We start from the raw sequence: 1,153,433 nt of genomic DNA on the forward strand, positions 1-1,153,433 counted from the left end.
GCCAGGTCCCAGGGGATTGTGAATATATTAAAGTTGGGAAGGGTTGCACACGGCCCCCCTCCTTAGGCTCTTTTAATCCCCGGGGACCTCCACCTCCTTGTGTTGTGCCCCGTGGCTGTATGGGCGAGTGAGTTGGTGCATGAGTGGTTCTATGGATTAGTAAGTGGCTGTGTGATCGGTTATGTGGGTATGTGAGTGGGTGTATGAGTGGTTGTGTGGGTGTGTGAGTGAATGTATGAGTGGTTCTGTGGATGATGTTGTCGGTGATGTCATCAGATATATCATTTAAGATGTCATCAGTGAAGTCACTGACCATGCCATGGGTGATGTAAAATGTGAGGCCATAATCAGTGCATTGCAGGGGTGTAAGTTATACTTAGCTCTGGTAACGATAACTGCTGAATTTCAATGGTTTTGTACAAGTGAAATGGTAACCTAACTATAAAGTCCTGGTAACCTTTTGATTTTTTTTAATGTTATTTCCTAACCTTAACCTTTGCCTTATTCAGTGAATATGTATGTGTGTATATATATATATATATATATATATATATATATATATATATATTCACTGAAAAAACCATAGGTTTCACACATGTTATAGTTAGCGGAAATTTTACTGATAAAAAAACAGTGAAATTCCCCCGTTATAGTTAGTGCAGGCAACTATAACTCACGCGACCGCAATCCTCTGCTGATGCTAATACTGTATTTAGACACTTATTTGCCCATGTCTTCTTCCATACATTTTTAGCTATACATATATTACAAATATTTTTTTTTCATAAAGACACATATGTCATCAGCAGAAGATTGCGGTCGCGTGAGTTATAGTTGCCTGCACTAACTATAACGGGGGAATTTCACTGTTTTTTTATCAGTAAAATTTCCGCTAACTATAACATGTGTGAAACCTATGGTTTTTTCAGTGAATTTGCAAGGTTTTTTAAATGCTAATTCCTAACTATAACGTGTGTGAAACCTATGGTTTTTTCAGTGAATTTGTACGGTTTTTTAAATGCTAAGTTACTTTACGCCATTCGTGGCGTGCGCGCCCACTTAACGCAGTTCGTTCCGTGCGCGCACGGTGCGCTTCGCGCACCGTGCGCGCACAGTAAGCACGCGGTGCTTACTGTGCTTACGGTGCTTATAAGCCATGCACAAATGGTGCCCTTCGGGCACCATTTGCACACGGGGTGGAGAGAGTGTGGATAATTTTTTCTTTTATTATTTTTGTTAAAAATATTGTGGTTTTTCACACCACTAGTAAAGCCCTGCACATTTGGTGACATGCGGCCACCAAAAGCACAGGGGGTGGGGAGAGTGTGGATAGTGTTTTTTTTTTTACATTTTTTACCGTACGCGTACGGTAAGCGTAATCGGCGAAATTAGCGAAAAAATAAAAATGGTATTTTTGGCCTTGGGGGGTCTTGGGGGACTCCCTCATCATGGCTATGTGTGTGTGAGCTGTCAAAACAGCTCCTTTACATGTGTATTGGTTTTATTTAACAACCTAACTCTCAGTGCGAGAGAGAAAATGGCGGCCGCCGCTTCCTGGTTTCGGCCGATTCGAATGTTTACTAAGATCTAAGAGCCAATTAGAATCGCGCTCGCGCACGCCACCGTACGCGTACGGTAAGCTTACGGTAAGCGTACCGTAAGCTGGCTCAGATATATATATTGATTTAAAGGCTATTTTCTAAGAATCTACTGAACAGATTTACACCAAACCTACAAAAGGCACTTCCTTGACCTGAGGACTACCTCTCTGCCAAATTTCAAGTAATTCTGTTCAGCCGTTCGGGCTGTAGCCCTGTCTAAAGGTCCTATGGAAAAATGCATGGGAAAAACGCGTTTTGGGACCCCCCTTTTATCTCAGCCCCCGCTTGACGAATCCTCCCGAGACTTTCAGGGTAGGAGCGGAGCGTAGCGCCCCACCTATTTTGAGAAATTCGCGAGGATTCGTCGACCGGCGCCAAAGTTATTCAAAATAGAATGTTGCGGATTTCCTATGGAAAAGGGGTCCTAACTATAACTACCTACTGGCGACCGCCAGTAGGTAATATATATATATATATATATATATATATATATATATATATATATAGAGAGAGAGAGAGAGAGAGAGAGAGAGAGAGATGTAGATAGGTAGATAGATAGATAGATAGATAGATAGATAGATAGATAGATAGATAGATAGATAGATAGATAGATAGATAGATAGATAGATAGATAGAAAGACAGACAGACAGACAGACAGACAGACAGACAGACAGACAGACAGACAGACAGACAGACAGACAGACAGACAGACAGACAAGCAGGCAGGCTGACAGACAGACAGGATGGTTTAACAATTTCTTAGATGTGAACATTCAGATCACATTTTGATGGCCCCTGGTTTACCATGGTACAATATAGAGGATGATTATAGATTTCCTACACAGTGCAAGCATATTGCCTGCATTCCTGTGGTTGGGGGTGGAGTGAGGAATCATAGAAATAGTGCTCCTTTTTAAAATTGGTTGAGGGCCTAGTTAGCATGGGGATTGCTAATTAGTTCTTCCTTACCCCTACCGTTTGGTGTGTAGGACGGTTTGATGCTAGTCATGCAGTTTATGATGTTTAAGGTCAGGATATTTCTAGGCAGGGCCTTCACTTTTGTTTGGCTCTGATTACTGCTTCACAAAGACTGATGACCACCAGATACAGAGATCTCACACTCTGTCTTGTTCTTATTTCAGAAATTCCTGCCAGTAGCAGGCACCAAATCTTCTTGTTGTAAGAGCCATCAACTTGCACCAAGGCACTGTCTGAGAAACCAATCAGAAAATAGCATTTGAAAGAGAATCCACAGCCCTTATCTATAACATTAGTGTAAATATGATGTCCAAGCCCCTACTTTGCTCCAGATGTGAGTTCTTCTTGACCAGGGGAGGGAGCTATCCACAGAGTACTTCCAGGGCTACCGTGGCGCCAGGGCTGGTGTTTGCAAGACATCCAACCCCAGCGGGAAGAGAGAATCACCTGATTCCTGAAACTTTTAGAAGAAGCCTAAGGTATGCCTAAGTATCCTGAAACCTGCCTACTTGCTCAAAGAGAGGAGGAGAGTGACTTTGCCTTGCGAGAGAAGAGACTGTACAGAAGAAGACACAGCATGTTCTCTGAGTGTGCAACAGGTGGATGTAGCTGACTACTGGCAGGGAGCTAAACTGATACTGACCTGAAATGTGAGAGTTTTCCCGGTCCCCTGGGGCAGTTTCAGCCCCAAGCTGTTAAAAAGGCAAAGCATCAAATAATCATAGTGTAGCCAGGCATTTACGCCGCTGACCCTAATTGCCTAGTGTTGCTGCTTCCACCAGAGGTGCCCATCTATTCCATTTTGTTGTGGTGGTAATGTTTTGTGCTGTGTTTTTATGCTGCATTATAGCATCAAGGTTGTTTGTGTTTTACTGTGGCAGCTGTGTTGCTTTGCTTGCTTGTGTTGTGCCTGTTATGTTTTTTGCATTATCATTTTGCTTTGTACTTTACTGTGGTGTTGTCTTTTTGTTGTGTGCATGTTGAGGAGCCTGTTCAAAAAAGTGCTGCACTGTGTTGGAAGCTGTGAAGTCATTGCGTCTGCACCATGTTTTGGTTGGACTCTCTTAGCACGCATTACACCTTCTCATTTAGTTAGCATGCAACTTGCCTTTAATTATAAGAGACAACAGGCGCTAAGTAGACATGGCACACAGAGGGACAGTACTTAGGTGGTGGACACGACTACCACATCTCACACCCAAGCGAAGTTGCTGAAGTCACATGCCTCACCTCACCATGGTGCCAACGAGCTGGGAATTGGAACTTCTACGTGGTGGTGCGAGCTTCACCGCAACCTTTGGAGACCGCGGGGGCAACGACGCGGCCTTGCACCCTGCATCCTCTGGTAACCTCGCACCGTGCTGAAGAGGATGCCCCTGCTGCTGGTACAGCTCTTTCTGGGGGTCGAGCCAGGCGCCGGGGCCGGGCAGGGTATACCTCGGTAGCTGCTCATTTCTTCTAACCCCTCTCCTCACAGAGGCAGCTGCAGGACTGGAGCTGCTGGCTGCCTGAGTTTCGAGCTGTGCGCTGCTCCTGCTCCAGGTGCAGACCAGTGCAAGCTTGCAGACGGCCCCCGGAGAAGCGAGGCCGTGCATCAGCCGGACCCATTGGATAAACAAGAAACCGTAGAGGCTCTGTGACTCTGTGACTGTTGGTTGACCACAGGCAGTCCCAGCAAGGAATGGCAGCCCCAGGAGAGGCTGACAGGTAATGGGAGCTCTCCTCAGAGATGAGAGCTTGGTGCTTACTCCACCGCCCTCTTTGTGCCCAGCACACCCCAGAGGCCGGTGGCTGTGCTGCCGTGGTGCCTTGGCACATGGTCCCCTACTCCACAACGGGGCCACAGTACCTGCGGGAGGAGAAGGCAGGGAAAATTACCAGGAGGCAAAGGGGGGGTCCAACTGAGCCACAGCCGCCGCAAACCATCCAGCCTCCAGGCCTCTCTCCCTGTCACCCCACCTCATTTCCCCCTGGGCCCACCTGCCCCACATACCACTTAGGTACACACTCTTCAGTCCATCCCCAGCCCAACACTAGCCACGGTGGCCCCAGCAGTCAGAAGAGCCCCAGGAGCACGAGCAGAGCCAGGGAAGGCCACTGTAACTGCCTAACCATTCAGGCGTGTCTCGTCCAGCCTAAGGTTTGTAACTCATTAGGGTTCAGCCGAGAGGTGATCAAAGGGGTGTGGGTCCAGTAACCCGCAAGACTCTCCCGGCAAGCCTAGTGAAACTAACGAAACAGCTCCCACCGCCTCAAGACAAGCTGGATTTGGAATAGCAAAAGGCAACCATGTCAAATGAGTCAAATGATACCAAACACCTCGTGAAAAAATCCAGAGAGCAGAGCAGCTTGGAGGAAAGCGACCACTACCGTCAAAGAACGCAAAGACCGCAAACGCCTTGTATACACCTGGCAGCTGGCCTACTAGCTACCTTTCAAACTGGAGGACAGGCCTCAATAGGGAAAAATCAAACGAGCAAGCGGGACACAGGGCCACAAAATGACAAAAAGGGGGCTAGGGCACAAGACAGCCTCCGGCAAAATCAATAGCAGGAGAACGCTAGCTACGAAGAACTTGGAGGCTCAAGCCTGCTACGAGTCCACCCCCACTGCACATTCAAATGCCGACGCATGACAATCCGCAAGTACTTCACTCCAACATTGGCCACGCCAAGAACACTGGCAAAAGGGGAGCTACGCAGCAAGGCCACACCAATTGAACAACCCTCTGCAAACCAATGAAATCAAATGAAGCAACAGGCAGAGGATGGTCAGAGTCAGCCATGACACCCACAAACCTGCAAAAGGAAGGCAAATTAGAGCTTTTTCTGCCCCTTGAACAGTGGAGCAGATCGTCATCTGACTCAGGAACCCCGCAGGGGGAGACAGGGCATGAAAAACCAGCTGTCCTAAAAATATCATCAGCATTGGACTCCCCGAAGGGGGAATACAAGTCAACCCCTGAGAGAGAGACAGTGATCTCCATTAAAATCTCTCCCTCCCACTATGTTTGGTAGCAAGGAAGTCTTACACTTTCAATCAAAGCCTCAATCAAAGCTCACCTTGTTTTGGTTCTGGGAGACAACTCTCTCTCTGGGGGTCAGACCGCCCACCACTTACTGGGCGTAACAAAGCTCAAAACCCACTATGGGTGCCCACAGCAAAATTCTCCTTTATTTTCTATAAATTCAACATTGTCGACTGCAATCAACGCCCTCACATGGCAAACGCAAAAACTTGAAAATTCAAATGGACACTATGCAGGCAATAGCAACGGCCATAACAAATATAGCAGCTAAAATGGTTAATATAGAGGAGAACCTGGAAATGCTGAAGAATCGGCACTCTGGGAGGTGTTCCTGTCTCCCAATTGTTAAGAAACTCAGCTCTTTGCCGGAAGTTTTTACGTCGCTAGTCGCAGAGCTTAAACAAAGAAGAATAATGATCACAGACCACCCGGACCATGGCACAGAGAAAAGGGACCCAACTAAAGCAAAAAACAAGGAGCTTAGAGAGACAGCTGGAGCAGAAATGTTTACAAGACCGCCACCGCTGACTACAACAAAGAGCCTAAAACACGCGTCTACGAATCAACGTGCTGTAGCTGGGCCCTCCACCAACTCAAACAATCAAGTTACCAACCTGACTGCAGTCCCAGAAACTCCTCCAATGTCTTCTGAGCTCAAACAAAACCCCAAATGACTTGCCAACAACGGGTACAGCAGGGCCCTCGAGCCAAGGTCCAACTGAAAGCCCCAAAGTGAACTGTAAACTGCTTTCCAGAAGGGCAAAAAAACACCTCAAGAAACAAACAAAATCCATCAAACACCGGCGCAGCGCAAAAGAACTACAATTGTGCCTATCAGCATCAGACGGCAACCTAGGCTGCAAAATGGCAGACCAGCAATTGAAATCGCTCAGGCCATAGAAACTTTATCCAATTTTCCAAAAGGTGAAGTTCATCGTCAGCGAAGGGAACGCCAAGCTAACAACAGTAATGGCAGCACTTCCACTTATAAACTCGACCTGCAGGGCCAGGCAGGGCATACGAATGGTGAAAGCAAACCTCACAGGAGATTGCATTTCCTCCACAAATAGACAGCAAAGCACGAAAGCAAAACAGCCAGGAGCAAGTCAAGCCCCCATCCAAAATGGATAACACAAGATTGCCAAATAGAACAGGGGCACGAGAAAACACAGCAGCCCATACAGACAACAGAGCAATCAAAACAAATAGCCCTCACCTGGAAATAAGTCCGGGAATCATAAGGCCAAGGGACCTCGCTTAAAGGGAATTGGAAAACACCATCATAGTGCTCACGCCCAATTATACATCTAGAGGACGCTCAGACATACTAAATGGGGCCAACATTTTACAGATCTTCTATCACATTCCAGAGCTGTCTCATCTTACAACTGAAGATCTAATCTGAGTTCAATTCAAGGCCCTGAACACCAACACACCAAGAGAATCGACAATAACAACATGGAAAACCAGCACGACAGCCCAAAAGATCATGACAGAAAAGCCTCAATCCTCGAAATGGGGGATTAACGTACATGAACCCGAAGAGGAAAAATACCCACACATGCTAACAGTCACATATAGTAGCAGGCAAATACAGCCACACCAAAAGCCCATTCTAAGAGGCACTTCTGAAGCCATCCATCCTATATCATTCTCAGATTTGAGAATACATTTCTCATCTATTTCAACAGCTACTGTGTGCAAATTCACAGAAAGTGGGAAAGTCACGACGTACACACATGATCAGGATGGAACAGTAATAACCATGCCATGGCAACAACCAAACTGCTCCTAGCTCAAAAAGACTCAATGGACTTGCAAGTGGACCAAATAACACCATCAAAATAATCTCATGGAACGTGTTTGGGCTGAAAACTACCCCACAGAGCAGGGACGCCCTTGAATTCCTACAGAAGGGCGATCACTGTGTCTCCAGGAAACCTGGTTACTCGCCCCCTGGTCATACCAGGATTCAAGGAATTCCAATATCCAGCAAAAAAATACAATGTATTTGGAAGGCCATCAGGAGGCCTATCGATATACGTAAACTTGGGTATCTCTATAACATTGGTTAAATATCCATTAAGTAGGGGCATGGTTTAAGCATTATACTTGCAAGGCCTGAAACTGAACGGATCTCCCATAACAATCCTACTCTTGAACATCTACTTTAATTGCAAAGACAGCCCAAGACAAGGCAAGATGAGAGAACTGGTCAACACACTGGAGGCACAGCTCTTCAATCACCCAAACTGTGGGATAATAATGGCCGGCGACTACAATATGCATAATCTGGGACTAGAAACAGATGCCTCTTGTAATTTGGACCGCACAGGCAACTTGCTCAATAGATTTCTAAACACCCACAGTCTAAGGTCCGTACAAGAGGCACAACTAGCAAATTACGACATGCGCAGAGACCACCAGAGAAAAGCCAAATCGACCATAGACTATATTTTTTTGACCCATTGCCTCTATGAACAAGTGGTGGACTTTCCAAAGCTAGTGCAACTAACCAGTGACCACCATCTTCCATTGTTTACTGTTATATCATTGAAAACGGTTACTTTTAGGTACATTACACCTCTGGGTGCACCCAATGGGGAAGAAACCCACACGCTCCTAAGCCTGCTGAAATGGAACAAAATCAACACATCCGGCCTTTCAGCTTAGAAAAACAATTAGCCTGCACTCCCTGGACAACTGTTCAAAGAGGACACCGTATTCAGGGCAACAATTCTCACCCCATTATACAAATTCTGCATGATCAACTCAACAGTACCTGAAGCCTGGAAAAGATCCCTGCTCCAGCCAATACATAAAAAAGTCAAAACAAGAAATCCAACTAACCACAGGATGATAGCCCTCCTGGAGATTGAGGCCAATGCATATGCAATCTAGCATCTACAAGATCTTCAAAGCTGGGATAAAGAGGAAGGAATACTACCAGTCTATCAATCTGGCTTTAGGACAGGAGCATCAACACTGGACAACATTCTAGCCCTAGCCCATCTGGTAGATCAGTCCATTCGGGAGAACCAGCGCCCCCTTTTTGCCTGCTTTGTTGACTACTCGGTGATGTTTGACTGTGTCACACCCTGCTCCTGCCATGCCCCTGAGCCCTGCTGCCTGCCGGTTCGATCCCTGGTGGCCCAGTGGTGGGTCTCCTTCAGTGGTACCTGTTGTTTCTCTGTGCCTCTTCTCCCTAATTTCTGTCTTTCTTTTTGCTGTCTTGATTTCTATCTTTCTTTGCTTTTCCCACTGTTTTTATTTCCCAACTTATATTGCCTTGTCTGTGCCGTTTTTTTACCCACTGTTGTATCCCATTATTCTGTATTGCCTTGTCTGTGCCGCTCATTCCCCTCGCCCCATCCCGCGTCTGCCCCGCGTCTGTTTCCCGCCGCTGCCTCCCCTGCGGCCCCGCCCCCGAGCCCCGATTCGCTCCTGCTCCCCCCTCCCAGCTGCTCCTCCCTCCCTCGACCCCTCATAATGCAGGCCGCTGCGCAGCCGCGCGCAGCGGGCGCGCCGCTGGCGTGCCGAAGGCGTGCCTAAGGCAAGCCCGTCTGCGCCCGTCCGCGCCTGGTCCGCGCCCAGCGCAATAACGCCTGGCCCCCGCAGGAGCCATACAACCAGGCTGAGCTACGACACCGCCACCCTCCACGCACTCAACACCGGCCGATCATCCACCTGCTACCGAGCCACCCCAAAGCGCACACAAGGACCCTTCTCCTGCCGAACGTGCAACTTCACCTGCCTCCGCACCGCCACCCCGCCCCCCTGACCATGCAACAACATCCACCTCAAGTGCATCCTTCTCAACACCCGCTCCGTTAACAAACACGCCATCGAACTCTGGGACCTCCTCGACACAACTGCACCGGATGTCGCCTTCCTCACGGAAATCTGGATGAACGCCTCCTCAGCCCCCGAAATCACCATAGCCATCTCGGACGGCTACAAGATCACCCGGAAGGACCGCATCAACCAAACCGGAGGAGGAATCGCCATCATCCACAGGAACTCGATCAGCGTCACGACCAACACCGAGGACGCCCTCCCCTCTGCTGAACATCTACACTTCCAGATCCACACCGACCCCAAGACCACCCTCAGAGGAACCCTCGTCTACAGACCCCCGGGACCACGCACACAATTCAGCGAAGCTATCGCTGATTTCATCAGTGCGCATGCCCTCACCTCCGCAGACTACATTCTCCTGGGTGACCTGAACTTCCACCTGGAGACCAACAATGACAAGAACACCACCTCGCTTCTTGAAAACCTCGCCAACCTCGGACTCAAGCAACTGGTGACCACCCCCACCCACCTCACCGGTCACACGCTGGACCCCATTTTCTCCGCCAGCAACAACGTCTCCTTCAGCCACACTACCGGCCTGCACTGGACAGACCACAGCTGCGTCCACTTCACCTTCCAGAAGACCACATCCCAACCCCGCCCACAACAGATCCCCCGCAGATGCTGGAGCAAAGTCACCACTGACCAGCTGACCACATCACTGAGCCAGAACCCACCAAATGACACAACTGACGCCAACGCCGCCGCACGCAACCTCACACAGTGGATCAGTGACTGCGCCGACGCCCTCGCACCACTAAAAAACCCCTCCGGCAAGCCCAGCAACAAGAAAGCCACCTGGTTCACCCCTCGAGAAGACCTGGTGCCACAACCAAACAACAGAGAACCTCACAGCTCTCAAGAACGCCACCCACAAACACCACCAACTGATCCGCATCACCAAAGGGACCGCTTTCAAAGAAGGCCTAGACAACAACGTGCACAACAGCAAGGAGCTCTTCCGCATCGTGAAAAAACTCACCAACCCCAGCACCAACTCCAACGCCATCCCACCCTCGCAAGACCTCTGCGACTCCCTCGCCACCTACTTCCACCGCAAGATCGCCGACATACACGACAGCTTCGACGCCCAGACCCCACTACCAGCCACCGAGCCATCGCCCCCCACCGACACCCTCAGCACCTGGACCCCCGTCAGCATCGAGGACACCACCCACGTCATGAACACCATCCACTCCGGCTCACCATCAGACCCCTGCCCTCACCACTTATTCAACAAAGCTGACGCCGTCATCGCACCCCACCTCTGGAACGTCATGAACAACTCCTTCTTGTCCGCCACCTTCCCAGAGAGCTGGAAGGATGCCAAGATCAACGCCCTACTGAAGAAACCCACAGCGGACCCAAAGGATCTCAAGAACTTTCGGCCCATCTCCCTTCTTCCCTTCCCAGCGAAGGTCATCGAGAAGACCGTCAACAAACAGCTGACCACCTTCCTCGAGGCAAATGGCTCCCTCGACCCTTCCCAGTCAGGCTTCCGAGCCAACCACAGCACCAAGACCGCCCTCATTGCAGCCACCGACGACATCAGGACCATGCTCGACAACGGGGAAATTCATCCTTCCAGACCTCTCTGCCGCCTTCGATACCATCTGCCACCGAACTCTAAGATCCCGCCTCCACAACGCAGGGATCCAAGGAAAGGCCCTGGAATGGATCACCTCATTTCTCTCCGACAGACCCAGAAAGTCCGCCTCCCTCCCTTCCTGTCCGCGGCAACCAAAATCATCCGCAGCATACCCCAAGGCTCCTCACTCAGCCCGACCCTCTTCAATACCTACATGAGCCCCCTCGCCGCCATCGTACGTAAACACAACCTCAACATCATCACCTACGCCAACGACACCCAGCTGATCCTCTCCCTCACCAAAGCCCCAGCCACCGCCAGAATCAACCTCCAGGAAGGAATGAAAGACATTGTGGAATGGATGAAATACAGCCGCCTAAAGCTAAACTCAGACAAAACGGAGGTCATCATCCTGGGAACATCACAATCTGCCTGGAACGACTCCTGGTGGCCCACCGCGCTGAGCTCACAACCGACACCCATGGACCACGCACGCAACCTAGGATTCATCTTGGACTCCTCGTTCACCATGTCCAAACAAGTCAACGCCATCTCGTCCTCATGCTTCAACACCCTGCGCATGCTTCGAAAGATCTTGAGGTGGATCCCCACCGAAACGAGAAGGACGGTCACCCAGGCCCTCGTCACCAGCCGGTTGGACTATGGAAACGCCCTATACGCAGGAACCACAGCAAAACTTCAGAACAGACTCCAGCGCATACAGAACGCATCCGCACGCCTCATCCTGGACATCCCCCGACACAGCCACATAACCGCCCACCTGAGAGACCTGCACTGGCTCCCCGTCAACAAAAGAATCACGTTCAGGCTCCTCACCCAAGCACACAAAGCACTCCACAACGCCGGACCCGTATACCTCAACAGACGCCTCACGTTCTACACTCCAACCCGCCAGCTCCGCTTCGCCACCCTTGCCCTCACCGCCATCCCACGGATCCGCAGAACCACCACCGGAGGAAGATCGTTCTCCTACCTGGCCGCCAAGACATGGAACTCCCTCCCTGCCCACCTACGTCTGACCCAGGACCACATCACCTTCAGGAGACACCTCAAGACCTGGCTGTTCGAGCAGTAGCAGCACCGCCCCCCCTCCCCCCAGCGCCTTGAGACCCTCACGGGTGAGTAGCGCATGCTATAAATTTCTTGATTGATTGATTGATTGTCAACAGAAATCTACTTTGGCGAAAAGTGCAAAATTGGGGATTCCAAACAGGCTGCTGAACGCCATTACAGCTCTCTACACCAGAACCTGGGTGCACGTCAAACTCACTGGGAACAGTGCCACAAAGAAGATATACACGGACCGAGGGCTGAAACAAGGCTGCGTATTGGCTCGCTACTTTTTAATTTATACACTGCAGACCTTGGCAAAACAATATCAAAAGCCAACCTGTTAGCACCCAAAATTGGGTCGACCAGACTATTCCTAATGCAATACGCAGACAATATGGTCTTAATGGACCACACAAAAACAGGCCTGCAAAGAGCATTGGACGCACTCAGCATTTACAATGAAGAAAATGAATTGACAGCAAATGCCCGCAAAACAAAGGTAGTCATCTTTGGAAAACACTCCAACAAACTTAAACGTCTATGGAAAATGGGCAACCTGAAAATATTAACAACAACCAAATATAACTTCCTGGGGGCATTGATCATGAGCAATGGCAAGCCGACAGCCCACATCGCATTTATAGAAGCGAATGCCAAGGCAGTGACGTACTCCCTTTGCAAACTCAATTCAAAACTATGCAGTGAATCAACCGAGACTATGAGAAAGGTCATAAGAGCCAAGCTAATTCCTTCAATCTCCTACGGGCAACTAGAATTTCCCGGGGCCCTAACTAACATCATGGAGTCTGCCAACTGATGCACATGCAAACTGATTTTCCAGATACCGGCCTACGCCAAAAATGCCCTTGTAAGGCTGGAATTTGGATTAAGCAAACAATCTTATGAATATTGGGCATCGGTCATCCATTATTATCGAGGGACAAGCGCCCCCCCTCCCAGACACAAGGAAAGCTACCCTTAAAGAAATGTTTACGAAAGGGAAAAACCCATGGGCAGACGCTTTATCAACTGCCCTCACGGAGCTGCACCTCGTCTCATTTTATTAAAACCCTTGTTTTTAAAATACGGCAACCGTACTTGCATGGGCTCAATGAAGCTTCTTTTTAATTTAGTGATCCCCATGGAACTGGCCACATTAGCAAAACTTGTACGAAAACTTAAAGGGCTTTTAAGTAAAGATCGAGCCTTGACTTAAGATAAGACTCTAAGGGGAATATTCACAAGGACTTAGCTCCGGTTTATCTCCACCTTAATGCATCAAAAGTGGAGATAGATTTAACACTCCATTCGCAAGCTGGTGCAAACTGCAGACAATGCCCGTATTCCTGCAATAACTGCCCCAAAATGTATCTCCACGGTGGACACCACCAACTAACCCTAATGAGATGCAGAGTAGGCATTCCTGTGCAAAAACACACAAAAGAACCACAACACCACTTTCACAACGAACTGCCAGATCTGCGAAGCGAAGCAAAAACAGGCGATAAGCCACTGTAGCACCAGGATTTAACACCTGCTTTTTGCTGGTGTTAAGCAGGACGACTGCCCACAGCATGAAAGGGAGCCCAGCCAAGAGCCACACATGAAGACCCACAGATGCCATGGAGACAATGATCACGCAGCTCCGATACCCATGAGGTCACAACACCCACCGTCAGCACCACCAGTCCCCCCTGCACCCCCCCGGACATACACATACCATGCACGACACAAGAGCCACAAAAAACGTATGATGATGCACATTCCCCAAAAAAACACACGTGTGGCCAGAAGAACGAGAAACAGCACAGCACTGAAGTTACAACCAACCAAAAACGTTATTGAAAAACAACACAAAACACCAATGCGGAAGACTCCTGTTGGGTCCGTCAGGGACAATCTCGACGTCACAGCCTGGAAAATAAAGCACAAAATCAGGACGTGTGTCATGCGCATATCAAAGGAGCGAGACACAGAGAAACAGAGAAGGAAAGAAAGCCAGAGAGAGAAAGAGAGAGAGAGAGAGAGAGAGAGAGGGAAGGGGGAGAGAGAGAGACATCGCCGCTCCTGCGCACCCAGGCCCCACTGCTCACCTGCTGCCACCGGTGTGCCCACCAGTGGGCACACCACAAGCCAGTGCAAGCTCCAGGCCCCGGTCGTGCCACCAAAGCATGGTCCACATCATGTGGACCCGCCCTCGGTCCAGCAGTTCCCACACATGACGCTGAGTCCTGAGTCATCAATGGCAGAGACCACATCAGTGCACACGTCATCATCGCAGGCTGCACACCTGCTTAGCTATTTTGGTGCCACCAACCCTGTGCAACACCAGTCCTCGCCAGGTGGTGGTAGGCCCGTGACGGCCGCAAGGCTTCAGGTGCCACTAACCCTGTGCAACCGCAGTCAGTGCCACGTAGTGGTAGGCCTGTGACGGCCACAAGGCTTCAGGTGCCACTAAGCCTGTGCAACCCCTGTCACCGCCACATGGTGGTAGACCCGTGATGCCGCAAGGCTTCGGGTGCCACTAACCCTGTGCAACCCCAGTCAGCGTCACATGGTGGTAGGCCAGTGACGGCCGCAAGGCTTCGGGTGCCACTAACCCTGTGCGCAACAACTCATGGGCTCTTTATGATTGAGAACCGTGGAGTGTCCCTCATCCAGTCACCACCAGCAGTGGGGAATGTCACATTGTTGGCCCCTTATATTTTTGGCGTCACATGGCCTGTGACGCCTGTGCCGGATGGGTGTGGTGTGTGTGTAAACCTGCCCTCAGGGAGTGGCCGTGACATGCTGACAACTAGACCAGTGACCTGCACACCACCAGCGAGTACACCTGCGATAGGTAGCTATGTGGCCCCCCCCGGAGCATAAGTGGAGTGGTCTGGCCTGGCGTACACCGGACCAGCGCAGGGATGGCAACAATGACTCGGGGGCTCTGGACATGGTTCAGTCCATGTCCGGACAAGGAAGTGACTAATGCGTGTGTCCCTGCTGTAGTTTCCACGGCACCTGGAACATGATAGGCAATGTAGCACACTGTGATTGGCATCCCACTAGATGAGCATCATTGACGTAAGAGAAATCACTGTCCCTACATTCATCCACACATTCATACATGAATGATGAAAGACATGACACAGCAGTGCGTTACTGGATGTTTATTGCAGATCCAATGGAGTTTTGCAGCTGGAGCGGTACAGTGCCATGCCAAGCACACCACACAATATGGGCCCGTGGAGGGCCAGCCAGAGTCCATCCGGGGAGAACAAGTACTGTGGAAGAGGAAGGGTACAGTCCGCAGTCTGGTCGCCGTGTCATTGGTCATCAAACAGGATATGGAAGTCCATGTCGCGGTCCAAGGTGAGGGCTACGGAGTGTATCGGGGGTCAGTAGAAGGTCATGGGGCCATGTGCGGCACCAAGCAGAAACAGGACAGGTGGCCGAAATTAATGCTAGTGCCTACTTCTGAACACAAACCCATCCACATCCTCGGATGTGTGCTCTGCCCCACCTGTGGGTGTTGCAGTACCGGCTGCGACACTGTTTGCCACTGACACATCAGGGGCCGGAGGAGGATTGTCGGCCGCACTGTGTGGCAGTGACACATCAGATGCCGGAGTGGATACGCCTGCCAAACTGTGAGGTACTGACACACCAGGGGGCGGACATGTGGATGGTATGGAGGCAGCAGCATTTATCAGTGCCACGCCTTGTGGAAGCAATGCCATGATGAAGATCTGCAGGGCATGGTAGATCCCAGCTACATTTCGCTGATGTGCAGCGGTGGCTGCCATCCTTTCCGCCTCCATCCGCACCATGTCCTCCATGAGTCTCTGCATGTGTGCCAGCTCATGGCTGGGATCGCTGGAGCCACTCTGAATGGACAGGTGTTCTTCTCTCCGAGTCATGACTTCAGCGATGTCAGTCAGGGCTCGTTGGAGACCATGGAGTGGGCAGTGGGTGTCCGTTAGGGACTGGAGCTGGTCCCTGATGGGACCTAGACACCCATGGATGGCATCCAGTTTGGTAGCCATGATGTGGAACCCTACCTGCACCTGCTCAGCTGTCTCCCTCTGGCCCTCCAGCACACGGCGTTGGAAGACCATGTGCTGTTCCTGGGGGTCTTGGGAGACTGCAGGGGCTGTGGGTGCCTCCTGCTGGGTGGATTGGGTAGTGGGTGGGGTCTCCTCTATGCAAGTGGGCTGCCCTGATCCTGAAGGTGAGTTGCGGATGATGTCAATGATGTCTTGGAGGGCTTGGGGGTCGACGCTGAGGGTGTCCTCCTCGTCATCAGTGAGTGGCTGGGACTGTTCTGCAGGAGGTGTTGACGGTGCCCCTGCAATGTGAAGGGGAGATGGTGTATTACAATGTGTCCACATGTATGTATCCGCATAGTATATATTGACATTCAGTCAGCACAGCATTGTACATTGTGACATTGTGACAGTCTGCAGATCAGGGCCATGACCCAGAGTCATTGTGGGTGTGCACTGTGCTCTGCTTGATTGTGCGTGTGTGCCATTGTGGCCATCTCCACCCATCCCCCCAGTACCTGGTGGTCACTCACCCTGTTGCGGTTGTGTTGTGTCCTGTCGAGCAGTGTACGGTCCTCCGACTCCGGCTACAGTCTCCACACTGATGACTGTCGACACCAGCTCCTCCATGTCATTCAGCATGTGCTGTGGCGCTGGAACCCCACCTCCAGTCTGCATTGCTGCCTTCTGGTTGGCTGCGAGTTTCTCCTTGGTCTTCCGCTTGATGTCAATCCATCGCCTCTTGACCTCGTCCATTGACCTCTTGTGTTTCCGACGGTATTCACCTTGTCCACGATGTCCCGCCATATTCCATTTTTGTGTCCAATGACACGTTGGAGGTGACGAACAGTTGTTGATGGTGTTCCATTACCTCCGTTACTAGGATCCTGTTGTTCGGCGGACTGAACTTCGTCTTCGTCTTCTTCTTATCCTTGCTCTTCCCTGTCCCCGAGGTCCCAGGCTGGTCGTCTGGGGTGCTTGTGGGGTTATGCTCGTCCTCTGCGCCTGCTCCGGCTGCTTCCATTGTGCTTGGGCGTTGGTCAGTTTGTGTTTGAGTGTTTTTTCTACTTTTATTGTGATTTTTCCTGCCTGCCATGTATGTATTGCAGGCCTGGTGCTGCTTATCGCAGATTTCCTCATCGTGCTTTTGCCCATCGCATGCTTTTTTGCGCTATGGTTTGTGTTTTTATCTCCGTTGAGGTGGTTGTATCATGGACATTGGCCGCGGTTTCGGCAGACTATCGCATGTTACCGCTTTGTTGTGAATTTCACATTGACACGGGGTTATTTTCCCGCGATAGGCTGCGATGTGTAAAGTTGCGTTAGCATTTTTTGGTGATGTTTAGCACACGTTCTTGTGAGTATCCCCCATAGTCCAAAGCCGTGAGCATATATCAAGTATTCATGGGCCTCTATTTTTATTTTTGATATGGCTCTGAAATTTATTGAAATGGTGTTGTTTTATTAACTTTCGATATGGCTCTGAAATGCACGAAATCAATTAAAATAATATTGTTTTCATTAACGGTCGAAGAAGGATCTTGGAAGTACACATTACGCAAGGTCATTTGTAACAATTTTTATTAATTGAAACAATAAAATCATACTATACTCAGGTAGGTGTTGGCTATTTTCGATTCAGGAATTCTATGGTAAGCGATATAGTTACTGATATGTGGTATCTGGGAATCACATGGCAGTCTTGCTGTCAGCCTTTAACAGTAGTGTTGTAGGACCTGTGTTTGCAGAACCTGCCCTCTTTAAGAAGTGAGCCCTCTCAGGTGTAAGAGGTGTCTGATCTTTGGGGCGTTTCTCAACCACTCTAGATCCAAAAGAGGGATGACTTGGACTAATCCAATCACAGCTTTATTTACAAGATATTTGACCAATCGCTGCGCTGATCTGTGTTTGCCTGCGCAATGAACGACAAAAGAAACTGTAACCACTCTAGATCCAAAAGAGTGATGACTTGGACTAATCCAATCACAGCTTTATTTACTAGATATTTGACCAATCGCTGCGCTGATCTGTGTTCGCTTGCGCAATGAAAACTGTAGGGAAGCCAGGTTGCCGTGAAGCCTATCCTGATGCCGGGAGAGCCGTAGTGTGGGCCTTGCCAATTTGTTGGCATTGCCTCTACTTCTTAAAAATAGGGAGCACAATTTAGTCCACACCAATCACAAGTATGCAAAAGGCATGCGACTACTGCTTCTTTCTATCTTGGAATCTTGGCAAAACTAATACACATAATTGGTGAAATGTCTTTTTCAAAAAGCCATGACTCGTCTCCCGCTCGTTGATTTTATACAGTGATGTTTATTGTAAACGAAAGTGTTTATGTACACTCCCATGAAACTTGGGAGGCGTCCAGATTTATGCGTAGTCGAGTCAGACTCGTATGACCGGCAGAAGAGCTGGTTTGCTTTCCTCTGCTGCTCGCGGGGCCGGCATTTAATGCCACAGAAAGTGAGTATACATATTTCATCTGGGGTTAAACTTGCTTTAGCACGTCGTTTGGTGTACTTTTTCAACTCAATTTATGTATTATTGTTTGTAATTTATGAAGTCTGTAACCGACTAATCGCTTTGCAGATACACAATTGTATTTATGTACCACAGCACTTCTCTCTGACCTGTATTATCTATTTATTTATTGGCAGTCTTATACAGATTGAACCAGACCACGAGGGTTATCTAAGAGCTTTACACAGCTCATCCTCAAAAAACAATGACATTTATGAGTGTGGTAGAGAGTACACCTACCTATAAAAAATATATATTTGTACATTTTCATAAAATTGATAATACATTCTTTTGCTTGAACTAAATTACTCCTTACAATAATTTAAATATTGCTTTCCAGAGGACAAGCTTCTGCATTTTTTTCTATTTTGTGTTCTGGAAAGAATATAAACAACAAGAAGCACACTGTGGCCAATTCAAATGTTCGCCATCTTGGTGTATGCGGTTACCTAAATAAACATTCGCATTATAAGCTTGCAAAGCAGTGTACATGTATTTAGAAATGGAAGGAGTGTACACCCTAATACACCTGAAAATGAAGTCATGAACTAATTGCAAAGGTATTCCAACGATATAAATATTGGTTATTTTTTGATTTTGTATAAACATAATCCCAAAAGTTTCTTTTTGTCTCTTAATTGAAATTCCAACATACAAAAAGATAAAAGCACAAAAATAGAAAGGAAGGAGAGGAAGAGACAAAAGCTGTAAATTAGCTGGTGTCCTTGTTATTCCAGTCTTAATGTTTCTAATGTTTATTTTCAATTCACCAAAGCAGGAACTCCTCAGAACTATTTCAATGTCCAAAACATCCGAGATTTGAACTTTGGGATTGATGCACGAGAAAAAAACCACCCCGTATACATTTATAAGGCATTCTGGTATCCGAAAGTTTGGGTTCGACACATTTGTGTGAAAATTTAATCCCTTAAGGACTGTTTTATGAAAAAGCGTAATTTACTAGAGAATTGGTTTATCTGACTTATCTCTTAAGGTTGGCATATACAACTCATTTAAGGATCATGTCTAAAACTATGAACACAAATTACCTAGTTTAACCCTTTCTCTGGTCCTGTTTGAAATAACTTTTCCACCCTGGGCCTTAGAAGCAAAAGCAAGGACTGCTCAGAAATGTATTACCTCCTAGGTTAAATGATGCTTAGAAAAAGTCGTACATTTACAATTTTTGTTTGAAACAAATACTATTCCAATATTGGATCAGAGTAGAGTTCGACTAATCATCAGTTTATGAGTGATAGTCTGGATTACATATAGGAGGAGATGGTGGCCCAGAAGCCCTTGCATTGCCATTGAATCGCGCAAGGTGGCGCAAGGGAATGCATGGGCTTCAGTGAGATTTATTAAGCCATGCAAATACACCGTGCGTAGCCCTGTGTCACTTAGTAAATATGGAGAAACGCAAGGCAGGACAAGTTACTACCTGTCACGCAACGCAGTGCAGCACGTTGTCTTGTTGCGTTGCGTGTCATGTTAGTAGATCTGCTCCTAGGTGTCACAGTTTGATTAGGACTTATGTGGTCAGGCATAGATGCATGCTGAGAATGTGCCAGAATGGGGCGTAGAATTCTGGTTTGTAGAATCTGTTTTATCACATTGCTCATGGAAACTAACGATGGAGGATCCTGGACCTATTTGAGATGTGAGTAGGAGGTGTTAGTAGTCAATGAGAATCAATGACATGTTACCAAATCTGTACCTGTTGATAGATAAGTGTAAGCAGAATGATGGAACTGGAAGTACTGGTCTGTGGAAGTGAGCCCAATGAAAAGGAGGAAAACACAAGGTCAAACTAAATTAGGATACTGGAAAAGATACTGTTTCAAATCCAAGACTGCTTGGGCCTCTCAGAATAAATGCGTTGAAGAGCAAGGGCTCCATAAAAACGCATTGGCACTCATTCATATAGTTTATGGTGATCTCTGAGAATGTTTTAATGTGGAGTATTTTGAAATGACAAATCCGTAAAAAAGACTCTTTGGGAAATTGTCCTAATATAGATACTTGGGGGATATTTTCAATATTGTTATCCTTTAGATCAAGATAGAGTTTGCATCATTAAACATAGACATCGAAATAGCAACTGTGGCATATGTTTGTATTTTTAATGAATGAATGAGCAAAACTGACTTCAAGGAAAAGGAAGGTTGAAACTTGCTACGGTTGAATATAATTAAGATAAAATAAATTAGCTCCTGTATTTCTCCAAATATGCAGTGGATGTCAGTATGCAAAGAAAACTTTCTTTGTTCATGCACAAATGCCCTTTATTTTCTAATAAAAATCTTCGGTTGAACCAGAAAAGGATATTATAGAAAAAGAAGTGCATTACATGACATACAAGTTAGATTCATTGATTCATGGACTCCAAACCCCATACTACACAGGGCCAGGAGGCGCACTTCCTGAGGTGCTGAGACAGGAGCCCACTCATGCATGAAAGAGCAAAGGAGATTTCCCCCGAAGCACGGGACAACAGAGACGCTGCTTCTGCGTACTCCAATCCCCATACTACACGATGCCAGGAGGCGCTGGGAGAGGAGCCCCCTCACACTAGAAAGCGCCAACAGATCTCCTGCAGTGCAGGCACCAGAAGGATCCAGGCAAGGCCACTCTTCTTGGCTCCGTGTCTGGGTTTCGCCTGTTTTGGAAACATCATCTATCTAACCAAGTACACTCTTATTGTCTATCTATTCTGCTGTCTCCTGTTTCCTTATGCTGGAACTTTGCCAGGGTTGGACCGTGTTCCCCAGCCTCCTGGAACTCTGTGCAAGAACTGTGATGAGCACAGTTTCCGGGGGGCATGGCTCCTGAACAGCCACTTTTGAGAGCGGACCTATCTCCCCTGAAGTCATCACTCTCAAACACACGTGGGGCTAATTATCATCATGCCTTTAAGTGACTGCTCCCCTGGCTTGATTCCCTGTGCAGGGACCAGGTACGGTTCTTGCGCTGTTCTCGTCACCTCTCCCACATATTCCCTGACGTCCTGCCCGGTGTATTGGTCTTGTTTCCACAGTTGTGTAGTTCTAGTGGATCAAAAGGGAAAAGAAAGGCAGTTTCCTTAAAGACTTTGTCGACACAAGTAGTTTCATGAGTTACTAACATTGATGGCTTTTTGGCACGGGCGGTGGGAGTAGTTTAGAAGGGGATTGAGCTGGCAGAGAGATGTTTATCCCTGACGGGATGGTTCCTCCTTTGCACGTTTAAGTCTTTCTTGCCCTCCAGGTGATCGCATCGCACGTCTTTTGTGTCTATAATCCGGATGTGGCGTGTTCGACAGAGAGAAACCAGGTCTCAGTGCCCATAATTCCACCTATGAGTGTGGGCTTGCCAGTTGATTTAATTCACAAGTCTACACACTCAAGTCTAAGCTCTAAGATCAAGCGCAGGAGACAAGAGTCAGCACCCAAAAGTGGACGCAGCCATGTTAACTTGGGCACATAAACACAGTCAAAGCAACACTCCTCCTCCCAAGGAGGTATCTTGTCTGGTGCTTATTTGAGGGAGCTCAACTAGGCATTCAATGCCAAAATGGATCCAATTTTATCAAGGCTAAAGCCTATCAAACACAGACTGTCAGAGATTATGGATCTCTTCAGGAATTGCAGCAAACTCATGCCTGGACCGAGTTTGTTGAGACCTGTTCTGCCCAGCAACAATTTTTGGGAAATCACTACTAAAATCCCCCAGCCTTTTAGGGTGTCTAATAATGACCTCTCTGATCTTACTGGCCCTTTAGCTCTTACTCCAGGATCTTGTCCCCTGCACTTGACCCACCCTATTCACCCTAAGTCAGGGATTGTAATTAATTTACTGCCTGGAGCTACCCCTTATGTAGTGGTTTGGGAATACCCCTCCTTTCAATAGGCCCATGTTGGTATATTATGATGAGCTGAAAAACAAATTGGTTCACTGGCTAGACATGCATTCCAATCTGGGTACACAGATATATGGTTCTGTTAACATGGTGAGAAGGGTGGCATGGTTGGGGTCTCTTGCGAAGAGATGGGCCAGGGATTGTGTGGTCATAGATTTTAATAGGTCCACCATTGCTGCACGTGTCCTGACAACTTTAGGATCTTTTAGGTCCTCTGGACCATACAACATTCAGGCCCTTCCTCTTGGTTTCATTTACAAGCCGGAAATGGTCTGTTTAACCTAATGGAAACAGGTCCCACAGTGGCAGGATCTTCGGGCCACATCCCCACCAGTCCCTCCAGCAATCTCATCTTGCAGACTGCGAACAGATTTGATCCTTTGTGGAATCTGGATTCCTGTGATTGACTCATCCCTCCCATTTAATCTCTGTCCCCTGCTGTGTTTCCGTCCATTATTTCTAATATGTTGGTTAGTAACCCTCATGATTTCCTGTTGTTATCATGGAATATAGAGGGCCTGGCAGCATAGTTTAGTTACCATAAGTGGGTGTCTTTTGTTAGGAAATATCAGGTAATCTGTTTATAAGAGACATGGGACAAGTTAAATCACTTTTTTCTAGAAGGGTAAAAAACCTATCATACCCCTGCTGTGGAATTGGCACAAGGGAGGGCCAAAGGGGGGTGATTGTTTCTGTTTCCTTGGACTTGTGTGGAATAATTAAGGATCATGTCTGGGATTTGCATCTGATGCAAGTGCTGAAGCTAACTTTCTGGGTCTTTGGCTTTAAATTATTTCTACAACGCTAAGATATGGTCTGAGAAGACATCTAATTTTACCACTCAAAGCTCCGGTATTAATATCTTGCCTGGCAATAGGTTTGGGTTGGACAAGGTAATTTTGACTGGTAATTTTAACTGCCACCTTTGCGAGTGCCCTCTAGACTCAACTAATACCAAACCTAACTGTATGCTAGTAAAGGGGCTATACATGGCCAACACTAGGGAGGGGTCTGAGTTAAATGTCGTCCTTAGTAAACATAACCTTAACTTCTCATTGGAGAAACAAGTTAATTCCATCAACCCCTGTATTTTACCATCTTTCAGGTGTAGGGGTTGTGCCTCCATAATAGACTTTATCTTTGTATCAGCTCCATTGTTTTTGTTAATTGGCAACTTTAGTATAGTGCATATCCCATTTAGAGATCACAACCCTCTCTCTTTAGCAACTGCTGGAATAAGTGGTGGTGCCAGGACTTAGCTAGAGAGACAAGGAGTGTTGTCTCTAACAGATCAGGGCAGGCAGTTAAGGTGGTCCCAGGTAGAGCCCACTCTGTTTAAAAGGTTTCTTTTCTCAGGGTGCATGCTAGAGATTCTTACATGTCTGGATCATTCATGTTCGAGTGGGTCAATTCTATGGGCTTATGAGACTTGTTTTGACAAGGTGTTAGCTTTACTTAAGGCCCCCGCAAAGCCCACAAGCCACATTAACATAAATGGTTTCAGAGCAATTGTTCCAAGGGCCTTCATAGATTGAATGAAGCACTGAAGCAGGTGTCCAGAGATAAGGACAATGTTGTTGCTTGTCGCAGGGTGTGCAAATTGGTACTCACAAACTGTAAATCAATTTTAGGAGAGAGAGCCTGGGATGATCTAGCCATTGCTTACTCATCTGGGTGTGTCTTGGAAGGGCAGACCCAACCTCATTTTCATGTTACAGGAAGTGAGCCAGTGCATCTGGGCGTTATCATGCAATAAGGCCTCATGGCTTGATGGGATACCCCTGGATTGCTTTTTGGATGATATGGAGATTTGGGGGCAAGCCCTGATGATGGTCCTAAATTGTGCTATAAGTGAGGGTTCCTGTCCTCGTGGTCCACTGCTATAATTTTTCCTATATTGAAGAAGGAGGGACAAGGACAATCCCCAATGTTATCGGCTGATATCCCTGATTGGTGTAGTGAAGGTCACAGTTAGGGTTCTGTTAAATAGGCTGATGTTATGGGCAGGTGAGAATAATATCTCTGAGGTACAATACAGTTTCAGGCTAGGTAGATCTACGTCTGACAAATGCTTGAATATATATCTGATTATAAAGAAGTATACTGTTGCTTGGTCTGAGTCTGTCCAGCTGGCACTTATGGACACAATGTCCGCCTTTGACAGGGTCAATTGGAAGACACTGTGGTGTTTGCTTCGCGCGATGGGGTGGACCCTGATATAGTACTTCTCTTAAGTGATTTTACATGTCCACACTTCAGCATCTGTGAGTTACTCTCAGGGCTCGGCTCGCTCCAAACCTTTAAGAACCAGTAGAGGGTTTCATCAGGGGTGCATTCTTGCATCCACTTAGTTTACTCTTTTTGTAAAGGGTTTCGAGCAAACCCTTCTCTCTCTAGTTTCCCAAAAGTGGGGTTGAGACCGTTTGGGGTATTACTGTACGCCAATGATGTGGTCCTCATGGCCAGGACCGCCATTCGTCTACAGTTGTTACTGGAGAAATCTGTAGCTTTTATGGATAATATGGCCCTAGCGGTCAATTTCACCAAGTCTCATGTCATGTTAGTTGATCCACAGATGACTTGAGTAAAAATGTACAACGTAAATAACCACATTGTGACTAAAGTCCAGGCTTTTTCTTATCGTGGGGTCTTATTTGACTCCAAAATAAGTGGGAAGCCCCTGAGCTACAATAAGAAAGATTAGTTTTTAAGGTCAAATCGGCTGTAGCTACTTTAACTTAGAGGCTCAGATCCAGGTCCCCTATAATCCTAACTGAGGTTTATCAGGCTAAGTGTGTCTCTAAGATTTTATATGGCAGTAAAATTTGGGGATACACAAAAGTGGATAATATCCAGAACAAAGGCATGTGCTGTTCCATAAAGCACCCCGGCATTCTTTGTGCATGATAAGGTAGGGGTAACATATATAGAAGATATTATCACTCTCAGGCCACTGTTATGCTGGATCAAAGTGTGTACCAGGGACAAATCCCAGCTGAATAGGCTGATCCTGCTTGTCTCTTGCCCTTGTGATCAAGATCCCATGGATTGCATTTGTCAAGGAAACTTTTAACACTCTAGGTAGAGAGCATTTATTTCATAGCTCCTAGTTCTTGCATATCTCAGAAATGAAGTGGGTGAGGGGGTCATTTTTAGGAGCGAAAGTGGCTACATAGAGAACAGTCAGAACTAATGAAACCCATGGTGTGCGGGCACATGATGCTAAAAACTGTTCATGCCATTAACCTTATTTATTTATTTACTGTAAATAGGGATAAGGAGAGATTTCTATTGCCCAGGGTCAGTTTCAATATGCTGCACGATCTTCTGGCCTCTTGCATCAGTTGTAGACTGCCTGGTTCACTGGGTCTTTGCGGCTCGGAAATGGTACTCCATAGGATACCCTTCATTTTACTATATTTTGTAGCTATTTTAGGCTACCTAGGAAAATGTCTATCATACCTCTATTGAAATCCCTGAACTTTACAAAAGTATGGCCTGCAGTTATGTTCCTCCAGCTTCAATCCACTGAACATGCTATCTTTAAAGTCTCCTGCTTTTTTAAGAGCTGCAATGAGATTGAGGTACTCTATGCCTGATTAATTCTTTAGCTGCTATTGGTTGAAATTACTTATATGATCTTGTCATTACAATTTTCATGGGGTTTTATCTGTTGAGCCAATCATCATATTTGTAATATGTACTTTTTCTTGTGTGTATGATCATTCTTTTAAACAAATTATGTATGATATGTATATATTTTAATGTAATGTTCTTTTATGGTTATGATTATACCAAAATAAAGATTTTACTAGTCAACTAATTACAGAAATATGAATCAATCAATTGTTCTGTCCAATCTTCAAATACTCTTCAAATGTAAAAGAAAATATTTAGCAGCATGTCTTCCTACTGGAGTGGGTTAAAATGAGATTACGAATCCAGCAATTTTGTATGGTAAATTGAAAACTCACTGGTGGCTTAGTGACTTTCACAAACTAAGTCATTTATGTTACAAAATATGCTATTTCTTTTGATTTTCCAACTATGCTAATTGAACATTTATATAGTATTGCTACAAACTGTGTAGGGTGACAAAAGGCAAGGTCAGGCCTGGTGTTAGGTTTACTTGTGTGTGCTACCGGCAGAGTACTTTGAAGTGTAATTAGGGCAGGGTACAGCTCCTTCCCAGCTATCCTGTCAGGAAAACCACCTCCCCTCACTCCTAGGCTTCCCTTGTCACATGGTCTGGAAGTAAAAGACAACCCACACCATCAGAGCTATTCACAGTCAATTGAACCAGGGCACTGCTTGACAGGTACAGTTTGTTTGGGCAGAAAAATGGCAACTTTCTAAAAGTGGCTTTTTTAAAATTGTAAATTAAAATCTGACTTTACCATAAAAGAGGATTTTAAATTACAATTCATTTGAGTTGAAATAGCATTTCTCTCTTTGCTCCCAATCTGAAGTCAGCATTTAGTAAATGTAATAATGTAAACCACTGTTAGTCTGTAGGAAAATTAGCCTTACAATGGTGAAAGACGAAGACGACAAGAGTTGTTCACTGCCTGGACATGTAAAGCTTAAACCCACATGACCTATATTTAAAAACAATGCACGCTGGTATTGTCACGATTTGCTCCCTGTGCTCTCATGCCCACCACCAGGGGGATGAATTGTGGGACTTTCCACTGTCATGATATGCTTCTGGACCCTCTCCATGCATATACTGACTTCCAGCCATTTGGACACTATTTGTGAAATGACATCCATTCCCAATCCATGCCGGGTTTTGTGGAAGCCAGCCTGCTTGTGCCTGAAGCTCCAGTACCTAGAATTCCCTGCTCACTCCTTCATCTCCACCCCTGCAGGCCAAGGATGGGTGGAGGAATTCAGCTCACCTGTGGCTGGCTGCTGCTAGCCTGCTCACACCTGATGCATGTGATTACTGTGCCTCAGCCGTCTTCACTCCAGGGTTGGTCTTTGTAGCTGTGCACTGGTGAGACTGACCCTTGTTTTCAGTGTTTTCTGAGCTTTTGATATCCATTATCCAGGGTTTCCTGATATCCTTGATTCCAGGGTTTTAGTTATTTCTTGTTTTTGAGCTGCTGCTGTTTTCCTTGTTCTTCATTTAGCACTGCCTGCAGTGCTGCCTTGGCTTTTGAGCTTAGCTAAATTCTTGTTTCTTGCTCCAGCACAGCCTTCAGTGCTACTTTGTTTTATTGACTCCTGATCTAGCACTATTTTAGTATACCCCTGTCGTCTCCCCTTCTGTATATCATTTTCCAGTCCCTACCTTTCTTTCCATTTACTTGGTTTCAGTTCCTAGTGTGCTGTCTCTCTATTCTGCTGTCTTGCTTATATTACCTTGTATGTTTGTTACTTGCTTTCTGCCAAGTGTGCCCTGTGATTTACTCCCTTTCCTGTTAAGGACTCTTCCTTGCTAGCTCCTTGTCCATTGTAATTGTGTTTAGTTCTACACTCTTGCTGTTACTGTCTTGTGTGTTCCTATTTGATCCACAGGATCCATGAGCACAGCTGACTACCTAGGTGGTGTTTCTTGTTCACTGTGAGTACTGTCTTTTGAGTTATATTTATAACCTCACCCTAGATATCAGCTCCAAAGACCCTCCCTTTGCATGCATATACTATATATGGGTATTTGCAGTCAGTATCTGTAACAGCAATTGTGGGTGAGGAACTTACTGAGCTTCAGTCTTACCGTGTGGCGCTCCCAAGTGCTTTACCCCACATTCCGTTTATTGTTAATGTTGCTTTATTTATATATATATATAATATATATATATTGCACATCCGTCCTGGGTGTAGTTATTCTGAATACTAAATCACCTCTTGAGTGTCTATTCTTTCTGAGTTCTACCTATATTCTTCCTTTGTGCTGGCTTCCCCTTTGGATCCCTTTCCTCTGACTTCAAGTGTGATCCTGGGCAGTGCTGTGCTCCCCTGTCTGCTTATTTTTTCTACCCAGTCACCAGTACTTGACCAAGTCCCTAAATGTGTCCCAGACAGTCCAGGACAGTCCCTGACAGCTATATGCATAGCTAGGGTCTACCTTAGGGGACACTTTTAGGTAATTAAAGGAAGGACTAGGTCTGTAAAAAGGTTTATTTTACCAGATCAAAATCCAAGTTTTAACTGGATTTTAGGCGGGAGTGCCAGTCCTGAGACATGAGTTGCATTGCCTATTTAGTGGGTGGCACAATCATGGATATCATTAATGTGCCCCAGGTTAGCAGCTGTGAACTCTGGCTTTCCCCTTGCAACCCCAGGCACTGCCTTTGTGACTCCTGGCCTCGGAAGTTGCAAAATCATTGCCTGGAACATAAGGGAAGCTCGTCCTAATGGACATCGGTTGGGGCTACACGTACCTGATTTTCATATGTTTGTTACACAAATGGTGAATAATATTATTTACTATCGGTGTAATAAAAAATGAAGTACATTTAACTGGAATATGACGCTATCTGGCAGCTAAGGTAAATAAAAATGCTTTTAAAATGTATGTTGTATGCGTGCCTGTGGGTGAGAGTGTGCTTATATGAGGGAGAGTATGTGAATGTGTATGTATGTGGAAGCATGTGTATGTGAGTCAAATTAAAGGTCAAATGGCGTGTCATGTCACTTATAAAACCCTAGTATTTTGGTGAATTGACACCCAGGGTCACAATGAGTATGGCTGCCCATTAGTACCATTTATTTTACAGCCCTGGATACCTGGAGTTTCATTTACTGGAGACATAAAATGCCAATTAGGTGTAGGCCAATTTTACCAAGTTTTAGGGCGGCAGCACACGCACTTTACCACTGGGTACCAGGGATAAAGTGCACAGCACAGTGTCTTCATGCCAACAAAAACTAGTTTAGCAATGTAACTGGGTGAAGGCAAAATTTGGGAAGATACTGCACAAAGAATGGCAGATCTAACGGTGAACCAGTGCCTAGATGTTGTTGAAGATTTGTCTACCCACCACAAATCTTGAATGGCCTTCATGAGAAAGCGAGGGCCCTTACTGAGCAATATTTGGCCTAGCCTGCTAGCCAATTTTTCTGTGTAGATGTTCTCATGTACTGTAAGCATGTACTTTTAGTATAACTTTGAGATGGTGAGAGACACATTTTTGTGTCTTTTCCCATTCTAGTTTGGACACCCCCAGCCAACTAACTGCATCATCTGTGACTGTGTGACCACTTCTTTAAAGATGTATTGGTTAAATGTCTATATTTTTTTAGTTAAAGTCATATGAGAGCCAAGCTGGGCCAAGTGTGCTGTGGGATTGCATTCCCAAGAAATCTAGAATTATCTCATCTTGCATAGTGGATCTTTCTGATTTCTGCCTCATTCCCTTATCATTGATAGGAATAGCAAATTGTGTAAAACCTCTGGCTAGTCAATTTAACCTACAGCTCTTTCTGTGTACAATTTTCAGTAACTACCTTTAAAGAGTGCTACTTTGTTCCTGTTCTGTACTATTACCCTGTTAAGCTTCCTCAGGTTGCTAATTGTATTGTTATGGGTTTCTTTGCTTTGCTCTATAAGCAGACATTCTTTACAAGAACTTCAGTTCTTTAATGAGAGGTGCTTCATCATTAGCACATCTGTTATGTAGTCACATTTCTTACCTGTTGATTTGATGCCATTCTGCCTTTCTCCACTCATGAATGCATTTTTGCCATATAGTTTTGTTTTAGGCTTCACCTGTCTTATATGTCCTTTAACAGAGTTTTCTTACGAAAATAACTCTGCTTTCTGAGTGCAAAGAGCTTCCAACTTGCTTTTTAGCTCTGTGTGTGCTGTTTCCTTGCTTATCGTTGCCAGGTTTATTTTGCCCATTACTTTTTTTAAACCCCCATGCCTATCACTATTGGCATGCAGAAAACTGGAAGTTTTAATTATGAATGGAGTTATGATGAAGTGAGTTTCTCTTATAAGAATGTTGATGTCATTTTTAACAATGGATTCTCTTTGAAAGTGCACAGGCAGATGGCCCCCTAATAAAGCCATGTTAGGCATCAACGCTCAACTATTCAGCAGTTATTTGGTTATCATGCTGAAAGACTAGATTAAGAAAATAGCACCTTTAATTCTAGGTGGGTGGGCAAGCCTGGTTAACATAAAGATGACAGGAGTCTGGGTTCTGAAGACTTAGCCTTTATTATACGTCTCCTCTCCCCACCATTACCTCAACTATATAGTTTACTTGACAGAATAGAATTCTAGTCCTCAGCATTCTAAGGCAGGCTAGGCTGCATTACCAACTGTGGGAATGTACCACCAAGAACAATGGGAAAGGGAGAACATATAAGGAATAAACTATCATAAAAATAATGGAGGATCATCGATCCAGATTAAAAGAAAAATATTATAACATATCTTACCCTGAAAATTATGAGTAAAATTTCCCTACAAATGAGACTAATTATAGAAACATATGCAAAGAACTTATTGACACATTGTTATATTTTTTCCATGTTATAATCTTTATGCAACACTGGAGGTATGTTTGTCTTGCTTTTGGCTGTTTTGTTCAAGTCTCCTTGGTCGGGACTGGTGTTAGTGTCTGTTTGTGTTCCTAGATGGTGGAGTGTAGTTTGATAGTCTGTCCATATTCCACATTTTCCTATTGCCCATTACTGTTATGTTTGATTTTAACCATACACACGGGTTAAAACAAACTTGGAATTATGATCTTTTCTTACTAATGGTTTTTTGATATATGCCCAATCTCCCTCCTTCCACTGTTGTTGTTTTGCTCCATGTCCAATCACAGTTTTCTTAGCATGTCTTGTATGTTTTTTTCTACATGTATGTGTTCTGCACTCTTTTATCATTCTGTTTTCTCTCTCAACAAGACCATTAGCCCGAGGGCAGTATACTGCTGTTTTTAGATGTTTGATAGCTAACTGTGTCAAGAGCTCTGTCATAGCTGATGAAGTAAACTGTACTCCATTGTCAATAATAATGGTGGATGGTTCGAGTTCTGTAATAAATGCTTCTCTCAGGAAATGTAAGAGAGCATCTGTAGTGATTTGGTTAATCATCCTAGTGACTAGTGGGACTGATAATCAATTAAGACAAATGCAATACACTTCATCACACCTCTGCAGTGAATGGGCCAATTGTATCTAGAGCTAAAGTTTACCATGGTTTGTCAGGAAAAGTTACTGGGGACATGAGTGCTGCAAATTATTTTAGATTTGTTGCTATTGGTGCAAATAGCACAATCCTTCACTGTTACTCAACCATAGAATCCATGTTGGGAAACCAATAATGCTCCCTAACCGTAGATTTGGTTATGCACCTACTTAAGTGGCCTCCCCTGTGCAAGATTTATGCCTTTATTTCTTATGTCTATGCGAGGTATATTTGTATCATATTTCCATTGGTGTTTTTTATGTCTTCCCTCCCGAAATCATTTACTTCTTTGCAAGACTTGTGCCAGCCTTGTACAGTGAGTTTTAAGTTGATTCATAGTTTCATCTTTTGTAATAGTCATTCCATTCTTTAGAAGTATTAGCTGGGTTATTAATCTCTAGAATAGGATACTCAAGAGTTTCTCATTCTTCTTCCTTGTCCAATGGGGCATTGCATAGGAAATCGGCAGCTGTGTTCTGGTTACCAGGAATATATTTTACTGTAAAACACAAGCTTTCTAACCCTAGTACATATCTGTCCGTGCGGAGCATGTTGTTGGGTGAACCTTGGGAAGTGAACATGTATTTGAGGGGTTTGTGGTCCATACGTATATTAAAGTGTATACCCACACATAAAATTTGAAATGCTTCAGGGCCCAAAAGCATGTCAGGACTTCTTTATCCAAAACCGAACAATTTGTTTCTGACTTAGTGCAGGCACATGAAGCTAGTCTTTAATAGTTACCTGCAAGGATTTGGGATAATTTAGCTCCTGATCCCTTGCTGCTCGCATCTGTAGTAATATAGTCTTCCTTCTGGGGTTAGAATTGCATAAGTACAGAGTTGAGAGTATAGTCTGTTTGAGTTTTTCAAAGGATGAGTGGTGTTCTTCCACGTATGGTTCTTTATCATGTCCCTAAGCTTACTTGTAAGATTTGTAAAATTCTTGGTGTATTGTGACACAACTCAGCTAGTCCTAAGAGGGACTTGAGATTGTCTTTGGTTTTTGGAGCTGGACCTTTTTTGTTCACTTCTAGTAGGCACATTTTGGGTCTAAACCTCTTTGGAAATAGTGTGTCCGAAATATTCTAGTGCACTAACACCAATTTGGCACTTGTGTTTTTTTTGGCGGAGTTAGCTCTGCCTCTTTATATTTGTTTGGCACCATTCTTAAATTCTCGTTGTGTTCCTCAATAGTTGCACCGTATATTAGGACATCGTCTTGGAAGTAAAGTGTTTTGGGTATCCCCTCCAAGATGTGCTGCATAATCTTTTGAAAGACTGCGGAAGCACAAGCCAGTCCAAATGACATTCTGCAGAACATGAATGCGCTCATAGTTGTGGTGAATACAGTCAACCACAGATTCTGGGTGCACTTCTACCTGGTGGTATACCATAGATAGATCGAGAAGCATGTGCCTTCCCCCATAGTGCTTCGCATCTTGTGAATGTGGGGTAATGGATGTCATACAATCTATATATTGTTGTTTGAATTTCATTGATCATCGCATAACCTCATCCCATCTCTATGGCTGTTGTGCTATTATAATGGGGGGCTACCCAGTCAGAGCATTCAATGGGTTGTATAATGCCCAATTCTTTTAATTTGGTAAATTATTTTTATAATGGCTCTCTCATTAAAATGGGGTATAGGTCTGGTTTTGTGTTCTACGGGCTTTGTGTTAGCTTTCAATTTGATCCTGTGTCGGAAATCTTCCAGTATATCCTGTGATATATCCGAGTCAGGTAATGTCTGAAAAATGTTCCTGCCACACGTTTCTAAATTATGGAGTAATATATTTTGCTTCTTATAGAGCTAAATATTTCTCCCCCCTATAGCTATTAGGAAGACTCACACATTTTCGCCCATTCCTTTCAAGGTATATTGGGTTCTCCTAGTTCATTTAGAAATGGTTGGGGTTGTGACATGCTTGCAACAATCATTGTAAAAAGTTGTGATGAAGACTTGTGGGATACAGCAAATCACAACTATAGTTTACAATGCGATTGCACTGATAATGTTAATGTACATACATACAAAGCCCATAAGTAACTTTCATACCTATAATACAAAGAATTTCAGTATGTTCTGCTTGTATACAAAGATGTAGAGTAGGTGTTCAAGTAATCTAATATTTGTCAAAGAACAAATTACAGGGGCCTTAAGTACAACATAGTACTGGTACCTTGTGTTATGCAATCATAAGTAGGGGCTATAGGCAAATTATGCAGCAATCTAATGCATACTACATCTATGTTTATCACATGTCTTCTCTCTCTCCACCATTACCTCAACTGTCACACTCACGTGACAGAATAGAATTCTAGTCTTCAACATTCTAAGGCAGGCAGCATTACCAACTGTTGGAATGTACCACCAAGAACAATAAGAAGGGGAGAACATATAAGGAATGAACTATAATAATAGTAATAATAATAAAAATGGAGGATCATTGGTCCAGATTAAAAGAACAATATTAGAACACCAATTATATAGGACTATCAATACTTTAAACAGTTTGATGACAAGAACCTGAGGAAAGCCTTGACATGCCACCGTCTGTAGGTACATATGCCCTTTGCCTAAAGTTTTGCTTATGCTTCTTTCAGAATATTAACACAGTGCTCTCTGCAATTTGCTTTACATCAGTAACAAAACAAGAAGTAAACTGATAAACAAGTAATAGATTTGTTTAGAAGTGAATACAAAATTGCTGGTCTCCAGCTTTGGACATAGACCTATCTGTTTAACAAATATAATTTGAAGTTGGATTTTCCTGTAGATGTGTTTCAATCTCAATGTCTATGAAACTTTCAAAAAAGACAAATCTAGTGTCTCATCTTTCAACATTGACAAATAATTTATTAAAGTGAAATTTGTATTGTATTACTAAATATATAGACGTTATTTGATTCATACTCCTTTTCACATTCTTTCATGGCATTTACAGTTATTTCAGTTTGGCATGTCAACTAAATTGTAAGATTGTAATGATTCTGCCAGTTTGAAGGAGGTTAAGTATTTATCTAGACAACCGTGCAACCTGATTTAAACAATGACCTTCTATCCTGGCTATGCACTGAAATTTGAGGAGCAAAATTGCAAATTCCAGAGCTTACCTGGGCTTAAAAATCTCAATAATCATAGATTACACTACTTAAGCAGCTAAATAAATTCCCATTGTTAACCAATGGGACCAATTCAAGCAGCAGTAAAGTTCACAAGGTGGTTCACCTGAGGAATCTACATCAGTGCTGCACAGTTCCAGTAAAATGCAAAATATCAACCTACAAGCTAAAAGATCCCCAATGATACCATTAAAAAAAGCATTGGAAAAGGCAAAAGGTTTGGCTGAATTTTGAGTTCAGTTTAAAACATTTTAAGAAGCCTGCTGCAGTGTTTCTGTTGATAATGGATAAATAAGATAATAAAAATGTAGGGCCTGGTATAAAGTTTGGGGGTGGCCGTACGTCTCTAACCCTGGTGAACTACCACCCACTATATTGAGGGAGCAGCATCAGCCCAGCGGAAATTTCCATACCTTCAGTGATGCATCTGTCACTGTTGTTTTGCCATTATATTGAGGGGGCTCCATCTGCCCAGTGGTGATCGCTATACCTTCACAGATACCTCTGCCACTGTGGTTCGCTGAAGGCACTGAAAGTTTGGTTCATAGCTGCTGTGTATTTGGCAGCCACACACCAAACCTTTTTTGTTTTTCAATAACAAACTGGCAAAGTGGAAGTTTGTTATTGAAAAAGAAAAAAACTAGTAATACCCACACCCTGGGAATTTTCTCCTAGGGTGTGGGAATATTTTTTGTTTCGTATGGGAACACCTGGTTTTTCCACATGATGGACAGAAAAAAGAAACATCAGACTGTGAGCTCCAAAGTCCTGTACCCCATCTGTCCATCAGTTCAAGCTTTTCATTGTCTAGCTAGTGGGTACATCACCACTCAAAAGGCAAAGTCCACCCGACTCCAACTAGAGCGGGCAGACTGAGTGTTTTACACATTGAGTACTCCACCATAAGTTTGAGGAACTAACCGGTTCTCCATATTCTAAATCAAGTCCTTATTCTGAGATGATTCAGTGTACTTTAGTTCTTTCAAATGGTACCTCACACAGTGCAATTCAAGCACTCTATGAGAAGCGGGGGAATACACAAAACAACCAATGGCACAAGGTGAGAGTAAAATGCTCTCTGGGAGCGTTCAAATTCCACTTTATAAAGTATTGTAAACTAAAGACTGTAGAACAGCTATGCTATCAAGCCAGACCTAAAAATATTTTCTCGATTACTGAAATTACTGTGGAGCCATCATATGTTTATATGACAGAATGTTTCTAGTGTCGGTCAAATTTGATTGTTTATCATGCAGACACAACACAACAAGGCACTCACTGCCTGTTTATAACTTAATGTTAATCATACCTGGGACACCTATTAAGATCCAAATAAAAAGCCAGGAAAAGTAAGGGTTATATTTGCAGAAAAACGTTTATATGCAATAAAGTGTTGGTGATTATCCATCACAGTAGCTTTATTATGTGTGAGCAGGGAAGATAACTCTTCCATCAAGAAGAGTCTACAGGATGCTCAAATACATATTTAATGAAGCTAGGGAAAGTTGATCTATGTCAAATAATGTGTATACTCCAGCCTAGATACATCTTCATCATCTGGGTATTATCCATCACTCTGCGATATTCAAACAGATCAGAACAAACACACATGTCCCAGGGTCTAACCTTTATTTATAATGATAGTGAGGTTGCAAATATGTCTAAGAGGAAACTCACATCACTACAGCAGATTATTGAAGGAATTTTAGAAGCTCAAGGGCAGATGGATCTTCAATGAGCATGGGTTTTAAGGTGGCACAGCTTTAATTGAAATGTTTTAGAACAATATTGACCGAGTAGTTGAGTATTTCTTTCCCATCATCAATAAGTTTCTCCAAGCAATGTGAAGTGGGTCATCTTCACAAAAAGTTAGAGAAGATTTTACGGGGGTGCTAGAGGACGCACGTCAAGATGGCTGTGCATTGGTGCAGCTCTTCCGGCCGATCCACAATCCTGAACAAGGAGGCAAATGACAGCTGCACAGAGCAGCCCATCATGACACTAAGGGGTCCCATACCTGAATAAAACTGCTTGCAGTCCCGCAAAGGCTGTGGTTTGGCGACATTTTGCTGTAGAACGGAGTGGCCCTAGGCAAACAACATGGCAGCTGTCACTCTTGGCTGAGGGCTGTGCTCGTTCCTGATTGCTGTGGAGGCCTTGGTTTGGCTGCACGGGCTGCGTGAACAGCGGAGAGGGTACCTGCCCGCAGTGTGTGATTTGGAGCGATGGGAAAGCTGCGAGCGACTGGCGACCCGGGTGCCACCGACTGCCGCGTGGAGGCTTCTTGGGCCTGGACTGCCTGTATTGCACCTGATGTGAGGCGAGCTGAGAGGGCACCACCCAGCTCACAGACTGTACTGCAGAGATCCGTGGTGAAGCAGCGGATGGTGATGGAATACACTGCTCTACACACATGCTGAGTCCCCCCACCCCCGGGCGGCGGGGGCTGATATGTGGAGCCGGTGCAATAACCTATATGCACCACAAAGCTGAGGCCTGTGATAGTGGGTCTTCCCTGCTGGTCTTACTCTGGGAGCCGGGTGCTGTACCTGGGCCAGACGCCTGTTGCGCCTTGACTCCTGATAGTTGACTGTGCGAGTACACTCCAGGTTGGCACACTTTTCTGCTCGGTAAAAAGTGTTTACGGCAGTCTATATCTGGGCATGCTGACTGCTGCGGAGGCTGACGAGACTTTCGCTACTAGGCCAGTGGTAGTGTTCACATCCGAAGATACTGGAGATTAGCTAAGCACAATAAGAATTTACAGCCCCGAAGTTGTGCTTCGCGCTGCTGTGACTTGCGGTTGTGGATAAGGAGCTATGGTAGGGTGGCTGTGGTGTGGTGGCTATCAGTGCTATAGTTGATACACGCCAGTGCGGACTACACTATTTGCCTCAATAAGTGGTGTATACACGGTTGGTGTGGTGATGGTGAGCGTCGGCTGCCTGTGCCACACGTGTGCCAACAACGATGGGTAAAACTGATAAAACGCAGTCCCGTCTCATGTTTGAGATGCGCAAGCCAGGCAGATCACAATTCTGATGATGCAGCATAGCCTTCAGTCAATCGATGGAAATATTGACACTTTAAACCTGCAAATGTATCACATGGCTTGCGAAGCTGGATGAACAACACACCAGGATACGTGAAGTTGAGCATAGGGTCTCTACAATTGAAGATGATCTGCATACCATCTCCAATAAAACCTTGAATATGGAAGTTCTGGCGGTTATCCAGGCAAAGAACGAAGATTTGGAGGCAAGATCTAGGAGAAACAACCTTAGAATCACAGGGCAGCCGGAATCGACCAACACTGCAAAATGGAGGTCTACGTGGAGGGGATGCTGAAATATATTTGTTGCGGATAATTTATCTCAGGTGCAAATAGTGGAGCACATACACAACTTGCTTGTGGCCCACCCGGTCCCTGGGGCCCCACCGCTTCCCATTATTACATGTCTGTTAAACGATAAGGATTGGGAACTATATTCCGACTGGCCCAAGAAAGAGGTTCCATTAACTATCAAGGAAATGCGTTGGCGTTTTCCCCGGACTTCACAACGGCAGTCCAGGAGGCCAGGAGGGAGTTTTTTCCCAGTAAACAAGTTGCTGATAGCGGAAGAGATCCCATACCCAATGCTTTACTCTGCTCACCTGAGGATTGGCCCGTACTGTGCCTCCAAGATTTTCAGTAACCCGAAAGCTACAATGGATCACGCTAAAACATTGAAAAAGCATCGATGTGAAATCGTGAATGATCCTGAGAAAGAGGAACAGTAAGTGCGGGTATGTGTTTGTTAAATGTAAGTGAGGGGTGGTGGCCTGGAGGTCACTGCCTGCATGCTCAGGGGGTCACTTTGTGTTGGGTGTCACGCCAGATCTGATAAATCACAGGTGAATTGACTTTTACACCTAATTATCTGGGACTAGACCATAGGTGAGCGATGTGAAGTCTCCAGGTATCTGGAGGATATCGCTCTTGGGTGGCTATCTAATGGCCAGTGGGAATACTTGACTCAGCCCTTTGATGTGGAGGGTGTCAAGGAAGCTATAATGTCCCTCCCTACATGTAAAGCTTCGGGCTGGATGGGCTGCCCAGTGACTTTTATAAGGCATATACTGAGGATCTGGCCCGAGATTGCTAGATGTATTTGCCGAAGCATACTAGACAGGTATGCTACCTCCTACCCTCTGGGAGGCTCTTATTGTTACACTTTTAAAGCCAGAGAAAGCTGCAAATAAATGCGAGTCATATAGACCATTGTCCTGAAACATTGATACTAAAATTGTGGTGAAAATAATTGCGAATAGATTACAAACTCTGGCCCCAAATCTGATCCTTTCTGACCAGTCGGGATTAGTCCCTAAGCGGTCGACCGTTCATAATCCATGGAACATTTTTGCTGTCTTACATCACTTGGATCCGGAGCTTCCATCCGTAGTGGTGCTGCTGGATGCGGTGAAAGCCTTTGATTCGCTACAATGGGGATGCATGTTTGTTGTATTGCAGAGAATGGGTATGCAGCCACTTTTTCTGCAATGGGTGTGTCTTTTGTACTCTGGTCCGGTCGCAAGGCTGTGAGTTAATGGGTGGGTATCGGATACATTTTCAATATGTAGGGGCACCAGGCAGGGATGTCCCCTTTCCCCGATGATCTTCTCATTGGCGCTTGCGCCGTTTGCATGTAAGATCCAACAAAAACATGCAGATGCCTCTTTGGGGTTTCGACAGCGGCTGCTGGCTATTACTTTGCATGCGGATGATATTATGTTATACGTCCGTGAGCCGGCCACATATCTCCCAGCCCTGCTATGTGAATATGTTGTGTTTGAGAGGCACTAGGGGCTGGGAATAAATTGGGCAAAGTCCATGGTGTTCCCACTGACGGTCTGCACTCAGGAGACAGCCCTAGAATTCCCGCTCTCCTGGTTAACTGACCCGGTGAAGTATTTGGGGATCTGGGTGCATATGGACCCTGATATGGTTCTGACCACAAATTTTGGGTGTGTCATTATTAAAATCACTGAGCAGGTCTCTCGCTGGACTTGCCTGCCACTTTCACTTACAGATGGGATCGCTGCAGTAAAGATGACTATTTTTCCCCAAACTCCTTCACTCCTTCCTATTCCAGCGTGAGCGCTATACCTGGAGCGCTGCTTTTGGCAGTTCCTTGATTTTAAAATACCCGTTTTTTGCCTTTTATTTAGCTTGTTTCTGAACACTTATCCCTTGTTCTTAATCAGCCTGGCCTCGCATACCCCCACCTCTGTCACCATACTTGCACTATAATAGTGAAATCACCGCTCTTTGTGGGTCCTCCGCCCCTGTCCCGTGGCGGCCATCTTAGGTGAGTGGGTCCTAGCGCGTGTTGAAGTCCTCTCTCTACCTCGTTAGGAGAGTATTTAGGTAGGCAAATCCTGCAGCGCCGCCCTATTCCAGCGTGAGCGCTATACCTGGAGCGCTGCTTTTGGCAGTTCCTTGATTTTAAAATACCTGTTTTTTGCCTTTTATTTAGCTTGTTTCTGAACACTTATCCCTTGTTCTTAATCAGCCTGGCCTCGCATACCCCCACCTCTGTCACCATACTTGCACTATAATAGTGAAATCACCGCTCTTTGTGGGTCCTCCGCCCCTGTCCCGTGGCGGCCATCTTAGGTGAGTGGGTCCTAGCACGTGTTGAAGTCCTCTCCCTACCTCGCTAGGAGAGTATTTAGGTAGCCATGTTGACGCGCAGCGGGGACGCCAGACTGACGCCGGAGTTACGCCAGAGTTCAGCCCGTCTGGGCCCAGACGGGCTCAGGGCTGGTCCCCCTGCCTGTCTCACAGGAGCCACCTCCTACATGTATCAGGTATAGGAGGGATGACCTTCTTTCTTGGCGGTCCCCTATTGTATCTTCTTGTAGCTTTGCTCACGCGGACGGATACCCGTTCCTCCCTTGTGGGGCCTGCAATCCGGATTTGGATAACTCTGTGTTATCACTAGCTTTGCTGAACTGCCGCTCTTTACCCAATCACGCGACGGAAATTAACTCTCTCATCCTTGACCATAAATTGGATGTCTTGTTCCTAACGGAGACCTGGATTTCCTCATGCTCCGGCCCGGACATGGTTAGAGCACTTCCACCAGGCTTCCTCATATTCCATCTAGACAGACCGGTGGGCCGGGGCGGGGGAATTGCCATCCTTTACAGGGATACGTTAGTGTGTAAGGTTCAAGAGGGAGGGTTGAGCGACTGCGAGAGCTGTCAGTTCTCCCTACGTCTGTCGCCTACGGCGTCCCTGGCTGGCCTTTTGATTTACCGCCCCCCTGGGACTATGGGCAATTTTATCAACTCCTTTCTCAAAACGGTCGCGCTCCTTGCCTCCTCTACTGCCAACTTTGTGGCATTGGGTGATTTCAACATTCACTTTGACGACCCCTCTTGCTCTCTGGGTGCAGATCTGCAGTTCGACATCAAGGCGTTTGAGATCAGCCTGGCCAACTCGGGTGCAACACATGCAAAGGGACATCTGCTTGATCCCATATTTTCAAACTCGGATCGCCTCAAAATATTGCCCGCGCTGGCTCTGCCCTGGACAGACCATTTTATGGTCCCGGCCCAATGGCAGTTTGATGTCGCAGTGGCATCAACTCCCAGGGTATTTACGGTTGGAAGAGCCTGGTCTAGGCTTCCAGTGGACATCTGGGCAACACATTTGGAGTCGTCCCGGCCCCTTCTTGGGTCAGATCCGCTGGTAGCCGATGTGTACCTTAGCACCTGGTTGACCAATTCGCTCGATGCCATTCTACCTAAGAAAAGATTACTTACCAGGGGTAGAAGAGTGGGATCAGCCCCCTGGTATTCACCAGAGTTGAGAACACTCAGGAAGGGCTGCAAGAGGATGGAGCGGACTTGGAGGAAGGACTGGAGTAAAAACAGCTGGACAGAATATCGGGTGTCTCTCGGTACCTATAAATCTGCCATCAAGGCAGCGAAAGCTGTGTTTTTCGAGGAGAGAATAGGTCTCTCTTCCAACTCCTCGAAGGAATCCTTCAGGGTTATCAGAGAACTCCTGCAAACTCCTGAACCCCTGGTTACTCACGACAACCCACGTGAGAAATGTTCCGAACTTGCTTCTTTCTTCAAGACCAAAGTTGAAAACATCTTGGCATCCCTTCCTCAGCTAGCCCAGGAGACACACTCGGGTGGCAGCCAAGGGCTTTGCCCTGGGCCGCGGGCGGTGGAGCTGGATTCCTTTGGTCTAGTTACGGTGGAGGAAGCTCTCGGGGTTCTGGCAACTGTGAAGAGTGGGTCACCGAGAGACCCTGTACCGATGAAATACCTGAAGCAGGTCGCCTCTATCATCGGCGGCTCTGTGACTGACCTTATAAATCTTTCTTTCTCCAAAGGAGTGGTGCCCCCCAGTTGGAAGGGAGCGGTTGTCAAGGCCCTTTTGAAGAAGCCTAGCCTGGACCCCGCCGACCTTGCTAATTTTAGGCCTATCTCTTTGCTCCCCGGCATTAGCAAGGTGGCGGAGAAACTCGTGAACAGGCGTCTATCGGGTTTTTTGGAATCCAATTCCCTCCTGGGTGATTCCCAAACGGGTTTTCGCCCTGGTCAGGGGACGGACACTGCCCTGCTCGCAGTCGTGGAGAATGCCAGGAGCATTTTGGATTCAGGGGGATCGGTGGCAGTGATCCTCCTGGACCTTAGTGCGGCATTTGACACCGTAGACCACCAGGTGTTACTCCAACGGCTGGCGGGGGTGGGGGTCTCCGGGATGGCCCTGAAATGGTTCGCGTCATTTTTGGAGGGCCGGACGTTTGAGGTTTGGGAAGGCCAGGAGAAATCAACATCTGTCCCTCTCCAGTGTGGTGTGCCACAGGGCTCATCGTTGAGCCCTACATTGTTTAACATTTATATGGCCCCACTGGAGAGTGTGGTGCTGCCACTGGGTATCAAGATCATCAGCTACGCCGATGATACCCAGTTGGTGGTAGGGCTCCCCCAGTCGGCTAACCAACCCGACCGGCTGCACACCTGCTTATCTCAGATCTTTACGTGGATGTGCAGCTCAGCACTCAAACTTAACGGTTCGAAAACCGAATTGATGATGCTGGGGAATTCCCCTCCCTCCCTCTCACCGAGCAGCTGGCCCAGCTGCCTGGGAGTGGCACCCACCCCCAAACAGGAGATTAAGAGCTTGGGGGTGTGGCTGGAGCAGGACCTCTCTTTTAGGACACACGCTAAAATAACAGCAGGCGTGTGCTTTGGTCTGCTCCGGGCTGCCCGGAAGATCTTACCTCTTCTCCCGATGGCTTCGAGGAGGCTGCTAATCCAGGGACTCATCATCTCACGGTTGGATTTCAGCAACGCGCTGTTTCTGGGGGCCCCAGAAACAACCCTAAACAAACTGCAGCAAGTACAAAATGCTGCTGCTAGGCTCCTGACGGATCTTCCCAGGCGTCAATCTGCCCGCCCGGCGCTTAAGGCGCTTCACTGGCTTCCTATCAGAGAGAGGGTGAATTTTAAAGCACTCTGCATGGCCCACAAAATCCTGCAGGGTAAAGGGGCACCCATCCTACGGGAGATGGTTCAACCCTACAAGGCCCCTCGTACATTGCGCTCGGATCACCAACATCTGCTGCAAGTCACGAGAGTGAGGAAGGCCAGGACTGGCGGCAGAAGATTTTCCATAAACGTTGCAACTCTGTGGAACTCCCTTCCGTTATTTCTTCGCTCTGAAACGAGTACTTTACGTTTCCGAAAACTTTTAAAGACCTACCTGTTCCCTGCTTAATGCCGCTGTCTTGTGTTATGGTGCCTTTTTTTCTGGAAGAGCGCGGGGATGCCCAAGGGTAACCAGGCGCGATACAAAACTCAGTAATAATAATAATAATTATTTGTGAATATTCCAATAAGGCTGAATGTGGCTTTTTTAAAACATTGCAGTTCTGCCTGCTGTCGTTGGTGTGGGATGAAAAGCCGCATAGATGCAGCTGGCCTACTCTAACACTGCCATTTGAGCATGGCGGCTTTGAGGCGCCTGATCTGCTTTTGTATTATCTGTATGCTCAAGTGCAATTTGCACACTATTGGTATTTCCCAAAACGATATCTGCCACACATAGCTGTGGAGGCGGATACTGCACACCCAACCCCTTTAACCGCCATGATCCTGCTGGGTGGTGAGGGTGGCACAAGGAAGGAGATTAATCCGGTCAAATGTACTGTTTGGGCATAGAAGACCCTTGCTAAATGTGCAAGGATAGAGTGTGTGTGTGTGTATATATATATATATATCAGATATCCCGATTGTTGCACACCCTGGTATCTCTGTGGTGCAGGAATGTGGGGCCCTAACTCTACTACAGAATGCAGGGGTTACAAAGCTTGGTGACGTATTTGAATGGCTCCTTTTTGTCACTTACTGATTTTCAGGCTGGTCAAACCTACAATTCAATGCTTGATTTCATGTGTTCCATACTGCGCTTGGCAGTACGGTCCTTAAACCCCGAATTCCCTACAGAGTCCAAGATTCTGAAAGAACTACAGGCCATTTAAGCGGGAGGGCGAGCAGAGGGCTAATCACTGAACTATACAACTCTTCCCAAAGGAAAAATGACTGGTCGGACTCCTCATTTGATAAATGGAACAAAGAGCTTATGGTCCCCATGACATGGGAAAGTTGGGAGTCTTGCTGCAAATTGACGGGGCGCTTGACTGCTAAATGTAATCCTCGCATTATAAATTGTAAGTACCTATATTAGTTGTATTAGACCCCTGTGCAGCTGTTGAAATTTAGGCTGAGGGAGGATGCGGGATGCACTAGATGTGGGCAGGATGGGGCTAACTTCATGCACCTGGCATGGGACTGTGCTGTTATATTTGCTTTTTGGCAGCGTGTTGTAAGGGTGCTCACTGAAATGACACTTGAAAGGATTGAATGTACACCCGAACCGTGCCTGCTCGGACTGGTAAATAAGATCAAACCATGCAATAGAATTATTGTTGCTATATCTGCTCTGTTTGCTAAACGTGCTGTCACAATGCATTGGGCAGCCAATTCGGGCCCCAGTTTGATTAAGTGGATTCGAGATCTTGTGCATTGTAAAGAACACATGGAGATATATGCAGAGGAGCTACCTGCCACTTCCAGGCCTAAAGATGTTTGGGCGCCGCTCTCTGCGTATTTGTTGGACTTGCTATAATTGTTTTGATGGGCTGAAGGACTTGGATGTGGGACCTATTGAGCTACTGGAGGCTGCACTATATTGCACAAGTGTGATAATGTTACATATGCTCTGCCTGTTGGGCTTTTTTGGGATGGGTTGAAGACGGACTGGGAATTGTTCACTACAAAAGTAAAAATGTCTGCATTCGCTACTGTAAATTTCCTGTTATGCAGGGTGGGCCCTTAAGCACCATGCTGGATGTATCTTGCAATGTAATGAAAAGAAATAAAAAAAAGATTTTACACCCTCAGTTCAGAAAGGAGTTAAGGGAAGAGAAGATGAATAGCAATTGATATAATAATTGTGTTACTGACACTTGAAATAATTTGTCACTATTCTACTTGTGAGGAGCTATATTTATTTTTCACTGATATAGTGTGCAGTTCTAAACTAAATTATTTTGAATAACGGATCCAATGCAGAAAATAGGACTGTTGAGGAGATACATGTGTTTCATGTAAAACATACATTAATTGCTGAGTACAAGTAGGTGTCCGAATTAATACCAATAGTTCCTTAGACGACAAACTCAGGCATGTCACACTAGCTCCATTAACAAAGAATTACACTCTTTAGCTGCCACCAGTTCTTGCTGTAATGCAAAAAGGTAAACTTTGGGACAGCTTTCAGAAAACAATACACTATTAAAACATGTATGGACCACTAACAGCAGAGTAACATTTCTACAGAGCGATTTCAGAATGCAAGAAGTAAAAAAACATGTCTAATACTGATGTCCTGCACATTTGCTGCACGACATTTCAAAGCACAAAGCCTGGCACCCCATCATAACACACACTAAGATAGATATGACATACAGTTAAGGTAGACGGACCTGACTCTCAAAACGAAGACAGTCCTGGAGAAAGTAACAATTCAAATTTCTATCCAAGGGAATTTCATGAAAAGCAAAGTAAAGATCCTTGTGTACACAGTACTAAAGTTGCATACATATGTAACCAAGTCATCACAATAGTACTTTATGCCATGACATGCATTTGTTTAGGTCAAACAACTATATTTTATGTAATTGTAAAGTGTTGATAGTTATGTTCCATATGGATATCTTATTGACTTTCAGTCTGAATTCCGTGCATTGTCATTACACTGTGATTTTGTGGACCACTTGCCCTGATGCTCTAAAATATGTTCCACTATCAGTTTGATTTTCCCCAGAAGAGAACTAGATTCTGCTGCAATGTCTTAAAACCATGAGTCTAAAGCGCACAATGGCAGCAGTCTGATGGCTATGTGAAAGTTATTGCCGATGCATTGCAGTATGTAACATTGAGACCAAGACCCCCTTGTCCTGTAACCATAGAATAGGTGTCTACTGTCTCTCTATCTAAAATCTTTACGGTTTCCTCGAATTAGGAGTCCTCACATTACCATGAATCTATTTTGTGTGACTGTCCTTATGTATGGTATGCTCTGAGGCCTTGTGCACTATTACCACTGTAGAGTTTCGCAATTACTGGTTGCTAGCTCCAATAATCATTCAGCCCAAAGATCTGCATGAAAATAATAAGTGAAAAATAATTAGCCCACACTAATTTTGATTGCTTTGGATAGTATCCCCAGATCTACCCAGAAAGAGCCTACCTGTCCTTGGGATATCTACATTATACCACTTCTGTTTACCTGCTAGCTGTCTGGAAACAGTGAGACCTCACTAAGAAAGCTTATACTGTCTCTATTGATTTACACATATGTTTGACCATGTGTGCAGTTCTCTCTCCTGGGAGGAAGATGCATCTTACATGGTTGGTAAGAATCTCTATAAGAGCTTCTTCATTGGTGTTGGCATCCTACCAAATCCTGTCATACCTGCATAGGCACTACTTCTCCGAAAAGCCTTTCCTTCTATTTGCTTCGAGTGAGAAGATATTTGAAATCCTTCTAAAAAAATAACCAGAGCACAGTGTGTTTCTGATTCTCCTTAAGATTTGGCCGAACCCTACAATTTAACCAAGGATCTCCCTCCCATTCATTGTGTGGGGTGGGTTGGGGAGTCAATATCACTTTTGGATGATGAATTGTTTTTGGTCTTTCAGACTTTTGCATATTCCTTGGTACCTGGACTCAAATCTAATGAGTCAGTGGACCAATGCAAACATATCATATCACACAGTATCTTTATAGCATTTTTTTCTGTAGCTGCAGACATTGGAACACATTGGACTTACTAACAGTCTGAGCTTGAAAGTATTCAGAGAATATGCAGTGTCCCACCCAGCTATTTTATATTGCCAAAAGGTCATTACTTTTTTGTATTTTTTATTGTGCCTCACAGCCTAAGCACAGCTTAACTGTTTGTGTTTGAATATCAGAATCCTAAGGTTGTAGAGCCGCCTAGTTGTTTGTGTACAACATAACTTTTGCTAGTCTCCATTTTGAGTTTATAGATAAAGACTTCTGCTTTAGTTTATAGATTTGATCAGACTTTGGTCTACATTAGAATGTTATTTCTTAGTACAATACTGTATGGAGTTTCTGAGCCTTCAATTCCATGCAATGTAATTATTCTCCATGTAGGTTAGCACGTCCTTGTGACATTTCTGAATCAGTCTTGCAGTATGCTCAATCGTCCAGTAACAGACATGGTAGAGGAAACAACAGAGATGGGTTCTGTAAAATTTCACTAGACCCTATTCATTATTTATAGTTCCCTACTAATTTCTCAGAAGTTTGAATTCGTATTTTAGGTAAAGATCGAAACATAATATGATTTAAATTTTGTTCCTGGAGTCATAGGCCTCAATGTCTCCGGTTTAGAGTACACTTAGCTCATACAAAGCTGTGGCTAGGATAAAGATGTTGAAAACAAGGAAAAGCAGACCAGACATTATATAAACCTGATTAGAAGAAATGGAAAATAGGTGGGGTGAACCTCTAGATATTTGGGTATCCAGATCTTCCATGATCTGGAGGACCTGCATGAAGGGAATCTGGGGGGAGGGGCATTTAGTCACTGAAGTCCTGTGTCTTTTTGGCTGTACGCTCAAACTACCAATCATGGCATGCATCGCAATTTCTAAAATTATAATGCTTCCTACACTTTCTACTTTTTTGTAAATCTTCTTATGAAAGTTTTGGCGTATTACTGCACTCCTTTGGGTCCTTATTTGGAATGGTGAGCACCGGAGGGGTGCATTGACTACAATATGTTGCCACCAACTTGAGGGTGGCCTGGAAGTCCCAGACTTTGAATTGTACTCTCTAGCTGCTCAATTCCAGTGGATCGCGAGATGGCTAGATGGAGTGGGACTAGCACATCTTGGTCTGGTGGGCAATGAACATAACCAGGGGCGCCTGTTGGCAAAACTGTTACGTCCGGAAACCTGGATTCCATGCTCAGGTATCCTTTTTTTCTATTGCCTTGAACTGCTTGTGGGATGGGCTGTGTCGCACTGGTACAATGTCCCCTTATGCCCCTGAACTCACATTGGTGGGACTCCCTCATGGTGAGCCATTGTCTTTCTTTAATTCAAAGCAGATGGACTCCTGGATGTAGGTAGGGTTGGTGATCGTAGAAGACTATTTACAAATTAAGGCATTAAATCTCTGTGGTGAACTGGTAGAACAGTCTTGCCTACCAGTGGGACAATTCATTATTTGTGGATCCCTGATTTATGCTGTACAAGATTTGTGGGGAGGGCGTGAGTGTGAGAGAGGAACCTCCAATTCATGCAATCCTTCAGTTACTTCTAGCCCTGGGATCGGGATTCATTTGGTCTTGTGGTTTTATAAAGCTGCAAATGGGCTGGTAATGAAACCTTTGAGCGCCCTCCAGGCATCGTTGGTCTGCTGATCTAGGGAGGGATAAGACACATGCTGAATGGTGGAGGGTACCTACATATTCACAGAAGGTTTTTCACAACACATGCCTCAAATATGTTCAATTTAATTATATCTATAGGTCATATCAGTCAGGGAAAGGGGATTACACTACTGGATAATCTCTGCTCACCCCCTTGGTAGCTTGGCACGAGCAGACAGGCTTATCTCAGAGGCAGTGTGTTAAGCATTTGTGAACACATACAGTAATACAGTGAAAACACTACAGATGGACACCACACAGGTTTTACAAAAAGAAGTATTCTTTATATAGACTTAACACAAGACCACAAACGACAAAAATCCACAATACTGTACTCAAACTTGACTTAAAGATGGTAGAATTAACTAAGTTCAAGTTGATGGTAAATGCGACACAGTTCTCACAAAAGTACCTGGATGCATAACGCAAAATAAACAAAAGGCTCGCAGCGTTGGAGATGTGTCGTTTCCTTGCTTCGGGGGAGATGATGCATCGTGCCTCAATGCTTGCGCAGAGTAAGGGATGCGTCTTGATCCTTACTGGAGAGGAGGTGATGCGTAGATTCTCGTGCTGCGGCCCGTTTGCGATGCGGCAAGATGGCGCATCGATGCAATGCGATAATCCGATGCGATAAGATGGCGTCCTAGATGCGACGATGTGAAGGCGATGCGTGCACGCCCTGGCAGCCTTGCAGTGACACTGTACTTTGGAGCTGCGACAGAGCCTGCGACACGCTTCTCTGGTGATGCGACGGCAAAACTCGCGGTAGCGACACGCTTCTCCGGTGATGCGTCGGCAGACAACTGTGACCAAGACACACGCTTCTGGGGAGATGCGGCGGCAGCACACTTCTCCGGTGATGCGACAACTACAGCTGCGGCGGCCACACGCTTCTTCTTGTTGCATCATGCTTCCTGCTCCCAGCGACACGCAGGCTTCTGCAGATAGAATTCCCGGCAAGGAAATTAAGAGGGGAGCTGGTGGTGAAGTCTTTTGTCCCTGAGACATCAGCAGGAGGCAAGCACAAGTTCAAGCCCCTTGAAGTAATATTCTGCAAGATGATGAAAGTCCTTTGAAAGTTCCTTCTCCTCTCCTTGGCAGTGAAGGCACCACTGTAGGCCAACCCAGCAACACAGCACACTGGCAGGGTGGCAGTACAACTCCTACAGCTTCCTTTGGTTCTTCTCCTTGGCAGAGGTTTGACTTGTTGTTCCAGAAGTGATCTAACATCTTGAGGTCTGGGTCCCCATATTTATACTACTTTTCTCTTTGTTCTCTGAAGGCAGAGAGGCCTTTGTGTACTCCAAACCAGTTCTGTTCAGTTCTGGAGCACTTTGTTGACAAGACTCCTTCTTTCCTTTCACAGTGCAGGCCAGGTACATCAGACACACCCACGGAGGTGGAGCCAGCATTGTGGAGGGAAGGCACAGCTCTATTCAGGTCCCAGGTGCAGCTCCTCCCACCCATCTACATGCAGATCTCTCTATTCAGCCCTGTGTTGACTCACCCTCTCTCCTGGAATCTTCCAGCCCCTGTCACTCACAAAACCAGACACACAATACACAACCTAGCAGAGGCAGGCTTTGATAGTTAAGCAAGAAAATACCTACTTTCTAAAAGTGGTATTTTCAAACACAGAATGTTAAAACAACTTCACTAAAAGATGTACTTTATCATTCTGAGTTCAGGCATACTAAACTCGAATTTCTACCTAGCTCCCCGAGTCAGTTAGGATTATAAGGTGTAATAATCAAACTGTCCATTCTGACCTACGGGGAACAGGTAGCCTTGCAATAGTGAAAAACGAAAACGGCTGTAATTCACTATTAGGACAAGCCACACACACAAGGGCATGTCCTACCTTATGCTTACAATGCACCCTGCCCTTGGGCCTACCATAGGGGTGTCTGATATGAAGAAAAGGGAAGGTTTAGGAACTGGCAAGTGGGTGCACTTGGCCAGTCAACATGGCAGTCCTAGACTGCACACAGGCTCTGCAATGGCAGGCCTGAGACACACTTTACAGGCTGCTTCTGTGGGTGGCACAGCCAGTGCTGCAAGCCCACCAGCAGCATTTGATTTACAAGACCTGGTGCACTGTACTAGGGTTTGGCAAGTAAATCAAATAACCCAATTATGGAATCACTAATCAATACATCAATTTACAATAGAGAGTATATGCACTTTAGCACTGATCAGCAGTGGGAAAGTGCCCAGAGTAATAAAACCAACAAAAACAGGTCAGAGAAAATGCAGGAGGAAGGCAAAAAGTTCAGGGATGACCCTGCAAAAAGGGCCAAGTCCAACATTACTCCTCACAGGATCCAAGCAATATATGGCGGGGAGCCAAGTGGTTGTCCTTGCTGCTCAACTTAAGGAGCTGATTTTGGACACATGAACTGGGGGTGTCCTGAACTTCTACATTTTGCATCATAATAAGACCCTACCTAGATCACTCACTAAAATATCTGCTGGTTTTTAACTTAGTCTGTTCTGTAGGCCAGGCCCTACTTGGCCCTGGCCTTGGCAAGGCCGCATATAGTCATGGTCTAGAAATCACACAGGGGACCTTGTGTGGTGTCCAATGTAAAGTCGCTGTGTTCAGGCTGAAGAGAAGGCACTTCAAAGGGAGGAAGCTAGGGTTTACGTCGCAGACCTATTGCTCTTTTCTGGAGGGACGTTGTTGATAAATGGGAGTCCCCCGGGGATGAGGGAACAGTTGACTTTGAGGAAGGGTATGCTGTTCACAAATGGTGGATCTAAAAAAATTATTCTGTACTTATTTTGAACTGTATTACTGATAGCTGTAATCATAGAAATGTTACTCTGAGCTTATTCTGTATTGCATTGTAGTATGTTTTGAAAATGCCAATAAACAAAAGTGTTGAATAGGTGGGGTAGGGACAAGATTAATGTTCAGAGAGAGTTGAAGATGAGATATGTGTACAGAAATATTGAATCAACTGTCTTGGTGTCAATGAACATAGAATAAGGTAACAAAGTAAGAGAAAAGGATAGTATCTTCTTTAACAGCTACATGAACCTGAGAATGATATACTACAACATCATCAGAGACAGATTGTTGCACTGGGAAATCTCCCTTGATGAAAATCTGAAAGTTAGTTGTCTCCTCCCATCCCCAAACGGCTTCTAAATACAAGTGTTGAGGGCCAAACATATTACAACAGTGAGCATTAGTCACAATTTTGGAGAAAATAATCTGGGTTATTTTCCTGGTCATTCACAATAGTGAGCTTGCTCTGTTCCAGACAGGAATAATTTCCCAATGTGCAGTTTCTTGTTGAGAAAAATAATTAAAGTGCTTTCCTGGACATCCCAGCCGCAGTGCGGTTTTTAGATGTTGAAAAAACTTTTGATCAGGAACTTTATGAAGGAAATTGTGCATTTTACACCATTTTATTACCAGTTTGCAAGATTGATAGCTTCTATTAACTCTTTCGCCGTGGAATCTATTACAATATATGACACTGTAACAAAGATGTTTTTTTTCTGTACAGCATTAGAGAGAGGTCCGTTATCACCATAAGTCAACATTGGTTTATTGATCAAACAACACTTTAGAAAGGGCAACATAAAAATACTATGCACCTGTTGAGCAGTTTAATTGTAAAGCCCTCAAACATGGATGGTAAACAACCATTACTGGTCACTGCCCAGCAATTGGGAGAAAGCTGTTACACAGGAGTCTGTGTTTAATTGAAACATAGTAAACCGACTGTCTCCAATGCATGATTAATGTTGTGTGCATTCATTATTAAACACAGGCACCAACAGATGGTTCAAATTATTTTAGTAATATTTTGGTATTTAATATAAGCCAGTTCAGTCGGCATGCACAAAAATTGCAGAAATCCTATTTAATTAGCATATTCAGAACCACACAATGTCCAGACATCCATTAAACTTAAATCCAAAAGAAAAGAATTCGATTTTTAATCCAGTGACTGAAACGTACAAATTTAATTAGAGATGGAAAATCTTACATTGGAAAAAACTGACAAATTGAAAGTGGAGAGCAAGAGAAATATAACAGAGAAGGTCAAGGACCAAGACACAAATGTAAGTAAGACAGATCAAATGGAAATCCGCAATCTTTCTGATCTGCATGTCAAACACTATGTGGATTAATGATCTCATCTGAAACTAAGACAGGCAGGGTTCATTACTGGTATACAAGCTTTATGCACAGCATGTTTCTTAGAAAAAGTCTGGTTTACATTGTCATTATTAGCTCACGTCACAACCTTCTATATCTGTGTCATGTTCCATTAAGAACACACAATGGAGAAGATTGGAGATGTCTGTCACCTATACTCGCCAATGTCTTTTATAAATTAATTCTAAATTGAATTCTATTCCTTATATATTTTCAGGCCACATTGCTCTCAGTATATGGAAGAGAAGCTCCTCCTCTTTCTTTTATCATATACTTTCTTCAAGATCTTCCTTTAATTATTAGCTAGCTTAGAGAATTGAACTCCTGTATATATTTTGCTGTGTTTTATGCTGTAACCCATTGTCTGTGTGTAGGAAGGTGGAATCTGACTGCATGGTTGCCCCCATTTTTAGGTCTCGCTGAGCCCCAGCGCTTGCGCTGGCTCGAAGAGACATTTTGTATGTGGGATTTTCAAAGTGCTGCTGGCTGGCCGAACGCTTGCGTTCACGCGATCGTGCACGCACGCAGCCGTCCGCCAGCAGCACTTTGAAAACTCGTGTGCGTCATCGCGATCACTTTCGCTTTCAGAGCGATCGCGATGACGCACGCTTTCAATGCTTGTTGATGCTTGTCTTTCCTTCTTTCCCACCCGCCCCCACTTTCTTTCCTCCTCTGGGGCTGCAGCTTGTATCAATCACAATGCACCAGACACAGTAAAAGGAAGCAACGACCCGCCCGCGATCCACCGCGAGACCAGCCTTTATTGTTGTGTGCCCTCCCCTCCAGTTCTCTCCCACACAAACACACAGCTTTGGTACCCCCTCCAGCCGGCATAATCCAACTCCCAACCAACCTTTGTGCCGCTAGTCATAACAAACGTGCCAATCTGCCAAACGTTAACTTATAATGGAAATACTTAAGCTGCTTATCTACCCAGCGAATACATACCAAGTGTAATCCCTGCAGCCGCTCTGGAGGTGTTAGCCTACGGCACACATTGCTGTATACTCAGGGACAGGAGCGGCATGTGCTGGCGGGCCTGCGATGTGAGTCATAGTCCTAGTATCTACCAGCACTGGGAGTGCTTAGTAAACCTGCGTAAGCTGTATTAAACGCTAAAAAAGTTGAACGTTTACATTGTGTGTGAAGAGGTTTGCAGGGGAAGCCACACGGACATATGAGTGCCCCCTCCCCTTCCACTGCCTCCCGAGTGTCTGCAGAGTGCTTCACCGTCTAGCGCTCAGAGTCTGCCTTCACTGCGCTATATTCATGTACTTTTATCAGAGCCGTGAGGTGGGCGAGCAGCTCCGCCAAGTGATGTGGCAGCATTGCAGAGGCTGCCGGAGCCCGTGTGTTGTCTTTCCTTCCTTACCACCCGCCCCCACTTTCTTTCCTCCTCTGGGGCTGCAGCTTGTATCAATCACAATGCACTGGACAGTCAAAGGAAGCAACGACCCGCCCGCGATCCACTGCGAGACCAGCCTTCATTGCTGTGTCCTCCCCTTCCATTCTCCCCCACACATACACGCAGTTTTACTACCCCCTCCAGCCGGCATAATCCAACTCCCAACCAACATTTGGCCAACATGGACCCACAGAGCCACCATAGCTGAACTGTTAACCGGCGGCTTGCAGGGAAGCCTGTCAGCGCTGTGCCAGAGCTATCAGTAGACCTTCCTACGTCACAAACAAATTAAAAAAAATGCGGGCCACTCTTTTTTTTTTTTATTTCTTTACTTTGCAGCAATCGTGGCACCCAAGCTTTACCTTTAACCATGTTAAAGTAACGCTTGGTCCCGCGATTGCTGCAAAAGTAAAGAAATAGAAAAACAAGATTTCCTTACTTTTTCAACAATTGCGGCACTCACGCTTTAGTTTAACATGGCTAAAAGATAAGCGCGGGTGCCGCTAACTGCGCAAGTTACAAAAAAAATAACATCATAGCTACGACAGACACAAATGGTAACACTACAATAGACACAAATGGTAACAAGAACACAAACAGCTGTCGCCACGCCACTTGACTGTGAGAACACACGCAATAGTAACAAGCATTTGCAATGCAATAGGTCTCGCAGTTACACGAGTTAAAGCTATTGGCATTGTAAATGACCATGCCAATAGGCATTGTTATTTGCAATGTCAATAGCTCAAACTCGCGTAAATGCGAGACATAATGCATTGCAAATGCTTGTTTTTCCTGGTGTTTTGATGGTTTGACTTAGTTTGGCTGGGAACCTGCTATTCAGGTCCCCAGCCTATCTGCTTTCTCTTGTAAAATGATTCCATGTACTTTAGGTACATTTCAGATTGGATCTGGAGTGCCCTTATATGTGCCTAGTATATGGTATACTATGTACCCATGGCATAGGTATCCCAGAGGCCTATCAGGGGCTGAAGCATGCATTATGCCACCCCTGGGAAGCCACCCAAAATGACACCACAGGTCTGCTACTGCAGCCTGGGTAAGGTGGTGCATGCACCCCTTACTGTGATTTAGGTTACCTATATCACTATATATATATATGATCAAGACTGCCGTGGGGCAGTCAAAACGCGTCAGGCTGGGCACTCGCTTGATATAATTATGCACTATGCACTTGCACTTTAATCTACAATAAAATAAAAGAATCATCTTCTACGCTGTGGTCCGTACCTGCTTTTGGATCGTATCGAGGATCGTTCCAGGATTTTGGTTATCATATATATATATATATATATATATATATATATATATATATATATATATATATATAATTATTGAGACTGAAACGGAACTGCTCAAAAAAACAGGACTTCATCAAAAATAGCGAGATCGCCAGCAATCGTTTTCTAGCACGGAAATATCCCAAAAAGGTGGTCACAAAGTGCTTGGATAGAGTCGTAAACCAAGACAGAAACACGATCCTCCACCAAGCAAAAGCAAAAAGCAAAGACAGTGATCAAAAGATAAGACTAATAACAACATACAGTACAGAAAACAAAAAACTGAACAAAATCATCAGAAAACACTGGGGTATCTTACGCATGGACACGACACTATCGGAAATCATTGGAGACCATCCAGAAATCACATACAGAAGAGCAAAAAACATCGGGGATTACATTGTGCATAGCCACTTCCAAGACACAAAGAAACAGACATGGCTACAGAGGGAAGGGTTCTGGCCGTGCAAACAATGCAAGGTCTGCAAAATGGCCACACCCCTGAAGGAAGTCCAGACCCAGAAAGGCATGACCTGGAAGATAAAGCAACACTTCACATGTAAAAGCTCTTATGTGATATACATGATCGAATGCCCGTGTCACAAAAAATACATAGGCAGTACAATTTTTTAAGTGAAAAAACGCATTTTGGAACATGTGCGAGCTACAATTCACAAAGATCGAACCAATGCAGTCGCAAAGCATATGGAGAAACATCACAACAGCGACTGGGAAACCCTCCGATTCTGGGCTCTGGAACAAATACCTGTTTCTGAAAGAGGAGGAGACCGACTGAAAACCCTACGAAGAAAGGAATCGAAACACATCCTCACTTTCAGAACTCTAGACCCAAGAGGGTTGAATCAGAATGAAGAATTGTATACTCATCTGTAAATACATTACTGAACTGTCACCCCTGGCAAGCAACTGGAAACACAATGCTCACTAGAGAGCAATGAAAGAACTTAAACAAAATAACAATCTTTTCCTCCAAAAAACCACGAGGACTAAAGAGGTGGAAAGACATGCAAACATACCAGAATGACATCAAAAAATGCCGACAGGTATTGAGGACTGCCATAAGACCATCAAGTGTCCGCAAACACAAATGTTATGTAACATATTCACCTCGCAAAAGAGCACATTTATTATATACTAACTTTGTCACTGTATAAAAACTTCACTGACCACAATGCAATTGTCTAAAAACAAACAGGAAGTGACTGCATGCTAATCATAAAAGAGAGGCATGCCATGTAACCTCATCCCGTGATCAAGCCTTCTTGCAGAGGCGAAACGCGTTGGGTTTGGCAAGAATAAAGTCCTTTCCTTAAATACAACTACGAGTGAGTGCAATCCTTTCTTAGTTCACAGAATCAAAGGACTAAGAATCTGTTAAATAATTATCGGCTGGATCGTGCCGAATGGTTTATGCACCGCGCTGAAACCGGAGCGCCTACGTCACAAAGGGATCCGTCCTGGATATATATATATTACCTACTGGCGGTCGCCAGTAGGTAGTTATAGTTAGGACCCCTTTTCCATAGGAAATCCGCAACATTCTATTTTGAATAACTTTGGCGCCGGATGACGAATCCTCGCGAATTTTTCAAAATAGGTGGGGCGCTACGCTCCGCTCCTACCCTGAAAGTCTCGGGGGGATTCGTCAAGCGGGGGCTGAGATAAAAGGGGGGTCCCAAAACGCGTTTTCCCCATGCATTTTTCCATAGGACCTTTAGACACAGCTACAGCCCGAACGGCTGAACAGAATTACTTGAAATTTGGCAGAGAGGTAGCCATAAGGTCAAGGAAGTGCCTTTTGCAGGTCTGGTGTAAATCTGTTCACTATTTCCGGAGAAAATAGCATTTAAAAGCATATATATATATATATGCGCGCAGGGTGCGCACCGTGCGAGCACCGTGCGAGCACCCTAATGTGCGCGAGCGTAATTCTGATTGGTGGTTACATATTAGTCAACGTTCGAATCGGTCGAAATCAGGAAGTGTCGGCCGCCATTTTGTTTGTTTTCAGTGCGAGAGTGAAAAAGGAAGGTGGCGAACGTGAAAAGGGGGCAGGGTAGGGAGTTCCTGACCCCCTAGCCTTTGTCAGGGGGTCCCTGAAGGACCCCGAAGGCAAAAAAAATTTTTTTTTTTTTAAATCGCGGGGGTGCACTAAAAAAAAAATTTTTTTACAAAAAAAAAAAAATAATTCGCAGGGTGAAAACCAAAAAAAAAAAAAATAATAATTTTTAATACGTAGTTTATTGTAAAATAAATATATAAAAAATAATACATAAATAAATTAGCATTTAAAAAACCGTACAAATTCACTGAAAAAACCATAGGTTTCACACACGTTATAGTTAGGAATTAGCATTTAAAAAACCTTGCTAATTCACTGAAAAAACCATAGGTTTCACACATGTTATAGTTAGCTGGACATTTTACTGATAAAAAACCAATGAAATTCCCCCGTTATAGTTACTGTAGGCAACTATAACTCACGCGACCGTAATACTCTGCTGATGACATATGTGTCTTTATGAAAAAAAAATATTTGTAATATATGTATAGCTAAAATTTAATGGAAGAAGACATGGGCAAATAAGTGTCTAAATACAGTATTAGCATCAGCAGAGGATTACGGTCGCGTGAGTTATAGTTGCCTACAGTAACTATAACGGGGGAATTTCATTGGTTTTTTATCAGTAAAATGTCCAGCTAACTATAACATGTGTGAAACCTATGGTTTTTTCAGTGAATTATATATATATATATATATATATATATATATATATATATTCACTGAAAAAATCATAGGTTTCACACATGTTATAGTTAGCTGGACATTTCACTCGTAAAAAACCAATGAAATTCTCCCGTTATAGTTAGTGCAGGCAACTATAACTCACGCGACCGCAATCCTCTGTTGATGCTAATACTGTATCTTTAGCTATACATATATTACAAATATTTATTTTTCATAAAGACACATATGTCATCAGTGATGTAATATCTGACATCATCAGCAGAGGATTGCGGTCGCGTGAGTTATAGTTGCCTGCACTAACTATAACGGGGGAATTTCATTGGTTTTTTACGAGTGAAATGTCCAGCTAACTATAACATGTGTGAAACCTATGGTTTTTTCAGTGAATTTGCAAGGTTTTTTAAATGCTAATTCCTAACTATAACGTGTGTGAAACCTATGGTTTTTTCAGTGAATATATATTACCTACTGGCGGTTGCCAGTAGGTAGTTATAGTTAGGACCACGTTTCCATAGGAAATCCGCAACATTCTATTTTGAATAACTTTGGCGCCGGTCGACGAATCCTCGCGAATTTTTCAAAACAGGTGGGGCGCTACGCTCCGCTCCTACCCTGAAAGTCTCGGGGGGATTCGTCAAGCGGGGGCTGAGATAAAAGGGGGGTCCCAAAACACGTTTTTCCCATGCATTTTTCCATAGGACCTTTAGACACAGCTACCGCCCGAACGGCTGAACAGAATTACTTGAAATTTGGCAGAGAGGTAGCCATAAGGTCAAGGAAGTGCCTTTTGCAGGTCTGGTGTAAATCTGTTCAGTATTTCCGGAGAAAATAGCATTTAAAAGCATATATATATCTATATGCGCGCAGGGTGCGCGCACCGTGCGAGCACCCTAACGTGCGCGAGCGTAATTCTGATTGGTGTTACATGTTAGTCAACATTCGAATCGGTCGAAATCAGGAAGTGTCGGCCGCCATTTTGTTTGTTTTCAGTGCGAGAGTGAAAAAGGAAGGTGGCGAACGTGAAAAGGGGGCAGGGTAGAGAGTTCCTGACCCCCTAGCCTTTGTCAGGGGGTCCCTGAAGGACCCCGAAGGCAAAACATTTTTTTTTTTTTTTTTTAAATCGCGGGGGTAAGCGCACAGTGCGCGCACCCTGAAAAACACAAAAAAAAAAAAAATTTTTTACAAAAAAAAAAAAAATTCGCAGGGTGAAAACCAAAAAAAAAAAAAATTCACTTAAAAAACCATAGGTTTCACTCATGTTATAGTTAGCTGGACATTTCACTCATAAAAAACCAATGAAATTCCCCCGTTATAGTTACTGCAGGCAACTATAACTCACGCGACCGCAATCCTCTGCTGATGACGTCAGATATTACATCACTGATGACATATGTGTCTTTCTGAAAAATAAATATTTGTAATATATGTATAGCTAAAGATTAATGGAAGAAGACATGGGTAAATAAGTGTCTAAATACAGTATTAGCATCAGCAGAGGATTACGGTCGCGTGAGTTATAGTTGCCTGCAGTAACTATAACGGGGGAATTTCATTGGTTTTTTATGAGTGAAATGTCCAGCTAACTATAACATGTGTGAAACCTATGGTTTTTTAAGTGAATATATATATATATATATACACCCATATAAACCTATGTCACCCTATGGCAGGCCTTATCAATCCTGAAGGCAGAGTGCTTGGTTCTTATGTGAGAGGGTGCCCCTGCATGAGCAGTGCCCCTCTGAAGCGTTCGGAGTCCCTTCTCTGATGCTGTTTGTAGTGCAGCCTGACCATATACTCTTACGTGCATTATAACCAAACGGTAAATGCTAACTTTGGACTGGCTGCACGGAAACCTGTCGTGTTTGGTGTCAAACACCTTGGAATCATACCCCCACACCAGTAACTGGTGTAGGAGTATGATTCCCACCCTTCTAGAGGGAGAGACATGGCAGCGCTGGTATACCCCGGTAGATACTTAATAGAGCCCTGGCATCACAAAATGGATGCTGCAGCCACAGACACAAGTCTGGCCTCCTACTGCTGACCGAAACTCCGGTAGGGGAGTCCTGGACAATAGATTTCCTGTCACAGGGAGGTGTAATCACCTCCCAGACAGGATTATGTGTATTGGGGCTGGGTGGGAGCACTATCTGAGTGCTTTGAAGTCCTGCACGGGGGGCACATTTGGTGTCCCTGTGCATAGTCCAGCTCAAACCGGTTCAGGGGCTTCCAGCCCCTGCTCTGGCGCGAAATTGCACAAAGGAAATGGGTGTAGCCACCCCTCTTTCCAAACCCTCCCATAGGTGGGTCCCCAGAGCTAGTCCAACCCCTTCCTTAGGTATAAGTAAGGAACCTCTGTAACCAGAACCTTAGATTACCCTGGACGAAACTCTGAAGCCGAATCCTGGACCTTCGACGCTCTGCTCAAGACCAGAGGACTGGTCTCCCTTGGCAGGCACCAACGTAGCAATTTGCCGGTCTGCATTTCCGAAGCTCCCGCCGGACTCCGAAGTATTTGCAGCCCAGGAAGAGGAATTTCAGATATCTCAGAGGCCGACCCGAGTCCCCAGCAAAGCTGAGACCCGCAGCCCTCGTGAATAGCGTGGAACCAGAAGTCCTGGTCACTGTCCATTTCTGCAAGTGCATTGACTTCTCGATGTCTCTTGAAGTCGTGCTTGGGCTGACTTGTAGCCCCCACCTCAAGCACTTAATCCAAAGATTGTCGGCCTGAGTGACCCGTGGGCCGCCATTTTGTGTTTCGTCTCGAGGTCCCTTCGTGATCCCTGGTCCGTTGACTGGTGGGTAGGCCTGGCCGGTAAATTCAGTTCCGCTCGTGAAATTTCGGTAATTTCGCGTTCCGCGGAGAACGCGAAATTGCCCAAAATTCTGCTTTCCGCGACTTCGCGAAATTTTTTCTTGTTTGCGTTCTCAAAATGCGTGTTCGCAAGATATTTCTCCCCGAGCACGCAAACAGCAATTGTGAACAGGAAAAAAGCATCGCGAACATGCAATTCCGCGTGTTCGCGGAATTTCTGCATGTTCGCGGAGATTTTGTACCGTTTCGCGGAGATTTGCGTAACGCGATTACGCTAATTCCGCCCACCCCTACTGGTGGGTCCCTGAGGGGGTAACTTTGAATTTCCTTAGGCTTCCCTGGTTGCTCCAGACGTGCGCCAACTCCCCACCAAGTGGTGAGTCCCACAGACCTTGCTGGTCTGCACCGAAGCATCTTTCTCGTTTCGTTACCAACAACACATGCAGTATTTTGGCCGCTAAAGTGCGCCTTCCACTGGATTAAGTGGTGTTTTTTTCAGTTAGGTTGTTTGGCCTTTGATACCATAATTTATACCCAGCTTACCATGACTAACATCTTGTCCACAAATGAAGCATATAGCAATGTTCACCTCCTTCTTGCTAACCGAAAAAAACCTCCCAAACTGGAGTTGTAAATTTTCTGGCGCTGTTGGTGCCACTTGCAATGTCGGATGAACTGGTAGGTAGACATGAAGTTTGACTCTCTGCAGTATCTACTACTACTGAGGTGGTTGTGGTGGATGTAGGTCGCTGCTGTGCCTTTGTAAATATGGAAGCTGGAGGTGGTGTTGGTGGTATCTGTGTTGATGGTATCTGTGCCACATCCCTCACAGCAATTTAGGATGGGGTAATGTTGGTCTCCAATGGGGCGGGACTAATGTCCATGATGACTGGCTCGTCATCATCATCATCCTCTTCTACATCTACCTGCATGGCTCGCAGGTTTTCTGGAACCTTCCTTTTCCCTAGCCTTGTCTTGTGGCGTATCTCACTCTCGGAGTGAGGTGGCTTCCAAGTGGCATCTAGATCGTCAGAAGGGGGGCTTGCAGAAGAAGTTGATGGACTAACCCTCATTTTCCTTGCTGGGGATCTGAAAGACAATGGGCTTTCTCCTCTTCATCTGCAGGAAGCTGAATCTCCTGAACTGCCCCTACTTTGGGAGTAATAACTATTATTGGGGTGGTTTGGGCTGTTATTGGCCCCTTATTTGAGTTTCCTGCATTGATTGGATAAATGTGATAAGTCAATTTCAACATCACTGATCTTTGAATTGTACTCTGGATTAGACTGGCTGCCTCTACAACAGACTTAGACTTGGGCCTAGGTTGGTGGGGTGGGTCCACTGATGTGGGGGTGCTGCTCCCAGCTTGCTCACTGGATACTGCTGCTGCAGGCCCAATTATTGGTTTCCCAAAAAAGGTCTTGGGCGACATACTGGTCTTGGTAAGTGGCAGTGCCTTCTTCTCACTGGCAACTTTCTTTGTACTGACCTGGTACCTTTCTTTAGGGCCATCTTAAAGATGTCAGCAGCACGCAGTGGCACACGTTGAAGAGATGTCTGTGGTCACACATCACATGACGTCGTGCGCAGCAGGACTTCTGTCTGGCAGCACAATGGGTGATGTTGTCTCCTCCTCTGTGCACCTAACAGCAAAGAAGCAAGCTGAACATCAGTGAAACATGGCAATCATTGTTGTGGTTCAATGACTACTAGTACAAACAAATATAATATATAACTTAGTGTGTGGTCACACTTATTTGTGTTATTAATATTATTGAATTTATTACCTCCATTATTAAAAAACATAACAATAGTGTAGCCATTTGTGAGACTTTGACAGCAGCAAGGGCACTCATGGTGTACTGTGTACAGTACACTCAGGAAGGATAGGGAAGAAGAAGAACAACAAAAATACAAATGTAACAGTTTGGCATTGTGCATCATGTGAGGTGCAGCATTCAGGGAGCTGCAGCTGACAATGGATGGAAGCAATAAGACCAGAGGAACAAAGGAAAGACATGCAGGCCTATGGCTAAAGCAGCAAAGCACACTAACTGCTACCACAAAATGGCCACCAGCCACACGGTCACTAACAAGTCACAACAACTAGCAGGAGGGCTGGAAAACAATGAACTCAAGCAGGCCTATATGGAGTTTGACACAGACTTTAAAAAATGTCCCCTGGCCACATGGGGAAGCTCAGCCAAGGCTAATGCTGGCCCAATATTACAAACACCATTAAACACTGGTCAGACAAAGGAGGCATGCTAAACAAGACAGCTTTAATGCAACAAAGCCAAAAATGAAAATCCACAGGGCTAAAAAAGGTTTGCAAGTTACAAATACACCCAAACAACAAAGGCATTTATTTAACACACGTGAAATACCCCAAAAACACATTTTGCATTTCAATCCAATTGCATCCATGCCCTAAATGCTGTTTAAATTCAACAGACCCCACAGAATGCACCCATGAGTCACTCTGGGCCTACTGGGTGAAAGTACTATTAGCAGGCTACTGGGTTACATATAGTGAAAAAAAAAATATTGCAAATTGATTTCAAAAGTTGGAAAAAATGTAATGAACTGTGCACTAGTTTTCCTTTATAAAAGAAGAACAATTACTCACAAAGAAACAGCTAGGACCCTACTGAAACTACAGGCCACCCACCACAATAATATTTTTTAAAAATGATAAAAAGTACAAACCAATCTAGGTGCAAGGTCTCAATGAAACAAACAACACCAATTTTCCAACTTACTTGTGAAATCTCAAATTCAAAAGTCCTCAAATGCAATGATATATGATGAAGCAGACACAAAGAGTGATCCTTCCAGCTCTAAATCCAAATGAAAAGTGAACAGGAGATGGACAAAGCACTGAGAGGAGCCTGCTGGACAGAACAGGAAGTTTGAGACTCTGGGGCACTTCCTTTCTCCTAATAAAAATAAAAAAAGAAAAAGGACTCATTCACAAAAAAGTGCAGCCAAATGTCAATCTGAGGAGTTTTTTTTTTTAATTCAAGTCATCATCTCGAGAAGGTTTTGATGCTGCTCGGGGAGAACCTTCTCCAGATTGCAGATTCTGTGTGTTGAGGATTGCGTTCTTCACAAAACTTTTGCCGGAACTCCAATGGCGCATCCAAATGACATGTTTGTGATCGCAAACTCTTGAGGGACCGTGCGGCCGGCTAGCAAACCTTGTTGCACTCGCGAATGAATGGGATATCACGTCGGCGATCGCAGGCACCCAGTAAGTTGCTCCTGCATGCGCAAAAATGCATTTTGGGTGCGCGAACGCAAAAAAAACTTCACTCCGTTCCGGAGTGCAGAGTTTATCGGCAACTCCATGTTCTATGCGGAGTTGCCGAAACTCTGCACGGGGAGCAGAGTTTTATGCTCAGGGTTACTATGGTACTGTTGATCCCTGCACCCCGTGGCAGTCACCTGGTGCAGGGATGAACTGCACCTCTTTTCTTTGCAATGAAAACATGCATTCCGGTCAGAATGCATGCTCCCATAGTGAAGGATAGGAGTGCGACTGAACAGTGGGGCATATGTACAATCCTCACTTTCAGTGACATTGTGATGGTGATAGGGGCCTTGCCTTATTTATAAGTCAGCGTTAAGCCACTTGTAAATAAGGCCCCCTTTCACGCATCTCTTAGTATGAAAGGGGAGGGCAATGGGTGTTCCACCGCAACACCCATTGGTTTTCATGTGTGCTGTGTTGTGCAGCACACATGAAAACAGCAAAAGGCTCATTATTTTTATGTACAGGAAGGTCCCCCTTCTTGTACATAAACAATCAATTTTTTTTTAAATGCCATTGTCCAACTTCTGTGTGTGCTGCCTTAAGCACATACATAGATGTTACAAGGTGGCATTTCAATGATTGTTTATGTACAGGAAGGGGGACCTCCCTGCACAGCTAGGCTGTTAAGTGCAGCGCAAGGGAAAACACAGGGCAGCACCACATTCTTGTAAATATGGTGCAGACCTGCGTTTCTGAAGTGGCAGAGTGAGGCTTTAAGCCAGGAAGGCTAATGCCTCACTCCGCCACTTCCCTTGTACATATTCCCCAGTGTTTGGTCACATCCTAATTTCTAGGTTGGGACCACCGACAGGAGGTCGGTAGGTCGGTCAGTCACAGTTCTGAATTGATGTCGGACGGACTCGGATCTGTCCGACATCGAAATCGGGCCCATGGTGTGATATTTATGGTACCTGCTGTGAACTACAAAAGAAGAAGCGGGTTCTCTGGATATGCAGAGAGAAGGTAAAGGAAGGGGGGATAAAGGTGAGAAAAGTGAAAATGGAAATGTTGCAACAATTTAACACAAGTGATTAAATTGTATTAACTTGAAATATCATTTAACATCTCAGGCTTTATGTGTTGAGAAATAAAGTGTAGTATAGTGGTATTCTTAGTATAAAAGTAATATGTCTCAAAGTCATATTGACACAGTTGAGAGAAACTGCTTTGGATGTCACCATAACCACCTCCCCATTGTATATGAAACATTCTTTAATATCCAAGTCTCAGTGTAATAGATAATAGGTTTCCACTTTGGTAAATATTCCGGCATATTATGCATCCACCTCTGTGTTTTCTCCTATAAGTGCCCTTCTTTTCTCCAATTGTGAGAACCCAATACAATGATGGAGACCACTAGTTAACTAAACAAAATCACTGATCCCAGGCTCACTGTGGAAATAGTGGGCAGATCTGAATTTGACCTGCATTTGTGTCCTCTTATTCTACAGCGGACATATACCTGTTAACCATACAATAGCAAAAGTTCTACTGAACACACTGTATCGTTGTTCAACTAGCATATCTCAATCTCAAAACCCAGCTCTTTACATCTTCAAGTTAGTTGACAAGACAGTCTTCCACATGTAATGGAAGTGTTAGACAAATGCAACTAAGTGGGTTATTCAATCAATATTACTTATTTTAACTTCAACTGTCCAAACACAAAACATAACCTTAAACACTTAGTCCTACAAAGTAGCCTGCAGACAAAATAGTCTGTTTATGTATTGTAAAGAATACAGGTGTTCCCAGCATGCCTTCTTTAAGCCCCAAGGTTCTCAGCATAATGCTTGTCTCTCTGCTGATGGTTATGAGTTAAGCTGTTCTGCTATGATGGAAGCAAATGTATTCTTCGGTTAGCTAGCCACTTTTTCTCATATCTGCTAATATCATTTCCTCACAATACACTTGTCCTAGTTCAGAATATCACTCTTACTCCTCAAGGGCCAAAGAAATGCTGTACTCAGTATTGTTAAGCAAAATTGGGAAATGTTAGACATTAATTACACCATTCTTTAATTTTACCAACAACCACAAAAACAGTTGCAGCCTGTGCAGCTAAGAGCGGTGGGGCGGGCGGGGAGTCAACAGTTGACAGCGAGGGAAAATCAAATTTTATAAAAAGAATACGTCTTAACTCGCGCAGTCACGACTGCACAAAAACAAATGAAAGCAGTCATTGTAGAAATTTGGGTTACCGGTTGATGGGGGTGAAACCCTACCCAGGCAGCAGGCACAATTTATGTCAGGGTGAAGTCACACGCTACCCAAATTTAACCTGTGCTTAGCCCTCTAGTAGCTTTGCACAAAGCAGTGAGGCTTAACTTCGAGGTAATGTGTAACGTATTTATACAGCACTTCAAACAGTAACAAAGTGAAAACACAAGATAAGAAAAATATCACAACAATTTTGAAAAATAGAGATCAATTTAATAAATGATTTGCCACCAAAATGGCAATAGGACAATCAGCAGAGATATACAATTAAAACGTTTTAAGTAAAATGTTCTTAAAAGCACAAAGCCCCAACTATGGTCATCATGTTGTGCTAGATGAGACAAAGTCAAAAGTTCAGGCCGACCTCGATGGAGTGTGAGCAGGCTACAGGGACCCAGTTAGACTAGCTGAACAAAAGTACCTTAAACCCTGGTTTGTGGACCATTATCAGATCTTATGTTGAGGATGCATCATGCAGCAGCAGTTCCAAGAAGCTGCAGGGCTGCAATATGGAGCCCTGCATCAATGTCATGGATGACGTCGATGAAGGGCATGCGATGCAAAGTACTGTGTCGAAGATGCATTGCACACCGAAGATTCTGAACAGCTGTGTGGTTGTGGTGCAGAGTCATAGTTGACAAAGCCGTCGATAAGAGACTTGTGATGTGAAGGCCTGTGTCAAGGATGCTTATGGCAGCTGTTCTGAGGAGACTGTAAGCTGCAAAGCGAGCTCTGACGTCGGGGATGCGCAGGTGGTTCAGATGCAAAAGCGGGGAGACGCTTTATGCTGCATCAGTCCCGATTCTCAAGAATCGGGCTGGCAGAGCACCATCAGGCCCACTTGTAAGGGCCCAGGACTAGGTTCGAACCACTCTGGGTGTATGACTTACAGTAGACAGAGTCCAGGTGCTGGGTTCAAGGTGGTTGGAGCCTTTTATGTTTCCGAGGCACTGACCAGGAGGCCAGTCATCTAGCCCTTGGAGCCACTCTGGTAACCTTGAGTACAAGATGCAGGCTAAAGGGCAACAGGGCGACAGAGTAGCAGCACTTAATCCACCCCCAGAGGTGCTTGGAATTTCCTGCCTCCTTGCCCTGGCAATAGACTATTGGGAAACCCTTTGTTTGTGTGCTCAGGCAGAGTCTTAGGGATTTGCAAGTGTGGTAGATGACAGCTGCCCCCGTCATCAGGTCCAGGACAGCCCATCCTGCCAACTACTGTACTATTCACCTTTGTCTCACAGTCTGGGAGCCATACACAAAGACCTACTGCCAGGTACACCTAGTCATGTGACCCAGGAAACCGGTTGCAGGCTCCCAAAGGTTGGGACAAGAAAATTCAAACTTTCTAAAAATGTGATTTCCAGAACTGTGACTTAAAATCCAATTGTACCATTAAAGAAGGTTTTAAATTGCAATTCTTTAGACACCAAGCTATCGGCTCCCAATTGAAAGTTATCACTTACTAAATGTAGGAAATTAACTCAATGGTATCCTATGGGAGAGGTAGGCCTTGCAAAATGAAAAACAAATTTAAGAGTCTTTTACTACCAGAGACTAGCCATGATAGAGGCAGGAGTGGTCACATAATTGCAAGCTCCATCCCTATGCAGGGAAGATCCTGATATAATCAGCATTTCCCCACCCACCTGGCAAGGAAGAATGGTTCACAGTGTCACCTGGGGCACCAGCGGAGGACTGTAGCAGCTTGTGCATTCTTCCAGTGTGCATTTGGTGCTTCAATGGAGCACAGTGAACCACAGGCAGTGACGACTGGTGCTGGCGAGCCCGGGCCCATTGAGAGCCTGGGAGGAAGCTGAGCAGCAGGCTGACCCTGGAGAAAGCACCTAAGCTGCGATGGACCGAAGCAGGAGGCCCAGACCGTGAAGGGGCTGTGGAGTGGACAGCTGCAAAGAGGGTGGATGAGTTGGACCTTCCCCATCCTGTGACCCTGAGTGGTTTGGGCGTACACGAAGAACGGCGATCGACCGAACAGTGAGGGCATTATCTGAGAACTGGAAGTCCAGTTGGAGCCGCAAACTGCAGGACAACAGCGGTGGGGGCCCTCTAAATGGAAAGTTAAGGCTGATATAGGAGTAGGTGAGCCTCCCTTCTCCCACTTTATTTCTGGGAACACCCGAGTCTACGCGGGGCACGGGCGAGTGGACTAGAAGGGAGGAACAGCCTGAGAAGACGATGGGGCCCCCCTTTCCCCATTCAATGCAGAGGGATTGGTGATTGCATGAGGCCCATACAGACAACTGGAAAGGCCCCAAGCACAAACAGGTTAGTGCACTAGGGCAATATACTGGGGCCCAGGCAAACGTTAACCATCTGCTGAGATTTCTGGTCAGATTTAACCTATTGCCGGAGTGCAGTGATATAACCTCTTGTGCAATAAGAAGGTGCGGTACTAACATTGGACTGGTCGACATACCTCAAGGGAGCACCACTGCTTTGCTCCTGTTGAGTTCTGTACTGATAGGTGTTCCGCCTGGCTCACTGTGAGCCCATACAGGTTGGACCAAGGCAGGGAGTGTGCCTCATTTTGTGTGGGAAAAAACACTTCTTCCCTACCCTGGACAGGTTGGAGGCCTGAGAACACCCCTGAACAAAGGAGTGAGGGCCGAGCATACAGCAGGAGGTCCGCCCGTTGCAGATGTCGGTGTTGAATGGGACAGGGTTAGGTTAAAACCTCAATAACCCTTGTGATACCACAATGGTGAAACAGAAGGGTCTCAAGACAGGAGAGAGCCACAAGGCCCTCTCTTTTATTGACATGAGCTCTGCTCAGGCTGGGGCGCCCTTCAGTGCAGAACATGTGCTGCAGGACACTAACACAAAATTCTTGGAACTCCTTGCTGCTGTGCAAAAGCTGAAGACATCACTGGAGTTGAAGTTGGACACACTGATCATTAACATAGGTGTCAAGTTAGAGGAGCACAGTAAACTGAAGGCGATGGTTTCTATACATGAAACCACCACAGGGGAGCTGCAACCTACCAGGTGATGGTTGCCATACATGAAACCACCACAGGGGAGCTGCAATCCACCGTGTCGATGACGCAGGCACAGATTGTGGCATTATAATGAGAGGTGGTCTTTCTGCGGTGCAAAGCAGGGGATGCTCCACTTTCTTTTCGGTGGTTCCAGGCCCTTCGAGTATGGACTAGGCCCTCTCCACTCAGAGCTTCCTCACACCGTGTGGTGTGCTGTTATTCAATTACCATAACAGGGATAATATTCTACAAATTGCCCCCATCAAAGGCCCCTGGCAGGTAGAAAATCAAGCAGTCACCATCTTCACGGACTACACAGTGGATGTGCAGAAGCAGAGGGCTTCACATTACTTAGCAAAAGACAAATATAGGCAAGGGGCTCAAGAATGTTTTAATATTCCTGGCCAAACTCTGGGTCCTGGTGGAAAACAAATTGTTCATCTTTCAATTGCCATAGGTGACCTGGGAGTGACTAGAGACCAGAGAAAAGCATCTACCCTCAGATGAGACCGAGACCAAGGGAAGCTGGCAAAGAGCACTCGCAGACCACCTGTGGGCTCCAAACCTGACTGTCCAAGGAACAAGCAGCTCATGAGAGAGTGCAAGTGGTGACTGAACAGGAAAGAGTGGGGTCCTCCGGCACTGGATTTGGTAACTTGGATGCCACTGGGTCACCTTCATTGTTTGGCTCCCTCCCGGATCAAGTCCAAGGGGCATTATAGGCCCCCCCCCAGGTCATCACGATGACAGCAGAGTTCCTGTGATGACTTTTGCACTGCTGTATCCTTTTTACTGCCCAATGAGCAGAGAGACACTGACTACGTCCATGATCTTGAATATGGCACCGAGGCCTTGTTATGGTGAGATAATGGGGTGGAGAGGATATTTTACTGGAGGAGGTACTTGGGGACACATGCGATTCCTCATTGTACGTGGCAGTTGCCATGTAATACCCCACATCATCCACAGGACTTGTAATTCGGTTAATTAAATCTCATATGTTTGGTGGCCAGCTGCAGCACTGTTGTGCAATGGCCTGGGGAGGGGAGTTCAGGGGAATTCTTTCCTTTGAGTCCATGTGTGCCTTGTTGTATGTGATGTTCCTACCCCCTATACAGACTTAACATGGTTCTACAAAACTATAGACTGCTCACGAGGAATGTGAGAAACATGGGTTCATATGCTAAAAGGCACAGGATTTATTCTTACTTGAGGAGATGCCAGGCAGACTTCCAATGCCTACTGAAGCCACTTCTCACAGTGGTGGAACTCAACAAACTGCATAGGCGCTGGCAGGGTGGAGTATATGGCATTACCTATTCAGGCTATGCCACAGGAGTGTTGGTGTGGGTGTCTCCTAGTGTCAGTCATTGTCCTCCACACTAAGAAAGAGCCTGAGGGATGCTTTGTAACAGTAGGGGGAGCACTGGATGGGTTATCAGTGTCACTGGTGGCAGTTTATGCCCCAAAAGCAGGACTTGTGCCCTTTTTTGCGCCCCTGACAGCCACCCAGCTGGTGGATCCTGTGTAGCCCACGGTCTGATGTGGTGACTTAAATGGAGTCATGGATCTCATAGCAGATAGGGCCATACCCCCGTTACCAGGAGAGCAATCCTGTACAGTCTTCCAGCAGCTACACATCTGGGCACATAACATGCATGTGGGGGAGCTGTAAAGACTGCTACATCTGATGGTAGGGAATACTCCCATTATTTGGTGGCCCACGCTCTGCATTCCAGACTAGACATGGTTTTTGGCTTCCCTGACCTAGTTCAGCAATGTACACAAGCAGAATACTTGGGGTAAACCATCTCTCATCACCACCCATTGCTGATATCGCTCAAGTGAAGGAGGCCTAGGCAGAAAATCCCTATCTAACGTTTACCCACATCTGCCCTAAATGATGCAGGGTTCAATGCACAGATAGGTGAAGCCATGGAGCGATACTCTCAAGAAAATGAGGGGTCTGTTTTGGACACACTGACTGACCGAGATGCACTTAAAGTGGTTCTGACTAGGTTGTGTCTGCAAACAGTGTGTGGTGTGGGGAAGGGCCTGACAGCGGAAGTGCTTACTACAGAGGACAATACTGGGTGTCTCAAAAAAGAATGCGTGGCGTGCCCAGGCTGTTGTTTAGCAGTGGAATAACAGTGAAAGGAGTGTGGGGCACTTTTGTGGAGGTTGTCTAACTTTGACTATAAGACCTACCTTCAGTGTCAACAAAATCTGGGAGAAAATGCCAGCCTCTTACTGGCTTGGCTGTTGAGGTAGGGGTCCCCCAGTTGTCCCATAGCAGCTCTCTTCCACCAGTCGGGATGGGTGGTAAATTTGCAGCTTGTGATCAATGCGACATCTGAGGATTGTTATACTGGGCTATAAGAGGAGACCTTGGGGTGGCGACAGACATGGTTTCTGCATATCTGGCGAGAGTAGGAATTCCCACGTTCAACTTTCTACACTGGCATGTACTGTATAGCCCGTTAACCTTAGAGGAGGTGAAGGGGCGATAGCACAGATTGCATGTGAAAAGTACCAGAATTGGATTGGTTTACCCATTGAGTTCTACACTTCTTACTGGCCCCAATTAGCCCCTAGGTTACTAAAGGTTTATAAGGAGGCATTGTCTTGTGGGTTTCTCCTGAATTCTGAGGGAGGCAGTGATAGTGATGCTACCAAAGCTTGACCACGACTCATTGAATGTGACGTCCACCTGTCTCTTATCCCATCTTAATTTAGACTACAAGGAGCTCAGCAAGATCTTGGCTAATCACCTTGTAGAGGTGGTTGGCACATTAGGGCACTCGGACCAGAATGGTTTTATACCTGGATGTAACACATTCCTCAACCTGAGTTGGGAACTTCACACCAAGGACTGGGCGAGGCGACTGGGGACAGCTGATAGGGTCGCATCCTTAGAAAACGCATTAGACATCCTGGGTGGCCATACCTCATGGCGGTCATGCGCCAAATGGAGATCGGACCATCTTTTTTCAGATGGGTGGCTCTGTTATATACCAGGCCAGTTGCTTGTGTGTGTCCTGGAGGGAGTAACATCGGACCCATTGCCGATAGCCAGAGGGACAAGACAGTGGTGCCCCTTATCTCCTGTATTGTTTGCCCTAGGAATGGAACTACTGGCATGCCTACTATGCAATTGGGCACCACTGTGGGACCTCACGGTGCTCGGAAACCCACAGATCACATCATTATATGCAAACTATGAGTTTCTGTACTTCAGAGCAGACCCTGATGTCCCTCTGTCTGGCAGTAATGTCAGTACTAAATGATTTTAGAAGACTGTTGGAACTCTGCATCAATTGGGATTAATCCTGCCTGACCAGACTACCAGACTACCAGAGAAAGGAATTACAGCACACTAGTCTGGCTTGACAGTTTGACATCCTTAAATATCTGGGGGTTCAGGTATATTATGAGAAGGACACCTCAATGCAACGTAACCTGGGCAAGGACCTGACCTCCATTGGTTGCTTGCTCCCTTTCTAGACCATCTTACCATTGTCAAAGTTGGGTAAGGTCGCCATCTCTGGTGTTGCCCCGACTGTTGTACTTCTTCGTGGCCATTCCGATGGTCATAAGTAAGTCATTCTTCAGGGAACTGCAGGGGTTATTGACAACCCTGATATGGGGTAATGGTAGACAACATGCCCCCATTAGTAGGCTCTATGCCACTTCAGATGAGGGCGGACTGAGTTCCTCCAATAATGAACTATATTATGCTACGATCGAGCTGCAATGGCTCATGCGATGTTTGGTTCGAACCCCACAACTGGAATACTCAGAGTGATGGACAGATTTAGGTGATAGCCCTTTTTATTCAGGCTCGTTAATACTACTCCCCCCAGGGTTTCAGATGGTGTCTTGTTACTAATGGCTCTAGAATGCTTGGAGGCGGTATGCTTGTGGGGGTGCGAAATTCACACTTTATGCTCCCAGCCTTTCAATATGGGTGTTGCCAGAGTGTGCAGTCCTGAGAGGATGTATGTCGTTACAACGCACACTTTTACAACGCATGCACTTACAACGCATTTTTTACAACGCATAATCCATTACAACGCACTACACTTACAACGCATGACACTACAACGCATTTTTAAAAACTACCCTTACAACGCATACCATTACAACGCATAATATTAAATTGCATTTAAGGTAAGTATTAGATAGTATAGGGGTAAAAATTACTTTTCTAACTCCAGGGGGTGCAACAGTAGGGTAAATGTTGGATAGTATAGGGGTAAAAATTACTATTCTAACTCCAGGGGGTGGAACAGTAGGGTAAGTGTTGGATAGTATAGGGGTAAAAATTACTATTCTAACTCCAGGGGGTGCAACAGTAGTGTAAGTGTTGGATACTATAGGGGTAAAAATTACTATTCTAACTCCAGGGGGTGCAACAGTAGGGTAAGTGTTTTATAGTACAGGGGTAAAAATTACTATTCTAACTCCAGGGGGTGCAACAGTAGGGTAAATGTTGGATAGTATAGGGGTAAAAATTACTATTCTAACTCCAGGGGGTGGAACAGTAGGGTAAGTGTTGGATAGTATAGGGGTAAAAATTACTATTCTAACTCCAGGGGGTGCAACAGTAGTGTAAGTGTTGGATAGTATAGGGGTAAAAATTACTATTCTAACTCCAGGGGGTGCAACAGTAGGGTAAGTGTTGGATAGTATAGGGGTAAAAATTGCTATTGTAACTCCAGGGGGTGCAACAGTAGGGTAAGTGTTGGATAGTATAGGGGTAAAAATTGCTATTCTAACTCCAGGGGGTGCAACAGTAGGGTAAGTGTTGGATAGTATAGGGGTAAAAATTACTATTCTAACTCCAGGGGGTGCAACAGTAGGGTAAGTGTTGGATAGTATAGGGGTAAAAATTACTATTCTAACTCCAGGGGCTGCAACAGTAGGGTAAGTGTTGGATAGTATAGGGGTAAAAATTACTATTCTAACTCCAGGGGGTGCAACAGTAGGGTAAGTGTTGATTAGTATAGGGGTAAAAATTACTATTCTAACTCCAGGGGGTGCAACAGTAGGGTAAGTGTTGGATAGTATAGGGGTAAAAATTACTATTCTAACTCCAGGGGGTGCAACAGTAGGGTAAGTGTTGGATAGTATAGGGGTAAAAATTACTATTCTAACTCCAGGGGGTGCAACAGTAGGGTAAGTGTTGGATAGTGTAGTGTAATATTATGTGTTGTAATGGTAGGCGTTGTAATGGAATGCGTTGTAAAGGTAGTTTTTAAAAATGCGTTGTAGTGTCATGCGTTGTAAGTGTAGTGCGTTGTAATGGATTATGCGTTGTAAAAAATGCGTTGTAAGTGTAGTGCGTTGTAACAGTTGCGTTGTAAAGGTTGTTCCCCGTCCTGAGAGTGATGTATTTGACTAGATATTGAAAGGAGACCGGGATCCTAGCCTGGGTGGACATGATATTTGATGAGGGGTTGCACGCCTTCAAAGAACTGACGTTAGATTATGGATTGGGGTGGAACAATTTCTGCATTACTTAGCCCTCACAGGAGTGATGTGGGGGCACTGATTGGGGGATACAACCCATAGGTGTCCCACTGAAGGCGGCACTGACCAGGAGGGATTGCACCAAGGCTGTCACTTACTTACTTATACACTGTCTTGCAGTGGCACTCGCCCTGGGGGACTGAGATACTGCAGAATTGGTGGAAGACTGCACTGTCCACTGAGATATCAGACAAGGTATTGGCCTGTTGCCTTCAATTGGTTTGGTAGGTCACAAGCAATGCTTAGTTCGTCTTATGCAATCTCAATATCTTCACCAAACATATCTGACCTAAAAGGATTGAGAAGATGTACCCAGGGGTGAAGACCGAATACCCTCAGTGCGGGACGAATGAAGCAGACGTTTTACACATTGTATGGTCGTGTGTGGTGACATACCCCTTCTAGCTGCAAGTGACACAGAAAGTGGTGGAGGTAATGGGCAGTCGTTCCCACTGGACCCTGTCCAGTGTACACTAGACACTAGTTTAGTCTAGTCTAGTGTTTTTGTATCATGCATGGCTACGCAGAGTCCTTCAAGTGGTGAACAGGTACAGTAAAATTATAGGCTGCAAGAGAATTAGTCACAGGAAAGCCAAGTCTTCAGAACCTTATGAAAGAGGAGTTCGAGCTCTATTGAGCCCAGATCCAGCTGCAGGGCATTCTAAAGTTTAGGAGCCAGAAACAAAGTGGAATGCCTGCCCAATCGGGATCTTTTGATCCTAGAATCCCTAAGTGTGTGAGCGGAAGACAATCTGAGGGATTTCCCTGACACGTATGGGGAGGCTATTGGTCTCAACAAAGAGGGCCCTTTATTGATGAATGTCCTATTTAAAATGCAGATTGTCTTAAATTGTACTCAGCATTCCACTAGTCACAAGTAGAGAGAGATCTCTAAGAGCCATCCTAGCAGACTCTTACTTGGGGTTTTTCATTACTAGTCGGGCAGAAGCATTCTGCACAGTCTGCATCTTTCTTATGACATAGCAGGCGACAGGGCATTTCCATAATCAACGAGGGCCTGGGTGATCCATCTCCTAGCTATGAACAGGAGAAGGTTGAAAACATTTCTGAACAGTCTCAAGATGCAATAGCAAGGGCCAACCAGCTGTTTGCTTGATGGTCCATCATGAGACAGACATCCAGCCACATCCCATGGCTCTTTATTGCATTTTTTGGGGCTACCAACTTGCTCAAGACATCCGGTAGGGGATTAGAAAGGTTGCTAGTAAAGAGCAGCATCACTTCCGTTTTGCCCTCATTAAGCTTAAATTTGCAGCCAGCCATCCAATTGGCTACTGCGTGAAAGCAGGGGGGTAAGAGAAAGGTGACTGGATCTTGGATCAGGGGAGATTGAAATGACCAACTGAGTGCCATCATCATATGAGACCAATGACAGACCAAATGAATGGATGATCTGGGAAAGAGTGAGCATATAAAGGTTAAACAAAGCTGGACTCAAGGAGGAACCCTGAGGATCCTCACAGCTCAGGGGAAGAGTGGCTGACTAGAAAGGCTGATCCAATACCTTGAAAGGATGATTTTCCACCAAAAGAGGCGAACCACACTGGCCCTTGAAACTCTCTGAATACACTGAGTATTTCTAAGAAAACGAAGGGGCTGCAGCACTTTCAGAACCTGGCTTTGTTTTTTGCAAAGCGATGTATAGCCTTGGCATGGAAATCAGCCACAGATGATCCTTTGAGCAGGCCGCAAGCTCAAATGTGTAAATGGGCTGTAGCTGAGCTAGTGGTACATAGAATGTTGAGTACAAAGGGAGGGGGAGAGGCAACTGGGATATCTACTTGGAGAAGCTAGAGACAAATTCCGATGACCGCCCTCCATAAATTCACTGGCATTGTGCACAGAGAGCTGTGTAGAACGGAGGAGACAAGCAAGTCACCCAACTACTTGTTTCACAAAGGTGGCATGGAGGCAAGGTATCATGGGAGCCGAATATTGACTAATAAGCAATAGCAGGATCGTTTGACAGGAAAGACTCTTAGTGGATAGTCGAGAAACAGGCAGGGCACTGGAAGACACACGGGGGAGAGAAGGAGGGCTGGATATGCACACACATGGTCTATTTTATTGATTATTTTCTTATTTCTTTTTCCCATTGTTCTTGTTTAAACGAGCTGTTTTTGCCATTGCCTCTTCTCCTGGTTTTTCTCATATGCTGACATGTGTTCTTTCTGTTGTCTTTTTCAAGCATACTTGTTCCTCCATGGTGAATGGTACCTATGTAGGGGAGCAGGGGGCCCAATCATGGTCTGTTGGATATTGTGATGATCAAGCATGAACAATATGTATCTGACTTCCCTTCTCAGTCCAGGACTATTGATACTGTATGTGATTTGTGAGTTTTTCACTACCAGAGCATGTAAAAGTTGAAAGTACATGACATATGCTGTATCCTGCCCTATGGGCTGCTTAGTGCCTTCCCTGGAGGTGACTCAATATGTGGTAAAAAGGAAGGTTAAGACTTGGCAAAAGGTTTATCTTGTCAGGTCAAAATGGCAGTTTAAAACTACGCACACAAGCTGCAATGACAAGCTTGAGATAGGTTTAATGAGGCTAAGTGGGTAGAACAGTCAGTGCTGCAGGCCCACTAGTAGTGCTTATTTTACAGGCGCTAGGTACAGATAGTACCATTTTACTGGGGTCTTACAAGTAAATAAAATATGCCAATTTGACAAAAGCCAATATTAAGATGTTTAAAGGAGAGAGCACAAACACTTTAACACTGGCTATCAGTGGTAAAGTGTGCAGAGTCATAAAAGCTGACAAAAACGGTTTCAGAAAAGAGGAGGGTGCAGGCAAAAAGTTTGGGGATGACCCTGCAGGAAGGGCCAAGTTCAACAGTCATGAACCCATGTCAAAAGGAAAAGTGTTGATATATGGGTACCTTTTGCAGTAATGGAGAAATGTACTTTATTTCATTTTTTCATTACCCAACCTGGTACTAACGCATGCAAGCTGTAATCAGCAACACAGGTATAAAGCATATACTTTTCTGTCTTATAAGGGAGATTTTCTCCCTTTTCCAAAATTTAGAGTTGAGCAGCTAATGATCTAAGAGCTGGACTAAGTGAACATTCTCCAGCGTTGCCATAGTTATGTCTTTAAGCCTGTGTTTGTTCTTACAGTGAGCTAGTGTGTAACTTAACAGCATGACAAATCTGCAAACGATTAGTTATTTTCGCTGAAATGTTTTATTAACCCTGGAAATCAAATGAGGCTCAATGTCATCCACATTGCAGTTCTCCTTTTCAGATCTTATACACCTCTGAATGCACACAGGGTATCTAGTATGGATGATACATTAGAATCAATATAATGTGCATACAGTGACTTATCATCTGCATGTAGGAAAATGACATTGTTGGAATGGGTGAAAATGATGTCAATGAATGACATGATATGTGCAGGCCCAACAACAACAATATCAGTAAATGCAATGTGAACGTATACCATAGCCTGTGCTCACATAACCACATGAATGCCCATCAATGCAATGTCACTGTATAACGTAACTTGTGCCCGCACGACAGTGCCGACATCAGCAATAATGATACCAATGTATGTCATAATTCATTCTCGTACAATAATATCATTGTTGCCAATATGAGCAATGTCCATGTACATTCAAATCAAACATATCTTTGACAGTGCCAGTAAGAACAATGTTAATGTAGAAGACGACAACTGTGTGCTCCATGTTAATAATGTTGATAAAAATGATACCAGTTGCTGCCATATTATTTGTAGGAGTTCCAATGTACTCACATTATTGCTCTAAGACTCACCCAAGGTGACCTCCCCATCAACCTCAAGTCAGAAATACGTGGTATGGCTGATCCTGAGACCCGCGCCTATCGAGTAACAGATTTCAGGTGGAGTCCCCCATAAACTAAAGACAAACACGCACCCAGGATATCCCTGGTCAATTCCACAGATCGATAGTTGCACCACAAACAAGTCCGAGGTAATTGGCCCCAATAAAACATGTTTGGCCAAAGGCTGGCGTTTCCCAGACATACCACAAAGCTAGATGCCACATGTAGATTAGTGCACTGAACCAATTAATACACAACATGCACACTGTGAATAGTGATCACACGTTCCTCATGCTGGATATCTAGACACATACACACTGGCCCCGGTATTTCTCCCAGAGGTCGAGAGCCATCTGTGTCCTTATCAGATGCACTTATTCGATTGATTTACAACTAAAATGCTCTTTAGGAATGTAGAGATCATTTTATTGTACCCCATGAACTGTATAACTTGTCGTCAAAATGTTGTACACCAAGAGATTTTGAGCACATGCACTGTATCCAGGCTCTCCCGTCCTCAGTGTTTAATTAAACCAACTTGTTCCTGTTTTGCCAAGCGCCTCTAGTCTTCATTTATTTAAGGTAAATTCATATCCAAGAAACAACATGTAGGTCATTAGATATTCAAATTCTCCAGGTGACATCATGAGTTCACATTTTTACTGCCAGACTGCCAGGGGCTCAATTGCCTCGACAAACAGTAATCGGGATAGTGTGCATCCCTTCTCATTCCCCTGATAAGAATCAGATATATGATGGTCAATTTTGGCCCTAGCTGTTGGTCTGGTGTAAAGAATCCAGCAAACAGTCTGGGGGCCTATGCTGACTCCCTCAAAATCCTAATCATGTAGCTCCAACTTAGCCTGTTCTAAATCTAGTGACAATCACAGCAGATCATGGTCATAACCGTGAGGCACTCTCCAAAATATGATAAAATCTATTGATTTTTAGAGAGGTGCTGCAACACCGAATAAAGCCATTGGTCATCACAAATTAGTTCAAAGAGCTTGTGAAGCAGCTTTTCAGCAAGTATTTTGCTCAGAATTCTGAACTCTATTACTTAATTTCTAGTAGCTAGGAGATACCCTAAGTCTTTGGCCTTTCAAAATAATTTAGGGAGGCTTAGAATCAGTTGGGCCTGGCAAGCCACATTGATTTTAATGGGCAGGCTGTAGATCCCTCATTTTTCCCTCCGGGAGCATGAAGATAGATTTGCAGATCTCCTGTTCATAAACAGAAGCTTACATACCTTCCATGTGGTCCAGAGGCACCTAGGGCAATATCACACCTGACAGAAATTTGTTCAGGGCATCAGCACTGGGGTCACTTCTTACTGAGCATAATTCTGCATAGTAAAGCTCCAAAGGTGTCCTAAGAATAAAATTAGAAGGATTTACCTGCAAGCCATTATAAACTTCAGATCCCTTCCAAACCCTTACACTAAACATCAAAGACCTCTCTCAAAAAAGTGTAGTGAATCCACTCTGTAATATTAGAAGTGCCGGGCAGAGGATTCAATGTTTCAGCATGCCACGTGTCAGTGTGAGGGCGAGTCTTTTTTTAAAATAAGGACTATTATCTTGGAAGGAGGTTTCATTAACCAATTTGGTATGAAGGATCGCTCTATTCCGTCCTTCGCACCAGTCCTCACACCAGTCCAAATCAAGACAAAAATCAAACCATGGTCAATAAAAGTCGCTCCGTGAGACGCCCATTAACCTTGGTTTGATGCTGCCTGTCGCATGCACTAGGCTCAGCCACACAGGTGAAGTAGCATTTGTATTGTGACAAGCGAAAAAATACTGGGTGTAGGAATTTTGTGAAATCCTGCTGATAACCAGAAGTTTACGTCATAGAAATTCAAGGAATTGTGTGGTGACACCCATGCAACTCCCATGGAATGCTTTTCCAGGGCAGAGTAATGCAATGCAGTGATTTCCGCATTTTCATTACTCCAGATTTAAGAAGCCACTCAGGGCCTCGCAAGTTGGCCTTGCGTGGCTTCATAAATCTGGCTTTTGGGTTGCATTGCGCTTGCACCACAATGCGTGGTGCAAGCGCAACACAACAGGCTCATAAATATATCACTTAGTTTATTTGGGAAAGTTGTGGTGTCATTCCTTTTAATTCCCCCCCTCCCATCTTTTGGTTTGATGATCAGGAGTGCACAAATAACATAACATAGCCAAGCATAGCAAAGCATGTCATAACATTACATATTATCTCATAGCATAGCAGAGCACTATAGGACATAACATAGCACAGCATGAGAGGGCATGACAGAGCACAATAAAACAGAACGTGAAGTAATTTAACATAACCTAATTTAACATAACCTGAAATGACTTAACATAACATTTATAGTAGCAGTTTGCTATCCAGTAGAACTCATGATATTTTTCCCCTTTCCAGCCCCTTCAATTCCGTTCCAATCAACCCATTATGACTGCAGTACTGAATATCAACACCAACAATATCATGGCATACTAATATTGAGAACAGAATATCGAGGGAAAAAATATCAAAAGGAAAGTGCATATAGGGAAGTATAGATCAACATCTACGTACCTTGAAGATATTTGGACTGTGCAGGTAAATATATGTGGTTAATAGGTATGGAAAATACTTATCTGTCAATATTTTATTTTTGATATTCTGTCCTCTATATCCTCTCCCATCGATTTGATATTCAGGGGGCACACCACCCATTATTGTTGTTGATGTATAGCAAATGCACTAATAGGCCAACATTACCACTACCATGTTTCACACCTGTTAAGAATACATCATTTGTAAATACTAAACTAAAAAGTAAGCCCTTTCTTCTCTGAGAGTCTCCTAGAAAAAACGGATCTTGCTGGCACAAGAAAGTCACTGTTTCAATTGTTTGCCATTTGCTGTGCTCATGTAGCGTTGATATGTGACTAAATCTGCACAAAGTGGACTATATAATCCCTTTAATATTGGAGTCATACTCTGTGATGTTGTTTCTAGAGAATTTATGTGCCCAGTCCACCACCATGTAACACTCTGCCATTGCCTCTATGCCAGGATCCAAATTGCTTAAAATTCGTAATTGTTTAAAAAGTTGGATGCTTTTTGTGAAATAACTGTATTCTTGACTCATCTTTCAGTACTCAGCTATGATAAACTATGGCGTCTTGTTTGTGTGTTTTCCTTCCAGCATTAGATACCCCCTAATTTACATTTAACCTAAAGTAGTTGTTGACAAAACATAATTTGTGCAGTTGTGGCACCTCCAGCAACCTTAGCTTGTTGAAAAAAAATGGCAGGTTGTTGTTTTGTATTGATTGTGATTGCCCCCTATAGCTGAATCCAATGTCAATGGTACACTAATATAGGTGAGATTTTCAGTGTTCATTGTTTTATTGCTTATAGATTTGAGAGCACATTAAAGAAACAGAGCATCATCCATTCTAAAGGCACTTTATGGAGAAAATAGCTGAGGGAAAATGGCCAGACAAAAGGGCTCTGATAATGTTGAACTGGAGGAGCTGGGAGAGAAACTGACAGGCTCAACTAGCAGCATCAACAGCAACAACAAGGTAAGTAGTGCCAGCAGAATGAAAAAACAGTGGTCTAATAAATAGATGTTCTGTTCATGTACGAGTTTAAAATTAGATAAAAAGCTAACTAGTTGCTCTAAAACTGTCTAATGGCTATATGCAAACAACACACGCAAGGTTCATGGTCTCATTAAATCATTTTCATTCCAAACTTAAAGCCAGAAAAGTGAAGAGCCTATATAGATGTTCCAAGGAACATTTGGTATTTGTAATGGTTGTTGTTTTACTTTTATGACTGGTGAGAAAGGGGATTATTAGTTTAAGTGGATGGAAGTCCACTGCTAGGAATAATGTCTCTATTCTTGTTAGGTCCATTAAAGATTTAATATCACAATTCTTATTAGATCCAGTAAAGTTTTCAGTAACTTCCATGATCTCACTCCTTACTAGCACCAAAAAGAGCAAAGTATCAACTGCAGGCTACTGGATGTGCTAGATCAGAACAAAGGTAAGGTACAGGACCAACCACAATGGAGCGTGGGTCAGATACAAGGACAAGGCTGGTCCAGGTAAAAAAGTTACCTTTGGACTTGGACATTTTTGGAGAAGGAACAGTCCTCAGTGGGACAAGGCTGCAGGCTGGCTCTGTGAACAGGCTCGTCGATGATGGGTTAACAAAAGAGAAAAGAGAAAGTCTCAGAGAAGTCATCGACTCAGAGATTCTGAGTGGGAAAAGTCTGAAGTTATCGCCCAGGCATCAACGTCAATTGGATGCTTCTTGGCATTGAGTCCGGTGAAAATGTCTTCTTTTGTACTTTAACTCTTCTCTGGAAGTTGGATTCCTTTAGAGGGTCTCTCTGGAAGTTGGATTCCTTTAGAGGGTCAAGGCTGCAGGCTGCAGCCAGACAGCGTTTAGCACTGTCGGATGTCGGTCAGTGGCGGTACCGCTGAATCAGATTGCTGCTGCAGAAAAGAACAGAGCAAATTCAGGCCCACTGGCAATACATCCTCGGGGAATTGGTTGGCTGGTAAGTACCAGTATCATGACTTTCCTCCAGGCAAAAAGTCTAGAAAGAGTTTCTAAATCCCAATTTTTAGTGTTACACAGGAGTACACTATGCCTAGTTAAGGAATGTAGGACCTCAGGAACAGGATTTGGGGACTCACTCCAACAGGAGCCACTGGCAGGGTCCAGGGAAGGTCTACCTGTAAATGGTCAACTGAACTTTTCTAGGAAAGTGGGCATCTTACAGCTTTTGTGGCACTATGTGTTAGACCTGACAGCTTTATGATGGTCTTCTCCCCAACTTTCTGCCTTCCTCCTCCACTTTTCTGACCTTGTTTTTGCTGGTATGAGGACTCTACGCAATTAACACTGCTACACAGTGCTAACGTGCTTGTGCTCTCTCCCCTTAACATGGTAGCATTGGTTCATACCCAATTGGCAAATTTCCCTAGTAAAGTGCACTACATGTGCAAAGGGTCTGTTAATTAAATGTAGTGTGCCAGTAGCACTGATTGGGTCACCCATTTAAATAGCCCTCTAACCATGTCTAAGGCCTGCCATTGCAGAACTTGTGTATGCAGTTCACACTACCATGTCGACCTGGCAAATTAAACCTTTTGCCAGGCCCAAACATTTTCTTTTTATCTATATAAGTTAACCCTAAGGTAGGCCCTGGGCAACTGAGAGGGCATGGTGAATGTATCTAAAAGTCTGGACATGTAGTTTAAACTTTTATATATCCTGGCAGTGAACAACACTGAACTGGCACTTGGGGTCATTTTTGGTCAGAAATTCTTACCGTTGGTCCAGGCGTAGCCGTTGGTCTCTCCCCGCCGCCGCAGCCTCTCACCTCAGCGCGGCTGCAGTGAGGGAGGGACCACAAGTCCCACGAGCCTTCGCGGCAGGAAGCCGCCACCGCACATTTCGCGCCAGGAGGCGCTCAAATTTGAGGAGAGCCCCGGTGGAGCGGGCGCTGTGCTGAACTGACACTTGGGGTAATTTTTGGTCAGAAATTCTTACCGTTGGTCCAGGCGTAGCCGTTGGTCTCTCCCCGCCGCCGCAGCCTCTCACCTCAGCGCGGCCGCAGTGAGGGAGGGACCACAAGTCCCACAAGCCTTCGCAGCAGGAAGCTGCCACCGCACATTTCGCGCCAGGAGGCGCTCAAATTTGAGGAAAGCCCCCGCGTCGCGGCATCACGCGCGGGTGGCGCCGGGTTAAGCCCGGGACAAGGGCGGGACCGTCTGTGGCCGTCCGAGGCCGATTGAGGCTGGGCTGGGCCCCCTTATTAACATTTACACTCTTGCTATTGGACGCTTTAACTGTCCGGCAGTGTTCAGATAGGTTATCTTTTAATTTCTCCCTGACGTGTATGAGAACTTGCGACATAGTGGGATTTATCTGTCTTAATTTTGTGTTTTGTCTATCTGGACATTTAGACTCTTTGCATTTCGTGCATTACAATTGCAACATGGCCAAAGTTACTAGGGATACGAGAGGAGGTTCTGGTACCTTATATGCTTTCCTTAAACGGGCTGAAACAGCAGTTGCCAAAGAGATTGAACTGGTCGAGAGGAGATTATCCCTTAACCCTATGTGCAACATCATAACCACTTTGAATAGTGCCCCTCCAACTTCCTCCATGAGTAGTCCTAATGCTTTGCCAGATTTGTCTTATGGTTCAGCTGTCCTGTCAAATGAGGTTCTCCCCAGGGGAGCTACTCCCATTCATACTTCATGCCCATTTACCATCAGCCAGTCCCCTTCCCCTCCTAATACACGTACTAGGCAGGCACTTGGTGAGCAAGCTACTAGACCTAAACAGCCCCAAAGAAAGCGAAAGGCTGTTAGTGCTAGTAAGAGTAACAAACCTAAAGCTAAGCAAGCTAGGAGATGTCCTACAACCACTGTCCAAGGTCCACAAATAAGAAGCCAACTGCCTCAGGACAATCCTACTACCACCCTACCAGAAAGCCTTCAGATTATCCCCCCCGTTGACATATCTAGTGAGGGTGATTTTATGTCTAGATTTACGGTAATTTTGAAGGAGCGCATTAAGGCCTTGATCATTCCGGTTTTGGCCAAACTTGAGATAATTGATTCTAGACTACTAGACTTGGAGAAACAAATATTAACTCAACAGGGTTCCCTCCTAGGGTCTAAACAAATAACATCATGTCTTGATAGTGTTCCAGTGCAACTGCCTTTAGTAAATCGTTTGGATATTGGTGTACACGCATCTGGAGCACAGGCTGTACTTCAGACAACTATTGTCCCTACAAACCCTATCCAGCAAAGAGATTCTATCTCTGCCAGAGAGATCCCTAGGACCATTACAAAAGATACTCATTGTATCTCTATGAAACACCCCAAATTTCATCTCCCCCCAGAGGCGTGCCCGTATTCTATAATTCTCGCCAATGTCCCCAAAATACCAGATGGGAGGGAGGAACACTGGTCTTCACTAAAAAACAAAGTATTACATCACTTAAAGACCAGAACAGTGTTGGGTGGTGCTTTGTATTCAAATTTTAAGATGGTTCGTAGGGTGGAATGGATAGGAGATACCAAAAAGAGTTTGGAGGGAGACTGTGTAGTGGTTAATTTTGCATCCCCCCTATTGATTGAACACATCTTAAGACAGGCAGGCTCCCTGATTATTCACCATGATCGTATTAATATCCTTCCCCTAGGATATTTCTATCCTCCCTGTCCCAAGGTTCTAACAACTAGGAGAGATTTAGCCGCTTGTCCTGACCATTATGTTAGACCTACCCCAATTAGCAACAGATTGGAGGTATTGAGCTCATTAGACTGTAACGATTGACTTGGCCATAGCCCAGTTTCAGATTTACGAGGAACACATACTGTTGCTCCTCCCGGTGAGATTGTCTCTCCGCGAGCTGATCCACATTGTGATTCTTGTCCACTCCAATCTGGGGTTCAAGTTACTGGAGCTATACAGGAAGTCTTGTCAAGTGCTATCCAAGGTTATGATGTGCCCAAGGGCCTCTCGTCCCTAATTTCTTGGAATGTGGCAGGGCTTAGGAATAAGGTCGCATCCACTGATTGGTCCAATTTTCTTAATAATAGGGATTTTATACTATTACAGGAAACATGGTCGGCCAACTTGGATTATAGACCTGGTTATCTTAGTTTCTATGTTCCTGCTGTTCCCAGTCTACATGGAAGGGCTAAGGGGGGTCTCTTAATGTGGATCAAACAGGACAGTGGATACAATTTGACCCAGCTGGATTCCAAAAGTAATGATATTTTGCTTGTACTTGTCCAGTGCCCTGGTCAAAAAGATCTTTATGTTTTTAACGTTTATGCCAGAGGGTTACCCGGGGGTAAATCATCAAGGGTTGTGGAGGAGTTGGACCAGCTCCTGGACACGTATTGCAGAAATGGTTATGTCATAGTAGCGGGTGATTTTAATTGCTGCTTCGAGCCCCTGGACACCAATGACATTGACCTCACGTATGATGAGGATAGTGCTTGGAATATTCCCCACTTGACATTATCGCCAATTAAGAAGTGGACGGAGGCTGCATTACAGCTTAAGGTTCTTTGTATTGGTCATGGGCTCCGCGCAACAAATGGTAGATCAGTCTCTGATAAGCAAGGGGCCTTTACGTTTAACAATGGCCTTCGGAAAAGTCGCATTGATTATATACTCACTAACAAAGAACATTGGTTTAGAATTAGGGATATGGAAGTGGTGGCAAGAGTAGAGAGCGATCATGACCCTCTACTACTTTCCTTCCAACTATCAAAAAACAATTGTCAGGAGCCTCCTTCTAAGAAGGCTGAAGTTGCTATAACCAATGACTCAAGGCGTGTTAAATGGGTAAATTGTTTGGGGAATGAGAGGCAGATTTTAACCATTAGGAAATTAATTATCGAAGCTAATAATGCCTTACAAAATTCTATTGCTCAGGAGGAAGATTTGGGTAATATAAATATTATCCATACCCAATTCTTTAATCAACTCAGTGTCTTCTTTATAAAGCAGACCCATGCTAAACCCAATAGACCAACCAGAAAGGAGAATCAGTGGTATGGGAAATCCTGTAGGAGTGCATATCGGTCCTTGTCAGATGCTGTAAAAACTAAAGATATTGTCTTCATCAGGAATGCTTGTGCATTTTATAAAAAAGCACAATATGAAGCCAAATGAGCATGGGATCAGGAATACTGGAGGGACCTTCACTCTGCCAGCAAAGAACGTTCCATGTGTTCCTTCTGGGACCTGATTAGGTGGGGAAGGGGTTCAAAGAGAGAAGAACCCACTAACTTTGTGCCACCCAATTTGTGGGTTTCACATTACGCATCTCAGTTTGCGTCTAATGAAGTACCGGAGAATTGCTGCCCATCAATTACTGCCTTAACTAAGGATATAGCTCCTCTGGTTTTTACTCTAAATGAGGTGAATAATGTGTTGAAATCCCTCCCTAAAGGCAGAGCGCCTGGTTTAGACTCGGTCCCGGCTGACTTGTTTATGCATGACAAGGAATTATGGGCACCGTACATCTTGTGCCTAGCAAATTGCATATCCAAAGGCACACCCATACCTTATACCTGGAAGGGAGCTCAGATCATTCCGATCTTTAAGAAGGGTGAACGTTCTGACCCAGGTAACTACAGACCTATAAGCCTGATTGACTGCATACAGAAGGTGATAGCTAGGCTTGTTTTACTAAGGATTCAAGGTTGGATCGAAGAGGAGGAAGTCCTTTCACCTCTCCAGGCCGGTTTTCGCAGTCACACAAGTACCATAGACCAGGTACTTAGGTTTTTGTTAATTTACTGGCGGGTGGTCTTATTGGGTGAGGGTTTGCTTTTTGCAGCCTTTGTTGATCTTAAATCAGCCTTTGATTTAGTCCCCCGAGCAAAAATGTGGTCAGTTTTTATAGATCAAGGCATGCCTCTGGATATTTTAAACCTTTTAATGAAATTACATGAGGACAATTTTGCCCAAGTCAGATGGAATCAATCGGGTAATGTCACAGATAATTTTCCAATTGCTAGGGGTGTTCGCTAAGGGTGCGTTTTAGCCCCAACCTTATTTTCCTTATACATCAACGGGGTGATCAACTATTTTAAGGATACTCCTACTGATGCCCCCAAGTTGGATGGCAAGTTGATCCCCCTGTTGATGTTTGCAGATGATACTTTGTTAATTTCTAAAACTCAACAAGGCCTTCAAAAAGCTATTGATGTGTTTGAAGTTTTCTGCAAGGATCATGGGCTTATTGGAGGCAGGTGTTTGACCACGAACTTTGGAAGCTGCACGGCGGAGCCTTTTGCCGGTAAATACGGGTTGCTGACTCTTTTGGGAGCATCTGTGAACGGAGCCGGGACTGCGAGTACCAGCGGCCCCTCTGCTGACACACATTGGCCGCAGCTGTTGACTCTTCCCGGCCCCTCCCTCCATCTCCACAGCCCTACATAGCGCCTCACGGCCCCCGCTTCGCGGGCGCCGTTCGGAGGCAGGTGTTTGACCACGAACTTTGGAAGCTGCACGGCGGAGCCTTTTGCCGGTAAATACGGGTTGCTGACTGTTTTGGGAGCATCTGTGAACGGAGCCGGGACTGCGAGTACCAGCGGCCCCTCTGCTGACACACATTGGCCGCAGCTGTTGACTCTTCCCGGCCCCTCCCTCCATCTCCACAGCCCTACATAGCGCCTCACGGCCCCCGCTTCGCGGGAGCCGTTCCGAGGCAGGTGTTTGACCACGAACTTTGGAAGCTGCACGGCGGAGCCTTTTGCCGGTAAATACGGGTTGCTGACTGTTTTGGGAGCATCTGTGAACGGAGCCGGGACTGCGAGTACCAGCGGCACCTCTGCTGACACACATTGGCCGCAGCTGTTGACTCTTCCCGGCCCCTCCCCCCTTTTTTTTCCACTATAACTAACATCACAGTCACGCGTACGCGGGACGCGTCCGGGGCGTGTCCCGGGCGTGTCCCGGGCGAAGCCCGGGCCAAGGTCGGGCCCGTTTAAGCCCGTTCAAGCACGGTCAAGACCGGACCGGGCCACCCCTCTGTCATCCCAAATACCCCTTGCCGTACTGAGTATCGAGGAGGATTGTAAGTATTGTCATTTTTGCTGCTTGACTAACGTAGTATGGCTCCATCATCAACCAGAAGCAGGACTGCACTAACAGGAACTTTGGACAACTTCATTACAAGAGCAAATTCCGTAATTGATCAGGGGATAATACTAATGGAAAGAAGAGTCTCCCAAGATTTAGCTTTTGCAAAAAGATCCTCTATGGGTCATATCGCCAATGCTCGCACTCCGGATGCTCTTAGGAGAGAAATGTTAGACAATGGCCCCTCATGTAGTGATAATGTACCTTGTAGCATAGATCCACCGCAGTCTCTTTCACCTGAGCAAGCTCTAGATTCTACTCTAGCTTTAACAATGCTAAGCTCACCTGAGAGATTAAGTCTCCCCCAGCTGCGAGGAAGACGTGAGGGAGCGATGCCAAAAAGAAAAATAAATATGGCCCCTAGGGCGGGGGGCAAAAAAGCTAAACTTGCCAAAGGTCATACGGGTAGCCAGATGACAAGTAATTCAACTACAACAGCTCCACCTGTTGCTGCTCTAGTTCATGCCCCACCTACACCCTCAGAAATTGGGCTAGCAACTTCTATCAGCAGTGACACTCCACTAGAGACACATGACACCCCAGTAGAGACACATGCCACTGTAAGTGCTCTTTTGAGTGCTATTATCAAGCCCCTGGAATTGAGATTGTCTCGTATCGAGCAACAGCTTTTGCGGATGGAACAGGTGGCGCTGGATATACAGAGCAAGCTAAAGGTAGACACATCTAATCCATGTCCTGCTCCAGCCGAAAATGGGCGCTCCCAGCCTGACCTAGCTTTAACTAATAACACCACGCCTGTTCCTCCAACAATACCAATAGCAACAAGTCCAACTACTACGCTAACCACACCATTGCGGAGGGGGGATGCCAATGTAGATAAAGGGAAGGGTGGTCAGATGGAGAGCAAGGGTTATCCTCCCAAGGAACGTATTATAGATTTGCCACCTGAATGTAGCCCTTATGTGGCAATTTTGGTTGGAGTCCCTGAACTTCCAAATTCAACCATAGAACCATACCCTTCTCTTAAAAACAAAGTAAAAGATTGGCTCAATAAAAATCGACCACTTCCCCCCCGTATTACTAGTGAAATCCTCATGGCACGTAGAGTATCGTGGGTGGGTCATGGTCCTAAAACTAGCAAGGGCGATTGTATCTTAGTAAATTTTAAAGGTCCCCGAACTGCTGAATATATCTGCAATTGGAGGTATCAGGACCAGGGAGCATTGATCCAAACTTACCCGCTGTCTCACTTTGACCCACCGACTCGCTGGAACGCTATGGAGAATGGGTGGACATTAGTACAACACAGAGGAGGAGTTAGGTCATTAAGGGCTCCATATGATCATCCGCCAGCACCTCCCAAAATATCGATTCAAAACAGATATAGCTGTTTGGACCAAGTGGATTGACTTGATCGGGTAATGGGTGATGCCCAAATTCAGAACAATAGCAAAAGTTGGGCTGTTGGCGAGGCTGAGTGCCCGTCAAGAATAGATGGGACATTAACCACTGTTATAGAGAACCATACCCCCACCGCCGAACTCCCCCTTGAACTCCAAGAGGTTATATCTGATGCCAGGCGCCTAGAAGCCCAAGAGGTCATAGAGCAGCACCTGTGTGAAAGCACCGTTACAAACAGGAGTGAATGTAACTCCAGGGCAACCACGAATATTGAATCCCTGGTAATCGCGTCCTGGAATGTTGCGGGGCTACATAGTAAAATAGCGAGTGATGACTGTTGCACGTTTATTGATGGAATGGACATATGTCTATTCCAGGAGACATGGGCGAGAACAGAGGAAAGGAGAATGGGATTTGCGGGTTTTCATATACCTGCACGATGGGGGGGCAAGGGACGACCATCTGGGGGCCTTACCACATGGGTGGCAACTCATCTGGGTTGCACAGCTGAGTCTGTTTGTACCCACTCGGACGATATAATCAATCAATCAATCAGTGACACTTATAAAGCGCGCTACATACCCATAGGGTCTCAAGGCGCTGGGGGGGGGGGGGTGCCGCTACTGCTCGAACAGCCAGGTCTTCAGCTTCTTCCTGAAGGAGAGGTGGTCTTGGGTCAGGCGCAGGTCGGACGGGAGGCAGTTCCAGGTCTTGGCGGCCAGGTAGGAGAAGGACCTTCCTCCTGTAGTCGCTCTTCGGATGCGGGGGACGGCGGCGAGGGCGTGGTTGGCTGATCGGAGGTGGCGTTTGGGAGCGTAGAAGTTGACTCGGCTGTTGAGGTAGCTCGGGCCTTGGTCGTGTAGGGCTTTGTGTGCGTGGGTGAGGAGGCGGAAGGTGATTCTCTTGTTGATGGGGAGCCAGTGAAGGTCTCTCAGATGTCCGGAGATGTGGCTGGATCGTGGGATGTCGAGGATGAGTCTGGCTGAGGCGTTTTGGATCCGCTGGAGTCTCTTCTGGAGCTTGGCGGTGGTCCCGGCGTAGAGGGCGTTGCCGTAGTCCAGTCGGCTGGTGACGAGGGCCTGGGTGACGGTCTTCCTGGTCTCAGTGGGGATCCACCAGAAGATCTTCCGTAGCATGCGTAGGATGTTGAAGCACGCCGAGGAGACGCTGCTGACTTGCCTGGTCATGGAGAGGGAGGAGTCCAAGATGAAGCCCAGGTTTCGTGCATGGTCTGTCGGTTTGGGTGCGGTGCCCAGGGCGGGAGGCCACCAGGAGTCGTCCCAGGCGGAGGGAGAGGAGCCCAGGATGAGGACCTCCGTCTTGTCCGAGTTCAGTTTCAGGCGGCTGGTCGTCATCCACTCGGCTACCTCTTTCATCCCTTCGTGTAGGTTGGCTCTGGCGGCGGCGGGGTTGTTGGTCAGGGAGAGGATCAGCTGGGTGTCGTCGGCGTAGGAGATGATGCTGAGGTGGTGTTTGCGTACGATGGCCGCGAGGGGGCTCATGTAGACGTTGAAGAGGGTGGGGCTCAGGGATGATCCTTGGGGGACGCCGCAGATGACTTCGGAGGCCTCTGACTTGTACGGTGGTAGGCGGACTCGCGATATACAGTGTGTAATCCTGAAATGGCCTAATAGCTTTAAGCTGGCTGCTGTGAATGTCTATTCGAGACCTGTCAGTCTAGCTAGTGAGTCTACTACGGTTGACGAACTATCAAATTTTCTCTATTCCATCCCAACGGATGTGTTCCTACTAGTAGCAGGAGATTTTAATTGTCACTATGAACCCTTACCGGGGATGGATCATGGTGTACTTGCAACTGAGGATGATTACTGGTCCATTCCGCAAATTCAATCTCCACACACTAGGTCTTGGTCCCCCTTAGCGGTCCAAATAACGGCCCTTACACTAAGTCACTCAATTAGGGCCTGTAACGGACGCACCTATTCAGATACACCTTCTAGGTGCACATACAATAAAAAGGGCCACGAATCACGTTTAGACTACATCATGGTTCGGACACAGTTGTGGTCAAAGGTTATCGACCTCGAGGTCATTGTAAGGGATGACAGTGATCACAATCTGCTGAGGCTGGAGCTGGTTTCTCCGGTCACACAACCGAAGGAATTAGGACCCAGAGATGTTTGAGCAGATAGGTTAGTCCTAACGAATGATCGGCGCAGGGTCAAGTGGGATAAGGTGGAGGCGTCTTCTGAGGACCTGGCAAGATTGTATAATTCAATCTTGCCGTGTTTTATTGAACTAGATGTTCTAACATCTCAACAACCTCCTCCTGATTTTAATATCAAATTGCAGGCCCTGCATACGAACCTTGTTAGTACCTTGTTTGATGTGTTTAATCCAGTAGTAACTAAGAGAAAGAATAGGATTCCTCTCTCCTCCTGGTTTAATGATGCTTGTCGCCTGGCAAAAAAAGAGTTGATTCGGGCTGTAAAATATGGCAATGACAAGATCCTTATCGTCGCCAAGAGAACACACTATAAAGCTATGTTGAAGCTGGCCAAACAGGACTGGGACTATGCAAAATGGACCGATCTGTCCTGTGCTTTAGAACAGAAAGATGCCCGTAAATTTTGGTCTATAATTAACACAGGAAGCGGGGATCCAAACCTGCAACCGAACCTAATATAGAGGCTAACATTTGGGAAGACCACTTTAGAGCCCTGTACGCTATTGAAGTTGATATGGATTCACATCCGGTCTTACCAACATCGAATGATCCCTACGACTTTATAGAGTTTTCGCTCGAGGAAGTTGTTAATGCCATCTCGAAAATTCCATCCAGTAAGGCCCCAGGGCTAGACAAACTGCCGGGAGACCTCTTTAAACATCAAATGGAGATCTGGGGACCATATCTATGTATTTTATTTAATGCAATCTTGAGAGGAATGAATGTGCCCTGCACCTGGTTGGGTGCAGAAATCGTTCCCATTTTCAAGAAGGGTTCCCCTCTGTTACCGGCAAATTATAGGCCCATTAGCCTCATAGATGTCCCGCAAAAAATGTTTGCGCGGCTCATCCTTGAACGACTGCAGGACTGGATGGAGGAGCACGCTATACTGAGCCAATACCAAGCGGGGTTTAGGAGGAACACCTCTACCATGGATCAAATCTTTCGCCTGTTATTACTATTCTGGAAAACAGCAAAGATTGAGGGTGGCAGCCTCTACATGGTATTCGTGGACCTCCGCTCCGCTTTTGATCTAGTACCCCGAGGAAAACTTTGGGCTGTGTTGGTCAGTCTGGGGGTGCCACTACCAATCCTGGCAATACTGATTAGGTTGCATGAGGGCAATTTTGCCCAGGTGCGTCATGGGAAGAATGGGGCTTTAACTTCTAAGTTCCCCATTGGCAGAGGGGTGAGGCAGGGGTGCGTCCTAGCACCTACCCTGTTCTGCCTATACGTTAATGGTGTGATTTCCCATCTCAATAGTGCCCTTAATAATGATGCCCAAATTTTGGCAGGTAGCAGGGTGCCAGCAATTATGTTCGCGGATGACACTCTGCTACTTTCTAAATCACCAATGGGAATCCAGCGTGTGCTCGCCAGTTTCGAGGACTTTTGTAGGGGTCGTGGCCTGGAAATCAATGTGAATAAAACAAAGTATATGGTTTTTAATCCCTCACCTTCCACACGGCCGAACCCAAAATTAGATTCATCAAATTTGGAAAGGGTAAAAACCTTTGATTATCTAGGAGTAACTCTAAGTGAAAATCTTTCATGGGCTCCACAAATAGCCAAAGCGCAGCTGAAACTAGCTCAGTATGCAGGGGGTATTCTTAGGTTTTCTAATACGTCTACATATAAACCTATTAAACACCCGCTTGAAGTATATAAGAGCCAGGCCAGGGCAGCAATCTTATATGGAGCGGAACTTTGGGGGCATTCATCAGAGTTGGAACTCCTTAAAATTGAAAATAAGTTCATCAGACAGCTATTATCACTTCCACAAAGTACCCCGCTGCATCCTTTAAGGATGGATCTGGATCTGAGGCCGATGGATGATGAACTAGCTCTGAAGCCCCTTAGGTACTGGCACAGGTTGTGGACTACGCCGGAACTATTGCATTATAGACTAGAGCTGAAGGAAATTTTGGCTAGCAATAGTGTACTAAAAATCCCTTGGTTTATGTTTATAAAATCCCAGTGTATCAAACTTGGGCTAGGTGACATGTGGTATGAACCGGAAACAAGCTGCAAGGTGATCTCACGGAAGATGCTTACTAAGATCTACGTGGCTGAGCAACTAAACAGAGTGCAGACTGCCCCTAAGAATGGAGTTTTAACTAAATCTTTTTTAAGTGTCAAGGATTTTTATCAATTTGAGAATTTTATGGATATTATCTATCCTATAGCATCAAGAAAATTATATCTTCAATGGAGATACGGCACTTTACCCCTGAGAGCTTTCACCAGCAGTTGGGCACCAACCTCTACTGAGGCCTGCCCTGGCTGTAGCTGTGATAAAGAGGATGAGCTCCATGTATTACTTTTTTGCCCTGCATACTCAAAAGCTAGGAAGCATTGGATAGTGCCTATCTGCAAAAACATGGGTTTTCGGCAATGTAGCCATGCTTTTAGAATTCTTAAAACAGACACATCTGAATGTATAGTTTTTGCAGTTTCTAAATTTCTTTTAGCAATGTGGAATAGAAGAAGGGGACTGATCATCACTTAATGTATTGTTATGACTTATTTTATTCTGTGTCAGGTCTGTCTGTGTATATATTTATTTTTTGTACTTTTTAAGGCAAACCGCAGAAATAAAGATATCTTGATGAAATGTATCTAAAACTAAATTCATGGTCCTGCACAAATCTAAACACGTCAGAGGGACCGTGTTTATGAATAAAGTTAAATTAGATCAGACAGAGGTTTTTTCATATCTGGGTATCACTCTTGCGTCGAAGCTAAATTGGAAACCGCATTTAGATCAAGTATTAACTAAGCATGCCCAACTAACGGGCGCATTAACCAAAGAGCTCCACCTGTCTTACACTAGACCTATCCTACCAGCCCTCAAAATATATGATGCCAAGATAAGCTCGGCAATTCTTTATGGGGCAGAACTGTGGGGTCATAGTAATCTTACCCAATTAACTCGGGGCCCAAAGCAAGTTTTTGCGTATTACTGGCCTCCCAGCATCCACCCCCCTTATACCCCTTTACTATGATCTGGGGGGTCTTGTTTTTAGAGGATATTGCACGTTATCGTCCAGTGGCCTACTGGAGGCGGCTCTGGGTGACTAACGAACTCTCTGAGTATGGCCGTGCACTATTGGACGTTAGGGGGGTTGATAAGGCGCATAAGATTGCCTGGATGAGTGAAGTCAGGTTACTATACCGAGCTATGGGCCTATCAAGTTTATGGGATGAACCTACGTTACATATTTTCCCCCCCAAAAAATTCTAAAAGAATCTTATTGGTGAGTAGTTACGGAAAGTAGATTTGGCTCAAGTATTGGTCCGTCTCTAACCTCGTACTTTTTAGACCAAAAGGATAGTCCCTCTTTTGAGAACTACTGGGACTGCATTACTGTTGCAGAAGATAGGAAGCGATACCATCAATTTAGGGTGGGATCTCTTCCTATCAATTGCTTTGTAGCCAAATGGCGACTAGGCCTTAAACCGGATTGCCCTTTTTGTACTGCTCAAAGGGAAAGTATTGCGCATGTCCTATTTATCTGCCCGGAGTATAGAACTCCTAGGCGGGTTTGGTTGAAACCAATTTGTTTACTTTTAGATCTTAAGACGGGTGTTGAGGCTTTGCGCTGTCTTAAAACCAACACCTCACAATCTGTGATTATTGCTGTAGCAAAATTTCTCCACTGGTTTTGGATTATACGTGCATACAAATTACGCCTCATTTGATAATATGGATATCTTATTATTCATGAATTTTTAAATATGAAATATTTATTTATTATGTTGCTATTTTATTGATTATTGGCTATTTTAATCCAATATTTATTGTGACACCACTGCTGTGTATGTCATCTCTGCAAATCTGGTCCATTATTGTTTATTTTTTAATTTTCTTTTTTTTCTTTCATAATTGTTTTACTGTAATTGCTGTCTTTAATGATGAAAATCGCAATAAAGACTTGAAATTGAATTGAACAATTCATTTTGCATTACTGCAAGGCCAATATCTCCCATAGGATAACATTGGGATTACCCTATTACATTTTAAAAGTGTAATTTCCAAATGGGAAGAGTTAGACCTGTAATCCAAAAGTCCAACTTTTCGCCTGCTTTCTTTCACTTTTTGCTGTACCTTTTTGTTAGCATTATGACTAGTAAGTCCCTCCTAATGTGATGTGCCGTTTGCCCATGGCTGGTAATCTAAAAGCTACTAGGGGGTCTGCAGCACTGATTGTGCCGCCCATTCAAGTAGCCTTTCAACCTTGTGTTCAATTTACTGCCACTTCGACATGGCACTTAAAACAAACCACTTGCCAAGCATTAAAATCACCTTTTATTACACATATGTCATCCCAAGATATGCCCCAGGTAGCCCTATGGTCAGGGTGCTGTGTTACTGCAAGGTAGGGCATGAACCTTTCAGTTTTACATGCCCTGGTAGTGATAAACAGCTACATTTGTTTTTCAGTGCTGAGAGGCCTACTCCTTTCATAGGCTAGCATTTGGAATTCCCTAAAATACATTTAAGCTGTAATTCCTGATTAAAAAAGAGTAACTAAATCATGTTTCATATCTTTGGAATGGTAATGATAAATCCTCTTTAATGGTGACGTTGAATTTAGCATTACTAATTTGGAAATGCCACTTTTAGAAAGTGGACAATTCTCTGCTCTTAACTTTGCTGGTTGCCTGCAGTCTTCCTCCAATACACGTCTGGGCCGGGTGACAGCTACACATTGAGTATTCCTTCTATACAGGCAAAAACACAGATAAGGTGGGTGTGACAGAGGACTCCTCTACATTCATCTGCATTCTGATAGCCTTCTTGGGCAGAGCGGGGAGCTAACACTTACTCTTGAATAGGGAGTATCCTGTGCCCCACACTTAGGGCTAATGCCCCCACAGATAGCCTCGCAGACAGGGCTGGGATGAGAGGGGACCAGTGCACTACAATGAGCTGCTTTGAAGTCACCGTCCACTTCAAAGGCATATTTGGGTATAAGTATCGGGGCTCTGACCCTACTAAGATAGTACACTACTGGGCCTATGTTTCTGAAGTCTCAGGGTCATAAAACACTTCTAGCAAATCTGCTGGTGCTGCTGGCCTCTGCCATCTGTGAGTCCTACCTTTTGTCTGAGGTGCCCCCTTTAGTCCTGGGCCTCAGAAATGGGTTTCTGCAGCTTTTCCTGCATCGACATTGGAGCAGGGGTGACCTTGTGCGTGGGAACCAACACAGAGCCTTCAACGCCGACGCTCTGCCGCTAGATGACAGTGATTCTACATCCGGCATGGATCTATGCTTCCAGACAGCTTGGCTGAACATCGACTTAGATCCTGTATTGGAAAGAGGTTTGACACTGAAGATTACATCGACAGCACAAATCGGTACCCACCTCCATTTACGGATCAACGACGATGTGCCATCTCCTCTACTTCAGTCTTTGACATTGACGCTTTGCTCCATCCAAGGTATCTTGTTAGCGGAACCTGTCGCAATCCTGTAACCGGCTTTCTCTCCATCACGGTCAGCCTGAGCTTTGGATTTAACCTGGTCTGGCGTGACCTCAAGCAACATTTTAGTGCTATATACTTTCAAGGACTATTTTTGGTTTATTCTTTAATAAATTCATAACTCCGGTTCTAAACATCAGATTTTTGAAGTTTTGGTCTTAATATTCTTTATTTTTCTAAGCTTATGTGGGGTCTATGTGAAGTTTCATTGTGTTACTGTGTCTGTGTATGCATGTGTTGCACAAATACTTTACACTTTGCCTCTTTAGATAAGCCTGACTGCTCTGTGCCAAGCTACCTCAGGGTAAGTATAGGTTATCTTTTAGTGTGTATCTAGATTACCCTGACTAGAGTGGTGGTTCCTGCTTGGACAGGGTGCACACCTCTGCCAACCAGAAACCCCAATTCTAACAGGAAGATATAACTGCATCAATTTGGTCTCTCTGGAATTCTAATTTAAAAACAATATTTATGGTGAAGTTGGAATATAAATTACACAATTCTGAAAATGCCACTTTTAAAAAGCTGGCATGTTCTTGCTTTAGCCATTTGAAGCCAATTGCCTGTCTCTGATCACATGACTTGGTGTAATTGCCAGTTATGCTTTGTGTATTCCTCCTTGATAGCCAAACACAATGGGAGCTTAGGTGTGTCTCAATTGGCCAGTTCTGGCAGGATGGGAGGGAGAAGCTTGGCCCACCCTCTCTTACTTACACTTGAATAGACTGTGTCCTGTCCACACACAAAGGGCTGCATACCTTCCTGTAGTGAGTCTGGGGCTAGGGTAGGAAAGGAGGACCTCTATTTACTTCACAGGCATGTCTTTGAATTCTCCATCACTTCAAAGGCACCACTGAGTATTAGTACTGGACATCAGACGCCACCACATCAGTACACTTCTGGACCTGTGGATACTCTGCCAAGAAGAAGGACTGCTGAAAACAAGGCAGTACCTTTCCTCCCTTGTGAAGAGCTCCTGTGCCTGACCTAGAGGAAACACCCCATCCTCTTGTCACCCAAAACTGTCACTGGAGGCAGCTCCTCTTCCTCTAGGACTAGAGCCTGGCTAGCTAGGTTGACATTTAGAAGGCATGTGTTGATGTGATCTACATTTCCTAGTGAAAGGGTATGTATTGCCCCCAGGTCACACTGCCCAATGAAAAAAAACACCTCCCTGTACCAGCCCTTTGTCCACTTCTCACCACAGGGGTGCCGCGAGCAGCGATTTGACACTCTACATTTTCAGAAATGTCCTTTTGGCTTAGGAAGGAAAATGAACATTTTGTGAAAGTATAATTTCCAAAAGAGTAATTTAAAATCTGACTTGACCATTAAGTTGGAATTTAATTGAGTATTAAAATGAGTCCTTGTTTATTTTTTTGTAGGTGCTTCCAACGTGAAATCAAGCATTATAAATTGTTACAGTGTCACCCAGTGTTTTCCTATGGGAGAGACTGCCTAGACCCAACGAAAAGTAACTTTGGAGGTTGTTCCCTGTCACAACAGATAAGACATAAATAATACATGTCCCACTTTTAAATACAAAGCACCCCGCCCCATGGGCATTTGGAGCCTACTTTAGGGGTAACTTAAAAGTATTAAAACATAATTGTTAGGTCTGGCAGAAGGTTTATTTTATGAGGCCAAAATGGCAGTTTAAAATTGCATACCCAGGCTTTAGTGGCAGTCCTTGAGACAAGCTTTGCGTTGTCACTGTAATGGTGGCACAGTATGTGCTGCAGTCCACTGGTGACATTTACCTTACAGGCTCTGGATACACTTTGTACCATAGACTACGTGTAAATTAAGGAAAGCACCTAAATAAAGGTTTTTATAAGGACTTGCAAAATAAATCTAAGGGTGGTGGTAACTAGCAGCAAAGCCAAGGTAGAAAATGTCAGAAATGTGTTTAATAAGTCAAACTTTTAAAGATGTTTGTTATGTTGGAATGGAAGTAGAGAAATACTTTATTTAGAAAATTAAGTCAATTAAAGTACCAAGCAGAATAAAACATTTTTGTTAAGATCATACTGATTGATTGATATTAATCTTTATTTGGTTATACATGATAACCAGAAAAAATAAAAACACACGTTAAAAAGAAACACATGAACCATTAAAAAAAACATTATTAAACACTCACCAGATCGATTTGACAAGTTAAAAAAAAATCATGAACATTTAAAAACCAATTAAGGTCCAGTCCCAGGCCTATCATGTACATCGTTATTACTAGGCACACATTATTTTGTTCCAGTGTAAAGCACCTTTTAAGTAGCCGATGACTGCCGTCATCACCGCCTGGTCCGGCAATAGCTGTAAGAATAAAAAGGCCAGACGGAAATGAGTAAAACCCCTCTCTTTAAAAAGTGGTAAAAGGTATCTTCTACGGAGGAATTCATAATATTTACACAATAGAATCGGGTGTATTAGAGTCTGAGGGAAACAGTCATCACAAGGACAGGGTAAAAGGGCAAATCATCAAACGAATAGTACCCATTTGAAATTTAGAGAGTAAGGATCTGTCCCTAGGGTTCTTGACTGCAGTAAGATAATATTCTGGGCCACTATCCATTTTCAACAGCAAGAAAGATCTGATTGAATTTTTCTTTAGTGGCCGTGCTTTCCTTTCCTCTTTGGCCTTGATTAAAAAAGTTTCCATTGGGAGCCTGCGGTCACCCTTTTTAAGGGAGTTTGGCCTATCGAAGATGTCCATACGGTCGAGGGAATGAGCAACCGATTTTATATAGTGTATCCAAGGAATCTTCTGGTCATATGTGCATTCCATGCAATCTTCAATCACACTCCTGCTAAACCACAGGCTCTCATTCCCCCAGACAGAGATCCATAATAACAATGGAGCCAATGTGACCTGATCCTCTACAAAGTTTAACCTCAATTCCTCATGGGTGACAAATGAGGGGCTGTTTGGACCCACCCCCGGAGTTTCCTACAAAAACTTTCCTCTTCCGTCTCGATTCCCTTGGGCTTTCGATACCCCCATATCGCCGTTCCATACATCAAAACTGGGGTTCGCCTTATAAAGGTCCATGAGTAACCCTCAGGTCCCAGGGCTTTGTTGGAAGGGCTGCCTATGACTGCCTTTTATACCTCATCGAACTCAAACCTAATCTCCAAGGGGTACAGATTATTCCCATCACCCTGGGTAAGATCAAAGTATTTATCCAGCGCATATACCTTTTGATAATGTGTAACCCATGTAGCTGGAGGAATTGAGGAACCTATGTCATCTTGAGCGGCCACATTAGGTTGCCTTCCGCTGACCAGAGCCCAGAAACCCACTGGAGTCTCTGGAGGAGCATGCAGAGACCAGCCGGTCCCAAGAAGCTTCTTCGAGCTCCGCCTTCCTCTTCCCCAGGGCAAGTTTATATGCCATCCTGGCCTCCTTAATATTATCTTTGTTACAGGGCACGGTGTATAGGACCTCCCGCAAATAATTTCCCGGTGACCTATATGTTTTGTTGAACCCTGAGTTTATTTGCTAAATCTCTTATGGTAGTAAAAATGGATTTGTTTAGCTGGTACAAGGCTGCCACCACTAGGGGGCTGATGTTTTCAAAGCTAACAGCGGTTCAAGATGATGGCAATATTCCATTTCGCCACGTGTTTATTCACTTTGGCCATTGGGAGATTAGGCCACTTTACCCTGAAAGCCTTATCCTTGGTGGTTAGGCCAATCAGGCCAGGGGCAGGCGTTGCAGCCAGGCCAACGTTAACTTTTAAAACTATTTCTATGGGGTTATGGTCACTGAAGGTGGTTTCATGAACCACTCCGTGGCCAACCAGACTATCAAGAGAACCTGAAATAAAAACATAGTCTATAACGGTCCCCTTTCCGCAGCCCACAAAAAGTGGGCAGTTCCCTAGACAGAGTAGATCCCCCAGGCATCACATTTAAGATCATACTTGAAAACAAACATCCTTAAAAAATTTCTTGTCACATTTAGTTTCAACAAACTAGGCTTTAACCCCTTTGCGGTCAGGCCTCTACCCCCCTGTGCCACACCTTTTTGGGCTATTTGGGATAGTTTGCGCTTAGGGCCCCATAGCTTGTTATCCATATAAGGTATCCATGCCAATTTGTATCCTTTTCTTCCAACATCCTGGGGATTCTAAGGGTACTCAGGTTTTGTTGATTCCCCTGAAGGGCACTGAGAAATTAGCCAAAATGCAGCTAAATTTGGAGGAAAATTGGGAAAAAAGTTATGCAGTAGAGAGCATCTGTTTTTTGCCCTGCAAATGGTATCAACAAAGGGTTTATGGTGTTAAAATCACCATCTTCACAGCTTTCAGGAACAGGCAGTCTTTTGTCAGAAAACCAGTTTCTACACAGTTTTAGCACTGGGACTTAAACAATTTTTCCTGTTTTTTGTGCTATCAACCTCCCTTCCAGTTAGTGGTAGATATGGGTGTGAAACCAATAATGGATCCCAGGAAACGATACATTTCTGGAAAGAAAAATCTCAATTCTGCAAGGGGTCATTTGTAAAGACACTTCAAGATTTTCCTATAGAGAGTACCAGCTGACATATTGAAATTGAGTTAAAAAAAGCTATTTATGCCTACATTTTCACCTGTAACTTTTCTAACTATGCTAGACTTTTTAAAGCAATATACTGTTACATCCACAGGATCATTCTGATTGCTGGGATATATTAGGCTTGTAGGTTCACAAAGAAGCCGAGGTACCCAGAGCCAATAAGTGAGCTGCACCTTTCAATGCTTTTTCATTATGTACCGGGTATACAGCAAATCGTTTGGTAAAATATAAAGAGTGAAAAATAGGTATCAAGAAAACCTATGTATTTCTGAAATGGGAACAAGATATGGAGTTTAGAAGCAGTGGTTATTTGTACTTCTCTGAATTTGTGGGAAGCCAGACTAGCTTCTGAATTAGGGGCATTTTTCAAAATGTCTTCTTTTTTAGACATGGCCTTACATTTAGAAGGCAGAAATGCATGGAAAGACAACTGGTAATAGCACTCACATGTTCTACTATTCTGTGTTACCCTAAGTCTTCCAATAAAAATGGTACGTCACGTGTGTGGGTAGGCCTAGTGCCTGCGACAGGAAACAGGTCAAAACACAACATGGACACATCACGTTTCCACTGAAAACTGCCACTTTTTTTTAAATGTACTTAGCTGTGGATTTTGAGCCCTAGCTCAGCCGGTACCTAGAAACCTAGTGAACCTATACATGTTTTAAACTAAATACCCAGGGAAATCCAAAATGGGGTGACATGTGTGGCTCTTACCCAGAATCCCTTGCAAACCACAAACATTGTCAAAAAAACAATTTTCTTCACATTTTAGTGATGGAAAGTTCTGCAATCTGCGGGGGGCCACAAACTTCCACACACCCAGCATTCCTCCAAGTCTACTGATAAAAATTGTACCTCACTTGTGTGGGTGGGCCCAGTGCCTGTGACAGGAAATATCCCAAAATGCAACATGAACAATTCAAATTTTTCCAGAGAAAACTGACCCTTTTTTTGCAATGTGCCTAGCTGAGGATTTTGGGCCATAGATCAGCCTGCACCTAGGAAAACCTAGAAAACCTGTACAAACTAGACAACCGGGGAATCCAGGATGGGGTGACTTGTGTTAACCAGAATCCCTTGTAAACCTCACACTTTGTAAAAAAAACATTTTCCTGAGATTTCTGGGATGAAAAATTCTGGAATCTGAGGGGAGCTACGAACTTGTACACACCAAGCATCCCCCAAGTATCCCGATAAAACTTGTACCTCACTTGTGTGGGTAGGGCTCGTGCCCGCAACAGGAAACTGCCTAAAACTCGCTGTGGAGACTTCATAATTATAAATCACAAAACTTCCTGCGTTTTTAGTTCCAGGCCTGACGGCCATGTAGGGAAGCCTACCAAACTGAGATATTTATGAAAACTAGACACCCGGGAGTCCAAGGTTGTGTAGCTTTTGTGGATCCCCCTACATTTTCTTATCCAGAATCCCCTGCAAACCTCAGATTTAGCTAAAAAAAATCAAATTTTCCTCACATTTGTGTGTGGGAAAGTTGTGGAATCACTGGGCCAGCACAGCTTTCATACCACCAAGCATTCCCCTTGGTCTCCCAATACAAACCCTACCTCACTTGTGTGGGTGTCCAATGCATAGTCAACCTAAAAACGAATGTAAACAAAACTATAGTACTAAGAATTTGCTGTGCTATTCCCTCAATCTCTGTCTTTGTACCATACCCAGTCGAAGGCCATAAGCCCAACCACACAAGTGAGGTATCATTTTACTCGAGAGACCCAGGGAAATGCTGAGTGGTTGACAATTTGTGCCAGCATGGCGATTCCCCCACGGAAATGTTAGAAAAATGTGATTTTTGTTTTTTAGTCAAATTTGAGGTTTACAGGGGATTCTGGGTAAGCAAATGTTGGGGAATCCATGCAAGCCACACATCCTTGGATTCTCCTGGATGACTAGTTTACAGAAATATCTAGATTGGGTAGGTTTCTCTACATGGCTGTCGAGCCCGGAACCAAAAACTCAGGTGACCGACTTGCAAACCCAGGTCGTTTTGTGATTGATCATTTTTGATGCCTCCAAAATAAGTTTTGGGCCCTTCCCTGTGGCGGGCACTTGGCCGACCCACACAAGTGAGGTACCATTTTTATTGGGAGACCTGGGGGAACACAGGGTGGTAGGAAATTTGTGTCAGTCCGGTTATCCCAAACTTTACCACACAGAAATGTGAGGGAAATGTGATATTTTTGTAACAAAATCTGAGGTTTGCAGGGGATTCAGGGTAAGAAAAAAGTTGGGAGATCCACGCAAGCCACACATTCTTGGACTCCCCCGTGTGTCTAGTTTTCATGTCTGTTTTTGGTAGATTTCCGTAGATGGCCACCAAGCCCAGGACCAAAAATTCAGGTGACCCTCTTTCAAAATCAGGTAGTTTTGTGATTTATAATTTTTGATGCCCCCACAATAGGTTTTTGGCCCTTCCCTGATGCTGGCACTTGGCCCACCCACACAAGTGAGGTACCATTTTTATCGGGAGACCTGGGGGAGCATTGGGTGGTAGGAATTTTGTGGTTTCTTTCTGATTCTGGAAGAATAATGCACAGTAATGCTAGGAAAATGTGCGACTGTAGTCATATTTTGGAGTTTTCAGGGCATTTTGGATAAGAAAACTTGTTGGGATCCAAGAGAGGGGCACTACCCTGTACTCACCTGGTTTCTAGTTTATGAAAATATTTAGAATTGGTAGATTTCTCCAAAGTACATTTTGGCAGAGAAAGACAGAAAAGACTAATATCACCTCACAGTCAACTATTCCTCAAGTACACACACATACTGATTGGATTTGGCACAAGGGTGAGTGAAGGTTCAGAGCATCAAATTTTGTTACCAAGGGATTCCATAAAAAGGAAATGCACTTTTAATAATTAAAAGGTTAAAAGCTTGAACAAATGACTCACAGCCAGCCACTAACCTTTTTTACAGGCCATTCACACACCTTTCATTTGTGATGCATACAAGACCATTCACACTGCCAGTCACGAGCCCAGCACATTACAACACTGACATCAACAGACAGTGTAGAGACAATGTACACCCTGGTAGAGAAAGCCAGAAAATACAAATATTACTTCACAACCAACTACTCCTCAAGTACAAACACATACTGGTTGGATTTGGCACAAGGGTGACACAAGGGTGAGTAAAGGTTCAGGTGGTAAACTTTTATTAACCAGAGATTTCACAAAAAGGAAATGCACCATTAATAATTAAAAGGTTAAAACATGAACCAATGACTTACAGCTTGTGAGCTGGAAAGCCATGGCAAGGGACCATCCTCTTTACAGACCATTCACACATCTTTCATTCATGACACATACAAGAACATCCACACTGCCAGCCGCAGGCCCAGCACATTATAACACTCACATCAACAGGCAGCGCCATTCAAATGCCAATCACTTTCATATGCCCCCATGCCTGACACAGCAACCTCACTGGCTGATGGAGTGTGTGGACTGGCATTTGGCTAGCAGTGTGTGTAGTGACCAGCAGCAAGTCACTACTCACTTACCACCAGCCATGCGCCTGTCCATGCACACCGCCAGCCAAGCGCCAGTTGACAAACACCATCAGCCAAGTGCCAGTGCGCACACACACACACGCACACTGCCAGACAAGCGCCAGCCCACGCACACTGCCAGCCAAGCACCAGCCCACGCACACTGCCAGCCAAGTGCCAGCCCACGCACACCACCAAGTGCCAATCTATCCGCAGTGCGAGCAAGTGCTACTCCATGCACACTGCCAGCCAAACGCCAGTCCATACACAACGCAGCCAAGCACCTGTGCATGCACTCCACCAGGTAAGCGCCAGTCCACACACACTGCCATCATATTTTTTATGCAAAAAAAAACACAAACCAATCGGCAATAGATACAAATCTATAACTACAAACATAACAGCTCTAACTAAATACATCACACGAATGCAAACAGTGAATCTGAACAAAAAATGTAAAACAATACAGACCAATCAGTTTACTTTTAAGCTCACGGTTGCTACCAAAAACTCTGTTGTGTTTAGTACAATTTAAAACATGTGGGCACACACAGCCAATGATTAGAGGGACAATAGGGGAAGTACATACAACTCTCCTTCCATATACCTATTCGTGCACAAACTCTACATTTCTTAGCAGGAAAGACTTTTTTGGCTGCGGTAGGAAGGTGATCAGGAAAGTGCTGATCTTTCAGTCTTGCCACATCCTCCACAACTGCTTCTCTAGGTACTCCTGCCTGTTCCACAGAAATAAGGCTGCCTATTAGAGACTGCTGAAACTGGACAAATGTCATCTTTGACTCTGGAGACCAATCCTTAAATACAACAAAGGCATTGTAGCTTGCTAAATTGAATACATGAATAGCCAACTTCTTATACCAAACACATGCCTTGCGAATAACCGTGTAAGGTTCCAACCTCGGATCTACTCGATCTACACCACCTATGAGCTTATTGTTGTCTAAAATAAAATGCACACAGGTTTGCACACTTTACCAAACTGACCCCAAACAGTCACAGGTAAAGTACATTCATCATGGATGGTAGTCAGCATATAGATATCTCTCCTGTAAGAAAATTTCAGAGCTGGAAGATCATCAATACGCAAGGCACTGCACTGTCCCGTCTCAAGTTTTTTATAAACCAGCTCTTTCGGGTAACCTTTACAGTTGGAGCCGGATGTGCCACAATCAGCAGTGTCCCCTTTGAACAATTCCCTGAACAATGGCACGCCAGTGTAAAGGTCATCTACATCTAAATGGTGACCTTTGTTAAAATGTCCACTACCAAGTTCTCACACAATTTTCTCTGTAACTCCAAAAATGGACAGACAACTATTGGGGTCAATACTGGAATCCCTACCAGTGTACATAATATAAAACAATACGATTCACTTGCTAAAGACAGCTGACTCCCCAGCATCTACTCTGTACAGACACAGCAAGCACCAACGAAATCCCACTAGAAAAGAATAACAAAAGAAAATTACTCACAAGGAAACAAAATACACATTGTGTACAAATACAAGGAAGATTTTACACACATTCAAACAGAAGCTAAATAGGCTGCTATTATTACAGCATTCCCAAAAAACACATTTATGCAAGTCATTGATACTGGTTTGTAGTTAACAGTATAAAAATATTTTCCTTACCAAACACTTACAACTACACAAACTGCAGATCTACCAGTGCCAAAACCGCAACAACAAGAAAAAAAAAGCTTTGCACTAGAATAAAAAGGGAAACAAAATTGCAATCACCAATGATGAAAAAAAAACAGGTAACCTTATCAAACACTATGAAGTCTGCCCATCACCATCCAAATACCAGCTACACACACCGCCAAGCAAAGGCCCACCCACACACAGCCAGCCAAACGCCAAAACACTCATCAGCCTAACTACATTTCACACACAAACTTTCTCTGGTGGTCTAGTGGCTTTTGCCCCACTTGGGGGCAAATGGGCCTACAAATATGGTTAATCTACCCTGCTGCGGCTGAAAACAGACAAAATACTCACCTCAAAAAGGAGAGCGACCCTTGGCCAAGGGGCCTCTTCTCAATACATTACGTGCCATATATAATAAAATCCCTGGTGGTCTAGTGGCTTCTGCCCCCCTTGATAACAGTTGGGCCTAAAAATATAAGGCCGATCTTCCCCGAGGGGGGGCAGAAACAGTCAAATTGTCATGCTCCAAAAGGGAAGCAACCCTTGCCCAAGGGGTTGCTCCCAAGCATTTTGCATCAAGTGGCCTAGGGGCTTCTACCCTCCTTGGGGGCAAATGGGCCTAAATATATAAGGCCGATCTGCCCTCCAAGGGGGGCAGAAAAGACTAAATCCCCAAAAGAGGAGCAACCCTTGCTCAAGGGGTCACTCCCCCTAAACATGATGCACATAATCCCTGGCTTCTAGTGGGATTCAACCTCCTAGGGTGCTAGATAGGTTAAAAAAAACAACTGATCTAGCCCTGCGGGGGCAAAACACAGAAAACCCTGCTGCCCCAAAGGCGTCGCTCCCTTATAATTATATTTACAATGAATCCCTGGGGCCTAGTGGGTTTGGACCCCCTGGTGGGAATATATACCAAATACACAGCCGAATCAGCCCCCAAGGGGGGCCAAAATGCACATTACATATGCCCCCTGGGAGTGAACCTTGCCTTACGGGTCACTCCCCAATAAAACACATTAAAAATCCCTTCTGTCTAGTGGTGTGGATTCCTGCTCCACAATCATGGCCCCACCCACAATCATGGAGCAGGAATCCACTCTCTACAGATGCAGGGGAAAACTCCTGTTAAAAAAAAAAAAACCCAGGAGAAGGACTCACCAAAACAGGTCCTCTCCCTCGACCCGCTGTAAGCAGATGGCTTCCAGCACATCTCTTGCTGCACTTGATAACGTTATAACGTTCGCGCGCCGTGAGCAGGCCGACGTCATCAGATCACCGAGGGGGTGGGTCTGGGGCTTCCACTGCCATCCCAAGTGGGGTCATGTGGTGAGTGCCCCACTGGGAAAGTGCCAGCACTTCCCCAGTGGGCCAGTGCCAGAACGTAATGGTATGTCCTCGGCACATCAGCACCGCTGCCTAGGACGTAAACCTTACTTCCTTGGTACTGAAGGGGTTAAGACTCCATGACCCTTCAGCCCATACAAGTTAAAATACATCTGCTGTAAAGGGTATAGGCTAAGAGTGATTTTAAGCACGCCAGTGGCTGTCAATAACAATTCATACAAATGCACTACTGTAGAATTTTACAGAATTAATCGGGGTAAAGAGCTGCTAATGTGTAAATTGAAATAAAAATGAGTGAAGACTTCTCCCAAGTAAAGTGCTGCTAAGGTGCACGTTAAGGTGCAAGTGTAGGTTTATATAAGAGGGTCACTATGGCCTCGAGTTAGTCTGTACTTTCCGAATAAAATTTAGTCAAAAAGGCATCAGAACTTTCGCTAAAGTGATCTTCAAGAATTCTTATCGCAAGGTAACTATGAAACCGCACAACCTCAATTGGCCTGACCACAAGAAACCCATTTAAAGAAACTCAGTAGAAAGAGATGTCAGATGCCAGCAAGTATCAGGATCTACAACTATCAGTAGGTTTGTGATAGCAAGTAAAAAGAGTTACATCATAACTCAAACTTGGCTGAAGCAGATTTTAAAATTTTAATAAAATTAGAATTTTAAGGCAGTGTCTGATGCTATGAGGCAGGCGATAACTGCCTGTCTGCAGGATCATATGCCACAGTGATTAAACAAATGCCTTAAAAATCTCCTTCTTTCTGATAATAATCCAGGGCACAGGCATGGTATATGAATGATGTCCTCCTCGCCAAACGTACACAGTCTGCTGGATTTGTCACTTTGGGTTCTGAGCAAAGGCAGGACATGAGTAAGGTCTGGGAGTACTCCAAAATGATGTCAGAAAAATAGTCCTTTTAGATACGCTGACCACCCCTCTTCCAAGTTAGACGGAGGCATAAGAAACTTCTATTCACCCAAGTTTGTCCATGCATGAGATCTAGCAAATAGAGCCTCTTTATCTCTTACCAGGATTTTTATTCTATTGACACTGTTAACTGCTTTTAAAAAAGTTTCTAACAGCAATGTACTTTCCCACAGTCAATGAAGCGCAACATCGTCAATTGCCTGGTCCAGGTACAGTCGGGCAGGCATGCCTTTATTTGTCTGTACTTCATGCCACAAAGCTTAACATAGTTGGTTCTTTGACAGTGATTTAATTCTCTTCCAGACCTTAACATAGGCCACTTGTCTTGCTACTGTTTAATTTAATAGCCCAAATTCCAATCTAATCTAGGCAGCTGAGGTGTTACACTGGAGTTGAAAAAGAATTACCTATAGTAGAGGCATATAATTATGACTTTCAAGAGATCTCTGCAAAGTGCAAAAGGCTAAAAGTAAATTGTTACTCTTTATCTGCTGGTCCTGCTTATGTTGGAGGAAAGAGGCTTTATCATCAAAGAGGACCCTAAGATATCCGTAAATTGTAACTTTTTTCAATTGTCGGCCTTTGTAAAAAACAGATGTAAGGTATTTATTTCCTGTTGCTCACTTCCATCACCTTTGCTTTTTTCTCATTTATGGTCAGCCGGTTAGCTGATGAGTAATAAGATAGTGAGTCAATAAGTCGTTGCAGACCGATTTTTGTTTGACTCAATAAAATTACATTATCTGCATATAGCAGGTTCGAGAGGTGTGTGGCACCTATTCTTGGGGAGTGATAATTTACTTTATTCAAGACTACTGAAAGGTCAGATAAAAAGAGATTAAATAAGTACGGAGCCAACACACATCCTGGTTTCAACCTCTCTGTGGTATTTATTTTCCGAGACAGGGTAGAGCCATCACCTATTTTTACCCTCGCCCAGGTTCCTGAGCATAGCTTCTGTATTGCTTTCAGTAGGTTATCTGGAATCCACAATGTTCCAGTTTCCTTCAAAGAATGTTACTCTGCACACAGTCAAATGCACATTTAAAATCTACAAAACACAGGAAGATAGGTTGTTTGTTTAGCTTTTGTTTATCTATGATGAGCAAGAGTGGTTGAAGATTTGCTGCTGTGCCCACACCCTGCATAAACCTGCTTGATTATGGGGGATAATTTGATTTTCTTCTGCCCAGGAATTTAGCTCTGCTAACTGTAGGCCTGCAAAGTGTTTGGCCTCAATGTCTAATAATGCTATAAGATGATAGTTTTCCAGGTAATGGCGGTCACCCACCTGTAAATATGGGATTGATGACAGATCGCTTCAATGAATCTGGGATCACCTCTAATTGAAGGGTGTGGTTAAAGACGTTGGACAAATTGGAAGTCCAGAGGGCAGGATTTGTCTCATACAATGCTTGCAGAGTTCTCTTTGTGCTTCGGGCTCCATCCTGCCTGTGAATATTAATTACTATTTGAATTTGCTCTGGAGTAACCTGCAGAAAAGAGGCAGATGAGCTTGAAGATGGCAAAGCTACAATTCTATTTACTTTCTCTTGAGTAGTGGCTGCTGTTTTCACTGAGGGCTGAGTAACATGCTTAGATAAGAAGCCGACCCAGGTTGCTTCCATCATGTTTGAGCTCGACACGGCCTTCGGTCCCTGTTTAAGTTATTCACAAACCTCCAAAAGTCTCTTGAAGTTTACTTTTTGCTCAAGTACAAAGTCTTTGCCCAGAGGTTTGGTCTTGCTTTTCTTATCTCATCCGAGATCTCACACCGATATATTTTATTTATTACTTTGAAAGTTACCCACCGCTCTGGGTTCTTTGGGAGCCTTTTGTCCTGTCTTCGGACTCTCTTTCGATTTCTCCTTAAAATGCAAATCTAAAGTCTGCTGTTGCAGAATTATATGGTTAGTACTTGAACTGTTATTTGGAGAATACGTATCAAGTCATTTATAGGTAAAAAGCAATCACTTTACTACTGGAGTAAGCTCAGAATGTTAAAACATCAATTAAAAATGTCTATTGCAATTGTTCCAATAGATCCTATTGTTTTTTCTGTCCAACATAGTTTCTTATAATTTTTTGTGACCAGGCTCCCTGGCAACAAATAGCCTCTTGATGCCGACAGCTGTGGACTTTGATGGATGTTATTTGTCAGCCATGATCACTCTTGTCAGTTCTTTTAATCTGGTACACTGAAATCAAGCAGAATAAAGGAAATGATGCTTTAGTGTAATCAATTATGGAGTTTGAGGTGCTGAGTAAGAGGAGCATGCTGGTGGTATATCTTCCTGACACTTGCCATTCAGGATTCTTAGGCCAAGGGATTCCAGATCTTGTGACAGCGACCCAGCTGTAGGATCCCTTGGTCGGTTGGATATGAGTCATTGGACTGTGTGGGAACACCCTAGGCGAGGTCCTGCTGTATGGCAATCTCTTCGCGGATAAAGGTCTCCATTAAATTCACATTAAAATCCCCAGTGATGAAAAGATCTAAGGGCATCGGTTCCTGTAAACTTGTAGATATGATATTTACCCGTTATTTTGGAATAGTTAAGACCCTTAACTAGAGACAATGGGAACTCTGCCTGCCAGGAAAAGTCCTCTGTTAATGTATTAGCTTTCTTGGACTGTTACATGATATGCAACATGGAGGTTAAAGATGATCAGGAGCTCCAAATCAAACTTGGAACATGAGTTTTCCCAACAAATATAGGGTTAGAGGAATGCCTGCACCACAGTATTCCCAGGGTCAAGCAACTCATAATGTGGTCCGACGTTTTGAAAATTCTGGAATGCCTTACTCTGGTTCTAAGGCTAAAGGCATGGTTACAGTCAAAAAGAAAATTCATAGTGGAGTGCTGAACAAATGCTGAAGTTGTGAACCACAAGCAGACGCATACCCAAAAAAGTAAACATGGTGCAGTGTTGCACATCATGCTGTAAACATAGGAGGACCATATGTGCTATAATGGGGCCTTATGTCAATTTGGTTTAAGCCACTGCCTTTACTTTTTCTGGTCTTGTTATTACCAAACAAGGGTTTCTTGTTGATTTGGCATACTCTGTTTCAATGAAAGTCCCTGTCATCTCAGAATCAATTCCAATGACAACAACTAAAGAGTGCTGATCTGGGAATGTAAACGTCATGTTTAGAGTATTAGAGGATTCTCTAAGGTGTTCGCTAAGGGGAAACCAAAGTTTTCAGGTAGTAGGTCCAAGATCAAACCCCTGACCTTCTTTACGCTATTTAGTTTCACCATCAGGGACCGTTTTCTTTTGGGTCTGTCCAAACAGTCATTAAGAACAAATAATTGTGTTGTGTCTACCTTTCTTCTTTAGACAATGGACCCCCCCCATGCCACCCATTTCCAAGACTGATTGAGCACCACTTTTCTTGATGCTTACCAAAATACAACAGTGTTCTTATGTCATGGTGTTGTCTGCCCTGCTTCAATATACAATACTATAACTTGAGCAAAGGGAAGAATTTTGTAACTGAATACACCCTGCAAGATGGGGTTCTTTTTCAAACAACATGTTCTTTAGCATACATCAAAGGCCCTAGTATAAGAGTGTGGCTTATTGTTTCCTAAATCCAAGCAGTCATGGTCTTGAATTCGGTAGATCACTTGTGGTCCTGGTTGCCTTGCCTAAATTCTAATCGTTCCCTATCAGAAAGCAATGGGTTACCCTTTCTGTTGAAAATGTACTCAAACTTGCATTTAAACATGGCCTAGTCATGCAAGATGGATTTGTTTTCCTTTAACCCTTTGCTTTTAGGCCTTTCCCACCTCGTGCTAAGCCTTTTTTTGGGCTATTTGGGGAAGTTGAAACTTAGGCCCCCATACGTTTTTGTCCTCATAAGGTATCCAAAACAAATTTGCGCCCTTATTTCAACATCGTGGGGATACTAAAGGTATCCAGGGTTTGCAGATTCTTCTGGAGTGGACTGAGAAATTAGCCAAAATACAGCAAGAGTTTGGGTTTTTGGAAAAAATAGGTAAAAAGTGCTGCAGAAGAACGCATCTGTTTTTTACCTGCAAATGGCATCAATGAAGAGTTTGCAGAGCTAAAATCACCATCTTCCCAGCTTTCAGAAACGGGTAGACTTTTGTCAGAAACCCAAATGTTTCAACATCATTTTGGCATTTACTGGGAAATAGCCAATTTTTCTTATTATTTTATGTTTTCAACCTCCTTCCAGTTAGTGGTAGAATTGGGGGTGAAACCAATAGTGGATCCCAGAAAGCTATACATTTCCGAAAAGTAAACCACATTCTGAATTCACATCTATATTTGTGTAGTTCCTTCAAGGTTTTCCTATAGAAAGTAACAGTTGAAATAAAAAGATATTGAAATTGAGTTGAAAACACAAGCATTTGTGGCTCTGTTTTCATCGGTTCCTTCTAACTATGACAGATTTTTAAAAGCGCAATACTATTATGTGAGGAGATATAGGACTTGCAGGTTCACCACGAGCTAATCACTGTGCTGCACGTAGCAGTGGTTTTTCATTTTTAACTGGGTATACAGCAATTCATTTGATACACATAAAAAATAGGTATCAATGAAACCTATGTATTTCTGAAATGGGCACTAGACATGGAGTTTAGAAGCTCTAGTTATTTACACATCTCTGAATGTGTGGGTACCCATACTAGCATGTGAATTAAGAAGCTATTTCTCAACTTCTTTTTTCCACACTGTCTTACATTCGGAAAGTGCAAATTTAGAGAAAGACAATCGGTAATAACACTTGTGCTACGATTGTGCATTCCCCTACGTCTCCCTATAAAAATGGTACCTCACTTGTGTGGGTAGGCTTAGTGTCCATGGAAGCAAACATCCCAAAATGCAATGTGGGCACATCCCATTTTGGAAGGAAAACTGGCTTGTGTGGCTCTCACCAGATTCTGTTACCCAGGATCCCTTGAAAAACTCAGAATATGTCTAAATAAACACATTGTCCTCACATTTCTCTGATGGAAAGTTCTGGAATCTGAGAGGAGAGCAAAATTCTTTCCGCCCAGCATTTCCCTAATTCTCCCGATAAAAATGGTGCCTCACTTGTGTGAGTAGGCCTAGTGGTTGCAACAGGAAACTACCCAAAACGCAGCGTGAAAACTGACCCTTTTATTGCAATGTGCCTTGCTGTGGATTTTGGGCCCTAGGTCATCCGGCACCTAGAGAAATCTAGTAAACCTGTAACTTTTTTTAATCTAGACACCCAGGGAAATCCAGAATGGGGTGACTTATGTGGCTCTCACCAGGTTCTGTTACCCCAAATCCTTTGCAAATATCACATATTGTCTAAAAAACTATGCTTTCCTGAAATTTCTGTGATAAAGTCCTGGAATCTGAGGGTAGCCACAAACTTCCTCCCACTTGTCATTCCCCTAAGTCTCCAGATAGAAATGGCACTTCACTTGTGTGGGAGGCCTAGTGCCCGTGACAGAAAATGTCCCAAAACGCAACATGGACACATCACATTTTTCTGCTGAAAACTGACACTTTTGTCAGTGTCCCTAGCTGTGGATTTCGGGCCCTAGCTCAGCCGGCACCTAGACACACTATGCAAATCTGTACATTTTTTAAAACTATATATATAGAGGAATCCAGGAAGAGGTGACTTGTGTGGCTCTCACCAGATTCTGTTACTCAGAATCCCTTGAAAACCTCAGAATATGTCTAAATAAACACATTTCCCTCACATTTCTCAAATTAAAAGTTCTGGAATCTGAGCGGAGAGCAAACTTCTCTCCACCCAGCATTTCCCTAATCCTCCCGATAAAAATGGTACCTCACTTGTGTGAGTAGGCCTAGTGGTTGCAACAGGAAACTGCCCAAAATGCAGCGTGGGCACATCACATTTTTCCACTGAAAACTGACCCTTTTATTGCAATGTGCCTTGCCATGGATTTCGGGCCCTAGGTCAGCCGGCACCTAGAGAAATCTAGCAAACCTATACATTTTTTTGAAACTAGACACCCAGGAAAATCCAGAATGTGGTGACTTGTGTGGCTCTAACTAGGTTCTATTACACACGATCCCTTGCAAATATCAACATTTTTCTAAAAAACAATATTTTCCTCTCGTTTCTTTGATGGAAAATCCTGGAATCTGAGGTTAGACACAAATGTTCACCCACTTGCCATTCCCCAAAGTCTCCCAATAGAAATGGTACTTCAATCGTGTGGGAGGCCTAGTGCCTGTGATAGAAAATGGGCCAAATCGCAACATGGACATATCAAATGTTTCCACAAAAAACTGACACTTTTTTCAATGTGCCTAGATGTGGATTTTGGGTCCTAGCTCAGCGGCACATAGAGAAATGTAGGAAACCTGTACATTTAAAAAAAAATAAACACCTAGGGTAATCCAGGAAGAGGTTACTTTTGTGGCTCTCACCAGATTCTGTTATCCAGATACCCTTGCAAACCTCAGAATTTGTCTAAATGAACACATTTTCCTCACATTTCTCTGATGGAAAGTTCTGGAATCTGAGGGGAGCTGCAAAGGTCCTTCCACCCAGCATTTCCCCAAGTCCCCCAATAAAAATGGTACCTCAACTGCTTGAGTAGGCCTAGTGGTTGCAACAGGAAACTGCTCAAAACACAACATGAGCGCATAACATTTTTCCACTGAAAACTGACATTTTTTTGCAATGTGGATCGTTGTGGATGTTGGGCCCTATTTTGCCGGCATCTAGGGAAACCTAGCAAATCTGTAAAAAATTTTAAAACTAGACACCTGTGGGTATTCAGGGTGGGCTGACTTGAGTTGCATCACAACATTTTTTTTACCCAGATTCCCTTACATACCTCAAACTTTGAGAAAAAAAATACATTTTCCTTGTATTTCTTTGATGGAAAGTTTGGGGCACCAAAGTGTGTCCATATGTGCTTGGTTTTATCCGCCCATTTTTAGGTTGACTCTGCTTTGGGCACCCACACAAGTGAGGTATAATTTTTATTGGTAGACCGAGGGAAATGCTGAGTAATAGTACATTTGTGGTGGCACGGTGATCCCACACAGAATTGTCAGGAAAATGTGATTTCTTTAGCTAAATTTGATGTTTGCACGGGATTCTGGGCAAGAAAATATTAGGCAATCTATGCAAGTCACACCTCTCTGAACTCGCCCAGGTGTCTAGTTTTCAGAAATGTCTGGGATTGGTAGGTTTTTTTCTAGATGGTGCCAAGCCCGGAACCAAAACCCAGGTGACCCCCTTGCAAAACCAGGTTGTTTTATGATAGATAATTTGTTTTGGCACTTTTCCTGTTGCGGGAACTTGGCCCACCCACAAAAGTAAGGTAGCATTTGTATCAGGAGACCTGGGAGAACAGTGGGTGATAGGCAATTTGTGGTTTCGTTCTGATTCTGGAAGAATATAACATAGTACTGCAAGGAAAATTTAAGATCGTACTCACATTTTGAGGTTTGCAGGGCATTGTGGGTAAGAAAACTTGTTGGGCTCCAGAAGAGGCACACCACCCTGTATTCCCCTGGGTATCTAGTTTACAAAAATATCTAGAGTTGGTAGATTGTCCCTAGAGACAATGTACACCTTGGCAGAGAACGACAGAAAAGATCGATATTACTGCACAACCACCTCTTTCACAAGTACACACATACTGGTTTGATTTGGCACAAGGGTGAGTGAAAGGTTCAAAAAATATATTTTATTAACAAGAGATTTCACAAAAATGAAGTACACTGTTACTAATTGAAAGGTCAAAAAACCAATGACTGTGAGCTGTGAGCCAATGACTCACAGCTCGTGAGCTGTAGATCCGCGACAAGACACCAACCTCTTTACAGTCCATTCAAACACCTTTTATACATGACACAACACAAGACCATTCACACCGCCAGCCAGGGGCCCAGCACATTACAACACTTACATCAACAGACAATGTACACCCTGGCAGAGAAAGACAGAAAAGACAAATATTACTTCACAACCATCTATTTCTCAAGTAGACACACACAAACTGGTGGGATTTGGCATGAAGGTGATTGAAGGTTCAGAACGTAAAATTGTATTAACAAGGGATTTCCAAAAAATGAAATGTACTGTTAATAATTGAAAGGTCAACAAACTGAGCCAGTGACTCATAGCACGTGAGCTGTAAAGCAACAACAAGGCACCAACCGCTTTATAGGCCATTCACACACCCTTCATATGTGACACAAACAAAACCATTCACACTACCAGCCACGGACCCAGCACATTACAACACTCACATCAACAGACAGTGCCATTCAAGGCTATCACTTTCAAAGCCCACATGACTGACACAACAATCACGCCAGCTGGTGGCTGATGGAGTGAGTTGGCTGGCGTTTGGTCAGCAGTGTGTGCAGTGACCAGCACCAATTCACTACCCACACACTGCCCACCAAATGCCAGCTCACACCCACCTCAAGTCAAGCACCAGCTCACAGAACACCTCCAACCAAGCGCCATTCCAAGTACACTGCCAGCCAAGCACCAGTCCATGCACATCACTAGCCAAGAGCCAGTCCAACCACACCCCCATCACATTTTTTTAAACAAAAATGAAAAGACAAACCTTTTGGATGTATATACAAAGCTGTACCTAAAAACACAACAGCTCTAACTAAACATCACACTAAAGCCAACCATGAAATCTGAATAATAAATATAAAATGATACAGACTAGTGAGTTTACTTTTACACTCGCCATTGCTCCCAAATTCTCAGTTACATGTGGGCACACACAGCCCAGGTTTAGAAGGACAATCGGGGCAGTACATACAACTCTGCTTCTGCACACCTCTTTGGTTAAAGACTCCACATTTCCTACTGGGAAAGACTATGTGGGGAATGGGAGGAATGTGATCAGGAGAGTGGAGATCTTTCAATCTAACCACATCCTCCACTGCTGCAACTCAAGGGACTCTTGCCTGTTCCAGGGACTCTTGCCTGTTCCACTACAACAAGGCTGCCTATCAAAGACTGCTGAAACTGAACAAATGTCATCTTTGACTACGGAGAACAATCCTTTAATACAACAAAGCATTGAAGGTTGCTAAATGGAATAAATGGATAGCCAATGTCGTATACCAAAAATAAGCCTTACAAACATCAGTGTAAGTTTCCAACCTCTGAGTGACTCTATCTACACCACCCATGTGTTTATTGTAGTCTAAAATGCACACAGGTTAGAGCACTTCAGCAACCTGACCCCAAATAATCACAGGTGAAGTACTTTTATCATGGATGGTAGTCAGCATGTAGAAAGCTCTCCTGTCAGAAAACTTCACAGCTAGAAGTTCATCACTACGCAAGACACTGCAATGTCCGATCTCAAGTGTTTTACAAACAAGCTTTACAGATCACAGTGGATTGTGCCACAAGCCACAGTGTCCAAGTTGAACAATTCCCTGACAATTACACTCTAGTGTAGATGAAAAACGTTTTTTTTTTTTATTTGAGCATAACATAATTGATCGTTACAACATACAGTATCCTTCAATTCATTCAAACATCTGCCATCAGGACATATATTAAACTGCCATATATTTAGCATTAATTAAATAACACGATCTGCCCTTTTCCTCATAAATAATCAGGTTAAAATAGTAAGAGGTACGGTCTAAGTTCAATTTAGCATCCTTAAAAAGAAAATCAAGCATATCTACCTAGCTCAGATTCAACAGCTCCTGGGCCCGCCAGTCATACCCAAAGCACTCTATAATCCAGATTGTCAAGGGGAACACAATCTGTGCACCCTGTTTTCCAGCACTCCTCCCCTTACAATTTTACAGTGCTTTCTCCATATTGTACATGCTCATTATCTGAGAAAACCATTGTTGTATTGTAGGTGGATAATATTCTTCCACGCGGTTGCTATGAAAAGACATGCCATAACGGTAGAGATACACATAAAATAAATCTGCCCCATATCCCTCATATGAGAAGAGTCAACCCCAGCTAACATCAAAGATGATCTTAGATGTACCTACCTTCTAAAAATTATATTCCAACAATTCTCAATACCTTCTCTTATTGGGATTAACTTGACACAATTGAAAAAAATATGTTCCAAATCAGTGGGCCCATGCATTCCCAGTATAACCTTACTGCTCTTGAAGAATTCAGCGGATCCACAAAGCAACTCTCACATCAGTGGCAAAATGATCACATCCCTCCATTCATGCAAGCCTTTCTATTGGTGTCTGTAGAGCGGAACAATACTTTCAAGCATCTTTTCTTCATCCCACTGGCTGTTGATGTCATGAGAGCCACATTCTTCTGTCTAGAAGTACATCGCTATGTACAGAGAATGATTATGAATTCCAGACTGGCTAAATCCCTAAACATCCCTCCCTAGTGAGAAATGCATGTGTGTACATTTCCCTGTGCACAAACATCCAAACACCGGAACACATAATTGGCAAGACCACCAAGAATTCAAAAAAGCAAAAACCTGTTCCTAACTACATAAGTGCTCCTTGATTTGGGTGTCTATTAGAGGACTACACTTTCATTCTTTTTTTTTTTAAAGTTTAGAATGCTTTATTGAGATAATAAGCAAAGTAAAACACCGGTACATGAACATGTAGCATGAAGTAGAAGTAAAATATAAATATGATTACAATGCAGTAAAGCCCTCGAAAGGGTAAACTTGTACGCAGAGTAAATGCATTTAACATTTTGGAATTTTAAAAGAGAGGAAAGAAGAGAAAGAAAAGAGGAGGGGAAAAGAGGGGGAAGGGGAATGCATCAGAGGTTAAAACTGTTATGTAGAATAATGAGAAACAAACAATAAATTTTGATAAAAGAAAAGATAAAATGGTACAGTGGATACAAGAGAAATCAAGTAGCCGACCTGGAAACAAAAGAGGTTAGTGATGACCACAACAAGTCTTTTATAATGAAGTCTTTTTTTAATCCTTTCACTCTCTTTTTAACCGATGCAGCCTAAGCTTCTCAGCTGCACTCAAGGCATACGCAAAGTACCACGCAAAATCATCATAAAAGCACTATAACAAAAGCATTATAACAACTGACAAACGACTGAACCAACTCAAACATGACTCTATTTGTCCTTTGTCATTGTGCTTAAACACAGCTCAACTTCCACCCCAAACGCTTGGACCACTCCTTCAGACCTCACTCTTGAAACCCACACATATCCTACATACAATATTGCTCTATAAACTAGCACTTTACCACAGGTGATCACCAAATGGAGTTACCTCTTACCCAATTGCCGGGAAAGGCTTCAGTGCTTCGGCCAGCGTATAGGTGACTTATACTTGCTACTATTGAACCAAATACAATATTTAATTGATAAAATGGCCATATAAGAGAACAGTAGGCTCACTTTCCATTTCAGAGTGAACATCATTTAAACTCATGGACTGGAGCCTTCAGCTCTGCAGTGTAATTGTAATAATAACCTTGGGAATAACCCTAGCGTAAATGCTGTTGTACGTATTTCTGGTTCAATATTAGCTATGCGTTGTCCAGTACTGATCAGTTGCTTGCATTTGGAAAAGGCCTACACTAACTATTTCTAGATCTGAAAACATATGTGGCCATAATTCTATGAATTAGGGAAGTGCTGAGTCACAAAACATGTTTTTCTGGTGCTATTGTATGTATTTTTAGATATGAGGCATTACTGGGTGAAAAACACCCTTTTCGCACAGTATTTTGAAAGCACACATGTGGTGAGGGTGATGTATGGCAGGAATATTTGGGCATCTTTTCTGTCTTGAATTGTGCTCTGGTTGTGTGTATGTTTTATTGTTCCTCTTGTGCTGCATTATTGCATTGGTTTTCTGTTGCATTGTGCTGTGGCTATTGTTTTGCCTTCTGCTGTGCTCTTATTTTACGTTGTATCACATTGCGTGGTGCTTTGTTATTTACGGTAGAAAGTCAACACATTTAGCCACATTTCAAAACAAAAACAGCACATCGGTTTACAATCCCAGTGACAAACAACCATTTACCTCTGTCTCTGGCGGTTAAATAGCGCTGTCCAATTTCTAAACTATTTAAGGCACTAGCCAACACAAATTCGTGGCAGAGGCGTTTCTGAAGTATTCTTAGAGTACGTTCCTGAAATTCAAGTTACATTTTTACAAAAGTGGTAAGAATAAATACTGTTTTGCTGTTTTATTGAGCAATTTTGTCTGTAGCTAGTTACTGCCCCGTGGACCACGATTATAGATTAACATAAGCAAGCTAATTATTTCTGTAGGGTTGCACTTTACTACGGCAGTATCACTTCTTAATAGCCCAGGCAGCCGTAAAAGACACGCCCAATATAAAGCCTTTCTGCTAAAGTTGAAAGTCCTCTTCATAGTGCTGTGTGAGAGCATCGCAAGGGAAGAGGCAGGAGGCTGCAATCAAGGTGTGTAACCTATTATTTTTAAAATGTGATTAATCATTGCATCAAAGGCGTAGAATCTACAAACCCGTTTAGTCCATCTAAATGTTGTGCTGAAAGGGTCTCGTTTCTGTTATGCACACTTGCATTTACAGTAGGGTTCTGGTGTGACTAATATGCCACGTAAAAATTTGATATATATATATATATATGTGTGTGTGTGCGTGTGTGTATACATATATAGAGTGCAAGTACACTCTTAAAAACGAAGGTGGTGTTTGGTGAGTATAGATATATATATGAGTGTGTGTATACGTGTGTGTGTATATATATATGTTTTTTATGTATATGTGTATACATGTGTGTGTGTATATATGTATATGTGTGTATGTGTATACGTGTGTGTGTGTGTGTATATATATATATATATATATATATGTGTGTGTGCATATATATATCTTTAATCAATTGATGAAATCTTTTGCATGGCTGCAATTATTATATAAATACAAAAAAATTATGCTTTAGCAACCTGATCAGTATTTGTTATCATAATATGTATTTTATACTGGGTGCACTCAAATACATCCAAAGCTAAAAAAGAGATACAAAAATAAACATGCAATCTGTATTGTTTAAGATTTAAAATGTTAAAGTGATTGATGGATTAACTAATTGATTGTATGATGTGTTCTTAAATGGCATAAACTGATGGTACAAAAGACCTCTAGGGCCGGCAATTAGGATCTCCTTAGCAACATTGACATATGTATTTGTACATCCTGCTCAGCTGTTTTGCCGCATAGTTTAGCAACCTCTCACGCAACCTTTAAATTCTAATGAATATTGTAAAAATCACCATGGTATAATGTGTTTTTTGCAGGAGGCGAATGTTAAAGTAACAGTGGGGTTCTTTAACGTGCGCTGACACACACTAATATAGCATTTTCATCTGCGAATTCTGTATTTATTAATAGTGAAAAGATGTAGATGGTAATTTAAATACAGTTCTTTATATGTTTGCTGTTACATAGGTTATAATTGGGGCCTTCTTAAGAGTTTAATAGACAATCAGTGCTTAATTTGATCCGGTGGTATCAAGTGATTTTCCCAAAATCACAGGATGTCAAGCCGATGCCAAGACTTGAACCTAGTTACCCAGCTCCAAAGTCAACAGCTCTGGCCATTATGCCACATCCTATCCCCGCTTTGAGGGTTAGTAGTTTGTTCCATTTTGGCCGGCGGTAAAAGGGGAAATGGCCTGGTGCAAGATGCCTCTTGGCAAGAGCACCGACACTTATCTTTTTACAAATTAACAACTGTAGACAATGTCATACCAGTATAAATAATGTACTTGTAATACGGCAGACTGGTTATGCGCCATGTTTGTGACGGAGTATCCTGTCCCCTAAACTCTTAATAATGCCCTAAGTTTTAGTTTTAGAGCCTGCGAACTTCACCTCTTGGCGATAAAACTGAGGCGCAGTAGGGAGTTGGAGGTTGTGGACTGTAACTCTCCGTTTTATGACAGCAGAATTAGGAGTGTGTTGAGAGCATAACAAAAGTGGCCTCGTTTTGAAAAACCCACATGTTCGAGAGATAGTGCTCGGTATCTTTCAGTGATTGTGCTAGTTTGTACCAGCGTTAAGTGGCCTATATTAAAAAGGCAAGTCCACCATTTTGCACTGTTTTAGGTCACGGTGCACAGACGTCAATACTGGTCCCTAAATGTACATATCTAGAGGGAAAGATCCGCTTGTTTGTGTGAATCAAAAATGGTAAGCTTGTTTGTGTGAATCAAAAATGGTAAGCCTTGATTGTAAAAATTATGCATCGAGAGTTGCATTGCAGCAGAGGAATAATACTAGTTATGCACTGGACAAATAGTCTATTATTGGGAGTGGTGAGAAGAGGTACTCACAGCACAATCAGTGTAATGTATAAGTCCACATAGTGAGAATGGAATTGAGAGTGGACTAACGCATGCTGTATTGCATCAACGTTTTTACAACATTGAACTTTAGAATTGATCTGTAGCCTTCGTGAGAAAATTAAATAGTTGACGATAATGTGATGACAATATGGAACTTCTATCTTCACTTGGTGGATATACTACCATGATAATGTGAAGGTGTTATATATGCTGACGCCTTCTGGCTCAATGAAATACAATATCATACATTGCATGTTGCTGATAGAATCACAGTGCTAGCATTTTCATTGGTGGTGTGCTGATGTCAGCAAAAAGTGCTTTATCTAGATGAGTATTAAAAGTTCTCTGATATACATTACCTTTGACTGTACAAACTTGAAAGATCCCTATTGTTGCTTGCAACATTGAGCTCACTAAAACTTTAAATGTTCATAAAGTAAGACATGCTTTGTGCTTTCAAACATTATGGTGAAGATTTTTTTTAAATCCAATTATGCATTATACTTTACTCGCATAGACAATTTTGGTGCTTGGGATGTAAATCTCCCAAATGAGTTTTGTCCTTCATCAGAGTTCAGCAAATGGCATGTGAATAATTCAGTGATAAATAATATCACCATGCCTATTGTCACCTTAGTTATGCTATATATGTTATAAAGTACCCCCATGATATAATATAAGGATTTTGCAAGTCACAGAGGAGTTCTCTGACCATACAAAGGAAAGAGATCAAAGGCCATGTAAAGTCTCATGGAACTCTGAGGTGACTTGCAATATTCCTATAATGTACGTCAGGAGGTATTTTATTCCTTACAATACATGACCCTACTATAACACTTCCCACAAACCACTTATATCCTTGGTATAGGATGTTTGTAAACCTAAAGAATACAATTAAAACCTCTAGTGCAAAATTATACCTACTACAAATATTTCTTGCAAAAAATATTAGAATCCGTTTAGTGCAAATAAAATGTAAAAAAATACTGTGGCTCGGAATGCATAGAACCATACAGAGGGATTCTATCATTCCTATAATTGCCTAAAACAATTGCTGCCTTAAAAGTCTACTATCTGTTTATCACTGATCATCTAGAAAAACAGAGCAGAAGAAGGAAAAGCAGCAGTTTATTTTTGTTTTTGAAACAATAGCTTTAATCATGTCATGCCTTTCCCCTTGACTGCTGGCAGTAGGCATTGTGATGTCAGAACTTTACCTACTTATTACAGTTGAGTGCCTACATGATTCTGTTATTACAGGCAACTAGAGACACAACAAGTAACCTCTAAGAACGTAAATTACAGTCAGGCTTTTATACAGGTATTGCAGGTTTGCACGATTTACAATAACATTATTATAATGTCACTACTCACTTGTGCTATATTGTTTTGCTTCACCATTTAGCTCTTACCTTAACTGTAAGAACATTTTGTTTTATGCAAGCTGATGAGCCGTTTGGGATGACTTCGAGCTAATTTTCTGGTTCTGACATCAGAGCATCATGATTCTGTTCTGTGTATGCGCACAAAACAGACGCAGAAGCATGCAGCCTTTTTCAAGGAAGTTGCACACATATATTTTGGGCCTAGTTCACAAAGGTAAACTTACACTTTTGCATTAGTTAACCAATTGTTTTGTTATTCACAAACCCAATTGAATAGTACATTTATGACTCCCCAGTTGGAGCAGAGACCTTCACACATAAAAAGATACCCTTAGTTTAACTTTGTGAATCGGTCCCTATTTATGTAACTAACGACTTTGTGCACAAGCTTCTAACAACAATTTTGCATCCTGAAGTGAGGTAACAATAATGCATCACTGCAGCCAGCTCCTGGTGTTATCTCAGTCTTTTAACCAAGCCTGCCCTGTGACCTGAAGTGGTCTGTCCTTACTTTTGACTGTTTGCTGCCAGCCCCATTATCTGCATGCAATCATACTTCCTAGTTGTTTATGCTTTATCTGACCAGCACACAAACTGAGCAGTGATGGTAGATTTTTTATTTTAAAAGGCTGTGATGGATGGGTATAGTGTGTGTACTGAGGGGGAGACTATTTACTAAATCTGTCACTATCTGCTTCCTGCTCCCAGATTGCCCAAACTGAATCTGTCCAACTTGTCAAATAATCTGGACTGGGAAAGCCTTCACTTGTAAAGGTATGTGAGGTCAAATCAAGTGGGGCCCAGTCCAAACCTTGATGAGAATGGGTCGATCAGTCACCTGTCAGAGCCTGAAAGAGGCAAAGCTTGTTCCTGTGTTTTGGACTTTCATAAAGGATTTCATCTGAGGCTGTCGTTTAGCTGTAAGTTTCAGGGGTTACTGATCCAAGCAAATTTCTGTTTTTGTCCTTCAGTTTTCTTTTGGAAATGCATCCTTACTATACATTTAGAAAAAGCAATAAGGAAAGTTCATGTAAATTCTAAAATAAAAGGAAACAAAATGTTGAATCAATTTTGGAGTGCCTCTGGAGACAGTTGGGGCTCTCACCACTCAGATTAAACTAACTACATTTTCAATCAATACTTAGTTGAAAGACTGACTTTGCCACGTCTGTTCCTCAGTTCATGGATTTGCCTTGATACTGTCAAAGTTTGGTTGAAGCTTCAACCATGAACCTACCTACACTTCCTGCAACCAACTCTGCCATGCCTCTTTGTATTCAGGAGTCATGCGAAGTGGATCTTGCTAACTGTGCTCATGGTGAATTGAGCTGCTGTGATGAAGGCTAAATTAAAAGATAACAATGAACTATAGAGAAAAGTCCTAAAGTAGTGTTCTGTTTGAGTATGCAACATGATTTTGATTGTCTCTGATGAAACCAGCATTAAATGTACTGTTGTTGTGAAATCCTTTGAGAAATTGGAGTGAATTATTTTGCCAATTGATGAAATATTGTCAGTGCTAGAAATTGTCAGCCAGTGCCCCAGCATAATTAGGAAAAATACTACCCCAACTTGTTTTCGAATTTTCAAACTAAATGTTGTAAAACACATTGCAGAAACTCCGAATGATTCCAAAACCAATCTTTCTGGTGCCAGATCGTTATAGACCAAACTATTTCCCAACACCTTTAGAACTGCCCTCCTGGTAATATGGGTTCTCACCACCAAATATTTCATATGGAAAAGATAACAATACATGTGAGCATACAGGGGTTCACTATAGGTGGATTCGTGATTTTGCAATGGACAGTCTTTACACCAAACGCAATAGGCCTCAAAACCTAGTTCAAAATTCCAACGCGAGGACTGGACTACTGCAAGATACATCTACTTTATCCACAAATCACCATACCGGTTGAGGGCCACCAGGAATGTGCACCCTTTGAACTTTATGATGGCATGCTTGGTTGTTTGGTTGGATCTTCTCTCGAAGTCAGTGCAATATAGTTCTGTGAGATTCTTTAAAGATATGAACATTGGAGGCAGTATTTTAGCTTGTGGAAATGAATCGGTGCTTGATAGCACATACATAATTGTGTTACCATTAGGATTTTGATTCACAGCCAAGAAAACGTTGTTTGTGTATACTTTATGATATTTCTGTACATTTTCTATGCATCCAAGAATCCCATATAGTTCTATATATCTGAGAGCATTTCTAACTTTATCAAATTAGAAGAGAGGTTTTGCATGCTTTCAGAAGGGATTTTCTCTCACTTTAACAGCAATACTGAGCCACTAACATAGGCAGCAATAGGTTTGCGGTATTAACCGCCTAACGGATGATGATTGACTTAAAAGCTTTCAGGGCATGCAATATGTGTAGGTTATGTTGGAGGAAGCATGTCAGACCAAGCATTGAGAATAATCTCTTTAAGTGGAAAATGTGTGCACATCATATGGAACATTACTCTAAAATTGTATTTCTTGTTGGGTATTCTGTATGTGCATATTGCTCTCGGTGAATCTTTTACACTACAACTGATTTGAAACTATTGAGGCTTAACAAATGACACATTGCTTATATAAGGTCTGAGGTCAGTGCAATCAATCTTGAGACAAGGTAACTGAAAGTTAATAAATGGCTTGATGTCATAAATTATACAATACTTTCTTGCTTTCGAAAACTCAGTCTGTTGCATTATGTAAATTAGATAACATTCATTACTTTCATAAAGAGGCATGTGGGAGTTTAAGAATATGGATTTCCATGAAATTAGATTGTACTAGTAATCTCTTTCTCCCTCTCTCACACACACAAACACACGGACACTCACACACACACAACTTAGCTAATGTTTACAAAAAAAAAGAAATTCACTGAAAAGGTTAAAGAGATATTATAGATAGGTTCCACAGACAAATTGTGTGTAACAAGTAAAGAGTATTGCCCTTGACTTCCACCGGGTGGCGAGCTCTCTCCCCAACAGACAGCCAACCCCTTGACATGCAAGTTCTTCTGTAGAGTTCAGTGGGGGTTTGGCTACAGGGCCTTGCCGGAGACTCCCAATACCCCATGGACAGCCAACTGCTTACTGTGCACAGCATTCAGCCATTAGCAAGCAACCCACATTCTCTTTTCCTTTTAAAATTTTTTATACATTTTGGGTAGTGCAGTACTCCTGGTATACCCGACACATTTTGTAAACCCCATAGTACTGCAATAGCGTGTAAGTCCTCTGGGAAGCTGGCACTGGACCGCAGTATCTTGGGGTGGAATCTTGAATAGTGACTCCCACATAAGTACTGTGGTACCTCACAGGAAGGCTGTGCAGGGTCCAAGAGAGTACTGCAGTATCAGCAGCAGTAATAAAATAATTGTAATCTCTGTGGGTGACCATCTGGGCCCTCTCTGACCCCTTCAGCCCTTATTTCAAAGGTTTTTTTCAGGACACGAGGACCAAGTCCCCAAGTCCTGTAATGCCAGCCACAACATTTTGTTTACAATTGTTGCCAACCAATCAGATCACTCAGTACCCCAGTACCAGCACCATTACCATGGTAGTGAAATGGTCACTAGGAGTAAAAGATGCCTCGGCCAATCAGAAGGTATCATTTTATTTACTTTGTCGTTCCTGCAGGACTTCTGGTGTACCAAGCCAACCACTCCGCTATACCTAACTTTTTCCAAGCATTTACGCTTTAATTTCCAAACCGAGTCTCTCTTTAAATACTAATGCCTCAAAAACAGCTGAAAAGATTCACACATATTCTAAAAGCACACTTTTAAAGTAAAGTTCTACTTTCCTGCCAAATTTGGTGTAATTCCATTTAGCAGTATTTCTGTACTGGTGAGCAAAGTTTCCTATGGGACATTGCATGGAAAATCAATGTTTTGGAACCCTCTTTTTTCTTTGCTCCCTCTCTTTTTACTTTCCTTCTGCTTAACTGATCAGTGCAAAGCTTTCTGTGACAGAACCAAGGTGGGATGAATTTTATTTGCTCCTAGTTTGAGCTTATATCCTTTCCACAATATCTTGACTCTGAACATTATCTTTCATGGTTATTTGATAGTAGATGCAGTAAACTCTTACAGTCACTTTAGTATAGCTGATTCATCTCACCTGATCACACAAAACTGGTTAAAATGGGTTTTAGTTTCTGATAACCTTCTTTCTGATAACCACTGAGATAAAAAGTAAGGACAACACCTTAGACATTCCAGCATTGCACGCTGATGACCTTAAGTGAGCTGTATCCTGGTATTTCCTGTTAGATTTGATGGCCTCTAATAATCCAATGTGCACAAATCAATTCCACAAGTACAGCTTATTACATTGCTTCAGGGTTGTAGATGAAATCTAAATAGGTAAAGTTGTCAAGATTGCTTATCAAGTGTGTTGCATAATGCTGACATATTATGTGTCATATGCATGTGGTGAGATAGAAACCAGCAAAGTAAACTGTGTCCATATTTCAATGGAGACTGGCTGAGGGTTTTTCAAATTACATGGGACCACCTGGCATCTTTGGCAAGTGTTGTATTTATTTCCTGCTGCTTTTTATGCTGCCATCCTATCTTTATCTTTCTGTTTGCTCACTTGTTTCGTTCCTATAAAACCTATACAGGATCTGAACGTTTGGACAACATACACTGTGGGCTTAGTGTTCAAGCTGATTCCAGATACCCCCACTGGATATGTTGGCCTGTATACCAGCTAGCTCACAGTGCCACTAGAAACTCCTCTTACCAAGTAGAGAATAGTTCTTGGCAACTATCAAACATGACAACCCTGATTCCTCAGGACCATGGAAACAGTGTACTACTTTTCGCTCAGTCACTCGTGCTGACTTAGTCTCAGGGAGATACACAGAATAAACAGTTTAGACGTTTTTCAATAAGTATTTATTGAACAGTCGTTATTCTAGTGTAAAAGAGGTGTGCTGAAACAATCATTAGACAGTAACAGATATAAATGATTAGAAGCACTAGGAAAGTAAAAGGATGGTAGATTTTTACCATTTTGCTATAATCATAAATACAGGCAAGTACATAAAATACATGCCAATAAAATGCGTACTCCTGCAATACTACCCTAACTAGATGTACCTAAGTGTACCTAGCATGTATGTAGGTGTTAAGCCAAGAATCCCTCTAGGATAAAGTCAACCCCATTACCTGAAGTGAGAGACTGTGTGGGACCCAGTCTTGGTCTTGAGCTGGACACCCCGCAAGGGATGTTAGACCACTGCGAGATGGAGTATCTGCATGCAGGAACCTCAGCATCTCGTGTCAGGGTGTATTACAGGGAAATCCTGATATCCTCTGTCTATCTCAGCAAGATGTGCTGTTTATATACCCAAAGGTGTCCCCAGGGGTTCTGCCTTGCTGTGCCAGTGTCGGACTTAGGCTGAAGTCGGGAATTAACCTTGTACATAGTTATTATGCAGGAGATGGTAGTCCTGCTGAGTTTCCAAGAATCCAAGGATCCTCATGATAATGTATGAGGCTATTGTTCAGGGAAAACCCCATGTTCTGTTAGCAGTACTGTAACAAGGTGAAGGGTCAGCCCTAGCAGCCCGTTATGCATGTAATGTAGGTATACATATAGGTGAAAGTTTGGGATGTTACCCGAGCCTATGTTGGGGTACCTATATGGAATATAACATCATCCTATCGTTATCTATCCATTTGCTCACTTCCCCATCTGAACACTCATCTGAACAATAAGCCATCTATCCATCCATGCATCTATTCATCCATCCATCTGGTCACCCGTGTGCCCATCCATCAATACTTTCACCCACACACCTGTTCTTTAATGAACCCATTTACCCACATGCATCCCTTCAATCATCTATTCTCAATGTTACCAATCCTAAGTAACTCCATCAAACCCATCCACCCTCCATAGTTATCCACTCGTCCATCTCAAACTCGTCAATAAATAACAAAGCACTATTGCACATGTTTTGCACATGTTCACGTCAGACTTAGTTAGTAAAACATATAGAATATTACCTACAATAACAAAGCAGATAGATCTAGAATAGGCTTTTCTATTTCTAAACCAAACAAAACTATAATTACTGATTATATGCTTTAGAATGGCAATTCAAGTCCCTTAGAAATGAAAACAACTTGTTGGTGATGTTATCAATGAAATTTAGTATTGGACATGTAAATGGAGTATGCAATCATAAGGTGTTCTGATGCCAGTGGATGCTGCAGCCGATATGTTGATATTACTGCTTCTAATGCTTTATAAAAAAACAAATGAAAAGCATTATTAATATCATTCAATCCTTCTAAAGTCTTTTTATACATATAAATATGTCTAATGAGAAATTAGATAACAACTAAAGTCTGTTTATCCACTTCACCTACCACATACTAATGTGAATGAGTCATAATGCATATAATTTGAGGTGAAGTAGATGTTTATAGTTCAGCGTTCGCAAAATGCACAAGGTGGAAACAGTTATCTGAATTATTTTGCATTCTAATAGATCCAAATTTAGTTCTGACTCTCAAGGATTGAGAATAGCCATCACTGTTCTCTGCTTTTTTTCAGCTTGCCCTGCACCCTATATACCTTTTTTCCTCTTTGACATTCTCATACTAGCTCTATGACAACCACACTAAAATATACATTTTACATCTTTTTATCACCACTCCATTCATGCACAAATAACTTGTCTCCTTTCTGCCATGTAACACTATGTGGCCTTGCATTGAGTGGTTCTCAACAAAATCAGAACCAAGGTCGTAACACCTCAATAACCCAGGCAAACAATATTTCTTGAATCTCATTCTCACTAGAATGTTCAAAAATTCCTGGCTACCATAACATGTATTAATTTTGTATGATTTGAAAAAATGTACTTCTCATTCTTCATCATCTGATCAACAGCAGTGCATGCAACCTGCCAAACCTCTGAAAAATGTAATCTTTTCAAACTCCACACAGTCAAACCTAATCAATATAATAAATGTCGGCAAGATCTATTGCTCTTGTAGTCTAATGCTAAGTTTCCCACTGTGTACTTTCCCACCACTTTGTCAATCCCATACTGTCCAAGCTACTTCAAACACAGCCTGTTGTCCTGACAAAAATATGGCTAATATTTGAAAACTTAAAACTCCTCACTCCCATTTTCAGAATTGTCCATGACCATCTCCTGCCATACTTGTATATAAATGTCTCCAGCTATAGCCGAATCCATGCCATCCATTGCAAGAAATTAAATGACTCACTGCATCCATGTCTTGATGAGACCCATCCATATTTTATCACTAGAGGACAATCATTTGCATGGTGCAGCCCAGATTTTTTCTCATCTGTTTTTGCTAGCTGTAGAATTCTGTGAACTTTTCCCCTGCTAACCAGTACAATAGTGCCTGTGCGCTCCCTTTTAGAATGGTCAAATAGGCATATCTTTAAGTGGCATACTTAACTTACCACTAAGCCCCTAGTATATTCTAAAAGGGGTACCCATTGCCTGTAAGTTAAATGCCATTAGTGGACTGCAGCACCTATTGTGCCACCCACTACAGTGCAAACATATCGTCTGGCCTAGCACTGTAGCCTGCCTTGAGTTAAAAAATGCAAATTGACCTCTCCACATAAACCACTTTGACAGGTCTAAACCTTCCTTTAAAATATAAAGTCAATACAGAGTAGGCCTTATAGTCCACATGGTAGTGTGTTTGTTTTTAAAAGTAGAACATGCTGAGAGTTGCTGTTAAGCATGTCCTTACAGTGACTAGCTCCTAAAAGCTATTTGCACTGTAGCGAGTCTGGCTCTTCCATAGAGAAACACTGCAATGCAATATTATATTTAATAATGCTATATTTGGCTTGGAAATACCTCAAAATATCAATCAAACTCATTGTAATAGTTGGTCAATGGTGAAGTTGGATTTGTATTAAATATTATGGAAACAGTAATTTTAGAAAGTTGCCTTTTCTTTGCCTAGAGCCTTTGGAGGCTAATTTGGATTAGCTTCTAGCTGAAGATCTGAGTGCTCAAGCTCAGATGTGAATACTGCTTCCAAAGCAGAGAGAAGTGCCTGGGTGTGTAGAGATGTTTCTGTTTCTCTTGCAGGATGACTATTTGGGCAGTGACCTGAAACTTTATTTCAATTGGGCCTCCCCTGTCACAGGCAGATGTCAGATAACATCTGACCAGGTCCCTACATTTATGGTTACAGTCAAGATGGCACCAATCCTAGTGTCGAGAGAACTGCCCCAGAACAGGTTTGGAGTGACCACAGAGGAGAGGTTGCTCATTTTGCTGACCATACCTCAGGGGTGGGCACACAGTTTCTGCTTGTTTCCCTGGCCACATCTCTGAGGTGGACACACAGGACCTGGCTAGACTTCTACTGTATCCCCTGGTAACCTTGGAAATTCTTCCACTCCAGGCTTTCCTTCTAAACATCAATGGCTTCACCGGGACTGCATCTAAGAACTTACCGATGACATGAGCCCTCTTCAGCTGCAGCCTGGTTCTTTGCTCCACTGAAGACTTTGATCTTCAAATTTTAAATACCAAAGTAAATCCTTCAGTTAGGTTGAACCTGATCATTGTATTCGACCTGATCTCCATTGTGGTCGGCCTTACATTACGTCTGGGTCACAATCTACAGTGACCAGCTGAATGTGGTTGGCGCTTAAGCTTTTTGGCACTATTGTCCTTTACAATTTTAAAATGTATTTATCCATTTCCCCTTCTTGAATTGTTACCATTTGGGAGTCATTTTATTCATTACATTTCTCAAATTTTCTAATTTGATGTGAGATTTTTACAGTGCATTGTTTTGACTTTTTACTGTTTTGGTATTTCATAAAGGCCTTACACATTGCCCCTAGTTAAGCCTATCTGCTCTGTCCCCTAGCTACGAAGGGCTTGAGCTTAGGTTAATTTAGTGACTTTTAGGGATCACCCTGACAAGGATGGTTTTTGTTTTTTGAGGTGTGTACTAACCCTCCACAACTATCAACCCAGTTTCCTACAGTCATTTATACTTTGTGCTTCCCTAGAATGAAACAAACAACCAATGGACCATAAGATCATCGACTAATTAAACAAATTTAGAGCATTGCCCAAAAACTATGAGCTTCAATGGGATTGTGGTTTTGATCACCTATCTTCCCCTGAACCTAAACTTGATACTTGGACACTGCCACACTGTAGCTTTTTGAGGGATTGATATAAATGAAGATTTTCAGGTAAAATTGTAACCTAATAAACACAAAATACAAACGTACTGAGGGTACAGTTTGTTTCTGTGAGATTCCTTAAAAAAAATGAACCTTAAATAATTGGTTTCTGTCAGTGTGTGTGTGACCAAACTACAACCTCACACTCACATTTTTGCTCTGTTCGCATTTACTTAGCTGCACCTCTCCGATCTCTTTTACACTGTCCCTATCCCCCTGTTTGCTTTACATGGTCCTTCTCTCTGCAGTTCTGTGGGTTTCTAAACATGAACCTGAAACACTTAGTTTTGGTCAGTGTGTGTGACCTAACTATAACCTTGCACTCACGTTTTTGCTCTGTTTGTATTTACTTAGAGCACCTCTCAGATCTCTTTTACAATGTCCCTAGCCACCCTTTGCTATACATGGTCCTTCTCTCTGCAGTTCTATGGGTTTTTAAACAAAGAGTTTACATTATTGAATTTTGCCTTGCTCCATTTGCCCTCATGTTTGGAAAAATTGTAAAGAACAATGAATAAAAAGCTGATATCCATAAATGAATCATAGAAAATATCTTTGCCATTTGGACACACCAAACCCAATTCATAAAGTTTGTACCTTTGCTGACTTTAAATATTGTTGTGTGATTGTTATCTTGTAACTGTTCTAACAGTACAACACACTAGTTACATTATTACTCAATTGATACAAAATGTGCTTTTTGTTCTAAGGGTGTAGGGCCAATATTTCCACATACCCTCTTCCTTACCCTTTTTAATCATACCAGGAACACCAATAATAAAGGGATACTTAGGTGATACAAGGTATTTTTAATAGACACTGGCGGAATATTATCCAAAGTGCTCCCTATAATATGGCTGAGCCTATCCTGGTCTTTTGGTACCAGGATGAGATCCAGTGATGAAGCATGATACCAATAGGGTGTGTAAGGATCTAACAAACTAACAAAAGAAGATAGTGGACTTGTGACAACCGATCCTCTTTTTTTACTTAGGATACCTTGTTGTGATATTTGCTTAGGATGGGAGGAAACACCCTAAGCTTCCATCTCTCCCTCCATATAGCATTCAATCGACTTTTTGATCTCTCCTTTGCTATATTTTTTTGGTGCTACCAATTAATTTAATGCTCTGTTGTTTAGTTGGTGCGCCCATTGATTCAATTAAGTTTTATTGCTTGATTAATTAAAGCCATTGCAATACACATGTGTAGGGTGGCGCATACAACATTGCAATCATTCTTTTTATAAAATACATTGCCTATTTGCACATTCTATATTTAATCAAAATAAAATGTCTGCATTAAAACCATGTACAGTTTAAATAGGTCAAAATAGAAAAGGACCCTCCCTAAATGGGCATCTTTCCCCAGAACACAATGTTCTTTACTGCCCTGTATGTTTAATTGAGGTAAACCCTATATACATTTAAAGCGGATCAGAAGAGAACAAAAAACCTTCCATGCATGGCTGGCTAACCCCAGGCCCCTATGTTCTTTTAATTACCCTGTGCAGACCGGGGTGACAGGCTGCAAAGTGTAAAAGTGACCATCAACTAACAGTTAAATTGCATACAGTTTTAGAGTAGCTAAAATGTGAGTGTTCTTGCTGGCTCCGACACGTGGAGCGCTGGCGTTCCCCGAGTCCTCCCAACTACCAAAGAAGTCCTCATGCCTAGCTAATGAAATGTTAGAGCTTTAAGCCACTCCATACTGCCCATTACAAGCTAACAATTAAACTGCATGTGATTTTAGAAGGCTAAAGATCAGGTGCTCTTATCCCCTTTCAATCGGCTCTCAAGGCAGGCTGTGACATTTCTCCCAGCAAATGAGTGATCATTTTGCATCGTAATTATTGAAGTCCGTTCTCATGAGGTGTGCCCGCTAAAGAAAATAGCAAACATAAATACAGTGATGGGAACAATGAGTTTATTCATGTTGCTGCTGACATGCATACTGCCAAGCAGTGTACTAGCTGCAACTCTCTAGTGTTGATGAATACACTAGTCAATGATGACTAAGCATTTTACAGATCTCCCAAGTGATCCTGAACCTGGATGACTGCAGATAGATCAATGTGTGAGTTTAAACCCAGTAAAAAAGCTACAAGAAACCTTCTGTCAAGGGCCTAATGTCAGAGGTTATAGTATGCCCAATGTCACATGAGCATTGTAATGATGATGACAGATATTGTATGTGCAACATACTAATAACTTAGAGCCAGATGTACGACCCGTTTTTGCATGCAAAAAACTATTGTGCCATGTACATAGCCTATTTAGCGAGTCGCAATTTTATTTGCGACTCGCTAAATAGGTTTTGCTACTTGCTATTTGGAAGAGGCGTTCCCTTCCAAATAGCGAGTCTCAAAACTATTTACAAATGTTTTGTGACCGTAATTGCAGTCGCAAAACACTCGCATTTACCACCTACTTCAAGTAGGTGGTAATGCATTCGCAAATGGGAAGGGGTCCCCAAAATGTTATTTTAAGGGACCACCTGCCTGCCCTTTAATAAAATGGAACAAAAACACTTTTTTATTTAAATGCTTCCCGTTTTCCTTTACGGAACAGGCTAAATTTAAAAAAAAAAACTGCTTTATTTAAAAACAGTCCAAGACATGGTGGTCTGCTGAGCCCAACAGGTCACCATCCCTGGGAGGGCTGGCATTACCAATGGGCTCGCACATTGTGAGAGGCTAATTATTATTAATGAGCCTGGCAATTGGCAACCCCATTGGGACTTGCAAACAGTGTTAAACACACTGTTGTACATTTCATTTAGCGCCTCGCTATTTGCGACTCGCAATGTGTCGCAAATTGTGAGCCGCTAAATGAAATGGTCGTACATCTGGCCCTAAATCACTATTTTATCAAACTGTAGGATTAAAGTAAGGGTAGAGTCACATGACTATCCTTGAACACACTTTCACACTTTTTTGACATTCACAAAACATGTGTAATATTAGCCCAATAAAGCAACACAAGGCACACCCGTTGTGTGCCTTTTATAGTCTTAGCCCCTTGATGTACCGTCGTAAAAAGATTGTTGTCCAGTGATTTTATTTTTTGTATCATTATTAGGGAAGTCATTTAGCATGGGTGGACATTGGTAATCCGGGCCGAATGTTTCTGGATGACATTTTTAAAAATGGCTTATGTGCTGCATCGATGTCAAATTTCAGGTTCCATGAGACCTATATACTTTATTTTGGCACCAAAATATAGGTTTTGGGGGTCAAGTACTCTTATGAGGCTTGAGCCGGGAGATAGCTGTTAGGGATTGTTGGATTTTTAACTTAATTAACTGCTGTTCTATTTTACTCTGACTCACCTCCTTTTTAAAAACTGTGTTTTAAATCTTTGTTTGCTACTTTGCACTGACCACCGCACTGCCATACTGTCTTCCCCAAACCTGATGCATGCCGTGGGAGGGCGGGGCACACTCCCGAAGTAAGCCGTTCCCGAGAGGTAGAGCGGGCCGCCATTGACTGGTCAGCAGGCTAGTCTTTCTTCAGGGACACTTGCCACACTACAAATGTGTGCGCAGACGCGGACCCACAGCGGACGCGCCACTGGCGTGCCAGAGGCATCCCCAAGGCCAGCCCGTATGCACCAGTCTGCGCACCGGCCGCACTCAGCGCCAACCATGCTGCCTGTTTCATGCCGGATAATGGACTATTTATAAGGTATTCTAGAGATCAACTGCTGGATTTGAATGTGGGTAGAAGAGGGACGAAATGTAAGGGGATCTTCGTGTATTCAAAAACTGCCACCACACCTGACACTTGTCCCAACTGATGCAGATCACTTCCTTGGATTCTCTACCAGGGAGTTACACCCAGCAGACCTATTGAGCTATCCACTCGGACTGGTAATACAAAGCCAAAGGATTATGCGCTAAAGTGTGTAATGGCAAACACAAGATCCTTAGTAAAGCATAGCTTTGAGTGTGCAAGACTCCTAGTGGAGCAAGACATAAAATTGGCATTTATCACAGAAACCTGGATGGATGAGGCCTCGGGGACAGACCTAGTGAAGGCCACTCCGCCTGATTTTTTGTGTTTATCCTTAAATAGGCCAACTGGAAGAGAAGGGGTGCTAGCAATAATTTAACACAACACTCTTAAAATAGCGTTTCAGATAGCCAATAATACGGCCTGCGAAGTGCTTTCATTCAATGTTGGCCTATCGCCCCATCATTCCTTTAAGGGTGGAGGACGCCGCCAGATGGTACACTCAATGGGTTGTGACAGCCTGCAAAAAGTTAGCCCCGGCTAAACTTGTGCATCCCAAACGAGCCTTACCAAATGAACCCTGGTACTCAGATGATCTCAGAAATCAGACACTAACCTGTAAACAGCTAGAACACAACTGGCACAAAAAATACATTGCAGCCGAGAAAAAAGCCTACAAACAAACCCTTACAGTTTATAAACAGGCTGTATTTAAAGCAAAAAACTTTTTTTTTATAAATCAAATCAACTTAGCAAACCATTCCTCTAAAGAACTTTATAAAACCGTATCTAGGCTGGCTACCCCAAGCCTACCTAGGGTCGAATCAAGTCAAGAATTGAGTGAAGAAATTTCTAGGTTTTTCCAGAACAAGTTGGAAGCTATTTTCTCAGCCTTCAAACAACTCCCCAAGGAGGTATAGGAAATTCGATGACTGGAGCTAAGCAAGCCATGGGAACCTGTCCCATACTTGAGAAATTTGCTGCACTTTGTATCAACGATACAAAGATGCTTCTGGGCTCAATCACGTCGGGATCTCCCTATGACCACTGTCCAGTATCAGTGGCCAACCTAGCCCTGGAACCTATTGCCACCACACTTACATCAGTATTCAATGCCATGTTCGAATCAGGAAATTTCCCTAGCTCTTGGAAGATGGCCTCAATACTCCCACTACTGGAAAAAAACCAACTTGGATTCAATGGATCCAAATAACTATAGGCCTATATCTTGCCTCCCATTGGCAGCGAAAGTGGTTGAGAAAGAAATAAACTTTCAGCTGAGTGCCTTTCTCTACGAGAATAAGCTACTGGATCCCACAAAGTATGGTTTTAGAGAAGGGCACAGTACTGAGGCTGCCCTGATAAAATCAACAGAAGAAATTAGGAAAGCCCTGGACCAAGGAGGTGAGGCTGCCCTCATTATGCTGGACCGATCCGCAGCCTTCAACATGGTCCATCATGACCTCCTGATGGACCGTTTGTCGGAGTATGGAGTCAAAGGCGAGGCTTCTAAAAGCGTTTTTAACGGACAGAAAACAAATAGTGTCCTTAGGGAAGTTCTATTCTAAACCTTTTTCCTTACCATGTGGAGTGCCGCAGGGATCTTCCATTAGCCCTACCCTCTTTAATGTTTAAGTGGCACCTTTGGCCCCTCTGATCAGATCCTATGGATTCAGTCTTACCTCATATGCAGATGACACACAAATTGCAGTGTCACTGCTACCGGGACAAGAAGTAGGAATGAGCAAGAAGCTCCATGACTGCATGGGAGCAGTCAAAACAAGGCTTGTTGTGTCCAGACCAGACTCCATCCTCTAGAAAGACCAACCTGTACATTGAGGAACTTCGGGGACAGTGAGACCCACATAGAGAGTGGCCCAGCTGTCCTGTTTGCAACTTTTCTACAGAAACAAGACAAAAAGAGGGAGGTGATGGTACCAACGAGGTTCTGAGACCCACAAAAACTGAGCACACTTCTGCGTTTGCCTAGATTGGACTCCCAGTTGCCACATGCAGCCTCTTTGTGCAGGCCCCCTCAACCGCAAGTGTCTCCTGCAGCACGGACCCAATGCCTAAAGATAGCAGTACACTTGAGCCCTACTTCCTGAGGAGAAGTGGATCAACAGTGTCCCTACATGCTCGAGCATCTCCAGGACCAAGGGACCCTGAGGTTTTACCTGGACTGGCCCACAAGTCCAAACTTGCAGCCTCTTTTAAACCAGACCATTCCCTATTGAAGTGAACAGGACCCCTGAAGCTGAAACACACCTCTGCACCCGTCTGCCCAAGTGCTGCTGGAACCTTCTGCTAAGTCTACCAGAAGGGTCCCATAAGGAGCTGACAAGTGCCAGAATGCAGTATATGTATTTCCCACTTAGGATAACATACCCACTCCAGAAATTGTGCTGCGGGAACCTGAATAAAATTCATATCTCAAAAAGTACTGACCTGATTATTGAGTATGTGTCTCACTCACTGCGTTGGTGTGCACAATAAATGCTTCCCTCTGAGAATCCAAATTGTTCGCCCACACTACCACAAAAGAGAGCTTTTGGGTTATCATTTGTGCCTCTGTAAGACAACTGGGTTTGCATGGACTCTTTACACAGTGGCTCTCATTTTGGCACAGTCTATATAGAGCCAGCGTCCTACAATGTTGGTTCAGCGGTGGGATACAAGACATTGTATTTACTGTACCACTCAGTATCGTGATTCCACCAAAGAATCAACAATTAACTTTAATTGCCAAAAATATGTTTCATTTTTTTGATTTTTGCCAAATTTCTAATTTTAACTTCTAGGGCCTTGGTTACATCGCCCAGTCCTGTTTATTACACATTTGAAAAAGATTATTAGTTAGGTCTTAAAAGTGTTTAGAATTTTTTTTTTCTAAAAGGGTCCCAACTTCTTTAAAAACATGTCTGAGACAGAGGGTAATAGCCAGGTGCTCAACCTGGTTCCTTACAGAAAAGTTCAGTTAGCTCAACTTAAGGATCTCTGCAAAGCATGGAACCTTGCCATTGGGTCGAAACCTAACAAGGCTCATTTACAGACCCTGCTTGCTGAGCACGATAGAGCCATTGCAACGGAAGAAACTCCAGATGATACAGAGGATGTCAGTGAGGATGAGAATTCCTTAGATTCTACCTCTGACAATACCTTTACTGGGAGTACCTCAAACTGCATCTCAGAAAAAATAGATGAGGAACATCCAGATCTTCATAAATTAGCTAAGAGCGTGGCCCTTGAGGTTAAGATGTTAGCTTAGGCTTAGTACACATCTCTGGTGGCAGAAAAGACTTAAATTGGGAGAAAGAAGTAGCTTTTGACCATAAAACCCCCAAAGGGATTGTCCCTAAATGTACAGAAGGTGATGCTAGAAGGGGATGCTATCACTAAGTGGGTTGCAGACTTTGAGAGGGATTCTCGGGGAGCTGTTTTCAGGAAAGTGCAGGGATAGACTCCTGACATACACATGCTGTATTCTATGACCTCATGAAAGATACCTTGATTGAGGGCTTTGGACTCACCACTGAGGAATAAAGAATTAAGTTCAGGGAGACTCAGAAAACCTCGAGTTAGTCCTGGGTTGAGTTTGTAGACTCTTCAGTGAAAATACTAGTTGGTTGGTTGTAGGGAAGTCAGGTGAAAGATTATGATGTGTTTTATCTTTGCTTATGAAGGAACATCTGTTAAGTAACCATACTTCTGAAAAGTTGCATCAATACCTGGTGGACATCAGGAGGTGGGAAACAGGGCTGACCGTTCGGTCAGGACAAGAGTGTCCAAAAAGAGTCATGGAGGGGGTGATCAAAAGAAAGGTTTCGTTAGCCCCCTAGACAAAAAGGTAGATCACTCTAAAGATAAAGTTAATGAGTCCTCTGTAGGCCCCGAAAACCCTGTCTAGGAACGTGGGCCCTAAGACACCTCACAAAACACAAATGGGTACCAGGGTAAGAACTAGGACTCCAGAAAGGGTTGTTGCTTTGACTGGGGGTGGGTGGAACTCGTAGAGTTTTACTTCACAGAATTCTGTGAAGTCAATTAAAAACTCCTCAAGTTTCTGAAGAGTTCTGTCCCCTCTTACATGCTGACAAGTTATATTGAAATATGGGTACTGTGCTCAGATATAGAAAGATAACAGTGCACTTTTTATATCCTAGTTTCTCCTCATGTTGACAACTTGATTTTGTTTTGTTACTCCTTCATGCAAAGCAGAATCACGCACCCAGGACAGTAAAGCAACCAGGTCCTACACCCAATGTGAACTCTGCCTTGCTACTGTGCAAATGCCAAAGGTGAGACTCTAGTCTCAAATCTGCAGTATAGTAAAACGTCCTTGAGTCTCAAGCCCCTGTGCTTGCCGAAGCTTGAGCCATGGCCTCCTGCTCTTGCGCACCTGCCTGCACTGGGAAACCAAATTGCAGTCAACATGCAGATTATGCCATGGCCGTGGGCATAAAATCAAATGAAACCTCAAATGGTACGGCCACAGGAATTGCCCAAAAAACAGTGTCCTAGTCCGTGTGGATTTATTCCAGCAAGTGGCAGTAAATCTACATGTAGTTGCAGCTAAACCAATGGTTGTGAAATTACATGTGTTACGTTAATTGAACATGTGCATGGTGCACTACTGTAATTAAATTACATGCTATGTTTTTTTTCCTAATGAAAAATGTTTTGGATGAAGAAAAATTGCTCCCAGTGTGTTGTAGAATGTGATGTCCAACAGAACCTTGGCAGCAACCAAACACTTGTGTTGGTTAGGCAAGAAGTTGCGCACTCTGGTCTTGCACCTAACACAGCGCAACAGATATTTCCTCTCTGGCACACCCACATCATACTTCATGATCCCCATTTCCACCGAATGATAAGATCAAGTCGCCTGTACCACCCACGTTTTCCACCAACCAGCTTTAGAAATGGTAGGCCAACACCCAAATCTGAATGACAACTCAACAGGCAACACCACCAAAGCAAATCAGCGAGCCAGATCTTCTGCAGCACTTCCGCTTTCAATCTTTCTTTTCACTGTGAATCGAGCTTTTGTTTTGAAAGGTGAAAAATGTAAGAAATCCTACTGTGGTGGAAATTTATTTATCAGTGCTGATTAATTCAGCTAGTGGAGCCATGGAATTTATTAGTGATTCCATCTTACAAGAGTAAGGCACAATTACTAAATTGGTCGTATTCTGCCAGTGGAATAAAAAATTCTGCCTAACCCTAGCTTTGACAGTAAACAGATCGGTCACAGAGCCAAGGACTTTTCCTGTGCTAAAAGCAAACCCATCAGTACAAACCCATTAGTGTACCTACAATCGTACCCAGTGTTGCCTTTAAGGATGATTCCTTAGATGCAGATGTCCTAGCCTTGAACTGGGAAGTGGGGCCAGACAGTGAGTAGGCGTCTCCAGAAGGAAGCTGACACTTCTACCACCTACTGGTGAATGGAATCCCAACCACTGCGCTGAGGGATATCTGTGCCAGTCGCACCATTGCGCATGACAGGTTGGTATCCTCCGACCAGTATATCCCAGGTGAGACTAGAAGAGTAAGGGCTTTCCTAGGAAAGTTTACTCATAGGCCTGTGGCGTTAGTACCCCAAAAAATAACTGGACCCTTAATTGGAGAAGGTTGGTAGTCAGAACAAACCTCCCTCTTGATTGTCTCCTTGGAAATGACCTCCCAGAGGTTGGTCTGAGCCCAAAAGAGGTACTGGCCCAGTGCTATTCCTCTCTCAAGGATTCTGAAGTTGCTGAGCCTGCAGTTAGTGCATTAAGGCCCCAGAAGAAAAGAAAAAGGAGAAAGTGTTGAAAAGGTGAGACACTTTTAGCCTAAATTCCTGCAAGCCAAGGAGATCCTTCCCCAGTTGGAGAGAACTCTGAAGTTGACACTGTTAAAAACCTACCTGACTCACCAGATGTCCTGACTAGGCAGGCAGCTGTTAAGACTGGTGGCTCCTCAGCTAACAGAAGAGAGAGTGGAAGGAGAGTGTTTGCCACAGAATGTATTAACGCCCCACTCAAAAACAACAGACAGGCGCCCTAAACCCAAAGAAACCTCTACGTTAGCCCGTTTACCTGTCAGAGAAGAGTTAAAGGTGTGGTTCAGGGTACTGACAGCTGTTAGTGGCTTTTTCTGGGTGTTATCATTTATGTCTGCACTGTCATTGGCATGGTGGTCTGACCCCATGTCAGAAGTAAAGCTAAGTCCCCTGACCCTGTTGGTTGGTCATGGTGGGGTTACTCATGTTGTGGGTAACCTCATTTGGTGAGCTGGGGTTAACCTTTCCAAGGTATGGTTAGCGGAGGTGGGCACCTCTAATTCCAAAGAAAAGTGAACGGGGGAGGATACAAAAGAAGCAGACAAAGTTCCTTTTTGTATGGTGTCCTGACACTGTTGGGGTAGGTCAGCTTTCCAAAGGAAGCAACTTGGACAGGAGGATGTAAGGCAGAGTAGGTCCTGCAACAATCCACTGTTAAACAAAGAGGAGCATGGAGGGAAAAGACAAGCATCAAGTGTGCCCTCCAGTCAGAATCAACAACACAAAAAGAAGACCTTGTGGGGGGGGGGTTCTAGTGAATATTTATAAATCATCCTGTTATGTGTATTTTAATAAAAACAGAACAGGACTAATGCATATTGGGAACCCTACATATGCGAGGAACAAAAATGAAAAATTGCATCTATAGAAAGGGCCTCACGTAAGCTACCACGAGATTCTCGCCAACTTGATCACTCTTTCAACATTGGCAACTTTTAAAAAAACTCTCCATGGAAGGAAGGAGACCTTTTTGCTCACAAGTACAGAAGAGTTAAACATGAGTTGCAAATGCACGATGCACACGTCTTTAATTTATGACACCTGCAATCATGTTCAATCAATCAGGGTATTGTAAGCTCGCTACTCATTTCATTTCATTTAGTCTTTATTCGATTAAAAATCATAAAAGACACAGCATCAACAAATGTATAGGCCACATCAATAAATTACATAAAACAAGTATTAAATACACCAAGACTAGTATAATAACAGTAAATCAATAGAAACAATATTCACACGTAAAACCCAATAATGGCTTTTAGATTTGCAGATATTTCCTTCTTATAGCCCAACACGTGGACCAAAACTTTGCCACAGCAACTACAATGACCTCCTTAGTGTCACACTTGAGGATACGCAGAGCTGTTTGCGCGAAACTTATGCCTAACTGTTTGCACAGGGGCTTGATCCACTTCATACGGGGTGCTCTGTATGCTGGGCAGACAAATAACACATGTGGAATAGTCTCAGGGATCCCTGGGCAACAGTGACAGGAAGTATCCGTGTTTAAACCCTGATTTTTGTCCCAATTTTTAGTAAAAAATTTTAAGGGTAGACATCCAACTCTGAATTGATGGTACAACTTCCTATCACCGATTCCAATAATAATGTCCCAATAGGGTTCCAATGAATAATCGGCCTTATGGTACATAAAGAGATCAGTTAATGAATCCGTGGTAATCTGGGCGTGAGACTTAAATTGAAACATCTCAACATGCAGTCTCTTAAGCTCACTCTTCGATGGGAAGGGAGTCCCTTCTGGATCTAACCAAAGGTGACCTAGGTTCATAGCCATAAGGACTGCTCTGATGTTGTATAACCAAGGGATTTTACGGGACTTGTCCACCCCTATAAGATATTTAAGAGCCAAAGCGTAAGGTGCTAACTCTGGGGTGGTCCACAAGCGTCTCCAGTACGCCAATGGTCTAAACCCTGCTATCTCTTCAAAAGACACACACCCCAAATCCTGCAGCAATGGTTTTAGGGGTGTAGATTGGGGTAAACCAGTAAGAGCTCGCAAAAACTTATTTTGGGCAAGTACCAGGGGTCGCAGGTTTTCAAAACCCCAGAGTTCCGCACCGTAAAGTATTGACGCTCTAACCTTCCCATGATACAACTTCATTACTGGAGCTATGGGTTTAGTTAAAGAGGATCTGTGTTCTTTTAGAAGGACTCCCGCTAATTGATTATGTTTAATTATTAAGAGATCCAACTGATGATTCCAATTAAGTCTCCGTCCCAGAGTCACCCCTAGGTATGCAAAAAAATCAGTTTGATCAATAGGGGCATTATTCATTCTAAGTGTAGTACTGATTTTTTTCCTCTTATGTAGGACCATAAATTTTGTCTTCCCAACGTTTACCTCCAACTCATTATCGCTACAAAAGAGTTGGAAGCGATCCAGAGCACTTTGGAGGCCAGATTTAGTTTTGGACAATAAAAGAGTATCGTCCGCAAACATTAAAATCGGAATTCTTAACCCATCAAGTGTGGGGGCGTCCATGGGATAATCAGTGAAATAGGGGGCGACGTTGTTAATGAAGACGGAGAATAAGGTGGGGGGCTAGCACACACCCCTGCCGCACACCTTTAGCCACTTTGAAACTATTAGTAGTCTCCCCTTGCACTCCCCATCTCACACAAGCAGAGTTATTTCCATGGAGCCTTACAATAAATGATAAAATCTCTAATGGCTCGCTACTCACCCTTGAGGGTCTCAAGGCACTAAGTGGGGAGTGGTCAGCAGATCTGTTTAGCCGAAGAGCCAGGTCTTGAGAGTCTTCCTGAAGGTGTTCAGGGAGGAGGCGCATCTGATGTGTGCCAGGAGCTCGTTCCAGGTTTTGGCTGCAATGTGGGAGAAGGATCTTCTGCCTGCTCTGGCTTTGTGGATGTGTGGGGGGTGTTCAGATCATTTTAAACAAAACGGCTGACATGTTTCATTGCTAATTCACTTTCTGGCAAATACTTCAGGGCACGGGGACCCCATTCCACCTTTGAAGTACACTGGACTATGGGGCTACCAGGTGGGATACTATCAGTAGACCTCAGGCAGGAGACAGGAAACAGATTTAGGAACTAATACCCGATTGCTGTCAGGCTCAGCGTTGCCGCATCTGAGCAACCCTCAGACACGGAAATGCTCCAAGCAGGAAAATTCAAATTGTCCCCTCACCAGCTGGATACTGTTCCACTCATTGCCCAGGGATGATTCTTATGTTGGAACTTAGGGTCTGATGTGCAAAACACTGGTTGCAAATTGCAACCAGCATTTCTGCTGACCTGTGTATTAATAGGTTGGTTTATACAATTTCCAATCAGAAAGGGTGGCAATCCAACTTAGTTCATGAATATTGATAAAGTATGTCTCAAATTTCGACTTACGGCCTGATTATGAGTCTGGCGATACTCGGACCACCAGACTCACGGAGGCACGGCAGTGGCAGTCCAGCCACTGCCAGACAAGGAATCCAACCACCCCATTACAAGTTGGGCAGTCGAACCGCCATTGCACTGCTGCAACTGACATGGATTCGAAATCCCTGGCTGTGGCACGGCAGTGTGAGACTGCAATATGCTTGGCAGGGCCGCTGTGGCCCAGTCAAGTATATCTGGAGTTTCCTCACTGCCAGCTGTTTCATGGCAGTGAGCCCACCATGAAACAGTTGGCAGTGAAGAAACTTAGGGGGCCCTACACAGCCCGCTGGTGCCTCGATGCATGGGGGTGCATGCAGGGGGGCCATGTTCTGCCCTCCTGTGTGTATGAACCCCCAGTTCAAGCATTGCATGGACTTTACATTCCTGTAAAGACTATTACAGACTGTTACAGACTGTAAAGTCCATGATTTGCTGGAACGTGCGGTGGCTGACTCAAGGTGCTGCCTTTATAATGCTCTCCTATGAGCCTTTGGAAAAGCAGCGCCGTGGCGCAGCTGCCATTGGATCACCCACCCGGATTGCAACTTTTCATCTGGTGGGCAGTCGTCAGTGGAGTTTGGCGGGGTGGTGGCTTGCCGGCCCGCTCCCACACCACCATAATCCTAGTCAGGCCCTTAGATTGAATGCTGTCAAAGGGCTGTTGGCCTGATGGGGTCAGCAGACCACGATATCTGTCATTGCGTTTATTTAAAATGAAGTTTTTTTTAAAAATGAAGCCATTTTTCCTTAAAGGAAACAGGGCTGAGTTTTAAAAAAAAAGTTAACTTTCCCCAAAAAAGTTTTTGGAGGATTGCCACTAGTTCCTTGGACTACCTTTACTTTCTAGCATTGTGTTTTTTAAATTGTAAAGTGTGAATGGATTACCAACTTATTTTTGGGTTGTGGAACATGCTCAATGTTTTGTGACTAGATTTTGGTTGCAAAACATTGACACATATAAAGAATTGCTATTTGGGATGGGACACCTCCTTCACACTCCTACTGAAATGACAACCAATTTTAGGGGTTTTTAGGTGACTTTGGAGTCTGACTACCTCCAGATCATTTTAAGAATGGACTTAAATCAAGGAAACCTTAAGGGATCCTAATGAAAAATTCCATGTTTGTGTTGTTCCAGTCAAGTCTGATCCTCCCTAGGGCAATTAGGGCTTAAGCTTGCCACAAGGACCTCATAATGGTAGCAAAAAAGGGGCTTTTCAGAACCATTTCCCTGAGAGCTGGCTAAAGTGATATAGCTTCAGGGCTTTGTGTATGTCCTGTTCACTGAAGCTTCCGCTCTCCAGCTCTTAGGTTTGTCTCAGTTTATCCACACTCACGGTTTTCTCTCGGGCATGTGTGCACCACTGTTAACCATGAGCCTCGACGCACGTACTCCGAGGGACACCTGGGAGAGGTCACCGACCTATTCTTTCTAGTTTTTTTAGCACACCATCACATTTGTTTACTCTCACATTCGTCAGATTTTAATACATCTTTGCACTGGTACTGATAGCACCCACATTTTTAAGGTTTTACTTGGACATGTAGCCAGGGGCGTAACACAGGCCCCCGCATCCCCACGGTGCGGGGGGGCCCGTTCAGCACAGTACTCATACCTAAACGCTCCGGATTAAATCCAGAGTGGGGGCTCCTCTATGTACATTGCAGGGGGGACCCTTAAACTTTCGTTACGTCACTGCATGTAGCTCCTGTGGGTACCGTTGGGTATTGATGGCCCCAATATTTAATGTAGACTGGAAATATATTGATGCATAGTGCTCTGGATATTAGGGATATCTTCAGGACAAATGATTTCACTTTCATTCACAGTGGCCCCTGAGGAAGGGACAGGAGGTCCCGAAAGGCATCGAGCTGAAGGTCACCAATCGTCACTGCTTTTGTTCCGATCTTGACATTGTATCAATGTTTAGTTCATGTTGTATCGATAGTTAGGAAGTAATAACAAATTGAGTCATGAAGTAATGACAAATGAATTTGCACAGATTAAATGATGCGTAAAAATATGTTATCTGAAGTAAATGATAACCATTGAGATATCAATGTGAGATTATTATTTTTCTTGTTTGTGTTACTTTGCATGGAATTCGATACATTTCAGTAAAAAGCTTTGTATAGAGGAAGAAAAGTTTCTCACAGCTGTGCGCCCGGTTCATTCAAGACATTCAGCCTTGAATCACCAATTAGAATTTAGTCATCCCAGGGACTGGCAGCCCTTTGACACCGTGCAGCACGCACTAGTTTGATTAATTTTTATATTATCTGTTCTCACCACATTGAGGAGTAATCGTGTGTACCTGTAGGTGTGCAAGTGACTACCCCCCTTTTCTGAGTACACTTACAACAGTCTGCCATATGATTGCGCTGTTTGTCTAATTTTGAGGTGAGCACACTAACATTACATTACATTAATATACAATAAAATGACTAATACCTGCCCCCAACTATGCCTACAGCTTCGGGGGCCTGGAATAGTCTGAATTGCCACACTTGTAGGGTTTCATGGTTAGTAGTTGTGCTTGTTCTGTCATAGGTTGTGCTGGCAGGGGCTGGCAATGGGTGGTGCAAGCTGCAGTGGCCTCCTGATGAGGGAAGAATTAGGTGTGAAGTGAGTGACTCCTTTCAACTGAGGAAGGACAGCTGGAGATGGTTCAGAGACTTCATTAACTGAAAAGGGACTCGGTTGAGGCCTTTGCATTCATAGTTAATTGAATGGAGGGACCTGGGAAAGAGAATCATTTGCTCCCAAGAAAGACTACAGCCAGCTTGGCACTAGTCCAGTGACAGTGGGACCGGACTTATTTTTTATTTTATTTTTTTACAAATTAAACTCTGTAAATCAATGGGAACCACACCATTCAAATAACGGAAAGCCCACTTTGTTTTGAGCAAGTTGGAACTTTGCACCTGCACAATCCATGTTACAGTAGAGGCCAGGTAAAGAGTTTTAGATCCTACAGTGATTCAAACATGCTCCCAGTGTAAGAAGTTGATGGCATCCATTGAGCAGATGGGAGCAGCTGCTAATAGGGCCCCAATTCCACTAGAATATTAATGGACAAACTGTCTTCTGAACTCCAAGCTCACTGGTGACTCAACCAACTTTGTGAAATACCATTTGGGTTAGTGATAAAACAACTTTTATCAAACTTTGCACCATTAAAGAAGGGAATTTTAGGTTACAACCACTTGAAGCTGTCTAGTCCTAAAACTGTAGAGCTTTTAAATGCAGCATCGACCCACATTTGTGAATATTATTTTTAATTTTTAAAACAATCCAGCTATTTAAGCTCAGGTCAAATCGTACTTTAGTCGTAAGAATATTGAATCATGTATCTATCTAATGCAGGACTACGTTATTTTCCATGGTTCAAAACTGGTGTATTTTTTGTATTTAAAAAAGCTGGATTTTGTGTAATATCAAAAGATATTTTCACAAGGATCGTGAATTGCAGTGTTTATAACAATAGTAACTGAATGACCTATATGTTAACTGATTCTTGAAATGGGATTTAATGCGCCTTTTTTTTTGCTTCAACTAGATGGGGAAGAAACGAAAGTTCAGTGGATTGGAGATCGCTCTGATCGTCATGTTCATATTGGTGGTCATTGTGGCTGTTGTCCTCGTAGTGCTTCTGGCCACTGGAGAACCCGGAACGAAATCAGGTAAAAATAACTGAACATGTGGTTTCACTCCTGACAACAGAGGACGTAACCCCGATGTTCATTGATACACGGATATTAGGTGATTAATTAATTCTCTTAAGTGACAACGTGATACAAAAGTGTATATTTTCTTGCAGTTAAGACATTAGGTGCTGCATGCGGTGATGCTGGACAATGCATGGCTATTTGAATGTTCCCTTGTAAAATTTAGAGACCGACACAACTGTCAATGTTATTTTGATAAAAATACACTAAAGCATCGTTTACGAATTCTTCGTTAAATTGCGATTCTGGCCATAATGTACATTTGCTGCTCTTCTGCAAAAGCCTATACATTTGGGTGCCGATTACGATCGGGTAAAAAATGTCCCCGTATGACTCGTATCCGGTCTTTTTACTGTACGAATCGTACAAGTGCCGTACAAACTGGCAATCACGATTCGCATGGTAAAAAGTCCATACGAACCGCATTGGGAATCATTCCCCACACGTCCTCGGGTCGGAAAATGTGTCCGACACGTCCTCGGACGATTTACCGTACCAATGTGAAAAGTGAAGTCCGACCGAGGAATCACGATCCTATCCGTGCGTCCGATCTCACAACCGTATGGAAAAAACACCGTCCGCACCGAACTCCCATTGCAACCATGGAGACATGTGCCCGCATACGCGCCCAACACTCCCCCCAGCACCCATACGTTCGAGTCGTACTCCCCGTGAATGTACACCCCCCCTGTATGTACACCCGTGTACGTGTCGAACCCCCACCTGTGTACCCACACCCCTGTACGTTCGAGTCGTACCCCCACCCCTGTACGTGTCGTACCCCCATGTACCTACACCCCTGTACGTTCGAGTCATACCCCCACCCCTGTACGTGTCGTACCACCGTGTATGTATACCCCTGTACGTTCGAGTCCTACCCCTGTACGTGTCATACCCCCGTGTACCCACACCCCTGTACGTTCGAGTCCTACCCCCACCCCTGTACGCGTCGTACCCCCGTGTACCCACACCCCTGTACGTGTCGTAGCCTTGTGTACCCACACCCCTGTACGTTCGAGTCGTACCCCCACCCCTGTACGTGTCATACCCCCGTGTACCCACCCCCCTGTACGTTCGAGTCCTACCCCCACCCCTGTACGTGTCGTACCCCCGTGTACCCACACCCCTGTACGTTCGAGTCGTACCCCCACCCCTGTACGTGTCATACCCCCGTGTACCTACACCCCTGTACGTTCGAGTCGTACCCCCACCCCTGTACGTGTCGTACCCCCGTGTACCCACACCCCTGTACGTTCGAGTCCTACCCCCACCCCTGTACGTGTCGTACCCCCGTGTACCCACACCCCTGTACGTGTCGTACCCCCGTGTACCTACACCCCTGTACGTGTCGTACCCCCGTGTACCCACACCCCTGTACGTTCGAGTCATACCCCCACCCCTGTACGTGTCGTACCCCCGTGTACCCACACCCCTGTACGTTCGAGTCCTACCCCCACCCCTGTACGTGTCGTACCACCGTGTATGTACACCCCTGTACGTTCGAGTCCCACCCCCACCCCTGTACGTGTCGTACCCCCGTGTACCCACACCCCTGTACGTTTGAGTCCTACCCCCACCCCTGTACGTGTCGTACCCCCGTGTACCCACACCCCTGTACGTGTCATAGCCCCGTGTACCCACACCCCTGTACGTTCGAGTCGTACCCCCACCCCTGTACGTGTCGTACCCCCGTGTACCCACACCCCTTGTACGTTTGAGTCCTACCCCCACCCCTGTACGTGTCGTACCCCCGTGTACCCACACCCCTGTACGTTCGAGTCATACCCCCACCCCTGTACGTGTCATACCCCGTGTACCTACACCCCTGTACGTTCGAGTCGTACCCCCACCCCTGTACGTGTCGTACCCCCCTGTATGTACACCCGTGTACGTCAGAGTCGCACCCCCACCACAACCTCCTAAGTACGGAGCGCACCCCATGCCCCAACATCACAACCGCATGTACGAGTCGTACCAAGCCACACACAAGGACAGCACCGTACAACCAAATGGCCCATGTACACACCGTACACACGCTAAAAACGCACGTACACAACCAGGACAAACCAAAACAACACATGAATACACCATTCGATTGGCACAAAGCCACTAAACATGTCCAACAACCACTAAAATAACACATTCACTGACCTGCAACTGCCAAAAACAAACAGAGGCCCAATACACCACCACTCCTTATAACACACCCACCCAAACTTCAAACACAGCCACATCCACCAATGGACCAATAAAAAGGGCCCACACACACAAACCATGAGCCTTTGCAACAGACTCACTGCTGCCAGACACCACAGACAACCTACAGCACCATACTACAAGCTTCACCACACCTTACACTTGCACACGTTCACACAACCACCTTCACAAACACCCCCTCATCACATTCACACACACACACACACACCAGCCCAACCACACCCACATACCCACAACCATCCACCCCCCCCCCACCATCCACACCCCTCACCATGCCCACTACCAAGAATCCAAAGTTCAGTAACCGAGAGTTGGAGGTCCTTGTCGATGAAATCCTCAGAGTCGAGCCACAGCTCTTTGGAACATTGGTCAGACAGACCAGCATGGCAGCAAAAACAGCCATGTGGCAGACCATCATCGATGCTGTGAATGCTGTTGGGGACACCAGAAGGACCAGGCAGGAATGCCAAGCCAGGTGGTACGATCTGCGGAGGAGGGTCCGAGCCAAGATGCTGGAGGAACACAACCAGGCCAACGCCACTGGAGGAGGGCCCTCCCGCAGACCCGTACACTACCAGCCCTGGGAGGAGAGGGTGATGGCCATACAGCCGGTGGAGGCAGTCGAAGGATTAGGAGGACTCCGAGACCCGGGTGAGTACACAAACAACGCACCTCACATGGGGGGAACGTCATCCACAACCAAAATCACTAACAGGCACGCAACCACCCCAAGCTATCGCATGACTCAACCACACTCCATGAACACGCACATGCCACTGCCGCCACCATGCCCCATGCACCCAGCTGGACAATGTCAAGTCACAAGCCACAGAAGACACCAACACATGACACGGTAACCCGGATGGCGGGAGGGTGGGCCCCAAAATTCACATAGTGCAACTCAGAAGCAGACAACAATGCCCTCTGCCCATATGGCCTAGGTCACAGCCAGACAAACAGTGTGTCCCCACACAGGAAAGACTCGCCAGCAAATGGCGGACGCCTTGCATCAACACATGGGGGTGAAGGCACTGTTTTGCACATGACAGCAGCTAATGAACAGCCAACATTGTGAAAGAGTGGCAGCACACACCACCACAGCAGCAGCGCAGAGACACACACTACACCCAATGGGTGCCTGGAGATCAGAAACAAACTCACATCAACAAGCCAAGGGCCACTCAAAGATCTGCTAACAGTGTGTGCCCAGGAAGCTGGGCTGAGGTGACAGAGGGTGACACACAGAGGGAGGGAGAGGGGGACAGAGAGGGAGGGAGAGGGGGACAGAGAGAGAGGGAGACACAGGGAGACGGACAGAGGGAGGAGGCTGACACACAGAGGGAGGGAGAGGGGGACAGAGAGGGAGGGAGAGACAGGGACACGGACAGAGGGAGGAGGCTGACACACAGAGGGAGGGAGAGGGGGACAGAGAGGGAGGGAGACACAGGGACACGGACAGAGGGAGGAGGCCGACACGCGGAGGGAGGGAGAGGGGGACAGAGAGGGAGGGAGAGGGGGACAGAGAGGGAGGGAGACACAGGGACACGGACAGAGGGAGGAGGCTGACACACAGAGGGAGGGAGAGGGGGACAGAGAGGGAGGGAGACACAGGGAGAGCAGATCAGCCGTGTGGTGTGTGGGAATGTCTGCTCGTCAGCAGGTAGACTGCGTGCATGTAGCCAAGGGTGGCCAGTGCCAGAACCCCCCCTCTTCTCCATGGCAAAACACAGGGCCATGTCACAACCTGTTCACGAGCACAACAACAGCTACCTGCATCATATAAGTGTGTGGATCCACTCCATGTGCACATGTACAATGCTACACGGAAGGCGCCAATGCATGGCTCGCCACACCTGCCCACTCCACTGCTGACTGCAGTCACACTTGACGCAGCAAGTAAGACTGTGCCACACATAGTTAAAGGGGCCAAAGTGGTGCCCAAGGGACACACCCATGCACAAGTGCACTGTGAGTGGAATGCAAGACAGATCCTAATTCCAAGAGGAAATGTGCCAACTTTGAAACTGATGAAACATGGATGTTGCATGGACCAAAATTAACATTGTCTCTCTCACACACAGGTCAACCTCGTGGTTCACCCCCCAACACTGGGGGGGAAGACTCACAGGACCCGGATCTGCGGGAGCCCGATCCCACCGGCAGCGACGACTCTCACCACTCTGTGGACGACCCCGACCAACCTGGCACCTCTGGTGTCCAACCACCTGCAGCACCTGCGTCAGGTACAACTGGGCCAACCACCACCCCCACTCCTGCCACATCCAGAGGAGACACCCAGGATCCCTGCCCCACCACCACAAAGCAGCCAGGCTGGCCAGGAGGGACACGGTGTCCCGGGCACCCAGGAGGAGGCAGGCGACAACGCCAATGCCACCCCTCAGGGGTCCCGGAGACCCGATGTGCCCACAAGGGCAGGCCAGGTGCAAGTGGGCAGGGGTGGTGGGAGTGGAGGACGGCGGAGGCGCGAGCCTGACCAGTTGGCTGGGGAACCGGTATATTCCCATGTCCGTAACATCCTGGACACATACCGGCAGGACACCACGGGCATGGCCCAGGTTGTGTCCACCCTCAATGAGATCAAGGGGACCCTCGATGAGATAAAGACCCAGCAGGCCCAGCAAGATGCCTGTCTACTGCAACACCAACGGAGGATGGAGGACAGACAGGCTGAGCAAGTGACGGTGTTCCAGGGGATTCACAATACACTCCGTCGGATGGCCGACAACATGGGCAACCCTCCCTGTGCCACACGGCGTAGAACATCACCACCCACAGGGAGGGATCAGGAGGAGGAGGAGACATCCGACGGAGCATCCCAAACATCGTCACGGCCTGCTTCTGAGGGTCCCCGCAGGAGGCCGGGTCGTCCACGGAAAGGACCGTGAGGGTCGGCGCTACATCACCATCTCCCAGGACACCTGGCCTGGCACCTGGCCCACTGGACCAACAGCATCACAGCATCAAGAGACATTCTCTGCCACATGGCCCTGCTGGTCACTGTCTGACCAATGTTGACAAAGACTGTGGCATGGACTCTGAGGATTTCCAATGGCAAGGACACCAACTCCCCTACTGAACTTTGGATTCCAAACTCCCAGAAAGCCCCTCACGTTATACCCCCCCCCCACAAAAATAAAATATCACACCATGAAGAGAAGATGCCTGCTGGTTGCATTATTACCTTACATGTTTGTTGTAAAGTCTAAACATGCCTGAGTTCTCTTTTGACTTCAACCATCCACACCCTGGGGCCTGAGTCTGGCACGGGACACACGGGTCACAGTGTATTAGGCAAGACAGACATGGAGCACCATACACACCCGTGATGGGCCCAACCAGCTGAGGGGGTGGCCGCACAACCGTGCTGACAGACACATTGAGTACAGCAACAGTCATGCGCAGAGGTCAGGGATCATGTGGAGTGTCCTGGGGGGCACCCAGGTATGTGTAGACAGGTGGCAGAACCATGTCCTGCAAGCTTGAGTCCGGTGGATGCAGAGAATGGGGGCCTGGCCAACGTTGGATGCATGGGGATGGCACATGTCACAATACCCACACAGTCATGGACATCATGCCCAATACACAGTCTCAGCCCACACACACAGCTTGCATCTTGCTGCTCGACACATCGACACATAGCCACTATCCGGGAAAACCATGCCAGACATGCTGGATGCACCGTGGCAACACACCAGCATTGACTGAGAAGAGGCACCTTGGAGGCATAGGGACACCTTTATTAGTCATGTTTTCGGGATTGCAGAGGCAACTTGAATTACACATGAACACTTCTTGTGGAGTAACATGTGGGTCCAACACTGGCACCCCCCTTCTGCAGCACAAATGCGTGTTAGCCATGGAACTGGCACGCAATTGTCGGCTAACAGCTAAACACCCACAGCTGCTCACGGAGAGACTGCCACACACCATTGATCCGCTGATGTAGAAGTCCCACACCATGTCAAGCCAATGCAAACCGTATGTGTCCGAGGGCAGTGTTACACACATTGATGCCATCATCACAATCCCCTATCCCATCACTGATGACTGTCAACCAGTCAGACCATCTATTCAGATGTACACAGCTGCATATCATGTGTCCCATGGTGATGCTACATGGCTGCAGAGGAACCAAACATCGACAGGGGCAGTGTGCATACATCGTGAACACCTGCCACACCCAATACACCCCTGATGCATCCCTTACCCTAAGGAGACTTCCAAACTTGTCCGTGCGTGTAACGCTGAGTCAGCACACCATGACGTGTCCATGAGGAATAGCAGTGCCACAACAATGCAACCAGCAGACGCCATGCGCAAGTACCTGGGCAAGAGAGACACACAAGAAGTCAGCCACAAAAAACACAGCCACTTGCATGTGCATGAACTCGACACATGTATGGATGACAACATGCTAGGTCACAATTATGACTGGGGAAATACAATCATCACTGCCACCATCACTCCAGTGACACACCCACACACACCTCTGACTCACGTGCCATACATGCAGGTGGAGACACACATCACAACACATGCCACACGTGGAGCAATGTGTGCACACTCAGACACTGGTACTCACCACTAAGCAAAGAAGTTGCGTATGAGCCGAGTCCGGATGTCCTCCTGCAGCTCCACATCCTCCACATCACTAGCCCCATTGCCAAGCCCTTCGTCCTCCACGGGTGGATGGTCCTGATCATCTTGATCCAGGATGAGTGGCACAGCTTTCTCAACTGCCATGTTGTGCAGCATGCAGCAGGCCATGAAGATTTTGCAGACCTTTGCAGGGGCATATGGGAGCGCGCCACCGGTCTTGTGGAGGCACCGAAATCGGCTCTTCAGCAGGCCAAACGTCCTCTCTATCACTCGCCTTGTCCGGCCATGGGTGGTGTTGTAGCGGAGCTGGGCCGGCGTGATGGGGTTGCGGAGAGGTGTGAGCAGCCATGGCATGTTGGGATAGCCAGCGTCCCCTACATGGGAAGCACATGGACATCGTTAGAACTGGTGAAGCGGTCGTGCTGGTAGGCTATGCAAAATACAGGACAGACAGACTGTACCCACCAACAACACATGCTCGTTCGTTGCGCAGCTGCATCATCATTTCAGGCATCCTGCTACGCCTCATGATGTAGGCATCGTGTGCTGATCCTGGAAAACGAGCACAGACATGTGAAATCACCATGTTGGACAGACACACCACAAGGGCATTGATGGAGTGGTAGTGCTTCCGATTGCGGTACGCTACCTCCCGTGCGTGTGGTGGTACCAAAGCTACATGTGTACCATCTATGGACCCAATGACATGGGGCATCCCTCCCAGGGCATAGAATCCACGCTTGACACCAGTCAACGTTTCAGGGGTTGGGAACTTGATGAAGTCATCCAGGTGAATCAACATGGCCTCTAAGAAATCATGCAGCACACGGCAGAACATGCTCTGGGACATGCCACCAACATGAGCTATGGTATTTTGAAAGGTACCCGTGGCTAGAAAATGTAGGGCTGCCATTACCTTTAGCTTGGGTGTCAGTGCCGTAGGATACCTGTGCAGCGGTTCCAGGTGTGGTGCCAGTCTCGCCGTCAACTCCAGAATCAACCGTCGGGGGAAGCGGTAGCACCGGATACGATCATTCTACCGCATGGCAGCCAAGTCCGGAATTGCTCGGGGAAGAGGCGGCGCTCTGCAGGAATGTGGAAGTGACAAGGAAGAGTGAGTGCCCCACAACAACAAATACTTTGTACTGAGCACATGTTAATCTGTCTATACACATATGCTACATATGTGCCACATGCCCTGGACACGTATGGCTGGCAGGTGACACTCCTACCAAGACCCAGCTACACACGGAGATTGAGAACCTCCACATGCCATGCCATGGGATTAGCTGTGTCCCAGTGCAAGAGAACAGCCAGACGCAACACAGGAGTGACATACACCCACACATCAGCAGAAGTAGGATGCCGATTGCAGAGACTGGTAGCGGAACACTAGAGACACAGGTCACATGACATTACACTAGGACAGCCCACACACCTTGCCATGAAGGTGCACATGTAATGACTCACCACACATTCATAGAGAGGATGCAGACATGTCCTTGTCACGCTAATCCGTGTCCCATGCATACATACGCTCCTCACATCCGATACCACATGTGGCATGGTGTGCGGAACAGTGTCCAATGTCAATCTACATGTTGGTTGCTGCAACAGCTGCAGATTTTGAGGGTGCTCCAACATCAACCTAATGGGAACCCCCCACACATACATGACATAGTCACATCGTGCACCATGGGTAGTGACAAGTCAGGTGTGGTAACCCCTGTTCCGGCCATCAGGGGACACTTGCGTGTGTTGGTGTCCGTGCCATGCCAGTGACGCTCATCCCCAGTGTGCAGTACGACATGCACACATGTCAAAGGAGTGAAGGGCATGCCTGGCACACATTGCACCATCACACATTACATCTGTACACATCTCATCATACATCTGTTGCCTTCTCCACTCAGGAGTAATGTTCCACATCACAGCCTGTCACACCTGTGCCCCACACATGTAGTACTCCCCAGACAATGCCTTGATGTCCATCCATGGACAAGTATGTCAGCCCTATTCCCTTCCTGTGTGCTGCCTGTCACCACTGTGATGTGTGAAAACCACCGTACTGCTGCTAAGAGGGCCTGTGTACGTTCCATCATCACTATGGGAGTGCTGCCGTATGTGTACTCATAGTGATAGTGAGCGTACGCACAGGTGAACGGTCCGTATCACTATGGGCATGCATACGCGAGAACACCCATGGTGATAGTGAGCGTACGCACGCGTGTACGGTCCGTACCACTATGGGTACGCATACGCGAGAACACCCATAGTGGTACGGACCGTACACACGCCTGCACGCTCACTATCACTATGAGTACGCATACGCGAGAACACCCATAGTGAAGGTGAGCGTACGCACGCGTGTACGGTCCGTACAACTATGGGTGTTCTCGCGTATGCGTACTCATAGTGAAAGTGAGCGTACGCACGCATGTACGGTCCGTACCACTATGAGTACGCATACGCGAGGACACCCATACTGATAGGGAGCTGTTAGAAATGGGATTTCTGGTTGGCTAGGGCTTGCGCCAAAGCCAGACAGAAACCACCACTCTAGTCAGGGCAAGGAAGGTACACGCCAAAGATAACCCCTGCTCACCCCCTTGGTAGCTTGGCACGAGCAGACAGGCTTATCCCTGAGGCGATGTGTAAAGCGTTTGCGCGCGCACCCAGCAACAACTCCCAAGGCCCACCACAAAGGAAACTCCACACAAGGTATTCTATAAAAATAGCCTTTGTATTATACACAACACATTAGATAAAGACACACACTCTACAATGTGCCAACAGGCACGGGCAGAATTTACAAGGGATTATATATACAGGGGACAGGGCCACCTGGACCACTGTCAGGAATTAGCACTTTTTAGAACATAGGAATAATACTGTAGTACAAAATAACATATGTAGCACACAACCAGTAACTACTGGTATCAGGTAAGTACCACCTACGCAACCCTAACCACCTTAGGAAAATATTGCGCAGGGAATCAGGACCTCACTAGCACCACCTGTACTAGGAGAAAACAACCACCTAAGTATCACAATACCTGTAGGGGTCTAAGCACATAAACACATGATGCATAACATTCAGAGGTGTAAAGCACATGATGCATAAACACATTCAGAGGTGCAGGAAAGGAAACAAGAACACACTAGCATAATTACTACAAGTAAAACAATCTCCAATGCATAAACACAGTTTAGGAAGGAGAATATCATAAAGACATTGCGTAGGCGCAAAAGTACATATATAAAAATCACCAGGTACCCTAGGGGAGGGCACAATACAGAAAAACTGTCCCCCAGGCCAACTGGCTTCTCAGGGGTGCAGAAATGACCAATCCAATAAGGTCAGGGCGCGACTGCGCAGGCTGCGCAAGCCAGGCGCACCCTGCACAACCTAAACGTTGCAGCTGCCCAATAAGTGCTGGGCAGCTGTAGGGACTGGGGCCTGGGCACCTCGGGGCCCTTAGAACACTTATGGGAGTCGTTGGAGCCTGTCTGGGCTCTGAATCAATAACGTGCCCCTCGAGCCTCGCAGGCTCTAAACAATAATGTGCCCCTTGAGCCTCGCAGGCTCTAAATAATAATATGCCCCTTGAGCCTCGCAGGCTCTAAATAGTAATATGCCCTTTCCTTGGAGCCTCTGTGGCTCAAGAACCATGCGCCTCTTTGGAGCCTCGTGGGCTCGGAAAACGAATATGCCCCAACCGTTGGAGCGCCTCGCGCTCTGGAACCAGTAATGTCCCTTCTTTGGGGCCGCAGGGCGATCTGAACAAAGTGCCCCGTTACACGTTGGAGTCCCGCTCGGGGGACTCAGGCAGGTCTCAGGCACTGGCGTGGGAGCGACCCCGTCCCCCCCTTACCTGGGCTCGGCAGGACTCCTCTCCTCGCTGCCTCTCCCAGCCGGACCAGCGGCGCGGGGCTTCCCTAGCAGATGGGAGCCTCGCGCTGCTCCTATCTCACACCCGGGCCCCTTCCTCACTCACCGGGACTCTTCAAGATCCAGCGCGGGGTGGGCTCCCGCCTGGAGGGGACACGGCGCTTCTCCGCTAGAGTGCCCCGAGGTGCAGGGTAGGCTCCTGCCTGCTGCGGGGCTCGGAATTAGCCGTGAGTCGTCGGAGGGAGGCGGGGTAGGCTCCCGCCCTCCTGTTTCCTGTTCCGGTTGTCCCGCCCCCGGCCTGCCTGACTTCCTACAAGCCCGGCCGCGGCGGTGATTCTTCAACTCGGCAACCAGAGGGGTAGGCTCCCTCGGGATAATAGAACAATGTTCCGCGGGGTGGGCACCCGCTTACAGTTACAGCAATGTCCCTGGCAGGGTGGGCACCTGCCAGGAGACTCTAGAATCGGCAGAAAACGGGGCAAACGCCGGGTGGGCACCGGCTAGCAGAAATAAAGCGCTCCTAGCGCTAGGGATCAAAAGTGAAAGCGCTCTCAGCGCTAAAGCATAAAAAGCACCACAAAGTCCAGCAAAGTTCTTCCCTGCATGCAGCAGGGCAGGGGTGGGGGGCAAGGCTGGACCCAGAGCCAGCTCACTGGGCCTCCAGGCAGGGAGGTAGTCCAGGTGGCGGTCCTCTGGTCCAGCAGCAGCGGCAGCCCCCCCTCAGGTAAGATCCTGGCAGAGAACAGTTTCTGTGGGGACCAAGCCCCATTTTTATACAGCAAACCCCTTTGTTCTGGGTTCAGGGTGAGGGGGAAAACCAGTCGCAGCTGGTTGGGGAGCACCCTTGATGTGCTCAGCCCCTCACTCTATTCACTGGCAGGGCTAGGGTCGTCAGTCGCACCACAGGGGGCGGAGCCAGCATTGTGTGTGGAAAACCCTGCCCTATTCAGGACCCAGGTGTACTCCTCCCACCCATCTAGCTGCTGATCTCCCCATTCACCACTGGGTGGCTCATCCTGACTCTGGGGAATCCCTAGCCCGTCACATGACATGACCAGCCAATCACGCGACAGACACACTGCACACAGAAGTGCCCACTTCTAGAAGTGGCACTTCCACACTAGGTACATGCACGCCGCACATATCATCGCGCAGCATTCACTCCCCCGAGTCCGCACATACCAAACTCGGGCCTGCACACCCCACGCATCAGGAACTACTAGGGACACATACATTCCCCATGCATTCCTATGGTAGGGCAGGCCTATCTCACCACATGCACTCAGAGCGCGCACGCACTTTACCCTGGGACACAGGGAAAGTGCGCAGAAACCAACAAATCACCACACCAAGTCACCAATAAAAAGCAAAAAAAGTTCAGGGGTGAACCTGCCAGAAGGGCCAAGTCCAACAGGAGCGTACAGGCGCGTGTATGGCCCTACCACTATGGGTGTTCTTGCGTATGCGTACTCGTAGTGGTACGGACCGTACACACGCCTGTACGCTCCATATCACTATGGGTGTCCTCGCGTATGCGTACACGTAGTGATAGGGAGCGTACAGGCGCGCGTACGGCCCGTACCACTACGAGTACGCATACGCGTGGACACCCAGAGTGATAGTGAACGTAGGCACGCGTGTACGGGCCGTTGCTATGCATTTGGGGTGCCCTAGGGCCCCGGAACGCACCGTACCTGTGTGTGAAGCTCCAAATTACATAGGGGACACATGAGGGACAAGTATTAAGGCCTACATGCATGCTGGTTGTCATGGAGACCAAGTTCAAATTTTGAATTTGTTCAGGAAGCTGCACGGCAGAATTCAGTTGGAATAAATCTACTTTGTTGCAATGTGTTTGTGGGGCTGACATCATGCAGGACAAAAAAACAGATTGAGAACCCACAGACTGCTAGGTTTGAAGGGATTGGAGGAAACATAGGATGCAAATGTGAGTGACCAATCACTCTGTACTCCTGTGCATGAGATGGGCCAGCAAGGCAGAGATAAGGCAGCCAGGTCCCATGAGGGAGCACTTGCCTGCACATCTCTGTATTCCACGACCCAGCTGCTGCTACTGATTCCCTGGAACCATGTCAAGGGCTGTGGAGAGGTCACAGCCATTCACCCTGGAGGAGAACATGGCTTTGGTGGATGTGATCCTCCCACAGTACCCCCTGCTGTACGGGCGACCAGGTTATCAGGTGAGTGCAGTGTCCACTGGCACAGACTGTGTCCCTTTTTAGTGACTGTGACTTCTGCCATTGTGTCCAGGTGTGACACACATGCTATGTACTGTAGGGGGGGTTCCAGGGGGGGGAATGCCTGATGTCTCCTAGCAGTGCCCTGAGACAGGAGGGGTGTGTGCAGAGTCCTCCCAGCAGTGCCCTGAGACAGGAGGGGTGTGTGCAGAGTCCTCCCAGCAGTGCCCTGAGACAGGATGGGTGTGTGCAGAGTCCTCCCAGCAGTGCCCTGAGACAGGAGGGGTCTGTGCAGAGTCCTCCCAGCAGTGCCCTGAGACAGGAGGGGTGGGTGCAGAGTCCTCCCAGCAGTGCCCTGAGACAGGAGGGGTGGGGGCCTATCACTCCTAGCAGTGCCCTGAGACAGGAGGGGTGGGGGCCTCTCACTCCCAGCAGTGCCCTGAGACAGGAGGGGTGGGGGCCTATCACTCCTAGCAGTGCCCTGAGACAGGAGGGGTGTGTGCAGAGTCCTCCTAGCAGTTCCCTGAGACAGGAGGAGTGTGTGCAGAGTCCTCCCAGCAGTGCCCTGAGACAGGAGGGGTGTGTGCAGAGTCCTCCCAGCAGTGCCCTGAGACAGGAGGGGTGGGGGCCTATCACTCCCAGCAGTGCCCTGAGACAGGAGGGGTGGGGGCCTATCACTCCCAGCAGTGCCCTGAGACAGGAGGGGTGGGGGCCTATCACTCCTAGCAGTGCCCTGAGACAGGAGGGGTGTGTGCAGAGTCCTCCCAGCAGTGCCCTGAGACAGGAGGGCTGTTCGCAGAGTCCTCCCAGCAGTGCCCTGAGACAGGAGGGGTGGGTGCCTATCACTCCCAGCAGTGCCCAGAGACAGGAGGGGTGTGTGCAGAGTCCTCCCAGCAGTGCCCTGAGACAGGAGGGCTGTTTGCAGAGTCCTCCCAGCAGTGCCCTGAGACAGGAGGGGTGGGGGCCTATCACTCCCAGCAGTGCCCAGAGACAGGAGGGGTGTGTGCAGAGTCCTCCCAGCAGTGCCCTGAGACAGGAGGGGTGGGGGCCTATCACTCCCAGCAGTGCCCTGAGACAGGAGGGGTGGGGGCCTATCACTCCCAGCAGTGCCCTGAGACAGGAGGGGTGGGGGCCTATCACTCCTAGCAGTGCCCTGAGACAGGAGGGGTGTGTGCAGAGTCCTCCCAGCAGTGCCCTGAGACAGGAGGGCTGTTTGCAGAGTCCTCCCAGCAGTGCCCTGAGACAGGAGGGGTGGGGGCCTATCACTCCCAGCAGTGCCCAGAGACAGGAGGGGTGTGTGCAGAGTCCTCCCAGCAGTGCCCTGAGACAGGAGGGGTGTGTGCAGAGTCCTCCCAGCAGTGCCCTGAGACAGGAGGGGTGTGTGCAGAGTCCTCCCAGCAGTGCCCTGAGACAGGAGGGGTGGGGGCCTATCACTCCCAGCAGTGCCCTGAGACAGGAGGGGTGGGGGCCTATCACTCCCAGCAGTGCTCTGAGACAGGAGGGGTGGGGGCCTATCACTCCCAGCAGTTCCCTGAGACAGGAGGGGTGTGTGCAGAGTCCTCCCAGCAGTGCCCTGAGACAGGAGGGGTGGGTGCAGAGTCCTCCCAGAAGTGCCCTGAGACAGGAGGGGTGGGGGCCTATCACTCCCAGCAGTGCCCAGTGCTGGGAGTGAAAGGCCCCCACCCCCCTGTCTCAGGGCACTGCTGGGAGGACTCTGCACACACCCCTCCTGTCTCAGGGCACTGCTGGGAGTGATAGGCCCCCACCCCTCCTGTCTGTCCGTCGCGTACTGGTACTCCTTGTTCGCGTCGTCCTGATTTCCCGGCAGTTTTTGGCTGCCGGATAATATTCACCGTGCGGGATGACGTCGGTGCGAATCGTAATTCCTGGTTCGTGAATGGCAGGCTGCGAGCGTCCCGACGTCAGGTCGGCGCGTTCCCGGATCGCATTTGTAAAAAAATTTTCGGCGGTCGGGCTTTTGTACGAATCGTCCGGAAATGGTGTTTCCGTGCGAATCGTAATTCCATGTTGGTAGATTTTGACGACCGGGTACGCATCGGACGGAGAATTTCCTCCGTCCGACGGTTCGTACCCGGTTTTTACAGGATCGTGATCGGCGCCTTGGTGTTGCTGAAAAGTCTGTCCATCCTCCCATCCTTCAAGGCAACCTACTAAGGGAAGCATTTGAAACACAGCCGCCCACCTTCAGGACCAACCCAAAGTTTCAAAAGTGATCAGACCTCGAATACCTCACACACTAACCAAGAGAAGACACTGCAATCGAGACCAGATGTAACAGACCTTCTTGTTTGTTACCTGCACTGTTCAGCCATAAGCAGCTTTAGAGTTTGGGCTTTTGCGGACTGGCCATAATGGGACAGGCTGGCACGTTAGAAATCCAATAAATGCGGCAAAAATAAAATTATGATAGCATACACTTAGGAATCATCGCAGGGCATCATTACTCAGCTAAAGTGCCTCTTTTTGTATGACTACCCCATATGTTTTAGTCACTGGTATTGTTGGCTTTCGCACTCCTCACACTAGAACGTTTCTGTCCAAGCTGAAGTGTTTGTTCTTTGATCCTAAAACATGGGGAAGCCTGCTAATTTCCAGTCAAAAGACACACACTTGATGGACGGAATGCAGATTAAATCGAAACATTCACCCCCAGTCAAGAGATCTGAGTTAAATCCATCATTCTTTTGCTCACCATGCCACCCCAGTTTAGACCTGGCCATTTGCAAATCAGTCTTGACCCTGTGCCCAATGGGAACAGTCCAGCCCGAACTGCATGCCAGGTCCTCCCTGGACCAGAAACAAGCATCCTAGGACCAGTTTCGGGGTTTCACCCCTCTTCAGCCAGGATAGCTTAATTCCAGTGGCATGGAGAGCACGGGACCCACATCTGGGCATACCTGGCGCACTTAGGGCGAGAAAGCAAAAGACACGCACTTGATGGACGGAATGACCTGACTTGGCAGTTCGGGCTGGACTGTTTCCATGAGGCACAGGGTCAAGACTGATTTGCATATGGCTGGGCACAAACTGGGACGGCATGGTGAGCAAAAAACGATGGATTTAGGCCCATATCTCTGTACTGGGGTGAATGTATGACATTCTGCATTCTGACCATCAACTGTTGTTTTTGCATGTGTCCCCCCGAGTGGGAAGGGTATGCCCAGACGTGGGTCCCGTGCTCTCCATGCCACTGGAATGAAGCTATACTGGCTGAAGAGGGGTGAAACCCCGAAACCGGTCCTAGGATGCTTGTTTCCAGTCCAGAGAGGACCTGGCTTGGCAGTTCGAGTTGGACCGTTCCCATGAGGCACAGGGTCAAGACTGATTTGCATATAGCTGGGCTCAAACTGGGACGGCATGGTGAGCAAAAAAATGATGGATTTATGCCCAGATCTCTGTACTGGGGTGAATGTATGACATTGTTCTGCATTCTGTCCATCAACTGTTGTTTTTGCTAATTTCCAGTCGGCATCTTTACCTTTCCCATAAGTCCGTAGTATATGGTTTAGGGAAATATACCAATGGCATGGAAAAATTAAATGCCACCTGTTTGGTGCAGCATATGTTGTGCTATCAAGTAGGCTGGCGGGGAAAAACAAGGCTTCACGCCTAGCTCTACTGCCTGATTGCTGTAGCTTTTAACTGATCGGGAGAGTCCTATGTATATAATAGTGTCACTGTGGGCCATTGAAACAGGAATTATACTCCATTCCCATGAGAGTTTGGAAAAAGTCATTCTTTTAATATCATGTGTCGATTCACATATGTTTAGCTTTCCAAATCCTACTTTAATCTGTATAATAGGTGGACTTTTTTTATTCCAATGCATCCTCACAATTGTGTTTATTTGGGTGTTCAACATTCTGCTTTTTTGGTCTATTATCCCTAATCACACAATAATTTTTATTATTGTGCAATATTTGTGTTTTATATACATATTTTTGTCCTTGTAACTTATTTTTTGGTCCTGTGCGCCCTTTTCCATAGCTTTTGAGAAAATACCAAGACATATTTCTTTTTGCCTTTTCTTTGTGTTTTGTCCGAGTACAAGGGAATGGTATAGTTATGCTTTAATAAAGATGGGCAATCGCATCAGCTCTGTTCTGTTTCAGATGGCAATAAAATAACATACCACTGATTACATTGCTTAGAAAAGAACAATGAATGATAGGAAATGGGACTTTTGTAAAAGTCATAGAGATCGTCTGTTTGATAGTAAATCGTTTTCAATGATGTTATATATGACGTGCAAATCCTCACTCAAAAAGACTAAAGCCATGTAATTGCCAGAAATGTTCACCAAGTACATGAAAGCTAATAGTATTTAACATCTATAAAATGTCTGTAATTCTGCTTATTTTCAATGATGCAGAAAATTGTGCCTCAGTTTAATTGCATTCAAGTAATCAATACGCTATACTTCCAAATAACTTAGCACACTAAAGTACACAGGGTATATAAGTTGCATTGGACCAGTACAAACAATGTGATTTAGGCTATTTTGCTTTGTACGTGTGCACTCTTACCTTTAAATGTGTTTTGCTTATCATCTAAAGTTTTGTGTGGTGTGTTTTGTTCTCTGAAAAACTACAGGTGAACTTAAAATGTAATGCTTAAATCCACTGCACATGAAGAACTGAGTGGTTCTTCAGGTGTTAGGGAGCCTCTAATTAACATAAATCTCTGCGACTTTAATCCCTATGGTTTCATTGTGTCTTGAAATGAAAACCCAAATTTAAAATTCAAATAAAACTGCATTGGTATTCTATTAGTAAGCCAACAGTATATGCAATGGCATTGTAATGTTGTAGCAAAATATTAGCTTCTATGGCAGCTGTAAGCGCCGGAAGAAAGCTATAAAAATGATATCCCTATTATTTCCACATTGAAAAAAATGTGTAATACCATTACTTGTATCTTCATTGATGTCATATGTGGATGATGCATATGTGGTCAGACCACTGCAACAATCTGACTCTGCAGCTTCCGCTTTTTTTGGCACAGTTATGCATGTGCACACTTGTGGCATAATCCCTACTGTCTTGCTTACATTGGAGTTTCCAGCCAAAATCTGTTTCCAGCACAGATTGAGCAAGAGTTATTGAAACAAGCATTGGTAAAGACAAGTATTCTTAATTGACTGATTGGCTTTGCCAGTGCTTGTAGAATTCTACACAAGATATGACAGGCATCACAACAGAAAACAACGTGTGCCTGCATGTGCAATCAACTCTTAAAGCTGTTGAAAGGTGTTAGACCTGGCACCATTGGCGTGGGTCTCCCTTCCATTTTTGCTGCTGCCTCGTGTTTTTGCTGGTGTTAGATATTTTGGGCACTGTGCCACTGCTGTCCAGTGCTACAGTGCAAGTGCTCCCTACTGTAAATGAATGTATTAATTGGTGACTCCATGATTGACTGGTTGGTTTACTTGTCAGACTCTAATACAGTGCACTGAGTGTGCCCAGGGCGAGTAAATCCAAATGCTGCTGGTGGGCTTGCAGTACTGGTTGTGCCACCCACAGAAGCAGCCTGTAAACGTGTGTCTAAGGTCTGCCATTGCAGAGCCTGCGTGCAGTCTGGTACGGTCATGCTGACTGGGCAAGTGCACCCACTTGCCTGTCCCTAAACCTTCCCTTTTCTTCATATCAGACACCCCTATGGTAGGCCCAAGGACAGGGTGCATTGTAAGGATAAGGTAGGACATGCCCTGGTGTGTGTGGCATGTTCTAATAGTGAATTACAGCCATTTTCTTGTTTCACTATTGCAAGGCTACCTGTTCTCCATAGGCCAGAATGGGCAGTTTGGTTATTGCATTCTATAATCCTAACTGACTCAGGGAACATGGTAGAAATTCGAATTTAGTATGCCTGAACCCAGAATGATAAAATACATCTTTTAGTAAAGTTGGTTTTAACATACTGTGTTTGAAAATACCACTTTTAGAAAGTAGGTATTTTCTTGTCTAACCAGTCAAACCTGCCTCTGCTAGGCTGTGTATTCCCTGTCTGGAGTTTGAGTGACAGGGCTGGGGAATTCCAGGAGACAGGGTGAGGTGTCCCAGTGGTGAATAGAGAAATCTGCATCTAGATGGGTGGGAGGAGTTGCACCTGGGACCTGAATATGGCTGTGCCTTCCCTCCACAATGCTGGCTTCACCTCCTGTGGTGCGTCTGATGTTTCTGCCCTGCCGTCTGAAAAGAAAGAAAGAAGGAGTCCGGTAAAAAAAGTGCTCCAGGACTTACCAGAACCGGTTTGAACAAGGCAAAGGCCACTCTGCCCTCAGGGGACAAAGGATTTGGGGATATTATTGGGACCCTGATCCCAAGAATTTAGATCACTTTTGGACTACAAGAAGAAACCTCTGCTGAGGAGAGGAACCTGAAGAAACTGAGGAGACACTATTCCTAAGCTGAAGTGCTGCTTAGGGGATTGGCCTGCAGTGGTTGCCTGACTGCCAAAGAGAGGAGAAAGAACTTTGTGTGCTTTACTTTCAACTTGTGAAGGATCTCCAAGGGCTTGGAAAAGAGCTTGCCTCCTGCTGAAGTCTCAAGGACAACAGACTTCAACCCCCAGCTCCTCAGAGTCCTTTTGGAAGTGCCTGCTGCTGTTTTGGGCCTTCTGAGGGACAGCGTGTCGCAAGGAGCTGGAAGCACGACTCAACGAAGAAGAAGCGTGTCGCTGTTGCTGCCGTCGCATCTCTGAACAAGCGTGTCGCCGCTGGAGCTGTCGCACTGCACCGCATCGAGAGAAGCGCCTCGCAACGAAGAGGAAGCGAGTCGCTGCTGCCTGCCATCGCACTTCTGAACAAGGATGTCGCCGCTGTAGTTGTCGCATTGTGCGGAAGCTTCACGCAAACTGGGAGAAGAGTGTCGCAGCTGAAGCTGTTGCCGTCGCACTTCTGAACAAGGGTGTCACCGCTGCAGTCCACGCATCGAACCGAGAACCTCTCGCATCCCCGGAGAAGCGTGCCGCATCTGGAAGATCTTTGCGTCTTTATTTCTTTGCACTGGAACTTTGCCTCATTTCCATCGCTGCAACATTGCTTGTCGTGGAAGAGCAACGCATCGTAAGGTACATTGACGCAAAGTGTCGCATCTTCAGAACTGAACTGAACTAAGCTAAAACTCCCATCTTAAAGTAACAGTATTGTGTATTTTTGTCGTTTATGGTCTTGTGGTAAATCTATATAAAGTATACTTAATTTTGATATAAAACCTTGTGTGGTGTCCATCTGTAGTGTTGTCACTTGCTTACTGTATGTGGTCACAAATGCTTTACACACTGCCTCTGAGATAAGCCTGTCTGCTCGTGCCAAGCTACCAAGGGTGTGAGCAGGGGTTAATTTAGGAGTGTACCCCCTTACCCTGACTAGAAGCAAGGGTCCCTATTTGTCACAAGTACCTACCTATGCCAACTAGAGACCCCCAAATCTAACAAAATGTCTCCCACTAATGGAGCGATCGGCTCAGCTATCTGCACCAGGAATATTTGCCCATAGTATCAATATAATGATGCGAGAAAGTGAATTATTAGATGGGGTAGTTGTGAAACCTCACTAAGTAATAATATACATTTTTATAAGAGGTCTAGCTAGGTTTCTTTAAATTCAACATAGGCTCAGTCCTGGATAGCTGTGGCACAGAGCAGTCGGGCTTAATTCAAAGGAAAACAGACAATACGTAAGAAACAGAGCACAATCAAAATTCCACTTCAATTTATTAAAACAGTTTATATTTTAATAGATACCAAAATTACAAAAATCTTATAAGGTACCCGGAGTTATGATTTTTGTGTGGTTTTCATAAATCACTGCAATTCACTTAAAGTTTTAAAAAGTTGGAAAATCACTGCTTTTCACTCTTATCTGTTGTCTATGAGCCTTAAACAAGGTGCTCTCGGGCAAAGTCAATGTTTCAGGCTGACCGCAATGGAAGTTAGGGTCAGATGCAGGAGCCTGTTTGGTCTCTGCCAAGATTTTTCCCTTGCAGTTAGAAACTTTTCTGTTTTTTTTTCTCATCAACTGTGAGGTCGGCGAGGTCCACTGCAGCTTCAGGCTAGTGTTGGGCTCAACTTCGATAGACAGGCAAAGTCCAGCAGTCCGGTGAAGAGCTTTGGTTCTTGACAGCATTCAAGGCTACCCATGAACCAACAAGTAGCAGTAGTCTTTATGTCTTGGACTCTGTGCCCAAAACTATTATCTTTTGCTGGCTTTGACTTGCAACCGAAACACACAAAAGTTAATGGCAGGATACTGCAATAGGTCTAACCACTGGCAATCCAATTAGGAACAGTCCAGCACAAACTGCTTGGCCAGGTCCTCTCTGAACTGGAACACAAACAAACTAAGACCGCTTTTGCCCTGATAGGGGCTCTTCGGCCGGGTGTAGCTTTGTTCTAAGGGCACAGTGAGCAAGGAACTCAGGTCTAGGCATACCCTTTACCACTTACGGAGGTACATCAATATCACAAAAGGTGATCGGAGGATGTTTCCAATCAGTATAACCACTTGCAATCTCTTGTGGTACCATTCCAACCCATCGGCATTTGTGTGCCTCTAGAAAAGGGGTCTTCAAACTGTGGGGCGCGACCCCCAGGGGGGCCGTGGAGTGATGCAAAGGGGGTCGCGCCTTCCCAGTCGCACTTCTGCCCAGGCCCAAGGGCTTCAGCCCCCCACTTCCCCCGTCCTGTGTCTCAGCCCGGGCTGCTGCAGTGAAACTTGAGCTGCTGGGGGCTCAGCTGGGCAGTGTCTGGATTCCTATCTCCGGCACCCCCGTGTTTTTTCACAGGTCTTTAAAGACCATTTGCATTTTAACATGCCTTTGTAAACTGGTTACAGAGGCTTAGGTTTTTTTGCTGGTTCCAGTACCCCCTGGGTCCCCACTGTGCCTATTCCTTACATTTGGATTTTACATTCACTGCCGTAGTGTGAGAATGCATTTCATGGAAAGGAATACAAAGTTGGCTTCCTGGGGGCGCCGTGTGTGAAAGTTTATTAAGCTTTTGAAGCACCTGCTGCAGCGTTTCTTTCCCCGGCAATTACCAGGCCTCACATAAATGTCAAGATAACTTGTGTGATTAATTATCTTCCTGGAGAGAGATCAGAATTTTGTATAGTTGAGGTTTTGACTTGGGTGAAGTTAGTGCAGAGGGTTAATATGCCTGCTGCAAAGAACGTGTACCAAGTAGATTACAGAGTGTGTATGATGTGAAGAGATCAGCAGGTTACTGCTTTCAAAAGAGACATCCTTTTGTTACTTGCAATTTATAACTTAAAGTCCTAATATAGAATAGTGAGCTATTAACTTTCATCCTAGAACAGCATGCACACTACAAAGAATACATTATTAGACCATTGATTAATGTTGCAAAAAGGGTTAATTTGGCTAGAAATCAATTCTTATTATTAAAGGAAACTCCCAACTATGCCGTTTCTTTTTCGACTCTGAGTTTGTGCTTCTCCACACCAAGCACTCTTGAACTATACTGCCTACCAGTATGGATGACATGTGACTCCTATACTTTTAGTCCTTTGGCTTATGTAACATTTCCTATACACTGATTTACACACTTATGATTGATTGTCTCTGTGTAATTTGTGTGTGATGCAAAGTGCTCGGACACCCTACACTGGTATGAGTGGCACTGTATAACTAATTCAATGCATCTGAGAGTGTGGGGTTATGGAGACTTGGTCACTGTTAAAGGGTGCTAGTGAGAGAATCCGTGGTGGGGGTGGTCATTGGGGGGGCACCAACAAACATTGTCGCACAGGGCACCACCAGCACTAAAGCCGGCCCTGGGAAGTATGCACAGATAAGCGCTGAAAATACCGCTTTAGGTGACTGCTTTTTTTTGTACCGACTGGGCCATCAAAATAATCTGCTGGTAACCCTAACCATAGGACTGGAAGTTTGTTGCAGGATCAGCACATTATTTATTTCCTTCACCCTCGATCCCCGATTAATGCCGCAATAGTTTAACTTAGATCTTAAAGTCTACGCCCCCGTCAATAACATGCTGAGTTACTTCATGGGTCTGGGAATGCACCCTGCATTCAGACAACTCATTCCTCATTCTCGCCCTTTATTGTCACGCTCACCTTGCACTCACAGTGATCACAATGCACTCACACTGATCACCATGCACTTGCACCATTCACCCGCTCACCTTGCACTCACAGTGATCACTCTGCACTCAAAATGCACTTGTCCTGCTCACACTATACCTCAACCTGCAGTCACATGAGTACACTACTCATCCTGCACTCATGTGACACTTCACTCACCTGTCCCCCTCACTACTCAATATGCAACTCACTCAAACAAGCCCATCAGTAATCATACATTCATTCATCCCATTCTGAACTTGCATCCGCACCCAAAATGAGAGAGGACAGCAAGGGAGTGAGAGAATTTGATTGAAGAGGTCAGGGATGAGGAGAAATGTGAATTGCCGAAGAGAAGTGTGGACACGCAAGAAGTGAGTGTGATCCAAAGGTGAGGGCTTCTGTTAGAACAAAGGGGAGATGTGAAAGAGGAATGGGGGGACTGGAGAGGTGTAAGATACAAATAGACAAAAATTTGAATGAAGAGACGAGGTGAATGAGAAGTGCTGAGGGGCACGGGAGGTGACCGGGCCAGAGAGGCCATGAGATAAATGTGAGAGACTGTTAGAGATGAGGGCAGTGAAAGGACAGAATGGCAAGAGGTGATTAAAGGTGAAGTGAGAGGTTGAATGGGGAGAGTTCAGAAGTTGTAAAAAGGGGTGAAAGAAAATGACCTGCAAAGTGAGAGAGGGATCCGGGGTTAGGAGAGGAGAGAGGGATGGAAGGGAGGGGGTGCGAGGAAATCTGCATGGGTAAACGGCTTAACTCTACACAAAACCGCCGGGATTTTAAGGGACCCCTGCTTCTTCCGGTCAGGGCCAGGTGAGCTTCTAATGTGGCAGCACGTATTGCTGCAGAGTGGAAGGCCCTTCACAAAGGTTGGCTTGAAATCTTTCTGATGATAATTGCTGTATTTTGGTTATAAATGGGTACTGATTGGGTGAAATCTTTCCTCAGCGTTACTGTGTGTAACAAATATCAAAATAATGAAGCAATGCTATCCCAAAATACGCGGCATCACATAACCTCATTTACATTTTCATCCCACGCAATTTAGTCAACAGGTTTAGACATTTTTGTCAGGAGGGGGTCCTTACACCTCAAAATGTTGACAGGGGGGTCTCGGCATCCAAAAGTTTGAAGACCTCTGCTCTAGAAGCTTTCTATGTCCCTGTAGCTCAATCAGGAGGACAGTCAACTGACACATGAAATGACTTCTGGGGTCCTGTGTTCAAAACAAGCAGGTCCAGTCTTCCATAAGTGTTCATACAGCAGGACCTTCTTCTGAGTCTTCAAATGTCTAGGAGTGTTCTGTGGGTGGGAGACACACCTTTGTCTTACTCTAAATGTTCAGGTTGGTTATTTCCTTTACCCTGGGTTTGGCTTTAGCTTGGCTAGTACAATAAAGTACAGGCAGGTCCAGGTGTGAGCTGCATGTGCCAGTGATGGGGTAGGCTTCTTCTGAAGGCAAGAAGGGCTGGATACATACTCCAGGCTACCCTTTGAAGTGAAATGAAGGCAGGAGCACAGCTCCTCCCCAGCCATCCTGTCAGGAAGACCCACACCAATCCACATCTGGATACTTTGTCCACTGTCTGGGAGCAAAACACATCATACAGCAGGAGTCAGTAACAGTTAGGTGACCCAGGACACTCTCATAAAGACAATTGTGGCTTTGGCAGGACATAGCCAATGTTCTTAAAGTGGCATATTTAAATAGTAATACAACTCTGATGACCATTAGGTGGGATTTTAAATGCCTGTTCCAATAAGTATTTGAATAATATTTTTTGCGTGTCCCAAAGTCAAGTTATTCATTATGATGTAACCCAGTGATCTTGTATGGGAGAGTCAGCCTTGCAGCAGTGAAAAACAAATTTGGAGGTTTTTCACTGCCAGGTGAAGAAAAAAGTTAAATACGGATGCCCTACTTTTCTTTTAATGCCATGTGCCCTACCCTATGGACATTTAGGGCCCAACCTAGGGGTGACTTATAAGTATTAAAAAGAAAGAATATTTACCTTGCCAGCTCAAAATGCTGTTTAAAATCACACTACAGGCTGCAATGGTGGGCCTGAGACATGTTTTCAGTGCTAGTTAAATGGGTGGCACAACAAGGGCTGCCATCTACTTGTAGGCAGTAGGTACATGTAGTGCCAAATACTAGGGACATACGATCAGATTGAATTTATCAATGAGGTTTAACCAATTCCACCATGTTTGGAGGGAAGAGCAAAATCACTTCAAACACTGGTTAGCAGTACTAACACCAACAAAAATAGGCTCAGCTACAGAAGGCAACATTCTTATGTAACGAAAACAGTATTTAACATCAGTGTATGTTGAACTATAAAATATCATCATGCAGGCTTTAATGAACGTAGAAATAAACCAATTGTGCCATTTCAACCTCTAACGTATCGAATATTTGTGTCCATCTGCAAACCTTTATATTTCTATTATGTATAGTACATTAATTTTTACTAAAGAATATGTTTTGCTCACATTCTACTTTTTTTTTTTTTTTCTAATACAACTGTTAATGTTGCTGTTATTATTTGTACAGATACAGTTGTATTTGATCCACAATGTCCAGCCATAGAACTTGCACACCGAATAGACTGCATTCCAGACCAAATGGGCACACAGGTACGTCAACCATTTTAAGTCTGCTTTTGTTTTGCATGATCATCATAATGAAATGAAGCATCGAAGTGCTAGTGGAATTGCGGTAATGATTAGGTATTGTAATTAAACAAGACTATGCAAATATTTTTAGCACCCGGGCATATCACACCATGATTCGTGTAGTATGCTGACGTGAACAACGCTGGGACCACCTAAGTATTTATCAAATCAATGCTTATAGTTCTCTATAGCTCTGCACCTAAAATAGCCTAAGGCCTCATTTCAAGTTCTGTTGTAAATGGTAAACAGTCAGAATATCGAGTTTTTATTCTCGACTTGCACTAATATCGAGTGTAAAATATCGCAATACAAAAATATCAACTGTCAGAATATTGTGGTACAGAATATCGGGTCTAAGGTAAGTAATATCGTTTTTAACAATATCGAAGTCATTAATATCGTTAGCAAAAATATAGATGTTAAAAATATATTTTTTTTAGTTAGTTTTAAGTATTTTAGTATGTGTTTTAAATGTGTGTTCTATTTTTTGGTTTTAGTATTGCATTTGTTTTTATTATATGTGTTACATTTTTAGAAGTTAATAATTTTATTTTAAGCAAATTCTGCGTTTTAGTTCCGTAGCAGGTTGTGGGTTTATAGGGAAATAGGGTGGGAAGTAATTTAATTATAATTAATAATTTTTATGAATTCATATTTATGTATTTAATATTTTACATTGGTAATCGTGGTAATTAATTTATTAATAATTATCTATTAATCGGTTGTTAATTATTAATTATTTGGTAATCATGTTAATTGAGTCATTTATGTAGGAGCAGGTTGTTGGTTGAGAGGGGAGTGGGTGGGAAGAAATGTAATCTTAATTAATTAATTCATATTTTGTATTAATTTCTATCTATGTATTGTGGTAATTAATTTATTAATTATCTATTAATTGGCTGTTAATTCTTATTAATTAAAAGGTAATTGTGTTAATTGTGTAATTTTTTATGAGTGGGCTGCTGGTTGATAGGGGAGTAGGGTAGGAAGTAATTAAATTGTAATTAATATTTTGTTATGAATATAATATATATATTTACTATTTTTTATTTTTTATTGTGGTAATTAATGTATTTTTAATTATGTATTAATTGGTTGGTAATTATTAATAATTAATTGGTAATTTTGTTAATTGTGTAATTTTTTTAGCAGCGGGTTGTGGGTTGATACGGGAGTAGGGTGGAAATTATTTTAATTTTAATACATGTTTTAATATTTTTAATATAATATTTATTTAATGTTATTTTATTTTGTTTATTTTGGGGATTAATTTATTACTTGTTTTTATTTTGCTTGTTAATTGTTAATAATTAATTACTTGTTAATTAATTATGTTAATTGTGTCATGTTTTACAACATTGGTGGTGTCAGATAGGGGAATATGGTGGTAGATAAATTATTTATAATTAATTAATTCGTTAATAAATGCTAATTAATTAATTCAAAATTAAATATGCTAATTGTGGAATAATTGTGATTTGTGAGTTGTGGGGTTTATAGTTGTAAATGTTGGGGTTAAATTGTTTTTAAATTAGTTAATGATTTATTGTTAATTGTTATTAATTTATGAATGCAAAATTGGTTATGGAAATTGTTTAAATATTTGTAGGTGTGTGTTTTGGTGTTTATTGGGGTAGTGGGTGGAAAGTAATTGTAACGCCCTGAACGTCTCAGGATCGTTTAACAGACACGACAATGAGGACGCAACCACTTGTGAAGGGTTAGTTCTTTTAATGAAGGCAAATAAAATACAAAGAACAAACAAAAGTTATAGTCACTGGAATCCTCCAGGCTAAGTACGTTACCAGCCCACAGCACGGATGGTCCTAACCGTCCTCTGCATATACGCCGATCCCGGCGTATGCCAACAGAGGGCAGAAATGAAATGGCCGACAATGCCAATCGGTAGGCTGTGAGGGGCACGAAGAGTGTTGGGGAGAATCGAGGAGTCAGGGAAACACCCAGCCGGGGTCTCTACCTGAAGGGAGCAGCCGCTCAACCTCTTCCTCAGACTGCACCGGGACGCGGAGTCACCTCCTGGTGATGCGTCACCGATACCCCAATCACAAGCAAGAAGACTGAACCGAGAGCAGCCGCTCGATCGATCCTGTGGACTTCCGAGTCTGTAACGCGGCAAACACCTCCTGGTGTGCGTTACAGCTGGCAGTCCCTGTGTCTCTGGTCGGGCTGGGAGTTACGACTCCAACCAGCAAAAGCGCCACTGCGCTTGGACTCAGCCGAGTCAAAAAGCGAAGCTCAATGGTTGACCGGTAGAGCTTCCGGGTCCTTCACAGGTGACGATGGGGCAAGACACGGCCCAGGGAGTAACGACTCGACCTACCTCCTTTCTTGCCTTACTGGAGCACCACTCCGGAACACTGCTCTTCACGAAGCAGGTACGTCGGTGTAAACACAATATCCGACAGCCTTGTACCTCCCGGTTCCTCCCTTTATAGGGCGTGTTTTCCTTGAGTTATGTAACAGCTCTCCTGTTTACATAAGGGCGTGTTTCCCTTGAGTTATGTAACAGCTCTCCTGTTTACATAAGGGCGTGTTTCCCTTGAGTTATGTAACAGCTCTCCTGTTTACATAAGGGCGTGTTTCCCTTGAGTTATGTAACAGCTCTCCTGTTTACATAAGGGCGTGTTTCCCTTGTATGACAGGAATTCTTGACAGTAATTTAGTTTAAGTGAATTAATCAATAGTTAATCATTAATATTCATTTAATAATTTATAAAAACATTTTTTAATTGTTTTGTTTTTAGTTTGTTTTTGGTTCAATAGCTGTAAAATTTTACTATCCTAGCACTAGGTTTAGAAAAGATTGATTTTCATCAACTTTTTAAACTGGGGGAGGGACATTTCAGCGCGGAGGTGTTGAGGAAGACTATTCCAAAAGCTCGGAGCCAGATAAGAGAAGGCTTTACCTCCCGTGCGGGCCTTATTAATTCTCTGAATCGAGAGAAGTCTTTTTGCACCCGATCTGAGTGAGCACCCGGGAGTATAGATATTCAGTTTCCTAACAAGATAGGAGGGACTAAGCTTGCTTAAAGCCTTAAATATCATACAGCCCATTTTGAATTCCACTCTTTTTTTTACTGGTAACCAGTGGAGCTTAGATAACAAAGGCAAAGAAGCGGTCCTAGATGGTGAACCAGTTACCAGACGGGCTGCCGTATTTTGTATGACCTGCAATTTACCCAGTGAGGCTACATGCGAAGACAGTAGCAGGGCATTACATTAATCAATCCTGCTCATAATCAGTGCCTGAATCAGAGTCTTCCTGATGGAGATGGGGAGCAGTGGAAACATTCTCCTAAGGAGACTCAGAATATGGTAACAGGTGCCAACAGTTGTGTTAATGGGAGTATCAAGAGTAAGTTCCTTAGGAGTAGGAGCTTTACCCAACTCCTCAGGCCACCAACTAGGCGACCAGCTGATAACAGCACCCCCAAACAACATAATCTCAGATTTTTCAGAGTTTAACTGGAGATAATTTATTTTCATCCAAGTGGCAATTGCCATCATACCCTGGGAGAAAATATGTTGTATGTCAGATCTTTTTTTGTCGAAGGTGAGGAGGAGTTGGGTATCGTCAGCATAAGAAATGGGGTTAAACCCCAAATCCCTCATAAGTTTAGCCAAGGGGGTCACGTAGATGTTAAACAAAGTAGGGCTCAGACATGAGCCCTGGGGACACCCCTGGTAACTTGTGAGGGAGCAGAAGTAAAAGAACCTAATGTCACTGCCTGAGTTCTGTTAGTCAGGAAATCTGACAACCACTTCAATTGAAGTCCTTTAATCCCAAGCCCCTGTAATCTGGACAATAAAACTCGATGGGAGATAGTGTCGAATGCTGCTGAAAGGTCAAGCAGCACCAAAAGTGCCGCTTGACCTTGATCCAGAGCCATCCTAATGTTATCCGTTACTTCCACTAAAGCAGTCTCTGTGCTATGCTTAGCACGAAAACCTGATTGGGAAATATCGAGTGCGTAAGTGGACTCAATAAAAGCAGATAGATGCTTATTAATATGCTTTTCAATAATCTTACTCTGTAGAGGAAGCAAAGAAATCGGAGGATAGTTGGTCAGTTCATCAGGAGAGATTTTTAGATTTTTTCAGATGGGGATAATTTGAGCATGTTTCCAACTTTGTGGAAGACTACCAGATTTCAAAGAGCTATTAATGATAGAGCATATGGGAGAAGCAAGCTGAACCGCAAGTTTAGAAGCAATTTTGGCTGGAATGATATCAAGGGGGGATCCGGATCTGGTACATTCCAGGAGTGATTGTACTTCTGTGATGGTAATATTGGGAAAAGTAGGTAATTGAGAGTTTACACTGGCGAGATCAAATGAGGCTGCAGTTGGGACTGGAATGGAAGTGTTGGAAAGAGTAATTTTTTGATAAATATTTTCAACCTTTTTTATATATATTATTCCATTTTGTTATGTTACAGGTGTATGTATATATATATATACATATTACCTACTGGCGGTCGCCAGTAGGTAGTTATAGTTAGGACCACGTTTCCATAGGAAAACCTCAACATTCTATTTTGAATAACTTTGGCGCCGGTCGACGAATCCTCGCGAATTTCTCAAAATAGGTGGGGCGCTACGCTCCGCTCCTACCCTGAAAGTCTCGGGGGGGATCCGTCAAGCGGGGGCTGAGATAAAAGGGGGGTCCCAAAACGCGTTTTTCCCATGCATTTTTCCATAGGACCTTTAGAACGAGCTACAGCCCGAACGGCTCAACAGAATTACTCAAAATTTGGCAGAGAGGTAGTCCCTAGGTCAAGGAAGTGCCTTTTGTAGGTTTGGTGTAAATCTGTTCAGTAGATTCTGAGAAAATAGCCTTTAAATCAATATATATATCTGAGCCCGCTTACGGTACGCTTACCGTACGCTTACGGTAAGCGTACGGTGGCGTGCGCGAGCGCGATTCTGATTGGCTCTTAGATCTTAGTAAACATTCGAATCGGCCGAAACCAGGAAGCGGCGGCCGCCATTTTGTGTATTTCACTCTGAAAAAAAAGAGTGAAAACAAGGAAAGGGGGCAATGAGGAGAGTTACAGACCCCCTAACATTTGTAAGGGGGTCAAAGAAGGACAGAAAAGTACAAAAAAAACATTTATTGATTTTAAAAAAAATCACGGGGTACGCGTACGGTAAGCTTACGGTAAGCGTACGGTAGAAAAAAATAAAAAAAATAAATGAAAATCAGATTTAAGTGTTTAGATATTAGGGGGCTCTAAAAAGAGCCGTTGTGTTTATGAAATGATTTTTTAGTGGTACCTACAAGTAAGTACCGATGCAGAGTCTAAGGTTCAAGAGGAAGACTCTGTTCCCTTCATCATTGAAGTGCACACCATCTCCTCTATAAATGTCTTGCATGTCATAACGCAAGTTGTTGTGGTAAATGGCACCCATACCATAGTCACGGAGGAAAGCAGAAACAGATTTGTTGATGTGCTTTCTTGCTTTGTCATCGCACCGCGTACCCACCGTGCGCGCACGGAACGAACTGCGTTAAGTGGGCGCGCACGCCACGAATGGCGTAAAGTAACTTAGCATTTAAAAAACCGTACAAATTCACTGAAAAAACCATAGGTTTCACACACGTTATAGTTAGGAATTAGCATTTAAAAAACCTTGCAAATTCACTGAAAAAACCATAGGTTTCACACATGTTATAGTTAGCGGAAATTTTACTGATAAAAAACCAATGAAATTCCCCCGTTATAGTTAGTGCAGGCAACTATAACTCACGCGACCGCAATCTTCTGCTGATGACATATGTGTCTTTATGAAAAAAAAATATTTGTAATATATGTATAGCTAAAAATGTATGGAAGAAGGCATGGGCAAATAAGTGTCTAAATACAGTATTAGGATCAGCAGAGGATTGCGGTCGTGTGAGTTATAGTTGCCTGCACTAACTATAACGGGGGAATTTCATTGGTTTTTTATCAGTAAAATTTCCGCTAACTATAACATGTGTGAAACCTATGGTTTTTTCAGTGAATATATATATATATATATATATATATATATATATATATATATATATATATATATATATTTACCCAATTCGCCTTAGCTTTCAGGAGTCACTCGACGGTGTGTCCACGGACTCCGCATTCAAAATAATTACAGACGCCCTACGCGTTTCGAGATCAATTATCTCTCATCAGGGGCTGGCTTCATTTTCATTGGTGCTTGTGATTTGTTGCGTTTAGTGCGCTCGATCTCCACTGCATGTTGGGACTTGTAGTCCTTTGGGAGTTCGTATTACATCTTAAGTAGACTTCCACAAGCAACTTGAAGCAAGTCTTTTCCTTAGTAGGAATTGAGTGATGAGTCAATTTCTATTGTAGATGCCGGACTCACTGTGCCTCAAGTTCGGCGTAGTTCCAAACTGTAGCCTCGTCAAATTCACGATGGTGCTCTCCTCACGGCAAGGCAGCCGTGTGATTTCTATTTACCCAATTCGCCTTAGCTTTCAGGAGTCACTCGACAGTGTGTCCACGGACTCAGCATTCAAAATAATTACAAACGCCCTACGCGTTTCGAGATCAATTATCTCTCATCAGGGGCTGGCTTCATTTTCATTGGTGCTTGTGATTTGTTGCGTTTAGTGCGCTCGATCTCCACTGCATGTTGGGACTTGTAGTCCTTTGGGAGTTCGTATTACATCTTAAGTAGACTTCCACAAGCAACTTGAAGCAAGTCTTTTCCTTAGTAGGAATTGAGTGATGAGTCAATTTCTATTGTAGATGCCGGACTCACTGTGCCTCAAGTTCGGCGTAGTTCCAAACTGTAGCCTCGTCAAATTCACGATGGTGCTCTCCTCACGGCAAGGCAGCCGTGTGATTTCTATTTACCCAATTCGCCTTAGCTTTCAGGAGTCACTCGACAGTGTGTCCACGGACTCAGCATTCAAAATAATTACAAACGCCCTACGCGTTTTGAGATCAATTATCTCTCATCAGGGGCTGGCTTCATTTTCATTGGTGCTTGTGATTTGTTGCGTTTAGTGCGCTCGATCTCCACTGCATGTTGGGACTTGTATTCCTTTGGGAGTTCGTATTACATCTTAAGTAGACTTCCACAAGCAACTTGAAGCAAGTCTTTTCCTTAGTAGGAATTGAGTGATGTCAATTTCTATTGTAGATGCCGGACTCACTGTGCCTCAAGTTCGGCGTAGTTCCAAACTGTAGCCTCGTCAAATTCACGATGGTGCTCTCCTCACGGCAAGGCAGCCGTGTGATTTCTATTTACCCAATTCGCCTTAGCTTTCAGGAGTCACTCGACAGTGTGTCCACGGACTCCGCATTCAAAATAATTACAGACGCCCTACGCGTTTCGAGATCAATTATCTCTCATCAGGGGCTGGCTTCATTTTCATTGGTGCTTGTGATATATATATATATATATATATATGTATTTCTAATGTTTAAATTATTTCTAAAATTTTATAATTTATTATTAAGGAAATATATATTACATTTTATATATGTATATTTGTTAACATTTTTTAATATTTCTAAATATTTTTTTAAAGTTACAATTATTATTTAATTTATTTTACATTATTTTTTATACATTTTTAAAAAACATTATTTTTAACTTGGATATTTTTAACAAATATATATTTTTTGTCGTTATTTTAGTACTTACCACTATGTAGATAGGATGTCGATAATTTTGGCGTTGATATTTATGTCCCGATATTTTGGGAACCCAATATTTTGTCCATCAATATTTTGTCAGTAATTCGTTGTAAATTAAAATTGCACACAAAGATGAAATTGCTATGGAATCTGAATTGCAAGTTGTGCAATGATGACCAAAATTGTCAACATATCAAGTTGTTTTTTAGCTATGTTCTAACAAATAAAACGAAGCCTTCGGAGCGCGAGGGGATTCAAATCCCCTCAGACTCCCTGAAGCCTTTGTTCACAGCCAGAAACATTGGAATGCTGGAGCTCCGGGCTTATACCAGCCATTATAAGCCCAGAGCACTCCATTGTTTTCAATGGAGCTTCCAACATTCCAATGTTCTAATATAGCCTTATAGCCCGCCGTAGCGGGCTATACCGGCTATTAAAGGCCCGAGCCGAAGGCAAGGGACTTCAATAAAAGCAGCGGGACTTTAATATCGGTATAGCCCTGCTACGAAGGGCTATAAGGCAATAAGAACATTCTGCCACTAGAGGGCAGAATGTTCTAATAAATTAAACAAAGGCTTCTCGAAGCTCGAGGGGATTTAAATCCCCTCGAGCTTCGAGAGGCTTTTGTAAAACATTGGAATGTTGCTCTGCGGGCCCTTACCGGCCTGTAGAAGCATGGAGCACTCCATTGTCTACAATGGAGTGCTCCACATTCCAATGTTCTAATGTGGCTTAATGCCACCTTGTAAATAAGGGCCCTTTTCACGCTTCACATAGCGTGAAAGGAGTGCGCAATGGGTGTTTTTGTGGGCGTTTCGCTGCAACACCCCTTTCTTTTCAACACAGCCCCATATTTACAAGGCTGAAGCATCAGATATATGGCTCTCTCCTCCCCTTTCCTTTGCGCCGGTGCCGTTTACAGCTGCTGTGCATCACGCATACACTTTAGCTCCATAGCACTAAGGTGTGTGCATTAGTCTAGCATAGGTTTTGTACAGGAAGGGTATGCTTCCTGTGCACAATACGATGCCCAGACACAACGCAAAGTTTTCCCCAGTTTGTGTGTGTGTGTTGCACAGTGCATCACGCATGCAAAGTCAGAAACGGAAGGAGAAATTAAAGCATTTCTCCTTCTGTGTGCATACATGAAAAGGGCATAGTTTTCTCACAACAAACCTAAAATACTTTCATTTAGAAAATTGGGTTTAGCATAAGAAATCTTGGGTGGTTACATGGGAACGCCAGTGCTCCAACCTTGGACGCCACCATGGCAAAAAATAATGCGAAGCAGCACTATGCGTTGCTTTGCATTACTTTTCTGTTATTTCCAGTGCTAAATAAGTTTAGCGCTGGAAAGTAAATAGGAAAAAAAAGATTTTGTGCCAGTTTTATGTCACTTTAGTGACACAAACGCGGTGCAAAATCTTAGTAAATCTCTCCCTTAGTGTGAAATTTTCTGAAGAATGAAACACCCTCTCGATCAATAAGACCTACAATATCTTGAAACTGCTTCAAAACCCGTAAAATGGAAAGTTAAGATACTGATATGATTTGTGTGCCTAGAAGATAAAAAAGTAAATAAATCATCCTAAAACAACTTATATCCCCCATGCCTTTTCACTTTATGAGCGTATGCTTAAGACTGACTCTTTCTCCCCCTTACTTACCAGCGCCAAGACGCTACGGCATACGAGCGCTTTATAAACCCTATCCCTATCCTATCCTACAGGGCAGATATTTTGATGCTGCGGACAGTACAAAAATAAGCAAAATCACTTAAAGCCGGAAATTTTGCATCTTATCTGTACATACTACAAAGAACAAATAGAAATAGAAAGCAGTTTTAAAAGTGTTTTGGAGGTGATCTATGAGTGACTAACACTCAGGGGTCGATTTCGATCCGGGTCGGAAGGGCACCGAATGTGATCTGGCCGGAAAAACTACGAGCCGTATGCGTGTTTTCCGCCCGACTCGTACAGCTGTACGAGCGAGCAAGTACGATGCGAGCTATGTGAAATTCAACGACCAAGCCGTTTCTGGGTCCGAACCGCTCAGTACGTCTCGGTCGTAAGCTAACCGTGGCGTGCAGTGGATGCGATTTACGGCCGAGCCAGTACGATGCACGCGTCAGACAGCCTGTGCGAGCCGGAGTGTCCAGCTCGCAAAACGTCTGGGTGGTTGCCTTTGGGGTTCCGTTGGATCCCCTGTCACCCGCAGCCCTACGACTCGGACACAGGGGGAGACCCAAGGGTCCCCCCAACACAGGCATGTATGGTGCGGATGGCACTGACGCGTACCCACTGTAGGGGGCGCCCTTGCGTGAGATGTACCCATGTACGCATCGTACGACTGGCTCCCATTGACTTCTATAAGAGTCCGACCGAACCGAGTTTGGCAGCATACGGCCGCATCGTACTCGCTCGGTTGGACTGCAGGACTCCAGCTCAGTCGGAAAACACTCCAGATCCGGCTCAGTCGGAGTGCTTTCCGACCCGGATCGGAATCGGCACTTTAAAGTAAACCTAAACAGAAATGGCTCGTTGCAAACGAATAAATTCTGTTTTGTATTCAGTCTTGTTTAGTATCAGGTCCAGGTCTTTGCAAACTCTTTGAATAACAATTAATGGCCAATTTTTCTTTGGAAAAGGTAATAGCGCCAGGGTTACCTGACTGCTGCGTTCCACCAGTGCCTGAGAGTAGGTTTGTTTTCAGTCTTGAGCTGCGGTGTGTTTTGGTGCTTCAGCCGGAGAGGAAGGAGAAAGTCTATAGCTGCAATTTAAAGATGTGTCAGAGCGCATGGAGAGCTACAGGCAATTCTCCTCAGGAGGTTCTCGCTCTGGCTCAGAGCAGTTTTTTATTCCTACAGGGCCACTTGCATGCTGTTTTATGGGGGCCCAGCCACCCACCTAAGCAGCAGCAATGCCTTCTAGGGTAGGCTAGCAAAATGAAAAAACATCCTGCATAGTCTCAGTCACCGATGCTGACAACACTGTGAATTCTGGTAAGCACTCACACAGTACATTGCCACTGATGCCCCACTATATGACACCAATCCCACACCCTCTCTGTGCCTGCAGCCAGCACCACAATAAGAAAAACAGTGTTTAATTTGCCCACCACTTAGTTCATAGTTGTAGCTCAGTTCTTACTGTGGATTTTGCTATTCAGTAATTCTGTCACAGGCGGATTTATTTGGCTAAACGTTAACATTTGGGTTTAGCATACACACCAGGTAATTCACCAACTTGTGTTCTAAAGTTTACAGTGGCGATAGCAAGTCGGGCGTACTACCGTACCCTGTGTATGGCTTATGGCTTTGATGTTCCTCAATAGGCAGATGGAAACTTCCAAAGAAAGAATATCATGCGCTTGCCTAAAATTAAATCAATTTGATTGTGACTGGTATACTGTGACTGAAAGTGGCTGGTGGTTATTCTTACTGTGTTTGTTCTGTAGTACTTTGTCTTCTCCTCGGCAGCGTGACTCTCCACTGGTGACGACTGCCCTCCCACTTCTGTTTCCTGACTGCATGATGCAGCAGTGCACTCTCGCTCGCCCTGTGGACTCGAGTCAGCCATCTTGGGCTACTTGGAAATATTTTGCCGGGGTGGCCAATAATTTAGCTCCTGTGCCCCCTAACGGAGCAGGCGGCCTGGACATGTCTGAGTACCATCATGCTTTACACATCGTGCTTTTGGACTTGCTGCATTTCTTTTAGGTAACATGTAAGTTAGAAATCTCTCTGCTTAGCCTGGTGTGCCGCCTGGCTGGCATTTTGTTGGTTCTTTCTGTCTCTGCATCCAGATATATAATACAACAAGTAACATCACAACTACAGCAGTAAAATCTTATGATGGTACCACCATTGGAGTCTTGTGCTTTTCTAAACCCAAAATGTACATGCCTTGGCGTGTGTATCCAAATTTCAAACTTGCCTTAAGACCCTTAACGTGGCACTGTGGGGCCGATTCCGATCCTGGAAAAAATGTCCCTGTACAAATCGTATCCGGATTTTTTTCCGTACGAATCGTACCAGTGCCGTACAAACTGGCAAGTACGATTCGTATGGGAAAAAGTCCATACGAATCGCATTGGGAAAATTCCCCCACATGTCCTCGGGTCGGAAAACGTGTCCGACACATCCCCGGATGATTTTACGTACAAATGTGAAAAGTGAAGTCCGAGCGCGCAAGTACGATCCGTCCCGGGCGTCCGATGTTACAACCGTATGGAAAAAACACCGTCTGGACCGAACTCCCATAACAACCATGAAGACTTGTGCCCGCATACGCGCCGAACCCCCCCCAGCCCCCGTAAGTACGCGCCGAACCGCCCCCAGCCCCCGTAAGTACGTGCCGAAACCCCCCCAGCCCCCGTATGTAAGCGCCGAACCCCCACCCGTGTACGTACGGACCGTACCCCCACCCGTGTATGTACACCAGTGTACGTATGGACTGTACCCCCACCCGTGTATGTACACCAGTGTACGTATGCACCGTACCCCCACCCATGTATGTACACCAGTGTACGTACGCACCGTACCCCCACCCGTGAATGTACACCAGTGTACGTACGCACCGTACCCCCACCCGTGTATGTACACCAGTGTACGTCACCGTACTCCCACCCGTGTATGTACACCAGTGTACGTACGCACCGTACCCCCACCCGTGTGTGTACACCAGTGTAGGTACGCACCGTACCCCCACCCGTGTATGTACACCAGTGTACGTACGGACCGTACCCCCACCCGTGTATGTACACCAGTGTACGTACGGACCGTACCCCCACCCGTGTATGTACGGCGCGAACCCCCAGCGCTAGGCACAACCACAAACACGGGTGGGGGTACGGTGCGTACGTACACTGGTGTACAAACACGGGTGGGGGTACGGTGCGTACGTACACTGGTGTACAAACACGGGTGGGGGTACGGTGCATACGTACACTGGTGTACATACACGGGTGGGGGTATGGTCCGTACGTACACAGGTGGGGGTTCGGCGCGTACATACGGGGGCTGGGGGGGGTTTGGCGCGTACTTACGGGGGCTGGGGGGGGTTCGGCGCATACTTACGGGGGCTGGGGGGGTTCGGCCCGTACTTACGGGGGCTGGGGGGGGGTACGGCGCGTACCGGGCCCCCTAATCTGGTAGTTTCGCGGCGTACTTCGCTTTCCCGGCACTTTTTGGGTGCCGTAAAAATATTGCCGTCCGGACTGCTGTGGGTACGATTCGTACTTCCTGGTTCGTGAAACGCAGGCTGCATGCGTCCCGACGTCACGTCGGCGCTTTCCCGGATCACATTTGTAAGTTTATTTTCGTCGGTCGGTGTTTTGTAAGATTCGTACGGAAATGGTATTTCCGTGCGAATCGTACTTGCATATTTGTAAAGTGTTACAACCGGGTACGAGTCGGACGGAGAAAATGCTCCGTCCGACGGTTCGTACACGGTTTCTCCAGGATCGGAATCGGCACCATTATGTGTGGAAATGCATCATCTTTTCACTTTTTAAGCATAAGTTTGGAGCGATAAATGGCAGTGCACCCACACCCGTGGTCTGGCTCCTAGCGCACATAGTCATGGCTGCAGCATACAGAGATACTACACTGTCGCACACAGAAGAAAAAAATTAGAGAGAACATTGCTCATGACATGTTCTATGACACATAGTTTATGACATCACTGATGACATCTCAAATGGCATCATTGATGACATTACTTATGACATCATTCAATGAGCATGCTAGTTTATTTTGTAGTTTACCTAGTGGCGGGTAACAACCATATTACTTTTCTACCTAGATTTGTACAGCCTGTGTCCAGCTAATGATTGCGAGTGTTTACAAAACAATTGTGATTCTAATGCAACATAGGTGTGTATAGATATTGACAACATTATAAATATTTGTATGGGAGAGTAACTCTGTGTGCAGATGACAGTTGCCGACTTGTGTTCAGTATGTTCCACATACGTTTTTAGGTTCTACAGAAAAGGATTCAAACAGAGTAACAATTCTACATAGTAGATACTAAGGGCCAGATGTATGACCATTTTTTGCGGTCGCAAAGTGGCATTTGGCAAAAAACGGATGCACAATGTACTAATCCTATTTTGCGAGTCGCTGATCTATGAGCGACTCACAAAATAGGGTTAGCGACTCGCTATTAGGAAGGGGCGTGCTAAGGGCATCCCTTTCTAATAGCTAGTGCAAATGCCATGTATGAGTGTTTTGCAGTTTACCACCTACTTCAAGTAGGTAGTAAACCATTCGCAAACATTCCCCTTTGTGAATGGGAACGCAAATATTTTTTCAAGAGCAGACAGTGGTCCCAGGGACCACTGCCTGTTCTTAAAGAATGAAACTGAAAAGTTTCATTTTTCTTTTTTAAAAGGAACCCGTTTTCCTTTATGGATAATGGTCTGCATTTAAAGAAAAAAACTCCTTCATTGACAAAGCAGTCCCAGACATGGTGGTCTGTTGACCCCAGCAGGCCACCATCCCTGGGAGTACAAGCTATTCCCAATGGGGTCGCAAAGTGCAACAGCCTCATTAATTTACATGAGGCATGCAATTTGCGACCTAATTGGGAATCGTAAACAGTGTCTGAGACTCTGTTGTACATTGAATATTGTGTCTCGCAAATTGCGACTCGCAATTTGTGAGTCATAAAATGTAATAGTCGTACATCTGGCCCTAAGTAAGCAGCCTAGAATTATTAGAAATAATTGTTGCAGCATTACAATTTCTGCATAAGTCTTTGTGCAGCAGGTACTAACCCATGTACATGTGCTTGTTGTGGCTGCAAAAGATGAACTATCGGTAAAGTCTTCACCACAGTATGAAGTTTGCAGGTATTATTATCTTTAGCACTTCCATACCTTGTTTTTTTAAGTGAATAGTATTTGTTTTGACAAGTGTTGCATATAGTGTACACTGTTCTAAATAGATACTTTTTTAATAGTCTGTGGTGTATCTCTCATGAAACTGTCACTGTCTGCAAACATTATTGTAAACTCTCCATAGAGTTAACACTGTTTACAGTACCCATTTTTCTACTCCTATCAACTTCATTTTTCAATGTAGGTTTGGTGACTGTGAGGGGTTTGATACGAATAAAAGCTGTCTGTAGTAGGACATTAATTTTGAAACAGAAGTTGAGTGTTTTGAGGAGCTTGTTTTTCTCTGAACAGTTCTATACATATTGAACACTGTATGTAATGAGGGTTTCCTATATATCTATGGTTGATTGTTAATGCTAACTATGGAGTCGTATCTGTGATGGCATTAAGGATACTTCATATTATTCTGAGCTATTGTACACTTAATTTCAGGCCTCTAATGCCATTCTAATTTATAGAGTAATAGGTGAAAAAGAAGCTTGGATGATGTCATCAATAATGTCATTTGAGATGTCATCAGCGATTCCAGAAATTACGCAATAGAATGTGTCATGAGTAATGTAATATGTGAGATCATAAGCAGTGGATGGCGGGGGTGCAAGGTATAGTTAGCAGTGCTAAGTACAATTGGCAAATGTCAGTGTTTTTTTTTAGTTCAAAACATTAATGTTGACATTTACATATTTATCTAGATGTAATGTTACCTGAACCTTTTTTCAGTGAATGTCTAAGGTTTTTTCTAAAAAAAACATATCTTTGTATCACTTCTAATTATAATGTTACTTTAACCTTTGGTTTTCAGATAAAAAAATGTTTTATTCCCATACATAATGTTAACCAGGGGACTGTCCACGGGGTATTGGTTTAGCTGCAGGGCCTGTGTTGCAGCCATACCCTGCCGCCAACTCCCTGCTGGCAGACAACCACACACTGTGCACAGACTTCAGCGGTGTACTGCGGCGGTTGGACACATGGTTTGGCCTACCACCAGGTCCTGTGGCCAAAACCCCAGCAGGCTGCCAACCCCACACTGTGCACAGCTATTAGCATGCACAGTGTAGGGTTGGCCTTTGGGACCTTGGTACTCCATCCCATGGGGCCAAAACATATACATGAAAGTAAGGGGGCATGCAGCCCCCTCTACAAACCCTTAATTGGTCCCACGGTCCCCATCACCCCCAGGGCCAAATACAATTAAACAGGGGAGGAGGACATTCCACCCCACTCCCTGAGCCTTATTAGACCCGGGGACCACATCCCCAGGGACCCCATCCCCAGGGACCAAATAGATTAAAGAATGGCTGGGGGCCACACAACCTGCCTTCCCAAATCTTCTTGGGCCCCTAGGACCACATCTCCCAGAAACAAAATCTAAGAAAAGGGGGTCATGCAGTCCCCCTCCCTGAGCCTTATTGGATCCCAGGGACCCGGTTCCTAGGGAACAAATATAATAAAAAAGGGAAGGGGACTGGGCGGCTCCCCTCCCCGAGCCTCATTAGGCCCCAAAGATCCCATCCACTGAGACCAAACCAATAAAACAGGGAAGGGTACAATGTGGCCCCCCTCTACAAGCCTCCATTATCCCTGGAGACCCCATCCCCCAGTGGCTTGTTTTGTTTCAAAGTAGAGGGGGCTGCACCGGCCCCCATCCCCAAGCCTCAGTAGGCCCCGGAAACCCCAACCCCAGGCCTGTGCTTTTTTTTAAAGGGGAGGGGGCCATTTGGCCCCCTCCTAAAGCCTCACAGGCCCTGAGGACCCCATTCCTTAGGGCCTAATTTACTTTAAAGGAGAGGGCGGCCATGTGGCTAGTACCCTATGCTTCATTTGACCCGAGTGACCCCATCCCCCAAAGATGTATATACATATGTATATATATTTATATATTTATTGGGGAGAGAGAACTGCGCAGTCTGCTTATATATTAAATATATATATTTAAAAACGAGTGGGGCTGCACGACTCCCATCCTCGAGCCTCATTATTCCCTAAGGACCCCATCCCCCAAGGCTGTATTAAATTTACAAGAGAGGGATGTTGTGTGACCTCCCTTTCCAAGCCTACTTTGCCTTGGGGACCGCATCCTCTAGGCCCTCTATTTGAAATAGGTAAGTGCCTTGGTGCCCACCCAGTGCACCCACAATTAACATGTTAGGGACCATAGGGGGAGCCCCAGAGCCCTCACAGCTCCAGCCAGCACCGCTAATTTTTCTGCGGGAGCCGGCTTGCTCCCTCATGGAGGGAAATGCTATTTATGCTGCTCATTACCAGAGGAGCAATCTGTTAATCTGTTTGAAATAGATCTCAAGTCTGCTCCCAGCCAGTGGGAGCATTTTTAAAGCTCTCGCTGGCTGGGAGCACATTTTGTGTCTGGTCCAGTTTGACAGGGGATTCAGTTTTGGGGACACTATGAATGATACTTACGGAGCCAAATGTGTTGCCATAACATCATATTGCAGTGACATGTCGGGGTACATTAATGTGTCTTCGCTGCAAACTCATGAAAACAAGTTTCTCAGAAACCTACTTTCTTTCCCCTAGAGTACATCCTCCATTGTTATCCATGAGAAACTAGGGCTTGGGCACCTAGAGGATATATTGATGGCATGGCCCTTACTCCTCTGGATATCTGTGTGGCTTTGCCCAGCAAAGCATTTTAGTTGCTCCATTTTAAAAGATTGTCAGACCCCTGACCATGCTACTAGCATCCCATGAATCATTTATATTAAGGCTGCTTTCATGGATATACTGACTGACTGGCTTGGGGAGGGAGACCCCACAGCTCCCCTTCCATTAATTAAAGAAATTGTCCCAGAGAATGGGTCCTTGGGGCCTTTGGAGGCTCAGGGAGGGGGGCTGCTTGGCCCCCTCTCCTTTTAGGGACTTTTTGGAGACAGAGGCCGCAAGCCTCTCCCCTTATGGAGAGCTGCCCAGGGGTAAGCTTCCTGGAGCCTATAATGGCTCAGGTAGGGGGGCGAGCACCCACTCCACTTAAACAATGCAACCCTGGCCTGCTTTTTTCTGTTTCCATCCCACAGGATTCTCATGTGATTGTAGCAAACAATCATTTTTTTTTCTAATTTGGTCCCAGGAGGGTCCCTCTGGGTCCCATCCATGGAGCCTAGGGGGGCAGGGTATCACGACTATGCTCCCTTATATCACTTTATTTTTTACTTCAGAACAGGGGACTAAGTCTCTGAGTCCTGTATTGGCTGCCAGCAAAATATTTCTGATTTTACTAGCAGCCAATGCATATAGCTGATGTGACAGGTTAGGAACACTTTGACCCCAAGCCATGTTCTTGAGGTCCCACTGGGATCCCACCATGGCATAAAAGTATTCTTTTTTTTACATATTACAGCAAAATCACAATATTTGGGAACTTGCAGCAAATGTTAAAAAAAATAAGCAAGCACGTGCTCCACGCTCGCTTTAAAATAAATCCCCTGGTGGGCCAGGTCCTGGGGGCATAAGGTGAATATAGGAGGGGGCACATGGGCCCTGGCCCTAGGGCTTATCAAAGCCCTGGGGAACGCCACCTCCCCAGGGAACTTTTTATTGTGTATCCAGGCGGGCTGCAGTCCTGGGGACCAACCCTCCTTGGGGCTAACTAAAACAGTGTGAGGGCCTCGCGGTCCTCCCTGCCATGGAGAATTCCACGCACCCCCCTCCCTTTTTAAAAAAAAGAAAAAGGACCGGCCCCGGTGGATGGGGTCCCCAAGACCAAAAGCGGCCCAGGAGAAGGGTCCCCATCCCATTTGGAAATATATATATATATTTTTTTTTAAAGGGTCGGTCCCTGGGACAAAATTAGTCTGGGGAAAGTGGGCCACACTGCTGCCTTTCCTAAAAAAAAAAAAAGAAAGCCAGCAACTTGCGGAAAGCCCCACCCCCCTTTCTCTACTACTCTGCAAACACACCTCCTGACACACTTCTGGTTGGGGATGAATCCCCTTTGGCTACTGAGGGTCCTTAGAGGCCAAGAAGATCTCCTGTTACCTACACTAGGCCCCCACTGTGGGATTGCTGAGATGTAGGCAGAGGCCATGCCCCCTTTCTCCACCACCCTGCAAACATGTCTCGTGGCACACTGCTGGTGGGGGGATAAGGTCCCTATGCCTCCTGAGGGACTCAGGACTAATGTGGACATTATCCTTGAAGCAGTAGTGCACCAGGAGCTGCATTTGCAGAGTGGTGGTAAAAGGGGGCATGGCCTTTGACGAACTGTCAGCAATTGAGTTGTGTGGGTCTTACTGAAGGTAACAGGAGGGCTAGTTAGCCCCAAGGACCCTGAAAAGCCAAGGGAACTTCATCCCCCAACGAGTATTGCACCAGGGGGAACTTTTGGAGAGTGGTTGAGAAAAGGGAGTGGCCACTGAAAATCTCTCAGCAAACCCATTTGTGGGACTTTCTGGAGGTAACAGAGGACTTGTTAGCCCCCAAGGACTCTCTGGAGCCAAGGGGATATCTTCCCCAACTAGTAGTGGTGCTTTCAGAGTGGTGAACAAAATGGACATGTCCTCTGACAACTTCTTAGCAATGCTGCGGTGTGGGACTAACTGGAGGTAACAGGAGGGGTAGTTGGTCTGCAAGGGTGTCCTTGTGGGCCAACTACCCCTCCTTGCTAAGAGATGTTCAGAAGCCGCGCCCCCTTTTTCCTGCACTCTGCAAACACTGCTCCTAGCACACTACTGGTTGAGAGATGAAGTCCACTTTACTCCTGAGGGACTTTGGAGGCCAAGAAGTTCTCCTGTATGTCCTACACAGCTGAATTTCTAAGAGCTGGTCGGAGGCTCCGCCCCCTTTCTCCACCACTCTGCAAACGTGACAACTACTTTACAAACCATAGGCATTCACAGAGAAAACAAAGGTTACAGGGATGCTATAGTTAGGAATTAGTATTTGAAAAACCTTAGAAACTCACTGAAAAAAACAAAGGTTACAGGGACGTTATAGTTAGGAAATATACTTTTAAAAAACCTTAGAAAAATCACTGAAAAAACCAAAGGTTACAAGAATTTGGTCCATTTCCTCACTGACACATCCATACATGCACTCAGTCATCCATACAGCCCCTCACAAATGCCCTCACTAGTTCATACAGCCACTGTCTCACCCACCCACTCATCAATGCAGGCAGTCACACATCCGCTCACCCATCCACACAGACATATATATATTCCAGCTCAGTCACAGGTGATGTGAAGCACTCACGGGGCAACAGGTCAGTAGATAGGCATTTCTTTATTGAAAAGCGCGTTTCGGCGTGATGCCTTCATCAGTTTCACGAAATGCTTTGTATTCCCGGTCTTCTCGTTGGTATAAATATACTGTCCTCAGTTCTGATTGGATATTCCTGGGCCAATGGCAAGAAACCGATCATCTATTTGACAATTTTAAAATATCATAAATAGATTTAAAATAGCTAGGCATAGTTAAGTTTATAAAAGGCATTTGAGGAGTAAGTGAATCAAATAACATTGCAAATTAACAAGGACTGTAGGTGACTGTCTATACATCTTTTAAGTGCAGCTTCCTGGTAGAAATCTAATCAAAAAGAGCAAATGCTTTAAGTGCAACAAATATAACTAACAGGACATTCCTTATACTCTATCATTGATTTATAAAGTGCAAGTGCAAGACTAATTGACAACATAATTCCAAATACACATATCCCTAAGGTCACTAAAATGTCAAGCCTACCTTTACTCTTATTATACCCACATCAATCAGGTATCTACTGACACTGAAAACAATTTTTTGAGAAGTGTCAGTTTTCAGTTTTCTTTCTGCCTCAAGACAGGACCTAATGCCCATATTTCGGCAAATGGGTTTGATCCATTTCTTCCTAGGTTTAGCATAAGCAGGGCAAAAGAATAATACGTGTAGGTCATTTTCTCGAGTATCAGATTGACATAATACACAGCACTCACTATTGTTCTCCCCTTGGTTACGGACCCATTTTGATGTGTTTGAGTTGGTTTGCAGAACACCATATTGAAATTTCATGTACAGTGATTTTGCAAACTGTGGCTGCACTTCATCTAGAAATGGCTCAAAATGCGAAGTTGGCTACGTAAGAAGAAACTGAGTTGTTAGTGTACCAATAGCATAATTATGGGACAAATTATTTGGGATGTACGCACAAAAGGTGGATTTTAATGTTTTCTTAGAAGCCAGTGTCAGTTGAGTGGGTTCTTCCGAAAAGTGCTTCAGCCCTAGTTTACAAAACCAACAGAAAGCATGCTTGAGCCACTGGAGACTCGTACTTTCAACCTTAGAATTTCTTCTGGGCCATCTTTATAGTGGGAAAGTTGTGTTGTAGACCACAGTCACACCCAAAACGATAATGGTCTCAGTATGGCTTGATAATCTATACGTTTAATGTTTGATCCATAACAATAGGGATTAGAGGTGTGCGCACTGGGGGACATAATAGCTTCCTGAAAAATGCATTTTCTCCTACTGCGAAGGTATTCTTACATGAGGGCCCCCATAGTTCCGCCTCATAAAGGGATGCCGATTGTGCCATGTACTTGTATACCTCAAGGGCAGGGGATACTGCCTTAGAAGTACTACCCTTGTGTTTCTTTACTATCGGTAGGGAATTTTGGAACAAGACAGTCTTGCTTTTTTTCAATTGCAGTTTCCAGGTCATTTTGGTATCCAAGGTTATGCCTAAATAATAAAATTTTTGCACATATTCTAGCTTCTCGTTTTTAACCCTTAAATTCTTTTTAATTGATTTATATGGGTTAACTGCCATGTATTTTGTTTTGCTAGAATTTATTTCTAGGCCCTTAGTATCACAGTATGCACTGAAAAAGTCTTTTAGCAAATGACACACAATTGATGGACGAGTCTATAAGACATTGTAAACCTTTTGGGGTTTGAGATATTAAAATAGTGTCATCTGCGAATAAAAGGGCTGGTACTGGCGCCCCCCGCCTAACTTGGGTGAATCATGTGCGCAACCCAATAAATTCTCTGGGATATCATGTACGTACAATAAAAATAGGGCGCCAATACACACCTTTCCCTTACGCCTCTTTTTGCTGGAATTGCCTCAGTGAGTTCGCCCCTCGTACCCCATCTAACTTTTGCATAGTTATACTCATGCAATCATATATATATATATATATAAAATCTACTGGCGTTCGCCAGTAGATAGTTATAGTTAGGACCGAGTTCCCATAGGAAATCTGAAAATTCTATTTTGAATAACTTTGGCGCCGGTTGACTTTCAAAGCTAATGGGGCGCTCCGCTCAGCTCCTACCCTGAAAGTCTCGGGGTGATTCGTCAAGCGGGGGCTGAGAAAAAAGGGGGATCCCAAAACGCGTTTTCCCCATGCATTTTCCCATAGGACCTTTAGTCGAAGATACAGCCCGAATGGCTGAACAGAATTACTTGAAATTTGGCAAAGAGGTAGTCCTGAGGTCAGGCATGTGCCTTTTGCATATATGGTGTCAATCTGTTCAGTAGTTCCTGAGAAATTTGCAGTTAAAAGTACATAAATATCTATTTGTGCGCACCGTGCACGCACGGTGCGCGCACCCAATGTCCGCGAGCGTAATTCTGATTGGTGGTTAGATGTCAGTCAACATTCCAATCGGTCAAAATCAGGAAGTGTCGGACGCCATTTTGTGTGTGACAGTGAAAAAGAAAGGTCGAGAACGTGAAAAGGGGGCAGGGTAGAGAGTTCCTGACCCCCTAGCCTTTGTCAGGGGGTCCCTGAAGGACCCCGAAGCATGAAAAAACCTTTTTATTTTTTTCAAAAAATCGCGCTCACCGTGAAAAACCCTTAAAAAAAAAACATTTTAAACTGTTTATAAGTTTTTAGAAGATATTAACTATGCTGTTCAACTTTATCCAAATTAAAAAAAAAGAGCTGAGCCATTCCTTATTACAGGATACAGTCAATCTATAACTATATACATAGGTAGTTTATTGTAAAATAAATATATAAAAAATATAATACATACATAAATTAGCATTTAAAAAACCTTACAAATTCACTAAAAAAACCATAGGTTTCACACACGTTATAGTTAGAAATTAGCATTTAAAAAACCTTGCAAATTCACTTAAAAAACCATAAGTTTCACACACATTATAGATAGGAAATAGCATTTAAAAAACCTTGCAAATTCACTGAAAAATGCATAGGTTTCACACATGTTATAGTTAGCTGGACATTTCACTCGTAAAAAACCATTGAAATTCCCCCATTATAGTTAGTTCAGCTAACTATAACTCGCGCGACCGCAATCCACTGCTGATGACGTCACATATTACATTACTCATGACATGGTCAGTGACATCACTCATGACATTACTCATGACATCTCAAATGACATCACTGATGACATCACTGATGACATCATCCAGTGAATATGTGTCTTTCTGAAAAATAAATATTTTATATATATGTATATCTAAAGGTTAATGGAGGAATAAATGGGTAAATAAGTGTCTAAATGGATGTTTTTTTTGTAAAATTAATTGTATAACTGACTTATTAACAGTATCTTAGTGAATGCAGTGATGTAATATGTGACGTCATCAGCAGTGGATTGCGGTCGCGTGAGTTATAGTTAGCTGAACTAACTATAACGGGGAATTTCAATGGTTTTTTACGAGTGAAATGTCCAGCTACCTATAACATGTGTGAAACCTATGGTTTTTTCAGTGAATATATATATATATATATATATATATATATAACAACTCAGTAGCCTTTCCCAGCTGCAAAAAAACGGAGAGCACAATCGGATGATTTCCTCGCTTATGTTTATTGTGCAGACTCCCCCCCCCCCCCTCCTCTGACAAACGCGTTTCACTTATCAGCTTTCTCAATGTCAGTTTCTTCCATTCTTGTGCATGTATTTAAAATCGTCATACATCACGTGATTATTTCATAAAAGTGAAAATAGGACTTACACTCCATTCTTTTAAAATTCATGGCAGCCATCTTCAAACAGAATATATGCTAGGTGCTTTAAATTAAAGTGCTCAGTGCTATAATTAAAAACTTTTTTTGTAACAAAAAAACCCACACAGTTTACTATTTACAATTAAGGATCTGGGTTAGACATACGTAAATCTATATCAAACCCCCTCTTGTTTTTGGTTAAATCCGTGTGCAAAATTGGCAGTATAATAAATATTTTTAAAGTCTTAATTGAATATACCAATATTAAGATAAATTCTTATCAATTCCTGAAAGACTTAAAAAGTATTTCATGATTTAAGAAAAATATCCCAGGGAAAGCCAATTAAGTAAAAATACACTCAAATCTACCTGTGTCATTGTTTTGCTACCACTATTGAGCCCTGAATGGGCTTACCTAACATGTCGAGTCTGTTCAGTTTGGGATATGTATGGCTTCATCTAGAGCAAAGCTAGAGATGACAACTACTGTATACTTTTGTATTCTTATTTTACTCTAGATGTACCCACAGCTCCTCGTCATTGTTTTGGCCTGTCGGTGCCTTTGTCTGTAGATCTATAATATATTTTGATTCCAAGGCCCAAAGTTGGCGCACCCTATCTCCTCCTCTTTCTTGTTTGTCAATCTGATCTATGCAGTAGAATAGTAGGAGGTCCCAGCTTTGATGGAGTGTCTCAAAATGGTGTGCAACTGGGTAGGTCGCATCTTTATCTGTAATTGCACGCATGTGCTCTAAGATGCGCTTCTTTGTTGCATTTATGGTGCTGCCAATATAGCGTTTTTAGCATGGGCATATCAAGCAATACACCGTATATTCCGAATTGCAATTCAGGAATCTCTGTATTTTACGGACAGGCCTAGGATCCCCTGGTCTGCCCTGGTAGGTATTGATTTTACTGCTAAATTTGCAGGCTTTACAGTGCTTACATGGAAACCCCCCCCAAAACTCATTTGTTTATGGACTTTTGGGATGTTATTAAAATGACTGTGGAAGGGATGGTCCCCCACTGAGGGACATATCTTGTAAGTTATTAGTGGGTGTTCTGGAAGTTTAGTTATTAAGATATTATCTTTTTGCAGAATATGCCATTTGTTTCTGAAAATCTGTACAATATTGCTGGATCTTTCATTGTAGCTGGTTATCATTCTTATTGGGTCATTGTCAGTTGACTTTTTTGGGGCTTTCACTACTAATAAATCTAACCTATTTTCTCCACCTTGGTCTCAGCCTTTACCAGATCTCCCTTGGTATAACCCCTTCTTTTGAATCTTTGCAGTGCTTCTTCTTTAGCTTTTTCATAACTTAATAGAGTGGTACAGTTGCATTTTAAACGCAATAACTCTCCGAAAGGTATATTTTTTATTTGGCTCACCGGGTGATGGCTTCCCGCATGTAGAACCCCATTCCCCGCTGTCGGTTTTCTATATAGTCGGGTTAATATGGTGTTGTTTTCTACATAAACTTCCAGGTCAAGGTAGGTCACTGATGTATCGCTGATATCACAGGTAAATTTAAGATTCAGCTCATTGTTGTTTAGCGAGGCAACATACTCCTCAACCGAGGAGCGGCTGCCCCGCCAAAGGACAAAAAGATCATCAATATACCTTGCCCATAACGTTATTTTGTCCATCCACATTTCATTAGTCTCTCCCCAGGCAATGTGCTTCTCCCACCAGCCCACGAATAGATTCGCGTAGCTGGGGGCGAAGCACCTCCCCTTAGCTGTCCCTCCGTTGTTGACAATAAAGTTGGCCTGCAAAAGTGAAAATGTTATTATTCAGGCAAAAAGTAATCATGTTAAGGAGCATCTGATTATGTTTTCGAAATTTCAGTTCTTTTTTTCTGAGAAACCACTCCACAGCTTTGACTCCATCTCCGTGTCTGATGCACGTGGACAAGCTTGTTATGTCCAAAGTTATGAGAAGCATATCTTTGTCCCACGTGATACCTTCGATTAATCTCAGGAAGTCCTGCGTATCCCGGACATAGGAAGCCAGATCTTTGACTAGAGGTGCCAGAAAGGAGTCTATGTATATCGCTGTGTTTTCTAGAAGACTCCCAATTGAAGCCACTATATGTCTGCCCGGTGGTTGTTTAGAGTCTTTATGTACTTTGGGCAGATGATAAAATGTGGGTAGAATATGATTTTCGCAATATAAAAACAAGTATTTATCTTGTCCCAACATGCCCTCATCGTGCCAGTCTTTCAATTGTAGGTTATATTTACTGATACATTGGGCATAGTCCTTTCTCTGTATTGGAATATTGCATTCTATGTCTTTCAATTGTCTCATAGCTTCTTTCTGATAATCCTCTTTGTTGAAAATAACCATGTTACCCCCCTTATCCAAGGGTTTGATTTCTATACTGGTGTCTTCCTTCAAGGATTTCATGGCTTCCCATTCTTTTCTTGAAAGATTGAAATCTCGGCTTTTAGAGAAATGTGATTTAGCTAGATTTTTCAAATCCATGATGACAGCTTCATTAAAAAAATCTATTGCATCATAGGGCATTTGTGGAACCGTTCTTGATTTTCTTTTGAATTTACTGTGTCCACTAGTTTGTCTTATTCCAGCCCCTTCTAAGTAGTCATCCAAATTAATTTCCATTTCCTCATTTGGTGTGTCTAAGTTCTGTCGTGTGAGAAGGGCTTGAAGATCATGACCCACTAAGAGGGTTAGTTTCTACATCCTCATTGCTTGATTCTTCATTTTCATTTCTTAAAGATTGTTTCTCAGGATGTACCAAGAAAATTTCTGCAGTTTCAGTTTCCTTATATATTTGAAAAGGTCAATTCGAGTGTTCGTATAATTGAAGCCAGATGTTGGACAGAATGTGGGACCCAGTTGTAAAACTTTTATCTGATCTATAGTTAGTATTTTCTTTTCAGATTGATCACCGTTTTTTCTTCTTCTTCTTTTAGCGTCGCATTCACCACTTGCCCCTCTTCCCCTTGCTGCATGGGATTCCTGGGGTGGGTCCCTCTTCTTCTTCGTTTCTTCCCCCCTCCTTGTTTTCCTCCTTTTGTATTTTTGTATTTCTTTTCCTGAGGAGGGTGGGTTCGTTGGGTCGGTCTTTGTCTTGTCTCCCTTATTATGTGATATTCTTGAAAATAAGGGGATTCCTGGTTAATTCTACCTTCTTCTATGCCCGTCGACTGTTCTCCCTCTGAGGTTTCTACCTCAGATTCCGAGGTGTCTCTGGTTACTCCACCCACTGCTCCTTGCTGGCTCAATTTCTTCCGGGGTCCATCAAATTTGCGGGCAAATGTTAGAATGCGACCCGTAAGGTAATCCTGTTTGTCCCTTTGGAATTTCGTTTGCTTACGGCGTCTGATCACTGCCTCGTAATCTTTAAGCCGTTTCATCATGGCATTTTTCAATTCTTCACTGTGCTTTACATCTTTTTCCTTGCTTATCAATTCCTCTAATTTTTCTATTTCTCGTAGAAATTTCTCTTGATCGCTCCATGCATACTTAACCAAAATTTTCACCATCCCCTTTGCAGATTCGGTGGTATGCTCTGCCCATTCTTTGAGGAGCTGAGGATCAGGGTTCTGATAAGAAGGGACCGTAAAGATACGAAAACCCCTTGGTATTCGATCACAGTCAATATACCGCTGTAATGAGGTGGCTTCCCACCATTTTCATAGTTCTCTTTCTTGTGCTTTCTCAAGTGTCTGGTATAAGATCACGAGATTTGTTGCCGAGCTGCTGCTCGCAGTACTGGTTTTTGACTGTGCTTTAATTGTCCTTGTTCCTTGTTTAAAGATATCTTGTGCCGCTTCCTCCCTCTCTTGAAGACTCGACATGTTACAAAAATCGGAGAGATTATATCGCACCACTTTAAATATTAGAAAGCGAGGGGGGTGTGTCTGTCTGCCTACACCAGCGTTATCCTCGGGATAGAAACTCCGCTGTTATTGGTAATCGGGAAATTCAAAGCCTGACTCACCGGTCCGTCGACGTCGCTCTCCCCGGGTGAACCACTCGGAAATAGCCTCGCCTGCACCGCCGGTAATGAAAGTCCTCGTAACCTCGAACCTTTATTTTTCATCCTTTTTGGCGCCAGTCATCACACGGCGCCACTCCAGCGGTGGTGCGCTGCTTTAGATTCTACAACTCAGCAGTCTTTCCGCAGCTGCAAAAAACGGAGAGCACACTCAGATGATTTCCTCGCTAGTGTTTATTGTGCAGGCTTCCCCCACTCCTCTGACAAACGCGTTTCACCTATCGGCTTTCTCAATGTCAGTTTCTTCCATTCTCGTGCATGTAAAAATCGTCATACATCACATGATTATTTCATAAAAGTGAAAATAGGACTTACACTCCATTCTTTTAAAATTCATGGCAGCCATCTTCAAACAGAATATATCTATAAGGTGCTTTAAATTATAGTGCTCAGTGCTATAATTAAAGACTTTTTTTGTAGCAAAAATAGACACTCAGTTTACTATTTACACGTAAGGATCTGGGTTAGACATACGTAAATCTATATCAAACCCCCTCTTGTTTTTGGTTAAATCCATGTGCACGATTAGCAGTATAATAAATATTTTTAAATTCTTAATTGAATATACCAATATTAAGATAAATTCTTATCAATTCCTGAAAGACTTAAAAAGTATTTCATGATTTAAGAAAAATATCCCAGGGAAAGCCAATTTAGTAAAAATACACTAAAATATATATATATATTCATAAATGGTCTAGCATCCGTTTTGTTTCTGATTCTTCTGTTTCTTTTTCTAATTTAAATGCACAAAGCCCCCACACATACCCATCTTACCCCCGCCCCAAACAACCTTAATTTTCTGTATTTCCGCATGTTTCCCAAGTCGTTATTTATTGTTTAGTTTTCTTTCCAATGGGATTGGCGTGGCCAATGAATGTTAATGCAGAAGAATGTTCTATTTCAGTTGAAAAACATCTAAAATGTGAAATATAAAGCACATTTCAATCTGAAAAATGTTGTAATATCTTAACACTTTTATATTTAAATAGGATTTATGTGAGAAGCGTGGTTGCTGTTGGAGTCCATTTAATGAAACATATGCCCCATGGTGCTTTTTCCCAATGACCCATGGATATGAAGTAATTGGAGGACAAAGGAAAACAAAGTCAGGTAAAGCAAATATGTAGTTATTCTATGCTTGTGACACAAATGAACAAAATCCTGCAGCTACATAGAGAAAGTACTAAGGTCTCTTGTATTTTCTTATAGGTTTTGAAGTTTCATTGCAGAGACTTTCAGCACCCACTGTGTTTGGAGATGACATTAACACAGTCCTTTTTACAGCAGAAATGCAGACTCCAAAAAGATTTCGCTTCAAGGTTTTTTCCATTTATTAATTATTTTTTAATTATTTTTTTTAGTGTGATAATTAAGCGGTAGTTGCTGTTTCACATGTGTAGGTATACATTTTCTTCCTTTTGGAAAACTTCCTATTTGAGGTCAAACAACTTCTTAATGGGTTCTTAGTGAGGAGCTTTCCAACCAGACATTTTTCTTGCAAATTCCAATTTAGACAGCGTCTTTTGAGAAAATATGATCATAATTGTACACGTTCACATTATTCTACCTAGAATTAATAGAAATATAATGTAACTATTTGTGGTAGATATGGAGGAATACTGCGTAGTGGTTCACAGAAGATTAAGAACTTATCTGAACACTTTTTCTGTTTTGACACACTATTAGTTTGCCAGATTCTCAGTTGTAGATCCAGAAAAGATCAGAAAAAGATGTGTAAACCTAAAAGGCTAGTAAATATTTGGGAGTCCAGACAGAGATTGGCCGAAACTAAATGGCAGAGTTCAATGAATATTTTGCATGCGGTAGTGCAGCGTTTTTTATTATCAAGTAGACTAAAAGAGTGAATGCCTGTTTCAGTGCTTGATTTGTAAAATGGTTGCAGTTTGGCTAACAAATAATGCAGTGTATTTTAAACTACGACTATAAAGGTTTTCACTAGTAATCCGATATTATTTTGAAAGAAATTGAACTTTTACTCAATATCTAATAAGTAATACATGTCTTCACTAATTCACAGGAGCAGTTGTGCACAACTCCTAATGAAGAGCACTAGCCCCAATACACTATTTATGATGGATTGACAGATTAATATATTTAATAAATAAACTTGATTTGAAATTTCACTGATTAACTTACTACTTTGGTTACAGTAAATGTGATATAAATAGCATATATAAATGTATAACTTGGTACCAGAGCTTATGTAATAAAGAACTATCAACATCATTTTTCGAAGTGGTAGAGACCAGCCGCTTGCACACTAAAACCAAATTAAATCACTAATCAATAAAGTGCCAACTACCAAACCGGTTACTCAGCATACTGATGTTTGCAAGACGTGTGATCCTTGCTTCATGGCCATGTTTCGTTGTCAAGCTGATGTGCCGTCATCTCCTCTGCTTTCTTCAGTGATTACTATAGGGGTCTGTCTACCTTTACATGGAAGCCATGTGAGCGTACAGATGAGAATTTGTTCTATGTGCTCATAAAGACCATGTGGGACACAGGTCGGCACAGTTCTTGACACCTGCAAATCAGATGGGAGACCCAACAGTGGTACAGATACCAAGCGTGAGTGCATCATTGAGCTGTGTTTTAGCAGAGCACTTTGGTCATGAGGAGCTTGCAGGTTGAGGATAGTTTCCCCAATTCTTACTTGGGTATGATTCTGTATTGGGCAGCCTTAGATATTTTGATATGTTCCAGAGACACATTTATACTAGAAGGACCTAGGAAAGAAAGTCAAAATTCATCCTGAAAATCCTTCTCTGATTTATCCTCTCCCATCACTAATGGTCAACCTGCAAGTCCTGTTATTTTGTTACCTGTCCAACTACCCTTTTTTCTAGTTTCATGCCTCAGTTTAGTATTTAGGTAACCAGCTTGTCAAAGTCACCACTGCATAGTACCAACCTCTTTTTCCCAGTAGAGAACACAGGAGTCAATACCCCCAATTACATTACAAATGCTGTAGATAAGGGCTGGTTGGAACAATTACACCACATAAACTATTCTTCCTAACAGCACAACTCCAAAACATCTTGTCACAGGCCGCAGAACAAGGTACTGCATGAAGACCTGTGACATGCTGCCTAGGAAGTTGATAAGGTGCAGAGGCCCAGTCCCATTTGTAGCACTAGAAAGAAATCAGCTAAAGATATCCGACGCCCCTATTCATTTGGATAAAATTGGCAAAGGTGCCAGTTCATCTTTCCAGGAAAGTCACATTTTCTGAAGGCAATGAGGATGAAAATAGCCAAGATGGTGGCATACTTAGTGGTGAAAATATTACACAAGGAATTGCAAAATACATAATATCTACAGGTGAAGGAGAATGAGTAGGTAGCAGAGGAAAGAATGCAGGGAAAACTATAATTCGATATTCTTTATATTAGTACTGCTGAATTCAAAAGAAAATAACAGATTGAGAAGTCCTTGTTGATTAAAAGTGAAAAGGAGAATATTCAATAAAAGAAGTCAGAAGATGCTCGAAGCTGTTCCATGTACACTGCCAATCTTTCAACGCTCACTATTGAGTCCAGCCAAGTATAAGGCACAAGTGTTACTTACCTAACGCAATCTTACCATGACAGCCTCTCTCATGGAGCCTTGATTGACAGCCTGCCTAAAAGCTAAAGTTTCACTATAAGGCACCACTGATACTTATGGGCCGATTATGATACAGCCTGTAAAAGCACCAACCCCCTTCAGGCCCGCATTGTAATGGTCTGGTCGGTTTCCTTTCTGACGCCTCATTCTGATGGAAGCAGTTGGAAAGGAAACTGGCCAGTCATTCCAGGTGGCTTCACAAGGGCCTTGGAGAACCTGTCTGCCAGTCGGAATCTGGTCTGTAATCTCAAGGGCGGCTCTTTCCGCCCTTGAGATTACAATCACGGTTTCCAACATGGTTTCCATGCCAGTCTATCCGACATGGAAACCACGTCGGAAAGTGTGTTAGGTGGCCCCCAGCTTGGCCCTTTTTGCTGCACGGTGGAGGCTGAGGGGGCACCTATGGTGCCCTCATGTTGATCCCTGCACCTTTTGGTGCCTGCCACGTGGTGGATGGATGAACCACACCTCCCATTTCACTATGGGAGCATGCATTATGGACGGCTTAGTGAAATATAGGAGTGCAATTGAACAGCGTTCGGTCACATCCTAATGGGGCAGTCGGTCCCATGACCGAGTCGGGCGGAAGTGACTTCGCCTGACATCATAATGAGCCCCTTAGATTATTGCACTTTTTAAAAGTGCAAACAAAGTGTCTATTTTTTCACACTTGATATTATTTTACTAATAAGAATAAGCATTGCACTAATAAAAATTGCATACATAAATGGTTGTTTTTGGTCAACATCTGAATTCCAGCTGTAACTATGCTGAACACAGTTGCCGCAACTTCTATAAAAGGGGAAAAATCAATAATAAATAAAATCACAGACCAAAATGTTTAGAGAAAAACAAATGAATACTAGCTTCAAAATGCCCAGAAAGAGCAGCTCTGTATAGTAAAACAGAATCCACAGCCCTGGCTCTGCATAGTGTATCTTTTTGTTTTCAACTGTAACGGTTAGAATGGCAAGGGCCAGAAAATGCACATTTAAATCCCATGCTCAACTCTAGTCAATGTTACATAAATATTACATTGTCTAAAACAAATGTAAGCAATTGCATAGGTCTTACATTGTTTCGAATCAGGATTCCGTACCATATATTACTTAACATACTACCTGAATGTAAGTGCCTTTTAATAACCATACTTTGTCAAAACATACATTCGTAAATTGGTAATTTGGCAAATTTACAATCACAAATTAAGCTTACAAGTTTCATGAATGCTTCCATTTCTCCATAAATTAAAAACAGGAATGCTCTGTCAATGCTACAACACTTTATACTTTCCATAACATGTATGTGGAACATGGCAGTCTTTAATTAAATACTTTGTTTTATTCTCTAATACACCCAGATAACATTCTATTTGGTTTAATTTCAATTTGCAGATTACTGATCCCAACAATAAACGATTTGAAGTTCCTCATAACCATGTAACGCCTTTTGAAGGGACTGAAGCCAGCAATACGGACTACACTGTACAGATAACGGAAAAACCATTTGCCCTCAAAGTCATCAGAAAAACAAATTCAAAAGTTTTGTAAGTTACTTTATCTGAAAAGGACAATTTAGGAAACTGCCACTTATTATTATTATATGCTATAATTTGCGTGGATAGAACCTGTAAGCATATGTCAGCAATATATATATATATATATATATATATATATATATATATATATATATATATAATATATCGTATTTTTAAACATTTCTGCTGTACATTTCACACATTCACTGCCGTTTTGTTGTTTTTAAATGCCTTTTTTGAATTGCTGGAGTCCCGCTGGACCAAGACTTGGGGTTCAGAGTATTCCTACCCTGCCCACCTTTCTTTTTTCATGGCTGAAGTGTGGGCTTTCAGTCACATTTCTCCAGACCTGTTCATGAGTTTGTCAGTATTCACGAAGTCGCCTAGCCCAAAGATATACAAATTTTAATTTCCTTTAATTTCTCAAAAATTACTAAATGGATTTACACCAAATAACTAAAACAGTGATCTGTGCAACCAAATCTACCTTTCTGCCAAATGTGGTGTAATTCCTTCCATTGGTTTGGGCTGTAGTCATGTTCAAAATGCCTATGGGAATTAAAATATAAAATTTACTTTTTTTGACCGCCCGTTTTCTCGGCTCCCGCTTGACAGATCACCCCAAGAGTTTCAATGCGCAAGAAGAATCACAGTGTACTCAGATTCTAAGGAACGCAGGGCAACCCCATAATAATTAATGAAAACAAGACTAACAGGCACACTTTTTGGTAAAATTTCATAAAGATTCGTCAAACAGCACCAAAGATATAGGCAAGACAAAAAATGCTTTTCCTATGGAAACATGGTGCTAACTATAACTACCTACTGACGACCGACTAGCGATACATATATCTCTTACCCTAGAAGTTATTTGGTTTGCCAATAACTTTGGTGCCTTTTTACAAATCTTCACAAATGGTTCCCAAATAAAGCAAATTCACTTCAGCTTCTTCCTAAAAAGTTTCAGGTTCATCCGTCAAGTGGGTGCCAAGAAAAAAGGGGTGTTTAAAAAGGAAATTTCCCCATTCATTTTCCATGGACTTTTTTAGGCAGCACTCCCACAAAATCTGCTGAAATGAAGTAAACCAAATTTGGAAGCTAGAGCTTGGTTTGCAGATTGTACTTTTTGTGATTTGGTGTAAATCTTATAAGTAATTTTGGTCAAATTAAGGTTTAAAATATTTGAATATCTGAACAGTTGGGTTTGCGTGAGAGTTAAAAAATAGAGCCGTCAAGTGGCCCAGGAGCTTTATTTCCTTTGGGCCTTCATGCACAGAAAATGCTCTGATTGGCTGCCAGTAACATGAGAATTTTTTTTTTGCTGGCAACCAAACCAGAACCCGTGGAGTTAGTTCCCTGTCCTGAAGTTTGAAAAAAAATAATACAAGGGGGCAGAGTAGGGTAACCTTGCTCCCCTCAGTAACTGTTGGGGACACGAAGGGATCCCCCTTGGTGCCAAAATAAATACAAATTGGTGCTTTTTTGCCATGAACCTGTGAGACACCCAAGGGATGGCTGCAAAAACAAAACAAAAAATGGCGGGGATTGGTAGGATGTGAATAAGGGCCCCCTCCCAGTGCCCTTTGAGGGTCCCCATCCCCAGGGCTAATCTTTGAAAAAAGGGAGAGGGCCACAAGACCCCCCCTTCTGAGTCCCCCTGGGGGCTCATCAGACCCCTCACCGAGCCACTAAAGACCCCATTCCCTGGAGCCGTACTGTTATTTAAAATGGAGGGGGACTGGACGCCCCCCCTCTCTGAGCCTTTAGAGGCGTCAGAGACCCTATCTCTCTGGACTAACTCAGTGACTGTGTACCGGGAAGCACACCCTGGAACACAGTAGATTCCTGTGCAATAGTGAGAGCACAGAAACCTTTTTTTCTCCACATTTGGTGAGAGCATTTTTAAATCACCCACCAAACAGAATCAAAAGCTAAGGGTCCGACTCCGATGTCAGACGGAGCAGAGTCTGTTCAACATCGGACAGGAACTGGAACCGAATGACCTATTGTCATTGGTTCCAGATCTGCAAGTAGGATGGTCGCAATCCTTTACTTAACAATGCGGGCATGCACTTCAAATGGAATGCATGCTCGCATTGTTAAGTGCAGATGTGCAGTTCATCCCTGCAGCCCATGGCAGGCATCTTTCTGCCACCAGGTGCAGGGATCAATAGGGGCCGCCATTCGGCTTCCTCACACACATGGGGGCCCTGCGGGGGCCCCCAAAAACAGTTTCCCACTGCCTTTCCATGTCAGAAAGGCCAGCACTAAAAGGCAGTGGGAAACTGCCATCATACTCCCTCGGCCGGAAAGAGCCGGCTGGGGAGTACTGAAGGGTTTCGAGATGGTGACCGGGCACTCCTAGCCTGTCGGAAGCCATCCAGAAAAACGGGTCGGATTCCTTTCCGACCGAGCCCACCAGAATGGCTCTGTCTGAAAGGAATCAGAACGGCACATTCGGATGCGGGCAAGAGGGCTCCTACCGATGATCGTAGCCCTCACTGCCCACATCGGAATCAGCCCCTAAGTGTGCTCCCAGTCAGCGGGAGATTTAAGTTTGCTTTTGCTGGCTGGGAACAGACTAGTTTTCTATTTCCCTGCCAATGCTGTCTTGATCAAGGAAACAGAACGCATATTGCTCCCAACCATAGATAGCTGCTACCTCTGTGTGGGAGCAATGCCAGCACCAGCGGGGTCGTGGGTCTCTTCTTACTGCCCCAAACATGTGCTCCTTGACTGCCCTTGGGTGGGAACCGGGGCACCCACTATTCACCCAGGCGATGGGCTCCCTGGGTCCAGGAAGGCTTGCTGAGTGGGCCACTCAGCCCCCTCCTCTTTTAAACAAACAGAAGCTCCGGAAATGGTATCCAAAGGGCCAATATGGCTCAGGGACTGGGGCAGTTCAACCCCTTTCCCCTGTTAAACAAAAAGCGGCACAGGGATGGGGCTACCCAGGGCCTAATTAGGCTTGGGGAAGGGGCTGCACACCACCCTCCCTTTAGATTTTAGTCCCGTAGATGGGGTTTTCAGGCCCCTAGAAAGCTTGGGAGGGGGTCGGGAGGCTCACTTCCAATCGTGTCTCGTGTTTGGCCCTAGGATGTGGTCCCAAGCCTATTAAGGCTTGGGGAGGGTACCTGCATGCCCTTATCCTCCATTTAATTATATGCAGGGCCTGGTCAGGCCCTTTTGCAATCCCCATGGTATGCTTGGCCAAAGACTCTGCACAGCTTGGAAGTGGCAACCCATAGGTGTTATTGGCTCCCTCCGGGTGGGTTGGCTTGTTGGTAAACCCCTGCTGTGCCATGCACATCATAGGACTGGCTGCCTGTGAGGGGTTTGCTGTAGAGCCAGGACCCGGGCCAAGCCCTGCAACCAACCCCCACCATGCATGGCCATCAGTTGGTGGGGTTAAAAAAAATAGCTAGAAATTCACTGGAAAAAATAAAGATCAAAGTAATGATATAGTTAGGTGAATATGTAAGTGACAACATTGAACTAAAACAACACAGAAATTCACCAGTTATAGATATCTCAAGTGACTCTAACTTGCCCCCTAAGGTAACTATAACTCAAGCCCTCACTATGCACTTCTAATTACCCAAATATTACATCACTCATCACATCTTCTATGACACCATTGAGAATATCACTGCAACATTTGCAACTAAATTATTGATGGGAAAATTGTGCATGGCAGGGAACGAGTCATAGTTAATTTAGGGCACAAATTATAGTTACTTGAGATAACTATAACTATTGCTGGTGAATTTCTGTAGTTTTTTTGAGGTCATAACATTAATGCTGTCTCCGGGCAGGAGCAAAATGTGTTCTGTTTCCCTACCAGCATTAACCCCTTCCCCACTCATGACGGAACCACTCCGTCATCAGCCACGGTCGCCGTGTGCTCATGACGGAGTGGTTCCGTCATGCTGCGTCCGTTGGCGGCTGCGCCGCCCACGCGGCGCTAATTCCCCGTCTGTGTGGGCGATTAGCGCAGTGGGCGGAGTCATGACGGAACCACTCCGTCATGAGCACAGCTCAACCGCGGCTCATGACGGAGTTGTTCCGTCATGAGCACCGCGCCACCGTGCTGCCCCCAAACCCCCCCCAGCGCTGCGGCAGAATTCCCGCCGCAGCGAAAGGGTTAATACCCTTAGCGACTGAGGGAGGCAGGACCCACTCCCTTTTAATTAAAGTGATGACCCAGGGGATTGGGTTCATGGGGCCTGTTTAAGCCACATGGCCCACTCCTGTTTTATTGGAATATTGGCAACAGGAGATGTGGTTCCCAAGACCTAAGTAGGCTCTGGGAGGTAGTGCTGCCCGCCCCCTCCTGTTATCCAATGCTCCAGGAGGCGGCCTGCGCATCCCCTTCCATTTTGTTTACTTCATGCCCATGGGATGTGTCACCGGGGCCTCTCAGAAGCTGTGAGAGGGGGCCACTGACTCCACTTCCAGAAAAATAACCTACCTTTGCTCACCCTAACCCTGGCCATCCTGTGGATTTAATAAGAAGCACAGGAGCCCATGCTTCTATTTTTTTAAACTTTGCTCCAGATCCTCTGCAAATTCAAGACAACATTTAAAAACAAAAATGTTTTTGACCCTATGCGGTGTCCCCAAACATGCCTAAGGGGTCAGGATATCCCTACCCTGACCCGTACATCTTCTTTTGCATTTTTTATTGGGACTTTCTGACTGAGTCCTGGGTTTTATGATGGCTGCCACCACTTCCTGGTTGATGTGATGGCAGCCAATCAGATCTCAGCTTGAGGTCTATCTGATGAGGTCATTCCATATCCCTAGATAAACCATTTTCTATACTATTAATTGCACTAAAACTACAGAGTAGATTTACGCCCAATAATAAAAAGCACTCTTTCTAGACCAAGGGCCATATGTATCAAAAATGGGTTTTGCGATTCTCTAATTGCGTTTTTTTGCGAATCGCAATTAGAGAATCGCAAAATGCATTGTATGTAGGATTTGCTAAAAATTTTGTGAATCCTACATATTCCTTATTTGCGAATCGCAAATTGAGATTAGCAAATAAGGAATACCTTCCCATTCATTCATCTAGGCTAGGAGGCCCATAGGAATGAATGCGAAGACATTCTCAATTTGCAATTACCAATTAGAGAATCGGAATTTGAGAATGCAATTTCAAGGTTGCAAGGGTGCCAAAAGGACACTGTGTTGCACCCCTGAAATATCCATGTGTGCACATTTTGCGCACATGCATGCCCTAAGGGCATGTATGTACGACATATGGCACTTTTAAAATTTTTTAAAAAGTCCTTTTTTAAAGAAAACCACAAATTACCACCAACTTGAAGTTGGTGGTAATTTGCGATTCCTGAAGGCCAAATCGCACTTTTTTGTGCTTCTTACATTGCATTTAAGGAATCTAAATTTGCTATTCCTTTACCCTTTTACCGTGGCGCAAATTCCGCCGCTGTGCGGGCGAAATAATGAGTGGGCGTTGTTCGGATGGCCCCCGGCGGTCCTCCGCACACGCCCACCGTTTGCATTGAACGGGTTAAATGCATTCGCAAAATACATTGTGATACATTGCATACTGCTGAATTGCGATCGCAGCCTCTGAAATTCTGTGAATTTCAGCATTTGCGATCGCAATTTAGCTTGAAATATATGGCCCCAAGTTCTATCTTTCTGCAAAATTCGTGGTTTGGCTCTAGCTGTGTCTCAAGTTCCAATCGAAAACAAAATCGAGAAAATGTGCTTTGGAAAACGCAATTTTTCTCATCCACCAGTTAATGGATCACCTCGAAATTTTACGTGTGCCAACTAGTCAAAAAGTAGCAGTTTTTGGAAAGCTTCATTAATATTCGCCAAACGATGCCAAAGTTATTAGCAACAAAACAGCCATTTTTGATGGAAACATGATCCAAAGGATAAATACCCATTGATATATACTGTTGCTGATCTTTAATATATTAAATTAATAGAGGAAGATGACCATTTCAAGAGCAAAAATAGTGCTTGTGAAAATTAATGACCCTGAATTAATAACATTGTGGTATGCTTACTTTTCAAGCTGTTGGTGGAATTAGACTCATGCACTATTTTTGTGAAAAGTGGTCACCAATTGCACCTCGACTTTTTTTGTGAATGGAGCAGTGTTTAGCGAAGCAGCCAATGTACTGATAGTGTGTACTGGAACCAAGCTATTCCCAGCCGATGAGCCCTAATAGGGGGCAACACCAGTCCTGGGTTGCTTGTATTCAATTCAAGAAGGACCTGGCCTGGCAGTGTGGGCTATACTGTTCCATTGGAGCAGGGACAACACTGATTTGCATATGAATGGGTTCCTACTGAGGTAGCATGGTGGGTGGGGATTGGAATGTGGCTCAAACAATTGTCAGTGGCTGAGATGAATTCAATCATTCCATCCATCACCTTATTTTTGATGCCCAGTCTATTAATAGGTCAGTTCACAGGATGTCACAGAATTACCTTGCTAATTATTATTTTTTAGGCAGGTTATAATTTGTGATTCCCTGTGATTGGCTACAATCGCAGGGATAATGTTCCACATGGGACACCAGACGACCAATCCTGTGATTGTATTCTAAATGGAAAACCCATGCTCCCTAAAGGAATAAAGGAACCAGTGCTGCTTTGAAAAAAACCCTCTGTTTTGTAAAACTTCAGGGGAGTGCAGGCAGTTGTCTTCTGTATGCCTGCATTCTCCTTACGAGGATGAAAACATGATTCATAATAGGTTTTCTCCCCTATGTGTGTTAGTTACCACCCCAACTTTGGGACACTAATTCATCAATGGTTGGCGGATATAGATACAGTCCTTCACAAACTAGACGTTAGGAGGGAGACAAACCTTTCACACTCCTCCTATTTGTGATTCAGAAAGAATTATAAATAAAGAAAAGCCCTCTTTTAAAAGCAAACTCTGGGCGTTTCGGAATGACGGGGTTTGGAATCAAAGTGAGGCTTTGAACCTGAGACCCTCCATCTTGTATTCGGAGCCCTGTTAGCTCATGAGTCAGAGTTGCTCAGAATTCGTTTTAGGAGTTGTTAATGAACAAAAGGAAGTATGGACAGTTCTTCACAGAAGTATCCCAAATTAGGACATGATTTTTTGGAGCATTCTATAGCACAGAGCTTAAACCAGTTTTCTTAAGGTTAAAAAATGTGGACTGTTAGACAATGTTTCCAATTCTCCATCTCTAATATATTTAAAAAAAAGGGTAACCACGTGTCCCTCAGGGCCTGGGTGAACAATGTTATATATCTATAGCTGGTCCTGTGGGAGAAGAAAATAATAATTTCTTTAATCCACAAATGCCTAAACCGGTGAATCAGTCACTGAAGTCTATATCCATAAATGATCAAACACACACAGGACTCAATATTAACTTTGTATATTGAAAATCATATGAAAAGTATACACACGGTTTACAATATTAAACTTGTTACAGCATGGCTGCCTAGTTTAGTAGCATATAAGTGAACTGCGAACAATTTGAAGACACATACATTCAACAAAATCAAAACAAACTCTTAGATAAAGCATACATAGTGTCTGTAGTAGTTGCTTTGTTGGGGATGTGCCAATAGTTTTAGTCATATATTTTATTAGACGTGTTCAGAGTGGTTGCAGAGCACATATTATTAATGTTATCGAAGTTTCAACCCATTTTAAACTTGCTTCCTTAACTCATCGGGGTGGTTTGTCTTCAGGACATCAAACTCAAGTGTAGCATGATCAGGACCAGAAGGGATGAAGGCAAATGGTCCGCACAAACAATGTGCTGAAAGAAGTGAAAGTTAATACAGAGTCCTGTGTGTGTTTGATCATTAATGGACATAGCCTTCAGTGACTTATTCACCGGTCTAGGCATGTGTGGTTTAAATAATTATTGTTGTATTCTCCATCCTTAGGCACACTGAGCTGGTAGCAGGCATTAAAGAGTCTTGGTAGAATCCCTCATAGAAGTCTTGTTAGGACATTTGATTAAACAATTAGCAAATCTAAGGCTAATTTAGAAGCAAATATAGCATTTAAGTATCCAGTTGTGAAAATGTTGGCTTCCATCTTCTTAAATGGATTTATTCACAAGAATTATTCCATCAGGATGGCAGTTTCCTACACTGAAAATATCACATATTTATTCCAGTTTAGGGAAAGAGAAAGACCGTGTTTGCCCTGGGACAAGGAATTGTACACCCCCAAAATCAGTGGCAGTGTAGGGAAATCGGTTTCTAGAGGTGGTAAAATAGGTTCTGAGAAAAAAAAGTAAAATAGTTCAAGTACATTCTGGCATTACACTTCTACATGTTTAATGCACATTTCCTACATTTTCCTGTGTGCAAAGATTTTTATATGAATTCTCCTGTTAATCTGCAACAGTCATTGTTGAACCTGGACCCCTCGGCAGGGTCACCCCCAAACCTTTTGCCTTCACCTTTTCCACTGTGCTGAATCTGTTTCTGTTGGCTTTAGCACTCTGTGCACTTTACCACTGTAAACCAGTGCTAAATTGATTGGCACATTTAATGTACTTTTACGTCCCTAGCATATTGTACTACGTGTACCCAGTTTGGGAGCAGATATATACTGTTTAAATTCAAATACATTGTAATTTAGAATCCTCTTCAAAGTCGGATTTCAAGTCACAATTCTGAAAATGCTGCTTTATGAAAGTAGCATTTGTTTTGTCTTAAACATTTGTTTCTTCGTCCAGTGTCCTGGGCCACCTAACTGTAAATGGCTCTGCTGTTGGGCTTTGTACATTCCTCTCAGACAGTGACACACAAGAGGATAGGTGTGGACAGGATGGGCCATTCTGCCAGGATGGCTGGAGGCGAGCTGTCCCCTGCCACACTTACACTTGAAAAGGGCTGTCCTCTAGCACACTCAAAGGAACCTGACACCAGCCTTTTTCACTATAGAGAGTTTGGAGCCATGACAGGGGAAGGAAATAACTTTCCAAAACCAAGTGAAGGGGTAGGACAGCATGTCCTCACACAAATAACTTTCCAAAACCAAGGGAAGGGGTAGGACAGCATGTCCTCACATATAAAAAGGCTGGTACCAGATATAAATAGTGGACCCTCTAAACAACTGTTCAGATCACTTCTTAACCAGTGGAAGACCCAGAAAAAGGACTACATAGATGCCCTGCTACAAGAAGGACTACCCTGCTGCTGGAAGGGCTGCACTGCTGCTGAAAGGGCTGCACTGCTTCTGAAAGGGCTGCACTGCTGCTGGATGGGCTGCATGCTGCCCTGAGGAAGTAAGACTGGACCTGCTCCTTGAACCCAGCACCACAAGAGTAAATCAAAGGTCTACTTGGCTAACCTCCTGTGTGGGCTATATGAACATAACAAGCTCCTGAAGCCTTGAACCCTGCTAGGGGCCACTGCTAGAGTGAGTCCTAACTCCCAAATGGTGCCTTCCAGGTATTTGGAGCCTTGGTAGTGGTATTGGTGGTACTTAACGAAAAACGTGAGAAGAACATGAGACTTAAAAACTTTTTCACCATAAACTGCTCTGAGTACTGACCGGAGACCGGGAGTTACCTGCAAGCTGATCCAACAAAGGTGCATCGCCGGTGGGATCGACTCTGCCGCACCTTCTCCTACGTACTTTTCTGCAGCACCATATGCCATTCAGCTGGCATCCTGCCTCATGTAGCCCTCTTCAACTGCAGTCTGCAGCCTAGTTCCGCTAGGGGATTTTAACCTCTGAAAATCAGCTAAGTTCGAAGAAGATGCCTCCACTGCAACCTTGTCCAGTGTTTCTCCGACAAGAATGGCTCCTCCTCAGACACAGCCTGTTACTTTACCCCACATAACACTCTTCTCGTAATGATCTTAAAGAACTTTTCCAAATCTGAAGGTGAGCCAAGACCAGGCCCAATCCACCCCTTGTGTATGACCCATGCTCCTTCGCCGTCCGCTTTAATGTTTGACTGTGACCGATTCTCATGCGAGCAGATCCCTGCAGTTTGCGCTGTGATCTTTACAGTGCTATTTTTCACAAAAACATTAATAAATCCAGTTAAAATGATTGGATTTAATTTGTTTTGGTGTCATTTTATTAATTAAAATGTACCTTATTTTAGCTAAATTGACTTGAGATTTTTCTTGTGTTGTGTTTTTACTTTAGTACTGTTTGAATAAATAGTTTACACATTGTCCTAAGTTAAGCATGACTGTTTTAGTTGCAAGCTACCACAGTGTTATAAACAGGTTAATTTAGTGACTTTTGTGATTTACCCTGAGAAGGATTGTAGTTTTTGCCTGAGTAGGGCTTCCAGCTTCCCCCTTCTACTAATATCCCAACTTCTTATAGTCACAAGTTCCCAAAGTACTTCTGGAAAATCATTCTGAATTCCATAAAAGTAAAAATACACACAAATGTCATGAGTAAGTCAATTACTGTACATTTCAGACTTTACAGCCAGGATATTTGCAAATTGGTCCCAAGGTGAATTAATTAAGTGTTATTGTCATCGTACATGGATGTATGTACAAATGTGATTGACCATTGAATAATCATAATGCATTTTCATTTTGGCTCAAGTTTTCAAAGAAAAAAATAAATAAAAAATGATGGTATCTTGGGAATAGTAAATCCTCTAATTGTGTGCAGTTTTAATACAAAGATTTCAAAACGTCTCCCAAAATTCACTAACGGTTTCTTTGAGCAATAAACAGGTAAACTAATGGCAAGATAGCTTTGTGAGGTAAAAGGGCCCTATAGTGTAGAGAGCAAAAACTGATGTTTTTAAGCAAGTCTACGTTTGGAACAATAGGCACTCCAAATATTCCTCAGTTTAATCTTTATTTGGCATTCTAACCCTACTTACACATCATTCATTGGATAGCCCATATACCTGCTCAGCTGTGAGTGCTATTAATTGCCCTAAGGTGAATAAAAGAGGTCAAATGTAGTTGGTGAAATATGACATCAGTTATTTAATGCATTATGAAATAAAAGAACTGTAGCAGCAGTCACATATAAATATCAAGCTATTGTAATAACCTGTGTTAGAATTTCAGAATAGCAATTAAACATAAGCAAATATTATAGTGCCCAGTAGTTAGACATTACTGTAAGTATAAGCTTTTCTAGTTTTGGCAGCGTTCCATGTTGCTCCTTTGCCTTGAATCCAAAGTGGCCTCCTGTAAAGAAGTGTTTTGCTATGGTATTTAAAGTAAGTCAAAACAATTATTTAGGTTACAATGAAATGCGGACCAAATGAAATTAAAAAAATGGGCATGGTCACAGATGATAATTTTAGGTAGCCAGTTGAAGCAGTTGCTACTAAGGACCCACACTTGGCACCACTGGCACAGTCCTTTCAGAGACATTTTAAAACATGGGCAAAGTAGGCAATTGCCCAAGGCCCCCACCTTCCAAGGGGTCCTTGGGAAAGTGAACTTTCTCTTGAGCTCACTACACTTTTGTATCTTAATCTTTAACTTATAATTCAATATTGTTAAGCAACATGGGCCTCGAATTAGCAAAAAATGGGTAAGGGAATTCAAATTTGGTTCAAACAATGGCCCAAAAAATATTTCTTGCCCAGGACCCCCAAAATCCTGAAGATAACCCTTACTACACTTTTTGTCAGCATCATGAAGGGAGTGATGGGAAGGGAGAATTATAAAGGCTCCTAAGACTTGTTTTTTTTTGTAGTATCCCCCTTGTACTTTCCCTTGAACCCGTGCAACAAAGAGGAGCCTGCCATTTAGCTCCTAGGGGGTAAAAGAACTGGTCACTTCTGAGCAGTAATGGCAGAGAATTTAAAGCAACACATGGCATTTCGGTGAATTGACATCAATAAATATTTCACATTAAATAATGAGTGAAGTCTAAAAATCCTTTCCTGCAAAACAAACATAGCAAAGATGATCAGTGTTGTGACAGTTTTTCCAACTTGTCCTAATAATTTATTCAAAGGTGGTAAACCAGTTGTATCTTGTACATACCCAAATGTGCAAATGGTTTGTGTTCATGCTGCATTCTCAATTTACATGATAATAATGCAAAACAAACTAGAAGTAGTGGCTCGTCTAAGAAAAATTGTCAGGGGTGTTGTATTAGATGCAATAAAGGTTCAAAACATTCATTATTACCTTGTGCAAAGCTCTGTCCCTTGGTACCCACTCCAACTATGAGAGGGGGAATAAGACATCACCATGTTCAGGATAAATATTCCCTTTAATTTGAACTAACATGCTTTGTTTTTCTCATTTATTTAGGTTTGACACTTCAATTGGTCCGCTGCAGTATGCAAATCAGTATTTGCAACTCTCAACCAAGCTCCCCAGTAACTATATCTATGGCCTAGGAGAGCACGTGCATAAGAAATATCTTCATGATCTAAATTGGAAGACATGGTCAATCTTTACACGGGATTGGTTTCCCAATGGGGTACGTGTGAGGGAATTCAGGCACAGTTATAAAGCAATATATTCATTCATATCTTATACATCTTATATATGTGTTTATTAAAGTTCATTTTAACTGTCCATTATATCAAAAACCTTTTACAACTAGGACAATAATAAATATCTTATAGTTTTGAATCTTAGCAACAGTTATTTGTTTCTACAATTCAAAATCACAAATTCTGCATACAAATACACCTACAAGGCGAAGGTTGGCATGAGTATATTTACTTAGAAAGTAGGATTATGTTCTGAATGGAAGTCATACCCCAAGCAAGTATTCAACATAAAATTGCAACAACATTTCTTCTTTTAAATAGGAAACCACTTGAAATTCGGAATATCTGTAAATTCATGCAAGGAGTCCGATCATTATTCAACTTTATATAGTGAAAGGTGTAGCTTATATATAGGAAATGATCCAGCCAGTCTACAGGGGTTCAGTTTTTTATTCTCAGAGGTATTTCCTTACCATTCATCAGATTTGATAAGTTGTGAGGTTAAAGTGGAGTTGAGTGTAATCACTAATAGATAGTAATCAAGATACTTGAGTGACTCAGTGTAGATTGCTGACCCTCCTGCAATTTTGCCTTCAAGGCCAGACAGATGTTATAGTATTTAAAGGGAATATATCTTGCAAGTACTGGACGGGAAGCATCATTCTGTGACATCATTGTGGAGGAAAAAAATCAACATTGTGCTAAGCATAATCCAGAATTCTCTACTTGAGGCAGATGAGGGTCAAAAGGAGGTTGTTTGTGAAAGGGAGCATGGTTATCAGGATTGCTAGCAATTTGCCATGTTTGTATTCTCTTTTGTAGGATTTGATTTATGATGTCTGAGACAATGGGTACCACCAAACTATTTCATGGCTATTATGTGTATTTGAGAATTAATGCTTTAATTAAAAGTATCACTTTTAGGAGGGTTCGAGAGGATTCAGTCTGCAGGGTTCTACAGAGGTTTCATACCTGTCTCTTGAGGAGACGTTGCACAAGACAGAGTGTATAAGAAAGGGTTCTATAGTTCACTGACTGGATTGCTTTGAACTGTTATAACTTAGATCCAGTATCTTTTCTACGGCTGTTTATAAGTGTCAGGAGAAGATGGGAAACTGGAGGATGGTTTAGGAAGAAGGCAAAGAGGAGAAAAGTGTTGGAGCAAGGACATGGCAAGTTAGAACTGAAAACTGGTGAACAGTAGCTGGGAAAGCAAGGTCATGCTTGTTCATAAAGTTTCAGGCACTTAGGAGAAGAAGAATTCAATATTCAGACAATTAGAACTTCTCATCAAATGCTTGATACATTATTTGTCTGGTATCATACAACAAGATGGAAACTTTAGCATAAAAGGGGGACGAAGGAGAGATAATCAGCTTCTGTTCAAGCCTTATTTTAGCTTTTGCATGTTAGAAGATGTCCACTTAGGCAGTGCATTATGAGTAATCAGTCTATTGATCATATACGTGATGAACACCCCCTTGCAGTAAACTAATCTTTATTTAGCTCATGCACTAGCACAGACTGTATTCTAAAAATACTTTGACATGCACTACATTCTAGATGAGAGGGGAATCCTGTCTACTCAGCATTTATGATCCATTAGCAGCTTTTGAACTGACAATGTTTACTGTTGTTCACATGCTTGCAACACAAAATGTTATTTTCTGCAAGTCCTGATAGGGTTATTTTCTTTCAGTTCCAACCAATATCAACTAGTGAAGATTGTTAAGCACATCCTCTGCAAGTCTGATAGGGTTCTCTTCTTTCAATTCGAATCAATCTCAACTAGTGAAGAATGTTAAATACATCATCAACAAGTGACCAATGCCTAGTGGTGTTCCCCAAGGCTAAATATTACCCCCAAACTGATTATCTTACACATCAAATCATTGAGACCCTCTTCGAGGCTTGAGACCTATTCACAAGTATGTCAAAAACACACAAAATACAAGAAAATGTCATCCATCAACAATACTCTTGCTTCACTTCTTATTCCCACTCATCAAACTATTGGTCCAAATTGCCAACTTTTACCTTTATTTATTCACACACAATCAATACTTATTATTCTATGCCCATGACAAAAAGCAGCCCAAACAGTAATTTTTTGCTGCTAAGGTTTTTGCAAGTTCAGATCAACATATGTTCCTAATTCCACCCTTTGCCCACAAAAAGCTTTATTTCATCCCGCAGCCAGAATCCTCTCATCTAAGAGAAAATCTAATTACATCTTCTGGATGTTGAATGGCTTATATTAGAAAAAGTTTGAAATAAGATTCACATTTAAAAATTCATCACAGACAATGCTCACCCAGTTAAAACCAAAAAAAAAACCAATGTATGTGTCCTATAACATTACAATCTCTGGTAGTCACGCTGGGTTTAGTATTAAGAATGAAAAGAGTAATAGTAAAGGCCAACCACTCACCAAATCAATATTTACAGGCTCTGCATTAAATTATTGCAACAATCTGCCTTCCCAACATTGGACCTGATTCAGAGTCTTACAGATGGGTTACTCTGTCACAAATATGACCGATATCCTGTTCTCCTTTTTACATGTGCATTATATTCTAAGCTCTTGTTATATGGTAGACGGACTATTCATCATGTTTGTGACAGAATAGCACATCTGCCGTAGTCTAGATAGGTCCCATAGATTCCTATCTTACCCCTAACGTAAAGAAAATATATTTTTTATCCACACCCAGATAATGTTGTAAACCTTATAATCATAATGTTTTCTCTTTACTCTTTGTACCGTTTTATTAGTCCAACTGTTTATGGGCTATCTGTGCAAAAGTGTTTTTTCCAAAATAGGAGAGCAACAGTGTAATCTTATTCTTATTTCTAATCACTCTTTTTCCACTCGTGTATTACCAGACTCTTATTAAAGCATCAAGCATCGTATTTTATCTTAAGATCTTTTATTCAATCCAAAACATCACTTTACTTTGGCAGACCCAGCCAACACGTTTCATCCCTTATAGGGAAATTAGCTATTGGATGTCATTACGAGAACTCGCGGTACGTCAAGCAAGATGTGAGATCAATTAATCAAAGTGACCGGAATTTAAACAATGGTCATGGGGAAAAGAAACCTTTGACAATTGCCCTGATGAAGTCCTTATTACATTTTTGCCCTTCTATTTTGGCAAAAATATTATTTAGGATTGAGTTCTGGGATCAGTGGAAACTCTAGGGGTTGGCACAAAAGTTAAAAAAGAGTGGAACTTTGTCCTGTGCAATCTGACGATCAGTACTGCTACATTTGCGTAAACCAAAGTGCTATCTGTACAAAGCACTCTAATACTATTTGCACAATTACAATCAGGAAACCTGTTAAATATATAAAAATATGCAAAGTGATAGTATTTTTAAGGATAAAAAAATCACATTTTGAAAAATATGTTTTTACGTAAATTTACACATGCAGAAATGTTCTTCTTTCAAGAGGAAATAATGCACCTATTCAGCCTCCTAGTTTTGTGTGGTACTGTGTAAAACAAAATCACTGCACTTCAAGAGTGTGACTTTGATAATCTCATAATATTTTCTTTGCATTCACATATATGTCATTGATTGCTTTTGAATGTCTGTCAGTGCATTTCACAAAATGACTGACTGTAAATATTAATATGCATTAACGAGCCTCTGCATTTGCAGGATGGAAATAACCTGTATGGTGCTCAGACATTCTTCATGTGCCTAGAAGATAAGAACGGACTTGCATTTGGGGTTTTCCTAATGAATAGTAATGCCATGGGTAAGAATTACTTTTTATTGCTAAGGTTGATCTACATTGTCATTCTTTGTAATAACTACATCTCTGACAACCAATTACTTTGAAACTACACAATTCTGTTTTCAACAATTTCAACAACAAAAAAACAAGATATTCATGGAAAGTGTGGTGTAGCTACTTGCAAGCATAGCAATTTTCTTCTCATTTTCAAGATTGTGCCCCAAATGATTCCAGTCATGTGAGACTTTTACGATTTCATCATCATTCATTCCACACTTAAATTGGGCTTTCTTGTAGTTTAGCCACTGTTCATTCATTTATTTTTTCTACACTATATTGGCTCATATATCTTGCTTTTTTCAATCTTTTAGGAGCAATATAACAGTATACTGCAACCAAGCATATTTCCTTCTGCAGACCAGCACTTTCTCAGTGGTGCAAAATTGTATGCCTGCATTGAAAGTAATCCATGCATTTCTCATTTTGAAAGTATATTCATCCATTCACGCTAGACATTTGTGACCCTGGTGGCCTGAACAAGTGGTAGCACTCTGTCACCTGTCATTTGAAATGACTAAGGAACTGATGTACAAACGTAATTTGGTATGGAAACCATAACGATTTGCAAAATAGGTGTGTTTGTGGCAGCAAAATAGTTTATTTCTATGTACTGGTTCCATTTTAGGAACCTGTCAATATTTACTGACTCCTACAATGGGTTGAAAAATAGGGGTAGGTGATAAATTCCGCTCCGCTGGTGGAGTTCATGGAGTTTTGCCCACTCCGCATTAAGCTTGTTGTAATGCAGAGTTCTGGAAAAATGCATGGGGGAGTTTTTTCTCACGCACTACTCGCTAATGTTAAGTTGGCGAACATAAGAGAGAATTGGCATCCTCTAGCATGATTTTTGGGCGCTGAAATAGCAGTGGGTGAGATTTTCTCAACGTGGGTAATCGTGGGCTGTTGTGACCATTCATTGTAAGAAAGTCCCTGCTCTAGTAGAAAATCTACTCAAGCAACAGCAAAGAAGCAGCGCCCTCTGGCGCACCACATGGCACTGTTTGCAATAATTTTGCAGCATAGAACAAACTCCTGTTGCAAAAACACAGCATGGTTTGCCGATTCTGTGGAGTCTCACAGAGTTTTCATGCAACTCAGCAGAATATTTCAAAGTGAAACTCCGTTAGTTTCACCCACTCCTGTTGATAATCAATAGGTGATGTATCAATGTTTTGCAACTGTAATCCAGTCTCCGAACATTGGAAAATTACCAACTCCTGAGTTGTGTTGGGGATGTAATCTCAAAATAGAAGCAGTTCCCCTTGGGCTGCTTCCACTTTGTCAAGATTTGGGGAGTGGACTCATAAACAAAACTTTCAGAAAATGTAAACTAAACATTATGCAACCAACCTATTAGCACCTACTATTTGCATTTGTCACCTAGTATTTTGTGACAGTGTGTGCGGCTAATCAGGCTCTACATTTAACCATATTTAACTTCCATATTCCTCTGAAGTGTCATAATGCAAAGCGTGAATAGACAAGAAGAAGATACACGTTCTTAGCCTTATAGGGGCACATCCTTGTAATATGAGTAGTAACCTGCTTTATCTTGTCATAACTTTCTAAATCCAAACATACTCTTCTAGACAATCCATACAGGGATCATGTTCATAGTATTTATAATGCCCTCACTCATAAATGCACCACCTCAGACATGGTGATCTTAGTAAAGACCTATACAAAACAACAATGAAAAGTGGTAGTCTCAAGTTTTTTTCTCCCAAATGGTTACTCTGTATTTAGCAATAGAATTGACTAGAGACTAAGCAAGCTTACAGAACCAGTTAACTGCAGCAGTGCAATTTTTCAACAATGTTTGCATATTCCAACATTTATGTACAGAAAATGAAAACATTTCTGAATCCTGAAGAATAATGAAGACTGAAAATACTGAAAGATTGAAGATTGAAAAAAGCACATCAGTTAGGCAGTGAAAAATGTGTTTCCACACTGGATGGTCAGTAAATACATTTTCAGCAGTGGTGCACATTTATATAGTGAGAACGAAAACTTGAATGGCGAAAAATTAAGAGCTAATGCTTGATATTTATCAAGAAAATGATTGAAAAATCCTTCTCTATTTCCTTTAAACATAATTTAATTGCTTCAGCATATCCACACATACATTCATGTAAAATTGCCGCCTTGATTCTTCCTACGTTTTGCCATTGTCACCAAATCTATTACCAATGATAATGATAGCTTGAAAGCTACATACACTACACAATTTCATGTAGTCGACATAAGTCATATACTTACGTATATCTGGGGCATATTTACAAGCCCCTATTGCCACCACAAAGTCACTTTCAGTGACGTGCTGGTGATAGGAGCTTTGACTTATTACAGGGCAGCATTAAGCCACTTAACATATGTTTTTAACATGCCCAGAAATTGAGAAGTTTTGGTCTGAGGTGTGTCAATTTTTAACTGAAGGCACAGGTATTACTGTGAGGGTCAGTCCCGTCCTGATGTTTTTGGGAATTTGGGAAGACAACACTATTAACATTAGTAGATTAGACGCTAGATTTATTTTTTATCTAACTCTCTTAGGAAGACGGGAGATTTGTAAATCATGGAAGATGAAAGTTCCACCTCACTTCCTGCAATGCAAAAAAAGTGTTATATATATATATATAAGCAAACAGGACCTATTGTGTGATCCCAGTAGTAGAGAGAAAATATGGGTTAAGCTGGTGGACTGGATCCAAAAAACTTGGGGTCCAATGATTGAGCCAATGTTGAGCTGTTGGTCCTTCTTTACCTCCATGTTATGGGCACTCCAGGGAAGGGTGGAAATGGAAACGGCTTTTCTCTCTTGAGTGGAATGACTCTAACCTGGTTTGGTTTACCGGAAAAGGGGAGGAGTATAGCCATCAAGTAATTCGGCAGAATGAGGACAAACAAAAAAAAAAGGGGAAAAAAAGCCACTTAACGTGGCTCAACACTGCCTTGACAATAAGGCCCCCTTTCATGCTACACTTGGTTTTGACATTGCCCCCCTATTTACAGGAGCAGCGTAAATAGGAGGCAGCTCCAAAATTAAGACCAGGGAAAACCTGATCTTAAACAGGCAAAACGAGGAGAAATGGTTTTTTTTTATGCTGTTTCCATTAGTGCTGGCTTGGGCCGCACACATAGAAACAGCAAAATGACAATGATTGTTTATGTGCAGGAAGGTCCCCCTTCCTGCATATGAACCATCATTTAAAAAAAATGGTTTTGCAACTTCTATGTGTGCTGCAATAAGCAGCATACACAGAAGTTACAAAACGGCATTTAAAGATTGCTTATGTGCATGAAGGGAGACCTTCCTGCTCATACACAATCTTCCCCTCAACATAGGCAGCCTTGCACCATGGTGCAAAGGTGCCTGATTTGGCGCTAGGCAGCTTAATTAAGCACCAGTGCAGGGGGAAACTCAGGGCTGCATCATATTCTAGTAAATAGCCTTCTTAACACGTTTCGCCACTTTCTTGTAAATATGCCCCTCTGTGTGCACACCAACAATCCATGTATATCTAACACAATAGTTAAGGTACACAGTGAAATTTGATTGATGAGTAATTGTATAACAGCACTCATACACTATTTCTGCATTAGATGCACAGCACACTAACGTTCACAGATGTTTATTTCTCCATGTATTTTCTACTCCTAACAAAAAGCATTGAGCCTTCGTTCTCCCACTTTTGATTTGATTTTTGGACTTTGCCCCACTTTTACTCACATCAGTAAGGAACATTTAGGAGTGAAGTGAGCATTCCATTATTTGATGAAAATGCGGTAGAATAATTTGGGAAATTAATTATAAGGCCACTAATTTTGGGGGCATACAAACTCTTTGCATAGCACATCATTGCCAAAGCCCCTATCATTTCCCCACTAATTAGTGAGTCCATCCTGTAACTCCCACCACATTTTTTACTTCTAATTGTACAGTTCCATATGTTATGCAGGTATAAGTGATGTTTTCAGGTAATGTATAGAAGCAAAATTGACAATTATGCTTTATCGGCACATTCATGAATTACAATGTGTTTTATGTTTATGCCAAACATCAGGATGGAAATTATTTGCAAATCCAGTCCTTCTTTGTTTTAAATTGAAGCTACCTCATTCAGCCCAAAATTACAACTACTATGAATTCAGAGAGTTTGGTGTGTGCATGTCATTACCACACACACGTCTTACGGATTGTTGAAGATACATAAAGAAAATAATGATAATCCCAAGTAAAGCTGTTTTAGGCCTATTCTTTCACATGTTTTATTCACCTGCAGAGGGTTACAGAATTCTACATGTACTGTGTTTTGCTCTTTCTTCCTGACAAACCCATTGCCCATGCATAACTAACTTTTTGGCGTGCACCTTTTGGTTTTTGGATGTGTTGAGCACTAATAAATCATTTTCCAACAGTTATATCTAAAAGTAGAATGTACATTACCAAACATTTATGAACTACTAGTTTCTTTGAATTCAATTTACAGCTGCATTCCATGTCCAAATACTATGGCACTTGTTTTTCTTGTGACTCTACTCAGGGTCATACACAGGTTTTAACATTACTCATTTTGTATTAATGAATATGTGTATAATTACAATGGTCACGGATGTCACATTCATTTCATGTATGTGCTCTTTTTCCGATTAAGAATACGTTTTCCATACATACCAGTAATTTCTACACACATCCTAGATTATTTGATTGGTGTGTGAACTTGTGATTATGTATTTGAATACGCATTAGGATACAATTAAAAACATAAGCATCTACAAGAGTGGTTCATAAAGATTATGCATCCAATCTGTAGTTGTAAATCATGCCTGAAAATGCATTTGCGAACCAACTGGTTGTGTTTCTTTGCAGATGTTACCCTCCAACCAGCACCTGCTGTAACTTACAAAACCATTGGGGGCATCCTGGATTTCTACATCATGTTAGGAAATACACCAGAGGAAGTAGTGAGAGAGTACTTAGAGGTAAATTCAAATAACAGAAAATGTTGTTTTTTTAAGTTCAAATGTGAAAAGTTATAAATGTATAAATCGATTGCACATTTAGTTTGTTCATATTCCTTGCATGGATCCAAAATAGTATCTATGTACAGAGTTGCAATTGTGGGTGGATATATTATCCTGTACTTCAAATGTGTGCTTCAAATGCCATGGTACACTCTGAGGTGATTAAGAAAATTAAGAAGGTAGGGATAAGAAGCAACATTTTTGGTCTAGCGAAAAGAACCTACTGTTCCAAGCCTAATAGTCCAATTTTGAGGAATGATTCTAAATTAATTATCTATGACAGAAACATGAAATGTAATCTCCAATAGCCTTCCAACTGATTAGAATACTGGAGCATATGGTAGCAGCCCATCTATGTGCATCAAAGAAAATTGTAAAAGCTGGTTTAAATAAATGGGCACCTTTTGAGGGCATAATGAAGCAGGAACATACTGAAACTTCTGAACCATTGATTGAAGTACAGGATAATTTGCAGCATTTAATACATTCAATATGACTTGCGAATAATTTACTTTCTTTTTACATTTTGAGAGATGCGAAGAGGTTTCTGATACAAAGTACACAGAAGCCAGCAATATTAATGGCCAATGTTTTAAATTCCTGAGGAGTAAATTCCATTGATCCAGAGGTATACTTTAAATGTATTCTCAAAATTATGCTGTCCTCTTTCTGGTTTAATAAAGACAGTAACTTTAAAAGTATCATGTATTTTTGAAAATTAAATAAAGAAATAATGGAAGAATATATTTAAATTAGTGCCATTCTCCCAATTTAATATCAGAAAAAAAGGCTGTCAATAGTTGATTGCCACTCTTACTTTAATAAGAACTACATAATTTAGTTCATCCACAGGGTTGCAGGATCTTCACTTAATAAATGACACAGTATGTTGGTAAGAAATATAGCTGACAAACATACTGTGTCAAAAATATTGTTTACTATTATACCAAGTTCCTGTACTTATAAAAATATCAGAAAAAATAATATGGACTGTAATATTAGTGAAAAACAAAACAAAATATCAAATAAAATAATTCTTTATTCTGATTTTTTCGATCCATAAAAGAGCATACAACCTACAAGATGAAAACATATATTATTAATATAAAAGTACAGTAGATAAAAACGTTATGTACATAGTATACATAGGAAAACACTCCCACTCGACCTATATCTATTTATCAATGGCTTTTATTAGAGCGTCTGTTTGAATGCGGGATGGTGGCGAACCGGTACTACGGCGAGTTAGAAATTGGCAATGAGTAAGTAGAAAGAATTTGCCCCTATACCAGGAATCTGGTACCAAGGTATTTCAACCTTATACAGTTCTGGCCCCGTCAGCAAACAGTGGGATATAGCGAACCAATCGCGGGTATTGTCCATCTTATAACGATCAAAAATACTGGTGACGGCTCTTTCAGCCCAAAGTTAAAACCAGTCTAAGAACCACTAGTGGGATCATAAATATATCCTTACCATTGGAAAGGTTTTCCAGATCAGTATAACTACCTATACCCCAGCCCTAACCTGTGAGCACAAAGACATGTTGATCTAACGATTCCCCATTATCATCCGCTGTAAAAATATAGAATTGAAACGGTCCTGAAGAAGGTGGATCTAGGAAACTCTTATCCACTGAAATGTATGTTGGCCTAATGGACTCCCAGCTGGCAGCATAATAATGGACATTACTGAAGGGCTCTTCACATGATCTCTATGTTGCATGCCAATCTAAGCTGGGAATGACATGTATGCGATGTGTGAACGCGTGAGTTCAGCATGAAAGGGCGTGATGTGATGTGAAGTGAGATTGGTCACTATATGGGGATATGCATAATTATGCTTTACTGTTTGTACAAATGAGGAAATCATAAGATGTTGAATTAAATATAAATTGAATTGTACATATAGGAGCACAAAAGCAATGTATTTTAAGACAAAGTATATTAAAAAAATATGTTTACCCTTTTCTAAAAACAAAACAACAATAAACAAGGATGGCAATAAATGCAATATTGTTGTATCCATTGATTCCTACAGCAAAGGGTAGCCCAGTGAGCTAATAACAGCCATTGCCAAATAGACACAGGTCGAGTTGGAGTGTTTTCCTATGTATATTGTTGTTTTTCCCCCTTCTCCCAGACCTTACAATCATTTTCAGGGGGTACCTTTTGTCTCTTAATGATAAAAACATATGTGCAAGCTAGTCATTGATGTGCAGAAATACAAAAATGTGCAAAAAGATGCATACACAGTGTCCTGTAATAGAGACTAGCCATGAAAGTACATAGAAGTGCGGGCTAGTATATATATATATTCCACGATAATGCATCAGCCATTTATTGCGTTTCTGCATGATATCGCTTTCTAAGCCTATTGTCCCTGTTAATCTTTTCGTAGGTCATGCCATCTAAGTGGTTAAGTAATTCCCTTCTAGAAAGTGCTTGTGCAATTTAGGCAAAGACAGCACAACAGACAACATTATACAAAATTTAGGGTGTCTTGTAAAATAACAATTTCCCAGCTAAGACGAGGGGATGTAGGAATTCTTTCTAATATCGACATAAAACCTGCAAAACCGTATAAAATGCGTAACTGAATGTGCAGCTTTCTCATCACATGGGCATGTAGGTAAATGTTTTGACATGCCTCCTTTCTAGGGAAAGCAACTGAATGATTTAGGATGCTCTAACTCAATCTTGGGAGGTAAATTCTTTCCTGAACGTCTGTTACCCTAAATAAATAGCCTTGAGGCCCCTGGTGTTAGGCCCCTGCCAGGTACCTTGATGCAGTCGTTTTTTTTACTTTCTTTTATTTTGGCCCCTCTTTTTCCCCATAAGCATCATATTCAGCTCGTTCTTGCTGAACTGTAAGATACTTGCAGGACTCTTTAGGGAGATATTTCATCTATTTCTTTGAGTAGTTTAGTTTATTCAGTAAGACCAGCCAAGGAATCTTATCATGGTGCTCGAGCAAAAGACAGTCTTGTTTGATTCTCTTGTAAATGTTGTTCAGGTCTTGCTCCATATGTGATACCAGCTAATGATTGCACTTAGATGAGTTGTGTCTTCCAGATATGATACATTTATATCTCTGTGGGTAACATATGCTGATTCCGAGTGGGGGACAGCCAAAGATTTACAAAGGAAAGTGTTTTCCTGAATTTGTACTACTGTATTCTCTGCCTTGCCCCATAGTGCTGCCCCATAAGTGGCGGTTAGAATGCATTTACTCTTAAACAGTTGTGCCATTTCACATATAGGTATGTGGCCAATTTGTTTGGTAAATCTAAAGAAAGCATTGATTGACTTTATGCGTTTAAGCTTAGCTATTCCTATGTGGGGACCCCAGGCATCAGAGAGTGAAAAAGCTACACCCAGATAGGAACTTCTTCTGCTTATGGTCTCTCGCAAAGTGGGTCTTTTTCCTTGCTTTTCCCTTTCCACAGACCAGCATAAAGGGGTTTGTACAGATGGAGCTTTAGATCTTTTTACTCCATATATGCTGTATAGTATTAATCAACTTTTGAAGTCCATTATCGGTTCTATAAATTAATACAGCGTCATCTGCATAGAAGAGCATAGGCGTTGGGCAAGGGCCTATTTTTGGCATGTCAGCATCCACCTCTTGTAGCACGCTGTCCACCACATTAATGTATAAAGAGAATAAAAAAGGGGCAAGGACGCAGTCTTGCCTAATGCCCCTGCTAACCCTGAAGCTTGAGGTACATTCCCGATCTAACCAATATCTTAACCTTGCTGGTAAAGAGGCATACATCTGTGACAGAAGTGATACAATTTCTTTTGGTGCACCCATTTCAATCAGGGTCACCCACAATATGCTGAGATCTACAAGATCGAAGGCACTACTGTAAAGCAGAGATGAATATATCCCTTTTCTGCATAGATATTTTTTATTCACTATTGTAAAAAGTATATATATATATTCACTGAAAAAACCATAGGTTTCACACACGTTATAGTTAGGAATTAGCATTTAAAAAACCTTGCAAATTCACTTAAAAAACCATAGGTTTCACACAAGTTATAGTTAGCTGTACATTTCACTCGTAAAAAACCAATGAAATTCCACGTTATAGTTAGATCAGGTAACTATAACTCGCGCGCCCGCAATGCACTGCTGATGACGTCACATATTACATCACTTATGACATGGTCTGTGACATCACTCATGACATCAATGATGACATCTGAAATGACACATTGTGCATTGCGGTCGCGCAAGTTATAGTTACCTGATCTAACTATAACGTGGAATTTCATTGGTTTTTTTACGGGTGAAATGTACAGCTAACTATAACTTGTGTGAAACCTATGGTTTTTTAAGTGAATTTGCAAGGTTTTTTAAATGCTAATTCCTAACTATAACGTGTGTGAAACCTATGGTTTTTTCAGTGAATTTGTACGGTTTTTTAAATGCTAAGTTATGTATTTATTTTTAATTTTTGCGCGCACGGTGCGCTTCGCGCACCGAGCGCCCACGTTGCGCATTTCGTACCGTGCACGCCTCGCCATTTTTTACAAAATATCAATTGTTTTTTTCTCCCTTGGGGGTCCTTAGATTTATATATTAAATGTGATTGTTAATTCTTTTTTTTTTTTTGTTTTTTTTTACCGTACGCGTACGGTAAGCTTACCGTACGCGCACTCCGCGATTTTTTTAAAAAATTATTACAATCATTTTTCATACTTTTTGGTCCTTCGTGAACCCCCTGACGAACGCTAGGGGGTCTGCAACTCTCTTCGTTGCCCCCTTTTCATGTTATCAACCTTTGTTTTTCAGTGCGAGAGACAGAAAATGGCGGCCGATACTTTCTGATTTCGACTGATTCGAATGTTTACAGTCATGTAACCACCAATCAGAATTGAGCTCGCGCACGGCACCGTACGCGTACGGTAAGCTTACCGTAAGCGCACGGAGCGCGATTACAGATGTATATATTGATTTAAATGCTATTTTCCCAGGAAGTGTCGGCTGCCATTTTGTCTCTCGCAGTCTGAGGGGGTGAAAAAAAAAGGTGGAGAACGTGACAAGGGGGCAGAGTGGACAGTTGCTGACCCCCTAGCCTTGGTCAGGGGGTCACAGAAGGACCCCAAGGGAGAAAAAAATAATTAAAAAAAAAAAAAATTGCGAACCGTGGGTGCTCGGTGCGCGTAGCGCACCGAGTGCCCACAGCGCGCGCACGGTGCGCGCACCTCGCGATTTAAAAAAAAAAAAAAAAAAAAAACCTGAAAAAAAATTATTAATTAATACATAACTTAGCATTTAAAAAACCGTACAAATTCACTGAAAAAACCATAGGTTTCACACACGTTATAGTTACGAATTAGCATTTAAAAAACCTTGCAAATTCACTTAAAAAACCATAGGTTTCACACATGTTATAGTTAGCTGGACATTTCCCTCGTAAAAAACCAATGAAATTCCCCCGTTATAGTTAGTTCAGATAACTATAACTCGCATGCCCGCAATCCACTGCTCATGACATCACATATTACATCACTGATGACATGGTCAGTGGCATCACTCATGACATCACTGATGACATCATCCTTGTGATAGAGTGGCGGTCGCGCGAGTTATAGTTAGCAAAACTAACCATAACTTGATCCCTGCCATGCACTGCTTATGACCTCACATATGACATCCTTCATGACATGTTCTATGACATCATTTATGACCTCACTAATGACATTTATAATACTGGGGAAACATTAGACTTCGGAGGTATTCGATTTACTATACCTACTCCAGTTAGTGTAACATTAGGGAAAGTGTTGGACTTCAAAAGGGTTAGATTTACTATTCTTCCTCCAGTCATTACAACTGTAGGTAAAGCGTTGGCCCTTCGAGGGTTTAGATTTACTATTCTCACTCCAATAAAAGCAACAGTAGGAAAAGTATTAGACTTTGGAATGAGCAGGTTTATTATTCTCACTCTAGTCTTAGCAACAGGAGGGAAAGTGCTGAACCTTGGAGGAGGGAATAGATTTACTATTCACTCTCCAGTCTAAGTATCAGCAGGGAAAGTGTTTGACAAAAAATTATTACATACATAACTACAAATCAAATAAATTAGTCAAAGAAAATTGAACACAACCCACTATTAAATTACTATATACAGAAATACATATATTTATTTTAAACGTTACATATTACATGCAATATTATCAACTTCACTAACTACAAAAAACACAATAAGGAACTAATCACTTATTTAATTTCAACTAATACATAATACCAAATTAATTTCCAATTAATAAATTGCATAATAATATAAATGAACACAAATAATGCAAAATGTTTATATTCTTAGCAACCTACTCACCTAAAATAATAAAACAGCATTGACCTACATGTAAATATTCATCTGAAAATTGCAATACATATTTTAATGAATAAAACATGAGAACAATTACACAATAAATAATAAATTAAGTAATATACATAATTAATAATTGAAAACAGTTAGGTTTCCATTTAAAAACAATTACTATGGACCCAGCACCCTCAACTAAATTATGACTTAAAAAATCAGTATTCATCTCTGTACATAATCAAAATCAACTAAATAATGTATTAACAATTAAAAATGTATTAGAGAAACATTATATCTGTATATACCTTAGTTTTCTTCCCACTCTATACCCCTACAAACCAAACAACCTGCTATTTAAATTTACATAAAAAATTTGAATTTAAAATATAACACCTAAAACATTGAGTAATTAACAATCTATTAGTACATTGACTTACAATAAAAAATAAATTAACAATAAATTAAACATATTTCTAAATAAAATAACTTCTCACTCTGCCCCTCCTACGAACACAAACCTCTACAACAATATAAATCACCAATACCATTAATAAAATCCTTTAAAACTACAAACTGCAGTTTTAAAAATTAAAAACAATTACACCAACAATACTAACACCTAAAATTAATATATATTACAGCTAAAACACTTTAAAAAAATTAAAAAATGATATGTTTACAACTATATCGACTGAAAATGTGTTTAAATCAACAATATTCTTAAAAACATCTAACTTACCAACACAACAATATTCTTGACAACGATAGTCTATACCACATTATTTTTCGTATCCCGATATTTGTTTCCGTTATTTATGAGTCCCGATATTTTGAACTCAATATTTTGTCCAAACATTCCTCAAATACCCAAGAATTGTTGCGCTTGGACAATACCCCTTTGTCATAGCATTTAGAAGTACACTGCCCTCCATGAAGACTTACTTAGCAGAAAATAACAGTCTATCAAAGGTTTCCTTAAGGCCAGATGTGGGATATTTAATCTTATTCTTTTAACTGCATGGCTGATTAAAAATGTGAAGTCTTGGGTGCCTCTCAGAAGAGTCTCGTATGTTTTGAATCATCCGGTTTGCAACCCATAATTTTCCTACAAATAATATTGCCAGTGTTCATGGCAGCAGAAAGGGGGTTTTCAGTGTGTAGTGTGTAGAATTTTTATACCTGCGGTGTGTTCGCTCACCCATTTCATGGAGACTGCAGGGACAGGAGTGTGAGGAAATGAATCTGTTGAAAGCACTCTGACAAAAGTTAGTTATTAATTTGTGAAGGTGGTACTCTTACAAACATAATAAACACACTTGAAATACATGTCTTAGCACCATTCTAAGAGAAACTCCGCTCAACCCCTAGTAGCTGTGGCAAAAGAAGCAGACAATTACCCAGAGAAAAAACACTATCCAATTCAAATATCAATTTTACAAATAGAAGCTAATGAAATAAGCAAAAGACGCCGAATTAATTACAATTTGATAATGGGGAAAGGATATTTTTTTTAGTTTATTTAGGCAAAAACATCAAAAAAGCATAAAGCGCCAACCAATGGAAACTATCAATTTGGGCTTACCAGGAGCTAAGCATGATTTCAGGTGGACTGCAATAGTAACTGAAGCAGGCCACGCTGTCATAGCTTTTAGTTTAGGGCTTAATACAAGGTTCTGCTAAACCAGGTAGCAACACAGCAACAAGTGGAAAATCATGCTTTCAATCCAACAAGAGTTTGTGCACCCTGGAGAAGCCTCAGTGCTTTGTCCTAGTCCCAGTCATCATTTGTCTCAATTTTCTCCCTCTGCTGGGAAAGTTTCTCTGGTCTTGTCAGAAGACATCAGTTTTTCTGGGTAGAAGTCTAGACACCAGGCCTGATTACTAGGGCCTTTCGATAGTGGTTTTTGACAGTCTTAATCTACCTGTATATGTTGGCAAGAGGTCTACCCCTTGACCCTTGGAGACCTGCTCTAATCCCTGGGTGCCAGAAGGTGGCAGGAATCCGTGATCCATCATCTTCCTGCAGTCTGAAAGAGCAGTGCAATAGTGCTACATGAGTAGTAGTAGGAGTCTTTTGAGGATGTGTTGGTCAAATTCCAGTCATATCCTGTTCACTAACCACTATCTGGGAAATTGCCAACACCCAATCCTGACTACTATATCACAGAATCCTCACCTCTATGCTCAGTTTTACCTCTCTTGATGTATTGAAAACCTTCCCAAAGTCCCTTGAGCCAAGATTATTTCCACAGTCCTCTACACGAAAGAGGTCTAGTCCATCCCATAGCCAATTCCCAATGTAGAAAAAGGGTCTTCTCCCAGTCAGGGACAGAACTGGGTTTCCCTCCTTCTGGGATAAAGCTAGAAAGGCTAAACTGCCCTTGAAATGAATGGCAGTATTTCATGATAACTCTATTTAACATATCCGAGTCAAAGGAAGAATAGTGAAAGATTCCTTTTGTTCTTCCAGCTGTTCCTGGTTCTCTTGGAAGCCTAATCTGTGCTAAGTTACACTAGCTAACAGCCCCACTGCCTTCTTTCTGCCAGAGGCCAAGCAATTGCCTTCCAGGTGAAGGTTCATTAACAAGTCATCCCAGGGTGTGTTTTAGTCCTCTGGAGAAGAGCTGACAGTCAAACCAGTTCCAAACTGGTTTTCTTTCAGTTGGTACAAAGTACACTTTTTTAAAATTACTTTTATACTAAAGTTATTAAAGCTCTAATTTCGCCTTTGGAATAGATTTTTGAAACTGAAATAAAAATACAATTAAACATTTCTATAGCATGTGCCATACCTAAATATGGATAACAAATTTTACTTCTATCTAGGTTTCAACAGAATATAATTAGTTTGGGGGAATCATTTACTTTGAGAGCACACTATTCCCAATGGGTAGTACACAACATTTTTATATATTGAGCACCAAGCCCTATGGATTAACACTCTATATATAGTGGTGACTTGGCTAATATACAAATGCTGGTTTTCCTATATGTCGAAGACACTTTTTCCCTGCCATTTGTAAATGTAGTACTTTTATACTTCAACCTGGCCAGAGCACAGGGGTTCTCCCTCAAGCCATATATTGATGTCATGTGTGTGGGTGATGTAAAAACACACTGCATTCCAGTTAAGGCATCATTAAACTTCCATGCCATTTGTGTGATGTCTTTAACAGATGGCAAGTTAAATACAACAACTTGGTGAAACCAATTTTACAGTATAGTTTTAGTGAGAAAACACAGGCACTGAGTCAGTAAACTGCAATGCCACAGAGCATAGAGTCATAATACTAGCAAAATTGAGACCACAAAAAGGCACACATCAGGGTGACAAAATATAAAAGGCAGATCTCCTACATACTTTATGAAGGATGTAGTATCTTCACCTTTTGCCCCACCTCCATGATGCCTGATGTGAGTAATGAATTCAGCATAGTATTATCTATACCCGCGGCTAATTCATTGGTCAAAATATTAACATAAGTTGTCTCCAGAAAATGTAAAACATGTGTGGGCTGTTCCCTGTAGCTCTTGTTTTAATTATGATCTGCCTGTTTTTATCCCCTCACATCTGGACATCCCCCATGAAAGCAGTGTTCAAGAAGAGGTATTGACATTGCATTGTTTAATTCCACAGTACAAGACCTGAGAAACTCATGTTTTCATAGGAAGATAACTACTGTTTGCTCATTTCAACACTTACTATTGGCATCCTTTTTCACAGGCCACTATTCCCATCTTCCACAAAGGTCTTCACTTGTCGAGAAGAATAAGGAATGGGCAAGGAGCTTCAATTGCAAAAATGTCTGATTTTTTTAAAGTAGTTGCCTAGGATTACAGGAAATTGCAACAAGTTTTCAAAGGAGCATATTTCTCTAGATGTACCAGAATAACATTGTGGAATTCTATTGTGTCACAATTTCAGCTTGTTGGGAAACCTGCAATGCCCGCATACTGGAGTCTTGGATTTCATCTTAGTCGATGGGGTTACAAAAATCTTAACGAAGTGAAAGATGTGGTCCAGCGGAATCGAGACATTGGATTGCCCTGTGTAAGTGAGGCTCGAATGCAACTTAATTTATGTGTTTACAAGTCATGTTCTTTTCTTTTTTAAATATTGACTTAAACGTTATTCAGAAATAGAAAATGCCAGGGATGTTTTGTAACCAAATGTAACTGTCCATTTTAAATGTACTCTTCTGATTTCAGCTATGGCTGAGTGAATGTAATCTTTAATAATTACTACCTGTTGGAATTACGCCCACCCATATAATGGATCCAGGGGTTATAGAGGCAATACAAACTCTGGGCCAACCCTTTTCTTTATATTTTGCAATCCCTTTTTCCTTCTAAGCCACCTCTGCTACTTCTATTTTTGGCAACATTAATGTGTTCCATGCCCACGGTTGCTGCTTTCTCTTGTATATATTTAGAAGTTTTTTTGAGCAGGTAAAGACTAGTTGTGGTGCTGACAACTCTGAATATGGGTATCTTGATTCAAACTACATCTTCTGCTACAAATTGTGAGACTGTGGTCAAATCACTTGATTAACCTTTGCTTCATGTTCATGATCTTGCATTGTTTCCTGGTATCCCTTAATGTGCAACACTGGTGCGCACTTGATCAGTTTTTACTACATAAATACCACTGTACATATAGAGAGATTGCTTCTGAGTCTAATGTAAAATAGTTTGCTTCTGAGGATTAAGTGATCTCTCCAACTAAGGGCTCTCTTCTCAACCTGTAGCACATTTCCATAGGTTCTCATCCAAGGAAAGGTCAGCAAGGTTGGTCCTCTTTTCCCATCTATATCAAAATGGCTCACAGAATAGTGAACAATTGTTTCCCTAATCTTTTCTCCAAGTTAAAAATTCTTCTCATTTTTTTCCTCAGACCTCAATGAGCTAAGTAATTTAACAGCTGGTTGGCAGAATGGCGTGTAGAAAAATATCCCCTGACATAAATATAAAAAATATAATCTCCTAAGTATCATTTAGAAATATGTCATTTGACTGGTTGTAGATATTCTGTTATCAACATTCAATGGGTGACACTTTTGTGGAAATATAGAACTCAATATATATAGCAGATGATATCCTGATATCAGTATTCTGGCACCTCACCCTCTTGTCTTGAAGCTCTTTTCTTTTTTCTGTCTTTGTCCAAGTGTGGTTTCCTCAGGACAGATTAATAAAGTTCTCACACACTGCAGTGCAGTGCAGGAGCCAATGCTACTGCAAGGTGGTGCTTGAGAGGGAAAGAGCAGCCCATAAAATATCTACTGAGATGTGGCACAATCCTGTTCTCTCTCCCAGTGTAGAACCACAATCAGGCTGCCTAGAGCCATAGGAATACCTTTGTCACACAGTGCAAAGGAGTGTGTGCGATGTCTGGCATAGGCTTTGTACTGTGAATTTACCTTTCCAGTTCAAAGTGATAAGATTAGACAACTATAAAGCATTTCCCAGTTTGCATGTGTGCTACACAATGCAGCATCCATGAAAAGTCTGAAAAGTTTGGAGAAATAAAAACATTTCTCCTTTTTAACACCAGTGTCAAAGATGCATTATTTTCTGGTGCAGAACCCAATATACAAATGTTAGTAGATAGGGTTTTCAATGACAAACCATGGCGGGTTGCATGGGAATGCCCATGTTCCACCCTTGAGAAGTCCCAGAGGCACAAAACAGTGGAAAGCAGCACAGTAGTTACTTTGTATTACGTAAGGATACTTCCCAGCACAAATACAATTTTGTGCCAGAAAATAAATCTCAAATATTTTGTGCTGATGTTCATCACTTTGGAGTCATAAACCAGGCACCAAATGTTAGTAAATCTACCACCCAATCTTCCGTCAAGTTTCTGAATTATTTATAGTGCTCTGCATTTGTTGCAATTAAATATGTAAACTGACTGAGGTTTTGTTTGTTCTTTTACTGAGTGGAAATAATAATATCTGTCCTCCTGAGTGTGGCTACTTCATGTTTTCATTGTGTGGAAAGGAATTGAATTCTCACATTCCCTCAGAAATACAGTAGCTATTTTTAAAGAGATTGGTTCCCTATTTGGGGTCCACTGAAAAAATACTTTTTCTTTCACAAAAACTACCCAACCTTCCAACGCATGTATACACATACATGGCACACAAGGAGTGTTCACATCAGGCCATGACAATGGACATAAAAAGAACATTTGCTTTTACGTGGACATATACAGTTGGAAAGAGTCTAAAGAAAACAGGAGCACTTTAAGAGCAGTTCATGGCTGATACCCTTGCAATGACAACGGGCGGGGGCCGGTCCAAACATAACAATATTCCTCATGTACATTTTTAAAGCCTTTTCCGAGCTGGTATTTATTCAAAATGAGAAAGAATGCGGCATTTGTATGTGCATGGAGAAAGGGTATCATATTGATATGATAAAAAAGCTCATTTGGACAAATGGGCTGCCGGGAAATGCATGAGAAGTTATGGCATCATGGTCCATCATCTCAGAAATTCTTACTGTTCTCTGCTGAAAGTATTTGGTTTTTCTAGATATCGAATCATAACATTCTCTGTGTTACATTTTCAGGATGTCCAGTTCACAGATATCGATTACATGGAGGGCAGGAAAGATTTCACAATTGACAAAGTGAACTTTGATGGACTCCCACAATTTGCAGACGATTTGCACGTTCATGGTCAGCGACACATCATCATTCTGGTAATTCTTCCCCATAAAGATTTCAAATTGCAGCAATGTCTAATTTAATAGGAAAACATGTTCAATGTGATTTGATTTCTTTTTTTCATTAGGACCCTGCTATTTGTACACAACCTCTCATCAATGGTCCATATGAAGCTTACGATCGCGGCACCGCACTTGGTGTGTGGGTAAACATATCAGATGGAAAAACGCCACTCATTGGAGAGGTAAGCATTAAACTGCTCCCCGTTCAACTTTAGATACATACATTTCTAATGTTAAATAAGATAGGATTGATAGTCTGTGGGTAGATTTCCACAATGAATCTGGAGGTGTGAAATAGCATATCACATCATATATGAGATCCCAAGAATGGCCATATTAATATTCAGATTGAATATTAGCTGGAAAGGGAAGCAATCCATAGGCCATTGAATCTGACAGTTCAAAATGATAGTGTGTTTTTTTATGACTTCAGAGAAGTGCATTTCAGAGTCTGGTAATATAGCATTGCTTGTTGGGAAGAATGTAAAAGACGTGGACTTCAGAGTGAATCAACTGTAATATATTTTGTGTTTGGTGTGAAAAATCCTTGATAATGTCAAGGTTATCAGCATATCTCAATCAATCAATCAGCATTTGTATAGTGCAACACTGTCACCCCTAGGGGTATTTGGGTACTGTGAGTGCAAAGTCTCAGTTGAAAAGCCAGGTCTTAAGTTTATCACAGATTTTGTGAATTGCTTGAAGTTAAAGGACCAAGGACCACCTCCCCAGAAAGATAAATTGATTATTTTCCTGGTCTAAGGCATATCAATTACAGCTGCTGTTGCTGATGTTCTAGAACTCATCAATCACAGCGGCACCAACAAAGTTGATATTCAACCCGATGCTGGTAATTATCATCAAACTAGGTAAGTTACAGAGCCTCACACATGTGGTAAATAATTTAATTACCGGGACTTAATTTGATACAGAACATAATAAAAATAGCTCAGTAAATAAGAGGCAGAATCCGTGGTATTAGAGGTTCGGAATGGGTTTTATTCTAATGGACGATTTCGAAATCGTGGCCTCCAAGTTCCATCACCACGGAGGTTCAGGAAGTGAAGTACATACATTATTGATAATTATTCACTTTTATACAATAGGCATTACAGTGAAGTAAATGCAAGAGGCGTAACAATTGATAGCAAAGATAACATTTCACATGCGTAGCTGAAAGAGGCGTAATTGGGAGTAACAAGGAAACGTCATTGGTTGTGATGTCACATATGGGTGGACCTATGAAATAATTTCGCAATGTCAGCAGAAATACTTGGCAGAGATGCGCGCGCAGCAGTATGACGTGTGATTGACGTGCAACTAGGGGGTGAAGGGGACTTGACATTTAGCTCTACATGTGGCGACAGAAGTCTGGAGGGTCAAGTCAACCTAATCCCAAATCATATCTAACATCCTATGTTTAAAGAACTATGTTATCCAGAAGGGAGGTCTCTGAGAGTAGAATCTTATTCTATACTGACTATACTGACTGTTAGTGCGTATACAAGCGTCTAAGTGTCTACACTAGGTGCGAGGGCAGGAATCTTCCATAGTAACAGGGCTATGAATTACTTGCATGAAGACAGAGAAGCCGGGCCGTTGCTCGGTAGCTGGAAGAATGTTTACTTAAACTACTAGACAGGAATGCATTGGGCAGGGAACGGAGCAGATAATTTCGAAGGTGAAATACAGTTTCTTGGCAGGCAACAGGCTGATGTCAGGCTTCGTGAGCCGCGCAGGTAATGAGACAAAGTTCATGGTCACAGATGCAGGCTCAGGCTGGAGCTTCAGAGGCAGAAAGCAAGAAAAGCTTGATGACAGAATCAGGGCCTACTTGCCTGGACTGTAAAATGGCATAAGTGAACCATATAAAGGCGGTGGCCTTTTGTACTTAGGAATGGAATATCCGGCCTATTCATGGCGGATCTGAAAGAGGACATGTTAACGGTGGACGCACATGTGTTTGCGTCTTCATAACTGGAACTGGAGGGAACATACATGTACTTGTAACATGCACATAGAACCGTTGGGGTCCAAGATAGGGGACATAACTGACCAGAAAAATCCATATTTCCACATTCCCTCCTTGTCCCCTACTTGCCCGTCAAGAGATATCAATCTTCATTAATCCATTGATCTGTTCATATAGCATCATTTGTTCTTCTTTCTTATTCCGGGATCTTGAACGAAAATCTTGATGTGGAATACACGATGTGGCACACAGACCACAAATCGCTGGTCCACATTGCAGGCATAGACAGCAACTGAATAGTATGAGAAGGCCAATACCTAGGAAGGATAGAACTCTCCATCCCCAGGCTGATAACACGCTCCAAAACCAACCGGACCAAGTCCAAGTGCCTGGATTCTGGTGTATCTGGCTTACAATCTTATGAAGGCGAGTTATAGCTTTATATACAGATGGCGAATTTTCTGGTATGAATACGCAGCAACTTGATCCGATGACCCTACAAGCTCCGCCCCTATCGGCCAGGATGACGTCAAGGACAAGACGATTTTGAAGCACAACAATCCGCATAGCAGACTGTTCTTCTGTTAAATTGCCTAAGGCGGAAATAGTTTCGTTCACTACTGCTTCAAGGGTTCTAGTTAATCTACGTATCAGCTTACTATTGGTAACGGTACCTATATAGGGAAAGAGACCTTTATTGAAATCTGTGTATTTTTCCCATGCTGTTTCAGTGTAATCGACTATTGGGAGATCTCTCCTTTCTCTATTGTGTACTAAATGAGTATTTCTGTGATAATCAGGAGGAGCTAGAAAAACAGGTGGCAAAAGAAATCCAATGTAGCAGGTACCATCCCAATCTAGAGGCAAACGTACATATGCCGTCTGACCACATATAAAATAGGAATGGCGGGAAGCTCTAAATGTCGACTTGCCTTGATCACTGAATTCTATTACAGTGGTGCATCTACTATGGCCCATATGTATGGAACCATTCTTTCTTACACATAATTCACCTTTTACTGAAAATACTGACATGGCGGGCAAAATTGGAGTAGCTTCGGATTCGACATTTAGGATCATAAGATTAAGCGTAAAATTACCTAATCCATATACTTCATTTTCTAGATCAGTTCCTGTTCTCTTGGGAAGTCCCTCCTTGTTAGGGTAGCAGACTTTAAGTAAAACTAAGTTCAAATTTCCCCATACCCAGTTGTCTTGATAAACTGCAGAATTTGAATCTATGGAATTAATTAAACTAAACCATGCTCCACAGGAGCCGTTGTGTGTGAACGGGTATGGAAAAAGAGGTAGAATTCCTTTATAATTCTGATAGGGAGGGAGTCGGCCACATATCCAACAATTTGTAGCATTGCTAACCTGATGGGAATGATGTAACATACTAATAAAAGTGTTATTGCGCAGCGCAAATCTATACGATAATTCATGCGGGGGTAGGTCACTAAAAGAATGTTCAGCAGTAACATTATAAACATGTCTAGAAATAGGATAATATATGTGCAACAATATACTTGCAGTAATTATTAAGAAACTTAGGAAAAACAAAATTAATAACGTCACTGTGCAATGACTACGCAGTGATTTACAGTACGCCTGTCGTTTCAACATTTTTCGGGTGCATTCTCTATTCAGGTCCAAGGGATACATGTCAGAGACAATTCAACCGCTTCACCTCGGAGAGGACTTAAACAATCAAATTGCTTGACTGATTGGACCTGAGTTTTAGTTTATAAAGTTCGGAATTACTCTTTTCAACAAAAGGAAGTTTTGAGTCAATGGGTGAAGACACACGAGGTGTGGTATTCACATCCGCTGGTAGTCCATGAAATTTCTTGATATGACTTGAATGTATCCAGCCTTTTCTGCCCTCGATCTTCACGGCTGTCCTTGTGGTGAGCAAGACCAATTTCGGTGACTTCCACCTAGGATCCAGCTGAGTCTTTCGATCAAAGTTCCTCACTAAAACGAGATCCCCTGGAATTACGTCATGGGGTTTCACCTCAGTGTTGTCAGGAAAGGCTGCAGCTACCTGTGAACGACAAGATTGTAGTGCAGACATCAAGGAAGCCAAATAATCTGTCAGCATATTACAGTCAATATCAGTTATTTTACGTGGTATAGGCGTCCCCCACATATTTGGTGGTCTGCCAAAGATCACCTCATACGGGGATAGCCCTGTTCGAGAGTGTGCTACCATTCTCATGTAAAAGAGTGCAACTGGTAATGCTACTACCCAGTCGACACCTTTTTCCCTGCATATTTTGGACAATCTAATTTTCAGGGTCTGATTATGTCTTTCCACGAGACCTGCTGCCTCGGGGTGTCGGACACAGTGGAATTTCCACTGATAGCCTAACAAAAGTGAAACGTGTTTCATGAGTTCGGATGAGAACGGCTGGCCGTTATCTGAGTAGACAGCACGTGGTAAACCGTATCGTGGGAAGAATTCTCGAACTAACTGTTTGGCAGTAGTCGGGGCAGTGTAATTTGAAACCGGGTATGCCTCTGTCCAACGGGAAAGAGCACAGACAACTACAAGAACATATTTGAATCCTCGACATCGTTCCATCTGGATATAATCCATCTGAAGGATTTCAAAAGGGTGATCAGGAGGCTGAAATCCACCCTGCTCTACGGGAACGCTTTTCCTGGGTTAAACTGGCAACAGATCATACAGGTACGAACTTTTTGTTTAGCTGCTGCTCGTAAATGTTTATTGAACCAAATGTGTTGGATGCTGTCTAGCATAGCTTTTTCTCCTAGATGTGCTGGACTATGTATAGTGTTAATAATAACTTGGACCATTGAATCAGGAAGGAACCATACAGATTTTTCCTTCGTCATCCATCCTTGGTCCGTTTGAATCCCTCCTAATTCAGTCCATTTCCTTATTTCGTCTGGAGTAGCATGTGTCTGTATGTCAATTACATCAAGAGCGGGATCCTTAACCATCATGCAATGTGTTGGTGTCTGGACTATTGTCTTTGTCATGTCGGATGTTTGAGTTTGAGCAGTCTGTTTAGCTGTTCTATCAGCTAGATCATTGCCTTGAGAAATGATATCAGTAACTTTCGTATGAGCTTTACATTTCATAATTGATATTGCAGTGGGTAGATGTATTGCATCTAATAAGGCATGGATGAGGGGTCCGTGCTGAATGTGGGCACCGTGAGAAGTTAAATAACCTCTCTCTCGCCACAGCACGCCGAAGTCATGTACAACTCCGAATGCATAACGTGAGTCAGTGTATATGTTGACTTTTTTATTTGCGGCTTGAATACAGGCTTGTGTCAGAGCGACGAGCTCTGCTGCTTGAGCGGACAAAGTATTTATACAATTTGTTTCAATGATTTCAGTGTCTGTTGTGACTGCGTAAGCGGCCACTAACTCTCCTGTACTTGTTCTCATACATGAACCATCTACATACAACGTCAGATCTGGGTCTGACAATGGGACATCTGTCAAGTCTTGTCTGGGTTTCGTCGTGATTGTAATAACGTCAATACAGTCATGAGCTAGTGGGTCTGTTCCGTTTACTGGTAACAGTGTGGCAGGATTCAATGTGTTACAACGTCTGATTTCTATATGTGGTTGGAACAATGTTAATTCATACCCTGTAAGTCGCGCTATAGTTAAGTGTTGTGTCTGTGTGCGGTTCAAGAGAACCTCTACTGCATGTGGTACTTGAACTATCAATGGATGTCCTAACACTATGGCATCGCTTTGTCTTATTGCTAAAGCTGTTGCTGCCACTGATTTCAGGCACGCAGGCAGAGCCTGAGCTACGGGATCTAATGTACTAGAAAAATAAGCACACGGTTTGTGTGATCCTGCTTGTTCCTGTGTGAGTACTGACAAGGCAGTACCTTCTCGTTCTGTAACAAAGAGTGTAAAATGTTTTCTGTAACATGGTGTTGCTAAAACAGGTGCTTGGCATAGAGCTTTCTTTAAGCTTTCAAAAGCTAGTGTGTGTTCCTGAGTCCAAGGGAGGACAGTCGATGTGGCTGCCTCCTGTGTTGTTAATTGAATGAGTGGTTTTGCTAGAAATGCATACTGAGGGATCCACTGCCTACAATATGAAGTGAGGCCTATAAAAGCCCGCACCTCCTTTTGTGTCTTGGGTATAGGCATGTTAGCTATTAACTGAATGCGGTCGGGTGTAAGCTGCCTTCCCTCCTTGGACAGCGAGTGTCCAAGATAAACAACTCGCTGGACACAGAATTGCAGCTTAGAAGGGGACACCTTGTGCCCCCTTTCAGCTAGAAATTGTAAAACTGTCAGTGATGCTTTCTCACATTCAGGTTCGCTTCTGGCGGTGATCAGCAGATCATCGACATATTGAAGCAGGGCAGTGTTTACTGGCATGTGGATACTGTCGAGTTCTCGTTTCAGTGCTTGGCTATAGATGCTGGGGCTTTCTGTAAATCCTTGAGGTGCGCGTGAGAATTTAAAGCTACGTCCATTTAAACTAAATCCGAACAAGTATTGGCTTTCCGGATCTATAGGGACGCTGAAAAAGGCATTTTTGAGATCAATTACAGTAAAGAATGTTGCTTCAGGATCAATAGCTGTCAGTAATGACGAGATATCTGGGACCACAGGGAATTGTGGCATAATGCATTTGTTCAATTCGCGCAGATCAATAACCAATCGATATACTGGCGGGGCCTTCGGATCTGTTCGTTTAAGAATCGGAATTATCGGTGAATTACATACATTGGAGTCTGTTTCTACAACCACTCCTTGGGCAATGAGCTCGTCAATGATTTGTAGTAAAGCCACTACAGCATCTGGTGGTAACTTGTATTGTCGCATTCGTGGTAGTACCACTCCTGCCTTTAGTGTCACTCGATATGGTGTAATATTCATGCAACCAACGTCAGTAGGGCCTTGTGCCCATAGATGTGTAGGTAAAGTCTGCAGTCGGGGATCCATGTCTCGAGACACATAATGACCTTTGAAATCACGTAAAAACAATCTTACTCCTTCCGGAGAACAACATATTATAGCTCCTAGAGCTTTCAGTGTTTTTATACCTAACAAGTTTTCTGGACATGATTTAGTAAGCAACAAATCTGTAGTTCTGGTCAAGGGTCCTATCGTCAGTGGAAGAGGCTGTGATACTTCGTTAACAATAGGTTTTCCTGAAAAACCAAGGGAAATATTCTGTGAGCCTGAGAGGGGTGCCCCTGGAACTTCACTACGTTTTATGGTTGTTCGACTTGCCCCTGTATCTAGTAGGAATTTTCTATCTTGGCCTAATAATTCACTATGTACATAAGGTCCTTCTTGGTCTACAGGGACCTCGATAAGGGGTAAGTCGACTTCCCTCTCTAGGCTGGTTCATGCGTATCGTTGATAATCAGGGTAGTCGTACTGTGCAGTCTGGTACAGCTGTCGTGTCGTGGTTTGTGTGGCAGCAACAGGCAGCGCTGGTGCAGCTGGCACAAACTGTATAGACTGTTGTGGAGCTGGCATGGACTGTGCATGCTGCGGTGCTCCTTGTTCATTCTGATCCTGTCTAGGTGGCCGTGGTCTTTCTTTTGTAATACCTGTGGCGATATTACGCTTCAGGACTGGACAATCGTGTATATAATGACCTGGTTGTTTACAGTAGTTGCATGTCCCTTTTACAGGTCCTGCTGATTCACCGGAATGTGTCGTACCCTTTTTATGTCCTTCAGCTGGAACTGTCTGGGAGACTAGCATTTTCATTTTCGTGTCTTTCATGCGTCTTTGTTCATGATCTTGTTCCTCTCTAATTCTATTATGATGATACTGTAACATTTGTAACATTTGTGATGGGGTATTACCTTGCCAGGTACTCTCGAATTTTAATACTCTATTCTTCACTTGGGGCAAGGAATTTTCAACTAATTTTGTCACAAACAGATGTGGGTATGACTCGCTACTTGCTTTTATACCACTATTTATACCAAAACATTTTTCGAATCGGGCATAGAAATCACTAGTGTCTTCATCTTGCTTTTGTTTACAGGCTGAGATTGCACCCCAGTCTTCCTTTTTCGTGGTTAATAAACGTGGCAGTACCTGAACTAGTAAACCTGGTAGTGCTTTAGTTTTGTCCCCAAGCCCCGAACCTGGACCTCGGGCCTTTTCTTCATTTTCTAATGCTGTCCAGTCTATCTTTTGGTCTCCCACCTCCCACTCTTTTTCCTTGAGTTTTTCATAAATGCCAGCAGGCATCAATACCTTTAATATTGTCATAATGTCGGGATAGGTATACTCTCCCATGAGTAACATGTCTTTAATTTCTCGGTGGAAACCCGCTGGGTCTTTGTCATGACTGGGTACCACTTTCTTCATTTCCAACAATTCTATTTTTGATATGGGCGTATATACATATACACGTTTAAACTGATTGTCCTCGCCCTTTATTGGGTGCACTTCTCGTAAGGGATTCTGTCTGTCCATGTAATACATCGGTCTTTCCTTGATGGCCAGTGAATCATGTTCTGGATATACAAAAAGAATGTACTGCTTTCTGGATTCTAGTATTTCCTTAATTAACTTAGTACCTGAACCTTTCCATCTATTCATGAGTAATTCAGTCAATATATCAGGTAAGGGACTAGGATCTGAATGTTGGCTTTTATATAGTATAAGAAGTTGTTGAATCATATAAATCCCAGCTAAACGCTGTTCATCTGGGGTGAGATTCAAAAATGTGTGTGCTACTGTATCATCATCATACTTTCCGGGACTGTCAACCCAATGAACGGCTGACCTGGCTAATTCTTGTTCATCCATAGAATCGAGAAAATGATAACCCCTTCGTTCTCGGAGTAATTTGTCAGTGGCTTGGAACGAATGCTCGGGGGACTTTATATTTATTATAGGTGTTTGGAAATTCCTGTTATTATCTGGGCATATCAGACGTATCGGGTCAGTAAAACATCTAGTACTATTACAAGATCTTCCTCTACCTACATAGGCTATGGTTTCTGACTGTCCTGTGGGCAGTCCTGATCCTTCCCCCTCGCTTTGTTCGAACTGGTCTACCGCTAATCTCTCTTCGTGTAGGCGTTCTATTTCTTTACGGATCTTTCGGCACATGGCTATTATACAGTTTTGCTTATCATGTCTCCCTTCTGATATATTCTGGCTCCATCTGGTAAGAATTTGCATTGCTTCCGGGTCTACCCCCGGTCGGTCTTGATTTCTGATCACACAATTTATGAGGAAACGTAACAGTTCCCCCTGTATTTCCACTTTCTGGTATTCCATAGCTCTGTTAATACATTCAGAATCTCGCCCTGTTTGGACAAAATGATATATATTATCTAGATGCATAGTCATTCCTGGTAACTTCCCTAAATACACCGCGGCTCGTCTGATACGTAATGATGCCAGGATCATTTCGTCCTCTTTGCCGGGCACAGGGTCATATCTACAATCTATAAGAAGTTCCTTAAGCGTGCGTGCATTTATGAGTTTGGGGGTACGTGGATGTGCTGACTCCTGAAAAGTAAGTTTATTTATTCTGGGTGGCGTAGAAAAAATATTAGTAGCACCTCCAGTAGCCCCGTCTGGGGTATCGGGCGTGAAAGGATTCGTTGAATGCGATACAGCAACTATAGGTGTGGACACAGCTATAGAAGTAGCTGTAGGAGCAGATGTGGAAACGGACGTGCTTGCTGGAACTTGTGCCAGGATTTGTTGTTGTAAAGATACAGATACAGGATCTTGGCGTTGAACCTCCCCGGCCGACGGTCTATGTGGGGCGGGGTTAGCATACTCTGGAGCTGCGTCATCTAAATATGAGGAAAGAAAAACATCTTCTGCGGTTCTAGGATGCCCTTTGGGATGTACCTTTATTGGAAATAATGGGGGTGGCAAGTCTTTTGGTATCGGGCAGAGGTGCGGGCTTTTTGGTATCCCCGCAGTAGCCTTAGGTAATCCCTCGGCCAGAAGGGGATACATACCCTTCATAAGGGCATGTCTTTGTCTGTCTACTTGTTCTGATTTCACTCGTGTACCTTCTTCAATTAATAGATTTTCTCGGACTTCATTTGAATTCTCTTTACTCTTCTCTTCCTGTCTACGTGCTTTTTCTGTACGTCTATACGATTCTTTACGCCATAATTCAATGGCGTCTTTCTGTGACTGTCTGGCTTTCTTTTTCCATAACTCTTCCTCTACTTTCACGATGCACTCTGCATCCCAGGTCCCAGCTGCGGGCCACCTCTGACTTTCTGGTAATTCCTTAGTGTAGTCTACCCATAAATCAAGAAATAATATAGTGTCTAAGCCGTGTTTATGATACATGAAGTACCCTGGAGTGTCCCTAGGAGGAATAGGAACAGCTTCTTCGAGTACCCCTTTTCTAGTTGTGATCTGTCTTAATTTCGAAAAGAGCGGCATTTTGAGAACTGATCTGATACTTGATTTTGAACAAACTTAATACAATAAAAACACAATAATGAACAGTCATTCACACCACAGTATGCAGAAAATACTAACAAAACCTTTTGGGAAATGTCTAGCCTGACCACCACTTGGCTTTTATTTTACTGTGAGGGTGCATTAACCCCAATATGTGATTAGCCTAATTGTATATGTTAGTTTCCAGCCCAATGGGCTTGCAAGGCATACTTCAAGGGTGACTTATGATATAAAAACATAGGTCTTTCTTTCATAGCAAAGGCGGTCTTCTATACCATGTGTCAATACATTGCATTTAAGCTGCAGCCCAGCCAGAACAGTGATGCTCCTGGTAGACATATATATTTATAATTTCGAAGGTGAAATACAGTTTCTTGGCAGGCAACAGGCTGATGTCAGGCTTCGTGAGCCGCGCAGGTAATGAGACAAAGTTCATGGTCACAGATGCAGGCTCAGGCTGGAGCTTCAGAGGCAGAAAGCAAGAAAAGCTTGATGACAGAATCAGGGCCTACTTGCCTGGACTGTAAAATGGCATAAGTGAACCATATAAAGGCGGTGGCCTTTTGTACTTAGGAATGGAATATCCGGCCTATTCATGGCGGATCTGAAAGAGGACATGTTAACGGTGGACGCACATGTGTTTGCGTCTTCATAACTGGAACTGGAGGGAACATACATGTACTTGTAACATGCACATAGAACCGTTGGGGTCCAAGATAGGGGACATAACTGACCAGAAAAATCCATATTTCCACATTCCCTCCTTGTCCCCTACTTGCCCGTCAAGAGATATCAATCTTCATTAATCCATTGATCTGTTCATATAGCATCATTTGTTCTTCTTTCTTATTCCGGGATCTTGAACGAAAATCTTGATGTGGAATACACGATGTGGCACACAGACCACAAATCGCTGGTCCACATTGCAGGCATAGACAGCAACTGAATAGTATGAGAAGGCCAATACCTAGGAAGGATAGAACTCTCCATCCCCAGGCTGATAACACGCTCCAAAACCAACCGGACCAAGTCCAAGTGCCTGGATTCTGGTGTATCTGGCTTACAATCTTATGAAGGCGAGTTATAGCTTTATATACAGATGGCGAATTTTCTGGTATGAATACGCAGCAACTTGATCCGATGACCCTACAAGCTCCGCCCCTATCGGCCAGGATGACGTCAAGGACAAGACGATTTTGAAGCACAACAATCCGCATAGCAGACTGTTCTTCTGTTAAATTGCCTAAGGCGGAAATAGTTTCGTTCACTACTGCTTCAAGGGTTCTAGTTAATCTACGTATCAGCTTACTATTGGTAACGGTACCTATATAGGGAAAGAGACCTTTATTGAAATCTGTGTATTTTTCCCATGCTGTTTCAGTGTAATCGACTATTGGGAGATCTCTCCTTTCTCTATTGTGTACTAAATGAGTATTTCTGTGATAATCAGGAGGAGCTAGAAAAACAGGTGGCAAAAGAAATCCAATGTAGCAGGTACCATCCCAATCTAGAGGCAAACGTACATATGCCGTCTGACCACATATAAAATAGGAATGGCGGGAAGCTCTAAATGTCGACTTGCCTTGATCACTGAATTCTATTACAGTGGTGCATCTACTATGGCCCATATGTATGGAACCATTCTTTCTTACACATAATTCACCTTTTACTGAAAATACTGACATGGCGGGCAAAATTGGAGTAGCTTCGGATTCGACATTTAGGATCATAAGATTAAGCGTAAAATTACCTAATCCATATACTTCATTTTCTAGATCAGTTCCTGTTCTCTTGGGAAGTCCCTCCTTGTTAGGGTAGCAGACTTTAAGTAAAACTAAGTTCAAATTTCCCCATACCCAGTTGTCTTGATAAACTGCAGAATTTGAATCTATGGAATTAATTAAACTAAACCATGCTCCACAGGAGCCGTTGTGTGTGAACGGGTATGGAAAAAGAGGTAGAATTCCTTTATAATTCTGATAGGGAGGGAGTCGGCCACATATCCAACAATTTGTAGCATTGCTAACCTGATGGGAATGATGTAACATACTAATAAAAGTGTTATTGCGCAGCGCAAATCTATACGATAATTCATGCGGGGGTAGGTCACTAAAAGAATGTTCAGCAGTAACATTATAAACATGTCTAGAAATAGGATAATATATGTGCAACAATATACTTGCAGTAATTATTAAGAAACTTAGGAAAAACAAAATTAATAACGTCACTGTGCAATGACTACGCAGTGATTTACAGTACGCCTGTCGTTTCAACATTTTTCGGGTGCATTCTCTATTCAGGTCCAAGGGATACATGTCAGAGACAATTCAACCGCTTCACCTCGGAGAGGACTTAAACAATCAAATTGCTTGACTGATTGGACCTGAGTTTTAGTTTATAAAGTTCGGAATTACTCTTTTCAACAAAAGGAAGTTTTGAGTCAATGGGTGAAGACACACGAGGTGTGGTATTCACATCCGCTGGTAGTCCATGAAATTTCTTGATATGACTTGAATGTATCCAGCCTTTTCTGCCCTCGATCTTCACGGCTGTCCTTGTGGTGAGCAAGACCAATTTCGGTGACTTCCACCTAGGATCCAGCTGAGTCTTTCGATCAAAGTTCCTCACTAAAACGAGATCCCCTGGAATTACGTCATGGGGTTTCACCTCAGTGTTGTCAGGAAAGGCTGCAGCTACCTGTGAACGACAAGATTGTAGTGCAGACATCAAGGAAGCCAAATAATCTGTCAGCATATTACAGTCAATATCAGTTATTTTACGTGGTATAGGCGTCCCCCACATATTTGGTGGTCTGCCAAAGATCACCTCATACGGGGATAGCCCTGTTCGAGAGTGTGCTACCATTCTCATGTAAAAGAGTGCAACTGGTAATGCTACTACCCAGTCGACACCTTTTTCCCTGCATATTTTGGACAATCTAATTTTCAGGGTCTGATTATGTCTTTCCACGAGACCTGCTGCCTCGGGGTGTCGGACACAGTGGAATTTCCACTGATAGCCTAACAAAAGTGAAACGTGTTTCATGAGTTCGGATGAGAACGGCTGGCCGTTATCTGAGTAGACAGCACGTGGTAAACCGTATCGTGGGAAGAATTCTCGAACTAACTGTTTGGCAGTAGTCGGGGCAGTGTAATTTGAAACCGGGTATGCCTCTGTCCAACGGGAAAGAGCACAGACAACTACAAGAACATATTTGAATCCTCGACATCGTTCCATCTGGATATAATCCATCTGAAGGATTTCAAAAGGGCGATCAGGAGGCTGAAATCCACCCTGCTCTACGGGAACGCTTTTTCCTGGGTTAAACTGGCAACAGATCATACAGGTACGAACTTTTTGTTTAGCTGCTGCTCGTAAATGTTTATTGAACCAAATGTGTTGGATGCTGTCTAGCATAGCTTTTTCTCCTAGATGTGCTGGACTATGTATAGTGTTAATAATAACTTGGACCATTGAATCAGGAAGGAACCATACAGATTTTTCCTTCGTCATCCATCCTTGGTCCGTTTGAATCCCTCCTAATTCAGTCCATTTCCTTATTTCGTCTGGAGTAGCATGTGTCTGTATGTCAATTACATCAAGAGCGGGATCCTTAACCATCATGCAATGTGTTGGTGTCTGGACTATTGTCTTTGTCATGTCGGATGTTTGAGTTTGAGCAGTCTGTTTAGCTGTTCTGTCAGCTAGATCATTGCCTTGAGAAATGATATCAGTAACTTTCGTATGAGCTTTACATTTCATAATTGATATTGCAGTGGGTAGATGTATTGCATCTAATAAGGCATGGATGAGGGGTCCGTGCTGAATGTGGGCACCGTGAGAAGTTAAATAACCTCTCTCTCGCCACAGCACGCCGAAGTCATGTACAACTCCGAATGCATAACGTGAGTCAGTGTATATGTTGACTTTTTTATTTGCGGCTTGAATACAGGCTTGTGTCAGAGCGACGAGCTCTGCTGCTTGAGCGGACAAAGTATTTATACAATTTGTTTCAATGATTTCAGTGTCTGTTGTGACTGCGTAAGCGGCCACTAACTCTCCTGTACTTGTTCTCATACATGAACCATCTACATACAACGTCAGATCTGGGTCTGACAATGGGACATCTGTCAAGTCTTGTCTGGGTTTCGTCGTGATTGTAATAACGTCAATACAGTCATGAGCTAGTGGGTCTGTTCCGTTTACTGGTAACAGTGTGGCAGGATTCAATGTGTTACAACGTCTGATTTCTATATGTGGTTGGAACAATGTTAATTCATACCCTGTAAGTCGCGCTATAGTTAAGTGTTGTGTCTGTGTGCGGTTCAAGAGAACCTCTACTGCATGTGGTACTTGAACTATCAATGGATGTCCTAACACTATGGCATCGCTTTGTCTTATTGCTAAAGCTGTTGCTGCCACTGATTTCAGGCACGCAGGCAGAGCCTGAGCTACGGGATCTAATGTACTAGAAAAATAAGCACACGGTTTGTGTGATCCTGCTTGTTCCTGTGTGAGTACTGACAAGGCAGTACCTTCTCGTTCTGTAACAAAGAGTGTAAAATGTTTTCTGTAACATGGTGTTGCTAAAACAGGTGCTTGGCATAGAGCTTTCTTTAAGCTTTCAAAAGCTAGTGTGTGTTCCTGAGTCCAAGGGAGGACAGTCGATGTGGCTGCCTCCTGTGTTGTTAATTGAATGAGTGGTTTTGCTAGAAATGCATACTGAGGGATCCACTGCCTACAATATGAAGTGAGGCCTATAAAAGCCCGCACCTCCTTTTGTGTCTTGGGTATAGGCATGTTAGCTATTAACTGAATGCGGTCGGGTGTAAGCTGCCTTCCCTCCTTGGACAGCGAGTGTCCAAGATAAACAACTCGCTGGACACAGAATTGCAGCTTAGAAGGGGACACCTTGTGCCCCCTTTCAGCTAGAAATTGTAAAACTGTCAGTGATGCTTTCTCACATTCAGGTTCGCTTCTGGCGGTGATCAGCAGATCATCGACATATTGAAGCAGGGCAGTGTTTACTGGCATGTGGATACTGTCGAGTTCTCGTTTCAGTGCTTGGCTATAGATGCTGGGGCTTTCTGTAAATCCTTGAGGTGCGCGTGAGAATTTAAAGCTACGTCCATTTAAACTAAATCCGAACAAGTATTGGCTTTCCGGATCTATAGGGACGCTGAAAAAGGCATTTTTGAGATCAATTACAGTAAAGAATGTTGCTTCAGGATCAATAGCTGTCAGTAATGACGAGATATCTGGGACCACAGGGAATTGTGGCATAATGCATTTGTTCAATTCGCGCAGATCAATAACCAATCGATATACTGGCGGGGCCTTCGGATCTGTTCGTTTAAGAATCGGAATTATCGGTGAATTACATACATTGGAGTCTGTTTCTACAACCACTCCTTGGGCAATGAGCTCGTCAATGATTTGTAGTAAAGCCACTACAGCATCTGGTGGTAACTTGTATTGTCGCATTCGTGGTAGTACCACTCCTGCCTTTAGTGTCACTCGATATGGTGTAATATTCATGCAACCAACGTCAGTAGGGCCTTGTGCCCATAGATGTGTAGGTAAAGTCTGCAGTCGGGGATCCATGTCTCGAGACACATAATGACCTTTGAAATCACGTAAAAACAATCTTACTCCTTCCGGAGAACAACATATTATAGCTCCTAGAGCTTTCAGTGTTTTTATACCTAACAAGTTTTCTGGACATGATTTAGTAAGCAACAAATCTGTAGTTCTGGTCAAGGGTCCTATCGTCAGTGGAAGAGGCTGTGATACTTCGTTAACAATAGGTTTTCCTGAAAAACCAAGGGAAATATTCTGTGAGCCTGAGAGGGGTGCCCCTGGAACTTCACTACGTTTTATGGTTGTTCGACTTGCCCCTGTATCTAGTAGGAATTTTCTATCTTGGCCTAATAATTCACTATGTACATAAGGTCCTTCTTGGTCTACAGGGACCTCGATAAGGGGTAAGTCGACTTCCCTCTCTAGGCTGGTTCATGCGTATCGTTGATAATCAGGGTAGTCGTACTGTGCGGTCTGGTACAGCTGTCGTGTCGTGGTTTGTGTGGCAGCAACAGGCAGCGCTGGTGCAGCTGGCACAAACTGTATAGACTGTTGTGGAGCTGGCATGGACTGTGCATGCTGCGGTGCTCCTTGTTCATTCTGATCCTGTCTAGGTGGCCGTGGTCTTTCTTTTGTAATACCTGTGGCGATATTACGCTTCAGGACTGGACAATCGTGTATATAATGACCTGGTTGTTTACAGTAGTTGCATGTCCCTTTTACAGGTCCTGCTGATTCACCGGAATGTGTCGTACCCTTTTTATGTCCTTCAGCTGGAACTGTCTGGGAGACTAGCATTTTCATTTTCGTGTCTTTCATGCGTCTTTGTTCATGATCTTGTTCCTCTCTAATTCTATTATGATGATACTGTAACATTTGTAACATTTGTGATGGGGTATTACCTTGCCAGGTACTCTCGAATTTTAATACTCTATTCTTCACTTGGGGCAAGGAATTTTCAACTAATTTTGTCACAAACAGATGTGGGTATGACTCGCTACTTGCTTTTATACCACTATTTATACCAAAACATTTTTCGAATCGGGCATAGAAATCACTAGTGTCTTCATCTTGCTTTTGTTTACAGGCTGAGATTGCACCCCAGTCTTCCTTTTTCGTGGTTAATAAACGTGGCAGTACCTGAACTAGTAAACCTGGTAGTGCTTTAGTTTTGTCCCCAAGCCCCGAACCTGGACCTCGGGCCTTTTCTTCATTTTCTAATGCTGTCCAGTCTATCTTTTGGTCTCCCACCTCCCACTCTTTTTCCTTGAGTTTTTCATAAATGCCAGCAGGCATCAATACCTTTAATATTGTCATAATGTCGGGATAGGTATACTCTCCCATGAGTAACATGTCTTTAATTTCTCGGTGGAAACCCGCTGGGTCTTTGTCATGACTGGGTACCACTTTCTTCATTTCCAACAATTCTATTTTTGATATGGGCGTATATACATATACACGTTTAAACTGATTGTCCTCGCCCTTTATTGGGTGCACTTCTCGTAAGGGATTCTGTCTGTCCATGTAATACATCGGTCTTTCCTTGATGGCCAGTGAATCATGTTCTGGATATACAAAAAGAATGTACTGCTTTCTGGATTCTAGTATTTCCTTAATTAACTTAGTACCTGAACCTTTCCATCTATTCATGAGTAATTCAGTCAATATATCAGGTAAGGGACTAGGATCTGAATGTTGGCTTTTATATAGTATAAGAAGTTGTTGAATCATATAAATCCCAGCTAAACGCTGTTCATCTGGGGTGAGATTCAAAAATGTGTGTGCTACTGTATCATCATCATACTTTCCGGGACTGTCAACCCAATGAACGGCTGACCTGGCTAATTCTTGTTCATCCATAGAATCGAGAAAATGATAACCCCTTCGTTCTCGGAGTAATTTGTCAGTGGCTTGGAACGAATGCTCGGGGGACTTTATATTTATTATAGGTGTTTGGAAATTCCTGTTATTATCTGGGCATATCGGACGTATCGGGTCAGTAAAACATCTAGTACTATTACAAGATCTTCCTCTACCTACATAGGCTATGGTTTCTGACTGTCCTGTGGGCAGTCCTGATCCTTCCCCCTCGCTTTGTTCGAACTGGTCTACCGCTAATCTCTCTTCGTGTAGGCGTTCTATTTCTTTACGGATCTTTCGGCACATGGCTATTATACAGTTTTGCTTATCATGTCTCCCTTCTGATATATTCTGGCTCCATCTGGTAAGAATTTGCATTGCTTCCGGGTCTACCCCCGGTCGGTCTTGATTTCTGATCACACAATTTATGAGGAAACGTAACAGTTCCCCCTGTATTTCCACTTTCTGGTATTCCATAGCTCTGTTAATACATTCAGAATCTCGCCCTGTTTGGACAAAATGATATATATTATCTAGATGCATAGTCATTCCTGGTAACTTCCCTAAATACACCGCGGCTCGTCTGATACGTAATGATGCCAGGATCATTTCGTCCTCTTTGCCGGGCACAGGGTCATATCTACAATCTATAAGAAGTTCCTTAAGCGTGCGTGCATTTATGAGTTTGGGGGTACGTGGATGTGCTGACTCCTGAAAAGTAAGTTTATTTATTCTGGGTGGCGTAGAAAAAATATTAGTAGCACCTCCAGTAGCCCCGTCTGGGGTATCGGGCGTGAAAGGATTCGTTGAATGCGATACAGCAACTATAGGTGTGGACACAGCTATAGAAGTAGCTGTAGGAGCAGATGTGGAAACGGACGTGCTTGCTGGAACTTGTGCCAGGATTTGTTGTTGTAAAGATACAGATACAGGATCTTGGCGTTGAACCTCCCCGGCCGACGGTCTATGTGGGGCGGGGTTAGCATACTCTGGAGCTGCGTCATCTAAATATGAGGAAAGAAAAACATCTTCTGCGGTTCTAGGATGCCCTTTGGGATGTACCTTTATTGGAAATAATGGGGGTGGCAAGTCTTTTGGTATCGGGCAGAGGTGCGGGCTTTTTGGTATCCCCGCAGTAGCCTTAGGTAATCCCTCGGCCAGAAGGGGATACATACCCTTCATAAGGGCATGTCTTTGTCTGTCTACTTGTTCTGATTTCACTCGTGTACCTTCTTCAATTAATAGATTTTCTCGGACTTCATTTGAATTCTCTTTACTCTTCTCTTCCTGTCTACGTGCTTTTTCTGTACGTCTATACGATTCTTTACGCCATAATTCAATGGCGTCTTTCTGTGACTGTCTGGCTTTCTTTTTCCATAACTCTTCCTCTACTTTCACGATGCACTCTGCATCCCAGGTCCCAGCTGCGGGCCACCTCTGACTTTCTGGTAATTCCTTAGTGTAGTCTACCCATAAATCAAGAAATAATATAGTGTCTAAGCCGTGTTTATGATACATGAAGTACCCTGGAGTGTCCCTAGGAGGAATAGGAACAGCTTCTTCGAGTACCCCTTTTCTAGTTGTGATCTGTCTTAATTTCGAAAAGAGCGGCATTTTGAGAACTGATCTGATACTTGATTTTGAACAAACTTAATACAATAAAAACACAATAATGAACAGTCATTCACACCACAGTATGCAGAAAATACTAACAAAACCTTTTGGGAAATGTCTAGCCTGACCACCACTTGGCTTTTATTTTACTGTGAGGGTGCATTAACCCCAATATGTGATTAGCCTAATTGTATATGTTAGTTTCCAGCCCAATGGGCTTGCAAGGCATACTTCAAGGGTGACTTATGATATAAAAACATAGGTCTTTCTTTCATAGCAAAGGCGGTCTTCTATACCATGTGTCAATACATTGCATTTAAGCTGCAGCCCAGCCAGAACAGTGATGCTCCTGGTAGACATATATATTTATAATTTCGAAGGTGAAATACAGTTTCTTGGCAGGCAACAGGCTGATGTCAGGCTTCGTGAGCCGCGCAGGTAATGAGACAAAGTTCATGGTCACAGATGCAGGCTCAGGCTGGAGCTTCAGAGGCAGAAAGCAAGAAAAGCTTGATGACAGAATCAGGGCCTACTTGCCTGGACTGTAAAATGGCATAAGTGAACCATATAAAGGCGGTGGCCTTTTGTACTTAGGAATGGAATATCCGGCCTATTCATGGCGGATCTGAAAGAGGACATGTTAACGGTGGACGCACATGTGTTTGCGTCTTCATAACTGGAACTGGAGGGAACATACATGTACTTGTAACATGCACATAGAACCGTTGGGGTCCAAGATAGGGGACATAACTGACCAGAAAAATCCATATTTCCACATTCCCTCCTTGTCCCCTACTTGCCCGTCAAGAGATATCAATCTTCATTAATCCATTGATCTGTTCATATAGCATCATTTGTTCTTCTTTCTTATTCCGGGATCTTGAACGAAAATCTTGATGTGGAATACACGATGTGGCACACAGACCACAAATCGCTGGTCCACATTGCAGGCATAGACAGCAACTGAATAGTATGAGAAGGCCAATACCTAGGAAGGATAGAACTCTCCATCCCCAGGCTGATAACACGCTCCAAAACCAACCGGACCAAGTCCAAGTGCCTGGATTCTGGTGTATCTGGCTTACAATCTTATGAAGGCGAGTTATAGCTTTATATACAGATGGCGAATTTTCTGGTATGAATACGCAGCAACTTGATCCGATGACCCTACAAGCTCCGCCCCTATCGGCCAGGATGACGTCAAGGACAAGACGATTTTGAAGCACAACAATCCGCATAGCAGACTGTTCTTCTGTTAAATTGCCTAAGGCGGAAATAGTTTCGTTCACTACTGCTTCAAGGGTTCTAGTTAATCTACGTATCAGCTTACTATTGGTAACGGTACCTATATAGGGAAAGAGACCTTTATTGAAATCTGTGTATTTTTCCCATGCTGTTTCAGTGTAATCGACTATTGGGAGATCTCTCCTTTCTCTATTGTGTACTAAATGAGTATTTCTGTGATAATCAGGAGGAGCTAGAAAAACAGGTGGCAAAAGAAATCCAATGTAGCAGGTACCATCCCAATCTAGAGGCAAACGTACATATGCCGTCTGACCACATATAAAATAGGAATGGCGGGAAGCTCTAAATGTCGACTTGCCTTGATCACTGAATTCTATTACAGTGGTGCATCTACTATGGCCCATATGTATGGAACCATTCTTTCTTACACATAATTCACCTTTTACTGAAAATACTGACATGGCGGGCAAAATTGGAGTAGCTTCGGATTCGACATTTAGGATCATAAGATTAAGCGTAAAATTACCTAATCCATATACTTCATTTTCTAGATCAGTTCCTGTTCTCTTGGGAAGTCCCTCCTTGTTAGGGTAGCAGACTTTAAGTAAAACTAAGTTCAAATTTCCCCATACCCAGTTGTCTTGATAAACTGCAGAATTTGAATCTATGGAATTAATTAAACTAAACCATGCTCCACAGGAGCCGTTGTGTGTGAACGGGTATGGAAAAAGAGGTAGAATTCCTTTATAATTCTGATAGGGAGGGAGTCGGCCACATATCCAACAATTTGTAGCATTGCTAACCTGATGGGAATGATGTAACATACTAATAAAAGTGTTATTGCGCAGCGCAAATCTATACGATAATTCATGCGGGGGTAGGTCACTAAAAGAATGTTCAGCAGTAACATTATAAACATGTCTAGAAATAGGATAATATATGTGCAACAATATACTTGCAGTAATTATTAAGAAACTTAGGAAAAACAAAATTAATAACGTCACTGTGCAATGACTACGCAGTGATTTACAGTACGCCTGTCGTTTCAACATTTTTCGGGTGCATTCTCTATTCAGGTCCAAGGGATACATGTCAGAGACAATTCAACCGCTTCACCTCGGAGAGGACTTAAACAATCAAATTGCTTGACTGATTGGACCTGAGTTTTAGTTTATAAAGTTCGGAATTACTCTTTTCAACAAAAGGAAGTTTTGAGTCAATGGGTGAAGACACACGAGGTGTGGTATTCACATCCGCTGGTAGTCCATGAAATTTCTTGATATGACTTGAATGTATCCAGCCTTTTCTGCCCTCGATCTTCACGGCTGTCCTTGTGGTGAGCAAGACCAATTTCGGTGACTTCCACCTAGGATCCAGCTGAGTCTTTCGATCAAAGTTCCTCACTAAAACGAGATCCCCTGGAATTACGTCATGGGGTTTCACCTCAGTGTTGTCAGGAAAGGCTGCAGCTACCTGTGAACGACAAGATTGTAGTGCAGACATCAAGGAAGCCAAATAATCTGTCAGCATATTACAGTCAATATCAGTTATTTTACGTGGTATAGGCGTCCCCCACATATTTGGTGGTCTGCCAAAGATCACCTCATACGGGGATAGCCCTGTTCGAGAGTGTGCTACCATTCTCATGTAAAAGAGTGCAACTGGTAATGCTACTACCCAGTCGACACCTTTTTCCCTGCATATTTTGGACAATCTAATTTTCAGGGTCTGATTATGTCTTTCCACGAGACCTGCTGCCTCGGGGTGTCGGACACAGTGGAATTTCCACTGATAGCCTAACAAAAGTGAAACGTGTTTCATGAGTTCGGATGAGAACGGCTGGCCGTTATCTGAGTAGACAGCACGTGGTAAACCGTATCGTGGGAAGAATTCTCGAACTAACTGTTTGGCAGTAGTCGGGGCAGTGTAATTTGAAACCGGGTATGCCTCTGTCCAACGGGAAAGAGCACAGACAACTACAAGAACATATTTGAATCCTCGACATCGTTCCATCTGGATATAATCCATCTGAAGGATTTCAAAAGGGTGATCAGGAGGCTGAAATCCACCCTGCTCTACGGGAACGCTTTTTCCTGGGTTAAACTGGCAACAGATCATACAGGTACGAACTTTTTGTTTAGCTGCTGCTCGTAAATGTTTATTGAACCAAATGTGTTGGATGCTGTCTAGCATAGCTTTTTCTCCTAGATGTGCTGGACTATGTATAGTGTTAATAATAACTTGGACCATTGAATCAGGAAGGAACCATACAGATTTTTCCTTCGTCATCCATCCTTGGTCCGTTTGAATCCCTCCTAATTCAGTCCATTTCCTTATTTCGTCTGGAGTAGCATGTGTCTGTATGTCAATTACATCAAGAGCGGGATCCTTAACCATCATGCAATGTGTTGGTGTCTGGACTATTGTCTTTGTCATGTCGGATGTTTGAGTTTGAGCAGTCTGTTTAGCTGTTCTGTCAGCTAGATCATTGCCTTGAGAAATGATATCAGTAACTTTCGTATGAGCTTTACATTTCATAATTGATATTGCAGTGGGTAGATGTATTGCATCTAATAAGGCATGGATGAGGGGTCCGTGCTGAATGTGGGCACCGTGAGAAGTTAAATAACCTCTCTCTCGCCACAGCACGCCGAAGTCATGTACAACTCCGAATGCATAACGTGAGTCAGTGTATATGTTGACTTTTTTATTTGCGGCTTGAATACAGGCTTGTGTCAGAGCGACGAGCTCTGCTGCTTGAGCGGACAAAGTATTTATACAATTTGTTTCAATGATTTCAGTGTCTGTTGTGACTGCGTAAGCGGCCACTAACTCTCCTGTACTTGTTCTCATACATGAACCATCTACATACAACGTCAGATCTGGGTCTGACAATGGGACATCTGTCAAGTCTTGTCTGGGTTTCGTCGTGATTGTAATAACGTCAATACAGTCATGAGCTAGTGGGTCTGTTCCGTTTACTGGTAACAGTGTGGCAGGATTCAATGTGTTACAACGTCTGATTTCTATATGTGGTTGGAACAATGTTAATTCATACCCTGTAAGTCGCGCTATAGTTAAGTGTTGTGTCTGTGTGCGGTTCAAGAGAACCTCTACTGCATGTGGTACTTGAACTATCAATGGATGTCCTAACACTATGGCATCGCTTTGTCTTATTGCTAAAGCTGTTGCTGCCACTGATTTCAGGCACGCAGGCAGAGCCTGAGCTACGGGATCTAATGTACTAGAAAAATAAGCACACGGTTTGTGTGATCCTGCTTGTTCCTGTGTGAGTACTGACAAGGCAGTACCTTCTCGTTCTGTAACAAAGAGTGTAAAATGTTTTCTGTAACATGGTGTTGCTAAAACAGGTGCTTGGCATAGAGCTTTCTTTAAGCTTTCAAAAGCTAGTGTGTGTTCCTGAGTCCAAGGGAGGACAGTCGATGTGGCTGCCTCCTGTGTTGTTAATTGAATGAGTGGTTTTGCTAGAAATGCATACTGAGGGATCCACTGCCTACAATATGAAGTGAGGCCTATAAAAGCCCGCACCTCCTTTTGTGTCTTGGGTATAGGCATGTTAGCTATTAACTGAATGCGGTCGGGTGTAAGCTGCCTTCCCTCCTTGGACAGCGAGTGTCCAAGATAAACAACTCGCTGGACACAGAATTGCAGCTTAGAAGGGGACACCTTGTGCCCCCTTTCAGCTAGAAATTGTAAAACTGTCAGTGATGCTTTCTCACATTCAGGTTCGCTTCTGGCGGTGATCAGCAGATCATCGACATATTGAAGCAGGGCAGTGTTTACTGGCATGTGGATACTGTCGAGTTCTCGTTTCAGTGCTTGGCTATAGATGCTGGGGCTTTCTGTAAATCCTTGAGGTGCGCGTGAGAATTTAAAGCTACGTCCATTTAAACTAAATCCGAACAAGTATTGGCTTTCCGGATCTATAGGGACGCTGAAAAAGGCATTTTTGAGATCAATTACAGTAAAGAATGTTGCTTCAGGATCAATAGCTGTCAGTAATGACGAGATATCTGGGACCACAGGGAATTGTGGCATAATGCATTTGTTCAATTCGCGCAGATCAATAACCAATCGATATACTGGCGGGGCCTTCGGATCTGTTCGTTTAAGAATCGGAATTATCGGTGAATTACATACATTGGAGTCTGTTTCTACAACCACTCCTTGGGCAATGAGCTCGTCAATGATTTGTAGTAAAGCCACTACAGCATCTGGTGGTAACTTGTATTGTCGCATTCGTGGTAGTACCACTCCTGCCTTTAGTGTCACTCGATATGGTGTAATATTCATGCAACCAACGTCAGTAGGGCCTTGTGCCCATAGATGTGTAGGTAAAGTCTGCAGTCGGGGATCCATGTCTCGAGACACATAATGACCTTTGAAATCACGTAAAAACAATCTTACTCCTTCCGGAGAACAACATATTATAGCTCCTAGAGCTTTCAGTGTTTTTATACCTAACAAGTTTTCTGGACATGATTTAGTAAGCAACAAATCTGTAGTTCTGGTCAAGGGTCCTATCGTCAGTGGAAGAGGCTGTGATACTTCGTTAACAATAGGTTTTCCTGAAAAACCAAGGGAAATATTCTGTGAGCCTGAGAGGGGTGCCCCTGGAACTTCACTACGTTTTATGGTTGTTCGACTTGCCCCTGTATCTAGTAGGAATTTTCTATCTTGGCCTAATAATTCACTATGTACATAAGGTCCTTCTTGGTCTACAGGGACCTCGATAAGGGGTAAGTCGACTTCCCTCTCTAGGCTGGTTCATGCGTATCGTTGATAATCAGGGTAGTCGTACTGTGCGGTCTGGTACAGCTGTCGTGTCGTGGTTTGTGTGGCAGCAACAGGCAGCGCTGGTGCAGCTGGCACAAACTGTATAGACTGTTGTGGAGCTGGCATGGACTGTGCATGCTGCGGTGCTCCTTGTTCATTCTGATCCTGTCTAGGTGGCCGTGGTCTTTCTTTTGTAATACCTGTGGCGATATTACGCTTCAGGACTGGACAATCGTGTATATAATGACCTGGTTGTTTACAGTAGTTGCATGTCCCTTTTACAGGTCCTGCTGATTCACCGGAATGTGTCGTACCCTTTTTATGTCCTTCAGCTGGAACTGTCTGGGAGACTAGCATTTTCATTTTCGTGTCTTTCATGCGTCTTTGTTCATGATCTTGTTCCTCTCTAATTCTATTATGATGATACTGTAACATTTGTAACATTTGTGATGGGGTATTACCTTGCCAGGTACTCTCGAATTTTAATACTCTATTCTTCACTTGGGGCAAGGAATTTTCAACTAATTTTGTCACAAACAGATGTGGGTATGACTCGCTACTTGCTTTTATACCACTATTTATACCAAAACATTTTTCGAATCGGGCATAGAAATCACTAGTGTCTTCATCTTGCTTTTGTTTACAGGCTGAGATTGCACCCCAGTCTTCCTTTTTCGTGGTTAATAAACGTGGCAGTACCTGAACTAGTAAACCTGGTAGTGCTTTAGTTTTGTCCCCAAGCCCCGAACCTGGACCTCGGGCCTTTTCTTCATTTTCTAATGCTGTCCAGTCTATCTTTTGGTCTCCCACCTCCCACTCTTTTTCCTTGAGTTTTTCATAAATGCCAGCAGGCATCAATACCTTTAATATTGTCATAATGTCGGGATAGGTATACTCTCCCATGAGTAACATGTCTTTAATTTCTCGGTGGAAACCCGCTGGGTCTTTGTCATGACTGGGTACCACTTTCTTCATTTCCAACAATTCTATTTTTGATATGGGCGTATATACATATACACGTTTAAACTGATTGTCCTCGCCCTTTATTGGGTGCACTTCTCGTAAGGGATTCTGTCTGTCCATGTAATACATCGGTCTTTCCTTGATGGCCAGTGAATCATGTTCTGGATATACAAAAAGAATGTACTGCTTTCTGGATTCTAGTATTTCCTTAATTAACTTAGTACCTGAACCTTTCCATCTATTCATGAGTAATTCAGTCAATATATCAGGTAAGGGACTAGGATCTGAATGTTGGCTTTTATATAGTATAAGAAGTTGTTGAATCATATAAATCCCAGCTAAACGCTGTTCATCTGGGGTGAGATTCAAAAATGTGTGTGCTACTGTATCATCATCATACTTTCCGGGACTGTCAACCCAATGAACGGCTGACCTGGCTAATTCTTGTTCATCCATAGAATCGAGAAAATGATAACCCCTTCGTTCTCGGAGTAATTTGTCAGTGGCTTGGAACGAATGCTCGGGGGACTTTATATTTATTATAGGTGTTTGGAAATTCCTGTTATTATCTGGGCATATCGGACGTATCGGGTCAGTAAAACATCTAGTACTATTACAAGATCTTCCTCTACCTACATAGGCTATGGTTTCTGACTGTCCTGTGGGCAGTCCTGATCCTTCCCCCTCGCTTTGTTCGAACTGGTCTACCGCTAATCTCTCTTCGTGTAGGCGTTCTATTTCTTTACGGATCTTTCGGCACATGGCTATTATACAGTTTTGCTTATCATGTCTCCCTTCTGATATATTCTGGCTCCATCTGGTAAGAATTTGCATTGCTTCCGGGTCTACCCCCGGTCGGTCTTGATTTCTGATCACACAATTTATGAGGAAACGTAACAGTTCCCCCTGTATTTCCACTTTCTGGTATTCCATAGCTCTGTTAATACATTCAGAATCTCGCCCTGTTTGGACAAAATGATATATATTATCTAGATGCATAGTCATTCCTGGTAACTTCCCTAAATACACCGCGGCTCGTCTGATACGTAATGATGCCAGGATCATTTCGTCCTCTTTGCCGGGCACAGGGTCATATCTACAATCTATAAGAAGTTCCTTAAGCGTGCGTGCATTTATGAGTTTGGGGGTACGTGGATGTGCTGACTCCTGAAAAGTAAGTTTATTTATTCTGGGTGGCGTAGAAAAAATATTAGTAGCACCTCCAGTAGCCCCGTCTGGGGTATCGGGCGTGAAAGGATTCGTTGAATGCGATACAGCAACTATAGGTGTGGACACAGCTATAGAAGTAGCTGTAGGAGCAGATGTGGAAACGGACGTGCTTGCTGGAACTTGTGCCAGGATTTGTTGTTGTAAAGATACAGATACAGGATCTTGGCGTTGAACCTCCCCGGCCGACGGTCTATGTGGGGCGGGGTTAGCATACTCTGGAGCTGCGTCATCTAAATATGAGGAAAGAAAAACATCTTCTGCGGTTCTAGGATGCCCTTTGGGATGTACCTTTATTGGAAATAATGGGGGTGGCAAGTCTTTTGGTATCGGGCAGAGGTGCGGGCTTTTTGGTATCCCCGCAGTAGCCTTAGGTAATCCCTCGGCCAGAAGGGGATACATACCCTTCATAAGGGCATGTCTTTGTCTGTCTACTTGTTCTGATTTCACTCGTGTACCTTCTTCAATTAATAGATTTTCTCGGACTTCATTTGAATTCTCTTTACTCTTCTCTTCCTGTCTACGTGCTTTTTCTGTACGTCTATACGATTCTTTACGCCATAATTCAATGGCGTCTTTCTGTGACTGTCTGGCTTTCTTTTTCCATAACTCTTCCTCTACTTTCACGATGCACTCTGCATCCCAGGTCCCAGCTGCGGGCCACCTCTGACTTTCTGGTAATTCCTTAGTGTAGTCTACCCATAAATCAAGAAATAATATAGCGTCTAAGCCGTGTTTATGATACATGAAGTACCCTGGAGTGTCCCTAGGAGGAATAGGAACAGCTTCTTCGAGTACCCCTTTTCTAGTTGTGATCTGTCTTAATTTCGAAAAGAGCGGCATTTTGAGAACTGATCTGATACTTGATTTTGAACAAACTTAATACAATAAAAACACAATAATGAACAGTCATTCACACCACAGTATGCAGAAAATACTAACAAAACCTTTTGGGAAATGTCTAGCCTGACCACCACTTGGCTTTTATTTTACTGTGAGGGTGCATTAACCCCAATATGTGATTAGCCTAATTGTATATGTTAGTTTCCAGCCCAATGGGCTTGCAAGGCATACTTCAAGGGTGACTTATGATATAAAAACATAGGTCTTTCTTTCATAGCAAAGGCGGTCTTCTATACCATGTGTCAATACATTGCATTTAAGCTGCAGCCCAGCCAGAACAGTGATGCTCCTGGTAGACATATATATTTATAATTTCGAAGGTGAAATACAGTTTCTTGGCAGGCAACAGGCTGATGTCAGGCTTCGTGAGCCGCGCAGGTAATGAGACAAAGTTCATGGTCACAGATGCAGGCTCAGGCTGGAGCTTCAGAGGCAGAAAGCAAGAAAAGCTTGATGACAGAATCAGGGCCTACTTGCCTGGACTGTAAAATGGCATAAGTGAACCATATAAAGGCGGTGGCCTTTTGTACTTAGGAATGGAATATCCGGCCTATTCATGGCGGATCTGAAAGAGGACATGTTAACGGTGGACGCACATGTGTTTGCGTCTTCATAACTGGAACTGGAGGGAACATACATGTACTTGTAACATGCACATAGAACCGTTGGGGTCCAAGATAGGGGACATAACTGACCAGAAAAATCCATATTTCCACATTCCCTCCTTGTCCCCTACTTGCCCGTCAAGAGATATCAATCTTCATTAATCCATTGATCTGTTCATATAGCATCATTTGTTCTTCTTTCTTATTCCGGGATCTTGAACGAAAATCTTGATGTGGAATACACGATGTGGCACACAGACCACAAATCGCTGGTCCACATTGCAGGCATAGACAGCAACTGAATAGTATGAGAAGGCCAATACCTAGGAAGGATAGAACTCTCCATCCCCAGGCTGATAACACGCTCCAAAACCAACCGGACCAAGTCCAAGTGCCTGGATTCTGGTGTATCTGGCTTACAATCTTATGAAGGCGAGTTATAGCTTTATATACAGATGGCGAATTTTCTGGTATGAATACGCAGCAACTTGATCCGATGACCCTACAAGCTCCGCCCCTATCGGCCAGGATGACGTCAAGGACAAGACGATTTTGAAGCACAACAATCCGCATAGCAGACTGTTCTTCTGTTAAATTGCCTAAGGCGGAAATAGTTTCGTTCACTACTGCTTCAAGGGTTCTAGTTAATCTACGTATCAGCTTACTATTGGTAACGGTACCTATATAGGGAAAGAGACCTTTATTGAAATCTGTGTATTTTTCCCATGCTGTTTCAGTGTAATCGACTATTGGGAGATCTCTCCTTTCTCTATTGTGTACTAAATGAGTATTTCTGTGATAATCAGGAGGAGCTAGAAAAACAGGTGGCAAAAGAAATCCAATGTAGCAGGTACCATCCCAATCTAGAGGCAAACGTACATATGCCGTCTGACCACATATAAAATAGGAATGGCGGGAAGCTCTAAATGTCGACTTGCCTTGATCACTGAATTCTATTACAGTGGTGCATCTACTATGGCCCATATGTATGGAACCATTCTTTCTTACACATAATTCACCTTTTACTGAAAATACTGACATGGCGGGCAAAATTGGAGTAGCTTCGGATTCGACATTTAGGATCATAAGATTAAGCGTAAAATTACCTAATCCATATACTTCATTTTCTAGATCAGTTCCTGTTCTCTTGGGAAGTCCCTCCTTGTTAGGGTAGCAGACTTTAAGTAAAACTAAGTTCAAATTTCCCCATACCCAGTTGTCTTGATAAACTGCAGAATTTGAATCTATGGAATTAATTAAACTAAACCATGCTCCACAGGAGCCGTTGTGTGTGAACGGGTATGGAAAAAGAGGTAGAATTCCTTTATAATTCTGATAGGGAGGGAGTCGGCCACATATCCAACAATTTGTAGCATTGCTAACCTGATGGGAATGATGTAACATACTAATAAAAGTGTTATTGCGCAGCGCAAATCTATACGATAATTCATGCGGGGGTAGGTCACTAAAAGAATGTTCAGCAGTAACATTATAAACATGTCTAGAAATAGGATAATATATGTGCAACAATATACTTGCAGTAATTATTAAGAAACTTAGGAAAAACAAAATTAATAACGTCACTGTGCAATGACTACGCAGTGATTTACAGTACGCCTGTCGTTTCAACATTTTTCGGGTGCATTCTCTATTCAGGTCCAAGGGATACATGTCAGAGACAATTCAACCGCTTCACCTCGGAGAGGACTTAAACAATCAAATTGCTTGACTGATTGGACCTGAGTTTTAGTTTATAAAGTTCGGAATTACTCTTTTCAACAAAAGGAAGTTTTGAGTCAATGGGTGAAGACACACGAGGTGTGGTATTCACATCCGCTGGTAGTCCATGAAATTTCTTGATATGACTTGAATGTATCCAGCCTTTTCTGCCCTCGATCTTCACGGCTGTCCTTGTGGTGAGCAAGACCAATTTCGGTGACTTCCACCTAGGATCCAGCTGAGTCTTTCGATCAAAGTTCCTCACTAAAACGAGATCCCCTGGAATTACGTCATGGGGTTTCACCTCAGTGTTGTCAGGAAAGGCTGCAGCTACCTGTGAACGACAAGATTGTAGTGCAGACATCAAGGAAGCCAAATAATCTGTCAGCATATTACAGTCAATATCAGTTATTTTACGTGGTATAGGCGTCCCCCACATATTTGGTGGTCTGCCAAAGATCACCTCATACGGGGATAGCCCTGTTCGAGAGTGTGCTACCATTCTCATGTAAAAGAGTGCAACTGGTAATGCTACTACCCAGTCGACACCTTTTTCCCTGCATATTTTGGACAATCTAATTTTCAGGGTCTGATTATGTCTTTCCACGAGACCTGCTGCCTCGGGGTGTCGGACACAGTGGAATTTCCACTGATAGCCTAACAAAAGTGAAACGTGTTTCATGAGTTCGGATGAGAACGGCTGGCCGTTATCTGAGTAGACAGCACGTGGTAAACCGTATCGTGGGAAGAATTCTCGAACTAACTGTTTGGCAGTAGTCGGGGCAGTGTAATTTGAAACCGGGTATGCCTCTGTCCAACGGGAAAGAGCACAGACAACTACAAGAACATATTTGAATCCTCGACATCGTTCCATCTGGATATAATCCATCTGAAGGATTTCAAAAGGGTGATCAGGAGGCTGAAATCCACCCTGCTCTACGGGAACGCTTTTTCCTGGGTTAAACTGGCAACAGATCATACAGGTACGAACTTTTTGTTTAGCTGCTGCTCGTAAATGTTTATTGAACCAAATGTGTTGGATGCTGTCTAGCATAGCTTTTTCTCCTAGATGTGCTGGACTATGTATAGTGTTAATAATAACTTGGACCATTGAATCAGGAAGGAACCATACAGATTTTTCCTTCGTCATCCATCCTTGGTCCGTTTGAATCCCTCCTAATTCAGTCCATTTCCTTATTTCGTCTGGAGTAGCATGTGTCTGTATGTCAATTACATCAAGAGCGGGATCCTTAACCATCATGCAATGTGTTGGTGTCTGGACTATTGTCTTTGTCATGTCGGATGTTTGAGTTTGAGCAGTCTGTTTAGCTGTTCTGTCAGCTAGATCATTGCCTTGAGAAATGATATCAGTAACTTTCGTATGAGCTTTACATTTCATAATTGATATTGCAGTGGGTAGATGTATTGCATCTAATAAGGCATGGATGAGGGGTCCGTGCTGAATGTGGGCACCGTGAGAAGTTAAATAACCTCTCTCTCGCCACAGCACGCCGAAGTCATGTACAACTCCGAATGCATAACGTGAGTCAGTGTATATGTTGACTTTTTTATTTGCGGCTTGAATACAGGCTTGTGTCAGAGCGACGAGCTCTGCTGCTTGAGCGGACAAAGTATTTATACAATTTGTTTCAATGATTTCAGTGTCTGTTGTGACTGCGTAAGCGGCCACTAACTCTCCTGTACTTGTTCTCATACATGAACCATCTACATACAACGTCAGATCTGGGTCTGACAATGGGACATCTGTCAAGTCTTGTCTGGGTTTCGTCGTGATTGTAATAACGTCAATACAGTCATGAGCTAGTGGGTCTGTTCCGTTTACTGGTAACAGTGTGGCAGGATTCAATGTGTTACAACGTCTGATTTCTATATGTGGTTGGAACAATGTTAATTCATACCCTGTAAGTCGCGCTATAGTTAAGTGTTGTGTCTGTGTGCGGTTCAAGAGAACCTCTACTGCATGTGGTACTTGAACTATCAATGGATGTCCTAACACTATGGCATCGCTTTGTCTTATTGCTAAAGCTGTTGCTGCCACTGATTTCAGGCACGCAGGCAGAGCCTGAGCTACGGGATCTAATGTACTAGAAAAATAAGCACACGGTTTGTGTGATCCTGCTTGTTCCTGTGTGAGTACTGACAAGGCAGTACCTTCTCGTTCTGTAACAAAGAGTGTAAAATGTTTTCTGTAACATGGTGTTGCTAAAACAGGTGCTTGGCATAGAGCTTTCTTTAAGCTTTCAAAAGCTAGTGTGTGTTCCTGAGTCCAAGGGAGGACAGTCGATGTGGCTGCCTCCTGTGTTGTTAATTGAATGAGTGGTTTTGCTAGAAATGCATACTGAGGGATCCACTGCCTACAATATGAAGTGAGGCCTATAAAAGCCCGCACCTCCTTTTGTGTCTTGGGTATAGGCATGTTAGCTATTAACTGAATGCGGTCGGGTGTAAGCTGCCTTCCCTCCTTGGACAGCGAGTGTCCAAGATAAACAACTCGCTGGACACAGAATTGCAGCTTAGAAGGGGACACCTTGTGCCCCCTTTCAGCTAGAAATTGTAAAACTGTCAGTGATGCTTTCTCACATTCAGGTTCGCTTCTGGCGGTGATCAGCAGATCATCGACATATTGAAGCAGGGCAGTGTTTACTGGCATGTGGATACTGTCGAGTTCTCGTTTCAGTGCTTGGCTATAGATGCTGGGGCTTTCTGTAAATCCTTGAGGTGCGCGTGAGAATTTAAAGCTACGTCCATTTAAACTAAATCCGAACAAGTATTGGCTTTCCGGATCTATAGGGACGCTGAAAAAGGCATTTTTGAGATCAATTACAGTAAAGAATGTTGCTTCAGGATCAATAGCTGTCAGTAATGACGAGATATCTGGGACCACAGGGAATTGTGGCATAATGCATTTGTTCAATTCGCGCAGATCAATAACCAATCGATATACTGGCGGGGCCTTCGGATCTGTTCGTTTAAGAATCGGAATTATCGGTGAATTACATACATTGGAGTCTGTTTCTACAACCACTCCTTGGGCAATGAGCTCGTCAATGATTTGTAGTAAAGCCACTACAGCATCTGGTGGTAACTTGTATTGTCGCATTCGTGGTAGTACCACTCCTGCCTTTAGTGTCACTCGATATGGTGTAATATTCATGCAACCAACGTCAGTAGGGCCTTGTGCCCATAGATGTGTAGGTAAAGTCTGCAGTCGGGGATCCATGTCTCGAGACACATAATGACCTTTGAAATCACGTAAAAACAATCTTACTCCTTCCGGAGAACAACATATTATAGCTCCTAGAGCTTTCAGTGTTTTTATACCTAACAAGTTTTCTGGACATGATTTAGTAAGCAACAAATCTGTAGTTCTGGTCAAGGGTCCTATCGTCAGTGGAAGAGGCTGTGATACTTCGTTAACAATAGGTTTTCCTGAAAAACCAAGGGAAATATTCTGTGAGCCTGAGAGGGGTGCCCCTGGAACTTCACTACGTTTTATGGTTGTTCGACTTGCCCCTGTATCTAGTAGGAATTTTCTATCTTGGCCTAATAATTCACTATGTACATAAGGTCCTTCTTGGTCTACAGGGACCTCGATAAGGGGTAAGTCGACTTCCCTCTCTAGGCTGGTTCATGCGTATCGTTGATAATCAGGGTAGTCGTACTGTGCGGTCTGGTACAGCTGTCGTGTCGTGGTTTGTGTGGCAGCAACAGGCAGCGCTGGTGCAGCTGGCACAAACTGTATAGACTGTTGTGGAGCTGGCATGGACTGTGCATGCTGCGGTGCTCCTTGTTCATTCTGATCCTGTCTAGGTGGCCGTGGTCTTTCTTTTGTAATACCTGTGGCGATATTACGCTTCAGGACTGGACAATCGTGTATATAATGACCTGGTTGTTTACAGTAGTTGCATGTCCCTTTTACAGGTCCTGCTGATTCACCGGAATGTGTCGTACCCTTTTTATGTCCTTCAGCTGGAACTGTCTGGGAGACTAGCATTTTCATTTTCGTGTCTTTCATGCGTCTTTGTTCATGATCTTGTTCCTCTCTAATTCTATTATGATGATACTGTAACATTTGTAACATTTGTGATGGGGTATTACCTTGCCAGGTACTCTCGAATTTTAATACTCTATTCTTCACTTGGGGCAAGGAATTTTCAACTAATTTTGTCACAAACAGATGTGGGTATGACTCGCTACTTGCTTTTATACCACTATTTATACCAAAACATTTTTCGAATCGGGCATAGAAATCACTAGTGTCTTCATCTTGCTTTTGTTTACAGGCTGAGATTGCACCCCAGTCTTCCTTTTTCGTGGTTAATAAACGTGGCAGTACCTGAACTAGTAAACCTGGTAGTGCTTTAGTTTTGTCCCCAAGCCCCGAACCTGGACCTCGGGCCTTTTCTTCATTTTCTAATGCTGTCCAGTCTATCTTTTGGTCTCCCACCTCCCACTCTTTTTCCTTGAGTTTTTCATAAATGCCAGCAGGCATCAATACCTTTAATATTGTCATAATGTCGGGATAGGTATACTCTCCCATGAGTAACATGTCTTTAATTTCTCGGTGGAAACCCGCTGGGTCTTTGTCATGACTGGGTACCACTTTCTTCATTTCCAACAATTCTATTTTTGATATGGGCGTATATACATATACACGTTTAAACTGATTGTCCTCGCCCTTTATTGGGTGCACTTCTCGTAAGGGATTCTGTCTGTCCATGTAATACATCGGTCTTTCCTTGATGGCCAGTGAATCATGTTCTGGATATACAAAAAGAATGTACTGCTTTCTGGATTCTAGTATTTCCTTAATTAACTTAGTACCTGAACCTTTCCATCTATTCATGAGTAATTCAGTCAATATATCAGGTAAGGGACTAGGATCTGAATGTTGGCTTTTATATAGTATAAGAAGTTGTTGAATCATATAAATCCCAGCTAAACGCTGTTCATCTGGGGTGAGATTCAAAAATGTGTGTGCTACTGTATCATCATCATACTTTCCGGGACTGTCAACCCAATGAACGGCTGACCTGGCTAATTCTTGTTCATCCATAGAATCGAGAAAATGATAACCCCTTCGTTCTCGGAGTAATTTGTCAGTGGCTTGGAACGAATGCTCGGGGGACTTTATATTTATTATAGGTGTTTGGAAATTCCTGTTATTATCTGGGCATATCGGACGTATCGGGTCAGTAAAACATCTAGTACTATTACAAGATCTTCCTCTACCTACATAGGCTATGGTTTCTGACTGTCCTGTGGGCAGTCCTGATCCTTCCCCCTCGCTTTGTTCGAACTGGTCTACCGCTAATCTCTCTTCGTGTAGGCGTTCTATTTCTTTACGGATCTTTCGGCACATGGCTATTATACAGTTTTGCTTATCATGTCTCCCTTCTGATATATTCTGGCTCCATCTGGTAAGAATTTGCATTGCTTCCGGGTCTACCCCCGGTCGGTCTTGATTTCTGATCACACAATTTATGAGGAAACGTAACAGTTCCCCCTGTATTTCCACTTTCTGGTATTCCATAGCTCTGTTAATACATTCAGAATCTCGCCCTGTTTGGACAAAATGATATATATTATCTAGATGCATAGTCATTCCTGGTAACTTCCCTAAATACACCGCGGCTCGTCTGATACGTAATGATGCCAGGATCATTTCGTCCTCTTTGCCGGGCACAGGGTCATATCTACAATCTATAAGAAGTTCCTTAAGCGTGCGTGCATTTATGAGTTTGGGGGTACGTGGATGTGCTGACTCCTGAAAAGTAAGTTTATTTATTCTGGGTGGCGTAGAAAAAATATTAGTAGCACCTCCAGTAGCCCCGTCTGGGGTATCGGGCGTGAAAGGATTCGTTGAATGCGATACAGCAACTATAGGTGTGGACACAGCTATAGAAGTAGCTGTAGGAGCAGATGTGGAAACGGACGTGCTTGCTGGAACTTGTGCCAGGATTTGTTGTTGTAAAGATACAGATACAGGATCTTGGCGTTGAACCTCCCCGGCCGACGGTCTATGTGGGGCGGGGTTAGCATACTCTGGAGCTGCGTCATCTAAATATGAGGAAAGAAAAACATCTTCTGCGGTTCTAGGATGCCCTTTGGGATGTACCTTTATTGGAAATAATGGGGGTGGCAAGTCTTTTGGTATCGGGCAGAGGTGCGGGCTTTTTGGTATCCCCGCAGTAGCCTTAGGTAATCCCTCGGCCAGAAGGGGATACATACCCTTCATAAGGGCATGTCTTTGTCTGTCTACTTGTTCTGATTTCACTCGTGTACCTTCTTCAATTAATAGATTTTCTCGGACTTCATTTGAATTCTCTTTACTCTTCTCTTCCTGTCTACGTGCTTTTTCTGTACGTCTATACGATTCTTTACGCCATAATTCAATGGCGTCTTTCTGTGACTGTCTGGCTTTCTTTTTCCATAACTCTTCCTCTACTTTCACGATGCACTCTGCATCCCAGGTCCCAGCTGCGGGCCACCTCTGACTTTCTGGTAATTCCTTAGTGTAGTCTACCCATAAATCAAGAAATAATATAGCGTCTAAGCCGTGTTTATGATACATGAAGTACCCTGGAGTGTCCCTAGGAGGAATAGGAACAGCTTCTTCGAGTACCCCTTTTCTAGTTGTGATCTGTCTTAATTTCGAAAAGAGCGGCATTTTGAGAACTGATCTGATACTTGATTTTGAACAAACTTAATACAATAAAAACACAATAATGAACAGTCATTCACACCACAGTATGCAGAAAATACTAACAAAACCTTTTGGGAAATGTCTAGCCTGACCACCACTTGGCTTTTATTTTACTGTGAGGGTGCATTAACCCCAATATGTGATTAGCCTAATTGTATATGTTAGTTTCCAGCCCAATGGGCTTGCAAGGCATACTTCAAGGGTGACTTATGATATAAAAACATAGGTCTTTCTTTCATAGCAAAGGCGGTCTTCTATACCATGTGTCAATACATTGCATTTAAGCTGCAGCCCAGCCAGAACAGTGATGCTCCTGGTAGACATATATATTTATAATTTCGAAGGTGAAATACAGTTTCTTGGCAGGCAACAGGCTGATGTCAGGCTTCGTGAGCCGCGCAGGTAATGAGACAAAGTTCATGGTCACAGATGCAGGCTCAGGCTGGAGCTTCAGAGGCAGAAAGCAAGAAAAGCTTGATGACAGAATCAGGGCCTACTTGCCTGGACTGTAAAATGGCATAAGTGAACCATATAAAGGCGGTGGCCTTTTGTACTTAGGAATGGAATATCCGGCCTATTCATGGCGGATCTGAAAGAGGACATGTTAACGGTGGACGCACATGTGTTTGCGTCTTCATAACTGGAACTGGAGGGAACATACATGTACTTGTAACATGCACATAGAACCGTTGGGGTCCAAGATAGGGGACATAACTGACCAGAAAAATCCATATTTCCACATTCCCTCCTTGTCCCCTACTTGCCCGTCAAGAGATATCAATCTTCATTAATCCATTGATCTGTTCATATAGCATCATTTGTTCTTCTTTCTTATTCCGGGATCTTGAACGAAAATCTTGATGTGGAATACACGATGTGGCACACAGACCACAAATCGCTGGTCCACATTGCAGGCATAGACAGCAACTGAATAGTATGAGAAGGCCAATACCTAGGAAGGATAGAACTCTCCATCCCCAGGCTGATAACACGCTCCAAAACCAACCGGACCAAGTCCAAGTGCCTGGATTCTGGTGTATCTGGCTTACAATCTTATGAAGGCGAGTTATAGCTTTATATACAGATGGCGAATTTTCTGGTATGAATACGCAGCAACTTGATCCGATGACCCTACAAGCTCCGCCCCTATCGGCCAGGATGACGTCAAGGACAAGACGATTTTGAAGCACAACAATCCGCATAGCAGACTGTTCTTCTGTTAAATTGCCTAAGGCGGAAATAGTTTCGTTCACTACTGCTTCAAGGGTTCTAGTTAATCTACGTATCAGCTTACTATTGGTAACGGTACCTATATAGGGAAAGAGACCTTTATTGAAATCTGTGTATTTTTCCCATGCTGTTTCAGTGTAATCGACTATTGGGAGATCTCTCCTTTCTCTATTGTGTACTAAATGAGTATTTCTGTGATAATCAGGAGGAGCTAGAAAAACAGGTGGCAAAAGAAATCCAATGTAGCAGGTACCATCCCAATCTAGAGGCAAACGTACATATGCCGTCTGACCACATATAAAATAGGAATGGCGGGAAGCTCTAAATGTCGACTTGCCTTGATCACTGAATTCTATTACAGTGGTGCATCTACTATGGCCCATATGTATGGAACCATTCTTTCTTACACATAATTCACCTTTTACTGAAAATACTGACATGGCGGGCAAAATTGGAGTAGCTTCGGATTCGACATTTAGGATCATAAGATTAAGCGTAAAATTACCTAATCCATATACTTCATTTTCTAGATCAGTTCCTGTTCTCTTGGGAAGTCCCTCCTTGTTAGGGTAGCAGACTTTAAGTAAAACTAAGTTCAAATTTCCCCATACCCAGTTGTCTTGATAAACTGCAGAATTTGAATCTATGGAATTAATTAAACTAAACCATGCTCCACAGGAGCCGTTGTGTGTGAACGGGTATGGAAAAAGAGGTAGAATTCCTTTATAATTCTGATAGGGAGGGAGTCGGCCACATATCCAACAATTTGTAGCATTGCTAACCTGATGGGAATGATGTAACATACTAATAAAAGTGTTATTGCGCAGCGCAAATCTATACGATAATTCATGCGGGGGTAGGTCACTAAAAGAATGTTCAGCAGTAACATTATAAACATGTCTAGAAATAGGATAATATATGTGCAACAATATACTTGCAGTAATTATTAAGAAACTTAGGAAAAACAAAATTAATAACGTCACTGTGCAATGACTACGCAGTGATTTACAGTACGCCTGTCGTTTCAACATTTTTCGGGTGCATTCTCTATTCAGGTCCAAGGGATACATGTCAGAGACAATTCAACCGCTTCACCTCGGAGAGGACTTAAACAATCAAATTGCTTGACTGATTGGACCTGAGTTTTAGTTTATAAAGTTCGGAATTACTCTTTTCAACAAAAGGAAGTTTTGAGTCAATGGGTGAAGACACACGAGGTGTGGTATTCACATCCGCTGGTAGTCCATGAAATTTCTTGATATGACTTGAATGTATCCAGCCTTTTCTGCCCTCGATCTTCACGGCTTTCCTTGTGGTGAGCAAGACCAATTTCGGTGACTTCCACCTAGGATCCAGCTGAGTCTTTCGATCAAAGTTCCTCACTAAAACGAGATCCCCTGGAATTACGTCATGGGGTTTCACCTCAGTGTTGTCAGGAAAGGCTGCAGCTACCTGTGAACGACAAGATTGTAGTGCAGACATCAAGGAAGCCAAATAATCTGTCAGCATATTACAGTCAATATCAGTTATTTTACGTGGTATAGGCGTCCCCCACATATTTGGTGGTCTGCCAAAGATCACCTCATACGGGGATAGCCCTGTTCGAGAGTGTGCTACCATTCTCATGTAAAAGAGTGCAACTGGTAATGCTACTACCCAGTCGACACCTTTTTCCCTGCATATTTTGGACAATCTAATTTTCAGGGTCTGATTATGTCTTTCCACGAGACCTGCTGCCTCGGGGTGTCGGACACAGTGGAATTTCCACTGATAGCCTAACAAAAGTGAAACGTGTTTCATGAGTTCGGATGAGAACGGCTGGCCGTTATCTGAGTAGACAGCACGTGGTAAACCGTATCGTGGGAAGAATTCTCGAACTAACTGTTTGGCAGTAGTCGGGGCAGTGTAATTTGAAACCGGGTATGCCTCTGTCCAACGGGAAAGAGCACAGACAACTACAAGAACATATTTGAATCCTCGACATCGTTCCATCTGGATATAATCCATCTGAAGGATTTCAAAAGGGTGATCAGGAGGCTGAAATCCACCCTGCTCTACGGGAACGCTTTTTCCTGGGTTAAACTGGCAACAGATCATACAGGTACGAACTTTTTGTTTAGCTGCTGCTCGTAAATGTTTATTGAACCAAATGTGTTGGATGCTGTCTAGCATAGCTTTTTCTCCTAGATGTGCTGGACTATGTATAGTGTTAATAATAACTTGGACCATTGAATCAGGAAGGAACCATACAGATTTTTCCTTCGTCATCCATCCTTGGTCCGTTTGAATCCCTCCTAATTCAGTCCATTTCCTTATTTCGTCTGGAGTAGCATGTGTCTGTATGTCAATTACATCAAGAGCGGGATCCTTAACCATCATGCAATGTGTTGGTGTCTGGACTATTGTCTTTGTCATGTCGGATGTTTGAGTTTGAGCAGTCTGTTTAGCTGTTCTGTCAGCTAGATCATTGCCTTGAGAAATGATATCAGTAACTTTCGTATGAGCTTTACATTTCATAATTGATATTGCAGTGGGTAGATGTATTGCATCTAATAAGGCATGGATGAGGGGTCCGTGCTGAATGTGGGCACCGTGAGAAGTTAAATAACCTCTCTCTCGCCACAGCACGCCGAAGTCATGTACAACTCCGAATGCATAACGTGAGTCAGTGTATATGTTGACTTTTTTATTTGCGGCTTGAATACAGGCTTGTGTCAGAGCGACGAGCTCTGCTGCTTGAGCGGACAAAGTATTTATACAATTTGTTTCAATGATTTCAGTGTCTGTTGTGACTGCGTAAGCGGCCACTAACTCTCCTGTACTTGTTCTCATACATGAACCATCTACATACAACGTCAGATCTGGGTCTGACAATGGGACATCTGTCAAGTCTTGTCTGGGTTTCGTCGTGATTGTAATAACGTCAATACAGTCATGAGCTAGTGGGTCTGTTCCGTTTACTGGTAACAGTGTGGCAGGATTCAATGTGTTACAACGTCTGATTTCTATATGTGGTTGGAACAATGTTAATTCATACCCTGTAAGTCGCGCTATAGTTGAGTGTTGTGTCTGTGTGCGGTTCAAGAGAACCTCTACTGCATGTGGTACTTGAACTATCAATGGATGTCCTAACACTATGGCATCGCTTTGTCTTATTGCTAAAGCTGTTGCTGCCACTGATTTCAGGCACGCAGGCAGAGCCTGAGCTACGGGATCTAATGTACTAGAAAAATAAGCACACGGTTTGTGTGATCCTGCTTGTTCCTGTGTGAGTACTGACAAGGCAGTACCTTCTCGTTCTGTAACAAAGAGTGTAAAATGTTTTCTGTAACATGGTGTTGCTAAAACAGGTGCTTGGCATAGAGCTTTCTTTAAGCTTTCAAAAGCTAGTGTGTGTTCCTGAGTCCAAGGGAGGACAGTCGATGTGGCTGCCTCCTGTGTTGTTAATTGAATGAGTGGTTTTGCTAGAAATGCATACTGAGGGATCCACTGCCTACAATATGAAGTGAGGCCTATAAAAGCCCGCACCTCCTTTTGTGTCTTGGGTATAGGCATGTTAGCTATTAACTGAATGCGGTCGGGTGTAAGCTGCCTTCCCTCCTTGGACAGCGAGTGTCCAAGATAAACAACTCGCTGGACACAGAATTGCAGCTTAGAAGGGGACACCTTGTGCCCCCTTTCAGCTAGAAATTGTAAAACTGTCAGTGATGCTTTCTCACATTCAGGTTCGCTTCTGGCGGTGATCAGCAGATCATCGACATATTGAAGCAGGGCAGTGTTTACTGGCATGTGGATACTGTCGAGTTCTCGTTTCAGTGCTTGGCTATAGATGCTGGGGCTTTCTGTAAATCCTTGAGGTGCGCGTGAGAATTTAAAGCTACGTCCATTTAAACTAAATCCGAACAAGTATTGGCTTTCCGGATCTATAGGGACGCTGAAAAAGGCATTTTTGAGATCAATTACAGTAAAGAATGTTGCTTCAGGATCAATAGCTGTCAGTAATGACGAGATATCTGGGACCACAGGGAATTGTGGCATAATGCATTTGTTCAATTCGCGCAGATCAATAACCAATCGATATACTGGCGGGGCCTTCGGATCTGTTCGTTTAAGAATCGGAATTATCGGTGAATTACATACATTGGAGTCTGTTTCTACAACCACTCCTTGGGCAATGAGCTCGTCAATGATTTGTAGTAAAGCCACTACAGCATCTGGTGGTAACTTGTATTGTCGCATTCGTGGTAGTACCACTCCTGCCTTTAGTGTCACTCGATATGGTGTAATATTCATGCAACCAACGTCAGTAGGGCCTTGTGCCCATAGATGTGTAGGTAAAGTCTGCAGTCGGGGATCCATGTCTCGAGACACATAATGACCTTTGAAATCACGTAAAAACAATCTTACTCCTTCCGGAGAACAACATATTATAGCTCCTAGAGCTTTCAGTGTTTTTATACCTAACAAGTTTTCTGGACATGATTTAGTAAGCAACAAATCTGTAGTTCTGGTCAAGGGTCCTATCGTCAGTGGAAGAGGCTGTGATACTTCGTTAACAATAGGTTTTCCTGAAAAACCAAGGGAAATATTCTGTGAGCCTGAGAGGGGTGCCCCTGGAACTTCACTACGTTTTATGGTTGTTCGACTTGCCCCTGTATCTAGTAGGAATTTTCTATCTTGGCCTAATAATTCACTATGTACATAAGGTCCTTCTTGGTCTACAGGGACCTCGATAAGGGGTAAGTCGACTTCCCTCTCTAGGCTGGTTCATGCGTATCGTTGATAATCAGGGTAGTCGTACTGTGCGGTCTGGTACAGCTGTCGTGTCGTGGTTTGTGTGGCAGCAACAGGCAGCGCTGGTGCAGCTGGCACAAACTGTATAGACTGTTGTGGAGCTGGCATGGACTGTGCATGCTGCGGTGCTCCTTGTTCATTCTGATCCTGTCTAGGTGGCCGTGGTCTTTCTTTTGTAATACCTGTGGCGATATTACGCTTCAGGACTGGACAATCGTGTATATAATGACCTGGTTGTTTACAGTAGTTGCATGTCCCTTTTACAGGTCCTGCTGATTCACCGGAATGTGTCGTACCCTTTTTATGTCCTTCAGCTGGAACTGTCTGGGAGACTAGCATTTTCATTTTCGTGTCTTTCATGCGTCTTTGTTCATGATCTTGTTCCTCTCTAATTCTATTATGATGATACTGTAACATTTGTAACATTTGTGATGGGGTATTACCTTGCCAGGTACTCTCGAATTTTAATACTCTATTCTTCACTTGGGGCAAGGAATTTTCAACTAATTTTGTCACAAACAGATGTGGGTATGACTCGCTACTTGCTTTTATACCACTATTTATACCAAAACATTTTTCGAATCGGGCATAGAAATCACTAGTGTCTTCATCTTGCTTTTGTTTACAGGCTGAGATTGCACCCCAGTCTTCCTTTTTCGTGGTTAATAAACGTGGCAGTACCTGAACTAGTAAACCTGGTAGTGCTTTAGTTTTGTCCCCAAGCCCCGAACCTGGACCTCGGGCCTTTTCTTCATTTTCTAATGCTGTCCAGTCTATCTTTTGGTCTCCCACCTCCCACTCTTTTTCCTTGAGTTTTTCATAAATGCCAGCAGGCATCAATACCTTTAATATTGTCATAATGTCGGGATAGGTATACTCTCCCATGAGTAACATGTCTTTAATTTCTCGGTGGAAACCCGCTAGGTCTTTGTCATGACTGGGTACCACTTTCTTCATTTCCAACAATTCTATTTTTGATATGGGCGTATATACATATACACGTTTAAACTGATTGTCCTCGCCCTTTATTGGGTGCACTTCTCGTAAGGGATTCTGTCTGTCCATGTAATACATCGGTCTTTCCTTGATGGCCAGTGAATCATGTTCTGGATATACAAAAAGAATGTACTGCTTTCTGGATTCTAGTATTTCCTTAATTAACTTAGTACCTGAACCTTTCCATCTATTCGTGAGTAATTCAGTCAATATATCAGGTAAGGGACTAGGATCTGAATGTTGGCTTTTATATAGTATAAGAAGTTGTTGAATCATATAAATCCCAGCTAAACGCTGTTCATCTGGGGTGAGATTCAAAAATGTGTGTGCTACTGTATCATCATCATACTTTCCGGGACTGTCAACCCAATGAACGGCTGACCTGGCTAATTCTTGTTCATCCATAGAATCGAGAAAATGATAACCCCTTCGTTCTCGGAGTAATTTGTCAGTGGCTTGGAACGAATGCTCGGGGGACTTTATATTTATTATAGGTGTTTGGAAATTCCTGTTATTATCTGGGCATATCGGACGTATCGGGTCAGTAAAACATCTAGTACTATTACAAGATCTTCCTCTACCTACATAGGCTATGGTTTCTGACTGTCCTGTGGGCAGTCCTGATCCTTCCCCCTCGCTTTGTTCGAACTGGTCTACCGCTAATCTCTCTTCGTGTAGGCGTTCTATTTCTTTACGGATCTTTCGGCACATGGCTATTATACAGTTTTGCTTATCATGTCTCCCTTCTGATATATTCTGGCTCCATCTGGTAAGAATTTGCATTGCTTCCGGGTCTACCCCCGGTCGGTCTTGATTTCTGATCACACAATTTATGAGGAAACGTAACAGTTCCCCCTGTATTTCCACTTTCTGGTATTCCATAGCTCTGTTAATACATTCAGAATCTCGCCCTGTTTGGACAAAATGATATATATTATCTAGATGCATAGTCATTCCTGGTAACTTCCCTAAATACACCGCGGCTCGTCTGATACGTAATGATGCCAGGATCATTTCGTCCTCTTTGCCGGGCACAGGGTCATATCTACAATCTATAAGAAGTTCCTTAAGCGTGCGTGCATTTATGAGTTTGGGGGTACGTGGATGTGCTGACTCCTGAAAAGTAAGTTTATTTATTCTGGGTGGCGTAGAAAAAATATTAGTAGCACCTCCAGTAGCCCCGTCTGGGGTATCGGGCGTGAAAGGATTCGTTGAATGCGATACAGCAACTATAGGTGTGGACACAGCTATAGAAGTAGCTGTAGGAGCAGATGTGGAAACGGACGTGCTTGCTGGAACTTGTGCCAGGATTTGTTGTTGTAAAGATACAGATACAGGATCTTGGCGTTGAACCTCCCCGGCCGACGGTCTATGTGGGGCGGGGTTAGCATACTCTGGAGCTGCGTCATCTAAATATGAGGAAAGAAAAACATCTTCTGCGGTTCTAGGATGCCCTTTGGGATGTACCTTTATTGGAAATAATGGTGGTGGCAAGTCTTTTGGTATCGGGCAGAGGTGCGGGCTTTTTGGTATCCCCGCAGTAGCCTTAGGTAATCCCTCGGCCAGAAGGGGATACATACCCTTCATAAGGGCATGTCTTTGTCTGTCTACTTGTTCTGATTTCACTCGTGTACCTTCTTCAATTAATAGATTTTCTCGGACTTCATTTGAATTCTCTTTACTCTTCTCTTCCTGTCTACGTGCTTTTTCTGTACGTCTATACGATTCTTTACGCCATAATTCAATGGCGTCTTTCTGTGACTGTCTGGCTTTCTTTTTCCATAACTCTTCCTCTACTTTCACGATGCACTCTGCATCCCAGGTCCCAGCTGCGGGCCACCTCTGACTTTCTGGTAATTCCTTAGTGTAGTCTACCCATAAATCAAGAAATAATATAGCGTCTAAGCCGTGTTTATGATACATGAAGTACCCTGGAGTGTCCCTAGGAGGAATAGGAACAGCTTCTTCGAGTACCCCTTTTCTAGTTGTGATCTGTCTTAATTTCGAAAAGAGCGGCATTTTGAGAACTGATCTGATACTTGATTTTGAACAAACTTAATACAATAAAAACACAATAATGAACAGTCATTCACACCACAGTATGCAGAACGTATTAAAAACATTTAACATTTAACCTTTAACTGAGCAACGATGATGATGACGATCTAAGAAAAGTTAATCATAAAACATAATTCTCGACATTGACGGAAATTATTCTGGATTTATATACTTGATATACTAGATATACTGTTAAACAGTACAGATACACTGCTAAACAGTGCAGACCGGATTTGTGTACCCAAACCCGTCTGGACCGGCACAACTTATGTGCACGCCAGAACGCCTCCCCAGTAATGGTACTCACCGGGTAGCTCGGAACGGAAGGCCTCGGAACGGAACTGAACTGAACTGGACCGGACTGGACTCGACTCGAAAACTTCGGAAACCTGGTGGACATCGGAAACCTGGTGGGCCTCTGTATACCTCGGATCTTGCTCTCTCAGCTAGGCTCTGGTCGGGATACTTCGCACTTCTCACCGCCTCGTCTGGGTGTTGATCGCAGCCTCAGTCGCCCCCGCTTGACCGGAGGGAGATACAGGAAATCCTGCTGGTACGCGTTGTTGTCCGTCCAGCTGTGGCAGGAGACCGGGCCTGCAACGCACCGCCGGCGCGTGAGATGAGAAAGTGTCCCTGTTCGGGCACCATTTATGTGGTAAATAATTTAATTACCGGGACTTAATTTGATACAGAACATAATAAAAATAGCTCAGTAAATAAGAGGCAGAATCCGTGGTATTAGAGGTTCGGAATGGGTTTTATTCTAATGGACGATTTCGAAATCGTGGCCTCCAAGTTCCATCACCACGGAGGTTCAGGAAGTGAAGTACATACATTATTGATAATTATTCACTTTTATACAATAGGCATTACAGTGAAGTAAATGCAAGAGGCGTAACAATTGATAGCAAAGATAACATTTCACATGCGTAGCTGAAAGAGGCGTAATTGGGAGTAACAAGGAAACGTCATTGGTTGTGATGTCACATATGGGTGGACCTATGAAATAATTTCGCAATGTCAGCAGAAATACTTGGCAGAGATGTGCGCGCAGCAGTATGACGTGTGATTGACGTGCAACTAGGGGGTGAAGGGGACTTGACATTTAGCTCTACATGTGGCGACAGAAGTCTGGAGGGTCAAGTCAACCTAATCCCAAATCATATCTAACATCCTATGTTTAAAGAACTATGTTATCCAGAAGGGAGGTCTCTGAGAGTAGAATCTTATTCTATACTGACTATACTGACTGTTAGTGCGTATACAAGCGTCTAAGTGTCTACACTAGGTGCGAGGGCAGGAATCTTCCATAGTAACAGGGCTATGAATTACTTGCATGAAGACAGAGAAGCCGGGCCGTTGCTCGGTAGCTGGAAGAATGTTTACTTAAACTACTAGACAGGAATGCATTGGGCAGGGAACGGAGCAGATAATTTCGAAGGTGAAATACAGTTTCTTGGCAGGCAACAGGCTGATGTCAGGCTTCGTGAGCCGCGCAGGGAATGAGACAAAGTTCATGGTCACAGATGCAGGCTCAGGCTGGAGCTTCAGAGGCAGAAAGCAAGAAAAGCTTGATGACAGAATCAGGGCCTACTTGCCTGGACTGTAAAATGGCATAAGTGAACCATATAAAGGCGGTGGCCTTTTGTACTTAGGAATGGAATATCCGGCCTATTCATGGCGGATCTGAAAGAGGACATGTTAACGGTGGACGCACATGTGTTTGCGTCTTCATAACTGGAACTGGAGGGAACATACATGTACTTGTAACATGCACATAGAACCGTTGGGGTCCAAGATAGGGGACATAACTGACCAGAAAAATCCATATTTCCACATTCACACAGCGTAAAGGGTAGTGGGTACTGGAAAAAGTGTAAATGTGTGGATTACCTACAAAGCTTCAAAGAACATGTTAATAATAGCGAAGGATGGTCCAATCATCCCTTGTGAGCTTGGCTATTAGTATAAACTAAAGCAAAAGGCTGGAAAAGGGATCAGTTACAACAAACTTTAGTGATGAAATAAAGATTTATTCCTGTGATGTTTTTTCAGAGTGATATGTCCCTTTTGGTGACTAGTATGGTCATGCTGCCCACAATCATGCGTTCGCCCCAGAGTCCTCCTGGATACTCTAGGATACCCAGCAGTGCCACTCTTGACGAGAGTTCCACTGTCTGTCATTTTGCTCTGGATGTATGCTAGGTACCACTGCCTTACACTTATAGCCATCATATTTATACTTTTGTTCTTTCCTTTCTAACCAATGATAGATGGTAGATAACAAAAACAATGCAGTTTATATTTTTCTAGAACCAGTGTAGCTATATGTTGTGTTATAGGTCACCTAAAGAAAGCAGCCATAGAAACATAAACAATTATATAAACAATTATATTGGTAATGAAAGATTAAATGATAACTCTTCATCATGTAATCTCTATACGCAGGTATGAAATACAATGCACAAGTATCCTGTCCCATTGGCATTCTAAAAGCAACATAGCAACTCTCCAATGTAACTATAGCTCAATTTCCCTTTTAAGATCACTGGCAATTAACAGAGGTGACCAAGACCATTGCAGATTTCTTTAAGGCTTTTTAATTTGCTATTTCAAAGACATTAGTCATTGGCTACTGGCCAATACCATTTCCTGTATTGCTGCCTAACACCTCATTTTTAAGCTAGAACCAGGAGGGTCGGATTCATGTCCATGCCATTATTCTGGGGTAATCCTTTGTAGCTTGTCTGCATGATCATCCAATACTTTTACCCTTTTTCAGACACCTCTTTTAGCTGGCTTTAGGATTCTGTGCACTTTACGACTGCCAAAGAGTAGTCAAGTGCCTGTGCGTTTCTTCTAATACACGTACAGTATTTGACACTCCCTATTTGGCCTATTGAACTTCCCCATAATTCTAATGATCCCTAAAATGCACCAATAGCAAGAAACTATAAAAGTCACACGTGACTTCCACGGTGTATATACACCATCTATAAATTTGATAAATATATATGTCTACCAGGAGCATCACTGTTCTGGCTGGGCTGCAGCTTAAATGCAATGTATTGACACATGGTATAGAAGACCGCCTTTGCTATGAAAGAAAGACCTATGTTTTTATATCATAAGTCACCCTTGAAGTATGCCTTGCAAGCCCATTGGGCTGGAAACTAACATATACAATTAGGCTAATCACATATTGGGGTTAATGCACCCTCACAGTAAAATAAAAGCCAAGTGGTGGTCAGGCTAGACATTTCCCAAAAGGTTTTGTTAGTATTTCAATCTTTATGTTTCACCTCTGCCTAGGGAAGGATTAGAAAAATGCTTAGTGGAATAAGGTTTTTAATGACTTAAGCAGAAAAGTTACTTTGTAGAAATGTACTTTAAAATGCCTGAGCCAGAACTGGCTTAAAACTAGTTCTGCCACTCATCACACCTCCAGGGCTGGAATACACATCCTTGGTGTGGAGAGGGAACAACTTTGTCTCAGAGGACAATGAATTGCCTCTGGGCCCAAGAAAGGCTAATGAGGGTTAAATACTGACCAATTAGCATGGAGTAGCTATCTGTAGTGGACATGTGCAGTTGGGAAAACACAGGCCAACTTTGGCACTACCTCTATAAATTGGAAATTCCATGGAAGGTTTCTGCTGTTCATTTCTAGGACCCTCCTAGACACAGTCAGACTCCAGCCACAGGAGAAGGGAGAACCAGCTATAACCCTATCAGATAGGGGAGGGACATAGAAGTTGAAAATAGTACAGGCAGGTTGCATCTATGCTCTGCTACGTTTATACATAGGAACCTGGGCAATTAATACAGTAAGGCAAAAAGTAAGTGTGGCTAAAGGAGGTAAGGGGACTAAGATAAAATAGTTAGGATTGTGTGGTAGAGTTTATCCAGTCACCTGCACCTGCTAATGCACAGGAGAAACCTTGTGCTTCTTTCACCACCTATCTCAAAATGCTACTTGACCTCAGAAGACTCCATGGGAAGAAGAAGGTTCTGCGCGAAGAAGAATCCTAACTTCTACCTTCTGCTGGAAGAAGATGACTTACACAACACCTCCTGAATCCTACTGACTCCCAGAGACTGGAACTGCTCTCTTTCCAATTATCAAGTGGTTGGCCTCCCATTTATCTGTTTCTAGTACACAAAAACAGAAAGACTCGACTCCAAAAGAGTCCTGCTGACTAAAGAAGACTAGAAGCTAAGATATCTGGAGATAGAGAGAGAGAGAGAGAGAGAGAGAGAGAGAGAGCGAGAGAGCGAGAGAGAGACAGAGAGAGAGAGAGAGACCTGGTGCCTAAAACTCTGCTTGAGGAGCTAGAGATATACTTCTGGGAAAGTCATAAACGGTGGTTAGTTAGTTTCTGAAATATTTAAAGGAGGCTTCTCTAACATGTCTTCCCAATCTATGCTGATTACTGAATCCTGACACTAGAGGAAAGCATGCAGTCACTCAGAATAATGGAAGTTTCACGATTACACTGAAGCCGTTCTTGATAAGTGACCCTACCAAGGACAGAAAAAAAACTTTTACTTGATATGAGAAGGAATGTAGAGCTACCTAAACATGTTTATTCCCATTTTTAAAAGTATACAATTTGAAAAGAGGCATTTTAGTATCTTAAAAGCAGTTCACAAGCAACGTATGAAACAAATGAGAATGATTTCAATTATTTCATGATAAGAACAAACACACTCTCAATGAAACTCTAGCTGCTCAAAAATTTAGTTTTGCAAAGTTCTAGTGAAATGCATTGGCCCAGATATTGGGCTACCCAAATTCATACAATGAAACATAATTTGTTAACTCATTTTTCTTCCTTGTATAATGTCTAGTATTTCATGGGAAACACAACAAGATGATGGAAGGAGTTGTGAAACTTTTAGTTGAAAAGTTTCAGCACTCTGTCCATCATCTTGATGTGTTTGCTAGTACATCATGAGTGACAGAATACCCAACCTTTAATTAGCTGACAGAATTGGAAGATAATAATATAATGTTTCCCGTTAATTTGATGAGGTATAGAATACTGTTGACTCTCTATTTTGGAAATAAAACCCTGGCACTGACATCTATCAAATCAATATCTCTAAATTAAACCAAGAATCCCAGAAAACCCAAAGGAATTATTGTTTTCAACTGGGAGCTAAGGCATAGAAGGAGAAGCATAGACAGGTAAAGACCAAACGTTGTGGAGAGTTACTGGCAGGGCTGAAGGGAGGATGAGTGAGGATCACCAGAAGACTAAGGAAGAACTGTCAGAGAGATAGCATACAAATTACGTTAATGTAAATCCTGTGATAACAAGATTACATAGAGTGTACAGTGGAGTGTGTGTGATCTATAATATAAAATATGTTAGAAGGATAGTAAGAGAGCAAATGTGACTGTGACAAACAAAGGCCATGATGTTGCTCACATGGGCAAAGACAGTTTTTAATTAATATGAATCAGCAAATGAAGAAAATCATTGTTGTTGACCTGCTTTTATTATACATTATGAAACTTTGCTGTCATTTTCTGGATTAAAAAAACACAAAATATTATTTTTAATATCAATTTTGTTAATTAAACGGAATAAAAACCTACATTTAAAATTTAAATTAAATATTGTTCTATTATTCATTTTAACTGTACCTTTTATAGTAAATGATTTTTTACTTTATCTGAAATTAACTTGAACCTAGAGTGGATGTAAAGGCATGAATATTTACAAGACATTGAATGAATTACAGTGAAAATATTAAGTTTAGATATGGATAATTAATCATAATAAATGTGCAGAACCAACCTTGCAAATTTGTGGACCCAACAATCCAACCATTATGATTCTTTTAATTAATTCCTTAGAATGCATATTTCTTGCTGTACAGCTATGTGCCTCATCATGTAAAAAAGCCTTTGAGGAGTATAAACCAAGATGAGTGAGTTTAGCCTCAAATGAGAAAGCACAAAACAATGTATGCTGAAATTTAGAACCTACCTTAAAATATTTCAGATTTTGTACCTTTAAGAAATTGGGCTATTGATTGAGGGGAGTGAAATCCCTACTCCAGCACCAACGACAATGCTTGTTATGGTTTACCACATAAGTCATTGAATTAACCTGTTCTTAACCCTCTGGTGTCTTGGCACAAAAGTAGTCAGGCTAAGCCTAGAAGCAAAGTGTGAAGTATTTATGCAGCACACAAACAGAAATGAAGTAGAAACACAACACAAGAAAAAACCTACACCAGAGAAAAATCTAATAAATACAATGACACCAAAATCAATTAGATCCAATATGTAGAACTGAAATTATGATTTTTTAAACATTTTGTAAAATCTAGCACCTAAAAGATCAAAGATCCAACTGTCGTAAAGTTAGACTTTTGTCACAGTTTAGATTTGTGAATCAGGCCTCTAGTTTGTAACTGTCAAAATAGTAGTGAAGTTACTACATACAACAAGTGTAAACTTAAAAAAAGTGAAAGTACCTTTGTGAATCAGTCCTTTAATTTTTCATATTATAATTGCTGACAAGAGTTCTCAAAGATTAGAAAACGATGAGGAAACTGGTGCAAATAAATTGTTCTCTAAAATCAGATGTGTACAGGAATCAAATGTACATATCTCAATATGTGTTCTATAATAGAGAGACAAATAATAAATCCCCATTCGTCAGTAAATCCACCATCTCAAACGTTTCTCTGTTTCCCTAAAAGAGCATTTGTTTAAAATCTGCTGGTTTTCTTCTCCTGATGTGTGAAAGTCTATTTTGTATTTAAATAGACTGTGAGTACCTAAAATTATTCAGACTAGTTTTCTCCGCAAAAAAGAAAATGCAAACAGAAATCTTAAGACATAGTATAAATGAAATAAAGATGGAAATGCAACATGTGTGTAATGTAATGTCATGTAATTTGGATAAGTAGTGCGATGCTTGTCATCCATGCATGTATGCAAGCACTGAATCAAGGTGTGTGCATTAGCAACTGAAAATATAATACTATTTTTTGTAATCTCTAGTAAAATGCTGAATTTCTGTTTTGTTTTTGTCATCTGAACTAAAGATATATATATATTTCCTATTTTTATAGGTGTGGCCTGGAGAAACTGTGTTTCCGGACTATACAAATCCAGAATGTACAAAGTGGTGGGTGGATGAGTGTGTAAGATTTCACAACATTGTAAAATATGATGGCATATGGATAGTAAGTAATTTAATTTATTGATATTTTTTATAAATGTTAAATATCAAATAGAATTGAAAAATGTATGTTCTTTTTATTATATAGTAATGGTGTCAGAAAGTTATTGACGAGCGACTACTAAATATCAATAGTGAGCGATAATAGCCTAACCAGGATAAAAACAGAGTTATTAGACCAATGCAAATTTGGTTGTAAACAAAGAGTACTTTAAGTACATAATTGTGGAAAAGATCTCAAGTAGATGTTATTTGCATGCATGTGCCACTACTGTGGGACCCAATTTGTTGACAAGGAATGCAAAGATGACATAACTATTCAATTGAAACATTTATAGTGGTCATTTGTTCAAGGAGATCATGCATGAGGGATATTTGCCATTTTTCTTCTGGCAAAAATGCAATGTACCCATTTCAACAACAGTAGCCCTGTTGCTCTAGCCGATTCATCCTCTATTCGTTCGCACCTCAAATTCACTGGGCCCTACTCCTTTATCATTCATCTTGAAATCAGTCCATGCCCTCTTCATGTTGTTTCTTCTCTTCCTGTGGATAACACTTTAGCCACACCATATCAATTATTTATTTCAATCGCAAAGATCATTAAAGCACAAAAATAATAAAAACAAGATACAAAATACATAAATACAAACAAACTAAAGAGAGTGAAATGCAGAAATTAAAACATACTGATTGATAAAAACATAAACATTAAAGGTAAAAAGAAGCAACTCTTCCTACAGGCTAAAACAGCAATCTACGATTTAATGGTTTGCTAAAACGATCTTCACATGACATATGAAAGCAATAGGTCAAAGATTGCTTTGGGGTTGCAAGTACAAAGCCAGTGCCCCAGTCAGTAGATACAATACGCGGAATGGAGTCACAACGACTCCACATCGATTGGCACTTGGTATGCCTAATCCAGAACACCATAGGAAATGTTGCCACACCAAATACATGGAGTCTACCTGTACTTACTCTCAGAATTCTGAAGGCAGCCAAATGACTTCTGCTGCCTAAGTTCTTGCAGAGGGGCACAATCCACTTGGCCCGTAGCCTACAGTACTGAGGGCAGAAGAACAATATGTATTTCAGAAGTTCATTATCCCCAGTGACTGCTGTGGACTGGTTTCCCGCCTTCTCATCATTCCATTTAGCAGTAAAGGCTTTCTCCAGGAGGGTGCCATTTCTAAACTGAAGGTATAATTTATAAGCTAGAGTCAGTATTATTTTGTCAATGATTACCTTCTATCACATACAAGGTTTAAAATCGATAGAATACATTGTGAGGCTGCCATTGTTCTTTTTCATAGTAACTACATTACAGCCTCTAAATACATGTTTTAATCTTGCCTCAGGAAGGTGTGCACAGCAACTCAGGAGAGGAACAATAAATGCCAAGACTCAACTTCTGCAAAAGCGATTTTATTGTGCAAAACCATAGAATCTTCTCTACGCCCTGTATGGCCATAAAATCTCTTGCATCATCACAATAGTATTACAATTCAGTGGTGGTCCACAGCCGGTACCAAACAATTAACAATCTACATTTGATTTTATGGGAAATCATCCACTGGGCAAGATCAAAATATAAGGGTGTAAGGGGTGTACTCATGGGAAGTGATAATAAGGCCCTCAGAAAACTGTGTTCCACCATTTCAAGAGATTTTGCATTACAGGAGCCCCACAATTCAGTGCCATCCAAAGCAGACCCAAAAGCCATAACAATGTATATCTCAAGATCTGGGGCAACCATTCGGGAGACAGTCTTACGATGGACCTTTGCTATGTTTGCATTCTGCTGGGTGAGCACCAAATGAGACTTTTTAATCTGGAGGGCCCTGCTCAGGTTGGTTGTCATTCTGATATCTAGATAGTCAAATGCAGACACCCGATCAATGCATGCATTTTCCACCAGTATCTTCTTGTTACAACAGATCACCCTGTTTTTAGAGAAAAACATACATTTGGTCTTAGCACTATTAAGCCTTAGGCCCGCTAAACATGAAAGAAAGAAAAAAGATCTAACAGCAATTGCAGCCCCCGGTGAGACTTTCAAATCAATAGGGTATCATCGGCAAAGAGAAGGGCCGGGACCCTTCCCCCCCTCCCAATTTGGGTGCTTCACCCCCATCCTCACTTAGGTGATCAATCACCCCATTTATATACAGGGAGAACAAGGTGGGTGGGTGTCTGACTCCCTGAACTACGTGAAAGGGTTCAGTCAGCTGCCGATAGTCATGAGAGAAGGAGGGATACCTATGTTTTCCATTACTCTCCACAATTTCCCTAGTGTGACCTGATCAAACGTGCTGCGTAATTCAACTAAAGCAACATACAGCTTGCCCCCATTAAATAGTACCTCACACCAGTACATACAAGCAAACTGGAAGATCTGGTCTAGTGTACTAACGTATGCTCTAAAACCCGCCTGTAAGTCAGAAACCCTCCTCTGTAATTCACTCCTGCAGCTGAGTCAAAAGTTGCTTACAAATATGTTTTTTTAATAGAGTCAATTAGACTAAAGTGGCGATAGTTCCCTGGGTTGGCTCCAATCCCCATTACTGTAAATTGTCAGGATCTCCAATAGCTTCCATGAGGAGGGGATCTCAAGGCCCAACAAAATAGCATTGGATAAAATGGTAATATATATGGCACATGCTGGGATGCAAGTATTAATAGCAGTCAAGGTCTCATTAAAGGTAACATCAAGGGTGATTACATCCTCTTGGGCAGCCACATTTTGGACCATTTTATCATCCTCCTCATTAGCATTCGTGTACAAGTTACTGAAGTGGGTCACCCAAACATCTGGTTGTACACAAAACTCCATCAAAGTTTGCTGACCATCTAATCATGTTGATGCTGTATACCAAAAGGTATGGGTAAACAAAGCCTGGCTATACTGGGCCCTACAATTTATTATGTTGGGGGTGTGAGTTGGATTTAACTGGCAATACAAGCTCCCTCTTGGCTAACCTGCAGTTAATATTAAACCAAGTATTAGTCTTGGGTCTCCTCAACTCCCTTAAGACATAATACCCAACAAATCCCTAACCTTTGAAAACATTAGAGCATTATTTCTCACACAATCAACTTCTCTCTCCTTGGATGCACTGGAACGGATGATAAATAGTCTACTACTTTCTCCACTCTATCAGTAACTGCCTCTAGGGCTAAGGTTTTTTTCCACCCATTTCCAATCAATGTTCTTATGATTATTAGTTGAGGAAAGGCCACCCAGATCACCAGGCCCTTGCAAAATGGGGTTCAAGCTGGAATTATCAGATAGAATTAATTTTAGTGCATGATGATCACTGTCTGATCTATCAACCACTTCTATATCTAACACAACCAGCCATAGATTATCGTCTACCAAAAAGTAGTCAATCCTACTCTGATAACCACGTCTGTTGTATGTCATTATTCCATGGCAATCAGATGCCTTTCTACCATTTGGGGCTCTAAGGTCAAAATTAAGGGTTAGGGCCAATGCCTGTCCTGCTTTGGAGCACGATCTCACACATGGCAAAGCTGGGCAATACCTCACTGATTATTCCAGGCTGCTCTCAATTCAGAGGGATTGTCAATTAAAGGTCCAAAAGTGGTATTGAAATTGCCTAAAACCAAAAGGTAACCCTTCCCTGTTTCTTCAGAAAGCGCCACCTTAAGAGTGTTTAAAACCGAAGACTTTGCAAATCCAAATCCAAATCCACTTCTATTATGAATATTAAACATTTTTAGAACCATACCCAAAGGTAATACAAGCAAAACTGCCATTACATCAAGCAAATCAATCTAAGATTTTCTGATTTTAAATTGTACAGATGTTTTAACCCAAATCCCTAGCCCCTCAGACGGTCTACCCTTTCCACTCTGGACTGCAAATATACTGAAAGAAGTAAACTCACTTCTATGGAATAGAGACAAAGACCAGGTCTCTTGAAAGAGGCAGATGATATGGGGATCTATACAGTTACCCCAATCCACCCAAAGAGCAGTTTTGTAATCCCCGCTACATTCCATGACAGAATTAGACTGGATTTGAGGTGGGAAGTCACCAGACACCGACTCCACTACCGGGTGTGTAAGATTGAATATGACCCCGACTGCAGCCTGACATCACCCCTGGTCTCACCTCTGCTGGGGGCCACACCAGGAGGCAGTGTGCGGAGTGGATAGGGAGCGGGACTACAAATCCAGAGTCCCTTGCGGTATCAGTGCCGTCGCGCAGCCGCCAGCATTGCCAGTGCACCAGGAGGCCCGCGTAAAAGCATTTAGGGGCGCTCATAAAAGCTTTCACGGGCTCCCGCAGCGTGGGACGCCCGACTGCAGCCTGACATCACCCCTGTTCTCACCTCTGCTGGGGGCCACACCGGGAGGCTGAGTGTGGAGCGGATCGAGAGTGAGACTACACTTCCCAGAGTCCCTTGCGGTATCAGCGCTGTTGTGCAGCTGCCAGCGTTGCCAGTGCACCTGGAGGCCCGCGTAAAAGCATTCAGGGGCCCATCTGCGCCTGCGAGACAGGCCGAGGCCGGGCTGGGCCACCCCTCTTCGCAGCAGGACTGAACCAGGTGGGTGAGTGCTTTATTAATTTCTCATAACCCTATTGGATACATCTTTTCTTGACACTTAAGCTGGTCCAAAACCTGTGCAATCATGGGAAAACGCACCACGCTACCACCTGCACGCCCTATTACAACCAGCATTAACAGCATGCTTGAGAGGGTTGTTAATATTGTTTCAGGCGAAATCGAACTCACTGAAAGATGCCTGTCCCTGGACACTGAAGGGCGGGAGGCTGTTTTACACCACAGAGGTGCCCTATTGGATAATACTCCAGAGTTACCGCCGTCATTACCCAATGGCCTTGAAGCTGAAAAATCCCCCTTCACAAATGGGAGTACCAGTAGCCTGGACACAATCAAGACAGCCGAGGTATTCCAAACTAATAATTCTATCCCTTTTGCTGGAATCCCTTCGGTCAAGTGGAAGAAAAAGACTGGGAATCCCATCAGTATTAAAAGGAAACAGCCCATTTGCTTCACCCCTGCTCAAAACTGTCTCTCCGCCTGGTTACAACCATCTATAACTAACTTTATCGACAACACTGAAATTCTTGACACCCCTTCGGCATCACCGACAGTGACCATGAGTTTGAACTGCTGAATAGGCACACAGACCGAGCCATCATCTTGCCTTGAGTGTTGCGGAGATACCATTGTCGCCCTAGTAAATAATCAAATAAATGTATTTCTGGAGGAACAATTTGCTCTACTTAAGGCATCTATTGACAACCTGGCTGCAATCATTGGGGGGATCGGATACTTAGCAGGGAACACACAAATGCCCACCACCTCAAGGGAAGGAGGGGGGTAACACGGGGGCAACAACAAGTACATTAAATATACCGAGTACATCGACTGATACCCCATTTGGAACACAACCCGAGCGCTATTACCACTGTAAGTAAGCCTTGTGTGTCATTAGACCAAACTTTGTCCTGCCCCAACTCAAACCCAGCTATTAAGGGAACCGGCACTGAATTCATTAGCAATCCAACCACTGTTACATGCACTCATTGCCGGCAGGAGTATGCAAGCGGCTCCAGCAGACCCAAGGTATCTGCCCAGAATCCATAGATTGGCATCTCGAGGTGCAATGTATTATCTCACCCAAACAGTAATGCCCTGGTAGTTAACCAAGACATTTTGAGTCTGCCGCCGGCCGCTTGCCCCTATGTCCTAGTCCTAGCAGGGGTACCAACACTAAAAGAAGACCAGCATGAGACATGGGTACAACAATCTCCCCAGCCATTCGTCACCTACATTGGCTAGGAGTAGAGAGCCGTATTAAATTCAAGGCCCTCTGCATTGCCTATAAGGCAGTGCATGGCGTTGGCCCAAGGTTTCTGACTGAAGCGTTCCAGTTGTATAGTCCTAAGAGACAGCTGAGATCCGCCAACATCTGCCTGCTTCCAGTACCTCGTACAAGAACGGCAACCTGGGGAGACAGACGCTTCCTGGTTGCCACACCCAAGCTCTGGAACCTTTTGCCACTCGCCATAAAAACTGCCCCCAATCTGATAAGCTTTCGTAGGCTCTTAAAGACATGGCTGTTTAACCAGTAATCCTGCGGCTCAGTCTCTCCTTTTGTCACCTGCGCCGAGACACCTCCGGGTATTTGTTTGCGCAATAAAAATTTCGAAAATAAATAAACTGCACAACAAATGTGTCAATTGGCTATCAAGGCTTAGGAGGTTACAAGTTTCTGATTGGAGGGACATTATCATGGTACGCAGAGTTGGGTGGGTTGGCACATCAACAAAAAACATCGAAGGGGACTGCATCGTAATTAATTTCCACAGGCCAGCCTTGGTGAAATATCTACTGAGGCCTTGTGAGCTCTGAACCTTTAGGAGTAATAACATTTGCCCTTTACCTCTTGGCTATTTTTATAAACCACACAAAGGGCCATGTTTTAATGCGTCTCCTCCTGTTTACACCGTGAATAGGTTTAAAGCTCTCTCAGGTCTGGATATGCAAGATTGACTACTATCTCTTGCGGCAGCACCTGCCAATATAGAAAGCCCACAGCACTTAACGGAAGCGGAAATATTTGACACTGATATTGGTCCCTACAACTCTACCACATCCTGCCCTCCAACACAATCATCATGGGCTAACCGAGTAAAACCTGGTCCCATTGACTTTATAACTGACGAAGCTAGGTTGAAAGTCTTCTCATGGAACATAGCTGGGCTAAGGTCAAAAAAGGGTGGTACCTCCTGGTTACGCTTTGTGACCACTCACCATATCATAGCCTTAAAAGAAACATGGGATCCCACTGACCACTTTTATTTAGATGGTTACATATCATTCTGGAAACCCGCTATAAAGTCAAACATGGGTAGAGCCGGGGTGTCTTCTTTTGATGTTTAGTCTTAAACTCTCCTATAACACCAAGCTGATTAACGATTGCTCGCTCCATGTGCTAGCAGTAGAATTGACAGGGAAGAACTTACCAACACTCCTCGTGGTCAATTTCTACAACTCTTTTACCAGGTCTAACGAGACTGAACACCTAATGGCATTCAAGGGCTTTTTAGTGGCCTATGGGGAATGTACCAAAGCCTATTAGAACACATGAATTCTGGGAGATTTCAACACCTGTACTTGCCCCCTTAATTGCTTAGCATTGTTGGAGGAGAAAGACGATCTGCATGGGCAAAACCATTTTGAACATTTCCCGTCTGGTACCTTCTTAGAAGGCATTCTATCAGCCCACACCTTGAACTGCCGACCACAATCAGACAGGTCTGTATCTGTAGGTACCTATATTGGCCATGGCTGTCAAAGTGTAATTGATCATATACTGGTATCCTCTCTGTTAATATCGGCTGTAGGAACTTTAAGTGTTACCCAGAATTGCTTTAGTGTTCACAACCCTCTGACACTGGATCTCTATCTACGAGCTGCCTTTAAGGGTAGGTTGCTAGTCAACTTCCTACTATAAATATTAAACCTAAAGACCAAGCACGTAGAGTGCGGTGGGACAAGATCACCCCCGAAAGCTTTATTGATAATCTGTTTATTACTTGTGCGTCAGAGCTTAAGGTGTGTTTAGATCAGGAATCTTGTGCCAGTTCCATTTTGGATACCTTTAAGTCAATCACGAAACAGGTTGCCTCTAATTTATCTACCATGACCAGAGCAAGGTGTCCAAAGCTCAAGAGATGGTTTGATGATACCTGCATGACTACCCATAAGGAGCTCATGCATGCTCTTAAGCAAAAACCGAGGGTGGCTTCTTTAGTAAAAAATAGCAGAAAGGCATATAAACTTGGAGTACAGAGCAGAAAAAAACAACTGAGGGAGATGGCTTGGGAGGAGCTCAGCCAAGACAGCGTGCTGGCTAACAGTTCCAAATTCTGGTCTGTTGTTAATAGCCCTCTCTTTGATAATTCACCCAATGCCTGCACAGAGTGTTTAGTTCCTGCAGAGAAATGGCTCCAGCACTTCGGCAAAATATACAGTGATGATAACCTCGGGAACTCCGTGGGACAAACCGTTCCCAGACCAGTAGGTTCCCCACTTGTTTTTAACATGGACGAGGTTCACAAAGCCATTATCACAACTTCAGGAGGAAAAGCGCCCGGCCCTGACGGATACCGTCTGACCTTTATAAGACAGATTCAAAAGTTTGGTCTAAGATTTTAACACATGTTTTTAAGGCGGTGATCATCCCCATTTTTAAAAAGGGTGCCAGAGATGACCCAGCATGTTATAGGCCCATTTTGCATCTTGACTCCTCGGCCAAAATCATGGGAAAAGTAGTCCTGGAGCACCTAACAGCTTGGCTTGATAGCGCCAACATTGTTTCGGACCTCCAATATGGTTTCAGGCTGGGGAGAGGGACTTTGGACCAATGCCTTAACCTTCACCTGGTGATAGGGAAGTATGCTGTCACCAGGGGGCGGGATTTGCACTTGGCCTTCATGGACCTCTCCTCAGCTTTTAATTTTGTTAGCAGGTCTAAGCTGTGGTTGGTTCTTCGGGACATGGGGCTAGACGCTGATCTGATCTCCTTTCTGGCTACCGCCCATGGTAATACCACGGCCATAGTATGCTTCAATGAAGACGGCAGCTTGACTAACTCTTGGGCAGTAAAAAAAGAGGGTGCGGCAGCGATTCATACTGGCCCCTCTGCTGTTTACCCTCTATATCAATAAACCAGGGGATTCCTTAACAACTTGCTGTAAAGACATAGCAAGAGCCGGCACTAAAAGGATCCTGGCACTTCTGTATGCTGATGATGCGGTTCTAGGCTCTAGAACCGCTAGGGGGCTGCAACTGCTTTTAAATTGTTTTATAGATTTTAAGGACTCTTTGGATCTAATTACAAATTTAAAAAAATCAAATGCCATGACAACAGGCTGTAGGAGGGCGGCAAAGGCCAAATGTTATTGTAAGGGGGGTGAGCTAACTAAAGTGTCCACTTTCCCATACCTAGGGGTGCTTTTTGACAACCAGCGTTTGTGGTGTGCACAACGCACACTTAAAAAGAACGTTTTAGGTAGAGCAGCAGGGGCAAAACCAGATTTCGCGAAAAGAATAGGCTCTAAGCCGCTCCCTGCGATCTTAAAGGTCTATAATGCGAAGTGCATCCCCATGGCCACCTACGGCAGCGACATTTGGGGTATAAGGTTATGAAAGAAATACAAGGGGCCGAAAATAGTTTTATGCACATACATCTCTCGATCCCAGTATCCACCCCAATTTTTAATCTACATGAAGAGTTGGGAGCAGGCTACATCTCAGACCTGATCGCGGTTGCACCACTCCTACGCTGGCTGAGAATTTGTGCTCAACCAACCCCAAACTTAAACCAATTGATCATTCAAGATTTTTGAGCCCTGGATGAAGGCATTAAATATTACCTTGCTCAAATATATAAAAGATCAGACTGAGAACCTTGGCTGCCCCGACCTGTTTCTGTCTCCTACACCCTTGGCTAAGTCTGCCATCAGAGCGGTCAAACAGAAGTTCCTAGACAGATGTCAAGGCCTAAGGGAGGAAAAAGAACTAATTAAGCCCTCGTGAGAAAGTATGTCACATTGAACCTGGGCCAGCAGATGCAACCTTATTTAACAAACATAAATAAAGCTTACCATCTCTTTGTTCTATCACGATTCCTATTGAACATGGTTCCCCGGCTACTGACCTTTCCTAAAGGCTATTTTAAACCAGACTCAACAAACCTGTGTACATGTGACAACTTCTCAGAGTAAGACACTTTACATATTATGTTTTTCTGCACCCATTACGGCCCCCTGCGCAGGAAGTACATTCTTTCCCTGCTAAGGGGACAAAATTTCATGCAAGTAAGGCCGGCTCTGGTCTATCTACAAATTTTAGACTCTCCTATAGTCTGTGTCGGGGTAGCAAGCTTCTTAATTGGGGCTATTAGACATCGGAATAGGATGACGTTGAGTTAGCCCCTCTGAATAAGCTGGCAGTATGATTATGTTCACTACTACACAATGTAATATTACAGTCATAAAGGTGATTTATTATCCTTTTTGTTTATAATATTTTAATGGTTTTTAAGAACATTAAGACATGAATTGTTATCGGATTTATATGATGTTTTATGCAAGTTTGCTGTTTTATGCTGTACTTTTATGGCTCTAACCGGCCGAATAAAGTTGATTTTGACTTTGACTTTGAATATGACATGCTCCCATATGGCAACACCCACCAGACGCAAGAACAATTTCATTAGGACTATTCTGCTTCCCTCTCACTGGGAGGCAAGCTAGTTAACAAGTGAGAGTCAGGAGCTTGGTTAATGCAAGTTTTGGCAATAGGGCTTACTAAATTGTACTGATTTCTTGAGCAGCCATTTTTCGTCAAGGGTACGGCCCATTTGACCAATGGCTGGTTTTCCCCACAGCCTGGGCTATATCACTTGGGGCACTGCTAACACCTGTTCCCGGAAGCCAATACTTTATCACAATAATAGTATTGACTTGTGGGATAGCTCTAGAATCCACTGCCATAAGACCATTGACTGCATACCCAAGTGAAATTTGGACCTTCACCTTATCGTGAGCCTCCTAAGGGGAAATTAGTCTTTCAGCGCCCACTATGTCACTCCATATAGCAGAGTGGCAATGATGGACTTCCTGAAACCAATGCATAACTTTATTGATGAGTGATTCTTGATCTTCACTAATGCCCCCTAACAACCTTGGAATTGGTGTTAGATAGATTTGGACTCGCTGACTCCCGAGATGTCTGGGAATATAATACCATTTTTTCTTCTCTCCTCTGGGGCAACACATATGGGGTCTCTCTTAAGAAGGGCACCACAGACTGTGGGCACTCATACCCCACTCAGGGCAAGCTCCCAACTCCCTTCTTGGGGGTTTCAACCCTGTACTACCTAGCTGAAAACTCATGCTGGAAATCCATGTGGTGACAGATGGGGCAACCATGAGGGGAAGTTGGGGAATAGTTCTCCTTGGCACCTGCTAAGTGTGCAACATAGAGTGAGGATCCTCATTGCTGGCATACATATGTGTTTCCACTATTTTGTGACCCACCACTACAGTGCCAATGGGGCTTAGCTTATTTTCTTCCTTCTCCTCAAATCTCTCAACCACCCTCATCAAACTCACTATCTGATTCTCCCAACTCCCCTATTACTTGCATCAAAAATTAAAGCATTAAATAACATTCTTGGGTGGGGGATCTAGGAACATCAGTATGAGACCCTTCATTTACATCAACATCAGGGCAGAGGATCGAAAACCGATTTTAGCACTCAATTGGATCTTCATAACATACTGCCAGTGGTTTCTCAGGCTTACACAACACAGGAGGTTTAGAATGGTTTCCCCCAGGAAGTGCCCTATATACCCCTATGAGATTTTTAAAACATCTGAGGTATACACTTTCTTGCGTCATTTGGGGAGGTTTCGGTATCATTTACACTTTGTAAGACAGTTGGATTTGTAATGTCCACACACCCAGAGAAAAGATTGTTGATTCGGTCCAATACACAGTTTTCAGCATTCAATGATAAGGTCTTCTTTTTAGCTCCGTAGGACAGCGGGCCCCATCCTCAGCCTTTCTTTAGCCCATTTTAATATCACAGAAAGGTTTATCAGGAGTTCCACTATAGCACCACAACTGTGACATCAACTCCATACAGGAGTGCCTGACAGCCGTTTTTCAATGGCTATCGGCGGCCCAACTTAAAGGTAACGAGGCAAAGACTGAAATCCTCCTCTATGGCAATTTTCCCCCTCGTTTTAGGGAATCACTCTGGCCATCTGATTTTCCCTTGCCCCTGTGTTCAGGCCTCCCAGTTGAAAATCTAGGGGTCTGGTTTGATGAGCAGCTGTCCTTTTCAACCCAGATTAAAAAACTGGCGGGGAGCTGTTTTGGGATGCTTAAGTCTCTCAAGAAATTTCTTCCACTGTTGCCAAGATCAGCGAAGGAAACAGTGGTTCGGGCTTTGATCCTCTCCCGGGTTGACTATGCCAATGGGCTGTATCTGGGCCTTCCTGACTACATTTTTAAAAAGCTACAGGTGGTCCAGAACGCGGCAGCCCGGCTGGTGCTGAATATTCCAGCGAGGGTGAGTATGGAGCATCATCTGCGCACGCTACACTGGCACCCGATGAGGAAGCGTGTTGAGTTTAAGGCCTTGGTCATAGCTCATCGTGCCCTATACGCTGGTGGTCCGCTCTATCTCAGGAAACGCTTTGCTTTCTATTTGCCTGCTAGGCATTTGAGATCGTCCTCTCAGCTGCTTGCAAAAATTCCTCGGGTGCGCCTCCAAAGAATGGGGGGTAGATCACTTGCTGTCAGGGCTGCGACGGCCTGGAACTTGCTTCCTGTCTCTTTGCGCGCTATTGAAGACCTAAGTCAGTTTAAGAAACAGCTCAAAACTTTCCTATTTTAATTTCCCCCCTTTCTGGAACCTTACAGGCTCGCGCCGGGACACTCCTAGGAGTAGCTGTGCGCGCTATAAAACTCAATAACATAACATACAGTACAGGCCCTAGTCTACTCTTGCCAGTGCACAGATTTACAGTACCTTGTGATAAACTCCAGTAAGAAAGGCCAAGGGGGGGTGGCCGGTCCCGCAGGGGAAACACTTTCGCTAGCTGAACAGGTGAGGAAGATCAAAGGCCGCCTCCTGGATTCCAGAATCACTTAGGATTGTAGTCCCCTTCATATATGTTGGTGCGCATCCTGAGTGGGGTGAGTTGTATTCACAAAGAACGGGGGGTATAGGTTCCAATCAGGTGTAGTTCGCTGAGTTTCTCTATGCGGAACTCTGTGAATTAACAAAAATGCTCTGCAGAGTTCCGCAAGTGGCGGAGTGCAGTGTGAACTGCTGTTCGCACACATCTTCCTGCCACTCGAGTCGAAATTCTACCAGAGCGGCAGCTCATGCGTGCCAACTTATCCTTCGCAAGTGCAAGGAGGGAAAACATTTTGCTGCACTATTCAGAGTGCAGTTAAACACAACGCATAATTTGCAGCTGCCACCTGCTGCCATAGCTGCCCTGCCGTACGCCCAACTCCGTGAGTGGGCCGGGTACAATGGTGTCCATCCGGGGCAGCAACAGTGCTGGTAGCTGCCACAGTAGGTGGTCTCAAAGGTGCAAACTTAGTAAGAAGAACGGGGATGTAAGAAGGCAGCATGTACCACGATTCTGGGATAAGTACCCCCAGAGCTCCATCACTCCACTGACCAGCAAACCAATAGCTGTGACCTTCTCCTGTGGCTCTCTCTCCACTTGTGACTCATGTGGGCAGGCAAGGGCACAGCATCGGGGGAGGGGTGACTGTGATAAGTACACAAAAGGATCCAGTGAATGATGATTACACTTTTCCTTACTATTACATTCTAGCCTTCTCTCCTCTTCTATATTACCTTCAAAGTGCTACTACTTTCTTTGCTTTCGGTGAGATTAGTTATCACATTCTGTGAGATTGTGTCACTTTTATCTCCCAAATGCTGTGTAATCCTACTGACTAACTCAACTGTACACATTCCATATCATATGTATAATCTGAATTTGAATCAAATTGTTGTGTCCCTCCTACTAATCCATATACTTCATTTCAGACCAATTTCCTCCCAAATGTCTGGTGCTCTAGCATGTAAAACCTACAGAAATTAAGATGGCGATGATATCCTATCCTATCCATAGCTATATTTCACCCTTATTTACACTCCTATTCTGCTTTGTTAGCCACAAAATAACAATACTGTCACCTATCTACTTTCCCTACAACACTATTGTCAATTCACGCTTATTAATGGTTTTCTCACTCATCATGCACATTATGTCTCTCTCGATTCCTTAACTGATTTCACAAACTTTCACCTCAAACATGAAAGTCAATGTACATAGCTTTTTTCACTCTGCAAAATTTCGAATCCATATTTATCTTTGATCAGAACACTTCTTTTTCACTGCTATATATGTCTCTGAAATACTTGCATGCCTGTGCTCAGCCTCTTTTTCTTACACCTTTTTGTGTTTCACTTTTGCCACCTTTATTTTTGCTTTTTCTCTCATATATACTAATCTGCTTCTTTCTACAGTGTTGTAACTCTACCAAGTCTGCATGCGCAAATTCACCAGAAGCAGCATGCAAGCTTAAAGTGATGAAGTGTGATTTGCATTGTTGCATTGTGTGTCTTCAAATACCATGCCCAGGACGCTAACACACTTTCGGCAAATCCAATGCTCACAGTCGCTTGGAGGTCCAAGCGACTGTGAGCCCAGGCTGAAGGATGTCAAACTCTGGCTTCTCATTTTTCTACCTGGTGAACTCCATGAATTCATAAAAGAGGATCTGTACCAGGCCTGGGCGTGGCTCGCGGAGTTTTGCTATGTGCAACTTCGCAAAGTTACAAAAAAACTCCGCGAAGTTCTGCGAGTGGCGGAGTGCAGTACGAACTGCAGTTTGTGCTGGTATTCCTGCAGCTCGGGTATAAATTCTACCCGAGCGGCAGCTCGCGCTCACGAACTTACCATTCACGATCGCGAACTTGCCATTCACGATCGCGAATATACAGTTTGCGATCACGAGCGGGGAAAAAACTCCGCTGTACATCGCCAAGCCGAGTTTTCTGCACTCAGCGAGCTCCGCGGAGTGCAAAAAACTTTGCAAACTCCGCAAACAGGGCGAAGTTCACCACCCAGGCCTAGTCTGTACAAGCTCTATATTCCAGCCATATCTAAGATGGTGGGTAGCTAGTGCAATGTTAACAGAGGTTCTCTTTTCAAGATGAGGCAGAATCCTTCCTATGATGTTATTGTCTGTCAGTATCCTACTTAATGAGTCATTTTCAAGTGCTTGGATGTATTGCAGCAAATTTGCTTCCAATTTTCCATTGTATTCTTCCCTTTTTTCCATTATGTCCCAGATTGTTGTTCCAAGTTTTCAATGACCTTGTGCAATTCATTCACCTGGAGTTCTTGCTCCAGTCTTATCTCTTTGCTGAAGTCAAGAAGAGTCTGGTACCTTGCTGTTATTCTTCACTCTGATCTTTGTCCTAAATTATTAGCTACAGATTATCATTAGATTTTTTTTCTTTTGTGGGTTTTTTCCCCTAAAGGAGACAATTGGCACCTTTTACTCCCACTATTTTATGTAATGTGGCATTGCAGCTGCTCGAGTAGTCAATCTTTCTTCTGGCAATCCAGAAAGTCCCTTAGCAGTCCTTCTCAGACCCGATCCTAGACATATTGGCATTCTGACATTTTTCCTCTTGCGTGCAATTATCCCTCCATACTTCCTAACCCAAAGAAACCTTCAACTAACCCAATCCCCGTGATTTCCATACCATATACCGTTTAGCTTTCTAAATGACCTAGAAAGTTATTTATAATTGCCAGTCAGCATGAGCTATTGATGCTATAGTGCGAAGTGCAGATCTTGCGTTGCCAATGTTGTTGACAGGTGCTGTAGCATAAAGAGTTGGGTGTGCTAGACTTCCCATTGGTGGTTGACAAGACCTTGGTGTCATCGGGCCCTTTTGTGAAGAGCCCAAAACTTCAGGGTTTCTCATTTTCTTGAAGAGAGAACTCGTCTGATGCAATATCAAGGGTCCAGGACGTGAGGGACACCTCTTGGGGGGCAGGAATTCAAACAGCAGAGGCCATAAGAGCTCAGGCAGGTCCAGTTTCAGGTCCAGGCAGCAGGTCAGCTGTGCATTTGCACGGAATCTCTGGAGCTTGTTATGTTTCTAAAGCATACAATTGGAGAGCAGATGGCTGACACTTGGTGTCACTTCAGTCTGGGTTTAATGGTGCAGGTTCAGTCTTCCTTCTCAGCAACTAGGGCACCAGAGCGGCAGAGTAGCATGACAGAAGGGTAGGTCCACCTCTGGTAGCAGAGCAGCATAGTAGTCCTTCTTCTGTAGTATCCACCAATCCAGGAGCGTATTGAAGACTTTGGGTCTGTAGATCCAGTATTTATATCCAGTGCCCACATAGAAGTAGAAGAAGTGTCTAGAGAATCCCTTTTGAAGTCCTTGAAGTTTTCTTTCTCCCCTGCTCTGGCTCCATGCTTACTGCATGAACAATGCAGTGGTGCCAAGTCCTTTTTGTGAAGGTAAGCACAGCCTAATCTGTTGTAAGTGGGGCTGTGCCTAGCTCTGTCCCCTGATCCTGCCATTTGATGTCCCATCTAGGCACACCTAATTCCTCTATTGTTGTTGTCTGCTAGGAATAAACAAAGTCCAACTGTCAACTACACCAAGTCACATGATTCAGGAACAGCCTGCAGGCACCAAAAAGTTAGGGCAGGAAATGCCAACTTTCTAAACTTCACAATTGTAGGGTGGAGTGCACTCCGTTTTATCCATATATTCAATGTCATCATTGTTAACAATAGACTGCGTGCTTTCCGGGATCGCGGTCCGCCCTCCGACCACGTAAGAAAATATATAACAATAGGTTAGGGAACGTGATTTTGCTCCCATGCCGGAAGCACTGCTGAAAGGCTTTCTTGCACAACAATTCAAAAGATTCATCCAGTTTTGTAATTTTTTAATCCATTTATTCCAATTCTCAATATTCTAATCCTTTTCCTCCGTCACATTAAAAACCAATATGTATTCAATTCTGATGTGGTAAATATTCCCATCCTAGCCTTATGTTTACAGCAGGAAACATACATAGTTCATCCTCAGAAGTATCATATTCCAAATGCATTTCGGTTGCTTTCATCAACCTTTATCAGGGGTTCACTACAAAATCAGACAACAACATTTTAGACTTCATATTATCAAACGCATGTCATATCGATACACTAACATTATTCATTATGTGATTTGTTTAAAAATAGCTCAACCGGCGCCTTCCCTCTAGTTCCTCCCAACACTTGACTGCACCAGATCAACTCCCCTTCATCTGTATATGCAATACAGTGCCACGTTAAATAACATCTACAAGAGTGTCTCCCCACTTTCTTAGATAACAAAACCTGCCCATTAACTATCGTTCCACACTTCATAAAAATCCCTCTCGTACCTATGTAGCTTTTCATCAACCTAATTGTGAGAATTAGACACTCTCGTAGATGTGAAATACTGCCAATTTTGTTTTCCACTATTGCAAGGACTTGCTCTTCCGTAGGCTATCATTGTAACTGCCTTCTAACCTGTTACAAGTATAACTTTCAATTGGGAACAACCAAAGAATTAGAGTTTGGTCTCTCTGAGCTCAGAATTTAAAAACACATCTTTTAGTGAATGTGGTTTTTAAACTGTGTGTTGGATAATGCCACTTTCAGAAAGTGGGCATTTGCTTGTTTAACCATCCCGTGCATCTGCCTGCCTGTAGAAGTAACATCTGGTTTATCCTGACAGGGGCCTATTTGTGCATTCACTCCAGATAGTCAAACTAAGCGAGTTGAGGTGACACATGAATAGGGCTGTGCCAGGCCTCTCACAATACTGACTCCTGAACCCTGGAGTGTGGCTGGAGCCAAGACCAGACAAGGCAATAACGTGTGCTCTACAAAGACAATCCTTTGACGTAGGCCTACTTCAAAGGCCAAAAGGGGTGTAAGTATTAAACCTAAAACATTAGACTTTCAAAGCACTTCTTTATCAAGAGGAGACTCTGCTAAGAAGAAGAGCTGTAAGGATGAGTACTACCTCTTTGCTGTGCGTTGCTTTGTTGGGTTATCCTGCAGTTGCTGTTTCTGTCTTGGAGAGGAGAAGGAATGGACTTTTGCTGTGTATCCTGCTTGAGAAGTTTCTCAAAGAGATTGTGTGTGCTTTCCTCCTATTAAGAAGTCCCAGGTCCAACAAATACTTCACCTGCAGAATCCCTGAGCTTCACTGATGGGAGTTCTGACCTGCCAAGTGGTGCCAATTTCAGTTCTGGGCCATTGGAGGTGGTTTCTGCTGCAAACAGCTCCTAAAGACTTGAAAATCGACGGTTCGCCCTTCCAGCGCCTGGTTTTCTGATTCATCACTACTATACAGGAAATTTTTCCGTGCTCCACCGCCGTGGACCACCTGCCTGCGACTGAAGAAACAGCCACAGCCTGAGTTCAGTGTACTGTGTTTCCGAAATCCAAGACTACTGCACTGACTTCGACACAGGCCCTGCTGTGTGGCTGAAATAATCAATGCATTGTTTGACCGCAGCTGAAGAAATCAATGCATGGCCTGTTTGCCACCACCGTATCGACATGCAGCGCATCCAGATTTCCACCCATCGCACCTGGGCGCCAACTTTACCACTTCTTCACCTGCAGCCTAGAACCCTATTGGATTTTGATGCATTGCTTTCCCTTGCAGTCCAGATTCAACACAACACTTCTGTGTGCAGCAGAACTGAGGCATCTCCTCCCCAGGGATCCCGGAATTGATGCATCACTGTATTTTCCGATGCATCCCTCCTCTGCGGCTGCTTTTCTTTGTGGATCTTGACTCCTCAAAGGTACTCTGTGTAAAATCACCACATCCATACGGCTCTAGGGAGAGAATTGATTGAAACCTTTAAAAGTCATATTTTGAGTTCTGTAGGTCGTATTTCTGTTGATATCGTTATTGTCATTTTATTTTTCCTATTGCATGCAGTCAGTGGTCTGTGTGAGGCGAGGCTGGCCAGATCAGGGGAGAAGTGGTGTGCACTCCCAAAGTTTGCATAAACTGTTTGGCCAGCCCTCTTGGCTGACCAAACAGTCACAGATGGTCACGAGTAGACCAAAACCTTTGTATTTTCACCTGTAGTTCAGGAGGAGTACACTCAAATGCCAGCCAAGGGTCCAGACCCCAAGGCACCTTTTGGGAATCAGGTCTGACTTAAGCAGAGGCCAGCAGCAGGGTTGAGGCAGGTCCAGGCAGGTCCAATTGTTGCTGGTCAGATGGACAGTTTCAGGGAGGCTCTTGGAGGCTTGTAGTGCCTCTGTAGCTCAAACAGGGGTCCGCTAACAGACCCTTGAGGTCACTCCTGTAGAGCCTCTTGACTCAAGGAATAAAGGTCCTGTCTTCCTTCATCAGACAGCAGGACTGTCCATCTTCTGGTTCTTCCCCAGGTCCCGGAGTGCTCAGATCAGAGGTTTTGAAGGTGCCAAATTTAACACCAGTGCCAGCCTGTGGATGGCAGATGCCACTTTGTCCTAACCTTGTTCCTTAACTCCAAACTGTTTAGGGTAACAACGGGAAGCATGCCTAGGTGTGAGTTGCATTTGTCAGTGGAAGGTCAGGCAGCACTTCGAAGTCACGAGTGGGCAGATATGCCCTGAGGCTACCATTTGAAGCTCAGGAAGGATAGCTACAACTCCTGCATTTGAGAGGAATGCCCTGCCCAACACTCAGGCCCTTTTGCCACCATGAATGGAAAAAATAGACAAACACTGCAAGAGAACCAATAATTTTCATGTGACCATGGAAACTGGCAGAAAGGCATATTTGGTTTAGGCAGAAAAATGCCAAGTTTCTAAAAGCGGCATTTTCAGAATAGCAACTTAAAATCCAACTTTACCATTGAAGAGGATTTTAAATTACACTTCACATGAGGGGAAGAAGCATTTCTCTATCTGTTCCCAAACTGAAGTTATTACTTGTTACATGTAGCAAGGTAACCCAGTGTTCTTCAATGGAAGAGATAGCCTTAAAACAGTGAAAAAGTCTTTATGAGTCATTCACTGTCGAGACATGTAACGCTTACACACCCATGTTCTACTTTTTAAATACCATGCACCCTTCCTGCTGAGGACAAAGACTGGGCCCACCTCACTTGAACATAGAATGACTCCAAGGGCTTGCCAACTATCCTCTAAAGTCTTAGGGTCATCAAAGGCTTCCTACAAACTTGGCAACAGCTCCAGCACCATCGGTAATTCCTGCATTGCCAAGTGGTGCCAACCCAGTCCTGGGCCATTGAAGTGAGCCTTTTGCTGTTTAGAACCATTGATATCAACGTAGGGATGACTTTGCACCGCTGTGAACTGACATTTTGCCCTTCGATGCCGACACAGGAGCTGCTTGAACATATCACCTCAACAGACAGCGCGGCTCGACGACAATGCAATTCTGCATTGTAAAATGGTTCCATGCTGCAACCTTCATCGACGGCACGGATTGGCACTGATGATCCACCTCCATCCCCGGGATCAACAAAGGAGTGGCAACTCCTTGCCTTTAGTCTTTGACACCTACACTTGCTCCATCCAAGGTACTTGGTCATTGGGACCTATCTGAGTCCTTTAGCTGGCCTGCCATCCTCCGTGGATAACCTGAACTTTGGATTCACCGAGGTCTAGTGCGACCTCAAGTAACGTTTTAGCTCTATTGACTTCTAAGCACTATTTTTGGTTTATTCTTTGAAAAATTCATAACTCCAGTTCTACATATTGAATGTTTGCCATTTAGGTCTTGATTTTCTCGTAACATTATTCTCTATTGTTATAAACCTGTGTGGAGTCTTCCTGTGGTGTTTTCTTTGGGTTACTGTGTGTGAAGGTGCCGGCGTGGAACCATTTTACGATGCAGGAACTGTATTGTCGTCGAGCCGCGCTGTCTGTTGAGGTAATATCTTCGGGTGACCCCTGCATCAGCATCGAAGGGCAAAATGTCAGTGTGTTTGTGTGTGTGTGTTGCACAAATACTTTACATATTGCCTCCTTAGATAGGCCTGACTGTTCCCTGCCACCATGCTACCAGATGGCGATCACAGGCTATCTTTTAGTGTGTACTTAGCCTACTCTGACTAGGATTGTGGTCCCCACTTGGACAGGGTGCATACCTCTGCCAACTAGAGAAAATTTCTAACATTGGAGCTCAGCGGTGAGAATATGACTTTTGTTTGTGCAATACCATTTAATAACACATTGTTCACTACAACTCTATCCTAATACCAATTTGAATATTTTCCAATTCTTCTTAAATTGATATCTTTGATTTTTCCAAAAGTCTGTTGCCCAAGTCCCATTTTTTCTGTAATTTCTGTGGCCCTAATTGGCAATGTGGAATTCAAGCTGGCCAATCTTGATATCCTACATTGTGGCCCAGCTCAAGGGGTTATGCCTGGAGAGAAGGGTGTTCAATAATGGTAGTGCCTGCAAGACAGAACTTAAGACAGCCTTTAAAGCATGAGCAGCAACCCACCTGGATGGGGAAAGTAATGTGGAGAAGGAGCCTGAGGAGGAGCAGGGATTGGAGCAGGAAAAAGAGGAATGTCAGCCTGCTGATGTAGGAGGTAACATCCTCCCTGGGATGGAAGTTTACAGCATACCCGAGAGCAGTGTGTGTTAAACCTGTCCCGAGACGAGCTGACAGACAAGAAGGAGGAGAGAAAATAAAATTGGTTCTTACCAAATTGGAAAAAGAACAAGCCCTTGCTAAATTGGAGAAGGAGCAGGCTCTTTAAGAGAAAAATAGCCATAGAAGAATGATAAATGTCCCAAGAGCTCCGCTTAAGAGAGCTCGACATCAGAGCTCTACAAGTGGAGTCCAGCTTCAACAATGGTGGCAGCAAACCTGCAGTGTTCTCTGGTGAGTCCAGGATCAGGGTATCCAAAGATCTGGTGCCCAGCTATGTGGTGGGGTATGAAAAAGATAAATGGCAGTCTATGAGGTAGCTCTGAGACTGCACAAGGTCCTATAGGAGTTTTGGGGTTGTAGTTTGTGGAGGTATATGCCCACGGTGGGGAGGGACTCATTCCTTACACTAGAGGTAGAGGACCAGAAATGATACTCTGCTATGAAGGTCATCCTAGTCAGTAGGTTTGGACAGACCCCTGCGAGAAATAGGCTCAGATTCTGACAAGATATCATCACAGACATAGGTGGATTTCCTGGATTATGCCAGCAAGGCACTGACGGGCTGGGTAAGGGACAGCAAGGTTGATGATTATTCAGGGCTGTACAACTTAGAGTTGAAGGCGCACATGCTTGATATTTGTTTTCCAGAGCTGCTTCAACACCTGGTTGATAGCAAGTTAACTGACCCCAGGAAAGGTGGGGAGGAGGCGGATATCAGTGTCCGTGCTAGGGTGTGCAAGAAGGCATCTGGGGGGGACTTTCAAAAGGGTGGACAAGGTTCCCACCACCAGAGGAAGGAGGGGAGATTAAAAGATAGAGTTCTCTAAACAGGTCTGGTTCTCATTCCCGATCTGACCAACAGCAATAAAACTACCCTGAGAAAAATCAACAGGCCAAGACTACCAAGTGCTAAGAGTGCTTTGAGTATGGATGCTACAAGGGGATCCCAAGTGTCCAAAAAGAGCACCAACTTCCACTCTAGGAGCGGCTAGTGTAGGGCTGGGGGAGTAGTTAGTCCCGGGTAATAGGGGGAAGTTTAATGGGGTTACCCCAGTGTCTCTGGGTGACAGCAAGATGGTTCCTAATATCTATGTGCCCTATAGCACAACAAAGTATAGGCAATGGGTCCCCATCAATGGACAAGGTGTGGAGGCTCTAAGGGATACAGTTGCCAGCATGACTATGGTAAAATGTCAGCTAGGTTCCCCAGAGCATATTATATCCCATACATTCCACCAGGTTGTGGTGGTTTCATTTGAGTGGTGGTAAGGTTTCAGGTCTTCTGAAGGTGCTGTGAGCCCTGCCATTCCTGTGGACTGTTTGTTGGGGAATGACCTTGAGCACACTACCTGGAAGGAAGTGGACGTCATGTGGAGATGCTGGGATTACCTGACTTGATCTGTGCTACGACAAGGTTCATGGCTACCCATGATGGGAGTTAAAAGGGCTATAGCCTTGAACAATGGCCCAGCCAGGTGCTAAGTAGGGGGAAGACAGAGGACATGGAAAACCAGTCCTTGAATGTACTCCCAGTGAGATGGATGGGGTACCTGGGGTGGCCGCCCCAAAGTCCACTGAGGAGGACATTGCTTCCCTTGGTGACCTACCTACACCTGCTAGATGGTATGTAAAAGGAGGACTCACCAAGGAGGAGTTTTGTAGGGTGTTAGACCTGTCAGCCCTTTGGGTGGTCCCTCCTCATCATTATTTATTTTGTCCCACTTTTGCCTCAAACCCTGTTAGTATTTTTCCTTTTTGGGAACCACCAGACTTTTTAGTATTGATGCAGATTCAGGGAGCCATTTTATCTACCCCTGGAACTTCTGTCTGAGGGCCTGGAGCACAAAATGGTGGCCACCTGTGACATCATCAGAACTCACTGGAACCTACTAGAACCTTCTACAACATTCTGGAACCCTGTGACAGTTGGAGGCGGTTTGGAATGTTGGGAAGCTAAGCCAGAGTTGACAGTTGGAGCTGGCAGTTGGCACCTGACTGGTGAAGAGAGAGCAGCAGAAACCTGAAGGAGGAAGGAGTGAGGCAGCAGGGGTGGAAACTTGTGCCTGGAGTGGGGTCCATAAACCCACCCTTGATACTAGTCCCTACTGACTGAGTCCAGCCTGGAGCCCTGTGTGGGAAAAAGCAAGAAAAACCATCTTAAGGACCGGGACAGCAGGAACAGGCCTTAGAAGTCAATGAAAGCAAGAACCTGACCTGTTTATTGGTTTCCCTGGAGTCCGACGTCGAGAAACCTGAGACCTGGAGCCCGAGGTGGAGAAGCGGCGCTGACTGGAAAGCAGACGTCGTACCCGGAGCCGCCAGAGGTCGAGAGAGGGCGCCGACGGAGGTCGTAGAGAGTACCAGAGGTCGAGGAGGAAGTCATCTGAGGTCGAGTGTGCGGCGTCGACGGGGGAGTGAAGTCCGCCCTCCGGAGTCGCCGGAGACCGAGGTGAAGTGTGCCGGAGGTCGGGAGTGGAGATCGCACTCCGGAGTCGCCGGAACCTGAAGAGAATCGTGCCGGAGGTCGGGAGTGGAGGTCGCACTCCGGAGTCGCCGGAACCTGAGAACCGGAGCCGTCGGAGGTCGACATCGAGCCGAGGCCGCCGACATCGAACCGGAGCCGTCGGAAGTCGACATCGAGCCAAGACTGCCCGACGTCATCGAACCGGAGGTCGTCATCGCGCCGAGGCCGCCGACATCGAACCGGAACCGCCTACCGGCGTCGTCAAGAACTGACATTGCGCCGAGGCCGCCGACATCGAACCGGAACCGCCTCACGGCGTCGACACGACTCCAGCGGCGTTGGAGCTTCATAAAAAGGGCAGTAAGTGGAATAGAGGGCGCCTAAGGCCCTGTGGAGCCCTAAGAGACCATCCTAGGGGATAAAAGAGGTGTTAGGACCAGCCTGGGAGTGCCAGGGGTGGACTGAGACTGATACAGTGACCTGTGTGAGAGGTTGTGTAGTTTGGGAGAGCCAGATTCCTAGATTACCCTTGCTCTACCTCAGTTTTAGCCTCAGCCTTACCCAAGCTAGGTGAGACACCCTCAGGCCATCCACCTAACCACAAGCTGTGACTGGGCCAAATCAGCCCATAGTATTTTAAATGTGATCTGATTTTACAAATGTCATTGATGGCTGATATTATTTATTGAGGGTACTGTATTTATTGTATTTATCGAAGTTATTCCTGTAATGTATTTATTGTCCTGAGTTAACTTATTCCTGCACAGTATTTATTCCCTCACAGTATTTATTTGACCTGATCCTATTTATTGCACCTGTAAAGTGTTATTATTTATTTGACCTGCACTTTTTAAGGAGAAGCCTTGTGTACTGTGATTGTATTATTATTTATTTAATCAGCAACTAAGAGAAAAGAAGATAAACACAGAGATATTTTCATAAATTTTTACGGTGTAGAGTCATTTTTGGAACGGATGAACGCATGGTTATTGTGTGGGTATGACGTATGCTTAGCACGGTGCCTGATCCCTGACGACTTGAGCCAAGCTACCACAGTGTGTCTGGGAGAACACCACCACCCTTCCGGTGTGGGAGTGTGTTTTTCTAACATGATTGGTGTTCAGCGGCGGGATTGAGCTGTGCCTACGTATACTTGACAATAACTGTGGGTAGTCCATAGGCCTACACCTGGAGTTTTCTCAAAGCGGCCTTCCCAATTGTGAGTTTTTGTTTTTCCAAATTTACTCTGGTGGTGGGAGGAGGTATTATAAAAGGCACCCCCCTGCATAGCTACTGCAAATAACTGTCCTCTGTTCTGAGTGGGCAAAATGGAATTTGTCTTAGAAAATGTGGAAACCTATACTGTGGCCCAACTCAGAGAGTTCTGTCAGAGAGAGGGGGTGTACTGTCCCCCAGGTGCCAAGAAGGCTGAACTACAGACCAGCTTAAGGGCTTGGGGGGAGGCACGACGAGAAAGCAAGGCTGAGGAGGAAGACAGGGATGGAGAGCCTGACAGCGAGGGGGCTGGGATGTACCAACCTGAAGTGGGGAACCTAGTAGCGGGGCCCAGAACCATTTCCAGGAAGGGCAGCACTGTCTCTAGCGGTGGCTTATCTGAAGCAGAGTTAACTGACCGGAGGGAGAAAAGACAGCTCACATGGAAGTTAGCGGAGCTGGAGAAAGAGAAGGAGGGACAGAGGATGGCTCACGAGTTAAGGCTGAAAGAGATAGATCTTCAGATCCTAAGAGCTAGGGCCCACCCTGTTCCTAATGGTGGCAGCAAAGACCAAGAGTTCACTAGGGAACCCAAACCCTACTTGCCGAAGGACATAGTAGCTAGCTATGGGGCGGGTGACGATATCGCCAAGTGGCTAGCGGCCTATGAGGTCTCGTTAAGGGCCCATGGGGTTCCAGAGAAGTATTGGGGAGGGGGATTGTACAAGTACATGCCTCCAGCTGGTAGGGATGCATTATTGGCCCTCGAGGAGGATGAGCAGACCCACTACCCCACCATGAAACTGGCGCTCATAAGAAAGTTTGGACTAACACCCGAAAAGTACAGACAGAAGTTCCAGGGTAGTCACAAACTGGGCACACAGAATTGGGTGGACTTCCTGGACTATGAAAAGAAGGCACTAGAGGGTTGTATTCAGGGCAGTGAAGTGAGGAACTACGAGGGGTTGTTTGATTTAGTACTGAAGGAACACCTGCTCGAAAAATGTTTCCCTGAACTGCGTCAACACCTGGTGGATAGCAAGCTGACCAATCCCCGGAAGCTTGCTGAGGAGGCGGACATTTGGGCTAGTACCCGGGTGTCCACAAGGGGGACTGGAGGGGATACTCAAAAGGCCGGACAGGGCGCCCCCCAGAAGAAAGAGGGAGGGGAAAAGAAAAAGGAGTTCTCTAAAGGCCCCCAAAATAGTTTCCCAGGGAAGGGAACAGGATTCACCCCTTGGGCTAACCCACCCAGAAACCCTAATCCTGGCCAGAGTCAGCAGCCAAGGGTTGTCCATTGCTTCGAGTGCGGTGGCGTTGGACACTATAAGGGAGATGCGAAGTGCCCGAAACGACCACCCCCTCCCATTGGAGGAAAGACCCCCGGAGTAGCTAGTGCAGTGCTCGGGGAGGAGATGCCCTTAACTAAGGGAAGGGAGTGGGCGGGTGTCACTTTAGTGTCCCTGGGAGAACGGGAGATGGTTCCTAAGATCCAGGTGCCCGCAAATACCGTAAAGTATGGGCAGTGGGTCACCATCAACGGCCAAAGAGGGGAGGCTCTGAGAGACACAGGAGCCAGTATGACTATGGTAGGTAGCCAACTGGTGTCTCCAGAGCAGGTAATTCCCGATGTACTCCACCCAGCCGCGATGGCTGACGGCAGAACAGGCCACTATCCAGTGGCCGAGGTTCCCTTTGAATGGGAGGGGGTTGCAGGTTCACTTCGAGTTGCCGTAAGCCCTGCCGTGCCAGTCGATTGTCTGCTGGGGAATGACATGGAGCACAATGCTTGGAAGGAGGTGGAATACCGGCCTCATACTGAGATGCTGGGTACACCTGACTGGGCCTGTGTGAGCACAGGGTACGCGACTACCCGGAGAGGGAGTTCGTTCAGGCTGGAGCCTGGAACAAAGGCCCAGCCAGCTGCCAGTCAAGGGAAGAACCGAGGACAGGAGGAGCCTGCCTCGGCGTCCACACCCCGTAGGACGGATAGGCCACCGGAGGTGGTGGACCAGGAGTCTGCGGTGGGGGATGTTACCAAACTGGAGGACCTACCCATCCCGGCCGAGTGGCACGTGGAGGGAGGCCCGTCCAGGGAGGAATTCTGCCAGGGCCAGAGGGAGTGCCGTACCCTTGAGGGGCTGAGGCGTCAGGCCAAAGCCCAGGCAGCAGGGAACGTTGAAGGGAACTACAGTGTTTACTGGGAGGATGGCCTCCTCTACAGTGAACCCAAGGCACCCCTACATGGATCGTCATGAGCCTTGGTAGTCCCTCAACGTTATCGAGCCTTCCTTCTGGAGTTGGCTCACGAGATCCCATTGGCAGGACACCTGGGGCAAGACAAGACCTTCGCCCGTCTTGTCCCACACTTTTATTGGCCTCAAATGAAAGTGTCGTCCGATACCTACTGCCGGACATGTGTGTCTTGCCAAGCCAGTGGGAAAACAGGGGTGAAGCTGAAAGCTCCCCTGGAACCACTTCCAGTGCAATAGAGCGTGACGCCTTTGCAGTGGTATGGGCTCTGAAGAAGTTGCGGCCATACCTGTTTGGCTCGCACTTCCTAGTTCAGACCGACCACCGGCCCCTTCGTTGGCTGATGCAGATGAAGGGGGAGAATCCCAAGTTGTTGAGGTGGTCTATCTCCCTACAGGGAATGGACTTTCAGGTGGAACATCGGCCTGGAGTGGACCACGCCAATGCAGACGGTCTCTCAAGGTATTTCCGCCTTAGTGATGAGAACTCCCAAGGGGTTGGGTAGCTCTCCCCACTTTCAGCTGGGGGGGACGCGTGTTAGACCTGTCAGCCCTTTGGGTGGTCCCTCCTCATCATTATTTATTTTGTCCCACTTTTGCCTCAAACCCTGTTAGTATTTTTCCTTTTTGGGAACCACCAGACTTTTTAGTATTGATGCAGATTCAGGGAGCCATTTTATCTACCCCTGGAACTTCTGTCTGAGGGCCTGGAGCACAAAATGGTGGCCACCTGTGACATCATCAGAACTCACTGGAACCTACTAGAATCTTCTACAACATTCTGGAACCCTGTGACAGTTGGAGGCGGTTTGGAATGTTGGGAAGCTAAGCCAGAGTTGACAGTTGGAGCTGGCAGTTGGCACCTGACTGGTGAAGAGAGAGCAGCAGAAACCTGAAGGAGGAAGGAGTGAGGCAGCAGGGGTGGAAACTTGTGCCTGGAGTGGGGTCCATAAACCCACCCTTGATACTAGTCCCTACTGACTGAGCCCAGCCTGGAGCCCTGTGTGGGAAAAAGCAAGAAAAACCATCTTAAGGACCGGGACAGCAGGAACAGGCCTTAGAAGTCAAGGAAAGCAAGAACCTGACCTGTTTATTGGTTTCCCTGGAGTCCGACGTCGAGAAACCTGAGACCTGGAGCCCGAGGTGGAGAAGCGGCGCTGACTGGAAAGCAGACGTCGTACCCGGAGCCGCCAGAGGTCGAGAGAGGGCGCCGACGGAGGTCGTAGAGAGTACCAGAGGTCGAGGAGGAAGTCACCTGAGGTCGAGTGTGCGGCGTCGACGGGGGAGCAAAGTCCGCCTTCCGGAGTCGCCGGAGACCGAGGTGAAGTGTGCCGGAGGTCGGGAGTGGAGATCGCACTCCGGAGTCGCCGGAACCTGAAGAGAATCGTGCCGCAGGTCGGGAGTGGAGGTTGCACTCCGGAGTCGCCGGAACCTGAGAACCGGAGCCGTCGGAGGTCGACATCGAGCCGAGGCCGCCGACATCGAACCGGAGCCGGCGGAAGTCGACATCGAGCCAAGACTGCCCGACGTCATCGAACCGGAGGTAGTCATCGAGCCGAGGCCGCCGACATCGAACCGGAACCGCCTACCGGCGTCGTCAAGAACTGACATTGCGCCGAGGCCGCCGACATCGAACCGCCTCACGGCGTCGACACGACTCCAGCGGCGTCGGAGCTTCATAAAAAGGGCAGTAAGTGGAATAGAGGGCGCCTAAGGCCCTGTGGAGCCCTAAGAGGCCATCCTAGGGGATAAAAGAGGTGTTAGGACCAGCCTGGGAGTGCCAGGGGTGGACTGAGACTGATACAGTGACCTGTGTGAGGGGTTGTGTAGTTTGGGAGAGCCAGATTCCTAGATTACCCTTGATCTACCTCAGTTTTAGCCTCAGCCTTACCCAAGCTAGGTGAGACACCCTCAGGCCATCCACCTAACCACAAGCTGTGACTGGGCCAAATCAGCCCATAGTATTTTAAATGTGATCTGATTTTACAAATGTCATTGATGGCTGATATTATTTATTGAGGGTACTGTATTTATTGTATTTATCGAAGTTATTCCTGTAATGTATTTATTGTCCTGAGTTAACTTATTCCTGCACAGTACTTATTCCCTCACAGTATTTATTTGACCTGATCCTATTTATTGCACCTGTAAAGTGTTATTATTTATTTGACCTGCCCTTTTTAAGGAGAAGCCTTGTGTACTGTGATTGTATTATTATTTATTTAATCAGCAACTAAGAGAAAAGAAGATAAACACAGAGATATTTTCATAAATTTTTACGGTGTAGAGTCGTTTTTGGAACGGATGAACGCATGGTTATTGTGTGGGTATGACGTATGCTTAGCACGGTGCCTGATCCCTGACCACTTGAGCCAAGCTACCACAGTGTGTCTGGGAGAACACCACCACCCTTCCGGTGTGGGAGTGTGTTTTTCTAACATAGGGCACAAATGGAGTGTCCAAATCTCTGAGTGGGACTGAGGCAACAGGCTGAAACTCAAGTAGTCAGGTGATGTCTGCGGGAGTTATCACATTTACTGGGAGGACAACCCCCTTTACAGTGAGCCTAAGGCTCCTGTGCATGGGACAACAGGAGCCTTGGTGGCACCCCATGCTACAGAGCCGCCCTACAGATGCTGCCTCAAGAAATTCCCCAAGTAGGACACCTGGGCCAAGACAAGACCTTTGCAAGGCTTGTCCTACAAGTCCATTGGCCCAGGATCAAGACTACCTCAAATGCATTCTGGAGGACTTGTATAACCTGCCAGGCTAGTGGGATGACAGGTCAAAGGCTTTAAGCCTCCCTTAGCCCACTACCAGTCAATGGCATACCCTTTGAAAGTGCCAGCATTGATATTGTACGGAGTATGGATCCCAAGACCACTTCAGTCAACAGGTTCGGACTCGTTCTTGTGTATCATGCCACTTGGTACCCAGAGGCAATCCCTTTGAGGATGATGACTGCACCTGCAGTGGCAAAGGCCTTGATGAGGATTTTTACCCAAGTGGGTTTCCCTAAGGAAGTTGTGTCTGACCGCAGCACAAACTTCATGTCTGCATACATGCATTCACTGAGGAAGGAGTGTGGAGTAGTCTACCCCAAAAAACAATGGTCTTCTGCTAGATTCAACAAGACCCTGAAAGGCATGATTGGAGGCCTCCCTGAGGCCCTGAGGAATAAGTGTGACATCCTCTTGCCATGTGTATTTGCCTGCAGGGAGGTACCACAGACGGGAGTGGGTTTTAGCCCCTTCAAGCTTCTGTATGGTCACCCTGTTAGAGGAACCTTCCAGGAAGATTCCCCAAGATGTAGTGAACTACATGCTGCCCTTAAAGAGCCAAATGGCTAAGTTGTGGAAACAAGCTTCTGACAACTTAGAAGCTAGCCAGGAGGACTTGAAGCAGTGGTGTTACCAAATTTCAACCACTGTGAAATTGACCCCTGGTCAGAAAGTGTGGGTGATGGAATTGGTGGATCCCAGGGCCCTCCAGGACCATTGGACTGGGCCCTATGAGGTGATTGAGAGGGAGGGTGCAGCTACCTACCTGTTGAATCTCAAGACTAGGGGCTGGCGGTTAACTCCAAACCACCTGTGGAGTTTGAGTTCGGCAAAAACTCTGCCAACCACTAGCAAAGCAGAGTTTACCGACATGCTCATAATTTGCTCACATTGTTTCTCTGCTGCAAACAAGCTCTATGGTTTCCATGTGATCACATGGCCTCCCACGGCAGGGAAATTGTAGGAAAATAGGTCGGATTACTGCTTGGTGTATTTTAGCGCTTCTTTGGTGAGCTGTGTAATTAGGTGTGAAGTTCGGTGCATGGTACTCTTTAAGAGAAGCACTACTTTCCCCATCTTCTTTATGTGTGAACACTTCATCTGGCTTTAAATATATTAAGACGGTAATACTATTTAATTCCCGGTTACTGTGTCCATAATGCACTTGTATAGAACCCAACATACTGTAATTTAGATAGCTGGTTCCTGTGTGACTGGGCCACACATTCTGGAGCAGCAGGTGAATCCAACCAGAGCCGCGATAGGGGTAGCCCTTTTACAGAAAGGTTTGGCTATTCTTTCCTTTTCTCGTCAGCTCAAGCATTCAACCAATTGCAGCCTTCTCTGGGTGGTGCTATCATAAAAGACCTTCGCTGATTTCATCCCATAAACACTCCTTAACTTCTGTGCAACCAATGTGTCAAAAAACAGAAAGGAGGACCCTTAGAGAAGGCGTTCCTTGGCAGTGACAGAGATAAAGATTCACCCTCACTGCACTCTTTAGACTAGAGAGTATCGGGAATTGTAGTTTCTCATCAGGCCGCTCATGGTCTTGTGTATTTTTCTGGTATGTCACCACAAGTGGAGCTGGAGCAGCGTGGGAGCTGCTCTGCACTTCATTGATTCCCACTGTGGAGGGGTCTGGTGCTGTATGTCTTAATGAGTCCTTCCAATTGCATCTCTGTCCTCAAGTCAGCGGTTTGATCTAAGATGTACCCAAGTGGCGGGAAGTGAGTGGATGCCACGCTGGAGGGCTTCAATGGTCTGATGCCCGTGCCCACTCAGCAGGAAAGGGTTGCTGTCTTGGACCCCAAGCGCCAGAGAAGTAGCTTAGGGTCCTTTAACGTCACTGTGATCTGAAGGGCCCCTGGATGTAGCTAAGACTCATTGGGCTAGCATGGACCAGCTCGTTGAGGCTCACACTTGGCGCATGGTTTGCCTGAGCTAACTCTTCTGTATGGGGTCAGTACTCAAGAGTAAGGGTGGGCGTAGTGGGCGTAGTGGGGCTACGTGAAGCAGCACGTAGTGTGCCCAAATCTACGCACACTACGCGCTTCGCATAGCCCCACTACGTGCCACCCACCTCCCGCCCGCCCTCCTTTTAAATAATATCAGCAATGTAAAATAAATTAAATTAAAGAGACTTACCTTAAGCGCGGCGTCTCCGGGGCTCCCTCTTCTTCGTTTCTAATTTCTTCTGACAAATGCGCATGCGCGGACGCCCGCGCATGCGCATTTCTCGCAAGAAATGCGCATGCGCGGGTGTCCGCGCATGCGCATTTGCCAGAAGAAATTAGAAACGAGAAAGAGGGAGCCCCGGAGACGCCGCGCTTAAGGTAAGTCGCTTTACTTTAATTTATTTTTCATTGCTGATATTATTTAAAAGGAGGGCAGGCGGGAGGTGGGTGGCGGGTGGCAGGCAGCTACGCTTCGCCCTCGGCGTGTGCGTAGCGCTGCCCTGCTTCGCCTACTTCGGAAAGTGCGAAGCAGGCAGCGCTACGTACACTACGTGGGCGAAGCGTAGTGCTACGCCCGGGGTTACTCAAGAGAGCTTCTTGGAGGAGAAGTCTTCGGGGTTTGTGGATCCCTTGTGCCCTGGCATGGGATCAGATGTGATTTGGATATCTACTCTACATGTGCATGGGTACTCCCCAAAGCTGCGCTGTCGCCACTTGACTCTGATGTCTGCTAAATGAGGAGGTAAGGAGCTGTGAGGCACTGGTTTCCAGTCCATTTGTTAATGTGTTTATTTGGAGGGACAGCTGTAGAGCCAGTCACACACCTGGAATGTCTTCAGTCAACACACATGAAAACTCACATTGGTGCAGACATGGCTCTGGCTGAGATGGGACAGCAATACCGTTATGTGGGTGGCCAGCCTAGAAACACCCAGCTTGTAGAAATCTGTGGAATTTAGTGGAGTTTTTCAATAACTCAGCAGACTTCTGCGGAGTGAAACTCCTTGAGCTCCGTCCAGGCCTACTCAAGAACCCTAGGGAACCCCACAGAGTGCTCCATATTAAACGCCTGAAGCTGCACTTTGAGAGGTCTGAGCTCACCATGCTGTTGGTGACAGATGGAGAAGAGGAGGAGAGTGAACCTCTCCCTGACCATGAAAAAGAGGGATCATTGGTGGGATGAATCCTTTCTCCCAGCTTAACTCCTGAACAGCAGGAGGAGTATCACTAAGTATTGGGACAGTACTCTTCTCTGTTGTTCCTTATTCCTGGGACTACTCATTTGGATACCCTTTATGTGGACACAGAGGACAACATCCCTGTTAAGAATAAATCGCCCATCAGTGTACTGGCAGATCACCTTAACAGAAGGTGCCAGGAAAAGGTCAGCCTTCCCCTCTCAAGAGGCCACTGTCAGTTTAGAGTGATGCCCTCTGGACTCAAAATGTTCCTGTCCCTTTCCAGAGGCTGGTGAATCAGGTTCTTGCTGGCATGGAGGGCTTCTCAGCGGCTTATCTGGATGACATAGCTGTCTACAGTAGCAACTGGAAGGACCACCTCTTTCAACTCCAGAAATGGCTTTGGGGTTGTGAAACAGGCAGGCCTGACTATCAAGGCCAGTAAGTGCCAGATTGGGCACTTAGGATACCTGGCGGGCAGGGGGAAGGTGCAACCCCTTCATGCAAAGATAGAAACCATCTTGGTCTGGCTACTCCCCTGTTAGAACTGGGGTCTCTAGTTGGCCGAGGTATGTACCCTATTCCAAGTAGGGACCACCGCTTCCGACAGGGTAGCTTGGCGCAGAGCAGGAAGGCGTAATTTAAGAGGCAATGTGTAAAGTATTTGTGCAACACACCCCCAACAGTGACACAGTAACAACACTCACAAAAGCACACTACACCAGTACTTATAAAAATATAAAAATCTATCTAAAAATTATGCAAGATCCAAAAATAGCAGGAATCCAATGTACACAATTAGAAGTTTCCAATGAAATGTTTCTTGGGGACACTGTCACAGAAATGTGCTTGTGGGCTCAGCGAAGGGCGGCAACCATCCGCTACAAATTAGAGGCTCCTCCTCATGTCTGAATTTCTGCAAGAGGCTGAAAACCTAGTTTTGCAAGTAGTCCTCCTTGGTCCTAAGGGTGCCTAGATTCAAACCTGCTCAGCACCAGTACACCCTCCTGGGGGATAGTGTGATCTTCAATTCCGATTAACAGAAAATGCAGTGAAATCGAATCCATGGATGGGCCAAGGAAATTTTGACTGTGAGTTCTGTTTGAGGGGATTAAATGTGCCCTCATAATTGTTAAATGCCCCCTAATATCAGTCAAATTATAGTCTTTGATTACTCGGTCAATAATTTCGGTGCCATCCAAATGATTTAATTATGATCCAGGTCTCCAGTAGAGCAAAGGTTTGACTTCCTTTATCAACTCTCCAAATACACCTTATTAGCTCTCAGGACTACAATCTGCTTTTCATATTTCTGAATAGAGGTCCGATGCAGGTTCTGCTTGTCCTCAGTACCAGAAATCCACTGCACAGCTACCTCCAAATGCTGAACAAACGTCTCAGATTTCTCCTCAAGTTTTCCCAAATAGACTTTAATGCTCAAAGATGACTGCATATGCATCTGTTTAATTTCCTGAGGTTCTTGTTGAATGGTATTTTGGATCTGAAAAGTCTCCTACTCCTGATTAGGTCTAGTATAATTTTGACTTAACAAGATGTGTACCATTCTACCCCCACACAAAAGAATGGTTAATTACTTGCCCCTCTGAATTCTTAATTGCTTCTGGACATGTTGCCTTCTTATTTTTCTCCATCAGTTCCCTTAGGGAAATTGGGCCAACAGTTTGGGTCTGTGCAGGGGGATCAGACCTGGATTTTAGAGCTTGAAATTGAGTAAAATAGGGAGGATTTATTGGAATGTTTGAGTGCTTCCATTGCCTGATAACAATTATCCCAATTAAAGTAATGTCCTAACTGATTTACTATGGGAGGAACACCCACTTGCACCTTTGTTTCAGCAATGACCATGGAAAGTTGTAGAGATCTTGAGAACTTGCTCGAGGCAATCAGTCTCAGGACACTAACCAGTTTTTAATCCACTCAGCTTGCATTTTAGGCAACTTCACAGCTCTACTACTGTGCAAAAAGGTTTTTGGTTCACATCGGGCCCAACCTTTTTCATCTTATGGAAAAAAGTCTGCATCCTAATGGCTTTATGGGGCTATAGAAATGAATCCCAGCTCTGGCATTAACTCGGTTTGCACTCAGTGTTTCTATTCTGCAGTTTCGAAGAACTTTTTAGAGTTTTTAACGACAAATTCTAACAGCCAGGCCTTAAGGTCAAGAACTCTCTGCGCCTTGGATGAGTACCTCTCCACCCAGCTCCCTGATTCAGAAGAACTGAGAAATCCCTCACTCAATCTCCATCCTGTGCCCTTGCAGCATACACACACAACTGCTCTGATGCCTCCGATCTCCTTCATAAGAGTAGTGATAAGGAACCAACATTTTTTTTTTCTTTTTCTCATAGTTTTATATAGCGCGAACTTGACCCGAATCCAATCAGGTATCAGAGTGCTTTACATAGCACCAGTTACGTTACATTAAGACACGGATTCATTCTTTGTTAGGCACGGGGAGATTAAGTGATTTGCCCAGAATCACAGGAAGTTCGGCGTCATTACAGAGACTCAAACCCCAGTTCCCCAGGTCCGAGGTCGAGTGCCCTAGCAGTTAGGCCAACTCCTCTCCCCAAAACATTGGTGACTAAGCCCTAATGACTGCACATCTATCCAAAATCATTGGCTGTAATGAAAACACAATGTTTAATGCATACATATTTAGTGGTGCTAACGTGCTATGCACCAAGCCACCTTAGGTGCTAATCGACCTCACTTCACAAAGTAAAGTGTGGTTTCAACGTCCAAAGAGAGAGAAAGCACTCAAGCACACACAGTCCAGTTTCCACAGGTAGATCTCTTCTTGGTAAAATTCTGTTGAAATGATCAGATCCAGTCCACAAGAATCAGATTCTTCCTCATCGTTTTTTACTTCAAAGGAGTAACCTGCACACTAATGCCTCTTTCATTTCTGCACTCACTCGCTCACTCCTTGTGGTCCCTTCAGCCTCTCCACCTCTCAGGAGCCAGAAGAGATGTTGAGGAAAACATTGTCTACTGATTGCTATCTTATACTGAGGTGCATGCGGCCTGCCAACAGAACAGCAGCTTCGCAGATGACCCACAGTGTATGCGTCATCCTCTTTGCTCCAACTGCCAATCCTAAGGGCGAGTCCACTGCAACTGCGTTCGGCCACCCTGAGGAATTACTGTACGCTTTCTAAACACAAATGCCAAGATTATAGCTGTGGCTCTGGAAGCATTTTTTTTTTTGCCGCAACCCTTTGCTTTTCTTAGTTTAATTGAATTGTAATTCTTATTTGTTTCGACTTCTGGGCCTACAAGTATGAACAGACCCTGGCAATAGACTCAGACTGGCCGCGGCTGGGGGGGGGGGGGGCAGGGGTAGAAACATTGCAGCTGCTTTTGTTACAGGGAGCCCATATTGCAGCTAGGCTGCAAAACCAGCCCCTGATAACAAAAACGGCCCCTGTGGTCCAAAATCTGCCCCTACCCTGTCGGCCCACCGGAGAAACACCCGGTGCCCGCTACGGTCTATCCTGCCCTGAGTATGAAAACCTTATAATGAACTTTAAAGTACCTAAAATATACTATTTATATATCTTATAACTTCTAGCTAACCAGTGGTTGTAAACTGTTCATCGGGTTTCAAATATCAGCAAAAGTGACGTAATGCAAAATTATAGCAACCCCTGCTGAGTATAAAGAGGGGCCCCTGAGTCTACCATATCTCACAGATATTCATTAACCTTGGGCTGAGTGGGTGGGCCTCCTGAAGGGTGTGGGGCCCCAAGAGGGGATTGAGGGCCCCTAAAGGTTTGCCCCTTCCACCCTGGAATTATGCCCCTGCTCAGTGTGGGTTAAAGATCTGGGCATATTGGGTTGCATGGAGTGCATCATGAGGTTTCCTATGATCCTTACGGGCAGGATAATTCTGCACTTAAAAATGCAAATGCATGTAGCGTTGACTTATAATAATATATACTCTCATTGTAGAGTTCGTTTCACCTTCACTAATGATCCATACAGCCTTCTGCTTCCTATGATCAGTATTAAGTGACTTTGTAGAAATGTTTTGTTGTTTTGTGCATTAATGAATTCAACGTTTTTGACCAATGTCTTAGATACGCCACCATAAGTCCTCACTTCTAAGCATATAACAGAGAATGCAATTTTTTTCTTTATTGTAGGATATGAATGAGGTCTCCAGCTTCATCAAAGGCTCCAAAACGGGCTGTGCCATAAACAAATTGAATTACCCACCGTTCACACCACGTAAGTTAATAGTTAAGATGGACAGAGCATTGCTTTACATATTTTACGTTTTCTTGGTAAGGAAAGAAAAATACTACAGTGACTGCTTAGCCAACAAATAATGCACATATATAATGTCTCTCCCATGTATGGTCAAGCTAGTAACAATTGAATAACCCATGTCATGCTTGAAGTATTCACAAATTAATGTCTGTCTGCTGTATTTCTTTTTTCATAATTTTGCCAAAAAGTTGGGTCACTAACCTCCATGATGCAGAACAGCTAACAGCAAGAGGGCCATATAAAGGCAGTTAATTGAAAACCCTTCGGCTCCCTTGAATACCAGTTTCATTCTAATTCATGTTTCAAACACTCAAAAACATGACTATGGTGATTTTTATTAGAGATATACTGTTCTACATAGATGTGGGTTTTCTCCTTCTCTATTTTAAAGGGCAGCAATTCGTGGTTAGAGGCCCTCTCAGCCTCACTTGAGCAAAAGTCATGTACATGACTAAAGATATGGGATTTATTCAGGAGGAATAGCACTCATTTTCCCGCTTTCCCTCACCCCGCATGTTATTACAACGCGGTCGTTACAATGACCGTGTTGTAACAACGCAATACCATTACCCCGCAAGTCGTTACCATGACTTGCGGAGGGGGGCGCTGGATGTTGGAATAGTATGATTTACTGTTCCAACTCCAGTCTGTGCGGACAGTAGGGAAGGTGTTGGATTTAAAATCCAACCCTTCTCCCCTCCCTCCAAAAGTCGTGGTTTCGACTTGCGGGGTAATGGTATTGCGTTGTTACAACGCGGTCGTTGTACCGACCACGTTGTAATAACATGCGGGGTCACGGATGCGGGGTGCGGGATGTTTACCATTCAGGAGGCAAGGACAGGGAGGCATTTCCTTGTCAGGGACACCTCCTAGATGTCATTTTCACAAGAAGTACCAATACGTCCACTCCAAATTCTATGCATACTATCTGTTCTTGGTGCTGTCAGTAAGGAATGTTTTCCAATCCGAATACGAAACTGTTGGGGCTTTTCTCCTGTGTAAAGGTGTGCAGAATATCATCACTGATTGCCAGCAAGATTCATATTTTAATATTTCAGTGTACCAATTAGTAAGCAGACATGCAGTTTTGGAATTTTGTCTTCGATACTCTTTGATCACCGTATGAAGCTTACCATCTCCTTTCGAGCTTATCAATTTCCTTCTAGATGCCTATCCAGGCTCCTTCCTATCAACTGAACTCACTGTCCCAAAAAAATACCCCGCACTCAATGACACAATTCGTAGGCATTTTGTTGTTACATATTTGTGAAAAAGTTATGGTATAACCCTGAAATTCAAGGATAAACTAAGGGAAGTATTATTAAAAAATGCCACGGTGTGTAACAAGTGTGTGCATCGACGCAACCATCATCAGGAACCGTGACTCAACTTCGTCTCCTATGCTGATGACACACAGCTGATCCTCTCCCTCACCAACGAACTCAACGTCAACAGGCACAACTTCCAAGAAGGGATGAAAGTCGTTGCCAACTGAATGAAGAACAGCTGCCTTCAGCTCAACTCAGACAAGGCAGAAGCCCTCATCTAGGGATTAACCCTTCCGCATTGAACGATACCTGGTAGCCCTCTGAGCTGGGAACTACACCCACCCCCACGAACAAAAAATTGGCATCATACTAGACACATCGCTCACTATGGTCCACCAGATCAACTCAGTAACCTCGGCCTGTTTCAATCAATACCCTCCGCCTGCTGCAAAAGACCCTCAGATGGATTCCCCACCCAATCCAGGAAGACCGTCACTCACGCACTCATCAGCAGCAGACTCGACTACAGCAACCCACTATAAGCCGGTGTTACCCAGAAAAACCTCTGCATCCTCCAGAATCTCCAGAATACCGCAGCCAGACTGGTTCTGAACCTCCCCTGGCACAGCCACATCACTCAACACCTCTGCGAACTTAACTGGCTCCCGTCAGAGAGAAGAATAACCTTCAAATCCTTCATCCACGCTTGCAAGGCCCTCCACAATGCCGAACCAGCATACCTGAACAGCCGCCTCCCTTTCCATGCAGCCAAAAGACTTGTGCGCTCCACCCAGCTCGTCCTAGCCAGTCCCATGGCTCCGCAAGACCAATACAAGAGGAAAGTCCTTCTCGTTCCTCACTGACAAGACCTCGAATACCCTACCCCTCCACCTCAGACTATCAACCACGCTACCCAAGTTCAGAAAGGACCTCAATACCTGGCTCTTCAAATGACCCTAGCACTTAGACTGATCTGCTCCCCACCTCCCCCCAGCTGCTTGAGACCCTCATGGGTGAGTAATTGCACTTCACCAACCCTTGATTGATTGATTGATTCTTGGTGCAACCGAAGCACGTTTATATTCGAGAACAGGCTGCAGATTTTTGTGCAGTACCATCTTTAATATGAATTGTGCACGCATTAAATGTGCATCAGCATGCTCTACAAGATGCATGTCCTCGTTGCATGGAGCCTTGACCTCATGCAAATAAGACAAATATTTGCCTTTGGGCTCATGCCATAGAACAGGTGCAGGCACAGAGGAAAAGATGTTATCAGGATGTGCACTTACTGTGCACCACATAGAGGTGGGACACAGTCAGGTGCGCCTGAGGGTGCTCCTGGAGAGTGGAGCATTGAGGTCACAGAGGCTCCCCTGGCAACCCTCTGCAAGTGGTTGCTGTCACTCACTGCACTCATATTCAAGCTGATCTCTGCGTCCTATAAAACACAGGCTGAGTTGCACCTGTAGTGAAAGGTGGCCCAGCAGATTCAAAGAGGCACTATTCCTTTCACTATTGTGGTGTTCCCACTGCAGGTGTGGGTTAATCCTAGATGAAGTAGGGCGCAGTGTTGTAGACCACACCTGACACACCCAGTTAGAGGTGTGCAATGCACAGACAGAGAAAATGTACCTTATGTCTAACATGGCACCAGGAGGCACTGCATGCTTTATTCTGGAGTTCAGGAGTAAACCAGAAATACTATAGCCTTATAGCCCGCCGTAGCGGGCTATACCGGCTGTTAAAGGCCCGCTGCAGCGTTAAAGGCCCGAGCCGAAGGCGAGGGACTTTAACAAAGCAGAGGGACTTTAAAAGCCGGTATAGCCCTGCTACGAAGGGCTATAAGGCTATTAGAACATTCTGCCACTAGAGGGCAGAATGTTCTAACAAAACAAAACCTTCAGGGAGCGCGAGGGGATTGAAATCCCCCCGGGTTCCCTGAAGCCTTTGTTCACAGCCAGAGCTGTGAACAAAGACACATTGGAATGTTGGTGCTCCGGGCTTCTACCAGCCATTATAAGCCCGGAGCACTCCATTGTTTTCAATGGAGCTCCCAACATTCCAATGTTCTAATATAAGATCAGCCCCTCATACTTAGCAAAACCTTTGTATACCAGTCACAATGTGTTCGAAAGTACAGCATGGAGTATGGAATACTTAAACAGCTAAAAATCACACTCTAGTAAACAGTTCTTCTGTTTTTGTACAATGCTTAGTTATATTATGGTGATTCCACTGTTGGTGTATGGTTGGCTCTACACTCCAAAATAGCTTATTGTTCCAAACCTAAATTTATCATACTATAACCTAACTTTGTAATAACGTAACCAGGAATTATACGAAATTGTCAATGAAGGACATAGGCATCAAATAAGAGTTAGGCTTAGTGGTCAAATCTTTAGATAAGGTGAGGTGACTCAAGACACAGCCTTGCTTCAAGTGTACTGTTCCGCAGCCATGGTTTCTTTTTTTGTGTGACGTGTAACCTGCCTGGGCATTGCCGTGGCGGTAGTTAGTTTCATTGTAGGGACAGCTTTGAGATCTTTTGCAACTGATGGTAAGCTGGTGATCAGAGTGTGACCCACCAGTCACTTGTTCCCTCGGGGGACAACGACACCATTTTAATGGACTTTTCATTGTATAATTCCTGTTCTTGCAAATCTAGCCCTGAGCGCTGCACTTTGCTCTAATATCTCTATTTATTGTTCAACACGTAAATGGGTTTGAAGGCAACACGCACAATCTTTCATTTGTGTATTGGGGGTACTTTGAGAGCACACTATCGCTGGGGCTTCTTGATGCTAATTAAACCCATATGTCGCTGTAAGAAATTTCTGTAATATGCATTTATAAAAAAAAGTCTTTTAAATGTATTTTTAACTAAGGAGGCTTCACCTTGCAGCTTAGGTAGCACTGAAATCTGTGCTTAGTCTGTTGCATATGAACATTCTCTCTTACCATATAGAGGTGAGCAAATTTGGGAACATCTGACAGAAATGAACCCTATTTCCGTTTCACATTCAGTGTCGCGTAAGTGCTGTAGCCACGTACGAATAACTATGCCTTTTTTTTAATAATTGCCTCCACACAACAGCTGCTGAAAGTGTATTTTGTAGGTACATTATCCTTATGAAAACCAATGCCCTGTATTTAATTTCGCGCTACAATCAGTGCGTTTTAGTTTTCAATTTCTACTTTAAGTCGAAAGAAAAGGTGCTAGTTTTATTTTCTGAGTAAATGGGTTACAAAGTCCCTTGCTCAAATATTTGAAAATTCCTACATAATCATGACAGTCTCAGTTTTCATGATAGCAACAAAAGAACGAAAAAATATGGACCTGATTTAAACAAGCATTTGCAATGCAATCGGTCTCTTCTTTGGGGCCTTATAAGTATGTAGCCATGCAGCACATATTTTGCAGCTGGGGGGGCCAGTAGCGGTTCCACCGGGAAGCAGGGAAGGGAAACAGTGCTCTAAAACGGCCATGTTTTTTGTTTTTAATAGCCAAACAAAGGAAAGGACATTATGAAATGCAAGGCTGGAACAATGACAAGGGAGATGGGTTAAATCTTTGAGTCTGCAGGGGAAAATCAGCTGTCAAACCACAGGGGGTCTACCAAACCAGCCCTGATATCTGAAAAACAAAATAAATGTGTTGGCTACAAAGGTAGAATCAAAAGTACACTAACTTGAATGTTTAATTGGCTTCACAGCAATAAAATGTATCTGCTTGCAGAACCTCTGCCAAAGCCATGCAGGGTGAATGTAAAGAAGACCTTGTAAATGCTCCAGACTTGCAGCCATCTTATGGTTGGCACCATGCAGTCCTTCCGCCTCGGTAATGTGCAAAAAGAACACTGCAGGGGTGCCGTTGGTGAAGGACCATGATTAAGTTGTGCATTGTTTTCATGAATCAACGTACAAGGAGTGTGACAGGGGCCAACAGGGAAATATATGAATACATTTGCACCCATTACCTAATCATGTATTCAATTTGATCATTAGAACCCCATACCATTACTTTGGTCTGACCATTACTTCTTCACACCATTACTGCTGCCTATCACTTTCGTAAACCATACACACTATGTGACCATTACTCCCTCACATACTTACTTATGTCTGACCTAGACTAACTTCCACCTGACACTTATTTAGCTGCAATATTCATTTGGTTTGATCATTACTCCCCCACACCATTATTTGGTCTGCCCTTTATCTCTAACACTATTATTTCCACATAGCCATTACTTCCTCCATTCCAGTACCTCAGTCTGACCGTAACTTCTCCAGACCCTTACTTCAGTCTGACCTTTACGTCACGGCTGTAGCGTAACTTCGACCTGAACATTTTCTGCCAACTTCGATAGGTTGATTGACTTTTCTAAGTCCAGTCCTAGCCAATTTGGGCGTAAGAACAATGTGAAGGTAATTGCCCAAAGCAATGTTCAGGTCGAATAACGGGAAGGGACATTTTCTTGCCTCTTTATTAACCAAGGGAAGAAGGGCTCCGGTCTATGTCAACATCTGTTAACTCGAAGCCTCGTTTCCCTTGTAGTGCTCACACATCTGCTTGCGCCATTTGAGCCCTGCCTGTTATTTCTGGCGCCTCCACCAGCCTCAACTTTTATGTATGTACCTCTTTTGTAGAAACAGTTGATCAGAAAGCTTCGCAGTTAACGAAAAGGTGGAATTTATATTAGTGTTTTAAAAAAAAGAAATGAAACTTCACTGAGGGCACTGTAGCACTTAGAGAAATATTAAAGTAAAAAACTTTGACTGCAAAGCATCCTGCCCAGCTTAATGAGTGTGTGTCATACCGGATGAAGGGGTTAGGTCACCCTGCCAAAGTTACTGGGTGCCAGTGTTTACATCTGAGAGCGCTGATGGGGCAAGCCTCAAACCTGTGCGTTGGTTGTATGCAGGGGTCAGAGTTGCCTCACCGTTGCAAGCCGCTCAGCAATGCCGTAAAAAAGGGCCTAAGTGTTACCCCTCTTCCAGATATGGACATGAATGGAGCCTCACTTCATGCACAGGGAAAACGAGACGCTAAATGCATGACCTAAAGTGTCTACTGCTAGAAAAGCGCATGGCAGAGAGGAGGGGCGCATTCGCCTGCGTTAGATGAGACCCGTCGCCCAACACAGGAGGAGGAGGCTCGGGAGAAAATATAACAGAAAGGGGGCCGGGCTGGCTGAGGGAGGAGAGGCGTTCACTGCGCATGCGTAAGATAGCCATCAGTAGCCCGCAAGACAAAAAACAAGTGTGAATTCACCCAGCAAATCCACGACAAACAAACATTTGCAATGCAATAGGACTCGCATTTACATTTTAAACATTAGTGCCAACGGGCAAAAAGGCTCGAACTGGAGTGGGAGGGCAAGGGGGTGAGAAGTCACAGACTGTGGGGGGGACACAGGGAAGAGAATAGTGTTGGGTTAAAGGGGCCCGTAGTCGGGGAAGGATACAAATGACGACATGGCCGTCAGGAGGAGGGACTAACAAGCCTAAAACCAATAGGAAGGCAGCATTAAGGTATAGGCCAAGGAAAAAGATGTTCAGGGAGTGGGTGGAGCTTCCACGCTATACTGAATACTGCATGCCTCGCAAAGCGAGCAGCGCATGCACTGCAATGCTAAGCTCAACCTAAAAATCAGATCTGGTACGAATCACGATTCTGCATCCAGATATTCACTGCTTTGTTTGGAATAGATTCTTTCAACTTATGGATATTTACAAAAAATTGCAGCTGTTCTTTTGAAATCCCACAGTAATATGTGTAAAAGTAAGTGGTATATTCTGCATCTATGTTTTCTATGAGGACCAGCTGAAACACTTTGGCCCTCATGGTTGTCGCTGCAATAATTGAGATTGAACACAACTTTTTGTGCCTAAACCAATCATTCCGGCTAGTGCAGTCACTTTGCACGCCAAAACTTTTTTCATGTGCACTTTTTGTCAAGTATTTCTGAGTCAAATTGTCACTGGGAAATCAGGACAGAATGAATTAAAATGTGTAGAATTCAGGTGCGGTAACTCCTATTCCGTGTTATCTTTAAATCAGATCTGGAAACATCAGAATCTTGTCACAAATGATGCCAGAGAAAACCAATTACTACATGCCTTGTGATTAGGCAGGGAAGGTGGAGATGGATTCAAGGAGTCCTTTCCCCCAATTAAGAGTCATCAACAGTTATCAGTCCCAGAATGAGAGAAATGATGCAAGAGCCAGAATCCCCAGGTCAACCCCCAAGCAGTGGTTGTTTCTGGACTAGTTTTTGTGTGAAAAGAATGTGTGCAGAAACGCATTTGATTTTACAGTATGTCTTCTTGAACCAAGTAAAAGGAATAATCAGGCAGGGTGGTATTGCCCCCCCCTCCCTCAAGCTGTTCTGCCCTACTTGTAATGGGTCCCAAAGTTTTGTAATGGCTTTGCCCTTTATCGATTTTACTGCATGGTCCTTCCAATTTGACCATTGTATAGGGTATATAGTACATCTTGGCTTTTGATGGAAGTAATTTGATCTTCTGCTTTCTTTCAATATTCTTATACAGACATATTGGACCGAGTCATGTATTCTAAAACCATCTGCATGGATGCCAAGCAAACGATGGGAGACCATTATGATGTTCACAGTTTATATGGGCATTCAATGATTTTGTCTACTGAAGAGTAAGTGCAGATTTTTATTTTTGTGGGACAAAAGCTTGTCTGAGTGGCGTGAGTCGAATGTGCAATACAAACAAGGAGTAATCTGTTCTATCATTTTTTTCTCTTTTTGAAGGTGGGGTTGTTTATGATTTGTGTGCTTGATTGCCCTTCTCAAAGGATTATTGTAAATATAATTGTACAGGATTTGGTTCAGTGATAAAAAAAACAATTTATATCACCCGTCTCAGAAATGAACCCAGGGAAAATTATGAATTCATTTTGTTTTTTAATGGGCATATGTAGATGTTATAAATGTTGTCTATAATTGGCAGACGTTCGCACCGCGTCCACCATGTCAAAATAGGGACCACCACTATAGTCAGGGTAAGTCAGATACACACCCTAAATTATTAACCTGTACTCACCCTCTGGTAGCTTGGCACAGAACAGTCAGGATTTACTTAAGAGACAAAGTTTAAAGTATTTGTGAAACACTTAAGTTACAGCAACTCGATGAAAACACCAATAAAAAGATTCCAAACAAGTTGAGAAAAATAGAGAATATTTATCCAAGTAAAACAAGATTGAAATGACAAAGGTCTAATAAGTAGAAGTTGAGATATGGATTTTTAAAGATTAAATGTCAAAAAAGGTAATTTGAGGTCATGAGGGACCGGTGCAAATTCAAAGTTCAGGCTGACCATAATAGAGGGCAGGCTGGCTACAGGACCCAGACAGGTCCTGCTGAAGAAATTTCCTTGGATGCAGCTTTTTTCAACATCGAGAACCTACTGTCCTCGTCGAGCAGTGCAATGGTGGTCCAGTGCAATGCCTCGTAATTGAGCAGTGCAGAGTGTTGTGGTCCAGTCGCGTAGGCTGTGGATCCAATGTTGTAGAGTTGCCACTGCATCGGTGTTGAAGGGCAAAGCAGCGGAATTTCTCATGCTGTCGAGGCAATGCATTGGTTTTTGCACAACTCAGCTGCAGAACCCACTTGTGAAGCCCAGCACTGGAGGGTGTTCCTCAGGCAAGGGTAGGACTCACAGCTGGCAGAGTCTAGCAGCACCAGCAGGACTGCAGGAAGTTGTTTGTGTCTCTGGAACCTCAATAAACAGGAGGCAAGCCAGCAAGCCGTTGGAGTCACCCTGGGTTCAAGTGAGATGGGTCCAGTCCTTGTCCTTAGCAGGACAGAGGTCAGCAGGCAGCAGGGCAGCTCAGCAAAGCAGAGAAGCAGTTCCTCATAACAGTCAGTCACAGCAAAGTGGCAATCCTTACAGCATAGCAGTCTTCACTCCAGCAGAATTCTTCCAAGGTCCAGTAGTGTACTCATCTGTTAGGGTCATAGTAATACACCCAAAGTGCCTTTGATGTAGGTGATGATTAGAAAAGGAAGTCTTTGAAGTACACAAGGATCCCTTTCAACCCAGCCCCATCTGACAGGCTATCTGTGGCAGGTAATCAACCCTTTGTGGGAGGACAGGATACAACCTATTCAGAAGAAATCATAAGCCACCTCTGCGGCTACTTGCCCAGGAAGGCTATCAGAAAGCAGCTGAATTGTCTTTCAAACCCAGTCCTTCCTATGTTGTGTCTGTCTAGACGGATTACACAAAGTGTAGCTGTCACCCAGCCCAGACGTGTAGGAGGCAGAGCAAAGTTAAGAGCAGAGAAATGTTCACTTGCTAAAACTATACAAAACCGTGATTAATTAATCTCCGCAACTGGTAATCACTCTTGGGTACATCTCAATCCATCATTATTCTGCAGTCCATGCCGCCTCAGTTTGGACCCAGCTATATGCAAATCAGTCTTGAACCTGCTCCAATTGGAGCAGTCCAGCTTGAACTGCCAAGCCGGATCCTCCCGGAACCAGAACATAAGTAACCCAGGACTGGTTTCATCCTAGTTATTGGCTCATCAGCCAGGTTAAGCTTGGTTCCAGTGACACAGTGTGCATGGGACCCACGTCTGGCCATACCCATCCCACTTAGGGTGACACCATAAATATACAAAACAGGAGTCCACCTATTCTGGCTGATGAGGGGTGCTACCCCAAAACCAGTCCTAGGATGCTTGTTTCTCTAGAGAGGACCTGGTTTGGCAGTTGGGCTGGACTATTCCCATGGAGAGCGGGGTCAAGACTGATTTGTTATATGGCTGGGTCCAAACTTGAATGGCGTGGTGGGCATCAAAACATTTCACACATCAATTGTTCTTTCTGCACTTTACAAAAGTGGCTTTTCTAAAATGGTAATGTTAAATTCAGCCTTACCACTAAGGAGGATTTATCACCAGAGAAATACCCACTGTCTAAAAGTGGCATTTCTAAAATGGTAATGTCAAATCCAAAAGCGGATTCGTCACCAACATTCTAAAGATATGAAACATGATGTATCTACTCTTTTCTAACCAGGAATTACAGCATAAAAAGTGTTAACAGGAATGTAACAAGTTCCAATTGCAGTAATTGGAGGTGAAGTAAAGCTGGCCTGCATCTTCTGATATTCAGGGATTGTTAGACATGGCATCTTTGCATGGTTTCCCTTGTCTTTTTGCCTCTACCGCCTGTCTTTTTGACTGTACGCTAGAGTTAGTTTTTGCTGATGTTTGAACTCTGGGCACTTTACCACTGCTAATCCGTGCTAAAGAGCAAGTGCCCCTTGTGCAAATTGTGATTATAATTGGTTATGCATGATTGGCATATCTGATTTACTTCTAAGTCCCTAGTAAAGATCCCAGGGCCTGTAAATCAAACGCTAGTGGACCTGCAGCACTGATTATGCCCAGCCCTGGGCGTAGTGAGGCTACGTGAAGCAATACGGAGTGGGGGCAAATCTACGCCCACCCGCACCCTTCGCGTAGCCCCACTACGCGCCGCCTGCCTCCATCCCGCCTTTATTTTACAATTACTCCATCTTGCTGTTTCCTGGATATCTTCTTCCTCACGAATGCACGGGCGCCCGCGCATGCGCATTTCTCGGGAGAAATGCGCATGCGTGGGCGCCCGCGCATGGCATTCGTGAGGAAGAAGCTATCCAGGAAGCCGCAAGATGGAGCCCCGGGACGCGGCAGCTCAGGTAAGTAATTTTTCTTTATCTATTGTTTCTAATAATTGTAAAATGAGGGCGGGAGGGAGGCGGGTGGTGGGCAACTCTGCTCTGCCGCGGGGTGTGCGTAGTCTGCCCCTGCTACGCCTACTGTGCGCAGCGCGAAGTGGGCAGTACTACGCACACTCCATGGGCGGAGCGGAGCACTGCGCCCACCCTTAATTATGCCACTATCAAACATGTTTCGGGCCTGCCACTGCTGTGTCTGCAAGAGCAGTTTTTAACTGCCATTTCGACCTGGCAAGTGCACCCACTTGCCAGGCCAAACCCTTCTCTTTTATTACATGTAAGGCACACCTAAGGTGGGCTCAAGGTAGCCACTTGGGTAGGTTGCATTGTATGTGAAAGGTAGGACATGTAAAGGTGTGCTTTATGAATATGACTCATTACATCGCATAATTTAATAATACAACACGGGCATTACTACGCGATGGCAATGACAATGACATACCATTACATCGGAAATTTTACCACAACTATACCTTTACCACGCATGCCATTACAATGCAAAGGCATGCGTGATAAAGGTATACTCATGGGAAAAGTTTGAAAGGTAAGTGACTCTATCCTGCCCTACCCTAAACCCTAATTTAGAACCCCTGCACAACCCTCCCCTGACCCCCAGTCATCTCCCTACATTTACACTAGCCTGCACGACCCCCGACACTACCCTTAAACACTACCCTACACTACACAAACATCACAACACTACCCTAAACCCTAAAACACTACCCCCAGCACGACCCTCCCCCTTCCCCAGTCCAATCCCTACACTCAAACACTACCCTGCACTACCCCCTGACACTACACTAAACCCTAAAACACTACCCTGCACTACACAAACACTACAACACTACCCTAAACCCTAAAACACTACCCCCAGCAGGACCCTCCCCCGCCCCCCTGTCCGCTCCCTACACTGAAACACTACACCCAGCACGACTCTACCCCCAATCCCCCTTACCTCACTCTCCTTGTGGTTCCTCTCTCCTGGTTCCAGCATCGTCTGAGGGGCAGTGCACGTCACAAAGTTGTTGTCAGAAAACGGAATAGCCTCAGTTTCCTCACAACGATGTTGATAGACATTTACAGCGCATGTGTTGTAAGGGCGCATTCGATGTAATGATATGTGTAGTAATGGTACGCGTTGTTACATCGCATGCGTTGTAACGCATGCGATGTAATGACTTGCGGTGAAACAGCCGCTTTGTAATGCCTGTTCACCGTGCTTTACATGTCCTGATAGTGAAATAGTGTGAATTTTGTGTTCACTATTGCAAGGACTATCACTCCCATAGGTTATTATTGGAGCTGCCTTGTAACACCTTACAAGTGTAACTTTCAAATGGGAAGCGAGAGAGATTTGGAGTTTGGGTTCCTTGAACTCAGAATTTAAAAACACATCTTTCTGTGAGGGCAGTTTTTAAATTGTGTTTTTGAAGTGTCATTTTTAGAAAGTCTACATTTTCTTGCTTTACCATCCAATGCCTCTGCCTGCTTGTGGAATCCACATCGGATTTAGACTGACAGTTGGGCTGATTGTGCATTCATTCTAGACAAAGGGAGCTTAGGTGTGCCCTGCATATGCTGATTGTCCATCACCAGACTGATGGGTCTTCCTGAGCTAGAGTGGTGGGAGTAATTGTCACTGACAGCTGATTAGGACTGTGCCTGTCCTCCAACACTGCTGTCTCTACTCCCTGTAGTGTGTCTGGAGTCAAAAAATGGTAAAACAGGATATGTGCACTACAAACACTATCCTTTGAAGTATGCCTACCTCAAAGGCAAAATGGGGTATACTTATGGACCTGTAATCCCACAGTTTAGAACACTTCCGGACTGAGGACTCTACCAAGAAGAAGAGCTGAAGAGGTGTCAGGAGGAGTACTGCCCCTTTGCTGTGTTGGCCTGCAGTTGCTGCTTCTGTCTGTGAGCAATGAAAGAAATGGGCTTTGCTTTCTGGGATCCTATTTTCCAAGTACTCCAAGTGTGTGTGTATACTCGCCTCCTGTTGGAAGTCTCAGGGCCATGAAAGACTTCATATGCAGCTCCCTTCTTCTCCTCTACTGGGAGTTCTGACCACCCAAGTAGAACCAACACCAGGTCTGGGCCCTTGGATGTGGTTGCTACTTCAAGAGCTGAAACTTCACGCATTGACCTTCAGCACCGGTTTTCCCGCCGCAAGTTTGCTTTGCGGTTAGATTAGATTAATTTATTTATTGCACAATTACTTAAAATCTTTACAAAAAAAGTCACATTAAAAACATTTATGGTAAAAATAGAACAACACACATAAGTAATTAATTAATAAAAACCACAAAAAAGCACCAATGGTGTATTAAAGTCGGGCATTCCAAGCGGAAGTCGGTAATTGGTATACTGTTCCTCCCCCTGCTTTGGGCAGGGTGTAGAGCAAAGGGGGTGTCAATAAATTCCTCTCAATTGGCACAGTGACTGCATCGCTTGTTCATCTCCTCTAGGTTCCTTCACCTATATTATTAGGACTTCATTAGGACTAAAATGAAGCACAGACCCATTAACTGAACTTTTGTTTTGAGGTTTTGAGCAACGAAAGGTAGGATGGCTTGGACCCTGGCTCATAGCGTGTTAAGGCCAAGCTGCCATGTCCCAATTTTTTCACTGCTTGTGCATCCAGATCTGCCGATATTAATCTAGCTTGTTTCACCAGCAGCTTGGCTACCACTGGAACAGGCAGCCCACTTGTCCATATTGAGCGTGCTTTTAAAGACTCCAAAGCATGCATTAGAAACTTGTGTCAGTTTGTTGCTGGTTGCCTATTAGTTCCCAGATTGAATGTTTTAGCTAGCACCCCTTTGCCAATGTGACTTTCAGGCAATATGCATCAAATCTGGGTTTTAATAACCATTGATGTGAGGTCAGCCCCTCTAGCCAGATTTGAGCATCTGTGTTGCAGTTCAGAAGCAGGAATACTCATTGATAGCAAGATGACTATGCTCCATCCAGCCAGTTGGCCATTCTGCTTCTGAATATTAGCACTCCATAGGCCACTGAGGGGAGAAGTTTACATTTTATTACCTTCAAAAGGGCGGATAGGTCTGGAGTATTCATTGATTTTTTTACTTTACAAAAGGCCCCTTCGAGTGAGTTGGCTACCCCCTGTTGGGCCATGGTATGTGCTGCTAAATAGCTCCTGTGGTCGAACCAAACTCCAAGGTGTTTGTAAGTGGATACCACCTCCATGTCCTTTCCCTTGATGAACCATGTACCCTTTTTTGCTAGCTACTGAGAGATTTTCATCACCGTTGTTTTGTTGTCTTCATTTTCAGGTGAATGCCCTTAAAGTAAACTATAAGCACTACAAAATGTCTCTGGCGGCCAATTGGTGTTTGGTCTAAACGAACTGCGTCATACAAGTCTTGGCCGTGATACACTATCCAATGCAGTCTGGAAGTCAATGAACCCTGCATAGAAAGTCTTTCCCTTGGCCGCTACCGTAGCTTCAATCAGGTAGAAGATGCAGATAAGGGAATCCTCAAGGTGACAACACATTTGGAGGCTTGTTTGACATAGGAATCAACTTTCTTTCTTATGTTATTGGTGTCAAATGAGAAGTCCCCATTAAAAACACACGGGTTGGATATCTTCCTTGTCTCTTCTCTGTGTGTGGAAGTATTAACTGGATGGGGATATAGAATCTGCTGCTCTACCATTATACAGGCCCTTTAATAATGCTTTTTTTGTTACACCCAATATTTATTTCACTCACCCTATCTCTGAATTAAGAGCACCCATAACATTAGTGAGAAAACTTGTTAAAGTAGGCCTTAAAGGATGATCCTTGGAGGGCATAGTGAGTGCCTCAGATTTCCTCTTACCCATGTTGCATGGATCTCAAATAAGCCTGAGGGATCAAATCAAGTACACAAATATGGGTGCCAAGAGAAGTGTCCCAGCACAGCCTCGTCTCGCCGCCAATGGGTGCAGAAACCCGCTCTTGGCCCTTTCTTCACCTGGGCACATGCCTGCTTGCACCTCGCGCCAATGGAATTGAGGGCGACTTATATTGTGCTGAGCAGCGGGCCAGGAGGAGCAGCCTGAAAGAGTCAGGGGAATGTGGTCCTCTGAGTGACCTGATGAACCCTGTCTCACTTGAAGTCTGTGATGTGTCCCGTGCCGCGGTTAATGAGGGCACCTTATATGGCACTCAGTAGTAGGCCAAGTGAAGGAACCTGAAGGAGTCTGTGGTGTGTGGTGCTCAGCGTGCCCCGATGAAAACTGGTTCACCAGAAGTCAGTGGCTCATTCTGCCGGTGTCTTCCCTGGTCTGTTCAAGATCCAGTATGATTGTGCATATATTACCATAATTTCCATTTGTGTGAAGTAGGTGGTGGCACACCATTATATAGCAGTCAGTTTGTTTGTAGATGCAAGGAATCAGAATGTGGAAGAACATATTTCTGTTTGCCAGTGTCCCCTATATCAGAGGGAACAGCTGGGCACTCTTCTCAGCAATGGTTTAAACTGAGGGCCATATTTATCAAGGGGATGCGTCGCTTTTGCACCATGCAACGCAGTGCAAAAGTGACTCAACCCCTAAAATGTGTTTTATCAAGCCCCTTTGTGTGACCCTGAGTAGCTTGATAAATCCAGGGTAATTCAGCACCGTGCATATCACTGCGTTGCATTATTCTGCCCCAGGGAGGCATCCCATGAGTGGTGCTTGGGTTTTCCCACACAAAACCTATGGCTTTTGATGCATTTCAGAATTTACCATTACTCTTAGACCTGGGAATGTGCCAAAATGCTACTCCTTCACAGGGGAGGTGTGACCAGCAGAAATATCTTCATTTCTCATTGTTACTTCATCTTTCTATGTGTGCTGCATTCTGCAACACACATAGAAAGAGGAAATGCCTCAAGGGATTTTTTTTGTGCAGGGAGGTGCCGCTTCCTGCACATGGACAATCCTGATTACAATGCAGGCACCCTCACACCATGGTGCAAGAGTGACGGCATTGGTGCTAGGCAGCACATTATGCTCCAGCGTTGGGAAAGGCAGGAATGTGCAGCACGGTGATAACTACAGAACATTCATGCCCTTTACCTGTAATGCAGTGCAGCACAGCAAGGGCTCTTGCTACTCTGCGCTGCTTTACATTTTGATGAATATGGCCCGAGTCCTCTTCAGTCAGCCTTCACACATGCATGTGACTACCATTTATTTTAATTTATCATTAATGAGAACGCATTCAATAGCGCATATCTCAGTGAATCTGATGAAACCATGACTCATGCCATTCAGCACCCCAATACTACCACGTCAAAAGACTACGATCAGGTTCTCTGTCTAAAACAATGGCTGTAGGAGACTTTTTGTTTGACTGTGAGCTCAGTTCCCCCACCGTTTCCTTATGCGCCATGCAATTAATTACTATTCATTTGATTACACTGTTGGGACACACACTCAATTTCATACTTAGCCTCAAATAGAGGGAATATGATGTATAAGGAAAATGGCTCAATTGATCAGTCCCAAATTATATTGGAAATATGCACACATACCAATAGCAAGTAATACATGCCACATATATTCTGTCAAGAAATGTCTGTTTTTGGTGTTATATCACTGATGTCTTGACATTTTTTTCATTCTACAAAATGGACGTATATGCATAAATCGTATATTATATGTCAATTGAATTAGTAGCTCATGAGGTTTGTAGATTCCAGATCCATTAATTAATTAAAATAAAACATTTCAACAATATATTAAAATACTATGCAAAACAAAATTTCAAGAGTCTATATTTGAAGTTGTCTTAACAATTGAATGCATGTTGTCACTCTACAAATTAAAACATGTTTTTAAATAACAATGACATGGTTTCTCGATAAAGTGCAACAAATAACTAAGGGGCATATTATCAAGCACGGCGTTAAAATTATTGCTGCTTTAGCGGCAAAAAATGGGCTTGATAATATGCTGCCTAGAAGCCCAGGTTCACACCAGAACCTGGGCTTCTATTGGAATTCTCAAGGGCATATTATCAAGCCCATTATCGCCGTTTAGCGGCAGTTTTCTGTCGCTAAAGCGGCGATATTTTTAACGCGGTTTCTTGATAATATGCCCCTAACTATTTTGGTAAATTGTGTATTCTTTTTACTGGGCAAAGTGAGCTAACTACGGATACTCGGTAACAATGAACCGCAGGGCACGTGTGGTACTTGGGTTATAGGGATTATTTAGTGTGCAGTGGAACATCGTTCCTGTTTAAGGATAATGCTTATTTTTGCAGTTGTGCGTGTCTTTTAGATTGCAATCTACCTTTGTTTAGTGTGGGGAGAGTATTGTATTGCATTGTAAATGTATTTATATAGCGCTTACTACCCCTGATGAGGCGTCAAAGCGCTTTTTCGGCAAGTAGCACGTTACTCCGGAACCCAAAAGGATTTTTGGTGAATTAGTATAGTGAAATATGAAATTAATTTGAGCGGTGGCTATGTTAGTCTGTTATTTGGATTGAGATGTATAGTGGAGGGATAGATAGAAGAGGGAAAGGCAGTTTAAAAGCAACGGTTCACCACGGACCTCCGTTTCATGAAGCAAAGTTACCTGCTTCATATCCGCCGCAAAATGCTTGTCGTTATGTGAGATAAACATTGATAATAAAAACAAGAGAAACAATTTCCCACTGTCTCTCTGTCGGAGGCATAAAGATACGCATAGGGGCTTCAAAATAGTTTAGAAAGGGAAACATTTTCACTCCAACAAATATTAAAATTCCATGCAGCAAAACTTCAACAGAGTGATTTTACAAGGCAGGACATCTCACTGACACCGCCTGGCAATTTACGCTTTTTAAACCCAACGATTTATTTGCAAGGCCTTGAGCGGTCCAATAAACACAAGAAGTCGTTTGGAGCTCTTAGGATAATGGTTTTGGACAGGGCAGCGCGGACACTGAGCTGCTCGCCAACCCCCCTCATGAACATGTCACGCCAAACACTTCAATGCACTTTTGTTTTCGTTTTCAGAGCCATCAAAGCGGTTTTCCCTGGAAATAGAAGCCTCATATTTTCTCGGTCGACGTTTGCTGGATCCGGGAAATACTCCGGGCACTGGCTGGGAGACAACGCTGCCAACTGGAATGACATCAAATGGGCCATAACCGGAATGCTGGAGTTCGGTCTGTTTGGAATGCCTTATGTAAGGACATTTACTTAATTACCCTGCAAAAATAATGTTATGATATCAAGTCCGCTGTGGGGCAGACAAATACGATGCTGGTCTTTTCCATGCTCTGTTTTGTTTACTGTTAATTTCTTTTTATTAACACGAACCACAATTTCTTCTGTTTATTCCGCTTGTATACAATGTCACTTAGATATGTAAAAACATAAAATGTAAGCAGATTTTAGAGTGCCTATTTAAAATATTTACATATAATTTTTTAGGGAAAGTCACTTTTCCCTGTTAGGCTACACATTTAATTTCCTGCTCAGTTCATATTTATGATGAGGGCTGTTGACACCAACCATGCTATATATTTGTGAATTAATAAATAAGGTTATCGCATGGGCGCTGATAAAAATGGGCCAATCAAGCGTAACATATTTATCGCAGCAGGTGAATAACTATACCCCACAGGCTGCGGTATTTATTACCCAGTGCAAAAAATACCTCTGATTTGAGTTTTCTTCTTAATATTACACATGGAGTCTTTATTTACAACAAAAAATCCTGGAGGTTTGCCATTGAGAAACGTATTAGGGAAAATAGAGGGGGTGCGCTGTTACTCAGAATTGTGATCCCTAAATAAACTGGATTTTGCACACATATTAGAATATACCACCACTTTCAGAACCATCACACCCTTACTCATTGCTGAAGTCATGGAGATGCTCGGGATTACAGTATGGGCCCGATTCTGATGCGGGTTGGAAAAGCTTCCCGACCGAATGGGTTGGGAAATAGTTTCCGACCCACTCAGATCGGGAGAGTCCGCCCGGCGGAGTACGATGCATCCAGATGTTTCCCGATGTGATTTGGTTGGACTCCCATTAACTTCAATGGGAGCATATGTTCCTAACCGCATCAGAATTGAAAATCACGTTCCCGATCCGATTTGGAAAAGGCAAATGCCGTTAGGAGGCCTTCCTAACTGCATCAGAATCAGGCACTGGGTGGGAATGCTTTCCTAACCGCATCAGAATCCGGCCCAGAGTATGTTCAGAATCCCATGTCCTGTACTTCGGTACACGTGGATTATAATTACAGGCAATACATGCAATATAAATGAGAAAAACAGAAACAATTTTCATACATTTGTATTGTGATCTTTAGTTATTGTTTCATTTTCAGCAAGTTGGCTAATATTGCACATATGTCCTCACTTCCTCTGATGACAAGCTGTAGATAGAGCACACACACTGTACAACAACCACATTCGAAAAGTACCTCTAGAAACTTTACTATTGCAAGTTAGCGCTAGGCAGTGACAGGTAATCTACAGTAAAGTACGTTTTAGACAAACCGGACACCTCTGCATTTATAACAATATTCCTACATCACAGGTCACATTTTTGCTGGAAAGACCGCAGAAGATACGTACAAAGTAGACAGTTTCAGATATGGGATAACTGAAATGTATGTTTCACAACTTTTCCTGCTAATTGAAAACTGGTCAAAAATAGAAAGTCTATCACTGAGCACTGAAGGTGATCATTTAAGACTGGTCTCTGAACCAGTTATGATGTGATTGGTGTCCTAAAAGTTGCAAGAGTGTGAAAAGGGTTATTATAAAAACTTTGAGACTGATAAATGATAGGCACTGGAACCCTTAATTAATGCGCTGCTTTTGACTGCTAATGCAGTATATTTTGTTGACAACTCTAAAACAAGCAACCGGACACACCACAAAAAAACAACACATAACAAAATAACAACACATCAAAATCATAACAGGGCATACCAGAAAATTAACAAAACACAAATATAAACACAGTACAAATAACTGAAAGCAGTAACGCAACGCAAAACACAACTGCACAAAACAACACAAAATATCAGTACCACAAGAAACTGTACTCGAAAATATGCACATTCTTCTCACACACTACCACCGGAATACATGTGCTTCAATAATACAATAGTATAATTTGGTTGCTGAACGCAATGCCTTACTGAGCCAGGGTTTATCGGGTCACTCCAGCATTGGCTTGCACGGAGGTGTGTTAGCAGCCCTATGATGAAGCATGCCACAGATTTCTGTGGGTGAGGGCAGTACTAAAACACTTGTGGATTTGTCTCCTCTATTTCACAGAGACATTATTTACGTAGCCCCATTCCTATGTGTGTATGAAGCTATATATAGGAGGGCGGAGTGGGGCGTCTCCTCCTACCCCGTAAATACTGTGTGTTTTAATTGTTACGATTGCCTGGCAGGGTGGTCAGCATCATTAAAATGGTGGCGCCAGATTAGGATACTGGCTGCAGCCAGTCTTTCCGTGCTTTGAAAGGCTGGCAGGGATTGGTTTTAGTGGCCCGTTGCGGTCCCCCCTTGTGTTGGGGGGAGGTGGCTGTGCACTGGGGTGGTACCCATTGTACCCCCCTGCATTTCCCTGCAATGAGTGGCACGCACTGCGTGATGACTGCCACGTAGTGCAGGGAAAGGCACTGCATGTATTTTTATAATTGTGGCAGGTGCTACAGCCAGCAGCACCTACTGCAATGGTAAACATGCAAGATGCGCCTGCCACGGTGGTGGTTGCATCGTAATTTCACGTGCGGGACAGCCGCCATACAGGAGGCTGGTCCCACTCACCACCTCTATGGCGGGCGGACTCACGTCCGCCCGCAGTCGTAATGACCCCCTCAGAATTTTGAGTATATATACACTTTGTAGTAGGTTTACTACTTTTGGCTTTTCACAAAATCATAGTGTCAGTTAATACTAAACAATCAACAAAGCAGTAAGTCCAGAACTACAAATGGCCACCATAAGCACTAAACCACTCTCCTGTGGAAATTAATGAAGGTAGGGAACTAAAATAAAAAAAGTAGGGAATAATGTTACATGAACTTATTTTAAATTGTTAAAAATATAAATAAAATGAAATGCAAAGAAGATAAAAATAGTATGTTTTCATTATTTAATTATAAAATATTTGAATACCCTATTTTGAATTTAAAAGTTCACGTAACAGTAACTTTAATTAAAGCATAACTAAATGTATTTAAATTAATTTTGAAAATTACTTTTATCACTTTGGGCTTACAAAATACTTCTGTGGTGACTTAATAGTATACAAAATATATATTTTCCTGCACAGAGAAGGCACTTTTCCTTGCCATGTATTACTGCAGTGTCTTTAAACTACAGCCCTGCCAGACTGAAATGGCCCTCCTGGTAGACATATATTTTAGTTATTTATATGAGTGGTGTAAATGCACCCTGTGGTCTGCATATGCCAATTGCATTTCTGTGCCGTAGATGCATTCAGTTGAATTGAATTCAAAATCTTTATTCGGGTACAAATATATCCATAAAAGCACAGATCAAATAGCAATATTATAATATATTAATCAATTAAAAAGCATAGTCAATTAAAAAGAGATGTAACCTCATAAAAACATTTTCTAAATAGGGACTTGTAGAATATGTGTGGTTTCTGTCATAAAAAGTAAGATAGATTACATCAATAGACAGGGTTCAGAATATTTTATCAATAATCATAAATACAATATTGGAATAAAATCATTAAAAACAGCCTTCAGAAGATACACATTGTATCACATGCACGTACTGCTGCCTTAAAAAAAGAGCCTACACGAAAAATGTATTCATCCTCATCCAATTTAAGAATGTAAGCAGCTTTATAGTGAATGGTGGGGCTTTTTTTTGAAGAATGGCATCAAAAACCATTTGGTTTATTTTAGATAAAAATTATAAAAGAATAAAAAATGTAGCATTGTTTGGTTGCTTCGCTAATCACAGGGGCATGGCAATTGATCAAGGTTAACATGATTCCCTAGGGGAAAAAAAGTAAAAATTTGAATGTACCAGCCCTTAGGTGGAAAAGCAATCCTCTCTCCCATCGGCTTATGGGTTTTAAAAGATAACTAGATGGCAGATGAGAGGTATCCTCTAAGGACATATACCCGGCAAAGGAGGATTTCTCTACCTCCTCTCCATATCGTGCTTTACTATACTGTGCATACAAAGCCTCCTGTAAGACTTTTTTGTTTACACCCTCCGACTCGGTAGGGTTTAGGAAGATGTGCACAAAATTCACGCTATTTAAGCTCTCTTACAGCAGCAATCCAAGGTATATCCCTGCCCTTCTCGCACTTAAGGCAATCTGTTATAATATCTCTAGTGAGGGTCGCTGTCGGGTTGTTCCAGATTGCAAGCCAGAATATAGCTGGGCGAGCCCTAATATAATCTTCGATACATAGTAGTTTCAGTTCTTTATGACAAACATACTGTGATGAGGAAATCTGAACTCCCAGGAGTCTCCGACAGAATCTATTTTCCTCACCTGGATGCTGTTGCACTTTGTAAAACCCCAAACCTCTGCGCCATATGTTGCCGTAGGGATACACTGTGATTTAAAAATGTTGTTAATGGCTAAAACCACCTGTCTTTTTGGGTGGCAGAGGATTGAGTTGATAGCATTTGAAAACTTTCTCCTGCTATGCACCACATGATCAGCCCAAGAACCATTTGCTGCAAATACCAGCCCCGGATAGGGAAATGTGCTAGTGCAATGTAAACTTTCGGAGTCTATAGTGATTGTATTGATGGAGTACTTTTTCGGTCCACAAGCCATTACATTTTTTTTTTTTTCAAATTAGTGTGTAAATCTAAACCCATCATAAAATCTACAAAGCCCCATGCTAAAATATGTAGGGCGTTAGGTGTGCGGCCCATTAAGACTGCATCATCCGCACACAGTAGGGCGGGAAGTATATTACCATTAATTCTAGGACCATCATTAGTAAGTGTTGCCAGTGATTTATGTGTCATTAATGTATAAACTAAAAAGTAGTGGGGCCAGTACACACCCCTGCCTGACCCCTCTGTAGCTTTTAATACCTTTTGATACCTCCCCAGCCCTACTGATCCTCACCCGGGCATTCAGGCCCCTATGCAAATAGGCTAAAAAATGTACTAAAACCTCATGCAAGCCATATTTTAAAAGAATAGACCATAATTGTGCCCTGTTAACATAGTCAAAGGCTAATGTAAGATCCATAAAAGCCACATAGACAGGAGATTTTTGGGCTATAGTATATTTGCCAATAATCAAGTTAAGGTTTAGACACTCTTCAACTGTACCTATTTTACTTCTAAACCCTAACTGGCAAGGTTTTAAAATGTGGTCTTCCTCAGCCCATGTCCTTACCTTATTGTACAGGATCCTCTCTAAAATTTCCAGTGTATTATCGATTAGGGAGATTGGTCTATAACGGCTTGGATTGGATGGGTCACCCTTTTTAAAAATAGGTACAATAATACTAGTAGACCATGTACTTGGAATCGTAACATTGGTTAAGTTATTAAAAATATTTAATAAAAGGGGCGCCCAGAACTCAGGTTTGTTTTTAATTGAATCAATTGGCATCCCATAAGGGCTGGGTGCTTTGTTCCCCAAACTCTGTTGAATGGCGTCTCCCACTTCTGACAGGGATATCTGAATCCTAATAGCAGCTTGGTATTCATATGGATCCTCATTTTGAGTTGGGGCTAAATAGATTTTAGAAAATTGGACTTCCCATGCCTCGCTGGTTATGTTACAACTAATGGGAGTCCGTGAGTGTCCCATAGACCTCATATCTTTAACTGTGGCCCAGAAGCCATTCCCATTCTTTAATGTGGGGGCACATGTGAGGTTATCCCAGCGCTCTTTTCTAATTTCATCCTTTCGTAGCCTAGTAACTACCTTATATTGTTGCCTCAGAGATTTAATGAGAGCTGGGTCTCTGGGGTTCTTTATGAGTGCCTTCCGAAACTCTCTATTTGCTGCGGAGCAATCTCTATTAAACCATCTTGGGCCAGAGTGTGTATTCACTATGGGTCTTGATGCCATGAGTTTAATACCCTCAAAGAGTTGAACAAAGGCTCCAATTGCCTCAGGATTATAATCTTTTAGTGACAGGCAGGTGTCAATAAGTGGCGAGCATTCTCTTACCATATTGAGGAACAACGCATTATTATCTATACCTTGCCAAACTAATCTTAAGTTATCAGTGGAGGGTGATAAGTTCCTTGCACCACACTCTTTGGCATAAGGTTGCTTAGGGGCAATTCTCAATATTATTTTGGTGGGATTATGGTCACCTTGAACAGTTGATATAACCTCAGCTTTTAGCAACGAGTCTTCTAAGGTAGCGGAAATAAAGATATAATCAATGGTAGAAGCACAGCCCCAGCCTCTATATGTTGGCTCAACGTGCTTGTCCTTACAGGGTACTGCAGCAATTTCCATAAGATTAAGTAAATTGTGGTTACATAGGTGATCCAATAATTCTATCCCCCTATTACATGGAGGCACGTTAGCGAAATCATCCATAACTAATTCATTTTCCATGGAAATCCTAACATTAAAATCAACCCCTAAACAAATACCGGCTAGATTGTCGAAACCCTTGTGAGTTTGTAGGGTTACAATGAATTTTAACAAATTACTGAAATTCATGTTAGGTATGGTATGGAAGTCATTGTTATAAAAAATAATTAGGCAAATAGAGACCCCCCCCCCTTGTGTATATCAAAGCCTGAAACTTATAATTTTTAGTATCAATAGTCTTTGTGCATCCTCCTGCGGAGATGTTTACCCAAATAGAAAGTCCGCCAGACGGGTGGCCTGCCTTAGGGGTAGGGACAACAGTATTGAAACATTCAAACCCTTCTAAGTGTAAATCCCGTGTAGCCCAGGTTTCCTGTAGCATAAGAATGTCCTGTTTTGGACTATTTCTACCCAGTCTGGTAAATTTATGTTAGATGCCAGACTGGCGACATTCCAACTTAATATATTTAGGTTTGAGTCAGTAGCAAGCAAAGTTGGAGTACAATGCCCACAGGGCAGTTGCTCATTTAATATGGGCATGATCTCATTTGCTACCAGAGGGGATAACAGTCAGTCCTGGTTATCCAAGTCAGACAATGGTTAAACCTATTCTGCATGGTTAAAGAGAAAACATCATTTGTTTTTAGCCCCAGGGTTGGCTTATAGAAGTAACCCAGTGGCAATGAACAAATGTGGGTTAAGTTAATAGTGTTTACCTCCTGTGCCATTAGCAATGATCTTACCATTGACGGATTTCGGAAGTTAATAACTATACAGTCCCCCTCGATGTTCTTCAAAGACGGCCCTACCCAGCCTACTCTACGTACCATGATAATGTCGTTTAAGTTTGACCCACTAAACCCTTTGTTTTGACAGCCAATCAGCTCTTTTGTTACGCAGTTGGCCCCATGACTCTACTTGATTTTTCCTGTCTCCATGGCTGCTGCAGGTAGAAAAGGGGAGTACAATGTCAGTTTGGGTGCAGATGGATCGGCTCAATTCTTTAATTGGGGTAGTTTCTATGGTCTCAACATCCTGAGTGGTTGGTGAGGCCTGTATCCACGAACTCATGATGGTGCGAGATGAACTAGCACGAGGTGGTTGTTTCCTCTTTGAGCAAATGGGTTTAGACAACTTCCTTTTAAGTTTGGCCCCTAAGGCTGCAGGACTTGTAGACAGATCCACATTTAATAAAGATACAACAGTACTTTTGCCAGTACAAGTCTCATTGGGGAGGTCCTCATTGTTATAACTAGATCCTAAGAAGGATTGAGAACCCAGGGCAATGGCCTTCGTATTGCAGAGCGAGGGGAGGGCAACTTAATTAGTTGATGTCGCCCCTATCGCAGGATCATCCTGGGGTGCCTCAACTCCAAGGGACAGGTGCTTCTCAGTTATTGCAATCTTAATCGCAACTAAGTAAGCTGCCCTCTCCAGCATACTATCTATGCTTGTGGTGACAGGCCAGAGGGGTAATGTCCCTATGCTTTTCCCCATGGTCAAAATTGAGGCAGATTTATCCTTTTCAAATATGGAGGCACTCACCTCGGCAGTCTTCTCCGTTAGCAGATGTTAAAGGGGTGGCCGAGCCCTGCCTCTTCCTGGTGCTGACAGGCGCAGATGGGCCTGCCCTTGGCCCGGGCTTTGCCCAGCCGCGACTCCCGGCACTCCTGCTCGCTTCCCGCGCTGCGGGAGTCCTAAGCAGTTGTTAAGCGCCTCCTGGCACGTCCCAACCTCAGGCGCGACGTCCCTGCCACTAAGCTTGCTGGGAGGTGTAGTCTCCTACCTCCCAGCAGCCTTGATGGAAATAGAGGCAGCAGCGTCGGCGGCGGAAATGAGCATACGGGCTCTGCTGGCTCCCCTGTGGTGGCGGCTGAAGGCTGGATCGGCCATAGATGCATTGTGGAACAACTGGCAGTCGCTAACTGCAGCCTACAATTAACTGGCAATAGATCACTGCAGCCTACATATGGCATTTACATTTCTGTGCCATAGATGCATTTTGAAACAACTAGCAATTGCTTGGGGAAACCTGGGACCAGTTTTTCCCTAATTGCTTGTATTCTGACTCAGGGAGGACCTGGCCTGGCAGTTTAGGCTGGACTGTTCCCACTGGAGCAGGGTCAAGACTGATTTGCATATGGGTGGGTCCAAACAGAGGGGGCATGATGGGCTAAAATCAATGGATTGGGATGAGGACCGAGCGCATGCCAGTGACTGAGATTAAGTCAAGCATTCCATCCATTGCCTTGCTGTTGTTGCGGTTGATGTCCTTAGTGTGACGGATATGTCCAGACGTGGTACAGTGCTCACTGTGCAACTAGAATCAAGCTATACCAGGCTCAAGAACCCAGAATATGGGCAACACTGGTCCCATGTTGCTTGTATTCTGATCCAGGCTTGGCAGTTCAGGCTGGACCCTTCCCATTGGAGCAGGGTCAAGACTGATTGACATATGGCTGGGTCCGAACTGGGGTGTGTGGCCGAGATTAATTCAAGCATTCCATCCATCACCTTGTTGTTGTTGCATAGATGCCATTTTGAGCACCATCTACAGTGGACACGTAGCATAGATTTTAGGGAGAGGCACAGGTACTTTACCTCTACTTAACAGTTGTAAAGCACAAAGGGGCATATTCTCAAGCCCCTATTGCCACAGGAACGTCACTTTATTGACATTCCTGTGGCAATAGCGCCAGGGCCCTATTCTCAAGGCAGCGTTAATGCACTTAACATGGCTTAAAGCCATGTTAAGTGGCTTAACACTGCCTTGAGAATAGGGCTCCTTTAACGCTAAACTTAGCGTGAAAGGGGGCATGCAGTGGGTGTTGCTGTGGGTGTACCACCGCAACACCCATTGAGTTCAACGCTACTGCCTATTATCAAGGGCGGCAATACTAGGTGGCAGCGCCAAACTTAAGACCTAGAAAAATTAGGTCTTAATGTGGCTATACGTGGAGAAAACCTTTATTTCTCCTCGTTTTTGCTTTTTCCATGTGTGCTGCATGTAGCAGCACACATGGAAAAAGCAAACTGGCATTTTCAGTTTGTTAATGTACAGGAAGGGACACCTTCCTGTGCATTAACAAACCTCCCTGCTCGCAGACACCCTTGCGCTCTGGTGCAGGGGGGCCTGTTCCGGCGTTACATCGTGAGATTTAGCGCCATCGATGAAAGAAACGCCAGGCTGCACCACATTCTTGAGAATAGGGTGCAGCCTGGCGTTTCCGAAGTGGCAGTGAGAGGCGATAAGCCAAGGGGGCTAATGCCTCTCACCGCCACTTCTTTGTGAATATCACCCAAAGAGTTCTAAAGACTGAAAAGTCAGACATGAAAATATGGGACCACATCAGAAATTGTATTATTCCTTGCTGAATGACGGAAGCTCGAAAATGAAAAATGACAATGACAATGAAGACCGCTAAGTCTGTGTTGCAGAAAGTTTGTACTGCCTGAAATGAAAACAGTGGAAATCCATGCACACTATTTGTGCTACTTGTCGAATAAAGGATTGACAGAAGTCATTGGTACACAGGAAGCATGAAGCAAACTAACTTCAAACTGTTTTGGCTGATTTACTCATTAAGCATTGCTTAACATATATTTAACTAATTATTCAATTGTAATATATATACCTGTGTGAGGAAAATCTATTCGATTTTTAAAATTGAATAGGTACAAAAAAGAGTGCAGACCACATTACGCCGTTTTTAAAGTATTATTCGTGGATTAACACTTCTGTATAAAAAAAAATCCCCATAGTTCTCCCAAAATGAATTACTTGCTTTCAACATGGTGGTGTTTTGGTAATTTGTTTCTTCTTTTGTAACCTAGGGCAAAAATCCTTCTAGATTTAAGCTCTGTAGAAAAATCTCTTTTCCAAATTGTGTATCAAAAAATGAAGCATAGATTGGGAAAACTGATTTTTTTTGAGCACCTGTGTAAAGTTTCAATCATTTGACCCCAGATATGAGCTTACGTTGACGTACACATAGAAGAACTAATTACTAGCCTTTCCTTCACAACATAGTAACACACCTTGGTGTTTTTCATTTAGGTCATTGCAAGCAGCTTTCGATTGTGAGTTGCAGCATCTGCACCATTTCGCTTTACAGAAGATCATTTTCTTTTACTGAAGAGAAGAAGCTTTTCAGAAATAACATTGAAATAAAGCAATATGTGTGTCTTTCATGCAGATTGGTGCTGATATATGTGGCTTCTTCGATAATGTTTCAGAAGATCTATGCAGACGATGGATGCAGGTTGGAGCCTTTTACCCATTTTCCAGGAATCACAATGCGGAAAACTACATTGTAAGTTCCAGCTAATTAGCCCTGTTCATGTGCCTAATACATACAGGGATAAAGAATGTGATGGTTTCCCAGAAGGATCAGTTTGTAAAAACAGTGATAATAATTTCAGACATTGTCAGAATATCTCCTAGACTTGAGTCATTAAGTGTATCCTAATTTTAAATGTTCTTAGAGCAATTGGCATATGCATTTTAGATGGGATCAGTAGTAGGATCAGGATGCAAATTCCAGCATACCTTGAAATGGAGATTTTTCTATTGTAAGAATTATGTATGACAATTCTTGATTTGGTGGACCATAAGTGAAATTGTGGAAAACAGTTATCAGCCCTCACGAAATTGAACCTACATTGCATGGCTTTGAAGCTGTGTTGCACATAGTATTTTGAAAGGTGTGCGTGTGTGTGTGCATGTGTGTATAAAATGTTTGTTATACCTGTCAACCTTAGGGTGGTTGTGCGAAGTTGAGTTGTTGGCTGAATGATTAACCCTCTGGGAGCATGGCACAAATGTAGTCAGGCTTAACTTGCAGGCAATGTGCGAAGAATGTATGCAGCTCACAAACAGTAATAAAGTGAAATGCAACTCAGGAAAAATTCCACACCAATTTAGAACAATAGGGTACATTTGAATACATTATTTGACACCAAAACAACCAAAGTCCATTCAGTAGAACCAGAGTTCTAGCTCCAAGCTCACTGCATGAACAATGCTGAGGTTGACAAGTTCTTTGTATGAAGTCAGAGCACAACCTATTCAGTTGCAGGCTTTTGCAGTCCGATTTTAAGTCATAATTTTGAAAATACCACTTTTAGGAAGTTGGCATTTTCTTGCCTTAACTATTTTGTCCCTGCAAATACAAATGATGGGCGTGCACAGAATGACAAAGTCATATTTACATAGCTGGTCTCTGTTTGAAGAAGCATAGTGGATGGATTAGAAGGTGTTCCCAAAAGACTGTCAATGACTAGGCATTTGCAAGCACTCATCACCTTGGTGTTTTCCATACAGTGCAGTGGGTATATCGTAAATTGTTACAGAGGTTAACCTTTACTGAAAACGTCACTGATAAAGTTTGTCCACCCACAAACTGATTCAGAATGTCATACACATGTTTGGGGTTATATTCCAACACAAAATAACACTCAAATGTAGTTTGATAGGGTTAAAACAACTAATTTACACTCCAACCCTCAAAGCGGGTTACACATTGTATAAAGTTTTCACCTGTGGTCTAGAAACATCAAATCAATAAGTCCAAACCACGATGTTGTCATGCCTGTCATTAGTCACACTTTGTGTTGGTGACTAAGACACACAGTGTCATGCTGATGTTGGGTTGAAACTTATCCCACATATGTCATCTCACAAGGGATACCGCAGTATAATTAAATATTTATTTCACTCACATCAATTCCCACTTAAGCAGAGGCAAGAGCTAATCCACTCCTCATTACTCTGTATGCCATTAATAGGATTATCAATTAAGGATCTCCTTTCCATTTGAAATATCTGAGGATGACAGCAAACTCTCTGTTTGGTTCTAGTTCTATAAAAACAAATTTGTAGAGATTTAAGATATGGATGTAAGAAATCAACATATGGGGCATTTCAATCTGATATACTAAACCCATCTCTTGCAATGTTCCTCAGAGATTCTTGCTGTCTCTATACCTCTTCAACAACTACATAAGGAACTTGGTAAAAAATGTGTTCATTCCACTGCAGAACTAAATGTAAGCAGCCAGTGCTCAGATCAATATACCTTTGTATAGGAGTAAGGTACATCAAAAAAATCATAAACTGCTATAGAGAACTCATTTTTGGATGATTGACACCATTTTGTGCCATATTAAGCCCAACACATAGATCTTAATTACTTAAGGACAAATAGACAGTAATATCCTATTCTAGGTGCTGTTAGAATAAGGGTTCAGCTATAGAATAGTAAAAACTTCCACTGGAGCAAATATTTACATTCCCAATTCTATGCAGCCTAAATGGAAAATTACCCATAGCATCTCCAAAGTATTTCCCCCTCATGACTTATCTTTAGGTCAGTGAGCTCTAAGCAAGAAATTTATTGATTTTCAACTTTATGAAATGTAGATGAAAATCCATCTGTGTTATTAGCAATGGCTCAGGATTGATCTAAATCAGCTCTGATGGACTTATTCCAATTACCAGTTTTCAAGAGATCCCTGAAAATGCATCTATGCAAAATGAGATTCAGATCTCCATATCATCTTTAGCAACATGGTTCTCTTTATCAAGTGACCAGACTCTTACTAGAATACTAATAATGGGCACTCAAATATTACTTTGGTAAGCACTTAGGCTGTAACTATGCGATCCCTTACCAATGGTAGATGTACTGCAGGACCACTCAACTCGATTTCTGAACACTGCAACATGGCTTTGTGTGAACAGAATTATACTTTATGAATGTCTCAAATAAATGAATCAATCAATCAAGGAATCAATGAATAAAATAATGCACATAGAAAAATAGAGAGGGCGATCTTACCCCTTTTAGTTAGCTGATACATCAAGTAGCCTCACATCATGAATGATGCAGTGAATCTTAATGCAGTTATGATGAAAGGACATATGGGGATGCCATAGGGGTTTCAAATAAATGGTATTGAAATCAGTGATGTAGTTGACCTTGTTGATCAGCTTCAACACTCAATGTCGCCCATAACCTTTGTGACGATCTGGAAGTTTAAAATTTCAAAAACAAAAGTTTGTTGCTTGGTTTGCATTGTGTACCATGTAAGTGTCAGACAATAATAATGCAATGCTATATTGTGCTTTACTGGTTACTTTTACTTAGACACAAGTACTTGGGTAAGTTTAAAATAAAAGTGCACTAAACCTTAAACTTCTAACTGCAATTGGAGAAGAGGAATAAAGCTCCATAGAAGGTCTACTATCAACACCAGTTTTGGGAAAATAGATGGGTCCAATATCTATTTTATAATTAAGTTCTCATCTGTCATGGTGTTTATTGAAGAGGAAGTGCATTTTGCTAACTCAGGAGGTGAGCATTAGACTAGTTTCAGAGCTCGAGAATAGGTGAATTGGACACAATTTGGCCAAGGACTAACAGAGATTGTGGACTCTGAAAATGATAATCTAAAAGCGGCTAGAGAATTTTCATGAGCTTACCACATTGAGGTGCCCATGTTTACTTCAATCCCCAGCAATGCAGCTTTTTCTGAAGGGTCATTCTAAAGCTCTGAAAAGAGGAAAACCTTGCCATTGAAAGAAAATAGACTAGATGTTAAGAAACAAACAGTGGAGAATGTTGATTCTTAAAGGTTTAATGTATATAGAATTGCAATTTTATTAAAGGCAAGGAGACTTTATGCATTAACTTGTATTCACTCTTCTGAGCAGCAACACTTTAAAGTTTCCAGAATCAGAACTTTAGAACAACATCACAATAAATAGAACTCCCAAGTCTTCTTAAAACCCTCTGTCCATCAATTTCTTCCTCTTATGTTTATCTTCACCATAAATCTTCCTTCTTCTTCTTAATCCCATCTTGTAAATCTCACTGCTCTGAAACTACAAACACAAAAAATATATATTTTTTCTTCACACCATTTCATTTTTCTAAAACATATAGCAATGTTAATTATTCCTGAATAAACTGTATTATCTTTTAGCTGCCTTTAATAATGTTTTTTACTCCTGTGAAAAATAAAAAAACACCTCCTCTCAAATCAGGAAGGGTGTGGTGGGATAATGCTAGCCGCCTTGTCTTTAATAAAATCGTGATTCTATTTGCAGTAAACCATTAAGAATAGGCATTTTAAGGCAAGACAGGGGGCTAGCATTATTCATGCTTAAAGTTTCTCAAAACATAGTGTGAGACATGTTCTATAGGTCTAAAATACAATTTCCCAAAGTTATCTGCATTTTACCAATCAGCTGCTTATAATATGTCTTCATATATCTCTCCAGACATTAAAGATTTACTCGCCATAGCACCCCTGACAGTGTGGCTTATTCTCCTCCAAATTAATACCTGCCTCTTTCATTACAGACTTTACTCACCTAGCAATGTTTCCACTTGTGAGTCCTTTGAAAGGCTCTACATACTGATCTACCTTTGGACATCTCTTTTCTAGCATCCTTGATTCGTATTCCTTCATACATCTTACCACACACACCTTGGGTTATTTATCCAAACTTGAATAAAACACAGAAGTTGTCATAGTTTTTGTTCTATTTCTTATTTTGAATGACACACCTGTTGGTTAAAGAAATCTCTAATGCCCATACGTCTGACACTCTTTCAAAAGAAATCAAACAAAGAAAAGTTGCTAATTTCTACGTTAATTCTCTTCTTCCTACATATTTATTAATAGGCCATTATGGAAACATTCTCAAAACTAAATCCACATCATAAAGTGAGGGATATCTTGGTTTTGAAGGTCTTTTTAACCTTATTCCTTTCATTACTCTATAAATCAACGGATTTCTACCCCTTGATATTACCTGGATCAAAGAATGTCCTGTTTCCACAGCTGGTCTTTAACAATTGACCATCCAGTAAGATAAACCTTTATCAAACAACTCTGTTATAACATTCAAATCCCTTTGCAAACACTAATGTAACCAAACTCTCCATGCACTTCTATACCTTTTCCTGGTTCCTGGAGCCCAGCATTCATCAAAGAACCATGAAGCTGTTGCCGAATGATTTGTGCTTCTCCCTCTATCCCTGTAATCTTCCAAATTCGAATTTTGAGCAATACTGCTGCTTCTAGAGGATGCTGTCCTTCTTCTGTTCCCTTAAGAGCTGATCAAAGATGGTATCTACATAGCCATCTCCGATTCTCCAACACAGTTGGGAACTAGGGCTGATTTTCCAAAACCAAGTTAGTAACCATATCTGACATCTGTTCCCTGAACTGCAACATGCATTTCCTCTCATCCATGTCCAATCCTGCATGGATGCATCCACTGCATTTGCACCTGGATCTGTTCTCCAACTTTTATAATGAATCAGTTGTAATGTCAATTGCAAAGGAAATAGATCTACCTCTAATGGGCCCAAACATTTGTTAATCTCCCTGAATTACTTCATCTTCAATTTTCTATTGCTGTAATCTATTATATTCCTATAAATCCAATATGCCACTACATTGTGTATTCCTAGCAAATATTCTGCTTTCACCCACATTTTGTGTCCCAAAAAAACTTCCCGCAATCTACCAATCTTTTGGATCTACTGCCCCCTAATTTATTGATATAAGTTACTGCGGTAATGTTGTCCTTCTTCAACAAGACTAAGGTGCCTTACAATTGATGTTTAAAACTGTGAAGGGCAAACAGACCTGACTTCATATCTAAACAATTGGTATGTACCTCTTTCTCCAAGAAGTTCCAAATTCCCCTGTCTCCTGACCTGAACAATGTGCCCCCCATCCTGACATGCTGGCATCTGTTTCTAAAAAAAACTCCGGCAAAGTTCCAAAGATTGCCCGACCATTCCATGCTGCCAAATTTTCCATCCACCATTGCAATTCTTCCCTTGCTTCCATGTTCATTTTTATTTTGTCTCCGTTCCATAATGCTTTTGCTAATCCTGTTTTCTTTAGTCTTTTTAATGCCCTGTAGTGATATGTGCCTGAAAGAATTGCTTGTATTGAGGATGTTAAAAGACAAATGCCATGGGCTTTATTTCCTCCTTTCCCATCACATAATTCTCTTCTAATTTTATTCTATGGAAAGCTGTAACTGACTTTTACTGTGTCTATGACGAACACAAGAAATTCCAGACTATGGCTCAGAATTAGAACAGATTTCTCCACATTCCCAATAAATCCTAATGATTCTATTAGATCTCTTCCCAAAAGTTAATGAGTTTTCAACTCTGGTTCATAATTAAATTGTCTTCCAAACACATTCAATCTCACTCCCCTTTCTCTCAAATACCCTACCACTGCTTTGTAATACATCAAGGAGCTGATGACAAACTGAAAAGGAGACACTGAAATTGAGATAGTTACTTTCCATCTGAATTGTTAAAATCTGACTTTTTTCATCTATAGGTATTTTAAAATATGTATCCTTGAGATCCATCTTTACTAACCAATTCTATTCCTGTAACATACCCTTCATTTTCAAATTTCTCTGTTACATAAAAGTTCAAACTCCTTAAATGTATAACATGTCTCCATCCCTTGTCCTTTTTCCACTAGAAGTAGAGTACTGACAACACCTACTTTATCCTCCTTTATCAACATTATTGACTTTTTTACTAGCATTTGGTTTTTTTCTTCTGATACTACACTTTTTTGCTCTTTTTGAAAAATCAACTCTCTCGTTCCTGTTTTAGAACTGGTTCTGAATCAAAAACTAACCTGTCACACTCTGTAATTCCCAAGGATCAAACATTATTTCTTCTCATTGCTTCTGATAATACCATAGCCTTCCTAACACCTTTTGTTTGATAAAACCAGAATTGTTCCTCATCCTCACCTTGTCCTGAGTTTGTGTTTTGACCTCATCCCTGAAAAGGTCTATTTCTTCCCCCACTTCTTCTTTGGGTATAGAATCCTGTATTCTGTCTATAGCAACCACTTCCATGATTTCTTTTATTTCCATTGTTTTCTGCATAATGGTACTTATATTATCCTCAGCTGAGAGTTTGCCTTCTTCTCCCAGCACTCCAATAACAACTGTTTCCTCTAAAGATCTTCCTTAAGGAGAATTGTGCTTTATGAAGACGTATAAAAGTTTGGAAATATTTCCAAATACTGTTAAACATACCTACCAAATTAAAGGCCTTTTGCTTCCTTAATGCTTTCTTTTACACCCAACTCTCCTAACATATGATGTATACGCATACGTTTTCTGATGCTCTGCCAAAAGGCCAGCAATAGCGCTTTCTAATAAACATATCGCTCAATGGCACCATCCTCTTAAAAGGTGTATATTTCTATCTGTGCCTTTAAAATAGTCTTTCTCCACCAAATCAAACATTCTAGGCAGAGAACTGAGAATATAGAAAACTCAATCATGGCACTGTTTTAATGACTTCTCGAGTCCATTTATAGGGTCTCTGCCCAATTTGAAAAAAAAGTAATTAATTCTGGATTAATATTAGGTGTTGCAGTCCCCTTATCATCAACCACTGGATGTGATCATTCTACTCGCATAGTATTCTATTCCTTTTATCTTTATCTAATAGTTTCCTAATCCAGTGTTTTATATATTCTGCCACATGATCTAGTGGCCACCATTCTTTGCCCCTTGGGTGTCGCATTTCTTTGGAATAAAACAGCTTTTCACCTAGGGGATCGACCACAGACCTATTTCCTTTTCCCTTATTTTTAGAAATGTCATTGAAATCATCTTCTGAATTAACTTTGTAATTTATAACTTAAATATATTCATCTAAATCGTGGTGTTTGCCACTTTCATTCAAATCTTCATCATGTGCAATGCTAGAGTGCCCATTCTGCGTGCCAGTCTGGACATCCATTCCCTGCAAACCGCTGTGGACTCCTTTCTGTGACCCACTTGGATCTACTTTCTTTCAATCCGCATTTTTTATATGCTGTCTCTTTTAAAAATATTTTCCACCTGGACCCTTGTTAAAATACTTCTCCCCTTCTGAGATTGAAAAATACTCTTCATCCTCATTATTATTGTTAGGTCGCTTATTATGTAAAACGTCCTTCACTGTCTCTTTATCTGCCATAAGTATTTCCTAAGACACTATTTTCCTAATGAACTCTTCTTGCTTTAACTCCCCTGAATCCTGTTCAGTCTGTTTTTATCCAAATTGACTTCCTAAATATATTTTAATGGTTTTATCCCAAATGTAACTTGTTTTTAAAATATCACTGTATTGCTAGTAACTGTCAAAAAGTAAATTTTTTCACCCCTCTAAACGATCTCCTTAGAGAAACGTTGCTTAGCAACCAGATGCCAATTGGCGCACACTCGTGTATTGCACTCTATTTCCTTTAAATAAAATGATTTGCGATGATGTAGACTTCGCTTCTGTGTGCCCAATTTCCTTTAAAAGAAGGAGCCTATTGCACACATCATGCAGGATTAGTCATGCAATTCAAAATGGCGGTCACATTAGCTCATGCCGATTCAGATCGTTGGTTTGATTTTAAAAGACAAAAATGAACGCGAGGTTTGATGAAGAGGTAACTCTCTTTATTTTTTGTATTCAGAGCAAAATCCAGTAGTTCCAAATCAAAACGCATTGTTACATTTTTAAATAATGTGACTAGTATTTAGATATTAGAGAATTTTGCTCTCACAATAATTTGGTTTGTAATCTGGACAACTAAACTACAGCCATACATTGGGTTTAATTAACCATGCTATATAAAATATATTAACAACCAACATGCCTTATTATAATTTAATCCAGAAAATGCACCTTAATCCCTAAACTATAATATACATTGCATGCTATAAACCGATCTGCTCAGAAGCAGCAAATGAAGAGGAAGAAAATAGTGCACCGAGGGACTTTAGAGGACTTGAGAGTTCTACTTATTGTGAAGTAGTTCTAAAGTTCTGATTCAGGAAACTTTGAAGTGTTGCTGCTCAGAAGAGAGAATAAACGTTAATGCATAATTCTAGCCTAGTTTCTTGCCATAAAATACAGTGGTCCCCTAGATCACAACCTGCTCCCCCTGAGGCCATTAGACATTACTTCCAAAAGACTAGCTGGTCCCTAGGGATAGTTTCCCCATTGATTCAGATGGTTGGTGTCCGCGTAAAGGTTTGCAACCACAATTGTGTTCACAAACCATTGATATATGCCATTTTGAGGGCTTCCCCCAAAAGGAGGGGGATTCTCTTTTCACACTTCCTTTCATTTGTGATTCATAATGGGCCATAAAATCCTGTTTATGATTCAGAATGACTTTTCAGACATGTAAAAACAGTTTAATAATTAGTAAAAATCCCTTTTAACAGTTGCAAACCCTTTGATTTTGTGAATCTCAGGTGTTAGAAATGGGGGGTCTCTAGTTGGCAAGGGTTTGCACCTTTGTCCAAGTAGGGACCCTTCATTCAAGTCAGGATAAGGGAGTTACACTCCTAAAATAACCCCTGCTCACTCCCTTGGTAGCTTGGCATGAGCAGTCAGGATTATTTTAGAGGCAGTGTGTAAAGCATTTGCAGATAACCAACAGTAATACTGTGAAAACATTACAAAAGGATACCACACCAGTTTAGAAAAATATCCAATATTTTTATATACACAAAACAAGACCAATAAAGAATCCACAATACAGTACTTGAAAATACATACTTTGCAATATGTCTTCTAAACTGCAGAAATACCTCTAAAACACAGTTCGTACGAGTCGTTAGCTCTGTCCGGGGCTACCGCAATGCTGAAAACAACAGAGTATAACAGTTCCAGCCAACCACATTGATACGGGCCAGCAAAAGCGTGAACAAACTCAGTAACAATACCTTTCTCATTGCGGCTTACACGGAGGTGCGAGCCGGTCGTGGCAATCGTAGCGGTTGCGTTGCAAAATGGAAGCAGTGCAGGGTGCGGTGTCCTCTTGTGGTGCAGGCAGCAGCTCGTTGACAATCATCCAGATGGCGTTGGTGAGACGAAGGCTTATGGTGCAGGGTGAGATGGTGTTCGATCCTGTGCTGGCAGGTTGCGGTGCAGGCGACCGAGCCGGTTTGCGGGACCTGGCGTCGGTTGGCCCAGACGGCTGTGTGGGATGAGGTGGTGCGTCGTGAAACTTTAAGAGCGGTGCCCCCAACCACAATGGGGTCACAGGTGTCGAGTCAGCAGCAGTGACAGCATTGGTGAGACCAGGATGGGAAGTGAAGCAAGGCGGTGTGGTCTGCAGTGTCCCCAGGCCACAGTGCAAGCAGCGGCTTGGTGGTGGTGGAGACGGTTGTTGGCGTTGGTGAGACAAGGGTAACGGTGCAAGATGCAGGCAGTGCGGTCTGCAGTGCTGTCAGGACACCAAGCCAATGATGAAGTCGGTTGCGGTTCCCTTCTCTGTGGCAAATGAAACAGCAGTTCCAGAAGCGGTCCCCAGAGGTTGGTGAAGTAACCAATTTACAAAGAGGTCTTGTACACAATACCGCACTGCAGCGCCTTGAGGCCCTCACGGGTGAGGAGCACGCTTTATAAACCCCCTGATTGATTGATTGATTGATTACAGAAACAAGACCTCGTAATTTCTCAATAGTGAATGAAATTCACATAAACAATTTGCCAGAAAATGAAAAGAAGGGTGATGGATCAAACCCAGATCTGTTGACTGGGTGTGAGTGTTTGATTGGTTCTGATGCTCCGTCCATTACCACCCCCTTTTGTACCGCTTTGTTCGCCATAAGTTGGCAGGGTATGCTCAGACGTGAGTCCCTTGCTCACTTTGCCACTGGATTCAAGCAAGCCTGGCTGAAGACGGCTGAAATGCCAGAAACCGGTCCTAGGAAGCTTGTTTCCGGTCCAGGGAGGACATGGCTTGGCAGTTCGGGCTGGACTGTTCCCATGAGGCACAGGGTCAGACTGATTTGCATATGGCCATGTCTGAACTGGGGTGGCAGAGTGGGCTAAAGAAGGGTGATGGATCAAACCCAGATCTGTTGATTGGGTGTGAGTGTTTGATTGGTTTTGATGCTCCGTCCATTACCACCCCCTTTTGTACCGCTTTGTTCGCCATAAGTTGGCAGGGTATGCTCAGACGTGAGTCCATTGCTCACTTTGCCACTGGATTCAAGCAAGCCTGGCTGAAGACGGCTGAAATGCCAGAAAACGGTCCTAGGAAGCTTGTTTCCGGTCCAGGGAGGACATGGCTTGGCAGTTCGGGCTGGACTGTTGAGGCACAGGGTCAGACTGATTTGCATATGGCCATGTCTGAACTGGGGTGGCAGAGTGGGCTAAAGAAGGGTGATGGATCAAACCCAGATCTGTTGACTGGGTGTGAGTGTTTGATTGGTTCTGATGCTCCGTCCATTACCACCCCCTTATGTACCGCTTTGTTTGCCATAAGTTGGTAGGGTATGCTCAGACGTGAGTCCCTTGCTCACTTTGCCACTGGATTCAAGCAAGCCTGGCTGAAGACGGCTGAAATGCCAGAAACCGGTCCTAGGAAGCTTGTTTCCGGTCCAGGGAGGACATGGCTTGGCAGTTCGGGCTGGACTGTTCCCATGAGGCACAGGGTCAGACTGATTTGCATATGGCCATGTCTGAACTGGGGTGGCAGAGTGGGCTAAAGAAGGGTGATGGATCAAACCCAGATCTGTTGACTGGGTGTGAGTGTTTGATTGGTTCTGATGCTCCGTCCATCACCACCCCCTTTTGTACAGAAAATGATCAGCACACACTAATTTATTAAGTAGAATATATAAAGAAAAAACATTCTTTGACATATGCAATGGAATTTTAAAAGATCCTTTATTCTTTATTCTTTTAATCTTCACAGGTAGCCAATGCGTTTTGTCCTTTGATAGGACTTCTTCAGGGCTACAAAACATAGATAACATATATACAATTTAAAATCATAATACAGAATGTGGAACTCATTAAAATCATTTTGACCTATTTATATAACATTTCTTTCATATTATATTTACATATATGCAAACCACCACATTTTCAAAAATTAAAAGTTATTATAACAGTGATAAGTGCATTTCATGAAGCCATGCTATTGACATTTGTATAGGCAAAGTAACATTTCCTATTAATCAGACATTGCACATCTAAATTATTAATAAACATGTTGGGCACAATATTCGCGTATGCCATGTTTGGTAACCCAAACAGGGCTCTAAACAAAAGAAGAGAAGAGAAACAGAGGGAACCATGAAAAAATATATGCAAGGGGAGATCATAATTCACAGTCCCGAGATTATGTATCCATTAGATAATAATTACCTCAAACAGGTATTGTCCATATGTACTGGTATTTAAGCTCCAAAATTAGTATACCTCTAAGGTTTCAGATAAGTTACTTTCTTTACATTTGTATAGTCTCAAGTGTAATGAATAATTGGAATACCTACATCAGAGGTAAAGCATTTCAAATGGGCCATTCATTCCAAGGTAAGTTTTATTCCTAATCAATTTGTTCAGGCCAATGTCGGCCACACCTTCTACAGTATCATGATATATAATAACATTAAAAAGTGTATATAGCAAAGTTCATGAATCCAGCTGCAAGCAGTCTACTTGAGTAAAGTGTAAATTTACCCATTCTCTAACCAGAAAAGATTGTCAGAGCACCAGATCGGTCCTGTTATTAATGACAGATCTCATGTATCAGCACATGACCTTTAATTTACTAGTTCTTGTAGAGCAACACTAAGAATTTCGTCTTATCATTCTACACAATCTTTATTTGAAGGATAAGCAGAATTATTGCTAACTGGTGCACATGGACTGCCAGTTGTAATCTCTATTTATTGGTTATGTTTAGTCCTATATAACATTTTAGATCATACTCACCCTATATTTTGAAATATAAAACCAATGTGAATTTAGCTTTGACATTTGGAGTATGCTATATCTTTCTAGTATCCTGCCAGCTAAACTCAGAATGTATGTTTTTTAAAGAAGAATCAACTTTGTAGACAAGCCATGTATATTTTTAAAACAGACCATATATTTTACATGCGTGCTGAATATACTAACAGTAACAATGCTAATATCTCTAACTCCACTACAGATTCCACCTTATTAGAGTATCCGTGATACTTAGTCTTTTACCATGAAACCAGTTATTATCAATTCATTCTTAAATAATACAATAGATCCACAATTGGTACCGTTTCACATCCATAGCCATTTCGACAATACAATTTACCAATGACTAAATAAGTCCAATAAAAGGATGAAACACGTTGGCTACCTGTGAAGATTAAAAGAATAAAAAATAAAGGATCCTTTAAAATTCCATTGAATATGTCCAAGAATATTTTTTCTTTGTAAATTCTACTTAATGAATTAGTGTGTGCTGATCATTTTCTGGCAAAAAGGGTTGGTGAAGTTTTTGCAGTCCCTGAGATTTCAGGCCCTTGGATACTCAGCACAAGTAAGGAAAGTTCAGTCCAGTCCTTTCACTGCCCAAGGCAGAAGCAGCAACTGCAGGCACACCCAACAAAGCAACAACACAGCACTGGGGGCAGTACTACTCCTGGCAGCGTTTGCAGCTCCTCTTCTTGGCAGTTCTAAAGTTTAGGGGTTTGGGCCCCACTTTTTATAGCCCAACATCCTTTATCCTCCAGGCAGAAAATGTCTGGGCCCAGCCAGAAACAGTTCTGTCCTCCTTAGTGCAGCTTCCTGGCAGGAGGTAGAGACAGCTTTGTCAGAGGCAGACCAGGCCCATGCAGGTGAAAGGAAATCTCCTCCCCCTACTCTAAATGCAGCCCAGGTCTATTCAGCCCTTCCCTGACCCATCTAGACTCTCTGTAGCTACTGCTCCTCTCCAGTCCCTATCATCCAAAACACAGACAGGCAATCCACAAACTTAGCAGAGGCCTCCTGGATGGAGGACCAAGAAAATACCTACTTTCTAAAAGTGGTATTTTCAGACACAGAATGTAAAAATCACCTTCACTAAAAGATGCATCTTTAGATTCTGATTTCAGGCATCCCTACCTTGTTCCCAGGGCAAGTTATGTTTATAAGATGTTAAAAACAACATCCCCATTCTCTCCTATGGGAACAGGAAGCCTTGTAATAATGGAAAACAAAATTGGCAGTAACTCATTATCAGGACATGCCACACACACCAGGCATGTCCTACCTTTCACATACACTGTACCCTGCCCACAGGGGTACCTTGGGCATAGCTTAGGGGTGATTGACATTTAAGAAAAGGGAAGGTTAGGGCCTGGCAAGTGGGTACACTTGCCAAGTTGACATGGCAGTCCAGGTGTACACAGGCTCTGCAATTGCAGGCCAGAGTTACATTTGCTGGCTGTTTGTGTGGGTGGCACAATCCCGTGCTGCAGCCCACTAACAGCATTTGATTTACAGGCCCAGGCACACTCAGTGCACTTTAATAGGGACTGACATGTAAATCAAATATGTCAATCATGGAAACACCAATCCATAACACAATTTACAACAGGAGCACTTGCACTTTAACACTGATCAACAGTGAGAAAGTGCACAGACACACAAAGCCAGAAAAAACAGAGTCAAAACCGGGAGGTCAGAAAGCAAAAACTCAGGGGAAACACGCCAAAAGATGCCAAGTCTAACAGCAGGGTTTGCAACCAAAAAAGGCTTTGTGCATAAGGCCCAACATCTTCAAGAGTAGTAATAAGAAAAGTACCAGACATGGGAAGTGTACTGATAATAGTTGGGGCAATGTGATTCAGACAAAACATATTAGAGTCAGGAAGTTAATTTATTTGGTTATTAGAGAGGAGTTGCATCAGCACTTGGTTCATTTGAAGCTGTTGTGCACCAGAGCACAAGCACAGCAGTCAATAGTTTGGAGATAATTAAGGTAGGGTGGAGTGAAGATGACCTGTAGAAAGGTGGATTTGTATCACAGAGGGTGCCAAAGAAGTGAAACATTTCCAATACCTTGGTAAGAATCAGAAATCCCAACTCCCTAAGATTCTTCGAAGATGATATCAGAGACATGAAGGTAATCTACATTCTATAGGTCCAGGTAACGTGCTCTGCTTTGCTAAAAAGAGGCCATGCTTGCCATGGAAATCGCAAAACTTTCTGGTTTATATGTTGTTTGTTTGAAATTATCTTGCATTATTAAACAAATTAAAAAAAATAGGTGTGTGTGTTTGTGGGAGTATGTATGTGACATTTGGTATATGATTTATTTACCAATTTACAGTGCAGATACAATGGCAACGAGAAAAAAGGTATTGCTAGAAGTTGCAAAGCTCCCATTCTTTTCATTCTTTATTTTACTTGATATTCCCAACTGCCTTATTTTGTGTTGCTCAAGACAACATTTTGGCATAATGATGATAATACTACTACTTATATTAATAATGACAATAATAAAGTATTACTGATAATATTAATAACAATAATACTATTATTAAGATTAATAATAATCATAGTGATACTAATAATAATGATGATAATAAAATTGACTTTTAGTTCGTTTTTATATACTTTATAGGATTTCAAACTTGAAATTGCTGTTATATTTGTGTATCTTGCATCCAGATATTTCAAGTTATGAAGCAGAAATGAATGTTCTATTTTTCTATTACAAATGCATTTAGCATGCCTACATTTCTCTGGCTTCCATGATAATTATGGGGATTTTAAATTGTTCCAGCAGTTTTGTTTCATATGGGTGTAACCTATTTTCTGAAAGCATATCCTGTTATCATTTTAACTACAGCCTCAAGATCCTGCTGTCTTTGGAGCTGATTCGCTTTTGGTGAATTCTTCAAAGCACTACTTAAACATCCGCTACACTTTATTGCCTTACCTTTATACATTGTTTTACAATGCTCACACCAAAGGAGACACCGTTGTAAGACCCCTGCTCCATGAGTAAGTTTCCTTTCTCTTTTAATATTATGAATTCTTGTATATTGCTGTATATTACTGTGTGTTCCAAACTTTAAGGTGATTCCTTCATCAGCACAGAGCACAATAAAATGTACATAGAGTTGTGAGATTTTGGAACATTTCCTACACAAACCTCAGAAGGTTTATAAAACCTTTGCACAATTTGTGAAAGTTTCACAGTTTAAAAGAAATATACAAATAGACACAATCTTGCAAAATTGTGCTTTCCTTGGGGAACAAATCCTCTAAAAATACACTTTTTAAGAGAACATTTTCTCACTATAAATATTTAGGAGAGACAATTTTTGATTTTTTTCCCCAAACGTTTTAGCATCGAAGTGAATTTTTGTAAAGCTGATTACTCTTTTATCTGTTGAAGTGAAGTGCATAGTTTGCCAACCTCATATTACTTTGCTGTCCTAATTTACATTTTGCATTCCTAAACATATAAATGAAATTGACTTGTAAAGTATTGCGTTATAGGTGATTACATTTGCCTTACAGAAATTAAAATTGTGTTGATAAAAGTGTGAATATTTTTAGGTTTAAGGACACAAAGACCATCAAGGAATTTCTAGAAGACACATAGAAAAATGGATTAAAGGGTTTTGGGATAAGATAGTAATCAGGATCAACGGTAACCCACGGGAGCATTTTCAAATGATTCAGAAAATTCTTGAAGTAATTTAAAGAGTGATGAGGCACAGCAAAGGAATTTTTTTGCCTTGGCAAGCTAGTGGATGGGCATTTAATATTTTTTTAATTGCAAGCATATGCAGAAAAAATAAAGAGAATAAAAAATAATGTCATAGTACAGGTGCTTCCTAGCAAGGCAAGTGTACACAGAACATGTTTAGAAATCCTTTTTACTTTTCATGCACATCACAAGAAAACCATTAATTCTTATTGGCACAAAGAAGTGGATCACAAAGCGTTGAATTACTTTAACCGAAGTACACAGTTTAAACACAAAAGGAGACTAAAAATAAAACAGATAACAAATGTAAGGGGAAAAAGCTTTGAGAACGCAAAGTATTGACCTAAAATCCCTAACACTGAAGAGAACTTCATTTTAGGTGGATGTGCACGTGTGATCAGGGCAAAAATATCGTCACTGCAAAACGGCCTAGCTTAAAATAAGTTACCCTATTACCTGATTCTGTATTCTGTGGTGGCCGAAAGCAATCTGTATGAAGATATTTATATAGTTTTATTTATAAATGTGTTTGATTACATGAGGCTGGTGAGAAACGAAAAGCATTCTCTAGGCGAGGCCAGACCTAAAAATGTATTGTGCCATAATGGTTAGTGACATTGACACATATTTTCTAGGTACATATTCACATTAAAATATTCATTAGGTGAAAATTCAAAGTCAGCATGTACTATGTCATAATCCTAACATGTGGTTTAGGTACTGTGCAACAATGCCAGCAGAAGGCATTAATTAACTAGTTTTAAAAGATCTCACATTGGCTAACTTAGCACTGCACTTTAAATGCATTTCCTATAACAGAGTGCACATTCTAGATTTTGACTATTCATTTTATCAGTTAGACTTTTAATTTTCTTGCTTTAGGTCATTTTTTTGTTTTGATGTAATAGTATGAAAAGTCAAGATTATTCGAGACACAACTAGACAAATGATATAAAATGCCAGCAGCCAGATTGTTGTGGTGGGTGCTGGTTACATATAGGGGGTAACCAGCACCATAAATGGGAGTTAGTTCTGGGAAACAGCCAAACTGTACCTGCACTGAGAAACCAGTGTGCAGTCAGAGAGTTGCACTCTCAAATGTAACGTTCCAATCTCGGGAAGGGGCTATCTCAACCCATGGGCGGATATTTTTGTGCCTCTAGAATTGGCGTTCAGTCCAACACCGCACTCACCCTTGTGTTTTATTTCAAGTCTCATGCTAAAATTAGGGTACGCGAGTGCACAAACAGTGCACTCGCGTACAGAAGTGCACTCAATGATACCCTGTTTTTGCAAACAATAAGGGAGACTGTCAAAAAGCTTTTATTCAGCTAGAGACACAAAAAGATAAAACCACAGCATAAACACCACATAAGCTACAAGATAGCCTTATCACATTCCATCATGACAGCCGGCACCATTAAAAAGTTAAACAAATAAAACATGAAAAACAAGAAGAACTGCCAGGTAATATGGAGTTAAAAAGATAATAAATTCAACAGAATCTAAAAATGTTTACTACTTATCCAAAGAGCTTGTTGTACGTAACTAAATAGAGAGTGTCAGATAAACGGTGCATCAAGGCACTGTAGGTATTGCAAACTTTGTACATAGGATCTGAGACCAGATGAGCGCAGAATAGAGCATAAAAACTGTTGCCGAGGTCTAGTATAAAACCACAAAAAACATCAAATGTGGAAGGGATTGCTTAGAAGTGTTATCAAATGGGAGGCAGGGTAATGTAGGAAACCAGGTACCCTGCTGTGGAAAGGCTATTAGAAAGTGCAAAGTGCCAAATCTAAAACGGGTTAGATAAAATCTATATTCTTTGGATTTTATCCTTAATAAATATGGTCCTATCACTTCTTTAAGTTTGATCTTGAGGTATCCACAGACTGAGTTCATAGACTGACTTTTTTCAAGCCTAGCATAATTTATAGATTTGTAGTGGAGGGTCTATGCCAATTTCTTTGGATTGTTGTCAATCTCGGGGAAAAAAATCAAATTAGGAAACCAATATAGGTGAATACTCTTTTAACATGAGATGGTATCCATGCAATCTAACCCAGGACAATCTTCAAAAACAAATCTGGACAATTTAGTGTAGGGGGAACGCCAAATATTTAGCCATAAGAGGGGTGCAACCCTCACTATATCTTACAAAAAAGACAAAACACTTTCATATCGGACGATAGGAATGGCAGATCTCTTTGTTATAGCAAGCAATCTGCACAGAAACTTATTTTCTATTGTTTGAAGTTTACCCGGGATGGTTTATCCCCAAAAACCAGCCCTGTAAGTACCCATGGAAAGACATTTGCTTTTGTATAAGGAATTTCGTTATTGTATAGGTTTATGGCTTAGTTTCATTGTGAATCTGAAAATCACATCACTGTCCTGGCCAATTTACAGTATCTCTCAGTTAAAAGCTTCTACCATCTCATGTTTTCCTCCAACAAAATTCCAAGCTAGTTGAGGTTCCGCACCTCAGAAATTGGGATAGCATCAATATAGTGGTTTCATGAATGTGTTTGTTTTTGTTTGGAATGGAATTAGGCATTTATAAAGCGCTAACTGCCACTCCGAAAGGAGCATCCTGGCACTGGTTTGGAAGTGAGAAGAAGCTCAGGCGATCTTAAATGAGTGAGAGACAGAATTCATCTGAGGATCCGAATATCCAAGTTTTCAGTGCTTTCCTATATTCTGTTTCAGTTTTTTTGGACACAAGTCATAACATATGATTTTTGGTGATTGACTTTCATTCCACGATCCCCCATAAATTAATTAAATGAATCTAGCAGCAGTTGCAAACTGTTTGCGGTGTGGACGAGTAAAACTGCATCATCTGCATAAAGTAAGACTGGGACTGGACATCTCCCTACCATTAGTAAATCCTTTTCTTTTTTTACCAACACTGAAATGAATTTATATGAAAAAGGAATAAAAACTGAGCTAAAATGCAGTGCTAACTTAGGCCTCTACTAGACTCTACTGGGGGGGGGGGGTGCATTCTCCATATAGACCGTAATGTAAACGTGCGGTTTGTACCCCAATACAGGTGTCTCAAAAGACTAATCAGAACATTTTCAACCCCTGCCTTGTCCATCATGTCCCACTGCTTGCCCCTGTCAACCAGGTCAATTGCAGTGGAAAGGTCCACAAATACCATATGAAGAGCATTTCCCTTTGCATTAACTAGAGTGGAGATTATCCACAAGATTATACCTAGTAATGGGACACACCGCTCACAAAGGAAAGTTTACTCAAGCCTCATACTTCAATGTGCTTGTAGTAGATCATAGCTGCACATTCACTACTATAGAGGGTGCTTTAAGACAAGGTGTGTAATACTTAAGTGTTTACAGTAAGCAACATGTGCAGAAGGCTAGTTTACTTTGTATGCCAGACACTTTTATGGTATATGGGACATTAATCATGATTCCATTCTGTGCACTGATGCAGATGGGGCGATGCAACCATTTCAACAAAATTGTGTTGTCTACAACACATTTATTAACTAACTTTTTCTCTTCCAAGTTCATACAGAGCAACAGTCAGCGCAGCTCATAAACCCCAGTAGCAGTCATTGGTCAATACATCTGAGCAGTTCTATCTGCATGTCTTGCACTAACTTGTTGAATTACCGGGCTGTGTCATGTATACCTGCTCTGGCATAGAGCATAGCTGTGCACTTGTTTTCTTCTTGCATTCTGACTTTGTATGGCGACCTTCGGGGTGCCGGATGTGCTCACCGTCTCTAAAGTCTCTGTGTGAAACACGGATCACACAATAATAAGCTGGTTGTTGCCAAGCCAAGTATTGAATACTTAGGATGCGATGGTGTATGGGTTGTACAGTCCAATTACTTGGTCCTGAGGAAACTCCTTCATTAACACAGGATCGAAACATCAATAGATTGCCGCATTGGTTCCCAGATATAAAAATATCAGCAGGAACTGCGGATTGTCCCAAGATGTGCACATGAAATTATGTACAGAACTAGGGAAATGTACAGTGCCTTTTGACATACATGGTGTAAATGTTTGTTCACTTATTTGAGTACTGCATCGTCTGCACTTTGTCCACTTATTCACAAACCACTGCATTGGATTTGTGAATATATACTATTGACACTAACCTCTATCAGTCCAATCTTTACTTTTTTTTCTAAATACTAAGATGAAATAATATGGCATTGCATGTTGGATTCCTCAAAATAGTCTAACGGTTTCTCACTCTCTGAATGAGCCAATGGGTCTTTGTTTATGTATGAGATATTGACCCTGGTCGTCATGAGCATATAGGGTTGTCCATGTTCAGTGTTACATGTTTTCTCAGGCATAGCACTTTCCAAAGGACATGTACTTAACTCTAAAAATCTCTGGGGTAGTAAATGAGCTACAGAATCAGAAGCAGGAAACAGTGGTTGCCTCTTCCTGGTTCTGACTTGTGCTTTTTGCAGTACACGGGGTAAATCAGAGTATGTACAAGTTCTGTTTTTAACTCAATTAAATGTCCTAAAATAAGTGCATAGTTATAGCCTGCTCCTGTTCATTCATACATGATTTCGACCACTGCGTGAATGCACGCACAGTCAATAACGTAGCTTGGATTCTACAGGCCCTGTTGCAGGCAAGAGAGATGGACCATATGTTGTTGGGGAAGTAAAATACAACAATCATCAGGTTTCAATGGGGCCCGCACGGCTCTGGACCCCAGTGTACAGACCTTGCAGCAACTGTGGTAGCTACAACCCTGTGTTCGTAGGCAGCATAGATGGTGTAGGTTTCCAGGTACAGAAGTGGATTACAATCCTGTCTGTGAGCTCTAGCTGGAATGTACAAACCTGATATTCCTGTGAAAACACAAGCATACAACATGAATTCCCCAGTGCAGGACAGAAGATGAAGGCAGCTCTGAAACCAGTGAACTGAAATCCAATTGACAAATTTCACAACGCTCTGTGGATCTATCCCAGCATTGATCTTATGCATATTTTGCCAGTTTAATACAACAGCTATTAATAAGAAACAAAACAAGTGCAGGATCCTTGGTTGCTAGGGTTTTCTTTTGTAACTACATCTGCATACCATCACCCTTTGAGAATGGATGGCATTCACAGTGTGCTGCAGGGTAAATCACTTCCTAATAGCAACAAATCCTTAGCTACAGAAAGAGCACAGTAAGGAAATTGTTTGTAAATGTACAATTATTTGGAAGAAGGTTTATTTAGCAAAACTAAAATAATTACAATTTGTTCCCTGGGTTTCACAAATCGTTTTGCAATGTTTTGATTTTCCAACTTATACTTCACCATGTGTACTTGTTTTACTTAATTATCCAAAGTTGACAATTTATTTGAATGTGTAAGCATAATTTATTTCATTATCTTTGTGTTATTTGTTGTACTATAAGCGATGTTCGTATAAAAGATCTATTTCAGAATGAAATAGTATGATGATTCTTGTTTTCTTTCATTCAGGTTCTATGCAGACGAAGCAACATGGGCTTTGGATGAACAGTTTTTGTGGGGGCCTGGACTTCTCATCACTCCTGTTCTTAATCCTGTAGGTTTAGTATGTTTTTTTCTGTAAATTATTTATTCTAGGTTTGATTTCATTAGTGAGGGAACATTTCTTGAATATACAAGAAGAAAGATGCTGTTATGCCTTCAGCATTTACAACAGCAAAGTTAGTACAATACCTCCGAAGTTGCAGAGAGATGTTAAAACTTTCTGCCACTGAGATTTACTGACGTCACTACTGAAATTTAGGAGCAAGACCTTTGATTCTTCCAATCGTCCAGAGATTTCTTTAATTGTGTGACTTATGTGTCAGCTACCCACAGAGAATGCCATGGGCCCTGGTACAAGCAAGGAAAATAGCCCCTTTGACTCCAGTTGGGAAAATAAAATACGACAATTAACAGGGTTCATTGAGATCCTCAGGGCTCTGGGTCCTGGTGCACTGCACCTGCTGCACCAATGGTAACCACGCCCAACTACCCGAATCATGTAATTTTAAAACCCATAGATCACATTTGTGATCAACTTTTCTAAGATGTGAATGTACATCTTCATGACACCAATGTTGGTTGTTCTGATACTAAACACTAGCTGCAACAAGCAAAGTAGTATGGGTCAAGTGGCTGGCTATTTAAAGATGCGTTGCAATACAGTTATGTCATCAGACCATAACATATCCCTCTTGTCTGTAAGAAGTTCTTATATTCCTAGTTCAAGTGTAACTAATAAGAGCTCCTAAAAGTCTGTTATTGAGAATGCTGTTGTAGACCAAACAATGGGTCAGGTAAGCTCAGTATAGCACTATATACAAGCTTGCTCATGAACCATTTCATAAAATGATGAGAGAAGGGAATGTACCAAATTAAAGTTACAAATGAAAAACCTGTTCTTTCCAATAATTAAGATGAGATTGAAGAGTCACTCTTTTGCAAATTCTTCTTCTAGCAAGTGCAGGATGCAGGGATATTGGACTAAACATTGTCAGGGTACATTTTAGGATAACATATTTGAGAGGAATTGTATGGAAACATGTGCTATCCATGGACCCTGAGGTGTATCCTGAATAAACGTCTTAAACCCAAAAGGAGGCAAACATCACACCCAAGTCAAGCTCAATATTTTAGAAGGCCATGATGGTTATAGGATCCTTACCTTGACAAGAGCACAAGTAAGATTTCTAATGGAAAGGTACAAAAATCACTTCTAGTTTATAGAGTCAATAGTTTTAGTGAACATGACGTTGCCATGGTGAAGTATGGACCCAAGGTGGTTTGGAACTTGTCTTTTGTGTTAGGTCAGCAATAGGAATAGTAAATTACATAATTATTAAGGCTTCTCTCAAAGTGTAAATGCCACTGGCTCATTTTCTATCTTTCCTCGTGAATAAACACATTAAAATGCCTAGTTCCAGCCTAACAAATTTGTCAATGCAGCACTCCTTTCCTGGGCAGTATTATCTATTAAAAAATGTCTTCAACAACTCTTCTCTTTTGGTATTAGACTGTAATTTAGCCTTAACTGTCTCACCACCCATTTACAAGTGTAGAGGAGCACATCACCTTTTTTTTTTTTTTCTGGGTTTTATATAGCACGAACTTGACCCGTAGGTATCGGGTATCAGAGCGCTTTACATAGCACCAGTTGCATTACACGAGGACACATTCATTTTTGTTAGGCACGGGGAGTTTAAGTGATTTACCTAGAATCACAGGATGTTCAGCGTCTTTGCCGAGACTCGAACCCAGTTCCCCAGTTTCAAGGTCGACCGCCCTAGTCATTAGGCCGACTTCTCTCCCCATCACCTGTGGTGAGGAGATGCTGTGGGTAGTCCCCTGTTTCCTACTCAGAAAGACCTAGAAGATCTTGGTTCTATCAGTCTCATGTGTGGTCTTTGAGTTGTGGGTTACTCAAATTGGTGGGAGTCATGTAGGAAATAATGAAGATCTATTTCAATGTGTGTCTCAATAATTCCACCTTCTCATTTTTTGTATATTGCTCAAGCTGCTGTTTGTTCAACCATGTAGCTGCTAACTTTGATCAGCATGAATGTGTTCAGATTCTGTAGGAAAGCCACCTTGGAAATCTCCTCCTGAATGCCATATTTCACAACAGTTAATTACCCTATGAAAGGTACGGTAATGACCTTCTAGACCACTTCTTCTTCAGGACTGAAGGTTGTAGCTCCTTCTCCATGATGGAATCACCCACATTCACACATAATGGTGCTTCTGGGTACTGGAGAGCATACAGCCGAGGCTCATGCAAAATGGATTAGGCATTACAACTGTGGGCCATGCAGACACAGCAGATGGAGCTGCATGCAGTGTACTGTGAGAAAAGATGTTCGTTATTGAGCTGCCTGCGCAAATAAACATGCCCATAACCAGAGCATCCATTAATGTGTAGCATTTCACATGAGCCCCATTCAAGCCCTAAGTAGCCAGTAGTTGAAAGACGATCATGCCATACTCTTAAATGAAGGGCTACAAGTTCTCGGTCCATGCTCCCAAATTTATACCTAAGCATATCCATTATGGTTGCCTGGCAAATCTGGTCAGGTCTACCTCAACCATTTCCACAAAAATGCATGAAATGTGTGCTGTGTTGCAGATGCTTCCTTCCCATGAATGCAAACCTACAAGTGTCTTATCAAACCTAATATTAAAACTATAACAATCAGTCAACCTAAAATGAAGGCCTCGCCGCACCCTTACTGTGAATAGTAAAATAAATGTCCCAATATAACTGTCTTGTTTTCTTTTCATCTACTCATGTCCATCAACTTTAAACTCAATAGCTCACTTCTCATGTTATATAATGGTATCTTTGACATTCTTGTTGATTGGCCGTACCTATCATGCAGAGTTTTGCTTCCATCCAGCTCAATCTGATGCTTGACACACTATATTCCTCCGCATCCCATACTTTCATCCTCACCCACCTTCATCAAGAGCATGTCTCACTCTTACTATTGTTAAAGAAACTTAGTGTAAGATTCAAATAGGGAACAGATATCATGGAGATTTGAAGAGCAATGTGGAGTGAGGTGGAGTGTATATGCTGTAAGGTGGAATGTGATGCAAGAGAGAACGTATGAAAGTAAAGATATGAAAAGAATTACAAGATGCCACATTTGGGGCAAATTAAATGCATGATCTATATACATTAATAATGAATAACACCTGCTTGTCTCAATTCAATCACCAAATTGCTTTATTCCTTCAAATGAGGCCATTATTCTTTCACTGATAAATCTACCGCTGTGTCTGTGAGAATTTTCTATTGCTCATGTGAAAGCTGTTTGTAATTTTTAAAGTGAAACCATAACTTTGGGATACATATCCAAGTGTTTTTTGGCATTTGTAAATGTACGATATTTAAAATATTTCATTTGTACTTACATAGTTCCTTTTTTCACTAGGACACAACCGTAGTGGATGCTTATGTGCCTGATGCTCTTTGGTATGATTATGAGACAGTAAGTAGAACAAATTCAGTCATAGTTTTGCTGATTCTTTTCAAGTTACATAAGTTAACAATTTGCACTCTTCTTATTACCTTAGGCCACACAATCATGAACATTAATTTGACCTCAGTGGTGCTCAGAGTGAGGTGTCTCCTCTTGCACAAATAAATTGGATCTTTCTTCATTCTGGCCACAGTGTTTAGTACTATCTTACTGTAAATATCATTTATGCTTTCCCTGATATGTGGCATATATGGCATAAAGTCGTCCCTGCAGTACATTGTAAGAATATTGCATGCCACAGAGGTGTTCTGCAATCATATAAAGAGACTTATATAAAGGAACATGTCTGAAGGGTAAGTTCGATTATAAGGTCATAGAACTCTGATGAGACTAGCAGTATACTTTTAATGTATGGCAGGGGGTATTGAATTCCACATAATACATGGTCACAGCATCACCCTATCCACAAACCACATAATATCCTATACCCTGATGTATTGCTTGCTGGTGCAATGCAACCCAACAACCAAAGCATCCGTGCTGTGTTGTGCAAGGGCAAAAGCAGCAGAACCATGGTTAATAAAAATGGTCTACTGCCTTGTCATTTATTGGCACACTATAAAGGATGCCTTTCACAACACACTGCCTTGAACCAATGGACAGAGATGAGTGTGTGTTGCCTAGCATAGTATTAGTACTGAAAGCATACTCTTCCAGTACAAATTACCATCCCTGTACAAACTCTGAAGCACCAAATGCATTACATGTGTGTTGTAGTATAGTCTTGAAATTAAAGCATTCCTTCATTATAACACCTGCTTCAAGGATGCATCAGGATTTGATGGTATGCCCAGTCGGTCTATTGTAGTAGATCAGGCTATGCTTCAAAAAGAGTGTTTGCGCTGATCTGTCCAGGTTGTTCCCTCCTTAACACCCGCATGACACAACGTGAAGGATGTTAGTCATCATCTTTATGATATTTGGCAAGAAGCCCAAACATCATAAATACAAAGATAAAAAAAATAGAGAATGGTATACAGATAACAGTTCACAGATGTGGTTAGGGTAGTTGTTAGAAATTGGGTTACTGGTTGCCTGGGGTGTGGGCCCTGGACAAGCAGTGACCACAGTCCTCGTCAGGGTAAGTCACAAGCAAAACCCAAATTAACCTATGCTCACTCTCTGGTCCCTTGGCACAGGGCAGTCAAGCTTAACGTAGAGACAATGTGTAAAGTATTTTTGCAACACTTCAAACAGTAACACAGTGAAAGCACCAAACAAAAAGATCTGACACCAAGTTCAAAACATAGTTCTGACTTTAATAAATAAAACAAGACCAAAATGACACAAATCCAAGAGGTAGAACTTGAGATATTGAATTTCAAAGTTTTTAGGTAAATATAGCACCTAGAAGAAAAAAGCAATATTTTGGATATATATTCGTGCTGGACCGGGGCAAAGTCAAAAGATTAGGCCAACCATGATAGAACATGGGCCGGTTACAGGGACCCAGTTAGGCTCCCTGAAATTACTCCATCCACCTAAATATAAATTAAGCCCTAAATTTGAATTCAATTTTAGTAATGTCAACCCTGGTGTATTTCCTTTAGAGTTTCAATTTAGTCTTTATTTTGATCATTCTGATCATAAAAGAGACACAGAAAATGTACAATAGCATAATAAATAATCTTAAGTAAAAACATGATTTCTAAAATAGTAAGACATAATACATCGTGGCAGTTGATAATGCACAAAAGCATAAAAACATGCTAAAACCATCAATTAAACACATCATTCATTATAAAGGTTATATCTTCATAATATGCTGTACTTACACCAAAAGTAATATAACTTTTCATTTTATTCGTGCATCGTACTTAAAGAGAGCCCAATACAAACTGAAAAAATACAGGTAAATATCAGAGCATCGTACAGAGGGTTAGGACGAATCAATGGCCACTGTAACTTTTAAACAATTGCACCTTATTTTCCATATCCAACATAAAGGTTTTGCTAGGGCTTTTACAATGGGCTCCTGGGTACTGGTCTTCAATAGTCTTAGAGCAGTAGCACATGACCTAGTACCCAAGTTAGAGCAAATTGGTTTAAGCTTTTTGCTCGGTGGAGAGTTGTAGGCCGGGCATACAAATAGGATATGTGGTAACGTTTCATCCTGGCCCTGACAAAATGCCCATTTTCTATCTAGGATCTTTTTCCATTTGGCAGTAAAGGTTTTAATTGTTTAATTTAAAAGGTTTCCTGTCACCAGACTTAGTAATATAGTCCCAAAAGGTTTCAAACATAGGCTCTGGCTTGTGTTCCACAAAGATACTGGTCAATATATGATTTCTAGTGGACCGCATGTTATTTTCTTTGTTCATGATCCAATAGGCCTCTTTGAAAGCTTTTTTGGAGGGAAACGTGTTACCAACCGGATCTTCCCATAAATGGGTCATGCCCATATTCACCAGGGAGCATTTTATCTTTTGCAGCCATATTATCTTATGTGACGTATCAGCGTCTCTAACCTCTGTGAGCGCGTTTGCATAATGTGACAGCTCCGGGGCTGACCACAATCTTCGACAAAAAGCAAGAGGTCTAAATCTTTCAACCTCAACCAGTATGTTGCATCCCAAATCAGAATATAGGGGTTTAAGAGGTGTATTCTGAGAAAGACCAGTGAGACTCCACACAAATTTGTTCTGGGCTCGAGTAAATGGTGAAGCATCTGCTCCGTAGAGAGTAAAATCCAGGACCTTTGTATTGTAAATCTTTAGGACTGGGCCTATCGGCTTGATCTGAGAAAGCCTATGCTCGTTTAGTAGTACTCCTGCCAATTGTGAGTGCTTAAGTGCCAATAGGTCTATCTGGGGCTTCCAGTCTAACTTTCTGCCCAATGTAATCCCCAGCTAGGTAAATACGTCTGTTTATTCCAATGAGACCCTATTCATGAAAACCCTGCCCTTAACCGCCTTGTGCTTATGCAGAACCATGAATTAGGTTTTGTCCACGTTCACCACCAATTCATGATCTCTGAAAAAGGCCTCAAAGCAACAAAGTGCCTGCTGCAGCCCCACTTGAGTTTTTGATATAATTAGGGTATCATCAGCAAACATGAGTATTGGGACCTTAGAGCCAGCTAAAGAAGGAGCATCAGTAGGATGTGCTAAGAAATAATTTACAACCCCATTTATAACCAATGAAAATAAAGTGGGGGCAGAACACACCCTTGACATACCCCTTTTAAAATTGAAAACCTGGGAGTAGTTTTGCCCTTTGCACCCCATCAAACATGCGCAAAATTTAACTCATGTAATTTGGCTACAAGCGATAAGAGCTTCAAGGGTATGCTTAGGTATTTCAAAATTGTCTAGAGCTTGTTACATGGGATCGTTTTGAGTGCTGATTTTAAATCAACAAAGGCGGGCATATATGGTGCCACCTGCTAAAATTATAACACACCAATAGATTAAATTGAAACAAAAGACCTGATTGATGGTACTTGCATGTGCCCTAAAACCTGCCTGTAAGTGTGATAGTATGCTGTTGTCTTCAATCCATGACTGTATTCTATTTAACAGTAACCAGGCCGTTATTTTTTGTGTGGAGTCAATTAGACTAATTGGCCTATAATTACTGGGACTGGATCGATCCCCTTTTTTATAGATAGGTACAATTTCAGCCCCTCGCCATGAGTCGGGTATGTTTGCTCCACTAGCTATTGCATCCACAAGCAACTGAATATACTGTAGCCAATTGTCTTTATCGTATATAAACAAGTCCACAGGGATGCCATCCGGGCCAGGGGCCCTACCCCTTGGTAAAGCATTCAGGGCATTTTCCACCTCACTTTTTGTAAAAAACAGAGTCAAATCTGGCGTTAGTAATTGAGACAAATCATCACTAGCGTCATTGACCTCAACAGCAAATTGCTCCTCAAGAAAGAAACCCACTTGTCTGGGGCAACATGGTTTTGTGGTGCATTGCCCTTTCCTCCACTGCCCCATTTTACTAGCTGCCAGAATTTTTGCATGTTTTTATCTTTGCTGTCCTCCAAAAGATACAACCATCTTGACTCATCCCAGGTCTTTTTTGCTAAAGCTAGTGTATTTTTATACATTTTCCGTTTAATTTTAATATTTCCCAGATCTTTAGATCTGATAGCTTGAGTCAGCTTATACACTTCTCTGCATTGCTTATTGTACCATTGATCATGCTTTGGGGGGGGGGGTGATTACTGTTTTTAAGGGGTTTAATAAAAAAAGCTCTTTATTTTACCAAACATGTCCTCGTGAACTTGTTATACTGGCGTTCAGTTCAACCTGGGTAGAAAACCTTTGGAAGTCAACTAATGTGCTTTCTACTATGTCCTTTATCTGGGCAAGTGAACTTTCATTTTCTACAATCCTTGACCATTTGAACCTCCTCATATCATTTCACATAATAATGTCAGTGGTCACCATTACAGGGTTTTGAGATTGTGCTGTTGCATATCCTGAGACTGACATCTTTAACAGGAGCGGGTTGTGATAACTTTTGTTTCTAGGGCATACCTCCATATCAATGAGAGACGACCAGTTCTCAAGGTTTATAAAAATATAATCAATACGACTGCTTCTCAGTCCGCTACAGTAGGTGTGAGAGCCCTGATGATCTGAAGTTTTTACCCCATTCAAAGCCCTAACGCCCCTCTCCAGACTCAATGCATTAAGCTGAAGAGCGGCCTCTGTCCATTTCCTAACCTGTGGCAACCCCAGTGGGGGGAATGCCCCATTGTTCATCTTCTTCGACACTGAGGTTGCTATCCTCGTAGTTGAGGGGCTCAAATGTGGTATTGAAATCACTTACTATAAGCAGGTTATTTGAGCCTCTATTTTTATCTAGGAAGCTATCGAGTAAAGAAATTGTCGTAGACATTCTACCTCCCACATTACCTCTCGCATACACGTTAATCACCATTAGGTGTGGGGGGTGTTTAAAGCATAGATGAATTGCCAAGATATCAGGTGGTCAATTGGGATCTCCTCAATTTTAAAACGAGAGCGTTGTCTGACCCAGATGGAAAGTCAACCTGAGGGTTTACCTTTACGCCCACCAAGTGCTGGTTTTGAAAAATTAAGAAAACCATGTTGGTAAACTGGGTTGAGTGCCCATGTTTCCTGAAAAGCGAGTATATCCTGATCCTCCAAGAAGGTTATCCAATCCAGGGATGACACCTTGGAGGGCAGGCCCTCTATGTCCATGATGCTAATGCCAAATGTGTGAGATCCTGGTTAATGGGAATACTACAGGGAATAATCTGGGTGCGTTTTCCCATATCCTGAGGTAACTGCTCAGGCTTATGATTGTCTAAGGGGAACAATGAGTCAACCTGTAAATGCAATTTGGCCCCTAAGGCCCTTCAGCGATGTCAGGCCCTCTGATTCTACTGTTGACAGGCTGAATGGAACATCTCCCAACCATTAACCCAATATGTACCGGTACCACTGGTTCCACTATTTGCTGTGGTGGAGGGAGGTTCCTTGGGCATCAATCTATATTGTGTAGGGTAGAGGCCTGATTGCTAGGTGTGGCTAAATTGATAGTTAATTGGTTGGTAAGTTCAACTGGGGTATTGCGTTTCATCTAATCAGTTTTTTAAATAAGATGTGATGTCCTCAGGTCAAAAGCCACTAAGTTGTCTGCCATATCCACGGATACGAGTGTAAGGCAAACATAATCTGTGCTGCGGGAGCCGCAAGGGATTTTGTAGGCGCCTCCAGGTGCATTATTGTGACGTTTGCGGCAGAGTCCGCACGGGATCCTGGGACAGGTAGGCAGAGTCCCCTCTCCATCAACAGTGGCAAACAGATACGGGCTTCCCGCGCTGCGGGGGCCCAAGAGGGATTTTGTAGGCACCTCCAGGCACGTTATGGTGATGTTTGGTTATCTCCCCTGACAGAGGGTCTTGTTGAAGTACTTCAGGGAGATGTCCATGGCCGCTGCTGGGTAGGAGGGAGGCCGGGCGGACACAGTGACGCGAGAGCCCTGTTACCTGCGGCACCTGGAGCTCGTCCGTGGCACAGCCTGCGGGGAGCACGGATCTTGGAAAGCCTCCCTCAGTTTCAGTATTGTTGCCTGTGCAATCATTTAGGATGCAGGTGTCTTTTAAATATGAGGATAGATATAGTTGAAATTCATAAATGTTATCCCTAAAATTAAACTGTGCTTCTGCAGTTGCAGACACATCTCCCTGTCTGCAGTTGGCCCTAACCTTTTATCTGTACTCACCATAAAAGTCTAAAACCCATATTTATTTGGCCTTACAAAAACCTACAAGTAGGTATGTACACAGATTATGCAACATGTGATTATCGCACAAGCTAATACATAGTTTGTGTCAGCTTTACTGGCAGAAATTACTGTAGAAAATGGTATATTTGGGTGAATTTGAAGATCCAAGCTATTTCACTGGAATTACATTTAAAAAACGAAAGCACCCTGTCAGGGTGGTGGTTGCTGATAAGGAAGCTATCCCGACTAGTGAGGTGGAGTTTGAGTGTGAAGGTATAAAATTAAAGAACAACACTAGGGCCTAGAGGATCTATATAAAGCAGAAAAATGGTAATTGCCTTTAAGGGCAGCTTCTTTAAATGTTTTCAGATGACAAATTTCCTCCTGATGTTAGTAGGAGGGTGCCATCATTGGTGTGCCAAGGAAAGGATACATTAAGTATAACAATAATGAGATGTAGACCTCTAATATAGCTAACCTACTAGGATATAATCCTTGTTAAATGATGTGCACATTTAGGATTTTAATTTAAAGAGGTGGAATGCAAGGAACCAACTGCAGAAATGTATCACCTTCTGGTAAATTGCAACCTAAAGCAGGTACAATACTAGCTTTCTCAGTTTATTATAGGCTAAACAATAGCTCATTCATTATTTAAGCAATTGATCAGATGTGATAGTACAGTTGTTCAACATCAATGCAAACCTGGTCTTGGTCTCATTGTGTTCTTGATCAGGGAGGACCTGGACTGGCAGCTCAAGCTGGACTGTTCCTATTTGATCAGGGTCAAGACCGATCGGCATATGGGTGGTTCCAAACTGAGGCAGCATGATGGACAAAAGAACAATGGGTTGGAACGCTACTCAGAACCATTGCCAATGGCTATACTCATATCACGCATTCCTTCTATGGCCTTTTGTGTGTTTGAGGCACCTATGAAATCATCAAAGTAATTAGTTTGCACCAGGCATCACTCTCTATATAATTATTGAGGCAACGCATCAGTATCATGTTAGTTAGCATAATAGGATTTAGGTGTTATTTCTGATGGTTTGGGGATCTAGCTGATGAGCAGGATTATTGCTTTATATTCAGAACCACAATCATTTTTGCCTGTAAATAATACGCTGATATCTGAAAATGCACTTGTTAGATGCTGGGAACCACACTTTCTTTGAAAGACATAAATATTACCAATTCAATTAGTTCTGAATTATGCAGTTTACAAGATATACTCTGACCAAGAATTGACATCTTAACCACATGAGCTTAAGCATTACAGACTATGATAACTAAAAAAACAGTGATAAAACCCATCTCCGTTCATTTTTTTGTTTGTTTTTTTGCAGGGTGGCCGCTTTCCACACAGGAAGGAGCGAGTGCAAATTACAATTCCTAAGGATAAACTTGGGCTTCATTTGAGAGGAGGGTATATTTACCCAATGCAACAACCAGCAAACACCACAGTTTATAGGTAAAATCTTGAAACGCTGATTCCTTTAAAAAAAATGTTTAGTACTAATGTTGCAGTGATCTGAAACTCAAAGCTTTCATTTGATTATGAAGTTATCTCACATTTGTGCTAATGCTTATGTCATCTAGTAATTTGTTAGTCATTGAATGGGTGATGCAGTTGTGATTTTGATGTCTGATGTGCTGTTGTAATAGTGCATTCAAAAGATGTGATCTCAAAGTAGTGATTTTTATGATTTAACTTGATTGTCAAAAATCAATATTTAAATAAAAGGGAAAACTTTTTAAAAACTAACATATGTACTTGTTTGATTGTAAAGTGCATATTTTGTTGCTGCACACCTACAGGCAACAGAGTTAATATGGCATGCATTATCGGGGCTACATTTGTTTTAATAGCCTAATTGCTTGAGAACTCCCTGCCCAAATTTTAACTTACATGGATATTTGGAATGCTTCAATAGAGAGGAGCGTTTCTTATGGTTGTTATGCTTTGTTTGGCTACAGTGCCAGCTTCTTGTTGCAGTTTTAATGAGCACCAGTGTGTTGACCAACTGATTTTGTGAGTCAAACAGACCCCCAAATACACAAACTCCTTCACTTTTTCTAGAGCGACACCCTGCACTATGGTTTTGGCTCTAACAAATTTATAAGGATTAAAAGCCATAAATTTAGTTTTATTAATATTTAGTTCAAGACCACGATTGCTGCAGAAAATTAAAAAGTGATCCAGTAGTGCCTGCGGACCACATGGGATTTTAGAAATTAAAAGTGTGTCCTCTGCTAAAAGTAGCGGCGCAATTTTACGAGGAGCAAGTTTGGGTGCATCATTTCCTGGGAAGTCAAGTGCAAGCACTAAATCATTAATATAAAGAGTAAACAGACTCGGTTGTCTTTAACGTCACTGTAGCTTGAGCAGAGCTTGAAGCTCCTCATCATTTTTTTACCAGCATCCTTGAATTTAAGTGGCCTTCGTCTTCTGTGCCTTCTGGTCACCCCTGGGTTGCATAGACTCTGTCCCCTCTGCTTTCAGGTACTCTTTGACTCAAACTCACATGTGGGTTCCAACCGACTCTTTTCACCCTCCGGTGGTAAGACTACAACTGTGACGTACCCATTGAGTAGTACTGAGTACGGAGTCATGCATCCTCTCTGCACACATCCATCGTTGGGTTCCTAGACTCAAACCTGGGGCGGTCCCTTTGATCCTGACTCTTCTACGTCTCCTGGGTCCAGTCTCAACTTGTCTTGGTTCATATTCCAGTATTTTTATATATGGTCTGGTCTCTCTCTGGGGACTACTGTGTATTGATGCTACTTGCTGTTCTATGTCCAAAGTATTATGTGCATTGTGGTTATATCTCCGGGTAGGTGATAGGGTAACATGTTAATGGGTGATTGTAATACATATCTATTTTTATAAATACACTTAGTGGTTCTTTTTCATTTAGCCTGTACTAAAGGATTAGATACTGGTAAACCAAACTGGTTTTCACTCCTCCTTGATTATGCCTGAAGGCTGCTCTCCACAGCTACCACTTGGAGAGCTTTCTATGGTTATCTAAACCCCTATAATCACCATAAGGGTCACCTAGGTTAGTGCAGGGTGTTACACTTACATAAGTGAGCACCATATACTGACCCGGCTTCTCACAACTTGGCAGTGTTTATATTTGCAGTTAAGATACGTTAGAGACACACGTTAAAATCAGCAAAATGCAATGCTACAATGTCAGCAATAACAGGGCATATGTATGTTAAATACACACTTGGGTCCCAATCAAAAGCGGGTCATAACATTATGATCCCTTCCCAAACTCATGTTGATACAGAGGTTAGAAAACCGAGTAAAACAGTGTTTTATTCACCCAATAATTATCTAGACCCACACCCATGCAATTTTTATTAGATCGGATTTGGCATGTCAAACCTGCTGAAATATGCTCAGGGGAAATGTTCAGTTATTACGTAGACATGTAGACTTGAGTTCAGTAGGCACAGAATTCCATTTATTGAGTCTAATATCCGAGAATTTAAGCTAATAAAGGATGTGGTAATTACTGCACCCTGGAGCATCTGTATTTGCTGGATGCAGTAAGTAACTCATGCCTCTCTGCTCCACTTGTGATCGAGGCCTAAGAAGATAACCACATACAGTTGCTTGAGATCAAAATATCAATCCAGGAACAGAAGGCTTGGTAAATGATAGAGAATCATTGTCCTACTATAAAAAGTGGGTTGACACCATGTCCTCGAGACACATCACCCAAGAAAAGCCTGAAAAAAAGGCCGATTTTATGAATGAAAGCTTTACACATTGCCTCCCCCAGCACTGTATTCATGAAATCAATGAAAGTGCCAGGTGTGATAGGGTTGGGATTTCCTTTTTTTCTTTTAGGCAAAAAATTGAAGCATTTTGTTAGCATTTTTTCATAAAGCAATCCTTTATTTTATGAATACAGTGGCCCAGCCAGCAGCACAACCATAAGCATATTTTACATCTTGCGCTGTGCTTGATAAATTGTTTTTGACTATAAACTTAAAAGGTACTTGCATCCCACCATCTATCTTTCCTGGCTTCTCATTGCTTCCTGTGCGTGCCACTTACCTTTCCTCCATTTCTATTGGCTGCAGCATATTTTCCTGCATTTACCAATGTTTGTTGCTCGCATGCTTCTCTTATTAATTTCCTGCCGCTGAAATACTGTTAACATCCTCTTTGGTGGAACTATATTTTCATAAAGATTGCCATTTACTCTTGCAGCATATTTATATAATAATTAATCACCCGGAAAGATTAAGTGATTTGCATAGAATCACAGGATATTGCGTCGAGCCACCGAGACTCAAACTGGGATCCCCAGCTCTCAAATCAGCAGCTCTGGCAACTGCACCATATCCTCTCCAATCCCATATTATCAGTCAGGTAGCTCTTTCTTTCTCCTGGACAATGATTGATGAAAATAACTCTTTATTCATTACATAGGCAAAACTGATGCATTACCAATGCTTGTTTTGCAATTTGCTACTGAACATTCATGAAAAAGTGTTTCCTGTAAAGAATAGATAAAGTAAAATCAACATAACGCAACTGGATAGCAAATACCTATTAAAACACAACTGCGATACAAATAGTATTGAAAGTTACATTTGTATATATCTGTTCACTCAACTACACCCTGTAAAATGGTCGACTCTTTCTATCATATATTTCAATTTCTTTTTGTAGCCGAAAAAAGCCTATGGGCCTCATCATTGCACTTGATGAAAATCTGTCAGCCAAAGGCGAATTATACTGGGATGACGGTGAATCTAGAAGTAAGTTTGTTTTGATTCAAATCTTTAATCATCGTAAAATAATATGTTTGTTTATTTCAATCTCAGAATCAACACACATTTGCAAACCAGTGCCTGTGGCCATTTCACAATGAAATAATGCAAAATTAGAAATAACGTAGCACATCATTCATATGCAAGGGAAATATAAACCGAGAGTTGATCACTGCTTTGTGCTGACTCAAAATGATCATCTCAATCCAGAATCATGAAGAAATTTCAATGCAACACAAAGGATTTCCTCAGTAGCTTCTTCATCCAGGAATGAATGAGACATATGTGAGGGAGATAATTCTTCTGATTGAGTGGTTAACAAGGTTCTATAGGTCCAAATATTGAAATATGGGTTGGTTTTGCATAATGCCATTCTGCTTCAACATAACACCTTCTACACAATACTGTTTCATTTTAATGTAACTTCAGCATCTCAATATTCAAGTGTGTATCACTGAGCCGTTAGTATGATAGTCAAAAGTCATGTCATGAGGATATTCTTAACACTATTTTGGGTTCCCTAGATCTTCATTCATTCAAGAGATTTTTGACCTACATTTTTGTTGAGGGGTTAGCACTCGTGAGTGATTTCATTTTGTGTACAATTAGGCAGGAACATTTTCTATGCACATTCCATTTAAGGAGGAATTTATGGTGGCACTATATTGCTAGTACTGGTTGTTTTGGACTCAAATGTTTTTCTCCGAAAGCTGATTGATAGGTTTGCCACCTTGAAAGACCTATTTTGGGGTGGGTATGTGTAGGTAATTACCATTATTGAATGTGTATATCATGGACATATCTATGTGATTAGATGTAGCTCTATTAGAAAAGACGTCCTTTCAGATCTATGACTAAGGATATTGTTCCATAAGTAGAAAGATTTCACAAATAGCCCACATGAACAGTAGTCCTGGCACCATTTAAAATGTCTAGATTTATCAGATGTCGTATTTTAGTTACTTTATAGCCATAATATTAAAATGTTGAGGAGTTGAAGATTACATTTCTGATGGTTAGAATTCAGTTGGATACAAGGGAGCAAAAGCTATAAGAAATTATTTTCATGTGGTTCTTAGTCTGCTTGTTAGTTGAATGACTATATGAGCAGTTCACTTTTAAGAAGATTCTTGATGCACATGTAGTGTGGCTCTCTCCTTATCTGGAGGTCCAAGGTAGTGAAAAAATGTGGACCTCGTGCTCCCATGGAATTGCTGCCATGTTTTAGTCATTTGTCTTGTGGTTATTTAATAACTCTAACAGTTGCTGAGCTGATCTGCCTCTTAGGTATGTAGATGTTCATCAGCTAATGCATGCAGGGCCAACCGGGCATTCTTCCCCGGCCACGAACTTGTGAGGGCCCACAGGTCTGCAAATAAGTTTCAGACAAGGGAAGTGAGAGATTTAGAGTGAAGGTGTGTTACTCCCACCACAGCATGAGGATGTTTAATTCTGAAGTTTTGTTATTATATAACCCTGTGGAATGCATACATTTTGCTTAGAGGACAGTGGTGGAGTGGTTCAATAGAAGCAAACAACAATTTGGGCCGTGCAATTGCTTCTGGCTGACCGGTACTGTGACCTTTGTTTCAATAGGCTACCTGGGGAATGCATACAATTTGAAACGTCATTCTTTCCTGCGCCAGAAAATAGTGGAAGTCTTTATGGCTCGTTTAATTTCATCCTGGTTTCACGAATTCAAGTACAGATTTTGGTCCAAATTCTGGAATATCTCAAGCCTATATGTGAGCATTTTACCCAACCCGTTATAAATAAGGTCACCATAATCCGCCATAACCATCACGAGGCATTTTATAAGCTTTTTGTTTCTTGTGTAGTTTGAAGGATTGGGATATTCTCCAAAGCAAAGACTTGCTTAGTATCTTAGAGCCTGAGACTGCTGAATTGATTTGGGTTATGAACAAGAGATCTGCATGGAAAATGACTCCCAGATGCCTAGCTTTATGTGAGGTCATTTTCTGGATGGATGTCAACTTAGATGTTTTCAGTGAATCTCTGGGGCTGCATTACATATAGAGTGCACTGTTAAATTCTGAGTCATGGAGTATACTTCAGTTGATGTGCCAGGTATATTCCAGGATAGGTCACTATATTACAGTGAATGTGCTGTTCAGAGTGTAGACATAAACTCCCACCTGCACTGTGATCAGGACATTCGTTAAAGGAAGAGCTGCTCTTTGCAGTCACTGGTCTGCTCACAGCAGGGTGCATCCTGGCCGGAGTTTTAATGGGGGCTCTGCCTCCTGAGGGATGCTGAGAGTTTCCTGTGACAACTCTTGTTGCCTCCCTAGTTGCACCCTTGTGGGGTGCATTGACTGTGTGCCACATCTATGTGATGCACAGTCAGTGCCCCTCTTTTTAGCTCCTTTGCCTCTGCACGTGCATCTGTAACATGGCACAAAGACAAATGGAGAGGGTCGATTCATTTGTAAGGGGCCATGCCCACAAGCAAATAAGGGTCTGTACGCTTGACGTTGCACCTGCATACATTTAGCACAGCAAGATCCATATTACAGAAAGGTCTGTGCAAACATCTGTCAGCCCTACTGTAATGCCAAAGTGCCCTGGTAGCCAAAAGGTAGGCATACATTTCCGTTCCACCACTGAGTCACTCTAGATAATGTGGTTCTTGGAAGTTTTGTTATTGTTACTCGAAAAATACATATGACATCTTTAAGAAGCAGCAGCTGTTACACACAAAGACCGTTTTCAATCTTTGTATTGAAATCGCATTTACTTAACATAAACAGTAATTACCATAACCTACTCTGGTAGTTTATATAACAGCAAATAGAGATTAAATGTCTAAACTATCATATTTTAGAGCATTAAATGTAGTGCATCCTATAAATATTGTATTACTAAATTGTGTTTCTGATTGTTTTCCAGATGCAATAGAGACTGGGAACTATATCCTTGGGCAGTTCACAGTGGCTTCGGTAAGAATGCTGTTTTTAGGACAAGTTTTTTTTCATTCATTCATTCAATGGAAAAGAGTTTCTGAGATGTAGATCAGCACTGAGTGGCAATGCGAATAGTGTCAATTATACCATTTAAATACGTCCACAGGGCAATATATAAGACACCAAACATCTCAATATACATATTAAAAAGGCACTCATTGTTTTTGGCATGGGGAGCAAAAAAACAATGGATTTAAGCCCTGATCTCTGTACTGGGGTGAATGTATGACATTGTTCTGCATTCTGTCCATCAACAGTTCTTTTTGCATCTGTCCATCAACAGTTCTTTTTGCATTTGTCACCCCGAGTGGGAAGGGTATGCTCAGACGTGAGTCCCGTGCTCTCCATGCCACTGGAATCAAGCTATCCTGGCTGAAGAGGGGTGAAACCCCGAAACCGGTCCAAGGATGCTTGTTTCCAGTCCAGGGAGGACCTGGCCTAACAGTTCGGGCTGGACTGTTCCCATAGGGCACAGGGTCAAGACTGATTTGCATATGGCTGGGTTCAAAATGGAATGGCATGGTGAGCAAAACAACGTTGGATTTAAGCCCAGATCTCTGTACTGGGGTGAATGTATGACATTGTTCTGCATTCTGTCCATCAACTGTTGTTTTTGCATTTCTCACCCCGACTGGGACGGGTATGCCCAGACGTGGGTCCCGTGCTCTCCATGCCACTGGAATCAAGCTATCCTGGCTGAAGAGGGGTGAAACCCCGAAAACGGTCCTAGGATGCTTGTTGCCAGTCCAGGGAGGACCTGGTTTGGCAGTTCGACCTGGACTGTTCTCATGAAGCACAGGGTCAAGACTGATTTGCATATGGCTGGGTCCAAACTGGAATGGCATGGTGAGCAAAACAACGTTGGATTTAAGCCCAGATCTCTGTACTGGGGTGAATGTATGACATTGTTTCGCATTCTGTCCAATTGTTTTTGTCTCTTCCTTTAACAGTAATTGAGAAAATTATTAAATGGCGCTTGTGCCATTCAATATTTCTCTGAATCTTTGCAATGACGCAGCAGGGCATATTCTGAATGAATGATATTGGAAAATGTTATTTTTTGCACTGGTCAGCGGTGAAAAAATCAATACACCAATTGAACTGCACTTGTGCTTGACTGCCAAGCAGGGGGGCCAATTTTTCAAGGCCTAGTGCCGTGTAGATACACTTCACTTTAATATTATCATTATAGCTGTATAAAAATTCATATTATCTGGCGCAGACTATTAACTCTCTGAAGTAGATTTTCTTTATGTCAATTCGTCAATGTGTGAGCTCCACTTTTGTTTGTTTGTTTGTTGGAAGTTAAAGTCGATACAAAATGTTACTCCCTTTCCTCAGTTTTTTGTTCAGTTTGCTCTCCTGCCATAAGTGTGACTTTCAGCCTCATTTATTTCCATCTGGATAATACTGTTTCTGATCCGTACCATAACTGTTCTTCTAACACAACTCCAGTCGCAGTTATATTTCTTTCAGACCTGATAGAACTCATTGCTTCCTCCAATCAGATCTCTTGTTTGTTTACAATCCATGCTTAATCCCTTCTTCCACCTCTTGATCTAGTGGGGCAGAAACATTTATTTAAGATATTTTAAATGACAAATAGTACAAAACAACAAAATAATTATATAACCTAACCCACTACCTTCAAGTTCCCTTTAAATCAGGAGTTATGCCAGGATGATTGGTGCTCAAGGTGAAATGCCATTTTCCCCTTTGGCCCTCCCTATCCCCAAGAAAAATGCAGTTTTCAGGACTTTCCTTCCTAAGTGGTGCCTCGGAGGATGCCTTACCGCTCCAAATGGGCGTGATGGTATTAAAAATTAATCTGAGAAGGAAAACCTAGAAACATCCTAAAAGAGACAACTGAATCACTGTGACATCACTACACCATCTACCATGCAAGTTGGTGCACCCCAAAACCTTCCTTTAAAAGAAAGACATTCGTTCCCAGAGGCCTTATGGCGGACCTATTTCTGCAGAAATTAAAACTCCCAACGCTGACAATGCATATTATGGTATGCAAGCCATGAGTTAAGATTCATTTTTAAAAAACACCCAGAATAACTCTGCTAACCCAGATTTACTGGGTGGAATTCTGCACAGAATCCACTATTTCATGGGGATTAAGGTTCACATTTGCTGTCCCATTTAAATATGGTGGAACTGGTAGAAGTTGCTCGTGACAATTGAATTTTCACAGACTGGCACCAGATGAGAGATTCCTTATGAACAAAGGGGAAAAAAAGTGTGGCATGATAAATGCCACCTATCATTCCACATGGACAAAATCTGCCTGCCACAAAAACATATTCCTACTAATGTTGCTTTTCCCAATCACTATTTTTCTAACATATTCTTTTCTCTTAGAAGTGAATATATCAGGTCTCACAAATCTATGCTTTTCTGTTTTTCTGTTTGAGTGTAAATGATTGTTGTCATCAATTTTAGGTATTGTGATCTCATAGATGTATGTTTGTGTACATATTTTATGTTTCAGAGCCGTTTGAGTATAACGTACATAACAGCTGGATACACGGACCCAAATATGTTGAAGTTTGAAGAGATAAGAATCCTAGGAATAAACCAAAACATTACGGATATAACTGTGACACAAGGAGAAACCGTGCAGCCATCCTCGCCTACAATTGATTATGATCCTGCCCAAATGGTAACTTTGTTTGATAAATATTTCACAATTGGGTGTGCTGAACTATCAATGAATAAAGCAATGTCTGAAATATCATATCCGTGAATGTATTTGTAATAGGGATGAAGTAGAGTGGAGGTAGAGCAAAGATTTTGGGGCCAGATGTTTGAAATCGTGTTTGTGATTTCCTAATAGCAAATGTTAGCAATTTGCTATTAGGAAATCGCAAAGTGTGATATAAAACAGTGTGTTTGACACTGTTAGTGATTCGCAGTGGGTAGCAAATGGACCTACCTCATCAGTATTCATGAGCCAGGTACCAATTTGCAACCCTTTGCGAATGGCCAGCACTCACAGGGATGGTGTCCTGCTGGGATCAGCAGACCACTGTGCCTGTGAATGGTTTTTAAGTAAAGCAATATTTGTTTTTGTAATGTGCCCTTTTACTTTAAAGGAAAACGGGATGCATTTCAAAAATAAAAATGAAAAGCTACTTTTTCATTTTTTTAAGAGTAGGCAGTGATCCATGGGACCACTGGCCTGCCCTTAAAAAATGTTGATGCCCACATTTACAAAGAGGAAGGGAAGGAACCCCTTCCCATTTGCGAAGGGGTTACCACCAACTTGACGTGGTAACTGCAAATGTTTGCGACCGCATTCCCGGTAACAAAACATTCATACATACCACTGCTATTCGGTATTAGGAAGGGACGCCCTAACCACGCCCCTTCCTAATACCAAATTGCAAAAGCAAAATGCGATTCGGTAACAAGTTACCAAGTGGCATTTTGCCTTCAGTACATGGCAAAATGCACTTTACCTCTCGCCAATGGCCAGCTGGGCCCTTTGCAACTAGTAAAATGCTTCCTACATCGGGCCCCTGGTCCTTCCTCATTGGGAGTCACAGGTCATCTTTGCAGAGAGACCATTGTCTACATCATTCAAGATTTGCTAGCTTTAAGGGACTCTAATGGTTATGCTCCTTGCGAGGTGAGCAGCTGAGACTTTAAATTAAAAATGTATTTCAGAGCTCTAACTTCTTGCAAAGTAAATACATAAACCACTTCCAAATATATTTTAGTAAATGACGGTTTGATCTTTAAGCACATCAGCTGATTATAAGGAGAGAGGCTTTCCATGAGGTCACCTGGTGTCTTACCTAGAGCAGAGGGTGATACAATTTTTCTTTAATTAACAAAGACATTTTTTTTAAAATCACAATTATGTAATTTTTACATTTTGTTAATGAACTTAGAATGAATTATTAGAGCTGATTGCACTTAATCTTTAAAATTCATCCCTGACAACTAAGTAAAACCTTTATCAATAACTCTTATTTTCACAGAAAGGTTTTCTTAAAGAGAGGCTTTTCTTCAAATTAAACAACACCATCTAAAAATCATCAATTTTAGTGAACTGTGCAGCCATAACTTCCACACGTGCTTGAGGAATGTTGCTAAATTCAGATAGGACTTTGGGTGTGGCAAGATTTATCTGCACTTAGGGCCTCGCATTTGGCTGGAGTCTGCCCTCATGACCCTTACTTCTGCAGTTTAGTGGAAAAACCAATAAATCATGCCTAGGGTTCACAGAGTCAAAATCTAAAGCAATGGGGTAGCCCAGTATCCCTCAGAACCTAGGTATGTGTGATATAAGTAAAAATTGGTTTTGTCGGGTCAAACAATTTCTTTGTGGTTTTGATACACAATGTAAATGAAGTAATTGAAAAACAGTGTGCACTTGAACACAATAGAGAGAAAACAAATTAGTCTCACTAGAGAGAGTATTTTACTTCATATATTCAAAATTGGAACAAAGACAAATTTTATTTTATATCATGACATGAAGGCTGTCCGATAACCTAATTAAAAAGCGGTGCATGTGAACATAATTATAGTGACTTAGTGAGTGAAGTGACAAATGCTAAAAAACAAAGTCCAATTATGATGGCGATCACCCTAGCAAGGTAAATGAATTATATGAATTAATCCGTTAGGGGACCTAATACATGGACAAAAGAGCTGTTGACGTTTCGACCCTGACAATCTGCATTAGTTAAAGATGTCAACACGGGTCTTCTTCAAGACAAATAAACAAAATGGACAGCCTGTAGGAAAAAAGGCAAGTATGAGAGTAGTGTTCAAGTGTCTGAGGCTCGGTAAAGATAAAGGGTAGATGGGGTGCGAACATTGCATTCACCAATAATCTTGAAATTCTTACAATGTAGGTAAACCTCAATCCTAAAGCCTTGGAGAGAGAGAAAATCAAAGGTAATTTCCGATAGATGCGTAGGCTGGGTACCTAGAGTGATCATGAAAAACATGATTGTGGGTCCCTGAGATATTGTGCACGGGAATTATGAGTGTAAAAACCAAGACTGGTAGGAAGTCGCGTACCTGTAAATGAATTACAAGGGGCCGAGGGATTCCAAGGTGCTCAAGGGTTCACAGAGTGCAGGTCCTGGCCTTAAGCATTACATTTATTGGGGCAGATGCACAAAAGCTTTTTTCATTTATTAACAAGCCAAATCGCAATTTTGGCCCATTAAGAAATGAAAAGCAGCCTTTTCTTATGTACAAAGGCCAAAAACCAGTTGCAATTTGCGAATTCTGACTGGTACAAATTGCAAACTGCAACCGCGTTTTAGGCAACACAAATAGGGATTACCTATGTGTGATTCCTAAGGCACATGTACGAAGCATTTCCTAAGTGCGAATTGGGCATTTAGGAAATGCTATTACCATCGACTCAAAGTAGATGGTAACCATGGGAAAATGGAAAAAATCATTTAAAAGGAAATCGCAATTTAGGAAATGCAAACCATTTCCTATTTGGCCCATAGGTGTGAACACAAAAACAAAACATTTCCTACTTGCGATTTTGTACTCACAGTTCCTACTCATACCATTTTGCATTTCCTAAATAGCGATTCCTAGGAAATCGCTATCTAGGAAATGCAAAAAAATGTTTTTTTTACTTCTGGCCCATTGTCTCTACTCCCTACATGAATTTGACATGGCCTTCTGCTATGTTCAAAGATCTCTGGGTATAGTATGTGTCCTTCAGCTTTGGGGCTCCAGTTAAGACACTATCTATAAGAGCCACATCGGCATGTGAGGAGTGAGTGCGTGCCATACGCTTTGTCAAGACTCATCATCCTTCCTCCTGAGCTCTATATAAGCATCTTGTATATATGTTGATTGACACTGCTTTCAGACAGTCTTTCTGATGAGACCCCAGACCACATGAGAGTAACAGTAATGATGTATGCACCACAAGGACTCTTAAATCATTTCAATACATTTTCCCTGTATGTTAATGAATGAAATATCGACCTCCTTAAAATCTGCCAGGGAGAAATGTTTTATTTTTTTATTTTGCATAATAATTTAACAATTTGAACGTCTCACTCCTTAGTAAACATACATAATTTTATAATTACCTCCAACTATGAAGCTCAAACCTTGCAATAAAAAAAGTAGAAATGCACAATTTTCATAATGCCGGATGAAGCTTTACATTTGTTTTCAACGTAAATTAAAATACAATAATTGTAATTTTCAACCTTTTTCAATTGTGATCATAGTTTACATTCACCTCCTTCCTATACCCATAGCTATGTTATAGTGATTATGTTTCCATGGGCCGAAACTTCCATTTCTCTCTTTTATTGAGATACATTTCTCTCACTAAAAAGAACTATATGAGGCGTTATTCTTCTTGGCTAAGAATATCACTAGCTAAATCTAGGTAAAATTAAACACTCTTTAACATAGTAAAATTAATATGTTTAGTTTCCTTTCACAGTCAGTTATTATTAAAGGACTCCAACTCGACCTGGGTAAACCGTACACCGTTGAATGGAATAAATTACTGAAACGATTTGACTGTTACCCAGAAGGAAACCCAAGTCAGGCAGATTGTGAGGCTCGGAAATGTCTGTGGTCGGTAAGTAATCAAAAGATTTTTATTATTAAGTTCTACCTTATATCCCCAGGGTGAGCCATGTCCAAATATGTGTCTGCTGTTCATGGGCTAGGACGTGCCTCCATGTAAGAATGGCTGATTATCAGATTTGTCAACAAGTATTGTTTATATTGAACTGCACCTGCATTGGTAGTGGGTACCTGTGACTAAGCATAGAAATACTAGTTGCTAGGCAATTCCCCCACTTTTTCATACTGATTGTACAGATCAGGCATCATTAATACTACACACAGCGTCTATTGGCATAGGATCACATAAGCACTTGGTCCTGTTGAAGCAGACAAGAGTTCTAGTAAATTCAATTTGCATAAGCCAACCCCAGATTAAGCTGTGCTGAACCCCCTGGTGGATTGGCACAAATAAATCAGGCTTAATTTAGGGGCAATGTGTAAAGTGTTTGTGCAACACTTCAAACAGTTTCACAGCGAAAACGCATCTCAAAAGAATCCCACTCCAAATTAGAGTAAGTTTTATTAAATAATACAAGGCCAAAACAACAAAAATACAATTAGATAAACCGGAGATATGCAATTTTAAAGATTTCAGTAAAAATAGCCCCAAAAAGTGCAAAGTGCCAACTGTGAATATCTGGTCGATCAGGCAGACGGCAAATGGGATTGGGTCACTACAGTGATCCAATTAGGCCCAGTTAGGCCCACAGGCCGTGCAGCTGTAGCGATGCATCATTTCTGACATGCAGCTATGCTGCGATGCATGGTTCTGCATCATCGTCGAGGATCCCGTAGACAAGGGGTTGCGATGTGACGTCTGGCATCGAAGATGCATCGTGATGTGTTGGTTCTGAGGAGCTGCGATGCTGCGTCTGCCGTTGTAGTTGAGGCTCCCATCGACGAGAGATGTGAGGACCTGCGCCGATTGCGCATCGTGCAATGGCAGTTTTAAAAAGGCTGCGGAGGCAATGCCGGTCTTTGCACCAAGTCTTATCCATGCAGAAGCGGTGATGGATGGGTGCTGCTCGGGGTTGGCCAGCACAGCAGAGGACATGCCTCGGTTCTACTGAGTCCACAGGGGTTAGAAAAGCACCTTAGGCTCACTTCCAAAGGTCCAGAATTGGGGTGGCACCACTTGGCAACCCTGCATCTCCCAGGTAGAGATGCAGGGTTGTTGAGGGCCTGTTGTGTCCCCGAGGCTTCAGATCAGGAGGCCATCCAACTAACTATTGGACTCACTCTGGGGTTCTGTGTTCAAGAGATGCAAGTCCGGTCCTTCTCACCCAGGCAAGAGGGGAGCAAGCAGCAGGTCAGCACAGGAGGGCAGATATGCTTGAGAGAAGCAGTCCAGCAGAGTGGCCGTCCTTTCAGCAGCACACTAGTGCTTCTCCCTGGCTGTGTATTCACAGGTCCAGAAGGCTTGGTGTCTGAGGTCCAATATTTACACCCATACATATTTTAACCTCCCTAAGGGATATTGGCCTGCAAATAGCACTGCAAGATCTGAAAATGGCCAATTGTAAGTTTATTTAAAAAAAAAAAAACTTATCAAAGCTGAATCCCTCAAGTTGGGCAAAAATGCATTAGCAGGGAAAAATGATCTATGGTATGTGATTAATTCATACCAATCTCCACGCATTCAGCCATATTTGACTGCTTATTTCTCAACAAGGAATAAAAATATTTTCTTAAGGTTACGAATGGGAATAAATCCAACAAAAGAGGGCACGCAATCATGGATCAAGCAATGGCCAGATTCCAATTGTAGACTATGAGGTCACCACAGGAAACATTAGTATATATAGTGTGCATGTGTACTAAGCTGATTAACATTCGGCGTACCGTTTTGAAAACACATTTCTTGAGGATCAGGGTTAGATCTGCTCGTCAGGCTTTAATTATGACATTATCTGGAGAATCGATCCCGTTCTTATGCCAATTGGTAAAATTCTTAAGTGCAGTTGAAAAATGTTTGATATAATAAGTTTAAGTACCATTATTTTTATGGCTCTGGAACCTAATAGTTTTTAGCACTTTTTATATCTTGTATATCTTAGTGATCATGCTGCTATGGTGATAATTAGAAATGTAACAATAGAAGTTTCACCATTATATTAACTTTTGATGAACTTTATTATTGCTTTATTATAATGGAAGTGGTAATTACTGCACGTTAGCACTTTATTATTGTTTTATTACAGTGGAAGATGCATGTTAGCACTTTAAAATGCAACACGTGTAATATTCTGCTACAGAAGCTCTTGAAGTATTTTTTTAGACATTTTATTCTTGTTGTTAGAAACAGGGAATTAGTATGCTTTGCATGTTGTCACTTTAAACTGCAAAATGTACAATATTATGTCATAGTAATTATTGATGTATGGTGATTTGGTCTTTTTTTTGGGATATTGTTATGAATGTATTGGCAATTTTTTAAATAGTATATGAGGTACAGTTTTTAAATATTATGTGATGTGAAGACATTTTGATTGCAATAATTTTTATTAATCAAGCAATAAAGATTTAAGTAAGTATTTACACCCAGTTCTGCCTTTGAAGTGGAGACAAATCTTCTAGATGCTTCCCTTTAAAGTGCACAGGAGCCCTGCCTACCCTGCCCTGGTACCAGACTAACTGTAGACGGTATACAGCCCTTTGTGTGGAGGTATAAATCAGCCTATGAAGTGTATGTAGGGTTGTGCCCAGCTCCAACCTCTCATTCTGCTGACGATGGCCCACCCAACCACACCTAAGCTCTGTATTGTGTGTGGCTGTCTAGGAGGAATGCAGAAACCCAAACTGTTAACCACACACAGCCGTGTGACTCAGAGACAGTCTACAGGCTCTAAAAGGCTAAGGCACGAAGTTACAAGCTTTCTAAAATATCTTGAAAATTGTTTTTTTAAATCCAACTTTACCAAGAAAGAAGATTTTTCATTACAACGCCAAAAACTCCAAACATGACATGGTAGCCTGCTTCCATTTGGAAATTACAACTTAAGTTTAAATAAGGTAACTCCAATGTTATCTTATTGGAGAGGTGTCCTTGCAGTAGTGACACATGAACTTAAGAGCTTTTCACCACCAGGACATGTAAAACGTTAAATGTCATGCCTTACTTTTTAATACATTGCACTCTGCCCTGTGGGCTGTTTAGAGCTTATCCTAGGGGTGACTTATATGTATTAAAAAAGAAGAATTGGGCCAGGCAGAATATTTGTTTTGCCAGGTCAAAATGGCAGTTTAAACATGGTTCATTGGCAGGCATGAGCCATGTTTAAAGTGCTGCTTAAGTGGGTAGCATAATCATTTGGGTATAAGTCAATGTTACCATGGTTCAAGGAGTGAGCACATGCACATTAGCACTGGTAATCAGTGGTAAAGTGCCTAGAATCCTAAGCCCAGAAATAACGGGATCAGCAAAAATAATGGGAGGAAGACAAAAAGTCTGGAGATGACCCTAAAGACAGGGCCAAGTTCAACAGTGTATATAAATACAGTAGCAAAATGTACCATTGAAAATTTTAGAACGTTCTGTAAATGTGAAAGAATCTGAAATGGGAGGCTAAAGATCAAATTAGTATCCTCAGATTGATCATTAAGAGAAGTGCAAGTACATGAAACAGAATATAGTGAGGATGTTCGTAGCCTTAACTGAATTTAGAAAAAAAAAACGTCCTGCTAAAATTACAATGTTGCTTTTTCAGATTTGTTTTCAAACTAATAAACATGTTTAATCAATTTTATATTTGTTTGATGAACACTTGTTTCTGTATTTTTTGGGTATTTTTCTGCTGCTCAAGTCATCAAAACTGATTAGGCCGGGATCTCTGGCTTCCAGTAATGATTCTTTGAGGGGCCCGGGATTCAAATAATGATTCATTAGGGGGTCCCAGGTTACAGTAATTATCAATTTGGGGTCCACAGAAGTCAAAAGGTTAAGAATCACTGGCGTAAAGAATGAACTGAGAAAAGGTGAGAAAAGGCGTACCTCTTATTAATTAGTGGTACATCATAAATTAGCTTGAAACGTTTGGACTCCTTTTACCCAGCTACATATGGGTTAAGTTGGAAGACTGTAGGCTATATGTCACCAGAGTCACAAATATTTACTTGGTATTTTGAGAGCCACACATACCTATCAGACCTGCCTGTAGCCAAATCATATCTCAAATGTATTAAGTTTTGTTGTACAACATGTATCTGACTTGGTCCATAGTTATGAGGGATAGAATACTGTGTACTTCATCTTCTCAAAAGTGACAAAAGAGGTAATTTGTACCCGCTTCTTGAACTGGAAAGGTAAACTAATTAAGTGATTGAGATGGTGCAACAATGTCCACCAGCTGCTTCAATTAATTGCTTGGTGGTTCTGAACAATAGGGTGAATAAGTGAATAAAGCTTAGCTGTGCTTTGCCTCAAATTATGTGTAAAATTTAAAAGATTTTTTTTAAAATAACACTTCATCCATGATCTCGCCCATTCCTTTCTGTCTCACAGTACACAGTTTGCCCAAGCCTCTTTTTCAAAGAATGTTAAACAAAACCTTTAGCAGATAGGAGCTGGGCAAGTTTCCAGGGTAAGCGTTTATTGTTCCTTTAATGCTCCCTCCCTCCAAGGACGTTTCTTATCTTAGATTTTTTCTGAAAGTGTCTGTGTTTCCAAACTAAATCAAATTAAAAAAGGCTTGGATGGGAGCCCATTGCTGAGAATGTAGCAACAAGACACATTAGATTCACTGACAAATAGCACATTTGGGTGTACCATTGAACAACCATTGCTTTCTGATTCTGACTGGTAAAGATAAAGACCAAAAAGCTGGATTTCTAATTTTGCTTGTAGGGGACAATTACTCTCTTACCAACTAGAATAAAAACAAGGAGAATTGTGTTGACCGTCAACCAGCATTTGATCCTTGGACATTGTGTGGCAGGGCTGTCGAAGTGAGCCTCTTAAAAAGGCCTCTGTGAATATTATCACCTGTAAGCAGTCTGAACAATGCTGGCATTTATGCCATCTGGATCATGAATTCTTCAGCTGAACATGCTCCTTGATGTCTGAGGAACCTGAACATGAAAGAACCTGGAAAAGAGGAAGCCCTCATCGCAAATGGAAATGAAATGAAATAAAACGAAAATGTATTTTGTAAAGGATGCTTTTGCCCAAGAGATGTCTTGGTGCTGCCAACAACAGAAAGACTGAAGGAGTGAGATAGAAACTTAAACCAAAGCCTAGCTGGTCGAAGTGAAACCTAATGATTAAAAAGGCATGTTTTTAACGCCTCTTTAAATGGAAGTAGGCCTGTGTATTTCTTCAGCTGTAGAAGAAAAGAGTTCCACAGCTTAGCCGTGCCGTGCACTAAGCTTCGACACCCGTCCTCCAAGGGCTTGTTTGAATTTGAGAATGACTACATTGTAAGCTGAAGAGGAGTGCAGAGTCCTAGGCAGAGTATACCATGTAAAATTCCATTTGAAATAGCCAGGAAGTGAATAATGTAGAATATAAAGCATTATAGTCAATGCCCTTTCGCATGGGTAACCAATGAAGCTGAATTAAATCCAGTAATGCAGACTGATGTTAAAAGTTCCCAAACAGTATGGGAGCTGCAGCATTCTGCAAGACTTGCAATTTGTTTAAAAGTATGTGTTGCATATTGCTGTATAAGGCATTGCAGTAATCCAATTTGGAAAGCATGAGAGCGGTAACAGCTGTCTTCTGCGAGTCCTGTGGCAGGGAAGACTTTCTCAAGATTTTCAAAACGAAAAAGGATGAAGAGGTCTCAGCAGTGAATTGTTCTTAAATGACAATTTGTCATAAAGATACCCTAGATATTTTACTTTGAAGACAGGAATTGGCAAGGTTCCTAATTCCTACGGCAACCAAACTGGGGCCAAACAGATGTATTATTGCCCAGCAGGAGTACTTCAGTTTTTTGGCAGTTCAATTTTAGGCAATTATTGGACATCTAATTGCTGATATGCAACATGCAGCTATGAAATCTGCTTGCCAAGTCATCCGTAGCCCCAGACACTGAGACCACAATCTGGGTATTGTCTGCATAGGACACTACTGAGAAACCAAATGTTTTAATGAGTTTGGCTAAGGGGGTGAGATATAGATTGAGAAGGGTTGGGCTCAGGGACAAGCCCTGAGGAACACCACATTGTAAATAAAAATAAAAAAAAGGAGTTTGATAAAAAACCATCCATAGCAACAGATTGTTTTCCCTCTGATAAAAATGATTTAAAAAGAGCAAGGTCTGCTCCCCTGATTCCAAAAGAGTGCAGACGGTCAATCAGCAAGTTGTGATTGACCGTATTGAATGCAGACAAGAGGTTAAGCAGGATCAAAGCTGCATTTCCTCCTTTAACTACGGTGGCTCTCAGCTTTCAGATGCAACAATCAGAGATGATTCTGTGTTATGTTCACTCCTGAAATCGAATTAAGAGGGTCCAAAGGATAATTACAAAGGTAGCATTCCAATTAACTGGCGGCGATTTTTGTGGCCGCCTTTTTGTGGATTGTGCTGCTACAACCTTTTTAAAGTGAAATGGATCCAGTTGCCCAACTTCAGAAAAGCCAAAAGAAAAGGCGCATTAGAAATATATGTTTGCCTTGATATTGCCATTTTGATGGAGATTGTACATGTTGTGGTCAATGTTTGAGTTCTTGTGAGATTAAGATTCATAATTTTGTGTTTCTGAATACTGATGATGCCACTGGTCTTTCCAGTACCACCCTTCTCGACACGAACAACACAAAATGGTTGCTGCTGACCAGAGACACATTTCTGCCCTCCTGCTGTTGAGCCAAGCTCGAGCAGGGGAAGGCAGCACATTAGGCATCCTGTCACAGGGAGGTGTGACCACCTCCCAGAAAGGATTTAGTGTATTTGAGCTGGGTGGGTGCACTTCCTAAGTGCCTGAAAGTCTGCAGCTGGGGCACACTTGGTGTCCCTGTGCATAGTCCTAGTTCTGGGAGCCATTGGCTCCTGCTCTGGCATGAAACTGGACAAATGACAAGGGAGCATCTTCCCCACTGTCCTGACCCTCCCATGGGAGGGTCCCCTGAATCTGTCCAACCCTCTCCCGTGGGTACAAAAGGGCTTACCTGGCTGTAGGTCCCTAGATTCGAAGTGGACAAGATTCTGAACAAGAAACTACTGACCTTCATTCGTCTGGACACTCTGGACTTTGACTAGGCCCGACTTTGTCTCCCTCTCTGTCCAAAGCATCGCCTGTGCCCCTGTACCATATAGGCTCCGTGCAGGACCTGCGGATCGTCAAGGACATCTGAAGTATCTCCCTTGGGGTGGAGGAGTCACTCCCCTGCATTCGCAGGCACCATAACGGAACTAACCGGCCTGCTGATCCTGAGCTCCTGCAGACTCTGAAGGCTCCAGCAACACGGGAAGTGGGTCCCTAGAGCTGCCCTCTCACCAAGTTTGAGACCAGTATCCCTCATGGGGACCACATAACCCAAGCCCCCTGTGTGCTGCATACTTTTGCAATTGCATGTGCTTGTTGGCATTCCCCAACTTTGTGCATTTCGCTATCGAGCCCCAAACTCTGCACACATTTCTTACAAAGGACTTTGGCCTCCTCACACTCTGTGCCCTGCAATCAGTGAATTTGTGAAACTGCTAGAGGTCTCCTTGACTCGAGTTGTTGTTCTTATACCACTAATTTAGTATATGGTTTGGTCTCCCCCGGGAGCCCACTGTGTATTAGTGCTACTTACAATTGTTTCTGTCCTACAGTATTGTGTGCTTTGTGTTTATCTGCTTGTAGCAGACACTGTGAGGTATTTAAGGTGTTATAATAATAAATATATATTCTTATAACTACTGTGTGGTTCGCCTTTCATTTAACCAATACTATAAGGTTGCATTCTGGTAAAACAAGCTGTTTAACATTCCTTCAAGACTAAGCCTGAAGCCTGCTCTCCACAGCTACCACTTGGATAGCTTTCAAAGGTTATCTTTGACCTCTTAAATCACCATAAGGGTTGTTTGGACTGGTGCAAGGTGCCCAATTTAATTAGTGGACATCATATACCAGGCCAACTTCTCACAAATATCTTATAAAAAAAATAAGAAGAATAACACAACTTAAATGTATATCTTGTAAAATCTACAATACTGTTAAAAAACTGTTATTTATGGAAACTAGAAGCAGTGGGAGAAATTCGGTTGTTGGGGTGGGGTGTTAACCCTGCTCAAGATACAGCCACAACCTCTGTCATTGCGAACCACAAAAGTCACTAAATTAACCTGTACTTAACCCTTTGGTATCTTGGCACAGCAGCTGTCATGTATAATTGCAGCACAGAAGAAGTAATAAAGTGAAAGCACAGCACTATTAAAATCCCACACCAATTTAGGAAAATAGACTAAATTTAAATATATTATTTAATACCAAAACAACAAAAATCCAATTAGTTTTGGTAAAGACTAGACCCTAAAAGATCAAAGCGTCAACCGCAGACATCTATTCGCGTGACACGGGTGAAAGTCGAAAAATATGGCTAGCGAGTTGTTGACTCTAGGGAGCCACTAGACAAAGTAGCGCTGCAGATTTCTATGCTGTGACTTAGGGCCTGATATAAATCTTGGTGGATGGATTACTCTGTCACAATGGTGATGGATATCCCGTCTACCACAATATAAATCCCATTAAATTATATGGGGTTTATATTTCATCAGGCGGATTGTCTGTCACCGTTGTTACGGATTAACCTGTCTGATGAAATTTAAATCAGGTCCATAGTCTCTTTTTTGGGAGCTGGAAATCTCCAGTGGGATAAGGCTGTAGCCAACGAGGGCTCCACAATGATGGATATCCCTTCTGCAAAGTACTCCTGAATAGGATTTGCTGCTATGCAAAGTACGTAGTGGGAACTACAGCAAAGCGAGGCTGACCTGCAACGCTTTTTGGGTGGAGAGACGAAAAGGGTGGTCCTAGGCTCCTCCTGGTACATGGAGCAGTGTTTAGCCAATAATTGGAAGTTTTGGCTATCTGGTCACCTTTAGTACCATTATCAAGAGTCCAGGACTTGGAAGGCCCCACTTTTAGGGTTACGACTCACTCAAGCTGGGTCTCGGTGCAGATTCAGGATGGGTGGAGAGTTTTTTGTTCCTGAGACTCTGATCAGGAGGCCAGCTGTGAATCCTTGGAGTCACCGTTAGTATTGGATTCAAGAAGTGGAACAAAGCTCAAGCAGCGGGGCAGGTATCCGAGGGTTCAGGGAAGCTTCAGTCAGCAAAGCAATCCTTCCAGGTGAAACAAAGCAGTCTTCTAAAGTACCCAGCAGGTCACAGCACTAGGAGGTCCTCTGAGAGTCCTGCCACAGTTCAGGAAATGAACTGTAGAGTAGGTCTAAGGGTCATATATTTAAACCTGATGCCTTTCTTGAAGTAAGAGAAGTTTCTAGAGAATTCCCTTTGACGTTCTTGGAGTTTCCTGCCTCCTTGCCCTGTCTCCAGCCTGGCTGCATGGACAATGAAGTGTTGTGAAGTACTTTGTGTGAAGGCAGGGCACTGCCTATTCATTTGAAAGTGGGACAGTGAGTAAGTGAGTAAAGACTTTATTGTATGATTAATGTAAATCTTCACAATAATAAAGTCATTAAAAATAGGCATTTACTATATAAAGTATAATTAATACCTTAATCCTGCGATGTGGTAAAATTATGATTTAACTTTCAAATAGTGCAGAAAGATGGAGAATAGGTTATTTGTAAAGGTAGCTCTGAGTTACCAAGATTATAGCTGCATGTCAAGTTTAACTGCCTGATCAAGACCATGTATTCTGACAACATATCAAATTCAGGCCAAACTGCAACGTGCCCAAGGTGTGAAAGCTCAAGCAGACAATTGTGGTGTCCCAAAAAAGTCAAGGCTCATCTAAACCTTTTTTTTTTACAACCGCCTGTTCACTGCACTTAGTGCTTATATAAGTGGAAAAAAAGTGCAAGATTACGGGCCTGATTCCGATGCGGTTAGGAAAGCCTCCAAACAGCATTTGCACCATCCGAGTCAGACCGGGAACGTGTCTTTCTGACCAAGGGCCTAAATTCTGATTTGGATAGGAAGGCCTCATAACGGTATTTGCTCTGTCCAAATCAGATCGGGGAACGTGTCTTTCTGACCGACTCGGAAAGTTTGCCGACTGACAGAGTACGATGCGAGTTAGGAATATCCCAATCTGAACCCGACAGCATTTGGAATGACTGAGCCGTACGGAGCAGAATCGTACGTCTCTATGGGCCGTTTTCCGAATGACCAAGTATGATGCTGGATTGGACAGCCTTTCTGGATCGTGCCATCTGACTTGAATCGGCAGTCGGAATAAGACTTTGAGGGGGTCGTAATGAGCTCCCCTGCACCTAGAGCCTTTCCAATCGGGCCCGTGGGGATACCCATGGGTCCCCCCTTACCAGTCATGCACAGTGTGACAGGTACCAGGGGGTGCCCGCCACAGGCTGCCCGATTTTCCCCAGCCACCCCTTTCTTTAATGGGAGCCTATGCATTAGGTCGGAACAAAGGCTCCCATTGAAGTAAATGGGAGTTCAACCAAATCGTATCTGGAAACTTCCAGATGCATTGTACTTGGTCGGTTGGACTCTCCCTATCCGATTCAGTCGGAAACCATTCCCACACCCATTTGGTCGAGAAGCTATGAAAACCGCATCAGAATCGGGCCCCAACTCGGAAAGGTTTCCGACTGACCAAGTACAATGCAAGGTAGGCGTTAGGAATATCCCAATCCGAACCCGACGGCATTTGGAATGACCGAGCCGTACAGAGCAGAATTGTACGTCTCAACAGGCCGTGTTTCCGAATGACTGAGTGCGATGCTGGATTCAGACAGCCTTTCCGAATCGTGCTGTCCGACTTGAATAAGCAGTCGGAATCAGGGAGCCTATGCATTAAGTCAGAACATAGGCTCCCATTGAAGTCAGTGGGAGTCTGACCAAATCGTATCTGGAAGCATCTGTATGCATCATTCTCAGTCGGTCGGACTCTCCCGATCTGAGTCAGTCGGAAACCATTCCCAAACTCATTTGGTCAGAAAGATTTCCAAACCGCATCGGAATCGGGCCTTAATTCTGAGAGGCAGGTCTAATTGCTGGATCTAAAATACCGCCTCCATTTTTATCTCAGCTAATGTGACATGAAAAGGGGATAAGATTAAATCTAAGTTGCAGATGAGGTATTGACATTTCAATGAAAACCAACGTAAAAGTGTCTTATTAGTAAATGTCCCAAGGTTCTGGCCACAGTTGGAGTACCAGCCTTTCAAATTCAATCCTGGATGTACAGTACATTGGTGTGACTGTTTCCAGCCAGAATGTTCTGATAAGAGGTGCTACAGAGACTAGGCGTTACAGTGACTGGAAGACTTCAGATGTTGAATGCCCTTAGCTGTTCCCCTAATATAAAATAATATTTCGCCATTCTTGCGAGTTCCATAGGGAAGTCACATTTATAAGTGTAGGTCACCATGTTCCTGTAGGTTCTTAGCTCATACTTTAAAAATAGTGGTTTCAACAGTTTGCATCTGTCGGTTGTCAGTGCAGGGCAGCAGCATAATAGGTGGCAGAGGGACTCAGGTCCGTAGGTACACAAGCGACAACTTTGCTGCCCCCTGCTTTTGGACTTCCAATGTACTCAGAATTCCCATAATGGTAAGGCCAACAATCTCATGTTGAATATATTTTTTAGGGGAGCCTTTAGGGAGAGCTGTAGTACTGCAGCTTCATGTGATTGAGACAAACCTGGAACCCTGAAAGTGTGTGAAACTTCCAGCAGGTCAAGCGGTATGGATAGTTGCCTTTCATGGGCTTTTAAGATGCACTTCAACTGTTGGCAAGGGGGACAGTGCCTAACTCCTCCTTCCCACCCTTCCAGTGATGGTCAATCCATGTACCTCTAATCCCTCTACTGTGTGGCTGTCTGGGAGGATTCAATGACGTTCAGCTGCCAAATACATCCAGTCATGTCATCTAGAAACAGACTGCAGGCACCAGTAGGGCAAGAAAATCTAACTTTCTAAAAGTGGCATTTTCAAAATTGTAACTTAAAATCAAACTTTACCAGTAAAGAGGATTTTAAATTACAATTTCTCAGACACCAAACCCGGAAAACCTCACCAGCTACCAATCAAAAGTTTGCACTTATTCAGTGTAATAAGGCAACTCAATGTTATCGTATGGAAGAGATAGATCTTACTTTAGTGAAAAAAGTAAGTGCAGAGATTTTCACTACTAGGGCAATCAGTTGCTTTGCACCCAGTCCTATGGGCTCCCTATCGGCCAACCTTAGCAGTGACTTCTATGTAATTAAAGGGATACAAGGGGGTTACTTTGCCAAGTCGAATTAGCAGTTTAAAACTGCATTCAGACAGCAATGGCAGACCTGAGACAGTTTTGAGGGGCATTTAATGCATTTAATTTGCACGCCCTGGGTATATGGTGTACCACTTTGCTAGGTACTTTAAAGTAAATTAAAAATGGCAATCAGGTGTAAGCCAGTTTTACCATGTTTAAGGGAGTCAGCACAAGCACTTTAGAATGGTTAGCAGTAGTAAAGTGGACAGTGAAGGCAAAAGGCTTAGGGAACGACCACTATAAGGCTTACAACCCATTTTTGCCAGAACATAAGTGAGCACCACAAAGGCTGCATGGTGTTCCTTGGCAAGGGTTTGTAGGTTCTACATCACAGCAACAACATTACTGTTCAAGGCACTAGTCCTTGCCAAGAGTCTATCTTGACAGCAATACGATTCAGAAAGTCCTTCAGTCCTTGATGCAAGTATTGGATGGGGGAGTTGATGGAACCTGGCTTGGTGACAACATCACTGGTACTCAATGGAGAAAGCTATCGTTGTGGTTGAATGCTCTTCTGCGCCGTAATATTAGTAACGTCATATTAGGAGACATTAATCCCAATGAGCCAAGAAAAGGTATCTCGTGCTGGCTCTGTCAAGCCCTTATTGGGGCTGAGACACCACTGGACTCCTTCTAGAGTGCCTGATAAAGTCTCCATCCCCAACTGGACAGCTTCCATCATATGCTGCTGGAACTTTACCACTGTCTGATGAAAGCTGACTTGCCAGTCACAAAGATCTCTGCTAGGGATAGGTGAATGGCTGTATATGAAACAGTCTGTGTTGGTTTACTTCGAGAACCAACAATGTCTTCTTCCCTTGCCAAGATTGGAGAAGAACAATCAACAATGTCCATGAGCTGGTTGATGGGGTCTTCATCCATGGGGGCAAGTAGAAATCAAGGTCAGGTTTCCCATTGTGGAGAAGCTGTTGTACAGAAGAGGTAGGTCTTTCAAAAGATGTAAATAATGTTAGTATTCTATAGAATTTGTATTACATTGATCTTGTTAGGTATATTCTGACAGACATTTGTGTACTTCCTCATACAATGGAAAATTGCTAGTATAATTAGCAGCATGCACTAAGGCAAGATTGTAGGCTAGGCCACAGTCATCAATATGTGCAGGAGCTGTAGTTTAACATCCTCATACAGTCAAATGGCAATTTGCATATGTAAGTGCCATAATTTACCATGTTGGCACACACATATAAGATGTGCTTATAGACCAATGCCTATTTCTTATTTCAGACATGCTGAGCATTTCTGTACACAAATTAGATTAACTAATGCAAAAACAACAACAAATTCCCATCACATTTGAGTTCCTTGCTTCTTGACGTTGCTACACACACCTGTATATTCCCTACAGCTTGTAGAATTATTATTAGGCAATCAATTCAATCTCCATACTACAACCATGTTCACCAAATGTGAAGCTACCATGACATTAGTTGTGTATTTCTGTAATATTGTGCCTTCACTTTTTTATTATATTTTGTAGCACTCAAATATCAGAGTCAACATTTTAACCTTAATACTGAGAAATCAACGTCAACCCTTAAAGGACAGACACATTAAACATACACATTCATAGATTTCCCAACATGCCTAAGGTTTCCCATTTTGCACAACTCATTAAAGCTGACCCAGCCATATGCAAATCAGTCTTGACCCTGTTCCTCATGTGAATAATCCAGTCCGAACTGCAAAGCCAGGTCTTCTCTGGACTGGAAACAAGCATCCTGGGACCGGTTTCGGGGAAACACCCCTCATCAATCCAGGCTAGCTTGAATCCAGTGGCAAAGTGAGCAAGGGATCCATTTAAGGGCATTACCTGCCAATTTATGGTGAACAAAGCAAACGCAAAGAGATGATGGATGGAGCACTGAGACTTTTCAGACACTAACCCCCAATCAGAGATCTGGGTTGACTCCCTCATTGTTCTTTACTTCACTTCTCCACCCCAGTTCCTATCCAGCCATACGCAAATCAGTCTTGACCCTGTTCCTCAAAGGAACAGTCCAGCCTGAACCGCCAAGCCAGGTCTTCCCTGGACCAGAAGCAAGCATCCTGGGAACAATTAATTTAACCCAGATCTCTTAACTGGGTTGAATGTGTGATTTGCTCTGCATTCCGTCCATCAATTGTGTCTTTGGCCATTTTAACAGCGATGGTTTAAAACTTCCTGCATGTAAGTTGTGATATTAGATTTGTCTTTATGGCCTGGCATTGCACAACATAAAATAACAGCAAATGACAGAAGAAAATTCACCTCAATGCATTCCAAACATACCTGATAAAACCAAATCATAAAGAGGCAAATGCAATTAACTCCTGTTTTTTTGTGCTATGTCAAGTCATTATCATTGAGCTGGACAACAGAAAGAGCAAAATGCACTGTACCTCTAAATGCTCTGTACCACAAAGGGATGATGCTGAGTGAATACATAGCAAACTATTCTTCTATCCTTACTTCAGTGAAAATATTTCTATCAAAGCATATAGCTGAAGCACTATATCAATTCAATGAAGGATAAAAGAAATCACAAATTTGGTTTAATGTATAAAAGATAAAAAGAAGTCCATACATTGTGTTAAAAAGTAACACAAGGTATATATAGGTAAGGCATTGGTTTGAGGCAAAGATTTCTCTTAGCCAAAGTTTAACTGTTCCTGTGAGTAATTTCCTGCTAAAGATAGTCTCCCACTGAAGAAGATCACGTTAAAATGTGCTTCTGTAATATCTCAAAGAATGTTGCGAAGTGTGTCCATTGCGAAATTAGTGAATCTTACATGACTTTGCAAGTGGAATAAAATTTTGCCTGGGCGTATTTGGTTCATTTTGCATTACAAGTCAAGCTTGAACCACAAGAAAGATTTCTCAAGAAAGGTTTAGACTCTTTACTATGTTGAGGATTTATTTAGATCGATTCATCAAGGAATTATGTCTATTTGCCTTCCCTAGCAGATTTCCTCTTTCTGGTGACAGACCATCAGCCTGTTCAATCTCAAATGATTTCCACTTTTGGAAGTTTAAAGCTTATCACATCTGAATTAATGTCCAATTACAGCTAAATCTAAGTTTCTGAACCATGCAAATGTATACATATATTTGCGTATGAGGCACTCAGTGGTGCATGTGTTTGGCTATCTGCATAAAAATATCCAAGGATACGTCAATCTGGTCCTTAGTTATCCTAATAAAAACATAAATTTACAACCACATTAATAAAGGGATGCCTGTTCACTAAAAATGGTTTGTGAAGATTATTCTGTCGTAAGTACAGGGAAATCCACACTAGCAAATCCCACTAAAGTAGTAGGAAGAGGTAATTCAAAGTTGTGGTTTGCCCCAGAAGTTTAGGAACGTTGAGTAATATACAGAGTTGTAGGGATTCCCATACTTCTATAATAACCACCCCCACGATATCTCGAAAACAAACACCTAAATACTTTAAGAAATCTTTGTAAATACTGATTCAAAATATCAAAATGAGCACTGTGGCTACTGTAACGGTGTATACAATTGCTTCAATAATTGCACTCAGTTTTCTCTCCAAAAAGTTTCAAAATTCAACAATACTGAGCTTTTTTTTATTTGTTTTTATTACGGGTGTCTGAAACTGGATTATTAATTGCATTGATGACTATCCACCTCCTTGAAGAATTACAACCGTCAAGGTGAATGCCTAAAGTCACTACATTCACCTGAGATCAAGTCCCGAATAGCTATGGCACAGTGCAGACAGGCATAACTTAAGGAAATATGTAAAGTATTTATGCATCACCAAAACAGTAATAAAGTTAAAATGCAAAACAAAAAAAATCCAAAATCAAACTGCAGAACTAGTCAATTTAATAAGCACCAGCAATTACACCAAAATGACAAAAATGAAACCAGGGGAACATGAGATATGAACTCTTAAAGCTTTAAGTAGGACAAGTGTTAGGACAATAGTTTGGGTAATTGACTCTGTATGCTGGGACACTGCTTTTACCCCTACAACTTGTACAATTGGCTAAATCCACAATTGGCACATAAAGCTTACCTATAGGTCCCTAGTTTATGGTACTCCATGTACTCAGGGCTTGAATGTTGAATGTTACTGGTGGACTGCAGCACTTATTGTGCCAACACCAAAGTGACAACGTAAACCATGTCTCCAGGTGCAGTTTTTAGCCTGATATGTGGACCTTTCAAAATAAAACATTTGACAGACCTAAACCTTCCTTTTTAATATTCATGTCACCCCTAAAGTTGTCCTTAAATGGTATGGGGCAGGATGCATGGTATTTAAAAGTAGAGCATGCATGTATAATATTTCTCATGCTCTGGCAGGGGAAAATATCCAAAGCCGTTTACTGGGACAAGGATGGCTCTGCGATTCACTAACACTGGTTTGCCATATTCCATGTAATAAGTACTCAATTGAATTTGGGGATACCTAGAACATTGTTTAGGACTTATTTTAATTGCAAATTACAATCCTATTTACTGGCAATGTTGGAATCTATATTACTATTAAGGAACAGACACTTATAACAAATAATTTGTGTCTTGCCGAAAACCAAAAGGCTTTCATGCCAGTGTCACACTTTTCCTGACTCCTGATGCTTATGCTTGATGGAGATGTGGACTGCTTCCATACAGTGGACAAAAGTTTTCCCATGTGGGGAGGTGTCTTACCTCATTTAGCAGGAGGGTCTAGGGACTATACCCAGACCCTTCCTGGGCTTTAAAGGATGCGTACCCTTTCGCTGGCAAATATAGCTCACATCTGGGTCTACCACCTTTTTTCGTCCTAGTCAGACTGGCTCCAAACCCAATCAGGGAGGAGCTGCCCCAGAACTGGTTTAGAGTGACGTGAAGGATGGATTGCCCCTTTCCGTAGCCACACCTCCTGGGTGAACACATGAACTCTGCACAAGAGAAGAAAGGTCAGGCCAGGGGGCGGAGCTTAGCTCGCAGCGAAGATGGCTGCTTGAGCCCGGAGCTCCGGCGAGCGACAACACAATCCTATAATTATTTGGCCCCACTCGCCTCGTAACTGAAGCTTAATCGTGCTGCAGACCGCTGGGCCCGGTGTGCAACCTCCGTACGCGAGTCGGGCGCAGAGCTGAGCCGAGGGCGCGAGGCGGAGACTGGCGGCTGTAGAGGCGGAGCTGGGCCGCCGATCCCCGGCCTCGAGTGTGAGTGAAGATGGCCCTGCGTCGCTGTGCGTGGGGGCAGGGAGGCCGTGAGGAGGCGGTCCGATCCTGTTTGTCTCTAATACTGTGGCCGGCACCTGAGCGAGACCCTCGGAGGGGAGGGCTGCAGAGTAACCCCGAAACGGAGGCACCGGAGGAGGAGCGGGCCGTGACGCTGGGCTCCCACACCCCGGGCAGAGACCCGGGCTGCGTGTGGCGTATTTGAAGCTCCCGCGATAAGTTATCAGCGGGCTGAGGAGATCGGAGCTGCCTACTCGGAGACATTAAGCTGTGCACAGTTTGGGGGCGAGACGAGGAGGTCCTTGAGAGACGAGTGGCAGCGAACCCACAGCAGGAGGCTCACGATGGCTGACCGCGCGGCCCAGCGGCGATAAGATCGGCTGGAACTGCGACGCGGAAGTAATAGCTGGAGGACTCACTGGTGGATTGTGCCGGACAGAAGGAGGCGCTGCACGGAGGCTGGCCTTGGTACAGGAGAGGAGACCTGTGGCCGCGTGAGGGGGACACGGCTACACAGCTGGTGGCGGTGTAGCAAAGAGTGTGAGTTTAGTCCTAGAACACGGACAGCGGCTGGAGCCCCGGTGCGGCGAGCAGAGTGTAGACCCCGACGCGGTGACTCACCACAGCAGGTGGAGGGGCAAGCAGAGCTGGTGTGATTTAGTGGGGTAACTTTCCGCTGCGTGCCTCGCAACTCACTACCAATTTGGGTGCGAATGGAGGAGCGGTGGCGGGAAAGAGTGGAGAGCAGCAGGGCGGAGCGGCTGGCCTGACCAGGGGACTTCTAATGGCGCAGAGGTGGCGGCGATCGGTGCCGGGCCCCAGGCGATGAACACGGCCGGAGCGAGTGCTGGTGGACTCATCTAGGCGAGGCGGTGCCGGGGTTGGCACTACTGGCTGAATTTTGGGGAGCGAAGTGCGTGGCCACGCGGCGGTTAGACCCACAATGGGTAAGACCGACAAGTCCCAGTTGAAACTAACATTTGAACAGAGGCGCCCCAGAACCCAGACCCCGGCGGAGGAGACGGCCGGGGGCGCTTCAGCACACCTGGAGGAAGCACAGGATCTTCGGGGTCTGCTGCTGTCCATGGAGAGAGGATTGCAGAATGGTATCACCTCCCTGGGGGCCAAAATTGACGCCCTCTCGTACAGGATGGATCGTATGGGAGAGCGCATTGATAAGCATGCGGAGAGACTGGCTCAGTCAGACCGATGCCTTTCGGAAGTGGAAGATGCTCAGACTTCGTTGAACGTGGACCAAAATGCACTCGGGCGCCTTATGCAGGTACTACAGGACAAAACAGAGGACCTGGAGGCGCGTACCCGTCGGTGCAATTTGCGCATAACAGGCCTGCCGGAGATGACGTCAACGGGCAGAATGGAGTGCTTCGTAGAGACACTGCTGGTGGAACTGCTCGGTAAAGATGTGTTTTCGGGGATGTTTGTAGTGGAGAGAGCGCACAGGTCCCTGGGTCCTCGGCCCCCACCGGGAGCACCGCCTCAACCGATTATAGCGAAACTACTGAACTACCGGGACAGAGATGCGGCCCTGCGAGTGGCCCAGGAGAAGAAGACTTTGGTATACGAGGGGTCGACCATTTCGCTCTACCCGGATTTCACTGCCAGGGTTCAGGAAGCTAGGCATCAGTTCGCTCCAGCTAAAAGGCAGCTGCGGGAGTTGAGTCTGGACTCTGCGATGCTGTACCCGGCCAAGCTGCGAGTCAACAGACAGGGTAAATCACATATCTTTACTGACCCCAAGGCACTGCAGAAGACGTTGAAAGACTGGAATAAGGAGCAAAGGCGAAGCCCAGAGAAGCAGCTGCAGGGGGGAGAAGCGGAAGGTGGAATGGACGAACAGGACTGACCCTGGTTGGCAGGCAAGAAAGGGCCGCAACTTACGATTACAGTACAGTTTTGAGCAGGCGGTATGGGGGGGGGGAATGGCTATGGTAAGTCTAACCGGGAAGAATGGACTGCCGCAGGCTCATGAACAAGGTGGATGCGTGCCCGCAGAGTGTACATGCATGGGGTTTGGTGAGGGGAGCCTGGAAACAGAGATTATGCCCCGACGGGTGGGCTATCCTGTTAAGTATACTTAATGAGGCGCGTGGTCCTTGTTCGCTGTCCGGGATTCGGGGATGGTTGGTGGGGTGCAACCGGATGAGGCCAAGTTATGGCGAGGGGGCAAATATTTGCTTGCCGCACCGAAGAGTCGCCAGTAGGTACTAGGTGTTAACCCGCTATAATCTGAGATTTGAGCGACCTCCACCCGCGAGTGAATTCCACAACTCCTTTTTTTTGGGGGGGGTCAATTTGTTGTGGGTAGGGTGGCGGGAGGTGTGGGTAGTCCCTATATGGGAAGCTGCAGGGCCTAGTTGGGGGGATTCTGCTGTGGGAGGTGGGTTACAATTTACAAGCTATGAGGTTCTACTGTCAGTGTGTTTTGTGTTGCTCACTTCTGGGCACTTGCTTTATGCGGCACATAGTAGCATACGATTTGCGTTTCAGAGAGAATGGCAATGCCTAACCGCATAGATACACTCGGACTGCTTGGCTCCCTCAGAGTGCTGACCTGGAACGTTAGGGGCCTGAAAGACCATCGGAAGCTACGCAAAGTCCTGCACTACCTGAAAAGGCACGATATAGATGTGGCTTTCCTACAGGAAACACATCTCCCTACCCATAGCCCCATGCTGTGCACTAGAGGGTTGATGGGCAATGCGCATGCAGCCGGTTTCACCACACACTCTAGGGGGGTGTTGACTTGGGTTAACCCTCGAGCGGACTACAGATTGCATATGCTGGCTGCGGATGGCGCAGGCAGGTTTGTGCTCTTGCGCTTCCAAGGCAGAGGTCTGGACTTGTTGTTGGTCAATACCTATGGCCCGAACTATGACTGTCCGGAATTTTACACAGCGTTGGCATGCACGGTAGGGGACTGCGAGGTGCAGCACGTGTTGTGGGGCGGTGACTTTAATGTGGTCCTGAACCCAGATCTAGACAGATCTGGAGGTCCGGCTAGGGCGCAGTCGGCTGCTGCCAAAGTTATAGGATGGGAAATGCTTTGTTTGGGTCTGGCAGATGTGTGGAGAACTCTCAACCCAGAGCAGGGGGGTTTCACGCATTATTCGGCATATCACAACTTACACACGCGCATAGATTACTGGTTGGCGTCAACTTAACTCTTGCCGCAGGTACGGGCATGCCAGGTGTTACCACGCACGCTATCAGATCACTCCCCGGTGCTGCTGCTTTTGGCGGCACCCAGAAAATCTGTCCCACCGTTTTTGTGGCACAATGTTCTTTGACACCAATTTGGGCTCCGTTGACAGCTTTCAGACGATCTGGGAAACATTCAAGGTTTACATTAGAGGGGTGGCAATGGCCAAACACTCGGGAGTGTTGCGGGACATCCGACAGAGACTTTCGACATTGGAACGCAAAATAGGGGAACTGGAGTCTAAGCAGCGCATAGAGGCGTCGGCAGGCATAGCAGAGGAGATGAAGGATCTCCTGGCGGAATAGCTAATGTCCTAAAAGCCCATAGGAGTAGAACTGCAATTACCAAGATTAGGCCGGAGGAAGGCAAGCTTTTAATGGAAGAGGCTGATATTGCGGCGTGCTTCCAGTCGTATTATACTAATCTTTATGCTTCTCAACAGACCAACATGGAAGAGAGCATCCGGGACTATCTGGATTATATTAAACTGCCTTTCCTCACAAATGAACATAGGGAGTTTCTGGCCCTACCCATAGAGAAGGATGAGATTCTGGAGGCACTGGCGGGCATGTAGGCAAATAGTGCCCCGGGGGCGGACGGTCTCACCGTGGCCTTTTACAGAGCATTCATTGATCAGCTACTCCCACACATATCGACTCTGTTTGACGATATGTGGGTTAAGGGACACTTGCCACAATCCATGGGAGAGGGGATACTAGTGGTGATTCCCAAACCGGGTAAGTCGCCGGAGGAATGCAGTTCTTATAGGCAGTTGTCGCTGCTAAATGTTGATACCAAGCTATATGTGAAAGTCTTAGCCACACGCCTGGCTCTGCTCACATCGGAGCTGGTTGCCCCGGAACAGGCCGGGTTCGTGCCTGGCAGGAACCTCACGTATAATCTGAGGACGGTGTTCGGTACTATGCAACATGTACGCCGGGACACGCGTGCTCTGGCAGTCTTCCTGGATATGGAAAAGGCTTTTGATTCGGTAGAATGGCCGTTCATGCGACAGGTTTTGACACGAATTGGGTTGGGCCCGGTCTTCTTACAATTGATCGGGGTGCTATATAGGGGACTAACAGCGAGGATACGTCTGGGCGACCAGGTTACGGAGGCTATACCCATTTCGAGGGGGACACAACAGGGTTGCCCCTTGTCGCCTATATTGTATGCCCTTGTGGCGAAGCCTCTGGCCTGCGTCCTCCGAGAATATCCCAGTCTCAGAGGAATCAACTTCCCTGCCCAGAAGATAGTGGTCTCCACATACGCCGACGATACTCTGTTATACGTCAGGGACCCGGAGACTAACTTAGCCCCGGTACTACGGGAAGTGGTTCATTTTGGGGCGCTCTCTGGCCTAAGAGTAAACCGGAATAAATCCATAGCTTTCCCGCTGACCCCGATTACTATCCCTTTCGTGATGGAATATCCGCTCCTGTGGTCGGACGACTCGGTCCGATGCCTGGGTATCCAGCTGCATATGGACTCGGAGGTAGTGCTCTCCGAGAACTATGGCAAAGCCATCAGCAAACTCGAAGATGATGTTGAGACCTGGATCAAACTTCCTCTCTCGCTGATGGGTCGAATATCCATTATGAAGATGGTAGTACTCCCCAGGTTTCTATTTTTGTTTGTCAACATCCCTATAGTGCTGTCGCGTGCCTTCTTTACTAGGCTGACTGGGTCCCTACTGCGGCTGGCTTGGGCGGGTAAGCAGGCTCGTGTTAGCTGGCGCATCTTGACGTTGCCCTACCACCTGGGCGGCCTGGGGGCACCTGACGTGGAACTGTATTACAGGGTGGCGCAGGGCACTCAGGCTCATAGCTGGATCCACGGTGAGGACGCGGTTCCATATCTAAAACTAGAGAAATTGTTTGCGGCTCCGCTCCCGCTTCCAGCTGTTATTTTTGAAACCCTGGACCGGCGGACTGGGTTCTTAGACTCCTTGAACTCGACCCGGCATGCATGGAATAACATATTACAACAAAGGGCAGGGGCGCTATTATACTCGCCAGCAATGCCGCTTGATTGGGCGTTCTGGCTGTCCCCCTGCAGGGAAGAGGGGGTGATACGGTCCCTTAGTGCACTGGGTATACACTTGATGGGGGATCCGTTTGCAGACGGCGTCGCTAAGACATGGGATGAGGTGGCGACCACGGCAGGCAACGCCACACAATTGCAACGGTTCCAATTTCACAGGGTGAGACATGCATGGAGGCAACTCCTAGGGGAAGATATGGCTGAGCCTCCGGAGGTCCCGGAGTTGTCCTTTATTATTAAGCACAAAAGTCCACATAAGCTAATCTCCAAGTTATACCATACTGCAATGTCGCAGAGATCGCTGGAATACACTAAGGCTAGGTTAGCCTGGCAGAGAGACCTCGAAACCACAATAGACGATGCTATGTGGGCATACTGCTGTTCGGGGATTTGACGCATATCTCTGCATGGGAGACACAGGTTGATCCATTTCAAGTTCATAAATAGGGTATATTACACCCCGGAGAGGCTGAATCGGTATGGCCTACGGGAAGGGTCTACGTGTGACAGATGCAACCACCCTGTGGCGGACTTTATGCATCTGGCGTGGCACTGCCCTGGCATATGCAACTTTTGGGAGGCGGTCTATGGGCAGATAGCTAGAGTGGCAGAACTAGATCTGGCTCCGGCCCTGCTGGGGCACTCCAGGGTTATACCCAGGGCGGCGCGGCGGCTGGTTGACATGGGTATGCTCATGGCGAAGCGTAGAGTAGCGATTTGCTGGATGCGGGGCCCCTTGCCTACGGTGGCACAGTGGACGCGAGATGTGCTTTACTGCTGCACACAGACGGAGAGGTTCAGTGAGCTTCTCCCACCGCGCAGCAGACCAAAAAATTTTGGGGGCTCTACGTTGAATATTTTGTGAGGGGAGGGGAAGATGCGGAAAGGGGGGTGGGGACGACTAACAAGGAAGTCCCGGGCCGTGGTGCAACTGGAGAGAACGAAGGTGGGGCAGACACATAATTCACTCCCTGGCGTGCACTGGTCTGGAGCAAACGACAAACATCTGAGACGCCTCATGACTGTGTGGTGCGGCTGCGCGCTGCACGCAACAACGGGCACTGGGCAGGTTACTGACAGGACACCTCAACTGTTGGGAGTGGGGGGGTGGGTGGGATGGGGGTTAAGTACGGTTTGGGAGCTGTATTTTGTTCCCTTTTTTTTATCCTTTAAGGCTGAAGGGGGGGTAGGAAGAAAGGATAAAAACTGTGCCCCCGCAAGGGGGAAAAGTCTAATGGTAATGGCATACAGACCTGAAAACAAGGAAGGTAATGGTTGCCGCATCGTCTGACCACAGTGATGACCAGCCTCCGGGATGTGGTATAAGCTGAGATGATATGTGATTATTTGCAAAATGGCAGCCGGCCTATGGGTTGTAGGCGCACAGCTGTGTATGTCAACAAGTGCGGTCAGTTCAAAAATAAATAAAAAAAGGGGAACTATACCATAACATCAAAAAAAAAGAAAGGTCAGGCCATGCTAGTTTTGGGTAGAGAAGTGCAGTGAGGAATTGTTTGCTGCCTGGCAAACAGGAACTTCTGCAAAAACTGGAAGAGTTCACCAGGTTTTTTTTCATATTGATTAGCAAGGAGCCCAGTGTCACCCACAGAATAGTTGCAAGCATAAATCTAGCATCCTTGAGCATAATTTTTACAATACTACTGACCTTGTGAAAAACAGACTACTGACTGCACCTGATGCTGTGACCAGTGAGGAGAACCCTAGGGACTGGATTTGCTCTCACTGGTACCAAAGACTAAGAAGTGGACTCCAAGTGTCAGTTGGCTGAACTCCTCTTAAACTACAGTGACACAAAAGCTGCCAGAAGCCAACTTTCCTGGGGAAGCCCAGCTGACCAGTTTCTACTGGACCTGCCTTGGAACCTTCAACTGGCTTCTGTTAGAGTGAGTCTTGACCCCCAAGTGCTGGTTCTGAGGTCCTTGACCCCTGGCTGTGTCAGAATGTACGCCTCCTTCCTAACCCCGAAATGTTGTACTTAGAAACATTTTCAAGCCATTTTGTCTGGAGGACAGACAGATAACGAGGACAAACCTGCCAAGTCAATCTGACAAAGATGAGTTGCTGCTGGGCCAAAGACTCAAATTGCTCCCGCTCTGATTTTGTCTGCAGCAGCAAATCTGTTTAAATGGATATCGCAGAGAAGGTATCCAGCCCTGTGAGGTCCTATTTTTTACATTTTGCAGCCTTGCCCAGTAGGAGGAATCCAAGCTTTAAGAAAGTGACTCATTACGAAGGTAGAACTCTTCATCGGGCAGAGGCACTGAAAACATCTGGCTGCCAAGGAGCCAAAATTAAAATTTCTTCCTCTCAGTGAGAACCTGGTCTCTCCATTGCAGTCAGTTGATGCTTTGCAGTTTTTAATGCTATTATCATTTAAAACTTTATATATTCTGATCTCAGTTTCCCCTTTTTCAATTTTGGTGGCATTTGGTGGCATTTTGTTCAATTAAATATTCTTTATTTTTATAAATTGGAGTTGAGTTGTTTTTACCTGTTTTGCTACTCATATATGCTTTACATATTTTCCTAAGCCTTTATCTGTCATGCCATAGCTACCAAGGATTGAGCTTAGCTTTACATTACTGAAAACCTTTCTGGATCTAACAAGAATTGTGCCATTTTACTTGTGGTGGGCTAACCCCCTCACACTAAAACGACTTTCTCACTTGAATACACAGAATGCTTTTGACATCTTGTTTCCCTTCCTTTCAGATGTGCCCACAGTGTTATATATAAAAACCCAGAGACCGAAATGGGGCAAAGGAAGTAGAAAGTGGTTCCTCATGAATAGGTTTGGCATCCCTTTTCCCTTCCATTGACGTGCCCCCCCCCCCAGTGTTGTATATAAAAAAACAGCAGATGTGTCAAGCAGACATCGACATTCAAGCAAATGTGGCGCAGCACTCTCAAAAAGGATGCTCACAGCCCCACTTTGAATATTCTGTCTGGTACAGAGTAGTCAACTCTGCCCTTTTCAGGTCAGCCCATTTTTGGCTGCTGGGAGGCACTGTGCATCTTTTTAACACCTATTCCAATAGTAATTATTCCCTATTAGAAGTGGGAAAGCAAATGTAAATTTAGTCTCCAAGACTTTCAGGCATGGAAATGGTAGCTTTCGAAAAGTTACTTTTTCTTAATATGTATTACAAATCCGACTTCACCATTGAATTGGAGTTTTAATAACTATTAAAAATAGTTGTTTACTGATTTTTCAAGCTAGGCAATTCCTCAGATTTAATATTAATATTTTAATATGTAGTTTGGTTTTCTACATAGGATAGCTAGTCCTACCACAGTAAAAAAAATTGCTTTTGGGTACTAGTCACTGGAAGGACAGGTTAACATTAAATTTTATGTTCTACTTTTAAATAGCCTGCAGCCTCCCTTGTTGGTGACAATGCCTATATAAAGGTGACTTATTATCGTTTAAAAGGGGGGTGTTGGCCAGTCAAAATGGTTAAATTTGAAAGGTGAATTTTCAATGTTTAAATTGTCACAGACAGGCTACATGGTAGGCCTCAAGCCATGTTTTGCACTGTCACTGCTGTGAATAGCTCAATAGGTGTTGCAGTCCACTGGTGCCATTTAACCAACAGGCCTCTGGGACATTTCGTTGCATATACTAAGGACTTATAGATAAGTTACATTTCCCGATTAGGAATATGCTGATTGGACCATGTTTAAAGGAGGAGCAAAAGCACTTTACCACTGATTATCAGGGTAAACTGCACATAGTTCTAATCCCAGCAAAAAGTAAGGGTCAAGCAAAAGGCATACAGTATGGGGTGACTATGCAGAAAAGGCATATTTCTTACAACTGGTCTAGAAGCTCAATGTACTATTTCACTAGTTGTATTTTTGGGACCATTGTGGAATTTTATGAATAGACCTAATAGTTTGGTTCAAAAAGTTTAAATTGCTAAGGGTCGTAATCCGACCTACCTAATAGTATTCATAGGAGAGGTTGAAAAATACTTCTCACTTTCAATGAGAACACGGTCTACTCGCTTTGAACCTTTTTTAAACAGTCACAAAGGAGACTCTTCCCCATTTGTAAAATGGTTACCACTCCAACTTGCGAGTTTGTAACTGTTCAATGCTTTTTGACTGGAATTCCAGTTGCAAACCAATATTTTTGCTGTTTTATATTGCTAAATCTTTGACTAAGAGCATTATTAGTGCCCTGTTTTAGAGTTTGGTGGACAGGATGCTCTGGTGCAAATACAATGCAGAAGCTGTCGGAAAAATCCTCGCTCCGCCTCTCTTCTTTAGCTATGGGCAGACCTTAAGTGTACAATCAATGGTGCAAACTTGAACTAAGAGCATTAACAGTCCACTGTTTTAATGTTTGGCTGACAGGGTACTCTGTTGGAAACACAATGCAGAACCTGTCTGCCAAATCCTAGGTCCGCCCATCTCATTTAGAGATGTGTACAGTTAATGGAGCCCTCGCTTGCTCCATCAATGGGATACTTCCTCTGATGACCTGCTAGAGTACGAACCATCGGCGATAGGAAGTTACACTGCTCACCCTATTTAGGGTGGGAGGTGTAATGTCTTTTATTTCCATGTTCATCATTGCCAGAAAAAACCTGGTGACAAGGAACAGAAAAGTCAATAATAACAATCACCTTCTTGGAGAAGACTCCCAGGTGTGCTGTTTATTTGGTTTTTGTTTTGGGGTTTGCTATTGGAAAACAAAAAGGGTACATGTTTGGTGAACAGCTGTGAAAAGCAAAGGGGCTGTCAATCAAGCTTTTAGTACATTGAAAGAAACCACTGTGACAATGGCACCCTTCAAAATACAGAGATGACCACCCTGCCAAGAGTCATCTCAACATTTAGTGGATAGTGATCTATCAGAGTGGTGGGGGTAATATCCTCCACCACCCTGACGGTTTAATCCACCTGCCACACTCAAACAGAGGACCACATCTCCTTCCTGTTGCTACATTGGATACTGATTCCGTATTTAGAAGGGATACCCACAGCATGAGCCTTTGAAATACTAAATTAGTATCTAGTTGTAATCCTATCTTAGGAGTCGGAACAACTTCACAAACCCCTAAAATGGGATTTGAGCATGGTAAAATCCAGTCTTGTGGTTGCAAACTAACATTTGCAGTATTTGTGACCACCAACTTAATGGAACATCAGTGATTATTTTACACATAGGGGGCATTTCCGTGTTTGCACCACGGTGTACCTTAAAGCAGGTGCGCTGGGTGAAAAAATGTAAAGTGCACCCTATCGGGAAGAATGTGCTGCCTTCAGGAGAGCTGCAAATTTGCAATGCCCCCAGGGTGGCGCATTCAAGAGAAATATGGAGCAGTTGGTTAAAAGCTGCCCCATGTTTCTTTGTGCAGACAGCAAACCGACTGCACTTTTAAAACAGAATAGAGAATCCCTGGAGTGACTGCACTCACCTGCAAGGGGATGTTTGAGGGTTCCATGAGACCCCTTTCATCCATTTTTCAGGGCTGTATTTCAATGCGCCTTCTAAAGGCATGCTTGCCTCTGAACCCACATTAGTAATGCAGCGCTGGCACAGAGGCACAGAGATTCCCTCATTTGCTTGGGGCCACGCCCCCATGTAAATGATGGAACACCCTCTAATGATAGCGCTGGTGCTATCTGTATCATAGAAGGGGCATCACAAGCATTTGCAGCCTCACTCTAATACTAAGTACTCAGGAGCAAATGCCTGTTGCACCCCCGGGGAACTTGTGTAATGTGGCCCCTGGACATAGATCATTAAACAGCAAATAAAATCCAGTGGAAGGGTTCTTGATGCCCTTCACTTATAACTGATCAGCTCAAATGTTTTACTCGGTGCCTTGACCTTAATGAATTTCTGGAATAAAATGTTTAATAAATTGACAGATTTTTCACATAAAGAAATCAGTCAGAACTTTAATATTTTTTTTTGCACATCCAACAGAAACTCTTCTTTTTTTGAGTGGTTATTGCCCACAATAAATTGAGAACATTCATTGGAGTAACACATTGTTCTTTTTTTATTTTACTTGGAGTTCCATTGAATGGTGTTTCATTATTCTCAGTCTCTTTCTGTAAAATGTTTAAATGATCATGACAATTATAGCAATGATTGTCAAAGCTAATAGGTCTAGAATCGGTAAGCTGGCATGGTGTGCTTGGGATACACATATATATATATATTCACTGAAAAAAACATAGGTTTCAGGGGCGATATAGTTAGCTGGACTTTTCACTCGTACAAAACCATAGAAATTCCCCCGTTATAGTTAGTTCAGCTAACTATAACTCCCGCGCCCGCAATGCACTGCTGATGACATCACATATTACATCACTCATGACATGGTCAGTGACATCACGCATTTACTCATTTACTGCAGTCTCCTTAGTAGGAAATACTTTCAGTTTTTTACTTTTATTCCATCAAGAAGGCATTCAGATGTGTCACACATTTTCCATAAATTCTGAATGTTAGCACTCTAGTTGCTCATTAGATCACTGTAGTAAAGCTACTGCTCACTAGACAAATCTGCTGCTGGTATTGAAAGTGCATGTTTCAGTCTGCATGTCAGAATTTTTTTATGAAATAAGAGGATTTCAGAAGTCAAAATGTGTTTTTCTTTCTGCAGCACTAATCATAATTTATATGGCAAAATGAACCCCCTCATTTTGTTCCTTTGTAAATTAAATGTTTTAAGTGTTACCACTTTATTCCAATCAAGATGGCTTCAGGTGTGCCATACTTTTGTCATAAGTAAGACTGTTAGCGCTCTAGTTGTTCTTTAGAACACTCTGGGAAGCTGCAGTAGAACACAAAGGAATCAACTGACAGTCTCTGCCCTTGTTGGATGTACATGTTTTACTGAGAATGTCAGACTTCAATCTCACATGACTGAGAAAGATAATGTGAATTTACAGAAAATATGCTCTCAGTTTAGCTTATAGATCACCTTCCAAACCTCTGTGGGAAAAGCATGAGAAAATAGTTTTCTCTAAAACATGGTTCATGATATCACAGCAGAAGGCTTTTTCACATGGTAAAATCACCTTAGAACACACCACAATTCCTTAAATGAGTATTGTACCATCAACAAATGATTTATAATGTAATTAAAGTCTTAAAACCTTCTATTAACTGCAATTCTTTTTAATGAGGTGCTATCATGTATATTGGTCCCAAGATGGCTGCCAACACTTCTTGGATGAAGTGCTGACAGCCAATCAGATCTCAGGATGAGATGTGTGGTTAGGCTCCGCCCAGATATATATATGATTTTACTTTTGATTTTCTCAGGAACTACTGAACAGATTGACTCCATATATGCAAAAGGCACATCCCTGAGCTGAGGACTACCTCTTTGCCAAATTTCAAGTAATTCTGTTCAGCCGTTCGGGCTGTACCTTGGACTAAAGGTCCCTATGGAAAATTGCATGGGGAAAACGCGTTTTTGGACCCCCCCTTTTTTCTCAGCCCCCGCTTGACGAATCCCCCCGAGACTTTCAGGGTAGGAGCGGAGCGGAGCGCCCCACCTATTTTGAAAATTTCGCGAGGATTCGTCAACCGGCGCCAAAGTTATTCCAAATAGAATGTTGCGGATTTCCTATGGAAACACGGTCCTAACTATAACTATCTATCAGTAGATAATATATATATATATATATATATATATACATATATATACACATATATACACACATATATATATATATATATATATGTGTATATATATATATATGTGTGTGTTTATGTGTGTGTGTCAATATATATATATATAACAAGCCAGCTTGCTACAGATAAATGGAGAGTATTTCCTCTGTGTTTATGGTGAGACAATTTGCATTTATTGAGCAATCATGACGTCAATCCAGATTGAAAAAGTCAATGAATTGCTGCAACACGTCTCTGTGTGAAAGTGGCAGAATAAAATATCGAGGCACATTTTCCCTAGAGTGTAAGGACTCTTTTTGATTTTGAAGGAGTGGCATAGTAAAGGCACTTTACAGTAAGCATCCTACCTTGCACCACCTGTGGTTTAGAGCAGACCAGCAAACCACAGGGAGAGTGGAAATTAAGCAGCCGGCCAACCCTCGGACCTGGTATGGAATTGAGCTGTGGGGAAACAGGGCAGGAGCTGCCACCCATCGTTGAGAGTTGAAAAGACTATCGCAGCGAGTCCTGAGAGAGGCCCATCTTTGCCAGAAGGAATTACAAGGATTATGGAGCAGGGCACTGCAATAATATTTGTCAGCATTGAAGAGGAGAGAGATTTATTGTAAACAAATGTCACAAAAAGAAAACCTGCCACACCAAGCAATGACAGCAAATAAAGAGTATTATTATTTTTTAATTACCTGTTTTATATAATTTTCATATAATGGTACACAAGCTTGCCTCCTATTCTACAGGTGTGCTAAGAACATGTAAAGAAACCCTTTTCATCCATATCACGATAAAATATGATTCTATTTGCTTTGAATTATTATAACCTCAAGACATAGCTACTAAGATAATGAAGGGTGACGAATGGAAGGAAATAAACATCATTAAAGTGAAAATTTAGCCCAACGACCTGGCACTAAAGTGTTCTTCTTTTTAGTCAAGTGTGCAGTTGTGACCAACTAAGATGCTGTCAATCACCGTGTATGTGTGGGCTAACTCATTGCCCTAGGCTGTTTGCTGTGGGCAGCATAAGCAAAATGTGATCAAGAGGTTGGAAACAAATCAGCTCTATATGTATTTATGTGTGCCTTTTCAGTTCTATTTATTGTATTAAATGAGGGTGGTTAGACAGCTAAAGCTACCTCTATGCCAGACATAAAAATACATTGCTCGCTCAATAAATTCAATATATTAACCTAAACTCTCTGTTTGCAGCCAGCACCAAATGAACCAAATGCACCATCGTGTTATTATCCAGATAATCATGGCTACAGTGTGGCTAATATTGAGACAACTCCTTCCGGTTTAACAGCTGATATACAAAATCCTACTGGGTTACTTTTCCATTATGAGTCACGTTCCACCCCCATCACTACACTTCGACTTTCGATGACATATCATGAGAATAATATGCTGCAGTTTAAGGTAATGCCAATTTAATGCATGCTTGAGCTTGTATTTATTGATTACAAGTGTTTTTTTTCGAGTGAATTTTCGTAACTGTTTCCTGATGATGATTTTCTGTTACCTGGTTGTAGTACATGTTGATTTTGAGCTGCTATCATTAAAATTTTCGCATCATTATTAATTTCAAATTGTATGCCTGCTTGAAATTTGCTGTGGGTACCCTTGAAAATGTTGTCTACTGAAAATGCGTAGAGGTCTATGCTGAAGAAATAGCAGAGAAGCAGCCACTGGAGGTGTCAGGTTATATTGCTGCCATATTCTGTTTACACTGCCAGATGTGGGACTGGAGGAGAGTGCGCAATGTGTGAATCTGGCAGATAGCGAGGATGTTATGTTATGTTATGTTTTATGTTAAAATTTGGTAGAGCGCAAAACAGCTACCCCAGCAAAGGGGCGTCCCGGCGCTAAAGAACCACAGAATCTTCACAAAAAACAGACAACCAGGAATCAGAAACCTAAAGGGGAGGAAATAGATGGGTTTTGACACCTCTCCGGAAAGCAGACAGATTTTCCATTGAGCGGATGTTCACCGGCAGATTGTTCCAAAGTTTGGCTCCTAGTACTCTAAAGGAGCGCCCACCTGTGCGAGCTAACTTTGTGAGGGGAACTGTCAATAAATGTTGTCCAAGAGAGCGCAGATTGCGCTGTGGCACATAAGGTATAAGGAGAGGGCGGAGAAGTTTTGGGCGTCCAATTTTGAGAATTTTAAAGATCATAACGAGAGCTTTAAACTGGATACGGGACTCAATTGGCAGCCAATGCAGCTTTCGTATAGTGGCTCTAGCCGAGCACCTACGGGGAAGTCCGACCAAGGTTCTTGCCGGTGTGTTCTGTACGCGCTGTAGGCGCGCAATCTCAGCTTTGTTAGCGCCCAGGAGTAAGACGTTAGCGTAGTCTAGGCGGGACAGAATTGTGGCTTGTATAATCGTTTGGCGAACCTTGGAGTCAAAGAAGCCGAGTATGGGATTAAGGCTCCTCATCAGGCCCACACAAGTGGCCGCTACTCTTTTTGTGTGGGTCTGGAAATTGAGTGATGAGTCCATCCAAACGCCCAGGTTTTTGACCAGGGATCTGGGGGGAGGGATGGTACCTAGTGACAGAGGCCACCAGTGTTGGTTCCAGTAGCTGGTATTCTTACCAAGAAGCAGTACCTCCGTCTTGCCTGCATTGAGCTGCAGGCAATTATCCGTCATCCATTGGGCTACGGCAGCCAGCCCATCCCTGAATCTCGCTGCAGAAATAGAGGGACCCTCAGTAAGAGTGATTACTAGCTGCGTGTCGTCAGCGTATGACACCAGCGAGATGTCCCATTCTCTAGCTACAGCCGCAAGCGGCTGTACATATAGGTTTAAAAGGCATGGGCTGAGTGCGGAGCCCTGAGGTACTCCCTGTCCGATGGGGTGGGACTGGGAGAGGAATGGAGGGGCTGACACCCGAAAAGACCTGTCCTCCCGGAACCAGTCCAATGCACGGTCTGAGATACCTGCCATGTTCAGACGATACAGTAGAATACTATGTGATACCGTGTCAAAGGCCGCGCTGAGATCTAATAAGATCAGAGCAGCACTTTGGCCGGCATCAAGTATCGTCCGAAGATGTTCTGACGTGGCTAGGAGGGCAGACTCAGTGCTATGGCGTGGCCTAAACCCATTTTGGGATGGATCTAAGATGTTATGTAGATCCATGTGTTTGGTCAGGGTGATGTTAACGTGAGCTTCTGCGAGTTTGGAGATCCATGGAAGCAACGAGATGGGTCTATAGTTCTCCGGTTTGGAGGGATCGAGAGTCAGTTTTTTAATGATGGGAGAGACCCATGCTTGCTTCCAGACAGTCGGGACAGTGGCCGAGGAAAAGGACAAATTTAATATGGATGCTAGAGAGGGTAAAAAGAAATCCAGGGATTCTAAGAAGTGTGCCGGTCTCATGGGGTCTGCTGGGAAACCAGATTTGACCTTCTTGCAAAGTACAGCTAGGTCTTCATGAGAGATTTCAGGTATAAGCTCCATCCTGGTGCATTTATTAATGGGAGGAGGGGAGCTAAGAGCTATAGCAGAGTAGCGTGGAAAGGATTTGTAGATGTTTTGTACTTTGTTCACAAAGAAAGAAGCAAGATCCTCACATTGCTGTGCTGACATAGCATTGGAGGAAGAAGATCTATTTTTCTGCAGTTCATCTACTAGTTTAAATATAGCTTTGGAGGGGTTGGTACTGGAAGTAATTTCTTCCGCATAGAAAGTGGCCCTAGCGGAACAAATAGCTTTGTGATAAAGCTTTTGTTTGAGTCGATAGGCAGATTTATCTTTGATACTGTATTCGCGTCTCCATGTTCTTTCCGCTGTCTTGCAGTCCTTACGCATGGCTTTCAAGGTGTTGTTATACCAAGGATTAGAGGGAGAGCTGCGTCCTTTAATCCATTGAAGAGGTACAAGGGTATCCAATCCCTGGTTAATCCAATCATAGTAAGCAGCATATATGGTGTTTATGTTTGTATGTGCTTCTTGATGGAATTCTCCTAAGGTGGTAAGTAGGTCGTTAGCTGAGAGTTTGTGCCATGCTCTTTTGCGATGACGGATAGGTTCAGCTTTATTAAACACTTCCTTAATCAGTGTCGTAAATTTGACTAAGTAGTGATCCGACCAATCCATAGGTTTGGGCGTCTCTATTATAGTCTCCGGGAGGTTGGTAAAAACAGGGTCTAGGATGTGACCAACCGAGTGGGTGGCGTCCTGGATCAGGGGGCAGAGTTGTAGGGCTGATAGGTCGGCTAGGAGGTTTTTAATAGTGGGATCTTGATTCCTGTCGAAATGGAGATTCAAGTCTCCTAGTATCGTAAAGTTAGCCGAGCTCACCACCAGGGAGTTCGCCGTTTCAATGAGAGCTTCAATAAATTTAGATGAAGGACCGGGGGGCCGATAAATATAGAGGCCAGATAAAGAAAAGTGGGGGCCCGCTATGATCTTAAAGCGAGCGCTTTCACTGTTCGAAATAAATTCTTTAGTGAAGGAACACAGAAATTGTTTTCTATAAATGACAGCAATGCCACCTCCTCTGGTGTCTCTATTTATCGACTTCATATGATAGCTCTCTGGCAGCGCAAGATTGATGATACTGGTCATATCATCATGTAGCCAGGTTTCACCGATAAAAAGGATATCAGGGTTTTCTTCAAGTAGAAGGGTGTTGATCTCTTGATGGTGCTTACATAGTGATCTCACATTAAGTTGTAAAATGGTGAGAGGGGTGAGTTTATACGCAGCTGAGAGGCGCTTTGAAGAGCAGGGTTTGGGTGTGGAGAAGTGGCACGACTTACAATGTAGGTATGTCTGTCCAACATTTCCCGATGTCTTCTCGCAGTTTTTTCCCGGATTTAGGGCGAGAAGGCAGTCTCTGTCATAGCGATGGGCTTCCCGGGTGATTTGACCAGGGGGACAGGCGAGAGGCGATGTCTTGGCGATGACGGGCTTGCCTTAGGCGTGCAAACGGCACGCCCGCTGCGCCCGTCCGCTGCGCCCGTCCGCTGCGCGTACGGTGAAAGCACATGATTATCAAGGGGTAGGAAAGTCGGTGGGCGTGGCCTCAGAGTGGGCGTGGCCTTGCGGTTCGCCAGCGATGGCGGCGGGAAATGTTTGTAGGTTTGGGTCCGCTACCAGCCTTCACTCGGCTGTGCGGTATGCTCGAAGGGCAAGTCCTGGGGTCCCAAAGAACAAGTGAGTACTTTTAAAAACAGGAAATAACAGTGACATCAAATTTTAAAATAGCAACAAAGAACTCCCTGCTTCCGCCTCAGGAGGATACGTGTTTCTACTGATAGGATGTCATATCATATCTGCCTGGAAGAGAAGTATTAGTGCTTTCATACTTTGAAAAGAGATGCTGTCATTGAAGAGGCAACAGAAAACCAGTATGGAGGCAGTAACACTGGTAATTGTAATGGTAAGGATATTTCTAAAGCGCTAACATTCATCCCGAAGGATATCATGGCGCTAAGATTAAACAAAGTGCAGAACGCTGACAAGGATAAATAAGAGTGTTAACGAGTGTTAGGGAACAACATGGTTTTAAGTTTTTTTCTAAAGGTGAGGTAATCGTCAGTGAGTCTTAAGTCTATTGATAGATTGTTCCACAGATTTGCGGCTAAATGTGAGAAGGCACGGCCTCCCGTCCTGACCTTCTTTATACGGGTGGTTACCGCTCTTGCGGTGAATTGAGATCTGAGATTTCTATTTGGTACATAGAAGTTGATTCTATTTTTTAGGATAGTCGGGCCAGTATTGTGCAGTACTCTGTGAGTGATGCACAACATTATTAAAGCGGCCCTTTCTCTCATTGGCAGCCAGTGTAAGGTTCTCAGGCAGCTGGTAGCGGAGTCATATTTTCTCTTGTTACATACGGCTTTTGCTGCCGCATTCTGAACAAGCTGTAGTTTTGAAAATAGGTAATCCGCCATGCCGACAAATAGGGAATTCCCGTAGTCCAGTCTACTAATTAATAGAGACTGGACTAGGATCTTTCTACATTCCAAGGGAATCTAGGGAAATACTCTTCGTAGCATTTTCAAAAGTGCGAAGCCTTTACCACAAGTAATTGATACGTGGTCTTTCATTGACAATGCATTGTCAATGTGGACTCCCAGATTCTTCGCCTTCTGAGTTGGTTTAGGGGGTGTGCCAAGACTATTGGGCCACCAAGTGTCATCCCAAAGCTGTTGGGAAACGCCGAACAATAAAATCTCCGATTTATCGGCATTTAACTTCAGGCAATGATTTTGCATCCAACTGGATAGTTCAGAGAGGCAATTGCGCAATCTGTTTTTAGGGCCTTCTTCACCATTTAGTGCGATCATAAGTTGCGTATCATCTGCATATGAGCAGATGTCTACGCCCCACTTCTTCCCGATAGCGGCTAGTGAGGAGACGTAAACATTAAATAGTGTTGGGCTTAATGATGCCCCCTGTGGTACACTGTACTTAATCTGTCGAGGAATGGAGGAATAGCCGCCAAGTCGAACAGATTGCAATCTGCTGATTAGAAAGGAATTCAACCAAGTCATGGCTTTTCCCTGTATTCCTTTGCCAGCTAACGTTTTTAGTAGGAGGTTGTGGGATACGGTATCAAAAGCCGCTGATAAGTCTAACAGTATCAGGGCCACCGTTTTACCCATATCCACCTGGCTTCTGATGTCATCTAGTACTGCCAAAAGGGTTGTCTCAGTACTATTGTTGGACCTGAAGCCCGTCTGTGAAACGTCAAGCAAGTTGTTAGTTTCCAGAAATTTTGACAGTTGCTTATTCACCAGTTTCTCCAACACCTTTGAGAGGTATGGTAACTGTGATATGGGTCGGTAGTTAGCTGGATTATTTATGTCCGTACCTGCTTTTTTTAATAAGGGAGTCACTACTGCTGTTTTCCAAATAGTTGGAAATTCCGCATGGTCAAGAGACTTGTTTAAAACTTGCGTCACTATTGGACCAATTAGAGGAATTAATTGTAGGAATATGTGGTGTGGACACGGATCCAGTGGAGAGCCTGATTTAATTTCAGACATGACCTGAGAATTATTGTGCAAGTAGAGGCAGACTATTTACTAATGATGCATCTCTGTACTCCATTCAGGAGGTTTGGATACTCCATTGTTCTGAATTCCACTTTAGCTGGCAAAATAGGATGGTGTCTGTGAAGGGCAGTAGGGATTTGCATACTCATGTATTGCTTTCTCCTGTGAAACCTATGCATTTCAGGGATCCAATCTTTAGGTTTGAAAGAAAAGTTTATTAAATAACATAGCAATCTATAGTAAGTCATCACAGGGAATAGATCTTATAATCAATAATTGAAGTATAAATCATGACAAATTGAGCGTCACATGCAAGCAGGAAAAATTGAAGAAAAGAAAGAGAGAGAAGGAAGGAAAAAGATATTAGGGAATAATAATAAGTCAGAGAACATAGTTTAACAATATAAATCATAAAGACTATATCTAATAATAATTAAAATGTACAGTATAAAAAAAATGCATTATATAGTTTTGAAATACGTAGACAAAGGCACATAACCTCAACATTCAAGGGGGATTCAGAACTTCTTGATGGATGATGAGTAATAGAGGAGCAAGCAGAATAAGCTAAAAAAACTGTAACTGGTGATCAAATAGTCTCTTCATCTCTTTGTGTAGCTAAAGTCAAGGGTTGAATTTAAACTCTGTCTAGATGATGGTTGTAACATATTCCATACCACCATGCCTGAGAAGTTGTAGCTGATGTGTTCTTACAATTGTTGGTTATTTGTTGAAAGGCAACAGTCAATAGTAAAACAATAATATTAACAGGATATACAGAACACTTTCAAAATTCTAATAAACTATTTATTTATTTATTTATTTAGCGACTTGTAAAGCGCCTGGTGACCCAAGGGCATCCCCGCGCTATAAAAATTTGCTGTCCAGATGAGAGGTAGGAAAGAAGGGGGATGACATTATTTAGGGAATAAAAGTGTTTTCAATTTTTTTCTAAAAATCAGATAATTGGATTCCAGTCTAAGGGTACGTGGGAGGGAGTTCCATCCAGTGGAAGCTTTCACTGAGAAGCGTCGACCTCCAGTGCGTGTCTTTTTAAATTTGGGGATGTTGGCTAGGTGCTCACTCTCGGACCTCAGGGATCTGGACGTTTTATATGGAGTAACCAGGTCGCTGAGGATCGAAGGACCACCTCCATTGATCAATTTGTATGCCGTGCACATGGCTTTGAATTCCACTCTTTGGCGCACAGGGAGCCAGTGCAGGGCCTTGATAGCAGGTTTCGCTGACACTCTGGAGGGAAGGTTCATGAGTAGACGGGCAGCTGCATTCTGTGTTCGTTGCAGTTTCGCCAGGGTGGCCTCAGGGGCTCCCAGGTAGATCATGTTACTATAGTCCAAACGTGATAGTATGAGCCCTTGGACCAGTAGTTTCCTGGCTGCGGGGGGGAGTAGAGGGAGAATCCTGTGGGTAGTACGCATAAGCCCAAAACAGGTTCCTGCAGTTTTGGCCGCTTGCGTTTTCATGGAGAGCTCGGGTTCTAACCATACTCCTAGGGTCTTAATTCATGTTTCGGGGTAGGAATTTCTCCGAACACGTCTGGCCAGACCGCTGGGGGGATGGTCACCCATTGCTTTCCCATGAGCATCACTTCGGTCTTTGACCCATTTAGTTTTAGTGATGACTCACACATCCAACCGTGGATTTCCGTAAGGCAGTTTGCCAGCTTGTCTGGGTGGTCGTCTAGTTGGGATAGGGAGACGACCAGCTGTGTATCATCAGCATAGCTCACTATTTTTATACCGAATGGTATCACCACGTCTTCAAGGGGGGCCATGTAAGCATTAAAAAGCGTTGGGCTCAGGGAAGATCCCTGAGGAACCCCGCTCATGAGTGGACGAGCGATGGTTGCCGTCCCAAACCTGGAACGTGCGCCCAGCAAGGAAGGACTCTATCCATCTGAGTGCCGTCCCGGTGAGCCCTGCTGCCGTCAACCGATTGAGGAGGACACGATGGTTGACTGTGTCGAAGGCTGCACTAAGATCCAGGAGGATCACTGCCACTGACCCTCCTGAATCTAGAATGCGCCTTGCCTCCTCGATGACGGCAAGAAGGGCAGTATCTGTGCCATGGCCCGGGCGGAACCCAGTTTGGGATTGCCGTAGGATATTATTTACCTCGAGAAACTGAGACAATTGTCCATTGACCAATTTCTCGGCTACCTTGCTGATACCAGGGAGGAGTGAGATTGGCCGGTAGTTGGCCATATCTGCTGGGTCTAGCTGGGGTTTTTTAAGGAGTGCCTTCACCACTGCACTCTTCCAGCTAGCGGGAACCGATCCCCGGGCAAGTGAGCTGTTAATAAGCTCCGTGATCGTGGGAATGATGACGGGGGCTACAGTTTTAAGGAATCTAATGGGTACAGGGTCCAAAGGTGATCCGCTTTTCATTTTGGTCAAGGTTGCTTCTACCTCGTTGCAGGTTACTGGCCTAAATGTCGCAAGTTGAGGGCGTAAGCTGCTTCCAGACTGGTTGGGGGGTGAACCATTGTCCATGTAGCTAGAGGGACAGGAAGGGGGAAGGGATGCTAGGATGTGGGCAATTTTGTCGTTAAAATAAGTGGCTAGTTCGTTGCTTCGGTCCACAGGGGGGATATTGGAGGACGGAGTGGTTGGTACTTTCAGAAGCTCTTTTACAATTAGGAAAGATTCCCTGGCTGAATTAGTGGATTCTTTTATCCGAGTATCATAATGGGAAGCTTTAGAGCGCCTAATAGCAGTTTTATATAATCTAACTGAATTTTGGTAGGCTTCCTTGCTGGCATGCTGCCAGTCTTTCCTCCAAAGTCGTTCGGCTCTCTTACAATTTTTGCGTAATAGACGAAGTTCCGGTGTATACCACGGGGTGGAACCTAGTTTCCCATTTTTGTCCTCCCGAGTCCTAAATGTGAGTACGAGATCCAGGGAGGTAGTAATCCATTCTCTATATTTACTATCGGCGACTTCCGGGTCTTCTGCGTAAGCAGGGGTAGTTGACTTTAGGGTCCTGGCCCATTCTTCGGTGGGGAGCCTGGACCAGGCCCTGTCCCTGGTATAAGTGGGCGGTTTTTGAGGTTTCCTAAAAGTTCCTGGTAGTTGGAAGGAGACTAGAAAGTGGTCCGTCCAAGGGAGGGGAAGGGACTCACTAGCTAGCATAGTGAGGGAACTTGTGAACACAGGGTCCAGCAAGTGACCCTTATTGTGAGTAGCTCCAGAGTTTAGAAGGCGGATGTCAAGGGCCGCCAGATCAGTGATCAGGTCGACAGTCCCAGAATCTAAGGGGTCATCGAAATGAATATTCAGGTCTCCTATTATCATAAAATTAGTGATGGAGTGGGCCTGTGTAGCTACTGTGTCCAGGAGAGTACTAGCAAAAGGACCTGGATGACCAGGGGGGCGGTACACTAGGATCCCTGAGAGAGAGTTAGTCGGGTCTAACTTAATTGTAAACTGCAGGCTTTCAGAATCGGGAATATGCGCGTCATTAGTATTGCAGAGGAAATGGTCCCGATGAATAATGGCGACACCACCACCCCTACCTAGGGGACGAGGTAGGGACTGGATGAGGAAGCCCGGTGGGGTTGCTAGCACCATATCTGACTCCGAGTGGGCAGAGAGCCACGTTTCCGTCAGGAAAAGGACGTCTATGTCATGGTCTTCTGCGAGGTGGTTAATCAGCGTCGCGTGTTTGGGGAGAGAGCGCCAATTCAGCGAAGCGAGTTTGAGGGCTGAGAGCTTGGGGGCTCGAGTAGGGAGAGTAAGCTGGACTGGATGGCAGTAAGTACAGCTGATGAATGGTCCATTCAGGTCGTGAACATACTCACAGGAGGAGGCGATGGGGGGTCTGAGACTTAGGAGGTCCCGACGAGAGTAGCTTACCTTCGGGGCAGCTTTATCCAGCAGGGGTTCTGGCCCTAGGCCCGGCCGTGCGCGGACGGGCGCAGACGGGCTTGCCTTTGGCGCGCCTTCGGCGTGCCGGCGGCGCGCCCGCTGCGCGCGTCCGCTGCGCGGCCAAAGAGACCGTCCCATGATAAAGGGGGTGGTGGTGGGCGTGGCCGAGCGTCAGGGGGCGTGGCCAGGCTCGAGGGCTTGTCAGGATGGCGGCAAACACCGAGGCAGCTCTTCGTTAAGCTGTGCGGTGTGCGGGGATACCGGTGTGAAACAGGAATGACAGTGAGTTTTTAAAACAGAGTAACAGTTTTAAAAACAAGAATTACAGAGTAAAACTCCCGGCTTCCGCCTCAGGAGACAACAGCAGCACTAATGCGCGTAGGGGCGGAGTCGCGCTTTAAGTAGTGTGATGGTGGGCGTGGCCGAGCGTCAGGGGGCGTGGCCAGGCTCGAGGGCTTGTCAGGATGGCGGCAAACACCGAGGCAGCTCTTCGTTCAGCTGTGCGGTGTGCGGGGATACCGGTGTGAAACAGGAATGACAGTGAGTTTTTAAAACAGAGTAACAGGTTTAAAAACAAGAATTACAGAGTAAAACTCCCGGCTTCCGCCTCAGGAGACAACAGCAGCACTAAGACTAGCTACCCAGAAAACCAGGTAGAAAAAAGAAACATTCAATCAATCAATCAATACGGGAATTATAAAGCGCATAGAGGCGTTACCGTAGTCCAGTCTGCTGGTTATGAGTGTGTGGGTGACGGTCTTTCTACATTCGGGGGGGATCCACTCGAAGGTCTTGCGGAGGATGTGGAGGGAGTTGAAGCAGGTGGAGGTGACGGCATTGATCTGGTGGGTCAAGGTGAGAAAGAAGTCTGTAGTATCCTCAGGTCATGTTATGATGTTCCCTTCATTCTGTACCTAGCTGCTCAGCCAGTGTCAGTGTTCCGCGTAGAATGTTAGTGTGGGTTGAATGCTTGGATACTGTGTGGGACTGAGACATTTGGGAAGATGGGCTGAGCAGCTAGGAGGCTGCTCCTGGTGGGGCTAATGCTGGGGCCTATGTTGGGGCCTATTCTCGGGCCTGTTCTGGGTTTACTACTTCTACACCTAAGATCTCAATAAACTTCATCTACTCCTACCTGGCCACATCTACAGCGTCTACTTGTACATCCTGCACACGTGAGGCCGGCCCACTACAAAGTCTAGGATGATGCTGTGGTTCTGGGCGTGGTTTGTCGGGGTCAGTGGGTGGATTTCCGAGTCCTGGGGGCCACCAGGAGCTGTCCCATGCAGTGGGGGATGATCCGAGGATGAGGACCTCTGTCTTCTCCGAGTTCAGTTTTAGGCAGCTGCTGCTCATCCAGGATGCAACATTCTTCATTCCTTGCTGGAAGCTGAGTCTGGTATCTTCTGGGTTTTTTGTGAGCTAGAGGATGAGCTGGGTGTCATACGATGCTGAGCCCGTGCTGTCTGATGATGGCGGCGAGCAGGCCATGTAGATTTTTAAGAGCGTGAGGCTGAGCGAGGATCCCTGGGGTACTCCACAGTTGATCTTTGTAGGTTCTGAGGGAGAGAGGCTTATCCTTTGGGTTCTGCCGGAGAGATAGGAGCGGATTCAGTCGAGGGCGGTTCCTCATACCAGCATCGTGGAGTCTGGCTGCGAGAGTCCTTTGAGAACCTGTGTCGAAGGCTGCTGAAAGGTCCAGTAGGATGAGGGCTGCAGTGTGGCCCTAGTCAAGTAGCATGCGGATGTCATCGGTGGCGGCGAGGAGGGCAGACTCGGTGCTGTGGTTTCTGTGGAATCTGGACTGGGAGGAGTCGAGGATGGAGTTCTCTTCAATGAAGGTGGTCAGCTGGGCGTTGATGAGTCTCTCTGTGACTTTGGCTGTGGAGAGAAGGAGTGAGATGGGCCGGTAGTTTTTCAGGTCCATTGGGTCGGCCGAGGGTTTCTTGAGGAGGGGCTTGACTTCTGCCTGCTTTCAGTCATCGGGGAAGCTGCTGGAATTAAGGGAGGCACTGATGGTCCGGCCTGGTTCGGGTGCTATGGCGGCAGCAGCTCTGTGATAGATGTGCAGCGGGAAGGGGTCCATGGGGGTTCCTGAGTGGGTGTTCTTCAAGGTCGTGGTGGCAGGCTTCCAGGTGGTGCTGGTCAGCTGGTTGTTGGTGGTGGAGATGGGGGTTGAGTCCGGCAACTTTTCGCTGAAGTTGTCGTAGAGGGCTTTGATTTTCAGGTGGAAGAAGGCGCTGAGCCTGTTGCAGAGGTCCTGAGAGGGTGTGACATCCATGGCTTCGCTGGGGGGTTTGGTGAACTGCTGTATGATGTTGAAGAGTTCTTTTGCGTTACTAGCATTGGTGTGGATTTTGTTCTTGATAAAAGTCTGCTTGGTGGTCTTTATGTGCTGGTGGTATTCATTCATGGTGTTCCTGTAGTTGCTCTGGTCATCGGTGGTGTTCTTGTTCCACTAGAGTTTCTCGAGTCATCTGCATTAGCGCCTGGCTTCTTGGAGGTCAGTGGTGAACCAGGCGGCCTTCAGGGGGCATTGTTTAACGGGGTGGCGGAGGGATGTGAGCTGGTCAGCGCAGCCGCTAATCCAGCGGTGTAGTTCCTTGGCTGCGGACTTGGCGTCGGTCATGGTGGAGGGGGTCGAGGAGGAGGGTGGTGTTGAGGTGTTCCTCTGTGATCTTGCTCCAGTTTCTTCGTGGTCAGCGTGGAGCAGGCTTGGGTGTGGTGGTGGTGTTGAAAGTGAAGTGTACGCAGTTGTGGTCAGTCCAGAGAGGCTGTGTGGTGTGACTGAAGTGGCTGTTTGTCCCTCCTGCGAAGATGGGGTCCAGGGTGTGACCGGCTCTGTGGGTGGGGTAGTGACGAGCTGCTTCAGTCCGAGGTTGTCGAGGTTGTCAAGGAGGGTGGTGTAGTCGGGGTCGCTGTGGTTGTCGAGGTGGAAGTTCAGGTCTCTGATGAGGATGTAGTCCATGGAGGTGATGGCATGAGGGGCGACGAGGTTGGCAATGGAGGTGGCGGAGGAGGCGTGAGGCCCGGGGAGTCTGTAGACGAGGGTCCCGTGCAGCCGGGTTCTGGGGCTGTATCAGATCCGGAAGTGGAGGTGCTCTGTGTTGGAGAGGGAGTCATTCGTGCTGGAGGTGGAGAGTCAGAGGGAGCTCTTGGGTGCGATAGCGAGTCCTCCTTCTGGGTGGTGGGGGCGGTCCCTTCTCTGGATCTTGAATCCATTGGGGATGGTGGTGGCGATGTCAGGGGTGAAGGTGGTGTTGGTCCATGTTATGTTACGTTATGTTATGTTACAGGAATTTATAAAGCGCACGTATACCCGGGGGTGTCTTGGCGCTGGACATAACCATGACACAATACTGCCTTGCTCCTAATGCTGAAAGAGCCAAGTTTTCAGATGTTTCCTAAAAATCGTCAGGGAACTGGTATTCCTGAGAGAAAAGGGAAGGGTGTTCCACAATTTAGACGCTCTGTAAAAGAAACTGCGACCACCCCAATTGGCTTTGAAGACTCTAGGAACAGCAAGTAATCGAGGTCCAGTGGACCGCAGCTGTCTAGAGGGACAGTACCAAGAAAAAAGATCCTGCAAAAAAGACGGACCAATGCCATGCAAGGCCTTAAAAACATGCACAAGGCTTTGAAATCAATGCGCTGGGGTACAGGAAGCCAGTGAAGATTGCGGATTTCATTGGAGACTGAAAGATGTTTAGGGATATCCAGTATGAGACGAGCTGCTGAGTTCTGAATTATCTGTAGTTTGCGCAGATGTTGCTTCTGGGCGTTCAGGAACAGACCATTGCAATAGTTCAGCCTGGATGAGATAAGGCAAGAGACTACTGTTCTCTTGGTGTGATTGGGGATGTGAGGAAATATTTTCCTAATTTTTTTAATGAGGAAATGCGATGCCGACACTACCGCATTTGTATGGTGATGGAGAGTGAGTTTAGCATCCATAAGCACACCCAGGTTCTTTGCCTTAACCACCGGAATGGGCAGGGAGCCCAACTCGACAGGCCACCACAGATCATTCCAGGGGGGCTGTATACTGCCGGAGATCAAGACTTCCGTTTTACTGGAGTTGAGCCTCAGGCAGTGTGCTGTCATCCACTTATTAATTGCACTCATGCAATTCCTGAACTGCGCGGCCGGAGATTGTTGGGATTTGGAGACTGCCACCACAATCTGGGTGTCATCAGCATAGGTGGTCAGGCTGAAACCGAATTCCCGAATAAGGGGCGCTAGTTCAGAGACGTATATATTGAATAGTGTAGGGCTCAGTGAGCTACCCTGCGGGACACCACATGGAAGGGTGTAAGGATTGGAATTAAAACCATCCTTGGATACGGTGGATCTTCGATCAGTGAGAAAGGAGGCTATAAGTGCTCGTGCTGAATCTCCTAATCCTAGCCTTTCCAAACATCTCTGCAGAAGGCGATGATCCACCGTATCAAACGCAGCAGAAAGATCGAGGAGCACCAAAGCTGCTGCACCTCCACCATCCATAACTGCCCTGATCTCCGTGAAGAAGGTGAAGTCTGGAGAGAGGTTGTCGTGCAGGTCCCAGATCTCTGTGGCCCGTCTGTGGAGGGAGTGCACATTGAGGAGGAGGCACATCAGGGCTTCGGTGGCTTGGGCGTCGGACATAGGTTCCACACTCGCGGGGGCTATTGATGGTGAAGGAATGGTGGCAGTGTCAGCAGGAGAACTGGCCGTGGGTAGTGTTAGGTGTCGAACTCTGGCACTTGTTGTCCCTTTCAGGGTTGAGTGCGAGGAGGGCGATGGAGGTGTAGTGGAAGGGTGTCGTAGATCCAGGGTTCCTGGCGCTGGCTGCTGTCGCATGGCGGACGGGCACAGACGGGCTTGCCATCGGGGCAACTGCACAGCGGCCACCATTAAATAAGGAAGGGGGCGGGACGAGGTGCTGGGAGGTGGGAGCGGGGTCTGTCCAGGGGGGAGGGGCCACAGGTGCAGCAGTAGCAGAAAAACCAGCCAAAATGCGGTCAAATATTTAAATTAAATAGAACTCAGTAAAAGCAGAGTCACCAAGCGGGGCAGGGAGATACAGTATCCCAGGCAGGCGAGGTGCTGGCTAAGGCAGGAGCAGCACAGAGGCAGGAAACTGGCAGTAGGCGCGAACCCTCAATGGGAGGAGATCTTGCTACTGCGGCGCGGTGACTGCACTGCCGAGCTGCTGGGGAGAGAGTTTGCACCAGAGGTCAAGGTCCTACTGTCCTACATTAGAATGAAAAATGTCATTAGATTTTTGTCACACTCTAAGACAGAATTGAAGTATGATGGAATCTGAGAAAAGCAGGTGATGTAGATTATCTGAGGGTGCAGTACATGGCCAACAATTAGTAGCAATGTTTTTTTTTTTTAATGAACAGGCAGTAAACTGGAATCTATTATATAGGAAAAATAATGATTGAATTAGATTTGCAACTCTAGTGGATTGACGTACTTTGGTCCAGATTCAATTCTATAATTGGATTGTCCAAGAGACAAAGTCACGTTCCCATTGTAATTCAATCTCTGTCTTGTCTTTTGATGGATTTGGCTGCATTAAGGACCTTGTAAAGTGTAGATACTGAAAAGGATACTGTAATGGGACACGGAATAGATACATCTGGGATATCTTGCCAAGATTTAGAAGAAAGAGTATGTAATTTGTGTGAAATAGCATCCTGCAGTAATGTAGAGAATGGGAATGGGGTAAGTGAAAGTGCAATTGTGCCCGCTGAAAAGGAATACATTAATTTTTTACAATATGTTGTTTAACCCATAAAAATAATCCGTTTTCCCTCTCCAGGATTTCCAAAAAAGGTTCTGCTATTGACCTCAATTAATTTACTATACAGTAATGAGAAGTGTAGGAATTTCACCAAAAGTGTCAGGAATGGAATCAATATTAAGGTGAATAATACTCCTGTGCTCCGTTGGTAACATCAAGTTCAAATTATTCCAAAATGTCCTTTCTTTCAATTTTCTTTATTTCATCTTGTCATACATCCAGCAATCTTGCCAGATCGGTGGCCAACACGTGTTTCGTCATATAGGTACATCATCGTCATATAGGTACATCAACTAATGACTTACTCAGGGCCAACTAAGAACCTGTATGGTATATACAAATGTAGATCACAGTCAAAACAAAATCCACCATCTGTATCCTATTATATCTGTACACCAGACAAATCCTCAATATAACTGGCAAAAGTATTTGAATCAAGTATCAGGTTAAGGAGAATACTCCTAATCTTTAGACACACCGGTAATGATATGAGTAGGAGTGAACTGCTTTATAACAAAACTTGTGTTGGCTAGAGCACTGGTAATATTGCTGGATGTATGAGAAGACAGAACAAAGAAAATTGAAACAAAGGACATTTTGGAATAATTTGAACTTGTTATAACTAATGGAGCACAGGACTGTTATTCAATTTTGGTGGGCTTTGATTCCCAGTGTTAGTGTTGTGGCCATTTCTACTCCTTGGGGCACCGTGCAAATAAAAACCAATTAGGTTTAGTAGTAACACACGTTTGTGCAGACTGATAGCATAGCCACCACTGTATAATTATCAATATTAAGATATTTAGAATGATTAAAAAAGAAAACATTATGATAAGAACAAATGTTGGACTAATTAACCACCCCCCCATTTCTTTAAGACATTGTCTAGTAAGAGATATGAGGCTTTTTTTTTGCCACACAAATTTAGAAACATTATTTGGATTGTTTTTAAAATATCAACCTGAAATCAATATTAAAATAGTAGCTAAATTAAAAAGAACAACAGGAACAAGCATCATTTTAATCAATCCAATCTACCACACCAAGATAGAAACAATAGGCTTGATTGAGAAGTTAAAGATAATAGTGTTGTAATGGCGGCATTGAGATTAACGGAAACTGTGTCTTTAGCATTATTTGAAAAGTATTTAATTTTCATCAGAGACCAGGCAGAATTGATGCAAAAAAGACATGTTTAGAAGAATGTTTATTAAGAGGGAGAATGTCACACTTTTCAGAGTTTAGTCTATAGAATGAAACCATAGCAAAATTATTTACCTCGGTAAGGAAAGCTAGCAGAGATAGGAACATCAAAATATCATCAGAATATGCCACCAATTTAACATGTCTCTTACCATAATTAAATCCTACTAATATCTGGATTATGCCAAATTTTATGTGAGAAGCATTCTAAAGCAAAAATAAAATGAAGAGGGGAAAGGGGACAATCAAGTCTAACTCCACTGCGTAATTAAAAGAAAGAAAATATTAAACCATTTACATATATAAAAGCTGTTGGGGCTGTGCAAAAAGAGAATCTGAATTATGAAAGTAAGAACCAAAATCAAATCATTTAAGCAAGTGAAAAATCAAAGACCAGCTTATCTGATTAAATGTTTTTTCTGCATCAATTGATAAGCACCAATGAGTGCTTATATTTATTAGACTTACTTAGTATATAAAAAAATCTGGTATTATCTGATAAATTGCCACATTTAACAAAGCCTGTTTGTTGATGCCCAGTCGATTTAGATAACAATGGTTCAAGGAGAAGAGCAATAAGGTTTCCAAAAATGTTATAAACTTGATTGACTAGAGATGTTTGTTGACAGTTTTTTCAGAGCCTAAGGTTCCTACCCTGTTTGGGTATTAAATAGATCAATGCATATTAAACTGATTAATTAAAAGCTGTATTCCTGATAAAGAAAGAGAATGGTATGACTATTTGAATATTCTTGGTATAAGAAGTTTAGAAAAAAAAAGATAAAATTCAATTGAAAAGCCATCTGCACCAGGAGCTGTTCATTATTTAATCAAGTTCATAGCTTTAAGAATCTGATTTGTAATGTCCATAGACGATTCAAATTTTTTAGGAGCACAGAGTAAATATTGTGATGGCAAGGATGATGAAGATTGTAGAATAATCATTTTTGAATGTCTCCAAAATTTCCGAATCTTGAACAAGTGAACATTGTCATTCATTATAATTGATTGAATTTTAATTCTCTCTTTTTTTGATCGTCGGATAATACTTTTATTTTGCCCTTTGTAATATTGAACACTAGATCTAAGTAAATAAGATGTGGCATCATCAGTCAAATTCTTATTAAACTGGAGTTCATCTCTTTCTAATTCACCAAGACAGGTTTTGGAAATTGTAGGAAAATAGGTATGTTCAAATTTGTCAATTTTTTTCTGAATTTCAGTTGAGTTTTGAACACTTCACTTCCATTTTTTGGCTACATAGGAATTTTTAAGGCCGTTCGTGAAGCTTTAAATGAATCCTATAAAATTTGAGGAGAGATCCCAGAGGTTTCATTAAATTGAAACAATTCTTGTGAAAAGGCCTCAAAACCTTGTGTAATTTAAATATACAATAAGCAGAAATTATTAAGAAGCCATAGTTTATTGCCTTGAGGAGTGGGTAGGAATTTGAATGATTCTAAATCCACAATAACAGGTGCACAATCAGAATTTAGTATTGAATCGATTTTCGCGCTCAATCGATGTGAGGAAAGCCATTGAGAATAAATATTTGAACTAATCTGCTTTGAGAAGTGAGTGCAGAGGAAAAGAAAGTATATTTCTGTCATGTCGGCTGAAATAATCTCTAAACATCAACCAAATGTTGAGTTATCTTGAAGAAGAATTATTTATGAATAGTATAGGGGACAAATGCAACCTTATAATGACTGTCGATAAAAGGGTTCATAATCAAGTTGCAATCAACACCTACAGTTAACTAATCATCCAAGATGGACATTACTTTATGTGTAATGTCAGGCCTAAAATTTCTGTCTGGCTGTGTAGTAGCATATATGTTAAGGATGGAGTAAGGACTTTTATTAGTTTAACTATAAGCGTTCTCCCATCCACATCACATTCCTGAGATAATATATGAATACCCGCCATCCTTTTTTTAAGTCAGCGACTCAATTGCTGAAATGATCAGCACATCCCTTCTCTAATGTAGAGAAGTTACAGAAATCAGCATAATTTAAACTACCCTCATGAGGTTTGTTTTGAGGAGAGGCATGTAATCTGTGACAAAGCCAAACAAAATCATGAAAAGCACCAATAGGATGTTTTATATGACATTCTACCTCAGGTCATCCACTTCCAAAACCCTTACATTTTCAAATTTAGTCTACCTCTTAGAATCTACACTGTGAACAATATGTCTGGGGCTTGGCAACCTGTATGCATTGTATAACAAAATGAGAACTATGATACCAACACAATCTTCTATTATCCCAGGTATTTGAGACTAGTATGCCATTTGTTTTCTGTGATCATTTAAGTGACATATTGCCAGTTCTACATTTAGCTGTTCCCATGTAGAAAACATCTTAGCATATTGTGTTTTTCTAAGCACAATGATGCTGTCATTATTAACAGTATTTCTTTTTGGATATGCCATTTTTTACTGATCAACAAATGGGATCTACAAAAAACCACACACTGAACATCTCTCCCATTTTCCAGGGGTTAAAAGGCAAATGTAAATGAAAATGAATGCTCCACCGAGAGGCAATGTCTAATGAACCGTATTCCATATTCCAATCTGGTTTTTGAGTACTGCCTTTTGCCTTTTCTCTCTTCATATTATCCTGTCCACCATGATAGCGGGTACTAGGATATAGGGCCCTATTTAGAAGTTAGAAGTCAGGGTACTTTATTGTAAACTCAATCAAGTACCCTGTCTGCCAAACCCTTGGTCTGCCCACCTCATGTAGGAATGGGCAGGACTTACGTTTTCTTTCGATAGAGCCTCATTGGCACTGTAGATGGCAAACCTCGTCCAATGGCCTGACATAGTGGGAGTCAAAGGACATTACACCACCTGCTCTTTTAGGGCAGATGGTGTAATGGCTTTTTGTTACTGCCTGTGAATGCCAGGAAAAACCTAGTGTTGGGGACTAGAAAAAAAATGACTCCCAAACCCTTGGAGAAAACATAACACAATGTGAGAACATAGCACAATAGTTGGTGGTTATTCGTTTTTTGTTTTTCAGCAACAAACTCTGCTTTAGAAGTCTGCGTCTGGAAAGGAAAAGGTTTTAAGAGTTTGGTCATGAAAACAGATTGCAGCCATCCACCTAACATTTTGTGGATTGAAAGAAACAATGTGATGGTGGTTCTTTTTTTCAAAGTACAGAGATCTCTGAGCAGTAGTCTTCTCTAAATTTGAGTCCTGTTCATAAGATGCTAAATTAAGGCCAATCTATCTGGTTTCAGTACCCTTTGCTCTCATATACTTCATTCTTCCACATGTATAAAGCTAGACCCAAAGCTCTACTTCATATAGTGTTGTGTATTGTCCTTCAAATGTATTTGTAACCTATTATTCCGATTTTACCACTAAGACATGTATTTGCTTACTGAAAAAAAAATGACACTAGAAATTGAAAGTGGCGCATCCACCTTGGGCTGTTCATATTCGGATGTCATGCGCATCATAACCAAAAGTCTCCATATCTAAAGACAGATAACAAAAGCTTTAATTAATTTATCATGAACAAATCAACTGACAGAGGTATGAACAGTTGTACTTCTGCACCCTTTTTTAATAACAAAGAGCCAGTGCTGGGCTTCATTCATGTGTGATGTAAGATAAAATTGGAAAGAAAAGTTTGAAATATTGACAGAGAAATATTTACTGTAGCAATGTGGCAATATTGTGTGGTATGGCTGGACGGCCTTACCATATAATATTACCATGATACACAAAAGTGGACCTCATATTCTCACAATAGTAATCCTTCTCTCAGGCCTGGGAGAGTGGCAAAGAGCAGGCAGGAGGTGAAGCGTTGAGTGGCCCCTAGGCCAGGAATCAGGCAGAACAGCTCTGCATAGCTCGGGCATCTCTGGTGCAAAGGTTCACTTGGCTATCTGTGGTGTTGAACAGGACTGCCAGGTGTGCCAATGAAACCATCTTTGGGATGCAAGAACTTGACAGGAATGAAGGGGAGATGATGTAAAAGGTTCCCTCCACGTGGGGTGTCAAGTGAAGCATTTAGTAGTCAGAACAAGCCTAGGTCCCAGCAAAGGTCACAGCTAGGTTGATCTTCTTCCAGAGGTCCCGGGAACACTGTAAAGGGCTGAGATGGTCTGTGGTTCAGGACTACACTTACCAGAAGGAACCAAGCTGGTTACTTTCAGGCTGGTCCACAACGGAGCCCGGCGGTCAGTCCTTCCTTAGATCATGGAATGCAGTTTGTGCCTACTAACTGCAGGCAACTAAACCTCTAGCCCTAATGAGTCCTGAGGAAGTCTTTGGGTTGCAGAAGGGTTCACGTTCCTTTTGGAACTGGACTCTGGTCAAGGACGAATCGTACTCTAGCTGGTGAAGGGAGCTGCCACAGGTGCAGTACTTTGTGCCTCTTCTCTGTGGGGTCCTGCCATGTACTGACACAGTCTCTTATTTGTTCTTTTCTTCTTCAGAGGAGATCTGGAGTTTTCGTTTCAGGGTATCCCCTTAAATCCTGTATTTAGGGGGTGGTAACGGGTGTGAGGGCTAGTTGCCAAAGAGTTATTAGTCCTGCGGCTAATCAGCCCGTGAGGTGACCACATTCAGGGGGTGTATGAAACCAAACTACCCAGAACCCACTATTCTTGGGACTTTGGAAGATGGCATGAGCTATGCCTAACTGTACAGACCCACTAGCCAAGCCCAGAGGTGTGGCTATTTTATAAGGGCTGTATGCCTCCTGAGTACTTAATTTTCTGCCTGCCCGCAAACACGAGTGCCTGGGGCAGGAGGGATCTTTGTCCACTGGGAGACAAGCCACTTACATACCAGATGAGTGTTTCACTAGCCAACCTGGGAGGACAGAGGTGTAACAACCTTCCTGCACATGCCTTTTATCCCATGCCCTCTGGGAGAGATAGCACTCACAAGCAGAAGGTCAGACTTCTGTCTGGGTGGCAAACTGCTTGGAAAACCCGCTAAGGCACAAGGGACAGGGCTGGACTGGCCGTAGCGGGCACTGGGTGTTTCGCCGGTGGTCCAGTAGGGTGAGGGCCAGTTTTGGGCCCCCGGGGGGCTGTTTTGGTTACTGGGGGTCGGCAATATTGCCCCCTGTAACAAAATCAGCCGAAACCGGCCGTTGCAAACGGCTCGGCTTTACCCCAGGGGGGGCTGGCCGGGCAGTTTGCCAGGACCGGTTTCCGTTCCCAGTCCGGCCCTGACAAGGGAACTCGGTATCTAGATGGGCTACCTCAAAGGATGTCACCTTGGTTAATGCGAGCTCATGCTCAACATGAGAATTGTGTCAGGGGTGAAAAAGCACAGTGCTTGATACCAAACATGACTACATTTTGTGGTACCATCGTGAAGCTGGCTAGCTCAGTTTTGTCCGGTAGGCAGTCCATGTCAACCTATGGACCAACGGTCACTTACAGTAACATTGAATGGCAATGTCACTGTAGAGTTATATGTGTCTGTACATATATGCCATCACCATTAGGATAATGCAGCCTGCCCCTTGACCTTTAGAAGGTCTACCTTAGGGGTGACTTTCATACCTTAATGCAGTGAGGTGCCCCTGTCACACATGGTGTGTGCAGAGTCGAACTCGAACAGAGAAGCTGCTCTTGCAGGCTGAGGCAGCAGTCTTGCAGACTTTACTTTTACTTGGGTCACTCAGGGTGGCATAACTATTGCTGCAACCCTGGTGACCCCTTTAGCACCCTTGCCCTTGGGAGCACTAGTACCATGTACTAGGGATTTATAAGGGGGTTAAACTATCTTGCCAATTGGGTGTACCAATTCACATTACCTTTTGAGGGAAAGAGCACTGGCACTAGGGCCTAGTTAGCAGGTCCTATTGCACTTTCAGTTGTAAAACCACAGCATCCAGAGCAAAAAGTAGAGGATGACCATCCAAAAAGAGCACTTTCCTACATTTACCATGTAAGAGCTACTATAGTTTCAAACAGACCTGTGTAATGTACTGGTAAATATATGTGCATTTGGTTGTATCTGTGTGTGAGTCTTTGTGTGTGGGTGGGTAATTCTCAACACCTAGATATTACACATATAATGGGAGTCTGTTGACTTCTTGGTAGTAAATTATTATTATTCATATTATCATTTTCAATATATCCTTGATGTTCTCAATAATGTACCCAATTAGTATGCCTTAAAACCAAGTTCTAGCATTGACCCCTTCACTTCCCCTTCCTTAGCCCACACGCTGAATCTTATGCAGGCCCAAACCTTCAGGCTTGCTCCATCCCCTAATGTTTCCTAACCATTTATCCTAACCCTAGCCCAAAGTCCTTCTAATTTCTTAACCCTAGTTTATGTAATATCTCTTGCTCTGCCTCAAATGCTAGTTTTGTCTCTCAACCTTCTGTAACACATTCAACTTAACCCTTTGCATGGCGCTAATACACAATCTTGTTCTTACCATGCCATTTTTTCTTACGATTATCAAACATCTTTTATTTATTTGTTGCATTTCTAAATAAAAAGACAAATGTTTCTTTTTCAAAAGAAAAATGTCAAATGTCTGTCTTTTTACACTGTTGATTTTGAAGGCTTACCTTGGAAAGAATTATCGAGACCACCAGAATCTGCTCATCTTATCCTGTAAAGTTGTGTCATACTGCTGAGTAGGGCAGGGTGGTTCTATGTTCAGAGATGAATTGAGTTTTTTCTATTACAATTAATATTTGTGATGGCATGCCCATTTGAACCTATAGGTATCCTAATTTTGGCACTGCTGTATGACTTGATTCACAAAGCCAAAATGTTCATATTCATATTCCTGCTTCCATAGTTGTGCTCTTCTATTAGGACCACAGGCTGTCTTTTTGTTGTTTTCGCAAACAATTCTCGGCTGCACAAAGACACCAAACTACCTCCTGCAGATTTTTCACAAGGTGGAACATTTTGTATGAATAAATATTTCATAGCATCACCAGATTATGTTTACAGTTGTCATTTGCAATCTTAAATGCTGAAATTCCACCACTCTTCAAGATTTTCTGGGTCTTTAAATGCAATTTACCAGAGCTAAATTCCTGTAATCCAGATTCTTCTAATCAGCATATGAGAGTTACTCCTACATATTACTATTGTCATGTAAAATGGATTAAGAATCAGGACAAAGGTTTAGCTGGGTTTAATTTACAGAGACTGCAAGTTTGCCCATTGGATAAGGACTATAGGTTAAATAGGCTGAATGTTTGAGGCATGTAGTACAGCATTTCCAGATTAAGTACTTTGCTTAATTTTACATTAACATTTCTTGTGCAACAGACACCCAAGAACCCTGGTGTGCTGCATATCTAATGCATAGAGATAAACAACAGTTTTAGAAGTAAAGAACCAACAATGTAACTTCTTAACCCCTTGAGTGCCCCGCCCTTTCCCCGCCCTGTGCCGGCCCTTTCATTAGCGGGCGGGGTTCATGACGAGATAGTCTCGTCATGGGCACAGCGCAACCACGGGCCATGACGAGACCATCTCGTCATGGGCACTCAAGAGGTTAAATTAAATGACAATAACATGCTAAAATGAATGTTCCTGGAATAATGACAGTAGAAAAGCCACTCATATGGACCTCTGACCAATGTATTATTTTCTCGTAGGAAGGCCTAACCGGACCAAAACTACCTTACTGTACCTATTTATCTCTTGTATCCACCTCTCTGAGCAAATGATGGGAATTATTAAAGTCACAAACTTATTTATTACAGATATATGATCCAAATAACAAACGCTATGAAGTACCTATCCCGTTAAACACCCCCACAATTCCAAATAGCAATGAAGCGAACAGACTGTATGAAGTTGCCATCGTGAACAATCCCTTTGGAATTCAAATTAAACGGAAAAGCACAGGCGTCATCATGTAAGTAAACATCTTGGTACATGCACAGTTTTAAAATTTCTAGAAACTGACAGGGAAATCTTATTTGAAATGTACTTTTCATAGTTATTGCAAAACAATATTTTAAATTTTTCAAGGTGAACCTTGATCTAAAACTCTTCTTTTTGGCTACTATTAAAAACAGGTTTTAAGAGTCCCAGTAGACTTACTTTGCACAATTTGTGTACGCAAGCTGATTGTTGGTCCCTGTCCTATTACAAAATAAAATAAAACAAAGATACTTGGTATATTTTCTCGGTCAGCATAATTTTCTCATTTTTAAATATTAAAATGTTCCACAAAAATTTGAAAGTTGATGAGATTTTGACTTAACAATCTGCAAGTGTTGGATGTTGAGGGGGATTGGAACAGATCGACTTGCACTCATCATAAATGAAGGCTAGGGGGAGGAAGTCTTGAAACACGTCAACAGCTGCTGCTAAACTGTAAGAAGTTAATGTGCCTGAGAAATCGATTATTTAATCAAATATTTTTTTTATATGATATTGTTGATTTTAGCCATGCTAATATTTGTAATTTAACCAACAAGATTGTACTTGAATATCTGACTGAATTTTATGACACTGTAGTCAAATGTTTTGATAACAAAATATTATTGTAAATGATGGGATGTATGAGCTGATAATGCAGAAATTAAACAACTCAATAATATTAATCACACTGTTTATTATGGGTATGATTATTATTAACATCTTTCTCAGGAAGTCACATTAACTCTCTGGCAGTCCTTTTATTCCTAACTCAGATTGCCCTTTAGGCCCAGAGTGTGTCACAACTTGACAGAGTCAGTGCCCTGCTTTCCAGGAAACATCCAGGTGATCCCACTGAAATGCTTGCCCATTCAGTGAACAAAGAACTAAAGTGTTTGCTGGGTTACCTTCAAAGCTGTGAATTCCATCTTCCTCCATTCCCAGGAAAAGGATAACATCAATCTTGGTATATGGAACATTTGCAGAAGCAATGTTACCTGCCTATAAACATGCCAGCACAAATAACAGAACAAAAGTTGTTAGGCCTTCCCTTGCCATGAATCAAACATCTGAAACAATGTTTGTCTTTTGTAGGTGATTTCATTCTCTATAGATGTGCCATCTGGCATTATGTACTTGAATTATAACTCCAAAAGACATTGTCAACCAGGCATTGATGCAATAGAGCTATGGCTTCAAATGAGAATAAGTGCAATGATATGAGACCCTCATGTCAAGGAGGCTGTACAACTCAGTTGCACAGGTTGAGGCAGATGAGATGGGTTCCTAAAAAATTAAATATCCTGCAAAGACATCTCCACAGAATACTCACATAAAGGGCACTCTAGAAACTTGGGCAAAGAGGGAATTGTACAGTGGATCAGAGGACAGTTACCATTGCAATCTGGTTCCAAGAGCCTGTGGACTGCAATGTGCCAGTGGTGGTCAAGGTGGTGCAAATTTCTCTCTGGCTGATTTCTTTAATTCCGAAAGTGTTGCAGAGTCACTACCTATCAGTGCGTTATTCAATCAAATCACAAGACAAAACACCAGTGGTGTGCTTTTTTTTATCATGTAAAGTGTTAGCTACCCTATACACATTGTTGGCAATTTGCCCCTGTGCAGATATTGGCCAACAGGAGCGCTGAGAGCGCTATTTTGTTCTTTCTCAATTTAGTGTTCCAGAAATTGACCAAGACAATTAATAGAAAAACCAAAGGTAACAAAATATGTTAATTGCCATATTGAAATACTTATGACTGCTAACATGGGTTTTGAAGATACATTTATATTATACGGCTTGTTAAAGATATTTAAGGATGTGTGATTACTTTAAATCATAAGTATTGCTACTAGGATGTGACAAGTGAGAATCAAGAACCTAAAAAAGAGATGAATTTTCCTGAGAAGCAACATGTTCAGCATGAGTAATCCTTCTGTACTCATTCACATCCTTTTCATTGCCATTAGAATAAAGCCTAGCAAACCTAGGCAAATCATGTAGATAAAACATTACGAATGAAAATAATTTTTTATTCTATATATAATTATGAAAAGGACATCTGGACTAGTCAACCGGGAAGTAACGAGGAATGGGACATGACATTTTAGAGAGTGAAAGACTAGTTGGGAAAAGGCTCGTATTTTGACAATGTCAGAATAAACGCATTTTATGTCCAATCAAACTTTATGGATTAAAAAATAACCTCTGTAAAAGGTAAGATAGTTAGAGCAGATATGAACTCAAAGAAAGCAGTGGGCACAAATGCTATTCCAACTGAGATATAATGTTTGTAGGCAGCAATGAATGGAACAATGCCACAATCCCTGAGTTTACTGAAGAAAGGACCATAAAAAGCTGGTGTCTCTTCATACTATTAGTTTCATCAGTGCTGAGTTGAAAACTTCAGCTAAAACATTTAATGACAAGTTCACGTTCTTAGTCCCAAATCAGGTTCATGGTGATCATCAGGTTGTTAAACTCTAAGTAGGTGGACTATTGTCACCCTTTCTTTGTTAGCTGTTATATACATTAATATAATGGAACTAACCATTACCCCTTTCAGTGGCCAGTGATGATAGTGAGTGATGCGGCGGAGCGGGTAGGTGAGTCGGACTGCTCTGAGCGGGAGCAGCAACACTACGTTGAGTGTCCACATACTCCTCTGCGGTCTGATGAAGCAGCACTTGAATCCAAAATAGGTTGGCTGCTTTTCTCCGGGGCAATTTCCTACCGAGAGAAGAAGTGGTATGTAGAACCACACCACACACATAGTTTTCATTTAATCACTTGGTCCTGAGGAATCTCCAACTGATCCATTAGGGACAATTACAGGCGAGAAACATGTTGACCACTAAGGGGTAGAGCGTAATTTTTGTCAGATTAAAACAAAATAGTCGACCTCATTTTTCTTTTTACTTTTTAATAAGGTTGTGACCTCTCCAGAATAAAAATAATTATAGAGGATTCCCTTACCTGTTTTAACCTATACACCACATCTACATATCACTAGGCCCCTCACACCCAAGGCGCCTATATGGCAAGGAACAAAAGATCTCCGATAAAGAGCCCCTTTATGGGTGCCCGTTGAGCATTGCAGCGCCGGCTCAATGAGGAGCAGACCCATATGATGAAGCATGACACCTAGCTTGCTGGGTGTGTGAGGGTCCCAGTTCCGAAAGGAGGTATTCTCCACCTCCCCACAACTCTGAGTACTCACCGGGTGGTCAACTTGCCACCTAGGAACACCGTACCTCTCTAGTCTTCCAGTGATGATAGTGAACAGGCATGCCATAAAGTATCCTGAACCTTACTGTGCTGGTCTCTGAACAAGATGGGATCTGCAGTACTTGTGTACAGATCAAGAAAACACAATATATTGCACCTATACTGTTATGAATGGGCAGTTTACTTAATGGGTCAACATCGAAAGGTGAAGACATTTGGTCTACTCACCATTCCTTTTGCTGTGTTGGTTGTACAATATGCTGTGCCAATGCAACAGCAATTCATTTCCTGGAGTTTTCCTGGGAAGGATATATTGTATTGTATTGTAATTAGATTTATATAGCGCTTACTACCCCTGACGAGGCGTTGAAGCGCTTTTTTGGCTTGTAGCACGCTTCTTTGGAACCTATAAAGGTTTAGTGGTGAGTTAGTATGGTGAAAATATGAATGCAATTTGAGTGGTGGAAATGTCATTGCTCTACACAGCTCATTATTCAGCAGGATAATAACTTCTTTAGTTTCAGCATACAACACAAACTTTTCCAAAGTGATGACCATGAAGTAATATAGAAAGAGATTAGGAAAGCACCAAGATGCATCTCACTTTAAATTTCTTCTGTAATCAATATACAGATTTGACAGCTGTCAACACCCAAATAAATGCCTTTGCTGTTACACTCCTGAAAAAAAATCCGACTATGTGGGAAAGGGTATATTTAATAATTGCTTTCGGAAAAAATAATTTGTTAACGAGATGGTTCAGTCTAAAATTCTGTTCTTAAGTGCAAATAGAAGTTGTCACTTTTTATGTTAGCTTTAAGTTTACATTTTTCAATTGGCTTTGCACAAACTGGCAATATATAAATGTTATGGATACCTTTATCTGCCTAATGTACATAATTATTGAGCAGCACTATTATGAACAGCATTCTAGTTGAAGAAATTGTATAGGGGCAATATAGAAGTCTCAAACTTTGCCATTGTCACTGAGCAAATAAACATATCGTGTCATTCACACACATTTATATATTCGCCTAAACGCAGGTGGTATTGTTAACTAGAAGTTGTAATTCTTGTTAACTGAATATTTTTTATAAAAATACAATTGAATTTCAGCTGGGATTCGCAGGTGCCAGGTTTCACCTTCAGTGACATGTTCATTCAGATTGCGACCCGCTTGCCCTCAAATTATGTGTATGGATTTGGAGAAGCTGAGCATAAAACGTTTCGCCATGATCTGAACTGGCACACCTGGGGAATGTTTTCGAAGGACCAGCCGCCTGCTGTAAGTTTTAAGCACATAAATACAAATATTATCCTGAATATGAAGTGAAATTTTGAAATCTATAAATCGATAAAGCACATTAAAGTGATTTTAGAACTGTAAATTGGCCTGCATAAAATATCGGATTTCAATAGAGATAAATCATATTTTTTGTGATAGGGTCTACAAATTCAGAAGTAGAGGTTTCATTACATGAATTGCTCTGGCAAAAAAAGGCTTCTAGCAAACTCTCAGCCTCAGTAAAATATCCTGCCTTTACCTTTCCTATATACTCTACCTACATGAACCAAGTTGTCAAATCTACACATTACATTCTTCACCAGCTCAAAGAAGTCACTCATCCAATTTCTTGCAACCTGTTGTAAACTGCTGTTCAAGCTCTAATCATCTCAAGCTTTACTTTGGCAAATCCAGTTTGTTGGGAATCTTTTATCACTCACAATAGGGCTGTGTTTGGCAGCCACATTAGCCCCAAAACAAAATAGATTTGATCACACAATGCATGTTTGCACTTAGAGCATTTAGCCAAGAAGTTTTATATATTCAGGTGCAGATTTGAGTGACACAAAGGCAACTACATTTTTAAGTCAAATTTACCAAGCCACGCAAACCCACATTGCCTGGCCATGTGTTGCTTGTAAATATGGAGTAACACATGCAATGTAAGTCACTGCCTTGCGTTACTGTGTGCCAGGAATGTGTGGCATGGATGGAGAGTGGGTTTGCTCATGCATCCATCCATGTATTTTGGTGCATACCCAGATTTACCAAGACAAGAATGTATCAAAATTGCACGCCTTCCCTATAGAGGAGAAATATCTTTATTTTTCCTAATTGTTTCCTCTTTCTAAGTGTGCTGCAATGCAATTTCTGATCTCAAACTCACTTTTTGAGTCCATTCTTACTTTTTCAATTGTAATTTTAAATGCTGTTTTGAATATTGTCTTCAGGGACATATTGCCTGGTCTGTTCTTGATGACAACACCGTCCCAAACTGTGCATCCGGATGCTTTGAGTTCTGTGATTATCATGCAGATTATCTAAGAGATAGCATACACACATGTCTCGAACCGTAAGACTTTGGGCCAATGGAACATATTTTCTATGGACAGACACTCTTCCTTGATCAATGTATTGATCAGGCCTGTTGTTAGCTGTGGTGAGAAGGATGAATCGGGGTGTAGGGCAATGGGAAATATAATTGTATGTGAATGCCTAATCTCATGTCATCAACACAGTGTGGGACAAGTGATGTAATCCCCAGGATCTATTTTGTTTAGGCTTCCAGGTCATGCCCCAGACAGGCCTTTCTATCACTGTATGGTCTATAGTTGGCCACATCCTATCAATTTCCCTGAGCAATCACTCAGAAATGACTTGCAGACATGTTGGTTTGAAGTGCTTTGGGAAATCACGAAGGGCCAGGCACCATGTTAGTTTAAGTCAGCACATAATTTTCAGAAATAGCCTAGCTTGCCGCTCCTGCCATATGAAATCTAAGGTCATGTTTTCGAGGTCTATAGAGAACTACCTAAATATCAAGATGGGTACGGCCTGGAAAAGTTAGACATTCCTGGGCAATATGCTCATGTTAACAACATTTATCAGCAAAACCATGAAAAGAAAGGGCTGATCATTTCCAATAGTTATGCAACAGAAAGTGCAAAAGTTGCAGCTAGTTAGCCATGTAAAGATCTGTTGGATTCAAGGTAATGTTAACCTCAGATATCTAATAGAGGGTACAGTCCATCTGAAAGTCATAATGTTCGACATTGATCTTTTCAGAGGACACTGTTACATTCCGGATCTCTAATTTAGCAAGATTTATCTTGATGTTTTACATTCAATGTATGATAGTCAGATCTGGAGGCATCCTATGGAGACAATTGGCTTTGTGTGGTTTAGCAGGAGTGATTTTATGCATGTCCTGTAAAGGGGATGCCTTTTATTTTTCCATCCTCCCTAATGTGAACAAATAATCTGATTCTCAGATCAAATAAAAGAGGAGCAAGAGGACACTCCTGGTGAGTACCTCTACTGAAGGAGCAAGACTTTCTACTATTTAGGGAAACCATTGAGATTGAAGAGTGATATCCTACTATTACCGTAGAAACTAATTTTAGTCAAAATCTACATTTTTGAATAATTTTGGTCCAAAATTGTCAATCTTCCCTGTCAAAAACTCTCCTTGCATCAAACATTACCAAATAAAATTTTGAATTTTTTCGACCAGGTAGTTAAGCAGCAAATATTGGCATGAGTTTGCCTTATCTTAATGAATCCCAACTGTGAATTAATTCTGGGAGCATGGGTTCCAATCTATGGTCATGTCCTGCCCGAAGGGGATGCCTTTCATGTTTCCATCCACCCTAATGTGAGCAAATTATTTGATTCTCAGAGCAAATAAGAGGACTGTATATTAATGCTGGGAGGATGGGCTCCAATCTAATCAGAAGAACTTTTATGTACACCTTTCCAAGCAAAGCTATGGGCCTATATAATATGCATAGCCTGGGGTCTTTCCCTGGTTATGGTACTAAAAAAGCTGCAGGGACACCTCAGTTTCCATTTAATGATGGATGCCTTTGATTTGGTTAACTATTAGTGTGTGCAGGTGCCTGCAGGATATGTTACCCCAAGACCTTCTATGAAGTCAACATGTTTCAGCCTTTCCTCAGTGACCACTATGAACCCTAAACTTTCTTCTGGATTGTCTCTAGGCCTGGGGTTAAAGGGTAATTTCTAGCTGTTTGTCCAATCCCTAAAGAGGTCAGCAGTTAGACTGAGTGGCAGTCCCTGAAACATAGACTCCCAGCAGACCGGCATTCACCCTGAGGACTGAGGGGCATTTTCAAAATTGACATAAGGATGCATTTTGCAGTAACTAATAAAGAAAAGAGACTGGATCAACATTTTGTGTTCTCGCGTAATTGCCAATAAGTAATTTTGCCCATGACTAACATCCTCAATACAACAACCAATAACACACCACCATCCATGCCACCAATTCCATCATCCCCAATAGCTGACCAACTATACCACCACACCCCATATGCCACAAATCCTACCACTAATTACACCACCAGTATCACCCCGTCACCTATACTACTACCAAAACCATTACTGACAATTCCAATACAATTAACACAAGCATCAATAACACCATTAGAAACATGAACAGCACAACAGCTATTATGCTAATTCAACCACCGACAATACCACCAAGGCCAACACTTCACCACCACCACCTCCAATAACAACAACCAATACTACAACTAGTACCCCAAAAGATATTACTACCTATCACCACCACCAATACCATAACCACCAAGTATACTAATACCACCATCACTAACAATACTATCACCACGCATACCTCCACCACTAAAATAAACAACCAACAATTCCCCCACCGCCACCTAAAACATTAATTCCATTACTACTGCCAATATCAATATCACACTACTACGAACTCCACCTGTACCACAAAGAACACCCACCACTTCAGTCACCAATACCAAAGCACCAACACCTCTATCATCATAACTAAAATAGCATTAGCAAAGTCAATAAGTATAACTTGAAGATGCCATTGCATGGAAATATAATTTCTGTGTGCCTTTATTTGTATGCAAAGTCCCATGAAATCCGGACCACTAGCTTGTTCTTATTTGCTATTCTAAAAGCTCACACCAAGTAAAATGTACATTGCAGTTTTATAGGGAATAATGTCTAGGGTCAAAAGATCTGCTTTAATTTTGAAATTTTTATATTTAGTAAAACTTTACATTAGTATATTAAGCATATTAAATCTGGGAACACAAATATGAAAATGTTTTCCTTTGATTATGTAACATATACAAAGTAAATCTTTTTAATCTTGCAGTACAAGGCAAATATGTATGGAGTGCAACCCTTTTATATGGGTGTGGAAAATGAAGGTTATGCTCACGGAGTTCTGTTGCTAAACAGCAATGCAATGGGTAAGTTAGCCATTTAAATAATTGTATATGATTGTTCTTTTTGTTTACTTTGGGATTCATGGGCTCATACATTTAAGCAAATATGCCACCCACCCTGTGAACTCTGGGTCAGAATGCACACCCTGTTGCTAAAGTGTACTTAATGCCTGCAGAGTTGTCAAAAGATCTCACTCTTCTGTACTATTCTAAAAATGAGATCAGAAACACAGTGACATTTATATCCTACTGTCTTGTACTTGTGTTACTGGTTTGACCTTTGATAGTTCCAACAGTCCATTTTGGTAATGTTAAATATACATTTATTTTGTTCATATAGTGAATAACAAAGCACAAAATCATCATCATCAATGAACTTTATTTCGGTCATCAGACCATAAAAGTGCAGAGTGCATATGTACATTTTTTGCCAGATTTTCATATAAAAAACTCTTTGTTTTTTTCCTTTAAAAGCTAATATTTGATCGATTCATAAAACGTATTACATAAAAAATATGAACCATATAAACCTCTACAAGTTAAAACTTCACATTTGGTTAGTGAAACAAAAACATCAACAATCTCTAGAGACCTAACGTCCAGGACAGTAGAACCCACTCAATGATCTGCTCTTCGCATACACATATTTAAATTCCCTGATGAATAGGCCCAATAAGGTTCATACCATTGGGCCTAATGGGTGAGACGGCGCCTTATGCTTTTGGGCTTTCCTTCTTATTCTCCACATTTGGCCTCAACATTTTGCAAGCGCATAGACAAATAGAGGTCTTGCATCAGATTTTAGGATGCATAGGGCTACACCGTGTTCTCTGGTTCCCAGCTGTTTACAGAGCGGGGTTAACCACATTCTTCTTGGACCAGAATATGCTTTACAGCCAAAGGGAACGTGGGTGGTTGATTCAGTAGGGGCAGAGCTACAGGGGCAGCCCTTTCTCTGAGCTAAGTTACACTACCTTGAATTTGTGAAGGACTACAAGGGGAGTGAACCATGCCTGAATTGAATATCATGTTTTCTATTTGTTGGTAACTGTATAAGGTCAAGGTAGCATTCCAGGGAACGCAACAATTTAAAATCAGTACATTCCTTAGTTAATCTGCCCAACTTGTTATCCCTAGCTTCATTCTTGGTTACCCAATTCCAATACATAGCTTTTACTTGCTTGTTTGTGGGTGTCTCTGGGTGATTAGTGCTACCTCACTGGCCATTTACCCCAATCAAGGAGGCTTTTGATGCAACTTATTTTCTTAAATGTGTCTAGGGTACAAAGTTCGACAAAAGCTGAAGCATACGATGAGAGGAGTTGAAACTAATCTCTGCCAGAATGTAATGGTGTACTTGGGGAAAAGCACAACATCATATATCTTATCAGAATAATATTATAACAACCATAATTGAATTTGTCATGAGGCTGAATCAACTCTTTACTGCAGCATTATTTTAATAATTCAGAAACCATAATTAAACACATGTGTCCATGCAACAGATGATGTCAGCAGGCATCTTGTATTAATTTACTTTTTCTCTTTACATCACCTGTTATGACCTAAGAGTATTGTCATGTGGTGGTCTAGATCTTCCCTCTATTAGGGTAGCTAAACGTCTTGTGGATACAATCATCTCATCAGGAGCATGTTCTTGTAAATTATGTCTTGTTCAAGCTTTTTTTTCTACATCTTTAGGTATATTTCTGCCATTGAGGACCATTCTTCTTGATTTCTTAATCTGGTTTAAACTTTGGGTGCATGAGTCCACATCCAATTCATAGTTACATGTAATTTTGCTTATGTTGTGCTAAAATTCCCTCTCATTCCACTTTTAGTATTGATCGGTGTTACACTCAAGGTATAAGCTTTCACCATTTTGTAGTTGAAGATAACTATGCAGTTGTGTATTTGTCTACAACCTGCTTACAAAATCAGATATATAGGATAATTGATTGCCTGTGGTCCTGATGTTGAAAAGAAGCCATTTGCCTCACAATTTGTGTGTTACATGTCTTCCTTTGTGTTGCCATGGATATAAAAACACTAACATTGCACTTAGGTAGGTTTCCCAAAATTGTGCACCTCTCACATTATTAATATTATTAGTTTAGAGGTTATTTTATGACTCATTGAGGCCAATTGTGAATTCAGCAATGAAGGCATGTGTGGGAAAGCAGATCTCAATCCGAGCATTTACATTTTCAAAATGCAGGTGTGAGCTTTATTTTTAGTTTATGACCTTGACCCTTAAGGGAACAGGATCTGGAATAAAAAAATTAAAATTGTACTATCTGCAGGCATCTTTCCAACAAAGTCTGTAGCCACCTTCAGAAATTCATAGAGGCCTCATAAAGTTGCATACGGGAACAGCTCTATAATCATTTTAAGCAGTCACAGCCAGTGGAGTAAGGCCATAAGAAATGGGAAATTTGACTCCAATCAGGCTGTTTTCTACCAGGGCTGCCTTTACAAGTAGACCTGCTAGCAGGCCTTTGTGTAAGTTTTCACAACTCCCAAACTGCTCAGCTATGAACTAAAGTAATATCCCTGCATATTGGGACCTGTATGTTTCCTTCCCCACTATAAAGGTTCAGTATGTTCAGTTTGAATCCTATCCTTCTACGGATCAATGGGAAAACATTCAAAAGTGCATCTACATCTTTAAGTTGTTTTTTGAATTATTGATTGATGCAGCCCTGGTATATATAAAACAGTTATGGTAAAAGTTACATCTATGGTCTTGTGATATTTTCAAGAGCTGACTTTTAATGAGGAACTCAATCATTTATCACGGCTTAGATATAAACCTCTCAAAGTGTAATTGGTTTATCAGCAACCTAAACATCTTGCCATCCCAGCATATGGGAGGGAGAAGGAGGTTATTGCATGGACTGCCTTTTAGATTGCCCATCGGGAACAGCAATCACCTGTCACAATTTGTCAGTAATCTGGAAATAGAACCAAATCTTCACACCACTGTCCACAGTAGGTATGCCCAAGATTATGAGTCCCTTTTGCAAATCAACATATCATCTACATAAATTAATACAATGGGTACCATGAGGTTCACCTTTATTTCCATTTTCTGCACTGCTGAATGTAATATTATGGTGTGTGATTCCACTGCTAGTGCAATTAGAGGCAAACATTAGCATCATGTTGCCTGGGCTCATTCCCACATTTGGAGGGTGCATCAGTTTGATCCTGTATCACCGGTTTTCTATATAGAAATTATACTCCTCCAACATACTTAACTTTATTTGTAAATTCAACATGCAATTCCACCCAACTGTGCTGCTCCACTTTTTTTCATATAACAGAACCAACACTTAGGGGCATATGTATCCAGCTCTTTTCCCGTTCGCAAACGGGCTGGTTCTCAGAATTCGCCCATTTGCGAACGGGAAAAGGCCTTTTGGAATGTATCATCCCAAAAGGGCATTGCAAATTAGAGAATCTCAAAATTTGCGATTCTCTATTTTGCGTTTGCATTTAAGGAATCGCAAAATGCAATTCCTTAAATGCAATTCTGGAAGCACCAGAAATGTGCTATTTGGCCTTAAGGAATCGCAAATTACCACCAACTTCAAGTTGGTGGTAATTTGCGATTTTCTAGAAAAAAAAACTTTTTTGCTTTTCTCAAAGTGCCATATGGCACACATACATGCCCTTAGGGCATGTATGTGCGCAACATGTGCACACATGCATATTTCAGGGGTGCAACAGGGTGTCCTTTTGGCACCCTTGCAACCTTGAAATTGCAGTCTCAATTTGCAATTCTCAAATTGGTAATCGCAATTTGAGAATGTCTTCCCCTTCATTCCTATGGGCCTCATAGCCCTTCTGGACTGCTGACAAAGAAGTATCTGAATCATCCGAAAATGCCTCTGATCATTCATTATTGCATTGACAGAACCACTGAGGGCACTTGCTTGTTGGATATCTCTAAACTGACAGACTATTTTCAATGCAGGAAGTCTCTTTATTCACATTTTTAAAGAACACCTATTGCAGATCTAGTCAGTCAAAAGTCTAACAACAAAAGAGTTGGCACTTTGCAACAGGAACATTTAGAGGAGCATCCAGAGCTCCATAGCAGGGTGGGCGGAACTTGAAGGTTTCACTCTGCAGAAATATGCAGAGGTAGATAAAACTCCCCGAGATTCTGTGGAGTTCAGCAAGCGGTTGGAATTTGACATGTCACACTGCTTAAGCTGATGTGTGGCACCTGTAGTTTCAGCACTGTGAAATCAGCATGAATGGCAAAACACAGTTTGCCAGAGAGCGCTACTTATTCCTCCCGCTTAAGTACATTTTTTACTCGAGCAGCATTTTTCTCAACACAATAAGTTGCGACCTGCTGCCACTACCCGCATTGAGGAAATCTCATGGGGTGGCATTCTAGCATCTGCAATTCTTGCTAAGGGATGCAAATTCTTGCTCGAAGGCTCACCAATTTAAGATTGGCGAGCCCCTCCTAAGAAAAAACTCTACCACGCAGCAGTTGGCAGAGTTTTACCAGAATTATATGTTACAAGTGTAAAGTGGAGTGAACTCCCCCAGCGGAGCAGAGTTTATTACACACCCCATGTCACTATGATCACTTTCTGCCTCCGATGCCGCTGCTGTAATTAGCACAATATGAATTGTTCTTCTTAGACAGTTTCAATTGCTTAAACATTTAACAAGTGACAAGGTCAGTCATTAAGCATTGCAAGATTTTCAACCACTTCACAATTCGTTTCTTTGTGAAATGCAAAAAGGGTGAGTTCCTCTTTGTATCACCCCTGTTGACTTCAAAAGACACATATTTATTTGAAACTAACAGTGGCATTCAAAACTTTCCAATGAGTTTTTTTAGGCACATGAAGCTTGCAAATGTGCCCAGCTCTAGCTTCATGCTGATGAAAAGCATGTAAATCATTGTACCTCCTTCATCAGGTAATCAACGATATCAATTTTGTGGTTGCTGGTCCGGTTGTATAACTTGTAAAAGGTGTGACCAGGTAATATTAAGTCTAAATAAAGTTGTAAATTCCTTGTGGCACGCGTAATCAAAGTTGCTTATAAAAAAGAGGGGAATTTTAGCCACTAAGTCCAGAAAACAGTGAAGTTAAAGGATGATGAAGGTATAAGACCCTAGGCTTAGTAATAGTTGGTAATGGAGAGGGAATGCAGGAAGTTCAATCATCAGGGCCAGAGTTATGGAGAACTGGGGAGAGCATGTGGTCTAACGGCTAGGGCGGTTGATCTCTAATCTGGGGAACCAGGTTTGAGTCTCAGCAATGACGCTCAACATCCTGTGATTCTGGGCAAATCACTTAATCTTCCAGTGCCTAACAAAATGAATTTGTCCTTGTGTAATGCAACTGGTGCTCCTGTAAAACGCTCTGATACCCTATACATTTGGGTCAAATTCACGCTATAAAAACTCTGGAAAAAAACAAACTGAAGATGATGAAGTGACAGTCAATTTGTTTGTTATAATTGCCACAACACCACCTTTTGAATTACAGCAGATATATGGTTGACGGTTCCTTTCTAGGTGTTGTATTGTTAATGACGAGTCTTTGCCTGTCAGAAAGGAGAGCAAGAAGGAAAGATAAATACTAAGATATATTTAAATGGAATAGGAGGATGAAAAGAGAGCTATTATGAGAAGAGGAAGAGGGAGACTGTGAGAGAAGAAAATAAAGGGAGTAAAAGGGAATGAACTGAACAGAAAGATCACACACAAAAGAGATACAGAGATGTTAAGGGAAGAGAGTTCAAAAGAGCACAATTGGTATTTCCTCAAACAGGTGTTACAGAAGGCAATATAAAGTAGAGATTATGTCATTATGTTGCATGAACATTTTTGCGATATCAGAAACTGGTTAGAAATGCACAAATGTATACAAACAAATGTAAGAAAATATCATTAGTTTGACATATATTATGATGGTGACTTGGTCTCACAGTGTTCGTGTTTGGCTTTTCAGATGTTACCTTCCAACCAACACCTGCTTTAACATATCGTACAATTGGAGGAATCCTGGACTTCTACATGGTTTTGGGACCAACCCCAGAGGATGTCGTTAAGGAGTACACTTCAGTATGCAATTTTGTGTTTCTCTATGGTTGCAATATATATTTTTGCTATTTGTTTTTTCATATTGATAACATATATTCATAATGTGGTTATATTTACATCCATACCTCTTTAGCTTGTTGGGCGGCCTGTTATGCCAGCTTACTGGTCCTTGGGATTCCAACTTTGCCGGTACGGATATAAAAATGATACCGAAATTTCAGAACTATATCAAGAAATGAAAGCGGCCAATATTCCTTATGTAAGTAGAATCTTTTGTTATAAAGCACATATTTCACACCTGAGAAGTTTAAAGGAATACATTTATGTAAATAGTCTGCTTTCTCAACACTGCAGTATAATTTATTAGTTCCGATCTACGTAGTGGGAAAACAAAAACTGTTTTACTCTGATACATTGGATATGGAAGACTAATATAAAGCATAGTGCTTTATTAAAAACATTGCAGAGCAGGACAGTTTCCAAAAAGTGATGGATGTACCGTGCACCATATTTAGAGTACCACTGAAATCATTGTAAACCTACTATAACGGAGAGGACATTCTCCACTTTTTCGCAGCTGACCCTCATTTGTCAAACTCTAAATGAGTCCCCATTGTCTTTAATTACACTCTAAAATAGGTATTCAATATTGATTTTGGATCCACTCCAAGAAGGTTGTTCCCAGATATTGAGACGCATTTTCACATTTATGGTCAACATTGTTTTCGCCTGTTCTCAATTGAATTCTGATAGTCAATGGCATAGCTAGGCCTTGTACTGCCTGTGGCGGTCCCAGCCTTTGCCGCCCCGTGGCGGGCATAAGAGTGGGGGGTGCTGGTGAATGAATCCTGCATTTGCTGCCTGTGCGGTCGCAGGTAAAGGGGGTGAGGCCGCTGACTCCAAGACTCGTGCCGCCCAGGGCGTACTGCCCCACCTGCCTTACTACGCTACTGCTGATAGGAAGTATGGTAGGAAGTAATTATCACATAATATAAGGTAGGAAGAAATTGCCCCAAAACCATGCAAAAATTAAATAGAATTAGAAACCACAATACCTACTTTAATATTGTCATGAAAGAATATTACTTTAAACAAAAATATGATGGTAGGAAATACAAACCATTGTAGCTGGCTTGGAGAATAATACTTTAGCCACAATCATACCAACCTAGAAGTCCTTTTACTGCAATGCATTCATGAAGGAGTAAGTCCAATGCATTAATGCGATAATGGTATAAGTACTCCAATTTGGAAAGAGGCATGAAATAATTGAAAACACAAGCCATTTTTAAATGTAGAAGTGCCTAACATATGTTTTTTGTAGTAACCGAGTATGGTTTTTAATTCATGGAGGGAGCACTGAAATTACATCAAAGAAGGACTAGCATTGTCTACAATCAAGACCTATTTAGGTTGAGACACTAGTTGGCTTGCACTTTTCAATGTTAAAAAAAGATCAACATATTCAACTACAGGAGTAACATTATTATTTCCTGGATTTCCTATTAGTTGGGGTAACATACCCTCTTACTTAGTTTCTAAGAATTTTGCAAGTCACCAAGGAGTTCTGTGACCATTTTTGAATGGAACTTCTTGATGGCTTATAGTACCTTTTTAAGTACGCCACCCTATTCCCACACCTGTTTAAATCCTACATATCATGCTCTTTCATATGAAATACATACAATGCTTGCAAACACTAAGAGTTAACCTGGGATCTGTAGTGTTAAATTAAACACTCCATAAAAAGATGTTGCATGTTGCAAAAAGATATTCAAATTAGTTTAATGTCAATCAGATTTAAAAAATGTTGTAGCTCAGAATGTGTATAAGCATGCAGAGAGATTATGGTGCCAATTACGATCCTGTAAAAAATTTCCCCGTACGACTCGTATCCGGTCTTTTTACCGTACGAATCGTACAAGTGCCGTACAAACTGGCAATCACGATTCGCATGGTAAAAAGTCCATACAAACCGCCTTGGGAATTATTCCCCACACGTCCTCGGGTCGGAAAATGTGTCCGACACGTCCTCGGACGATTTACCGTACAAATGTGAAAAGTGAAGTCCGACCGAGGAATCACGATCCTACCCGTGCGTCCGATCTCACAACCGTATGGTAAAAACACCGTCCGCACCGAACTCCCATTGCAACCATGGAGACATGTGCCCGCATACGCGCCCAACACTCCCCCCCCCAGCACCCATACGTTCGAGTCGTACTCCCCGTGAATGTACAACCCCCCCCTGTATGTACACCCGTGTACGTGTCGAACCCCCACCCGTGTATGTACACCCCTGTACGTTCGAGTCCTACCCCCACCCGTGTACGTGTCGTACCACCGTGTATGTACACCCCAGTACGTTCGAGTCCTACCCCCACCCCTGTACGTGTCGTACCACCGTGTATGTACACCCCAGTACGTTCGAGTCGTACCCCCACCCCTGTACGTGTCGTACCACCGTGTATGTACACCCCAGTACGTTCGAGTCCTACCCCCACCCGTGTACGTGTCGTACCACCGTGTATGTACACCCCTGTACGTTCGAGTCGTACCCCCACCCGTGTACGTGTCGTACCACCGTGTATGTACACCCCAGTACGTTCGAGTCCTACCCCCACCCGTGTACATGTCGTACCACCGTGTATGTACACCCCTGTACGTTCGAGTCGTACCCCCACCCCTGTACGTGTCGTACCACCGTGTATGTACACCCCTGTACGTTCGAGTCGTACCCCCACCCCTGTACATGTCGTACCACCGTGTATGTACACCCCAGTACGTTCGAGTCCTACCCCCACCCGTGTACGTGTCGTACCACCGTGTATGTACACCCCAGTACGTTCGAGTCCTAACCCCACCCGTGTACATGTCGTACCACCGTGTATGTACACCCCTGTACGTTCGAGTCGTACCCCCACCCCTGTACGTGTCGTACCACCGTGTATGTACACCCCTGTACGTTCGAGTCCTACCCCCACCCCTGTACGTGTCGTACCACCGTGTATGTACACCCCAGTACGTTCGAGTCGTACCCCCACCCCTGTACGTGTCGTACCACCATGTATGTACACCCCAGTACGTTCGAGTCGTACCCCCACCCCTGTACGTGTCGTACCACCGTGTATGTACACCCCAGTACGTTCGAGTCGTACCCCCACCCCTGTACGTGTCGTACCACCGTGTATGTACACCCCAGTACGTTCGAGTCGTACCCCCACCCCTGTACGTGTCGTACCACCGTGTATGTACACCCCTGTACGTCAGAGTCGTACCCCCACCCGCGTATGCATGGAGCGTACCCACACCACAATATCCTAAGGACGGAGCGCACCCCAGGCCCCAACATCCCAACCGATAGTACGACTCGTACCAAGCCACACACAAGGACAGCACTGTACAACAAAAAGGCCCATGTACACACCGTATACACACCAAAAAACGCACGTACACAACCAGGACAAACCAAAACGACACAATAATACACCATTCGAATGGCACAAAGCCACAAAACATGTCCAACAACTACCAAAACAACACATTCACTGACCTGCAATAGCCAAAAACAAACAGAGGCCCAAAACACCACCACTCCTTATAACACACCCACCCAAAGTTCAAACACAGCCACACCCACCAATGGACCAATAAAAAGGGCCCACACACACAAACCATGAGCCTTTGCAACAGACTCACTGCTGCCAGGCCCCACAGACAACCTACAGCACCAAACTAGAATCTTCACCACACCTTACACTTGCACACCTTCACACAACCACCTTCTCTAACACACCCTCATCACATTCACACACACACCTGCACAACCACACCCACACACCCACAACCATCCACCCCCCCCATCATCCACACCCACACCCCTCACCATGCCTACTAACAAGAATCCAAAGTTCAGTAACCGAGAGTTGGAGGTCCTTGTCGAGGAAATCCTCAGAGTCGAGCCACAGCTCTTTGGAACCTTGGTCAGACAGACCAGCATGGCAGGAAAAACAGCCATGTGGCAGACCATCGTCGATGCTGTGAATGCTGTTGCGGACACCAGAAGGAACAAGCAGGAATGCCAAGCCAGGTGGTACGATCTGCGGAGGAGGGTCCGAGCCAAGATGCTGGATGAACACAACCAGGCCAACGCCACTGGAGGAGGGCCGCCCCGCACACCCGTACACTACCATCCCTGGGAGGAGAGGGTGATGGCCATACTGCCGGTGGAGACAGTGGAGGGATTAGGAGGACTCCGAGACCCGGGTGAGTACACAAACAACACACCTCACATGGGGGGAACGTCATCCACAACCAAACTCACAAACAGGCACGCAACCACCCCAAGCTATCGCATGACTCAACCACACTCCATGAACACGCACATGCCACTGCCGCCACCATGCCCCATGAACCCAGCTGGACAATGTCAAGTCACAGGCCACAGAAGACACCAACACATGACACGGTAACCCGGATGGCGGGAGGGTGGGCCCCAAAATTCACATAGTGCAACTCAGAAGCAGACAACAATGCCCTCTGCCCATATGGCCTAGGTCACAGCCAGACAAACAGTGTGTCCCCACACAGGAAAGACTTGCCAGCAAATGGTGGACGCCTTGCATCAACACATGGGGGTGAAGGCACTGTTTTGCACATGACAGCAGCTAATGAACAGCCAACATTGTGAAAGAGTGGCAGCACACACCACCACAGCAGCAGCGCTGAGACACACACTACACCCAATGGGTGCCTGGAGATCTGAAACAAACTCACATCAACAAGCCAAGGGCCATTCAAAGATCTGCTAACAGTGTGTGCCCAGGAAGCTGGGCTGAGGTGACAGAGGCTGACACACAGAGGGAGGGAGAGGGGGACAGAGAGGGAGGGAGAGGGGGACAGAGAGGGAGGGAGAGGGGGACAGAGAGGGAGGGAGACACAGGGAGAGCAAATCAGTCCTTGGGTGTGTGGGAATGTCTGCTCGTCAGCAGGTGGACTGCGTGCATGTAGACAAGGGTGGCCAGTGCCAGCACCCCCCCTCTCCTTCATGGCAAAACACAGGGCCATGTCACAACCTGTGCACGAGCACAACGACAGCTACCTGCATCATTGAAGTGTGTGTAACTACTTCATGTGCCCACGTACAGTGCAACACGGAAGGCGCCAATGCACGGCTCGCCACACCTGCCCACTCCACTGCTGACTGCAGTCACACTTGACGCAGCAAGTAAGACTGTGCCACACATAGTTAAAGGCGCCAAACCTGTGCCCAAGGGACACACCCATGCACAAGTGCACTGTGAGTGGAATGCCAGACAGATCCAAATTCCCAGAGGAAATGTTCCAACTTTGAAACTGATGAAACATGGATGTTGCATGTACCAAAATTAACATTGTCTCTCTCACACACAGGTCAACCTCGTGGTTCACCCCCCAACACTGGGGGGGAAGACTCACAGGACCCGGCTCTGCGGGAGGCCGATCCCACCGGCAGCGACGACTCTCACCACTCAGTGGACGAACCCGACCCCGACCAACGACCTGCAGCACCTGCATCAGGTACAACGGGGCCAACCACCACCCCCACTCCTGCCACATCCCAGGAGACACCCAGGATCCCTGCCCCACCACCACAAAGCAGCCAGGCTGGCCAGGAGGGACACGGTGTCCCGGGCACCCAGGAGGAGGCAGGCGACAACACCAATGCCACCCCTCAGGGGTCCCGGAGACCCGATGTGCCCACAAGGGCAGGCCAGGTGCAAGTGGGCAGGGGTGGTGGGAGTGGAGGACGGCGGAGGCGCCAGCCTGACCAGTTGGCTGTGGACCCGGTATATTCCCATGTCCGAAACATCCTGGACACATACCGGCAGGACACCACGGGCATGGCCCAGGTTGTGTCCACCCTCAATGAGATGAAGGGGACCCTCGATGAGATAAAGACCCAGCAGGCCCAGCAACATGCCTGTCTACTGCAACACCAACGGAGGATGGAGGACAGACAGGCTGAGCTCGTGACGGTGTTCCAGGGGATTCACAATACACTCAGTCGGATGGCCGACAACATGGGCAACCCTCCCTGTGCCAGAAGGCGGAAAACATCACCACCCACAGGGAGGGATCAGGAGGAGGAGGAAACATCCGACGGAGCATCCCAGACGTCGTCACGGCCTGCTTCTGAGGGTCCCCGCAGGAGGGCGGGTCGTCCACGGAAAAGACCGTGAGGGTCGGCGCTACATCACCATCTCCCAGGACACCTGGCCTGGCACCTGGCCCACTGGAGCAACAGCATCACAGCATCAAAAGACATTCTCTGCCACATGGCCTTGCTGGTCACCGTCTGACCAATGTTGACAAAGACTGTGGCATGGACTCTGAGGATTTCCAATGGCAAGGACACCAACTCCCCTACTGAACTTTGGATTCCAAACACCCGGAAAGCCCCTCATGTCATACCCCCCCCACTAAAATAAAACGTCACACCATGATGAGCAGATGCCTGCTGGTTGCATTATTACCTTACATGTGTCTTGTAAAGTCTAACCATGCCTGAGTTCTCCTTTGACTTCAACCATCCACACCCTGGGGCCTGAGTCTGGCACAGGACACACGGGTCACAGTGTATTAGGCAAGACAGACATGGAGCACCATACACACCCCTGATGGGCCCAACCAGCTGAGGGGGTGGCCGCACAACCGTGCTGACAGACATATTGAGTACAGCAACAGTCATGCGCAGAGGTCAGGGATCATGTCCAGTGTCCTGGGGGGCACCCAGGTATGTGTAGACAGGTGGCAGAACCATGTCCTGCAAGCTTGAGTCCGGTGGATGCACCTAATGGGGGCCTGGCCAACGTTGGATGCATGGGGATGGCACATGTCACAATACCCACACAGTCATGGACATCATGCACGATACACAGTCACATCCCACACACACAGCTTGCATCTTGCTACTCGACACATAGACACATAGCCACTATCAGGGAAAACCATGCCAGACATGCTGGATGCACCGTGGCAACATACCAGCATTGACTGAGAAGAGGCACCTTGGAGGCATAGGGACACCTTTATTAGTCATGTATTCCGGAATGCAGAGGCAACTCGGAGTACACATACACAGGTCATGCGGAGTAACATGTGGGTACAACACTGGCACCCCCCTTCTGCAGCACAAATGCGTGTTCGCCATAGAACTGGCACACAAGCGTCGGCTAACAGCTAAACACCCACAGCTGCTCACGGAGAGCCTGCCATACACCATTGATCAGCTGATGTGGAAGTCCCACAGCATGTCAACCCAATGCAAACTGTATGTGTCCGAGGGCAGTGTTACACACATTGATGCCATCATCACAATCCACTATCCCATCACTGATGACTGTCAACAAGTCTGACCATCTATTCAGGTGTACCCAGCTGCATGTCATGTGCACCATGGTGATGCGACATGTCTGCAGAGGAACCAAACATCGACAGGGGCAGTGTGCATACATCGTGAACAACTGCCACACCCAATGCACCCCTGATGCATCCCTTACCCTAAGGAGACTTCCAAACTTGTCCGTGCCTGTAACGCTGAGTCAGCACACGATGACGTGTCCATGAGGAATAGCAGTGCCACAACAATGCAACCAGCAGACGCCATGCACAAGTACCTGGGGAAGAGAGACACACAAGCAGTCAGACACAAGAAGCACAGCCACTTGCATGTGCATTTACTCGACACATGTATGGATGACAACATGCTAGGTCACAATTATGACTGGGGAAATACAACCATCACTGGCACCATCACTCCAGTGACACACCCACACACACCTCTGACTCACGTGCCATACATGCAGGTGGAGACACACATCACAACACATGCCACACGGGGACCAATGCGTGCACACTCAGACACTGGTACTCACCACTAAGCAAAGAAGTCGCGTATGAGCCGAGTCCGGATGTCCTCTTGCGGCTCCACATCCTCCACATCACTAGCCCCATTGCCAAGACCTTCGTCGTGCTGGAAGTCTACGCAAAATACAGGACGGACAGACTGTACCCACCAACAACACATGCTCGTTCGTTGCGCAGCTGCGTCATCATTTCAGGCATCCTGCTACGCCTCATGATGTAGGCATCGTGTGCTGATCCTGGGAAACGAGCACAGACATGTGGAATCACCATGTTGGACAGACACACCACAAGGGCATTGATGGAGTGGTAGTGCTTGCGATTGCGGTACGCTACCTCCTGTGCGTGTGGTGGTACCAAAGCTACATGTGTCCCATCTATGGACCCAATGACATGGGGCATCCCTCCCAGGGCATAGAATCCACGCTTGACCACAGTCAACATTTCAGGGGTTGGGAAATGGATAAACTCATCCAGGTGAATCAACATGGCCTCTAAGAAATCATGCAGCACATGGCAGAACATGCTCTGGGACATGCCACCAACATGAGCTATGGTATTTTGAAAGGTACCCGTGGCTAGAAAATGTAGGGCTGCCATTACCTTCAGCTTGGGTGTCAGTGCCGTAGGATACCTGTGCAGCGGTTGCAGGTGTGGTGCCAGTCTCGCCGTCAACTCCAGAATCAACCGTTGGGGGAAGCGGTAGCACCGGATACAATCATTCTCCCGCATGGCAGCCAAGTCCGGAATAGCTCGGGGAAGAGGCGGCGCTCTGCAGGAAATTGGAAATGACAAGGAGGAGTGAGTGCACCACAACAACAAATAATTTGTCCTGAGCACATGTTAATCTGTCTATACACATATGCTACATACGGAGTGAGGTATGTGCCACATGCCCTGGACACGTATGGCTGGCAGGTGACACTCCTCCCAAGACCCAGCGACACATGCAGATTGAGAACCTCCACATGCCATGGCATGGGATTAGCTGTGTCCCAGTGCAAGTGAACAGCCAGACGCAAGACAGGAGTGACATACACCCACACATCAGCAGAAGTATGATGTCGATTGCAGAGACTGGTAGCGGAACACTAGAGCCACAGGTCACATGACATTACACTAGGACAGGCCACACACCTTGCCATGAAGGTGCACATGTGATGACTCACCACACATTCATAGAGAGGATGCAGACATGTCCTTGTTACGCTAATCCGTGTCCCATGCATACATACACACCTTACATCCGAGACCACATGTGGCCTGGTGTGCGTAACAGTGTACAATGGCCATCTACACACAGACACATGTTGGTAGCTGCAACGGCTGCAGCTTTCGAGGGAGCTCAAACATCTACCTAATGTGAACCCCCCACACATACATGACATAGTCACATCGTGCACCGTGGGTAGTCACATGTCAGGTGTGGTAACCCCTGTACCGGGCCTCAGGGGACACTTCCGTGTGTTGTTGTCCGTGCCATGCCAGTGACGCTCATCCCAAGTGTGCAATACGACATGCACACATGTCAAAGGAGTCAAGGGCATGCCTGGCACACATTGCACCGTCACACATCACATATGTACACATCTCATCATACATCTGGTGCCTTCTCCACTCAGGAGTGTTGTGCCACATCACACCCTTTAACACCTGTGCCCCACACATGTTGTACTGGCCAGACTATGCCTTGTTGTCCATCCATGGACATGTATGTCAGCCCTATCCCTTCCTGTGTGCTGCCTGTCACCACTGTGATGTGTGAAAAACACCGTACTACTGCTAAGAGGGCCTGTGTACCTTCCCGTATCACTATGGGAGTGCTGCCGTATGTGTACCCATCGTGATGGTGAGCGTACAGGCATGTGTACGGTCCGTACCACTACGAGTACGCATACGCGAGGACACCCATAGTGATAGGGAGCGTACAGGCGTGTGTACGAGCCGTACCACTACGAGTACGCATACGCGAGAACACCCATAGTGATAGGGAGCGTACATCACTATGGGTGTCCTCGCGTATGCGTACTCGTAGTGGTACGGACCGTACACACGCCTGCACGCTCACTATCACTACGAGTACGCATACGCGAGAACACCCATAGTGATAGGGAGCGTACATCACTATGGGTGTCCTCGCGTATGCGTACTCGTAGTGATAGTGAGCGTGCAGGCGTATGTACGGTCCGTACCACTACGAGTACGCATACGCGAGGACACCCATAGTGATAGGGAGCGTACAGGCGTGTGTACGAGCCGTACCACTACGAGTACGCATACGCGAGGACACCCATAATGATGTACGCTCACTATCACTATGGGTGTCCTCGCGTATGCGTACTCGTAGTGGTACGGACCATACACACGCCTGCACGCTCACTATCACTACGAGTACGCATACGCGAGAACACCCATAGTGATAGGGAGCGTACAGGCGTGTGTACGGGCCGTTGCTATGCATTTGGGGTGCCCTAGGGCCCCGGAATGCACCGTACCTGTGTGTGAAGCTCCAAATTACATAGGGGACACATGGGGGACAAGTATTAAGGCCTACATGCATGCTGGTTGTTATGGAGACCAAGTTTTAAGTTTGATTTTGTTCTGGAAGGTGCACAGCAGAAGTCAGTTGGAATGAATCTACATTGTTGCAATGTGTTTGTGGGGTTGACATCATGCTGACGAAAAAGACAGAATGAGAACCCACTGACTGCTAGGTTTGAAGGGATTGGAGGAAACATAGGATGCAAATGTGAGTGACCAATCACTCTGCACTCCTGTGAATGAAATGGGCCAGCAAGGCAGATATAAGGCAAGCAGGTCCCATGAGGGAGCACTTGCCTGCACATCTCTGTATTCCACGACCCAGCTGCTGCTACTGATTCCCTGGAACCATGTCAAGGGCTGTGGAGAGGTCACAGCCATTCACCCTGGAGGAGAACATGGCTTTGGTGGATGTGATCCTCCCACAGTACCCCATGCTGTATGGGCGACCAGGTTATCAGGTGAGTGCAGTGTCCACTGACACAGACTGTGCCCCTTTTTCGTGACTGTGACTTCTGCCATTGTGTCCAGGTGTGACCCACATGCTATGTACTGTAAGGGGGGTCCCAGGGGTGGGAATGCCTGATGTCTCCCAGCAGAGCCCAGACACAGGAGGGGTGTGTGCCTATCACTCCCAGCAGTGCCCAGAGACAGGAGGGGTGTGTGCAGAGTCCTCCCAGCAGTGCCCAGAGACAGGAGGGGTGTGTGCAGAGTCCTCCCAGCAGTGCCCAGAGACAGGAGGGGTGGGTGCCTATCACTCCCAGCAGTGCCCAGACACAGGAGGGGTGGGTGCCTATCACTCCCAGCAGTGCCCAGAGACAGGAGGGGTGGGTGCCTATCACTCCCAGCAGTGCCCAGAGACAGGAGGGGTGGGTGTGATGCACAGTGTGAGCCTTGATAATTGATTGTGTCTTTACCCTCATTCCACCTGTGTACTTTCACTGGCACGTACAGCTTTTGCCCTTCCCCAGAGGAGTATGTCCCTATGGCAAAGGTGCAATGCGTTGGCTGCATGACATGCCTTGTTGTAACCAGCTAATTTGTTCCCATATGTGTCTCTGTGACATGTTGCAGGTGTATTGATGTAGTGTCACTTTTTCATCCTCACAGGTAGGCGCCACTGCCAAGGAGCAGATCTGGCTGACCGCCGTCAGTGCCGTGAGGGGTGCGGATGGACGGAGGCGGAGCCTGTCCCAGGTGAGGAAACGCTGGCAGGATATCCGGTGCTGGACGCGGAGGATCGCACGGGTCCTGCTGGGGGACTCACCTGAGAGCCATAAGAACCGTGGGCGCCGCCGTCTCTCCCACATCCACAAGCGTGTGCTGGCGGTGGTCTTTCCCAACTTGGACAGGCGCCTGCAGGAGATGCAGCAGCAGCAAGGGGGTAGGTACATGTGTGTTTCTTGTATTTCACCAGCATTTGTACGTGCACTGTTCCATGGGTACACTGCCAGGGTTATATGGTGCTGTGCGGATCCTGTTACCCCCAGTGTTGCAGTGCTCTCCTGCCTCCCTTCCCCTCCTTGCAATGTGTTCCCTGGTCTGTGTGTAGTCACTCGGTCACAAGGTTATGTAGCCTGGCACCTTCTCAAAGTGTACTATGCCTGCAGCATCATGTGTGGGGGTGGTGTCTAACAGGTATTGGGACCTTGCCTGTGCCCTGTCCCGTTCTGGACTTGTGGGTTCCATGTCAGTTGGCACTAATGGTGAGTCCAGACATGGGAGTTAATCTCTCAAGTGCGAGGCCTTCCAGTACGCATGTCCTATGTGGTGGCCTGTGACATGATGTGCATCAGTGTGCGGTACGCATAGTGCAGGGATGTTAGCGTGTGTTGCAGTCATTCCCATTCAGGAGCATGGAGTTGTGTAGCCACTACTGTCCCCAGGGGCATATTTTCCTAGGTCTCATGTGTGTAATCAGAAACTGTCGACAATCTCTGTGTCTACAGCATAGGTTGTGCTCTGTGCCAGTGTCCCCTGGCACCATGTATATTGACGTGAAATGTAGTACAAGTGTCCACTGTCCAGCCTGACCTGATTTTCCCAGTACATACACACGGTGGCCATTGCCTGTGTGTCTTGTTACAATCATCTCATGATGCCCATTTGTACATGCTTATTTGGACAGGCGCACCTTGGGTATTTTGTGTGCAATATGGATTTTTTACATCCCATGTGTATTTCACCCAGACTAAGAGATGTACGTGCTTCCTGTGTCTCCATAGATTTGTCTTATGTAGGGGGTGGGTGGTGCGGGCATGGCCTTCATGTCACAACCTGATGTCTCCTTGCTAGGACTGGCCAGTGTGTGATGTTTGCCTGGACATACACTCAAGGTGCAGTGTGCCAGTCAGGGTGGGCATGTTATCAGTATTACCTATGCTGCATGTGCCTCTAGTACCTGCCTATGGTCCCTGCTCATCCCTATTTCCTGCCACGCTGTGTGGTGCAGATGCAGTGCTGGATTGTCCCCAGGGCCTTGCTCCTCAGTCAAATTTCCATGTCATCTCATTTGCTATTGTTTCATGCTCTCCATAGTTTTTCTGTGGCATGCTGGGTCAAACAACTGTGTCTTGCAGGGCCTACATATGTACCTTGTTTTGTAGTTGTAACTCTTCTTTTGTTTCAGGCTATGCACTGTAACCTAAGTAGATTGGACTAATGTGACATATGTATACAGGTGTATGATTAATTTCTGTCTCTTCACCCTGCCCACAGCATCGTCGGGGGACACGGAGGGAGACATGGACACAGACGTCGCTGAGGGACCGAGCACCAGTGCCAGCGGTGAAATCGCGGCTGGCACATCGAGTGGGCACGAGGCGGAGGAGAGTGAACCCGGGGACCTGTCGACTGGCACAACAGAGTATGAAGCTGACTTGTCCGAGGATGATCTCTCCGAGTGGGCGGTGGCTGCACCACCATCTGACAGCAGCCCTACATCTCGCCCCGCCCCCTCCATTGGCATCAGCCGCCTCCCACGTGCTCGTGTCCCTTCCCAGCGTCCCCATTCACCGCATGTCTCCTTCCTGCCAGGCACCGCACCCCCTGCCCCTGTCTCCACTGCTGCCGCCAATGCCGAGTCTGTGGACATCCAGCGGCAGTTGCAGGTTGGTCAGACTGCGATCCTTAATGTCCTCCATGCCCACGGCCAGGTCCTCAACAACATGGAGGCATACTTGGAGGGCATTCATTCATCGCAGGCTGACCAACGCAACTTGCTGAGGTCGATAGACTCGACACTGACTGCAGCAGTGGGTCTCCTGCAGCGCTACATCCCACCCCCTACCCCTGCCCCTTCCACACTTCCCACTCCCATACCTGTCCCACATACACCCAGACGTCAGCATGCACCCACCACAACAGACACAGGCACCACACCAGCAGGGAAGGTCCGCCGCACACCTCCTGACACACACACACAGGGTGTAGTAGGCACACCCACTGGGTCGGGGGGCAAACGTGTGACACGCAGCCAGAGTGGGAGTCCGCATTCCACCCAATCCACTCCCTCCAAATCCCCTCCCCTCAGCTCTCCTGGCCACCTCTCCCCCAAAGACTCATTCATGGCCGCTCTGTCCCTGAGCCCCACATTGACACCACCCCGCAAGCGGTCAAGGAAGTCCACGGTCAGGGTGCTTGAGTCCCCCCCCCCTGTCCACCCCCACCCCCAGTGGCGCTGCGACCCATCCCTCTGACCCCCCCCCTCCTTGGGGCCTGTGGTTCCTTCGGGTGCAGGGGAGTCCCTGGAGGACCTTGCCAAGGTGTGCAGCGCGCTCCTAGAATCCACCTTTGGCCCTGCCCCACCCCCTGTGGTGGAGTCCTCCATCCCTGCACCCAATTCGCCTACCCTTTGCCCTCCTGTCCCTGCGGTGCCTGTTCCTTCCCCCCCCACATGATGCCCTCACCCCTGTGGAAGACGACGACTTGTAACTGTGCAGGCAAGCTAGGGGACACGCGTCCCACTGTGTCCCCCCGTCCAGCTGTGACTCATGGACTGCCCTATGGGCTTTGTAAATATTGAACTTTCTGAGAACAAACAATTTTTGATAATGCTGATTAAAGCCATTTTTGTTTCCTTTGAACACTACTGCTTTACTGATATTGCTGTTGGTGGGGCTGCTACATGAATATGGGTGGTGATCATGTGTTGGGTGTGTGGGAAATGTAGTAGTGTGCTGGTCATAGGGGGGACCCTGGTATCTGTGTGCCATCACACGGTGTTAGCTAGGTTTCTCTGTCCATGTACGCAGTTGCTGCATGGTGGAATTGTACCACGGTGTATTCCTTCCTCTGTGTACCCTGACATCTTCCCTGCAGGGTGTTCCCAATATGTGGTGCTGAGCTGTGTCTACATCAGCTGGGTGTGTGACGGACTCCTTCTACTTTGCACATGCATGCTGAGCGATATCTCCACCTGTATCATTCGTGGCATCCTTGGTAGTCATAGTACTTGTGTGTGTGGACTATTGACATGACTTCATGTGGACATGTTTTCTTTTCTGCGCTATGCATGCGTATACTCCAAGCCTCGCACACATGTGGTACATGTACTGCAGGGTCTTTGTGCACCTGACTGACATTTGTGGGCATGGTATCTGTGGCTACTCCACCCTTAGCGTTTCATGGGCACTGCTGTGAGTGTTAGGCACCCACCCCTCCTGTCTCTGGGCACTGCTGGGAGTGATATGCACCCACCCCTCCTGTCTCTGGGCACTGCTGGGAGGACTCTGCACACACCCCTCCTGTCTCTGGGCACTGCTGGGAGTGATAGGCACCCACCCCTCCTGTCTCTGGGCTCTGCTGGGAGGACTCTGCACCCACCCCTCCTGTCTCTGTGCACTGCTGGGAGGACTCTGCACACACCCCTCCTGACTCTGGGCACTGCTGGGAGGACTCTGCACACACCCCTCCTGACTCTGGGCACTGCTGCAAGTGATAGGCACCCACACCTCCTATGTCTGGGCACTGCTGTGAGTGTTAGGCACCCACCCCTCCTGCGTCTGGGCACTGCTGGGAGGACTCTGCACACACCCCTCCTGTCTCTGGGCACTGCTGGGAGTGATAGGCACCCACCCCTCCTGTCTCTGGGCTCTGCTGGGAGGACTCTGCACCCACCCCTCCTGTCTCTGTGCACTGCTGGGAGGACTCTGCACACACCCCTCCTGACTCTGGGCACTGCTGGGAGGACTCTGCACACACCCCTCCTGACTCTGGGCACTGCTGCAAGTGATAGGCACCCACACCTCCTATGTCTGGGCACTGCTGCAAGTGATAGGCACCCACACCTCCTATGTCTGGGCACTGCTGTGAGTGTTAGGCACCCACCCCTCCTGTGTCTGGGCACTGCTGGGAGGACTCTGCACACACCCCTCCTGCCTCTGGGCACTGCTGGGAGGACTCTGCACACACCCCTCCTGTCTCTGGGCACTGCTGGGAGGACTCTGCACACACCCCTCCTGACTCTGGGCACTGCTGCAAGTGATAGGCACCCACACCTCCTATGTCTGGGCACTGCTGTGAGTGTTAGGCACCCACCCCTCCTGCGTCTGGGCACTGCTGGGAGGACTCTGCACACACCCCTCCTGCCTCTGGGCACTGCTGGGAGGACTCTGCACACACCCCTCCTGTCTCTGGGCACTGCTGGGAGGACTCTGCACACACCCCTCCTGACTCTGGGCACTGCTGCAAGTGATAGGCACCCACACCTCCTATGTCTGGGCACTGCTGTGAGTGTTAGGCACCCACCCCTCCTGCGTCTGTGCACTGCTGGGAGGACTCTGCACACACCCCTCCTGCCTCTGGGCACTGCTGGGAGGACTCTGCACACACCCCTCCTGTCTCTGGGCACTGCTGTGAGTGTTAGGCACCCGCCCCTCCTGTGTCTGGGCACTGCTGGGAGGCCTCTGCACACACCCCTCCTGTGTCTGGGCACTGCTGGGAGTGTTAGGCACCCACCCCTCCTGTGTCTGGGCACTGCTGGGAGGCCTCTGCACACACCCCTCCTGTGTCTGGGCACTGCTGGGAGTGTTAGGCACCCACCCCTCCTGTGTCTGGGCACTGCTGGGAGGCCTCTGCACACACCCCTCCTGTGTCTGGGCACTGCTGGGAGTGTTAGGCACCCACCCCTCCTGTGTCTGTGCACTGCTGGGAGGACTCTGCACACACCCCTCCTGTCTCTGGGCACTGCTGGGAGTGATAGGCACCCACCCCTCCTGTCTCTGGGCACTGCTGGGAGGACTCTGCACACACCCCTCCTGACTCTGGGCACTGCTGGGAGTGATAGGCACCCACCCCTCCTGTCTCTGGGCACTGCTGGGAGGACTCTGCACACCCCCCTCCTGTCTCTGGGCACTGCTGTGAGTGTTAGGCACCCACCCCTCCTGTGTCTGGGCACTGCTGGGAGGACTCTGCACACACCCCTCCTGCCTCTGGGCACTGCTGGGAGGACTCTGCACACACCCCTCCTGTCTCTGTGCACTGCTGGGAGGACTCTGCACACACCCCTCCTGTGTCTGGGCACTGCTGGGAGGAATCTGCACGCACCCCTCCTGTCTCTGGGCACTGCTGGGAGTGATAGGCACCCACCCCTCCTATGTCTGGGCACTGCTGGGAGGACTCTGCACACACCCCTCCTGTCTCTGGGCACTGCTGGGAGGATATATGTACGCTTTGTCCATACACGTGTGTGGGTTCGCTCCATGGGGGTACGGGTCGTACTTACACTGTTGGGGTGGGGGGTACGCTCAATGCATACGGGTGGGGGGACGTGTCGTACTTACACTGTTGGCATGGGGGGTACGCTCCATGCATACGCGGGTGGGGGGACGTGTCGTGCGTATAATGTTGGCATGGGGTACGCTCCATGCATACGCGGGTGGGGGTACGTGTCGTACTTACACTGTTGGGGTGGGGGTTCGCTCCATACGTCCGCGGGTGAGGGTACGTGTCGTTCTTACACTGTTGGGGTGAGGGTTCGCTCCATACGTCCGCAGGTGAGGGTACGGGTCGTACTTACACTGTTGGGGTGGGGGTACGCTCCATACGTACGCGGGTGGGGGTACGGGTCGTACTTACACTGTTGGGGTGGGGGTACGCTCCATACGTACGCGGGTGGGGGTATGGGTTGTACTTACACTGTTGGGGTGGGGGGTACGCTCCTTGCATACGCGGGTGGGGGTACGTGTCGTACTTACACTGTTGGGGTGGGGGTACGCTCCTTGCATACGCGGGTGGGGGTACATGTCGTACTTACACTGTTGGCATGGGGGGTACGCTCCTTGCATACGTGGGTGGGGGTACGTGTCATACTTACACTGTTGGGGTTGGGGGTACGCTCCATGCATACTGGGTGGGGGTACGGTCCGTACATATCCGTCCCCACGCTATGTGATGCTTGTGCGGCCCGTACCCAGGCCTTTGCCACGTGGGTACGAGCCGTCCCGCCATTGTTGGGGTGACGTAGGTGTGGGCGTGGTACGACTCGTACCCACGCTCTTAAGGCGTGGGTACGGGACGTACCTGTCTGGTTGTGTTGCCGGTTCGCGTCTTCAAGAACTTCCGTTGTGGCGGTCGCTGGCTTAGCTGGACACGCCCCCACCCCCTCGTAGTTACCAGGGCCTGAGGGTCAGGTATGTCCAGGGCATGTGTGCTGTGTGACTTTGGTGGGGCTTTTGTGGCCTGCCCTGCTCCTGCCACCCCCCCCTTTCCCCCCTCCCTTTGTTGTTCTGACCTTCTGCGGCGTCTGCGTCGTAACTAGGGGTGGGCGGAATTTGCGGAATTAACCTTCGCAAATTATCGCGAGAATGTTTAAAATTATCGCAAACAAGCAGAAATATCGCGAAGATGCGGAAGTTTTTTTCCGGCATGTTCGCGCGATTTTCTGCATGGTTGCGGGTCGCCAACTTACCCATGTGGCTGCTTGCGGGCGCGGCCATCTTGTTTTGAGTTGTTCTCGCGGTGCATGATCGCGAGAAGAAAGACGTGATCGCGCGACGCATGACGTCACTGCGGGCGCGAACTGTCGCGAGACAGCGCAAATGGCTAAAAACAATACAACATCTCATGGAGAACGCGACCGGATCAAGAAAACTTGTCGGCGAACGCAGGGATTCAGGTAAGGCGATCGCGCGCGCGCGAGAATGTATCATTTTACAGCGCGAGCAAGAAACAAATTATCGCCAAGCTGCGGAAACCGGAATTTTTGACATTTTCGCGCTCTCCGCGGAACGCAAAAATGTCAAATTATCGCAATTTCCGCGAACGGAACGAAATTTTTGCCCAGGCCTAGTCGTAACCTGTAGAGGAGGTGAACTGCTATGAGGGCCGGGATGACACGTAGGTTCGGGTCCATGTCTGTCCGTCGCGTACGGGTACTCCTTGTTCGTGTCGTCCTGTCTGTCCGTCGCGTACTGGTACTCCTTGTTCGCGTCGTCCTGATTTCCCGGCAGTTTTTGGCTGCCGGGAAATATTCACCGTGCCGGATGACGTCGGTGCGAATCGTAATTCCTGGTTTGTGAATGGCAGGCTGCGAGCGTCCCGACGTCAGCTCGCGCTTTCCCGGATCGCATTTGTATGTTTATTTTGGTCGGTCGGGGTTTTGTACGATTCGTACGGAAATGGTGTTTCCGTGCGAATCGTAATTCCATGCTGGTAGATTTTGACGACCGGGTACGCATCGGACGGAGAATATGCTCCGTCCGACGGTTCGTACCCGGTTTTTACAGGATCGTAATTGGCACCTAAGTCTTTCCTGTATTGACCGACAGTGTGCAGAAAATAAACATGCTCTCATAAATATCTCTTATATGCTGGTCAGTGTGCATTTTGAAAAACAGCAAGAAGAACACAAAGCAAGTACTTGATTTTATTGATTAAACTCCAGCTGGAATTATGCTCTGTGAATTCTCTGTGACCTGCATCTTGACCTGGCTTCTTGCTCTGGCAGACGGCATTATGCCATCAGACCTCAATTGTAATTAATTATTGCATTTGAACAGCTATATAATTATTTATAAGTGACAAGTGACAAGAGATGTCTCAAGTCTTCTGTAATATAGTAATTAGAGACAGTCTTTTATAGTGGACCCTATACATCTCTATCTATCTATCTATCTATCTATCTATCTATCTATCTATCTATCTATCTATCTATCTATCTATCTATCTATCTATCTATCTATCTATCTATCTATCTATCTATCTATGTTATCTCTATTGCTATCTCCACATCTATTGCTCTATCAATACCATATTACCTACTGACCGTCGCAAGTAGGTAATTATATTTAGGATCTAGGAAAAGCATTATATGTTGCTAAAAACTTTGGCGCCATTTTACAAGTCTTCACGAAATTTTCAAACCTAGTTTGCCAGTCCCTTCGACTACCGTATGGAAAATTGTGGGGTGAACCAAAAAGCAGAGGCCTAGGAAAAAGGTCCCAAAAAGCTCTTTCCTGATGCAATTTGTCATTGTGATTCTAGAATATACTACAGCCTGAACCACTGAGCGGAACTACAGCAGATTTGACAGTAACTAGATTTTTTCGAGAAAGAGTGCTTTCTGAAATTTGGTGTAAATCTGTTCAGTAGTTTTGGAGTTATTAAAGTAAAATATTTATGTATATCTAGAGACATGGAGCCGCCGCAGATACTCTGCAGAGGATCCACGGATCTGCGTGCCAACAGCAATGCCATGCTTGGCTGGCTGTAACCTGAGACGAAGGTTGTGTCCACATTTTGTGCATTGGGACATCGTTTCCAGGGCGAAAAATACAATTCACACACCCAGTCGCAGAGCCATAAAACTTACACACACACACTCACAGACTCACACAGCCACTCACACAGCCACTTACACAACCACTCACACACTCATACAGCCACTCACAGACCACTCACAGACCCACAAAACAAATCACACACCCAGCCACATACACCCACATGGTCACTCACACAGCTACTCACACAGACAGGCAGTGATAAAATTATAAAAAGTACAATAGCATATGTTTGTATTAAATGTGTTGTAATTTTATTATTGAATGTGTGCAATATAACAGGCAGAACCCTTATTTGTCCAAGAATTCGGAACAGATATCAGGATCCAAAAAAATGTATTAAAAAAAAAAGAAATAGTTGGCGCATTGCATTTTTAGAAAGACTACATAAGGTACCTTACTTTAATTTTTTTTTACAAAAATGGTTTTAAAATATATAATAAGAATGTGTGATTTAAAATGTATTTACAAACGTGTGAAAATGTATATTAGTAAATTGAACTTATGGGTCAACTCTTAGCACACTTTACACTAAAATAACAGGAAATTCACTATAAAAAGTGAAGGTTGCAGGAGAGCTATAGTTTGGAAATAGCATTTAAAAAGCGTAGAAATTCACTGAAATAAACAAAGGTTACACGGACGTTATAGCTAGGAAAGAAAAGTTGAAAAAACCCTTAGAAATTCACTGAAAAGACCAAAGGTTACTGCAACTATATAGTTAAATTCAGATTTTACACACACAAAACCATAGAAATTCGGTAGTTATAGTTATCTCAAGTAGCTCTAACTCATGCCCTAAGGTAACTATAACTTGTGCCATCGCTATGCACTGCTAATTACCCCATATATTACGTCACTCATGACATCTTCTATGACATCATTGATAATATCACTACAACATTTGCGGTGAAATTGCTGATGAGAAAAATATGCATGGCGGGTGCATGAGTTTTCATAATTTTAATACATTATTTGACAACAAAATGAAAAACATCGAATCAGTGGAGTAATTAATTTTTAAAGATTTTAGTGAAAATAGAACCAAAAAGCACAGAGCACCAACTATGGATATCTGGTTGCACTGGGCCGGGTCACAGTTACAAGTTCAGGCTGACCACGATGGAGTGCAGGTCGACTACAGTCACCAGGTTAAGTCCGCTGAAGTTTTACCTACTCAAATCTGTACCAAGAGTCCCTTTTTCGATGCAGAGGGCCTCGAGGAGCAGGGAGAGTGTTGTTGAAGGCTGCCGGTGTAACATGAGGACCAGGCCTGGCGTCGCGGACAAGCATTGCTGGAGCTACGTGTTGGCGGTGACTGGGTGCGATCGATGCTGTAGTGCAAAGGGTCAGGCTGACAGAGCTTCTTTTTGAGTCGCAGTGCAAGTGGCGAGGTCTTGGTATGAACAAAAAGCTTAAATACAGCTCCCTGAGCCACACCACTTGGCAGTCAGCAACACACTGCAGCTGAGTTCAGGGGCTGGTGCAAGAAGTTGGAGAGCCATTTATGTCCTTACAGCCTAGATGATGGGAGCCCTCACCCTAGCCATTGGAGTCGCCAAATCAGAAGGACAAAAAAAGAAATTAAAAAAAATCAACTTTCAGTTGCCCTAACCGGGTTCTGGTAATCTTTGACATAAACAATGTCTAGGTGGAGAACCAACGGGAAAACCCATAGGGTTGTTAGAATTTCGGTCTGCCATGAACAATTGAATGTAGACTTAGTTCCATACATATGGGCACACAAACAAGCTAGAAGGAGTAAGGGGTATTTATATTACTTTACTTCTTAAGCACCAGTCCATTGCTGTGATATTGTGCTTTTAGATACTTGCTAACTACGGCGGTCTTTTGGATTGCCAGAGATCTGTACACTAACCCTCTAGGTGGAGAAAGGGGCATCACAATTACATCACTCCCCAAGCTCCGGACCACTGTTATGGCATAAACTCTCTGAGACCGGTGAACTATAATAGTCATGTAAACTGCAAAGATTGGGTGTGGAGATGTACAAATAGCCAGAGATGCAAGGATTGACAAAAGACAATAGTCACAAAGAAGGAGTCTATGCGAACACAAGTCCTAGAATTCATTATTATTCTCACAAAAAAGAAGCTCTTCTCTTTTAAATGCCTTTGCTTGCAGAGTTTGACTATAGGGCGACGTTCCTACTCTGGCCCCGGGTTTGGACTGGCAATAATAAACCTTTGGGTAAGGAAGTTATTCTTCTAATTTAATGATTTTATGACTGGAGATGGTTGCAGATGAATTAAAGATGAGTGTCTCACTATTCACAGTGTGTTGGGTGCTACATTATGGTGAGAGGTTTATATAAATTAACTTTTTTGAAATGTGAAGATCGATACTTCCATTAACGGGGGGATATCCTGTCCGATGTAGGTACACCTCATGAGTGTGTCTACCATTAGCAAATATTGCTGTATATCTATCCCTATTACTCAGTGCAGTTAACTAGGAGGGAGTACCATTGCTTCCCAATGGATCTGTATCCTGAAGAAAGCTGGCAACCCACTAGGGCGATAGGAACAGGCTGAAACATGTGGATATTAGCAGATTAGGTGATGGAGATATAGTCCTCCTGGTACACCCTCTTAATAATATTTTTTAATCCTGCCAAGAGGGGCCTATAATAAATAAGAAGAGGGGCATAATCTTAGACAGTTTTAACACTCTTTCTTTCTGCAATTGGGATCCTTTCTTGTTAAATTCTTTCCAAAAAAATATATGTGCTCCACCTTGAGCGTTGGTGTACGCCATGTGGTAGAAACAGCCTTATGATGAAGCATGCCACTATTTAGTGGGTGAGGGCAGTTTTAGTAACCCTTTGGATTTTCCAGTTGGTTCTATTCCTATACTTTCTTTATGTCATAGATTCCCAGATCCCGATTAGGGCAACTGGTAGTTGATTTACATATTATTATTTATTTGTCATTCCTGTTTGGTGAGTTGTATAGTCTGGTTTAGAGAGACAGTGAAGGCTCACTCTCTAGTCCCTCCCAGTTTTGTGTTTTGTATAGCCATTGGAGTCACTCTAGTGTCCTGAATTCAAGGGAGAAGTTGTAATTATGTTTTCTTCTCACCCAGGCAAGAGGACAGCAGGCACCAGGTCAGCAGACCAGAGCAGCATTTCCTTCAGAGCATCAGTCTAGCAGACTGGCAGCCTTTCAGCAGCACAGCAGTCATTCTTCCTGGCAGAGTGTCCACAGGCCCAGAAGTATACTGAAGAGTTGGTACCTGAGGTCCCCTTTTTATACCCTGGTGCCCTGGTTCTGGAAGGTGGGAGATGCATCTAGGCAGTAGCTTTTAAATCCCCTCCTCTGGCTCCAAGCTGGCTACAGTGACAATGTGAAGTCAATTAGTCATTTGTGTTAAGGCAGAGAACAGCCTATCTAGTTGCAAGTGCAGTGCTCAGCTCCGGCCCCAGCCAGCAGATGGCCCATTCAGACACAACCTAACCCCTATGTTGTGTGACTGGCTGGAAGGAATACACAAAGTCTAACTACCAGTTACACACACTCATGTGACCATGCCACGTTACATGCACAAAAGGGCTAGGGGTAAGTAAAAAACAACTTTCTAAAAGTGCAATTTTTAAAATTGAGATAAAAAACCAATCTCTACCAATACATATTATTTATCGATACAATTTCATAGTCTTCAAACATGACATATCTACCTGCTCCCAAATATAAATTACAGCTTATTAAATGTAAGAAGGAATCAGCAACTGTTATCCTATGGGATGGTTAGGACTTCCGGTAGTGAACATTGAATTTGGGATTTCTTTCACTTCTAGGACATCTAGAACTTAAAAGCAGATGCCCAAACATTTAATTACACAGCACCCTGCCCTTTGAGATACCTAGGACCTACCATAGGGCTGACATATGTTATGAAAGGGGAGTTTGAGGCTTGGCAAAGGGAGTTTAATGAATTGTTGAAATGGCAGGGAAAAAAACGCTCTGAGGCTGCAGTGGCAGGCCTGGGTAATGTTTCAAGGTGCCACTTAAGTGGGTGGCACAATAAGTGCTGCAGGCCCACTCTAAGCATTTTGGCCCTGCAGCAGGTAAGCATGCCATGGGTGAGCATGGTTGTTCCGATGAATCCACCTATGCATTCTGACATATTCCTAGATGAACCAACACTGATAGACCTGGGAATGCATCAGAATTGTATGCCTCCCCTCCAGAGGTGCAACGGCAAGAACTATCTTTATTTCTCCTTTTTGATTTCTCTTTCTAAGTGTGCTGCATTCACTGGTTGTGCCACCCACCTAAATAGCCCTTTAAACATGTCTCAGGCCTGCCACTGCAGAGCCTGTGTGTGCAGTATTAAACTGCCATTTCGACCTGGCACAATAACATTTTTACCAGGCCCAAACCTTTCTTTTTAAAGCATATAAGTCACCCATAGGGTAGGCCCTGGACAGCCCAGAGGGCAGGGTGCCATGTATTTAAAAAGTAGGACATGTACGTTTTTAGTTTTATATTTCCTGGTAGTTAGAAACTTTCCAATTCGTCTTTCACTACTGCAAGAATTATATCTCCAATTTGATAACATTAGAGTTGCCTTATTACATTTTGTAGGCATAATTTCCAAATAGGAAGAGATGACCAGTTGTAGATTTGCGTCTCCAGAATCACAATTTAAAATCCTAACTTATGGTGAAGTCAGATTTTAAATTGCCATTCTGAAAATGCCACTTTTTGAAAGTTGCCAGTTTCTTGCCCTAGCCATTTGGTGCCTGTGGCCTGTCTCTGGGCGCATGACTGGGTGCAGCTGACAGTTGGGCTTTGTATATTCCTCCTAGACAGCCACACACAATAGGGAGCTTAGGTGTGCTTGAGTGGACCATCAATGTCAGGATGGGTGGGAGGAACTGGGCCCAGCCCCAATAACACCTGAATAGGCTGTGTCCTCTCTACATAAAAAGGCTGCATACCCCCTGTGGTCTGGATCCAAGGCAGGGAAGGCATGATGCCTGGAAACCTCACAGGGTAGCCTCTAGAAGCTTCTCCCCCACTTCAAAGGCAAGACTGGGAAGAAAAACTGGACCTCAGACACCAACTCTTCAGTATCTTTCTGGAACTGTGGATACTCTGCCAGGAAGAATGACTACTGTGCTGCTGAAGGACTGCCACTCTGCCGGACTGCACTCTGATGGACTTCTGCTTTGATGTGCTGACCTACTGCCTGCTGCCCTCTTGCCAGGGTGAGTGACTCCAAAAGCTAGTTGGCTGGCCTCCTGGTCTGAAGTCTCAGAGACATAATCCAACGTTGCATCTGCACCTGGACTCTGTCGTCTGTGAGTCTACCCTGCCAAAAATGCCACCCCAGTGCTCGAACCTTGGAAGTGAGCTTAAAGTGGTTTGCGGACCCAGCGAGACTGTCGCATCTCCTCTGCTCAACCCCCAAACAGAACCCATGCAGAACCAATGCATCTTTTCTGCTGTGTGGATTGGATCCGTTGCAAAGACTTATTTTGCAACCGCAGCCCACTGTTTGTTGCATCCTCAGAGCAGGCCCTTGCATCTCTCATTGATAGTAGCCATGACAATGACAAGGGACTCCACATCCCAGCCTTGGAGCTCCTCGAACTAAAGCATCATCCAGAGTGTGTGATGCATCCCGACTCCGGACTTCGCATCACAAGTCCTTGTCGCTTGTATTGTCGTCATCGAAGTAACAGGACCTCGCACTGCAGTCTTGTTCCATCTTGGAAATTACATATTTCTTTCGATGCACGATGCATCTTCAACTCAGATCCACACAATGCTCCACAAACCACAGATTTAAGGTAGTCTATTCAGTGTAACTAACTGGGACCATGTAGCTGGCCCGCCCTCCACAATGGTTGGCCTAAACTTTTGACTTTGACCCTGTCCGGCACGACCTGATATCCACAGTTGGTGCTATTTTTCCTAAAAACTTTGAAATTCAATATCTCCGGGTCCACTAATTGGATTTTTGTTGTATTGGGCTTGTTTTGTTTATTAAAATCACTCTATTTTCCGAATATTTCACTGTGCTACTGTTTCAAGTGTTGCACAAATACTTTACAATTTGCCTCTGAGTTAAGCCTGACTGCTCTGTGCCAAGCTACCTCAGGGTTGAGCACAAGTTAATTTAGGGTTTGCTTGTGACGCTGAAGAGAATTGTGGTTTTTGCTGAGTAGAGTTTCACCCGCTCGACCAGTAACCCAATTTCTTACAAAAATCATAACATGCTCATATGTGCAAGTGCACAGAGATAAAGAAGGGAAATGTGCTCTCATGTTTTCTCGAAATCACTTTGTCGTGTATGAATTAGCTCAATGATATAGCATGTGCACTGCAGCAATAAGACATGATGCTATTCCATATTTCTGAACTATGTTTGCGAAAGCTCATTTGCTACAGTGAGTGCAATGTCTGCCAGAATTTGGCACATAGCTCTCTTTGCATCAGTGGACGCTAGATTATGGTACAGCCTTAGTTTGATATAAAATACATTCAAGGTTATGCAGTGGCAACAAAAGCAACACATATTGTGTAGCATGTCTTTTAGTTTGTTGTAGATGAAAAGTAATCCAGAAATGCATTTTCACATGCTATCCTGACTAAATATTTTGGAAATGTTAGGTCAGGTCAAGGAGCATAATTAAAACAACTGTTTACTTAAAAACAAAACATTGCTTTTCTTTCCTCTGATCTTTTTTTCTAGCTTGCAGTGACAAGTAAAAAGAAGATATGTAGAACAATATTTTTATTTAATGCACTCCTTTGGTAATTATAGAAACATTGGACTCTTTCTGCATCTTTCTACACAAGGCTACTGTTTTTTTTTCAAAACTGACTTGCAATAACCTACTTCTAGTTAGGGGTGGGCGGAATTTGCGTAATCGCGTTACGCAAATCTCCGCGAAACGGTAAAAAATCTCCGCGAACACGCAGAAATTCCGCGAACACGCGGAATTGCTTGTTCGCGATGCTTTTTTCCTGTTCACTATCGCTGTTTGCGTGCTCGGGGAGAAATATCTCGCGAACACGCATTTTGAGAACGCGAACAAGCAAAGATTTCGCGATGTCGCGGAAAGCGGAATTTTGGGCAATTTCGCGTTCTCCGCAGAACACGAAATTACCCAAATTCCACAAATTCCGCGAACGGAACGGAATTTGCCGCCCAGGCCTACTTCTAGTATCTTCTTGCAACAAACATCTAACAGTTTTTTTGATGTGTTTCGTTTTGCACTCAAGATTATATTTTTAGTCTTCATATTTGCAAACATTCTCTCTCTTTCATGTGAAAGAGCTATGCACCAACGATTTAAGTGATTTGTGAGAAAGGGGTTGATTTTACCATGTATTATAAGTGCATTCCATGGGTGTAACTGTGGGTGTTCACATGCTGTACATGATGAGGATACTGCAAGTTACCTTGTAGGTCTATAACCTTTTAAACGAACTAGGTCCTCAGCCAATTCCCCCCATATGATCATGGAACTCCTTTCTTACTTGCAATATCTTTAAACTGTATGGCAGAGGGTACTTTATCTCATATATACCTTCAAATGGCCATAAAATGGTACACATTTTTTTTACCAACATTACAGTATATTTTGGTGGAAATAATAGTGATTTAACTTCCTGTTGTAGGATACAAACGTCATAAAAAGATACAATGGCTTGACAATTTGAAATGTTTCTCTCTGCAGGATGTTCAGTATGCTGACATAGATTACATGGAGAGGCAGATGGATTTTACCCTCAGCAGTCACTTCCAAGGACTTCCAAAACTGGTTGAACACCTGCATTCAGAAGGAATGAGATTCATCATCATCCTGGTACTAACAGCCCTGCACACTCTACAGATTTAAATATTTGTTCATGTAGTATTTAATTTTATAATTTCGTGAAGCTGCTGTGTATATTTTGCAATGTCTGCATTGTATAACCGAGGAAATTCGATTTTTTAGACATAAGGTTTTATTTAGAGGTTGGCAGAGATGTGATAACCTGTTTAGAGTGTATACCTATATCCACACTCTAAATGGGGCATAGAGGACATTCACCAGGCAAACTCTAAATAACCTGATGATCTTAAAATGCCCTTAATATTGATGGACAACTAATTTAACACTTTCATGATTTATATTTTTAGTGATCCACTAAGTATCAAATCACTAAGTAGAGTGGAGTCTTTCCCTATAAAAGGAAAATATCTGTTATTTGTAAGTTGCAAAGTCTTTTACTAGGCGTAAAAAGAAAAACAAAACTTACAACAAATATCCAATCATAACTTTAGCATAGTAAAACCAGCTACATGTGCAATGCAAGAAGATAATTGAAGAGAAACCTTTTAGAGAAGGAATTATTGCAATATAATTTAACCACACTATCTAACCACACCTTGTTAAATTATAGTGCACAAATATTTCCATGCTCGTAATAGAAATTGTGAATAATTATAATTAATTGTAGATGTAATATGGGAAAAAAAAACATTCTAACTGGATCCAGTCATCAGTTGCATCATCATCTTTTGGATTTAATCTAGGATCCGGCAATTTCGGGAAATGAAACGGAACCCTATCCAGCATTCGAACGAGGTGTTACGGAAGATGTATTCATCAAATGGCCCAACAGCAATGAAATCATCTGGGGAAAGGTACTTACTTTTGTTTATCTGGGTAGAGCGACAGATAGGAAATGTAATTTGCACAAAATAAATAGTTGCTATGACGTTGCATGTACCTGAGAGTTTATGATATGGGCCAAATCACGTAAATTGCACCAGTACCAGGCATATAAGCTCACCTTCCATACAATTTTGGCTTATGTGCCAGGCACATCTGCAGCTGCATTTACATCACTGATCAGGGGAGAAACAACATTTTCTATCAGTGGATTAGTGCATATTTGGGTTCAAGACTCCTAGAAAATTACTTCGACCATTGAAAAATTGGCCAGCAATGTTGAGATATATATATGTATGTTTTTATATAATAAAAAGGGGCATATTTACAATACCCCTCTGGCACTTTTATGCCGTAGGAGCATCACTATTGTGTCGCTCCGGAGGCGCAGTGTGCCAGGCCATATTTACAAGGCCAGGTAAAGGCAACCTGCCTGCATTTTCATGACCTTGTAAATATGGAGTAAGGCAATGCCTTACTCTGTGTGGAAAGGGCATTCCTTGGGTGTAGCAGTGGGTGTTCACACACAACACCTATGGTCTTTGACACTGGCCCAGATTTACAGCCTATTGTAAATCTGGGGCAGTACTAAAACTATTGCCTTCCCAAAGCAAGCGTAACGAGGAGACATTTTTACATTTCTCCTCGGTTGTTCCTCTTTCCACTTGTACTACATTCTGCGGCACACATAGAATGAGGAAAACTCCTCCTTTGATTGTTTTTGTGTAGGGAAGGTGTCCCTTCCTGCACAAAAACAATCATGCCAACAACACATACACCCTTGCACCATGGTGCAAGGGGTGCAGGGGTGTCTACGTTGACGCTCAGCTGCAGTTTGTGCTCCGGCGCTTACAGAAAATGCAGTAATGCGCCATATCTTGTAGATGCGGTGCATTCCTGCCCTTTTCGTTTGATGTAGGGCAGCACAGCTAAAAGGCTTGTGGTGCTGCCCTATGCGAAAATATTGTAAATATGCCCCAAACTATTCACGAACCTTTGTTTCTAGATAGTCGTTGATGCAGTTTTAGAATGTATTGTTTTACCTTCTATTGCCTTTTGGTAAGGTAAGAGAATCTAGAACTGGCTGCTTAATACCAAGAACATGGCCTGAGCTTATCGGGTATGTTTTGAATCACTGAGGCAAATGGGATTTAAACAATTTACATAACTGCTGTGGCTTCACGTTGTTGTGCATTGCGTTTCAGGATTTTCCGCAACCAACACTCGAACACCTAACTCAACACATAGAAAGCCTTCTCATCCCAAGCAAAATCTGAAGCCACCTGATGCTTGGTGTCACAACATCTTTTCTGCAGACACAGTAAAAGGTGGCATAGATTAAACATTACTGCATTAGCAGAGCAGAAATCTGATGTTGTAGACACTCCATTTCACCTAAATTCTTCACACTGAATCTGTGTTGTTACTGAATGCTTTTCTCCGAGATCATCTCAGAATTAAGCCAATTCCTAAACAAGAATCACATTAAAACCTCACTATTTATCCAAAACGAGTCATCCTGATTAACTGTGTTTGTTTTAGTTTTTATTAACTAACAGGCATAGAGGCCTTTCATATCCCTTTACCCCTTCGCTGCTAGGCCTTTCCCCCCGCCTGCTGTGCTAAGCTTTTTTTTGGCTATTTGGGGTAGTCCGCGCTTAGGCCCCTATAACTTTTCGACCAGAAAAGGTATCCACGCAATTGCGTTCTTTTCTTCCAACATCATTTTTTTGGGGGGGGAAGGGCTACAGATGTAAGTGTCTGTTTTTTTCCCTGCAAATGGTACCAACAAAGGGGTTTGTGTTGCTGAAATTACCATTTTCCCAGCTTTCAGGGACAATCATACTTTTGTCAGAAAACCCACATTTTTTGCATTTTTCTGGGACATAGCCTATTTTTGCGATTTTAAACTCCTTCCAGTTACTGGGAGAAAAGCAATAATGGATCCTGGAAAGCTATACATTTTAGAAAATTAGACAACATTTTTAATTCAGCAAGGGCTCATTTGTGTAGATCCTTCAAGGTTTCTTTATGGAAACTAACAGTAGAACATAGGAAAAATTGAAAATTATTTGAAAACAACAGCCATTTGTGTAAACGTTTTCACCTGTAACTTCTTCTAATTATGACAGCTGTTTGAAAGCAATATACCGTTACATCCACTGCACCTTCTGGTTGTGTGGATATATAGGACTTGTAGGTTCACCAAGAACCCGACGAACACAGAGCCAGTAACTGAGCAGTGTCTTGCAATGTTTTTTTTATTATGTACCGGGTATATAGCAATTAACTTGGGAAAATATATACAGGGAAAAATCAGTATGAAAGACACCTAAGTATTTCTGAAATTGGAACAAAATATAGAGTTTAGAAACAGTAGATATTTACACATTTTGTTAGTACCTATATCATTTTACTCGGGAGACTGAGAGGAACGCTGTGGTTTAGGACATTGGTGCTAGCACGATGATTCCACCCACAAATACGTGGAAAATTTGGTTTTTTCAGCTACATTTGAGGTTTGCAGGGCATTCTGGGTAGGAAAACATTGGGGGATCCACACAAGCCATACCTCGCTGGACTCTCGCGGGTGTCTAGTTTTCAGAAATTTGTGGGTTTGGTAGTTTCCTAAGATGGCGGCCAAGCCCGGGGCCAAAAACCCAGGTGACTCCCCTTGCAAAACCAGGTTGTTTTATGATAGGTCATTTTGATGTCTCCTCAATACGTTTTGGAGCTTTGCCTGTTGTGGGTACTTGACCCACCCACGCGAGTGAGGTATCATTTTTATCGGGAGACCTGGGGGAATACGAGGTGGTAGGAAATCTGTAGATACACGTAGATTCCAGAACTTTCCCAGGCAGACATTGGAGAAAAAAGTGTTTTTTCCAGCTAAATTTGAGGTTTGCATGGGATTCTGGGTAGAAAAAAGTTGGGAGACCCACACAAGCCACACCTCGCTAGACTCCCCCAGGTGTTTTTAGAAATGTGTGGGTTTGGTAGGTTTCCCTAGATGACCCTTTATTTAGCGAGTAGCCAGAAACATCTGAATGCCATCCCCTAATGATTTTGCAAAGTTCTGGCTGTTCATCATTATGATATACAAACCGAGAATCATGAAAAATGACATACACCAGTGTTTACTAAGAATTTGCATTTTAAGTTTTATTGCATGTACTTTACTCGAGTACAATTCACTTACAAGCTTCTTTCTCACAAATCCATTGTACAAATATGTACAAATATGTTATTTTTAATGACCTAGTATGTTTTTAGTTGACTATATCAGTGGACAAAGAATGTGAATGTAAATTATTTTTACTGACTTCAAATCTATTGCAAATCATTCTTTAAAAACATCTGTGTTTTTTGGACTGATTAAAGTGTTGATTTTAAAAGAAACAAATACATTTTGTGAACAAAATTTGATTTGCTGTTAGAAGTTCACAGAAATAAGACATTTTTAAAATTCTACTGCCATTATAGCCAAGTCGACACTGCTGCACTATTCTAGGTCATGAGGGATTCTTACATATATTATTAAAACAATTATATTACATTGGATTCAAACATAGCTTGACAGAATTACCACCACAAATATAAATATTGCCTGTTTTTTAAATTGTTAAAAATATATTTCACCAAGACACTTGGTACAGCTCATTTAACATGTGCATTGTTGTTTATTGAATATTTAGGTGTGGCCAGATTACCCGAACATAGTAGTCAACGATTCACTTTCGTGGGATGAACAAGTTCAGGTACAGAAGTAATTTGATAGATTTACTGAATAATACTTTGGATAATGTAATCATAATTTGCTACTGGTGCATATTTGATAAGTCTAGTAGCAAACTTAACATATTGTACTTTACACTTTACTTCAAATCCAGTATCCAGTTTAAATACTTTATTTCGGTTGACGACCATAAAAGCAATACAAAATAGAAAACACATTGTGATATTAGTCAAATCAATACAGGATAAACATTTTCCAGGTAAAAGGACCACAATGTAAATTTTAGACTAAATACAATTTCTGCATAAAATCAAATTAAATAATTTAAAACATGATTTTAAAAGCAAAACTGTGTAAAAACATTGTTTTGTTATAAAATTAAAAGTTTCTTAGCTGGTTATATTTAATAGTCATCTGGGTGAGGATGTAAAGTGACAACTATCATCATGTATGCAATGTGTAAATTCTAGCAATTGTCCTGGCATGAATAAATCAGATTGCTTCTAAACATTTAGCTATAAAATGCACAAACAAGACCCAGTATCTGACCTGCAGATCTACAAGGCTTGTTTGTGGAACCGTGTTCCAAAAAGTCTACGTACGGGTACAACCCAGCGTCTTCTTTGTCTAGTATATGCTGGGCAAAAAAAATAGATGAGCATCTGTCTCCTTGGTTGCTCCACAGGCATTGCAAGCTGCACTACTCTCTGTGTGGGGCCTCCATTTACTGGTGAAAGATGCAAGTGCCAAAATACCCAGCCTAAATTTTATATACAAAGATCTGGTAAATGGTGGGTCGATCTCATCCAGGTAGCTTTTGAATCTTAGTTCACATTTGTGGTTCAACAAGCAGTCAGATAAGACACCACAACTAGTGGATGTCAGTACCTTCCTCCTCTCATTAGTCCAGAAAAGGCAGAGATGTGCTCTGGGCATTGCCAAAGATCAGAAACCCCCAGTGAAAAAAGAGATTGCTTAATGTAGCTTTGCCTCTGCAAAGTGTTAACACACACGAGGGTTAGGAGAATATCCTTTAATCAATTCCTAAAGCATTCCAGCTCGGGGACCAGCCATAATCTCAGCCAGTATAAGATTGGTTTTAATCTAACTATGGCATCAATTGGGTGAACATTTAGGTCCACTCTGTAAAAAAAAAACATGCGTACTTTGGGGGAGTTTAAGCACTGACCAAAATATCTTGTTTTCAGCAATCCCTAGAGATTTCATGTTGCTATTGCTCCAGCGTTCAGAGCCATAATTAGCCGTAGCCATGACTTGGGCTCTCCTTATTTCCAAAAGTGGGGACATTGGTTGAGAAGATGTATTTTTTGCAAAATTTAACGTGGCAGAAGCCATATGATTAAGAAGTAGCCCACTATTGGTTATCTGTCTGTTCCATGAGCTGGTGCAGACAGACGCATACCCAGGTAGTTGAAATCTGAGACTCTCTCCAGATTGGCTCCCCCTAGTCTTATTGTTCCTCAGAATTTGTTTATGGGAATGAATAGCTATAGATAATTTTATTTTATCAGCCTTTATGGCTAGCCTATTATTAGTGCAAAACAGGTTGAATCTTTCTAGTAGTAGCTCCAAGTCTTTGAGGGTTTTGACACCAAGAGGGTATCATCGGCAAATGACAATGCCTGGATTTTGACACCATCCAGGACCGGGGAGCCGTCGATGCATCCCATCAGGAAGTGGAAGCACCTGTTAATAAAAAGTAGAAAGAGTGTTGAGGCAAGAGTTGCCTTACACCTTTATCTACTGGGATGCGATCTGCTAATTCACCATCTGGGCCGCATCTTACTTGGGTATAGTTTTCGGTGTGGAGTTGCACAACAATTTTGAATAACACGGGAGGGATACCCATGTCCCCAAGGCTGCCAAGAGTTTGTCTCTAGGGGACATATCATAGGCAGCCTTGAACGGCCCCGAATGCTACGTAAAAGTTCCCTCCGTTAACGTCTATGGTGTCTATGGTTTTCCACCTCTGCATCAAGAACCTAAAAACTTGGATTACGCTACTTATTTTTGGGCGAAATCCTGCCTGAAAAGGGGACAGAACATTATTATCTTCCAGCCAAGTACTTAAATGGCCCAGAACTTGTTTGCAAAAGCTATGTAAGGCTATATCTATCAGATCCCATGCCTTTCTTGTTCATGGAGACTATTTCTGCTCCCTTCCTGGGATAGTGGGATAGGTGCGCCTGCTGCAATGGCATTGAAAATACGATTTAAATAGGGTGACCAGATCTCTGGTGTAGATTTGAACAAATCCCCAAGGATATTATCCAGTCCAGGGGCCTTTTCAGCTTTTAGTTCAGAAATAGTCTGCTGTGTCTCAGCCAGGGTGAATACTAATCTATGGTTTAAGGACTCATGCCAGGGCCAAAGAGAATCTCGTTTTATATTGGCTAGTTTGCCCTTACCATAAATGGATTGGAAATGGACCACCCAGTCCATGGGTAAGATGTTGGCTTATGGTCTCATTGTGTCTGACTTATTTCCATGGCTAAATATATGCCAAAAAGTGGCTTGGTTTTTAGTTTGAATGGCTTTTAAGACACCCCTTCCATATTTGAGAGTTCCTGGTTCTCTTAGTGTTTTTAAGGATTGCTTTCTACATGGTCCTTTCTTCCTGGATTAGGGATTGTTGTCCATTTTTGATAGCTTTAATCAGGGAGGTTTTGGCCTCTCCACACTCTTTATTATACCATTAGCGATTATTAACAGGCTCCAAATAAATATATACTTGGCTTCGAGCATCAGGATTTGAAGCAATACTATCCCATCTGTCGTTTTTCCGGTTGTGAGTGACAGTCAATGCCCCTTTGGGCAAGCCCTTGGCCTGATCTGCTAAAACAAGGCTTCCCTTGAGGGTTACGAGCAAAGGAAAGTGCTCACTTTTATATCCGTCCTCGACCCTCATATCCATCAGCTCAGGTCACAAATAGAGGTCTAAGAGAAAAAAGTTGCTTTTGTTTCTACAAGGTCCCCTTCTGCATGTGGGCTGTCTCTTTAAATCGAAAAGGGTACGGCTGTTACAGGTTCCCAATTGGCATTAGAGAGATAGAGATCTATCAATTGAAGAGAATCCTTAGAGGTAGTTGGAATACAAGCTCCTTGCTACTTGGGAATGCCATGATGCCCATCCTCATCTCTAGCTATATCTCAACATCAACATCTCCTTTGAGACCGCGACTTTCCCGGAAAGCTGGAGGCACGCCGAGACCAACGCCTTGCTCAAGAAACCCAAGGCAGACCCGTTTTTGTTCAGGGACGTCCTATAATTTTTTTCCATGATGCACTTGCTTTATTTACATTCCATGTACCCATTCAGTGATACAGTCAGCCTTTGGCAGACCCTGCGTCATACCCGCCACAAGTGTCCATGTCCTGCTGATCACAGCCTTCACCAGAAGGGCGTGAGATTCAGCTAGACATACAGCGCCCATCAGTGAATCCTACTGGATGGATGGATGGATAGATAGATAGATAGATAGATAGATAGATAGATAGATAGATAGATAGATAGATAGATAGATAGATAGCTTATACTAAATCATAATGTCCTCCCTCCACCAAAAAAAGGTAATACACAGCATATTGCACTAAGGATAATTTCATGTATAATTTCTAAAATTCAATTTTCATGTACAATAGGAATAGACAAATGTGTTTAGAGATAACCATACCACCAGGGATTATATCCACATAGTGACTTACCCTTTTGGCTTTTTGTCTTCTGTAAAGTGAAACAAAAACGGAATATGTGAGGCACTAAGCAGTTCTTGTATGAGGCAGAAAAATATAGTAAAAAATATGTGAATCTGTTAAAAAATATGTTCCAAATAACATAAGAATTATAATTTCATACATATGATTGGGTTTAATCTTTCTTACGCCCTTTTTTTTCCCAAGTATTCCCTAACAATATTTTTTTTTACAGCTATACAGATCTTTTGCAGCATTCCCTGATTACTTCCGAGATCGTACAAAAACGTGGTGGGAAAGAGAAATATATGAGTACTATCATAATCAGAGTATACATTTTGATGGATTGTGGATAGTAAGTGTATATTTTATTCTAACGTTTGTTAAGTTTACATAATACAAATCTGTGCAGTTTTCAGTATGGAGCCTCAGTGTGAGGAAATATATTCACAACAGTTGGGCCTGATTCACAAAAGTAAACTTACACTTGCAGTAAGTTTACCACTGTTTTGGCATTCACATTCTAGCAGTGTAATTTTACTACAAGCAATTTTACAACTTTGAAGCCTTCACACTAGTGGCAATAAAAAGCATTAGCCTTAAGTGCTGAATTTACACCACTTCGCTACAATTTAGATAAATAGGCCAAAAATGGCAAAAAGTATAGTCCAGTATTAACTAGCCACCTTCATTCAATTTAAACACAATATTGAAAAAGGAATAAGTGAACTCACTATGAGTCAAAGAGAAATCTGGAGTATCAAGATGACAAATATAAAATGAAGAAACAGAAATATAGGGAGAGCACTCATGCTCCACAATAGAGTGAGTGAGAGTGTGACAAGTACTGCACAAGGAAGACAAGATTTCTATTTTAGCATTGTGGCAGTTAAAATAATTTCATATTTTGCCTTAATGGGAAAAATTGATACGTGTAACAATAACCTATGAAGCACAATTCCCATTTTATGCATCCTCACTGGTGGGTAAGAAATAGTTGGCTCAACCACCCTCACAAAAATGGCATTACCCCATGCTTTTTGTTGTTTTCTTATATTAAACTCAGAGTTTCTCCACTCAAAATTGGAAATAACAGGCGGATCTGCCCGTCGGGATAGTGAAGGATGATTTCCGCTATCCTGAAGGACCGTCATTCGTTGTTCACTAGATTTGCAAGTTTCTCTGTAGATTGACTGAAACCACATTGCGGCTTTTACTGTTAATGTATGATATGTTTTATGGATGGTACTGTCAACCATGATAGCCATCTATCAAACCTTTCAAACATTTTTGTTTGACAAAAATAAACTGCTAAAGCAGGACTTTTCTTTTTAAAAAGTAAGATTCTAATGACCCTCACTATTTGGGAATTGTTTTCCATGGCATGGGGTAATTATAATTTTTCTTTTCTGTTGCTTACCATCAGGTTTTTCCTGATAACAATGGACAGGAAAAAAAAACACTTACACCGTTGCGTACAGGAAAAATGCCTTTTCACCATTTATCCTTTCCTCTGGTGGCCCCTAATCTGACAGGCTGTTGGAGGATTTATTCCGTGGATGTAGCCAACATCGGCATTTGAAACAGAGGACCCTGTCCATCAAACTTCAAATTTCCGCAAATGATTTTTCAAAAAATATTTTACATCAGAGCATGCCTCTAAATGTATTGTTCCCTCCTGTTATTGCAATCAAATTGAACTGACAAAAACAGGACTGAATCACAATTAATGTCAAACTATTGAATTTAAACCTTATTGAAATTTACAGTTGTATTGTTCTGACTTGGGCCATTTAGATTTTAGATAGTTCTATTTCTGCAAAATAAAGTCTCATTTTAGTTCTATAGTTTCCAAATATCTTTAGCCAAACACACAGCACCATTTAACGTCCAAGTTGTCGCTGAGCACACATTTTGTGTAATTTTCCAGTTTTAGGGCTTTTGGCAACACGTTCTTCAGAACATTTAATATTATATATTCAATTTTATATTTTTTCTACTTATTCTAATGAAAAAATACTGCTGAGGCTATTATTATAAAAAAAGAAACAACATTTTTCAATTCAAATAATGGTAGATGTGCAATGATACCTCATTAAAGTAAACAAAGCATGGCGACTGCCCAAAACCAGCAGGGCCCCAAATCAAAAGCTTTTGATGGAGTAGGCCCAGCAGGTATTAACCTCCTAAAGTTAGGGTTATTCAGTCACTGCAGGGTGTAGGCTTCAGCCTGTGCCTTTGATTCCTATTTGTGAACTTAGACACCCTATCTCTGCATGAAGAAGCAGGGGGTGCATGATGTTTGAATGCACATATATCCTGTGGAAATAGAAACAGTTTTTCCTTACACTTTCTTTTCATATTTTAGGACATGAATGAACCAGCTAGCTTTGTGGATGGATCCGTCAATGGATGTCGAGATCAAAATCTAAACAATCCCCCATATATGCCTTGTAAGTGTCTGATTTAAAAAAAAAAAACTGTTTGGAAATGGAAGGGGAGGGTGCTGGTGTGGGGTTTCAGATTAAGTGGGTAGACATAAGGTATTGTATGTGTATGAATAGTTCTCGGAAGTGTGGCATATAGACCCCACTGAGTTGTCAAATCGAGGGCTGGTGGAAAGGCCAGAAACTAGCTGTCCTTGAAAATTTCCGATTTACTATTCATTTGAGTTTTTAATAGCCCATTCCTGGGCAGAGACAGCTCTAGAAAAGATAATTATTAGTGCTCTGTGCGAAGCCAGTCAGGGGCTATAGTTGGGAACCTGAGACCAGATTTATCAAAGTATTGCATTGCGATTACGTCACACAGAGTGTCACAAGTGCACCTCAATCCCTAAGTCAGATTTACAAGGCACACAAAGTCACCTTGTATGGCCCTGTGTTGCTTGGTAAATCTGAAGTAGCCAAGGATGTGGATATCACTGCCTTGAATTACTTTGTGCAGAGAAAAAGTTCCATCTGTGCAGCGTGGGTTTTCCAACGCATCCACCCATTGATTTTTTGCACATTCCCAAATTTGCCAACACCTTCAAACTTGGTAATGTGTCAAAACTAATTCTTCCCAGGGGATGCACAACTAGGAGAAATGTCTTTATTTCTCCTCCTTGTTTCCTCTTTCTATGTGTGCTACATTCTGCCGCAGACTTAGAAAGAGGAAAACGCCTGTAACGATTGTTAGTGTGCGGCGAAGGTGTCCCTTTCTGCACAAAACCAGTCCTGCCTGAAATGCAGGCATGTTCACACCATACTGCAAAGACGCCTGCATTGGCACTAGGCAGCAGCTTGTTCACCAGCGCAGGCAGAGAACAGAAATGTACCATATATGCTGCATTGCGTGAAAGAATGATAAATATGCCCCATGGTTCCAAACTGGTTTGGCAAGTGCAGTGAGTTTGACAGATGACATAGCACTTCAGCTCATGTTTTCTCTTTTAACCATTGAAAAGATACAGCATCCGTGTGATTTATATATGGATTTTATGCAGCTGGTCCTTGCTGCTTCATGGCACACTTACTGCTGTCAAACCATTTGTCATATTCATTACCTAAATGTTAAAAAATGGTGAATTTTATATTCGAAAATGGAGGCTTAAGCTACAGAAACAATTATTTATTTTACTTATTTCCTTGATTTTAATCACACATGTGCTTGTCGAAACTCCTGCTGCATCCACATGTAGTATTTTTCTTTTATTTAACTTGCATTGCTTGTGACAACTTTACATTGTACTTACAAAAAGTCAAATATGCCAAAAGTAATGTCATAAATGTAATGTAAGATACATTTTACCTGCAGTGAGCGCTTTTAGCAGCCTGTCTGCAGTGGTGGCTCCTCCACTAAGGCGGAGGAGTGTCGCCCCACTGCTTAAAAGGGAAAATAAAATGATTATAACGTATAATTATTATCATTTTATTTTACCTATTTCAGTTAGTGGCTGGGCGGGGCAGACAAAAGCAGGGGGAGCAGTGGTTTACACTCCCTAAGTGAACATGACAGTTTCACCGGCCCTCTTGGGCTGGCCAAACAGTCATGCGCACTTTGCATGTTCGCCACCAGGCTGCAATACAGAGCCTGATGAGGAATATGCAAAGCCTTTCAGTCCCTGTCTGAGCGCCGAACCACGGTGCTCATACCCATCACAATGCTGTATTGCATTGTATGGAGACCTGGAAGAGGATGGAGGAAAGGAGGCGGCCGGCCGGCCCATGTAAATCTTTTATTCCCTTATCTGTCCTCTAACCACTTACCAGCCTCACTACCCCTGCCCGGTAGCAGCTGCTACTGCCTTTCAGTACCCAGAATCCAGTAATAAAAGTGACATGCTCGTAAATATAAGAAAATGGACATTCAAAATGCATAAAATAGGAATATTTTGTACATATAACTATATAAGTAAGCCAAGAATCTACAAAAGTATTATTGTGTCACCTTTACATAGTATAATGTTCTTTTGAGAGGTTTCCAAGGTAAACGTGACATCTATCAGGTTATAAACGGTTCCAAAAAGGGAAATGTGGAATTTTCTGTGCTAAACACTTCATTATGAATGTTACGTCAATTTCTTACGAAGACAACTCAGACTAGAAAAGCATATACTAGGGTTACGGTTACGTTGTTTGCAGAGTGTGTTATTATGCCTGCGAATCAGAGCTTGTCCATTTAAGCATGTATTGTTAACCTATTAATGGAGACTGCAACACACAAACCACAGAACACTGCATTGTGATAGTGTGGTCACCTGATAATAACAAGTTTACACTTGGCGAGCAGTGTTCTGCTTGGGTTTTTGGATCAGATAGAACCCACTCATCAGGGCCTCACTAACCCAGCCAGAACGTTACCCCCTCCCTAGAACCTATTTACAATCCTACAACCACATATATCTATCACCTAAGGGCAGGGGATTCCTACTATGTATACCAAGATCTCACAATCGGCGGCCTCGCGATCCCCTACGAATCCAGACCTCTCTGCCCATACGACAGTATCACAAGTGGCGGCCTCGCGGTCCCATACGAACCCAGACCTCTCTGCCCAGACGACAGTATCAGCAAAATCAGCGGCCTCGCGGTCCCATACGAACCCAGACCTCTCTGCCCAGACGACAGTATCACAAGTGGCGGCCTCGCGGTCCCATACGAACCCAGACCTCTCTGCCCAGACGACAGTATCAGCACAATCTGCGGCCTCGCGATCCCCTACGAACCCAGACCTCTCTGCCCAGACGACAGTATCAGCACAATCGGCGGCCTCGCGATCCCCTATGAATCCAGACCTCTCTGCCCATACGACAGTATCACAAGTGGCGGCCTCGCGGTCCCATACGAACCCAGACCTCTCTGCCCAGACGACAGTATCAGCAAAATCGGCGGCCTCGCGGTCCCATACGAACCCAGACCTCTCTGCCCAGACGACAGTATCAGCACAATCGGCGGCCTCGCGATCCCCTACGAATCCAGACCTCTCTGCCCATACGACAGTATCACAAGTGGCGGCCTCGCGGTCCCATACGAACCCAGACCTCTCTGCCCAGACGACAGTATCAGCACAATCGGCGGCCTCGCGATCCCCTACGAATCCAGACCTCTCTGCCCATACGACAGTATCACAAGTGGCGGCCTCGCGGTCCCATACGAACCCAGACCTCTCTGCCCAGACGACAGTATCAGCACAATCGGCGGCCTCGCGATCCCCTACGAATCCAGACCTCTCTGCCCATACGACAGTATTACAAGTGGCGGCCTCGCGGTCCCATACGAACCCAGACCTCTCTACCCAGATGGCAGTCTCATACGACAGTTCATCCTATGGTCACCATAACATACAAAAAGGGCTCACTATTCATCAGATCACACAAGGATTGCCAGTTTGAGTACAGCCTGTTCTCAGGTTCGAGGGGCTCCTCTTTCCCTTATTCAGTTACCACTTACCTGATCAGGGTTAACATCTGTTCATGTAGCCGCAGCTGACTAGAAGAATAGGCTACCCTCTTATACAAGAACACGCAGCACATGTTGGTTCACTACAAACTGGATACTTTATTACTCAGTACATACACAATCACACAACATTACGATATAACACATAACCTGCAAAGAAAAGTGAAAGATTAAGTTGTACACTCTAATAAGAAAGGGTCGACATCACCTTAGTAGTATGTAGCCTGCACTCAGTGGTCATCTAGGTTCCCTTCTCGTCTGTATCTCGGCTCGCCTGGAATCACCCTTCTTCGAGTCACTGGGACCTCTTCCTTATCGGCTACTCTCTCCTCTCTGGCTATTCTGCTAGGAAAGCATCTGTCTCTCGGTTCTTCTCCACCTTCAAGATGGCGTCTGTCTTCCCTGGAATAAGTAGTAGCTTTACTGCTAACGGCCAGATGCCGCCTACGGACTGAACATGTAAGTGCCTCAGACTTTCACTAATATAGAGGTGCATTTCCTCATGGAAAATTCCGGCCCGTAACCTGCCGCCCACCAAATTCTTGTACCTCCCCGTACCAAGGACACGTTCCCAGCCGGCCGGCCTGATGTAGTGTCTTCGGCATGAAGAAAAATACAATCCTTCGATAAGGGCCGGCCTGGACCGGTTCTCTCCAAGCGAATAACACCTCATAACTAAAACATAACTCTTGGCCTAGAAGTATCCCAAGCTGCCGAAGCAGAAAGAAAGATGGAGTCTCTCCCGTTTGAGGCCTACCAGGCCTGAATTCAGCACAGCTCCATGAAATACCCTCACTACAGGACAGGTTATCCCTAATACTAACGAATCTATCCCCTAGGCTATGTGTGCAAGCCCTGATCTATGGGGAAGAGCACAGAATCATGTCAAAGTGCCTAGTAAATAGGCTCCATTCACTACTCTAACCCTTAGGCTTGAATGGTAAGAGACTGAAGTCACATTCAATCACTTGTTAACACAAGAAGGCCAGGAAAATCGAGCAGAACATTTCACCCTTGACTTCAGTCTATTATACATTCATTAACTGGAACTAACATCTGTGGAAGAATAATATGAAACAAAACTAACTGATCTATGTCTAGTACCAGGTGTGCAGAATTGAAGTAGTGAAGGAGTACACTGAATAAAGCAACAGATGGAAATCAAAATGGCGATAGTAATCAGAATACCTCCTAATATTTGACGTAACAAATGCAAATCAGGTAACCAATTAAAGAGCCAGTCAAACCAGCCCTGATCAATGTGTTTTCTAACTTCTTCTGTCAAGTCATGTAGCTTGTTAATGTGAGCTCGAATGGATTGTGTATGATCAGACAAGTTAAAACAACAAAGACCCTCAAAATCAGAACAATCGTGTCCATGTTTAAGCAAAAGATAATCAATGGCCGCTCGATTTTGCAAGATAGCCCTTCGTTCACCCTGGGCGTCTAATAGCATGTCCGACAGGACTGTGGAAGTATTATTAATGGATTTCACCATCCAGCAGGCCATTTTCTCAATAGATTTGGCATTATAAACTGCCAAAGCAGGAACACCAATAATTGAAATAGCCAGGCTAAGATATTCGGACTTAGAATATAAATGCAAAGATGAGTCACAATCCTCCTGTAATCTCACTGTATCTCGAATCACACGAGAGTTGGCATTCGGATGCGAGGAAAACATTAACAAACTTAATCTAGTAATGGCACAAGGGCCTCCAGAAGTGAGGGGCGCTAGTCACCCGTTTTGCTAGTGAAATCCAAAAGTTCGATGACGAATCCCACGCAGCGAAGGAACGCGACACTCGGGTTCTCAACTCATCCCGGGTTGATGGGATCCCTCCTCTCTCGTCGCACCAGCCCAAAAACAGTCCGATGCCGACACATCCCGCAGCAACAGTCCAAAGAATGATCTGAAAGAGAATCAAATACAGGCATTATTCATTCTCGTAAGTAACATTTGTCAGCCGGGACTGCTTCCCAGCTATCTTTCCCTGGTCTCATAACTAAAATGGTATTATCTTGACCGGTTGCAATGACCTCTGCCTGTTCAGGGGGATTCTTAGGCGACTGCACCCAAACTCTGGCCCCAGGATTGTCTGTAGAGCCAAAACCTTTCTGACCTCGTACAGTTAGCAACGTTGGGGCAGTGCCTTTTACCATCTCACCACTGAAGACAGGCATTATTAGCAATTGAGCCACGCGGTCAGTTTTATGTATCAGTAAGTCAACCCCACTGCCATTCAGCAGGAGCACCTTAATCTCTCCCTGATAATCACTATCAATGATTCCTCCAAGCGCCTGAATGCCTTTTACAGCCAGCCCCGATCTAGGGGCAATTAATCCGAAATTTCCAGGTGGTATCTGAACACCAACACCTGTCTCAATGATGACTCGATCTTTACTTTTTATAATGGTGTCATCCATGGCATGCAAGTCTAAACCTGCCGACCCTGGGGTCGCTCTGCATGGAGCCAAAGCTCCGGGAGTAATCTCCCAGTACATCACAGTCTCTCTGATCTCATTGGGTTTAGCAACAACATTCGGAGGAAACAGACGCATAAGTGGGGATTCAGCATTCAGAAAAGGACGGTTATTCAAAATCAATAGCGCTTGAGGTAAAAGATCTCGCCAATTCTTATACTTGTCATCTGTTAATTTGCGTAGTTGGTCTTTTAGCAGGCCATTCAACCTCTCCACAAGACCCGAGGCCTGTGGGTAATAGGGTATATGAAACACCCATTCAATATTGTTTTCCACACAGAATTCCTGTACCAATCTTCCACGAAAATGGGATGCATTGTCAGATTGAATTTGGAATGGCACACCATAATACATCATAATCAATTCCAATGTTTTAATAGTATTCAGTTGGGTAGCTTGCTTACAGGGAAGGGCCACCAACAGGCCACTGTATGTATCAACAATGGTGCAAACATATTGACAATTCCTACTCATAGGGAGTGGACCAATGTAATCAATCTGCCAAATTTGAGCGGGCACTTTCCCGCGATGTAAATGACCTTTAACAATTTGGGGCACTTTGTGCTGCCTGATATGCTGACAAATGGGACAATGTAAAATAACATTTTTAATTAAATCTAGGGGAATATAAATTCCTCGATCAGCAGCCCACCTGCTAGTGGCTTTCTCTCCAAAGTGTCCTGCTTTCTGGTGTGCCCATTTCGCCAATCCCGCAATATCAGAATCTTGCGTGTCCACCACTGCCTCACCAATTTTAGATTTCTCATCTGCAATATTATGAAAGAATTTGTCAAGAGAGTCTATCGGGGTATGAGCATCCACATGGAAGATTGTAACAGTACTCTGTGGGAGCATTTCCCAAATCTCCTGCCATAATTCTTTTCCCCACAATTCCTTGGAATGGATTTTCCAACTATGGGAATGCCAAGTCGGTAACCAAACTGCCAGTCCATTGGCAGTAGACCAAGAATCGGTAAAAATATGACATATGCCAGGTAACTCTTGTTTCAGAACTTGATAAACAGCATAGAGTTCAGCAAATTGACTGCTCTTACCCTCACCAGTTGTACTCAGCAATTTTTGAGTGATCGGATTATAGGACACTGCCTTCCAATGCCGTTTCGTCCCTATGAACCTTGCTGCACCATCCGTAAACCAGACATGGTTTCTGTCCTCTGCGGACAAATCATCAAAAGGTTTACCCCACTTAACAGGAGATTCCTGTACTAAAGGTACGAAACATTCACTCTCAGTTTCAGTTGATGGCGCCCGTGCCACCTGCTCATGCAAAGATGCAACTCCTTTTTGTCCCACACGTGCCCTATCTTGTATATACCATTTCCATTTAATCACACTCGCCTCTTGAGCGTGTCCAATTCGGTGAGTTTTCGGCGAACTCATAACCCACTGCATGATAGGAATTTCAGGTCGCAAAACTATATCATGTCCCAAAGTCAACTGCTCGGTATCCACCAGAGCCCAATAACATGCAAGTAGCTGTTTCTCAAAAGGTGTATAACGCTCACCAGCATCAGGTAACTTTTTGGTCCAGAAACCTAACGGTACTCTACTCTTGCCTTGTTTCTGCCACAAACTCCAATTCGCATAAAGGCCTTGTACAGACACATTCAAATCCACATCACCATCACATACAGGCCATAAATCCAGAGCATGCTGAATTGCTTCTTTTGCCAGACTGAACGCATCTTGCTGTGGTTTATCCCATTCAAATGCATTCTTTTTACGAGTGACACGGTACAAAGGGGCCAATATTTGACTCAAATGAGGAATATGCTGGCGCCAAAATCCAAACAAACCAATGAAGCTTTGGGCTTCTTTCCTATTTCTCGGAACTGCGAAATCAAGAATTTTCTGTTTAACCTGAGGGATCACTTCTCGGTGCCCTTCATGCCAATTAATACCCAAAAATGTTACAGCTTGGGACGGACCTTGTAATTTATCCGGGTTGATTTCCCAACCTTTCTCACGCAGGCACTCAATGACTCTGTCCAATTGGGTCTGAACTTCCTCTCGTGATTCGCCTTGGATCAAAATATCATCAATATAGTGACATATCTGAATTTGTGGATGAACCGGTACCTCAGCCAGATGCTCTGCCACCAGCCGGTGACATATCGTAGGACTATGCACATAGCCCTGAGGAAGACTTCTAAACGTCATCTGACGCCCGTTCCACGTAAAACTGAATTGTTCCTGACACTCAGGGGCAATCGGAATCGAAAAGAAAGCATTAGCAATATCAATGGACGCATACCATGTACCTGGATGTTTTTGGATTCTTTCAATTAGGGTAATAACATCCGGTACTGCAACAGTCAAAGAGGGTGTGTGTCTATTCAATTCTCGATAATCAACAGTCATGCGCCAAGAGTTATCACTCTTACGTACAGGCCAAACAGGATTATTCCAAGCAGAAGTAACTGGGGTGATAACACCTGCATCCACCAACTCCTGAATAGTGGTACTAATCTCTTCATGACCACCCGGAATACGATACTGCTTCTGACGAACCACTTTTGTCGCCTGGGGAACTTTTATGGGGGGCATTCTTAAACGACCAACCCGTACAGGCCTGGACGATATATAATGTTTAGTTCCAAATTGGTAACATCCATCATCTAAGTGCAAAGTCATTCCTTTCAAAATATCAATTCCAATTATGAATTCTAAGAGTGGCACCACTAATACAGAGTATTCTTTTCTAGGAATTCTACCTATTCTCATTTCAAGTAAGGTTTGAACTGCGGGAGTTTCCTTTCCGCCTAATCCGGTAATTGTAAAAGGCTAACCTTTAAACTTCTTTGATTTTCCATGAATAAGAGTGGCCTCCGCTCCTGTATCTACCAATGATCGGGCCCTTTGGACATTACGATGTCTCCAATAAATATCAATATCTACATAGGGTCTATTATCTCTGTGAGCCCATCTATGTACTGGAGCTTGACCTATTTCCTAGTCATCTTTACTGCGTTCTGTGTACCAGGATAAATCAGGATAAAGACTCTCACGTTTCCTAGGTATCGATACCTCCTGTTCATATCCATCTCCATTACGAAATGGATTACTGTTCCCTGCATTGTACTGCGGGTTTCGATCGGCCAATATGTGTCGATCCTCTCTCCTTCTCAACTCAGGGGATTGATCCCTATCATCTCTACGTCTGCTGTTAACATAATCATCTCTCCCCCTCTCTCTTTCCCCCTCTCTCTCCCTGTCTCTCTCACGACGGGGGGACAAATCACGCACATAACGTCGATCATCACGATGATCAGAGCGCCCACGGCGGTCGTCATCACCGCTACCGTCAGAAAAACCACGATCACACTCAGTTGTCCGAACACGCCGGGCACCCTCCTTTCGATCCAAGCCACGTTTGCGAAACATTTCCCACAAACGAGAAGTGGTCTCACCATCAATGTCCTCCTTCCGCACACCATCAGCCATAAGACCAAAAAACATATCACGTCTAGTAAGTTTATTGTCACCAGGAGTACGAGTGTCAGGCCGGGATTGCCGTTCAGGTTTAAACCACTCACCCAACTCACCGAGTTGGCGTACCGATTCCAGCACCACAGATAACATGTTACCAGTCTGATTAATCAATAAAGTCATCATAACCTGCTTATAAGCAACAGGAGAAGAACGAATAATACGATTCCGCACAGAAGATGTCAAGAAACCATCAAGCAACCTGTCAGCAGTATTCAGAAAAATTGCCGTTTTCATCACCTCCTCTTTGAGACGTTGCGTAGCATCGCGCAAAGTATACCACGGTTTGTCATTCACAGGCCAATCAGATTCAGTAGGATATTTTTGATTACAACCCTCAGTCGCCAATTGAAGCAAAGAAATTTGACCACCAACATTAAAGTTACGAAAATGATCCTGTACAGTAGAATCCGAACTCAAGGAACAAAACTTCAAACAATCGCCAGCATCCAACATAATGCCAGCAGCGCCCAGTTCATAAAGGCGCACCATCCATGTGAGTAAGGACTCACCAGCTCGCTGCCGAAATCTCTGTAAAATATCACTAATTTCTTGTTGAGTAAAATCCTCCAAAGAGTCTAAAGCAATACCATTCGGGGCACCGGGAGCCTGCTGCAACTTCCGCCGAAAAACCGGATGCACCGAGACCGCGGGACGAGCAGCACAAGGAGCTCGACCAGTACACGTAGATGAACAATCAGTGTAAGAAGCATCGACCCCACTCGAAGGACGAACGCAATCATGGAGTGCACCATCAGAGGCGCAAGAAGCAGACTTACAATCACGGCCGGAGCGAGAGGACTCGCGCTTGGCAGACTCCTCACCCGAGGAAGGAGAATCACTCGAGTTCCAGATATTACCATCCCATTCATCAGGATTCCAATCCAGACCGGCTTTCGCCACGACCAGACGCACCTTTCGCTTCGAAACCCGACCACGCCGATTTTTGTATTTATAACGAGCAATTCGCACAGCCGCCCTCTCGGCAATAGTTTGGTACGTCTCAAGTTTGTCAGCAAGCAACTTATTTTGACACCGCAACAAAGTATGAGCATTCTGGATCTCAACAAAATTCGCTTCCACATCCTTATGCACATTCTGTAACTTCAACAACCTCTCATGCAGGATCCTGTACGCAGACAGAACAATCCAACCTCTGCGTCCCAAAACGGGAATTTCATCACCCTTAGATATCGGCGCCTTCTGTAAACAAGTAATCACATCAGCCGGCTCCGCCAGTTCCAAAAAAGAATTCCAATTCTCACTCAAACCAGTAGAATCAGCCCACTCACGGGCTAAGGCTTCATAAGGCGTTGAATCCCAGCCGGGAATATCAACGGGTAACTTAAAAGTAGATTTCGACTTTCTAGAAAACATGTTTGAAAATAAAGAAAAATTGAAAAAGAAAAAGAAGAAAGAGAAAAGAAAACTACACTCACAGTGATGTAAAAATAATATACAAACGAAACCACGCACGCACCAGAAACAAACACGATACAACCACAACGCACACAGGTTTCGTAAACGGTTCGTGACGCCAAATTTTCTGCTTGGGTTTTCGGATCAGATAGAACCCACTCATCAGGGCCTCACTAACCCAGCCAGAACGTTACCCCCTCCCTAGAACCTATTTACAATCCTACAACCACATATATCTATCACCTAAGGACAGGGGATTCCTACTATGTATACCAAGATCTCACAATCGGCGGCCTCGCGATCCCCTACGAATCCAGACCTCTCTGCCCATACGACAGTATCACAAGTGGCGGCCTCGCGGTCCCATACGAACCCAGACCTCTCTGCCCAGACGACAGTATCAGCAAAATCGGCGGCCTCGCGGTCCCATACGAACCCAGACCTCTCTGCCCAGACGACAGTATCACAAGTGGCGGCCTCGCGGTCCCATACGAACCCAGACCTCTCTGCCCAGACGACAGTATCAGCACAATCGGCGGCCTCGCGATCCCCTACGAATCCAGACCTCTCTGCCCATACGACAGTATCACAAGTGGCGGCCTCGCGGTCCCATACGAACCCAGACCTCTCTGCCCAGACGACAGTATCAGCACAATTGGCGGCCTCGCGATCCCCTATGAATCCAGACCTCTCTGCCCATACGACAGTATCACAAGTGGCGGCCTCGCGGTCCCATACGAATCCAGACCTCTCTGCCCAGACGACAGTATCAGCAAAATCGGCGGCCTCGCGGTCCCATACGAACCCAGACCTCTCTGCCCAGACGACAGTATCAGCACAATCGGCGGCCTCGCGATCCCCTACGAATCCAGACCTCTCTGCCCATACGACAGTATCACAAGTGGCGGCCTCGCGGTCCCATACGAACCCAGACCTCTCTGCCCAGACGACAGTATCAGCACAATCGGCGGCCTCGCGATCCCCTACGAATCCAGACCTCTCTGCCCATACGACAGTATCACAAGTGGCGGCCTCGCGGTCCCATACGAACCCAGACCTCTCTGCCCAGACGACAGTATCAGCACAATCGGCGGCCTCGCGATCCCCTACGAATCCAGACCTCTCTGCCCATACGACAGTATTACAAGTGGCGGCCTCGCGGTCCCATACGAACCCAGACCTCTCTACCCAGATGGCAGTCTCATACGACAGTTCATCCTATGGTCACCATAACATACAAAAAGGGCTCACTATTCATCAGATCACACAAGGATTGCCAGTTTGAGTACAGCCTGTTCTCAGGTTCGAGGGGCTCCTCTTTCCCTTATTCAGTTACCACTTACCTGATCAGGGTTAACATCTGTTCATGTAGCCGCAGCTGACTAGAAGAATAGGCTACCCTCTTATACAAGAACACGCAGCACATGTTGGTTCACTACAAACTGGATACTTTATTACTCAGTACATACACAATCACACAACATTACGATAGAACACATAACCTGCAAAGAAAAGTGAAAGATTAAGTTGTACACTCTAATAAGAAAGGGTCGACATCACCTTAGTAGTATGTAGCCTGCACTCAGTGGTCATCTAGGTTCCCTTCTCGTCTGTATCTCGGCTCGCCTGGAATCACCCTTCTTCGAGTCACTGGGACCTCTTCCTTATCGGCTACTCTCTCCTCTCTGGCTATTCTGCTAGGAAAGCATCTGTCTCTCGGTTCTTCTCCGCCTTCAAGATGGCGTCTGTCTTCCCTGGAATAAGTAGTAGCTTTACTGCTAACGGCCAGATGCCGCCTACGGACTGAACATGTAACTGCCTCAGACTTTCACTAATATAGAGGTGCATTTCCTCATGGAAAATTCCGGCCCGTAACCTGCCGCCCACCAAATTCTTGTACCTCCCCGTACCAAGGACACGTTCCCAGCCGGCCGGCCTGATGTAGTGTCTTCGGCATGAAGAAAAATACAATCCTTCGATAAGGGCCGGCCTGGACCGGTTCTCTCCAAGCGAATAACACCTCATAACTAAAACATAACTCTTGGCCTAGAAGTATCCCAAGCTGCCGAAGCAGAAAGAAAGATGGAGTCTCTCCCGTTTGAGGCCTACCAGGCCTGAATTCAGCACAGCTCCATGAAATACCCTCACTACAGGACAGGTTATCCCTAATACTAACGAATCTATCCCCTAGGCTATGTGTGCAAGCCCTGATCTATGGGGAAGAGCACAGAATCATGTCAAAGTGCCTAGTAAATAGGCTCCATTCACTACTCTAACCCTTAGGCTTGAATGGTAAGAGACTGAAGTCACATTCAATCACTTGTTAACACAAGAAGGCCAGGAAAATCGAGCAGAACAAGCAGTTAAACCTGCTTTCTGCACTCTTACAGCTATTTTTGGCAGAAATTTACTGTATTATGATACAGTTGGGGCATTTAGCCGAGTATGACAAGTACGCATACCAATTGCTTTTTGCTAAATCACTTATGTTTGTGTATTTTTAGATTTGGATTCCAGAAACAAGACCTTAATTCATAAAACATTATGCATGGAAAGTCAACAGGAGATGTCAGACGGGACACTGATGAGACACTACGATGTTCATAATCTATACGGATGGTCAGAGGCAAAACCAACATACGAGTAAGTTATGTTTTTAGACAAGTCTATGATGTGAGTTTACTTTTTCAATTAGCACTGCTTACTGACGGGTTTTCACAGTAATTTATTATTTATAATATTGTACTCATGTCACAAATACCTGGGGAGTGCAAGGTGATCGATAATAGTATCTACATGATTAGGCAACAAGCTCCATCTTCTTTGATTGATGCAACTCTGTAGTTTCTTATAAGACGGCAAATTACTGTGTTGTTCAACCATTTCCTTTACCTCCTACTGAACATGTCTGATTACTGCCGTGGCATAGAAAAGCTATGACACCAGTAATTTCATAGCACTATGCCTAAAACGCCAACAGTACAAGTGTTATCTTAGCACCAATTTGGGTTTAAAGAGATGTTTCTGTAAAGTCGCTACTACGAGCCAGTTGTAATTTTCTATGTGTGATTACCACTTGCAATCTTACTGTGGATAAAGCCAGAAATAATTCTTTAGATCAAATTTGATGTAATTTGATCCTACAAAAGGACATAGACTTGTGGAATATCATGCATAAATCAGTGTGGTAACCGAGATTTCCATATTTAAATCCTTATTCCGAGGGGGCATATGTGAGATTAGTTGTAGTTCTGTGGTGATTTCAGATACCAAGTTATCACAACCAGCAGTTACAATTTGGGCCTAAATCTTTTCTCTGTTTCTACTGAATGATCAACCAATTAGAAGTTGCGATCAGTACATCTGTTGTTCACCTATATCAAGATCTTTACTCTCAACACAGGAATGCAAACTTTTCATCCGAACCATTGTGTGTGGTTCAATGTAAAACATGACACAACAGTTTGATAACATATTGCATAATACTGTGAATTTTACCTAATGACATTGAGAATTTCTTTAGGCATTGAAGGTTGATCCAGTGGTTTGCAAGGCAGATGGACTGCTATAAAGGGTGAAGATACTTTCCCTGTAGACATAGTGGATTGCAGGGCAGGTGCAGATGTCTGTTGGACTAGCTTAAAACGCACTCTGCAGGCTGGTGCCTCTACTGCCTATGGAACTTGTAGATTAGAGTCACTTGGTCACAGACTACCGTATGATTTAATATCTGTCAAAGGAGTATGTATATGGGTATGTAACATTTATATAGCCCAAGGCAAGCCAAAAGGCATCAGTGCACTAATCAGTGCAAGGGTTCAGCTATTGAGTGATTGAAGGGTAAGGGGATTTTTAAGGTTGAGATGAATTGATACTTTGTTTTGATATAGAGATCTTCATATATACCGTCAGCTAACTTGGAACAGGGATGTGGCATTCTTGATGGTTACATAGATGTTGCTCTAGATACTGGATACATGAATAGAGAATGCATATTGCCCTGTTTTTTGTACTTTGTTGCCGTAAAGCCTGAGAGAGTCTTGACTGTTGGTTTGCCAAGAGCTAGAGGGGGGTGACCTGGTTATCTGGATAGGCAATTGCGCTTGTCAGGAAGGCTTTGTAAATGATGCAACTGCTTTAAAAAATGGTGAAGGCTTCCAAGCAGAGCCAGTGAAGTTTCAGCAGGGTAGGGGTGACAAGGTATTCTGTATTACCCAAGATGCCCAATGGGGGAAACAATGAAGAACCTAGGAGGGTGAGCATCATATCTAGATATATAAGTATGCCATACTCATTAAGAGACCAGAACTCACTTCCTGGGAGAAATGTTTCACATTTGTCAGTAGAGAGAAGTAGCATAAGGCCATTTTGGTTTTCTTGGTTATGTTTTCCTCGGAGATGAGGTTGTTGTACAGGGTGAATGATATTCACTTGGCATTGGGTGAAAGTTGGGTTTTAAATCCATCCAGGTACATGCCATTAAACTATCTTTGAACTAGTTGTTGCTTGCTGTTCCTGGTGAATGTAGGAATTCAGTGATGGTGAGGATGAGCTTCACTTATTTGAGGACATCCACATTTTGATGATGGGCAGGAAATATGTGTGGCACTGGATGTGTGCAGTGGCAGTGGAGAAGCTATCTAATCCAAGTACATTTGTATTATATTAGATGGTGTGAACTGTGCTGACATTGTGGCCAATATGGAGATTGAAGCAATATTCCTTTGGCTCCTAGGACTTTGGTTGTTGCCCAGCAAATACCAGTATTGAAAGGCCGAGGTGTCCTAAAGGCTTCCCTTCTGGCGTCCAAACCATTTGCATTAGTTGTTGGGTAGAGCATTCAAGGTGCGTATGCATATGCTGCCTTTCATGGCTAAGGAAAAGCCATTAGATAATGTTTTACCTTCTTCATGATCTCGTTCTTCCTTTCACCAGGACTTCTTATCCTCTTGTTAGAGGTGGGAAGGTAGGCCCCCCTACAATACCATGCATTACTCCTACCAGAAGAATGGGTATAAGCTCCATTCTGCTTTCCCTATGAAGCGCCAGCAGCAGTCCTGCTTACACTAGGTCACCTTTACTCCCTATTAGGGGTCACACTTGTCCCATTTTGGATGTTTGCTTGTGCACTGCATGAGATCTTTTGGAACTACAAATAATCTATCAGAGTTATAGATGGCAGATCTTTGCAACCACAGAGGGGGAGGGAGCACACTGCCTCTCATCCCAGCACAGTTCACCCCATTGCATCCTGGTAAATGCAGTACGCTTACTTTCAAAGTTGCTGTAGTCTTTCACCAAAGTTGGTGCAGGTAGTGCTGTTATATCTAGACCTGTGTTTCTGGGTTTAGCCTGTCTTCAGTAGAGAGCAAAAATTAATAAGCAGAGAAAAGTCATCAGGGGTTGCTGAAATGGTGCCCAAGTCTTCACAGGTGACATTACCTCTCTACAGTCACACAGGTGCATCCCAGGATCTTTGCAACCACTCTTGCCTCTAGTTTTGTTGGTTCTCTGTAGCCTCCAAATTGTCCAAAGGTTCAATACTCCACGCAGTTCTGAAAGAGTTATTATGAATGGGGCCTGTCTATCCCTTGGAACTTCTGAAAAGGAATCCAGGGGACTATTTGCAGGTTTGTTTGATGGAAAAGAACACAGGAGGGTCATCAACCTTCAGTCTGTCAACTTTTATATATCAACATTTAACTTCCAGATCGACATGTCGTACACGTTAATAGTTTTGTCTAGAACAACCTTGTCATATCACTTGACCTGGACTATACATACCTTCATGCAATGTTTCACACCTATCACTTCTGGTTTCCCTGGTTTGATGAGGGAAATCTCCAGTTCACGGTCATTATTCTGCCTTTTGGGGTAAAATCAGTACTCCGGTCTTCACAAAGAATGCGGAGCTCATCACGAGGATTCTTCCCAACAAGGGAGTCTCCATCCAATCTTACCTGAATGATTGGCTAATACTACTGAGACCAGACACAGGCCTAAAACCTACTTCCAAGGAGTGCCTGGTTCTGTTGTATCTGTGTTTCCCTGTCAACATGCCTAAATCCTACTTTGAGATATACTGGGCCTCCACTTTATCATGGCCTGGCTTCTGAGTCATCTGGGATGTTTTTCCTGCTGCTGCTCATTTCCTTTAGTATCTGCTTTGGCACCTGATGGCCCCAGCTTGCAATTGGCTGAGGGTGCAGTGCATGTTGGTAAGTGGAGGTTTGTGTGTGTCCAGTCTCAGTAGTTCTAACTGTTATCTATTATATCCTAATGCTGTCTTCTTTTCAACAGGATTCTTCCATTCACATCACTCCTTGAGTGATATTTCAAATGGGAAATATCCTCTGGCCATTCTTCAGTAGATGAACCTATAGAGCCTGCTCCTTGATGGGCCTATTCCCCTGACATTGGGGAATTGCAGTTTTGCTTGAGTTGAAGGATCCTGTCCTATGTATTCTGTTTGCCTGGCTAGATTTACTCCTATTCATCTTTGGTGCTTTAGGTCTGTATTTGAAGGTGATCTGAGTGTCTTTCTCTACTCAAAGCTCAGTGAGTGAGTCAGGATGTGGCACAATTTATTTAATTAAAAGGAGTTTTATACAATTCTTCTGATTCTTCAGGAATTTGTTCTATCTCTTCAGGGCCACTCTATAGTAGTGTGTTTAGGCAACATTGTTTCCAAAGCACATGTCAATCCAAAGGGGTTGTCTGATCCAGATCCCTTGCAAAAGTGCAGAAAATTCAAAGGTTGTTCCTGATAATGGGGCACATATAGAGGGTATATATTGGTGTGAAAGACTTCTTGAAATGGGTGTTTCTATCATCGTAAGACCTCTGTCTCTCCAGGGAGAAGGCTATTACATTATGTGGACACTTTGGGGTTTGTACATTGGATTTATCTCTAGTCACCTTCAAGAGCACTTTCATTAAAATGGTATGTTTTCAATAAAAAAGCAATTCAATTTAAAAGGGCCTGCATTCCCTCAATCTTCTTTAACTTCACTTTGGGACAAAATAAATCTAATTCCACCAACTTCTCCAAGGGCAAGGAGAGTAGCATCCTGAGTGGTATTCCTTAAAGGAATTGCAAACTTAGGGAAAACAAAAAATGTGAAACAATTTTTATTTCCCCGGTCTTTGCCAATAGTAAAGGGGACCATTGTGAGCTTTAAGTACCATGGCTTGCACAAGAGTGGGAAGTAAAAGTATTGTTAATACCACCACCATGCTTAAGTGGGGGAGAGTATCTTTGCCACATCACTCCATGCCTTATCTAATGATCCCGGGATAGCTGATAGCTCTCAAGATAGATTCATTGCATTGAAGAAGAGAGCAGTGCATCAGCTGTGAGCTTCTATACCAATCTTCCGCTGAAAAATATAAGAATGAAAGAGGGCTGTGACAGTTCATAAACATAATTTTCCTCTTTCCACATTTGCAAACAAGAAGTGGGGCAACTATGAAATACCATGGCCCTTATCCCCCTCATTCATGTTGTGAAATGTTTCATCTCCCCTACTGTCCTAATCACTAATGGGATCGGGGAAGGGGTTCTGTTAGATTTCATGTCCCATGTAGTCTCCTTCTTACCTTACTTGCTCAAAGTGAGTGGGTAATGGGACAAAAAAATTCACATCTGCCTACTCCATACTCTTCGGCTGCCTGCAACCTTATCTGTGGAGTACTGTTAGGATCATCATTCAGCTTCACCCTCTTCAACACATACCTGATCCCTTCGGCTAACTTCATCTGCACCCATTACATTGACTTCCTCACCTATGCCGACAATATGCAACTCAGAAACTCAGACTCTCCCTCTCGGATAATTATTATTTATTATTAGTACGTTTTATAGAGCGCACAGCTACCCCAAATAGTGGTGTCCCGGCGCTGAATAAGACTCCCAACACCCAGAACAAGTTCACCAGCTGCATGACCAAAGTCACAAACTCAATGAAGACAAACTGTCTTTAACTTAACACATACAAGACAGAAGTCATGATCTCTAGGAAGAAAACATCACCATGGGACTCTACCTAGTGGCTGGTTAAACTAAGACCCCCTCCAGCACCCACACCAAGAAATGCAAGATTGACATGACAGCCTAAGTCAATGCTATTACAGCTTTCTGCTTACACACCCTCGGGATGAGAATGCAAAATCTTCAAATGGCTTATGAACAGCACCCGGAAAACTGTTACACATACTCTCATCACACGCAAGCTGGGCTTCAGGGGCACCCTCTATGCCAAAATGAGGAAACAACTCACCAGTCTACTGCAACCATTCAGAATTCTGCAGCTAGATTCACTCTCGAAATCCCATGCAGTCCACACATCACACCGCACCGCACCGCAAGGTGCTGTACTGGCTCTCGATATACAAGCTTTCTCAGTTCAAACTCCTCACTCACACTTTAAAAGAACTACAAAAGAGTGGCCTAGACTAAATAGCAACATCTCCTTTCACAGCCCAACCAGACATCCTCACCTCAGCCAAACTTCTACTCGCATCCATCCTACACATATGCACAGAACAAAATACAGTGGTTGGGCCTTCTTCTACATTGCTCCTAAAATGTGCAATGTCCTTCTGCTACACAACAGATCCTTCGTCTCAACTTCTTAAGTTTTGCAAGAAGCTGAAGCCATTGCTCTTTGAATAACCCGCTCCTATCCCCCCTTAGGCGAGGCTAGACACACACCAGCTCAGCACCAGGATACCCTTCTGGGTGATAGTACACCATAAAAATACACATAACATCTCTATACTTTGGCAAGGTGTGGTGGTGATGAAACAAATGCAGTAGGGCAATTTTGTGGGCAACAGGGTACAATTATACCCCGTCCGTTGGTAAGGCTGGCCTGAAGAGTACAAATAAAAAAAGAGATGTCTTTGCTTTATGAAAATGTTTGACCTGACAGCCTTAGGGTGGTCTTCCCCTCAACGTTTTGCCTACCTCCTCTACTTTTCTGATCTTGTTTTTGCTGGATTTAGGATGCTGTGCCCCTTACCGCTGATAACCAGTGCTAAAATGCTTGTGCTTTCTCCCCTAAATATGGTATTATTGGCTCATCCCCAATTGGCATATTTAATTTACTTATAAGTCCCTAGTAAAATGCAGTTCATGTGCCCAATGCCTGTAATGCTACTAGTGGGCATGCAGTATTCATTGTAGCCCTCTAACCATGGCTCAAGCCTGACATTGCAGAGCCTGCATGTGATGTTTACACTACCATTGCGACCTGGCAAGATAAACCACTTGCCAGGCCTAAACCTTCCCATTTTATACACATACGTCACTCCTAAGGTAGGCCTAGGACAATCCATAGGGCAGGGTGCAATGTATTTGAAAGGTAAGAGATATATGTTTAAGATGTGCAAGGCCTGGTAGTGAAAATCTCTCAAATATGTTTTTCACTACTGCATGGCCTAGCTCTCCTATAGGATAACATTGGGATTGCCTTATTATATTTTATAGGGTAATTCACAATTGTGAAGAGATAGACTTTTCAAGTTTGGTGTCTCTGGACTCACAATTTGAAGTCACAACTTGAGGGAAAGTTGGATTTTAAATTGCAAGGCTTGAACCTGGTCCAAATGTAGTTGCCACCCCCTTCCTAGTGCTCGAACATTTTTTTATTACTTCTGAGGCCTCCAACGGAAACACTGGTGGCTCTCTGAAAGAATTGCTTACGTTCCTGAGCCTTCCTTTGGGGAACTATGCTCAATAACAAAAAGTACTTAAAGCAGCATTTTCTTTTGCCACCAAGTTCTGCACCCCTCCTACATGGTTAATCCCTTTTTAAGTCTCCCCCACTTCAAAGGCACAGCTGGTTATAAGTACCAAACCTCTGCTAAGGACTGCCACTCTGCTGGACTGCTGTTTGCTGGACTCCTGCCTTGCTGGTTTGCCCTGCTACCAGCTGCTCTCTCTGCCTGGGTGAGAAGGACTGGACCTGCATCACTTGAACCCAGAGTGACTCCAAGGTTTAGCTGGCTGTGCCTCCTGATCTGTAGTCTCAAGGATATAAATGTCTTCCAAGCATACTGCTACTACACCAGGACTCTGCAATCTGTAAGTCTGCCCTGCCAAGCCGAAGTGGGCCTAAGGTGTTTGCTCTAATGGAACCGTCACATCCTCTGCTGCAAGAGCTGAATCAACGCATCGCTGCTGTTGCACGACCAGGGCCACTGAATCACCTCGGAACCACAGCTTTGAAACCAATGCATTGCCGCCACTGCGTAGAGAAGATCGAAGCATAACCTCTGCTGGGTGGGGAAATCGGCACATCACTTTTGGAACTGCTGCATCTCAGAACCGGTGCATCGCCTTCGTAACTGACACATCGCCAGTGCTTTATGGAGAAAATTCATGCATTACCCCAACTGCGTGGAGACCACTGACGCATTGCTCAGCTGTACCCCGCATTTTCGTTGAGGCAACCAGGATTAAGGTACTTTTGTTTAGCGGGCCTCTCTAGGTCCTTGTATCAGGCTTGTACTCAATTGCGGTTGGCCTGAACTCTTGACTTTGCTCCGGTCAGGCCGACAAGATACCCTAGTAAGCACTTATTGCTTCTAAGAGCTATTTATAGTTATTATTTAAGAATTCATATCTCAAGTTCTGCTTGTTGGAGTTTTATTATTTTGTTATTTTGTTCTTGTTTTATTTATTAAATTAAGTTCTATTTTTCCAACTTGGCGTGGAATCTTTTTCTGTGGTCGTTTCACTGTTTTGCTGTTTGAAGTATTGCACAAATACTTTATACATTGCCTCTAAGTTACGCCTGACTGCTCTGTGCCAAGCTTCAAAAGGGTGAGTACAGGTTAATTTAGAGTTTGCCTGCTTCTTACCCTGATTAGGATTATGGTTGTTGCTTAACAAGGACTCATACCCCAGTCAACCTACAACCCTATCTCTAATAGAATCCAAACGAGGTGGAATGTTTTATCAACACCTCTGACTCTATCCTGAACTTCCAGACTACTATGTTACATATGCGCAACTGGATGAATAGTAATCATCATTGTTAGAATCCTAACAAAACAGAACTGATCTTGGTAGGTAGCTCCCGCAACCCTTGGAACTCTAAGTTCTGGGCAGCCGAGTTGGGTACACCTCCTGCACCATCTTCTTCAGCTAAGAGTCTTAGTGTTACAATCAACTGTGACCTCTCTGGGGAGGGGATCGGGGTAGTTTGATTAAGTTAGCATAAAAACTGTCTATCTTCAATGGGGAGGTGTAAACAAGATGCAGCATACTACTGCTATAATTGGAAGAACTCAAGGCTAGACCAACTTGTTGTACAGTGATGCCCGGCCTCCGGGATGTGGGATAAGCTGTTGGGCTGCAGTGAAGGGATGTGGTATACTAGCCGGCCTTAGGGTTGTAGGCACAATACTATGTATGTCCTCGTGCAATGTGATAATAAAGAAATACAAAACTGTGACCTCTCCCTGAAGTCCCAGATTGCGACGGTAGTCTCCACCTGCTTCTTCCAGCTTCAGAAGATCAGGAAGATCAGTAGATTCCTTGCCACAGAAACTCTTAACCAGTTTTTTTTTTATCTTTGGTCATCTCTCACATCGATTATGCCAATTCATTGTATTCCAGTCTCCCTGTGTACTTAACTAAAAGATTACAGCTGGTCCAAAATCAGGCAGCTAGACTGATTTATCATCAGCCAAGGTGGCAACACGCCTCTCCTCTAATGAGGAAGCTACACTGGTGCCCTGTAATACAAGGTTGTTCATTTAAAATCGGATGTTTCATCTTCAAATCTCTGCATGACACTTGTCCAGAATTAGTCTCTAACCTTATCCAGAGATATAGACCTATCGGCAACTTGCATTCAACCCATCTTAACCTCCTGTCTACTCCTACTTACAAACTAAAGAGACTAGGCGGTTGTAGATTTGCGGTCTTAGCCCCTCACTTTTGGTACGCTCTTCCTCTTAACATTAGATCTTGTACAAACTAACCTATGTTCAGGAGACTCCTAAAAACCTGGCTGTTTTCCCAGGTATATTAATGACCAGCTAAGCAGCAGGCTATTCCTATATTTAGCGCCAAGAAACCGTTTGGTGTATGTGCGCTCTATAAATATTTTTAACATAACATAACAAAACCCATGTTTAGTTTAGATGCTAAAATCCTTCACAGTCCTTGCCATTTGTTAAGGAGAACGGATTCTTCTTTTCTCCAATACCCATTGGCTAAATATGGGAATTGAAACAGCGCTACTTGGCCAGGTGGGGAAAAGGAAAGCCCCCATTTTCTCATCACAGGCAAGGTGAGTGGGATACTTCCTTTGGTAAGGTGGCAACTGTAAAAGCCTAAAAGCCTACAATGTTCCCTCTCACCATCGAGCAATCCCTTTAAACCCCATCACCAATGGGCAAGGCAGGTAGTATTGTTTAATCCTGACCTTTGGGTCAGGCAGGAGGGAAAATAAAAAAGCCACCCACCACCCATGTACATGGAAGGAGAGCTGAAAGACTTTGAGGGCTCTGGGCAAAATGGCAGGATATTCTCTCCTCTGCATCCGTATACGAGTTGAGCAACAACATTTAATCCCGTCCCCTACCCTGTGGAAAGACGATAGAACTTAATTCCCTCAGTGCTGTCACTGCTAAGCACTGCTTATGATCTCACATATTACATCACTCATCACATGCTCTATGACAAAAATAACATTACTGATGACAACTAAAATGGTCCCATTGATGTGAACACTGTGCATGGTGAGGCTGTGAGTTAATGGTGCTTCAGTTAGCTTTAACTGGTGATTTCAGTGTATTTGTTAATTGGAACTTTTGTTTTAAAACTGACATTTTAATCTAACCTAACCATAACGTAACTTAAACATTTAATCGTTTCAGCAACTATATATGTGTGTAACTGTGTGTGTGTGTGTGTGTGTGTGTGTGTGCATGTGTGTGTGCATTTGTATGCACACATATGTATATGTGTGGAAGTTCTCTCAAAACTTCAACTGGGCTTCCTTGATGGATTGTGGACAAACAGTGTTTAAATTTGTATATCTTGAGTGAGAAATATGTCATGCTTAAGAAAGATGGGGAATCGATCTGCTATATATGAGCATCTTGACTCCTTTCAGTTTGGTTGACAGTTTCAAATCATGGCTGTTGTTGTCCAGGATAGGGTGGAGGCAGAGTTGTTAATGATTTTACAAAAAAGTTATTTCTCTTTAAGGTATACAGTACATTTTGGGCCACAAGGGTAAATGGCTGCTAAATGAGAATCACTAATAGGGATTCATCCTGGATTTGCACTTGCCCCTATGTGTTTTCCCTATATAGCAATGGCCTGGATGAAGAGTTTATTTCTCTCCAAGCTGATCTCCAAAATTGCTAGTAAGGGCTTTCCACTTCTGTTTTATGCATGTGGCACCATCCTGATATCTAGCACGGCTATTGTTCTATAGAGGCTGTAATTAGGAGTCTCAGTTAAATTTGTAAGGACCAAAAAGCCCTCAACTTTCTAGAGAAAATAATAAAAATTGAATAAATTCCATAGGCGTTCTTTCCTTCCCAATGTTACCCCTATAGTAGGAAGAAATCCTAATTTACAGTTTCATCTGGGAACTCTGTTTCAACCAAACTCTAAATGAAGCTCTAACTAAATATATTACATTTATGGAGAATTTTGGAATGTCCATAGTTCAAAGCTTTTGTACAGTGGCCCAAAAACATTAAGATTATGTTGCATTTGAGAGGATTCGCTCCTTCATTTGCCTAGCAGTCACTTGAGATGCTAACCTGAATAATTGACTCTGGTTGACAACAAAATTTACTAGTCTGGCTAAATGCAAATGGAGAATACTGAGTTTACTAGAAGTAATGGTGGGTCACACCTTAATCTATGCTCAAGGTAAACAAAGCCAAGAGAGTAATAGTAACTACACATAGTGCAAGAGTGTGGGAAATACATTTAATGTAGTACCCCACATGTTGAAACCTATACACATAATGCAGGACTGTGAGAAATACATTTACTGTAGTGCTCCACATGTTGAAACCTAGAGTACTCTGACAATCCCTTGGCTTGCCCAGTCAGCTTCAGCTTTTTTTGGCCATTATAGGCTAGGTAGAGAGTGATATAAGGGTACAATCGAAAGTGCCTTTCCCTGTTTTTGAGGGTATTGGTATGGTTAAATTATCTTGCAGAGCTGACATGTTTTATTTTAAGTGATGCATTGGACAGCTCCACTTCTATTTCTTAGTTGTGATATGTGCAGGTATGATTAGAGGGCATTTGCTGCTTTGTAATGCATAGGAAACCAGAGAATATGCTTCCCTACTTAAAAAATTATATTGCTTCTTTGTTTTGCTCCATGACCATGTTTGACGCATTAAGCAATCAATATACCCAATCCAGTAGTTAAAGCCCATGCCCTGGTAAACAGGGTCTTCAGCTCAAGAAAAATAATGTTTTTAGCTTGATCACTTTTGGACTCCTTAAGGGTTTGTTGTCTTTACGCTAATTGGTAAATATCTGAGGCAACATTCATCTTATGTCTGTGTGACTAAGACTACACAGGCCTATTTGCAGTGTTTTCTGTCTATAGCATGCCAAGGTTTAAGTACATAAAGCACACATTTTACTGCTGCTTTTGATACATAGTACATGTCTATGGAACCCTTAGAAAGTCAGAGTGCTCCCTTCGCCTGTGGCCTTTTACCTTGCACTGTATAAACACCGGCTACCCTCAGAGCCCATAGGTGTACACTGTTAGCTCAGCTACAGTCAATTTGTTCTGGAACCCCTGACACAATCACCCTAGGGTTTTGGGACACTCCCCTGTCCACTTGCTTTTGCATGACAATTCTTTTAAGGGAGTAGAAGTCGGTGTGTTGCATCCTGTAATAGCCGCCACCAGAAACTTTTGAGTTACAGCTAGGCAATCAGGGAGCATCCCTCGACTACACTGGTGCATCGAGACCACAGGTAGGCAGAAATGCAAACAAAATGTAGGATGTGTAATAATGGAGGAAACTGCCTTTTCCTTTTGGATTTACTCATTTGGAGACCTCATTAGTTATAATAAAACAAAATAATTTTAAAGTAAACTGTCCACAGCAAAATATTGTGCAGAATAGTCATCGTGGACATGAATCCTGAAATTAGGGCTGTTCTGGTTTGGGTGGCATGGTAAATGGGTGGAGCACCTGAGTTAAGACTTGTCAAATCATATATGCAGTTGAGTGGATGAGGGGCCTGGCCAAGTCTTGACCCTGAGGTTGGAACACATTAATAAAGACTCAGGACAGCTGATTGATGTCAGACTGAGGCTGGCACATTCCCAAGCCATAGGCTGGAAAGAGGTTGCTCTGCATGATGTAGCCTGAGCTCCACTGTGTGAGGTGGATTGGGGCTATAATAGGGCATAGCAGTACACCACACACTGCATCCAGTGACTGTTGTTCATCAGTGATGGCATTTTAGATTTTCACAGTGTGAGGTTATGTATGACACATGGCAGACGAGTGTGTTATGGTTTGCACGGCAAAGTACATATGGGGAGCATGTAATTTGATATTTAATTCCTTTGTGATTTTTTTATATCTAAATGGTTTCCCAGCAAATTGTTGTTTACTTTTTTTATTTGTTTTCCCATCTGGGTTAATATGCATTATTAATATTTATTTTTCTTAGTGCTTTGCTAAAAGTAACTGGAAAACGTGGAATTGTTATCACCCGATCAACGTATCCAACCATTGGAAAGTGGGCTGGGCACTGGCTTGGAGATAACTTTGCTGAATGGAACCAGGTGGACAAATCTATCATTGGTAAAGATGTTTATCCATTTATTTTTATATAGACTTTAAAAAACTATTGCTATAGCACAGTACTTAAATACAACTAAATATACATAAGGAAAGAATATTGAATATTATGTTAAAAAGAATATACATCCTGCAGTTGCTAGGGATCCTGAATGTCAGTGAAAGCAATAGTTGGATAAGACACTATTTTTTTAAAACTTTATTTCTAATATTTATAAAGCATGTGTAGTGTGTATAAAAACATAACTATGTTAACAGGCATTTTGTGTAATATTCTGAAACACCCCACTCTAATTTAGAAATGAGTATACCTGTCTGCCTGTCAAAACAGTTGTCACATTAAATAGAATGCATAACCCACACTCACATAAACTGGAAAACATTAGCATAAGGTTTGCTCATCGCTATAGGCAAATTTGTCGGTCCAGCATGGGTCTTTGATGTCATTAAATCGATTAGATTAGAAAAGTTCCCAACTTATTGAAGTGCACCTAATTATCTCACACCTCATCTTATGTGTAGGACTTCATAACAGTTTGACCCATTAACTTAAATTGCATAGAGCTGGCTAATTTCCGGCTTTATTATCACCTCACTATTACCTCACTTTTCAAAAAACATTAAATGAAATCAACGATGTCTTTATTGAACCGTTATTTCTGATGTCTCTGATGAATTTACATGCTTCTGCACTTGTATGTAGTGCATGTTATCTCATGATCTGATAAAGCAAGAAATGAAAAGGGGAAATGCTACTGTTTGTTCCATGCTGAAAACGCTAAGGAGGAACTCAAGCAAAGTTAGCAAACCGGTCAAAAAGTGTCTACCACCTCCACCAGATTAGGTGCAAAGAACGAGGCAGCATGAGCTCTCACTGTACAATACGGACTGGGGATATTGGAGCACACACGTGAGAGAAATAGTGCGATAATAGGCAGCTGAGTGGGGGATGATTCCAAGTAAATATCCTCAGGGATGGCTAGAGAGAACTTATGAGCTTTGGAGATGAGTCCAGGGTGCTCAGCAGCATTTAGGGAGAGAATAGGTGTGGAGAAGAGATGTACAACTTTAATGAATGAAATGTAAGAAAAAGAATACCCAAACACCCACCAAAGTCAATGGGTGGGCAATCTTGATGCCCAAAGATAGGGTGAATGGCAAATTGGGGGGTTAACTTTGCTCAAAAAGACTTCCAGACACAAACCTGGAATACACACTGTACTTTTTAACTAAATCCAGGCAGACTTTTGTAATGGTGTGTAATTTCCAGTGTTTTGTATTTTTTCTGGCCTTTATGCCATGTCAGTTTGGGTAAAAAGCATATTGTGGGAGCATGGGAATAACATGAACACAACAGATGTGAGTGGCTGTTGTTCACATAATGCACATGTGTTTTTTAGCACAAAATGGGTCCTTGTTCATAGATTGGCTACAAGGACACATTTTGCACAAAAAATAGTACAAAATAGCACACTAGCATATCGCCTAAAAACTTGTAATTCTGCTTAATTTTTTAACATTTCATCTAATTTCTGCTAAGGAAATGACATGATAGTCACCCAAGCTTACTTGTAACCTCAGTGTCTAATGCCACTAACCTCCAAAATACTACATATAGATTATAGCAGTGATGGAGTAGAATTTAGCCATTCCCAAGGAAGTAAAAGAATCATACAAGTTGTTGACAGTAGAAGCAACTAGACTCATTTAGAGTTCATGGGCCTCATTTAGAGATGAGGAAACTTCCAAGGGTCATATTATGGAACGTGCCCTGGGGGTTTAACATGCATATGCGGTCACATTGCACTTTAATATCACTGAAGGGGCCAAAGATGCTTATCCAAACCTTTTATTAAGGTAGTTAGTACTGGGGCGTAGGGAGTGACAGCGCAATCCTAATGGGGCTTTCTCTCATTTGAATGAGGAATTGGTCCCTGGAAATTGAGGGGAACACTTTGTCTTTGTGCCCGTGCCATATTAAGGCTTTTGGTGTAGTAGCAAAGAGGCTCTCAGGAAACTTACTGACTGTGTGCCACAAAGAGGTGACACACAGTCAGTGCACCCCTGATGGTACCCCACTAGAGGGTAGAAAGGGGCCCTATGTACCACCAAGACATCTCCCTGCATATGGGTGCAGCCATTCAATGATCCTTCCTGCAGGGTGATGTCTGTCCCCTTTGAGAGTGGGACAGTTTGAAAGACAGAACAGCTGCTTTAATCAGCCAGTTCATTTTTCACAAAGAATTTTAGTTTGTCACAAATCCTGCACCCCTCCTGCATGGCTAATCCTTTTTGAGTCATCACTGTTAGTTCCACACCCACCGCCCTACTCCCAGCAACAGTTCAATTTTCCTTCAGGAGGACAGTCATTATTTGACAGTCTGAGATGTGCACTGGAGCTGATGGGCAACTTGAATCTAAATACATTTGTTTTCAGGCTGCACAAAGTACAGTTGTTAGTTGTTTTTCCATTGAACTCCTCAGAATTCTACTTTCACCATTCTAATAGACTTTTAACAAGTAAAAAGATATTTGAATTATTTCTCTAGCACTTTTCCAAGCTGATTTATGAAATTTGTTTATTAATTACAACCAGGCCTCTTCTTAAACAATGTATACTAACAATGGCAAACACCCTTTAGAAACTGTTCACTGTAGAGACATACTTTTCCTCAATTGTTAGCCTTTGATATTCTAGAACTCTTTTTATATGAGGAAAGTGACATCAGAACATCTGTAATCACCAGCTCGTCTCAGTCTGACATCCATTAACTGAAAGTCAAATGTCCGTCGCCCATCAATCAAAGGTAATCAGCTGACAGGGTCAATGGAGACTGCTGGTGGAAAGATGGTGCTGTCTCGACTTTAAACAGATAGCAGAATCTGAATTTTGGCAGACAGGCTACTCCGACACAATTGTGGCAATATAACCTGTTTGCAAAACTCTAAATAAGCACCTTTTTATTTTATCATTAACACTGAATCCCAAAGACTGCTGATGGTGATGTCCAAGGTCCCTAAAAGAAAAAGAAAAGAGATGTGCTTAAATATGCACAAAATTTGCACAAATGGGATGACATTTGATAACATAATCATGCGTCTTTACTCCTTTGATTGCGAGCACAGATTGTGTACAAGGAACAATAAAGGGTGACTTCTCAGAGGAGATGAAAAGTGCATGATCCAATTTGTGTAATAGATATTCAGGAGTTTGATTAATTGCTCTCCTAGAGACTGAATGGTTCTGGTGTTTTAAAAATATCTCTCAAAGCAATACTTGACCAAGTCAAACTGAGGGCTACAAAGGAACTTACTCATTTGATAAAGTATATATAGGGTAAGGCGGAACATGTCTTCCAGCTAAAATGAATCAAGGAAAAACAGAATTCCTCAAATTTTGGAAAATGGAGGAATGGCAGCAATGTTCAGAAAAAAGTGTGATGTAATTAAAGGCAGGGCTCCAGCTTAACATTGCATGCCCAGATAATGTCGACAATACAACATTTTATATAGAAGAAATTATGCAATAGGAAGGCTGCACACCAAGGACAACTCACATACTGTAATTTGATGGCAGAGTTCTGGTAGAAAAGGCTTGATTGTGCATTGTGTGTGGGAAGTATCCAAAATTTCAGAATTTCTGTTGCAAGGTTCTTGAGATAATAAAGCAAATTATTTGAGGGAATATACTTCTATTATCAAAAGCCATACTTCTAGGGTCTTCTCTATGGGAATGTTCCACATGAAGGCAAAAACAGTAACATGTTACTTGCTGCAAAACAGACAATAGATTAAATTATTTTCACGGACATTGTCATGGACTGGACAATGTAGCAAAAGTAATGTCTTTACTATTAGGGAGATTGCATGGCATGCCCCGAGAGTCCCTGAGTCCAGAAAGTAACTTCCTACACTGCTGAAGGCTGCTCCTCAGTATTGTTAAAGGTGGGGGCTGAATCTAGGGGGGAGTCTGTGTGCATATAAATGCCATGCAATGTCTATTCCTACAGCACACGTTCACCCCTTGAAGCATGTTTGCCCTGAATATGGGATGTTTATTGTTATGCAGCTCAATAGTACTCACATTATCTACCTCAAAAGGATGAAAGACTGAGTGGACACACCTGTATGTAAACCTGCCACAATAAGGGCAGAAACAAATCACTGTATTGGATGCATAGTCCACTCAGCCACCAATCCCAGGATTGGGCAACGTGTGTTTTTTCCACCTATGGAATAAGACAGATTTCGATCTTATATTGTGGAAGTGGCAAATCTCCTGTAGAATGAATTTATTTGGGGGGTGTGGTCACCCACCACTGGAGCTAACAACTTTATTTCTGATCTATCAAAATGAAGAGGAATAACTCTGCACTATGAAGACAAAATATTTTAAAGTACTTCTCTTTAACATGAAGTAACACACTAAATGCAACTAGTCTGAATCAAATCAAAACAGAGGACAAGGCCAATTGGTCAAAAAAACAAAACTAGGTATGAGATCTTCACATATAGCTACTTCTGTAGAGGAACCTAATTGATGGTATGCTGTCTGCATAAAACTGGAACAATCCTTATAAATTAATGATTATATGATTGTTGAAAATTGTTACTGAATACAGATGAAAGAGAAGGACATGAAAAAACAAAACCTTTCAGCAGCTTACACAAACTACAGATTTATTACATAATGGTTCATGGTGGCTAGTTTAACTAGAAAATATGAGGATTCAATCTAGATAAAGACAGGTTTGGCAAGCTCTAATCCATTCCGCTCATTTTTGCTTTTTCTTTGATTTATTTTTTATTACAATTTGTTGAGTTACCAGATTGAAGACCCTTCAAAAGTATCATTAACTCCATTTGTACTTAGGAAAGTATACTGAATTCAGGTGCCATCAATCATTAAATACTATGGCAGAGAGCCCTTTGTCTTAGAAAAACATATTTTCATAATAGTTCATTAGGTATAGATGACCACTTATTTCAACAATCCAATATCAGTTTACTCCGCTGATTTTCAGAAAGTAAGACTTCATCATTCCACAATGTAGGATTACATAGGTCTTTATTTAGAGCTTGATGAATAGAATACTCCGTCTTGAATGCCATCCTGTCCACCATATTGCAAGTGCCATAGTCTATAATGCGCTTATAGTAAATAATGAGGGACATCCACCTCGTTTGTGAAGAACCACCACATCTGCCAAACTCTGAATAAGGCCCTTGGCCAGCAGTTCACCAATGACACAAAGAACAGTTCTTGAACTTGCAGCAAGAACTCCGCTACAGCATCCAAACTATTAGTTTGGTGGCAAGAAGGTAATCCCGTGTAATGGGATGGTTACTAATACAGCTTAGATTTTAGAGCCAAAATATTAAGATTGATGGGGCATACACTCAATATGTGCAAATCTATGGCTATATTTTAATTACACTAAGATTATTTAACACCAGGAGCATGTAAAAGTTTACATATTCAATGATTATCTGGCATTTTGAATGTATCTTTAATGTTTAATGCATTTGGGGCACTGATCACTGTAACTCAAAGGCACTATTCAGTGTATGCAATTTCCATGTTTTTAATGATATTTTCCTGTTGGATAACTGTCTTCGTTTATCCAGAAACACTAGGCACAGTTGTGTCATGTTAGGTGAATTATCAGTAGAAAAGCATCTTCAGTATCCATAAATAGATCCTCTTAGATCGTATACTGCATATATTTTAAACCTGTTACATTGACCTCAATAAACTAGGCCTGCCAATTTAATTTGTGATTGCTTTGTTTGAATTGCAGGCATGCTGGAGTTCAGCCTTTTCGGAATTCCTTATGTAAGCCACAGAAAAAGGTTAAACAAAAATTTCAAGATTTTTGCTACATACCGAACTTGCAGACTCCAACAATGCATGTATTTTGTTTCCTATAGACTGGAGCGGATATTTGTGGATTCACAGGAGCAACAACCTATGAACTGTGCTCCCGCTGGACACAGCTAGGAGCCTTTTACCCATATTCGCGAAATCATAATGGGAAAGGCGATCCGGTAAGTTAATCATTTTTAAGTTCTGCACATTCTTACTGTGAGCGTTTGCTTCAATATTTTTTATTTTGTATGCAACATGATCATCTAGGCTTTTTTTGCTTCAGTGAATTGTATAAACCCACAAGGCAGCAAATGCTGTGTTTGCACTTAAAAAAAATGCCATTATCTTAATGGAATGATTTACAGATAGTTCATGCAAGTGGTAAAAGCCCTCTCCTTAAAGGAGAAGGATACAGTGGGGCTATGACAGACCACAAGGACAGCAATGGCATGTAGCTATAAGTCATACTATTTCAACAGAAGATGAAATTGGTACCTGTAAAGCAAGCCGTTATTTGTTCAGTTGCCCAAATATTTAAAGAGTGGGCCAAGAAGGTGCTTGTGGCGAACAGCCTACAATCCATCACGAGAGATTTAGGCCCTGGCTCAGGATTTTGTTGGCCGCCAGTCGCATTACAAGCCCATTATATCCAATGGCGCTTGTCATATGGCAGACGGGATATCCGTCATGTTTGTGACAAAGTAACCCTTCCACGAAACTCTAAATCCGGCTGTAAATTGGTGAAGTCCATCATTCTATTGCCACATAGTATGCAACAATAAAACAAGGAAAGGATGCTAGAAGTGGACTGTCTAAACACCTTAGGCCCTCATCATGTGTGGCACATTAAACCTCCAGATAACTTTAACTCTTGATGCATATCTGCCAACCTGAACAAATATCGCACTGTCTGAGAAGAGGCGGGCCCTTGGAGGGAGCGGCGCCTTGTGCCGAGAAGTACCTAAGAGACACTTTTTCCCCCACCGTTGCTAGGGCTGGTGCCGATGTCCTGGGTTGTTTTAACACCCCTTAATGGACGTTGGGAGTTCAAAGCCTTGGAAAAACAGCTGGAAATCCACTATTTACAGTGGTTTCGAGCTCATTTTCCCGCCCACTATGTAATATTGGCTCCTCAATGAGTGACTGTGTGATGGGAGCCTATATTGTGTGTCACACGTGGCACCGTGTGAGTTGGCAGGTCTGGTAATGCAGTGTAACAACCAGAGCTGCCAACTTTGGAACTGGGGAACCACGTTTGAGTCTCGACATGCTATAATTCTGGACAAATAACTTAATATTCCCATTCCTACAAAAATAAAAAATACATGAATGTGTCCTTGTGTAATGTAACTGGTGCTCATATGAAGCGCTCCGGATTTGGGTTGAGTTAGTGCTATATAAAAAAAACTGCAAAAAACACAAAACCTCATCCTTGGAAGGGGCAAATTTAACTCACGGAGATATAGACATGGGGGGATTACAAGTGGTACACTGATAGTTGAATTAGAAATGAGGAACTACCAGGGGACTCATTTTTTCTGGGTCCAGTTCTCTCAGAAATTCGTAATTTCTCCATAGGCTTTTTTACATGGAGATTTTGCGTGTTTTCAGCAGAATTGTCAAATGAAATGTTCCCATAGGTTTCACATTTTGAATGGGGGCAGTAACTTCTACCGGTCTTATTAGAGTTAAGTAACACTCATTACCATATTGCTAGATTAAAGTTGGCGATATGCAGCCTCAGCCCAAAATGACTATTGTTTTGCTTTACAGACATCGATCCTGATAGACAAAGTCATTTTGCAGTCACAAAATGTGCCATTTGCAAACTCACATGGTTTGTTTCCTTAGCACAAAAAGCGTTTTAAGACTAAACAAAACCCTTTCCAGTTTGATTTTTTTTTTTTGCTGGTTCACAAAGACTTTTGTGATCCTTTCTGAGTCTCAAAGAGATAGGGTGTTAAATAAGCACCTGCCTCCTCTTTCTGAGAACAAAAATGCATGTATGGGTGCAGAAACAGGGTTTTGCACAGTTTGTCCACATTTCTTATTTGAATGGGGAGGCAATTCCAGGAATTCAAGGTCACTCGTAATGAGGTCTAAAGACCTAAAACTTCTGTAGATTAACTTTTACCACATGCAACCTATCTCTCTGTGCAAAGAGGACCACTGAAATGAAATTAACATTACCGTCCCCATTGGTATTTTGTGGCAGATTTACAAGCCCCTTGCGCCTTTTTTACGCCGCTGTTGTGTCACTTTTGTGACGCAGCGGCGGTGCAAAGCCAGCGCCATGGTGCAGGGTACTTACAACGTGATGCATCTGGGTGATGCGTCACGTTGTGAAGCCCTGCGCCACATGTAGGCGTTCCGGTGCAGGGGGGGGGGGCGTTCCGGTGCATGAACGCCTCCTAAAAGTGGCTGAGTGAAATCTGCAAGATTTCACTCAGCCACTTTTAAGGCCAGGCTGCGTCAAAACCCTGCGCCTGCTTGAAGCAGGCGTAAAGATTGACGCAGCATTTTAAAGATAGGGCACCCCCGAGCCTTGCTGGAGCTGCAACTCCAGCAATGCGCCGCCTTTACGGCAGCAGATGCGTCATGCATCTGTCCATTTTTGCCCCATGGTGTGCCGCATTACTAAATGCGGAGCATCCATGGTGGCGGAGCCGTGACGCACAATAACTGGCGCATCCCTGCTGATATGCAGGGATGCGCCAGTTATTGTAAATCTGCCCCTTTGCATTTTGCTAGAACACCGCAGCTTTGTATTCTTTCATCTAGAGATTTCAACATCTGCAAGCAAAGGAAGTCTCCATTTCGAATACTGGTAAAAACATGGAAATAGACACTGTAAGACTGTTTTTTATGCACGTTATTCCCAGAAATCGTTCATTTGTGTTATTTTCATGCCTCAGAAGTACAGCTTTGTGATAATGTTAATTTCGAGGCAGAGTAATTACAGGAATTATTATGAGCCACTCATAATAATGGTCACAGTAGTGAAGGACAACACTCCATGTTAAGAACCATGGGCCAGATGTACGACCTGCAAAATAGCGCATCGCAAATTGAAAGTCATTTGCGACACGCAATTTGCGAGGCACTATTTTGCATGTACCACAGTGTGTTTAACACTGTTTGCGATTCCCAATGGGCTCGCAAATTGCAAGGCTCATGAATATTTATGAACCTCTCTCAATTTGCGAGCCCATTGGGAATGACAGGCCCTCCCAGGGATGGTGGCCTGCTGGGCTCAGCAGACCACCATGTCTGGGACTGCTTTTTTAATAAAGCAGTATTTTTTTTAAATGCAGCCCGTTTTCCTTAAAGGAAAACGGGATGCATTTAAAAAAGAAAAATTAAACTTTTCAGTTTTATTTTTTAATGGCAGGTAGTGGTCTCTGGGACCATGCCTGCTCTTAAAAAATATTTTCAAACACTTACAACGGGAAAGGGGTCCTCTGGGGACCCCTTCCCCTTTGCGAGTGGTTTACCACCTATTTGAAGTAGGTGGTAAACTGCGAGTGTTTTGCGGCCGCAAAACACTAGTACATAGCATGTTGACTCACTATTAGGAAGGGACGCCCCTAATAAATGGGAATAGAGGTTCCAAAACATATCTAGGATAATTCCTTATGATTGTGTGCAGTCAATAGTCACATGATTGAAGTCAAGAGCATTGCCAGAGTCAATCAGAATTGCAATTGGAGAATGGACTCAAAACAAATTAGGAGGAACCTGATTTTATTTCCAGAGGGTTGAGTTTTAAATATTGACAAAACATCTAACCTTGAATGTTCTATATTGAATTGGCAAGAAATACAATGTATTCAAGGAAAGAGTTCTTGAGATAGAACTTGGGGGCTCATTATGATGTCGGTAGGACTGACACCGACGGCATGTCAGTGTCGGTCACACCGAGATCTGAAGCAGTGATTAGACCGTCGCATTACAATGCAGTCAGACTGACCGCATGTCTGAGAGAAAGACCAATGCGGTTCTGACAGGCTGAAGGAGCCTGTTGACCCTGCAGTCAGATTGGAATCCCTACAATGAGGGTGGTGCCTACTCAGGCACCACCATAGGGATTACAATGCTCATTTACGACTGCCTATCAATGGCAGTCCGACCACCTTTAAGAGACTGTCGGAAACTGACTTTGAGGGCCACTAGCAGGGCTCCTGTCCCTTCGGGGCATCCGCTATGAGGCCTAGGGGGCACCACAAGTGCCCCCACAAACATCCATGCCCCATGTGGCAGGATCCATGGCAGGGATGTCCCAAAACATACTTTTTGGCATTGGGGCTTGTGCTGTGTCCCTTTTCTGGGCCACAGCACAAGCCTCAATGCCAAAAGGCATGTTTACGACCGCCTCTACAGTGGTCGCATCCGAATTAGGCGGTCAGGACTGTGACTACCCGTTGGACAGTCCCTTTACTGTAACGCTGCTGGTCGGATGCTCATCCAAACTGCATTGTAATTAGAGCCTTGGACTTTCATTGGTAGAACAGAATTCCTGAATTTTTCAGAATGACGAGAAAGGAGTTTGAGTTATATATTCCATTCCGAAAAACAATTTGCTGCTTAAATATTTTGCTCAACTTCACAGAATCCCAACAGGACTCAATTCAATCTGTTGTTAATCACAATTATAGAATGCCATTCCGTGAAATACATAGAGTGAATTTTTCTCCCAATCAGTCATGTTTGTTGTGCCCACCACACTAAATAAAACATGTGGCATACTGTTTATTAAATCTGTCATATTATGGCACAAATGAGTTACTTATAAAGAGGAAGGAAACAATGTGCTGTACATCTGTGAGTACATATATACATACAAACGAAAGAAGAAAGTGGATATATTATATAATCCATTAGATAACAAATTGCTCAGATATGAGATGCAAATAGATGAAAAGGAATGCAATTTTATTATTCCGTATGATAGATGAATGGATTTCAGGATTGCTCTAAGGAGCTATAAAACATAAAAAGCCTTGGCTTGTGATGCACATCTTTTATTTTTATAATAATTTGCATTGGGTTTTATCAAGTAACCCAAAATTGAATATTGCAGTATAAAGCGTAGGCATTAGGTACTGTTACATTAATAAGAGGAGGTACATAGCAGTAACTAAGGACTTTTAAGAAACAGTCATATATCAAGCAGAACTGTAAATGTAAAACAAGTCTGCAGCAGGGGTGGTGGTGTAGAGGTAAGGTTTCTTATAGAAGGGGAACAAGTATGTTAAGATTGTTGTTGTACCTTCCCTGGTGTGTGGTTCTGAACATGCAAACTCATGGGAGAGTGATGGGTTGGTGTACTAAAACAGTGATATTGGAGGGGGCGCCTAATTCAGTAGTGGGTGGCACTGTATTGGAAATGGAAGAGGAAGCTACAGTAGTGGTGGCCTATGCCTGTGAGGGTCATAGGAAGTATGGGGCCGTCAATCTGGTATTCAGTGAATGTTTTGTATGGTTGGGAAGGTCTTTATTGTTCAGTAGAGCCAACGCCATAGAGGGCTGTATCCAACATGTGCTGGAAGGAACATGACGGTTCTTGCCATATGTGGGACCAGAAAGATTGAATGATTAGACAGGACCTGAGGATGTGGGCCGTATTGTAAGACACCTTTGGATGAATGGCACATTTCACTCCACCTTTCAACCTACTAGTGCCTGATCTATTTAGGTGCATGTTAAATGCTTCCAACAGTGTAGCACATTTACTGGGCTGGATTGCATGTGTTGAAGGCAGTATGCCTACAATTTCTGTGTTACATGCCTGGCTCAGCGAGGCATGCTGTCTCTCTGTCAGACTAATTGAAGCCCTCTGCATCCTATAAAAATCTATTTTGTTCGGTCTCTCTTTCTCTGCATTTCCTTTTTAGCGCTTCTCTGAAATTTATTGGAATTACAAAAATCTGCTTAAAACATTCCTAACCAGTGATTTCATTATAATTGTATATAGGGTTGCATTCTTAAAACTCATGTGCCTTCAGCTATACTACCTAGAACAATGGATTAGATTAACATTGTTAGCAGTGCAAACAGTCTGATTCACAAAGCAGATCGTTTGCATGGACTAACCCATTTTAAGAGTCAGTAAACATTTATTGGCTCCTGAAATGGGTTTAGAAATGGACTCTTATTTGCAAACCATTGACAAGGTACCATCTCCCAAGATGGGGAGGTAACTCATCAGCAAAAGTGAATTGGTCTTGTTAGGACCAGAGTGTCAGTTGTGGAGGGAGTAAGCACTGGTCCATGAGATAACTGCCAACCCTCACTGAAGTTTTTCAAAAGTGTTTTTTTTTTCTTGTTTTAAAGCAGCCTTCTTTCCATTCATGAAATTGGGCAGCGTTAAAGGAAAAATACATTTTTCAGTTTTAAAATGCAGTCATGGGGTTGGGGGGGTTCTGACATTTGCTGGTCACCATCCCTAAAATTGTAGTCAATGGAAGTGAATCACAAATTTCAACCAGCATAATTAATGTTCCTTAGGCAGGTCAGTCTGTAACCCACTCTGAGTTGATATTTTGTGAACTGACATATTTGTACATAGGTCAGTTTCCAAAATAAAATACAGTTTCAAAAAACAAGAGTCATAATAAGCGCACACTATTTGTGACCATTATCTTAATTCTTCTGGCCCCAGGTCACCCTCCTGTAGCTTTCACTGTTTATTATAATTGTGCAATGTACAACGTGAAATGTTTCAGCCTTTGTAAATCACGATTGAGGTAGTCATGCATAAGATATGAGTTCTTATGTGAGTGTGCTAGACTTACCATATGAAAAGGTTTTGCTGATCATACCTGAGAAATGCAGTTTTCAACATTTATTTAATGTTTCACATGTTATTGGTCTTTGTAATCTTCCGTTGTGAATAAAACAAAAGTACAAATCTTTTAATTTTTTATATTTGATGATTTACTAGGATATTGTTAAAGTAATGCATTTAATAAACTATCTGCAGCTAGTACTAGAGTGTAAACAATAAAGGGTATTGTCTTTGAATGTTTACAATAAATAATTCAGTTTGTTACTTTCTTATTTGGTCACTAAATTCAGAAATAAAAAAGAAGGTATTTTGCGAACAAATAATTAAAATGTTTTATGTTACTAACATAAACATATATCATGTTTCAAAATGCACTTTTGTATCATTCTAGAGACAAGATCCTGCTTCTTTTAATCAAACATTCCAAGCTATGGCAAGGAACATTTTGAACGTGAGATATACTCTCCTGCCCTACCTGTATACGTTAATGTTCGAAGCACATGCAACTGGAAGTACTGTTGTCCGTCCACTGTTGCATGAGTAAGTATCTAATAGTGAACAATGACTATGATTTAAATATTTGAAGAGGACATTGGCTGGAAATCCTGTCACTCACAAGGCACTTGGTGGTCATGGAGGTACAGTCCATGGACAAGTTTAAAAATGCCCCCTCACCCTCATTAAATAGTTATGTCTTGCAATCCGACAATGGAGCTAGAGAAGTGCAATTTTTCTGCTCTTGCAAAGTCTTGCAATATTCCTGATTTTCTTACTTAATTACATCTATGACATTTCATGAATTGAATTTACCAACATTCCGGTGAGGCTTTTTTATTCATTACTACCATATTTTGCTGCACCGCCATATGCTTTTCAATGTATATAAAAACAGCCAGTGTAAAAAATATTTGTAGATTTATTTCTCTGCTCATTTGCACAAAATCTTTTATTCACAGTGGCCAATGAATGTAGATTAATTCTCTGGGAATTTAACCCATTGGCACATTTTAGACAGGGCCTGCATCTGTGAGTTTAACATCAGTTACCTTAACAACAACCAATTTGTGGTGCTGAAAAGTTATTATGTAAATTATTGTGCCCCAACAAGAACTATTAACCCAACTGGTATTGACAAACTGGAAAAAGAAGCTTTTCGAAATGAGACCAAAATCTAATTATGGACTTTTGAGGCACATTTGCTAGGATATCTCAACCTTGGAATGTTTCATAACATCTCTTGTACTAGTTGTTGTTCACTCTCAGTAATTCTGATAAATATAAAATCCCTAAGTGAATTATACTCCCATTGTGATAGATAGCCATCAATTATCTTTAGGTCTGATTTAATCTTGGTTGGTATCAGAAAATACCCTAATTCCAGCCCTAAATATTTTGGGTAATCCTGCTTCCCACAGATAAAGTTGAAGAAGAAATTAAGCATGCACAAATTTCTTCAGATTTAAGACCCCTAGACAAGGCCCACAGTGTCGCCTTTTAAAAAGGTTATCAGAATTGTGAGCACAAAGATATCATGCACAAAAATGTGGGTGACCGAATATGAACTATGAAGGTACTGCAAAGGGAGGAATATATAGGTAAATATGGATTTACTATTCTTAACTACATTGATGTGGGTCTTGAAAATATAGTTATGTCATCAAAATAAATATATGTGGAGGTAGGTTTAGCAAGTATATTAAGTATGTAAATCGATTTGCATATATAATTACCTTCACAATATTTTTGTAGTCAATATTTTGTAGTCAATATAGGGGCTGTGATATTTTTGAAGATAGTACACTGTTTAAGCTGCCTGCTTTAACTACATGGATGCACTTGGATATTGTATCAATGTTAGTGCAACAATGTAGACAATTGCTGAAAGATATTACACTAACATGAGTATATATTACTTTACGCACAGCAGCATTTAAAAGATCATTGAAATTAATTTCATGCACTGAAGAGTTGAAAGTAAATTGAAGAATCTGTTTTTCTTTTATTTAGGTTCATAAGTGACAAGAACACTTGGGATGTATACAGACAATTCTTGTGGGGACCAGCATTGCTTATAAGTCCAGTGCTAGAAGAAGTATGTTAATTTTCGCTTGTTCCAAATTACAGTAAATATTACCAGGAATAGTTTGGAAAGTACAGGTAATATTAATATTTCATTTTGAATTTCAGAAAGTGTCAGAGGTCGATGCCTATATTCCTGCTACACATTGGTATGATTATTATACGGTAAGTGATTTATTTTCATGTCTTGTCGAAAGACACCTTTACATCATTAATATATTAAAATAAAAGGCTAACATGGGCTTTGTCTCAGCTCCTTGCATTCGGTTATTTGGCTTGCCTGTTCATCTTATGTTTTGGCTTCTTATTAAATGGCCTTTTCTCCCTTATCTTGTTAATCCTACCTCTGGAAAATGTATGTTTTATTATTTTCTAATTGGATGATGTGTTTGCTTTCAGGAAACTAGTTTTTTCATTTTGTTATTCATGTGTTTTTTTCTCTGTCTCCTTTTTATGCTGCACCCCCTCAAATTTCACTGGATCTCTTTGTTATTTCCAGACAATTACTTTCCTTATTATCTTTGCCCTTGGCGGCTGCAGTTTGCTCTTAGGTCACGTCTTTCCTAAAGGGCACTTTTGCATGTACTGTACTTTTTTTGATTTACTACTCCAACAGTTGTCACCTATTTTCAAATGATTAATTAAAAAACAAAATATAATTGTGACTATGCTATGCCAAGAGCACAGCTGCATGGAAGTGTAATCATGCTTGCCTATGGTGGCATCATCAAGTATATACAGACCTGCGTGGATACATATCATTGGCCATTTTTTTCTTTACACCATTGCTTTTTCAAAAAGTATTAGCAAAGCAATAAGCCCACATTGCTTTTAAAAAGTGAGACCAATTGGCTTGGCCAATGCTTGTCATTGTTTGTTGCAGTGATGCCTAAATCAGTTATATCACCGTAGTGCACAAATTCCACAAAATTCTGTTTAGATACTAATGATTAAAACCAATCTCTGAGGTCATGCAGTATTCACCTTTACTTTAAATATCTGATTAAGCGAGCAATAGTATCTCATTTACTGCACTGATATGTAAGTACTGTACAATGTGAGTATCTATACCCGAAGCAATACCTTTTACATAGACGAGGCTGCAAAATGGCTTTCTGATCCTATTAATTCTCTATTCCACTTTCTTTCGTATAAAATAATGATTCCGATTGTGGATGGGTCTTTTACATGTGTTTCTCAGCTATTTTTGTACTATTTTCTGACATATAAATTAGGACAATTGGATTTTCTAAGTCAAAAAAAGAGAGAAATCCCCCTTATGGTAGTGATAGGCACCAAAACAGCAACTCACATCAATTCCATTCAATCACCAGAATAAGACACCAAAACCATACATAGGCAAAATGTTACAAATTTAAAGATATTTATTTTCATTAAAGCATGATCAATTAATCATACCTTCATCATTAACAATGAAACAATCCTATGATTAAACAGAAAATAAAAACTATGATCAAATGTTTAAAAGACAGAAAAAAATAATTACAATTAATTAAAAGACAGTTCCACATCAAATGCACATATCATGGACGTGTTTTTAAACCTCACAGCGGGTGTCGTCTCCATGGAGCCGACACCCACTGTGAGGTTTAAAAACCCGATTTTGAGGGTCCTTATGAAATTGTTCATTTAAGAAACTATTCTTTAAAAATTGAATGGAATTGATGTGAGTTGCTGTTTTGGTGCTTGCTTATCACTACCATAAGGGGGATTTCTCTCTTTTTTGACTTTGTCTATCTGATGCCCTACCCCCTTCTCTGGAAAATAAGGGCTCCTCTCACTTTATTGGTGGCTCTTATTTTCGACCAATGTTTACCCATGCTTAACAAAATCTATAACTTCCAGGCACAGAAACTAGAGGTGGGCCAAAACGTAACGAAGCATGACTTGTTTGGCTTTGAGAAGGTTTTTTTTACCAATAGTGCTACAAAGAACAAGTGTTAGTAACACCCCATCTTTATTCATATATTGACAGTTGCAAGCTTATTTATGCTGAGAAAGGCAAATATTCTAGGATTCCTCATTCCAACACTCCTCTTGATAAAAATACGGACTCACAAGGGAAGATAGATAATAATACCTGGCAGGGGAGCAAACAAAAAACATGAATATGTGAGTTGCATTTTAGGGACTCTTTCTTTACATATTTGTGGCTAGTGGAAGAGCTACAGTGCCTGTTCCATTAAAGAAATCTTACTAACTGAGATATTTTTACAAATTAGAGATGCAGGGTAATCAAGTGATTTATGTGGTCACACCTTTTCTCACCTGTAATACTCTGAAAACATGGAATATTTTGCTGAACTGTCTAGTGCTGCATGTATTTTCCAGGAGATGTTAGACCATTTGGCCAAAAACTGCAGTCAACCCACATGTCTAAGCTCTGTGTAAAATGAATATTAAAACTGACTTAAAAAGGTTACAATTATGCTCATCTAGTTGTGTTAATCTTAATTTTTATTGGAACTCATGGGGGAACAAAAGATGATGCTCTGTTTGCGAATCACAGTAAATTTGTTTTAAAGATTGTCAATATGAGGTGCCGCTCGAGGACTGCTACCTGGCTGTTGGACCTTGGGGCACATCTTTCACACCGGACGCTGCATCCTGAAGGACATCACGCTGCCTGAACCCACTTGCCACAGGGGAGTTTCTGCAATTTGCCACCCACGCACTCGGGACTGCGAGGACCAGGGAGCTGTGCGCGTTGCACATCGGCTGCACCTGGCCCTCTTCCCGACTCCTCCCCCGCAGAGCTTATTACGACTCGCGGCCCCCGCTTCGCGGGGGCCGCTCGAGGACTGCTACCTGGCTGTTGGACCTTGGGGCACATCTTTCACACTGGACGCTGCATCCTGAAGGACATCACGCTGCCTGAACCCACTTGCCACAGGGGAGTTTCTGCAATTTGCCACCCACGCACTCGGGACTGCGAGGACCAGGGAGCTGTGCGCGTTGCACATCGGCTGCACCTGGCCCTCTTCCCGACTCCTCCCCCGCAGAGCTTATTACGACTCGCGGCCCCCGCTTCGCGGGAGCCGCTCGAGGACTGCTACCTGGCTGTTGGACCTTGGGGCACATTTTTCACACCGGACGCTGCATCCTGAAGGACATCACGCTGCCTGAACCCACTTGCCACAGGGGAGTTTCTGCAATTTGCCACCCACGCACTCGGGACTGCGAGGACCAGGGAGCTGTGCGCGTTGCACATCGGCTGCACCTGGCCCTCTTCCCGACTCCTCCCCCGCAGAGCTTATTACGACTCGCGGCCCCCGCTTCGCGGGAGCCGCTCGAGGACTGCTACCTGGCTGTTGGACCTTGGGGCACATCTTTCACACCGGACGCTGCATCCTGAAGGACATCACGCTGCCTGAACCCACTTGCCACAGGGGAGTTTCTGCAATTTGCCACCCACGCACTCGGGACTGCGAGGACCAGGGAGCTGTGCGCGTTGCACATCGGCTGCACCTGGCCCTCTTCCCGACTCCTCCCCCGCAGAGCTTATTACGACTCGCGGCCCCCGCTTCGCGGGCGCCGCTCGAGGACTGCTACCTGGCTGTTGGACCTTGGGGCACATCTTTCACACCGGACGCTGCATCCTGAAGGACATCACGCTGCCTGAACCCACTTGCCACAGGGGAGTTTCTGCAATTTGCCACCCACGCACTCGGGACTGCGAGGACCAGGGATCTGTGCGCGTTGCACATCGGCTGCACCTGGCCCTCTTCCCGACTCCTCCTCTATCTCCGCCCCCTTCTCCTATATTACCACACTATTGCTCTCGCGCGTTAGCGGGACGCGTGCGGGTCGAGAGCCGGGGCGAAGACCGGGCAAAGAGCGGGCCGTTTGAGGCCGTTCGAGTACGGACGAGGGAGGGCGTGGGGCACCTCAGCTTGCCTGCAATCCATTACTTATCAGGTGCTGTTGGAGACATTATGACTACGAGAGAGACCAGGAGCAAGAGTGCCATGGCGACGGGAAGACCAACAGGTACACTGGACACGTACTTTGCTAAAGCTGGGTCTCTACTTGTGGATGAGATCTCCATTCTTGAAAGACGTATCTCCCAAGAGATAGATTGGGTGAGGAGATCCTCCCTGGGACCCATTGCACACGTTCCCACTCCCGTCAAGTTAGTAAACTCTATAACACTTCCGATAGGGGGGGTAGCCGGGCTAACTGTTCCTCCAGACCCATCTGATATTAACTGCTCCATTACCTCCTCTATCGATTATGATAATTCCGAGCATGCAGAGCTTAGTATACTACCTCTTCCAAACTGTAAGGGCCCCGCAGCATGCACCACCGTTGAGGTAGTTGCTACTGATTCGACCACAAGCAACATCAAGGATTCGACCAAGCTCACACAGGGGGAGAAGGAGGGAGCAATCCCAAAAACGGATAAAAGGGCTCATACAACTAAGGGGGGAAAATCTAAAGTCCCTAAAGCCAACTCTAGGATCAGGGGAACTAAACTTGACATAGTTGGCAAAGGGCCGGTCTTATCCCGTAAACATGAATCCCTGCACCAACACACCCCGGCAAAAAATCCACCTAGTCAATAAAATGTTGCCGGAATGCATGATAGTATGTTTACTGGTTTACGTACCCTAATGAGGGAATTGCTCACTCCTTTAGAAGACCGTCTGGCCAACATAGAAATTTGCCTAATAGACTTGCGCAAGGGACTACTAGGCCTAGTCTCAGACCAAAGAGCAGGTACACACGCAGTAGTTGGGCACCCCACAGGGACTTCTAATTTACCATCTAATCCTAACACCTTGTCCCCTGCACCTCCCACAGTTACACTAATGGATAATGCGCAGCCAGCCTCTTTGTTAAAATCTGTTCCCGCACAATCCTGTAACCACCAACCTGCTACAGGAGCTACCTGTAGGCCGAACTTATCTGGTCCGGCCTCTGGGTCTGATCAGGATAAATTATCACATGACGCAAGGAACTTTACAGATAGGCAAGATAGCCAACAAAACAGGCGCAAAGCGATAAATTTGCCCCCCGAGGCAGCTGCCTATTCTGTTGTCCTGAAGGGAGTACCCACGTTTGAGGGAACTGTGGTGGAACCTTACGACTCTCTACATAATAAGGTTACTAGTTGGCTAAATATCCATAGGCCACTACCACCTAATACTAAGGGAGAAATTCTTATGGTAAGAAGAGTCCAATGGATCGGTTATACCGACAAGAAATGTGTTGGTGACTGCATAATTGTTAATTTTAGGAATCCTAAAATTGTGCCATATATTTGCAATTGGTCTGGGAACACAGGGTCTACATCTATTGAAGTGGTCCACCTGTCATTTTTTTATCCCAATATTTATAAGTCAATTTTGAATAATGACTATGGTTGGACCCTGGTCGGAGCTGCTGCTGACGGCCGCAGAGTCCGGCCCACCCGTAATGTCCCCAGCACCAACATTGGTAACTTTTGGCACCCTAATAGATACAGCTGCCTTGAACAGACAGATTGACTTTTTAAGGGTCAGGGGCATGTCGGATGCAAAACAGATAGCGCCACTCAAGAATATGGTGCCCCTTGATGGGAGAACTTGACATCTATTAACCCCTATGGTCAAGTAACTGATTCATCTAAAATTAAAACTCCATTAGGCTGTACTAGTAATAAGTTTAAATTGCAAGTCTCAACACATTATATAGCAGACCAGATGGAACCATCAACTCTGGAAAAATCTTTGCCCAGGCCTACGATTTCATCAATGGATCCCGCCCCGCTCAAAAGTGGTGGAAGTAATCTAGATCCGTCTGACGACTCTTTAAAGGTGCTCTCCTGGAATGTCGCTGGCATTGTCAATAAACTTGACACGAGTGACTGGGACTCCCTGATAGCAAATAGCGACATCTGCCTCTTTCAAGAGACATGGGCTAGGGAACCATTATCTAGAGTGGGGTATGCTGTGTTTGAAATTAATGCGACCTGGTCAGGTAGAGGGAGGCCTTCTGGAGGACTGGCGATTTGGGTCGCTAGTCACATTGGGTGTAATGCGGAGAGTCTACCGACTCATTCCCAGGATATTCAGTGTGTTCTACTTAGGTGGCCCAATGCTTTAAGTTTAGCAATAATTAATGTATACTCCCGTCCCACCAAGCTGGCCATGGAATCCCCCACACTTGATGATCTCACTGGCTTTCTGGCCAGCCTCCCTAACGACCTTAAGATTGTCTTGGGAGGCGACTTAAATTGTCACTTTGAGCCTTTAGAAGGCCTCAAGGAAGGAGCCCTCGCAGCGGAAGATGACCTTTGGGGTGTTCCGCGTTGCCAATCACCATATGTCAAAATCTGGTCTCCCCTAGTAGTACAAATATTGTCCTTAACGCTAAATTTCTCCTTAAGGGCATGCAATGGTCGCAGTACTTCAGATACCCCCTCTGTATGTACTTTTAACAGGATGAATAATGAATCCAGGTTAGACTACATTCTGGTAGACATTAGTCTCTGGCCCAAGATTCAGGATTTTAGAATAATAGTAAGAACGGACAGTGATCATAATGCACTTGTAATGTATATGGCGCACCCTAAAGGTGCAGCTCGATCACTTGCCGATGAGCCCAGTCAAGATCCTGGGAACCTGTTAATTAGTTCCAATAGACGTAGGATCAAATGGGGGAAATTGGCGAGCTCAGAAGAGTCCATAAGCAAAATTTTTCGGTTAGCACTTCCGAAGCTTATGGAAACGGACAATCTAATCTCGCAGCCAAGAATCCCAGAATTTAATAAGAAATTAGCTCATATCCATGAAGAACTGGTGGCCCTTTTAGGCGAGGTCTTTTACCCAGTGTTACCCCAAAGGAAAAAAATAACTCGAACCTCAAATTGGTATAATGCAACCTGCAAAAAGGCCAAGTCCGAACTCTTGAAGTGTGTTAAAAAGGGATCGGACAAGTGCAAACTTGTTGAGCTTAGACGGATTTATAAGAAAACCATGGCAGTGGCGCGAGCTGACTGGGATTGGAATAAATGGCACGATTTAACATCAGCACTGGAAGCGAAAGATCTGAGGAAATTCTGGTCCCTGGTGAATACTGGCACGCCAGAACCCAAAGCTGCAATAGAGCCAAATATTGCAGCATCCGCCTGGAAGGCCCATTTTGGCCAATTATACCAGGAACCACCTCAGACCGATGGTATGATGGACAGGGCATTTACTGTCGCTCCTGCCACGGTACCAGCTTTGGAATTTACTCTTTCAGAGGTGGTCAGTGTTATTCTAGCCCTGTCGAGGGGGAAGGCCCCAGGACTTGATAGGTTGCCTGGCGATCTTTTTCGCTCCTACCCAGATATATGGGGTCCTTATCTCCTCACACTTTTTAACGCCATTCTGGGTGGGATGGAGATTCCCTGTACTTGGCTGGGGGCTGAGATAGTGCCCATTTTCAAAAAGGGCTCTCCTCTAGTCCCAGCCAACTACAGGCCAATAAGTCTTATAGATGTCCCCCAGAAAATGTACTCCCGCCTACTCCTAAACCATCTCTTGGAGTGGATGGAGGAAAATAAAATTCTCAGCCCCTTACAAGCTGGCTTCAGGAAAAACACGTCCACCATGGATCAGATCTTCCGCCTCGTACTCCTATACTGGAAAACTGTGATCATTGAGAGGGGAAGGCTGTACATGGTGTTCGTGGACCTGAGGTCAGCTTTTGACTTGGTCCCCAGGAAGAAACTATGGGAGACACTAACGGGGCTGGGAGTCCCACGCCACCTATTAAATGCCATTATTAGGCTCCACGAAAATAATTTTGCACAGGTCAGGTATGGAAGGAAGGGTGAGCTGACATCTAAATTCCCAGTTCATAGAGGGGTCAGACAGGGTTGTGTCCTTGCCCCGACCCTCTTCTGCCTCTATGTTAACAACGTAATTGCACATCTTGACAACGTTCATGACAATGATGCCCCGTCCCTGGCCGGCAGGAGGGTACCCGCCATTATGTTTGCGGACGATACCCTGCTGCTGTCCAAATCTCCGATGGGGATTCAACGGATTTTAGATGGCTTTGGTCTTTTCTGTAGTCAATATGGCCTGGAAATAAATACAGGGAAGACCAAGTTTATGATATTTAACCCTACAGCCAAAACTAGACCAAATCCTTCCCTGAGTTCAGTATCACTGGAGAGAGTTAAAACCTTTCAGTATCTAGGGGTAACGCTGTATGAGAACCTATCATGGGAACCTCACGTAGCTATAAGCCGCCTGAAACTTGCACAACTGTCGGGGGGAATTCTGAAGGTGGCAAATTCTTCCACCTACAAACCAATTAGCCCGGCAGTTGTAATGTACAAGTCTCAAGCTAAAGCAGCTGCATCCTATGGTGGAGAACTCTGGGGACACAAGGCGGGCACAGGAATTATTAACGTAGAAAATAATTTTTTAAGGCGTCTCCTGGCCCTCCCCCGTGGTACACCCCTTCTTCCCCTAAGACTAGATATGGGCCTACCCTCTATAAAAGAGGACCTCGAGCTTATGCCATTAAGGTTCTGGCACAGGCTCTGGTCTACTGCCGAGCTTTTACATTATAGGCAAGAGCTTGCACATGTCATGAATCTGAATTTTTGCGACAAAATCCCCTGGCTAGCATTCATAAAGAAAGAACTCCATCGGCTGGGACTCCCTGAATTATGGGAGTCGCCCGAGCAAGGTTGTCTCGGGGTTTCTCGCAAACGTCTTGTGGGTATAAATAGGGAGCAATGCTATGCTTCCCTGGTCTCTGCATCCAATAAAGGGTCCTTGACTGATCGATTTTTGACTTTTAAGGACTCTTACCAGTTTGAGGGATTTATGGATATTATTTTCCCCATTTTATCTAGAAAATTGTTTATACAATGGAGGCTAGGGACCCTCCCTATTAAAATTTTTACCCACAATTGGTCAAAAAATAACGACAAAATTTGTCCAGGTTGTTGTATTCATGATGAGGAAGAAACCCACATTGTCTTCTTTTGCCCAGCTTACAATAGACCAAGAAGATACTGGTTAATCCCGCTATGCAGAAACCTGGGCATTAGGAGTCACCTCCAGGTGTATAGAATATTGAAAACAAATACTGATCCGTATATAGTCTTTGCAGTTGCAAAATTTTTAATGGCTATGTGGCAGATAAGATCCAAACTAATTAACAACTGTTCTATCTAATGAATTTCATTGCCTAGATGTCCGTAATCCTCTGTATATTGATTGTATTGATCTTATTAACTATTTTTATTCTCTGTGATTGTTTTAAATGCACTGTGTGATCGTATCTTTTATGGCCTAACTGGCCGAAATAAAGAAAATTTGGTATAATAAGAGGAAACAGTTCTATAAGTGAATACAGGGACTAATTCTACAAAACTGCCGTTTGAATGTAGTTGAAAAAGTATAACCGAAAGCTTTACTCCAGACTCCAGCTAGCAGGTCCAGTAATACCTGAACCAACCTTCTCGCACGCCTCAGTTATCTTGTCCAGGAATAACCACCTTAATTTGATAATTTGCTCACAATTTTCTAATTTCTAAACATGCTCCTACTCTGGATAATTAATCTATCACCACCAGCATGTTTGACACACACTGTTATTTCATTGTTGCCCAAAGGGCCATTAACTGATCCATTTAATAATGTTGTCTGTTGAACCCTTGGGGAGAACTACTTTTGCTCCTCTCCGCATTCTGTTTAGCGTAGAATGTAACACTTCCTTCACAAATCTAATTCTCTCTCATTTTAAATGACAAAATATTTATCTTGCTAGCCATGCTCAGTTCAATTAGATGTCAATTTTCTTTTAATTCCAGTATTCAAAGATCCTTCCATAACAACAGTTGTTTCACTCCAATTCTCCCCCTATCTTCTGCGATGAACTCAATTAGTCTCTTCTGCTTTGTTCCCAATTTCAGATAATATCATACCTTGAAATAAAGTTTTCATACCCAAATCAAGCATTTAGAAATCCTTGTGTATGTCCGCTTTCAATTTTTCTCTTACAAAACATGTACTGTTGCATTGTGGGTTGACCATAGAACAATTAGACAATTCCAGAGGAAAAAAAACTACAATTATAAATTCCCCAACAACATTATAATGTCTTGCCTTCTACTGCTGTATCTTTGATCACTGCACCCTTCAATCTCCCTACAGCAAAGGCAGTTATCTGTTCACATATATCCATCACCTGTGAGAGTTAAGGGCCCCACATATTTTGTCAAAGACGTTTGCTATTTAACAATAAATTTACTGAAAGAAAATAGAATATTAGTTTGGAAGGATGTAAGTCCTTCCCAAGTAATAAGTCCAAATTCTTGGTATTCAACTAAAATGTTTAATAAACCTTTGCTGAACCTCTGAAACTAAAAAGCTAGTTTCTAAACATAGAGAACAATGTAATAGGTTAAATGACACGAAAAAAACTAAAATGCATTAAGGGGAAACAGTACCACGAAAAACTCAAGCACCAATCAGAAGATACTGTTTGTGGTTGACTGGGACATAGGCAGGATTTCAAGCTGGATGGACATTTCTACACTATAGATTTACACTGTAGCAAAAAAGAAAGAGGGCAATTCCTCTAGAATTCCTGATGAAATTCCATAACATTAACAAGTAAAGATTCTATCTTCAACCCTGGAAATGTTATTTACTCATTAGTGAGTCGAAAATTCAAATGACAATATGAAATATGCTGTGGAGAGGGTAAGAAGATGTATCAAGAATTAGTGAAACTAAGGTACTGTGTAAGGAATTGATAATGGTGAAACAATCAAAGTGACTGTTAGCAGATGAAAATATCATATTGTATAATATTGTTCTACCTATTCGCAGATGCCAAATTGAGGCAGGTAATAGGCTGTCTTCCTCTGCTTGCACAAAGGTGCACAGACTTGTGAACATGAATAAGAGTAACCTGCCCAAATCTTATTACTAAGGTTGAAAGGAAGTGAACATTATTTTAAAAGATGGGCACTGCAGGCTACAGTTCAAATATATTTCAATATAGAGCTTGTAATGAGTGAGAGTCGAATAGGGAGACTTATTAACAGCAGAGGTTAAAAAAACAGAGGTGCATAGGTAAGTAAATTGGGAAGGTGGTTAGCACATTAGGACCTTCTTTCTTAGATAAAGTATTTTATGGATTGCAAATCTAACAGCAAGTAATGCATTTTGCTACCCCTTGAAAGGTTGACATTTTGAAGGAAGTTTGATAACCAAGGTATTCAGTACATTAACATTTTGGGAAAACATATGCCGCTTGCTTACAATTTAAGAATAGCAGGATTTAGATGTTAGACATTTAGAAAAGTATTTCCAGTTTGCTAATGTTGCTCAATTTGATGTAACTTTCAGATCTCAAATTATGCTTGTTTTACATTGCAGGGCAAAAACCTTGGAGTGAGAGGGGAATGGAAAACATTGTCAGCTCCCTGGGACCATATTAATCTGCATGTTCGAGGAGGTTATATAATTCCACAGCAAGAGCCTGCTTTCAATACCAACCATAGGTACGTATATAGTAGTAATAGTTTATAAATATTTGTGAGACATTGGGTCTGTAGTCGGCAAAGGTATGCTCTATGTACAAATTGGGACCACAATACTAGTTAGGATAAGTCAGATACACATCCTAAATTTACCTGTGCTCACCCTCTGGTAGTTTGGCAACAGAGCAGTCAAGCTCATCTTAATAGGCAATTTCTAAAGTATTTGTGCAACACTTTTAACAGTAACACAGTGAAAACACCACAAAAAGACTCTACAACAGTTTCAAAAAATAGATTAAGATGTTATAAAAAAAAAAAGACCAAAATGACAAAACTCCAATAAGTAGAAGTCGAGATATACATTTTTAAAGATTCAAAGTGATAAATAACACTTAGAAGTAATAAGAATAAACACCTGTGGGGTTATCTGGTTGCGCTGGACTGGGGTAAAGTTAAGAGTTCAGGCCGACTGCGATAAAGTGCGAGCCAGATGCCGAAGCCATGCAAGGCAACCTGAACAAAAGTACCTTAATCCTGGGTGTAGCTGGGAGATGAGGCGGTGTCGATCTTTCAGACAAGGTGATATGTCGATTTTCTTCACACAACAATGGCAATGCACCTGGTCCAAAGATGAAATGCTGGGACCAAGATGCATTGGTTCATAAGCTGATGTGTCAGTTTCTCCAAGCAGTCGAGGAGCTGCGACAAACGTCTCTTACTGCAGCAGCGGTGATGCAGTGTTTCTGACGCGACCGATCCAATGGTGATGCACTGGTTCCAAGTGAGATGCGTCGGTTCTGCTCCAGCAACAGTACCAATGCATCAATTCTGCTAACAGTGGAGGATGCATCAGTTCCACTGGAGCACAAACCTGGATCCACCTCCAATGGACCAGGCACATGAGCAGGGTGTACAACTTTGATATTCCTGAGTCTTAAAACAGGAGGCAAACCATCATGAACTTGGAGATCCCTCTAGGTTCAGGTCAAAGAGTCAAGTTCTTCCTCAGCAGGACAGAGGGTAGCAGGCAGCAGGGCAGCACAACACTGCGCATTCGTCAAGGCCAGGTCACCCCTCCTGCCAGCCGCTGCTCCAGCTGCCTGCCAGTTCCAGTAGCCCGCTCGCCTGCCAGCACCCTCTGCAACCCAGCCGCCGCTGGGCCGCCCGGATCACCCCTCCCGCCTCCCACGCCTCCCGCGACCTCCTCCAGCACTAGAGCGACCCAGCCGCCGATGGGCCGCCTGGATCTCCCCTCCTGCCGCCTCGCCTGTCTCGCCTGCCCCCGGGCTGAGGCCGCCGCCCAGAGCTCCCGCCGCTGACTCCCTGCGGCCCCGCCCACCTCCATCCCATTCGCCGACCCCGCCACCCAGCTGACCCGCACTCCCAGGCTCCTCACTTAAGGGGCCAGCGGGGGAAGAGCCAGGAGTGACCACTGCGCCTTTGTCAAGGCCAGGTCACCCCTCCTGCCAGCCGCTGCTCCAGCTGCCTGCCAGTTCCAGTAGCCCGCTCGCCTGCCAGCACCCTCTGCGACCCAGCCGCCGCTGGGCCGCCCAGATCACCCCTCCCGCCTCCCACGCCTCCCGCGACCTCCTCCAGCACTAGAGCGACCCAGCCGCCGCTGGGCCGCCTGGATCTCCCCTCCTGCCGCCTCGCCTGTCTCGCCTGCCCCCGGGCTGAGGCCGCCGCCCAGAGCTCCCGCCGCTGACTCCCTGCGGCCCCGCCCACCTCCATCCCATTCGCCGACCCCGCCACCCAGCTGACCCGCCCTCCCAGGCTCCTCACTTATGACGCCCCCTCAGCGCCCGCGCAGCGGACGCGCGCAGCGGGAGCACCGATTGAGCGCCGAAGGTGCGCCAAAGGTAAGCCCGTCTGCGCCCGTCCGAGCCTGGACCGCGCCCAGCGCAAGACCCCCTGGCCCCCGCAGACGCCCGCCCTCCCACCGGACCTACGACGCCGCCACCCTCAACGCACTCAACACCGGCCGAATCCCGGGATGCTACCGAGCCACCCCGAGACGCACCCACGGATCCTTCAGCTGCCACACCTGCAAGTTCACCTGCATCCGGACCTGCCCTGCACCAGCACCCGCCAGGCCGAACACCAGCAGCAACCACCTCAAGTGCATCCTGCTTAACACCCGCTCCACCCACAGACACGCCGTCCAACTCTGGAACCTCCTCGACACCACATCTCCTGACGTTGCCTTCCTCACGGAAACCTGGATGAACGCCTCCTCAGCGCCCGACATCGCCATCGCCATCCCAGAGGGATACAAGATCATCCGGAGGGACCGCGCCAACCAGACCAGAGGAGGAGGCATCGCCATCATCCACAGGAACAACATCCGCATCACGACCAACACTGACGACACCCTGACAACCGCCGAACACCTACACTTCCAGATCCACACCGACCCCAAGACCACCCTCAGAGGCACCCTGATCTACCGACCACCGGGACCACGCACACCATTCAGCGAAGACATCGCCGACTTCATCAGCCCGCACGCCCTCCCCTCCGCTGACTACATCCTCCTCGGGGACCTCAACTTCCACCTGGAGAACAACAACGACCGCAACACCACCACCCTGCTTGACAACCTCGCCAACCTCGGACTCAAGCAGCTGGTGTCCACCCCCACCCACCTCGCCGGACACACACTCGACGCCGTCTTCTCATCCAGCAAAGACATCGCCTTCAGCCACGCCACTGGACTCCACTGGACGGACCACAGCTGCGTCCACTTCAGCTTCAAAAAGAACACGACCCACCACCACCAGCAACAGGTCGCTCGAAGAAGCTGGAACAAGATCACAGCCGACCAGCTCGCCGCTTCCCTGAGCCAGCACCCTCCCGCCAGCTCAGCGAACCCCAGCCAGGCTGCCGACAACCTCACGAAGTGGATCAACAACTGCGCGGACGAACTCGCCCCACTGAGGACCCCACCCAGCAGACCCGGCAGCAAGAAGGCCCCATGGTTCACCGACGAACTCAAGAGCTCCAAGAAGAACTGCCGAGCCCTCGAGAAAGCCTGGAGAAGGGAGCCAACACCGGACAACATAACCAAACTCAAGCTCGCCACCCGGAAGCACCATCAACTGATCCACGCCACCAAGAAAACAGCATTCAAGGACCGGCTGGACAACAACGCACACAACTGCAAGGAACTCTTCAACATCGTGAAAGAGCTCTCCAACCCCAACGCCGGAAACAACGACATCACCCCATCGCAAGACCTCTGCAACTCCCTCGCCTCCTACTTCCACAACAAGATCGCTGACATACACAACAGCTTCAGCACACACACAACGCTCCCCATGACCGCACCAACGCCTCCCACCACCACCCTCAGCGCCTGGACCCCGATCAACACAGAAGACACCATCCGCACTATGAACTCTATCCACTCCGGATCTCCGACCGACCCCTGCCCTCACCACGTCTTCAACAAGGCCGACGCTGTCATCGCACCCCACCTGCGGGACATCATCAACACCTCCTTCGACACCGCCACCTTCCCTGAGAGCTGGAAGCACGCCGAACTCAGCGCTCTACTAAAGAAACCAACATCGGACCCCACCGAACTCAAGAATTACCGCCCCATCTCGCTCCTCCCGTTTCCAGCCAAAGTCATCGAGAAGACCGTCAACAAACAGCTGGCCGCCTTCCTCGAGACGAATGGATCCCTCGACCCCTCACAGTCTGGCTTCCGAGCCAACCACAGCACCGAGACCGCCCTCATCGCTGCCACCGATGACATCCGAGCCCTGCTGGACAACGGAGAAACAGCGGCCCTCATCCTCCTAGACCTCTCCGCGGCATTCGACACTGTCTGCCACCGCACCCTAGTGCAGCGCCTCAGCAACGTCGGAGTACAGGAGAAGGCACTGGAATGGATCATCTCCTTCCTCGACGGAAGAACACAGAGAGTCCGCCTACCACCGTACAAGTCAGAGGCCACCAAAGTCATCTGCGGCGTCCCTCAAGGATCCTCGCTCAGCCCCACCCTCTTCAACGTCTACATGAGCCCCCTCGCGGACATCGCACGCCAACACAACCTCAACATCATCTCCTACGCTGACGACACCCAGCTGATCCTCTCCCTGACCAACGACCCCGCCGCCGCCAGAGCCAACCTTCACGAAGGGATGAAAGACGTAGCCGAGTGGATGACGACCAGCCGCCTGAAACTGAACTCTGACAAGACGGAAGTCCTCATCCTGGGCTCCTCGCCCTCCGCCTGGGACGACTCCTGGTGGCCACCCGCCCTGGGCACCGCACCCAAACCGACAGACCACGCACGCAACCTAGGCTTCATCCTGGACTCCTCCCTCTCCATGACCAGACAAGTCAACGCTGTCTCCTCGTCGTGCTTCAACATCCTGCGCATGCTACGGAAGATCTTCCGGTGGATCCCCACCGAGACCAGGAAGACAGTCACCCAGGCCCTCGTCACCAGCCGTCTGGACTACGGCAACGCCCTCTACGCCGGAACCACCGCCAAGCTCCAGAAGAGACTCCAGCGGATCCAGAACGCCTCAGCCAGACTCATCCTCGACATCCCCGACGTAGCCACATCTCCGGACATCTGAGAGACCTGCACTGGCTCCCCGTCAACAAGAGAATCACCTTCCGTCTCCTCACCCACGCACACAAAGCCCTACACGACCAAGGACCGAGCTACCTCAACAACCGCCTCAACTTCTACGCTCCCAAACGCCATCTCCGATCAACCAGCCACGCCCTCGCCGCCGTCCCCCACATCCGAAGAGCGACAACAGGAGGAAGGTCCTTCTCCTACCTGGCCGCCAAGACCTGGAACTCCCTCCCGACCGACCTGCGCCTGACCCAAGACCACCTCTCCTTCAGGAAGAAGCTCAAGACCTGGCTGTTCGAGCAGTAGCGGCACCCCCCCCATGCGCCTTGAGACCCTCCGGGTGAGTAGTGCGCTTTATAAATGTCTTTGATTGATTGATTGATTAAAGCAGTTCATCCAGAGCAGCATTCCAGAAGAGTGGCAGCCTTTGTAGCAGCACAGAAGTCCTTCCTCCTGGCAGAGTTTCGTTACATGTCCAGTAGAGTCTAATTTGATGGGGTCTGGGACCCAGTACTTATACCCAGTTGTGCCTTTGAAGTGGAGGTGACTTCAAAGAGGAGCTTTGAAGTACACAGAGGTCTTCCCTTCCCAGCCCTGGCTCCAGACTCACTACAGGGGTGTAATTAACACTTTATGTGGGGACAGGACACTGACAATTCAGTCTGTCAGCTCATCCCTCCCATCCTGCCCAACATGGCCCATCAGGATTGAGATGGCCACTCAGTCACACCTAACCTTCTTTTTTGTGTGGCTGTCTGGAAAAAAGTCCAGCTGTCACCTACCCCAGACGTTTATTAGAGACAGGCTGCAGGCACACAGAGCTTTAAGAGCCAAGAAATGCCATCTTTATAAAAGGGGCATTTCTAAAATAGTTATATTAAATCCATCTTTACCAGCTAAAAGAGTTTATCATTACCATTCCAATGATATTAAACATGACAGAGCTACTCCTTCTCAATCAGGAATTACAGCTTAAAAATGTAATAAGGAATTCCCAATATTAACCTATGAGAGGGGGTAGTCCTCATAGTACTGCAAAATGCATTTAGGTGTTTTTCACTAGCAGGACATAAAAAACTTTAAAGTACATGCCCTACCTTTTACGCACATAGCACCTTGCCGCATGAGCTACTGAGGGCCTACGTTAGAGGTAACCTATATGTAATAAAAGGGGATTTTAAGGCTTGGCAAGGGGTTTAATGCCAAGTTGACATGTCATTGCAATCTGCACACACAGGCTCTGCAGTTGCAGGCCTGAGACAGGTTTTAAAGGGCTACTTGTGTGGGTGGCACATTCAGTAATGCAGGCCCACTGATGGCATTGAATTTACAGACCCTGGGGACAGTTCGTGTACTCTACTAGGGACTTACAGATAAATAAAATATACCAATTGTGGATAAGCCAATGAAACCATGTTTAGGGGAGAGTCATATGCACTTTAGCACTGGTTAGCAGTGGAAAAGTACTCCGAGTTCTAAGGTCAACAAAAAGAATACAGCAAAAAGTGGAGGGAAGCACATACAAAGTTTGGAGAAGACCACCCTAAGGCTGTCAGGTCTAACATTGAGATAATACATTTACCACATACAATATAAAAAAATAAAGTCAATCTTATGCTCTCTCTTCTTAACCTTTTAGTGCAATGCAGACATTAGTCAATGAATAACTCAACAAGTATCCAAATATAAAAAAAAACTAAATTATGTTAACATTTTTAAAGAAAAGAGTCTGCTTTATCACATAGGCCCTCATTACGACCAACTTGGTAAATTGTGATATGTGCGGGAACTCCTGTAGCAATTATAGCAAATGTAGGTTTTGTGATAAACATGAGGAGATAAAAGATGCCGATACTTGTCAGGGGAAAATGCCTAGCCTCTACCAGAACATGAGAATTTTGGTACAGTAAGCACCAAAATTCGCATGTTTTCCTGAAAATGTTGTAAATGGGAGGTATTTTTTGCAGCAGATAAATTCTGACTTACAGAGTCACACCATTTGCCAGTTACCGGGTCGCTCGTAATGAAGGCCAAAGCCTCAATCTTATAAAAGGACTAAAAACACAACAAATATGGTGGTTATTCTTGAGCTTTCATAATTCAGTCATAACAATCAATTTGTTACTAACTTTCATACCTAAAGTGGAACAACAATGAAAAAAATCAATAAAATGCTTATTAAATGACACCATGTTCACATAAAAATGGTATAACACCGCAGCCACCTTAATATTCTGGTATCTAAGGTGTTAAGAACCTCTTTAAGCAGAAGCTAGAAACCGTTTAATGCTTCAACCATTCATGTTGCAGAATCTAAAAACATCGCTCATTATCAATTTTGGGTAGCTTAGTGAAGCAAGGGACAGATGTACAAAGCTTTTTTGCCATTGCAAACGGCCTGATTCACAGATTTTTTTATTTATATATTTAAAGCCCTGTTTGCGATTCGATTACCTATTACTGAGTGGCAATGGCTTGCGATTCGGTGATGGGAAGGACGTGTTTAGGGAGTCACTTCCTAATACCAAATTGCAGTTTTATGTGTGAATGTTTTGCATTAGAAATGAGGTCGCAACACATTTGTATTTCACCATCTACTTCAGGTAGTTGGTAACCCATTGCAAATGAGAAGGGGTCCCCAAGGGACCCTTCACCCTTTGAGAATGTTTGTAAAAATATTAAGAACAGGCAGTGGTCCCATGGACCACTGTCTACTCTTAAAAAATTAGAAGAAAACTTTCATTTTCTTTTTGAAACCCATCCCATTTTCCTGCATTTCAAAATGGGCTGCATTTAAAAATAATTGCTTCATTGAACACAATCACAGACATGGTGGCCTGCTGACCGCAGCAAACCACCATCCCTGTGATTTTTGCACTTCCCAATGGTTTATAAACCAACAACTGCCTCAAAAATATGAATGAGGTAGGACTATTTGCGGCCCACCGGGAATCGCAGAAAGTGAAAAGCACACTTTTGTTCATTGGTTATCACAAAAGCTAGGTACATCTTGGCCCCAAGATGTATGGGTTTCACCAGTAGACTTATGTTGCAGTCAGAAGTACTTTTGAAACACAAAAATATGGCTGACTGTATTGTCCCAACGCCTGCTCTGATAAAAATCAATTCAATTTGATTCTGAATTTTTACTTTATTCAATATCAATGGACCATAAAAATGGTTAAAATTCATTTAAAATCAGCTCATAACAAAGAAACATTAACTGGCACTTCATCAACAAATATCAGCAAAAAATATAGTACATTCCTCGGCCTACTACATTTCTAAATATATTTCAGTGAGAGGAAACAACCACACCTGATTAAATATTAAAAACAGTATAATAAAATTCATTAACCTCAAATAGACTGCATGATGACTAAGAGAATTGGACTTTTCGAATAAAGATTACCCCCTATAAATTAGACGGTATTAAAATAGCAATGTTAATTTGGAATACTCCATGATCTCTATAACTCAGTTCCCACTGTCACAAATCAGATTTAAAAAAGGCATACATTTATTTGATAAGATCCTTCTTAATTACAATGTAATAAAACATAAAGTGCATATGACCTTATAAAAGCTTAATGAACAACACTTTCCCTAATATGAACGGCACCCCATGTAAATGAGGCAGTACTGAAACATTACAGTGGACCGGTCAGAGTACATACAAATTTTAGGGCAGCCTTATATACCCTAATGTTATTTGCAACACAGAAAGGCTTCAAATAGTATCCCCGCAGTCTGTCATAAAATCTGCAGAAAAGGATAAAGTGCTTAGTGCTTTGTTTTTACGTGCCATCAATGGGTTGTTTTTTCATAACTGGAAAAGTAACTAAAAAGTGCAAAATAACTAGCTGCAGCCTTGTTAAAACAAATTGGTGCTGGGGCCCTGAGAATATAGACAGGTATGACTGAAAATCTTCCTCAGAGGATTTTGACATGTAATGCTGCAACCATAGGTTTCATACCTATGCTAAGCCTCCTCTTTTCTGCTCTTGTGTCTAAGAGTAGAGTTTTTGTTTCATTCTTATGCAAAGCCAACATGCTGTTTGGTGATGTAATCACAGAGGGGAAATTAATCTGCTTAAATGTATCATTAATGTGGGCAAGCTGGGAAATATTAAAAGAATGATCAACTGCTAAGCAGTTCATAATAGGAGATCTTGTAAATGATTTTTCGGGTTTTGCCCAAATTGACTGCCAAAGCAAAGTTGGCTTAAGTGTAAGTCAATCTTCCAGAATGGTTAACCCAACCTCTTTGTGAATGATATATCTTGAGGGAGAGAAAGGGATACTTAACAACCATTTGATGCATGCATTCTCTTCGGCCTCCAAAGGGCCACATGATGAGTGGCTCTAAATGCCTTCTCCATTCATAGCAACTGATAATGCTTTGGCTTTGAATATATTGATCAGTTCTCTAATAAGGCGACTGCTGAGCACACTACAAAATCTAAATACGCCCTTGCAAACCCTACTCATTTTTTATCTTGTCTTTTGTACATGATTTGCCCAGGAACCATTGCTGGCAAATAATATGGCCGGATAGTTAAAAGTGTCAACCCTCACAATCAGGGATCCTTTAATAAAATTAGTTCTACAATTCAGTTTTTTTCCCCCTCATAGCATTATGAAAGTTATGTGCTATTAATCTTCAACATCCTCTCCTCCATATAATCAGCAAATGTATACATTAGCCTCTGCAGACTGATGGGAGTTCTTGACATCTATATCATGTTGTTGGCATAGAGGAACACAGGAACCGAATGACCGCAAATTATAGGGGCATCTGCCTGCTGAGCTCTGAGGGCATCATCAACCCCAATAATCTCTAGGGAAAATAGAAACAGGGCCACAATGCAGCCTTGCTTAATTCCTTTCTTGACTCTAAAGGGTTGAGTACGTTCCCCGTTTAGACCAAAGCTTACCCTTGCAAGCAGACTCCCATATAGTTTGGCAAAAAAGCTAACAATGTTTATCGGTGCCCCCAGTGAGAGTAGGGTATGCCATAGTGTCTTGTGAGCCACCAAATCAAAGGCAATGCTTATTTCAGAAAAACATAAATACAATGAGCCAGGCTTTGCCTTAGTGCTTTTCCCCACAATCAGGTCTTGGTTAACGCACAGTTCTATACTTCCCAAACCTTTTTTTAAAACCATACTGGACCTCTGAGAGAATAGAGTTCTTAATGGCCCTCTTCTCCAATCTTTGTAAGAGAATCCTGTCCATCAATTTAGCAGAGGAGTCCAAAAGAGAGATTGAATGATAACACTTAGGGTCCGATCTATCACCTTTCTTAAGCACAGGCAGTCTAATGAAGTCTGCTCTCCTAGGAGGGATCTTATACTTAGTTACTGCTTTGAGCACGCAAGTCAGAATAGGGCCCCAAAGATCCCCCATGACCTTAAAGGTGTCAACCAAGACTATGATTTAAGGCAGGGAGCACCTCCTCCAATGGGCTACCATAAATTGGGATGCCAGCCATACATATATCATGCTCTTGTGTGCAAACAGTATCTGAATAATGTTCAACCCATGCATAGGAAGGTACATGTAAAGTCAGTTCAGGAAAATAATCATCTCTTAGAAAAGGTGCATTGATTATTTTCCAAAACAAAGTGACCTCATTGATCTCACCTGTCTGTGTCAGATTGGCCCACACCTCTTTCCTAAGAACCCCTTTCCTGTTTGCTAATGCCAATATATAATCCCTCCTAAATTGCATGATGGCAGTAAAGTCCTTAGGAGAGATGTGTAATGCAATCTGCAGTAATTTGGCAGCCCGGGAACCTGAGTGAACAAACTGTCCTTGCTTCTATGAGCTCTGGGGTATAGATCTACAAGCCAAGAGAGCATTGATTGACCCATCAATAGCCTCAAATGCATCTACTAGCTGTTCATTGTCAACCATGGCACTCAGGCTGTATCTAAACTCTGCTGCATCATTATCTAAAAACCTTTGAAGCACCACTTGAGATCAAGCCCTGTCAATTTAATCCGTACCCCTTTAGGCCTAATTGTATCTATACCAGTAACTATTTTGCTAGCCTACAGCCTCTCAATCTGTATTAACAGAGATATGGTGTGGGGGTTATGATCACTTACAGCGGTTGATATTACTCAATAATCAGTAACAAGGGTCCTGGCTGAGTAGGAAACTAATATATGGTCAATAATTGTATTAGCACCTCTACCAAAAAATGAGGGGATCTGAATATTGGGCACTTCAATATTAGTCTCCAATAATAATGGGCCATAATTGGAAATTAAGGAGTTAAGGGCATGTCCTTAGACATGTCATATGAAATGTGACGCCCCCTCACTGGCTGAATCGGTGATGCCACATATGGGTTTTGCTAGAAGAGCACATTTCTGAATGTTAAAATTCCCAACCCATAAATTAGGCGATTTTAGGAGCAGATTCTCAAAAAGTATATAGGTCAGTCTCTAGCCAGTGACAATCAAACCGCAGGTGGAATCAGTGATATTAAAGCAGTGTTCAAAGGCGGACAACGGCGGACACTATGACCGCACTTCCCCTGCTGTGTTCCCTTTGTATAAGGATAAACGGTCAATCTGATTGGGTGTGCACTGGCTACTCCAGCACCTGCCATTGTTTGGTGCTAACTGCGATGCAGAGAGATACTGTGCCCAAGAATGGAGTGGTGCACCACCCGTATCTGTAGAGAGTGATGATTTTTCAATAAGTCTTATAGTCTTTTTTAAATTTCTTAAATACTCCTTTATTGCAAATATCCAATACAGGAAATTGTCAGCCAATGCGTTTCGTTCATAACAATGAACTTCTTCAGGGAATAGGAATATCAGGCGTCTGAGTAGGAGCAAGCACGTACCGAGCGGCTGAGGGGGCCTCCTTGATAAGGGCTGGCGTACACAATCTGGTGAGCAAATGAAGACAGCCGTCAGCTCTGTCGAGTCGTGTCGACAAAGCTGACGTCTGTCTGGCCAAGGAGGCCCTCGCAGCCGCTCTGTACACGCTTGCTCCTACTCAGACGCCAGATATTCTTATTCCCTGGAGAAGTTCATTGTTATGAACGAAACAAGTTGGCTGACAATTTCCTGTATTGGATTTTTGCAATGAAGGACTGTTTAAGAAATTTAAACTATAAGACTTATTGAAAAATCATCACTCTCTACAGATACGGGTGGTGCACCACTCCATTCTTGGGCACGGAATAAGTGATATTGTTATAAAAATTTACTATAACCATCTTTAGCCCACCCATAATAGGGTGAGGCAGTAAAAGACCTCCATATAGTCGCAGGCAACGTGTTAGAAATAGGAGTTTTTGATCAAATCTATTTTCAATAGTCTCAACCTGCAACTGTTCATAAAGAGGACAAATACAGATTAAGTGCTTGATGTTCTCCTTATATTTTCCTCACGGTCTATGTAATGTCAGTTTAATCCACACATTGCCAGGCACCATGTAATGTACCATGAGTGCTGCTTGTCACCCGGCAGGGTATCCAGGTGCTAAATAATCAAATTGTAAAAATGCAATGTATAAAAACACTGTCTTAAAATATTTTTATTTTATTTTTGCTGCTAGTTTGAGTCTAAATACCATTGTCTGATAGTGGTATATTCATAAAGATATAGCTTGGTTTGTAACAGTTGCTCACTCTTGCAGATCCTTAGCTAGGACCATTTCCCAGCCCTCGCATTCAAAGCATGTCCAAGCCTCAGGGTAGACTGGGCTGGAGGGTTTGGCCAGTTACCCACATTTATCATTCCCAAAGAATTGGTATGTAGGAGCATTTCCAAATATACCAACTTACCAGGCAACTGTGGGAGGGCACAGATGTCACATAACACTAACTATGCCTCACTTGTTCAAGTCATCTAGAGGCCTCATGCTGACCTCTGATCAACTACACCTACATCTACCACTTTTTAAGGTACTTGCAAACATGTGGCTCATTTGTCATTTTTATTAGTTTCTTTTCTACCCATTGGCGTTGGTAAATTATTAACATTTTGCCATAATTCCTTTGAGATTGGAAGGCTGCTGCATAACAAGATGAGGCATATCAGGGAATGCATCTCACATTCATTATTTTTGCTGTGGAATGAGGTGTATATCACTCACACATGTTCATAGGGTATCTAATTGGCGGTTGTATGTTATAGGCGTAAGTACAAACCCAGAATTACAGTCATTCAACTTCACAGGCCACCCAGTATCCATCACGTGTAATATGGACCCAAGGAGGCCACAACCAGTTCCTTCGGGATGTTGGGTACATTCTATCTCAGTTAAGGAGAAAGTAATGTTAGATATTTCTATTTCCCTCAATAGTGATGGTGGCTCAGTATAAATCTGTCCTTTAAATTCACATTTACATGAATGAGGGTAGAAAAGTAAATGTCACTTGGATTTCTGGCATTTCTTGACATGCAGCTGCTTTCATGAAGCTGTTTCCAAACCCAGAGCTGCATGACTCCACTTCATATTTTCAATTATTAGAGGTCAGCAACATGGTCTCCATATAGTTATGTGTATGTATATCCCACTACTCAGATTTAGATTACTGAGCAGATCCTAAAAATATCAAAATTTATAATATGTGTGACATTTATCTGAAGAGCTCAAAGAATATTCCATTGTATAACAGCAAAGAACTGTCTAAAGTACAATTGCAATTTTTGTCTCTGTAGCCGAAGCAAACCATTGTCTCTGCTCATTGCCCTGGATGAAAATGGGTCCGCCAAAGGACAGCTTTTCTGGGATGACGGTGAAAGCATTGGTAAGTGTAATATATCATGGTCATTTCAATCATATCCTTTGCTTCCCTAGAAAAGCAATTGATTTATTTTTCCTTTGTCAAGTTTATTCTGTTTCAGCTGTGTTAACATTGCTATGTTCAAACAGCAATGATGACAACAAGTATGTTAGCATGAATGTTTCATAAAGCACTCCTTACATTTCTCATTGATTCTACTTGAGACTGAATAGTATGTCCGGACATGGGTCATACAGTTCATAGCGTTATAGGGCTCTAGCTCAAAATCATTGAGCAAGCTGAAAAACGCCGAAACATGTCTGAGTCTGCATTTGTTCCCATGTAGAGGAAAAGTGGCCTAGGTATTGAGGCTGGTATGTCCCTTTTTGAGTGGAGCTGAAATCGATTTTCATTTATTTGTCCCTTTCTGTAGTCTCGAATTGTGTGCCAAAAAGGGTGGTCTGGGTCCAAGAAGAATAAGCAGTGGCTCAAAATAATCCATGCCTTACAACCTTTAGTTTTTGATTAACTCATGCATCATGAACAACTGCTGTTGTGCCATGACTACATGCGTATGATTGTATACTCAATTTCATTCCATGCTTCTTTCTATAACAGATACATATGATGCTGGGATCTACACTTTAGCCATGTTTTCTGTAAGCCAGGTATGTGAAACATGTTTGTTCCCTTAAATTACCATTATCAGTGTCATCCTTCAGTTTCTGTACAAAGATAATTTTTGCATATTATTTAATTATTACAGAGGACATACCACCCGTATAAATGTTGATACCAAAATCCTGGCCAAATTAATAGCTAATAAATTGCAGCCTCTACTTCCCATGATTGCGCTACCAGATCAATCTGGTTTTATACCTGGTAGATCCACTTCCGACAACCTCCGTACGCTGTTCTCTGTAATACACCACCTTCATCCTGACACTCAGGCAATAGCCGCGTTCCTGGATGCCACTAAGGCCTTTGATTCCTTAGAATGGCCATTCCTATTTAAGATCCTTGAACAGATGGGCATCGGGCCCATGTTGATACATTGGATACAATTGCTTTATAATAGCCCTTCGGCTAGGGTGTGTGTCAATACTCTCATCTCAGCCCCATTTAAAATTACGCGAGGCACTAGACAAGGTTGCCCGCTTTCTCCACTGCTATTTGCAATAGCTATGGAGCCCCTCGCTGCTCGAATACGTCGGCACCATACAGATAAAGGTATTTGGTTTGCGTCCCGTAGCTTGCTAATATCGCTATATGCAGACGACGTGACTTTATATATCACTAACCCAGCGCGAAACCTAGATGTGGTGCTTCGAGAGTTTATCAGATTCGGTGGTCTTTCGGGCATCTCTATAAACTGGGGCAAATCGATGTTATTCCCACTTACGGACAACACAACACAGGTAGCTTCTGAGTTTCCAATTAAGTGGAAAGGGGCGGAAGTCAAATATCTAGGGGTTAGGATCAGCAGAGACATACAGGCTTTATGGACTTTGAATTATGGGACGGCTGTGGACTGGTTGGAGGATAGAGTGGCGTTGTGGCGCAGACTCCCGTTGTCCCTTGCGGGCAGAATTGCACTGGTTAAAATGATTCTTACCCAAATTTTTATATCTGTTTGTTAACCTACCGCTGGTGCTTACGCAGGCCATTTTTCAAACCATGCGGTCTTTGTTGATTTTGTTGGCCTGGGCGGGGGGACCGGCTAGATTGTCCTGGCAGCAGTTGACATTGCCTACCAAACAGGGTGGTTTGGGTGCGCCTGATATACAGCTATACGCTCTTTGTGCGCAAGCGCAATATTTACATTACTGGGTTCACCCTAAACCCTTTAAGCCGCATGTTGCCGTTGAGCGGGCTATTGCCAAGCCCTTACCATTGCAAGTGGCAATTTTTCAACCTTATCGGCGATCCCTTGAGGAGGTTGACACCGTTGAGACGCTTCGTTGGGCTTGGGTAGGGTTGAGGAAGAGGGCAGGACTGCCACTTCTATACGTACCTTCTGCTGCGCTTGCGCATAATCCTCTCATACCTGGCATAAAAGATTAAATCAGTGGCAAGGCGGCGCTGACCCTGGAGATCCGCACCTTTGCTGATCTATACCCACATGGACAGTTCAGAGCGCCCCCGGGCAGGGTAGACAATGCGGAGGTACCATTTGGGGTCACATTTCTATATCACAAAATCCGGTCGGCCTGTCGGGCTTTACATGCGGATTGTCCGGCTCAGCCTTCAATCTTGCGGGCTTTGGAGAATATATTGGCCACTCCGTCGCCCCAGAAGCTTATAACTCGATTATACTCCTCTATGCAGACTGATGCCCTGATCGTGTCTGTGGGTGCCCGGTTCAGATGGGATGCAGAACTGGTGCCCCCTTTGACTGATGAGCAGTGGAAGTATTGTTGCGCTCAAATGGCGGAACTGTCGCCAAACTACAGGCTGCGCTTGGTACACTTTAAATTTCTGCATCGCTATTACAGGACACCTTTGGGTTTACACAGAATGGGCCTCAGACCTGATGATCACTGTTGGAGGTGTGGGGCACAGGAAGCATCTTTCTTACACATGGCGTGGGAATGCCCGGTAGTAGAGGTTTTCTGGTCACAGGTCTTCACGGCTATTGACCAGATTTTGGACATACGGATTAGTCCCTCCCCGTTGGTGGGATTCTTGGGATACGTGGCACTCAAGCCAGTACCGAAGCACAAATTGCATGCACTCTTACTCCTGTTTGCTAAAAGGCAAGTCGCGATCATGTGGGGTCGTGGGGGTGCTCCTAGGATGCAATCCTGGATTCGGGATGTAACATATGGCCAGACACAGCTGGCGACCTTTTGGGAACTGATGCCCTCAGCGTCCAGACCTAAAGACATATGGGCACCTTTCCTTGATTGGCTTCGAGCACGAACTGGGGATGTAACACCGAGCGCCGTAGGCGGAACTTCTGTATGTGATGATGGTTCTTAGGCTAACTATTGTATGCGTTAGTATATTTTGTATGCACTAGCCCGGATGATGCTATGTCTTGTAACAGATGTATTATAATCGCCTGGTTTCCTATTGTTCGCATTCTAGTGCCTCTTTTTATTCTGGGAGTAGTGGAGTGCTTGCCAGATGATATGCCATTTTTTATTGTCCACACCCCGGTATGTAAAGGTCTGTGAATTAATGCCTCACTGATGTCATGCACGAAGAATGTTTTAATGCGAATGTATTGGTTCGAACTCATGCAACCTGTTTGTTTGTTTCATTTTATATAAATTTCAATAAAGAAAAAAAAAAAAAAAAACAGAGGACATACCAGGACAGAAACACTAAAGCATGACTTTCTTTTATATTCACTACCCCTTTAACCTAGAAACCTCAAACATATTGTCCATTTTTTTTCTTTCTCAAATATTAATTAATTATATTAAACTTTCAACTTCCTTAATGTTGTGGCAAAGTGAAAGTCCCATGGAGGGTAAAAAGATCATTAATTCAACTAATTTTTTCAAGCATATTACTAACAATGTATTTAAAAGTTTGCTTCAATTAAAAATTCTAAAGCTTGTCACTATAATCTATCAGATCCTCAGTGGAGAAGATACTGTTCTTCTAAACAAGAGTTTTATTCTGTACCTTCTTGACTGATCACCAAGAGTAATTTATATACTAGCACTTCTACAGCTGGAGTCATCCTACAATGAAATCTCAGGTAGCACGGGAGTTGTCAAGATTCAGTGCCCTCCATCTATGTGACTATATGAAGTAAACTTGTTGGTTTTGTAATCCAAGGAGAAGCTACAGCACCGACAGAAGCTGGGGCATGTGTGAACGCTGAGGCTACCAAATCTTTCAAAAAATATCCCACTACAAGCAACCACACTGATTAGTCCCAATGACAAGGTGGGACATATCTGGACACAAGTAATCAGAGTCAAATGGAGCCTATGGGTTCTTAGAAGACATACAGTAATGGGACCAGATAGGTCAAAATGAAGAATGGATATTCTTTTTTGTGATTTATAACCCAAGACTATGCATCTTGAATTTAACGTATCTTGCCCACAGTCTGCAAAATGTTAGATTCATGATTTTCAACATCAAGAAGACAGAATATCAATTCTTGATATTTGAATCTTGTAAGGAAAGGAATCAAAAAAGAATCTATAGAAATGACTTTTATTCACACCCTACCAAATGTTTCAAACAATTAAAAACATGAAAAGAGGTCTCATTTATCAGCAGGAATGCAGTATTTAATCATTTGGATTTCTGAGAATGTCTCAATTTAATGCAAAATGTAAATTAGCAAAGTATGAATGTGTGACAAATACCTTCTGCCCAACATGCTATCATTCATTTTATTTCTTTGTGAACCCTTAGGTTTAAAGTCTGTGGCCTGCTGTAAAGGCATCTGCCTCAATGTGCTTCCTTAAAATATTGTATCCGAGTCACATCACCGGGCAGACAATCAGTTTGTCAAACATTAATAGCTGTATCAGAGGCAAATCATCAGCCCCATGTACTGCACCTCCTTTTATTTGTGAAGGAGGGAAAAATAAACAAAAAAAAAAGAAGGGGTGAGGGTAACGGACTTCTCTATTCTGGACATGAATAGTGAGCAAAAGTAGCAGCTCTCTTTAATATTCTCTTGGGGGAGGATTTTCCCCAAACGTACTCCTATGATTTAGTGCTAATTCCGTTCCTCATCCACAATGGATTTGAGGATGCATCTTCTGCTAAGGAATAATGCTATGTGAAGCAGAACACCAACAGTCAGAGCGAGCAGCCACTCATGTTCGTTAATTGTGCTTTCACAGCAGGATTGTGGAATTACCAAAATTACTCCAATTACTCTGCCGTAATTAAAATTCCACCAGACATGCTTTTCTAACAGATCTTGTAACAACCTCAGATATTGCCTCACCATCATTACAATTTTTAGGCGTGGCACGTGTTTCATATGAATATATGACGTTATATCGCTGTGTTTACACCGCAATGCCTTTACAACGCAGGCATTACCACGCAAGTCGTTACAACGACTTGCGCAGGAGGGCGCTGGATTTAGGAATAGTATGATTTACTATTCCAACTCCAGTCTACGTACAGTAGGGAAGGTGTTGGAATAGTAAATCATACTATTCCTTAGGTTAGAGCGCCATCCAGCTGAAGTCATTGTAATGACTTGCGTTGTAATACCCTCGTTGTAAAGGTACTGCGGTGTAAACACTGCGATGTAAACGATGTTTACCATTTCATATTGTTTCTCCCAGAGGAATCAATATCACATCTGGCCTTGACCACCTGCCCAATCATTCCATCATCAACTTCCACATCTTACCTCTTCTTGGACAAACTAGTGAACTTCCACCTTTTTTTCTCCACTCAGATTTCCAATCCTAACACTGCCTCCTTGCATGCTCTTGTTACTCTTACTGGGTAGCCGCATATTCAGACCTCCTTTTTCTTGTGGTTCTGCTCTCTCAGACCTGCAAACTGATGAAAACCCATTAGCATGTTTATTGACCACAGATGGGGATATCCTTACATACATTTGGTCCTCCGCCAGCCAATGCACTTTAACCTGCTCTCACCTAAATCCAGCCAAAGCCTTGAATGGCAGCACAAATCCTGAATAAATGCATTTCAAGATCACAGGGAGTTCAGCCACTCCGCCTCAAGCACTTACCCAATTCGTCCAGGATTTGTCTCTCCCTAACCCAAGACCCATTCTCATGTTGTGAGGATGGCCTACTCACTATGCCTCTCACACTTACCTTGCTCCTGAACATTTTGACTGGGTAGATCTCCACCCTTGGCAACTTTAAAGTCTCCTAATCCTGTCTGGTTAGTCTTTCTCTTCTGCACCAAAATATCCATTGCCTAATACACACATTCTTGCAGCCAGAGTGCAGCCAGAGTGCTCTTTCGCATCCAGTACTTCTGAAATCTCTGAAGCCCAGAATGCCCCAAAAAACATTTCAAGCATATGGCCTTGAATAACCTGACCTCTTGGTTGTGTGTTCATGCAAACCCTGCCTGGCTGATAATTCTCCCCAGAATACTAATCATACTCAGTTCAACACAATTAACACATATAACCAGAAACTTTTGACATAGAAAGCAGTTCAGTCTTGTTGGCTATTATAAACAGCGCCAGATTCTGTTCAATTGATTACATCAAAAAGTTAATCATGGCCTTCACTTGCATTTGCATGCCCAGTTCTCCTAATTGCCCTGTGTTTTGAGAATTCTTCCCCGCCTATCAGTTTGCCACACTAATTGAACTTACAAATGCCTTTATAGTCAAGTAAATGGTCCTGAAATGGTGCCCTGCTGAAACTATTCAATATAATCTTACCCAATCCTATTGAGACAGTTCATCAGCTACTCTATTAACCAGACCTGGTTCTTCACAGGAAGACAGTGAAAAAGAAGTTCCTTAAAAAAGTTTTTAAAAAAACCAATAATAATATTTGACTGACAATTTGTTAATGGCATGAATCACTGCTTCATTTTCCTCTACAATTATCACTGTTTTGTCACAGAGTTCAGTGCCCTATATTCCAAGAAGACAATAGTATGCATTTGCTTTACAAATGTTTCATACCTCCTCTATGCACATCACTATCCCTTAACCCCTTCAGTGCCCATGACGAGCTGGACTCGTCATGGGCCGCGGTGGCGCTGTGCCCATGACGAGTCCAGCTCGTCATGAACTCCGCCCGCTAATACAAAGCGCGGCACTGGGCGGGGAAAGGGGCGGGCATGCAAGGGGCTAAAGAAATGGCCAAAATCCCTAGTTCCTGGTCAATTTGAAAATAACTCAATCTTTTAGGTCACAAGATGATTGTCCAGCCACATTGTCACTCCAATATGCTAAGAATCTCAACCATATCAGTATATCTTTACCCTGTCCGTAATTGTAATGTTGCAATTCAGATTTGTCCTGCCCTTCATAGCAAAAATAATTTGTCTAAAAATGCTCTGCCAGCTACATAATGCTGCACACACAAATTTCAAATGTCTTTTTTATCTCTCATACATCAGACGTATTCCTACCTACCATGTCCAACAACAGCACAGTAATCTCTCTAACCTTGTCTACTGGCAATCACAACCCAATGGCAACAGAAATAAGCAAAGCAAAAAGAACAAAAGGTCAGGGCACTAGTAACCTGCACCAGTCAATCTAGTATTCTATGGTATGCTTGCAAAGATGCGGTGCAAAAGAGCCAGGGGTGTGACCTTCTTGCGTCCCTTTTGTTTGGCAAAGCCAAAAATACAAGAAGCAGGAATGGCTCAGCACGCAGCTATGGTTATATGTAACAGACAATTGTATACGTCAGTAACTAAAAAATGAACAATAAAACAATGTCTCCCAAAGATTCACAACGGACTTTAGTTTCTTAATGATGTAATTTTCTTTATTCTTTTGTTCAAGTTTTCTGATCTTTTTTTTTATTATTTTTTTTATTAATCTCTGACTAATTTCCTGACACGCTGCTTGTGGATTACACAGAGACACGATACTGCGCTTGGCTGTGGCTATCAAGCCTTCATTTACTTATCTATAGACAACATAATATAGTTGTCCATCTTTGCAAATACACAGATTTATGATTTTCGACTATTTGTTTATATATCACTTAGTGTCATGTTGGATCTTGCACGCATCATTTTTGCTGAGACTTGAAAAAGTCCCGTTGGGATGAAACGCGCCGCGTCAGCTATGAACTGTATGCTGTGCTTTTCAAAAAAAGATCAGAAAACTTGAACAAAAGAATAAAAAAAAATACATCATTAAGAAACTAAAGTCCGTTGTGAATCTTTGGGAGACATTGTGTTATTGTTCATTTTTCAGTTACTGACGTATACAATTGTCTGTTTACATATAACCATAGCTGTGTGCTGAGCCATTCCGGCTTCTTGATACCAAGAAATGTCAAACCTAATCACTGGCTATATTTTACCTGATTATTGACTGCACTTCAAAGACAATTTCTATGTTCTATGAGATGCCTGCTTTTCCTATCTTTTCCAGCCCTCTCTGCCATCAGGAAGGTGTTGGAGTAGTGCAGCCCACCCCCTAACATCTCAAATTTCTGAGCCACCATTCAGGAAATGTACTGAAGGATTTTAAATGACACACTTTCCAGATCAATCAATAGGCATGGCTCCTTTATAAAAATGTGTCATTGGAACTACATTGGCAATAGGGAAAAGTCATCAATGTGGACTGGCAACAACTAGAATGCTATCTTGATATCTACTATACCCATCTTAGCCTACCCCATGTTACCACACCATCTACACTACCATATCAATATTGGAGTATGTGACTGTGCATAGACTGCGGTTGATAAAATATTTAACTGAATATCCTCCAGTCCCTTTCCAAATACTCCTGTCCTTCTAGCTCTACCCAAAAATATTCCATTGAACTTTCGTATTTAAACACTATATAATGTGGAAAATATCCTTCCATTTCAGGCATTTAAGGAAGAATGTGAATAGGTTAGTGTATCACAACCCTTTTATTGAAGTTCCAACCTGCTCCATTCTTACTGTTTTGGTTGTTATAACATCACACCAGTTGTTTGGAATTCTGAAGTTGACACATATATCAGAGGAAGCATATTGGTAGTAATAACTATTGGCATTTTATGGGTCAAGCTTATGTTTTGAGCTAAAGGTCATGTCTAAGTCTCCCAATTATTTTTTTAATAAAAAACTGTCCTAACCCTAAATTCCTTATCAAAGTCCAGCCTTGCCTGACAGCCAACACTTGCCTGGGCTTCACTAATTACATCAAGGCATCTTTTTATGTGTGAAGTTCTCTGCCCCAAATATGGAGTCTTGGCACTCGTAAACTTACTATTAACTCGTAAGGTATGAATACCAAAAATAAAGCATAAACTTACTCAAATGTGAATCAGGACCTTAATTGGTATACTGGAGCCCAGTAGGCATCAACTCAGTTCTATTAGTTCCAGATGCTAGCAATGATGAAAGATACAAGAATTTAGCATATACCAAGCTTGTGGTAAATCTGGAGGACACTGTGTGGTTCTACTGTCCGCTGCCAGTGGTAAGGCCTGTTTTTGAGGGTTTTAAAAATGGTGTTAGACCACTTGACCCTCTGGCCTGGTTAGGTATCATAGTTCGTTTTATGTTCATGGTTGAACACCCAACTAGATATAATTGTATAGCCCCTAGGACTTTTACAACCCCAATAATGGCAAGGAAAGTAGTTGGTTGTTTCAAAAACGTAAAGTTACCCATGGAGGTATTTAGGGAAAAAAGTCAACTTTTTTGTCAGGCTTCGCAAACTTTGTGCATGATACAAGCTCTGTTTTTTCCCACAAACCCATGGGTTTGTTGGGAAGTTGAACACAAACTTTAAAAGATTGATTGATTGGAGTGGAGTGGAAGAGCCCCCTGTAAGAGTGTAGAATATCTGCCTGAACTGCTGGCATTTTGTTCATAAAGAGGTGACCAGAAAGGAATATGCTTCAGTCCCTTTTTGCTTCACTCTAACTACCCATTCAGATGCCCCCAAACACATTCAACAGTAAAATAAGTTAAGGAAACCACATTAAGTTCCATTCCTATTTTATCTTTCCCTTCTAGATGTCCAACATCCCAGTATCCCTAACTTAGGACAGTGGAGTAAAATGGTTTTACCTATTGGTCCCATTAAAGCATTGTATATGCCCAAGGACATGGAACCCTGTATCTCACCCTCCATATTATTCCAAATCCTCCACACCAAACATATCATATTCCTATAAAAATCATCCCAGCACAGCATTTAACCACCACACTCTTATGTAATCAACACATACATTTGTTAAGCACACATATACACTTTCCTCATTCAACCTCAGTAATCTGCAAATCAAAGCAAAACATCACAAGACAGCATCTTGATCAAAGATGCGCATTCTGCAGTCATGTCAGAATATATTACCACACTTAGCCAACATATCAGTGTGTTATGTAAATCTCATTTTCTGCAACAGGAATCCCCATCCTACATGTTTCAGCCCTACATGTTACTACACTTAACATCAATGCAGGTTGATCATCAACCCTTGTGGTCCTCATCATGCTCATCTCTTTTGAACTCTTCTTCTTACACATTCCTCAGCCAGTATAGTATGCATTTGTATTCCATCTCATGGGAAACCTAGAGTCATTATTAAGATTCTCGCCATCATATGTGACCTACCACTGCGCTCCTACTGATCTTACATGACCAGCAACATATACCATTCTATGATTCAAAGGTACTCAATCTACCTTGTACCCATCCTGTTGACTTATAACACATTTTACCATTTTTCTGCCAGGCACAATGGACAACAGATCTGAGCTGCCCTTTTAAAAACCATAGTGCAATTTAGAAATAACTCCCATCTCATGGCCTATGATGCACTCCACATTGGAGGTAATTGTAAGCTCTATATCCCCATACTCCAAGATCTCTCAGTATCAGTGAGCACAATCAACCACAAATCCCTACTCAGCACCGTCTCCACTGGAATGTTGCTAAAATAACATGCATTAAGTGAATAAGTCATACTTAATGAAAAAAAGATTAGTTCATTCCATGGACTTTTTCAGTAATTGAAGGTATGCCTGTGAATTTCTACATTTCTTTATATCACAGTACTAAGTCTTCCCACTTGCTCTGGTGATCTTCAGCCTTTACCAGGAGTACATTTAGCCTGTACAGCAGACATGTATACCATGATGCACTAATTTACAAATTATAAACAATTCTACATGACACTGGTATCCCTACATAATATTGACAGCCTAAAGAACTACCTTGCTGCCACCCAAGCCTGGATGGTAACTCTCATCTCAAACTCTTCCCAAAGAAAAGAAATTATCCTCAACACACATTAACAGTAACAGCGAACTGATCCACAATGCCATGCCAATACACATCTGCATTAGCTTTTAGGCCCACATAACTCAACATCCGAAAACTGAATTGCACAATATTTTTTCTGCTTTATAAAAGGAAGACCTGATTTCACAACAAAATACCTCCTTACTTTATTAAACTATTTTGTTCTTTTGCATCTTGATGAAGGTAACATGTTGTTGACAAGATTGCAAGAATGCCTTTGCAACCTTCTGAAATACATCCTCCACACAGTACACTACATTTGATGGATATCTGGATGTGTGACAGGATCACCTGCTCTCAAATAAAAATTCAGTGGTTGTCCTTTTGGCTTTTTGAACTTATATTCAATGATGTATCAGATAAAATTCACTCAATACAAAGACTCTAATTTCTTAGCTGCCTAGAATACGCTGTTAAATCAACAGATACCATGGCAACTGCATTACAACATTGAGATCCAGGGGATGCAGAAAGGAGAAAGACAGGTAGCAAGAATTGCTTCACTATGCCTTGATAATCTGGAATAAGACCTCAATCCACATCCAACAGGAGCCCACCCTCTTCCTCCTCTTCCACAATAAATAACATCTTTAATAGCTTTATACAGACCATTACTCGCCACTCTCAACTACCCAAAAATCCTTCCTCCAATGCCCTCTCTTTCTGATAGCCACCTACCTCTTATGACCAATTGATAACTTGCTCGTTGCTCTCTAGTGGGTTTGCACTTTATGAATTGCATAAATGACCACATACATAATTGATTTATTGTGCTGAAAAAGTTGTTTAGCAGAAGGAGTATATTGCTCATCTAATCTTTCAGATTCTGTAGAAGAACATTTGTTTGCTCTCTTTACAGTCTGAATAGATTCACTCATATGTCCACTAGCCACTGGAGAGAGCATTATATCTTATTTCAGACATGGTGAGGGTCACCATGTATAAACAATAACCAAGATAATGGTCATGGTTGTGGGTCAACATTGTCACATTTTCCTCTACAGTGGTATGAGTCACAAGTTGATCCCTCATGTTCATACCATATAGGTTTGTTTCTGTATGGTTTACATTGGTATAAACTGCCATGAATACAGCCAATTCCTTGAGCTTGAGGGGACCTGACAGGTTTACAGATGCTTGTGGTTTAAATTTATGGCACTGCAATTGTAACTAACTGAGATATCAAAGAGATCTGTATACCCAACTTAAAAAGTCTGGCCTCAATTTCAGATGATACCTTTTCAGTTGAAGAATACCACTGCTGTCTTTATGAGGCTTGTAAGTCAGCTCCCACCTTCTAAAGGGGCATGAGGACTACTTGTCGGTCTGAGCACTAGTTTTAGGGATTTATATTGGAGCTCCAACTCTACCAAACTTTAAGGGACCACTGCATGCAAGTGTTTTACATGGGGAGACATTGAAGCCATGAGAGAGAGAGAGAGAGAGAGAGAGAGAGAGAGCTGCTATATAGCCCCCATTATAAGAGTAGCAAAACATTGAACTTTTGGGAAATTGAGAGTGCGCCCAATGCACCATTATTTTGGATGGGCTAGGTGCACTTATGAATGTCCTGCTAGTTTTCTCATTTATTAACCTAGTCCAAGTAGCCCACTAAATGTCGGAACAAGCACTGACATAAAATAAAAAATACATGTATAACTTTCTTTCAGAAGATAAACCCACCCGTGTGGAACAGTGAAAAAATGCAATGGTAATTCCAATCTTTTTTTTTTTATTTCAAAAGAATTTATTATTTTAAGGGAGTAAAAACAAGCATAGAATACAATCAAGAATGATACAAATGATATCAGCTGAAAGACAAACAACCTGGTAAAATGAGAGTTAACACTAAAAAATTACATTACAAAGTTCATTAATCTGAAAGTATCAGAGGAATGCCTTAAATAAAGAAGAATCAATGGATAATCAGGAGACGTGTTTGTCAAAAGTATCATCATCATATATTAACTTGGGGATGAAGGGAAAGAAAGGAAAGAAAGCAAAGACAGAAAAAAAAAAGAGTAAGAGATAGAAGAAAAGAAGAAGAAAGACAAGACAAGATGAGAAAAGAAAAAAGAGGATTTCCAAAGGATTCACCCAACAACAAGGACAGCATTAGCCAGACACATCAAAAGGGTATTGAGCCACCAATCCCTCTGAGGCCCTTTGCATGTACGTATCTAGAGTCAGCCACACATCATTAGATACAGACGGAGAAAGGTGAGCATGATCAACTGACGTATGAGCACTACGCAGAAAAGAAACCCATGCCCACCAAGTATGATAAGAGACTAAAGAAAAAGATTTCCACTCCATGAGAATTACCTTGACTGCAATAGTTAGTAAAAGATCCAATAGTTGTAATTCCATGGCATCAAAGGGCAACGGGACCGAGGCAGCCAGCGGACCTAGAAGAATTAGTGGAAAAGAGTGGAAACTTAATATCAAAGATAAGCATGAGGTGTTTGTGAACTAAACCCCAAAAGGGTTGGAGAACAGCGCAGTCAAAGAACATATGCTGGAAATCACCAGGTGCAAGACCACAACTCCAACATCGATTATCGTCCTTGAGATTTAGCGCGTGTAAACGAGTGGGAGTCCAGTGAAGAAGATTAATAGAGAAAAACTTAGATTGCATTAATGAGGGGGCGATTTTATTACGAAGAGAGAGCCTACCAATATCTTGCCAAGTGTCTGAAGAAATATGATCGGTGACCTCCTGCTCGAAATGACGTAGCCATTTTTGCTGTGCAACAGTTTGAGTAGGAAGTGTCGAGGACGACAAAAATTTATAAATCCTAGATGCTACATGACCAGACTTAATCCATAAGTGAAAAAGCATAATCATAGGGGAAGAAGGTTGAAGCTGTATTCTAGCAAGTGCTACCTTTATCTTAAGAAAAGTATAAAAATCTAAATTAGATAAAGAAAATTGCTGGGCCAGGGTAGAGAAAGGAAGAGGGTCATTATTGGAATCATATAAGTGTTTAACAAGCGAGCGAGATACCTTTCCCCGACCAATAAGACATCAAGTCTGGATCAATATTAATCTTAATTTTGGAATTGCGCCAAATGGAAAACCACCTAGTTTTATGTAACGGAATCGCCACTCTCATATCAACTTTGCGAATCGCAGCAATAGTATCCAAAATAATAGATCTAGAAAATGGAATGGAGAGGGTATTCGTGGTTCAGAAAGAGGCAGTTGGAAGAGGAGAGGCCAATTCCTGTTCAATTAGCAACCAGGCTGGAACATGCATAAAGGGAGGTGAAAACCAGAGCGCACCTTGAGAGGCTAGAAAAGCAGATTGATACTTCCCCCAATCAGGAAGATTACATCCCCCCAACTCGTAGGGTTTCCTCAAAAATTTGTAGGCAATTCTAGCCCTTTTATTATTCCATAAGAATTTGGAGGTAATTAAATCAAGATCATGAAAGAAGGCATCAGAGAGCTTTACTGGAAGCATAGAAGAGACAAAATTAATAATAGGTGTTATCATCATTTTAAGAGTTTGGAGACGACCCCACCAAGAAATATGCTTCGGAGACCACTTTTCTAAAAGATGTCGCACTTTAAGCATAGTTTGAGATTCATTATAAGTAACCGTAGCATAGAGGGTGGAACAAAAATAAATACCCAGATATTTTAGTTGCTTAGATTGCCACTTAAAGCCCGCCGAACCCATATGAGAGGAGAAGCAGTAAGCATTTAAGGGGAACATTTCTGTCTTATCTCTGTTCAGTGTATAACCGGAAACCTTTGAGAAAATGGAAATGATCTCAGAAATAGCCGGAATGGCACGTGCAACATCATCTGAAAAAATGAGAATGTCATCAGCATAGGCAGCTACTTTTAGCTGATGGGAGCCAAAAGAAAAACCCATAATGTCTGGATGTACGTCAATCAGTCTGAGAAGAGGATCAATGGACAACAAAAATAAAAGAGGAGACAAAGGACACCCCTGTCTAGTGCCCTGGCACAGGTTAAAAAAGGACGAGGTAGCCCCATTCACTCTTATATTAGCCCTAGGTTGGGAGTAAAGAGACATAACCATACGGATAAAGGAGTCACCAAGATTATGTGCACATAAAACAGCCCGTAAAAAAGGCCAGGAAACCTTATCAAAGGCCTTTTCAGCATCAAGGGCCAAGGCCGCCGCCGGAAGATTTGATCGCTTAGCGGCACCTAGAATATGACAGAAAGTACGGATATTATCACGTGCAAGACGACCCTTAACAAAACCTGTTTGGGAAGGATGAACCAATTGAGGGATAAAGGATTCTAATCGTTTAGCTAAGATTTTAGCAAAAATCTTAGCTTCCATGTTAAGCAAGGAAATGGGACGAAAATTCTTGGGGTCTGAATGATCCTTTCCTTCTTTGGGGATTACTACAATAGTAGCATCAGCAGCAGAGCCAGACACAGAGCCATCCTTGATAAAAGCATCAAAGACCGATTGAAGTTTCGGAACAATCACAGATAGGAAGGTCTTGTAAAACAAAATAGGGTACCCATCAGGGCCCGGAGCCTTACCGGAACGAGTGGCTTTAATCGCGGAAATAATTTCATCAGAGGTAATCGGGGCATTTAATAAATTATTATCATCCTCCGGTATAGCTTTCAACGGCACTGTCTTCAAAAGCTCCTGGCACTGTTCAAAAGACGCCTGAGTAGAGGGGGTATATAAATTATTATAGAAATCGCGAAAGACCTCAAGAATTTCTTCAGTCTGAAATTTTCTCCTACCAAGATGGTCAGTAATAGAAGAGATTTGGGAAGATTTATTAGAGGATTCCTGGAACTTTAATGTAGCTGCAAGAATCTTGCCCGCACGATTTTTTAAGAGCAGCCTCTTAGATTTCTGAGCCTGAAAACCAATATGCGCTCTCTTAGTGACAATAGTATTATACGCATATTTTAAATTCTTAATAGATTGTAAGCATGACTTATCCTTAGAATGTCGAAAAAGAGCTTCCTGACGTTTAATCTCCTCCGCTAGATCCGTGAGCTCTTTTTTAATGGCAGCGTTTCTCCTGGACATACACTTAATGACCTGACCACGAAAAGTGCATTTAAAAGAGTCCCATAGAACAACAGGGGAGCTTACTGAACCAACATTCTCACGGAAAAACGTCTCAATATCATTAGAAAACTCTCGAACTTGGGAAACATCATGTAAAATTTCCGTGTTTAGCCTCCAAGATCGAGACCTTGCCCGAGGAGCAACAGACATAAGTGTGAAAGTTACCGCGGCATGATCTGAAACTAAAATGGGGTGAATAAGCGGAGATGAGGAAGCTTGAACAAGAGAGGAATGAACCAGAAGATAGTCAATACGTGAGAAGGACGAATGAGGGGAAGAAAAAAAGGAGAAGTCACTGCCAGTGGGATTGTGAAGACGCCAAACATCCTGAAGATGGGTCAGAGAACACATATTAATCATTTGTTTATGTGCTTGAGGGGGACGAAAGTTAAAGGCAGAATTCCTATCCAAAATAGGATCCATTGGTAAATTAAAATCACCACCTACAATAAGATTGCCAGAATGAGGTGTGTCATTTAGCTTTTTGGTGATCGTTTTCCAAAAAGACGGATCATCCTTGTTAGGGGCATAAATATTCATGACAAAGAGATCCACCTTACCATCAGACAATTTGGATAGTAACCAACGTCCCTCTGTATCCTGTTCAGAGGAAACGATAGACAAACCAGAATGTTTAGATACTAAAGTAATTACCCCATTTCTTTTACCACAAGCATCTGAACAAGCAACATCAGAAACCCACTCTTTCTTCAGAAATAACGCCTCCCTAACAGAGACCTTTGTCTCCTGAAAAAGAACGAGATCCGAAGAAAGAGATTTGCAATAATCTAGAATCTTCGACCTTTTAACTGGGTGATTTAGCCCTTTGACATTAAGGGAGAGTACATTCAATCCAGACATAGACCCATTAACAGGAGAAAAAGATATTGCACAAATGATATATGAACTACAACATCCAAGAGACCTCGCCTCCAGACACTAGACATCAACACGAGACCGGGAGAATCCCAGGAGGAAATCCGAAGAGAAAAGGAAAAAAGAAAGAAAAAAGAAAGCAAGAGGATAGACAGAAAAAGGGAGAGAAGGGCCAACAAGGAAGGTCTGAAAAAGACCGAATTCATACAAGGGGGGACATGGGAAATGAGCAAAGAGCCCAACATGAGGAATAGAAACCATCAGCATAAATAGCCCCAAAACAGAACATAACAGATTATGCGTTATTATAACAAGAAGAACTATCTAAAGGATATGAACAAGAATCAATTATCGTTCTAGAAACAGTACACCATATAAGTCTATACAGGCGACGTGTTAACCAAATTTGAAAAAAAGGAAACACCTAAACAGGATCGTAAAAAGTGTAAAAAGCAGAAGAAAAGAGAAAACAAATGTAAACAATAATAGCAGATGAAAAAAGAGCTAAAAGATGTCGTCACTATTAAATCGAGCCAAACCAAAGCAGACACCAAGAAGAGTAAGAGAAAGAATAAAGAAGAAGAAGAAAACACTTCCAAAGCATACTATATAAGACATTATGAAGAAAGTAAATGAGATAAAGAGGAGAGCGGCATATAGTAACAGATTAATGTATCAAACAGTGAAGTCTTATAACAGATACATAATATAAATGAGACTATACATGAAGATATAAAATATATAGATAAGCTAATAGATAACTGTCCACAAATACATATCTCTCGTTGCACTCAGTTTAACTGAGAGAGGTGAGAAAATCTTAAATATATGAACATGGAAGGAAAGAAACATAAGCCTATCAATTACAAAACAGCTATAGAATTCCGACCTAGTCGAAAAAGACACTAAATAATAATAACGATACAAACCAGTCAATGCTATAACAATGACATAGAGCTAAACACAATCACTAACTATAGCAATTAATAAGCAACAAATACTCATCAATGAATCAAATATGTAATCAATACATTAATGAACACTAGCGTACTCCACAGATATGAGACAGCCAAAGACGATGAAAGTCATACACATAACCACAACAATAGAAAATAAGAAATCATACAATGGGATAAGAAACGGACCAGAACCTAATATGCGGAAAGACAATTTGGGGAGGAAAATAATAAAAAGGATGGCAATCGCGCCAAAGTGACGTTAAACCAACACGAAACATTACCACAAAATCTTGGAAGGTTCATACAATAGAACTAACAACAAGAAAAGACCGTTACACCATACCGATAAGGAGGGAACACCAACAGACGACAGAAGCACAACAAGAACAATGGACACTAAGACCACCGAGCAGAACTAAGAGAGACTAAGCTCAATAGATCTGGCAAGAAAAACTCATAGCTGTATGAATAACCGCATCAGGTGCCAGCAGAGCCAGGATCAAGCGAGGCCTCCATTTGAAGTTCCATCTGTAGCTCCATCTGATTATCCAAAAACGAGACCAAGTCAGCAGGTTCATCGAAGATTCTAGAGCGACCTTTGAAAGTAATGCGGAATTTTGAGGGGCCAGCAAAAGAAAAGGGGATATTCATCTCAGATAGACGTTTCCGCAGATTAAGAAAACCATTCCTCCTTATGACCGTGTCTCTGGCAAAATCTTGAGAGATTGAAATGCGATTGCCATTCCACGAAACAACTCTAACCTTCCGCATATGAGCCAGAATTTGTTCTGTATGCTGATGACGCAGTGGCTTAAAAATTATCGCCCTAGGTTGCGTAGCAGACTTAGACCGAAAAGTGGGAACACGATGTGCACGTTCCAGCTCAAAGTCTCTTTGGAAGGAAATTTGCAATGTGGAAGGAATCCATTGATAGAGGAAATCAATCATAGAAGGCGCATCTTTCTCAACATCCTCAGGAAGACCAAAAATGTGCAGGTTAGACCTGCGGTTACGATCTTCTTGCTCAGTGAGGTCCTTCCGCAAAGCTACCATTGATCGCTCAAGTTGTGAAAGAAATCTGGACTGCTTTTGCATAGAATCCTCTGCGCCACTAATACGTGCTTCCGTGTCCGAAACACGAAGAGACAGGGCCTTAAAATCATTCCTGATAGCTAACACTTCCACTTGCAATAAATCTGTGTTAGTCTTGGTAGACTGCGCAATTTCATAGACCTCATTAAGGCGCGTCAGGTTAGTCTCAAGAGTGGGACTGGGGTCCTTTTGCAGAGATTCAGGTGTAGGAGATAATTGTTTGGCCCTTTTAAGAGACGCTTTAGATTCCTTTGCGTCTTTAGCATTTGAAGATGGGCCCATATTCGCAGCCATAGAGCACACCACCTCAGCAGGAGTACAGTACACCACTCCAGACTACGAGAAGAGAATGCCAGGTGAGGAAGGAAACCTCAATATATCAAAAGGGAACGAGCAAAAATGGATAGTGCACTCTTAGCAAGAGAACAGAAAAATAATAAAGGCAGATTCCAGGGACAGGGAGGGGAACCACCTCACGAAAATATCCCACCTTGCAGGTATCAAAAGGGCTCTTATCAACAGTCAGAAATATCCCAAAGACAGGTAAGCGTTAATCAAAGAGACCCCACTAAATGGCCTTGACGGTGTTCCTGGCGGGCGACATAGCAGCAGAAAAACCAAAAAATGATACCAAGATCGGCAGCAAGGCAGCAGACAAAAAAAATAAAAAGCAATATGATTTGAGGAAACAAAAGAAACGTCACCAGAACTCGTCTATCTTCATTCCGGGCACTTCTGTGGCATTGTCGACTTCGCGCTGAGGAGAAAGCTCTCACCGCTCCTGAGGAGACAAAATGGCGGCCGCTCTCGAAAACACCGAGCGCCGTCAGAAAGGAACCAAAGTACGAGTGCCGGCAGCCTCAGGAAGCAGGAAACCTCCTCCAAAACATCCGTGACATGCTCATATCCAAACGACCATTGTCCGCGATGACCGGGGCAGCCCAAATCAGCAGCTATTCCTCCATCGGCTCCAGCTCAGCACGGAGCTCAAGCGCAAACCGCCAAATCGCCGCGGCGCGCAAGCCACGCACCCCTGGTAATTCCAATCTTTTGACTGAAACTGTGATCCAAGGACTTCCTCCTCAGACCAAGAGAGATGGTTTCGTCATTGACTCCCCCGGACAAAGTTAATTTGATTATTTCTTGAGAGCCTGTTTCTTAGTGGGGAATTTTCAGCTCCAGTTGACTGGAATCTGTGATGGCATTGGACGTTGTAAGAGCATCTATCCAATTGGAAAATCTAAGTCATCATGTGTGTTAGTTGTAGACTGTGTGCACATTTAATTTGTTTAATGGACATTCAACTGAATCATTGTTTGGTTTCCTTGTTAAGGACACCTCACTCACTTTTGTCTGAGACTTCCTTGCTGCCCAGGTCAATCTATCAAAGGCAATCACAAGTAAAGTGAGTAATAGTTTTGCAGGCATATTTAAAAGTACAAGTAAAACTTTTGAAATTTAGGAATACAACATACTTCATTTACAGTGCATTCATATTTAGAATTAAATGATTCACTTTGTTAATACCACAAGAAAGCATTATGATGACTAGTAAATCTACTTCACATGACTTTATATGACACATATAGTATCCCAAATTGCTGTTCATATCCAGACTGAAGATAAAATGATGAAGCACATGTTGATTAGTTGTGTTAAGTTTGATACGTTGAAAATGATGGCTAAAGATACATTTATTTTTATAATATGTATTACAAAATATTTCCTATGTTTATCATGTTTCTAACTTACTTTTACTTATTTTTACAGAATCGCTTAACAATTACATATACGACTTTAGGATACACAGATCCAAATAACCTAAAATTTGAAGAAATTAAAGTATTTGGAGCAGCTGATCCTATCACCAATGTCATTGTAAAGAAAGGCGATTTAGTTGAATCTCCACTACCTACAGTTGAATATGATTCCTCTAATCAGGTGAATATTGAGTATATGTGTAAGTGTCTAGCACATTGATAAGATTAACCAGAAAATACCTTACCTATATATATCAATCTCGTTATGAAAGGTAATCTCAAAGTCCACCCTTCTCCATTAATGTTTGCCACCAATAGCACAATATGATACTGTCATCTTTGCTCCTTTTGGATTGTTTTCAGGTTTATTTTAATTAGGCAGTTGTCGCTACCCGTCAGGGATTACTCCAATCAGGTGGTTTACGGTAACCCACCAATTGCTTGCTCTTAAAACCAGGTGGCTGCACCAGCTTTTGATTTTAACAATGTCTGGTAAAAAGGTATGCAAACCATGGATTAGCATTGGGGTCTGTCAGCTCTCATGATTCTACCAGACCTCAATCTCCTCCAAATCACCATGGATTAGGCACTTGTCTGACAGTCTGGTGAGACCGTTTAGGGATAGCATGAGCTTCAGGAAGGGAAATGGGCTTGTTTCCTTTCAGAAAATGTCCTGGAGGCCTTTTTCTGTCTTCAATAAAAATAGGTAGCATCTCGCCCCAAGTTATATTTAGAATGTATGCTTCCCAAGGAATGCCCTTCAAATTGGGTAAGTAGGGTTTTCGCAGTCACCCCTGGTTGCCCTTATGAAATAGTTGAAGACCAAATGGCATGCCCAGAGGGTACAACTATTGCAGAATTATTGCAGTTTAAAGACATAGAGCAGACCCAAAATTGCCTGGGAGAAAGGGATGTGCACTGCTATTGACTCCCATGCTGGAGAGAATTTGGTATGAAGCTTGTGTATAGTGTCATTTTACCAATGGCCGTTGCCAGTAGCATAGCAAGGGCGTCCTTGTGTTTAGCACACACACAAGGAAATTGGCCCTATGCCATCATTTTGTTGTCAACAATAGCCACTAATAGGCATGAAGAGGGCACCTCAGTGGACTGGGCCAAAGTTGCATCACCTACACTGTTTATAGGTACACCCCTAGCAGTTGTCACTTTCAATCTAAATGTCACGTTTAGCTCTGACTATTTCAGAATACCTGGATTTCTATGTTCTATGAAAACTCATTATATTGAATAGGTAAGTTGATACTAGTAGAGTATCACTTTAAATATTGCTAAACGTAAAATATTAAAACCAGACTATTGACTACAAAAATAGTGTGAAGGTAAGTATATATAGGTAGAAACATATTTCAGGATACAAACATATGGAGTTCAAAATAATATATACTATTTGTATATACCTATACAATATTATTGTAGCACAATATTCTGATTTTCAACCAGCATGGTGACAGTGTGGAATGCAACAAAAATTATGGAAATAGAAAATGTATTTTTGTACTTATGATACTTTACTGTTCTTAAATAATTGAGAAATTCAATTTCCTTCTGCTGTAAACAAAACATTATGTTAGCTCTTTTCCTTATGTTTGACTTAAAGTAAGGGCCTACTGGAAATTTCAACCTGTCTTACATTTGTGAAATGTCATTTAATTTAGAAAGTTTAGAAAGTATCATGACAATCTGCACAAGCTCCTAATAAGTCAGCTCATGTAATCAAGAACATTTACAATTTTACTTTTGGGCATATTAGTCATGCATATGGACAAACTCAAGAGTTAAAGCATATTTGAAGGAAGACAGCAACAATTAAGCTGTGCTCAATTTGATATACTTATTATATTTATTCAAAAAACAAATTCTGGTCTGGATTTTCAAAGAATATTCCCAAAAGAAAGTTGGAAAACAATATTAACTGTTTCCAACTAAACACCAAGGTGCCGATCACGATCCGGTAAAAAATGTCCCCGTACGACTCGTATCGGGTCTTTTTACCGTACGAATCGTACAAGTGCCGTACGAACTGGCAATCACGATTCGCATGGTAAAAAGTCCATACGAACCGCACTGGGAATATTTCCCCACACGTCCTCGGGTCGGAAAATGTGTCCGACACGTCCTCGTACGATTCACCGTACAAACGTGAAAGGTGAACTCCGACCGGGGAATCACGATCCATCCCGGGCGTCCGAATGTACAACCGTATGGTGAAAAGACCGTCCGCACCGAACTCCCATAACAACCATGGAGACGTCCAAACAGGTGCCCGGTACGTGCCGTACCCCCCCCAGCCCCCGTAGGTACGCGCCGACCCCCCCCCAGCCCCCGTAGGTACGCGCCGACCCCCCCCAGCCCCCGTAGGTACGCGCCGACCCCCCCCCCAGCCCCCGTAGGTACGCGCCGACCCCCCCAGCCCCCGTAGGTACGCGCCGACCCCCCCCCCAGCCCCCGTAGGTACGCGCCGACCCCCCCCAGCCCCCGTAGGTACGCGCCGACCCCCCCTGTGTGTACACCCGTGTACGGTGCGTACCCACCCGTGTATGTACGGTGCGTACCCCCCGTGTACGCTCGAGTCGAACCCCCCCCGTGTACGCTCGAGTCGTACCCCCACCCGTGTATGTACGGTGCGTACCCCCCGTGTACGCTCGAGTCGAACCCCCCCCGTGTACGCTCGAGTCGTACCCCCACCCGTGTATGTACGGTGCGTACCCCCCGTGTACGCTCGAGTCGAACCCCCCCGTGTACGCGCGAGTCGAACCCCCCCGTGTACGCTCGAGTCGTACCCCCACCCGTGTATGTACGGTGCGTACCCCCCGTGTACGCTCGAGTCGAACCCCCCCGTGTACGCGCGAGTCGAACCCCCCCCGTGTACGCTCGAGTCGTACCCCCACCCGTGTATGTACGGTGCGTACCCCCCGTGTACGCTCGAGTCGAACCCCCCCGTGTACGCTCGAGTCGTACCCCCACCCGTGTATGTACGGTGCGTACCCCCCGTGTACGCTCGAGTCGAACCCCCCCGTGTACGCGCGAGTCGAACCCCCCCGTGTACGCGCGAGTCGAACCCCCCCGTGTACGCTCGAGTCGAACCCCCCCCGTGTACGCTCGAGTCGTACCCCCACCCGTGTATGTACGGTGCGTACCCCCCGTGTACGCTCGAGTCGAACCCCCCCGTGTACGCTCGAGTCGTACCCCCACCCGTGTATGTACGGTGCGTACCCCCCGTGTACGCTCGAGTCGAACCCCCCCCGTGTACGCGCGAGTCGAACCCCCCCCGTGTACGCTCGAGTCGTACCCCCACCCGTGTATGTACGGTGCGTACCCCCCGTGTACGCTCGAGTCGAACCCCCCCGTGTACGCTCGAGTCGTACCCCCACCCGTGTATGTACGGTGCGTACCCCCCGTGTACGCTCGAGTCGAACCCCCCCGTGTACGCGCGAGTCGAACCCCCCCCGTGTACGCGCGAGTCGAACCCCCCCCGTGTACGCGCGAGTCGAACCCCCCCCGTGTACGCGCGAGTCGAACCCCCCCGTGTACGCTCGAGTCGAACCCCCCCCGTGTACGCTCGAGTCGTACCCCCACCCGTGTATGTACGGTGCGTACCCCCCGTGTACGCTCGAGTCGAACCCCCCCGTGTACGCTCGAGTCGTACCCCCACCCGTGTATGTACGGTGCGTACCCCCCGTGTACGCTCGAGTCGAACCCCCCCGTGTACGCGCGAGTCGAACCCCCCCCGTGTACGCTCGAGTCGTACCCCCACCCGTGTATGTACGGTGCGTACCCCCCGTGTACGCTCGAGTCGAACCCCCCCGTGTACGCTCGAGTCGTACCCCCACCCGTGTATGTACGGTGCGTACCCCCCGTGTACGCTCGAGTCGAACCCCCCCCGTGTACGCGCGAGTCGTACCCCCACCCGTGTATGTACGGTGCGTACCCCCAGCGCGTAGCGCTGGGGGTACGCACCGCACATACACGGGTGGGGGTACGACTCGAGCGTACACGGGGGGGTTCGACTCGAGCGTACACGGGGGGTACGCACCGTACATACACGGGTGGGGGTACGACTCGAGCGTACACGGGGGGGTTCGACTCGAGCGTACACGGGGGGGTTCGACTCGAGCGTACACGGGGGGTACGCACCGTACATACACGGGTGGGGGTACGACTCGAGCGTACACGGGGGGGTACGCACCGTACACGGGTGTACACACAGGGGGGGTCGGCGCGTACCTACGGGGGCTGGGGGGGGGTCGGCGCGTACCTACGGGGGCTGGGGGGGGGTCGGCGCGTCCCTACGGGGGCTGGGGGGGGGGTCGGCGCGTACCTACGGGGGCTGGGGGGGGGTCGGCGCGTACCGGGCCACCTACTCTGGTCGATTCGCGCCGTACTTCGCTTTTGCGGCACTTTTTGGGTGCCGTGAAAATATTGCCGTCCGGACTGCTGTCGGTTCGAATCGTAATTCCTGGTTCGTGAAACGCTGCCTGAAAGCGTCCCGACGTCACGTCGCAGCATTCCCGGATCACATTCGTATGTATATTTTCGTCGGTCGGTGTTTTTTACGATTCGTACGGAAATGGTGTTTCCGTGCCAATCGTAATTCCATGTTTGTAAAGTTTTACAACCGGGTACGAGTCGGACGGGGAATTCGCTCCGACCGACGGTTCGTACGCGGTTTTTAACGGATCGTAATCGGCACCCAACTCTTAGTTGAAGGAGACAGACTTGAAAATATTGGCAAAAACAGCTACATGTCCATTTAAAGCAAACTGAAGCCAAGGTTAATTGATCTAGAGCAGAGTTGATTAGCTCCAGAAGGAAAGGGTATATAGCCTTTACTTGAGCTTCTGCTTCAAATGTCAATGAGTGGTTCTAGTTGCACCGTAGATGTCCTGACTCAGAGGTGGTTCTAAGGTGTGCAAGTTCCTTTTTGCACCTAAAGGAATGTCAAAATTGGACAAATATTTTCCTGTGATTTTTTTCGTGGGTCACACTCTTACAAAGCAAATTGTTATGGAGTTTGGGGCTGAAGTAAAGCAAATCCTCAGAACTTTTGTCCGGCTCTCTTCATTAACAGTGGAAGTGCGCCTGGAATTAAGGAGATCTCTTCATTTGAAGTATTGCTTTGAGTTTAGAAACCACCAATCTACACCTTGTTAAGCTAAGTGCTACTACTGATCTCTGAGCCTTCAAGTTAGTATCTGAGATTTTAACAACATAGCACCATACCACTGCTTATTCTTGCTACATATACCATCCTCCTACATCTACAAATCTGCCAGGTAGCATAATCTAGCTATCCCAAACAACCTTGTGTTCATTTCCCTTTCAGATAATTCTGTCTAATTTAAAATCCACAATTGGCACATACCTCCTTAAAAACGTTAGGCTACCTCCACCCTCCTTCAATGTAATCATTTATTTAATGCGTGGACATCTTTTATTCAAAACCCTGAACAGATGTTATCAAACACAAAAAAAATTATATACACTCATATTGATCTATATATTTATTTATTTGTCAATTTTTTGTGGATTTATCAAATTATTTGTTTTTTTTATAATTGTACAAGGTGGAAGAATTAGGACAGGCTAAACATAAAAACTGGTTTTAAGGTAGGTATTTAATATGGAGAGAGGAGAACATTTGTTGCAATGGAGGTTGGTGATCTCTTAAAAGGGTGGGATATTGATACATTCCTCAAATTTGATGGAGAAGTTAGTGTAGTGAGAAAGCATAACTTCCTGGAATTTAACTGTCTTCTTTCCTCTATGAATTAAAGGGAACAGAAGGGTGCCTCAACGAAAACTTTCAGGTCATTGGTAGAGGCCAGTAGATGAGTTGCTAAGATACCAAAAGCCACTACCACTGTTTGATAAAATATTGAGAACAACAATATCAAGTGATAAAAATATTGTGTTACAAATATCTTCTGGAAAAATAGTTTGTATGTAAATAACGAAAATATGATGTCAAGAATATTTTCAAAAAAAGCTCAGACTGTCAAATATTGTAATAAATATTGAATTATAAAGAATACCTTTACAATATTACCTTATTATATTACCTACTGGGGGTCGCCAGTAGGTAGTTATAGTTAGGACCTAGTTTACATAGGAAACTCGTTTTTTGTTTTCTCAATATCTTTGGCGCCGGTTGTCAAATCTTCGCAAAATTTTCAAAACTTGTTGCCCGCTCTGTTCAGCTCCTGTTTTGAAAGTTTTGGGGTGATTTGCGAAGTGGGGGCCGAGGAAAAAAAAAGGGGGGTCCTAAAACGTGTTTTCTCCATGTTATTTTCCGTAGGAAACTTTAGACAGCCCAAACTGCTGAATGGAATTACACCACATTTGGCAAAAAGGTAGCCCTTGGTTCAGAAAGAACTCTTTTTGTTAAATGGTGTAAATCCATTCAGTAGTTCCTGAGAAATAAAAAAAAAAAGAGGTAAATAAAATCAATTTCCCATAAGGAAAATTTAGACACGGCTACAGCTCGAACTGCTGAATGGAATTATACGAAATTTGGCAAAAAGGTAGTGCTGGGTTCGGAAAGCGCCCTTTTTTTTAAATGGTGTAAATCCGTTCAGTAGTTGCTGAGAAAATCAAAAAATAAAATTTTGACATATAGAGGCGCGGTGGATCCGCGGACCCTCCCAACCAGGAGCTTTATTCTAATTGGCTGTCAACATTCCAAACCAGGAAGTTTTGGCAGCCATCTTGTGACTCTTGTGGTAGAACCGAGTCACAAGCAAAGAGAAAAAGAAAGGCGAAAAACAACAAAAGGGAGCAGGGTAGAAGCACCTTGACCCCCTAGGCCTGCCCAAGGCCAAAAAATACATATATATTTTTTTAAACGGCGAGATTCACACACGCTTCATTGAATTTAAGCCCCCGGGTGGGCCAGATCCCGGAGGCACTGAAAGAAAATGTGTGGGGGGGGGCCCTGGTACATGTTAGCGCTATTGCCCTTTCCATTAAACTGGAGCATACACCGGGCATGGTAATACCTGGAGGTTTTGGTGGGTTACGTCGGTTTTGTGTAATTACCGGTCAGTCCGCAGATATTGCTCAATGCACAGGGGCTGGCAAAAAATCTACACATCGGTTTATTGGCGGGGCAAAATGCGGGTTAAAGCGTGCTAGTTGTATATCTCCCTCTCCATGTCTCCTCCCCCCAACCAGTCGCTATCTTCCTTGCCCCCCCACACACACACTCTCCACGTCTCTCCCTTTTCTTCGTCTCGTTCCTTGTTTACTATTTTTCCAGTTCTCCAGTGTCTCTCTCCCGCTACTTCACCTCCATCTACAGTTTTCTCGTGCCTCCCTCCTCCTTCCTCTTCAGCGCTCTCCTCCTCCATTCATCTCTCATCCCACCTCCAGCCCGCTTGCGCCCACCGCTCCCTCCTCTGGGCTCAGCAGCGTTATCCTAGCCCTCCCCACTCTTAGGCTCTGCAGCCTGGGGATGGGGCACCTGCAATGGGCGGGCAGCAACGGGCATTAAGGAGCAGAGAGAGCCCGAACCCTCAGCGCGGATTGCCGGGGTGCAGCCCCCCCTGACCCGGACATGCTGGGGGTCTGAGCAGAGCCCGTACACGCGGAGGGGGCCAATGCCAGGATGAGGCAGGCAGTGCGGATCTGCAGGTGCCCCCCGCACCCCTTGGTGCTGGCAGCAGCTCTCGCCCTCATCACCCTGCCGGCAAGCTGAGCGGAGACAGGTGGGTGAGCGATCCGGAGCAGGGGGTGGCATGATGCCAGAAACAGGATTTATGGCGGAGGTGGAGGGGGTCCCGAGGACGGAGGGAGTCCTCAAGTGTGCAGTACGGTTATGAAAAAAGTACCGTACCTGGTGCGGGGGCCAGTCTAGCGCTGCAGACCCCAGGGACACAATGGCAGAAAGTGAGGGCTGAACCGGGAGTGCTGGTCGCCGGGAGGCAATGGGCGCAGGTACCCAACTGAGGGGAGGGATCCGGGCCTAGTACAGGGGGTGTGGGAAGGCCAGGTGGCAGCAGCTCTGTGCAGGTCTGGGGAAGGTACACATTTCAGGTGGGTGCGGACCTGGGGGTCGGAGAAGGCGACAACATGGGTGCAGGGTGCTTTGAAGCAGACCGCGCGTGGCTGCACGCGCACCTAGGGCTCAGTAAGACGATTGTCACCGTGTGCAGACCAAATATGGCTTCCACAGTCAGGCAAGTACCACGCAGAGATGCAGATCAACGTAAGACATGCCTGCATGGACCGGCATTGTCACATACATGGCATATACTACGCAAGCCCATATGCGCATGCACCAAGCATATGTATGCATTTATTCGATACAATACAATATGCTTCGACCTCTCGCTACGGGTGTGACGCACTATGTAAATGCATTCAGTGTCTGACTGGTCCATACGGCAATTAGGCAGTGTCTGATGGGCTGGTCTGACAGGCCCGTGCGGGCGCCTATTTTTTGCTGTTTGTCAGCCAGTTTTATGGTCTGGGGAGCCGATTTTTACTATTTATTTCCCTGATATTGCCAAAAATATTGCCTGCTGCAAGCATAAATGCATGCACTCTCCCCTACCACACAAAACATCAACACAGCTGTTTACAAGTGCAAAACTGACTTGATTTGCAAAGGTGGGCCATTTTTTAAGCCATATGATTCACTAATTGGGGACATTTTTTGTTTAATGCCCAGGGCCTATTTTCTGTCCCAGACTGATCCTAAATGCATTTATAGTACAATTCAGTACCCATGGATATCATTTAGGGGTCGCAGCTGCAACCCTTGGCCTGCTCACAGCAACCCCTGGCACAGCCTTTGCGACCCCTGGTCTCAGAGGTAGCAAAATCAGTGCCAAGAAGACAGGAGCAGCTTCACCCTCCTTATTTATAGCTCATTGTAATTACACTAATAGTGAATAATTCTATATTATTCACTACTAGGTTAATAAAAACTGGAGCATCAGCTAAGTAAAATATGTTTTAAATTGTATCTTGTGTGCGTGCTTGTGGGTTAGTGTTTTTGTGCGAGAGGGAGTATTTATGTGCAAGCTTATATGTGTGTGTGTGTGTGTGTGTGTGTGTGTGGGTGCGTGTGTGTGTGTGTGTGTGTGTGTGTGTGTGAAAGTGACTGTCAGTGGTAGGGGTGGCAGTAAACGAGATTAAATGTCAGCGAGTGCGAGTGAGAATGATGGAGTGAATGCAAAAGACACATAAATGATAGACTGAATGTAGAACGAATCAAAACATTCACCCCCAGTCAAGAGATCTGGGTTAAATCCATTGTTCTTTTGCTCACCATGCCACCCCAGTTTAGACACAGTCATATGCAAATCAGTCTCGACCCTGTTCCTCATGGGAACAGTCCAGCCCGCACTGCCAAGCCAGGTCTTTCCTGGACCGGAAACAAGCATCCTGCGACCGGTTTCAGGGTGTAACCCCTCATCAGCCAGGCTAGTTTGGACCCAGTGGCACAGTGAGCCCGGTACCCACGTCTGGGTATACCCGGGGAACTTAGGGCGAGAAAAGTGAGTGCAAGTCAGTGAGAGTGAGTAGCTGTGAATTATCAGTGTAAGAATGAGTGACATGCTGGAGACGATTCTTGGTATGGTATGGTAAACTAACGTCCATGTCAGTGCCACACATGAACACTTATATACATGAGTCACATAGACTCCCATATACAAGTACCCCCCTTATACACTCATATATCTCTACACAGCACAGACGCCCATGTACACATGCAACATAAACTTCAAAATACATGTCTCTCCTATATACACTCATATGTACACTACACATTGACACTCATTGGTGTGCATGTGTGCATGCACGTGTGTACCACACATAGATACCTGTATATACATGCTGGTGCATTCCCACTGCAAATATCAGAGTGCTGCAGACATTCATTTTTACATGTAGCATCTATGGGCATCCATATATGGTATCTATGGTATCAGCATTTACATAATGCTTAATAGCCCTGTCGAGGCACTGAAACGCTCTGCACTTGGGTAGCAAGGTAGTTCATACACATCCATATGCCATTCCTGCTGTTGCTACCACTGTGCTGCACAATGGCCCTCATGTATATGTACCACACACTAACACCCATATATACGAGCGGCACAGATAGGTGCCATCTGCACATGCACAAGTATTTGAGCATATACTGCACACACACCGATATGTGTGTGCGTATAATATGTATGTGCATAGCGAAAAGATCTATTAAGACATGGGATATATGTAGTGTACCAGTTTCCAATATTTAGTATTACTATATAGACATAACACTCGTATAGTCACATCACCATTTCTTTAAACTAAATTGTTAACGAGGCTGTCAGAGACATATACATATATATATATATCACACAAAGTTTCTCCATGCTGAGGGGCCACCGACCCTGACAGGGCAGTCTCGGCGATGCAGGAACGGAGCATCCTGCTTCTGACTCAACAGCACAATGAAAATACCAAGACTCGACATCAGAGATAACAGGGCTCTTTATTAGACATAGGACGGCAGATTTGAATCACTTCCAGACGCGTTTCGGCTAATTACCCTTAATCATTGGGGGATGGGTTGTATTGCCAAGTGGTCAAGAATTAAAGGTGCATACCTCTGCTGAGCGTTATAGTCAAAAAGTCCTTCATTACCCATAATGCACCAAAAGGGAAAATTCACATCAGTTCAGGGTGCAGTACATTGCAATGTAAAATACTTTTTGGCTTGGTGCCTGCACTTTGCACACTGTTCCATATACGTACTCCCAAGGTACTCCTGATTCTGCACTGCCCCAGATAGTAAAGTATGTATTCACTGAAAAAACCATAGGTTTCAGGCACGTTATAGTTAGAAATTAGCATTTAAAAACCTTAGAAATTCAAGCAAAAAAACATAGGTTTCAGGGACGTTCTAGTTAGTTGGACATTTCACTCGTACAAAACCAGTGAAATTCCCCAGTTATAGTTAGTTCAGCTAACTATAACTCGTGCCCCCGCAATGTAATGCTAATTTCTAACTGTAATGTGCCTGAAACCTATGGTGTTTTCAGTGAATATATATATATATATATATATATATATATATATATATATATATATATATATATATATATATATATGTAATTTTAAATAGATTTACTTATTGGGCATGGAACTAGGGAGCAACCTGCAAGCTTTTGTAGTTGCATGTAAACACACACACATGCACACAAATAAATATAGATATATGTACATATATTACCTACTGGCGGTCGCCAGTAGGTAGTTATAGTTAGGACCACGTTTCCATAGGAAAACCTCAACATTCTATTTTGAATAACTTTGGCGCCGGTCGACGAATCCTCGCGAATTTCTCAAAATAGGTGGGGCGCTACGCTCCGCTCCTACCCTGAAAGTCTCGGGGGGATTCGTCAAGCGGGGGCTGAGATAAAAGGGGGGTCCCAAAACGCGTTTTTCCCATGCATTTTTCCATAGGACCTTTAGAACGAGCTACAGCCCGAACGGCTGAACAGAATTACTAGAAATTTGGCAGAGAGGTAGTCCCTAGGTCAAGGAAGTGCCTTTTGTAGGTTTGGTGTAAATCTGTTCAGTAGATTCTGAGAAAATAGCCTTTAAATCAATATATATATCTGAGCCCGCTTACGGTACGCTTACCGTACGCTTACCGTACGCTTACCGTAAGCTTACGGTGGCGTGCGCGAGCGCGATTCTGATTGGCTCTTAGATCTTAGTAAACATTCGAATCGGCCGAAACCAGGAAGCGGCGTCCGCCATTTTGTCTCTCGCACTGAGTGTTGTTTATCAAACATGATGGCCAAAAACATGTTACGGGGCTGTTTTGACAACTCCCTCCCACATAGTCATGTTGAGGGAGTCCCCAAACATCCCCCAAGAGCAAAAACGGTTTTATTTTTTTTTCGGCAATTTCGCGGGGTACGCTTACCGTACGCTTACCGTAAGCTTACCGTACGCTTACGGTAAAAAAATAAAAATAAAAAAAACACTATCCACACTTACCCCACCCCCTGTGCTTTTGGTGGCCGCAGGCCACCAAATGTGCAGGGCTTATTAATAGAGAAAAAAAACGTAATTTTGGCAACATGAAATTATAAAATCGAAATAAAAAAAACACTATCCACATTGACCTCACCCCCTGTGCTTTTGGTGGCCGAAGGCCACCAAATGTACAGGGCTTATTAAAGTTGATAAAAACCGTGCACGGAACGAACTGCGTTAAGTGGGCGCGCACGCCACAAATGGCGTAAAGTAACTTAGCATTTAAAAAACCGTACAAATTCACTGAAAAAACCATAGGTTTCACACACGTTATAGTTAGGAAATAGCATTTAAAAAACCTTGCTAATTCACTGAAAAAACCATAGGTTTCACACATGTTATAGTTAGCTGGACATTTTACTGATAAAAAACCAATGAAATTCCCCCGTTATAGTTACTGTAGGCAACTATAACTCACGCGACCGTAATCCTCTGCTGATGACATATGTGTCTTTATGAAAAAAAAATATTTGTAATATATGTATAGCTAAAATTTAATGGAAGAAGATATGGGCAAATAAGTGTCTAAATACAGTATTAGCATCAGCAGAGGATTGCGGTCGCGTGAGTTATAGTTGCCTACAGTAACTATAACGGGGGAATTTCATTGGTTTTTTATCAGTAAAATGTCCAGCTAACTATAACATGTGTGAAACCTATGGTTTTTTCAGTGAATATATATATATATATATATCAGAAGTATCCTTCCGTTTACTTCTCAGCAGTCCTCCTGAAAGACGGACACGGACCCAAGATATCTGTGCAAATTACTTTTATTCTTCTGTCGTCGCCATAACGCGTTTCGGCTCGCTTGAACCTTGATCACATATATACCAAAAAGATATATCACAAATAAATAAAATAACAATTGAAAAATACATTTCAAATAAAAAATACATTTTGAAACAAATTATTGAAACATATAAAACTTGAAAATATTAAAACTAAACGACAGACCAAAACTAAGCAATGTAACTACAATTTAAAGAAGAGTAAAGAAAGTGGTGCATGTTGGAGGGATTTACTATTCCCACCCCAGGGTACCCAAAAGCAGGGAAAGTTTTGGACTGAGAGGTAAGATTCACAATTCCAACTTTAGTCTACACAACAGTAGGGAATGTGTTCAACTACAATAACCAATTTCAGAACAAGTGTTGGACTTTGGTGGAGTTTTATTTCCCACTGTTATCCCAATCTAAGCAAAAGCAGGGAAAGTGTGGATTTTGATTGAGTTAGAATTACTATTTCGACTACAACTCAAGGAAACTGTGGGAAAGTGCAGGAGTTAGGAAGAGTTGCATATACAATTTCAAAACCAATATTAAAAAAAAAAAACATTCAAATACCTAACTACATAAAAGTAATAAAAATAAACAAAATAAAATAGGTACACTATATGAAGAAAATACGTACATTAAAATGTAATAATAATGATAATGACAATAATAATAAAAAAACGAATTAAAAGATACATACATTAAAAAAATGTATTCCCCTCTCTACCTGTCAAATTAGAGCACAAACCCTACAACAATGAATGGAAAGATAAATAAAGCATTAAGAAAATTGAAATTCCACACAAATAAAAATAAAAAATAAACATAAAATCCATTTTACAAAGTTTTTTAAGTATGCTTATTAATCAATGAATACATAATTCAAATAAAAGAGTAAAAGTACATAACAAAAAATCAAACAAAACATCTGTATAATTAACTAGAATTAACAACGTAACTCACTTAAAAAAATATTAAAAACAATTATAATTGTATTTACTTCTTACCCTATTCCCCTGGAAACCGTACATACCACTACTAATTTAGAAATTACTGATTAATCCCAACAAAAAATAAAATATAAATTAACAATCACAAATTAAACTTAACTAAATAATAATAATCAAGTAAATCATTTACATAATTACTATTAGTATTCAAAAATATATTTCATTTACATGACCATTCAAAAGCAATAGGCTTTCATTTAATTATCTTCTGTCTCTGATCCCCTATGAACCCTATGACCTGATACTAAATTATAAATTACTAATAACAATGAAAAATGTAAATTACCTATTTAAAATTACAAACTACAGTTAAAAAATATACGTCAGTTATAATAATAATAATATTAATACTAACACCTAAAATGTTTTTCTATATAAAAAAGTTAATCCTTACTTTCAATATTCTCTTACTCAATAATTTTATAGTGATATATTTTTCACACAATGTTCATGTAACACTGTTTTATTTTATCGATATTTGTACCATTCATCACTACCAGTAAATGTTGTGGCCAATGCACATTTGGAACAATGAGGTGCCTTCAGTCTAATACATCTGTGCTAGTGTCTGTCATTTGATTTCAGCATTTAAGAAGCAATCTGTAGTGCATGTCTGCATTGCGTCTTGAACCAGTAGCGCTATATGCTCTCTCCAGAGAACCAAAATGTGTACCCCAATTCTGGCTAGCACCTGAAATGCATGTCTCGTTATGTGCAAGTACACAAATACATTTTTATTTTCCCATCAGAAATACATGTGAGTCGCATTCAGCATGGAACCCAAATCTGGTGTTTTTTCTTAACTTAAACTTCAGCATATTACATACCTTCATTCCTGAGTGAAGTCCTAGATCTTGCTTTCCATATTACCCGCAAAAATGTTAGTAAAATGAGCTTCTTAATGCAATAAAACCTGAGAGGATTCTGTTTTAAAAATAAATGTAGACTTAAGAGATGTGTATCAGTTAGTAATTCATTAGGCCAAGCATACCCAGTTTGTGCCCACCAAGCTTAAACACATGGATAATTCATTACCATTTTTTCATATTCATCAACACGATTTTCTGTGAATAAACCTCACAAACTACAAAATTCTGCCAATTCTGTCAACAATCATTAGAGCCCTTAACCTTTCCTAGAATTAAGAATAGATTCACCTTCACTTGACAGAGTAATATTGAAGTACGCTTGCCACCCAATCTCAGAGAGTCTACCCAGGCACTCTAAAACCTTCCTGCAGTGTTAGGATAATTTAGTTTTCCTCCACCTCGGTGCTTAGGCATTCTGATGTAATGATGCCCATAGAATCTACCAGTACATAGGACATAGCTATTGTTCTCCACTTGTGCTGTTGCATGCATTAACTTGAGTAGACATCAGTGGGCCGATTTCGATCTCAGTTGGAAAGGAGGCTTTCCGACAAGATCGTCAGTTTCACTTCCGAACACCTAATTACAATTTAGGCGGTTGGAAGTGAAACCAGCAATTCATTGTGCCTGGCCTCCGACGGGCACAAGGAGCCCGCTGGCTAGTTGGAACTGGCGCATAATCCATATGGATGGCTTTTTACGCCATCTGAATTACGATGCTCAGTTTCTGGTAGGCTTTCCATGCCGGGCTTTCCAATATGGAAAGCCTATTGGAAAGCAAGTTTGGGGTCCCCCTATCAGGGCCCCCTTCAAGCAGCGGCCTACAGTTGGTGGGCGAGAGACCTCTGCACTGTGTGGCAGGTACCCTGAGGTGCCTGCCACATGGTGCAGGGATGAACACAACCTCTCCTTTCCCTATGGAAGCTTGTGCTACAGCCGGTTTACATTGGGAATTCCTAAAACACTTTTACGTTGTAATTCCTGTTTAGAAAGGAGTAGCTCTGTCATGTTAAACTTTTTGAAATGGTAATGATCACTCCTCTTTACTAGTAACATTAGATTTAACATTACTGTTTTAGAAATGGCAATTTTAGAAAGTGTCCGTTTCTTTGCTCTTAATGCTGTGTGTGCCTGCAGCCTGTCTCCAATACACGTCTGGGGTTTGTGACAGCTTCACTGTGTGCATTCTCTCTGGACTGCCACCAACACAGGAAGGTTAGGTATGTCTCAGCACTCATCTGCATTCTGATGGCTCTTCCTGGGCAGGAAAGGATGGCGGAGCTGGCACAACTGAATAGGTAGTGTTGTGTCCTCACACGAAGGGCTGATTACCCCATACTGAAAGTCTGAAGCAAGGGCTGGGAAGAAAGGACCTCTGTGCAATTCAAGGACTCTTCTTTGAAGTCAACCTGACTTCAAAGACACAGCTGGGTATAAGTACTGGGTTAATAAACCTTCTATACCAGACACTACCGGGCATGTGAAGAACTCTGCCAGGAGGAAGTACTGCAGTGCTGCTACAAGGATTGCCACTCTGCTGGCTTGATGCTCCGTAAGAACTGCTTTTCAGCACTGCTGTGCGCCCTGATGCCTGCTACCCTCTGCACTGCTGAGGAAAGGTCTGGACCCATCTCACTTGAACCCAGAGGGACTCCAAGGGCATGATTTCTTGCCCTTTGTTCTGAAGTCTCAGAGACATCAAAGACTTCCTCCAGCAGCCCCTGTACTCTGCCATCTGTGATTCCCCAACCTGCCAAGTGGTGCTAAACCCGCCCTGGGCCCTTGGAAGTTATTTTTTTGTGCTGACCCAGCAAAATCAAGGTATTGTCTCCATTACGTCGATCAGATCTTATGCATCCTCACCAACGCATTTGTTGCTCGAGGACACCACTTCGACAACTGCATGGCTCGATGACGATGGGCTGTGCAGCTTGATAATGACACATTGCCTGCCTCGCAAAGGGGTATGTAGCTGAAGTTTCGCCGACTGCATGGATTGGAATTTACGGAGCACCAAGGGATCGACGATGATGCATTGCCTCCCCTGCTCCTCACATCAGGTCTTTTCATTTGATGCAGCCTTCATTCAAGGTACTTTTTCACGGGAGCAAGGCTGGTACCGGGATCCCACCTGCGCTCCATCATGGTCATCCTGAACTTTGGATTTACCCTGATCAAGTGTGACTAGATATCCCAGATTGGCTTTTCAAGTCTAAGCACTATTTTTTTTATATTCTTCAAAAATGAGTAACTCTGGTTCTACTTATTGGATTTTTGTCATTGTGTTTTTGATTCACTCAAATAATTATTGTCTGTGTTTCGAACCCTGTGTGGAGTCTTTTGTGGTGTTTCCGTTGTGTTACAATGTCTGTGTGTTGCTAAAATACTTTACTCATCGCTTCTTTAGATAAGCCTGATTACTCTGTGCCAAGCTACCAGAAAGTGAGCACATGTTATTTGTTAGTGGGTATCTAGCTGACTAGAGTGTTGGTTCCTTTTTGGACAAGGAACTAGGATGAATACGTCCCTTAACCAAAGTGCATTTGTAGTTTACTTTTAAAACTTGTGATCATGGACAGTAGTGGTGGTCTCCTTTTCTTACCAGTCTGATGCTTTGTCCCGTCATAAGTAGTTGGCAAGATATTTACACTTGGCTGAGATGAAATAATTTTCCTAATGGTTGAAATTGTATTTTGTCAAGAGAATAATTATAAAACATGCCTGGGTAGAACAGTTGGTGACAAGTTTGACCTCATTTCATGGGATATTTTATTGTGGTGGCATTTAATACTCCTAGTAGAACTTCTAGCTAAGGAATTTCATGGTACCCACGTAAAACCTAGGAATGACTTAGGCAGCATAGCTGATAAAGTTGTGAATTCAATGTAGATTTTAAACAGATTCTTGCTTTCTGCTCAGTGTCTACACTCCTATGCTCAGAATACAGCTGGAAGGATTGACATATGTTGCCCATCCTGAATCTCCTGAATATTTAAATTCACCTATGTGTAAACCCCCTGCCCTTGTGGTTTACTGAAACAGATCTAATGAGAATGAAACCTGACCCAGTTTCCTTCTGGATCACAGTGCTTTCCTTTTTATTTCCACCTCTTCATCTGATACTACCATAGTCTGTTTTTTCTTTAGCTGAACCGATACACTAGTTCTGAGTTTGTTAATACGAAGTTCGATGTCATACTGAATATAGTTGGTATTAAATAGGTTGTGGTCCCGTTATGGAAGCACCTTATTCCTTTGCTATAACGATGCAGCAAATACCAGGGGCCATATATGGCCCAATTCCTTATTTGCTCCATGGTGCACCGTTTAATAGGTGCCTTGGGTGCAAAAAAGGAAAGTCCACCATTTTTGAATTAATGTGCTGATGCCAGGGCAGCTGCAAACTCGCACTGCACTGGGGGCAGCGCATTCAAGTGAAACATGGAGCGGCTGTTTAAAAGCTGCTCCGTGTTTTACTGTGCGGACGGCAACCCGCCTGCACTTTTAAGGGGATTAGAGATACACTTGCAGGCAGGTGCAGTGAATTATTCCACCCGCCTGCAAGGGTATGTCTGAAGGGGTCCATGAAACTCTTTTCTCCCCCTTGAGGGCTGCTTTTAGAGGTGAACTGAAGAGCTTCACCTGTTGTGGTGCACTTTCAGAGTGCCTCTTAAAGGCATGTTACCCCTGCAGCAACATCAATATCATGGCACAGGCACAGAGACAGGGTGATTCTTTCATGCAAATAAGGGAATGCTGTCTCATGATGGCTCTGGTGCAACATGAGCCATCTGTATTACAGAAGGGAATGTACAATCGTCTGCAGCCTCTTCTGTAATACCATTGTACCCTGGGGCAGGTCAAACCTGGCGCACACACCCGTTGCGCCCCAGGAGCACAATGCATAACACGTATCCATGTTGTGCTTTCACTCAGAAGACACCTAATTCTATTCAAAACATCTATCTAATAAATCATATTTCGAATTAAAATATGTATTGGTTCTTTGCTGCCGCTGGAAAATGTGCTAATAATTAAAATTCCATATTAAAATATGTATAACTAAATTGCTGCCCTTGGAACCTATGTTTATCGGCAGAAAGAAATATTGACCTAAGCTCATATCTGACATTATGAAAATCTTTCATGTTGAAATTCGTCAGTGTTTTGAATGCTTTTTCAAAATCTGTTGCTCCTGTTTCAAACATAAATTATTCTCATAAATATTAGTCACCCATAATTTGCTTCTCCTACTTGATGTTCAGCCTCTGTGCTCAAAGTGTTTTTTGTTTCTTCAGGTGGCTCACATAAAAGGTCTAAAGCTGGACCTTGGGGTGGCTTACACAGTGGAGTGGACAGTTGCATTAGATGCCGAAAGGTTTGATTGCTATCCCGAAGAAAATGCCAACCAAGCAAAATGCGAAGCTCGGAACTGCATCTGGAAGGTGATTATGCAGTGGATGGAAGCGTTTTCTTAGCTCTTGAACTAGTGCATGTGTTTTCTTCGTGTCCTAAAAAAGCCCTTAAGCGATTGGTAATTCGGATGAAAGAAAGCTTAGTATACTAATAATTGAATATGGGCACAACCTGCAATTCAATGTAAGACAAGCTAATCACACAATGTATCCAAATTATCCTGTATAGTAAAAGGAATTCGATAGTATGGAGAAAATATTCAACAGTATATTTTATTTCATTTAAACGTTCTATGAAAAGTTCAAGGAAATTTTTTTATTTTACTTACTCCATTTTAATTGTAGAGTTCATGTGATTTTTAAATCCAACACAAATGTTAGACATTGAAAAAGAAACATAAAATACATCCAAATTGAAATGTAAACCATTTGGGGGCAATTTAAACATTATAGCATTAAAAAGGAAAAAGCAAAATGTGCATACACTGTCCTAACATTATACGTATGCAGAAAATGGAACGCTTCACAGCTAGACTTTTTTTTCATTTTTGGTTTTTTTGACACTCTGGTGATCAGCTGTTTCGGAAATTCACCTGACACATATCCGAGCAATACAACTCAAAGCGCTCAAAACTGAACATTGCAACCGGCCAAGCAGTCATGCGCACTTTACATATTCCCCACCAGGCTGTAATGGACAGCCTGATGGGGAATATGCACAGGCTCCTTCCCTGTCCCGATCTGAGTGCCGATCCATGTTGCTCAGACCAATCACCGCACTGCCTTGCAGCATTGTGATTGGCTCAGGAGAGCCTGTTTGCCGGGGAGCTTCCTGCTTCTTCTTCCGGACTGGAATGGAGAAGAAAAGTGGAGACGGAGATACAGCATAAAAGACACGTTTTCTTTTTTAATATTTTCAACCTCCCCGCCGTCCATCCCGCCCTGCCACCCTTGTTGCCTACCAGCCACCACGGACAGTTTCATTAGTCCTAGTACAAAAGGGACAAGACCCTTCAGACTACCTGGGTGCACGCTGCCATTTGGTTGTAAAGGAATAAAGTGGCAAGATCCCTAGGCAATATTTTAAATAAAGTGTCTTTGTGTATTGCATCATCAATGGATATGTGGCATCGAAGGTAAGCTATATCCTAATTTAGCATACATTCACTATCTTATCAAGTGTACTTTCCAATTAATGATAACATGCCCTTTGTAATGACAGAACAGGACTGAATAATATGGAAAAAGCGGCAAGAACACATTGGGGTGCATATTAACAAATATTAGATGTCCTACTCTCCATTCTCTATTTTGTCTCTGCATTCTGCAGGTAGTTGTAGCCATGAATGGGAGAGTAAGGATTGTTATATCAATTGGAGCATATGTAACAACTAGAAGAATTCACTGATTTAAGAGTATTTTAAATTAATTCAGATATGATTAGGCTACGTTGCTTATTCATGCGATTGCTGAAAAGTGTCTTGAGTGCCTAGCTCTTTCAGTGCCAGAAGTGGACCTTAGTGGTCAAGTTGCAAAAACATACCGTTATCTCTATTGCATCCTAGAAAGGATCTCGTCATTAATTCCCTTAACGTGTCAATGAAATCTGGTTCATTTTATTCTACAACCATACATTTTTGTAATGCTTCCAATATGGCTTGAATACATTCTTTGAACATTTGGAAGTGACTGCTCCATTCGGAGTATTTCATAGTTCTAGGAATCTCATTGTTTGCCTTCTTAAAGCTGTTGTTTTCTACCTATTTTTCGGTTCTCAACCAGGGCCTATTTCTTGTTTATTGAGTTCGGGTATCACATAACTGTTGCTATTTCTTTTAAAATATCTACCCATTCTCATGTAACACACACATTCTTTCTGATCTTTATGTCAATGCTTTGGTATTTAGACTGCTGTGGTCAGTTTTCCTTGTGCCAGGACACCATTGTTGTAATTTAGCATGTTACAATTCATCGCAACATTACATTACTCTGTCTCATTTTAAACAATCATTCATATCTTCATTGATTTCAGCTCATGCCTTACCACAGTATTCTGTCCTCCTGTTTCACAGTTCAAACTGGAACCATTTAGCTTTTTAACATAAACTATACTGATTTTACTGATTTGCTGTTGGTTTTTAAAAATAAATATTTATAATCAGCCCTTTCAGGAGGGGCTTGTGTGGCCAGGCTTAGAAATAATGTTCTTAAGGACTGGGGGACAGATTTTGTGTAACGCCCTGAACGTCTCAGGATCGTTTAACAGACACGACAATGAGGACGCAACCACTAGTGAAGGGTTAGTTGTTTTAATGAAGGCAAATATAATACAAAGAATAAACAAGTTATAGTCACTGGAATCCTCCAGGCTAAGTACGTTACCAGCCCACAGCACGGATGGTCCTAACCATCCTCTGCATATACGCCGGTCCCGGCGTATGCCAACAGAGGGCAGAAATGAAATGGCCGACAATGCCAATCGGTAGGCTGTGAGGGGCACGAAGAGTGTTGGGGAGAATCGAGGAGTCAGGGAAACACCCAGCCGGGGTCTCTACCTGAAGGGAGCAGCCGCTCAACCTCTTCCTCAGACTGCACCGGGACGCGGAGTCACCTCCTGGTGATGCGTCACCGATACCCCAATCACAAGCAAGAAGACTGAACCGAGAGCAGCCGCTCGATCGATCCTGTGGACTTCCGAGTCTGTAACGCGGCAAACACCTCCTGGTGTGCGTTACAGCTGGCAGTCCCTGTGTCTCTGGTCGGGCTGGGAGTTAGGACTCCAACCAGCAAAAGCGCCACTGCGCTTGGACTCAGCCGAGTCAAAAAGCGAAGCTCAATGGTTGACCGGTAGAGCTTCCGGGTCCTTCACAGGTGACGATGGGGCAAGACACGGCCCAGAGAGTAACGACTCGACCTACCTCCGTTCTTGCCTTACTGGAGCACCACTCCGGAACACTGCTCTTCACGAAGCAGGTACGTCGGTGTGAACACAATATCCGACAGCGTTGTACCTCCCGGTTCCTCCCTTTATAGGGCGTGTTTTCCTTGAGTTATGTAACAGCTCTCCTGTTTACATAAGGGCGTGTTTCCTTGAGTTATGTAACAGCTCTCCTGTTTACATAAGGGCGTGTTTCCCTTGAGTTATGTAACAGCTCTCCTGTTTACATAAGGGCGTGTTTCCCTTGAGTTATGTAACAGCTCTCCTGTTTACATACGGGCGTGTTTTCCTTGAGTTATGTAACAGCTCTCCTGTTTACATAAGGGCGTGTTTCCCTTGTATGACAGGAATTCTTGACATTTTGCCCATAAAGCATCCGCACAGAGGTTGCCTTTTCAGTCATTATTGTTTTGGGCAGGGTTGAAGGACAAACTACATAAGTTGTTTAAGGAAAAGAAACATTCCTCCTCCTCCTTAAGAGCGCAGCTTTGGAGAGACTGTCCTTTAAGCCTAAATCTCCCTTTCGCTCCTCCTCCAGGAAACAGTTTCCCAGGTCTCAAAGTCATTTCACTGCTGGTCGGGGGCAGGATCAGAACAAAATCCCTCCTTCTTAAGCCTTGTTCCTGACTATATGAGACTATATGATGGGGCGGAATTTATGGTTGGCATTCGCCTCCGGCACTTCCTCCACGCATGAGAGCAGTCTACTTCAGATGCTGGGGTGTTGGACATTGTGTGCCATGGCTACAGGATGGAGCTTGGGGAGGTTCCTTTAGAATCCAGGGTCTGTCTGATCACATGGCCTTCCAAGGTTGCGAAGCAAGTGGCTCTGGAGAAGGGGATTCATTCTCTGTTGCTCAAGGGAGCCATTCAGGTGGCCCCCCCCCTTGGAGGTAGGGGGGTTTATTCGATCATCTTTCTGGTGGAAAAGGCTATTGGGGCTTCCAGCTGTATTTGTATTTGAAGGTTCTGAACCAGTTTGTGTTGCATCTCTATTTCAAGATGAAGGCCTTGCAGCGGATTATCCCTTTGTTGCAGAAGGACCATCTGATGTGCCTTGGACTTGCAGGAGGATGAGTACAGTCATGTGCCCATTCATCCCCTCAACCAGCAGCTTCTGAGGTTCTGCTTCAAGGGGGTTCATTGCAAGTTACTGGTCCTTCTGTTTGGCCTGACGTCTGCTTCCAGGATATTTACCACGGTGGTGGCTCCTCTAGTGGCCTCCCTTCATCTCCAAGGGATCCAATTGTACTCTTATCTGAAAGATTGGCTCCTCCATGTTCCCTTGGAGAAGCTGATCGTAGCGCATCTGGGGAGAGAGTGTTCCTCAATCAGGCTGCATGGGTTTCTCCTGAGCTTCGAGAAGTGTCAGCTGGTGCACTCTCAGGACATGATGTTCCTTGGGGCCCGGTTCCGGACCAACCTGAACAGGGTTTCTCTGCCGGGTGCACGGATCCGGGTGCTTCGTTCCTTTGGGCATGAATGTGATGGGAAAGTCCTGTCTGTCTGTTTGCCTGTGGTTGCAGATGTTGGGGTACATGTCAGCATCTGTGTTTCTGGTGCCTTGGGCCTGGTTTCACCCCGCCCTCTGTGGTTGTATCTAGTGTCTGTGTTGGATCCTTGCTCCGGCAACTTCAATCTAGTGATTCCTTTGTCCCCGGTAGTTTGCCAGCATCTGGAATGGTGTAGTCTGTTTGTCAATCTGAGCAGGGTGTACCGTTGCAGCTCGACCCCCCCGCTGGTATTGACGACAGATGCAAGCATGTTTGGTTGGGGTGCGACTCTGTGGTGCAGGTCGTTGCACACCTGCTGGTCTCTGAGGGAGGGACGGAGGTCCTATAATTGGATGAAGCTTAAGGCTGTTTTCACAGCTGTTGGGGGATTTCAGGCCTTGCTGGAGGGACGCCACCTGGTGGTGCATTCTGACAACCAGGTCACTGTGGCGTATTTGAACAATCAGGGAGGGATTCAGTCCCTCAATGCAGTGCTCAGCCTTTGTTCCTGTGAAGCAACACCTTCTGTCCATGAGAGCTGTGTATTTTCGGGGGGTGGACAATGGGGTGGTGGATGCCGTCATCCAGTTCTTTCCTTCCTCTCCCAAGCTGTGTCTGACAAAAGATATGTTTCAGCAAGTGTGCAGGAGATTTGGCGCACCCTTCCTGGATCTTTTTGTTACCTGGCACAATGCTCAGGTTCCTCAGTTTTGTTGTTGGGCTCCTCAGGTGGGGGCCTGAGGGGTAGATGGACCCTGGCCCAACCACCTGTTGTATGCCTTCCTTCCAATTGCTCTGGTTCCCCAGTTTCTGGCACATCTTTGGGGTGAGTCCAGGTTGGTGATTTTTGTGGTGCCTTTTTGGCCCTGTCGGTCTTGGTTCCCCAGTCTCAGGGTGATCGTGGTTCAGAGTCCATGGATAGTGCCATGCTTCCCTTCTCCGCTGCAGGCTGGCTCAGCTCTTGCTCCGTCTTACGGTCCGGAAGTTGAGAGGCGGGGTTGCAGCGATGGGGATGCCCCGGCACCTACTATTGGCTATTTAGCAGTCCCGTCGTCCACCCATTCTCAAGTCTTATGAGCGACAATGAAGTCGAATTTTGGCCATTGGTGTGGTTCCCTTCATTTGTACCGCTTAGCATTATCCCTCATGGATATGTTACAATTTTTGTGTGAGGGCTATGAGAAGCGCCTGGCTATCCCTATGTGGAGGGCCCAGTGAGCTCCATTAAGGCTTTTTGGGCTCCCTGTGATCATCTGAAAGATGTGGATGATATGGTGGTCCGGATGCTTCGCAGTTTCTCTTTGGCCTGTACTGTGGTGAAGCCACTTTTTCTCTTATGGGATTTGCCTTTGATGTTGAAGGCTCTGGTGTCGCCCCCCTTCGAACCGTTGGAGCTGATTGACATGAAGTTTATCACCCTTAAGGGGATTTTCTTTGTGAGGATCAATTTGGCTCGGCATGTTTGGGAGCTGGGTGCTCGCATGACCAGGGACTCTTACTTGTATTTTTCGGAGTATGGTGTAGTTTTGCTATTTGATGACTCTTTTTTACATAAAGTGGTATTTCAATTCCATAAGTCTAAGGAGCCGGTGCTGCTGGCTCTGGTGGTGTTCCCCAGCTCTTCCGAGGACTTGGACTGTTCCTTGTTGGCCATGAAGTGGATTCTCTTGCTGTATCTGGATCGCACTAAGCCTTTTTTCGAAATCTGAGGCAGGTGATTGAGCTGGTTTATACTCTGGCAGGTGCCCCACCTGCCAGCTGGTGTGCAGGGCTGTTCCACAAGAGGTGTAGCAGCCTAGTGGCTGAATTGTGTGGGGTGACCTTTGCTGAGGTGTGTCAGGCAGCTACGTGGGTGTCCTCTAATACATTTGCTTGCCATTATTGGCTTCAGAATGTTTTTTGGGAGGATGTGAATTTTGGGTTAGGTGTTTTGCAGATTGTGTGTCCTAACTCTGTATCTCTTTTCTGTACCTTGTTTGAATGCATTCACTTGGGTGCTGCATTGCAGGTGGTGTCCTGTGTGTTGTTTTCTTGGTTATGGAAGGCCAGTTGTCTGGCTTTGGTATTCTCCATAAGTAATGAATTGGACGAGGACCTAGGGACCTGGGGGTAATGTCCATTTACTTACTGGTAATCCTCATTACTCCAGGTCCTGTGGTCCTCGTCCCATTCAGTACGCCCTCCCTCCCGAATGGCTGGTCTTTCTTGGCGGCTTGGTAGTTCAGAAAGAATGCTGGTTGAGTACAGAGTGTGTACTCCCAGTGGCAGGGGATAGGGTAGGGGGATCCAGCATTCCTTATTTTTTTTTTCTGTTAGGGAGATAGTAGATCTTCATATGTAATGAATGGGATGAGGACCAGGAATAATGAAGATTACCGGTAAGTAATAGGATGTTAATCTTTAACATTTGTACAAATACCAAAGTCTGTGAAACTATTGAACTTATATTTTGGAGCAGTGAGGGGCAAGTAACTCTATGTTCAATTGGCAGTTATAAAACTCCTTTTCAGTCCGGTGCTCCTTACAATAATAGGTGATACCATGTATATGACTGTGACTTACAGCTGTGCATTTTATTTTTAAGTATTAGCATTATTATTTATGAAAAAATGAATAGTGATAATTTTGAAATGCAGTAGGAGTAGTTTCATTGCGCATGCTTTCTAACAGATATCAAGAGACAAATAAGTGATCTCCTAGGATGTCAGCTTGTAAGGCAATGCTAATGTTTTTATCAGACATTGAACCATGTAACACTATTTAGATGTTTCTTTAAATATTGTAAAGATGTTCTTTTAAAATTCCCTTTCAGCCATCTACTGGGAACTCCAAAGCTCCTTATTGTTACTATGAGAGTAGCCACGGCTACTCTGTTAGTAACATCCAGAATACAACATCAGGACTGACTGCTGATCTCCAAAATACACCGGGGAATGTTCCTCGTTATGGCACCCTTTCCCCACCTATCCAAACTCTTCGATTGGTCATCACCTTTCACGACGACAATGTGCTGCAGTTCAAGGTAAAGACAAGATGCAGGTTTACTAGGTGGTGTGGGTTGCAGAGTTCCAAGTTGGTTAAATATTTTAAAGTAAACATGAATACATTCTAGTTGAAATTCTCTTTTAGCTAAAATAAGCCTATAATAACAATTAATAAGGGTTGCCTGGGCGCTCATGCGGTGCTGGATCATATTACCTTGTGGCAGCTGAACTTTTTGATAGTAATTGACACAATGCTTTGTGTCATTTTGCGCTCTGCAAGCATTCATGCAAAAAGTTGGACAATAATGCCCTAAATTCCTTCGAAACCAGCAATTAGGCTGCACCTCCATGTTTCGTTTCTTTCTCTGATTGTTCATTTAAACAAATGTTAAAGCATGATCTTGTTAATTCTCCATCAGACCTGTATGTTTTTTGGAATTACAATGAGAAATACTTTCTTTCGCAGCAGCAAAGAAAAGTAAGCCACACAGACCACAGGATATAACCTTGCTGGTTATTTGATGTGGCAAGTGTAAAAATATCTGCGATAATTGGCCAACATAAATGCACATTAAAAAGTTGAGGGAGAATTTTTAAATCAAATTTGTATTTTTAATTGCAGTAAATCCTAAAGTAGAAAACATGTAGACCTGATCATGTCAACTTTAATTCGCAGAAGTAGGGTGCAACAGGCGTTTGCGCACGCTTTTTGCACCCCCACTTTGGTATTGCAGAAGGGGCTGCAGACGCTTGTGCGGCCTTTTCTGCAATACTGAAAGCACTGGCGCACATAAAGCGGCAGCACTTCTCAAAAGGGTGTTCCCTTAATTGCACTGGGCATGTCCCATGCAAATGAGGGAGGCCCTTTTCCTCTGCTCCCACGCCCGGACACAAGCGGAGAGTCAAAGAAGCTCTCACGAGGGTCACTGACAAGTGTGCTCCTGAGATCAGCCCTCTGGAGGGGGGGAAAGGAGATCCCATGGACCCCCCCAGACATGCCCTTGCAGGCAGCTGCAGTCACTCACTGCAACTCCGGCAAGGGGGTCTCTAATCCCCTTTAAAAGTACAGGCAGGTTACGCCTGCACTGTGAAAACACGGAGCCGCTTCAGAAAAGCCACTCTGTTTTTCACCTGAATGCCCTGCCCCGGGGCAGGGCAAGTTCACAGCTGATCTAGGGGTAGCACATTCTACATAATAGGGTGCACTTTTCCTGTTTGCGCCTGGAACACCTGCTTTAAGTCTGCGCCAGGGCACATACAGGGAAAGTGGGCTCTATACATAATTGTGCACCTGATTTTCTATGTGATAAATTGCACAATGTTCATGGTAATACCTGTGGCCGGTTTCACAAATAGCTGCACTGACTTAGAGCACAAATGAGCACCCATGTTTTACATTTGAGATGAAAAGACATATGTGGCCGTATTACACTAAGTGCCCCGGGGTGCAACGGACGTTTGCGGCTGCTTTGCGAACCCCCGGGGCACTTTGGTATTGCAGAAGGGGTTGCAGACGCTTGTGCAGATCCTTCTGTAATACCAATAGTGCTGGGGCACATAAAGCGTCAGCGCTATCTTCAGAGGGCCTTCCCTCATTTGCATGGGGGCATGCCCCATGCAAATGAAGGAATCTATTTGCCTCTGCGCCGTATTGCAGACACTGGCGCAAAGGCAAAGTAGTGCTCACAAGTGACTGCACCCACTTGCAAGGGGATCTCTAATCCCCTTTAAACTTGCAGGCGGTATGCCGTTTGCACAGTGAAACATGGAGCGGCTGCTTCTGCACTTGCATGCACTCACACAGGGCATCATGAGTTTGTAGCTGCCCTGGGGGCAGCGCATTCTATGTTACAGGGCATGCTTTCTCTGTTTGCGCTGGCGCACCTGTTTTAAGGTGTGCCAGGGCGCAAACAGGGAAAGTGCGCCTTATGCATAATAGGGCACATGTTTTCTTTGAGTTAAATCAAGAAATAAAAACAACACAAGTCGAAAACAGTGAGCATCGATTACTTCTCTCTGTTTTCTACTTGAACTGTCCACTGAGCCAATTCAACTCTTCTTGTCTTCTTGATATAGCCCCTTATTGCACTCTAGCATGCATTATATTTCTAGTTATGCACTTTCGTATAAGCTGCAAACTGCAACTCAGTAATAAAATTAGTATCTGTGAATGAAAATTTAATTGGAATCGTAAGCATGGGCCAGGTGTAATAAGTATTTATTGATCAAATTCGGCGTTTGTAATTATTAAAATGCGTGGGTATGAGGTACGGGCATGTTGTAGGCATCCCTTTCAAATGCTGAATTTGTATTATATTTATCAATGTTTTGCAAACAAAATCAGGACGCAGAACATTATCATTTTACTGACATCTCAAAGGAGGTAGTAACACATTCACGAAAGAGAAGATGTCCTCTTGGGATCCCTCCACTTTGTGAATGTAAAAAAAACTAATTAACAGTAGGCAGTGGTCCAGAAGACCACTGCAAACTCTCAAACAAGCTAAATATATTTATATATACATTTCCTTTAAAAAGTGTGCTTTATTCAAAAGCAATTACAGACTTGGCTTTCTGGCACCAGCAGACCACTATCTCTGTGATGGCCTCCAAACATAGTGAGTCATATTTTTCAATATACCTCATTAATGTTTAAGATGTAGGTGGCCAATTGCTTTAGGCTAACTGATCTCAGGTTTGTGCAGGTCAATACTGGAATATTGTTTTCCAGCAGGTAAACTATGTTAGTCCATTAATGCATTTGAAACCCAACTGCAATGCATCAACACAGTGTTCTAGGTAGCTGGTTGAGAAAGCAAGGAACAGAGGTCATTCACAATATTTTCAAATTTTCTGACATTACATGCCATGTGGGTAGCAGTATTGTAAATCTGTTGGAGCCTTGCGATTTAAGATAGGTGATAACATCAGCCATGATTCCAGCATCATCACTTCAGAATTGGCAATGGATAACTTAGCATCTTAAGTCCAGTCATACAACTACATCTTTCATTAGTTCCAAAGTGAGTGATATTCATCACAAAGATTCTGAAAATGTAAATATATCTGTCTGTCATTCCCTTTTCAGTGAAACAGCAAATCTATACAGCAAATCAGTTAAAAAATGTTGCAGGGTGTACATGATCCTTCATGGGACTCCACAGTCCAATGATCAATCTTTTGAAAGGTTACCACCTAACTGACCACAATGAGTCTAAGACATAATAAGTGAATAAAAATGACAGAATTACTTTCAAAGGCATCTCATTTTAAATTGTATATTCTAGGTTGCAGATGTTGGGGTACATGTCGTCATCTGTGTTTCTGGTGCCTTGGGCCATGTTTCACCCCGCCCTCTGTGGCTGTATCTGCTGTCTGTGTGGGATCCTTGTTCCGGCAACTTCGATCTAGTGATTCCTTTGTCTCCGGCAGTTTGCCAGCATCTGGAATGGTGGAGTCTGTTTTTCGCTCTGGAGCAGGGTGTACTGTTGCAGCCCGACCCCCCCCCGTTGGTGTTGATGACAGATGCAAGCGCGTTTAGTTGGGGTGTGACTCTGGGGTGCAGGTCGTTGCACACCCGCTGGTCTCTGAGGGAGGGGCAGATGTCCTAAAATTGGATGAAGCTGATGGCTGTTTTCACAGCTGTTGGGGGATATCAGGCCTTGCTGGAGAGAAGCCACTTGGTGGTGCATTCTGACAACCAGGTCACTGTGGCGTATTTGAACAATCAGGACGGGATTCAGTCCCTCGATGCAGTGGCTCAGCCTTTGTTCGTGTGAAGCAACACCTTCTGTCCCTGATAGCTGTGTATGTTCGAGGGTGGACAATGAGGTGGTGGATGCCGTCATCTAGTTATTCCCTTCCTCTCCCAAGCTGTGTCTGACAAGAGAGATGTTTCAGCAAGTGTGCAGGAGATTTGGTGCACCCTTCCTGGATCTTTTTGCTACCTTGCACAATGCTCAGGTTCCTCAGTTTTGTTGTTGGGCTCCTCAGGTGGGGGCCTGAGGGGTAGATGGACCCTGGCCCAATCGCCTGTTGTATGCCTTCCTTCCAATTGCTCTGGTTCCCCAGTTTCTGGCACGTCTTTGGGGTAAGTCCAGGTTGGTGATTTTCGTGGTGCCTTTTTGACCCTGTCAGTCTGGGAATCCATTTGCCTATGCACCGTATTGCAGACACTGGCGCAAAGGCAAAGTAGTGCTCACAAAGTGTACTAACATTGTGCCACCTAAAAGGTGGTGCACTGTCAGCACGCCCCCTGAGAGCAGCCCTCTGGAAGGGGAAAATTGAGTCCTTTGGACCCCCAGACATCCCCTTGCCGGTGGGTGCAGTCAGTGACTGCACCCACCTGCAAGGGGGTCTCTAATCCCCATTAAACATGCAGGCGGTATGCCGCTTGCATAGTGAAACATGGAGCGGCTGCTTCTGCACTTGCATGCACTCACACTGGGCAGCATGAGTTTGTGGCTGCCCTGGGGGCAGCGCATTCTATGTAACAGGGCATGCTTTCTCTGTTTGCACTGGCGTACCTGTTTTAAGGTGCGCCAGGGCGCAAACAGGGAAAGTGCGCCTTATGTATAATAGGGCCCATGATTTCTTTGAGTTAAATCAAGAAATAAAAACAACACACGTCAAAAACAGTGAGCATCGATTACTTCTCTCTGTTTTCTACTTGAACTGTCCAATGAGCCAATTCAACTCTTCTTGTCTTCTTGATATAGCCTCTTATTGCACTCTAGCATGCATTATTTTTCGAGTTATGCACTTTTGTATAAGCTGCAGACTGCAACTCAGTAAAACTATTAGTACCTGTGAATGAAAATTTAATTGGAATCGTAAGCATGGGCCAGTTGTAATAAGTATTTATTGGTCGAATTTAGCGTTTGTAATTATTAAAATATGTGGGTATGAGGAACGGGCATGTTGTAGACATCCCTTTCAAATGCTGAATTTGTATTATATTTATCAATGTTTTGCAAACAAAATCAGGACGCAGAACATTATCATTTTACTGACATCTATTCATGAAAGAGAAGATGTCCTCTTGGGATCCCTCTACTTTGTGAATGTAAAAAAAACTAATTAACAGTAGGCAGTGGTCCAGAAGACCACTGCAAACTTTCAAACGGGCTAAATATATTTATATATACATTTCCTTTAAAAAGTGTGCTTTATTCAAAAGCAATTACAGACTTGGCCTTCTGGCACCAGCAGACCACTATCTCTGTGATGGCCTCCAAACATAGTGAGTCATATTTTGCAATATACATCATTAATGTTTATGATGTAGGTGGCCAATTGATTTAGGCTAACTGATCTCAAGTTTGTACAGATCAATACTGGAATATTGTTTTCCAGCAGGTAAACTGTGTTAGTCCATTAATGCATTTGTAAACCAACTGCAATGCATCAACACAGTGTTCTAGGTAGCTGGTTGACAAAGCAAGGAACAGAGGTCATTCACAATATTTTCAAATTTTCTGACATTACATGCCATGTGGGTAGCATTATTGTAAATCTGTGGAGCCTTGCGATTTAAGATAGGTGATAACATCAGCCATGATTCCAGCATCATCACTTCAGAATTGGCAATGGATAACTTAGCATCTTAAGTCCAGTCATACAACTGCATATTTCATAGATTCCAAAGTGAGTGATATTCATCACAAAGATTCTAAAAATGTAAATATATCTGTTTGTCATTCCCTTTTCAGTGAAACAGCAAATCTATACAGCAAATCAGTTAAAAAGTTGCAGGGTGAACATGATCCTTCATGGGACTCCACAGTCCAATGATCAATCTTTTGAAAGGTTACCATCTAACTGACCACAATAAGTCTAAGACATTATAAATTAATAATACTGACAGAATTACATTCAAAGGCGTCTTATTTTAAATGGCATATCAGGAGAATTACAATGAGTGACTGACAGATCATGGAGGATATGTGAAGTGCTTCAGTGGCTGCAGGTACATAACCTTGAATAAAAACAGCACAAGATGGATGTCCACAGTAATGATTTGTGACTCTCCATGCACTGATGCTATACAATGTGTTTCTGAAGCTGAAACATTAATACTTTCCACACAAATGTGCTATGGCTTGGGAGGCCAACACTTGGCAATTAGTTAGGAACCATCTCAAAGATTAATGAAGCTTTTTTGAGAGAGGGTGCATTTGGTCTTGTGGACAATAGTGGAGCAACTGATTACTTCTCAGGTGATAGAAGTAGCCATGGTAGTGCTTTTGGGTTGCACAACCAGGAAATATTCAAAACACGAGGGACTGACTTTTTTCGGAGTGCTTCTCTCTCAACAGTTTTCAAGTCTCTAAAGTGAAAAGAGACAGTCTTTCCTTCAACTTTGATCTTCCAGAATCGTCATAAGTAGGAAGATGTTGTGACTGACTGTCCAATACATGATTGAATATCTTAAAAATATTTAAATGAGAAAACAGGTAAATACTTCTTTGATTTCTTAGAATGGAATAGGTTGAGGCTTACTAACTTTCGTGGATGTGTTTCTTGGCAGCACTGTGCCAGAGCCTGGAGAGAGCTGAAATGCTCCAGATCTTTGTAAATATGAGGATTTCTGCTCTCTCCCTTTTACACAACAGAGTGCAGCAGGTTCCCTTGCTGTCTCATTGTGCTACTGTACTGTGTTTTGATATAATTGTACTGTACCTATTTATGTCCTCCTACTGTGCAACATTATTCTACCTTTCCTACATAGCAAGGCGTCCATTCCAGGTTCTTAAATGAACCATGAGATTTTGTTTGGGTTTTGAGTTTCATCTCTTTTTGAAGGCACTGTGTGGTACAACCATGCTGAAATAATGACAGTAGATTTGTGGGGTGTGTTCATAAACCTGCATTGGACACCCCCCTCACTCACCCTACATTTGCTGCCATTAGTGCACTCCCCCAAATCCCTGATTAAGGCCATGAATTATGAAATGAGTGACTGTTTTCCATTTGTAAGCATGGACCAGCAATAGACAGCATCCACCTCACTGTACCGTTGCTTCCATTGGAACAGAGCTCTCTTACAAATCTCTAACTGTGGCCCTGAGTGCTCCCAGCCAATTACATTGAGTAAACTAAAATCAAAATGTCATTACAGTGAGTTTTAGCAAAAATATGGATTAGTGTTAACCCTATAAATCTTGCCTGGTAGCTTTTTAAACACAAATATTGCACAAATAAAAAGAATTTGCAGCAAATTAAAAAAACACACACTTTTGAAATAAAGTTCTATGACCATGACAATTTTAGCTCAACTTCCATTAGAATTTCCTATGGGAACTAAAATGATAAATCATACACATTTTCACTGCCCCCTATATTTGTTCTTGAAGATGAGCCTTCATGGAACTTGCCATGCCAAAGCGTAGCTCACTGAGTTGATGGGTTGCCATGTTTTATGCAAATACATCTTTAGAATCAAATGTTATCAGCAAATAAAAATCTCTTTACAATGGCAAGTGCAAGTGAACCTTCGCTCCACAGTACCGACCACCACTGTTTAGTGTCCATGTATCTACCTTTTAAGGAAAAAAGTAATGATGGTTTTCCAGTTCATTTTCAATAAATACCCTTTTCTCTATTTAGATATATGATCCAAATATTAAAAGGTATGAAGTTCCAGTGCCACTGAATACCCCCAGCAACCCATCGGGCACAGCAGCAAGACTCTATGATGTCACAATTGTGGACAAGCCATTTGGAATTCAAATCAGGAGAAAAAGCACAGGGAAGGTCATGTAAGTGAAAAAACATATAGTTATGATCTTGTAAATTAAATGGGTGCAATTGACAATGAAAGTTAAAGATTTTGAAATTAAAACTGACCTAAAAGTATACTCTGGCATTCAGAATCAAAACATCATGCCCTAAAAAAAAACATATTATTCATTTAAGAGCCTCATAAATCTGCCCTTTTAACATGTTTGTGTTCCTCTCCATTATCTGACATGGGAAAGATTTGTTGTGGTGTGTTTAGCTTGTGTGTTTTAGAGACTCATCAAACGTGTGTGTGTGTTGATAATCCAAAGGTTATGGGTGTGCTATAATTAGGAAATAGAATTAAAAATAACCTTAGAAATGCATTATAGTTAGCTTCAGATTTCACACATACAAGTTAAAACAGTAAAATTCAGCAGTTTTATCTGAGCCAGCTATAACTTACACCCCCGCAATGCACTGCTTATGACCTCCCATATTTTCAACTGATCCATCCGGAGTTTCTGTGCAAGAAAGGAGGAAAATGTGCATGCACTGAACTAGGATAACTCTGAGAATTACTGGAAGTATTTTACCCTCTTTGTCCTATCATCCGAATACAAATTAGTTGTAATCCTTGTTTTTCACTCTCCTGTGCTAACCCCAACATGATACTATGTCAGTTTTATCTTGGTTACATTAATGTCTCTTTTGAAACAATTATATTACAGATGGGACTCTCAGCTACCTGGATTCACCTTCAGTGATATGTTTATTCAGATCTCAACTCGCTTGCCCTCACAGTATATATATGGATTTGGAGAAAATGAGCACAAGACATTTAGACAAGATTTGGATTGGAACACGTGGGGAATGTTTTCAAAGGACCAACCTCCTGGTGTGAGTAAAATTTGTGTACAGTATTTAGAAATTATGATATCAATATTATTCATGTAGGCCAGTGTCATAAATCCATATATCACAGATGTTTCTTGGATGTGTTTCCTTTGACACTGATCTGCCTTACCTACAATATGCTGTTTTAAAGTGGTGTTTCCTCCATTCCTAGTGCAACACTTGTTAATGTAGAGTGAAACCATACATTGACAAGTCAAAGTCTTACATGGAGAAGTGACAAATATTTCTATCCAATTCTTTGGAGGCCTTGTATGAAAAGTGGTGCATAGCTGGGGAAAACAGCAATGCGTCACTTTTCATTGCACTCTCCTTGTGACACTGTTGATGCGCCATATTTACACTACGGGAGTCAACAGATACGTCGGTAATCCTGATGTATCTGTTGGCACTATAATGACGCATTTTTGGAGTGAGTCAGAAAACTGACGCAACTCCAGCAATGTGTCAATACCCATGGGCGAGTCCCGAGTGAAAATTCTTCTTGAAGCAGGCGTAAGTTATTTGATGTAGTCACGTCATAAAAGTGGCACAGTGATATGTCAGAGATTATGCTGCACCACTTTTACAAGGCTTTTTTTATATGTGAACCCCATCCCTACATACATTGTACCTGACGCAGGTATAATCTAGCACAGGTTTTCACAAAGTGACGCATCTGCCTAGATGCGTTACTTTGTAGAAAGGGTGCAGTATGGCACATTGATTAAGCCACTGCAGCATCACAAAAAAGTTGCCCAGCGGTGGAGTAAGCCTTACATAAATTAGGGCCAGGATGTATAATGCCACATTTGAAGACAATTAAAAAACAAACTGGGAATTGAATATTAAATAGGCAGGTCACAGGTTTAAACTCCCTTTGATTGGCTGCAAATGCAGGAATTGAGGGCTGCAGTGAATTGTAGGCGTGTGTCGTCCCAAATCAGAAACCTTTGTTTTTTAAAGTGGCTGTGCCCATTAAACGGAGCACGGCTGGTTTAAAGAAGTGTTTCCTCTTTGGAAAACATGAGGGATTCTTTTTGACGACTGCCTCCTGCCCACCAGGCCACTATCAAATTCCCAAAGAGGAAAGTGTCAAAAAGGGTCAACTTCCCTTAGAGCATCAGATTTCACCTCATAGAGGTGTTAGTACCTGATCAATATTTGCCACCAAACTTGAGTTCACAAAACATTAACACATCTCATTCTAAGTCACAAATAGACAGGTTACCCATCTTTCATGCCCCCTCAGTTTCGAGATTTGGACAAGGGTGCAAAACCATTTTAAGAACCAAAAAGAAAAAAACATATTGTGTGGTAACAGGCTCTCTTGATTGTTTGTATTACAGCCTTTGCAACTTTAAAATACCTTGCACAATAAAACCTATACTGATGCTATATGGCTTTAATACAAAAGAAAATGTGTCTCTAGAGAAATTTATCAAAAGCCATTAAATAATTTTCACTGATGAAATGTCACTGCTCATCTGTGATAATAGACTACAGCCCACAAGACGAATGCAAAAATAAGTATGTGAATATTACACAAACTTGGACAAAGCAGCTAAACGTGCTATATCCCTGTAATAAATTCTGTCTGGGTTACATTTCATCTTTAACCTAACAACAGGTTTATTTACTTTTAGTGATCTATATCCTCTAAATGGTTTTGTCCTGACATGTGTTCTCTTCTCCTGCCATGCCTCAAAACAACAAATTATAGCCCAAGGGAGAAAGATAAAAAAGGCAACAGTAGAAGAAAAACACAATATTATTTCATTTATCTGAGAAACTCAAGTTATGCAGTTCTTTTCTAATTGCTTCATATACATGTAGCAATGATCCCATTATGAGCCCTGCCTAGATATGCTCATCAATAATGTTGATTGCACAGGGGATGCTTCATGAATCTGGCAGTCCTATATTCCATTAACAAATATGTAGATATCATTGAGCTGCTGCTGTTTCTGCTGTCACAGATGTACATAAACACAGAAGCCTTGTTCAGAAGCAGATTGCTCTAGTGTGAAATATGGGCCATGTCAGTAGCTGTTATACACGAGTCCCAGTTTGTGAATACTCAAAAGTCTGTATTCACATATGATGCCTTCTTGAACCCGTTCATAATAACTACATAAGTCATAAAAAAAATATATATTCATCTTTGTTAACCTGCTTTGCATTGTGACAATCAATCAATCAAACAGGATTCTTATAGGGCGCAGCTAATCACCCGTTAGTCTCAGGGAACTGGGTGGGGGTTCTGCAGTTCAGTCGAAGAGACATTTCATGGGTACTATGCTGATGAATATCTATTTAGGTTGGCCAAATGGAATAACAGCTTGTATTGAAATGTTCAATGTTGCACCAATATCTACACACAACACATGAATATACAGTGAATAATACATGGGATCCTGTAATCCAGGTATGATAGCTGTTGGACTTGGCCCTTTTTGCAGGGTCATCCCTGAACTTTTTGCCTTCCTCCTGTATTTTTTCTAACCTGTTGTTGGCTGTTTTATGACTCTGGGCACTTTACCACTGCTGATCAGTGTTAAAGTGCATATGCTCTCCCTATTGTAAACTGATGTATGAATTAGTGATTCCATGATTGGCTGGGTTGGTCTACCAGTCAGACCCTAGTACAGTGCACCAGGAGTGCCCAGGACTGGTAATCAAAATGCTGCTGGTGGGCTTGCAGCACTGGTTGTGCCACCCAAAGAAGCAGCCTGAAAAAATGTGTCTAAGGCCTGCCATTGCAGAGCCTGTGTGCAGTCTGGTACTGCCATGCTGACTGGGCAAGTGCACCCACTTGCCAGTCCCTAAACCTCCCCTTTTCTTTATATCAGACACCCCTATGGTAGGCCCAAGGCCAGGGTGCGTTGTAAGTATAAGGTAGGACATGCCCTGGTGTGTGTGGCATGTCCTAATAGTGAATTACAGCCATTTTCGTTCTTCACTATTGCAAGGCTTCTGTTCCCCATAGGCCAGAATGGGCAGTTTGATTATTACATCTTATAATCCTATATAATCCTTATATCCTAGGGAACATGGTAGAAATTTGAATTTAGAATGCCTGAACTCAGAATGATAAAATGCATCTTTTAGTGAAGTTGGTTTTAACATTCTGGGGCTGATTTCGATCCGGGTCGGAAGTGCACCGAACGCGACCCGGCCGGAAAAACTATGAGCCGTACGCATGTTTTCCAGTCGACTCGTACAGCTGTACGAGCGAGCAAGTATGATGCGAGCTACATGAAATTCACCGACCGAGTCGTTTCTGGGTCCGAACCGCTCCGTACGTCTCGGTCGTAAGCTAACTGTGGCATGCAATGGATGCGATTCACGACTGAGCCAGTACGATGCACGCGTCAGACAGCCTGTGCGAGCTGGAGTGTCCGGCTTGCAAATCGTCCAGGTGGTTGCCTTTGGGGGTCCGCGTCGGACCCCCTGTCACCCGCAGCCCTAAGACTCGGACACTGGGGGAGACCCAAGGGTCCCACCAGCACAGGCATGTATGGTGCGGATGGCACGACGCGTACCCACTGTAGGGGGCGCCCTTGCGCGAGACGTACCCATTCAGTCAATGGGAGACCATGTACGCGTCGTACGACCGGCTCCCATTGACTTCTATGGGAGTCCGACTGAACCGAGTCCGGCAGCATACGGCCGCATCGTACTCGCTCGGTCAGACTACAGGACTCCGGCTCGGTCGGAAAACACTCCAGATCCGGCTCGGTCGGCGTGCTTTCCGACCCGAATCGGAATCGGCCACTCTGTGTTTGAAAATACCACTTTTAGAAAGTAGGGATTTTCTTGTCTAACCATCCAGGCCTGCCTCTGATAGGTTGTGTATTCCTTGTCTGGAGTTTCAGTGACAGGGGCTGGGGAATTCCAGGGGGCTGGGGAATTCCCAGAGACAGGGTGAGTCAGCACAGGGCTGAATAGAGAAATATCCATGTAGATGAGTGAGAGGAGTTGCACCTGGGACCTGAATTGGACTGTGCTTTCCCTCCACAATGCTGGCTCCACTTCCCGTGGTGCGTCTGATGGCCCTGGCCTACACTATCAAGGGAAAGAAGGAGCCATGTGAACAAAGTGCTCCAGGACTGACCAGAACTGGTTTTGACTAGGCAAAGGCCTCTCTGCCTTCAGAGAACAAAGAGAAACTGTGTGTAAAAAGGGGGACCCAGACCCAAGAACTTTAGATCAATCCTGGAAGTAAGGCAAAACGTTGTCAAGGAGAAGAGCGCTTGAAACTAAGAAGAGGGACTGCCCTTGCTGTGTGCTCTGGGGCTGACTTGCAGTTGCTATTCTGCCATGGAAAGGAGAAGGACTGGTTGCTGTGTGCTGTGTCCCCTTATGAAAAAGGAAATCTCTAAGGGCCTGAGACGAGCTGGCCTCCTGTTGGGAACGCAGGGATACCAAGGTTCCCAAGGAAACATACTACTAACTGCTGTGTGCGTGTCTCTGCGCACAGCCGGTGCTTGTGGTGCAAACTGCCGCCCGTGTGATCCGGGGACTCGGTGTGCGATCGGCACACAGCGGTGCCTGTGGGTGGTCTGTCTTCGGTGTGCAGTCGGCACACAAGGGAAGCCACCTGCGACAAGAAACACGCACGGAGGGCCGGTATCTCTTCACCATCGGCCCCCATTTGCCTAGCGTGTTGTGTAACTGCCCGTTGTAATCACCGCTGCCTCTCGAGCTAAAAAGCCAGATGCCGGGTCAGCTGTGGAGAGAGGAGCCGTGGTAACGCTTCACCGCCGCTGGCCCGAGGCCTGCTGACGTCACCATCGTGCCATGCTAGGATTGGCCCCAGCCTCCAGGGTTTCCCCTCACCGGCATCGGAGGGCCACGCTGGGATTGGTTCCAGCCACCCAGGAGTTCTGGTGCATCACTGGCATGCCGCGCTCCCATTGGTCGAATCCCGAGGGCTTCCCCCGCTTCGGCCGGGACCAGAAGAACTGCTCCGGAGGCCAGGGAGAGTCAAGGGGAAGGAGCCTGCCTGGCTGGGAAGCCCCATTGAGCCGCCCGGACTGCCCAGCACAAGCCCTTCAGGTAACTCGCTCCGGTCCCTCGAGGGAGCTCACCGAGTGCACTGTCGGCAGGCTGTGTGGGGCGCTGGTTGCCTGGGAACTCTGCCTGCATCAACGCGCACTCGCGCCAGTTTAAAGGGTGAATTGGTGGCATTTAAAACAGAGTGGAACGAAGGAGCATTTAAAGGGTGACTTGGTGGCATTAATCCAAGTCGTACAAAAGAGCATTACAAGAGGGAACAGTGCTAATAACCAGGATCGTTCCTACAGTGAGCTTTGAACCCTACCAGTTTATTTTGGCCAAAAAGAATTACAAGAGAAATTTCTAAAGGAGGAGTAATTTATTTGTATGTGCATTTTGTTTGTCATTTGTGGTCTTGTGTTAAGCCTGTATAAAAGACACTTATTTTTATAATACAACCTGTGTGGTGTCCATCTGTGGTGTTGTCACTTGATTACTGTATGTGTTCACAAATGCTTTACACATTGCCTTTGAGATAAGCCTGTCTGCTTGTGCCAAGCTACCAAGGGGGTGAGCAGGGGTTATTTTAGGAGTGTACCCCCTTACCCTGACTAGACGCAAGGGTCCCTATTTGTCACAGGTACCTACCTATGCCAACTAGAGACCCCCAAATCTAACAATAGCTCTTGTCCTGATTCCTTTGTACGGGCTACTTGTGACGCATCTTGCCATATGTAATAAAGAAACATTAAAGCGCTACAGTGCCTGCTGCCAGATGCAGCAGCAAGGGTGAAGGGCAGGTCTTGGAGCAGAATTGCAGCAGTAATTTAAACAGGGCAAACATGAACTGGCTTTTCTTTCTTCTGATACGTTTTTCCAAAACGATTTTCTAATATGAAAAGCGTTTAGCAGGAAAGAGTTTATTTTTCCTCAAGATGTAGGTCATAACAGCAAAGACCGAGTCTACCATTTGCAACACAATATTGTTCAATATTGTTTTAATCTCATTTACATCAAATTGATTTTAATATATTTTGGCAAAAACTACACATTCTTCATCTCCATCTTCCATGTAGTACAAGGAATAAAATACCCTCTGTTGTACATTAAAAGAATATAAAGGTCATGTAAATTGTAGTTCCATGACCCTATCAAGAAATGTGGCCTTTGATTTCGTTGGTGGCCTTTATATAGTCATGGAACTCCTTGTTAACTTGCAGTATTCATATAATGAACGACAGGAATACTTTATTCCACGTATGATGTTGTGAATAGGTTTCATGTAAAATATATACAATTTGTCTGATTCATAAATATTTAACTTTGACTTACTCTTCTAGTACTCCTAGCTTTTTCTGATTTTCATGAGTAAGAAAGAATTACTATATGAGTAAGCCACTCCAACTCATAGAAAATCTTTGTGAATGAGACCCACAGTCACAGTAAATTAAACTTTTCAGAAAGGTAGGTTACACTTGTGAGTAAGGTGCACTTGCAACTGTACTCTTACACTTTTGGATAACTTTACTAGTTTTGGCTATTTAAAAAAATCCAAGTGTAAAGTTACTCAAAAATGTAAACTTACATATCTTCATCCTCTGAAAAAGGGGAGGAAGCACAAATTTCAAGTCTAAACTACTGCCGCCAAATGGCAACAGCATCACACAGGGCCAATCAATGATACTACAACACTCTGCTATAGAAAATAATGGAGGCCTATAAAAGCCCATAGGAAATAATGCTAAATAAAATGAAATTATTTCAAATAATTCAAAATAAATTCAGTGTTATCAAAGTAAATAAATAAAACTGAATGAATATTATTTAATTGTGAAACATTTCAACAATGTCTTTTGAATATAAACATTAATATAATATTAATATCCAATAAAATATAATTAAATTACATTGAATTAATTTGATTCTCCAATTTTAATAATTGAAATTATAATTAAAAATATTCCGTGAGATGAGAATGTATTTTTGGATTTTCTTCAGAAAAATAATTTTGATTTAATTAAAAAAAATTAAACTAACTAAAGATTTTATACATAAAGATTTAGCATTTTGCCTTTTGTTCTACATTTAAAAAAACATATATTCATACATAATTTAAAATACCATTTAGCGTAAAATAATTTTTAAAGGTTTTCCGAAGTTTAGTAAATTGTTTTAATTTTCCCTGTGGTTTACCAGATGGAGATCTCCAATTGACTGTGGAGTCTCCTTGTGGTAAAATACAGAGAAGAGTAAAAAAAACATATTTAACTTGAAAAAATGTAGTAAAGCTATTCTTTGGGACACATTATAAGGTTAACATTTCGTATAATGATAGAACAAAACAGAAAATACTAGAGAACCGCTTATTTAACTTTGAATTACATGTTAAATATATAAAATGAACATAGAATGATTTCTCTGAAGTTGAAAAGTTCACATTAAAAAATAAATTCCCACTTAAAAAAATTGTCTGTATTATGCATTAATATTTAAAAAAATAATGTGTTTTAATTAATATTTAAATTAAATGTTATTGAACCTGTTTTATCATTAAATGATAAATATGTATTATTTTTATAATTTGCATTAAATTACATTTGTTTACATATTTAACTATTTTAAATAATTTCATTTAATGTAACATTATTTCTTAACAGTCCCTACCTCCATTATTTTCTACGGAAGGGTGCTGCATTACCAGTGAGTAGTTGGCAATTTGTGGAGCTGGACTTCCTTTCTGAGCTGGCATAATTTAACTCAGTTTTGTGACTTTTTTGGCTCCCTTTTTGGCTGTAGTAACTTTAGAAATATAGTTTGTAAATAGCAAGGGGCTTACTCTATAATGGGTGGGTGCACGTCTCTCCCTCAATACCGCCAAGTCCCCCTAAACCTGTACTAACTCCTTCCTACTACTTTCCCCTTTAATAATAAGTATTCCCCATTTCCAGCCACCCCTCTCCGTCCCTCCCACATTTTTCCTAAAACATATACTAACATGCTTGGAGACTCCAGAGTTGTGGTGGAGATCTCCGAACACAAAACCATGGGAGGGGTGGAGGCATAATCTGAACACATATGTTTGTGAGTAGTATTGTGAGTAGTACTTTCTAGTACATTTCTAGTACTATTATAGTACAGCATTTAGTGAATATGCCCCAATGTGCCTCCCACCATATGCTTTTAGCATTTGTCCTTTTTCTGTTTCCCTTCATGCATGACCAATGTGCTACTAGAGTATGTTTCTTCAAAAACGTTTCCAGATACTTCTAATGACCTGCATCTTAGATCAACAAAAAGCTCATTCAAGTAGAAACACATTGTTTGTATAAAAAAATAATACAGTAATGAGAAAGTAAAAATTCTTCCTTGGAGTGTTTCTTTCCTACCATGTTGTTCCTCACTTATGCTTTTGCGGAACGAATAGTGTGTGTAGACTGAGGAAGCAGCTGGAAAGAATGTAATTATTGCAACAGCAGTTTAGTGCGGATGCACAGCTTTCTTTTCTTTCATTACCACGCTTTTTAATGAGGTTAATGAATATGCATTCTCACTAATTATTTTTCAATCATTAGTGGTATGTAATGTGATTAGGATGCCGGCAATAAAAGAATCATAATGTAATGGCATTTAAATGTCATATTGATTGTTTTGCGTATCCTAGGAATATATTTACTTCATGGTCAGATGTGTACGGTCAAATCTGGTTGATAAACAAAGCCTTACCTATAATATGCGAAGAAAATTGAACTTTATACAGATAAATATGATGAGAGTCCTCAATAACAATCCATAAGGGCAATTCAATGTCAGTTTTACAGAACATTTGCTCACAGTATATTTAGATTAAAATAATGCAAACGTACATGCCCTTTACGATCTGACGGGTCAGAATAGTGTTTATGGCCTCAAGCGGTACACATGGAGCCAATGGCTTAACGCAAAATGATGGAACCCGCCTCCAGAGTGTGATGACAGGCACCCGCGTCTTCCATAGCTCAGAGATATTCATTGGCCTTGGGCTGAACCAGGCCCCTTGAAGGTTTTGGGACTCTCCTGGAGGGCTTGGGACCTCATGTACTGCAGAACCAGCCTTACCGCACTGCATGTAGTCTTCCCACTTCTCACTCTTGGTTCAGAGTTCAACCATACATGGTAACAATGAGGTTCCATCCAAATTAACTGGATCAGGAAACACACAACCTGTAAACTTGTGCAGAGTATTTTTTTTCCAGGCAGCATGTCCTTGTGAAGGTCCTCACAGTCCATCCAGGTGAGAGGAAAGATACCATCTCTCTTTGACAGCAGAACATCGGCTCCCTTCACATAAGGGGCAGCAATTTGGCAATTCTTTCAGCAGCAACCTCAAAGTCTCTCCATTTACTTACTGACATATAAAATAAAATCTGTCAAGCATGGAATTGACAATCACGGTTTCCAATCACGTGCCACATCACCTTAGGGACTGACATGTGCAACAGCCATTGAAGGAGTGGATGGGTCCTAAACACCTGCAGCCAACCTGCAGCTCTTCACAAGTCTCAACACTGATGGTATTATATTCTGCATAATTCATGCAGTCATACTGACAATATCAGCTGAATGCACAAGCCCCTCTTTGGCATTCATGAGCTTTCTACTGAAGCTATGGGTTTCTAAGGCTGTGGCAATGTAATCAAAACCTGGCATATTCGGATAGCATCAGGCAGGGCTGACTTTAGTGCTGGTGGCGCCCAGTGCAACAATAATTTCTGATGCCCCCACACCCCATGTCCGCCTCCTCGGATTCGCTCACTACCACTGGGAAAAAGTGCCCCTCATCTCTCCAATCATAAGTTATTGCCCCCCCCTGAAGTCAGCACCCCCTCCACAGGTCAGCGCCCAGTGTGGCCGCAATGGTTGCACTGCCCTAAAGCCGGCCCTGGCATCCGGGTCGGACTGGCCCTAAGGGCTATCTGGCAGCGGCAGAAGGGCTGGTCTTTGTGTGAGTGTAACATTCTCTTCTAGTCTTTCTTCTCTCTCCTTTACCTATTCTTTCTCTCTGCATTATAGAATCCTTTCTCTCTTTGTCTTCTACCTATCTTCATATCGAGCAACAGCCGCTCTCCTGCGGGTCCGCTCTTTAAGGATTTTAAAATAACGAAGAATACAAGAAACAAGAGTCGGAAGCTGATTTATTGCCCACCACAGTGAGGCCGCTTCTCTAGCTGTTTGTGGGCCTGTTGTATGGTCTGGTGGGCTGGTTTTTACTGTGGATTTCCATGATGTTACCACAAACATTGCCTGCAGTAAGCATATATGAATGCAATGTTCCATATCTTGCAAAGCACTATACCACACGTTCAAAATTGCCCATTTTGCAGAACATTGGCAACTTTTTTAGCTATCTGATTTGCCAATGATAGACACTTTTATATTTGTGCCCAGGCCTGTTTTTGGTCCAGTCCAGCATGAAAGACATTCCTTATTTGTGGGCAGAAGACCATTCACATTAGTGAAAATTGTACATCTGCAAAATGCTTTCTGCGATCCTAGCAGTCCATTTGATGTAATTAAAATCCATCCAGTTTAGAAAAAAAAACAATTTTCTTTATCTAGTCCAGCATCTTTCAACAATCATCAGCACCAGCCATTCTAGAATGCTGCATTGTTTGATGATGTCATCTGGGGTTTTGAGATGTATGGCGGCACCATTCGCTGGAGGGCCTCTTTGAGCATTCTTGATGGGTTTGCTCTGATCATTACATAGTGCTGTTTGCTAGTGTGTTGGAGATATGATTCAAGTTACACTAAAGTATAGAAGTTTGATTGCTTGAGTCACCAAGGAAGGTATACTGATGATTGTTTAACAAATCTGTAAACAGGAAATATGCCTTAACTGTGTGTGGTGTGTATCAACTATGGTGTGTCCATTACATGCATGAATTTGCAATTAGTGAGTACAATAGTAAGCATTCATTTTATGTTTTTCATTGCAGTATAAATTGAACAGCTATGGCGTTCACCCATTTTATATGGGTCTGGAAAGTGATGGGAAGGCCCACGGAGTCTTGTTGCTGAACAGCAATGCAATGGGTAAGAAAGCCTTTCATTATTAGGGCCGGGTTTTAATTTGTAAAAAAAATAAGTGCCGGTGCTCTCGTCAGAAGGCCACTGAAGCTTGCACCACACATTGCTCCTGCCAGCTCTGTCAATAACATTACCAACACAGCTATTAACCATCACACTCCTACAAGTATGACACATCAGGCTATTCCAGACCCCTGAAGCTATGAGAATGGCTTGGGCGGCAGGTATACTGAATTAATAATTGACTGTTAGTTGTGGTCATCTCTATATTAGCCAAACAGTGCCACTTTGTGGCAGAATGTCACAAGCCCCAGTGTTGACAATTCATTAGTGCTGGTGCCGAGCACCGGAAACCACAGACTTAAGTTGCACTGATTAGGACAATCATACTGGTTGTACGTAGTAGGTCATCACTAATGGTTTCTCATTTTCTGTAAGAAAATGTTATTTTCTGATCAAGTGACAGATTACATTTTCTTCTTTGATAGGCATCATTTCATGAGATCGGTTGTATTAGGACCATGTGTACAATGCAATGTTCTCAATGGGTCCAATTCACAAAATCGAACCCTTTCGCAACTGTAAAACGGCATTTTGGTATGTATCAAACTCAAATTTTGATTCAGTAAAACATTATTGAATCACGATTTGGGTATGTGGTTACAGAACAAATTGCTATTTGGAACGGGCGAGTTTAGGGCATTGCTTCAAAACAGCGATTCACAATGGGATGTATTAATGTTGTGCGACCAAAATCTGGTCTCTAAACCTTAATATGTTACAGACTACTGAAAAGTACTGGCAAGTCATTCACAAAGGAGAAGGGTTCTCCAAGGGACCCATTCCCATTTGTGAATGTTCAAAATGTAATCTTTTAGAAGTAGGCAGTGATCCCTGGCACCCCTGATAAATCTAAAGAAATGCTCAGAAAAGTTTTACTTTAAAAAAAAAATGCATCTAGTATTTCTTTCCGGAAACCATGCTACATTAAAATAATATATAATTCTTTATTGAAATTCAGTCACAAGCATGGCAATCTGCTGACCACAACAAACACAAAGAAAAACCTATATTTTCCTAAAAGGTTTTTTTATGTTCTTCAAATTACCAGAAGATCTTATTTTTATATATAAACATTGTATGTAATTATTGCCATTTTGATTGGCAAAGGGAACTTACCCATACTATGAAACTGTAAGAGCATGACCTCAGTAGCTAGGGTATTGAAGGTACGTGGCCCAAAGTGGCCCCTTTACCTTTCCATTGGCACCATCCCTGTTATTGTAAACAGTCGTAGTGCGTCACAACTTGCACTCTACCACATTCGTATTAATGAGGTAGGAAGGGTTGCGACCCACTAAGGTATGACATTATTGTGAATTGACCTATTACTACGAAAGGTAAATGAAACCAAATTTGCTATATAGCAGTGCACAATTTTTAACAACTTTCCAGAATAATTCTTTAGTACATCCGGCCCTTAGTAGAATAAGTAGAAAAACATATAACCTTAGAAAGGCAGTTAAATACTGCAGTGCAATTTGAGTAATTGGTTAGTGGAAAGAGGTGTAGTCTAAAATTAATTTTGAAAGCACCCAAAAGCTTCCGATCGGAAAGTATGCATCTGTACCCCTGCATCCTATTTCTGAGCTAGAGAAATAGGTCTCTGCATGTGCCTGAATCCCAGAAAAGGCCAAATCTGCCTTTTCTGGGATTCAGGCACGTGCAGAGACTGTTTCCCAAAAGGTTTGTCGTGGTCCTAATGTGACCTTTGATTACCATTGGCAATTTGTGGCCCTAGTTTTACTGACATTTAAAAAAAATCATATCTCTAGTTCCCCTTTACCTTTTTTTTATATTTAGATGTAATTTTGCTCATTAAAATATTCTAAAGTTTTGTAAAATAGAGTGAGATTTTTATTGGGGTGTGTTTTTTACTTTTTAACTGTTATGGCATTACTAGCTATAGTACACATTTTCTCTAAGTTATGCCTGTCTGCTCTGTGCCATGGCTCCCACGGGTGGAACTTATGTTTACCTTACAGAAACTTTTTTACTGAATCTAACAAGTTAGTGCCTTTATTACCAGTGGTGGACCTCATTCCCGTTCATCTTATAACCACTTTCTCACAACACGTAAACGTATGTAAAAAAAACCCTTAAATATACTGCCAAAGCAGAGCTATGGTTTCAAATTAAAATCGAAACATCACTAAAATTGTCAAGTTATCATAAAGGCCAGAATCCCTAGCTCTCACAACAGCTAGACCAACCATACTCGGCACACCAAATGCAATGTCTTTTAAAATCATGGAGCAAACTGTGTGGTAAATGTAGTGAATCCATAATTAAGTGATAAATGTTGCAGATACAAAATTGTATAAGTCTAATAGAACTCACCATTGTCCCTTGTTTAATTAATAATTTGTCCTTGAAAGGGAGAAAGACAGTAAAAATCCTAAACAACCTAATTCCAATCAGTGCCCATTGTTATTCGAACTCTGAAGAAAAAAGCATTTTTAGACTATCCCACAATGAACATGTAATTTTAATATATAGAATGAGTAACAGGTGTAATATGGTCCTATATTGCGATCTTAGGATTCTGGTGAAATTTACAAAGCTTTGGCTTTGTGCTTTAAGATATCACCAAACACCTAGTTGCAATATTAGACCATATTACACTGCTGTCTGTCTCTGTCTGTCTCTGTCTGTCTCTGTCTGTCTCTGTCTGTCTGTCTGTCTGTCTGTCTGTCTGTCTGTCTGTCTGTCTGTCTGTCTGTCTGTCTACCTATCTACCTACCTACCTACCGATCTACCTATCTACCTACCTATCCAGCTATCTATCTACCTACCTATCCAGCTATCTATAGACAAATAAACATATTTGGTCGACTTTGTAAACTACTAAAGTCAGGTATGACTCAGTCTGATCAGATCGACATCTGAACTGAATGCTCAGTAAAGTTGTTAACCCCTCCACAGCTGAATTCAGCATGGGAAATTATTGCCTCATTCACAAGCCTGCGCTAATAGCCGACATCATCAGTTTACCTGTGATAGCTGTCACTTAAAATACATCGCCAAGGCTGACAGTGACAACTAACACTTATCATATGCAGAGTAGGCGATCCCGTCCATAAACTCACTATAACACTACTTTGCGATATTTTCAACAACCAGCCAGTTCGGCGATGCAGGCCAAAAACAGGCGATAAGGCACGTTAGCATCAGGGATGCTTTTTTCTGGTCTTAAGTAGGACGAAAACCTGCAGTAGAAAGTGAGCCCAGCCCAGAGGCACATCTGAAGACCCACAGATGACATGGAGCTTACAGACCTAAGAGGGCCACAACACCCACAGCCACCACCCCCACCCCCAGAACCACCCCTCGGACTACCACTGAGGCAGCGCAGAATAAGACAGCAGACCCTCCGAAAATGCACCAGCCTCAAACGTAATGCCAGAGGATGTCATTGCCCACCACAGGCTCCAAAGGACAACCATCCTCCGCATCCTCACCCACATTGCCCACAGGCTGATGATACCAACACAGCAGACAACCAAAATCCCTCCGCAGACAAAGCTGCTGGCTGTGCTGCACTTGTTGGCCCCTGGTACCTTCCAACCAACAACTGCCAGAGTCGAAGGAGTCTTACAGCCAGCCTTATCAAAGTTCCTCACACCTGTCTTGGATGCCATCATCAGCTTGATACCCCAGCATCTTCACTTCCCCCACACTGTGCAGGAACGGCCAGAGACCAAGAAAGGCTTCTACGCCGACGCACATTGTGTCATCGCCTGCAGGGGTGTGTCTGCCAGGGATGCGCCCCTCACCCTGCCACGAGGCTACCACCGTGATCGGTGGTGCCTGCGTGATCCTGTGCGCCTGCTGCACCCCAGCCCACTAGTCCCCAGACCCGTCCGTCGCCCAGCGGTGATTGCCCTCCCTGCGCACCTAGGCCTCACTGCTCACCTGCCGCCACCAGCGTGTCTTTCAGAGGGCCCACCATGTGCCGGTGCAATCTTCAAGCCAGAGGATCACGAGTTTGGCCGCCTCCTCAGCCGATTGCTGGCTTTTGCGCAACAGTCCCCCAGCGCACCCTGCGGCACCGCACAGCTGAGTTGTGTGTGTGCTGACTGCTCCCTCCGGCCAGCACTGCGGTCCAGCAGGTCTCATACAAATCCTTTACCGTCCAACGTGACAGGCCTACTGCATCATCGCAGGCTGCACACCCACTCAGCTCTTCAGGTGGGCCTACCTCACTGCCCTGCAAGTCATCGCCACATGGCGGTAGGCCCGTGCCAGACGCAGTGCCTAAAGTGCCCCCACCTCTGTGCACCACAAGTCACCATCCAGCCTACAGGCTTACTGCATCATCGCAAGCTGCACACCCACTCAGCTCTTTAGGTGGGCCTAACTCAGTGTACCACAATTCATCATCCCGTGGGGCTACCCCACAAGTCTGCCTCCAACAGCCAACAGCATGTCCTCGGTAACGCCACTGGAGCCCTTCACAGTCACGGGGCCACCCCCGTCTCAGGCAGTCTGCTGGAAAGTCTGGGTGGAACATCTGGAGACGTAATCCAAAGCGCACGACATCCCAGCGCCGTGGCGGAGGCCCACGCGTAGGCGTGTGAGGAGTGTGAAGAAATGGCACGGGGCTCTGGGCGTGGTTCACTTCTGGGCGCTGGGCGTTGTGAAGTTCTGGGCTTGCCACAAAAGTAACTATGGCGTGTGTCACTGTTGTAGTGTCGGCACCACTCAGACCTTAATCGACAATGTTGCAATGTAGCATGCACCCGGAGGGCGGGCTTGCCCAAATGGATGAATAAAGGAGCGCAAGACCGCTCGGGGTCTTGGCTCATACATGCCAACTGTTGTGTGTGTATCTTAATTGCCGCAGCATAAGCCAAAGGCCTAGCCTCCATCCCATACTTGCTTGATCATAGACATGACACATCTGTGTGAATTAGAATGTTTTAATCACATTCGGTGGAGTGTTGAAGCTGGACCAGTACATGGCCCCCACTTTACATTGTTGCCCCGTGGAGGGCCAGCTAGAGTCCTTTAGGGATTGACAAATTCATTGGAAGAGGAAGAGTTCAGTCCACAGTCTCATTGCTGTGTCATTGGTAACCAAACCAAATATGGCAGTCCATGTTGAGGGCTTAGGTGAGTGTCGCAGAGTGTATCGGGGAACAGTAGAAGGTGTTATTCCAGGGTGTGATGCAGAGGGCAGAACCAAGCTGAAACAGACCATATGGCGTAGATGAATGCTACTGCTTCCTTCTTACCAGAATGGCAGAATCACCCACATCATCCTCCTCTGATGTGTGATGTGCCTCACATGTGGGTAATGGTGTATTGTCTGCAGCAATGTGTGGCACAGACACATCAGGGGCCAGAGGTGGAATGTCTGCCACACTGTGTGGCAGTGACACATCAGGGGCCGGAGGTGGATTGTTTGCTGCACTGTGAGGCACTGACACATCAGGGGGCAGAGATGTGGATGGAGTAGTACCAGCAGCATTAATCTGCGCCATGAGGAGGATCTGCAGGGCATGGAAGATCCCAGCTACATCTCACTGGTGTGCAGCCGTGGCAGCCATTCTTTCAGCCTGCATCTGCTCCATGTTCTCCATGATCCTCCGCATGTGTCCCAACTCCCGGGTGACATCGCTGACTAGACAGTTGTTCTTGTCTCAGAGTCATGACTACAGCGATGTCAGCCATGGCTTGTTGGAGAGCATGGAGCGGACTGTGGGTGTCCGTTAGGGACTGTAAGTGGTCCCTGATGGGACTTAGACACCCATGTAAGGCATCTAGTTTCGCTGCCATGAGGTCGAACCCCACCCGCTCCTGATCAGCCGTCTCCTTCTGGCCCTCTAACACATGGCATTGGAATGCCATGTGTTGTTTGTGGGGGTCCTGGGAGACAGCCGTGGTGGTAGGTGCTTCCTGCTGTGTGGTCTGTGCAGGGGGTGGGGTCTCTTTGATGCAGAGTGACGGTTTGGGAGGAGGTGCCTATTTGATGCGGGACAGTGGACTTTTCTACACCATCAGCGATGTAAGCTTGTACTTGTACATTATCATCTTACAGTTTCCTGCTATGCCAAATGTGATGGGCTAGTTTCTACACACAAGCGGCAGCAGTTGTGTCCTCTGTTCTGTTGTGAAAGTGTTGCAGCTTGTACCACATTGTTGTCAATGTTGATGTGCTCTGATTTTGCTCGCCCTTATTCCTTTCAGACAGTGTGCCTTTCACTTCTGTGCTCATACAGGGCTGAGATGTTGCACACTTTGGTAAATTGGGCTCTTGGTGGGAGTTGGGACTCTTGGGCATTGTTTGTCCGCAGATGTCTTGTTGACGTCAGGGGTTGTTTGTGCGCGTGGATGTGTCAGAGTGTGACCTGCTCCTTTACAGATGTAATCCACACTCAGCCACCTCAGTATCATGGCGTGCACCATGTTATGATGATTCTACTGCAGCCATGCTAATCGTCATGCAGTGTCACTTGCATTGTCAGTGTGGCTCATGGACCCGCAGCTTTGCTGGGTTCAGCACATGTGCATGGGTTTGTTGTGAGATTGGTGATGTGTATGCAGGGCCCCCTCTGGGCAAATTGTTGACGGGGTCTACTTGCGGGTTCTATGTGTGCTGCATTATGCCAAGGAGATCAGGGACATGATCCAGAGTCATTGTGGGTGTGCACTGTGCTATACTTAATTGTGCATGTGTGCCATTGTGCCCATCTCCCCCAGTTCCCCCAGTCCCTGTTCGTTACTCACCCTGTTGCTGTTGGGTCAGGTCATGTTGAGCAGCGTCCGGTCCCCCAACTCCTGCCACCGTCTCCCCACTGATGACTGTGGACACCATTTCCTCCATCTCATCCAGCTCCTGCTGTGGCCCTGGATTCGCACCTCCAGTCTGCATTGCAGCTTTCCGGTTTTGTGCTAAACATCATTCCAGTGCTCCTAGCAGTTGTCCACTTCCCTTCTCTTCACTCCCACTGCAGTCACCTTGGCCAAGATGGACTGCCATATTGCAGTTTTTAGTTGCCAATGACACAGTGGAGGTGATGAACAGTTGTTGTTGGTGTTCTATCGCCTCCGTAATCAGGATCTTGTTTTCCTGCAGACTGAATCGTAGGTTCCTCTTGTTCTTCTCCTTGACCTTCTCCTTCCCCGAGGTCCCTGGCTGGTCTTCCGTGGGGTTTGTGGGGTTCTGGTTGGCCTCTGTAGTTGCTCCACCTTCCTCCATGGTGCTTCTCAGTTGTTTGTTTTTTTGGTGGGGTTTTGCAGCTTTTATGGTGAATTTTCCCGCCTGAGGTGGGAATAGCAAGCCTGGTGCTGATTATCGCTGATATTTTTATCGCTGTTGGGCCCATCGCAACATTTTTCACGTTCGGGTTTCCTTTTTTATCGGCGTCCTGGTCATTTTAATGCTGACATTTGACACGTTATCGGGTACCTATAGCCTGTTGCCGGCGTGTTGAGAATACACAGTTAACACGGCGGTAGTTTACAGCGATAGACGGCATTATGTAAAAATGCGTTAACCTAGTTTGGCGATTATTATTGACCGTTCTTGAGAATATCCCCTGAGGTCTCTTCAAAGCACCCTGCTGGCTGCAAACTACTAATCAAATGCGTATTGAAGACTTAGAAGAATTTAGCACTAAAAACTCACAAAATATATCACTTATGAGATTTCGACAGGAGCTCCATACCAATACCTCTTGTTACTCTTAACTAAAAAAAAACAGACAAGCTCATGTTAATTTCCATCCGAGAACTCAGGAAGGGAGGCCTGGTGTCCTTCGACGGTGATGGTGACGGTGATTTAGAGCAGATTATGCACATGGTTGGAAGAAGATCTAACACATTTAATCTGCACCTACCTTAGATTAGCACTGATGCAAATTTTGGCTGAGAACCATTCTCTGCATACAAGCGCTGAGGAGTAGTTGCATGAATTTAGACTTATGGCTGAATGGTGGCCACACCCAACTCCGGTTGCCTTTGGCAAATTTCTTGGCTCAAGCAACAAAAATATTCAAGACAGTTCCATAAAAGTGATCACAGCATAATATTATCTGACAGGGTTTCTTTGGGAGCTTGGTGTGAGCAACAAACTCTGCTGACTCTGGACTTAAATCTTTCCTAATATCTGAAAAGTGTAATTTTAAAGGTTTTTGTTTTTTTACACGTTTGATGCTTTTACCATTTTCCTTGTCTTTTTTTGTGACGAATTTAATTCAACAATAACACATCTTATGCTATATATTACACTTTCGATGTTAAGAGATAAATTAAGAGGTTCCAACCCATCCTCCACTTCAGAAACATGTAAGACAAACAGCAGTGTCCCAGAAGCCTCAACTGTTTCTAGCCATTCAGATAGAAGCAACAATTTGAATGAAATTAATTAACCATCCATGCAATTAAAAGTGAAATACTACACCACCAAATGTTCAAACACATCAAAGCAACAGAAGCAGTCAAGATTTCAGAATATGAGTTTGCCTACCAGCAAAAACTCCAAATTGTTTTACATTATCATTGTTTTGTAAAATGTCCTTTACTATTTTGACAAGTGAGTGATGGGCCTTGATATTCATTCAAAGACATCTCTTGTCTATTTAACAAACCAAAAGAAAACAGTTCTAAATGAATTGAGTGGATTACTGCACAACACTACACTCCAATAACAAACCTGAAAATGTTGCTTTCCCAACCATTATAAAATGTTCAAAAAACGTGCAACTAAAGTAAATTATCTGGCATATAGGGCCTCCTCATATTGTTTCCTTTTTTTTAAATCACAAACTTCATCTTTGAAACCTGGACAGGATAATCCTTTCCCTAAACCATAGTTTGTCAATGGTAATTCAAGTGTTTGCATGATTCAAGACCTATGCTCTTTTCCAAGTTTTGTCTCAAGATTAAATGTCACTGATAATCATATATTAACGATTCCACTCATTCTCTGCACTTTTTAAAGTTACGATTATGTTCACCACGCTTGAAGGTTTCATTTAAACTTTCTAATTGATGCATTTCCTTTTATAACACATAGTGCGTACTGGATTGCAATTTTTGATTGATCCCGTTTCAGAGCGAGATAAAATAGCGCTTTCACAATTTGGTCAAGTAGGCAAGCTGGGATTTAAATACAGGGGGGCAGATTTACAAGCCCCTTGTGACACTTTTGCACCACCGTTGCGTTATTTTTGTGATGCAGCAGTGGTGTAAACAAAGCAGCCAATTTACAATGTGACGCATCTAGGGAGATGTCACGTTGTAAAGCCTTGCGTCACATTATACATGCATCAGGTATAATGAAATCAGCATGGGAGTTCCCACTCAAAAAACTGATGCAGTGAAATTTACAACATTTCACTGCGTCACTCTATGCCTTCACTGCGGCAAAATCCTTACGCCTGCTCAGACCAGGCGTAAGGACGCAGAACTTCTTGTATGGGACTCCCCTATCTGTTGTGAAGCATTGCTGGAGTTGCGTCTCTTTCATGAGCAACTCCAGCGATGCGTCACTTTTGGGCCAACAGATGCGTCAGAATTTCTTACGCATCTGTTAATCCTTGCGCCATGGAAAACTGTATTGTAAATACAGTGCATTCATGTTGGCGCAAGGACATTTGGCGCTGGCGCAAGGAAACTGACGCATCTATGCAGGTGCGTCAGTTCCTTGTAAATCTGCCCCAGGGGTTCTAGTTTCAAGTATTTAATCTTAGCCAGGAGATAACAGTTGCAACTCATCTCTACCCCATTACTGTCCTATCTGCTTCAATTGTATTCCAAAATTAGGAGGTATATGTTTTTAATTTTCTACAGAAAAACTAAAGACATATTTTGTTTTGCATTTTTTTAATTAGAAGAATACCAGATTTTTTAGCGGGGATGAGAATAACTTTATCAGCAACCAGCAGTAGAGTCGCTTTCAGCTTTTATGTTATATATATATATATCATCTCTAACCCTTCTGAAAACAATGAGGCTGTGTCTTGTTTAAGTTTGTAACTCCTTCGTTAGCACCCTAAGGCTTGCAATAAAAGAAGAAAGCAAAACACACATTTTGGGCCATATGTAGGAAGCCCAATACCGGTCGGTAACGGCCGATTTTCGGTAAATATCCCGTTACCGACCGGTATTCAGGCTTTTGGTATGTAGGGGGCACATTTCAGGATTCGGTAATCGGTAAAATTACCGATTCGGTAATTTTACCGATTCGGTAAATACCGAATCCTGAAATGATATGTAGGGGAGTGTGTGGTTGTTGTGGGGATTCATATATATACCACCAACTAAAAGTTGGTGGTAAATGACGAATAGCTGTAAAAAAGCATTTTTTTGCACTTTGAAGTGTGCAATGTGGCAGACATACATGCCCTTAGGGCATGTATGTGTGCCACATGTGCACACATGCAGGAATCAGGGGTGCAACAGGGTGTCACTGTGACACCCTGCCACCCTTGATTGTGCTCCCCCCATTACTGAATCGGTATTTCCTATGGGCCCCCTGGCCCATAGGAATCAATGGGAAGCCAGTTACCATTACCGAATCGGTAAATATCGATTCTAAATTACCGACCCATTCCGAATCGGTAAATATTACCGATGGATTACCTACATATCATTTACCATAGAATCGGTAAAATTCGGTATTTTTGAAGTGGTAAATGTTAGGCTACCTACATATGGCCCTTTATGACGAAAATTGTAGAGTTGTCATCAAAGTGCCACTTAGGTGAAGCACTTCTGTGATTAGTGCTCTTTATTTTCATCTCAAGAGCAAAGAGTGTTATTGAAAGCAGAAGGTTTGCCTAGTGCAAGACCAGGAAAATTAGACCTACTGAGACGACTGAAATCCACCCAATCACACCATATAATTCGCAGTGGGAATGCAATCATTTACATGTTCTGGGGGTAACGGAAGGAAATGAGGAGGATGACCCCAGGAAATATATTGTCTACTCGTTTCAACAGGCCTTTACCCAGCACAGTGACTGGGATATAGACTGCCAAATCCCGCAGGCCCAAATTAGGGCAAGCATTGAAATGCCCTAGGGTTATCCTGATTCATACTGGGAATTTCATGTTCCGGCAACTTATCTTTCAGCTGGCTTGACCAAACAAACCGGTGCAGGCATATGCGGCATTGACTTTTTTGTCAGATCCGACTTCCGCTGTGAGACTGTGGAGCGCAGGTGGCGACTGCGTGAGATAACTCCTTCTTTTTGTAAACTGGTGGGGATGGTTGCACTACTGGAACCCTATAATGGCTGCTGTCATGGCACAGTGGCAGGTGGGGGAGGGGTGAGAGGTGGGGGGTACAAAGATCCCCTGAGCAGTAATTCATATCTTTTAAATTCTTTGATAAATTGTGACTCTAAAAATTACTCCCGGGTTCTTTCAAATTGCCTTGCTGATATCATCATGGAGCTAACAGATCTAACACAACACAGATTTGTACCCTCCCGGGACACTACTGTCCATATTAAATATTCTGTAACTGCCCTGGATGTCGCAGGAGAGCTAAATCTGTCCCCTGGGATGATCCTGTTGAAATCTGAAAAAGCTTGCAACAGGGTCTCCTGGTGGTACTTTTGGATTGTCATGCTAGCAATAGTACTAGTGCTGGATTTCATCACTAGGGGCTGGTCATTATATTCATCTCTCATTGTCCATGTCTCATACCTGAGCATGCTCTCAGAATCTATCTAGATCAGTCAAGAAAACAAGCAAGGCTGTCCCTTTTCTCCCGCTCTTTTATTCTTGGATCCCTTCATTTGTATGCTTAAAAAAACATCTAAATCCCTTTATTAAGACTGTACCATTTTGAGATTAAAATTGTGGACTGCGCAGACAACATCGCTATACTTACAACATCCCCAGTGGTGGCGCTATTTGCAATCGAACAGGCTACTACATGCTTCAGCAAGGTTTCGGGAGACAAGTTGAATCGAGACAAAACCGAGATAATTATTAGTAAGCAATTTCATAAGGTGGACTCTCATTTTGTAGCCTCAGCTAACTCTGGGTTCAAATTTCATTCGACATGGTTTCCGTCTCCTCTTTGAATTATGAATCTTTATTTACAGAGTTTCTTTATTGATTAGGAAATGGAACAGACTCCTTCTGGGTCACATTGGTAGGTGTAATATTATTAAAAATAAATTCTTGCCTCTTTTTTTTTTTACCTTTTTAGGTCAATCCCTTTATTCATAAATAAAAGTTTTTTTAATAGAGTAGAGAACAGCTGGCAGAAATTCACTTCATCTTACAAAAAACCCTGTTGTGTCGTCCGTTACCTTCAGTTGGCTAGTAGAGATGGGGGGTTTGCGGTCCCCATTCTGTGGAACTATTCCTTGTCTACATTTATGGTTCGGCTCTCTGTGATAGGCGGGGTAAAGCTGTGGGGTATGGCAGGCATATTTTCAGAATATTAGGCCTCTCCTGCATCTATTCGGCCAAAACAAGGGATTGTCCATACCATCTATTATAGGCATACGCATTTCAAGTCATTATTGGTCTATCACCAGGTCTGGCAAGCCATACGTACTATCTGTAACATATCATGATTTAACCAGTATACTCTACTGTGTAATAGCCCTTGTCTCCCGCCTCCTCTCCAAGATAGTTTTTTAAGTTACTGGGGTCCAGCTAATATGTACTGTTTGGGTTAGTTCTTCAAGAATGGGATCTTTGAAACTTTTCAGGCACTGAGCAGGCATTATAGACTTTCCAAGACCGGGGCCCTTAGTAATTTGCAACTGCGTACATTTATACAGCTGCTGTGTGAATCTGATATTGATATGCACCATAATGATTTTTATGGTGCTTTACTAAATTCAAGAAGGACAGCTATATATGCACCATTTACGTGATTCTGGGGTGACACGGGAAGACCGGAAATACATTTGAGCTGTTGGCTGCTAGGTGGACCCGATGCTTGCAGTCTAATGTTGCGGTATCTGTGAAATGACATACTAATATTCTGGCACAGCATGTCCTCAATATTTGTGACTTAAAGCGCATTCTTTTAAATTCCTTAAGGTACATAATATATGGGGTACGTGGGAAACATTGGCTAGCTTCGGGTGTGGCACTCTAAATGCGGATATGGTGCATATCTTTGTAACCTGTGGCCCTATCCAGCAGTGCTGGCAATGGGTGTTTGTGTTGATTAATCATATGTGTAAGACTAACATCCCCCCTAACCCCAAAAAGGTTGTGCTTGTCCACTCTCCTGATATTCCGGAGGTGGTTTCCAGGATCTTCTTTTTTGAGATCACATCTGCTAGAAGTTCGATTGCTCATTCATGGCTGCGGAAGGAAGCCCCGGGTCCTCTATCCTGGTGGTGGTAGCTGATTTTTTTCCGTGTCTTGGAGCTCGCAATCATCAAGAACCAGCCAAACAGTCATAAGCTCAGAAAACTGTGAGAACCGGTTAAGGAAGTTCTGTTGTGACTTATACCGGAGTATGATGGGATTTCCTGATCTATCTGCTCAGGACCCTGGTACCTCTTAGACAGGAGTCTTCCCTCTCACTTGGTCTTTTGTCTAACCATTTTCTTCTCCTTTTTTCCTTCCCTCCGTTAAAGCTGTTTGTTCTTGTGCATAATGATGGTTTCATAATTTTGTTAAATTTTTATTACTTTCCATCTATTTTTCTTTCTTTTGTAATCATGCCGCTCCTCTATGTGTAATCGCGGTGAACAGTTTAAATGGATTATTACACCGCAATAAACACAAAAAAGAATGCAAAACATAACATGGACAAACTCAGGTCTTAATGTTAGGCATGGACATAAATAACTTTGGGCTTGATGTATGATGAGGTGCCAATAATAGGTTGTTTCACAAAATCTCACCCACCCTCAATATTCATGAGGTGGGGAGCAAATTACAACTCACTACGATTGCATGCCATCACAAGAAAGGTGGACAGCTAAGGTCAGCAGAACACCATGTCTGTGATCTTATTTTAAATAGAGTGAATTATTTTTAATGCATCCACTTTTCGTTAAACAAAATGGGGCTGCATTTAAATCGAACATTAATTTTGTTTGTACTTCTTTAAATGTTGGCAGTGTTCCCATGGACTATTGCCTACTCCACACCAAATAGTTTGGTAAAATTCAAAAAGTTGGACTAGCAAAGTGTTTTTCACCTCATTGAGGTCCTTGCAAAATGTCAATGTTTTGCAATGGGATTTCGGTTGCAAAACATTGAACTCAATCTAACAAATTGCTTTTTAGAAGGGGCACCCTAACCATGCCCCTTACAAACAGTGATGTGTCATTGGTTTATAAACCCAGTTTGCGATCCGGTAACATGTTACCAAATGACAAACTCGGTTAAGCACATAACAAAAAAGCTATTTTGTAATTGCAAACTCTGTCACATCTGAAAATTGCAGGATTTGCGACTTAAAAATAGCTTTGTACATAAGGCCCATTGCTCATTGGAGTGATGCAATAAAATAGTGTCTAGCTAAGATGGCACAGTTAGATATTCATCTTATCTTTCATAGAACAGCCTAAAACAATCATACAAGTTCACTGAGACATAGCAGAGTGGCATGAATAATGCATTGAAACGGTATAGCATAAGAAGAGTGCAAACAAGTAGCTACCAAAGCAAAAAACTTAATTAAGAACACAAATTGGAAACTGAAAAGATAGTTATGCAAATGTATGCTATAGATAAAAATAAAACACCAATTTCTAAACTGGTAATTACGGGAAACATTGCTGCACAGCAGATATGTGTATATTCCAAATCACGAGTGCAAATAAGTACATTTTCCAATGAACAGAAAGATTAATTTGTTTTTATCAATCTCCTAGGCATTCCTTGCATCAGAATCACACAGTACATTTACAATAGGCCTGGGTCAAAAAGTATTATATGTCTGTATAATTTGTGTAATTTCGGGAATTTCATATGATGCTTTTTGCACAAAATTCCTGAGAATATGCCATTTTGCCACTTCACATAATTGTGCACCACTTGTGAAAAGTACTGGGAAAGGTGCAATTTGCAATATTTTCTGGCATTTCCGTCTAAAATGTATCATGTACAGAAATAACAGGATGAGAGCAGTGGCATAACGAAATTTGAGGGGACCCCCCCTGCAATATGCACAGAGGGGTCCCGCTCCGAATTTTATCAAGAGCTCTCGGGCCAAAGTACTGTGCTGAGGGGGCTCCCTGCAACTCGGGACCCCCGCACCGCGGGGGATGCGGGGGCCTGTGTTATGCCACTGAATGCGAGCAACTGTTGTTTATGGTGCTCTTATTTAAATGCTTCCTTGTGCCAAAAACTGATGCAAAGATGCATTAGCACTAAAATACAGTGCAAACTGACAGATTTGCGTCTTGCATAATTTCATGTAACGTTGCCATACATTTGTATAATAACACAAAATCAAATTACGTGAATTTAACGTACCCCGATTGTAAAACTGTAGCATATTAGGACCTTCTCGATCGACCAGGCAAGTTGTATAATTCAACAAACCAATACTGCTTTTTTATGTTGTGGTCCAGTTCTAAAAATTGCAACAGATACTGACTATGTTTTACCTCTCTACAACTCACTAGAGCCACATCATCCAGACTTGCATCACAGTCATAACACAAAACACATAGTGCTGCAGGGAACCAAGAGCCCCACATAGTTCAACTTGAATTCGATATAACAAGAGAGGTAGCAGATAGTGATGTCTCACCTGCAGTGGATTGGTACTTACCATTGGCTAAGCCCTAGAGCCTCAAAATTACAAATCCAAGATTGTAGTTCATGGCAACTATTTGATTTATCATAGAGTAACATCTTTTTACTATTGATAGTCATAAATGTGTTAGAGAAAGTCCATAACTTAATAGTATTCAGCAACAACTTGGTCTTTCTATGCATTGTTATTAACCTTATTTATCTTTTTTAAATATACAGATGTTACATTCCAACCTACACCTGCTCTGACATATCGCACCACTGGAGGGATTTTGGACTTCTATATGGTTTTGGGACCAACCCCAGAGCTAGTGGTGCAAGAATACACCATGGTATGCCACTTTTGTGCATTTATGCTAATATAATGCTTTCTCTTTTTCCCCTGACTTATCTAGTTTGATATTCTTCTTGTAGCTCATTGGGAGACCTGTTATGCCAGCCTATTGGGCTCTGGGATTCCAACTATGCCGGTATGGCTACAAAAATTACTCAGAAATTGCACAGCTGTACGATGACATGAGAGCAGCTAAGATACCATATGTAAGTCTATATATTTTCCAGTAAATTCTTACCTTTCGTGTACATTTGTGACTGCCAAAATCGAAACTTTAAAAAAGAACCTAATCAAAAAGCTATGTCAGAAAACCTAATAGCATAGTTAAATCTAAGTTATTTATAACCTTTGTTTAAATATTAACATGGTACACTTCCCTCGACATCTGTAGAAGGAGATGATAATGTACTATAATACAAATAATTCTGTATTCCCTGTATAAACGTCTGTCAATAACTTCTTTATAATTGGCGAGTTAGGATGCAACAAGTTACCCATTTAAAAAAAAGACATCAGAACTTGACTATTATAAGGTTATTACAGAAGAGTTCTGATGTCACTATGCCTACTGCCAGAGCCAGCAGCAATGGTGGAAGGCAGGTCACAGGTCATTATTAAAGCAGCTGTTTAAAGCAACTAACTGAACATTGCGTTTCTTTCTTTTGCTCTATTTTATTACCTTACAGTTAATGTGTTTATTTTTTTCACTCCTTAGATACTGAAAATCTAGAATCTTTCTGCATGTTTCTAGATGTTCTGAGCTACTGCAGTTTTTTTTAATTGACTTGTATTGAACTGTTTCTAATATCTGTTTGCGACAAATTTTTACAGAACAAGTTTTTCTCTAGTGGTTTTACTTGTATTCTTCATGTTTGCAAACATGCTCACTCTTTCATATGGAAGTGCTATACACCAAGGTTTTAAGTGGTTTGTGGAAAGGTGATGGTGTGACCATGTATTATATGGGATAAAGCACCACTTCTCACACATGATAAGGATTTGGAAGTCACCTCAGAATTCCATAACCTTACACAGGAACTCAGCCTTCAGCCTCGTTCCTCAGTATAGTTATGGAACTCCTCATTGACTTGCAGGGCCTGATTCAAAGAGGGAAGGTTACACTATTGTGTTAATGTATGATTGTTTCCTATTCACAAAGGTATTTAACTAGTGCTATCTTTAATACTGCGGAGTCTCCGCATACTAAGAGATTGGAGATTTTTACCTTCTCATGTGTGGAGATGTTGCAGTCGTAATGATGCTACCAGTAAAATACCTTAGTGAATAGCAAACATAGCTATAGTTTACCTTTGTAAATCAGGTCTGCAATAGCCTTACATGTATGGCAGGGGGTACTATATGATTATTTTAAAAGTGACAATTTTCCTTCCTATTAAAATGTATGTACATTATAATGTACCACAAAAGACTGTTTTTAAAATGTTATGGAACTTGGTAAACAACCTCATTGTTCATTAGAAATTATGAAAGAAATACAAAATTGAATTAAAATTTTGATATTCTAGGTTTACAATGTTAATGCTTCCTTTAGAGGTGTCTAATGTGCAGACAGAAATACTTGTCCCAGGGTTTCATGAAACCGCATTTTCTAAAAACAGACTTCTTTGAAGCGTAAACATTTACACCATCTGAAACGCTTTATTGAACACACCTTCAACTTATGTAAAAAGTTGCCCTGAATAACGAACATGAATATTAATTAAAAAAACTACATATAATTTATTATGCATCTAACACCAATAGTCATATACAAATCTATGTACAGAAATGATAATATCATGCTATGTCCTTTTTTATCTACTTTTCATCTGCAATTTTGGATACTACATAAGGTCGGTAAAATAAAAATGGGGACATTTCTCATTTGGACCCTTGTTAAAGGTTATGTGGAAATACCACATCAGTATTGTCACTACCAGATATACAAATACCATGGGGGACGGTAATTATGAGGGATGGGATTACTACAGAATTACAAGTTGTTAGACCTGTAATCCTTTGCATGTTATACCCAGTCTTATTTTGCTTTCCGACCTCCTGTTTTGCTGACTTGATTTTTGCTTGCCTTTGTATTCTGGGCGGTTTCCCACTGCTAACCAGTGCCAAAGTGAGTGTGCTCATTGGCATATCCACCCTTGGCATATTTAATTTGCCTATAAGCCCTTTGTAAAGTGCACTACCTGTGACCAGGCCTGTAAATTAAATGCTACTAGTGGGCCTGCAGCACTGACTATGCCATCCACTCAAGTAGCCCTTTAAACATGTTTCAGGCTTTCCATAGCAGAGCCTGTGTATGCAGTTGTAAACTTCCATTTTGACCTAGCAAGTTAACCCTCTTGCCAGGCCCAAAACATCATGTTTAATATGGATAAGACACCCCTAAGGTAGGCTGTGGACAGCCACAGCCGCAGGATGCAATGCGTTTAAAAAGATGTTGGACATGTCCAGGTATTTTCTCTACTGGAAGGCATATCTCTCCTGTAGATTAACATTGGGATTACCTTATTACATTTTATAAGTGTAATTTTCAATTAGGAACCTGTTTGGTATCCCTGGGGGATTTAAAATCACAACTTATGGTAAAGTTGGATTTTAAGTTGCAAGTCTGGAAATGGCACTTTTAGAAAGTTGGCATTTAATTTTACTTTAACGATTCTGTGCCTCTGCCTTTCTCTGGATACATGCCTGGATGGCCGACAGCTGGGCTTCATGCCTTCTCTCTAGACAGCCACACACAAAGAACGCTTAAGTGTGCCTGATGGGCCATTCACATCCTGATGGACCATCACCAGGCAGGTCGGCCATCTTCGACAGGATGTGAAGGAGGCGCTGACAATTGCACTTGAACAGGGATGTGCTTGTCCCCACACAGAGCTACAGACCCCCCTTTAGTGAGTCTGAAGCAGGGTAGGAAGGGCTGGAACCCTCTGCACTTCAAAGGCCTCTCTTTGAAATCACCCCCCATGTCAAAGGCACAACTGGGTATAAGTACTAGACCCCTGACAGAACCAACTCATTACACTTTTGGACCTGAAGGCATTCTGCCAGGAAGAAGGTCTGCGGTGCTGCTAAAAGGACTGTCACTCTGCTGGACTCTGCTGGAATTTGCTGGATTTCTACTTTCCTGTGCCTGTCCTGCAGCCTGCGGCTCTCCTTGCCTGGGAGTGACAAGGACTGGACCTGCATCTCTACATCCCCAGAAACAAAGTGACTCCAAGGGCATGCTGGCTTGCCTACTGTTCTGAAGTCCCAGGGACAACAAAGACTTTCAACAACCCAGCGACAGGCTCTGTACTCTGCCAACAGTGAGTTCTGCCCTGCCAAGTGGTGCCAATATAGTCTTGGGTACTTGGAAGTGGGTTTTTTGGCCGTGTTCTGCTAAAATTCACGCATCGCCATTGTTGCACCAGTCGTGACTGACTCATCTCACCTTGACGCCTACGTATTGCCGCTGCCGCCAGAGATGAGCACATCGCTGGATTTGTGGCTCGACAATGCAACATCTCCAACTGCGTGGATTTAAACTGACCTAATGTGTGCATCCGAAGACATGGAGGCCAACGCATCACCTCCTCTGCTCTTCACATCGGGTCTTTGACTTCAACATATTTTCTCCACCCAAGGTACTTTTGCAGTGGGACAAGTTTGGTCCCAGTATCCGACCCATACTCCATCGCGGTCAGCCTGAACTTTCAGATTTGACCCATTGAAGCCTGACCAGATAGGCCCAGTTGGTGCTGTATTAAGCGCATTATTTCTAGATATGTTTTGTGGTGTTTCCACAGTTTACTGTTTTAAGTGTTCCAAGTTGTCTCTTAAGTTGAGCCTGCATGCTCTGTGCCAAGCTACCAGAGTTTAATTTAGGATGTGTATCTGACTTACCCTGAGTTGGATTGTGGTCCCTACTTGAGCAGGGTGTATACCTCTGCCAACTAGTTACCCAAAGCCTAACTTACAAAGAGCTGGTGTAGGGCATTGCCGCAAGTCATTTTGCTGCACTGCCCTATGCCAATTAGAACGTGCAGGAATGCGCCATATTTATGGTGCATTCCTTTTCTATCAGCCAGCACCGGTGCACAAATTTCAGCTGAGTGCCAAAACAGACACTCTTGCACAAAGGTGCAAGGGTGTCTTTGTTGTTGGCATGATTGTTTTCGTGTGGGAAGGGGCACCTCCCTGTGCAAAAAGAATTGCGAGAGACCCTTCCCTCATCGTATGTGTGCTGCAGAATGCAGCACACTTGGAAAGAGGATGAATGAAGAGAAATGTACACATTTCTCCTCATTATGCCTGATTTGGAGAGGCATACGTTTTTGGCTCTGCCCAAGGTTTATGTGAATTTGTAAATTCGGGGCAGGGTCAAAGTGCGTGGGTGTTGCATGAGAACGCGCACAGCAATGCCCATCGAACCACTCCTTGACAAAGAGTAAAGGAAGGCAGCGCTGGGTGGCTTTGTGTCACCTCATAGATACGATTTAGGGGCCTGTGCCACCGGAGCATCATAAAAAGTGTCAGTCTGGTGGCACTGGCCTCTTGTAAATGAGAGCTTCAATTTCTAAAATATGTTATCGAACTGTAAGTAAATTGGCACCTTTATTATTAGGTTCCCAGTGCCAGATCTCTTTGCCCAAAACTGTACCACGATTGGCACAGCTTCAGTTGCCCCTGTAAGTCCCTAATAAATGGTACCCCTTGTACCTATGGGTACTGAAGAGGGTCCTCTGGGCTGCAGCACTGTTTGTAATACCCCAGGGACCCTAACCAAGGCTATGTACTCTGTCATTGTTGGCTGCTTGTCTGGGTGCAGAAAACTCTGAAGAGTCGACATGACATACAGCCTTGTGTGCGATGCCTCCCATACACTGCAAGGGATATAGGTAAGTCAACCCTAGGGTGGGCCTTTAGACCTGAGGCAGTGGTGTGCACTATATCATATGAGTGGGCATATCAGCATGAGCAGATATGCCCCTACAATGTCCAGTCCTTTCTGAGATATTGTAAGTGCAGAGGTAAGCCATGAAGAATACATGAGATGGATACTTGTCAACATGAGTTTCCTAGCTCCATGATTGCTTCACTGTTTTCTAAGGTGTTTGGTATAAAACCTTTTGTACTAATAAATCCTCACTGATGTCAGTGTTGGATTTATTGATAAATTCACACAGAAGACCCTTTTAGAGGGTCCCAAGAAAACCTTCCAAGCATTGGTGTGGTTCCTGAGTTGTTTTTGCCAGCTTGCCACTATCAGACTTGTTTCTCACCTCATGGGGTGAGAGTCAGCAATCTCAGAGGACAGAGACATAGCCTGCTCTGAGCGGAGGTGCTTCACATGGACATGATGGCCATGATGGCCTTCCTGGGTGGGAAGTTTCAAAGGCCATGCTGCTTTTAAAATCCAACCCAGGTACCTCCAGATGGTGGGGGAGGACACCCCCCCTTTCCTGCTCCACTTTTGGCAGGGGGAAAGGTGGGAAAATTAGTTAGAGTAAGGGAAGGATCCCCACTCAGCCTACACCACCGCTAGGGCTGGGCAGGTGATAGGAACTCCTCTTCTGAAATTCCACCATCTTGAGATGGTGAGAAAACCTCCTAGCACGGCTAGGGTATTGCCTCTTCCTACATGAAGTAGTGACTAGAGAGTGCAGACACCCCAAAAGTAAGTAGCCTATTGGCTACTACCTGTTTACCCATGTACCGCTCCTAATTTCAAGTTTTTAGGTGGCACCCCGAGAACTGAACCTAAAATTTGACTGACAATAAAAGACTTGGACAAAGACGACCCGCTGCTCAAGAATTGAAGGACTGCTGAAACACCCAAAACTGGACAATTGCTGCTTCTGTGTTGTTCCTAAAATTACTCAAAGAACCCTGAGGCACCTCTAGCCTTTGAGAAATTACTGTGAAGCTCCCTTGGAAATAAGGTATCACTCTCCTGCACACTGTGAACTGCTCCCTGATGAGCTTGATGCAGTATCAAAGCAAGAAAAAGCACAACAGCTTCAGAAGGTCAAATCTGCCTCTCTACTGAGTTTGGAGGCACCAGGACCTACTGGAGCTGAGATGTACCAATACCCGGGGTACCGGACCTCCAATGGCAAACATCAAGAAGAAAAGTCCAATCTGGACTCCTGAAGCACCTGAGGCAAGCACACATTGAGGGATGTCAAGACACCCAAGACTCGCCCTGAGTGGCCCAGCAGTCTCGCAATCACCTCTCCTAGTTGCCTGCACCTGACCGCGAGGACCACAAGAAGCACAATGCTTGGTTGACTTGTTTGCTCTGCACACGGCACCATCGGACCCAGGACCGGCCAACCAGCCCTTCTCTAATGGTCCCTGGGCCCTTGTGACGTCCTCCTTCTGAGGAGACCCACCAGACTTACCTTTAAGTCACTCTGTGCAGTGCATTTTCAATTCGTCTTTGAGCACCAGCTTCCAAGACCTTAGCACCTCTGCTACAGGCTGATCCCGGATGCTCCCAAACCTCTCCTGCTAGAACTTTGGAGCTGGTCACAACGTTGACCTTAAACAAGGAGGTGAACTTCATGAAAGTATAGTCTGAATTTCAATGCATTTTTCAGCTTTTTCTCAATTGTTTCCTAGAGTAATTGCACATAGAAGTGATATATTTATAGTAACCATGGGTGGAGAGCTCCACTCCCCCCGCGGAGTGTGAGGAGATTTTCCTACTCCGTGTTACGCGGAGTAGGCAAATCTTTGCACACTATGCAGCAGAGCAGGCCGGTCCTCGCCTCCCACCCACCCTATTTACAATTAATACAACTTTTCAAAAACGCCTTTAAAATAAATAAACAGAACCTTACCTTAAGCTGCGGTGTGCCCGGGCAACCCTCCTCGTCTTCATCGCGTTCTTGGTGAAAACTGCACATGCGTAGTTTTCACCAAGAACACGAAGACGAGGAGGGCTGCTCGAGGACACCGCAGCTTCTTTTTATTTATTTTAAAGGTGTTTTTGAAAAGTTGTATTACTTGTAAATAGGGCAGGTGGGAGGCGGGTGGCATAGCGGAGCTACGCGGAGCACCACAGAATTTTTTCTCAGCTCCGTGGTGCTCCGTGTACCCCCACTACACCCAGGCTTTATTTATAGCACTTCTCAAAAGATTATCTATTATGTTTTTAGTCTTAAAAATGATTTAAAAATCAATGTTATTTTTAAGCCTAACTGCTCGCCCACACTACCACAAAAAAAAGAGTTAGTATTATCTACTTATACCACTACCTGCCTTTTGGGGATATATCGCACTCTCTACAAAGTGTCCTTCATTGTAGTACTCTGTACAGAGAGGCTGGTTCCCACAGGATATACGTACAATCGGTGTGATTTTGCCTGGACTGTACCTGAAAAAGACAAACCTTTATCAGGATATTTTTTTAAAGAGTGTGACTACAGATACAGAGCGTTCACCAAACCTACTCATGGAATTTTATAGGGCAGGACTGAAGTCTGCTCAAGGTCTCCTCGAAGCCATCCACCTTTAATTTTAGAGACTGATTCAGCCCCTGAAAACCCATCTGACTTTTGGAAGATCAAATGATTGCCTAATTTACAGCAGGGTAGACCTCAAGTACATCAGGATCGGAGCCTAGGCCAGCTCATTCACTGTTATACTTCTCCCACAGCCTGACAAAATAAGGGCTGTCAGTGATTTGTCCATTGAACTAGCTACACATTTTATAAGTTGACAAAAAATGGCTAGTTTTGACAATCCCTTACCGCTGTGAAATCTTGATTTTTGAGAGACAGTAAACATTTTTAAATGACCATTCTCATGGTGTCATACTTTTTTTTAAACATTTGATGGAGCAGTCTGTCAACATTTTAACTCACTTAAAGTACCGTCGAGACTGTGGTTTCTTTCAATCACTAGACTTGTCTGCTGGGCAAGAGGACAAATCTAAATACGTAGTATGCATACTCCAAACTCTAAATCAGGCCCATAATCTTTGAAGGGCATTCAAAGATAAACATTTGCTTTTTAACAAATGATAGGTATGCATTGCAGCCCATTTGACATGGGGAAATAGATATTATAAATAATTAGTTAAAATGTATAGCTCTTTTCAGAGAATACATTTTTATTAAGGTACTTGCAAGCTTTTCCTGTTTCAATTCTACCAAATTAGGGATGCATATAATATTTTTTTTTCGGAACCACAATGTTATTTAGAACTAACATAATGTCCAGATATCATAATTTTGCCATTCAATGCTTAATTGTTCTACAATCTTCCATCTATGATCTCTTACCTAAAATTTGGTTACAAGAATGGAAGGTACAAAAATCAGATGTTGGTTGAAGATAGAATCTATATTTTCCTGATCTCTACCTGGCCACAATTCGATACAATACCCTTGAATGGAAATCATCTACATAATCTGCATATGTCATGAAAATCAGGTATGGATCCATCTCGTTGGGGACCAACATTAAAAACCTGATGTTGTATACTGAAGAAATATATAGCGTGGGCAGAATATTTCATTCCAGCAACAGAATTGGAGGAACTTTGTAATTCCACATTGCTCTACTACTCTTTTGATGTGGAATTTCTAATAAATTCTGCCACTCTGCTGGCGGAATTGATCTGCAATGTATGGTTGTTAAACAGGTCTGGAAGAGGGAGCAATCCCTCTCTATTAAAAAAACACTACAGATCAAACTTTAAACACGGAGGAACAGCTTGCTCTTCTGGCCCTGGTTAAAAGCCTCTGACTGCACTGTTGTGAATACCCTCTGGCAACCTTATATACTCAGAGTATATAAGGCTATTAGGCTTATATACTCTGAGTATGTGAGGGCTCTAAGGGTTATGCGCACACCCCCATACCTTGCAGTGATTACAGCAGGGTATGTAAGGGTACCAAGGGTTATGCAAATCAGTGCTATATACCACATGCTCTTACAGTGCATACTCCTCAGCACCCTTTTATACCATGCAGTGATTATTACAGATGATGTAAGGGTGCCTAGGGTTATGCACACCAGTAATGCATATTCTGTAGAAGTGGCGGCTCCTCATGGGAGTGCTTTGGGGCAGTGGGGTGAGACGGGGGAGGGTCAGGGCGGGGGGTAGTAAACTCTGGCTTACCGCAGAATGGAGTTAAGTAAATAAATAAATAAAATGAATTACATTGCGTGCGCTGCATCGCCGATTGATGTTGCAGCGCACACAATGTAATTTGTTTTATTTATTTATCTGCCATAAGCTGGAGTTTACTACACTCCACCCTGCCCCTCCCCCGTGCCGCCCCACCCCACCGTCCTGCAGCACTCCCACGAGGAGCCACCACTGCTTTGTAGTAATCACTGCAGTGTATGTAAGAGCCAACGGGTATGCATGTTACCCCTCAGCACCCTTACATAGTCTACAGTGATTACTGGAGAGTATGTAACGGTGCTGAAGGTGTATGGAGAGCAGTGCCAAATAGCAAATACCGTTACAGAGCATACCCCTTGCTGTCCTTACATGCTCTGCAGTAATCACTGCAGAGTATGTAAAGGTGCCAAGGGGTATGCACGGCAGTGTATTTGGTAATTGGCAGCGCTATTTCTTAGCGCAAAATGCATCTCAATATTCATTTTTGGACGGGAGTGTGCATTTTGCACTAAGAAAAGTGCCAAATTCTCACTCCACCCCGTCGCGGAATTCCACGGAATCTCGTGGAATTTTAATGTAGTTCCGTGGAATACTGTAGAATCAAATTCTGCCAATTTAATCTTCTCCTAGAAATATATAAGGTGATTGTTCAAGACTTTTGTAATTCATGGAATATTTTACCCAGACAAATTATATCTAATTCAAAATGGAAGCATTGCAAACATTTGTGCAGAGAAACTTTCAGGGCACATCTAAATGTTAACTATTTTATTTACAGGATATCCAATATGCTGACATCGATTATATGGTCAGACAGATGGACTTCACACTAAGCCCCTTGTTTAGTGGTCTTCCCGCTCTTGTAAACAAGATAAAATCCGAAGGAATGAGATTTATCATCTTACTGGTATGTATAGCTTATCCCTTCTCTGGTTATGAAACAGTATTTTGGCACTGATGATGTGTACCATTAGATCATGCTCACTGTTCACCAAATTCATTTTAGTAAGATTTTTTTAATGAGGGTATAAGAAAAAAACGTTACAATTTTCTTGACAAATGTTCTATGCTTTGGGTACCACATAACATCTGACAGGAGAGAAACATGGACATTATTTAGTGGCCATTCATCTGATTGGCCACACTGTTAATTTGTTCCCTCCGTAGTCTTTTGAACTGTTAAATTCTCCAGTTTTTGAAGACATGACATGATATGTAAAATGTATACTAATATAAAAAGTGGTTAATTAAAATGGTCAAATACACAAACAACACATATCAGAGTTTGAGCTCAAGATTAAAAAAAGTGATCTAGTCCAAATTTGAGACTTATGACTTGGGATGACATATGGTGAGGTGTGCCAAAATGTGCCCCTCCTTGCAAGAGAAAACATATTGTCAAACATCACTGACACATCTGGTGAAGGAACATTGGCTGGGAAAATCCTTCAGTTTCTGAATACTGCCTTGAGCAATATCCTGGGGAGTCATGCAGGAACTGTTTATTGTAATCACTGAGGTATAAGTTAGATTATCCTTTAGGAACCCTTGCATACCATTTACAACCCTCTGGGCACTGCACGGTCACGCACAGCAGAGGCTTCCATACAGGTATTGTACTATCATGTCATTATACAATGCCTTGAATGGTAAATGCACTGTGAGAGAATTACTATTATTCAATCAATTTGAATTAATATTTGTGATCCATACCTGTGGGGCTAAGAAAATCAAAAACAATTTAAAAATAAAAACAGTCAACAATTCACAGTCATACAACCAAGACATGTATCCACATGTTTAGGCAAAAGACTTGAACATTATTTTAATTTAAGATCACACGGCATGCTGGAAAGATCAGTCACTTAAATAAAAGGAGGTTAAACATGCCCCAGCATAACCCCCATACATTTTCAAAACTTACATCCACAGCCTTAGTATGGTAGGAGCTGACTCTGAGAGAGGCTCATTCAACCACAATAATACATTTAAATAGACATGTATCTCAAAACTCAGAAGATAGTTGACAATAGCATTGTAGAGAATAGAAAATCGATGGCACTGTCCTTTTAATTGTTCTATTGTTGATTGCAAACAGCCTTCTACAAAATATCTCCTTAAAATCAGATAGAATAAATTGTTGTTAGGGATACTTGTCAAGTGCTACTCTTATTGCAATATTGTATTTTACTTTATATTCTTATCAAAGTTTGATGTGCAACCGTTCCAAACTTTTGGTCTCAAGTGTGCACTCTCATTTTTCACTACAGACTGATATTGTAATTCCATCACATTAGGCATGACTATTTCATTTTCGTATTCAACAAACAGCTGACTTGTATCTGCTACAGCTGCTCTTTTTCTCTTGCAAGCATTGAAAGATGGAGAACTGTTGCACATTCAGGGAGAATGAGAATGTCTTTATGCCAAGTTCAGGTTGCATCTTGCCAGCCAGCAGACTACACTTGTAACTAGGTAGTTAAGAACCATATATTCTTTTACCTAGTCAAATTTCTGTCTCCCTCGTGGATATCTAACTTTTCAAGTTAAGAAATGACTACTCTTTCTGGATAGTCCTTTGTCTGACATTGTTTTTTTCTTTATGTGGTCTTGAACTATGGAAATTGGGTTATTAGTTGAGAGGGTTGGAAGCTCTACTCAAGTTGTAAAACCAGGCCTTGTTATGGTGGATAACAAAAGTCAGCAAACTAACTTGTGCTTAATGCTCCGGTAGCTTATCAAATACAGACAGGCTTAACTTACAGGCTATGTGTAAATACTTCATGCAGTACACACACAGTAAAAAAGTGAAAACACAACATAAGAAAAATCCCCAGCTAATTTAGAAAAATGATATCAGAACAATAAAAATAAATTAGAAAAACCAGAGATATCAAGTTTCTGGTGAAAAAAGCACCAAGAAGCACACTTGTAGTCATCTGATCTTGGTAGCCTGAGAGAGATTCACAAGTTTACGCCGACCATGATGGAGTGTGGGTTAGATACACGGACCAGGTTATAGGTTAGCCTCACTAAAAAGTTACCTTCTCAAGGCTGTCACGAATTGTGCCATTCACAATTACAGTGGCCATGAGGAGGATGCTTTCAATGCAAGGTCAGGGTCGAGCATTGTGTGGATGGTCGTTGCTATAGTGCAAAGAGCCGGTGACTGCTGAAGCTTACCATTGGTTGGTCATTGTGGATGGTAGCTGTCCACAGGAAGTGCAGTTCTCATTTTGCTATTCGTCGTGGACAGTCACTGTTGGCACAAAGAGCAGGCCCCACTGGAGCTTCAGTCATCACGGGTGGACAAGTCTTGACACAAAGATGTCACCTCATGGCCGCAAGGACCTCAAACTTCAGGATTTTCATCTTTTCTTGTGTAGGATCCAGCCATAGGCTGACTAACCGGGGCATGTCTTGGGGATCACTCTAACAGAGGGCAGCAGCAGGGTTCAGGCAGATCCAGGCAGGCCCAGTTGGTGACGGTCTGTGTACCAGTTGCAGGGATGCCTCTAGAAGCTGGTTGGGTCCCTGTTTCACGCAGGAGGTCAACCAACTGACCTATGGAGTCACTCTTGGGAGTCTGGGCTCTAGTGGAGCATGTCCAATCCTTCTTCATTCAGCATGGCAGCCCCTCTTCCTAAATCAAAATGGCAGTCCTTCTTCTGACTCTTCCACAGGTCCAGGAGTGTTCTGAGGAGAGGTTCTAAAAGTCACACTTTTATGCCTAGTGCCAGCCTTTGTGTGGGGGAATTTCCTGCCCTACCCCCAAAACTGGTTCTAGACAGTTCTTTCCCTGGTCTTGATTCAATATGTCTAGGGTGACAAACAAGTCCTTTGTTTCATTGTCTGAGTGCCCAGGACACTGGCAGATAGGCACAGTTGGTTTGAGCAAGAATATGCCAACTTTATAAAAGTGGAGATTTCAAAATCGCACATTAAAATTTGACTCGGCATTAAAGATTACTTTTAAATTACAACTAATTTAAGTGTAACTGTAATTGCTCTATCTGCTTCCAAACTGAAGTTAGCACTAATTACGTGTAATAAGGTAACCCAGTATTAGTCTATGGGAGGCATAGCCTTACAACAGTGAAAAATGAATTGAGGAGTTTTTCACTGTCAGGAAATATAATACTTACGGGCACATCCTATTTTGAAATACCAGGCCCTACACCCTATGAACCTTTATGGTTATCTTAGGAGTGACTTACTAGTAAATTAAATGTGCCAATTAGGTGTTATGCCTATTTTGCCATATTTTAAGGAGAGAGCAGAAGCACTTTAGCATTGCTTAACAGGGGTATAGTGCACAGAGCTCTAATGCCAACAAAAAGCAAGTTCAGCAAAGTAAGGGGGGTCAAGGGAAAAGGTTTTGGGGCAATACCATCCCAAAAATACCAGGTGTAACATATACTTTTCCTTGCTTTCCTGTCAACAATTGCAATGTTAAGCCATGAGCTCATTCAGGTTATCGAAGGAAGTAACAGTAGAAACTTGGACATTATTTGCTGCTTCACTGCTTCAGAGAATTTGGGATTGGTAGTTATGGATGCTTTGGTAGACTACATTGACAGCTGTACTTCTTCACCTCAATTTAAGCCGTGCTGTCCTCATATTTACAGTTTTTAATTCTATATAACATGCCACAGTATTAACATGCTGGTCATCCTCCCACTATTTAAAAGAGACAAAATATAAGATTGTGCCTATTTGTTACAGAAGATAAGCATGTACCAATATTTTGCCAATTTACTTTAATGATCGGTTAGTATCCAGTACGCAACAAAAAATCATAAATGCATTCAACTTATTTGAAACACCCACATCCTTGTGAGGTTTTTTCTGTTGTCTTACTTTAGCAAATGCCTTATACTATAAAGCACACATAATCCTGCTGTAATGTTGAAATTGTATATGTGAATAAATCCATTTATAAGTGCCTTAAATCTTTAACGTGAACTTCCATTTATAAATTATGGTATTCACCCATCTACATTGCACCCATGGTGGGAAATACCTTTGAGAATGTGTCACTTTGTGATGAAAAATATGGTAATGACAAAGTCTAGTTTGATTAACTTATAGCTTACATTGGCTCTTTATATTCACGCTGCTGCTTTCAATTATGTATAGAGGTATCCAGTGAATTTTTAACCAATATTTCTTAACATTAAATGAAATACATTTATGAATAATAACTCATATTGATTTCCATACTAAACATCTTCTTCTTAGGATCCAGCAATTGCAGGCAATGAAACTGAACCATATGATGCATTCACAAGAGGGGTCAAAGAAGATGTGTTCATTAAGTGGGCAGATGGAAGTGGCATAGTTTGGGGGAAGGTATGTTATTTTATTTGGAGAACAAAATGTATTTAATTATCCAAGATGCATTCACAACATGGACGTTCAAATCTTACCATTTCCATTGGTCATCTCTCTGTGTAACAAAAGTTAGTTTAAGATGTGTTACTCATTTTTTATGTTCTGGGGGTGCAGAGTGCAGACCCATATCTACGAGGACATGCAAAGCCACTTTGCATGGCTTTTTATGGCCTTGTAGATATTGTGTAAGGCAAAGAAGTACAAGTCACTGTGTTTCCTTACGCTGCATTAGGGAGGCTTTCTATGTGTGTTGCAGTGGGTGTTTCCACGTAACACCGATAGGTTTTAACACATTCCCATATTTACAAGGATCTGTAAACATGGGAATGCACAAAACTATACACCTCCCCAGGGCAGTCATAACGAGGGGAAATATGCTAATTTCGCCTTGTATTTTCCTCTTTCTGTGTGCTGCATTGTGCAGCACTCATAGCAAGTGGAAAATGCCTACATGGATTGTTTTTTTGGTAGAAGGTGTTCCTTCCTGTCCAAAAACCATCCTACCAACAAGAACAGACAGTCAGTCAAATTCCCTTTATTCGGTTAATTAAAACCATAACAGCATTCTACATAAACAATAAATATTAAAATGTCAAGATAACACAAAAATCGCATAAGCCAAAATGGCACCACCACAGTCGGAAAGGACAGGAATGCACCGTACATTATAAATGCAGGACATTCTGTCCATTGCCTGTTGACGCAGGGCTGCTCGGCAAAGTGACTTACTGCACTGCACTACTCTCTGTAAAAAATTCATAAATGTGGCCACCAAGTTTCTGAAATAAGGAACTTACAGAGCTATCTGACAGTTTTGTATATACATCAAGAATGAATAACTTGATAGTTTTGAATTTGCTTGTTTTTACTTTGAAATGGGTTTGATTACATTCTGCTCCTAATAAGCTAAAACATAACAAGATATTTCACTTTCTATCATATATTAGCATATGCTAAACATATTTTAGAATATAGTGCATATTTTATCTGTTGGTGATGTAATTTAACAGCTATAGCGGTCAACCTCCAAGCTGGAGAACCGGGTTTGAGTTTCAGCGGGACGCTCAACATTCTGTGATTCTGGGCAAATCATTTAATCTCCCTGTGCCTAACAAAAAATGAATGTGTCTGTGTGTAACGTAACTGGTGCTCATGTGAACATCTCTGATACCTTCAGATCTAGTTTGTGCTATAGAAAAAGCATTAAAAAGCTATCTTTGGATCAAACACACATCAACTTAGTAGGAAACCACAGCACTGTTAAATCAGCTATGCACTCCCACTATGAAAGCAAGACCATGTAGTCACACAAACGTGAGTAAAGGTATGGTCCGGTATAAAATCGAATACACTAAATGTCATAACGCATTATTTCAAAACATTTTATTGATTTCACTTAACGTGAAATGTGGACATTTTACACGTTTTGTCAGCATAAGTAATATTTTCCCAAAACCTGCTAAAATTCAATCCAAGTCAAATGGCAAAAACTAAAACAGAGAAAAGGAAATACATCTTGACAAATATTTGTCATGCCTGCACCCACCTTTTTCCTATCAAAAGAAGCCCTTCCCAGTTGTCAGTGACCAAAGATCAGTGAAAGTAAGATCACCAAACAATTGCGCAAAATCTTTGAGATTAGTGCCAATATCCACATAGACATTCTTACTCTAGACACTGAAATGTTATTAATGTTCATCATGCCCTTCTCTTAGCCCCGTAAAAGAACCAGGCATCATCCTTATGTTACTGAAACTATCACTTTAAACACAGTGGATTACCATATTGTTTTGAAACATCCACATAAATGTGCAAGATGTTAAATGAAACCCGACTGGCCAAAATCCTTCCTTTCTAACCACAAGTACAAAGTCGGATTTGACTTAACATACTCAAATTCTGCTGGGGTGAAAAATATGGTGCTGCATGCTGAAATCCACACTCAGGGGCATTTGTACAAGCCCCTTTGCCATGGGAACGTCACTTTTTGTGGCATTAATGTGACAATAGGGGCTTTGCCTTATTTGGGTTTGCCGCACACATGGAAAAAGCAAAACGTCTTGGATTGTTTATATTCAGGAAAGTAAAATCAAGTAAAATCAATAAAATGCAATGCATTCTTGAAGTATTTGCACACAATAGAAATATAATTTCTGCTTCTTAACAAAAAAGGCTTCTATACCATATAAACAGGAAAAGAAGAAACATATTGAGTGGTGTGCAATATTACCTTATGTTACAATCAATCAAAAATCTTTATTCAGATTGAAATTAATTCATAAAAGAATAAAAACGGCAGCAACTACACACAAAGAACACTAGTTTCAAATCCTTGTCACACTATAGCAGATCAGTATCTCATTATAGTCAATTTAGTGGTGAGGGGCCATATGTATCAAGGGGTTTTACCCATTCTGTGTCTATGGGAAAATGTGTTCATACATATGGCCCGAGGTTCCTTGCCAACCTAAAGTACAACAAGTACGTATTATGCAAAACGACCAGTTATGCAGCCAAGAAAAAGAGTTAAGCAAGTTGTAAGATATATTAAAGCATATTGGAAACTGATTCATCATCATGACCAAAAGTGCATTATGTACATAATGATGTGCTACTTTTTGTGCAAAGATATTCAACTGTGCAAAGATGCATGAAAATTATATAAATGACAAGATTGTTGTATTCAATATTAAGATGGTTCTAAAAGTGCAGACAAATATTTTAAAATATAATCATACAGCCTTCAGTTGTTTTATCCATAATTATATGTAAAATGCATACAAATGTTTAAAAACAAAATTCAAATTGTCATAAAATATTTGGTGTGAACTCATGTTCTCAATGTGTGATACTAAAAGACTGAGGACTTGCCCCAGGAAAGTGATTTTTAAAGGAATTCTCCTACAGAGTGAGACATGCAATTATTTGGGAGCATCCGCAGGTAGTAAACAAATTGATTAAAGCCTAATGTTTTGAGTAATGATAATTTTAAAAAAAGTTGGACGCTTCATAAAACTTACAGAAAAATATAAAATGTGCCAAGGTATGAGGTGATGATTCGTCACAGGTACAAAGCAGAATAGATTTGGGGTCAAATCGGGCCAGAGGAAAACACTGGTCACATCGCATAGTACCTAAAAGTATTTTTGTCAATAGTGCCCTTTCCCTTATGTTGGTGACATACAAGAGGTATGGCTCAACCCCTTTGAACATTTGTAGGCTCATCAGTTCTCCCATATCAGGCCTCATCACCTCACAATCTTCCTCACTGGGGCTGTCCCTTTCAGAAATAGATCTTTAATCTTGGTAGATTCCCCCTTTTGAATGGTGCTAGGGTTAAGGAATAACTCTGGTGTTCCCGAGGCCTTCACTGATTTATAAATATATTTCAGCCATAGGATGCTTAGGCCGTGGTCACAAGACAGACAATCCTCTATGATATCCCTGTTAAAAGAGGTCTCAGGGTTGCTCCAGATAGCAGACCAAAGAGGAAGGGGAACCAGTCCATCAAGATCCGTGACAAAAGGCAGTCCCAGTTCCTCCCGTAGAAAGTGCTGTGAGCTACCTGGTCCAAGACCAAGAAGCTGCTGACTGACAGATTTTCCTCCCTCTGAAGCCTGCTACAGTCTCTATACCCCTATATCCCAGCTCCATAGGTGAGGACAGGTAGGCATTTCAGTTTGTACATTTCTAACAAAGGTACAATGGATGTGCTGCCTACTCTAGTAGATACGTTAAAGACGGCTCCCACTGTGCTGTTAAATCTAGAACATCGTTGGTGAGATAGAGTACAAAACTGTTGTTATCTGTCAAAGATCACTCCCAGGTAAGGAAATTCGCTGAACTTGGTGATGTTTATGTCTAGGTCCAATTTATCCATAAAGAATACAACGTTGTCAGCTAGGGACCGAAATCCATTAGGTGTGCAGGAAAGCAGGCCCACTCATCAGCATATAATAACTCCACCACAGGATTGGATTTGATCCCAACCAAGTCATGGCAGTTCCAAATGAGCAGGGAGTCTAAATCGTTTATGTATATAATAAATAGGATTGGTGCTAAGACGCACACTTGATGTACACCCCTAGCGAGGTAGAATAATTAGGTGCATTCTGCATCTGTGCTAAATCTCACTCTGACCGAGATCACACAATGCATTGCATGCAAAACGTCTACCAGATCCTGCAGCATACCAAGCCGCTGAAGGATAAGCAACAGTTTGGATCGGTTGACTCTTTTGAATGCACTGCTCAGGTCCATAAGTGAGAGGTATAACGGGCACTTCTTCACAAATGAGTATTTTACCACTATTAGGTTCAGGTTGAGACATTGCTCATGTGTCCCCAGACCTACCCAAAAACCATTTTAGGCCCCGCTCAGGACTCCCTTCTGCTTGACTCTACCCTCAGTCCTGTGCAGAATCACCCTACCTACTACCCTGACTCCAGGGTCAAGGAGTGAGCTAGGCCTGTAGCTGCGAAGGCCCTGCCTACAGCCCTTCTTTAAGATTGGTATGATGGTAGCTTTTTGCCATGATGCGGGAATCCTATAGGATACAGCAGCATTGAGAACATTGATGATAATGGGTGTAGACAGATCAGTGTTGCCTTTATACATATCCATTGGAGCCCCATCCGGTCCTGGAACTTTATTTGAGGAGCTATCATTGATGGCCTTTGTTATCTTCTCAAGGTAATACCTATTTGTTAGGGGGAAAGAGGGACTGATATCATCTTGTTCATTGGGAAATGGGCCTTCAAAAGAATAAATATACTTACAGTGGTCTATCCAACTCTAGGGAGTAATATTCAAGCCCAGATCCTTATACTTGTTTATTAGTTGCTGATTATCAATGACAATTGCCCAGAATTTTTTAGAGTCCATACCCTTGCAGGCAGTAACAAGGCCATTCCATGCCTCTTCTTCGATAGCTGCTTTACGTTTTTTAATTGTAGACATATAGTGCTGTCTGGCTTTGAATGTATTTTCCTGAACTCTGGCTTGGAGTTTAGGGCAACCCTCATATTTTGGTTTGAAGTCTTACATTCCCTCTCAAACCACCCTGGGATGGAGGAAACTACATCTTTGGGCATGATTTTAGGTGTAGATTTAATATGGCTAATTAGTGTTTGGTAATGGTCTTCAAGGCTGAACAGTTTTCACATAGAAGGTGATCCATGATCAGGGTCCGATTGGCCCTAACAGCCTTGGCAGTTACACGGGGGATGTCAATCTCCTTCAATCTGAGTCTAATCCCCATGTAATTAATGGCCAAGTTGGTTACACCTTTCAACAGAACGGACTGTTGCCCTAATGGCAAATTTAGGGTAATTTCAATCCACTGGAGATAGCTCCGCAAGCCACTACACAGTTCATCAGCTCCCGAGATAAAACGCCATTGTCTATGGTAGTACCCTGTCCCCGACTTATGACGGTTGGATAGATGATTCGCCATACCGCTGATTTCAGCCAAATCACAAAATGTATATTCCAATAAGTTGTGCAAAAGCGTTTGCCCTCTGTTATCAGTCACATCATCTGGCCATAACGGCGTTATCACAGCAAATGGGTCGGAGATTGTGTGGCAGGGTGATTTTAACGTTAAAATCCTCCGACGATTGCCAGAAACCCTCCCAAATTACACTCTGCTCCACGTTTTAGTACCCCAATAGGGTTAAGTAATGCCCTGATTTGGCAGGCCAACTCCACTACTACTTTGTAGAACTTGATCACAAACAAAGAAAGCATGAAACAACTCTTTTAGCAAAATCACAGTTGATTTTCTAATTGATATTGTATTTTTTAGTTACGGTGCAGAGATGGCGATTTACCATAATATCAGCACAGGCAAGCTTTGGCCACAATGGCATGAACAAATTGCCCCTCTTTCCCAACATTAGAATCAAAAACGTCTCTTCTTTTTATAGTTTCGGGGTCATGGGAAGGGCATGAAGCAAGATATTGACAAAGTATATAGGACTTTATTGTTCTCAATATTCAATTGTGCTTTAAATAAATATCATCATATTCATAAATATTTCAATTTTTAGTGTAGTTAATTTGGCCATTTGTGAAAAGTGTGTGCTCAACATTTAAAGGTTAAATACACTGATTTCATTTTCTTGTGCCTCAATTTTAGGTGTGGCCAGATTTTCCAAATGTAACAGTTAATGAGTCAGTGCCCTGGGAAGACCAAGCATGGGTACAGTATTTCTTCATTTGTTTATTTAAGATGCAATGCCATTGTTATATTTTCAATATTTTTATTTATGCGGTCCTATTTTGATTCTTAAATTATACTGCAGTAAGTTATTGAACAGGTATTAAAATCTGTTATCTTTTTTAAAAGTATACTATTATGTGTGATAATACTAACATTGTACAATGATAACATCATAGTCACAACCCTGAATATGTCATGCATGTTGTTCAACTCTAAAATCAAAATTCATAAGGGCACATCAGGGACCAAATTACACATAGTGCCCTCGGGGTGCAACAGGCATGTGCGTCTGGTTTTTACACCACCAGGGCACTATGGTATTATAGAAGGAGCCACAGACAGTTGTGCGGATGCTACTATAATGCTGATAGTGCTGGCAGGTATGTAGTGCCAAAGCTATACTGAGAGGGCGCTCCCTGATTTGCGTAGGGGCATCACAGTGCTTCCCCTGAGGACAGCCCGCTGGAGGGGGAAAGGGAGCCCCATAGCTGCAGACAGGCACAGTGACTCTTTGCGCGTGTGTACAAAGAGGTCTCTCGCCCTTTTTAGGCCGAGCATAGGCTGTCCAGAAGATCTGTTGTATGGACTTTTTGGGCTCTGGAGATCATCCCCAGGACTTGTCCGCTTCCACTTTAGCTCAGGGACTCTTTTATCTGTTCAACTGCCTCTATGTTACTGTCTTGATAGAAAACGACCAGCAGAGGTCAGTAAAATACCAGAAATGCTTTTTGCTAAGGAACATTCTTTTTATTTTACTGGTAACTGCCTCTGTTTAACTTTCTTGATAGACAACGACCAGCAGAGGCCAGTAAAATACCAGAATCACTTTAGCATTCCCTAGATTCAAGGCCATAGAAACTTGTCTTCCACGAGCACCCTTAGACAATAATATTTTTTGTAAATCTTGTATTTTCAGTGACATGACAACCAAAGGCCCTGATTTTATATTAAAAACACAGCTTTGGACAATAATATTTCTCCCTGATAGGCAGGATTTCTCTCCATGTGTTCCCATACCTCGCGTGTACTGCAGTTTGGTGCTTACTTTCCGTCCATTTTAAAGAACAGTAGATGTTTTATTACCCATGCTAATGTGCTACATAGCTAAATACATATAAGGTCCCAAAGGTGAGACCGATTGCATTGCAAATGCTTGTTTGTTTAAAGTGCAGGCAGAATGCTGCCTGCACAGAAAAACACTGAGCAGCTTGCAAGCAGCTGTTCTGGATTTCACTAAACGTGCTGCCCCCAGGGCAGTGCAAGGTTGCAGGTGACCTGGGGGCACTGCATTGATTGTAAACGAGCGCAGTATTGCAATCTGTGTCTGGTGCATCTTTTGAATGATGCACCATGGGGCACACAAAGGGCACACAGAGAAGTATGCTCTCTGTGTATATGTAATACAGGCCCAGCTGTTCTAGAGGAATTTAAACTTATGTTAAAATCATAAAACTAAGGTTGCTGCTGGACGAGGGAAACAGACTAATTAGCTTTGGGTTTATTCAGAGCCGGTGAAAGTATATTTTGGATTTTTAGAAGGACATGACATCATACCACCACCTTCCAAACAATCAAAGGGAATTTACAGCTTGTATCGCCAATTTGGCACCATTACCCTCTGCTAGTAATGTCTTACTTACTTTCCCTGCCCCTTTAACTGGTCCATTTTTATAAGACAATTATAAAGTGTAACAGCTACTTCCTAAGACGTGTTCCCTATGTATGTATAATTTAATGAAAAGGAAGTAGGGTATAACTTCAAGAGATGAAGATAAAAAGAACGACTAGAAATGAAATATAAAAGGCTTATTAATTAAATAACGATTGTTTTGTCCATTAGGCACTTGTAAATATGTTTAATCAAAAATCCTTGGAGGATTCTATAGCCACTGTCACCTCTTCCTAATCCCAGTCCACTAATAATGAGGTGATCTACCTGTAGCCGCAAAATTTATTCATACTTAAGTGAAAAATAATACTCTCCCCAAACATTGTGGGAGTGATATTTATTATTTTATGCTGTGCATGCTGACATAATTGGGGTCTCCCTGCCTGAAATCCTGGCCAGCATGAAATGTACTTTGGTCTGCATTATTGTGGTGCAGCACTCAACATTGAAATGGATCCAGTTGTTCCTGCTGAATTAATCACAATTGAATCCAAACACTCCATGCTGAGTGCTGTCACTAGCAGGGGAACATTGGACAAGAAGCTATGCAGTTTCAGCATGTTATCAAGAACTAGAAAACAAAGAATGAATTGCCAAACCATATAAGTCAGCAAAATAACCAGAGCCAAGTCTTCCTATACATGACACCTTATTGACATGGGCTATATGGATGTGCAACGTAAGAAAGATGTCTACTGTGAAATGTACAAAGGTAATAATGAGTCACAGCTTCAACCTAAGTCTCTCCATCCTCTTCAAAAGACTCTTTGCTCCTTGGCATTCCCTCTGTCTGGGAAAGGACTCTATCCCCATCCCATTGGCACAAAGGGAATTCAGTTGTTATTTCCCCAGTGTGGCTCTGAGCAGGGCAAAGTACCAGACACCACACAAAAAAGAAGGGACTGCAGAAAAAGAGCTTGAGGAGGCACAAGACAAAGTTCCAAAGATGAGGGTGCACCTGTGGTGATTTGATAGAGGAGGACTTAGCACGTGTCAGTGATACTCTGGGTTTTGATGATCCTTAATCTTTATCTAACAGAATGGAATGAGGCAAAAGATAAGCATTGTTTAATTGCTAGGCACAATATATGTAAGGCAGAAATACTAAATAGAAAACAGTACCAAAGGTGAATACCCCCTTCCTGATTCGTGTCTAACTTCTTGTTGAATGACGAGCATATGCAATTTACTCATCCCAGTCCCCTTTGGAGAATTTCCTGGGAGACTGCTGAGGATGAATAGGAAAGTAGTTCTCCGCTGATGTGGATATGATTTTCATTGTGCTTCTGTTGGAGTTGTCTTCAACACATACTATAAAGTCAGAGGAAGATGATAGTATCAGTTTGTAAACGTTGATACAGGTCAAGATTCTTCATTGCAGTTCATATACCCAGTTTTGTGGCCAAATATCTGTTTGATTCCTATTGCAATACATTATGCAATCATGCAGAGGTGTATGTGATGGAAATAGTTTACCACAAAACAAAAATCCTCTCCTTAATAAGGAAAAGGCTAGTGCTGCACAAATGGTTCCCAAAGGTTAAACCACTAGAGAAGGAAGCCAGCAGCTATGAGTATCTCAGGTTAATTATGGATTCAAAAGAATCATTTGCTGTGCAAAAAAACCAAGGGGCTCATTAACAGCTCCCATGCACCACCAGAAATTCTAATGAAGCTCCAGCGTTCACACTACAGAGCTATATCTACAAGGCCATGTAAAGCCACCCTGCATGGCCTTTCATGGACTTATAGAAATGTTGTAAGGTAACGCAGCATAAGTTGCTGCGTTACCTCGCACTGTGATAGAGAGGTGTGCCATGGGCGTTACAGTGGGTGTTCCCATGTAACACCCATGGCATTTGACACATTCCCAGATTTAAAACATGCTGTAAACTTGGAATGTATCAAAAGCCTACGACTCCCCAGGTTTGCAGAACAGTTGTTTATGTGAAGGAAGGTAACCGTTCCTGCACAAAAACAAGCTGATTTCAACCTGATTTCAACACAGGCACCCTTGCTCCATGGTGTAAGAGTGTCTGTGTTGGAGTTAGGCTGTCATTTGTGTGCCAGCGCAGCGTAAGAGGACAGAAATGCAGAATATCTCATAGATAGAGCACATTCCTGCCCTTTTCTTTCAATGCAGTGAAGTGCAGCAAATTGACCTGCAGCGCTGCCCTGCGCGAATTGTTGTAAATAAGCCCCCAAATATCCAGGAAGTGCGCTGCACTAATACCAGCCTGAAATGTTCTTTTGAACTCTCTAAAAGACCTTAGGATGCTACCAATTAGAAGATGATCCCCACCAAAATGTTTCTAACACTGGAATACCAGAAAGAGGTGGTTGGTGGCCGCGACACAAGCACAATAGAATGGGCTGTTAGAAGTACATACAGATATGTATTGTCTCTCCCAAAATACAAGCTGTTAAAGATTGAAATCAGCTTGCAGGGGATCCCTAAATGAAATTTAGTGGTTAGCTATAAAAGAAAACCCCTTGACTCCAGACAACATATATATAGAGGAAAAAATAAATAGACTTCAGCCGCATTCCATTTGGGACAGCTTCCTCTTACAGGGTTCCTTCTAGAAAATAGTCAATTCACTGGTTAAAAAGACATCAGTGCTTCAAGACAGAGCTGTGTTTGCCAAGAGATTGCATGCAAGGATGACTACTGGCAGTTATACATAATTAAAACTGCGACACTCTTTTGGAGAAACCTGTTCACTTTACCTGGGTACTTAAGAGTGAGAATCGGATTTTCTACTCCCCTCAGAAGTCTGCACTCAGCAAATCTCTGTTTGGCCAAAATACCCCGGATCCGCAAAGCAAGGACCTGGGGCAAATTCTTTTGCTTCCTGGGTCCAGCTTTATGGAACAAACTCCCCCTGGACTAAAGACAGATTAAAGCAACCTCTATATTTGGTAACATTTAAAAACATGACTCTTTTCCAACAACTGATATTGATCACTAGCTCCCATTGATTGGTCCACATCTGTACTAGCACAAGGACACTCCTTGGAGTAACAGAGTGCTTTATAAATGTCTCTACATTTACAAGATGTTAACTCTGTTCAAACTGACTTTTAAAATGTTGGCATTGAATCTCTCTTTATGTACTTTACATATATATATTTTTAGACAGGTTTAATGTATGACTGGTCACTTTTGCATTTCATTAGTAGATCATATGGGCCCCCTTCACAAAGGTAAACTTACACGTTTGGTCTAACCTTATACCAAACGTTTAAGTTTATGACTTTGGGAATTCACAAAAGGCATTTACTAGTGCTATCTTTAGGTCTGCACTCTGGAGTTGATCCAGCTTGAGTGGGGACAGAAAGATAAGCACTCGTAAATGCCCTTTGTGAATTCCCAAAGTCATAAAATTAAACATTTGGTTTAGGTTTAGACCAAATGCTTAAACTAACCTTTGTGAATCGGGCCTTAGGTGTTTAAATATGTAAGAAAATGTCACAGGTAATGTGATGAGCAATATTTTCTTGTCTCTTTTTTGTCTTACGGATATGATCCATCTAAATTCTTAACCTTGTAGGCCACCATAGTTAAAATTACTTTGAATGTCTAGCTCAGTAATGGAAATTCATTCTCTCCGTCCATGATGTCTGAAAGCAACTTTACTATTTACCCATGGAAAAAGCAATTCTGTTTCAAGGTCTGTCAATCATCTTTTGATATGCACAGGGCTCTCTCATCATCTAAGGGAAACATCTCCCATGCACGATTGCTTACAGACCATAAATCCACTCGGAGTGGCTGTCTTATTCCACTACCCTTTGATTTATCATCCATAGAAGCATTTTCTGTTAACTTTGTGGTTCAGGCATTGTATGATTTCTGTGAACTATTCTGATTAGGTTATCCTTTAGAACAATTCCAACATCATCTAAACATCAACTTTTCTGCTAGATATATTAGTGCTTGTTGTAAATTTTACATTGTGAATAATTGCAGGCAACAGGAGGCATTAAACTAGAGGCAAAGTTTCATATAGTATATTGTATAATTGTTACTGTATTGCACTGTAATCAGTCCCGACTTGGAGAAATAATGGAGTAAGTACCAAAACCAGTGGGTCTAGGAGATGGCGGAGTGAGCGGCACAAATACATTTTCAGAGCTCACCTTTGTATCGAGATTGTTGCAAATAACACACTCACACAATACAGAAAAGCCCCAAACCTTCAGTGAGATGTATGGCCTCTAGCCTGTTGGTCCTCAATCCCCACTACCCTGACGGAAATGCATCTGCCATACTTAGAAATATTCACCAGGCAGACAGATATTTCTGTGCCTTCACTAGAGCAGACATCAAGTTGGATCCATTGAAGTTTCAAGTTTCATAAAAAAATGCTTACCTCTTTATAATATAGTTCAATGTTTCCACAGTTCATCACATAAAGAACGTCATAGACTCCTAACAGTAACTTTCTAAAAGTATCAGTATTCTGTATTGATCTTTTGTTCCATTATGAAAAAAAGAGCACAACATGAGAGTAGGAAAGTGCCCTTTTTGTATGGTCACCCTCCACTTTTTGCTCCAAATGCTGATGGTTATGACTCTGCGCTCTCTCCTAAAACTGTTATGTCTGACTTTGTAATCCCAAATTGATAAAAACATTACACCTTGGTAAGTCCCTAGTATATGTTACCAGGGGTACCAAGGGCATTACTGGTAAAGGGGTCTCCAAGGCTTCAGCACAGTTTTGTGCTGCCCTGAGTGACCAATGTAGGCAGCAGGTGTTGTATTGCAGACTGCAGGACCGTGCAAAGGGCTCAAACTTGACCGTGTCCTCAGCAAGTGTGGCATAGTCAGTACACTATCTTTAATATATGTCAGGCACCACTGAGGAAGGTCTCCTCCACCCAGTGGGCAGGATGCATTATATTAAAGGTGAGTACATATAAGTGCAAGCCTATATGTGGTGGTCCCTATTGGAAACGACTATAAATGTTAGCAGTCCATAAGATAACATGGGCTGGCACTCCGGCATTCTTGAAGTAGCAGCTCCATTATAGTACTACTGAAATATACCATGTTTAGTATCAAACAGTAGGCCCTAAAACCCACAACACACGTTTTGTGCCCTGGGTGATGTGGCATGCCTGCAGGTGGCCTCTTAGAGGTTGTTCACCTGGTTGCCCCAGCCCTTCCTGTGCTCTAGTTGGCAAGGCCATGTTTCCTGTGTCTGCTGTTGCCAAGACAGGATTCGGACCTCCGGCCAGGCAGTGTGATCCCTCCCAGGAGTCAAGATCAAATGCTTGGGCAGGAAGGAGGTCACACCTCCCTCCTCCCAAGCAAGCTAGTGAAGTGGCACATCAAGGCTTCAAAGGATGATCCAACTCTAATATGCATCAGGGCTGACTCCTAATGAAAGAAATAGCCCTCCCTCTGCCACAGGCACATATGCACCAGGAAAGGCAAAAATTACTTAGTCAAGGAGGTGTTCTCCTGCAGAAGGCTAGCCACACCTCCCAGGAGAGCAGCCTGGTCTGTACATTAAAATAATATTTCAGCCATTTTTAGAAGTGGCAGAATAGAGAGTGCTGGGTAGTAAAGGGGACCCACACCTCCGGATGTGGTCACTTAAAGGATGGATTAGCTGCAGGGTCTAGCTGACCAATGGCTACAAGCTCTTACACCCATAACTCTCCTAAATCGAGGATTTAGGGGACCACCCTGAAACCAGAACCACAGATCTGAACAATTTGCAACAAGGAAGGATGGAGAAGAGACAACAGGACTTTGCCCACAACACCAAAGAAAAAGAGGGATACTTTGCCCCTGTGGAAACAGACTTGTAACAAAATGATTGAGCCTCATCCTGGCTTAAACTAGGCACTCACTGGCAGAGGGACTTCTATGAAAGCTTGAAGAACCCTCACACTCCCCTGGACTGGTGGCCCAATTCCCTTGCAAATTGCAGGTAAAACAAAATTCTGATTCGAAGATTCTCTGGCAATTGAGACCTCCTAGGGATCGCACAAATCCAGATGAACTAGTACATTGTGAGAACTGTAGTCCTGCCTTGCACAAACTTACAGGCAACTAGTGCATTCCTGTGGCAACTGGACGTCGAAGTTACTTTTTGCACAACTCACTGCTGCTAATGCTTCTTGGTCACCAGTCCAGCAACGGACCCCTTTACTCAATGCTGGACTAAGAGGGAACATCATATGACCTGTGACCAATATCAGCAACCTCCCTGTTGTTGTCCTATTGCATCGTTTTCCCCTGCAGCATCATTTCAGTGGTAAAAACAGCTCTTCTGCGGCTCCTGTTGAGCACCATTGACAGCCAGAACAACTCTGCTCCCAGGCTGCACTGGCCAGGTCAAATTGAACTCACTGTTGTGGCTTGGTCTTGGGACACACATCACCTTTACCCTGCATAGTTGCAAGGCAACTAGAACTGCAAGTGAATAATTGTCACTGATGGTTTTTCTCATTGACCGCAACGTTAAATTTCCTTGTATTATTTTACATTATTATTCTATAACTTCTAAAATCTATAACTCCGGTTATATGTATGCTATCCCATTCATTTTGGTGTCCAAAGTAGGATAAAAATACACTATTTTTATAAATTGGTGTTGGATTTCCCTTGAGTTGTGCCAATTAAGTATTGGCCACATTGGTAGCCTGAAATACTGGACACATGTTCTTCTAGTAAAGCCTGACTGCTAATTGCCCCTCTACCAGAACTGAGCTAAAGAATTATTAATGTGAATCCAAGAAGCATCTTTGGAGTAATGTGATAGTATTACATGGAGAGGACTAACCCCCACACCATATAATACTCTACTTTCGTATAATGAGTCAAAGATAAATCAGTTGACTGATATAGAAGACAATTAATATAGTCACACACTGATTTTTTTTTCTTCTTTCTACCACACCATTCCTTTAGGTGAATATCCCCTATTATTAATTCAAGCATCTTTTTTCTGAATGCATCTGGATTGGATGCATAGCAAATAAGGTTTAGGATCCACATTAGAGTCATAGAAAATGATGTATCTAGGGCTACTTGCACATTGTTTCTTGGCTGAGCCGCTGGAAAATGTTAATGCTGCATTCTTGACCATTTTGTTCTAGGTATAGTTCCTCTGTATGTGACAGTCTTCTTTTACGGTAAAAGATATGCTGGAATGTTTCTTTTTATATCAACTTGCCATGGGCACATTTTTGTTTCTCAATATGCACTTACATTATATGGCAAAGGTTGCCTTCTCTACATTATGATGTTATGCCAATAATTTACTACTTGCTTATAATGTTTGTATTTTATATTAGTGAACAATCACTTCAGCCTCAAAGAAAAAACGCTGCCATATCTTTTTCTTGGCCAGTCTACCTTTTCCAAATAGCCATTTATCTAGGGTGATTGAATTCAGGTCATATTAGTTTGGGATATCATTTCTCTGTCTCACAATTTTTAATCCTTACATATCTTTTATTACCTCAATTTATTTGAGTACAATATTGGTATCCAATTTGCCTAAAGCACCTGCTACTATATATGCCAGATCTATTACTGAGTCAATGTAGTGCTGAAACAACATGTCACTCTCAAGTAGCAGTGTCTTTTTTCTCGTGGTTAAGTTCCTAGCTCCATTTTGAATTGCAAACTCTCTTTCTGAACATCGTTACTTTTGCTTTATGTACATTTGTATGAATTCAATTTTTTACAGCAATGTATCAAATGTTCATTGTATCCACAAAGGTGTTAGATCAAAGAGGTATAAAAACCCTCTAAATATGCTTGTAGTTGAGTTAGGTAGGATGGATGTGCTTCTTTAAGACTCTTTTCGTTCATCCGCTATATATATAGATAGAGAGCAGCAGGGGGGTCAATACACAAGCCTGCCCTATTACATTTGGTACCATTATCTTTCTTGAGAGGGCTACCTTTTCCTCTAAATCCTATTGCTAGATTCTAATTTATCTTCCCCTCAGAATTATTTTCTTGCTTAATGTTTTGAGCCTGAGTGTCATTATCAATCTGACCCTGGCTTGGCATAATCCACCGGTACAATTTACTTGTATTGTCTTATTCATCTGTTCAAGTGACTTTAGTAAGCATTCATTGTCTATTTTACTATCAGTTTGTACCCAATTATCACATTATCATCTGTCAATTGGTCTGAAGTCTGTAATAGCTGAGTACCCAGATCAATATTTTTATCAAACTCTTCTGCAAATGTATCTAGTAATTTTAACATTCGCTCTAAGATGTTCTGGATTGCTGAAAACCTTGATGATCTCAAACCAGAATGTATCGCTTGTTGTATTAGTTTCTCTATCAACCACAACATAGCTTTTTTGATCAGGAATAGGTAAAAGGAGCTCCTCCAGGTTTATCATGGAAATTTAAGATATTGAAAAAAGTGTCCTGGATAAAGATTGCCATTTTTTAGTTGATGACCTTAGTTTTCATAGGATCACTGATTTGGAACTACATATTGGCAGTAAGCAATAAGTGTATTACACAATTAAGTAGCAGCATACAAAAATCAAAATCTTAAAATAAGGACATAAAATGAGCTAAAGTAACAAAAGTAATTCTTAATCGACTATCTAAAGAGCAGGTTTTGTGATCTTTTTAAAGATCTGTTCAATAATTTTGAAAACAATAAAACAACTGGTTAAGTGTGTATCATCACCACTTAAACATGCTATGTCACTGCATTTCCTAACATTCTTGCATAACTACACAGGTCAAAAGAGTTGACATCAGGTTACAGCAAGACATAACAAGAGTTAGAGGGTGTTACAGCTGATGTACAACATCTACATTTAGGTGCCGATTCGGATCCTGGAAAATTTTTCCCCGTACGACTCGTATCCGGTCTTTTTACCGTACGAATCGTACAAGTAGCGTACAAACTGTCAAGTACGATTCGTATGGGAAAAAGTCCATACGAATCGCATTGGGAAAATTTCCCCACACGTCCTCGGGTCGGAAAAAGTGTCCGACACATCCCCGGATGATTTTATGTACAAATGTGAAAAGTGAAGTCCGAGCGCGCAAGTACGATCCGTCCCGTGCGTCCGATGTTACAACCGTATGGAAAATGCACCATACGGACCGAACTCCCATAGCAACCATGAAGACATGTGCCCGCATACGCACCGAACCCCCCCCAGCCCCCATAAGTACGCGCCGAACCCCCCCAGCCCCCGTAAGTACACGCCGAATCCCCCCCAGCCACCGTGAGTACGCGCCGTACCCCCCCAGCCCCCGTAAGTACGCGCCGAACCCCCCCCAGCCCCCGTAAGTACGCGCCGAACCCCCCCAGCCCCCGTAAGTACGCGCCGAACCCCCCCCAGCCCCCGTAAGTACGCGCCGAACCCCCCCCAGCCCCCGTAAGTACGCGCCGTACCCCCCCAGCCCCCGTAAGTATGCGCCGAACCCCCCCAGCCCCCGTAAGTACGCGCCGTACCCCCCCCAGCCCCCGTAAGTACGCGCCGAACCCCCTCCAGCCCCCGTGAGTACGTGCCGAACCCCCCCAGCCCCTGTAAGTACACGCCGAACCCCCCCCAGCCCCCGTGAGTACGCGCTGTACCCCCCCAGCCCCCGTAAGTACGCACCGAACCCCCCCCAGCCCCCGTAAGTACGCGCCGAACATACACGGGTGGGGGTACGGCGCGTACGTACACTGGTGTACATACACGGGGGGTACGGTGCGTACGTACACTGGTGTACATACACGGGTGGGGGTACGGCGCATACGTACACTGGTGTACATACACGGGTGGGGGTACGGTGCGTACGTACACTGGTGTACATACACGGGTGGGGGTACGGTGCGTACGTACACTGGTGTACATACACGGGGGTACGGTGCGTACGTACACTGGTGTACATACACGGGGGTACGGTGCGTACGTACACTGGTGTACATACACGGGGGGTAAGGCGCGTACTTACGGGGGCTGGGGGGGGTTCGGCGTGTACTCACGGGGGCTGGGGGGGGTTCGGCGCGTACTTACGGGGGCTGGGGGGGGTTCGGCACGTACGTACGGGGGCTGGGGGGGGTTTGGCGCGTACTTGCGGGGGCTGGGGGGGTTCGGCGCGTACTCACGGGGGCTGGGGGGGTTCGGCGCATACTTACGGGGGCTGGGGGGGTTCGGCGCATACTTACGGGGGCTGGGGGGGTTCGGCGCATACTCACGGGGGCTGGAGGGGTTCGGCGCGTACTCACGGGGGCTGGGGGGGGTTCGGCGCGTACCGGGCCCCCTAATCTGGTCGTTTCGCGGCGTACTTCGCTTACCTTGCACTTTTTGGGTGCCGTCAAAATATTGCCGTCCGGACTGCTGTGGGTACGAATTGTACTTCCTGGTTCGTGAAACGCAGGCTGCATGCGTCCCGACGTCACGTTGGCGCTTTCCCGGATCACATTTGTATGTTTATTTTCGTCGGTCGGTGTTTTGTACGATTCGTACGGAAATAGTATTTCCGTGCGAATCGTACTTGCATATTTGTAAAGTGTTACAACCGGGTACGAGTCGGACGGAGAAAACCCTCCGACCGACGGTTCGTACCCGGTTTTTCCAGGATCGGAATCGGCACCTTAGTGTCTGTTTCGCCATTTGAGAGAAACACTTTGGTTTAGGGTCAGACAGCAGTGTTATCTAACCATCTGAGGCAACTTTGAGCTGATATGTCAAACAGAACATATTTCTTCTTAGTGAGCAAAGTCACATCTCATGGCCAAAGATTAATCAAGGTGACTCAGGGAGACTCCACAATGGGGATTTCAGACTTGCCCACTGAAATCAGAGGATGAAACAATCGTGAAGCTGCAACTTGGGCATGGCAAAATGGCACAGCTGCTTACCTGTATTTAATATCATCATGACAAAAATATTTATCCAACCATAGCAATGTGTATAAAACTTCTTCACAGGTTCCTCCTTCTTTCTTTGTGTCACCTATCCAGTTGATGCTTGCTGTGTAAAATAATGTATTTTATTGATACCTTGTGACAGTGTCAGTATGCTTTGTTGGCAAGTCTCAATTTATAATATTTATTTGAGCTCACAAATGGATGTATTCATACATCAATTTTTCAGGTATGGTAGGATTTTTCATGTGAGTAAATTTTCTCATAGACCAAGGGATGTGCGTGTTTGAAGGTGGGGCTTCTACAAAAGGTGATGAAAACTCACAAACTGTCAGTTAAACAGGTTTTTACAACATACTCAGCTTGTTGTCCACTCTGTAAGATATTCAGACATTTATTCTTTCCACAGGGAGCAGAATATATGTTTACAGGGTGAGAGAGTCGAAGGAACTAATATAGTGGCTAGGATTTACATGGGGAAACTTTATTCCCTAGAGCAGCAAATGTTAAAGAGTGGACATGCAATAATGCACTATATCTCAAATGCAGAAATCTAGCCTTGCTATTTTGCTCACAAGTGAGTTCTCAGAAGCTAAAATAGCTGCACATTACCAGAAGTATTTGCAAATATCTGGAAAATATGGTACATACCACCCTACATTTCTGACTTTGATGCATTACCTTTGTGAGTCAGGCAACATATGCTTTCATATTAATAATATTATTAGTTTAGCGAAAATATGGGGGGCCTGGCGGGCTTACCAAGGACTGTACTACTAAGTTAATGTAGTGTAAAATGACAACATTGCAGAATTGTAAAACAAAATGTGGTTCAGATATTCTTTCTCAATGTTTATCTCATTATCATATACGTATCAATAAAAAGAGGTAAACATTTTTTTAGTAGTTTAAAATGAGTTTAGGTCTGCCATTATTAGCAATAATATTTTAGATTATCTGACTAAAAACTCCACCACGAATTGTTCAACATGATCCAGTACTTTATGTGTATTAGATGTGTGCTATGAAAGCACACTTTTCATAATCCAAACCCACTAATCTTCATATTTAGAATTCTAAAATATTAGAATATACAATGCCCTGTCTGTAGCAGTGTGGTGAAATCATAAAAAACGATATGGTCACTTTGTTTGTAGGTGCCTTGTTTGCAGGTAGTTTGTCGGTGGAATTATTGAAAGACATCTCTAAAAATGTCTTAGATCTCTTCTACCTTTTTGAATACTATTAACTGAGATTCCATCTTTTGATAGCATGTTTTACTATATATGAAAGTTACCAATGATCTCTCAAGCTAATTTTCCATGCCACCATATGCACATGCTTAAAGTCCATACACAAATAACTAATGGATGTATGGTATGTTTCCTTTATAGCTATACAGAGCTCATGCTGCTTTCCCAGATTTCTTCCTTACACGCACTGTTGACTGGTGGCACAGAGAAATAAAGGAATTTCATGAAAACCCTACAAATTCCAATAACAGCATAAAGTTTGATGGACTGTGGATTGTAAGTATTTGAATAGTTATTTAATGACTCATTTTATGTTGTTTCAATTGTTATACTGGTTTTTGCTCACTCACTTCACTTGTGATATTAATATCATAATATGTTATGCTGTTGGGAGTAACAAAACCTGATTTGTTTCAGTCCATGACCTAAGGCACTTTCTATCCACACCCTCCCCTAATTCATGTTTTGTCACATTTCCATCATTGATGGAAATGTGACAAAACATTAATTACAACCACTACGGTGAGGTGCTGTTTTGCACACATTCCTGTACAGTAGTAGTTATTCAGCACTGTCTTCCATCCAGGTCAAGTTAAGCACAAAAACGTTACAAAAGGGAGTCTCAGGGTCCCACTTGTAAGACCAGTAAAACAAAAGGACTCCTGGGTTTCCTCTGTCCTTGCTATCAAGAATTCTGGACAGACTCTAATTCTTGCACTTCTTTATCATTACAGCCCTATTCTGTATGATCATTCAATGTTCATTATTTTCTCTGTGCCCTTTAATTCTCTGTTGTGAGAGGATTTATCAAGAAAACTGTAGTAACATTGGCGTTTATCAAATAATTTAAGGTTCTTGGAGATGATGCTGTTTGAAGTTTCTCTCAGTTGTTATAGTTCCACAGGGGTTATCCTAATAGAAGGAACTGTTATTGATTTTTGCAATGCATGATTTAAAAATGTGCAGTAATTACATGTCATACTCAAAATATATGTGTGCTTTCTTCCTTAATGCAGGACATGAATGAACCAGCCAGCTTTATAAGTGGGTCTGTGATTGGTTGTCCTGACAAAACCCTTAACACACCACCTTACATGCCATGTAAGTTTCTTACACTACTGTTTACAATTTATAGTGTGAAAATATTTTGATCGAAACCGTGTGTAAAAGAATAAGTAATACTTTCCTTGGAATCCCTTTCATTCATATTGGTTAGAGGAAATGAAATGTGAAAGAAAACCATCTCTCAGAACATTTGTAGTTAAATAATCAACAGATATCTGTCTGGCCCTTAAAATAGTGTAAAAAATGGACAGTGAGGCCTGAAGGGTATAGAGGGGCTTCCACACACAGGAAGTGGGAAAGGATACGTCCTCCCAAGTGATATCCGCTAACAAAAAGTATCCTGTCCAGGAAGAATTAGAATATAAGGTATGGGCACGATTCTCAATCAGAGGAGTGATAGTATGCTTCTACCACTATGGGGACCAATACCTCTTTGTATAGTAACCCTCACACACTCTAATAGTGTCATGCTTCATCATTGGGTTATGCCTAGCACCTAAAGGCCAGCGTGGGCTCAACCGTGTTTCAGGGAGCTCTTTGATAAGGCCAGGGGGGTTAAAGATTAAAAACCCACCACACACTCCAGGTATCCCTTTAATATGGAGATATGGTGGATATTAAAATAACAGGAGTAAGATGTTCCAAGGATATAATGATCCTATGACCCTAGAAATATGCCAACATGTTTCAGCCAGTGAACGGCCCTATGGGTCCACTGCTTTCTTCAGGGCAAAACTTTGTAATAAATCCCTCCCTGGAATTATAAATATAGTTTCAAACTTTTAAATTGAAAATGTTTTACCAAACATAAGCGCCCTCTGACTATACTTATGCTTATTATGGCGTCTATGTTGACAGGTCCGTCCAACCCAAATTCGGAGGACAAACTACATCTCATGAGTGCACACTTAACGGGGCACTCCTCTAGTCAAACAGTCGTCAAGGATCCTAACCCCACAGAATAACCTACTTGGTTTCCTGGCCTTTTCTCCCTGAAATATGGTTGAGCCCACCCTGGCCTTTATTAGCCAGGGTGAACCCGATGATGAAGCATGACACTATTAGAGTGTGTGAGGGTTACTATGCAAAGAGGTATTGCTCCCAATAGTGGTAGAAGCATACCATCACTCCTCAGATTGAGAATTGTGCCCATACCTTATATTCTAGTTCTTCCTGGACAGGATACTTTTTGTTAGCGGATGGCCCTCAAAATATTCTGTATTTATGTGGAAAGGTCACAGTAAATTTAAAATTGAACTCATAAACACATGTTTTTAGAACAAAAGACAATGAAATATTTTAGGAAAAGATAAAGGGACCACCACAAGCACCTATTATTAAACAATCCGTCGACCTACACGAGCCTCTTTCATTTTAAGTGATTTTCTAAACTTTTTGAAAAATTAAAAAATATTACCCAGCAGTGCTCATTGAAATCTATGCAAGTTGCACATCTCCATACTTACTGTTCCTGCAATACGTTTACTTAATCAAGTTATATTCTGCCTGTAACAGTTTGCTTGATTATGTGCTGTTGAAATATGCATAGTAAAGAAGGCAGTCAAGTGTGCAAATTGGAGGAGAAATCATTGAGAACACAGAGAGAAGATATCGCAAACCATTCAACACCTATGTACTACAAATTGCTATTTATAAACCTATGTGCAGTGACAAGTCGAGGTAGCTGGAGAATAGGGCATGCCAATAAAAAAATGCACCCACGAAAGGGTAAGACCATCTCTATTCTCAAACAATACTTTTAAAGTTGCTGCAGCCTCTGAGGTGTCAGAACAGGTGTACTCCAGTACAACCTTCGAGTAATTCAAAGACAACACATAAAGACTTACAGGTGCTTGAACACATTTCCATGAGAAACAATTAATACATGGAAATAATAGAAATCAGTGGAGACAGTGAAATTAAATTACAATATAATGTAAAATGTATTAGAATAGTTCAACACTTTAACTATTGTAATTAATTTAACAATCGGGTGTTATTCTGGTGACACCACTAACACCAAAACCAACTTCCACAACGGCATGACAGATGTCGCCAACTGGATAAAAACCCTGCCTGCAGCTCGGACTAGACAAAGGTACTGGTTTTTGGAAACAAATGTTCCACTTTGGACCCATTCTTGTGGCCCTCAGACCTCTTACCTATCCTAGACCCACTGACCATGCTAAGAACCTAGGTATCATTCTGAACAACAAGCTAACCAAAACGACACAGGTCAAACCTGTCTTCTCCTCCTCCTCTGCATGCTTCATAAGATATTCAAAATTCTACCCCAAAGCTCAAGATGCACCTTTATTCAGGCCCTCCTCTCCAGCAATCTGGACTATGAAAATGCTCCTTGGACAAGGATCCCAGCTCACTTACTTGGACAACTAAAGATCCATACAGAACTCTGCCGCCAGACTCGTTCAGGATCCCAAATCACCCCCCCCCCCCCCAACCTCAGGGAACTAATATGGTTACTGTACAAAAAAGATGACAGTTCAAGTTCCTGACCCATACATTAAAATCTCTACACATCTACATACCTCCTACTTGAACCACCGCCTGAACTTCCATCAGCCTACTAGACCCCTCTGCTCCACATCCCTTTTGCTAACCCTCACCCTCTGCATCTTATGTAACAGATGCAGAGGTCGCTCCTTCTCCTACCTAGCAACAAAGGCATGGAATTAGCAACCCGTTAATCTATGGACCTCCCCATGTTTTTCAGAGTTGCGATAGACCCTGAAGACCTGGTTATTTGGCTAATAAACTGGACCCTGTCATCACCTGGATGCCCTTATTGGTGCCAATACGCATTAGAGAAATCTATAATCCTTATAGACTTCAATACTGTGATGGCCATCTTGAATTGGGTAAAATATTGTTACTCTGAAATCCTCACGAGTTTCTGGGAGGCAGAATGGACAGAAAGTATGGAGGCACTGATGGAAAAAGTAGCATAGGAAACAACATTGTTGGGCCGGCCATCTGAAAGTAAGTGTACATTGAGAGTGTGACGGCATGCCAGCACTCACACAGACTTCCCAGCTCTGCAGGAGCCTTGCTCCCTACCTGCCTAAGATAGTCTCGGATGCTGACATTGGGTGGCACACTGGCAACAGCGCAATCATTTAGAGGTTTCAAAAACACAGTTTCACATTTATATTATATCCCATCCTGCAGTTTCCCATTTTATTTGATTTCATCCTAAGGTATGATAGAGGCTTCTCAGGTGACTATTCACTGATTGGAAATAGGCATATGGCATTCGGCTAACTTCTCTTAGCCTGAATAGCTGTAAAAGAGAGTTGTAGCCAGTGAACCCACCATCATAGACTGACAAGCTAAAACCTAAAACCCTGGGTAAAAAGGTCCAGATAAGGTAAGCGGGTACAATGATGCCTGAATTTGCTTAGGCCAAGCACCTAAAAAGTTGTGAATACCCAAACGGACCAGAAGGTGAAGGCGTTGTAATTAGCTTGGTCTGAGAAGATGTAGATTTCAATAAATCATGACCAACAATATAGAGCATGATAGGGTTCAGCAAACTGGATTGATAAATATTTTGACTGAACTCCATAGATTTTCAGCATTAGCTTCAAAATATGCTTCCTCTATGGGATGCTCTAAGTGACAATGTGGTATTAGGCAAACACAAGGAGATGATGGATGGAGTGTTGAAACTTTTCAGACACTCCCCCCCCAGTCACAAATTTGGGTTAAAACCATCATTGTTCTTTAGCTCACTTCACCTTCCCAGTTCAGACCCAGCCATATGCAAACCAGTCTTGACCCTGTTCCTCATGGGAACAGTCCTGCCTGAACTGCCAAGCCAGGCCTTCCCTGGAATAGAAACAAGCATTCTAGGACCGGTTTCGGTGTAACACCCATCATTCAAGGGGTGGGCGGAATTTGCGTAGTCGCACAACGCAAATGCTGTTTCAACGCTCAGGGGGAAATATCTTGCAAACACGCATTTTGAAAGCGCGAACAAGCAAAACATTCTGCAAAGCCGCAGATCGCGGAATTTTTGGTATTTTTGCGTTCTCCGTGAAACGCACAATTACCCAAATTCTGCGAGCGGAACGGCATTTACCACCCAGGCCTACTTCATTCACCAGGCTAGCTTGAATACAGTACAGTGATGGGTAAAGGAATTGCCGTTAGCTTGGTCTGAGAATATGTAGATTTCAATAAATCATGACCAAGAACATAGAGCATAATAGGGTTCAGCAAACTGGCAGGATAACTATTATGACTGAGCTTTATGGGTTTTCAGCATTAGCTTAAAAAATATGATTCCTCTATGGGGCTGCTCTAAATGAAAATGTGGTATTAGGGCCATTCAGACATAGGAGTTTATTACGAGTGGGGCGGTCCTGGGACTGCCATACTTGCAGTGGCAATCCTACTATAGCTACCCCTGTAGATCCGCCCACCATAGTATGAGTGTGGCAGTCGGACCACAACAGGACCGCTGCCTCCACTGGGAACCCGGATCCTACGGCGGTGGAGGAGCCGAAAGGGGCAGGAATATGCTGTTGGTGCCGATGTGGCATTGCTAAGCATATTCGGACTTGCAAATCTACCACCCATTTCATGGCAGAGATGCAGGTAAGGGGGCATTAACAGGGCCCTAGCCAAATCTGGACCTGGGGATGCTGCGGGGGCTTATGTTGTACCCCCCTAGAATTTCACCCTTCTTCCTGGACGGTGTGGTATGCACAACATGGTGCATGCCACACCATGCAGGAACGTGCCGCAGGCACTCTCATGGTAGCGGTCTGCTGTTAAGGACCTCCTATGAGCCTAACACAGCTGCCACCGTGAGACTGCTGGAGCACCACTCACCCGCCCTGGATTCAACTCAGAATCCGGCAAGCAGGTGCACCACAGGCTTGTTGGCTCTCCTGTGGTCGCAGCGATGGCGGTCCTACAGGAGGACCACCAAACTTGTAATGAGGCCCATACTATTTGCCAGTCATAGTACAGAGATACAGTAGAAGAAAATGTGTTTATTTATGTATTCATTTTTGTTAAGTTTTACAAACACATAGTGCCATCTCAGAGCATAAGGAGAAATTGGACCGGAGGAGGACAAATCTGTTGCAGCAATGATCATCATTTATGGCCGAATATTTTTATTTGTTTAGTCAACCACTGTAACACTAGAGTATGTAGTATATCTTTGCACACTTGCGGAAATATTGTCAAAGCTTTTGCACTGGGCTTGTGTCATAAAAGTGATGCAAACCTGTGCAAAATATTTAGTTTCAGGTACAAAAATTACAAAAAGCAGCATGAAGAGCTGATTTGCAATACTGAGCTTCAAGGTGACGCTTCATGGGTGGTACATGGGCGTTCCTATGCAACCACCTATGGTTGTTGATGCACATTCCTATTTACTAACAATAGTAGACAGAGTTTTGCACCAAAAATTAACGATGCTTGAAAACACGTTAAAAAGAATAAAATGTTTTTATTTTGTCCTAACTTTTCCCACTTTGAATGTGTGCTGTACTGTACCATACATATCAAAAGTGAGAAGAATTTCAAAGTCTGTCAAGGCAAAGTATTTTGTACCGGAAGGGTACCCTTCCTGTACAAAACCTATGCTAGACTCACACAGACACCTTTGCACTATGGTGTAAAGGTGTGTGAGTGGCGCTCAACTGCCTGATTGTGTCCCAGAACTAGCAAGAGAGCAAAATAGTGCCATATCTTGGTAGCTATGATTCTTCCCTGCTCTCTCCCTATCACACAGTGCAGCACAGCAACTTTGGATGCTGAGTTTTGTGACAGAGTCTTAAATCTGGGCCTTGATGTAGAGTTGAGTAGGTGATAAGATTTAATCAAATGGAATTCAGTGCTGTCACATTGAGATTGTTGTGGTAGCAGGATGGTAAAGCCTTTGAGCAAAGGAGTAAAATATTAGTGAGTTGTGCAGATGAGTTAAAATAATATGCTAACTGGTTTAGGTATCAAAGAAGCATCCGATTACCAGAGGAGAAAAAGGTCTGCAGCGTGTTAGTTCTTTGAGTATGATTGGAGAGGATGAGGAAAAATGATGTTGATGACGAGCTCAAACTGTGTTTGGTCTTAGATCAAGCTAAAAAAAATCAGGATGGCCAGAGTTAAGATGCTGTGGTATGATAATATTTTTGATATATGACATTCAAGCTCAAAGACAATACTTGAAATGTAGGAAATGCATGCTTACTACTCATGTGTGCTGGACAATGCCATTGATAAACAGACCCATATTATATATGGTAAATTGCAAACAGTCATGGTGCCTTGGTACTTCACATAAGGCACCATTAGTATGGCGAGTGGACTTTGTCCGCCCGCCATACAACGGGACCGCCCGCTGCGGGTGCGCGGTCCCACACTCCCGATTAACATGCGCCCACCACACTGGTGGGTGCATGGCTCATCTGCAACATTGCGGCGGGCGGTGCAGAGAGCACCACCCGCCGCAATGCCACAGAGGCAGCCTGTGCCTTTCAATGCACAACGTGACAGGCACCGCGCAGTGCCTGCCACGTTGTACATTGAAATGCAGGGGGTTACCATAGGTACCCCCCGTGTGCAACCCCCACCCCTCAGACTCCCTGGGGGCCCGCTACAGGCGCCCAATGTCAAACACCGCCTGCCTTTCCATGGCGGCGCTGCCACGGAATGGCAGGTCCCCGCCTTTCTAGTAATATGGATGGCGGTGTCTAACAGACACTGCCACCATATAAACTGCTTTTCCACCCGGTAGGCAATCAGGCAGATTGCCTACCGGTGGAAAACTGGTGGACGGTCTTCCCATCCGCCGGGGTCCCCCCCCCTCCATGGTAATGTGGCGGGGGGAAATCGAATGCGGAGGTTTTTAGCAGGCGGATCGCCACCGCCATACGGGCGGTGGCGATCCGCCCACTATACTAATGGGCCTCATAGTAAGGTCCTGTTACCAAAGACTTCCTATTGATGATAGAAAATATTTGAGTTACAGGAGGATAAGAAATCACAGGTGTATGATTTTTTACATCAAGACATTAACTATCTCTCTTGGAAGTATAATGAACTCAGAAGTGCTTATTTCTCAACCATCTGATTGAACCTAAATATGATGTATGGCTACCTATTGGGGGTAAACATCTAACACTGTCATACAACAGGTTTATCCTTTTAACTTATAGTATGAAGTTCCTACTTTTTGAAGCATTTCCTGAGAAATCTTGTTTCAGTGTTCTTGTTTGCAGAGTAAAGGAGTTTCCACATAATCCCTACTTCAGGGTGATTTAGGGCCACCTAAGATTACTACTTTCTGAGCTAGGTAATTTGGTTTCATAGCCATTTTTGCATGATCTGTATTGGAGTGGAGTGGTGTGGTTTGATCTTCTGGTGCCAGAAACTAGTCTAGCAGCGATAACGGTGTCTGGTAATGTTGTCTGGTTAGTTTTAGGAAAGCTACCAGTACAACATTTCTGCAATTCAGCCTTGAGGGGAAAAACAACGGCCCTACTCCTGAGATGAGTGACTTGATTCCTTGTGTAGTCTGATTTGGTATAATGCTCCTTTTTCTAAAGTTTTAATGTGAGTGCTAACTTTTGGAATTTAACATCTAGTGATTTACATTTTTTTTAACAATGAAAAGCTTGATGTTGAGTTGGTTATATGCACTAGACTGTTAGAATGAGAGGTTGATCTGTAGGAACTCTGTTTTCTCGGGTTACGGCTAGGGTGATGTTGTGTCATTCATGATTGTAGGTCCCCTAATATCTTAATTAGCTCCTCTACATCTTCTTTCAAGGAGACTTAAAATATAACTGAGTGTTTCCAAACCACCCCAACAATGGTATTCTGGATATGGACTGGGGAACAGGGTCAAGGGACCTTTGCCTCAGTGTTGAAAAGTTTCCTGGGTTATTTGTCACCAAGGTGAACTCCCTTATGAAAAGGCCACTTTGACTCCAAAGATGTCTTGTTTGTATTTGTTGCATTTATTTAAGAGATTCTAGATTATGTATTTGAGTCATTTTGATACACATCTATTTAAAAATTGATCAGCATTTTCCAGCCCTCCAGTAAAATTTCTGAATTGACCTTTTGTTGTTATGCCTTTTTAGTTTTAATGGAACAATTATGGAAGGTAGAAAACTGTGTAGGATGCATTTTGATAGGAAAAATTAAATTAATAAAACACTAGAGAATATCATAAAGGAAATGACAGTAATCACAGTGAGAAATGCCGAAAATATAAACCAGTGTTTTATGAACGCAAAATGATTTATAAAAGCACGTAGATTATATTAAACTGATAATAATAGCATTTAAGTGCCTTGCTCAAAAACAAAAAAATCTGATTTGTGTTCAATAGGGGATGTAGTCGTTCAGTTAGGAAGTATAACACTAAAGAATCTCAAGGAAATGGAAGTCTTTATTTAAGAGGCTTTGAAAATCCTACTGCATGCTTGAATTGTTAACATATGTTTCCTGGCTATTCAGATATCACAAGCAAACTGCAGCAAGAGTTCATTTTTTCCTATTAATTAAATCATTACTGAATGAACGACGCACAATCTATGTCCTTCTCTTTCAAAGGGGGTCACGTTATTATTGCAAGTTCATCGAGTTTTCTTTACCTTTTGTGAGATACAGGTCGTAATGTTAACCATTCCCAAGTTATTGTTTGTTTCGCACACGTTTCATATATTGCACATGAAAGGAACTGTTAAGGTTACAAAGGCAAAGAGGCCCCTGAACTTAAGAAATAAAAGCATGTGAGCAAGAAAAAGGAAAGTATGTAGGTTTTCCGTTAAGCAGTTTTTGTAATACCTCTAATGCCCATATTTCAAAAAAACATTTTAAGCAACTATAAAGCACGGAATCGCTCAAAACTTAAAGTAGAATGCCAACAAAAGGCTTTGAGAGTAAGATTTAAAAAAATGAAAGTCTTAGATAATAGATGAAAAGGAAATCCTATCATACTGAAAGCAGGCAGAAAGCAATTGGATAAAGTGCACAAAATAAATTAAGACAGAAAATAACTTATATGAGTTTTGTGTAGTTTCCAGTGGTAAATGAAGTCTTTGTGTAGTGCCTAGTGATAAGTACCTAGCAATATGTGTAGCTAAATATTGGTGGTATAAATCACCAATTTTAAAAAAATACTTCATTGTGCTTCTCAATATTTTGTATTTTTAAACGAGGCACACTGTCCCCCCTTCCACATGAGGGCACCTTTAAGCAAGTGGAAATACCTTCAAGGGGACTGTCCTATGCAAATGAGACTCTGCCCTTTTAACTGTGGTATCAAATGCCAACTGATGAGGGTGAAATGTTTCACCCAGACAGACATTAGAGGTAGACCAGAGTAATGCTGGGCAAATTTATGGTGGTGTGACTGTGGAAAGATTCGTTAAGAAAGTGGAAACAATCCTGAGAGTAGACATAGATTTTTCAGGAGTAAAATATCTGCAATTCGATGTTAGAACAATGTTGAACATTATATACTCAGTTGTCCTATATAATAGCAATGAGTCTGCAAAAGGGCTAGCTGTTTTACTTTTCTGGTTCACATACACCATTCAATAAGCTGGAAATATACTGATGCATAAGAATGGAGAAAATGATGATCTCATCTTCTTAATACTATTGACTTTTCTAACAATATCACAGGGTTTAGTGTTGTTAGTTGTGGGTAGTAAACGTGTTAGTCTCCTAGGCTTACTGTTAGAACCGGCGGTCTCTAGTTGGCAGAGGTATACACTTCTGACAAATAGGGACCTACCAACTCTAGTCAGGGCAAGGGGATTACACACTCAGATAACCCCTGCTACCCCCTTGGTAGCTTGGCAGAGCAGACAGGCTCATCTCAGAGGCAGTGTGTTAAGCATTTATGACCACATACAGTAATAAAGTGAATACACTACAAATGGACACAACACAGGAGTTATTATAAAAATAGTATTTTTATATAAGGCTTAGCACAAGACCAAATAACGACAAAAATATACCACAATCTTAATAAATACTCTTTGGAAGGAAAAATAATAGTTCAAGTAAAGTTTCTTCTTAGGAAATAAGTCTTTAGCAACAAAAGTAAGTATTCTTCTGAAACACAGTTCTTGGCAACAATGTGACCCCCACAGGAGTCACACGACGTCGAGTTTACGAGATTCCCAAGGTTCGGCGTCGACCGCGAAGAGCGCTACGTCAAGCCTGGAGTCGCAACAGAACCCCCAAACACAGTACCTTTGGAAATGAAGAAAACGATGATCCTCGGCGTCGAGATGTCGGCGTCGAGGTCGGCGTCGGTCGTGCCTCGGATTCGGGTCGATCCGCAGCGGCGTCGAGGGCCGGAGCAGCGCTCACGGCGTCGAGATCGGCGTCGATCGTACCTCGGAGTCGGGTCAATCCGCAGCGGCGTCGAGGGATGTCGGGCCGGAGCAGCGCTCACGGCGTCGAGAAGGGCGTCGAGTCGATGCGATCAGCAGCGGCGTAGAGACGGGGTCGCTTGGAGCTGGAGCCGATACTCACTACTCACTGGAGTCGATACCGGCGTCAAGACGGGGTCACTCGGAGCTGGAGCCGATACTCACTACTCCTGGCGTCGCTACTGGCGTCGATCGGGCCCGGCGGCCGGCGTCGAAGGCTCGGAACACTGGAGCCGTTACTCACGATGTCGAGCTGGATTCGGCGGCGTCGAGACTGCAGATTTTCCTCTGTGTACTGGAAATAACACTTTCCAGCAACCAGCAATTCAGTAGAGGGTGAAGTCCTTTGGCCCTGTGACTTCAACAGGAGGCTGGCACTCTTCCAGCCCTTGGAGATTTTCTAGCAAGCTTTTGAGAGTACATACCAAGTTCCTCTCTCCTTGTTCCTTGGCAAAAATAAAGAAGCAGCTTCAGGTTCCCCCCAGCAAACAGCACACTGGCAGAAGGGGGAGGCAAGTCCTTAGATCAGCAGGCTTCTTGTCCTTGGTAGAGGTTTCCTTGTCAGAAGTGATCTGAGTTCTTGGTTCAGGGGTCCTTCTCTTATACCCCATTTCTCCTTTGTTCCCTTTGTCCAAGCAGGGAAATTCCCACCATCTCAGGTTTGTTGTGGGTGTTGCCAGGCAGAGGCACCTGGCCTATTCACTGAGCAGGGCAGGGTCCTCAGCCGCCCAGCAGGAGGCGGAGCCAGTATTGTCACTGGCAGGAGCAGGGCTATCAGTCGCCCAGCAGGAGGTGGATCCAGCATTGTGTCAGGCAGGGCAGGCTACTCTTCCCTCACTCTATGTGTAAATGCCTCATTCACCCCACACTGACTCATTCAGACCTCTGGAGCCACCCAGCCCCTGACACACACACCAAACCAGCAGAGACCGGTGGATAGTTGGACAAGAAAATAGCCACTTTCTAAAAGGGCTATTTTCAAACATAGAATTTAAAAACCATCCATCCTAAAGGATGTGTTATTAAATTCTGAGTTCAGGGATACTAAACTCGACCTGCTACCATGCTCCCTGAGTCAGATAGATTATAATGGAGTTAATAATCCGTCTGCCCATCCTGGCCTATGGGAGGCAGGTAGCCCTTCAATAGTGAAAAACGAAAATGGCTGTAATTCACTATTAGGTCATGCCACACACATCAGGGCATGACCTACCTTTTACCAACAATTCACCCTGCCCTAGGGCCTACCATAGAGGTGTCTGAAATGTGGCAAAGTGAAGGTTTAGAGACTGGCAAGTAGGTTTCCTTGCCAAGTCGACATGGCAGTCAGGGACTGCACGCAGGCGCTGTGGTGGCAGGCCTGAGACACATTTTACAAGCTGCTTCTGTGGGTGGCACAACCAGTGCTGCAAGCCCACCAGCAGCAGTCAATTGACATGCCCTTGGCACACACAGTGCACTAGACTAGGGTCTGAACAGTAAGTCAAACAAGCCAATCATGGTAACACCAATCAATGTAACAATTTAACATAGGGAGCACTTGCACTGTGGCACTGATCAGCAGGGGTACAGTGCCCAAAGCAATAATCCAGCAAAAACATTGTAAACAGAGGAGGCAAACAGAAAAAAATGGAGGAGAGACTCATGCCAATGATGCCAGGTCTAACACTTACCATGAAATGGGTGGATTGTCTCCTCTTTTTCAAGAGCTGAACACATTATTCAAGTGGCTGAGTGATCTTTTTAGCCTCACTAGGTGGTGCAATTTTAATTTACAAGTACATAATATGTCCTTAATAGTTTTCTTGAGACAATCTAAAACATATGAATAGAGAGAAAGTTTACTGTCAGCTTTTCTCACTCTAAAAATGTTTCCAAACTGGAGAAATCAACGCATCATTAATTTGTCATTTTGGTTGCAAGAATGGAAACAATGCTTTTATATCACTATTTAGTTTTGAGCCAAGAATCTAATAGAAAGCAGTAGAATGTGATGAGGCCTTTCAAGCATTGGACAAGGCAGAATTCAAATTCCTCATAATCATTTTCACTGTAAATATGGCCTTCAGTAAATTGAGCTTCCTTGGGCAGCACATGTATCTACAGCAGTGGGACTGTCCATGCATGGATCTCTATTTTGGGAGGTATAAGTGAGTATTTAGGTGTAATATTATATTTTGAATTTAAACTGACATTTTAATTTTGGTTTCACTATTAGGAAAATTAAGTTATATTTTAGTAGAGGGTTATTGGATTTGTAGGGGTGAAGGGTGGAAAATTAATTAAGTAATACCTTATTAAAATTGTTCTTAGTTTTTAATTAATTAAACAATTGAATGTTAATTATGTGAATAGTTCAATGTTGATTTATTTAAGTGTATTTTTTTAATTGGGGATTGCTTGATTTGTACAAACATAGATTGGGAAGTTAAATAACATTAAATGCAATTTAATTTAATGCTTATTTTAAATTTATTATTATTTGATTTCGTATTATTTTGGTTGCTTCACTTAATAAAGATTTTGTAATTGTACTGTTTCATTTATTTTCACATGTATTTTAGTTTATTTTGGTTTATTACACATGTATTTTGTAATGCTGTGTTAATATTTTTTTTAACAAAATATATGTTTATAATAATAGTTTTCTGTAGTTATTTATTAATAGTTAATTATGTATAATCTTTATATTTTTATTTTGGTACACATTTTTAATTCATTTAATAGTAAGTGTTTGTGGAATGTGGTGTTTGAAGTTATATTTGTTAAACTTTATTCGTTTTTTGTATAATAATTGAAATTAAATAAATCAGTATTGATTTCTCACTTTACTTATTTTGTTTTGTGGACAGGTAAGTTGATATTATTATATGTAATTTTATATGGCCCTTTCATTTTTAACTGATATATTTGAATTTCATTTTTTTTCTAATACATAGATATTTATTCCTGTATACTGTAATGTGATAATGATTTATAAACTTTTTAGTAAAATAGGTCTATTCATAAATGTAATGCTTTTGAAGTGCAACAATTTCCCTGCTCTTGCTTTGGAATGGAGTGGGAATAGTAAGTTTAACCTCTTTGAAGTCCAACACTTACCCTACTGTTACATAGACTGGAGTAGAAATAGTATAGTATAATAGTATATTATATTATATTACTGGAGTGGGAATAGTATATTATATTAAATCCCTTCGCAGTCCAACACTTTCCCAAGTGTGGCTTAGACTGGAGTAGGAATAGTAATCTACCACTTCCATAGTCTAATACTTTCCCTACTGTTGGTCAGTCTGGAGTGAGAATAGTAAAGGTATCCTCACCATTCATTTTTCTGTTGTTGCTGAACCTGGAGTAGGAAAAGTAATTTAACCCTTCTGAAATGCTTTCACTTCTGTTGTTTAGACTGGAGAGGGAATAGTAAATGTCAAACCTCTGAAATCCAACTCTTCCCATACAGTTGCTTAGCCTTGATTGGGAATACTATATCCAATCATTCAGGTCCAGAGTCCAAAACATTTCATATTATAAGTGAAATCACGTTTTTTAAAATATTTAAAACAATTTTTAAATTTAATTTTCTTCCTTAATGTTTATATTATTTTTAGTAAATGTGTTTTTGGGGTTCTAATACTTTACTGTTTTTTATATTGGTTAAATTAATTAATATATTCCCCAGAACCAGCTCATAGTCTATGTCCTGTGGTGACCACCCCCGGAGCAGTTTCCCTGCCTGCAGCAGCGTAGGCAGGGAAATCTGTGTTTGCTCTGACTTGGCAGGAGGATTTTTAAATCCCCCTCCAAGCAGGAGCAAACATCATGTCAGGTCTCAGCTGGCAGGCGTTTCAAAAATGAAATGCTCCCACTTGCTTGGAGTGATCATTACATCTGTTTCCCTGCCTGCAGAAAAAGATGTCTCATTATAGTTAGGACCATGTTTCCATAGGGAAATAATTTTTTGTTTTGCCAATAAATTTGGCGCCGCTTGATGAGTCTACACAAAGTTTTCAAAACGTTTCCCTGCTAATGATTCAGCTGTTGCGTTGAAAGGTTTGGGGTGATCCATGAAGTGAGGGCCGAGAAAAGAGAGGGGGTTTTCCTCACACATTTTCCATAGGGATTTTGGACACAACTACAACCTTAACCACTGAACAGAAATTACACCAAATTTGGCAGAAAGCTAAATGTTGGTCCAGAAAGCGTGGTATTTGGGATTTGGTGTAAATACATTCAGTAGTTTTAGAGATATTTAATTTGCAAAATAAGATATCTAGGGACTCGAGTCATTGCAGATGACTTGCTGATCCTACTGAAAATTGATTGACTGTCAACACTTAAACCAGGAAGTGCTGCAAGCCATCTTGGGACTTGCCTTGAAGCCGAGTCCCATAAGAAATGTAAACAATGAAAGAAAAAAGGAGGAAGGGTAGAAATACCCTGAACCCCATATATTTTGAGGGGCGGTTTGAAAATGTTTTATTCAATTTTACTGCAATTTTGCTGGTGGACCTGTGGATCCGTGCCAAATATTTTTAAAAGGAAGTCCCTGGGTGGGCCAAATCCCGGGCGCAGTGTTTTATAATTATGCTGGGGGTACCCCAGCAACATTGAGCGCCTACTCTCCATTTAAAACAATAATAAACTGATCCAGGGGCCCACATTGCCCGCAGCCCAGGGACAGCCACTTTCCTAGGGCTATTTATTAAATTAGTGCGGGAGGCCTGTATGGACTCAGCCCCAGCCCTGGGGTCTGTTACCCCACCTCATTGACTCCTCTTGCCCCATGGACCATCACCTCCCCTGGGCTTTTCATTTTTGACATTGGAGCTCATAGACCCCCCCAAGGACCACCACCTCCCCAGGGCCAAACTCCTTTTTCATAAATGGGATGGGGCAACATAGGCCGCCCATGCCATTCTTGGTCCTCGGGACCTCCACCTCCCTGGGTAAGGCCCTAAAGCAAGAAAGGAGGGGGAGCCCTACATGGCCCTAGGGACTGCCACCCCTCAAGGGTGGCTCCTGCTTTGTCTCGGGGTGCCCACTCATGAGACATAGCTGTTTGCTATGCCATGGCGGTAGCTTTACCGCACCCGCCTAACCATAGTAAACTGTGCTCTGCTTTAAGCAGGCATGAGCATTTTGTATTATTGAAAAGAGGGCAGGGCCCATGAGATGGGTTTTCTGGGGCAGAAATTGCCCCAGGAGGTGAGCCATGCAGCCCCTCACCCCTTATTGTTTAAAAAAAAAAAGGCTGAGAGCCAGGGGATGGGGTCCCCGGGGCCGAAATCAGTCCAGAAGGGTGTTCGATTGGACTCCCTCCCTTGTAGTTTAAAAAAATCTATGAAATAAGGACTGGGCCCCGAACAATAGAGTCCCCTGGGCCAAAATCAGCCCAAGGAGGGGGCCACATGGCCCCCTTACACATTGTAAAAAGGACTGATCCCGTAGATGGGGTGTTCCTGGGGCAGAAAATGGCCCAGGGAAGGGAGGCCTAGCTGCCCACCTCCACTAAAATATAAAGAAAAATCTCTAGCAAGTCATCAGTGACCCCGCCCCTTCACCACCACTCCTCAAGAGCACTTCCTGGCACACAACTGGCTTGGGGATGAAGTCCCCTTGGCTGCAGAGGGTCCTTAGGGGACAACAAGCCCTCCTGTTACATGCAGTAAGTCCCACACTGTCGGATTGCTGAGAGGTCTTTGGATGCCATGCCCTCTTTCTCCACCACTCTGCAAGCACACCTCATGGTGAACTATTGGTTGGGGAATGAAGTCCCCTTGCCTGCTGAGGGTCCTTCGGTTCCAAGAAGCCCCCCTGTTACCTCCAGTAAGTCCCTTACAGTGGGATTCCTGGGAGCTGGTCGTAGGTACCACCCCCTGCCCCACCACTCTGCAAACACAACTACTGGTTGCAGGGACATTACAGTTAGGAAATATAATTTGAAAAAACCTTAGAAATTCACTGAAAAAAATCATAGTTTACGAGGACGTTATAGTTAGGTGCAGATTTCACTCATCCAAAACCAGTGACATTCAGCAGTTATAGTTACCTAAGCTAACTACAACTTACGCTCCTGAAATGCACTGCTTATAAACTCACATATTACATCACTCATGACATGGTCTGTGACATCACTGATGACATCACTCATGATATCCTGCCCTTATCTTTTATTGAAACTTTTTTTTGTGGGACTTGGATAAAGCCAAGTCCCAGAATGGCGGCCAACACTTCCTGGTTGAAGTGATGACAGTCAATATGATCTCACAATGAGATCTTTTTGTAGGCTCTGACCCGAAATCATTATTTGCTTCCCCTTAAATTTCTCAACAACTACTAAACAGATTGACACCGAATAACTGAAAGCATAATCTGCCAGCCAAAATCTATCTTCCTAGAATATTTTGTGAAATTCCATCTGGCGGTTCAAGGCTGTAGTAGTTTTTAAACTCAAATGGGAATTAACATAGGAAATCATATTTTTTTACTCCCCGGTTTCTTGGACCCCGCTTGACGGAGCACCACAAAACTTTTCATGCAAAAAAGACTCACCATGACACTTTTTTTCTAATTTCATGAGGGTTTGTCAAATGTCTCTAATGATATAGGCGAGTCAAAAAACGCTGTCTCTATAGAAACAAGGCACAAGGTCCTAACAATACCTACTTACTGGTGACCACACACACACACACACATATATACATATACATATTATATTAATGGTATATATTAATTATATTAGAAATATTTAACATTTCTTACTTTAAACTGTATGTATATATTAGAAAACTTTGTATGTTTTTACACAATTATTTTGTTTCAATATTTTTGTCATTTACATTATAATTAAAACATTTGATACATAGCTATATAGATAGATATATAGATATGTAAATATATAGATGTATAGCTATTATATTATATTAATGGTATGTATTAATTAAATTAAAATATTTACCATTTCCTACTTTAAACTGTATTTATATATTAGAAAACTATGTTTGCATGTTTTATACACAATACTTTTTTTTCAATATTTTTGTCAAATCAAAACCAAGCTTTATTCGATTTTTGTAGGAAAAAATCATAAAAGGATACATAGTATTACAGATGTAAATTTAACATTTAAACACAATATTACAATAATTCATTAGTCGGTCAGAATTACATAAAGACTAAAAACAAATAATGCTGCATTCTATCATTTTGTATTATCTCATTCAAATTGTTTTCCTACACTTGATTATACTTTTAAAAAGGTGGCTATGTCTCTTATAAAACATTCATTGTCTAAGACCTGCAGTGCAATAAAAGCTGGGCGGCATTGCTTCAGGCCCCATATTTTTAAAATGGGTATAATCCATTGTGACAGGTGTGGAAAGCTAGCACGGGAGTCCGAAGGAAGAAGCAAGATTCTAATGGCTTTTAACTGCTCTTTTATTTCGTTTTGTATGACTGTTTCTTTGTTAAAGTCTTTACGTGACTACAATGGAGGGTTTTCCAAACAAAATACTGTTCCTCGGGAGGGTATCTGGGAATAGTCCGTCGGTTCACTCTTGTCCACCTCGGGGTTCCGAGTTAACTTCACTGGAGAATAGGTGGACCCTTGTCGTTGGCTCCTGGGTTGGACTTGTCACTTCAGTCGAATGGGGCGGTATGTAAGATAAACAAAAAAATAGGCAGGAGTGAGGCGGGGATATATCTTTTACACGTAGTGTGGGAAGGGGTAGTGATGATACACCAGTGAAGAGCCTTAGAGCGGGTGACTTAAGGGTGTGCACGTGAAAGAGGGAGGGGGATGGAACCTTTCACCCCGCCGGAGTTTTGCATCTACGTCTCGGCCCTCAGGAGTCTCTTTCTCTCCCCCTCCTCCTCCTACGTTTTCCCGACCCAGCCCGCTACCCGGCTCCGTACCTGAGAGAGCCACACCCCTCCTGAGGTGTGGCTGGGCAAAAAACCGGGTCCTTGGCCTCCGGGCTCGCCTTCGTCCTCGCGACCTCTGCTACCGCCGTCTGTACTCCTCTCGTCCTCGCGACCTCTGCTACCGCCGTCAGTACTCCTCTCGTCCTCCTCGCTCCTTCTCCCGCGTTGTCATCTCTCTCCTAGTCTCTCTCTTCCGGTTTCTCCCTCTCATCCGTCGTCTCCGCTTCTTCTATCTGCCTCGCGCTGTGGGATTGGTTCCCTCCGGTTGACGTATCCTCCGGGGGCGTGGCTTATTGCTGAATCCCTGAAGTTAAAGGTGCAGGGAGCCGGATCGGTGCTCTCCCCTGACGACACGGAGGCATCACTGGAGTCCCAGTCAAAAGGCTGTAATGTAAACACATCGTCGTTGTCAAGAGGAGGGGACCACCAGACTTTGCTACCGCTGTACCCCTTTGTTGGGAAGCTAGGAAATGCGACGTCCGCCTGGTCACATCCATCTTCTATTTACAACGTAAAATTTGCAAAATAGAACTACGTGCATAGTAGATTGCTTGGACAACTCATCGCACGGACACAGACACAATATTTTAGACCAATCATTTGTTGATGGAAAACTTACCAAATGATGGAAAGTACTCAGATTAAGGCGGGTCAAAACTAGTCTGTCGTACCCACTTGGTATGTTGGTTAAATAAGGCTGGATGCCATAGGTACTTAGCAGCATTTGATGTGAGAGTACCGTTGAACGTGGGGCTTCCCCATCAAATCTAATCGCCTCCAGATGGGCCATGCAGAACTTGTAAAAACTTTTCTAGAGATAGAGCCCATAGAAAGGGGGTCTTCGAAATAGCCCGGTTGCCCCATATCGTTCATAAAGTCTTTTAATATATTTCAACCAGCGGATATAATATTTTTGTCATTTACATTATGATTGTACAAGTATGATATTGTGGTATACAATATGCTTGGCACAATATTTTCGTCACAATATTGTTTTCCATGTGCCATTGATCCCTGTCATCATTCTGAGGACGACAGAAGAGTATTATTGATTTGAGAAACAATATACACCTGTTGATCAGCACCCCAAAGGGTGAACCGAGGCTTTGTAATACAGGTGTTATGTCCCTCACATAGTGTTTTAAAGTGGTTGCTGCACATTTTTTATGAATTTATATTAGATTCCTCCTGAGCTTGGTTTTTGTTGTTTCAGGGTGGTTACTCTGTCTACCCCTTAGATACACTATTGCCAGCTGACATCCATGTTGTAATATTTTTGGTTAAACTCAATTAGAAAAAGGATGCAAAGCATGGTTCTTCATAAATGTGCAACTTTCCATTCCTCTTACACCCCACTCCCCAATTATTTATATCTCAATAATATTGGGCTGAAGGTATATAAGGTGATATCTTTCTTCACTGTTTAGTACGATAATTAATCTGATGAATGTGAATAACGTGTTGGGTTGATTTATGTGTGTGTACACTGAAAGAAAATAGTTTGAGTGTAACAGTGTCCACAGCGTGACCATTTCCCACATAATGTGGTCTCTGCACCATCTCAAAAGGAGGGGAAAGCTTACATAAATAGATATGTGTTCTCTGATTACTCGAGCTGGTCAAACATCTCACAAGTAGAAAAAATCATGTTATTTATTTATATAGAAGTGGATTTCATGAAATAGATGCATTCATTGTGAATGTGGCGGTGGGGAGGAATCAGAGTGAAGGGCACGAACTGTGATATTTTGTTTATTGCAGAGTGTTTGGAGTTGCATTGTTGTTATGGATTTTATGCTTTTCCATAACAAGATGTATAGTTGTGTTTTACTGCGATTGTATTTGAATCACAGTAACGAAAAAAGCAGAATAAGTCAAATATTTTACACATATCCTCTGGAAAAAAAAACACTTTCTACATCTGTTACCTTCCAAAAAAAAATACTAAACAGCAAATCAATCAATCTTAAAAAGGAATTAGTCAAAAATCAACTATACCCACTCTGTGCAATGGTTAAGTTGCCCTGCATCGTTCGACGGGTAAAGAATGGTCAAGTCAAACCCTTTAAATCCAATTTCCATCTCATGTAGTAATATAAAGAAACATTTACAAAAAATCACTTAAATAGACTTGTAACTAAATCCATATATTTTACAAATCTAGATGAATTAATCTCACAAGCTTCATTAAGAGCCACATTTCTGTTGTATGGTCTTTTCTTTGGCTGCATCATGCAGGACACATTAAATAGCAAAGGAAATAGAGATATAGGGAGTGATTGGGAGTTTGGCAGACAGGATACACCGTAACAAACAAGATGGATATCCCGTCCACTGTATTACAAGTTCTATAGGATATAATGGATTTGTAATACATCAAACGGGATATCCGTCACGTTTGTTGCGGAGTAACCATGTCCACCAGACTCTTAATCGGGTCCATAGTATGGAATTTTCATCCATTAAGGCCAATAAATTGTAACATAACTTTCTTCTGTTTTTTTTTAAATGCAGATTTGGAATCAAGGCACTTGGGTCTAAGTCACAAAACAATATGCATGGACAGTCAACAAAAAATGGACGATGGGACTTTACTAAGACACTATGATGTGCACAGTCTATATGGATGGGCACAAACAAAGCCAACATATGAGTAAGTTACTGTTAATGTTTTTCATGATATATTATTTTTTTAACAGATGGCAAGTATCGACAAGAAGCATTTACAAATAATTAAGGCTAGAAAAAAATCAGCATTGAACTTTTCCTGCCTTAGAACCAGCCTTCCAAGACCAAGTGTGGGAGCCATTTAATTTTCTTAGGTGATGCGGAGTCTCTTCGGTATTCCCAGATCCCAGTATTTCCAAGGTGCGAGATCCCAGAGTAATAAATGAAGATCGCCTGGGTGATTGGCAGGCATTTTGTTTGCCTGCCTGGTGTTATATGGTGGAAACACAGTGGTGGTCGCTTGGCTATGCCATTCCCTTTCTCTGCTCTTTCACATCTCATTCAAAGACATTTGGCTGGGCACGATAGACTAGTGCTTGAAACTCTCAATTCATATAGGGAAATATACGGTGGCTATAAAGGGTTTAATATTTCTCTTCTTTATGGACCTATTGGCCGCTTTTGACTGTCACACATTCGAAACTCTTGCACATTATGACTGAGTTAAGACCAGTAGAGGATATTTTTTTTTTTTTTAAGACAACTGTATATGGACACTAACGCATGTGTCTGCTTTAAGCGAGAATCCAATGAGAACTTTAAAATTAGTAGGTGCGTTAGACAAGGGTGCGTACTCACCCCTTTTTATTCTCTCTCCACCCGAATAGAGTGGAGACCTCTTCAAAGACGAGAGCAAGAGACGCACCTCACTTTGGGACACGCCCTCTCCCCATTCTATTATATGCAGATGAGGTGGTTCTAATCACCAGAATGGGGAGAGGGCTTCAAGGGCTTGTTGATGACTATAAAGCCTTTATGCATGATCTCGACCTGAAAGTAAACTAAAACCTTGTACGATTATGGTAGGGCCAAGGCCCAGGAAAGGATCAGTCCACACCATTACCACATTAAAGTAATTATCAGTGGAAATGTATGCTGTCAAACAGGATTGCTATACTTAAGAAGTCAATCAATGGTATCCAAAGATTCACACAAAAAATGGGATCTAAACCGGTAAGGGAGCTGTTCACCATATACACAAGCAAATGCAAGGCGATGGTCACTTAAGGGGCAGGGTTTTAGGGAATGGTGGATGTGCTTGAAATTCAAAGGGTGAAAATCTTGTTCTTGAAAAACCTACTGGCAGTCCCATTAAGCTGCACAAATGCCGTATGGCATGATGAACTGGGTACCTTAAATATTGCGGGTAAAATTGAGTTAGAACCCCTATTGATATAGCATTCCATCTGGGTAAGGGAGGGTACAACCTTAACCGCATCGCTGCTCATGACGGAACCACTCCGTCATGAGCCACGGGCGCCGTGTGCTCATGACGGAGTGGTTCCGTCATGCTGCGGCCGTTGGCGGCCGCTCCGCCCACGCGGCGCTGATTCCCCGCCTGTGCGGGCGAAAAACGCGAGTGGGCGGAGTCGTGACGGAACCACTCCGTCTTGAGCACAGCGCGCCCGTGGCTCATGACGGAGTGGTTCCGTCACGAGCATGGCGGTGCCGCGCTGCCCCCAAACCCCCCCAGCGCCGCGGCAAAATTCGTGCCGCGACGAAGGGGTTAAACAAACTGGTTCTAATTAACTGCATAAACCTAGACGCTGCCCTAGATATATCATGGTTTGCCTATGACACATCTGAATGTGTGGAGAATAAGCTTCTGGGTGTATTTGCTGCTCCAGAATCATGTTTATCCATTGTCAAGGACACTTTAAAACACATTTACATGAACAAGGCCTTGTAAAAATGAATAGAAGTGGACAACCGTAAACTCTCTGTGATTGCTGCTAATTTGGTGCACACCCTAGAGGGCCTCCATTTTTATCTATTTTTGATCCAGAATATTCAACACCACTCAGTTTTAAATAGTTTTTGTTTTAATTTCTCACCTTTTATGGTAGGATGTCCTGCTAAATTTTGCACTCTAGTGGGTTTGAGACCCTGCCTGGTGATGGTGTGTCACCCACGAACTAATTTGCACATCTTGTTCTTTTGCACTTTTAATGATATCCCCAGATGAAAATGTATATTGCCCCTGTTTACAGTTTTTTAATTTACACAATGCAGACCTGCTCTGCTGTTTTATCAGTAGTTGCACCGTTCTCTGATTTGCAGCGCATCGGCCTCATTTATATGGCAGATTTTGAAAATACGGAAACATACAGCATCACACGGGTTAGCTGATTCAGGCACCTTATTATAGCTTTATTATTGTATGATGGAGTGGTTTTTTTAAATACGTTTTTAACTTTTTACTGTAAATATGTTTGTGCCTTTTAATGTGAACACTGAAGGGCTGAATGAATGTAGGTTTCCTCCGCTGATGTATTGTATGCACTGGGCATTTTTGTGTGCTTTTATGCTAATGAAATGTACAAATAAAGACTTATGACTGACTGACATCTGGGATTGAGAAACAGCAGGAGTACCATCTAAAGGAATCCCTGCAGCATGATGTCCTGTTCCTTTTGGGTGGCACATCTGAGTGTTGGAAATAGAAGTGTCTGTTAGGTATACAGACCCAGGCAGATTCTGGTAATGCTTTACTTCTAATTTGCTATCCTGCATTTTTTTCTCACTAGAAAGAATATAAAGTCTGGCTCTAATAGTAAATTTAAAATAATGACTCCATTACATAGAACAGAATATGGCTTTTTAGGAAGGCAACTTTGTGGAAGATCTGGTAGAAATCATGTTATAAGTCCATTGCAATTTATGAAACAAAGGGGCATATGTACTAGAGAAGTGGCGGAGCGTGGCGTTAGCCTCCTTGGCTTAACGCCACACTCCCCCACCTCTGAGATGCAGGGCTGCACTATATTTACAATAATATGGTGCAGCCCTGCATTTCCCCAAGCGTTGGTGCTAAATTTAGCAGCCGAGTGTCAACGCAGGCACACCTGCACCATAGTGCAAGGGTGTCTGTGTGGAGGGGAAGATTGTTCATATGCAGGAAGGTGTCCCTTGCTGCACAGACACAATTTTGAAATGCCGTTTTGAAACTTCTATGCATGCTGCTTAATGCAGCACACGTAGAAGTAGCAAAACGTCATTTTTTATTGATTATTTATGTGCAGGAAGGGACACCTTCCTGCAAATAAACAATCAAAGGCCTTTTGCTGTTTCTATGTGTACTGCACAGCGCAGCACACATGGAAACAGCAAAAATGAGGAGAAATTAAACATTTCTCCTCTTTGTGCCTGTTTAAGACCAGGGAGCAGATTTACAAGCCCCTTGGCCCACTTTTGCGTAACTTTTAACATGGGAAAAGTGATGTAAGGGTGGCGCGAGGGCCTTGTAAATAAGCCCCCAGGTTTTACCTGGTCTTAATTTTGGGGCTGCCCCATATTTACAACTTGTAAATATGGGGCAGCAACAAAATCAATGGGTGTTGCAGTGGAATGTCCACCATAACACCTATGTAGAGCATGAAAGGGTGCCTTATTTACAAGGCAGTGTTAAGCCACGTTAAGTGCCTAAACACTGCCTTGTAAATAAGGCGAAGCACATATCACCACTGCAACGTCACTAAAAGTGACGTTCCTGTGGCGATAGGGGCTTGGAAATATGCCCATTATGACTTGGCAACTGTCATTGCCTACATATAAGTCCTATGTTTAGTGTTCTGATTCCTTTAAAAACTTTGCACATGCACATACTTAATTTACATAAAGTCGTCCTGAAGTAAAAATACTCTTTTACTCCAAATTCTGTGCACTTCATGGACCTTTTTTGTAATATTTTGTGATTGAATGGGACAGACGTCTCATACAATAGTGGTGAATGTACAGGCACATACGACCTCTGATTCGTAATAATTTAGTTTAAGGTTTGTCAAAACATGCTCTGTTACAACAGGTCTATTGTGCTGGAGAAATACTTTGAAGAGAACTTCAAATGTGATGCAGAAAGGCACGATTCCACAAAGTGGCCCTTGGCAAATGGTAAAAACTATCTCACAGATCTTTTGGTTTCTGTCAATAACGGGGTTTCTGGTTGGCTGAGGTATACACACAGAAAAGGTAGGAACCACTACTCTAGCCAGGGTAAGCTGAATACACAATAAGATAACCTGTGCTCCTGCTCTGGTAACTTGTCACAGAGCAGTCAGGCTTATTTACAAATGCAATATCTAAAGTATTTATGAAACACACACAGCAACATAATAAATACTCCACAAAATGATTCCACACAGGTTTAGAAACAAAGAGAATATTTATCTGAGCAAAAATACAATCAGCAGAAGGTAATGTGCTGTAATCAAGCTGTACACAGCCTGGTCATTGAGCTGCACAGGCTGTGGAACAGCTGTGATCAGGCAGCCTTGAAGGCAGATGTGGAGTAATTTCTCACGCAGATGATGTAATGCATCAGTTTTACTGAAAGCAGTTGCAGAACCCATTTCTGATGCCCAAAATTTGGAGGGGGCACTTCAGGCAAGGATGGGACTCACAGACTGCAGAGTCCAACAGCACCAGCAGAATTATAGAAAGTTTTTTGTGTGCCTGAGAGTTAAGAAGAATGGGTGGGAAGCCAGCAAGCTCTAAGAGATCACTTGGAGGGAAGGCACAGTCCTTCCAACAGAGTCCGGGAGCAATAGGCAGCAGGACAACAAGCAAAACAGCAGTCCTTGCAGGAAAAGCAGTCCAGTTGAGTCTTTTAAGCAGCACAGCAGTCCTTCTGACAGACGTTCATTTCAAGATCCAGAGATGTCTGATTGTAGGGGGTCAAAGACCCAGTAGTTATACCCAAAAGAGCCTTTGATGTAGGGGTTGACTTAAAAAGAACTTTCTGTAGAGCATAAGGATCCCTTTGAACCCAGTCCTATCTGCCAGGCTAACCTTGGGGGGTAAATCAGTGCTTTGTGTGAGGACAGGACACAGCCTTTTCAGATGTAAGTGTGTGCCACCTCTCCCCCTTCCTGCGTAGGAGGTTTATCTGAATGCAGATGAATGGTGATTCCTCTGTCACACCCAGTCCTTCCTGTGTTTGTGGCTGTCTAGAGGGAACGTACAAAGTGTAGCTGTCACCCAACTCAAATGTGTATTGGAGAGAGGCACAATGAGCAGTAAGTACAGAGAAATGTCACGTTCTAAAAGTGCATTTCTAAAACAGTAATGTTAACTCCAACTTCACCAATACGGAGGACTTGTCTTTGCCATTCCAAACATATCAAACATGAAAAAGCTACTCTCCTATCAAGAAATACAGCTTAAAAGTATATTAAGGAACTTCTAATGCTGGCCTATGAGAGGGGGAGGCCTCACAGAAGTGAAAAACAAAATAGGCTGTTTGTCTCTACCAGCACAAGCAAAATATAAAGGTGTATGTCCAACCGCATGATTACATGGCACCCTGGCCTAAGGGTTACATAGGGCCTCTATTAGGGATTACTTGTATGTAATAAAAAGGATGTTTAAGGCTTGGCAAGTAATTTTAAATGCCAAGTCAACTTGACAGTACATTGCACATAAAGACACTGAAATGGCAGGGCTGAGAAGACAGGTTTGAAATGCTACTTCTCTGAGTAACGCAATCAGTACTACAGGCCACTAGTAGCATTTGAATTACAGGCCCTGAGTATGTGGCATACCACTTTACAAGGAACTTATCAGTACAACAAATATGCCAATCAGGTATACAGAATTGTCATCTTGGGGCCGATTCCGATCCAGGTCGGAAAGCACTCCGACCAAGTCAGATCCGGAGTGTTTTCCGACCGAGCCAGACCCCTACAGTCCGACCGAGCGAGTATGATGCGCACGTATGCTGTCGGACTCGGTTCGGTCGGACTCCCATAGAAGTCAATGGGAGGCGGTCGTACGACGCGTACATGGGCTCCCATTGACTGAATGGGTACGTCTCGAACAAGTGCGCCCCCTACAGTGGGTATGCGTCGGTGCCACCCGCACCATACATGCCTCTGTTGGGGAGACCCATAGGTCTCCCCCTGTGCCCAAGTCGTAGGGCTGCGGGTGTCAGGGGGTCCGACGCGGACCCCCAAAGTCTGACTCCAAGAGCTGTTGTGAGCCGGACACTCCGGCTCGCACAGGCTGTCCGACGCGTGCATCGTACTGGCACGGTTGTAAATCGCATCCATTGCACGCCACGGTTAGCTTCCGACCGGGACGTATGGAGCGGTTTGGACCCAGAAACCACTGGGTCGGTGATTTTCATGTAGCTCGCATCGTACTTGCTCGCTCGTACAGCTGTACGAGTCGGCCGGAAAATACGCGTACGGCTCGTTGTTTTTCTGGCCGAACCCGATTCGGTGCCCTTCCGACCGAGATCGGAATCGGCCCCCTTGTGTTGAGGAGAAGCACATTCACTTTAGCACCAGTAAGCAATGTTAAAGTGCTCAAAGTCCTAAGACAAATTAAAAAAATCAGCAAGAATGGGAGGCAAAGGCATGACGTTGGGGGAAAGACCACCCTAAGGATGACAGGTCTAATAGTTTCTGTTGAATTGAGTCGATCCACCTCTGCAAGCAAAATCTTGTTGATGTCAACTTTTAAAGGCCCCCCCCCTCTGATGTAGTCAGCATTGGACCAATGTGGCCCCGGCTCTCCGCATCTAATTTCCGTTGTACCTTCAGGTGTGTGTGAATTTGTGTGCTCTGGCTCTAATGATGTTGTAAAGCGATAAAAGGTTTTCATCAGGACCCCCTTCTGGAGCCTTAAAGCATGAGTGATATGTATAGTTGAAGTCCACTTCTGAGGGCATATAGTGTTATATATATTTCATTTAACACTTTAACATCAAATACCTACATTATTACGAAAGAGCCTCCAGTTTGTTCATAATTCCATATCTCTAATCAATTTCATTGAGTCCGACACGGGCATGACATTCAAATTACTCATCTCCATGGTAGAGGTTTACTCTCTCTACACAGGCATGCCCAGTACGCTCCCTCACTTCTCCATTCTTATCCCTTCTCAGAATCACATGAAAACCAGTTTGATTTCAGTCATAATCATCAACTAAGCTATTTTGAAGGACCATCCAGAGAACAGAAAAAAATTATCATATTTAAACAGCCCTTTATTGCCAACATTCAAGAACTGTAGACATATCATGATGTTCCTTATTTTGGTGATATCTGCTTGAGTATTCAAAACAATTGTGGCATCATTCAAACGATGTACCCTTTAAAAAAAGGGAGGTATGAAAGTGCACATTCTATTAGTCTGGTATTTTTTTCCCATTTCCCTATAAAGTAAATTACCGTTTTCGAGCCCCTGTGAGATTGCTTATAAACAGCATACACGCTCAGATTTGCAAATGTTTTGCATTGGGTTTCTGTTACTTTTCTAATGCAGACCCAATACAAAGCTTTCAGATGGGATTTACAATCCAGTGCAAATTACAATTTGCATTGAATTGTTTCCCAAAATAATGCAAAGCTGCGCGATGCGTTGCCTTGCATTACTATTCGTCATGGATGGTGCATCATCATTCTCCTGCAACCATCCATAGCTTTTGATGCAAATCTCAATCTACACAGAACTGTAGACCGGGAGTTGCTCCAAAATCCTTTGCCACCTTGAGGCAGGTGAAACAAGGAGAAATATTTTCATTTCTCTTCATTTTCCCACTTTGTGTGTGGGCAGCATTGTACACACATACAAAGTGCAAAACACTGTAAAGCATAGTTTTTGTGCCACAAGAAACTTCTTGCAGTACAAAAACTATGCATCAGACACCCTTGCACTCAGGCATAAGGGTGTCTGTATTAGCACATGGCTGTCTAAAGTGCACCAAAGTAGGGAAAGAGCAGAACAGCACCTCATCTTAGAAGATATGGTGCTGTTCTGTCCTCTTCTGTTCATGCAACACAGCAACTTTACTCAGTCAATCAAATCAGTAATCTTATAAAGCGCGACCACTCACCCTTGAGGGTTTCAAGGTGCTGAGTTGCCGTGTGTGTCGTGACTTTTATGAAAATCTGGACCACAGTATATAATAATGTCACAACTTTCCTTTGAGTTTCAGGTGGCTGCCACCATTTAAACAACAATTGCCAGCAGTGACACAACCAGCATGTCACTCAACTGACCTCCATCCCAAAACAATCCGTCGTTTTTATTACACCTGATGCCGAAATTCAAACTTCTTCCTCATGAAGAAAATCTCTTTGAACATATTTGCTTCCGAAATTCTGAGTTTTCTTGGGTCTCTCTGACCCTTCTTGCCTCCTCTCAGACAGCAGCAATCTTTTTAACCATCACACTTCGGGTCACTCCACGAAAATGTAATTACAGATAACGGCGACCTGCTATTCGATAAAGAAACTCCTGCTATGGTGACCTAATCTACACCCTAGCAGGTGGCACACGTGCGAATATCCGCTATTTTTGTTGCTGGGGTGGTTTCTCTGTTAATGTTCATTTAATGACCAGGAAGGTGATCGCTGATTGTAATCCTTCTGTGCTGCAAGCGAGAGTTCCCCTGGTATCCATTGGTAACTGCCAGAGCTGCCGACTTTGGTGCTAGGAAGTCTCGGCGTTGGTTCAACATCCTGTGATTCTGGGCAAATCACTTCGGGCATATTTACAAGGGCTTTATCTTTATCGCATGCTAGCTCCCTTTTTCCCAACGCCTCACTTTGCATCTCCAATGAGATGCAAAGTGGGCGTTACTGGGCGTACCCAAAATGGACTACCTTGCAAATATCGCTGATGTTTACATCGCTATATTTACAAGGCAGCCCACATGATTTTAGCACACATTAGATTTTCGCCAAAACCTAACGTCTGCTAAAATCCTAATTTAGCCATCCCTAACATAGGGGGTGGATTATGCTGATACGACCCTGTGGGTCGTATCAGCAAGGTTATCGCCCTTTTGCAGGGAACATCGCTGGAAAACCAGCGATGTTCCCTGCAAAAGGGCGATAATCTCGCTATCTCTGGAATTTTTATTGCCCTGGAGTAACGTGTTGTTAATAACGCGCTACCAAGGCGATAAATACCAGAAATAGCCCGCGATAATATAATTATCGCTAAGCACGGCCAGCGATAATTATCGCTGGCCGTTGTTAATATGCCCCTTAATCTTCCCATGGCTACCAAAAAATGAATGTGTCCTTGTGAAATGTAACCGGTGCTTATGTAAAGCGTCCCAATACCTTTGGGTCGAATTAGCGCTGTATAAAACTGCAAAACAAATTGATGATGTATACCAAATACAAAATAGGTAAGATGTATCATAGATAAAAAGAGGGAAACATTATATGCAGGCAATAACCACAACACTTTACCAATGCATTAGTGACGCCACCTTTGTTGCACTGACATGCTGAAAATACAATCAGACCATCATGCACACAGATGGAGATGCGAGGAATGCTTGCAATTTGTCTAACCATAAGCAATCTCTTGAGGTAGCCTCCCAACTCATTGTTCTTTTTCCCATCATGCATCTCGGTTTGGACCCAGTCATTTGCGAATCAGTCTTGACCCTGCTCCAGGTAGAGCCATCCAACCCCGACTGCCGGCCAGGTCCTCCCTGAATCGGTACACAAGCAACCCAAGACTGATTGCAATACGACCGGCAGCTCATTTCTATGAATGTGTCACAATGTTAGCTACTCACGAAGATAAGCATGGTGGGGTGATGGGGGGAGGAGTGTCAAACGACAGAATAGGGGAAATAAAAATTACGATGCGGCGAGCACAAGATGAGTAGTTTTATTTATTTATTTTATTTTCCCTATTCTGTCGTTTGTCAACTCCACCCCACCCCCACCTCACTGCCCCGCCACGCTTACCAGCACGACCCGCCCCTGATATAATGGTCTTTTTCGTACATGTGAAGGCCTCACCAATCTACTCTGGACATCATGTTGTTTCGAGGTGCCACTTTATTCCTATTTACTTTGGAGAAACCAGATGTTCGGCCCCTCAGGACACATGCCTTAAGAGACAAATACCTTATAATGCGTGGGAGATCATCTGCTGCGCGTTATCTTTTAAAGCCCTACCCTTTCTGCAATAGGTGGGAAGTGAAATTTAAATTATTCACTCAATAATGCAGATAATGGCTCACCAGACGAATGTTGTTGCTCGAACTTGTCTCATTCACATGAGATGCTACCAAACTACATTTCAAAATCATAATTTCTCAGCATTTTGGAAAATTTCCTGCCATAGAATGAAGATTTAAATGAATGAAGATTTAATGGAGAATTGCACATAGAACTCATCAAGAATATTTCTATCACGTTTCCTAACAATTAGGAAACGAACAAAACAAAGAAAGGAGTATGGATTATTGAGTTCAGGAGAGACTTATAAAAAATATCTTTTTTGAATGAGCGAACCCACCATGCAGCCGACATATGTGTTGCAGCCACTATACAACATTGCTTGGCTTTCATTCGAACAAAAATTTAACACATATTTCTAAACAACATGCTCAAAAATACAATTCTAAATACCAAAATGAATGTTTTACATTTAATAGCCTCATACTGTTAAAAATATATTAATTGCTAACCCTGATGAAAGTCTAGTTTTCAGTTGTGTAAGAGCTGAAATAGATGGTAATTGCTAAGTAGAGCACACAGGCAAGAAGGTCTCTCTTAACAAGCCTGTCCTAAACACTGGCTTGAGTTGATTGGCATCGGGTCTTTTTCTTATTTGGTGCAGCTACCCCGATCAATTATGTATTCGTTGTATTTTACTTTTCACAGAGTATCTTTTCCAGGAAAAGTGTCACGCATGTGGGGTGAACATGACATAACAGTTGAGGTGTGGTACATTCCTTACAAAGAGCATACAACCAATAACAGCACTGTGTTAAAAAAGAACAGATCACTTAGGGCCGGATGTATGAATCCATTTAGCATTTCTTAAAGGGTGGCATCACAACTTTGCCCATTAAGAAATGTTAAAGGGCCTTTACATATGTACAAAGGCCTGAAATCTATCAGAATTTGCGATTTCTATCTGTTAGAAACCACAAAATGAGACCGCGTTTCAGGAATTGCAAATAGGAATTACCTATGTGCGATTCCTAAAGCACATGTACAAAGCAATTCCAAAATGCAAATTGGGCATTTAGAAAATGCTATTACCATCGACTTAAGGTCAATAGTAATCGTATGCAAAATTAAATATAATTAAAATTGCATTTTTTAATGTGACATGAAGCGCATATATGTCCCTAAGGCATATGTGCACTTACATGTGCACTACAAATTTCGGTCTGCCTCCTTGGGGGTCTTAAGGCCAGAGGCACCCTTGGGTGTGGATTCACTAAACTGTGATTTCCTATTAGGAAACTGCGATTTAGGAAATGTAAAAACCTTTCATACCTATGGGACTTCAGACCCTTAAGAATGAATGGTTTAGGATGGCCCTTAGTGTCCAAACACGACCACAGCACCTCTTTCGACCTGCCTCTTGTGTTCTATTTGAGTTGTGCAAATATTCAGGGAAATGTATGGAAAAAGGGAGTGAAAAATCTAAAAAAAAAAAAGTCTAAAGCATTCCTCCCCTTCATTGGTCCATGCTTTCATCCATCTTTCCACTACCAGGTATTCACACATTCATCCTCCCCACTTGCATCCATCCAGCTCGGCAAACACACATCCACCTACTCAACAATCATTCATTCTATTCACCGAGTCCATATGCGGCTGGCTGTGTGAGTGCTTGTATGTTTGCTCTCTGTGTGTGCTTCTGTGGTTTTTGCTGTGGCCTGTGTATTTGAATGTCAGTTTTTGTGTTATCTGTTTGGGTATCCACACTCATCGTGAAGCAATATACTGCCATTTCAATAAAACAAGACAACGACCACATGTTGCTAAAATAAGGAAGAAGACATATTGCCTTTGCCAATGGTTACTTAGCATTTTAAACACGCATCAGTGAAGATTTGATATTCCACTTTTAGTTATTACTGTATCAATATTTAGTTAAAGTATTCAACTTAGTTCACGAGTTCTATATCAGTGCACATGATTTAATGCTCTCAGTCACTAATGGAAAAATCGGTTTTGACCCAGGAAGAGGGCACTGCACATAGGCACGATGAACTTTTCCTAAGTATGATCGAGTCTCCTGTCTGCATTCACGAAAAATTGTCTGCAGCTATATCTGATGGGCAAAAGAATATTCTGTCAATAGAGTCCCCAATTCATTGTTATTGAAGATTGTGCCAGTTTACAAAAGCCACCATGCAACTTTTTATACCTCAGGTGACGTTTCAGTGCCCCGCCCCCATCCCCACTTTACAGCTATAGCAGAGGCGCAACTAGCGCCAAATTTCGAGGGGGGGGCTAAAAAAAATGTGGGGGGGGGGCTAATTCTTCTAGCAATAGTCAGAGTGGAGTACAGGGGTTCTAGAAGGGGTGAAAAAACAACAAAGCCTCATTAACAAGCAAATGGTCTTTTAAAGACCTGTGAAGTTCTTGGGTGCGGCTGTCTCAGCCCAGGCTGACCCACATGAGGGGGGGAGGGGTGGGTGGGGAGCTGAAGCCCTTTGAGCCCAATGGGCGTTGCGAGCCTGAGCTATAATATGACAATAGGTCCACTCCTCACTCTGATACCATACTAATCCTATTTTAAGGCATTATTTGAGACCACGCCATTTCTAGACAGTTACAAAGATAAGCAGGTGCTTTAGATTTCACCTTAGTGAAGGTAGAAGCTTTTGCCGCCACCTGTGGGAAGAAGCGATGGCACCCACAGATGTGCGAGTGGTGAGTTCTTCCTCACACATCGTGCGAGAAAGTGTGTCAACTGTGGAAAGAGGAAAAAAAACCTTTCATGTTGCTACCCTATTCAGTCCTTCGCCAGGAAATGCGTAGGAAGCTCCCTGTCCTCCCCAAGCACTAATGCACTATTGATCAGCTCGACAGTCCGTCAGAGTGCAACCTTATGTAACACCATGCTGAAGCGGGGTATAATAGCGATTATATGTTTCCAGGCTTCTTTTTCTCATAAGTGCTTGGTATGTATAGTTAGTTATAATTATTTTAAATTATGTTGCAGGTCCCCGAAAGCGCACACACACTAAGCTATTGTACTAAGTGAAAAAAAAATGTTTGCTCTAATAAAACGTTTACAAACTCTTGATAAGACAACTTTGAAGAAAGTATGGCTTATCATGTAGTTAGCATCTCACATGCTATTTCTAAAACTTGGGGGCATATTCAGAAGGGAATGACGAAGCGTGCCATTAAGCAAAGATTGCTAACGCCATGGTCCGCCATTCTGGAAATGCAGGGATGTGCCATATTCCCAAGCGCTGGCGATAAATCTAGCTGCCTACTACCAACGCAGGCACCATTGCACCATAGTGTAAGGATGTCTGCTTTGGGGGGGAAAAGGTGTCCCTTTCTGTGCTTAAACAATCCAGAATGGTGAATTGTAACTTCTATGTGTGCTGCTGTGTTCAGCACACATAGAAATGCAAATTGTCATTTTTTAAATGATTGTTTATGTGCAGGAAGAGATATCTTCCTGCACATGCACAATACTTCATGTTGATTTGATGTTGACAGCAAAAACAAGGAGAAAGTAAGCATTTCTCCCCGTTTCGCCATGTTAAGATCAGGGGGCATATTAACAAGCCCCTCGGAAACATCACTTTTTATGACGTTCCTGTGGCAATAAACCCTTCGCCATATTTACAAGGCGGTGTTCAGCCACTTAACGTGGCTTAACACCGCCTAGTAAGTACACTTAGAGTAAAAGGAGCATGCATTGGGCACTGCGGTGGGTGTTCCACCGCAACACCCATTAATTTTGACGCAGCCCCCTATTTACAATGATGACATAAATAGGAGACGGCGCCAAAATTAAGAGCAGAGAAAACACAGTCTTAACATGGCAAAATGAGGAGAAGTGCTTAATTTCTTCTCCTTTTTGAGGTTTCTATATATGCTGCATGTGCAGCACACACAGAAACAGTAAATTGCCATAATTGTTCTTGTGCAGGAAGGTGTCCCTTCCTGCACATCAACAGTCATTCACAAATAACGATTTGCAGCTTCTATGTTGGCAGCACAATGCAGCACACATAGAAGTTGCAATTAGCCATTCTGGATTGTTTAAGTGTATTGGTGCTAGGCAGCTAGATTTAGCGCCAGCACTAGGGGAAATGCAGGGGTGCAACACACTCATGTGAATATGGCGCATCCCTGCATTTTCCGAACGGTGAAGCGTGGCGTTAGCAATGTTTGCTTACTGCCACGGTTCGACATTCCCTTGTGAATATGTCCTCTGGTCTTATCATGGCAAACCAAGGAGAAATACTTGATTTCTCCTCATGTTTGCCGTTTGCATGTGTACTGCATTGTGCAGCACACATAGTACAGCAAACAGCCATGGATTATTGTTCACATGCAGGAAGGTGTCCCTTGCTGCACACAAACAATCATTTAAAAATGACGATGTGCAACTTCCATGTGTGCTGCACAGTGCTCAGCATACATAGAAGTTACAATTCACCATTCTGGATTGTTTATGTGCAGGTGTTTATGTGCAGGAAGGGATACCTTCCTGTACATAAACAATCATAACCCCAACGCAGACACCCTTGCAATGCTGCCTGCGTTGGCATTAGGCAGCTAGATTTAGGGCCAGCACTAAGGGTAACACAGGGCTGCAGCCCATTCTTGTGAATGCGGTGCATCCCTGCATTTTCAGGATGGCGGAGCGTGCCGTTAGCGATGTTTGCTTAACGCCATTCCCTTAGGAATATGCTGCTAAACCCAAAGAGTTAGAATACCAACAAATGGACATGCAGCAGTTTGTTTTTCCTGAAAATGTGTCAGAATATGAGTGGGTTCAAGTCCTGCAAGCTCCTGAATGGCTTTTTAGTATAATTGATGACGCGCAAAATACAGGTCTGTGCTTAGCACCTCCGGACTTTTTACTCCTTATATAATCAACTTAGCATATGAGCAGGATATTGTAATGCAAGTAATTGCTCTAGAAAACATAAACACTTCTCTTTACTCAATTAGACTTTCCAGCAATTAATCCAACGCAGTATTTTATCAGGGTGTCCTGTGCTCCTAATGCATTGACCAGTTCTGAAGCATATTTAATTCCTCCTAAAGTCATTGAGATTAAAAAAACAATACATTATTCGGAGGCCATATGTAGATCTTTTCAGACGAGACTGGCTTGACAAAATGAATCAAGCACTAGTTAGCTTTTAGTGATTGGCAATTTCTCCAATAGTTGTAATAGGTTATAACAACGAATACATGTCACACTTATTTTTTTCCAGTTCACTGTATTTAATATATAGCTTTTATTGGCTGGATGGACCCTCAATTGGCATCGTTCATACATAGGCAATATTAAATAAGTGTAAAGAAAAATGAATCTGATTAAATAAATTAAAATCCATTTAAATGTTTTTCTAATTGCCATTAAAAGGGGAGTGTTAGATTAAGCCGTTCAAGTGTGGGCCTGTGTCCCCAAACCATAATGTGCCCAAATGACATTTGCCGCAAGGGTTAGTGGCAGGGCTCGGAATTGAGTCAGGTTCTTTATCAAACACCCTGTGTACCCCTCTAAAAGACAGGCCCACAAACTATCCCACATACTGAGGTGGCAGACCAGCCCTTCGAGCACTGCCTGGTTGCCCTATAAACCAGTCCAACACTGGCTGATCATACTACCTTCATCCATGTGCAGCGGGGTTAGATGCACCATGCCCTGCTCCAGGCATATTCCCACCTTTGGGGCAGATCTACATGAAACGAATATACGACGTAACATCAACGCAGGTATTACAACGCAAGTCGTTACAACGACTTGCGCTGGAGGGAGCTGGACTTAGGAATAGTATGATTTACTATTCCAACTCCAGCCAACGTTACAGTAGGGAAGGTGTTGGAATAGTAAATCATACTATTCCTTGGCTTAGAGCGCCATCCAGCGAAAGTCATTGTAATGACTTGCGTTGTAATACCCGCGTTGTAAAGGTATTGCGGTGTAAACACCGCAATGTAATCGATGGTTCCCACATGAAACTAATGCAGCGCAGTGCCGCAAGTCATTTTGCTGCACCGTGCTGTGTTAGTTTCAAAGCACAGGGATGCAACATATTTACAACAATATGTCACATCTCTGTGCTTCCCCCTGTGCTGGCGCACAAACTGCTGCCATGCTCTGGTGCAGGGACCCTTGCACCATGTGGGGAGATTGTTTTTGTGCAAGAAGGGGCACCTCCCTGCACAAAAACAATACATATATGTGATTTCCTCTTCCAGTGTGTGCTGTAGAATGCAGGTTGCATTGAAAGAGGAAAAAACAAGGATTTAATGAAAACATGTCTCTCGTTGCACCTCGCTACGCCACCCCTAGGGTGGCGTAGAATTCTGACGCATTTCCAGATTTACGATTTCTCGTAAATCTGGAGATGCATCTGTGGACATGGGTGTTGCGCGGGAACACCCACAGCAATGCCCAAGTCACACCCCTAACACGCAAAGTGTTGCGTGAACAGGGGTGATATTTACAAACACAGGTTAAGTCACGCAGGGTGACTTTACCTGTGCTTGTAAATATCACTCAGCAGGCTGCGCCACTGGTGCGTCATGCAACGTGATGCACCGGCGGCGCAATGGGCTTGTAAATCTGCCCTCAAATCTTTTGCATTCATCCAAATAACTTCTGCAGCGGACTTTTAAATCCAGGACTTGTTGAAGACTTTCAGCACCGTGATTTTGCGGACAACCAGACCATGTAGCCTAGCACAGCATCCTCTGTATTTGTACAATTCTCAAATGGGGCTGGATGATAGAAGTCTCAATTGTGCATGAAGTTAGAATGACAAATCATTTGAAAATCCTGTATCAAATGGTGGACAGGGAGATGGAGATTTAAGGGAGGATTCGGGGAGTGGTTGCAGAAAAGGAGACAAGCACAACATCTGTATGGAGGCAATAAGAGAAGACAAAATAGGAGGTAACTGCCCCGGGAGTTGTATGACAGAACCACGCATGCTTAAACCACGCTTGCCTGAACAATGCAGTCTAAACAACAACTGTGCCATTACCACAAGTTCCTGTAGCGCACAATTCTTTACAAATACTTGCTTTAGGGAAGCGCTGGACTTTGGAATGGTATAATTTACTATTCCAACTCTAGTCTGTATATCAGTAGGGAATGTGTTGGACTTAAAATCCAACACAAGTCCAACACTGTGTAAGTTAAAGCAAGGTGTAGTAACAACGTGCGTGCTGAAGGAATGTGGGTTAATGGCATAGTTGTTCTGCAGACGGCATTGTAAAAGCACTGCATGGTTCAGACTACATGGTAAGTTATGTTTCCCCTTGCAGTTGAGCAGAACTCTAGGAGATGGGGGGGCGGCATAACAGCCTGGAGGACAGCTGTTTCAGAATATTGTGGGCAAAGCAAAGTTATGCAGTCATATTGTTTAGGGACAATTGATTGATGACTTTTAAAGAAGCACAAATGTGAAAGAGGATTATAATAAATGTTGGACAGAGGAGGCTATTTTCATGGAGTAATAGACAAGAGAACCAGAGAGGATTAATGTATGTAAGTCTTGAGAGTATAGATGGAGGGAATTGAATTAGCTACATTTACTGACGTGGATGAAGGTGAAGGGTACTAGTAAAATGAGTGAAGAAAAGTACTTTAGGTTGTAATGATCTTTGTTTTCTTAGAGAAATGAGTAACAACGCTTTGGATGTATGTGTATGAGATTTGATAGTGGGCAAAGGGTGACTCGAAGGTAGTTGGTCACACATAACAGCTGTTTTCAATGCTGATGGAATTAGTTCACTATATTTTGGTAATATCAGGTATTGTTTGGAGGAACAAAGATGGCCCCATAAGCTTTATGTTCTTCCAGATATTTTTGTAGCAGCCTACGCAAGTGAGTGTGCATCTTAGCCTTGAGGGATTTTTTAGTAGGAGTTATCCTCACCAAAAATATGGAGCTGCTGACAAAACAGCTGCAGACAGGTTAGTGAAAAATCATGTGAGATCTGCTGTGTTGAATGAAATATTTGTTCAGAGCAATAAAAGCTGCTGTGGTTTTCATCGAACAAGGTTTTGATAGTGACTGAGAGTTTATACAATTGATATGGGAATAAAAATGAGTTCTGAGGGAGACTGAGCAAAGGTGTTCCGGTAGTAGTTGAGATGGTTAAAGATGAGCGTGAGGTCAAGCAGGTTTCCCTGAGAATAACTGCGAGATGTGATTATATTGGACAGCTAGTGATCGGAGATTATTTGAAAAGTGAGTTTACAGCATGATTGTCTTAGACTCAATCAGTATTTATAAGATGATAAGGATGATCAAATGGGATCAATAACACATTTTGTAATGAAGGCAATCAGATCAGCTAGTGTAAGAGTGTATGGATTATGCTAATTTCAACTTTAATAGGCACTAAAACTTTGAAAGATTTATATTTTTGGGAGAAAGGAGGATTTCTGGAAAGATTAAGGGTTGAGGTCAACATAGATTTGTTGAGAATGGAACTGGCTCTGCCTCGCGTACAACACAAGTAGACTGTGAGGGAAGTGGTGACATTTTTGGTATATAGAGGAGCCGGTATTAGAGTATGTGGGCTCAAAGCAAGTTTCAATTTTAGCAGTGAAGTGAAAAGGGGTGGTTCCAACTGGATGGTGAGGACCTTCACCCTAAATTACAGTCCATTAAATGCACGGCATTAACACAATTTAGTAAGTGTGGTGTTCATTATATTATTGTGAATTTAGATTTGAAGGGATAGTAATTCACAGACCATTGTTTCAACACATTTATACCCATTTAAACTTCATGAGATTACACAATTACTGTAAATACCATATTGTCATGCAGTTCTGGCACATTGGTTTACATTTAAAACATATGCCTACTGGAATAACATTTGGAATGCATATGTCACATTACTTTCTATGTTTATGTTGCTCTCTCTATGAATATCTTTGTGTCCGGGGGCCTAGTAAAATGGCCTTGGTACTAAAGAACTGATTAAGGAGCACACAACACCTCTTAACACTAAGTCATTGTGGTCTGTTCAATGTAACAGGGTTAGATGTTTCAAGTGACAATGCAATACATTGCGATAGGTGATGCTTGAAGGGAAGACAAGAATAGATCATTGAGGAGTGTGGAAGCATGACTAGGCCAGATGGGCATCAACTGTAAATAGAGAGTGACTGAGAAAATGTACTATAGAATTGTTGGAAGACCAATCCTTGGTGACATAAGATGGGTCTTGCTACAGCTATCACTCTCATAGAATCAGTGTAAATCAGTAGAAAATCAGTGTAAATTCAAGCAGTGCTGGTGCACCAATCACTTAAATAGCATCAGTTGAATTCAGTATAGCGTCCAAAGGAGTAGTTAATATCACACATGGTGGGGGGAATATAAATGCAAAAATATCTTTCACAGATCAAATACAAAAGAACACTAATCACCTCAATTAACTATGAATTACCTAAGCATGAAACAACATCACAGCTATGTGTGCTTACCTTGTTGATTGACATCCAATGCCTTTTCTCATGGGACAGAGATCAAAACAAGTTTCTTGGTTTGGGGAATTGTGAACAGCAGAGGTCAGGTAAAGGCATGTTGTAAAGTTGGCTTGAAACCAGCAGTCTTCCTTAAATCCTGATTTCCAAAAGGATTCACTTGAACTTTATCATAATGCACATCTTTATGTATAAATATGTGAAATGTACTGGCTAATAATACATTTCTTTTTTTATATTAGCACCTTGTTAAACATAACAAATGAGCGAGGTATTGTGGTCACCCGCTCAACATATCCGTCCAGTGGAAAGTGGTCAGGACACTGGCTAGGAGATAACACTGCTGCCTGGGACCAAATGGATAAATCAATCATAGGTATGATACACTTAAATGTTCCCTTGTTTTTAGTTCATGTTTTTCTTAAACAGAGAGGGCCAAATTGAGAAGTAAGTGGTAAGCTTCAAAATTGGTTTCAGTTATTTTTGCACAACTCGGTCAGCTATGTGCTGATCACTAATTGTCCTTCCTTGGCTTCTAGCATTTCAACTCATCACCAACCATATGTTGGGGGTGGGACTTAACACTTGGGCCCAAAGTATGAGTGGTCCATTGTTTTCAATCTCTGCACGAACAATCCTTAACGTAGGGATCAGAATCATGAATATAACAGTAATAGGATTCTATGTGGATTTTACTGCATAATGCACAACTGTCAGAACGTTATTCCCCATTTGTATGAAAACATCTTGTTCATGCTGATATTAATCAGCCCTGATCAACACTCATCTCCATGATATCTTTTTTTTATCATGGCTAATTTATCCCCTACAGGGAAACACCTAATGATGGCTGTTATCTTCAAAATATGAGTGTATGACAGTTGCAAAATAAATTGTGCCTATTATTTTTAGCTAATTTTTAAATCCTATACTTAAAACTCAGAACCAAATTAATGCAATAAATATTTTAATTTTTTTTGCTTCAATTACTGCTCTTCTGTGCATAAAGAATATGCGTCTCTAGAATTAAAACATTAGGAGATTGTAATTAAATACATTAAGGGCCTCATTTACAAGACCATTCTGCCACCGGTGTGTCACTTTTAATTTTTTTAACGTACCGGCGGCACAATCTACTTGCCCATGTTTACAAGGTCATGTAAAAAGTGACTCTGCGTGACTTTTCATAGCCTTGTAAATATAGGCCGATTTCACTCATAACTCTGCGTGAAATGAGAGTTCCATGGGTGTTGCTGCGGGTGTTTCCAGGCAGCATCCATGGAACCTGACACATTCCTAGATTTACAATGTTTGAAAAACCTGGGAATGCGTCAAAATCCTACGCCTGGTGCAAAAAAGAGAAATGCTTTTATTTCTCCTCATTTTTCCACTTTCTAAGTGTGCTTTATTCTGCGGAATGCATAGAAAGGGGAAAATGCCATCAATGATTGTTCTTGTGCAAGAAGGTGTTCCTTCCTGCACAGAAACAATCATCCCGCAACTCATTAACCCTTGTAAAATGACCCAAGGGTACCTGCGCTTGCGCATGGCAGCCAATTCCTGATTAGCGCAGAGGAAAGCAAACAGATACTTCATATTGTTGTTAATATGACGCATCTGTGTGCTTTGAAAATGACGCAGCTCAGAGCAGCTAAATGGCTTGCGGCACCGAGCTGCACCATGTTCTTGTAATTTAGGCCCTAAATGAGAACACCTTGCTAAAACTTTAGGCATGTTTTCGTTTTTCACAATCTGCAACAAATGACTATGAATGGGGGAATAATGTCTCTCTAAATATATCTTTGTCTTTCCACGGTCGTACATAGATTTTCTATTTGAGCGCAGCATTCTCAAAGTGAACGGTAGTTACTTGCTGCGACTACCCCCATTGAGAAATCGTACTAGTCAATTTTTCTCGGTTGCACTCACCAACTTTTGGTGAGCTGCTCATGAGGAAACTCTCTCACACAGCACTTCACAGAGATTTTCAGAACTCCGCGCTTGAGGCAGAGTGCATTGCGGGCAAATCTCTGCAAACTCTGCCGGCAGAATGGAGTTTACTGCCCACCTCTAGTCTCGGTGGAAACAGGCCCTTTTGCAGTGATGAGGAGCCCAAAAGCCTAATTTCAGAACCTGGGAGCCACGCCAAGGATCCAGGATCTGAGAGGTACCACTTGGAGATCATGAACTCACTGCTGCTGCATCCAAGGACTGGACTGTAGGATGTTTATGTCCCTGAGGCTAAGATCAGGAGGCCAGCAGAATAGCCCTTGAGGTCACTCTGGGGTCCTGGGTTTAAGATGAAGTTGCACATCCAGTTCTACCTCCCCAGGCAAGAGGGCAGCAGGCGGTAGGTCGGCACGGCAGGGCAGCAGTTAATTTAGAGCATCAGTCCAGCAGAGTGACTATCGTCATAGCATTACAGCAGTCCTTATTCCCAGCAGAGTATCCACATGTTTAGAAGTTTATTGAAGAGTTGGTGTCTGAGGTGTGAGATTAGCTTCTAGACGGTGGCTTTAAAATGCATGAGATTTCCTGCCTCTCCTGGCTCCAAGCTGGCTGAGGTGACTATGAAAGGGTATTAAGCCCTTTGTCTGAAGGAAGAGCATAGACTACTCAGTTGTATATGGACCTGTACCAACTTCACCCCCTATCCTGCCAGTAGATGGTCCATTCAGGCCAGCCCAGTCCCTCTGTTATGTGATTGTATTGGATGATTTCACACAATCTATCTGTACATGTCCAACCTTCAAATTACACAGCATCCTACACTCTTGGCTGCCTGGTGCCTACCTTAGGGGTGGCATATGTGTTTAAAGGGTTGTTTGAGGTTTAGCAAGGGGGTTTTAATGCCACGTTATCATGGCAGTTTTAAACTGCATTTGGCAACAATGGCAGGCCTGGAACATGTTTTAAAATTCTACTTAAGGAGGTGGCACAATGCAAGCTGCAAGCCCACTGGTAGTGTTTAATTTACAGGCCCTGGTTATATCATATACCACTCTACAAGGGACTTACAAGTAAATTAAATATATCAACGGGATATATACCAATGTAATCATAAGGGGAGTGAGCGCAAGCACTTTAGTAGTGGTAAAGTGCACAGAGTCCTATGGCCAAAATAAATAAGTCCAGCAAAAATGGAGGAGGTGAACCAAAATGTTTTGGGAAAGACCACCCTAATGTTGTCAGGTTCAACAGGTGCGGTACCTGTAACTGGTCATGTGTGGTGTTGGACGTATTCCAAGTCAGGGCTCCAACTGTTTTAGCACCTTTCTGTGGTCAATTCCCCAGGTACCTCCTACATGTACTACCCAAATGTATATCTACGTGTGACTACCACACACAGCAAAAATCTCCACATAAAAAAGGAGGGGAGGAGGACTATGGATGTGGTTTTGTAAATTGCATTTGTAGTATGTGAATACTACTACTAATGCAGCAATACTAACCATATTACGAAGTGCAGTTTGTAAATGGGTGCCAAAGTTTGCGACCTTCCCACTAAGGTGTCAACACTATGGTCTGGGCTTTGATACATAATATGCAGTTTAATATGAGGGGGACCGGACATGGATGATGTATTTCACAGTGTTGCATGGTATCACATGTTGAATAACATCTGATGTAATATTATTATTATTGGAGAATATAATTTGAACCTGAGGACCACTTTGAATGAATATTTGAGCGGCTGCCTGCTACATGGGTGTACATGGTAGAGTGCCAGTTCAACAGATAACCTATTTAGCAAAACAAGGGTTGTTAAAATTGTTAGAAATGGGATTTCTGGTTTGCTGAGTTATGCACCCAGGCCAGAAAGGAACCAACAGTCTAGTCAGGGTAAGGTATTTACACACTAAAATATAACTTGTGCTCACCCTGTGGTAGGTTTATCTAAAGTGGCAATGTGTAAAGTATTTGTGCAACACACAGCACCACAATGAATGCACCATAAAAAGACTCCACACAAGTTTAGAAAAATAGATTATTATATTCTGAACACAGTGAGACCACAACACCAAAGGTCCAATGTATAGAAGTTGGGGTCTTGAATTTTAAAAGAATAAATGCAGTAAAGCGCTCAGAAGCAAGTAGTGCTAAAAAGGTTACCCGAGGTCACGCTAGACCAGGGTAAATCCAGTGTTCAGGCTGAGCACATTGGAAGGCAGGCCGATTACTGGACCGAGACAGGTCTCGCTAACAAAGTACACTGGTTGGAGCAAGGGTTGACTTTGAAAATTCGAAGCGAGGAGTCAAGAGGGCAGAGTATAGCAGCTGAAGCAGAGTTTAAGATAGTCTTTGATGGCCTTGAGACTTCAAGAACATGGGGCAAGCCAACGAGCCATTGGGGATCTCTTTGGGGTGAAGGCAGAGTCCAGTTCTCATTCTGCAGCATCAGAGAGCAGCAGGGCAACAAACAGGAAGGCAGGCCTTCCAGACCAGCAGTCCAGTTAATTGCTTTAAGCAGCACAACATTTTTTTTCTGACAGAGCTTCAGTTACAATCAGTAGTGTCTTATTTTAGTGGGTCACAGACCCAGTACTTATACTCAAGAATGCCTTTGATGTAGGAGTGACTTCAAAGCAGCTCTCTGAAGTGCACAAGGATCCCTTTCAACCCAGTCCTGTCTGCCAGGCTATCTCTGGGGGTGATCAGTCCTTTGTATGGGAACAAGACATAGCCTATTACTGCGAAGTGTGAGCCCAAGCCTTCCATCCTGCCTAAGCAAGGCCATCTGAAAGCAAATGTATATGGATGGGTACTCAGACATACCTATCCTTCCTGTGTATGCCTAGAGGTAATGAAAAATGTGTCGCTGTCACCCACCCCAAACGTGTATTGGAGACAGGCTGTCAGGCAGAGAAATGTTCACTTTCTAAAAGTGGCATTTCTAAAACAGTAACGGTAAATCCAACTTCACCAGTAAGTGGGATTTATCATTAGCATTCCAAACAAATGAAACTTGAAAAAAGACTCCTCTCTGAAAAGCAAACACTGCTTAAAAGGGTATTAAGGGAATTCCCAATGCTAGCCTATGAAAGGAGTAGGCCTCGCAGTAGTGAAAAACAAAATAGGCTGTTTGCCACTACCAGTACATAAATAAAACATAAAGGTAAATGTGCTTCCTTTTTCTTAAATAGCACCTTGCCCTTAGGGTTAGTTAGGGCCTACCTTAGGGGTGACCAATGCACTAAAAGGGGAGTTTAAGGCAGGCATGACAAGTACTTTTGAATCCAAGTTGAAGTGGCAGTAAACTACCCTCACCTGCACTACAGTGGCAGGCCCGAGACAAGTTTGAAAGGTTACTTGTGTGGGTGGCACAATTAGTGCTGCATGCACACTAGTAGCACTTGAAGTACAGGCCCTTGGTAGATGTTACCACTTGACAAGGGACTTACTAGTAAATCAAATATGCCAATCAGGTATGCACACATTTCATCTTGTTTAGGGGGAAACACATGCACTGTGGCCCTGGTTAGCAGTGGTAAAGTGCTCAGAGACCTAAGGCCAGCAAAAATAATCTTTCCATTCATTCAAGCTTAAATCCTTTAATGCCCATCTACCTTCCTACTCCTCAACAAACTAGACATATTTCTAAGCAATGAAGTGTGGTTCTTGGATATAGATTCCTGTTTAAATTTCAACTGTATCTTTGTTTATTGAAAGAGGAGAACGTAAACACATTTCTTTAGTTATACAATGCGACCCTCCTGGTGCTGTTGGCGAAGTAGAGAGGATCATGCAGAATCAAGCGTGCATTGGAACTGTGTATTACTTGGAAGTCTTTGCCCTGTGGGCAACTACACATGATGCACAGTCGAAGCCCACCCCCGGTGGAGGCTGGTCATCAGTTGGATTTTGGTGCAGGGTTTGGCCACATATTAAAGCCACATTGTAGTTCGGTAAGGCAGTAGCGTCTGGTGGAGGGAGTGCTGCGGGGCGTTGGGGCAGGGGAGGAGCAGGGTGGGGTGTAGTAAATGATGGAATATGGCCGAATGGAGGTAAGTAAATGAATAAATAAATAAAAATAATTTTGTTGCATGCGCTGCATCACATTTGGCAATGCAGCACGCGCAATGAAATTTGTTTTATTTATTTATTTGTTTACTTACCTCTATTCGCCCGTATTCCGTAGTTTACTAACCCCCACCCTGCTCCTCCCACCGCCCTGCCCACTGCCCTGCATCACTCCCTCCACGAGCCGCTACTAAGGTAAGGTAATTAATACAATTAATTTAAATTAAAAAACTCAGAAAAGGGTAAAGTGACAATATAGTTAGGGCTAATAATAATATCTTACTTAATGTTAAATAAATCTCAGAAATGCCCTGAAAAGAAAGGTTAAAGTAACGTTATAGTTTGGCATGGTACTGAGAATTTAGGTTACATTAAACCCCTTGAAAATGGAAAAACAACGTTTTATGTGATTTTATTTTTAGGTCTTAAAATTAAATATTTTATTAGCGTATAAAACAAAAAAACACTTAAACTCACCAGTTGTAGTTTACTGACCTAACTATATCTTGTGCCCCCATCATTTACTGCTTATAAACTCATATATTACATCACTCATGCCATGTTCAATGATATCACAGGGCCTAATTACGAGTCTGGTGGTCTAAGAACTGCCAGACTTACAGGGCGAGGCAGTCGCGGTTCAGCCACTGCTCAACTGGTGCTTTGACCGTCCTATTACAACTAGGGTGGTCAGACCACCATTGCACCACCCCATCCGTTATGACACCACTGTTCCCTGGTGGTTGTGCTGCAGGGTAGAGGTAGCAATATGCTTGGTGGGACCGCCACAGACCCGCCTGGCATATACACCAGCGGTGTCATGGAGGTTCCTACTCTGTGAACACTTTGGCAGAGAGGAAACATGTGGATGCACAGAGGGGGCCCGCATGTTCACCCCTGTGTGCATGCACCCCAGTTCCTGCATGGCATGGACTTTACAGTACATGCCGTGCAGCTACTGTTTTTGACTTTCCCATTGCGGTGCCCATTTTTAGAGGCATCACCGTGGGAATGCCAATAAAAGCCCCCGGACACAAGAACCACTTGGCATCTGGTGGGCGGCCTGGCAACAGGTTTGGTGGTGAGGGAACGGGCCACCAGCATGAAGGTCCTCTCCTGCACCGCCAAACTCGTAGTCATGCCCATGGATGACATCACTGATGAAATCTCAAAAGACATCTTTTATAACATCTCCGATGACATCATCCAAGCTCTGCTCCTTAAATCACTCAAAGTACTGCTAGATCTTTTTAGAAAAAAAATAAGGAAGTAAAAATACCACGAACATATACAGTACAGATTAACTGTTCATTGGTGCATGTATAAAATAGAAATTTTGTAGTCCTAGAGGCAAGTATATAGCTATGTAATTTGCAAATGTCAATGGTATGTGTACACAAATATCAAATGTGCTCTAGATTTTTGTCTCGGCTGAATATTTGTTTATAGGTGTACACATGACAAGACCTTAATAATTCCCATGAGATTATTCACATTCTGTGCCAGTCATCACAAAGATGCCTTCTTACGATTCTCAGGCAAAACGCTAAAAATAGGATTCCTTTAGATCTGTGAGAGGGAAGGATGCTAGTTTCGAGTGTTTGTCTCTCCAAGGACACTCTGGCTGATGTCTCAGTTCAGTTCAAATTGATTGGGTCTTTCAAGCTGGGAAAATCCCACCCTAAGCAAACATACATGCAATGCTGCATTCCACCTCTCATTACGTCAACATGTTTTAACACTAATCCTCATTCTATTTATGGGCTTCATATTGATTTGGCTTTGATTAGAATCCTGAAATAATGCTGCACCCAATGCATTTGTGTGTGCGCTTGCTCTGGGGAATGCTTGTGGGAAAGCTAAGAAAAAAAGTTAAAAACTAAGTTGGAATGAGTGCACTGTCTGAGGTCCAAAAGAAATCTATCAGGTGTGACAATACTGGCTTTAAAGAATGAAAGAAGAAATAGAAATTTGGGTGGAAGAGCAATACCCTGTTCTAATCTATGAGGTTTTACGCTCAATATAATGCTATTGATAGCATCTTAGCTCTATCTCTGCTGTAGATTATGTACATCATGCTGTTTGTCTGTTCTGTAGATTGTTACTGAATATTTGTACTATTTCAAAATGTATAATACATTTAAAAAATATATTAATATTTTACTAAGAAATGTAAAATGTTTTCAATTAATTAAGCACATACATTTAGTAAACACCATTTAGTAAATATAAAATTAAAATAAATGTTAGTGAATGTGATTTGTTTTTTCAATTATTGTTAAAAAATATGCGGCGTGGCCAAGATGGCAGCGGCGTAGCACCGTTTCCCCCGTTCGCCGAGGCTGACATTTGGCATTTCTTGGCGATACCGGGACCCGAGAGGTGCCGGAACGGTTGTGCGGGGGGCTGCTGCACAGAGGAGTCGACAGAGGTGTGGAAGCTGAGGCGGCAGGCGTCCAGCCGCGGCACTTGAAACACGGTGGCTGGCTACGAGTCCTGTGATGGCGCGGGAGTGCCCCGGGGCAGGCGACTCCTGCAACGATGGCCCCTGGACGGCGGCGGCCCCCGTCAGATCGCATGCTGTGGCCGCTATGCAGGTGGTGGCGTTAGCAGCGGAGTAGCGGTGCCGCTGGATATTCTCTGGTTCCTCCCTGACGGTGGAGAATCAGACGCTAGGCCTACGGCCGGACTCCATGCGGTGGCCATTTTAAGGTATGCGGCGGCAGCGGCTGGGGAAAGCGGAACAGAACTTTGTCCCGCTCCCGGAGCTGTGGTAGTTGGCGCAGCGGCCCGTGGGAGCCTGAGGCGGTGGTGGCGGTGGCTTTTGACCTGGGCGCAGGAGCTGGGCTGCACGTCCTGTCCAGGGTGAGTGCATGGCCTGAGACGCACTTGGCGGCCCGGGCCCAACGGCAGAGTGGAACAGTGGGGGTGCGAGATCGGCCCCTCCCATCGGAGCATGAGTCATCGGAGGTCTTGCTGCCATGATCCCCGAGGGAGCTGTGGGCCCTGGCTGTTGGGGCCTCTGGCTATGAGATGGTGCACCTTCGGCGGTGACTTGGAGGCGTCCCGCCCGGTGGGGGCAATACCTGTGGATTCGGGGAGTTGGTGACGGTGCTGTGGAGGTGGGGGACAGCCGGGCTCTGGTCCCACTCGGCGCCTGCAGCACAGACTCTTTGAGGAAAGGCCGTTTGGCAGGATACTCACCTCTTCCCCTGTACTTGCGACACTTGGGCCTGCCCTGCAGTGGCTATGACCACCTCCAGACACAGGAGGGACACTATGAGTAAGGATCCCTCCATTAAAGATCTGCTTCAAAAATCGAGCAGCAAAAAGTCCAGTGACCCTGGTGGGGATCTGGGGGCTGACTCTGCAGCGGAGCCCATCACAAAAGAATTCCTGACACAGCTTTTTCGCTTTCTTCGGGAGGACTTTGCCGGCCTTCATCAGGAACTGGCCTCTGAGGTCAAGCAACTGCGCACGGAGGTTGGCAACCTTGGGGACAGGGTCGACACTCTAGAACGCAATGGTGACAGGCGCAAGGAGGAGCTCACGCTTCAGACTCAGGCGCTCATCGATCTTCGAGAAAGGAACGATGAGTTGTACCTCAAGCTGGAAGACCTCGAGAATCGCTCCCGGCGCTCTAATAAGCGTATTAAATTAAGGGCGTGCCGCTCTTGGCGGATGGAGGCAAATTGGAGGATTCGGTTCTGCGTCTTTTTCGACACATGGCCCCGGAACTGAGAGATACGGAGGTCATCCTGGATCGTACACATCGGGCTTGACGGCCAGCTTCAGGACCCGGCCAATCACAGGACATTCTCATGTGCCTGCATTCTTTCAGACAGAAGGAAATCATCATGGCCGCTACACGTGATCGTTCCATGGTGGACTTTGAGGGCCTACAAGTGGGGGTATTCCAGGATCACTCGCCTCTCACCCTGCAGAGGCGCAGGGAGCTGCGCCCAGTCACCTCCTTCCTCCATGACCAGGAGATTAAGTACAGATGGGTGCACCCCTTTCGCCTGACTTTTGTATGGAAGAATGAAACACAAGGAGTGAGGTCTGTGCAGGAGGTGACGACTATCATAGGGGACGCACTGCAAACAGGTTTGGAGGAGGCGACGGGAGGGCCGGTGACTGGGAGGCAGCAAACAGTGCACAGGAGACAGGGCCCAAGGAATGGCACTCAGGCAAAACCCTCGGAGGAGGAGCTTCAGCGGGAAAGGAGCGCCCTCCTCAATCAGCTGCAGAGCCGGGAGTGTCGGGGCGACTGAAGCCGCCACGCTTTCTTGGCGGCTGAGGCCCTTGCTATTGCTGTAGCCACGAAGGGCCCGTTGACACGGATTTGCTTTATCGGTCTTGGTGGGGGGGCCCCACCTTCAGGATGGTGGAGACCAACCGCCGGATACACGGACCCCTGCATGAGGTTGTGTTTTGTCCAGAACGGACGAAGTTCCAGATGCATCTTTGTTACTTTTCTTTCTTTCATCTGCGGCTTACCTTGCTCCACTCTTTCCCGCTCTTCTTCTCCACCCATTTGTTAGTTATTTCTCTCTTCTTCTCCCTTTTTCCCACTCAGCGGCACATATCACCGGACGGCGGGCAGGTAGGGATAGTCCACGTATTGCATGGCGGGGCTGAGCGAGGGGCGGTAGCACAGGGGGCGCCACTGTGGAAAGGTGGGCGGGCGCATTATGCTTGAGGGGGGAGCATTGTGAGGAATTTGCGGGTGGGTCCTGCCAGGGGGTGGTGGGGTGCCATGTTGGAGGTGGGGATCCACTCCTGCACAGGTTTACGGGGGCAATGGGCCTACCATCCATGGAACCGATCGACCACGCTCCGGGGGGGTCAGGAGGGGGGTATCACGGGTGGGTTGCGGGTAAAGATGGGAGTTGTCCCCTATTTGCTGGGTGCCAGGTGGGATTTGGATTTGTATTGGTTGGCACTACTTTCGTTGTATTATGCCCAGACATAAGGTGAAGATAATGAGCTTCAATGTGCAGGGACTCAACTCTCCTGTTAAACGGCGCATGCTTCTTGCCCTGTTGAGAGAGGTTGGCTGTGATATTTGTTTACTACAGGAGACGCACCTGTTGCGTGCAGACTGGAAATTGACTCCAATCCCACTGGTTCGACAGGCAATACTTCTCCTCTGGGTCCGGTAAGAAAGCTGGAGTGGCCATTCTTCTGGCCACCCATTTCCAGGGGAAGGTTATAGGTACGCATGCGGAGGTGGCGGGCCGTCTCCTGGCCTTGCGGGTGCTGATGGGGGAGCGAACACACACGGAAGCCTCTGTGTATAGCCCTAATGACAGGCAGGAGACCTTCTTGCTCGATGCGCTTACCTCCATTTTGGCATCTCCAGATGAGGACCTTATTATTGGGGGGGATTTTAATCTCGTCCCGGTGGCAGCCCTTGACAGGTCAACGCCTCAGGTAGGGACCACCTGCTCGATCTCTGAGGCCACGCTCCGGAGGTTAGGGGAGGCTGGGTTGGTAGATGCATGGCGTCCCCGTTTTCCAACGGCGCGGGAATACACCTTTTTTTCAGCGGCCCATCAAACATATGCTCGTATCGATCTATTTTGGACTTCCCCTAGGGTTACGGCCTCTACTGTGGAGGTGGCGATAGGGGCAGTGGCATTCTCGGACCACTCACCGATGACCCTGGCATTGCTCCTTCCTGGGGGCCCCACCGGGTAGGGCCGATGGCGGTTGAATCACTGATTGCTCCACAGCGAGGCCCATGTTACCGCGCCTAGAGAGGCTATTTAAGCCTTCCTGGATCTCAATGACAATGGGTCGGTGGAGATCGGCATCCTTTGGGATGCACTGAAAGCAGTCCTCCGCAGCAGATGCATAACAATAGCGGCGGGTCTGAATGCGGATCGCAAAGCGAAGCGGGCCGACCTGGAGGACCAAATTAAGGAGTTGGAAGGGGTACACCTATGTTCGGGGTGGTCCAAACGTGAAGGCTCCTTACACAAACTAGGAAGCAGCTGCATGCGCTGGACCTCGGAAGGGCCCAATATGCCCTACTAAGCATCAAGCAGCGCTATTATGGGGGGAATAAAGCAAGGAGGCTTCTGGTCCATGCCCTTCACGCGGAGACGGCTGCGCGCCGGGTGGTGGAGTTGCGCACCGCAGGGGGGAGACCCTGCAACAGGATGAGGACATAGCTCAGGAGTTTGAGTCCTTTTACCGAGGCTTATATTCCGCTGAGACTCTGGATCCTGTGGGGGTGGGAGATTATGTGCGGGCCGCGCCGGTGACTCCCCTGGGGGTTCCCCAAGCGGCGGCACTGGAGGCTGATATTAGCCTAGACGAAGTCCAGAGAGCCATTCAACGACTTGTGGTGGGTAAAGCCCCGGGAGATGATGGCTTCCCGGTCGAGATTTATAAGGCCTTTGCGACGGAACTGGCCCCCCTTCTGGCACGACTTTTGAACTCTTTCAGCGCCACGGGGAAGCTGACTCTCATGATGGACATGGCGGAAGTGGTGGTCATCCCTAAACCATGGAAGGATCCCAAAGAGTGCGCCTTGTACCACCCCATATCACTACTTAACGTCGATCTGAACATTTTCACAAGTATCTTGGCGTCCAGACTCGCCCCCCATATGCCTGGCATGGTGGACCCGGATCAATCGGGTTTCATCCCGGAACGCAACTGAGGAGACGGAATGCGGCGATTGTGCCACTTGTTGGACAAGACGCAGAGGACACAGATACCAACACTACTCCTCTCGGTGGACGCCGAAAAGACATTTGACCGGGTCCACTGGCCCTACCTGCGCCACGTTCTTGGTCGTTTTGGTTTGGGGGGAGATTCTGACAGTGGATAGACTGTGCCTACTATTCCCCAAAGGCCCACGTCCACGTCAATGGAGTGTCCTCCCGGCCGTTTAAGGTGGGGTGTGGTACGAGGCAGGGGTGCCCTCTTTCGCCTCTTCTCTTCACGCTCTATATGTAGCCATTTGCGGAGAGGGTGCGCCAGCTGCCTGCGGTTATTGGGATCCGTATGGGGGTAGGGAATATAAGATCTCCCTCTATGCGGACGACGTACTCCTCTTTTTGGCCCAACGGAGAAGTCCCTTCCACCTCTGCTGGCGGAGGTGAAAGACTTTAGCGGGGCATCAGGGTTTAAGATCAACCTCCATAAGACCGAGGCCTTGAGTCTTACCATACCAGTGGCGGCTCGTCAACAACTCTCGCTCCAGTTTCCATTCACCTGGGCGGACTCCGATGTCACCTACTTGGGGATTAGGGTTTTCTCCACCACTGCGAAGACCGCACAGGTAAACTATGCGGAGGCGCTTGACGGGGTCCGCATGGAGTTGACTACCTGGAAGAGGCATGCTTTTTCTTGGCTGGGGAAAATAGCGGCCCTGAAAATAACGCTTTTGCCCCGCCTGCTCTATATTATGCAGATGCTCCCGCTTTGCCCGCCCCCTGGGGTGTTGACTCAAATGCAGCAGCTGGTTAATGGGTTTATCTGGGGGGGGGGAGCGGCCGCGGATGGCCTGACACCTCACCTACCTGGCACAGGACAACGGGGGGCTTGGAGTGCCCCATCTTGGGCGGTATTACGAAGCGGCGCAACTGTGCTGGATGGTAGAATGGTACCAGCTTGAAACCGAAAAGCACTGGTATTTTATAGATAAGGGGGTGGCAGGGATGCACATTTGGAAAGTTCCCTGGCTCCCTCGCCGCCATCGGCCACTGGGGGCATACCTTTCCCCGGTCATTCATTCTACTATTAGGGTGTGGGACAAAGTACAGGAGCGGTGCCAGTTGTCCTCTGTGGTCTCTCCCTTGACCCCTTTCATTGGGAATCCGGATTTCACCCCTGCAGCGAGGGGTGACTCCTACTTGCCTTGGCAGGAAGCCCAGTGCAAACGCATTGGAGACCTCTCTGATGAACGTGGGGTTTTAGACTTCCCCTGGCTGGTGGAAAATTATGGCATTCCTAAGACGGCCTATTGGCAGTATCTGGAGTTGCGCCATTGGTCACGCAGCTGCAGATTCGCCCGCACGCAGGTCACTTCCTCGCCTAATTTGAGGTCTGGTATATTACCCGCACCTCCACTAAGCGCCTTCAGACAAAGACTCCAGTGCATCGTAGGTGGGAGGCGGAATTGGGAAGGGAGTTCTCACCTAAGGAGTGGTCAGACATAGTACATAGGGCCTGGGCATCCTCTTGCAGCACATCGGGGAAGGAGATGCTCCTAAAAATTGCACACTATTGGTATTACACGCCGGCAAGGGTCGCAAAATGGAAACCCCGGAGTAGCAGCCTCTGTTGGCGTGACTCGGACAGGAGGGTACCCTTTCCCACATTCTCTGGCAGTGCCCCAAGGTCCAGGCGTTCTGGGAGCTGTCCTCCCTATCATTGATCAACTCTACAGCACAGACCTTCCTAGGTTCCCCAGCTATATTTTGCTGGGTTTGCCCAATCCACTCACATACCCTCTTCGGTCCTGTAGGGGGAGGGCAATTACGTTAGCATTGGGGGCGGCCAAGCAGGTTCTCCTGGCCAGATGGGGTACACCGGAGGTTCCCACCCATCTTGACTGACTACATAAGATGTGGGACATAGTGGGCATGGAAAGACTCACAGCGGGGCTCCACCACACATTGCCCAAATTTGATAAGACCTGGGGTTCCACAGTGGAATATCTCTCTTCAGAGTTCGTGGAGCTTACCTGCGCCCAATACCTTAGGATTCTGCACTTCCCTTTGCCATTAGGAACTTTCCTCTCTTCTGTCATTTTCTCTTCCTGTTTGCTCTCCACGGAGGGCTCTTGTCTTTCTCTCTTCTATTAATAAAAGTTTGATTTTGCCTGTGAATTCCCCACCGGCCGGTGGTTGTAGGTGGGTGTATTGTTATGTGTTATGACAATCTCAATAAAAATTGCTTAAACCATTAAAAATATTATTTATAAATTAGAGTATTGTATTTAAATGAATTTATTATTTAACATGCATTCTATTTAATGTCTTACTGTGCTGTAACAATGTATTTTATTAGTACTAAGTTCATAATAAATATTCCAAATGAATTAACATTTATTTTAAACATTACAATATTTTAAATATTTTGATTCAAGAGAAATAATCTGTAATATTTCTTCCTTTATTTTCTAAAAGGTAGATTTCCACCTTGGTGTCAAATATCTCCACCAACAAGCAAAAACTTAGCACTCTTAAATTCTGTTTAAGGGGTTAAAGACACAAGGGTCCACCCAGGTGTAAATCTACACTCAGAAATGTTGAACAGCAAAAAAGTGGAGACTTACACCTAGATATAATATTTGAATAAACACACAAGAAAATATACACAGGTAAATTAACCTTTTTGGATTGTCCCAATGGACTCAGGCTCAGAGCGTCTGGGTAAGGATAGATTGCACAGTACAATTAATTATATTTACCTATGTATTTGGCTCAGATGTATATATTTGGAATTATTTGTGCCATGAAGATGTTAGTAAAGAAATAGTTAGAAAAGTACCTAGAATAAGACGATAAATGTTTTGAAGAACATTGCTGCCTGGTATAACACACAATTTTTTGTTCCTTCAAATTATTTTAAATCCTTTTATTTAATTATCTAGGCTGCTAAAATACGATTACGTTGCAAAGAGAAAACAGCCCTGTTACATAATGTTTAATGATGAGAACAGAATGGTTCAGAATTACATAAAATGTTTGTTGGGAGCACAATAAGAAATAAACTAATTCCACTGTGATTTTCTTATTCCATTTGCGGGAAATTAGACGGCACTAGGTCACTTGTCCTGAGACGTTGGACGGTTGATTATGCTCAAATTCCATAGACTCAGTGGCACATATGATATGCATATGTAATTTATTGAAGTGTAAGCTGTGATACAGTCTTGGCCCTCTATTTTTCGATTATGTTATTTGTTCTTTCAAGGCAGCTGTTGATTTAGATTTCAATTAGAATTAGATTTGAATTTTGTTGGCCCTCCTGTCTTATGAAGTTGCAGCCAGAAGATAATTAAAACAATATTGCGTGTATCGGTGACAATGTTGTGTATATGCATATTGTAAAATATTGAGTATTGTAAGTCAGTCAAAACCACTTTATTCGGTTAATAAAAACCATAGAATACAACACATATGACAAATTACGCTATGCACTAAAAACATCTAAAATACAAATCATCAATAAATATGGGCGACCTAAAAAAAGTGAAAAAAATAAGGTTACAAAGTCAGATTCCACCCAAGCTGCCATTAGTGCATATATGGTAACAAATCGCCTCGATGATAACAATTCAGAGTTAAAATACCAGCATAAGAACGGTAATCATTTAAGCATAACGGGTACTCTTAAAACACTTGTCATAGGAAACCGTTTTCTCCTAAGTCTAACAGCTGTGACTAGGAAACTCGCAATGTTAAATATATCCCATGGTATAGATAGAGTATAAAACCTTTTCCCCTTAAAATTGGAAATAAAAGCCTCCTACGAATAAGACTATAATGATCACAAAACATTACAAAATGCATAATGTCCTAGGTTGAGATATTGTCACATGTGCAAGGGCCTAAATCACACACTCTGCTCCAGCCTTGCAAGTCGCCTAGGAAAATGTGAATCAAGTTAAAATGAAACCTAGTTAAAAGCAGGCGATGGAAGGGCTTAGTGACAATTGTCAAATAGAGTTTGATCTGGGGAGAGGTTTTACCAAGAGATAGGCTTTTACTGAGGATTTTGTTTGCTCAGTAGCCTCTCTCTCTGCCGACACCAAATTAAAAAAATTGTTTTTACCCACACCAGGTCCTCTTTTCTTGTTTTATCCGGAAAATCAAAGAGATCTGGGTGCCCTAGTTTGTTTAAGGTTTGCTTAACATATTGAAGCCACGGGATACAGCTAACTCGCTCCAGAGAGACACAATCACTAATGATCTTGAGGTTCAGGGTTAATTCTGGATTAATCCAGGTTTTAAGCCAGCAGACCACCGGGGCCAACCTCATCCAATCTGATACATATCTAACACCTAACTCTTGGTGTATTACAAAAGTTGAGGTAGATTAGGGGACCGACAAGAGAGTATTTAAATAACTATTTTCAACTGTCTGTAACCCCTCCAACGAAATATATATATACCCAGATGGTAGATTCATACAGTGCAATGGCTATGCATTTGGACCCATAGATATTAAGCATGGCTGAGATAGGCCTGGCCCACAATCGCTGTGTAAAACCATGAACAGCTGCCGTGGACCTAGCCATCGCAGCTAAAATACAGCCCTGAGGGACGCCTCTTCTTGATTTAAAGTGCTTTGTGCATTTACCTTCTTGGTTGACCCTCACCCTTGCGGAGAGATCTCTATGTAAGTCAGCCAAGAAGTGAACTAAACATGGGTCTATTCCCATATCTAGCAGGATAGACCAAAGCTTAGATCTATTTACCAGATCAAAAGCTGAGGAAAGGTCCGTAAAGTCCAACTGTAGTGTCCCCGCTTTGGCTAATGTGTATTTCCCTGCAATTAGATGTAAATTTAAACACTGATCCAGTGTACCCCTTCTTCGTCTAAAACCATATTGTAGGTTTGTTAAAACCTCAATCTCATTCAGCCAGTCCATTAACTTAGTTAAAATCACTCTCCATAAAACTTTTACTGCAGAGTCAATTAGAGATATCGACCTATAACAGCGTTGGTCCCCTCTCTGTCCGTTTTTTTAAAAACTGGGATGATAATGGAAGACAACCACGATGACTGGAAACCATGATGACTTGACACATTCTAGGCATTTGTCAAAATTTTAGCCCAGAAAGTTGGGTTTTGTTTGTATAAATTGGCTGGGACACCGTCCTGGCCAGGGGCCTTATTACTGATCATTTGCTTTATTGCCAGTTCTATCTTGCCTTCGTTAAAAACAATTTCAGGGGGTTCCCTTCTATGTTCTAGACTAACAGGTAAATCCGAAGTGGCAGAGGCCTCATATATAGATTCAAAATGAGAGAGCTACTGAATTTCTGTGATGTTACATTCTAGGGGGGATTCTCTATTTCGGAAAAGAAAGGTTTATTTACAATAGCCCAGAATCTAGACCTGTCCTTTAGGGCCTCCACTGCTAAAAATTAATTCTGTGCATCCTCCTTAATTTCATTTTTGCTGTTGTTTAGGGCAGAATTACACCACTTTCTTAAAATGGCTATGTGAACCTTGTCTCGTAGGACCCATTTCAGTGCAACTACCAGTTTACGGTGTGCTTCGAACCATCTCTCACCAGTATGTTGCCCAGTTGTAGTGGGCAAAGAGAGGTCTAACGCTACTTGCACACAAATGTCTTTGTAAGCTGTAAGTACCTCCTCCCCCTGTTTGAAATTATCAAAGCAGGTTGCAAGCTTTTCATCCACCTTCTCTCAAAGGTCCTGAAGAAAAAGATGCAGGATTACTATGGCCCATTTTAACCTCTGTCCCTGATCAGATGATTTTAGACAAATGTCAGAACCTTGCATTTCGCATTTACCCTTTAGACCACAGCCTCTGCCCAGCACAAGAAGGACTGGGTTGTAGTCTCTAAAATGGGACCACCTAGCATTATAGAAAATTACTTGAGAGGATAAGACAGTGGAGAAAAACATAAAATATATTATAGTATCCCGCCCTCGAGCTTTACAGGTGGGAATCCTCTCCTCTGAAGCGATAGAGCTATTGTATTTTATAAGGATATTTTATAATTTGTATTAGTTTGATTTTTTTTAAATTAACTGTCCTATAAATGTATTCTGATGTGATAAAAATTATCCTTGCTACATGGATTTTAGCATTTATAGACTAACCTTTTGTACTGATGTTGGGAACGTCCTACGTCTGTTGATTTCTGCTCAATTTTATGAGAAATTGTTCGAAAATGGAAAAGAATATTTAAACATTGTGTCAGAGTTTTACTGATGCTTCATGGACTATGTTTGTTAATAGGCATACATTGTGATAAAATGCAGATTTTATGAATGTGTTATCTTTCCGGATGATTGAATTTTTGATTGATCTTCAAAATATTGTTATTTTTTTTACAGGCATGCTGGAGTTCAGCCTCTTTGGAATTTCATATGTAAGCTTTATTGTCATTTTATAATGTTATGAATATTCAATATTTTTTACAGACCTGTCAATATTGTAAACCTTTATCTTCAATCCAGACAGGAGCAGATATCTGCGGCTTCTTCCAGGATACAACACGTGAATTATGTGCCCGATGGACACAATTGGGAGCATTTTACCCATATTCCAGAAATCATAATGGGAAAGGGTCTAGGGTAGGTTACATTTCACATTTTATGTATTTTTTTATTATAATTCTTTACATTGAGCATTTATTTAAAGCCCTTGGACTACACTGGTTATTGTCAGTTAATGCAGTGTACCAGTTTGGGAAAGCATGTACACAGCAAACGTTTTTCAACTATTGGCTTAGGAACAGAATAACATCAATATTAAAACAAGATTAAAATTGTCAGGAAACATAGGCCCACTGCATGCTGCCCTCAAAGAGTTGCCAAACAGGAAAAAGATTACTTAAAGCAGCACCTGTTAATTTAATAGACAACGGGTGCTTTAAAAATGTTTTCAATTTAGGAAAGAAAATGCATTTAATGCTACTATCTCTGAATTTGCAGCCAATCACGGATGACCACAATTAACAACCTGCCAAATTAATTTCCATTATAATATTTTGTGATGACCTGCAAATGAAAATTTGTGATATGACCTATTAGTTCAAAGGGCACATTGCAAATTAGATCCCATTCACAAACCAGGAATTGTGCAAATTGAACGTCCCTGGTGTGTGAATAGGTAATGGGCTTGAGACAATCTAGCCTAATTCATAAATAAAAAACCAAATATGTGAAGTAAGTAATATGGCATAAGCACAATAAAACGGACTTTTGATGCCTATTTTAATGTGAATTGGCCCCAAAGTTCTGAAAGATTGGCCAACCTACAAAAACACTGTGATATGCCAATCTCACATAAGTAATCTCTTAGCCATCAAATGCATAAACCAGAGCAATGTCTTCTCATGCCTTGGGGCTACTCTCTACTGAAGCCATGCTTGCTGTCAGTACCTGGATGTCCTCCAACTGTCTGAGGCTTAACTCGGACAAAACCGAGGTCATGACCTTTGGTAATCTCTCCCCGGTTTGGTCTTCTGCCTGGTGTCCTGACCAGCTGGGATCTCCTCCTGTCCCAGTTGATAAGGCCAGAAACCTGGGAGTCATTTTTGACAGCAAGCTGTCATTCAACCTTCATGTCAACAAGGTTGTGTCATCTGCGTTCTTTATTTTAAAGAAAATTAGGGAAATACTGCCTTACCTTCCCACCTCAGCTGGGAAGACCCTGGTCTCTACCCTAGTGTTTTCTAAAATCGATTATGGGAACGCCCTCTTCCTTAATACTCAGAAACTCGTTTTATCTAAGTTGCAGTCCATACAAAATGCTGCTGCAAGAATTCTTCTTGACATCCCCCGCCGCCAGCCAACTACTCCAGCCATTCGTCACCTGCATTGGCTAAGAGTAGAGGGCCGCATTAAATTCAAGGCCCTCTGCATTGCCTATAAGGCAGTGCATGGCGTCGGTCCAAAGTTTCTGATTGAAGCATTCCAGTTGTATAGCCCCAAGAGACAGCTGAGATCCGCCAACTCCTGCCTGCTTCCGTTACCTCGCACCAGAACGGCAACCTGGGGAGACAGGCGCTTCCTGGTTGCCACACCTAAACTCTGGAACCTTTTGCCACTCACCATAAAAACTGCCCCCAATTTGATAAGCTTTCGTAGGCTCTTAAAGACATGGCTGTTCAATCAGTAATCCTGTGGCTTGGTCTCTTGTTTTTGTCACATGCGCCGAGACAGCTTCGGGTATTTGTTTGCGCAATAAAAATCGCGAAATAAATAAATAAATAAATATTTTTCCACATATTTTCAAATTGCGTCCACAGATAAAGCTATTGGTGGTCAAAACATGTGATTTCTGAATCAGGGAACCATAAAGGGTGGAGCATTCACTCTCACAAATGGGTCATGCCTAAGTGGAAATTCTCTAGTATGGTAAATAATTGAGTTGCTAACCAGCATATTCCCCACCCTAACTGCTGTCAAGAGAAGGCTGAATATGTTCATGAACTGATTGTGAAATGGCTCCATGCTTATTAGATATAAAACAGAATATAAACATACTAAGTTTCACATAATCCAGTCCATATAAATGTACCCTCCTGAATTTCCATACCTTTCCTTGAGCTGGTTTATATGATATCTGTGGGTGCTGATCAGAGGCTAATGAAACTTGAGGGGGGCCCCCTGCAAAGTACAAGCAGGGGGTCCCCATGCTCCGGACCCAGTCTGGAGCTCCTAGGTCAGTGACCTGCCAATGCCCGAGGGGGCCCTCTGAACTGGCCACCCCACCCCCCACTAGGGGCTTTTGTTACACCACTGGTGCTGTTATTTTATTTAAAAGCTCACACCATTAATCTAAAAATGTAACCTTTTTTGCAGAATAGGCAGGTTGAATACGGGGCAAAGAAAGAGCAAATCTAAGTCATTTTGCTAGTGATAAATCTAAACAAAATGAAAAGTTGCCAAATAAAAATGTAGACAGTCCGAGAGATAGATATTTCACTTTTGAAAAATATAGGATGTAATCACATGTATTTTTCTCGTTTTAGAGGCAGGATCCAGTTGCTTGGGATGCTGATTTTGCAACCATGGCCAGGAACGTGCTTAATACGAGATATAAACTCTTGCCATATCTTTATACTTTAATGCACGAAGCTCATACCAAAGGCAGTACCGTAGTTCGTCCATTACTGCACGAGTAAGTACTGTTGCCATGCATTTTGAGGAGTTTGATTCATTAATTCTGTTCAAGCATTCAGACATCTAAAGGACTTTCTATGGCATGCATTTCAGGTCTGATGTTGCAGCCGTTTTTATGCGTAAATTGGCAATCCGTACAGTTTGTGAAAAATGTTTATTAATGAAGCCTAATTCGATTGTTTGGGCTTAGAGGAGTGTCGCCCTGCATGCTACGAGTGATACACAATGTCAATGTCATTTTACTTAAAAGCTTTAGAGCAAAGGCAGGGGGCGGGGCAGAATCCTGCAAGTGGAGGATTACAGCTGCCCCTGCAGTGGAAGAATAAGTAAGAAAGTATGCTGTTCCTAAAGAGAATTACTGGTGAAAAAAGAGATAAATGAGTCCCTGAGGTCAGGAGGAAAATCCTCCTTTAGGAAAAAGACCCTCACACACCCGGCAGACTAGCTGTCATATGTCGTCAGCATGTGGCCCAGATGTAAAGTGTCATCATCGGGTCTGCTCCGAATCGGGGCGGCGCTGCAATCCCCGATCGGCGACCCCAATGGCGCCTTTTAATGGAGATCTTTATTCCATAGTTGCCGGTGGGTGAATGCAGGTAAGGGCCTTCAAGTGAGAAGTGTGTGGTGAGGGGAGTGTATTAAAAATAAGTAGTGGGGAACCTGAATGGTGTTTATTAAATGACTGTGGTCCCACTCTTACAATAAAAACAATAGAGTGCGTAATATTACAGTTAGATTGACTGTATTACGCTGTGGTTATAGATGGTCAACATGTTTCTTGCTTAAGTAAAGTAACCGCAATTCTTCAGGACCAGGTGATTCACACACTCATTGGTAGTGGTAGTGGCTTAATTTTGACACTTACCACACATACAGCACCCTAATAAGTGGTGACTAGTGCAGGTTAGGAAAAAATGCCCTTCACTGCAGGGCTGTAAAATCCAACGAGCTGGCGCTGGAGGCAGACACCGGATAGTACAGTGTCAGAAGTCCGTAGTACAGGACGCCTATCCACCTACCCTTGATCCACGCCGACTCGGGGGACCCTATAAGTAAGAAAGTATGCTGTTCCTAAAGAGAATTACTGGTGAAAAAAGAGATAAATGAGTCCCTGAGGTCAGGAGGAAAATCCTCCTTTAGGAAAAAGACCCTCACACACCCGGCAGACTAGCTGTCATATGTCGTCAGCATGTGGCCCAGATGTAAAGTGTCATCATCGGGTCTGCTCCGAATCGGGGCGGCGCTGCAATCCCCGATCGGCGACCCCAATGGCGCCTTTTAATGGAGATCTTTATTCCATAGTTGCCGGTGGGTGAATGCAGGTAAGGGCCTTCAAGTGAGAAGTGTGTGGTGAGGGGAGTGTATTAAAAATAAGTAGTGGGGAACCTGAATGGTGTTTATTAAATGACTGTGGTCCCACTCTTACAATAAAAACAATAGAGTGCGTAATATTACAGTTAGATTGACTGTATTACGCTGTGGTTATAGATGGTCAACATGTTTCTTGCTTAAGTAAAGTAACCGCAATTCTTCAGGACCAGGTGATTCACACACTCATTGGTAGTGGCTTAATTTTGACACTTACCACACATACAGCACCCTAATAAGTGGTGACTAGTGCAGGTTAGGAAAAAATGCCCTTCACTGCAGGGCTGTAAAATCCAACGAGCTGGCGCTGGAGGCAGATCGGCCAGCTCGGCCAGCTTTATTGCTACGGCCAGTCCGACATGCTCAGTGCGCACCCTGCAATCCCCTGGCTGGGAAACAGCCGGAGGAATGCAGGCACAGGCCCCCAGCCTCAAAAAGTGTGCTGGGTTAATCTGCTCCCACCAATCACAGAGCTGCTCAAAGTGTGCTTGGTTAAGCTGCTCCCACCAATCGCAGAGCTGCTCTCAGCATGAAAGCAGCTCCGAGGTTGGCTGTATTGGGGTCCACTGAGCAGGAAGGAAGCCTTTCCTTTTCCAGCTTGTGCACGGCGACCAGGAGAGAGGTGTGCACCGGGAGAGCAGTATATGATGATTTTTGCACTGTGGCGCCCCACCATATTTTCATAATTGTAGCCGTGGAATCATAGCAGTATTCATTAACATTTGGTTTTGTGACTTTGCGCTGTTGAAGTTTTATTTTGTGTTACAAAATATTTATTTTCTGCATTGTACTTCTTCGTTTTGAGCATCTGATTTTTTCGAATTGTGCATTTTGATAATTGAGCTCCTAACCCAGGAAAACATTTGAATGTTTATGTTAAGAATGTGTTTAAGTGCAGTGAAGTTACGAGTGTGGGGTCACTCGGGGCAGAGTCTTCACAATGCAATGTGGAGTGCAGAGACTCCACCCCCTGAGCCCAGACTCCGCACTTGTAACTTTACTACATCTAAGTTACCTGTATGAATCGGGCGCTATATCTCTATCCTCATCTAATATCTAGTTTTATGTTTTCAAATATCCAGGTTTGTGGAGGAAGTGGCAACATGGGATGTATACAAACAATTTTTGTGGGGACCCGCCCTTCTGATAAGCCCTGTGCTGGATGTAAGTCTTCTTTCTCTACTCATGCAAGCTAACAATAATTGTAAACATATCCACGTGTTTGCATTTATTTTTGGGGATACTGTTAATTGTTTGTGGTTATTTTACAGATTGGTGCAGATACTGTCAATGCCTATCTTCCTAATGCACGTTGGTATGATTTTTATTCGGTAAGTGATGAAATCTTTTTGGACAAAAGATAAAATAATTAACTTTATAAATGCATAACTTTTACAAATGCTTATGCACATATTATCATGTTCAGGACACATCGCATGTGTAGATTCTGCACAGCATCTGAGATTATGTTTGCACTGCAGCGAATATGCTAATCAGTCATAGTGGATTTGAAGAATCTCTATCCTATTAAAACTGGTGAGGAGGTGATTTCGTTTGGATAGCACAGTCAATGGCTGTGAACACTGGGACGGAGTCCTGTGAGGGACAACAGGCCCTCTTCCCTATATTTGCATTTGCAGAATGCTAAAATGGCCGCCACTGTACCTTAAAGAGTCAACAGTGGCATTGTTTGAAAAAATCACGAATAATTCTAATGGACGTCAGGCGGTGCACGAGCAGTCACCTTGACCAATGCCTACTCCTTCTGGTGTCTGCATGAAACATTAAAAAACTGGAAGCTGTGCATCACAGACAATTTCCAATTTGAGAATAGGCACTAGTTGAAGTGACAATGTTCTTTAGCGGTTGATCACCGCAGTTGCAAATTATTGATCCATTTTATTCTAAACCCCAAGGAGTCATAATGTATTCATTGCAAGTCACAAAGACATTTGTAACTCGTAATGTGCCTTTTGTAAATTCAAATTGAATTTGAGTACCTTTTGTATACATTGTGATTGAGGTTCTCGCCATCAGAAAGCCTTCAATTTCTGGAACTGCAGTCTTTGTGACTGTAAAATCGTTGACTCTATTGAGTCATGGTTCTTTTTATACGAATGTGTGAGACATACCACAGTGTGCATTTCCTAATGGAACTATAAGCACTATTTTTGTGCTGAGAAATGTGTACATATACAATGTCAAGTATAGGGCATATTTACTTATGTTAAAGTGCTGCGCTAAATTGCGTGAAATGGAGAGAGCAGAAATGCACTATATCTACTACGACTTGGTGCACTACTGCCCCCGCCTGGCACTGAAGTGCTCCTGAGAGCAGACACAGGCGCCCTTGAGCCATGCGGCTAGGGTGCCAGCATTATTGGCAGGATGGTTTTTTATGCAGGAAGGGATAACTTCATGCACAAAAACAATCCCTAGAGGCAATTTCCTCTGTAAGTGTGCTGCAGAATGCAGCGCGCATGGAAAGAGATAATAACAACAGAAATAAAGATATTTCTCCTTGTTGTGCCTCCCTGTGCTAGGCACATATTTTTGGTACAATCCCAGATATACTATCTTTTATAAATATAGGATTGCATCATATTCCTTGGGTGGCTGCACGGGACCGTCTAGGCTCCACCCATGAAAGGCCCACCACTACGAAATACACCGCACTAGGGTTTTATTAACAAGACAAATTGACAGTTTAAAATTGCTCAGCTAGGCTGCAATTGTAGGCCTGGAGACAGCCTGGAGGCTGGGTCACTGCAGCGGGTGGCACATTGGGTGCTGCAGCCTACAAGTGACATTTAATTTACAAGCCCTGCGTTACACTCTGTACCATATACTAGGAACCTATTAGTAAGTGAAATATCCCAATCAGGTGTATATTTCAGTCTGCTAAAAAAGGAGGAGTACAAGCATGTTACTGTTGGTTTGCAAGTGTGCAGTACTCTATGGCCCAAAGAAATTCAATTAAGCAATAAAGCAAAAAAACACACAATGGCCTTTTTGAAAGGGTGCATTTTTAACATAAATCTACAATGACAGCAACGTTAGAAGAAGGTATGTGTGCAATTTGTGTAATTTCCTGTAATGTCATTTTTAGAACTTTGACAAAATTACGCATAATTACGTGAAATGCATATCTGCATTTGTTACTCTATTCCTGCACTTTGAATGTAAGACTGTATTCTGTGATAAAACAAAGTCCAAAAAAACAAAAGCATCCTAAACAACAGCTTCTCTTGCTTTGCTGTTTTTGTTGTTCAGGTGTGTTCACAATTTATTTTTGTTGCAAACTGCATGAGGTGTAATAGCGAAATTTCAGGAATTTCACAGATCAATAGTAACATGAAATTACTGAAATTACTCTGATTATGCTGGTTTTACCCAAATGTCTCCCATGCCTAATTAGAAAATCAATATTTTAATTCTATTACACCATGCTCTCCCTGGGTCGTGGTAACTGCACAGTCAATGCATGGTTTATTTATTGGTCAACCTACCGAAAGATCAAGTATTATTAATTTCATGACTTGCACCTCTTTTAAAAGTGGTACCCACCAAATTCTTTTTGTGCCTTTATAAGATGGCCAGAGTCAGGAATTCAGGGTACAAATCATCATATTGGCACACGATCAGAGAAAGTGTGGATCTGTTTCCATTTTTTGGGTCTATCAGGTAGGAGGGCCACTCGCAATTGAAGGGGAAGACGAAGAGCATTGTTAACATTTGTTAAGGTCCTAATCACAACCAAGGATTATCTTGTTCTCAAGACAGTAAATGAACACACACAAGAAACATTTATAAATCTGGGCAATATCTAGAAACAGCGCTTTACTTAGCTGTAGCTAATTTATGACTTTCAAGTGCATCCACAGATGCTAAAGGCTAGTTTAGGACTACTTCGGAATGTCCTATTACTTCCCAGTAATCTTCATTACTCCTGGTCCTGTTGTCCTCATCCCATTAATTAAACAAGTGAGATAATACTATCTCACCAACAGAAAAAAAGAATGAAGGAATGCTGGCCCTACCCCAACCCCCTCCCACGGGGAGTACATAAACATACTATACCCAGCATTCGCTCTGAACTACTAAGCCAAAGATGAAGGCCAGCAAGTCCGGGAGGGGGGGAGGGAAGTAATTAATCGGACGAGGGCAATGGGACCAGGAGTAACGAAGATTACTGGAAAATAATAGGACATTACTCCAAGGTCCTTCCTGTCCTCATCCCATTCATTAAACAAGTGAGAATACCCAAGCAGCAACCGGCATTCATCAAACCACAAACCACCAGGACACAAGGCACACAGTAACACCCAGTGATTTATTGGAACAGACAAAGTTGGAATTCAGTAGCACACAGCCTGCAGTACCCCCAAACTAAAATTAGCATCATCCCCAGCACATTATGGATGCTATAATTCCTCACAAAAGTATTAGCGGATGCCCAGGTAGTAGCCCTACAGATCTCAGACAGGGAAACCCCCCCCCCCAAACCTTAGCCCAGGAGGCCGACATCCCCTATGTAGACCACCCTTGCACACACACCGGAGGAGGGGAACCCGAAAGGAAGTAGGCCAACATATTGCTTCAGCCAGCAACCAATGGAAGAAGAAGAAGCCTTTCCCCACAAGAGGAAACCCCAAAAGACATAAACATGGAGTCTGACTGCCAAAAAGGACATGTGTGATCCAAATAGATATACAAAGCCCTATAAACATCAAGCAAAGACCAAGGAAGGTCATCGCCAGACACCAGATCAGAGCACAAAGCAGGCAACACCAACTCCTGGGAACAATGGAACTGAGAAGGTACCTTGGAAACAAAAGAGGAATCTAACTGAAGGACCACCCCATCTGCCTAAAAGGACAAAAAAGGCTCACGGGCCATCAGAGCCCCCAACTCCCCAAGGCGTCTGGCTAAAGTAATGGCCACAAAAATAAGACCACCTTCAAAGTCACAAACTTGATCTCCACCTCCTCCAAAGGCTCAAAGGGAAGAGCCACAAAAGCACACAACACCAAGGGGAGGTCCCAAAAAGGAAACAAGGGCCGCACTACAGGACCAGCTAAAGAAAAACTCTGCAGAAACCTAGAGACCTAGTCACCAACATCCCAAAAATTCCCCCAAGGGGAACGAAAAGCCTTTATCGGGGCCCACTGGGCCCGTAAACTGGTAACAGACAACCGCTTCTCAAACCCCTCTCAGAGAAATTGTAGAACTCCAGGCAGAGAGAAATCCAGGGAGGAAAAGGCCAGAGCATGACACCAACACTGGAAATTCCACCAATCTTGACCATAGGGCCTGGAGTAGAAGGCTTGTAGGACTCTTGAAGAGTCAAGCCTAAATGCTTGGGGAAACCCCGACGCTGCCACCCATGCCTCTCAGCGTCCAAACTGACAGCCACGGGTTGAACAACTTCGGGGATGACCTTAGGGTAGATGAATAGTACGGGACCACTCGAGGACCCAGAACAGCCAACAGCCGCAGAGTGGGAAACCAAGACCGGTGAGGCCAAAAAGGGACAACCAGAACCACCTCCCAAGATTCCATCACCAGGCGAGCCAAAAATCGGGGGATCAGGGCAAGGGGCGGGAAGGTATACAACAGGCGCGATGGCCAAGGGATTTTCAGAGCATCCACCCCCAAGCCCCCTCCTGACGGACCCGGGAGTAGAAGCGAGGAAGCTAAGCATTGTGCCAGGAAGCAAAGAGGTAGAGAAAGGGAAAACCAAACCTCCTGCAAACCAGCTGAAAAGCCTCTGGAGTCAGAGACAACTCCTGTGAGGCAGGTAAATAATGACTGAGGGCACCTTCACTTGAAGCGCTTGCTAAACGCGCCGAGCAGCCCTCCTGACAAACCCTGATACAGCGGATCTTATCGCTGAGACAGGGAAACCCCTCTAACCGCCATCGCGGCTCGAAGGCGTAGACACGCCCACAACGAGGCCACGCCCACTCCGAGCACTACTTAAACGCTGATTGAAAGCGCTCCTCATTATTATTTATTGTTGACCTCTGAGGCGGAAGCCGGAGGACTGTATTTTTCTCTGTTTTTAAAAAATGTACCTGCATTTGTCACTGCTTTTAAAAACGAACTCACCTTCACTTGAAGCGCTTGCTAAACGCGCCGAGCAGCCCTCCTGACAAACCCTGATACAGCGGATCTTATCGCTGAGACAGGGAAACCCCTCTAACCGCCATCGCGGCTCGAAGGCGTAGACACGCCCACAACGAGGCCACGCCCACTCCGAGCACTACTTAAACGCTGATTGAAAGCGCTCCTCATTATTATTTATTGTTGACCTCTGAGGCGGAAGCCGGAGGACTGTATTTTGCTCTGTTTTTAAAAAATGTACCTGCATTTGTCACTGCTTTTAAAAACGAACTCACCTTCACTTGAAGCGCTTGCTAAACGCGCCGAGCAGCCCTCCTGACAAACCCTGATACAGCGGATCTTATCGCTGAGACAGGGAAACCCCTCTAACCGCCATCGCGGCTCGAAGGCGTAGACACGCCCACAACGAGGCCACGCCCTCCCCCTCCCCGCCTCAAATGGGTCGGCCATACCAGCGCAGCGGACGAGCGCAGCGGGAGCGCCGTTTGTGCGCCGAAGGCGCACCTAAGGCAAGCCCATCTGCGCCCGTCCGCGCTCGGCCGGGCTCAGGGTCAGAACCCATGCCGGACCCAGCATCCAGTAGGGTAAGCTATTCGCGTCGGGACCTCCTCAGTCTCAGACCCTCCAATGACAGTTCATGCAATTATGTTCACGGGCTAGAAGGACCATTTTTTAACTGTTCACTCTGCCGCCCAGCTCAGCTGCAACTCCCTAGGTCTCCCGGCAGTCCTCCGACGCTGAAACTGGCTACTCTGAATTGTCGCTCACTCCCTATGCATGCGCTGCTCATCAACCACCTAATGGAAGACCACGAGCTAGACATTCTATTCCTCTCTGAAACATGGCTCACGGACCATTCGGATTCAGATGTTGTGCTAGCCCTCCCTTCGGGATTCCTCATCCAGTCCCAACCTCGTCCATCAGGCAGAGGAGGAGGACTGGCCATCATCCACCGGAACTACTTCTCCTGTAGAACCAATGACGCTCATATCCTGGACTCCGAAAGCCTGTACTTCACAATCCAGCTAGCGCCGACTAGCTCATTGTCAGGCCTCCTAGTCTATCGTTCCCCTGGCCATGCGGGCCCTTTTACCAACGCTCTCCTAGAGTCCATAGCGTCTCAGGCCCACTCCACATCTAACTTCTCGATACTAGGAGACCTCAATATACACTTCGATGACCCCCTAGACACAGGGGCAGTCGAATTGATTTCAGAATTGGCTGCCTATGGTCTCCACCTCACCAACTCTGGAGCCACACACATCAAAGGCCACTTGCTCGACCCGGTGTTTACTAACATCCCCACCCTCAAAGCCAAAGAGTCCCTCCCCCTCCCGTCGACGGACCACTTCATGGTCCTTCTTCAATTACCAGGAGCCTTTAAGAAACCCCACAAACCCAGGACCTATACCAGGGACAGGGCTTGGTCCAGACTCTCCGCGGAGGCATGGTCCAAAACCCTGAACTCTACTACCCCCACCCCTTCCGAAGATCCGGTCACCGCAGATAGTAAATTCAGGGAGGGGATTTCCACATCACTGGACTCCATCCTCCCCATAAAATCCCGTGAGGACAAAAACGGTAAACTAGGTTCAGCCTCCTGGTACACCCCGGAACTACGGTCTCTCCGCAAGAACTGCAAAAAAGCAGAGCGACTATGGAGGAAAGACTGGCTGCACGCCAGCAAGGAAGCCTATCAGAGGTCAGTGAGACTTTACAAGTCAACTCTGAAAATCACTAAAACCTCGCACTATGACACCAGAATAAAAAATTCCACCAACTCGGCAAGAGAATCTTTTCTCATCGCCAAAGAGCTCTTGAAAATACCATCCCCCCCCTCCTCCAACACACTCCCAGCGGATAGAAGTGACGAACTGGCAACCTACTTCAATTCCAAAATCGCCCAGATCCTAGCCTCCCTCCCCCCTCCCTGCCTGCTGAACCCCATGGACCATGATGCATCTACCAACCTTACAGGAAACAACAGGCATCCTCAGCTGACCGCTTTCAGGGCAGTAACTTTGGACGAAGTAGGCTCAACCATGGCCAAAATGAAAAGCGGCTCCCCACTGGATCCCGCCCCCATTAGATTCCTGAAAACAGTAGCCCCTGCCATCGTGCCCACGATCACGGAACTAATAAACATCTCACTCTCTCAAGGCTCGGTCCCCCCTAGTTGGAAGAGCGCAGTAGTTAAGGCACTTTTAAAAAAAACCTCATCTGGACCCCGCCGACATGGCAAACTACCGACCAATCTCACTCCTTCCATGCGTCAGCAAAATGGCAGAGAAACTGGTCAATGGGCAACTGTCTCAGTTTCTAGAATCGAACAACCTTCTGCAGCAGTCCCAAACTGGGTTCCGCCCGGGCCACGGCACAGATACCGCCCTTCTCGCTGTCATCGAAGAGGCAAGGTGCATTCTGGATTCAGGAGGGTCAGTGGCAGTGATCCTCCTGGACCTCAGCGCAGCCTTTGACACGGTTAACCACCGTGTCCTTCTCCATCGGCTGGCCGTGGCAGGGCTCGCAGGCTCCACGATTACTTGGATAGAAACCTTCCTTTCAGGGCACTCGTTCCAGGTATGGGATGGCAATTCACACTCTGCCTCCCTCCCCCTCCTGAGCGGAGTCCCCCAGGGGTCCTCATTAAGCCCCACTTTGTTTAATGCTTACATGGCCCCCCTTGAGGATGTTGTCGCCCCCTTCGGGATCAAGATAGTAAGTTATGCGGACGACACGCAATTGGTCGTCTCTCTCTCACACCTTGACAAACACCCAGACAACCTACTGAATTGCCTCCAGGAAATTCACCACTGGATGTGCTAGTCATCGCTCAAGCTAAACGGCTCAAAGACAGAAGTCATGCTTCTGGGCAAGCAATGGACATCCATCCCCTCATCGGTCTGGCCAGATGTTTTCGGGGAAGTTCCCACCCCGAAACAAGAAATCAAGACCTTAGGAGTCTGGCTGGAACCCGAGCTGTCGCTGAAAACTCAAGCAGTCAAAACAGCAGGCATCTGTTTCGGGCTCATGCGCTCCATCCGCAAGATCCTTCCACTACTTCCGCCCCTATCTAGGAAACTCCTGGTCCAAGGTCTGATCCTGGCGCGGCTAGACTACAGTAACATGGTCTACCTAGGAGCTCCGGAAGCCACCATGGCAAAACTTCAGCGCACGCAAAATGCAGCTGCCCGGCTCCTCTTGAATCTCCCTTCCAGAGCCTCAGCCAGACCAGCGATCAAGGCCCTCCACTGGCTCCCTATTCGACAAAGGGTAGAATTTAAGGCCCTGTGCACCGCACACAAACTTCTCAATGGTCTTGGCCCTGCTATCCTGAGAGACCTGGTCACCCCTTACAAAGCCCCCAGATCCCTACGCTCGGACAATGAGCGGCTGGCCAACGTCCCTAGATACAGGAAGGCACGCACCGGCGGCAGGCGCTTTTCTGTAAAAGTCTCCTCCGGATGGAATTCACTTCCTCGCCCTCTGAGGACGGAACCCAGCCATCTCCTGTTCCGGAAAAAATTAAAAACGTTGCTGTTCCCAAAATAAGGTCGCCTGTCCCCTCTGGTCTCTACAATGTTAAAGCGCGGGGATGCCTTCGGGTCACCAGGCGCTCTACAAATGGCTAAATAAATAAATCTGCCACCCCATTGTCCACCCAACAGATATGGCCAGCTGACAGAGACAACAGATGCCCCTCCACCCAACAAAACAATGGACTCACCACCACATTCATGGACTTGGACCGGATTCCCCCCTGATGATTCAGGTAGGCCACCGTCAACATGTGGTAAGAACACATCACCACATTAGGACTAAACAACAGGTCTTGGAACCCCATAACAGCCCGGGACACAGCCACCAACTCCTGCCAATGTGAAAAATGCCTCCCCTACAGGAGGGGCCAAAGACCTGGAAGAGAGCCGGACTCCAGTGTCGTTTCCACCCTAAAGCACTGGCATCCACTGTCAGGACCACTAGAGGAGAGGGCTGCAGTGGCAGACCCCTGGAGATATTGGTCGACAAAGTCCACCAGCGTAGGGCAGGGAGGATAGAAGGAGACCCTCGAACCACAAGGGCCAAATTGTGAGACAAAGGATCCCAATGGGCCAACAGATGTAACCACATAGGCCGGAGCTTAAACTGTGCCCAAGGCACCATGAACACTGCCGCAGTCATGATACCCAGAAGCCTCAACCAGAGACAGACCGGGAAGGAGGACCCACCACCAAGAGCTGTAGAGCAAGGGAACACAAGGTCACTGCCCGAGAGACAGCCAGAAATGCTCGGTTCAGATCAGTGGGAAAGCACGCCCTGATGAATATTAAGTCCTGCGAGGGCTCCAGTTGACACTTGGGAAGGTTCAGTAGAAACCCATGAGCCCTCAATGCAGAACACACACAACTCCCGATCTATCAACAACTGATCGCGAGATGGTGCATGGATCAGCCAATCATCCAGGTATGGGTAGACAAGGACACCCTGAAGATGGAATGATGCCACCAATGGAGCCACCACCTTGGAGAACACCCTCGGGCCAACCTCAGGCCAAAATGCAGAACCTGAAACTGATAATGATGGCCCGAAGGCAAAACCTCAGGAACCTGCGAGAGCTGGGGTGAACCCAGACATGATAGTATGTGTCCTGAATATCTAGGGTGCACAAGAAATGACCTGAGAGAGCCAAAGGAATCACTGGCTGAAGAGTCTCCGTTTTGAAGGGCAGATGTACCACAAACTTGTTCAGGGCCTTTAAGTCCAGCACCAGACAGAACCCCCCCTGTCACTTTGGGCACCAGAAACATTAGAGAGTATAACCCCCTCCCCATCTCCGGAAGAGGTGTCTCCAGAATTGCCCCCTTCACAGAGAGAGACTTTATCCCCAGAGACAGTTCGCACCGCTTGGCCAGATAAGATGGCCAAGGAGTCGGACAAACCCCTGAATCCGGAGGAGGCTCTGGAAACTAGATGAGATAGCCTAGGTGAACAATGTCCAGCACCCGCTCATCGGAACAGGATCGCACCCAAACTGTAAGAAAGAACTGAAGCTGACCTCCGACCAACAATCTGGGATCAGCAGCCAGATAGTCAGGAAAGAGGTTTTGGCGGGGGGACTTAGCTTTCCTGTCCAGACCCCTACCAGAAGAAAACCTCCCATGACCTCAAGAAAACTGCCCCCAAGAGGGGTCACAAAATAAGGACTTAGGGTTAGAAGATAGAGCCATAGCAGAGATATGCTTAAAGGAGGAGGAGTGATTCTTATCCTTAAAAAGACTGCAACTTGCCCTCAAATTACTCTTCAAACATCATAGTCCCCTGAAAAAGCAAACAGAGTGCAGAAGACTTCTGAGCGAAATCAGCGTTTCAGACCTTCAAAACCAGACTTCGGCAGGCCGCCACACCAGCCCCCCCCCCCCCCCAAAAGGGCTGAAGCCCTCACACCTTTGAAGGACACATCAGAAAGGAACTCCACCTGCCCGTCAATATGCTCCAAAAGTCTAGATTAGTCAGATGTATCATCCAGGGACTGATACAGAGCCTTGATATCTGAAATGAGCAACTGAGCAACATACGTCCCATAAATGCCTGCCCGCAGAGCCAGATGGGAACCAGAATAGACTTTACAAATTAAAGTATCCACCTTCTTATCCTCAGAATCACTGCTCAGCCAAGGAAGTCTGCATCCTCAGCCAAAGAAGTCTGACCCACCAGACTCGCTACAAAAGAATCCTTTGGAATGGAGTCCAGAAAGTCCTTAGACATACCTTGAAGAGGGTACTGTTTAGCCACGAATCTGGGAAGGATCCTTCCACTCGCTTTTCAGCATGTCATTGATGTAGGGATGGACCGGCACATCCACCGCAGAAGAACTCTGAAACTGGAGCAGCAACGAACAACCAGATGTGCTGGGGGAATCGTCTTAAGGACACCCCATGTTGAACTTGACATGCTTCAGCAAGTCCGGCAACATCTCTATCAATGTATTTACCCATATGCTCCTCACCACCATCCAATCCTCCTCAGAGTCAGAAGAATGAAGTAGATGAACAGGAAGAGAGCTCTTGTAACAGGGCCCTCTCCCATCTCCTGCAATGTCTCCTTAATTAAACATTTGATCCTGGCATCATTGCCTTACCTGGGGTGTTTAGACTGCGCCGGAGAAGGAGAGGAATGTGCTTCCTGGAATGCTTCCCCATGCTTGCCAGCACCAGGATGCTACCAGTTTCCAACAGGAGCCGGAAGATTCAGGCGGCCCCTCAAATAGGATCCAAAAAGCCTGACTCACCTCAACGTGCTCCTCCTGTGAGAGCAGACAAAGTCTCGCAAATAGAGGAAGGATTGTACCCAATCGGAATGTAAGCCACGCAACAGTTCAGAAATATGCCGAAACCCGGGAATAGGACCAGTGACCTTCAGAACTACAGGGTAACCAACACCTAATAGAGAGACATCAGACCAGCTGGACAAAAAAGGCACACCAGGAACTGCAGCCGGTGCCTGAAACAGCCGTCCGAATGATTCCGACCACAGGAATCCAGCCCAAACCAGCCGCAGCTGAGAACAGGCAGATGAGGTGTAAAGTAGGCAGCTTGCCACACACGAGGCCGCGGATGCGCAAAACAGCTGCCAACCAGAAGGAATCTGTTGGACTTGGCCCTTCTGGCAGGTTCACCCCTGAACTTTTTGCTTTTTATTGGTGACTTGGTGTGGTGATTTTTGGTTTCTGCGCACTTTCCCTGTGTCCCAGGGTAAAGTGCGTGCGCGCTCTGAGTGTATGTGGTGAGATAGGCCTGCCCTCCCATAGGAATGCATGGGGAATGTATGTGTCCCTAGTAGTTCCTGATGCGTGGGGTGTGCAGGCCCGAGTTTGGTATGTGCGGACTCGTGGGATTGAATGCTGCGCGATGATGTGTGCGGCGTGCATGTACCTAGTGTGGAAGTGCCACTTCTAGAAGTGGGCACTTCTGTGTGCAGTGTGTCTGGCGCGTGATTGGCTGGAGCTGGCTGGTGAGCCTGGCTCCAGGAGTCTGGTTGGGTCTGCCCCAGTGGTGAGTGTGAGATTAGCATGCTGATGGCTGGGGAGGAGTGCCCCTTGGACCTGAATAGGGCAGGGTTTTCCCCACACAGTGCTGGCTCCGCCCCCTGTGGTGCGACTGACGACCCTAGCCCTGCCAGTGAATAGAGTGAGGGGCTGAGCACATCAAGGGTGCTCTCCAACCAGCTGCGACTGGTTTTCCCCCTCACCCTGAACCCAGAACAAAGGGATTTGGTGTATAAAAAGGGGCTGTGTCCCCTTACAAAATGTTCTTGTTCTGCACTTGAATCTACCAGGGGCGTGCTGCTGCTGGGGCCCAGGGGAAGGCTTGCCTCCCTGGGCCCTGCCCAGCCCCTGGATGCCCTGGACGCCGGAGGACTTCTGGGACCGTTCTTTTTGGCCATTGCCCCTTACTTTCTAGGGGCCTCTTTGCTGGGAGCTTTGCTGCTCCATTTCTTTGTGCCAGGACATCTGGGACCGTTTTCCCCCTTTGACTTTGCCCAAGACTTCGTGCAGCCTTTTCTGCGCACTAGGAGCGCTTTGACTTGCTTTCCCCCCAAAGGAGGAGAGCCTGGGGGCTGCGCAGCGCTGTGCTGCCACCCTGGGTGAGGGAATCCCCATCGTGAGGATTCCCCCCATGATGCCTTGATTGCGGGTGCCACCCCGCTTATGTTATGTTGTTTCGGGTGCCCACCCCGCTCGTGGCTTGATTTGCGGGTCCACCCCGCTTCCGTTGTTCACTTGGCGGGTGCCCACCCCGCATTGTATTGCCTGTGATGGAGGGAGCCTACCCCTTTGTGCTGCCAAAGTTTGCCGCTGCCGCCCGCGGCCCGCCTGGTTGTGGGCGGGGCCGCAGGACGGAAGCGGAAGTGCCCCCATTTGCCCCGGAGCCTCGCAGGCTCCACCAGTGAAGTCCCGGTCCCGAGATGGGGGACCGGGCGAAGGCCGGCGCATCCAGGGACGGGGCTCTCATGAGGTGAGAGAGCCCCGCCAGTACAGAGAAGTCCCGGTCCCACCAGGGCGAAGAGAGTTCCCGCCCAGAGGCCCGGTGAGTGAGGGCTGAAGGGGGGGACGAGAGAGAGGCACCAGTGCCGGTGCCGACAACCTGGGCGGCCCCGTCGAGCAGCGGGCCGCCCCAACGAAGGGGCCACCATGTCTCAGTCCTGTTTCGGAGTCAGAGCGGCCCCATATGGTAGTGGGCCGCTCCAACAGGGCACCGGTGTTTCTAGCAAGAGCGCGAGTGGCGCTCCAACGACGGGGCACATGGTTTAGAGCCCTAGCATGGCTCCAACACGGGGGCATGTTTGTTCAAAGCGCCAGGGCGCTCCAATGCGGGACATAGTTGTTTCCCGAGCCCCGTGAGGCTCCCAGGTGAAAAGGGGGCATGAGTATTTAGAGCCGTGAAGGCTCCAACGAACGGGGGCATTTTGTTTCTCGAGTCCCCGAGGAGGGCTCCAACGTTGTGGATATTGTTTCAGGGGCGATTGAGAGCCCCTGCTTTATTTGCCTTCCCCAGCTGCGCAGCACTTAGTGCCAGCTGCAGCGTTTAGGCCCTGCCTTGTCCCCAGCTGCCCAGCAAGTAGTGGGCAGCTGCTACGTTTAGGTTCTGGTGCGACCTGGACTATAATGTGATTTTGGGTGCTAGGAAATGTACTGTGTAGTATGTTTGGCGCACCCTGTGTTCATGCTTTTGGTGCTAGGAAATGTACTGTGTATAGTATGTTTTGCGCACCCTGTGTTGTGTACCTCTAAATGTGGTTAGTTCTGCCTAGGAGGTTGTATTACCTTGTTTAGGTTGATGGTAGGGAGAATGTACTTCCCTGTGTTATGTACGCCCCTAGTGTAGGTACACTTAGGTGGCTAGGTCTAATACGTTAGACCAATGAGAATTGCATAATGTGATTTATGCCCCTGTGATAGATGCAGGATAGGTTTTATACCTGATGCTAGTGTGATGACGCTGAGGTCATTATTGCGCCAGTAGAGACTGGTTGTGCTCTACAGTTACTTTGTGTTATGTTCTACGTTTACTATTGGTGATTTGTGCTATGTTCTAAGTGCTAATTCCTGACAGTGGTCCATGTGGCCCTGTCCCCTGTACATATAATCCCTTGTAAATTCTGCCCGTGCCTGTTGGCACATTGTAGAGTGTGTGTTTTTATCTAATATGTTGTGTATAATACAAAGGTTATTTTTATAGAATACCTTGTGTGGAGTTTCCTTTGTGGTGGGCCTTGGGTGTTGTTGCTGGGTGCGCGCGCAAACGCTTTACACATCGCCTCAGAGATAAGCCTGACTGCTCGTGCCAAGCTACCAAGGGGGTGAGCAGGGGTTATCTTTGGCGTGTAACTTCCTTGCCCTGACTAGAGTGGTGGTTTCTGCCTGACTTTGGCGCAAGCCTTAGCCAACCAGAAATCCCATTTCTAACAGAATCCAATTATAGAACACTGCTATGCAGTACTCTCACATGCCGGTGTTTCAAGGCAACCCGCAACACAGCCCCAAAACCGACCATCCAATCAATGCTTGACTTCCTGCACCGTCCCATTCCGTAAGTCAGGCAATGCAAAACCGGAAGGAAACCACCTCTTGGGAGCAACAGCAACCATGAAATCGCCTGAAGAGATGATAGGAGACGCCGCGCCTCCTGATGTGCTGGGAAACCCAGGAGGCGCGGCCCAGTTCCTCCCCACAGCAAATCTAGAACATCACCAGGAAGAACCAGTATGCCTCCCTCCATGCCAGGCAGGGAGGGAGACAAGAACACTAGTGATGTCCCCGCTGCCCAGCAGGAGAAACATAAGTAAACAGGAGCCCCTCAACTCCTGCTCGTCCTATTCTGTCAGTAGAAAAAAAGAACAGAGGGAATGCTGGGTATTGTACATTTATGTACTCCCTGGGAAGGGGGTGGGGTAGGGCCAGCATTCCTTCGTTCTTTTTTTCTGTTGGTGAGATAGGATTATCTCACTTGTTTAATGAATGGGACGAGGACAGAAGGGACCTGGGGCTAATGTAAGCCACCCAAAACAGGTACTTACAATATGCAATGTATATCGATCTAACCTATCTTGCTCAGTAAAAAAAATACCCTAAATTATTATGATAATTGGCATAGTGCCAATGATTTATTGATGTCATAACCAACCAGATTAGAAATTAATAGGAATGCAGGACTTGACCTAAGGAGCAGAAAGGTTTAAAACTTCCTTTTGTAATTTGGAAATTTAGACGAGTACATTAAAAACTTGTTCTGATCCCAGCACCTTACAAGTATCTAGAGATCACGTTTACCTTCAGTTTCTGAATGAGAGTGCTGCTGTACAAAATAACATAATCTGTTAAAAATGTGAAGTCCCATTGGTCCAAAGGATATTATTTTATTGCGCTTTGTTATGTGTGATAGTAATCCCACACGCATGTCAATTTTATTGCTCATTAATCGAAATCTGAGATTTTTGTTTGTACCTTTGGGTAAAAGCCTTTTTACATATTTGTTATATATATGGGTTTAGTGCGCCCTTCCCCCCAGCATTGTGATGCTGGTTCGCTTTCAAGGCATTAAAGTACAGACTGTTGGCTCTAACCACTCGAATGTAATTGAGAGTGAAAAATACAGCAATCAGGTATTAACCCTTTAAAGAATCGCACCCAGTGACTGGGTTGTTTCTGTAAGAATATCCTTACTTGATCCTTAGATAAACTTCCCACAACATTTTGCCCAATTTATTTTCAAAGATATTTTTTGTTTTTGACCATTTTCACCCACTGCACAATGTATTCATCCTGTTATAGTGTCATGTTAAATGCTAATAATGTAAATTAAGCTAGCAAGAGCCTTTAAAATCTTTGAGTTAACTTTCATATTGTTTGGTTGTTAAACATAACACCTCACACATTTACTCTACTAATTACACTAAAACTCTTGCCATGTCACCAAATGTGAACCATGAACCCATTGCAAAACTTACTAACCTTTTTGCAGTGGTCTGCTGGACACAGCCTAAAGGCAAGTTTCTCCTAACCTTATATAAGTACCAAACTATGAAATTGTGCATTGCATTCACTGAAGATTTTTCACATTCTACAACCACACATTTTCTCTTCAGGGGGCTCTGGTTGCAGAAAGAGGTCAGTGGAAATTATTAAATGCTCCTTGGGACCACATAAATCTCCATGTCCGTGAAGGGTATATAATTCCGTGGCAAGAACCAGACCAAAATACAAAACACAGGTAAGTGCATGTTCAGTTTTAAAACTGTTTAAGACAGAGATTAAATTGTATATAGTAAATTAATTAATAGACAGTAGCTTATCTAAACAAAAATTAAAGGAATAATTATTGGAATAACTACAATGTTATGCCTTACATAACATGTTTCCTATTCTATATTGCCAAAGGTAGTCACAATAGTATAAAGTCTGGACTTAATATGAGCAACATTAGCTCAAAACATCCTAAAGCTATGAACATTTACAATAATACTGCCACGTTGCTAACAATGAGTATATAAGTGAGTTTGTGAGTAGCTCTGAGGGCAAGTGAGTGGCTTTGTGAGTGACTGTATGGATGTGTGAGTAGATATGTGAGTGGCTGTATGGGTGAATGACTGGGTGGGTGTGTCAGTGGCTCTATGGGCGAGTGACTGTGTGAGTGGCTCTAAGGGTGGGTGAGTGGGTATGCGAGTGAGTGTATGGGTGATTGAGTGGGTATCTGATTGTCTGTCTGAATGAGTGATTGGGTGTATAAGTGGGTTTATGGGTATGTGAGTGGCTGTATGAGTAGGTGTTTGGTTCATTTAGTTGTGTGAGTGGGTGTCTTGGCGAGTCGGTGTCTGTTAGAATGACTGTATTGGTGAGTGAGTGAATATGGGAGTGTTTGTATGGATGTATAAATGGGTATTCAAGTGGTTGTGTGGGTATGTGAGTGAGTGTGCGAGTACTTGTATGATTGATTGAGTGGCTGTGTTCAGAGTCTGTATGGGTGAGTGGGTGGGTGTGTGAGTGGCTATATAGGTAAATACGTCTGGTATAAGTAGTGGGTGAGTATGTTGTGTGAGTGACTGAATAGATGAGAAACTGGTTGCATGAGTGGCTGTATGGGTCAGTGAATGGTTGTATGAGTGAGAGGCTCTATGGAGGAGTAAGTGGTTGTGTGAGTGCTGGTATGGGTCTGTGAATCGGTATGTGAGTGTTTGAGTGGGTGTATGAGAGGTTGTATAGGGGTATGAGGGGGTGTGTGAGTGGTTCTGTGTCTTAAATAATCAGTGATGTCATCAGTGTTGTCAACAGTGATGTCACTGACCATGCCAGGATTGCTGTCATCTGTACGGTCATAAGCAAAACACCCTGACACTCAAGGCCCTTTGGGGGCCACACAGTGGCCCCAAAGTGGCCTTGGGTTTTTTAATTAAACAAATTAGGCCAGGTCCTGGGAGAATTCTGATAATAAGGGGGGTACTTGTGCCCCCCTTTTTGGGACTGCTTATCGCCCTGGTAACCACCAGCTCCACAGGGCTTCTTACTTTATAAATGAGGGGCCTATCGGACCCCACAGGCACCGGGGACCACCACCTCCCCTGGGCCACAGGTGAAACAAATCAGTAGGGCCCTTTTGGACACCCCGTGCCCCAGAGACCACCACCTCCCAGGGGCTTGAATGGGAAAAAATGCAGGGGATGCCTGCTTGGCAACCTCCGTGCCCTGAGAACCGCCACCTCCTCAGGGCAAAATCTGCAATGAATATGGGGGGGGGCACATCCACCCCGCAGCCCCAGGGACAGCCACTTCCCCAGGTCAAAATAAAACATTAATGAGGGGGGACCACACAGCCCCCCGCAGTCCCTGGGACCCCCACCTCCCTGGGGCTAAAATGAAATTAGTGTAGGGGCCCATGAGGCACCCCCGCAGCCCCAGGGGCTGCCACCTCCCCAGGGCCACATGTGAAACTTAAATCAGTTGGCCTCTTGGACCCCCCATGCCCCGGGAACCACCAACTCCTCGGGCTTGAATTGAAAATAAACGTGGGGATTGCCTACTCGGCAACCCCCGTGCCCTTCCACTTCCCCACAGTTAAATCTGCTATTAAGGCGCGGGAGCGCACTCCCACCCAAGCCCCAGTGACTCCCACCTCCCGAGGACAAAAGCAGTGATGCGGGGGGACCACACAGCCCCTGAGCCCCGAGGCCAACCACCTCCCTGGGAAAGAATTAAATATTAATGCAGGGGGGCTGCACCCCCCCCCCCCGCAGCCCCAGGGACTGTCACACCACACAGGCTAAAATGAATTTATATAATGATGACGCAGTGCTTCTTGCCCGCACTCTAAATGCCTTACGCTGTTTGAGTCATGGTTTTTCTGGTTTTATGGCTTATCTACACCTTTTAATAAATGTATCTAAATCCCACATCATGGCATGCGGTCCTAAACATTATATGTTGCAAACCGTTTGTGCTCATGAGAGTAGCTTAGGAATTGTACATGGATTTCTTTTGCTAGGCCTTATTTTTGGTTCTAATGGAACCTGGGTGGAAAATTACAGGTATAGGAACATTAACTTCAAGCAAACTATTGGTTCACTTTTAATTTTAATATTGGCAAAGCAGTGTAGGGCAAGCTGATTCCCTTTATTTGAGAAATATACACCAAACAATGTGTTCCTACTAGCTGTTATGGCGGTGGAGGTTTTGGACATTGTCATGTGTTACAGTAGAGGAGAATCACTTTTGTAGGCAACTCCTCACACTTGCCCAATAAACCGCTCACTATATTTGTCATGAGGATCTTGATTTGCCCTATCTTGAAGATTTTATTATATTGGGACCTTTTTGTTGTGGCTTTCTGTATGGAGTAATCCCAGGACCTCTTTTAGTCATAACATGATCAACGATTGTTTGTGTTGTGTTCAGGGTTTGAGTATTCCCTTACTGGTATACGTGAAACAATGCTTGTCGAATCTAGGAAAATATGCTCTAGTTGATAATCCTATGTTAATAAGTAAAACTGATATGCACTTGGGAAGCATTTATTTATGAATAGACGACATGCCAAAAGGAAAAATAAGGAAAGGAACAAACCACTGGTCAGAAATTGTTATTTTATTAACTAACCCAGGGCCTGAACCGTATTTATTGCATGTGAGAGCCTTATTGCTGAGATTTAAACCTGGTATCTCTTGCCATCTGTTTTATTTCCCAAGAGGTTATTTTGGAAACCTGGGAAGGATTAAATGTGCTAGTGATAACAATTCATCCCAATCTTTACTGCACTTTAGTTTGTTTCTTAAATTTTATAAAGTTTTTAGAACATTGTATTTATCACCTCTTTTCAGGGCAGACTAATTTGAGCAATTCAGAGTCGCTCTTTGTTTTTTTATCATTGCTTCCTAGTATTGATGCATGTTTTAGACTGGGTTGTTTTCTTAAATCAGCTGTATTTTACTGTAAGAGGTTAGATTTTTAGAGTGGGAGATAACTGGATTTGTATGATTATTTTTTTCTGAATCTATATGTATTTTTGCACATATTGTATGTGTTATGCTATCTTTTATGATTGTCTTTGACATTCAGATAAAGAATTGAATGATGATGATACTGTTGATTTCTCGTAATCATTGTGCAATAGTAAATGCATTTACACTTGCCTAGAATCATTGAATCAATTTCTGGCAGGTGAGAAAAAAGTACATACAGCCCTAAAATTTAATTTTTGACTTAATTTACCCTTGTAATGAGTTTGCACAGCATTTACAGTTGGATAGGGTGAACTTGGAATTTCAAAAACAGCGTAAGACTATGAGTTTTTAACTATTTCTATCTGTTCCTAAATGAATGTGAATTTTGATACTTTATTTTTTCCCTCCAGCCGACAGAACTATATGGGATTGATTGTTGCCCTGGATTCTGCAGGAATGGCACAGGGACAACTTTATTGGGATGATGGAGTTACAATTGGTGGGTAGAACGTGATTTGTCATACTTCTGCATAGTGATACAATTATTTTACTTAAGTGAATGTGCATCATAATCCTTTACTTGGACATAAAAAGAGATGCCTACACATATCCCACATAGCTGAGGGTTGTGAAAGTTGGTCCCATGAGCTGCACTTTTGCACCTATGAGTGCAGAAAATGATAATTGTTTGTAACAGACATGCACAACAAACTTCGTTAATCGTGGAGGCTTCATACCATCTATCGCAGAATAAGTTGTGAGAATGGGACTTTTAGGTTATGAAACCTGTCTGCATTACGTTAGTAGCAAAATTCCATTCACAGAGTGACACTTGCCACTGCTGCTGTTAATCAAGCGTTTTGCATTTTTCTTTCTAGGACCATAAACAATTGGATTTATAAAGTAATCCCAGCAATTTGCATGCTTGACTCTTCTTTTTGTTTCAACGTTTCACCCATCCTTTGTCAATATCTTGATGGTTCAGTTCACTCCTATAGCAGGTGTTGATCTCTTGACAAGGAACAACTATTTTACTACTGTCCCCAAACTGTCTAACTCTCCACTATGAATGTGTTGAGTACCAGCCAAATCCATATTCGAGGCTTTCACTTCTACCTCTGGCATGCACTCAGTAAATTAGGGAACAGCAAAGGTATACTCAATTACATGTATATGTTTATTTAGCTAGACATTACCCTTTTCAATACAGAATTTTTAATATAGGAAGAAAAGATACACCACCATTTATTTACCTAATGTGGTTCTGTTACACTGTAGCTACAATTTCTAACAGTTTAAAAAGTATCTAAGAGCACATTTCTGTTTAACACATTCTTAGTGCCAATTTTTGTTGTTTCTCTGTTTCAGATGCATATGAAAATGGACAGTATTCTTTACTTACATTCAACGCAAGCCAGGTGCATATTGTTAAATTACTAACGTTTATTAATTTTATTACAAAATAAACAGGAGCATGTATCATCATCCCTCTATTAAGGACATTTTACAGAATTTGTTCATCATGCATTCATTTCAAGGGTTATAGAAAGTATTTTGTGGTGTTTAGGCAATCAAAGAAAAAAAGAAAAAATATGAATTCATTTGTTTGTGTATATGTATGTAAGCATGTATATGGTATTTGCAGAGCACAGCCCTGGCCAAAAGGCAGTGGACTCTGTACATAGTACACGGCAAGGTTAATGCAACTGAGTAACAGAGGTAGCTGAGTTTTGGCCGGTTAATGGATTGTGATGTAGGGTCCTTAAGATGTGAATTTCCAACTTTTCTCTATAGTGAAGCAGTGTCGGGAGGTCCTCAGGAATACGGGAATGATGTTCCAGGTCCTGGTTGCATATATTGAAAGGACCTAGTCTCTATTTTTTTTGTACACTTCTTAGATTTTAGGCTGGTGTTGTCTGGGCTGTGGGTGTGTCGAGACCCACCAGAGATGGTGAGCTTGTCTGCAAGATAAGTGAGGGCGCTGGTTGTGATGGCTTTGTAAATGATTCAAATTGTTTTGATAGTGAAGTGAAGCAAAATATTCATCAAAAGATAGTGTTTAAAATAAAGGGTGTTTATCTTTCAACCTTGTATGGTATACCATTTTCTCTTTGTAAACCCTTCTGCTGTATGTTGGACCATCAATGTTTATAATGGTTTTCATACATATTATTTTAAAAGTAAATTCACACATTGTATCATAAATCGTCATCTTCATAATTCTGCAACTTTGTTGTGACATTCAATTATAAAAGTCACCATTTTCACAATATGAGTTATAATACCTGGTACTAAGTTAAAATTGAACTTCTCTGCAAGCTTTGCCTACACCAGCAATCCACCATCTACTTACTTTTAGGGAAGTGGTCAAGAAATGTACCTTTTATGTTAAATGTATCTGTATTGAACCATCTCATCTTTTGATTACATTGACCAGGAAGTGGGCTGTGCCCTGATTAATCCTCCTAGAATTTCTTTTTTATATCTAATATTTGGCTCCCTGCTGTGAGTGGCTTTCACTAATAGATTCCCACCCATGGTAAGCTCCTGCTTTAAAATAAGGCCCACTGCTACATTTTCAGGGAAAGAGTTTTTGTGCTAGTTACAAATGAACAGTTGTGCACAAAGCTTTGCACAGGTGAACATGCTCATCAAGGAGTACCAGTAACTAACTTAGTTTGCTATCATCATACAGGGAGCCTGCTGTATAATATTTAAACGCCAAATATACAAGGCACAAAGTATCAATTTTGGATTTGCTCAAAACATGGAAATGAATGGCATGACTTTTCTATATTTGAAAACATTCAGATTGCAGGTAAACTGTTCATTTAGACTTAATGGCATTCTCTCATGTACTTTGGTTTTTAAAATATTTCCCAAAGAGAGCTTTAGTGAGATTTAGATTTTGAACAAACTTGATGGGCTAAGTAAATTGTTGTGATGGCAAGCTGGGAGTTCAAAACTAATCCTGGTCAATATTTCATAACCCATAAACCGGGATTAGTCTTTTCATGGGAGAGAAATGAGTCAGGGAAGAAAACTGTAACTGGTAAGGCTGAATAACTGAGAAGCCTCACATGCCCTTCTCACAGGGACTGAGGGGAAAAGGAAGAACCATGACATACCAGTCACATCAGAGGTTCTCTTTGAAGTTTTGGGGGAGGAACCAAATTTGTTGTGTCAGTTACAAGTAAGCTAAGACACTCTTGCAGATTACAGCTAGAATCATCAATTGATAAAGTACCCCCTTGCAGTGAAAATATGTGTGCCAGCCTCACTGTAGCCTATGGTAGGCAGGTCCTAGGAAGTACCCTTCTGTCAAGGGAGAGCAGTGATGTAGCATCTTTTTGTTGGGCAGTTTGGGTCACTTTTATTGAACTTTCCACCTCACCGGTTAAACCAAACCACGAGAGAGCCTTTGAGTAATGCGAGAACTACAAAAGAGGAAGAAAGGACACACCATGTGGACAAACCCCTGAGTGGAGAGGACACTGTAGACACTGTCTTCAAGACCAGTGGTCCTGGCCTCCCCACCCCTTCAGGTGGGAAGTAGAGTGTGGGCATGCTGGTGACCCAGAAGTAAAGGGTTCCCATGGACTTCTGCAGAGTGGTTATGGCTGGATATGGTCTAAGTAGAGGTAATCCAGACTCCTGCAGGATACACAGATGGCCTTCAAGTGGGTAGGAGGCCATGGGACTTGGGAAGTGTAACAAGGTGGTGTGGTCCGCCTTGACAGTTGCCTGGTGCTGCTGCTACAAGACATCAGCCCAAAGAGCAGCTAGGAACTGAGACTGGGTAGCAATTTCCTGAACCTCTGTCTCAAACTAGGATAGCATTAAAACTAAGTGTAATCAAGAAACTAACAAACGTTCAAAGGCCAGTGAGCCCAGATCGTATACTACTGGTAGCTACAGAACATCATTAGGAGTAAAATGCAACAAACTCCTTCAAATTTGCCAAATGGGGCCAGAGATATCATTGCTTAACATAGCTGCTCATGTTGAGTCATTACCTGTGGGTCATGGGCTGAAAAAATCTAAACTGCTTTCAGAAGTTCTTTGAAGCATTACCCCAGATAGGGCCAGTCACATGCGGTGATAGACCACTAGGGTTCCTGTGACTATTCAAACAGCCCCCTTTTCAGAGGGGCACACTCCCTGTTAGTCTGTCCAACCAGCCATTGGGCCTGCCTCCCTCCTTGCTCTCAAACTCAGCAGCATAGCACAAGATCAGCCAAAGGAAGATTGGAGTCAAAGAGAAAGACAGCTGCCCCGTCAGCACAGTGAAGAGTTTACCGTTTAGGCTAGGGGATGACTCATCTCACACAAGCTTTGGAACTCTCATGTGGTCTGTTTTCATTGTTGTGTGGGTGTTCTACTTGGGCACGTGCACCAGCTCCTGGGAGCAGGTCCTGGGGGAAACTTTAAACAAGCACAGAAAGAAAATAATTACTGGTGTTTCTGGTTTCAGAAAAGGGGAGAGGCTAATAGCACTTGTCGGAAGGCACTATTGCTGTCTGAATTTGCTATCCGAGTGCGACAGAGAGCACCGCTAAACCATTGATAATTCTTGCAGGCTGCCAAAGCGTGGGAGACCCACAGGGAACTCCTACATTCAATTCTTTTGTAACACACCAAGTCTTCAGCACAAAAATAGTGACCCTGGAGTTGGGGTTTTATCCCCAAGACTCTGGGTGCATACATAGAACTCTTTTGCTAGTCAACTATAAATATGTAAATAACATACTGTCAATGAAATGTTTTCTATTGTATTGTTGTGACGTGCAATTAAAAACTAAAATAAATACATATTACTCACACCAATCAAAATTATATTAGGTGCATATTTTCAGTAGCACCTAAACTATTGTCATTTTGGAAAGTTCTCATAAGGGAAGAGATAATATTCAGAATTTGATATTTAAAGTGACACCCTAGCAAAGCATGTAGGGTTTCCCTTTAATAAATAAACACCCACACCTTATGTTAGGAACATTCAGGTTGTATTGTGTGTTTAGGCTTAGGGCCTGCTGGCTATGGCACAAGGGTACATTCATTGGTTCAAATAATCTTTGTGACATTTCCTTGTTGTGTACCCCCTGTAGATTGTGAGGGCCCTGAAAGGATGTATTTCTACCTCCCAATCTGTTTGAATCTATTAGTGTGCAGTATTAGGTTTGTGTGTGATAAAGCATGTTTCCTTTTTATTCGAAAAATCACTGGCCAGACATTGATTTGTTAATTCTTGTTTGTAGTGTTGCTGAGTTCTGAATCTGTAGCCCACAGCACCTCACTTGAGTAAGCCCTGACCCCTCTGACTCAACACCCTGAATGTAAAGTGCTAAAGGTAGTTTGTGACTCCACATTTAGGGTCTGAAGTACATGGTTTCCAGGACACCAGAGACAAAAGACCTGAGTTATTACAATTCGACCCTAATACCATCTGATTGACCTGGGATCCTCCTACCCAGATTTCCCACAACAATCCACTTAAGCCACAGGTTCTCGAGAAAGGGCTCTGAAACAACCTACAGGACAAACAGTACTAAATAAAATCCCACATCAAGAACCTTTAGAAGTCCAATGCTGTGGGATTCATATTCTGTACATCATTGCACAATGGAGAATGCTTAATGTGTGCCAGAGGCCATGGTAGTGCTATGTTCAACTGGTATATTCAGAACCAACAATCTTGAAATATTTTGTCAATGCAGACATTTTCAATTTGGTGAAGATTGTTGCAGGTTTATAAACATGTCTCCAACATATGTGAATATGATCAATAGAGTAAAAAACAATATTGTGGTCAGATTTATCGCTTAATCGCGCAGTGCAGTGCAGCAGCCTGCAAATGCTGCGCTGTGCAAAAAGGACAGTAGGAGAGTGCTATATTTATAGAAATATGGCACTGCCCTCACTTTTCTGTAATGCCGGTGCTGAAAGCAGCTGCCGTGCTCCACGGAGACACCTTTGCGCCATAGTGCAAGGATGTCTCTGTGAGTCTAGCATAGGTTTTGTACTGGAAGGGTACTCTTCTAGTACAAAATACTATTCATAGACTGACTGTAACCATTTTCCCTCTTTGTACATGTGCTGTAAAGTGCAGCACATGTACAAAGTTGAAAAACAAAGGAGAAATGAAAGTATTTCTTCTTCGTTGCGCCTACTTCAAAGGGGCGTGGTTTTCTGATGCTAAAAACTGTTTACTTTATTTAGTAAATAGTTTAGCATCAGAAACCTTGTGTGGTTGCATGGGAATGCCCATGCTCCATCCTTTCATGTCATTTCCTGCATGTAACAAGTTTAGAACTGGAAAGAAAATCGGAGAAAAGGATTTTGCACCGTTTGGCATCACTTTTGTGATGCAAACACAGTGTAAAACCTTAGCAAATATCCCCCTTAATCTACAAGCATGATTATCTTTCTGCATAATGGTTCTGATGCTGGATGAAAGTCTTACCAAAAAAGTGTATAGCCCTTAATATTATTTGGACGTTGCTTCGTTGCTAGATTCAATATTTGTCAAGAAAAAATAATGCTTTAAAAAGCACCAACACTAAACTGAGATCATTTATTGTTTTTATCAAAGCCCTCACTCTGTTAGACATTTTAAGGTAACATTTGGCAAAAACATCTCTTTGTTGTGAACAGATAACATTTTCTGAGATCTTGTTCAGACACTATTGTGGTCACCTTACACTATTGCTGATTGATCCTGCAACTTCCTCACTGATGAGCTCAGAATAAAAAAAAACTATACATAAAGTGCTTTGTTTCGATTTTTTGCCAAACATGGTACAGATTGGTGCAATTTTGCACAGGACAACCAGCAGTAGCGGCCCGTGGTGGGAGTGCTGCTAGGCGGTGACGTGGGGCGGGACAGGGTCAGGGTGGGGGGTAGTAAACTACGGATTACAGCCAAATAGAGGTAAGTAAACATATAAATAAATAAAACGAATTTTGTTGCGCGCACTGCATCGCCAAATGTGATGCAGCGCGTGCAACGAAATTCGCCCCCCCTCCCCACGTCACTGCCCGGTAGCACTCCCACCATGGGCTGCTACTGACAACCAGTCTGCACTTGAAAACAATTCAATCATTCTGTACACGCTTAGGTAAGGGGGTCACTAAGATTGATTTCATAAAAATGTACATGCTAAGTATATGATTACACTTAATTACCACATCTTAGTTTTTAGCATAAATACGCTAGGTAGTGTGTAAATACTTTAGGACAAATATGTTAATTTGAGATATGTTATGAAATAGTTTATATCACTTCAATAATTGAACAATGAATATAATTTTTTTTTATTTTTTATTTTTTTATCTAAAGAACACCCTAACAACATATGTAGAGCACAATATGGGTGCAATAACTTCACAACGCCCCTTGCTTCTTGGATATATGAACATATGGGGGCTTGAGGCCAGTTCAGTTAACAATGTTACCGTTCACTATGATGGTCAAACCAAGAGCGCAAACTTCAGTTCAGCAAACATGGTAAGTAAAACAGTTCACAGCAAAAAGGCTGATGATTGCTAACAATGAAAGAAAGGAAAATATCTATTGCATGTAAGATATTCCTATATTTATAAATTGTGACTTTGAAAATCAACATAATATGTTAGACTGAAATTCAGAGTATGTATGCTTGTGATAAGTAATAATTCCCACTGGAAATGATAGATGTTTTAACCTCTTCAGTGCCCATGACGAGATAGTCTCGTCATGGAGCACGGTCGCGCTGTGACCATGACAAGACTATCTCGTCATGAACCCCACCCACTAATAAAACGCCCGGCACAGGAGGGGGAAAGGGCGTGGCACAGAAGGGGTTAAAGCCTTTCCTACGCTTACCAGTGACAGTACATACATTATTGATGTCATTAATGTTATTACTACCAGGGCTCGTATTACATATAGGGCACACTGTCCTTGTTTGTGCCATAGAGCACCTTTCAACAGAGGTTCCAGGCTGCACTCTATTACAATGAATGTGCTGCCCCCCAGAGCAGCTGGGAACTTGCACTGCCCTGGGGGCAGCCCATTCAGTGAAATACAGAGCTGCCAATATGGAGTGGTTGCTTTAAAGCTGCTCTGTGTTTCTCTGCAGGCAGGAACCTGCCTGCACTTTATAGAGGGGTTAGCATGGAGTGAGTCACTGCACCCACTTGCAGGGGTATGTCTGGGGGAGTCCATGGGTCCCCCATATCCCCCTCAAGAGGGCTGCCCTCAGGGGCTCATCTGACAGTGTGCCACCTTTAGTAGCGCACTGTCAGTGCACCTCTTAAGGCCATGCTTCCATCTGCACTCACGTCGGTAATATGGCAAGAGTTCATAGCCATAGATATTTCCTCATTTGCTCGGGGCTACACTTCAGTGTGAGTAAAGGTGCATCCTTTCAGAATTGCGCTTATGCTGCAGCCCAGATATACTAAGGCTATTCATCCCCCTAATGTCGCAAAGCCGACAAAAGGTAACACAATGTTTTAAGTTAGATTAACAGAGCTACACAAGGGGTGATTGGTGCTATCTCGCATGACTTTGAAAAACAGTGTAACACAACGCAGCTTCTTCAACTGTGTTGCATTACATTTTGCGGTGAGCGTTCCATGGGTGGAAAAAGGCCATTCCTTTGCATCCTCCCATGGAATTTGATGCAATCCCAGATGTACTCAATTTAGTAAACTGGGGTTTGCAAACAAAATGGTACGCCACCCGGACCTTGGTGTAATGGGGAGAAATGTATTTATTTCTCCTTGTTACTTCCTCTTTCATGCATCATGCATTATGCATTACACATAGAAGGAAGGAATTGTCTCTTAAGGTTGTTTTTGTGCAGGCAGACATACCTTCCTGTGCAAAAAAAAAATCCTGCTCTGAGTGCATGTCTCCTTAAACCATAATGCAAGGATGCCTGATTCGGTGCTAAGCAGCCTCGATTACTCCAGCTCGAGTGGAGAGCTGAAAAGTGTCAAATCTTAGTTCAAATCTCTGCTGTTCTCACAACACTGAGCAACAACTTTGCTTGCTGTCCTGCACTGTGTGAACTTTTAGTAAATATGCCCATCTATGAGCACTAGTGCTATCAATATTATAGAAGGGGCTGCACATACTTTTTCTGTTCTTCTGTAATACTGCAGTGCCCCAGGAGTGCAAAAAGTGGACGCACATGTCTGTTGCAACCACTACCCCTCTGCTCCCCGGGCACTCTGTGAAGTATGGCCCCAGCAGTCCTCGATAGAAAAAAAACTATAGGATTCACTGCCCAAAGTAAGGATCACCTGTGGGGTTATTTGAAAAAAAGTACATAACCAGCTCCCATGACCTGAAACTTCATTATATATATGGACAGTAAACACTCAGGCGATGGGGCAAAATAATTTCACCATAAAAGATGCCTATTCGTGCTCTTAAAATTGAACTTTTAGGGTTATTGATACTGTTAACTAGAATATCGTACTTGCCATAGATGACAAACGTGCAATTCTTTGGCTGAACCCAGCTGGGAGATTCTTTGATCACTCAAAGAGCGCATTTTTACTATGTTGTCTCATTCCTGGGCTAAAAGTGCTCATCATGCATGATAGCTGAGGGTCAGTTTCTTTCAAACTTACCAACGATTTGTAAAAAGCAGCAACAAAGTTAGGTTTTTCTGTACCCAATTGTATATAGAAAAACTTTGCCCAGTGCTAATTTGCAGAGAAATTATGTGCAAAAGTCTGTCATATTGAATAGTAAATATTACCAAAGGAGAAATATGTGCATACATTTTTCAGTGAAATTACTCTTTTATTCAGTGAAAATGATCCCCTAGTGTGGAAAGAAATTTTGTTGGAGGGAAAAAATGTAGAAAATCTCACAACGATTGTTAATGCCAAAACCCAAGAACATTGGAAAATGATTTGGCAAAAGGAAACCTCGCACAATTCTATATTTGATGTGGATCCTTCCCTCTATATGTTTCATATCTACTCAGCCCATCGGACCAATACCTCCAATATGTAGGGCCTTGTTACCTCTTATGCACAATAAAGTGGTCTGTGTAAGATGTCCCACTACTGAGAGACAAGTACTTGAATAGTTTTTTTAAACCTGCTGTGAGAAATAAAACGAGAAATATAGTGTTGAATTGCAACCAATTGCAGCATAAATACTGAGACACTGGGAATAGAATGTTATACTTTCTTTTTTCTACTCCATAAAGGCTTTTATAGGTCAAATCATGGGTGCATGCCATACCCTATGCACCTGTCATTGTCTCAATTTATTCATTGCATGAACGTCTTGTAATCACACAAAAGGTATTCGTGACAGAACTATGGGAACGTGTTGCAGGAACTGTCATTTTTTAAATGTCACACTTACTCACGAGTGACATCCACTTTAGTAAATGCCATCAAGCCTTGTACCACCGTCGCCATGGGCTTTGAACATGTCAGCCACACTCCAATTTAATGTGTTCTCCACATTTCTCAATTCCTTAGCCACTCAATAAAGGGTCTAAAAATGCTTCCTTTATTGTACCTTGAATAAGCTGTAGGCCTTTACACTTGGGCAAGTTGTAAAAAGGTATACAAATATTGCAAATGTTGCAAAAATGTGTTTGCCACTTGCACAAAGGTATTTTGACATGTTTCCACAGCTTCTAAAATCACTAAAGAAAATGTTACTCTTGGGGCCAGATGTACGACCCACCAATTTACGACAAATTAGGATGTATAACAGTGTCTCAGACACTGTTAGCGATTCCTAATGGGGTCGGAAATTGCATGCTTCAGGAATATTAATGAGGTTGTCGCAATTTGCGACCCCATTAGAAATGGCTAGCACTCCCAGGGATGGTGGCCTGCTTGGTCAGACTGTATTAAATAAAGCAGTCTTTTTTTTTTAATGCAGCCCGTTTTTATTGAAGGAAAATGAGATGCATTTAAAAAAGAAAAATTTAATGGCAGGCAGTGGTCCCTAAGACTACTGCCTGGCACCACTGCCTGCCCCTTACAAATATTTTCTCACATACTCACAAGGGGGAAGGGGTCCCCTGGGGCCCCCTTCCCATTTTCGGGTGGTTTACCACCTACTTGTAGTAGTTGGTAAACTGCGATCGTTTTGCGGCCGCAAATGCAGTCACAAAACAATTGTATATGGCATGGTGAGTCGCTGTTAGTACGGGAAGCCCCTTCCTAATAGCGAGAGTCGCAAATGCTATTTTGTGAGTCAGTGACACGCAAAATAGCATTTGTACATGCTGTTACCCTTTTTTGCTGTTGCAAACAGGAGGATCTCCTGTTTGCAGCCGCAAAAAAGGGTGGAACATCTGGCCCTTGGTGCTTTGGTGATATTCATTTTATAGTATCCATACGATTTTCTGCAGAATTCTATCAAATATTCATTTTAAACTCTTGCTTTGCAAATTTCTAAAGTGTATGTTATTTCCTTAATTTGCTCCAGAGCATTATACCTTTTGAAAAGTCTTCCCACCCAAGAGATTTAAGTGGTCAAATACATATACCCTATGTAAAAATCACACTGGCTTGAAGAGACTATAATTGTTTATTTCTTCAATTCCAGGTATTAAACATCAATATTGTATCGATAGTGGCAAACATGGATAAACCAATACAAGTAACCTGGTCAACCTAAAGAAAACATCTATGGAAATGAACTTTAACCATTGCATTCTTCGACAATTGAATATGTGCAGATAATTTACATATTTCGCAATGTGGAAATTGATATGATGGAATGCACACAACTGGAACATTAAAGTATACCGCAGTATTTATGGTTGTTTATTAATTGGCAAATGTAGTATCAAATATGAATTTTTACCAGCACCAAATAAATCTGTGCTTTTCATTCTAATAATTGTGGCTGCTTATTTGTGTCCAGTGTTGTCAAGAGGGCATATAACATGTTTGGTTCACATTTCAGATACTTTGTCATTAAAATGAGGGCAAGGTGTGCATGTCCCTTTAAAGGCACAGCACATTTATTACTATTCCAATGATTACCAAGTGGATTAATCAACATTGAATTCTAAATACGTAATTTTTCTTGAAATGAGAAGTTTCTTAGCCCACTGTGATCACAGAAGACAAAAAGATTTGACGCAAAATACAAAAAAGGTTGCTGATGTTATGAAATACAATCTTTTAAAGTATGAGGATTGTGGAAAATGCCAACCTTCTCCTCGTATTACAAGTCAGGGCATTGCAAAGTATCTATCAGAACCCTTGCCTTCCCTTTTGTCATTTTCCTTCACCATCTAGACATAAATTGTTCACTGCCCTTTCTCTTCTCCTAATTCAGCACCACTCCATGGGGCTGATTACGAGTCTGGAGGCGCAGGGGCGCGGCGATGGTGGTCTCCCCACCACCCTATTATGAGAAGCCCGTCGCAGTCACCAGAGAACTGCCGTTCCCTGGCAGTGTTGTGGTGGGATAGGGCATTTACATGCTTGGCCTGACCACTGCAGTCCCGCCAAGCATGTTAGGAGTTTTCTCTTCACCAGGGTATTGATGGCGGTTCTTCCTCCATGAAAACCCTGGATGAGAGGAAAAAAGGGGGCCTTCCCGGGCCCCCCACCTCTGCACCCTGTGGATGCAAAGAGGATGGCACAACATGTGCCCCCCGTGTGCATGCACATCAGTTCCTGCACAGAATGGACTTTTCAGTCCCTGCAGTGCAGGAACAGTATTTGACATTCCCAGTGCAGTGCCCGTTTTTAGAGGCACTGCTGTGGGATTGCCAAAAAAAGCCACAAGACAGGAGGAAACTCCTAATCTGGCAGGCGGCCTCACCACAGGTTTGGCAGTGTGGCAGTGGGGAGGGCCAGGTGCTGCAACGCCAAACTAATAATTGGGTCCCAAGTGTGATCGATTTGTTTAACCACAAATGTAGAATTCTCTACCTATTGCCATAACTTCTTGTCATGCCCTATCCTACCAGTGGAGCATGCGCCCCCTTATTAGATAACTGTTGTCTAGGTAACCCACCCATGGCTCCAAGATTCTCTAGCATGTCTCAGTACTGATAATCTAAACCTTTCCCTCATAGGAATCTCTTGGTTACCCCATTCAGCCTGCATAGCTGACATCACTAACCTCCACTGGTCTACGCCAAAGAACTGACCAGCAGTTTCAACACTGTTAGAGCATTATAGTTTATTTGGAAAGAAATGGGTGCTAAGACAATGCACTATGCCACTAAGAATTTAAAACGTGGACAATTACACCGTTCCTTCTTCCTACTTTATAAGGAAGGTGCATGGAAGATGTTCTTTACATAGTAATTGCCGTAGCATAGTGATGTATTCTATTAAAAATGGTAAGACCTAATGTGGTAACAGGATACATCGTTTTTCATCCATACTTTCCTCTTGAGGTTATACGAGGTCTGTGGATTTGTAGAGCGTGGCTTATCACCTATGAAGGTATACATGTGCTAGGATGGTGTTATCTGAGTCTGGCTGAGGACGATTGAGGGACTAGTACACTAGATGAAGAGCCAGGTCTTCAGCATCTTTTGGAATTCCAGCAGTGACATGGAGGTCCTGATGTGTAGGGGGGGTTTGTTCCAGGACTCCGTTGAGAAGTAGCAGAAAGATCAGCCTCCAACTCTGCATGCTTGTACATGCATGGGTGAGAGAGAGAGAGAGAGAGAGACAGAGTGAAGGTGCCTGGAGGGTTGGTGAAAGTTGAGGTGATGGTTGAGGTAGGAGGGTCCTTTGTTGTTTAATGCCTTTAATGTGTGTGTGAGGAGCTTGATCTGGCATTGTTACTAAACCGGGAGCCAGTGCAGCTGCCTGATGGGAGTTAATGTAGGTGCAACAAGGGAGATCAAGAATGAGTCTGGTGGTGGCATTCAGGATGGTCAAGAGTCTTTGGAGAAGGTGTGCTGGTGTTCCTATATAGAGTGTGTTGTTGTAATCCAGTCTACCTGAGGGCCTGGGTGACAATGCCCCTTGAATCCTGGGGGAGACACCTGAAGCTCTTGCATAGCATACACAGGATGAAGTAGGAGAAGGATGTGACTAGAATTTTTATGTGTAATAACATTGAATCTTTGCTGTGGAGGATGATTCCTAGGTTGCTGCTGGCACCCTCAGTTGATGTCAGTATGGGGCTGAACTATGAGGGTCACCATGAAGAGTCCCATGGGGAGTGCTTGCTTCTGAAGATCAGCACCTCCATCTTTTCAGTGTTAAGCTTCAGGCAGTTCTCTTTCATCCAGTCTGCAGTGCTGGCCATGCAATGTGGAAGTTATTCCTGGTGTTGGTGGGGTCTTCAGAGAGGGGCAGGATGAGTTGTGTGTTGTTGGCATAGGAGATGATGTTGAGTCCATAGGATCTGATAATGTTGGCTTATGGAGACATGTAGGTGTTAAATAGGGTAGGGCTGAGAGACGATCCCTGTCAGACTTTGCAGATGATTACGTTGACTTCATAGGTGAAAGGAGGGATTGGTATTCTTTGGGTTCTTCATGTGAGAAAGGAGGTGATTCACTTGAGTGCTGTTCCCCAGATTCCGATGTGGTGGAGTTGTGTGATGAGTGTGTGGTGTGAGACGTTGTCAATGGCTGAAGAAAGGTTGACGGGAATAAAGTGCAGCTGTATCGCCTTGGTTGAGTATGGTGCAGATGATGTTCATGGCTACGATGAGGGGTGCTTTGGTGCTGCCATTGCTGTGAAAGCAGGTTTGTGAGCTGTTCAGGAGTAGGTGTTGTTCCAGGTGTTCAGCAAGTTGCTGGTTGATTGCTTTCTCAATGACACTGGCCGGGAAAGGTACTTGTGAGATTGGTTAGTAGTTTTTGAGGTCACTGGGGTCGACTGATGGTTTCTTTTGGAGGGCGATGACCACTGCATGTTTCTAGTCATCTGGGAAGGGAGCTGTGGAGATTGAGGTGTTGATGATGATCTTGAGTTCAAGGCTGATTCCGGGTCCACCAAGGTTGAAGATGTGGCGATGGCAGAAGTCAGTGGGGGCCCCTGAGTGAAATGTCGTCATAATAGTTGATGTATCCTGGTGGGTAAGTTGGCTCCATTTGGGCAGCTGGGTGTCTCTCATGGTGGTGGAGGTAGTGGGGAGACTAATGAAGATAAACTGCTTGGGTTGAAGCTTGAAGATTTGGTAAATCTGTATTATCTTGTTGTGGAAGAAATCAGCGAGGTTTTTGCAGAGTGGTGATGTTGTTTTCTGAGCTGGGTGGTTGGAGAATTCTTTGACAATCATGAAGAGTTCCTTCCAGTTGATGAGGTTCAATACGATTCTTGCGGTGAGGGATGTTTTCCTTGTTTTTCATAGTTGGAGGTGGTAGTGCTTGAGGGCCTCTTTGTACGTGGTTCTATTGGTGGTGTCTTTGCTGGTTCGCCGTCTCCTCTGAAGTTGTTTGCAGTGGCATTCGGAGTTCCTGAGGTCTTCAGAATTAAATCTTGTTTGTTTGTTTGTTCTTTGTTTGGTGTGTTTGGATGGTGCAAGGGTTTTGGTGCAGGCTGTGATAAATGTGTCGAAGTTTCTGACACTGAGGTCCAGGCTGCTGTTGGGTTCCAGCTGGTAAGATACGGGTACTTTGATCCAGTGTGACTCTGAGACTTTGCTCCAGTTGTGCGGGGTTTGCTGGGCCTTTCTCGGGGGATGGGGTTCTGTGAAGTGGTGATGCTGTAATGAACTGCAGAGTGGTCCGTCCAGGTTAGCTGGGTATTGTGGCTGTGTGTGATTCTGTCACTGGAGATAAAAATGGGGTTGAGTGTTTGTCCTGCCGTGTGTTGGTCGTGGAGGAGTTGGGATAGTCCAGTATTGTCTAGGCAGTTGAGGGAGTCTCTGGCATAGAGGTCTGTGAGGTCGTCTAGGTGGAAATTGAGGTCTCCAACGATCATGTAATGTTTGGAGTCAATGGCAAGGTGGGCAAGGTAGTCTGAAATGAGATTTGTGAAGTTGGTTTGTTGTCCTGGTGGGTGGTACATGAAGGTTCCCCTGATGATTGTTCTTTCATTGATCTGGTGTTTTTAGTTCATGTTTTCTATGGTTATGGTGGTATCGTTCGTGAAGGTGGTGAATTGAATTCAGTCTCTGTGAATGATGGTGATTCCTCCTCCTGGTTTGCTGATAGTCACAGTTGGTGATCTTATATCCTTCCGGGAGAATGTCTGGTGCAAACGAGTCAATGAGGTCCCAGAACTCAATAAATTGTTAAGCTAGTGAATGCATGTTGTGTGCAAGTGATCTGCTGTTGTGGTATTGGTGTAGCGTGTGGTATGGTCAGAGAGGGCGAGAAGGAGTGAGAGTGTATGTAGTGCAGCAGGTGAAGTGTCCAGGTACTGTAGGAAAAAAGTCCTGCCATCAGAGAGAGGTGAGTCACTGTAGCAGTATTTGCAGCATTGTCTGGTGTCAAGGGTGCAGAGTGCAGCAGAGGTTTAGGTCCTGGGAGTGGATAGAACAGGGTTCGTGGAGCTGGGCACGGGCCAGGCATTGGCTGTCACATTCAAGCTTGACTTGAGGTGTGCCAGCAGTGTGCATCTGCTGCGCGGCTGTGCAGCTGCCACCATTAGGTAGGCCCTAGGGGTAAGTAGAGGATGAGAGAGCAGTTGGCAGGGCTTTCAAGGTGGAAAGAAGAGGTGGGAGGAAACGCAGGGGAACAGGTATGGAGCAGGGGAGGGGTGAACGGCAATGAGAGCAGCAAAAAGGGACGAGTAAAAGCAAAGAGGCAAAAGAGGCAAAAAAGGGTGAAAGGAGATAAAGCTGAGAGAAAATGGCAATAGTGAGCACAATGAAATAAGTGAATGGAAGAAATGAGGCACAGAGATACAAAGAGAAGCAAAAGCTGGAAAAAGCATGAGGGAGTGCAATGACAACATGAGGAGAATGGCAAAATGAGGCAAAGATGAAAAAAGAGTAAGAGTGAAATGGATGAAAAAGTACGAAGAGAGAATGAGAGGCCAGCACTGGCAATGCAGAGCTGGGTCCAAAAGAGCCTTGACTAGTCGAAGGACCAGTCCAGGTAAATTGGAAGATGGGCCTGGGCACCTTCTACCCTACCAGATGCCAACTTTTTTCATGCTCACCATCTACATTTTTTAAAAAGAAAGTGCTTTGTTTCTCACATGTACGTGTATATGTTGAGAGTTGGAAGTACACAGACAGAATGCAGCACTTCTCAAGATGTAGAACAAAGAAGAGTCAGAGAAAAACAATAGTGCATAATCTATCTCTCTGCAGTGTGTGCACTGTGACACTGCAATTGGCCATGATAGACAATTCTTTAAAACTTGTACTTTTATTTTCACTGTGAAGTCTTTAATAACCCTGACACTGACTCTTGAGCTGCTGTGCACAAATTTGTTTGGATAGTTTATTTTATTTATTGCGTAATGTAATATTGTGTTGTGTAAGGTGGATTTGCAGAGTGCCGCTTGCCGCCCGTGAGAGTATCCAGGCACTGAGTTGGTGCGTGTTCGCTTGTATAAGGCTGGGCCTGAATATAGGCAGTCTCAATGGTCCTGCAAGAAGACTTATTGAAAGTCAGGCCATCAACTACTTGCGGAACTAAAGAAGTTAGGAGGAGGCGCTGATGTGTTGGGGGAGGATTGGGTGGCTTGGTAGGAGAATGATCGACCTCCGTTCTGCTTCAGTTTGTGGGGTGTGTGTGTGTGTGACAGTGATGCTGAACTAAGTTATCTGGTGGGTTAGCGGAAGCAAAGCCAGTGATTAAGGTATGCAGGTCCTATGTTGTGGAGTGACTTGAATGCATATGTGAGAAGTGTGAACTGGCAGCACTTCTGGATGGGGAGCCAGTGGAGCTCTTTGAGGAGTGGTGTGTTGTGGGTTCAGAGTGGGACATCGAGGACGAGTATAGCGGTGGCTTTTTGGATGGTTTAAAATCTGTGAAGGAGATGGGTGGGGATGCTGGTGTAGGGTGAGTTGCCATAGTCTAATATGCTTGTAATTAGTGCCTGCATGATGGTACGCCTGGTGTCCAGCGGGAGCCACTTGAAGATATTGTATCACATGCAGAGGATGTGGAAGCATGCAGAGGTGATGGTGTCAGCCTGTGACTTCATTGTGAGTTTAGTCTCCAGAATGAGGCCTAGGATCCTAGCATGGTTGGTTGCTGGTCCAAGATCAGCAGGCCACCAGGCGGACTTCCAAGGTGTCAGCTTATAACCATAAGCCGTACAATATAAAAAATTATAAAAAACTCTTTCCTATGCATTGATACAGTAGGAATAAATGTACAACACCAAATTAATTTCATGCATATATGTAAAAACAAATTGCAACAAAGTGGTTTGTAAGCATGTAGCAGGCTCATCCTAGATGGATGAAACCAATCAAATACAACTGACAAAGTACTCATTACAATTACCATATTTTACAATTTTGGTCATCAAAATGATAACGACGTGGGAAATTCGAAAGATGCTTGCCAGAAGCATTTCAGAAATATGCTAGGAAGGTTGAACACAGCCCTTGAATCGAAATAGTCACCAAAGGACTTTGTGTGAGTGCCTCGTGCATAGGTTTATTAGAAGAAACACTTTATATAACTTGAAATTCCAAAAAAGAAAAAAAAATGCAATTAAATTGAAGATTCCATCAGCACAGTGATTTTCCTTGGAGCACTTCTCTTATTGGGTGATCAGGAGTGTCTCGCTAATACATAAAGCATAAACTAAATTATTTTTCAAAATAATGTCACTGAGACAGATCTGAAAAATTAAATATTTCAAGATAAATGCTAACCTAACCTAAATTTTACAAACAATGCTCTCTTTACCAGCTGGAATAATTGGTCCTTATAGCCCTCAAAAGCCAGGTTCAGTTTAGATTTCCCCACAATGTAAGTAGTAATTTGCCATGATGCTGTTCTGAGAGCCACGAACAGTATTTCTCTTTTATTGATTCTAAGATTGCGGGTCCAATGGCCTCTGGATTGAACCGATATTCATGACAACCAATGTTGATAAGAGTGCTTACAATATGTGTAAGCCACTGAAGCTTGTGAGAAGTGCTAATTTCCCAAAGTTCACCAATTAGCTTGAGGTAGGTTAATACACTTGATTTGGACCATATTGGATGCAAGAACAAAAGTGCTGTCGTAGCTTTGATGTTCTACATGACCAGCTCATGTCTAAGTGCTGCCATTGGATCCTAGTGGCATGATGCTATAAGTGATGCATATATAAACAAGTTGCCTTGCTACTTCTTCAAATCTTGGCCCCATAGGACAATTCTATCTTTTTATGCGTGGAGACTTCGCAGTCATAAAGAATATACCAGTAAAATACCTTTGTGTATAGCATGCAATCATAAACTTATACAAAAGTGTAAGTTTTCCTTTGTGAACCTGGCCCCATGCATGCTCCACCCTGATGTGAAACAGAGTGACGTGGTAATGGAAGATGAACAGATATTTGTCAGATTTTCCCTTCTAGAGGCAGATATTTTTGAAACAAAGGAAATGCAGTAAAGAAGATGGGTGAGAGAAAGGGATCTCTAACTAAAGGTGACATATTTAAACATTCAACTTTTAATCAAACTCCACACTAAACAGGTACTGAGCAATAAAGTGAGATGAGTTGAATTAGCATTGATTATGTGCCTCATAATTTTGCGAGCCCTGTGCAAACAGCATTTTGCACAAGGATCGTGATAACAAGACGCGTGGAATTTACCAAGTGCAATAATATCCTCAAACCTGCTATTTCCGTAGTTAGATATCAACAGATCAAATCTGCTTATATTTACCTTAAGGAAATGCCCCGAAAATACCAGAGCATGTTCTTTTAGTGCACAAAACACCAAAATCCATGTTATAGCCCACTTTCAACGTTTTACCAGAAAAAAACCAAAATTGTCACACCTGTTAAAATCTAAATACATGGATATACGATTTTGAAATGTGCCATAATTATCACATCTGGAGCAGTTAAAATCAAAGCCTTCTCAATCTGCTCGCAAAAGAGGAAAAACAGATTGAAATTCTGTTCTTCGATGCATTTAAAATATCAGCTTGCCAAAAGGTAAACCTGGGAACAAAAAGTGAGGACACTGTTTGCATTATTAATTGGTGAGGGGGATCAAGCGGTTAAATCAATAGATGTCAACAACAATTTCGGAGACTCATATGGCAAACGTTCTCTTCCCACAGCATAGACTCATCCAAGGTCACACATGTCAATTCCAGCACCATCTGGATGGCGTAGTGACCTCAGGACATCCTTGAAGTCATAGGGATGTCATCTTAAGCCCTGTCTACTATTTGGCAGGATCAATGAAAACACATTTAAGTGGTCCCCTCAATTTCCAGCCCCAGTTAGTGTCTAATAAATTTAATTTCACAAGTTTTTTCGGGAAGTCAATGGTTTCCTCCACTGCTGCAGTGATACCCAACATAACACCAACCATGCCTATTTCAATTATTCACTGAATCGCTATGCGCACTGCAAGATCATTTATTACCTACAAAAATAGTGGCAAAATGTAGGGGAGCAGGTGGGACTGATCATGGTATCAGTCAGCAGTCAGTAAGCTGTTTGTGCTGACATAGAATTTTTTCTGTGCAGCGGGCAATAAACATGAGCGTTGGTGGAGAATGGAAGGTGGGAAAAGAGAAAATGCAGAAGAAACAGAGCTGAGGGGAAGCTACTAGAGAAATAGATTTTTGAAGAAATTGTCATTGTTGATTTAGGTTGTAGAGGTAATAAATAAATGACAGAGGTTCATCCAGGATACTAGAACCAGGTGTTGGTGTGTAGCCCAAGAAAACAATTTTGGTATCACATGCTCCTGTGCAGCCGCAGGATGCCTAAACAACTCTTTGAGAATAAAATGCCCAAAATAATGGTAAGTATATCAAGAACATTCAATGTTTCTCACTGATGAATAAGAATGCCCAAAATACTTAACCTCACCAATCCCTCTCCCTTCTTAGATTCCATCACCAAGTGAGGAAGAAACCATTAAACAGTATTCTCAATCAGGGCCGGCTTTAGGTCTGTGCGACCGGTGCGGCCGCACTGGGCGCTGACCTGAAGAGGGGGTGCTGAAATCAAGTGGGGGGGGGCTCTGTGTTCAGCAATAACTTTTAATTGGACAGATGAGGGGCACTTTTGCCTGGCTATTAGTGAGAGAATCTGAGGGGGTGGTCAGCAGGGCGCCAGCCCTGTCCTCAATCAACCAGCAGCCATCACTCCAGATGCCAGAATGGTGACATATGGCTCTGCTCAATACATCAGTACAATCCACAGGGGAAATTACTATGAGACTAGATTATGTGGGGGAAAAACACACTGAATAACATTAAGGATCACCAAGAGTGTGTACAGGTTTTTGGGAAGGGAGTTAACTTGGTGTGACAGTCACCACTTACTAACATCAATTAGCGCCTCGAGTGAATCTTCAGCAACTTAACTATAAATCATGTACATCATTTATAGCCATACTAGTGAATTAGAATCCCTCTGAAGCAAAATACTAGAGACTTGAGAAAGCTTGTGCATTATTTGTTGTTACAAGGGTGACCTCATAATTTTCACTCCTGCTTTTATTCCACGCTGAGCACTTGAATATTTCTCCTGCCCACGAATGCCTATCAGGTACAGCTTTCTGATTGAAATGGATACAAAACAAAATGCACCCCAGTCATTAGGAGAATTTCGAAACTTGATGAAAATATAGTTGTGTGTGGGTTGTGACATTTTGACAATTAAATATAATTAGACAAGAAGTGCAGTTGCCCATATTCATTTCGTTTTTAGGCTGACACATCAGCCTTTTGCTTTCAAACCATCGATTTGCGTGGGTGATCGCCCTTTCAGCATTGGTCAGTTTGGGTGAATCCTTCTCCCTCCCAGGAAGTTCTTCCCTTGGAAAGTATGTGAGACTATTTAGATATGAAAAATGATACTTAATCATCACACGTTTTATCACATTCAATAAATGATCTCTTATGGGGAAGTTATACAAAATCAATGCTTTTTATTTATTCTCAGTGCAAGACACATTGGTTTGCTTTATGGCAAAGCAAGTAAATCGCTAGATAGCCCAAGCGATACTCTGCGTATCATTTCCATTGGAAGAACAATTCTTTGGCATCACTAGCAATACATTTCAGCTGTCCCTCCTGAAAAAATGTAATGCATCCAGCAGTTCCTCAACTTCTGCCACCGTACACTCCTGAAACACATCTTCATAGAACCTAGCATCTTTGGATGAAGGGCTAAGCCAATAAGGCTGCCTTAAAACAGAAAATGTAACTCAGACATATTTGTCAGTTCATTTTAGCCTTGTTAATGATAGCTTCCCCATATGTTTATATTAATATTTGCCCTCCTACCACCATTTCCTCTTACTTTCTTTCTCCACTAGCTCCTTTCTATTGTTTCCATCTTTTTTTTCTTTTCTCTCCCTCTCTCTCTGGCACTCACTCTATTAGCTTATCACCTTTAGATATTTTCGTAATTTCTGTTTCTCTCCTGGGTCACTTAGCAGCCCTCATCCTCCGGCTCCTCAGCACTAACCTGGAGCATTTTTATGGGGTTTTGTCTGCATACCTGCCAAAAGAAGAAGCCAACATTCTGAATAAACGTTTTAGTGAGACCCAGCTTATCAAACCACTGTGGCAAGTAGGAACCCCACATAAGCTGCAATTGCTGGTGGCTCACAGTGCCACTGCTTTATGTGGTTTGCATACAGGCAGTTTCAGGCCCAACAGCAGACACCAGAATCTCTTCATGACTATGGGAAGGTTCGGGCAAACAACATGCAGGCCTCCAGGAACAGTATTTTCTTTTTTGGCTTTATATAGCGCGAACTAGACCTGAGACATCGGGTGTCTGAGCGATTTACACAAGGACCAGTTTCATTACAGATGGACACATTAATTTTTGCTAGTCATGGGGAGATTAAGTGATTTGCCCAGAATCACAGGATGTTGAGCGTCGTTGCCGAGACTCGAACACGGTTCGCCAGCTTTGAGGTCGACTGCTGTAGCCCAAAGGCTACATCCTCTCCCCATTTATCCCAGTCCCCCAATCCTGTGGCATCAGCATCCAAAACCCCTTTATCTAGCCCATAGTGGCACATGGCCAACCTGTAGGAGACCGGATCCAACAATCCAAGGCTGGCATAGGATCATGTCTGACAGATGGGTCCTCCATTCATTCAACAGGGCTATGCCTTTCCATATTGTTGCATATTCCACCCACATCAGAGCATCTTTCAGAGTTCCACCTGTAAAGTGGCACTAAGGAGCTTCCGCAAAAAAACTTGTATTGATATGAAAGCATATTTTGCTTACCACATCAAGTCAGTGGCTAATTCACCTCAGGAGGTGTTTAAAATTGTGAATGCCTTTGTATCTTCTTAAGGGACCCCCTTGGCTGAATTTTGTGGAAAGCTGTTGGTCTTTTTTGATGAGAAGATTCAAAATGTATAACCATCCTTCTCTGAATCTCCGGCAGAGACTTTATTCACTAGTTCAGCTGAGGTGAGGAAGATGGCAAACATTCCTTGTGTTCCATCCTCTCACAAGTCAATCTACTATGAATTTGCCCCTCTCTCTGAAGAATGGTCCTTGAATGAGATATTTAAATGCTAGGTCGGTTATCTGGATAATTTCTTTCCATATCATATTTGCAGACTTATGGCTCAGCATTTCAACCCTCTGCTTAATAAAATATGGAATGTCTCGCTAATGTCTAGATTTTTTCCCTCATTTTGGAAACAGACCTCTCTTCTGCCGTTGCTAAAAAGCCTAATGCTGACACACGCATGCTGAGTAACTGTTGGCCCATATATTTCCTCCCATCCCCTGCAAAAATGCTGGAGGAATTGGCCAATCAACAACTGTCCACTTTATGAAGAGCAATTCCATTCTCCATGACTCGCAGTCAGGCATTCGTTTTGGATTTCACACAGACAGTTCTTTTGGAGGTGGCGGAGTTTGTCAGGGGGAATCTGCACAAGAGCACACCGGTCATAGTATTTGTAGGAAAGTAGGATCTGCTAATCAAGACTCCAGTCTATCTACTTTCTTCCTAAATGGTTATATTATGTGTAGGAGAGTATGATCAGATTCTTATGCTTACCCCCACTTTTTGCTGATGTGTCACTGTTTTTTTATTTTAGTCTGGCTTGGGCCCTGCTATTCAGGACCCCAGCCTAGCTGCTTCCTCTCTAAATTGATTCCATGCACCTTAGGTACACCACAGATTGGATTCTGGGGTGCCCTTATAAGTCCCTAGTATATGGTATACTATGTACCCAGGGCATAGGTACCCCAGAGACCTACCAGGGGCTGCAGCATGTATTATGCCACCCCTGGGAAGCCCTCCAAAATGACACCACAGGTCTGCTACTGCAGCCTGAGTAAGGTGGTGCATGCACCCCTTACTGAGATATAGGTTCACTATATCTGACCCTGTCACTGCACATATAAACCTATCAGTCACCCCTATGGCAGGCCTTCTCAATCCTGAAGGCAGGGTGCTTGGTTTTATGTGAGAGGGTGCCCATGCATGAGCAGAGCCCCTCTGCAGCCTTCGGAATCTATTCTCCGGGGTTGTCTGTGATGCAACCTGACCATATACTCTTAAGTGCATTATAACCTTGCGGTAAATGCTAACTTTGGGATGGCCGCACGGAAACATGTCGTGTTTGGTGTCAAACCCCTTGGAATCATCCCCCCACACAAGTAACTGGTGTGGAAGTATGATCCCACCCTTTTAGAGGGAGAGACATGACAGCACCCGTATACCCGGTAACAGCTAGCAGAGCCCTGGCATCACAAAATGGATGCTGCCAGCCCCAGACACAAGTCTGGCTTCCTGCTGCTGACCGAAACTCTGGCAGGGGAGGCCTGGACAATAGGTTTCCTGTCACAGGAAGATGTTATCACCTCCTAGACGGGCTTTAGTGGATTAGGGCTGGGTGGGTGCACTCCAAGAGTGCTTTGAAGTCTGCACTGGGGGCACATTTGGTGTCCCTGTGCATAGTCCAGCTCAAACCGGTTGCAGGGGCTACCAGCCCCTGCTCTGGCGTGAAACTGGACTAAGGAAATGGGTGTAGCCACCCCTCTTTCCTTACCCTCCAATAGGTGGGTCACCAGAGTATGTCCTACCCCTTCCTTGGGTATAAGAAAGGAACCCCTGGCCTGAGGACTTTAGTTAACACCTGGATGAAACTCTGATACAGAAATCCTGGAACTTCGATGATCTACACAACTAGATGACTGAAGAATCTCCCTTGGAGTAAAGGAGATACTCCCCTGCAAGGCAGGCACCAAAGACGCATCTGACTGGTTTGCATCTCTGAAGCTCCCGCTGGACTCCAAAGTATTTGCAACACAGGAGGTGGGTTTCCAGACTTCCTAGAGGCTGATCCGAGTCCCCAGCAAAGCTCAGACCCACAGCCCTCGTGTGAACCCCTGGACACCGTGCACATTTGCAAGTGCATTAGCTTCTCAACGTTCTTTGAGGCTGTGCATTGGGTTACTCGTAGCCCAAACCACTAGCACTTTTTCCATTGAAGATTGCTGTCCTACACAACACGAGTGTTCCGTGAGCCGGCCCTTTGTGTTTCTGCTCGAGGTACCTTTGCGATCCCTGGTCCGTCCACTGGTGGGTCCCTGTGAAGGAAACTTGAACTTTAATTGGGCTTTCCTGATTGCTCCAGACGTGCCCTGACTCTCCATTGCTTGGGGATTCCCCAGGACCTTGCTGGTCCGCACCAAAGTATCTTTCCTCTTCCTGTGTGGGTTGCTGTTGCCAAGGCTTGTTGTGTCCAATCCGGGCACCGACGCTGCAGCACTCGACATACTTTGTGGGACACAATGTTATGGTGGTAGTAATGGATATACCAGTCGCACATCAAATTCAAAGTTGTCTTATCAATTTGCGCTGCCCATCGAGGTAGAAAACATCCCACTACCATGGATGTGACAAAGAACAAGGCCCTCAAGGGGAAAACTTGTTACACAAACGTTTTCTTTTACTGGGTACTACCTCGGCACTCTATCGTTAAGGTGGCAATGTCAGCCAAATATTTTCTAGGTTAGATCACATACAACCCTAAGTAACTATACAAATGGTCATTGCTGTCCCCTGAACTACCAACCATTAATGTACTTTGACACTTTTGTAATCCACAAGAAAAAACAGTAATGTCCCAACATATTTTTCTAATTAATATTCATGTAATTTAATAAGTCATAACTTGTTTCAAAAAAAGAAAATTATAAACAATTGTCAGCTCTTAATGACGATGACAGAAAATTCTCATTTGCTATGCACAATGTACAAAGTGAATAATCAATTATACACAATTAAGAAAGCCATTCTCAGTATTCCATTGTTTCATTTGAAAAACACAATGTACACAGTAATGACCCAATATACACATCTAGTCCTTCGGAGACACACAAAAACCCAGTGGGGGGAGGAGAGTCAGACGTCGCCACCCCATCAAGGTAACAATCCAGAACAGCCGACACGTGTTTCGTTACGTAATGTAACTTTCTCAAGGCTGTAAATGTAATTATCACAGAAGATGCTTATATTAACATGTGAAATCGAACATAATGGTCTTTGTACAAAAATCTGTGCACTAGGGCACGAAGGTGAGTCGTTAGATACATTTCAAAAAGAAGAAGAAGAAAATTCTAAAAGTTCGTTTTTTAGAACTTTTAGAGTTGGTTATAAAGGATAAGTGATCAAAACCTCTGTGTTTTCAATAGTTCCTTTGAGAACCCAAGAAAAAAGACCAAGAGCAGGAAGTCGCCCAAGAGAACCAATGCCACAGTGCAGAGAAGATTTCTAAGAATCGCGTAAGAAAGAAAATAGGGTATGTAGGGCCTGCTGTGCATCAGTGCTATTTATTGTGATTTCTTTGCTAAAGTATTGTGTGCTTTGTGCATATCTCCGTGTGAGAGATACTGTTACATACTAGATAGTGTTATATAATAAATAAATACTTTTATAACTACTGCGTGACTCTCTATTCATTTAATATATACTATAAGATTGCATTCTGGTAAAACAAGCTGCTTTACACTCCTTCAAGACTAAGCCTGAAGGCTGATCTCCACAGCTACCACTTGGATAGCTTTCTAAGGTTGTCTGAGACCTCTTAAATCACCATAAGGGTTGTCTGGACTGGTGCAAGGTGTCCACTTACATTAGTGGACATCATATACCAGGCCAGCCTCTCACAGTATTGCTCCTTGATTTGTTGGCAGCATTCAACACTATGTCACATTATATTTTGTTGAACAGACTTAGCAAACTTGGCATTCAGGGCAAGCCTCTTTTATGGATCAAATCATTGCCGAAATCTTCGGTATGTGGTGTCCCACAGGGTTCTGCTCTGAGTCCGCTCTTGTTTAATCTCTATCTTTCTACCCTTTGTGGATCTCATGTAATATTGGTGTGTCAAGGTAGTGTCATACGCCAATGGCGGCTGGTGACATTTGAAAGAGGTGGGCGGAAAAGTTGGACAATATTACATTTGTAATGCTTGACTGTGATGCCATCCGCGCGGACCATTTAATCCCCATTCCTCTGCCCCCTGGCCTGCAGAAGCAAATGTTTCAAGAATTATGCTTGACGTGTTTGTAATTTGTGCAAGAATAGAAACCGATCGACGTGGAATGAAGTACGCACCCTCTCGAGAATGGGAATGTACACTACCTAGGTTTGTAATTTGAACAGCGTTTCCATGTTTCGAGAGTAATAATCCTCAACAAGAGCCCGGAAACTTTCAGCGTTACACTTAGCACTATACCAGCGCCCCCAAATTAAGTTAGCAGCACTTTTAGAATACAAGTTATGAAGCGCTATTTAGATGCTAAATGCAGTACAGTTTTGGCGCTGCAAAGAACAACGAAAGTGGTCACCGCCAGTGCGTGGACGCCCAGGGACAGGCCGAGGAGCACACAGAGCAGCTGCAGCGCTTTCATGGCGAATTCCGTTCCTCTGTGGTGAGGAAAGGGGTGCTCCTTTCGGACATGAAACGACGCAGGTTTAATATTTAACCTCTCTTAAAATACTACCGAGGGGCTTCTTTGGAAGATCAGCAGCACTGGAATGTGTAAAGAGCCCGAACCCAAACACCGCCCCCAGGAGCCTGGCCAGTATGTGGCTGTAAAGCAAGGGATACTCGAATTCCACCGATGCCTAAATACGATTCAAATGTGTCTGCTGCTCAACATGACCTGTTGCATAGCAACAAAACGCCTAGGCAAATAACACGAGTGGCTCTGAGGGTCTGCACATTAAAGCGTTTCTCATGTCTTAAAGAGGAATTCAGGGTTCTGTGGTGGTAACACGGAATATTTGGTATCTTCTACTTTCCCATCATTTAGAAACGAAATGACAAAACATGTTTATAACGACAGAAAGGTGAGAAGGGTTACTGAAGCGCGACACATTTGGACGGGATTATGACCAAGAAACAAAGCAATCCATCGGTATTTTATCACGAACAACCTTGCGACGTGTGTACTGTTTAACAGACGCAAACCCTCTGTCCCCAAAACGACGTGGGCAAGGAGTGGAAATACTTCTATAATAATAAATGCAGAGATAGACCCATCAAGGAACAAGTTGACACAAATGTATGCAGTCGCGGCTCACGGGGGGGGGAATGAATATATATTTTTTTAAACTTACCTCACAGCCGGTCCACGGGTCCACGCTACGCCCGCCGCCTGCCCATTAGGAGACCGAGGGGCTCCTAATGGGCATGCGCAAGGCAGTAAAAACACAAGTACGCATGACTGGGCACGGAGTAAAAATTAATCTCCATGCCCACTCATGCGCACTTGTGCTGTGTAGGATGGATTAAGCCACGCCCTATTTACAACACTAAGTTAGCATAACCGAGATAATTGTTAGCAGGCCAGCTTGTCGTTTCTGCTGCGCTGCACACGACACTGTTGTTAGGTGTTATTCATTTTAGAAATGCTGACTCGACTTTGCCTTACAGGATAACAAACTGTTGTTTCACATTCTTAACAGTGAAATGTGCCCTTGGTCTGTACATCATGTAAAGAACGAGTCTGGGTCACTAGAAGGTACAGAGTGTTGTGATTAGATTGATCGTACCACTTTTTAGACATATCATACATGCAGCTGCCAATATCTGAAGGACAAGCGTCTTTAATATTGCAGAACAGTTTGGGTTTGCACACATTCGAACAGAAGAGCTGATGCATGAGAGAGCTAGCTGATCCTCTGATGTGATTCTACTAAGCTGATCTTTACGGTATGGGGTCCCCCCTTTCAACCTAAGAGACCTTCTAATAGTCTAATAATAATGTATTAGATTCTAGTGAAAGGAGTGTGGCTGTATACCACTGTCATTAATAGTATGATTGCTCCTTTCATTTTATATGGTATTGTAACAATGTTTATGGTTCTGATCTGTACTGTTAGTCTGCTAGTTTTAGCCAAAGTACTGCATCTTAGGACGCGAGGTTTATAAAATAAACTCTTTAAACTTTACCGTGTCTGTATTATTCTGTTGTGGACTAACAAATCGATACGAACAGGTATTTCGGATTCCCACCACTCCTGAGAAATATCTAAGTCGCTTGTTCTGGTTTGTCTATACATTGGGACCGCCTAGCTAGATCTAGGCTAACGAATGGGATACTAAGCTAGTCGGATAAGGGGTTCTTGGTTCTGAGGGGAGTTTTCTGGTACACCACAATTCTCTGAGGTCCTGGTCTCCTGCGCATAGTTCTGTGCATAAGCAGAATCCCTGCAACAGCTGCCTTTCCCTGGCTTGTGACAATGCATGTCAGTCAACATGACGCCGGACCGCCCACGGTCCGACGTCATGCTGACTGACATGCATTGTCAGTTAGTTCTCCCCACCCTCGGCGTCTCTGAACTTAAGTAAACTAAGTTCAGAGACACCGAGGGAGCTGCGGGCGCGGGCGGGGGGGCTACGCCCCACCGCCCCAATGGACGATCCGCACCTGTCATACGCCGATGACACACAATTTCTTTTTTCCTTCCAGGATAACACGTAGACAGCTTTTTGCAATTTTTAAGCATGTCATAGAGGAGTTGCAGCTTGAAAGAATGCAAATTGTTTAAAACTGAATTCCCAAAAAACTGAAGCTTTGTTTTTTAGTCCTAGTTATCTCCCACGTTGGTGGCCTGTGGAACTCAATGCTCCTCCTAATCCAACCTCTTCAGTCAGAAATTTGGGTATCATCTTTGATGCCATTATCTCCTTTGCGGTGCAAAAAAACAGATTTAGTGAGTCTACATTATGAAAATGAAAATCTTTCAAAAGTTAGTGTGAAAAGAGATATCAGTATTGGCATTGTTTGTTACTAAATAGGCCTAGCCTTACTGATAATGGGCCAAACCCCCTTTAGTGGCTTAACTTTTAGCAGTGGGCATTTCTGTGTGCTTATGATTCTTTGTGCCCTGCCTGGTTGTGCATTCAATGTTCGGATTAGACTGAGAGGAGAAGGGGATATGCATTCACTCTAGACAGTCACAAGGAGGGTTGAGGTGTGTACTCCCTTCCTGGGTGACTCAGCGCTGGGATGAATGGCCTTGGCTGCATTTAGAGTGGTGGGAGGAGTTAACCTTGCACCTGAATAGGCCTGATCTGCATTTAGAGTGGTGGGAGGAGTTGTAAGTGCACTTGAATAGGGCTGTGCCTGACTCTCTCAATGCTGTCCCCACCCCCCTGCAGTCTACAGGGAGCCAGGACTTGGGATTGAATGGGGTGTTGTGTACTTCTAAGAAGTGTTTAAAGAGCCCCCAGAACAAAGACATTTGCAGTTTAAGTACAGGGGCTGTGACCTCATGGGGTAGGGACACTGCATGGACTTGTAACCAGCTTCTTCTTACACTACAGGTTGCACTATAGGAGAACCTTTTATGCTGCCAGGAGAAACCGCTTGCTTGAGCTTTGCTTTACTGTGCTGACATGCTGGAAGGACTGCCTCCTGGCTTGAAAGAACCCTGTGTGCTGGCATGCTACCTGCTCCCTGCCTGTGTGCCCAGTGTTCTCCCAGGGCTGGGTGGCTTGCCCTGCGTATTGTAAAATGTGGCGCCTGGTTAGCGCTTTATTCCTCGGGTACTGGGCCCTAAACCTAAGCATGGTGAAACTCTTTTAATCATGCTGAGTGGCAGCACGAGAAGCAGGGCGTGTGCTTCAAGTTGCCAGGGGAGAGCTTGAGTGTGGAAGGACTCTCCTCCCTCACTATCCTCTAGTGCGTGCACCCGCTGGGGGCCAAGAAGCATAGAGAGGAGATCCCAAGTGCAGCCTCTCGTCAAGCATTGAAGCTTCAGCCCCGCTCCACAGGACACTGTAGAGCAGAGAGCAGCGAGGATGCTCTCGCACAACCCAGAGATGCACAGACGTGCTGCGGGAAGAAAAGCCCTTGCGCCTCCAGCTTGGGGTCGCTGGAGAGGTGCCAGTCTCAGGAGCCAGTCGGTCCAGGCATGGGAACGGGTGAGTGCCCTTCCCCCACCTCTTTCTGACATCCCCACGCCGCTGCACAGTGCGGGGCAGCTGTGTGTCTTACCTCCTGCTGAGAGGTATTTCAATTACACGCATTTCTGGAGGGCCAGCCGGACCCATTGGACTGAGTAGATTGGGCAAGCCCCGCCCGCGTTGCATTTGTTTAGGCAGCTCTACCACACATCTGTGGGCTGCTGCCTTCACTGTCAGGGGCACTTCTTCTTCGGTAGCATTGCAGGGCACGCTAGGGACAGGTCCCTCATTTAGGAACTTACTGTCTAGGTAACAACACCACTGGAAGTACATAAATCCCAGTGATGGGCACACAGATGCTGCTGTGTTCGTTCCCTTTGTAAGGAGTGCTGTGTAACATGTAAAATTAGTGCAGGAGCGCTGTCATAGGTTTCTGCTGCATTTATATGCCATAATGTTGGTGGACGTCTCATTTTACTCCCTAATCTGCATTGTATCCCCTGATGTAATGCTGCATATTGTAGTGGTATTTTGCAGGGACAGTAACATTCATATAACATGTGTTTCTACCTTACATGCTGCATATATGTGTCCTGATATGGATGTAGGACGTTTTTTGATGCCTTCTACTGACTATAAAAACAGTAGCTCACTCTTTAGTCACCTCTAACCTGAATTTCTCTAATAGACTTTATCTTGGTCTCCCTGCTTATTTGATCTGCAGACTTCAGTTAATACAGAGCACTACGGCCAGACGAGTCAGGAGAACTCTGCGGTTCCGTCATATCTCTCCACATTGGAGACACTTGCACTGGCTTTCGGTAGAACAGCTTGTCAAATTCAAAACTCTGACACAGGCTTTCAGAGCTTTCCACTGTGATGACTCATGCTATCTCTTGAACAGACTGTCCCCATACATTCAAGATAGGGTACTCAGATCCAACAATAGCCGCCTCCTTCAGATCCCAAAATTAAGGATGCCTAGTCGTGGAGGTAGCTCTCTTACTGTCCTCATGGCAAAATTATGGAACAGTCTCCCATCCAATTTGTGCTGAGTTGAGTCTTTGACACCCTCATTAGGCAACTCAAAACTTGGCTATTTGATGCTGTTTAGCCTGCCTTACACTCTCTGGTAGAGCACCAGGACGCTTCTAGTGAAGCAGCTGCGCACTTTATCCAGTGTTATTTGATTGAATGATTGACCTGTCCATGTTCTTGCAGGAGATGTAGGGTAATTTCTATAAAGGGGCATTAGAGAGGACACCTGCCCTGGAAATGGGGTTGGTTGTTACTCCCGTTATCTCATTGTGCTGAAGAAGAACAGAGACATTCATCATATTTTAGATCCCCCTGAACTCCCTCCTGTGGAAGATTCATTATGCTCATACTAGCCCAGATGCTGTCTACTCTAGGTCAGGGGCAATAGGATGGTAGGTCTGAACCTCCAGGACACATATTTGCATGTTCGACGCATGTGGGCTGCTGAATTCATATCTGTGCATAGATCGCCGCCTAGTGTTGGGTCCGGATGTTTGCACGTTGTTGTCCTGGAAGAGTCTTCGAAGTATCCTTGGATAGGTGACTCCTCCCCTGGACTACAGTGCGCATGGGCATCCTCTCCATCCTCAGATTGTTTTTTTCCGCCATTGGGTTCGGATGTGCTTATCTTGACTCAAGTTAGGAAAAACTCTTTTCAGGCCAAAAGGCCTCTAGTTCGCGTCGGTACTGTTCCCGATCGGGATCGATAGTATCTTTGTTAGTTTACTAACTTCCAGAACCAACTTTTTCGCATCTTACCCGACCATCGACCCGACATAGACAATGGAATCGAGGACACCATTCAAGCGGTGCCCTGTATGCAATGCGAAATATCCACACATCGACGTCCATCCGGTGTGCAACAAATGCCTTTCACCGGATCACGACGAATCTACATGTATGGCCTGTGCCCGATTTCGATCCAAGAAGACTCTCCGGAATCGACGAGCGGCGAGACTCGAGAGGCAGCAAGCGGCACCGGCCCCGGCCGACATCTTCAGCGCCGAGACCGAAGATGTCGAAGAAGTGGAGAACCTACCCTCCAGCCCCGTTTCCGAACATGACTCCGGATCGGAAGACGTCGACGAAACACTCTTTCACAGAGATGAAGACGACACCGAGGTAGGAGACTACAATGAGGCCTTAGGGGCCGAAGAGAGTATCTCCGATGACGAGCAAGGCCTACCCGTTCAGACTGAGGAAATCCCAGTGCAACAGTCTATGGCACCGGTCGAGGGATCGCCTTCGGGCCTTACCCAAGACCTATCCCGCAGTTCTTCGGCCCCGCCCTCGGGCCCGGCCTCGGACATTCAGCGGCAGCCATTAATGCCCAAACCGGCTGGTTTCCCTTCTTCGAAACCGAAACCAAAATCTGTATTGGTTCAACTGAAACCGAAACCGAAAGTGGCGCTGGTCGAATCGAGGCCCTCCACACCTTCGACGCCAGCAAAACCCGTCGGCACCGAGCGCACCAAACGAGACTTCGGTGCCGAGCTCGAAGCGGCCGACGTCGGAGTCGACATACGGAAAAAGACCTTCGGTGCCACCAAACCTACTCGGCTCCCGGCACCGACGCAATCGGCTCCGACCCCAAAGGTCAAACTACCTGCCCCGTCTCACACCGCTTCGACGGCACCACCAAAGCCACACTCCTCGAAGGCGTCGACGGCCATTCCCGCCCCTCGACTCCACGACTCACCGGCACCGAAAAAGTCCACTCCCGCCTCCACAGAACCGGTCGGCGCAAAGGAATCAAGGGCGCTCCAGATGCCACCCGTTGCTGCGCAGCGCACCAAAAATAAAAATGTCCTCCAGGACACGTCGGGCTCCGAGCCAATAAAAGCTCCAACAGCCTCTTCGGCACCAGCCAACATTACTTTTGGCCTGCCACCATCCACGGCCCCAAAACTGTTCCAAATCAGGACACGGGTCACCCACACCACGATCACACCTGCCGAACACTCTGCGGAGACGTCTCCATCGCATATCATCGACGCCGACACCGGCAGGATGATTATCCACAAAAGGAGAATAACTTCTGAGCCAGCTTTGGACTCCTTCCGGATCCCACTTAAGAGAAAGCTGCCAGTGGCTTCAGAACCAGTTCTTTACGAACCTTTCCATTCACCCTACCAGGATCCACAATCCTTCTCTCCCACACACTCCGACACGGATGCGTTGGAGGACTACATGGGTGACCAAGTCCCCTACCCCGGAGGGATGGACCCTGATGGCCAACAGGACCCTGATCAAGCTTGGGATGACCCTGTAGACCCAGGTGCACCTATGGATGCACAGGATCCGCAACTCTATGGAGCAAAAACATCTCCCACAGAGGACACTGCCGCGTTCAACGCTCTAATTGAACGTGCTGCGGCCAATCATGGGGTGCAACTTCACTCTGACACCATCGAGGACGACTTTCTCATGGATACTTTCGCATCCTCAGAAAGGAATATAAAGACTCTGCCCATGTTAAAGGGGGTCCTCAAGCCAGCAAAGGACATCTTCAAGGAACCCACCAGGGCAAGAGTGATAAACCCCAGGATCGACAAGAAATACAGATCGGCGCCTGGGGACCCTACTTACATTAGAGGCCAATTACCTCTGGATTCCATTGTCGTTGCGAATGCTCGCAAGAGGGCACACTCGCAAACAACAGGTGATGCTCCTCCCCCGGACAAAGAGTCCAAGGTGCTAGAGACCTCTGGCAAACGGGTTGCCGCCCAAGCAGCTAACATATGGCGCATTGCCAATACTCAAGCGCTCCTCGCTCGCTATGATCGAGCGCACTACGACACATTAGAGCAACTACTCCAACATCTCCCTGACCAATACAAAGAAGGTGCAGAGATCCTCATCAGGGAGGGCCAACTGCTCACAAATGCATCCATTAACTGTGCACTGGATGCCGCGGATACAGCTGCCAGAGCCATAAACACTAGCGTCATGTTGCGACGACACGCCTGGTTGCGAATCTCCGGATTCAAACCAGAGGGACAAAATAACATCCTCAACCAACCTGTCAACCCCGACTACTTATTCGGGCCGGAGGTTGACATTACCCTAGAGAAAATAAAAAAGGACACGGACACTGCAAAGTCCATGGGGGCCCTACAGACGCAGTCCTTTCGGAGCGGCTCCTTTCGTCGCCCCGGAAATAGAGGAGCAGGTAGAGGACAGGGGTCACAGCAAACATACAACAAGGGCAACACACAAAACACCTACGATAAAAACACCCGGGGTGGATATCGTGGCTCCAGCACAAAGGGCAGAGGACGCGGCTACGGCAACACCAGGTCCTCTCCCAAGAACAAGCAGTGACGCCCTCTCCCTTCCTCCCGACCACATAACACCTGTCGGGGGAAGGCTACAAAGGTTCCTGTCCACGTGGAACTCCATCACCACGGACAGGTGGGTCAAAGATATTGTCAAATACGGTTACTGTCTAGAACTAACCTCCACTCCACCCACCATACCTCCAAAAAACCGTCCTATGTCCTCAGAGCACTTAACGCTCTTACAGCAGGAGGTGCAAAGCATGCTTCTAAAAGGCGCAATCGAGGTCGTACCTGTCCACGAGCAAGGTACGGGGGTGTACTCCCTGTACTTTTTAATACCGAAAAAGGACGTGTCACTCAGACCTATATTAGACCTGAGACCCCTGAACCAGTACATTCTTTCCGAGCATTTTCACATGCTCACTCTACAGCAAGTCCTCCCGCTGCTCAAGCAGGGAGACTTTCTGGCCACACTGGACCTCAAGGATGCGTATTTCCACATACCCATTCACCCCTCACACAAGAAATACCTCAGGTTCACTGTTCAAGGGCAGCACTACCAATTCAAAGTCCTTCCCTTCGGCGTGACAACAGCACCCAGGGTGTTCACAAAGTGCCTAGTTACTGTGGCGGCACATCTACGGAGGCAGCACATACACGTCTACCCTTACCTGGACGACTGGCTCGTTCAAGCGAAGTCAGCCCAGCAATGTGCCAGCCACATGTCCCGCACCATCCACCTCGTTCACAGTCTGGGGTTCTCACTAAATTACCCAAAATCCCATCTCCAGCCCGCACACGTACAACAGTACCTCGGTGCGACTATAGACACTCTGGCGGCCACAGCTCAGCCAAATTTAGTGAGAATCAACAGCATGCAAATGCTGATTTCCAAGTTCAAACCACAACACTCCCTTCCCGCGCGAGTGTTCATGCAGTTGATAGGCATGATGGCCTCCTGCATCTTCATAGTCCCACACGCGAGACTACATATGCGCCCGCTTCAGGAGTGCTTAGCACGTCAGTGGAATCAGGCTCAAGGACAGTTGAAAGACCAAGTGTTGGTGAGCGGTCGGGCATACAACTCTCTGCATTGGTGGAATCCACAAAACCTTTGCAAGGGCCGACCGTTCCAAGAGCCTGTCCCACAGATAATACTGACGGCGGACGCGTCTCTCCAGGGATGGGGAGCTCATGTACTCCATTACACAGTGCAGGGACTATGGACACAACAACAAAAGAAGATGCACATCAACCTTCTAGAGCTGATGGCAATCTTCCTCGCTATGAAAGCATTCAAAGTACACTTGTGCAACAAAGTCGTGTTGATACGGACGGACAACATGACTGCAATGTACTACATACAGAAGCAGGGAGGAACACACTCTCCACAGTTGTCTCATCTGGCTCAGAGCCTGTGGAAGTGGGCCATTCAGAGGAACATGTTCCTCATGGCAGAACACCTCCCCGGCAAGGACAACCAGATGGCGGATCTGCTCAGCAGACACAGCCACCAGATGCACGAGTGGGAGTTACACCCATCAGTACTCCAACCGTACTTCCAGCAGTGGGGTCATCCAGAGATAGACCTATTCGCGACAAGCGAAAACGCAAAATGCCAAAGCTTTGCCGCCAGGTTCCCACATCCGCAGTCGCAGGGCAATGCGATATGGATGAACTGGTCCGGCAGATTTGCGTACGCTTTTCCCCCAGCACCACTGATACCGCTGGTGGCGCGCAAACTCAGACAACACTCACTGACACTCGTCCTGGTTGCTCCAACGTGGGCACGCCAGCCATGGTACACCACCTTTCTCGAACTTTCCGTGGTGCCGCATCAAAGGCTGCGGATCAAACCCGCGCATTTGACGCAGAACCATGGAGAGATTCAGCACCCAGATCCGCAACAGCTGAACCTGGCAATCTGGCTCCTGAAGTCCTAGAGTTTGGCTACCTAAACCTGCCACCTGACTGTATGGACATCATTAAGGAGGCCAGAAGACCCACTACCAGAGCTTGCTATGCAGCCAAATGGAAGAGGTTCGTCATTTATTGCAATAATAATGACATTAACCCGCTAGACGCATCCATCCAAAACACTATTTGTTACCTATTACACCTATACCGATGCAATCTGGCGTACACCTCTATACGTGTCCATTTGACCGCAATCTCAGCCTATCTACAAACCAGGCAGCACCTCTCTCTATTCAGAGTGCCTGCCATCAAAGCATTCTTGGAAGGACTCAAACGAGTCATTCCACCTACCCACCCACCAGCCCCAATGTGGAACCTCAACTTGGTCCTCACACGCCTGATGGGTCCACCCTTTGAACCTCTACACTCATGTGAGATTCAATTCCTTACCTGGAAAGTAGCTTTCCTATTAGCGATAACTTCTTTACGAAGAGTTAGTGAACTCCAGGCACTAACCGTCCAAGAGCTTTTCATACAGGTTCACGCCAACAGGGTCGTACTACGTACCAACCCCAAATTCATGCCTAAGGTGGTATCGCAGTTCCATATGAATCAAACTATTGAACTGCCTGTTTTCTTTCAAAACCCACAAACTGTCGCAGAAAGGGCACTCCATACACTAGATGTGAAAAGGGCCCTCATGTATTATATCGACAGGACCAAACCCTTTAGAAAAACAAATCAACTTTTCGTTGCCTTTGCCCCACACCACAAAGGTAACGCTATCTCCAAAGCAGGAATAGCCAGATGGATCGTTAAATGTATTCAAATTTGCTATCAAAAGGCTAAACGCACTTTAACGATTCCCCCTCGAGCCCACTCAACACGTAAGTTAGGGGCCTCCATGGCTTTCCTAGGAAACATTCCTTTGCATGACATATGTAGAGCAGCCACCTGGTCCACTACACATACATTTACCAAACACTATTGTGTAGATGTGCAATCAAAACAGCAGGCAGCTGTAGGACAGGCTGTTCTCAAAACTCTTTTTCAGACCGCTGCAGCTGGCACGGGTAGCCGCCACTAATAAGAGGGCACTACTATATATTCTATGCACAGATATGAATTCAGCAGCCCACATGCCTCGAACTGAATATGCTACTTACCAGTATGCATCTGTTCTTGGCATGTAGGGCTGCTGACATTCATATCGCCCTCCCTCCTCCCCGGCGCCTGTAGCAGCTGCAGCTCTCAGAATTACTGTAAGCATGGTCATCACTTTCTGTATCTACTCCATCACGGCCACAATGGCGAAAAACAATCTGAGGATGGAGAGGATGCCCATGCGCACTGTAGTCCAGGGGAGGAGTCACCTATCCAAGGATACTTCGAAGACTCTTCCAGGACAACAACGTGCAAACATCCGGACCCAACACTAGGCGGCGATCTATGCTCAGATATGAATGTCAGCAGCCCTACATGCCAAGAACAGATGCATACTGGTAAGTAGCATATTCAATACCAGTCCTGCAATCCCAAAGATGTTACCTGCAGGTCAAGGTAGTGCAGGAGCATTTTCAGTTTGCCTTGCTCCCCTACGGCCCCACCAGTGCCCCTCAGGTGTTCACGAAGGTGAAGGCGGTGTCCATAACATACCTTCTGATGCTGGGGATACCAGTTTTCTCCTTACTGGACTACTGGTCGCTGAAAGGTGACTCACCACAGTTAGTCAAACACTACCGCCAAATGATAACAAACTTCCTTATATTGTTGGAGTTCACAATTAATGTGCCAAAGTCACACCTGACTCTTTAAATAGAGACTCCCTTTAATTGGAGCCATCTTGGATACCCTGCTGTTCCAGGCTTTCCCTCCATCACTACAATTCCAGGATATTCGGGAAATGAACCTAAATTGTCAGCCTCAGTTCTGGGTCTTAATGAGAGTTGCTCTAATGCTTCTTGGTCTCTCGGCCTCCTGCATCCTGCTCGTTGTCTATGCTTGGTGGCATATAAGAGCTCTGAAGTGGTACCTGAAGTATGAGAGTGCCCAACACCTAGGGAACCTTTTGGATTCAATCCTGGCTTTGAAGGAGAATGCAAAAGTTCTTCAGTGGTAGCTACTTGACAGCAACTGGCCATGTGGTTGACTTTTCCGCCATCTTCACCCGGAGCTGACATTGGTAAAATATGCATCCCTGCAGGGTTGGTAATTTCATCTGAGAGAGGTGGTGATTACAGAACTCTGGTCTCCAGCAGAACACTGACCCCACATCAGCCTGTTGGAGTTGCGGATCATTCGCCTGATGTTAAAATCCTTCCTATGATTATCAAAGAGATGCTAGTACTGGTCTTCTCAGACAACAATGCTGCCATGAGGTACTGTAACAAGCAGGACGTGTGGAGCCCTAAGTCCTGCGCTAACAGAATCCACACCTCTGGAGCATCAAGGCATCTAGAGGGATTTTTAAATTCCAGGGTAGATGAGCACAGCTGAGGGGACCTGGTGGATACTGAGGTGGCATAGGACATCTTTCAACAAAGAGGAGAGCCTTAGTCGATCTTTTTGGCACCAATGAGAACACACTCCATCAATGTGCTTATGGGTTTTGGAGTTCCCTAGAAGGCTCTCTGTGGGAGACAGGTTCCTTTTAGAGTTGAGCTTAGAACCCCCATATACCTTTCTACCACTGCCTCTCCTGTCCCAAGTTCTGAATAAGAAGCTCAAGATCGACTGGGCACAAGTCACCTTAGTGGTTTCAGACTGGGCCAACTGATTGTGGTACCTGGCACATCTGGGCATGCGCATCAGAACCCTGATCAGGCTTCTGCTTCATGAGGATCTTCTGCTGCAGTAGCAGGTCAGGGTTCTACATCCAGGCCTGCACAATCTACACCTCCATTTGTGGAGTGGCAGTAGTTGACTGTGTTTGATCTTCCTCCTATGGTTGTGGATGCCTTGCTGCATGGCACCCCTCTACAGAGTCCATTTCTCCTGAGTGCTGGGTCAAATTTGAGGCCTGGTGTGTTGTCTGCAACACTGATCCATTATAATCTAAACTATTGGATGTCTTATTGTTTGTTTTGTCTCTGGACCAGCAAGGACATGCAGTGGACACTGCTAAAAGGTATTTGTTAGTCCTCTTAGCTTTTTTTCATTTGCCAGACCAGCCATCATTGTTAAATAACCTGTTGTGATAAGATTCATAAAAGGTTTTACACACTTTCCCCCCTCTAAATCTTTGTGACGAGGCAGTGGCATCTCAATTTGGTCTTGACTTTCCCTAAGTGCACTGCCTTGGAAGTGATGAACAGATGCTCATTTCATCTTCTGACTCACTAGCCTTATTTTAGTTTTCCCCACTGTCTCCACGGATAAAGGGATACTAGGAGAAGGTGAGGGATTTTTAATCTCTAGTTAAGCCCCCTGGTTACCCTTTCTTTCCAAATGCTCCTTGAAACATGGTTGAACCCACCCTCAATCAATCAATCAATCAGGGGTTTGTAAAGCGCGCTACTCACCTGTGAGGGTCTCAAGGCACTGGGGGGGAGGAGGCAGCTCCGGATCAGTCGAAGAACCAGGTCATGAGGTCCTTCCTGAACATGTGCAGGGTCGGGGAGCGTCTGATGTTCACAGGGAGCTTGTTCCAGGCCTTGGCTGTGATGTAGGAGAAAACTCTCTTGCTGGTTCTTTTTTTGCAGATGTGGGGGACCTCTGCTAGGGCAAGGTCGGCGGAGCGGAGGTTTCGCTTGGGTCCTTTGAAGGATATTCTTTCATTGAGGTATTTGGGTCGAATGTTGTTAAGAGATTTGTAGGCATGGGTGAGGGGTTTGAAGGTGACCCTCTTCTCAACGGGGAGCCAGTGAAGGCCTGGTCCTGACCTTGAGCAGTCAGGATGAACCTGATGATGAAGCATGACACTACTAGAGTGTGTGAGGGTTATATATAAAAAAGGAATGTTTCCTTACCCGCACAAGTCATTTGGAGCTAGCATACCCACGCGGGCTGACCCACCCCTCCAGTCTGCATTTTGTGTGTTATATATCACAATCCCCATAACCCTTGGCAGGATACCTTTTTTTTTAATTGAGTTACATCGGGAGGAGGTATCCCCCATCCCCTTCATATTCGAAGCGCCCCCACAAACCTTCAGGTCCAACAGGTTCTTCTTGTCTTGATCTTGTTTGTTTATCATGATACCGGCTTATACCACCAGGGCCAAAGATGCTACCACTACAGTGGCACACTGAGTGTCTGCTATCGACATTTGCCGGGATGTGGGCATCCATATACATGGTCATGAAGCATAAATGTCCAAGAGGAAGGATTTTTGGAAATGGACGGTTTTGCAGGGTTAACCCAAGCTTTTTGCCTTCCTCCATTTTTTGATGAGTTCTTCTTGTTGGCCTTAGGACTCTGAGAACTTTACCCCTGCTAAGCAGTGCTAAAGTGCATGTGCTTCTCCCCTAAAAATAATGGTGACATTGAGGTATATCTGAATGGCATACTTAGTTTACCTGTATGTCCTTTGTAAAATGGCATACCATATTCCCAGGGCCTTCAACACTGGTTGTGCCACACACTCGAGTAGCCTTTCAAACCTATCTCAGGCCTGCCTTTTCCGAGCCTGCATGTGCAGTTTACTGCCACTTTGTCTTGGCATTTAAAACCACTTGCCAAACCTTAAACTCCTCTATAATTACACATGAGCCAATCTTAAGGTAGGCCCTAGGTAGCCCTAGGGGAAGGTTGCTGTACAACTAAAAGGTAGGCTGGGTACTTTTAAGCTTTACATGACCTGGTATTGACAAACAGCTAACACCATTTTTCACTACTGTGAGACCTGCTCTTCTCATAGGCTAGCATTGGGAATGCCTTAGTTCACTTTTAAGCTGCAATTCCTAATCAGAAAGAAGTAACTACATCATACTTCATCTCAGTGGAATGGTGGTGATGAATCTTATTAAGCGGTAAAGTTGGATTTCACATTGGCATTTTTGAAATGCCACTTAAGAAAGTGGAAATTTCTTCTCTGCTCTTAACTTTTCTCTCTGTGCTGGCTGACAGGTACACTATGTGCTTTCCTTCTAGACAGCCACAAACACAGGAAAGTCTATGTATGACAAAGGACTCATCTGCATTCATCTGCATTCCGATAGCCTTCCTGGGCAGGAATGGGGAGAGGTGGCTCACACTTACATCTGAATGGACTGTGTCCTGTCCTCACACAAAGGACAGATTACACCACACATAATATTTTGCACTTCAGAGAGTTCCTTTGTTGTGACTGTCTGTTATGTGGAACTCTTTCCCTGCTTTACTGAGCTTCCCTGCTGCCTGCTGATCTCTGCCCTGCTGAGGATAAGGGACCCATCGCACTTGAGCCCAGAATGATTCCAAGGGCTTACTGGCTTGCCCCCTGTTTTCTGAAGTCTCAGGGAAACAAAAGACTTCCTGAAATCCTGCTTCTGCTGGACTCTGCCATCTGTGAGTTCTACCCTTGCCCACTCCAGTCCTGGTCCACAGAAGTGGGTCCTGGACCAGATTTCTGCAAAACTGATTCATTGCATCAATTGCGTGAGAATTTCCACTGCGTCGCCCTTCGATGCCGACACTGAGGCGGCTAGATGATGAAGAATCCAAATCCTGCTCGACGATGACGCTCTGCGTGGATCACATCCACGCATTGTATTCACTTCAACGTAGCTTGACTATTACATGGGAGCCAATTTGCATGGCTTGACGCTAATGCAGTAGACTCTTGACGTCGACAAAAGCTCCATCCAAGGTATTTCTTCAGCAGGACCTGTCTGAGTCCAGTAGTGGTCTGACTTCTATTGCGTCAAGCCTAAACTTTGAATTTGCACCAGTACCTTGTGAGGTCAAGTAACCTTTAGACCGCTAGTGACTTCTAAGCACTGTTTTCACATTTCATCTTTAAAAATTCATATCCTGACTTTTACTTATTGGATTTTTGTTTTTTGGTCTTGTTTTACTCAGCTATATATTATCTGTTTTTCTAAACCTTTGTGGAGTCTTTTTGTGGTGTTTTCATTGAGTTACTGTGATTTATGTGTTGCACAAACACATTACATATTGCCTCTACAGTTAAGCATGACTTCTCTGTGCCAAGCTACCAGAGGGTGAGCACAGGTTAATTTAGGGTGTGTATCTGACTTACTCTGACTCGAGTGGTGGTTCCTGCCTGGCCTTATGCCTACCTCAGCCAACCAGGAATCCCATTTCTAGAAAGAAAATTTAGCCTTTTTGTATTTTTGTCTCAGCCCAGTCCACAGACCCTCCTCCTTGGGAAGAACAGCTTTGGTATCCATTCTAAAGGTAGAAATCTGTGATTAAAAGTATCCATCCAAAAAATATGTTTTTTACATTGGGTAATACTCTTTCCTTTCTGATAGATACTCAACCTAACTGCAGATTGCCTGCTTCCTTCCCACATCCCTGTTCTTTGAAATAGTCTTTTATCCCCTCTAACAAGGTCCCAAGCTGGAGCTCTGAATACTGGTCATCTGATGGATTTTAGGCTCCATGCCCGAGGGAATGGAGAGAGTCTAGATAGAAACTGAATCAGCATGCAACGCTTATATGTGGATCCGTTCATCACTTCCAGATTGAAATAAAATCAATCTGGAGCAGCATGAAGACACCTCATGCAGGAGCACTGCTGTTTAAACAAAATTCAGATCCAGTCAGTCACCAGGGAATGTTCTAAAGGTGAGGAATTTGCAGTTAGACGGGGTATCCAACAGAAAGTACATCATCAAAGGTAAGTAGCTTGCTCGTGTATGTCCTCATATAAAATGAGTACGTCTATTGTTAGAAATATGCACCCATATACAACATCAAAGAAGCTCCAACTATAAATGATGGCTAAAATATATTTTTCTTCTTCTGTTACTATCGCCTGGAAAAGTTGAAAGGTGCTTCAATATATTATGTGAATATTGGAGATTCTATTTCTAAATTGTATCTTTGATCTGCCTTCCACAACTCATTTGTGTGATTTTCCTCTGGTTGCTTATGATATTCTTCTTATAATGGAATAATGTAACTGTGGATTTTGCAATCAGGGCATCAGCAAACTGAGGGTGTTAAAACACAAAAAAAAAACGATCTTGAGGGAAAATGTTTTTCTGACTGTCTGCGAGGAAAGCTAATATAATTCTTCAACATACCTGGCGTGTTTATTATGCATGCAGTTTAGAGCTGCAAATGGCGTAGGCTGAGAGTATCAAAACCAGACTATCAGCAGGACAGAATATTGTTACAATAATATCGAGGGACAACATTTTAAAAGGTGAGATTCTACATATTTTCTATGGCTAATTCCAATATATGTGTGCCTGGGATATAGATATATATATATATATCACATCCCTTGAAAAGATCCCAAGGATGACGACCCATTGTCCTGGCTCAAACTTATTTATTTGTCAGTCAGCCGGTTGAACGCGTTTCGCCTGTCCTGCAGCTTGTTCACCAACAATCATTACAAACTCGAACCCACCATTTTACATATTTTTTGTGCTCGTGACATGTCACGTGGTGTGACTACAACCTTAGTGTATTGGAAGACAGACTAGTAGTTTCAAAAAGAGACATTGCCGTTGCACTAGTGGCTTTTCATCGCACAAACAAATGTTAGTGGTTAACCATGCTCACTAATATGCAATACATTACCAGGCACCTAGATTATCGTGCCTAACAGTCCTAACAAACCACAATCTCATACAAATGGATGAGCTTGAATGCGCAATTAATTTAACGTTCCTACGACTGCTAATAGAAAAATGTAGTATAGAACCCAGTGGGTATAATGGAACAACCGGAGTGAAATAAATTTCTGCAACAAGCTTACTACAATACATGTGCATATACATTGAGCCCTAGTGGGCATTATTGCATCCCTTATTGCACAAGTCTTCTATTACCAACAACATAAAAAATGTGTACAATGCACTAAATAATTAATACAAATAATAATTAAAAACAATGCGAGGGGGATGGCTGATGTTATAATATGTTATTCATCTGAACTATACAAGTCTTTAAAGATGTGTGATTAAATCTTCTTCCATATTAAGACCTATGGGGGTACGAGTATTGAGTGCAAGAATATAACATGATTCAAGTTTCCTCAGTTTTTTCTCTCGATTGCCCTCTCTGGCATTTGGCGGTATGCAATCAATAACAAAATACATTAAGCCTTTCTCATTTTTCTCATGGTGAGATTCAAAATGCCGTGCCACAGGGTATGTCTTGTCCCCATTTCTGATTGCCCTAAGGTGTTGCAGTACCCTCTCATGGACCGGATGAATCATGCTGCCCACGTACCTCATGCCACACGGGCATTGCAGGACGTAGACAGCATAGTCTGTTTTGCAAGAATAGAAACCTTTAATTTTCTTTATTCTTTTCGAAAGGCCCAATGTATAGGAAGCAGTGTTCTTGCCATAGCTACAGGCCTTACATTTAGTACATTTCATGAAACCCTCTCTTCTTGTTAACCAGGAGCTCCCTGTTGTACCCTGTCTCTTTTTGGTTATCATGTTGGTAACTAGCATCTGTTTAAAGGAACAAGCTTTCCTAAATGACATCGCTGGTTTTTTCTGGACAAGTTTGCCCAGAAGGGGATCATTGCGAATTAAATGCCAATGTTTAGAGAGAATACTCCTTACTTGCCCATGGCATTTGTTAAAGGAAGTAATCATTCTTATTTGATTATTTTTACATTGTTGTCGATTGATTTTACTGCGACTATCCTTAAAGAGAATATCCTCTCTAGTTCTTTTTTTGGCTCTTGTAATGGCATTATCGATAACATCATCTGCATACCCTCTTGCTTTGAAGCGATTATGCAGACAGGTAAGTTCTTGTTCGATCACTGCCTCTTCACTACAATTGCGTATTGTTCTTAGACTCTCACCATACGGGATACTTCTGATAAGACTTTAGGGATGGAAACTTGTTGCATGTAGCAGTGTGTTGCTGAATGTAGGTTTCCTATATAGCTTCGTATGGACTTTCGACTCTTTAATATAAATCGTTAAGTCCAAGAAATTCACCGCAGTTTTGCTGACTGTACTGGTAAATTTCAAATTTAGGTCATTGATTTGCAATTTGTCAATGAAATTTTGAGCTGTCAGTTCAGGCCCTTTCCAAATAATGAAAAGGTCGTCGATATATCGACTCCAAAGCAACACATTTCCTCCCATTCTCTCTGGTAGATGACCCTGACCACTTGCTCCTCCCACCAGCCCATATGCAAATTAGCATAGCTGGGGGTGAAGCAGGTGCCCATAGCTGTACCGCGGATCTGGTGGTACAGCTGATCATTGAAGAGGAAGAAGTTATTCTTCAGACAGGTGGAGATCATTGATAACAGCATCTGGGTGTGTGACCATAATTTAATAGGGTGATTCCCCAAGAAATGTTTGGTGGCCTTAAGTCCATCTTCATGCCTAATGCTGGTATACAAGGTAGAGACATCAATTGTAACCAGAAATAGGTCTTCTTCCCAGGGGAGGTCATTGACTTTTTTCAGAAAATCTCCCGTATCTTGGATAAAGGCTGGGAGCGCTTGCACTAAGGGACATAAGAAAGAGTCGATAAATTTGTATGTATTTTCGAAAGCCCCCCCAATGGCCGAGATGATCGGACGGCCTGGGGTTTTCTCAATGCTCTTATGCACCTTTGGAATCAAATAAAATACTGGTACAACAGGATTGACAATTTTTAAAAATGCAAATTCATCTCGCGTTATCAAACATTGGCTATACCATGCATAAAGTTGATCATTGAACACTTTAAAACTAGTATGCATTGTTTCTTCCGTGATCTTAGCATAGTTACTAGGATTGTTCAATTGTTTGTAAGCCTCAGCGAGATAGCTGATCTTATCCCACAGGACTATATTGCCCCCTTTATCAGCATTGCGAACTATGCAGTTATCATCCATTGTTAGTCTAGAGATCAATGCAGAATATTCTTTTTCGTGCTTGGACAACGTTTTATGCTTAACACTTATGCATTTCTCTAAGTTCTTTAGGTCATTGATGACTAGTTTATTATAGACATCTACTGAGTCTCTAGTGGTCAGCGGAATAAATCTGGAGGGCGGTTTGAACTTCGTAGGATCACTGCCTCCAATGTCCACTTCCTGCTGTCTTGCTATGTCTTGTGCCTGACTGGCAGATATATGGGTTACTGTAGGTTCGCCGATTGTATTTGTCACTACAGTCTCATTGCCCATAGAATCAATTTCCTCATCCATAGGTCTTCTTAAATTAAATAGGAGATCCATATCGCTCACAGACAAGCTTCCGGGGTGTGTATCTTCCAATGGACCAGGCCTCGCAGACAGTGTTCCTTTATTCTGATTCAAAGCAAAATGTTTTTTTAACTTTAGTGATCTCACAAATTTGAAGACATCAACTCTTGTCTTAACATAATCGAAATCTGCTGGTGGGCAATACGATAGACCAAGGCCTAGGATATGTTCTTCTTGTTTTGTCAGTGCAATATTAGTCATGTTAATTATTGGGCTTTCTTTGTCGACAAAATCACTCATTATTGCTTGTTGTTCTTTCCTCTGCCAAAGTTTTGCCCCTTACGCCTTTGTTGCCTCTGCCTCTTCCTCTTCGTGTGCCCTCGCTTGTCTGGGGCAGGCGTGGGCGGAGGTTGAATCTCCTTTCTTGTTCTAAAAACTGAATTCATCAATGATACATGGCACCGCCACCCCATTTTGGCGGTTCTGCCCTTCTTCAATATCCGTATCGACCTCAGAGCTTTGAATGCTGCTAAGTTCTGCCTGAGCACCTGCCTTGATTTGGCCTTTCGGATTCATATGCTGTCTGCGCAGGGTATCAAATTTCCTCGCACAGGTGTATATTTGACCACGCTCATAATCGTTTTTGTCCCTTATAAATTTTTGCGCCTTTCTTTCTTTGATCGTAGTTTCAAGTTTGAGAAGTCGTTCTCTCATTTCTTTCATAAAATTTTCAATTGCTTCTTGATTGCTTTTTTTCGCCAGCATCTCCGAAATTTGGGAAATTTCTTCCAAAATCCTGCTTCGCTCGATATCAGCATATATTACCAAAATGGCTAGCATCCTGCAAGAGGACTCAAAGCTGTTTTGTGCCCATTCACTTAGCATGTGCGGGTTGGGGTCTTCATATGTAGGCCCCACCATAATGCGAAAACCTCGAGGAATTCTTTTTACCTCCAGGTAACGTTGAAGGGACTTGGATTCCCATCATTTTGAGAGTTCGCTGCGCTTAAGTTTTTCTAAGCGTCTAAGGCGTGTTTGCACATCTGAGATTTTGTCATTGCTCATACTCATGCCAGGTTTTGGAACTGTCACGCTGGTATCATTAAAGATAGAAAGCGCAGCCTCTTCCCTCTCTTTCATTTCAGCAGCTGACATGCTGACACCTAATTTACAGCTAGTCGCTGTGAGCCAGAAACCGTCAGTCTCTACACCGCACAATTGCTTGCAGATCTTACAATAATGACTGGCTTCCCCTCTTCCCGTTACCGACTGTCAAGGTGGTTCATACCTGGTAAGCCGCTGTCGTCCTGTGTGGGTCTGCTGACTCCCCAGGCTCAGCTCCGGAACACCAGGTAAACTCCTTTTGCTGGCGCAAGGGGGCAAAACTTTGGCAGAGGAAAGAACATCAAGCAATAATGAATGATTATGTCGACAAAGAAAGCCCAATAATTAACATGACTAATATTTCACTGACTAAACAAGAAGAACATATCCTAGGCCTTGGTCTATCGTATTGCCCACCAGCAGATTTCGATTATGTTAAGACAAGAGTCGATGTCTTCAAATTTGTGAGATCACTAAAGTTAAAAAAACATTTTGCTTTGAATCAGAATAAAGGAACACTGTCTGCGAGGCCTGGTCCATTGGAGGATACACACCCCGGAAGATTGTCTGTGAGCGATATGGATCTCCTTTTTAATTTAAGACCTATGGATGAGGAAATTGATTCTATGGGCAATGAGACTGTAGTGACAAATACAATCGGCGAACCTACAGTTACCCATATATCTGCCAGTCAGGCACAAGACATAGCAAGACAGCAGGAAGTGGACATTGGAGGCAGTGATCCTACGAAGTTCAAACCGCCCTCCAGATTTATTCCGCTGACCACTAGAGACTCAGTAGATGTCTATAATAAACTAGTCATCAATGACCTAAAGAACTTAGAGAAATGCATAAGTGTTAAGCATAAAACTTTGTCCAAGCACGAAAAAGAATATTCTGTATTGATCTCTAGACTAACAATGGATGATAACTGCATAGTTCGCAATGCTGATAAAGGGGGCAATATAGTCCTGTGGGATAAGATCAGCTATCTCGCTGAGGCTTACAAACAATTGAACAATCCTAGTAACTATGCTAAGATCACGGAAGAAACAATGCATACTAGTTTTAAAGTGTTCAATGATCAACTTTATGCATGGTATAGCCAATGTTTGATGACGCGAGATGAATTAGCATTTTTAAAAATTGTCAATCCTGTTGTACCAGTATTTTATTTGATTCCAAAGGTGCATAAGAGCATTGAGAAAACCCCAGGCCGTCCGATCATCTCGGCCATTGGGGGGCTTTCAAAAATACATCCAAATTTATCGACTCTTTCCTATGTCCCTTAGTGCAAGCGCTCCCAGCCTTTATCCAAGATACGGGAGATTTTCTGAAAAAAGTCAATGACCTCCCCTGGGAAGAAGACCTATTTCTGGTTACAATTGATGTCTCTACCTTGTATACCAGCATTAGGCATGAGGATGGACTTAAGGCCACCAAACATTTCTTGGGGAATCACCCTATTAAATTATGGTCACACACCCAGATGCTGTTATCAATGATCTCCACCTGTCTGAAGAATAACTTCTTCCTCTTCAATTATCAGCTGTACCACCAGATCTGCGGTACAGCTATGGGCACCTGCTTCACCCCAGCTATGCTAATTTGCATATGGGCTGGTGGGAGGAGCAGGTGGTCAGGGTCATCTACCAGAGAGAATGGTAGGAAAATGTGTTGCTTTGGAGTCGATATATCGATGACCTTTTCATTATTTGGAAAGGGCCTGAACTGACAGCTCAAAATTTCATTGACAAATTGCAAATCAATGACCTAAATTTGAAATTTACCAGTACAGTCAGCAAAACTGCGGTGAATTTCTTAGACTTAACGATTTATATTAAAGAGTCGAAAGTCCATACAAAGCTATATAGGAAATCTACATTCAGCAACACACTGCTACATGCAACGAGTTTCCATCCCTATAGTCTTATCAGAAGTATCCCGTATGGTGAGAGTCTAAGAACAATACGCAATTGTAGTGAAGAGGCAGTGATCGAACAAGAACTTACCTGTCTGCATAATCGCTTCAAAGCAAGAGGGTATGCAGATGATGTTATCGATAATGCCATTACAAGAGCCAAAAAAAGAACTAGAGAGGATATTCTCTTTAAGGATAGTCGCAGTAAAATCAATCGACAAGAATGTAAAAATAATCAAATAAGAATGATTACTTCCTTTAACAAATGCCATGGGCAAGTAAGGAGTATTCTCTCTAAACATTGGCATTTAATTCGCAATGATCCCCTTCTGGGTAAACTTGTCCAGAAAAAACCAGCGATGTCATTTAGGAAAGCTTGTTCCTTTAAATAGATGCTAGTTACCAACATGATAACCAAAAAGAGACAGGGTACAACAGGGAGCTCCTGGTTAACAAGAAGAGAGGGTTTCATGAAATGTACCAAATGTAAGGCCTGTAGCAATGGCAAGAACACTGCTTCCTATACATTGGGCCTTTCGAAAAGAATAAAGAAAATTAAAGGTTTCTATTCTTGTAAAACAGACTATGCTGTCTACGTCCTGCAATGCCCGTGTGGCATGAGGTACGTGGGCAGAACGATTCATCCGGTCCATAAGAGGGTACTGCAACACCTTAGGGCAGTCAGAAATGGGGACAAGACATACCCTCTGGCACGGCATTTTGAATCTCACCATGAGAAAAATGAGAAAGGCTTAATGTATTTTGTTATTGATTGCATACCGCCAAATGCCAGATGGGGCAATCGAGAGGAAAAACTGAGGAAACTTGAATCATGTTATATTCTTGCACTCAATACTCGTACCCCCATAGGTCTTAATATAGAAGATTTAATCACACATCTTTAAAGACTAGTATAGTTCAGATGAATAACATATTATAACATCAGCCATCCCCCTCGCATTGTTTTTAATTATTATTTGTATTAATTATTTAGTGCACTGTACACACATTTTTTATATGTTGTTGGTAATAGAAGACTTGTGCAATAAGGGATGCAATAATGCCCACTAGGGCTCAATGTATATGCACATGTATTGTAGTAAGTTTGTTGCAGAATTTTTTTTCACTCCGGTTGTTCCATTATACCCACTGGGGTCTATACTACATTTTTCTATTGGCAGTCGTAGGAACGTTAAATTTATTGCGCGTTCAAGCTCATCCATTTGTATGAGATTGTGGTTTGTTAGGACTGTTAGGCACGATAATCTAGGTGTCTGGTAATGTATTGCATATTTGCGAGCATGGTTAACCACTAACACTTGTTTGTGCGATGAAAAGCCACTAGTGCAATGGCAATGTCTCTTTTTGAAACTACTAGTCTGTCTTCCAATACATCAACAATTTATGAAAACCAAGCAATAGGGTTCAAAGTAAAGATCAAGTAATGGTGCTAGTGCACATCAATGAAAATCACAAATTAAATTCCAGCTGTTCATGTCTTGTCTTTATTTCTTGACAAAGCTTCTTCGTTGCAAGCCCCCTGCCAGCCAACACGTGTTTCGTCCTGACTATATTATGTCATGGACTTCATCAGGGCTGCAGGCAAAGAAATAACCAAATTCCATAAGTATATATAACTAGTCAAAAAACATATGTACAACTGTACTAACATCAGAAACTATAATACTAATTGTACATTAATTGTACCATTCAAACCTAATAGATAAACATGATGGTCGGAGCAAAAACATGTGATGTCTAAGTTCACCGAAAATTAAAGATTGTGATCAGTGATTATAGGAAAGGAAGCGAGACTACAGAAAGGGAGTAAAAGCTATTTAGAAAGAACCCAAAGAAGAAGACAATAGATATGAATATCGAGAGTCAAGTAAGATCAGGAAGCTATGTATACCATGATAAGAAGACAGCTACTGACCTCAAAACTAGTGCCCTAAAATAGAAGCAAACGAAAGAAGAGGATATTTTATAAGAGACCTGAATCCACGTAGCCTGCCAGTGAGGTAAAACCATTGCCAAAAGTGATCTGGTAATATTAATTAATGCTAGAAATGAAAATCGAACTGATAATACATGGAACTCACCAAAATTTGGTGTAATCAAGGGCTTTGTCTAATAGGTGCAAAGACCTGATGCTGCGTCCGCATTCTACAAGTGAGCAAGAATATTATCAATAAAGTTAGTGTTCAAACAAGAGTGAATTCCTCAGTTGAGCGTAAATGGCGTGATTATTAAAGGGCGTACCAGTGAATTCTCTGGCTGTTGGCTTCTGTCCAATTTCTTAAGTATATCGATCTGTTGTATTAGTTCTAGTTGTCAGTAATGTGACCTAAAGCAGAAAGAAAACCGAAAATTACCGCTCTATCCGCTATGTATCAGGGACACTAGTTCGAAAAATTATCAGCTAAAACCATAGGAAAAACTAGCACAGCCAGCAAACGGCCATGAGATATAATGGTAGTACTGCACCCTCTGATTTGGAGCAGCGGCGGCAGTTACTCGAGCGTCGAGGAGCAATATATATATATATATATTCACTGAAAAAACCATAGGTTTCACACATGTTATAGTTAGCTGGACATTTTACTGATAAAAAACCATTGAAATTCCCCCGTTATAGTTAGTGCAGGCAACTATAACTCACGCGACCGCAATCCTCTGCTGATGCTAATACTGTATTTAGACACTTATTTGCCCATGTCTTCTTCAATAAAATTTTAGCTATACATATATTACAAATATTTTTTTTTCATAAAGACACATATGTCATCAGCAGAGGATTGCGGTCGCGTGAGTTATAGTTGCCTGCACTAACTATAACGGGGGAATTTCAATGGTTTTTGATCAGTAAAATGTCCAGCTAACTATAACATGTGTGAAACCTATGGTTTTTTCAGTGAATTTGCAAGGTTTTTTAAATGCTAATTCCTAACTATAACGTGTGTGAAACCTATGGTTTATTCAGTGAATTTGTACGGTTTTTTAAATGCTAAGTTACTTTACGCCATTCGTGGCGTGCGCGCCCACTTAACGCAGTTCATTCCGTGCGCGCATGGTGCGCTTCGCGCACCGTGCGCACACAGTGAGCACGCGGTGCGCTTCGCGCACCGCGCGCCCACTTTACGCAGTTAGTGCCGTGCACGCACGGTAGGCACGCGGTGCGCTACGCGCACCGCGTTCCCATGTTACGCTAGATGGGCCATGTACGCACGATGCGCTTCGCGCACCGTGCGTATATGCAGGACATATTATGCGCTTCGTTGTGAAAGGTAATCTTTTAAATTTCTAAATTATTACATATGCCATGCCCAAATGGTGCCCTTCGCCCAACATTTGCACACGGCGTGGTGAGAGTATGGGTAATTTTTTTTTTTTTAAATTTTTTACCGCACGTAAGCGTAATCGGCGAATTGTTAAAAAAAATTAAAATTTACTTTTTGGTCTTGGGGGGTCTTGGGGGACACCTTCATCAAGGCTAGGTGGTTAGGAGCTGTCTAAACAGCCCCTTTACATGTTTTTTCCCTTTGTTTTTCCAAACCCCCTCAGAGTGCGAGAGAGAAAATGGCGGCCGCCGCTTCCTGGTTTCGACCGATTTGAATGTTTACTAAGATCTAACAGCCAATCAGATTTGCGCTCGCGCACGGCACCGTACGCGTACGGTAAGCTTACCCTAAGCGCACGGTAAGCGCTCCGTAAGCTGCCACAGATATATATATTGATTTAAATGCTATTTTCTCAGGAACTACTGAACAGATTTACACCAGACCTACAAAAGGCACTTCCTTGACCTGAGGACTACCTCTCTGCCAAATTTCAAGTAACTCTGTTCAGCCGTTCGGGCTGTAGCTGTGTCTAAAGGTCCTATGGAAAAATGCATGGGAAAAACGCGTTTTGGGACCCCCCTTTTTTCTCAGCCCCTGCTTGACGAATCCCCCCCGAGACTTTCAGGGTAGGAGCGGAGCGTAGCGCCCCACCTAATTTGAAAATTTCGCGAGGATTCGTCGACCGGCGCCAAAGTTATTCCAAATAGAATGTTGCGGTTTTCCTATGGAAACAGGGTCCTAACTATAACTACCTTCTGGCGACCGCCAGTAGGTAATATATATATATATATATATATATATATATATATATATTCACTGAAAAAACCATAGGTTTCAGGGGTGTTATAGTTAGCTGGACTTTTCACTTGTACAAAACCATTGAAATTCCCCCGTTATAGTTAGTTCAGCTAACTATAACTCGCGCGCCCGCAATGCACTGCTGATGACGTCACATATTACATCACTCATGACATGGTCAGTGACATCACTCATGACATCACTGATGACATCTCAAATGACATCACTGATGACATCACTGATTACATAATCCAGTGAATGTGTGTTTTTCTGAAAATTAAATATGTTTTATATATGTATATCTCAAGGTCGATGGAAGAATAAATGGGTATATAAGTGTCTAAATGGATGATTTGTTTTTGAAAAATTGATTGTGTAACTGACTGATTAAGTGTATCATAGTGAATACATGGCTTAGTGAGTAATGTTTAAATATGTAAATATCTGTATCAGTCTCTCACTTTGTGTATAAGTGGCTGCATGGGTTGGTGAGTAGCTACATGGGTGTCTATATAGGTTATTAGTTGGTTTTTTGAGTATCAGTCTGAGTGTCTGCATGGTTCGGTGGGGGGTATTACGTAGTGCATAGGTGCATGAATGAGTGACTCACTGTTTGTATGGGTTGAACACAGCATGTGTGCAGGACTGTATGGGTGGATGAGTGTGTGTATGGGTGTGTTAGTGAGTGACTATTGGTGTATATATGTGAGTATATGTGAGAGTGAGAGATTGAAAGAGTTCCTGTATGAATAAGTATGTGTTTCTATAAGTGATTGTTTAAAAGACTAAGTATGTGTAAGTTTCCGTAGAAGTAAGTATGGTGGTGTGTGTATAACTGTATATGCAAGTAAATGTATGTTTGATTCTTTATTAGCATGAGTGACTATGTGTGTGAGTAACTCTATGGATGAGTGGCATTGTGTAACAGGATGTATAGGTGTATGAGTACATATGATGAGTGAGTACATGTATGAGTGACTGTATAGGACTGTTGGTGAATGAGTGGATGTGTATGTGGATCTTAGAATTACTGAAGAGGTTGTTGTAACTGGTATTGGTATGTCCATTGTTTTGAAAATTTCAGTCTCTATTTTTGAATGTGTGTATCAAAGGTTATATTAGGGTGAGAGGAGGTCTGCCACTCTATCACAAGGATGATGTCATCAGTGATGTCATCAGTGATGTCATTTGAGATGTCATCAGTGATGTCATGAGTGATGTCACTGACCATGTCATGAGTGATGTAATATGTGACGTCATCAGCAGTGCATTGCGGGCGCGCGAGTTATAGTTAGCTGAACTAACTATAACGGGGGAATTTCAATGGTTTTGTACAAGTGAAAAGTCCAGCTAACTATAACACCCCTGAAACCTATGGTTTTTTCAGTGAATTTCTGAGGTTTTTTAAATGCTAATTCCTAACTATAACGTGCCTGAAACCTATGGTTTTTTCTGTGAATTTCAAAGGTTTTTTAAATGCTAATTTCTAACTATGCCTACAGAGATAGGACATGTGAAGAAAGAAGAAAAAATGCACAGAAAGAAACAAAAGAAGTGCAGAAAGAAGCAACAGAAGTCCTCAAATACGAAGATAAGTGCAGGAAGAAGGATAACGTGCAGAAAGAACAAAAAGAAGAGCAGAAAGAAGCCTTGTTGCAAAATCATCCTGTACCCTCAACTTTTTCAGACGGATACTGGTGGTAACTGAGTCTGACTAACCAGTCCTAGAGCCAGTGCTATGTTAAAAGACACTTAGAATACAGTGAAAACACCTACATACACTAGGGAACATTATGCGTTGGGGTCCCCCTGTGATTAGCATGACCTCCTCTGTAAGCCCCTAGTATATAATAGGGCATGGGGATTAAAACTACCTCTTAAAACAGGCCACAGGGCGTTTTTGCACACGTTAACTCAGGCCCCGTCCCCTCCATTCACCACTGTGTAAACACGCCCTGTGTCCATTTTTAGTTGGGAGATTAAGTTCATTTGAATCCTGAGGGTCCCTAGGGTCCAACTAGCCCACTAGGTACCTCCAGTAAGTGCCACAGAGCTGCGTTGCAGAGAGGTGTAAAAAGTGGCACGGCCTGGACCACCTCTCTGCAATGCAGCTCAGTGGCGCTTACTGGAAGCACTTGGTGGGCTAGTTAGCCCCCAGGGGCCCTCAGTATTGAAGGGAAATTATATCCCCAATTTAAAACGTGCCATAGTGCGTGTTTGCACACGTCACCTCAGGCCCCGTCCCCTCCCTTCACCACTCTGTAAACGCGCCCTGTGGCTGTTCTAAGTTGAGAGATTAAGTCCCCTTGAATCCTAAGGGTCCCTAGGGTCAAACTAGACCACTAGGTACCTCCAGTAAGCGCCACAGAGCTGCGTTGCAGAGAGGTGTAAAAAGGGGCTTGGCCTCAGAACACCTGGCTGCAGCGCAGCTCCCTGGCGCATACTGGAGATGCCTGTTGGGGGCGCGTTTGCAGAGTGCTGCACGGAGGGGGCATGGCCTCCGGCACGATGCTAGTCTTTTATTTATTTTAGTTTTTTAAGAAGGGGGGCTGTTTGGTTTGGTTTGCCCTGATGACCCCATCCCCCAGGGCCAGTCTCCTAATTATATTTTTTTGACCCCAATCCCCAGGGCCGGCCACTGTTTTTTATTATTTTTAAAAAATATATATTCATAGACACACCTAGGACATGCTGGACAAACCGTACGTACCTATCACCATGACGATTTGCGTGATATTCATTAAAAGGCGACTATGCATGCAATGAATCCACATGGAATGTATTTACACCACTAGTGAAGCTCTGACACGTCTGATGCCCTACCGTGCCTAATCCTGGTAGACACCCTTGTCGTTTATTTATACAAACATGGGTAGCTATTGACGGGCACATTTAATACACATGCACACCAAGCCATTCAAAGGGGATTCGACAAAAATTCGACCAAAACTATGCAAGAAACCCCCCTCACGGTTAATAAAACACACATCCACTGCCGGATGTGTAATACTTTTTATTTTACTCTCTGGAAAGGGGACGAACATCACTTGAGAGTCACAGCGTGCTCCTGACAGAGCCCAATGCTGTGTTACACCCACCATTGCCTGCCGAGTGCCACACACCTCTGTGTTGTATTCCACTAGCTAGTGCATATGCTATGACACTCTCTAGCCCATGTGCACTGTAACACCACCCCGTGAATATGTCATGCCACACTTGTCTTCGCACGGGTTGTAGTGCCCCATCTAATGTGCCTTTCTCGATGCCTATGTTATAACGCACAGTGCTATGCCATACATATTACAATCTGGGATACATATCTTTGTCACAGTGCATATGCAACGTTACACTCCCCAGCACATATTTTATATTACAACTTTAGAGACTAGTTAGGTTACACAACACTGCCCTGTGCATATTACACTCCAAGGCGCATATCGCATAGCACGCGCTAGTGCCTGTGCTATCTCGCGCTCTCCAATGAATCTGTCATTGCGCACAATGTATTGCATATTATATTTCACGCCCGGTTCATCTTATATCACACTTTTTGGTGCATAGTTTATACCATACACTATATCTAGTTTTCATTTTCAATCGTGCTCTCAGGACTATGTTCTATATAACACTGTGTTCACCTACCCTTTTCACGGGCATTACATTTTGCGATAGGGGGTGGAGGGTCAGGGGGTGTTTCTGCCAAGTGAGCCCGGAGTCACAGTCACAAACGTCCTCTTCTTCCTGAATAAAAGTGAGAATATGCTGCATACTTGTTCATATTTTAAGTAGTTCACACAGACACAATGTTTTAAAAACAATAAAGTTCCTAATACCCGCCTTCTCTGAACAGTTAGCTTGCTGCCCCATCCCCTTCCTCCCTATCCTCTGTTGTGTGAATCCATGGACTAGCTTCCTCCCTCCTGCCATGCATGGTCTGATGTGCTGCCACTGCCCTCAATTTAGTATGATGTACCAGTCCACTCCTCCTGCCCTCCATTGCCCAATTCTATGCCCCATCATTGACCTCCTGCTTAAACTCTGTGCTTAGCTTGCTGCCCCTATTCTCCTTCCCCCTGCCCTCCGATGTCTTTGTGCATGCCCCTGCTCCATCCTTTTTGCCCACCATGTCCCATGGACCTGCCACTCCTATCTACTCTGAGTGTTCTGTTGAGCTGCCACTCCCCTCCCACCTGCCTAGCATTGTCAGATGACTGTAACCTGTCCCTGCCACCTCCACCCTGCCTGTCCACATGCCATGCCCCTATCCTCTTCCTCCTGTCCTACATGGTCCATTGTACTGCCACACCCTTCTGCCCTCCCTGGTCTGTTGTGCTGCAACTGCTCCTCCTGCCTGCCCCGTGTGGTCTGTTGTGAGGTCCCTTCCCCTGAACTTTCTTGTCTGTGCACAGGTCCTGACCCTCCCTTCTATCCTCCATCGTCCTTTGTGCATGCCCCTCCACCCTCCTTCTTGCCCATCATAGCCATTGTGCTGCCACTAACCCTCCCACTTGCCATGCATGGTCTTCTGTGCTGCCATGGCCCCTCCCACCTTCCCTGTGTGGTCAGTTAGCTGCCCCTGACCCCCTCCCACCTTCCCTCCATGGTCTGTGTGTATGCCATCACAGTCTCACTGTTGCTCTTCATGGTGTGTCTTGCTTCTAGTGCCCATCCTGCCTGACCTCCATGGCTATCTTGCTGCTCCTGCCCTGCCCCCTTGCCCCCAGCCCTACTCCCTCCCTCCTGGCTTGTCTGTTCCATTGTAATGCCCCTGATCCGTCCCTCCTGCCCTTTATGGTCTGTTATGCTGCAGCTTTCTCTCCTGTCTGTCCATTATGGTCAGCTAGCTACCATTGCCTCTTGCCCCTCTGTTCTCTGTTGTCCATGTGCATGGTCCTGTCCCCTCCCTCTTGCTTTCTATGGATTGTTGTGCTGCACTCCCGTCCTGCATGCCCTGTGTGGTGTATTGTGCTGCTGCAAACCCTGATGCCTGCCCTGCAGGGTCAGTTTGGTGCACCTCTCCATGTCCCTCCTGTCCTCTGTTATCCAAGTCCATGTCCCTATCCCATTTCCTTCCATGATCCAATGTACCATACTTGCGAACATTTTGAACTTGGTAAGAGGGAGATTTTGAAAAAAAACTGGGGTCTTGATTTTCCCCTTTGAGTTACATTGAAAAAGAGGATATTGTAGACAGGAGACAGATCAAATAAAGCCCATTTGAGCTTAAAAACATTGGACGTTTCCTGGCTGAATCGGGTCTGTTGGCATGTATGGTTGTACTACCATTGCCTCTTCCTTCTGCCCACAATGGTCTATTACATTGCCACAGCCTTGAAGGAGGGTAGATTTTGTATCACAGGGGGCCCCTGGCCCGTTCTGTCCACACCTGAAGTATGAGACCCTTGTCCTTGCCCTGCCAGCTGCATTTGTAGGCCGTATTAAATTGACCAGCGGGTCCTGTGTTGCTATATAATTATCCTGAGACATCCTTACCACTCAGCCAGCATAAAACCCCTGTGTAGGCCCTTCTGTTCAATATGTAGGCCTCTTTGTTAAATTGACCATAGCTCTGCAATTTTAGTGTATAGCAGTCTGAAGGCAGGTCTGCGAGGCCTTCTGATCCAAACTAGTAGCCCCCACCCTACCCGAGTGCTCCGTGCTCGGTATCAAAGTTCAACATCCCCCTGAAGCTGTCGACATACAGTAGGCTGCATCCTGGACTGGTACTTGCTTCCTGGGCAGGTTTCCCGCTTTTAAGGAAGTGGCAACCGCAGAGCGTCAAGTTAGGAGAACTGAGGAGATTTTATACATGAATATATTGAATTCCCGTACAATACCCATTATTTTCTGCTTGCTCTATGGAACTTACGATAAGCGATTGGCCTGAGAGACTGACCTTTTCACCCAGTCCATTGTCAGCATTAAGTGGGTAAATGACGAAATGTCTGGTAAAATCTGCAGACGAAGCTTTTAGGTAGCATACGTAGGTAGATGTAGCGTGCAAAGGAGCCCACAAAATGATATAAAAAGGGAGCACCCACAGATATCGACGGACTACCTCGCCGTCTGTATGTAGGTTAACAGGCAGTGCAGGTTTTCCCCAAGAGCTGGGAGCTCTTGTCTTCCTTTGCTTAAAATGTCTTGCTCTGCTTTGCTTGAAGTATCTTATTCTATTTTACCTATATGAAATGTCATGTTATGTTTAACCATTGTTCTCTTTACTTTTGCATTTAAAAGATTTTGTATTGTAATTGCAGGAATGCTTGCTCTAAGAGTAAACGTGAGTGTTCCTAGGTAACATTTTCCTTGGTGTAACTTGTTTCTCATGATGCATTTATAGATGTGTTTTCTCTCTCTCTCTGTCAGTACATTAATTGAGATACAGAGAATATTATGACAGCTGTATGATTATCTGGATTCTGTATTTTGTACTTTATGTCTCTATTCTGCGGTTTCTTTGAAGTTGCATCTTCTCATTAAACTGCCATTGTATTCTGCCTCCAATTCCATGTCTCATATGTCTGTTTTCTTCATTTTTGGAGCAAGCGTTCCTAGGCACCCCGGCTCAAATTAAGGTGCCCCTTTTGTCCCTGACTCACTCTCCTGCTCAGTTCTGTGGTGGCTCCCGGGGATCTGGGGACCGCCCCTAGCTTCCTTGACCCGTAATAGATCTTCCCTCCAACAGCCTCTCTTGCAAGTCCTGTATTGTTGGTTTGTTGCCCCTGCCCCCCTTTCCACTGCCCTCCATAGTCTGTTGTGCTTCCACAGCCCTTCCTGCCTGCTCAGTGTGGTTAAATTGTTGTCTTTGCACCCTCCTACCTGCCTTCAATTTTCAGAGTCCGTGCCCCTGGCCTCTGCCTCTCAACAGTATCCTAATGAACAACTAGATTGCTAACATTCTATATTTATTACAAAAGTGTGGAACGCCTGACATCATCTTGATGTAATCAAAACTGTAATACCTAGAGCATTTCCTTTAGAAATTACATATATGAGAGGGTCTTATTGGCATCAAAATTATGGTTAGTGCTCTAAAAGACTAAAATAAGGGCATATTTTCAGAGTTTTCAAATAGCGACAAAGCACTTTTAAATTATTTGTTATCTTTATGTTTTTTTATCCAGTTGACCACTTGATTAAATGTTGCACTTAGGGGAGAGGATGTGGTGTTACTTCCAGAACTGCAGACTTTGCAACTGGGGAACCAGGTTGCAGTTTCTGCTTCAGCTCGACATTCTGTGATTCTGGTCAAATCACTTAGTCTCCCCATGTCTACAACCAAAATGAATTTGTTCTTGTGTGATGTAACCAATGCTCATGTAAAGCACTCCAATACCTGACAAGTCTGCACTATATAACACTGCAAAAACACAAAATAATAAGTGTTTTGCACACTTCTGTCATTGGGCTATATTTGGGCTACATCTGGGTGATTTTGGGCTACATTTGGGCTCTTTTGTCTCCGGTGGCCATCTTGGGAGATTTATTTGTTATGAAGTTTCCTAATTTCCTCATGTACTGCAGTCTCCTCAGTAGGAAATGCTTTCAGTTTTTTACTTTGATTCCATCATGAAGCTATTCAGATATGTCACACATTTGCCATAAATTCTGAATGTTAGCACTCTAGTTGCTCATTAGATCACTGTAGTAAAACTACTGCACCATGGAAGTCTGCTCCTGGTATTAAAAGTGCATGTTTCAGTCTGCATGTCAGAATTTTTTAATGAAATAGAAGAGGATTTGAGAAGTCACTCAAAATGTGCCCTCATTTTCTTTCTTCAGCATTAATCATAATTTCTATGGCAAAATGAACCTCCTCATTGTGTTCCTTTTTAAATTAAATGTTTTAAGTGTTACCAGTTTATTCCAATCAAGATGGCTTCAGGTGTGCCATACTTTTGTCATAATGAAGACAGTAAGCGCTCTAGTTGTTTTTAAGAACATTCTGGGACATTCTGTCATTGGGCTATACTTGGGCTACATCTGGGTGATATTTGGGCTACATTTGGGCTCTTTTGTCTCTGGTGGCCATCTTGGGAGACTTATTTGTTATGAAGTTTCCTAATTTCCTCATTTACTGCAGTCTCCTCAGTAGGAAATACTTTCAGTTTTTTACTTTGATTCCATCAAGAAGGCATTCAGATGTGTCACACATTTGCCATAAATTCAGACTGTTAGCACTCTTTTTGCTCATTAGATCACTGTAGTAAAGCTACTGCTCACCAGGGAAAACTGCTGCTGGTATTGAAAGTGCATGTTTCAGTCTGCATGTCAGAATTTTTTAATGAAATAGAAGAGGATTTGAGAAGTCACTCAAAATGTGCCCTAATTTTTCTTTCTGCAGCACTAATCATACTTTTTATGGAAAAATGAACCCCCTCATTTTGTTCCTTTTTAAATTAAATGTTTTAAGAGTTACCACTTTAATCCAAGCAAGATGGCTTCAGGTGTGCCATACGTTTATCATAAGTAGGACTGTTAGCGCTCTAGTAGTTCTTTGGAACACTCTGGGAAGCTGCAGTAGAACACAAAGGAATCAACTGACAGTCTCTGCCCTTGTTGGATGTACATGTTTTACTGAGAATGTCAGACTTCATTCTCACATGACTGAGAAAGATAATGTGAATTTACAGAAAATAAGCTCTCAGTTTAGCCTATAGATCACCTTCCAAACCTCTGTGGTAAAAGCATGAGAAAATATTTTCCTCTCAATCATGATATCCCAGCAGAAGGCTTTTTCACATGGTGAAATCACCTTAGAACATACCACAATTCCTAAAATGAGTATGGTACCATCAACAAATGATTTATAATGTAACTAAAGTCTTAAAACCTTCTATTAACTGCAATGCTTTTTAATGAGGTGCTATCATGTATATTGGTCCCAAGATGGCTGCCAACACTTCTTGGATGAAGTGCTGACAGCCAATCAGATCTCAGGATGAGATGTGTGGTTAGGCTCCGCCCACATATATATATGCTTTTAAATGCTATTTTCTCAGGAAATACTGAACAGATTTACACCAGACCTGCAAAAGGCACTTCCTTGACCTTATGGCTACCTCTCTGCCAAATTTCAAGTAATTCTGTTCAGCCGTTCGGGCTGTAGCTGTGTCTAAAGGTCCTATGGAAAAATGCATGGGGAAAACGCGTTTTGGGACCCCCCTTTTTTCTCGGCCCCTGCTTGACGAATCCCCCCGAGACTTTCAGGGTAGGAGCGGAGCGTAGCGCCCCACCTATTTTGAAAATTTCGCGAGGATTCGTCGACCGGCACCAAAGTTATTCCAAATAGAATGTTGCGGATTTCCTATGGAAACAGGGTCCTAACTATAACTACCTACTGGCGACCGCCAGTAGGTAATATATATATAGTCCTCTCTCAGAAGGCAACTCGTTTGGATGTTTAGCGACCCCGTCTGAGCCATGAGAGTGACCACTCTGCGCCTCGTGCAGTCCCGCTGGGGTGTCAACCGGCATTTTGGCATAGGAACAGGAAGGGTGATTGAGCGAAGTGAAGTGGCAATCCTGAAACCTGCATGCCGTTTTGCACACCCCACTTGGGATCTCATTTTAATTAACAAGGTGGAACTATGCAGCTCACTGAAGTAAGACGAGCACTACATCGACCATCAGGCCGCAGAGGTGGCCACGCCCATCAGGGCGAGGAGATTATCATTCAAATGTCGTGCTTGAAACTGCCAGTTTCATTCCTTCGTAGTCCAGATCCTCATGAAGAAGTACTTCCTTAGCACGAAACGGTTCAGGAGGACTATGTGATGTGGAATGATGTTTGTGGCTGTGATTGCCTTCGTTCAATAAAGGGTGACCAAAGAAAACTTACCTGTGTGTGGTCCTCTCTCAGCAGGCAACTCGTTGTTTGGACATATAAATATATATATATATATATATATATATATATATATATATATATATATATATATATATATATATATATATTCTAATACAAATTGGGTTGCATATTAATTGCCCGGCGCCAACAATCTCAGACACTGGTCCCCACCAGTGCTATTCTTATATTCAACACAAACAAATCTGAGATAATCACAATTCATATATTAAGCAAAAGAATATATGTCTTCTTATTCATTCATCTTCTGATGTTTATTCTTATTTTCATTGTAGAAATTAACATATAGATATCACAGTAATGCCTTCACAGTAATGCCTTCTTATTTTCTTTGTAGTCAGGTTTACATATAGATATCACAGTAATGCCAACACGTGTTTCGCGCACACTGCGCTTCTTCAGGGCTGTCATACAAGCAAAATAAATATATTTTAAAAAACAAAAGAGAAAAACAACATACTATACAAACACATTCCTACTAAATTGTTATGCAAATTAACACCTATTTGAAAGTCAGGACATTTTTCATTATATTCAACATAGAAGATAACATTCACATAAAGATTGGGGTTGCTTTATTAAAGTACAAAAATCTTTGGTTTAATATAACCGTTCCATTGGTCCACTTTAGTGTGTCGTAATTATAATTATAATCCCAATTCTTTAAGTACCTGGAGCATTTCTTTACCTCAATTTAGTAGCTAATCTCACTTCTTGCCTTGTTTTTTGGAAAAAGTTCTCCATGAATTAGTTGAATCTCTGTTTCCTAGATATAGGTTCCTAAAACAACATATATTGTTTTTACCTAATTGCTTTGATTATTAAAATTGGTCACTGTTAATATTAAAACTACATTCTCATCTTGATAATTCATGTATGTTTATTTCACAGCTAGACAGATCTTCAAAGTAAATGTTTTTTTCATGATCAGTACTCAATCTATTGTTCCTTGATAAGATCTGAAATAGTCCAGAACCAGACAACAAAACCTCAATATATTATATAATACTAATTAATCAAATCAACAATCTGGTTTTCTTGTCCCCCATCTTAAAGTTAACCTAAAGATACCTCTGTTTGTCACATATCATAGACGTTTTTACTAATATAAAAATATTTGTTTGTTGAACATCATATCAGGATCGAACCCTCAAAGCTTGTTCATTGATAGTTACATGATCTAATATACTGGGCTCCTTATCGAACAAATACACTTTCTGGTAGCTATCTGTTTAGTTTGTCAAGTTAGTAATTTGTTCACAAAATCTGCTAATATATTATGCCCCTAAATTAAATAAAGTTGCTATTATTTAGGCATTAAATCGAGACTATGAATAGACTCTTCTCATAGTGCTGGCTAATACAACTTTCATTCTTTCAAAATCAGTGAGAAATATCCACGAGATAGCACAGAGCCTGTCTGTATTCTAAGAACAAACCTGCAACAAAGTAACCAGCATCCGTATATCGAGGTCTAACAAAGTTAAAGTACCCATACTAAACAACTCTTCTTACCGCTCAGCATTACGGCGTTCGTCTGACCATTTCCTCTACCAGTACCGTCGACGATACATTGATGTCGACTACCGCTATATGTACTCCACCTCAATCAGTCAATTAGCATTAGTTGGCGCGAAAATTATTTGAATGTTTTCGGCCTCAAAATAAACCGTTGTGTGCGCGAAACACGTGTTGGCATTACTGTGATATCTATATGTAAACCTGACTACAAAGAAAATAAGAAGGCATTACTGTGAAGGCATTACTGTGATATCTATATGTTAATTTCTACAATGAAAATAAGAATAAACAGAAGATGAATGAATAAGAAGACATATATTTTTTTGCTTAAAATATGAATTGTGATTATCTCAGATTTGTTTGTGTTGAATATATATGTATATATATATATATATATATATATATATATAATTATATATATATATAATTATATTCACTTAAAAAACCATAGGTTTCAGGCACGTTATAGTTAGGAATTAGCATTTAAAAAACCTTAGAAATTCACTGAAAAAAACATAGGTTTCAGGGGCGTTAGTTAGCTGGACTCGTCACTCGTAAAAAACCATTGAAATTCCCCCGTTATAGTTAGTTCAGCTAACTATAACTTGCGCGCCCGCAATGCACTGCTGATGACGTCACATATTACATCACTCATGACATGGTCAGTGACATCACTCATGACATCACTGATGACATCTCAAATGACATCACTGATGACATCATCCAGTGAATGTGTGTTTTTCTGAAAATTACATATGTTTTATATATGTGCATCTCAAGGTTGATGGAAGAATAAATGGGTATATAAGTGTCTAAGTGGATGATTTGTTTTTGAAAAATTGATTGTATAACTGACTGATTAAGTGTATCTTAGTGAATACATGGTTTAGTGAGTAATGTTTAAATATGTAAATATCTGTATCAGTCTCTCACTTTGTGTATAAGTGGCTGCATGGGTTGGTGAGTAGCTACATGAGTGTCTGTATAGGTTATTAGTTGGTTTTTTGAGTATCAGTATGAGTGTCTGAGTGTCTGTATGGTTCGGTGGGGGGTATTACGTAGTGCATAGGTGCATGAATGAGTGACTCACTGTTTGTATGTGTTGAAGACAGCATGTGTGCAGGACTGTGTGGGTTTATGAATGTGTGCATGGGTGTGTTAGTGAGTGAATGACTGTCTCAATAGTGTCTTTATGAGTAACTACATATGTTTTTAACTAGTATATGTGACTATTGGTGTATATAAGTGAGTATATGTGAGAGTGAGAGATTGAAAGAGTTCCTGTATGAATAAGTATGTGTTTCTATAAGTGATTGTTTAAAAGACTAAGTATGTGAAAGTTTCTGTAGAAGTAAGTGTGGTGACGTGTGTATAACTGCATATGCAAGTAAATGGATGTTTGATTCTTTATTAGCATGAGTGACTATGTGTGTGAGTAACTCTATGGATGAGTGGCGTTGTGTAACAGGATGTATAGGTGTATGAGTACATGTGATGAGTGAGTACATGTATGAGTGACTGTATAGGACTGTTGGTGAATGAGTTGATGTGTATGTGGATCTTAGAATTACTGAATAGGTTGTTGTAACTGGTATTGGTATGTCCATTGTTTTGAAAATGTTAGTTTCTATTTTTGAATGTGTGTATCAAAGGTTATATTAGGGGGAGAGGAGGTCTGCCACTCTATCACAATAATGATGTCATCAGTGATGTCATCAGTGATGTCATGAGTGATGTCATTTGAGATGTCATCAGTGATGTCATGAGTGATGTCACTAACCATGTCATGAGTGATGTAAGATGTGACGTCATCAGCAGTGCATTGCGGGCGCGCGAGTTATAGTTAGCTGAACTAACTATAACGGGGGAATTTCAATGGTTTTGTATGAGTGAAAAGTCCAGCTAACTAACACCCCTGAAACCTATGGTTTTTTCAGTGAATTTCTAAGGTTTTTTAAATGCTAATTCCTAACTATAATGTGCCTGAAACCTATGGTTTTTTCAGTGAATTTCAAAGGTTTTTTAAATGCTAATTTCTAACTATGCCTACAGAGATAGGACTTGTGAAGAACGAAGAAAAAACGCATAGAAAGAAAAAAAAAAATGCAGAAAGAAGCAACAGAAGTCCTCAAAGACAAAGAAAAGTGCAGGAAGAAGGATAACATGCAGAAAGAACAAGCAGAAGAGCAGAAAGAAGCCTTGTTGCAAAATCATTCTGTACCCTCAACTTTTTCAGACGGATACTGGTGGTAACTGAGTCTGACTAACCAGTCCTAGAGCCAGTGCTATGTTAAAAGACACTCAGAATATAGTGAAAACACCTACATACACTAGGAAACACTATGCGTTGGGGTCCCCCTGTGATTAGCATGACCTCCTCTGTAAGCCCCTAGTATATAATAGGGCAGGGGATTAAAACTACATCTTAAAACGCGCCATAGGGCGTGTTTGCACACGTCACTTCAGGCCCCGTCCCCTCCCTTCCCCACTGTGTAAACACGCCCTGTGGCTGTTTTAAGTTGGGAGATTAAGTCCCCTTGAATCCTGAGGTACCTCCAGTAAGTGCCACAGAGCTGCGTTGCAGAGAGATGTAAAAAGGGGCACGCCAAGACCACCTCTCTGCAACGCAGCGCAGTGGCGCTTACTGGAAGCACCTGGTGGGCTAGTTGGCCCCCAGGGTCCCTCAGGATTGAAGGGGAATCATTTCCCCAACTTAAAACGCGCCACAGGGCGTGTTTGCACACGTTAACTCAGGCCCCGTCCCCTCCCTTCACCACTGTGTAAACACGCCCTGTGGACACGTCCTGTGGCCGTTTTAAGTTGGGAGATTAAGTTAATTTGAATTCTGAGGGTGCCTAGGGTCCAACTAGCCCACTAGGTACCTCCAGTAAGCGCCACAGAGCTGCGCTGCAGAGAGGTGTAAAAAGTGGCACGGCCTGGACCACCTCTCTGCAACACAGCTCAGTGGCGCTTACTGGAAGCACCTGGCGGGCTAGTTAGACCCCAAGTGCCCTCAGGATTGAAGGGGAATTATTTCCCCAACTTAAAATGTGCCATCAGGCCCCGTCCCCTCCCTTCCCCACTGTGTAAACACACCCTGTGGCCATTTTTTAGGTTGGGAGATTAAGTCCCCTTGAATCCTGAGGGTCCCTAGGGGCAAAATAGCCCACTAGGTACATCCAGTAAGCGCCATTGCAGAGAGGTGTAAAAAGGGGCACGGCCTGCACCACCTCTCTGCAACGCAGAGCAGTGGCGCTTACTGGAAGCACCTGGTGAGCTAGTTGGCCCCCAGGGTCCCTCAGGATTGAAAGGGAATTATTTCCCCAACTTAAAACGTGCCACAGGGTGTGTTTGCACATGTCACCTCAGGCCCCGTCCCCTCCCTTCACCACTGTGTAAACGCGCCCTGTGGCTGTTCTAAGTTGAGAGATTAAGTCCCCTTGAATCCTAAGGGTCCCTAGGGTCAAACTAGCCCACTAGGTACCTCCAGTAAGCACCACAGAGCTGCGTTGCATAGAGGTGCAAAAAGGGGCGTGGCCTCAGAACACCTGTCTGTAATGCAGCTCCCTGGTGCATACTGGAGATATCTGTTTGGCTAGTTGGCCCTCAGGGACCCTCAGTATTGAAGGGGAATTATTTCCCCAACTTACAACTGGCCAGGGGGCGCGTTTGCAGAGTGCTGCAAGGAGGGGGTGTGGCCTCCGGCACGATGCCGGCCTTTTATTTATTTTATTTTTTTAAGAAGGAGGGTTGTGTGGCCCCCCTTTTTTTCTAATTTATTGGCCCTGGGGACCCCATCCCCCAGGGCCTGCACCCTAATTTCTTTTGTTAAAAAAAATTAATTTGGCCCTCCCAAGGCCTTAATTGGCCCCAGGGACCCCAACCCCCGGGTCACGGCCTTTTTTAAAAAAAAGTTCTTTAGGAGGGGGGCTGTGTTGCCCCCCTCCTCAGGCCACTTATGGCCCCGGGGACCCCATCCCACGGGGCCGGCCTTTGTTGTTTTTTTTGGTTTTTTTTTAAATATATTGATAGAAACACCTAGGACATGCTGGACAAACCGTATGTACCGATCACCAATGCGATTTGCGTGACATTCATTAAAAGGCGACTATGCATACAATTAATCCACGTGGAATGTATTTACACCGCTAGTGAAGCTCTGACGTGTCTGACGCCCTACCGTGCCTAATCCCGGCGCCCCCGCCGGTGGGTACTCTCCAAGTAGACACCCTTGTCGTTAATTTATACAAACATGGGTAGCTATTGACGGGCACATTTAATACACACGCACACCAAGCCATTCAAAGGGGATTCGACAAACATTCGACCAAACTATGCAAGAAACCCCCCTCACGGTTAATAAAACACACATCCACCACCGGATGTGTAATACTTTTTATTTTACTCTCTGGGAAGGAGACGAACCTCACTTGAGAATCACAGCGTGCTCCTGGCTGAGCCCAATGCTGTGTTACACCCACCAGTGCCCGCCGAGTTACACACACCTCTGTGTTGTATTCCACTAGCTAGTGAGTATGCTATGACACTCTCTAGCCCATGTGCACTGTAACACCACCCCGTGAATATGTCATGCCACACTTGCCTTTGCACGAGTTATATTGCCCCATCTAACGTGCCTTCCTTGATGCCTATGTTATAACGCACAGCGCTATGCCATACATATTACAATCTGGGATCCATATCTTTGTCACAGTGCATATGCAACGTTACACTCCCCAGCACATATTTTATATTACAACTTTAGAGACTAGTTAGGTTACACAACACTGCCCTGTGCATATTACACTCCAAGGCGCATATTGCATAGCACGCGCTAGTGCCTGTGCTATCTCGCACTCTCCAATGAATCTGTCATTGCGCACAATGTATTGCATATTATATTTCACGCCCCGGTTCATCTTATATCACACTTTTTGGTGCATAGTTTATACCATATACAATATCAGGTTTTCATTTTCAATTGTGCTCTCAGGCCTATGTTCTATATAACACTGCGTCCACCTACCCTTTTCACGGGTATTACATTTTGCGATGGGGGGTGGAGGGTCAGGGGGTGTTTCTGCCAAGTGAGCCCGGAGTCACAGTCACAAACGTCCTCTTCTTCCTGAATAAAAGTGAGATTATGCTGCATACTTGTTCATATTTTAAGTAGTTCGCACAGACACACATTTTAAAAACAATAAAGTTCCTAATACCCACCTTCTCTGAACAGTTAGCTTGCTGCCCCATCAACCTCCTCCCTATCCTCTGTTGTCTGAATCCATGGACTAGCCTCCTCCCTCCTGCCATGCATGGTCTGATGTGCTGCCACTGCCCTCCATTTAGCATGATGTACCAGTCCACTCCTCCTGCCCTCCATTGCCCAATTCTATGGCCCATCATTGACCTCCTGCTTAGCCTCTGTGCTTAGCTTGCTGCCCCAATTCTCCTTCCCCCTGCCCTCCGATGTCTTTGTGCATGCCCCTGCTCCATCCTTTTTGCTCACCATGTTCCATGGACCTGCCACTCCTATCTACTCTGAGTGTTCTGTTGAGCTGCCACTCCCCTCCCACCTGCCTAGCATTGTCAGATGACTGTAACCTGTCCCTGCCACCTCCACCCTGCCTGTCCACATGCCATGCCCCTATCCCCTTCCTCCTGTCCTCCATGGTCCATTTTACTGCCACACCATTCTGCCCTTCCTGGTCTGTTGTGCTGCAACTGCTCCTCCTGCCTGCCCAACGCGGTCTGTTGTGAGGCCCCTTCCTCTGAACTCTCTTGTCTGTGCCCAGGTCCTGACCCTCCCTTCTATCCTCCATGGTCCTTTGTGCATGCCCCTGCACCCTCCTTCTTGCCCATCATAGCCATTGTTCTGCCACTAACCCTCCTGCTTGCAATGCATGGTCTTCTGTGCTGCCATGGCCCCTCCCACCTTCCCTGTGTGGTCAGCTAGCTTCCCCTGACCCCCTCCCACCTTCCCTCCATGGTCTGTGTGTATGCCATCATAGTCTCACTGTTGCTCTCCATGGTGTGTCTTAATTCTAGTGCCCATCCTGCCTGACCTCCATGGTCATCTTGCTGCTCCTGCCCTGCCCCCATGCCCCCAACCCTCTGTTTCCATATGCAGAACCCTATTTCCTCCCTCCTGGCTTGTCTGTTCCATTGTAATGCCCCTGATCCGTCCCTCCTGCCCTTTATGGTCTATTATGCTGCAGCTTTCTCTCCTGTCTGTCCATTATGGTCAGCTAGCTACCATTGCCTCTTTCCCCTCTGTTCTCTGTTGTCCATGTGCATGGTCCTGTCCCCTCCCTATTGCTTTCTATGGATTGTTGTGCTGCATCCCGTCCCGCATGCCCTGTGTGGTGTATTGTGCTGCTGCAAACCCTGATGCCTGCCCTGTAGGGTCAGTTTGGTGCACCTCTCCATGTCCCTCCTGTCCTCTGTTATCCGAGTCCATGTCCCTACCCCAATTCCTCCTGCCTACCACGATCCAATGTACTATACTTGCGAACATTTTGAACTTGGTAAGAGGGAGATTTTGAAAAAACTGGGTTATTGATTTTCCCCTTTGAGTTACATTGAAAAAGAGGAGATTGTAGACAGGAGACAGATCAAATAAAGCCCATTTGAGCTTAAAAACATTGGACGTTTCCTGGCTGAAACGGGTCTGTTGGCATGTATGGTTGTACTACCACTGCCTCTTCCTTCTGCCCACAATGGTCTATTATATTGCCACAGCCTCTCTTGCCAGTCCTGTATTGTTGGTTTGTTGCCCCTGCCCCCCCTTTCCACTGCCCTCCATAGTATGTTGTGCTGCCACTGCCCTTCCTGCCTGCCCAGTGTGGTCAAATTTTTGCCTCTGCACTCTCCTACCGGCCTTCAATTTTCACAGTCCGTGCCCCTGGCCTCTGCCTCTCAACAGTATCCCAATGAACAACTAGATTGCTAACATTCTATATTTATTACAAAAGTGTGGAACGCCTGACGTCATCTTGATGTAATCATAACTGTCATACCTAGAGCATTTCCTTTAGAAATTACATATATGAGAGGGTCTTATTTGCATCAAAATTATGGTTAGTGCTCTAAAAAACTAAAATGAGGACATATTTTCTGACTTTTCAAATAGCGACAAAGAACTTTTAAATTATTTGTAATCTTTATGTTTTTTTATTCAGTTGACCACTTGATTAAATGTTGCACCTAGGTCAGAGGATGTGGTGTTACTTCCAGAGCTGCAGACTTTGCAAATGGGGAACCAGGTTGGAGTTTCTGCCTCAGCTCAACATTCTCTGATTCTGGTCAAATCACTTAATCTCCCCATGTCTACAACCAAAATGAATTTGATCTTGTGTGATGTAACCAATGCTCATGTAAAGCACTCCAATACGTGACAAGTCTGCACTATATAAAACTTCAAATACACAAAAAATAAGTGTTTTGCACACTTCTGTCATTGGGCTACATGTGGGCTACATCTGGGTGATATTTGTGCTGCATTTGGGCTATTTTGTCTCTGGTGGCCATCTTGGGAGATTTATTTGTTATGAAGTTTCCTAATTTCCTCATTTACTGCAGTCTCCTCAGTAGGAACTGCTTTCAGTTTTTTACTTTGATTCCATCAAGAAGGTATTCAGATATGTCACACATTTGCCATAAATTCTGAATGTTAGCACTCTAGTTGCTCATTAGATCACTGTAGTAAAGCTACTGCTCACCACGGAAGTATGCTGCTGGTATTAAAAGTGCATGTTTCAGTCTGCATATCAGAATTTTTTAATGAAATAGAAGAGGATTTGAGAAGTCAGTCAAAATGTGCCCTAATTTTTCTTTCTTCAGCACTAATCATAATTTATATGGCAAAATGAACCCCCTCATTGTGTTCCTTTTTGAATTAAATGTTTTAAGTGTTACCAGTTTATTCCAATCAAGATGGCTTCAGGTGTGCCATACTTTTGTCATAAGTAAGACAGTAAGCGCTCTAGTTGTTCTTAAGAACACTCTGGGACATTCTGTCATTCGGCTACATGTGGGCTACATCTGGGTGATATTTGTGCTGCATTTGGGCTATTTTGTCTCTGGTGGCCATCTTGGGAGATTTATTTGTTATGAAGTTTCCTAATTTCCTCATTTACTGCAGTCTCCTCAGTAGGAAATTCTTTCAGTTTTTTACTTTGATTCCATCAAGAAGGCATTCAGATGTGTCACACATTTGCCATAAATTCAGAATGTTAGCACTCTAGTTGCTTATTAGATCACTGTAGTAAAGCTACTGCTCACCAGGGAAGTCTGCTGCTGGTATTGAAAGTGCATGTTTCAGTCTGCATGTCAGAATTTTGTAATGAAATAGAAGAGGATTTGAGAAGTCACTCAAAATGTGCCCTAATTTTTCTTTCTGCAGCACTAATCATACTTTCTATGGCAAAATGAACCCCCTCATTTTGTTCCTTTTTATATTAAATGTTTTAAGAGTTACCACTTTATTCCAATCAAGATGGCTTCTGGCGTGCAATACGTTTGTCATAAGTAGGACTGTTAGCGCTCTAGATGTTCTTTAGAACACTCTGGGAAGCTGCAGTAGAACACAACAGAATCAACTGACAGTCTCTGCCCTTGTTGGATTCTCACATGACTGAGAAAGATAATGGGAATTTACAGAAATTAAGCTCTCAGTTTAGCTTATAGATCACCTTCCAAAACTCTGTGAGAAAAGCATGAGAAAATAATTTTCTCTCAAACATGATTCATGATATCACAGCAGAAGGCTTTTTCACATGGTAAAATCACCTTAGAACACACCACATTTCCTAAAATGAGTATGGTACCATCAACAAATGATTTATAATGTAACTAAAGTCTTAAAACCTTCTATTAACTGCAATGCTTTTTAATGAGGTGCTATCATGTATATTGGTCCCAAGATGGCTGCCAACACTTCTTGGATGAAGTACTGACAGCCAATCAGATCTCACGATGAGATGTGTGGTTAGGCTCCGCCCAGATATATCTATCTTTTTAACTCTAATTTTCTCAGGAACTACAAAACGGATTTACACCATTTAAGCAAAAGGCACGAGTCTGAACTGAGGACTACCTCTTTGCCAAATATGGTGTAATTCCATTCAGCAGTTCGGACTGTAGCTGCGTCAACAGGTCCTATGGGAAAATATATGGGGAAAATGCGTTTTGGGACCTCCCTTTTTTCTCGGCCCCCGCTTGATGAATCACCTTGAAATTTTCAGGATAGGAGCAGACCAGAGCTGACCAAAAGGTTGGAAAATTTCGTGAAGATTCCAAATAGAATGTTGCGGATTTCCTATGGAAAATATGTCCTAACTATAACTACCTACTGGCGGTAGGTAATATATATATATATATTCACTGAAAAAACCATAGGTTTCACACATGTTATAGTTAGCGGAAATTTTACTGATAAAAAACCAGTGAAATTGCCCCGTTATAGTTAGTGCTGGCAACTATAACTTACGCGACCGCAATCCTCTGCTGATGCTAATACTGTATTTAGACACTTATTTGCCCATGTCTTCTTCCATACATTTTTAGCTATACATATATTCCAAATATTTTTTTTTCATAAAGACACATATGTCATCAGCAGAAGATTGCGGTCGCATGAGTTATAGTTGCCAGCACTAACTATAACGGGGCAATTTCACTGGTTTTTTATCAGTAAAATTTCCGCTAACTATAACATGTGTGAAACCTATGGTTTTTTCAGTGAATTTGCAAGGTTTTTTAAATGCTAATTCCTAACTATAACGTGTGTGAAACCTATGGTTTTTTCAGTGAATTTGTACGGTTTTTTAAATGCTAAGTTACTTTACGCCATTCGAGGCGTGCGCGCCCACTTAACGCAGTTCGTTCCGTGCACGGTTTTTATCAACTTTAATAAGCCCTGTACATTTGGTGGCCTTCGGCCACCAAAAGCACAGGGGGTGGGGTCAATGTGGATAGGGTTTTTTTTATTTCGATTTTATAATTTCATGTTGCCAAAATTTAGTTTTTTTTACCTATTAATAAGCCCTGTACATTTGGTGGCCTACGGCCACCAAAAGCACAGGGGGTGGGGTAAGTGTGGATAGTGTTTTTTTTTTAATTTTTTTTTTTTACCGTACGCTTACGGTAAGCGTACGGTAAGCGTACTCGGCGAAATTGCCGAAAAAAAAATAAAACCGTTTTTGCTCTTGGGGGATGTTTGGGGACTCCCTCAACATGACTATGTGGGAGGGAGTTGTCAAAACAGCCCCGTAACATGTTTTTGGCCATCATGTTTGATAAACAACACTCAGTGCGAGAGACAAAATGGCGGACGCAGCTTCCTGGTTTCGGCCGATTCGAATGTTTACTAAGATCTAAGAGCCAATCAGAATTGCGCTCGCGCACGCCACCGTACGCTTACGGTAAGCGTACGGTAAGCGTACCGTAAGCGGGCTCAGATATATATATTGATTTAAAGGCTATTTTCTCAGAATCTACTGAACAGATTTACACCAAACCTACAAAAGGCACTTCCTTGACCTAGGGACTACCTCTCTGCCAAATTTCTAGTAATTCTGTTCAGCCGTTCGGGCTGTAGCTCGTTCTAAAGGTCCTATGGAAAAATGCATGGGAAAAACGCGTTTTGGGACCCCCCTTTTATCTCAGCCCCCGCTTGACGAATCCCCCCGAGACTTTCAGGGTAGGAGCGGAGCGTAGTGCCCCACCTATTTTGAGAAATTCGCGAGGATTCATCGACCGGCGCCAAAGTTATTCAAAATAGAATGTTGAGGTTTTCCTATGGAAAAGGGGTCCTAACTATAACTACCTACTGGCGACCGCCAGTAGGTAATATATATATATATATATATATATATATATATTACCTACTGGCGGTCGCCAGTAGGTAGTTATAGTTAGGACCGTGTTTCCATAGGAAATCTCAAAATTCTATTTTGAATAACTTTGGCGCCGGTTGACGAATCCTCGCCAAATTTTCAAAACTAATGGGGCGCTACGCTCTGCTCCTACCCTGAAAGTCTCGGGGTGATTTGTCAAGCGGGGGCCGAGAAAAAAGGGGGGTCCCAAAACGCGTTTTCCCCATGCATTTTTCCATAGGACCTTTAGACACAGCTACAGCCCGAACGGCTGAACAGAATTACTTGTAATTTGGCAGAGAGGTAGCCATAAGGTCAAGGAAGTGCCTTTTGCAGGTGTGGTGTAAATCTGTTCAGTAGTTCCTGAGAAAATAGCATTTAAATCAATATATATATCTGTAAGCGCGCTCCGTGCGCTTACGGTAAGCTTACCGTATGCGTACGGTGCCGTGCGCGAGCTCAAATCTGATTGGTTGTCACATGACTGTAAACATTCGAATCGGACGAAATCAGGAAGTGTCGGCCGCCGTTTCGTGTGTTTCACACAGAAAAAAAAGGGAGATAACGTGAAAAGGGGGCAAGGAAGAGAGTTAAAGACCCCCTAACATTTGAAAGGGGTTCAAAGAAGGACAGAAAAGTACGAAAAAAACATTTATTAACTTTTTTAAAAAATCGCGGGGTACGCGTACGGTAAGCTTACCGTACGCGTACGGTAGAAAAAAAAATAAAAAAAGAAATAAAATTCAGATTTAAGTGTTTAGATATTAGGGGACTCTAAAAAGAGCCGTTGTGTTTATGAAGTGATTTTTTAGTGGTACCTACAAGTAAGTACCGATGCAGAGTCTAAGGTTCAAGAGGAAGACTCTGTTCCCTTCGTCAGTGAAGTGAACACCATCTCCTCTATAAATGTCTTGCATGTTGTAACGCAAGTTGTTGTGGTAAATGGAACCCATACCATAGTCTCGGAGGAAAGCAGAAACAGATTTGTTGACGTGCTTTCTTGCTTTGTCAATCTGTGGACAAAAATGATTGGACCAGTTTCATTTTTGCCTTTGGCATATGTTAGAAAACGCAAAGGCAGTTTTAGGGAAAAGTGAAAACAGTTGTGCAAAGGTCTCCTTCATAAGCATTTCCAGACCTACCCCAGTCAAAGTGCCTATGTCATTGCCACCACAGTGCACTATTATGAGGTCAGGGTGTTGGATTTGCATGAAGGATTTCACAAATGGCATTAATTGGTGCCACTTTAACCCTCTCTGACCAATCCATTTAATGTCTACATTTGGCAAAGCAAGGTCTCTCACCATACCTGTTTTCTCTGCATACTTTTCACTCCAGAAGACATAGCTGTGCCCTACAATCCACACTGTGAACATCTTCAAAGGAGATCTGGATGCACTCAGGAGGTGTATTTCAGTAGAATGGGAAAAAGAAATGAAAGACAGTTTGGAAATGGAGGCATACATATTTTTTTAAAATAAAAAGAACTCATTGGCTGTTTCATACCATTCTACACTAAAAACTAGGCTGTATGTGTCAATTTATAGAAGCATGTTTTGTATTGGTACAGAAAAATGTGTTACCAAAGAACATTACTATGGATTTGCTGTTAGGTTTGAAAAGTCAAGCACTCTTGCTCTTTGAAAATGAAACATTGTGTGGTGAACTTCTGACCTGAGTCCACACAGCAGTGTTCCATGAGCTGTTGCTATGGTAGCAGGCAGAAGTCAAGTTGGGGGAAGGGTACTAGGCAGAAGTCAAGTTGGGGGAAGGGTACTTTTGGAAAAGGGTTGGTTTTTAACCAATAGAAATGTGTGATTACATTTGAAAAAAAGGGGGAAGCACTGAGATTTGAAATTAACATGTATATGTGTGGAAAAAGAGAGGGAAACATTGCCATTATCTGGTTCTGCTGAGAGGAGAGAGGTGTACAGAACAGAGATCCTGGCTCTGATAATCTGCTGTTTGAGTGCCACATTTCTTTCACAACTAACTAATTTTAAATGTGAGTTAAGAGTTTGAGAGGGGATGTATGTGGTAAATTAAGAAATGAATAATAGAATTGGAATTCCTTTTGTTGAAGTTATGTTTATCATTTTGTGTTTTGGGAGAAATTTAAATGTAAGGAACATGTAAAATATTATGGACTATGTTTTCACCATAAATTAAGGTGTACTGGTATAAATGAGGAACACTGTTCCTCATTTATACCAGATCTCTGTCAACAATTCCCCTTTGCACACAGAGATGACTCTGTGTGCAAAGAATTGTTGTCAGAGATTTATTGCGTATTACTCTGGTAATTATAGATTTGCATTAGTAGGAAAGGGGCAGCTATTTTTCTGCAGAAGCAGACTCTTAGCACACAGCCAGCTGCTTATCCTGTAGAATCATGCATAGTATTCACAACCGAGTGAGGTTTGAGGTTGCAGTGAGTAATGCAAATACATTCAACATCACTAAGGCTGGTTGCCTTTGCTGGAGTGTAGTCATTCACCCAGGTTACACATGTTCCTGGTCTCAAAAAGCTGTTTGGACATGTGCTGTTTTCAGAATCTGAAAAGTGGATTGAAAATGTGTCAGACTGTAAAAGTACTTATCACTTGCCAAAAAATGAGTAGTAAGTGTGCTTTCTAAATGGCAAAGAAATTTCGTTTTCTGCCTAATATCAAACCATGCCTCTGTGTGCAAAGGGGAATTGTTGACAGAGATTTATTGCGTATTACTCTGGTAATTTTACATTTGCATTAGTAGGAAAAGGGGCAGCTATTTTTCTGCAGAAGCAGACTCTTAGCACACACCCAGCTGCTTACCCTGTAGAATGATGCATAGTATTCACAACTGAGTGGGGTTTGAGGTTGCAGTGAGTAATGCAAATACATTCAACATCACTAAGGCTGGTTGCCCTTGCTGGAGTGTAGTCATTCACCCAGGTTACACATGTTCATGGTGTCAAAAAGCTGTTTGGACATGTGCTGTTTTCAGAATCTGAAAAGTGGATTGAAAATGTGTCAGACTGTAAAAGTACTTATCACTTGCCAAAAAAAGAGTAGTAAGTGTGCTTTCAAATTGGCAAAGAAATTTCGTTTTCTGCCTAATATCAAACCATGACTCTGTGTGCAAAGAGGAATTGTTGACAGAGATTTATTGCGTATTACTCTGGTAATTTTACATTTGCATTAGTAGGAAAAGGGGCAGCTATTTTTCTGCAGAAGCAGACTCTTAGCACACACCCAGCTGCTTACCCTGTAGAATCATGCATAGTATTCACAACTGAGTGGGGTTTGAGGTTGCAGTGAGTAATGCAAATACATTCAGCATCACTAAGGCTGGTTGCCCTTGCTGGAGTGTAGTCATTCACCCAGGTTACACATGTTCATGGTCTCAAAAAGCTGTTTGGCCATGTGCTGTTTTCAGATTCTGAAAAGTGGATTGAAAATGTGACAGACAGTAAAAATACTTATCACTTGGTAAAAAAATGAGTAGTAAGTGTGCTTTCAAAATGGCAAAGAAATTTCGTTTTCTGCCTAATATCAAACCATGACTCTGTGTGCAAAGGGGAATTGTTGACAGAGATTTATTGCGTATTACTCTGGTAATTTTACATTTGCATTAGTAGGAAAAGGGGCAGCTATTTTTCTGCAGAAGCAGACTCTTAGCACACACCCAGCTGCTTACCCTGTAGAATCATGCATAGTATTCACAACTGTGTGGGGTTTGAGGTTGCAGTGAGTAATGCAAATACATTCAACATCACTAAGGCTGGTTGCCCTTGCTGGAGTGTAGTCATTCACCCAGGTTACACATGTTCATGGTGTCAAAAAGCTGTTTGGACATGTGCTGTTTTCAGAATCTGAAAAGTGGATTGAAAATGTGTCAGACTGTAAAAGTACTTATCACTTGCCAAAAAAAGAGTAGTAAGTGTGCTTTCAAATTGGCAAAGAAATTTCGTTTTCTGCCTAATATCAAACCATGACTCTGTGTGCAAAGAGGAATTGTTGACAGAGATTTATTGCGTATTACTCTGGTAATTTTACATTTGCATTAGTAGGAAAAGGGGCAGCTATTTTTCTGCAGAAGCAGACTCTTAGCACACACCCAGCTGCTTACCCTGTAGAATCATGCATAGTATTCACAACTGTGTGGGGTTTGAGGTTGCAGTGAGTAATGCAAATACATTCAACATCACTAAGGCTGGTTGCCCTTGCTGGAGTGTAGTCATTCACCCAGGTTACACATGTTCATGGTCTCAAAAAGCTGTTTGGCCATGTGCTGTTTTCAGATTCTGAAAAGTGGATTGAAAATGTGACAGACAGTAAAAATACTTATCACTTGGTAAAAAAATGAGTAGTAAGTGTGCTTTCAAAATGGCAAAGAAATTTCGTTTTCTGCCTAATATCAAACCATGACTCTGTGTGCAAAGGGGAATTGTTGACAGAGATTTATTGCGTATTACTCTGGTAATTTTACATTTGCATTAGTAGGAAAAGGGGCAGCTATTTTTCTGCAGAAGCAGACTCTTAGCACACACCCAGCTGCTTACCCTGTAGAATCATGCATAGTATTCACAACTGAGTGGGGTTTGAGGTTGCAGTGAGTAATGCAAATACATTCAACATCACTAAGGCTGGTTGCCCTTGCTGGAGTGTAGTCATTCACCCAGGTTACACATGTTCATGGTGTCAAAAAGCTGTTTGGACATGTGCTGTTTTCAGAATCTGAAAAGTGGATTGAAAATGTGTCAGACTGTAAAAGTACTTATCACTTGCCAAAAAAACAGTAGTAAGTGTGCTTTCAAATTGGCAAAGAAATTTCGTTTTCTGCCTAATATCAAACCATGACTCTGTGTGCAAAGAGGAATTGTTGACAGAGATTTATTGCGTATTACTCTGGTAATTTTACATTTGCATTAGTAGGAAAAGGGGCAGCTATTTTTCTGCAGAAGCAGACTCTTAGCACACACCCAGCTGCTTACCCTGTAGAATCATGCATAGTATTCACAACTGAGTGGGGTTTGAGGTTGCAGTGAGTAATGCAAATACATTCAGCATCACTAAGGCTGGTTGCCCTTGCTGGAGTGTAGTCATTCACCCAGGTTACACATGTTCATGGTCTCAAAAAGCTGTTTGGCCATGTGCTGTTTTCAGATTCTGAAAAGTGGATTGAAAATGTGACAGACAGTAAAAATACTTATCACTTGGTAAAAAAATGAGTAGTAAGTGTGCTTTCAAAATGACAAAGAAATTTCGTTTTCTGCCTAATATCAAACCATGACTCTGTGTGCAAAGGGGATTGTTGACAGAGATTTATTGCGTATTACTCTGGTAATTTTACATTTGCATTAGTAGGAAAAGGGGCAGCTATTTTTCTGCAGAAGCAGACTCTTAGCACACACCCAGCTGCTTACCCTGTAGAATCATGCATAGTATTCACAACTGAGTCTGGTTTGAGGTTGCAGTGAGTAATGCAAATACATTCAGCATCACTAAGGCTGGTTGCCCTTGCTGGAGTGTAGTCATTCACCCAGGTTACACATGTTCATGGTCTCAAAAAGCTGTTTGGCCATGTGCTGTTTTCAGAATCTGAAAAGTGGATTGAAAATGTGTCAGACTGTAAAAGTACTTATCACTTGCTAAAAAAATGAGTAGTAAGTGTGCTTTCAAATTGGCAAAGCAATTTCGTTTTCTGCCTAATATCAAACCATGACTCTGTGTGCACACAGGAATTGTTTTTAGATATTTAATTTGTGATGGTTTTATTGTGATTTTCACTTGTAGGAAAGGGGTACATAGTATTTTAAGATTTGAAAAGATCATAAAAAATATAGTAATATATTTAAATAAAATAAAGGATTTTTTTAAAAGTTTTTTTCAGGTATTGCTGAAGAGCAGTGAACAAAATTTAAGATGCCTACAAAATCCAGACTAAGGAAAAACCACAAAAAAAATCTATATTTGAAGACAACTGGAGGACCTAAGTTAGTTGGAGATGCTCATGTTGGGAAAAAGAGAAAGTCTTCTGGTAAGCAGACAAAAGATTTTTTTAAAAATATCTTCAAAAAAAGGAAAAATGTACAAAATGTCTGTACTGGAAATAATGTTTTAAATAGAAAACAACAGGAAAAAATTGAGGATTTAGTTAATGCACATATACCTTCAGAAACAATAAAGATTAACTTAAAAAGAAAAACAGCGTTTAAAGAGATTCGTAGAAAAATGTTTCAGAGAAGAGTTATGTCCAATTTGATAAAGGATGTGAAGAAATATAAGAAAAAACCAAAATTTTATAAGAGAAAAAAGGAAATTGAAGCCATTGTAGGAAAGGCTTTAGAATTAAAAAGGAAACTATTCATTTTAATTTTGAACAGGATGCGTACATTAGATAAAATGGTCAATGTACTGAAATCACAAAGCAAAAGGAAAAGACTAGTGAAAAGAACAAACTTTTGTAAAGTGTTTTTAGGAGAATGGATGCATAGTTCAAGTAGTGAACCTTTTTTTAATGAAGAGAGTTATCTTCAAAGTAATAGTTTGCTGCATGCAGTTGACACCAGAGGTCGTGCTTATGAAGTGAAAAATGGTTGTATAATGGAGAAGGAGAAAATGGTTCCAAGAGATGAGGAACAAGTGATGGCGGATGAGGTTATGGGGAGACGTCCTAAAGCCTCAGTGTATACTTGGAATTGTAGTAGTATTTGCACTGTGCGTCAGGAATCTATTGATAAATTTCGTGAGTTTCTAAGAGAATATAGTAAAAAAAGTGTTAAACAGAAGATTAAGGTGCTTCAAAGTCTAGATCCATGCAGAGTGAGAGAGAATACTGGTTTGCAGGGACATTCTCTGGCTTGTCTATCTAGAAAAGTGTGTAAAAGTGTTTTTCATCATTTTAGGATGCTGGCTGTTCATCATACTGAAATGAGAAAGTTTGTGAGACGATTGTATTTTGCTAAAAGTCCAGCAATAAAGTTAGATGAATTGAATAGGGCTCTGTTCCGTGGATCGGTATCAGATGTAGAGAAGGTTACTGATGAAATTCAGTTTAGTTACTTTGGTCCAGAACAAGACAGTGCAGGTAATGACACAGTTATTGAGGAAGATGTGCAAGAGAATGTAGAACCCTCTGTAAGTAAGAAATTTGATGATCAAATGACAAAATTTGCAATAATCTCTAATGAAAGACCAAATATTACGTGTATTTGTTGCCGCAGAACTCATTATAGAAAACAAACCAGGAATGTTGATCTCTACAGAAAAAGTGAAAATGAAGATAATTATAATTGGAAGGATTTTGCAACATATATATTTCTTGAAAATTGTTTTGAATTGGGTGAAGATCAGCGTATTTGTAAATACTGTTATAATAAGTTAGAAGAAAATAGAATGCCGACTAGAGCTGTACATAATAATTTAGAATTGGATGCTATTCCTGCCGAACTTTCTGAATTAAATACATATGACTCTATACTCATTCAATGTGTTCATCCGTTCCAGACCATAGTACGTATGGAGCCCAAAACTGGTAAATTACCTCCTTCAGATTTACTGAGAGGTTTAAAAGGTAGAGTGGTGTATTTGCCCTTGGATTTGAAAAAAAATATGGAAACTATTGATGCAGATACTTTGGAAACTGAACCATTAGTTATTCTGGTTAATGGTGTACCTACAAAGAATAAGAAGATTTGGCAAGAGCTGGTAGATGTACGGAAAGTACAAAGAGCAAATTTGTATTTGAAAAGGAATAAAAAATGGTATTAATCAATTTATATAGAAGAAGAAGAAGAAGATTTACAAGAAGACACTGAAACACCAACTGGACAAATTGAAAAAATGGACAAGTCAAAGGAAGAAGAAATTTATGAACATTTTAGCATACATCCTCTTCATTCAAAAGAAGTGATGGGAGACACTATTGATCTGTTTCAGATGAAGAAAGCAAAAGGAACTCCCGTGAGTGTATGGGAGGAGAGCTTGGAAGCTCGTTGTTTTCCCCAGCTGTTTCCTACAGGAAAAGGAGGACGATACGATGAACGTCCAGAACAGATTCCAGCTTCTGAGTATCGGACTACAAGACTATATGCAGAAGATCCAAGATTTCGACAAAGTATTCCTTATTTGTTCCATCTTTTATTTGAAAGCGACTTGTCTGCAATATCTTATACAGTAAATCACATTTTAAAAAGTGGAGTACATTTTCAAAATGTGTCTGCTAAGGATTTTATGGAGAAAGTGCAGCACCGAGATGATCATTTGGAAACACAACTGATCAATCTGATGGCTTGTCAGCGTGGGACAAATGAATATTGGTACCGACGCCATGGTGAATTAAAATGCATGTTACGGAATTTAGGAACTCCAACATGGTTCCTTACCCTAAGCTGTGCCGAGTACGCTTGGGATGATTTACTGGATTTTCTACGAGAGGCAAATTCAAACATTAAAAACATCGAATACAAGACAGTAGGAGAACTGTGCTCATTGGATCCGGTTAATGTTTGCAGATATTTCAATCATAGATTTGAGGCCATGATGTGCTTCATCTGCAATAAAAAAAATCCACCTCTTGGAGAAGTAGTGGATTTCTTTTGGAGAAAAGAGTACCAAGCAAGAGGTGCTCCTCATATTCATATGCTGTTGTGGATCAAGGATGCCCCAAAGTTTGGAACAGATACTGATGAAGCAGTGTTATCTTTCATTGAAGAATATGCAACATGTGCTATACCAAAAAGCACAGAAGAGAAAAAGTTAAAGGAGCAAGTTTTACATTTCCAAAGTCATCGGTGTCAAAAATACTGTCGACGGAAATACAAGAGCAAAGATAAATTCTACACTAAATGTCGATTTGGATTTCCTAGACCTGTTCTTTCAAAAGGAAGAGTAAACAGTTTTATGTCAGCTGTGAGACATACTATTACAAGAAAATCACCTAAGAATACCTACAACCTAAAAAGAAAAGCAGAATCAAAAAATATAAATGACTACAACCCAGTCATTTTATCCATGTGGAATGCTAACATGGATATACAGTATGTAGCTGACAATTCCATTGCTGTTGCTCGATATGTAACGTCTTACATTACTAAATCAGAAAAAACTGAATTGAAAGAAATGTGGGAAGAGATTTCTCACGAGAAGACTGTCAGTAAGAAGCTGTACAGTTTCAGTTTAAAGATGTTATCGCATCGAGAAATTGGATCCTACGAATGTTCAGATAGGTTATCTTCTGCAAGTCTCTACTCGAAATCAAGAAGAATAATTTGGGCAAGTTTAGGCCTTGCAGCAATGAGAAATCGGGTACTGAAATCTGTTGGAGAAATTGAATATTTGGCCGAGAATGACCCAGAAAGTACCGATATTTTGAAATCAAACATGTTGGACACATATTACCCAAAGAGAAGTCATCATCTTGAGAACATGTGTCTCTATGAAGTGCTGCAGAACTACATTTATTCACGGAAAGCCACAGAAGACATCAACAATGGAAAATATAAAGTCATTGGTGAGGAAGGATGTTTGGTGAAGCAAACAAAAGGAAGTTTGATAAATCACAGGAAGCTGAGTTGCGACACTACTGACAAAAAGGAATTTTACTACTTGGCTCTTTTATAGCTGTTTAAACCATGGCGTTCAGAGGACGAACTACTGGGAGAATTTCAAAGCTATTAAGATTCCTTTAATGCTTGCAAAGACAGCATAGAATGCAGTACTTTCATAACTTATGTCCAAATGTTAAATGAAGAAATTGAACAGGAAACTACAATTGCAGCTGAAGTAGCTAGAGACAGTTCTCAAGACAGCCAAAGTTCTGGAACACTCAGTCAAGATCCCCTAGGACAACCGATCGTAGAAAATGAAGCTGCAATAGCTATGACTGAAGTGGCAACGGCTATGAATCAAGCTCAAGAAGAATTAATAGACTTACCAAATTTGGAAAGACAACTGAATGAAGAGCAGCAACAAATTTATGAAGAGATCAGAAACAAAATTGATCACAGATTACTACATGAAAAAAAAGAGTGCTCATGCACATCATTTCAACCAATCAGGATGTATGTAAGCGGACAAGCTGGAACTGGAAAAAGTTTCTTAATAAAAGTCATCCGAAGCTACCTACAGCAAAAAACGGATTCAACTTTGTCTTGTGTGGTTACTGCTCCAACTGGGTTAGCAGCATATAACATAAAAGGAATCACCTTACATCGTTTGCTAATGTTCCCAGTGGAGCATGAGAACAAAATACAATACCACAAGCTAACTGGAGAAGCATGCTTGGAAGTTTCAAGAGTATTGAAGAAGATGCAAGTTCTCATTATTGATGAGGTGAGCATGGTATCAAACTTAATGCTTGCCTTTGTGCATTTAAGAATGCAGCAAATTCTAAGGAGAGACTATGACGTGTTATTTGGTGGAAAACATGTCATAGTTTTTGGGGATCTTCTACAGCTTACTCCAGTTAAAGGACAACCAGTGTTTAATAGTGTGACACATGAAGACACAAAGAAGTCATTGGGAAGCATTGGTAATGCAAATATTTGGTCCTTCTTTGAGTACAAGGAACTTACTACTAATATGAGGCAAGCAAACGATGAAGAATATGGAAGTATTCTGAAAGATATCAGAATTGGACTACTCACTGAAGCTGGCACGAACGCATTACAGAGTCGGTTGCTACATAATTTATTCCCAAAGGAAGAAATAGTTGCAGAGAAAATATACAAGAACATTGCAGAAAAGAAAAGTGTAATCTGCTTAATGCCAACTCTACGTGAATGCTCAATATTCAATGAGGAACTTTTGAAATTGGAAAAGGAAGAGATTAGGAAATTGGAACCAGTGGACAAAATTCAGCATGAAAGAATTACTATTACATTAACAGGCCAACTGAAAAATAAATTGGATTCACTAGAGAAGAACATTTCCAAAACTGCTGGATTAGAAAAAAATCTATATGTTTGCATGAACTGTAGAGTATTTTTAAGGAGAAATTTGGATGTTGAAAAAGGTTTAGTGAATGGAGCTATGGGAAGAGTTGTGGGTTTTATTAATTACCAGAAAAAAGAAGGAATTGAATGTTTAAAAATAAAATTTGATCAGATAGAAGAAGTTATAGACATTTGTCGTTGTACAGTTCGTTTCATGCTTGTGAAAGACTTATATGTACGTAGGAAGCAGTTTCCGTTTTCTCTAGCATATGCTGTAACTATTCACAAGTCTCAAGGATTGACTGTAGATTGTGCTTTTGTGAACATTGGTTCAACTGTGTTCAAAGAAGGTATGGCTTGTGTTGCTTTGTCACGAGTGAAAACATTATCTGGTTTATTTATGATAGACTTTGATGACTCAAAAGTTAGTGCTGATGCAAATTGTGTAAAGGAGTATAATAGATTAAGAAGAACCTATGCTCCTCATTTAGGTCAGTATCCTGTGTTGGAAAAACGTGCTGTTTCTCGAAAAAGGAGAATTGAGAATATCTGTAATGAGGATGTAGAGAGGAGAAAAAAAAAGAAGAGTGATGTAATTGCAAGCAAAAAGAAAAAGGAAAATGTTGAAGAGGTTGTTGGTTGTCATTTTGAAAATAGCTCTGGTGTCAACTGCTACGCTAATGTAGTGCTGAATGTTGTATTTTAACTTGAAAGTTTGCAAGAGCAGATAAAAGTAAATCAGAGAAAAAGATTCTGTTCTGAGTTGAGTCTCCTTTTCGAAAAGCTGAGTACTGATAAAACTAAAATAGAAAGTGCTACTGAAATTAGAAAACTTTTAGATGTATGTTCAGGATGTACACAGTTTTCTCAAAATGTACAGCAAGACGCACAGGAATTCTTGATGTATTTTCTTCAGGTACTGGAAGAAGAAGGGGTACAAATTGAAAATATGTTTGGTCTCTCTTATAAATGGGAACATAGTTGTGAAAACTGTTTCAATGCATGTGGCTCTAATGTTGATTCTGAAAGGTTTATTTATTTAACATTGCCAGAGAGTAAAACAGTCACTTTTGCAAAATTAGTTAAAGATGCAAATCATAGCATGGAATGCAGTTAGTGTAAATCTGACATGTTTTCAACGTTAATTTTAAAGGAATACGGACAGTATGTAATTTTAATGATGCAACGATGTAGAGCTGATGGTTCAAAATTGGATACTTTAATAAAGAAGTTTACAGGACAGCAATTATCAATTTCAGGAAAAACTTTTGTAACAGTTGCAATAATTTTCCATGATGGACCTACTGTAACTTCTGGTCATTACACAGTTTATCTAAAATGTAAAAAAGGCTGGACAATGTGTAATGATTGTCAATTGGTTTTTAAGCAACGTTTGCCTTTTGATTTAGCAAATTCCTATCTAATCTTCCTGAAACCTAAATTTTAGAGAGAATTGGCAACATCTGTACAAAACAATTTTACCATTTTATTGGATTACCATTGGAATTTTCAAATAAAAAGATTTTTAAAATTACCATTTGGCCTAAAGGAAAGGTAAACAATTGTATTGTGGACTTATTTAATTCCTAATTAATCTATCGGAAACCAAAATTTTAGAGAGAATCGGTAACATCTGTACAATTTAAATTTTGGAATTTTATTGGATTACCATTGGAAATTTAATCAAAAAAGATTTTTAAAATTACCATTTGGCCTAAAGGAAAGGTAACCAATTGTATTGTGGACTTATTTAATTCCTAACTAATCTTTCGTTATCCAAAATTTTAGAGAGAATCTGTAACATCTGTACAATTTAAATTTTGGAATTTTATTGGATTACCATTGGAAATTTAATCAAAAAAGGATTTTAAAATTATCATTTGGCCTAAAGGAAAGGTAACCAGATGTATTGTGGAGTTATTTGAGATATATTATTTTTGTGATTATGCTTCTGTAACAAAATTGTATTGTGGACTTATTTAATTCCTAATTGATCTATCGGAAACCAAAATTTTAGAGAGAATCGGTAACATCTGTACAATTTAAATTTTGGAATTTCATTGGATTACCATTGGAAATTTAATCAAAAAAGATTTTTAAAATTACCATTTGGCCTAAAGGAAAGGTAACCAATTGTATTGTGGACTTATTTAATTCCTAATTAATCTTTCGTTATCCAAAATTTTAGAGAGAATCGGTAACATCTGTACAATTTAAATTTTGGAATTTTATTGGATTACCATTGGAAATTTAATCATAAAGAATTTTAAAATTATCATTTGGCCTAAAGGAAAGGTAACCAGATGTATTGTGGAGTTATTTGAGATATATTATTTTTGTGATTATGCTTCTGTAACAAAATTGTCAGACGGTATTTTTTAGAAATAGTTATTGTTATTAGATGATATTTTTTTTGAATATTTTGCATTTCTATAATGTTATGTTTAAGTGAGAAGAGATTCTGGGCTTTTTTAAAACAATCTTTGAGATTGTTATTTTTTTGCCCGCTGTTAAGTGATGAATGCAATTGCTTTCACGATTTATAGTGAAATGCAATATATTCTGAAAACAGCAAAAAAATGGCAAAAAATTGTTTTTGGAAAATATGTACTGTATTATAAAATGTTTTATTAAATATTAATACTTTTTCTTTTTTTTCAGATTGAGAAAGAAATTTTCGAAAAATAAAACCATTTTTTCAAGCAATTTCAAAAAAAATTTAAATTGATAATTAAATTTTTGGGTGGGTCAGGTAAGTCAGAAATTTGATGGTCCCTTTTTTCCACTTCTCCTCAAACAGATTTTCAGTATTTCGTTATTAATCCCTCAATGACCTTGTAATGTGGTAATAGTTTTTTAGTGTTTTTTAAAAAAAAAAAAAAAATACGCTTACCGTACGCGTACGGTAAAAAAAAAAAAGTTTTTAAGAACATTTTTTAAAAAGTTGAGAGGTAAGGTTGGGTCTTAAAAGAGCCGTTGTGTTCATGCAGGGACAGAGGAAAGGAAGAATGGGAATATTAGCTGGTAGGACAAATGTGCTGGTCTATTCTGTTGTTAATTAGGGGAACACTGGTCTCCCCACGAACAATTAGACCATGGCAATTTGAGCACCGCATTGTAACCCTCGCAAATCGATGGTTAGTTTCCAGAGGACCAGAAAAAGGTGAATCTCCCCCCACAGATGAAGGGCTCAGCTGAGCTGCCGAAGATGGACTCGGCTGAGCTGCTGTGGATGTGCTTGGTCGACTTACTGAAGGGTTTCCTCCAGTATGTCGAGCATGTGTCCTAGGGTGTACATCCTCAAGGTGTCTTAACACAGTGTGATTCCCGAAGGAATACTTCTTGTTAGGATTACCTCTAGAAAGTACACGCTGGCAAAGCTTGCAAGTCACTAAAGCAGCATTTACTTTTTTCTGGCCCTCAGGAAATGTAAAATACTCCCATATAAAAGAGCTCTTCTGTTTCCTCTTTCTCTGCCTGATGGTGGTGCTGCTAGCCTCACTCTCAGAAGAGGAGTGCTGGTCTGCCATCGTATCCCAAAGACAACTCAGCTCCTTCTCCTAAGGGATCACAAGCAGGAATGAGGGGAATGGGTGTGGTGTAGGAGAGTTCTAGAACTGAAAGTACTTTAAACCAATCAAAAGTTTTGTTTCTTGATCACATGACCCACCGTGCGCGTACGTTACGCTTACGGAGCGCTTACGGAGCGCTTACGGTGCGCTTACGGTAAAAGTACGCATGCGCGTATAAAAGACACGCGCACGCGCGCATGCGCATAACAGGCACGCCCCAACACTTCCACGTAACGTACGCGTGTAATGTATGCGCTTACGCGCCGCGTACGCAGTACGCACGTCTACGTACATTGCGTAACCATACGCAAAAAGAGTAGAAATATTACGTACATTACGCAAAACGTACGCTTACCGTACGCGCATGTAAAAAAAAAAAAAAAAAGAATCACTATGTTATACTAATATATCTTACCTGTTTGGTAAAAAAAAAAATGAGAAAAAATAATATATTGCAGAATTTTTAAAATGTAAGCATAGTGTTTAAAGAGAATATAAAGTAAAAATAAAAAGAGGTAAAAAACCTTGCAAAAAAAAAATAAAAATCACACGTTTAATATAAGAATTTGTATTTAAAAAAACCATACAAAATCACTGAAGAAACCATGGGTTTCACACACGTTATAGGTAAGAATTAGCATTTAAAAAACCATACAAATTCACTGAAAAAACCATCGGTTTCACACACGTTATAGTTAGGAATTAGCATTTAAAAAACCTTGCAAATTCAGTGAAAAAACCATGGGTTTCACACACGTTATAGTTAGGAATTAGCATTTAAAAACCCTTGCAAATTCAGTGAAAAAACCATGGGTTTCACACATGTTATAGTTAGGAATTGGCATTTAAAAAACCTTGCAAATTCAGTCAAAAAACCATAGGTTTCACACACGTTATAGTTAGCTGGACATTTCACTCGTAAAAAACCAATGAAATTTCCCCGTTATAGTTAGTTAAGCTAACTATAACTCGCGCACCCGCAATCCACTGCTGATGACGTCACATATTACATCACTCATGACATGGTCAGTGACATCACTGATGACATCACTGATGACATCTCAAATGACATCACTGATGACATCATCCTTGTGACAGAGTGGCAGACCTCCTCTCACCCTAATATAACCTTTGAAACACACATTCAAAAATAGAGACTATTATTTTCAAAAAAATGGACATACCAATACCAGTTACAACAACCTCTTGAGTAATTCTAAGATCCACATACACATCCACTCATTCACGAACAGTCCTGTACAGTCACTCATACATGTACTCACTCATCATATGTACTCATACACCTATACATCCTGCTACACAATGCCACTCATCCACAGAGTTACTGACACACATACTCACTCATGAAAATAAAGAATCAAACATAGATTTATTTGCATATACAGTTATACACACACCACCACACTTACTTCTACAGAAACTTACACATACTTAGGCCTTATGTAGGTGGGCTGGCATTTACCACTTCATAAATACCGAATCATACCGATCCGGTATTTATGAAGTGGTAAATGCTATGTAGGTAATTGGTCGGTAAATATTACCGATTCGGAAAAATTCGGTAATTACCGAATCGGTATTTACCGATTCGGTAATGAGGCATACCTTCCCATTGATGGGAAGGTATGCCTCATTACCGAATCGGTAAATACCGATTCGGTAATGGGGGAGCACATGCAAGGGTGGCAGGGTGTCACATTGACACCCTATTGCACCCCTGATTCGGCCATGTGTGCACATGTGGCACACATACATGCCCTGAGGGCATGTGTGTCTGCCACATTGCACACATCTACGGGCAAAATATTGCATTTACACACATATTCATCATTTACCACCAACTATTAGTTGGTGGTAAATAACGAATCCCCACACACACCACACAGTCCCCCTACATCTCATTTCTGTATTCGGAATTTACCGAATCGGTAAAATTACCGAATCGGTAATTTTACCGAATCGGTAATTTTACCGATTCGGTAAATTCCGAATACAGAAATTCTCCCCCTACATCTCAAAAGCCAAAATACCGGTCGGTAACGGTATAATTACCGAAAATCGGCCGTTACCGACCGGTATTTGGCTACCTACATGAGGCCCTAAGTCTTTTATACAATCACTTATAGAAACACATACTTATTCATACATGAAATCTTTCAATTTGTCACTCTCACATATACTCACTTATGTACACCAATAGTCACATATACTAGTTTAAAACATATGTAGTTACTCGTTAAGACACTTTTGAGACAGTCATTCACTCACTAACACACCCATACACACACTCATCCACCCATACAGTCCTGCACACATGCTGTCTTCAACACATACAAACAGTGAGTCACTCATTCATGCACCAATGCACTACGTAATACCCCCCACCGAACCATGCAGACACTCAGACACTCATACTGATACTCAAAAAACCAGCTAATAACCTATATAGACACTCATGTAGCTACTCACCAACCCATGCAGCCACTTATACACAAAGTGAGAGACTGATACAGATATTTACATATTTAAACATTACTCACTAAGCCATGTATTCACTATGATACACTTAATCAGTCAGTTACACAATCAATTTTTCAAAAACAAATCATCCATTTAGACACTTATATACCCATTTATTCTTCCATCGACCTTGAGATATACATATATAAAACATATTTAATTTTCAGAAAAATACACATTCACTGGATGATGTCATCAGTGATGTCATTTGAGATGTCATCAGTGATGTCATGAGTGATGTCACTGACCATGTCATGAGTGATGTAATATGTGACGTCATCAGCAGTGGATTGCGGGTGCGCGAGTTATAGTTAGCTTAACTAACTATAACGGGGAAATTTCATTGGTTTTTTACGAGTGAAATGTCCAGCTAACTATAACGTGTGTGAAACCTATGGTTTTCTCACTGAATTTGCAAGGTTTTTTAAATGCTAATTCCTAACTATAACGTGTGTGAAACCCATGGTTTTTTCACTGAATATATATATAAATATGCTTCTTGCCTTGGTTTCCACACCCACCTTCTGGATTTATTAGCTATTAAGTTCTTCGAACAAACGCATTTCAGCGTCAGCCTTCGTCAATGTCGACGGGTGCCGTTACTATGTCAACATTGATCTCATGCTGAATTAGTTGCAATGACAAAAGGACACCCACACTCTCAATGTAAAGGGGCACCAATGAATTAGAATAAGACATGCTTATTCTAATTCATTTCATAGGCTGCCTTTTGTAACATCATAGACATGCTCATGATTACACAGTTAACCTTTTCAAATTGTCATGTCACGCAGTTTTCAGCAACAATAAATTCATACATTAACAGTGTGACAATCACGAAGTGACATTGCTCAATGGCTTATTTCATCATAACTTCATTATTTCAACTCGAGGTCCTATTCCCACTGTTTTTATACAAGTGCGTTTCATTTCTGCCTTATATGGGCTTACGCACATATATCTTTATATTACCTTGGATAGGCTATTTGTTGCATGGTAATGACACTATAGCCCACAAATGGGCTCTTCAAATGTAACTGGGTACCCTCTTTCCTCCTATGTATGCCTAGTGTGCTCGTCTGTCTCATGCCCAGGTTTGGGCTACTCCTTCCAACATCATAAGTGAACTGCTTAATCCTCCCTGCTGTTAAGGTCTCCTAGGGACTTTTTTTTTTTTTCTTCATTTTTTTATTGAGCATGATCTGTAGTATTCATTCAAACATTTTCTTTAAAAAAAGAATAAATTCTTAATGAGACAAAAGTACATCAGGAAAAAGAACAGAATCATTACAGCACAATACATATGCACAGCTGATATAAAAGATAAAATCAATCAATCAATCAATGACATTTATAGAGCGCACTACATACCCGTAGGGTCTCAAGGCGCTGGGGGTGGGGGGGGGTGCCGCTACTGCTCGAACAGCCAGGTCTTCAGCTTCTTCCTGAAGGAGAGGTGGTCTTGGGTCAGGCGCAGGTCGGTCGGGAGGGAGTTCCAGGTCTTGGCGGCCAGGTAGGAGAAGGACCTTCCTCCTGTAGTCGCTCTTCGGATGCGGGGGACGGCGGCGAGGGCGTGGTTGGCTGATCGGAGGTGGCGTTTGGGAGCGTAGAAGTTGATTCGGCTGTTGAGGTAGCTCGGGCCTTGGTCGTGTAGGGCTTTGTGTGCGTGGGTGAGGAGGCGGAAGGTGATTCTTTTGTTGACGGGGAGCCAGTGAAGGTCTCTCAGATGTCCGGAGATGTGGCTGGTTCGTGGGATGTCGAGGATGAGTCTGGCTGAGGCGTTCTGGATCCGCTGGAGTCTCTTCTGGAGCTTGGCGGTGGTACCGGCGTAGAGGGCGTTGCCGTAGTCCAGTCGGCTAGTGACGAGGGCCTGGGTGACGGTCTTCCTGGTCTCGGTGGGGATCCACCAGAAGATCTTCCGTAGCATGCGTAGGATGTTGAAGCACGCCGAGGAGACGTTGTTGACTTGCCTGGTCATGGAGAGGGAGGAGTCCAGGATGAAGCCCAGGTTGCGTGCATGGTCTGTCGGTTTGGGTGCGGTGCCCAGGGCGGGAGGCCACCAGGAGTCGTCCCAGGCGGAGGGTGAGGAGCCCAGGATGAGGACCTCCGTCTTGTCCGAGTTCAGTTTCAGGCGGCTGGTCGTCATCCACTCGGCTACCTCTTTCATCCCTTCGTGCAGGTTGGCTCTGGCGGCGGCGGGGTCGTTGGTCAGGGAGAGGATCAGCTGGGTGTCGTCGGCGTAGGAGATTATGTTGAGGTTGTGTTGGCGTGCGATGGCCGTGAGGGGGCTCATGTAGACGTTGAAGAGGGTGGGGCTCAGAGAGGATCCTTGAGGGACGCCGCAGATGACTTCGGTGGCCTCTGACTTGTACGGTGGTAGACGGACTCTCTGTGTTCTTCCGTCGAGGAAGGAGATGATCCATTCCAGCGCCCTGTCCTGGATTCCGATGTTGCTGAGGCGCTGTACTAGGGTGCGGTGGCAGACAGTGTCGAATGCTGCGGAGAGGTCTAGGAGGATGAGGGCCGCTGTTTCTCCGTTGTCCATCAGGGCTCGGATGTCATCGGTGGCGGCGATGAGGGCGGTCTCGGTGCTGTGATTGGCTCGGAAGCCGGACTGTGAGGGGTCGAGGGATCCATTCGTCTCGAGGAAGGCGGCCATCTGCTTGTTGACGGTCTTCTCGATGACTTTGGCAGGAAACGGGAGGAGCGAGATGGGGCGGTAATTCTTGAGTTCGGTGGGGTCCGCTGTGGGTTTCTTGAGTAGAGCGCTGAGTTCGGCGTGCTTCCAGCTCTCAGGGAAGGTGGCGGTGTCGAAGGATGTGTTGATGATGTCTCACAGGTGGGGTGCGATGACAGCGTCAGCCTTGTTGAAGACGTGGTGAGGGCAGGGGTCGGTCGGTGATCCGGAGTGGATGAAGTTCATTGTGCGGATGGTGTCTTCGGTGCTGATCGGGGTCCAGGCGTGGAGGGTGGTGGTTGGGGGTGGTTGTTCGGTCTTGGTGTGCGTTGGTTGGTTGTTGAAGCTGTTGTGTATGTCCGCGATCTTGTTGTGGAAGTATGAAGCGAGGGAGTTGCAAAGATACAAAGTGAAAATTTACACAGTTTTACATCGTCATATCATGTCGGCCCTTCTTTTATCAGGGGGGAGATCTTACATTGGAGTACCAGTTGGAGATTGGGGCCCAGATCTGGGTACCCCGGGCTCTAGCTTTCCAACCTCTTGTGCTATATATAGCTATCTCCTGCTTATATGTGGCAAGAAATCGACTAAGCCACATCTGAAAGGTGGGTACATTGGGATCTTTCCAACAAGCCGCCAGAATGATACGAAAGACGGCAGTGCCCAGGAAGACAATCCTCTGTTCCTCCAAACTGTACCCTAAGGATTCGTCATAACCTAGAAGAAATAGGGTAGCTGAGGATCTAAAATTCCGCCCGAATATTTGAGTCCAAAATCCTCCAATCAATGTTTGTAAATTATCTAGTTTCGGACATTCGGCAAACATATGAATTAAATTTGCCTGTCCCTGTCTACATCTGGGGCAGCAATCATCTACTCGCATTCCCCAGGTGAAAAGTTTAGCCGGAGTAAAATACAGGTTGTAAATAGTTTTAAAATATTGTGCTTTAAGGTTAGGTGCTAAAAATAATGTTGTGTAAAGAGTTAGGGAATAGTCGATATCTACATCTTGGTTTCCGAGTTTTTGTGCCCAGGATCTCTCAACACGATCTATATCGTCATTAGAGGATTGAGAAAATATATCATATAAAGTACCTATCCTAGTAGCTCGCTTCTCAATAATAGAGAAAAAATAAAAACTATCTAAATTAATATTAAGTTTAGAGTTACAGATATTGGTAAAGACTTGGAAATATTTTAGATAATCTGTGGATGGAATATCAAATCTCTGTTGTAGTCCCTCAAAAGATGGAATAACATTCTGTCCAAAAAAATGACCAAGTGTATATATGCCTAAATTCTCCCATCTCCTAGAGACATTATCTATCAAAAATGATGAAATGATCTTACTGTGCCAAAGAGAGGTGTATCTTGTTATTTTAGGTATACCTAGTTGTTTGGAGGCAAGTTTCCAGATTTTCCATGCGTCTCCAATCGCCTTAAACTTGGTCTTTTTGTAATAGGATGCTTCAAGTTGTTTCAAAAATAGCCCTTGACATTTATCCCCCAGTCCAAGTTCAAAAATAGAAGGAATATAGGAGTCTGTGTTGGGTAGATTGGACGGTTTGACTTTAAAGAACAGGCCCATTTGTTGGAGTAGTGTCGCCCAGAGATAAAATGTCAAGTTCGGGATACCAAGGCCGCCTCTATGTAGGGGGAGGGTTAATAATGGTAATGCTCTCCTTATTTTACCATAGTTCCATATAAATTTAGATATTGTGGAATCAAAGATTTTAACAATGATACCGTCGGCCATCAATGGAATAGCCCGGAATAGATAGAGTATTCTAGGAAATATGCTCATTTTAATATAATTCGCTCTGCCTATTATTGAAAGATGTAGATTATCTACCCTCTTACGATCTGTTTTTACTACCTTGATCAAAGGATCATAATTAAGCCGGTTAATCTCTTTTACCTCAGGAGAAATATTTACACCGAGATAGGTTGCATTTTTGACTTTATAGGGACTTTCATATATAGTATTATTTGTACATAAAACCATGGTTTTGTCTCTGTTAAGTGAGTAGCCAGAATAGAATCCAAAAACCTGGGTTATTTGTTCTATTTCTGCTACTGCATCAGCCGGTTTGGTTGTAAGCACGGCAATGTCGTCGGCGTATGCCAATATTTTAGTAGAATATGAACCCACCTTAACTGGTTGTATTTGGGGAGAGTTAAGAAGCTTTAAAATGAAAGGATTAATCACTAGGGCAAATAATATCGGGGAACAAGGACAGCCCTGCCTAGTGCCTCTTTGTACCTCTACAAACTCTGACTCAAAGCCTTCAATGGATAGTTTAGCCCTAGGGCTGATGTACAGGGCTTTTAGGGCTTTGATGAAGCCTGGGCCAAAGTTGTTGTATTCCATAATTTCCCATAAGAACCGCCAAGACACTCGATCAAATGCCTTTTCGGCATCGAGTAAGACCATCGACATCTCTCCCCCCGTGGCGCCCATGATGTCAAATAAGGCAATGGCTCTACGGGTATGGTCAGTTGTTCCTCTCCCAGGGATAAAGCCGTGTTGCCATGGGGATACTAGATGTTCGATGACCCCCCTCATTCGGTTTGCAAGTATCTTGGAGTATAGCTTTGAGTCAGAGTTTATGAGTGAGATAGGTCTATATGAAGATGGAAGCTGGGGGGGTTTCCCCTTTTTTGGGAATATCGCTATATTAGTGTGTTTCCAAGACTCTGGTGTATCTGAGTGATGTTGTATCCCTAGAAACAGGTCTAATAAATAGGGTAGAATCTGTTTGCCCAACACCTTATATAACTCTAGGGGGATCTTGTCAGGACCAGCCGCCTTCCCATTAGCTAGGTCCGACAATGCAGTTTCTAATTCTACCATTGTAATTTCTTTCTCTAATTCTTCTCTACCTCCTCGATCGAGTATTCTAGATAGCTCTGGTTCCGGCAGCCACTCATTGAGAAAGGTTTTCGTGTCTCTTGTAGATAGGTGCTCATTATCATTTTGGTATAGTTTTTGATAATATTTTCGAAAGACATCTACAATATCTTGAGGGGAGGTGTACTGTTGACCCTCATATTCGATATTCTTTATTTTATTGTATGTTTCTTTTTGTCTAGTTTTAAGAGCTAATTGCCTCCCTACTTTTTCCCCTGCTTCATAAATTCTATTTCTATTGGCTTGATATATTTCCGCTGCTTTTTGCGTTAGCGAGCTATTAATTTCTGTTTTTAAAATCAATAATTTTTGCAGTGTATCAGAGGTTGATATTCCTTGCTGAATTTGTTTAGCATGTACTATTTCCAGGTTAATAAGTTCTGCGTTAAGTTGTTTATTAATACTATCCTGAGTTTTCTTACGGTTAGCTACAAACGCTATAGTCTCTCCTCTAATTACTGCCTTAAAACAGTCCCATACACTGAATCTGGGTGCACTATATTGATTACTATCAAAGAAAGATTGAGGACATGATGTAATATGATTAATATAATCTGGGTTAGTAAAAAGCTTTCAGTCAAACGACCATTGGATATTAGGTCTTTTAAAGCTGTCCAATTCAAAAATTAACGTAAGTGCGTTGTGGTCAGAGATGGTTTTGGGGTCTTTAATTATGTCTATTAGGGCTGTCTTATGTATTGATGTCATAATGTAGTCTAATCGAACATACTTGTTGTGGGGATAGGAATAATAGGTGAAGCCGTTATCATTCTGCCTCAAAATGTCCCAAGTATCCCTCAAGTCATGACTATCCATCAGACAGGATACTGCCCTGTAGACTTTGAGTTTCCGGCCACTATAATTCTGTGGGAGTCTGTTGTTTACTAGGTTTTCAATATTTATGTTAAAATCCCCACACAGGATAAGTGGGCCGGCCCAAGAAGCCAGTTCTAATTCAAGTTCGATAAAGAGTTGTGGGTCATCCAAATTAGAGCCATAGAGTGAACAAATGGTTATATCCGATTCTAGTTGAACCACAGCCCACCTACCATGTTTGTCGGCAAGTCGGCGTCTAGGTCTCCCCAAACTGGGTTTTGCCAAAATAGCGACCCCCCGTATTTTAGACGTTTGTGATGTTGCTGCTATCAAATTATATCCAGGAATTTTTAATAAATTTTTATCACATCCAGCTATGTGGGTCTCCTGAATACAGAGGATGTCAACAGGGTCCTGACGTAACAGTTGAAAAAGTTGGGCCCTTTTTCTCCCATCATTGAGACCCGCTACGTTCCAACATCGCAATTTTACTCTCCCCATTCAAAACTATTCCCCATTGGACCGGTACCATCAATGTTAAATAATTTGCACCACCACCAGCCAACTTTAAATTCGATATTTACATTGATATTCCTCTCCCCGTTCTGATTAATCAAAATACTTAATATAGGACTCCAATCGCTTAAAGAAATTAGAGTAACCAAAAAGCCTTTAAAGTTTCTTATGCTACAGATCAAGCTCATTTCTGCAATTTTGTCCCCCGTTATCCCCTCCCCCCTCCCCCTCCCCCTCCCCCTCCCGCTCCCTACAAACCCCTGCGACCCCCCCACCCTCCCCCACCCGTAATGTGAGGCAATTAGACTCTATAAGAGTCTTTAGTGATGGAGAGACGCTCCCAAACCAGATTTAGACTGAAAAATAACATTGAAAACATAGAAAGAGAGAAAAAAAAAAAAAGGAAGAAAACAAAAAGATAATAAGGAAGATATAGAGAGGCATATAGAGGCATATAGAGACGAATTGATCTAATGTATCTTTGTATCTTTGTATCTATATGAAATCTCAGTAATGTCCAATACGCTCTCTATTCTCCTCTCCCTATTCATCAAGTCCAGCTTCCAAGTTCTTTGTTCTCTGTTTTCAGTATTTCTCAACATCGCTAGTAGGCCATTAAGTGAGACTATCTAAAAATTCTTTGGCTTTTATTTCCGAAGTGAAAAATTTGGTCTGGCCATTGTATAGAACTTTCAGTTTGGCTGGGTTGTTAAGATAGACTAGTGCATTCTTCTCCATAAAGGGTTTGATAAGTTGTCGCAGGCGCCACCTCCTTTCCACCGTAGTGTGGCAAAAATCCGGTCTCACAAAATAGGAAATGGAGTCCCTAGTCCGTCGAGCTTCTGGCCTGACTCTATCTGAAATAGCTTGTCGAAGAAGAAAGTTTCCAAAAAATACAAGGACTGCTCGTGGATAATTTTCTTGCTTCCTAGTGGGTTTCAAGGTGATTGGAATTCTGTGCACCCGTTGCACCTCAAGCTCCCAGTTCCATGCAGAGAGCTCAGGAAGTGTATCTTTAAAAAGTTGGACGATGAAGGCTCGAATATCAGTACCTTCAATATTTTCAGGTATTCCGAGGACGAGTAGGTTGTTACGTCATAAGCGATTCTCCATGTCCTCGAGCTTCCATCTGACGTCACTTAATTCTGCTTCATGTAGTTCAACTTGTTCCTGTGTGGCTGTAGCCTCAGCCTCATTAATGACTATACGGTCTTCAATTTCTGTCATTCTGGTGTTGAAGGTATTAACTGATCTTGACAATTTACGCACTACACCCTGAACCTTATGTAGAGCTAATTGTGCTTTGCGTCCATCCCTTGATGTTTCTTCTCGATGGGAGGCGATAGCCTGGAGGACTGTATCCATCACCGTGGAGAGCGTAGCATCCTGTTGATTTGGAGAGCACCGCTGCGTCGGTCGGGAGCCGGTGGCATGTTCTTGAGACCCCAATGCAATAGGGGGGGGAGTAATCCCAAGTCAACCCCTGGGCCCTTTTCTTCCGTATGGTAGCTCTTTTATTTTCCCTGGATTCTGCCGTTCTCACCTCGTGGTCACTCTCAGTCTCGGAACCAGTGTTAGTTTCATTGTCAAGTTCAGAGTCATCTGACCATCTCGCGTCTTCTATCCCTTCTGATATTGAGTAGAAGTCTGAGGGATTCCTGTCAGTGTCGGTAGGATCGGGGGTTATCTCGTCTCCATCGGTTGTCTCCTTGCCATCAGGAGCCTCCAGCAAATCTCCCAGATTTTTTGAAGTGGCTCTAAGATCTGCTGTCCCCAGATCACTCTCTAGCACATTGCATATAGGCTGGTATTGCCCTCCTAGGGACTTTGATTGCAGATCAATGATAAAGTGTGATTCTAGTCTCCTCAAGCACTTCTCTCTATTGCCCCCTTTTATGTTCTTTGGGACGTGATCTAGACTAAAATATTGTAAAAGTGACCTGTTACTCTTGTGGTGACTCACAAAGTGGTGTGCAACTGGGTAACTAGTGTCTACGCTTGTAATGGCTCTTTGATGCTCCAGGATCCTCTTTTTAACTGGATTTATTGTGCTGCCCACCTAACGTAAGTCACATGGGCAGACCAAACAGTATACCACATACGGGTTACTGCATGTCAACAATTTAGTTTTTTTCTCTCTTTGTCAGTCCCACTTATCTTATACGTGGTGACCCTTTTGCTGGTAGCACAAGCCCTACATTTCCCACATGGGAAAGACCCACAGAGGCTTTGTAAGCCTGATTCTGGTCTTATAGCCTCCAGATGACTTTCCTCCAGGTGATCTTTTATATACCTTGATCTTCTGAATGTTATTCTAGGTTCTAATGATAGATCTCTCCCTATTGTGGTGTCGGTCTTTAATATTCTCCAATTCCTATGTAGGATGGCTCTAATCTTGTGCACTGCATTCGAGTAGCCAGTGATCATCCTAAACTTGTTATCAGTGGTTCCCTCTTTTTGTTGTGCACAATCACTTTGTAAAAGTTTTCTTCTTTCCTTTCCTACAGCCTTTAGCTCCGCTTTTCTCAATGTTTTCTGCAGATATCCCCTTGCTTAGAAGCATGAAATACTCTCTTGAGCTGCCTGTACATAATCCTCTTCTCTTGAGCTGTTTTTCTTGATCTGCAGCAATTCCACATAGGGGATGCTTTGGATCAAATTCATTGGGTGGCTACTTTTCCCATGCAGAACTGAGTTTCCTGCCATTTTCTTCCTATATAGGGCTGTATGAATTTTATTCCATTTAACAAACACCCTCAAACCAGGAAATTCACCTGTTCGGTGCTCAGTTCTCCAGTGAATTATAAATTCAGCTCATTGTCATTGAGGGAGGAGATATATTGATTGGCCGATTCATTCGACCCTCTCCAAATTATGAAGAGATCATCAATATGTCTCCTCCAGCAGACAATTTGTCCACCCATTCATCCATTGTATCGGCCCAGGCCCACTAATACATTCGCGTAACTGGGAGTGAAGCAGGTGCCCATCGCCGTTCCCTGTATCTGCTTATATCTCTGCTCCTGGAAAAGAAAGATGTTATTGTTTAAGTAGAATGTAATGAATTCAATTAACATGTTATTATGCTCCAGGAACCTCAGAGGACGTCCTTTAGAAGGTACTTAATCGCCTCCAGTCCATCCGTGTGCCTGATACTCGTGTATAAGCTCAAAACATCCAGAGAGATCATAACGAAATCTGTTTCCCACTCAATTCCTTGGATTTGTCTTTAAAAAATCCTTCGTGTCACGGGTGTATGATGGCAGTTGTAGGACTAGAATAATCCACATATCTGGATAAATTCTCCGTCACTGACCATGTCATAAGTGATGTAATATGTGAGGTCATAAGCAGTGCATTGTAGGGGCCAGAGTTATAGTTAACTCAGCTAACTATAACGGCGGAATTTATTTGGTTTTGTATGAGTAAAATCTGAACCTAACTATAACATCCTCGTAACCTTTGTTTGTTTGTGTGAATTTCTAAGGTTTTTATAGTTCTATTTGCTAACTATAACATCCCTGTAACCTTTGGTTTTCTCAGTGAATTTCTCAGTTTAAAAAAAAATGCTAATTCCTAACTTTAACGTACATGTAACCTTTCTTTTTTTTAGTACATTTCTAAGGTTTTTTAACTGGCAGTCACGTTTGCAGAGTGGTGGAGAAAAGGGGCTGTGCTTCTAACCAGCTCTCAGGAATTCCACTACATAGGACTTAAGGAGGTACAAGGAGAGCTTCTTGGCCCCCATGGTCCCTCTGGAGCCAAGGTGACTTTATCAGACTTTATTGGACTTTGTTCCCCAACTAGTAGTGTGCCGGAAAGCACATTTACAGAGTAGGGGAGCAAGCAGGTATGGCCTCTGACGACTTCTCAGCAATCCCAGAGATATCCTTGGGGGCCAACTACCCCTCCTATTATCTCTAGTAAGTCCCACACAGCAGGATTGCTGAGTTCTGATAGCAGGCCATGCCCCCTTTCTCCACCACTCCACAGACCTGCCTCCTGGCGCACTCTTGGCTGGGGTATGAGTACCTTTGCTGCTGGGGTCCTTAGGGGCCAACTATCCTACCTGGTACCACCAGTAAGCCCTTCACAGTGGGATTGCTGAGAAGTTGACACAGGCCACGCTCCCTTTCTCCACCACTCTACAAAGGCATTCCCTGGCACGCTCTTGGTTTGGGGTGAAGTCCCATTGCCTCTTGACGGTCCTTGGGGGCCAACTAGCCCTCCTCTCACCTTTTGTAAGCCACCCACAACTGGATTTCTGAGAGGTGGTCAGAGTCCAGGCCCCCTTTCTCTACCACTCTGCAAATGTGCCTCCTGGCACACTTCTGCTTGAGGGATGAAGTCCACTTTAGTCCTGAGGCCCTCAGGATACAAAGGGACCTCATTGCTCCACCAGCAGGGCACTGACAGGCGAGCTTGCAGAGTGGTGGAAAATTGGGCATGGCCTCAGACCACCGCTCAGCAATCCCACTGTGTGGGGCTTACTGGAGCTAACAGGTGGGCTAGTTGGCCGCTAAGGACCCTTAGGAGCGAAGGGGACTTCATCCCCCAACCAAGACCGCATCAGGATGCTCATTTGCAGAGTAATGGACATAGGAGGCAGGGCCTCCAGGAGGTTGCCGGCTTCTGATTTGTTTTCTATTTTGGGACGAGAGGCTGTGCAGCCCCCCTTCCCTTGATCCTTTTGGGCTAGGCTAGATAGATAGATAGATAGATAGATAGATAGATAGATAGATAGATAGATAGATAGATAGATAGATAGATAGATAGATAGATAGATAGACAAGGCAGGCAGGCAAGAAAAAGAGAGATAGAAAGATAGATAGATAGATAGATAGATAGATAGATAGATAGATAGATAGATAGATAGATAGATAGATAGATAGATATACAGACATGCCTTCGAAATAAATAATATCAGAATCATTGCAAAAACACCCTTACATTAAAATGTTTTGTATGATATTACAAGATTTTAGCATGGTAATATGTTGAGCAATGTTTCCCATTGCCAATCTTGTAATGATTTTTGTTGGTACTGCATCCGCCGGGGGATTGGAGGTCGATTCAATATAATATGTTTCGAAATTACTCATGTAGGCCTAATTCAATGACGCTTGTCTTGCTCTATTCATTGCAGAATACAGCAAGGGCAGTTTCTTAATTTGAGTGGGGGGCAGTGCCCATACCCCCTTTTTTGCCTCCATTATTTTTCTAATTAAATAATTGGCTCCTACCTACTGCAGAAACAATCACCCAGCATACTTTCTAATCCTCACTCTGTGTGAGGGTCAGGCAGTTGCAGAAGATAGGCATGTGCACTTACTGCACATGTGCCATGTTGCAGGTTTTTCAGGGCTGGGGTGACTTCAGCCGTAGTTTGAATCGCCAGCCAGGATACAGTGCCACTCCTCCTGCAGCCTGTGATTTTCCAAGTTTGTGTTTCAATCAGTGAGGGTTCACCTTTCCCAGCTCGTCACGCCATTGGGTGGATCAGCAAGCCTCACTGTCCCCGCCCTACTGTGACGTGTTGGGAACGGGCGGCTGTAGTGGACGCAGAAGTTAGAGATGGTGCTGGTAACAAGGGGAGCACTTATGTTGGGGAGCAAACGAGGTTTGCTGGATGAGACACACAGAGCCGAGTAACGCTACTTGCAAGTTCAGCTCGGGTCCGTGCAGCGAGTTTGTCTCCAGTCCTCTGTGCTACATGAGCAGTCTTCAAAAACGGAGCTTTTAGTCATCCTGGGTGTCGGGTTGAGTCCAGCACTGCCTCCATTGTATTTATTTTGCCTGCAGCTAAAGGAGGGGGTGGGGGAGGTAAGAGGTGACCTGTTTCTGATTGGCGACTCTTGGTGAGAACTGAGCCGAGTTGGAAGGGGGAAAATTCATCTAAAATAATGTGTTATTCATGTTTTCAAAGCAGCAGCACAACGTGGAATGCAGAATTGCTTCTGTTACACTATCTAATTGTTCACCTGCACCACGGAGCCCTAGCATTTACCGGTCTTAAAGTGTATTGTTTTTCAGTACGTGACCTCTGCTTCCCACAGATAGGAATTAGGAATAGAGAACTGGTGAGCTGCATTATATATTTGCTGTGTGTTCTGAACCATTCACATTCCAATCCAACACACTTACCACTGTCTGGCTGTCTTTGTTTAAGTTTTTAGCTCAAGTCTCTTTAATACAGCTTTTTCTTCAGTCCTCACAAAAGTTTATTTAAAAAAGTTGAAAATTATCCTCATAATTATTTTATTTGTGAGACATTGTTCACCAAATTTATGTGGTTTAATACAGCAAGTAGTTCAAGGTAAATATTGTTTACTTTATTAAACCTCGTTTCTTTGGTGACCAGAAACATACGAATTGTATAAGTGCTTTAATATAAGATTTGCTGAGAGTATACATGATGGCTTTCTACTGTAGAAATTCAACTATAAGACAACCTAATGTTCACAAGAGTGCTGTGTTTGACTAGTGATAGAGTATAACACAGTAATGCTCTGGGGGTGGGGGAGGGGAGTGTCGGGAAGGGGTAATCTTTATTCACTTTTATGGCTCAAACTGAACTAGATGCCTCTCTCTCTCACACTTATTCATACAGATGCAGCGTGCATGTTTCATTTTCACAGAACCATGCACACGGTATCAGTGGCATCTACATTTAATTCCATACAACCTTACTGTTTAGCCTGACAGACTAGCCCGGAATGGCAGGTGGCAGACAGAGGCTACAAACAGAGGGGGATATTATCAAGGACCGGCGATACCTACCGCAAGTGCCAGTTAGCAGTTTGCAGTTTTTTTATTACCACCTAACCCTGAAAACTATCGCCATGTTAGCAATGTATTACCAAGCCGCTGCTACATTTCGATAGTATCAGGGAAATCCGGTGAAAACTGCCGCTAACATTAGCGCGAAGGCGATTGGAAATCAAGATTTAGCCGACGGTAACTACCGATAGGCGGATTAGTGGCAAAAAAACTCAAGCTAGTCAGCCCAATGTGAATTATTTTGTCTCTAATGCAAACAATAACCTATCACTCAACCTCCATTATCAAATAGCCATAAGAACCAATAAACTGCAGAATGGAGCAGCCAGGGCCAAGTGCAGCACACATCAACAACCTGTGCAAGCCAACCAACATCCAGGATGACCAGGATGAAAGCCTTGATGCCTCGCTGGACCTGCGCTTGGAGCCTGGGTGCCTCACTGGACCTGCGCCTTGAGCCTGGATGCCTCGCTGAACCAGCGCCTGGAGCCTGGATGCCTCACTGGAACTGAGTCTGGAGCCTGGATGACTCGCTGGACCTGTGCCTGGAGCCTTGATGCCTCACTGGACCTGCGTCTGGAGCATGGATGCCTCGCTGGACCTGCGCCTGGATGCATTGCTGGACCTGCGCCTAGAGCCTGGAGTAGGATGCGGAGGAGCTGTGGAGTAGATGAGCCATGGCAGTAGACATTGAGGTGCGACGATCGCCGGTACCTGTTGGTGAAGTCTCGCAGGTCACATGGAGACACGCAGCTGACCTGTGGGTGAAGACCGCCATGTGCACCTTGGAGCTGTCAATAGTGGAGGGGCTCCTGCACTTCAACGTAGGTAGGTCTGCATCGCATACTACGATCCACCACTACACCGGGGTGCACGGAGGGGATTACCAACAGTAGGTGTCGCCTCTCTGCATCACAGGCAGGATGATGTTGGGCTGGCCAGACGCTGTGGAGGGTGAGGCCCCTGAGCTGAGCCGAACTTGTGTGGTGTGAGCAGTGGCGGTCCGTCCATTGGGGGCGTTGGGGCGTTGCCCCACTAAGCACAGTCACTCACAGTCATCATCATGCATAAATAAATATTTGGAAATCGATCGCACGCACTGTGCTGCCACTGACTCGTGCACGGTGCCGCATGCACTCCGGGAATCGGGATATGCCCGATTCAATGTGGACGGCACTGGGGGCGGGGCTGTCAGCGCGAATAGTGCAGCAGGCAGCAGCAGCAGTGTGCGCATGTCAATTTTTGGGCTAGTCATGACTGGCCCGAACATGCGCACACGCACACAATACCTTGACCTTCCCTCCTCCCCTAGTGACTCATTCTCAGGCAGTGTGGGTGTGGCGAGGCGAGGGACCGCAGCCCCCGGGTCTCATTATGGGCAGGGAGTGACCCTGCTCTTGGCCCAATCCTGTTGAAGTGCGCTGCTGATGCAGCGCCATGATTGGCTAAGACACCGCGCAGCCTGCATGGTGCCGCGCGTGGGTGGTGGCCGCACTTGTATGATTGGCCTGATTTCCCGAGGCGTACGCTGATACGCTCGCTGACTCGGCAGTTGGCACGTGTCGCTCGTCCCCGCCGCGCGCCAGTGCTGCCACATGACTGGAGTCACTCACGGACACGGAGTCAGTCACGAGTCGCACTGTCGCAGTCGTCGACGTTACGTTATTCACCTGGCCTGGCAGAAAGGTATTTTGTTTGCTTTAGAAACATGCACAATTGCCTCCATGTGTCGTAACGTAACGTTTAGCGAGCGAGTATCTTTGCACAGATATCTTTCCAACCTAAAAGTTGACTTTTAATGAAATGTATGTTGCCCTTTTACAAACTTTGCCAAGAGAAACTACAGGACGAGTAAGGCTCTAGAGGTCGGGTCGGAATATTTTCTGCGAGTGCGACTGCAAGACGAATTTCAGCTACCTGAGTCTGAGTGTTACGTTAGTTAGTGTGTCTCTGCCAAATGGCCCAAACGAACCTACGTAGTACGCGGCCGCGGCCTAGTTAATCTCTCCCTCACTCCCACGGTTTTTTTCATCTATCACAACCGGTCATTTCTTTCTCGACGCTCCCCACACCAGACATAGGGCCAGATAACCACTACTATGATCACAGCTGAGCAGATATATATATTTATTGGTGGAAATAAATCTGCCCGATATTAAAAAGTTCAGGGTTCAAATCCCAGATATACGTCACACAGCATACAAAGATGCACCAAAAACTCCTAACATGTGAAAAAAGTTCTGAGATAGGTAATTGTAAATCCGCCTGTTACTGTTATTTATGGTGAGATAACTCTAGTGTGCCTGACGTTTGCCGACATTGCACAGCGCTGGTCGCAGTCTTCTGAGCAGAGCTTTGAGCACCTATTCTTTTACAAAATAAGCACTGCAAACAACCCTACATGAAATTACATTTCCCCAAATGATCTCCTACTATGCCAGGCAACAATTTGTTGATCGGTGACCATGCGTGCTTATTTAAATAATTTTTTTAAGAGTCATAATAAGCACAGGCTGCCCTGCCTTCCATAAAGAATCATAACGCATACTCTACTGCAATAATGTTTACTGCAGTGCTGATGACGCGCTCAGTTCTACACCCCAGTTGCAAAGTGGCCACTAACAAGTATATAATTCAATAAGGGCTCGATGTGTCACTTGATCATGATTCCTACTCTTTTGTTTGTAATAATTGTTCATGGGGGAATGAGAGATACTGTTTTTTTATTTAAGATGTGTATGTAAAGCAAAGGATAGATAGAAATGTTTCATATCGAGATTATATCAAATGAATACAGCCTTTTATGAAATTTTAGAGCTGAATAGGTAGTATGCTACCTCCCACCACGCTTTCAGCAATGGACTCCTACCAATAAACGAAGCACTAACGCAAATCCTCAGTGCCTCCATTGACTCAGCCACATTCCTTAAAACCTGAAAACATGCCTAACATCATGCCGATGCTCAAGAACCACCAGCCACTCTTTTGATAGTAAGTGCTGTGCTGTACACATAGAGGTGGGCGGATTTTTAAAGAAAGCTGCCCCACCAACATCATGTTTTTTAAATGCTCGACCACCTTTGCAAGGCAGACGAAATATTTAAAAATGGGCCTACTATTGGGGTATTAGCCCCAATTGTTTCTAATTCTTCCCGCACAGCAGACACTTTCCCACTGCTGCACTGGCCCATCATCACTGACCTTTTCAGTCTGTTTATTCCCCTCTGAGCTGGAAACCCCCAGTGTTAGCATTAGGCTGAGAGTTCATGTACCTGATGCAGGTCACAAAATGCACATGAGGTCAGTGAGTCACTGCATTTGTCAGAGAGATAATTTTGTTAATTGAAGTTTGTAAGTAAAAATCCTAACATACAACAGTGAGCTATGAACTGTCATCTAAGCTGCATGCAAACTGCAAGGTAAAAATTGTAGCGTTATGTTTTTTTCCCCCAGTCTTTGTTTGATTACCCTAATCTTTCAAAAATAAATTGTTATATTTTTATTTTCAGCACCTGGTAAAGCCTGACAAGTTGCAACTGGAACCTTTACCTAATTTTTGGGCAATTTTTGGACAAAGAACAAGAGGCCCCAACCTCCTTTGCTGCTCTTTCATCCCAGCTACGACCCAGCAAACACCAGTGTTAAAGGTAAGGAAACTGATGATATTTGTATTTAGATTGGAGTTAGGGCTATGTTTCTGGTCACTCTACATGGTGGTTGGGGTGGGTGCACATTCTGTACATTGTACCCTCCCTCAGTGGATGGAATTTACTAATACTGAGCCTTAGCCCTGTGGTTTGGGCAATAACGGTTGTGAAAGGCACTATCTATTCCTTGCCTTCTTCAAGGCCCTCAAACAGTGTCTGTTTCAGTGCCTTCAGCAACCACTATGGCACACAGAGGCAGCGAGCAGCGGTAAGGCTGTATTTTTAGCAGTCCTGTTGCGCAAAGGGGAGCTGTTGGATTGGAGATCTATTGCGAAAATGCACAAGGTGGATGTATTTATACTGAAATTTGCTATTATTGCACCAAATCTTATACGTTGTACTTTGACTATTGACAGGCTTCTTTCATATTGGTAAGGACAACATCGACATGATGAATACGGTAGAACAATTAATTACACGGTCATTCCATGCACGGCAATTAGAAGAGAAACTACAGATAAAGAGATTAGGACCCGATCGGCCAGACCTACAACTACAACAAGTTACCCAGGACAGAGGAAAATCTTACACACGTACATTCTCAAACACCTGGTACACAAAAGCTGAATGGCTTACAGGGTGTCCGACAAGAAACAAACTGTTCTGCTTCCGCTGCTTGCTGTTTAATGGTGATTTTCCTTGGACAAGAGAAGGAGTGATAGACTTGAAGCATCTGTCTGAAAAAATCAAGAAGCATGCACACACAAAAAAGCATATGGAAAGCGTAACAAGACTGGGAATGTTGGGAGACACACCGATTGAGCAGCACATAAGCAGTGCATACCGCCAAACAATACAGAAACACAATGAAACAGTTGATAGGAATAGGCACATACTATCAAAATTAATTGATTGCATTCGTTTCTGTGGTGCTTTCGAACTGGCATTGCGAGGCCATGATGAATCAGAAGATTCCACAAATCCAGGAATATTCAAAGGCCTTGTGGATTTAATAGCAAGCATAGACAAAGAAATGGAAGTACATTTAGCAACTGCTACAGTCTTTAAGGGCACCTCTAAAACTATCCAAAATGAACTCCTTGAGTGTATGCTCGAAATTCTGAGCAGTAATATTGTCCAAGAGTTGCAAAACACAGACTTTGTGGCTATTCAGGCTGATGACACCACTGATGTGGCCACACAAACACAGTCCGTATTAGTCTTTCGGTACCTGGACAATGACAATAATGTTGTGGAGAGGTTCTATGGTTTCACTCATTTAAGAGACTCTACTGCAGAAACCATTACTGCAGCTATACTGCGTCAACTCAACTTCATTTTTCCAGAGGTGCACCAAAAAATAAAACTTATTGCACAAAGCTATGATGGTGTGTCCGTAATGAGTGGAAGCCTTGGTGGAGTACAGAAAAGAATTAGAGATGTGTACCCTTATGCTCATTACGTGCACTGTTACGCCCACCAACTTAATCTTATTATGCAGCAGGCAGTATCAAAGATCTCCGAGACACGAATTTTCTTTCTGGATGTAGGAGGCATGGCAGCATTCTTCTCACGTTCCCCAAAAAGAACGGAAGCACTTCAGGAGATTGTGGACAAAAGGGTTCCAAGGGGATCCTCAACTCGTTGGAACTTTAACATACGTACAGTGCAACTAATATATCAATATAGGGAGGACCTTGTGAAATGTTTTCATAATATAGAAGTCAATGACACCTTTGATTTCAAAACTCAAAGTGAAGCCCGTGGCTTTGCTAGAACACTAGAAGATAGAGAGTTTCAGTTCTTTCTGTTTTTATTTCAAGACATAATGTCAGCTGTCGAAAATTTATACAATCAGTTACAAGCACGAGAGATCGATACTGTCTCTGTGAAAAGAAATACCGCTATGTTTGTCGAGCGCATAAGCATAGTGAGAAATGAGGTGGACAATTTAGACAGCAAACTGCCAGAGGCTTCAACTTTTGGAAACCACAGGAAAAACATCACCACTCTGGTCCGAAATGCAAAGGAGATATGTGACATTGTAATTGTGCATGCACAAGAACGGTTTGCTTTCACAAAACATTTGGTGAGTGCCGCATTATTGGAAAGTCAAAACTTTGCAAAATATGGTGAATCCTTCCCTCAGCATGCTCTGCATGAGGCTGTGGAAGCTTATCCCATGCTCAACCAAGAGGACCTCAAAAGTGAGCTGACTGTACTGTACTCAATGCCTGTGTACCGAAATGCCAGAGATGCCAGGGCTTTGCTGACTTTAATTTATAAACTTAATATGGAAAAGACATTTACAGAGACAGTGACTTTACTTAAAATTGTCATAACCACTCCTATGACAACAGCAGAGGCAGAACGATCTTTTCCTGCCTTAAAGAGGATTAAGACATTCCTAAGAAACACCATGCTTCAGGAAAGACTGAATGCTTTGGCAATGCTTTCTATAGAGAGCAAGTTAGTTCAAAATATCTCTGATTTTAACGTTCAAGTAATTGAAAAGTTTGCTGCTCTTAAAGACAGACGTGCTGAGTTTAGATACACAAAGTAAACATATGTATGTTCAATGCTGCTAGTTTCCGACCACCTGTTTAGTTGTTTGTTAAATAAAAAACACCTGTGAGGTACTCAGAAATGCATTATATCTCAAAGTCTGTTATGAAGCTCTGTGGTTATACTGAATAAGCAGCTACCTATGTTATATGACATGATCTCTTTATTACTGTAATAACTGCACTTTCTTCATTGCTTTATTAACCTTTCTGCTTTCTCAAATTTGCTTGCAAATGCACCATTTTCAAAATTTTCTCGGGGGGAGAACCCCCCTGAACCCCCCTTAGGTTGTTCGGGCTCGCTCGCTACGCTTGCTCGCTATGCTGAAGTATGCCAAACATTTTACGCCCCACCACTTTCAAATGTCACCGTCCGCCACTGGGTGTGAGCGCTGCAACTTCATGCCTAAGGGGGCCCTGCTGCATCAACTGCATCTGGAGGTTCACCAGCAGACTTGGCGGCGACTGTTGTACCCAGGCATGTGAAATCCATCCTGGCTGAGGTTCCTGCTGGCAGAGTCACAGATTGGGAAAGAGTGCAGCGGATTGTGCCACGGTGTCAATGTCCAGGTAAGGAGAAGTTGGGTCGAGTCCCCCAGGCCTAGCACACGTAGATGAAGCACCCCCAGTGGCGCCTCATCCGCTATAGTGGAAGAGCGTCGCCCCACTACTTTCAAGCAGTGCAGAGAAGGAACAATCATCACATGATGATAACTTACTGATGTAAGCGTGCTATGTTTCCCTTGTCAGTGGGAGGGTGGGTAGGACTGCTCCAAGCACGGGGCAAGGCATGAGTGGATTGGCATGCCCACTCAAGTGCGCAATGACTGTTTGGTCAACCCACTCAGGCCGCCCAAAGCAGTCATGTGCACTTCCCTGTTCGTAATGCAGGCTGCATTACAGCCAGCATGGAGAACATGCCCACCCCACCAGCCACTGGCTGCATGCCTTGTCCCATTGCCAATTACCAATCCCACCGCCGCATTGCAACATTGTGATTGGCCCTGGGGAGGGAGCCTGGCTGCCTACTTCATGTTTCTGGAAGCAGACGCAGGAGCAATGGAGACACGGGACCCGACTTCGAGGTAAGACTTCCCTTATTAAAATGTTTCCATCTCCCGCTCATACACACATCCCCGTGTCCAAGCCCCATCCAGTGTTCTTTCCAGCATTTACCACCTCACAACTGTCCACCCCCAGCACTTCTCAACGGCGACTGCTGTGCACCCATGCACAGCGGGCGTACCACCCCAAGGCACATACGTGGTTGCGACGCATGCCATAACATCGCATTCCATTCCCATGCATACTAATACTATGCACATTGCAACAGAAGAGGAGGTGTTGCATAGCGGAGAAATCAATATCACTATTCCACATCAGTGAGTGCAACCCAAAACTTACCTTTGCACCCCAAACCCAACCGTGAACCCTGGAAATCATTTTTGAGCCCCCATAACACACCCAAAAATCAAATTTGACCCAAATGCACACCCCAATTTCCATATTTCACCCCAAAACACACCCCAATTTCCATATTTTACCCCAAACGCATACCCCTAAATCCATATTTTACCCCAAAACACACCCCAAATTCCATATTTTACCCCAACACACACCACAATATTCATATTTTACATCCGAAAACTATACCCACCTGAAAAACTTTAAATTACCCCATTACTGACCTCACAATGCGCTGTAATCAAATGTGATGTAAAGGCACCTGCGTTGTCGAAGTTGCGTTGTTGACGATGTACTGCCTGCACTGTCATGGTTGTGTCCCGTGCCAAAGGCAACCCATAGGCTGCGCTGTTTGCGTCCATCAGCCCCTGGACCGTGCTCTGCACCAAGGAGCCTTCCTCTTGGCCACTCGGCTGCTAAGACTCCAGTAGTCTCCTCACCCTCCATTCTGGACGTCACCTCGCCTGCCAGAACCAACCTCTCCTCCGGACCGGACATTGCCATCGCCATCAGTGATGGCTGCAGTATTGCCCACAAGGAGCACCCCGACCATCAAGGAGGATGCATTGCCATCACCTACAGAAGGACACTCCAACTGACCACGCACTCTAATGACCCAAGGGTGACCATGGACCACCTCAAGTCCCAGATCCGGACCAAGCCCGAGCACATCCTCTGCGGCACCCCCATGTGCAGGCTCCATGGGCCATGGCCCTCATTCTCCAATACCATTGTGGACCTCATTGCACCCCAGGGTCTCCCATCCACTGACATCATCCTACTCGGTGAACTCAAGTTCCACCTGGACAACCCCAGTGACCAGGACACCACCCCCTCCTGGGGAAGGTCCTGTACATCAGACGCAAGCAGCAAGTCACTTCAACAAGCCACATAGCAGGACACACGGCCAAGCACGTCACCTCCACCAGCGGGAACTTCAACTGCAGTCACCACACCTGACTCTTCTGGACGGACCATCATTGGTAACATCACTTCCTCACCTTGCCCACCGGACGCCACCCCCACCATCGCACCCCCTCGCAACTGGATCAAGGCCACCGAAGAACCTCTCGTCCACTCCCTCCGCAACAACACTCCACCAATGCTTCCAAACGATGACACCGCAGCACGCAACCACCATAGGTGGATCCCCAGCAGTGCCGACATTCGGGCACCCCTGATGAACGGCACTGCGTCAGTACCTTCCGCCAGCCTGATGGCAGGCGTGAGGGTGACGCAGTGCCACAGAGATAGGTTGGCCCCATGCATTGCTGGAGTTGCGTCATTTGTTGTGACAAAACTTCAGCAATGCATGACTTTAGCGCAGACAGACATGTCAGGATTCCTGACATATCTGTCATTACTTGCATCATGGAGCACTGTCCAGTGAATACAGCTCATCCATGTCATCGCAAGAAGGGCGTAGTGAGAAGTGTTGCAACGCTGTCTTGTTGCAGCGCTGCAACACTTTTCATTACTGGGGCCCAGGAATGCACACTATCTTATTGATGGTGCGCATTCCTGCACTGTAGTTTTGTCGCAGGGCAGCGCTGCAACATTACTTGCAGCGCTGTCCAGCACCAAAACATGCTGAGATGTGGCCCCAAGCGTTATCCCCATTTTTAAGACCAGCTATTTTCTGGTCTTAAGTAACTGGCTCTAACTGTAGTTAGAGCCAGTTTTTTTGGTCTTTAGAAGTTCAAGGATCCCCTTGTGAATATGGAGTAGTGTTGTTTGCGGGCATTTTTGCACAGGAACGCCTCTCCTGCACATAATTATTGCTAACAGAAGTAGCGATCTTTATAACGTACGTTTTCGCCTAAAAACTGTTGCTAACGCCTGTTAGCGACAGCTTGGTAATAGGGCTATAAAATTAATCTCAGATCAGTGGAATTGTCCTAATTCCCAAATTCAGCCCAAAAATTGGCAGCAAATATAGCTTGTTACATCGCATGCGATTACAACGACCGCGTGGTTACACCGCAGTACCATTACAATGCAAGTTGTTACAACGACTTGCTCTAGGGGGCGCGCTGGACTTAGGAATGGTATAATTTATTATTCTAACTCCAGTGTGTGCAACAGTAGGGAAGGTGTTGGAATAGTAAATTATACTATTCCTTAGTTTAGAGTGCCCCTTAGAGCAAGTTATTGCGTTTTAATGGCACCACGATGTAACAACGTGGTCGTTCTAACGACCACGTTGTAATTGCATGGGTTGTAACACGTGCGATGTGATGGCCATTTCCCATTGGCAGCTCACTATCTGCTGCCCTTGCCATGAAGCCGACATGTCCTTGAGGATGAATTAATGACATCTTTTAAGCTCAGATTCAGCAGAGGTAAGGGGTTTATAACCTTAAGCAGAACATTGTTACCATTAGATCAGGAAGAACAGCGCAAGCAACAGTTTATTTGCATGAAGTACAGTTCTGTTGTGAATCATATCAGGCATAGCCATGTCGGCCCATGTTTTAAATAGAACAATTTTAACTTTCAATTCAAGTGCAAACTGTGTCTGATATGCACAGCTTGCACATGAAATGTTTGCATTAGTTCATGTTACAGACGAGAGGTAACTACATAGAATGTCTGTTCTTTAGAAAATTGCTAAACCCAACTCAGCCTGATCCCATTATGCTAGTTTGGCACATGTGTTTCTTTCCATTGTGTACCCATTGCAAGGTACTGTTATCAGCTGTACTCCTTCCCTGGAACCTAGATCTGAGATCTCATCATGGAGAAGAAGCATCATGGTAAGAGAAGCGTGAGGATATAGGTAAGGAGTGGGAGAAGTGAAAAGAGAGACTGATGGAGGCATAAGGCAGATGCCTTGACATAGAAACAAGTGGACAGCAAAATGTGGGAAAGGAGAGAAAGAAGTGGAAATAAGGATGAGAATGGAGCTAGAAATATAACTATCAGGAAGTTTGGGACATCTGAGGAACACATAGACAAATTTGTACCTAGTCACTGGTTCAAGTAATTTTTTTGTTTTCCTTAGAATTTTGGTACTCCTGTTTTGCATTTGAATTTCAAATATTAGATTGCAAAGGAAACCGGACTGGATGAGCTACTTACGCCTCAAATAGAGCAATTTTAAATTCTTCAGTGAGAGACAGAATGAGAATGAAAAGTTCTTTTTTTTTTTTAAACTTGGTTTTATTTCGGGATACTAATAGCAGCAATACACTGTACGCTCATATATAAAGTATATAATTGTAATTGAAAACGTGTGACAGTCGCATGCCAGAGCATGCATTGCAGTCAAAAATGCCAAACAAGCTATACATCCCTATTTTTAGGTAAATAAGCAACAGCAATACAGTTATCAATAAATATATAATCATTAAAGGAGGAAAGAAAAAACTGGCCAGCAATTGGCAGAGCAGCACTCCTCGCATATCTTCTAACATCAAGGACCAATGTGATTTTACAGTTATATCCATCCCAACTCCTCTTCTGATGGATGTTTGGTGTACTTGGTAGCAAAGTACCACGGTCTTGCCCCTATGTTTCTCCAATAGTGTGTAGTTGAGGGGCATCCTAGGCCGTGGGTGGCGGCTTGCTCACCATCAAAGTATGACCACAAATCTCATCTCACTGCAGTAACCGATCAGGTCCCCTCGTCGCCTAAGAAATCTAAAACTTCAATGTTAGATGGTGTTATCCAGGCTATTAAGGGTTACCCCACCTGCCCCGTCCGTGTGCCAGGTGTTCCAGTCTGCAAGTGGGTGTCGTGTCTCTCAGCTGTCTACCTGAGTGTATGCAACTTCTTCAGGAATAATCCCCATGTCTCCAAATCCCGTTCAGCATTCTCGTCTGTGCGGAATATACGCAGACATCGTTCCTCAGCACTACCCCATTCACACATATCTGCGGTCCATCTGGGTATGTGCTGTGTCCAGTGTATTGCTAGTGGTGGAAGGGTTATAGAGAAATGGAAGTAAGAGGCAGCAAGAAGAAGAGAGGGAGAGTGATGAAGATAAAGCAGGACAAGGAGAGTAGAGGAGGAATAAATAAAATAGGATGTAGAAAAAGAGGGAGAAATTAATACATTGAGGGAAGGGAGACAGAATAACAAAATGGGACTATATAGATAAAATGTAAAAAAGAATACAGGAGTTACAGCTTACTCGGGATAACATGAACTATTTTAGCAAAGATGAAGGAAGGGACGAGAGAGAACACTTAAATGGCAAACATGAGGACTAAATGGGAAATTATACAGATTGGGCAAACAAAGGTAAGCAGTTTCTTCATACAGTGTTCTGATACCTATGGGTCTGCCTGAAGAAACACTCTAAATAAATTAAAGGAAGGGAAGTGAAGTGAAGGTTAGAGAGAGGTTAAAGGATATGGAGGATGAGGAGATGGAATTAACTAACTATGTATGGAGGGTGATGAAAGAGGAAGAGAGTCATGAGGGGAAGGGAAATAACAGGGCATAGAGGACTCAAAAGAAGGGATTTTATTTCCGAATACCGTTCTCAAAAATATTGTTCTTACAGAACTATCATAGCCAGGATAATAACTGCCAAAATACACTTCAGGTAAGTATATATAGGTATTAATAAATGTACTAACCTTAGTTCTAAATCTACTTGGCCGACTCCACTGGTTGCCCATTGAGCAAAGAATCCGGTTCAAAGTACTCTGTGTCAAACACAAAATACTGGTGGGCTCTGTTCCGACGATTCTCCGTGACCTATGTCATCACTACATTCCTACCTGTGCTCTGCGCTCTATGGATCTTCACTTGATGCGCGTGCCACGTTTCCGTAGAGCCAGAGCCGAAGGTCGTTCATTTAAGGTACTAGCACCGACTCTTTGGAACTTATTGCCTGTCTCAATCAGGAACATCCCCAATCTCTTCGCCTTCAGAAAGGCAATAAAGACCTGGCTGTTTCAGTAAGAAGTTGCCTCACATGCACTCTCCCCTGTCATTTAGCACTGGGACGTCCCTTTGCTGGGACAGCCATGCGCTCTACAAATCACCTAACATAGCATAACATGCGAGGAGACACCCACACATAAAGTCCTCTGGTGACAGTTGCACCTGCCTGCTACATTCACTCACACAGTCTAATTTGGGACTTGCTCTTAGCCCTCAGCACTTTCAAAATTCCCCAGCAACCACTGAAATATTGCATGTAACATACAACAAAGGGTCAGAAGAAAGTATCTAGAATTATTTTGTGGGTGGATTTGCGAGATATAAATGCAAGCCTCATGACTCTAATGTGCTAAAGAAACGTGTTCCTGTTTTATTGGAGGCAAATTAGTGCTGGTAGAAACAAAGAGCACTTTGTTGTAGGCGTTTGTTGTGATAGCTGTGTGATTCATATCAGGCTGATGGTAGCATTTTCTTGTTCTCAACCCAGAGCTTTGAGTGACACACCGCTCCTCACAATACAACGTTATTGCATAAGCAATGACCAGCCAAATAAAATATATATAAACAGATGCAGATAGCTGAGCACAAGAAAAAGAAATCGAGTAACAGCTGCTATTACTGTTGGCTCTTGCCAACATTTCATAAAATTTAACTTATTGGTCAAGCCAAAATAACTCAAAAGGAAGTGTGTAGCGTTTCTTTCATTTTAGCATTTGTGAAGTTCTGAAACCCATTCAATTGTTTGAAAGCATGGATACAAAAAATACCCAACTTGATCTTTATTTACTAAGCACTATAGGCCTCATCTAGAAGAAAATGATACAGCGCGGTGCTGCACGCCATTTGGCTTTGCAGTGCTGTATCCAGCCGCGGTCCGTGCAGGTAAAAGCCGTGGGGCAGTGGGGCCGTGTAAGGGGGGATTTCGAAGGACAATGCAGAGGGAAAATGAAATAAATATTTAATTTCCCCTCTGCATCATCCCTCGAAATCCCTCCTACACAGCCCCACCGCCCCACCGCTGTTACCTGCACGGACCACGGCTGGCTGTGTTATTTTCAAAGCACTGGGATGTGTCGTATTAAAAACAATAAGAAGCATCCCTGTGCTTTACCCTGAGCTGCCGCACAATTGACTGCCAGTCGACACCACAGCACTATCGCATCATTTTGCAAGAGTATCTTCACTGCGGGGATGATTGTTTTCTAACTGGAAGGGACACCTTCCTGAACAAAAACAATCATTAATGCAATTTTCCTCTTTCTATGTGGGCTGTAGAAAGCAGCATGCATAGAAAGAGGAAAAATGAGGGGAAATAAACTTGTTACACTATTCTAACACCTCCCCTTGGGAGTCGTAGGATTCTTACGTATTCCCAGTTTTATAAAATGCTGTAAATTTGGGAATACGTCAAGTTTAGAAGCACTTTTGGGCCACCGGAGCATCACTTTTTTGACGCTCCGTTGACGCAATGTGCCGCAGCATATTTGCAGGGCCACGCACAGCCACTTTGGGGGTGCTCTTCGTGGCTTTGTAAATATGTTCCTCTTTCATGTAGAACAAGGCATGAAAGGGGCGTTCCATGGGTGTTGCTGTTGGTGTTCCAAGGCAACACCCATGGAATTTGAAGTAAACAACTAAATCACTACTGAATCCGCATAGAGACTCGCATACTCAACTCCAAAGCAGACCCGATTGTCTAAGGAAAGCATGGGGGTGACTTGGCATTGACACTAAGCTGTCCTCTTCCTCAAATTTGCTTTGATCAGCTAATGGTCTGAAGATAGACTGGAACGTGGAGATTGCATCATACGTCCTCTCCTTTCTTTTTTCCGCCTTTCATCTGCTATTCCATGTATGCCTCCTGTGTGTTCATAACTCTCAAACGCCATAAGCTCTCACATTGTTCCCCACTTTTACCTCCTGCCATACTCTGTTGCCTCAATCCCCTTCCTGAAGCCTTTTATCCTCTCCTGCTCTCGCCTTGTCAATCAAACACTGAAGGTCAACGACAAGGTCAGTCAATGACGTGCTCCACTTTGAGGAAGATCATTTCTTTCACAAGGTTTCTTCCACTTTCATTCTCATAAGTCTAGTCTAGCACATAACAATAGCCTCACAGCAGCACTTTAGGGCATATTTATGAGGGGCTTGCATCGCGTTTCTACTGCGCAATATGGTACACGCGTGAAGCAAACCTCTAAGTTGGATTTTTGAAGCCACACATAGCCACTTTCTGTGACCCTGAGTGGTCCTGAAAGTCTAAAGTAACGCAACACCGTGCAAATTGCCACGTTGCATTACTCTGCCCTGGGAAGGCGTTCCATGGATGTTGTGTGGATATTCCAACACAACTCCCATGGTTTTTGACACATTCCAGATTTACAAGAATTTGTGTCCCTGGTAATGCACCATTATCTTACACATTCCCAGGGGAGGCATAACGAAGAGAAATATCTCTATTTCTCCTAGTTTCTTCCTCTTTCTATGTGTGCTGCAGAAAGAGGAATATACCTCCAGGATTGTTTTTGTGCAGGAAGGAGCCCCTTCCTGCACGAAAACAATCTAGTATGCAACACAGGCACCCTTGCACCATGGTGAAAGGGTTCCTGCGTTGATGGTAGGCAAACAAAAGGGTGCCAGAGCAGGGGAAAGGACAGAAATGGTCCTTATTGTCTTAAATACAGCGCATTCCTGCCCTTTCCCTGTCATGCAGCACAGCAAGGTCACTACTACGAAGCACTTTGTGATTTTCTCATAAATGAGCCCCTTTGGCCGGTCCTGTTTGCCAATGTTTCTGCTTGTTTGTTTGGACGGGTCTGTAAGTGTGTTGCATGGAATATTTGCGTTCATGCATCGTCTATGTCATGGGTATATGCATGTGGCAAGCACCACACTAAACTAAAATATTGGCGTCCTCAACGAGTCTTCACTACTAGAAATGTACTGTATGCATTTGCACTGTTATGGTAATAATGACCGAAATAAAGTAATTGACTTGACTAGAAAAGCAATTTTTGATGGAATAAAGGTAAGGCATTGCCAATTCATCGTCCAACCAAGTGAAAGTCTGTGTGTGTGTGTGTAGCAGAAACACGTATTTTGTTTATCACCAAAATCGCCATTTGTATATCATTTGTACGGGTTTGGTGAATTCTGAGACATTTTCGACAAGTCTCGAGGCATTAGTTTCTCGGGTAAATCGAACCGCCAGAGTTCACTGATTTCAAAATATTATTGCAGTCACTTGAGGACATGCTCGTTCGTCAAAACCAACAGGTGCAATTTTAGAAGAAGTGAAAAATGTTGCCAGCGCCTTGCAATCTATCAATAGCTTGTAGACTGCTCAGGCTGGTGGGGAGCTGTTGGTTTCTCTGTTGCCTTCAGACAAAATGTTTCATTATAAAACAAGCGCACACCTGGTCTTTTCAATTCACTCGCTTGATTCTTCTAACAGATTCAGATGCTGGTTTTTTTAGTGTTAGAAATGAATTGTTTCCACGGCGCTGCCACGATTATTCCAAAAATGTAAAATATCTCAAATCCATGAGCGAAACCATGCTCTTTGGAAAGGCAGTAATGAGTAATATCCATGGATAAAATTGTCTGCATTCGAGATAAAAAATATATGCACAATGTGTCTCAAATATGACCGAGTTAATTACTGAATGTTTGCAATATATTCAGTAATCAAAAAGATGCTTGAATCTTTAAAAAGAGGCACGCTATTTTTCTTAAAACACGTTTCAATGCGAATATGTTACCAATAAAAATCCATTATATATATAAAAAAAATTAAATGTTAATAGCCAGTTGTAAATCATAACAATTGCTGCCGTGTGTATGCACTGTGGCAAATTTTGTTACAGCTGAATATTATTAACACGCCTAACATAAGTGTTAACTACCATTTGAACAAGTACATAACACAAATACATTTTCCAGGTGAGAATTAACTTTTATGAAAATTAGCAAAATCTGCTAAATAAACAAACGGAAGGCAGGATTGCATTCACAAAAATGCACATGTTCACCCCTTGTGAACTCGAGGGGTATGTAAGGGTCTTGCACTAGTTGCACAATCCCTTTGCATCCCCTACCCCAGATCTCAGAAGTCAGGAAGGCAGAACCAGAAGTAGAAAAATACAGTGATTTTTCCCTCGTTTGCTTTCTGCAGTTTCTGTGCCTCACATCCTTTGTCCTGCAGTTCTTAATTTGTACAAAAAAAAAGAAGTTCTAAGACTCTTGTCAAGAGGCCACCGAAGATTGCATCGCCAATTGCCCCTGCCAGCACTGCCAATGATAGTGATAACACAACTACTACCCATCACACTACTACAAGTTTGATCATTCGGACTATTTCAGGGCCTCAAAGCTGTAAGAATGGCTTAGGTGGCAGGTCATAGTCATTTATAATGGATAGTGAATAAATAATTAACTGCTGTTGTGGTCATCTATAACTTAGCCAGACAGTGCCACCTTGAGGCAGGCTGTTACAAGTGCCCGTGTTGACAATTAAGTGCCGGTGCCGAGCACTGGAAACCACTGGCTCAAATTAAACACTGCTTCTGCAGCAAACAGGAGCTATTTATTAGGCTAAGTGTTGGACAATGGGTCATCACTGTGATAGTAATAAACGTCAAATATAGTGTGATGTGTGTCACTTCCACAACTTCAGCACACATAGACAGCACTGGAATGAGGATCGGCAAACCGTGCTTGCACCCTAAAGCAAACCTGCTTCTGCGAAAAAATAAAGTGGGCAGCAATGGATGAATCCTGTGGTAACATCATGGGATCTTAGCTACACAATGTCAATTCCTCTACCATGTACACATTGCTGAATAAACTCCTATAGCTGGGTGTACTGTGCATCTATCAATGCAGGTATTTATAAAGTGCAAACATGCTCTTAAGAAGAGTTCTCTTGGTGCTATTGCAATGAACGTTGCAAACAGTTCTTACACTTAAAGAACTACCTTTAAAGAATAGTTGCTCAGGCTGTTACTACACTTTCACATATTCGGTTATTTTAGATAGAGCAAGAAGCAGCTTATTCCATGAACTGAAGCCCAACACCATAAAGGATTTTCCACACAGTTTAACATTCCTCAATCTAAGGACTGAAATAGGATTCTTATTCTCAGAACACAATTGATAGTGGCATGTATTGGCAGTGCTTTCGCCCTGAAAGTTTGCAGTTCCCCACCTCATTTAGAGTTTGGTAAGCACATGGTTTCTGAATGCATAACATGGGATGTCTCCCTCTGGTCCATCTTCCACAGGACTGCTGGGTCACAGTGACAGTCTCCTCACTGTATTTATGGTGAGGTGACCTTCATTAGTTTCTTCTGCATATGCCCACCACATGATGTATGGAGAGGAAAACGATGACCCTAATGTGCCTTAGAATTACTCTTTGTAATTCAAGGCCATTGTACATTTAATTTTCTGAGACAAACTCCTGATATTGGAGTTTTTTCTAGAAAAACAAAAACAGAATGATATATGGGCCCAAATTACCATGAAGCTGATTCAACAATCTTCTGTCCCTTCTGTGCCCGTATATGCACTTAATGCGTATACATAACTAGACAGGTACAGATCCCAAACTAAGTCTGCAGATCCTCTCCAGGGCCTCGGCTGACCTAGAAGGCTTGGTGGGCACCCAGCAAGCTTCAAGATATAAGCTGCACCAGGCACCCAGCAAGTAACTTTCCTGCACCTAAAAATCCTTCTGGAGGCCAAGGTTGTGAGAGGCAGCTTGGCAGGGTTTCACTTGGCTGAATAACTTTTGTGAAATCTTGTTAAAGTTTGGTTTCGTGTGGCAAAAAGTTGGATGAGAAAATATTGCTACTAAGGTAGAACCTTTCTCTGTTAAGCTTGCCAATTGTCCAGAATCCATGAAGTCTGAAAAATAGTCTCAGTCCAACTATACCAAAAATTAGGTGAGTTCATTAAGGAACTTTCAATGCGGAGTCATAGATCCAATGGGCAGAGAGAATAGGTCGTTCTTCCTTATGGTCAAAACCAAACACCAGTCTCTGTGTATTTGATGATTTCTCTACCCAAAATGCTCTCTTGTACTCAATTTTCCTCTGCACCGGAGGAGGCCCACTTCCCTGGCCATTTTGGAATCACCTCAAGAGTTTGGGTTCAAGAGAGAGGAGAATCCAAGACCTTGGTCATTTTATATCCAGACAGGAAGCAGATGTGTGCTTTACCTTCTTGTCCTTTTCAAATAAAGTACAGATCCGAGTAGTAGGTGCTGGAAGCCACAAGATATGATGGCAACTTAACTGGTTGATGGTGGCTCCCCAAAATGTCCTCACCCTAGGTCCTTCCCAAATTTCCCACTAGTTCCTCTGTCTCCTAAAACTTTTGCAGGATTCCCTGTTGTAGGAGTTTTCAAAGAAGGCACAGGGCTATCTCAGCTGCAGGCTGTTGCTCAGCACAACTACAGGCTTGCCTGTTGTGATAAGGCACCTTCCTCATGGCACCAGAAACAATCTTATTTGAACTGATCCTCTGAAGGGGTGGCCAAAATTGCTTATATTTTTCATGTATTTTTTTTACAAAAGAATGATAGAATGTATGCCTATTATAAAAGGGTTGTCTTCTGTGCAAAACCATACATGAGGAATGCCCTCATCTACAAAAGGCATCGGATATAAGAACTAATTACATTGTGCAATCAGTATCTACTATTATGCAATACATGTTGTTACAACACAAAAATCAGCAAAGGCACCAGTCCAGTTTGAAATTTGCAGCAACATTTCTGTTCGAACTAGGTATCCTTCAAGACAAAATCATACGATTGGCATTGGTGAAAGGAAAAGGAAAGAACTTACACAATAACATGGATTTATGCAAAATAAGACTTATAACATTCTACACCCCTCTTGTCCTGTTTCTGGGCTAACCTCCTGGATAAAAGAAGTTAGCTTACCTGGGAACTAGTCAATTTCAATGCCAGCTCCCATCAACCAGAAAACGTTCAGACTTCCTGCCACTAATTTGTGTGTACATTTAAAATTACATTTTCTGAACTTCTTCTCACAATACTAAAATATGGATCTTCTAGTAATTAACCATCCTGTGTCTTCATGTCTGGGACCCTTGAGGAGGGTACCTACCCCAGAAGGACTTTGTTCTCATGCAAGACCATGATGAAGGCTGATTACACCTATTCCAAAGCAACTGCCAACTGCTGAAATTTAAAAATCATAGCAGGGGGTATGCATAACAGGTTTGTGGGGGAAACAGTGGCTCAGACAGTAGATAAAACATTTATCTAAACAATTCAATGTTATATTTATAACAAAAAAGTACGCCAAAAATGAAAGTTCTCCAATAAATTAGATTTTTGATGACTAACCAAAAGAATTTCTATATTATTATTTTGACAAGCTATATAAATGTGGGTTTTATATGTACTGAAGGCCTTTGCTTATTGAAAAGTCTGCTTCAGCCTGCATTGTAAATAGAAATTTGGAATTCTGGTACATCGAAGACGTACAAGCTACATACTTGGAATGTATTAGTTTACACATTAGTAACAGAGGCTTTGTGGCCTCTATGGGCCAGATGTATGTAGATAGCATTTTGCGACTCCCTAATTGCGAATCACAAGGATTCGCAATTAGGAAATCGCAAAATGCAATGTATGAAGGTGTATATTACACCTTTTGCAATTTATAGGGTGTCGCAAATGACCTACCTCATGAATATTAATGAGGTAGGTCGCAATTTGCGACCCCCTAGGAATGGCAAACATCATGGCGATGGTGGCCTGCTGAGATCAACAGACCACCATGTCCGTGATTGCTTTTCATTAAAGATTTTTTTATATTTGTAGAGCTGCCCGTTTTCCTTAAAGGAAAACGAGATGCTTTACAAAGCGAAAAATGAAAAGTTTTCTTTTCATTGTTTAAAAGCAGGCAGTGGTCCGTGGGACCACTGCCTGCTTTTAAAAATGGTTTTACAAACATTCACAAAGGAGAAGGGGTCACTTGGGGACCCCTTCCCATTTGGGAATAGGTTACCACCTACTTGAAGTAGGTGGTAAAATGCGAATGTTTTGCGACTGCAATTGTGGTCACAAAACATTCATGCATACCAATGCGATTCAGTATTAGGAAGGGACACCCTAAACACACCCCTTCCTAATACTGAATCGCAAACTCATTTTGCGATTTGGTAACAGCTTACTGAATCACAAAATTAGGTTTTCTGCTTCAGAAAAACAATTTTTGAGTTCGCAAACAGGCAGATTCTGCAAATCTACCTGTTCGTGAACGAAAAAATGCTTGATACAGCTACCCCGAAGTGACTTGATGTTACACCAATCATGAGATCATGAAAGACCAGGGGCGAGCCTTCATTGACTGTAAAAAGGAAGAAGCCAAGCAAATAATACAGGGATAACGGTACTCCTGAGGCAAGGAAAGTGAATAAAGAGAAACCCAAAGCTAAGTCACAGCTCCAAATAACTGAAGGCCCCCTAATTGACTTTTGGAACCAAGCACAGGGACAACAGGGATCTACACAGATACTAAGCATCCAAACCAACCCAAATTCTACACCAAATGTAACTTTCTAAATAACACTGGATCAGTGCTCTTTTCAAGCAATGAAAAGCTCACTGGACTACAAACCCCTTTAATTTCCAATCTTCCAACTGACCTAGGACCACCGCTTCCGTCACCAACTTTGATTCACCCAACAACTCCTACATTTGCTCAACGCCAACTTCCACCGCAAACCTTACACAATATTCTGACAAGGGAAACAGTAAACTGGCAAAGTAATCAATAACCCCAAGGAAGGGAGAGTCTAATCCAGGCTACCCAGAAGACGGCCAAGATGATCAGGAAGAACACAGTGGGAGCAATCCCTGCACACAAGTAAAAGGAGAAAACAAGACATCCCCTGGCCAAACACCATATTCAAGGGTAGCCCAATAGACACCAACAGGAAAGCTCAGCAGCACCACAAACCCTAGCCCTTGACAGGGGAGCACAGGAACCTCACTAATAGCACCTCCCTGAATCAAACAGCGAACCGAAAAGAAAGACAGTGAGCCAGTTTCATACCTAAAAACTCCGGAATGGGATGAAATACTTGCAGTGTACACGCAGGTCCCAAACAAAGATCTCCGGACCCCTTGGTGAGTAAACTCTGAACACAGCCCAAAGGCAGCAAGTGCAGGTCAAGCGCTGAACAGCAACCTCCCTCGAACACCACATGAGAAACCCTCCTGAACTTGGTCCAGCTCTCTGCAGAAGCCCTGCAGTTCAAGTCAAACAAAATGGACATCCAACTTTCAATACTTAACACACTGGCAGTGTATGTGGCAGGGATGGATGGCAAACAAGGAGCATTAAACTCTCTTATAAAAAGGGTATGGGATGGCAAATATAGTGTCCTTGCACAAATATTGTTGAAAAGGTGTCAATTGTCCCCACAATGCTTAATGATCTACTACTCGATCTTAAACAAAACTCTAGAATCCAGGAAGACAATTAATCTGGGAAGAAACCAGAACTCAAAGGCCTATCAATACCTGATGCTCACACATGCACCATCCCAGCCACAGAAGGTACCAGCAGACACATGGATCAATCACACCAATCCTTACAGTTAGCAACAAACTCAGAAACTCCAAAGGGAATCCCCGGATGTTGCACCAAAATCCAACTCGAGAGCACCAAGGGAACCTCAGCCCAGCAGCAAGACACTCAAATCCCCCATGTTGGGCCAATCAGTTTGGCAAACATAAAGGAAAATGCCAAATACAGACGGGCTCAAAGGAGGAAGAGGCAGAATAAAAAATCTGTCAGCCAAGTGAAACTTTATCCCCTCTTTGACATAACAACAAGACCGGCCATAACGGCCGCACTAACCACCCATCTGGTCACATAGGAGGATGAACAAACTGCTGGGCAACCCCTACCGGACCTGACCCACATTGGGCCAGGAAAACAGCTGGAAACAGCCATTACATCGCATGTGTTACAACGCATGTGATTGCAACGCGGCCATTACAACGACCGGTTTGTTACATCGCGGTACATTACAACGCAAGTCATTACATCAACTTGCTGTAGGGGGCGCGCTAACATAAGGAATAGTATAATTAACTATTTCAACACCTTCTCCACTTTTGCACACACTGGAGGTGGAATAGTAAATTATACTATTCCTTAGTCCCGCGCGCTCCCTACAGCAAGTCGATGTAGCAACTTGCGTTGTAATGTACTCCGATGTAACAACACAATTGTTGTAACTACTGTGTTGTAATCGCATGCGATGTAAAGTGTCCTATTCGAAAACAGCCAGCTAAGCCCAGTCAAACTCCCCCAGCAGCGAGCTCGCCGGGAGGACCCCTTGAACAAACACATGTCAAACATCAACTCCAGAAAATCTGCTTCAACACAAATGGTGGCGGTAGCGGACGCTATTACCCTTAACACTACTGATTGTCTCACAGACTCTGAAACAGCACGGGAGAACCCTTACCTCCATCGAGAATTGGAACCAATGCCAATACTCAGAACAAGTGTATAACTCAAACTGGCAAAACACCAACTGCCTCAACAACTTCAGACTTAGTTCAAATACCCTACATTTGCATTCAGCGCAACACAGCACCTAGGGGTCCCACTGAAACCATCATGCCTAGTGGTACCCTGCAAGAACGTGCCCCTAACACCCTAACACAAGGCAAAGAGAGCACAGACCCCGAAACCCGTCACACTACTACTGAAGGCCATCTGGATAACACTCTAGTACTAATCTTTATTCCGGAGTACAACTCCAGAGGAAGTCATGACATACTAAACACAGTAAATATTCTCAGATTACTACTTGCATCCCAAGACTAAGTGACTTATCATCAAAAGACCTTGTGGCAATACAGTTTGTAAGCTCTAACAAAGCACCTTGCAGGGAAGTAACCAAGACCACATGGACCACAACTGACATTACAAAAAGAGTCCTCTCAGAAAGACCAGCTCTCAAAAAATGGGCCATAAAGATCATCCCACATCAAACGTTAGGATATACCCTGCTCGTTCTAATCCAAAGCTACAAAATGAAGCCAGACCAGTGGCAAATAGTTACCACATCAGTGCTCAAGGGTGCAAAGGGCCCGGCGAAAAAAAAACACTCAACATACAGAAGCCACGGGGAGAAGGAGCAAACTCATTGTGTCAGTGCCATAGAGCCCCTCCAGATCTCACGCATCTCACGGAGAAGGAGTGCGGGCCCTTTCCGAAAGGCGCCGTGAGTTCATCCCTTCTGGGGGCGTGCAGCGGTCGCGACTGAGGACATGACAGCACATCCCTCTCCCAACGACCGCTGACACAAACCAGGTTTGTTGGGAAAACGTTCATGGAAGGCTTTTATGCACCAGGGCGCATGCATTCCCACCGCTGGTTCCCACGAATTTTCTTCCGTGCCGTATCCTTTCCAGGACACCAAATACCACAATTTGGATCCCCTCATTTTTGAGTTCAGAATCGATTGCACTTCATACTCTGGCTCGTGATTGATCCAGATGGGCGAAGGTTTCTTTTTTATGGGAGAGTAGGAGGGTTTCAACAATGACACATGAAAGACTGGATGTATTTTCATGGTTTTGGGCAGTGCCAACTTCATGGCCAAAGGCGAAATCACCCTTAGAATTTTATACGGCCCAATGAACTTGGGATTAAACACGCTATATCGACGGAATCAAACGTTTTTTGTCGATAGCCACTCTGCATCTCCTACCTTGTAAGTTGGGGTGGGTTGCTGGTGTTTATCAGCCATAGTTTTGTAGATACCCTTGGCCTTTTCCAAATTTCTACGAGTGGTGTGTAGGGTTTGTTGAATGTGTTTCACGCGGTCTTGTGCTTCCGGTACTTCAGGTATGCTTCCGGGATGAATCAAAGAAATAAAGCGTGGATGGTAACCGTAGTTACTGTAAAATGGCGTAAAGTTAGTGGATTGGTGTTTGGCACTATTATATGCCACCTCAGCCAAGCACAAGAGGTCCACCCAAGCATCTGTGTTCTTTTCCACGTAGCACCGTAGGTACTGCTTGAGGGTCTGATTCAGTCTTTCTGTCTGCCCGTCAGACTGAGGGTGAAAGCTGGTACTTTTGGATGTTTTTATATGCAGCGCCTTATACCAGGCTTTCCAAAACCGTGCATTGAATTGGGCGCCCCTGTCGGACACTATATTTGCCGGAAGGCCGTGAAGCCATATCACATGAAACAAAAGCAATTTGGCCAATTGTCCTGAGATGGGTTCTTTGGCACAGGCTATGAAGTGTCCCATTTTGGTGAGACTGTCCACCACCACCACAATGGCTGTACACCCTTGATCCAGGGGCAACCCAACAATAAAATCTATAGAAATGGTTTCCCATGGCACCAAAGGTGATGGTAGGGGTTGTAACAGTCCTTTGGATTTCCCGTGGTCTGATTTAGCAGTCACACAAGTCTCACACCGATGAATCATGGCCGTGGTGTCTTCCACCACTGTTGGCCACCAAAACTAGCGATAAATGCGATCTAGGGTTTTCCTAATTCCATTATGTTGCGCACTATGCGTGTGGTGACACCATTGGAAGACCTCTTTCCTTAAGGTAGGATTGGGTACCAACAACTGCTTGCCTTTCATTGGGAGGCCTTTAAGTACCTTCCACTGCGGGTGGTTCCACAACCATTTCCTCCAGTAGGGATTCTTTACCCCTTTTGACACTTTCTGTAGAAAGGTATCAGTTTGCAGTGTTCCTATGACCTTTTGAGGGTCCAAGACTGAATGTAGATGTTCTATCTGGGTTCCATCAGGGGTGTCTTTGCAGGACAGTGCGAACGCCTTTTTATTGTCTGCCCCAGGTCGGTAGGTTACTAGATAGTGAAATTCAGAAAAAAAATAACATCCAGCGTAACTGTCTGGGAGACAACATCCGAGTAGATCTCATAAACTGTAAGTTGCGATGATCGGTATATACAGTTACCACATGTTTGGCTCCTAATAACAGGTGTCTACAATCGCTAAAAGCTTCTTTTATGGCTAGGAGCTCTTTTTCGGCGATGGTATACCTGGTTTCGGCCAAATTTAATTTCCTTGACATATAGGCCACCAGATGGAGTTGGCCCGTCGTTTTATGGCGTTGCGAGAGTATGGCTCCTACCGCAACATCGGAGGCATCTGCTTCCACAATGTAGGGGCTCTCAGGGTCCGGATGTATCAACACCGGGGCTGTAACAAAAGCATCCTTTAAACTTTGAAAGGAGGCCTCCGCTTCTGGTGTCTACCTAAATGGTTTGTTTTTTCGTAACAGTTTGGTGATGGGGGCCACCACCGCAGAGAATTGGTTAATGAATCTGCGATAAAAATTCGCAAATCCAAGAAAGCATTGGATTTCCTTAACGTTAGTGGGTTGCGCCCACTCTTTCACTGCTCTAATCTTTCTTTAGGACATGACCTGTCCTGAGGGTGTCAGCATCACTCCCAAGAACTCCACTTCTTTCACGTGGAACTCACATTTGCTGAGCTTGCAATATAGTTTATTTTGTCGCAGTGCTTCAAACACCAACCCCACATGAGCCTTATGTTCCTCGTCAGTGGAGGAATATATCAAAATATCATCGATATATGCTACCACGAACTTGTCCAAATACTCCCGAAGCACCTTGTTAACGAAGTATTGAAATGCTGCGGGGGCATTGCACAGTCCGAAGGGCATTACTGTGTACTCGTAAAGGCCATATCGGGTCCGAAAGGCCGTTTTCCACTCGTCTCCTTCACGAACGCGGACCAAGTGGTAGGTCCCCTTTAAATCAAGGCGTGTGTAGATTGTGGCCTTTTTAACCTGCTCTAATAGAACAGGTATCAAGGGCAGAGGATATCTGTTTTTTATCATTACATTGTTTAATGCCCTAAAGTCTATTCAGGCTCTCTTTTCCCCATTGGCTTTTGGAATAAAGAAAATAGGAGATGCTGCGGGTGATCGAGAAGGGCGTATAAACCCGTTCTCCAAGTATTTGTCTGGGTATTCCCTCAAGTGAGTATTTTTGGCTTCTGTGAGTGCATATAATCTTCCACACGGTATAACTGCATCTGGAACTAAGTGTATACGGCAATCATAATGCCGGTGGGGGGGGAGAGTATCGGCAGACTGCTCACAGAACACATCTTGATTCTCTAAATACCACACAGGTAACTGTACATCGGTTTCTGCGGCCGTGGCTATTGCGGTTGGACTTCCCTGGCTACAAGTAGTATCCTCCCTGGTGTTCGTACAATGCTCTCTGCACATGAACTCTTAAACTCCACTTTGTTATTCTTCCAATCTATGCTTGGGTTGTGTAATCTCAACCAGGGAAGGCCGAGAATAACTCCATATTGTGGGGCTTTGATAATATTGAAACATACACGTTCGGTATGCCCTTCTCCACAAGTCATGTGCATAGTATTGGAATGGAACCTAATAGGGCCTGTGCTTAAGGTCTTTCCATCTACTGCCAAAACCTCTTCGGGGGAGTCTTTAGTAATCAATTCTATTCCTAAAAGCCTGGCAGTCCCTAGGTCCATAAATAACCCTGTTGCGCCAGAATCAACCATGGCTTCACAGGTCTGCCATCCTCCAAGCGTTTTAAGATTGATGGTCAAGAACAAATGTTGAGACGACATGGCTAGTGTATTCATGGTAGAAGGGATGTGCAACCCACCCAAGGACTTCCCTTCTGCTTTCCCTGGGTGAATCAGTTTTCCGGCAAGACCTCTATGGACAATCCAGACACTCGTTTGGCCCCTACGCCGGATCTAGGTTTGGCCAAGCATTCTTTAACGAAATGCCCTTTTTTTCCACAATACATACAGAGCCCGGTCTTTCGCCGGGTTTCTCGTTCTGCTTGGGTAAGTGGGGCTCGAATGGTACCTATGTCCATAGGTTCTCTACCCCTGACCCCCTACCTTTCTCAAATCGCATGGGCTGGCGCTCTACTTTCTTCCTATCCCGTCTGCGTTCCCCCAGGCGATAATCTAACCGTAAGGTGAGGTTGATCAGATCTATACAGGTGGAGGGTTGGGGTCTATCTGGGCTAACACGTCTTTCATGTCTTCCCTCAGCCCTTGATAAAATATAGCCGCCCTCTTTTCCTCTGGCCATTGGGTTTCTGCTACCAAATGTTGGAATGTGTTGATGTACACAACCAAGTCCTTATTCCCCTGTTTAAGTTCCAGTAGCTCTATCTGCCGAGAAGGAAGCCGCCCTACGATCGAACACAATTTCGAATTCTTTTCGGAATGCTTCCTAATCGTACAGAAGGGGGTCGTCGCGACGCACATAAAGTACTGCCCATTGAGCCGCGTCACCTGTTAGGTATGAGATCAAAAAAGCCACCCTTGCTTGATTTGAGGGAAAGGCCTTGGGTTTACAAGAAAAGTGTAGTAACACCTGAGTCATAAAGACTTGTACCTTGGATGCCTCCCCGTAAAATCGCTCGGGGCGGCCAAAGGGATGGGCGTAGGCATTTCCACTGTAAATAGGGAGGGAACAGAGGAGGTTCCAAACTGGAAGGTACTCCCATTCAGAGTTCTACCTGACTGGGCGTCAAATGGGTTTCTTTGTAATCTATTTACTGTGTCTTGCAAGGCTGCAGTTTCTGCCCTAGATGCCGCTATCTCCGCCCTGGAATCGGCTAGCTCCTGCTGTAGTGCCCCTAAGGTGACTAGGACGTTTTCCAAGGTGGCCATCGTAACAACGAACCGACCGAGAGAGGTATATTTAAGTAGGCAGATTATTCTGTCATGGTCCCTCGGAGGCCTCTCGGGATCGGTTCGTTGCTCAATTGGGGTCCACCTATTGACAACCTCAATTTTCGATATGCTATAAAAGCACGGACATTAGAGGGGGTCAATCGGGGGAAGGAAAGGAAGGGAACAGCGGGGAGGGAGATCTGTGGGAAGAAACGATCATTAAGACACACGTAACAGACTGCACCTCAATAAGTTAGCTCACACCTTACAGGATGTTACACAACGATATATACCTGTAAAGGAAAAGAACTTAGGATTGCATCTACAACTAGAAGGACGATTGTATCATCATCTGACCCTCTAAGATAAATGGGGTGCTTGTCTGTTTGTTCGTACCACTTGTACGTGATACACAGCAGAGAACTGTGAATACATAACCATTTATAAGCAACGACCTTCTCTATGTCTTTCCCACACAATGCTATATCATGCTCTCCGTACCCACCATAACCAGTGCGACTATGGGCCTCACAAGGGAAGAAGGAATTACGACATAGTCTCAGCACCTCTCTTAGATCCCCTGCTAAGACGAAACAATACACACAACAAACAATTATGATGGAGAACTGACGTCAGGTAGACAAGTTGCAGGATAACGTGGAATGGTAATATACCACCTGGTATTGGTTCTGAATGTTATTGTCTGGGTTACACCAAAGCGCTTTAAATGCCATACGGTCTGTACAGCTCCAAGTTAGAAGTAAAACCAAAATTGCACAACTCCAGGTGATGTCTCCTGGATACCATAAGAATAGGCAGCTATGAACTCTATCCTGCGCTGTTAGCCAACAGCGCTGTGAAACGATAACAAGCAACAAATGACTCTTGGCGGTGTCACTACGGTCCGCTTTTTTAGTTTTCAAGGATTAACAATAGCGACGTGCGTCACAAAGCCAGGTCACGAGGAATTACAAAGTTTGACTCTAGGCGGTGTCACCGACACCCTTACCCCACCAAAGCCACTGGAACAGCGAGGGCGTTGTAGCGTCCCCCGCCTTCGGCAGCGCGAGTTTGAATAATCTGCGCCATTCTCCCGGCTTCCCCGGCTTACGTAGCCGGGCGGATCCTCGTAGCGTTGCCTCCTGCGCATGCGCGCGGCCAAGAATGCCGGGACGTGTAGTGCACCATAGAGCCCCTCCAGATCTCGCGCATCTCGCGGAGAAGGAGTGCGGGCCCTTACCGAAAGGCGCCGTGAGTTCGTCCCTTCTGGGGGCGTGCAGCGGTCACGACTGAGGACATGACAGCCAGACCTCAAGGAAGTATAGGGGACATAGTTAGAACAGTCAGATGTTCTCCAACGCCAACGTGACTAAAAACAGCTGAGAAACACCAAGCTGAACCAAATCCTTGATTAATACGCATGTGGTTATGGAATATTAATGGCCTGAACACAAAACCGAATGACCCAGATCTGTACAATTATCTGAAGGTCCTTCGATATCATTTTTCTTCAGGAGACCTGGTTGGCTGAGCCAATCTAATTCCAAGACTTCACAAGCTTTTTTACTCCAGCTGTGAAATGGGCTAAACACGGTCACCTTTCAGCAGGGCTGGGTAACTATATCTCGATAAACAGCATTGCTTAGGTAACAGGCCTGGATGTCAAATCCACAGGAATGAACGCAACAAAATGTACCTTCATAATCAAAGGCACCACCATTGACGTAATCCTCATCAACATCTACATTCACCCCAAATTTAAACCCAAAGACTGCACAAGGTAGTTCTAGAACTAACGGGGCTAGTGGAGGAGGAAGACTCAACCCATTTGTCATATCTGGGGACTTCAAGCTCCTTCTACTGGGCTCATCCACTGGGGACCTAACAATAGCCCAAATCGTGCAATGGGAAATACCTGAACAAGACAGAAATATAATTGGGTGCCAAACAAAAACTGGGAGCCAACTATTGGAAGACCTTGAACATCTAAGCCACAGGGCTCTGAATGGCTGGTTCCAAGAAGATAAGCCTCAAGTTACCACCTTTTACTCCAACAAAACCAGCGCCTGTATGGACTACAGCTTTGTATCTCTGTCCACATTTCAACAAGTTCATTCATTCCAAATCTCAGACAGACTTGGCTGTGATCACCGCCCGCGAGAGGTTTCATTTTCTCCAAACCTTAGCACCCCAAAATACATCAGTGAGACAATCGACAAAACCTATACTACAAACTACAGACGCATTAAGACAACACCAGTTGTTCTTGCACAACTGCACGCAACCATAGGGTACATACTTCAAAACATCCTAGACAAAGCAACTGCCAAAGTAAACAAGTGGGAAACAAATCTAACCTTGGTAACAAAGCGCACAAGGAGGCCACCTGCACAATATACAACCCCAGATTCCGGAAACACAAAACTGGAATAAACAAAGCTCTTCAAACTGTAAGGAAAAGACCAGGTGACTTGACCACCCTCGTGGCTCTTAGATTACACGGAAAAACAGACTAAGAAGTTAAGCAGGTCAATGAAAAGAGGTCAGGACAATGAACTCTGAGCTAAGTTACACAACAATCTGAATCGGAACAACAGTGCTAGATTTTGGGCTACTGTGAATCAACTTCTCAAACCAGGCCATCGAGGCATTAAGTTGTACATCACCGAAGCCTCATGGGCCCAATACCTAAAAAATACTTCAATCATGGAGAAATAGATAACCCTGCAGACGGATATCTCAGAAACTTCAATTACAGCACTAGACTAAGGGCAGACCGAGGGGGACACAGAGAGCATCAAAAACCAAATGAACAAAGGGCAAAAAGAAGGAGTCCCGGATCCTAACAGCATTCCCTGGCACTGTTCAAACATGACCCTGGCTTCTGGGCAGAAATGTTAGCGCCGGTGCTCACACAGGTCAGAAGCACACGTAATTTGCCTGCATCACATAAAGGCTCAATCATATCTCCAATTTTCTGGGGGGGTGACAGGTCTCTTCCAGCATACTATCACCTCATTAAATCTGATCGACGACAGCACAAATACTTTGCCAGAATTGTGCTTGACAAGTTAACAGCATGTGCCACCAACAATGCCCTCATATCATACAATCAGACTGGGGGGGCATACGTACAAGGGAAGTGGCAGATGAGGCGTTAGCCTTCCTAGATTAATGCCTCACTCTGCCACTTCAGAAACACATGGCTGCACCATATTTACAAGAATATGGTGCAGCCCTGCGTTTCCCCCTGCGCTGGCGCTACACTTAGCAGCCTAGCGCCAATGCAGGCACCCTTGCACCATAGTGCAAGGGTGTCTGCATGCAGAGGAAGATTGTTTATGTGCAGGAAGGTCCCCCTTCCTGCACATAAACAATCTTTAAATGCCTCTTTGTAACTTCTATGTGTGCTGCTTAATGCAGCACACACAGATGTTGCAAAGAATGATTTTTTTTTTTTAAATGATTGTTTATATGCAAGAAGGGGGACCTTCCTGTACACAAACAATCATTGGCCTTTTACTGTTTTCATCAGTGCTGCACAATGCAGCACACATGAAAGCAGTAAAAACGTTGAAAAATGAAACATTTCTCCTCGTTGCGCAAGGGTAAGACCCCTGCCTCCTATTTACGCCTCCCTTGAAAATAGGAGGCAGCGTCAGAATCATAGGGTGTTGTAGTGGAACACCCAGAGCAACACCTATTGCCCTCCCCTTTCATGCTAAGCATAAGGTAGAAGGGGGCCTTATTTACAAGGCAGTGTTAAGCTATGTTAAGTGGCTTAACGGTGCCTTGTACATAAGGCGAGGCCCCTATCGCCATCACAAAGTCACTGAAAGTGACGTTGTGATGGTGATACGCACTTGTAAATATGCCCCAGGGTTTCTAAAATCACCCGGCACAATCACAAACATACTAGCAATCTCTCTACTGATGGACACTGCCCGCGCATCCGACAAACCGCTATTTTTTGGTTACATCTACTTTAAAGCAGCCTTTGACTGCGTGGTACTCAGGAAGGCTGTGGCAGAAGCTAGCAAGCTGGAATATACCGCGAAACCTGCTAAACATGCTGATAATGCTGCACAGTGGCACATGAGTGCAAGTTAAGATAGGTACAGGAACGCACCTCTCCTGTAAAATATAAGCCACTCATGGTCTAAAACAAGGATTTGTCTTGGCGCCGACCTTATTTAACCTCTTCTTGGCTAACCTGACTGAACAAATGCAAACATGCCTTTACCACGCTCCTAAACTGGGCTGCAAAGTAAAATCAAGTATTCTTTATGCCGAAGACGTGGTGCTGGATAAGGATGTTATTATCTTCGTCATTCCGATCATCATCGTCTTCATGATTATTGCTACTGTTACAGCTTTTGTGTTTGTTTTGTTGTTCGTGGTTTTATAATGATAACGCTACTTCTGCTACTACTACTACTAATAATAATAAAAACAACGACAACACTTTGGGAGTGATTACGATAGCAGTCGGTTGGACCACCGACCACTACCGCAGCGGTCATGAGACCGCCCGACAAGCAGTCGGTGGGCCGACCGCTGCATTAGGAAGCAACAGCCGGACTGGCGGTCGGAAAGTGGTCCTTTTCACTGTGGCTTGTGCTGTGGCCCAGGAAAAGGACAGCAGCACAAGCCAACGTGAAGAGTTTTGCATGTCCATGAACTGTGTGCCATGCACCACGTGCTGCAAGGCACATTATGCATCCAGGAGAGTTGGGACGCTACATGTTCCTGCAGGGCCACTTTGCAGTGGCCCACGAGGGACTAGGCCCTGTTTGGGGCCCCCAATATCCCTTTCCGACAGCCTGTTCATGGCGGTGTTCCCGCCATGAACAGGCTGTCGGAAAGGAATATCCTGATCTCGACAGCGATGCCTGGCTCGGCACCGCCGCCATTCTGGGCAATCAGATTGAAGGGCTGTTGGCGGTCGGACCACCACCAACGGCCAGTCGGTGTGCGGTCTAACTACCATCAAACCAGCTGCTTTGTTTGATCGATAGTGCTCCATACTATAGCTTTACTATAAATAACAGGTGTTACTGTTCTTCATTCCATTTTTTTTATTGGTGTATTTAGTGTAACAGTTTGTAAAGTTATTGAATTATAGAGGAACAGTTTGGTTCATTTTTGTTGTGGTTATTTACTCAGGGCTGTGAGGGAGCTTGCGCATCTGCGGGTCTTTATAAGCATAAGCAAATCTTTGAATCCCTTTTTGTCACAGGAGCACCAGCACAAATTAATCAAGAGCAAACACAAGTTTATTTGATGTGCTGCATTGCGTAAAAGGACAAGAGCAGTCCAGCACCATATGTGCTAAGATCTGGTGCTGTCATGCTCTCTCCCTGTGCTGGCACACTTTTTCCTGGCATGCACCAATGCAGACCTAATTGTGCCCTAGTGCAAGGGTGTCTGCGTTGTGCTTAGCACGATTTTTGTGGTCAAAAGCGTACCCTCCTGCCTACAAACTGTGCTTTAAGGCATTTTCCTCTTTGTAGACATGCTGTAGAATGCAGCACACATGCAAAGTGAAAAAAATGAGGAGAAATGAAGACGTTTCTTCTCGTTTCACCTGCCTCAAGGAGCCACGGGATTCTGACACAAACCCCTGTCTACAATTCTACAATTCCCTGTTTACCACAGCCCATTGTGCTAGGTTGCATTACTTTGGATTAAAATCCAACAGAAATCGTGATTTGCATTGGATTGTAAATACCAACCCAACACTGCATTAAAAAAGTCCCACAAACCCGATGCAAAATCTTTGTAAATCTGGGCTCAAGTAGATAACCCTCCAGCATTTACAAGGCTAAAAAGCAAATAGCAAAAGCAAATGTCGGGTCAGAGAAATAAAAATCTAAATATCTTACCCTATTGGTGAATGTGCATGATATTTCTTTAATTGGTGAAATAGTGATGCGATCAACCACCTAGGCAATAGAAATCTATTTTTAAGTCGATGCTTCATCTTCAGATTCTATGCATTTTAGGAAATATTTGAATGTGTCCCTTGTGTGTACATGGAAGGATATTAATTCCTTTAAAGAACTATAGGCTAGTACAACATTTTTCTGTGTGTCACATACTGAATGTGCCATACATTTAGTATTTTACTGCACAAACACACAGATTAAATGCGCGCCGGATAATTAAACACCAAAGAGGAAGAGCAGGTTCAGCCACTTAAAAAAAACAACCTTACGATGCTGACACTTTGACAAATGAGATACAGAAACCACAGGATCATGGAATAAAGATGTTGGAAGAGATGGCAGTTTCTCTAGATCTAATTGACAACCCTGGGAACAAACACATCAAACGAAGAACATTTTGATATTACTCTGGTGAGCAGAGCCTGTCAGAAAATGCTTCCTGTTTTTAGTTGGAAACACACATTTATGTTGAACTGAGACACCCAACAGCGGCTCATTTCTGCAGTGATCCGCAGATATCCTAAACGCTCAACAAACAACGAGACGAGCTTTGCGGAAACAATGCAGGAGCGCATTAGACAGCCGTGAAAGGACTGAGGCAGACAGCCATTTAAATATTGTAAACCGCTGCAGGCTGCGGGCTGTAACTGCTCGGCTGATCTGCAAACAGGGCATTCATGATTCATCACATCATGGAGGAGAACATTTGAGGACAAGCAAAAGAAGAACAAAGTAATCTAAAATTCGTGGCAAAAACAATTTACTTCACATCATATCATTTTATACATATAAGACCAGTGTCGTGAACCTAAATGACCCACCTCCCCCTCGCAGAGTGCCAACAGGATCTCCTGAGCATCCCATAACTTAAAAATATTGGCTTAGGTTGCTTGTGGGTCCCTCAAGGGTTGGCGCCTCTCCTATGCGGCAGATGCTGGAGCGGCTCGTGTTACGTCTCTGCATAGGACCCAGTGAGGAGCTATAATGACCCCAGCAAGAGTGATGGCCTTCCTTGTCCCATTGTCTTCTTTTCAGATTGATGTCAGTAACCATGCACAAAGGGACCGCAGGATGTCTGCAGGTTTGCAGGTCTGAGCAAGAGGATAGTGCGAAGCTGGCCAGGAGAGAGTTCCTGTAGGTAGGCATTGTTTATAAAGAGTAAAGCAGAGTGGAAGTTTTAGTGTCATGTAAATTAAGAATCACAGAACCCATTTTTGTTCCTGATAGACTCCGCAGACTGTGACTTAAGTGGTGGAGGGTAATGAAGTGAAGGTAGGTTGAGTTCTTGCTTGCACGCTGAAGAATAAAGACATGTTTATCTACTCTTCATGTGTGGCATAGTCATTGGCGAGAGTCCAGACTGGGTAGGACGCTACAGAAGTAAGGGTGAATGAAATGAAACTTTCTTCTGATAAGGTAAGCAAATTTGGAAGCAACGTACCCACAAACAAAGACAGTGTTCTCAAATTTCCCTGAATTCAGTGATTAGAAAGTCCTTCGCCCCACAGTCTTTCAAAAAAGGGCTCTTCCCAGACACAGGGTGACTTTGTGATATCTTGTGGATGGTAAATCACTCCAAAAACAATCCTGGGTTCAAAGGGCAAGAGGCAGGTGATGAGGAAGATGGGGCATTTTGGAGAGTCTGACACCTGGGGAATAGTGCCGAGTGGATCACAAAATGGATCTTGTCCAGAGGAAATATGACAGCAAGATGGAACAGGAGGGTGGGGCGGTGGCAGCAGGCAAGCAGTTACATGGGTCTTTCAGTGTGTATGGCTGCTGTTCAACATGCTGACTGGTATTGCTGATTTCTGAAGTCTGCACACTGGGATATTGCTGTTCAAGCCACAGTGAAAGTGGTCTAAACCCTGCAATATGGTAAAATTGGCTAATTCCTAATTGTCATATTGAAACCAATAGTAAGGCTACAGTAGATGGTGCAGGAAAATATAAAGTTATGTCATGCTATGTATTGTTATGTTATGTGTATTTGAAAAGCGCACAATCACACTCAAAGGCTGGAGTGTCTGTCTAGCCCGGAGTTTGCTAGGTTGGTTAATTGAAAAGCCCGGTCTTTAGCTTCTGCGAAATTCAAGATGAGAGGAGGAGCCTCTGATTTTGAGTAGGATGTTGTTCCATGCTGTAGAAGAGAAATAAGATAATACTTCTAATTTGGTTCTGTGTATGCCTGGAATGTGTGTGAGTAGGAGTGCTGCCGACCCGTGGTGTCTGGGTGGATGGTTGAAAGAGATATAACTGTTCAGGTAGGTGGTTTTGAGTTGAGTAGTGCCTTGAATGTGTATGTGAAGAGCTTGAATTGAGCAAGCTTGTGTATCAGGATCCAGTGTAGTTCCCTGAGGTATGGTGTGATGTGATTTGTGTGTGGGAGGTTGAAGATGAGTCTATCGCTGAGTTCTGGATTGTTTGTAGTCGTCTAGTGAGTTCCTTGGTAATCCCAGCATCAAATGTGTTTCCATAGTCCAATTTGTTGGTGACTAGGACATGAGAGGCAGTTTTTCTAGTGTTGCTTGGGAGCCAATTGAAGATCTTCCAAACCATCTTCAGGGTGTGGAAGCAGGATTAAGTGAAGGCATTGACTTGTGTGGTTATGTACAGTTTCCTTTCAATGATTTTTCTGAGGTTCTTGGGGTAGGTTCTGGGTGTGGGTTAGGTCAAAGTTTGGCAGGCTACCTGTTGGAGTCCCATGGTAAGGATTTCTTGCTGAAGATCACTACTTCGGTCTTGTTGTTACTGAGTTTGAGACAGTTGGCTTTCATCCAGTTCTGATCATGTATGCAATGAAGAGGGTACGGTGGAGCAATGAACTTCATGGCACTCCCCAGATGACGTTTTGAGCTTCCTACAAGTAAGGCGCCCGGCTGATAGCTTGTTTTCTATCCCTTAAGGAGCAGATCTAGAGGCGAGTGGTTCCTTGGATGCCCGTCTCGTGCAGGAGCCTAATGAGGATGGTGTGTAAGATGTGTCAAATGCTGCAGAGAGGTCGAAGAGGATGATGAATGCTGTGTCTCCAGGAGCGGCTGGTAACATTTAACAATGGTGAGGTGCGGTGCAATGCTGAATAACTCACCAAAATGCTGAGGCATTCTGTCTGCGTCTCTTCCCTTCTGAGATAGATGAGAGGGAAAGGAAAGAAAGGTGCTTGACTTCCTGCACACAAATTCAACCAATCCTGAAGCTGCTCTCATCCTGTTTTAAGCAAGAGAGCAGCTCCAGGATTGATTGGGGCAGGATAGCCCAGCGCTTGGTTTGAGGCTAGGTGCCTATGCCTACAATCCCATGGCTGTTTTACAGCACTGGGATTGCTGTGTCTCAAGTGTGCATGTCGGATAGGATGGCTGTAGACAGCCAGACAATCTGACCTGTGCACTGAGCACTGGTAGCAGTTATCCTGCAATCCACAGGAATTTGCCCCATTCCCACCCTCATACTCATGCTTCAACAGGCTGGCTAATGGCACACAGAATAATAAACTGGTAATGACAATTTTATTATTCTGTGTTTACCTCTGAGATCGCAGTAGGTGGGGCGATGCTCCTACACATTTTAGGAGGAACTGCCCCACCTGTTTCCTCTGTCAAGGATCATGCAAATGTCATCTGTGGTGGCGATGAGTGCTGTTTCTGTACTGTGGTTGGGCATGTATCTGGTCTGTCTGAAATCGAGGAGCTGTTTGTTGCTGCGATGGCTAATGAAGCATTGGTTGATTAATTTCTATGAGACCTTTGCAGTGCATGGTAGGAGGGAGATGGGTCTGTTGTTGGAAAGCAGGGCTGGTTCAGCGGATGGTTTCTTTAGCAAGGGCATGACTGTGAGATGTTTTCCAGGTGTCTGGGAATAAGGTGAGTCAATGGAAGTGTTGAAATTGGGTGTCAGTGTTTTGTGACAGACAGACGATTAAGTCTAGGATGCACAGTGGGTGCGGGGCATTCCCTTATTCTTTGAACCCTGCCTATTCAACAAGTGACATATATATGTTATATTATTTATATTTAATATAGCGCACAATGCACCCAGGGGCATCTCAGCGCTGTAACGGAAAAAAGTATCAGTGAAGGGGAAAAGAGTTTAGCATAGATGAGCTTTAAGTAATTTTCTAAATTTACAGTAGTTCATACACGAGTGAACGTGAAGTGGAAGCTTGTTCCAATAGTAGGGCGCAAGGTAGGAGAAAGCCTTCCCTCCACTACGAGTCAAGCAAATGCACGGAACACACAATAAGGCTCTATCGCAGGATCTTAGACTACGGCTAGGTGTGTACGCTTTAATCTTTAGTTGCAGATTTAGCGGCCCTTTTCCTTTTAGGACTTTACTACTACTAAATGCCTTCTGTGAATACCAAAAGTAGTAAGTTTAGGATTTTGTCTCAGATTAGTTCTGTGAATCGGCCCCATAGATACTAAACAGAGTGGCGCACAAACAGGAGCCCAACGGAACACCCTTGTCTAAGATTGTCTTGCGAGAGGAATATGGGCACAAGATGAAGGTTTGATGTCTATCTTTACAGAAAGTGGGTGGGGCAGCAATTTGAGTGAGGGGCCTTGTATACCGATCTCTCGCAGCCTTTCCAGCATTCTGGCGTGAGAGACTGTGTTGAAGGCTGCTGAGAGATCTAATAGCATGAGCATGACTGGGTTTCCTGCGTCAAGCCCAAGACACAGGGAATCCATCAATGTCAAGAGCGCCGTTTCCATGCTATGGCCTGGTCAAAAGCCAGATTTCAAAGAATGCAGAAAATGATTGGATTCAAAGTAGGCTACTAGCTGTTTGTTAATTAGACTTTTGAGTTGTTTTTCCAGAAAAGGTAGCAAAGATAAAGGGCGGTAATCAGACAGATAATTTTGGTCCAGGGTAGACTTTTTAAAAATAGGCCAGACACAAGCCGCCTTCCACTCAACCGGGATGGTGCCTCTTTTCTAGGCCTGAGCAAAGCACTACGCTACGCTCGCGAAGTTTGCGAAGTTTGCGCTACTTCGCACTACGTGGATTGCACGTAGCACAGTGCGAACACGCGTAGCGTAGTCTGGCGTAGTGCTGCTGTCATTTTTTTCGCTTGCACGCGGTCCTCAACGTCAAGTTGGCGACCGCGAGCAAGCAAAATGACATCCCAGCGAGACTTTTTCCTTGTTCGCGATCAGCAACATCAAGTTGGCGATCGCGAACAAGGAAAATAAACCTCCCGGCGAGATTCCCAACGCGAGGAGGTCAGGTTTCTCATTGCGAGGGGTCGTGTATGCTCGCGACCGCTCGCGATGAGAAACTACCAGTTCGCGTTGAGAAAGCTGCCGCTCGAGTAAAAATCTCCTCGAGCAGCAGAAAACTACAGCTCGCACTGTGCAAGATGCCATTTTCAATGATTGCACAGTCAGCACTGTGCAATCATTGAAAACAACATCTTGCACAGTGTGAACATGTTACTACGCAGTTCGCGAAGTTCTACGCGAAGCTCGCGTAGTGCGAACTGCACTTTGCGTAGCTTCGCGAAGTGCTACTTCGCGAACTACGCCCACCCTTACTCTTTTCACAGAGCAGTTGAATATCTCTAGGATAGCCGGGGCCAGGCAATTGGATGGAATACATTACTTTGGAGGGGCAAATGTCCAAAGCAGAGCCTGATTTGGATATCGCCAGTGAACTACAGATTTCCTCCAAGGTGAAGGGTGCAAAATTATCTAGGGTGTAAGGCAACGATTCCGGTGTGCCCTGTTCTGGGAGAAGGTGAAGTATTGAATTTTGAAAAAAGTTGGCCAGTGAGTCACGGAATTCCTGGGATCCTGTGGAAGACTGGGCACATGCCCGTGGGGTGGTAAAGTCTTGAACTATGTTTAAAAGCACTTTAGAGAAGGGGAAACATCCGTAACAATGACTCTGGAACAACGAGTACCGGATGCATGCAAGCCAAACAACGACTTGCCAGAACAACGACTTAGCCTCAATTATGCATGTGTGTGCTTAAGGCTAAGTCGGTCTAGTGTTTGGGATGGGCGGGAGAGAGAGGAGCGAAGGACAGGAACAGGACAGGCAAGAGGGGTTTGGGATAGTTTTTCGGGGGTGGGAGGGGTTAAGGGTAGTTTTTAGGGGGTAGGGTTCAGGGTATTTTTTCGGTGGTGGGAGAGGTATGGGATAGTTATTAGGGGGTGGCAGGGTTTGGGGCAGTTTTAAGGGGTTTGGGTTCGTTTTTAGGGGGTGGTGGTACGTTGTTGTTTGTGGGGGGTGAGGGGGGTTCCGGTTAGTTTTTAGGGGGTGGAAGGGATTTGGGTTAGTTTGTAGGTGGTAGGGTGGTTCTGGGTACTTTTTAGGGGCTGGGAGGGGAATGGGATAGTATTTAGGTGGTAGGGGGGTTTGGGGTAGTTTTAGAGGATGGGGGTTCAGGATAGTTTTTAGGGGATGGGGAGGTATGGGACAGTTTTTAGGAGGTTAAGGGAGATCGGGCTTGTTTTTAAGTTTTTAAGATGTTGGGGGTCTATTTAGGGCTCAGGGGGAGAGGGAAGGTGGTAGTAACATTAGCAACGGATGGCCTTTTACTATGCATGCCTTTACCATGAACATTCGTGGTTAAGACGCAGTCATTGTAGAGACTGCGTTGTTAAGGTAGTCATTGTTGAGGATCTCTTTGTTTCAACATACAACCAAAGAGGAGTTACCTGCCTGTTCAATTTATTTGATAGTAAAATTTTGTTCTGCAATTTTGATATTATGATGGTAACAAGATAAGGCTTGTTTATAAGGATCTATATCATGAGGCTTTTTACTTCTGCGCAAACACCTCTCTAACTTCTTACACCACGATTTTTCAAGTTTTAGCTCAGTGGTAAACCAGGGAGCAGAGGGTTGACGTTTGATGGAGATATAGTTTTTATAGGGAACTGTTGAATCTAAAACTTCAGTTAAGGCAGTGTTGAAAGACTCCAGTAGGTCGGTGAACTCAGTATTACTTTGCAGTAAACTGAATTGAAAGGCTTCACTAAAAGCCTCAGAAGTAGATGCCACGGCCTGTAAGAGTTTAATGCCCATCTTCTACTATTACTCTTTGTGTTGGGAGGATGAGGAGTCTGAACGGGGAAGGTAATTAGGAAATGATCTGTACATGTGAGGAGAACCGGTACCTCACATTCAAGAAGCTCAGTATTGGAGAATAGCAGGTCAAGTGAGTGTCCCGCTATATGTGTGGGGCCCCTGACTCATTGGGACAGACCGAGTGTCTCCAGGTCTGCTAATTGCTTCGCCACTTCAGAATTTGTGTAAGTCTTCCCCGTGGTAATTAAAATCACCCAGGAGGAGGAATATTTAAGTGGCTAAAACATGAGGGGCTATTTTTTCCACCAACTGTTGCCTAAAGTTTCCCTTATATCCTGGGGGGTGATTGATCGTGGTTCCGTTCCAGTTGTCTGTAGCGGAAAAACGTATTTAAAAATGCCTGACTCCATTGAGTCAGAGATGGTGGTTGTAATCCATATTACATTGATAGTATTTTATAAGGCAATGGCAATGCATCCACCTGATTTTAAACGTCTGTCTAGATTAATTAATTTAAAATTATCCCGAATAGCAAGGGTAATGGCTGGAAGGTCGGACGAATTCAGCCAGGTTTTTGTCAGGAAACAGATATCCGGTGACTGAGAGGTGATTAGATCCCATACCTCGGTCACGTGTTTAGCAAGTGATCTTACATTACAAAGGAGGCTTTTAATCTCATTCTTAAGAAATTTGGGAAGGGAATCAGTCCCCGTAAGGCTCCCCAATTCGATGGTGTTTGGAAGATGGCAGTTGTAGCTTGCCATCGGGCCCTCTATGATATGGGGGAAGCTATTGGTGCATAAAGGTTGTTGAGGGGGCGCTAACTTTATTTGACATCCTCAGTTGATGAGGAGTAGCTGATGAGCAGTGGTATCGGTGGGGTCTGTTACCTCTTTCCCTGGAAGAACCAGGGGTCCTGGCTCCTATATAGAGGTGAGTGTTTGTGGGGATGCATCCATCCACTCTTTTGGGAAGGTTTTTTCTGGGTTGGAGGACACAGGGATCTCAGAGTGCATTTGGGTATGGTGCGGACTACTTGACCTCACATCTCTGGAGATACACATAGAATACTGCACTGTTCCAGCCCAGGTTTTCGCTCTGATCGGCCCAGACCGGAGTCAAGCAGAGAAGCAGATTAGCAGAGCGGGAGCGGGAGACGCCGAGGAAGAAACGCCGGAAAGAAGCGCTCCAAGAGCCCCCATAGCAGCCGGTAGCAGCTCCAGCTCCGTCTCCGGACTCAGTTGAAAACTGCCTCCCGCCCCCCCCCGCCGATTGCTAAGCACAGGGGCCCCCTCTTTATTTGGCCACACAGCGCAGCACCGCTCGGGCTCAGAGCTTGGAGCTCAGAGCCTGCATGGGGAGAGCGGGCAGCTCAAGCTCCAAGTGCCCCTCCAACCATTCGTACTGGGCGGAGTATAGTCAATTCAGACACCAGAGGGAGTAACTCGACTTGCACTGTCCTTTGTTTTGGAGCATTTTTTCGGAGCACCGCCTTTGGGCTGCCCTCGTTCTCTGGCTCTCCTGTTGTCGGTCGGCAACCCCCCCTGGTTGGAGCTGGGGACTCGGAGCCGGAGCCAGAGCTGGGTGCTGGGATCTCATGTTGGACTGTGCCGGTGCCGGTCTGTGCTTAACAGCGCATCTGTGGCAGCTCAGCAGCGGGGAGCAGGAGGGCTCACTAGGTCTACCAGGGTCTACAGCAGCCCGCTGACGGAGAAGCTCTACGCCAGATACAGTCACCCCTGCCACCCCTGCCAGCCCGCTCTGGCGCTCCATTTGCCCTCACAGGTGAATGTTTTCATCATCTTTTTCTGTGGAGTCCTGCGGAGTATTTCTGGTTGTTTCTTTTTCTTTCTTTGCCCTTTACCTTGCTCCTGGCTCTTCACTCCTCCAGCCGCCGCCATAGCCTTTTCCATCTTGGCGCAGCCGCAGATACGGGGGAGACTTCAAGGTCCAGGCTGCTCTACGGTAGGGCAGGGGCCATCACAGCTGACCCGCGCACCTGCAGGCATTCTGAAGACGGTCAGCCCCCGCTGGGGCACGTGCGGGTGACGCCGGACTAAAGCTTGGGCCAAGGGCGGGCCCGTTCGAGATCGGTGGAGACCGGACCGGGCCACTTCTCCTTATGTGACACTTTTTACACTTTTTACATTTGAATAGCTGGGTTCATTTGTAAGGAGTTGCTTGCATTGTAAAATGTCAGCACGCGAAAGTAGAAGCAAGGTAGCGAACCCAAGTGGGAGCTTAACAGGGACATTGGACAATTTCATTATTAGGGCAAATTCAGTTATTGACCAGGGGATCATCTTAATGGAGCGCCGGGTTTCTCAAGACCTTGTCCTGGCAAAAAGATCTTCTATGGGACATTTTGCTAACACCGGCACCCCAGATCCGCTTTTATGATCAAACACCTTTGTCGCCCCCGTACATAGCCTGCTTACCCCCCAAGCCCATTGCCCCATAGCACCAACTGATCAGCTTCAATCTTCTATGGATACAGCGACCACTTTGGTGCCCACTAGCAGTTTACCTGATAAATCAAATACCAGTCAGACGCGAGGGAGGCGTGAAGGGGCTATATCAAAGAGGAAGCGCGGGTCAAATGCTGCTGCTGCTGGAGGCAAGAAGCTTAAACCTGCCAAACGAGTTAGCATCGGCAATACACCTCCAAAGGGTTTAGGCGCCGAGGATGTGCATCAAACAGAGAAAAGTGGGTCTTCAACGCCGTCTGAAACTATCACAGATTTGATTAAATCTGTTGATGCACCACTGGTACCGGAGGATTTAGTCCTTGCTAATCTGGGATCGTTGCTTAGGTCATCTTTTAAATCATTCGAAGATAGACTGACACAGATTGAGCAGCGGTTGCTCAACATTGAGAAAGCTACATTGGAAATTATGGACAAGATCAAGTTAAATGTGCTGTCTTTGGGTAATGTTCAAATGAATCCCGTACAGGGGGGGGCTGTAACATATAAATCTACCCCACCTCTAGCACCACCCACTCTAAATGTATCTACAGCTGAACCACCTACTCCTGTGATATTACCCGCTAACAACTCAATAGGGGTCAATGCCATTATGTCTAATAAAACCTCGCGGGATTTGCCCGAAGCAGGCCCCTCTGTGGATCTTAGAATTGATTTACCTCCAGAATGGAGCCCATACCTGGTGGTTTTAACTGGGGTCCCTAAATTAAGCAACCAGAAGGAGGAATCATTTTTGTCTTTAAAAAATAAAACCATTGATTGGCTTAATAGAAACAGACCACTCCCCCGTAATATCTCCAGCGAAATCCTGATGGTGCGCAGGTTGTCCTGGGTGGGGCATGGGCCAAAAACTATACAAGGTGATTGTGTGCTGGTGAATTTTAGTGACCCACGTACTGTGGGACATATCTGCAATTGGAGTCATCACCGTCATGGGTCTTCGATTCAACCCCTCCCATTGTCATTTTTCTACCCTGCACCACTTCCCTCAGATTCAGAAAGTGAATGGACCTTAGTAAAGCATCATGGTGCGGGGAGGGTGGTCGGGGGTCGGTATGTGAAATCGCATACACCTAGTCAAACACACACACTAAATAGGTATAGTAGTTTAGAAATGGTTGATTGACTCCACCAATCCAGGGATGAAATTTACGGGGCATTAGAAAGTGGAAGCACTATAGACCACAAGGTAGCCACTGAGTCATGTAGCAGTCAAACATCTTGTGCCCCCTTATCACTGACGAGGGTCGCCATCGCAGGCAACAATGCCGATTCATTAGGGAATATGACCACAGCCCGAGTGCTTAACTCAGCTGCAAGTAAGGAATTAGCCTATAACGTTATTTCCTGGAATATTGCTGGGCTGGCGGGTAAGGTTAAAGATCCAGAATGGGTAGGATTTATAAGATCATTGCCGGTGATCTGCTTGCAAGAGACATGGTTGGTAGAGAGTGATATATTCTTAGAAGGCTATAAATGTTTTTTTGTGCCGGCTGAACCGTCACGTAGCGGCAGAGCAAAAGGGGGTTTGGCCTTGTACATTGACCTAGCCTTGTTCTGTGTTGTTAAAATAATAACTACCAACAACACCGACATTCAAGCAGTGACAATAAAAAGAGGGAATAAAACGGTGACCCTGATTAACTTTTACAATGCTGTAAGTCCAAGAGGGGAATGTAGGATTGTTGAACTGGGTGATTTCATTCGGAATCACTGTGAAAGTCTGTTCTATCAGATCCTCATTATGGGGGACTTCAATGTGCACCCTTGTGGGAACCCTATGAATACTGCAATGGGAACTTTAGGTTGCCATAGGATGGGGGGGTCTTCACTTTGAACACTCTGGCCGGGGAGACATGCTGAACCAATTATTAAATGAATCTGATTTAATTTCAGCTATGTCTTTGGTTGATGTTTGTAGTTATCAGCCTGTTCCCACATTTAAAGGACATTCGGGGTTTTTTTTTTATTGATCATATCCTTCTCTCCAACGGCCTACAATCAATTATTTCAGGCTTTAAAATCCAGGAAAACGCATAGAGTGATCATAACCCTGTATGTATCTCAATGGTTGGCAACCTCTTAAATTTACGGGAAAAGACGCCAACCTGTGGGGTCCTGAAATGCACGGATGGAAGGCGATGCCTAAAATGGTCTAAGGTGAATTCGGATCAACTATATGATAAGATCCATAAAACCTGTGCCCCCGAGTTATCATTATGTGTGTCTTCTGTATACCTTCCCCCAGATATTCTCTTAGCATTTGACGGGATTGTTTTAAAAGTAGGTGAAATGTTAACTGTACCAACGTCGGGCCCTCCTTGCAGGGACCCCAAATGGTTTGACCATTCCTGTTCAAAAGTTGGTCGAGAGCTAAAGGCGGCTTTGAAGATTAGCCCTAGGGATCCCACATTGATCAGGTCATTACGCCTGTCCTATAAAAAGGCCTTGGCAAAGCGCAAGGCAGAAATAAAGGACAAAGTTTGGCAAGATCTGTTAGACCCCAATACCCTTTGTAACAGCGAAAGATTCTGGGGTATTATCAACAAACCCGTGTTTGATATGGTAGGGCACAATTCAGTTGGCACCAATATCACTGAAGATGAGTGGGTATCCCACTTTAGTTTCATCTTCAACAGCAATATTCCTCAGATAGTGGTAGACAGAGGTGATCAAAGTGTAACTCTACCACTTTTTACAATTAGCGAGGTTGCGAAGGGTATCATGGGGTTAACAAGTAACAAAGCACCTGGCCCAGACGGTATGCCCCCGGATTTATTTAAATCCAAAGTATCTCTTTGGGCGCCAGTTCTTACTGCTGTGTTTAACGCAGCTGCAGAACATGGCTGCCCCAGGTCTTGGGGGACATCTACGATAGTGCCAGTATTTAAGAAAGGTGACCGTAATAGAACTACCTGTTACAGGCCGATCTCGCTTATCGAATCTGTAGTCAAGGTAGTGGGTGGAGTAATCCTGAACAGGTTAACAGCCTGGGCCAATGAGCACGGGATCATCTCCAGAATCCAATATGGGTTTCGGCCTGGCCACTCAACAATAGCGCAATGCCTTAACCTGTACATGGTCCTAGGGAAATATACCATGGCTCGGCAAGGCACCATCCACATGGCGTTCATGGACCTCTCCTCCGCGTTTGACTGTGTCAACCGGGGGAAGCTCTGGGAGGCCATGGGCGCCATGGGGGTGGAGCCTAATTTGGTTAACCTTCTGAGGGACCTGCACCAGGATACCAAGGCCAATGTGAGGGACTCACAGGATCTAAGGGTGTCGAGGGATTTTAGTGTTCATAGAGGTGTTAGGCAGGGCTGCATTTTGGCCCCCTTTCTTCTTAATTTATATATTAATAATCTGGAGGAGTTTTTATTAAATACTGGTATCGATTACCCCTATGTCGGCCGCAAGGGTTTGCCTGTATTATTATACGCGGACGACGCCGTCCTCTTGGCTAGGACCGCAAGAGGTCTCCAAACCCTATTAAACGCTTTTCATACCTTCATGGAAGCTCGTGACCTATCAATTAACAACACTAAATCTTTTATAATGCAGGTGGGGCAGCGCCCTAAGAAACCGTATTTATTTAGGTTTAATGAGGAGAAGGTCCCCACAACGAGAACATTCCCTTATTTGGGAGTGTTGTTCGATGACCAGTTGAAATGGGGTACACTACTCCAAAGGAAAAGGGGGGAGATAACTCGGGTTAACGCTGCAATATTTAATTTTGCCAGGAAAATGGGTAATCGACCTATTGCTGCACTATTAAAGATCTACCAGGCAAAGAGTGTGGCAATAGGGAGTTACGGCAGTGAACTTTGGGGGTTTGCGGCTGTTAATTATATCGTGGTGGCAGAAAATATCTTCCTGAAACAATTGTTGGGGGTTCCAAAGGGGACTCCCAACCAAATAGTGCATGAAGAAACTGGTACACCTTTTATTAGTGACATTCTAGCACTACGGCCACTAACTTTTTGGTTAAAATGTTGGCTAAATAAAGATCTGATTTTAAATCACCTACTCCTAAGGGAAGCAATATTTATGGATAATATGCTTAAAATCCCTTGGCTAAAATATCTGAAAGACTGCTTTTCTGTTATGGGGCGCTCAGAACATTTTTTTAATCCTGAGTCGATTAAACTTGCTGATGTAGAGTTTGTGAGGAAAACCTTTTTCTTATCACGACAAATGAATCGTGAAGAGGTGGAATTAAACAAACCGAGTGTTCGAAAACATGGCATGTTGAAAACTACACTTTTAATGGAGCCTTATTTATCATGGCCCTTGTCGGGCTTTGAGCGATACCTGTTAATTAGGTTCCGGCTGGACTATTTTCATCTTCTTTTAACTGTTCCAAGGGGTTGTCATCATGGTCAAGTGTTACCAAACTGCGGCTGCGACAATGAGTCTCCGCAGGATTTGGTGCACTTTTTATTTATTTGTCCCTTTTCCAATTTACCTCGGAGGTTCTATCTAAAGCCCCTTTTAAAAAAACAGAATTTTACCCAGGTTAGACCAGCCCTTTGTTATTTACAAATGTTAAACCCCGAAAGTACATTATTTTTGACTGGTTTTCTAAAAACTGCCTTAAAACTCAGAAACAGCAGGGCGAGTTAACTGTCTAGAATTGCTGCTATTAAGATATATGCTTAATTGTGTCTGTTGTTTTTAATACATATTTTAACACTTGGGTATTTTATCTCTGTACATCAAGTTTTTCTTTTGTGCATTATTTTTTTTATCTGTCATTGTGCTTTAATGGTTCTTTTTGTCTGAAAAACCGAATAAAGATATCTATCTATCTATCTCTATCTATCTATCTATCTATCTATCTATCTATCTATCTATCTATCTATCTATCTATCTATCTATCTATCTATCTATCTATCTATCTATCTATCTATCTATCTATCTATCTATCTATCTATCTATCTATCTATCTATCTATCTATCTATCTATCTACTGCACTGTCTGCATTTAGGAAGGACTGGTGAACCCTCACTACTACTCAAACATGTATTTTACTGCAGACCGCCATCAATATCCTTTTTACCTTGATTTTTTGTGCTCCATTTCATGATTGTGATTACTTGACAGCCGGGGGAACCTGATAATGTGTCATGTGGACGAGTAGCATCTAGGGGCGAATATGAGCATTGACCAGATTTGGTCTAGGCAATGATTTTACTATGCCAAAGAGTCTGGAAACCAGCAGAGTGAAGAATGCTCAGGCCTTATTCACTATGACCCCTCTAGGAGGAAGGGGGAAGCAGCCACAGTAACACTTAATCAGAGCCTGGAACTGAGCATTGTACTTTAGCAAAAGATTGGAGAAGTTGCACAAAACAGAAATGTCAAAATGATGGGAAGGGGCTTCTCCCCGGACCTTTTTGAACAACAGAGGACTGAGAATTTACTCTGTTCTGTCTCATGACTCTCCCAACCCTAAAATGTTAGAAGAATGGGCAGCAAACTCAGCTAATTAATAGTTCAAGGGTAATGCTACAAATTTTCATTACATATGCATGGCAAGTCAAAGAAAACACCATGAAGGGAAAAGAGAATATTGGAGAAGATCTAAAACTAAGACCAGAGAGGGAAACCATCGACAAATTATTGGAAGCAACACACATTTCAGAGGTCCTGCCATGAATATGAGAGTGGTCCTATTATCATCTACAATTGCAGATATGAAAATCAGTTTACTATCGGGAAGGAGGAAGCATGCACAAAGGAACCACAGGATATCACAGTTTCCAAGTTAGACACTGATACTGGTGCAATATGGAGACTTCCAGAGCAGTAGAGAGCATTACATCTGAACCTAAGTTTAATCTCAAACCTACTATTTTTATAAAGGAGAATCATTTGTTACGAAAGAGAATGACAAAAGTGCAGGAGAATACCACAGGGAGAGGAAGAAGAACAAAGGGACATAAGAGGCTGATAAGGAAGAGGCAGAGGAAAGGAGGCTATACCAAATGAGGCAGAGAGAATTCAGGAGGAATACAAGCCTGTGTAGGAATAGACAAAAAGGGTCAACAGGTGGACAAATAATAGATGCAGACATGCTAAAAAATACTATTGTTAATTTATTTGACAGAGTACTGAGCAATACTGAAAAAAATGTCCTGTTTTAGATTATCCTTTTGGCCTTCCACAGGCATCAATTTTGTACAAGCTTGTATATCTCTTCAAATTGTTGAGGAGACTAAAACTAAAAAATTGTATCAACTGCAATCAAGGGCAGATATAGGACCTGATTCACAAAGGTAAACTTAGACCAAAAGTCTAAGTTCACTACTTTCGGTATTCACAAAGGTAACTTACAAAGAGTATCTTTATGTCTACACTTGGGGCAGAATCTCCTCACTTATGGCAGAAACTCCGCCCGAGTGCGGAGATTCCACTCCGCACCCAGAGTGGAATCTCCACCTCCGTCCTAAGTGTAGAGACTCCACTCCGGTTAAGGAGAGTCCGCTCCAGGTGTGGAGTGGATTCTCTGCACTCAGGGCGGAAATTTCGCCCGAGTGTGGAAACTATGCACGGGTGCAGACGTAAAGATACTACTCGTAAATTACCTTTGCTAATACCGAAAGTCACAATTTAAACTTTTAGTCTAAGTTTACCTTTCTGAATACCGAAAGTCATAAACTTAGACTATAGTCCTACGTTTACCTTTGTGAATCAAGCCCATGATTGAACAAAAAGTGGGATATTTGAAAATCTCAGTAATCACACTATTGGTTATATTGACTTCCTCGTTAGCCTACATACACTGGAGACCAATCAATCAGAGGGTGTGCATGGCAACTATTTGGAGGGTTTGCTAGATGAATTGGGGATTGTTTATGACTGTTCCTTTCCTAGAGATTTTTTAATACAATTCTACCTTCCTTACTCAAATTTCGTATGACGTGATTGATACTTTTCATGAGAGTTTAATTCAAGATCTTAAAAAATTGAGACGATCTAATCCCCGACACTATTCACAACATGTCACAAGATTAGAGAGAGGCCATTGAGAGTCTGGCGAAAAATGACACTATTATTATCTGTCCAGTAGACAAGGGAGGAAATATAATGTTACTTCCCATGGATGTGTATATTCAAGAGGCCATGAGACAATTGCAGGATACAGCTTGTTATGAGATTGTAGATAGAGGGTGTATACCAAAAGTGTCATGATATTGTGGAACAGAATGGAAAGACAAAGCAAATACAGAACAGGAGGAATGCAGTTACCAGACAACAGCATTACCATGCATTCCTGTATTACACTTTTTACCTACGGTAGGAAAGAATAGAGCTGATCTCTTAGGCAGATCCATAGTCTCCTCTCATGGTAGTGTTTTATAAAATACCTTAAGGTATGTAGATTCTGTACTCATGGATTTTGTTACCACCTTACCCCCTTACATATTTGGCACAAAAAAACCCCTAGGGTGCATAGATTGTATTGAATGAACTGATGAATACACTGTCATGACCACAGATGTCTGTTCCTTATATACCATCTTTGACCAGTGTGCAGGCATTAATGCCTATAAACATTTACTCAGAGCAAGATCTATGCACTACTTTGCACATACCAACATGATGATAGAGAGGATTGAATATTCTTTGAAAAATATTATCTTTATGTTCAATGTTACTTTGTATAGACATTGTGTGGCCATTGCAATGGGTACATATCTAGCCCCAAGCTATGCCAACCTCTTTATGGGGTGGTGGGAGGAACAGGTGTCCATTGAAGACGCCACAGCAGAAGAAATGGAGAAGGCAGTCCTTTGGTTGTATTACATTAATGATCTTTTCATCATCTGAAAGGGTACAGAAATATCTGAAAGGGAATTTGTGGACAAATTGATAAATAATACCTTAAATTTGAAGTTTACCTGCACTACCAGCAGGGACAGTATTGTGTTGTTGGATGTTCAGATTGATGTTTTAACAAACTTGTGACCAGCCTGTTTAGAAAGCCCACTGTGGGCAACAGTCTTCTCCATGCCCTCAACAGTCACCCAGAGACTCTAAAGTGGAATATTCACTACGGGGAACTGCTTAGGGCAAAGAGAAACTGCAGTAATAATGAAACATAAGAGACTGAGAAAACGAGGATGATTATCATATTCAGAGAAAGTGGGTTCCCGCATTGGGTACTAAAAAAGTCCATTGGCCATATCAAGACAGTCAGGAGGGATGTCTCTTTTCCAAACTAGGGTATGGGAGAGCAATACAGACTGTATCTGTCTGGAGACTAGGTTCAATGAATGTTCCAAAACCATCAAAAAAATGGTTACACACAATTGGAGCATTTTGAGATGGGACCCTGTCATTGAACGATTGAGGACAAGCCTAGTGTGACCTGCAGGAAGGGCCGTTCACTGAGAGACCTTTTGGTCAAATGTGTGTAGTGTCAAACAAGAAAATGTGCGAATAGGGCATGTCAAAGACAACAGTGACAGTGAAAATGATGATCCCCTGGAATAATTCAAAGATATGATTCTGGTAGTTAAGGACAGCTAAATCAGAACAGGTGATCCCAATGACTGTATAGATCCATATGTTGACATAACTGTTGGAGAAAAGAAGTCACGCCTCCTTTTGGATTTAGGTGCACGTATCACCATGATTACAGAGTCTCTTTTTAAAGCTAATTGGGGTGATAGGCCGTTACATTCCCCGGATCGTGCCCCTGTGTCCTACGAAGGACGGAAAATCGGTCTCCATGGATACTTTGAAGACATCATGAACAAGCGCATTCATGTCAAAATATATGTGGCCATACATGGGTTGAATATCCTTGGGTGGTTTCACCAAGGGTTGTTTGACATGATGTTATGCCCAGGTGCAAAGGAACAGGTCTTGGCCATTCGCGATCCTACTTAGGTGGAAAAACTTCTTAACAAATATCCAAAAGTCTTCTCAGGAGAATTAGGAAGAATAAAAGGTTTCAAACATAGAATAAAAGTTAACGAAGATGCTATTCCCATAAGACATAAACTGAGAAGTGCACCATTTAGCACAAGGGAAGATTTACAAAAGAGCTTGTGTCTATGCGTCAGAGAGGAGTGAATGAGCCTGTAGAATCATCTGATTGGTCAACTCCATTAGATGTAGCATGAAAAAAAACAACGAGTTGAGGATCTGCATTGACTTGTGCAGCCTGAATAAAATAATTTGGGTTGACTCACAACCTCTACCCAACATCTCTAGAACGTTGGGCATGGTAACAGGAGCCAAAATATTTTCTAAACTCGACCTAGCATCAGCATATCACCAGGTTTAACTTGACAGGGACTCACGTCATCTCACTGCGTTTAATTTTCCCTCAGGCATGTTTCAATTCTGTTGCATGCCATTTGGCCTGGCCTCGGCAGCTTCAGTTGTTCAGCATCTCATGGTCAATCTCCTAAAAGGAATCAAAAATGCGGTAAGACAATGTCCTAATATAGCAAAACCAAAAAGGATGATGGATGGAGTGTTGAACATTGAAGCACTTACCCCCAGTCAACTGATCTGGGTTTAATCCATCATCATTCTTTAGCTCACTCCGCCAACCGGTCCTAGGATGCTTGTTTCCAGTCCAGGGAGGACATGGCTTGGCAGTTTGGGCTGGACTGTTCCCATGAGGCACAGGGACAAGACTGATTTGCATGTGGCGAGGTCTAAACTGGGGAGGCATGGTGAGCAAAAGAATGATGGATTTAACCCTGATCTCTTGACTGGGGGTGAATGTTTGGATTTGTTCTGCAATCTGTCCATCAATTGTATGTATTTTGCTTTCTCGCCCTAAGTGCACCAGGTATTCCCAGACGTGGATCCTGGGCACAGTGTGCCACTGGAATCAAGCTATCCTGGCTGAAGAGAGGTGAAACCCCAAAACCGATCCTAGGATGCTTGTTTCCGGTCCAGGGAGGACCTGGCTTGGCAGTTCGGGCTGGACTGTTCCCATGAGGCACAGGGTCAAGACTGATTTGCACATGGCCAGGTCTAAACTGGGGAGCCATGGTGAGCAAAAGAATGATGGATTTAACCCAGATCTCTTGACTGGGGGTGAATGTTTTGATTTGTTCTGCATTCCATCCATCAATTATGTGTCTTTTGCTTTCACGCCTAAAGTGCGCCAGGTATGCCCAGACGTGGGTCCTGGGCTCACTGTGCCACTGGAATCAAGCTATCCTGGCTGAAGAGGGGTTAAACCCCGAAACCGGTCCTAGGATACTTGTTTCCGGTTCAGGGAGGACCTGGCTTGGCAGGTCGGGCTGGACTGTTCCCATGAGGCACAGGGTCAAGACTGATTTGCATATGGCCAGGTCTAAACTGGGGAGGCATGTTGAGTAAATGAAAGATGAATTTAACCAAGGTCTCATGACTGGGGTGAATGTTTTGATTTGTTCTGCATTCCGTCCATCAATTGTGTGTCTTTTGCTTTCTCACCCAAAGTGCGCCAGGTGTGCCCAGACGTGGGTCCTGGGCTCACTGTGCCACTGGAATCAAGCTATCCTGGCTGAAGAGGGGTGAAATCCCGAAACCAGTCCTAGGATGCTGGTTTCCGGTCCAGGGAGGACCTGGCTTGGCAGTTCCGGCTGGACTGTTCCCATGAGGCACAGGGTCAAGACTGATTTGCATATGGCCAGGTCTAAACTGGGGAGGCATGGTGAGCAAAAGAATGATGGATTTATCCCAGATCTCTTGACTGGGGGTGAATGTTTTGATTTGTTCTGCATTCCGTCCATCAATTGTGTGTCTTTTGCTTGCTCGTCCTAAGTGCGCCAGGTATGCCCAGACGTGGGTCCTGGGCACACTGTACCACTGGAATGAAGCTATCCTGGCTGAAGAGGGGTGAAACCTCGAAACCGGTCCTAGGATGCTTGTTTCCAGTCCAGGAAGGACCTGGCTTGGCAGTTCAGGCTGGACTGTTCCCATGAGGCACACGGTCAAGACTGATTTGCATAAACTGGGGAGGCATGGTGAGCAAAAGAATGATGGATTTAACCCAGATCTCTTGACTGGGGCTGACTGTTTTGATTTGTTCTGCATTCCGTCCATCAATTGTGTGTCTTTGATGTCCTCATATACACAGCTGACCAGATAGAACATGATGAAACTCTGGGACAGGTACTTTCCACGTTTCAAGAGCATTGGGTTGTGCTTAAACGTGACTAATGTGTTTCTCTAAAAACTCTGTAGAATACCTGGGTCACACTATCTCTAGTGCTGGTGTCACGCCTAAACCCAGTCTTTTCCAAGCCATTTTGGTGCCACAGCCTCAAAGGACAAAACAGGCTTGAAATCCCTGCTGGGTCTGACTGAGTTTTATTCACAGTTCATTCCAGATTATGCTACTAGAATACACCCAATATCAAATTTGCTCAAACATCAATCTGAGTTTGTGTGGGATGAAGAATGTAAGCATGCATTAGAATAGCTCAAAACTCAACTCAGCACTGTTAAAGTCTTAAAACCATTTGACCCCTCGATACGTTGCACCTTGACTGTTGACACCAGCTGTTATGGGCTGGGTGCTGTCCTGACCCAGGATGTAGGTACTTAGGAACACACTATTGGCTTCGTGTCCAGGGTGCTGAGGGACACTGAATCTCACTATTCGGTCATAGAAAAGGAAGTTCTTGCTTGTTGGTGGGCTATTGAAAAGTTCAAGTGCTACCTATGGAGCAGGAAGTTTACTCTACAAACAGACCACAAACCATTAGTAGCCATTTTGGGGAACACCAACCATCGCAACCGCACGCCTCGCATAGCCCGTCTTGCATCCAAACTGCTCCAATTCAATTTCGATATTGTACACATTTCTGGAGGAAAGAACGTTCGAGCGGATGCACCTTCACGGTCGCCTCCCGTTCCTAACAAGTCAGTGATTGGCCAGAAGCATATTGATGATGATGAGCACAAAGACTGCATAGTTGCAAGGGTAGAACTACAAAATGTGTGTTCCGTTGTCGAAAGCAGCTGGTTTGCTGCCATGGACTCAGATGAAACACTGAAACATGAAAAACAGTACATTATTAATGGGTGGCCTAAAGAGAGGAATGTTAATGTTGATGTTCAACCATTTGTAAAAGTCTGTGATGAGTTATCACTAGAGGATGGTCTTGTTTTCAGACTAGATAAAATAGTTCCCCCGTTCAACATTATAAAAACACTGTTAACCAAGGCCCACGAGGGATACCTGGGAGCTACTCTAACCAAACGTAGGATTCGTGAATACTTCTGGTGGCCCCAAATGGACAGAGACATTGATGCTCTGGTCCTAGAATGTACCATTTGTGCGGGTAGCGATAAGACTCTATGCACATTCAACCCCCCTCACTCCCATACCTCTTCCAGAGAATCCCTGGGAAAAATTGGGTATTGATGTTTTGGGCCCATTCCACACCTTACCCCATCAGACTCGGTTTGCCATAGTTTTAGTTGACTACTATTCTAAATGGCCAGAAGTCAAATTTGTACCTAAAGCTGACTCAAAAGAGATTCTAAAGTTTATGAAAGAGATCTTCATGAGGGATGGCTTTCCCAAGACTATAATCTCAGACAACGGGGTACAGTTGTTCTCGGCTGATGTTGAAGAATTCCTTAAAGAATCCTCCAAAGTCCACCTCAAAAGCTCACTCTATCATCCCCAAACCAATGGGCTTGTAGAGAGACTCAACAAAGTCATTGGGGATTGTATAAGGTGGGCCATTGATCATAACAAAGCCATGCCCGCCGCTGTGAGAACTATGCTGTGGTTCTACAGGACCACACCCCATCCACGGATGTTTCCCCCTTTGAACTCCTCAAAGGCAGGAAGCCCTGCATGGACTTTAAGTCAGCATGAATGTCCAAGTGGTTCAAACGCAGCGCATCGGAACAAGAGCTAGATGTTATGGTTAGAAACAAAGTAAGTGATGTGCAAAACAAGCAAAAAAATATTTTGATGTCAGGAAACATGTCTCCAACAGGAAGTTTGCTGTAGGTGACATTTTGAAAATAAAGAGGCAGGGCTTTGTGAAAAAGGGTGAATCTAAGTTCAACGAACCTTTCTCCATTGATAAAATATGTGGCAGGGCTGTATGTGTCAATAAGTGTAATTGGTGGAACATGAACAAGGTCGTAAAAGTCAATGACAAGGTTGGTGAGAGACCAAGTGTAAGTCCTGATGGTGCCTTGTCACACTCTTCTGTTCCTAGATACTGTGATTTTGATGCTCCCAACAACCCCCTTGTTTCCCCCAGGAGGAGTTCCAGAGTAGTCAGATTACCCGTAAGGTACAGGTAATTTCTTTTCCTCTTTGTTTCTCTCTTTCTCTCTGTCTCTCTGTCTCTCTTTCTCACGTTCTCCCTCTCTTTCTCTCTCTCTCTCACTTTTCTCCACTTCCCTTCTTTCTCTCCTCCTCTATGGAAAGGAGATATATGTAGTGTCTTCTCCTCGCACGCCCCTCGTGCGAGGTCCTTGTTCTGTATCCTGTCTCGTGCTGCCCGTTGACACGCAAGCCTTTCCCCTGGTTTACACTTGGGTTGACAATGACAGTCACTGTGACTGTTGACTATCGCCTTTGAGGTGCTTGCACGCACATGACGCCCGTCTGTGGGAACTTGATTATCTACAATAAAACTTACCTCTACACTTGCAGCTTCTTTCGACATTACAAAGTGACATCACCATCTGTGATAACACCAAAGATCATCTGCCCATGTTTTTTTCCCCAGTATGTAATATATATATACTTGAGTGCCTCTGCAATGAAAGATAAGTAGACACTATGCTGCATGCAGTAAAAAAAGGTTCTTGAGCATATTAGAGCCATCGACGAGACAGATCCCCACTAGCCAGTTGCCAGACATTTTGACCAGGTTCATTTTAGGGAAAAATCAAAACTGTTTTTTTTGCTGTAGAACAGGCCACACACAATAAGGGAGGGGGCAATTGGAATTTGAGAAAAGAATCAAGATATATCATAGATCTTGAAAATAAGGGTTTTATTTTAAGTTTGGTGCAGTTGATCCGGCTCACCACTGGCACAGGTGCGCCAAACCTGCTCAAGGACCACCGACCGTATCACAAGTTAAACTTGTGTTACATGAGTTCATCTCTTTATACAGTTGGCGGTCTCTTGCCTTTCCCATGGTGGTGCCTGGAAAACAGGCACTTCAATGGGAATGGCAAAAAAGTTCCAGCATGGCAAGAACGTGCTGGAACTTTATGGGAATACAGACAGGGGGGTACATGTTGTAGCCCCCGAAATGTATTCCCATGGCAGGGGGACATGGGGGTCAGACTCTTAACCAGGCCCTTATAGTCCAGGGGGTCTTAACTCTGAAAAGGTACTCTAGGTCAGTTTAGGCGATGAGTAGCTTCTACCTCTGCCGACCTGTATTCATATGTGTTATATGTTTGCTATAATTTTGCTGCTCTGTTGCCTCTGCCGGCTTTCTATTTCTGTTCGAGCGTTTTGGTTTCAACAGCTGTATGCTTATTTTCATTACAGGAAAAAAGGAAGGGAATCTCGCAGAGCTGTAGTGTTACCTCCTGGAAGGAGCCAACTTCTCTTTTCTTCTGAGCAACACCTGAGTGTTTAATTCCTGCACTGATGAGTTTCCTATTTTCCTTTTCTTTTCGTATATTTACAGGACACCTTCTTCATTTTTTTGGTGATTGCACAATAGTCAACTACTTAATAAAGCGGCCCTTTATAGTATGCTCACTTGGGCTGTATTCTTTTGTACTTGTTTCATGCATCTGGTCTTAGGTGGAGAATTGATCAGTTTGATTTTCCGAATCATGTATGTGATTTGTTTGCAGACTTGGGCTTCATTTGTGTACTCCTGACTGGACTATTTGTTTTAAGAGAGGTCATTATTTACTACTGCACAATTGTGCTTATTAGTTGCATATATGCTATGTGATTTGCTCATTTATTAATATACTTATTGCCTATGCAGGTTTGATGGTATGGTCCTGTTTCCTTTTATATAACAAGCACTTTTGTTATTTGTTGAATTGAGACAACATGCCTATCTGTATACTACACTTCGTAGACAGGTGTAGGACACACTTTCATGGATTTCTCCTTGAACTAGATTGTGCTGCTGTACCAGTATGCTTTGTTATATCCATGGAGAATATCAGTCACATTGCCTGTAATTTATATTGTGTTCCTCATTTGGCACTGTTATTTATGCTATATATTTATTCACATTTGCCCTTTTGGAAGATAGTTCCAAGATAGCCTGCGTCTTCCTCTTTTCACCCAGTCCCCTTTTTAGGTCTCGCTGAGCCCAACGCATGCGCTGGCTCGGAGAGAAATTTTGTAAGGGACTTTTCAAAGTGCTACCGCTGGCACAGAGCTACAGGGCACGAGGCGTGCATGCGCACAAAGCAGCCATATGGCTTTATGTCACTCTCCCTCATAGCCTCCTTTCTGCCCCCTTCCCTGCTGCTAATTCACACCAGTTGCACAGAGCTCCCGCTTCTCCCCCCCCCCCCGATCTCGTCTCGCGGCCGCTCGCGCGGCCAGTGCTTGTTTCTGTTGAAAGCAGTACAGAACACAACAGTGCGGCTCATACATACTGCGCTCGCTCATGCGATTGTTAGTATGTAGCCGCGAAAAAGAGGAGAATGAGGCTCCCTTCTCTGCCCACAGAGCACTAATGAGCTGTAGTAGGCCCGCCCACCACCTTTCCCAAACCTTCCCGTACTTCTATGGTGACTCCTCTAGCTCGGGGCACCAGTCCATGGCTGCTCTCCGAGCTCGGTCTGATTTCCCGTTCTTGGCAATTTACTGTTTTGCCAGGGTGACACCAATGCCTACAGGGATCTGTTCTCCCCTGAGGCCCCCACATCATCCAGGATACAAAAGAGAACAAGTTCGTTTTTTTTATGAGTACATGGCCACTATGTGTATGTATGTGTGTACTTTGCATGTCTCCACATGAGCATGCAAACGTCATCAATGTGTACTGTTCACATGTCCACTCTATGCCTGAAGATGGGTGCAATCTCTATGTACCCGCAGATACAGCACATGGTACATATGACCAGTTGCATGTGACCAGACCATGCATAGGTGCCATTTATGAACTCAACATGTGTGCTGCTGTTGGCCCCAGCAGATCCTACCCCGTCAGCCATGCGAGTTTGCGCCTGGCGTTGACTAGCACACCCTAATTGTACAGAGAGAAAAGCTGTCAGTAGTTGATAAATTCCCTGTTCCTTTACTGGTGGAAGGCAGTGAAACAGGGCACAGTTTTACAATTGTGAGTAGTGTTTAGGGACTTGCTGTCACTAGGGTAACACTCATGAGTGCCCACTTATCCAGCTCACCTCATTCAAAGAACCCTATCACTCACATCACTGGCATCACTCATATCAGCCACTCCAGTCACACCGAACAGCCCATTCATGTCACACTCTTTACCTCTCACAGCACTGAAATTACACACAATCACTTCTACCATGATGCACTAACACGGTTTACATCACTGGCATCACACTCATCACTCAATGCTTTCCCCACTGTCATTCACATCGCTCACACCTGGAACCAATCATATTACCAATCATTCCGTTCACAGCACTATCATCATACACACCATCATGCCACTAGCAGTATAACTACTATTCATATGATGCATGCACTACTAACACAGCTTACATTACTAACACCACTCACACCAGACATGACTGTCCCGCTATTCACAGATCACATCATACACACCATTCGCAAATGTTCACCGCTGACATTACTTACACCACTTGCACTGCACCGTCACTCACACACAGCTTACACCACTGACATAAAGTATACTGCTCACATAGTTTGCCCCACACATAAAGATTTCACTTAAAAAGCTTTCACAACCAACTTCACTCACATCCAACTCCACACATACAGCTCACATCACTGACATTGTGCACACCACTAATACAGCTTAAATCAATTACATCAAGCAGACCACACACAAAGGTTACACCCCTGACACCATGATCACCACAAAACCAACTTGCACCACTCACTATGCAGACCATACTACTAACATGGCTGTCACCAGAAACATCAAGCATATCACTCACACAGCCTATACCAATAACACAGGTCAATGCTCACATCAAGGACATGAGCACCTCTCACATTAATCACATCGGTCCCATCACTCACCTTACTCACATCCATTGCACAGCTCCCACCAGTGTCACAGGTTACACCACTGACATAATGACACTTCTCACATACTTACACCACTGACATGGCTAATACCACTGATAACACAAAATATTTGCAAAGCTTACATAATCATCACTTACACCTCTCACACAATACAGATTGCTAATCCGGATTACATTATCCACATCACTCATGTAACTCACATTAGCCATGTCACTCTCATGACTTACTCTACTAACACTGCTTACGTCATTCACACCACTCAACCACACATATTACTAACATTGCTCACATCATGCACATCACTCACAGCTCCCAAGACATACACTGTTATCAACTTTCATACCAGACCTATCTCTTATATTAGGCCTATCATTTTCAACACTCACATTACTTTGGTAGATAAAAATGGCGCATGCCTTCGATTGCATTGGGTCACGGGTGTAACAATAAATAAATACAGGAAGGGTTTGCCTTAATGAAGGATCTTTCCGAGCAAGCACCTCACACATCTAAAACGTTGATGCAAAGAATACATGTCCCCAATGAGTTATTATTTGCATCTTTCTTGACAGTTCAGGGTCAGCTGGCAGAGATCAGAACAGGATGTCTCTTCTGCTCTTCTGTCGCTGGCTGGAAAACAAACTTAAGCCAAACGTCCCAAAAGCAGTCTAGCAGTCACTCACTAGCCACAGCACTCTCACACCCTAATGGAGTAGCAGCCACACATTATCAACAGCACTCTGACGTCATTCATAGATTAGCAGCCACACCATACTGATGACATTCTCATAGACTAGCAGCCACACAATACCTATGGCACTCTCATAGACTAGCAGCCACACAATACTGATGGCACTCGCATAGAGAAGCAGCAACACAATACCCATGGCACTCACATAGACTAGCAGCCACACAATACCGATGGTACTCTCATAGAGAAGCAGCCACACAATACCCATGGCACTCTCATAGAGAAGCAGCCACACAATACCCATGGCACTCTCATAGAGAATCAGCCACACAATGCTGATGACATTCTCATAGACTAGCAGCCACACAATACCGATGGCACTCTCATAGATAAGCAGCCACACCATACTGATGACTTTCTCATAGAATAGCAGCCACACAATACCGATGGCACTCTCATAGACTAGCAGCCACACAATACCAATGGCACTCTCATAGACTAGCAGCCGCACAATACCAATGGCACTCTCATAGAGAAGCAGCCACACAATACCCATGGCACTCTCATAGAGAAGTAGCCACACAATACCGATGGCACTCTCATAGAGAAGCAGCCACACAATACCCATGGCACTCTCATAGACTAGCAGCCACACAATACCGATGGCACTCTCATAGAGAAGCAGCCACACAATACCCATGGCACTCTCATAGAGAAGCATCCACACTACTGAAAGAATTCTCATAGAGTAATAGTCACAGTCTACCAACAGCATCTGAAGTCACTCATAGAGCAGCAGTTGCACATTACTGACAGGACAGCACTTTGACACCACTCAGAGTGTAGCAGTCATAGCAGACCACCACTGACAGCCTGTCGGTGTCGGTCTCGTCACCAAAGTATTAACTCCCAAAGTTACATGTTCAGGCTGACCACAATGGAGAATGGACTGGATCAAAGGACCAAGTTAATCCTGCTGAACAAAGTGCCCCAAGTCCTGGTTGTGGAGCATTGTGTGATCCCACGTTGAGGATGAATTGTGCAGGATGAATCAGGGGGAGCTGCGAGATGTGTTGCAGTGTTTGACATCGGTATGCATCCTGCTGTGGCGGTTCCTCTTGGGAGCTATTTGATGTGTGGTCTGGCATTGGAGATGCATCACACTGCAGAAGTTCTGATGCAGAGGTGTGAGGAGATGTGTTGAGCTGCATAGATTCTGCTCACAGAACAACAGCTGGGCTGGCAGAGCACCTCCAGGCCCACTTTCAAGGTTCCAGGACTGTGGTGACTCCACTTAGTGGGTAGGACTGACAGCAAACATAGTCCAGATGCTGGGTTGAAGGTGGTTGGAGCCTTTTCTGTGCCTGAGGCTCTGTTCAGGAGCTCAGCCAACTAGCCCTTGGAGTCACTCTGGTGGTCTTTGGTTCAAGATACATGTCCAGTCTTTTCATTCAGACAGCAGCTGCAGGGTTGCAGTCCTTCTTGTGGAGCAGCCGAGCAGTTCTTCAGAGTCTTCCACAAGTACAGAGTTGCATTAAGTAGTTGTTCCTGAGAGTCCATTATTTATACCTGGTGCCCACTTTGAAGTAGGAGAAGTTTCTGGAGTTGTCCACCCTCAGAGGTGTTTGGAATATCCTGCCTCCCTCTGCTGGCCCCTGCTTATGTGGGATCACAAAGGACTAGAGTCAAAAACCTTTGTGACTGTTGGGCAGAGCCTATGTGATGTACAAGTGTGGTAGGCGACAGCTTCTCCTCATCATCAAGTCAGAGATAGCCCATCCTGCCAACAGCTATTCCCTCTCTGTCTCACTCTCTGGGACCAATACACAAAGACCACCTGCCAGCTACACATAGTCATGTGACCCATGATGCAGGCTGCAGCACCAAATGGTCGGGACAAGAAAATGGCAACTTTCTAAAAGTGGAATTTTCAGAGTTGTGACTTAAAATCCGACTTTACCATTAACCATTTAAGTTTGAAATTTTTAGACACCAAACTCGACAATTAGAAGGTAGACCTTGCAGTATTCAAAAATGTATTAAAAGAGTTTTTCACTAGCAGAACACATACAACCTAATAGTCTACACCCAGCTCTCTGAGCTGTTCAGGGCCTACCCTAGGGTTGACATATTTAAAAGGAGGGTTTGGGCTTGGAAAAAGATTTCTTTTGCCAGGTCGAAATGGCAGTTTAAAACTGCACACTAAGACTGCAATAGCAGGCCTGAGACATGTTTATAACGCCACATAAGTGGTTGGCACTTTCAGTGCTGCAGGCCCACTTGTAAAATTTCATTTACAGGCTCTGGGTATATGTAGTACTAATTTACTGGGGACTTACTTACTAGGGATGTGCCCCCCACCACTTTACTTAAAACAATTTCAGGATGGGGTCACCGGGGACTCCCTTGGTTCACAGATGTGGGACTGTGTGTTCTCATCCCCTTTAATTAAATTATTGGCCCTTGGGAATGGGATCCCCTGGGCCTCACCTGGTTTGGGGAGGGGGATAATGCAGCCCCCTTCCACTTCAATTAGATATTGGTTCTGGCGCTTGTGTCCCTGGGCCCTCTTTGAGGCTTGTGGTGGGCCATGCACCCCATCCCTATTCAATATACCCCACACTGGGCCCGAGCTCCCCCAGCTTTTCTTTATACAAACAGGTGGAAGCCTGGGCTATAAAAAAAAATATTCCTTGGTTTTGTGGGTCATTCACAAATTCGCAGCAACATTTTTCATCAGCTACGGGAAATAGTGGTTTCCCAGCCCGCACTGGCAAGGAAAACCTGTGTTTGCTCCCACTTTGAGGGAGCAATTTTAAAGCTCCGCCAAGCAAGAGCAGACACTAAGGGCCTCATTACGATGTTGGTGGATGGGATGGTCCTTCAAAAAAATGTGACGAATATCCCTTCTGCTATATTACAAGTTACATAGGATATAAAGGACTTGTAATTTAGTGAACTGAATATCTGTCACATTTGTGACAGAATAACCCAGTCTGCCAAAATCTTAATCTGACTGTAAATCTGCTCGCAGCTGGGGGAAACTTAACAAAATTATGGAAAAATTGCTCCTGCACTGTGAACAGGAGCAATACCAGCTCCTGCTGGAGGCAGGGAGCTGGCTGGGGCTGCGGGGGAATTGAGGCTCCCCCCGCAGCCAACCCCCTGCTGCAAATTGCCATAGCCCATGCTTGACATGAGGTTGGATTAGCAAATGGTAATTAAATATTACTTTATGCTAAAAAAAACTTAGAAATTCACTTAAAAAATCAAAGGTTACAGAATTATTTTCAGAAACAGAATTAAAATAAACCTTAGAACTTCACTGAAAAAATAAAAGGTTACAGGGACGTTATAGGTAGGTTCAGATTTTACATACGCAAAACTAAGCCTGGGCGTAGTTCGCGGAGTTTTTCTACGCGGAACTCCGCGAAGTTACAAAAAAAACTCTGCGAAGTTCTACGAGTGGCGGTCTGCAGTGCAAACTGCAGTTTGTGCTGGTAGTCCTCCTGCTCGGGTAGAAATTCTACCCGAGCTGCAGCTCGCGCTCACAAACATATCATTCGTGATCGCGAACTTACCATTCGTGATCGCGAGCAAAGAAAAAACTCTGCTGCACCCCGCGAAGCGGAGTTTTCTGTAATCCCTGAGCTCTGCGGAGTGTGGAGTGCAGAAAACTCAGTGAACGGAGCGAAGTTCACCACCCAGGCCTACACAAAACCAGTGAAATTCAGCAGTTAAAGTCATTTCAAGAAACTATTCTTCATCCCTTAAGGTAACTATAACTTGCGACATTGCCATGCAATGCTAATTATCCCACTTATTACATCACTCATGACATCTATGACATCATTCATAATATGCATGGTGGGGGGCGTGAGATATAATTACCACAGGGCACGACTTACAGTTACTCTACGATATATATATATATATATATATATATATATATATATATATATATATATATATATATATATATATATATATATATATATATATATATATATATATATAATAACATGAAGGTTATAGTTATGCTCAGATTTCACTAGTGAGTGTAAATATTTTGTATGATTTTATGATGGTTAAACATTTATACTAAGGCACTACAAAAGATACAGTATTATACTAGGTGTACTACTAAAGAGTGATACTACATTTAATATATATCATGTGGGTGCTTGTGTGATTGTATGTATCCTTGTGCATATGTGTGTGCGAGTGATTTTATGGGTGTATCAGTGGGTTTGTGAGTAGCTGTGAGAATGAGTGAGATGCTTTGTGAGTAGCTGTATTGATGAGTGAGTGGGTGTGCCAGTGGCTTTATGGGTGGGTGAGAAGGTGTCTGAATGGCTGTATGAGTGAGTGACTGGGTGTGTAAGTGACGGTATGGGTGAGTGAGTGGCTTGTTTGTCAGAATGAGGGCAGTTTGTGGTCCAGGGTCCGCCCAATTAATCTCTATGGTGCGCCCTTGTCTGCCTTTCCCAGTCTGTGCCAAGTCTCTTTGTGGACAAGCACATGGTGCAGCCCTCTCTGCTCGCTAGTGGTCCTAGTGTTCTTATGACTGCTAGTTTATGGTTTGCTTGTTTGTTTATGCTTGTTTGGACATGAGTTGCAAAGTGTAGTGCTTGGTTGATCATTAGCTCTGCAATCAACTGTTGGCAATGTGTATTGATGAGTAACCATTGTGCCTCATGCAGTGTTCGTTTCTGTGCATGTTCATTGGTTGTTTATTTTCTGCTTTTCACTTTTGTAGTCTTCTGTGGTCTTTAGACTTCATTTCCCATATTTCCCGGTGACAGACATATTGGGTGTGGCAGATCCATAAAAACAGCCACACCCTGAATTTGGTGCTCACTATTCCGCTGGGGCTCTCCTCTGCTTCTGTTGCTGCTCAGCGGCTCTTGGGTCGGTATCATGGTGTTCTCTTGCCTGGGAGGTCATCCTGCCATTCTCGCTGCTCTTGCTGCATACTTCCTTGGAAAAAGCAGCAAGCTCCCGCAGTTTTCGTGATGACGTTTGTCTTGTGTTCATGCCAAAAATCTCTCAGAACGTGCAGTCAGAGTAGGCCATACTCTGTGCGGTAGGAGGAAAGTAAGAAAGAGAGAGAGTTTCAATGTAGGTGATGTTATGACTTACAGCTGTATGTTATTTGTATATTGTTCTTTTGTTCATACCAGCATATGCAAGTGTTGGATTAGGTGCAAGTGCCTTTATTTTTGGCTGAAACTTCATCATGTTTTATTAAAAACGCTTACTGAATATCAATGCAATAGTTTACCCTGATCTTGAAAGGAAACCAGACGGAGTTGTGGTTATGCTCATGAGTCAATGAGTTCATTTGTTTTCTGACATCATTAGTGCATTTGCCTATAAGTTTTCATGGTACACATGAAATCTCAGGAATAAATTGATGCTATTAGTGATTCTCTTATCACCAGAGGCTCATGGTGATTTTAAGCAACGAGGCAAAGTTCTTATATAGATCGTATTTCTTTTATCATCCGAGATTTTGGTGGTATTTAAATAACGAGAAAGACAAATGTTTCTGTCTATGTTATTTCATGCTTAACCTTTAGCTTTATAGGTCTCCTTCCCCACTGTTCCCATACCACACCCTTACCCCTACTTCGCCATTCTAAAACTCCTTACTGTTATAGTAATCAGAGTTCGAGGTGTCGGCAGGTGCAGATCCTGAGGAAAAACGACCACTCTGACACTGTTTGAGAGGGTGTTTCCTTTAGTGAGTTGGTGTGTGAGTGGCTGTTTCGGAGAGTGAGTGTGTGAATAGCTGTATGGGTAAGCATAAGGATGTTTGAGTGCTTGTATGCATGTTTGAATCGGAATCTAAGTGTTTGTCTGAGTGAATATGTGGCTGTGTTAAGAGGCTGTTTGGGAGAGTTAGTGGGTGTGTGGGTGAGTGAGTGGGTGTGTGTGTGAGTGAGTTCGTAGGTAAATAAGTGGGTGTGTGAGTAGCTGTATGGGTGAATGTGTGGTTATGTGACTGGCTGTACGAGTGAGTGAGTGGGTCTGTGAGTGGCTCTGTAGATAAATGAGTGGGTGTGTGAGTACATGTATAGGTCTGTAAATGGGTATGTCAGTGGTTGTGCAGGTATTTGATTGGGCGTATGAGCAGTTGTTTAGTGGTATGAGTAGGTGAGTGAGGGTTTCTGTGGATGATGTCATCAGTGATGTAATTTAAGATGAAATTAAATATATCAATAAGAGAGAGAGTAACAAACAGTAGGCTAGTTCACTTCCCCTTGGTAAATGTAGAGATCAAAAAGAGCTAGCTATTAGTTAGAAACTCAAGATGTGCGTGTCAGAAATATTTTTTGTTTTTTATGAAGGCCCTCACCCACCAACCTAGTTGGTGGCATGCTTCATCATCGGGCCCCACCCAGGGCAACGAGTATTCCTCGGGTGTGCTGTGATGTCTGTTTACAGCAGAGCGGATTGTGTTAAGTGAGTGTCTAGTGATGATGTTGAGGGTCTAGGCAGCGGATGTGTATGGAGGTGACTATGGTCTCCCACATCCAGTGTGGTCAACATGTTTCAGCCAGGCCTCACGTTAATTCTGGCTTTCTTTAGGACCTTTATGTGAGATGTGAATTAAATAGGTGGTTTACAGAATGTGTTATAACCTCCTATGTGACGCTCTCGCTAAGGTGCGATATATGTAAGAGGATAGTTTCCTCTAGTTTTCTACCTGTTAGGGGTAAAAAACAGACAGACAAACAGGTGGACAAACACACACAAATGAGTTAACATCACGTAAGGCACATGAACACTGTGTGACTTCATGCCATCGATCCTGTTTAGTAATCAGAATAAAGGCAGAGGTGTAATGCGATAAGTGTCGGCGCGTGGTTCTGTATTATCGTTTTGACAATATGTGCTATTGTGCTAAAAGTTCAATAGTGAAAAATGTTATATGCGGTGACAGATGTGCTAATAAAAGCATGTGAGGCATTCACTTCTTACTCTGATAATATTAGAGTTGAACTCCATGAGTCCCTGGAGAGGGTCCAGCTTTAGGTCACAGTCTGATGGTTTTTAAAAAAAAGACAAACGAAAAATTAGGCATGACCCTACAGTAGTCACGAGAATAATTCCCTAGGTCAGGGTCTTCGTTACAGCATCTTTACTTTCACCCGTACTTACTTCGTCACAGCTCGAGACTCGAAGCTCAACCTACTTGGCATGCACAGGAACTCCGTCGATATGGGTACCGGGTTCCGGCAGGGTTTAAATACTATTAATTTCCCGCAGCTGAATGCGATTTCCTGTCAGGTGCGAGCAGCGTCTGGATTGGAGAACAGTAAAAACAGAAGACAGACCTAGCCGTATATATGTGTATAGCATCATGGACGTGTCCCTGGGTGTATTTACAATTGCCTGCATCTTTCAATAAGGGCGATGATTAATTTTTTATTTTTAATGTTTAGGCAGTGGGAACAATTCCGCCGACAAGGTTCGGTGGAACAATGTTTTGGGGACATGTCCGGTGCACAGTACACAGACTGATCCCTTGTATGGGCAATGTGAGATGCTTCCTCTGGTATGCGAGGAAGGGAAGAGAGACTATAGTTCTGTATTTTTCGGCAGATAACGTTAACTGCTAAAGTGTGATTCTGATAGCGCTTGGTGAAAAGTGGTGTCAGTAGAGATATTTGTATCATCCAATATAGTTAAAGTAGCCGAAGGCCGTGAGAAGCCAAACCCTCTCCAGGAACTCATGGGGCCCGATTCACAGAACAAACTTAAGACTAAATCCTAAACTTAGTACCATTCTGGTATTCACAGAATGCACCTAGTACTTCTGGTATTCACAGAATGAACTTACTACTTTTGCTATTCACAAAATGAACTTAGGACTTTTGCTATTCACAGAATCCATTTACGACCACTAAACTTACGTCCGCACTCGGGCCGGAATTTCCACACCCGGAGCGGAATTTCCGGGCCCGGAGCGGAAAGTCCGCACGTGGGCCGGAAAGTCCGCTCCGGGTGCGGAATTTCTGCTTCCGGGCCGGAAATTCCGCCCTCGGGCCGGAAATCCCGCTCCCGGGCCGGAAAATCAGAATTGGGACCAGACTACATTAACTGTTGCCATTGATCATTTGAGCCAAGGGGAAACACCTGTTCAAGTTCCTACCATCCCCCACCATGCATCAGCTGACGCACTCCAGCCAATCCCAGCCAACAGCTCCAGTTAGCCATCATGTTGCTAGTGCCTACCATCCCCCACCATGATCCAGCTGAAGCCAATTAACACTGATTGACCAGCAGCAAAAAACATTTAAAAGCAGCACATAGTGAAGGAACAGGTTTGGCCACACACAGTTTGTATTTGCAAGCAGAGACCGGCTAAGAAAAATGGAGCTCCTGAAGAGAAAGAGGAACTACACAGCAGAGGAGACCACCATGCTTGTGGAGTTCATTGTCAGGCACCACAAACGCCTCTATGGACTCCCACCCTACTGCACCAGGGGGACACAGAAGGCAGCCCTGTGGCAGCAATTAGCCACTGCTGTCACAGCATTGGGGGAGGAGAGGCGCACTGTCCAGGACCTTAAAAAAAGTGGCAGGATGAGCGCCTGAGGGTAATGGAGAAATACTCCAGGATTGAATTACAACGGATCCTCCCAGCCGCATACTCTGGACCACGCATCCGCCTCACCACACAGGAGGAGGATATCCTGACAACCATACACCCCCACTTGGTCCATAGGCTGCCTGTCAGTGACGTCCGCTACGTGGTACCAGGTAAGTGGGATGAAAAGATAAAGTGCATGAATAGAATGTCTGTGTTGCACTGTCAGTGTGAATAAGGAAGTAGTCCAAAGTGTATAAATTAATCCGTCAGTCAGAGACTCCTGTGTCACCCTCTGTATGTAGCACTACAAGTCCCACAATCCTTAGCGATGAAAATGTCAAATCCCTCCCCCACTTCAGAAAACATGGCCACTGTCCAGTTGCATTAATACACCAGCCCGCTAAGTAGCAATTGACAAATAACAGCAGAGATGCGCCAGTAACAATGCCACACCCAATCCAACTCTTGTGCAACCGCGGATGCGTCACATTTACAATGCGGTGCACTGTGGCGCTGGGATAGACAGATGGGTGTCACAACTGATGGCATTAGGGGGATGCTCTGCTGGAGTAGTGTCACAAGTGTGACGCAACTCCAACTATGTCCATGGACCGCCTACACCTAACGTTCAGGGCAACTCATTACAGGTGCCTCAAGCTGGTTCAAGTTTGCATGGCACCACCCTATGAAAAGTGACTACGTGAAATGCCGTCGATTACAATGCATCACTTGTACGAGGCATAACCAAATAAACACACACCCTGCCTACATCACAGCTGATGCATGTTTAATGTTGCGCAGGACCGCACACCGTGAGGCATCCCCATAGATGCATAACATTGTGAATAAGTCTAAATGTGTCATCTCTATTACCCCACCGCTGTGTCACAGAAGTGACGCAACTGCGGTGTAAATGTATTACAAGGGGCGTGGAAACATGCCACTAAATCTCAAAGAAGTAAATCACCCCGTGCAAGCTTAAAGCACAAAGCAGAAGGTGAGAGAATCATCTGATCCAAAAGTCAGACACCTATTCTGTTGTACATTTCCCACCCTGCCACGCCATTATGAGCCCAATGCACCACTGCTCCTACCTGCCCAGTCAGCAGCAGTACTGCATAACACTGTTAGCATGCAGAAGAAATGGGGAAATCACAGAAATGTTCCACAAGCACATATTCCAGATGTTTAGTTTTCTCTCTTCTCACCCATTGACACATTCAGCCAGAGCACAGACAACTGCCGCAGCAGAGGTCCCCGCATCGACTGGGAGGCATCGCCACCGTACACCCTCACCGACTGGTAAGTCAAAGTGGCCAGGAGATGGTCAAAATGCATACATTGTCAGGAGTGACCGAGGGACATGTAGTGCCCACATATGAAAGTCAACCAGAGATGAACAAATAGCTGCATTACTATTGGAGTAGTCAATGGACATCCACCTTTAGCTAATTATAATTGTGAACAGCTGAAGACAATATATTACATGTCTTGGCTCATCAAACCTTCGTAATTGCGGAACATGACATGTTTGACAGCAACAGGCCCAGACCTGGGAATCCAATCCTGTTATCGAGTGCCACAACTACTCAAAAGGGTGCCCCCACTATGTTGTAATGGTGTCTGTAGACGTAATCAATCAAAGTAATTGACTGAAATATGGCAATGATGAACAAGTGAGATCCCAGGGTCATTAGTATTGACAATGCATACACTGTCCAACTTTGAATGTTTCCAATATATATCAAATTCCCAGTCCACACAGCTGGTCATGTACCACTTACATTGTCTGGCTTTTGTGTTGCCCATCAACAAAACACGATAGTGGACCTCACATCAGGATCCGTAGACATGTCATTGTGATATTGGTTGCATCCAGGTAGTGGGCCCATTCGAAGTTATGTGGGAGCAATCATGATATTACGTATAACACACTTCAGCAACGCTGGTGCCCACAACTGCTTGTGCTCATCCTTTGTGCCAGAAATCAAGTGCATCACATGTGGCTGCCGGAATGTTAAGTAGCAAAACACACTTATCATTGTAGGTACAACGAGGTCCTCCCAGAATCAAAGACACACACTGACTTCTGCTACAAGGTTGGCTGTGACATCTGTTCAGGGCCCACACACTGTTCCCGTGCTGGGCCAAGGGAGGGGAACCCAAGAATATATCAGGCTGACTGCTCATGAAATGTGCCTTTCACGTCCGCCGTATGTTGCATGTGTATTACAACACTGTTGTTCTGCATCACAATATGCTCACATATGGCATTTGAACCCATGCAAGATCAGACCCTGGTGGCTAATGAAAGGATGACACAATGTATGCCAAGTGAGTGCAGAATGGACATTCAATAGTACCATGAGTCATATGAAGTGACCAAAACACAACCGGCTTGCAATTCAATGATAGGAAACACCATGATGAAAATAGCATGGCTGAGGCCAACACTGATGCCAGTAGTGTACCTTTGAGATTAATGTAGGGGCTGCTAAGGTGAATCTTCATGCAGTTACACCTGCTAAATGACTAGGCAGAAGAGCAACACGATAATCCAGTGCAGGCAGAAGGCATCAAAGCCTCTCAGCCTATCCACAATGTGTGAGTATAAACCAAATGTTACATTCTGCTTGCCTCCTCTCCTACTGTATTCACATGTATAGGTGAGTGTTTGCCAAAAGAGGTTTGGATGTCTGCTGTACAAGACACCAATCGTCGTCAGCTAAGTAGTACCATGATCTGGGAAATAGAGTACGCAAAGCGAGGACACTCAAAGGATGGACTTAAGACATCTGTGTTCTCTCATACAAATATGTGTGACTTCATGCGTGGGGAAGCACAAATGAGCAACATCATGTCCCTGACTATTGCAAATCTCACACATGAAACCCTTTCTGACTTGACAACAAACAACATGAGACTCTGGAAATATGTAAGTCTGAATGGCAAAGGTGATAGCAGTGCAATGTGGAGGAATCCAGGTCATTTATCCCTTCCTATCAGTAATCTTCTCATAAATGTGTGTCTGTTGATGTGTCATTTGATTGATGTCACTGTTGTGTGGAGGGAACGGCTGGCAACTGCTGCATGTGAGCAGGTGCCCAAATGTAAAGTTCTGGAGCTAAACATGCTACACATAGTTCTGGATTACCCACAAATGGTCATTGAGAATGACATGTTGGCTCAGAGCTACCATCTGTTGTTGCAAAATATAGACCTGTATGTCTTATCACAGCTGCTGACCGGATTACACCCCAGCAGCGTGCACCATCCCGGGGACTGAATGACATCCTGCCTGCAGCTGTTCAACCCTCGCGCAGCCGTCCTTCAGGTAATTCTAGCATGAGGTGTCTGTTGATGTGTCATCTGATTGATGTCACTGCTGTGTGGAGGGAACGGCTGGCAACTGCTGCATGTGAGCAGGTGCCCAAATGTAAAGTTCTGGAGCTAAACATGCTGCACATAGTTCTGGATTACCCACAAATGGTCATTGAGAATGACATGTTGGCTCAGAGCTACCATCTGTTGTTGCAAAATATAGACCTGTATGTCTTATCACAGCTGCTGACTGGATTACACCCCAGCAGCGTGCACCATCCCGGGGACTGAATGACATCCTGCCTGCAGCTGTTCAACCCTCGCGCAGCCGTCCTTCAGGTAATTCTAGCATGAGGTGTCTGTTGATGTGTCATCTGATTGATGTCACTGCTGTGTGGAGGGAACGGCTGGCAACTGCTGCATGTGAGCAGGTGCCCAAATGTAAAGTTCAGGAGCTAAACATGCTGCACATAGTTCTGGATTACCCACAAATGGTCATTGAGAATGACATGATGGCTCAGAGCTACCATCTGTTGTTGCAAAATATAGACCTGTATGTCTTATCACAGCTGCTGACCGGATCACACCCCAGCAGCGTGCACCATCCCGGGGACTGAATGACATCATGGCTGCAGCTGTTCAACCCTCGCGCACCCGTCCTTCAGGTAATTCTGGCATGAGGTGTGTCACTGGCTTCGACTCCAAAGCCATGACAGAGATCCTGATTCCCCTCTGCATGTAATCAGCAGTCGTTGTGTACTAAGTGAAATACAAATCAGGAGTGTCATGTGCCTGTCTGACAATTGGTGATGCAGATAATTGAGAATGTTGTCACTTCCCTCTACAGCTGCTGGTTCAGGGACAGCTAGGCCTATGAAAGCCGTGAGGAGACAGGTCCAGCAGGTGACACTAGGGGGGAACACCAAGGGACAGAGAGTTGTGGCTGGAGCTGGTGAGTTTGCCTGTATCTGTGTAACACCTCAGTGCTATGGTGTGAGCTGTCATTTGTGGTGGTACCCTACACAGGTCACATGATCCTCATCTGTTGATGCAAAGTACAGTTAATACAAACCCTTGTGTTGCACCACATGTTATACCAGGTCAATCCCTAATACGGTTGCAACCTCTGTTCCAGGGGATGCTGATGACGAGGATGACAGGACTATGACCAGTGCCGGCCGACGGGGAATCAGAGGGGAGAATCCCCTGATCCTCCAAGCTGTGATGTCGGCTGCAAGCACTGCTCAGGAGGAGGAGGATGATTTTCCTGAGGACGTCTACTTGGTGGATGATGAGGACTACATGTCTGATGACGATGAAGATGCCAATGCACGCTATCGTGCCAGATTGGCTAAATCGGTCAGGGCATCAACTCCTCTGCCAAGCAACGTCCGTCAGCCTCCTCCCAGGCATACCATGGCCTGTCCCCAGACTCGAGCAAACCAGCCACAGCACCCACGCATCACAACACAGACATCACTCCCTCACAGTCCTCACGTCCGGGACCAACATGGTGGTTCTCCTACCCACTCTTCCCTAGACAGTGTATCCCTGCCACCCTCTCCACCATCTGGGGGTGGTACCAGCCCTGTTGTGCTGCCGGAATCCCATGGGCACCATTCACCTGCCCACAGGCTCCCACCTGCCACCCCCCCCCCTGCTGTAGGACCTGCTCGTACCATCCATGGCAGACAGCTGCAGAGAGGGCCTGCACCTGGCTGTGATGACCAGTGGGAGCAGGACTTCTACCAACAGCAGAGGATGTGAGGCAGGACATTAATGCCATAGGGCTACCCTGTCCGACATGTCGGACTCCCTGCAGGACATGGTCCACTTCCCTCAGGCGGTGGAGAGGCTGAGCCAAGTGTTGGATAGGATGGATAGGACTTGGCAGGACATGTCCAGAAATATGCGAGACATGCTATCCATCCAGAGGGAAGAGAGTGCAAGACACCATGCCTTGGCCATGAAGATGATGGAGGGCATATTGAGAGTGAGCCAACCTTTCCCTTCAAGGGAGGGGAGCCATCATATCTGCCCAGAGGACAGCACATCCCCACACCTGTACCAACTGCACACCAACACAGCAAAGGGAGACATCCACACCAGCGGCCTGAACTGGCACTCCCAACACCAACCCCTGTTCAGGCACTCCCGCCACCTGCACAACCACCACCAACCCCTGTACAGGCACTCCTGCCACCTACACAACCACCATCAACACCTGTACAGGCACTGCCCCCACCTGCACAACCACCAACAACCCCTGTACAGGCACTCCCACCACCTGCACAACCAAAACCACCCCCTGTACAGGCACTCCCACCACCTGCACAACCACCACCACCTGTACAGTCACTCCCGCCACCTGCACAACCACCACCACCTGTATAGTCACTCCCGCCACCTGCACAACCACCACCACCTGTACAGTCACTCCCGCCATCAGCACAACTACCACCACCACCTGTACAGGCACTCCCACCACGTGCACAACCACCAGCAACCCCTGTACAGGCACTCCCGCCACCTGCCCAACCAGCACCACCACCACCTGTACAGGCACTCCCACCACGTGCACAACCTGCCCTTGTCCAGGCACAACCATCAAGTGTGCATACACCATCTGCCCCAGCACATGTGGATGACCCTGGACAGTCCCTTGGACAGTACCCACCTCCACGTAGGCGGCGAGCCAGACCTGAGCACTCCGAGCGGTCATCCCCCCCCAAATTGTGGCGTCGCACTCACCAGTGACAGGAACCCAGGACAATGTGATCACGTGATTGTGTGTGCACCAAATAAACACCTACCAAAAATAAAATTCTGTTGTGTATCATGTCCTGTGTAACGTTGTAGGTGGCCTCGAGATGTGAGAAGGTATGTGTGTGTGTGACACAGTTACAAGTGTAACCCATCATTGCAACCAGCCATTATGTGCATAGCAGATGACTCACCAAATATGTGTCCATATTCAGAACCAGACATTCAGAATGAAGTCAAACAAGTGGAAGTTATTAGTATTCCGAATTGTATTTTAAGAAGGTACAAAAGAACAACCGTCCGTTTGGAAGGGAGAAAGGAAAACAAATGATGATCTTAATGCAGAGGGAGATGGGAACCTGGATTGGGGTGGGGCAACAAAAATATAACACGTCAGGGAGCGTCAGGGAAAACAGTCTACTTACAAGGGGAAAATGAAATAATTGTTCACGTCAAAAGTCAAGTGTCCTTCTGGTCATCCTCTAGGACCACAATGTCCAGATCCTCAGAGTCCGATGCAGGCACACGTCTGGCGGGTGCAGGAACAGGCACCACTTGGGTTCGTGCCACACGAGGAGTACGGGGGGAAACAGTGTGGGCCAACGGACAGGGGAGACATTGACAGTGGTATGGGAAGGGATTGGGGAGACAACAGACGACATGGCTGCGGTCAGTGAATTGATGCTGGTGGTGAGGGTGGCCATTGTTCGGAGCATGTCCTCTCGCATTATGCGTACCTCCATACACACTTGTAGCTGGATGCGAGCGGACATGTCTGGCTGACCCTCACACATCCACATCAAGTCCACTGGCACAGCCACAGGAGGAACAACACCGGGAGGGGCCTGGGGGGGAAAGGAGGGATGTGGTGCCTGAGGTCCGGAGCCAATGATGTTGGGGAGCTGGCGGCTACGATGAGGGGGACTGGTTGCAGGGGATGCAGCTGGGTCCCCCGATGGAATGGGGAACTCTAGAGGTAGGGAGGGGCTGATGGCAGGCCCAGATTGTTTGTTGGCCTGCCCCGAGGACACCTTTTCAGGGACCACAGGTGAAAAGTCCTGAGGAGAGTAGCTCTCCAACACCTCATGGTCCGAGGTGTCGTGTTCACCCCCCCCCCCCCCGATTCAATGTCTGCAGCCTCCACCCGGGATGTGGCACCAGCATCAGGGTGTCCCTTGTCAGTCCGGGTGGGCGCAATCCCCTTGCCTCTTGATGTTGAGGGTCCCTCCTCATCCTCCTCTTCCTCGCTGGTGGAAAGAGGGTGTAGCCGCCGCAGCACTGGTGGCCTCGCGCTCCGGACCTGGTCCTGCTGCCCTTCTGTTTCACCAGCTGTGCCTGCTGAAATGCAAGCAAAATCCGAATGTTATGTTTGTGTCATGCAGGACGAGACACATTCATAGGAGCCAAGGTCAGACTTATTTTCCTCTGATCACACTCAATAGTTGTCAGTGTCTATGAGCTGACGTTACGTGTATGTTCACCGTCATTTACTGGATTGAGTCTGACATGGCCATCTCACGTGGATGTGTGTGGCTTACACAACTTTATTGGCCAACCCTCAACCTGGCATTCTGGTGATCTGTGTGTCCTGCCACAGCTACATGTGCAGGTTCCAAAAGCAGTCCACCAATGGAGAACATGAAGTCCAGAATCTCAGATTATGGCCATTCATAGGGAGTCGCAGCTATTGAAGGTCTGGACAAGTGTCATCTGCTTTGTAGCATTGTATGGGACACGACAAGTGGCGAATGTGGGTCACACATGCACTGAGGCTCTGGCCTATTTCTGTAGCTAAATTGTGAGTCTAGCCTTTGGCTGTCCCCACACATGTTCTGACAATCCAGTGGCACATATTGGCTTTGGTGACTGATATGGTAATGCAGTACACCGCTGAACACTGGCGGAATTTAGTGACAGCTACCTGTACATGTGAAATGTGAAACAGGCCACTGAGGCTGAGACGTCTGTCAGTGGACACCCCTTGCAAATTTAGAAGCGCTTAAGAGTGATGCAAGGTTGTCAAAGTCTGTCTTGACTCCATGGCACATGATGTTTTGTCACAATTGGAACCCAAACTCTAAAAATGCAATGCAAGTCATAGCATCCAATACCCTTTGGCCTGCCATGCGCACACTGGACAGTGTCTGTACCATTGCTCATCCAATGCACACATTATTTCCTAGTGCCAATTGTAGTGGTGCGGGAAGAGCTGATTTCAGTACAAATGCACAATTATGGCTCATTTAGCCAGTTGTCATGACGAGACTCCAACTCCCAAAATGCACTCTGCCCTGTACAGTCCATATGCCACAGTGTGCCTTTTTAAGCTTGGTGACTGCTGCATGGACACAGAATCTGTGAATGGAGGCATCGGACACACAATGGTACAGCACTGTTTCACTCACATCATACTCCCAGACACATTTAGCATATGATGCACTTACCATGTCCCTGCTGCTCATGCTCCTCCAGCTGAGCATGGAGAGTCGGCCAAGCTGATCGCAGGACCCTCCTGTACAGTGGGGATAGGCGAGGACGATGCACATGGTGCTGGGAAGACTGGCCCACCAGCTCCTCAGCCTTGTGCCGGGCCCACTGTTTTAGGTCCTCCCAGCGTTTGCGGCATGCCCTCGCACTCCTGGTGTGGACTCCCACTGCACTGCAGCGCTCGGCGATGTTGGCCCACAGCCTGGCCCGGGCTGCATTGCTCAGCTGGTGTTCAGGGTCCCCATATAGCTGAGAAAATTTGGCCAGCACCCCCTCAGCCAACATGTTCAACTCACCTTCAGTGAAAGGGGGTGCCTTCTCTTCGTAACCCTCAGCCATTATGGGGATAATAAGAAGGATGAGAGCAGCAGGATGTCAGAAGATCTGTCTGTGATAGAGGATGACTCAGAATGAACACAAAATGGCTGCCAACTATTTCCTGTGATGTATTTCCTGCCTCCCACTTCCTATAAAACATTTCCTGAATGAAATTATGTGTTCCGGGTCATTTTCGGAGTTTACGGCCCGTAAGCGCAGTTTCCGGTTCCGGAGCGGGGGGTCCGCACACGGGCCGTACGCTCCGTAATCGGAGCGTCCGCACACGGGCCGTACGCTCCGTAATCGGAGCTTCCGCTTTTTGGCCGTAAACTCCGAAAATGTCCCGGAACATATAATTCCATACAGGAAATGTTTGACAGGGAGTGGGAGGCAGGAAATACATCACAGGAAATAGTTGGCAGCCATTTTGTATTCATCCAGATCCATCCACAATCTGGAATCAAATCTACTGCCATCCTGCTGTTCTGTTGTGGATAAAAAAGAAAAGACAGTGCATGTGAGAATTATTTACATGTGACAAGAGGGTGAAGAGACCATTTCAAGACATTTCTGCAGTTTCAGTTTCTCATGCTTTGCATTATGGTACATGTAGTCCACATTAGGTGCTCATTTGCAGAGTTGTGTGATGTGTGGATATATCACAGACACATGGTGGCAGATTTACGGCTTCTGGCGCATCTCTGCTAATCAGCAGAGATGCGTCAGAAGAGTTGCGATGCATCTGCCCACCCGTGCGCCAACACAGATGTGCCGCATTGACAATGCGGTGCACCGTGGTGCTCGGATGTGCAGATGCGTGACGCATCCCCAGTTGGAAAGGCGGCGCATTGCTGGAGTTGCGTAGCATGCGCAACGCAGCTCCAGCAAGGCTCGGGGGTGCCCTATCCCTATGATGCTGCGTCAATCCTTACGCCTGCTTCAAGCAGGCGCAGGGTTTTGACGCAGCATGGCCTTAAAAGTGACTGAGTGAAATATTGTAGATTTCAGCCAGCCACTTTTATGAGGCGTTCCTCCGCCGGAAGGCCCCCCCCTGCGCCAGAACGCCTACATGTGGCGCAGGCCTTTACAACGTGACGCATCTCCCAGATGCGTCATATAGTACATACCCCGCAGCATGGCGCTGGCTTTCCACCGCCACTGCGTCACATAAGTGACGCAACGGCAGCGTGAAAGGGCCGCAAGTCCCACATTAATCTGCCCCATGGTGTCTGATTGACCCATTGCATCACTCACGTCGTGGGCGCATCATTTGTGGGGGAGTCACATCTGTTGATGGCACAGGGCTGACAATGCTATGGTTATGGCCTTTTCTGATTAAGAGATCCATCCTCATGAGGTCCGGCAAGGTCTCTCAGTACATGTATCATCTTCCATCTGCGGCTATAGATTCTTTAGGGACATCCACTACACTGATCGCTGACATGGGCACATGTGCTGAAGCAGGCTCAACCTTTTGACTACTGTCAAGAGTTGTGATTAACATGCAGTTAGTGTGGCTTGCAAAGTTGCCTCAGGAAGGAATTTATTGACACAGTCGTGTATATCCAAGTTTCATCATTGGCAACAGACAGCAATCCACATTTAGTCCATGCCACTACAGGTTGCTCATGTGAAAAACGTGGCAACAAGCTGCTCACGGACTTGCATGCCCTGACCTCGGTTATGTGCCATGGCCCGGTTTCCCAGATTCATAGGTAGCCGAGGTTCCAGCGGTATCTGTAAGCCATGCGTTAAGGCAATGTTGTGCAAGACACAACAGGCTAAAATGATCTTGCACACTACTTCTGGGGAGTACTGCAGCACCCCCCCCTGTATGGTCGAGACATCTGAATCGCGACTTCAACAGACCAAAAGTGCGCTCTATGATGGCTCGAGTCCGTATGTGTGCCCTATTGTACCTACGCTGTGGTACAGTGTCTGCATGCCTGTAAGGGGTGAGGAGATGTGGGGTGAGTGCATACCCAGCGTCACCTGAGTAGAGGGGAAAGGGCAGTTGGTTAGATTTCCCTCTTTGACTTACACAGGACATGATCTATACTGTATTACATGCATTGTCAGGTGGACCCTGTATCTAGTTTTATGATTCTTATAGTACAATGGTTAATGTTGGGGGGCATTCAGACATTTCAAAAACACATATTCCTCCTTTCTAACGCTTGGTACTTACCCAGTAGCCACATGTTGCCAAATTCTCCCGCAGCCATCCGCCGGGCAAGAGGTGACATGCGGAATATGAAGCTGTCATGGGTACTGCCGGGGAACACCGCATGCACATCAATGAACCTCCCTCTGGCATCACAGACAGCTTGCACGTTGATGGAATGCCATCGGTGTCTGTTGCAGAAGATGTGTGCAATGTGGCGGGGTGGCTGAAGGGCCACATGGGTACAGTCAATTGCACCCAGCACACGTGGAAATTGTGCAATGAGAAAGAAATCTCGTGCTGCCCTTTGTCTCAGGGCCAGTGTCGGTGGCATATGTATGTGGTGGTGGGATCTTGAAGTGATGCTTCGCAGTACCTGATGCAGGCACCGCGACTGGCTCGCCTGGGATATGCCCACATGGTCACTGGAGACCCTTTGGAATGAGCCAGTGGCAAAGAAATGGAGCGCTGATAGGATCTTTAGGTATGCTGGTATTGCATGGGAGCAGCAGGTCATGGAGTCAAGTTCCTGCTCCCACTCACATACCATATCCAAGATGATTTCTGGAGGGAAACGGTACCTGGCCCTTACATCTTGACTGGACATTCCAAATAAGTTGATCCTCTGTCTGAAGATCCTCTCTGCTCTGGCTCTCCTCCTCCTCCTCCTCAAGTGGTTTTGTCACATGGCAATGGGCAGTGCAACAAACACATTCAGTGACATGTTGAAAGGGTTTGTGTGTGTCTGCTCTGCAGTTATACATGCTGCCGAGCTAGGATTGGCTGGAGTGTGTCAGCTGATGCATGGTGGGGGATGGTAGGGACTTGGACAGGTGTTCACCCTTGGCTCACATGATCAATGGCCACCAAACCGGAATTTCCGGCCCGCAATCGGAACTTCCGGCCCGAAGCCGGACTTTCCGCCCGTAGCCGGACTTTCCGGCCCGTAAGCGGGATTTCCGGCCCGTAAGCGGACTTTACGGCCCGTAAGCAGACTTTCCGCTCCGGGTGCGGAAATTCCGGCCCGAGTGTGGAAATTCCGGCCCGGGTGCGGACGTAAGTTTAGTAGTCGTAAATCCATTCTGTGAATAGCAAAAGTCCTAAGTTCATTCTGTGAATAGCAAAAGTTGTAAGTTCATTCTGTGAATACCAGAAGTACTAGGTGCATTCTGTGAATACCAGAATGGTACTAAGTTTAGGATTTAGTCTTAAGTTTGTTCTGTGAATCGGGCCCATGGAGTTTAACTCTAATATTATCAGAGTAAGAAGTGAATACCTCACATGCTTTTATTAGCACAACTGTCACCGCATATATAACTTTTCGCTATTGAACTTTTAGCACAATAGCGCATATTGTCAAAACGATGATACAGAACCACGCGCCGGCACTTAACGCATTACACCTCCACCTTTATTCCGATTACTACAAAGGCATGACGGCATGAAGTCACACAGTGTTCATGTGCCTAACATGATGTTAACTCATTTGTGTGCGTTTGTCTACTTGTTTGTCTGTCTGTTTTCTACCCCTAACAGGTACAAAACTAAAGGAAACTATCCTCTTACATATATCGCACCTTAGCGAGTGCATCACATAGGAGGTTATAACACATTCTGTAAACTACCTATTTAATTAACATCTCACATAAAGGTCCTGAAGAAAGCCAGAATTAACGTAAGGCCTGGCTGAAACATGTTGACCACACTGGATGTGGGAGCCCATAGTCACCTCCATACACATCTGCTGCCTTGTTTTTAATACTTCCAAGGGCCCATTATTAAAATTACCCTTGTGGACACTGGGACCCCTAGGACAGCTTTTAAACCTACACCCTCAACACCATCACTGCACCCTCACTTAACACAATCTGCTCCGCTGTAAACAGATGTTGCAGCACACCCAAGGCACACTCAGTGCCCTGGGTGGGGCCCAATGATGAAGCATGCCACCAGGTGAGGGCCTTCATAAAAAACGAAAGTTTTTTCTGACACGCACATCTTGAGTTTCTAACTAATAGCTAGCTCTTTTTGATTCCTACATTTGAGATGAAATGTCATCAGCGATGTTGCTGACCTTGTAGCGAGTGATGTAATCTGTGAGGTAATATGCAGTGCATTGCTGGGGCATAAGTTAAAGTTAGCTCAAGTAACTATAACTGCCAAATTTCACTGGTTTTGTATGAGTGAAATTTGAGCCTAACTATAACGTCCCTGTGACCTTTTGTTTTTTGAGTGAATTTCAAAGATATTTTAATTCCATTTGCTACCTATAATTACCCTGTAACCTTTGTTTTTTCCTTAGTCAATTTCTAAAGTTTTTTGAACATCTATTTCTTAAGTTTAAGTTCCCTGTAACCTTTTGTTCTTTAAGTGAATTTCTATGGTTTTTTAAGTAGTAGCCACGTTTGCAGAGAGGTGAACCCCATAGAATAGTACGGGGCTCTCGCCTGTGTTCTCACACTGCACGCATCCCCCGTGGGTTTCCTGTGTCACTACCTTGGGTGGTTCCTTGGGGTCCCAGTGGTTCTACATGCTCTAGGCACTGTCTAGTCAAGTCGTGGTTCATATACCACTTTCTTAATATATGGTTTGGCCCTCCCCTGGGGCCCATTGTATATTGTGCTATTCACTATCGGTTTAGAACTTTAATATTGTGTATCTTGGACTCTAATCTCATAAAGAGATTAGTAGTGAGTGTTTAGAAATAAATACATATATTTTATATATACCTTGTGTGGTTCTCCTTTCATTTAGTGATTCAGGAGGTTATAAGCTGGTAAACCAAGCTGCTTTACACTCCTTCAAGACTTAGCCTGAAGGCTGCTCTCCATAGCTACCACTAGGATAGCTTTCAATAAAGGTTGTCTTTAAACCTATTTATCAATAAGGGTTGTTTGGACAGTTACAAGGTGCCCACTATAACTAGTGGACAGCATATACCAGGCCAACTGCTTACATCAAACACATTAGATTTAAAGATAATCTCAGTAGAGATGAACGTCAGCACTACAACAACTGTCAAAATACTCTGTGATGGTGATCAAGGAGGCGGACAAGGGGGCAATATTGTGTTATTAGACATAGACTATTACATCAGAGAAATTGACAATCAGCTAGCAGACACAGATGCTTACATCAAGGTACCGCCTAATCCAATGAAGGAAGTAACAGCACTAATTGAAAAGAAATTGAATTATTGACGTAGTGTTGAAAACTAAAATGGCGATATGATTAAGCATTTACTAAAGACATGAATTGTCCTTCTTTAGAACATGTTTCTTGTCTTATGTTGGCTAATGTCTGGACTCCATTTTGTATTGTCATGTCTTCACATGCTTTGCACGAGAAGAGTCCTTCCTTCTTGTTAGTTGCTCTTGTAATCTGCCTAGTAACAGTCTATAAATAGCTCCTTTGTCTGCCTGGCGCATGCCCAGACTTGACCACATCTGTTATCAGTTAGTCCTTGCTTGACCATGTTTTCGCGGGCTCAGGAAATTGCTGCCTCCGCCCACATATTGATTCTGTATCGAAAATGTCCATAAAAGGTAAAGAACTTTGCCTCATGTTGTATCCACCCACTTATGAGCCCCTCTGTTGTGTATAAAAGGGGACCGTGTACGCAAGTTCTTTGTGCTACTCTATGCAATACTGAAGAGTGTTGTATAGGTTGTAGGACCACCCTTAAGGGTTAATAAACTTTGTCTTTGTATTTGCAGTTTCCGTGCCAACTTCCTTCTAGTTTTCGTTACAGGAGAGCGAACCCTTGTATTCTGGGGGCCTAGCTGGGGCCTGTATTCTTCAATTGGCGCCCAACGTGGGGCTCATCGGCGACTCGGATGCTCGAAGGACTGGTCGTGACGAAGGTGAGGAATTTGGCCGGGGATGTGATCACTGCCAGCGGCGTTTTTAGTCCTGGCATCCCGAGGTTTCTTCCTTCCCTTCCGAACTGACCTTCTGGGTGGCGCCGGTCCTCGACTGAGACCTCTTCTGTCGGTTTGCCGCGACAGCCGTTTGGGCGAATTTTGGAACTTGGCAGTTGGAATCTGGACACTCTTGATTGGTAAGAACCGTTGTACGGTACTTGCTCCGAGTTTTGAAGCCTGGGTTGGCTATTTGAGTTTGATTTGTAATGACCGGTCATATTCTGCATTGATTACTGTGAGAATATATGCGTTGCAACACATATAGGCAGGTAATGTGGAGATATTTCTCCGGAGTTGTGTAAATCTGAACGGCACAAAGTTTAAGTGCCATTTTTGATAATACTGCATATTTTGCATTATTTTTGAGCATGCCTGCTTTTAGCGCACTTCGTAAGTGGTACTGCTGTTTTGGAAACCGGTTAAATCTCGAGGAATCTGCTCCAGCCCCCCCAGAGGGGACTCCTAATAGGGATATGTATGTGAAGCATGGTCTTTCCTCTATAATGTACAGAACAGTGTGGAGGAAATACACCAAAAAGGATCCTGAGTTGCGATGGCCTTTGTATGGATCGTTTGATATGCGTAAGATTGAGTATGTGGAACAGTGTATGTGTAAACGGCGTGCTCGGCAAGACATGTTTGAATGTGTACGGTTATGGGTGAAGGAAGTGCGTGAACGAGAGAAACGTGAGAAAGCTCTGTTTGATAAAGAGCAACAGAAAAATGATCATGTGAGAGCGCAGGAAGCGAAGCGTGGGGAAGAAAGAGAACTGGCGGAGAGACAAGAGAAAGAGCGTAGGTTGCAAGTCTCGGGTCAATATGCTGTCCGCCAGCCACTTTATCCTGTCCTTACTAATCTTGAAGATGATTTTTATTTATTAGATCGCTCTCCGCCCCCTTATGTTGGCGCGTCCGCCCCGAGATCACAGGATTCTGGATCGGTATCGGATAAGGTAGACACACGGTCCATGTTATCAGTTGAGCGTATGGGTGAGCTTCGGAAAATTTCTTTGCGTGCGCTTAAAGGCAAGCTACCCCTTGCTGAATTGTTGGAATCTTTGGGAAGTTGGCAGGATAGAGAGAAGCTGTATTTTGCGGCAGCTTTTTCTGATGAAGTGATTACTGTCTTTCGGAAATATTCTGATGTTTTTGAGCCTGATGCTGTAGTTTCAGATGCTAAAGCATTACGTAACGGTGTTTTTTCTCCCTCTAAGGTACCCGATGCGGTCCGACGGCTGTTTGCATTGCGGGACGCGGCGTTTGAACCTAAAGAGAAAGCGCACCTAAAGGCAGAGGAGACGGAGCAATCGGATTCACGTACCGGCGGCGACCAATCATCTACCTCCCATTCAGATAAGAGTGAACTAGTGCATGCTAAACCGATGCGAGAGGCGGCACCTTTGTATGTCCCTCCTAAAGGAGCAGGAAATAGTTCAGATATATCTTCCCCCGATGCTAGGGGATATTTTGTGTATAATTGGGTTTATACTCCCTGGCATAGGGCTGATGTTATGGCATTAAAGAATGCATTGCCTGACCCCCGCAAGAATCCAGCGGCCTTTTACGAAGAGGTCGAAGGGGCTTTGAATTCATGTACTATGACTTTAGCAGATATAGATTTGTTCTTTGGGCTTATTTTACCACCGGATATGTGGCGATCTGTGCGGAAGGTGGATGATCAAGCCGCTTTTAAGGCCAAATGGTCTGAGATTGAGGATGTGGATAGGGAGAGAAAACCCGCGCAAAAACCACCCCAGCTTATTTTAGATCTTCCCCCTGCTATTTTGACTAGATTGAAAACAATTATCCCCCCTAAAAAAATTGATTGGAATATGTTAGCCTCGTGTAAACAGAAGGTTGACGAATCAGTTTCAGACTTCTTTACACGTTTTGAGGAGACATTTCATGATTTCAGTGGTCAGTCACTTACGGATGATACGGGTCGACATCTTTTTGTCGATAAATATGTGGCGAATTTATTACCGGGAATAGCAGCTCGTTTGAAAGCGAGTGAAAGTTCTTGGTCTACCTCGTCTCCGGCATCCCTCCTGACTATGGCTCAGTATTATGAGCGTCAGAAACAAGAAGCGAAGGGGCATGAGGAGAAGAAATCGAAAGATTTGAAAACTAAGGTGATGTTAGCACAAGTGTATGGTCCGCCTCGTCGGGGTGTCGACAGAGGTAGAGGAGGATTCTATGGTCCCCCTTCCGGTCGGTCATATGTTATTAGAAACCAATGTGCGTATTGTAAACAGTCAGGTCATTGGGCTAGAGATTGTCCGGTATTATATGCATCTCGTCAGGGACGTGGTCAGGGACCACCGAGAGGTAGAGGGGGCTTTTCGAATTTCAGAGGGAATTCCAATGATCGCGCTCGCTTTGAGCCTAACGCGCAGCAACGAGATAGACCTAATGTATTTGATCGGCAAAATCAGTATCAAATGTCTGGGAATGACCGCCCTGGGTATCATGATTCGCAGCATGCATAGGATTGCGTTGGATGGGGGTTGGAATCAGTTGAAGTACCGGTTGATCAGAAGGGTCCTTATGTTTCAGCAATCGTTTTGGGTTCTACTGATCGGTTCCTAGTTTATACAGGAGCTACTCGCAGTGCACTGTCCAAACAATTGGTTCCGAGGGCTCCCCCATCTGGCTTAATGGTTACATCGGTAGGGTTTGATGGTACACTCTCTCGCAGCCCTCTTTCCCAACCCCTTGCCTTCCATGTTGACCACTTTTCTGCACCCTGTCCGTTTTTGCTCGCTCCGAACACGCCCGACAACATTATGGGTCTTAATATGCTTAAGCACTTCCGAGCTACGATCCGTTGCTCCCCTACTGTAGTACGTGTGATCTTAAACGATAATCACCCCCTGACAGACCGGATGTGTGTGGTTGCAGAGGATACTGCATTAGCTTCCCTCCCTCATTCTTTGTGGGCCACTTTGGATACTGATGTGGGACAGATGGTGATTCCGCCTGTCCACATTAGTGTCCAGGAGGGTGCGGTGTTACCTCGCCTCCCTCAGTATCGTATTTCCCAGGAGGGGGAGGAGGCACTCATACAGATTGTGCAGGATTTGATTAAGGTGGGAGTAGTGGAGGAAGTTCCCTATAATGTCTGCAACAGTCCTATTTTACCCATTTTGAAGAAAGATACCGATACCAGGGTTTATCGTTTTATCATTGACTTAAGGGAAGTGAATAAGATAGTGATACCTCAGTATCCAGTGGTTTCTGATATTACGACGTTACTTACTTTGGTCCCGCCAACGGCGGCCACGTTTTCAGTTATTGATTTGAAAAATGCTTTCTTTTCGATTCCTATTCATCCTGATAGCCGATACCTTTTCGGTTTTACTCTGATTAATAGGTCTTATAGATTTTGTAGAGTCCCTCAGGGTTATACAGAGAGCCCTAGTATTTACAGTCAAGCATTGAAAAGGCAATTGGATTCCTTTGTTCTGCCTGAGGGTGTCGCCCTCATACAATATGTCGATGACATCTTGTTGGCGGCTGACACTCCTGAGCTGTGTGAGCAGAGTACGTTATCTTTGCTTTCCTTTTTGGCATCTCACAATCACAAAGTGTCGAGGAAGAAACTGCAATTCTGTAGACCAAAGGTGACTTATTTGGGTCACCTTTTGTCTAAGGAGGGGCGTGCACTCACACCAGATCGTATTCAAGCAATTTTGGACACGCCAGTACCTTCCACACAGAAGGATGTGCGTGCATTCTTGGGTCTTGCCTCTTTCTGTAGGCAATGGATATTGGGGTTCTCACACATAGCTAAGCCATTGTTAGCACTTTTGACAAAAGACACTCCGATTCCTCTTCCCTGGTCAAATGAGTGTGAAATTGCCTTCCAGCAATTACGGCAAGCCCTTTGTTCAGCACCAGTGTTAGGTACCCCTGATTATACGAAGCCCTTTTCACTGTATGTGCATGAGAAAGATGGATGTGCATTATCAGTTTTAGTGCAGATGCACGGCGACAAGCAGCGCCCTTGTGCATATTTTTCGGCTGTACTTGATCCTGTTGCCCGAGCATTACCAGGGTGTTTTCGCTCGGTTGCGGCGACAGCTGTGTCAATACGCCAAAGCGAGGGAATTGTGTTATCTCACAAACTGTTGGTATTAGTTCCCCATGCTGTGGATGCCCTGCTTAATCAGACAAAGACGCAGCATTTGACCAGTGCTCGTTTAACGGGATATGAGTTGACGCTTCTGGCTCCTCATATTACGTTAAAGAGGTGTGCAACGTTAAATCCAGCCACGTTGTTGCCGTTCCCGGAAACTCAGTCTGAAGCACGGAAAACACATGACTGTATTCTTGTGACTGAGGAACAGACAAAGGGTCGTATTGATCTCCAGGATACGCCCTTTACAGATGTAGATGGAGAACTATGGGTGGACGGATCATGCCTGAAGCTACCAGATGGTACGACTTCAGCAGCGTATGCAATTACCACATTACAAACAATAGTGGAGACAGCACGCATACCGCAGAAATCAGCTCAAGCAGCGGAACTGATAGCATTAACACGAGCATGTGAGCTCAGTGCAGGATTGTGTGTGAATGTTTATTCAGATAGCCGCTATGCCTTCGGAGTAGCGCACGATTTCGGCCTACTCTGGAAGGAGAGAGGGTTTCTAACGTCACATGGAGCACAGATAATGTATGGAGAGTTAGTTCACAACCTTTTGACTGCACTAACATATCCAAAGAAGATTGCTATAGTTAAATGTAGTGCCCATAAGAAGGTGGTTGATAAAGTTGGAGAAGGGAATGCTTTAGCAGACCGGGTGGCGCGAGAGACTGCGATGCAGCCTGGTGCTACTGCAATGTATGTTGTGAAATCGCAGACAGAAAGATGGCACGATGCCAGGAGAGAAGTGTTGGAGATACAGAGGACCGCTTCCGATAAGGAACGGGAGCAATGGTCCAATGATGGAGAATTAGATGATGAAGGGTGTTGGAGAAGTAAGCAGATGGATAAATGGAAGTTACCCACAGCCTTCGTACAACCTATGGTTCAGATGGCACATGGACTAGCGCATGTCGGAGCTTCCGCAATTGTCAAATTACTCACGCGAGTTTGGGAGCATCCGGAGATCGCTAGTACGGCAAAGAGGGTAGTGCAGACCTGCATGATTTGCCTGAGGTACAACCCAGGAAAGGGTACACGAACTCCAACAGGAGGATTTGCACCACCTACTGCACCCTTTGAGGTTTTGCAGATGGATTACATTCAGCTTGAGCGCTGTAATAATTTGAAGTATGTTCTAGTAGTGGTTTGTGCCTTCAGTAAATGGGTTGAGGCATACCCTACGAAAGACAATACTGCAATGACTACAGCCAAGATGCTATTGAAGGAGTTTTTCCCTCGATATGGTGTTTGCAGATTGTTGTGGAGTGATAACGGACCTCATTTTATAGCAGACGTTATCAAGTATATCCTGAAAGGCCTAGGCATTACTCAGAAGTTCCATGCAGTGTTTCACCCACAGTCTGCGGGACTGGTTGAGAAATATAACGGTACTTTGAAGCTTAAGATTGCTAAGATCCAAGCTTCAACTTCTTTGACTTGGCCAGACACTTTACCGCTGGCATTATTGTCAATTAGGTCAATACCACATTCTCGGACCGGTCTCACACCTTAAGAGATTGTGTTCGGACGCCCAATGAATATTTGGGGTCCACCAAAACCGCAGTTAGTGTATGATGTACCTTGTGTAATGATGAGTGATTATCTGGCACAGTTAACGGATAATTTGGTTTCTATTCATCAACAGGTTCGAGAAGCGCTCCCTGATCGGTCCACAGGTGAAGGTCATAACCTCCGACCTGGCGATTAGGTTATGATTAAGGTGTTCGAAAGGACGAACAGTCTGGAGCCGAGATGGGTTGGTCCTGAGCAAGTCTTGCTCGCAACGAGGACAGCTGTGCGAGTTTCCAATCGGAAGAACTGGATCCACTCCTTGCACTGTCGTAAAGTGCCGCCTGGATTGGTGGAGCCTGCTGTGTTGACCGACCATCGAGAAATCCTGACTGCGGAGAAAGGCCGTGCTGTGGAACCGAACGACACTGAGGAGCTCTTCCCGGACCAAGCGATCCCTGGAGGAGGAAGATATCATCTTCGACCGAGGAAGTGATTTTTTTCTGTACCCAGATACGTTGTCAGAACGGCCCTTAGGTTAGTGAAATGGAGAGCCAATGAGGCAAGGGGGGGGATCAGCCCTGCATTAGTGTAGTGACACCCGTCTTGGCCCGCTGGTGAAGAAATCAATGGCTGCCTAAGGGGAAGAGTTCTGACAACCTTTTAGTTTCAGGAAGATATTGACTTTTTACTACAAGATGGAAAAGAAGAAGATTCTTTGTGCGACAAGCTTTATTATCATTGTAGCTATTGTTGGTATAACCACATGGTTTGTTGAGGATGTGACTCCTGCCCGTGAGTTGCTTGTTTTGACCACTCCAGTGCCTGAGGAGCACTACTTTTATACCCTTCCGTATCAAGAATTGAAGCATCGTCAGTCTTATTTGAATAACACTTTCATCCAGATGTTGCATCATACCCATGTTGCTACGAATGCTACGAACTGTTGGATATGTGGTATGATGCCAGCTCATCAGAAGAAAGGAGGAACGCCGTTCATACCTCTTCCTTTCTCTCATAATGGCTCTTGTAGAGCATGGTATACTTTGCTTTTCGCCACGCGGAAACCCACAGTGGGACGATTACTTTTCAGACTTAATAAGGAATGTCATCAAGATAAAGATGCTACCCACAAGCGAATGGGACAATATGGGAATGGGAAGAATATCGACCAGACAATGAATCGATCCCCTACATTTTCACGAATACCAGAGACACTGTAGGGAAGGAACGATTCGTGATTCAAGTGGCTCAAGCTCAAGCGGACCTTTGTGTCCAAAGTGTGGGTTATATTCCTGTTGGTGTTAGTGACTGCATTATTGTACTGAACATCGATGGATTAAATAATAGCACTTTCTTAGCCTCCCATAACACCTACTTCATATGCGGGAATAAGGGCTATTATCGCTTACCAGCCGGCTGGTCTGGAGTATGTTATGTAGCGTTTTTATTACCTCCTGTATTCTTAGCACCCGCATCCTATCATAAAGATTTGAAGTTGTTGAATAATGTGACTGTAAATAGGTATAAACGTACTCTATCCATTGATGATGTTGATCAAACTGATACTAGCTTACAGCAGTATATTGATTTTAACTTAGGATTGTTTTTCTTTGTTGGAGCTGCCCTAAATAGTAGGAAGGTTCGAAGATTAACAAGAGTCGTAGAGGCTGTGACGAATCAAACCGCTGCTGCTCTTGGGAATCTTACGGAAGAATTACAAATTACTAGAATTGTTGCATTACAGAATCGTATGGTATTAGATGTTATGTTAGCTGATAGAGGTGGAGCATGTAGAATTATCGGAAGTAGTTGCTGTGTGTTCATTCCTGATCATACGCCATCAGTTTATAACGCTATTAATAAATTGCATAAAATCGCAGCTGAGATTCATACAGAAAATGGCACTTGGACCTTTTCTGGATGGTTTTGGGCATTGATCACTACATGGGGATGGAAGGTTTTAACTGGTCTCTGCATTATTGTAGCAGTTCTGTTTTCCTGTTGCATCTGTGTTCAGTGTGGTCCTTTACTCTGTTCTCTATGTGTGTCATTTTGTATTCCTGATAAGAGAGCTATTGCCAATGTCACCTATCAGAAACATTTGAACAAAGAGGTGGAAGAGATGATGAAAATTGACATATATGATGATTATCCTAATAAGCCGAATGTCTTCAGTAAATGCTGAAAGGGTCGTCTGTTGAAAACTAAAACGGCGATATGATTAAGCATTTACTAAAGACATGAATTCTCCTTCTTTAGAACATGTTTCTTGTCTTATGTTGGCTAATGTCTGGACTCCATTTTGTATTGTCATGTCTTCACGTGCTTTGCACGAGAAGAGTCCTTCCTTCTTGTTAGTTGCTCTTGTAATCTGCCTAGTAACAGTCTATAAATAGCTCCTTTGTCCGCCTGGCGCATGCCCAGACTTGACCACATCTGTTATCAGTTAGTCCTTGCTTGACCATGTTTTCGCTGGCTCAGGAAATTGCTGCCTCCGCCCACATATTGATTCTGTATCGAAAATGTCCATAAAAGGTAAAGAACTTTGCCTCATGTTGTATCCACCCACTTATGAGCCCCTCTGTTGTGTATAAAAGGGGACCGTGTACGCAAGTTCTTTGTGCTACTCTATGCAATACTGAAGAGTGTTGTATAGGTTGTAGGACCACCCTTAAGGGTTAATAAACTTTGTCTTTGTATTTGCAGTTTCCGTGCCAAGTTCCTTCTAGTTTTCGTTACAGGAGAGCGAACCCTTGTATTCTGCGGGCCTAGCTGGGGCCTGTATTCTTCAGTAGTACAATCCGAAATGGAATTTAAGTATCTCTTTAATCCAGCACCACAAACCTCATGTATCTATACTTTACCAAGGATACATAAAAACCGCACCTCCCTACCAGGTAGACCCATTACTTCAGGGATTGGGTCATTCACAGAGCGCATCTCTGAGTACATTGATATATTTTTGCAGCTTTTAGTACAAAACCTACCAGCATTCATTTCAGATACAAAGGACTTATTGAACAAATTAGAGGATTTAGTCTGGTCAGAGGGATTTACATTTGTCTCGCTTGATGTTAATGCTTTATATACCAGTATTCCCTTAGAAAAGGGCATGGAGGCACTAACTTACTATCTTTTGAGGTGAAAAGCCACTCTATATAAACATACCCAAATGATTTTGGAGCTTACACTTCTTACACTGGAAAACAACTATTTTTTACACAATGGTATTTGGTTTAGACAATCATCTGGGGTCGCCAAATGTTCCCCCTCCTTTGCCAACATTTACATGGGGTTCTCTGAACAACACCACACCTGGAGAAATAGTCCGTCCATGGTGAAGATGACAAGACTCTCAAAGAATTCATCTCACATCTCAAAGACAATGCAATTTGGGTTTTACATAGCAGATTATCAAAAAAGAGATTGACTTTTTGGACATTACTCTGTATATAGAAAACAACAAGATTGCCTCTAAGCTCTATCCTAAACAGACTGCATTTAATTCCACACTACACGCAGACAGTTCACACCCCTTCTCATGGATTAGAGCCATTCCCTTTGGGGAGATGACACGTTTAAGAAGGTACTGCATGTGAGAAGTTGGCCTGATATATGCTGTCCCCTAGTTATAGTGGGCACCTTGTATCAGTCCAAACAACCGCTTATATGTTATCGGTTAAAGACAACCTTTATTGAAAGCTATCCTAGTTTTACCAGTCTATAATCCCTTGAGTCACTAAATGAAATATATCCACACCAGGTATATGTATAAAATATGAATGAATGAATGAAATGAATTTTGTAAAGCGCACGTAGCTGCCCTGGGGCGTCCAAGCGCTGGGAAATACCAACTGAGGCTAAAATTGCTTGAGGGAAGAAAACCAACCTAACTATTAATTAATAAACAAAAACGTTTTCAGCTGTTTACGGAACGAACTAAGGTCGGGGTTGGATCTTAAATGTTGGGGAAGAGCATTCCACAATTTGGCCACGTTAAAAGAAAAAGAGCGGCCTCCCGATCTTGATTTCTTTATCTTCGGAACAATAGCCAGATTGGCAGAGGATGAGCGCAGATGTCTGACAGGCTGATAAGGTGTAATAAGGGGAAAGTTAATTGCTGGGCCTGAGGACCAAAAGGCCTGATGTGCAATACAAAGTGATTTGAAATTAACTCTTTCCCTAACGGGAAGCCAATGCAGTCTCCTTAGGCCGGACTTTACTGATGATCTGCGGGGGATTTGTAGAAGAGTCCGTGCTGCGCAATTCTGTATCAACTGCAGTTTGCGTAGAGTAAAGTCCGGAGCTCCCAGAAATAAAGCATTCCCGAAATCCAACCGTGATTGGATCATGCCCAGAACCACGGTCTTTCTTGCTTCGAAAGGGAGTAGAGGAAGGACCTTCCTGATGACTCTAAGAATGCCGAAACAGATAGCAGATAGTCTTATTGCCTGCTGATCAAATGACAGGGACCTATCCAGCCAAACACCAAGGCTCTTGATGGTATCTTTAGGCACCGGGGCCGGTCCCAAACTGGGTGGCCAAAGAGTATCAATGGAAGAAGGAGCGAGACGACCTAGGAGCATGAGCTCAGTCTTGTCTCCGTTGAGCTTGAGACAAGACTTGGTCATCCAACTCTTAACCATCTCCAGACAGACTGCAAGATCCGCACACACTAAGGATCCCCCTTCCTGTGCCAGAGAGACCACCAGCTGAGTATCGTCCGCGTAGGTAATGATCTTAATGCCATATGGCTGGACGATCTCAGCTAGTGGCCTCATGTAGACGTTAAATAACGTCGGGCTCAACGATGATCCCTGTGGGACTCCACATCCCAGAGGCTTACTGGTGGAGGTGACAGTGCCCTCATATACCTGGAAGGATCTATCACTCAGGTAGGACCTGAGCCACTCCAAGGCCTTGTCAGATATTCCGGTGTCCAGGAGACGTTGTAAGAGGATATCGTGATTGACGGTATCAAATGCCGCGCTCAGATCGAGGAGGATTACTGCCACCGATCCTCCCCGATCTAAGATCCTCCTGGACTCCTCTGTTACGGCCAATAGTGCAGTCTCGGTCCCATGCTTAGGGCGGAAGCCTGTCTGGGAGGGGTCGAGCAGCTGGTTTTGTTCGAGAAAGGTTGTTAGTAGGCCGTTTATATATTTCTCCAAGATTTTGGCTGCCCAAGGCAGCAAGGAGATCGGGCGAAAGTTGTTAGGATTCTTGGTGTCCAAATTAGGTTTTTTAACAAGAGCTCTCACCATGGCCTGTTTCCAGGCCACTGGGACTGTGCTGGTAGAGATCGAGGTGTTTAATACAGCTAACAGTGTAGGGAGGATGGTCTGAGTCGCAGAGACTAGAAATATATGTATTTATTACTAAACAAACCCTCCTAGTCTCTTTATGAGACTAGAGGTCAAAATACATAAGTTACACTTCAATAATCACAGTAAAATAGCACAAATACACGTCAGGCCCTAGGGGCGAGCCAAACCATATACTACAATAGTGGTATAAGAACCACGACTTAACTAGACACAAGGCCTAGAGCCTGTAGAATCGCTAGGACCCCAAGGAACCACCCAAGGTAGTGACACGGGGGACCCACGGTGGCCGTATGCAGTGTGTGAACACAGCCACGAGCTCCCGTTAGCTTCTATGGGGAAAGTCGCGGTTAGATTTTTAAAGATTAGGGACACTTAGAAATGAGTCAGGGCCAAACCCTTTTGGACTTAGGAAGTTCTAGGACCCACGGGAGCACCGGAGTACTCGTTTTACCTCACCCAGGGAAGCCGAGTGCATAGGTGTGTTTTGGTGTCGGATCGCGTCAACGATTTCAATGGGAGCAGGCGAAGAAGTGCTGCTGCGTGAAGATGCGAAGTGTCCGAAGAGATAAAGCCTGGACCGAAGATGAGAAGAATCTGAAAGCAGAGGGGACAGAGTCTGGGTCACTTGCCACTGACCAGGAAGGCGATGAACAGATGCCCACCGATATCAGGTCATTTCAGGTGAAAGAGGTGAAGCTTGACTCTTCAGCCACGAGGTCCAGGAGGTGTCGAGGACAACCAGGAGCTGGATTCAAGCTGTCCCACAAAGGATATCGAGTGCTACAGCATCTGTGCTGGATTGGACACAACAAGCCTTGGCAACAGCAACCCATGCAGAAATGAGAAAGATGCTTCGGTGCAGACCAGCAAGGTATGTGGGATTCACCACTTGGATGGGAGTCAGGGCACGTCTGGAGCAACCAGGAAAGCCCAAGGAAATACAAAGTTACCCCCTCAGGGACCCACCAGTCAATGGACCAGGGATTGTGAAGGGACCCCAAGACGAAACACAAAATGGCGGTCGACGGGTCACTCAGAATGACCAGGCCAACAATCTAGAGGTTATGACAATATGACGCTGGAAAACCTCAGAGCAAGATCAAGAAAAGATTGTGCATCAAACTCCTACGATCAGGAAAAAGAAAAAAAGCAACAGAGGACCAAAGTGGCACTCATTACTCAATACAATTCACACAGTAATGACATTTTTAAAGTGATCCATAAGCACTGGCATCTTCTGAGACTAGATCACAGCTTAGATCAATATGTAGCTAAAAAAATCACAGATCACATACAGTAGAGGTAGGACACTAAGGAACATACTGTGTCCATCCTACATTCCTCCTGTTGAAAGTGGAGGAATCAAGACATGGCTTCCTACTAAACCTATGGGTTTCTATAAGTGTCCGGCATGCAATGTTTGCCAATATGCAGAAAATAGAAAATTGAGCTTCAGCTACAACACAGGACAGGTGCATAAAATAAGACACTTTATAAATTGCAACACTAAGTATGTAGTGTACTGCATTGTGTTCCTCTATGGCCTAATTTACTTGGGGAGTACCATTAGGCCCCTAAAAGAACGGATCCAGGAGCACATCAGGGCTATCAAGAATGGCAATACTAATTATCCACTTGCTGTCCGCTATAATAACTCACATGCAGCAATGGAGGTTATTAAACTCAGCTTTCATGGAATTGCAATAACAGATGTTTGTGCACGGGATGGGGATAGAACATTAGTACTGAGAAAACTGGAAACAAAATGGTTAATTAAACTCAGAAGTGTAGACTTGGGGCTGAATGTAGACAGGGACCTACATGTTTTCCTACCTGATTAAATCTTGTACTTTATCAGAATGCACACACTTTATACTGCTCTGGAACTGTAGCAAAATGTATTAAATTGTAACCGAGCATAAGGAACATATGGCACTGTGGTTACTTTAAGCATAATCTGAAAGAAGAAGAACTATGCATAAAAGAATAGAAAATGGTGGTAAAGGTGGACAAATCTTATGAAATCTTTTATCTTTGGGTCTGATTTCTATTTCCTAACTGTGAGACTGGGTGAACTTCGAAATCTCAAACACTTGTATTGGCAGGATACATTATTACCTAATTATATGGATCAACAGTATATTGGATCCAAAGGATTATTACATACACTAGGATGATAACTTGAGGAAAAGATTCCGCGTGTGAGGACCACATGTCTTTAATACGGTTCTTGAAATGCGCTTATCACATTAAAAATATGATTTGCTTCTTTTATGCATTTGTGTGATCCAATACTTAAAAAAAATAGGACTTATTTTCTTTACTTGTCAATATTAAATAAAAAATTACTTCTTGAGGTTATACAGGACCGAAATACTTAACTCTCAACTGTTGTGCGTAAGAATACCCTTTGGATTAGAATTAATAAAAGTTGATGTCACTTTGGAACATATGCAATATTATTTGAACCTTTCCAAGATAGCGCTGCCTTGTACTCCGCTTTGCTGAATGGGACGCATCCGTCGTTGATGACGGACATGTGTGAGTCACATGATGTAGTCGGATTTTCCAAAACACAGTGAACAATGCCCGCGTAGTCAAACTTCGGTTTACAGGGATCTGCGTTCGGAACTAAAACGCCAAAACTCGGGTAAGTGATAACCATGTAAATATAGAGTCAGGTCGATTTCAGCTAATCAGGGTGATAGGTCTAATATTAGTCTTTTTTGTGTGTCAATTTGTTCCACAGTGAGGAAGCTTAGAAGGGACTTCATCATCAAATGTTTGATTCAGTTTTTCCGACTTAGTATTGCAAAAGATAAGCTTCCAATAGCTTTAAGTGATTGACTTTGACCTTACGGTAAATATGCTGTCTTTAAACAATTTGTGATTGTTCTTTTCATGAGTAGTTTTCCTGCTATATATATTTTCAGAACTACTTTAACATAATGATCCCCTGACCTTGGTTTAAATAAAATTTATTTAGTCAATAGTAGACTGTGCAACTCCAATGGGTCTCAGTTTATCAATCTATTTAACTAATTGACCGTATTTCCATCATTTTAGATCTTAATGTACACACTATGGATACTCATGTATAAACAAATTAGAACTAGTCGCTCTATAACAGTTCTCCATAATGATTGACTGTACTTTGATCACTTTAGACCTTTATTTATGCTCGAAATACTTGGACGTGGAAAATAAATTTTTGGCGTTGTGGACTTGGATAATTATGGAGAGTAACGACTAGCCAACAGAACTTGGAACCAGTGGGTTGATAACCCATTTTTTTTGCTACTTTTTCGGTTTCACGGACTAGGCGGAATCATGCGGGGAGAGTTACAATGGGACTTTTTTGATAAGGACCAATATCCCTTTAGGTGTCTTTTCACACATTTGGACTTTGGGTGAAATTTCATGCTATGAGCACAATACTTGGTACTCTTTTTTCTCATCTTTTTCTCATCTTTAATGATACTTTTATCCTACCATATTGATTTATTAAGTTTGATTTACAATAAAAGAAGAATTGTCTGTAATCTTACCATCATTTTGTTTGAATATAGACAACATGTATCATATTTGCATTCCAGCCTTGAAAAAGTCTATAATAAATGAAACATGTGTAGGCTGATCTGTGCTGGAAATGTCTATGAATAAACCAACAGAGGATCTATATTGAAAGAAAAAAAAAAGGACTCTTGTAATATCTTCATTTCCGAGTAAAGCTACTCAAGGACTGTTGAAAATTTGGTGATGTAATGATTTTAGATTAACTGTATTTGTGATCTAAGCATATTCATGACTAAATGAGTATGTTTACTATTTGAGGAGGGTGCTCAACAAGGTTCTATTTTGATAAATCTATTAGGTATTAAACTGTGTTGATGGGGAGTAGATCACAGGCTACTGTAGTGTTGTTTGATCATGTGCAGTGGGACCAGTAGGTGGACTCCTAACAAAGTTAGATAATCAGTTGTGAGGTATTTAGGTTATCTGGGAGCGGTCAATAAGCCTATGATGCAGTGTGTTCAGTTAACGGTTGAATGCCGGAGAATAAAGATGTGGGTGGCATGGTCCGAGCTGGGGTGGATGCTACAACTGGCAAAAAGTAGAGGATAGCTGACTGAAGAAACAAGACTGCTCTCCCTGAGAGTTTGCGGAGATCCAGCAGACGGCTCATGAATGCCATGTATTCCCCAAGAAGCTGTCTACGGGTGGCATATGTGGAGTCAAAGTGCACCTCTAGCTCATACGAGGCGAAGGCCCTACAAAGTAGCACAGTCAGAAAGACTACCGTATGCCTACTGGTAAGGCCAAAAGAAGAGATACTGTGCCACAGCGTAACCCAGAGCCATTATCTATACAAAGCAGAAATGCTAAAGGCAGTGACAATCAGGTACAAGAAATTAAATTCTACTAACCAGCAAAAAACATGCAAAGTGTCGTACAACCTCAAAATCTGGCGAGGCGACTTGAGCGGAAACGCGTTGCTTGTGTTTATGAAGCCGTTCGTCCCTGCAGAAATTAGCAAAAAGCCAGCTGGTGCCTTTCAGCACAACTCAAAAGGTCTCCAAGAAATTAAAGTTCTCTGATGACTGCAGAAAAGAGAGCCAATTAAATTGTATTAGCTTCCTAAAGAAGGTGTATTTCCTGGATATACTAAAGATAGCGAACCTCTGCCTGTATACAACCTCTCTCCTTTTACAGTAATTGTTCCTCAAAAAAAGGACGACCGCTCTTGTGTAAACACGCACAAATACTGGTACAAAACAATGGGAACTCCTGCTCTCTCTTTTCCTCGGAATGTAAGATTCATTCAGTTTTTGTTTGTTTTCATAGTTAGGCAAATGAAATTAAAAGGCTTTTAGAAATAAACTTCACATTTACAGTGGGAGTTTCACACTGAAGCACCTGTCACAGTGAACCAAGAAGTGTTTCTACAAGTGAACTCAGCATGTTTTACGGTAGCATTTAAAATGTGCGACTCTCCAAATTGCTAAAGGAAATACAATAGACACTAATTGTCATTGATTGCTCACATTCAATAGTGACTAATGGGCCTGGAGCTGCTGAATCTAATTTTTAAGGAAAGCTTCGCATTTCGGAACAATTCGAAGCTGTAAACATGCCCCATAATTTCCCAAATATTAGCAAAAGCTGTCGCAAATGAAGGTGTTCGCCAATGTTATGAAAGTGCAGTTTTCCAACTAGGAGGAAATCTCTTTTTGTTGAGGTTGATGGACATTGCTTTCGTTCTATCGACCGCAGGAGAGAGCATTCTTTCCAGATATTTCTTAGCCTATATACATTGATATTTCTGAGAGTATATAGCAGGCTTCATGGACTGAAAGGGGCTGCGTATTTAAAAAAACACAAAGAAACAATCTACTCGGTGCCCAAATCTCCCGCAGGCCGCACTGCCACCTTGGAGTCATCGATTACCCACCTCGACCGATCACAATCAAGGCTGCTGAGAGAAGCAGCATGGCAAACCGTAAAAATAGAGGTGATCAATTACGATATTTTACCCTCTCATCTGGGCACATTTTCATTACTGGTAGATCACTTTGGCTGCTGTTCACTCTTCCTGCGGTTATACATAATTCTATAGTGAAATGTATTTTGATAACCTTTAGCAATTTATTATGTACAATACACCTTGCAAACATGTAAAGGCGAAATATATATATACCCCAATTTATATTATGTTCAAGATTTTTGCTCTCAGTGAAATTTCTGCTTCACTTAAGGAGCTCCTGTACACCAGAATATTTAGCAGCAAATGCCATGCAATCTTTTATGTTACTATGATTTATTTTCTTTAATTACTTACTAAACTGCAAGCTGTCACCCAAGGGCGTCATTGCCAACACCTCAACAGAAAGGCATCATATTGTTAACCTATTTATAAAAAATATCGGTAACACCAGTGGGTCTGGCTATTATATGAAAGTGCTTCCTCTGTCAATGGTGGGTTCTGGTATTTAATAAGTGAATGATACAAGCACTCTGTCATGCACCTTAGCAATTAAGAATACTTTCATGCACCCATTCACCCTTTCTCTCTTTCTTACATCTACTCACACAAAGACAATACACTCACAAATTCAACAATATATGCAAAAAAATGTCAAAAATAAAAGTATATAAATAATCAGTCAGTCACTCAGTTAAATATCTTTATTCGGCTGACTAGCAGCCATAAAAGAATACATAAAGAATATATGCTGAAATCTAAACATATCAGGCATATTCTTGAAATCAGTGCCTTGTTTGTAAAAATATAAGTGCCAGGGCCATTGTCAGGAGGCTGCTGCAGCTTGGCAACACCCATTGCCCCTGCAAGCACTTCTAATGACAGTACCAACACAACTAGTAACCAACACACTCCAAGTGTGACAAGTCAGACTACTCCAGATCATCTAAAGCTATAAGAATAGCTTGGGTGTCAGACCTTAAATATTTTCATGTATATTGAATTACTAAGCAAACACAAGGAGATGATAGACGGAGGGCTGAAGCTTTTCAGACACTCATCCCCAGTCACAGATCTGGGATGAATCCATCATCATTCTTTAACTCATTTCGCCACCCTAGATCAGATCCAGTCATATGCAAGTCAGTCTAGACCCTGTTCCTCATGGGAACTGTCCATCCCAAACTACCAAGCTAGGTCTTTCCTGGACCAGAAACAAGCATCCTCGTACCAGTTTTGGAGTAACACCCCTCATCAGCCAGGCTGGCTGGAATCCAAAGGGAAAGTGAGCAAGGTACCCACGTCTGGGCATAGCCTGACAACTTAGTGCAAACAAAGCAAACACAAGGAGATGATGGACGGAGAGCTGACACTCTTCACTCACCCCTAGGATTCAACCCAGATCTGTGACTGGGGGTGAGTGTTTGAAATATTTCAGCACTCCTTCCATCATCTCCTTATGTGTGCTTTTGGCAGGGTATGCCCAGACTTGAGTCCATTGCTCTCTTCTCATGAGGGGTGTTACCCCAAATCTGGTCCCATTCTTCCTCAGCCTACTTAATCCCTCTTTGCAATGATCACTACCACTGCAACTGATAGTACTTGAACTTTGAAAGTGCACCTCCAGTAAGCGGTACAATTGTATCCCATCCCTCAGATATCCCTGCTTGTCTCAGAGGCCTACTCAGTGCAACTTTCAAACATTCTGGGGTCCCAGGTGAATCCCAGAATGGGGCTGAGGATGAATAGGAAATATTAAGCATTCTTCTGATGCAGACCCATATATTTAATGAAACAATTAGGACCTTTAACCTGACTTTTTGAAATGCTTAGGATCTCCAGACTTATAGACAAAGTGACTTTTCTAAGTCTGGTTAGTATTGCTGCATACAATCTGCCCATTAATTATTAGCTATTTGGTTAATTAACTAACGTCCAACTTGAAAAGCATAACAATCAATCTGGAAGTCAGGTAATGCCAAACCTCCAGCAATGTTTCCTCCTAAACTTTTTCTATGAGAGTCTGATACCCTTTGATGCCTAAAGAAAGTTATTTACTTTACCCTGTATTTTATTGGCCCTACAATAGATTGTCAGTGGTAAATTGTTCCCTCTCATCAGAAACTTCTCCACTTTGCATCTTACTTTTTCAAGTTTACCATGCAGATATCCCCCAATTTATGTACTATTTCGGTACTCAAATACCTCATCTGTTCTTTAAAGTTCTGGGCTAACCTCCATTTTCTCCCTATTTATTAGGTACCCCGAGATCTTACCAAACTACTCAGTATACTCAGCAATTTTAAATATTAAATAGGTTGGATTATTGTTGTACATCAGATGTCATCTGCATATAGTGCCAATTTGACTACAAAACCTAGGGCACAAAAGTGAATTATGGTGGTGTCTTACCTGATCTATTGGGCAACGATATTCCACATACAAATCAAGTAATAGCAGTGAGTGGGGACAGCTTTGCCTAGTACCCATTGCAATAGAAAAATTATCTGCCAGAACATCATTCACTAAGACCCTGGTGACTGAAGTGTCATATAATTTCTGTAATGTCCAAATCATTGTTTGGTTGAACCCAAAACATTTGAGAACTTCCGAGAGATGTGCCGAATTGACAGTGTCAAAAACCTTAGTGGCATACAGTGCAGCAGCTGTCAAGGGAGACTTCTGAGCCCCAACTAAATTTTCAGCGCCAATCAGAGGGTAAGTTACTTCATTCTACTGTTTTTCTGGGATGAAGCCCCTCTGATCGGAATGTACAATTGTTCTATGTCCGCCACTCTGCAAGCAAATATGCCTGTAAAGATTTTATAATCGTTATTTAATAGCAATATTGGTCTATAGGAATCAACTCTAATTGGGTCTTTGACTGGTTTGAACACCATTGCAAAAGTGGCCTCCGACCAAGAATACAGTGTCTTCTGCCCCTAAAGACAGATTTCATTAAACAGCATCTTCAACACTTGTATCAATGTATCCAACATCACCCTAAAGGGTTCAGCCAGAAGCCAATCGGGCACAGATGTTTAACACTCCTTTAGCTTCATAATCTGTCTTCGTATTTCCTCCTCAGTGATCTGGGAACCCATAGCTTTGGCTAGCGCCTTTGTTAACAATGGGAGGTCTCTATCAAGTAGCCATTATTTAAGGTCATCTTTTTCTGGATAGATGTTTTCTCTATACAGGGACCCAATATATTTCAGGTCCTCCCTCTCTACCTCCTTATTTTAAGACTTTTCCTATATCAGAGTTAACTAGTATGTGTATGAGATTCCTGGTTCCATCCATCTTGGTCTTTCAAGCCAAAAGGGAACTACAGTGTTCCCCATACTCAAAACCAATGCATCTTACTGGCTCTATATCCAGTTGCGGCCTGCACAGGTGGGGGAAGGAAGGGTGTGGGGGGTAGAAGTGACAAACGACAGAATAGTGAAAATAAAATAAATACATTTTTAAAAAACACTTATACTGCGCTTGCCACATTGCTGACTCAGTGATGCAGCGAGCGCAAGGTAAGTTGGTTTATTTATTTATTTTCACTATTCTGTCATTTGTCACTTACATCCCCCTACCCTCAAACACACTTACCTGCACGGTTCACCACTGTCAATATCTATCCTGTATCTTCCTTGCCAGCATATCCTCGTATTCTGCTTGCAATTCCTCTAGTTCTAAATGAAGAGCTGCTATTTTAATTTATCAGAACTCCTTGGATCTCTATCTCTCGCCTCAAAATTCTAGCCCTAAACATCTCATCCTGCTTCAGCAATTCTGAACTTCTCTTTCTTGATAAGTTACTTATTAACCCCCTAAATGAAGTCATATATCCATCCCAATTTATGGACTGACTAGCTGTACCCACGTTTTGCACAAAAACTGTATGGTCTTATCTGTCGTTTCTAAGCCAAAGCTCTCTTCCAAAAGTAAGATCCATCTCCTCAGGCTCAACCTAACTGGAAGGTGCAATTTTAGGCTTACTGAGGAGTGGTGTGACAGCAGAGCAGGAGGATGGGCAACTGCCTCTACCAGAACTCTAGGTGGAGAACATGTTAGTGGGCTGACGTCGGTCATGGGAACTCGACGCTCGGAAGTAGTTCCATGTGTGGTTTAATGAAGATATTCCCCCATCCTCATCCGTATAAGAGTTATTTTCAGCAGTAATGTTGCTTTGTAAGACATTAACTTTTGAACTCACTTCTGCAGCAGCCTCACTGGTTAACACCTGAGGTTATTTTTCCCTTGGACCTCCACTAGCATGTAGTATTCACTTCCCTGCAGTGCGTTCACAATGTGGGAGCCCGTATCAGCTTCTGGGTGAGTGTGGAAAGGTTCAGCATGGTGCAGGCTGGATCCTGAATGCAGGAGCTTTTTGGCACCTGAACTACGGGTTTGCATCCAGGTTTGACAGTTTCAGGAGGAGAACAACCATCTCAAATGTCGGATAAGCAACTGCCACCATGGCGTTTCCCAGCGAGCCATTTAGGCCTATTGCCTTTATCATTTGCTTGTCACCATAACTAACTCAGATCTAGTGTATTGATAGGAAGCTTTTCTACAAGGCAACCATCTGGTACACATTACTTACATTACAAATGAGTACATCATTGCAGTTGTCAAAACCATAGAAAATCTATTCTAAAAGGGCCTAATAAGTATTCATTCAATGCCCATCTTCTATCCCCATGATCTGTTTGAGTAGGTCACAACACCAAACCCCTTGCTCACTACAGTGATCTTTGAGATTCCAAGTAACAAAATACCTGCATAAAGACATTGATCAAAGTGTAATAACACTACATTGTTGCAAGCCAATTGGCTATTGCCTTTAGGACATGCTTTACAGATTAAGGGTCTGATTACAAGTTTGGTGGTCCAACTGCCTGTACACCGCAGCCTCTAGAAGACCGCAGTGCCTGCAGTCAGTAGTATGAGTTGACCAAAGTGCCCTCGGTGTGGCTGAAGCAGTCTTGTGGTGGTGGGGAATGGTTTTCCATATATATTGATGTATGTGAGCATTTTGACTGCATATGTGTCGAATGCACACATATGCATGATACATGTGGAAACATTCCACCTACTCATTGTCGGACAGTGGCCCATATGTGGGCAGTCCAGGCAATATGTCAATGATACAAAAAGGACTTACCTGTAGATCACCACAAACAGGGTCGTATTCCTCGGGGGAACATGCTGCTGTTAAGGGGGGACCTGGAATGGGTGATACATGTCCCTGCTTGGAAGAACAGGAAAGGGGTGAGTATGCACCCTGCATCCTTCGTTTCCACTGACCTGAAGACAGAGGCCCAACTGCCGCACTCAGCTCATCGGAAAGCCAACTTGTAAAAGGGACGGAAGTGAGACTCCTCAATACTGCCTTATTGCAGCTGCATGTTTCCTGACCGCGACCATGGCAGTCGGCAGTGTGCTGGCGGTGTCAGCCGCCACTGTTTCTGAGTCTAAGATGGCCCCTCCTCGCCGTGGCCTCTGATTACTAGTTCTCCTTATTGTTTCAAGTGTAGAAGTTAGACATTTTTGCAGCCTTTCTCCATAGCTTCGAAGCCACTGCTATGGTCTTCATTCTCGTCTCTTTCTTGACTTCAGCCGCTACCACACACTCTGTCGGAAAATATGCATGTCTATAAAACTACAGGATGAGGAAATATGGTATCTCCATCATTCTGATGGGTCCAGACGGCATTATCTTTCCAAATGTGACAATTTGGAAGTGTATTGCTAGGGACAAGAGGTAAGAGGGCTGACAAATTCTGCAAGAGATAAAATAGCAAATGTTGGTCACTTGTGATTTGCATTGTACTTCTCATGTTGCCTGCCATAAGTAGTCTCTTCCGCATTAAATGGGAGGAGGACACATAAGGCCATTTGAATGATTTCACATAAACTGCTCACCTTAGAAACTCACATAACACTATTGAAATATGTTTGATGGGAAAAGCAAATGGAGATGCATCGATTATCTTAATAGGAAATGAGTAGCTAAGCTGCATTGCTTAATTTCTAGAAAAATGAAGTGCGGTGACCGAAACTTTTTCTTACGAGACAGAAGACTTTGCTACTGATTGCTCGGTTTGCAGAACGCAGAGGTTGCCTAGTTTTCATTCAACTTCATGAATCCTTCGTTCACCATCCTACACTTCCTATTCCAATCTCACAGTTGAATGATTTTTAAAACCTCCTTCGTTCTTCTCTCTGTTTTTCTATAGTTTTCAAACATCTTCGTTCTCTCATTTCTGCCTCGCTCTTGAGCAAAATCTGACCCTGTAAAATACGTTCTGTTCTTCAAAAATGAGAAAAATTGCCTGCGTCCTACAAAACCACCAGCACAAATTAAGACCTATGTAGGTTACTTGCCCAATATGTTGATTACACCAAGCCTGCTCTGTAATGTAAACGGCAACGAGCAACACATCTAAGCAGAATAGTAGAATTAAAAGCAGAGAACCACTGCAGGCCACACATTGAGAGTGCAAATTGTGCATTAACATTTTGCAGTGTGTCTTTCAATTTGTGGTGTACTGTATACTGACAGGTTGTGTTGCAAAATATCCAGTCTCAGGCTGTCAGTGAACACTCTGTCTAAGGGATGTTAATTACACATGCTACAATTTATAGCACTCAGGGGCATATGTATCAAAAACCGTATTTGCGATTCTCAAATAGCGATTTTTTGAGAATCGCTATTTGAGAATTGCAAAACGGGATGTATTTAAAAATTCGCACATATTTTGCAAATTCTTAATATTCCTTAATTGCAATTAGCAAATTGCGAAATCGCAATTAAGGAATACCTTCCCATTCATTCCTGTGGGCCAGGAGGCCCATAGGAATGAATGGGAAGTAATTCTCAAATTGCGAATTGCAATTTGCTAATCGCAAATTGAGAATAATTTCAAAGGTGCAAGGGTGTCATGATGACACCCTGATGCACCCCTGAAATGAACATGTGTGCGCATATGGCACACATACATGCCCTAAGGGCATGTATGTGCGCCACATGGCACTTTGAAAAATGCCAAAACATTACATTTTTCAAAGAAATCGCAAATTACCACCAACTTCAAGTTGGTGGTAATTTGCGATTTCTTAAGGAGAATTCGCACAACTTGGGTGCGTGTTACATAGCATTTAAGGAATCGCAATTTGCGATTCCTTAAATGCTTACGCAAAATTAAGGAATTGCTAAATTAGCGATTCCTTAATAATGAAATGCGAAAATGGCTCATACATCGCATTTTGCCATTTTGTATTCGCAAACGCTGCTTTTTTGCGAATCGCAGCGTTTGCGAATACAAAATCGCTTGATACATATGCCCCTCAGTGATTGGCAACAAACACAGCGGGGATGACTTTCCCTGTGCATGCAAATCCAGACATGGAAAAGCAACCTGTGCCACTTAAAGGAATTTGTGCTGCTTTTAAAAATGTTTCCAGTTTGGGAGGACATCAGGGTGGGAAGGGTGACCCACTGGAACATCTAGGCCAATGCCGTAATGGGGAGCTGTCCAATGAGGACAGATCCCCCCTTGTGAATATGTTGTTACCTCAGCTGATGAATCTGTAGTTTTTCACTGGTTGCAGTTCCAAACAATTGACACATCTCATTGTTATTCGCATTGTGTAGCCTCTTTCTTGCTCCACTAATAATTGCAGTTTGAAATGAGTTGCAAACCCAGTTTTGTGACTTGGAAAAACATTTCCAAAACGGTAAATATTTTTGATCAATTACAAATGTCATTTTGCAGTTATAACCCCTGTGTTTTTGCGAATTGTAGTTTGAAACAGCAAAATCCTTTAGTACTTCTAGACCCAGCCTTTTTGTTTTCCCCTGGGTAAAGGTGATCATCAGTGATGGTAGTAAGTAAGGTAACCTATGCCAAGTGCATTAGTAATAACCACACAATAAATAAAGTACAACCTGTAGTTTAAGTCGGGATAAGAGAAAAGGCACAGTTACCATGACTTTCAGAAGATTTTTTTAATGAAACACTTTCAGTCATCAAGAATTCGATAATATCCTTGTTTTTAATGTATGAAAATCCAGCCCTCTTGAGTTACTATAACATTATTGTATAAATATATTTTGTTAAAACATGATATAACCCCAGTATTCTTTTCTGAAAATGACAGCAATGCCAACATGGCAGTCTGTCAACAACTTCTGAAATATTTAAGAAAGAACTGTGTATTTTAAGATAAATGTTAATTACACTGCAATGACATTTCTATCATTTTAATTATTTTGACATTACCGTGAATGAAGGATTTATGAGACTAGTGACATTTACCTAAGGCATCATTTTATCAGTATCTCATCTTTACAGAAATAGACAGCCACAAGAACAGAAAGTATATTTCTGCATAAGTAAAGAAAGAACAGCAGTCTCTTGTTTCTAAATGTTAACATTTCATATATCTAGAACAATCTTACATTGTTCTCTGAACAAATGAAAAGAAAATAATTAACAACTGCAGGACATAATGTCAACCAACTTAGAGAGCAAGGGATTCAATATTTAAAACGTGGTTCCTTCCTGTGCCCAATCTATCCCTTTGTGTTATCAAACAAGCTGAAGGAGACAAGGTTTTAGGGAGTTTTATGTATAGCAAACCCCCTCTAAATAGTACTAATGTTAAATCATTTTGGTGCAGAGCCTTTCAGGATTGTTGTGGTCCTTGCAAGAGACATGTTCTGGGGCCAACTATTTAGAACATGTAAGCCCTGATTATGACTACAGGAACTAGGGACTGATATATAAAGACTGCTCTCAAAACATGATTGCAAATCAAGCAAAACATTTGCAACCAGTCTTTAGTTTTCCGATGCAAAGTATTTACTAATATGTTGCATTGAGTCACTAGTGATCATAGAATGTCCTGCTCAATAAATATTAATTAGGCAAGTTGCTACTTAATACCCACTCTAATGCGGTACAAACATCAAAATAGTTACCTGCGTGGAACAGCAGACCACCATCCTTGTGTTTGCATTTTAAAATGGCAAACTTTTTTAAGGCAACCTGTCTTCTTGCAAATAATCTTGAATCCCAAAACAATCTATCTGGGAACACATAGTGGGAGGGCAGGCAGTAATCTCATGGGCAACTTTCTGTTCCCTTTGGAGGTGGTGGACATGATTTCCAAAGGTTGCAGATTCTCCTTTGCAAATCTGTCACCACCTCTTTTGCAGAGTCAGTAACATTTTAATGGCTTTGAACATATGGGGCCTGATAACGATGTCAGGTGGACATGCGTCCGCCTGACACCGTTGCTGATTGGAACTGCCTGACCATAGGTTGGAGGTTCGGACCGCATAATTTGGATGCGACCCCACTATGGGCAGTCAGAAACATCCATTTTGTAAGCGCAGCTTGTGCCATGTGCAGAAAAGGCCCGTAGCACAAGCTGCCTTTGAAGAAGGGGATATTCCCCTGTTTCACCATGCAGTGCCTGCTACATGGTGCAGGTATGTTTAGGGGAGCATCATAGCTGGCCCACAGGTCCCATAGCGGAGGCTGCCGAAGGACAAGGCCCTGCTAGGGGCCACCAAAGTCACTTTCTGACAGCCTTTCCACGTCAGAAGGGCCGACATGGAAAGGCTCTAGGAAAGTGATGTCATAATCCCAATGCCGGAACCAAGGCTGGCTTTGTCGTCATTTTGAGAGTATGGGTCCTTCCAACGCTTCGAAGGGATCCTTGAGCCTGTCAGAAGTGCAGTGGAATCCCCCCAATGGTTTCCCTCCGACCGCCGGCATAATAATACAGTGGTCATAGGGAAACCATTGATGTCGGCTGGAAAGCCTCTGACAAGTTGTCAGATGAATTTTTGCCCAACATCGAAATCCCCTAGGTCCTAAATTATGTTCCTTCTGCAAACAGGGATTTCAATAGGGACAAAAATGATAGTAAAGCATTAATCACCACATGAATTCCTATTTTCTCTAGATAAGTGTCAACAGCGCTACTGAGAAAACAAATGGGAAAATTGTTGATATACACAGAAATACACCTTTCCATGATGCAATACCCTAGGCAGAGTCTCACAATGGGTACAAGTTCTCCAATATGCAAGAACTCACTCACATAAACCTTTACTAACTAAAGGGTGTCATATCTAGCAAACAAACTAAAATGTCCATCCATATAAATAGAGGAAGAATTAGAATGGTAGATATGTAGGAGTGAGAGGATGGTTAATTGTGGAGTATGGTCTAATATAACTGTCAGGGTTTTTTTTGTGACATCAGAAACCTCAAGGCCAAAACATGAGTCCTGGAGACCAACCTGGCTAAATAGCACCATGTTAGGGATTACCTGTCATGTGTTTTCAATACATGTTTAGTTTTGGTCGAATGACTTTAAAAAAAATGTTTTTACCAAGGAAATTGTTATTAACAATAGTAAATGAAAGAATGGACTGTACTCTTGGGGTGCGTGCAAAAATATAAACCAATATTTAATTATTTGGTGAATTAAATTGAATGTTAGACCTGGACCCCTTGCTATGTAAAACAACACATTATTTCTGTAAAATGGAGAATCTTTTTTTTGGCTGCAGGTAAGAATGGACTCCAAATATAACTAGAATGTTTAAGTTTTGCTTATTTTTTATAGATTTTTTTAAATGTACTGGATGTGACTTTTGTTCATTGTTTAGCAAAACCTGAGTATTGTAATTCAAATTAGGGCCTCTTTTTTATCATCAGCTGAAGAGAACAGTTTCAACAATTTCTTTCTTCTAAAGAATTACCCATTTTTAACTCCAATTAAATATTGCTCTCTTTTTGTTACTGGACTCAATCATAGATTATTACTATCTCTTCCTCTTACTCCACCTCGATGGATAGGTAGATAGATAGATAGATAGATAGATAGATAGATAGATAGATAGATAAATAGATAGATAGATAGATAGATAGATAGATAGATAGATAGATAGATAGATAGATAGATAGATAGATAGATAGATAGATAGATAGATAGATAGATAGATAGATAGATAGATAGATAGATAGATAGATAGATAGATAGATAGATAGATAGATATTTTTTGCTTCAACATGAAGTTGTCCAAAACCAACTTTTGGTTTGGCCGTGCAAGCCTTGTGTAAAACTGTCAAAAAGTGGCTCAAAAACAGTGGTTCAAACAAGTAACATTTATCCTTTCAATTCCCACAGGAAACTTTCCTCTTCAATTTGGAAAGTGCAGCTGGCATGAAGGTGAAACTTTGCTCAAAGAAGTGTCTTTGCTTCGTCTGATGTAAACTGTGCAGTAGGTTTTGAGAAATTTGAGTTTAATTATAATTTTAGTCTGGTGATTAAGAGGTTAATCTATAGAGCTAAATGGACCATTAGTTCACAGAAGTGCAAACACATTAAAATGTGACTGGTTGAGGGAGCTTTTTCTCCTATTGCGTATTTCAGGACTAAGGCCCAAACCTGGCTTACAGACACGAAGCTCTCTGATTAACTGGCCACAACTTCCATAGTATTCTTGCTTGCACATTTGTTTGCAATATATATCCTTGCATTCTGAACCTTTTAGTAATCTGCTCTGTTTAACCATGGGCTCCAGCACCATGGCTTCCAATGGTAATATCGTTTATTACTGACCTTCTGGTATTATGTGATATTGGCGACACTTTCCAAAGCTGCCCAATTTTGGGGGGCGTGGCTTGGGTAGCAAGCATGGCGGATGCAGCCTGATCGGTCTCCGTCTACCCCTGCAAGAATCCAATGATAATCCTGCACTGATCCTGCCCTGAGGAGCTGGTAAATATCCTGACTGGTGCCCCGATCAGCTGAGGCCAACGGCGATCCGGAGTGAGGGACGCAGACTGGGCCCTTCCCCCAGCGACCGCACTTTGTTGCCGCGTGGGCCTGCACGTCGGAGAGGCACTGTGGGAGATCGCCGGCCAACATGGAACCCCCACATAGGGTACTGGCCCTGACTTGAGGCAGGGGCACAACTGCCCTTCTCCCCCCTGCTGTTCTGGGACTCCACCTAAGGATCTGCTTGTATGATCGGAGGCATGGCTGGGCCGACCCGCAATGCACGCTGCAGCCTCCGGCCTCATCAGTGAGTGCTGCGGAGCTCCGGCCGGTGCCCTCAGAGTTCTTGGCCCGGTCGGACCTGCCCTTGAAGAAGCAGCCGCCCATTAAGATCCGGCCAGCCTGGATGCCATCGAGACACCGTGGGAGCCATGTGTGAGGTACGTGGGACTGCTGCAGGGCCTGGGACAGATTGGGGCATAGTGACCGGCGTGCTGGATCCCCTACCCCCTGCCTGTGAGTGAGGCACCTGTGCGCAGAGTCCAGGTGGGGGGGTCCGTTCATACATCTTGGAAAGGCGCCGCAGGACGACCAAGAGCCCCCGTCGCAGTGGGGAGCACAACAGATATCCCTCCCCCCACTTTGCGGGGCTCCATCCTTTGGCGCAGTCAGCACGGGGGAGGCCTGCATTCACCTGGCTGGCGCGGACTGCAAGGAGCTAGTCCTGCAGTTGGCGGTGTCGATCTGTGGGGAGAAGATCGGAGAGTATGTGCCGCCTCGGAGCGCTCAACAGGTGGGGCCAACACCATAACTAACTTTGCGCTACTCCTCGCCGCTGCAGCTGTCCCTCCTTGCCCTCCTCTTACTAGGGCATCTGCGCTGGTGGGGGTGCTGTCTGCCATCCCAGCGCTGTCGAGCTACTGTGGGGCTTTCAGGAGATCATTGACCCGGAGTGCAGCCAGTGCCCTGGCAGGGATCCTGAGGGAGCTGAGGCAGCGTGGGATTGCTGATTTGTCCAGATTCTTCCTGTAGCTCTGTGGCCTGGCCAGGCCAGGTCTTGTTAAGACCCCGGAAAGGACGGCTGCATTTCCCCTACGTCCCCAGCTTCCGGACCCGGGCCTCCCTCTCCTATGATGACCTGCGTGGGTGCCTTGAGAGACATGTAGAGTTGCATTATCATTAATGCTACTGGGCTAAAAGATTTGGGCCAGATCCTCCACCGTGTTGCCTCTCCCCCCAGGTCCAGGTCCCTCGTCGATGGGCAAGGGCGGGCCCCAAGCAGAGCACCATTGACCAATTCACAACGCCTGCTGGGGGGCCGCGGGAGGAGATGGGGGTGCTGCTGCACCCGACAATGCGGCCCTCCTGGCAGCAATCAATCATGCAAGGGACACCCTCGATGCCAAGATAGGTGCAGTGGGGTCTGAGGTCTCCTTCCTACGCCAAGATCTCCGCAAAGCAGTGGACCGGATTACTGAGGCTGAAACTTGGGTCTTGATGGTGGAGGACACGGTGTCCACCCTCCAAACAAAAGTGAACAAGCTCACTGTGGTGCCGCAGGAGCTGCCCTCCAGAGTGGAAGATGCAGAAGGACACGCAAGGCACAACAATCCAAGCTTTGTGGGCCTGCGGGAGGGATGTGAGGGTGGCTCAATGACCACCTTCATCGCCAAATGGCCCACAGATATCTTGCCAAAAGATCTCCTTTCATCGTCCTTTGTGGTGGAAGGGGCCCACCGAGCCTTGACGCAAAAACCTCCACCTGGTGTGGCCCCAAGGCCAGTCATCGCCAAAATTATGAACTATGCTGACCGCGATGCGATCTTAGAGTATGCTAGAACTCACAAAGACAGCCTCCAGTATGACTCTCACCCCATCATGGTGTTCCCGGATTACACACGCCAGGTTCAGCAACAGCGCCAATTCTTCACGGCTGTGAAGCACAGGCTCCGTGAGCTGAACTTGCAATACATGTTGCTTTATCCAGTCAGGATGCGGGTGATCTACAACTCCAAATACTTTTTCTTTGATACCCCTGAAGCCGTTTTTGCATGGACTGATGAGCGCCCACAACTGAGACCTATAACTCTCCGCCTGTAGTGGACTCGGACTCCTCTCGTAGCTCATGCACTCAACGCCCGAGGCGCAATAAATCTAAACAACGGTGCGGCTCTGGATCCAGCAGAAGATTGGCAAGTTCGGAGCGGCCACCTTGATGATCCGGAAGTCATGTCTACATCTTAACTGCAAGTTTACTTGGGATGGTCTATTAAGTAACCTTTTCTTATTAGTCTCCTCTGGGGTGGCGTGGGGCATGGCCATGGGACTGCGAGGCCACAGACTCATTGTGCCCCTTTGTTGTGTATGTTTGTAGGGTGGAAAGGGATCCTTTGGTGTGGGTGCAGGGGGCCCCCCAGTTGGGGGTCTCCTGGGTCACGCACCGCGACAGATACTCCTATTTCTTGGCAGTGTCAGGTGGGGGGTGGGGGTTTTAAGGGAATTTAGTTTTGTTGTGTTTGCAGTAACATGTTCTTTTTCACAGACAGGTCATGTGTCCTCCGTCCTCTTGTTGTGATTGCAATTCTAAGGGCTGTTAATGTCAGGTGAGGCTACCCGGTTAAGATCTAACCGTAGTATCCTGGAACGTCAGGGGTCTTCTCAACAGGGTGCAATCTGATGCCAAGCCAAAAGGTATGGGGCCGATATCCTACTATTACAAGAAACCCATTTATTGGGCACAAAGACGCCCTGCCTAGCTCGATTTGGCTTCCATCATGTGTATCACGCTGGTTTCACCGGGGATCCAGAGGGGTGGCTATTCTCATCCATCGCAGGGTCCAATTTCAATACATTACACATCAGGTGGATTTGGGAGGCGGGTTTCTCTTCGTCACATGTACACTGTCCGGGGAGCGGGTCACTATAGGCAGTATATATGTCCTCTAGGGACTACATTTATTGACAAACTAGTAGCAACATGGGGCGACGTACATGAGAATTTGACCCTATTGTGGGGCGACTGGAATGACACCATGGGCCCACTGGATCGTCAACGCAACCCAGACAGTGCACCCTCACAGGGCAAAACTAAGCTGCATACTTTGGTCAATACCTTGGGGTAGGCTGACATATGGCACGAATATCATCCCACTGAACTTAATTTTTCCTATCTTTCAGCGGTATAGGCTCACAATCGTGGCTGCACTATTTCTTTGCCCCACGGATACATCTGCACAGATTCTCTCAAGTAACTCAAATGCCCCGTGGGCTCTCCGATCACTCTCCACCTAGATTACAGTTCCACACCCTTTCCCGTAAACCTCCCTTCCGGTGGCGGATGTCACCGTGGCACTCCCGGAACCCGTCATACCAGTATATACTTATCACCTCAGTCACTGTATACTTAGAGGATAATGGCCCCATGTCCCCTTCTCGGACTATGCTATGGGAAGCCCTAAAACCGACAGTTTGCGGGATTGAGATTAGTTACCGCACGAATGAAAAGCGGGCACGACGGGAGCAGTTGGAGACTCTAGAGACACGTCAAGCGTCACTTGCTTCACAACTTAATACTGATCTAATCCAGTTATTCGCTGAAATCTGCTGCAGGTGCAACAGGATCTTCGGCAGCACCTCATGGGCGAAGCGAAGGAGATTTGGGAGGCGTCCAGTAAGATGCTCCATAGACTCTGCAGAGCGGATGCATCTCAGGCGATTGTCCCTGCTGTTCGCAGTACCGACGGGTCCCTCCACACAACACCACAGGGAGTCGCTACGGAATTCGCTAGACACTTTACTACCCGTTACACTAGGTACGAACAAATTTCACCAGAATTGATCACTGAATTATTGGTGGATATCCCTCCCCGTCATCTTCCCGATCATCTCTGTGAACAACTAGACGCTCCCATTACAATGAAAGAACTCAGACAGGGTTGCCCCCTGTCCCTGTTATTGTTTTCTCTTGCGATAGAGCCCCTAGTGGCATGGGTTTGGAGTGATCCGGTCCTTAGAGGGTTCGACTGGTCCCATTCGCGCTCGGACTGTATAGCTTTATATGCAGACGATGTCCTCTTTTTCATGACAGATCCCTGGAAATCGGGTCCCCGTATCCTGGAAATCCTTAGGGTTTTTGGTGGTACCTCAGGCCTCCATGCTAACCCCGCCAAATCTATTCTATTCCCGGTGTGCGGGCAGCAGGGTCGCGACACCTGGGCATCGCAGCTTTCCCGTGCAACGGAGGGCTTCAAATATCTTGGTATATATATTTCCCCATGTCCGAAAGTCTTCTGGGCATGCAATATCTCTCCTTTACTGGCTAGCTTTCACCACGAAACCACCATGTGGTCCTCTCTCCCTCTCTCCCTGTACGGGCACTCAGCCATTTTTAAAATGGTATCGCTGCCCCGCATTCTATATCGCCTCCAGAATTATCCATATCCCATTCCTCGCACATGGTTTGCACAAGTAGCAGCCATACAAAATAAATTCATGTGGAACAGCGGGGCAATCAGAGACGCGCTCCGCACATGTGCACAATCCACATATTGCGGCGGGATCGCTGCAGCAGACGTTTATGCCTATTATGTAACGTCCCATGTGATGGTAATAAACTTATGGTGTTATTGTTCCCCCACAGATCCAGCATATTCAGCAGAACATGCTGCTATGGATCAGATCCCGCTTACTTATTATACAGCACGGTTTGCCTAGCTCCTACCACTGGCCGGCAGAGTGGTGATACAACTCTGGCGGGCTAAGACCTGACAGATGGGCTGGCGGGGGACACTTACTCAAATAACTCCCTTATGGCAGGGCACATATCTTTGATCCGTATCAACATTAACAGGGTTCAGAGGATGGGACCGTGTCGGGATTTTGACCCTTGGCGATGTAACGCTTGGCACCACAATGAAATGTTTTCAAGAACTACAGGCCGATTTCGATTTACATAAATCAGAATTTTATAAGTTTCTTCAGCTCCGACACACACTTCTACCCCAGATCCTCACATTAGAATCCCTCCCTGAGTTTCAAACCTTAGAGGGACGACTGCTTACAGGAGACCTAGGACCTCACAAGATCAAACAGGTCTATCAGACATTGACGACCCATACACCCACCACACTGGACAAGACAAGGCTTGCATGGCGGATGGGCGTTATTCAGTCCCCCGTGTGCCTGAGGTGTGATAGGGAGGAGGGGTCATTTTTACACACGCTTTGGAGCTGCTCGGCGTTCCAGCCGTTTTGGTGCCAAATTCGTTTGTGTCTCCATGAGGGGCTGTCATGGGATCTCCCGCTGACCCTTGACTTTTCTTGTTACATTTCACAGAAGACATAGGGGGGAATACGTATAAGCAGCACCTCTTGTTCTTAGCACTCGCGGTGGCCAAGAGGGATATAGCACAAATGTGGAAGGCAACATCGCCCCCGACCTTGGGCAAATGGAAAACGGAACTAGATAAATGCATGGGGGCTGAGATTTCTGTTTTTGAGGCCCGAGGATGCCCCGCTAAACACCGCTAAATCTGGACTAGATGGGCGGACTATCGTGGTATCGACCTACCCCCCTTGCCCAAATCGGACCCCTGAAACTGTTTCGCTCTGTATTTATATATTGGTATGTTCCCACTGGGAGTTTAAACATATGTGTATGTATATATTTAATGTGGCACACTATGACGACTGCACCGCTTGTACAAACATGGAGACCGGAACCTGGCTGTAAGTTTTTCGTTTATGTCACAGATCAAGATAAAGTTCCACTTCATTTTGTCTTCAGAAGATGGTATGGTATGCTCAGTTTATTCTAGTTTACACTTTGCCACTAAAGTAATGTGAAACATTTCTGATAACACATTATCTTCATCCTGCAACTTACCAGTTTAAGTTAGCTTGTACTTGAAAAATGTGTTACGCCTTTCATTCCTCCCAACTGAAGTCATATACATATATGACAGTTACTTCTGATTGCTACTCAAACCTCCATGAATCAAGGTACAAGGACATCTTGAACTCAGGTTTGAAAAGATTTCAGGAAGGTGTCTGTTTTTGATCTGGTGGAAGTATTACATACAATTAGCATTCTTTGGAAGATAGCTGTTTGGTTCCTGCTTCATTGTTGGCCTGTTGTTTTTTTCAAAGCCATCTGGATAAACTCAGAAATCTTAAAGATGGCCACATTTGAGCAAAGAGTTAATCAAAGAAATAGAACTTACTCAAGTTCCTGCAGTGTTTAAGTCTTGGAAACTCTCCTGTTTACTCAGTCTCTCTGTCCACAGCATCCCAGAAGAATTCCACACAGGTAGCATTTGGCATAGAGTGTGGGTGGTGGGAGCATGGTGTGTCAAATGTCATACTTGGCTTCTTCTTTGTGGAATTGTGAATTCGAGATCAAATGCTTTAGTTTGACCATATAAAATGTTCAATCCAAGATAGAGGTCTCTCCTTTGGGAATCACACAATTTTCCAAATCAAAATGTGCCAGAGTGTTTTCCTCTGGGATCAGTTCCTGTTTTTGTCATCTTAAAGTTAGCACTGGCAAGTATTGACTGAACCACAAAAAATGTATTTCCCTGACTTCTTTGTCATTCTCAGTTCCCACTTGCTTACATTTATGTCCCTGATTTTTATAATTGGATTTAGAAATGTTCCTTTTGTTTTGACTGATGCAATTTTTGCTATTTTTGTTGTGGTTTTCCTCTAAGTAGTTTTTGATCAACACATTTGAGTCTCTTCTGACTCGAGACCAATTATCCTGTTTGACTTGCTTCTCCCTCCTGATGTCAGTGTGAGGCTTTGCTAATTGTCACCAACACAATGTAAATCATCAATAAACATCTACACAGAATGCCAATAGAGGTTTTCTCCCCATTGGATATTTCTCCTAGCTATGACCATCTAACTAGGACACCTGTCACCTTTCAAGAATATTAATCTTGGCAAGGGGGCACTGTAGAAAATGGGAGTAGTCACTGCTTCCTCTGGAAATCTTAAAGGGCACTCAACAGACCTCCATTGCATGCAGGCTTTTACAGGTGGTCAGGAGAGAGTCTATATTTCATCACTGGTGTTGATGGATATGTGTATGAAGAATCCAATGCCTCTGAAGGTTTTTGTAGGTCGTAGTTGGATGCATGTCGGCTATCATGAACACGAGTCTTATTGAAGAGTTCAATGTGCTCAAATGCTTTCAAGAGAATGTATACTGCATAGGCATGTTTTGTGGCAGATCTAAACTAAGGGGCCGATTATGATGTCGGTCAGAAAGTCTCCGACTGCTAGTCAGAAGCCTTCCGACCAGGGTCGGAGGTTTTCTGACCAACATGGTCCATTTGCAGTCTGACTGCCCGATTATGATGTCGGCGGTCGGAACGTAAACCGTCCGGTCATTGCGATGCGGTTCTAACCAGCTCACGGAGTCTTCCGGCTGGTCGGAACTGCACTGTAATCCCCTCTGGATGGCGTTTCCGCCATCGGGATTACGAGGTCAGTTTCCCACAGCCTTTCTGCGTCGGCCTTTCTGACATGAAAAGGGCGTCAGACAGAGACTTTTGGGGCCCGAGCAGGGCCCCCTTGCCTTTGCAGACTACGGTTGGTGGTCTCTGGGGTACCTATTGGGGTGTCTGCCACATGGTGCAGGGTTTTACACACACACCTATTTCTCTATAGGAGCTTGTAGTAGGGCTGGTTTACGGCCGTTATACAAGCTCCCACAGAGAAGTGAGTATGCGACCAAACAGTGTTTGGTCGCATCGTAATCAGATGGTCGGAACTACTGAGATGGTGTTGTTCTGAGGAAACTCCGACCAGCATTGTAATAAGCCCCGAGGTGTGCCATATTGCATAAATGACAAGTGTGCAAAATGTGTGGAATTTGCTTGGGCATAATTATGCAAAGTTTTGGCAAAATGATACTAAATTGCATGTAATTACGAAAAACACAAATATGATCACTTTATGTTGTTTGTATGTGTGAATGGTGTTTTTCATGGTAAATTTGCATACATTCAGAAATTATGCAAAGTGGCCCAATGGTGTAATTGTGGGAATTTCGTATAATAGGCATAGCACAAAATACTAGAATTTCAGTGAATTGCTCCAGAGTAATTAGAAGTTAGTACAGGACCAGAATTAATCTCACACATTTACATTTCGCTACATTCACACTTTTTGGAGATGGAACATGCAATAATATAATCTAGAATGCATAGAGATTGATGATTTTGAGCGGGTAGCAGAGAAGTACACTTACCAGAGCAGTGAGCATGAAAGCCTTGTGCTCTAGACATCACAAGTCTTGTGATGAGTCAGGAATAGGTACAGACATGGGGGCATATAATCAAGAACGGCGTTAAAAATTATCGCCGCTTTAGCGGCATAAAACTGCCGGTGAAGCGGCGATAATGGCCTTGATAATATGCCCTTGTGAATTCCCATAGAAGCCCATGTTCTGGCGTGAAGCATATGGGAATTCTCCAGGGCATGTTATCAAGCCGATTATCGCCGCTTTAGCGGCAGTTTTCTGCCGCTAAACCAACGATAATTTTAACGGTGTCCTTGATGATATCCCCCAGAGTTCCTTGCATTACATTTATTTTCAGGTGTATGGGGCCTTTAGTTTCAATTTCCTGAAGCTGTGTTTTTGCCATCTCAAGCCTCTTCCTGCCCTTAACAAGCAAAAATTAACTGTGCATGATACTGGTTTTTGGGTGAGCAACTAGAGCTTTTATCTTACTCTTTATAAAATGCAGTGTACACATATCATGGTGTATATACCAACATATTTAAAGGCATATTTTTCAGAGAAAGGAAAATAAAAATATATTTTATACTGATCCTCTGAAGTTGTGCAATGAGAATTTAGAAAAACGAATCTGGCATCCACACACAAGTAACTGGCCCAATTCAAGTGTAATTGCAATAACGTTACACACATAGTTTTAAAAGGCAGGTTTATATAAGTTCTTGGAGTTTTTTCAACTTTTTGTATATCATGGATTGAACTGCTGATGATGGATCTAGTATTTTAGTGCTAATAATGACCGAGCAAGATATTATTAATAATAATATTATTATGATTATTATGATTATTATGATTATTATTATTATTATTATTATTATTATTATTAATAATAATAATAATAATAATAATAATAATAATACTACTAATAATAATAATACATGGAAATCATAATTCTTATGAAGAAGAAATCATGCAACTAGCCTGTTGCTTGAGCAAATAATTTTTTAATGAATGTAGATGATATATATCACAATATAACACAAAAGAGGTAGCGATCCCAGCATGCAATTGTGTCTGTGTGGAATTTACACTTAAGTGGACATGCTGAGCATCATAAGACACATACTTCCATAACGGGAGCAGGAGTTTCATTTTCCATCAAAAATATTTGTTGCTGAGAAATTTTGAAAACATCCATTATGTGACAATAATAGAGCATGGGATGGAAGGCTCAGGCAGGACAAATCGAAGTAAATTAGGAAGTGGAAGTGCGTTTTTCACTTTCATTCCAACTTTTGTTTAATTCTGTCTCTTGGAGAAAGTGTCATAAGGAGTCTAAGATTGATTAGCAAGCAAAGAAAATGCTAAAAACATAGTTGTGCAGCTCAGGGCACTCAATCTATCAAACTCTTCAAACCCACAGTCAATTGATGGGAAAGTCTTGAGAAGTAGGCTGACTTATTTGGTACCTGTGCAGCCACTCATCTCAGGAAATACAAAGCATGTTGTCATTCAGGGAAAAGGAATACTGGGTTAGTATGTCTGCACGTCATTTTAAGAATATAGAACCAAAGATATTTTATTGATCATACCAATGTCAATAAATAGCACCTGTTTCCAATCATAAAAGAAAACAATACTTTAATAAAACCTTTCATATAAAAAAAACACCATCATCAAACTGTTTATTTTGGATATAGCAATCCATTAAACTTCATATGTGTTAGACAAACAAGATTAAAAACTGTGAAAATTATAATTCATAGTACATAAGATATAAAGTGCTGACAATCACATATAAAGTGCAAGCACCAAGGCTCTTGGGAAAGACACAACTGCATGTATCGCAATCGCAAGACTGTACAATGTAGTAGGGTTGTCTGCGAGGATAATAAGCACATTAGCATGGCAAATGCTCAGCAGGATTCATAAAAGCATTAGAGTAAGATAAAAAGCAGAAGTATAATGACAACATTCAGGTAAAAAAAGCAGTAAAGTGCAAGTGCAGAAACATAAAACCACTTATTAAAAAATTGAATCGATGAACAAATGCTATCAAAGTCTTATCAAGATTTCAACAGCGAGCAACGAACAGTGCAGCAACTAGTAAGCCTAGCAGTATGTAACTATTTTGCCATTGCAATAACGAGAACCTCTCTGGCATATGCAGTGCAGAAAAAAACAAAATGATGAAGAGTTTCATCAATTTAGGGGCAGAAGTAGCACCTATTAAAAGTGCAATGCTTGTCACCCCATGTTTGCAGGCAAAACCCCATACCTCCATTGCAAACAGAGTTTCAGTGGAGTACATCCCTGGACATTACCAAGGAATGACTCTTACACTGGAGAGATCTTGATGTTTAAAAACATGTCTGTCAGATTGTGCCTTTAAACAATGTAGATCTCAAGTCATAAGTGTTCCCTGGGACGTTTCTTAACCATGGTGCAAGAAACTGTTTGCCACATACAGGTAATCCCAGAGGGATGGCAGCCCAATCTGATGAAACATGGCTTTGATGTATGCAAACCAGGTGATCCTCTCACAGCCCACAGACCTTAAGTGCACCTTTGTTGCTATTTTGAATGATATCAGCTCCTCTGTGGTCCAGAGCCTGAGCCAGTACATGATGGGGCAGAGCATCACGCTAAAACTGATTGGGATAAATTCCATGAGTTGTGGAAGCTGAGGAGCACTTTCTGGGAGTTTGAGAATGCTCCTGACGAGCTTATTTTCTGCCTTAGAAAGTGCATTGACCCTCGTGTGACCCCAGAGCTCTGCTCCATACATAACTGAGCATTTTACTTTTAAATTGTGCATCTCCACTGCTGGGTCAAGGCGACAAGCCTGAGCTTTCCTGTGCATTTTAATCACTGTGCCTGATCCTCGCAGAAGTTTTGAGGAGCTCCTGTCAACATGTGTGGATCAGCTCAACTTCTGCATTAGACAGACCCACCAGATACACAAACTCCTTGACTTGCTCCAGGGGCATGCCCTGGACTAGGAGGCATCAATGAAGCTTTTATCCTATAGTTCCCTTGCTCATCTTTTCTGCCCTTTTTAATTTTCAGGAGAATCTCGGCTTACTGTCAAGAGCACGAGATGGGGATGCCTTCACAGATGGAGTGGAAAAGCAAATAAAACTTGCAGGCCCAGATAAAAGGTTCTAAATGGAGCAAATCCCCAGGAATTGATTCGGGGGAGCGGCTTTATGCAAGGAAATCACCTTTATTGACTGTAGGGGTTGGAGAGTCGATGGTGTGCTTTCTCTTACTGAGGGATTAAAGGGGTCTGTGATATCTCTGATCATGTTGGTGTGCTTGGCTGCATAAACCTCTTTGAAGTATTCCACCCAGGTCTCTGGTTGTAAGTTGTAATCTACACAACTAGCAGCATTACAGATATAAACATGCTCCCACATGGTGGGTGCAGATTTCTGTTTCCCTGTCCACACTGATGCAGGGTGGGAAACAGACATTGCTCCAGTCCGGTATGAGCTAGCATAAGCAGCTGCTCCTTCCAGGTGGTAGCAAAGCCAGCTCATGCAAGTAGCTGGCTGGGTCTGCGGCGGGCCGGGTGCTACCCCTGTGGTGCACAACATTGTGCTTGGTAGGTTCTCTGGGTGGGGCCAGTGGGCACTCACCTATAATTTAGAGAGGAACTTTATATTGACATGTGGCCCCAGGGCATGGGCACCCTCCCTGACCTGATAGTGGCCCCATGGATCTTATCCACAGAGTCAAAATATTTATATTAAATGGAGGGGTGCACAGTCCCCCTCGTTGTGCCTTAATAGGCCCTGTACGCAGTATCAACTGTAGCCGAATTCCAATAAAAGGGACCGGGCCTTAATATGCCCCAGAGACCCCATCCACTGGGGCTACAGTCTAAAGAAGGGGAGGGGGCCATGCAACTCCCTCCCCTATCCTTATTTGGCCACGGAGGCCCCATCACCCTGGAGACATAAGTCATTATAAATGGGAGGGGGCAGCACAGCCCCCTTCCCTGACCCTTTTGTGGCCCATCTTTGAGCATTATTTGCTCAAAAACTACCGAACTGGTTTACACCAGATCATAAATTGCACACTTTCTGAATCAAGATCTAGGGCCTGATATAGATTTTGGCAGACGACTTACTCTGTCATAGAGGTGAAGGCAATCCTGTCCACCAGAATATAAATCGCATAATATCCTATGGGATTTCTATTTTGGAAGATGAGATATCTGTCACCGTTGTGATGGAGTAACCCGTCAGCTGAAATCTAAATCAGACCCTTAGTTTTCTGCCAAATGTGGTGTAAATCTGTTGAGATGTTTTTGCAGTATCGCTTATTACATTTTGCATTGGAAAAATAAATGGGGAAACCCATTGTGGACACCCCCCGTTTTCTCGGTCCCCACTTGAGGAATCACGTCAAAACTTTCCAAGAAGGAGGTGAGGTGGATGACATTTTTTGTGGGTAATTATTAGTTAGGTTTGTGTTTTCATTGTGAAAGCACTTTTATTTTTACTAATAACTTTGTCTCCATTTGAAAAGTCTTCATGCACCTTTCCGAAAATAAAGCCTCATCCAGCTCACCTCCTTCCTGGAACGTTTTTGGGTGATCCATTAAGGAGGTCCCATAGTTTCTCCATTCATGTTTCCATTGGAAAAATTTCACAATTATACTGCAAAAACCGCTTGAACGGAATTACACCAAATTTGCCAGAAAGTTCTTCTTTATCCAGAAGTGATCTGATTGGATGCAACCACATCAACCAAGATGTAGCAGCAGCCAATTTAAGACTCTGGGACTCCACTGACCTATAAAGACATTAAGACTGTTTGGCCTAGTAGGGGTCCCTTGGGTCAAAAACAGTATTTTTTTTGGCCCAGTGGATGGATCTGCAGAGGATCTGTGGATCCATAGCATCAATAAAAAACAGGCTCCTGCCTTTTTAAAAAGAGCCTCCTGGGGTGAGCCAGGGCCCAGGGTTCTGCAGTACAACTCCCTGGCCTCAAGAACTCCATTTGCTGAGGCCACTTTGAATTGAATTGGGAGGTGGCGTGCAGCCAACGTCATCAAGCCATAGATCAGCTCTAGGGACCCATCTCCAGGGGTCCAATATGGATGCAGTGTCCCGGGGACCCTATACCAGGAACACTGGTGTTCCCAGTTCAGGAGAATGTGGGCAGGAAATATAATTTCCCTAATTCCCTTCCCACGCTCTCCTGAGTAGGGTACAAAACTTGGCTCCCTCCCGTGTGGAACCATGGAAAAATGCTGCTACTGCCAGGGTGAGAGCAAGTTGAAAGAGCCTACTCCTGCCGGATTAACTGTGGGTGCCTGCTGTGGAGCCGACTGGTGCCACTGGGTCATTGGGGGCTCCCCTCGCAGCCCTCCAATAACTTTGAAAGTAATGGATTCCCAGGGTGGACACCTACATTGAACAAAATAAATTTCAGCTCCTGCCGGCACCTTCTAAGGGTGCTAGTGAGGAGCTGACAGAGGGCTTGGGGCTCTCTCTGCAGGCTCTCCCTGCTACCCCAACAATTTGGACAATTGTATGTGCCCTGGATGGGCACAGACCACCTACTTTTAACATGAGTTCCTACTTCCACCTGCATCTGGTATGGTGCTGCTGGGGAGTTGAGAGGGACTGAGGGGCCTTGGAGCTTTATGGCCTGAAAAATATGTAAAATACTCAAAGGCATTTTGATGCTTTTAGTAATGCTTTATAGAAAAAAGATTATCTAAATCACCTTTATCAAACAGTGCAGTATGTAAAATTCCAAAATATATATTTTATTATAGTTGTTGGTGCCCTTTTGAAAAATAAGTAATAGCTCTGCTCTACAGATGCTGATGTGCTGGCTTGTTGAAAAGACAATGGGATTGCTTTTTACATTTCAATGTTTTGACCCTTTAATAAAGACCTGTACTCAATGTGAATAACTTTTTATGAATTCCAATTGTATATGCTTGTGATTTGAACACCACCAGAAACTATTCTGAATGAGCAATTCTTATAGGTATTCAGACAAAATATCGAATAAGAATATCGAGGAGCAGAAATATTGAGTTTTATATATTATAGTATTTATTTTAATTGTATATGTTATACATTTGCTTGTATAATCGTTGTTAATGTTTTGTGATATAGTTTGGAAATGTTTTGTTATTTTTAAATGTAATTGAATAGTTTATTTGTATTTGTACGGCCTTTGCAGGTTGTGGGATTAATAGGGTTACAGGGTGGGAAGTAAATTAATTTTAATTCATAATTATTTTTTGAATTAATATTAATCAGTTGTGTAATTACTTTTTTTAATTACGTAAAGTTTTAGTGTTAAATTTAAACTATTTAATTGATAATTAACTATGTAAAATGTGTAATTATAATTTATAATTTTCAGATATATTTTAGGTGGGTGTTGTTTACTTTGTAGAGGAAGGGGGCAGGAAATTATTCAAGTAATAATGCATGTAAAAACAGTTCTTTATTGTTTAAAAAGTGTTTTATCTATTACGTTGTGTGTGTTAATTGTGTTATGCTTTTTATTTGTAGATCACATTATATGTGTTGGCTGTAAAGATGGTGTAAATTTAGGGGCTGATTATGAAGTTGAATCGGTCTGGAGCCGCCAGACAATAGGTTGGTGATTTCAACCTCGCAATTTGGATGCGACACCCATAGGGCAGTTGGAAACATCCATTTCATTATGGCAGCATGTGCGACTGGTAGAAAAGGCCAGCAGCACAAGCTGCCATGGTGAAATGGATGTTTGTAAACATCCCAGCACCATGTGGCAGGCACGTCACGGTGCCTGCCACATGGTGCAGCCATGTCTGGGGGGACCCCATAGGTGTGGAGCTGCCACCATTAGGGGGTATGGTGTCTTTCCAATGCACCGGCCCATCATATGTGCCGTAGAAGTTCCCTTTGCCTCATACCTCCACCTGCTGCATTGTAAAGCTGCGGGCGGACCACAGGGGCAGATGTCGTTGGGCCCACACAGAAGGTACGTCAGTGTCAGACCCACCGACATTGTAATCAACCACATAATGTCTATTTTAATTATATTATTATTATTTGTTTTAATTTTAAATATTTATTAAACATTGAAATAAATATGTCATATTTTCATTTAATTTTTAATAATATATATTTTATATTTAAATTTATATATGTTGGTATTTAATGTAGTTGTTAAAGTTTGTATTTGTTTGAAGTCAACTAATCTCTCTCTACTCTTGTACAGACTAGAGAGGGAGTAGTACATTGTATGTGTCTGCTATCCAACACTGTCTCTAGTGTTGCACAGACAGGAATGGGAAGGTAAATTTTACCCTTCCTAATGCCAACCTTTTGCCTACTGTTGCACTGACTGGAGGGGAAACAGTAAATTATATCCTTCTGGAATTCAAAACTTTCTTTTCAGTTACACAGACTGGAGTGGGAATAGAAAATGTTACCCCTCCTGAGTCCAACCCTTTTCCTACTATTGTACAGACTGGAACGGGAACAGTACATTTTAACCTTCGGCAGTCCAACACTTTCCCTACTGATGCATTGACTGAAGAGGGAATAGTAAATTACTGCAGCTCCTAAATCCAACAATATCCCTACTGTTGGGGAGATTGGAGTGGGAATAGTGTATGTACTATTCCTACAATTTTATAATTTTGTTTCTGTGTATTTAATATAATAATATAGCATGTAATAATATATATTATTACATTTTATTATATATATTTATTTTTTTATTAATGTTTGTAATATGTAATATATTGTTAGTAAAATGATATTTTTCATATCATTTACTTTTTTATGTGTAATGGAATTAGTATGTTATTTAGAATTTTGTATATATATATATACATACGCATTGGAACCTACTATAGGTGTTCAATGGAAGCTCGATGTGACTACACATCCCAGCATGCTGTATGAAGAAATCAAATAAGCAGTTGAACCCATGAGGGTTTTTTCAACCAATCAGCATGCAGTATAAAGAGCGCTCCAATGCGTACAGGAGAAATGCCTCCGATTAAGTGGTACGTTGGCCACAGAAACGCGTCAGGCAATACAACGAACTTGGATGGCTGGGGCGGGCTGAACCGTGATGCTGAATGGCAGACGCACTGTCGAGTGCATCTTGAGAAGCTTCGGCGTTTCTTGGATAAAATTATGACTCGGTGCTATCCCGTGCAAGATGCACCATCTCGAAGGAATGAGAGGCTGAGGGAGAGGAACCTTCATGCTCCGGTTTCCAGCACAGTGTGTCTTGATGAAAAGTGCCTGCTCCCATCACATCCAGATCCTACCAAGGATTCTAACTGACTCACTGAAATCTGTACACATTGGAACCTACTATAGGTATTCAATGAAAGCTCGATGTGACTACACATCCCAGCATGCTGTATGAAGAAATCAAATACGCAGTTGAACCCATGAGGGGTTTTTCAACCATTCAGCATGCAGTATAAAGAGCGCTCCAATGCGTACAGGAGAAAGGCCTCTGATGAAGTGGTATGTTGGCCACAGAAACGCATCAGGCAATACAACAAACTTGGATGGCTGGGGCGGGCTGAACCTTGATGCCGAATGGCACTGTCGAGTGCATCTTGGGAAGCTTCGGTGTTAGTTGGATTAAAAAATATATATATATACATATATATATATATATAAATATATATATATATATATATATATATATATATATATATATATATATATATATCTACACACACACAATACATCTAAAAGTGTACAAATTAACCTGGAATAAATTGTAAAACAAACAAACCAATTTCATTACCCATAAAAAATGTAACTAACATAAAATTACATTTTACAAAAAATATATTAGATATTACAAACATTAATAAAAATGTATATGAATATATCATATATATATATATATATATATATATATGTATATATATATATATATATATATATATATATATATATATATATATATATATATATATATATATATATATATATATATAAATATCCAAACTGAAAGCAACTCCTTCCGGTCAACTCTGGACCCGTGAAGAGTGGCGTGCGCACCGGCGGAGACAACCGGTTTGTCAACAGTACATAAATCCTCAAATAAGCGCGCTCTCAGAACCAACAACTCCGTGTAGAATGCAAATACCGCTGTTTATTCACAACGCGTTTCGCTCCAAACAAGCTTGATCACGTAAACTTTGTGCAACCAATGACAGCCTAACTTTTTTTTATCCTCCTCCTTCCTAGTAGTGATTTATAATATTACAAAATGTAGAATGTGCATATTGTTATGCTTAGGGTCTAGAGATCCTGATTTTAATTCGTTTTTTCTTCTCTTTTTTCTTATTTTTTCTTTTTTTATAGGTGGAAAGGAAGGGGCCCACTCACCAGTATTCACCAGCACGGGCCACCTACCCCTTTTTATCTTGCATCAAGAGCACGTATGTCACTCATGTTTTGTTGACGGCTTACCTTGTTAGGTCATGTGTATATAAGCTGCAGGCTGAACGTTGAAGATTAGCTTATGAGTACAGGCACTTGCCTTTAAACTAGATGAAGTGGTTCAGACAGGGGTTTTAAACTTTTGTGACATGAGAGATTGAGAATTGTCATTTGGCACTTACACATGAAGTATATGATGGACATTATTCATATAGAATGCACCTTCGTGGACATTGGCCTGATTATCGATCTTGAACCATTAAAAACATGGAACGACAACATGACACAATACAGAAGGGACACATCTACATTGTCAACTACCACAATAATACATGCATGCAAACATTTAAGGCAGTATGGCATGGTTTGTCTTTCTCTTTTTCTGATTAGCCAATATACAGTTATTGGCACACTAGTATTATCAGCTGAACTATGTATATTTTATTATTGCAAGTATATTTGACTCACATTTCCAGCACACGAGATACGGCCAATTAGAACAATTGTGAGTATGTGCCTGTGACAGGGCACATGCAAGATTTTGAACGGGATATTCAAATGTTGATTTATCTTCACTGTTATCAATCTCTCATGTTAGACTATGATTGTTTAGGATGAATGGCACAAGTTTGCATATGTTGATACTGATTATTTATGATCATTGATTGTTTACAACACATGTACACATGTGCCCTTGAAGGATCCTGGACTTCGAGTATGCAAAAAAATTTTTTTTCTGCAATGGATTCATTTTGTTTATCATTGAATCACGTTTATTTATGAATACAGGTATTTAACCTGTTATCAATGTATTACGATCCACTTTAAGATGTCTGCCACATGTTATTCAAAAGTCCTTCTTCCCTTTTTCCTTCCCGTTACTGATTTCCATGACCGCTATAAGTTAGGCTGTCATTGGTTGCACAAAGTTCACGTGATCAAGCTTGTTTGGAGCGAAACGCGTTGTGAATAAACAGCGGTATTTGCATTCTACACGGAGTTGTCGTTTCTGAGAGCGCGCTTATTTGAGGATTTATGTACAATATATATAAATATATATATATAAAAAAGCACTTGCGGGGTCAGTTGCAAAGGATTTTAATTGCAACGTAACAACTGACGCGTTTCGGCATGTGCCTTCGTCGGTATTACCTTTCAAATCGGAAGCAGTTGTTTATGAGACAATTTCATGTGGGCAACAACATTGAAAACAGACATACAATGTATATGGAAGCCATCATTTTTGCGTGATGTTTCATACAATAAATACTGCAGTCTGAATGGACTTTTCTATTAAATGCTAAAATGTTTCGGTGATTTTCTTTTGCAACCATAATAACTTGCATATTCACAAGCGTAAACCTACTATCCCATTTAAATATATGACAAGATTGCTATATTCAATAATATCTAGACGTGTATCGGCATTTTCGTTTTCAATGTTTAGTTTGTCGCCATTAATCTCAAACATATTTCATAGGAATCAGCACCCAAATCTTGCCGTGCATCGGCTCATTGAATAATCTCATATTGTTATCAATAGAATCAATGATCAATCACCTAGGTGAACTGCTAGTTCTTCCCCACTATTCAACCTTTTAGGTACTCTCGTTTGTAAATCAATAATATAGCGAGATTTGAGTCTGCAGACTTTCAAAATTTGGTCTCCTCCCCTGATGTTACTGGGTACATGGTCAATACCATAATATTGTAACAGGTCCCTGTTACTCTGATGCTTATTGGCAAAATGCCTGGCCACTGGATATGAGGTGTCTTTCTTTACAATAGCCCTCATATGCTCTAATATTTGAATCTTTATAGGATAAATCATGCTTCCTATATATTTTAATCTGCAAGGGCAGATTAGGCAATATACTAAGTAGTCAGTGTTGCAGGTTATGAATTTAGTCATAGCTCTACGTCTCTTTACGCCTGGTATTTTGTATGTTAATATATTCCTACTATTCACATAGGCGTTACATTTTCCACAGGGGGAAAAAACCCTTCATTTCCTTAAGGGCACCCATCTTCTGTGTTCTTTTTTCCAAGTGGCTATGAACTAACATGTCTCTCAATGACTTTGCTTTTTTAAAAGTCACAAGGGAACTGTTGGTATGTCTGTATCAATTGGCACATCTGTTTTCAGGACATGCCAATTATTCTGTAGTATGCTTTTTAGACAATTAGCATCTTCTGAATAGGTCGTGGCCATCCTGAATTTGCCTTCTTCCTTTTCTTTTTAATTATTTCCTTTCAATAGTTGCTCTCTAGGAATAGTATACACCTTTTTCAAAGTCATGTCTAGCAGTTGTGTATTGTACCCTCTAGCAATAAATCTAGCAGTGCTTTCTTTGGCTGCTACCTGAAAATTACAATCCCTTGTGCTATTTCTCTTCAGTCTCAGGAATTTGCCATTGGGTATGCCCTGGATTAGTCAAGATACAACATTTCCCATCCATGCAGTATTCACAGTCGACCATGCCACCTGCTCCTCCTACCAGTCCACAAATACATTTGCATAGCTCTGGGCAAAGCTGATGCCCATGGCCTAGAACTGCCTGTAATAGTCCTCCTGAAACAAAAAATATTGTTATTTGTTAAATGTTAAACAGAATTTAGTAAATTCAAACAGCATAGAGTTGTGTTCTGCAAATTTCAATGGTCTTTTGCTTAAGAAAAATTTCACTGCACTGAGCCCATCTTTATGATCTATACATGTATATAGACTTGTGATGTCTAAAACAATCAATTGATATGAGGGGTCCCAAATCAGTTCCACTATGAGACATAAAATGTCCTTTGTGTCCTTTATATATGATGTTAACTCTATCTCAGATTGGAACAAATAATGATCAACGACTATTTAGAGGTTTTCAGTCAAACTGCCTTGCAATGAGACAACTGGTCTGCCCCGAGGATGCTCACGGTCTTTGTGAATTTTTGGTATGTGGTAGAAGATAGGTGTTAAGCGGGGGCTGAGAAAAATGGGGTCCCAAAATGCTTTTTCTCCATGTTAATTCCCATGGGAAACTTTAGACACAGCTACAGCCCGAACTACTGAGCGGAATTACATAAACTTTGGCAAACAGGTAGCTCTTGGTTCAGAAAGCACTCATTTTGTTAAATGGTGTAAATCCATTCAGTAGTTCTTGAGAAAGTTACAAATTTCTAGGACATACAACTGAGGCCGCGGTGGATCTGTGAACCCTCCCGATCTCCTGCTTGAGGTCTGATTAGCCTCCAACACTTCAAACCAGGAAGTGTTGGCAGCCATCTTGTGACTCGGTTCAAAGAAAGAAGGTTAAAAAATAAGAAAAGAGGGCAGGGTAGAAACACTCTGACACCCTAGGCCTGTAAAGGGGGTCCCACAGGGACACCCAGGGCAACAAAAACATTTTTATAAATTTTTGGCGGGATTCACGGTGGATACGTGAATCAGGCCCCCCCAAAAAATGAAAAGCAGGCTTCTGCGCTTCATTTCCTTTAGACCCCCAGTTGGACCAGGTCCCCGGGGCAATAACTAATAAAGATGTGGGGGCCTGCGTAGTCCTGGGCAGCCCTGGGGGCTACCATCTCCCAAGGGCTATTTTGAATTAAAATGTTTTGGGGGCTCCAGCCCCCATGCAGCCCCAGGGACCGCCACCTCCCCAGGGCTATATTTAAAAAGAAAGTGTGTGGGGGCTCCAGCCCCACCACCCACCCCAGAGACCACCACCTTACAGGGCTTAAATACTGTTGTAGGGGGACCACGCGGCCCCCCTCTTTGAGCCGTAAATGGCCCAGAGGACTACCACCCCCCAGGGCAGACTCCAGCAATGTCCAGGAGTGCCCACCCCTGGGACATTACAGGTTGCATCACTGTTGTCACTTTGTCCTTCAAGGTTTTTGCTATAGTTGAATCCATGAGTAATATATGCAAGTGTTTTTGCAATATTTGTTTTTATTTGTGTGGATTCCATTGAGTAATTGGTGACCATTCTTATTTTGTCTGAATCTTCTGTTTGTTTTTGTTCATTGAATTTATTGACTAGTTTTTGCTTGTGCTTTTTGTGGTCAAAATTGGATGACCTTCTTTAAATAATTTATAGATTTAAACCTCGAGCATGCCAATTTGCTCTGTTGTTTTCAAATTATTTATCTGGACAGCAGTTCTTATTTATTCACAAAATAATACAACTGTTATATTCCATATAGGCGCAGGTAACATTGCAACCTTTCACCTATATTCTTCCCTACATTACATACATAATGATTCATAGGGACTGACCTTTTACCTAAATACGGCACTGCGTTCAGAACACGGGTTTCTCCCTAGTTTGAATCTCATAGATTATGCATGAGGCTTCTTGGAAGCACAGCAGGACTGACAGCAGGGCCAACATCTCCTGTATAATATCTCTGTATAAAGTTCAGGCCCGAAGTCATCCTTTAGGCCAACACAGTAACACAGCAAGGTAGGACACCTGGGGAGACCTATGAGTATATATACATCATGTCTTGCTTAGAAAGACAGAGCAGACCGAGACTTCCCAGCTGACAATCTGACCAGAGACGCTGAGGTTCCTGCATGAAGATACTCCAGCTTGCAGTGGTCTAACATCCCTAGCAGGGTGTCCAACTCGAGACCAGGAAGGGTCCCATATTCTCTCATTCTCAGGTAATGGGGTTGAGTAGAACCTAGAGGGATTCCTGGCATAACACCTACACAGATGCTAGTTACATTTAGGTACATCTAGTTAGGGAGGCATCGTAGGAGTATGCCCTTTTATCATGTATTTTATATACTTGTGTGTATTCATGCTTATTGGGAGATGGTATAGCTATACCATCAATTTACCTTTTTAGTGCTTCTAATCATATATCTATGCTACTGTCTAATGGCTGTTGCAGCTCATCTATTTTACACAAGAATAACAACTGTTCAATAAATCCTTATTGAAAATGCCCAGCTGTTTATTCCATGTATCTCTCTGAGACAAACTAAGTGAGCACAAATGACTGAGTGATAAGTAGTATATTGTTTCCACGATTCTCAGCGATCAGGGTTGTCATGTTCTGAGGTTGCCAGAATCTATTCTCTCCTTGGTAAGAGGAGATTATAGTGGCACTGTGAGCTAGCTGATACAGACAGGCTAACGTATCCGGTGGGGGTGCACGAAATCAGTCTGTCACCAATTCCACGGTTTATGTTATACGAAAGCTCAGATCCTGTATAGGTTAAATAGGAACTACACAACATGTTAGGATGGAAACTTTCAGCATGTAGCAGTTAATTTGTTTCTGTGGATTTTCAATGTGATATGGTTTGTACAGTGTTATTTTGTGCATAGATTGTTGTGTACAGGAATGTCACTCTTGTGGTGCTCATGTCATATGTGCATATGGAATTTGCTGGATTTGCATTTAAGATTTTATCATATGCCTGCAATTTATCCATTGTGTCATCCCAAATGATGAATGGGTTATTAATAAAATGTAACCACCTTATTACCTTCTCTACATACTTATCAGTTTCTGGTATCTATGTCATTTGTTTTTCTCATCAACCTATTTTTAGTTTTTTTTTAATTGTGTGGCAATGAAAATCCTACAGCAGTGCCCCATGTTCATATATTTGTTTATGAATAATTATGGTGATATCCATGAGAATCAGTTTGTGTTGCTGCCTATAAATATTCCTCTTTTTTATATAGTATTAGTAACTGCATGCACTTGTGACAAATTGATGTTCAATGCTTGTGTATAATGAGATGACATTGACAGTAATTAATGTGTATGTCTCTTTTCAAGGTATATTTTGAATGTGTTGCAGCATAACCCCAGCTACCCTAAAAAACAAGCTGAAATCTTTGACCAGAGGTGACAGAAAGAAGACGATGTACTTTGATAAAGATTCATACAATGACTTTGTCAAGAATTTTGGTCTCCCTAGTGGTTTTTAAGATTCTAATGTATTTTAGGAGGAGAATATATTGATGGTAGTACTGGATGGTCTATCTACATCTTTTCTTCCTCAGCATCAATTAGGCCTAAGTCAAAACATTTCTTTTTATTTTTTTCATTTAATTCCCCTGTTAATTTTTGCTTTTGGTTGGATGTTATGTTTTCATAACCGGTATTTTCAGAAAATGTGAGCTTTGCAAATTTTTTTATGATCCAACTGGGCCATTTATATTTTAATTGTTGTGTCCTCCTGGAAGGAAATGAATGTTTTGTGCTCTTCCTTTGTCAAAGTACATCTATTATGGTTATTTTTCAACTTGCATAGATCACTAATTACCAGCTCATGGAATAAACCAACTTTATAGTCAGACAGACAGACAGACAAAGCCACTTTATTTGATTAATTAAAATCATAAAAGAACAATACATAAATACGCACATATAAAAAAAAAATATATATATATATGTCATCCTAAAAACAAATGGGGAATAGAAGGTTAAAATAACATAAATGATCCAATCTACAACGAGATATCACAATCCTAGTTAAAATTAAAAACCAATTAAAGTTCAATCACAGTTGACCATGGGCAATGTTCTTTTTCTGCAGCGGACAGCAGCAACAAGAAAACTGGCCACACAAAAAATGGCCCTACCATCGTCCAGCAGTTGAAGGTGTAATAGGGCTGGTCTAACCTGAATAAAGCCCTTTTCCCTCAGAAGAGGGGCTAAAAACCTCCTCCGTAGGTCGTTATAAGAGTCACAAAACATGATAAAGTGCAGGGTGTCCTGTGATGAAAAGTTGTCACACTGGCACGGGCCCATCTCCTCTATTTTACACCAACCAGAATGATTACCAAACAGGGGGTGAATTAGGTTAAAGCGAAATCTAGTCAGGAGACAGCGATGGTAAGGTTTGGTCACAATACTTAAATAGGGCTCAATCAATGGAGAGGAAATTGTTAGATAATGGGCCTTGACCATAGGTTTTTGTAACTCTAATTACTCCCGAACCAACATTACTGAGTTTAAAAAATGTGTTTTCACCCAGTTTACATCTTCTTTTTTAATCCCTTCTGGGGTATTGTAGATATCAGGACGCCCTCGTTTACCAAACAAGCACTTAACATAGGACAGCCATGGGATACTACTAGCATTATCCAGAGCAACACAATCCCGCAAGATCTCGTGATTTAAGGTCAACTCCGGGTTTAGCCATGTTTCGATCCAGCAAACTAATGGGGCCAATCTCAGTTGGTCAGTCACATACCCCAACCCTAGTTCCTGGTGGCTAGAGAATGTAGGGGATGATTGGAGCACAGACAAAAGCGTACTTAAAAAGTTGTTTTCCGCCGACTGCACCCCTATCGCAAATTTGTAGCCCCAGATAGCAGCACCATATGTGGCAATGGCCAAACATTTAGAGCGATAAATAGCGAGAATGGCTTCAAAGGGTCTGGCTCCCAACCGCTTTGAAAACCCCAATAATGCCCAATAATGCTGAAGTTGACGTAACTACTGCGTTTTTCTTAGCTTTAAATTGGGGGACCCAGGAGGATCTTTCCCAAAGACCCCCAAATACGTAAAAGAGGACAGTTTGGAGACCTCTGCCCGTTACAAAAAAAGATTCTGGCTTTTCTGGGTCTTTGACCCATTATCATGACGTGTGATTTGGACATATTCACCATCAAGTCCAAAGATTTCATATGGGCCCCGAATGCATCCAAAAGTCTCTGAAGCCCTATAGCAGTCCGTGATAGTAGCACAGCGTCATCCGCATAGAGGAGGACCGAGACAGACTTGTTCCCCATACGAGGAACATCCAAACTAGCCTTGTCCAGGGGTTTATCTAGGGCATGACTATAAAGAGTGAAAAGTAACGGCGCCATGATGCACCCCTGTCGGACTCCTCTATCCGATTTAAAAGGTCTGGAGCATTTACCATCCCGGGTAACTCTAACTACAGCTGAGAGATCCTGATGTAGATCTGCAAAAAAATGAACCAGGCACGAATCAATACCCATATCAAGTAAAATGGACCACAGCTTCGATCTGTTAACCAGATCGAATGCCGAGCTGAGGTCCATAAAGGCCATTAACAGGGAACCTTTTTTAGCTATCATATATTTGCCAGCCAATAGATGTAAGTTGAGGCACTGGTCCATGGTACCTCTTCCTGACCTAAAACCGTATTGGAGGTTGGATAACACCCCATTGTCATTGACCCAGTCTGTGAGTTTGGTCAAGATCACTTTACCCAAAATCTTTACGGCAGAATCCATCAGAGATATGGGCCTATAGCATTGTGGGTCCCCTCTCTGGCCTTTTTAAAAAAAACTGGTATGATGGTCGACCGTGACCAGGATTCTGGGAACCCCTGGGCAACTGAAGCATTAAAAACATTTGTTAAGATTTTAGCCCAGAATTTAGGTTCACCTTTGTACATGTCGGCAGAAACACAGTCAGGACCCGGGGCCTTATTGGTGGGTGTCTCCAATATTGCCTTTTCGACATCTCCCACGTTAAAGACCAAGATGGAGAGTCCCCCATTTTTATCTAAAAGAAGCAACGGGTCCTGGATCTCGCTTGAACCATAAATGGACTCAAAGTGCTCTAACCACTGTTGTTCTGGGATATTAGTGTCTAGGCTATCGTTCCCGAGACCCACAAAAAAGGGGGTATTGACAATGGCCCAAAATTTCGAACTGTCCTTGAGGACTTCTACCGACATTGATGCGTTCCAGGCCTCAGATTTAATTTTACTTTTACGGATATGTAATGTTAACTTATAATGCTTCCTGAGACTGGCTATCAGCTTGCTATCTCTTGGTGTTTTTTTCAGGGCTAGCATTAAGGTTTGATGGGCCCTGGAACAGTTTGCGTCGAACCACCTTTCGCCAAGTTTAGGTTTTAATTTCGAAGGAACGGTTAGATCCATTGCGACCTGCCCACAAATCCCTTCGAATGCTGAAATGATCTCAGCTTTTGGTAGAGTATAATCTGTGCATATAGCAATATCAGTTTCAGCCTCCAAGCAGAGATTAAGAAAAAAGGAGTCTGGGGTTACCTTTGACCATTTGAGCCTTCTCCCCTGATCTGAAGTTACCAGCCGGATAGCTTCTGGGATCTTACCCGGGGAAGTCAGAAAACCCGTGTCTATATATAACTCCAGGATTACTGGGTTATGATCACTGAAAGCGGACAAGATAGCATTGTAAAACACTACACTGGATAACATGGAGGGAGACAAAAATATATAATCAATGATCGTGTCCCGTCCCTTGGCCTTAAATGTCATGACCCGGTCAGGTGGATCATTAAAACCAGGTTCAAAAAGGTCAGTTCCCGCAAGAAAATCCTTCAGGGCCTCCCCCTGTTGTGTGTGCTCAAAGTGCGGTGTTAACGAATATTCAGGGCCCATATCATCGTCAACAGAACAGTTCTCAGCACAGGGATGTATGTTAAAATCGCCATGAGTATAATTTGAAAAAAAGTGAATTGCTTCGCCCTATAAGTTTCTACAAATATTTTTAAAAAGTGTAAATGTTCATTCCTAGATAGACATTCCCCAGAATTATAAAAATTAATTAGTAATATTTTGGGCAGGTTGGGTGTGGTTAGTTCCACTATCAAACAGTTAGGGAAAGTAAAAATATCAGGCCCCCCTTGGCACTGCCCGCCGTAGAAGGACGAGCGGGTGAATGAAATGTTTTAAACCCATCCAACCAAAAATTACCCTCCCACTCCCACGTTTCCTGGAGGGCAATAAGATCGTAGTTTTTTATAAGATCTAGCCATCTGGGGTCATCCCTTTTAGATTTAAGACCCGCAATGTTCCAACTAATGATCTTACAATTATGTGGGGTGTTCGAAACGTTGGGCACTGAGTTAGGACCCAAGTTCAGAGAGCAATCAGATTGTAATGGTGGTCAATCATTCTCCTCTAACTGGGATAATGGGGAAAATCTATTTGAAGTAATTATAGTCCCGCGATCATGGCCTGAATTCCCAGCCGATAAATGCGGGACTACTACTCCAGCAGAACTAGTATTATCTGAGGAGCCTTCCAGAGTTTTAAATTCAGTATGGCCTTGGGGGGCCTGGAATTGCCTCTTCAAATAAGGGTCAAGATGATTTTTGGCGGACAAGAATGATCGGCTAACTGGGGGATAGAAAAAGCCCAGAGGCAGAGCTCTAATGTCCCCATTCCCCAGTGCCGAGGCATCCCAAAACAATCTATCAGCTACGTGTTTATTGCTGAAGTTGACGACAATGCAGTCACCGGCCACTTTCTTGGGGCGATTTCCCACCCACTCCACCCTCCTGGCCATTATGATACTAGATGAAATCTCTGACTTTCCCGAGCAATACTGATCACACCATTTTTTAGCTTTTCCCATCAGGTCCAGGGTGGATTCATTAATATCAATCCCAAGTGGTGGGACCCCAACCAGAACTGCGACCAATGGCCAGCTTCTGGGGGGAGGTTAAGAACACAATTTTTTGGTCCAACAGGCCCTCCCTGAGCAAGTGGAAGCCCGTTCGAGACCAAAGGCTGTGTTTTCACTAAAGGGTCCCTAGGACACACAGTAGTGCAAGCGTGGTGATCCAACCTCTCAGAATTGCCATGATGGGGCACACGATTCCCCAAGGAGCCGGAGACTAACCCATCCCCTGGAAATGGGGGATACGGTTGGCCATCCCTAGAAAGTAAACCAGGGCCCAACCTAGATTCTAAAATGGGTTTAGGCGCATTAGTTGCACCTGGAGTAGGCAATAACGGTTTAAGTGCTGTTAGAAAGGAATCAATACATTCGCATTTTACCAATATCCCTGCGACACAGGTATTCAAAGTATCAATAATGTCTTTGGCAATGCTTGTAAGGGCAAGTTCCAACCGTGATGTAAGAATCTTTTCAACTACATCCCGTATAGATTGAACAGTGGGCTCACTCGCAGCGTTGACTTGGGTAGCTTTTGTTTAAGTTGCCTGCTCATTTACAAGATTTTGTACGGGAACTCTTTTTCCCACTGGGACCCCGAGTCGAGCCTTTTACTGACTCCATCAGGATCAACGGAGGATCGTTAGAAACAGAAGCCAGAACCCCAGGCGGGGCGGCAGCCCCCATTGGGGAACACAGCACTCCAAATGATGTAGAAGTCAAGGCCGGGCGAACCAGTGGAGTGGGGATGTCAGTCACGGGGGCAGAACTCGTAATCCGTTCATCTAAGTCAGCTCTCGTGCCTAGGCCCAACTCTTTTTCTGCATTAGCGATTTCCTCGTTCATGGCCCCCACCGCTGAGGTTAAATAAGATATTATCGAAGCTGATTTTCTAGGCATTTTTGCTTTTAGCCAACTCTGTGCTTGGCTACAAGGATGTTTCCGCTTACCCATTGCAGATGTTAGGGGGATTGCCCGGCCCGGCCTCCTCCGGTCACAGACGGGCAAGGCCGGGCACGCCCTTGGCCCGGGCTCCGCCCGGGCGCGCCCGCGCGCGTCGCGCGAAGCGGGTGCCGCGAAGTCCTTTAGGCGCCTCCTGGCGCAAAGTCAGCCCACTGGAGAAGCCCGGAGCAGTCTGGGGGCTGTAGTCCCCTGGCAGCGTGAAGGACTTGGTTTTGCGGTGTTGTGCGGTTCCCGCGAAGCGGGTGCCGCAAAGTCCTTTAGGCGCCTCCTGGCGGAAGGTCAGCCCACTGGAGAAGCCAGTTGGTAACATTGGGTAATAGCATGATTTTGATTTTATTCTGCACAGAATGGCTTCCATGTTTGTAATATGTAGCTTCTCAAGCATCTGTGATTCGGTAGTACATTCTCATTTTCTAAGTTTGCTTCCAAATTCATTATAGTTGTTAGGATGGGAGTATCTACTGCTGGTAAATTTTTAGCTCACTTTTTTCGTTGAAATATCTGCTTTTTCTGCCCATATATTCATCAATTACATGTTGCATATCAATTTATAAAGATCTGTTCTTGTTTTCGTTGTCATGTGTTGTAGGACCACATTGAATACTTTTATCAGTATTGTTAATTCCTTTTTCTGTCATGTTTCAATGTCAATTCATTATCTATTTGTCCCCCTTCCTTCCGTCCATACGAGTCCTCATTTCTTTTTGTGTACTTTCCTTTACCTCTTTGTCCCCTCCTAGGTGTTCTTTATGTTCCACAATCTAATCATCTTCCTCTTGCTCAATTGTGAGCTGTTCATCTTTCCTTGTGCCAGTGTTGTTGCTGTGAACCAATCCCATTTCATGTATAAAGGCAACTTTGGATGACATTTCCTAAAACTTCACCAGCACACCTTGTGCTGGCACTGATTACAGCTGCTGTGCGTCACCCACACGCCTTAGCGCCATAGCGCTAGAGTATGTGAATCCAACATAGGTTTTGTACAGGAAGGATATCCTTCCTGTTCAAAATTCTATGCATAGACACAAGGGAAAGCTTTTACCACTTTGTAAGCATGCTGCACAGTGCAGCAGGCATGCTATGTCGGAAAAGGAAGGAGAATTTAAAGCATTTCTCCTTACTTGCACCTAGTTTCAAAGGACGCAGCTTTCTCACGCTAAACCCAATTTACTGTGTTTAGTAAGATGGGCTTAGAGTGAGAAACCTTGGGTGGTTGTATGGGAACTCCCATGCACCGCCCGTGGCACGTGCCCATGGAGCAAAGTAATGAAAGCAGTGTTTTTCATTACTTTTACGCTATACGTAAACAAGTTTAGCTCTGGAAAATAAATTAGAAAGAAAATATTTTTCACCGTTTTGTGTCACTTTTGTGTTGCAAACACGCCTCAAAAGCTTAGTAAATCTCCCCCAAAGTTTCCCATTTGTCCTCTTTGACTGAGTCTCCCTAATTTTATTCCTCCCCCTCATTTGAATCTGTGTCTGATTGTATTGATTCTCTATTTCCTGTGTATAAATGTCCAGAATTTATTTTATTAAATTGTGATTGTAAAAATGATGCCCTCTTTTTAGTCTTCCTCATCTCTATTGATTCTAATTTGTTTTCTCATTTTAATTCCTTATTATTTCTTTTCATTTTTATGTTTTCTCAGATATTTGTTTTAGTTTTTCCAGGTCTTTCATAAATGGTATATTCTTTGTAGTTTCTTTTCAAGTTCCTTCACTTGTTCTCAAATCTTTTTCCATGCTATGTTTGCATGTTTTACAAGGATCACCATAAGGCCCAGAGATTACTTTAATATTTGTTGCTACCATTCATTTTTTTTTTTTTTTTTTGTTTGTTGCTACCATTCTTGCAGTAATTCCATACTCATATCTTCTTAGTTTGGCATTAGGGATATGCGTAGTCTTCTTAGTACTCATTGTACCTCTCGGTGAATAGGAAGGCATGGAACTTATCTGGCCAATTAGAGGGCTTCACAGGGTGTGACATTTGAATTTCAAGCTTAGGGCTTTTTCCTTCAAAACCAATGGTTTCAGAGGGGCCTCTGTCAAGAGACTTCTGTCATTGATTGGATTTAATCAAAACAGACTTTGACTTCAACGCACAGGAGGATTACAGCTTCCATTTCTAAAAACTAAGCGCCGTTTTTAGAGATTTTTCAATGGAACACTCACAAAAAGTGACAGATATCTGATTTACTATATTACAAGTGCAATAGTCTGCAATGAACTTGTAGTATGTAAGACAGGAAATCTTTCATGCTTGTGACGGAGAGTCCAATCTGCCAAACTCTAACTAAGGCCCTACGTTAGAAGGTTAATCTTTGACCAAACAAACAACTTAGATTGTCCAACTGCCTCTCCATTCTGGTTGGTCCGAAATCATGCCTAGTTGTCGGTTCATGATAAATCATATTTCTTGCCATGTATCAACAGGATGTGGAAATTGATATACCCATTGTTGCTCTTGTACAAAAAATTATCAGTGATGAGGCATGTTGATGGTAAGGTGTGTCCTTGTTTCCAGTGATGAGAGAGAGCAAAGTGTGTCATATGAGTGCTCCAGTGCTTGTGTTATCTCATGTGGTGTCTAGAGAAATGTAGGGTATTGTGCAAATTGATGTGTGTGTCTCTGTAGGATGTGCAACTGCCTTACAGGTAGATGGTTGTGAGATTCTGAGTGCCTCTCTGGTGAGTCTCTGGACTGGATCTCTTGCATATTATCATAATGACCCTAGCAGATTTGCCAATATGGCCACGTAGTGTAGTACTGCATTTTCTTGTTACTTGATTGTTCTTAGTAGTTTACAAATGTGCATTATTGCTTGTGGAGCTCAATTATCTGGATTCATAATAAATAGTGGACTTTACATATGTTTCAATGTTCACTTTTCAGTGATTAATCACTTTGAACCTAACTATATATTAAGCCTGGGCAAAGCACTACGCTACGCTTGCGTAGTTTGCAAAGTTCGCACTACTTCGCACTACGCGAATTGCACGTAGCACAGTGCGAACACGCGTAGCGTAGTGTTGCGTAGTACTGCGGTCATTTTTTGCTTGCTCGCGGTCCTCAACGTCAAATTGGCGACCGCGAGCAAGCAAAATGACATCCCGGCGAGACTTTTTCCTTGTTCGCGATCAGCAACATCAAGTTGGCGATCGCGAGCATGGAAAATAAACCTCCCGGCGAGATTCCCAACGCGAGGAGGTCAGGTTTCTCATTGCGAGTGGTCGCGTATGCTCGTGACCGCTCGCGATGAGAAACTACCAGTTTGCGTTGAGAAAGCTGCCGCTCGAGTAAAAATCTACTCGAGCAGCAGAAAACTACAGCTCGCACTGTGCAAGATGCCATTTTCCATGATTGCACAGTGCCTGTTGCTTGTCCGCACTGTGCAATCATTGAAAACGACATCTGGCACAGTGCGAACAAGGTACTATGCAGTTCGCGAAGTGCTACGCGTAGCTCGCGTACTGCGAAGTGCACTTTGCGTAGCTTCGCAAAGTGCTACTTCGCAAACTACGCCCAGCGTTACTATAATTCTGGTTGAGCAGGATTACAGCACAGAAATCCACTCCTTCTCATCTTGCATAGGCCAGTGTTGCCACATCCAGTCTTCCAGGATGTTGGAACACCAACATGAATTAACCAGGTGTTAACTCTGCCCAGTGAAACTGTATGAGACTCTGGCTGCAGCTTATATCCGGCTGGGAGGAGAATTCATTTCTTCCACCAACCAGACATAATCTGCTCTCCTAATCTGCCCTTTCCCTCCCCTACTCCTCATAACCCCATAACCCCTCCCTCTACTACCATCCTTCACAGAAGCCCCACACACAATTACATTTTGTAAAATGTATGCCACAAACCCAACAGAAATTAGAATTATGTGTCGTCTGATGATCAGTAAATCTGGCCCACATGGTAATTCCACATTTCATCAGGTACACTTGATAATTTCAGGGGACTAGCAGAGTGTTATCTCATGGTAATGTACATTTTGCATGCAGATATACAACCTAGCCTATCTCGTGCAGCTTGCAGTCATACTCCTAGTTGTGTTTCTCTCTGAGAGGTTGGAGTCAATTATTTTAGTTTTGGCAACATGTATTATTTTCTGTTTACCTTGTCTCTATGAATATTTATTGCTGGGCTTAGTACAGAAATTGGGATCCCTTGCTATGTGTGTTCAAATATTTTTTTATTTTCGATCACTCTTTTATAATAACTCTTTACCTCCACTTTGGGCTAGTAATGACTGTGGGGTTATTACAAAGGTTTGGTGTGGGCCCTGGTGTTGTGCATACTACTATAGTCTCCATTTCCAGCTATGTTTGTTCCATGTTGTTTTGATTCACTTTTACAATGTGACATGTTTTCGGATCTAGATTTTTGCTGAGGACTCCTTAATTATTTTAATTAAATTTTGCTTCAACCTCATAATAGGTCAGTTGGATTGTAAACCGGCCGAGCCGGTCGTAAGGGTTCCGACACGGGCTAGGAGATTACGACTGTCGGAGGAAGCTTTTTGCCCGACATCATCATCGGCCCCTAAATTGCAATTTGAAAGGGGGGAGTAAAGAACAATCCTTCCAAATTATGAGCTGGTATGGTATTTATCAATGGCTTCTGACAATAATTCCAGTTGGAAACCATTGATCAATTACCCACTTGCAAGCTGGGGTGATTATTGATTCGCAAAGGGGAATAAGACCCTTTGAGACCTCATTTGACATATTAGTACATAGGTCAGTTTTCAAAAACAAATATAATTTGCAAAATGTTGGTGAGCAATCTGAACCTACGTTTTGCAACCAAGATGGTTAGTAAATGTGGCCCTCTGTCAAAAATTGCTGGAATAAGTAAAAAAGGATAAACAATGATGGAATGGACTGCATCACATCTCACACATTGTTCGTGTAGTGTGTAACAGACAAACAATGCACTCTAGATAACAAGATTGAAATAACTTTCATAATCATGGATTTGTGTTTCTTTTAATACCTTAATCTATGATTCATCTTGAGGACACTCTTAAATCCAGCATGTGAAAAAAATGAATCATTAAATTGATTACATTAAAGCGTATTGACTAAAAAGAACAATGTTGTTCTGTGCCCCGAATTTAGATTCTATCTAAAAAAAGTATGAGATAAGATAATAATTAACCAATTTATACAAGTATTTACTGAAGAATCACTCTGCTAAATAAGTGGTTTTATAGAAGACTGCAAATGGAATAGAGGAAGAGCAGGCTATACTCAGGCTATGCAAATGATAATAACATTTAGCCTCTCATGGCAAAAAAAGACACATTCTTGGCGGGTTGTGGAGTCATGCAGGCCCATGGGTTAAGAGCATTCCTGACCTTCTGAATTATTAAGAGACATTTGTGTTTAATATATCCTCTGTAATGAGTCGTAAAACAGCTCTTTTAAGGATGCTAAGTGGGTCTGGTCTGATGCCTGTCATAAGCCATGCAAATTAGCAAAGAAACACTTTTACTTTCTTAAAAGTTAATTCATTTTGATCTAAGTGTGTTTACTGTGTTGACCTGCGAATCCACTCATCTTTGGGCGAGAAAGTGATTTCTGGCATTAATTGCTACCAAAACTTAAAACCTACAATTTTAAACTCGAGTTAGATAATTAGAGTTAGGAAATGTGTCTTTGAGATGGGAAACAGCAAAGTGGAATGTATGTGATGTGTGGGTTTTTCATAAAAGGAATGTGATAGGAAACATTATAAAATAATTGGGCCCAACTTTGCCAGGGAGAGCCCATAATTACTTAATGAACACGTTTCGAGCAGTTTTTCATTTTACAAAAGTAAAAGTTAAGAAGACTGTTGACCAAAATGTAAACTTAGTAGCGACGAGGAGAGTGCTGCCAGTGGTAATGCTAAACAGCAGATTTCAAACCGAGATGTCAAAATGGCGGACCTGCATCCCTGGAAGTGACAAAGAGCTTCAGGGAACCAGTGACACTTTCGTTTGAAATACGAGGGTGACCTATACATGCATACAAACTATCCAAAGTCCAGGTAATTTACAAGAAAGTAATTTATAGTAAGCCTTTGCAAAAAAGATTTACAGAGATAGAAATCAACCTCAATTTGGATACCTGCTCAAACCCATAGATATTCAACATGAACATTAAAAACATTTAACTTAACTTTTCTATGCACATAAGGGTAGGCTTTATGAGAATGGCCAACTCAGAAATTGAACCCTTCATGCTCTGGCAGGGAAACATGAACTTCAAAACACAGAGGGGCATATTCACAAGGATGTATCGCAGAGATAACAGCATTTCATCGCAGCCAAAGTTGCGATAAAAACATCGCCCCAATCACAAGCTGGTGTTAACAGCCCACAGCACCAGTTTACCCACGATATTAGCCGCAAAAAACATCGCCACAGATGACCCCCCAACTATCGCTAATGAGATGCAGAGTAGGCGTTCCCGTGCCAAAAGCCGCAACAACACCACACCTCAACATTCTCAACGACCAGCCAGATCGGCGATACAAACACAAAACCGGCGCTAAGGTGCGTTAGCACCAGTAAAGTAACACCTGCTCTGACCTGGTGCAAAGTCGGACAGCAGCCTGCACCACAAAAGGCAGCACAGCCCACAGCCACACCTGAAGAACAACAGATGCACCCGGGCAACTGAACATGCAGCCTGGAGGGCCGAAAGGGCAACAACACCCGTCGCCACCACCCCCAGGACCCCCCTCCCTGGCACCCCCCGACCAAAGACATGCCACAACAGCTACACCTAAACATGCACAAAATAACCTGCATGATGTCGTACAATCACAACTGGTGACATGCATGTGCCGTCACAAAAATGAGCATCACACATTCACTTTCGAAGCAACAAATGAAACTTTATTAAAATGAACACTGAACTGAAATGAAGACACATGGCGGCTCCCCTCGGGACAATCCGTAGGTCACAGCCTGCTAGACAAAAACCATGATGAGAAGGTGTGTCCTGCGCACATCAAATGACAGAGAGAGTGCAAAGGCGAGAGAGAGAGAGGAAGAGAGAGAGAGAGAGATAGACGGACAGAGAGGGAGGAGAGAGAGAGAAGAAGAGAGGGAGAGAGCGAAGAAGAGAGGGAGAGTGAGATAGAAGAAGAGAGGGTGAGAGAGAGAGAGAGAGAGAGAGAGAAGAAGAGAGAGTGGAGAGAGAGAGCGCCTCCCCTCCACACCCAGGCCACACTGCTCACCTGCTCACCAGCTGCCACCGGTGTGTCTCCAACCACTTGCCAGTATGTATTGCAGTTCACCAGGTCACACATATGAGACAGACCCGTCATCTGAAACAGAGTCCAGATACAAGATTGGCACAGTACACACAATTGCACAAGACATCGCCTGCCCGCCCCTGCGCACCTAGGCAGATGCACCCCAGCCCCTCCCACTGCCCAGTGGTGCATGCCCGCCCCTGCGCACCCAGGCAGATACACCCCAGCTCGTCCCAGCCCCTCCCGCCGCCCATCGGAGCATGCCCACCCCATGCACACCCAGGCCTCACTGTTCACCTTCCACCACCGGTGTGCATGAAAGAGATCCCACCACGTGCCGCTACAAGCCACAAGCCTGGGGCCCACCTACATGGCACCCTCCACACCATGCAGCCGCGCTCCGCAGGCTACCAGGTCTCACGTTTGGTGCTGGGTCTTGATTACTCCATGGCAGAGGACATATCAGTGCACAGGGCATCAACGCAGACTGCACACCTGCTCAGCCCAATAGGTGACACTAACTCTGTGATCCCGGAAGCGACGCCATGTGGTGGTAGGCCCGCGCTGCCCGCTGGCTCTGGCCTACACTGCGGTCCAGCAGGGCACACAAAACCTGAGCTGTGTGGACCGCCGGGACGGGGCATCATCGCAGGCTGTGCATCCGCTCAGCACTTAAGGTGCCCCTACCTCAGCGCACCCAAAGTCCCTGTCCTGTGGCGGGGTGCCTATGCCAGCCACAAAGCTTCTGGTGCCACTAACCCTGTGCAACCCCAGTCAGTGCCACGTGGTAGTAGGCCTGTGTCGGCCGCAAGGCCTCGGGTGCTACCAACCCTGTGCAACCCCAGTCAGCGCCACGTGGTGGTGGGCCCATGCCAGCTGCAAGGCCTCAGGTGCCACTAACCCTGTGCGCAACAACTCATGGGCCCTTGATATGATTGAGAACCGTGGAGCGTCCGTCATCCGGTCACCACTGGCAGAGGGGAAAGTGACGTCGCCGGACCCTTATATTGGCGGAGCAACATGGCCTGTAATGCCTGTGCCGGATGAATGTGGTGTGTGCGCAAACCTGCCCTCAGGGAGTGGTGACAACGACACCAGTGACCTGCACACCACCAGTGAGTACACCTGTGACGGATAGCACTGAGGGCCCCCCCTCGGAGCGTAAGCGGAGCCGTCTGGCCTGCCGTACGCCGGACCAGCGCAGAGCTTGCAACAATGACTTGTGGGCTCTGGGCGTGGTTCAGTCCATGTCTGGACAAGGAAGTGACTGATGCATGTGTCCTTCTTGTGGTGGCCATGGCACCCGGAACAAAATAGGCAATGTAGCACCCTCTGACTGGCATCCCACAGGATGCGCATCATTAACGCAATTGAAATTGCTGTCCCTACATTCATCCACACATTCATACATGGTTGATGAAAGACATGACACAGCAGCGAGTTACTGGATGTTTATTGTACATCCAGTGCAGTTTTGCAGCTGGAGCGGTACAGGGCAATGCCAAGCACACTACACAATATGGGCACATGGAGGGCCAGCCAGAGTCCATCAAGGGATGACAATTACAGCGGGAGAGGAAGGGTACAGTCTGCAGTCTGTTCTCCATGTCATTGGTCATCAAACAGGCTATGGCAGTCCATGTCGCTGTCCAAGGTGAGTGCATCAGAGTGTATCGGGGGTCAGTGGAAGGTGATGGGGCCATGTGCGGCACCAATCAGAAACAGGCCAGGTGGCGGAAATTAATGCTAGTGCCTCCTTCTGAACACAAACCCATCCACGTCCTCGTCCCCGGATGTGTGCTCTGCCCCACCTAAGGGTGTTGCAGTACAGGCTGAGGAACTGTGTGCCACTGACACATCAGGTGCCAGAGTGGATATGCCTACCGCACTGTGAGGCAATGGCACACCAGGGGAGGAGATGTGGATGGTGTGGGGGCAGCAGCATTCATCATCGCCCCACCTTGTGGCAGCAATGCCATGATGAGGATGTGCAGGGCATGGTAGATCCCAGCTACATTCCGCTGGTGTGCAACGGTGGCTTCCATTCTTTCCACCTCCATCCGCAACATGTCCTCCCTGAGCCTTCGCATGTGTGCCAGCTTACAGCTGGTATCGCTGGAGCCCCTCTGAGTGGACAGGTGTTCTTCTCTCCATGTCATGACTCCAGCAATGTCAGACAGGGCTCGTTTGAGACAATGGAGTGGGCCTAGACTCCCAAGGATGGTGTCCATTTTGGTAGCCATGAGGTCAAACCCCACCCACACCTACTCAGCCGACTCCGTCTGGCCCTCCAGCACACGCCATTGGAAGGCTGTGTGTTGGTTCTGAGGGTCTTGGGGGACTGCTGGGGCCGTGGGTGCCTCCTACTGGGTGGTTTGAGTGGAGGGTGGGGTCTCCTTGTGGCAGCTGGGCTGCCCTGAGCCTGGACGTGTGTTGCGGATGATGTCAATGATGTCTAGGAGGGCTTGTGCATCGATGCTGTCCTCCTCATCATCAGTGAAGAATGGCTGGGACAGCTGTGCAGTGGGTGTTGACGGTGGCCTGCAATGTGAAGGGGAGATAATGTATTACAATGTGTCCACATGTATGGAGCTGAATGGTACATGTTAACATTCAGACAGCATGGAATTGTACATTGTGACAGTCTGTAGGTCTGGGCGATGACTCAGAGTCATTGAGGGTGTGCACTGTGCTCTGCTGGATTATGCATGTGTGCCATCATGGCCATCACCACCCGTCCCCTCAGTACCTGTTGGTCACTCACCCTGTTGCGGTTGTGTTATGTCCTGTCGAGCAGTGTCCGATCCCCCGACTCCGGCCACAGTATCCACACTGATGAATGTGGACACCAGCTCCTCCATGTAATCAAGCACGAACTGTGGCACTGGGCCCCCACCTCCAGTCTGCATTGCTGCTTTCTGGTTAGCTGTGAGTTTCTCCTTGGTCTTTTGCTTGATGTCATTCCATCGCCTCTTGACCTTGTCCATTGTCCTCTTGTGCTCTCAGACGGCATTCACCTTGTCCACGATGTCCCGCCATATTCCATTTTTGGTGCCCAATGACACGTTGGAGGTGACGAACAGTTGTTGAAGGTGTTCAATCACCTCCGTGACTATGATCTTGTTCACCTGCCTACTGAACTTCATCTTCCTCTGCTTCTTGTCCTTGCCCTTCCCTGTCCCCAAGGTCCCGGGCTGGTCGTCCGGGGTGCTTGTGGGGTTTGCTCATCCTCTGCGCCTGCTCCAGCTGCCTCCATGGTTCTTGGGTGTTGGTCAGTTTGTGTTTGTTTTTTTTGTTTTTCTACTTTTATGGCGATTTTTCCCACCTGCCAGGTGTGTGTTGCAGGCCTGGCGCTGCCTATTGCTGATTTCCTCATCGCGCTTTGGCCCATAGCAGGTTTTTTCGCGTTGGAGTTTGTGTTTTTAGCTCCGTCGAGGTGGTTGTATCGCGAGCATTGGCCACGGTTTCGGCAGCCTTTCGCATGTGGCCGCCTTGTTGTGAATTCCACTTTGAAACAGGGTTATTTTCACGCGATAGGCTGTGATGTGTAAAGTTGTGTTAACATCTCTTGGTGTTGTTTATCACACGTTCTTGTGAATACACCCCAGAGTGTCAAATCTTTGACTATCTATGCGCTGGTGGAAGAGTAACACACTGCAGTCAGCAACATAAGAAGAAAACCATTGAATGTGTCTAGCCGGCTTCATTGCCAATATCATATCAATTTTTTGGTCAAGATACACCATCACTAATAGCCTGTCTGGCATTTACATTATAGCAGACTCTCCCCAAAAACGTGTCATCAACAAATACTACAACAAAACCAAGGGGTGCAGTTCCTCTGGGAGGGAGGGGGGGAGAGCGATTAGTCTCTATATAATGCCCTCACACACCTAGCAAGGTGTCATGCTTCATCATAGGGCTGTGCTCCTCGTCGGGCCGGCGCTGCAATGCCCGACGGGCTCCCGCGAAGGGGCTCTTTATCGGAGATCTTTTTAAGAGACAGCCGTATGGGTGCGTGGGGGTCAGTGCAACAAGTGTAGTGAGTGGTGGTGTAGTGAGTTAAAATAGGTATGGTATTACCAGGCAATGTGTCAATTTATTCTGATGGTATACCAGCCTAAGTAAAAAATATATATAAGTGATCCCAAAGGGATTATGATGATCCCTAGGGAACTCAAACGGTCAACATGTTTCTTGCTCTATGCCCAAAAGGGTCGGTGGCAATTCATCAGGACCATTGTGAGAAAGTGCTCAAAGAAAAATGTGGAAACTCTACTACATAATTCGTGATGCAGAAATTGTCAATACATCACCATGCAATCCAATGGGGTCCCTAAAGGAAGTGGACCCGTTGTTGCAGTACCTGGAAAAGAAAGGGGGGGAAGGGGGGGGAAAGGACAACACAGATACATGAAACACGATTCACAAAAGTTCAGGGCTCCTGAAGGGAACCGTGCGTATGTTGTGGCCGCCAATGGAAGTGCTCACACAGTGACCCAACCAGAGTCATATCTAATATATACAAGTGTTTATAAGATAAGTGAAAGGTGCAGATGCCTGGCGATATTGAGAAGTGGAACAAATTGTGAAGTGCTGGCACAGGGAGTTGCCAGGTGTTGGGCATGCTTTGCGAAACTGCAAACGTGTGCCTTCGTGCACACAGAAACAAAGTTGTGCCGCGAGTATCTGGTGCGTTACACATGCTCCGAAGTAGAAGAGTAAGGCGTGGTATTATATTCAGGTGGACCGCCTTAAAGAAGTGAACACTCGCACTAATGTTGGGAGGTTTTCGAGGTGACTATAGGTGTGCCTTACGTCACTAGATGCGTGCGATTGAGTGCACACTGTGCAGAAAATAAGTCGCAAATTATATGCTGGGTGCTACACATGCTCCGCCGCGAGGGGGTCAAGCGTAGTAATATGTTTCTAGGGGAATACCCTTCAAAGTAATACTTGGGCTAATGTGGGGGGACAATAATCACGGCAAAAAACTATTTCGAAAGAAGACTGCCGCGCCCGGCTCGTGCGTCTGTCAATCTTAACGAGAGTGGTGCAGAATGGACTCACCCCTATTTGGGAAATAACTTTCCGTACGGGTTCGCCTGGCGGCCAGGGAGCGCCTGTCCTAAAAAAATTATATACAAGGATAGTATGTCGTACCTGGCGATTCAAAGTTAGCTATAAAAGAACCCAGGGATGGAGGCATACTTACAAAGTGTCGGCGCGTTCGCTGCCGGATACCTACTGCGGCTCAGGCTTCCGTAACGCACTACTGTGCGTGTGTGGTTAATAACGGAAGTGAGCAGACGTAGCCACAGTGAACGACTAGTCCGCGATTAACGGCCGCCATGATGGGAGTGAAAAATAACTTTATTGTTCATCGTGGGCGGAAATGGACCGCTGGCCCAGTTTGGAATTCGAGCGTGATAGGGAAAAAGTATATGAGAGAAATGGGTGATTATTATATGTTATAAAGTAACAAGTGATTTAGTATCCCCTGGGCAGACATCGAGATAGATTCTGTCGCTACAATGATGGCAAAAATTGTGATTATTAAAGGGGTTTATATGTATTCTCTGCCTATGAGGCTGACAGGTCAAAAAAGAGGAATGTATGTTGGAACAGACTTACGGACCGCCTGGCCCATCGGGCATGGTTTCGGTAATCCCCAAAAATCGCTGTTGCTTGTCGCAGTTATTTGCAAATCCCAAGTCACCGCCCTGAGTGGATATGCCCAATATAGAACTCTTAACACCAGATGTTCATGTGTTGTTGAGAGTGGCCCACGGTATATCATCGTTGAGGCCGTTGGTATGGCTCGAGATTCTAAAAATCCACTGTTGTTCTTTGCGGAAGAGGGCTTCCTTGCTGATTGTTGGAAAGGCTTGAAGGACTGTCCATGAAAGGTCATTGGCAGTATGATTGGCTTCCAAGAAATGTGTGCACATTTTCGTGCTGATCTTTTTGCATCTAATGTTACTTCGATGTTCAGAGATCCTGATCTTTATTGGACGTGTCGTCATGCCAATGTACATTAGCTCACAAGGGCACTGGATTAGATAAATGCAGTTGCGAGTGTTACAATTGGTGTGGGTTCTTTGTTGCCAATTCAGAGTTTCCGAGAAGGTTACAGATTTACTCGTTTTTGTTAGGTTACAAGCAGTGCATTGTCCGCATGGATAGTGGCCTGTCACAGGCGGAAGTCCCCACAGTCTTTGCTCAGCTCGAGGCGCTGGTTTGGGTCTGGTGCTGATGAGCATAGTTTTCAAATTGTTAGTTCTTTTGAAAGCAAAACGTGGTTTTGGAGCTTGCCAGCCTCCTACCGATAGAAGTTTCCAATGCCTTTTGATTATTTTTTGGAAGGTGTTAGATTCTGGAGTGAAGGTGCTAACACAGGTGATTAAGTCATTTTTCATTCTTTCTGTGGATGCCAACAAGGCATCCCTGTTGGTATTGCGCGCCCTTTTGTAGGCCGTTTGTGTTAAACTTGCCGGATATTCTCTGCGGGCTAGGTGGTCAGTAAGTTCGTGTGCCTGCAATTTGAAATCCTCCAGTGCACTACAATTACGACGTAATCTGAGGTATTGCCCGTATGGCAGGTTGTTTCGTAAAGCCTTGGGGTGAAAACTACTAAAGAGTAGTGGACTATGGCTGTCAGTTGGCTTTTTATAAGTTTTTGTGGTCAACCCCGTAGTGCTTTTTTGAATAAGCAAATCCAGGAACGGCAGTTCAAGTACGGAGGAGTTGGCTGTGAAACGCAAGTAAGGGTTAAGGGAATTGACCCATGTTACAAAAGAAGGGATGGAGTTTAGATCCCCTTTCCAAAAAATGAGTATATCGTCAATATACCTCCGCCAAAGGGTGATGTTACCCTGGTAGATGTTGGTCTCACAAAGGATGTGGTTGGCCTCAAAATGAATCAACAAATACTAGCCATGAACAAGGGAGATGCATAGCTACTCACATGTAGGAGGCCTCTACATTTTCAAGCAAGAAGGTAAGCGAAGCAAATAATTATTCTTCATTTTAAAAAGATAATGCAAGAGCTGATTATAAAAAGAATATAATGTTAAGGTTTGGAACTGGCCTGGATACTATCTCCCTGGTGGCCCATTGGAAATTAATGGGAGCAGATGCTCTAACTCTTGAATTTTACACCATTTACGCTGACCAACCGGGTCTCAAATCGGTCGAGTTCTAAAATGAATCATATACGCAGGAGTGTCTGCCCACCCCACTTGGGAGGCGCTATTACCAGCTTTACTGAAACCTGGGAGGACCCCAGAGCAACTATCCTCATACCCACTCTCAATTCATAATGTGGAATATAAAATACTGGGTGAAATCCTGACCAATACACTGCTCCCACAGATGGCACACTTAGTCCACCATGACCAGACTGTGTTTATACTGGGTAGACGCACATTTCAACGCATTTGCAGACTGTGGCTCTGAAGCAGTCGCCTAAATTGGCTGTAGTAGCGATTGATATAGAGAAGGCCTTCGACTCCTTTAATTGAAGCTTAGATAAGGTTTTGGCCTGCTTTGCTCTGTGAGGTTCATTCCTTAAGTGGATTCAATTACTCTATAGAAACCCAAAAGCTATGAGTACAAATTATCCAAATGATATTGGAGTCTACAGAGGCACTCTAAGGGCTTCCCCGTTTCCCCTCTCCTATTCGTCCTGGCGATGGAGCCCTTTTCATGCGATCCTAAGTGATCAGCAGTAACTAGGGGGATGCCGAGTGGTAGGGTCATGAACTTTATTTCTCTGTATGCAGAGGACCTTTTGTTTCATCTCAGAAAAGCAGATCCTCATATAGTGGAGATAGTCAAAGAGTTGAGGGCATTAGGTCACATTTCTAGATTGCTAGGAAACTGGGATAAGACTACTACTTTCTGATTCAACCTCAAACTCCACCTGAGTGGGAGGTCACTTGGACTCTGCTCCTGCGATTGGAACCCACTACATTTAGATACTTGTGATATGGATATACCATGCTAAAACTCCTTTGATAGATGGGAATGTCAGACGCACATTGTGATCTTTCCACAACCAGGTTTCTTTTTGCGAACCCTCCCATTGTCGCCGAAGGGCAGAATAGTTGTATCAAAAATGTTGGTGCTTCATAGATTGCTATCTTACTAAGCCAACATACTGTATGTGCTGCCAAGGTCACACTTTAAAACTTTAAAACATGAATGCACTCTTACATGACTTGATTTGGAATGGAGGCTGCCTTACAGATCATATGGGCTTCCTGGAACGGCAGATTGACCAATGAGAATTACCTTGCAGCATAAAAACAATGGATCTTGCGAAGGCTAGCCAGATTTTATTTAACTGACCTTGGTTCTACATGAAGGCCTAATGCAATAGACCAAATGGAGCAGTAGGTGCTATGCCCTAAAAGACCACAAAATGCCCAATCCATGCTTTTCAGAATGGCACAACACTGTCATTGGTCGCTCCTAAATTGCCCCCCAACCACTACAACATTTGCCCCAGCGATACCTCTAGATATCTTATTAGCACTACCGCCTGTTAACTACAAAGCACTGATGTCTAACAGAGCCCACACTGGTCTCACCCAGTAGGGCATCTTTTGTGAATGGGACAATATCTCCCTTTAAATCATTGCAGGCTATCTCAAATCTCTCCCTTGGGGCCTTCCTCACCAGCCTAGGCCCGTGCAGGTAAGAGCGGTGGGGTGGTGGGGACGGGTGGGGGAGGGATTTTTACAGATGACGACAAGGGAAAGTTAATTAATTATTTATTTGTTCCTAGTGTTCGTCTGTCGAATCCCCCCCAACCCGGCCGCACCGCTCTTACCTGCATGAGTCGCGGCTGTTCCACACACACAGAAGGCTTCTGGGAACGATGAGGAATTTTTGCCACATTACAACAGAGCTACAACCTATACAAAGCTTTCTACAGAAACTGTTAAGAATAGGATCGGGCTGTAGGCAAATCATATGGCTCTATAAATCACTGCAATTGCTCCTTACTCTCCCACAGGATAATCTTAAAATTTGCTTGGAAACAGACTTGGAGCACACACTCACAGACCTGGGATGGGACAAACTACTCAAATATCTATGCAACATTTCTCCAAGCGCTTCACATCAACAAATAATCTATTATCAGCTTACTTATCCCATCATGTACTCAACAAAGTGTTGCATTCAGGTAGCTTTATTTTGGTAGCAGGTTTAAGTGTACAAACAATGTACCATGGGTAGGACCCATTAGACTGTCCCAAAAGCTTGTCTTCCGGGTATTACACCCCACCACGACAAATGCATAGCAGGCCCAAGTTTTGCAAATGTATCGCTTGTTCAAGCAAAATGTGCCATTACTATGCATTGGAAGTCCTGTTTGGTCTCTCCCATACAGTAGTGATAAGCGGCCATACAGTGGTTCACAACCTGTGATAGCACAGCCCTGCAGAGAGAGGAAGCACGAGTCCTCCATAAATACCTGTTAGCACAGGAATAGGAGGAACTATGAGCTACCCTTACAAAAGGCAGGGATTTTGACTTGAGACCCCACAAACCACTGTGCACACTGTAATGAACACCTCTCCTTCTCACATATATCACGCCCTGTTGACCTTTTACTAGATCCTGCATTCCGCTGAGATCTCCTTCCCTGTAAACAATAAAGGCATTTGGGCATCTCCTTTCCCTCATACCCATCCTTGGATCTCATGGTGCCCATGTACTCTCAATCTTGAAGAATGCCATTGGCACCCATTGGAAAGTAATGGACCTGCAAGTTAGTATTCCCATGACACTAACCTTCTTTAGATCTTGGCTTTTGAGAAAATGTTACTGCTATTTTTGTTATGTCTTTTTTCTTCTAAGCTGCGGTACAGAGATGGCAAATGTAAATAAATGTATGCCATTCCTTCTCAGTTGATTCTTATCCACAACCAATGAGTTAGGACTTAGACCACTAAGCTTTACTATGTTGATCAGATTGAAGCCCTCCACTATCTCGATATGTACTTTTTGTTTTACCTATACACCTTGGTGGAATTATTTGTTATGTATCACCCTTAGATGGAACTTCGAGAAAGGGATCGTCCATTTTTTTCTCAGGTTCGAAAAACAATAAAAATATATTTTAAATTTTTATGGGAACTGGCCTATGAGTGGATGTGCTACAATTGATAAATTCTATTCTCTGGGGCCCGTTATTGGCAGACTTTGGAGAAACTGTAAATGTTTGCTTTACGTCTAGTATTTGGTCTCCTGAGTGTTCATGTCTTGTTCTGTGCCACTGTAGTTTGGTGGAGTGTAATAATTTGCACTCTAGAGCATAAATAACTAATTGAATATGGATATTGACAACTTGAGTATGTTTTAAGAATTGTATTTCTATTGATGGCATTTCTAGAGTGTATTAAACCAGAAGGCATCAAAGTGCTAAGTACGGAGATAAACAGTATAGGAGATAAACATAGTGAACAGTGGCAACTCGAAGCCAACAAACCCACTACAAGGGCACCCCTAATAGAAACCTAATCCACAAAAAGTCACATTTTAAGTTGCATATGAAACAGTAAGGGCAAGCTTAGGCTCCTAATATCTTCAGGCAGGGAGTTCCATAGCCTGGCAGCCACCACTGTAAAAGCACATTCCCCCCACCTAGCTTTCTTACATCGTAAAACCACTACCTTATGGCATTCCATTGATCCCAAAGGTTCCCTGGGAACATATCAATTTGGGGTTGTCCTACGATAGCTTGATCCCTGAGAGTGGAGGGCATAATGGGTCAAGCATAGGGCTTTAAAGGACACCCATTTCTATACAGGCAGCCATTGAAGGTATCTCAAATCTTCCCTGACTGAGTAGCAGGTGTGCGGTCACATTCTGAATGATTCAGAGCTTGTTTAATGAGTGTGGTTGCCATTTAAGTTCAGGGCATTGTCGCAGTCTAAATTGGGAGGTGATGAATGCAATGACCACTGATACCCTGAGCTCTGTTGAATGAAGAGGTAGTATTTTTTTTCAAGATCCTGGTCATCCAGAATCAACACTAACTATTCTATTGACCTGAATGTCAAAGGTCAAGGTGTTATCAAACATAAAACTCAGATTTTTGGTCACCGCTGCTGGGAAAGGTAAAGTAGCACAAGTATCAAGATAACTTGATTGAAGCACTAGGCACTTTGGAAATTCCATCTGCTTATTTCAAGACATGGAAAAACAAACACTTGAAGCTTTTTTTAAGAAGAGCAATTCACATCAATAGCCCTGAATTGGACAAGTTACACAGTACAATTTTGAAACACAATCTTAACTATGGCTATATTTATTGATGGCCTCCAAACATTCTTGTAAAAAAATATGTTTTTATTAAGAGTGGACCGATTACCATTTATGGCAGTAGTTGGGGCGTTGAGGGGCATCTCAAAACTTCAACATGTATGTCCACCTCACTATAACCGAACACAGGATTTAAATCATTTACTTTGTACTAATCGCGGGAAGTAGCAAGAACATTATTTAGATCCCTGTTTTCTGCATTGTAACCGGTCCAAAGAAAGTGATATTGGATTTTTGTTTTTTCGCCCACAAATGAGAAATTATGTCATTGTATGTGGCAGGTCATTCTACCTGCTGTAAGGACCCAAATTAAACTGATAAAGGGATCCTCCTTAGAGGATATCCAAGGACTTACTGCCATGAATTTCTGATTACAGGTGTCCATCAGGCCCTGCCAAAGTCTTCCACACACCACCCTAGGAGGTTTTGCTTAGATGCTACTCTGCACCATAGTACCACCCACAGTCTGTAACTGGGCCCTGTCTATATTGTCCCTAATGCAAAAGGACAAATGAGGTTGTCAAGCTGACACTATCATGCCCATGAGCTCTAACTTATTCAATTCCACCTGACGATGTTGATGTGTTTCAAGATATCACGTGCATGCCCTTCTAAGCAGTATGTCAAATATTTTAAATTTCTATGACAGTGTCACACTTCTAATGTATTTCCAGCTATACATAAACAATTCTCTAGTGTGTCATTGCAGAATTACAGTCTTCTATGGAATAGGACTAACAAATGCCAAATGGTGCCAAATTGGTCATCAGATTTTGCCCTTTTTAGCATATATCATGACAACAACTCTATCAGTATCATGTATGTTAACTGTCCTGTAAACTGTTGGTTTATTTGAGTATTACTTTGGGCATGAATGTGGGTAAAAGGAATGCTGACATGACAGTTTGGCTATACACCATGCATCAATTGTAGTGATACAAGGCGAATGCTGAACATGTATGAGATGTAGTGATCCAGTGTTGTTCTCTTCAGACTGTGGTATACTGTGATGCTGATGATGGGAACTTTATAGCTGAGAGGAGAAAGTGTATGAGGTTTACTTCACATAGGTCCAAAACCACCGTCAATATTATGCAAATAAGGAACAACAGTGCCTCTTAATTCAGAGCATGAAATTAACTCAGCTTTCACTGAAAAACATACCTAAATAATGCCAAACAATCACAGCAGAAATAGTCTGGGCAAAACAGAGTTGGAGGTGGCTTTGGTTCCACAGGTTGCAGTGAGGCAAAAGATAGTGAACGAAAATATTTTCCTAATGTACTAACACATAAATAATATACACAGTGCATATATACATTGCATATGATAGTCTAATCTTTAAATTAAACATGCAGCAGGTTGTTCTACATGTTACATGGCATTGTGAACATACAGTTGATTAGTGTTATAACAGCAGACTGCCATCTTCTACATTGTTAAGTGTTATCAGCAGGAGAGATGCTTAATGCCCAAAAAGTGTCACAGCATGGTTTCACAGACCATTATTTCACACGTCCAATTCAACAATATGGTAACTGTCCACGTATAACGAACTTACAGATTTGCCTCGATTTTGTCTTTCAGGGTAATTAAAAAAGTAAGGGAACTCACTATAAAATGAAGGACACAACACAAACATCGCCTATACACCAATAACTATAGTTGCAATAAACAGCAGCCCCAACTTTCAGAAGGTGATTTGCTCACTGGTGAAACTGCATTCTTAACAAGAGAAGGGGAGGCAAGAGGGAAGTGGAACCCGTTATCTTGACTGAAGTCTAAGCGCTACCCCTACTAGCTGGGGCTCTTAAGGTTGGATTTCCACTTTATCTTTTTCAATTCATGGTTTATGGGCTAACTAGTCTGTGGTGAAGTAAATGGTCTTCCAATTTGCAAAGCGCCCAATAAAGTAGGATAAGACTACCCTCAAGACTGAATATAGGTCCATTTGATCTGCTTTTAACAGAATCTACCACTGAGACTGTTAGAAGCAGATCTTGTCCTCTCTCTCCAAGACTACACCTTTTTAAGTTTCTTTCAGAAGGGGCATTAGAAGCAGTTTTGAGAGAACATTCAAAGGACAGAGTTCCAGGGATCAAACACAAATCATTTTCTCCAAGGAGCAATATGTTGTGTGATACCCACACAAACCCTCATGCATGCATGCGTTCGCACAAAAAAAAGAAAAATCCTCATTAGACAGTCCTGTACAAAGGCAAGCACATCTCTCATGGAAACACAGCTCAAGTGAACCTAATATTTTCCTCAGTCAATACTCTGACACCGTTTTACATGACAACCCAAGACCATATTTGCCAGATCGTATGCACAGGTACCTGGCAGATAACTTTTGATCCTGAAGCACTTTATGAAGAACTACTGTTTCGTTTTCCCTGTATGCTACTTATTGTTCACACCTGCCATTGCTCCCCCTGGTATCTCATCTATTTTTACCAACTCTAACTTCTGGTCTGTTAGATCTGGTTTTTGCCTTCTCCCTGGACTTTGCTTAGTTGTCTTGTCCTCTCTTATGCGACCCCTTCCCTCTTTCCCTACGATTGGTTCTTTGTTATATTTTATTGTGTGCTCCTATGTTCTACCTCCCCTATTTTATTTAACTGTGTTTAATCATTGAATCCTAAGTAGTTCTGCCTCTCTACTTGTCTTTGATGGTGAGATTCCCATGTACGTGATTGTATTCGCATGGAACTACTGTACCATGGTTATTGCCTTTTCCTTGCTTATGTAAAATGCTCTAACCAGCGCTATACAAAACCTTTTAAATAAAAAAAAAACAACTTAGCTTTAAATATCTAGTAAATATTAGAAATCGGTTCAAGTCCATTCAGTTACACAGAAAATGTTAAAATCCTCCACCTACTTGAGGTCAAAAAAGTATGCTCCTAATACAGTTAAAAACAACTGTGTATTCATTCCCCCAAATAGTACAGAAACAAATCAATAATCATTCATATTTCCTTCTCTCCCTTCATAACTTTCCATATGATTTTGCTGCTTCATTATGAGAACATTGGTCTCAGTTATTGTAATTATAATAAATGATTACTATTTGTAAAGTGCAATTTATCCCCCCTTAAGGTTTCAAGGCGCTGGGGGTCATAGGGGATTTTAAGTGAGCTATTGCCCATAGTCACATGGTGCTGAGCAGCCGTCGATGCTGGGGAATTGCACCGTGAGCCCTATCCTACCGAGACAGTTGCTTTGGCCACTGTGCCACATCTCTCCTGATTTTGCATTTACTTGCACTACTTGCATACTTTCATCTAGTTTTTTTAACCTACACCATCATATAAATACTGAAGCAGAAATGTATGACTAAAAGGATCCTGATTGTTCATTGGTATGTCAATTCTTATATCATTTTCTGATAACATTTAATCTGATTAACTCGCCTTTGCTAATTCTACTATTAAACACATATTTATTAATCTTTCCCATCATTTCTTAATCTACGATAGGCTGAAGATTTGGGGAATTTTAAAAGCATTTCAACAAAAGGCTCATTTCTTAATTAAAGAACCATTACATTTTCTATATTGAAATGTATATTTCTATGCCAAATGATCTCAGTGCCGAAAGGTAATACCTTTCTGATCTGGTAATGTATTACGGGCATAGCTCAGGCAAGAAAGCCTTGGTTTCCTTTTAATCTACTGTATTAATTACTTATGACACTATGACTACTATTGAATAATTACTATGGTAGATTGCCTGTCAGGTTTAATTCAAATGAGTTTTGTAGATTCAAAGGAGGTAATGAAAATTGTGATGCAAAATAGATAAACAACTTTATTTGTACATTGGGCCTCACTTTGGACTTATTATTTTCTTAAAATGATTGATTTGAAAATCTGACTGAGTATCCACATACCATGATTAGAACATTTGCTATAATATTTGAGGATAATAGTTACAAAGAGAAGTTTTGGGCCTCATTACCTTCATCAAGTGTTTGCATCCACATTTATCAAATGAAAATCTAGTATAATGTATAATGCTAATGTGACAGCTTGGAGAAGGTGATCATGCAATTTGACAATTGTCTCCCAGACACCTTTTCCTGAGAGTGTATCTTACCCACTGATTAACGGACCACGTTACAGGTGTATGTGCTGTGGAATGCAATTCGGAGACTGAAGGAACTTTCATGCTAAAACATATCTCCACTCCCTGCTGCCCCGGTACTTAACTGCAATGGTAGACAACAGTAAACAATGGTTGGCCCAGATAGATAGAAACCATAAGTTTCAACTCAGGTGACTCATTGATGGCAATCGAGTTAGGACTACAAATTAGCCTTTTTAAAATCCATAATAATCCAGTCTACTTTATCCTGGTGTATCACCATGTCTTGATCTTCGGCAGAGCCTCTGTCCAACTGGATGTTAAAAGAAGCAAAAAGTAGTACATCATCACCATGGAGTTGTTACAAATTACAAATTTGATTGCAACTGATGCAAACCCTAGGAATCAGAGCTGCTCTTGAGGACCCAGGGGTGATCACCCTCCACAACAAAAGTGAAGTTTGATAAACAATTGAAGGATTGGGCACAGAACACAGATGGCGGTTGCATAGCTAATTGAAAAGATTCAGTATGATCATCCCAGTGCAAAGATTTACCTAATTGGGGACATTAATGCATGAGTCTCATCATCAAGCTATGCAAACTCCACTCTTCGTCCAATTGGGCAGAATATTGAGAAAGTTCACTCTATAACTAAATCATGCACTCTTTAAAAAAAGTGAAAACTACTATTATGTCGGTTAATGTGTTTCAATATTACCTGTTTAAGGTAAAAGCACAGGAAAGTTATGCTAATTAAAGATCAGGAATAAACTGCTGCATTTTACTCCACAACATTTGAAGTTCAGAATAGAGACTGATGTAAACAATCCTGCAAACTACCGACCCATTTCCCAACTCCCCTATCTATCTAAAGTACTTGAAAAACTGGTCAACAGACAGTTGTCCCACTTCCTAGAAACTAATGATTTATTGGATATATCCCAAACAGGGTTCCGAACAAACAATAGTACGGAGACAACCCTCCTAGCTGTAACAGACAACATCAGAACCATGGTAGATCAGGGGAAAACAGTGGCCCTGATACTTTTGGACCTCTCGGCGGCTTTCGACACGGTACCCCACAATCATCTACTAGAAATCCTAGCAGCAAAGGGAATTCGGGAAAAAGCTTTAGCATGGCTACAGTCCTTCATCCAAGATAGGACGCAATCAGTACAGATGGGTGATTTTCAATCCCCTCCCCGGAACATCAAGTATGGGGTCCCACAAGGGGCCTCATTAAGCCCGACCATGTTCAACATATTTGTGTCCTCACTGGCCAAAATAGGGCGAAAATGGGGTGTCGAGATATGCTCTTATGCAGACGACACCCAACTGATGATCTCACTGGATGAGGAGAACGACCCCAAAGGCAGATTACTCAACTGCCTTACTGATTTAGCCACCTGGATGCATAGTCATTGTCTGAAACTCAACGCAGACAAATCTGAAATAATACTATTTGGCAGACATTCCCAGCTATGGGACAACAGCTGGTGGCCTACTACATTAGGCACCCCCCCAGACCCGACTCCAACTGCCAAGAATCTAGGGGTGTCTTTGGACACAGCTTTAAGCATGAAAACCCACGTATCCACAACATGTGGTAAAGGCTTTGCACTTTTAAAAATGCTGAGGAGAGTCTTCCCCTGGATACCATTGGACTGCAGAAAGATTCTGGCCCAATCCCTACTAATGAGTAGGTTAGACTACGGAAACTCTCTGTTTGTAGGAATGAATGACTATCTTTTCACTAAATTACAAACTGTACAAAATGCCGCAGCTAAGGCAATATGTAATAAAAGAAAATTTGACTCAGCCAAGAGCTGCATGAGGGATTTGCATTGGCTGCCGATTCGACAAAGAGCTCTATTTAAGCTACTTTGCACAACATATAAAATACTACATAATACAGGCCCGTGCATCCTAAAAAACAAAGTCACACTCTATTTCCCATCCAGAAATCTACGTTCTCAATCTACTGCTAGAGCCAGAACCACACGCGTCAAAACCGCAAAGATGGGAGGGCGAGCCTTCTCCCACCTGGCGGCTAACAGTTGGAACAATCTACCAGTGCACCTCAGACTAATAACTAATTACCTATCCTTTAGGAAACAGCTAAAAACGTTCCTCTTCCCTAAACCCGACTAAAAACGTAATCATTTGGCACTTCCCCGCATTACCTACGCACTTTTGTCTGCAACAATAGCGCCGTGATATCCCATTGGGATGATTGTTTGCGCTTTATAAGCACCCCATAACATTAACATTAACATTAACACTGGTGATAATGGATAACATAAACAATACTTTGGTAGGTATTCATGTCCCTATAAACCTTTACAGAAAGGACTGGGAACAGAGACTTGGCACATCTAATAAAAATAAAAAAAATGAGAATCATCTTAGTGTAGACAATGGTAACAACAATGCTAACATATGGGAATGAGTAGATTAGAAATAAAAAGATATCAATACTGAAGGATAAATGCAAAAATAAACACAAAGAAAAAATGCAACCAAATCATACGAATCGAAACTCAGACTGGTACAGACCAACAAAACAGGAAATGCATTGCTGTTAAACTGAGAGAGATACAAGGTCATTTCATTGGGGAAGAAGGAATGTATACTTATGTCAGTTTTATACTACATTTCATCAATATATTATAAAACAACAATTGCAAGTTGCACTCATGGTCCTGTTTAGGACTTTGTAGTTTCAATGGTAGCAAATATTTCAGATCAAACCAAGATTATGAAATTATCCAGAACGATGGTACCCGATTAACTCAAGTTAATTATTTTAGTCAGGCTATACGCATCAACCGTTAAAAAAGAAACGCTTCCTCTCTCATCGAAGGGTATGCTTCCTAACTCAAACATGGACAGATGCTACTAGAATTTCTGGTGGTCTGTGTTGGTATTTGTTTACTTCCTTCAGCTGGAAATATCCTTTAATTTATTTTACTTTTTGAAAGGTTTGGGAATAATTATACAAAGGGCCCACCCAAAATGCCTTATGAGACTGCAATTCTCAAAAGATGCGTGTGAATCACTACATATGCTTATCAAAACACTACCAGTAGTTCTCACATCAATATGAATGCAGAGAGCCCAACTCACAAAGATAAACTTGGACCTGATGTCTAAGTTACCCTTTATGAATTAGGCCCAGAATGTTTAAACAGAATAACAAAATGCCATCATAAGCTGTTATTTAGCCTACCATCTATGACACCCCAGTGACAAGACCATTAGAATCATGAGAGGCGATCATATCTGTCATAAAAGAACCTTCAGCAGGATCAATGCATGCAATGTTTTTTTTTAATTATTCCTGGAATGAGAGCCTTTCACATCCAACAACTGCTGCAGAAACCTGTTTCTGTTGTAGTGTTTAATCATATCTGAAAACGAAATTGGCAACATAACTTGTATTCCATCACATCAAAAGCCTGGCCATAACAAAACAAGACAAGTGATATTTAAGGTTCTTCATCACCATCAGGTTGCCCTTATACGAAACGCAGCATGGGAAATTCCCTCTCTTCTGGTTAATGTTAATGAAATCTTCACCTATCAAGATTTTGCTAAATAGACAGTTGCCATCCGTAAGGACTTTACAGCTTTAAGACCGTGACTTAAAAGCTTTGGATTCAAATATGGACTATGTGACCCTTCCACCATGCTGATTTGGAAAGATGACATCACTAAATCATTACATCATCCAGAAGATCTTCAAGCATTTTTGGATAATCATCTCCCACTTTCAATGGATGTGCAAAGCCCATCAAACTGACATCACTTAGTCGGGTATTAGCCCTATCAATAGGACCGTATAATTTCTATGGGCGTTTTTCACTTGGCTATTCTTCTCAATGCACGTATGTGTCTTATCCTTCTTATATATGAGCTCTGTTGTCTTTTCTTGTAGATTTCTATGTGTGTTCCTTTCTACTATGACTATCTGTCCTATACAGGCCTGAGTTTCTGTACAGAGAATTTCCAGTCTTCAGTGAGCCAGGATTAGTTTTACATTTTACATTTCTGGGGTCTCTATGAGCCACGTTTTGAGTTTTCTATTACTGCGGTCAGACTGGCCGTACGTTGTATAAACTATTATGTTTTAAGAAATGTTATGCTGACTCTTTGTTGCATACGGAACACTCTCGGACCTGTGTTTCGCTATATTCTGGTTCCTTATAGGATGGCCCGTTGGATATTGGACATTGTAAATTTGAAAGTGCTGTCCTCTCTAGTTTGAGATATACTAACTTAAGAGTGACAGATAAATTATTGGGACATATTGGCTGATATGTTTCAATTATGTTTTAACTGTAACAGGTTTTTTTGCTTGTTTTTTTTGCTTGATTTCTGCTCTCCATTTATATACAGCGTAGCGATAGTCTTGAGAAATGGACGCGTTGAATTGGTGCCATCATCCGTGAATATGGGGTGATGTTTAAGTTGCCAACCCGTAATGACAGATTACATTCTTGAAATGGACGCTTTGAATTGGTGCCATCATCCGTGAATATGGGGTGATGTTTAAGTTTCCAACCCGTAATGACAGATTACATTCTTTTTTCATTGCTATATGAATAACGAGGGCTACACTCTAAGATGGCCGATCCATTTCCCGTCAGTCTGTGGCTATCTCCATGACGCTACCTGTTAAATAAATAACTCCCGCCCTAACCCGAGTTTGCTGCTCGGACTTGTTTGACGAGTTGAACCAGAGAAGCTGACTTGGTGGTAAAAGAGGTAAGCTTGACACCCTAAAGGGGTCTGTAGTGCTTAGGGAATACAGTGAGACGAGTCTTGTTTGACTTTTTGCTTTTGGTTACTTTCAGAGTATAGAAGCGCAGATGAAAGCAGCTGCTTCTTTGTAAGTAAACGGCTGTTTGCAGCAGCGTTTGATTCTTGTGTTTCTGATTTAGGTGATTGGGATTGAAGATTTTGTTCCCTCGTTTTATTCTTTGTTGTTTTTTTAAATTTAGTGCTTCCGTGAAAAACGAGACAATTTAACGAGAGTGAGAACTTTATTGAGGGAGTAAGTGTTTACAAGTCTTTTAAATAGGAGTGATATTTGCACTATAGGGTGTTTCTTGATGGTATATTTGTGGCACTATTAGTTGTGTTTGGCTTATGCTCACATTGTGGTTTGCGTTTTGTATACTGGTGGCTATATAGTTCTTGGGGACTGGGTACTTCTACACCCTTTCGGGTGGTGTAAATGGGACACACCTGTTGACCTGTCTTCCTTCAGTGTATTGACAATACTATAAGTAGAACTCAGATGTTGTTAAAAATTATGTGTTATTTATTATACGTATGTATTTCTATATTAGATACATGGTGCAACTTTGGTCCTGATGATGGTCTCGGTGGATAATCTTACAGATAAGGAGACCGAAACGTCGACGCTGTGACACTGTTTTGACGCAAATGAATTCCATTTGATGTTGATATACATTACAATTGTTGAAACCAATGGTTTGTGTCATATGACCAACTGTGGATGGTACATATTTGAGAGAAAAAGTGTCAGTAACTACTGCTGAGGTTTCATATTGAGACAGTAGTTTGTGTTGCCAATGTTCAAATTTGATTTGTATATTCCGTACGTTTGTGCATGAAATCAATGAAAATACTCGATAAAAGATTAATTTCAGATAAAAACAATACAAAAGAATGAATTGTGGCTTTTTTGTATTTCTCTTTCTGTATCTGAGTTTTTTTGCAAATTAAGTTCACTACGGTGACTATTGAATTGATTAACAGAAGTTGAATAAATCCTCAAGGTTTATTATTGTGTTGATATATATCTGTCCTCAAGCCACTTCATTGGTCTCCACTGCTTCTTCCGTATCACTCGTAATGTTGTACCCTGATTGTAATTCTTATTTTATTTCTTGACCTATGGATACTACTCATACAATTAAAACTGTTTCTCTGAATATTAAGGGAGTATGACATCCTGTTAAACATTTGAAAATTCTAGACTACTTATTTAGGCATTAAGTGGACTATATTTATTGCAAGAAAAACTTATATAGATGACAAAATCTTGGACTGTATGCAAAAGAAATGGGTTCATCAGATAATATATTTCTTAGCAATGAGTAAGAAATTTAGTGTGGCAATTTTATTTTCTAAAAACCTCCAATTACAAATTTTGGATAAACACTCAGGTTCAGAAAGCAGATTCCTATCTTTTAAAATTAAACGTGATAATACTTTATTACATTTGATTAATATATATGGACCAACTGTTGATGACCCTACTTTATGGAATCACATTACCTCTGCAAGTATTCAACTTGGAAATGTTCCTCTTATTGTTGATAGACATTTTAATTTGAAAAGTCATCTCCTTTTAGATGTACACTTCCTAAAGCATTTTACTCACTTAAAACTTTGACTTAAATGCAAAACTTATTGGCATTTGGAGATTGCATTTCCCAACTCATAAATACTTTTGTTTCCAACCATCATAATTCTTGCTCACATTTGGATTATTTATTAGCATCCAGATTTTTGGTAAAAACTATAATTCACCATTCAGTCATCAATCAGAAATATTGAAATTTCTGATCAAGAAATGATTTCACTATGTTTGCAAGTCAATAATTTCTCTGTTACTTATGTTCGATGGCCCATGAATGTTGATACCGTTCTTGAGGGTGTTAATATAGACACAATACCGGCCACTATCCATGATTACTTTTCTCTCAACTCTGATTGTGTATCATCTCCTATTATAAAATTTGATTCTTTTAAAGTGCACATATGTGAGGTAACAATTTATATAAAGGCTCACGAAAATAAGGCAATTAATGTAAAACTATTAGATTTGGAATTTGCCGTACAAACTGCGAAGTACGATTCGTACATGAAAAATACATACAAATTGCATCGGGAAAATGGTCCGAGAGGGAGCTGTAAATTTTTACGAATAGCGTCGGGAAAAGTGTCCGACAGGGAGCCGGACATTTTTACGTGCAAATCGTAAAACAGAAGTCCGAGCGCGCAAGTACGATCCGTACTGCCCGTCCGAATACACAACCGCATGTAAAATGCCCCGTACGGAGCAAACGCTGTAGCCTACATGTACATGGGTAAACTTGTGCCCGGATACGAGTCATACAGCCCCCCTCACCCTGCACATGTCAGCACCGTACCCCCATATGTCAGCACCGTACCCCCCCTCCGCACCGTACCCCAACACCGTAGCACAGCCCCGCACCTGTACGCGCCGCACCCCAGGCCCGTCTCCCAGCCCCGCACCTGTACGCCCCATACCCCAGGAACGTACCTCAGCCCCCCACCTGTACGCGCCGCACCCCCGGCCCATCTCTCAGCTCGTACCTGTACGTACCGTACCCCAACACCGTAGCCCAGCCCCGTACCTGTATGCACCGTACCCCAACACTGTAGCCCAGCCCCGCACCTGTACGCACCATACCACAACACTGTACCCCAGCACCCTCACCCAGCATCGCGTATGTACGGACCTTACCTACGCGAAAAAGACTTGTACAGAACCAAGACACTGTAAAACAGCACAAGGAGGGTCAATTCGACTCGCACAACACCACAAAACACGTCAACATGACAAAATACATCTCAATGACTGACCTGGCACATCCAAACAGGCAAACAGAGTCCCAAAATCACAACCACCTCTTATAACACACCCACCACAAATTCAAACCCAGCCACACCCACAAATGGACCAATAAAAAGGGCCCGCACGCACACAACCCATGAGCCTTTGCAACAGACTCACTGCTGCCAGACCCCACAGACAAACAACTGCACCTTACTTACACCTTAACTACACCTTCACTTACACACCTTCACACAACCTCATTCACAAACACCCCCTCTTCACATTCACACACACACCTACACCTTCACACCCACACACACACAACCATCCACACCCACACCCCACACCATGCCCACAGATAAGAATCCAAAGTTCACAAGGGCGGAGCTGGACCTCCTCGTCAACGAAGTCATCAGAGTCGAGCCACAGCTGTTTGGAACATTGGTCAGACAGACCAGCATAGCCCAAAAAACAAGCCTGTGGCAGAGGATCGTCAACAAGGTGAATGCTTTTGCGCCCATCCGAAGGACCAGGCATGAATGCCAAGCCAGGTGGTACGATCTGCGCAGGGCAGTCAAGAGGAAGATGAATGAGGAATACGCCCAGAGTAACATCACTGGAGGCGGGCTGCCCCGCAGACCCGTACATTACCATCCCTGGGAGGAGAAGGTGATGGCCATGCTTCCGCCGGTGGGAGTACACGGAGTCGAAGGAGTCGTAGAGCCTGGTGAGTACACAAACAACTCACGTAACATGGAGGGAATGCCATCCACACCACAAATACACCAAATGCACTCAACTTCCCCCAAGCCCTCACCGCATACAACCACACTCAAAAACCACGCTCATGCCACTAAAGTCTCCATGCCCCATTCACAAATAAAGGCAATGCCATGACACCAACCACAAACCCAAGACTGGATGTCCGAGATGCTGGGAGGGTGGGGCTCACACTACACATTGTGCAACTCCGAAGCAGACACCAATGCCCTCAGCCCGTATGGCCTAGGTACATACCCATGTCCCATGCCCAATGCACAGGGACTGGCAAAGTACTCTCAAGGTAGCTGACACTTGGCCCTGCCTTATGCAGCACAAGGCCCTTCTGTGACCACTGTACACTCAAACACCAACTACACAAGCTCAGATAACTAGCACAGGCACTCAAACTCACTGTCATGCCAGCATGCACCATGAGGGGACAGACACATCACCTGGGAGACCCAATGACAAATCACACTACACCCAACAGCAGGCCTGGTCACACACCCACGGGGCAGGCAACGGATTTACCCACTCTCACAATGGACATGTGACACAACAACCTATCCATCGCCAAATAAGCATCCGAGCCAATATTCTACTGGTCAAACACTCAGGAGAACATACCAAACTGTCCCCCGCAACATACCCATCCCCAAGTGGACATTGAGAGGAATGCTAGGCACATCCAACTACCTGGAGGATCTGTGACAACTTGAATATGTATGAAACATGGATGTGGCATGAAACAGCATTAACATTGTCTCTCTCTCAAACACAGGGCAATGTCATCGACCTCCCCCCAACAATGTGGGGGAACAATCACAGTCCCAGGCTCAGCGTGAAGATGATCCCACCGGCAGCGATGACTCCATGGATGACCCCGACCAACCTGACCCCTCTGGTGCCCAAGCCCCTGCAGCACCTGCGTCAGGTACATCTGTGCCAACCACCACCCCCATTCCTGCCACATCCCAGGAGACACCCAGGAGCCCTGCTCGCACTGAACAACACAGCCAGTCTGACCAGGAGGGACAAGGTTCTCCAGGCGCCCAGGAGGAGGTAGACAACCCCGACAATGCCATCCCTCAGGGGTCCCGTAGACCCGATGTGCCCACAACGGCAGGCCAGGCTCGTGTGGGCAGGGGTGGTGGGAGTGGAGGCAGGCGGAGGCGCAAACCTGACCAGCCACCTGAGGGAACCGGTATGTCACACATACACCACATCCTGGACACATACCGGCGTCACACCAGGGGCATCAGCCAGGTAGTGTCGAGCCTCACAGAGATGAAGGGGACCCTCGACGAGATGAAGAACCTGCAGGCCGAGCAACATGCCAGTCAACAACAACACCAAGGACGGATGGAGGCAAGACTGGCTGAGCTCCTGGCGGTGCAAACGGACATGAGCCGTTCACTCCGTCGGATTGCCAATGACATGGGCAACGCTCCCTGTGACACCAGGCGAAGACCAGCACCAGGGAGGGAGGAGGATGAGGAGGATTCATCCGACAGAGCATCACAGACATCGTCAAGGCCTGCATCTGAGGGTCCCCAGAGGAAGGTGGGTCGTCCATGGAAAAGACCGTGAGAGTCAGCGGACCATCCACATCTCCCAGGTCACCTGGCCTGGCAGCTGGCCCTCTGGCGCAACAGCACCACCCCACCCAATGACATTCTCTGCCACATGGACTTGCTGGTCACAGTCTGACCAATGATGACCAACACTGTGGTCTGGACTCTGATGACTCCAACTGACAAGGATGCCATCTCCCCCTGTGAACTTTGGATTCTATGCACACGGTAGAGCACCTTACTTCATCCACCAAAAGACTTACCCCACCAAAAATAAATGCTTTATTTTGTCATGAGTTGTTGTTGTCATTTTGCATTATTCCCCAACATATGTGTGTGTAAATGTCAAACTATGCCTGAGTGTTGAACTAACTCCACACATCCATACCCTGGGATAGGAGTCTGGTACAGGACACACATGGGTCACAATGTATCATTCAATGCAGACATGGAGCACAATACTCACCTGTGATGGCCTCAAGCTGCTGAGGGGGTGCATGCAATACTGTGCCGACAGACCGATTTGGAAGGGTACCATCAAGGCGTAGAGGTCATGCCTCATTCGGAGGTTCCCGGGGAGGGAGTCCCAGGTATGTGTTCCCAGGTGGGAGAACTATGTCCTGCATGCTGGAGTACGGTGGATCTGAAGAATGGTGGCCAGGTCAAGGTTGGATGCACGGAGATGGCCCTACGGGGTCTCGGATGACAGTGGTACAAGGTTGGTGTTGGGTCGGGGTTGTGGCCTGCCTCCTGAGTGTGGGTGGGGAGTCTGAAGGTCATCCTGCAGCACACAGCGATCCATTGCAGCTATCTCTGCTGGACGGTGATGTGGCTGGGGCGCAGGATGTTGCAGCTGCGGTGTGCAGATGCAGCCTGGATGTGGACATGTGTCCTGGGAGTTTGGATGTGGCTGCCCCGTAGAGGGCAGGGCAGTATTTGACACAGATATTGTCGTGGACCTGGGGGATGGTCCGTCTTTCCTTGGAGTGGATCTATCCGGAGATCATGTGCATAATGCAGAGGGTGTTGCAGTCTGCGGCACAGATGCTGGTGATTACCATGGCAAATGTGAGCAAGCAATCCATGATGCACACCATCTTCTGTGCATGGACACTGGGTGCTTGTGCGGGGTTTCTGCGGGTGGGACACAAGCAGTTGACCCAGCTGTAAGGGGACAATCCTCAGATGTTGACCTCAGTCCTGTAGAAGTCCAGCCTCAGGTGGATGCTGTTCTGCCATTCATCAATGGATCTCATGCAATCTAGAATATTGGAACTGGCAAGGTCTGCGCCCTTGGTGAGGGTGAGGAGCACCTGGCTGTCAATGGCATACGAGTTGATGATGAGGTTGTGTGTGCATGTGATGGTGGAGAGGGGGGTCCTGGACACATTGTATTTTGACACGCTGACAGATGATACCTGTGCCATGTGCCTCACAACGACAGCATACTACATGCAGAAGCCTTGAGTCCCACTCCCATGTCCTTGCCAGGGTACAGAGCTGGTGGGGAGTAGGAGGGACATGACCTGGTGGGTGTGACAGGGCCTGGAAGGCGTGGCAGCACTGTGTAGGCAGTCGGAGTTGCACACTCATCATGCAAAGGTGTTGTGTGTGCGCTTAGTGTATGCCTGAGAGCTGGCGGCAGATGTGTGGATGGACATTGCTTGGAGGGTGGCTGCAACATCAGACTGTAGTGTGATGTGGGTCATGCAAGGACATGAGGGTCGTGCAATGTGCACATTGTATGTGCAGACGGTCCAGCCTGTGGGACGGCGTGGCCGCAACTGTGGCCCAGACAAGCTGATGACAGCCAAATGAATGGGTTGATGGAGGAACGGAGGAGCATCTTTGATGTGTGTGTGTTGCCAAATCAGGAAACTTTGTGTGCCCTTGCAGCAGTGGCTGCAACAGCAGGCGGCATGTCCTGGGAACTATGCCACAATTTCCACACAAAGACTAGGATGTCAGAAAGGACTACTGCAACAGGTGTATGTCAAGGAATGAGTGACCGGTTTTCAATGGCACACCCAGAGACAAAGGATGCACAATCCCCAAAGATGATTGACACCGGATCAGGAAACTGAAGGCCAAGCTGCGCACAGGAAACACACCCCAGAAGGTGTTGACGGCCCGTTGTGGGGACCAACATACCAAAACACATACACAGCCATGGACGTCATGCCCAATAGAGAATCAAATACATGTAGAACAGCATGCAGGTTGCTAATCTACACATAGACTCATATGCACAATCCTTGACAACCATGCCAGAGATGGCGCATGCACAGTGGCAAGAGACCTGCATTGACAGAGATGAGGCACCTTGGAGGCTGAGGAACACCTTTATTACTCAGGCTCACACGTATGGAAATGCATCAATATTAACAGACTCACATGGTCTTTTGGATTAACATGTGGGACCTACACTGGACACCCCCTTTGCACCACAGATGCTGTCAATCCATGGGAGTGGCACACAAGTGAAGGGGGTGAGCCAAACATCCCCTGCTGCACACGGAGAGGCTGCAATTCCACATTGAGCCTCTCATGGGGATGTCCCGCAATATGTCCACCCGTAGCCTCCCATATGTTTCCGAGGGAAGTTGTACACACATAGATGCCTTCATCAAAATCAACAATCCCATAACAGATGACTGTCACGAAGTGTGACTATCAATTCATGTGAGTCATGCTACATGTTATGTGCCCCATGGTGAGTCGACATGTATGCATAGTAACAATACCTGCACAGAAGCAGTGCCCACACATTACAACCAACTACCACACCCAAAAAGCCTTGCTGCAATCCTTACCCAAAGGAGACTTCTCACCATGTCCGTGCATGTAACAGTGATTCAGCACACGTTGCATTACTCATGAGGAATAGCAGGAGCACAACGATGCCACCAGCAGACAGCATGCGCAAATACCTGGGGATGAGAGACACACAAGAAGTCAGGAAACACATAGTCATCCGCATGCATGGTCATGTACTCTACATGAATAAGGTTGACACCATGCTAGTTGTCAATTGAGTGTGTCAGCTAAAATGTGTGGATTGACATCAGCACTCGAGTGACACATCATCACACACCTCAAAGTCACTTCGCATACAGTCAGCTGGACACACACATTGCAACACATGCCACACTGGCTCCAAGCGTGCACACTCTTATGCAGACGACACCCAGCTGGTGGTCTCATTGGCGCAGGAGGAGAACTGGATGTCCTCATCATCTCTTAAACTAAACGGGGACAAAATGGAGCTGATGCTCCTGGGTCCCTCCAACCCCAGCCTCTTCAACTCCTTGTGGCCCCCCTGTCTAGGCACCCCTCCAGTACCCTAAGACAACATCAAGAGCCTTGGGGTTTGGCTTGACGGTACTCTCTCCTTCAACACTCAGGCCACAAAACTTTCAGCCACCTGTTTTGGCATCCTCAGAACGCTAAAAAAAAACTTCCCCCTTCTACCCATGGAGGCAAAGCAGGTAGCTATTCAGGGTTTAATACAGTCTCGCCTAGACTTTAACAACGTACTCTACCTTGGCGCCCCAGATTACACCCTACGCAGACTCCAGACAGTGCAGAACTGCGCGGCTCGCTTGCTGCTTGAACTTCCTCGCAGGCAATCAGTAAGAGCCGGTCTGGTCAGCCTTCATTGGCTACCAGTGCGTCAAAGAATTCTCTTCAAGGCCATGTGCATTGCCCATCAGGCCTTTTGGGACACAGGCCCTTTGATTATGCGTGACTTAGTCACCCACTACCAACCCAACAGAAACCTTCGCTCTAGCCAGATTTTTATGGCTAAAGCACCCAGAATAAAAAAGACAAGGACTGGCGGTAGGACGTTCTCCTACAATGCCTCCAATACCTGGAACACTCTCCCCATACATCTCAGAGCCAACCCCAACCTCTCCTCTTTCCGCAAGCAGTTAAAGACTTTCTTATTCTCCTCTCCCCAGTAACTCTCTGCTAATCACTCTACGAGGTCCCTCTGTTATTTTTTCAGCGCTTGGACGCCCCCGGGCAGCAATTCGCGCTCTATAAATTTACTTTCAATTCAATTCAATTCTCACTCAGACCCAGGGACTCACCATTATGAGAAGAAGTTGCGTATGAGCTGACTCCGGATGTCCTCCTCCTCCTCCTCCTCCTCACTTGCCTCGTGACCAAGGCCGTCATCCTCCACGGGTGGATGTCCCTGCTCATCGGGATCCAGGATGAGTGGCACAGCTTTCTCCACTGCCATGTTGTGCAGCATGCAGCACACGAGGAAGATTTTGCAGACCTTCACCGGTGCATATGGCAGGGACCCGCCGGTCTTGTGGAGGCAACGGAATCGGCTCTTCAGGAGGCCAAACGTCCTCTCAATCACTCGCCTGGTCTGCCCATGGGCGTTGCTGTAACGGTGATCTGCAGATGTTCTCGGGTTGCGGAGAGGCGTCACCAGCCATGGCATGTTGGGATAGCCAGAGTCCCCTACATGGAAACATCATGTACAGAAGTGGGTCAGGAGATGCCGTCACATACTAAGATACCGCTGAATACTGGACAAACAGAGTCTACCCACCAACAAGACATGCTCGTTCGTTGTGCAGCTGCAGTATCATTTCTGGCACCCTGCTACGCCTCATGATGTAGGCATGGTGTGCTGACCCTGGAAAACGTGCACAGACATGGGAAATCACCATGTTAGCAAGACACACCACAAGGGCATTAATGGAGTGGTAATGTTTACGGTTACGAAAGGCTACCTCCAGTGCCTGTGGTGGTACCAAAGCCACATGTGTCCCATCAATGGACCCAATTACATGTGGCATCCCACCCAGGGCATAGAACTCACCCTTGATACCTGTCAACTGGTCAGGAGTTGGAAAATGGATGAATTCATCCAGGTGCTCCAACATGGCTTCTAAAACATCATGCAGGACACGGCTGAACATGGTCTGGGACATGCCACCCACATCAGCTATGGTCAATTGAAACATACCGGTGGCAAAGAAATGTAGGGCTGACATCACCTTCATCTTGGGGGTCAGCGCAGTCGGATAACTGTGTCGCGGTTGGAGGTGTGGGGCCAGCCTGTTTGTCAGGTCCACAATTAACCGTTGGGGGAATCTGTAGCGGCGTATGCAGTCACGTTCCCTCATGGCCGCCAAGTCTGGCATTGGTCGGGGGAGAGGCGGTGCCCTGCAGAAATTTGGAAGGAATAACGATGATTGAGTACATTATTACACCAATGTCAAAGAACTGAGCACATGTTCAACAGCTAATACACATATGCTACATACAGAGTCTGGTCTGTGCAATACATCCTGCACACGTATGCCAGCCAGGTGATACTCCTAACAAGAGGCAGCTACAAACGTGGATTGTCAAGGTCTACATGACATGCCATGAAAGTAGCTGTGGGCCAGTGTGAGTGAACAGCCAGACACATTACAGGAGTGACATACATCCACATATGTGCATTTGAAGGATGTTATCTCATACAGACAGCTGCCGGCAAGCTAGACGCACAGGTCACATGTCATGGAAAAAGGACAGACCACACACCTTGCCATGAAGGGGTACATGTCAAAAATGATCACACAGAGATTGAGACTATGCTGATATGTCCTAGCTCGCAAGTCCCCGTTCGATGCATACAGACACACGTTACGTGTTATTACACATGTGTCCTGGTGTGCGTAATAGTGTGACATGGGCATCTACACACAGACACATGTTGGATGCAGCTACAGCAGATGCCGTTGACGGAACACCAACAGCAAGATCATGGAAACACATTACACACACATGACATAGTCACATCGGGGCACGCTGGTAGTGAGATATCAGGTGTCATCATCGGTGTACCTGGCATCAGGGGACAGTTGTGGGTGTTGGTGACTGTGCCATGCCAGTGATGCAGTGCTTGACAAGTTTGAACTACATGCACACATGTAAAAGGTGTGAAGGGGAAGTGCGCCACATAGTGCCCCATCATACATGACATGTGTACACAGGTCATCACACAACTGTTGGGTTAGAACATAAGGAGACATGTGCCAGCTCACTGCCTGACACACCTAGGCCCTACACATGAAGCACTGCACTGACAATGACGTGATGTCCAGCCTTGTGCAAGTCTGACACCTCCATTCCTTCCCTGTGCGCCTCCTATCACCAGTGTGAGCTGTGAAACGCACCGTACACACGCTCTGAGAGCGTGTGTACGGTCGTATCACTATATGGGGTTTGGGTAGGAGTACGCGTGTGTGTACGGACCGTACACACGTACGTGTACACACTGGTCCAATCCCTATGGGAGTGTCGCCGTAGGCGTACGCCATAGAGATATGGCTCGTAGACGAGTGTGTAGGGCCCGTAGCACGATGGCGTACGCCTACGGCAACACCACTATAGTGCTACAGCTCGTACCCGCGTGTGTAGGGCCCGTAGCACTATGGCAGTGTTGCCGTAGGTGTACGCCACAGTGCTACGGCTCGTACCCGCGTGTGTAGGGCCCGTAGCACTATGGCAGTGTTGCCGTAGGCGTACGCCACAGTGCTATGGGCCGTACCCGCTTGTGTAGGGCCCGTAGCACTATGGCAGTGTTGCCGTAGGCCACAGTGCTACGGGCTGTACCCGCGTGTGTACGGCCCGTAGCACGATGGCAGTTTTGCCTTAGGCGTACGCCACAGTACTAAGGGCCGTACCAGCGTGTGTAGGGCCCGTAGCACTATGGCAGTGTTGCCGTAGGCTTACGCCACAGTGCTACGGCTCGTACCCGCATGTGTAGGGCCCGTAGCACTATGGCAGTGTTGCCGTAGGCATACGCCACAGTGCTATGGGCCGTACCCGCGTGTGTAGGGCCTGTAGCACTATGGCAGTGTTGCCGTAGGCGTACAGCACAGTGCTACGGGCCGTACCTGCGTGTGTACGGCCCATAGCATGATGGCGTACGCCTACGGCAACACCACCATAGTGCTACGGCTCGTACCCACGTGTGTAGGGCCCGTAGCACTATGGCAGTGTTACCGTAGGCGTACGCCACCGTGCTACGGGCTGTACCTGCGTGAGTACGCCTGTAGCACGATGGCGTACGTCTACGGCAACACCACCATAGTGCTACGGCTCGTACCCACGTGTGTAGGGCCCGTAGCACTATGGCAGTGTTTCCGTAGGCATACGCCACAGTGCTACGGGCCGTACCCGCGTGTGTACGGACCGTAGCACGATGGTGTATGCCTACGGCAACACCACCATAGTGATACGGATCCTACACACGCGTGTACGGACCGTATCACTATGGCGTACGCCTACGGCAACACTACCATAGTGATACGGACCCTACACACGCGTGTACGGACCGTATCACTGGAGTAGTGGTGCCCTAGGGGTACGTGTGGAACGCACCGTACCTGTGTGTGGATAGTGAAATAACATAGGGGACACATGAGGGACAAGTATACGGGCCTAAATGCATGCTGGTTGTCATGGAGACCGAGTTTCCAGTTCAAAATTTTTCATCGGGTGGCCAGCAAAAGTCGGTTGGAGATAATATACTATGTTGCAAAGTGGTTGTTGACTTGACATCATGCTCAAATTTTGAACCATGCAAAGGCCCTCACTGGGGTTGGTTTAAAGGGATTGGAGGAAACGTAGGATGCAAATGAGATTGACAAATCACTGTGTACTCCTGTAAATGAAACAGCCCAGCAAGGCAGATATAAGGCAGCCAGGACCCATGAGAGAGCACTTGCCTGCACAACCTTTCATTCCACACCACTGCTGCTGCTTGTGATTCCTCTGGCACCATGGCCAGGTCTGTGGAGAGGGCCCAGCCTCTCACCCAAGAGGAGAATGAGGCGTTGCTGGACGTCATCCTCCCACAGTACCCCTGCCTGTATGGGAGTCCAGGGGAGCAGGTGAGTGCTGACTCCACTAGCTTTGACTGTGCCCCTTTTTTGTGTCTGTCACTTCTGGCATTGTGTCCAGGTGTGACAGACATGCAATGTTGTTCATGGTGGGTCCCAGGGGGGTATATGCCTTATGTCTCCCATGCAGAGCATGATGTGGTTCATATCTGCACTCCTCACTTGCATTGTGCTTACTGTGACTATCACTGCATGGTGCATGCCACATTCAGCCTGGCTAATCCTCTTGGGAATGTTGTTTCTATAGTCCTGATCTGATTCTGTGGTCCCCCCAGTGTGACAGGTGACTGTACCCACAGATGTGTGTGAGTTGAGTGTACCTGTGGTGAGAGTGTCCAAATGATGCGTACGGGCCCTGGACATTGGTGTGTGTGTAAGTCCCCTGTCATGGGGTGAGTGTCTATGTGGAGTGTTGCACCCCAGCTGTATGGAGGATGCATATGCCCTACCCATCTGATGTGAGCAGGGAGCCGTGCTGTGTGTCTGACGTGCGAGCTAGCCCCACACCTGTGACACCCTCAGTCAAGTGGCACATGTGCAGAGTGAGGTTTTTACCCGTAGTTGCCAATGGCAGATGATTGGCCTGTGCCTGTGTGTGTCTTTGTACTCCTCTGAGGTTGCGTGAGTGGCCTGGGACATGTGACTGCTTTGAGGTGCTGTCCATAATCCTGGTGTTGCTTGTGATGCACAGTGTGAGCCATGATCAGTGATTGTTTCGGACCCCTCATGCCACCTGTGTACTTCCAATGCCACGTAGTGCTTTTGGCCTTCCCCAGAGGATAATGTCCCTATGACAAAGGTGCAATAAGTTGGCTGCATACTATGCCCTGTTAAAACAAGCCAAATTGTTCTAATGTGTGTCTCTGTGACATGGAGCAGGTGTATTGATGTTGTCTCACTTTGTCATCCTCACAGGTAGCCGCCTACGCCAAGGGGGAGATATGGAAGCGGGCCGTCAGGGCCGTGAGGTCGGTGGAGGGTCGCAGTCGGCGCCTGGCCCAGGTGAGGAAACGCTGGCAGGACATCCGGTGCTGGACCAGGAGGATCGCCCTGGTCCTGCTGGGGGACTCACCACCACGCAAACACGGCGGGCGCCGGCGCCTGACCCACCAAATGAAGCGTGTCCTGGTGGTGGTCTTCCCTGACATGGATAGGCGGCTACAGGAGAAGCAGCAGCAGCAAGGGGGTAGGAACATGTGTGTTTGTTGTGTGTCACCAGCTTTTGGAAGTGCTCAGTTGCCTGGATACACTGCCAGGGTTTAAATGTGCAGTGCATATCCTGTTCCCCCAAGTCATCCGGTGCTGTTCTTCCTCCCTTCGCCTCCTTGACATGTTTTCCCTGGTCTGTGTGTAGTCACTCTTGCACAAGGTAATCTTGGCTGCCAGTTAATCCAAGTGCCCAAAGCTTGCAGCATCATGTGTGGGGGTGGTCTGTGACATGTGTTGGGACCTTGCCTCTGCCCTGTACAGTTCAGTCATTTTGGGGTCCATGATTATTGGCACTGATGCTGAGTCTCAACATAGGAGTGTGAGGCTTGAAATGAACAGACTTGCAGCATGCATGACCGATGTTGTGGCCTCAGACATGATGTGCATGAGGGGGAGATATGCATAGTGTGGGGACGGTTGCTCCTGTTGCAGTCAGATCTATCCAGGACCATGGAGCAGTGTGGCCACTACAGTCCCCTGAGACACCTTTTCCTAGGAATCATGTGTGTCATCCAACACTGTGGACATTCTCTGTGTCTTCAGCATAGGTTGGGCTCTGTGCCCTCATTTGTATTTACGTAAAGTGTGCTACATGTGTCCACTGTACAGGGTGACCCAATGTGGCTTGTGCATACTCACTGTGGCCAGTGCCTGTGTGTCTCGGTACAACTATCTGATGATGGTTGTTTGTCAATAATATGTGTGGTCAGGCCCACGAGAGGTAGTTAGAGTGCACTTTGGATTACATGAAGCCCATTTTTGTGATCCTAGATGAAGAGGTGTAAGTCCTTCCTCTGTCTCAATCACATAGTCTCAGGTAGGGGGGGTTTGTGCGGCCAAGGCCTACATGTCCAAACCTTATGTCTCCTTTCCAGGTCTGTGTTTGATGACAGTCTGAACAGACACTCAACAAGTATTGACCCAGTCATGTTGTGCAGGCTTTAATGTTTGTGCTTTGCAGCATGTGTCTACAGTTTAAAGACATGGTTCCTGCTCATCCTTTTTTTGCAACGGTGTGTGGTCCAGATGCTGAGCTGGACTGTCCACAGACACTTGCTTCTCTGTATAATTCGATATCAAGTTATTTGCTGTTGTGTCATGCTCTCCATTGTTTCCAAGTGGCATGGTGGGTCAACCAACTGTGTAGTGCAGGGCCTACATATGTGCGTAGTATTGTAGATGTAACTCATGATGCTTTTCATGCTATGCACTGTGACCTATGTAGTTTGGACTCATGTGTCATATGTATACAGGTGTCTGATTATTTCCTGTCTCTTCACCTTGCCCACAGCATCGTCGGGGGACACCGAGGGAGACACCAGCACGGACGTGGAGGAGGGATCCAGCACCGGTGCCACCAGTGCTGGGGAGTCTGGTGCAGCAAGTGGCACGGAGGGCGAGGGGAGTCAGGCTGAGGACCTGTCCAGTCCCAATACTGACTATGACGCTGACGGGTCTGAGGCTGAGCTCCCAGAGGGGGCGGAGGCTGCTACCACAGCTGAAAGCAGCACTCCATCTCTCGCCGCCCCCTCCATTCCCATCACCGCCCTCCCACTTGCTCGGGTCCCTTCTGTCCGTGCTAGGCGACAACATGTCTCCTTCGTGCCAGGCATCGCACCCCCTGCCCCTGTTTCCCCTGCTGCCGTCAATGCTGAGTCTGTGTACATCCTGCGGCAGTTGCAGGTTGGTCAGACATCGCTGCCTAATGTCCTCCATGGCCACACCAGACTGCTGACACAGATGGTGTCGTACATGGAGGGCATGTCAGCAGTGATGTCTGACCAACTGATGTTGCTGAGGTCCATGGAATCGTCACTGACGGCATCAGTGGGTCTCCTGCAGCACTCCGTCCCCCCCCTACCCCTGCACCATCCACACCTCCCACTCCCATGCCTGTCCCAAGCACACCCAGACATCCCCATGCACGCACCCCACCAGACACAGGCAGCACACCAACAGGGAAGGCCAAGCGCAGACCTCCTGTCACGCACACACAGGGGGAAGTAGGCACACCCACTGGGTCGGGGGGAAACAGCAGACACGCAGCCACAGTGGGAGTCCGCAGTCCTCACGACCTGCTTCCTCCAAAACCACTCCCCTTAGCTCCCCTGTCCAACAGTCAGACAAAGAGTCCTTCATGGCCAGTCTGTCCCTCAGCCCCAGTGTGACACCACCTCGCAAGCGGTCGAGGAAGTCCCCGGGCAGGGGAGTTGATTCCCCCCCCTGTCCACACCCTCCCCCAGTAGCGCTGCAACCCATCCCTCTGACCCCCCCCCTCCTTGGGGCCTGTGGTTCCTTCGGGTGCAGGGGAGACGCTGGAAGACCTTGCGACCGTGTGCAGCGCCATCCTAACCACCACCTTTGGCGCTGCCCCACCCCCTGTGGTGGAGTCGTCTGTCCCTGCACCCACAACACCTACCCTTTCCCCTCCTGTCCCTGCGGTGCCTGGTCCTTCCCCCCACATGATGCCCCCCCCTGTGGATGAAAAGGAACTCTGAACTGTGCAGGCAAGCTAGGGGAGACGCGTCCCAATGTGTCCCCCCCACGAGTTCGCATATGGACTGGCCTCTGGGCATTGTATATAGTGTACATTTCTATTCAAATATTATTTTTATGCTGAATGAAGCATTTTGTTTTTCATTTGCACACTAATGCTTTTCTGGTGTTGCTGTTGGTGCTGCTGCTCCATGAGTTGGGGTGGTGATAATGTGTTAGGTGTCTGGGAAATGTTGTAGTGTGCTGGTCATGGGGTGGACCCTGGTATCTGCGTGCCATCACAAGGTCTCTGCAAATAATCTTTGGTCATGTAAGCTCTTACTGTATAGTGACATTGTCCCAAGGAGTGTTCCTTCCTCTGTGGCACCTCACATCTTCCCTGCAGGGTGTTTCCCAATTGTTGTGCTGACCTGTGTCACATTTCCTTGGTGTGTGACGGATCCCTTCAACTTTGGCCATGCCTGCTGAGCAATGTCTCCGCCTGCATCGTCTGTGCCATCCTTGGTAGTCACTGTACTTGTGTATGGAGTATGTTGCCATGGCTTCATGTGGACATGGTCCCTTTTCCGCACTATGCATGTGTGTACTCCCAGCCTAGCACACATGTGTTACTTGTTCTGCAGGGTATTTGGGCACCTGACTGACAATTGTGGGCACTGTATCTGTGGGTACTCCACCCTTTTCCTTCTATGGCAGGCAACAACTTGTTGGCTGCCCCAGCACCTGTACATTCCTATCAGTCCTGGAATGGGCGTGACAGTGTGTGTTCCCTTAGGCTCTCTTAGTTTAGTAGGGTGTGACATGAGTATACAGTCTTGTTGCATGATCTCAGTGTGTGTATTGTGCTGCCACCGCCAGGGGTCGGTATGCAAGTGTAATTTGTCATCACACCCACATGTGGTGTGTCATGCAGTGGGGGAAGGACATCCATCCTCATGAGAGTGGGACACTGCTATCAGTGATGTGTTGTCATGGCACTCTCAACAAAGTCGCACATTGTGGATGCCTTCATGCACCCATGGAGTTTTGGTCATCGGAGGAGGATGTACACACCCCCATGTCTCTGTCCACTGCTGGGAGTCCTCTGCACCCACCCCTCATGTGTCTGGGCACTGCTGGGAGTCCTCTGCACCCACCCCTCATATGTCTGGGCACTGCTGGGGGTGATAGGCACCCACCCCTCATATGTCTGGGCACTGCTGAGAGTGATAGGCACCCGCCCCTATGTCTCTGTTCACTGATGTGGATCGTAGCACGACACCCACTCACCCGCCTGCACCCTTGGTGCAGTACACTGCTCACCTGGCCATACACCCCCCCCAATATACTGGTCAGATGCTGCACCAGGCCCTATCCCATCATTCGTGGCGTGTGAACGCCTTGTATCAATGATGTGCTGGTGCCCTAGGGGTACGCGTGATGTGCTCCGTACCCACGCTCTGAGAACGTGTGTACGGGTCGTACCACGTGTACCCCTACGTCACCCCAAGAATGGTGGTACGGCCCGTACCCAGGCCTTTAGAACGTGGGAACGGGCCATACCACCATTCTAGGGGTGACGTAGGGGTACGCGTGGTGCGACACGTACCCACACTCTGCAGCACTGGGTACGGGCCGTACCCCTACGGCACCCCAACATTGGGGGTATGGCCCGTACCCAGGCCTTCAGAGCGTGGGTACGGGTCACACCAGGCGTACCCCTACGTCACCCCAAGAATGGTGGTACGGCCCATACCCAGGCCTTTAGAACATGGGTACGGGCCGTACCATGCGTACCCCTACGTCACCCCAAAAATGGCGGTACGGCCCGTACCCACGCTCTGAAGGCCTGGATACGGTCCGTACCCCCAATGTTGGGGTGCCGTAGGGGTACGGCCCGTACCCAGGCTTTTAGAACGTGGGTACAGGCCATACCCCCATTGTTGGGGTGACGTAGGGGTACGCGTGGTACGACCCGTACCCACGCTCTTAAGGCGTGGGTACGTTGCGTACCACATTTGTTGTGATGATGGGACGCGTCCATGTCCACTTCCGTTGTGGCGGGACGCAGGCCTTGGTGGACACGCCCCCACCCCCCGAAGTGACCAGACCCTGGAGGTAAGGTATGTACAGGGCATGTTTACTTGTTAACTTGGGTGGTGGTTATGTTTCCTGCCCCTGCCCCCCACCTTTGCCCCTGGGTGTTGTTCTGACCTTCTGCCGCGTCTGCGTCGGTTCCTGTGCACCAGGTCGTAGGCTATGAGGGCCGGGATGACACGTAGGATGGGGTCCATGGCTGTCCGTCGCGTACAGGTGCTCCTTCTTCGCGTCGTCCTCAATTTCCCGGCAGTTTTTGCTACGTGCGGAGTGACGTAGGCACGAATCGTACTTGCTGGTTCATAAAACGCTGCCTGACTCCGTCCGGACGTCACGTACGCGATGTCCCGGATCGGAATTGTGGGTATTTTTTGGCCGGTCGGTGTTTTGTACGACTCGTACGGAAATGGCATTTCTGTACGAATCGTACTTGCGGGTTTGTAAGGTGGTTTTACCGGGTACGAGTCGGACAGAGAATACGCTCCGTACGACCATTCGTACCCGGGTTTTACAGGATCGGAATCGGCACCCTAATATGTATTTATCCATATTTATTTTGGGTTTTGTGGAAAAACTAATCTGAAATTAGTCTATGTCCACATTTATTTAACAGTTAAATATGCACTCATGCTTGAATGTCTGTCAGGTTTCAGTGCTGTGAACACCCAAAGAAGATAAATTAGTACACTTTTATGAAAATATGCACATTTCCATATCTACCTTGTGCAGATCTACTGCTGTTAAAGCCTCTTTACTAAAATATTTTCTTTTTAAGACCCTTATCTCGCAATGCACACACCTATTGACCTGCCAGTCATGGCAGACAGTATTTAGAATTACTCAAAAAGCAACCCAGTTTCTGTTTTCCACATTTAAAAATAAATACAGACAAGAAAATGAATGTTTTCTGCATGTATTCATCTGTAAAAATCAGTGAAAACAGAAAGCAGAGACATGTAATTATGTGGCATAGGTGGCAAATCAATAATTATGCAAAAAATGCATCACCCACAAAATTGCATATTTCCAATGTTCCTTATAAAAGCATTCATGGTTGAAGTTTGTCATCTAAAGGAGTAACAGTGCCAGTTACACATAGAAATGTGAGAAAATGACCCTACAAACATTTTCAATAAGGCACGCTTCCATTTACCCTTACTTTAGGGGTCAATTGATAGGATCTGCCTCAATCGGTGGGTGGCAACTGGAAGGGATGGAGACAATGGGGATGGATGGTCAATGGAGTCTGGACCAAAGGGGTAGGGTTGGGTTGAAGCAGTGGAGCCAAGATTCAGAGAAGTGGAAAGGAGGGCTTACAATTCTGCTTTAGATTTTTACCAACAACAGCTCCCAGCACGGATGGTAAAATTATATTGTTATGCGTCAACTAACATTAAGGAATAATATATTGTACATTAAATGTAAGTAGAAAAATATATAATTGTCTAATAGCTTGCTGGTCTATCATGTTCAACACTCCGTCCATCATTTCCTTTGGTTTTTGCTTTGTTCGCCATAAGTTGGCAGGGTATGCTCAGACGTGAGTCCCTTGCTCACTTTGCCACTGGATTCAAGCAAGCCTGGCTGAAGACGGCTGAAATGCCAGAAACCGGTCCTAGGAAGCTTGTTTCCGGTCCAGGGAAGACATGGCTTGGCAGTTCGGGCTGGACTGTTCCCATGAGGCACAGGGTTAGACTGATTTGCATATGGCCATGTCTGAACTGGGGTGGCAGAGTGGGCTAAAGAACGGTGATGGATTAAACCCAGATCAGTTGACTGGGGATGAGTGTTTGCAATGTTCAACACTCCATCCATCATTTCCTTTGGTTTTTGCTTTGTTCGCCATAAGTTGGCAGGGTATGCTCAGACGTGAGTCCCTTGCTCACTTTGCCACTGGATTCAAGCAAGCCTGGCTGAAGACGGCTGAAATGCCAGAAACCGGTCCTAGGAAGCTTGTTTCCGGTCCAGGGAAGACATGGCTTGGCAGTTCGGGCTGGACTGTTCCCATGAGGCACTGGGTCAGACTGATTTGCATATGCCATGTCTGAACTGGGGTGGCAGAGTGGGCTAAAGAACGGTGATGGATTAAACCCAGATCAGTTGACTGGGGGTGAGTGTTTGCAATGTTCAACACTCTGTCCATCATTTCCTTTGGTTTTTGCTTGGTTCGCCATAAGTTGGCAGGGTATGCTCAGACGTGAGTCCCTTGCTCACTTTGCCACTGGATTCAAGCAAGCCTGGCTGAAGATGGCTGAAATGCCAGAATCTGGTCCTAGGAAGCTTGTTTCCAGTCCAGGGAAGACATGGCTTGGCAGTTCGGGCTGGACTGTTCCCATGAGGCACAGGGTCAGCCTGATTTGCATATGGCCATGTCTGAACTGGGGTGGCAGAGTGGGCTAAAGAACGGTGATGTATTAAACCCAGATCAGTTGACTGGGGGTGAGTGCTTGCAATGCTCAACACTCCGTCCATCATTTCCTTTGGTTTTTGCTATCTTTCATATGTACAAAGAATAATCATGTTTAATCTTTTACAATGTGACTACGGGTTAGATTTTGGCCCATCGTTTGTTTGCATATAGGATGTCTTTAATGTGTGTTAAATGTTGTTTTTATATATGTATTTTATTTGTTTGTATCTAACAGCCCTGAGGAAGTCCTGCATTAGGACAAAACGCGTCAGCTTTACTGTGTGTAGAGTCATTAGAACTGGACTCGGTTTTTTACCTACGCAAAATGAAATTGGAATAAAAAGAAAAAATTGAAGAACTGCTTTCTCTTGAATTGATCTTTATACCTATCTCTATTGATTAAATTATGTTATGTGGTGCACCTGTGCTTTTGTTTGAAATTTTTAGGTTCCTGATGGAACAAGCACTGTGACTGTGGGTGCTACTCAGTGTGCACACAGACCCCTGGAAGCATAGAAAGGGACAATATTATTGGAGTGATATTAGGTTAGGTGCTGGCAGCTAGAAGGTTCCACTGTTAGGTTTTATTGTTATGGTAAAATTATACCTCATCTTGCCCTTGAAAATATAAATATGACAGAATGACCTTCACCATTGTCAACAGTGCCTCTTCTACAAAAATGGTTGGCAAGACAATCTGCCTACCTATAAAGTTGCAAATTACATATTATTAATATGCCTATTCATGTCATACTCCTGCCTTAGGTTTGCATTACTCCTAAAATTCTATTACTGATTAACAAAACATTTTCTGTGACTTTTGTATTTCATTCACGGATTATGCATGCCTTCCTCATAATTTTCCAAGAGTAACACATATTTACTTAAGAAACTAAAAACATTAAAAGGTGATGTATAGATGTGATGAGTAAAATCATTGAATGAATCACAGGAACTGATAACTACTTTGGATAACACCAGCCGCGGCACGTGTAGGGAGTTCCGTGGGGCGGAAAGGAGGGGCGGGGGAGGGGCAGGGTGGGGGGTACTAAACACCAGAATATGGATAATTGGAGGTAAGTAAACAATTAAATAAAAACGAATTTCGTTGCGCGCCCTGCTTCGCAAAATGCGATGCGGCACGCGCTACGAAATTCGTTTCGGCCCCTCCCCCGCCCCGCCTTTCCGCTACACAGAACTCCCTCCACGGGCCGCGGCTGGATCACACTCTATTACATTGCAGATTTTGTTGCTTGATGTGCCACCACAGGCAAGAGACAAACATATTAAATTTGGCCACATGCATAATAGTTAACCATACGAATATAGTAAAACCTCAAAAATTTGCAGGAAAAACTGAGATTTTCATACTTGGAAGGCAACCATCTATCTGTTCCTATGCTTGGTGAGTAGACGTATTTGGACCACTACCTTTCCCCAAGCGTAAAATGAAGAACCTCAGCATCTGGTTTGAAGCTTATCTATCATTTGACAGCCACATCGCCAGTCTAGCTGGAACATCTTTTGGTATTCAAAAAACATTGAACAAGATCATGTCCCTTCTCCCTGAAGCTGCCAGAAAATCAGTTGTCTGTGCACTGGTCATGTTCAGACTGCGCTATTGTAATGTATTATATCTCGGGCCTCACAAGATATATTGAGAAAGCTCCAGAGGGTGCACAATGTGGCAGCTCGCCTGCTGCTCAATCTCCCGAGGCGTTCTCCCCTGAACCATCCCTAGCCAAACTTTGTGGCATATTAACAAGCCAGGCGATAACATTATCGCCGCTTTAGCGGAAGAAAACTGCCGCTAAAACGGCGATAATGGGCTTGATAATATGCTCTATGGAATTCCAATTGAAGCCCATGTTAGATGTCCTTCACATCTAACATGGACTTCAATTGGAATTCCATAGAGCATATTATCAAGCCCATTATCGCCGCTTTAGCGGTAGTTTTCTGCCGCTAAAGCGTCGATAATTTTATCGCCTGGCTTGTTAATATGCCCCTACGTTGGCTACCTGTGAGCAAGAGAATGTCCTTTAAGGCTATGTGCTTTTGCCATAAAAGTTTGAACTGAAAATGGATTAGATATCTATATTCTCTGGTGAAGCCTTATCTACCCAGCAGACGTCTTAGGTATGCAGGGGCCTAGCTCACTGTGATTCCTATTGTGAAAAAAGCACATATGTGAGGGTGTTCTTTTAGCTTTATCGCTCCCAAAATGTGGAACATCATGACTCTAGCTCTCAGACAGGAATGCTCAGAACCAGCCTTTCATAAGAAAGTTAAAAACTGGATTTTTGTAAATGTAAGGGCCTGCTGAGTGCATTATATAGGTTCTGTATTGGAGAATGAATTCCTGGTGCAGGGACACTTTGGATAGAGTAACCAGGTGCTCTACAAATGACTTATTAATATTACTATTATATTAATTATTATAAATTCAAGAACAATTCACATCCAAGGAATAAGAAAAACACAACTTGTCACAGAAGGTCATTTGTTTATTAAGTCCAAAATGAACAAGTAACTATAAATGTCAATGGCATGGACGAAGTGGAGGTCAGCATAACGATTGCTATTTGCTTTTTCAGAGCTTTTGCATACCCAGTCTCAGGTATTTACAGTGACTGAATGACCTTGGATACCATTATAATCCGCCAGATTGACCAAGTACTCCAATAATAACCATGACGGCAAACTGTGTATATTGGGTGAATAGTTAAGGCATACTCAATTATGAAATAGTAATCACGTGCAATAAAATCAATATCTAGCTATAGCTTTAGTTAATGAAATCAATAGGTCATTAGATACAGTAGGAAAAAGTAGTGCAGATGCAATTAAACACTACAACAGAAAACAGGTGTCTTCAGCAGCTTTGGGATGTTCAACCAATAGGAACAGGCAGCGTGATCGAGAGCCTCCCTGGTAAACCAGCCATGCTATACAAATCCTGATTGGTTGATGTAAGAGGCTCTCATTCCAGGAATAAGTAAAAACAAATTGCATGTGTTGTATTTTTATGACAGATATGATGGCATCTCATGCTTCTTTTTTGTTCAAAATATTTTATTTACTTTTAAAAGTAGACAACACAAAACAATATACAGTAATGGTATATATGGCAGAAATATACAGCAACATTAAAATATTGTTATTTAATTATAAATATACCTAAAATGACTAATTGTCATGTACTTAGGAGAAAAGAAATGTTGACTAATGAACAAACAAGAGCTACTTGCTATGTCATAGGGTATAAACTTTAGCTATAAGAAATATGAGATGCAAGTAACACATACCTTACCTGTATATAGCTAGAGAGTCATCAATCGGGCTCCAAAGCTTTTGAAATGAAGGTGTATTTTTATATGTCCCCATAAAATATAACCAGGCTCCAGATCTAGTAAATGTAACCCAACACCACCAAGCATGGACAAACCATGCATCAGTGGACTTCCAATTAGTCGTGATACATTTGATGGTTATAGAGATCAGGAGGTCAAAAAGTGTATTAGAGGGTTCGATAACTTAGAGGATATTACAGTAGATTTACATATAATCATGTTATATGTGAAAGTGTCATTGATGGGAAGTATTTTAATAATAATATCCTAGACATTCCTCCAAAACTGGAACATTACTTTACACTCAAAAAAACATGTTTTCCAGACTTCTCATTTTGTTTACAGTGCCAACAAACAAGGGAATCAACAAGTCTAGCATATCTTTTTCACATCGATTCCATAAACAAATAAATTAAATTAAAGCATTTCTTTGTGATAAAGACACAGGAAACCATCCAGATATATATTTTTGTCATATTTGTCTCCAATCATCCAGGGAGAAATTTGTAGAAAGTTCTGTATTCCAGTAATTAGTAAGAACATTCAAGTTAGAGTCACAGGTACTGTTTAATTGTTTGTAGAAACTGAGGGGCTCATTAGGATGGAGGACGGACTGGAGTCTGTCCGCTATCATGGTGTAAACCGGGACCGTCCGCCATACATGCGCCGGTTCCGCACACGGATCAGGATGCGACCACCACCGTGGCAGTCGGATCCTGCATCTTAACATTGCAGCAGTTGCTGTTGACAGCAGCACCCGCCGCAATACGAAAATGCCATGCTGTGCATTTCACAGCACTACGTGGCAGGCACCACACGGTGCCTGCCGTGTGCCACTGTGAAATGTAGGGGGGACCATGGGTACCCCCCCAAGTGCACCCTGGCCTCCCCTAACACAAGGGGAGCCAGAAACGGGCCCCCAAACCCAATCCCCGCCAGCCTTTCCATGGCGGTCCCACTGTCATGGAAAGGCGGCCTCCAGCCTTCATCATAATTTGGCAGGCGGAGCCTGCTAGGCACCGCCATCATTTTACTGGTGAAGACCGCCTAGCCAGGAGGATTGCCTGTGGTGGTACCATGGCGGACGGTCTATGCGACCACCACGGTCGCGGTGAGATTCCCCCCGCCATCTTAATTTGGCGGGGGAAAACTTGCGGTCAGCGTACAGAAGGACTGCCACCGCATGGCTGGTGGTGGCGGTACTTCCACCATCGTAATTGAACCCTGTGTGTGGGGAAACAGAAAAAGCTTGAATACAAATTTCCAAATCAGGGGTGATATTTTGGGGTAACAGCATTACACAGAATATCTTACATATGGGCTTCTTTATCAGGTAACAACAACTTAGTTTGCAATTCAGGGAATGACAACTAAATGAAAAAATATCAGCATTTATCCATGACTTCCAAAATTTGATGGTATGATTACATTTTATTTTAGGATTATGCAGCCGTGGTCGGTAGTGGGAGTAGCTGCCAGGCGGTGACGTGGGGAGGGGGAGGGGCAGGGTGGGGGGTAGTAAACTATGGATTACGGAGATTTACAGGTAAGTAAACATATAAATTAATAAAAACTTTTGTTGCGCGCACTGCATCTCCAAATGCGATGAAGTGCACGCAACGAAATTCGTTTTATTAACTCATATGTTTACTTACCTGTAAACCTCCGTAATCCATACTTTACTACCCCCCACCCTGCCCCTCCCCCTCCCCACGTCACCGCCTGGCAGCTACTCCCACTACCGACCGCGGCTGGGATTATGCCATAGAGATATTTTGGTAGAGTCTGAAATATGTGAAGGAAATGAAGAATCAAAAACATATATGATTTTTTTAGTAGATATGATAATGGTAGATGAATTAACAAGTTTACTAGAGTTGGCCATAGATAATAATGTTGGTGGAAGGAACTATGAAAACAACTGTTGTTCCACTCGGATCCATTTAGGTTCATAAATAGCATTAATACAGATAAACCAAGGACAACCATGTTTTAAAATGACTGCTTTATGGTAATTAAAAAATGATGGCATACCAAATCCCCCATTAGGGTGCCGAGTCCGATCCTGTAAAACCCAGGTACGAATGGTCGTAAGTAGCGTATTCTCTGTCCGACTCGTACCCGGGAAAACCACCTTACAAACCCGCAAGTACGATTCGTACAGAAATGCCATTTCCGTACGAGTCGTACAAAACACCGACCGGCCAAAAAATACCCACAATTCCGATCCGGGACATCGCGTACGTGACGTCCGGATGGAGTCAGGCAGCGTTTTACGAACCAGCAAGTACGATTCGTGACTACGACACTCCGCACGTAGCATTTTTTACGGGAGCCAAAAACTGCCGGAAAATTGAGGATGAGGCGAAGACGGAGCACCTGTACGCGACGGACAGCCATGGACCCAATCCTACGTGTCATCCCGGCCCTCATAGCCTATGACCTGGTGCACAGGAACCGACGCAGACACCGCAGAAGGTCAGAACAACACCCAGGGGCAAAGGTGGGGGGCAGGGGCAGGAAACATAACCCCCACCCACGTTAACAAGTAAACATGTCCTGTACATACCTTACCTCCAGGGTCTGGTCACTTCGGGGGGTGGGGGCGTGTCCACCAAGGCCTGAGTCCCGCCACAATGGAAGTGGACGTGGACGCGTCCCATCACCACAACAAATGTGGTACGCACCGTACCCATGCCTTAAGAGCGCGGGTACGGGTCGTATCACGCGTACCCCTACGTCACCCCAAAAATGGCAGTACGGCCCGTACCCACATTCTAAAGGCCTGGGTACGGGCCGTACCCCTACAGCACCCCAACATTGGGGGTACGGCCCATACCCAGGCCTCCAGAGCGTGGGTACGGGCCGTACCGCCATTGTTGGGGTGACGTAGGGGTACGCGTGGTACGGCCCGTACCCACGTTTTAAAGGCCTGGGTATGGGCCGTCCCACCATTCTTGGGGTGACGTAGGGTTACGCGTGGTGTGACCCGTACCCACGCTCTGTAGGCCTGGGTACGGGCCGTACCCCTACGGCACCCCAACATTGGGGGTATGGCCCGTACCCACATTCTAAAGGCCTGGGTACGGGCCGTACCACCATTCTTGAGGTGACGTAGGGGTACGCGTGGTACGACCCGTACACACATTCTCAGAGCGTGGGTACGGAGCACCAGCACATCATTGATACAAGGCGTACACACGCCACGAATGATGGGATAGGGCCTGGTGCAGCATCTGACCAGTATATTGGCGGGGGGGGTGTATGGCCAGGTGAGCAGTGTACTGCACCAAGGGTGCAGGCGGGTGGGTGCATCTGTCGTGCTACGATCCACATCAGTGGACAGAGACATAGGGGCAGGTGCCTATCACTCCCAGCAGTGCCCAGACATATGAGGGGTGGGTGCCTATCACTCCCAGCAGTGCCCAGACATATGAGGGGTGGGTGCCTATCACTCCCAGCAGTGCCCAGACATATGAGGGGTGGGTGGAGAGGACTCCCAGAAGTGCCGAGACACATGAGGTGTGGGTGCAGAGGACTCCCAGCAGTGGACAGACATATGAAGGGTGGGTGCCTATCACTCCCAGCAGTGCCCAGACATATGAGGGGTGGGTGCAGAGGACTCCCAGCAGTGCCCAGACATATGAGGGGTGGGTGCCTATCACTCCCAGCCGTGCCCAGACATATGAGGGGTGGGTGCCTATCACTCCCAGCAGTGACCAGACATATGAGGGGTGGGTGCCCAGGACTCCCAGCAGTGGACAGAGACATATGAGGGGTAGGTGCAGAGGACTCCCAGCCGTGCCCAGACATATGAGGGGTGGATGCCTATCACTCCCAGCAGTGCCCAGACATATGAGGGGTGGGTGCCCAGGACTCCCAGCAGTGGACAGAGACATGTGAGGGGTGGGTGCCTATCACTCCCAGCAGTGCCCAGACATATGAGGGGTGGGTGCCTATCACTCCCAGCAGTGCCCAGACACATGGGTGGGTGCAGAGGACTCCCAGCAGTGGACAGACATATGAGGGGTGGGTGCCTATCACTCCCAGCAGTGCCCATACATATGAGGGGTGGGTGCCCAGGACTCCCAGCAGTGGACAGAGACATGTGAGGGCTGGGTGGCTATCACTCCCAGCAGTGCCCAGACATATGAGGGGTGGGTGCCTATCACTCCCAGCAGTGCCCAGACACATGAGGGGTGGGTGCAGAGGACTCCCAGCAGTGGACAGACATATGAGGGGTGGTTGCCTATCACTCCCAGCAGTGCCCAGACATATGAGGGGTGGGTGCAGAGGACTCCCAGCAGTGCCCAGACATATGAGGGGTGGGTGCCTATCACTCCCAGCAGTGCCCAGACATATGAAGGGTGGGTGCCCAGGACTCCCAGCAGTGGACAGAGACATGTGAGGGGTGGGTGCCTATCACTCCCAGCAGTGCCCAGACATATGAGGGGTGGGTGCCTATCACTCCCAGCAGTGCCCAGACACATGACACATGAGGGGTGGGTGCAGAGGACTCCCAGCAGTGGACAGAGACATGGGGGGGTGTACATCCTCCTCCGATGACCAAAACTCCATGGGTGCATGAAGGCATCCACAATGTGCGACTATGCTGAGAGTGCCATGACAACACATCACTGACAGCAGTATCCCACTCCCATGAGGATGGATGTCCTTCCCCCACTGCATGACACACCACATGTGGGTGTGATGACAAATTACACATGCATACCCACCCCTGGCAGTGGCAGCACAATACACACAATGAGATCATGCAACAAGACTGTATACTCATGTTAAACCCTACTAAACTAAGAGAGCCTAAGGGAACACACACTGTCACGCACATTCCAGGACTGGTAGGAATGTACAGGTGCTGGGGCAGCCAACAAGTTGTTGCCTCCCATGGAAGGAAAAGGGTGGAATACCCACAGATACAATGCCCACAATTGTCAGTCAGGTGCCCAAATACCCTGCAGAACAAGTAACACATGTGTGCTAGGCTGGGAGTACACACATGCATAGTGCGGAAAAGGGACCATGTCCACATGAAGCCATGGCAACATACTCCATACACAAGTACAGTGACTACCAAGGATGGCACAGACGATGCAGGCGGAGACATTGCTCAGCAGGCATGGCCAAAGTTGAAGGGATCCGTCACACACCAAGGAAATGTAGACACAGGTCAGCACAACAATTGGGAAACACCCTGCAGGGAAGATGTCAGGTGCCACAGAGGAAGGAACACTCCTTGGATGTACACTATATACAAGGCCCAGAGGCCAGTCCATATGCGAACTCGTTGCGGGGGGGACACATTGGGACGCGTCTCCCCTAGCTTGCCTGCACAGTTCAGAGTTCCTTTTCATCCACAGGGGGGGTGATCATGTGGGGGGGAAGGACCAGGCAAGGGTAGGTGTTGTGGGTGCAGGGACAGAGGACTCCACCACAGGGGGTGGGGCAGCGCCAAAGGTGGTGGTTAGGATGGCACTGCACACGGTCGCAAGGTCTTCCAGCGTCTCCCCTGCACCCGAAGGAACCACAGGCCCCAAGGAGAGGGGGGGGTCGGAGGGATGGGTTGCAGCGCTACTGGGGGAGGGTGTGGACAGGGGGGGGGACTCAACTCCCCTGCCCGGGGATTTCCTCGACCACTTGCGGGGTGGTGTCACACTGGGGCTGAGGGACAGACTGGTCATGAAGGACTCTTTGTCTGACTGTTGGGCAGGGGAGCTAAGGGGAGTGGTTTTGGAGGAAGCGGGTCGTGAGGACTGTGGACTCCCACTGTGGCTGCATGTCTGCCGTTTCCCCCCAGACCCAGTGGGTGTGCCTACTTCCCCCTGTGTGTGTGTGACAGGAGGTGTGCGCTTGGCCTTCCCTGTTGGTGTGCTGCCTGTGTCTGGTGGGGTGCGTGCATGGGGATGTCTGGGTGTGCTTGGACAGGCATGGGAGTGGAAAGTGTGGATGGTGCAGGGGTAGTGGGGGGGACGGAGCGATGCAGGAGACCCACTGATGCCGTCAGTGACGAGTCCATGAACCTCAGCAAGATCTGTTGGTCAGACATCGCTGCTGACATGCCCTCCATGTACGACACCATCTGTGTCAGCAGTCTGGTGTGGCCATGGAGGACATTAAGCAGCGATGTCTGACCAACCTGCAACTGCCGCAGGATGTCCACAGACTCGGCATTGATGTCAGCAGGGGAGACAGGGGCGTGGCACGAAGGAGACATGTTGTCGCCTAGCACGGACAGAAGGGACCCGAGCAAGTGGGAGGGCGGTGATGGGAATGTAAATTGATAAAAATGTAAATTGATACTTGTATAGCGCACTACTCACCCGCAAGGGTATCAAGGCGCTTGTACGAATACCGCTGTGGAACCCATTCTGGCTTTCCCTGTGAGGCGTCCACTCCTGGGCACCCCCAAGGTGGAGGCCAGGCATCCTTAGTGTTGTGGGGGCCGTTGTGGAGATTAAGCAAGCTATTGCCCAGGGTTGCAGAGTGGGACTCCATGATTAGAATGGCACCGAGGCGAGAATTATCAGGTCCGTGGAATTTTTTTTGAGCCCAAGACCCGCTGAGGCGGGGAATTGAACCCTGGTCCCGGGCTAGACCTCTGCATCAGGGTCTGCCGCTCTAATCATTGAGCCACACTTCTCCACAATGGAGGGGGCAGCGAGAGATGGAGTGCTGCTTTCAGCTGTGGGAGCAGCCTCCGCCCCCTCTGGGAGCTCAGCCTCGGACCCGTCAGCGTCATAGTCGGTGTTGGGACTGGACAGGTCCTCCGCCTGACTCCCCTCACCCTCCGTGCCACTTGCTGCGCCAGACTCCCCAGCACTGGTGGCACCGGTGCTGGATCCCTCCTCCACGTCTGTGCCGGTGTCTCCCTCTGTGTCCCCCGACGATGCTGTGGGCAAGGTGAAGAGACAGGAAATAATCAGACACCTGTATACATATGACACATGAGTCCAAACTACATAGGTCATAGTGCATAGCATGAAAAGCATCATGAGTTACATCTACAATACTACGCACATATGTAGGCCCTGCACTACACAGTTGGTTGACCCACCATGCCACTTGGAAACAATGGAGAGCATGATACAACAGCAAATAACTTGATATCGAATTATACAGAGAAGCAAGTGTCTGTGGACAGTCCAGCACAGCATCTGGACCACACACCATTGCCAAAAAAGGATGAGCAGGAACCATGTCTTTAAACTTTAGACACATGCTGCAAAGCACAAACATTAAAGCCTGCACAACATGACTGGGTCAATACTTGTTGAGTGTCTGTTCAGACTATCATCACACACAGGCCAGACCTGGAAAGGAGACATAAGGTTTGGACATGTAGGCCTTGGCCGCACAAACCCCCCCCCCCCCACCTGAGACTATGTGATTGAGACAGGGGAAGGACTTACACCTCTTCATCTGGGATCACAAAAATGGGCTTCATGTAATCCAAAGTGCACTCTAACTACCCCTCGTGGGGCTGACCACACATATTATTGACAAACAACCATCATCAGATAGTTGTACCGAGACACACAGGCACTGGCCACAGTGAGTATGCACAAGCCACATTGGGTCACCCTGTACAGTGGACCCATGTAGCACACTTTACGTAAATACAAATGAGGCCAGGGTAAAATGCCACAGAGCCCAACCTATGCTGAAGACACACAGAATGTCCACAGTGTTGGATGACACACATGATTCCTAGGAAAAGGTGTCTCAGGGGACTGTAGTGGCCACACTGCTCCATGGTCCTGGATAGATCTGACTGCAACAGGAGCAACCGTCCCCGCACTATGCATATCTCCCCCTCATGCACATCATGTCTGAGGCCACAACATCGGTCATGCATGCTGCAAGTCTGTTCATTTCAAGCCTCACACTCCTATATTGAGACTCAGCATCAGTGCCAACAATCATGGACCCCAATATGACTGAACTGTACAGGGCAGAGGCAAGGTCCCAACACATGTCACAGACCACCCCCACAAATGATGCTGCAAGCTTTGGGCACTTGGATTAACTGGCAGCCAAGATTACCTTGTGCAAGAGTGACTACACACAGACCAGGGAACACATGTCAAGGAGGGGAAGGGAGGAAGAACAGCACCAGGTGACTTGTGGGAACAGGATATGCACTGCACATTTAAACCCTGGCAGTGTATCCAGGCGACTGAGCACTTCCAAAAGCTGGTGACACACAACAAGGCAAAAACCAAAGGAAATTGTTCGCCATAAGTTGGCAGGGTATGCTCAGACATGAGTCCCTTGCTCACTTTGCCACTGGATTCAAGCGAGCCTGGCTGAAGACGGCTGAAATGCCAGAAACCGGTCCTAGGAAACTTGTTTCCGATCCAGGGAAGACATGGCTTGGCAGTTCGAGCTGGACTGTTCCCATGAGGCACAGGGTCAGACTGATTTGCATATGGCCATGTCTGAACTGGGGTGGAAGAGTGGGCTAAAGAACGGTGATGGATTAAACCCAGATCAGTTGACTGGGGGTGAGTGCTTGCAATGTTCCACACTCTGTCCATCATTTCCTTTGGTTTTTGCTTTGTTCGCCATAAGTTGGCAGGGTATGCTCAGACGTGAGTCCCTTGCTCACTTTGCCACTGGATTCAAGTAAGCCTGGCTGAAGACGGCTGAAATGCCAGAAACCGGTCCTAGGAAGCTTGTTTCCGGTCCAGGGAAGACATGGTTTGGCAGCTCGAGCTGGACTGTTCCCATGAGGCACAGGGTCAGACTGATTTGCATATGGCCATGTCTGAACTGGGGTGGCAGAGTGGGCTAAAGAATGGTGATGGATTAAACCCAGATCAGTTGACTGGGTGTGAGTGCTTGCAATGTTCAACACTCCATCATTTCCTTTGGTTTTTGAAACACAACAAACACACATGTACCTACCCCCTTGCTGCTGCTGCTTCTCCTGTAGCCGCCTATCCATGTCAGGGAAGACCACCGCCAGGACACGCTTCATTTGGTGGGTCAGGCGCCAGCGCCCGCCGTGTTTGCGTGGTAGTGAGTCCCCCAGCAGGACCCGGGCGATCCTCCTGGTCTAGCACCGGATGTCCTGCCAGCGTTTCCTCACCTGGGCCAGGCGCCGACTGCGACCCTCCACCGACCTCACAGCCCTGACGGCCCACTTCCATATCTCCCCCTTGGCGTAGGCGGCTACCTGTGAGGATGACAAAGTGAGACAACATCAATACACCTGCTCCATGTCACAGAGACACACATTAGAACAATTTGGCATGTTTGAACAGGGCATAGTATGCAGCCAACTCATTGCACCTTTGTCATAGGGACATTATCCTCTGGGGAAGGCCAAAAGCACTACGTGGCATTGAAAGTACACAGGTGGCATGAGGGGTGCGACACAATCACTGATCATGGCTCACACTGTGCATCACAAGCAACACCAGGATTATGGACAGCACCTCAAAGCAGTCACATGCCCCAGGCCACTCACACAACCTCAGCGGAGTACACAGACACACAAATCTCACTCTGCACATGTGCCACTTGACTGGGGGGTGTCACAGGTATGGGGCTAGCTCGCACGTCAGACACACAGCACGGCTCCCTGCTCACATCAGATGGGTAGGGCATATGCATCCTCCATGCAGCTGGGGTGCAACACTCCACATAGACACTCACCCACATGACAGGGGACTTACACACTCACCAATGTCCAGGGCCCGTACACAATATTTGGACAATCAACTCACACACATCTGTGGGTACAGTCGCCTGTCACACTGGGGGGACCACAGAATCACATCAGGACTATAGAAACAACATTCCCAATAGAATTAGCCAGGCTGAATGTGGCATGCAGTGATAGTCACAGTAAGCACAATGCAAGTGAGGAGTGCAGATATGAACCACATCATGCTCTGCATGGGAGACATAAGGCATTCCCCCCCTGGGACCTACCATGAACAACATTGCATGTCTGTCACACCTGGACACAATGCCAGAAGTGACAGACACAAAAAAGGGGCACAGTCAAAGCTAGTGGAGTCAGCACTCACCTGCTCCCCTGGTCTCCCATACAGGCAGGGGTACTGTGGGAGGATGACGTCCAGCAACACCTCATTCTCCTCTTGGGTGAAAGGCTGGGCCCTCTCCACAGACCTGGCCATGGTGCCAGAGGAATCACAAGCAGCAGCAGTGGTGTGGAATGAAAGGTTGTGCAGGCAAGTGCTGTCTCATGGGTCCTGGCTGCCTTATATCTGCCTTGCTGGGCTGTTTCATTTACAGGAGTACAGAGTGATTGGTCAATCTCATTTGGATCCTACGTTTCCTCCAATCCCTTTAAACCTACCCCAGTGAGGGTCTTTGCATGGTTCAAAATTTGAGCATGATGTCAAGTCAACAACCACTTTCCAACATAGTATATTGTCTCCAACCGAATTTTGCTGGCCACCGGATGAAAAATTTTGAACTGGAAACTCGGTCTCCATGACAACCAGCATGCATTTAGGCCCTTATACTTGTCCCTCATGTGTCCCCTATGTTATTTCACTATCCACACACAGATACGGTGCGTCCCACACGTTCCCCTAGGGCACCACTACCCCAGTGATACGGTCCGTACACACGTGTGTAGGGTCCGTATCACTATGGTAGTGTTGCCGTAGGGGTACGCCATAGTGATACGGTCCGTACATGCGTGTGTAGGGTCCGTATCACTATGGTGGTGTTGCCGTAGGGGTACGTGTGGAACGCACCGTAACTGTGCGTGGATAGTGAAATAACGCGAGTACGGCCCGTAGCACTGTGGCGTACGCCTACGGCAACACTGCCATAGTGCTACGGGCCCTACACACGCGGGTACGAGCCGTAGCACTATGGTGGTGTTGCCGTAGGCGTACGCCATCGTGCTACGGGCCGTACGCACGCGGGTACGGCCCGTAGCACTGTGGCGTACGCCTACAGCAACACTGCCATAGTGCTACGGGCCCTACACACGCGGGTTCGAGCCGTAGCACTATGGTGGTGTTGCCGTAGGTGTACGGCATCGTGCTACGGGCTGTACACACGCGGGTACGGCCCGTAGCACTGTGGCGTACGCCTACGGCAACACTGCCATAGTGCTACGGGCTCTACACACGTGGGTACGGCCTGTAGCACTGTGGCGTACGCCTACGGCAACACTGCCACAACACTGCCATAGTGCTACGGGCCCTACACACGTGAGTACGGCCTGTAGCACTGTGGCGTATGCCTACGGCAACACTGCCATAGTGCTACGGGCCCTACACACGCGGGTACGAGCCATAGCACTGTGGCATACGCCTACGGCAACACTGCCATCGTGCTACGGGCCGTACACACGCGGGTACAGCCCGTAGCACTGTGGCGTATGCCTACGGCAACACTGCCATAGTGCTATGGGCCCTACACACGTGGGTACGGCCCGTAGCACTGTGGTGTACGCCTACGGCAACACTGCCCTAGTGCTACGGGCCCTACACATGCGGGTACGAGCCGTAGCACTGTGGCGTACGCCTACGGCAACACTGCCATCGTGCTACGGGCCCTACACACACGTGTACGAGCCGTATCTCTATGGCGTATGCCTACGGCGACACTCCCATAGGGATTGGACCAGTGTGTACACGTACGTGTGTACGGTCCGTACACACATGAGTACTCCTACCCAAACCCCATATAGTGATACGACCGTACACACGCCCTCTGAGCGTGTGTACGGTGCGTTTCACAGCTCACACTGGTGATAGGAGGCACACAGGGAAGGAATGGAGGTGTCAGACTCGCCGAAGGATGGACATCAAGTCATTGTCAGTGCAGTGCTTCATGTGCAGGGCCTAGGTGTGTCAGGCAGTGAGCTGGCACATGTCTCCTCATGTTTTAACCCAATAGTTGTGTGATGACCTGTGTACTCATGTCATGTGTGATGGGGCACTATGTGGCGCACTTCCCCTTCACACCTTTTACATGTGTGAATGTAGTTCAAACTTGTCAAGCACTGCATCACTGGCATGGCACAGTCACCAACACCCGCAACTGTCCCCTGATGCCAGGTACACGGATCATGACACCTGACATCTCACTACCAGTGTTCCCCGATGTGACTATGTCATGTGTGTGTCATGTGTTTCCATGATCTTGCTGTTGGTGTTCCGTCAACGGCATCTGCTGTAGCTGCATACAACATGTGTCTGTGTGTAGATGCCCATGTCACACTATTTCGCACACCAGGACACATGTGGAATAACACGTAACGTGTGTCTGTATGCATCGAACAGGGACTTGCGAGCTTAGGACATATCAGCGTGGTCTCAATGTCTGTGTGATCATTTTTGACATGTACCCCTTCATGGCAAGGTGTGTGGTCTGTCCTTTTTCCATGACATGTGACCTGTGCGTCTAGCTTGCCGGTAGCTGTGTGTATGCGATAACATCCTTCAAATGCACATATGTGGATGTATGTCACTCCTGTAATGTGTCTGGCTGTTCACTCACACTGGCCCACAGCTACTTTCATGGCATGTCATGTAGACCTTGACAATCCACGTTTGTAGCTGCCTCTTGTTAGGAGTATCACCTGGCTGGCATACATGTGCAGGATGTATTGCACAGACCAGACTCTGTATGTAGCATATGTGTATTAGCTGTTGAACATGTGCTCAGTTCTTTGACATTGGTGTAGTAATGTACTCAATCATCGTTATTCCTTCCAAATTTCTGCAGGGCACCGCCTCTCCCCCGACCAATGCCAGACTTGGCGACCATGAGGAAACACGACTGCATACGCTGCTACAGATTCCCACAACGGCTAATTGTGGACCTGACTAACAGGCTGGCCCCATACCTCCAACCGCGACACAGTTATCCGACTGCGCTGACCCCCAAGATGAAGGTGATGTCAGCCCTACATTTCTTTGCCACCGGTACGTTTCAATTGACCATAGCTGATGTGGGTGGCATGTCCCAGACCATGTTCAGCCGTGTCCTGCATGATGTTTTAGAAGCCATGTTGGAGCACCTGGATGAATTCATCCATTTTCCAACTGCTGAGCAGTTGACAGGTATCAAGGGTGAGTTCTATGCCCTGGGAGGGATGCCCCATGTAATTGGGTCCATTGATGGGACACATGTGGCTTTGGTACCACCACAGGCACAGGAAGTAGCCTTTCGTAACCGTAAACATTACCACTCCATTAATGCCCTTGTGGTGTGTCTTGCTAACATGGTGATTTCCCATGTCACGTTTTCCAGGGTCAGCACACGATGCCTACATCATGAGGCGTAGCAGGGTGCCAGAAATGATGCTGCGGCTGCACAACGAACGAGCATGTCTTGTTGGTGGGTAGACTCTGTTTGTCCAGTATTCAGCGGTATCTTAGTATGTGACGGCATCTCCTGACCCACTTCTGTACATGATGTTTCCATGTAGGGGACTCTGGCTATCCCAACATGCCATGGCTGGTGACGCCTCTCCGCAACCCGAGAACAGCTGCAGATCACCATTACAACAACGCCCATGGGCAGACCAGGCGAGTGAGAGGACGTTTGGCCTCCTGAAGAGCCGATTCCGTTGCCTCCACAAGACCGGCGGATCCATCCCATATGCACCGGTGAAGGTCTGCAAAATCTTCCTCGTGTGCTGCATGCTGCACAACATGGCAGTGGAGAAAGGTGTGCCACTCATCCTGAATCCCGATGAGCAGGAACATCCACCCGTGGAGGATGACGGCCTTGGTCATGAGGCAAGTGAGGAGGAGGAGGAGGACATCCGGAATCAGCTCATAAGCAACTTCTTCTCATAATGGTGAGTCCCTGGGTCTGAGTATGCACGCTTGGAGCCTTGTGTGGCATGTGTTGCAATGTGTGTGTCCAGCTGACTGTATGCGAAGTGACTTTGAGGTGTGTGCTGATGTGTCACTCGAGTGCTTTTGTCATTTCACACATTTTAGCTGACACACTCAATTGACAACTAGCATGGTGTCAACCTTATTCATGTAGAGTACATGACCATGCATGCGGATGACTATGTGTTTCCTGACTTCTTTTGTGTCTCTCATCCCCAGGTATTTGCGCATCCTGTCTACTTGTGGCATCGTTGTGCTCTTGCTATTCCTCATGAGTAATGCAACGTGTGCTGAATCAGCGTTACATGCACGGACATGGTGAGAAGTCTCCTTTGGGTAAGGATTGCAGCAAGGCTTTTTGGGTGTGGTAGTTGTTTGTAATGTGTGGGCACTGCTCCTGTGCAGGTATTGTAACTATGCATACATGTCGACTCACCATGGGGCACATAACATGTAGCATGACTCACATGTATTGATAGTCACACTTCGTGTCAGTCATCTGTTATGGGATTGTTGATTTTGATGAAGGCATCTATGTGTGTACAACTTCCCTCGGAAACATACGGGAGGCTACGGGTGGACATATTGCGGGACATCCCCATGAGAGGCTCAATGGGGAATTGCAGCCTCTCCGTGTGCAGCAGGGGATGTTTGGCTCACCCCATTCACTTGTGTGCCACTCCCATGGATTGACAGCATCTGTGGTGCGAAGGGGGTGTCCAGTGTAGGTCCCACATGTTAATCCAAAAGACCATGTGAGTCTGTTAATATTGATGCATTTCCATACGTGTGAGCCTGAGTAATAAAGGTGTTCCTCAGCCTCCAAGGTGCCTCATCTCTGTCAATGCAGGTCTCTTGCCACTGTGCATGCGCCATCTCTGGCATGGTTGTCAAGGATTGTGCATATGAGTCTATGTGTAGATTAGCAACCTGCATGCTGTTCTACATGTATTTGATTCTCTATTGGGCATGACGTCCATGGCTGTGTATGTGTTTTGGTATGTTGGTCCCCACAACGGGCCGTCAACACCTTCTGGGGTGTGTTTCCTGTGCGCAGCTTGGCCTTCAGTTTCCTGATCCGGTGTCAATCATCTTTGGGGATTGTGCCATTGAAAACCGGTCACTCATTCCTTGACATACACCTGTTGCAGTAGTCCTTTCTGACATCCTAGTCTTTGTGTGGAAATTGTGGCATAGTTCCCAGGACATGCCGCCTGCTGTTGCAGCCACTGCAGCAAGGGCACACGAAGTTTCCTGATTTGGCAACACACACACATCAAAGATGATCCACCCTTCCTCCATCAACCCATTCATTTGGCTGTCATCAGCTTGTCTGTGCCACAGTTGCGGCCATGCTGTCCCACAGGCTGGACCGTCTGCACATGCAACGTGCACATTGCACGAGCCTCATGTCCTTGCATGACCCACATCACACTACAGTCTGATGTTGCAGCCACCCTCCAAGCAATGTCCATCCACACATCTGCCGCCAGCTCTCAGGCATACACTAAGCGCACACACAACACCTTTGCATGATGAGTGTGCAACTCCGACTGCCTACACACTGCTGCCACGCCTTCCAGGCCCTGTCACACCCACCAGGTCATGTCCCTCCTACTCCCCACCGGCTCTGTACCCTGGCAAGGACATGGGAGTGGGACTCAAGGCTTCTGCATGTAGTATGCTGTCGTTGTGAGGCACATGGCACAGGTATCATCTGTCAGCGTGTCAAAATACAATGTGTCCAGGACCCCCCTCTAAACCATCACATGCGCACACAACCTCATCATCAACTCGTATGCCATTGACAGCCAGGTGCTCCTCACCCTCACCAAGGGCGCAGACATTGCAAGTTCCAATATTCTAGATTGCATGAGATCCATTGATGAATGGCAGAACAGCAGCCACCTGAGGCTGGACTTGTACAGGACTGAGGTCAACATCTGAGGATTGTCCCCTTACAGCTGGGTCAACTGCGTGTGTCCCACCCGCAAAAGCCCCGCACAAGCACCCAGTGTCCATGCACACAAGGATTGCTTGCTCACATTTGCCATGGTAATCACCAACATCTGTGCCGCAGACAGCAACACCCTCTGCATTATGCACATGATCTCCAGATAGATCCACTACAAGGAAAGACGGACCATCCCCCAGGTCCACGACAACATCTGTGTCAAATACTGCCCTGCCCTCTACGAGGCAGCCACATCCAAACTCCCAGGACACTTGTCCACATCCAGGCTGCATCTGCACACCTCAGCTGCAACATCCTGCGCCCCAGCCACATCACTGTCCAGCAGAGATAGCTGAAATGGATCGCTGTGTGCTGCAGGATGACCTTCAGACTCCCCACCCACACTCAGGAGGCAGGCTACAACCCCGACCCAACACCAACCTTGTACCACTGTCATCTGAGACCCCGTAGTGCCAACTCCGTGCATCCAACCTTGACCTGGCCACCATTCTTCAGATCCACCGTACCCCAGCATGCAGGACATAGTTCTCCCACCTGGGAACACATACCTGGGACTCCCTCCCTGGGAACCTCCGAATGAGGCATGACCTCTACGCCTTGATGGTACTCTTCCAAATCGGTCTGTCGGCACAGTATTGCATGCAACCCCTCAGCAGCTTGAGGTCATCACAGGTGAGTATTGTGCTCCATGTCTGCATTGAATGATACATTGTGACCCATGTGTGTCCTGTACCAGACTCCTATCCCAGGGTATGGATGTGTGGAGTTAGTTCAACACTCAGGGATAGTTTGACATTTACACACACATATGTTGCGGAATAATGCAAAATGACAACAACAACTCATGTCAAAATAAAGTATTTATTTTTGGTGGGGTAATCTTTTGGTGGATGAAGTAAGGTGCTCTACCGGGTGCATAGAATCCAAAGTTCACAGGGGGAGATGGCATCCTTGTCAGTTGGAGACATCAGAGTCCAGACCACAGTGTTGGTCATCATTGGTCAGACTGTGAGTCCATGTGGCAGAGAATGTCATTGGGTGGGGTGGTGCTGTTGCGCCAGAGGGCCAGGTGCCAGGCCAGGTGACCTGGGAGATGTGGATTGTCCGCTGACTCTCACGGTCTTTTCCGTGGACAACCCACCTTCCTCCGGGGACCCTCAGATGCAGGCCTTGATGATGTCTGTGATGCTCCATCGGACGAATCCTCCTCCTCCTCCCTCCCTGTGGCTGGTGCTGGTCTTCGCCTGGTGTCACAGGGAGGGTTGCCCATGTTGTCGGCAATCCGACTGAGTGTACGGCTCATGTCCGTTTGCACCGCCAGGAGCTCAGCCAGTCTTGCCTCCATCCGTCCTTGCTGTTGTTGTTGACTGGCATGTTGCTCGGCCTGCAGGTTCTTCATCTTGTCGAGGGTCCCCTTCATCTCTGTGAGGCTTGACACTACCTGGCTGATGCCCCTGGTGTCACGCCGGTATGTGTCCAGGATGTGGCGTATGTGTGACATACCGGTTCCCTCAGCTGGCTGGTCAGGTTCGCGCCTCTGCCTGCCTCCGCCTGCCTCCACTCCCACCACCCCTGCCCACACGAGCATGGCTTGCCGTTGTGGCCCATCGGGTCTACGGGACCCCTGAGGGATGGCATTGTCGGGGTTGTCTGCCTCCTCCTGGGTGCCTGGAGAACCTTGTCCCTCCTGGTCAGACTGGCTGTGTTGTTCAGTGCGAGCAGGGCTCCTGGGTGTCTCCTGGGATGTGGCAGGAATGGGGGTAGTGGTTGGCACAGATGCACCTGATGCAGGTGCTGCAGGGGCTTGGGCACCAGAGGGGCCAGGTTGGTCGGGGTCATCCACGGAGTGGTGAGAGTCGTCGCTGCCGGTGGGATCATCTTCACGCTGAACCTGGGACTGTGATTGTTCCCCCCCATTGTTGGGGGGAGGTCGATGACGTTGCCCTTTGTGTGAGAGAGAGACAATGTTAATGCTGTTTCATGCCACATCCATGTTTCATACATATTCAAGTTGTCACAGATCCTCCAGGTAGTTGGATGTGCCTAGCATTCCTCTCAATGTCTACTTGGGGATGGGTATGTTGCGGGGGACAGTTTGGTATGTTCTCCTGAGTCTTTGACCAGTAGAATATTGGCTCGGATGCTTATTTGGCGATGGATTAGTCTTTTTGTGTCACATGTCCATTGTGAGAGTGGGTAAATCCGTTGCCAGCCCCGGGGGTGTGTGCTTGTGTGAGGGGGGGTGTGTGACCGGGCCTGCTGGGTGTAGTGTGATTTTTCATTGGGTCTCACAGGTGATGTGTCTGTCCCCTCATGGTGCATGCTGGCATGACAGTGAGTTTGAGTGCCTGTGCTAGTTATCTGAGCTTGTGTAGTTGGTGTTTGAGTGTACAGTGGTCACAGAAGGGCCTTGTGCTGCATACAGCAGGACCAAGTGTCAGCTACCTTGTCAGTACTTTCCAGTCCCTGTGCATTGGGCATTGTGCATGGGTATGTACCTAGGCCATATGGGCTGAGGGCATTGGTGTCTGCTTCGGAGTTGCACAATGTGTTGTGTGAGCCCCCCCCCTCCCAGTCTTGGGTTTGTGGTTGGTGTGGCCTGGGACATGGTATTGCCTTTATTTGTGAATGGGGCATGGAGACGTTAGTGGCATGAGCGTGGTTTTTGAGTGTGGTTGTGTGCGGTGAGCACTTGGGGGAAGTTGCGTGCATTTGGTGTATTTGTGGTGTGGATGGCATTCCCCCCATGTTACGTGAGTTGTTTGTGTACTCACCAGGCTCTGCGACTCCGTGTACTCCCACCGGCGGAAGCATGGCCATCACCTTCTCCTCCCAGGGATTGTAATGTACGGGTCTGCGGGGCAGCCCGCCTCCAGTGATGTTACTCTGGGCGTATTCCTCGTTTATCTTCCTCTTGACTGCCCTGCGCAGATCGTACCACCTGGCTTGGCATTCATGCCTGGTCCTTCGGATGGGCGCAACAGCATTCCCCTTGTTGATGATCCTCTGCCACAGGCTTGTTTTTTGGGCTATGCTGGTCTGTCTGACCAATGTTCCAAACAGCTGTGGCTCGACTCTGATGACTTCGTTGATGAGGAGGTCCAGCTCCGCCCTTGTGAACTTTGGATTCTTGTCTGTGGGCATGGTGTGGGGTGTAGGTGTGGATGGTTGTGGGTGTGTGGGTGTGAAGGTGTAGGTGTGTGTGTGAATGTGAAGAGGGGGTGTTTGTGAAGGAGGTTGTGTGAAGGTGTGCAAGTGTAAGGTGTAGTTAAGGTGTAAGTAAGGTGCAGTTGTTTGTCTGTGGGGTCTGGCAGCAGTGAGTCTGTTACAAAGGCTCATGGGTTGTGTGTGTGGGCCCTTTTTATTGGTCCATTTGTGGGTGTGGCTGGGTTTGAATTTGTGGTGGGTGTGTTATAAGAGGTGGTTGTGATTTTGGGCCTCTGTTTGCCTGTTTGGATGTGCCAGGTCAGTCATAGAGATGTATTTTGTCATGTTGACGTGTTTTGTGGTGTTGTGCGAGTCGAATTGACCCTCCTTGTGCTGTTTTACAGTGTCCTGGTTCTGTACGAGTCTTTTTCGCGTAGGTAAGGTCTGTACATACGCAATGCTGGGTGAGGGTGCTGGGGTATGGTGTTGGGGTACGGTGCGTACAGGTATGGGGCTGGGGTACGTGCTTGTGGTGCATCGCGTACAGGTGGGGACGCTGTGCTAAGGTGTTGGGGTACGGTGCGTACAGGTGCGGGGCTGTGCTACGGTGTTGGGGTACAGTGCGTACAGGTGCGGGCTGTGCTATGGTGTTGGGGTACGGTGCATACAGGTACGGGGATGGGCTACGGTGTTGGGGTACGGTGCGTACAGGTATGGGGCTGGGCTACGGTGTTGGGGTATGGTGCATACAGGTGCGGGGCTGTGCTACGGTGTTGGGGTATGGTGCGTACAGGTACGGGCCTGTGCTACGGTGTTGGGGTACGGTGCGTACAGGTGCGGGATGTGCTATGGTGTTGGGGTACGGTGTGTACAGGTGCGGGGATGTGTTAGGGTGTTGGGGTACGGTGCGTACAGGTGCGGGGCTGGGCTACGGTGTTGGGGTACGGTGCGTACAGCTACAGGGCTGGGCTATGGTGTTGGGGTACGGTACTTACAGGTACGGGGCTGGGAGACGGGCCGGGGGTGCGGCGCGTACAGGTGCAGGGCTGTGCTACGGTGTTGGGGTTCGGTGCAGAGGGGGGTACGGTGCGGACATACGGGGGTATGGTGCTGACATGTGCGGGGTGAGGGGGGCTGTACGACTCGTATCCGGGCACAAGTTTACCCATGTACATGTAGGCTACAGCGTTCGCTCCGTTCGGGGCATTTTACATGCAGTTGTGTATTCGGATGGGCGGTACGGATCGTACTTGCGCGCTCGGACTTCTGTTTTACGATTTGCACGTAAAAATGTCCGGCTCCCTGTCGGACACTTTTCCCGACGCTATTCGGAGGTAAAAATTTACGGCTGCCTCTCGGACCATTTTCCCGACACAATTCGTATGTAATTTTCACGCACGAATCGTACTTCGCAGTTTGTACAGTACTTGTACGATTCGTACGTAAAAAAAATACGGATACGAGTCGGACGGTAAAGTTTTTTTAACGGATCGGCACCAAAATGTGCAAAAAATAAATATGGATAGATACAGACGGAAATGGCACAAAACGAAATACCATAAAACCGGGATCTCTACACATAACCAATCATCTTCAGTACAATTTCAGATTTTAACAATAAATGTTGCTAGCTCAAAATTTACTAAAAATGCTGTGACACACATTGATGAGAGGTATACGAACATTTGCAAACATTGACTAGTTACATTTCAGTAGCCTTCTGTTATATTTTGAATGTTAAATTAGTCCGATGAATCCTTTTGCTAGGACAGTGTTGGTCGATGGGTAAAAATGACTTAATAATGAAGTACTATCACAAAATGTGCCACATTATGCCGCATAATCCGCGTAATTTAGTCAACGCTGCTACATATGTTGGTCCTCTCCTGCTGCATAATTCGAATAGTCTGTTTTATGTAATTTATTGTTAGTGGCTACCTATTACGGTTCGAAAACTAATAGCTTGCGCATTTTGTGTCTACTTTGCACAACGCTTTAGACATATTATATATTGCACACTATTTATTAAGATAGGACTATGACATTGGTTTGAGATAATTTCCTCATTGCAGTATATTAAGATGGCTATTTACAGCCATGATCATTTTTAATTTTGCCATGAATTTATCAGAATTAATAAATTAAAAATCTGTATTAATGACTGATTACATTGTAGTTCCACATATTGAATACACTGTGATTCTGATTAATAAATAGCAAAATGTGCATTACTCTGCTACATATACGTGGTGCCAGTTAAAAGGTGGGGCACCATCAATGGACGAATTGTATTGGATCACGTGACCTTGATAAAGCTCACCGATGTGAGTGGAACTCTGGCCGTGGTGTGTGGTGCACCCCACCAGCACGTTTATTTTTGCACTAAATGCACTTTTGCACTTTTGTACGGAATAACATTTATATTTTCCAGTATTTATGGTCCTGATCTAGCTGCGTGGAATATGTGGACCAAGAACGTTCACAACTTTTGGAGTTTTCATTGTTTTACTGTTCGAAAACTGTCAACAGTATGCAGTGTTAATGTTCGTGCAAGGTCAGTCAGCTATGTCACATTACATAACTTAAATTAATATCCAATGACCTCTGACATAGGTTTATAACCCACTGACTAATGAGCTGGAAGTCAGTTAAAGAAACTGATGTCGGTAAATGGCTTTTGCCATTACATCTATTGATTAAAAGCAAAAATAAGATATGCAGTAAACAGGTTGTGTTGTTTCCGAGAGGTCATTAAACTTGATATAAATGAATTTTGCACATTTCTTCTGGGAAACAAAAGCACGACTGATGGTAAGTCAAGTTAAATATTTATCTAAGGATTTATTTTAAAGTTGAGTAAAGTTGATTGAGTTTTTTTTCCGAATTAATACTCTGTACTCTAATTGCCTCATTTAAGTAAATGACTTTCCAGTGCTATGTTTCAAGGTTTATTGCCTATAAGATAAAAAAATAAAATAATGGAACGCGGGAATATCTGTTCAGGTTTCACAATAATGAAACACCATGGTAAACGCATAATTCAATTTTAATAGAAAAAGGGAGCGATTGCTAATTTTGCTCATAAAGACACCATTACTATTTCTGTTCACAGGCAGCACTTGAATATAATTCAGAAGCAATTAGACAATTGGAATCGGCCGGGGTTGATTACTCATTTCTAGCTGACTAATAAAATTACACATCCGGCAATTCAAAAATAGAAAGCTCTCCAGCATGGTAAACATGTTTTAGTATGTAGGGATGCTGTTGAAATCCTCCTAGAGTTGGAAAATCAGCAAGAATAAAAAGACTATGGGGCAGATTTACAAGCCCGTTGCGAGAAATTTACGCCGCCGTTGCGTCACTTCTTTACAACGTGACGCATCTAAGGCGAAGCGTCACGTTGTAAAGCCCTGCGCTACATTAAACCTGCGTCAGGTTTAATGTATGCAGGGTGGGCGTTCCGTCTGAAAAAGCCTTGGAAAAGTGATGCAGTGAAATCTACAAGATTTTACTGAGTCACTGAGTCACTTTTCCGACGCTGCTGCGTCAAAACCCTGCGCCTGCTTGAAGCACGTTCGGTATGGGCAGCCCCCGAGCATTGCTGGAGTTGCGTCGTGCTTGCGACACGACTCCAGCGACATGACTCCAGCAATGCGCCGCCCTTATGCCATCAGATGCGTCACGCATCTGTTTATCCTTGCGCCATGATGCGCTGCATTGTAAATGCGGCGCATCTGTGGTGGCGCAAGGGAAAACTTGCGTGACGCATCTTTCCTGGCGCATCCCTGCTGATTTGCAAGGATGCGCCAGGAAACGTAAATCTGCCCCTATAGGTATGCGGAGTTGTTCAAATGGGGGCTTGGTGTTTAAGATTTATTTCGTATATACGCCCACAAAATGCATCAGGAATTTAGGATTTCGGTATTTTATGTATATATGTATACCTGGAGACAAGCCACAAATAGCTTATTCCCCAACTACTACATTATCGAGACCTAGGTTTACTGAGATGCTTTCGGTCAAAGGAAGAAAGCAGCAATGTGCAATATTAGCAAAGATATGTCACAGTTCTGCTCTTCCATAGCACAGATTCTGACGCACTTCTAGCAACCTAGCACCAACCCAGGCACACTTGCACTGCGACGCAAGGGTGCCTGCATTGTGGCCAGAATGCCCCTTCCAACACAAAAACTATTCTTAGAGACAGCACACGTGCAGGTGACAAGGAGAAATAAAGAGATGTCTCCTCATTACAGCAACCTTGGATAGGCACAAACCCAAGTTTACTGACTTTAGTAAATATGGATGTGCGTCGGAATACACGAGTGGATGCACAGGAACATGCATGATCCACAATGCAATGTCTGCCTGCTGCAATGTAACGCTATGCGCTGTGTTTCATAATTAGCGCACAACCACACAAATAGGGCTTTGCATGGTTTTGTAAATGCAAAGTAGATTTTGTGTTAGGACTACACCATAATGTGGTGCAGTCGTGTTGCAAGATCTTAGTAACTCTGGTCTCAAATGTGTGCCTTCTTGCAACAAACACTCAGAAAGTCAGAACATCCTAGTCACACCAAGACCTCCATGCACTACTTCAAATTCCAGTCACTCAAGTTACACACAGCCATCCACTGGAATTAGCTTTCTTCTGACTAGTGTTCTGTCTCTTTACACATTGCTGCAAGATTTCACTGAGAAACCCTCCTGCAAGAAAGCAATAAATTACCACTCTGATGCCGTCATGCTTATTTCTCTCTTTTGACCTTTATTTTCTGCTTAGATATGTATGTTGAGGTATATTGGGATAAATGCATTCACTGAATACATATTGTTTCTTCTCATCCTCATACTAGCTGCCTACTCCATTTTTTATCACTTAAGTTAGTATTGGCTGATAATCTGTGATTTTGTTGCTATGTTCATCTTGTCAAAATATTCAGCTTTGATCAATATATGGATAGTCACATACTAATAAGCAGTATATCCTTATCATTCTTCCTCATCACACTACTATCTAATGGGAGGCAGGGAGTGCAATGCTATGGACACCATCAGGGATATTTACAAAGGTAATTGACACTTGTAAGTAAGTTACGTGTGCATGTTCACTCTCACCCATTTGAGTAACTTAACTACTTTTGGCTAGTTACAAAACCAGATTTTAAAGTTACTCAAAAGAGTTGACTTAAACGTCTGGAGGTGATGGACACTTTCTCCTATCCAGGGGTTTTGTTTGACGGCAAGAACACTTGGCAAAATATGGTGGTCAACAGAGGGCTCCAAAGGGAAAAGAGCCTCAGGGCTATTCACGGATTCATAAAAAAGATAGGATCCACACCGCTGGAAGCAATAAAAAGGTTTGCGTGGCAAAATCCATTTCTGTAGCTTCATGTGGGGCAGCTGTTTGGGGAAGGCAATCTGCAACAAACTAGAGGATGTTTTAAAAAAAACAACTGATGGCCGTGCCACAAACCTGCTGCAACTTTACCTGCCATAATGGGCTGGGTGCATTGTTCCCTGTAAAGTGCACATGCACCTGACTCTCCTCGAGTGTGCAGTGGGTTGTCTGAAGAGCGCACAGGGGCTGGTAAGTTCAGCAGCAAGTGCCTCCTGCACTTGCTGCATTTCTTTTGTTAAAAGGGCACGGCTGCTGGGCAGATTGTCAGCCTTTGTGAAAGTGTTCATGTTAATCACAGCGCCCATCATGCACCTGCAATTAACATGATTACTTTCACAAAGGCACACAATCTGCCCCGCAGCCGCGCCCTTTTAACAAAAGAAATGCAGCAAGTCTGCAATCACGGCGTGCGCTTTCAGAATCATCTGAATGCACATGCCGTGCTTGTAGACTTGCTGCGTTTCTTTTGTTAAAAGGGCGGGGCAGATTGTGTGCTGCGCTCTATTAACAAATGAAATCCTGCATGACAACAAGCTTCGAGACACAGGATGTTGAGCCGATGTGAGGCTAGAAGCTGCTTTCTCAGCTCAAAGGTTGGTAGCTCTAGCCTTATGCCACAACCTCACCCACAGGAATGGAAGCATTTTCAATATTATAGTTGTTGCCTATTTATTTTATGCAATATACAACCAGTGACAAAGCCAATAATCCTGGCTTCGTGTAGGTGTAATGCAACTTGTGTTATATATATCTGAATGAATGGACAGAAGCAGCAAAGTACCACTGGGGCAGCACACTATACGAAGTACAAATCTTTAGCTTGAGTGTTTTACGCCACTACCTTATTTACATTAGCCACGCCCCTATGAGAGACCCCCGAGCTTTTTCATCCCACTTAAAGCCCTGACTATAAGCATGACGTGCTTTGATGTGCTATCCCTTGGTGTCAACTGACTTACTTCATGCCTGTGACTCACTGCGCTGGAGAGCAGACAGACACAGAAAATAACCCCAAACCCAAGGCTGTAAGTGGGCCGGGTCCTGCCGCCGCTCAGTAAGTGCCGAGAAAGGCACCTATTGGACTCTCCATTTTTGCCCTTCCCCTCAGGGTGAAAAAACTAAAATCTTAACTCTGCGGCAGTACAACCCTTGGCTATCTTTTATGTAACTACAAAGAGACTTGTTATAGTTCTTTCAGTCTCATCATGTCAGAACTGAAGCATTTTCAATGCTATATACAACAAAGATGTAGTTGGTGCCTATTTATCATATGCAACTAAGAACCATTGACAAAAGCCAACAGTCCTGGCTTGTTGTAGGTGTAATATTACTTGTTGTATTAGAGAGATCAGAATTTTCTCTAGTGGAAGTTTTAAGGTAGTGCAGAGGGTTAATATGCTTGCTGCAAAGAACGCATACCATGCAGATCACAAAGTGGATAGAATGAAAATTGGTTAGCAGGTTACTATTTTTGTCAGAGAGGTCATTTTTTTACTTGCAGTTTATAAGTTAAAATCCTAACATTGAACAGTAAACTCTTAACTGTCATCAAAGAACATCATACATACTGCAAGATAAGGATTAGAGCGTTACGATTTTTTGCCCCAGCCATTCATTATCCTAATGCTGCAAAAGGGTTAATTTGGGTACAAAGCGATTCTTATTACAGAGGAACCCTAACCATGGTGTTACATTTTAAATTCTGAGTTTGTGCTTCTCCAGACCAAGCACTCTTAAACTATACTTCTTATCAGTATGAATGACTTGTCACTCCTATACCTTGCAGTCCTCTAGCATATGTAACATTTCTAATACACTGATTTACATACCTATGATTGATTGTTTAATATGTGTGCAATGTAATGTACACCCTAAACTGGTATGAGGGGCGCTATAAAACAAATTATATGCATCTCAGAGAGCGTGGTAATGGAGACTTGAGGGGCACAGTTAAAGGGTCATAGTGAGGGAATCACTGGCGGTGGTTGTCATTAGGTGGCCCCAACAAACCCTGTCACACAGGGCACCACCAGATCTAAGACAGGCCTGTGCAGGGCACATTGTGTGCCTCTGAGAAAGTATTCATGTTGATTGCAGTGCATGACTGGCGCTGTGATTGACATGAATACTCACACAATCTGCACTTGATATTTGTCGCTGCACCCACACATGCGGTCGGATTCCTGGCGCACATAGCCTTGGCTGCAGGGCACAGAGACCATACAGTGCCACACACAGAGGAAAATAATTGAAGGGAACATTGGCTGGGTGTACCTTATATTACTGATGACGTCCGTATAGCACCAATCTTGTTGTGGGATTCAGTATAGGGAAGGGAATATTTAAATTTGACCCAAGATATTTTGAAAGACTGTTTAAAGCTCGATGAAGTTGGAAAGATAGCTTGGCTGCAATATGTTAAGAGCACCCTTAAGTCTTTTAGCCACCAAAACTTATACGAGAATTTGTCCAGCTGTCTTAGTGTCTCGAGGGCTAAATTAAAAGGATTATTATTACCTAAATTTGGAATGACAGGTGGGAGCTCAACCGTAAGAAGGCGAAGGTTAGACTATATCAGTTAGCACCCAGATTAACAATTTATAAACATTGTCACAAATTGCCAACATATATTTATTTTAGTTAGATTCCGACTGAATGATATCCCACTTATATTAGGATATGCCGACAATTGGTACTCTGTTAATGTCCTTCCTGCTTGTACCATGATGGGCACTCCCACCAGTCTGACCTACATTTTTTATTCTTCTGTAAACTGTATTCTGAGGAAAGAGAAAGATTTATTCTCCCGCTTTTTTGCGTATGCTGAAGTTTACACAGTGCCGCCCAGCCCTTAATTTTTTACAGATGTTACTTGACCATTTTACATGGTATTCCTTAGCCTCATTTTTATGGTGTGCTATAAATAGGAGGCGTCGGCATCCTTATTACAGATTGCAGGAAAGTCTAAGAGCCAGGGGGCAAAAATGTATACATCTAAAATTGAATATATTCAGATATAATCTGTTACTATGGCTACATTTTTTAAGCTCATATTTTATGAATTGTAAATAGTCATGGATTTTATTAGTAAGGAATTTTTATATTGTGTATCTGGGTGTATGTTATGCCTTTCATGCTATTTACCTAATAGCGAAATAAAGAGTGTAATAATTGATTGATTGACTTAAATGTCTCCGTCTCCTAAAAATGGGAGTGGAGCCAAACTTGCGAGTGCATGTTAGTCAAGCACCAAACATGGCTGCCCACGGATACTGCAACACTCTTCCATAGAATGTAATGGAGGTAGGGACTTAAATGAAAACCATTTAGGGAATCAATTTTAAATTAAATTACATTCAATTATCTAAAATAGCTTTGAATATAAATTAATATATGTAATGTTAACTAATATAAAAAGGGTACATATGCATTATTTATTTATAGTATATTTTAGAAACCTTTTTTAGTTTAAAAATTAATTAAACATTTTTTTAATCAAACTATAATTAAATTACTTATAATATTTCTATACATCAATTTTAATAATTAATATTGCAAAATAAGAAAGCAAGTCGAGTTAAATGTATTTAAGGTCTTAATTACACCAGAACAATTCCTTTTCTCAAGTAACACGAAAACTGAAGTGACATAACCCATAGCATCTGTTTTTTTTAAAGTATGTAAGAATCCAGAAACATAAAATCTATTCAGTTTCAGAATTCAAATATTAAAGAATTATTGGAGCTAGGTTTATGTAGAATTACAAGAGAAAATAAAATGAGGATATGAAACTTATCAATAGGGAATGCCTTATGTTTTCTGTGAATAATTGCTGATTTAACAAAGTTCCATATACGTGTTCACAGTAAGACTGATGAATGACTAGTGATACAACTTGTTACTGTGTAGCCAAAAACTGGTGTGAATTTCCCAAAGATAGAAAACAGGTATCAAAGTATTGAACAATTGCATAGAGAAAAGCATAGGAGTGTTGTGGTTAGACTTATAATTTTCTCTAGTCACACTACTATTTTGTCCACTACAAGAGCGTAAGACAACAGAAGATCACATAAAATTGCCACCAACTGGTCACCTAAAGAGTAAATCACGTCTTTTTCTCTCTCTTTGCAACTCCCTTGCTGACTTTGTGTTCCCTTATAGAGCAGCACATGCAGAGAGGATGTGGGTGAATATCATTGCTCCTGCACAGGCCATAGAGACACGTGAAGCTAGTCATTGTAGGAAAGTTTGATCTGTTTTTATGATTACTCCAATTTATGCTGGTGCTAAGCTGTTATTGACTAGTTTGACTGGGATAATCAGGACCTCATGTTATATTGCTTTCTCCCTTAAATTGCCATGTGCAGTACTTAGGTACATCCCAGATTGGATAATGGGGTACCCTTATCAGTCCCTTGTATATGGTACTAAGGTACCCAGGGTATGGTAGGTACTCCATAGGTCTCCCATGGGCTGAAGCATGCATTATGCCACCCATGGGAAACCATACAAAATGGAACTACAGGCCTGCCATTGCAGCCTGTGTAAGCCGGTGTTAGCACCACTTACTATAGATATAGTGTTGTAATCTGACTTAGGTCCCTTCCCCTCTTTTCCGCCCCTCCTTTCCCTCGCCAGTTGGGAGTGCCCTGTTGTAGAATGTTGGAGCGGGCGCTAGGGTACGGAAACCTCCGAGTTGGCAATTGGACTACAAAATGGGACCTTAAGCCTTCCTCCATCTTTTGGGTCAGTTGGCTGCCATTATGGGGGGGGCTGTGAGGGGAGTGCAATCTTATATCTCTTCTTATAACCTTTGTTGGGAGTATATGTTAGTACAGGCGCTCCAGGATGTTATTTTTTCAAAACAATGTTCCATCCTCTTGCCCCCGATCCTTGATGCATGTTCTTATTGAAATGTCATTTTGGGTATTTCCTTTGCACTATATGTTATTACAGGCGCTCCAGGATGTTATTTTTGCAAAGTAAGGTCCCATCCTCCTGCCCCCCATCCTTGAGGTATGTTCATATGAAATGTTATTTTGTGTATTTCTTTGCCCCGCAGGGAGATGTGTTGTAATCTGACTTAGGTCCCTTCCCCTTTCCCCCCCTCCTTTCCCTCGCCAGTTGGGAGTGCCCTGTTGTAGAATGTTGGAGCGGGCGCTCCGTTTAGAACGTTGACAGTATGCTGGCATCTCACTAGGAGAGGCTGAAGGATCCGACGAATAAACAACTTTTCCCGACTACATCGCTTTGGGAGTGATTATTACAACATATAGGTTTCCTATAACTAGGGTCACAGCACTGGAAAACTATAGGTCACCCCTATAGCAGGCCTTATCAATCCTGAAGGCAGGGTTCTTGGTTTTAAGTGTGAGGGTGCCCCTGCATGAGCAGGATACCCCTACAGCCTATGGAGTCCATTCTCCTGGGTTGTAAGTGAAGCAGCCATACACTAGAAAGATGTGCACCGTGTAATTACGCGATGATCATCGGTGGTGCAAAAATTGTGGCCAATTTACAATGTGACGCATCTAGGGAGATGCGTCACGTTGTAAATCCCTGCATCACAATATACCTGCGTCAGGTATAATGTATGCAGGGTAGGGGTTCCCATGCAAAAAGCCACTTAGAACAGGCGCAGTGAAATTTACAAAATTTAACTGCGTCATTCTATGCCTTTACTGCGTCAAAATCCCTACGCCTGTTGAGACCAGGGGTAAGGATTCACACAGGGCTTTTTACATGGGACCTACCTATGTTTTCTTGCACCAAGCTGCACTGTACAGTGCATCCATGGTGGCGCAAGGACATTTGGAGCTGACGCAAGGAAACTGACGTATCTATGTAGATGCGTCAGTTCCTTGTAAATCTGCCCCCCCATATGCATTTTGATCAGCACTGGGGCCCTCATTCTGGGGGAACAGGAATTCTATATTCGGCTGGTATGGGTGTTACTGGCGCACTGATTTAAAATCTCAGAATTGGAAATCCCATGGTGTCGTAATTTCAGGCATCACATTATCAACGTAAAAATACTACATAACTCGAAGTGGCCTGCTGAACATTTGACATTGAGCTAAATCGCAGTTTATGGTCCATTTCACATGTACTATATTTACATAACTACTGACAGTAATAAAAACATGAAAGAGGATGAGGCGCATTCTAGTTTTTTTTGTCCTCCAAAATATAAAGCTAGAAATTGTATCTGGTAAAGATCACTAACAGCTGGTCATCTCTAAAATTATGCAAAATTAGGTGAGTAACTATACAATTATGGAACTTGGCTAGTCTCTGAATTCAGTGGACTGTCTAGTTTTTAATCCATATTGTTCCCTGTTAACAGAATACATTTTTCTGGTTTTGCGACCAAGCTTAAACTGACATTGCAACAAAAGACAGTACAGTTGTAACTTGAATATTTTGTAATAAAGATAGTGCTTTCTGCTCTGTAAAGGCACAACAGAGGCTTAATACGTTTTCTGCTTTCAAAACCATGCTGCCTTTATCTACTCTTGCTGGAACCTGGAAAATATAAGCAACACAACTGATGCTTTCCGAATAGAAACTTGGACGACAATGAAGCACTTTATGTTCTTTTCATAGCAAACTACATAAAAGGAACACGCACTTGCAGCACACTTCCTGTCTCGTAAACTCACTTCTGAAGGTTCTTTCTCATCAATACTTTCTCACCTTATCACTCTTTTCCTAACCTTCTCTTCCTTTGACTTTCTTCTTTCCATCCATTCTCTCTCTTGATCTGGGTTAGTTGATTGATATGACTGGGAAATAGCAGAGTTGTGAATAATTTACATACTGTGCTATCTATTCTGTTGAACTGTCCCAGAAGACAAATACTTTAACCCAGATTTATCAAGGTCTTGTGTCACCCTTGTGCTGCCCTTGTGCCACGCAAGGCGATGCAGGGTGAAGCAAATTCTAGAATGAGATTTGCCATGCAAAACAGAGGAACCTTGTTTGTTTTAGTAAATCTGTTGTAATGAAAGGCAGCGCAAATAGCTGTCTTTCTTTACACCCCGCCGGAAAGGCGCTGCATGGGTGGAGCTTTGGTGTTCCCATGCATCCACCCATGTATTCTGATGCATTCCCAGATTTACCAACACTGGTAGACCAGGGAATGCGTCAGAATAGTACGCCTTCGCATTAGATATGCAACAAGGAGAAATATCCTTATTCTCCCCGTTGTTTCCTTTTCCTAATTGTGCTGTATTCAGGCTTAGAAACAGGAAAATGTATATGAGGATTGTTATCCTCCAGGAAGGATCTCCTTCTTGCACAGATACAATCCTGCCTGTAAAACAGGTACCCTTGCACCACGGTTCCAGCGCAAGGAGAGGAGTGAGGACAGGAATAAGCCATACCTTGATAGACATGGTGCATTCCTGCTCTCTCCTTGTCACACAGCAATGCACAGCAAATTGGCTTCTTCTTTGCATTGCATGACATCATAATTAATCTGGGCCAAGGTTCTTCAAAAGTAGATTAGGTCAGATTGTTAAAATATCCCTAGGTGTTATTTTGAACTGTTGGGCTTACATACAAAGAGCTTGCGTTGCCAATGTGTCAAACTTTTTGAGGCATTGGCAGTGCTGTCCATACTCCATGTCTAAAAGAGACGTATCTTGGAGGAAGTGTCACTTTTAGGAGTCTTGCATCAAAAGGAAGCTGAGTCGGAACAGTCTGTGTCACGTAAGTATTAAAACATGCAAGGTAGGCATTCCATCGTAATTTATGCCATTAAACAGATGCATAGATATATATGAGATTTTAGGAAAGTGACGCAGTGCCAGCTTGAGAGGCTCAGAGGTCCACTAGCGTAAAAAATCCCATGTGAAACCCATGTGTAGGAAATGGTGCACTGACATTGGTACATAAAGGGAAGCCAGACAGAACAGTGTGGCAACCAAAAATACACCATGGAGTTGTTCATTTTGCAGCTAGGAGTTGCAAGGAGACAACCACCACTCACATACCATTCACCATCACCACCACCCCCTCTCACCACCACAAAGGCAATGCAGGAGAAGGAAGCACGTTATCATCTGTAGACTACCCTAATTGGACTCAGGGAGGAGGAGGTCATCACCTATCACCGGCTGAGGAGGGAGTCCATTGTACAGCTGCTACATCTGATTGCGCCAAGGCTCCAGCCAGCAGCTGCCAGGTCTACCAACACCCCCTTCACAAGTGAAGCTCATGCGGTACTAATCATGCTGGCCTTGGGGTCCTTCCAGATAACAGCCACCAAAGTGGCCGGAGCTTCCAGCTATTTTTCTCCTCATTCTAATTCCATCCTTCCATCCTCTATGCCATCATCTGCTTGACACTCCACCACCTCCCCTTCCACAACACCCACAAACTGCAGCTGGAGACAAAGCAAGGGATTTATGCAATCTCTGGGTTTCCATACATGCTGGGTGCCATGGACTACACCCATGTAACATCCCATCTCTACAGGAACAGGAAACACACTAACTCCATTAAAGGGGAGGCTGTTGGTGACCATCGCTGCTTGTTTACAAATGTGCTGGCCCTATACCCCGGCAGTGTGCATGATGCATACATATACCGGAACTCCATAATAAAGACCGCTTTCAGGATGGCCAATATGGGAATTGCCTACCTGTAGGTAAGGAAAACTCAAGTACCTAACAGACCACTAACATCTCTGTGTCTGTCAATGCAGATAGAGACATGTGAGAGAGGACATGGATACCCCGAGTAGAATCTTCCTTACTTACCGCATGCATCGGTGCCTCCTCTGAAGTCAGCCGGCTGAACCTGGAAAACAGAAGAAAAACAAAGGACAAGGGTTAAACAAGCATTTGCAATGCAATAGGTCTCGCATTTACGCGAGTTTGAGATATTGACATTGCAAATGACAATGCCTTTTTTTTTTGTTTTTAAAACCTAAATAAAAGGCATTGTCATTTACAATGCCAATAGCTTAAACTCGTGTAAATATGAGACCTATTGCATTGCAAATGCTTGTTTGTTGCTGGAACCGTAATCCTGCCTTCCTGTCCCTGCTTAGAGGGCAGCTAAGGAATGAGCTTCCCAGAGATAAGCACCTGATTTATGAGGTCTTTGATCTCCATATGAAGGCCCCTTGATGTTTACAATCCCTTGTGTTCGCACTGAAAGGGGGGTGGTTTATGGCCTTCACAGTCGCCTGCTAGAAGCTTCTTAGATGTTAGCTGTATCTGGGCCCGTGTTGTTATTGTGCTGCGTGCAAAAAAAGCTCGCTTTTCAGCCAACCATAAGCGGTATTTGGTGCTTTATGAATGTTTCGTATGCCAGGGAGTTAAATAGTAGGGAAGTAACTCTCCTGCTGGGTCGACTATTGTTCAAAAGACCCCCAAGGTCTCTCTTTAAGCAAAGCCCCAACAATTTTTCTCATAAGCATAGCACATGTTTGAGCTGAAGGTGTCTTTCATTTACGTGTTTTGAAAATAGTTGCTGGCGGGGGAGGGGTGCTGGTGTTCTACTTGTGATAATGCATGACACAGTTTTAAGAGAAGAAAAGCTGCTACCTAGTCCTGATAAATAAAAATAAGATACGTCTGCAGCTACTGTAGAAATCCATTTTAAGAAAGAGAAACATTTCACACTGTGCTGTGTTACAGGATGGGTGTTTTTTCAGCCTCGTTTAATTGATGGTACATCATGCTGCATCATTTTCTCAGCAATTTCTTAAGAAGCATTTTGCGTATCCCTAGTAAGTGATAAAGTTTGAGACTGGCCATCAAACTGCACAATTATTCAGCCTTACACAATACCCTGTATGTGAAACCCAATTTTAAGGTGTTAAAATGGCTTATAAGGGTAGTATATAAATACAATAATAAAATGCCACGTTCCAAGCGGCATAGGCTATTTATTATGTGAACATGCAAAGGTGCAGGAAGTTAGCTCATGATGTGAAAGACTGGAGCCCCTCCCCTTTTCTGCAATTTTATATACAGCAAGCTCAAACCGAAGGTATTTGATCGCTTTACCTGAGCTCCAAAGTCCGATTCCTTTTTAGGCACGTGAGGTTAAGTGATTTGCCAAGAATCACAGGATGTTGAGCCTAAATCGGTTTCAAAGTATGGAGCTTTGATTGTGCACTCGCTCCAAAGCTGCACCGGAGATATTGCGTATTGTTACAGATAGAAGAAGCATTGTGTATAATCTAAAATATATAAGTATTACTTATCTAAAGCCACCCATTGCAAAAGTAGTCCCTGGCGGTGTCCCCAAACTGTGGTGAGTGGGCAGAGACTGTGAGAGAGACTTTGGCAGAACAATGAATGAAGAGGGGTCACTGAAAGCCGATGTAAGCAAGCATGCATAGTGCATATATATTTTATATATTTATTTAAAACAAAAGGTGTTGGATTATGCCAGACAAAAAAACCGGGCGATCTCGGAAAGAAGCAGTTTACCAAAGAAAGAGAGGAGCCGGACAATGTTTTCTAGCTGTGAACCGCAATGCCGCTCATGCCAATTACTGGGAAGTGCCCTGAATGTGATTTGGTTGCAAGCACGTCTTGCATCCACTTAATTAGGTGACGAGAGTGCTGTGTTTATGCTATAACGGCTCTGGCTGCGCTCGTGGCTGTAACCAGTTCACACAAATGGCCCATGGCGCTCTGTGCACTGGCAGGCTGCGCCTCTTGGGGGGGTCAGACTGGTTTATTAGATTGTTGTTCCGACAGGCTCGGATCAACTTCCATGTTAAAGATTTAACCAAGGTGCAGTGTGTTTAATGCCGAAAAGTTCAACGAGAAGTGTTTTGACTGGGAAGACAGAAATACTTTCACCCCAAATTAAATGCAGACAAAGGTTGTTTTCCCTGAACAAAAGGAAAGAAATATACTTAATTAGCGACAAGCCTGGGTCCTACATTCTTGTCCCCCACCCCCTGAGGGGGCGATGGGCATTAATATGCTACATTGAGGTTGCGCGAGGCGTTTACAGTCACATCCTGCTCGAAAAAATAAGCACGGCAGAGCGTGGCGCGTGCGCGCTTGGGAGCGGGGGAGCGCATTGCAGGTGGGGGAGCGGGCCCTTTGAAGTGCTCCTAAAAAGCGGATTGCATGGCGGCACGATGCGTGTGATTGTGCGCGTGCTAGCCATGCAATCCGCTTTTTGGGAGCACTTTTCAAACCTGCAAACTTTTCAAAACTGCCGGTGCTCCGCACCGGTGAGACACGGCCCACTTAAAGCCCTCCCCCTGCATGGCCTGTAAAGAGAACTTTACTTATGTACATCCTTCCTACCATTTAGTCCCGATTTCCGGGTTTTCGTTATGGTATTTCACAATGTGATTGTTTTGGTCTTATTCTAAAAATGTCCATACACCACGTCGGCGCTATGTAAAATAACAAAAATAAAATGTAAAAAGAAACGAGGTAAGTGTGGTATTTACACAGCGCGGACCTGATGTTCGAGTCTTTCGATTCATAGGCCAGCTGGCTAGTACCATGGTAGAATTAACGAATGGTCGACCGGCTAACCAGCCTCTTTTCAATCATGAACCTGCTCAAGAAAACATGTTTCCTTGATTCGTCCCGTCCGTCCGTCCTTCCTCGACATTAAGCTGTCAGATATCCGGTAACGCAAGACCCTTTCACGTACCAGAGCTTACTTAACTAAAGCACTTAGATTGGCAACAGAGAACAAATGTTTCCGGTCAGCTGCTGTAAATAGGCGGGATTTTGCGTGAGTAACCAATTTACTGTGGTTACATTTGAATGGCGCTTCATTTACCCAGTCATTGTGGTATCTTTCTCACCCTGATTGGAAGGTGTCCGAAAACTGAGTGCTGATTGGTTGATAGGTGTCATTGGTTGAATCGTGGAAGCACGTACACCTAAGAGGGGATGCCGCAAAGTTGTATAAAGGCAAGACGGATTATAGGGGAGAGGACGGTAAGTTTGAAATAATATGACAGCTGAGTGACACATACGCCAACTTCGGGAAACCATTCATGTTTTGTCACATTTAAGTGAAGAGCTGACCAGGTCAAATTCGTGAGTCCGGAGAGCAGAGTGGATAAAACGAGAGGGTGGCATGACAGTAAAGAACAAAACGGTAGGAGAACGGAGGATCAAAGTGAGAAGATAACATTTGAAAGCGGATCTGATTAAGGGAAGGCAAAGAGAGCAGGCTCGTGTGGAGATATGAGCACAACTGATTGTGAGAAAGTGGCTTACATTGAGGTTGCGCGAGGCGTTTACAGTCACATCCTGCTCCAGAAAAAACAAGCCCGGCGGAGCGTGGCGCGCGCGCTTGGGGGCGGGGGAGCGGACCCTTTGAAGTGCCCCCAAAAAGCGGATTGCATGGCGACGCGATGCGCGTGATTGTGCACGTGCTAGCCATGCAATACGCTTTTTGGGAGCACTTTTCAAACCCGTATTCCATAGTCTCGCTTTGCGATCGCTTACGCGATAGCAAGGCGAGACCTAAAAATGAAAGAAGGACTCCCACATTCCCTACAGGCAAAAGCTGGAACCAGACAGATGAGTGACCAATCAGGAAGTCAGGGGGATGAAGAAAAGAAGATCAACGTGCACAGAGAAGGAAGCAAGGAAGACGAGTATCAGGTGCGTGACCAGAAGAACCCCGAAGAGAAGGAGAACACAGAGTCAGCAAGGGAGAATGCCGAAAACACAGAGAAGCCTTTCCTGGGTGGCCGCAGGACCGAAGAGACTCACCTCAATTGGACCCCAGAAGAGTGAAGTGCCTCTGAAGGACGCACACAAACCGTTGCAACAGTTGAGGTGCGTGGCCCAGAAGGGTGGGCACTGAGCATGAGGTGGTCGCGGGGGTTCCCGCAATACAAGGAGGTCGGGAGGTGTTTCCTTTTGTTTGTGTTTTTTTTTCTTCTCTTTCTTTCTTTCAGTCACATTGGTTTGATTGATGTCGACATCCCTATATTAACTTAGAGTTTTCTTAAGACTAAGACAAAACTATTTATTTAAGAAGCAAAGATACTAACACCTGTAAAAAGGCATTATCTTAAAAAGAGATGGAAGAATGTCATAAGCCCGGGTTCTCTTACCTCACTGTGGCTATACAAACAAAATGACAGGAAATAGCTAGAAGAACCATAGGACAGGGAAAAGTATCGTCCAATTTGTTTTTTGTTTTCTAATAATTGTTTTTTTCCCACTTTGAACCATTAGTCAGGGTATATTGTCACCTTAGGTGTGGTGAAGGTCTCTATTCTAGCCAAAAGTAAGCGTGGCATACAAATACTTACCACCACCTTTTTTTCCTTTTCGGTGAGCCTCTGGGTAACCCCCTACTGAATGAAATGGACTGCCTACAAGGAGAAAAGAAGAAGGAATGGTTGAACAAGACCATATCTCACTAAACCAATTCACATATAACCTACCTGACAATAAAATAAGCCAACATTAAGAAAATAATTCAGTCTTATCGCTTCTTTTTCTGCCCATCCCTCCCACAGGACATAAGTATATGGGGTGTGCCTCATACATGCACCATGCATCATGGGACATGTGTAATGCAAATCCCCAAGTCATACATCTTAGGACACTTAAAGCTGCTTTGTCTGCCGTTGAATGGTGTAAAGGTACAGAGCGATGCTTTGCTTGCCATAGTACTCTGTAGCATCACTTTGTGCAAGGGAGGTGTTCCATGGGCACTGTGGGGTATTGCCATACCACTCCCACAGTTCACCAGGCATGACATGTATCCCACCTCAGAAACTTGTGCAATGTGATAACTCAAGTGGTTTGCCCAGGTGATGTGTGTAACAGTCAAAAAGAAATGAAGCCATCCAATTCTCTCCCATGTCCTATATGTGTTGTGTTCTATGGCATACATAAATAGACTATCAGGCCTCTGAGGCTGCACCCTGTGCTGGGAGGTGCACCCTCATACAGAAACATAATCCTGCATGCAATGCAGGCCCCCAATCACCGGTGGTGAAAGTCGGAATGATTATCTGTTAGGTAACATTAATGCAAGTGTAGTTTGAATGAACTGGAATATGACTCATGGTATAAGTATTGGGCACTGCTGCCCTTTCTCAGTGATGTCGTAAAGTGTAGAAAAATGTCTTGCTGCACTGCAGAGTGCCACTTTGAAATGAGGAAGGTCCATGTGTCATGTGCATATAGTGGGAACCATGTCACTCTATGGGTACTCAATGTTGTGGCACTTTGGCATGCACCTATTATTCTGGCAATGGCAGTACTGACATTATGTCACTCAGTTGCAATGTGTTCGTCCATCCTGTGCGGATGAATAGAACCACATCAACTGCACTGTCTAACAATTTACCCTTAAAGACCTGTGACAATGTCATGTAGCCATCATCAACATCTGTAGTTTACCATGTGTACATGTAAGGCATGTGTACATGTAAGGCATGTCTGCCATGTCTCTACCTACCTAGGGAGGAACAATTTGCTAAATATCTGATCCCCAATCTGTCACTTCACACATGTAGTGTGAGCACATAACATAGAGTGGGCAGGAGCATCTCAAAATAGCCAGAACAGAAAGCTACAGGAGCTGGATGTTCGAAGTGTACGATGTATCAGCCCATGCTCCACATTTGCTATTACATACAGTAATGGAGGAGACATATGTAAACCTACGACCACCTGTATGAGTAACCCATATTGTGAAAATCATACCGAAATATGCATGACAATAGCACTACACATAACACATATGGACTGGAATGAATCTGTAACAGTGAGTAAAATAATTTACAGTTTTCTTTCTTTTCACTTCAAGCTGACCAAGGAATGGGCTTCAGCCATTGGTAATGACACCATATGGATCCCCCCAGACTGAACCAGAGAAGGCCTTCAACCAGTCACTCAACAAGACATGCAACATTGTTGAGTGAAGCTTTGGCCTGCTCTAAGCATCTCGGGGGGGGGGCGGGGTTACTCCAATCACCCCCAATGGTGTGTAAAATAATCCTGGTTTGTGCAATACTATATAACAGATGTGTGCGGACCAATGTCCCCTGGGATGGAGACCAACAACAGCACAAACCGATGTAGAAGGAGAAGGAGGCAGATGGTGGACACAATCTCAATACTATGACACTTTAGTGCAACATTTCTTTGCCTGAACAACATGTTCTGGGATGAGCCAATATGTACTGAAGGTCCAACATGACAGTAAATGTTTGAACACAAAACCCTTCCAGCATGGCCTCGTCCTTATGTCTCTGCCTTGCACAAGTTGGAAGGTAGATGGACTGCAACTACCTTAAGCTCAGTGTTGGGAAGACCGAGTTGCTGACTCTAGGCATGCAATCCAACATCTGGTCTATGGCATGGTGGCCCACGGAGGTGTGTCCACTACCTGAACCTAAAGCTTAGGTTAAGAACCTGGGCATTTGGTTGGCCAGCAAACTGTCTTTTGACAGCCAACATTCTTCAGTGGGAGAAAAATGCTGTGGAATTCTGAAAATTTGAAGAAAGATTATCTATCTCATGCCAGAGTCAGCTAGAAAAGCAGTAGTTCAGGCTTTGTTTGTATCAAGACTTTGTCAATTCATCTAATCCCGTGGGAGGGTGCTTTTAGAGAGCAACTCAAACCTTGGTTCTTCAAGGCAGAAAGAAAGGGAAGCTCATTGCTTCATCTCAAACTTTGCACACCTGTTTCTACTGCTGATACATCTCATTGAGGTAGCTATGTGCTTTATAAAATGCACTATTATTATCATTATTATTATTATTATTATTGATATTATTATTATTGAACCCATTGTGTATCTTGGTATTCATGTCACAGGCCCACAAAATAAAAAAATGCCAACAACACATCTACCTACATAATGGCAAGCATCAAACAAACCGTAAATAAATTGGATCATGTCAAGATATGCACAATTGACAATGTGTCTGTGTATGTCACAGCAATATATTGCCTGTCCTAGTGTCCGCATAATGAACGCAAGTAATCACACATTTATGCAGTGATGACATACACATACAACACATCCCAAGTCTACAAGCATGTCTGCCAAGAAATTATGAACAAGAGACCACTGGGAGTGTTTACCTGCATTGCACAAATCAATACACTGTACCACACACAAAGGGCTAGTTGCATCAATGAAAAAAGTACACATTGGTCCATATTGTGAAGAATTGCACCCAGAGCACAGTTTGGAAGCCAGCCATTAATGTCAAAGCCTCAGAGGCAATGCATTCTGCTCTGCCATATGATGTGCATTTTGTGCATGGGCTAGTTCCCTAGCAATGTTTCAGAAATAAACTAATCTTTAGTAGGAAATGTGACACTTAAGTAGGAAATATCACACTATAGTAGCAAACGTGACACTTTAGTACAAAACGTGACACTATGGTAGTAAACTTGACACTTTAGTTGCAAATGTGGCACTAGTAGGGGATGTGACACTTTAGTAGGAATAGTGACAGTTTAGTAGGAAATGTGACACTATAGTAACACTTGTGACAGTTTAATAGTAAATGTGATGCTTTTGTAGGAAAAGTCACGCTTCACCTAAAAACTTGATGCTTGAGTAGGAAAGGTGACACTCTACTAGGAAAGGTGATGCCTTTGTAGTTAATGTAACACTCTTGTAAGAAAAGTCACGCTTTACCTTTTTTGTGTAGTATATTGTTGGGTGTTTGTTCAAATAGGGGTTTATAATTATAGGGGTAGGAGGAATGGATAGTGTGTCTGTTGTTGGGTTTAGGGTGGCTACTGGTGGTAGGGAGATAACTGGCAGAGGAGGCTGTGTCAGCTAAGGATACCCAACCCATGAGAGGTATCAGTGTATTGGTAGAAGGTGCGGTTCCAGCTGTCTTGAATTTTCAGTGTCTAGCGCAGTGTCCATCAATTCAAGCACCGGTAGGCAGATGTCTTCAGCCAGGAGCAAGATCTCCTAGACTACCTGGGCATTGAAGTTGGTAGGGTTACCAGTAAGTCCCTATGTACCATGAGCCTGCAGCTGGCTGACTTTTTCACAATACTTTGAACAGTTTTAATTCTATAAGGCTCAGGTTTGTATATATGTTACTATGGCGTGATACAGACTAACTGTTACGTACACTGAACATGCCAAAGGGGCATCACAATAGCCAAAACATACCATGCGATGCAGGGGATGCTCATAGGTGATGTGGGACCCATCTGGCACTGTGCAGGGAGTATTTTCATCTGGCTTGGTAGGCCATTACTGACTCTGAACTATGTGGGCCACCTGCCATGTATGTTACAAGTGAGCTCATTCATGTGTCATCAGGCCACAGGTTGGACAGGATATTTGGTCCCACCCAATGTCACACATACGTCTTTTTGACAAAAAATGGTAATAATTCCTTGAAGAGCCTGTATGGGCCTTGATTGGTCGTTGTTCATTTACTTTGAATTGGCCACATGTAAGGAGCTAAGTGAAGAAGACAAACAAGCATGGGTACTGTTGAATGTTTGTATCATTGTAAAGAATACATATGGATTTGGGAAGGCCTAGCATTGTCATACTATGCAGTGTTGTCAATCAAATTGGACTGTTCACATAGCCATCAAAGCCTGCCACTCTTGCACGATGTTGCAAGCTTGGCTGGGCTTGTGCTTTGTCTTCACTCTGTGCACCTCATATGTGATGTGCCTGCTATTGTCTGAATACATTGCAACATAGCATACATATGTCAATCATGAGGGCATTCCAGCTGTGTCTTATGCTACAGGTCCAACATACAGACAATACAAGGCATTTGTGATGTGAATGTACTGTGCTTCATATGTAAATAGTGTAAATGTTCAGCATTCACAGAGCAATGTACCATGTTTTTGTCTTGTCTTGTAGGTGGAACAGACCCATACACCCGTACTGAGGTGGTACTCTTCAGAGATCACAATGCTATCAGTGAATGTCACCTGATTGTTTCTGTGCTCTGAGAAGATTGTGTGCATTTCACTTAAATGGGTTGCAGTGAGATGTGCAAGGGGTTTCATCGGAAACAAGCTGTACCTTACACGTGGATTCCCAACAGAAGTAGGACGAAGTTGCAAGTGCAATTGACAGGCCCACATTGCTATGTGTATTCATTTCCAATATATGCCGGCCCTCATGATTGTTTCTGTGCTCTGTGAAGATTCTGTGCATTTCACTTAAATGGGTTGCAGTGAGATGTGCAAGGGGTTTCATCGGAAACAAGCTGTACCTTACATGTGGATTTCCAACAGAAGTAGGACAAAGTTGCATGTGCAATTGACAGGCCCACATTGCTATGTGTATTCCTTTCCAATGTATGCAGGCCCTCATGATGTATGCCTCTTAATATGATGTGCTACTGGTGTGGCAGTTATGGTGTGGATGCTTATGGCACATGTACCATCACCTGTCCCAAAAGAAACTGATGGTCATTAGTTCTAATGTCTCTCACCCATACTATGGACAGAAAGTGCCAACGTGTTAACAAAAATTTGTGACACAAATGTTGCATGGGAAAGGCTGTGATTTTCCTGACACAGTATCGTCAAATAAGTCCAAATCTGAGAAAGACACAGGTGTGGTTGGGGCATTACACATATCTCAGACCATACTTCCAATTGTAAACAGCACATCGAATGTTGCCCTTTGCATAATGGATATTTCACAAAAATATTTATACTCCAATTGTGTCCTCACATCCAACCATGCACATGACTACAGATTACTGTCCTCCACCCACCAATATTGGTACAGTCTAAATAATTGAAGGCATATCAGACATTCATGGTACTCAAACAGCAAATTGATTTGTGATCCATGCATGTACCTGTAGTACAGCGTCTAGCCAGAGTTTGGACTCCTATGGACTGGGATTACCTTTTGAGCAGGCTCAACATACCAACACATGATTTATTTATAGTATACATATTGCATATGCATTTGTGGGGTCGCATAGTTAACATGTTTCATTCATGATAGCATAACCAGTGGGCAAGCTCCATATCCCCATTTGTTGCAGTGAGTGCATACATTCATTGCCCATGCCAAAGACTTCCTTGAGATCACCCTTCAGCCCACATTGATCATGATTTGGCAAAATGGCATGATGGTACGAAGGAAATTGTGATGAAACTCAATGTTAACATGGAATTGGAGGGATAAACTTCTATCTGCCTGTCTGCTTCTCATTGGCACTGTAGGCGTATACATGGGAATGTATGGTACTTTTTGTATGGCAGTTCCACACAGGCCATGATGAATTCTACACCAGTGCCGACTGAATAAGCATGTGTGGATGTGCAACATGTCATCAGTCCACACAAGCCAATGCTGTTACTTGCTTGACTCCTGTCCCATATTTCCAATGCCCTGTAATGGGCACATTTATAATTGTAGTGTTTTGTGAGAAATAAGGACAATGTGTTAAGTACCACGGGCATATATGCACTATGTTGTCAGTATACAGGTCATTTAACACTACACCTACTGCTGTGGTTACCCATACTGTCTCCCCCATGGAATGTCACCATTGAACCATTTTCGCCAATTACCTGCAAGATACAGCACAATATACTCCTACATATGAGATCTAGAGAATGCATGCACACACTCAGTTCATGGATTAAGTATGTAATGGTTCGCATCTAGGTAACAATCCGTACAGATATTTATGGACACACTCCTGTATATATGGAGGGCCACATGTCATAGGTAGGTTTCCATTATGTGGTCTAGGTTAAAATTGTTCCAGGTAAGTTCATGTATCTTTCTTGGAGAAGTGTTTAACAGGTCTGTTGGCTTGGAGGTAGCTAGCCATGATCTCTCTATGTCTCAACTACCTGACACTGTGGATGCAATGTGTGTGGCCTTGTGTTTCTGCCATAAGAGTGAAACACTGCTGAAGCATGTCCGTGGTACACATTACTATTTCACGTAGGTGATAGGCCATCGATTTTAGCCTCTTTCATACTGCACGACTATCCTCAGGGAGCACCTAGATGGACGATGTGTACCATTCCATCTGTACACAACATCATTGTACAGAGTCTTAATATGCTCATTGCTCAGCATTTATTAGGCCAGACACTGCCATTTCCTGTACCTATAAGGTGAAGACCTGAGTATTTATTTTATTGTCACTTTAGGAGAAGTAACTGCCTCTTGTGATGTTTTGTCATGATTTATTCCATAGATGTCTTATATTTGGCCGGATATGGCACTTGTGCAACTAATTGTAATTCATGCAAGCAATAGATAAAAATCTGCACAATTTTAGCTTGGTCTGAAACATATGTCCTTCCTCTCCAACAGATAACATGACCCCTGAGCAAGAACGCCAGTACCTCATCAGATTGGAAAGGTACTATCACATCCACCACATGGCCAAGGCTTTCTAGAGAATAGGTAGCGAGTACCAAACGGCAAGCGTAGCAGGGGCCTGGAAGTCACCACCTCAAGGCCAGGGCAAGCACCAAGACTGAATTCAACTTTTCCCATGAAGTTGATTCGGTGCAGTAGCAGGACTTTCCCAAGCACCGATAGCAGTGGCGCCACAGGTGGTGTCCCCTACTCCTGCTCAGCCTACAGTCTTTGAGAGACAGGTCCTGAAGGACAATTCAGATATGAAATTGAGGATGGCAGAGCTGGATCTTTCAATGGCAGTACTGATGGGGATGGTGCGAACAATACAGCAATCAGTGGACAACTTTACTAAGCAGATGTAGGCCCTCCCTCCAATGTTCTGTCCCCTCCAATTTATTTTTAGTATTTTCTTATAGTGTATATAATTTTACCATAGGTTAGGATAGGTTTTATCTTTGTCATAGAGTAGGTTTGTTTTAGTGACTTTATATATGTGAATTTTTATGTGTTGTTTGTTGGGGATATGGTTGTGTAGCTTGTTAAGTGGGTGGGGATTTATGTTTAGTATGTGTAAAAGAAATACAAGAAAATATATGTTTGTAGGTTTTAATGTTTTTGTAGTTTGTGTATAAGTGCAGTTTTGTTTGTATCATGTGCCAATATGTATTAAGGGGGATTGGAGGTGGATGCTTAACCTGTCTGCGGTGGTATATGTTTTGAGTACTATAAGTTAAGGGTAGGTAGGTTAGCGAAGTGTTAAGTTAGGATAGTGTTGTTGATTTAGCATAGGTTAGTGTAGGCATAGTTTAGGTAGGAATAGTTAGTGTTGTTTACTAGTTTTGGATAGAAGTTTGTAATGGTGTTTTAAAAAAATAATTTTAGCACTTTCACAATTGCTTCCTCATTGACTGTGTGGCAGTTGTCACATAGGCTTTGGTCGGATGGAGCATATGCTGTAGGATTTTCTGTCTCTGTTTAAAACATAGGTAACTAGGTGAGCCACCTAAGGAGTGGATCCTGTTGAGTTTGCTGTGGTCAGTACACACAAAATAGGCCTGAGGAGATTTAATGACCAGTAGGGGGTGACTCTCCTCTAATGTAATATGGCAACACAAACAAGCACCACTGGGTCTAGAGTGAAAATGGAGTGCGGGGAGATTCCTTTTAAAGGATGGTTTCCCTCACCCACCCATGGGTGGAAGCTTCATCATTGAGTAACCTCTTCACACAGTGATCCTAGTCACAGTGTGGGCTACAACCCCCTCACTGAGAGGGAGGAGCTCAGGGATGTTTTATGAAATGGTCAAGAGGTAATCTAAAACCTTCAGATGAGCCGGGAGTGGAGGGAGTGCAGAAAGAAGGTGAAAGTGAGATTAAAACTAACTCCCAAGTAGGTCGGGACATGCTTAAATAGGACATCCAGAGGTCAGGATTAACAAACTGTGGACTATGGTAGTAGAACTCAACCTGTCATAGACTCTAACTCTGACATGTTTCAGCCGGTATACCCACCATAGAGGTGATGTGGCTTTCCTCAGGTCCAAAAAAGTGCAAAATAAAGTGAATTAACCACGCATTCCAAAATTGGTTGGTGGTTAAAGAGCATATAACCAGTTAGTAGGTATTTGCACCATTCAAGAGATCTGATGGTCAGCGCCTTCCCTGAAAAGCACATTTTACATGCACTCTTTAATTCAGTTCCACATGCATACATTGTCAGTGCAGATGTGGCCACACACAGTATCAGGATCGTCCATTTTATAATGCTTACACGCATAGTCGGGTGAGCTGGTAGTGCCTTACCCTAGGCGTACAAACTCGAGGTGGCATCCAAATCCTAAATTTGGACGGAGTGGGGATAAAAAAGATTGACAGTAGCATGCAGTCATACATATACACAGATATACAGTTGGCTATGTGTTAACGTGTATGCCAAATGGAACATGTCCCAGGTGGAAAACAGCTGGAAGGCAAAACGGGCTACGCACCTAATGTCCTGTCTCCAACCAGCCACTAATGAGGTGGCGGAGGCAAGGAAAATCAAGACATGCAGCATGGAAGGGGAGTGAGTAGCGTGCCCCACTGTGAGGAGGCATGAAGTCTACCTGTAGAAGTCATGGTGCTCGTAGCTCAGAGGTGCTCGGGGGAGCCCGGCAATAATACAAGCCTTGCATCAACAAGCTCTGAGGTTCATGAGGAGAGAAGTCAAGCAGGAGGGACCTAAACCCCTCTGCGAGCAAGGAAATGAAAATAGGGTAATAAAAACAGTGCCCAATGGATGGTGTGTTAGGTGGGCACAGGGCCATGAAATGATAGCCCTACATGCAAGGACCCATGACCTATGAGCTATTTAAAAAAAATGCCCAAAAAAGGTAGAAAAAGGGCCAAGAGGTGTAAGCCCACATTGCAGGCAGCTAAGAAGCTTGATGCAAATGAGAGCAAGGGTATTAGGGCTAGAGCAAGTTCCTTGGTGAAAATGATACCTGCTACGGCGCTCGTGTAGGTATAACATGGGACGCTCTTATAAGAATACGGTCACCAGGCTCTAAGGTAATGATCCTTGTTGAAAAGGGTGGGACAAAATACTGAAAATGAGGCGGTTCCCCTTGTGGGCAGGTAAACTAGTATAGTGCCTGTATGTAACAGGGCATTCGCACTAGAAAACGGCTGCCAGGCTGTAATAGAAGTGTAATAGATTCCATATATAACGATTGACTTTGGTTGCTGCACGACATTTTATTTTCTGAGTGTACTTTGGGACTCGACGAGACAATCATTTTTGATTGATACTACAAGTCCCATGAGTCTCTTTTTCTCTTGACGTCCTCTTACGGTGATGCGTATACATTTATACGCGTCACTTTCATGCGTCAGTACCTCCCCGTCCAGCTCTACACAGCCGGAGGTACCGACGGACAGGTGAGTGGTGCTTGACATCGCTCTGCTTACACGTTGAGTTTAGTTTGTATATTGTGGCATCTGACCGTTGTGATATCGGTCCTACAGGTTTTTAAAAAAAAAAAAGAATTGCCTTATGAACTTTACATTACGAAATATATGAGGAAGTCGTCAAAGAATTATATAAGTATAGTCATGACCTCAAGCGGCATAGATAAATCATAATTAATCGTCCATCACGCTTGACGGATGTACTTAGTATTGGCGTGGCATGATAACTAAACTTTGCCTTTTTGACATGAGGAAACAATTTCAATGTCAAAATAGCCAAACATGACGATAAATACTGCAGGAGGTTTCACCTTTTTGCTTTTTTGATACGAGTAAAGAATCTCGATTACTAACGTTTCTCTAGACAATTTGTCTCTTTCAATGTTAATACAGCCAAACATGAGAGAGTATCAGAGAGCTAAGCTTCAATTCGTCTTATGACTGTCCTGTGGTGTGCTTACCATGATCTTGAGTAGAAGGAAAGCGTGTAGCGGTTTTTAGTGCCTAATGCAGACAATGTTTTGCAAACCATCTGCTATACCCATTTGTTTTGATACAGAGCGGGGCCTCATTTATCTGAGCGGATGCCAGGTGAGGTGAGGAGAGTCCCCGTACTTTGAGGGGTAAGCGGCTTTAAAACATTTCTTGAAAATTTTTATTTGGTTTTGGCGCATCGCGCTATAGATTGGTCTACAATTGTTGAATGAATGCTAATATTGCTGAATCAACTGAGCCGTTTGAGCAACTTTTTTTAGTTATTGTTGTGGAAAATGCTTGTGAACACTATTGTTATTAATATTATAATTCTCATTATTATTGTTTTCAGGATTTAGGAATTACTCCACGTATATATGGGAGTGTTTGAGAACCTGCATTCAAGTAGGTTTTGCATATTTTCATTTTTTGGATTACACGTTCAGTACAGCAGTAGCATGGTTATTCTGGTCCTGACGAAAGCCTGATTGTCTTCCAATCGTAAGGCTGAAACATGTAGACTGTATTTAGGACATAGGCAGTTATTTTGTCAAACTGCTTTTGCACTGTTTTTTAGTCTCATCACTTGGTCAGTTATTAATAAAATGTTTGTTCTGACCATCTAGATGTTTTTAATATTTGCACTTCCTGGTTTCGTTTTTTTGCACTGCTTAGACCATCAACCCCACTTAAACTTGGGTTTAGCGACATCATGAAAAACCTAAAGATTAGAATTTAATTCTTCTTCTTTGTTCATACATTATACAGTCCTCGTGAACTGGAGGGAAGTGTATGATTGAATCCTAAATGATGATGTACGCTATTTTTAGTGGCTGATGGGATTCATTACCAACGATACTGTTCACTTTCTGTTTTTCTCCCTCATTTCTTAGGATGCTTATGTACAAAGTGTAAAGGCTCATTGACTTTGACCCTGGTTTTCTTTATGTTGTTATTGTAATAGAAGTGCCCTTGTTGGAGTAATCTAAGATAAATTGAAGGGGTCAGGAGAGGGGTGGAGTAGCCATCCTGTCAGAAGACAAAGGTTCAAAATCAGAAGGCATGGCCCTCGAGCAGTGAGGAGGTGCCCCTAACAAGGGAGTAGAAAGCGGGACAGTCATCCTGATCGAGTGCTGCTTGGCCGAAATGCGAAGGTCCTGGTTGCAGGGGTTTAAAGCCCACTGAGCAGTACGTGCATGTAAAAAAAAAACTAAACAAAATAAACGGAGCATCAGTAAGATAAAGGTAAAATAACTGGCAACGGAGATCCCATGACAATTCTTACCTTGGGGACGACTTCATTGCGCTGGTTCGTGCGACCAGGAAGTGAAAAGGTCTCTGCCAAGTACGCCTGATTTATGGTGTCTACTGTCTATCAGAGGCTTGGCTTCGCCCATCCACAACACTGAGCGAAACGGGAGAGAGTCTTGAAAGACGGGTCCTAAAATGTGATGAAGGACCTCGAGTATAAAACAAAAACCAAAATGCCCTCAAGGAAGTATTGCAATAGAAAGAAATGAATGTCAAATGTGTGAGCAGGGTAAACAATGGTATGCAACAAAGCTTAGTGAGGACAGCTGGCAGTGGAGTCACTTAAGGCGTTTTCAAACACAATTGAGCATGGTAGGTGGCACTCTTGCTGTGAACTGACACACCCCCCCAAAATTAGGTATTAACCTTAAGTGGTACTGTGTGTGAACATGAAACTACATTTTTGTATGGATAATTTATTCAAACCGTAGTGCCTAAACTTGGATGTCTTCTGTGCCACACTGATGGCAGCCACTTAAACACTCTCCCAGCACCATTTTGTTGTCACATCACTGTTGTGTGCTGGCCAGTATGCATGGAGGTACCTTGGCAGAAATATAATTCAGTCAAACCATTGACTGATTGCTCATTGTAGCACAGCATGCATGCAACCTTGGGTAACTTCTTGCTAGTTTAGTTGCACATAGTTGAACATAATATTCACAAACAGTATTTTGCATGGCCTGTGCATTTTTACCACTGGGTTTATGATACATATTTTACTTTAGATAGCAGAAAGTGTCTTTAGGGTCAGCACTTCCACCATAGTCTACTTAGTCAAATCATGAACAAGGATATTCTGGAAGAATTTAGACTGTTCTCTGATGCAGAGTTATCAGCAGGAGGGTCCATAGCCTTTTTCACCTAACAGATGAAAGCAAACACCCACTGATTACAGATAACCAGGTGGGAAATGCTAAAGATGATGAACTGCACTGAGTTCAGTCTTAATTCAATCAAGGAGCAACAGAGAGCTTTCTGCTTGATGGTGATGCAACATCGATATGTGCTGGACTTAATAACCGCAATAGAGGGAGGGATATGTGCCAAGATCAGTGTGCCCTGCTGCACATTTTTCCCTGGAATGATATGGACAATGGGACTCTGACTCTTGTCATTCAAGCACTGCACCTCTTATAAAGTGACATGCATGAATAGGGGGTGCCCCTGATCAGGAATGGTTCACAAACTAGTTTTCTTGGCTCCCCAGGTGGCTGTCCGGACTGTACACATAATTGCTGCCAGTTAGTTTTCTTATTGCTATTGTTTTTAGTATGGTTTCCTACAATTGCGGTTTCCTGCTGTAAAAATGTAGGGGCATATTATCAAGAAACGGCGTTAAAATTATGGGCTTGATAATATGCCCTGGAGAATTCCGATAGAAGCCCATGTTCTGGTGTCAACGTGGGCTCTATTGGAATTCTCAAGGGCATATTATCAAGCCCATTATCGCTGCTTTAGCAGCAGTTTTCTGCCGCGTAAGCGGCGATAATTTTAACGCCGTTCTTGATAATATGCCACGTAGTCCTCAAATTGGGTAGAATACAAGTAACTAGGAAAGTTGTAATGGTCAAAACTGAAGAACAACAAATCCTCAATAATGTGACAGTCATGAAGTATGGGATGGATAGTGTAGTTAAAAATACAACTAAAGGGGGGGATGTTAATATTACAAATAAATGTCAATATTAATAATGATTCATTCACATGTTAGAACGAAATTGCATCTCTATTATCAAATTCACCCGTCATGAACTCCCCATGAACCCTGAATCAGAAACATGTGGTCAGACAGGCCCTGAGACTTTGGCCTGAGGTTATTGATTGACTGGTCGCAGGTGGGGTGCCATGTAGCTGACTAACAAACACGTGAACAGGAAACTCAGATCAATCCCACAGAAAGGTGCAGCTACACCACAATGGTCCAGGGAGATTGGCCCCTATAAAGCACACATGGCTGGAGGGGTGAACCCATTCCCAAAAACACCATAAAGTCAGATGCCACATAAAGGTAGGAACACATAGCCAGTCAGGACACAGCACACACAGTTCATGCAGTGTTCAAACGCCCCTCATTTCGGACATCTAGACATGCTACCCACTGGCCCCCAGTGTGTCCACACAAGGCAGAGGCTCACTTGCATTTGTTATCAGGGACTTTATTTGTGACTCGCAAGACAAGGCCCTCATCCTGTACCAAAAAGGATCAGTGGAAGTATTTATGCTACCCAGAGAAATGTATAAAACCGTGTTCAGATTGATTGAACTTTGAGACAGTACTCAGACCTGCTTCTGTAGCTCTACTTCCAGCCACAACGCTTAATTAAACTAACTGTACCTGATTTGCCAAATGCCTCTTGTCTTTTGTTTTTTTCAAGGTAAATTCATATTTGAGCAACAAAACTCCTAGTCATGAGGCAGGTCAAACTTTTTACCTTTTATTCATTAATCTAATTCTTTCAATATTGATTCTCCTTGTAAAATTGTATGGCCAGATCACTGGCTCATTCCTTTAACTTTTTCACATCACTAGGCTTATTCAGTTCAAGAACATTGCTTGAACGGAGGTCCATGAAAAAAGTGGTTATCATTAACAATCTGCAGTCCTCCTGCCTCGCGCTGTCAGGCCACATTGAAGAGGATTGGGGCCTTGTTTCTGGCTCACTGTCTTTGGCTGCTGATTCAGTTGCCCCATTTAGAGTTATATGCTCTTCCCATTGTGCAGACCCGGCCCATTGTTTACTCGGGCACTACTGTTGAATAAAAAGCTTCGTAAAAGATTGGAAAGGAAATGGCGATCAGACTATAGCCAGGCAGATGAAGATATTTATATGAAGCTCTTAAAGAGGGCAGGAAAAAGATTAAAGTTGTGCAAGCTGATTTCCTCTAAGATAAACTTAGTGAGCCAGCAATTCCACTAGGGAAACTTTCAAAGTTGTGAAAGCATTTCTATTGTCCCAAAGCCTGTACTGCAAAGTTTCCACCTACTTAAGAGTTGTGCAATTACCTTTTGACTTTTTTGAGGAAAAGGTAGACAAAATTCAACAATGGTTTTCTAAAAAAGAGTTAGATGTAGCCTCCGAATTAATGGCAAGAACTTCCTTTGCTAAAATCTCCTGTACTCTACTTAGCTTCAATCAGATCTCCTTAGAGGAATCTAGGCAGGTGATATTACGGTGGAACTCTGGCTCTCCGGTTTACCTTTGCCCACCCAGTTTTTTGGCCCCAGCCATCCAGGTTACTAACCCCGTTTTTAATAAAATCTTTAATGCATCACTCTCTTCTTGATCAGTTTCAAAGAATGGGAAGCAGGCACCGGCTATTCCTTTGCTTAAGAAACCTTTGCGTTACCCGTCTAAGCTGTATAATTTTAGAGCCATCCTCTTGCAGCCTGCTGCTTCTAAGATACTCTAGAAATTAGTTAATCAGCTGCTGAATCAGTATTTGAACAGCACGAGTTGCTGCATCCATCTCAATCTGGTTTTCGCTCTCTACACACTGAAATGTCCATGCTAGAGGTTTCTGAATCAATTAAAAACTTCCTTGACAAAGTTAGATGGCTGCCCTTATCCTTTTGGACTTGTCAGTGGCATTCAATACCATCTCCCATCAGATACTGTTGTCCATAGTGGCTGGTCTAGGGAGGAGTTCCCTTCAATGGATCCAGTCTAATCTTTCTGACAGGATGCAAGCAGTCATGCTAGAACCTTTTTTCACCCCTTAAAAGTTGCTTAAATATGGGGTTCCTCAGGGTTGCTCAGTAAGAGCCACATTATTGAATGTTTATATGTCATGTTTGTCCTCCGTCGTTTAGCATTTGAGTGATCCCAGCTTATTTTAACCCTGGGTGAGAACACAACAGTTTGAGAGCAGGTCTTTAAGAGATGCCTACTGAAGGTGGTGGAATGGATGAATATTAAATATTTGAGATGTAATTCTTCTAAAACTGATATTCTCCTATCTTGCCATAGCAAGAATGGCTGGTCCAACGATTGCTGGCCAACTAAACTAGGCCCAAACTCATTTCCTTTATTTGTATTAAAACATTTTGGGGTGAAATTTGATTATGGCCTTTCCTTTCTTTCCTACCCCAAATTTTATTGGTGGGTCAGACATTGTTTTAAATGATTCATGCCTTGAAGAAAACATTAGAATTTGTTCTGTCTGAATCCCCAAAAAACACATGTTCATGTGTCTATTACATCGAGACTTGATCATGTAAATATCTTGTACTTCAGCCTGCCTGTTTGTTTACTAGATCACCGACAAGTTGTTCAAAATGCCATCACCATCCTGATTCAGAAAAATCTTGTTCTAAAGAACTTTCCTGGCTCCCTATTAAGAAACATAAACTTTCAAAGCACTGGGAATTATTTTTCACTCATTTCGTAATGGGGTCCCCAAGCATCTATGTGAGAGGCTTTGCCACTATCTGCCATCCTGCTCTCTTAGATCGTAAGAAGCGTTTGCTATATGTAAGTAGTCAAATTAGCATATTAAGTGGCAGATTTACAAGCCCCTTGCGTCGCCATTGTGTCACTTTTTATAACACAACGGCATTGCAAACAATGCGGCCCATTTACAGTGTGACGCATCTAGAGAGATGCTTCACATTGTAAAGCCCTGCGTCACATTATACCTGCGTCAGGTATACTGTATGCAGGGTGGGCCTTCCCACGTGGGAAAGCCTCATAAAAGTGACACAGTGAAATCTACTAGATTTTACTGTGCCATTTCTGGGACGCCACTGTGTCAGAACCTTACGCCTGCTTGAAGCAGGCGTAAGGAGTGACGCAGTACAATAACTATAGGCTTCAAAATGCATTGCTGGAGTTGCGTCATGCTTGCGACAAGACTCCAGCAATGCGTGACTTTTAGGCCAACAAATGCGTCAGAATTTCTCACACATCTGTCAATCCTTGCGCCATGGTGCACCGCATTGTAAATAGGTATTGCAGGCTAGCGTAGGGAAACTGACGCATTTCTACAGATGCGTCAGTTTCTTGTAAATCTGCAACTAAATGTTTAGGGTACGGTGTGTACTGTAGATTAGCCACATGATGTCAATGGAGTATAGAATGTAAAATGATGTCACTATGTTAAACCAGTTGCTGATCCGGTTTTGCCAGGGTTGGTTGCACACTTGTTCTTGGATAAATTAAAAAAGTAAATAAGACGTTTGCGGAGCGTGCTCTTTTTCAGCCTTACTCTTGAAAACCCAGATGTTTCCTCTCAAAACATGGGGCGGCCTTTCTTTTACTAAAGAGGGGATACAATGCCTCTCTCTCTTCTTATGCCCAGTTCCTAATGAACATCAGTTCATGAAACAACTGGAAACTTGGCTATTTAGCCTTCGGTTTTCTTTTTTGGGGACTTCTTTTGTTTCCAGCACCTGGATGGCGGCTGAGCGCTTTATAAATCTGTTTGCACTGTATTGTCTAACCTACACAGGGCTATGAAATTCAAAAGCAAATGGCCCTAACCGCTATCCAGTCTTAAAATTGCATAGAGAGAAAATACAAATTTAGGTTGCTCGTTATTAAACTGTGAGATCGAGTAAAAAATATTTAGGGGCATATTTACAACGAGGCGATCAAAAATTATCGCCGCTTTAGCGGCCGTTTTCGGCCGAAAAGCGGCGATAATTTTATTGCTATATTAGCAAGGTCACGCTAACGCGTCAAACCTTGCTTTAGCATGGGGATTTCTAACGCCCAGCTTTGCATCTCTAATGAGATGCAAAGTGGGCGTTCCTGACCTGACATGATTGGAGAAATGTCGCTAAGCGACATTTCTCCTATCATCAAGCCCCACGCTATGAAGCATAGCGTCAGGAAAAGTAGCAATAACACCTGTTATCGCTACTTTCCTAACACCTGCTTCAGGACTGACTTAGCCATGATATCCTATGGAAGGAGGATATCATGGCTAAGTTTGTGAGTCCCTATCAACAAGCTAACGTGAGATTATCGCTGGGTTTCCAGCGATAATCTCACGTTAGCCAGTTAGCGTGAGGATTTTTATCGCTATTGAGATAAGCGTTGCTAATAGCACGCTATCGAGGCGATAAAAATCCAGGCTAGCCGGCGATAATTATCCTAGCGCTAAGTGCGCTTTGCGATAATTATCGCCGGTTGTTGTTGATATGCCCCTTTGATTCTTAATTTATTTTTGACATCGGATTAATACTGGGGTTTAATTTGCGAAGATAACGATACACCTAAAGCAACAATTTTCAATAACATGGCCAACAGTGAAACTAACAGATTCATTCTTGTTTACCTGCTTTCCACTGCGGTTAACTAACAAGGTTGCTATTCGTTGAAAAACAGTCTGATGTTAACTAACTTCACTGGCAAAGATGCATTTCAATTTTAAATAGTATTGGCAGGAGTTCATAATTTAATTTGAACTAATAGTTAGATGCAGTTTGCTAATAAGATTTTCATTTCAAAAAGGGCTGAAGTTACATGTCATGTCCGGTGGATATTAAACAGTAATAGATTAATCCTTTGTTTATTTAGAGGGACGGCACTGATTGAATTCCGTGGGTGATTAATTGTTCTCTAATCGGCTCTCTTTTAAGCCTAGGTAATGTAATATAAGGTATATGCATGTGTTACTAATGCCCAGGTTGCATCAAAGCTCTGAAAATAACCTGAAATAATTCGACACCAACATTCAAAGTGCAGTGAATTCGAAACTGAATACTAAGAGGCAGATTTATGCAGAAATGAGGCAATGTAGGACACAAACCAAACTTGTTGTGCTGCGTTGCATGAAAGGGACACTGCTGCTGTCATCCTCTCCACTGGTGCACATTGTGATGTCTTAAGCCATGTACCCAATTTGCACCATGTGTGTTATGTTTGGAATAGGATTTGTACTGGAAGGGTACCTTTTGGGTACAAAGGGGCAGATTTATGTTCCCTGGCGCATCCCTGCAAATCAGCATGGATGCGCCAGGGAAGAAGCGTCACGCAAGTTTACCCTTGCGCCACAATAGATGCGCCGCATTTACAATGCAGCGCATCGTGGCGCAAGGATAAAAAGATGCGTGACGCATCTGATGGCGGAAGGGCAGCGCATTGTTGGAGTTGCGTCTCAAGCGCGACACAGCTCCAGCAAGGCTCGGGGATGCCCTATTGGTACAATGCTGCGTCAATCCTTACGCCTGCTTCAAGCAGGCGCAGGGATTTGACGCAGCATGGCCGGAAAAGTGACTGAGTGAAATATTGTAGATTTCACTCAGCCACTTTTCGGAGGCGTTCCTGCGCCGGAACGCCCCCCCCTGTGAAGGTACGCCCACATGTGGCACAAGCTTTACAACGTGACGCATCTCCCTAGATGCGTCACGTTGTAAATCTGCCGCAGCATGGCGCTGGCTTTGTGCCGCCACTGCGTCACAAAAGTGACGCAACGGCGGCGCAAAAGTGACGCACAGGGCTTATAAATCTGCCCCAAAATACTTTGCTTAGACATAGTTTAAAAATGTTCCAATTTTGTATGTGTGTTGAACTTTCCAAGATACACAGAAAGGTAGAAACGTTTTGAGAAATGAAAACTTTTCTCAAGCTATAAGCTTGCCTCAAGAAGGTTTACAATTTTGATACAGAGCCCTGTCTACCTTTTTCAGTAGAAAGGGCTTTGAGCCAAAATCCATGGGTAGTTGCATGCCATGGTCCACTCATGGGACACCCACTTGACGCAAAGTAGCTCAGAGTAGTGCAAAGAATCACAAAGTTTACTTTTTGGCTACTTTCCAGCACAATAATGATTTGCATTGAAAGGTAAATCCCAATTCAGTACTTTGCATCAGTTTGCACCACTATTTCTGATACTGCACCAGTACAAAGACCCTAGGAGTCAAAGACGAAGGGAGTAAATTAAAAAAATAGCAATCCGTGTACCAGTCTGACAACGTGCTTACCAGACACTGGAGCTTCCAAAGAGGTTCCATTTGCAAGGGTAGACAATGAATTTAAAGAAAAATTCCAATGAGGCAGCAGTAATATAATCCGTAAATTTTAAAAGAAATGTACATGAGAAAAAGTCATTTTTTAATAGAATTGAAAGTATGCTGTCATGGCTGAGTCACAAATATTCTGTGTGTAAATTACGCATTTCGAAATCAATGTATTTAGAACTTTTTAAACATTACAGTCTTAGGTAGTCATTTAACAGTTGGCAGAGTTGCAAGACCATCAGGAATTGTCATAGCTCCAACTATCACCAAACATGTGCAAAAAAACTATCCATAAACTTCATTGGCTCCCCGTTGTTCAGAGGATTCAGTTCAAATCTCTTTGTCTTTCGTTTAAAATCTTGAAGCATTCTTCTCCCCAGATATTGGATCATTTTATTTTACCGTATGTACCTCCACGGTCTCTAAGATCTTCAGGGCTTCACCTGGTCACAGTTCCGCGTTTTAAGAGGGCCAGAGCCGGTGGCCGCTCTTTTAGAGTACTTGCTGCTAGGCTATGGAACTCTCTTCCTGTTCATATCCGTGCCATTGATGAACTGATAGTCTTCTGGAAGGCCATCAAAACCTTCCTCTTTCCTTTGGACTTGTAAGAGCTGTTATGGCCGTGTTCCCTGATACTGCTTGTTGTCCGGTTTCTTTTGTCCATTATAGCGACGGGACGCCCCTTTGCTGGGGCAGCTGTGCGGTCTACAAATCCGGATAACATAACATAACATAACAGATAGGGTAGGAACTGGGTTTATGATGGTGAAGCCTGAGCTGGCTTCACAGTTGGACACCCTGTCCCGTCATCCTATTGCCAAAGAGTCTATGACCATTTATGTCAGAAGAGCATCCTATTTATGTTGGAATTTCCCTTTTTTTTTTTTACTTTGGAGTGCTATTAAAGACGTGGTGGACCTGGCCAGGAATGTGTGCACAATGTCTGTAATGTGCAAGGAGAAAAACTTGGGGCCATATTATCAAGAATCGGCAATAACATTATCGCCGCTTTAGCAGGTTTAGTGTGAACCTGGGCTTTTATGGGAATTCACAAGGGCATATTCTCAAGCCCATTATCACCACTTTAGCGGCAGTTTCCTGCCGCTAAAGCGGCGATAATGTTGTCGCCGATCCTTGATAATATGGCCCTAGTGCCTGGCAGGGACATCAGTTTCGCTCTTTAGAAACTATTCCTAGTAACGCTGGGTTGTGTTTGAAAAATTAAATATGCTGAATAGGGTGCCATGACATGCTGCTGTGGAGCTAGAATAAGGCTGGACTGGTTACACATGAACAAGTGTGCACATACATGCGCGCCCATGTGCAGGCAGTGCTTGTGAGACTACCATTGTTGGCAGTCCGGTATATGTGCACTGCTTGCCTGGTGCAGAATAGACTCGACAAGAATTGGTAGTGACTTTGGTTATGTCTGAAGTGCTTATTGAGGTCTCTGGTGTTTTCACTGTGTACATATTATAACCAAGGTTCCCTGACAGAATATCGACTGCAATAACATAGATAAAAAAAAATCGAGTAAAACTATACAATGCAAAAATATCGACTCCCTATACTTAAACAGTTAAGTACAAAAATATCTAAACAAAAGATTGATGTCAGAAATATAGTTGTACAAAATAGAAATTTTTATATAAATAAAATAAAATGATAAATATTAACTATATTAAATAATAAAATTAATTTAAAAAAAAAAGATTTAATATACATTTTAACAAATATAGCAAATAAACTTAATTAAAAAAGGTTAAACACACGTGCATAATGATTAATATTTATATGCATACATATATATATATATCTATATATATATTATATATATATATTTACTTAAGAAATGTGTAAACAATTAATATTAATATATTTTAGAATTTTAGAATTATATAAAATGTACACACACAAAAAAAAAATATATATATATATATCAACAACATAAAATATAATAAAAAATACAGACTATTATAAATTAAAACATTAAACTATTGAAAAATATTTAAACTTAAATTTCCCTCTACAGTCAGTGCAACAGTAGGGAAAGTGTTGAATAGCAGAGGAGTAAACATTACTATTCCCACTCCAATGAGTGCAACAGTAGTGAACGTGTGTAGGACTTGGCCCTTTTTCCCTCATTTGTTTTCATTTTTCATGTTGATGCAGATTCAGGGAGCCATTTTAGCTACCCCTGAAACTTCTGTCTGAGGGCCTGGAGCACAAAATGGTGGCCACCTGTGACATCACCAGCATCCACTGGAAATTGCTAGCACCTTCCAGAACATTCCAGAACCCTGTGACAGTTGGAGGCGGTTTAGAATGTTGGGAAGCTAAGACAGAGAGTTGGCAGTTGGAGCTGGCAGTTGGCACCTGACTGGTGAAGAGAGAGCAGCAGAAACTTGAAGGAGGAAGGAGTGAAGCAGCAGGGGTGGAAACTTGTGCCTGGAGTGGGGTCCATAAACCCACCCTTGATACTAGTCCCTACTGACTGAGCCCAGCCTGGAGCCCTGTGTGGGAAGAAGTCAGAAACACCATCCTAA

The 1,153,433-nt window shown here is 43.7% G+C and overlaps 1 protein-coding gene across 3 annotated transcripts; it reads left to right on the forward strand.

Annotated features, from left to right (window-relative positions):
* The first annotated feature begins 18,536 nt into the window (after positions 1-18,536).
* Positions 18,537-802,514, forward strand: LOC146785847 (maltase-glucoamylase-like). 3 transcript variants are annotated; one of them, XM_085635202.1, is made up of 73 exons: positions 18,537-18,628; positions 81,685-81,864; positions 82,672-82,838; positions 152,473-152,596; positions 178,261-178,343; positions 206,914-207,034; positions 207,134-207,243; positions 210,949-211,100; positions 223,347-223,518; positions 227,204-227,303; positions 232,216-232,328; positions 242,636-242,761; positions 245,287-245,418; positions 245,511-245,627; positions 299,255-299,368; positions 336,704-336,788; positions 344,657-344,774; positions 354,877-355,048; positions 365,610-365,726; positions 381,088-381,242; positions 387,440-387,524; positions 390,904-390,960; positions 398,574-398,698; positions 401,927-402,015; positions 404,938-404,987; positions 407,512-407,682; positions 411,469-411,609; positions 443,356-443,565; positions 467,768-467,922; positions 472,276-472,444; positions 476,331-476,427; positions 482,391-482,503; positions 482,616-482,741; positions 510,422-510,550; positions 511,264-511,374; positions 515,098-515,160; positions 519,088-519,207; positions 521,221-521,305; positions 534,712-534,850; positions 547,899-548,032; positions 553,831-553,865; positions 553,961-554,077; positions 561,077-561,225; positions 562,693-562,777; positions 562,873-562,929; positions 574,164-574,288; positions 587,557-587,645; positions 588,240-588,289; positions 608,330-608,500; positions 627,336-627,482; positions 634,696-634,905; positions 642,476-642,627; positions 643,318-643,486; positions 654,457-654,553; positions 670,532-670,644; positions 670,727-670,852; positions 680,567-680,695; positions 685,030-685,140; positions 691,322-691,384; positions 705,337-705,471; positions 706,212-706,296; positions 727,131-727,269; positions 747,023-747,156; positions 765,863-765,897; positions 765,986-766,102; positions 768,508-768,656; positions 771,109-771,190; positions 771,298-771,357; positions 787,298-787,422; positions 791,053-791,141; positions 792,011-792,060; positions 797,982-798,149; positions 802,221-802,514. In XM_085635202.1, the coding sequence occupies exons 3-73, from the start codon at positions 82,746-82,748 to the stop codon at positions 802,290-802,292; spliced, it is 8,208 nt and encodes a 2,735-aa protein (XP_085491328.1). In that variant the 5' UTR covers positions 18,537-18,628; positions 81,685-81,864; positions 82,672-82,745; the 3' UTR covers positions 802,293-802,514. The 3 variants fall into 3 exon arrangements, with proteins under 3 accessions (XP_085491328.1, XP_085491329.1, XP_085491331.1); XM_085635203.1 differs by lacking the exon at positions 81,685-81,864 and having other exon boundaries at positions 18,553-18,628; XM_085635205.1 differs by lacking the exons at positions 18,537-18,628; positions 81,685-81,864; positions 82,672-82,838 and adding an exon at positions 123,325-123,420.
* The last annotated feature ends 350,919 nt before the right edge of the window (positions 802,515-1,153,433 follow it).

Source organism: Triturus cristatus, chromosome 11 (genome assembly GCF_964204655.1).
Source record: "Triturus cristatus chromosome 11, aTriCri1.1, whole genome shotgun sequence".
Taxonomy (NCBI): domain Eukaryota; kingdom Metazoa; phylum Chordata; class Amphibia; order Caudata; family Salamandridae; genus Triturus; species Triturus cristatus.

Coding starts and splice junctions, on each gene's coding strand:
- LOC146785847 (XM_085635202.1), top strand. CDS start 82,746: ATGGCCAGACAAAAGGGCTCTGATAATGTTGAACTGGAGGAGCTGGGA. Junction 207,244..210,948: donor CAAAAAGATTTCGCTTCAAG/GTTTTTTCCATT, acceptor TTCAATTTGCAG/ATTACTGATCCCAACAATAA. Junction 587,646..588,239: donor GGATGACGGTGAAAGCATTG/GTAAGTGTAATA, acceptor TTTCTATAACAG/ATACATATGATGCTGGGATC.